We start from the raw sequence: 1,153,433 nt of genomic DNA, 5'->3' as shown, positions 1-1,153,433 counted from the left end.
ACCTTTTTGTATGACCAAACAACTCAATCTTGGTTTCATCAGTCCACAGGACCTTCTTCCAAAAAGAAATTGGCTTCTCCAAATGTGATTTTGCATACCTCAGACGACTGTTTGTGGCGTGCTTGCAGAAACGGCTTCTTTCGCATCACTCTCCCATACAGCTTCTCCTTGTGCAAAGTGCGTTGTATAGTTGACTGATGCACATTGACACCATCTGCAGCAAGTTGATGCTGCAGCTCTCTGGAGGTGGTCTGAGGATTGTCCTTGACTGATCTCACCATTCTTCTTCTCTGCCGTTCTGATGTTTTTTTTGGCCTGCCACTTCTGGCCTTAACAAGAACTGTACCTGTGTTCTTCCATTTCCTTACTATGTTCTGCACAGTGGAAATTGACAGGTTAAATCTCTGAGACAGCTTTTTGTATCCTTCCCCTGAACAAATATGTTGAATACTCTTTGTTTTCAGATCATTAGACAGTTGTTTTGAGGAGCCCATGATGACACTCTTCAGAGGAGATTCAAACAGGAGAACAACTTGCAAGTGGCCACTTTAAGTAGCATTTTTCATGATTGCATACACCTGGCTATGAAGTTCAAAGCTCAATGAGGTTAGAAAACCCAAAAAAGTGCTTTAGTAAGTCAGCAAAAAGTAGGTAGGAGTATTTAAAACAAGAAAATGATAAGGGTGCCCATACTTATGCACCTGTCAAATGTTGTTTAAATGCAGATTGCACATTTTCTGTTAGTACAATAAACCTCATTTCAAGGCAGAAACATTACTGTGTTCAACAGTTATTAGATATATGAAACTGAAATAGCTGTTGCAAAAAAAACAATTTTTATAAAACATTAAGCTTAAGATTAATAGGGGTGCCCAAACTTTTTCATATAACTGTATATGCCATTTTTTATATTTAGCATAGTAAATATTCTCAAATCAGCACAGGTACGAATGGCAGAAGGGACCCAATCACACTGCTTGTATTTTTGTCAAGACACTGCTGTGGTCATTCTGTAGATTCTCCCCTTCTAACTCATGAAGGCCCCCCAGCAACAGTCAGTGCTTAGTAGTTTATTTATAATTAATATTTGTTTTTTTATGTGCTTTCTCCAGTGACCCAAACTCATAACCTGTACCATGACGAGCAGAAACCTTAATGCCGGCGTCACACTCAGCGTATGAAAATACGGTCCGTTTTTTACGGCCGTAATACGCAGAAATGTTCCCAAAATAGTGATCCGTATGTCATCCGTAGGCAGGGTGTGTCAACGTATTTTGCACATGTCATCCACCGTATGTAATCCGTATGGCATCCGTACTGCGAGATTTTCTCACAGGTTCGCAAAATGGACATACAATAGATCCATGGTCTCAAATATTCGTTAAAACATATATACTGTATATATATATATATATATATATATATATATATATATGTCAGTGAGACACATATATGTATATATATTAATATTTCATACAGCGCTAGATAGCAGAAAAGCCTATCTCCTTCTCAAACCCGACATGATATGAGACATGGTTTACATACAGTAAACCATCTCATATCCCTTCTTTTATTACATATTCCTCTTTAGTAATGTAAGAAGTGTCTTGGTGTAAAATTTGGGGGCTCTAGCTATTAAATTAAAGGGTTAAATCACGGAAAAAAGTGGCGTGGGCTCCCGCGCAATTTTTTCCGCCCGAGTGGGAAAGCCAGTGACTGAGGGCAGATATTAATAGCCTGGAGAGGGTCCATGGTTATTGGCCCCCCCTGGCTAAAAATATCTGCCCCCAGCCACCCCAGAAAAGGCACATCTGGAAGATGCGCCTATTCTGGCACTTAGCCTCTCTCTTCCAACTCCCGTGTAGCGGTGGGATATGGGGTAGTGAAGGGTTAATGTCACCTTGCTATTGTAAGGTGACATTAAGCCAGATTAATAATGGAGAGGCGTCAATTATGACACCTATCCATTATTAATCCAATAGTACGAAATGGTTAATAAAACACACACACATTATTACAAAGTATTTTAATGAAATAAAGACACAGGGTGTTTTAATATTTTATTATACTCTTAACCCACCTGAAGACCCTTGTCACCTGGAACAAAGTTAAAAAAAACAAACAACAATATTCCATACCTTCCGTCGTTCAGTCTTGTCCCACGCTGTAAATCCATCTGAAGGGGTTAAATCATTTTACACCTAGGAGCTCTGCTAATGCAGCTGTGCTCGTGGCTGTAAAAACCTGGGTAATGAATGGAATGCAGGGGAATGACCTGTAGTTATCTCGATTCGCGGTGATGCGCCCTCTGCTGGATGTCCTCATATGAACTTGAGCCTGGGAACTTTTCAGAATATTTTCCCACGCTCGAGTTCATATGAGGACATCCAGCAGAAGGCGCATCACTGCGACTCGAGGTAACTACAGTACATTCCCCTCCATTCCATTCATTCCCTGGGTTTTTACAGCCACGAGCACAGCTGCATTAGCAGAGCTCCTGGGTGTAAAATGATTTAACCCCTTCAGATGGATTTACATCGTGGGACAAGACTGAACGACGGAAGGTATGGAATATTGTTATTTGTTTTTTTAACTTTGTTCCAGGTGACAAGGGTCTTCAGGTGAATTAAGAGTATAATAAAATATTAAAACACCCTGTGTCTTTATTTCATTAAAATACTTTGTAATAATGTGTGTGTGTGTTTTATTAACCATTTCGTACTATTGGATTAATAATGGATAAGTGTCATAATTGACGCCTCTCCATTATTGATCTGGCTTAATGTCACCTTACAATAGCAAGGTGACATTAACCCTTCATTACCCCATATCCCACCACTACACAGGAGTCGGAAGAGAGAGGCTAAGTGCCAGAATAGGTGCATCTTCCAAATGAGCCTTATCTGGGGTGGCTGGGGGCAGATGTTTTTAGCCAGTGGGGCCAATAACCATGGACCCTCTCCAGGTTATTAATATCTGCCCTCAGTCACTGGCTTTTCCACTCTGGCGGAGAAAATTGCACGGGAGCCCACGCCAATTTTTTCCGCAATTTAACCCTTTAATTTAATAGCTAGAGCCCCCAAATTTTACACCAAGACACTTCTTACATTACTAAAGAGGAATATGTAATAAAAGAAGGGATATGAGATGGTTTATTGTATGTAAACCATGTCTCATATCATGTTGGGTTTGAGAAGGAGATAGGAAAAGCCGGCAATTGAATTACCAGCTTTTCTGCTATCTAGCGCTGTATGAAATATTAATATATATATATATATATGTGTGTGTCTCACTGACATATATATATATATATATATATTTATGTATATATACCCTTATATTATGTGTAGACATTTATTTTAGCTACCCATTATCTAAAGTCCTAGTTAGTTTTTGTGGTTCAAAGGGTCACTCCACAAGATGCATAGAAATATACATAATCCTCCATGAGGTATATCGAGAGGACAAGAAGTGAAATGAACGATATTTAGAGATTAAAAAATATTAACTGTTTATTAATACAATTGTTAAAAACGGGGCGGGGGGATGGGGAATATATGAGACAAAATAGGGACCTCCAAATGGTAGCGGGAGAGATGAGCCAACAATCATCTAATAACAATATACAGTATAATGAGGTAGATTATTTGTTACATGAGAGGAGTCCTCTCCAAAATAGAGCATATAAAATCTAAAACGTGCACAAGTGTGGCTGCCAATTATTGTGGCTGTTTAGAAAAGATGCAGGCAAAAAATACTTTTACTCTTCCCTTACTTAAAGCTAATCTCTGTTGCCAATTATAAGGATAAAAATAAATATAAAGGGTACGTACACAGAGGAAATTTCCTAAATATCTCAACTAACTGGTGCTATATACTTGTAGCTACTCAGAAGCTGGTAATAAGGATCTTCATGTGCAGGCTATAGTAGAGATAAGCACAGAGGGAATGTAATGAAAGTTATATTACCTGGATGGTTCTGTAGAGGAGTTGGAGGCCAGTGCCCTGGGATCATGTAACAGCGAGGGGACGTGTGGCTGTGCTCTCCCGACGCCCGACGAGCGCCGTTTCGCAAAAATGCTTCTTCCGGGGGCGGGTACAGGAGTTAGGGAAGGACGGTGTTTTAGTAGGAAAGGGGCGTGCTGATTGGGGGAGAGGTACAGCGCGGCAAGACTGATAGGACCAATGGAGCGCGCGCATCCGGAGACGCCCCCTGTTGCCAAGGGGACCTCCGGAAGAGCGCCCCTGTGACACGCGGTGGAACGCACCGCGGTCACATGGTGGAGCACCTCCGGAGGTCAGAGGGGGCTGTGATCTCCCGGCGCGTGCGCATCCGGACTTCAGAGTAGCTCGCCGGCTGGTGCGATGCAGGGGGCGTCACACTAGGCGCGTGTGAAGACGCCCAGCATAAGGGCGGTCTTAGTCACAGAGGGGAATGCGATGCAGGGGGCGTCACACTAGGCGCGTGTGAAGACGCCCAGCATAAGGGCGGTCTTAGTCGCAGAGGGGAATGTAAGGAGGTGAGGTAGGAGGCGCCGTGTAAGGTGGCCGAAAGGCCGAGGCCGCGCATGCGCATAGGGGTATCCACGGGATGATGACAAGGATCACCGGCCCTGGCAAAGCAAGGAGCTTTATAGAAGGGGCATATAATCCCTAGGCAAATAAAAGGTGGAAGCGCCTAAGATGGAATAAATAATGGGCCTGGCGCTTGCGTATAGGGGTATCAGTGTTGATACATGGAGCTTATAGGAGAGAAAGGAGAAAAAGGAATACCGTAATGTAGAACTAATGGGGAATAGATGCATAAGTATGGGACTAAAGGTGGGTGAATGGGAAGGTGAAGAATGAAGTGGGAGAAAGCCACAAATTGGCTAAATGGAGAGGGGTACGGTAAGAAGCAAACGGTGATAAACCCCAAACAGAGAGGAAAAACAAGCCCTGACCAACCTACAAACTTTAAAAGACGTAGTCTTTAAACCTGCGGACAAAGGGGGCAATTTGGTGGTTTGGCCAGTCAAACTGTATGAAAAACAAGCACACAAATTACTCACGGCCCCTCATTGCTATCAAAAAATGCCCAGTAACCCGCTCACAAAACATCAGGCTGATCTTCTATTGATCATTGAAACAGCCTTTGAACAAGGCATAATATCCAAAAACATGGTGGAAACCATCCGTAAACTCCATCCCAAACTACCAACCCTCTACTTAATACCTAAACTCCATAAAGATCCAACGGACCCACCGGGAAGACCGATCATCTCGGGTAATGGAAGTCTGTGCGAGATTGTCTCTGACTTCATCGACTTTTTCCTTAAACCTTTGGTCCTTACCCTGCCTTCTTATATTCAGGACACTACCTCGGCCCTACAGAAACTAGATAATCTTTGGCTGGACGACAATATGACTATGGTCACCGCCGATGAAGAGGCCCTATATACTTCAATTAGACACAGAGACGGTCTGAAAGCAGTGGCCTGGTATTTGGAAACTAGCAATCTAGATCCCCTAATGATCGAACTAGTCCTTTCTCTATTGGAGAAAGTGTGACGCCCCCTGCATCGCATTCCCCTCTGTGACTAAGACCGCCCTTATGCTGGGCGTCTTCACACGCGCCTAGTGTGACGCCCCCTGCATCGCATCAGCCGGCGAGCTACTCTGAAGTCCGGATGCGCACGCGCCGGGAGATCACAGCCCCCTCTGACCTCCGGAGGTGCTCCACCATGTGACCGCGGTGTGTTCCACCGCGTGTCACAGGGGCGCTCTTCAGGAGGTCCCCTTGGCAACAGGGGGCGCCTCCGGATGCGCGCGCTCCATTGGTCCTATCAGTCTTGCCGCGCTGTACCTCTCCCCCAATCAGCACGCCCCTTTCCTACTAAAACACCGTCCTTCCCTAACTCCTGTACCCGCCCCCGGAAGAAGCATTTTTGCGAAACGGCGCTCGTCGGGCGTCAGGAGAGCACAGCCACACGTCCCCTCGCTGTTACATGATCCCAGGGCACTGGCCTCCAACTCCTCTACAGAACCATCCAGGTAATATAACTTTCATTACATTCCCTCTGTGCTTATCTCTACTATAGCCTGCACATGAAGATCCTTATTACCAGCTTCTGAGTAGCTACAAGTATATAGCACCAGTTAGTTGAGATATTTAGGAAATTTCCTCTGTGTATGTACCCTTTATATTTATTTTTATCCTTATAATTGGCAACAGAGATTAGCTTTAAGTAAGGGAAGAGTAAAAGTATTTTTTGCCTGCATCTTTTCTAAACAGCCACAATAATTGGCAGCCACACTTGTGCACGTTTTAGATTTTATATGCTCTGTTTTGGAGAGGACTCCTCTCATGTAACAAATAATCTACCTCATTATACTGTATATTGTTATTAGATGATTGTTGGCTCATCTCTCCCGCTACCATTTGGAGGTCACTATTTTGTCTCATATATTCCCCATCCCCCCGCCCCCTGTTTTTAACAATTGTATTAATAAACAGTTAATATTTTTTAATCTCTAAATATCGTTCATTTCACTTCTAGTTAATATTTTTTAATCTCTAAATATCGTTCATTTCACTTCTTGTCCTCTCGATATACCTCGTAGAGGATTATGTATATTTCTATGTATCTTGTGGAGTGACCCTTTGAACCACAAAAACTAACAAGGACTTTAGATAATGAATATTATATCTGTATTTCATAGACAGACTGTCCGCTTCTTTCACAGAATGGATTTCAAAGCTAGGGAACAATCCTGGCAGGCAAGGGCCCCAGACCTATTTAGACAGGGGACCTCTGGTGGTAATCAGGATACAGTTACTAATAACAAGGACCTAATTAAACAATATAGGAATGCCCTCTACAAAAAAACGAGGCTATGGTGGAATCGCTCCGCATTGGATAATTATCTGGACAAACAAATCATCCCCAGGGGATTAAGAATACAACTTTACCCTTCCTTTGACCTGGAGGATGATGTTTTGACAAAAAGATGGATCTCAGCTGCAACTACCTGTTCTTTTGAATTCATACAAATTATTATTGATAAGAATACAATGTCTTTAAAAACCATTGATTCGGACATTGAAGAAATGGAAAAATCTCTCGTAAAAGATATACCAGTGGAGGGCCTGGATAAACTGATGACGGATATAAACAAAGATGTGGATAAGTGGGAAAAGGAAGTCTGCCAGAACAAAATTAAAAAATTCCAACGGGATCTCAACGATTACGATATTAACAAAATATACCGCTGGCAGAATAAAAACACTGACCGACCAAACAAGGAAAGATTCAATAAGAAAAAATCTACAAAATCGCCTCACAACAGGACTCCTTCCGAAAGTTCAGCTCCCTCCACATCGGATAACAATACCTCCTTAAGCGATTGTGAAAACGCCACAGGAGAGACTCCCCAAACAGGGATGGCACTCAGAAACGACAGAAGACTCCCTGATATATTTACCAGATCCAAAAACCAGCGAACACAAGGGGATCATTTAAAGGTAATCAACCTATCTGAACATCACCTATCATCCACTGAGATCAGACTCCTGGAGAGAGGTCTAACTTTCTCACCATCATCTAATTTAGATACTTTTACCGCGGTGAGAGACTTACACCTCTTTTCCAGGAAGCTCACTCTCCAAAAATTACATCACAAAAATTATACCAGCGATACCTTTTCAACAGTGGAAGAGAGGGAAGCCTTAGTGAACCTGGAGGAACTTCTTTTGGAAAACGATCCATCACAGGTAAGCTCTTTTCCCCACAAACTATTTAACAAATCTCACAGATTTCCACCGCTAAATACGTGCTCAGCCATAGAGATTTTTACTAAGGTTATTACCGCAGAAATTGAGGCCTTACCCAAAAAACCATCCTGGACATCTAATCTAAACAGAGAGGAAAAACAAGCCCTGACCAACCTACAAACTTTAAAAGACGTAGTCTTTAAACCTGCGGACAAAGGGGGCAATTTGGTGGTTTGGCCAGTCAAACTGTATGAAAAACAAGCACACAAATTACTCACGGCCCCTCATTGCTATCAAAAAATGCCCAGTAACCCGCTCACAAAACATCAGGCTGATCTTCTATTGATCATTGAAACAGCCTTTGAACAAGGCATAATATCCAAAAACATGGTGGAAACCATCCGTAAACTCCATCCCAAACTACCAACCCTCTACTTAATACCTAAACTCCATAAAGATCCAACGGACCCACCGGGAAGACCGATCATCTCGGGTAATGGAAGTCTGTGCGAGATTGTCTCTGACTTCTTCGACTTTTTCCTTAAACCTTTGGTCCTTACCCTGCCTCCTTATATTCAGGACACTACCTCGGCCCTACAGAAACTAGATAATCTTTGGCTGGACGACAATATGACTATGGTCACCGCCGATGTAGAGGCCCTATATACTTCAATTAGACACAGAGATGGTCTGAAAGCAGTGGCCTGGTATTTGGAAACTAGCAATCTAGATCCCCTAATGATCGAACTAGTCCTTTCTCTATTGGACTTTGTTCTAAAACACAATGTCTTTACTTTTAACAGACAAATCTATTTACAAACGCAAGGGACCGCCATGGGGGCCTCATGTGCCCCCTCTTACGCGAACCTCTTTTTGGGATTTTGGGAAAGGGAAATTTTTCAAGGAGATACCATCACAGAAATTCAACAGGTCCAAGGATGGATGAGGTATATAGATGATGTGTGGTTTATATGGGAAGGAACAACTGAAGACCTAAATACCCTAATGACCAAACTAAACACCAACAATCTCAACATCAACCTTACATACAAAGCTGGCAGGGATTTAGAATTTCTGGATCTAAAAATTATGGTTTCGGAAAATGGCACCATCAAAACCGACCTATATAGGAAACCCACTGCTACAAACTCTTTGCTACATGCCTCATCCTCACATCCACCTGCAATGATAAAAGCCATCCCAATTGGCCAGTTCCTAAGAGCGAAACGCATTTGCTCAGATGATCAGGCCTTTGAACATCAATCAATAGATTTGACACAAAGATTCCTCAACAGAGGTTACAGCAAACGCTGCATTAGGAACGGATATAGAAGGGCCAAAAAAACTCCCAGAGAACACCTCCTATACTCCTCACCCAATAAACGCAATGAAAATACTTCAAATCAAATTAGATTTATTTCCACTTTCAATAATCAGTGGGATGATATGAAAATGATCTTCAAAAAACACTGGAAAATACTAATGACGGATCCAATTTTACGAAAAATCCTTCCCTCTTCACCCTCTCTGGTAGCAAAAAGAAGTCGCAATTTGAGGGACCTACTAGTGCATAGTCACTATAACCCCACTCTCACTAAACCTATTACTAGTTCAGCACCCAAAGGCTTCTTCCCATGTGGTACATGCAAAGCCTGCTTGAACACAAAAAAATCGTTTTCTTTCGTGAACTTCGACAAGTCAAGAACTTTTGAAATTAGGGAACACCTCACTTGCTTGTCCCAAGGGATTGTATACCACGCTACCTGTCCCTGTAACTTGATCTACGTTGGGTTAACATCACGGGAGTTTAAAATACGCATCCGTGAACACATCCGCGACATTGAAAAGGCCAAGAATATCGAAGACTTTTCCGCCCTAAAAACCCTGCAACGCCACTTTAAATTCCACCATAACTCTAATCCCAAGGGCCTAGTTTTTAAAGCCATTGACCAAATTAAATTAGGCATACGTGGGGGAGATCTGGGTAGATCCTTGGCCCAATTGGAAAGCAAGTGGATCTACCGCTTAGGCACTATCACCCCTCAGGGCCTTAATGAAAACTTTGGCTTTAGTTCCTTCCTGTAATATCCTATAATGTCCTATAATGTAAACTGTATTCCTGCAACAGGCTTTATAATTTTTAGGTGTTTTTATTCATGTCTTACTAACTCTGGCAACTTTTATTTTATTTCCTTGTTCCCGTATACTAACCTCCACTTTTTTAATTTAAGGTTTCCATACTTACCATGCTTTGCCCGTTGTGTCTGATACTTCGGATTGGTCCCTTAGATGCTACGATGTCTCTCATATGACTGCACTGACGGCCTACTCCTGTGGGGAATTCTTTAAAAAAAGGAGGAGAGAACGTTATGGGGGGAGGAGAAAAAAAGAAAAAAAGAAAGAAAAGAAAAAAAGGACGGAGCCCAAAAGAAAGAGAGAGCAAGAAAAAGGAAAAGAAACAATACGAACTTTGCATATTATATTACTTTGGGTGTTATATATGTATACTATTACTATCACACTGTCACACTATTTTACCCCATACATCCATTTTTTTCCCTAAATGGATGGGCACCTCACAGCCACCTTCCTTAAATATTAACATACCCCTCATTTTTGGGGGTTTATCACCGTTTGCTCCTTACCGTACCCTTCTCCATTTAGCCAATTTGTGGCTTTCTCCCACTTCATTCTTCACCTTCCCATTCACCCACCTTTAGTCCCATACTTATGCATCTATTCCCCTTTAGTTCTACATTACGGTATTGCTTTTTCTCCTTTCTCTCCTATAAGCTCCATGTATCAACACTGATACCCCTATACGCAAGCGCCAGGCCCATTATTTATTCCATCTTAGGCGCTTCCACCTTTTATTTGCCTAGGGATTATATGCCCCTTCTATCAAGCTCCTTGCTTTGCCAGGGCCGGTGATCCTTGTCATCATCCTGTGGATACCCCTATGCGCATGCGCGGCCTCGGCCTTTCGGCCACCTTACACGGCGCCTCCTACCTCACCTCCTTACATTCCCCTCTGCGACTAAGACCGCCCTTATGCTGGGCGTATTCACACGCGCCTAGTGTGACGCCCCCTGCATCGCATTCCCCTCTGCGACTAAGACCGCCCTTATGCTGGGCGTCTTCACATGCGCCTAGTGTGACGCCCCCTGCATCGCACCAGCCGGCGAGCTACTCTGAAGTCCGGATATGCACGCGCCGGGAGATCACAGCCCCCTCTGACCTCCGGAGGTGCTCCATCATGTGACCGCGGTGCGTTCCACCACGTGTCACAGGAGCGCTCTTCCGGAGGTCCCCTTGGCAACAGGGGGCGTCTCCGGATGCGCACGCTCCATTGGTCCTATCAGTCTTGCCGCGCTGTACCTCTCCCCCAATCAGCACGCCCCTTTCCTACTAAAACACCGTCCTTCCCTAACTCCTGTACCCGCCCCCGGAAGAAGCATTTTTGCGAAACGGCGCTCGTCGGGCGTCGGGAGAGCACAGCCACACGTCCCCTCGCTGTTACATGATCCCAGGGCACTGGCCTCCAACTCCTCTACAGAACCATCCAGGTAATATAACTTTCATTACATTCCCTCTGTGCTTATCTCTACTATAGCCTGCACATGAAGATCCTTATTACCAGCTTCTGAGTAGCTACAAGTATATAGCACCAGTTAGTTGAGATATTTAGGAAATTTCCTCTGTGTACGTACCCTTTATATTTATTTTTATCCTTATAATTGGCAACAGAGATTAGCTTTAAGTAAGGGAAGAGTAAAAGTATTTTTTGCCTGCATCTTTTCTAAACAGAAAGGGGGGAAAAGGAAATGAATCCAAAACGATAACTTTATGTCATGAATAAAATTGCTTTATTATAAAGTGTAAGGCAAGGGGACAGTGATGACAACAGAGTCATCCAACAGTATTAAAAACAAATAGTGCATACGAGACACCAGGACACTCCCTACTGATCCATAGTAACAAATTAGTGCACCACACTAGTGCAACAAATCAGGATAACCTGGTCAATATGGGGCAAAATAAGATGTCATATCAGATTAAGGTGCTCACCAGTCGCAATGTAATCGACCATAGTCTTAAACACACCATATAGTATCACAGTACCACCATAAGCTATATAAAGCGATAGTAAATATAAATACAGCGCAGCGCCTCGGTGTCCGCCCCAAGCGCCCCCTGACGAAGGTGTTCCGAAACGCGCGTTGGGGCGGACACCGAGGCGCTGCGCTGATTCTGGATCGGTCTCACTTTGGGGTGATGTATTTATATTTACTATCGCTTTATATAGCTTATGGTGGTACTGTGATACTATATGGTGTGTTTAAGACTATGGTCGATTACATTGCGACTGGTGAGCACCTTAATCTGATATGACATCTTATTTTGCCCCATATTGACCAGGTTATCCTGATTTGTTGCACTAGTGTGGTGCACTAATTTGTTACTATGGATCAGTAGGCAGTGTCCTGGTGTCTCGTATGCACTATTTGTTTTTAATACTGTTGGATGACTCTGTTGTCATCACTGTCCCCTTGCCTTACACTTTATAATAAAGCAATTTTATTCATGACATAAAGTTATCGTTTTGGATTCATTTCCTTTTCCCCCCTTTCTATATATGCTTAAGATAACTGTCTGGATCCATTATTAGGACAGAGTTAGGTCTACTGGGAATATTCTTATACAGATATCACTCTTGTAATGTACTATTGTTACAATTTTCCCAGATGCTAGGTTATAGACACTATCTGCCCTTGGTTACCCCTATTCTTGTCCAATCTTTTCTAAACAGCCACAATAATTGGCAGCCACACTTGTGCACGTTTTAGATTTTATATGCTCTGTTTTGGAGAGGACTCCTCTCATGTAACAAATAATCTACCTCATTATACTGTATATTGTTATTAGATGATTGTTGGCTCATCTCTCCCGCTACCATTTGGAGGTCCCTATTTTGTCTCATATATTCCCCATCCCCCCGCCCCGTTTTTAACAATTGTATTAATAAACAGTTAATATTTTTTAATCTCTAAATATCGTTCATTTCACTTCTTGTCCTCTCGATATACCTCGTAGAGGATTATGTATATTTCTATTTATTTTAGCTATTCTGTTCTAACCTGTCAGTGTGATTTTACTGTACACCGCACTAAATTGCCGGCTTTTCTATAGAACACCGCTGCGTATTTCTCTCAAGTCACACTGTTGGTCTGTGTGTAATCCGTATTTTTCTCGCCCCCATAGACTTTCATTGGCGATTTTTTTGCGCAATACGCTGACAAACGCAGCATGCTGCGATTTTCTACGGCCGTAGAAGACCGTATAATACGATCAGTAAAATACGGCAGATAGGAGCTGGGCCATAGAGAATCATTGTACCGAGTGCAATCCATATTTTCTGCACCTCTCATACGTCCGTGAAACTTGCTAGTGTGACGCTGGCCTAACAGTGAGCCACAGACACTGTTAAAGAGGACCTGTCACTATCACTACGGCAAAAGTGGCCAGAATTCTCTTTATTCCCACTGCTCCACTGAGTACTCCAATTTTTGATTGTTGTTGCTTTTTTTTTTTTTTTTTAATCATCCATACAGTTCCAGAGATGTGGGACTTTTTATTTAGCATTTGTTTAATTTTTATGGTCTTTAGCAAAGGGTATTACACACTGGATTTTCTGGTAATTTATCTTTAGGCTGCTCTTCATTATTACTTTGGGAGCCAAGCCCCCTTGGAAAAGACCATAAAAAGCAGCACTGAATAAAAAAGCACAATGTCTTTGGAACCACATAGCAGATTAAAAAAATGGTCAACAGAAATAAAATAAAAGCAAAAACTGTTCACTTTTGACCTCTTTAAGTAAACAAGGATTTTCAGTGCTTAGGGCTGGAATCACAGCAGCATATGGCATCCGATGTGAGATGCTAATGACCCTCATCTCTTGCTCTGCTGCAAGTGGGATCAGAGTGTCTGTGCTACTGTGTTCGAATCCTTTCGCATGAGAGAATGGAAGCACAGTTGCGGAGGAGATGGAGAAAGTAATTTCTCCATCTTCTTTGCAGCCGGCATCGGCGAGAATCGCACTGCACTCGGGTGATATCCGAGTGCTGTGCAATGTTTCAATCGCACCCATAGACTTGCAAATCGCAGCATGCTGCGATTTTTTTCTCATGCCTCAGGTATCTCAGTCAAAGGCCCCATCCAATAGTATAATTTGTTGGAGGTGTCACACCCCAGGTCACATAGCCTCCCGTTGCCCCATGACCACTGAGATAATGGACTGCAGCATAGGATCATATTTTGCATACCCGGCCTGCAGTGCTGTCCCTCAAACAGGCATGCCCTGTGACAGTAAACTGGGTGCAAATGACTGGTCTTCTGGACTCGGGGAGTTTGGTAACCCTAGTGAGGGCCACAATTCCCCATCGGATGATTTCAGGAGAGAGGATGGACGTCTGTTGTATCCGTGGCGACACAAGACTACCCTGTGACGCAAGTGGTCATAAACACAAACTGTGGCATCAAGTAACATAAGGTCGGCGCGGTCAAGGACCTATTGCACCCTATTGCAATAGGGCGGGACTTTTTATTATTTTGCGACTTGTGAGGAAAAGGGAGGAAGTCTGGTTGTCCAGACAACAGCCAGGTTGCTCCCAAAGAAACCTCATCGCAGGCTGTGGATGACAGGTTTCCATTTTGTGTGCTTGTTGGCCTCAATGGATGAGGCAGCATCCATTGAGGCCAACATCCCTGAGCTGGAGGTGTCTGGGTTAAATTTTGGAACTGCCCATCTATCTCAGGGACCTAACTCTTAAAGGGGCATTTGAAAATGTAACCGTATTAAATGGTGTGCCTCAGGAGCCAGGGGACGACAGTCGGTTCCCTCATTTTGCTGTGATTGGAGATCGGCTTTATAGGGTAACCAAGCCACGATATGAGATGATAGAGCAGTTATTGGTGCCAGGGCCCTACAGATACAGGGTTTTAGACAAGACTCATTCCCATTTGTTGGGTGGTCACCTGGAGGCAGATAAGACCCAGGAGCGCATTCTGCAGAGATTCTACCGGCCTGGGTGTTACAGAGAAATTGTGAACTATTGTCACTCCTACCCCACATGCCAGCTGACCTCCCCAGTAGCCCACTTCCGCAGTTCTCTGGTACCATTGCCCATTATCAAGGTGCCATTCGAGAGGATAGCGATGGACCTGGTAGGACCCCTGGTAAAATCCGCAAGAGGACATCAATATATATTAATGGTCCTGGATTATGCTATCCAGTACCCAGAGGTGGTACCTTTAAGAAATACATCTGCCAAGTGTATCTCTAAGGACCTGATCCATATCTTCTCCCAAACCAGGCTGCCGAAGGAGATACTAACGGACCAAGGGACCCCCTTCATGTCAAAGGTCATAAGGGAGTTGCGCAAGACCCTGCAAATTTCCCAGCTCAGAACCTCGGTATATCATCCCCAGACTGATGGACTAGTGGAGAGGTTTAACAGAACCTTGAAGGCGATGCTAAAAAAGCAGTGGAGTAGGACGGCCGAGACAGGGACTGTCTGCTTCCTTTCCTGTTGCTGTCCATCAGTGAAGTTCCCCAAGCTTCCACCGGCTTCTCCCCATTTGAGCTGCCCTATGGATGACACCCTCGAAGACTCCTGGATGTGGTGAAGGAATCCTGGGATGCTGAAACCACTCCCTAAAAAAGCGTGGTAGAGCATGTCACCCACATGTAAAAGAGGATCACCAACGTGATGCCCATTGTGAAGGAGCACCTCCTCAAGGTTCAGGAAGCCCAGTCCAGAGTGTATAATAGTTTAACCAGGGCAAGACCGCTCAACCCAGGGGATCGAGTACTGGTGCTGGAGCCCACGGTAGAGAACAAATTCCTGGCCAAGTGGCAGCCTGGGAGTCATCGAGAAATCCAATAGTGGCTGGTCAAGTCCAATAGTCCTAGTGCCGAAACCAGATGGGGAATGGTGATTTTGCAATGACGATGCCCTGGGTCGATGAATTAAGTGAGAGGCTAGGGCCGGCTTGGTACATTACTACCCTTGACCTCATGAAAGGGTATTGTCAAATCCCCATGTCCCAAGATGCCAAAGAAAAGACTGCCTTTTCAATGCCAAATGGATGCTTCCAATATACTAGGATGGCGTTTGGGTTACAAGGCACTCCAGCCACATTCAAGAAAGTCATGGACTGGATCCTAGCTTGCCACAAGAGGTACGCAGTGGCCTACCTTGATGATATTGTGATCTGCAGCCAGGATTGGGGAAGCCATGTGAGCAAGGTCCATATTGCATGCTCTACAGAAGGCGGGCTTCTCTGTAAACCCGAAGAAATACACCTTGGGAATGGAGGAAGCTAAATACTTGGGCTACATTGTAGGCAGGGGTGAAATTCAGCCACAGAGAAATAAAGTTGAGGCAATCCAGTGCTGGCCATAACCCCTCTCAAAGAAACAGGTCAGGGCGTTCATGGGCACTGTGAGCTATTACTGCTGGTTTATCAGAAACTTCGCCTTGGTAGCCGCCTCTCTGACAGACCTCCTTAAAGGGACAAAGTTGGCTATGGCTAACTGGTTTCCAGAAGAGGAGACAGCCTTCCAGGAATTGAAGCTGGCCCTGTGTAAACAGCCGGTGTTGGTAGCACCTGATTTCTCCAAGGAGTTTGTGGTCCAGACGGATGTGTCAGATGTTGAGATGGGCGCTGACTTATCTCAAGAGGTGAATGGGGAAGAGCACCTCATAATGTATATTAGCTGGAAGTTGCCATCCTGCGAGAAAAACTATTCCATAGTGGAGAAGTAATGTTTAGCCATCAATTTGGCGTTGGACTCTAAGGTACTATCTCTTAGGCAGGAGATTCAGGATAGCGTCAGACCGTGACCCACTGGAGTGGATGAGGGAGTAGAAAGGGAACAATGCCCGATTGACCAGGCGGTTCCTAGCACTTCAGGATTTTAACTTCCGCCACCAGATGAGTCCTTGAGGGGAGATATGTGTCATCGCAGCTATTACCTTTGGTGATGTGAGCTTGGAAGCATGCTCCAGCACATATATTGCTGAGAGAGTTATTTAGGCCATTCCAGGGCTGGATTTTACGAGCAGTCATAAGAGATGGGTGAGAATGGCTGCTCACATATCCCAACCCCCAGGGGCATGATTAATGAGATAAAATGGAGGCCAAGTCTCTCATTCAGTGTCTGTGGCTGGAGTTGTGGAGACCTCCAGTGTGTGTTGCCAAAGGCACTGACCTGAACAGGTGTACCCTCTGTACTATATGGACTACTTATTTTCAGTTTGTTTTTGCTTTGTGCAAGAGAAGGCTGTGTTTTGTTTTGCCATCCAGAAGGATTTATGAACTTTGAATAAACTTGCCTGAACATTGCAGCAATACCGTTTCCTTTGCCTATCTCAAGCAGCTGAGTGAGTACAACTCCCTAAAACTAGTACATCTCCATATTACCTGTATATTAGTGATAAGATAAGAGATTTTTTTTCCCAATAAATTATTAAAACATAATTAATTATTTTTATTTTTTTACCATAGAACAGATTATTTACAGTACATTGATCAGTATATGGCATAGAAAAGCATGTTTTTCCCCTATAATCAATCCATAAAAAAGTGAAAACATATATAATACTTAAGTCTGTGTTTGGCAAAATAGTACTTAAAAAAACTACAACTCATCTCACAAAAATAGAGTCCTCATATAGCGAAGCTTACAGAAAAATATAAAAGTAATAACTGTTATAACTATTAATCAAAGAACAAAAAAAATCTGATCATCATAATAATGACACTGGGTTCTGTAGATGCATGTATTATGTGTAGATGTATATTTTATATATTTGTGTGCATGTTTGTAACATATGCATATCTGCATAATGTGTAATGTATTAGCATGTGCATATTTTATATTTGCGTGCCTAATGTGAATGTGCATGTATGTAAGTGCAGGTGGGGCCTGATGGGGGAGGGGCTCTGACACAAGTCCTGCACAGGGGTCCTTCACAGTCAGTGTCCTCCCCTATCCTTTCCATGTACTTATTGCAAAAACAACCCTACTCAGATGTATGGAATGGTTTTCAGTTGAAAAAGTTTCTACAATAATTATATCATGTGCGAATATACCCTTACTAAGTTCAAAAAAGTTAGCGATAAATACCAAGTTCTGTAAGAAATGTATTGTATGTCTTCATGAGTCTCCTTTCACATGGCAGTACTTTGGTCTGTGTTTTTCATAATCATTTGTAAGCCAAAACCAAAATGGAGCATGAACAGACAGAAAAAGTATAAAGGAAAGCGCACGTAAAGGAATAGCTGAGCAGAAGGATTCTCATATGTCTATCATTGGCCAATGATTGCTGACTGTGTAGGGACAAAACCCTTCACAGGAAGGAATGATATTTCACTAGATGGGAACAACACAGAATTGTAAAAAAGATGATCTAAATAGTTTTTTAAGAGGAATGAATAAATTTGCTAAAATAGACATGGTCAAGAGAGAGCTCCCCATAGAAACAATGTTGGTTATAACTAAGGGGCATCTACCATAAAGTCAATAGACAGTACTTGCAGTAACACTGAGTGTCTGGGACATGATAATGTCGCTGAATTATATTATGATATGATAATGTCACTGAATTAATATTATTTAAAATTCCATGAAAAATATTACTTTCGAAGTGGCTTGTGTTGGCCTTTGTTTAGGTTTTCTAAATCAGGTTACTTGGATTATTGTCAGCAGAGGTCCTGTCAGTCCTGTGAGAGGATTACCTTTTGTATCTTCAGGAAACACTAAAGGTACCGTCACATTTAGCGATACTGCAGCGATATAGACAACCATGCCGATCGCTGCAGCGTCGCTGTTAGGTCGCTAGGAGACGTCAAACACCGGCAACGCAGAACGATGCAGGAGTGATCCAGTGACGTACTTATCGTTCTCGCTGGTTGTTCGCTCCATGAAGAAACATTGCAGGCATCGTTGCTTTTGCTGTCAAACATGATGAATCACGCCGACCTGATGACCAAATAAAGTTCCAGACATTCAGCAACGACCAGCGATGTCACAGCGGGATCCTGATCGCTGCTGAGTGTCAAACACAACGAGATCGCTATCCAGCACACTGCAACGTCACGGATCGTTGTCGTTCTTGTTGTAAAGCTGCTCAATGTGAAGGTACCTTAAGGCCTCTTTCACACTTCCGTCGGTACGGGTCCGTCGCAATGTGAATTTTTTGCACGACGTGGCAGCGGATGCAGTTTTTCAACGCATCTGCTGCCCATTCTGCAGTCCGGGGAGGAGGAAGCGGAGTTTTGGCTGCGCATGCGCGGTCAAAAATGGCGGACGCGACGGACAAAAAAACGTTACATTGAACTTTTTTTGTGACGACGGGCAGCCAAAGCACAACGGATCCGTCGCACGACGGATGTGACATGTGGCAATCCGTCGCGATCCATCGCTAATACATGTTTATGGGCAAAAAACACATCCTGCGGGCACATTTGCAGGATCTGTTCTTTGCCCTAAATGACGGATTGCGACGGATTGCAAAAAAACGCTAGTGAGAAAGTAGCCTAAGAAAAGACTTTGAAAGAAAGCACTGCTTTTGGCCAACAAGGTACTGAGACTAGTCTCCAAGAGTGTTTCAAGATTCTCTTGATCTATCAGTATTTATTAGTAATAGACCAAAGTAGGGTGTAAGGATCTGTTATTTTTACAGTAAGGTCATGTATGTCAATATTTGCAATCAAAATGATTCAGGGCCCAACAACAAGTTGGGATTTTGCTCCTATATGGGAGGATAACTAATTCCAATGTCAAGGATACCTTCCAAATGTTGGTAAAAAGTAAAAAAATAATAATTTATCCAGTTATGAACACCCGAAGTTTATACCGTCACCATTTTTGCACTTGCACAATTGCTCATTAAACATTTCATAGTAATCTATCATTAGTAAATTACCATTTTTAAAATCACATTCTTAAGTTAAGTATCATTTTTAACACCTTTTAATATATCACTATGTTAATACAAAAAAATAATCTTGGTCACTAGTAGGGTTGAGCGACCTTGACCTTTTTAGAGTCGAGTCGTGTTTCGCGAAACCCAACTATCTTAGAAGTCGAGTCGAGTGGAATCGGCCGATTATGGCGAAAAGTCGGGTATCGCCCGAAACACGAAACCCAATGCAAGTCAATGGGGGAGCATAGTCGGCAGTGAGTGGAGGCCAGGAAAACACCTACACTGCCCATTTTAATGGCAAAAACATCCATTCTTGTTACAGAAGCTTGTCAATCGTAATTTAGGTTATAATAATTGGAAGGCATTTTAAATTGGGGGTCATTTGGCTAAAGTTGTGGGGGGTAGGGCTGGTTCAAGTAATTAGTGGGCCCAGTAAATCTGGACCACGTCACGGCAGTGGAGCAGGGAGAGGTAAGTATTTCAACTTTGCAAGTGCTGTGATCCTGAGCAAGCAGGGGGGGCCCACTCGTTGGCATTGGCACTGGCACAGGGCCCCTCAAAGTACAGCGGTGTGTTTGCACGGCGGGGGCGCCTCCCACCGGCAGCAACACTTTTGCGTACTATGAGAGGCCCTGTGCCAGTGACGTCGCCAACTAGTATTCCTCCCCCCACCTGATGAAGGAACCTGCACTTTCATCTGCACCTTCCTCTTTGTCCCCGTGTAAGGTGGTATGGTATGCGGGAAGAGGAACCTGACTTTCAGCAGGGTCACAATCTTGCTGTGTAGCGTGCACGGGGAATTTTGCGTTATGGGTCAATGTACCAGCAGACTCATCTATCACTGGCTGGGCAATGGGCAGGATGAGGAGGAAACACAGATATAGGCCCAAAGAATAAAGTTGGCTAAATGCAGTTCAAAATTGGTAACACAGGACTAACCATGGGGCATTGCAGTGGAGGACAACTGGAATGAGAGGCTGACACAGAGAGTAGGCCCAAATCAGTAAGTAGTCGAAATGCAGTTCAAAATTGGCAACCGTAGTAAACAGGCGGCACAGCTTTGTTCAGTGGAGGAGAACAGCAAGGAGTGGCAGACACCGATAGTAGGCCCCAACCCAACTAGTAGGCCAAATGCAGTCTAACATTAACAACTACTTAACGAGAGCCTGAAAATGGAATTTCAGGACAGGAAACCAGGAGAACAGCAAGGAGTGGCAGACACCGATAGTAGGCCCCAAACCAACTATTACGCCAAATGCAGTTGTTCCATTTAACCACAATTTAATGAGAGCCTGAAGATAGAAGTTCAGGAAAGGCAACCTGGAGAACACCTTCGAGTGTAACACACCATCTCTCTACACCCCATACCCAATTTGTAAGCCTAATGCAGCGTAGTTTCCAACAACTACTAAACGAGAGCCAGAAGATCGAAGCTCAGGAAAGGCAACCTGGAGAACACCTTGGAGTGGAACACACCATCTCTCTACACCCCATACCCAATTTGTAGGCCTAATGCAGCGTAGTTTCCAACAACTACTAAACGAGAGCATGAAGATCGAAGCAATGGAGAGGAAACCTGGGGAACACCTTGGAGTGGAACACACCATCTCTCTACACCCCATACCCAATTTGTAGGCCTAATGCAGTGTAGTTTCCAACAACTACTAAACGAGAGCCGGAAGATCGAAGCTCAGGAAAGGCAACCTGGAGAACACCTTGGAGTGGAACACACCATCTTTCTACACCCCATACCCAATTTGTAGGCCTAATGCAGCGTAGTTTCCAACAACTACTAAACGAGAGCATGAAGATCGAAGCAATGGAGAGGAAACCTGGGGAACACCTTGGAGTGGAACACACCATCTCTCTACACCCCATACCCAATTTGTAGGCCTAATGCAGTGTAGTTTCCAACAACTACTAAACGAGAGCCGGAAGATCGAAGCTCAGGAAAGGCAACCTGGAGAACACCTTGGAGTGGAACACACCATCTCTCTACACCCCATACCCAATTTGTAGGCCTAATGCAGTGTAGTTTCCAGCAACTACTAAACGAGAGCTGTTGTGAATTCTGTGGCTGAGTTCACTTCTGTGGTCACAAGTGGTATTGCAGTCTCTGGGCTTCCTCCCTCAGGTGTTTTGGTGAGCTCGTTGGCTGCCTTGCTATTTAGCTCCACCTGAGTCTGTCTTCCTTGCTCCTTGTCAATGTTCCAGTGTTGGATCTGAGCTACTGCATCTTTCCTTGGGCCTGCTGCTCTGCTAGATAAGTGCTTCTAGTTTGTTTTCTGTTTTTTCTGTCCAGCTTGCTATTAACTTTTGCTGGAAGCTCTGAGAAGCAAAGGGGTGCACCGCCGTGCTGTTAGTTCGGCACGGTGGGTCTTTTGCCCCTTTGCGTGGTTTTCGTTTTAGGGTTTTTTGTAGACTGCATAGTTCTCTTTGCTATCCTCGCTCTGTCTAGAATATCGGGCCTCACTTTGCTGAATCTATTTCATTCCTACGTTTGTCTTTTCATCTTGCTAACAGTCATTATATGTGGGGGGCTGCCTATTCCTTTGGGGTATTTCTCTGAGGTAAGTCAGGCTTGTATTTCTATCTTCAGGCTAGTCAGCTCCTCAGGCAGTGCCGAGTTGCATAGGTAGTGATAGGCGCTATCCACTGCTGCTTATAGTTGTGTGAGGATAGATCAGGTACTGCAGTCTACAGAGATTCCACGTCTCAGAGCTCGTCCTATTGTTTTTGGTTATTGCCAGATCTCTGTATGTGCGCTGATTACTGCACGCTGTGTTGCCTGATTGCCAGCCATAACAGTACAAGGAGCCACACCAATGATTCCCAATAGAGGGAAAAAAGAAATCCTGACATCATTTTTTTTTCTTAGCTCTGTCTTTAGTCTTTTTTTTCCCCTAGACATTAGAGTGCTTCAGGACACAGCTGTGGACATGGATATTCAGGCTCTGTGCTCCTCAATGGATAATCTCGTTGTAAATGTACAAAAGATTCAAGATACTATTGATCAGAAATCGATGCTAGAACCAAGAATTCCGATTCCTGATTTGTTTTTTGGTGACAGAACTAAGTTCCTGAGCTTCAGAAATAATTGTAAGCTATTTTTGGCCTTGAAACCTCATTCTTCTGGTAATCCTATTCAACAGGTTTTGATTATTATTTCTTTTTTGCGCGGCGACCCACAGGACTGGGCATTTTCTCTTGCACCAGGAGATTCTGCATTGAGTAATGTTGATGCATTTTTCCAGGCGCTGGGATTGCTTTACGATGAGCCTAATTCAGTGGATCAGGCTGAGAAAAATCTGCTGGCTTTATGCCAGGGTCTTCGGACTGTCCTGGTGTGGATTCTGTGGTGGACAGGTTGCAGCAGATCTGGACTCAGGTAGTGGACAATTTGACCTTGTCCCAGGAGAAGGCTCAGCTTTTCGCTAATCGCAGACGCCGTGTGGGACCCCGACTTCGTGTTGGGGATCTGGTTTGGTTATCTTCTCGTCATATTCCTATGAAGGTTTCCTCTCCTAAATTTAAACCTCGTTTTATTGGTCCGTATAGGATTTCTGAGATTCTCAATCCGGTGTCTTTTCGTCTGACCCTCCCAGACTCCTTTTCCATACATAATGTATTCCATAGGTCGTTGTTGAGGAGATACGTGGCACCTATGGTTCCATCTGTGGAGCCTCCTGCCCCTGTTTTGGTAGAGGGGGAATTGGAGTATATTGTGGAGAAGATTTTGGATTCTCGTGTCTCTAGACGGAAACTCCAGTATCTGGTCAAATGGAAGGGTTATGCTCAGGAAGATAATTCCTGGGTTTTTGCCTCTGATGTCCATGCCCCAGATCTTGTTCGTGCCTTTCATGTGGCTCATCCTGGTCGGCCTGGGGGTTCTGGTGAGGGTTCGGTGACCCCTCCTCAAGGGGGGGGTACTGTTGTGAATTCTGTGGCTGAGTTCACTTCTGTGGTCACAAGTGGTATTGCAGTCTCTGGGCTTCCTCCCTCAGGTGTTTTGGTGAGCTCGTTGGCTGCCTTGCTATTTAGCTCCACCTGAGTCTGTCTTCCTTGCTCCTTGTCAATGTTCCAGTGTTGGATCTGAGCTACTGCATCTTTCCTTGGGCCTGCTGCTCTGCTAGATAAGTGCTTCTAGTTTGTTTTCTGTTTTTTCTGTCCAGCTTGCTATTAACTTTTGCTGGAAGCTCTGAGAAGCAAAGGGGTGCACCGCCGTGCTGTTAGTTCGGCACGGTGGGTCTTTTGCCCCTTTGCGTGGTTTTCGTTTTAGGGTTTTTTGTAGACTGCATAGTTCTCTTTGCTATCCTCGCTCTGTCTAGAATATCGGGCCTCACTTTGCTGAATCTATTTCATTCCTACGTTTGTCTTTTCATCTTGCTAACAGTCATTATATGTGGGGGGCTGCCTATTCCTTTGGGGTATTTCTCTGAGGTAAGTCAGGCTTGTATTTCTATCTTCAGGCTAGTCAGCTCCTCAGGCAGTGCTGAGTTGCATAGGTAGTGATAGGCGCTATCCACTGCTGCTTATAGTTGTGTGAGGATAGATCAGGTACTGCAGTCTACAGAGATTCCACGTCTCAGAGCTCGTCCTATTGTTTTTGGTTATTGCCAGATCTCTGTATGTGCGCTGATTACTGTACGCTGTGTTGCCTGATTGCCAGCCATAACAGAGAGCATGAAGATCGAAGCATTGGCGAGGAAACCTGGGGAACACCTTGGAGTGGAACACACCATCTCTCTACACCCCATACCCAATTTGTAGGCCTAATGCAGCGTAGTTTCCAACAACTACTAAACGAGAGCCGGAAGATCGAAGCTCAGGAAAGGCAACCTGGAGAACACCTTGGAGTGGAACACACCATCTCTCTACACCCCATACCCAATTTGTAGGCCTAATGCAGTGTAGTTTCCAACAACTACTAAACGAGAGCATGAAGATCGAAGCAATGGAGACGAAACCTGGGGAACACCTTGGAGTGGAACACACCATCTCTCTACACCCCATACCCAATTTGTAGGCCTAATGCAGTGTAGTTTCCAACAACTACTAAACGAGAGCATTAAGATCGAAGCAATGGCGAGGAAACCTGGGGCACACCTTGGGGAGGCAGACACCGTTAGTAGGCCCTACCAAAGTTGTACCCCCAATGCATTTTTAAAATTCCTAGAGGCTGAAAACAAGACTATTGACGCTCAGCTTTTTTCAAAGGAACACAGCTGAATTGAGTGGCGCAGACAGACACAGGTAGTAGGACTTAAACCAAAAATGTGGCTCACTGCAGCTTAAAAAAGTTACAGGGGTACACAAGCAGCAGTGCTCTGGGCAGTGGAGGACAATTTCAATAGTGGACCGCAGACAGACTTTGTACGCCTACTATTAAAAAAAGGATGCTCTATGCAATTAAAAATAGGTTCCAGGGGTCCACGGTCAGCAGTGGTGTGGTCAGTGGACGAGTATTGGAAGGAGGGACCGCAGACAGGCGTAGTAGGCCTAACATAACAAAATTAGGCTGTAGACACTGTAAAATTGGTTCCAGGGGTACACGGGCAGCAGTGGTGTGGTCAGCGGAGGAAAATTGGAATTAGGGACTGCAGACAGACTTTGTAGGCTGTCCCCTGTGGACCATGCATCCAACACATTAACCCAGTGCGCCGTAATGGACACGTAACTTTTTGTGGACATGCCTACTGGTCCATGCGTCTCTTGTCAGGTGCACCTTTCTACTGTTTGATTGCCTGAGTGCTATGACAATGCAGACTTTTTCATGCCGGTGGAGGGCTGGGATGGCTTTTCTCGCAAAAGAAATGTCGACTGGGTAGCTTGAACCGTTGCACAGCGTAGTTCATCTGGGCTTTCTAAATATAAAACAAAGAAAAAAAGGAGGCTACATGCAGTTTCAGCTGGGTTCCAGGGGTACACGGCCAGCATTGGTCTGGACCGCAGACACGCTTCGAAGGCCTAACATAATAACAGATGGCTGTAGGCAATTTAAAATTGGTTCCGTGGGTACACGGGCAGCAGTGGTGTGGTCAGTGGAGGCCTAGTGGAAGGAGTGACCGCAAACAGGCATCGAAGGCCTAACATAATAACACATGGCTGTAGGCAATTTTAAATTGGTTCCAGGGGAACACGGGCAGCAGTGGCCTGGTCAGTGTAGTAGTAGTAGAAAGAACGGACCGCAGACAGGCATCGAAGGCCTAAAATAAAAAAATTGGGCTGGCTGTAGGCAATTTTAAATTGGTTCCAGGGGTACACGGGCAGCAGTGGTGTGGTCAGTGGAGGCCTAGTGGAAGGAGGGACCGCAGCCAGGCATCGAAGGCCTAACATAATAACAGATGGCTGTAGGCAATTTTAAATTGGTTCCAGGGGTACACGGGCAGCAGTGGTGTGGTCAGTGGAGGCCTAGTGGAAGGAGGGACCGCAGCCAGGCATCGAAGGCCTAACATAATAACAGATGGCTGTAGGCAATTTTAAATTGGTTCCAGGGGTACACGGGCAGCAGTGGTGTGGTCAGTGGAGGCCTAGTGGAAGGAGTGACCGCAGACAGGCATCGAAGGCCTAACATAATAACACATGGCTGTTGGCAATTTTAAATTGGTTCCAGGGGAACACGGGCAGCAGTGGCCTGGTCAGTGTAGTAGTAGTAGAAAGAAAGGACCGCAGACAGGCATCGAAGGCCTAAAATAAAAAAATTGGGCTGGCTGTAGGCAATTTTAAATTGGTTCCAGGGGTACACGGGCAGCAGTGGTGTGGTCAGTGGAGGCCTAGTGGAAGGAGTGACCGCAGACAGGCATCGAAGGCCTAACATAATAACACATGGCTGTAGGCAATTTTAAATTGGTTCCGTGGGTACACGGGCAGCAGTGGTGTGGTCAGTGGAGGCCTAGTGGAAGGAGGGACCGCAGACAGGCTTCGAAGGCCTAACATAAAAAAATAGGGCTGTTGGCAATTTAAAATTGGTTCCAGGGGTACAAGGGCAGCAGTACAATGGTCAGTGGAGGCCTAGTAGAAGGAGGGACCGCAGACAGGCATCGAAGGCCTAACATAATAACAGATGGCTGTAGGCAATTTTAAATTGGTTCCAGGGGTACACGGGCAGCAGTGGTGTGGTCAGTGGAGGCCTGTTGTGAATTCTGTGGCTGAGTTCACTTCTGTGGTCACAAGTGGTATTGCAGTCTCTGGGCTTCCTCCCTCAGGTGTTTTGGTGAGCTCGTTGGCTGCCTTGCTATTTAGCTCCACCTGAGTCTGTCTTCCTTGCTCCTTGTCAATGTTCCAGTGTTGGATCTGAGCTACTGCATCTTTCCTTGGGCCTGCTGCTCTGCTAGATAAGTGCTTCTAGTTTGTTTTCTGTTTTTTCTGTCCAGCTTGCTATTAACTTTTGCTGGAAGCTCTGAGAAGCAAAGGGGTGCACCGCCGTGCTGTTAGTTCGGCACGGTGGGTCTTTTTGCCCCTTTGCGTGGTTTTCGTTTTAGGGGTTTTTGTAGACTGCATAGTTCTCTTTGCTATCCTCGCTCTGTCTAGAATATCGGGCCTCACTTTGCTGAATCTATTTCATTCCTACGTTTGTCTTTTCATCTTGCTAACAGTCATTATATGTGGGGGGCTGCCTATTCCTTTGGGGTATTTCTCTGAGGTAAGTCAGGCTTGTATTTCTATCTTCAGGCTAGTCAGCTCCTCAGGCAGTGCCGAGTTGCATAGGTAGTGATAGGCGCAATCCACTGCTGCTTATAGTTGTGTGAGGATAGATCAGGTACTGCAGTCTACAGAGATTCCACGTCTCAGAGCTCGTCCTATTGTTTTTGGTTATTGCCAGATCTCTGTATGTGCGCTGATTACTGCACGCTGTGTTGCCTGATTGCCAGCCATAACAGTACAAGGAGCCAAACCAATGATTCCCAATAGAGGGAAAAAAGAAATCCTGACATCATTTTTTTTTCTTAGCTCTGTCTTCAGTCTTTTTTTTCCCCTAGACATTAGAGTGCTTCAGGACACAGCTGTGGACATGGATATTCAGGCTCTGTGCTCCTCAATGGATACTCTCGTTGTAAATGTACAAAAGATTCAAGATACTATTGATCAGAAATCGATGCTAGAACCAAGAATTCCGATTCCTGATTTGTTTTTTGGTGACAGAACTAAGTTCCTGAGCTTCAGAAATAATTGTAAGCTATTTTTGGCCTTGAAACCTCATTCTTCTGGTAATCCTATTCAACAGGTTTTGATTATTATTTCTTTTTTGCGCGGCGACCCACAGGACTGGGCGTTTTCTCTTGCACCAGGAGATTCTGCATTGAGTAATGTTGATGCATTTTTCCAGGCGCTGGGATTGCTTTACGATGAGCCTAATTCAGTGGATCAGGCTGAGAAAAATCTGCTGGCTTTATGCCAGGGTCAGGATGATATAGAAGTATATTGTCAGAAATTTAGGAAGTGGTCAGTACTCACTCTGTGGAATGAATCTGCACTAGCGGCTTTGTTCAGAAAGGGTCTCTCTGAAGCTCTTAAGGATGTAATGGTGGGATTTCCTATGCCTGCTGGTTTGAATGAGTCTATGTCCTTGGCCATTCAGATCGGTCGTCGCTTGCGCGAGCGTAAATCTGTGCACCATCTGGCGGTATTGTCTGAGAGTAAACCTGAGCCTATGCAGTGCGACAGGACTATGACTAAAGTAGAACGGCAAGAACACAGACGTCTGAACAGACTGTGTTTCTATTGTGGTGATTCTACTCATGCTATTTCTAATTGTCCTAAACGCACTAGGCGGTTCGATAGCTCTGCCGTTATTGGTACTGTACAGTCCAAATTCCTTTTGTCCATTACCTTAATGTGCTCTTTGTCATCGTATTCTGTCATGGCGTTTGTGGATTCAGGCGCTGCCCTGAATCTGATGGATTTGGATTATGCTAAACGTTGTGGATTTTTCTTGGAGCCTTTGCGGTGTCCTATTCCGTTGAGAGGAATTGATGCTACACCTTTGGCCAAGAATAAGCCTCAGTACTGGGCCCAGCTGACCATGTGCATGGCTCCTGCACATCAGGAAGTTATTCGCTTTCTGGTACTGCATAATTTGCATGATGTGGTCGTGTTGGGGTTGCCATGGCTACAAACCCATAATCCAGTATTGGATTGGAACTCTATGTCGGTAACCAGCTGGGGTTGTCAGGGAGTACATGGTGATGTTCCATTTTTGTCTATTTCGTCATCCATTCCTTCTGACATCCCAGAGTTCTTGTCTGACTTTCAGGATGTATTTGAAGAGCCCAAGTCCGATGCCCTACCTCCGCATAGGAATTGTGATTGTGCTATCGATTTGATTCCTGGTAGTAAATTCCCTAAGGGTCGTTTATTTAATTTGTCCGTACCTGAACACACCGCTATGCGCAGTTATGTGAAGGAGTCCCTGGAGAAGGGACATATTCGCCCATCGTCGTCACCATTGGGAGCAGGGTTCTTTTTTGTAGCCAAGAAGGATGGTTCGCTAAGACCGTGTATTGATTACCGCCTTCTTAATAAGATCACTGTTAAGTTTCAGTATCCCTTGCCATTGATTTCTGACTTGTTTGCTCGGATTAAGGGGGCTAGTTGGTTTACTAAGATTGATCTTCGTGGTGCGTATAATTTGGTGAGAATCAGGCAGGGAGATGAATGGAAAACGGCATTTAATACGCCCGAGGGTCATTTTGAGTATCTGGTGATGCCGTTCGGACTTGCCAATGCTCCATCTGTTTTTCAGTCTTTTATGCATGACATTTTCCGTGAGTATCTGGATAAATTCTTGATTGTTTACTTGGATGACATTTTGATCTTCTCAGATGATTGGGAGTCTCATGTGAAGCAAGTCAGAATGGTTTTCCAGGTACTGCGTGCTAATTCCTTGTTCGTGAAGGGATCAAAGTGTCTCTTCGGTGTGCAGAAAGTTTCATTTTTGGGGTTCATCTTTTCCCCTTCTACTATCGAGATGGATCCGGTTAAGGTTCAGGCCATCCAGGATTGGACTCAGCCGACATCTCTAAAAAGTCTGCAGAAATTCCTGGGCTTTGCTAATTTTTATCGTCGCTTCATCTGTAATTTTTCTAGCATTGCCAGACCATTGACCGATTTGACCAAGAAGGGTGCTGATTTGGTTAATTGGTCTTCTGCTGCCGTGGAAGCTTTTCAGGAGTTGAAGCGTCGTTTTTGCTGTGCCCCGTGTTGTGTCAACCTGATGTTTCTCTTCCGTTCCAGGTCGAGGTTGATGCTTCTGAGATTGGTGCAGGGGCGGTTTTGTCACAGAGAGGTTCTGGTTGCTCAGTGTTCAAACCATGTGCTTTCTTTTCCAGGAAATTTTCTGCTGCTGAGCGTAATTATGATGTGGGCAACCGAGAGTTGCTGGCCATGAAGTGGGCATTCGAGGAGTGGCGTCATTGGCTTGAGGGTGCTAAGCATCGCATGGTGGTTTTGACTGATCATAAGAACCTTACTTATCTTGAGTCTGCCAAGCGCTTGAATCCTAGACAGGCCCGTTGGTCGTTATTTTTTGCTCGTTTTGATTTTGTGATTTCATACCTTCCGGGCTCTAAAAATGTGAAGGCGGATGCTCTGTCTAGGAGTTTTGTGCCCGACTCTCCGGGGTTATCTGAGCCGGCGAGTATCCTCAAGGAAGGAGTCATTGTGTCTGCCATCTCCCCTGATTTGCGGAGAGTGTTGCAGAAATTTCAGGCTAATAAACCTGATCGTTGTCCGGCCGAGAAACTGTTCGTCCCTGATAGGTGGACTAGTAAAGTTATCTCTGAACTTCATTGTTCGGTGCTGGCCGGTCATCCAGGAATCTTTGGTACCAGGGAGTTGGTTGCTAGATCCTTCTGGTGGCCATCTCTGTCACGGGATGTGCGTGCTTTTGTGCAGTCCTGTGGAATTTGTGCTAGGGCTAAGCCCTGCTGTTCACGTGCCAGTGGGTTGCTTTTGCCCTTGCCGGTCCCGAAGAGGCCTTGGACACATATTTCGATGGAATTCATTTCTGACCTTCCCGTTTCTCAAAAAATGTCGGTCATTTGGGTGGTCTGTGATCGCTTTTCTAAAATGGTCCATCTGGTGCCCTTGGTTAAATTGCCTTCCTCCTCTGATTTGGTGCCTTTGTTCTTCCAGCATGTGGTTCGTTTACATGGCATTCCTGAGAATATTGTTTCTGACAGAGGTTCCCAGTTTGTCTCGAGGTTCTGGCGAGCCTTTTGTGGTAGGATGGGCATTGACCTATCTTTCTCCTCGGCCTTCCATCCTCAGACTAATGGCCAGACCGAACGAACCAATCAGACCTTGGAAACATATCTGAGATGTTTTGTTTCCGCTGACCAGGATGATTGGGTGTCATTTTTGCCGTTGGCTGAGTTCGCCCTTAATAATCGGGCCAGCTCGGCTACCTTGGTCTCTCCATTTTTCTGCAATTCTGGGTTCCATCCTCGTTTCTCTTCAGGACAGGTTGAGTCTTCGGACTGTCCTGGTGTGGATTCTGTGGTGGACAGGTTGCAGCAGATCTGGACTCAGGTAGTGGACAATTTGACCTTGTCCCAGGAGAAGGCTCAGCTTTTCGCTAATCGCAGACGCCGTGTGGGACCCCGACTTCGTGTTGGGGATCTGGTTTGGTTATCTTCTCGTCATATTCCTATGAAGGTTTCCTCTCCTAAATTTAAACCTCGTTTTATTGGTCCGTATAGGATTTCTGAGATTCTCAATCCGGTGTCTTTTCGTCTGACCCTCCCAGACTCCTTTTCCATACATAATGTATTCCATAGGTCGTTGTTGAGGAGATACGTGGCACCTATGGTTCCATCTGTGGAGCCTCCTGCCCCTGTTTTGGTGGAGGGGGAATTGGAGTATATTGTGGAGAAGATTTTGGATTCTCGTGTCTCTAGACGGAAACTCCAGTATCTGGTCAAATGGAAGGGTTATGCTCAGGAAGATAATTCCTGGGTTTTTGCCTCTGATGTCCATGCCCCAGATCTTGTTCGTGCCTTTCATGTGGCTCATCCTGGTCGGCCTGGGGGTTCTGGTGAGGGTTCGGTGACCCCTCCTCAAGGGGGGGGTACTGTTGTGAATTCTGTGGCTGAGTTCACTTCTGTGGTCACAAGTGGTATTGCAGTCTCTGGGCTTCCTCCCTCAGGTGTTTTGGTGAGCTCGTTGGCTGCCTTGCTATTTAGCTCCACCTGAGTCTGTCTTCCTTGCTCCTTGTCAATGTTCCAGTGTTGGATCTGAGCTACTGCATCTTTCCTTGGGCCTGCTGCTCTACTAGATAAGTGCTTCTAGTTTGTTTTCTGTTTTTTCTGTCCAGCTTGCTATTAACTTTTGCTGGAAGCTCTGAGAAGCAAAGGGGTGCACCGCCGTGCTGTTAGTTCGGCACGGTGGGTCTTTTTGCCCCTTTGCGTGGTTTTCGTTTTAGGGTTTTTTGTAGACTGCATAGTTCTCTTTGCTATCCTCGCTCTGTCTAGAATATCGGGCCTCACTTTGCTGAATCTATTTCATTCCTACGTTTGTCTTTTCATCTTGCTAACAGTCATTATATGTGGGGGGCTGCCTATTCCTTTGGGGTATTTCTCTGAGGTAAGTCAGGCTTGTATTTCTATCTTCAGGCTAGTCAGCTCCTCAGGCAGTGCCGAGTTGCATAGGTAGTGATAGGCGCAATCCACTGCTGCTTATAGTTGTGTGAGGATAGATCAGGTACTGCAGTCTACAGAGATTCCACGTCTCAGAGCTCGTCCTATTGTTTTTGGTTATTGCCAGATCTCTGTATGTGCGCTGATTACTGCACGCTGTGTTGCCTGATTGCCAGCCATAACAGAGGCCTAGTGGAAGGAGTGACCGCAGACAGGCATCGAAGGCCTAACATAATAACACATGGCTGTTGGCAATTTTAAATTGGTTCCAGGGTAACACGGGCAGCAGTGGCCTGGTCAGTGTAGTAGTAGTAGAAAGAAAGGACCGCAGACAGGCATCGAAGGCCTAAAATAAAAAAATTGGGCTGGCTGTAGGCAATTTTAAATTGGTTCCAGGGGTACACGGGCAGCAGTGGTGTGGTCAGTGGAGGCCTAGTTGAAGGAGTGACCGCAGACAGGCATCGAAGGCCTAACATAATAACACATGGCTGTAGGCAATTTTAAATTGTTTCCGTGGGTACACGGGCAGCAGTGGTGTGGTCAGTGGAGGCCTAGTGGAAGGAGGGACCGCAGACAGGCTTCGAAGGCCTAACATAAAAAAATAGGGCTGTTGGCAATTTAAAATTGGTTCCAGTGGTACAAGGGCAGCAGTACAATGGTCAGTGGAGGCCTTGTGGAAGGAGGGACCGCAGACAGGCTTCGAAGGCCTAACATAAAAAAATAGGGCTGTTGGCAATTTAAAATTGGTTCCAGGGGTACACGGGCAGCAGTACAATGGTTAGTGGAGGCCTAGTGGAAGGAGGGACCGCAGACAGGCTTCGAAGGCCTAACATAACAAAAATGTCAATACAATGGTATTGTCAGTGCCAGGCATTGAAGGATGTCAGCGCATAGACTAAACATTGGTGGAGCTGTGAGAGATAATTTTGCAAGTGGTAGAGCACTGTTTGAGCTGGGGGGGGAACTGTCTTGTGGCCGGCGGTACAGGCCCAGGGCCCCTCATATTACAATGGTGTGTCTGACGTTGGGTGCGCACCACCACAGCCAGAGACACTTTATTGTACTATGAGGGACCCAGTGGCAGTGCCGTCGACCAAAAGCGGGCACACCCACCTCTTCAGACAAACAGCACTCTCACGGGTGCTGGCGCCAAGTGGCGATACCACGGCCCCGTGTGGGGAGTTTGGCCATTTAGTGAGGTGTAAACATGTCGTATGCTGGACAATCAGGTGCAGAAAATTACGAGATTGGAAAAGTCATTCAGAATAGTCCACAGGCAAGACCTTTTCATAGGAAAGCTAGGTGTCAGCCGGGCAAGGTGGGGCAAAAGATTTCGAAATCCAGTTGTGGTTCATTTTAATGAAGGTTAGATCATCTACATTTTGGGTAGCCAGACGAGTCCTTTTTTCTGTTAGTATTGAACCTGCAGCACTGAATACTCTTTCTGATAGGACACTAGCTGCCGGCCAAGCAAGCTCCTGCAATGCATATTCTGCCAATTCTGGCCAGGTGTCTAATTTGGATGCCCAGTAATCAAATGGGAATGACGGTTGAGGGAGAACGTCGATAAGGGATGAAAAATAGTTTGTAACCATACTGGACAAATGTTGTCTCCTGTCACTTTGAATTGATGCTGCAGTACCTGTCCTGTCTGCGGTCATAGCAAAATCACTCCACAACCTGGTCAGAAAACCCCTCTGGCCAACGCCATTTCTGATTTCTGCCTCTCTAACACCTCTGGTCTGCTGGCCCCTGCAGCTCGTGTGAGAACGATCACGGGCGCTGTGTGCAGGGAATGCCAGAAGCAAACGGTCAACAAGAGTTGATTGTTTGGTTGCTAATATTAGTTCCAAGTTGTCATGTGGCATTATATTTTGCAATTTGCCTTTATAGCGAGGATCAAGGAGGCAGGCCAACCAGTAATCATCATCGTTCATCATTTTAGTAATGCGTGTGTCCCTTTTGAGGATACGTAAGGCATAATCCACCATGTGGGCCAAAGTTCCAGTTCTCAAATCTGCGGTTGTGCTTGGTTGAGGGGCAGTTTCAGGCAAATCCACGTCACTTGTGTCCCTCAAAAAACCAGAACCCGGCTTTGCCGCGCCAACAATTTCCAGTGGCCCCGGAAAAGCTTCCTCATTAAAAATATAATCATCCCCATCATCCTCCTCGTCCTCCTCCTCCTCTTCGCCCGCTACCTCGTCCTGTACACTGCCCTGGCCAGACAATGGCTGACTGTCATCAAGGCTTTCCTCTTCCTCAGCTGCAGATGCCTGATCCTTTATGTGCGTCAAACTTTGCATCAGCAGACGCATTAGGGGGATGCTCATGCTTATTATGGCGTTGTCTGCACTAACCAGCCGTGTGCATTCCTCAAAACACTGAAGGACTTGACACATGTCTTGAATCTTTGACCACTGCACACCTGACAACTCCATGTCTGCCATCCTACTGCCTGCCCGTGTATGTGTATCCTCCCACAAAAACATAACAGCCCGCCTCTGTTCGCACAGTCTCTGAAGCATGTGCAGTGTTGAGTTCCACCTTGTTGCAACGTCTATGATTAGGCGATGCTGGGGAAGGTTCAAAGAACGCTGATAGGTCTGCATACGGCTGGAGTGTACGGGCGAACGGCGGATATGTGAGCAAAGTCCACGCACTTTGAGGAGCAGGTCGGATAACCCCGGATAACTTTTCAGGAAGCACTGCACCACCAGGTTTAAGGTGTGAGCCAGGCAAGGAATGTGTTTCAGTTGGGAAAGGGAGATGGCAGCCATGAAATTCCTTCCATTATCACTCACTACCTTGCCTGCCTCAAGATCTACAGTGCACAGCCACGACTGCGTTTCTTTCTGCAAGAACTCGGACAGAACTTCCGCGGTGTGTCTGTTGTCGCCCAAACACTTCATAGCCAATACAGCCAGCTGACGTTTGCCAGTAGCTGCCCCATAATGGGAGACCTGGTGTGCAACAGTGGCAGCTGCGGATGGAGTAGTTGTGCGACTGCGGTCTGTGGACGAGCTCTCGCTTCTGCAGGAGGACGAGGAGGAGGGGGTGCGAACGACTACAGCCAACTGTTTCCTAGACCGTGGGCTAAGCAGAACTGTCCCAAACTTGCTGTCCCCTGTGGACCCTGCATCCACAACATTCACCCAGTGTGCCGTGATGGACACGTAACGTCCCTGGCCGTGCCTACTGGTCCATGCATCTGTTGTCAGGTGCACCTTTGTGCTCACAGATTGCCTGAGTGCATGGATGATGCGCTCTTTAACATGCTGGTGGAGGGCTGGGATGGCTTTTCTGGAAAAAAGTGTCGACTGGGTAGCTCGTAGCGTGGTACAGCGTAGTCCATCAGGGCTTTGAAAGCTTTGCTTTCAACTAACCGGTAGGGCATCATCTCTAACGAGATTAGTCTAGCTATGTGGGCGTTCAAACCCTGTGTACGCGGATGCGAGGCTAAGTACTTCCTTTTTCTAACCATAGTCTCATGTAGGGTGAGCTGGACTGGAGAGCTGGAGATCGTGGAACTAGTGGGGGTGCCGGTGGACATGGCAGACTGAGAGACGGTGGGAGATGGTATTGTTGCCGCCGGTGCCCTAGATGCAGTGTTTCCTACTACGAAACTGGTGATTCCCTGACCCTGACTGCTTTGGCCTGGCAAAGAAACCTGCACAGATACTGCAGGTGGTGCGGAAAATGGTGGCCCTACACTGCCGGAAGGGATGTTGCGTTGATGACTAGCTTCATTGGTCGAGGGTGCTACAACCTTAAGGGACGTTTGGTAGTTAGTCCAAGCTTGCAAATGCATGGTGGTTAAATGTCTATGCATGCAACTTGTATTGAGACTTTTCAGATTCTGCCCTCTGCTTAAGGTAGTTGAACATTTTTGACAGATGACTTTGCGCTGATCAATTGGATGTTGTTTAAAAAAATGCCAGACTGCACTCTTTTTAGCATCGGATAGCTTTTCAGGCATTGCAGACTGAGCTTTAACCGGATGGCCACGCTGTCCTCCAACAGGTTTTGGCTTTGCCACGCGTTTTGGGCAAGATACGGGCCCGGCAGATGGAACCTGTTGCGATGTTGATGCCTGCTGCGGCCCCTCCTCCTCCGCTTCAGAACTGCTGCCGCCTGCACCCTGTTCCCCCAATGGCTGCCAATCGGGGTCAAGAACTGGGTCATCTATTACCTCTTCTTGTAGCTCGTGTGCAACTTCGTCTGTGTCACCGTGTCGGTCGGTGGTATAGCGTTCGTGATGGGGCAACATAGTCTCATCAGGGTCTGATTCTTGATCATTACCCTGCGAGGGCAATGTTGTGGTCTGAGTCAAAGGACCAGCATAGTAGTCTGGCTGTGGCTGTGCATCAGTGCACTCCATGTCAGATTCAACTTGTAATGGGCATGGACTGTTAACTGCTTCACTTTCTAAGCCAGGGACGGTATGTGTAAAGAGCTCCATGGAGTAACCCGTTGTGTCGCCTGCTGCATTCTTCTCTGTTGTTATTTTTGCTGAAGAGGACAAGGAAGCGACTTGACCCTGACCGTGAACATCCACTAACGACGCGCTGCTTTTACATTTACCAGTTTCACGAGAGGAGGCAAAAGAGCTAGAGGCTGAGTCAGCAAGATAAGCCAAAACTTGCTCTTGCTGCTCCGGCTTTAAAAGCGGTTTTCCTACTCCCAGAAAAGGGAGCGTTCGAGGCCTTGTGTAGCCAGACGACGAACCTGGCTCCACAGCTCCAGACTTAGGTGCAATATTTTTTTTCCCACGACCAGCTGATGCTCCACCACTACCACTACCCTCATTACCAGCTGACAATGAACGCCCCCGGCCACGACCTCTTCCACCAGACTTCCTCATTGTTTTAAAAACGTAACCAAACTAACGGTATTTGTTGCTGTCACACAACTTACACGGTGAGCTATAACTTCAGTATGATTTAGCTACCCCTTTACAGGTGGGTGAGACCGCAAGGAAAATCAGGCACAATGTTACACACTCTGTTTTTGGTGGCAACAAATGAGAGAGATGCCACACACGCAGGACTGTCACTGAAGCACAAATGTAAATATTAATCTCCCACTGATTTGATTTTTTTTTTTTTTCAGGGAGACTTTAGAAAAAAAAATAATAGAATAAAATTATTTTTTAAGGAAGAATTTAGAAACCAAATAAAATAAAATGATTTCTTCAGGGAGAATTTAGAAAACAAATAAAACAAAAAATAGGCTTTCTATGGCCCACTGAATGAGAGATGACCCACACAGGAGTCAGGAGTGGCACACAAGCCCAGAGGCCAATATTGTTCTCCCAATGATTGATGTAGTGATTTTTTCAGGTAGATTTTGGAACCCAAATCAAGCAAAAAAAATATTAGGCTTTCTATGGCCCACAATTGGAGAGAGAGAGAGAGAGATGGCACACCCAGGAGTCAAGACTGGCACACAAGCAGAAAGGGCAATATTAATCTCCCACTGATTTTATTTATTTATTTTTTTTTCAGGGAGACTTTAGAAAAAAAATAATAAAAAAAAATGATTTTTTCAGGAAGAATTTAGAAACCAAATAAAATAAAATTATATTTTCAGGGAGAATTTAGAAAACAAATAAAACAAAAAATAGGCTTTCTATGGCCCACTGAGTGAGAGATGACGCACACAGGAGTCAGGAGTGGCACACAAGCCCAGAGGCCAATATTGTTCTCCCAGTGATTGATGTAGTGATTTTTTCAGGTAGATTTTGGAACCCAAATCAAGCTAAAAAAATAATAGGCTTTCTATGGCCCACAATTGGAGAGAGAAAGAGAGATGGCACACCCAGGAGTCAAGACTGGCACACAAGCAGAAAGGGCAATATTAATCTCCCACTGATTTTTTTTTTTTTTTTTTTTTTCAGGGAGACTTTAGAAAAAAATAATAATAAAAAAAATGATTTTTTCAGGAAGAATTTAGAAACCAAATAAAATAAAATGATTTTTTCAGGGAGAATTTAGAAAACAAATAAAACAAAAAATAGGCTTTCTATGGCCCACTGAGTGAGAGATGACGCACACAGGAGTCAGGAGTGGCACACAAGCCCAGAGGCCAATATTTATCTCCCACTGATTGATTTATTGATTTTTTCAGGTAGAATTTAGAACCCAAATCAACCAAAAAAAATAAATAGGCTTTCTATGGCCCACTATTTGTGAGAGAGATGGCACGCTCAGGACTGGCACACAAGCCCAGAGGCCAATATTAACCTTCCACTTATTTTTTTTTTTTTCAGGGAAAATTTATAAACCCAATAAAAAAAATAATAAATAGGCTTTCTATGGCCCACTATCTGAGAGAGAGAGATGGCACGCTTAGGACTGGCACACAAGCCCAAAGGCCAATATTAATCTCCCTTTTTTTTTTTCAGGGAGAATTTATAAAACCAAAAAAAAATAAATAAATAGGCTTTCTATGGCCCACTATTTGTGAGAGAGATGGCACGCTCAGGACTGGCACACAAGCCCAGAGGCCAATATTAATCTCCCACTTTTTTTTTTTTTTCAGGGAAAATTTATAAACCCAATAAAAAAAATAATAAATAGGCTTTCTATGGCCCACTATCTGAGAGAGAGAGATGGCACGCTTAGGACTGGCACACAAGCCCAAAGGCCAATATTAATCTCCCTTTTTTTTTCAGGGAGAATTTATAAAACCAAAAAAAAAAAAAAATAGGCTTTCTATGGCCCACTATTTGTGAGAGAGATGGCACGCTCAGGACTGGCACACAAGCTCAGAGGCCAATATTAATCTCCCACTTTTTTTTTTTTTTTCAGGGAAAATTTATAAACCCAATAAAAAAAATAATAAATAGGCTTTCTATGGCCCACTATCTGAGAGAGAGAGATGGCACGCTTAGGACTGGCACACAAGCCCAAAGGCCAATATTAATCTCCCACTGATTGATTTATTGATTTTTTCAGGTAGAATTTAGAACCCAAATAAAGCAAAAAAAAAAATAGGCTTTCTATGGCCCACTGAGTGAGTGATGATGCACACAGGAGTCAGGAGTGGCACACAACCCCTGAGGCCAATATTTTTCTCCCACTGATTGATGTAGTGATTTTTTCAGGTAGATTTTGGAACCCAAATCAAGCAAAAAAATAAATAGGCTTTCTATGGCCCACTGAGTGAGAGATGGCACACACAGGAGTCAGGAGTGGCACACAAGCCCTGAGGCCAATATTTTTCTCCCACTGATTGATGTTGTGATTTTTTCAGGTAGATTTTAGAACCCAAATCAAGCAAAAAAATAAATAGGCTTTCTATGGCCCACTGAGTGAGAGATGGCACAGACAGGGATGGCACTCTAGCAGAAATGCCAATCTTAATCTCCCACAAAAAAAATAAAAGGAACTGTCCTTCAATTACTATCTCCCTGCAGTAATCTCAGCCAGGTATGGCAGGCAGCAATAAGGAGTGGACTGATGCACAAATTAAATAAAAAGTGTGGACAAACAAACAAGATAGCTGTGCAGAAAGGAAGGAACAAGAGGATTTGTGCTTTGAAAAAGGCAGTTGGTTTGCACAGCAGCGTACACACAGCAATGCAGCTATCAGGGAGCCTTCTAGGGCAGCCCAATGAGCTACAGCGCTGAGGAAAAAAAAAAAATGTAGCTTCCACTGTCCCTGCACACTGAAGGTGGTGTTGGACAGTGGAAATCGCTACAGCACAAGCGGTTTGGTGGTTAATGGACCCTGCCTAACGCTATCCCTGCTTCTGACGAAGCGGCAGCAACCTCTCCCTAAGCTCAGATCAGCAGCAGTAACATGGCGGTCGGCGGGAACGCCCCTTTATAGCCCCTGTGACGCCACAGACAGCAAGCCAATCACTGCAATGCCCTTCTCTAAGATGGTGGGAACCAGGACCTATGTCATCACGCTGCCCACACTCTGCGTTTACCTTCATTGGCTGAGAAATGGCGCTTTTCGCATCATTGAAACGCGACTTTGGCGCGAAAGTCGCGTACCGCATGGCCGACCCCGCACAGGGGTCGGATCGCGTTTCATGAAACCCGACTTTGCCAAAAGTCAGCGACTTTTGAAAATGAACGACCCGTTTCGCTCAACCCTAGTCACTAGTTCATCGCAATGTATTAACATTGCTTTTTATTTTTCAATTAGTGCTCTGTATACTTAGCAATGGAGTTGAGCAAAAAGATATGTGCTGCTCTAGTCAGGAGTTCAGGCTGCACCTTAACTTCCACTGGACCAGGGTAGTCTTCACTTTTTCGGCTGGCATCTTCAGGCTGGCATGACTAGGCCTGTCATGCCATAATGTCTTGTGAGGCCTAGTCAAAACAACAATTAGAGAGACTAGTGAGACACATTCAGGCATACTATAATATGAATGGCCATAGACTGCAATATACTGTATAATTCAATAACTGCTTGAATCGGTGAAAGTGGGAAACCAAAGTGGAGGACCCTTCTCTATATTGTCCAAAAAACTCAATGTACCAAAATTTACAACAAAACTGTCATCACATTCACATATATAACCTATATGTTCTATTGATCCTATCTAACATTTAAAAAGGACCTGTCACCAAATTTTTCATGTTGACTTGGACACGATGTAAAAGGGTTTTTTTGCTTGTTTTTTTAATGTCACCTTTCCTTTGCACAGATATTAGCAATCAAAGTATTTTAGACATAAAGAGTTAAGGCAGCATGGTGGCTCAGTGGTTAGCAATGCAGCGCTGGAGTCCTGGGTTCAAATCCCACCAAGGACAACATCTGCAAGGAACTTGAATGTTTCTCCGTGTTTGCGTGGGTTTCCTCCGGGTACTCCGGTTTCCTCCCACATTCCAAAAATATACTGATTGGGAATTTAGATTGTGAGCCCCAATGGGGACAGTGATGATAATGTCTGTAAAGCGCTGTGGAATATGATGGAGCTATATTAAAAAAAAAAACTTGTGTTAAGCTGGTGTTATTAGACAGTTTTCATTGGGGACATGTACTTCTTCTCCCTGTATGATGCTGACCAATCATACGCAGGCAGCAGCATTCAAAGGAAAAAACACCTCCCGCAATAGCTCAGATCAGGGTTCTCAGTGTGTGAGATGTAATCACACTTATGTCAGCTGTGCTCAGGCAATGTGTAATCCTCTTCATTGAGGTCAGTTCTTTGTCATTACACCTCACACGGGAGCAATCTATTCTGGGCAACTACTGTGTGAGATGTGATGAGCGAATATACTCATTACTCGAGATTTCTCGAGCATGCTCGGGTGACCTCCGAGTATTTTTTAGTCCTCGGAGATTTAGTTTTTCTTGCCGCAGCAGAATGATTTACATCTGTCAGCCAGCTTGATGACATGTGGGGATTTCCTAGCAACCAGGCAACCCCCACATGTGCTTATGCTGGCTAACAGATGTAAATCATTCAGCTGCGACAAGAAAAACTAAATCTCCGAGCACTAAAAAATACTCGGAGGACCCCCAAGCATGCTCGAGAAATCTCGAGTAACGAGTATATTCGCTCATCACTAGTAAAGACGCCTTGCTCTGATCTTACTGCAAAGCGTGATTACTGAGACATCTCTGGACAGACAATGTGGAGGAATGGGTATTACAGCAGAAGCAGCAGTACTATGAGAAGAGGAGAGCTGATAGAAGGATTTGTAATGTTACACAGTTAATCTCAGCTGTGCTGCGCCTCCCACCACAGGGATGTTATCTAAAAGGAGATAGTCATCTGAGCTTTCTAATCATGCAGGAGGTTAGATAATGAGATCAGGGTTGTCTGCCATACAACTCACACACTGAGTAACCTGCTCGAAGTTATGGTGGGTCATGTTCTTTTTCTACTGTGTTTCGGTCTGCTTAGGATTGGTCAGCATAAAACAGAGAAAGGAAGTACATGTCCCCAGAGCACTGTCTGAAAACACCCACTCGGATTAAAAAAAAAGTTAACTAATTGTCTGCCCAATACTTTGATTGCTAAAATTTCCACAACGGAGTGGCAAAATTAAAAGAATAAATAAATATATATGTTTTTCCACTTTGTATTACATTACAGATCCAGTTCAACATGAAAAAAACTGCTGAAAACGCTTTTACAAAATTAAAAGAATAAAGATTATTTCTTCCAAAAATAGCACATCTGCTAGCAGTTCTATTTAGCATCACAGTTCAGTTTTATTGGCAAAAAAGAAACAATAATTGTCTAATCCTTTACCACCATTTAACATATGAAGCAAGTGAAAGAAAATCAGTTTCTACCAATGCCCCACCGATGCTGCAATCTTGTCCTCCAAAAGCTAGTATTTTGACACTCACTAATCCAATATGTGTAAGTGTAGGTAAAATGATCAAAAAACATCAATTATGGCATTACTGGCCTTTGTATAATTGTGACATTACACTTTAGGGCTGATTTACTAAGGTGCTTAGACCAGATTTCTGGCGTGAAACATCTTAATAAGTCTCAAACTATTTGCATAATTAGCAAGTTGTGTAAAAATAATGCCACTTTTGGTGTTTTCAAATCAGTCATATCTGGCTATGGCAAGCAATATGGGCAGAACATAGGCAGGACAGGGAGGGCAACACTCGCCCATCAAATTTATGAAAAGTTAGGCCACTTTATTGGTGTAACTTATTCCAAAAAGGTACACCAGTCTTAGGAGATGCCTAATTCATTAAGTGGCTTGCACCTCTTAAAGAATTACACACATCCTACCCCAGCAGCCCCATTCATAATAATAGTGTGCACAACACCAATCTTAGGCTACTTTCACATTAGCGTCGGTACAGGGCTGTCGCGCTGCGTCGGCCCGAAGTACCGATGCATACTGTGCAAGCGCCGCACAACGGGGGCAGCGGATGCATTTTTCCAGCATATCCGCTGCCCCATTGTGAGTTGCGGGGACGTGGGGGCGGAGTTCCAGCGACGCATGCGTGGTCGGAAATGGCGGACACATTGCAGCAAAAAACGTTACATGTAACGTTTTTTGCTGCCGATGGTCCGCCACAACACGGCGCAACCGTCACACGACGGTTGCGACGTGTGGCAAAGCATTGCAATGCGTCGCTAATGTTAGTCAATGGAGAAAAAACGCATCCTGCAAGCAGTTTTGCAGGATGCGTTTTTTTCTCCTAAATGACGCATTGCGACGTGTAGTGCACGACGCAAGTGTGAAAGTAGCCTTAATGAATTGAGGGTCTTTGTGCGTGAGATTGGTATTAAATGCAACTTTATTTATAAGCAGGCCCTATGTACAATCAGAAGCAAATAATGAACAGTATTCTAAATATAAATAAATTCTTCTAGGAATATATAAAGTGCAAATTCTCAACCATTTATGTAACAAAAGGATCAGATCCGGCAGTCAAAGGGTTTTCCAGTGTTCCACAATAGTATTTATGCAGACAACAGGATCAAATACACTGCCTGGCTCAATGTGTTTGTGTGCTTGTCTGCTATTTTCAAAGGGTTTTTAATCACAACTGTAGCAGATTGATCAATGACAGATATAAGCAACAACTTTTGCATGCCAAAGGTGCAGGATATTTTTATCTGAGATAATATTTCTCTCCTAAAAGGGCCCCGCTCTGCTATGTATTAATTAAAATCTAAATACTAAATATTGATTGATGCGTTATCAGGCCGAGCAGTTGGGCCCTGCCACATTGATTTTTTCCGGTGATTTATTATCATATTTAAGAAAAATCATTTTGTGTGATTATACGAGGAAATAGACTTTAGTGAGGGTGTAATTCTTTTGTATCACTTTTGTTGTGAAGAGGACGGGCCAATTCCTCAATTGTGTCTAAGATTGCAGATATCCTTCATTGCTTCTTCTCGTTGGCTTCCGACAGCTAATGCTTTAAGCCTGCTTGGTCTTGTCATTAGGAATAATGGGTATTAGGATTAGCTCTTTAATCACAACTAAGATTCACAGATGGTATGAACCGAACATCTTCAAATTATCAAATTATTAACAAGTATTTATTTGTAACAGGTTTAGATTTGGTAACAAAGGAGCTAAGACACTGGGGAGGAGTAGACTGCAAATATGCAGGATATATCCAATGGCTGCTAATCATATGCATTATCAATAATCTTATTCCCAAGGAATAAAAATGATTAATACAAATAAATTGTTCTACCGTCCCTTATGATGGTATTGTATTAATCTATGTCATAACACTCCCCCCCACCTCCAAAAAAATCTCTTTTTTTCCTCTTGAATGAGCACAATTAAGGCTGTAAATAACAGGGATGACAGAAAAAAGCTGAAATCTTTTAGTGTAAGGATATAACTAGATTCATTTTGTCTGGAATACAGTTTAGAAAGACAAATGAGAAATGATAAGAGATCTCTTGGTAAATTTTCCTAATCATAAGTTGGTATATGTTGCTATGATTCCATTTTTCTATGTGTATAAAATAACAACTACTGTACTCTATTCTCAATTTAACCCCTTAGCGACCGCCTATACGCCTTTTAACGCTAAGGGTACTTAAACCACAGCGCCGTTAATTAACGGCGCTGTGGAAAAAGTGAATAGCGCCCCCCAGAGTCGGATTTTCTCCGGGGTCTCGGCTGCTGGGGGTAGCCGAGACCCCAGAGAACATGATTCGGGGGGTTTTCTACCGACCCCGCATTTGCGATCGCCGGTAATAAACCGTTTACCGGCGATCGCAAAAAAAAAAACGCAATTTCTTTTTAATTTCTCTGTCCTCCGATGTGATCGCACATCAGAGGACAGAGAAAATGGGTCCCCGATCGCCCCCCGATACTCACCTGTCTCCCCCGATGCTCCTCGTGGCTCCCGATGGGCGCCGCCATCTTCAAAATGGCGGGCGCATGCGCAGTGCGCCCGCCGGCCGGCCCCCGAGAGAATCTTTGGGGTCTCGGCTACTGGGGGTAGCCGAGACCCCTAAGAGCATGATCGGAATCGATTTTACTGACCCCTGTTTTGCGATCGCCGGTAATTAACTGTTTACCGGCGACCGCAAAAAAAAAAAAAAAGCAAAGTGTAATTCTCTGTCCTCTGATGTGATCGCACATCAGAGGACAGAGAAATAGGGGGATTCGGGGAACCTATCGTACTCACCGGTGTCCCTGGGTCCTCCTGCTGGTCCTCCTGGCCGCCGGGGAAAAGAAAATGGCGGGCGCATGCGCAGTGCGCCCGCCATCTGTCTCCATCTGCCGGCCGGCAGGAGAAGAGCAGTTGGGGCTAAAATTAGGGTTAGGGTGTTATGAACAGGTAATTCAGAACCACAATGGACCTTGAAGTTCAGAGCACACAAAGTGACCTGACAATTACCAAAAACATAGGACGAGCTCTGAGACGTGGGAACTCTGCTGACCGCAATCCCTAATCCTATCCAACCACACTAGAGGTAGCCGTGGAGCGCTCCTGACCAGTCCTATGCGCCTCGAGCACAGCCTGAGAAACTAGCTAGCCCTAAGAAAGAAAAATAAGCCTAGCTTGCCTCAGAGAAATACCCCAAAGGAAAAGGCAGCCCCCCACATATAATGACTGTGAGTTGAGATGAAAATACAAACGCAGAGAAGAAATAGATTTAGCAAAGTGAGGCCCAACTTACTGAACAGACCGAAGATAGGAAAGATTGCTTTGCGGTCAACACAAAACCCTACAAACAACCATGCAGAGGGGGCAAAAAGACTCTCCGCACCGACTAACGATACGGAGGTGCTCCCTCTGCGTCCCAGAGCTTCCAGCAAGCAAGAAAAACCAATATAGCAAGCTGGACAGAAAAAATAGCAAACAAAAATAACACAAGCAAAACTTAGCTTATGCAGGAAGACAGGCCACAGGAACGATCCAAGAGAAAGCAAGACCAATACTAGAACATTGACTGGAGGCCAGGATCAAAGCACTAGGTGGAGTTAAATAGAGCAGCACCTAACGACTTAACCTCATCACCTGAGGAAGGAAACTCAGAAGCCGCAGTACCACTCTCATCCACCAAAGGAAGCTCATAGACAGAACCAGCCGAAGTACCACTCACAACCACAGGAGGGAGCTTGGCAACAGAATTCACAACATAGGGTTAGGGTTAGGGCTAGGGTTAGGGCTAGGGTTAGGGTTAGTGCTAGGGTTAGGGCTAGGGTTAGGGTTAGGGCTAGGGTTAGGGCTAGGTTTAGGGCTAGGGTTAGGGCTAGGGTTAAGGTTAGGGTTAGGGCTAAATTTAGGGTTAGGGTTGGGGCTAAATTTAGGGTTAGGGTTGGGGCTAAATTTAGGGTTAGGGTTGGCGCTAAATTTAGGGTTAAGCTTCTTTCACACTTACGTCGGTACGGGGCCGTCACAATGCGTCGGCCCGACATACCGATGCACGTTGTGAAAATTCTGCACAACGTGGGCAGCGGATGTAGTTTTTCAACGCATCCGCTGCCCAATCTATGTACTGGGGAGGAGGGGCGGAGTTACGGCGACGCATGCGCGGTCAGAAATGGCGGATGCGACGTACAAAAAAACGTTACATTGAACGTTTTTTTGTGCTGACGGTCCGCCAAAACACTGATCCAGTGCACGACGGACGCAACGTGTGGCCATCCGTCACGATCCGTCGGCAATACAAGTCTATGGGCACAAAACGCATCCTGCGGGTACATTTGCAGGATCCGTTTTTTGTCTAAAATGACGGATTGCGACGGATGCCAAACGACGCAAGTGTGAAAGTACCCTTGGGGCTAGGGTTAGGGTTGGGGCTAAAGTTAGGGCTAGGGTTGGGGCTAAAGTTAGGGTTAGAGTTGGGATTAGGGTTAGGGTTTGGATTAGGGTTAGAGTTGGCATTAGGGTTACGCTTGGGATTAGGGTTAGGTTTGGGATTAGGGTTAAGGTTAGGGTTGTGATTAGGGGTGTATTGGGATTAGGGTTAGGTTTGAGGTTAGGGTTGAGATTAGGATTAGGGGTGTGTTGGATTTAGGGTTTTGATTAGGGTTATGGTTAGGGTTGACATTAGGGTTGTTTTGGGGTAAGGGTTGTGATTATCGTTAGGGTTAGTGATTAGGATTATGGATCGGGTTGGGATTAGGGTTAGGGGTGTGTTGGGGTTAGGGTTGGAGCTAGAATTGGGGGGTTTCCACTGTTTAGGTACATCAGGGGGTCTCCAAACACGACAGCCAATTTTGCACTCAAAAAGTCAAATGGTGCTCCCTCCCTTCTGAGCTCTGCCGTGCGCCCAAACAGTGGGTTACCCCCACATATGGGGCATCAGCGTACTCGGGATAAATTGGACAACAACTTCTGGGGTCCAATTTCTCCTGTTACCCTTGTGAAAATAAAAACTTGGGGGCTACAAAATCTTTTTTGTGGAAAAAAAAAATATTTTTTATTTTTATGACTCTGCATTATAAACTTCTGTGAAGCACTTGGGCATTTAAAGTTCTCACCACACATCTATATAAGTTCCTTGGGGGGTCTAGTTTCCAAAACGGGGTCACTTGTGGGGGGTTACTACTGTTTAGGTACATCAGGGGCTCTGCAAATGCAACATAACGCCCACAGGCCATTCTATCTAAGTCTGCATTCCAAAACGGCGCTCCTTCCCTTCCGAGCTCTGCCGTGCACCCAAACAGTGGTTTACCCCCACATATGGGGCATCAGCGTACTCAGGATAAATTGAACAACAACTTTAGTGGTCCAATTTCTCCTGTTACCCTTGTGAAAATAAAAACTTGGGGGCTACAATATCTTTTTTGTGGAAAAAAATATTCTTTATTTTCACGACTCTGCATTCTAAACTTCTGTAAAGCACTTGGGCATTCAAAGTTCTCACCACACATCTAGATAAGTTCCTTGGGGGGTCTAGTTTCCAAAATGGGGTCACTTGTGGGGGGTTACTACTGTTTAGGTACATCAGGGGCTCTGCAATCGCAACATATCGCCCACAGACCATTCTATCAAAGTCTGCATTCCAAAACGGCGCTCCTTCCCTTCCGAGCTCTGCCGTGTGCCCAAAAAGTGGTTTACCCCCACATATGGCGCATCAGCGTACTCGGGATAAATCGGACAACAACAATTGCAGTCCAATTTCTCCTCTTACCCTTGTGAAAATAAAAACTTGGGGGCTACAATATCTTTTTTGTGGAAAAATTAAATATTTTTTATTTTCACGACTCTGCATTCTAAACTTCTGTGAAGCACTTGGGCATTCAAAGTTCTCATCACACATCTAGATGAGTTCCTTGGGGGGTCTAGTTTCCAAAATGGGGTCACTTGTGGAGGGTTTCTACTGGTTAGGTACATCAGGGGCTCTGCAAACGCAACATAACGCCTGCAGACCATTGTATCAAAGTCTGCATTCCAAAACGGAGCTCCTTCCTTCCGAGCTCTGCCGTGCACCCAAACAGTGGTTTACCCCCACATATGGGGTACCAGCATACTCGGGATAAATTGGACAACTTTTGGGGTCCAATTTCTCTTGTTACCCTTGTGAATATAAAAACTTGGGGGCTAAAATATCTTTTTTGTGGAAAAAAGTTCCATGGGGGGTCTAGTTTCCAAAATGCGGTCACTTGTGGAGGGTTTCTACTGGTTAGGCACATCAGGGGCTCTCCAAACGCGACATGGCATCCGATCTCAATTCCAGACAATTCTACATTGAAAAAGTAAAACGGCACTCCTTCTCTTCCAAGCTCTGCGGTGCGCCCAAACAGTGGTTTACCCCCACATATTGGGTATCGACGTACTCAGGAGAAATTGCACAACAACTTTCGTGGTCTAATTTCAACTGTTACCCTTGTGAAAATAAAAATTTGGGGGCAAAAAGATCATTTTTGTAGAAAAAATGCGATTTTTTTCATTTTCCCGGCTCTATGTTATAAACTTCTGTGAAGTACATGGGGGTTCAAAGTGCTCACCACACATCTAGATAAGTTCCTTAAGGGGTCTAGTTTCCAAAATGGTGTCACGTGTGGGGGGTTTCCACTGTTTAGGCACACCAGGGGCTCTGCAAACGCAACATGGCGTCCGATCTCAATTCCAGACAATTCTACATTGAAAAAGTAAAACGGCACTCCTTCCCTTCCAAGCTCTGCGGTGCACCCAAACAGTGGTTTACCCTCACATATGGGGTATTGACGTATTCAGGAGAAATCGCACAACAACTTTTGTGGTCTAATTTCTCCTGTTACCCATGTGAAAATAAGAATTTGTGGGTGAAAAGATCATTTTTGTGTAAACAAAAGCGATTTTTTTATTTTCACGGCTCTACGTTATAAACTTCCGTGAAGCACTTTGGGGTTCAAAGTGCACACCACATATCTAGATAAGTTCCTTAAGGGGTCTAGTTTCCAAAATGGTGTCACTTGTGGGGAGTTTCCACTGTTTAGGTACATCAGGGGCTCTCTAAACGTGACATGGCGTCCGATCTCAATTCCAGCCAATTCTGCATTGAAAAAGTCAAACGGCGCTCCTTTACTTCCAAGCTCTGCGGTGCACCCAAAAAGTGGTTTACCCCCACATATGGGGTATTGGCATATTCAGGAGAAATTGCATAACAAAATTTATGGTTACATTTCTGTTTTTACACATGTGAAAATAAATGAATTAAGATGTTTGCAAAAAAAAGTTAAAAGTTCATTTTTTCCTTCCACATTGTTTCAGTTCCTGTGAAGCACATAAAGGGTTAATAAACTTCTTGAATGTGGTTTTGAGAACCTTGAGGGGTGTAGTTTTTAGAATGGTGTCACACTTCGTTATTTTCTATCATATAGACCCATCAAAATGACTTCAAATGTGATGTGATCCCTAAAAAAAATGGTGTTGTAAAAATGAGAAATTGCTGGTCAACTTTTAACCCTTATAACTCCCTAACAAAAAAAAATTTTGTTTCCAAAATTGTGCTGATGTAAAGTAGACATGTGGGAAATGTTATTTATTAACTATTTTTTGTGACATATCTCTCTGATTTAAGGGCATAAAAATACAAAGTTTGAAAATTGCAAAATTTTAAAAATTTTCGCCATATTTCCGTTTTTTTCATAAATAATCGCAAGTAATATCGAAGAAATGTTACCACTAACATGATGTACAATATGTCACGAAAAAACAATCTCAGAATCAGCGGGATCCGTTAAAGCGTTCCAGAGTTATAACCTCATAAAGTGACAGTGGTCAGAATTGTAAAAATTGGCTCGGTCATTAAGTACCAAATTGGCTCTGTCACTAAGGGGTTAAAGAAAAAAAACAAAACGGGAGCTCTGTAGTGTAGAGGTTTTGGGTAAATAAAATAACAGTGCGAATAAAGGGTCATTTACATGTACTGACCAGCGGCATGATATTACTGGAGATCAGTAAATGTTTACTGATTAACGGTCAAATACAGTGCCGTGAGTGTTGAGAAAAAATATACTATGGGGGCACCACTGAATATAAGACACTGGGATCCAACCCTGACCTTAGAATATACACATGTACAAGAAAAAAAGAGAAGCAGCAAAGGCCATAGAAAGGGGGATCACCAGGCAGCATGGATTTGTGCAAAAAACACAGAGAGACCAGGTAGTGCATGAAACAATAATAATGCACTCTAAGTAAAACCGCTCCCTAGGTACAAAGCATGCTAGCTTGCCATTTCCCCACAAGCAGATTGGGTATGATAAGCCAATCTAAATGAAAACAGGCACCAAAAATACCCCTGATGAAGCCACCGCTGTGGCGACACGCGTAGGGTATACGCTTTTTTTGGTGCCTGTTTTCATTTAGATTGGCTTATCATACCCAATCTGCTTGTGGGGAAATGGCAAGCTAGCATGCTTTGTACCTAGGGAGCGGTTTTACTTAGAGTGCATTATTATTGTTTCATGCACTACCTGGTCTCTCTTAGGGATTTGGGCTTCTAGGGCTATTAGGTCTGTAGCCCCATGCTCTATATAGATCTATCTATGAAACTGTTCCATTAGCATTTTTTGTCAGCTATGCTAGCTTAATTATAGGTTGTTCTGGTTTGCTTAGAACTGTTATACTACATGCATTATATTTCAGTGTATTTTAGCATGTCTATTTTACCTTGTGTGACTCCCAGGGCATCTATTGTTTCATTATATGGCTAGCTCTGCCACCATATCGATGTATTTTCTACATATGCTGTCCATATAGGAGTCTGCTATATACTTGTATGCATGTCTATTCTTTCCCCTTTTTTGTATTGTATACAGGCACTTGCCTTATTTTAGGCATTGTTATTATCTGTTTTTAGATGTTTTTAAATGTTTTGTCCTGTATTTCACCTTAATAAAAGCTGTGTTTTTTGCACAAATCCATGCTGCCTGGTGATCCCCCTTTCTATGGCCTTTGCTGCTTCTCTTTTTTTTTAGTGCCGTTGAGTGTTACAATGATGGACCAGCCATCTTCAGGGGTTGGGGAATAGATGGGGATAGTGAATGGGCTACACACACACACACACACAAACAAACATAAAATGACTTTGATTAGTGAACGTGATAGGCCTCTCTGAACAAATGTGTTTTGAGGGAACGCCTAAAACTATGCAAATTGTGGATAGTCCTAATAACTTGGGGTTGAGCATTCCAGAGTAGGGTTGAGCAAAACGGATGGGACAAATTCAAAAATCGCCGACTTTTGGCAAAATCTAGTGTGGGATCAGCCATGAGGTCGGCGATCTTCGCGCGAAAGTCGCGTTTCGTATGATCCGTTCAGCGCCATTTTTCAGCCAATGAAGGAGGACGCAGAGTGTGGGCAGCGTGATGACATAGGTCGCGGTCCCCACCATCTTAGAGAAGGGCATGACAGTGATTGGCTTGCTTTCTGCGGCGTCACAGCGGCTATAAAGGGGCGTGCACGCCGACCGCCATCTTACTTCTGTCAATCGTAGCATAGTGAGAGGTTGCCGCCGCTTCATCAGAAGAAGGGATATAGTTAGGGAGGGAAGATTAAGCCCCGACACTGCTTGTGCTGTAGTGATTTCCACTGTCCAACACCACCATTTGTTTGCAGGGACAGTGGAGGCTATATTTTTATGCATCAGCTCTGTAGCTTATTAGGCTGCCCTATAAGGCTCCCTGATAGCTGCATTGCTGTTTGCACGCCGCTGTGCAAACCAACTGCTTTTTTAAAAGCAAAAATCCTGTTGCTCCTTTCTGCACAGTTATCTTGTTTATTTGTCCACATTTTTGTGTGCAGCAGTCCTTTTTATTGCTGCCATACTTGTCCTGAGATCATTGTAGGGAGATTGAAATTGTACTACAGTCCTTGTATTTTTTCATATATCTTCCAGCCACTTTCTGCCACTTACATTGTGTTGTTTTATGCACAGGGCCTGAGGTTTGGTTTAGTCTCCCCCCCCAAAAAAGTGAGATTCAAATTATCACAAAGTGGATATACTGCAGTCCTGTTAGTTTGTGGTATATCAGCCAGCCACTTTCGGCCACTTACATTGTGTTGTTTTTTGCACAGGGCCTGATTTTTGTTCAGTCTCCCCCCAAAAAAGGGAGATTTAAAATCTCAACACGTTTATATACACCTTCTACCTTGTTTTACAGTACCATATAACAGTTGTTATTTTGGTTAGATTTTCCAAAAAATGAGGAAGTCAGGTGGAAGAGGCCGTGGGTGGTGGTTGCGAGCTGGTACTGATGGTGGTGCATCTGGTGGTAGTGGCAAAAGCACAATAGCACCTAAGGCTGGAGGTGTTGAGCCAGTGTCATCGTCTGGCTACACAAGGCCTCGAAGGCTCCCTTATCTGGGAGTAGGAAAACGGCTTTTAAAGCCGGAGCAGCAGGAGAAAGTTTTGTCTTTCCTTGCTGACTCAGCCTCTAGCTCTTTCGCCTCCTCTTCAGAAAGTTCCAAATATAAAAGCAGCGAGTTGTCAGTGGATGCTCCCGGTCAGGAACAAGACGTTTCCTTGTGTCCTTCACCCAAACCAAAAGTGAAGGATACGTCAGGCGACACTACAGGTTACTCCATGGAGCTCTAAACACATACCGTGCCTGGGATAGAACGGGAAATTGTTAACTGCCCATTACAAGATGAATCGGACATGGAGTGCACTGATGCACAGCCACAGCTAGATTATAATGCTGTTCCATTGACTCAGATCACTACATTGCCCTTGCAGTGTACTGAGCCAGAATCTGACCCTGATGAGACTATGGTGCCCCGTCCCAAACGCTATAGCACCTTACACGGTGACACAGAGGAAGGTGCACATGACATTGAAGTGGAGGTGATAGATGACCCAGTTGTTGACCCAGATTGGCAGCCATTGGGGGAAGAGGGTGCCGCTGCCAGTAGCTCAGAAGCGGAGGAGGATGATCCGCAGCAACCATCTACATCACAACAGCTGTCATCTGGCAGGCTCGTATCAGGCCAAAAACGTTTGTCAAAAACAAAAACAGTTTTAGGCCATCTGGTGAAAGCAGCACAGCGTGCAATGCCTGCAAAGGTATTCCATAGTAGGAAGAGTGCAGTGTGGCAATTTTTTAACCAAGATCCGAATGATCAGTCCAAATTTATCTGTAAGAAATGCTCAAAGACCTTTAGCAGAGGGAAGAATCTTCAAAATTTAAATACAACATGCATGCTTAGACATTTAACCAGCATGCACTTGCAAGCCTGGACTAACTACCAAACGTCCCATACCGTTGGTGCACCTGCTCAGAATGAAGGTAGTCAGCAACGCTACATTGCTTCCCTCAATGTAAGCCCACCGGTTAGGTCACCACCAGCAGCAAATGTCGCAAGGCCAAAGCAGTCATGGAATCACAAGGTTATTGGTAGGAAACACTGTATGTAGGCCAACATTGAGAATACCATCACCAACCCTCTCTCAATCTGCCATGTCCACCACAATCACCACCGCTAGTTTCACCATATGCACCTCTCCAGTCCAGCTCACCCTACAAGAGACTCTCGTTAGGAAAAGAAAAGTACTCATCCTCTCATCCGCATACACAGGGTTTGAACACCCACATTGCTAGACTAATCTCGTTAAAGATGATGCCCTACCGGTTGGTTGAAAGCAAAGATTTCAAAGCCCTGATGGCCTACGCAGTACCACGCTATGACATACCCGGTCGACACTTCTTTGCGAGAAAAGCCATCCCAGCCCTCCACCAGCATGTCAAAGAATGCATTGTCCATGCACTGAGGCAATCAGTCAGTAGAAAGCTGCACCTCACAACAGATGCATGGACCAGTAGGCATGGCCAGGGATGTTACGTGTCCATCACAGCACACTGGGTTAATGTGGTGGATGCAGGGTCCACAGGGGACAGCCATATTGGGACAGTTCTGCCTAGCTCACAGTCTAGGAAACAGTTGGCTGTAGGCGTTCACCACCCCTCCTCCTCCTCCAGAAGCGAAAGCTTGTCCACAGAGCGCAGTCGCATGACCACTCCATCCGCAGCTGCCAGTGTTGCACACGAGGTGTCCCATTATAGAACAGCTAGTCGTAAGCGTCAGCAGGCTGTGCTAGCAATGAAGTGTTTGGGCGACAACAGACACACCGCGGAAGTACTGGCCGAGTACTTTCAGCAACAAACTCAGTCATAGCTGGGCAGTGTACATCTTGAGGCAGGCAAGGTAGTCCGTAAAAACGGAAGGAATTTTATGGCTGCCATAGCCCTTTCAGAACTTAAACACATACCTTGCCTGGCTCACACCTTGAACCTGGTGGTGCAGTGTGTTGTGAATTCTGTTTTCAAACTCCCTCCTGTGGTCATGAATGGTACTTCGGCGAGTTCTGTCCATGGACTCCCTCTGGTGGCTGTGAGTGGAGCTGCTGCTTCTGAGGTTCCTTCCACAGGTGACGTAGTTTATTCTTTGGCTGGCTGTTCTATTTAACTCCACTCAGATCGTTACTCCATGCCAGCTGTCAATGTTCTTGTACTGGTTCAGTTCGCTCTTGGATCTTTCTGGTGACCTGTCTACTCCAGCAGAAGCTAAGTCCCTGCTAGTTAATTATTTGTTCATTGTTTCCTTGTCCAGTTGGCTATCATGATTTTGTCTTGCTAGCTGGAAGCTCTGGGATGCAGAGTGGCACCTCCGCACCGTGAGTCGGTGTGGAGGTCTTTTTTGCACACTCTGCATGGTTTTTTGTAGTTTTTTGTGCTGACCGCAAAGATACCTTTTCTATCCTCAGTCTGTTTAGTAAGTCTGGCCTCCCTTTGCTGAAACCTGTTTCATCTGTGTTTGTGACTTTCATCTTAACTCACAGTCAATATATGTGGGGGGCTGCCTTTTCCTTTGGGGAATTTCTCTGAGGCAAGGTAGGCTTTATTTTCTATCTTTAGGGCTAGTTAGCTCTTAGGCAGGGAAGAGGCGTCTAGGTCGTGTTAGGTACGCTCCACGGTTATTTCTAGTTGTGTGATAGGATTAGGGGTTGCGGTCAGCAGAGTTCCCACTTCCCAGATCTTGTCCTGTGTGAGTTTAACCATCAGGTCATTCCGGGTGCTCTTAACCACCAGGTCCATAACAGTACAGCTGGCCCAAAGTATTAATGCATCTCAATAGAGGGATAAGAGAAGTTCTGAGACCATTTTTTTTTCTCTGCAGTGTTTTTTGTCTTTCTTTTCCCCTTAACCTCTGGATGGTTCAGAACACAGGTGTAGATATGGACATTCAGGGTCTGTCCTCTTGTGTGGATCATCTCACGGCAAGGGTACAAAACATTCAAGATTTTGTGGTTCAGAATCCAATGTTAGAGCCTAGAATTCCAATTCCTGATTTGTTTTCTGGGGATAGATCTAAATTCCTGAATTTCAAAAATAATTGTAAACTGTTTCTAGCTTTGAAACCCCGCTCCTCTGGTGACCCTGTTCAACAAGTAAAAATTATTATTTCTTTGTTGCGTGGTGACCCTCAAGACTGGGCATTTTCTCTTGCGCCAGGAGATCCTGCATTGCGTGATGTTAATGCATTTTTTCTGGCGCTTGGATTGCTTTATGATGAACCAAATTCAGTGGATCAGGCAGAGAAAATCTTGCTGGCTTTGTGTCAGGGTCAGGATGAAGCGGAGGTGTACTGTCAGAAGTTTAGAAAGTGATCTGTGCTTACTCAGTGGAATGAGTGTGCCCTGGCAGCAATTTTCAGAAAGGGTCTTTCTGAAGCCCTTAAGGATGTCATGGTGGGATTTCCCACGCCTGCTGGTCTGAATGAGTCTATGTCCTTGGCCATTCAGATCGATCGGCGCTTGCATGAGCGCAAAGCTGTGCACCATTTGGCGGTATTCTCTGAGCATAGGCCTGAGCCTATGCAATGTGATAGGACTATTACCAGAGCGGAACGGCAAGAACACAGACGTCGGAATGGGCTGTGTTTTTACTGTGGTGATTCCACTCATGCTATCTCCGATTGTCCTAAGCGCACTAAGCGGTTCGCTAGGTCTGCCACCATTGGTACGGTACAGTCTAAATTTCTTTTGTCCGTTACTCTGATTTGCTCTCTGTCGTCCTATTCTGTTATGGCATTTGTGGATTCAGGTGCTGCCCTGAATTTGATGGACTTGGAGTTTGCCAGGCGCTGTGGTTTTTTCTTGGAGCCCTTGCAGTATCCTATTCCATTGAGAGGAATTGATGCTACGCCTTTGGCCAAGAATAAGCCTCAATACTGGACTCAATTGACCATGTGCATGGCTCCTGCACATCAGGAGGATATTCGCTTTTTGGTGTTGCATAATCTGCATGATGTGGTCGTTTTGAGGTTGCCATGGCTACAGGTCCATAATCCAGTATTGGATTGGAAATCTATGTCTGTGTCCGGCTGGGGTTGTCAGGGGGTACATGGTGATGTTCCATTGCTGTCAATTTCGCCTTCCACTCCTTCTGAAGTCCCTGAGTTTTTGTCAGATTACCGGGATGTATTTGAAGAGCCCAAATCTGGTGCCTTACCTCCTCATAGGGATTGCGATTGTGCTATTAATTTGATTCCTGGTAGTAAGTTTCCTAAGGGCCGACTGTTTAATTTATCTGTGCCAGAGCACGCCGCTATGCGGAGTTATATAAAGGAATCCTTGGAGAAAGGTCATATTCGCCCGTCGTCATCACCGTTGGGAGCAGAGTTCTTTTTTGTGGCCAAGAAGGATGGCTCTTTGAGACCTTGTATTGATTACCGCCTTCTTAATAAGATCACAGTCAAATTTCAGTACCCTTTGCCGCTGCTGTCTGATTTCTTTGCTCGGATTAAGGGGGCTAGTTGGTTCACCAAGATAGATCTTCGAGGGGCGTATAATCTTGTGCGAATTAAACAGGGCGATAAATGGAAAACAGCATTTAATACGCCCGAGGGTCATTTTGAGTACCTGGTTATGCCATTTGGGCTTTCTAATGCTCTATCTGTGTTTCAGTCCTTTATGCATGACATCTTCCGAGAGAACCTGGATAGATTCATGATTGTATATTTGGATGATATTTTGGTCTTTTCGGATGATTGGGAGTCTCATGCGAAGCAGGTCAGAATGGTGTTCCAGGTCCTTCGTGCGAATTCCTTGTTTGTGAAGGGGTCGAAATGTCTCTTTGGGGTTCAGAAGGTTTCATTTTTGGGTTTCATTTTTTCCCCTTCTACTATCGAGATGGACCCTGTTAAAGTTCAGGCCATTTATGATTGGACTCAGCCGACATCTGTGAAGAGCCTGCAGAAGTTCCTGGGCTTTGCTAATTTTTACCGTCGCTTCATCGCTAATTTTTTTAGTGTTGTTAAACCATTGACTGATTTGACCAAGAAAGGTGCTGATGTGGTCAATTGGTCCTCGGCGGCTGTAGAGGCTTTTCAGGAGTTGAAGCGTCGTTTTTCTTCTGCCCCTGTGTTGTGCCAGCCAGATGTTTCGCTCCCGTTTCAGGTCGAGGTTGATGCTTCTGAGATTGGAGCAGGGGCTGTTTTGTCGCAAAGAAATTCTGATGGCTCAGTGATGAAACCATGTGCCTTCTTTTCTAGAAAATTCTCGCCTGCTGAGCGCAATTATGATGTTGGCAATCGAGAGTTGTTGGCCATGAAGTGGGCATTCGAGGAGTGGCGACATTGGCTTGAAGGAGCCAAGCATCGCGTGGTGGTCTTGATGGATCACAAGAATTTGACTTATCTCGAGTCTGCCAAACGGTTGAATCCTAGACAGGCTCGATGGTCGCTGTTTTTCTCCCGTTTTGATTTTGTGGTTTCGTACCTTCCGGGCTCTAAGAATGTGAAGGCTGATGTCCTGTCAAGGAGTTTTGTGCCTGACTCTCCGGGTGTTCCTGAGCCGGCGGGTATTCTCAAAGAGGGGGTAATTTTGTCTGCCATCTCCCCTGATTTGCGGCGCGTGCTGCAGAAGTTTCAGGCTGATAGACCTGACCGTTGTCCAGCGGAGAAACTGTTTGTCCCTGATAGATGGACTAGTAGAGTTATCTCTGAGGTTCATTGTTCGGTGTTGGCTGGTCATCCTGAAATCTTTGGTACCAGAGATTTGGTGGCTAGATCCTTTTGGTGGCCTTCTTTGTCACGGGATGTGCATTCTTTTGTGCAGTCCTGTGGGATTTGTGCTCGGGCTAAGCCCTGCTGTTCTCGTGCCAGTGGGTTGCTTTTGCCCTTGCCGGTCCCGAAGAGGCCCTGGATGCATATTTCCATGGATTTTATTTCAGATCTCCCCGTCTCTCAAAGGATGTCGGTCATTTGGGTGGTTTGTGATCGCTTCTCTAAGATGGTCCATTTGGTACCCTTGTCTAAATTGCCTTCCTCCTCTGATTTGGTGCCATTGTTTTTCCAGCATGTGGTTCGTTTGCATGGCATTCCGGAGAACATCGTCTCGGACAGAGGTTCTCAGTTTGTTTCGAGGTTTTGGCGGTCCTTTTGTGCTAAGATGGGCATTGATTTGTCTTTTTCTTCGGCTTTCCATCCTCAGACAAATGGCCAAACTGATCGAACTAATCAGACTTTGGAGACATATCTGAGATGCTTTGTTTCTGCTGATCAGGATGATTGGGTGTCCTTCTTGCCTTTGGCTGAGTTCGCCCTTAATAATCGGGCCAGCTCAGCTCCTTTGGTTTCGCCTTTTTTCTGTAATTCTGGTTTCCATCCTCGTTTCTCTTCAGGGCAGGTTGAGCCTTCGGACTGTCCTGGTGTGGATACGGTGGTGGACAGGTTGCAGCAGATTTGGACTAATGTGGTGGACAATTTGACATTGTCCCAGGAAAAGGCTCAATGTTTCGCTAACCGCTGGCGTTGTGTTGGTCCCCGACTTCGTGTTGGGGATTTTGTTTGGTTGTCATCTCGTCATGTTCCTAGGAAGGTTTCCTCTCCTAAGTTTAAGCCTCGTTTCATTGGGCCATATAAGATTTCTGAAATTCTTAATCCTGTGTCATTTCGTTTGGCCCTTCCAGCTTCTTTTGCCATCCATAATGTGTTCCATAGGTCGTTATTGCGGAGATAAGTGGCGCCTATGGTTCCCTCCGTTGATCCTCCTGCCTCGGTGTTGGTCGAGGAGGAGTTGGAGTATGTGGTGGAGAAGATTTTGGATTCTCGTATTTCAAGATGGAAACTCCAGTACCTGGTCAAGTGGAAGGGTTATGGTCAGGAAGATAATTCCTGGGTTTTTGCCTCTGATGTTCATGCTGCCGATCTAGTTCGTGCCTTTCATTTGGCTCGTCCTGATCGGCCTGGGCACTCTGGTGAGGGTTTGGTGACCCCTCCTCAAGGGGGAGTACTGTTGTGAATTCTGTTTTTGAACTCCCTCCTGTGGTCATGAATAGTGTTGAGCATTCCGATACCGCAAGTATCGGGTATCGGAATTCCGATACCGAGTTCCGATACTTTTGTGGTATCGGGAATCGGTATCGGATCCATAGTGATGTGTAAAATAAAGAATTAAAATAAAAAATATTGATATATTCACCTCTCCGGCGGCCCCTGGACATCACCGCTGGTAACCGGCAGGCTTCTTTGTTTAAAATGAACCAAGGGGGACTGTGGATACCACAGAGAAAACGACACTAGGAACAAAAGTAACAAGATACATCTTTATTGGTACAAAACAAAATACACAGTAAAAAAATGGACCATAACATAGGACCCAGTGCCTAGACAGCACAAATCACTGAAAAGGACACGCTGTCTGTGCAGAAAAGACATGCAGAAACAGACCTGGCATTAAACAGATGATACTCAATAAGTAATGAGGATAAGAGCAAACTAGCTAGAGAGTAAACTACTATGTAAAATCTGTATCACTGTTACACAGGGCACCTCCCCCACTCCGTCAGTATAAAAGACTCAGACAGGGCCCGCACGGTAATTACCAATTTAAGCAAGTGCACATAGAAGGGCCGGTATGTAAAGTTAAAACGGGGGTGGGGTAATACCCATGCACAGGAATACAACAAAAAAAAACCAGTGTGTAACTAACGCTCTAATAGCTACCAGTAACTCTCACACCGCAACCCACCGATAACACCCATGAATCGTATATAACAGAGCAGACCCAGCTGCTACATGGTATAGTACCTCTCGGTGCGGCTGCTAATGCTCACCAGGACCCGAAGCCGCACCGATAGGTACTATACCATGTAGCAGCTGGGTCTGCTCTGTTATATACGATTCATGGGTGTTATCGGTGGGTTGCGGTGTGAGAGTTACTGGTAGCTATTAGAGCGTTAGTTACACACTGGGTTTTTTTTGTTGTATTCCTGTGCATGGGTATTACCCCACCCCCGTTTTAACTTTACATACCGGCCCTTCTATGTGCACTTGCTTAAATTGGTAATTACCGTGCGGGCCCTGTCTGAGTCTTTTATACTGACGGAGTGGGGGAGGTGCCCTGTGTAACAGTGATACAGATTTTACATAGTAGTTTACTCTCTAGCTAGTTTGCTCTTATCCTCATTACTTATTGAGTATCATCTGTTTAATGCCAGGTCTGTTTCTGCATGTCTTTTCTGCACAGACAGCGTGTCCTTTTCAGTGATTTGTGCTGTCTAGGCACTGGGTCCTATGTTATGGTCCATTTTTTTACTGTGTATGTTGTTTTGTACCAATAAAGATGTATCTTGTTACTTTTGTTCCTAGTGTCGTTTTCTCTGTGGTATCCACAGTCCCCCTTGGTTTGTTTGTTATTTTGACGACTAGGCCAGTATAAGTCCGTTTAGAACGCAATTGCGTGATCACGCACACACTGTAGCTACGTGATGTGGTCATTTAATGCCTTTTTCTCCATTTTTGTTTAAAATGAGCGCGTTTAGGACCTGAGAATGACGTCGCGGCTTCTGATTGATCGCGTGCCGCTCATGTGACCGCCACGCGACCAATCACAAGCCGCGACGTCATTCTCAGGCACTAAACTCCTCATTCTAGGAATTTAGGACCTGCGAATGACGTCGCGGCTTCTGATTGGTCGCGTGGCGGTCACATGAGCGGCACGCGACCAATCAGAAGCCGCGACGTCATTCTCAGGTCCTAAACGCGCTCATTGTAAACAAAGAAGCCTGCCGGTTACCCGCGGTGATGTCCAGGGGCCGCCGGAGAGGTGAATATATCAATATTTTTTATTTTAATTCTTTATTTTACACATTAATATGGATCCCAGGGCCTGAAGGAGAGTTTCCTCTCCTTCAGACCCTGGGATGTTGTGAATTCTGTGGCAGAGCTCCCTCTTGTGGTCACAAGTGGTACTTCGGCTGATTCTCTCTGTGAGCTTCCGTTGGTGGAGGAAAGTGGTACTGCGGCTTCTGAGTTTCCTTCCTCAGGTGATATGGTGAAGTCGTTAGGTGCTGCTCTATTTAACTCCATCTAGTGCTTTGATCCTGGCCTCCAGTCAATGTTTTAGTATTGGACCTGTCTCCTCCTGGATCGTTCCTGTGGCCTGCTGCTCTGCATAGCTAAGTTATTCTTTGCTATTTGTTGCTGTTTTTTTCTGTCCAGCTTGTCTATTTGTGTTTTCCTGCTTGCTGGAAGCTCTGGGACGCAGAGGGTGTACCTCCGTGCCGTTAGTTCGGTACGGAGGGTCTTTTTGCCCCCTTTGCGTGGTTTTTGTAGGGTTTTGTGTTGACCGCAAAGTTACCTTTCCTATCCTCGCTCTGTTCAGAAAGTTGGGCCTCGCTTTGCTAAATCTATTTCATCTCTACGTTTGTCTTTTCATCTTACTCACAGTCATTATATGTGGGGGCTGCCTTTTCCTTTGGGGATAATTCTCTGAGGCAAGGTAGGCTTATTTTCTATCTTCAGGCTAGCTAGTTTCTCAGGCCGTGCCGAGTTGCATAGGGAGCATTAGGCGCAATCCACGGCTGCCTTTAGTGTTGTTGGAGAGGATTAGGGATTGCGGTCAACAGAGTTCCCACGTCTCAGAGCTCGTTCTTGTTTTTTGGGTTATTGCCAGGTCACTGTATGTGCGCTGACCTCTATGTCCATTGTGGTACTGAATTACCTTTCATAACACTGGGAACCATCAGGATACCTTCCGATACTTGGTGTCCCATTGACTTGTATTGGTATCGGATATCGGTATCGGCGATATCCGATACTTTTCGGGTATCGGCCGATACTATCCGATACTGATACTTTCAAGTATCGGACGGTATCGCTCAACACTAGTCATGAATGGTACTTCGGCGAGTTCTGTCCATGGACTCCCTCTGGTGGCTGTGAGTGGAGCTGCTGCTTGAGGTTCCTTCCACAGATGACGTAGTTTATTCTTTGGCTGGCTGTTCTATTTAACTCCACTCAGATCGTTACTCCATGCCAGCTGTCAATGTTCTTGTACTGGTTCAGTTCGCTATTGGATCTTTCTGGTGACCTGTCTACTCCAGCAGAAGCTAAGTCCCTGCTAGTTAATTATTTGTTCATTGTTTCCTTGTCCAGTTGGCTATCATGATTTTGGCTTGCTAGCTGGAAGCTCTGGGATGCAGAGTGGCACCACCGCACCGTGAGTCGGTGCGGAGGTCTTTTTTGCACACTCTGCGTGGTTTTTTGTAGTTGTTTGTGCTGACCGCAAAGATACCTTTTCTATCCTCAGTCTGTTTAGTAAGTCTGGCCTCCCTTTGCTGAAACCTTTTTCATCTCTGTGTTTGTGACTTTCATCTTAACTCACAGTCAATATATGTGGGGGGCTGCCTTTTCATTTGGGAAATTTCTCTGAGGCAAGGCAGGCTTTATTTTCTATCTTTAGGGCTAGTTAGCTCTTAGGCTGTGAAGAGGCATCTAGGTCGTGTTAGGTACGCTCCACGGCTATTTCTAGTTGTGTGATAGGATTAGGGGTTGCGGTCAGCAGAGTTCCCACTTCCCAGAGCTTGTCCTGTGTGAGTTTAACCATCAGGTCGTTCCGGGTGCTCTTAACCACCAGGTCCATAACAGCAGTGCTTCCTCAAAAATTATCCGTAGTTACAGCCCTGCTCCTGAAGATGTGAAGACTTTGCTCGCACATCCGCCGGTTGCCCGTACACTCCAGCCATCAGCGATCGCTGAATCTTCCCCAGCACCGCCTAATAATCGATGTTGCAACAAGGTGGAACTCCACATGGTTCAGAGGCTGTGCGAACAAAGGCGTGCTGTAATTAATTTGTGGGAGGATACACATACACGGGCAGGCAGTTGGATGGCAGACATGGAGTTGTCTGGTGTGCAGTGGTCGAAGCTCCAAGACCTCTGTCAAGTCCTTCAGTGTTTTGAGGAATGCACACGGCTGGTAAGTGCAGACGATGCCATCATAAGCATGAGCATTCCACTAATGCGTCTGCTGATGCAAAGTTTGACGCACATTAAGGAGCAGGCGTCTTCAGCCGAGGAGAAGGGAAGCCTTGATGACAGTCAGCCATTGTCTGCTCAGGGAACTCTCCTGGACGAGGTGGCGGATGAAGAGGAGGAGGAGAAGGATGATGGGGATGAATATTTATGGGAGGAGGATGCTTCACAGGGGGCAATAGAGACTGGTGGTGTTGCAAGGTCAGGTACAGGGTTTTTGCGGGACACAAGCGATGTTGATTTGCAAGAAAGTGCTCCTCAACCCAGCACTAGCAGTGAATTGACACCTGGAACATTGGCCCACATGGCTGAGTATGCCTTGTGTATCCTAAAAAAGGACCCCTGCATTATCAAAATGATGACCGACGATGATTACTGGTTGGCCTGACTCCTGGATCCACGATATAAAGGAAAATTACAAAATATCATGCCACATGAGAACCTTGAGCAAATATTGGCTACCAAACAAGCAACTCTTGTAGACCGTTTGGTTCAGGCATTCCCAGCACATAGCGGCGATGATGGTTCTCACATGAGCCGTAGGGGGCAACATGGCAGAGGTGTTAGAGGTGCACAAATCCAAAGTGGCGTTTGACAGAGGGGTTTTATGACCAGGTTGTGGAGTGATTTCGCAATGACCGCTGACACGACAGGTACTGCTGCATCGATTCAAAGTGACAGGAGACAGCATTTGTCCAGTATGGTTACGAACTACTTTTCCCCCTTATCGATGTTCTCCCTCACAGTTCATTCCCCTTTGATTACTGGGCATCTAAAATAGACACCTGGCTTGAATAGGCAGAATATGCATTACAGGAGATCGCTTGCCCTGCTTCTAGTGTGCTATCAGAAAGAGTCTTCAGTGCTGCTGGTTCAATACTGACCGAAAAAAGGACACGTCTGGCTACCCAGAATGTTGATGATCTAACCTTCATTAAAATGAAAAATGTCTTGCTTTTGGCCTCCTCTTGCTGACTTCTCCAATTCCGCCATTTGCGCTGCTGAATGTCCACCATAGTCCATTTTTATACCTTCCTAAATGGGCTGACTCCCCCCACAGGGCCGTGGTCACCACCTGGCGCAAGCACCCGTGCGAGTGCCATTTGCCTGGACAGGTGGGTGCGCCCATTTTTGGGCGATGGCACTGGCACAGGGTCCCTCATAGTACAATGAAGTGTCTCTGACGGTGGTGGTGCACAACCAACGTCAGATCAGACACACCGTCGTAATATGAGGGGCCCTGTGACAGTACCGCCGCCCACGAGAGAGTGTTCCCCCCCAGCTCGAACATTGCTCTACCACTTGCAATACTTAGCTCTCCCTGCTCCACCACTGTGTAATCTGTGCTGTTAAATCCTTCAATGGCACTGCCAATACAAATTTGTTGAAATGATAGATGATAGTTAAAATATACAGTGGCCCTGGCCTCCATTTAGACCAGTAAATACTTTGCGCCTACTACCACTCTGTGCTACTCAGCCGAGGAGCCCACCCCAGTAACTAGCTGTTTAGTCCTGTTACCAATTTTGAACTGCATTTAGCCTACTTTATTATTTTGGGCCTACTGTGTCTGTGCCACTCATTACAGTTGTCCTCCACTGAACAAAGCTATGCCGCCTGTTTAGTCCTGTTACCAATTTTGAACTGCATTTAGCTTACTTTTTTATTGTGGGCCTACAAACTGTGTCTGCGCCACTCGTTACAGTTGTCCTCCACTGAACAAAGCTATGCCGCCTGTTTAGTCCTGTTACCAATTTTGAACTGCATTTAGCCTATTTTTTTATTGTGGGCCTACAAACTGTATCTGCGCCACTCATTACAGTTGTCCTCCACTGAACAAAGCTATGCCACCTGTTTAGTCCTGTTACCAATTTTGAACTGCTTTTAGCCTACTTTTTTATTTTGGGCCTACTAACTGTGTTTGCACCACTCATTACCGTTGTCCTCCACTGAACAAAGCTATGCCGCCTGTTTAGTCCTGTTACCAATTTTGAACTGCATTTAGCCTACTTTTTTATTGTGGGCCTACAAACTGTGTCTGCGCCACTCGTTACAGTTGTCCTCCACTGAACAAAGCTATGCCGCCTGTTTAGTCCTGTTACCAATTTTGAACTGCATTTAGCCTATTTTTTTATTGTGGGCCTACAAACTGTGTCTGCGCCACTCATTACAGTTGTCCTCCACTGAACAAAGCTATGCCACCTGTTTAGTCCTGTTACCAATTTTGAACTGCTTTTAGCCTACTTTTTTATTTTGGGCCTACTAACTATGTTTGCACCACTCATTACCGTTGTCCTCCACTGAACAAAGCTATGCCGCCTGTTTAGTCCTGTTACCAATTTTGAACTGCATTTAGCCTACTTTTTTATTGTGGGCCTACAAACTGTGTCTGCGCCACTCGTTACAGTTGTCCTCCACTGAACAAAGCTATGCCGCCTGTTTAGTCCTGTTACCAATTTTGAACTGCATTTAGCCTACTTTTTTATTGTGGGCCTACAAACTGTGTCTGCGCCACTCATTACAGTTGTCCTCCACTGAACAAAGCTATGCCACCTGTTTAGTCTTGTTACCAATTTTGAACTGCATTTGCAACCTATTAATGACCCCCCTGTATTAACAGGCGGGCTGCCCAGCACTATAATACAGGACGCTTACACACCACCCAAACAGCGGGGCAAACACCGCGTTGGCAGTGCAGCCACCCAGGTGCACTCTTGGTAAGCTCCATTCTTTACTCTACCCATTATCTTTATACCGCACTCCTTATACTTATGTATATTGCAGGCACACCCATCTACCTGTGCGCTAACATCCACATAGCGGTTGATACCGCTCTAACAGCGCAATAACACAGGTTTTTATTGGTAAGCACCTGCCTTCTCTCTTTTTATTATTTTGGGACCGCGCTCACTTTTCTCACATATATTTTAGGTTTCCCATATATATTGGAACGCCATCTCCTTTCCTATAATATCTATCACAGTGAACTTTACTATTTGGGTGAGCCTTTAGGGTATATATAATACTAATACATATGCAGTATACTCCTTCTTATATATTACATATATATACCTTTCTAGGTCTGGTCCCTTTATCTTCTTGGTTCTGACTTGGCCAAGCTACTGGCATCAGGTGAAGACACAAAAGAGAATAGTAAAACCAAAAACACTCAGTTTGAAAAAAATGTTGCAGTAATCCGCAAGTGCTAGTAAAAGGTGTAAAAAACAGGGTATTTGGTTGATACGTTTTTTGCAAAAAATGTATACTAAGCTGCTCTACCAAACTTCACGGTATACCCTTATCAGAGCAGTCCTAACTAATGTATGCAATCCCTATCTGATGTATTTAAAAACCTGATCATCTGTATATTACCTGTGTGAACAGGGTTCAGAGAGGAAAAATCCATGTGTGCATACAGAGTAGAACAGCTTTTGTGCAGATAGCCCAAGAGGAGTGGTGGGTAGCTCCCCAGTCTTGTAGACACAAGAGAACAATTATGGAAACAGGAACACATGGGCTACTTGCACAGTGAACAAGTCTGTAGGATCATGTTCACACACCACCAAGAAACCTGAAGACACAAAAGAGAATAGTAAAACCAAAAACACTCAGTTTGAAAAAAATGTTGCAGTAATCCGCAAGTGCTAGTAAAAGATGTAAAAAACAGGGTATTTGGTTGATACGTTTTTTGCAAAAAATGTATACTAAGCTGCTCTACCAAACTTCACGGTATACCCTTATCAGAGCAGTCCTAACTAATGTATGCAATCCCTATCTGATGTATTTAAAAACCTGATCATCTGTATATTACCTGTGTGAAGAGGGTTCAGAGAGGAAAAATCCATGTGTGCATACAGAGTAGAACAGCTTTTGTGCAGATAGCCCAAGAGGAGTGGTGGGTAGCTCCCCAGTCTTGTAGACACAAGAGAACAATTATGGAAACAGGAACACATGGGCTACTTGCACAGTGAACAAGTCTGTAGGATCATGTTCACACACCACCAAGAAACCTGAAGACACAAAAGAGAATAGTAAAACCAAAAACACTCAGTTTGAAAAAAATGTTGCAGTAATCCGCAAGTGCTAGTAAAAGATGTAAAAAACAGGGTATTTGGTTGATACGTTTTTTGCAAAAAATGTATACTAAGCTGCTCTACCAAACTTCACGGTATACCCTTATCAGAGCAGTCCTAACTAATGTATGCAATCCCTATCTGATGTATTTAAAAACCTGATCATCTGTATATTACCTGTGTGAACAGGGTTCAGAGAGGAAAAATCCATGTGTGCATACAGAGTAGAACAGCTTTTGTGCAGATAGCCCAAGAGGAGTGGTGGGTAGCTCCCCAGTCTTGTAGACACAAGAGAACAATTATGGAAACAGGAACACATGGGCTACTTGCACAGTGAACAAGTCTGTAGGATCATGTTCACACACCACCAAGAGACCTGAAGACACAAAAGAGAATAGTAAAACCAAAAACACTCAGTTTGAAAAAAATGTTGCAGTAATCCGCAAGTGCTAGTAAAAGATGTAAAAAACAGGGTATTTGGTTGATACGTTTTTTGCAAAAAATGTATACTAAGCTGCTCTACCAAACTTCACGGTATACCCTTATCAGAGCAGTCCTAACTAATGTATGCAATCCCTATCTGATGTATTTAAAAACCTGATCATCTGTACATTACCTGTGTGAACAGGGTTCAGAGAGGAAAAATCCATGTGTGCATACAGAGTAGAACAGCTTTTGTGCAGATAGCCCAAGAGGAGTGGTGGGTAGCTCCCCAGTCTTGTAGACACAAGAGAACAATTATGGAAACAGGAACACATGGGCTACTTGCACAGTGAACAAGTCTGTAGGATCATGTTCACACACCACCAAGAAACCTGAAGACACAAAAGAGAATAGTAAAACCAAAAACACTCAGTTTGAAAAAAATGTTGCAGTAATCCGCAAGTGCTAGTAAAAGATGTAAAAAACAGGGTATTTGGTTGATACGTTTTTTGCAAAAAATGTATACTAAGCTGCTCTACCAAACTTCACGGTATACCCTTATCAGAGCAGTCCTAACTAATGTATGCAATCCCTATCTGATGTATTTAAAAACCTGATCATCTGTATATTACCTGTGTGAAGAGGGTTCAGAGAGGAAAAATCCATGTGTGCATACAGAGTAGAACAGCTTTTGTGCAGATAGCCCAAGAGGAGTGGTGGGTAGCTCCCCAGTCTTGTAGACACAAGAGAACAATTATGGAAACAGGAACACATGGGCTACTTGCACAGTGAACAAGTCTGTAGGATCATGTTCACACACCACCAAGAAACCTGAAGACACAAAAGAGAATAGTAAAACCAAAAACACTCAGTTTGAAAAAAATGTTGCAGTAATCCGCAAGTGCTAGTAAAAGATGTAAAAAACAGGGTATTTGGTTGATACATTTTTTGCAAAAAATGTATACTAAGCTGCTCTACCAAACTTCACGGTATACCCTTATCAGAGCAGTCCTAACTAATGTATGCAATCCCTATCTGATATATTTAAAAACCTGATCATCTGTATATTACCTGTGTGAACAGGGTTCAGAGAGGAAAAATCCATGTGTGCATACAGAGTAGAACAGCTTTTGTGCAGATAGCCCAAGAGGAGTGGTGGGTAGCTCCCCAGTCTTGTAGACACAAGAGAACAATTATGGAAACAGGAACACATGGGCTACTTGCACAGTGAACAAGTCTGTAGGATCATGTTCACACACCACCAAGAAACCTGAAGACACAAAAGAGAATAGTAAAACCAAAAACACTCAGTTTGAAAAAAATGTTGCAGTAATCCGCAAGTGCTAGTAAAAGATGTAAAAAACAGGGTATTTGGTTGATACGTTTTTTGCAAAAAATGTATACTAAGCTGCTCTACCAAACTTCACGGTATACCCTTATCAGAGCAGTCCTAACTAATGTATGCAATCCCTATCTGATGTATTTAAAAACCTGATCATCTGTATATTACCTGCATCAGGTGAAGCCTTATATTTGGTTGACTCACTATACGTTATGGTTCACCTGGATAGTATACCTACTTTTTTTTTACCTTTTACGGTATACTTACCCCAATCTTTTAGATAGACCACTCTCCCTAGGGGTCTTTTCTGATTTAGCCTCCACATACATGGACCTATATTGTTGCCTACTTTTCTATACCACAAGAGCAGTCGGATATGTAATATATTCCTTCTCTCCCTTCCGTTTTTTCCTACCTTCACTTCCCCCACCATGCACCTCGTTGATATGAGATTCACCTTACCATAGTTATTTTTTGCAATTGGAACCTTTTATTTATACGTTTTATTTATACGATTATGTTTCCTTATATTGTTCTGTGTAATGTTTAAAATGCAGTATACTGAAGAAGGTCTCTTTTGGACCGAAAGGTTTATATTTTGGACTGCAATAAATATACCTTTTCAAGCTACTACCGCTTACAAGTTGAGTGCCAAATTATCTATATATATAATTGTCTAAGGGTTTTTTCGTCTGTCTGTCCTGGAAATCCCGCGTCTCTGATTGGTCGAGGCCGCCGGGCACAGCGACGATGATGTCATAATGGTTGCCATGGCGACGATGATGTCATAAAGGTTGCCTCGACCGATCAGCGACGGGCACAATCTGCCGCGAATTCTGGAATCATCATTGTCCATATACTACGGGGACATGCATATTCTAGAATACCCGATGCGTTATAATCGGGCCACAATCTAGTTTATTATATACTTACTGGTTTGGGGAACCAATCTTGTGCACCAACACAGCTGTGCCACGATATACTTCACTATTTGTCTACCCTTACGTGTGCACACTGTCTAGCATGTCATCTTTGACATTTTCATACAATCCGGATTAAATTAACAACATACTTTCTAAGTTAAATCTCTCTAGTGACTTTTTTAAAATTCCTCCAAGAGAAACAAGAGGGAGAGATCTGGAGCATGAACAGCGACGCCAGATCAACCTGGAACTCCATTGTGCCACTCTTACTGAATATCTGCATGTGAGGATTCCAAGGGGACTTAGGGTCCACCCTATCGCTACCAAGAAATCTATTCCCCGGTCCCAGTTTAAAAGAGTACAAAGGATAGTGACTGAACCTACTCTCTTGAAAACTAGAACAGAAGAAATATACAACAAATTTAGGGAATGGAGTTACCCTCCTAATTTACTGTCTGATGCGATCAATCCCCCTAACATACTTCATTCATCAGTGAACAAGAGAATTCCATTTGTCCATAGTTATCACCCATTCGTACATATCTTACATCATACGATCTGACGACATTGGAACATTCTACGCACTGCTCATCCTGGCATTCCCGAATTTCAGACACATTTTTTACCATGTTATAAATGACCTCCTAATGTCCGGGACTCTCTTGTCAGGGCCGACTTTGGGGGTACCAGACACGATACTACTCAACGATTTCTTAAGACACCTAAAAACTGCACTTTCCCGTGCTTACACTGCAAGCAGTGCAATAACGTGATCAGGGGTGACTCCTTTTGCCATCCACATTCGGCAAGAAATACAAAATCAAATACTTTTCTACTTGTGACACTACATTTGTAGTATACTCTATCAAATGCCCTTGCAGTCTTCTTTACATTGGGGAAACTACCCAGCCCATCAAAGACCGTATCTCCAAACACAAGTCTACTATCTATTGCAAGAACATGCTATTGCCACTTCCTTTTCACTTCCTTTCCAAAGGACATAACATATTACAGCTCAAATTTCAGGTTCTAGAGCATATCCCTATACCTAGACGAGGGGTGACAGGATTTACCTCCTGAAAAAGAGAAGCCTTTTGGATCCATGAGCTTCAGACCCTTGCACCAAGGGGTCTTAATAGGGAATATGATCCACTGGCATCCACCTGAAATTGTACTAGACTCATACATATTTACTTTTTTATTAGTCCCAGAATTGTTCATTCAATTGCCCGTCTTGACTTCTATCTTGATTATTGGACTAATCTTTTTGTGACCCTGTGTACATATCTTATATGTATAATTTAAGAGATATTCCTTTTGTCTATACACAAATGTATACGTATGTTTTTATGGTACATTACCCCCTATTGTCTCTATTACGATACTAATATATTTGTCTTTTTCTACAGAGTCGCCTGTATTGATCACTTCTTGCAAATCATGTCCTGGTCCCTCCCTTCCCTTGGACTCCCTTATTCCTACATTCCCCTACCCGACTGCTCTTTAGTCCTACACCTTCCTTTCTTGTACCACTTAGTAGGGTTGAGCGAAACGGGTCGAACATTTTCAAAAGTCGCCGACTTTTGGCTAAGTCGGGGTTTCATGAAACCCGATCCGACCCCTGTGCGGGGTCGGCCATGCGGTACGCGACTTTCGCGCCAAAGTCGCGTTTCAATGACGCGAAAAGCGCCATTTCTCAGCCAATGAAGGTAAACGCAGAGTGTGGGCAGCGTGATGACATAGGTCCTGGTCCCCACCATCTTAGAGAAGGGCATTGCAGTGATTGGCTTGCTGTCTGCGACGTCACAGGGGCTATAAAGAGGCGTTCCCGCCGACCGCCATCTTACTGCTGCTGATCTGAGCTTAGGGAGAGGTTGCTGCCGCTTTGTCAGAAGCAGGGATAGCGTTAGGCAGGGTCCATTAACCACAAAACCGCTTGTGCTGCAGCGATTTGCACTGTCCAACACCACCCTCGGTGTGCAGGGACAGTGGAAGTTTTTTTTTTTTTTTTTTTCCCCTCAGCGCTGTAGCTCATTGGGCTGCCCTAGAAGGCTCCCTGATAGCTGCATTGCTGTGTGTACGCCGCTGTGCAAACCAACTGCTTTTTTCAAAGCACAAATCCTCTTGTTCCTTCCTTTCTGCACAGCTATCTTTTTTGTTTGTCCACACTTTTTATTTCATTTGTGCATCAGTCCACTCCTTATTGCTGCCTGCCATACCTGGCTGAGATTACTGCAGGCAGGGAGATAGTAGCTGCCTGCCATACCTGGCTGAGATTACTGCAGGCAGGGAGATAGTAATTGTAGGACATTCCCTGTTTTTTTTTTTGTTTTTTTTTTGGTGGGAGATTAAGATTGGCAATTTGGCATTTCTGCTAGAGTGCCATCCCTGTGTGTGCCATCTCTCTCACATAGTGGGCCATAGAAAGCCTTTTCATTTTTCTGTATTTTTTTTTGTGGGGTGTATAAATTCTCCCTGATAAAAATACAGTGGGAGATTAATATTGGCCTTTGGGCTTGTGTGCCAGTCCTGAGTGTGCCATCTCTCTCACAAATAGTGGGCCATAGAAAGCCTATTTTATTTTTTTTGGGGTTTTATAAATTCTCCCTGAAAAAAAGGGAGATTAATATTGGCCTCTGGGCTTGTGTGCCAGTCCTGAGCGTGCCATCTGTGCCAGCCCTGAGCGTGCCATCTCTCTCACAAATAGTGGGCCATAGAAAGCCTATTTATTTTTTTTTTTGGTTTTATAAATTCTCCCTGAAAAAAAGGGAGATTAATATTGGCCTCTGGGCTTGTGTGCCAGTCCTGAGCGTGCCATCTGTGCCAGCCCTGAGCGTGCCATCTCTCTCACAAATAGTGGGCCATAGAAAGCCTATTTAATTTTTTTTTTTGTTTTATAAATTTTCCCTGAAAAAAGGGAGATTAATATTGGCCTCTGGGCTTGTGTGCCAGTTGTGAGCGTGCCATCTGTGCCAGTCCTGAGCGTGCCATCTCTCTCACAAATAGTGGGCCATAGAAAGCCTATTTAAATTTTTTTTTGGTTTTATAAATTCTCCCAGAAAAAAAGGGAGATTAATATTGGCCTCTGGGCTTCTGTGCCAGTCCTGAGCGTGCCATCTGTGCCAGTCCTGAGCGTCCCATCTCTCTCACAAATAGTGGGCCATAGAAAGCCTATTTTATTTTTTTTGGGGGTTTTATAATTTCTCCCTGAAAAAAAGGGAGATTAATATTGGCCTCTGGGCTTGTGTGCCAGTCCTGAGCGTGCCATCTGTGCCAGCCCTGAGCGTGCCATCTCTCTCACAAATAGTGGGCCATAGAAAGCCTATTTATTTTTTTTTTTTGTTTTATAAATTTTCCCTGAAAAAAGGGAGATTAATATTGGCCTCTGGGCTTGTGTGCCAGTTGTGAGCGTGCCATCTGTGCCAGTCCTGAGCGTGCCATCTCTCTCACAAATAGTGGGCCATAGAAAGCCTATTTAAATATTTTTTTGGTTTTATAAATTCTCCCAGAAAAAAAGGGAGATTAATATTGGCCTCTGGGCTTCTGTGCCAGTCCTGAGCGTGCCATCTGTGCCAGTCCTGAGCGTCCCATCTCTCTCACAAATAGTGGGCCATAGAAAGCCTATTTTATTTTTTTTTTGGGTTTTAGAAATTCTCCCTGGAAAAAAAAAGGGAGATTAATATTGCCCTTTGGGCTTGTGTGCCAGTACTAAGCGTTCCATCTCTCTCTCTCTCTCTCTCAGTCAGTGGGCCATAGAACGCCTATTTTTGGTTTTATTTGTTTTATAAATTCTCCCTGAAAAAATCATTTTATTTTATTTGGTTTCTAAATTCTTCCTGATAAAATCTTTTTTTTTTTATTATTTTTTTTTCTAAAGTCTCCCTGAAAAAAAAAAAAAAAAACAGTGGGAGATTAATATTGGCCTTTCTGCTTGTGTGCCAGTCTTGACTCCTGGGTGTGCCATCTCTCTCTCTCTCTCTCTCTCTCTCTCTCTCTCTCCAATTGTGGTCCATAGAAAGCCTATATTTTTTTTCCTTGATTTGGGTTCTAAAATCTACCAGAGAAAATAACTACATCAATCATTGGTAGAAAAATATTGGCCTCTGGGTTTGTGTGCCACTCCTGACTCCTGTGTGCGTCATCTCTCAGTCAGTGGGCCATAGAACGCCTATTTTTGTTTTTATTTGTTTTATAAATTCTCCCTGAAAAAATCATTTTATTTTATTTGGTTTCTAAATTCTTCCTGATAAAATCATATTTTTTTTATTATTTTTTTTTCTAAAGTCTCCCTGAAAAAAAAAAAAAAAAACAGTGGGAGATTAATATTGGCCTTTCTGCTTGTGTGCCAGTCTTGACTCCTGGGTGCGTCATCTCTCAGTCAGTGGGCCATAGAACGCCTATTTTTGGTTTTATTTGTTTTCTAAATTCTCCCTGAAAAAATCATTTTATTTTATTTGGTTTCTAAATTCTTCCTGATAAAATCACATTTTTTTTATTATTTTTTTTTCTAAAGTCTCCCTGAAAAAAAAAAAAAAAAACAGTGGGAGATTAATATTGGCCTTTCTGCTTGTGTGCCAGTCTTGACTCCTGGGTGCGTCATCTCTCAGTCAGTGGGCCATAGAACGCCTATTTTTGGTTTTATTTGTTTTCTAAATTCTCCCTGAAAAAATCATTTTATTTTATTTGGTTTCTAAATTCTTCCTGATAAAATCACATTTTTTTTATTATTTTTTTTTCTAAAGTCTCCCTGAAAAAAAAAAAAAAAAACAGTGGGAGATTAATATTGGCCTTTCTGCTTGTGTGCCAGTCTTGACTCCTGGGTGCGTCATCTCTCAGTCAGTGGGCCATAGAACGCCTATTTTTGGTTTTATTTGTTTTCTAAATTCTCCCTGAAAAAATCATTTTATTTTATTTGGTTTCTAAATTCTTCCTGATAAATTCACATTTTTTTTATTATTTTTTTTTCTAAAGTCTCCCTGAAAAAAAAAAAAAAAAACAGTGGGAGATTAATATTGGCCTTTCTGCTTGTGTGCCAGTCTTGACTCCTGGGTGCGTCATCTCTCAGTCAGTGGGCCATAGAACGCCTATTTTTGGTTTTATTTGTTTTCTAAATTCTCCCTGAAAAAATCATTTTATTTTATTTGGTTTCTAAATTCTTCCTGATAAAATCACATTTTTTTTATTTTTTTTTTTCTAAAGTCTCCCTGAAAAAAAAAAAAAAAAACAGTGGGAGATTAATATTGGCCTTTCTGCTTGTGTGCCAGTCTTGACTCCTGGGTGCGTCATCTCTCAGTCAGTGGGCCATAGAACGCCTATTTTTGGTTTTATTTGTTTTATAAATTCTCCCTGAAAAAATCATTTTATTTTATTTGGTTTCTAAATTCTTCCTGATAAAATCATATTTTTTTTATTATTTTTTTTTCTAAAGTCTCCCTGAAAAAAAAAAAAAAAAAACAACCAAAAAAAACAGTGGGAGATTAATATTGGCCTTTCTGCTTGTGTGCCAGTCTTGACTCCTGGGTGTGCCATCTCTCTCTCTCTCTCTCTCTCTCTCTCTCTCTCTCTCCAATTGTGGTCCATAGAAAGCCTATATTTTTTTTCCTTGATTTGGGTTCTAAAATCTACCAGAGAAAATAACTACATCAATCATTGGTAGAAAAATATTGGCCTCTGGGTTTGTGTGCCACTCCTGACTCCTGTGTGCGTCATCTCTCAGTCAGTGGGCCATAGAACGCCTATTTTTGTTTTTATTTGTTTTATAAATTCTCCCTGAAAAAATCATTTTATTTTATTTGGTTTCTAAATTCTTCCTGATAAAATCATATTTTTTTTATTATTTTTTTTTCTAAAGTCTCCCTGAAAAAAAAAAAAAAAAAAAAAAAAAAAAAAAAACAGTGGGAGATTAATATTGGCCTTTCTGCTTGTGTGCCAGTCTTGACTCCTGGGTGTGCCATCTCTCTCTCTCTCTCTCTCTCTCTCCAATTGTGGTCCATAGAAAGCCTACATTTTTTTTCCTTGATTTGGGTTCCAAAATCTACCAGAGAAAATAACTCCATCAATCATTGGTAGAAAAATATTGGCCTCTGGGCTTGTGTGCCACTCCTGATTCCTGTGTGCGTCATCTCTCACTCAGTGGCCCATAGAAAGCATATAGTTTGTTACATTTGTTTTCTAAATTCTCCCTGCAAAAATCTTTTTTTTTTTTTTGGGGGGGTTTCTAAAGTGTTCCTGAAAAAAATAAAAATAAAAAAAAAATAATAGTGTGACATTAATATTAACATTTGTGCTTCAGTGACAGTCCTGCGTGTGGGGCATCTCTCTAATTTGCAGCCACCAAAAAAAGAGTGTGTAACATTGGGCCTGATTTTCGCTGTGGTCTCACCAACCTGTAAAGGGGTAGCTAAATCATACTGAAGTTATAGCTCACCGTGTAAGTTGTGTGACTGCAACAAATAACGTTAGTTTGGTTACGTTTTTAAAACAATGAGGAAGTCTAGTGGAAAAGGTCGTGGCCGGGGGCGTTCATTGTCAGCTGGTAATGAGGGTAGTGGTAGTGGTGGAGCATCAGGTGGTCGTGGGGGAAAAAATATTGCACCTAAGTCTGGAGCTGTGGAGCCAGGTTCGTCGTCCGGCTACACAAGGCCTCGAACGCTCCCTTTTCTGGGATTAGGAAAACCGCTTTTAAAGCCGGAGCAGCAAGAGCAAGTTTTGGCTTATCTTGCTGACTCAGCCTCTAGCTCTTTTGCCTCATCTCGTGAAACTGGTAAAAGTAAAAGCAGCGCGTCGTTAGTGGATGTTCACGGTCAGGGACAAGTCACTTCCTTGTCCTCTTCAGCAAAAACAACAACAGAGAAGAATGCAGCAGGCGACACAACGGGTTACTCCATGGAGCTCTTTACACATACCGTCCCTGGCTTAGAAAGTGAAGCAGTTAACAGTCCATGCCCATTACAAATTGAATCTGACATGGAGTGCACTGACGCACAGCCACAGCCAGACTACTATGCTGGTCCTTTGACTCAGACCACAACATTGCCCTCGCAGGGTGCTGATCAAGAATCAGACCCTGATGAGACTATGTTGCCCCATCACGAACGCTATACCACCGAACGACACGGTGACACAGACGAAGTTGCGCAGGAGGTACAAGAAGAGTTATTAGATGACCCAGTTCTTGACCCCGATTGGCAGCCATTGGGGGAACAGGGTGCAGGCGGCAGCAGTTCTGAAGCAGAGGAGGAGGAGGGGCCGCAGCAGGCATCAACATCGCCACAGGTTCCATCTGCCGGGCCCGTATCTTGCCCAAAACGCGTGGCAAAGCCAAAACCTGGTGGAGGACAGCGTGGCCATCCGGTTAAAGCTCAGTCTGCAATGCCTGAAAAGGTATCCGATGCTAGAAAGAGTGCAGTCTGGCATTTTTTTAAACAACATCCAATTGATCAGCGCAAAGTCATCTGTCAAAAATGTTCTACTTCCTTAAGCAGAGGTCAGAATCTGAAAAGTCTCAATACTAGTTGCATGCATAGACATTTAACCACCATGCATTTGAAAGCTTGGACTAACTACCAAACGTCCCTTAAGGTTGTTGCACCCTCGGCCAATGAAGCTAGTCATCAACGCAACATCCCTTCCGGCAGTGTAGGACCACCATTTAGCGCACCACCTGCTGTATCTGTGCAGGTATCTTTGCCAGGCCAAAGCAGTCAGGGTCAGGGAATCACCAGTTTCGTAGTAGGAAACACTGCATCTAGGGCACCGGCGGCAACAATACCATCTCCCACCGTCTCTCAGTCTGCCATGTCCACCGGCACCCCCGCTAGTTCCACGATCTCCAGCTCTCCAGTCCAGCTCACCCTACATGAGACTATGGTTAGAAAAAGGAAATACTTAGCCTCGCATCCGCGTACACAGGGTTTGAACGCCCACATAGCTAGACTAATCTCGTTAGAGATGATGCCCTACCGGTTAGTTGAAAGCGAAGCTTTCAAAGACCTGATGGACTACGCTGTACCACGCTACGAGCTACCCAGTCGACACTTTTTTTCCAGAAAAGCCATCCCAGCCCTCCACCAGCATGTTAAAGAGCGCATCGTCCATGCACTCAGGCAATCTGTGAGCACAAAGGTGCACCTGACAACAGATGCATGGACCAGTAGGCATGGCCAGGGACGTTACGTGTCCATCACGGCACACTGGGTAAATGTGGTGGATTCAGGGTCCACAGGGGACAGCAAGTTTGGGACAGTTCTGCCTAGCCCACGGTCTAGTAAACAGTTGTCTGTAGCCGTTCGCACCCCCTCCTCCTCCTCCTCCTCCTCCTCGTCCTCCTGCAGAAGCAAGAGCTCGTCCACAGACCGCAGTCGCACAAACACTCCATCCGCACCTGCCACTGTTGCACACCAGGTCTCCCATTATGGGGCAGCTACTGGCATACGTCAGCAGGCTGTATTGGCTATGAAGTGTTTGGGCGACAATAGACACACCGCGGAAGTTCTGTCCGAGTTCTTGCAGCAAGAAATGCAGTCGTGGCTGGGCACTGTAGATCTTGAGGCAGGCAAGGTAGTGAGTGATAACGGAAGGAATTTCATGGCTGCCATCTCCCTTTCCCAACTGAAACACATTCCTTGCCTGGCTCACACCTTAAACCTGGTGGTGCAGTGCTTCCTGAAAAGTTATCCGGGGTTATCCGACCTGCTCCTCAAAGTGCGTGGACTTTGCGCACATATCCGCCGTTCGCCTGTACACTCCAGCCGTATGCAGACCTATCAGCGTTCTTTGAACCTTCCCCAGCATCGCCTAATCATAGACGTTGCAACAAGGTGGAACTCAACACTGCACATGCTTCAGAGACTGTGCGAACAGAGGCGGGCTGTTATGTTTTTGTGGGAGGATACACATACACGGGCAGGCAGTAGGATGGCAGACATGGAGTTGTCAGGTGTGCAGTGGTCGAAGATTCAAGACATGTGTCAAGTCCTTCAGTGTTTTGAGGAATGCACACGGCTGGTTAGTGCAGACAACGCCATAATAAGCATGAGCATCCCCCTAATGCGTCTGCTGATGCAAAGTTTGACGCACATAAAGGATCAGGCGTCTGCACCAGAGGAAGAGGAAAGCCTTGATGACAGTCAGCGATTGTCTGGTCAGGGCAGTGTACATGACGAGGTACCGGGCGAAGAGGAGGTGGAGGATGAGGAGGATGATGGGGATGAGTATATTTTTAATGAGGAAGCTTTCCCGGGGGCACGGGAAATTGGTGGCGTGGCAAGGCCGGGTTCTGGTTTTTTGAGGGACACAAGTGACGTAGATTTGCCTGCAACTGCCCCTCAACCAAGCACAACCGCAGATTTGACAACGGGAACTTTGGCCCACATGGCGGATTATGCCTTGCGTATCCTCAAAAGGGACACACGCATTACAAAAATGATGAACGATGACGATTACTGGTTGGCCTGCCTCCTTGATCCTCGCTATAAAGGCAAATTGCAAAATATTATGCCACATGAGAACTTGGAACTAATATTAGCAACAAAACAATCAACTCTTGTTGACCGTTTGCTTCTGGCATTCCCTGCACACAGCGCCCGTGATCGTTCTCACACGAGCTCCAGGGGCCAGCAGACCAGAGGTGTTAGAGGGGCAGAAATCAGAAGTGGCGTTGGCCAGAGGGGTTTTCTGACCAGGTTGTGGAGTGATTTTTCTATGACCGCAGACAGGACAGGTACTGCAGCATCAATTCAAAGTGACAGGAGACAACATTTGTCCAGTATGGTTACAAACTATTTTTCATCCCTTATCGACGTTCTCCCTCAACCGTCATTCCCATTTGATTACTGGGCATCCAAATTAGACACCTGGCCAGAATTGGCAGAATATGCATTGCAGGAGCTTGCTTGCCCGGCAGCTAGTGTCCTATCAGAAAGAGTATTCAGTGCTGCAGGTTCAATACTAACAGAAAAAAGGACTCGTCTGGCTACCCAAAATGTAGATGATCTAACCTTCATTAAAATGAACCACAACTGGATTTCAAAATCTTTTGCCCCACCCTGCCCGGCTGACACCTAGCTTTCCTATGAAAAGGTCTTGCCTGTGGACTATTCTGAATGACTTTTCCAATCTCGTAATTTTCTTCACCTGATTGTCCAGCATACGACATGTTTCCACCTCACGAAATGGCCAAACTCCCCACACGGGGCCGTGCTATCGCCACTTTGCGCTTGGACCCTTGAGAGTGCTGTTTGTCTGAAGAGGTGGGTGTGGCCGCTTTTGGTCGACGGCACTGCCACTGGGTCCCTCATAGTACAATAAAGTGTCTCTGGCGGTGGTGGTGCGCACCCAACGTCAGACACACCGTTGTAATATGAGGGGCCCTGTGCCTGTAACGCCGGCCACAAGACAGTTCCCCCCCCCAGCTCAAACAGTGCTCTACCACTAGCAAAATTATCTCTCACAGCTTCACCAATGTGTAGTCTAGGCGCTGACATCCTTCAATGCCTGGCACTGACAATACCATTGTTTTGACATTTTTGTTATGTTAGGCCTTCGAAGCCTGTCTGCGGTCCCTTCTTTCTACAACTACTACACTGACCAGGCCACTGCTGGCCGTGTTACCCTGGAACCAATTTAAAAGTGCCTACAGTCAGCCCAATTTTGTTATGTTAGGCCTTCGAAGACTGTCTGCCGTCACTCCTTCCACTAGACTTCCACTGACCATACACTGCTGCCCATGTACCCCTGGAACCAATTTAAAGTGCCTACAGCCAGCCCAATTTTGTTATGTTAGGCCTTCGAAGCCTGTCTGCGGTCACTCCTTCCACTAGACTTCCACTGACCAGACCACTGCTGCCCGTGTACCCCTGGAACCAATTTAAAAGTGCCTACAGCCAGCCCAAGTTTGTTATGTTAGGCCTTGGAAGCCTGTCTGCGGTCACTCCTTCCACTAGACTTCCACTGACCAGACCACTGCTGCCCGTGTACCCCTGGAACCAATTTAAAAGTGCCTACAGCCAGCCCAAGTTTGTTATGTTAGGCCTTGGAAGCCTGTCTGCGGTCACTCCTTCCACTAGACTTCCACTGACCAGACCACTGCTGCCCGTGTACCCCTGGAACCAATTTAAAAGTGCCTACAGCCAGCCCAAGTTTGTTATGTTAGGCCTTCGAAGCCTGTCTGCGGTCCATTCTTTCAACTACTACTACACTGACCAGGTCACTGCTGCCCGTGTACCCCTGGAACCAATTTAAAAGTGCCTATAGCCAGCCCAAGTTTGTTATGTTAGGCCTTGGAAGCCTGTCTGCGGTCACTCCTTCCACTAGACTTCCACTGACCAGACCACTGCTGCCCGTGTACCCCTGGAACCAATTTAAAAGTGCCTACAGCCAGCCCAAGTTTGTTATGTTAGGCCTTGGAAGCCTGTCTGCGGTCACTCCTTCCACTAGGCCTCCACTGACCACACCACTGCTGTCCGTGTACCCCTGGAACCAATTTAAAATTGCCTACAGCCATGTGTTATTATTTTAGGCCTTCGATGCCTGTCTGCGGTCACTCCTTCCACTAGGCCTCCACTGACCACACCACTGCTGTCCGTGTACCCCTGGAACCAATTTAAAATTGCCTACAGCCAGCCCAATTTTTTTATTTTAGGCCTTCGATGCCTGTCTGCGGTCCATTCATTCAACTACTACTACACTGACCAGGTCACTGCTGCCCGTGTACCCCTGGAACCAATTTAAAATTGCCTACAGCCATGTGTTATTATTTTAGGCCTTCGAAGCCTGTCTGCGGTCACTCCTTCCACTAGACTTCCACTGACCAGACCACTGCTGCCCGTGTACCCCTGGAACCAATTTAAAAGTGCCTACAGCCAGCCCAAGTTTGTTATGTTAGGCCTTGGAAGCCTGTCTGCGGTCACTCCTTCCACTAGACTTCCACTGACCAGACCACTGCTGCCCGTGTACCCCTGGAACCAATTTAAAAGTGCCTACAGCCAGCCCAAGTTTGTTATGTTAGGCCTTGGAAGCCTGTCTGCGGTCACTCCTTCCACTAGACTTCCACTGACCAGACCACTGCTGCCCGTGTACCCCTGGAACCAATTTAAAAGTGCCTACAGCCAGCCCAAGTTTGTTATGTTAGGCCTTGGAAGCCTGTCTGCGGTCACTCCTTCCACTAGGCCTCCACTGACCACACCACTGCTGTCCGTGTACCCCTGGAACCAATTTAAAATTGCCTACAGCCATGTGTTATTATTTTAGGCCTTCGATGCCTGTCTGCGGTCACTCCTTCCACTAGGCCTCCACTGACCACACCACTGCTGTCCGTGTACCCCTGGAACCAATTTAAAATTGCCTACAGCCAGCCCAATTTTTTTATTTTAGGCCTTCGATGCCTGTCTGCGGTCCATTCTTTCAACTACTACTACACTGACCAGGTCACTGCTGCCCGTGTACCCCTGGAACCAATTTAAAATTGCCTACAGCCATGTGTTATTATTTTAGGCCTTCGATGCCTGTCTGCGGTCACTCCTTCCACTAGGCCTCCACTGACCACACCACTGCTGCCCGTGTACCCCTGGAACCAATTTAAAATTGCCTACAGCCAGCCCAATTTTTTTATTTTAGGCCTTCGATGCCTGTCTGCGGTCCATTCTTTCAACTACTACTACACTGACCAGGTCACTGCTGCCCGTGTACCCCTGGAACCAATTTAAAATTGCCTACAGCCAGCCCAATTTTTTTATTTTAGGCCTTCGATGCCTGTCTGCGGTCCATTCTTTCAACTACTACTACACTGACCAGGTCACTGCTGCCCGTGTACCCCTGGAACCAATTTAAAATTGCCTACAGCCATGTGTTATTATTTTAGGCCTTCGATGCCTGTCTGCGGTCACTCCTTCCACTAGGCCTCCACTGACCACACCACTGCTGTCCGTGTACCCCTGGAACCAATTTAAAATTGCCTACAGCCATGTGTTATTATTTTAGGCCTTCGATGCCTGTCTGCGGTCACTCCTTCCACTAGGCCTCCACTGACCACACCACTGCTGTCCGTGTACCCCTGGAACCAATTTAAAATTGCCTACAGCCAGCCCAATTTTTTTATTTTAGGCCTTCGATGCCTGTCTGCGGTCCATTCTTTCAACTACTACTACACTGACCAGGTCACTGCTGCCCGTGTACCCCTGGAACCAATTTAAAATTGCCTACAGCCATGTGTTATTATTTTAGGCCTTCGATGCCTGTCTGCGGTCACTCCTTCCACTAGGCCTCCACTGACCACACCACTGCTGCCCGTGTACCCCTGGAACCAATTTAAAATTGCCTACAGCCAGCCCAATTTTTTTATTTTAGGCCTTCGATGCCTGTCTGCGGTCCATTCTTTCAACTACTACTACACTGACCAGGTCACTGCTGCCCGTGTACCCCTGGAACCAATTTAAAATTGCCTACAGCCAGCCCAATTTTTTTATTTTAGGCCTTCGATGCCTGTCTGCGGTCCATTCTTTCAACTACTACTACACTGACCAGGTCACTGCTGCCCGTGTACCCCTGGAACCAATTTAAAATTGCCTACAGCCAGCCCAATTTTTTTATTTTAGGCCTTCGATGCCTGTCTGCGGTCCATTCTTTCAACTACTACTACACTGACCAGGTCACTGCTGCCCGTGTACCCCTGGAACCAATTTAAAATTGCCTACAGCCAGCCCAATTTTTTTATTTTAGGCCTTCGATGCCTGTCTGCGGTCCATTCTTTCAACTACTACTACACTGACCAGGTCATTGCTGCCCGTGTACCCCTGGAACCAATTTAAAATTGCCTACAGCCATGTGTTATTATTTTAGGCCTTTGATGCCTGTCTGCGGTCACTCCTTCCACTAGGCCTCCACTGACCACACCACTGCTGCCCGTGTACCCCTGGAACCAATTTAAAATTGCCTACAGCCAGCCCAATTTTTTTATTTTAGGCCTTCGATGCCTGTCTGCGGTCCATTCTTTCAACTACAACTACACTGACCAGGTCACTGCTGCCCGTGTACCCCTGGAACCAATTTAAAATTTCCTACAGCCATGTGTTATTATTTTAGGCCTTCGATGCCTGTCTGCGGTCACTCCTTCCACTAGGCCTCCACTGACCACACCACTGCTGTCCGTGTACCCCTGGAACCAATTTAAAATTGCCTACAGCCAGCCCAATTTTTTTATTTTAGGCCTTCGATGCCTGTCTGCGGTCCATTCTTTCAACTACTACTACACTGACCAGGTCACTGCTGCCCGTGTACCCCTGGAACCAATTTAAAATTGCCTACAGCCATGTGTTATTATTTTAGGCCTTCGATGCCTGTCTGCGGTCACTCCTTCCACTAGGCCTCCACTGACCACACCACTGCTGTCCGTGTACCCCTGGAACCAATTTAAAATTGCCTACAGCCATGTGTTTTTATTTTAGGCCTTCGATGCCTGTCTGCGGTCCATTCTTTCAACTACTACTACACTGACCAGGGCACTGCTGGCCGTGTACCCCTGGAACCAACATCAGAAAATATAAAAATAAGTATTTTGCTTATAAAAAAGAAAATACTGGTGAGATATCAAATGCAGACATTTTAACATTAAAAACAAACACACAACTAAAATCTGGTACAGTACTAAAAATGGCCACCAGCTACAATTACTTTCTCCTGCAAGTAGTTAACTGAAAGTTTTTTTAAATTGAAAACACACATATGGCATCCACCGAGTGTTGTCCTGTCGCGTCTTCTTTATATTATTGCCGAGAAGATGCAAAATAATGAAAATAATAAAATCATTAATTACCAAAATAATAGAGAAAGTCAACACCACATTGCAAATAAACATTCATTCCAAATAAAGAAGCAGGGCGCGTCCGAGGGTGAGTATATACCTAATAAGAATCTAATCACCCTCGGACGCGCAATGCTTATTTCCAACAGCCTTCCTTCCTAAGAATCATCCCTTCCGTGGTGTAGAGAGACGTTGTGTTACACTCCAAGGTGTTCCCCAGGTTGCCTTTCCTGAGCTTCGATCTACCGGCTCTCGTTTAGTAGTTGTTGGAAACTACGCTGCATTAGGCCTTCAAATTGGGTATGGGGTGTAGAGAGATGGTGTGTTCCACTCCAAGGTGTTCCCCAGGTTGCCTTTCCTGAGCTTCGATCTTCCGGCTCTCGTTTAGTAGTTCTTGGAAACTACACTGCATTAGGCCTTCAAATTGGGTATGGGGTGTAGAGAGAGGGTGTGTTACACTCCAAGGTGTTCCCCAGGTTGCCTTTCCTGAGCTTCGATATTCCGGCTCTCGTTTAGTAGTTGTCGGAAACTACGCTGCATTAGGCCTACAAATTGGGTATGGGGTGTAGAGAGAGGGTGTGTTACACTCCAAGGTGTTCCCCAGGTTGCCTTTCCTGAGCTTCGATCTTCATGCTCTCGTTTAGTAGTTGTCGGAAACTACGCTGCATTAGGCCTACAAATTGGGTATGGGGTGTAGAGAGAGGGTTTGTTACACTCCAAGGTGTTCCCCAGGTTGCCTTTCCTGAGCTTCGATCTTCCGGCTCTCGTTTAGTAGTTGTTGGAAACTACGCTGCATTAGGCCTTCAAATTGGGTATGGGGTGTAGCGAGAGGGTGTGTTACACTCCAAGGTGTTCCCCAGGTTGCCTTTCCTGAGCTTCGATCTTCCGGCTCTCGTTTAGTAGTTCTTGGAAACTACACTGCATTAGACCTTCAAATTGGGTATGGGGTGTAGAGAGAGGGTGTGTTACACTCTAAGGTGTTCCCCAGGTTTCCTTGCCATTGCTTCGGTCTTCCGACTCTCGTTTAGTAGTTGTAGAAAAGTACACTGCATTAGGCCATACAAAATGGGTATGGGGTGGAGAGAGATGGTGTGTTACACTCCAAGGTGTTCCCCAGGTTGCCTTTCCTGAGCTTCTATCTTCAGGCTCTCATTAAATTGTGGTTAAATGGAACAACTGCATTTGGCGTACTAGTTGGTTTGGGGCCTACTATCGGTGTCTGCCACTCCTTGCTGTTCTCCTCCACTGAACAAAGCTGTGCCGCCTGTTTACTACGGTTGCCAATTTTGAACTGCATTTCGACTACTTACTGATTTGGCCCTACTCTCTGTGTCAGCCTCTCATTCCAGTTGTCCTCCACTGCAATGCCCCCTGGTTATTCCTGTGTTACCAATTTTGAACTGCATTTAGCCCACTTTCTTCTTTGGGCCTATATCTGTGTTTCCACTTCATCGTGCCCATTGCCCAGCCAGTGATAGATGAGTCTGCTGGTACATTGACCCATAACGCAACATTCCCCGTGCACGCTACACAACAACATTGTGACCCTGCTGAAAGTCAGGTTGCTCTTCCCGCATACCATACCACCTTACACGGGGACAAAGAGGAAGGTGCAGATGAAAGTGCAGGTTCCTTCATCAGGTGGGGGGAGGAATACTAGTTGGCGACGTCACTGGCACAGGGCCTCTCATAGTACGCAAAAGTGTTGCTGCCGGTGGGAGGCGCCCCCGCCGTGCAAACACACCGCTGTACTTTGAGGGGCCCTGTGCCAGTGCCAATGCCAACGAGTGGGCCCCCCCTGCTTGCTCAGGTTCACAGCACTTGCAAAGTTGAAATACTTACCTCTCCCTGCTCCACTGCCGTGACGTGGTCCAGATTTCCTGGGCCCACTAATTACTTGAACCAGCCCTACCCCCCACAACTTTAGCCAAATGACCCCCAATTTCAAATGCCTTCCAATTATTATAAGGTAAATTACGCTTGACAAGCTTCATTAAGAAGAATGGATGGTTTTGACATTAAAATGGGCACTCTAGGTGTTTTCCTGGCCCCCACTCACTGCCGACTATGCTGCCCCATTGACTTGCATTGGGTTTCGTGTTTCGGTCGATCCCGACTTTACGTCATAATCGGCCGATTTCACTCGACCCGACTTTGGACATAGTCGGGTTTCGCAAAACCCGGCTCGACTCTAAAAAGGTCAAGGTCGCTCAACTCTACCACTTAGTACTGCTATTTCATTAAATAAAACTAGGCACTGTTGTCCCATTTTTCCCATATCCAGTATTTTAGCGTTTTTTTCAGCCCATTATTATGTTACTGCCTTATATTGCTCATTATTTCCTCTAATACACTCTCATGTAACTATTTTGACACTTTAATACGCTGCACACTGTCTCAAAGCGATCATGTGACCATCTTAGGTCACATGGCGCGCTTTGTTTACTAACTACCGTTATGAAAAACGTCTTTATGTTTGAGGACCGTTTCTTTCTGCAGACCAAAAGCACCGCAATGGGCTCGAATGTGGCCCCGCCTTATGCTAATAGCTATATGGCCTTGTTTGAGGAAGAAGTGGTAAATTCAGATCCATTATTCCAGGCTTATTGTCCTGTCTGGAAACGGTACATCGACGATGTGTTTTGCATATGGACAGGCACGCCACAAACTCTGGATCTTTTCTTCCATAATCTAAGCACAGCATGGCCAGGTCTAACATTCACGAATACTAGCAGTACCCAACAAGTGAACTTCTTGGATACCTTGGTTATGAAGGATGAAACAGGCACCCTTACAACGGACTTATACACAAAGCCCACTGATAAAAATAGTCTTTTGCATTTCCACAGTTTCCACCCTATCGCTACCAAGAAATCTATTCCCCGATCCCAGTTTAAAAGAGTACAAAGGATAGTGACTGAACCTACTCTCTTGAAAACTAGAACAGAAGAAATGTACAACAAATTTAGGGAATGGGGTTACCCTCCTAATTTACTGTCTAATGCGATCAATCCCTCTAACATACTTCATTCATCAGTGAACAAGAGAATTCCATTTGTCCATAGTTATCACCCATTCGTACATATCTTACATCATACGATCTGACGACATTGGAACATTCTACGCACTGCTCATCCTGGCATTCCCGAATTTCAGACACATTTTTTACTATGTTGTAAATGACCTCCTAATGTCCGGGACTCTCTTGTCAGGGCCGACTTTGGGGGTACCAGACACGATACTACTCAACGATTTCTTAAGACACCTAAAAACTGCACTTTCCCGTGCCTACACTGCAATCAGTGCAATAACGTGATCAGGGGGGACTCCTTTTGCCATCCACATTCGGGCAAGAAATACAAAATCAAATGCTTTTCTACTTGTGACACTACATTTGTAGTATACTCTATCAAATGCCCTTGCGGTCTTCTTTACATTGGGGAAACTACCCAGCCCATCAAAGACCGTATATCTCCTAACACAAGTCTACTATCCATTGCAAGAACATGCTATTGCCACTTCCTTTTCACTTTATGTCCAAAGGACATAACATATTACAGCTCAAATTTCAGGTTCTAGAGCATATCCCTATACCTAGACGAGGGGTGACAGGATTTACCTCCTGAAAAAGAGAAGCCTTTTGGATCCATGAGCTTCAGACCCTTGCACCAAGGGGTCTTAATAGGGAATATGATCCACTGGCATCCACCTGAAATTGTACTAGACTCATACATATTTACTTTTTTATTAGTCCCAGAATTGTTCATTCAATTGCCCGTCTTGACTTCTATCTTGATTATTGGACTAATCTTTTTGTGACTCTGTGTACATATCTTATATGTATAATTTAAGAGATATTCCTTTTGTCTATACACAAATGTATACGTATGTTTTTATGGTACATTACCCCCTATTGTCTCTATTACGTTACTAATATATTTGTCTTTTTCTACAGAGTCGCCTGTATTGATCACTTCTTGCAAATCATGTCCTGGTCCCTCCCTTCCCTTGGACTCCCCTATTCCTACATTCCCCTACCCAACTGCTCTTTAGTCCTACACCTTCCTTTCTTGTACCACTTAGTACTGTTATTTCATTAAATAAAACTAGGCACTGTTGTCCCATTTTTCCCATATCCAGTATTTTAGCGTTTTTTTCAGCCCATTATTATGTTACTGCCTTATATTGCTCATTATTTCCTCTAATACACTCTCATGTAACTATTTTGACACTTTAATATGCTGCACACTGTCTCAAAGCGATCATGTGACCATCTTAGGTCACATGGCGCGCTTTGTTTACTAACTACCGTTCCCATAGCTACTTAGCATGCCCAGTGTCACCTGACACTTGGGTCATAGCTAATTACGCATATTGTTACACTTCAATAGGCTGGTCACTGCCTTATAGCGATCATGTGACCATCTTAGGTCACATGGCGCGCTTTGTTTACTGACTACCATTCCCATAGCTACTGAGCATGCCCAGTGTCACCAGACACTTGCGTATCACCGTTGGTCCCGCCTCCAGCCTATTTAGTTTACATACAGGACGCTTACACACCACCCAAACAGCGGCAGACACCGCGTTGGCAGTGCAGCCACCCAGGTCCACTCTTGGTAAGCTCCATTCTTTTCTCTTTTCTCTACCCATTATCTTCATACCGCACGCCTTATACTTATGAATATTGCAGGCACACCCATCTACCTGTGCGCTAACATCCACATAGCGGTGGATACCGCATTAACAGCGCAATAACACAGGTTTTTATTGGTAAGCACCTGCCTTCTCTCTTATTATTATTTTGTGACCGCACTCACTTTTCTCACATATATTTTAGGTTTGCCATATATATTGGAACGCCATCTCCTTTCCTATAATATCTATCACAGTGAACTCTACTATTTGGGTGAGCCTTTAGGGTATATACTGATACATACGCAGTATACTCCCTCTTATATATTACATATATCTATAATATAACGCTGGGAGCGTCACTCTGTCCGAAGCCTCTATAGACTGCGCAGGCGCAAGCGCCGGCGCAGTCTGGGCCTCAGAGAGTGACGCTCCAGGGAGATCGCGGTGTGCGTTGACACTGAACGCACACCGCGATCTCCAACAGAGAAGCAGGGACCGCCAGGAGGGTGAGTATCGCCTATATTCACCTGTCCTGCGTTCCATCGCTGAGCGCCGCCATCTTCCCAGTCTTCGGCCTGTAACCTTCAGTTCAGAGGGCGCGATGATGCGCTTAATGCGCGCCGGCGCCGCCCTCTGACTGAACAGTCATGGCCAGGAGACCGGGAAGATGGCGGCGCGCAGCGCTGGAACGCAGGACAGGTGAATATAGTAAGTGCTGGGGGGCCTGAGCTGGCGGCGATACCGGCACCTGACCCCTACAGCGTGCCGGTGTCCCCGCCTGCTCAGGCCCCCCAGCACTCGGCGCCGAGCGGGTCAGAGGCAGTATGGGGACGCAGGATGGAGCAGCACATAAGGATGGGGACGCAGGATGGGAGCAGCACATAACGAGGGGGACGCAGGATGGAGCAGCACATAAGGATGGGGACGCAGGATGCAGCAGCACATAAGGATGGGGACGCAGGATGGAGCAGCACATAAGGATGGGGACGCAGGATGGAGCAGCACATAAGGATGGGGACGCAGGATGGAGCAGCACATAAGGATGGGGACGCAGGATGGAGCAGCACATAAGGATGGGGACGCAGGATGCAGCAGCACATAAGGATGGGGACGCAGGATGGAGCAGCACATAAGGATGGGGACGCAGGATGGAGCAGCACATAAGGATGGGGACGCAGGATGGAGCAGCACATAAGGATGGGGACGCAGGATGGAGCAGCACATAAGGATGGGGACGCAGGATGCAGCAGCACATAAGGATGGGGACGCAGGATGGAGCAGCACATAAGGATGGGGACGCAGGATGGGAGCAGCGCATGACAGGATGGGGACGCAGGATGGGAGCAGCGCATGACAGGATGGGGACGCAGGATGGGAGCAGCGCATGACAGGATGGGGACGCAGGATGGGAGCAGCACATGACAGGATGGGGACGCAGGATGGAGCAGCACATGACAGGATGGGGACGCAGGATGGAGCAGCACATGACAGGATGGGGACGCAGGATGGGAGCAGCGCATCACAGGATGGGAGCAGCACATCACAGGATGGGGACGCAGGATGGGAGCAGCGCATGACAGGATGGGGACGCAGGATGGAGCAGCGCATGACAGGATGGGGACGCAGGATGGGAGCAGCACATGACAGAATGGAGGCGCAGGATGGAGCAGCACATGACAGGATGGGGACGCAGGATGGGAGCAGCGCATGACAGGATGGGGACGCAGGATGGAGCAGCGCATGACAGGATGGGGACGCAGGATGGGAGCAGCACATGACAGAATGGAGGCGCAGGATGGAGCAGCACATGACAGGATGGGGACGCAGGATGGAGCAGCACATGACAGGATGGGGACGCAGGATGGGAGCAGCGCATGACAGGATGGGGACGCAGGATGGAGCAGCACATGACAGAATGGGGACGCAGGATGGAGCAGCACATAACAGAATGGGGACGCAGGATGGGTGCAGCACATGGCAGGATGGGGACGCAGGATGGAGCAGCACATACCAGGATGGAGACCATATACCAATATAAATGCTCGCCACCGGGCGTAGAACGGGTTCAATAGCTAGTATATATATATATATATATATACCTTTCTAGGTCTGGTCCCTTTATCTTCTTGGTTCTGACTTGGCCAAGCTACTGGCATCAGGTGAAGCCTTATATTTGGTTGACTCACTATACGTTATGGTTCACCTGGTTAGTACACCTACTTTTTTACCTTTTACGGTATTTTATTTATATACCTACCACCGATACTTACCCCTATCTTTTAGGTAGACCACTCTCCCTAGAGGTCTTTTCTGATTTAGCCTGCACATACATGGACCTATATTGTTGCCTAATTTTCTATACCACAAGAGCAGTTGGGTATGTAATATATTCCTTCTCTCCCTTCCGTTTTTTCCTACCCTCACTTCCACTACTATGCACCTCGTTGATATGAGATTCACCTTACCATAGTTATTTTTTGCAATTGGATCCTTTTATTTATACATTTTATTTATTCGATTATGTTTTCTTATATCGTTCTGTTCTGTGTAATGTTTAAATGCAGTATACTGAAGAAGGTCTCTTTTGGACCGAAACGTTTATATTTTGGACTGCAATAAATATACCTTTTCAAGCTACTACCGCTTACAAGTTGAGTGCCAAATTATTTATTATATGCTTACTGGTTTGGGAAACCTATTTTGTGCAGCAACACAGCTGTGCTACGATATACTTTACTAGAGAAGTGGATAGTGATAGAAGCTGGGATGCAGACGTGGATTTGGTTCTGTTAATGGGGATGTTGAAGTCTTCCAGGATAGTTGGGTTGGTAGTTCTGAGGACATGAAGTGCGGCAGGCAGGCTGAGAAGTGGTCCAGGAAGTGGGTGGGTGAGCCTGGGGGGCGGTATATGACCGCTACTCTGAGGGAGAGGGGACGAAAGAGCCTGATGGTGTGGACCTCAAAAGAAGGGAAAGAGAGTGTTGGAACGGGGGGGATGAGCTGTAAACTGCATTGTGGGGACAGGAGTATGCCGACTCCACCACCATGTCTGTTTGTGGGTCTCGGGGAATGTGAGAATTGTAAGCTACCATGGGAAATGGCAGCAGGAGAGACAGTGTCAGAATCCTGAATCCAGGTTTCCGTGAGGGCCAACAAATTAAGAGAGTTTTTCAGAAAGTAATTGTGTAGGAAAGGAAGCTTGTTACATACAGACCGTGGATTCCAAAGGGCACAATTAAAAGAAGGAGATTAAGTTTTCTTTGAAAAATTAGGTATCAAACATCATCATGAAAACCAAGGAACAAACCAGACAGGTCAGGGATAAAGTTGTGGAGAAGAGTAAAGCAGGGTTTGGTTATAAAAAAATATCCCAAGCTCTGAACATCGCAATGAGCATTCTTAAATCCATCATCCAAAAATGGAAGGAGTATGGCACAACTTTAAAACATTCCAAGACATGGCCGCTGTTTGCCCCCAGCAGTTCGCCCCCAGCAGTTCGCCCCTGGGTACATGTCGCCCCCAAACATTTTGTCCCTAGCATTTGGCCCCCAGGATGTTTGGCACCCGCACATTTCACCCCTGCTCATTTCGACCCCAGCAGTTCACCCCCAGCAGTTCACCCCCAGCAGTTCGCCCCCAGCAGTTCACCCCTGGGTACATTTCACCCCCGCATATTTCATCCCCGGCATTTGGCCCCAGGATGTTTTGCCCCCGCAAATTTCACCCCCGCACATTTCGCCCCCAGCAGTTCGCCCCGGCAGTTCACCCCTGGGTACATTTCGCCCCCACACATTTCGTCCCCAGCATTTGGACCCTGGATGGTTCGCACCCAGCAGTTTGACCCCGGATGTTTGTATTCTTGTGATTCATGAATTCCCATCCGTCATCATTGTTTTGCCCCCAGCAGTTCGCCCCCGGTAGTTTGCCCCCAGATGTTTGTACCCTTGTGGTTCATGAATTCCTGTCCGTCATCAATGTTTTGCCCCCAGCAGAACGCCCCCAGCAGTTCGCCCCTGGATGTTTGTACCCTTGTGGTTCTTGAATTCCCGTACGTTATCAATGTTTCGCCCCCAGCAGTTCGCCCCTGGGAGTTCGCCCCCGGATGTTTGTACCCTGTTTTGCCCCCAGAATTTTGTGTTTGGATGTTTTTCTAGTTTGTCCTTGTGGTTCATGAATTCCCGTCCGTCATCAATCCACATGCCACAAAAGTACTGTACAGAGTGCTGCACTTTTGTGACATGTTAAATCAACTGTTTCCATCTGTTAAGGTACTGTCACACTAGACGATATCGCTAGCGATCCGTGACGTTGCAGCGTCCTCGCTAGCGATATCGTCCAGTGTGACAGGCAGCAGCGATCAGGCCCCTGCTGGGAGATCGCTGGTCGGGGAAGAAAGTCCAGAACTTTATTTCGTCGCTGGACTCCCCGTAGACATCGCTGAATCGGCGTGTGTGACACCGATTCAGCGATGTCTTCACTGGTAACCAGGGTAAACATCGGGTAACTAAGCGCAGGGCCGCGCTTAGTAACCCGCTGTTTACCCTGGTTACCAGCGTAAAAAAACAAACAGTACATACTTACATTCAGCTGTCTGTCCCTTGCCGTCTGGTTCCTGCACTGACTGCTGGCCGTAAAGTGAAAGCAGAGCACAGCCACAGCGGTGAGTCACCGCTGTGTGACTCACCGCTGTGCTGTGCTTTCACTTTCACTTTACGGCCAGCAGTCAGTGCAGGAACCAGACGGCAAGGGACAGACAGCTGAATGTAAGTATGTACTGTTTGTTTTTTTACGCTGGTAACCAGGGTAAACAGCGGGTTACTAAGCGCGGCCCTGCGCTTAGTTACCCGATGTTTACCCTGGTTACCGGGGACCTCGGGATCGTTGGTCGCTGGAGAGCTGTCTGTGTGACAGCTCTCCAGCGACCAAACAGCGACGCTGCAGCGATCCGGATCGTTGTCGGTATCGCTGCAGCGTCGCTAAGTGTGACGGTACCTTTAACCTCACAACTAGTGTTGAGCATTCCGATACCGCAAGTATCGGGTATCGGCCGATACTTGCGGTATCGGAATTCCGATACCGAGATCCGATATTTTTGTGATATCGGGTATCGGTATCGGAAGTGTAAAATAAAGAATTAAAATAAAAAATATTGTTATATTCACCTCTCCGGCGGCCCCTGGACATCAGCGGGAGGATCCGGCGTCCGGCACGGCTTCTTTCTTCAAAATGCGCGCCTTCAGGACCTGTGGAATGACGTCCCGGCTTCTGATTGGTCGCGTGCCGCCCATGTGACCGCCACGCGACCAATCAGAAGCCGCGACGTCATTCCTCAGCTAAAGTCCTAGAATGAGCGCCTTCTAGGACCTGAGGAATGACGTCGCGGCTTCTGATTGGTCGCGTGGCGGTCACATGGGCGGCACGCGACCAATCAGAAGCCGGGACGTCATTCCACAGGTCCTGAAGGCGCGCATTTTGAAGAAAGAAGCCGTGCCGGACGCCGGATCCTCCCGCTGATGTCCAGGGGCCGCCGGAGAGGTGAATATAACAATATTTTTTATTTTAATTCTTTATTTTACACTTTAATATGGATCCCAGGGCCTGAAGGAGAGTTTCCTCTCCTTCAGACCCTGGGATCCATGAGGATACATTCCGATACTTGATGTCCCATTGACTTGTATTGGTATCGGATATCGGTATCGGCGATATCCGATATTTTTCGGGTATCGGCCGATACTATCCGATACCGATACTTTCAAGTATCGGACGGTATCGCTCAACACTACTCACAACTGATTGCATTATAGTGTCAGAGCATTTTGCCCGCAAATTTAACAAGACATTTTCCAAAACTTTTCTAAAACGTTTTTGTGTTACAAAAACATAACACAAAAAAATAAACGTATTAAAAAAATGTAGTGTGAATGAGGCCTGATTTAGGTGGGGAATGTAAACCACTCTAAAATCAAAACATTTTCGTGAATTTTTACCTGACCCAGCACAGACCTGCTTGTTTGCAAGTTTTGTTGTAGATGCAACAATTTTCATGTCAGGTTTCCTCCTGCAAGTTACCTTAGACTAGCTTTTATTCCATCTTTACATCCGAATATAGCAGTGTCTAAAATCTCTACAAAGAGAGAGGTGTACTAGCACAAAAAAATCAGTCAGCTTCCACAGCAATTCACTTTCTACAAGTATGAATTTAGTTCTATCCAAACGTGGGAAGAAGTTGGTCTACGAGAATCACATTTACGTATTTTTTCAAACAAACGGCTGACGATGTCCATTCCATCTGGGTGTGTGAAAAACGGTCGACTTGTAAGGGACGTGTTTGGACCAATGAAGCGGTGAATGTAACCAATCCCCACAACCACGCAGCAGAAGCAGCAAGAGCTGAAGCAATCCGACTTGTCAATGAGGCGGTCACCAGGGCAAGGACAACACAGGAGACACCACAACAGATTCTCACAGAAGTCATTTCAGGAGCCCATTCTAATGTTGTAGCACTTCTCCCAAAGAAAGCATCACTGAAGAGAATAATACGATTATCAAGGCAACTTGGCAATATTCTAAGGTTGCCCCAAACCCTTGATCAACATGTTATTCCCCAGGAGTTCCAGGAGATCAATATTGATGGCATCCAGCAGCAGTTCCTTCTGCATGACTCTGGTAAACATTTAACATTTCCATTATGCAGAATTATTGCAAAGTTTATGTTGCACAAATCTGAAAATTTATATACTACAAAGAGCTGATATAGAATACTATGTGATTTTTTTTGCCTTAAAGGGAAACTTTGAGGATAGTATAATGTAGGATGAGACCTACTGATTTCCACTATGCCTCATTTCTTTAGTTGCAGTTTAATTCTCTGCTCAGCTTCAAAGTAGAAGTCCTGCCTTTAAGATACAGTGGTCTGCCATGTTCATAAGCAGAGTGGTAACCTGGTCCACCAACCATGATTTGCAGGTATCCAGCCATTGTCAATCACAGCCAGAGGACAAGGTTGACGCATCAAACCCGCATCACTAGATAGTAACATAGTAACATAGTTAGTAAGGCCGAAAAAAGACATTTGTCCATCCAGTTCAGCCTATATTCCATCATAATAAATCCCCAGATCTACGTCCTTCTACAGAACCTAATAATTGTTTGATACAATATTGTTCTGATCCAGGAAGACATCCAGGCCTCTCTTGAACCCCTCGTCTGAGTTCGCCATCACCACCTCCTCAGGCAAGCAATTCCAGATTCTCACTGCCCTAACAGTAAAGAATCCTCTTCTATGTTGGTGGAAAAACCTTCTCTCCTCCAGACGCAAAGAATGCCCCCTTGTGCCCGTCACCTTCCTTGGTATAAACAGATCCTCAGTGAGATATTTGTATTGTCCCCTTATATACTTATACATGGTTATTAGATCGCCCCTCAGTCGTCTTTTTTCTAGACTAAATAATCCTAATTTCGCTTATCTATCTGGGTATTGTAGTTCTCCCATCCCCTTTATTAATTTTGTTGCCCTCCTTTGTACTCTCTCTAGTTCCATTATATCCTTCCTGAGCACCGGTGCCCAAAACTGGACACAGTACTCCATGTGCGGTCTAACTAGGGATTTGTAAAGAGGCAGTATAATGCTCTCATCATGTGTATCCAGACCTCTTTTAATGCACCCCATGATCCTGTTTGCCTTGGCAGCTGTTGCCTGGCACTGGCTGCTCCAGGTAAGTTTATCATTAACTAGGATCCCCAAGTCCTTCTCCTTGTCAGATTTACCCAGTGGTTTTCCATTCAGTGTGTAATGGTGATATTGATTCCTTCTTCCCATGTGTATAACCTTACATTTATCATTGTTAAACCTCATCTGCCACCTTTCAGCCCAAGTTTCCAACTTATCCAGATCCATCTGTAGCAGAATACTATCTTCTCTTGTATTAACTGCTTTACATAGTTTTGTATCATCTGCAAATATCGATATTTTACTGTATAAACCTTCTACCAGATCATTAATGAATATGTTGAAGAGAACAGGTCCCAATACTGACTCCTGCGGTACCCCACTGGTCACAGCGACCCAGTTAGAGACTATACCATTTATAACCACCCTCTGCTTTCTATCACTAAGCCAGTTACTAACCCATTTACACACATTTTCCCCCAGACCAAGCATTCTCATTTTGTGTACCAACCTCTTGTGTGGCACGGTATCAAACGCTTTGGAAAAATCGAGATATACCACGTCCAATGACTCACCGTGGTCCAGCCTATAGCTTACCTCTTCATAAAAACTGATTAGATTGGTTTGACAGGAGCGATTTCTCATAAACCCATGCTGATATGGAGTTAAAGAGTTATTCTCATTGAGATAATCCAGAATAACATCCCTCAGAAACCCTTCAAATATTTTACCAACAATAGAGGTTAGACTTACTGGCCTATAATTTCCAGGTTCACTTTTAGAGCCCTTTTTGAATATTGGCACCACATTTGCTATGCGCCAGTCCTGCGGAACAGACCCTGTCGCTATAGAATCCCTAAAAATAAGAAATAATGGTTTATCTATTACATTACTTAGTTCTCTTAGTACTCGTGGGTGTATGCCATCCGGACCCGGAGATTTATCTATTTTAATCTTATTTAGCCGGTTTCGCACCTCTTCTTGGGTTAGATTGGTGACCCTTAATATAGGGTTTTCATTGTTTCTTGGGATTACACCTAGCATTTCATTTTCCACCGTGAATACCATGGAGAAGAAGGTGTTTAATATGTTAGCTTTTTCCTTGTCATCTACAGCCATTCTTTCCTCACTATTTTTTAAGGGGCCTACATTTTCAGTTTTTATTCTTTTACTATTGATATAGTTGAAGAACAGTTTGGGATTAGTTTTACTCTCCTTAGCAATGTGCTTCTCTGTTTCCTTTTTGGCAGCTTTAATTAGTTTTTTAGATAAAGTATTTTTCTCCCTATAGTTTTTTAGAGCTTCAATGGTGCCATCCTGCTTTAGTAGTGCAAATGCTTTCTTTTTACTGTTAATTGCCTGTCTTACTTCTTTGTTTAGCCACATTGGGTTTTTCCTATTTCTAGTCCTTTTATTCCCACAAGGTATAAACCTCTTACACTGCCTATTTAGGATGTTCTTAAACATTTCCCATTTATTATCTGTATTCTTATTTCTGAGGATATTGTCCCAGTCTACCAGATTAAGGGCCTCTCTAAGCTGGTCAAACTTTGCCTTCCTAAAGTTCAGTGTTTTTGTGACTCCCTGACAAGTCCCCCTAGTGAAAGACAGGTGAAACTGCACAATATTGTGGTCGCTATTTCCTAGATGCCCAACCACCTGCAGATTTGTTATTCTGTCAGGTCTATTAGATAGTATTAGGTCTAAAAGTGCTGCTCCTCTGGTTGGATTCTGCACCAATTGTGAAAGATAATTTTTCTTGGTTATTAGCAGAAACCTGTTGCCTTTATGGGTTTCACAGGTTTCTGTTTCCCAGTTAATATCCGGGTAGTTAAAGTCCCCCATAACCAGGACCTCATTATGGGTTGCAGCTTCATTTATCTGCTTTAGAAGTAGACTTTCCATGGTTTCTGTTATATTTGGGGGTTTGTAACAGACCCCAATGAGAATTTTGTTACCATTTTTCCCTCCATGAATTTCGACCCATATGGACTCGACATCCTCATTTCCTTCGCTAATATCCTCCCTTAAAGTGGACTTTAGACAAGACTTTACATAGAGACAAACCCCTCCTCCTCTCCGATTTTTACGATCCTTTCTAAACAGACTGTAACCCTGTAAGTTAACTGCCCAGTCATAGCTTTCAACTAACCATGTCTCGGTTATTCCAAATATGTCAAAGTTACCTGTAGATATTTCTGCTTCTAGTTCTTCCATCTTGTTTGTCAGGCTTCTGGCGTTTGTTAGATGTTAATTTTAGTTTATAAGACACAATTTCCCTTTTATGCATGGGGAAATAAGGTATATACACTAGAGCTAAAATTGAAAAAAGCCTTTATTAAACAAAGAATGCTACTAAAACACCAAGCAACTAAACAGACAAGGAACATCAATAAAAACAATCCAGCATATAAACAACACGGTGTGCACCTAACACAAGTGTATATAGGATTACGAATACATGTATATGGTACATAGGGGAATATAGTCTCATAACCATAGGAATCCAAAAAATGACTAATGCAGCAGTCAAAAAGCACAGTAGACCACATGAAAAACAATCAAAAGATGCTAATATTGTATGGTAGAGATACATAAAGTGCAAAAAGTGCTAATAGCTCAAGGCAAAATGTCACCTATGGGCTACAATATGTAATCCCCATATATGTCTAGCCTCCTATAAGTGTCCTATCTAGAATGAATGCCAGTACTGCATAATAGATATATATGGAATATGAGACTCTCTAATAACCCATGGCTATGATGTGACTCATAAGTTACAATGCGTAATCCCTCTACAAATCTAGGCTTCTGCTGGTGCTAAATCATGCCACTATCTGCATAGAAGCTAGACGCATGACAACGGGTATAAATAACACCCGCATGTATAAAAGGATAACTTACATAGGAATAGCAGGAGGTGCCGTGCGTATATGCTGTGACCCCAACAGCGCAGTTTCGCCAATTCAGGCTTCTTCCATAAGGGGGGCGAGTATGTTTAAGTGTGGTGCAGCGCTCCTTATAAATGGCAACTAAATCAATGAACGCCCTGAACAGCTGGGGACAGGAGGTGCGTTCTGAATGATGTACGGCGCATGCGCCGGTCTACGGCCGCCTGTACAAGCCGCAGCTTCGCAGCCCCCGCCCCTGGCAACTGAATCAATGGACGCCCTGAACAGCTGGGGATAGGAGACGCGTCCTGAATGAAATACGGCGCATGCGCCGGTCTACGGCCGCCCGTACAAGCTGTGGCTTCACAGCCCCCGCCCCTGGCACACAAGCGTGAAACGCTCGTGTCACCCGGTGGGCGTGGCCGGAAGCCACCGTGCGGCCGAAACCAGGGCATGCGCTCCAATCCAGGTCTGTAGCCTATGCATGCAAATATCGCTGTGAGAGTGGAGCGTAACTAGAGAGGGGCGTGGTAAGGACTGCCTGTATGCAAGCATGGAAAGATTGGTAAATTCCAACATCATAATACCTAAACTACCAGACATCGGCGACAATAATGGTTATATATAGTATATACCACAGGAATTCTATAATCTAGGTACTTAGAATCAGTGTTAAATAAACTAAAGGAATGCTGCTAAACCCAAAACATATATACTGATTCTGATCTATAATTCGTCAGGGCAAATGCCTCTGTAGAGGTAAGAAACAGCTAATAGAGAGCGTGATGACAGCCAATCTCATGCCCATTATGAGAACTAAATAGATCCCAATGCGGGGCCACTCAATCAACCTGTCTAGAGAATATTGTCAAAGACGTCCAATACCAAACCCCAGCTGCTGTATCGCAGATCCTAAACAGGTCACCATGACATTATATACTGGAGGAAAAATCTATGGGCAAGATCAGAACTGCTCCCCATTCACAACGATACCTATTCTATTGCCATCTAAAAAGGCCGAAGCACATTATTATGAATATGGATACAGTTATATTTTGCAAACTGGATAACAGGCAATATATCCTGGACCTACCATGATCCACAAAGGTATATTATATAATAAGAAATCCCCATCCTAAACATGACATATATATATATATATAAACACATGTGGACAAAGGGTAAACATTATTGTATAAGTCTATATGAATTATGTCTAAAATTAATATAGACATAGATGACAAAAACACAGATATTGATTGAAGATAATCAGCATGATTTTGCAGGTCCAAGGTCGTCAACTGTCATCCGAGTGCCAGACTGTAGGATAAAACGAGTTCCAAGTATCAAGCAATCTAAAATCAAAATAGAAAAATTAGCAAATAACCACACTAAAAACCACACAGGACTGAAGGCCCAAAACCGAATAATTGAAAATGACTGGAAAATCTTCTCCATACTCCCCCAATTTTTAGTACTTAGACTAAGGAATGATAGGGAATCAATTAAAGAAGATAAAGGACTATACTATATCTACCAACGATCCTTCGATCTAGATGGCATGGGATTGGTACAAAGATGGAAAAAAGCGGCTACCACCTGCTCTTTAGAATTTATTAAAATTATAATTGACAAGAATTCCATCTCACTAAATCTGATTGATGAAGAAATTAATGATTTGAAAAAGCACCTAACCTCGGAAAAATTGGAGAGCTACATGCAGCCCATAGAGAAGGATATAGATAAATGGGAGAATGACATTAGCCAATTGAAACTCAAAAAATACTTAAGAGATTCTAAGGATTATGAAATGGACAGAATATATAAATGGCAATTTCCCAAAAAAAGTCCAGAATGACACCACCAAGCAGACATACCATGTCTAAAGACACAGCATCTGGCTCTGAGAGTGGCACTTCATGCAGTGAATCAGAGAGCTCAAGTGATTACTTCATGCGGACAAGAGTCGGGAATAAAAAATATGCCGATATTTTTTCTAAAAATAAAGCAAAACAGACTGATGATCGCATGAAGGTAGTCAATCTATCTGAGCATACATTGTCAGAAACGCAGATTAAATTGTTAGAAAAGGGCTTAACATTCTCCCCTTCTTCTACATTAGACAAATTCACGGTGGTAAAAGATCTACACCTCTTTGCCCGTAAGGTAGTTCTACAAAAAATGCATTATAAGGTTGATTTGGAGTTTCCTAGACCATCTGAGATGGAGAGAGAGGCCTTGAGGGATCTCGAGGAACTACTTGAGGAAAATGCTCAATTGGAGACTGGTAAGTTCCCTGTCCATTTGGTCACTAAGTCAAAAACATTCCCTAATTTTAACGCCTGCCCAGCAGTCGACGTTTTTACGAGATTGGTAACGAAAGACATTGAGTCTTTACCAAATAGCCCGGGTTGGAACACTAACTTAAGTAGAGACGAACATGTGGCCTTGCGAGAGTTACAACATCTTAAAAATGTAGTCATTAAACAGGCGGATAAAGGTGGTAATACAGTAATCTGGCCAATCAGCATGTATGAGAGGCAGGCTGATAAAATATTATCCGTCAAATCATGTTATCAAAAAATGACTTATAATCCTTCAATACAGTTTCATCATGAATTAACTGAGATCTTAGAAGTGGCATATGAAAAAGGGATTATCCCAAAGCGTTTAGTAGATTATATTATCAAATTACAACCCAAGATGGCCACATTCTATTTCTTACCGAAACTACATAAAGACCCTAATAATCCCCCAGGGAGACCGATAGTTTCGGGGAAGGAGAGCCTTTGCGAATCAATTTGTACCATTATAGACTATTATTTACAACCATTGGTACTATCACTCCCATCGTACATTAAAGACACAACATCTATCTTGCAAAGGTTAGATTCTTTATATTTAGATGAGGGGGCCCTTTTAGTCACGGCAGACGTTGAGGCGCTCTATTCCTCAATCAGACACATTGATGGTCTGAATGCAGTGGCATACTATCTAAACCAGAGCAACTTGGATAAAGCCCTGATTGACTTGATTTTGGTTCTACTCCAGTTTGTATTGGAGCATAATTTTTTAATTTTTAATAAAACAATTTTCCTTCAAAAGCAAGGGACTGCCATGGGTGCAACTTGCGCACCTACCTACGCCAACCTATTTATGGGCTATTGGGAAAAAGAAATCTTTCAAAACGACCAACTGAGGGGTATAGAGATGGTGCAAGGATGGAGTCGATACATAGATGACGTCCTGTTTGTTTGGGAGGGTAGCATAGATCAATTAACATCATTGATGGATATGCTGAATAGCAATAATTACAATATCAAATTGACTTATAAATGGGGGAGGTCTTTAGATTTTCTAGACCTCCAAATGACAGTAGCTCCCAACGGCAGAGTCATCACTAATGTGTTCAGGAAACCAACTGCCACTAATACCCTACTCCATGCATCATCAGCACATCATAAACCCACCATTGATGGAATCCCAATAGGACAGTTTCTAAGGGTCAAAAAAATTTGCGCGACGTAATATAACTTTCAGGCTCAGGCCACTGAATTAGTTCAACGCTTTCAGGATCGTGGGTACAGTAATAGACAAATTAAAAAAGGCTATAAGAAAGCGTGTGCCACTCCAAGAGAGGAATTACTGTACGGCAGCAGGACCTCCCGCAACAAAAACAGTAACAGCCAGGTGAGGTTCATAACAAATTATAATAAACAATGGCCAGAATTAACAACAATCCTTCGTAGACACTGGAACATCCTACTCAGTGACCCTGTCCTTAAAAAGACCTTACCTGAACGTCCAACTATTACACCTAGAAGAGCACGCAATTTAAAAGATATTCTAGTCCATAGCCACTATTCAAGGATGGAAACAACCAATAGTAGGCAGACAACAACTCAGAATGGGTTTTTCCCTTGTAAGAAATGTAAGGCCTGCAGGAATCACATCAAAAGTACCTCCTTTGTAAATTATGATGGCTCGAGGACATATTCTATACACGAACATCTCACCTGTTGTTCTAGGGGTGTTGTGTATCATGCACAATGCCCCTGCAAAAAGGTATATATTGGGCTCACCACACGTGAGCTCAAGATACGGACAAGGGAGCACATCCTTGATATTGAAAAAGTGGCTAATGCTGAGGATATCCACCAACTTAAAACTTTACCTAAGCATTTTAGGTTGTTCCAAAATTCTAACCCCACGGGCCTTGTAATACAGGCCATTGACCAAGTTACCCTTAATGACAGAGGTGGTAATTTGGGTAAAATCCTGGCGCGCAAAGAGAGTAGGTGGATATACCAACTTGGGACCCTTGCCCCTCAGGGACTTAATGAGACAATGGGCTTTAGTTCATTTCTATGAATATGATAACATCTTTACCTTCCTCCTCTGATAATTATGGTTCTATTCCATTGTATGTCCTGTATCCCTTCTATTCCTTGCCGTTTGGTTTATTGTTACTTTCTGTTCCCTATAACCATGTATAGTACAGCCTCCTACTTACCTCATTGCCTTCGTTGGTAGATATAGTATAGTCCTTTATCTTCTTTAATTGATTCCCTATCATTCCTTGGTCTAAGTACTAAAAATTGGGGGAGTATGGAGAAGATTTTCCAGTCATTTTCAATTATTCTGTTTTGGGCCTTCAGTCTTGTGTGGTTTTTAGTGTGGTTATTTGCTAATTTTTCTATTTTGATTTTAGATTGCTTGATACTTGGAACTCGTTTTATCCTACAGTCTGGCACTCGGTTGACAGTTGACGACCTTGGACCTGCAAAATCATGCTGATTATCTTCAATCAATATCCGTGTTTTTGTCATCTATGTCTATATTAATTTTAGACCGGACATAATTCAAATAGACTTATACAATAATGTTTACCCTTTGTCCACATGTGTTTATATATATATGTCATGTTTAGGATGGGGATTTCTTATTATATAATATACCTTTATGGATCATGGTAGGTCCAGGATATATTGCCTGTTATCCAGTTTGCAAAATATAACTGTATCCATATTCATAATAATGTGCTTCGGCCTTTTTAGATGGCAATAGAATAGGTATCGTTGTGAATGGGGAACAGTTCTGATCTTGCCCATAGATTTTTCCTCCGATATATAATGTCATGGTGACCTGTTTAGGATCTGTGATACAGCAGCTGGGGTTTGGTATTGGACGTCTTTGACAATATTCTCTAGACAGGTTGATTGAGTGGCCCCGCATTGGGATCTATTTAGTTCTCATAATGGGCATGAGATTGGCTGTCATCACGCTCTCTATTAGCTGTTTCTTACCTCTACAGAGGCATTTGCCCTGACGAATTATAGATCAGAATCAGTATATATGTTTTGGGTTTAGCAGCATTCCTTTAGTTTATTTAACACTGATCCTAAGTACCTAGATTATAGAATTCCTGTGGTATATACTATACATAACCATTATTGTCGCCGATGTCTGGTAGTTTAGGTATTATGATGTTGGAATTTACCAATCTTTCCATGCTTGCATACAGGCAGTCCTTACCACGCCCCTCTCTAGCTACGCTCCACTCTCACAGCGATATTTGCATGCATAGGCTACAGACCTGGATTGGAGCGCATGCCCTGGTTTCGGCCGCACGGTGGCTTCCGGCCACGCCCACCGGGTGACGCGAGCGTTTCACGCTTGCGTGCCAGGGGCGGGGGCTGTGAAGCCACAGCTTGTACGGGCAGCCGTAGACCATTCGTACGTCATTCAGAACGCACCTCCTGTCCCCAGCTGTTCAGGGCGTTCATTGATTTAGTTGCCATTTATAAGGAGCGCTGCACCACACTTAAACATACTCGCCCCCCTTATGGAAGAAGCCTGAATTAGCGAAACGGCGCTGTCGGGGTCACAGCATATACGCACGGCACCTCCTGCTATTCCTATGTAAGTTATCCTTTTATACATGCGGGTGTTATTTATACCCGTTGTCATGCATCTAGCTTCTATGCAGATAGTGGCATGATTTAGCACCAGCAGAAGCCTAGATTTGTAGAGGGATTACGCATTGTAACTTATGAGTCACATCATAGCCATGGGTTATTAGAGAGTCTCATATTCCATATATATCTATTATGCAGTACTGGCATTCCTTCTAGATAGGGCACTTATAGGAGGCTAGACATATATGGGGATTACATATTGTAGCCCATAGGTGACATTTTGCCTTGAGCTATTAGCACTTTTTGCACTTTATGTATCTGTACCATACAATATTAGCATCTTTTGATTGTTTTTCATGTGGTCCTCGCCCCTCTGTATCAGTCCGTCATTGTTAGTTTGTTTACTGTATGTGATATTTGTAACTTGTATGTAACCCCTTCTCATGTACAGCACCATGGAATCAATGGTGCTATATAAATAAATAATAATAATAATAATAATGTGGTCTACTGTGCTTTTTGACTGCTGCATTAGTCATTTTTTGGACTCCTATGGTTATGAGACTATATTCCCCTATGTACCATATACATGTATTCGTAATCCTATATACACTTGTGTTAGGTGCACACCGTGTTGTTTATATGCTGGATTGTTTTTATTGATGTTCCTTGTCTGTTTAGTTGCTTGGTGTTTTAGTAGCATTCTTTGTTTAATAAAGGCTTTTTTCAATTTTAGCTCTAGTGTATATACCTTATTTCCCCATGCATAAAAGGGAAATTGTGTCTTATAATCTTGTATTTAGGTATTCAATACATTTGGGATTTTTGTTACTCATATGTTAATTTTAATGTAGAATTTTCTGCTATAAATTAGCTGCAGATTGTCTGCTGCAACTACTTAGTGCATGTCAATGGACCTTAAAGGGAACCTGTCACCCAATTTTTCACCTATAAGCTGTGGCCACCGGCATCAGGGGCTTATCTACAGCATTTTGTAATGCATTCTGTAAAGCTGTAGATAAGCTCCTGATGTGTCCTGAAAGATGAGAAAAGAGGTTAGATTATACTCACCCAGGGGCGGTCCCGGTTCTGTTCTGGTCCGATGGGTGTCCGGTCCGGGGCCTCCCATCTTCTTACGATGACGTCCTTTTCTTTTCTTCACGCTGCTGCTCCAGCACAGGCATACTTTTCCTGCCCTGTTGAGGGCAGAACAAAGTACTGCAGTGCGCAGGCGCCTGGAAAGGTCAGAGAGGCCTGGCGCCTGCGCACTGCAGTACAATCTTCATCTACTGGCCCAAAGTAAAGAGTGGTTTGCTGATGGCATTTTCTCCACTACATTATCTCTGTTCAAGCAACTTTATACAAATCATGTAGTCCACAGCGGCCTTGTTGTTCCTGTAGTGTATGCCTTACTGACAGACAAGAGCCGTTCAACATACCAGAGATTGCTACAAGAGCTGAAGAACATGCAACCTGGACTGCAGCCACACAACCTGATGTTGGATTTTGAACTAGCTCCAATCCAGGCATTGAGAATGAATTCCTCATCCTCAAGAAGACCGTTTGCTTCTTCCACCTATCACAGTCAGTTTGGCGTAAAGTTCAAAATGAAGGAATCAAGGTGCAATATCAAGGTGACCATGAATTTGCTCGTTGGATACGCATAATACCTGCCCTTGCCTTTCTACCAATACAGAATGTTGTGCCTTCATTTGAAGAGTTAGTGGAAAATCCTGAATTTCCACAAGAAACCATACCCATTGCCAACTATTTTTAAGATATCTATATTGGTCAAATTACTCGCAGAGGACGTCAGGCACCTTTGTTTCCAGTTGAACTTTGGAATATGTATGAACGAACATTAAATGATCAACAGCAAACAAATAATAATAATGTTGAAGGATGGCACCGTAGCTTTCCAGAAACATGTGGTACTCTTTTCCCAAATATATACTGGTTCATTAACTGTCTGAAACATCAGCAAGAGCTCCACAGTTTAGAAATTATTCAGATAATAGCAGGAAATCCCACCACTGCAAGAAACAAAAAATGCGCTGCAATTTCAGCAAGGGTTAAATGTTTTGTGCAAGATTTCAGCAATAGAAGCATGATAGATTATCTGAGAGGCATCGCCTACAGCTTTGAATTTTAGTTGATGGTCATATATATAGATGTAAAATAATTCACACATTAACACCTGCAATTTTTCTTTTCTTTCCTCTTGTTCTCTAACCCTTTCCCCTCTATACCATTTATATTTCTTGTTTAACAGTTTTAATTTATAAAGTTAAAGCGTAACTTTAAAAAAAAAAAAACAAGTTTTGCTATGTTATAGTACCTGTGGCACTAATCTTCTTTTCCAATGGAGAACCCCTTCCAGCAACTTCACTTCTGTGCGAAAAGTCCCATCCAAGTTTCAGCAGCAGCTCCATGTGCTGTGCAGGATTTCAGTGGCTAATAAGAAGGTCGTTTCGCCTTAGTAGCAAAACTTGTGGATCGACTCTAGGGGGCATGGCTACACGGGACGTGCAATTGTCAGGCCTCTTTCAGACTAGCGGTTTTGCTGGCGATTATCGCAGCAGTTTCAAACCACGGTGGTAGTCGCCAGCAAAACCACTACATACAGTTAGGGCCAGAAATATTTGGACAGTGACACAAGTTTTGTTATTTTAGCTGTTTACAAAAACATGTTCAGAAATACAATTATATATATAATATGGGCTGAAAGTGCACACTCCCAGCTGCAATATGATAGTTTCCACATCCAAATCGGAGAAAGGGTTTAGGAATCATAGCTCTGTAATGCATAGCGTCCTCTTTTTCAAGGGACCAAAAGTAATTGGACAATGGACTCTAAGGGCTGCAATTAACTCTGAAGGTGTCTCCCTCGTTAACCTGTAATCAATGAAGTAGTTAAAAGGTCAGGGGTGGATTCCAGGTGTGTGGTTTTGCATTTGGAAGCTGTTGCTGTGAGCAGACAACATGCGGTCAAAGGAACTCTCAATTGAGGTGAAGCAGAACATCCTGAGGCTGAAAAAAAAGAAAAAATCCATCAGAGAGATAGCAGACATGCTTGGAGTAGCAAAATCAACCGTTGGGTACATTCTGAGAAAAAAGGAATTGACTGGTGAGCTTGGGAACTCAAAAAGGCCTGGGCGTCCACGGATGACAACAGTGGTGGATGATCGCCGCATACTTAATTTGGTGAAGAAGAACCCGTTCACAACATCAACTGAAGTCCAGAACACTCTCAGTGAAGTAGGTGTATCTGTCTCTAAGTCAACAGTAAAGAGAAGACTCCATGACAGTAAATACAAAGGGTTCACATCTAGATGCAAACGATTCATCAATGCCAAAAATAGACAGGCCAGAGTTAAATTTGCAGAAAAACACCTCAAGAAGCCAGCTCAGTTCTGGAAAAGTATTCTATGGACAGATGAGACAAAGATCAACCTGTACCAGAATGATGGGAAGAAAAAAGTTTGGAGAAGAAAGGGAACGGCACATGATCCAAGGCACACCACATCCTCTGTAAAACATGGTGGAGGCAACGTGATGGCATGGGCATGCATGGCTTTCAATGGCACTGTGTCACTTGTGTTTATTGATGACATAAGAGCAGACAAGAGTAGCCGGATGAATTCTGAAGTGTACCGGGATATACTTTCAGCCCAGATTCAGCCAAATGCTGCAAAGTTGATTGGACGGCGCTTCATAGTACAGATGGACAATGACCCCAAGCATACAGCCAAAGCTACCCAGGAGTTCATGAGTGCCAAAAAGTGGAACATTCTGCAATGGCCAAGTCAATCTCCAGATCTAAACCCAATTGAGCATGCATTTCACTTGCTCAAATCCAGACTTAAGACGGAAAGACCCACAAACAAGTAAGACCTGAAGGCTGCGGCTGTAAAGGCCTGGCAAAGCATTAAGAAGGAGGAAACCCAGCGTTTGGTGATGTCCATGGGTTCCAGACTTAAGGCAGTGATTGCCTCCAAAGGATTTGCAACAAAATATTGAAAATAAAAATATTTTGTTTGGGTTATGTTTATTTGTCCAATTACTTTTGACCTCCTAAAATGTGGAGTGTTTGTAAAGAAATGTGTACAATTCCTACATTTTCTATCAGATATTTTTGTTCAACCCTTCAAATTAAACGTTACAATCTGCACTTGAATTCTGTTGTAGAGGTTTCATTTCAAATCCAATGTGGTGGCATGCAGAGCCCAAATCGCGAAAATTGTGTCACTGTCCAAATATTTCTGGCCCTAACTGTAGCACTCTATTTGCCCTATGCAAGTCAATGGGCTCAAATCGCGGGAAAACTGCAGCAAAAGCCAAACGGTTTTCCTTTTTAAAACATGTTCTATCTTCCTGGCGATTACCGCCGCGGGTTTAAACTGCCGCGGTAATCGCCAGGAAAACAGCAAGTCTGAAAGAGGCATCAACGTGCTCCCTATGATGTATACACGGCTGCTGGTTCACAGCCCCCTGCAAAGCTCCCCAATGCCCCATGTGCTCAGTCCTTTACTGGCTTTACACAGGGGAAGCCCTCCTCTTGTCCAGGACCTAGCACATGAGGGGAGGGGGAAGGGGAACTTTCTAGAGGGCTGTGATCGAACAGCCCTGAATGTATCAAATATAGAAAATATACCGCACACTCAATTTTGGTATGATGCAAAAAAGGAAGGTTTTGTGCCAAATTTATTCAAATACAAAGTACAAAAAGTTGCCACACTGAAAATGGAGGAGAGAACCCAACGTTTCGACCCTCCCGGGTCTTATTCATGGAGTTGCTAGGAAAGTAGAAAAACAACAGTATAAACATTTGTCTATAATACAGCAACATTATATACATAGGTAATGAAATCAAAAATAAAAGAAAAATAGAGAATAAAAAAATAACACAAGTAAACAAAACAAAACAAACTATCACCAATAGAATAAATATAAAAAACAAATATAAAAAAACAGGCAGCCAGAAATCGTGAAGGACTGGCAATCGGAAGCGACAGGAATCAGCTTCTGTAGAGATGTTAGGTCAGGTGAGATATACACAATGAAATTACCTCTGGTTCTCGTTATAATTATACACAATAGTGGCAATGGAAAGTAAGCGATCCCTTCCAGGTATGTCCTGTCATTATGATAAGATCCATATTAGACTACAAGAGTATACATAATATAAGCACAGAAAATCGTGTTGGTATAAGACAAAAGTAAATCTAGAGGACAAAGGTGTGTAGGGCTATGGACAATGTATGATGCTGGTGTTCCCATATAGGTGATCCTGTCAGGAATGAGTCAGGAACCAAAAGGAAAGGTCCCCTATAGTTCCTGACTCATTCCTGACAGGATCACCTATATGGGAACACCAGCATCATACATTGTCCATAGCCCTACACACCTTTGTCCTCTAGATTTACTTTTGTCTTATACCAACACGATTTTCTGTGCTTATATTATGTATACTCTTGTAGTCTAATATGGATCTTATCATAATGACAGGACATACCTGGAAGGGATCGCTTACTTTCCATTGCCACTGTTGTGTATAATTATAACGAGAACCAGAGGTAATTTCATTGTGTATATCTCACCTGACCTAACATCTCTACAGAAGCTGATTCCTGTCGCTTCCGATTGCCAGTCCTTCACGATTTCTGGCTGCCTGTTTTTTTATATTTGTTTTTTATATTTATTCTATTGGTGATAGTTTGTTTTGTTTTGTTTACTTGTGTTATTTTTTTATTCTCTATTTTTCTTTTATTTTTGATTTCATTACCTATGTATATAATGTTGCTGTATTATAGACAGATGTTTATACTGTTGTTTTTCTACTTTCCTAGCAACCCCATGAATAAGACCCGGGAGGGTCGAAACGTTGGGTTCTCTCCTCCATTTTCAGTGTGGCAACTTTTTGTACTTTGTATTTGAATAAATTTGGCACAAAACCTTCCTATTTTGCATCATACCAAAATTGAGTGTGCGGTATATTTTCTATATTTGATTGACTTGGACCACACGGTCCATTATACCAGCACCTCCGTGTCCCAGACTCGAGTGCACACCATCACCCATACATTTGAGCCCTGAATGTATCACAGGAAGCCTGAATCAACCTACAATTTCTGCTACCAAGGGGGCCCGACTTCCTTAGTAACCACTGAAATCCTGCAGCACATAGAGCCTGCTGCTGTAACTTGGATGTTACTTTTCACACAAAACTAAATAAAATGTACAAAATATTATATTTAAAAAAATAAACTAAAACTGCTGGAAGGGGTTCTCCATTGGAAAAGATCAGTGACCCAGGTACTTTAACATATCAAAAGTTTTGGGGCTTTTTTTTAGTTACGCTTTAAATGTATTGTTCTGCAGTGTTGGTTGGTTTGACCAATTATTACTATTTTTCTGTCTGTTTTTTTGTAAAGTTACTTATCTAGAAAACTCAAAGTTTTGGAATTTAAAAAAAACTGTAACTTGATCACATTTATACATCTTATCTTAGACCCAAAATATGATTAGTGAGAAATGAACCTGCCAGATTCAGCACCCCCAAACTATCATCTATATTGAACTCACTGGGTATGGAGACTCAGAGGAGTGGATGATCTGTCCACCACATCCTCATCACTAACCAGATAGTAAAAAGAAAATATCTATATTGCTACTTACCCCTTTGCTGAAGTACTGGCAGACGCGGAGGGTCCTCTTCCATGCACTTCCATATTGTGTGAATAGGTCATCCTACCCAAGGGAATCCCTTTCAGGATTCCTAGCTAGGGATTCCATTGGTCAAGAAGACTCTCCACACAGGTCGGGACCTCAGCAAAAGGGAGAGAAGTAATTTTTATTTTCTAATGAGCAAACTCCGAACATTGCCTGTTTGGGGTTGGTGTGGTTGAACCCGAGCAGGCAATGTTCGATACAAACCCTGAACTTTCCAGATCGGGTTTGCTCATCACTAGATACAGTATGATATGTGGAGCGCTCCCAGACATAGGGCCACAATTCACTCGGTACCGGTCCCTTCTCCTTCAGTTCTGCGGTTGTCACGGTGGCTGGACCCGGTCGTGACCCTGCTAAGGGGCGTCCAATAAAGATGGTGGTGCGGAGTGCGAGGAATAACGAGGACACAGAGTTCAGTTTCTTTACCTTTTACTAAAGGTTTCAGGATCCTCAATCCGGGGCACTTTCACCAGGGCTGTCTGAGACCGGCCGGTCCAAAGGCACATCCAGGGTTCCCTTTGCAGGTGAAAATCAGTGTCTACCCACTAGCGCCTGTGTGTTGTAGTGCTTCCCTGCTGAGCATTCAGGATAGTCCTCACAACTGCTGTTCTCATCCGTTTTAGATCTTTCTCTTCTCCGTCCCCCAGGTATGATATGGCTAGGACGCACCTTTATGACAGGTAGGCCTGGAGGTATTCTGGAACCCTAGTGTCGCCCCTCTCCCACGTTGCCTCCTATGTCCTTCTTAGGTGTTGTATGGTAGACAGCCAACCTCTAATTAACTGTCCTGCCGCTGTTTGAAGTAATGCGTGGAGACTGTTACTTCCTCGGTGCTCCGGCCACCGACTATGCGCCTCAGTAAGATGTTGCCTCTCTCTCTCTCGGCACGACTCCTACTGGATCTCCTTTGTGCTGATCTCGTTTACACTGCTCCACAATATCCTTCCTTTCTTGTCTCTTTCTTAGGGTACCGCCGCAAGGTAGTGCAGGCGCGGTCCCGTAACCATCTGTCCTTTCGCTAGGTACCTGCCAGATTTCCCAGGTCTGACAGATCCTCCCTGGAGCTCTCCCAGGCTTCGTTCTGCCTAACTTCCTGTCCGACCCCTAGTTTTACCAATGTGAGAAGTGGCCCAATAAATAAGCCTTTTGCTCCCCCTAGTGGCCGGAGTGTGAAGTGTAGTGTGTACTTGGTGATACCTGGTCAGAAGAACTCCTTTAGTGCCATCAGACGTACCATCACTCCCCTTAGTGGCAGAGCGACATTACTGCAACGACCAGATATCTGGGGTGCTGCACTCCCCTCCGGTTAAATCCAGTACTCCCGGACTGGGAAAAGAAGAACAACAATACATGTTAATAGAAAACACACAAAAATTCGTATATATATATACTATGAACAAATAAACATAACAGTGCTTTCCGTTATGGAAGGTAAGGACGCTTGAACGTTGCAAAAGATTGGTCATGCATAGTCCATGACTCCCAGTTCTGTAGGTGTAACCATAGAATAGCAGGGATCCCGGGTAAACAAAGGGGCCCCTGTGAAAGTTTTGGAGTGATTCACTGTCCATCACACCATTGTCCATTTTTAACCTATAACACAAATATTTACACAAGCATTTTCAACCAAATAACAACTATTGCTAATATCGCCAAGGTCTATAGCGAAGTGGAGTCTGATTCTTGGTGCTATGCGTGGACCTCCGCAGCGCAGGGGTTGCTACTGGCCTGACAGGACCCGCTACGCTTGCTATCGCTAGTGTAGTGCACTGTCTTCTAGCTACACTTCTAGAGAGTCTGGGCAGCACTGGCATACTGGCGTCCTCAGTGCTACCACTATTAGTGGTGGGCATGGCAGATTCATCGATGACAGAGGGAGGACCCGCTGGTTCGACCGTTGGCATCACATCTCCTGGTGGGGTCGGCCACGCTGGCGGGTCCAGCTTCCCTGGCACCACATTTAGTTCTGGCGGTCTCGGTTGACGGAACGTTAGGACAGGTACCACAATGGCCTGATTTATTTGAGTCCAGGACTGGGGAAAATCACCAAGAACGGTGTGTATCATCTTCTCTTCTTCCACAGGCGGAGAAATCCTGGGATCTGTTTTCCCATCTTTCAGCTTATCCGGGCATATTTTCAGGTGGTCTCTGGATATGGCCGCTGAGGTCTCTCCTCCATCCTTGCTGATGAGACAGACCTTTGCATTGTCGAAGTCGGAGGGGAGAACGGTATACGGTTCCGCTTCCCATTGATCATCCAGCTTGTGTAGTCTCCTCTTTCTTTTGAGTACTTGCTCACCAGGTGCTAATGGAGCCGCGGGAGCACGCTGGTTGTAGTCCCTCTCTTGCTTCTGTCTGGCCTGAGCGAGACTCTTTTCCACAGATTCCTGTACTTTGCGGTACCTCTGCTGTCTCTCGGTATCCCAATCCACATCTGGTGATATCTCTTTGGGAGTCAGAACCCCCATGTCCAGATCGACGGGTAACTTGCTAGACCTTCCTCGCATCAAGTACGCTGGGGTGCAGTTGGTGGAATTCGCCGGATTGTGGTTGTACATGTCCACCAGGTCTGGTAACTTTGTAGGCCACAAGTTCCGCTCCTCTACAGGTAAGGTTTTCAGTAAGTCAATAACCACTTGATTCATCTTTTCACACATCCCGTTGGTCTACGGATGGTACGGCGTGGTTCTGATCTTCTTACACCCATACAAATTGCAGAACTCCTGGAACACCTCCACTTCAAATGCCGGCCCCTGATCGGTCAACACCTTCTCTGGGTACCCATGGGGTCGACAGAAGTACTGCTGGAAGGTTTTGGCAGCCGTCCTAGCCGTCAGATCTTTGACTGGTATGACTACCACGAACCTGGAGTAGTGGTCCACCATGGTGAGAGCATAGATATACACTGACCGGCTAGGTGTTAGCTTTACGTGATCCAGCGCGACCAACTCGAGCGGTCGTTTGGTGATGATGGGCTGCAGGGGAGCCCGTTGGCTGTCACGATCCTTCCGGCGTAGGCCACAGGGGCCACACTCTCGACACCACTTCTCGATAGCCTTCTTCATGCTGACCCAGTAGAACCTCCCACGGAGTAGCCTCTCTAGCTTTCTCCATCCGAAGTGTCCTGCCCCATCGTGGTATGCTCCCAGGACCATGGGCACATCTTGTCTGGGGACCACAATCTGCCACACTAATTCGTGAGTGCGAGGGTCGATGTTCCTTCGGCACAGCTTGCCATCGTGAAGAAACAGCCTGCCCCTCTCCTTCCACAACTGTAATGTCTCCGGTGGATCATCAGGGCCAGGATGCAAACCTGCCTGCGTCAGGAGCTCCTTCACCCGACGGACCGCAGGGTCACCATCCTGGTTCTCTGTCCACCCGTGGTGGGGCAGGGGATTCAACGGGGCACCCTGTTTGTTTCTGCGCCTGTTCTCCACCTGATGGGAACACTGAGTTGCCTTGGGACGATGGAAAGCGGGCAGTTCCACTTCTTCAAATGCTTCTGGGTCTTCCTCCGTTTCGGGTAGGTGAGGCATTCGGGACAATGCATCGGCATTCGCATTCTTGTGCCCCGCCCGGTACTTGATGGTAAAATCGTAATTAGACAACCGGGCCATCCACCGCTGCTCCAAGTCACCGAGTTTCGCTGTATCCAAGTGCGTAAGTGGATTATTATCCGTGAAGACGGTGAATTTCGCTGAGGCCAGATAGTGCTTGAACCTCTCCGTCACGGCCCAAACGACTGCGAGGAACTCCAGCTTAAAGGAACTGTAGTTGTCTGGGTTCCTTTCAGTGGGGCGAAGCTTCCTGCTGGCATAGGCGATTTCTCGTTCCTTGCCCTTCTGGACCTGGGACAGCACCGCTCCCAGCCCCACGTTGCTGGCGTCCGTGTACAATACGAATGGTTGGTCATATTCTGGGTAGGCTAGTACTTCCTCTCCCGTTAATGCCGATTTTAAGCAAGTGAATGACCCTTCCAGTCCGTCGTTCCAATCCAGCGGGGTGTTCTTACCCTTGGGTTTCTTGGGCTGGCCCACCAACAGGTCTTGCAACGGCGCGGCCTTCTTGGTGAAGTCCTTGATAAACCTCTGGTAGTAACCCACCAACCTGAGGAACTGCCGGACCTCATGAATGTTACTGGGCTGCGGCTAGTCCCTGATCACCATGACCTTGTCGGGGTCTGGGGCCACTCCTTCGGCACTCACCACATGGCCCAGGTACTGTACTTTGGGTTTGAGCAGATGGCACTTGGACGGTTTCACCTTTAAGCCAAAGTTGGACAGCGCTTCAAAGACCTCGGCCAGGTGCTTCAGATGGTCTTCATAGGTCTTAGAGAAGACAATGACATCGTCCAGATACAGCAGCACGGTCTCAAAGTTCTTGTGTCCCAAACAACACTCCATCATCCTCTGGAACGTCCCCGGGGCATTGCACAATCCGAAGGGCATGTAGTTGAACTCGCAGAGACCCATCGGAGTCGTGAAGGCTGTCTTTTCTTTGTCCGCCTCTGCCACGGGAACCTGCCAATACCCACTGGTGAGATCTAAAGTAGAAAAGTAATTAGCAGACTTTTACGCAGCCAAGGACTCCTCTATCCTAGGTAGGGGGTATGCGTCCTTATGTGTAATGCGGTTTAATTGCCTATAATCCACACACATCCTCATGATGCCATCCTTCTTTCTAACGAGGACTAATGGAGCTGCCCAGGGGCTACAGCTATCTCTCACTACCCCAGCCTCCTTCATCTCTCACAACATGTCCTTGGCACACTGATAATGAGCTGGGAGTACAGGACGGTATCTTTCTTTTACGGGCGGGTGGTCTCCTGTGGGGATGTGATGTTGAATCCCTTTTACCCGCCCGAAATCAAGGGGGTGCTTGCTGAATACCCGCTCATACTCGTGAATCACCCTGCAGGCCCCCTGTATCTGGTGAGATGGAGTAGCATCAGTGCCCACATGTAATTCTTGGCACCAATCTTTTGATTGTTCTGCAGAGCCGTTGTCCTCCGCCGACCTGGACGGAGCCAAGGGCCCGGGTGCCTGTATCACGCTATTATTAACAGTAAATAGCTTGGCAAGTGTGACACATTTAGTGAGGTGGACTTCCTCCTCCCTGCAGTTAAGAACACGTACTGGCACCCTCCCCTTGCGGACATCAACTACCCCTCTGGCTGTCAGGATGGTAGGCCTATTCTCTGAATACACGGGTTCTACCAAGGCCCAATTTTCTATTACATTAGTACCGATGGTCATCATGGGGCTACGTTCACACCAGTCAATATCAACAATGACAATTCCTTGGGCCTCCAATTCTACCCGCCCCACCTTAATAGTGACCTCTTTGTATCCCACTTGCGGCAGTGGCTGACCATTGCTAGCTATTATGGTGAAATCATCATCAGGGGCACGGGTGATGTCAGTGTCCTCCCAATAACGTTTATAAAGGATGTAGGGCATAGTTGTCACCTGGGAGCCGTTGTCCAGCAAAGCGTTCATGGGGATACCGTCGATCACGATAGGGAGAACAGGACGCCCCCCAATGTATTTGGCTCTCCAATTTTGCGGGCCTGGGCGTTCTACTCCTGGGGGTTGGCCCTTGGCCCCAGGGGTTGCTCGTTTAACTTACAGTACCTTGCAAGGTGGCCCACCTGGTGGCAACGGTGGCAGATAGGTCGTCCATCCTGATGAAAACGATCGTCGTCTCTGCCTCTGGTCGATGGAACCCTCCTTGGTCGTTGCCAGGGGACATCCTCCGGTCTGGAAGCCAGCTGGATCTTTGCCTTGGGGGCCTCCTGTAGGAACTGGACGGTCTGAGCTAGGGCAGCAACGCTCCTGGTCAGTTCCTGTACTTGGAGACGCAGTCCTGCAGGGGAGTCGTCGTCCAGGATCTGGGCATCAGCCTCGGCGGAGACAGGTGCGTCCGGCGCCACCTCCTGGTGGTATGTGAGGGCTTGCCGCCTGTGAAGTGTGGCACGGCTGGGCTGCTGCTCCAGTAGCGCCTGGATAGCTTTATCTTTGAATTGCGCGAAGGTCAGGTCTGGATTTTGCATTGCCAGGAAGTGTAGCTGGGCCCTTTGATTACTGCACAGGAGCCCTTCGATGAACCGCTCTTTCAGGAGTTTATCTTCATCTTGCATGCTGCTTGGGTCACTTTGCTTGATGGCTCGCAGCGCCTCCTGCAGATTAAAGGCATAGTCCCGTAAGCTATCCTGCGGCCGCTGCTTGCACCCATAGAACGTCAATTTAATTTCCGTAGCGGTGCGGGTGTCAAAGGTGGCTTTAAGCTTGGCAAATAATTGTTGCGCAGTTTTCTTGTCCGCAGCGGGCCAGGACTTTACTTCCCTCAATGCCGCTCCAAAGAGTTGGCCAATTATCATATGAACCTTCTGAGGCTCCGTCAAGGGATAAAACTCAAGCAGGCTACAAATCCCTTCTTTAAAGTCAGTTAACGTATGAGCTTCTCCAAAGTATCGCGGGAGCCAGGCGGCCCCTGGTAGGTACGGCATAGAGAAGGGCATTATGGCTGCTGTAGCGGCAGCACTATCCAGCTGGTTGGTGGAAGCAGTAAGCCCCGCGGCCTCTAGCGGTGATACCGGGTTTGTGGCTGCACTTACCGCGGAATCCGGAAGTGCTCCCGAGTCTGCAGCTGTGGCCGCCGCCTCTGCGCCTCCGGGGTCCGACATGGCCGTTCCTCCCCCTTGCTACTCGGTCGGGGTCGGGGTTCTCCTTCCGGGGTCGGCGCCTCACCTTGTCTTCCGCTCCACGCGCTTTCCAGCCAGCTCCACCCACAAAGCTATGACTCCTCCTTTCGTGCTCCACGCGGCGCGGCAATGGCGGATTTTTGGTGGCAAATAACGGTACACAGTCTTTGCAATAAGTCACAGTTCCAAGGCACACATGACCCGATTCCTCAGGCTTAAGTACAATCCTGTTCATGACGCCAAGTTGGAGCGCCCCCAGACACAGGGCCACAAGTCACTCGGTACCGGTCCCTTCTCCTTCAGTTCTGCGGTTGTCATGGTGGCTGGACCCGGTCGTGACCCTGCTAAGGGGCGTCCAATAAAGATGGTGGTGCGGAGTGCGAGGAATAACGAGGACACAGAGTTCAGTTTCTTTACCTTTTACTAAAGGTTTCAGGATCCTCAATCCGTGGCACTTTCACCAGGGCTGTCTGAGACCGGCCGGTCCAAAGGCACATCCAGGGTTCCCTTTGCAGGTGAAAATCGGTGTCTACCCACTAGCGCCTGTGTGTTGTAGTGCTTCCCTGCTGAGCATTCAGGATAGTCCTCACAACTGCTGTTCTCATCCATTTTAGATCTTTCTCTTCTCCGTCCCCCAGGTATGATATAGCTAGGACGCACCTTTATGACAGGTAGGCCTGGAGGTATTCTGGAACCCTAGTGTCGCCCCTCTCCCACGTTGCCTCCTATGTCCTTCTTAGGTGTTGTATGGTAGACAGCCAACCTCTAATTAACTGTCCTGCCGCTGTTTGAAGTAATGCGTGGAGACTGTTACTTCCTCGGTGCTCCGGCCACCGACTATGCGCCTCAGTAAGATGTTGTCTCTCTCTCTCTCGGCACGACTCCTACTGGATCTCCTTTGTGCTGATCTCGTTTACACTGCTCCACAATATCCTTCCTTTCTTGTCTCTTTCTTAGGGTACCGCCGCAAGGTAGTGCAGGCGCGGTCCCGTAACCATCTGTCCTTTCGCTAGGTACCTGCCAGATTTCCCAGGTCTGACAGATCCTCCCTGGAGCTCTCCCAGGCTTCGTTCTGCCTAACTTCCTGTCCGACCCCTAGTTTTACCAATGTGAGAAGTGGCCCAATAAATAAGCCTTTTGCTCCCCCTAGTGGCCGGAGTGTGAAGTGTAGTGTGTACTTGGTGATACCTGGTCAGTAGAACTCCTTTAGTGCCATCAGACGTACCATCACTCCCCTTAGTGGCAGAGCGACATTACTGCAACGACCAGATCTCAGGGGCGCTGCAATATGCAATGGATAACAAAAAGAAGCCATAAAGTGTAACACCACTAGTACATGTCAGTAAAATGATGGTCACTTGTCTTAGATCAGGGGTGTCAAACTCATATTCACCAAGGGCTACACCAATTTAACGGCTGTCCCCAAAGGGCCATTTTTGCTGAAAGACCGAATGCACACAACCGAGTCCCATTCAGAACATGCATTTCTCTGCACAGGGCAGTGCATGCCCCTTTATAAGACATCGCACGGCGGATCAACTCTTTGCCAGGCACTGTTACATCTTCCCTGGATTTCACTGAAATCATGGAGAGCTATGGCTGCAGCTTCCAGTCACTTGTCATTGTCGTTGGTGCTGAAAGTCGCTGATAAACAGCTGGTTCAATGCAGAATACAACTGGACCCTATTCTTGGCCTAATCTGAGGAATGGGTATCAATATAAAAACGGATCCTGAAGTGAGAATACCACTTTTATCTGCTGCTCCATTCTTTTGTATACTGGCAGAGTGTTCTGTGAGGGCTAATCCCAAAACCCCCCATATGAAGACCTGATAAAGAGGTTCTGTAGAAGCTGGTTAACCACCACTTTAGTTCAGCAAAGCCAATATCTCAGTTCTGCAGAGATGGGTCGTGGGATTAACCCTGTAGTCAGTCAACAATCCGCCTGCTTCCATACATAGCCTGCATTAAAGGGGTATTCTCAAGCCGAAAAGCAAAATCAAAATAAGGCAGCATGCTTCAGCAATCATGTTGCAGTAAGCATACTGCCGATCTTCCCCTCCTGGCACTTAACTAGAGGTCTTCTGCTCATCTTTGCCTATTCTTCTCCTGGCTGTGTGGGCAGGCGATGGCCATGCTAGTTCTGGAGGCCACCATGAGTCTTGGTGACAGGAGATAGAAGAAAAAGCCAGTCATAGGAGCGCAGAAATTATGGACTCTGACACCAGGTTGAGTTGAGCCGTCTTCTTCAGGTAGAGACACCTGAAGAAGAGGGTGTATGCCATTGAAACGCCTTGTGGCTCTACTCAACCTGGTGTCAGAGTCCTTTTTTCTGCGCTCCTAGGACCGGCTTTTTCTTCTATAAACTGTTCTTATATCCTCTATTGGGGGTGCCCGGCTGGAGCTGCGGGGACTCGGCTGTCTACCTTCCCCTTCCTGGGACTACTGCCAGTGCTCTACTTACAAACCGCCAACTATTGATCTATATATGCAATTCCTTGGTGACAGGAGAGGCATCCTGCCCCCTGGATTGACTGATGAATGGTGCAGGAGTGACGTGATGTCAGTGAGTGGCCTGGAGACATTCGGCCTCACTGCTGCAGCATTCATCATTCTTCATGGATCAGTGATCCAGGATGAAAAGATAGCCAGAAACAGGAGAAGACATCACGGGGAACTGCTAGACTGCACTCTGTGACCCAAGGAGCTGCAGCTGCGACAGGTAAGTATGTCCATTTTCTTTGTTCTAGGGTGATAATTCTCCTTTAAGGCCAGCCAGAAGAGACACTGGGTGAGCTGCTGAAAAGGCAGCCACAGGAATCCCCAGCAATTGGGATCCTGTATATTTTACCCCCAGGTATGTTCAGCCCTAGATGTTTTGATCCCTGCATGTTGACCCCAAAAGTTGAGGGTGAAACATCTGGGGTAAAAATTTTAGGTGCGAAACATCAGATGGCGACACATCCAGAGACAAAATGCTGTAGGAGAAACATTCGGGGTGAAACATCCGGGTCGAACTGCTGGGGGCGAAACATTGATGACGGACGGGAATTCATGAACCACAAGGGTACAAACATCCAGGGGCGAACTGCCGGGGGCAATCTGCTGGGGGCGAAACTGATGATGGACAGGAATTCATGAACCACAAGGGTACAAACTAGGGTTGAGCGACTTTTACTTTTTTAGGGTCGAGTCGGCTTTCGCGAAACCCGACTATCTCAAAAGTCGAGTCGAGTGAAGTCGGCCAATTATCGCAAAAAGTTGGGGATCGACCGAAACACGAAACCCAATGCAAGTCAATGGGGAAGCATAGTCGGCAGTGAGTGGAGGCCAGGAAAACACCTACAGTGCCCATTTTAATGGCAAAAACATCCAATCTTGGTACTGAAGCTTGTCAATCTTAATTTACCTTATAATAATAGTTAGGCATTGGACATTGGGGGTCATTTGGCTAAAGTGGTGGGGGGTGTAGCTGGTTCAAGTATTTAGTGGGCCCAGGAAACGTGGACAACATCACGGCAGTGGACCAGGGAGAGGTAAGTATTTCAACTTTGCAAGTGCTGTGATCCTGAGCAAGCAAGGGTGGCCCACTCGTTCGCATTCGCACTGGCACAGGGCCCCTCAAAGTACGGCGGTGTGTTTGCACGGCAAGGGCGCCTCCCACTGGCAGCGACACTTTTGCATACTATGAGGGGCCCTGTGCCAGTGACGTCGCCAACGATTATCCCCCCACCTGATGAAGGAACCTGCACTTTCATCTGCACCTTCCTCTTTGTCCCCGTGTAAGGTGGTATAGTATGCGGGAAGGGGAACCTGACTTTCAGCAGGGTCAGAATCTGGCTGTGTAGCGTGCAAGGGGAATGTAGCGGTCTGGGTCAATTTACCAGCAGACTCATCTAGCACTGGCTATGCAATGGGCAGGATGAGGAGGAAACACAGATATAGGCCCAAATAATAAAGTGGGCTAAATGCATTTCAAAATTGGTAACAGGACTAACCAGGTGGCATTGCTTTGTTCAGTGGAGGACAACTGTAATGAGAGGCTTACACAGTGAGTAGGCCCAAATCAGTAAGTAGTCTAAATGCAGTTCAAAATTGGTAACAGTAGTAAACAGGCGGCACTGCTTTGTTCAGTGGAGGAGAACAGCAAGGAGCGGCAGACACCGTTAGTAGGCCCCAACCAAACTAGTAGGCCAAATCCAGTGTTATTAAAAACTACTTAATGAGAGTCTGAAGATCGAAGCTCAGGACAGGAAACCAGGAGAACAGCAAGGAGCGGCAGACACCGTTAGTAGGCCCCAAACAAACTAGTAGGCCAACTGCAGTGTTATATTAACAACTACTTAATGAGAGCCTGAAGATCAAAGCTCAGGACAGGAAACCAGGAGAACAGCAAGGAGCGGCAGACACCGTTAGTAGGCCCCAACCAAACTAGTAGGCCAACTGCAGTGTTATATTAACAACTACTTAATGAGAGCCTGAAGATCGAAGTTCAGGACAGGAAACCAGGACAACAGCAAGGAGTGGCAGACACCGTTAGTAGGCCTGTTATGATCCGGTTGTTTGGACAAATAATGGACCTGATAGTTACTGATAATAAGGACGAGCTCTGGGACGTGGGAACTCTGCTGACCGCAATCCCTAAACCTATCAAAACACACTAGAAATAGCCGTGGATTGCGCCTAACGCTCCCTATGCAACTCGGCACAGCCTAAGAAACTAGCTAGCCCTGAAGATAGAAAAATAAAGCCTACCTTGCCTCAGAGAAATTCCCCAAAGGAAAAGGCAGCCCCCCACATATAATGACTGTGAGTAAAGATGAAAATACAAACACAGAGATGAAATAGATTTAGCAAAGTGAGGCCCGACTTACTGAATAGACCGAGGATAGAAAAGGTTACTTTGCGGTCAGCACAAAAACCTACAAAAGACCACGCAGAGAGTGCAGGGAAAAATACCTTCCGCACCGACTCACGGTGCGGGAGGCGCCCCTCTGCGTCCCAGAGCTTCCAGCAAGCAAGGCAATATTGACAAAAGCAAGCTGGACAGAAAAAATAGCAAACAAGCAAAATAGCACAGAGGAACTTATTGTAAATTCACTGAAGAACGAATGAAAGTGGCACTCACCCAGAAATTGCTGAAAATAGATGTCCTTTATTCAGAGGAATGCGTGGACATACATACGATGGAGCAGCGGCTGGTAGTGGTTAGGGTGCGGGAGGGAGGTGAAGGACGACGGCCGTTTCGCGCTTGCGCGCTTCTACGGGACCTGGACCCGTAGAAGCGCGCAAGCGCGAAACGGCCGTCGTCCTTCACCTCCCTCCCGCACCCTAACCACTACCAGCCGCTGCTCCATCGTATGTATGTCCACGCATTCCTCTGAATAAAGGACATCTATTTTCAGCAATTTCTGGGTGAGTGCCACTTTCATTCGTTCTTCAGTGAATTTACAATAGTATACAGCTTTATGTGATGCACCTCCGATAATTGCCATGGCTGAATTGTGCCGGCTAGCGTTCTGAAATAAATCCAACGTGCTAGAAGATATTTTATATGGACTAAACCCTAGTGCCTTCCGATCTCGATTTTGTTGCACAGAGGAACTTAGCTTCTGCTGGAGCAACAGGAACTCAGAACGATCCAGGAGCGAACTAGAGCCATAGTACAACATTGACAGCTGGCATGGGGCAAAGATCTAAGTGGAGTTAAATAGAGCAGCCCACTAACGAATTAGCCTCGTCACCTGTGGAAAGAAACTCAGAAACACCCATAGGCACCAGAGAAAGTCCATGGACAGAACCAGCCGAAGTACCATTCATGACCACAGGAGGGAGCCTGACAACAGAATTCACAACAGTACCCCCCCCCTTGAGGAGGGGTCACCGAACCCTCACGAGAGCCCCCAGGCCGACCAGGATGAGCCAAATGAAAGGCACGAACCAGATCGGCCGCATGAACATCAGAGGCAAAAACCCAGGAATTATCCTCCTGACCATAACCCTTCCACTTGACCAAGTACTGGAGTTTCCATCTCGAAATACGAGAATCCAAAATCTTCTCCACCACATACTCCAACTCCCCCTCAACCAACACCGGAGCAGGAGGGTCAACGGATGGAACCACAGGCGCCACGTATCTCCGCAATAACGACCTATGGAACACATTATGGATGGCAAAAAAATCTGGAATGGCCAAACGAAATGACACAGGATTGATAACCTCAGAAATTTTATACGGACCAATGAAATGAGGCTTAAACTTAGGAGAGGAAACCTTCATAGGAACATAACGAGATGACAACCAAACCAAATCCCCAACACGAAGTCGGGGACCCACACAGCGCCGGCGGTTAGCGAAACGTTGAGCCTTCTCCTTGGACAATGTCAAATTGTCCACCACATGAGTCCAAATCTGCTGCAACCTATCCACCACAGTATCTACACCAGGACAGTCCGAAGACTCAACCTGCCCTGAAGAGAAACGAGGATGGAAACCAGAATTGCAGAAAAACGATGAAACCAAAGTAGCCGAGCTGGCCCGATTATTAAGGGCAAACTCAGCCAACGGCAAAAAGGACACCCAATCATCCTGATCAGCAGAAACAAAGCATCTCAGATATGTTTCCAACGTCTGATTAGTTCGTTCGGTTTGGCCATTTGTCTGAGGATGGAAAGCCGAGGAAAAAGACAAATCAATGCCCATCCTAGCACAAAAAGATCGCCAAAACCTCGAAACAAACTGGGAACCTCTGTCCGAAACGATGTTCTCCGGGATGCCATGCAAACGAACCACATGCTGGAAAAACAATGGCACCAAATCAGAGGAAGAAGGCAACTTAGACAAGGGTACCAAATGGACCATCTTAGAAAAGCGATCACAAACCACCCAAATGACTGACATCTTTTGAGAGACGGGGAGATCCGAAATAAAATCCATAGAAATATGCGTCCAGGGCCTCTTCGGGACCGGCAAGGGCAAAAGCAACCCACTAGCACGAGAACAGCAGGGCTTAACCCGAGCACAAGTCCCACAGGACTGCACAAAAGAACGCACATCCCGTGACAAAGACGGCCACCAAAAGGATCTAGCCACCAAATCTCTGGTACCAAAGATTCCAGGATACCCAGCCAACACCGAACAATGAAGCTCAGAGATAACTCTACTAGTCCATTTATCAGGGACAAACAGTTTCTCTGCTGGGCAACGGTCAGGTCTATCAGCCTGAAATTTTTGCAGCACCCGCCGCAAATCTGGGGAGATGGCAGACAAAATTATCCCCTTTTTGAGAATACCTGCCGGCTCAGAAACACCCGGAGAGTCAGGCACAAAATTCCTCGACAGGGCATCAGCCTTCACATTCTTAGAGCCCGGAAGGTACGAAACCACAAAATCAAAACGTGAGAAAAACAACGCCCATCGAGCCTGTCTTGGATTCAACCGTATGGCAGACTCAAGATAAGTCAAATTTTTGTGATCTGTAAAGACCACCATGCGATGCTTGGCTCCTTCAAGCCAATGACGCCACTCCTCGAATGCCCACTTCATGGCCAACAATTCTCGATTACCAACATCATAATTGCGCTCAGCAGGCGAAAACTTTCTAGAAAAGAAAGCACATGGCTTCATTCCCGAGCCATCAGAACTTTTTTGCGACAAAACAGCCCCTGCCCCAATCTCAGAGGCATCAACCTCAACCTGAAACGGGAGCGAAACATCTGGCTGGCACAACACAGGGGCAGAAGAAAAACAACGCTTCAACTCCTGAAAAGCATCAACGGCCGCAGAAGACTAATTGACCACATCAGCACCCTTCTTGGTCAAATCAGTCAACGGTTTAGCAACACTAGAAAAATTAGCGATGAAGCGACGATAAAAATTAGCAAAGCCCAGGAACTTTTGCAGACTCTTCACAGATGTCGGCTGAGTCCAATCATGAATGGCCTGGACTTTAACAGGGTCCATCTCGACAGTAGAAGGGGAAAAAAATGAACCCCAAAAATGAAACCTTCTGAACTCCAAAGAGACACTTTGACCCCTTCACAAACAAGGAATTAGCACGAAGGACCTGGAACACCATTCTGACCTGCTTCACATGAGACTCCCAATCATCCGAAAAGACCAAAATATCATCCAAATACACAATGAGGAATTTATCCAGGTACTCTCGGAAGATGTCATGCATAAAAGACTGAAATACTGATGGAGCATTGGAAAGCCCGAATGGCATCACCAGGTACTCAAAATGGCCCTCGGGCGTATTAAATGCTGTTTTCCATTCATCGCCCCGTTTAATACGCACAAGATTATACGCCCCTCGAAGGTCTATCTTGGTAAACCAACTAGCCCCTTAAATACGAGCAAACAAGTCGGACAGCAACGGCAAAGGATACTGAAATTTGACTGTAATTTTATTAAGAAGGTGGTAATAAGGAGTAAGTAAGAAGATAGTATTCTGCTACAGATGGATCTGGATAAGTTGGAAACTTGGGCTGAAAGGTGGCAGATGAGGTTTAACAATGATAAATGTAAGGTTATACACATGGGAAGAGGGAATCAATATCACCATTACACACTGAACGGGAAACCACTGGGTAAATCTGACAGGGAGAAGGACTTGGGGATCCTAGTTAATGATAAACTTACCTGGAGCAGCCAGTGCCAGGCAGCAGCTGCCAAGGCAAACAGGATCATGGGGTGCATTAAAAGAGGTCTGGATACACATGATGAGAGCATTATACTGCCTCTGTACAAATCCCTAGTTAGACCGCACATGGAGTACTGTGTCCAGTTTTGGGCACCGGTGCTCAGGAAGGATATAATGGAACTAGAGAGAGTACAAAGGAGGGCAACAAAATTAATAAAGGGAATGGGAGAACTACAATACCCAGATAGATTAGCGAAATTAGGATTATTTAGTCTAGAAAAAAGACGACTGAGGGGCGATCTAATAACCATGTATAAGTATATAAGGGGACAATACAAATATCTCGCTGAGGATCTGTTTATACCAAGGAAGGTGACGGGCACAAAGGGGCATTCTTTGCGTCTGGAGGAGAGAAGGTTTTTCCACCAACATAGAAGAGGATTCTTTACTGTTAGGGCAGTGAGAATCTGGAATTGCTTGCCTGAGGAGGTGGTGATGGCGAACTCAGTCGAGGGGTTCAAGAGAGGCCTGGATGTCTTCCTGGAGCAGAACAATATTGTATCATACAATTATTAGGTTCTGTAGAAGGAAGTAGATCTGGGTATTTATTATGATGGAATATAGGCTGAACTGGATGGACAAATGTCTTTTTTCGGCCTTACTAACTATGTTACTATGTTACTATGTAATCAATACAAGGTCTCAAAGAACCATCCTTCTTGGCCACAAAAAAGAACCCTGCTCCCAACGGTGATGACGATGGGCGAATATGGCCTTTCTCCAAGGATTCCTTTATATAACTCCGCATAGCGGCGTGTTCTGGCACAGATAAATTGAACAATCGGCCCTTAGGAAACTTACTACCAGGAATCAAATTAATTGCACAATCGCAATCCCTATGAGGAGGTAGGGCACTGGCTTTGGGCTCATCAAATACATCCTGATAATCCGACAAAAACTCCAGAACTTCAGAAGGAGTAGAAGACGAAATTGACAAAAATGGAACATCACCATGTACCCCCTGGCAACCCCAGCTGGACACAGACATAGATTTCCAGTCCAATACTGGATTATGGACCTGTAGCCATGGTAACCCTAAAACGACCACATCATGCAGATTATGTAACACCAAAAAACGAATATCCTCCTGATGTGCAGGAGACATGCACATGGTCAATTGGGTCCAGTACTGAGGCTTATTCTTGGCCAAAGGCGTAGCATCAATTCCTCTCAATGGAATAGGATGCTACAAGGGCTCCAAGAAAAAACCACAGCGCCTAGCATACTCCAAGTCCATCAAATTCAGGGCAGCGCCTGAATCCACAAATGCCATAACAGAATAGGACGACAAAGAGCAAATTAGAGTAACGGACAAAAGAAATTTAGACTGTACCGTACCAATGGTGGCAGACTTAGCGAACCGCTTAGTGCGCTTAGGACAATCGGAGATAGCATGAGTGGAGTCACCACAGTAAAAACACAGCCCATTCTGACGTCTGTGTTCCTGCCGTTCAGCTCTGGTCAAAGTCCTATCACACTGCATAGGCTCAGGCCCATGCTCAGATAGTACCGCCAAATGGTGCACAGTTTTACGCTCACGCAAGCGCCGATCGATCTGAATAGCCAAAGACACAGACTCATTCAGACCAGCAGGCATGGGAAATCCCACCATGACATCTTTAAGGGCTTCAGAGAGACCCTTTCTGAAGATTGCTGCCAGGGAACATTCATTCCACTGAGTGAGCACAGACCACTTTCTAAACTTCTGACAATATATCTCTGCTTCATCCTGACCCTGACATAGAGCCAGCAAGATTTTCTCTGCCTGATCCACTGAATTAGGTTCGTCATAAAGCAATCCGAGCACCAGGAAAAATGCATCTACATCACGCAATGCCGGGTCTCCTGGCGCAAGAGAAAATGCCCAGTCTTGAGGGTCGCCACGTAATAAGGAAATAATGATTCTTACCTGTTGAACAGGATCACATGAGGAGCGAGGTTTCAAAGCTAGAAACAATTTACAATTATTTTTGAAATTCAAGAACTTAGATCTATCATCAAAAAATAAATCAGGAATTGGAATCCTAGGCTCTGACATCGGATTCTGAACCACAAAATCTTGAATGTTTTATACCCTTGTAGTGAGATTATCCATCCAAGAGGACAGACCTTGAATGTCCATGTCTACACCTGTGTTCTGAACCACCCAGAGGTAAAGGGGAAAAGTGAGACAGAACACGCTGCAAAGAAAAAAAATGGTTTCAGAGCTTCACTTATCCCTCTATTGAGATGCATCAATACTTTTGGCCAGCTGTACTGTTATGATCCGGTGGTTTGGATAAATAATGGACCTGATAGTTACTGATAATAAGGACGAGCTCTGGGACGTGGGAACTCTGCTGACCGCAATCCCTAAACCTATCAAAACACACTAGAAATAGCCGTGGATTGCGCCTAACGCTCCCTATGCAACTCGGCACAGCCTAAGAAACTAGCTAGCCCTGAAGATAGAAAAATAAAGCCTACCTTGCCTCAGAGAAATTCCCCAAAGGAAAAGGCAGCCCCCCACATATAATGACTGTGAGTAAAGATGAAAATACAAACACAGAGATGAAATAGATTTAGCAAAGTGAGGCCCGACTTACTGAACAGACCGAGGATAGAAAAGGTTACTTTGCGGTCAGCACAAAAACCTACAAAAGACCACGCAGAGAGTGCAGGGAAAAATACCTTCCGCACCGACTCACGGTGCGGGAGGCGCCCCTCTGCGTCCCAGAGCTTCCAGCAAGCAAGGCAATATTGACAAAAGCAAGCTGGACAGAAAAAATAGCAAACAAGCAAAATAAAATAGCACAGAGGAACTTAGCTTCTGCTGGAGCAACAGGAACTCAGAACGATCCAGGAGCGAACTAGAGCCATAGTACAACATTGACAGCTGGCATGGGGCAAAGATCTAAGTGGAGTTAAATAGAGCAGCCCACTAACGAATTAGCCTCGTCACCTGTGGAAAGAAACTCAGAAACACCCACAGGCACCAGAGAAAGTCCATGGACAGAACCAGCCGAAGTACCATTCATGACCACAGGAGGGAGCCTGACAACAGAATTCACAACATAGGCCCCAACCAAACTAGTAGGCCAAATCCAGTGTTATATTAACAACTACTTAATGAGAGCCTGAAGATCGAAGCTCAGGGCAGGAAACCAGGAGAACACCTTGGAGTGGCAGACACCGTTAGTAGGCCCCAACCCAACTAGTAGCCCCACTGCATTTGTTCCATTTAACAACTATTTAACAAGAGCCTGAAGATAGAAGCTCAGGAAAAGCAACCATGAGAACACCTTGGAGTGGCAGACACTGTTAGTAGGCCCCAACCAAACTAGTAGCCCCACTGCATTTGTTCCATTTAGCAACTATTTAACAAGAGCCTGAAGATAGAAGCTCAGGAAAGGCAACCAGGAGAATACCTTGGAGCGGCAGACAATGTTAGTGGGCCCCAACCAAACTAGTAGCCCCACTGCATTTGTTCCATTTAACAACTATTTAACAAGAGCCTGAAGATAGAAGGTCATGAAAGGCAACCTGGAGAACACCTTGGAGCGGCAGACACTGTTAGTAGGCCCCAACCAAACTAGTAGCCCCACTGCAGTTTTAAAATTCCGATAGGCTGAAAACCTGACAATTGCAGGTCATTCTTTTTAAGAGGACTGCTGTATTGAGTAGCGCAGACAGACACTGCTAGTAGGCCTTACACCACAAAGTTGGCTCGATGCAGGTTTAAAAAAGGTTACATGGGTACACGGTCAGCATTGGTGTGGTCAGTGGAGAACAATTGGAAGGAGGGACCGCAGACAGACATAGTAGGCCTAAAATAAAAAAGTAGGCTCTATGCACTTTTAAATAGGTTCCAGGGGTACACAGGCAGCATTGGTGTGGTCAGTGGAGGACAATTGGAAGGAGGGACCGCAGACAGACTTAGTAGGCCTAAAATGAAAAAAAAAGTAGGCTCTATGCTCTTTTAAATAGGTTCCAGGGGTACACAGGCAGCATTGGTGTGGTCAGTGGAGGACAATTGGAAGGAGGGACCGTAGACAGACTTAGTAGGCCTAACATAAAAAAATAGGCTCTATGCACTTTTAAATAGGTTCCAGGGGTACACAGGCAGCATTGGTGTGGTCAGTGGAGGACAATTGGAAGAAGGGACCGCAAACAGACTTAGTAGGCCTAAAATAAAAAAGTAGGCTCTATGCACTTTTAATTAGGTTCCAGGGGTACACAGGCAGCATTGGTGTGGTCAGCGGAGGACTATTGGAAGGAGGGACCGCAGTAGACTTAGTAGGCCTAAAATAAAAAAGGAGGCTCTATGCACTTTTAATTAGATTCCAGGGGTACACAGGCAGCATTGGTGTGGTCTGCGGAGGACAATTGGAAGGAGGGACCGCAGACAGACTTAGTAGGCCTAAAATAAAATAAAAAAGTAGGCTCTATGCACTTTTAAATAGGTTCCAGGGGTACACAGGCAGCATTGGTGTGGTCAGTGGAGGACAATTGGAAGGAGGGACCGCAGACAGACTTAGTAGGCCTAAAATGAAAAAAAAAGGAGGCTCTATGCACTTTTAAATAGGTTCCAGAGGTACACAGGCAGCATTGGTGTGGTCAGTGGAGGACAATTGGAAGGAGGGACCGCAGACAGACTTAGTAGGCCTAAAATAAAAAAGTAGGCTCTATGCACTTTTAAATAGGTTCCAGGGGTACACAGGCAGCATTGGTGTGGTCAGTGGAGGACAATTGGAAGAAGGGACCGCAAACAGACTTAGTAGGCCTAAAATAAAAAAGTAGGCTCTATGCACTTTTAATTAGGTTCCAGGGGTACACAGGCAGCATTGGTGTGGTCAGCGGAGGACTATTGGAAGGAGGGACCGCAGTAGACTTAGTAGGCCTAAAATAAAAAAGGAGGCTCTATGCACTTTTAATTAGATTCCAGGGGTACACAGGCAGCATTGGTGTGGTCTGCGGAGGACAATTGGAAGGAGGGACCGCAGACAGACTTAGTAGGCCTAAAATAAAATAAAAAAGTAGGCTCTATGCACTTTTAATTAGATTCCAGGGGTACACAGGCGGCATTGGTGTGGTCAGGGGAGGACTATTGGAAGGAGGGACCGCAGACAGACTTAGTAGGCCTAAAATAAAAAAAGGAGGCTCTTTGCACTTTTAAATAGGTTCCAGGGGTACACAGGCAGCATTGGTGTGGTCTGCGGAGGACAATTGGAAGGAGGGACCGCAGACAGACTTAGTAGGCCTAAAATAAAAAAAGGAGGCTCTTTGCACTTTTAAATAGGTTCCAGGGGTACACAGGTAGCATTTGTGTGGTCAGTGGAGGACAATTGGAAGGAGGGACCGCAGACAGACTTAGTAGGCCTAAAATAAAAAAAATAGGCTCAATGCAGTTTCAATTATCTTGCAGGGGTACACAGGCAGCATTGGTGTTGTCAGCGGAGGACTATTGGAAGGAGGGACCGCAGACAGACTTAGTAGGCCTAAAATAAAAAAGTAGGCTCTATGCACTTTTAAATAGGTTCCAGGGGTACACAGGCAGCATTGGTGTGGTCAGTGGAGGACTATTGGAAGGAGGGACCACAGACAGACTTAGTAGGCCTAAAATAAAAAAAGTTGGCTCTATGCACTTTTAATTGGGTTCCAGGGGTACACAGGCAGCATTGGTGTGGTCAGTGGAGGACTATTGGAAGGAGGGACCGCAGACAGGCTTAGTAGGCCTAAAATAACAAAAATAGGCTCAATGCAGTTTCAATTATCTTGCAGGGGTACACAGGCAGCATTGGTGTGGTCAGCGGAGGACAATTAGAAGGAGTGTCTGACACAGTTAGTACTCCAAAATAATACCTAGATGTTAATGTCTCGCAAAAAAAAAAAGAAAAGGGTGGCATACTTAGGTACAGGGGTGGGCTCATCTGCTGATTTTCAGGCATTGTTATTTGGCGCAAAGTATTTACTGGTGTAAATGTAGGACAGGGCCACTGAATATTTTAACTAGCATCATACATGTCAACAAATTGGTATTGTCAGTGCCAGGCATTGAAGGATTTCACCGCATAGACTAAACAGCTGTGGAGCTGTGAGAGATAATTTTGCAAGTGGTAGAGCACAGTTTGAGCTGGGGTGGGGGGACACTCTCTCGTGCCCGGCGGTACTGGCCCAGGGCTCCTCATGTTACAATGGTGTGTTTGACGTTGGGTGCGCGCCACCACCGCCAGAGACACTTCATTGTACTATGAGGGACCCAGTGCCAGTGCCGTCGACCAAAAGTGGGCACACCCACCTCTTCAGACAAACGGCACTCTCACGGGTGCTTGCATAAAGTGGCGAGACCACGGCCCCGTGGGGGGAGTCAGTCCATTTAGGGAGGTGTAAACATGTCGTATGCTGGACATACAGCAGCTGCAAATTAAGAGATTGGAACAGTCAGTAAGACCAGTCCAAAAGCAAGACCTTTTTACAGGAAAGCTAGGTGTCAGCCAGGAAAGGTGGGGCAAAATAATTAGAAATCCATGAGTGGTTCATTTTAATGAAGGTTAGATCATCAATATTTTGGGTAGCCAGACGAGTCCTTTTTGCGGTCAGTATTGAACCAGCAGCACTGAATACTCTTTCTGATAGCACACTAGCTGCTGGGCAAGCGAGCTCCTGCAATGCATATTCGGACAATTCAGGCCAGGTTTCTATTTTGGATGCCCAGTAATCAAATGGGAATGACGGGTGAGGGAGAACATCGATAGGGGAGGAAAAATAGCAACCATACTGGACAAATGTTGTCTCCTGTCACTTTGAATTGATGCTGCAGTACCTGTCCTGTCTGCAGTCATTGCGAAATCACTCCACAACCTGGTCAGAAAACCCCTCTGTCCAACGCCACTTCTGATTTGTGCACATCTAACACCTCTGCCCTGTTGCCCCCTGCAGCTCGTGTGAGAACCATCACCGGCGCTGTGTGCTGGGAATGCCTGAATCAAACGCTCAACAAGAGTTGCTTGTTTGGTTGCCAATATTTGTTCATGGTTCTCATGTGGCATGATATTTTGCAGTTTCCCCTTATAGCGTGGATCCAGGAGGCAGGCCAACCAGTAATCATCATCGGTCATCATTTTTATAATGCGGGGGTCCCTTTTTAGGATACGCAAGGCATAATCTGCCATGTGGGCCAATGTTCCAGTTGTCAATTCACTGCTTGTGCTGGGTTGAGGAGCACTTTCTGGCAAATCAACGTCACTTGCCTCCCTCAAAAACCCTAAACCTGGCCTTGCAACGCCACCAGTTTCTATTGCCCCCTGAGAAGCTTCCTCATCCAAAAAATACTCATCCCCATCATCCTCCTCGTCCTCCTCCTCTTCGCCTGCCACCTCGTCCAGTAGACTTCCCTGACCAGACAATGGCTGACTGTCATCAAGGCTTCCATCGTCCTCGGCTGCAGACGCCTGCTCCTGTATGTGCGTCAAAGTTTGCATCAGCAGACGCATTAGCGGGATGCTCATGCTTATTATGGCGTTGTCTGCACTAACCAGCCATGCGCATTCCTCAAAACATTGAAGGACTTGACACAGGTCTTGTAGCTTCGACCACTGCACACCTGACAACTCCATGTCTGCCATCCAACTGCCTGCCCGTGTATGTGTATCCTCCCACAAATACATAACAGCACGCCTCTGTTCGCACAGTATCTGAAGCATGTGCAGTGTGGAGTTCCACCTTGTTGCAACGTCTATGATTAGGCGATGCTGGGGAAGGTTCAAAGATCGCTGATGGTTCTGCATACAGCTGGAGTGTACGGGCGAACGGCGGATGTGCGAGCAAACTCTGCGCACCTTCAGGAGCAGGTCAGGTAACCCCGGATAACTTTTCAGGAAGCACTGCACCACTAGGTTTAAGGTGTGAGCCAGGCAAGGAATGTGTTTCAGTTGTGAAATGGCTACGGCAGCCATAAAATTCCTTCCGTTATCACTCACTTGCCTGCCTCAAAATGTACACTGCCCAGCCATGACTGAGTTTCTTGCTGCAAGAACTCGGACAGAACTTTCGCGGTGTGTCCTGTCAAACCAATCTAATCAGTTTTTATGAAGAGGTAAGCTATAGACTGGACCACGGTGAGTCATTGGACGTGGTATATCTCGATTTTTCCAAAGCGTTTGATACCGTGCCGCACAAGAGGTTGGTACACAAAATGAGAATGCTTGGTCTGGGGGAAAATGTGTGTAAATGGGTTAGTAACTGGCTTAGTGATAGAAAGCAGAGGGTGGTTATAAATGGTATAGTCTCTAACTGGGTCGCTGTGACCAGTGGGGTACCGCAGGGGTCAGTATTGGGACCTGTTCTCTTCAACATATTCATTAATGATCTGGTAGAAGGTTTACACAGTAAAATATCGATATTTGCAGATGATACAAAACTATGTAAAGCAGTTAATACAAGAGAAGATAGTATTCTGCTACAGATGGATCTGGATAAGTTGGAAACTTGGGCTGAAAGGTGGCAGATGAGGTTTAACAATGATAAATGTAAGGTTATACACATGGGAAGAGGGAATCAATATCACCATTACACACTGAACGGGAAACCACTGGGTAAATCTGACAGGGAGAAGGACTTGGGGATCCTAGTTAATGATAAACTTATCTGGAGCAGCCAGTGCCAGGCAGCAGCTGCCAAGGCAAACAGGATCATGGGGTGCATTAAAAGAGGTCTGGATACACATGATGAGAGCATTATACTGCCTCTGTACAAATCCCTAGTTAGACCGCACATGGAGTACTGTGTCCAGTTTTGGGCACCGGTGCTCAGGAAGGATATAATGGAACTAGAGAGAGTACAAAGGAGGGCAACAAAATTAATAAAGGGGATGGGAGAACTACAATACCCAGATAGATTAGCGAAATTAGGATTATTTAGTCTAGAAAAAAGACGACTGAGGGGCGATCTAATAACCATGTATAAGTATATAAGGGGACAATACAAATATCTCGCTGAGGATCTGTTTATACCAAGGAAGGTGACGGGCACAAGGGGGCATTCTTTGCGTCTGGAGGAGAGAAGGTTTTTCCACCAACATAGAAGAGGATTCTTTACTGTTAGGGCAGTGAGAATCTGGAATTGCTTGCCTGAGGAGGTGGTGATGGCGAACTCAGTCGAGGGGTTCAAGAGAGGCCTGGATGTCTTCCTGGAGCAGAACAATATTGTATCATACAATTATTAGGTTCTGTAGAAGGACGTAGATCTGGGGATTTATTATGATGGAATATAGGCTGAACTGGATGGACAAATGTCTTTTTTCGGCCTTACTAACTATGTTACTATGTTACTATGTCTGTTGTCGCCCAAACACTTCATTGCCAATACAGCCTGCTGATGCTTGCCACTAGCTGTTCCATAATGGGACACCTCGTGTGCAACAGTGGCAGCTGCGGATGGAGTGGTCGTGCGACTGCGTTCTGTGGACGAGCTCTCGCTTCTCCTGGAGGACGAGGAGGAGGAGGAGGGGGGGCGAACGCCTACAGCCAACTGTTTCCTAGACTGTGGGCTAGGCAGAACTGTCCCAATATTGCTGTCCCCTGTGAACCCCCGCATCCATCACATTAACCCAGTGTGGCGTGATGGACACGTAACGACCCTGGCCATGCCTACTGGTCCATGCATCTGTTGTCAGGTGCACCTTTCTACTCACAGATTGCCTGAGTGCATGGACAATGCGGTCTTTTACATGCTGGTGGAGGGCTGGGATGGCTTTTCTCGAAAAGAAGTGTCGACTGGGTAGCTCGAAGCGTGGTACAGCGTAGTCCATCAGGGCTTTGAAAGCTTCGCTTTCAACTAACCGGTAGGGCATCATCTCTAACGAGATTAGTCTAGCAATGTGGGCGTTCAAACCCTGTGTACGTGGTTGAGAGGATGAGTACTTCCTTTTCTTAACGAGAGTTTCTTGTAGGGTGAGCTGGACTGGAGAGCTGCATATGGTGGAACTAGCGGGGGTGCCGGTGGACATGGCAGACTGAGAGAGGGTTGGTGATGGTATTCTTGCTGTTGGCCTACATACAGTGTTTCCTACCAAGAACCTGGTGATTCCCTGACTGCTTTGGCCTTGCGACGAAACCTCCACATTTGCTGCAGGTGGTGTGGTAAACGGTGGGCTTACAGTGAGGGAAGGGATGTAGCGTTGCTGACTAGCTTCATTGTGAGAGGGTGCAACAACGTTAAGGGACGTTTGGTAGTTAGTCCAGGCTTGGAAGTGCATGGTCGTTAAATGTCTACGGATGCAACTTGTATTTAGATTTTTAACATTCTGACCTCTGCTGAAGGTCCTTGAGCATTTCTTACAGATGACTTTGAACTGATCATTTGGATCTTGGTTAAAAAAATGCCAGACTGCACTCTTCCTACTATCAGATACCTTTTCAGGCATTGCACACTGAGCTACTTTAACCGGATGGCCACGCTGTCCTACAACTGTTTTTGGTTTTGCTACACGTTTTTGGCTAGATACGGGCCTGCCAGATGGAACCTGTTGCGATGTTGATGCCTGCTGCGGCTCCTCCTCCTCCGCTTCAGAGCTACTGCCGGCTGCACCCTGTTCCCTCAATGGCTGCCAATCGGGGTCAACAACTGGGTCATCTATGACCTCCTCTTCCATTTCCTGTGCACCTTCCTCTGTGTCACGTGTAAGCCGGTGCTATAGCGTTCGTGATGGGGCTCCATAGTCTCATCAGGGTCAGATTCTGGATCAGTACACTGCGAGGGCAATGAAGTGATCTGAGTCAAAGGAACAGCATAATAATCTGGCTGTGGCTGTGCATCTGTGCACTCCATGTCCGATTCATCTTGTGATGGGCATGGCCTGTTAACAATTTCCCTTTCTAACCCAGGAACGGTATGTGTAAAGAGCTCCATGGAGTAACCCGTTGTGTCGCCTGACGCATCCTTCTCTGTTGTTCTGGGTGAAGAACAGAAGGAAGCGACTTGTTCCTGACCGGGAACATTCACTGACAACGCGCTGCTTTTACATTTTGCACTTTCTGAAGAGGAGGCAAAAGAGCTAGAGGCAGAGTCAGCAAGGAAAGCCAAAACTTATTCCTGCTGCTCCGGCTTTATAAGCGGTTTTCCTACTCCCAGAAAAGGGAGCGTTCGAGGCCTTGTGTAGCCAGACAATGACGGTGGCTGAACAACTCGAGACTTAGGTGCTATATTGCTTTTCCTATGACCACCTGATGCTCCACCACCACTACCATCATTACCAGCTGGCAATGACCGCCCACGGCCACGACCTCTTCCACCAGACTTCCTCATTCTTGCAAATATGTAACCAAACTAACAAACGGTATTTGGTACTGTAAAACCAGTTACAAGGAGGACGCAAACTTGTTGTGAATTTAAATCCCCCTTTATAGGTGTGTGAGGCTGCAGGGAAAATCAGGCCCACTGTATTACAGTACACAGCTTCAGTGGCAGACAGTGGCTGACAGATATGCCACTAACAGGACTGACGCAGATGCACACACTGGAAATAAAAATCTCCCCTTCTTTTTTTTATATGGAAGACTACTGAATAAATCTGGCCCAATGTTTTACAGTATAGTTTCTGTGGCAGAAAATGACTGACAGATAACACAGACTGGACTGGCACAGATGCACAGATTTGCCAATATTAATCTCCCCTTCTTTTTTTATGGGAGACTAGTGAATAAATCTGGCCCACTGTTTTACAGTATAGTTTCTGTGGCAAAAAATGATTGACAGATAACACAGACTGGACTGGCACAGATGCACAGATTTGCCAATATTAATCTCCCCTTCTTTTTTTTATGGGAGACTAGTGAATAAATCTGGCCCACTGTTTTACAGTATAGTTTCTGTGGCAGAAAATGACTGACAGATAACACAGACTGGACTGGCACAGATGCACAGATTTGCCAATATTAATCTCCCCTTTTTGTTTTTATATAAAAGACTAGTGGACTAGTGAATAAATCTGTCCCACTGTTTTACAGTATAGTTTCTGTGGCAGAGAATGACTGACAGATACCACAGACTGGACTGGCACAGATGCACAGATTTGCCAATATTAATCTCCTCTTCTTTTTTTATGGGAGACTAGTGAATAAATCTGGCCCACTGTTTTACAGTATAGTTTCTGTGGCAGAAAATGACTGACAGATAACACAGACTGGACTGGCACAGATGCACAGATTTGCCAATATTAATCTCCCCTTTTTGTTTTTATATGAAGACTAGTGAATACATCTGGCCCACTGTTTTACAGTATAGTTTCTGTGCCAGAAAATGACTGACAGATACCACAGACTGGACTGGCACAGATGCACAGATTTGCCAATATTAATCTCCCCTTCTTTTTTTTATGGGAGACTAGTGAATACATCTGGCCCACTGTTTTACAATATAGTTTCTGTGGCAGAAAATGACTGACAGATAACACAGACTGGACTGGCACAGATTTGCCAATATTAATCTCCCCTTCTTTTTTTTTATGGGAGACTAGTGAATAAATCTGGCCCACTGTTTTACAGTATAGTTTCTGTGGCAGAAAATGACTGACAGATAACACAGACTGGACTGGCACAGATGCACAGATTTGCCAATATTAATCTCCCCTTTTTGTTTTTATATGGAAGACTAGTGAATACATCTGGCCCACTGTTTTACAGTATAGTTTCTGTGCCAGAAAATGACTGCCAGATACCACAGACTGGACTGGCACAGATGCACAGATTTGCCAATATTAATCTCCCCTTCTTTTTTTTATGGGAGACTAGTGAATACATCTGGCCCACTGTTTTACAGTATAGTTTCTGTGGCAGAAAATGACTGACAGATACCACAGACTGGACTGGCACAGATGCACTGATTGGCAATATAAATCTCTTTTTTTAGGTGTGGGACAGTGCAGAAAAATACAGGCCCACTGTTTCACACTACACAGTTTCAGGGGCAGAAAGTGGCTTGAAGATATATATATAAAATAAAAGGGACTGTACTACAATTACTATCTCCCTGCAGTAATCTCAGAAAAGTATGGCAGGCAGCAATAAAAAGGACTGCTGCACACAAAAGTTTGGACAAACAAACAAGATAGCTGTGCAGAAAGGAAGGAGTAACAGGATTAGTGCTTTGAAAAAAGCAGTTGGTTTGCACAGCGGCGTACAAACAGCAATGCAGCTATCAGGGAGCCTTATAAGGCAGCCTTATAAGCTACAGAGCTGATGCACAGAAATCTAGCCTCCACTGTCCCTGCAAGGAAAAGGTGGTGTTGGACAGTGGAAATCGCTACAGCACAAGCGGTTTGGGGGTTTATATTCCCTGCCTAACGCTATCCCTGCTTCTGACGAAGCGGCAGCAACCTCTCCCTATGCTCAGATCAGCAAACCGACTTTGCCAAAAGTCGGCGACTTATGAAAATGACCGATCCGTTTCGCTCAACCCTAGTGGTGAGCACTTTGAACCCCCAAGTGCTTCACAGAAGTTTATAACGCAGAGCCGTGAAAATAAAAAATCATTTTTCTTTCCTCAAAAAAGATGTTTTAGCAAGCAATTTTTTATTTTCACAAGGGTAACAGGAGAAATTGGACCCCAATATTTGTTGCCCAGTTTGTCGTGAGTACGCTGATACCCCATATGTGGGGGTAAACCACTGTTTGGGTGCACATCAGGGCTCGGAAGGGAAGTAGTGACGTTTTGAAATGCAGACTTTGATGGAATGGTCTGCGGGCGTCACGTTGCATTTGCAGAGCCCCTGATGTTCCTAAACAGTAGAAACCCCCCACAAGTTACCCCATATTGGAAACTAGACCCCCCAGGGAACTTATCTAGATGTGTGGTGAGCACTTTGAACCCCAAAGTGCTTCACAGAAGTTTATAACGCAGAGCCGTGAAAATAAAAAATAATTTTTCTTTCCTCAAAAATTATGTTTTAACAAGCAATTTTTTATTTTCACAAGGGTAACAAAAGAAATTAGACCCCAATAGTTGTTGCCCAGTTTGTCCTGAGTACACTGATACCCCATATGTGGGGGTAAACCACTGTTTGGGCACACGTCGGGGTTCGGAAGGGAAGTAGTGACTTTTGTAAAAAAACAGGGTATTTGGTTGATACGTTTTTTGCAAAAAATATATACTAAGCTGCTCTACCAAACTTGAATTTTTTTCAAACTGAGTGTTTTTGGTTTTACTATTCTCTTTTGTGTCTTCAGTTTTCTTGGTGGTGTGTGAACATGTTCCTACAGACTTGCTCACTGTGCAAGTAGCCCATGTGTTTCTGTTATTATAAACTTCTGTGAAGCACTTGGGGGTTGAAAGTGCTCACCACATATCTAGATAAGTTCCTTGGGGGGTCTAGTTTCCAATATGGGGTAACTTGTGGGGGGTTTCTACTGTTTAGGAACATCAGGGGCTCTGCAAATGCAATGTGACGAACGCAGACCATTCCATCAAAGTCTGCATTTCAAAAGTCACTACTTCCCTTCCAAGCCCCGACGTGTGCCAAAACAGTGGTTTACCCCCACATATGGGGTATCAGTGTACTCAAGACAAACTGGGCAACAACTATTGGGGTCTAATTTCTTTTGTTACCCTTGTGAAAATAAAAAATTGCTTGCTAAAACGTAATCTTCCATTGCATGTCCTGTAGTGAACGCAGCAAGCACTTGATCGCAGAGTAATAAGAAATTAAAAGGCTGGCAGTCATCAAAATACAGCTGCTGGCCTGAGCACTTCAGTAACCGGGACTCTGCCCCAGGGGCCAGAGAACAGTTCATCTTGGGCCATTTACCGCAGGCCAGAGGTTTCCCACCCCTATGTTATGAAAAGCTGTGGATTCCAGCAGGTAAAAGGCAGTTCTCACAGCTCCCATCCAGATTACTAATTTGCACCATTCTTTCCAATGGCCTTTGAGTTTTTCCAGATGAACCCTTTCAAACTGCAAACAGGCAACAATCTTCTTTTTGGAAACCAGCTACTTTCTCCTTGCAATCCTACCATGCATGCCATTGTTATTCAGTGTCTTTCTGATAGTGGACTAATCAACATTAACATTAGTTAATGTGACAGAGGCCTTTAGGTTGCTTATAGGACACCTTGAGTTCCTTTGTTACCTTTTGGACTGTTATACAACTTGATCTTGGAGTAATCTTTGCTGGTCAGCCCCTCCAGGAGAGGACAATAATAAAATAAATTTCTTCCATCTGTACACTATCTGTCTGACTGTGGATTGGTGAAGTCTACACTCTTTATAGATGTTTTTTGTAATCTTTTTCAGTATGATTGGCACCCGCAACTCTTCTTCTGAGGTCCTCAAAAATCTTCTTTGTTTATGACATGATACATTTTCACAAGTGTAATGTGAAGATCAGACTTTGATAGCTCTCTGTCCTGTAAGTAAAACAAGTAGCCCACTCACACATGATTGTCATCTCATCGATTGAAAACAACAGACTCTAATTTCACATTCAAATAAACTTCTACTCCTATACTTTCAAATACATCGGACACTCACAGATATGAGATAATGGATCACTTTCCTCAACAAAAATTGCATGGTTGTTCCACTACTTTCTTTGAATGAATGAATGAATTTGTAGGTATTTGGGTTTCTCTGCGGATTTATTGAAAATAAAATCAGCTCTTCCCACAATTCATTCACTTTTAGCTTAAAAAAACCTTTGAAACACAAAAATACAGTAAATACAGTATTGTGTACTGTACCTGTATGCTTGTTAACATTTGATGACCATGCATGCGATGCAAGCAAATTGAAAAACTGCACTACACATCAGCTGCTTTAAAACACTTTATAGATTTTTTTCTCTTTAATTCCCTTATCGTTTTTATTTATTCGGTTAATGGTATTAAACAGATTTTAGTCTTAAGACCTCATTTAGCGAGGGTTTATGCAGACTATAAGATATTTAACCCATTTTGATCCTTGACTTCATGTTCACTGTCGCATAGTCTATAATGGGTACATGTTCTGTCTGTGAAACACACGGATAGGACACGGATAGGACACATGCACGTGTTGCACAGACATTGAATTAGGTCTAATATTGACTTTGCCTTTTCTCTTGCCTCTTTAGTTCCCATCTTCAATTCTGAATTTAATATAAGATGTCTAAAAGTGTAATATTGTTCTGCTTTGCTGCCTAATCTCTCTTTAGCCAAATATTAACACAATCTAAAAGAATCAAAAGTATTTAATTTGTTGTTTACCATTTCTAAAAAGGGTCTCCCAAGACTATAAAAATGATGGGCCTCAATATCAGAATAGTTCAAGTCTCAACCAAGCTTCGCTATGAAGAATAGAAGGCCAAGCTATACTATGTGTCCAGGCTCCTGTTACAGCCTGTAGAATGCTGGAACCTAGAAGGTTGGGCAAACACTGGACCCAAGGCATGAAAAATTAAACATTACACTCCTGTATACCACCATGAACCTTGTCAGTGCTCTTCCCTTACAGGTATACTGTTAATATTAACATATTCTGTACCTTAAACCACCAAGGATAAGGTCATTAGCTAGAGATGAGTGAAACGATTTGATGCAAATAGAATTTGCGCCAAATTTTAGTAAATTTGATAATCCTGGCAAATTTAAACAAATTGCAATTTGATTCATGTGAAAAAAAGGCCTGCTTTCATTTTACACATTGCCGAAGATTGCAGAAGACTCAAATAACCTCATGCATGACTGCACTTGCTTCCCGTAATACTTAGCGTTAGCCCCGGCGCACCTGGGCTAGTTCCAGGGCCCTGCGCAGGCGGGGAGCCCCACTCACCAGAGCTCTATGGGTGCACAGTGTCTGTGCCAGTGACTGTGGGCCACCCCGCCTGCTCTAGGCCTAGGCACTTGCGATACTAAACTCAACCCGCTCCACCGCTGCGGTGTCTTCCACGTGTTCTGACTGTGAAATTCAGGTCAGAGAACGTGGTGACATTATGTCTGCATGCCCTGTGTCTGAACAGTAACAGTGCAGAGAGCCAGGAGACGCCGACATTGAGGAGTTCGAAGCTGCAGAGTCCGGAGCAGAACAGCAGCCAGCGAGGAGAGGTGAGTATTTCATTTATTATTTTTTTTATGTTTGGAGCTTAATATATGAGGCCCATCATATGTGGAGCATTATATATGGGACCCTTTATACACTGGAGCATCATATATTGGGCCCATTATACACTGGAGCATCATATATGGGCATATCATACACTGGAGCATCATATATAGGGTCCATTATAAATGGAGCATTATATGAGACTCAGGATCGATTATCATATGGGGCCCATTATATATGGAGCATCATATGGGGCCTGTTGTGAATTCTGTGGTCAAGCTCCCTCCTGTGGTCATGAGTGGTACTTCGGCTGGTTCTGTCTATGTGCTTCCTCTGGTGGATGTGAGTGGGGCTGCGGCTTCTGAGTTTCCTTCCTCAGGTGACGGGGTTAAGTCGTTAGGTGCTGCTCTATTTAACTCTACCTAGTTCTTTGTTCCTGGCCTCCAGTCAATGTTCCAGTATTAGTTTTGCTTTCTCCTGGATCGTTCTTGTGGCCTGTCTGCCCTGCATAAGCTAAGTTTTGCTTGTGTTACTTTTGTTTGCTATATTTTCTGTCCAGCTTGCTATATTGGTTTTTCTTGCTTGCTGGAAGCTCTGAGACGCAGAGGGAGCACCTCCGTACCATTAGTCGGTGCGGAGGGTCTTTTTGCCCCCTCTGCGTGGTTGTTTGTAGGTTTTTGTGCTGACCGCAAAGCTATCCTTCCTATCCTCGGTCTATTCAGTAAGTCGGGCCTCACTTTGCTAAAATCTATTTAATCTCTGTGTTTGTATTTTCATCTTAACTCACAGTCATTATATGTGGGGGGCTGCCTTTTCCTTTGGGGAATTTCTCTGAGGCAAGGTAGGCTTATTTTTCTGTCTTCAGGGCTAGCTAGTTTCTCAGGCTGTGCCGAGTTGCATAGGGAGCGTTAGGCGCAATCCACGGCTACCTCTAGTGTGGTACGATAGGATTAGGGATTGCGGTCAGCAGAGTTCCCACGTCTCAGAGCTCGTCCTATGTTAGTAACTATCAGGTCACTTTGTGTGCTCTTAACCACTAGGTCCATTGTGGTTCTGAATCACCTGTTCATAACAGGGGCCCATTATATATGGAGCATCAATATCGCACCCATTATATATGGAGAATCATATGGGAACCATTACATATGGAGCATCATATGGGGCCCATTATGCAGTGGGTACACTCTGCATCCCATCTGGACTGAAAAAAACTGAAATGTAGTAATTTTTGCAAATTTATTTAAAAAGAAAAACTGAATTATCACATGGTCATAAGTATTCAGACCCATTGCAGAGTATTGAGTCTTCTTGGGAATGATGAAACAAGTTTTTCGCACCTGGATTTGGGGATCCCCTGCCGTTCTTCTTGCCGATCCTCTCCAGTTCTGTCAGGTTGGATGGTGAACGTTGGTGGACAGCCATTTTTAGGTCTCTCCAGAGATGCTCAAGTGGATTTAGGTCAGGCCTCTGGCTGGGCCAGACAAGAATGGTCACAGAGTAGTTCTGAAGCCACTCCTTTGTTATTTTAGCTGTGTGCTCAGGATCATTGTCTTGTTGGAAGATGAACCTTCGGCCCAGTGTGAAGTCCAGAGCACTCTGGAAGAGGTTTTCATCCAGGATTTCTCTGTATTTGACCGCATTCATATTTCCTTCAATGACAACCAGTCGTCCTGTCCCCGCAGCTGAAAAACACCCCCATAGAATGATGCTGCCACCACCATGTTTCAATGTTGGGATTGTATTGGGCAAGTTATGAGGAATGCTTGCTTTTCTCGAAACATACCGCTTAGAAATATCACCAAAAAGGTCTATCTTCATCTCATCAGACCAGAGAATCTTATTTCTTATAGTCTAGGAGTTCTTCATGTGTTTTTTAGCAAAATCTATACGGGCTTTCATATGTCTTGCACTGAGGAGAAGCTTCCGTCGGGCTACCATAAAGGCCCAACTGGTGGAGGGCTGCAGTGATAGTTGACTTTGTGGAACTTTCTCCCATCTCCCTACTGCATATCTGGAGCTCAGCCACAGTGATCTTGGGGTTCTTATTTACCTCTCTCACCAAGGTTCTTCTCCCATGATTGCTCAGTTTGGCTGCACGGCCAGATCTAGAAAGACTTCTGGTGGTCCCAAACTTCTTCCATTTAAGGATTATGGAGGCCAATGTGGTCTTAGGAGCCTTGAGTACTGCAGAAATTCTGTTGTATCCTTGGCCAAATCTGTGCCTTGCCACAATTCTGTCTCTGACCTCCTTGGCCAGTTCCTTTGCTTCTCATTTGGTCTGACAAGCACTGTGAGCTGTGAGGTCTATAGACAGGTGCGTGTCTTTCCAAATCAAGTTCTATCAGTTTAGTTAAACACAGCTGGACTCAAATGAAGGATTAGAACCATCTCAAGGAGGATCACAAGGAAATGGATAGCATGTAATCTAAATATGAATGTCTGAGCAAAGGGTGTGAATACTTATGACTAGGGTTGAGCGAAACGGGTCGGCAATTCTCAGAAGTTGCCGACTTTTGGCAAAGTCGGGTTTCATGAAACCCGACCCGACCCCTGTGTGAGGTCGGCCATGAAGTCGGCGATCTTCTGAATCTGGAATCGGAATTCCGATACCGATTCCCGATATGTTTAAGATATCGGGAATTGGTATCGGAATTCAGATTTAAGTGTAAAATAAAGAATTAAAATAAAAAATATCGCCATACTTACCCTCTGACGCGCCCTGGTACTAACCGGGAACCTTCCTTCCTTAGAATCAGCCTTCCAGGACCTTGCGGTGACGTCGCGGTGACGTCGCGGCTTGTGATTGGTCGCGCGGCCGCCCATGTGACCGCTCACGCGACCAATCACAAGCCGCGACGTCACCGAAGGTCCTGGAAGGGCTGATTCTTAGGAAGGAAGGCTGCCGGAAAGAAGCAGGGCGCGTCCGAGGGTGAGTATATTCCTATTAGGTATATACTCACCCTCAGACGTGCCCTGCTTCTTTCCGGCAGCCTTCCTTCCTAAGAATCAGCCCTTCCAGGACCTTCGGTGACGTCGTGGTGACGTCGCGGCTTGTGATTGGTCGCGCGAGCGGTCACATGGGCGGCCGCGCGACCAATCACAAGCCGCGACGTCACCGCGACGTCACCGCAAGGTCCTGGAAGGCTGATTCTAAGGAAGGAAGGTTCCCGGTTAGTACCAGGGCGTGTCAGAGGGTAAGTATGGCGACATTTTTTATTTTAATTCTTTATTTTATACTTAAATATGGATCCCAAGGTCTGAAGGAGAGTTTCCGCTCCTTCAGACCCTGGGAACCATTGGAAACCCAATGCACTGCATTGGGTTTCGAGTTTCGGCCGACCCCGACCCCGACTTTTTTATAGGATCGGCCGATTTCACTCGACCCGACTTTTGAAAAGTCGGGTTTCGTGAAACCTGACCCGATCCTATAAAAGTAAAGGTCGCTCAACCCTACTTATGACCATGTGATATTTCAGTTTTTCTTAAATTTGCAAAAATATCTACATTTCTGTTTTTTGCAGTCAGCATGGGGTGCAGAGTGTACATTAATGTGAAAAAAATGAACTTTTTTTAATTTACCAAGTGGCTGCAATGAAACAAAGAGTGAATAATTTAAAGGGGTATGAATACTTTCCGCACCCTCTGTATATGGAGCATAGAGCATTATATGGGGCCCATTATATATGGAGCCTTATAAGAGGTCTATTCTGTATCGAGCATTATATGGGGCCCATTCTGTATGGAGCATTATATGGGGCCCATCATAAACTGTATGGAGCATTATATGGGACTCATGATACTGTATGGAGCATTAAATTGGCTCATTATACTAGGTTGAACATTTTTTGTTGCTCATTATACTGTATGGAGCATTGTATGGGGCTTATTATTCTGTTTGGAGCACTCTGTGGTGCCCATATTTCTGTGTGGAGGTCTATACTGTCCGGTTTCTGACCTATTGTAGAATTTCCAATAGATATCACTCATGCAATGTAAGAAGTAAGTGAAATGTTTGCCATTGTACTATGCCTATATTTCTCTGCCATATCTGTGCATCATGAATTGCGGTATATGTGTTAAAGGGGCCCACTGAGACTTTTGCCCACGGCCCATGAAAACCTGCAATTGTCCCTGGCCGCTGGCTTCCTGCAGCTGCTGGGCGATCACGTGTGCCCGCTACTAAAGAGAATGAATATTCACTGCTCTCCACTCCCATGGAAGTGGGGAGTATTGAATATTCATTCTCTTTAATAGCAGGCACATGTGATTGCTCAGCTGCTGCAGGAAGCCAGCGGCTGTGGCTACTGTGCCCGCTGTTAAAGAGAAATTAATATTCACTGCTCCCCAAACCGATGGTAGTGAATAGTCATTCTCTTTAATAGCGGGCACACGTGATTGTGCCTGCTATTAAAGATAAATGAATATTCATTGCTCCCCACACCCATGGGAGTGGAGAGCAGTGAATATTCATTTCTTTTTAGCAGAGGGCACAGGAGTTAGCCACAACAGCCAGCTCCTGCCTCCTGAGACCTGCTTCTCTGCAGCTGCTGCTCCCCCACCTCCCCATCCACAGCAGGTACATCCGTACTATAAGACATACCCCCTCATTTTCCTCCAAATTTTTGAAGGAAAAAAGGGTGTCTTATAGTCCGAAAAATATGGTAAGTTTGTAATTTATTTTGCAGTGAATGGACAACCAGTGCAATGACTGGTACAAGGTGGAGGCATCAGTGTAGTGGTTGGACAGAAATATGACCCTGGCTGCTGCATTCAGGATGGATTTGAGAGGAGAAAGTTTAGTTAGCGGGAGACTGATCAGAAGACAGTTGTAGTAGTCCAGACATCAATGAATGAGAGTGACAGAATTTTTGCAGTTTCAAAGATGATGAAAGTTTGGATTCTGGAAATGTTTTTAATATGCAGGTAAAATGAGCGAGTGAGCAACTGGGAATAAAGTAAAGTCCTGTGTCAAATATGGCCCCAAGACAGTGAGCATGCTTCTTGGGAGTTACGGTTGCACTAACAAAGGAAAATTAGAAAACCAGCTATAGGTAAGTTAGCAGAGGGAGAAGACATGAGAAGTTCAGTTTTGGAGAGATTCAGTTTTGGATAAAAGGAGGACATGATGTTATGGACAGCAGGCAGACAATCCCTAAAATTTTGTATTAAGGTGGGAGAGAAGTCAGGAAAAGAGGTGTATAATTGGGTGTCATCAGCATAGAAATGATACTGGAAACCAAGCAAGCTGATGGTTTGTCCAATAAGGACAGTGTATAGAGAGAAGAAAAGGGGGTTTAGGACTGAACACTGAGGAACCCCAACAGTAAGAGGAGGGGAAGAAAAGTCAGCAAAATATAAAGTGAAGCCAGAGAGGTAGGATGAGAAACCAAGAGAGATCGATAGAGTGGAGCATAGTGAGGAGGAGCTATGTCAACACTACCGCTACAACAAGAAGCCAAGATAGCAGCAGCCATGACAGTATATATGACATGATGGAACAAATGTTTTACCTATGTTAGCAAATACATGTGCACCAACTGAATATCCAGTTTAAGTTTAACCTGGATTATGTCATTTCTCTGACATATACTTAACCCCTTCCCGACCTGTGACACAGCGTATGCGTCATGAAAGTCGGTGCCAATCCGACCTGTGACGCATATGCTGTGTCACAGAAAGATCGCGTCCCTGCAGATCGGGTGAAAGGGTTAACTCCCATTTCACCCGATCTGCAGGGACAGGGGGAGTGGTAGTTTAGCCCAGGGGGGGTGGCTTCACCCCCTCGTGGCTACGATCGCTCTGATTGGCTGTTGAAAGTGAAACTGCCAATCAGAGCGATTTGTAATATTTCACCTAAAAAAATGGTGAAATATTACAATCCAGCCATGGCCGATGCTGCAATATCATCGGCCATGGCTGGAAATACTAATGTGCCCCCACCCCACCCCTCCGATTGCCCCCCCAGCCCCCCGATCTGTGGCCCGCTCCCCTCCGTCCTGTGCTCCGCTCCCCCGTCCTCCTGTCCGCTCCCCCGTGCTCCAATCACACCCCCCCGTGCTCCAATCAAACCCCCCCGCACTCCGATCCCCCCCCGTGCTCCGAACCACCCCCCCTGCACACCGATCCCCCCCCCCTGCACACCGATCCACCCGCCCGCACACCGATCACTCTCCCCCATGCTCCGATCCCTCCCCCCCCGTGCTCCGACGCCCCCCCGTGCCCTGATCTCCCCCCCCTGTGCCCTGATCTCCCCCCCTTATACTTACCGATCCTGGCGGGGTCCGTCAGTCTTCTTCCCCGAGCGCCGCCATGTTCCAAAATGGCGGGCGCATGCGCAGTGCGCCCGCCGAATCTGCCGGCCGGCAGATTCGTTCCAATGTGAATTTTGATCACTGTGATATAATCTATCACAGTGGTCAAAATAAAAAAACAGTAAATGACCCCCCCCATTTGTCCCCCATAGATAGGGACAATAATAAAATAAAGAATTTTTTTTTTTTTTCACTAAGGTTGGAGTTAGAACTAGGGTTAGGGTTAGGGTTAGGGGTAGGGTTAGGGGTAGGGTTAGGGTTAGGGTTAGGGTTAGGGGTAGGGTTAGGGGTAGGGGTAGGGGTAGGGTTAGGGGTAGGGTTAGGGGTAGGGGTAGGGGTAGGGTTAGGGGTAGGGTTAGGGTTAGGGTTTCGGTATGTGCACACGTATTCTGGTCCTCTGCGGATTTTTCTGCAGCGGATTTGATAAATCCGCAGTGCTAAACCGCTGCGGATTTATGGCAGATTTACCGCGGTTTTTCTGCGCATTTCACTGCGGTTTTACAACTGCGATTTTCTATTGGAGCAGTTGTAAAACCGCTGTGGAATCCGCAGAAAGAAGTGACATGCTGCGGAATGTAAACCGCTGCGTTTCCGTGCAGTTTTTCCGCAGCATGTGTACAGCGATTTTTGTTTCCCATAGGTTTACATTGAAATGTAAACTCATGGGAAACTGCTGCGGATCCGCAGCGTTTTCCAAAGCGTGTGCACATACCTTTAGAATTAGGCTATGTGCACACGGTGCGGATTTGGCTGCGGATCCGCAGCGGATTGGCCGCTGCGGATCCGCAGCAGTGTTCCATCAGGTTTACAGTACCATGTAAACCTATGGAAAACCAAATCCGCTGTGCCCATGGTGCGGAAAATACCGCACGGAAACGCTGCGTTGTATTTTCCGCAGCATGTCAATTCTTTGTGCGGATTCCGCAGCGTTTTACACCTATTCCTCAATAGGAATCCGCAGGTGAAATCCGCAGGTAAAACGCAGTGCCTTTTACCCGCGGATTTTTCAAAAATGGTGCGGAAAAATCTCACACGAATCCGCAACGTGGGTACATAGCCTTAGGGTTAGGGTTGGGTTGGAATTAGGGTTGTGGTTAGGGTTAGGGGTGTGTTGGGGTTAGGGTTGTGGTTAGGGGTGTGTTGCGGTTAGGGTTGTGGTTAGGGTTACGGCTACAGTTGGGATAAGGGTTAGGGGTGTGTTGGCGTAAGAATTGAGGGGTTTCCACTGTTTAGGCACATCAGGGGGTCTCCAAACGCAACATGGCGCCACCATTGATTCCAGCCAATCTTTTATTCAAAAAGTCAAATGGTGCTCCTTCCCTTCCGAGCCCCGACGTGTGCCCAAACAGTGGTTTACCCCCACATATGGGGTATCAGTGTACTCAGGACAAACTGGGCAACAATTACTGGGGTCCAATTTCTCCTGTTACCCTTGAGAAAATAAAAAATTGCTTGCTAAAACATCATTTTTGAGGAAAGTAAAATGATTTTTTATTTTCACGGCTCTGCGTTGTAAACGTCTGTGAAGCACTTGGGGGTTCAAAGTGCTCACCACATATCTAGATAAGTTCCTTGGGGGGTCTAGTTTCCAAAATGGGGTCACTTGTGGGGGGTTTCTACTGTTTAGGCACACCAGGGGCTCTGCAAACGCAACGTGACGCCCGCAGACCATTCCATCAAAGTCTGCATTTCAAAACGTCACTACTTGACTTCCGAGCCCCGACATGTGCCCAAACAGTGGTTTACCCCCACATATGGGGTATCAGCGTACTCAGGACAAACTGGGCAACAATTACTGGGGTCCAATTTCTCCTGTTACCCTTGAGAAAATAAAAAATTGCTTGCTAAAACATCATTTTTGAGGAAAGAAAAATGATTTTTTATTTTCACGGCTCTGCGTTGTAAACGTCTGTGAAGCACTTGGGGGTTCAAAGTGCTCACCACATATCTAGATAAGTTCCTTGGGGGGTCTAGTTTCCAAAATGGGGTCACTTGTGGGGGGTTTCTACTGTTTAGGCACACCAGGGGCTCTGCAAACGCAACGTGACGCCCGCAGACCATTCCATCAAAGTCTGCATTTCAAAATGTCACTACTTGACTTTCGAGCCCCGACATGTGCCCAAACTGTGGTTTACCCCCACATATGGGGTATCAGCGTACTCAGGAGAAACTGTACAACAACTTTTGGGGTCAAATTTCTCCTGTTACCCTTGGGAAAATAATAAATTGCAGGCTAAAAGATCATTTTAGAGAAAATAAAATTTTTATTTTATTTTCATGGCTCTGCGTTATAAACTTCTGTGAAGCACTTGGAAGTTCAAAGTCCTCACCACACATCTAGATTAGTTCCTTTGGGGGTCTAGTTTCCAAAATGGGGTCATATGTGGGGGATCTCCAATGTTTAGGCACACAGGGGCTCTCCAAACGTGACATGGTGTCCGCTAATGATTGGAGCTAATTTTCCATTTAAAAAGCCAATTGGCGTGCCTTCCCTTCCGAGCCCTGCCGTGCGCCCAAACAGTGGTTTACCCCCACATATGGGGTATCAGCGTACTCAGGACAAACTGGACAACAACATTTGCGGTCCAATTTCTCCTATTACCCTTGGCAAAATAGGAAATTCCAGGCTAAAAATCATTTTTGAGGAAAGAAAAATTATTTTTTATTTTCATGGCTCTGCATTATAAACTTCTGTGAAGCACCTGGGGGTTTAAAGTGCTCAATATGCATCTAGATAAGTTCCTTGGGGGGTCTAGTTTCCAAAATGGGGTCACTTGTGGGGGAGCTCCAATGCATAGGCACACAGGGGCTCTCTAAACGCGACATGGTGTCCGCTAACAATTGGAGCTAATTTTCCATTCAAAAAGTCAAATGGCGCGCCTTCCCTTCCGAGCCCTGCCGTGTGCCCAAACAGTGGTTTACCCCCACATATGAGGTATCGGCGTACTCTGGAGAAATTGCCCAACAAACTTTAGGATTCATTTTATCCTATTGCCCATGTGAAAATGAAAAACTGAGGCGAAAAGAATTTTTTTGTGAAAAAAAAAAGTACTTTTTCATTTTTACAGATCAATTTGTGAAGCACCTGAGGGTTTAAAGTGCTCAATATGCATCTAGATAAGTTCCTTGGGGGGTCTAGTTTCCAAAATGGGGTCATTTGTGGGGGAGCTCCAATGTTTAGGCACACGGGGGCTCTCCAAACACGACATGGTGTCCGCTAACGATGGAGATAATTTTTCATTCAAAGAGTCAAATGGCGCTCCTTCCCTTCCGAGCCTTACCATGTGCCCAAACAGTGGTTTACCTCCACATGTGAGGTATCGGTGTACTCATGAGAAATTGCCCAACAAATTTTAGGATCCATTTTATCCTGTTGCCCATGTGAAAATGAAAAAAATTGAGGCTAAAAGAATTTTTTTGTGAAAAAAAAGTACTTTTTCATTTTTACGGATCAATTTGTGAAGCCCCCGGGGGTTCAAAGTTCTCACTATGCATCTAGATAAGTTCCTTGGGGCGTCTAGTTTCCAAAATGGGGTCACGTGTGGGGGAGCTCCAATTTTTAGGCACACGGGGGCTCTCCAAACGTGACATGGTGTCCGCTAAAGAGTGGAGCCAATTTTTCATTCAAAAAGTCAAATGGCGCTCCTTCCCTTCCAAGCCCTGCCGTGCGCCCAAACATTGGTTTACCCCCACATATGAGGTATCAGCGTACTCAGGACAAATTGGACAACAACTTTCGTGGTTCAGTTTCTCCTTGTACCATTGGGAAAATAAAAAAAATGTTGCTAAAAGATAATTTTTGTGACTAAAAAGTTAAATGTTCATTTTTTCCTTCCATGTTGCTTCTGCTGCTGTGAAGCACCTGAAGGGTTAAAAAACTTCTGGAATGTGGGTTTGAGTACCTTGAGGGGTGCATTTTTTAGAATGGTGTCACTTTTGGGTATTTTCATCCATATAGACCCCTCAAACTGACTTCAAATGTGAGGTGGTCCCTAAAAAAAATGGTTTTGTAAATTTCGTTGTAAAAATGAGAAATCGCTGGTCAAATTTTAACTCTTATAACTTCCTAGCAAAAAAAAATGTTGTTTCCAAAATTGTGCTGGTGTAAAGTATACATGTGGGAAATGTTATTTATTAACTATTTTGTGTCACATAACTCTCTGGTTTAACAGAATAAAAATTCAAAATGTGAAAATTGCGAAATTTTCAAAATTTTCGCCAAATTTCCGTTTTTATCACAAATAAACGCAGAATTTATTGACCTAAATTTACCACTAACATGAAGCCCAATATGTCACGAAAAAACAATCTCAGAACCGCTAGGATCCGTTGAAGCGTTCCTGAGTTATTACCTCATAAAGGGACACTGGTCAGAATTGCAAAAAACGGCCAGGTCATTAAGGTCAAAATAGGCTGGGTCATGAAGGGGTTAAAAACCAAAAATATTAGCATTGGAAGGAACCTCAAGGGTCATTGTGTTCAAATCCCTGCTCAATGCAGGATTCACTAAACCATCTCAGACTCTGTCCAGCCTCTGTTTGAAGACTTACATTGAAGAAGAACTCAACACCTCTTGTGGCAGCCTGTTACACTCATTGATGACCCGCACTGTCAAAAAGTTTTTTCTAATATCTAATCTGTATCTTCTCCCTTTCAGTTTAATTCCATTGTTTCTCTTGCTTCCATGTGTAAATGAGAATAATTATGATCCATCTACACTAACATTCCTTCAGATATTTGTAGACAGCTTTTAAAGGGAAGGTGCCATCAAAAAAATTTTTTAATTCCAGCGATTGAAAAAATGTAAAGAATTAATGTTTAAATTTTCTTCAGAAATATTATCATTTGTTTATAATTTACTAAAATATGAAAAATAATTTTAAAAGGTTTGGCATTTCCACTTTTAAACACCAGGGGTAGCAGCTAGTGAAATTTGACAGAAACCTAGTGTAGAACTAGCTCACATTACTGCACTGCAGTAATTATGGACGGAGTCTGCTGACGTGTGTGATGTCTTCTCTCCTCCCCTTCTGGGTGTTTGCTAAGGGATTAGAGAGGATGATATTCAGGAACCCAGTGAGCAGCCATTTTGTTGGTGACTTCAGAGTTATACCGACAAGTAGACAGTCACAGAGAATGGCAGGCAGCAAGGATTCTGGGAGATATATGGTGGAGGGAGCAGGGTGACAGCAGCACAGAGTATTTCAGGAGAGCAGTGTGCTGGTGTACGGAGGCACCCTGTTCGGTGCGCGGAGCAGCCAGGGATTGTACATAGAGCGCTGTCTTTTATACACATAGATGGACAGTCAGCTTGTCTGCTCCACAGAAATCCAGGAAACATTTCTGCGGATTTGGCCTGTTCTCATCGAGACATTGCATGCAAAGACCCCATTCCCCTCCTCAGATCCTGTCCTGGCGATGTGTGAAAGTGAGGCGACAGGCGCAGTCGGGGTGACACTGGGGGGAAATGTAGCCATATAGTAATGATAAAATTGAGACCCCTCTCTTCAGCTGCCTCACCAACCTTCCCCTGACTGCACCTAACTGGAGGTCATGATGTCCCCTCTATTACCCCAGACCCGTGTACAGCTGCTCAACCAGAACCACCCTAGATTGGGTCCCCTTTCTGAAGATAATACTGCCATAGTGTTCTCACATAATACCGGCATATAGATCACACATAATACTGTCCTATAGTTCACACATAATACCATCATATAGATCACAAATAACAACGCCATAGTGTTCTCACATAATACCGCCTTATAGAGCACACATAATACCGCCATATACTTCACACATAATACCGCCATATACTTCACACATAATACCGCCATATACTTCTCACATAATACCACCATATACAGTACTTCTCACATAATGACACCATATAGATCTCACATAATACCGCCAGTGTTCTCACATAATACCACCATATAGATCACACATAATACCGCCATATAGATCACACATAACAAGGGGGGAGAGGAGTGCATGATTAGATACAAAACTCAGTCAGTATCATACAGGATAGGATTAGATACATGGCTCAGCAGTCAGTATCACAAAGGATAGCATTAGATACACAGCTCAGCAGTCATTATCACACAGGAGAGGATTAGATACACGGCTCAGCACACAGTATCCCACAGGAGAGGATTAGATACACATCTCAGCACAGTATCAGGGTAGGATTAGATGCAAGGCTCAGCACAGTATCACAGAGGATAGGATTAGATACATGGCTCAGCAGACAGCATCACACAGGAGAGGATTAGATACATGGCTCAGTCAGTATCACACAGGAGAGGATTAGATACAGGGCTCAGCAGACAGTGTCACACAGGAGAGGAATAGATACACAGTCAGCACAGTAACACACATGGGAGGAGATACACTGCTCAGAGTCAGCATCACAAAGGATAGGATTAGATTGCCTCTCCCCCTCCCCCACTGATACTTACTTCACTGCTTGGCTGCTGAGTCCTTTATCTCCTTCCCGTCCTTGGTCTTCTCCTTTTCCTCCTCCTATAATCACAGCGCTCCTGCGATTATACTGGGAAACTGGAGCTCACAGATGCACTGTGAGCTCTAGAAAGATGGCGCTGATCTCCAGCCTCTGCTGTGATGTGGACGGCTCAGGGGGCGTGGCCACATTAGAGCAGGGAGCAGCTCAATGGGTCAGACGCCGACCACAGATGTCTATGCCCAGGGCAGCCGTATTTGCAGAGTGTAAGTGTCATGCAGCTACACTTACACTCCTGCAAAGCAAAATGGCGGCGCCCAGTGGCTGAAAAAAAAATTAATATTAAAAAAAAGTTAAAGTTAAAAATGTAAATTTGTATTAAAAATAATTGTTTATGTAAACAATCATTTTTTTATACAAAAAATAAAATGCGGCACCTTCCCTTTAAGTCTCCTTCTTTTTTGCAAACTAAACATTCCCAGATCCTTTAACCTTTCCTCGTAGGACATACTTTGCAGTCCGCTTAGTATTCTGGTAGCTCTTCTCTGGACTTGCTCCTCCTTTTCATTGTCTTTTTTTTAAATGTGGTGCCCAGGACAGGCCTGACCAAGGAGGAGTAGAGGGGGATAATCACACTGTTGACTCATGTGTAGACTGTGATCTATTAGTATACCCATCTTTTTCACACGTGCTGTTGCTTAGTTCTATTCCTCCCATTCTATAGATGTAATTTTAGATTTTCTTGCAGAGAAGTAGAATCTTGCATTTCTCCTTTTTAAATAATACTCTATTAGTCGCTGCCCATTGTTAAAGGTTAGCTAGAGCTAGATCCTCTGAATCTTTTTTCTGTCTTCTCTAGTGTTAGCTATCCCTCCTAACTTTGAATCGTCTGCAAATTTGAATAGTTAACCTTCAGTTCCCTTATCTAGATCATGTATAAAAATGTTGAACAACACAGAGCTTTGTGGAACCCCATTTGACACACTTTTCCAATTGGATGTGTAACCATTTATAACCACTCTTTGAGTACGATCACTTAGCCAGTTATGAATCAACCTAACCGTAGCCATGTTAATCCCATACTTGGTAATTTTCTAATAAGGATAGTATGAGATACCTTATCAAATGCTTTGCTGAAGTCGAGATATACTATATCTACCGCATTTCCTTGATCCACCCATTCAGTGATTCCATCATAGAAGGAAATTTGATTAGTCTGGCATGACTTGTTAGCTACAAACTCATGCTGGCTCTGCTTGATTACTGTACAAGCTCTAATGTCATGGACTTCTGTGTCAATAGATTTGACCAAGGGAAATTTTGCCATAGGCATACTGTTTTGCCATAGGTGAACTGTGGCAAGTGGCTGCATTATGCCCCAAGCAGACAAGATTGCCCTGCACAAGAGTGGAAAACCTTCCATTTGTCAAAATGAAGCCAGCATGGATCAGTGCTGATTTTCATTCACCTATAACTGATGCCAATAATTAGATGCCAATGATTAGATAGGCAAAAACAGAGATTAGTACCCAGCTAAGAATTATCTCCTGCTTGTCTCTGTATCTTTTACTGTGTTACTGCTGTTAGGGTTGTCAGTGCTAGCCCTACACAGCCTGACATCCCCTTGCCTGTCTCTTCATATTTCAACCTGGGCTACTGCTACTGCACCCTCTGCCGATAAACAGTAACATAGTAACATAGTTAGTAAGGCCGAAAAAAGACATTTGTCCATCCAGTTCAGCCTATATTCCATCATAATAAATCCCCAGATCTACGTCCTTCTACAGAACCTAATAATTGTAAGATACAATATTGTTCTGCTCCAGGAAGACATCCAGGCCTCTCTTGAACCCCTCGACTGAGTTCGCCATCACCACCTCCTCAGGCAAGCAATTCCAGATTCTCACTGCCCTAACAGTAAAGAATCCTCTTCTATGTTGGTGGAAAAACCTTCTCTCCTCCAGACGCAAAGAATGCCCCCTTGTGCCCGTCACCTTCCTTGGTATAAACAGATCCTCAGTGAGATATTTGTATTGTCCCCTTATATACTTATACATGGTTATTAGATCGCCCCTCAGTCGTCTTTTTTCTAGACTAAATAATCCTAATTTCGCTAATCTATCTGGGTATTGTAGTTCTCCCATCCCCTTTATTAATTTTGTTGCCCTCCTTTGTACTCTCTCTAGTTCCATTATATCCTTCCTGAGCACCGGTGCCCAAAACTGGACACAGTACTCCATGTGCTGTCTAACTAGGGATTTGTACAGAGGCAGTATAATGCTCTCATCATGTGTATCCAGACCTCTTTTAATGCACCCCATGATCCTGTTTGCCTTGGCAGCTGCTGCCTGGCACTGGCTGCTCCAGGTAAGTTTATCATTAACGAGGATCCCCAAGTCCTTCTCCCTGTCAGATTTACCCAGTGGTTTCCCATTCAGTGTGTAATGGTGATATTGATTCCTTCTTCCCATGTGTATAACCTTACATTTATCATTGTTAAACCTCATCTGCCACCTTTCAGCCCAAGTTTCCAACTTATCCAGATCCATCTGTAGCAGAATACTATCTTCTCTTGTATTAACTGCTTTACATAGTTTTGTATCATCTGCAAATATCGATATTTTACTGTGTAAACCTTCTACCAGATCATTAATGAATATGTTGAAGAGAACAGGTCCCAATACTGACCCCTGCGGTACCCCACTGGTCACAGCGACCCAGTTAGAGACTATACCATTTATAACCACCCTCTGCTTTCTATCACTAAGCCAGTTACTAACCCATTTACACACATTTTCCCCCAGACCAAGCATTCTCATTTTGTGTACCAACCTCTTGTGCGGCACGGTATCAAACGCTTTGGAAAAATCGAGATATACCACGTCCAATGACTCACCGTGGTCCAGCCTATAGCTTACCTCTTCATAAAAACTGATTAGATTGGTTTGACAGGAGCGATTTCTCATAAACCCATGCTGATATGGAGTTAAAGAGTTATTCTCATTGAGATAATCCAGAATAACATCCCTCAGAAACCCTTCAAATATTTTACCAACAATAGAGGTTAGACTTACTGGCCTATAATTTCCAGGTTCACTTTTAGAGCCCTTTTTGAATATTGGCACCACATTTGCTATGCGCCAGTCCTGCGGAACAGACCCTGTCGCTATAGAGTCCCTAAAAATAAGAAATAATGGTTTATCTATTACATTACTTAGTTCTCTTAGTACTCGTGGGTGTATGCCATCCGGACCTGGAGATTTATCTATTTTAATCTTATTTAGCCGGTTTCGCACCTCTTCTTGGGTTAGATTGGTGACCCTTAATATAGGGTTTTCATTGTTTCTTGGGATTTCACCTAGCATTTCATTTTCCACCGTGAATACCGTGGAGAAGAAGGTGTTTAATGTGTTAGCTTTTTCCTCGTCATCTACAACCATTCTTTCCTCACTATTTTTTAAGGGGCCTACATTTTCAGTTTTTATTCTTTTACTATTGATATAGTTGAAGAACAGTTTGGGATTAGTTTTACTCTCCTTAGCAATGTGCTTCTCTGTTTCCTTTTTGGCAGCTTTAATTAATTTTTTAGATAAAGTATTTTTCTCCCTATAGTTTTTTAGAGCTTCAATGGTGCCATCCTGCTTTAGTAGTGCAAATGCTTTCTTTTTACTGTTAATTGCCTGTCTTACTTCTTTGTTTAGCCACATTGGGTTTTTCCTATTTCTAGTCCTTTTATTCCCACAAGGTATAAACCGCTTACAGTGCCTATTTAGGATGTTCTTAAACATTTCCCATTTATTATCTGTATTCTTATTTCTGAGGATATTGTCCCAGTCTACCAGATTAAGGGCATCTCTAAGCTGGTCAAACTTTGCCTTCCTAAAGTTCAGTGTTTTTGTGACTCCCTGACAAGTCCCCCTAGTGAAAGACAGGTGAAACTGCACAATATTGTGGTCGCTATTTCCTAGATGCCCGACCACCTGCAGATTTGTTATTCTGTCAGGTCTATTAGATAGTATGCATAGTCAGCTAGTGCTTGTTCTATGTGGCCAGATTCCTACTTCCTATTATATTCTTTGCTGGGCAATTGTTGCCACTGCCAATAGACAGCCAGACACATCTCTTGCTTGTCCATGGTGTTCTATAGCTATACTGTATTGCTCATGACTCATGAGATCCCTATCCTGTACAGGATAAATTAAGCTAAAGCTGCTACCAAAAATGATAACTTTTGAACAGCTTTTTAAGAAACCATTGCTTTTTCACTTCCAAATCAGCAAACCTGTTGCTCCTTCTATAAAAAGGGAGTAATTTTGTATGTCTTGTTAAAAACCAATTACCTCTTCATTTCTCGTCAGCAAACCTGTTACTGATCCCAAAATAAGGATAGTTTTTGGATGGTTTCATTAAAAAAAAGCCATTGTTTCTTCATTTCACAATCATCAAACCTGTTGCTGATCCCAAAATATCGAAATGTTTTGGATGGTTTGTTTACATAAAACATTGCTTCTCTTTCCAAAAAACAAACCTGTTGCCAAATAACAAAAAAAAGGATAATTTTTTGAAACTTATTAAAAAGCTATAGCCTTTCCAAAAAGCCATGGATGCTTCCATGTATATCGCCTATGTATAAAAACTGAATTGGCAGTCAAAAAGACAGTTTTTTAATCAGTTCTAAATTAAAGGGAGCCTGTTAGCAGGATTGTGTTCAGTAACCTACAAACAGTGTCAGATTGGCGCCGTTCTACTGATTAAAATGATACCTTGGTTGATGTAATCCATCTTGTGGTTGTTGCTTAATCTTTATTTTCAGTTTTGAGTCAATAGTGGCACCATCTTGGAAGAGGCAATTTTTTTTTCTCTAGTAAGATGGCACTGCCGGCATCTGCGCAATATCAGCTGTCGGATCGCTGATAGCTTCTATTAGAAAGGCGCGGCCAGCGCCATTTTCAAACTTTTTTTTAGAAATTTATGGATATCATCAAAAAGAATAATTAACTGCACATTATGGATGAGATCATTGTGCAGCATAAGTGCTGCCTCCGGCACCTGCCTACAGAAGTGGATTTAAAAAATATATACAGTACAGACCAAAAGTTTGGACACACCTTCTCACTAAAGATTTTTCTGTATTTTCATGACTATGAAAATTGTACATTCACACTGAAGGCATCAAAACTATGAATTAACACATGTGGAATTATATACTTAACAAAAAGTGTGAAACAACTGAAATTATGTCTTATATTCTAGGTTTTTCAAAGTAGCCACCTTTTGCTTTGATGACTGCTTTGCACACCCCCTCATCCCAGCCTGTAAGTGGTATATCCGCTTTGTAAGACGCACCCCCATTTCCCCCCCAAATTTGGGGGGAATAAAGTGCGTCTTACAAAGCAAAAAATACGGTATATATTATACAAAGCCACAAGAACCAAGATTAGGACTAATATAAAATAAGCCTTTATTATATTTATATGGCAGCAGCGGCACAACAGTGCACGTACTTGGGATATATATAAATTAAAATACATAAGGGATAGACAGGATAAAATACAATATAAAAAATGAAATAAACAATCCCATGATCTTTATCAAAAACTCATAATGGTGTGCATTTATGGACACATATATATGTGTTTACGTGATATATAAATAGTGAGGTAAAGTTGAATAAAAGGTGCTAAAGTCAATTGAAAAGGATAAAACTAAAGTGCATGTGCTGTAAGTATGTATGTGCTATATAAAAAAACAGGGCTCTATATAATCCAATATGTAAGGAACGGTGCTGTACATAACAAGGGAGGGCACTGTATCATAAAGGAATGGCAATATACATAACAAAGGAGACTATGCAAGATATACACATGTATGTGTGTGTGGATATATATATGTACACACTGGTATAGTGTAATGGTTAAGTGCACCACCTATGACATGGGAGACTGGGGTTTAAATCCCAGATCTTACCTGTGGGAAAATAAATGATATACCAAGGCTCCTAACACCATAATACACTATAATACTTACCCTAGCGTAGTGGTTAATCTGGCTCTGCCCTGTTGGAAAAAATATACCAGTAGTGGTCCTTGGGCAAGACTACTAACACTATAGTATCTGCCTCAATAAACATGAGATTGTCACGAACAAAGAGAGTCATGCTGGCTCGGACGTTGCCGGATTAACAAGGTCCACATCAGATGTTGAGGGACCAGGACAATCTGATGATAAATGGTCTACTGGAACAAACCATTCATGGACAAGGCAAGAGAACCTGGATCTGATGAAATGCTACTATAACAGCAGACCAAATGAGAGGGGATATATGAAGCGTATGAGGAAACTCTGGATGGATACAAGACCTGCATGTCCACTGACTGAGAAACAACTAGTCACCCAACGTTTCAATATCATAAAGAGAAAGCAATAATCACAACTTGAGATGGATCAACTGCACTGTAGATCCACCCCACATGAAGACCTGGAAGAACACCATGTACAACCCCTTGAAGATCCTGATCCAATCCTGCAACAAGAATCCTGCAGGTGATCTGAAACAGAAGATCTTAGATAAACTAAATACCATCAATACCAGAGACCGACTGTCAAGGCTCAGCAAAGAAACACTACCAGACAGTATGCTAGAAGATGCCAATAGAGCACTTGCATCAATACCTACAGTGACTTGCGAAAGTATTTTCAACCTTTTAGCACATATTGTGCTTCAAACATGAAGATACCAAATATAAATTTTTGGTGAAGAATCAACAAGTGAAACACAATTGTGAAGTTGGGAGAAGGAAAAAACACACAACACCAGTGCAATGTGGCTGCAAAATAAGAGAATGAAACACAGCAACCACCTAGAGCAAGAACCAGTCACCGTTACAGAAGCAGACATCCAGCAGTACGTCAAGAACATGAAGAGCTGGACAGCACCTGGCCCAGACATGATCCACACATACTGACTAAAGAAATTAACAGTGGTACATGAACGCATGGCAAAGCAGATGAACCAACTGCTAGAAGCAGGATCCTCACAAAGGAACAGTTACCGTCAATTACCACCCAATAACCTGCCTTACAACAACATGGAAACTCCTGTCAGGCATCATAGCTATCAAGCTACAGAACCATATGAACCAGTACATGAATTCAGCGCAGAAAGGCATTGGGTCTGACACCAGAGGCTCTAAACACCAGCTACTAGTAGATATAGCAGTTGCTCAAGACTCAAGATCCAGATAGACCAATCTCAGCACAGCCTGGATTGACTAAAGGAAAGCCTATGACTCAATGCCACACACATTGATCGGTGAATGCTTGGCTCTCTACAATGTCAACAGGAAATTAAGAGCCTTCCTCAGAAACTCAATGGGGCAATGGAGAACAACATTGGAAGTCAATTCAAGACAACTAGCACAAGGGACCATCAAATGTGGCATATACCAAGGTGATACACTGTCCTCATTGCTGTTCTGCATAGGCTTGAACCCCCTCAGTCAGATAATTACAGAGTCTGGCTATGGATACAAGTTCAACAGTTGAAGCACCATCAATCACCTCCTCTACATGGATGACATCAAGCTGTATGCTAAAAATGAATGAGACATCAACTCACTGATCCACCTGACAAGGATCTACAGTGAAGACATCGGGATGTCCTTCGGACTGGAGAAGTGCGGCCGGTTGGTAATAAAGAGAGGCAAGGTAGTCAAGACTGATGGAGTGGATTTACCAGCAGGGAACATAGCAGATGTATAGACATGCTACAAGTACCTCGGCATCCCACAGGGATATGGTAACCTTGATGAGGAGGCAAGGAAAGCAGCAACATCCAAATACCATCAAAGGGTAAGACAGGTCCTGAAGAGTCAGCTTAATGGGAAGAATAAAATCCGTGCCATCAATACATATGCCCTGCCACTTATCAGATACCCTGCTGGCATAGTATGCTGGCCAAAAGAAGAGATGGAAGCTGCAGATGTGAGGACACGAAAGCTCCTCACAATGCATGGAGGTCTCCACCCTAAGTCTACCACACAAAGATTGTATACCAACAGAAAGGAGGGTGGTCGAGGCTTGATAAGCATCAAAGCCACCATCATGGATGAAACAAGGAGTATCCAGGAATACATCAGGAAAATGGCACCAAAAGATGAGATGCTGAGAGAAAGCCTAAGGCAGCAACAACAACAGATCTGGAAGGAAGAACAGGAACATGAAGCGCCATGGCAAGAAGAGCCGCTGCATTGGACGTACCATCGACAGATAATGGAGGTGGTTGACATGGAAAAATCCTACCAATGGCTGGAGAAAGCAGGACTCCAAGACAGCACAGAGGCACTAATCATAGCGGCACAAGAGCACGCACTAAGTATCAGATCCATAGAAGCAGGAATCTACCACACAAGACAAGACCCAATGTGCATAATATGCAAAGAAACCTCAGAAACCATCCAACACACAGTGACAGGTTGCAAAATGCAAGCAGTAACAGCATATGCCAAATGCCACAACCAAGTAGCGGCGATTGTATACAGGAACATCTGCACAGCATATGGGTTAAGTCCCCCTAAATCCAAGTGGGTAATCCCAGAAAAAGTGGTGGAGAATGAAAGGGCTAAAATCCTGTGGGACTTCAAGATCCAGACGGATAAGCAGGTGTTGGCTAACCAACCAGACATTGTGATAGTAGACAAGGATCAGAAGACAGCAATGAATAGATGTGGCAGTGCCAAGTGACAGCAACATCAGATAGAAGGAATATGAGAAGCGGGAGAAATACCAACTCCTCAAAGGAGAACTGGAGAAGATGTGGAAGGTGAAGGCAACAGTGATTCCAATGGTAATAGGTTCACTGGGAGCAGTGACCCCTAAGTTGGTAGAATGGCTACAACAGATCCCAGGAGCAACATCTGAGCTCTCTGTCCAGAAAGGTGCAATGCTGGGAACAGCTAAGATCCTGCGCAGAACCCTCAAACTCCCAGGTCTCTGGTAGAGGACCCGAGAATGAGAAAGGACAACAAAGACCACTCTCATTGGGTGTGAGAAGGAAGTTTTGTTATATATATAAGCTATATATATATATATATACATATATATATGTATATATATATATATATATATAGCTTTGTCGCCATAAAAGGAGGGGGGCCCAGACACATTTCTTGCACAGGGGCCCAAAGCTGTCAGTGTCCACCCCTGAATAGATAGATAGATATATTGATAGATATATGAAAAGCTAGTAATTAGTTACTTGCTTGTGTTGCTTACTTTAAATGGTTTAAATTAATAAAGAAAGAAATAAAATAACATAGGGCCCCTACCATTTTTGATAACCGGCAAAGGTAAAACCGCTGTGAGCTGATATTATCAGGCTGGGAAGGTCCATGGTGTTTGGGCACATGGATGACACACATGTACACACAGATGGCACACAAATGACATAGACGTACACACAGACACATGGACACGAACAACACCAGTACTGTTTTTTCCAGTACCGGAAACATCAGGATGTGTGAAGGAGGCCTTGGTTGCAATTTACTGCTGTCTGTTTTCCACTCACTATTTCATAGACGAAACTAAACCTTGCATAGTTTTTTTTATACAAGAAAAACTGTTGAAACACTTGTAGTAAAAACTTGAAAAAATGAAACACTGACCAAACTCTGATGAAAATCTGATCTAAAACACTGATTATAATCTCAACTTTTTTGCATACAAGAAAAAGCACTGACATTTGAATGCTGAATGAGAGGCCTAAGAGCGCATGGTTATTTATGTACAACATGGCCAGTGGATCTTTTATGTGAAGTAATCCATATCAGTGAGTACATCTAAAGGCATACCTTCGATAGAGGAGACCATGCAGCTGCTATGGGCCCATGAGTTAGGGGGTGAGTACCAATAGTGCCATCTAGAATAAGCAGCACTAACATCTCCATCTCCATAATCATTAACTAGTGTTTTGTAGAATGCCTGATCGGCTCCTGAACACGTGCCATCAATCACCTGCCGAACAAGCGAAATGCTTGTATAACCATTGATTGATTTGTATATGAGCAGATCGGCAGTCATTGACAAGTGTAAGTGGGCATTACAGCTGGGACATAGGGGAAGCTGTGACATTATTATCATAGCTATCATAAGACTACAGTATCACAGTGGTCAGAGCCGGGTAAATATGAAAAGCTGGCGGTGCTCTTCACAGCTCCACTCCTTTCCTCTCGCAACTTTGTAAAAGGACAGAGACTCCTGCTGAGACAGCAGTGCAAAGTGTCTGTAGAAAAAAACAAAACATAATAACAAATACTTTTTCTAACCCTACCTAAGGCAAGGGTTAGGGTTAAAGTTCCATAAACTGAAACATAAACAAATGATCATAAACGTCACTAGACTCAGGTGGACAATAAGCAATGGGTATCTCTGCTTATTAGATAGCCAGGTCTTCTGACATCTCTTTTTTCAGCCCTGCCCAACATCCGCTGCATATGTACCGCAAAGGTCAGGAGGCGTTGCATGGAGTGGGCTCATGCGCTGACCCTATATAACTGTTGCCAGCTGTTTTAATCAACAAATTCCCACAGGTAAATGCTGTATTTTTATTTATATATTTTTTTAGGGCTGTGGCCCAATTTGGTTTTCTGCTATAGGGCCCTGTGATTACTGTACACTTCAGGATGTATCCTATGAATGTTGAAATATGGTAGAATACTCATAAAGTCACAGAAAGCTTTCTCCTTTTAAGATCTACAGGCAAGAAGTCAGATTTTAGCCTGCCCAAACTAATTACAGCACAGAATCAATGTCGGTAACAGTTACTTTTACCATAGAGATCAGTAGTGTGACGAGGAGCTGAGAAAGGAAGTTCAGACAGATCATTATTATTCACACTGTAATAGGTAATCTCACTAAAGACCTCAAGCTGCTTACCATCAATTACTTATACGTAAAGGCATATAATGCACTGGGCAGTATTTATGACGGCTCATACACAGTTTTGTTTCTTGCTACACATCATACTAATAAATGATACATTTACATATGTTGTAAAGCCTATCGTTTATTCTCGTGTAATATTTATTCTTTTATCTAAAGCTTCATGATTTCATTTATTGATATACCAGTTGGAAGCATAGATAAGCACATTAGGCTTGCCCCTATAGGCAGCGCTGGGGAATGGGGCTTGAAAAAGATATATTTTACATATGAATATACTGAACTTTATTTATAATTTATGTAAAAGATGACAGATCACCACATTTTTCATGGTGAACTGGAAACACCGTTTAATAATGGCTGCAGAGCGGAATAAAAAAGTTTTGTATTTCTTTTTAATTTCACCTCTCCGTTGCAGAGATATTAGCAATCAAATATTTGGCACCTAATGAGTTACCTTTAGTCCAAGTAGGTGTTATCAGATAGTTTTCACTAGGGCTGGGTACTAATACCTCCTGAATGATGCTGACCAATCATAAGCAAGCAGCATGCAACCCCTGGCAAAAAAAAGAGTAATCACTGGCCTTGGAGGATGTTCATTCAGTTGTTTAATTTTGCATTAAAAAAAACAGATCACAGACAGGGCACAAAACTAAAGTCATTTCAAATAGCAACTTTCTGGCTTTAAGAAACACTAACAGAAATCAAGAACAAAAAATGTGGTAGTCAGTAATGGTTACATTTTTTAACCAAGCATAGGAGGAAAATAATGGAGTTACTCAATTATGAGGGAAAAAATTATGGAATCACCCTGTAAATTTTCATCCCCAAAACTAACACCTGCATCAAATTAGGTCTGCTTGTTAGTCTGCATCTAAAAAGGAGTGATCACACCTTGCAGAGCTGTTGCACCAAGTGGACTGACATGAATCATGGCTCCAACATGAGAGATGTCAAATGAAACAAAGGAGAGGATTATCAAACTCTTAATAGAGGGTAAATCTGGACCAAATACAAACAACATGGGAAGGTTGTTAAAGGCAAACATACTGGTAGACCAAGAAAGACATCAAAGCATCAAGACTGGAAACTTAAGGCAATATGTCTCCAAACCAGGAAATGCACAACAAAACAAATGAGGAACGAAGGGGTGGAAACTGGAGTCAACGTCTGTGACTGAACTGTAAGAAACTGCCTAAAGGAAATGGGATTTAAGTACAGAAAAGCTAAACGAAAGCCATCATTAACACCTAAACAGAAAAAAACATGGTTACAATAGGCTAAGGAAAAGCAATCGTGGACTGTGGATGACTGGATGAAAGTCATATTCAGTGAGGAATCACGAATCTGCATTGGGCAAGGTGATGATGCTGGAACTTTTGTTTGGTGCCAATGAGATTTATAAAGATGACTGTCTGAAGAGAACATGCAAATTTCCACAGTCATTGATGATATGGGGCTGTATGTCAGGTAAAGGCACTGAGGAGATGGCCGTCATTACATCTTCAATAAATGCACAAGTTTATGTTAATATTTTGGAGACTTTTCTTATCCCATCAATTGAAAGGATGTTTGGGGATGATGAAATCATTTTCCAAGATGATAATGCATCCTGCCATAGAGCAAAAACTGAGAAAACATTCCTTGAAAAAAAGACACATAAGGTCAATGTCATTACCTGCAAATAGTCTGGATCTCAATCCAATTGAAAATCTTTGGTGGAAGTTGAAGAAAATGGTCCATGACAAGGATCCAACCTGCAAAGCTGATCTGGCAACAGCAATCAGAGAAAGTTGGAGCCAGATTGATGAGAGTACTGTTTGACACTCATTAAGTCCATGCCAGAGACTGCAAGCTGTTATAAAAGCCAGAGGTGGTGCAACAAAATACTAGTGATGTTTTGGAATGTTTTTTTGTTTGTTTTTCATGATTACATAACTTTTTCCCTCATAAATGAGTGATTCCATAATTTTTTCCCCATGCTTGGTTAAAACAAGTAACCATTACTGACTACCATATTTTTTGTTCTTAATTATTTTAGTGTTTCTTAAAGCCAGAAAGTTGCCATTTGAAATGACTTTAGTTTTGTGCCATGTCTGTGATCTGCTTTTTTTCTACAAAATTAAACAACTTAATGAATATCTTCCAATGCCGGTGATTCCATAATTTTTGCCAGGGGTTGTAGAAGCACAAAAGGACCCGTGATTATGTCATCAGGGTCACATGACCAGAGTCTATAGGTCCTGCCAGCCTGAGTGTGCAGTCAAAATAAGCACTGAAGATCTGATTACACGGTACAGAGCTTTTAACTTTAATTTACCCCTTCATGACCTTGCGATTTTCCGCTTTCGTTTTTTGCTCCCATTTTTCCCAGAGCCATTACTTTTTATTTTTCCATTTATATGGCCATGTGAGGGCTTGTTTTTTGGGGGACAAGTTGTACTTTTGAATGACAATTGATTTTGCCACATAGTGTACTAAAAACGGGAAAAACAATTCTAAGTTCCGTAACATTGCAAAAAAAGTGCAATCCCACACTGTTTTTTTTGTTTGGCTTTTTTACCAGGTTCACTAAATGCTAAATCTGACCTGCTATTATAATTTAACATGTCATTATGAGAACACAGATACCAAACATGTCTAGGTTCTTTTTATTTAAGTGGTGAAAAAAATCTGAAATTTGTAAGAAAAATAAAAGTTGCTATTTTCTGAGACCTGTAGTATCTCCATTTTTCGAGATCTGGGACTGTGAGGGATTATTTTTTGCATGCTGAACTTATGTTTTTCTTGATACCATTTTGGGGTAGATAGGCTGTTTATTACAATATTGCGGCTTGCAAAAAAAAACCTAATTATGGTGTTTTTTAATTTTTTCTTGTTACGCTGATCGTTTACCGATCAGATTAATTTACTTTTATATTTTGATAGAACATTTCAGAAAGCAGCGATACTAAATATATGTATTTTTTTATTTTATTGTTTTATTTTGAATGGGGCAAAAGCAGGGTGATTTGAACTTTTATATATTTTTCATTTTTTTAAATATTTTTTAAAACTTTTTTTTTACTTGCTTCAATAGTCCCCTTAGGAGATGTGAAGCTGCGAGCCTACAATCGTCTGTTACCTATAGCAGGGCTTAAGCAGAAATCATGATCTATAAATGCTGGTCACAGGCTGGCTTTCATAGGGGATTTACAAGAACAGGCAATGACAACAACAGGGGGGCTGTCATGACAATCTATTGGCAGCCCGCGATCATGTGACGGGCACCGATGAGCAGGTCTTGTGATGCACTTCTGCGTGTGTTAAATGCCGCTGTCAGAGATTGACAGTGGGATTTATCTTGTTAACAGTTCTGGGGGGATCTTATATCCCACCGCGGCTGTTTGAGGCAGATTACAGCACAAAAACTAAGGCACATGTCTGCCCAAAAACTCAAAACTCCTCAAAAATGGATTTTCCTCAATCAGTATGAATATATCCTTAAAGGGATTTTCCCAAACCAGAAAACCCCTGTAAGCTGTTTGTTTAGTTTTTTTAAACAGCTCTTTGTTGTGAGCCTCCGCCACTGCTCCTGGGGTGTCTGTTGTTTGCTGGGCTAACATCACACTGACAAGACTGCAACCTGTTATGATCTGGTGGCCTTGGAGCAGCATGAGACGTACTCTAGAGAAGGTGGCACCTGTACTGATCGCAAACCCTGAACTTAACAGCGCAACTAGAAGTAGCCGTGGGGGGTACCTAACACTCCCTAGACCCCTCGACACAGCCTAAGATCTAACTACCCCTAAAGACAGAAACAGGAAACCTATCTTGCCTCAGAGAAAATCCCCAAAGGAAAGACAGCCCCCCACAAATATTGACTGTGAGAGGAGAGGGAAAAAACATACGCAGAAATGAAATCAGGATTGAGCATAGGAGGCCATACTAGCTAAAAAGAAAGAATAGAACAGAGTACTATGCGGTCAGTATTAAAACACTAGAAAATATCCACCACAGAAAATACAAAACACCACATCTGACTAAAGACATGGAGGGTATATCTGCATCTCCAGAGAAATAGCTAGGCTGCAAAAAATCCTTCACAGACTAAGCTGGACAAGACAAAAACACGAAAATGCACAGAACTATAAGGTCCACAGCAAGTGGACAGCAAAAACAAAGCCAGGACTTATCTTTGAAGAAAAGCACAGCAAACAGGAGAGACCAGAAGGGAAGTGAATCCTCCAAAAACAATGGACAACTGGCACTGACTAAAGGATCAAGCAAGGCTATATAGCCCAGCCCAAATTGCAAAAAATAGATACACCTGATAAATGCTGCGATCCAACTACCGCAGCACTACCACTCATAACCACCGGAGGTAGCCCAAGAGCAGAATTCACAACAGCAACCATTCAGTGAGCTCATGTCCACTGCAGACAATAACATACTCTAAAAGCAGCAGAGGAGAATCACTGTTGGACCCCTAGAGAATGGGTAAAGCACAATTTGATTGCTTTTTAAAGTAACTGCTCCTTTAATGCTGTGCAGTTGCAGTCACAGTGCCTACCTGTGCAGTGCATCAAGGATACTGTGTAATGGATTTATAACTAGTTTTTAAAACTATTCCTTCCATGTGATGATCCATTTACATAGAGTCATTCCTGGATATCCAGTGACATGTATATCCATTGACATTCTAGGGTTTATTGGGCTCAGCCATGGTTGTGAGCCTGAGAGCTTACTCTCTATCTATACTTACACGTGAATGTTGGTATAATTATACTGACAGGACATCTGATCTGAGATCTGAGAGGTTATTTGTGCATCATTTGGGTAATAGACCCTGATAGTAAGTGATTGGCTCAGCTCCAGATGGGATTGTCTTCTTCGGAGCCCATTAATGTATCAGGTATGAGTCTGGGCCCACTGAAGAATACGCCACAGCAATGAGGGGCCAGTTGGACCCTGCTTAAAAGCACCAGTTAAACAACTTTGTTTAAACTACATCCAAACATTTTGAGCTACAAATTGACAATTCCTTCCTGGTTTCTTTTCCTTGCAGTCTTGGGGATCAGTAAAGGGCAGACAGGAGGTGTTGATTGTACAACACTTCGTATATATAAGGCATTGCGACTCAAAAACCTGGATCACCTAATAAAAATACCGTGACACTGAATGTATGTAATAAAGGCCATAATTCACACTAATGATGTAAAGAAAGAAAACACTTGATCCTACCACTTGATCTTAGCAGGAGGAACAGAAAAAAAATAATTCTGCTGGTATTCAACACAACTAACTCTTACAGGGGTTGTCTAGGTTAAAATGTTACTGTTCCATAGGACTGCGTATATTTATAATAAATGATCACAGCAATGCTCACCTTCCCCGGGTTCTGAACAGCAATGTTTTTTGTTGATAGGCTGCAGTGGTGACATATCGTTGGAGAGGCATCTCTGGACCTGGTGAGGGTGAGTATGATTTATTGTTATTTTACAGATAGGCAATCCTACGGAACAGTACAATTCTAAATTGGACAAGCTTGTAATCATATACTAAAAATAGTACGCCACTTACAGTAATAATTGGAAATAGCTAATAGACAAAGTACATCGTAGTTAAGAATATACCCCTTTTCACATGTAAAGAGCCGTGGAATAAATGGCGCTATAATAATAAATAATAATAATATTATTTGATCATTTTCCTCCAGAGCTGGATCAGTGACAACCATAATCCTGAGGGCTCAATCACATCTCCGATTTTTTCCAAATACAAGAAAAATGGATCAATTATTCTGATCAGAGTTTGGTCCGATTGTCATCCATTTTTCTCAAATGTGCAGAAATATAAAAAAAAAGGTTTCCCCACCTTCTCCATTCTAATCTTCCAAGTGTGCTCCGATTTTTTTTACGGACCCATTGACTTGCATTGCCGAATTTGATCCAACCCTCAGATCAAAATCAGACATGTCTCTGCGATTTTCCACAGACCTCTCGATCCGCAAAAAACTTGGACTTGTGAATGACCCTATAGACTATCACAGGTACAAGTGCTATCCATGAAAAACACAGATAGCACTCGTATGCGAAAATTGTGAATGTGAATGAGCTAAAATCTTATAAGATGTTTCTCACAGTGATTGGTTAATCTAGAAATATAATACAATCCCTTATTAAACTTTCCAAATAAAGATTTAAGCAATGTCAGCGTTTCTAACAAAGGCTCCTATCACCTACATGTGCCAGTTATTTTAATTATGGTAATCTAAACGCTAAGAAATCGAAGTGTACTTTTTCTAAATAAACAATACACCTTCATTTTCCATTGCGATCTGCCGCCCATTTAGTGCTCCTCTCTTCATTCGTTCCGCTACTCTTTCCCTTTTTCTCCGCTTGTTAAATCAGAACGTCGGACAGATATTTGGCAATGTGACTTGCAAAATCCCTACATGGCAAATTGTGCAATTAATTATATATACCCAAATGAGCGATATAATGTACTCCACATCTAATTTTATAAGAATCAGTCTCTACATAAATGCGCCGCATTGGTTACACGTGGCTTTATACCGATTCTGCTAATAATAAAGTACATTAGTAGTAGCCCGGCACTTTCCATGTCTTTTTATGAGAAGATCTATTTTTTTTTTTTTTAAAGTGTCTTTTACTTCCCAAAAAATGTCTCCGGCATTATGATCATAGCAGGCTTCTGCTGTTTGCATACAAGCAATAAACGGGCATGTTAGTAGGAGCACGGCTTATTAAAGAGGGATTTATGAATGCCGCTGTGACAGCCCTGAGTATGGACAGAAATCCTGCAGCAGATGTAGGCTATTAATTAGCACCCTGTAAATGCAGGCAGTACGGTTTAATACATGTGATACTACAGAGGATAATGTCTGAAGAGGCACTTTAACTCAGTCAAATTGGACCTTTTTTTTTTTTTTTTTTAAATATACACTGGCTTGCGGAAATCTCTAAATTTCTACGCCTATCTAATTTACCACTTACAAAGGAGGAAGATTAGGTCAATGATACTGTAGTACTCTCTTACAATTCACAAGTACAATCATTTAAAAGTGTACTTAGTGCTAGGCGTTAAACATTTAAACGCGCGATTTAGAGCATTACGGGGAAATTGCTTAACCATTCTGTTCAGTTTTATATGCAGTTTGTTTCCTGTCAATTGTGGTGATGAACTTTGTAATGGAAAGCTAATGCCCAGTGGTTGTTAATAAGGGCTGTGAGGAAGCCAAGGAACAAACAACTAGCACTCCATCTTACTCCGTACAAGCGGATTGTCTACGCCTGCGAGTTCTTGTATCAGACACGGCTCGTCCCGCTAATATCACACCATATGAAATGGTTTTAGAAACCTTTATACATGCATCATAATACTCTCTAGGAAACAAAGCATTCATACTTCTTTATCCATAGGAAATGATATGATCATCATCATCATCTTTATTTTTTATAGCGCTTTACAGTTTGCACACATTATCATCACTGTCACAATCTAAATTCCCTATCAGTATGCCCTCCATTGTATATAATTCATCAACATTTTGACCTTGGCTGTCTAAATTTATCATGTAAAAACTACATAGAATATGGACTATATGTACTAATTTAATCAGTTCAGGACTGACCCATTTCCCCTCCCCCTTCCTGATGATTTTAGCATGCAGCGCTGTTAACGGTGCTAAATATATATTCTTGTTTGCATATTCAAATTACTTTTGAACCTTTTTGTCGCAATACATGGGACGGAATGTTTAGGTCATTTTTATACTCCCCTTTTTCTGCTCTTGGAGGAAAATGTCAAGAAAAATGCAAAACGTGTCTATTTTTCACCTTTATTATTTTTTTTTCATCTATTTTACACACTGTGCCCCCATAAGGTCTTATAATACCTTTGGAGGGCGCATTATATTTTTTATTGGTTATTTCCCTTGTAACTGGGACTGGATGTAATTGGGACTGGACTGGATATATTAGCTGCAGTAACAGAGAAATTTCAGCCTCCTGCCGGCATAGATTTATGGCAAGAAAAGCTTTGAAAAGTCACACATTTTTTGCGAAGTTTTGAGGATTTTCATGCCATTCTCACCTCAACTCCTATAAGTGGGCAGATCTGGGGAGAGCCGGGAATGTAATGGGGCTTGGCGACCCCTGCTCTTTAAATTCATGATGAGCGGCAACTGGTGTAAGATTTCTAACCAAGCGCACGTAGAGGTGCACGTCACTAAGTGTGCTATATTTTATGAATCAGGAGCATCGGCTCCAACACGCCCCCTCATCAAGAATGACGAGAGAATCACCAATCTTAATAAATCAGGGCCTTAGAGTATGTGAGAATGTTACTCACTTGGAGGCATGGTGAGGTAACACAGGAACCATTTACATTTAAATGTCTAGGCTGGTTTACAGAAGATTCATAAACCATGCCAAAAGCAAAGGAAAAAAATGTCCTTTCAGTGCAGGCAAAACAAAGTAAACCGTTCCAACAAAGTCAATTTTAGAGACAGTGGAGAACACACAGGCTGGATAGCATCCAGAACTCTGGCTCAGTCTGGTGTTATCACACAGGAGGTCTTCTTGCCTCCAGACACACATGCCATGTGTCAAGCAAACATACTGTATTTTATTTTGTGAACCACACCAAGGGGTGAAGATATGGTTAGCAGCCTCCCTGCCCTAACTCTTCATCTGCTCACAATTAGAGCTGGACCTAACATGGCCAATTAACCCCACTTAGTACTATGTGTGCTAGAACATTACTCACTGTTTATATCACAGAGGACATGCACCTCTGTGATATATATCTCTCATCCACTTTGTGTCCAGCAGCCACTTTATAATAATAATAATAATAAATAATAATAATTACTTTAGGCCGGTTTCACACGTCAGTGGCTCTGGTACGTGAGGTGACAGTTTCCTCACGTACCGGAGACACTGACTCACGTAGACACATTGAAATCAATGTGTCTCTGCACATGTCAGCGTGTTTTCATGGACCGTATGTCCGTGTGCAAAACACGGAGACATGTCAGTGTTCGTGGGAGCGCACGGATTAACGGACCCATTAAAGTCAATGGGTCCGTGTAAAACACGTACCACACACGGACGCTGTCAGTGTGCAGTCCATGTGCCGTGCAGGAGACAGCGCTACAGTAAGCACTGTCCCCCCCACGTGGTGCTGAAACCGCCATTCATATCTTCTCTCCAGCAGCGTTCGCTGGCGAGAAGATATGAAAAATCCTTTTTTTTAATGTTTTTTCGTGTTTAAAATAAAGATGCCTGTCCCCACCCCCCTCCCACCGCCTGTGCGCCTGCCCGCTGTTAATGAAATACCCACCCGGCTCCCTCGCAGCATCCTGTCCTGGCCACAGCTTCTCCTCTATGAGCGGTCACGTGGTGCCGCCGATTACAGTCATGAATATGCGGCTCCACCTCCCATAGGGGTAGAGCCGCATATTCATCACTGTAATGGGCGGCACCCAACCGGAGATCACGAAAAATGGAGACGCTACGGGTCTCATAATATTACGCAATTTTTAATTTTTTTAAGCAAACTTTGGAATTTTTTTGTACCACTTAGATAAAAAAAAACTTACACATGTTTGGTGTCTATGATGTCTATGATGACCTGGAGAATCATAATGGCAGGTCAGTTTTAGCATTTAGTAAACCTATCAAAAAAGCCAAACAAAAAAGCAAGTGTGGGATTGCACTTTTTTTGCAATTCCACCACACTTGGAATTTTTTTCCCATTTTTGAGTACATGACATGGTAAAACCAATGGTGTTGTTCAAAAGTACAACTCGTACCACGAAAAATAAGCCCTCACATGGCCATATTGATGGAAAAATAAAAAAGTTATGGCTCTGGAAAGAAGGGGAGTGAAAAACGAAAACGCAAAACCAAAAAAAGCTCCATCATGAAGGGGTTAAAAGCTGTGGAAGAAATCTAGAACTTGTGTGGTGATTACAACTGTTGATTAAACATGATTCATGTGATTAATATAATGATTAATATAATTTATTTGAAAGTATACCTGTACCAAAATATGAATGTAATTATTTTTTCCATAAATTGATAATTCACATGAAAATAAGAAGCTTTTGTAATATATCTTATTAGAGAAATCTGCTTCTTTCTCTGTAGTTTCCAATAAATATTTTAATTCACTCCAGAGCTGGATTCACATCTGTACTGACTAGTACTGCTGTATAATATTCTCCATGCAATTTTTTTTTCTACAGAGATGTAGGGGAATATGATTGTGTTCCATGTATGAGAAACATTAAGCAGTAATTCTCAGCCAAATTTGGAGTTGAGAGCGGAGAAAACTGATAATTTGGAATTGTTCCTGTAGAGGGTGTAAACTGCTACAGAAATACTCATGCTATTATCCAAGTCATATACTGGGTATATAGAGAGTTATTAATCAAGTACACATGCCAAATATCTTACTCTGAAAATTCCCCTTAAATTATAGGTACGATTTCAAGTTCAGACTGGCATCATACATAGCATGAAATAAGATAGCTCATGTAATTTGAGGGCTGATTGTAGATAATAATCATACTCTTATATAAATAACAACTGAAAAATATTATAAACTTCTAATGTAAGAAAGCAATATATTTCCTGATGAGCTATGGATAATTTTTATGTGTATCACAGATACTGTACAGTTTTCAGTGACATTATTTGGTACAGACTTTCCAATAAACTGTGATCCATATACCCACATGGAAAGTCACTGTCAGATTGGCACTTCTCGCTACGGGTAATACGCAGGATTTACACCTACTCACCCAGGGTCAGTTAGCATTATCGCTTGAACAAGTAGAGGGCTACAGCGTGATATACAGATATGTTTCTCTATGCATCACCAATTCACATACTCTATATTTTTGCCTGTGTAGGAGTTTAAACAATTGTTTTATATGTCGCAGAAGTAGCAGTAGTTTATAATTAACTCGTTAAAGACCAGGCTGATCTAAGACATATGCTTTAGAGACTGCTAAAAAAAAATTCTAATTTGTTAGTCAAATAATTTTTGGCATCTATTTTGTGATATATAGGGCTTAATTTTGTATTTAATTTTTATATTAATATTTTTGTGTCCCTCTTTAAATAACAATGATTTTTATATATTGGACTTAAAGATTGTTTTCATTTGGGGTTAGTGGAGAATTTTTTATTTTTAACTTATGTCATGTATTGTGCCTTCTATAAGGTTATAAAAGACCTTGGAGAGGCATTTCAACACTTAAATACATTTTTATATTTCTGATTTTCCCTGTAACTGAGGCTGAGATATTCGCCCCAGATGCAGGGCAAATTCAGCCACCTGACTGATCTGGGTCTGCTAAGACCCAAAAGCACCTGTGCCCTCTCGGAATATTATCGATCATATGATCACAAGTACAGAAAGAGAAAGTGCTGTTAGTTCTTTCTAAACCCTATATGCAGTGTTCATTCAGTGCTGTTTAAACAGCGATCAGGCAGGCAGAGATGGTAATAAACCCTCTCTGCCTTCTTTGTACCTAGTGTGGATGTGTCTGATAACTGCCTCCCTGTTCTTGCAGCTGCTAATTCTGCAATTCTGTTCTAAATTCTCATTGCGGATTCACTTGTGGACCAGCCCAACATTTAAGACTTTGGTCAGTCCAAACGTAGGCTATTTGTAGGCCATTAGGATATAAAGTTTACTTGGCTTTTTGAACAAAGTTAAAAACATGTTGACAAGATTAATTCAGCGATGACATAAGCAGTTTTGGAAATAATAGTCCATATTACAACATTGATGACTTCTATTAATTGTTAATTCAAACGCAGTAATATCTCTTTCCTCATAGATTAATTGATGGAATTTGGACTCAACCCACTGTGTATAATGTGACCAGCAGAATCAACCTGGATATTATACATTTTACTTACATAGAAGAAATGGATACCAGGAACAGCCTACTATCAACCAGGAAATGGTTAGTCTACATTACATTACACAACAGGGAATTAACACTATACGTGATGCTATTCAGAAGGGAAAAGCACACTATTCATTACAGGCGTCACCAGGGACAAGGACGCTATACACTTGCTTTTAAGAAAACGTCACCATTCGTTAAACTTTTCACCAGGCACACGTATGTCACATTAGTCATCCATTAGTGAGGAACTGAACAGAAGAACATAAAAATTAGCTGAAAGGTAAATTGTATAAAGTATCTTTCAGCAAATATATGAGATTATAATAAAGTGGAATGAGAAAAAATAATCCTGAACATAATTACTAAATTCAAGAGGCCAACTAGAGTCGTCCGCCCTACGTTCACCACTGCCCTGGTAGAAGGTCAAGGAATAAACATTAATATAGTACACGCAGAATTAACTTATAACTATAGGCCTCCAGATCACAAGGAGATCTGTAACAATGTGCTGTCATTTCCTATGACTGTTTTTCTATCTTACTTTAAGAGCAAGTGTTAATTTCTCGAGGTTTGACCTGTATCTTTCTGTAATCCTTTTAGTGGAAGAGTAATCTGTGACTGGATTCTCTCCAGGTTTATCTGCTAACATTGAATGAGTTAATGCATCCTTAACCTTCCAAAGAGATTACATCTATTATTATATTATTTGGTTTTGTCATTTTGACATAGGCTTTTAAATGCTGAACAAAAATATTACGATAATGTGTCGTGGAGATTCCTGCTTCCTATAATGAAATAAGTATGTAGGAATCTGACAGCGGAGCAGAAAGATAGAAGTCAGCTCCTTATGACCTTGGACCCCGTAACTTAATCCGTTTATCCCAGGCAGTATAAAAAGACTCTGCACTATCAGTGTCTGCACGTTTTCATCAGATCTAGTGCCTTAACTGACCCATAATGAACTCTCAGAACGCAAAAATATCATGTAATAAATTATTCAAGAAAGAGTTTTTACAAGTCTTTTTGCTTATTTTTACTTGTGGTTTTTACGTCAGTTTGTTATCGTCCCTCTTTACAGTTATGTATCTTTTTTAAATATACTCTAAATTTAGCACACTAATTATTATCATACCCTAAATCTCGGTACTGTATATTTTTTGATACATTCCTATTTTTATTCAATCAATGTTTTATTTTGTTCATCTTTGCATATTTAACATATAGCGTTCATAAGGTAATAATACAATTTTTTTTAATTTGTGTCTTCAGTAATAAAATGTACTAAGAGGTGCTGTTCTAAACTCAGAGTAAGATGGCTGCCTCAATGATGTAAACAGAATAAAAAAACTATACAAAAAGAAAAGAAAAAATAATGTTTCATTATATAATTTTATTTGTGAAAAAAGAAAAAGCTGATAAATTCCATATAATTTAAATAGAAATATTCCCTTAGTTTGCAGAGTATTTTACCCTAAAAATTATATAACATAATAGTGTCCCTTAAAGGCGTTGTCCAGTCTTCTGAGAAAGGTCTGCATTCAGTCTATGTGAGGGCAGACTTCTTAATCCTGACAATGTATCGTGTGCACGCTATCAGGAGTCAGCAGTATTGTCAGTGATCGTAGACATTCAAGTAACCACAACTATACGATTTGTATACTTCTGGCCACATTCAGCACAGATGTACCTGTTTCTCACAATACAAAAGAACTGAGAGCAGGCAAGCATGTCTAGTTGGCAGGTGACTGATCAGGTGATCAAGTGACCACCAGCTATCACTGGCAAAACTGGTGAATCCTGACAGCATGCCCATCACACACTGGATTCAATCAAAAGACTTCTGTTGCATAGAGTAACTGCAGACTTTTATTAACCCTTCAACTCTCCCATGATCATATACCGTATATACTTGAGTATAAGCCGACCCCCTAATTTTGCCACAAAAAACTGGGAAAACTTAATGACTCGAGTATAAGCCTAGGGTGGAAAATGCAGCAGCTACTGGTAAATTTCAAAAATAAAAATAGATACCAATAAAAGTAAACTTAATTGAGACATCAGTAGTTTAAGTGTTTTTGAATATCCATATTGAATCTGGAGCCCCATATAATGCTTAATACAGTTCATGATGGGCCTCATAAGATGCTCCATACAAAATAAGCCCCATATAATGGTCCATACAGTTTATGATGGGCTCCATAAGATGCTCCATATTAAAATATGCCCCATATAATGCTGCACAAATGTTGATTATGACCCCATAAGATGCTCCCTACAGACATTTGCCCCATATAATGCTCCACAAATGTGGATTATGGCCCCATAAGATGCTCCATACAGATAATTGCCCCATATAATGCTGCACATGGCCACATAAGATGCTCCATACAGATATTTGCCCCGTATAATGCTCCACAAATGTGGATTATGGCCCCATAAGATGCTCCATACAGATATTAACCCCCATATCATGCTGCACATGGCCCCTTACAGATGCCCCATACAGATATTTGCCCCCATATCATGCTGCACTTGGCCACATAAGATACTCCATACAGATATTTGCCCCATATGCTGCTGCTGCGATTAAAAAAATAAAAAAATTACATACTCACCTCTCCGACCGCCGGCACTTGCTATAGTCACCTGCTCCCTGTTCCACCGCCGAATGCCGCTGTGTCTTCCCCATCCTCTGCACCGACGTTCAGGAAAAGGGCGGCGTGCACTAATTGTGTCACCGCGCCCTCTGACCTGAGCGTCACTGCAGAAGACACAGCGGCGCCGACGGTGGAACCAGGAGCAGGTGAATATCGCGCACTGCCCCTGTCATACTTACCTGCTCCTGGCGCCGTCGCTGCTTGTCTGTTCCCCGGCACCGCATTTTCTTCCTGTAGTGAGCGGTCACCGTTACCGCTCATTACAGTAATGAATATGCTGCTCCACCCCTATGGGAGGTGGAGCCACATATTCATTACTGTAATGAGCGGTACCATGTGACCGCTCACTATAGGAAGAAGCTGCAGTGCCGGGGAAGCCAGGGACCTGCAGGGACCATGCCAGGAGCAGGTAAGTATAATTAGACAGCCCCCGCTCCCCATCCCCTGCCGACCCCTGGGTATGACTTGAGAATAAGCCAAGAGGGGGACTTTCAGCCCAAAAAAGTGGGCTGAAAATCTTGACTTATACTCAGGGGCGTAGCTAGAGCTTTTGCTGCCCGGGGCTGTTCCCGAGTTTGGCGCCCCTTCCCCCCCCCCCGACTCAATACACACAAAGGTTACCAAAAACAGTCAGGACAACACGCATGATCAGGACTGCAAAAAAAAAACAAGTTCTGCTTACCTGACCGCGCTCCTGCTCTCTCCAGGCAGATGAAGCGTGCACTCGCCGGCGACTGACAATGACGTCAGCATTGCCCCAGTGTCTCCAGCAATCATCTGCCCCAGTGTGTCCTCCAGCATTGCCCCCAGTGTGTCCAGCAATCTGCCCCAGTGTCTCCAGCATTGCCCCAGTGTCTCCAGCAATCTGCCCCAATGTCTCCAGCAATCTGCCCCAGTGTCTCCAGCATTGCCCCCAGACAGTGTGTCCAGCAAACTGCCCCAGTGTGTCCAGCATTGCCCCAGTGTCTCCAGCATTGCCCCAGTGTGTCCACCGTTAGCTTATAAAAAAAAAAAAACAGACAGAGTCTCCTCACCTGACCAGCGCTCCATGCTGCGAGCTCCCTCCAGCAGCGCACACTCGCCGGCGACTGACAATGACGTCAGAAGCCGGCGACGTGTGCGCTGTAGCCGACTTCAGCTGCCAGCCTCCAAATGGCTGTCGGCTTTTGTTAACTATTGATGTGCGGGCGTGGGCCACGCACGTCAATAGCGTTAAACAGCTGCAGCGCCGGCCACGGTTTTAGAGGGCCCCGGGCGAAAGAGTCTCAGTGGGCCCCCCCTTTAACACATAGCACGATTCATGATGCAGATACAGCAGAGAAATATAGCATAGCCACATAGCATATAACACAGCCCACATAGCATATAACACAGCCCATGTAGCATATAGCACAGCCACGTAGTGTATAACACAGCCCACGCAGTATATAACACAGCCCACGCAGTATATAACACAGTCCACATAGCGTATAGCACAGCCACGTAGTATATAACAGCCACGTAGTATATTGCACAGCCCACATAGCATATAACACAGCCACGTAGTATATAACACAGCCATGTAGTATATTGCACAGCCCACGTAGCATATTGCCCAGCCACGTAGTATATTGGCCAGCCACGTAGTATATTGGGCAGCCATGTAGTATATTGGCCAGCCACATAGTATATTGCCCAGCCACGTAGTATATTGCCCAGTGATGGAGTATATGGCCCAGCAACATTGTATATTGCCCTGCCACGTAGTATATTGCCCAGCCACGTAGTATATTGCCCAGGCACATAGTATATTGCTGAGCTACGTAGTATATTGCCCAGCCACGTAGTATATTGCCCAGTGACGGGGTATACAGCACAGAGTCACGTAGTATACAGACTTAAAATAAAAAATAAACATATACTCACCCTCCGATGAAGTTCTGGCCCTGTACCGCACGATGCAGCTTCCAGTCCCAGGGCTGGTATGAGCGCAGGACCTGTGATGACGTTGCGGTCACATGACCGTGACGTCATGGCAGGTCCTTCTCACATACCATCCTTGGCACCGGAAGCTGCCGCTTGCATGGAGCGGTCACCGGAGCGTTGCGAGGAGCGGGAAAGGCGGCGGAGGGCGAGTATAGCAGGTTTTTTGTCTTTTTATTATTTTTAACATGACATATTTTTACGATTGATGCTGCATAGGCAGCATCAATAGTAAATAGTTGGGGACACACAGGGTTAATAGCAGCGGTAACGGAGTGCGTTACACCGTGGCCCATTACCGCTGCTATTAACCCTGTGTGAGTGGTGACTGGATGGGATTATGGAGTGGGCACTGATTGTGGGGAGGAAGGAGCGGGCGCCGGGCACTGACTGCAGTGGAGGGACTAATCGGACTGTGCCCGTCGCTGATTGGTCGCGGCAGCCATGACAAGCAGCTGCCAAGACCAATCAGCGACGACAGACAGAGGCCGCGACCAATAAATATCCGTAAGACAGAAGTGTGACCCTTAGACAATTATATTATATATATATATATAAACTTCTCACCTGTGTCTTGCCTCTCTGTTGTGTTTTCTGTCTCTCTTCTTACATCTTTTCTCTCTCCCGCTCTGATTTTTATATTTCCTTAATCCTTTCTGCCTTCTTCTCCCTGCTTGTCTGTGGCTCCACCCCCGACATTTAGCCCCGCCCCTCAAATGGCTCTTCACAGTGTGAGAGCTGTGACGCTGCTGGAGGGGAGGGATTGGATGCTTCTGCTGCTGACTGCATGTGCGGGGGTGAGTCACAGCGTGTGTGACTGTGTGCCCCTGCTACACTGCAACCAGCAACTCTCTGCATGGCCGCACGCACTGCCAGCACTCTGCTCCAGTCCTCACTATGCCCCCCCCGCACCCCTCTTCCTACGCCACTGCTTATACTCGAGTATATACGGTATGATTGGATTGACTTTCTTAAAACTCAGATACAGACACAAAGTTTCCACACAAAAAAAATTGTCTAAACTCAACACACTCACATTTACTGTAACGTCACTAAAGAGAAAATAGCAATGTTCATCGGGTGCAACCAGAGTAAGTGTGATTGGTAACAGTCATCATGTCTGAATTGCTACAGCAGTTTAAATATTTGCATTTCATAGAACATTAACCCCTTCCCGACCTGTGACACAGCGTATGCGTCATGAAAGTCGGTGCCAATCCGACCTGTGACGCATATGCTGTGTCACAGAAAGATCGCGTCCCTGCAGATCCGGTGAAAGGGTTAACTCCCATTTCACCCGATCTGCAGGGACAGGGGGAGTGGTAGTTTAGCCCGGGGGGGTGGCTTCATCCCCCCGTGGCTACGATCGCTCTGATTGGCTGTTGAAAGTGAAACTGCCAATCAGAGCGATTTGTAATATTTCACCTAAAAAACTGGTGAAATATTACAATCCAGCCATGGCCGATGCTGCAATATCATCGGCCATGGCTGGAAACACTTATGTGCACCCACCCCACCGATCGCCCCCCCAGCCCCCCGATCTGTGGTCCGCTCCCCTCCGTCCTGTGCTCCGCTCCCCCGTCCTCCTGTCCGCTCCCCCCGTGCTCCAATCACACCCCCCGTGCTCCAATCAAACCGCCCCGCACTCCGATCCACCCCCCCGCACTGCGATCCCCCCCGTGCTCCGATCCACCCCCCCGCACAGCGATCCCCCACCCCGTGCTCCAATCCCCCACCCCGTGTTCCGATCCACCCCCCCGTGCTCCAATCCACCCCCCCGTGTTCCGATCCACCCCCCCGTGCTCCGACGCCCCCCCCGTGCCCTGATCTCCCCCCCTTATACTTACCTAGCCTCCCGGGGTCCGTCCGTCTTTTTTCCTGGGCGCCGCCATCTTCCAAAATGGCGGGCGCATGTGCAATGCGCCCGCCGAATCTGCCGGCCGGCAGATTCGTTCCAAAGTGAGTTTTGATCACTGAGATATAACCTATCTCAGTGATCAAAATAAAAAAAATAGTAAATGCCCCCCCCCCCTTTGTCACCTCCATAGGTAGGGACAATAAAAAAAAAATAAAGACATTTTTTTTTTTGTTCCACTAATGTTGGGGTAAGAACTAGGGTTAGGGGTAGGGTTAGGGGTAGGGTTAGGGTTAGGGCTAGGGTTAGGGGTAGGGTTAGGGTTAGGGGTAGGGTTAAGGTTAGGGTTAGGAATGTGCACACGTATTCTGGTCCTCTGCGGATTTTTCCGCAGAGGATTTGATAAATCCGCAGTGCTAAACCGCTGTGGATTTATCGCGGATTTACCGCGGTTTTTCTGCGCATTTCACTGCGGTTTTACAACTGCGATTTTCTATTGGAGCAGTTGTAAAACCGCGGTGGAATCCGCAGAAAGAAGTGACATGCTGCAGAATGTAAACCCCTGCGTTTCCGTGCAGTTTTTCCGCAGCATGTGTACAGCGATTTTTGTTTCCCATAGGTTTACATTGAACTGTAAACTCATGGGATACTGCTGCGGATCCGCAGCGTTTTCCGCAGCGTGTGCACATACCTTTAGAATTAGGCTATGTGCACACGGTGCGGATTGGCCGCTGCGGATCCGCAGCAGTGTTCCATCAGGTTTACAGTACCATGTAAACATATGGAAAACCAAATCCGCTGTGCCCATGGTGCGGAAAATACCACGCGGAAACGCTGCGTTGTATTTTCCGCAGCATGTCAATTCTTTGTGCGGATTCCACAGCGTTTTACACCTGTTCCTCAATAGGAATCCGCAGGTGAAATCCGCACAAAAAACACTGGCAATCCGCGGTAAATCCGCAGGTAAAACGCAGTGCCTTTTACCCGCGGATTTTTCAAAAATGGTGCTGAAAAATCTCATACGAATCCGCAACGTTGGCACATAGCCTTAGGGTTAGGGTTGGAATTAGGGTTGTGGTTAGGGTTAGGGGTGTGTTGGGGTTAGGGTTGTGGTTAGGGGTGTGTTGGGGTTAGGGTTGTGATTAGGGTTACGGCTACAGTTGGGATAAGGGTTAGGGGTGTGTTGGAGTTAGAATTGAGGGGTTTCCACTGTTTAGGCACATCAGGGGGTCTCCAAACGCAACATGGCGCCACCATTGATTCCAGCCAATCTTGTATTCAAAAGGTCAAATGGTGCTCCCTCACTTCCGAGCCCAGACGTGCGCCCAAACAGTGGTTTACCCCCACATATGGGGTACCAGTATACTCAGGACAAACTGCGCAACAATTATTGGGGTCCAATTTCTCCTGTTACCCTTGAGAAAATAAAAAATTGCTTGCTAAAACATCATTTTTGAGGAAAGAAAAATGATTTTTTATTTTCACGGCTCTGCGTTGTAAACGTCTGTGAAGCACTTGGGGGTTGAAAGTGCTCACCACATATCTAGATAAGTTCCTTTGGGGGTCTAGTTTCCAAAATGGGGTCACTTATGGGGGGTTTCTACTGTTTAGGCACACCAGAGGCTCTGCAAACGCAACGTGACGCCCGCAGACCATTCCATCAAAGTCTGCATTTCAAAAGTCACTACTTCCCTTCTGAGCCCCGACGTGTGCCCAAACAGTGGTTTACCCCCACACATGGGTTATCAGCTTACTCAGGAGAAACTGGACAACAACTTTTGTGGTCCAATATCTCCTGTAACCCTTGGGAAAATAAAAAATTTTGGGCTAAAAAATTATTTTTGAGGAAAGAAAACGTATTTATTATTTTCACAGCTCTGCGTTATAAACTTCTGTGAAGCACTTGGAGGTTCAAAGTGCTCACCTCACATCTAGATAAGTTCCTTGGGGGGTCTAGTTTCCAAAATGGGGTCACTTGTGGGGGGTTTCTACTGTTTAGCCACATCAGGGGCTCTGCAAACGCAATGTGACGCCCGCAGAGCATTCCATCAAAGTCTGCATTTCAAAACGTCACTACTTCACTTCCGAGCCCCAGCATGTGCCTAAACAGTGGTTTACCCCCACATATGGGGTATCAGCGTACTCAGGAGAAACTGGACAACAACTTTTGGGGTCAAATTTCTCCTGTTACCCTTGGGAAAATAAAAAATTGCAGGCTAAAAAATCATTTTTGAGAAAATAATTTTTTTTTTATTTTCATGGCTCTGCGTTATAAACTTCTGTGAAGCACTTGAGGGTTCAAAGTGCTCACCACACATCTAGATTAGTTCCTTTGGGGGTCTAGTTTCCAAAATGGGGTCATTTGTGGGGGATCTCCAATGTTTAGGCACACAGGGGCTCTCCAAACGTGACATGGTGTCCGCTAATGATTGGAGCTAATTTTCCATTTAAAAAGCCAAATGGCGTGCCTTGCCTTCTGAGCCCTGCCGTGCGCCCAAACAGTGGTTTACCCCCACATATGGGGTATCTGCGTACTCAGGACAAACTGGACAACAACATTTGTGGTCCAATTTCTCCTATTACCATTGGCAAAATAGGAAATTCCAGGCTAAAATATCATTTTTGAGAAAAGAAAAATTATTTTTGATTTTCATGGCTCTGCATTATAAACTTCTGTGAAGCACCTGGGGGTTTAAAGTGCTCAGTATGCATCTAGATAAGTTCCTTGGGGGGTCTAGTTTCCAAAATGGGGTCACTTGTGGGGGAGCTCCAATGTTTAGGCACACAGGGGCTCTCCAAACGCGACATGGTGTCCGCTAACAATTGGAGCTAATTTTCCATTCAAAAAGTCAAATGGCGCGCCTTCCCTTCCGAGCCCTGCCGTGTGCCCAAACAGTGGTTTACCCCCACATATGAGGTATCGGCGTACTCGGGAGAAATTGCTCAACAAATTTTTCGATCCATTTTATCCTATTGCCCATGTGAAAATGAAAAAATTGAGGCGAAACGAAATTTTTTGTGAAAAAAAAGTACTTTTTCATTTTTACGGATCAATTTGTGAAGCACCTGGGGGTTTAAAGGGCTCACTAGGCATCTAGATAAGTTCCTTGGGGGGTCCAGTTTCCAAAATGGGGTCACTTGTGGGGGAGCTCCAATGTTTAGGCACACAGGGTCTCTTTAAACGTGACATGGTGTCCGCTAACGATGGAGATAATTTTTCATTCAAAAAGTCAAATGGCGCTCCTTCCCTTCCGAGCCTTACCATGTGCCCAAACAGTGGTTTACCCTCACATGTAAGGTATCGGTGTACTCAGGAGAAATTGCCCAACAAATTTTAGGATCCATTTTATCCTGTTTGTTGTGGATTCTGTTTTTGGGCTCCCTCTGGTGGTTACAGATGGTACTGGGTGACTTGTGTTCTCTGCGGTCTCTGGTGTCCACCTGTTCTATCAGGATATGGGAGTTTCCTATTTAACCTGGCTTTCTTGTCATTTCCTCGCCGGCGATCAATGTAATCAGTGTGTCTTGTTACCTCTGCTTTCCGCTTCTGTAATCATCAGGACAAGCTAAGTTTTTGATTTTCCTGTTCCACGTATTGCTTTATTTTTGTTTTAGTCCAGCTTGCAGTTATGTGATTCCTTGTTGCTGGTTGCTCTAGTGGGCTGATATTACTCCTCATGTTCCATGAGTTGGCACATGAGTTCAGGTAATTTCAGGATGGGTTTTTGTAGGGTTTTTCGCTGACCGCGCAGTTCACTTTTGTATCCTCTGCTATCTAGTTTTAGCGGGCCTCATTTTGCTGAATCTGTTTTCATTACTACGTATGTGCTTTCCTCTCATTTCACCGTCATTACATGTGGGGGGCTGCTATTTCTGTGGGGTGTTTCTCTGGAGGCAAGAGAGGTCTTTGTTTCTTCTAACAGGGGAAGTTAGTCCTTCGGCTGGCGCGAGACGTCTAGAATCATCGTAGGCACGTTCCCCGGCTACTGCTAGTGTTGTGAATTAGGTTCAGGATCGCGGTCAGCTCAGTTTCCATCACCCTAGAGCTTGTTCTGTTTTTTGTGTGCTTGTCCTTTTGTGATCCCCTGCCATTGGGATTATGACAGTATCAGCGGCCCAAAAGTGGTAATCGTATTGGCTGAAGTAGGAGGAAAAGTAGTCTGAGGAAGTTTTTTTTTTTTTCCTTCCCTCAGAGTTTGCTGCCTAGCCTTAATTGCAGCCTGGCTGCGTCTTACCTCCCCTTAATCCTTGAATGGCTCTGACCTCAGCTGTTTATCATGGACGTCCAGAGTTTGGCTTCCAGCCTGAATAATCTTGCTGCTAAGGTTCAAAATATACAAGATTTTGTTGTACATGCTCCTATGTCTGAACCTAGAATTCCTATCCCAGAGGTTTTTTTCTGGAGATAGATCTAGTTTTCTGAATTTTAGGAACAATTGCAAGTTGTTTCTTTCTTTGAAATCTCGCTCCTCTGGAGACCCTGCTCAGCAAGTCAAAATTGTAATATCTTTCCTGCGGGGTGACCCTCAGAATTGGGCATTTGCATTGGCACCAGGGGATCCTGCGTTGCTCAATGTGGATGCGTTTTTTCTGGCATTGGGTTTGCTCTATGAGGAACCTAACCTAGAGATTCAGGCTGAAAAAGCTTTATTGGCTCTCTCTCAGGGGCAAGATGAAGCAGAAATATATTGTCAGAAATTTCGGAAATGGTCGGTGCTTACTCAGTGGAATGAGTGCGCTCTGGCTGCAAAATTCAGAGATGGCCTTTCTGAGGCCATTAAAGATGTTATGGTGGGGTTCCCGGCGCCTACAGGTCTGAATGAGTCTATGACTATGGCTATTCAGATTGATCGGCGTTTACGGGAGCGCAAACCTGTGCACCATTTGGCGGTGTCTTCTGAACAGGCACCTGAGACAATGCAATGTGATAGAATTCAGTCCAGAAGTGAACGGCAAAACTATAGGCGGAAAAATGGGTTGTGTTTTTATTGTGGTGATTCAGCTCATGTTATATCAGCATGCTCTAAACGCACAAAAAAGGTTGATAAGTCTGTTGCCATTAGTACTTTACAGTCTAAGTTCATTCTGTCTGTGACTCTGATTTGTTCATTATCAGCCATTTCCGTCGATGCCTATGTGGATTCAAGCGCTGCCCTGAGTCTTATGGATTGGTCATTTGCCAACCGCTGTGGGTTTAGTCTGGAGCCTCTGGAAGTCCCTATTCCTTTGAAAGGAATTGACTCTACACCTTTGGCTATGAATAAACCTCAGTACTGGACATACGTGACCATGCGTATGACTCCCGTTCATCAGGAGGTGATTCGCTTCCTGGTACTGTATAATTTACATGATGTCTTAGTGCTTGGTCTGCCATGGTTACAAACTCATAATCCAGTCTTGGACTGGAAGGCGATGTCTGTGTTAAGCTGGGGATGTCAGGGGGTTCATGATGATGCACCTCCGATTTCTATCGCTTCATCTACTCCTTCTGAGGTTCCTGTATTTTTGTCTGATTATCGGGATGTTTTTGAGGAGCCTAAGCTCAATTCGCTTCCTCCTCACAGGGATTGCGATTGTGCTATAGATTTGATTCCTGGCAGTAAATTTCCTAAAGGTCGTTTGTAGGGTTGAGCGAAACGGGTCGTTCATTTTCAAAAGTCGCCGACTTTTGACAAAGTCGGGTTTCATGAAACCCGATCCGACCCCTGTGCGGGGTGGGCCATGCGGTACGCGACTTTCGCACCAAAGTCGCGTTTCAATGACGCGAAAAGCGCCATTTCTCAGCCAATGAAGGTAAACGCAGAGTGTGGGCAGCGTGATGACATAGGTCCTGGTCCCCACCATCTTAGAGAAGGGCATTGCAGTGATTGGCTTGCTGTCCGCGGCATCACAGGGGCTATAAAGGGGCGTTCCCGCCGACCGCCATGTTACTGCTGCTGATCTGAGCTTAGGGAGAGGTTGCTGCCGCTTCGTCAGAAGCAGGGATAGCGTTAGGCAGGGTCCATTAACCACCAAACTGCTTGTGCTGTAGCGATTTCCACTGCCCAACACCACCTTCGGTGTGCAGGGATAGTGGAAGCTACATTTTTTTTTTTTCCTCAGCGCTGTAGCTCATTGGGCTGCCCTAGAAGGCTCCCTGATAGCTGCATTGCTGTGTGTACGCCGCTGTGCAAACCAACTGCTTTTTTCAAAGCACAAATCCTCTTGTTCCATCCTTTCTGCACAGCTATCTTGTTTGTTTGTCCACACTTTTTATTTAATTTGTGCATCAGTCCACTCCTTATTGCTGCCTGCCATACCTGGCTGAGATTACTGCAGGGAGATAGTAATTGAAGGACAGTTCCTTTTTTTTTTTTTTTTTTTTTTTTTTTTTGTGGGAGATTAAGATTGGCATTTCTGCTAGAGTGCCATCCCTGTCTGTGTCATCTCTCACTCAGTGGGCCATAGAAAGCCTATTTATTTTTTTGCTTGATTTGGGTTCTAAAATCTACCTGAAAAAATCACTACATCAATCAGTGGGAGAAAAATATTGGCCTCAGGGCTTGTGTGCCACTCCTTACTCCTGTGTGTGCCATCTCTCACTCAGTGGGCCATAGAAAGCCTATTTATTTTTTTGCTTGATTTGGGTTCCAAAATCTACCTGAAAAAATCACATCAATCAGTGGGAGAAAAATATTGGCCTCAGGGCTTGTGTATCACTCCTGACTCCTGTGTGTGCCATCTCTCACTCAGTGGGCCATAGAAAGCCTATTAATTTTTTTGCTTGATTTGGGTTCTAAATTCTACCTGAAAAAATCAATAAATCAATCAGTGGGAGATTAATATTGGCCTTTGGGCTTGTGTGCCAGTCCTAAGCGTGCCATCTCTCTCTCTCAGATAGTGGGCCATAGAAAGCCTATTTATTATTTTTTTTATTGGGTTCATAAATTTTCCCTGGAAAAAAAAAAAAAAGTGGGAGATTAATATTGGCCTCTGGGCTTGTGTGCCAGTCCTGAGCGTGCCATCTCTCTCACAAATAGTGGGACATAGAAAGCCTATTTATTTTTTGGGTTGATTTGGGTTCTAAATTCTACCTGAAAAAAACAATAAATCAATCAGTGGGAGATTAATATTGGCCTTTGGGCTTGTGTGCGAGTCCTAAGCGTGCCATCTCTCTCTCTCAGATAGTGGGCCATAGAAAGCCTATTTATTATTTTTTTTATTGGGTTTATAAATTTTCCCTGGAAAAAAAAAAAAAAAGTGGGAGATTAATATTGGCCTCTGGGCTTGTGTGCCAGTCCTGAGCGTGCCATCTCTCTCACAAATAATGGGCCATAGAAAGCCTATTTATTTTTTGGGTTGATTTGGGTTCTAAATTCTACCTGAAAAAATCAATAAATCAATCAGTGGGAGATAAATATTGGCCTCTGGGCTTGTGTGCCACTCCTGACTCCTGTGTGCGTCATCTCTCACTCAGTGGGCCCTAGAAAGCCTATTTTTTGTTTTATTTGTTTTCTAAATTCTCCCTGAAACAATCATTTTATTTTATTTTGTTTCTAAATTCTTCCTGAAAAATTCATTTTTTTGTATTTTTTTTTCTAAAGTCTCCCTGAAAAAAAAAAAAAAATCAAATCAGTGGGAGATTAATATTGCCCTTTCTGCTTGTGTGCCAGTCTTGACTCCTGGGTGTGCCATCTCTCTCTCTCTCTCCAATTGTGGGCCATAGAAAGCCTATTTATTTTTTTGCTTGATTTGGGTTCCAAAATCTACCTGAAAAAATCACTAAATCAATCAGTGGGAGATAAATATTGGCCTCTGGGCTTGTGTGCCACTCCTGACTCCTGTGTGCGTCATCTCTCACTCAGTGGGCCCTAGAAAGCCTATTTTTTGTTTTATTTGTTTTCTAAATTCTCCCTGAAAAAATCATTTTATTTTATTTGGTTTCTAAATTATTCCTGAAAAAATCATTTTTTTTGTATTTTTTTTTTCTAAAGTCTCCCTGAAAAAAAAAAAAAAAATCAAATCAGTGGGAGATTAATATTGCCCTTTCTGCTTGTGTGCCAGTCTTAACTCCTGGGTGTGCCATCTCTCTCTCTCCAATTGTGGGCCATAGAAAGCCTATTTATTTTTTTACTTGATTTGGGTTCCAAAATCTACCTGAAAAAATCACTAAATCAATCAGTGGGAGATAAATATTGGCCTCTGGGCTTGTGTGCCACTCCTGACTCCTGTGTGCGTCCTCTCTCACTCAGTGGGCCCTACAAAGCCTATTTTTTTTTTTAATTTGTTTTCTACATACTCCCTGAAACAATCATTTTATTTTATTTTGTTTCTAAATTCTTCCTGAAAAATTCATTTTTTTGTATTTTTTTTTTCTAAAGTCTCCCTGAAAAAAAAAAAAAAAATCAAATCAGTGGGAGATTAATATTGCCCTTTCTGCTTGTGTGCCAGTCTTGACTCCTGGGTGTGCCATCTCTCTCTCTCCAATTGTGGGCCATAGAAAGCCTATTTATTTTTTTGCTTGATTTGGGTTCCAAAATCTACCTGAAAAAATCACTAAATCAATCAGTGGGAGATAAATATTGGCCTCTGGGTTTGTGTGCCACTCCTGACTTCTGTGTGCGTCATCTCTCACTCAGTGGGCCCTAGAAAGCCTATTTTTTGTTTTATTTGTTTTCTAAATTCTCCCTGAAAAAATCATTTCATTTTATTTGGTTTATAAATTCTTCCTTAAAAAATCATTTTTTTTATTATTTTTTTTTTCTAAAGTCTCCCTGTTAAAAAAAAAAAAAACAAATCAGTGGGAGATTAATATTTACATTTGTGCTTCAGTGACAGTCCTGCGTGTGTGGCATCTCTCTCATTTGTTGCCACCAACAACAGAGTGTGTAACATTGTGCCTGATTTTCGTTGTGGTCTCACCCACCTGTAAAGGGGTAGCTAAATCATACTGAAGTTATAGCTCACCGTGTAAGTTGTGTGACAGCAACAAATACCGTTAGTTTGGTAACGTTTTTAAAACAATGAGGAAGTCTGGTGGAATGAGGGTAGTGGTAGTGGTGGAGCATCAGGTGGTCGTGGGAAAAAAAATATTGCACCTAAGTCTGGAGCTGTGGAGCCAGGTTCGTCGTCTGGCTACACAAGGCCTCGAACGCTCCCTTTTCTGGGAGTAGGAAAACCGCTTTTAAAGCCGGAGCAGCAAGAGCAAGTTTTGGCTTATCTTGCTGACTCAGCCTCTAGCTCTTTTGCCTCCTCTCGTGAAACTGGTAAAAGTAAAAGCAGCGCGTCGTTAGTGGATGTTCACGGTCAGGGACAAGTCGCTTCCTTGTCCTCTTCAGCAAAAACAACAACAGAGAAGAATGCAGCAGGCGACACAACGAGTTACTCCATGGAGCTCTTTACACATACCGTCCCTGGCTTAGAAAGTGAAGCAGTTAACAGTCCATGCCCATTACAAGTTGAATCTGACATGGAGTGCACTGATGCACAGCCACAGCCAGACTACTATGCTGGTCCTTTGACTCAGACCACAACATTGCCCTCGCAGGGTGCTGATCAAGAATCAGACCCTGATGAGACTATGTTGCCCCATCACGAACGCTATACCACCGACCGACACGGTGACACAGACGAAGTTGCACACGAGCTACAAGAAGAGGTAATAGATGACCCAGTTCTTGACCCCGATTGGCAGCCATTGGGGGAACAGGGTGCAGGCGGCAGCAGTTCTGAAGCGGAGGAGGAGGGGCCGCAGCAGGCATCAACATCGCAACAGGTTCCATCTGCCGGGCCCGTATTTTGCCCAAAACGCGTGGCAAAGTCAAAACCTGTTGGAGTACAGCGTGGCCATCCGGTTAAAGCTCAGTCTGCAATGCCTGAAAAGGTATCCGATGCTAGAAAGAGTGCAGTCTGGCATTTTTTTAAACAACATCCAATTGATCAGCGCAAAGTCATCTGTCAAAAATGTTCAACTACCTTAAGCAAAGGGCAGAATCTGAAAAGTCTCAATACAAGTTGCATGCATAGACATTTAACCACCATGCATTTGCAAGCTTGGACTAACTACCAAACGTCCCTTAAGGTTGTAGCACCCTCGGCCAATGAAGCTAGTCATCAACACAACATCCCTTCCGGCAGTGTAGGGCCACCATTTTCTGCACCACCTGCAGTATCTGTGCAGGTTTCTTTGCCAGGCCAAAGCAGTCAGGGTCAGGGAATCACCAGTTTCGTAGTAGGAAACACTGCATCTAGGGCACCGGCGGCAACAATACCATCTCCCACCGTCTCTCAGTCTGCCATGTCCACCGGCACCCCCACTAGTTCCACGATCTCCAGCTCTCCAGTCCAGCTCACCCTACATGAGACTATGGTTAGAAAAAGGAAGTACTTAGCCTCGCATCCGCGTACACAGGGTTTGAATGCCCACATAGCTAGACTAATCTCGTTAGAGATGATGCCCTACCGGTTAGTTGAAAGCGAAGCTTTCAAAGCCCTGATGGACTACGCTGTACCACGCTACGAGCTACCCAGTCGACACTTTTTTTCCAGAAAAGCAATCCCAGCCCTCCACCAGCATGTTAAAGAGCGCATCGTCCATGCACTCAGGCAATCTGTGAGCACAAAGGTGCACCTGACAACAGATGCATGGACCAGTAGGCATGGCCAGGGACGTTACGTGTCCATCACGGCACACTGGGTAAATGTGGTGGATGCAGGGTCCACAGGGGACAGCAAGTTTGGGACAGTTCTGCCTAGCTCACGGTCTAGGAAACAGTTGGCTGTAGCCGTTCGCACCCCCTCCTCCTCCTCCTCGTCCTCCTGCAGAAGCGAGACCTCGTCCACAGACCGCAGTCGCACAACCACTCCATCCGCAGCTGCCACTGTTGCACACCAGGTCTCCCATTATGGGGCAGCTACTGGCAAACGTCAGCAGGCTGTATTGGCTATGAAGTGTTTGGGCGACAACAGACACACCGCTGAAGTTCTGTCCGAGCTCTTGCAGAAAGAAACGCAGTCGTGGCTGGGCACTGTAGATCTTGAGGCAGGCAAGGTAGTGAGTGATAACGGAAGGAATTTCATGGCTGCCATCTCCCTTTCCCAACTGAAACACATTCCTTGCCTGGCTCACACCTTAAACCTGGTGGTGCAGTGCTTCCTGAAAAGTTATCCGGGGTTATCCGACCTGCTCCTCAAAGTGCGTGGACTTTGCTCACATATCCGCCGTTCGCCCGTACACTCCAGCCGTATGCAGACCTATCAGCATTCTTTGAACCTTCCCCAGCATCGCCTAATCATAGACGTTGCAACAAGGTGGAACTCAACACTGCACATGCTTCAGAGACTGTGTGAACAGAGGCGGGCTGTTATGTTTTTGTGGGAGGATACACATACACGGGCAGGCAGTAGGATGGCAGACATGGAGTTGTCAGGTGTGCAGTGGTCGAAGATTCAAGACATGTGTCAAGTCCTTCAGTGTTTTGAGGAATGCACACGGCTGGTTAGTGCAGACAACGCCATAATAAGCATGAGCATCCCCCTAATGCGTCTGCTGATGCAAAGTTTGACGCACATAAAGGATCAGGGGTCTGCAGCTGAGGAAGAGGAAAGCCTTGATGACAGTCAGCCATTGTCTGGCCAGGGCAGTGTACAGGACGAGGTAGCGGGCGAACAGGAGGAGGAGGACGAGGAGGATGATGGGGATGATTATATTTTTAATGAGGAAGCTTTTCCGGGGCCAGTGGAAATTGTTGGCGCGGCAAGGCCGGGTTCTGGTTTTTGGAGGGACACAAGTGACGTGGATTTGCCTGAAGCTGCCCCTCAACCAAGCACAACCACAGATTTGAGAACTGGAACTTTGGGCCACATGGCGGATTATGCCTTACGTATCCTCAAAAGGGACACACGCATAACAAAAATGATGAACGATGACGATTACTGGTTGGCCTGCCTCCTTGATCCTCGCTATAAAGGCAAATTGCAAAATATAATGCCACATGAGAACTTGGAACTAATATTAGCAACCAAACAATCAACTCTTATTGACCGTTTGCTTCTGGCATTCCCTGCACACAGCGCCCGTGATCGTTCTCACATGAGCTGCAGGGGCCAGCAGACCAGAGGTGTTAGAGGGGCAGAAATCAGAAGTGGCGTTGGCCAGAGGGGTTTTCTGACCAGGTTGTGGAGTGATTTTGCTATGACCGCAGACAGGACAGGTACTGCAGCATCAATTCAAATTGACAGGAGACAACATTTGTCCAGTATGGTTACTAACTATTTTTCATCCCTTATCGACGTTCTCCCTCAACCGTCATTCGCATTTGATTACTGGGCATCAAAATTAGACACCTGGCCAGAATTGGCAGAATATGCATTGCAGGAGCTTGCTTGCCCGGCAGCTAGTGTCCTATCAGAAAGAGTATTCAGTGCTGCAGGTTCAATACTAACAGAAAAAAGGACTCGTCTGGCTACCCAAAATGTAGATGATCTAACCTTCATTAAAATGAACCACAACTGGATTTCGAAATCTTTTGCCCCACCTTGCCCGGCTGACACCTAGCTTTCCTATGTAAAGGTCTTGCCTGTGGACTATTCTGAACGACTTTTCCAATCTCGTAATTTGCAGCACCTGATTGTCCAGCATCCGACATGTTAACACCTCCCTAAATGGCCAAAGTCCCCACACGGGGCCGTGGTATCGCCACTTGGCGCCAGCACCCGTGAGAGTACTGTTTGTCTGAAGAGGTGGGTGTGCCCGCTTTTGGTCGACGGCACTGCCACTAGGTCCCTCATAGTACAATAAAGTGTCTGGCGGTGGTGGTGCGCACCCAACGTCAGACACACCGTTGTAATGTGAGGGGCCCTGGCCTGTACCGCCGGCCACAAGACAGTCCCCCCCCAGGTCAAACAGTGCTCTACCACTTGCAAAATTTTCTCTCACAGCTCCACCAATGTTTAGTCTATGCGCTGACATCCTTCAATGCCTGGCACTGTCAATACCATTGTATTGACATTTTTCTTATGTTAGGCCTTTGAAGCCTGTCTGCGGTCACTCCTTCCACTAGGCCTCCACTGACCTGTCTACTGCTGCCCGTGTTCCCCTGGAACCAATTTTAAATTGCCTACAGCCAGCCCAATTTATTATGTTAGGGCTTCGAAGCCTGTCTGCGGTCCCTCCTTCCACTAGGCCTCCACTGACCTGTCTACTGCCGCCCGTGTTCCCCTGGAACCAATTTTAAATTGCCTACAGCCCAATTTTTGTTATGTTAGGCCTTCGAAGCCTGTCTGCGGCCCGTTCTTTCCACTACTACTACACTGACCTGGCTACTGCCGCCCGTGTTCCCCTGGAACCAATTTTAAATTGCCTACAGCCAGCCCAATTTATTATGTTAGGGCTTCGAAGCCTGTCTGCGGTCCCTCCTTCCACTAGGCCTCCACTGACCTGTCTACTGCTGCCCGTGTTCCCCTGGAACCAATTTTAAATTGCCTTCAGCCAGCCCAATATATTATGTTAGGGCTTCGAAGCCTGTCTGCGGTCCCTCCTTCCACTAGGCCTCCACTGACCTGTCTACTGCCGCCCGTGTTCCCCTGGAACCAATTTTAAATTGCCTACAGCCCAATTTTTGTTATGTTAGGCCTTCGAAGCCTGTCTGCGGCCCGTTCTTTCCACTACTACTACACTGACCTGGCTACTGCCGCCCGTGTTCCCCTGGAACCAATTTTGAATTGCCTACAGCCAGCCCAATTTATTATGTTAGGGCTTCGAAGCCTGTCTGCGGTCCCTCCTTCCACTAGGCCTCCACTGACCTGTCTACTGCTGCCCATGTTCCCCTGGAACCAATTTTAAATTGCCTACAGCCAGCCCAATTTATTATGTTAGGGCTTCGAAGCCTGTCTGCGGTCCCTCCTTCCACTAGGCCTCCACTGACCTGTCTACTGCCGCCCGTGTTCCCCTGGAACCAATTTTAAATTGCCTACAGCCAGCCCAATTTATTATGTTAGGGCTTCGAAGCCTGTCTGCGGTCCCTCCTTCCACTAGGCCTCCACTGACCTGTCTACTGCTGTCCGTGTTCCCCTGGAACCAATTGTAAATTGCCTACATCCCAATTTTTGTTATGTTAGGCCTTCGAAGCCTGTCTGCGGCCCGTTCTTTCCACTACTACTACACTGACCAGGCCACTGCTGCCCGTGTTCCCCTGGAACCAATTTTAAATTGCCTACAGCCAGCCCAATTTATTATGTTAGGGCTTCAAAGCCTGTCTGCGGTCCCTCCTTCCACTAGGCCTCCACTGACCTGTCTACTGCTGCCCGTGTTCCCCTGGAACCATTTTTAAATTGCCTACAGCCAGCCCAATTTATTATGTTAGGGCTTCGAAGCCTGTCTGCGGTCCCTCCTTCCACTAGGCCTCCACTGACCTGTCTACTGCCGCCCGTGTTCCCCTGGAACCAATTTTAAATTGCCTACAGCCAGCCCAATTTATTATGTTAGGGCTTCGAAGCCTGTCTGCGGTCCCTCTTTCCACTAGGCCTCCACTGACCTGTCTACTGCTGCCCGTGTTCCCCTGGAACCAATTTTAAATTGCCTACAGCCAGCCCAATTTATTATGTTAGGGCTTCGAAGCCTGTCCGCGGTCTCTCCTTCCACTAGGCCTCCACTGACCTGTCTACTGCTGTCCGTGTTCCCCTGGAACCAATTGTAAATTGCCTACATCCCAATTTTTGTTATGTTAGGCCTTCGAAGCCTGTCTGCGGCCCGTTCTTTCCACTACTACTACACTGACCAGGCCACTGCTGCCCGTGTTCCCCTGGAACCATTTTTAAATTGCCTACAGCCAGCCCAATTTATTATGTTAGGGCTTCGAAGCCTGTCTGCGGTCCCTCCTTCCACTAGGCCTCCACTGACCTGTCTACTGCCGCCCGTGTTCCCCTGGAACCAATTTTAAATTGCCAACAGCCAGCCCAATTTATTATGTTAGGGCTTCGAAGCCTGTCTGCGGTCCCTCCTTCCACTAGGCCTCCACTGACCTGTCTACTGCCGCCCGTGTTCCCCTGGAACCAATTTTAAATTGCCTACAGCCAGCCCAATTTATTATGTTAGGGCTTCGAAGCCTGTCTGCGGTCCCTCCTTCCACTAGGCCTCCACTGACCTGTCTACTGCTGCCCGTGTTCCCCTGGAACCAATTTTAAATTGCCTACAGCCAGCCCAATTTATTATGTTAGGGCTTCGAAGCCTGTCTGCGGTCCCTCCTTCCACTAGGCCTCCACTGACCTGTCTACTGCTGCCCGTGTTCCCCTGGAACCATTTTTAAATTGCCTACAGCCAGCCCAATTTATTATGTTAGGGCTTCGAAGCCTGTCTGCAGTCCCTCCTTCCACTAGGCCTCCACTGACCTGTCTACTGCTGCCCGTGTTCCCCTGGAACCATTTTTAAATTGCCTACAGCCAGCCCAATTTATTATGTTAGGGCTTCGAAGCCTGTCTGCGGTCCCTCCTTCCACTAGGCCTCCACTGACCTGTCTACTGCTGCCCGTGTTCCCCTGGAACCAATTTTAAATTGCCTACAGCCAGCCCAATTTATTATGTTAGGGCTTCGAAGCCTGTCCGCGGTCTCTCCTTCCACTAGGCCTCCACTGACCTGTCTACTGCTGTCCGTGTTCCCCTGGAACCAATTGTAAATTGCCTACATCCCAATTTTTGTTATGTTAGGGATTCGAAGCCTGTCTGCGGTCCCTCCTTCCACTAGGTCTCCACTGACCTGTCTACTGCCGCCCGTGTTCCCCTGGAACCAATTTTAAATTGCCTACAGCCAGCCCAATTTATTATGTTAGGGCTTCGAAGCCTGTCTGCGGTCCCTCCTTCCACTAGGCCTCCACTGACCTGTCTACTGCTGCCCGTGTTCCCCTGGAACCAATTTTAAATTGCCTACAGCCAGCCCAATTTATTATGTTAGGGCTTCGAAGCCTGTCCGCGGTCTCTCCTTCCACTAGGCCTCCACTGACCTGTCTACTGCTGTCCGTGTTCCCCTGGAACCAATTGTAAATTGCCTACATCCCAATTTTTGTTATGTTAGGCCTTCGAAGCCTGTCTGCGGCCCGTTCTTTCCACTACTACACTGACCAGGCCACTGCTGCCCGTGTTCCCCTGGAACCAATTTTAAATTGCCTACAGCCAGCCCAATTTATTATGTTAGGGCTTCGAAGCCTGTCTGCGGTCCCTCCTTCCACTAGGCCTCCACTGACCTGTCTACTGCCGCCCGTGTTCCCCTGGAACCAATTTTAAATTGCCAACAGCCAGCCCAATTTATTATGTTAGGGCTTCGAAGCCTGTCTGCGGTCCCTCCTTCCACTAGGCCTCCACTGACCTGTCTACTGCCGCCCGTGTTCCCCTGGAACCAATTTTAAATTGCCTACAGCCAGCCCAATTTATTATGTTAGGGCTTCGAAGCCTGTCTGCGGTCCCTCCTTCCACTAGGCCTCCACTGACCTGTCTACTGCTGCCCGTGTTCCCCTGGAACCAATTTTAAATTGCCTACAGCCAGCCCAATTTATTATGTTAGGGCTTCGAAGCCTGTCTGCGGTCCCTCCTTCCACTAGGCCTCCACTGACCTGTCTACTGCTGTCCGTGTTCCCCTGGAACCAATTGTAAATTGCCTACATCCCAATTTTTGTTATGTTAGGCCTTCGAAGCCTGTCTGCGGCCCGTTCTTTCCACTACTACTACACTGACCAGGCCACTGCTGCTCGTGTTCCCCTGGAACCAATTTTAAATTGCCTACAGCCTGTCCAATTTATTATGTTAGGCCTTCAAAGCCTGTCTGCGGTCCCTCCTTCCACTAGGCCTCCACTGACCTGTCTACTGCTGCCCGTGTTCCCCTGGAACCAATTTTAAATTGCCTACAGCCAGCCCAATTTATTATGTTAGGGCTTCGAAGCCTGTCTGCGGTCCCTCCTTCCACTAGGCCTCCACTGACCTGTCTACTGCCGCCCGTGTTCCCCTGGAACCAATTTTAAATTGCCTACAGCCAGCCCAATTTATTATGTTAGGGCTTCGAAGCCTGTCTGCGGTCCCTCCTTTCACTAGGCCTCCACTGACCTGTCTACTGCTGCCCGTGTTCCCCTGGAACCAATTTTAAATTGCCTACAGCCAGCCCAATTTATTATGTTAGGGCTTCGAAGCCTGTCTGCGGTCCCTCCTTCCACTAGGCCTCCACTGACCTGTCTACTGCTGTCCGTGTTCCCCTGGAACCAATTGTAAATTGCCTACATCCCAATTTTTGTTATGTTAGGCCTTCGAAGCCTGTCTGCGGCCCGTTCTTTCCACTACTACTACACTGACCAGGCCACTGCTGCCCGTGTTCCCCTGGAACCAATTTTAAATTGCCTACAGCCAGCCCAATTTATTATGTTAGGCCTTCAAAGCCTGTCTGCGGTCCCTCCTTCCACTAGGCCTCCACTGACCTGTCTACTGCTGCCCGTGTACCCCTTGAACCAACATCAGAAAATATAAAAATAAGTATTTTGCTTATAAAAAAGAAAATACTGGAGAGATATCAAATGCAGACATTTTAACATTAAAAACAAACACATACAACAAAAATCTGGTACAGTACTAAAAATGGCCACCAGCTACAATAACTTTCTCCTGCAAGTAGTTAACTGAAAGTTTTTTTCAATTTAAAACACAGATATGGCATCCACCGAGTGTTGTCCTGTCGCGTCTTCTTTATATTATTGCTAAGAAGATGCAAAACAATGAAAATAATAAAATCATTATTTACCAAAAAAATAGAGTAAGTCAAAACCACATTGCAAATAAACATTCATTACAAATAAAGAAGCAGGGCGCGTCCGAGGGTGAGTATATACCTAATAAGAATATAATCACCCTCGGACGCGCCCTGCTTCTTTCCGACAGCCTTCCTTCCTAAGAATCAGCCCTTCCGTGGTGTAGAGAGAGGGTGTGTTACACTCCAAGGTGTTCCCCAGGTTGCCTTTCCTGAGCTTCGATATTCATGCTCTCGTTTAGTAGTTGTCGGAAAGTAGGCTGCATTAGGCCTACAAATTGGGTATCGGGTGGAGAGAGATGGTGTGTTACACTCCAAGGTGTTCCCCAGGTTTCCTTGCCATTGCTTCGGTCTTCCGACTCTCGTTTAGTAGTTGTAGAAAACTACACTGCATTAGGCCTACAAAATGGGTATCGGGTGGAGAGAGATGGTGTGTTACACTCCAAGGTGTTCCCCAGGTTTCCTTGCCATTGCTTCGGTCTTCCGACTCTCGTTTAGTAGTTGTAGAGAACTACACTGCATTAGGCCTACAAAATGGGTATCGGGTGGAGAGAGATGGTGTGTTACACTCCAAGGTGTTCCCCAGGTTTCCTTGCCATTGCTTCGGTCTTCCGACTCTCGTTTAGTAGTTGTAGAAAACTACACTGCATTAGGCCTACAAATTGGGTATCGGGTGGAGAGAGATGGTGTGTTACACTCCAAGGTGTTCCCCAGGTTTCCTTGCCATTGCTTCGGTCTTCCGACTCTCGTTTAGTAGTTGTAGAAAACTACACTGCATTAGGCCTACAAAATGGGTATCGGGTGGAGAGAGATGGTGTGTTACACTCCAAGGTGTTCCCCAGGTTTCCTTGCCATTGCTTCGGTCTTCCGACTCTCGTTTAGTAGTTGTAGAAAACTACACTGCATTAGGCCTACAAATTGGGTATGGGGTGGAGAGAGATGGTGTGTTACACTCCAAGGTGTTCCCCAGGTTTCCTTGCCATTGCTTCGGTCTTCCGACTCTCGTTTAGTAGTTGTAGAGAACTACACTGCATTAGGCCTACAAAATGGGTATCGGGCGGAGAGAGATGGTGTGTTACACTCCAAGGTGTTCCCCAGGTTTCCTTGCCATTGCTTCGGTCTTCCGACTCTCGTTTAGTAGTTGTAGAAAACTACACTGCATTAGGCCTACAAATTGGGTATCGGGTGGAGAGAGATGGTGTGTTACACTCCAAGGTGTTCCCCAGGTTTCCTTGCCATTGCTTCGGTCTTCCGACTCTCGTTTAGTAGTTGTAGAAAACTACACTGCATTAGGCCTACAAAATGGGTATCGGGTGGAGAGAGATGGTGTGTTACACTCCAAGGTGTTCCCCAGGTTTCCTTGCCATTGCTTCGGTCTTCCGACTCTCGTTTAGTAGTTGTAGAAAACTACACTGCATTAGGCCTACAAATTGGGTATGGGGTGGAGAGAGATGGTGTGTTACACTCCAAGGTGTTCCCCAGGTTTCCTTGCCATTGCTTCGGTCTTCCGACTCTCGTTTAGTAGTTGTAGAAAACTACACTGCATTAGGCCTACAAAATGGGTATCGGGTGGAGAGAGATGGTGTGTTACACTCCAAGGTGTTCCCCAGGTTTCCTTGCCATTGCTTCGGTCTTCTGACTCTCGTTTAGTAGTTGTAGAAAACTACACTGCATTAGGCCTACAAATTGGGTATGGGGTGGAGAGAGATGGTGTGTTACACTCCAAGGTGTTCCCCAGGTTTCCTTGCCATTGCTTCGGTCTTCCGACTCTCGTTTAGTAGTTGTAGAAAACTACACTGCATTAGGCCTACAAAATGGGTATCGGGTGGAGAGAGATGGTGTGTTACACTCCAAGGTGTTCCCCAGGTTTCCTTGCCATTGCTTCGGTCTTCTGACTCTCGTTTAGTAGTTGTAGAAAACTACACTGCATTAGGCCTACAAATTGGGTATCGGGTGGAGAGAGATGGTGTGTTACACTCCAAGGTGTTCCCCAGGTTTCCTTGCCATTGCTTCGGTCTTCCGACTCTCGTTTAGTAGTTGTAGAAAACTACACTGCATTAGGCCTACAAAATGGGTATGGGGTGGAGAGAGATGGTGTGTTCCACTCCAAGGTGTTCTCCAGGTTGCCTTTCCTGAGCTTCTATCTTCAGGCTCTCGTTAAATTGTGGTTAAATGGAACAACTGCATTTGGCGTACTAGTTGGTTTGGGGCCTACTAACAGTGTCTGCCGCTCCTTGCTGTTCTCCTGGTTTCCTGTCCTGAAATTCCGTTTTCAGGCGCTCGTTAAGTAGTTGTTAATGTTAGACTGCATTTGGCCTACTAGTTGGGTTGGGGCCTACTATCGGTGTCTGCCACTCCTTGCTGTTCTCCTCCACTGAACAAAGCTGTGCCGCCTGTTTACTACGGTTGCCAATTTTGAACTGCATTTCGACTACTTACTGATTTGGGCCTACTCTCTGTGTCAGCCTCTCATTCCAGTTGTCCTCCACTGCAATGCCCCCTGGTTATTCCTGTGTTACCAATTTTGAACTGCATTTAGCCAACTTTATTCTTTGGGCCTATATCTGTGTTTCCTCCTCATCCTGCCCATTGCCCAGCCAGTGATAGATGAGTCTGCTGGTACATTGACCCATAACGCAACATTCCCCGTGCACGCTACACAACAACATTGTGACCCTGCTGAAAGTCAGGTTGCTCTTCCCGCATACCATACCACCTTACACGGGGACAAAGAGGAAGGTGCAGATGAAAGTGCAGGTTCCTTCATCAGGTGGGGGGAGGAATACTAGTTGGCGACGTCACTGGCACAGGGCCTCTCATAGTACGCAAAAGTGTTGCTGCCTGTGGGAGGCGCCCCCGCCGTGCAAACACACCGCTGTACTTTGAGGGGCCCTGTGCCAGTGCCAATGCCAACGAGTGGGCCCCCCCTGCTTGCTCAGGTTCACAGCACTTGCAAAGTTGAAATACTTACCTCTCCGTGCTCCACTGCCGTGACGTGGTCCAGATTTCCTGGGCCCACTAATTACTTGAACCAGCCCTACCCACCACAACTTTAGCCAAATGACCCCCAATTTCAAATGCCTTCCAATTATTATAAGGTACATTACGCTTGACAAGCTTCATTAAGAAGAATGGATGGTTTTGACATTAAAATGGGCACTCTAGGTGTTTTCCTGGCCCCCACTCACTGCCGACTATGCTGCCCCATTGACTTGCATTGGGTTTCGTGTTTCGGTCGATCCCGACTTTACGTCATAATCGGCCGATTTCACTCGACCCGACTTTTGAGATAGTCGGGTTTCGCGAAACCCGGCTCGACTCTAAAAAGGTCAAGGTCGCTCAACTCTAGTCGTTTGTTCAATCTGTCAGTGCCAGAGCATACTGCTATGCGGGATTATGTTAAGGAGTCCTTGGAAAAGGGACATATCCGTCCATCTTCATCTCCTTTGGGAGCAGGTTTTTTTTTCGTGGCCAAAAAAGATGGTTCCTTGAGGCCTTGTATAGATTACCGTCTTTTGAATAAGATTACGGTCAAATATCAGTATCCTTTGCCATTGTTGACTGATTTGTTCGCTTGCATTAAGGGGGCTAAATGGTTCACTAAGATTGATCTTCGGGGTGCGTATAATCTTGTGCGGATTAAGCAGGGTGATGAGTGGAAAACCGCATTTAATACGCCTGAGGGCCATTTTGAGTATTTGGTGATGCCTTTTGGACTTTCTAATGCTCCTTCTGTCTTCCAGTCCTTTATGCACGATATTTTCCGTGAATATCTGGATAAATTTATGATTGTGTATTTGGATGATGTTTTGGTTTTTTCTGATGACTGGGAGTCCCATGTTCAGCAGGTCAGGAAGGTGTTTCAGGTCCTGCGGGCCAATTCTTTGTTTGTAAAAGGTTCAAAGTGTCTCTTTGGAGTCCAGAAGATTTCTTTTTTGGGGTATATTTTTTCCCCTTCTACTATTGAGATGGATCCCGTCAAGGTTCAGGCTATTTGTGACTGGACGCAGCCTACATCTCTTAAGAGTCTACAGAAGTTCTTGGGCTTTGCTAATTTTTATCGTCGTTTCATAACTTTTTTTTCTAGTGTTGTTAAGCCTTTGACAGATCTGACTAAGAAGGGTGCTGATGTTGCTGATTGGTCTCCTGCGGCTGTGGAGGCCTTTCAGGAACTTAAGCGCCGGTTTTCTTCTGCTCCTGTGTTGCGTCAGCCAGATGTTTCGCTTCCTTTTCAGGTTGAGGTTGATGCTTCTGAGATTGGAGTGGGGGCGGTTTTGTCACAGAGAAGCTCCGATTGCTCGATGATGAAGCCATGTGCGTTCTTTTCTAGAAAGTTTTCGCCCACTGAGCGGAATTATGATGTTGGTAATCGGGAGCTTTTGGCCATGAAGTGGGCATTTGAGGAGTGGCGTCATTGGCTTGAGGGTGCTAGACATCGTGTGGTGGTCTTGACTGATCACAAAAATCTGATTTACGTTGAGTCTGCCAAGCGTCTGAATCCTAGACAGGCTCGTTGGTCACTGTTTTTCTCCCGTTTCGATTTTGTGGTTTCATACCTGCCAGGTTCAAAGAATGTGAAGGCGGATGCTCTTTCTAGGAGTTTTGTGCCTGATTCCCCTGGAAATTCTGAGCCCACTGGTATCCTTAGGGATGGGGTGATTTTGTCGGCTGTCTTCCCAGACTTGCGACGTGCTTTGCAGGAGTTTCAGGCGGATAAACCTGATCGTTGTCCGCCTGAAAGACTGTTTGTTCCGGATAATTGGACCAGTAGAGTCATCTCCGAGGTCCATTCTTCTGCGTTGGCAGGTCATCCTGGAATATTTGGTACTAGAGACTTGGTGGCCAGGTCTTTTTGGTGGCCTTCCTTGTCGAGGGATGTGCGTTCTTTTGTGCAGTCTTGTGAAGTTTGCGCTCGGGCTAAGCCTTGCTGTTCTCGGGCCAGTGGATTGTTGTCACCTTTGCCTATCCCGAAGAGGCCTTGGACGCACATTTCCATGGACTTTATTTCGGATCTCCCTGTCTCTCAAAAAATGTCCGTCATCTGGGTTGTGTGTGACCGCTTTTCTAAGATGGTTCATCTGGTCCCCTTGCCTAAGTTACCTTCCTCCTCTGAGTTGGTCCCTCTGTTTTTTCAGAACGTGGTTCGTTTGCATGGGATTCCGGAGAACATTGTTTCTGACAGGGGATCCCAGTTTGTGTCTAGATTTTGGCGGACGTTCTGTGCTAAGATGGGCATTGATTTGTCCTTTTCGTCTGTATTCCATCCTCAGACGAATGGCCAGACGGAACAAACTAATCAGACCTTGGAAACTTATTTAAGGTGTTTTGTTTCTGCTGATCAGGATGACTGGGTTACCTTTTTGCCGCTTGCCGAATTTGCCCTTAATAATCGGGCTAGTTCTGCTACCTTGGTTTCTCCTTTCTTTTGTAATTCGGGGTTTCATCCTCCTTTTTCCTCTGGTCAGGTGGAGCCTTCTGATTGTCCTGGAGTGGACATGGTGGTGGATAGGTTGCATCAGATTTGGAGTCATGTGGTGGACAATTTGAAGTTGTCCCAGGAGAGGGCTCAGCAGTTTGCTAATCGCCGTCGCCGCGTGGGTCCTCGACTTCGTGTTGGGGACTTGGTGTGGTTGTCTTCTCGTTTTGTTCCTATGAAGGTCTCTTCTCCTAAGTTCAAGCCTCGGTTTATCGGTCCCTATAGGATCTTGGAAATTCTTAACCCTGTGTCGTTTCGTTTGGATCTCCCGGCATCGTTTGCTATTCATAATGTGTTCCATCGGTCGTTGTTGCGGAAGTATGAGGTACCTGTTGTTCCTTCGCTTGAGCCTCCTGCTCCGGTGCTGGTGGAGGGTGAATTGGAGTATGTTGTGGAGAAGATCTTGGATTCTCGTGTTTCCAGACGGAAACTTCAGTATTTGGTCAAGTGGAAGGGTTATGGTCAGGAGGATAATTCTTGGGTGGTTGCCTCTGATGTTCATGCTGCTGATTTGGTCCGTGCATTTCATAGGGCTCATCCTGGTCGCCCTGGTGGTTCTCGTGAGGGTTCGGTAACCCCTCCTCCAGGGGGGGGTACTGTTGTGGATTCTGTTTTTGGGCTCCCTCTGGTGGTTACAGATGGTACTGGGTGACTTGTGTTCTCTGCGGTCTCTGGTGTCCACCTGTTCTATCAGGATATGGGAGTTTCCTATTTAACCTGGCTTTCTTGTCATTTCCTCGCCGGCGATCAATGTAATCAGTGTGTCTTGTTACCTCTGCTTTCCGCTTCTGTAATCATCAGGACAAGCTAAGTTTTTGATTTTCCTGTTCCACGTTTTGCTTTATTTTTGTTTTAGTCCAGCTTGCAGTTATGTGATTCCTTGTTGCTGGTTGCTCTAGTGGGCTGATATTACTCCTCATGTTCCATGAGTTGGCACATGAGTTCAGGTAATTTCAGGATGGTTTTTTGTAGGGTTTTTCGCTGACCGCGCAGTTCACTTTTGTATCCTCTGCTATCTAGTTTTAGCGGGCCTCATTTTGCTGAATCTGTTTTCATTACTACGTATGTGCTTTCCTCTCATTTCACCGTCATTACATGTGGGGGGCTGCTATTTCTGTGGGGTGTTTCTCTGGAGGCAAGAGAGGTCTTTGTTTCTTCTAATAGGGGAAGCTAGTCCTTCGGCTGGCGCGAGACGTCTAGAATCATCGTAGGCACGTTCCCCGGCTACTGCTAGTGTTGTGAATTAGGTTCAGGATCGCGGTCAGCTCAGTTTCCATCACCCTAGAGCTTGTTCTGTTTTTTGTGTGCTTGTCCTTTTGTGATCCCCTGCCATTGGGATCATGACACCTGTTGTCCATGTGAAAATGAAAAAATTGAGGCTAAAAGAATTTTTTTGTGAAAAAAAAGTACTTTTTCATTTTTACGGATCAAATTTTGAAGCACCTGGGGGTTTAAAGGGCTCACTATGCATCTAGATAAGTTCCTTGGGGCGTCTAGTTTCCAAAATGGGGTCACTTGTGGGGGAGCTCCAATGTTTAGGCACACAGGGTCTCTCCAAACGTGACATGGTGTCCGCTAAAGAGTGCAGCCAATTTTTCATTCATAAAGTCAAATGGCACTCCTTCCCTTCCAAGCCCTGCCGTGCGCCCAAACAGTGGTTTACCCCCACATATGAGGTATCAGCGTACTCACGACAAATTGGACAACAACTTTCGTTGTTCAGTTTCTCCTTTTACCATTGGGAAAATAAAAAAATTGTTGCTGAAAAATCATTTTTGTGACTAAAAAGTTAAATGTTCATTTTTTCCTTCCATGTTGCTTCTGCTGCTGTGAAGCACCTGAAGGGTTAATAAACTTCTTGAATGTGGTTTTGTGCACCTTGAGGGGTGCAGTTTTTAGAATGGTGTCACTTTTGGGTATTTTCAGCCATATAGACCCCTCAAACTGACTTCAAATGTGAGGTGGTCCCTCAAAAAAATGGTTTTGTAAATTTCGTTGTAAAAATGAGAAATCGTTGGTCAAATTTTAACCCTTATAACTTCCTAGCAAAAAAAAATTTTGTTTCCAAAATTGTGCTGATGTAAAGTAGACGTGTGGGAAATGTTATTTATTACCTATTTTGTGTCACATAACTCTCTGGTTTAACAGAATAAAAATTAAAAATGTGAAAATTGCGAAATTTTCAAAATTTTCGCCAAATTTCCGTTTTTATCACAAATAAACACAGAATTTATTGACCTAAATTTACCACTAACACGAAGCCCAATATGTCACGAAAAAACAATCTCAGAACCGCTAGGATCCATTGAAGCGTTCCTGAGTTATTACCTCATAAAGGGACACTGGTCAGAAGTGCAAAAAACGGCAAGGTCTTTAAGGTCAAAATAGGCTGGGTCATGAAGGGGTTAAAGGGAACCTGTCACCCCGAAATTCGCGGGTGAGGTAAGCCCACCGGCATCAGGGGCTTATCTACAGCATTCTGTAATGCTGTAGATAAGCCCCCGATGTTACCTGAAAGATGAGAAAAAGACGTTAGATTATACTCACCCAGGGGCGGTCCCGTTGCTGGTCAGGTCAAACGGGCATCTCTGGTCTGCTGCGGTGCCTCCCATCTTCATTACAAGACGTCCTCTTCTGATCTTCAGCCACGGCTCCGGCGCAGGCGTACTTTGCTCTGCCCTGTTGAGGGCAGACAAAGTACTGCAGTGCGCAGGCGCCGGGCCTCTGACATTTCTGGCGCCTGCGCACTGCAGTACTATCATAGTAACATAGTAACATAGTAACATAGTTAGTAAGGCCGAAAAAAGACATTTGTCCATCCAGTTCAGCCTATATTCCATCATAATAAATATCCAGATCTACGTCCTTCTACAGAACCTAATAATTGTATGATACAATATTGTTCTGCTCCAGGAAGACATCCAGGCCTCTCTTGAACCCCTCGACTGAGTTCGCCATCACCACCTCCTCAGGCAAGCAATTCCAGATTCTCACTGCCCTAACAGTAAAGAATCCTCTTCTATGTTGGTGGAAAAACCTTCTCTCCTCCAGACGCAAAGAATGCCCCCTTGTGCCCGTCACCTTCCTTGGTATAAACAGATCCTCAGCGAGATATTTGTATTGTCCCCTTATATACTTATACATGGTTATTAGATCGCCCCTCAGTCGTCTTTTTTCTAGACTAAATAATCCTAATTTCGCTAATCTATCTGGGTATTGTAGTTCTCCCATCCCCTTTATTAATTTTGTTGCCCTCCTTTGTACTCTCTCTAGTTCCATTATATCCTTCCTGAGCACTGGTGCCCAAAACTGGACACAGTACTCCATGTGCGGTCTAACTAGGGATTTGTACAGAGGCAGTATAATGCTCTCATCATGTGTATCCAGACCTCTTTTAATGCACCCCATGATCCTGTTTGCCTTGGCAGCTGCTGCCTGGCACTGGCTGCTCCAGGTAAGTTTATCATTAACTAGGATCCCCAAGTCCTTCTCCCTGTCAGATTTACCCAGTGGTTTCCCGTTCAGTGTGTAATGGTGATATTGATTCCCTCTTCCCATGTGTATAACCTTACATTTATCATTGTTAAACCTCATCTGCCACCTTTCAGCCCAAGTTTCCAACTTATCCAGATCCATCTGTAGCAGAATACTATCTTCTCTTGTATTAACTGCTTTACATAGTTTTGTATCATCTGCAAATATCGATATTTTACTGTGTAAACCTTCTACCAGATCATTAATGAATATGTTGAAGAGAACAGGTCCCAATACTGACCCCTGCGGTACCCCACTGGTCACAGCGACCCAGTTAGAGACTATACCATTTATAACCACCCTCTGCTTTCTATCACTAAGCCAGTTACTAACCCATTTACACACATTTTCCCCCAGACCAAGCATTCTCATTTTGTGTACCAACCTCTTGTGCGGCACGGTATCAAACGCTTTGGAAAAATCGAGATATACCACGTCCAATGACTCACCGTGGTCCAGTCTATAGCTTACCTCTTCATAAAAACTGATTAGATTGGTTTGACAGGAGCGATTTCTCATAAACCCATGCTGATATGGAGTTAAACAGTTATTCTCATTGAGATAATCCAGAATAACATCCCTCAGAAACCCTTCAAATATTTTACCAACAATAGAGGTTAGACTTACTGGTCTATAATTTCCAGGTTCACTTTTAGAGCCCTTTTTGAATATTGGCACCACATTTGCTATGCGCCAGTCCTGCGGAACAGACCCTGTCGCTATAGAGTCACTAAAAATAAGAAATAATGGTTTATCTATTACATTACTTAGTTCTCTTAGTACTCGTGGGTGTATGCCATCCGGACCCGGAGATTTATCTATTTTAATCTTATTTAGCCGGTTTCGCACCTCTTCTTGGGTTAGATTGGTGACCCTTAATATAGGGTTTTCATTGTTTCTTGGGATTTCACCTAGCATTTCATTTTCCACCGTGAATACCGTGGAGAAGAAGGTGTTTAATATGTTAGCTTTTTCCTCGTCATCTACAACCATTCTTTCCTCACTATTTTTTAAGGGGCCTACATTTTCAGTTTTTATTCTTTTACTATTGATATAGTTGAAGAACAGTTTGGGATTAGTTTTACTCTCCTTAGCAATGTGCTTCTCTGTTTCCTTTTTGGCAGCTTTAATTAGTTTTTTAGATAAAGTATTTTTCTCCCTATAGTTTTTTAGAGCTTCAATGGTGCCATCCTGCTTTAGTAGTGCAAATGCTTTCTTTTTACTGTTAATTGCCTGTCTTACTTCTTTGTTTAGCCACATTGGGTTTTTCCTATTTCTAGTCCTTTTATTCCCACAAGGTATAAACCGCTTACACTGCCTATTTAGGATGTTCTTAAACATTTCCCATTTATTATCTGTATTCTCATTTCTGAGGATATTGTCCCAGTCTACCAGATTAAGGGCATCTCTAAGCTGTTCAAACTTTGCCTTCCTAAAGTTCAATGTTTTTGTGACTCCCTGACAAGTCCCCCTAGTGAAAGACAGGTGAAACTGCACAATATTGTGGTCGCTATTTCCTAAATGCCCAACCACCTGCAGATTTGTTATTCTGTCAGGTCTATTAGATAGTATTAGGTCTAAAAGTGCTGCTCCTCTGGTTGGATTCTGCACCAATTGTGAAAGATAATTTTTCTTGGTTATTAGCAGAAACCTGTTGCCTTTATGGGTTTCACAGGTTTCTGTTTCCCAGTTAATATCCGGGTAGTTAAAGTCCTCAACAGGGCAGAGCAAAGTACGCCTGCGCCGGAGCCGTGGCTGAAGATCAGAAGAGGACGTCTTGTAATGAAGATGGGAGGCGCCGCAGCGGACCGGAGTCGCCCATCCGACCTGACCAGCAACGGGACCGCCCCTGGGTGAGTATAATATAACATCTTTTTCTCCTTTTTCAGGTAACATCGGGGGCTTATCTACAGCATTACAGAATGCTGCAGATAAGCCCCTGATGCCGGTGGGCTTACCTCACCCGCGATTTTCGGGGTGACAGGTTCCCTTTAAGAGAATTAAGAAATTATGCCAGAAAGTGACGTATTCACTTATATTAGAGGGAATTGTGAGCATACTCTGTAGCATGTGCAGAGATCACAGTGCACGGAGGAAGTGTACAAGTATGCTATACCCATGACCTATTGTCATTGTGGAAATTGTTATCTCGAACAGAGCAGAGGTGTTACCTTTTACTGTACCCCTACCTGTAAAATAGGAAATTATTTTATTTTTAGACTTAATATCTAATATGATAACTGCAAGATTACAGGATTTATTGTTTTTAAAGACTAGTTAACCCCTTCGCGACCGCCGATACGCCTTTTAACGGCGGCCGCTAAGGGTACTTAAACCACAGCGCCGTTAATTAACGACGCTGTGGAAAAAGTGAATAGCGCCCCCCAGAGTCGGATTTTCTCCGGGGTCTCGGCTGCCAGGGGTAGCCGAGACCCCAGAGAACATGATTCGGGGGTTTTTTAACCGACCCCGCATTTGCGATCGCCGGTAATTAACCGTTTACCGGTGATCACAAAAAAAAACGCAATCTCTTTTTAATTTCTCTGTCCTCCGATTTGATCGCACATCAGAGGACAGAGAAAAGGGGTCCCAGGTAGCCCCCCAATACTCACCTATCTCCCCCGATCCTCCTCGTGTCTCCCGGTGGGCGCCGCCATCTTCAAAATGGCGGGCGCATGTGCAGTGCGCCCGCCGGCCGGCACCGGGAGAATCTTTGGGGTCTCGGCTGCCGGAGGTAGCCGAGACCCCAAAGAACATGATCGGGGTCGGTTTTACCGACCCCTGTTTTGCGATCGCCGGTAATTGTTTACCGGCGACCGCAAAAAAAAAAGAGTAAAGTGTAATTCTCTGTCCTCTGATGTGATCGCACATCAGAGGACAGAGAAATAGGGGGATTCGGGGACCCTAGCATACTTACCTGTGTCCCTGGATCCTCCTGCTGCTCCTCCTGGCCGCCGGGGAAAAGAAAATGGCGGGCGCATGCGCAGTGCGCCCGCCATCTGTCTCCATCTGCTGGCCAGCAGGAGAACAGCAGTTGGGGCTAAAATTAGGGTTAGGGGTAGGGTTAGGGTTAGGGGTAGGGCTAGGGGTAGGGTTAAGGGTAGGGTTAGGGCTAGGGTTAGGGCTAGGGGTAGGGTTAGGGGTAGGGTTAGGGGTAGGGTTAGGGTTAGGGGTAGGGGTAGGGCTAGGGTTAGGGGTAGGGGTAGGGTTAGGGGTAGGGCTAGGGTTAGGGGTACGGTTGGGGCTAGGGTTAGGGGTAGGGTTAGGGGTAGGGTTAGGGTTAGGGGTAGGGCTAGGGTTAGGGGTAGGGTTAGGGCTAGGGTTAGGGCTAGGGTTAGGGGTAGGGCTACGGTTAGGGTTAGGGCTAGGGTTAGGTCTAGGGTTAGGGCTAGGGTTAGGGTTAGGGGTAGGGTTAGGGCTAAGGTTAGGGCTAGGGCTAAATTTAGGGTTGGGGCTAAATTTAGGGTTAGGCTTCTTTCACACACGTCGGTACGGGGCCATCGCAATGCGTCGGCCCGACATACCGACGCACGTTGTGAAAATTGTGCACAACGTGGGCAGCGGATGTAGTTTTTCAACGCAGTCGCTGCCCAATCTATGTCCTGGGGAGGAGGGGGCGGAGTTACGGCAACGCATGCGTGGTCAGAAATGGCAGATGCGACGTACAAAAAAACGTTTCATTGGACTTTTTTTGTGCCGACGGTCCGCCAAAACACAACTGATCCAGTGCACGACGGACGCGACGTGTGGCCATCCGTCACGTTCCGTCGGCAATACAAGTCTATGGGCAAAAAACGCATCCTGCGGGCACATTGGCAGGATCCGTTTCTTGTCCAAAACTACGGATTGCGACGGATGCCAAACGACGCAAGTGTGAAAGTAGCCTTAGGGCTAGGGTTAGGGTTGGGGCTACAGTTAGGGCTAGGGTTGGGGCTAAAGTTAGGGTTAGAGTTGGGATTAGGGTTAGGGTTTGGATTAGGGTTGATATTAGGGTTAGGGTTGGCATTAGGGTTACGCTTGGGATTAGGGTTAGGTTTGGGATAAGGGTTAAGGTTAGGGTTGTGATTAGGGGTGTATTGGGATTAGGGTTAGGTTTGAGGTTAGGGTTCAGATTAGGATTAGGGGTGTGTTGGATTTAGGGTTTTGATTAGGGTTATGGTTAGGGTTGACATTAGGGTTGTTTTGGGGTAAGGGTTGTGATTATCGTTAGGATTAGTGATTAGGATTATGGATCAGGTTGGGATTAGGGTTAGGGGTGTGTTGGAGTTGGGTTGGAGCTAGAATTGGGGGGTTTCCACTGTTTAGGTACATCAGGGGGTCTCCAAACACGACAGCCAATTTTGCGCTCAAAAAGTCAAATGGTGCTCCCTCCCTTCTGAGCTCTGCCGTGCGCCCAAACAGTGGGTTACCCCAACATATGGGGCATCAGCGTACTCGGGATAAATTGGACAACAACTTCTGGGGTCCAATTTCTCTTGTTACCCTTGTGAAAATAAAAACTTGGGGGCTACAAAATCTTTTTTGTGGAAAAATATATATATTTTTTTTTATGACTCTGCATTCTAAACTTCTGTGAAGCACTTGGGCATTCAAAGTTCTCACCACACATCTAGATAAGTTCCTTGGGGGGTCTAGTTTCCAAAATTGGGTCACTTGTGGGGGGTTACTACTGTTTAGGTACATCAGGGGCTCTGCAATCGCAACATAATGCCCACAGACCATTCTATCAAAGTCTGCATTCCAAAATGGCGCTCCTTCCCTTCTGAGCTCTGCCGTGCGCCCAAACAGTGGTTTACCCCCACATATGGCGCATCAGCGTACTTGGGATAAATTGGACAACAACTATTGCAGTCCAATTTCTCCTGTTACCCTTGTGAAAATAAAAACTTGGGGGCTACAATATCTTTTTTGTGGAAAAAAAAATATTTTTTATTTTCATGACTCTGCATTCTAAACTTCTGTGAAGCACTTGGGCATTCAAAGTTCTCACCACACATCTATATAAGTTCCTTGGGGGGTCTAGTTTCCAAAATGGGGTCAATTGTGGAGGGTTTCTTCTGGTTAGGTACATCAGGGGCTCTGCAAACGCAACATAATGCTCGCAGACCATTCTATAAAAGTCTGCATTCCAAAACGGCGCTCCTTCCTTCCGAGCTCTGCCGTGTGCCTAAACAGTGGTTTACCCCCACATATGGGGTACCAGCATACTCAGGACAAATTGGACAACAAATTTTGGGGTCCAATTTTTCTTGTTACCCTTGTGAAAATAAAAACTTGGGGGCTAAAAAATCTTTTTTGTGGAAAAAAAAAATATTTTTTATTTTCACGACTCTGCATTCTAAACTTCTGTGAAGCACTTGGGCATTCAAAGTTCTCACCACACATCTAGATAAGTTCCATGGGGGGTCTAGTTTCCAAAATGGGGTCACTTGTGGGGGATTTCTACTGTTTAGGCATATCAGGGGCTCTCCAAATGCGACATGGCGTCCGATCTTAATTCCAGCCAATTCTACATTGAAAGGTAAAACGGCACTCTTTCTCTTCCAAGCTCTGCGGTGCGCCCAAACAGTGGTTTACCCCCACATATTGGGTATCGACGTACTCAGGAGAAATTGCCCAACAACTTTAGTGGTCTAATTTCTCCTGTTACCCTTGTGAAAATAAAAATTTGTGGGCAAAAAGATCATATTTGTAGAAAAAATGCGATTTTTTTTTTTCACGGCTCTATGTTATAAACTTCTGTGAAGCACATGGGGGTTCAAAGTGCTCACCACACATCTAGATAAGTTCCTTAAGGGATCTAGTTTCCAAAATGGTGTCACTTGTGCGGGGTTTCCACTGTTTAGGCACATCAGGGGCTCTCCAAACACGACATGGCGTCCAATCTCAATTCCAGCCAATTCTACATTGAAAAAGTAAAACGGCACTCCTTCTCTTCCAAGCTCTGCGGTGCACCCAAACAGTGGTTTACCCTCACATATGGGGTATCGACGTATTCAGGAGAAATCGGACAACAACTTTTGTGGTCTAATTTCTCCTGTTACCCTTGTGAAAATAAGAATTTGTGGGCGAAAAGATCATTTTTGTGTAAACAAAAGCGATTTTTTATTTTCACAGCTCTACGTTATAAACTTCTGTGAAGCACTTGGGGGTTCAAAGTGCTCACCACATGTCTAGATAAGTTCCTTAAGGGGTCTAGTTTCCAAAATGGTGTCACTTATGGGGAGTTTCCACTGTTTAGGCACATCAGGGGCTCTCTAAACGTGACATGGCGTCCCATCTCAATTCCAGCCAATTCTGCATTGAAAAAGTCAAACGGCGCTCCTTCACTTCTAAGTTCTGCGGTGCGTCCAAAAAGTGGTTTACCCCCCCATATGGGGTATTGGCGTATTCAGGAGAAATAGCATAACAAAATTTATGGTTACATTTCTGTTTTTACACATGTAAAAATAAAAAAAATGGTTCTGAATTAAGATGTTTGCAAAAAAAAGTTAAATGTTCATTTTTTCCTTCCACATTGTTTCAGTTCCTGTGAAGCACATAAAGGGTTAATAAACTTCTTGAATGTGGTTTTGAGAACCTTGAGGGGTGTAGTTTTTAGAATGGTGTCACACTTCGTTATTTTCTATCATATAGACCCCTCAAAATGACTTCAAATGTGATGTGGTCCCTAAAAAAAATGGTGTTGTAAAAATAAGAAATTGCTGGTCAACTTTTAACCCTTATAACTCCCTAACAAAAAAAAAATGTTTTTTCCAAAATTGTGCTGATGTAAAGTAGACATGTGGGAAATGTTATTTATTAACTATTTTTCGTGACATATCTCTCTGATTTAAGGGAATAAAAATACAAAGTTTGAAAATTGCAAAATTTTAAAAATTTTCGCCATATTTCCGTTTTTTTCATAAATAATCGCAAGTAATATCGAAGAAATGTTACCACTATCATGAAGTACAATATGTCACGAAAAAACAAACTCAGAATCAGCGGGATCCGTTGAAGCGTTCCAGAGTTATAAAAATTGGCTCGGTCATTAAGTACCAAATTGGCTCTGTCACTAAGGGGTTAAAAAAAACTTAACATGTTTTAAAATGATATTGAACATTATTCCGTATTAAAGAGTAAATGCCATTTGAATATTATTTTCATAAATAAATAGTTCATATGAAATTATGAAACTTTGTCCTATATCTTATCAGAGAAATCTCCTTCTTTCTCCTTCTGGACTGATCATTCATTCTCAAAATTCTAAATTTGAAGATAATATCTGCTTTTAGTGAAGACAGATTATAACATTACTGAGATAGGATATGACAGATGACATTGATAGCATTCAATGTAGAGAGGAGGGTGAAGCTAGAGGCAGAGATCATCGAGATCATCCCTCCTCCTCCCGTCTACATTGAATCTACAACTGTCATCTCCTATTTCAGTAATGGAAACATCCGTCTTCACTGGATACACATTTTACCAAAAAATTAAGAATTTTCAAGATGAAAGATCAGTAGGAGGAAAAAGGAGCAGATTTCTCTGATAAGATATATGACAAAGTTGCTTATTTTCATGTATACTGTTGATTTATGAAATAAAAATTAAAACAACAATTTCTCTCTTTTGGTAGTTGATTTTGTGACATTTCTTTTTGTGTATATATAGTGCCATTATATTCTGCAACACAGTACAAATAATGTAATCTCTCACTTCAATATTTCTCCATTTTGGGTCTAAAAGTTAAATGTTTTGCAAAAATTCAGGTTTGAATGCACTTAATTAAAATCTTTCCTTTCCCTCCCTCCAGTCATTCTTGTGATTGTTCAGGAGGCAGAGATATGGGCTGCCCTTTTCCGTGCCCTCTGAAGAGATATTTAAGCTTTCCAATACAGTGCAAGTGTAGGGTTATAAAAATAACGTATTCTTATAAGTATTCTTTCACTAATTCTGCACATCCAGAAATGTACTACATTGTTTATAAACATAAGACAAAAATCTTGTAGCAACATCCTCAGATCGGCTGAAAGTGCACATATACTTTAGTAGGCGTGTCTGGCAAATACTGTTTTGTATTGAACAAAGGCTTGGAGAGGGAGGTGGTCCAAAAATAACATAATTGATATTATTCTTCTTAACCCCTTCATGAGCGGAGCTTTTTTTGGTTTTGTGTTTTCGTTTTTCGCTCCCCTCCTTCCCAGAGCCATAACTTTTTTATTTTTCCATCAATATGGCAATGTGAGGGCTTATTTTTTGCGGGATGAGTTGTGCTTTTGAACGACACCATTGGCTTTACCATGTCGTGTTCTAGAAAACAAGAAAAAAATTCCAAGTGCAGTGAAATTGAAAAAAAGTGCAATCCCACACTCCCACACAGGTTCTTTTTTATCTAAGTGGTGAAAAAAATTCCAAACTTTGCTAAAAAAAAAAAAAAAACTTGTGCCATTTTCCGATACCTGTAACGTCTCCATTTTTATGATCTCGGGTTGGGTGAGGGCTTATTTTGTGTGCACCGAGCTGACGTTTTTAATTATACCATTGTAGTGTGGATACCATCTTTTGATCGTCCATTATTGCGTTTTCATGCAATGTCGCGGCAACCAAAAAAAGTAGTTCTGGCGTTTTAACTTTTTTCTCGTTACGCCATATAGCGATCAGGTTAATAATTTTTTTATTGATAGATTGGGCAATTCTGAACGCGGTGATACCAAATATATGTAGGTTTGATTTTATTTTTATTGCTTTATTTTGAATGGGGCGAAAGGGGAGTGAGTTAAACTTTTATATATTTTTTAGATTTTTAAACACTTTTTTTATATTTGGCATGGTTCAATAGTCTCCATGGGAGTCTAGAAGCTGGCACAACTTGATCGGCTCTGCTACATAAAGGCGATGGTCTGATTGCCTCTATGTAGTAGAATTGCTGACTTACTATGAGCGCTGACCACTGGGTGGCACTCACAGCAATCCGACAGTGACATCCATAGAGGTCTCCAGGAGACTTCAGGTTGTCATGCCGATACACCGGTGACCCGCGATCACATGATGCAGGTCGCTGGTGTGCGTATTTCCGTCGCGATTGTCAGAAGCGCCATTTAAATGCTGTGGTCAGCATTTAACAGCACCATTTAACTAGTTAATAGCTGCGGGTGAATTGCGATTTCACCCGCGGAAAGATGAGGGTCCGATGTCGGTAAGGGGATAATATCAGAATTTAATCTTTTTCAATATACTTTAATTAAAGTCCCTATCATTCCCCCACTATGCTATCTAACTGCTTTGGTTTTTTTTACCTACTTTCTGCTTGATGACGCTTAATTTAAGAACCCCCAGTGCATGCTGGGATACTCAAACACCAGGGGCATAGGCTGTGGTCTGTCCTCACACTAAAAAACAGTCATCAGTGACATCCTATTCAGGGGCTGTGCTAGCCTTTGGTCTACCAAGCAATTCCGACATATGCTCAGTGGGATATTTTCACTGAGCAATATTATTTTTAATGCACAGTGCGCTCCCTTGCTGGTTCTGATGAGAAGTTAAGATCCAGAAAGAGAGTGCACTGTCAGTGTGCATTGCATGGCGATTACTCGGTGAGCAGAGAAAAGCATGCCTCTGCAAATGATCACCCCTTTAACATTAAACCTGTTTTTTAGGTGAAGGTTTGCTTTAAGTCATGTGATATGAAGAAAACATGAATTAAACAATAACTATATTAAATACATCACCGTAATTCAGTGTATCCTAACATTCATTTTTAAGCAGCAAAAGATATTTGCTATTTTTCACGTGTACTGGTCCATAAAAAAAACACAAATGTCCTTAAAAATGAATGAAGGAGATGAAGGAGATGACCCATCTACTATATAATTGTCTAAGGGTCACTTCCGTCTTTCTGTCTGTCCTTCTGTCATGGATATTCATTGGTCGCGGCCCTGTCTGTCATGGAATCCAAGTCGCTGATTGGTCGTGGCAAAACGCCCACGACCATTGCAATGACCAATCAGCGACGTCCGCAGTCCGGTGGCAATATGGCCGCTTTTTCCTCCCCGCAGTCAGTCAGTGCCCACTCCATACTCCCCTCCAGTCAGCCCTCACACAGGGTTAATGCCAGCGTTACCGGAGCGTGGTGTAACGCACTCCGGTTACGCAGCTATTAACCCTGTGTGACCAACTTTTTACTATTGATGCTGCCTATGCAGCATCAATAGTAAAACGATCTATTGTTAAAAATAATAATAATAAAAAAAATAAAACGTTATACTCACCCTCCGCCGTCGCGTCCTGTCCTCGGCACTGCAAGTGGCAGGTTCCGCTTCCAAAGATGCTATGGGAGAAGGACCTTCCATGACGTCATGGAAGGTCCTGCGCTCATACCAATCCTGGGACCGGAAGCTGCCGGGTGCACCGCACACAAGCGCCAGAACTACAACGGGCTCTTCGGAAGGTGAGTATATGTTTTTTTTATTTTTTAACCTGTCACATACATAGCTGGGCAATATACTACGTGTCTGTGCTGTATACTACATGACTGGGCAATATACTACGTGGCTCTGTGCTGTATACTATGTGGCTCTGTGCTGTATACTATGTCGCTGGGCAATATACTACGTGACTGGGCAATATACTACGTGGCTCTGTGCTGTATACTACGTTGCTGTGCAATATACTACGTGACTGGGCAATGTAGTACGTGGCTGGGCAATATAGTACATGGCTGGGCAATATACTACGTGGCTCTGTGCTATATACTACATCGCTGTGCACTTCGTCGCTGTGCAATATACTACGTGACTGGGCAATATACTACGTGACTGGGCAATATACTACATCGCTGTGCACTAAGTCACTGTGCAATATACTACGTGACTGGGCAATATACTACGTCGCTGGGCAATATACTACGTGACTGGGCAATATACTACGTGGCTGGGCAATATACTACGGGACTGGGCAATATACTACGTGACTGGGCAATATAGTACGTGCCTGGGCAATATACTATGTGGCTGGGCAATATATTACGTGACTGGGCAATATACTACGTGACTGGGCAATATACTACGTGGCTGGCCAATATATAGACAACCCAAAAAGACACATGGAGCACATGTCCCAAAATGTAAAAATGTACGTTTTTATTATAACAATATCTAAAAACATATAAAGTCAAAATACTCATAACATATACAGAGCATACAATAGGGGAAAACTGAGGAAAGCACTGAAAGTGGCTGGCCAATATAGTACGTGGCTGGCCAATATAGTACGTGGCTGGGCAATATACTACGTGGCTGGGCAATATAGTACGTGGCTGGGCAATATACTACGTGACTGGGCAATATAGTACGTGGCTGGCCAATATACTACGTGGCTGGCCAATATAGTACGTGGCTGGCCAATATACTACGTGGACATGCATATTCTAGAATACCCGATGCGTTAGAATCGGGCCACCATCTAGTGAATTCATAAGAATCTAGATTGCGATTTCACAATTTCAATTAGGAGTCTTGTTCTTTGAAATGATTAACTTCTAGACAAGGATTTGGTGCAGCAGTTATGAGTCAGAATGAATCACGTGAAAACACAACTCCACTTGATTTTTCTAATGTTATTGTTGTGTCCATAACGTTTGGCCTCTTACATTGCTTGAATGTTGTTTTTGCGATCCTTTGGATACATCATATAGTACAACATGCCTAAATACTAAATGGTCAGTATATAAGACTACACTAGCTAGCAACAGACTAGTGACAACAAAGTGCAGGAAGAACTTGACTATAGAATCAACCAAACTAGGTCATCCTACAGATTGATATTGAAGCAGAAGAAAGCCCTTTTTGCCTCATTTTCACCAATTTGTTTAGTAAATACCGATGCAAGAATTTAAAGAGAACCCATCACCAGGTCAAGGGTGACTAGTTTTTGCTTTTAGTATATTTAACACATATTTGGAAAAGGTATCTAATTCTTCACTGTAAAGGTTCTCACAGCGATCTATCAGCAATTAGAATAAACAAGAAAAAATTAAATGTGGGTTAAACAGTATCAATTAATCTCCCAGAAAATATATCTGTCCATCTAAATTTTTGTTTCCCTTCGTGAACTTCAATTACATAAGGCAACTAATACCGCCAACTGGATAAGACATCACAAGGAACCAATCCAGGATGGTAACCAACCCACAAGCTCCTTCCACAAGAATAGTCTATTCTTCTTGAACATTCTGCCCACAATCCATCTTGGGCTTAATTCTCAAATGATCATCTGGCACAAAATTACCTTTTAATGTAGAGCAAAAAAAGGGAGAAGCCAGCGCAGCCGAAGGTTAAGACGCAATACATAAAGTGCAAATGCACATATTAATTTCTAACTGTATTTTCAAAATGAGACATTTAGCAAACAATTGATCAATTCTTTGAGCCACCCCGCCTCTTCACGGCAATCTCATATTGGGGCAGTCCTACACTACGTTTTTTATATTCGCTGTGCCATAAAGGCCTCCTAAATGAACTAAATGCAAGACCACATTAAAAACATGCTGTACCTGGAGCATTACTGAGTCACTCCCATGGCGCCAGAGTAGGCAAGCGAGGATAAAGAATGACACTGATGGGCAGTGTGGAGGTTGGATCCGAAATGTCTGTCTGGACCTGGTCAACCTTTATCCTCGCTTGCCTACTCTGGCCCCATGGGGGTGACTCAGTAATGCTCCAGGTACAGCATGCTTTTAATGTGGTCTTGCTTTTAGTTCATTTAGGAGGCCTTTATAGCACAGCGAATATAAAAAACGTAGTGTAGGACTGCCCCAATATGAGATTGCCGTGAAGAGGCGGGGTGGCTCAAAGAATTGATCAATTGTTTGCTAAATGTCTCATTTTGAAAATACAGTTAGAAATTAATATGTGCATTTGCACTTTATGTATTGCGTCTTAACCTTAGGCTGCGCTGGCTTCTCCCCTTTTTTGCTCTGTTATTGGTAAGTGGCTGACCACCACTGTTGCCGTGCGCCGCGCCTGGTTATGTGCGCCATTCTTTCTGTGTCTCAGTGATTGATAGGCTGCTGTACGCACACAGCAGCCCTGCCCTGCCTCAGGCTTTGTTTAATTATGCACCTGTGCCTCAGCCTGTTTCACTCTTCATCTGTGGCTCTGGATGGGCAGTGTGGAGGTTGGATCCGAAATGTCTGTCTGGACCTGGTCAACCTTTATCCTCGCTTGCCTACTCTGGCGCCATGGGGGTGACTCAGTTATGTTCCAGGTACAGCATGCTTTTAATGTGGTCTTGCTTTTAGTTCATTTAGGAGGCCTTTATGGCACAGCGAATATAAAAAACGTAGTGTAGGACTGCCCCAATATGAGATTGCCGTGAAGAGGCGGGGTGGCTCAAAGAATTGATCAATTGTTTGCTAAATGTCTCATTTTGAAAATACAGTTAGAAATTAATATGTGCATTTGCACTTTATGTATTGCGTCTTAACCTTAGGCTGCGCTGGCTTCTCCCCTTTTTTACCTTTTAATGTACTCCAGCATCTACATTACCTGGTTGAGCATTTAGTCCAGACCTAAATAGGTGCAGAGTAGACATTGTGCATCTCTTCATCTTATGATGGCCATACACTTAAGGTTTTAAATGGCCTAAAAGGCCCCCAACCATATTTGCAGATTGGCAGCATCTTATTCTGATACAAAAGAGCAGAAAACTTTGATAGTAATAATCAGAAAAGTGTTTGTGAAAAATATGCACCCTATCAGAGGAGGTGCATGAAGGGGATCTGTCTGAGCAACAACCATCACACACCAACCATGGGTCTGTTGGCAGCTATGCAACAGATACAGACTTATTTGTGTGCAGGAGAAGTTTACAATTTTCTGACAGTAGATGGCGATGTTGTTACTGTTATATGCTAAGTTGAATGTAATGCATATACTTGTTGTACTTTGGTTTCACTTTCTCTCTGGTAAAAGGTCTTTTAGACTTCCTGTTATGTTGTATTAGGAAGCTGACGTATGTAACTCATGTTCTATGTAGATAAACGTTGAATTACCCCATATAATCTACTCTCACAAGTTTCTTCTGCAACCAAACTATGCAACAGGTTATGGGACCAGCATAAAAGACAAAAGGACTTGGTGAATGCAAAAGAATACTTCAGAGCAATTCTCTCCAAACAAGTAAGACAAATAAGTTAAAGATGAGCAGCAGTTCAGAGCCGAGACTCACAGTAGCTAAGCTGAACAACAAGATCAGTTTTGGAAGTTCAAAGATGTTATTGTCTAAAGATGATTTATGGGAGGTAATCACTACAGACAGACCCAATGATAATAATCAGACATGGGATAAGATAAACAGACAAGCAAGAGCTACTACCGGCTTATTAGTGGAGGATGATCAGTTAATCCACATAAGGATTGAGAATACAGCAAATGGAATTGGGAAGCATTGAGAAAGCTACAAGAAATATCCAGCGTAAATCACAAACTATTCCTGCTAAGAAAACTTTACAAGATGAGATTAAGTGCAAGGAAAGACATGCAGGAGTATATAAACTCCATGATGGAGGTGGTAACATATCTGAGATCAGTTGGTGAAGACATTAAGGAAAACCATATAGCAGCAATATTTATTGTGCAGTTTACCAGATTCATACACTGCTCTGATAGAGACAAGACCTGAAGCAGACATTACACTAGAGTTTCTAAAGACCAGACTTATAGATGAATATCATAGAAAAGAGCAAACAAAAGATTCCACTGAAAGGGATAGTGAAAATGCTCTTAAAGCGACAGAAAAGCCCCATAATATTGAGACAAGAGAATGGTTCAGATATAAGAAAAAGGGACATTTAAAGAAAGACTGTACTATATGGAAAGCAGAACAACAGAAATTACACCAAAAGGAAAATAGACAGAAAGTAAAAAGCACAATTTCTAACCCACATGCAGATCACTAGGAATGGTACATTTAAAGTAACTGATAAAGAGTCATCATCAGGCTGGTATATTGACTCAGGAGCAACAAGTCACATGACTAGTGATAAAAGATTCTTTACTGAACTTGATGAAACTAAGAAGGAAGCAATTTATCTTGCAGAGGGGTGTAAAATAACCACAGAAGGTATTGGACAAGGAATGCTAATCTATCCTGATAGATTTGGGCATAATTCAAAATTACTAATAAAGGATGTGTTATATGTTCCAGGACTAAATAGAGTAATGTTATCCGTAAAGCGTCTGACAACCAAAGGACTTACTGTAAGATTCAAAGATGATAATTGTACAATCCTAGTGGGAGATAAGGTAATAATTAATGTCAAAGCAGGTGAACAATTATATCATCTAGACACATTAAAAGAACAGATGAAGTTATGTACACATGATCACAAGAATTGTATTCACATGTGACATAGACGTCTAGGACACAGAGATCCTGAGAGTATAATGGCGTTACAAAAGAAGAATTTGACAAAATACCTATTGATATCTGATTGCGCAATTAACGTAAAATGTGAATGTTGTATAAAATCTAAAGCTAAAAGAGAATCTATACCTAAAGAGAGTGAGACAAAAAGCACAATACCACTTGCCTTGGTACACACTGATGTATGTGGACCCATGAAAGTGACCACATCAGGAGATAATAGAGATATGGTGACATTCATAGATGACTACTCAAGATACACAGTCACGTACTTGATAAAGAACAAAAGTGAAGTTTTTGAAAAATTAGAAGACTATGTGACAAAGTCTAATAACAAGTTTCAGAGGAAGCCAATCATCATCAGAAGTGATAATGGAGGTGAATTTACAGGACACCAAATAGAAAACTACTTAAGACAGAATGGAATAGAGCATCAAAAGACGGTTCCATACACACCTGAACAGAAAAGAAAAAAAGAACTCTGACTGAAATGATAAAATGTATGCTAACAAACTCCAAACTACCAGAGAAATACTGGCGTGAAGCAACAATGACAGCTACTTATCTGCAAAACAGACTTTTTGCAAGAAAACTGAAAACAAAACCCATGTGAACTGTGGCAAGGCAAGAAACCAAGTGTGAATAATTTGAGAGATTTTGGTTGCAAAGTTTTTGTGTTTATTCCAGAAGAAAAATGCTCCAAACTACAAAACAGAGCCATTGAAGGAATATTTGTCAGATATAGTGACAATTGCAAAGGATACAGAATCCTAGATCTCAAGATAGACAGAATCACAGTAAGTAACAGTGTAAGATCTAAAGTGAAGATCTAAATGATGACATAATGATATCACTGGAAATGAAAAATGAGAGAAATGACAGTGATATAACTGCAGGAACATCTGATGAGAAAGAAGTGGAAATCGACGAAAATCAAAAAACAAAGTCAAGAGATACAGCTTCATACAGGCACAGAACCAAGATGCTCAATAAGAGAAAACAAGGGAAGACCACCTCAATGTCTTTCATACAAGGCAAGTACAAATACAATTTATGAACCTACATCTTTCTCTCGTGTCTGGCAACATTAGATACAGCTTTGCTTAAACGAAATTTTATCTCCTAAAAAATAAAAATTCTCCTGTATGTGTTAATTGCAACTGCAGTCCAGGATTCTGTTTTCTTTGCTTGCCATTCTTGGAAACCTATTGTAGGTTGGAAACAGTTTTTTATTTGAAGAAAAACACAACTACAAGATTGACATATTTTTACTATGTGTTTATTCACAAAGTCTTTAACGTAACAGAAAGTAACTTTACAGAATATACCACTGTTCACATCAGTAACATATAGACCAATAACCTTGTGGTAAGGTATATAGCACAACATTTGAATAGGACACTTCTTTTTAGAGCAATAACAAGAAAAAAAAGGAGTACAATGTCCAAAACACGTGAATCAATAAAAAAGTATAAATTTATTAGACATTAAAACATGACAAAATTACATCAATCAATAGTGTTTATAAATTACATATGAATTAGGATCAGGCAGACAAGTGGCTGCAGTGTCCTCAACAGTCAAATCACATATATAAATATAGTATCATAATGTCAATATATGTTGGAGTAAGTGGGGGAGATACAATATAAAGTACTATCACAGCCCAAGTGCGCATAGGAATTCTTCAATCCTCAATCCCTCATAGCCCATAGATGTCTACAAGTGCTTACCTATGATAAAAAGGGCAGGACCCACGCCACGCCGCCGTCGATGCGCGTTTTGCTTACGTTTCTTTAGTGTAGCGCAGGTACTGCTCTATTCATCATGGGTACCTTCTCCATCGTGTCAGTATTTGAAAATTGAACCTCACTTGGATGTCATCTGAGTGAGGTCTGTTTTTTTGACTAACCCATTGATTTGCATGGCCTCATGCGATCTGCTAATCGTATGCAAATTGGGCATGCTGCAATCTTTACCTCGAACTGGCATAGTCCAAGGAAAAAAAATCAGCTCCATAGAATAAAATTGGTTCAAGTGTGATCTGATGGGGTAGCTCCTGGTTTATGTGTGCCCTTGGGAAATAGAGTTACAGCTGGCTCCCTTATGCCTCACAATATTTTATCCCCTCTGTACAACATACATCATTGCACCTCTGATGGGTTCTCATGGTTTTTGCTGCTAATGTGTATTTTTTATTACATAAATCTATTTTCCTGCAATTTCTAACAAAGAATGGCAAATAAAAACCACTATGTGGGACCCTAAAAAGGAGAACGGCAGCTGTATGCTGCTCCGTTTATAATTTAAGCCTTTTTCTCGATGTGGTAGCTGTACTTGTTGAGATGGTTAGAATTTTATTGCTTTCACGTACTCAAACTCATAGCGATAACTGTTAATATTTTTACATATATGGCATCTAAATGGTTAACAGAGCTCAGCTTCAGCCACAACTGTTAGAACCAAATGATGGCTATGAAATATTACCGGCACCAGCCACATGTGGAAGGAGCCACCTCCACACATGTGGACTCCTACATAGGACGTTAATTCAAGTCGTAATGCAAGAAAGGGCTAAATATACAGAGGTATCACCTGAGCAGGCCTCTCCCGCTAACCTCCTGTGTTGGGCCTCATTCAGACATCCGGGTTTCACTTATGTGTTCTAATCGTGACTTTCACAAATATAATTCACTAGCTGAGGAGCCTGGTGTTGCTGAGCTGAGTATCTAATCCTCTCCTGTCTGATACAGTCTGCTGAGTCATGTATCTAATCTTATCCTGTGTGATACTGTCTGCTGAGCCGTTTATCTAATCCGCTCCTGTGTGATACTGTGCTGAGCCGTAAATCTAATCTTCTCTTGTGTGATACAGTCTGATGAGCCGTGTATCTAATCCTCTCCTGTGTGATACTGACTGCTGACCTGTGTATCTAATCCTATCCTGTGTGATACTGTCTGCTGAGCTGTGTATCTAATCCTATCCTGTGTGATACTGTCTGCTGAGCCGTAAATCTAATCTCTTGTGTGATACAGTCTGATGAGCTGTGTATCTAATCCTCTCCTGTGTGATACTGACTGCTGAGCCGTGTATCTAATCCTATCCTGTGCGATACAGTCTGCTGAGCCATGTAGCTAATCCTATCCTATGTGATACTAGGCTGTGTATCTAATCTTATCCTAGAATCATAGAATCATTCTATGTGTTACTGTCTGCTGAACTGTGTATCTAATCCTCTCCTGTGTGATACTGTGTGCTGAGCCGTGTATCTAATGCTAACCTGTGTGATACAGTCTGCTGAGCCGTGTATCTAATCCTATCCTGTGTGATACTGGGCTCCCCCTGCAGTCTGTGTCAGAGGGTGGTCTTTGTCGGCATAGTAACAAATTATGTTGTTTCCAGCTTCAAAGAAGGATGATAACACCATAGAAATGATAAGAATAATAGGACTGTTACCACAACTGTCTACAAGGAAAACTGTTGCTCATAGCAACCGATCACAGCTCAGCTTCTTAACAGCTCTGGTGAAATGAAAGATGCTTAGTGATTGGTTGATATGTGGAGTGGGTGTGGCTGATACACACACATGCTTAGTGATTGGTTGCCGATACATACACACACACACACACACACACACACACACACACACGCACATGTTTTTATATATAGACTAGCTGAAGAGCCCGGCGTTTAGTAAATATCTGTGGTTAGTTATAGCACCTCACGTCTCTTATTTTCCCATCACGCCTCTCATTTTCCCCCTCACATCTCTTATTTTCTCTCTTACACCTCTCATTTTCCCCCTCACTGCTCTTATTTTCCCCCTCACTCCTCTCATTCCCCCCTTACACTTGTCATTTCGACCTCACATCTGTCATTTTCTGATCACTCCACGATTTTCCCTCACTCCTCTCATTTTGCACTCACACCTTTTCATTTTCACCTCACACCTCTCATTTTCCCCTCAGTATATACATGTTTGTCATCTCCCTTATATATAGTATACACCTGTATGTCATCTCCTGTATATAGTATATACCTGTATGTCATCTCCTCTGTAAATAGTACTTACCTGCTGTATGTCATCTCCCTCTGTATATTGTATATACCTATGTGTCATCTCCTCCTGTATATAGTATATACCTGTATGTCATCTCTTCTGTATATACTAAATACCTGTATGTCATCTCCTCCTATATATAGTATATACCTGTATGTCATCTCCTGTATATAGTATATACCTGTATGTTATCTCCCCTGTATATAGTATATACCTGCTGTAAGTCATCTCCTCCTCTATATACCTATGTGTCATCTTCTCTTTTATATAGTATATACCTGTGTGTCATCTGCTCCTGTATATAGTATATACCTGTGTCATCTCCTCCTGTATATAGTATGTACCTGTATGTCATCTCCTCCTGTATATAGTATATACCTGTGTGTCATCTCCTCCTGTATATAGTATATACCTGTGTGTCATCTGCTCCTGTATATAGTATATATCTGTTTGTAATCTCCTCCTGTATACAGTATATACGTGTCATCTCCCCTGTATATAGTATATACCTGTGTGTCATCTTCTCTTTTATATAGTATATACCTGTGTGTCATCTCCTCCTGTATATAGTATATACCTGTGTGTCATCTCCCCTGTATATAGTATATACCAGTGTGTCATCTCCCCTGTATATAGTATATACCTGTGTGTCATCTCCCCTGTATATAGTATGTACCTTGGTGTCATCTTCTCCTGTACATAGTATATACCTGTATGTCATCTCCTCCTGTATATAGTATATACCTGTGTGTCATCTCCTCCTGTATACTGTATATACCTGTGTGTCATCTCCTCCTGTATATAGTATATACCTGAGTGTCATCTCTCCTGTATATAGTATATATCTGTGTGTCATCTCCCCTGTATTTAGTATATATCTGTATGTCATCTCCTCCTGTATTAGATCGCGTTCACACATTATTTGGTCAGTATTTTTACCTCAGTATTTGTAAGCTAAATTGGCAGCCTGATAAATCCCCAGCCAACAGGAAGCCCTCCCCCCTGGCAGTGTATATTAGCTCACACATACACATAATAGACAGGTCATGTGACTGACAGCTGCCATATTTCCTATATGGTACATTTGTTGCTCTTGTAGTTTGCTTATGAATCAGATTTTTATTTTTGAAGGATAATACCAGACTTGTGTGCGTTTTGGGGCGAGTTTCATGTGTCAAGTTGTGTGTGTTGAATTGCATGTGGCGACATGCATGTAGCGACTTTTGTGAGATGAGTTTTGTGTGGCAACATGCGTGTAACAACTTTTTGTGTGTCGAGTTGCATGTGACAGGTTAGTGTAGCAAGTTGTGTGCAGCAAGTTTTGCGCATTGCGAGTTTTGCGCGTGGCGAGTTTTTTTGTGTGGTGTTTTGAGTATGTGCAAGTTTTGTGTGAGGCAACTTTTGCATGTGTTGCAACTTTTGTGCATGTGGCAATTTTTCCGCGTGTGCAAGTTTTGCATGTGGCGAGTTTTCCATGAGGTGAGTTTTGCACGTGTGGCGAGTTTTGCGTGAGCCTAGTTTTGCATGTGGCGAGTTCTGAGCGGCGACCTTTGTGTTTCGACTTTTATGTGGCGAGGTTGGTGTATGTGTGGCGAAATGTGTGCTGAGGGTGGTATATGTGTAGTGTGTGGCGCAATTTGTGTGTATGTTAATATCCCCGTGTGTGGTGAGTATCCCATGTCGGGGCCCCACCTTAGCAACTGTACGGTATATACTCTTTGGCGCCATCGCTCTCAATCTTTAAGTCCCCCTTGTTCACATCTGGCAGTTGTCAATTTGCCTCCAACACTTTTCCTTTCATTTTTTCCCCATTATGTAGATAGTGCCAAAATTGTTTGGTGAATTGGAATGCGCAGGGATAAAATTTCGCCTCACAACATAGCCTATGACGCTCTCTGGGTCCAGATGTGCAAAATTTTGTGGCTGTAGCTGCGACGGTGCAGATGCCAATCCCGGACATACACACATACACACACACATTCAGCTCTATATATTAGATAACCTTTATAGCCTATGGGGCTATTCACATGTCCCTGTTTGCAGAGCATGTCTGTGCAAAAATCATGGAGACGTGTCAGTTTTTAACATTACAATGAATAGGAGAAACGTATTCATTTATTTTTCCATACCTGAAAATTACTGATGAAACACTGATGGTAAAAACTGACATACTGACCAAACACTGATGGTAAAAACTGACACACTGACCAAACACTGATGGTAAAAACTAACACTGACCAAACACTGATGTTAAAAACTGACACACTGACCAAACACTGATGGTGAAACTGATGCTGACCAAACACTGATGGTAAAAATTAACACACTGACCAAACACTGATAGTAAAAAATAAAACACAATGACCAATCGCTGATGGTAAAAATTAACACACTGACCAAACACTGATGGTAAAAATTGACACACTGACCAAACACTAATGGTAAAAACTAACACTGACCAAACACTGATGGTAAAAACTGACACACTGACCAAACACTGATGGTAAAAACTAACACTGACCAAACACTGATGGTAAAAACTAACACTGACCAAACACTGATGGTGAAACTGATGCTGACCAAACACTGTTGGTAAAAATTAACACATTGACCAATCACTGATGGTAAAAATTAACACACTGACCAAACACTGATGGTAAAAATTGACACACTGACCAAACACTGATAGTAAAAATTAAAAAAATATTTGGAATTGAGAGTCCTCAGTGGTTGATATATTTTAATGGCTAACTGAAAAGATGGTAACAAATTGCAAGCTTTCGAGACTACTCAGGTCTCTTCATCAGGCAAAGACTAAAAGAAATTCTGAAGAATCACATATTTATGCACAACATAGCACAGAGGAAAAAAAAAACTACTGGCTAACACGGTACCATGGTATACATCTTTCCGGTAAAAATTAGCACATTGACCAAACACTGATGGTAAAAACTGACACTGACCAAACACTGATGACACTCGGATCTAAAGCACTGATTAGAACTGTAGCATTATTTTACATGTGTGAAAAACACTCAACGTCTGAATGAGTCCTAACATATCACTAGAATTCAAACATTTCTTTTGGAAATACATAATATGGTCTTATTTATGCCTGGGATCATACAAAGTGTTTGTTGTCACATAGATCAGTAATAGTCAATATTCCTAGGACCTTATTCAGTTGTCAATGTTTTTCACGTACGCAAAAATTCGAGTGTCATCAGTGTTTTAGATCCACGTGTCATCAGTGTGTCCATTTTTACCTCTGCTGTTTAAAAGGGTGTTCCCATCTGCAAGATCCTATCTCAATATGTAGTAGGTGTAATAATAGTAATATTAGAAAATACCTCCAATAAGTAATGTATTATAGTTCTTATGATTCACTATGTCACTTACCCCATGTGCAGGCATTGCAGTAGCTTAGGTAGCCATGGTTACCACCACTCATATAGTGACAATTAGTTTGCAGTTAGTGGTCATAGCCATGGATAATGGTGTTTTCCCCCTCAAGCTTTAAACATGCCTCAATCATACTTATCCTCAAAAAGCCCTCTCTTGACCCATCCTCTGTATCTAGCTATCGCCCTATATCACTTCTCCCCTATGCCTCAAAACTACTGGAACAACAAGTCCATCTTGAACTGTCCTCCCATCTATCTTCCTGCTCCCTTTTCGACTGCTTACAATCTGGCTTCCGGTCACACCACTCCACTGAAACTGCCATAACTAAGGTCACCAATGACCTATTACCCGCCAAGAGCAAGCGACACTACTCTATCCTCTTCCTCCTGGACCTGTCCTCTGCCTTTGACACAGTGGACCATTCCCTATTACTACAGACCCTCTCATCCCTTGGCATCACAGACTTAGCCCTATCCTGGATCTCGTCATACCTAACTGACCGAACATTCAGCGTCTCCCATTCACACACCACCTCCTCAACTCGCCCCCTATCTGTCGGAGTCCCGCAAGGTTCAGACCTAGGGTCCCTGCTCTTCTCCATTTACACTTTTGGCCTGGGACAGCTCATAGAATCTCACGGTTTTCAGTATCATCTCTATGCTGATGACACACAGATCTACATCTCTGGACCAGATATCACCACCCTACTAACCAGAATCCCTCAATGTCTGTCTGCTCAATGTCATCCTTCTTCTCCGCTAGATTTTTAAAACTTAACATGGACAAAACAGAATTCATTGTCTTTCCCCCATCTCACGCGACCCCCCCAACGAACCTATCCATTACAGTAAACGGCTGCCCACTCTCCCCAGTCCCACAAGCTCGCTGCCTCGGGGTAATCCTTGACACTGATCTCTGCTTCAAACCGCATATCCAAGCCCTTTCCACTTCCTGCCGCCTTCAACTAAAAAATATTTCACGGATCCGTACATTTCTAAACCAAGAATCTGCAAAAACCCTAGTTCATGCCCTCATCATCTCCCGCCTCGACTACTGTAACCTCCTGCTATGTGGCCTCCCCTCTAACACTCTCGCACCCCTCCAATCTATTCTAAACTCTGCTGCCCGACTAATCCACCTGTCCCCCCCGCTATTCCCCGGCCTCTCCCCTCTGTCAATCCCTTCACTGGCTCCCCATTACCAAGAGACTCTAGTACAAAAGCCTAACCATGACAAAGCCATCCACAACCTGTCTCCTTCATACATCTGTGACCTCATCTCCCGGTACTTTCCTTCACGCGACCTCCGATCCTCACAAGATCTCCTTTTCTACTCCCCTCTTATCTCCTCTTCTCACAATCGCATACAAGATTTCTCTCGCGTATCACCCCTAATCTGGAACTCTCTACCACAACATATCAGACTCTCACCTACCATCGAAACTTTCAAAAAGAACCTGAAGACCCACCTCTTCCGGCAAGCTTACAACCTGCAGTAAATACCGATCAACCAAACCACTGCACGACCAGCTCTATCCTCACCTACTCTATCCTCACCCATCCCTTGTAGATTGTGAGCCCTCGCGGGCAGGGTCCTCTCTCCTCCTGTACCAGTTGTGACTTGTATTGTTCAAGATTATTGTACCTGTTTTTATCATGTATGCCCCTCCTCACATGTAAAGTGCCATGGAAAAAATGGCGCTATAATAATAAATAATAATAATAACCTACTGCACATGGGATAAGTGAAAGTGAATCAGAAGAACTATACTACAATACTACATTTCTCATTGGATGTATTTGCTAATATTACTATTGATAAGAAAACATCATCTATCTGTGAAGTTTCTCCTACTTGCCTCCTGTTCTGCAGAAGAAAACCTAGACAGGACACAATAATTGAAGAGCAGAGAGCAGTGGGCCCTCCTCACACCCTCACATTAGGCACTGCCATTTCCCAAAACGGACACAAATAGGAACACAAGAAATATTGTTGCATTTAGATTTTAGCATCTTGAGTCATGTAATAAGATAAGAAGCTGCTTTGGGTCACTGTACTCTCCTTGGAACTGAACTCCCAGAGCGTTATGAATGGAAACCAGTGATGCGGAGGCTGGTGTTCTCCTGATTTCCCTGCCATAATATGTCAGACATCCCATCTCTTAATTATGTTTCCTGTGCCTGTGTGCAGAGAAATGTGAGCTGTTTTATGTGTTTTCCCACTCAGCTGTTCCTTGTGTGAACATGTGGCTCCGCCATGGTGCTTGTACTGGTCAGCTACACTCACTTTTATTTGGAGCAGATTTGATTTCATTGGGCTTGTGCAGCTCTGTATGGTTTTATTGCTAAAGACTAGTTCCCTTTTAAAGAAAATATAGTTTTATAACACAAAGGAATGTCCAGCCCTGGAATAAAACTTTGTGTAGAAGTCTCATGGTGTATATTTAGCTCAGTGCTGGTGATGGGCCATTTATATAAGTGAAAAACGTATCACTGAAATCCGGGTGGGAGCAGGAATTCTTAATGACGTTCTTAATAACCAAGTAGATCCCATGCATGCCACAGTCCTAAACATTTAGGCCCCCCGATTTAATCATTTGAAGATTTTTTCTTTGTCACTTACTCTTTTTTTTTTGATCTTGAGATTTTTATTGATGTTTTTTGTGCCAAACTCTTCAAATCGGTGCACGCAGTCCATGATTATCGAGCAAAGTCAAAACTAGGCATTATTTTCCTCTTTAACCTTTTTTAAATACAAATAGTGACGTGTTTTGCAAAAAATTGCACCTAAGTTTTAGGTGAACATAAAATCAGGGTGGCGTGGTGGCGATGCTGGAGTACATTTGCAACCAATTTAGTATTTTTTTTTAATAGTCGCTAATGATCAATCAGGAGAAAACATCCGGGAACCCTAAATTCAGCTCATAATGGCAAACATAGATTAAAAAAAAAATCAAGCACATATAAAAGAGACACAAATAAAAGGCACAAATGAAAAACAGGCAAAAAAAACCACCAAAAACTAGACAAAGACTCAAATGTAATTATGAATTGCGCCATTAAAGGCAATTTGTCAGCAGGATTTCACACCCCAAATTATTATGTCCATTTTTATTTAAAAGCAAGTCCAGCAATACCTTTGTATGATTAGTCCACTTCTCTATTACTGAAAAATTAGGGTTTGAGCTGATATGCAAATAAGGGTTTAGATCTGAAGCCTCTGACACTACAGCTCAATTCCCCGACAAGCGCCACCTCCTGCTGCGTGACAGGAGGCTGCTTTTCCTGAAGTCACACAACATTGAGGCTGCTAGTCAAGCAGGAGGAGGTAGTACTGGACAGGCAATAGAGCTGGAGTGACAGAGGCTTCATATCTACAGCCTTATTTTCATATCAGTCCAAACTCTGATTTCTCTGCAATAGAGGAACAGACTGGCCATGTAAAAGTATTGCCGGACTTGTCTTTGGAAGATCTGTTATAGGGAAACTGGCACTAAAAATCACCTTGTCATGAAACAACCAGAGAACCACTTTCCAAAAGTGTCTTACATAAGCAGTTTTCACTGCATATGAGGTTCATTGATCCAATTGATCCATTTTGCAATTAAAGGGAACCTGTCATGTCCTAAACGCTAAAAACCTGCAGATACAGTGTTAGTATGCAGGTTAATTTCATTCTAAAGCTGTGCAGCTGCCGCACCGAAAGCTTGGCTACCGGGAGGAAGTGAACTTTATTCTTCCCGAAAGCCCCTGGCTTTCAGTTAAAGAGGTGTGGCCAGCGCGGCTTTAGTCACCACTCAGTGCTCTGACAGTTTCTCTTTAATTAAGTTTTGTACATTTCAATTTTTGTCTAAAAGGTTATACCCTTTATATGGTCAATCTCTCCAGTTTATAGGTTTAAAGGCAACCTGGGAAAAAATGCTCTTAACCTGTAGATATGGGGTTAATCTGCAGATTAGAAACACACATAGGAAACATGCAAGGCTTCTACCAGAATAAACTAACATCATAAAGGGATTATGTTGAAGCCAAATAACTAGGATGTGCAGGACACACTAAAGAGACTACAGCACCACAGAAAAGGAATTAGTGTACTAGTCCAAAAAATAATAAAATATACATTTTTATTAAATATCAATATAAATATACATGGTCCAAAAGTGACAACAAGGGCTAAAATTGGCAAACACATGAAAACTGCCCAATGGAGAACGGAGCGGAACAGACATCTCACTACTCATAATTAGTGTTGAGCATTCCGATACCGCAAGTATCAGGTATCGGCCGATACTTGCGGTATCGTAATTCTGATACCGAGATCCGATACTTTTGTGATATCGGGAATGACGTCGCGGCTTCTGATTGGTCGCGTGCCGGTCACATGGGCGGCACGCGACCAATCAGAAGCCGCGACGTCATTCTCATTCACTAAACTCCTAATTCTAGGAATTGAGGACCTGCGAATGACGTCACGGCTTCTGATTGGTCGCGTGCCGGTCACATGGGCGGCACGCGACCAATCAGAAGCCGGGACGTCATTCGCAGGTCCTAAAGGCGCGCATTTTAAACACAGAAGCCTCCCGGTTAGCAGCGTGATGTCCAGGGGCCGCCGGAGAGGTGAGCATATCAATATTTTTTATTTTAATTCTTTATTTTACACATCCCTATGGATCCCAGGGCCTGAAGGAGAGTTTCCTCTCCTTCAGACCCTGGGAACCATGAGAATACCTTCCGATACTTGATGTCCCATTGACTTGTATTGGTATCGGATATCGGTATCGGCGATATCCGATATTTTTCGGGTATCGGCCGACACTATCCGATACCGATACTTTCAAGTATCGGACGGTATCGCTCAACACTACTCATAATTGTATCTACAATGTTGTCCGAAACGCGCGTCGGGAGGGTGGTGACAACGTGGTGCAGCGTCCATTATCTACTATCACTGAGTATGTAACATTGTATATATTCCTTGTCCATGTAACTTGTTGCTCTTACTTGTGAACAGGATATAGATATTTACTTGTACCCCTGATGTAATTTGATATTATTCTTTGGGCAACATTGTAGATACAATTATGAGTAGTGAGATGTCTGTTCCGCTCCGTTCTCCATTGGGCGGTTTTCATGTGTTTGCCAATTTTAGCCATTTTTGTCACTTTTGGACCATGTATATTTATATTGATATTTAATAAAAATTTATATTTTATTATTTTTTGGACTAGTACACTAATTCCTTTTCTGTGGTGCTTTAATCTGCAGATTAGTAGCGTTCTGAAGACATGCAGCAGTCACACTGAAGACTCACTGAGGAAATTAACTTGATTCCTCCCGGCAGCCTCTGGCTTTCAGTCATATAGGCATGGTAGACTCAGTCACCGCATAGTACACAGTGAGCAGCAGCTGTAACCACAGCCCAGCACTGACTGACAGCTGACGCTGCAGTCTATCAGTGCAGAGCCTGCTGTCAGTCAGTGTGTGGTTTCAATCATCACTCACTATGTACTGAGCGGTGACTGAATCTGTGCCGGCCGCGCCTCTGTGACTGAAGGCCTGAGAATGCCGTAAGGAATAAAGATCATTTTCTCCCAGCACCTGAGCCTTCAGGGTGATGACCACACAGTTACTGAAAGATATTAAGCTCCAGATTAACCCCATACCTGCAGGTTAATGGTGTTTTTTTCACATGAACGGGTTCCTTTTAAAGTCATGCTTCTATCTGTGTACACTACTGCTTTATCCTTACTCTTCTATGTCCGAGTCATCATCATCAGGTATGGGCTGTAATATATAGCCAGCATCTCAGTGCAACAGCCGGGATCCGAGTTATCTCAATAGCAATTGTAATATCTACGAAGTCAAAAGAGGAAGGGACGCTACCTCTGTTACCCAAGGAGCACCTCCACAAAGCGAACGAGATGTGCCAATGGGTGTCATGGCATGCTCAATCTACAGTATGTGTCTAGTGTATTTTCTGATCACTCCTATTAGCCACAATGTCACATTTGGCTAATAGGAGGGCAGACAGGACTATGCGGCTCCTACATAGGCTGATGACAGGTCCTACAGGTCATCTTTTATGTGGTCGGTAGTACTAAATCAGCTGAGAAGAGCCATAGACGGTTGACTGAAGCATTCTCAGCTATCTCATTCTGCAGTCAGCAAGTGACAGCACAATAGCGAGGATATAGGAGGCAAACAGTGCAAAATTAAGAACAGTCCCCACAAAAATGTTTAGCTGCAATTATATGCATTTAGGAAAAAATGTTCCAAAAAGGAAGACATGTATTGGTGTCAAAAGGGACTATGTAAAGGGATTGTGTATGATATTGGAAGAACTGTCCAGATTCATTGTCAAATATAAATTTGATTATCAGAAACTGATGGTAATGCTCACTGTCAAAATAATAACCACAACATACTATAAAAATTCTAAAAAAAACCCATAATGATAAGACTTTGGTGACTACTCAAACTTCTTATTTCCTAATAAATAATTATTTTGGGGTTTTAGAAGGAAAAAGACTTTCATTGCTTTTTAGGGGCCAATGAAGATCAAAACTGAGCAGCCCAACTAAGGGGAGACTGTGCTTTCTGACACAACACACCTTTTCACTATGCCTTTCCTGGTGCTAAAACTTAGGCCTATTGCTCTGAGGGTGCCTTAGCACTGCAGGCTGCTTTGTAGTGCAGATCAATGGGTTCCTCGGGGGCAGGAACTGTCTTGACCACACATTGATGGGCTAGTGCAAGGATACTATAGGATGTAGATGCTATAGATGTAGGTGTACAATAGTAGATCATTTTGTGTGCATTTATTGCCATTGTTCTCGACAACAAAGGTCCTGATTAAATAAGGACGATGTGCTGCTGAGAACAATTATTTTTAAGCTGACTAAGAGTACATTCCCATGATGAGTATTTGTTGAGTTTTTGATGATGACGATCTGCAAAATTTGTACACCTATTAGATAAACTAGGTTACTTTTTTTTTCCTTGCTTTCTTGAGTGCATTTTTTACATTATCATCATAGCCTTCATCGTCATCCATGAGTTGGCTGACAGGAGATTTTGCATAAGAACTGGCACCTTACCCTCTCATTGTGCCTGTTTCCCAACCCCAGGTTTGCTAATACCATAGATAGTGTCCCTTGTCCTTGCCACATTGGCTTGCAGAGCCTGCCTCCATCATCATATCTTCCAAGAACAAAGTCTAAATGTTTGATATCTTCCAAGATATCAACTGGAATATGTTTTTTCTCATGTAGTATGTTTATTTGCCACCAGGGTGCTGTGGGTGGGTGGACTTTGGGGAGAAATAGAAACACGTGTCAAAGACGGATTGGAAATTCTTCTATGTTCAACATTAAAAGGAACCCGTCATGTAATGTTTGTGTATTATGCCCAAATGTGTTGTTAGTGATGCATTGTGCATCACTAACATGTTTTTCTACAAAGAAAAGCTCCCATTATATCTAATATATAAAGTTGAGTGTATGTATGTGTGTGTGTATGTATCGAGCAACGCCCACTCCGCACAGCCACGCCCGCTCCACATAGTAGGCACAGGCCACATATAGCTACGTCGTGTCTAGAATGGAGTTACTTCAATGGAAAGGGAGGAGCCTCATGGATAGAGATGTGAGGGGAAAAATGGGAGATGTCAGGGGAAAAATGAGGAGTGAGGTGCTGCTGCAGTATGAGGCTGTGTATAGAGAAGAGTGAAGAGCTGCAGGTGGAGGCTGTGTATAAGGCCACATTCACACGTTCAGTATTTGGTCAGCAAATACTACCTCAGTATTTATCAGCCAGAAAAATACAGAAGTGGTGCCCGCATCGGGCCCCGTCTCATCTGCTCACCGGGCCCCTACTGGCAGCCGCAGGCTAAACCGGGCCCTTAGCGGCGCTGCAGCTGTTTAACGCTATTGACGTGTGGGCCCGCGCCAGCATGTCAATAGTTAACAGCCGCCAGCCAATCTGAGGTTGGCAGCTGACGTCAGCCGCAGCGTGCATGTCACCGGCATCTGACGTCATTGTCAGTCACCGGCGAGTGCGCGCTTCAGCTGCGTGGAGAGAGCTTCGCCCGTCGCAGGAGCGTGGTCAGGTGAGAACTTTTTTTTTTTATTGAGAGCGGCGATCTGGGGGGCCCAGGGCAGAATGCTGGACACAGGGGCAGAACGCTGGACACAGAGGCAGAACGCTGGACACAGAGACACAGAGGCAGAACGCTGGACTCAGAGGCAGAACACTGGACACAGGGGCAGAAAGTTGGACACAAGGGCAGAACGCTGGACACAGGGGCAGAAAGTTGGACACAGGGGCAGAACGCTGGACACAGGGGCAGAACGCTGGACACAGGGGCAGAACGCTGGACATAGGGGCAGAATGCTGGACACAGGGGCAGAACGCTGGACACAGGGGCAGAACGCTGGACACGGGGGCAGAACGCTGGACAAAGGGGCAGAACGCTGGACACAGGGGCAGAACGCTGGACACAGGGGCAGAACGCTGGACACAGGGGCAGAACGCTGGACACGGGCAAAACGCTGGACACGGGCAGAACACTGGACATAGGGGCAGAAAGCTGGACACAGGGGCAGAAAGCTGGACACAGGGGCAGAAAGCTGGACACAGGGGCAGAACGCTGGACACAGGGCCAGAATGCTGGACACGGGGCAGAATCGAGATACGGGGCATGATTGGAGACACAGGGGGCAGGATGAAAGACATGGCGGCATGACTTGAGACACTGGGGCATGACTAGAGACAGATGGGGCAGGATTGGAAACAGATGGGGCAGAATGGAGACACAGGGGGCATGATTGCAGACATGGGGGCATGATTGGAGATGGGGCAGAATGGAGATACAGGCATGACTGGAAACACTGGGGGCAGGATTGGAGACAGATGGGGCAGGATCATGGGGCAGGATGGATATGATGGAGGCATACCATAGGGGCTAATTAAGGGATATTATTACTGCAGTGATGTATTTAATTTATTTTTTGAGTATACTGTTTTAAATGGGGGGGCGGTTCCGTTACTGTGTAGAGTGATGCTATGTCGCCTTCTTCATGTGGTGTAATGTAGAAGTTGGGAAAATTAAGTAATTTGTTCTGCAAGCGGAACTCAAGATAACTGTGTTATTTCCTGCAGAGACGAGTCCTGGCTGCATGAAGTGATGGCCGTCTGTGCTGGATGAAAGATGAAAAACAAAAATGAAGGACTTCACCTAGAGGCGTCACTGGTGAGTCAGTGTGTTACCTATACACTGACACTATACACTGTATACTATATACAGCGGTCATGTGTATAATGTCACCAGTGATCACTGTATTACCTGTACACAGATACTGCATACTAAGTACAGATCTCCTGTGTATAATGGCTCTGATGGTGATAGTATTGTGTTTTGTTTTTTTTATTACTGATCAGTATTGTAGTATTCAGTCACTATGTGGTGGTAATATGTGGTCTGGTCATGATGTTGTGGTATTTTTTCCTTGTATTTGATATTATTCAATCACTGTGGTGGTAATATGTCATCTGGTCATAGTGCTGTGGTATTTGTTCCTTGTATGTGGTATTATAGGTCATTTTAAAAATTGAAAAATAAATAAAAATATACCTAAATTGTATTGCATATTTTAACAAATATTTGATAGGTTACAGTAGAGTAGGGCCTGGGGAAAAGTGTCTATTTTGTCATTTTGGTGGCTTAAAAAATCTTTTGGCCAAAACAAAAGCTGCCGGCTATATGTGTGATCTGGTGATGGGAACTGTCAGTGTGTGATAGGTGAGAAGTGGAGATTTTCCAAGAGAGAGCGGTGGGACTGTGGACAGTTCGAGGTGTGGAGCGTGGAGGCGGGGCTGGGGTGGAGCCTGGGCGGAGTCTCAAGGGGGCCCAAAAATTTTTGCCAGTATGGGGCCCCAAAATTTCTAGTGGCAGCCCTGGACACAGATATATACTATAAACAGGAGGAGATGATATACAGGTATATACTATATATAGAAAAATGAGAGATGTGAGGGGGAAAATGAGAGGTGTGAGGTGCTGCTGCAGTATTAGGCTGTGTATAGAGAAGAGTGGAGCACTGCAGGTGGAGGCTGTGTATAAGGCCACATTCACAAGTTCAGTATTTTGTCAGTATTTTACCTCAGTATTTACAGTATAAGCCAGAAAAATACAGAAGAGGTGACGTGTTTCTAATAAACTTTTCCTCTGATTGTTTTACTCCAAGTTTTAGCTTACAAATACTGAGGTAAAAATACTCACCAAATAACATGTAACGAGGTCTAATACAGGAGAAGACACACAGGCATATACTATATACAGGAGAAGATGACACACAGGTATATACTATATACAGGAGCAGATGACACACAGGTATATACTATATACAGGAGGAGATGACACACAGGTATATACTTTATACAGGAGCAGATGACACACAGGTATATACTATATACAGGAGGAGATGACATACAGGTATATACTATATACAGGAGAAGATGACATACAGGTATTTATTATATACAGGAGGAGATGTCATACAGGTATATACTATATACAGGAGCAGATGACACACAGGTATATACTATAAACAGGAGGAGAAGACATACAGGTATATACTATATACAGAAAAATGAGATATGTGAGGGGAAAATGAGAGGTGTGATGGGAAAATGAGAGAAGTGAGGTGCTATAACTAATCACAGTTAGTTACTATGCCAAAGTATATCACACATAGGTATATACTATATACAAGAGATGACATACAGGTATATACTAGATACAGGAGAGATGACATACAGGTATATACTATATACAGGAGGAGATGACATACAGGTATATACTATATACAGGAGATGACATACAGGTATATACTATATACAGAAGGAGATGACATACAGGTATATACTATATAAGAAGGAGATGACATACAGGTATATACTATATACAGGAGGAGATGACATACAGATATATACTATATACAGGAGGACATACAGCTATAGGAAAATGAGAGGTGTGAGGGGGCAATGAGAGATCTGAGGGTGAAAGTGAGAGGTGTGATGGCAAAATGAGAGAAGTGAGGTGCTATAACTAACAACAGTTAGTTACCATGTCCGGGCAACGCCAGGCTCTTCAGCTAGTATCTTATAAAACTAGTTTTTATCCTTAGGTGATTGCATCACATACCTTCTGTTTCAGTCCTAGGGGTGGCACTTTGTAACAGTTCAGTCACGGATAGTCAGGGCCCTATTGTAATTATTGACACCAATCGCATTGTGATTGATTGTTATGACTGGCCCGGTATCATGGCAACAACCTAGCAAATCCCACACATGGGCACTGCCCATGATCTCCTCGGGTATGCGCACTGATTTTGGGTGTACAGCCCCAGCTTCATATCATGTGTGCATGCTTCGGGGCCACTGTAAGTCACAACACATCATGTAGCCACTGACTCACTGATTTTCCCACACTTGACAAAAAACACTTAACCCTAAATAAAGAGAGCTCTAGGTATATGCACAGAAAGAAATTTGTGACAACAGCCAGCAGTATTGTTGTGGCACCCACGATTGGTAAAGACAACGAATAGTCAAACAGTTGCAAAACTTTAACCTCTTATTGTTGGGTTACTTTTTTGTTTTGCTTTGCTTTTTTTACATTTTTGCTTTATTTTTTAAATAATAATGTTCAATCAAAATGACAAGTAATTTAAAAACCTAAAATGCTAGGATGCACAGTTGCTACCTGTAGGCTCACGACTAGTAACAAACATGCTGCGGCAATGTCAGTATGACCGTGTGGTGCACAGTATCTCTAGTAGACAAGGAAATCTGTCACCCCCTGGGACGCTTTTAAGGTATAAGGCTAAGGCTGCAAATGCAAATAAATAGGCTGTCCACTATCCACCTATCCACCTGGTGGCTTCGTCACGTGGCGACACGCGTTGGGTGTCTGCAGCCCGCACGCCCCTTGCTCAGGGTACACATGCCCTTCTGGTTCTGCCCATGACCGGTGCCTATGGGACTTAGCCATTTATGCACTTTATGCTCTTATTCCATTCCAGGCGTTCGGTCTCATTCTAGGTGGATAGTGGACAGCCTATTTATTTGCATTTGCAGCCTTAGCCTTACTTTTATCATTTCCATGGCCGGCTTCAGGTTTCTTGTAGTACCGCTTTATTAGTGGTCATCACGGCACGTTCATTATATGGTGCTCTCCAGGTCATGTTCTTTTCTTCCCCAGGTTTTCATTACGTCTCTTCATGTGAGTGATTATATGGGGCTGGTTGGGCTGGCTATATTTTGCTATCATGCTGTCATTTAGGCCATTTTTACCTATGGGCATGTGTATTTCACTCTGTCTGGGTCTGTGCAGGTTTTTTGCCTTATTCTGGGCTTTTGTGTGTATGGAGTTATTTTATATCCCCTTGTTTTAAATGTTTTTAGTGTGTTTTGCAGGAGATATCATCCACGTTAAGGACGGCGAGCAGCAGCCGGGGAAGGTGTGGAGAGGACCTAAGCCACGCTCATCAGACCAGATGGACCTGATTAGCATACAGCACAGGAGAAATCAAAAAGGTTTTTGGGGCTATACAAGGGGAGTCAGGGGGTCATATAATGAGCTAGGGAATGCAGCGCATACGCTAAATAGGATGATATTTTTAGCTGTGACAAAACTGGTGATAGGTTTCCTTTAAGTACTCAATGATTATTGCATTTTGATTTTTTTATTTTTTCTATAAAATTAAATAAGTTTCTCAGAAGGAATTCAATAAAGCCTCCAGAAGATGTGATTTAAACAAATGCCATAACAAATATGCTATAACAAACTCTGAAAAAAAGCAGGCATCCAGTAGACACTTTTATTTAATTTTTTTTTACAAGAATAAAACCCTCATCTGAATCCAGTCTCAAGTTATATGCACATGATATCTCTTTTCTGGAGGTAGAGCCATGGAGTTTGTCTAGGTGAAGCCTGACCCTCGCTCCTCTGAACCTATCGCTCCTGGAGAGAAATCGAACACACAGCCACGTCTGTGGAACAGGCAGCAAGTATCAGATGTCAGGTTCCATTTAAACAATCTTTACATAAATTAATAGTGGATAAATATGTTACTTTTTCCACTTATAAGCCACTTCTTCCCTTCTCCCTGACTTTTAAACTTATCATTCACACTGAAAACAGCCCAAATCATCTTGGTCAAAATATGACAGACTAGCAGCTCACAGAGGGATCAGATTACAGCTGCTTACTGAAGTCTATGAAGAGGGGAGGGGAAAGAGCATTGCCAATTTTGATCTGACACTCGGACATGTATACAGCCCCATAGAATATCATGGGTGTGAGTGCTTGTCATAAAAACCACAGATAGCACTCGTTCGAAATAATCGGTGTGCATGAGCCCATGTTCTGAAACGTAAGATTAGGACTACATTACCACTAACATTACATGTAGTAAGGCAACTGCATTCACTATCAGTATCTGTATATTTCCCTTTACAATCACATTTTGACCTTGCAATTTTCATGTAATGAAACCAAGGTCATCACATAGCCACTGTCTTACTGTTCCAGTCACATGTTAGATGTTGGTTCACGCTAGGCCAGTAACTGTGCTTTTGTTTGGAATTACTTCTTAACCATATTAACATATGATTACTTCATAGTCTTATATTCCGTATAAATAGCATGAAAAGTCTCATTTTAACCCCTTCCCGATGTATGACATACATGTTACATGTCAAATGTTGGTGTATGGACCGCGCTTAGGTGCTGAGCCCGCTCCACTCCACAAGTGCCAGCTGTGTTATTCAGACTCCTGCCTCTAAAATTAGTGATCATAGTTAGCTCTGATTACTGCTATTTTACACCTTAGGCTGGCGTCACACTGGCGTTTCAAACGGCCGAGTAAAATGCGATAAAAAATCGCATTGCACTCAGACCAATGTTAAGCTATGGGGCAGCTCCCAGCAGCTGACTTTTTGTCGGCCGTTTTCCTCGGTCCGAGACAATCGCATGCTGCATGCTGCATGCTGCGATTGTCTCGGACCGAGGAAAACTCTTGGCTCACTCGCACCCATATAAGCCTATGGGTGCGAGTGAGACAGCGCACACCACTCGGATATCATCCGAGTGATGTGCGTTATAAGCGGACTCCAGCAATGGAGGAGATGGAGAAATTAATTTCTCCACCTCCTCCGCAGCTGTGCTCCGATCCTCCCTGTGCGAGAGAAACGGAGCACAGACAAATGACACTCGGCTCCTGCTCTGCTGCAAGTAGGAGCCGAGTGTCATTAGCATATCACATCCGATGATCTCGCATCGGATGCAATAAGCCAGTGTGACGCCGGCCTTAAAGTGAATCTGTCACCCCATTTTAGACCTATAAGCGAAGGCCATGCCATCAGGGGCTTATCTACAACATTCTATAATGCTGTAGATAATCCCCTGATGTAACCTGCAAGATAAAACAAGTTATATTATAGTCACCCAGGGGCGGTCCCGGTACGGTCAAGTCCGATGGGCGGCGCGGTCCGGCGCCTCCCATCTTCATATGATGATGTCCTCTTCTTGTCTTCCTGCCGTGGCTCCTGCGCAGGCGTACTTTGTCTGCAGAGCAAAGTACTGCAGTGCTTTCTTAAAATGTGAAATTAATTACGCTCTATGGTAAACAATGTAATAAGATAAAAAATGTTAAAAAACAGAATACCAACATCCCCAATAAATTGGAAATCAATATCAATAAATACATGAGCTCAACACACAAAATCATCGATGGAAAAATAAAAAGAAGTTACACATTTCGGACAATGGCAATACGGACCCCCCAATTTATTTTTTTTAACAAAGTTCTGAATTGTGTTAGCCACTAAAATATAAAACGAACCTACACAAGTTTGGTATCGCTGTAACCAAAGTGTCCTGGAGAATCGCGCTGTCAGGTCATTTTCACAGCACAATTAAAGGCGTAAAAATGAAATGAATTGGGTTTTATCCCGCTTTGACTGTGCACAAAAAAATAAGCTCTCACATGGCGATGTTCACGGTAAAATTAAGATTATTTTTTCACTGCTTTTTTCAAGCTTTTTTTTTTAGCAGATCTGCTCTGAAAAAGTTCTCAGAAAATACTAGAAATGCCCTTAGGCCACGTGCACACGTTGAGCATTTGGTGAGTTTTTACCTTAGTATTTGTAAGCTAAAAACCAGGAGAGGAGCAATCAGAGGAAAAGTATAATAAGAACAAGTCACTGCTTCTGTATTTATCACCCACTCCTGGTTTTGGCTTACAAATACTGTGGTAAAAAACTTACCAAATACGGCACTCAACATGCGCATGTGGCCTTACTACTCATTTCTACTATAAAATGACATCGCTGCTTATATGTTCATGCTTTGACTACGTTTTTTATCCGCTTCAGGTTTTCAAAACCGCTAAGTGGTTAGAGGTGATCAAAAAACTATTCAAGCAGCTACTTTGTACTGTAGGCCGGAGTCACACTACAGCAAGCTACGGCCGAGTCTCGCAGGTTAAAAACAAGCTCTGGCATCGGCTCTCCGGAGCAGAGCGTGCGGCTCCATGTATTGCTATGCGGCCGCACGCTCCGCTCCGGAGTGCCGGTGCCAGAGCTTGTTTTTAACCCCTTCATGACCTTGGGATTTTTCGTTTTTCCGTGTTCGTTTTTCACTCCCCTCCTTCCCAGAGCCATAACTTTTTTATTTTTCCATCAATTTGGCCATGTGAGGGCTTATTTTTTGCGGGACGAGTTGTACTTTTGAATGACATCATTGGTTTTAGCATGTTGTGTACTAGAAAACGGGAAAAAAATTCAAAGTGAGGTGAAATTGCAAAAAAAGTGCAATCCCACACTTGTTTTTTGTTTGGCTTTTTTGCTAGGTTCACTAAATGCTAAAACTGACCTGCCATTATGATTCTCCAGGTCAGTACGAGTTCATAGACACCTAACATGACTAGGTTATTTTTTATCTAAGTGGTGAAAAAAAATTCCAAACTTTGCTAAAAAAAAAATAAAATTGCGCCATTTTCCGATACTCGTAGCGTCTCCATTTTTTGTGATCTTGGGTCGGTTGAGGGCTTATTTTTTGCGTGCCGAGATAACGTTTTTAATGATAGCATTTTGGTGCAGATACGTTCTTTTGATCGCCCGTTATTGCATTTTAATGCAATGTCGTGGCGACCTAAAAAACGTAATTCTGGCGTTTCAAATTTTTTTCTCGCTACGCCGTTTAGCGATCAGGTTAATGCTTTTTTTTAATTGATAGATCGGGCGATTCTGAGCGCGGCGATACCAAATATGTGTAGATTTGATTTTTTTTTTATTGATTTATTTTGATTGGGGCGAAAGGGGGGTGACTTAAACTTTTATATTTTTTTTATTTTTTTCACATTTTTTTTAACTTTTTTTTTTTTACTTTTGCCATGCTTCAATAGCCTCCATGGGAGGCTAGAAGCAGGCACAACTCGATCGCCTCTGCTACATAGCAGCGATCTGCTGATCGCTGCTATGTAGCAGAAATGCAGGTGTGCTGTGAGCGCCGCCCACAGGGTGGCGCTCACAGCCACCGGTGATCAGTAACCATAGAGGTCTCTAGGACCTCTATGGTTACCATCCTGACACATCGCCGACCCCCGATCATGTGACGGGGGTCAGCGATGACGTCATTTCCGGCCGCCCGGCCGGAAGCGGTAGTTAAATGCCGCTGTCTGCGTTTGACAGCGGCATTTAACTAGTTAATAGGTGCGGGCAGATCACGATTCTGCCCGCGCCTATTACGGGCACATGTCAGCTGTTCAAAACAGCTGACATGTCCCGGCTTTGATGCGGGCTCAGCGCCGGAGCCCTGCATCAAGGCAGGGGATCTGACCTCGGACGTACTATCCCGTCCGAGGTCAGAAAGGGGTTAACCTGCGAGACTCGGCCGTAGCTCGCTGTAGTGTGACTCCGGCCTTAGAATAAGTATGTCAATGAGAAGGTTAAAAAATGCCTGGAAGAAGCCTGAGTATCTCTCTGGAAGGTTGTAAGCCTTTTTTGCCTCAAAGAACACTGGGGTTTTATTTATTACTTACTGCATGTCTAAAACATAAGAAAAAATGCTAACAAAGGGGTATTAGAAAAATCCCAACAAAAAACATTCGGGAAACTGTAAGAAAATATATAAAAAAAAAAACTTCAGGACAAAAAACACCAGCATTTACTGAAGCAGGAACTGCTTGAAAAACTTGTTTTTGATTGCGGAAAAAAAAAGTTTGAATATACCCAAAGCCTATGGGAGCTAAACACTAGAGAAAAATGCTAAAAACGACACACCTAATTATGAAAAAGGGAACAGAATACCAGTGACTCTAAAAATGTAATTAATGCACAAACGAATCTTATGTAGTGAGTTCTATCTTACAGTCTGGCAAAGCAAATAACACTATGAACTAGCCACAAAAAAGGCCATGAAAAAAGTGTCTTTTTTTTTTTTTTAGAAAAATGCTGTATGAATCCATTTTAAATTTGCCTTAAAAAAAAAATAAAAGTAACATCTGTATGTCTTCACCAGGAAGGCCTGAAATATATACACGAATCGGTACCAAAAGCAGCTTCTACAATATAAAATGCTAATGGCTCATCACAATGGATGCATTTGTTTCAAAACAAGCTGCACAAAAATACAACTAATACAAAATTGTTGTGGGCCTGTGTGTACATCTTCTCACAATCTGCTTTTCATCCTTGGCAAATATTGGGCAGCAGGGTTTTGGTTTACAAAAAAAAGTGAAAAACACAGTGCAGAACACTATAAAAAAAATGCACCAAACTGGTGTGTGTGAACTTTGCCTGGTCTCATTGCAAATTACTTTTTTTCCAAACTGTCAAATTCCCAAATGCGTTAGCATTACATTCAATGATCACACCGACCAGAATATGTTTCTAACAATCATTCGATCACATCCGGCTTTTCTGACACTATGGATATGAACGATTGTGTTGCACACAATAACGTTCTGATGATATAGCCGACCTTTATTTGCAGGAATTGGAATAATTTCCCGAGATGTTAGTCTCAAGTGACCATTCAAAGCCAATTGACTAAAAGCTAGCAGTTTCATGATGTCTAGGGAGGTTTCTAGGGAGAGAAGAAAGTAAACGCCTACAAGAACAAGGCAACCAAGGGCTATTTAAAGTTTAATTAATACTCATGAATATTCAGAAATGTCCAGTAAATGGCTGCCGTCACACGGGCACGTAACGGTTAAGAGGATGCAGAATCTGTCAGTTAATGAGTGCTTATACTGTATATGTAGGTGGTGAGAAGGTATCACATCTCTCGGTGAAGACCAGATCCTACAGCATTTTAATACGTTGCATGACAAGAGGTCTTCAACTTTTTAGTCTTGATGGACTGATCTAATCCTCTCACAATATCTACCAGAAACGTCAATGAATAGTCCTATGGGTATAGAACAGGGTGAGCACAAAACTGCCACAGGGCCTCAAACCACGAGACAAAGGCTTGGATCAATTTGAATGCACATACATTATTTAAAGCTTTGCAGGTCCCATCTTGTAATTCTTTCTAACCCTTCAGCTTCTGGACAGGCCTAGACTGTGGTCTGCATTATGCTGTATAGCAATCTAATGTGTCTATCAATACCATCAGAAATCATTTCATTTACCCCTTCCATTGACTCTCGGTGACGCTGGGGCAGAAGCATTAAAGATCCTGGCGCCAATTCTGAATTGCTATGTAGGTGATGTAAGTATGTTTTAATAAATGCGTGATCTAGAATTAAGATTGTGAGGCTTGAGCTAAATGAGCTTGGTCACATGGAAGGATTTTTTTTTTTGGAATGATTTAGCAATTAATTACAATTAGAATAATTCTTGATTATATGTGAAGAAGTAATTAATGGCTCTGGGATGTTAGTTGGAGTGCAAATATTGGTTGCTCTCCGTAAACTTAGATAAAATGTGGAAAATATGATATAAGTTAAGAGGTGCCAACTATTAAAATCCATCTCATCCATTGACACCAGAGTGAAATATGAAGGTATACATATATAGGAGATGATAAACGGCTCCATGTAAGCAGGCCTTTATCTGGAGAACGGGAGAGCCATACGAGGAAGAATGATCCCAAAAAACTTTTTTTGTTTTTCCAAAGTATTTTCAGAAAACTATTTGGCATCTGTCTATATCTATTCTCCCAACAGGATTTTGATTACAGATTTTTGCCAGCACAAAAAACGATATAATCTCCCTATGTTCCTCGTCACACAGTTTACATACTCTTCTACCTAAATCGCACCCTCTCAGTGATGGAAGGAGTTAGTTACATCATATAAAACTCATTCCATTACTACAGAGATTAGTCCTCTCTCTCTGAAGAGCAGATCTCCCAGCAGAAGTGAGCAGCCCCCCGGCAGCGTACAGTGAGGAGACACATACTGTAGCGTAGCAGGTGGTGATCACCGGGATCTCAGCTGGGAAATCCATTGTATCCATTGTAAAGCAGACACTTCGTGCGACGTTGATCTGCCTTTTATTTGCTGTGTTAAAGCATCCTTAGGTCTTAGCACAATATTCCGCAGCAGATGTTTTCCTGGGGAGGGGGGCAGCATATAAAAGTAGTGGAGGACACTGTATATAAGGCAGGTAGTCTACACATCAGGGCAGCCCCTCTGCAGAATGACCAGCTCTGAGATCATACTCATGTAACCGGTAGTAGGTGAGATGCATATTGCGCAGCGTGTTAACCCCCTGTTCTTGAGTATCTACTGGAACGAAAGGGTTAACCTGGGCCTAATTGAATCAGCCATTAAATAAAATCAACATACCGTTTGCATGAAGGGGGAAACCTTTCCCGTTCTGATTGCTCCAAAGGGGATTGTGCCGGTCCCTGACTCCCTCACACCTTCCCCGTCCTCATCCTCCCAGAGTACACATGCTTGTAATTACTTGTGATTGTGCTAATGCTACCCTCAGCAGAATCCTGCTGGCACACTCAAGGGTGAGGCAGGAAATCCACTCCATTTAACCCAAATACACTTGTCTTAAAGACCCACTTGGCACACTCGGCACTCGGACAAATACAGCAGAGCTAGGTATTCCCATTACAGAAGAAAACCTTCCACGGGTTCAGAATACAAAGAAAGAGCATCTGGCGAACGTAAACCTGTTACTATTGATCAGGAACCTATATTACCGTTATTGTCTTACTGCACGTGCATTGATTATTGCACTATATCTAATTAACCCTACCTATTAGGAGGCAATGCCACAGATATATATTAGATGGGGGTCTTACTATAAAGTGGCCTCTTTTCCCAAATGTTCCCATTCTGTAGAAATGACAGCCCCCCGTCCCCCCTTCCTCTTTCTTTTCATCAACAGGAAATAAAGATTAGTTGGCCAGATTAGAGGATTCATCCCGTGTGCCGCGCTGATCTTTATTCCGGAGCCTTTGTGATGATATTGATGATGATGATGGCCAAGTGGACAGTTTGATTTTTGTGTTTGGAGCTAGTTATAAAGAATCAATATTATATCAAGGGGTAAGTTTGGTGATAAAAGACTTTAACCAGCGCGGCTATTCATCATAAGTCTGTAGCAAGCAGATAGGTCAAAAGAAATTATATTGCACTAAAGAGTGTGTCTTCTTATCTCTGCTATAGCAGGGGAATAAGGGACAAGGCGATCGATACAGTGGCTGCTGTATACTTCTGGCAATTATCAATAGCTGATTCCCTCTCTGCAGAGCTGCATCTATTAATACAAGCTAATAATAATCTGCCTAACACAAGGACCACTTGTCTGCAACCTGGAGACAATGGCTGCCGAGCCCCCTCTAGATGGCCCGACACAAAATATAAACAAGCTATCAAATACTCACATTACACCTATGGCACCGAGTGCCAACCATCTAAGGAGGCATCGGGCACAGCTTTGTATATAGAGAGGGTCAACTCTATATAAAGTACATAAGGTAATAATATGTCGGGGATATAAAAGCTACCGTACTGCGATGCACTATGTAGATATACCGCTATCCATCCATGATGGACAGACACCAGTACAGTCAGGCTATATGGGGGAAGCCGGGTGTCTCCCAAATGAATCCCTCTCAGTTGACATCACACCTCGGAATAGTATGGAAACAATTCTTGTAACCTCTGGCTCCATTAGCTGGGTGATGCAGGCAGGATTATACCCGCACCCCGTATATAGCACTTCGTTTTCTCCAGCCATGCGCTGTTAGACGTCCACATGAAGCGAGAGGGACCCAGCGCTCCAGATTACACTCCAAATTAAGACATTCAGGTGCTATAAATTAACTCTTCCAAGGGTCACAGTAACGTAATGCTGAGACTGCTGTCACCGAGCCACAAGTGACGTGACAATGGAGAAAAACATGGACAACATAAGGAATGAATACAATAATGGCCGACTCATAATATTTCCCAAAACACAACGTGTGATCACAGCGCGATGGGAACGGTGGCGGCACGCATCTGCTTGATCATAGCCAATGCCTGACAGAAGAGTGGCCACGTGACTGCTGGGACGAGCACGACGACTGTAGCGTCTGTATAAGATTTTATTTTAGCATATGACAGTATAATTATATTATTAATTATAATCTTTCATATATCGCCTAACCGGATCTGCTATAGTTAAGATCCCACCTTCATCGCAGCACACAATCAGCTCTGCTGAATTCACAAACTCTGAGGGTCCGGACTGAACACTTCAGTGTCTGTATTAAGCCCTGTTTATACTGTTCCACATTCCCAGCGCTGCTACATGCTCTGTAAAGCCCTGCATTTAGCTGTGCTACATATACATATAGAGTTCAACTCTGCTACATGCACAACACTTCACTATATATATTCAGTCGGTTTATGCTATTAAATTTACTCACTCATATAGCGCCATTAATTCCACAGCGCTTTACACACATTATCATCACTGTCCCCATCGGGGCTCACAATCTACATTCCCCATCAGTATGTCTTTGGAATGTGGGTGGAAAGCGGAGTACCCGGAGGAAACCCACTCAAACATGGGGAGAACCTACAAACTCTTTGCAGATGTTGTCCTTGGTGGGATTTGAATCCAGGACCCCAGTGCTGACCACTGAGCCACCATGCTGCAATGACACATCACTGTTACAGTCACATTCTCAGCTCTGCTACATGCACAGACACATAAATCATCCAGCTGCATAGACAATCACCACATTTTCATCTCTACGGCATCCTCAAACAGGCTGTTGTTAAGCCTCATACCCAGGTCTGCTATTGCACGACACACTCGACTCTGCTGTGCTATGTGCGGCGTGCTGTAACTCTGCTTCCCGTGCATCTTCTTGACCAGGTTTCATGTGTTTTCTATCTAGGACTTTAGTAGTATGACATAGTTTCCCGTCTGATGCGAGAGGCATCCTGGTCCTGAAATCTCAGCGGTCTCTATGCAGCAGCGCTGGCTGGGCTTTCCCTCATCGGAGTGGGCTTGTTAACTCTTTCTGTTCCAGTGACTAACATGGTGTTGGTGGATCTGTTCTGAGCTAAAATAAAATGCTTTGCAGTCCTGGATACATTGGTTTTCTTCGGATTAGAAATGGCCCCAGATGTTCTAGTACCCGAGCGTGTAACTTCCCGGGCATACGGCGTGCGCAGGATTTGTTACATTCTGTACGGAAGATTTGACAAATAACACGATCAGCGCTGTAATTCGGATCCTGTCTGATGGCGTCAGTATCATTAAACGTTTGGCATAATAACAGGTTTTACACGTGCGAGATCCCCATCTATAAAAACCTTTTCGTAATTATCTCATCTTGTTTTTTGTACAAATAATCTCAGAGATAAAGTGATTTGCAGAGCGAGTGTGGGGGGGTTCATGTGTCCCCCCTGACAGCCATTCTTCAAAAAACCGTGTCCTCCATTAATACAGGTAAATCTTTCAAAATGGAGTTTATCATGTCATTAGACTGATTGCTGGACTCTTCCCTGTACTATTTTGTGTGTTTTTCTTGTTACTACAGTGATCCCTGTTACCTAAAAGATCAGTCCTGGATTTCTGTACAGCAATGGATTGTGCTGTAGTGCGGATCCGAGGAGGACGGTATCGATCTGATGGAACTCTCGGCCAAAATCCACCGCTGCTCTGCAATTACCGCTAGCCCTGATTCCACAACTGCAAAGCTTTCACTTTCTCTCTTGTTTGTGGGATATACCTGCATGGTCTATGGTGTTTTCCCGAAAAATGGCTGTTATGTATTTTGTGGCCATGTATTTCTCCTAACGTCAAATCGAAAAATTTAATTTGTGGGTTTTTTAACAATTGTAAATTGAGCCCCTTATCATTTAGGTATTAAACTAAATATATTGAAAATTAATATTTTATATCTATTTCATTCCTTTTAAGGTCTTCTTTTGGGTTTGAATTTGCAGTAACTGAATGTCTTTTATTAGTGCGAGCGGCATGTCCTGAAGACGCAAGACAATGTCTCATTGGTGGTTATGTATTTTTTGTCGCTTGTTACTGCCTGAAGTGCACAAGCCATGACGCATTGTTTATCGGAAACGCGTTGGTGTCGCGTCCGTACCCTACATTGTGATAGCCATAAAATCTGTCTGACAAAGAAGTATATACGTGTGCACATGTGCGTATATATATATGTATACAATTTTATATGTGTGTTTCTATATATACTGTATATAACTATGTATATGCACATATATGTGACTGTTCACATGCATTTAAGTCTATATTATATATATGTGTTTGCATATATTACAGTATATATGTACAATACATAAACTTACACACATATATATACATAAATCTATATGTATATGTCTTATCAAATATCATGCTGATAATAAATGATAGACTCAAAATGTAAGTCCTACTACTTAAATGTTGAGACACTGATATATAGAGATGCGAATATATATATATATATATATATATATATAGTATTTATTGATGCTTATGTATTTTCTCTACCTCTCTGGGCTGCTTCTCCTCCACCATTTGTTCCACGTCTCCACGTTCATGGCATACGGACCTGATCAGGAAAGTTTTAGTTGTTGCCAGTGTGTTCCTGGAGCCCAGCGTGGGGCTTGTAGACAATAATGGAACATCTTTGTAATTGACATGTGACCTGCCATTGGGGCGGCCTGTGGTAGAGCCGGGCTCCGATGGATGAGGCATTTATCCTGACAGTGGCAGCTGCTGTTATAATAATATTACTGTGGTAATATAGCTGGGATGCAGTGTAGAAAGTTGGCAGCAGCTGGCACAGTTGTGCTTGCAGCGGGCGCAGCATGGTCTAGGTAGACAATACAGTCTTCATAGAAGGGCTGGGATGAGGTGAAACAGATTTTACATGACCCCACTATATCAGTGGCCCGAAGTGCAGTGAATCCGTAATTACATGTTCATCTCCTGTAAAAATACAGAAGTAATTTACACATAATATTATCCAGCGGCAGGCAAAATAATAACGTGTCGTCTCCTCTGTAACATAACAACGCGGGATAATGGACGAATTAAGGGTAATTAGAAGGGGGGGGGGGGGCAACTTTATCTTCCACCTACTCATATCTCTAGGTAGTCACAATTCTCGCATTATATCTTCAGGAGTGAAATGTACAATATATATATGTCCACACATATGTAAATTATTTTTAATTGAGACACACATTATTTTTTAAAATAAAAAACAATATTGTGTAAGTAATGATAGAAAATACAAGAATAATAATATCCTCATTATTGTGTTACATGACATCGGACAATGGACGATTCGCTGACATTAAACATAAGATGTCTGCACCTTTAACTGTGCTGAGTGTACATTAAATCCTGATTTTCTTAAATTGATTTCTGGCATGTTAGTCAATTAAAAAAACATCCCCCTTATGATTTATCCATACGCCGGTAACCCTTTTCCTGCTGTAACCTCATAGAAACACGAGATAGAGAAAAACTGGGTGTAATCTGTTACTGTTCTCCATGTAAAAAAAAAATATATATTTATATATATATAACTAAATATTATAACATCTCCATTGTCTGCGATTTTCCTTTACGTCATGTGGACAGTGAGGTGTACGTGTATTGCGAACATTGATGAGATGGCTTTAGGAAGCACTGTCTGAAGAAGGCAAGTCAATGGATGCATGGTCATGCTCTGGTCAAAGTTCTACTGGTAATCTTGGGTAGTGGCATTCATGTGGATGTTGACATGTACAACCTTCTTAAACATTGTTGTAGACCAAGTAAAACCCCATCATGGCAGCAGTATTCTCTAGCTTCTCTTCAGCCTCCAAAAATGTTCGATAAGGTTTGAAGAACATGGCTTGGCCAGAAAAAAGTCAGTGCTGAAAAGGGATGTAATAAATAGGTATACAGTTCGAAAAAACATCCAAAAATCTAAAAAGAGTGACCTGGAGTTGAACTTTTAGTAAAAGTTAATTTGATAGACAAAATTCAATAAACGTTGTTAATGGTAGAAGTCCATTTAAATGAAAACGAATGGTTAAATGCTTCGCCTAGTAGGCCTGGTATGGTCTACTGTGAGTTCCACACAATATATCAGGGATGCACAGCTTTTATAATGGATGCGTCAGTTCCTATTTCACGAGGTTGCCTCATCGGGTGGAGTCTTGAGGTCCTACTGTCAATTCCCTGTTGTAGGCAATAGTGATTAGTGACATATAAAATAACCACACTTCCCATAGGATGCCACTGTTTATTAAGGGACTGTACCATGTTACTAAGTTATCAAATATCGGTAGTACACGGAATAACTTATTGATCAGAGGGGGTCTCACTGGCCTGATATTCACTGATCCAAAGAACAGAGCTTTGAAGAGCCCCATTTGGATGGAGGAGAGGTCTAGCATGCACACCTGTGCTCCATTCATTTTCTATGGGACTGCCATAGATAGCCAAGCACTGTACTCACGTATCCACTGCCAGTCCCATCAACAAAAGATAACTCAGTAACTTGGTACAATCTCTATAAAAATATTGCACTTTCAAATGTGAGTCTTTTATTTTAATATCAGACATGGAAACGTTCACAATGGAAATAGCCATTCTGATATGGATTTTCAAAGTAAGCAAACCAGCGTCATAAGGCCAAAGTTACCTATTTATTATAGCATGCCATTTATATTGTGAAATCTGGCGATATATCCACTATAAAAGAGACATGATGTTACTGTATACAAATAAAATTATGTTATTGAAACAGTAATAACAACATTCCAAATATGCCCTTATAATATTTAGCCATATTTGTATGCACCATTATAAGTAATTCTCTACTAATAATAACTTAGTGGGTATCTAATACAGGGGACAACAACAATTCCTCATATTCCACAAGGCAACCAAAACTGATAGAATATTTATCATAAAGTCTGGCCAAAGGCTACTCAACAGGGACAATGGGGAAAATAAGTATTTGACACACTGCCACTTTTGCAAGTTTTTCAACCTTCAAAGAATGGAGAGGTCTGTAATTTTTATCGAAGGTGCACTTCAACTGTGAGAGACAGAATCTAAAAATAAAAAAAGAGAAAATCGCATTTTATGATTTTTACATAATTAATTAGCATTGTATTACATGAAATAAGTATTTGATACAATAGAAAAACAGGACTTAATATTTGTTACAGAAACCTTTGTTTGCAAGAGGTCAGACATTTCTTGTAGTTCTTGACCAAGTTTGCACACACTGCAGCAGGGATTTTGTTCCACTCCTCCGTACAGATCTTCTCCAGATCTTTCAGGTTTCAGAGTTGTCGCTGGGCAACATTGATTTTCAGTTCCCACCAAAGATGTTCTATTGGGCTCAGGTCTGGAGACTGGCTAGGCTACCCTAGGACCTTCCTTCCTCTTGATTACTTCCAAAGGTTTTCAATGGGGTTCAGGTCTGGAGATTGGGCTGGCCATGACAGGGATTTGATGTGGTGGTCCTTCATCCACACCTTGATTGACCATCTGCGCACGTGTGGCAACCCGCGGCCATTTTCCTGATGCCCCGGGAAGCAGGAGACTCCATCTGCGCACGCGCGGCCTCAGGAAGATGGCCGCGCCCACCGAGAAACCGCTGAATAGCGGCGAGCGCGCTCTTTTTCTACAGCTGCGCAGTGCATTCGGCACTTGCGCATGCGAGAAGCACTACGCCACCAACGGGAACATAAGCAAGATGTGGGGGAGAAACAGCGCTGTGACCACGCCCATCTGACCTGACCAGCCTGATTGACAGGCGAAAAAGGCCACTTTTGTAAGGTATTTCGGCAGCATAGGTAGGGAATCAGGGGACAAAAAATACCCTATTGTAAAGCACAGCTCAGGCCCTATTTAACGGTATTTTTATCTCCTACTGAAAAAACGGGGTGACAGGTTCCCTTTAAAAGTCATGCTTATTCCACAAAATATTGATTTGTGAACTGTTCCTCAGTTAAAACATTAGTATTGTTGTTTCTAAATGATTATGAACTTGTTTTTTGCATTATTTGAGGTCTGCAAGCACTGCATATTTTTATTATTTTTACCATTTCTTATTTTCAGAAAATAAATACAATTTTTTTTGCTTGGCACTTCGGAGACATGTTGTCAGTAGTTTATAGAATAAAAGAACAATTTACATTTTACTCAAAAATATACCTATAAAGAGAAAAATCAGACAAACTGAACATTTTGCAGTGGTCTCTTAATTTTTGCCATAGTATATATGCTAAGTAGTTGTTAACCTGATATAATTACAAATAGTACATAATCCTGCAATTTGGAAGGTTTGGTTGTTATGTACAGTATATGTATGTGTATATGTATGTGTATATGAGATGAATTGTTATTTAAGGAGTTGTCCAATGCATATTCAATTTAAAAAGTTTTGTTGCTCTGTGTGCATGTATTTAATTTTTCACTAAGCAGCAGTCCCATGTATAAGTAATTGTCAATTTCACTTGCTAGTGCTAGTTGAGGAGCTGTCCTGTACAGTAGTTGATCACTGCTGATACATTTATAGTGGTGAATAATTTCAACTTCCAGTAACAATTGCAGAGGACACAGTGCACAATGAGCAGTGACCGAAGATGGATAAGAGCAAAAGTTATTGGTGCTGAGAAGGGACTGGAGAGAAGCAACACTATAGATAATGGTGCTGAGCAGAGGCTGGATAGAAAAGGAATGGACACAAGTGCTGATCAAGGACTGGGGATAGGCAGTAATGTACCGTGGTGCTGATCAAGGACTTGGGACAGGCAGTAATTTACTGCGGTGCTGATCAAGACTGGGGATAGGCAGTAATGTACCGTGGTGCTGATCAAGGACTGGGGGCAGGCAGTAATGTACTGTGGTGCTGATCAAGGACTGGAGAAAGGCAGTAATGTATCATGGTGCTGATCAAGGACTGGGGACAGGCAATAATGAACTGTGGTGCAGATAAAGGACTGGAGAAAGGCAGTCATGTGCCAGGGTGCTGATCAAGGACTGGGAAAGGCAGTAATGTACCGTGGTGCTGATCAAGGACTGGAGAAAGGCAGTAATGTACCGTGTTGCTGATGAAGGACTGGGGAAAGGCAGTAATGTACTGTGGTGCTGATCAAGGACTGGGGATAGGCAGTAATGTACCATGGTGCTGATCAAGGACTTGGAACAGGCAGTAATGTACTGTGGTGCTGATCAAGGACTTGGGACAGGCAGTAATGCACCGTGGTGCTGATAAAGGACTGGCGACAGGCAGTAATGTACCGTGGTGCTGATAAAGGACTGGGGACAGGCAGTAATGCACCGTGGTGCTGATAAACAACTGGCGACAGGCAGTAATGTACCGTGGTGCTGATAAAGGACTGGGGACAGGCAGTAATGTACCGTGGTGCTGATAAAGGACTGGGGACAGGCAGTGATGTACTGTGGTGCTGATAATGGACTGGGGACAGGCTGTGATGTACCGTGGTGCTGATAAAGGACTGGGGACAGGCAGTGATGTACCGTGGTGCTGATCAAAGAGTGGAGAATGGCATTAATGTACCATGGCGGTCATCAAGGATTAGGGACAGGCAGTGATGTATCATAGTGCTAATCAAAGAATGGGGACAGGCATTAATGTACCTTGGTGGTGATCAAGGACTGGCTACAGGCGGTAATGTACAGTGGTGCTGATCAAGGACTAGGGACAGACAATAATGTACCAAGGTGCTGATCAAGGACTTGGGACAGGCAGTAATGTACCGTGATGCTGATCAAGGACTTTGGACAGGCAGTAATGCACCGTGGTGCTGATAAAGGACTGGGGACAGGCAGTAATGTACAGTGGTGTTGATCACGGACTGGGGATAGGCAGTAATGTACCGTGTTAGTGATCAAGGACTTGCTACAGGCAGTAATGTACCATGGTGTTGATCAAGGACTGGGAACAGACAGTAAGGTACCGTGGTGCTGATCAAGGACTTGGGACAGGCTGTAATGTACTGTGGTGCTGATCAAGGACTGAGCACAGGAACTAATGTACCGCGGCGCTTAACAAGGACTGGGGATAGGCAGTAATGTACCATGGTGCTGATCAAGGACTGGGGGCAGGCAGTAATGTACTGTGGTGCTGATCAAGGACTGGAGAAAGGCAGTAATGTATCATGGTGCTGATCAAGGACTGGGGACAGGCAATAATGAACTGTGGTGCAGATAAAGGACTGGAGAAAGGCAGTCATGTGCCAGGGTGCTGATCAAGGACTGGGAAAGGCAGTAATGTACCGTGGTGCTGATCAAGGACTGGAGAAAGGCAGTAATGTACCGTGTTGCTGATGAAGGACTGGGGAAAGGCAGTAATGTACTGTGGTGCTGATCAAGGACTGGGGATAGGCAGTAATGTACCATGGTGCTGATCAAGGACTTGGAACAGGCAGTAATGTACTGTGGTGCTGATCAAGGACTTGGGACAGGCAGTAATGCACCGTGGTGCTGATAAAGGACTGGCGACAGGCAGTAATGTACCGTGGTGCTGATAAAGGACTGGGGACAGGCAGTAATGCACCGTGGTGCTGATAAACAACTGGCGACAGGCAGTAATGTACCGTGGTGCTGATAAAGGACTGGGGACAGGCAGTAATGTACCGTGGTGCTGATAAAGGACTGGGGACAGGCAGTGATGTACCGTGGTGCTGATAAAGGACTGGGGACAGGCTGTGATGTACCGTGGTGCTGATAAAGGACTGGGGACAGGCAGTGATGTACCGTGGTGCTGATCAAAGAGTGGAGAATGGCATTAATGTACCATGGCGGTCATCAAGGATTAGGGACAGGCAGTGATGTATCATAGTGCTAATCAAAGACTGGGGACAGGCATTAATGTACCTTGGTGGTGATCAAGGACTGGCTACAGGCGGTAATGTACAGTGGTGCTGATCAAGGACTAGGGACAGACAATAATGTACCAAGGTGCTGATCAAGGACTTGGGACAGGCAGTAATGTACCGTGATGCTGATCAAGGACTTTGGACAGGCAGTAATGCACCGTGGTGCTGATAAAGCACTGGGGACAGGCAGTAATGTACAGTGGTGTTGATCACGGACTGGGGATAGGCAGTAATGTACCGTGTTAGTGATCAAGGACTTGCTACAGGCAGTAATGTACCATGGTGTTGATCAAGGACTGGGAACAGACAGTAAGGTACCGTGGTGCTGATCAAGGACTTGGGACAGGCTGTAATGTACTGTGGTGCTGATCAAGGACTGAGCACAAGAACTAATGTACCGCGGCGCTTATCAAGGACTGGGGATAGGCAGTAATGTACCATGGTGCTGATCAAGGACTGGCGACAGGCAGTAATGTAACGTGGTGCTGATCAAGGACTGGGGACAGGCAGTAATGTACCATTGTGCTAATCAAGGACTGGAGAAAGGAAGTAATGTGCCATGGTGCTGACCAAGGACTTGGGACATGGAGTAATGTACTGTGCTGTGGTGCGGATGAAGGAATAGAGAAAGGTAGATATATACCGTGGTGTTGATGAAGGACTTGGAACAGGCTGTAATGTACCCTGGTGCTGATCAAGGACTGGGGGCAGGCTGTAATGTACAATGGTGCTGATCAAGGACTGGCTACAGGCAGTAATGTACAATGGTGCTGATCAAGGACTTGGGACAGGCAGTAATGTACCGTGGTGCTGATCAAGGACTTGGGACAGGCAGTAATGTACCGTGGTGCTGAAAAAGGACTGGGGACAGGCAGTAATGTACCATGGTGTTGATTAAGGACTGGGGACAGGCAATAATGTACCATGGTGTTGATCAAGAACTGAGGACAGGCAGTAAGGTGCCCTGTTGTTGATCAAGGACTGGGCACAGGCAGTAATGTACCGTGTTGCTGATCAAAGACTTCGGACAGGCAGTAATGTACTGTGGTGCTAGTCAAGGAGGCAGTAATGTACTGTGGTGCTAGTAAGGACTGGTGATGAGCAGTAGAGGACATTATTGCTGATCAGTGAATAAGGATGAGCATTAGTGTACAGTGGTGCTTATCAAGGACTGGGGATGAGCAGCAGAGGACACTGGTGTTGAGCATAAGCAGTTGGGACAAGCAGTAGTAAGTAGCGGTGCTGATTACTGAGGGTGAGCAGTAGTGGACAATGGTGCTGATCAGGGACCGGGGGAGGTGATGTTTAGCAGCTACTGAAGTAGTGGACACTGCACTGAATAACACTAGGAATTAGAAGGGTGGCAGCAGCAGGCAGTGCCAGTACAATGAGTAGGGGTAGGCTACGTGCCAAGGTGGGGAGCAGAGTGTATGAGATGCTGCTGGCTAAGAAATCCTCTAACACTCAGTCTTAATAAGACACGATGTGGAAGTTGGTTCCATATTTGTCCACTTTCTTATTCACAAAAATTCCTTGTTTTTTGTTATATAGGTTTAATAATGAGCAAAAGTTATCATAGTAAGAAATAATGCAGCGAGGCGCCCTGAAATGAATACACCTGACAGCCGCTACGAATACAGCTACAGATGCTGCTGGCACACAAATGGTCATCAACGAGGTACATAAGGGTATTTTTAATGGGTAAAATTACTGTGGACCAATAATTTCACACTCAAACACACAGAGAGGGATTCCCTCCAACAATTTCAGGTCACTTCCAACCGGCCAAAATAGGCCATGGCCATTAAAGCAAGCAAATTATATGATTTGTGTAAGTGGTGTCTTAAAAGGGTTAAATAAATTTTAGGCCACTGATCTCACACTGGTAGTGATGCCAGGCATCGGATTCAGTTGACTAGGGAATGGCACAAATGGGATCTGGCTGGTATAAAAATGGAGAACAATCTGGGCAGGCCTAGAATGAATTGGGCCACCATATGAATACAGCAGTTACTAATCCAAATTAGGAAATCGTGGTCACTTGCCTTCCTTGATTACAAATTAATAGAATTTATATCAGTTGTCCAAGGTCATTTAACCCTTTAAAAATACATTTATTCAAATCAGTGAAAAATGGGTGTCTGAACACTTCAATGCCAGCTTTCATATCCAGGAGAACCTTTTTGGGTCGGCCTGGAATAAATTGATTTTGATGCAAGGTATCCTTTTCTGAGTATTGGCACTGTGAGATCAGTAGCTCAAAGTAATTTATCCCTTTCACTAATCCAGTTACTTGTTCATATCAGGAAAAAAGGACTGTCTGCCCACTATGATTTAAGTTTGTATGCCCAGAACCCATTTGGACCAGCCTGGACTGAATTGAATTTGATTTGTGGCGTCACCATCTGTGTGTTGGCAGTAGACGATCAGTAGCCCAAGGCCATTTAGCCCTTTTAACCCACCACTAACCTATTCAAAACATAAAAAAAGGTGGATGCGTGCCCACTTTGATGCCAGCTTTTTTGCCCAGAACCCATTTGGGTGAGTGTAGAGTAAAATCAGTCTGATGTGTGACTTTCCTATCTGTATGAAATGCAGTGTTAGATTTGTGGCATAAAATCTTTTAATCCTTTAAAAACACAGATTACCTATTCAAATCAGTGAAAAGTGGTCATTTGCCCACTTTGATGCCAGCTTTTATGCCCAGAACGCATTCAGCCAGCCAGGAGTGAACTGAATTTTAAGAAGGATGTCCCTTCCTGTGTGAATTCAGAGTGAGATTAGTGGCTCAAAGTCATTTAACCCATTAAACAAACCAACTTTGATGCCCATTTTGTGCCCGTGGTATTTAAAGCTGTGTTCAATTCTTGTCACCTCCGGACAAGTTGCTTAGTTGATTTTTTTATTATGATCACTTTTGCTGAATAAATATTTTTTTGCTAATAAGGAACTGCTGAATAAGAAATCAACTTCAGCATCATGAGTAGGACACGTGAGGGAGAGGGAGGGCGACACATGTACAAGTGCTGCACTTTCCTAACCTGGCTTCCCTCCCATCTCCTCCACCACCCACAGCAGAGCCAACCCCCTCCCTGGCAGCTGTGAGAGGTGAGTGTGCTCCTCACAGGGTCCAGAGAGGAGGCTGTGCAGCCAGGGACAGGACGAACACAGGAACAAGTCAGCATGTAACTCTGGAGAGCTCCCGGCTGTCACCTCCATCACATTCATTGTCCCTAGCAGCCCACCCCCTCCACGTTGTGTCTCAGGAAAGCGATCCAGTACTCAGCCACCTATATTCATACATCCGTACAACATAATTGTCCCGATGTGATCTGCGGATGTGATACAGGGCAGAGTGAAAGAGAAGTACAAGGGATGAGAGCACAAGTCGTGTACATGGACTAGGGACAGAGAGAGGAGACGGGGCGGGAGGACACAGCCACAAAGTTTCCTCACATCCCTGGAAGACACAACAGACACCACAAAGGACAGCAGGGGTCACGCAAACACGGCATGTGCCCAGGACCCAGCGACGATGTGACCTTCCTGCCTGCGTGTGTGCCCGGGAGGAGAGACAGCAGCTAATTGCTGGAGCCCATCCCTCATCCCCCGCCCTCAGCCGATAATCGCTGTGTATTATTCCCCATTATACTGGCACATGCGTAGTGGGCTTCGCACCGGCATCGGCTCATTCCCCTCATTTTCCAACTCTGCTATTTGTGAACTATTTTTTTTTTATTTGCCACTGATGTATCTGCAAAATAGCAGCGACGAGTCCCAGCTCTCAGCAGCAGCAGCAGCATGTCTCGTCGTAAGCAAGCCAAGCCCCAGCACCTGAAATCGGACGAGGACATCGGCAGCACTGAGGTGCTCACTGACAGCAACGGTGAGTGATGGGACGGGGGGCTCACCTGCTATTTTCTAAAAATGCACTTTTCTTCCCACAGGTTCACTTTTTATAGGAAAAGTACAGGAGCCCAAATACTAATTTTACAGAGTAGCATTTGTAGCCGGACTTATTATTTCAAAGGTTTCCATCAAACAAATATATACATATTTATTTATGCATATATATATATATATATATTACGAGCAGGGCCCTCACTCCTCTTGGTATCTGTTTTGAACTGTATTTCTGTTATGCTGTAATGTCTATTGTATGTACAAGTCCCCTCTATAATTTGTAAAGCGCTGCGGAATATGTTGGCGCTATATAAATAAAAATTATTATTATTATTATTATTATATACATATATATATATATATAAGCTAAGCTCGTCATTTGCTACAATTTTATATTATTATTATTATTATTTATTTATATAGCACCATTGATTCCATTGTGCTGTACATGAGAAGGGGTTACATACAAATATTATATTTATATCAGTGGTTTTCCCTTGGACTGTGTGATAGACCTGTCAAGTTAAAAGGAGAAACTGCTCAGTGACAAATTCAGCTTTGCTACAGCTGAAAAAGACATCTCTGCTGTGTTTCTTGTCTCCTAACATTTCAGGAAGGAGAGAATAGAAAAGTCTTTTTAGGAGTTTGGGATGGAATATTTACTTTTTGTTTCCAGCGTTTGCACCTGCAGAACAGACAGTGGTGGCTGCAGGGGGCGCAGTGTCTGGTGTGTTGGTGGCAGAGGTAGTGCCCTCTATGATAGGTGTAAGTGACCTCTCCTTGTAGGACTACATGGGATACAAGAGAGAGGGAAAGTTCCAGTGATCAGCAGGAGCTTGTACCATCCCAGTCTGTGTCCTTCCCTGCAACTACTGGGGGAATAGAGAAGGGAGGAGGAGGAGGGGGCTCTGCTGATCTTGTTTTGGGGATGGAGAAAGATCGAGGCTTGTGAAAGCCTTTCCGGAAACATCGTGCATTCTCTTGATGTCTCAGACACACACACAAGAAGAGGCGCACTCCATGTCTGCCCCTGCCCTCTCTGCTGGGGAGCTGCTCCCAAGTTCAGCCAAAGGTGAGGGGACCCCTTGGGTAGGATGTTGTTTTGGAAGCCACATGTGGTTAAAAGGTTACAAGGGACAAGGGGAGGTGGGATTGAGTGGTCTATCCCATAGAGGACACGGAAGCTCCTGGACTTACTGTCCGAACAGTCTCAGAACACTTTCCCAAACCAACAAAGCTTTCTTTACATTTTTCCTGCCCTTGCCATTTCATTAGTTTTATCAATTACTGGTGTTATGTTTTTATTCCTTTACTCAGGTTTTATCATTTGCTGCTAAAAACTATTTTATTTTCTCATATTTTTATTAGTTGCAAAGGAGAAGCAGCCTAGTGTAAAACTTCCTAGTCCCATCTGATGAAGTTTCCTGAGATGATGAGACTTTGTGGCTGGGCAGAGTATGGTTTCCTAAGATGAAAAGAGATAATCTGGTGGGTTTCCTGCCTCCAAGTAGCTGTATCATGCCCACTAATGATAGAGGAGAGGTGTTGGGGAGGACAGGCCTTGCTTGGTGCGTGTCCTTTGAGGCTGCGAATCCCAGATGCTCCCTTTTATTCTGTTAAACAGAACAAGCCATTGTGAGCAGCCTTCAGAAGAGTTTCCTGGATTTGGGAAGAAAGTATCTTTTTTGGAAGCTGTTTTTATGGCTAACAGTGAGTCTTATCTATGTAGCTGTGTCACTAGAGATTAGAGAAGGAGATATGTTAAAAGAAACGCTTGCATATGGTCTGTAGATTAAGGGCAAAAGGAGGTTTTTGTCATGGAAATGTTTTTTTGTTTACTTCATCACTTAGCATTTCTTACACTTGGTTTGTTTTGTATTGCACTCAATGACTACACGATCAAATGAATGGATTTATTTCTACGGAATGAGAAAGACAGCCTTTCCATCAAAGGGGGCTACATTGCAGCCCAGGGAAGATTTTTTTTTTTAAGCTTACTTATTGAGGGGTTTGAATAGCTTCAAATCTCCTTTCAGTGAAGCTTCAAAAATTCAATTATCTATATAATTCTCCAACCGTTAACTGCAGCGCAAGAAAACACTGAGATCTATGCAAATATCACATTTTAGAATATAAAAATATGTATATATTTTTGCCAAAAATAAATACATTGAATAAACTTTTTGGGATAGTTGTAAAATCTTAGCACCTGGAGATTCAGTAGGTTTTCAAGAGAAGAAAAATTTTATTCCATACCCAATAAAATGCTATGAGAACTTTTAAAATACAGTATTCTATATTGTATCCAGTCTATATTGTGTAAAATAATAAAATCTGCCTAAAATTGCACTGCTAACAATTTATATCAAGCATTAATAATCAGATTTTATTTGTATACGTCTAGATCGTCCCAATTAATATATGTGTCTATCTGTAGATATACGCCCTGAAAGATATAGAGGGCATGTATAGATAATATAGTAATTCATTGTCACATATTTCATTTATATTCATCTTTACTTGCACAATTGTACTTGAATTACAACCAAATATTACTACATGTCCTGATATAATTTAATAGTTATTTAACGAAAAAAAGAAGAGAATTATATACCGTAAATGATTTGAAATGTTAAAACAAATTGTATTTTATTCCAAATTAAAGATTTGGTCATTTATTATGTGTTTGGTTTATGTCATTTTAAATTTAGGGTTTAAAACATCAAGTCAGAAATTTAGAGTGAAAATTGAGCAAAATTCTGTATATTTTTCCCTTTACTTAGCATCTCGAAATATTATTATTTTCTACAATTCGATGCAATAAATCTCAGCAATGTGAATAGCACTTTTTGTTATATAGTTCCTCTCTGCAAGTTATAATTTGTAGCCAGCATCAAACGTTAAAAGAGTTTTAGCTCGCTTTATAGTCCAGCTTGTTTCACCCACATTCTTGGGCTCTGATGATTGCTGACTAGCAATGAGATGCTATAGTCTTTACCTTAAAAAAACACAAACTTTCACAGGAGTGATTGTTTTTAGATGAGTGGTGCGGTCTCACTAACTAGGGCAGAGGAGGAAAATCCATCAACTAATATGAATTTGTTAAGTGTTTAGTTTCATGTTTAGGAAAAGGAGAAATCTGACAAAACTGGGTCAGGTTCTTCGTCATATTCTGCTAATCCTCCTGTATTCTTCCTATTGATCTTGTGACTAGTAGGATACTTCATTTTCCAGTTAAACCATCGCTGTAGGGCATAAAACAGGCAAAAAAAATGATGCAAAATTGGTTTTAAATGTCTCTTGCAGAAATATACTTATTATTAAAACATTTTATTTTTGTACATAATATTGAGCAGATTAAAAAATAAAAATAGCTCCTATTTCTAGCATTCTTTTCCTGTGTGCAGATAAGAAGGCCTGTTATAAAACCTCCTAAGTCGCACCACAGATCACGGCTATCATGTTTTGGATTTTTGGTTGCAATAAATACTGTTGTATGATATAGAAGTCTGTATTTCACCAGGTTGTGTTTACATTTATTTGTTTAGTGCCTAATATCACCCTGATTAAATTCTTTCAAGGCGGCCTATTAGTGTCTTATTTCTAAACATTAATGCCCGGCACACACTAGAGATTCATTTTGTTTGGTGACATTGAAAAGGTGGGACTGCATGAAGTGCCAACAGGTTTCCAATGGCTTGTCCCTGAGGGTGGGTGTTTAGAAGTGCTTTGACAAGGCTGGCTGATTTAACCTTTGCCTGTTTTGCCCTGCCAGGGGTGGCCACTAGATGTCAAGCTCATAATACAATTAGTACATCTGTGCAGTTGACCTTGGCAGCATGGTTGCTTCAGTTGTGATAAGTGTTAACACTAGATTTGAGTGTTACCTACAGACCCTGCATGCTACACAGACCACTGTGTGTCCATGGGCTAGGATAAGACTTTGGAAACTGGAAGTCACTGGCTTCAAGCATTGCTGAATATTAATGCATACATAGTCAGTGATATGTTTCTGGTCATATGGACTTATATATACTTATTATTCTTAGATGGATAGATAGATAGATAGATAGATAGAGATGTGTGTATACATATAATATATATATATATATACATACACATACACACAATACACACGCAAAATTCATATACACAAACATATATATATATATACACATAAACTTACATATATATATATATGTTTGTGTGTGTGCATACACACACACACATATATATACACATATATATGTATACACACAAATATGTATTATATGCACACATATATATATACACATAATATATATGCGCACAATATACACACACATAAATATTTATAAATAAACAAACATACACACGTGTGTGTGTATATATATATATATATACACACAAATATGCATTTACATATATATATATATATACAAATATGTATTTACACACATATATAGATATGTATATATACACACACGTACATATATACACATATATATATATACACACAAAAATATGTATTTACCATATATATGTATACACAGAAATATACATTTCGATATATAATTTTTTATATATCTCTCTATAAAATAGCTTTTTTTGCCTATGAGAAACCTTAAAATAAATATCATTGAACAATTTATCTTATTTTATAAATCTGCTGTATTCACGTCACACACACTTAGATTCAGACCTAAAACCTTTGATAGACTTATATGATTAGATGGGGCCAGTTTAACCATTTTTGGGCATTTTTGAAAACCGTGACCCATGTACGTAGCACACTTCCCCCACCTTTCTGAGTCATTTACGTGACATACTGTACTTAATTAAAATTATTCAGAGTCTAGTGTAATAGGGAGCCCGGAGCTCTATCTAATATATTGTGGTTCCCTGAAGGTATTGTCATAAGTAATAAGCTTTAAATTAAAATATTTATTTTATAGATTATATGACAAAGGATGAAATAGAAAGAAAAACAGCACGATAGCATATAATTTGCACATAATAGATTTTCCCTTAATGTCCAAATTCAATTGAAATTACTAATTTGCTTACTTCAAAAATACAATTTTCCATCAATGATAAAACCTTTTTTTTTTATAGAAATGTATGCTGTTTTTTTTTTGCTTACAATGAATTCACATTACAAAAGTTATAATTTTCATATTTTGACCTTCAATGGAATATGAGATCAGAAATAAGTGAAATAAAGCCACGTTCCTATATAGTTACCCACGCATTCACGTTTCGGTGTAATCTGCATATTTGCTAATCATATTGGAGATGCCAAGCTTGTCTCCATGCGCAGTGTTTAAGTAGCTAATGGATTGCTTTCATGATTACAGAACTAAATAGAAGGGGGGGAAAAAAGACAAGAAGACATTTGGTGACTATGCCACAGGTGGTTGTTACTTAACAAATTCTTAGATTTAGGCCACTGAATAGATTAATCTAAATATGCTAGTCTATAAGATTGTACATAGCAATAGTGCCCTCTACTGGTCACAGTCAGTTTGGCAGCCATTGTGGCGCATGAAAGAGGGCAAAAATTTCTATTGAGTCTGGAATTTCAACGACATTGTCGAACACAGTAGGGGTCTCTATTTGTCTCCTCCTGTTTCACAGCTTGGGCTCTGTATGTGATAATTCATCTTCTTTTATGGGAATCACAGCCATCATAAAGAGTTAAAAAGAATTAATTTGCAAGAAAACAAAATGTTCTCAAACAGTTTCTTCGAATTCAGTAAAATGAGCCCAGAAATAGGAAAGTCTCTTTTCAGCCTAAGAAATATAATTTCCTGTTGCACCTATACACTCCGCAGATGATGCACCTATATGCAGTTTTATGTACAGAAACGTAATTGGTTGGCGGATTATCCTCAGCACACGCAGCAGGGCAGCGAAACTGAAAAATAAAAGTATATGGCACTGCGGTATCTGCCGGTACATGGGCAGTTCTGCTCGTGTAGACGGCTCATTTGGATCCAGTATTTTAACTTAGTGTATATGCCACCTTTAATTAAAGTTGTGGTATGCCATGCTTTATATTGCTTACCATGGTATAATGGACAGCTACGATGACGTACCATGTAGTGAGGTATTGTAGACGGATGTATATTGTGCCAAATTGTAGGTAGTAGTGTTCTCTGTATCTGGAAATAAGGAGAATATTGGCACAAAAGTTAATAATTCAACATCAAATTAAATCCAATTTTTTATATAATACAATTTTTAATAAAGGTATAATTTATACCATTAATTGGGAGATGAAAATTGTAAATAGGTGATCCCCAGTAATCTGCATACTACAAATTTATTTATTATCTACCTATAGTACCTATCTATCTATCTATCTATCTATCTATCTATGTATCTATCTATCCCATATCTATCTATCTATCTATCTATCTATCTATCTATCTATCTATCTATTATCTATCTATCTATCTATCTATCTATCTATCTATCTATCTATCTATCTATGTATCTATCTATCCCATATCTATCTATCTATCTATCTATCTATCTATCTATTATCTATCTATCTATGTATCTATCTATCTATCTATCTATCCATCCCATATCTATCTATCTATCTATCTATCTATCTATCTATCTATCCCATATCTATCTATCTATCTATCCATCCCATATTTATCTATCTATCTATCTATCTATCTATCTATCTATCTATCTATCTATTATCTATCTATCTATCCATCCCATATCTATCTATCTATCTATCCATCCCATATCTATCTATCTATCTATCTATCTATCTATCTATCTATCTATCTATCTATCTATCTATCTATCCCATATCTATCTATCCCATATCTATCAATCTATCTATCTATCTATCTAACTATCTATCTATCCTTTCATCAATTGTGACGCATTTTGCTGATGGTTGTTTATTAGTATCATTCTCATTAATGAAACCTAGGGAAGCTTTCTATGTTCACGAGCATGCAGTGAGGCATACGCTGCCCTATATGTAGCATTAGCATTCAGTAGGGTGCGTAGACCCAGCACATTATCCTCTTTACTACAAGGCATCCCTGTGTGGTCCTATTCAGTAAAAGATTTGCAACCCATTAAAGTCTCCTGTCATATTTTGAAAAAAAAAATAGTTAAAAAAAAATGTATCTTTAAAGTGAACAAATTGCAATTTAGACCTGATATTCCTATTTCAGCCATTATTTTGAAAGTCCATTAGGGATAGGAGCAGCAATTAAATATTAAACAGGTCTGCTAAAGCATAGTGTTCTCCGGTGTGTGTGACACTTCTCACTTTCTCAAATTTTACTTAACTTAATGGGGAATACAGGAGACCTGAATATCTGGATCAGCCGAGCACTTCTTTTACTCTTCTTAAAGTTACACATCAAACAAAATTGCAAATTCAAGTGCTCTGCAAGATGCCATTCACATGGCTGCCCTAGATCGGAGCAATGCTGCTTGCATTGAATAATAATGTACGTGTGTTACAGATAGATGGGCTGCTAATTAATTCTGACATTCCTGGACTGACCTCATATAGTATGTATATTCTTTTTTATCGTGTTGTAGATCAGAAACGTATTATTTATATTATTATTTTTCTAATTTCTTAAGTAGTTTTTAAGAATGTTTTTTATTTGCATTTGGCTTGTTACATTTTTGCATCTATCTACTTTATATTTATCTATCTATGTATCCCATATCTATACATCTATTTATCTATCTCATACCTATCTATCTAATATTTATCTATATATTTTATATTTATCCATCTATCTAAAATTTGTCTGTTATCTATCCCATATCTATCTCTCTATTTTATATTTATTTATCTATCTACTGTATCTTTCTATAGTATCTATTTATCTATTTTATATCTATCTATCTAGAGTATCTATCTATCTATCTATCTATCTATCTATCTATCTATCTATCTATCTATCTATCTATCGTATCTATCTATTGTATCTATCTATACATCTATCTATAGATCTATCTATCTATCATATCTATCTATAGTAGCTATCTATCTATCTATCTATCTATCTATCATATCTATCTATAGTATCTATCTATCTATCTATAGAGCTATCTATCTATTGATCGATCGATCTATCTATCTATCTATCTATCTATCTATCCCATATCTATCTATCTATCTATCTATCTATCTATCTATCTATCGATCTATCTATAGATTTATCTATCATATCTATCTATAGATCTATCTATCTATCTATAGATCTATCTATCGTATCTATCTATCTATAGATCTATAGTATCTATCTATCTATCTATAGATCTATCTATCGATCTATCTATAGATCTATCTATCGATCTATCTATCTATCTATAGATCTATCTATCTATAGATCTATCTATCTATAGATCTATCTATCGATCGATCTATCTATAGTATCTATCTATTATCTATCCCATATCTATCTATTTTATATTTATTTATCCAATTATCTACTGTATCTATTTTATATTTATTTGTCTATCCCTTATCTATCTTTCCCACTGGGTAATTATTCCATACATAATAAGCATTTACTATCCACTTGTTTTTCCAGTTAGTGATATTGATATTTGAAGAAAATAATGTCCACAGCTGATAATTTACATGTGCACCCTCATGGAGGTTATTCCGCACACTACTGTTTCACCAGAATACATTAAAAATCACAACAAGCCAGGCAGTGTTAATTCATCCAATTCTACAGGAAACCACTTGAAGAGAAACATGCCTCTTGTATTTTTAAACTGCTGCAAAAAAGCCAATTCTCAGTGACCGATTCTGAACATGATAGTGTGTGTGATTAAAAAAAAAAAAAGTGCTCCACAGCTGCTGTCATTACTACGCAGAACATTGCTGCGTAAAGGACCTAAAAGTATACTTGAGGTAGTAAAATAGTTTCCACCTTAGGTATACTTGGGGGCGAAATTTGTGCAAAGTTCATCATTAACGACCATTCATTGGGAAAATATTTAGAAATATAACCAGAAATATTGGATTCTAAAAAAAAATTTAATATCTACAATTTTTATCTACATTTTTTAATCTACATTTTTATCAAATTCAATCATATAGTTGGGTATAAATTGAAACGTGTACATTAATACCACAAATACACACACATACAACCCATAAATATATATTTATCATGTACATAGAGCAAATTCTATCCACAAAGTACATAGTAAAATAAACATGAAAAATATATATATATAACAAAGTCATATCTACAATTTACCCTCACGAATCAAAAAATAGAGCTAATATATATAATATTTTGTAGCTTGGAACCATTTCTTGGTTTTCAAACGCTTATTTTAAAAAAGTAATCTGAAAAGGTAATTTGAAAAAATGTAATTTGCGGTTTGTTATGAGGTAGTATAAATTACCTTACTTTTCTAATACTACTTATTGTAAAAAAAAGTTTGGGAAAATAAATATATATTTTTTTTTCTAACAACAGCTTAATAAATCTTTTTTTTTTTTATAGATAACTATTTTAGTTATGTTTGTTTTATTATCTTCTATTAATAGATACATTTGTTTTGGAGCCAATATTTTAAGGCAGACACAAAAATATTTTTATTTTGGGCTATAGTTAAACTGTATAATAATTGGTAATATCTTTAGAATACAAAAAAAGACAAAAAAAAATACACTCACACATATATATATAAATATGTATATACAAACATATTTGTACACATATATACACACATTTATATGTGTACATATGTATGTGAATATATACATATATACACACATATGTGAATATATATGTATATATGTATACATACACACACATATATATATATATAGGTATATATGAATATATACATACACATATATGACTATATATGTGTACAGATGTGTATATATAGTATATATATATATACACATACAGACACGCATATATATTTATATACACACAAACATGTTTGCACATATCTACACATATATATATATATATATATATTCACCCACATAGATGTGTAAATATATAAATATGAATGTATACATATGTGTGTATATATATATATATATATATATATATATATATGTACACACGCACACACACATATAATCACTGCTAAATTAATAATAGCACTTAAAAAGTCCCAAGCATTCGTTAGCATTTTGTATACTGGTAGTTGATAGTAGACTGAAATACATTTGTGCACAATCCTGTTTTTCCTGACCAGTATAGTGTGCTTACAGTATAGTTGTCATCCGTCCATCTCTGCCTCTCAGCACTATGCCTACTGACTACTACTGTCTGTCCTGTAAGACAGAAATCAGAGCATATATGTATAATATGCGGAGACGCAATACGCAGGTCCTGAGCAATGAGTGTGCATTCCTACCCAGCAGCTTTTCCAATCCTAGAAATGTTTTTTTTATATGTTCATTTCTCATTCCAGCACAGCTATTTATTTGATCAGGTGTGAATTAGAATTCTGTTCATTAAACATGCTTGTTATTCAGCACAAGAGGGTAACGCAAGTCAGAGGAAGTGACTGCCTACAACAGTAATTAAACATGTGTAACCAATTAGTGGGTTTTCTACAATGGCACAAGCATATAATTTACAGAACCTTTCTATAAGAATAGATGAAAATAGGTACAAAACGTGTGTCTGACTGCAGCATACTTATGTTTAAACATGTCAGCAGAAATGCAGTTTAAATATGTAATTCTTAGTTTGTTCACAGATCTGTGATCTCGATGCTGTGTCGGAATAACATGTAATTTTAGTTTCCTGCTAACAAAATATGGCATTTGACAGCATCAATTATTTTTGTAGAGGACTAGCAGTTAAGTGTCAGGTATTTTTTTTTTTCCTGGCGTAAATACAATTCACGTCAAGTGTTTAGCATATATCCATTTACAGCTTGGAAAGTAGTTTGCATGTATATGAACTCTTTGATATAAAAAAATTTTTCTTAACCTAACGATACATCTTTAAAAGTTCTTACTGCTTAGGCCGAAGGTCAACGTAATTAAGATCTTATAGGTTTGCAAAAGAGCACAACCAGAGCTACTAATAGTTACCCAACTTACATGATAGGTAGTGTAATAATATTTATATGAAAAGCAGTTGATTAAGAAATATCTTTAAATATAATTGTATTTTAATTATACATAGTTGTACAGATTAATAAGGATTTAATACGTCTTGGCTATGAAAAGGACAAAATAGATAAAAAGTCAAAGACTGTCCGTATAACAGGTTCTGCTCGATGTCAGGCACTGCTTCAACTTTGAAAGGTTACAGATTAGTTTAGCAATGTTAACTGAACTGGCAAAGGCATCTATAATTTTTCTGGAAATTAGGAAGCTTGATGCTAAAGGGGAATCCTAATGAGCCCATCAAAAGCTTGATTTGTACCCAACAGACAAGGTTGCTGTGAATTGTATGAAAATATTGGAAATCAATGGCTTCTATGGAATTTCATTAAGAAGCAGTATCCACAATTGATAGAGCTTCATAATTTGATGGATTGTGCAAAGAAAAATATTAGCTAGGTAAAAAGAGTCATAGAAAATTGTTGAAGTGGGGTAATTTGTACAAAATAAAAACTATTGATTTTACTCGTGCAAAATTTTCAAATGTGGAACACTTTATCTTTCAGCTTAATAGCTTATGCAGTCTTTTCATTTGCTTTTAGCAGTACCTGGGGAAGGACCAGATGATGGGGATAGCGGGAATGAAAGCCGAAGTGGAAGTGAGGAGACCAATGTTTGTGAAAAATGCTGTGCTGAATTCTTCAAATGGACTGACTTCTTAGAGCACAAGAAAACCTGCACTAAAAACCCTCTCGTGCTGATTGTAAATGATGATGTAGCAGCATCAGCCTCAGAAGAGTTTCCCGAGCCATCTCCTGCAAGCTCTTCAAGTGATCACGCAGAGAGCGAGACTGCAGAGGAAGCTGTCCCGGTAGAAAATAATGAAACTTGTGATCTAAAAGAAACAGAAAAGGAAGAGGAACCTATGGAGGTTGAAACCACTGAAGAAAAAATTTTTCCAAATCAAGAAGCCTCAAACACTTCTACTCCTCTACCTCAGATACCTGATCCATCTTCCATGACTAATTACAACATGCCAAACACTAATGTTACATTAGAGACTCTTCAAAGTACAAAAGTGGCAGTTGCCCAGTTTTCCCAGAGTGCACGGTGTATAGGTGGCACAGGTGCTGCCACTGCAGCTACAGCTATGGCAATTCCAATGATTCTAGAACAATTGATGGCACTACAACAGCAGCAGATCCACCAACTGCAACTCATTGAACAAATACGCAGTCAGGTCGCACTGATGAATCGCCAGCCACTACGTCCTCCATTGACCCCTTCAGTTGCAACACAAAATCCTCCAATTCCAACACCCAGTCAGCTGCAAAGCTTTACTGCACATCCAAGCCTTCAGATAACACCGGTAGTCGCAGCTACCCTTGCAGGATCAGTATCTAGCAACCAACAAACATCATTTGAAAATCCACAACACACATCACAACCTGCCTCTGGGGCAAGTACCCCAAATATCCCATGTTCTGTCTCTTGTCCACCAACAGAAACAAGCACATTAACAAATGCTAAATCAACATCAGTAACTCCAAGTCCTGTGCCCAATACAACGATCAGTACTACTTATCCTCAGAGCTCATCTACTCCTCCTTCAATTGGACATGGAAATATCCTCACCTCACCTTCTAGTTTGCCAAGCCCACTTCTACCTCAGAGTTCTTCAAATAGTGTGATCTTCCCCAATCCATTAGCAAGCATAGCTGCAACTGCTAATGCATTAGATCCCCTTTCTGCACTTATGAAACATCGCAAGGGAAAGCCACCGAATGTATCTGTGTTTGAGACCAAGTCTACTTCTGAGGACCCATTTTTTAAACATAAATGCAGATTTTGTGCCAAGGTTTTTGGAAGTGATAGTGCTTTACAGATCCATTTGCGCTCTCATACAGGTGAAAGGCCTTTTAAATGTAATATATGTGGAAATCGATTTTCCACAAAAGGCAATTTGAAAGTTCATTTTCAAAGACATAAAGAAAAGTATCCCCATATTCAGATGAATCCATATCCTGTTCCAGAATATCTAGACAATGTTCCAACTAGTTCTGGAATACCATATGGGATGTCTCTTCCTCCTGAAAAGCCAGTAACCACATGGTTAGATAGCAAGCCAGTATTACCAACAATACCAACATCTATTGGGTTGCAACTCCCCCCCACAATACCAGGTATTAACAGCTATGGCGATTCCCCCTGCATTACTCCAATAAATAGATCACCTCAAAGGCCATCTCCTGCATCAAGTGAGTGCAACTCTTTGTCTCCAGGCATAAATCATAATGAAACATCCATGGTAACATCCGCAGAATCTCCACAATCTACTCAGACAGTCACAACTGCTGTCCCAAAAACAGAACCCATTGCCCTTCCTCCTACCATTGTAAGAACAGCAGAACAACCTGCGAGTGGACAGATATCCTCTCCTGTGACAACACCTATTCCCACGCTAACAGATACCAGTATATCAACAAGCCTCCCAAATCCAGTGCTTCCATCTATGCCTGACCCCTTCAAAGCAAAATTTCCATTTGGTGGTCTTCTAGAGTCTATGCAAACATCAGAAACATCAAAACTGCAACAACTAGTTGAGAACATTGATAAAAAAATGACAGATCCAAATCAATGTGTCATTTGTCACCGAGTGCTTAGTTGTCAGAGTGCTCTTAAGATGCATTACAGAACCCATACAGGAGAGAGACCATTTAAATGCAAAATTTGTGGACGTGCTTTTACTACTAAGGGAAACTTGAAAACTCATTTTGGTGTTCATCGGGCAAAACCTCCATTAAGAGTTCAACATTCATGTCCAATTTGTCAGAAAAAGTTTACTAATGCTGTTGTCCTGCAGCAACATATCCGTATGCATATGGGTGGACAGATTCCAAATACCCCTTTACCTGAGGGCTTCCAAGATGCAATGGACTCTGAGCTTTCATATGATGAAAAGAATTTTGAAACACTGAGTAATTATGATGAGGATTTTGATGATAATTCTATGGATGATGATCTAGAAATGAAAGATACAAATGACCCTTCAAAGCCACTGATACCATACCCCGAGTCATCACCTTCTTCACCTCCCACTGTTATTTCAAGTATTGCTGCTTTAGAAAATCAGATGAAAATGATGGACTCTGTTATGAATGCACAGCAATTTATTGGTTTAAAAACCTTAGAAAATGGATCGGGGGAAAGTGATCGCCTAAGTAATGATTCTTCATCGGCTGCAGGGGATCTTGAGAGCCAAAGTGCAGGCAGTCCTGCAATGTCTGAGACCTCTTCATCAATGCAGGTTTTGTCACCTGCACATAGTCATAGCGAAAGCATCAGATCAAAATCTCCCCATGTAGTTCATCAAGAGGAGCCACCAGAACTACAGCTTAAGACAGAAAAGCCTGACAGCCCCTTGCCTGCCCCAGAAATTGAAGGTGCACTGGATCTGACATCCACCAATCCTGTGAGACCAATCATCAAAGAAGAGGCCCCTTTTAGCCTGCTGTTCCTGAGCAGAGAACGTGGTAAGTTTCAAAGTACTGTTTGTAATATCTGTGGCAAGCCTTTTGCTTGCAAAAGTGCATTGGAAATTCACTACCGCAGCCATACTAAAGAACGGCCATTTATTTGTGCAGTCTGCAATCGTGGGTGTTCCACTATGGGTAATTTAAAACAACACTTACTGACACACAAATTGAAAGAGCTCCCATCTCAGTTATTTGAACCCAACTTTACTCTAGGTCCCAGCCAAACTACTACTAGCCTGGTCACCAGCACAGCGCCTGCCATGATCAAAATGGAAGTGAATGGTCACACCAAGCCGATCTCATTGGGTGAAGGTCCTCACCTTCCAGCTGGAATCCAGGTTCCTGCTGCACCACAGACAGCGATGAGTCCAGGCATCACTCCTATGCTGGCACCCCCTCCACGACGAACTCCCAAGCAACACAACTGTCACTCGTGTGGGAAGACCTTCTCTTCAGCAAGTGCACTACAGATACATGAACGTACTCATACTGGTGAAAAGCCATTTGGTTGCACAATCTGTGGTAGAGCATTTACCACAAAAGGGAATCTTAAGGTAAGGTGAAATCTCTCCAGTCATACAAAAGAAAAAGGATTTGGGGGAAAAGAGCTGTCAGTCAATTACATTTACAAAGTTTTAAGATTTTGTACAGACTGAAATGTCATTGTCATTTCATAAAGCAAATGACATAACATGTTCTAAAGGCTGCCAAGAAATAAAAGGCATAGTTGTGCCCAAATGCTTTGAACGTATGAGAACTCTGTATGCACATGCTGCAGATGAGCCCTTGAACGAACATTAATATAGTCTATAAACCATATGCAGCTGCAATTTCAATTTAGTTTAGTAAACTTTGCAGTTTACTAGGGCCTTGTGAATATATTCACACTCTCTATTAAATTTATATTTTCCAAACAAGTAGGTGAAACAGTTAAAGCTTAATTATTTAAAATATGATAGTTTTGTTATGACAATGACTTAAATCCTCAAGCCCTTAATATCTATAAAATTCTGCTTGTAGCAAAACATCCCAGAGGCATATTTACCACATGTATTCCATTCCTAATCGTGAGCGCATTATAGCGGATACTTCCAGGACTGATGCTTTTTATCACTGATTATGTCTCTTTTGGCAATAGTTGGCTTTCTCAACAAATGATAATTTGTCAGAGTAAGAAAGAAAAATCATCACAGCTTTTTTTATTTTTTGGCTATGGATATCAAAATTATGTTTATGGAACAGCTTAAAATTTGTATCACTAATCCAAGAGATATGATATAAAATACTAGACGTTATCTCACTACCAATAGGTAATTTAAGTAATTTCTTTGTCAATATGACTATATAGTGAAAACATTTTCTTTCTTACACTGCCTTTTTTAATACTGAGTTTATGTGTATTTGATATCTTTTTATATTGTAGCTGCAGATCAGAGTAACATTTTCTTTCCAGTTTAGCAGCATCACTTTGGATTGCTTTTGACTGTGCATTGTTGTTTGTGGGACCGAACCCTTTTTCTTTTTGATCCTTCTGAGCACTATGTCTACAATGTTAATTGATTAGGTAGACAAAGTGTACTACTTTATTGTTAGTGTCAAATTGTAGGCATTTGCAAAAAAATATATTTTTTTAACTGTGCAGAATGATTATGCAGTTTGTACTCTTCCATTAGGAATAATTGGCAAATGTAATCTCCCCTAGAGTCCGAAATCTTCACATTCCGTGAGCACCTAATTGACTGGAGCTGTTACCCTCTTTTTAATGGATATTTAGTTCAGAAAGGTTTTTAAAAATGAGCTTGCAAAAGTTGAAAAGTATTTTTGTGTATGAATAATGACATAACAAAAAAACACAACAAAAAAATGTGGTGTCTTGATATAGTGAGATGGAACTAGTAGAAAATGTTAATTTTGTTATTGTTTTTTTTTTATTTGACCACTTAAAAAAAGAGTAAAAACACAATTATTCCATACAAAAAGGTCTCAAATATGTATCTAGTCGATAGATGACAAAATGTTAAAATATTATTTTTACCATTGGAGGATAAAATATTTATGGGATTTAGATATACAGAGTTCATCACCGCTGCCAACTCCCTCTAGGTACAAAGCAGGTTTCCTCAGCCATCTGGATATTGAACAAGCCATGGCATGATTTATTTTATTATTCTGGAGGTTTTGAAAAGAGTATTTATTTTTAGATAAAATGATCTTTGTTTGTGCTGCCTGCTACTGTATGTTTTCTCATCTCACAATTTACCTATGTAGAAGAGGAATGCCTGCGGTAGAAATAGTTATGGTTGGCCTTGCTATTTTGTGCACCTGCAATCTGTAATTGCAGACCTCATGGAGGCATTTAGAAGAATTGCCAGGAAACCCAAAATAAAAATATAGTATGAAAAACCAAAACCAAAGGCATTGAAAGAATTTCATTAGAAGAATTATATAACTAACTTTTAAAGTCCAGAATTAGCATTGTCAGGCACAGATATCACCTCGTAATTTTACATTGGTTGTGGTATATTTTTGTGTTTTTCTTTCATAGGCATTTTTTTCAGCTAAGATATCCTAAATGTGCCAGCATCTTATAGTGGTATTCATATTCGCAAATTAAAAATAATTACTATTGCTTGTTTTATATATTAACCTTTCTCTTTCTTTTATGCGACTTTTTGTAAAATGAATCCACTAAAACCTATACGTTTTGTTTTATTTTTGTGTCTTCTCTACGCGTAGGTCCATATGGGGACTCACATGTGGAATAATGCTCCTGCAAGACGTGGTCGTAGACTTTCTGTGGAAAACCCCATGGCTTTGTTAGGAGGTGATGCACTGAAGTTTTCTGAAATGTTTCAGAAAGATTTAGCAGCTCGAGCAATGAACGTCGACCCTAGTTTTTGGAATCAGTACGCTGCTGCTATCACAAATGGGCTGGCAATGAAAAACAATGAAATTTCTGTTATACAGAACGGAGGCATTCCCCAGCTCCCAGTCAGTTTAGGTGGAAGCGCTCTTCCTCCATTAAGCAACATGTCCAGTGGGATGGACCGAACACGTACTGGTAGCAGCCCCCCTATCATTAGTATGGACAAAGTGGGTTCTGATTCTATTGTAACTCGACCATTCACAAGGTTTATTGAGGAAACCAAGGAAATTGGCATAAACTGAGTGCAATTGAAAATAAAAAAAAAACAAGACTCCTCTCCTCAAGTGTTGTACTATTTGTTGTACAGGTTTTTGAACTTATCACAGTGACCTAACTCATATTCCTACTGCCCCTTTCCCATAGCAGAAACGACTGATGGATGCTGCAGAGATGTATTTTCGAGATTGTGCATGGTACTTTCAGCAGTTAAACTGACTGGAATGGACTATACCCTCTTTAAACATTAATCAAAGTTCATTAAATAAGTGGATACGGGCGCCCAAAATTTGTTTGTGTTTGATATAAAATAATTCAACTTCTGTACAAAAAAAAGACTTCTTTTGTCCAAAACAATAGCTGGCTTTGTTCAAATTAGATATCAACTGAAAGCCTGTTTGTAAGGATTCTAATACAGTACTAAGTAATCCGACTTTAGTATTCCCAAATGTATTATTACAGTATCCTCATCTGTAATATTTAAAATAACAAAATGCTGGTACCCCCCAAAAAAACAAAACAAAACAATTCTTCAGTGATATTTTGTACAACCAGGTACATCTGAATTTGTGACCTTTTCTTAGCAAGTTTTCTTTGCTGTACTCCAGTGACGTTTCCTCCAATGCAGGCAACATTGTGACGTTTCATTTGGACGATAGCATGCTATACATGTGCGAGTATCTGTCTGTATCAAATCCTTTAATTTAATTATTTGTAGCTGCTACGAGGACAGTCATTCAACATAAAAGAGAAAATGTATGGAGAACTAGTTTGATGGTTGGAAAGCCACTCACAGTCAAAACGTTTTCACTCTAAAGTATTCACATCATAGGAAGCTGTGAATAAAAAAAATGTTAACTTCACTGTACAATAAAAGGTAATGTTTGTATATTGTGCTCGCAAACTCTTATTTATATTGTTGCACTTTTGGTATTTTGTACTTAGGGGAATTTGTTGATAATATGAAAAAAGTGACCAAATATGTGAAGGAATGTTTTTTTTGGGGGGTCAAAGTCACATATGGTGAAAGAAAAAAAAGTAAAGAAATGAAATAATGGTTTGTTACTTTCTGTCAAAAAAAACACATCAGAGCACATATGAAATATCCAGAACAGAATAGAGAATTTTCTCTAGAATAATTTCACATCTTTATTTCTGTTTCTCCCTATAATGTGGCATCAATAAAGAGAAAATGAATTGTTAATAACCGGAATACGCATTCTCATAGTTTACATTTATTTATGTATTTATTTATTTTTTTCCACTTTATTATTGGTTTGGTGAAATGGTCAACTTTGTGTATTAAGAAAAAGAAAGAGATACAGAAATAAAGAATAAGCACGATGGAGGTCCTATGCCATTATATATGCACACAATCAGTATTGAGGGGCTAACAAGCACTTTGTATTATACTGTATATATGTTGCATAGAATTTGAGGGATTCTAGTCTAATAAAAGCCTCTTATGTACTGTTTAGTTTACTCGTGAGACCCCATGCAATTCCATATTATTTATTGGCTTTTTAGTACAAAACATTTCAGCGTAAACCAATAAAAATGTGTCACTTTATAGTCAAGAACAGAGAAGCATTTACAGACACGCAAATTCTATTTTTTAATATGTCAAAAAAGTCTTTTAGAAACAGTAAATAATACTTACAACAATGTTTCTTTCTTTCTTTGTCATTTGTGTGAGATGCTCTGCTTACCTTGAAGTATGCTTAATAAGGGATTAGAGAAGTGTATACAAAGTTGGTACAGTTCACAATCATATTGGCATCTTGTGTTGCTAGACCTTTGTTTTACTCCCTGTGTGACATAATGAGTGATGGAAAAAAGCAACATAAAGAAAACATATTTTCATACTGCAGTAAGATTCAGAGGTAATAAACTGCTTGAAACATGGGCCTGAAAATTATGATTGTGGAATGTTTTTTTTTTAAATGTTCTGTGTTGATTACTTAAAATAAGTACTGATCTACGTCTGGGCTCTTCTATGTGGAAGTGAATAAAATGTTACAAGGAATTACGTGGCTGGTCTAAAAGATAAGGACTAGAATAATGGACAACTTCACTTCATACATTCAATGCAGTTCCCTTTTAGGGATTTAAGTTTCTATGTTTTATCTTCTACAGCAGAGTGTATGAGATGTGGAAATCTTAATTTTTTGTTAAAATAAGAGCCAAAATAATATTAACTGGAGGTTTAATTGGCAAAATAAATACGACATCCAATCAAATTCCAGATTTTTTTTTTGCATAGTCACATAGGTTGAAATAAGACCTAGGTCCATCAAGTTCAACCTTTCTCCATCAATTACCCATTTTTTGTTACTAAATTATCAATTAAGGAATTCACTACATTTATTATTTAACTTAATGCTTCTTCATGTATGACAAAATAATACTAAATCTATGGATGCAAGTATATATTCTTATACATATCCTTAGCTTATATATTTATTTTTATGGGTTCAGATACATTTAGCTTTTTTTCAGGCATTTAACTACATTAATAAGGTAATGCAAAACATAACCAATAAGTGATTTATACTCTTAAAGACTGCCTCTTTACCAAAATCAATCCCATACCCAGAGCAGATTACTAGTGATAATTTTTTAATTCCACCATATATTATAAATACCGGCCATCTGAGAAAGTCACCCACGAAAAAAGACCAATTTTCACTGCAATTTTGGGTAGTTTTAAATACTTGAAAAAGAAAAAAGTACAATAAATTACAGTGCAGGTAACTTCAAATATGTTAACATGGCACTAGTGTGGTTAGTTGAGATGAAAGAGTTAATAATATATCCACTAGTACAGTTTACACTGGCTCATATAAAAGAAGGACAGAAGGAAATTTAATTTTGAATTTCACTATTTTATCTGAAATATTAACATTGAAATACAACGTAAAAAAAATCGAAACCACATAGGCCGATGTAGAAACATAATCTACAGTGAATACACTCTACTATTTACTTTGGATTTATCACGGCATGTTCACACGGGGTGCTTTTGTAGCGTAATTTTCCTTATAAAAAATGATGAAATATGCAGGTATTGGCAAGAGAAATGCTGTTTACATTATGTGCGTTTTTCATGCTTTGTTGATTGTGTTTTCAAGGCATTTATTTGACTGGGTGAAAAACTGAAAAAAAAAATCTGAAAGACTTGACATGATACAGATATGAAAAGCACATTGATAGTTTAAAAACACAGCACATGGATGACACTTTAGGTATTACATGCATTATGCTGGGACTGAAAAACTGAAAAACACACAGACAAAAATGATGCAAAAAACTCAACATGTGAACAAGACATTATGGTATAATGATTTACATTGGTGTTGCTAATCAAATGAAACATTAAAGACACTTCTAAAATTGTTTCGCAACACAGCGATCTACACTGTTCAGTTAAATTAGCTTCTCCATTTTTTTTCACTATCCAGCTGCAAACTTCCATTTTATTACAGACCTGAATAACCCTCAGTGCTGTGTGATGTTATATATGAAACTTGCATGGGAAGTAGTGATAGTGGCATACGCCCAGGCCTTAAAAAGAAAATGACAGTGTTATCATATTATCCTGTTAATATAAAAAAAATATCAAGTCATGTATTTTTATGGACTGAGGGTAGTTTAATGTTTTTATTACACCTAATGGGCAACTTGTTTTTTCTATTTATGATACCTATTAATGAAGTTTTTATTTTATGTCCAAATACAAATGGGTTTCAGCTAGCCTACTAAAGAAATAAGGTATCAATTTGCTATTTATATTCTGTAAAATTATTTTTAAGGTGTAAAAATGCAGCTTAATATTATTAGTTCAGAAATCTAATGACATTAAAAAACATATAAAACACTAATTTACAAAAATAATATTTTCTCAGTATCCTGCCTCTTTTTGAGAAAGATTATATAAGCTTTGTAGCATTAGCTGTTTTAAGGAAATATTTGTGCAACCTACAAAACTCAAAATTATCACTACCTTCATATTCAAAATACTTTCATGTTCCATCTATATATATATATATATATATATATATATATATATATATATATATATAAATAAAACTACATATGTATTCCTGCTGCTTAGTACAGATATTGAGTAATAATAATATTTGTAATTATTAAGATTCACACAGTGATATTTTTTAGAATACTACACAGTATTGGATGAAAAAATAAAATCAAGAAAGTTGAAAATAGTAAAGAAAAGACTGAAAATGTACAAAGATATAATAAAAATATATAGCAAAAAAAATGTACAGTATAATAAATTAATAGTATAGAATTTTTATAATAAAATGATCTCTGCAGCCTAGGAAACATCATAAGTACATATATAATCTATTTGAAGAATATGAATTTGATTTTCATTCTAGCAATTTTTCATTCTATCCTTTATGACCCACTATTTAGTTACCTATTTCACATAGTTATTTTTTTGTCATTAGATAGCCCAAAATAATAACCTGTGCAATGCAATTCTGCAACACTGCAAAAAAAAGCTTATTTGTGATGTTAAGATGAAATGTTCATTTTTATTTGCACATAACTAGCTACATAGTAACATAGTAACATAGTTAGTAAGGCCGAAAAAAGACATTTGTCCATCCAGTTCAGCCTATATTCCATCATAATAAATCCCCAGATCTACGTCCTTCTACAGAACCTAATAATTGTATGATACAATATTGTTCTGCTCCAGGAAGACATCCAGGCCTCTCTTGAACCCCTCGACTGAGTTCGCCATCACCACCTCCTCAGGCAAGCAATTCCAGATTCTTACCGCCCTAACAGTAAAGAATCCTAATATGTCAACTGTGTTCTATATGTGAATTTAATATTAGTAGTACGCATATTCCAGTGCTAAAGCCTTGTCATCATTGCCAATAGTTAACCCCATATGATAAGCATAGGAGCAATCAGTCTTCTTGAATATCAAAAGTAAAAAATAGAAAATGAAATAATGTTATTGGAAATTCCATCGTAATAGTTGAGATCCATAATAAAAAAAGGAAAAGATTTTCCATATCGTGTTCCATCGTTTGCCAATGTAAAACACTATCAAATATGACTTACAATAAGTTGTATATATAAAAGGTAATGAGTCCAAGGTCACATTCTGTTTTTCACTTTTTCCGACTGCATTATTTGCTGTAGAAAAATGCATTTAGTAAAATAAATAATTAAATGCACAGATTATAAAAAGAATAAAACTCACAGTTTCGGAGGGATAAAGCTATAAGCTTTCTTAGGCTGGGTTCACATTAGCGTTCCTGTGCGTAGCATATGATCCGCATAGATCTGCATGCTTCATGCGTACATATCTTTAACATGTTGTACGCAGGGACATGCATTTGCATGCATTCGCACGAGGATGCGTACGCATGAGTCGGTTCACGGTGTGCGGCGGTGACCGGCGAGCGCAACATGTTGCATATTTTGAGGCTTCAAATATTGCACAATCATGCACATGCAGATCATTGCGGATGATTACGTAAACAAAGCTATTATTGTCTATGGGAACATATTGGTACGCAAGGATATGCGTACACATGCGTTCAATACACATGCATACTTTAGACTGCGCATGTCCAGAAAATGATGTCACCACCTCCACCATGCACATAAAAAACGCAAACGCATGCCAAAACGCATTTAAATGCATGCACACAAAACTTTTTTTTGCATCATGTGCAAGATGATGCGGAGGCGTTTTGGCATGCGTTAGCGCATGCAGATGATACGCTGTGCACAGAAATGCTAATGTAAACCTAGCCTTATGTATCACATTTTTGTGCTGATAACACATAAAAGTGATACAATAATAATAGTTTTCTATAGAAGCAAATGTACATAGAAACGCTTATTGGATAATAACTGTGTTCTCTAATGGCTGCACAATGTGTGCCATAATACAACGTGCCCTATATCAGTTCCTATCATTGCTGGCATTGCTATCAATGAAAGTTTCTGTGTCCAGGAAAAGGATCTTCAGCTTGCGACTATACCAATTAGCTTGCAGTCGTGCTGCCTTATCTTCGCGAAAATGGTGATAGTACAATTGAAGGATAATGTCACAGAAACCTTAGAGGATTAGTCTTATGACCCAGTATTTATCCCACAGCTCCCAAACATACAATGTATAGATGTTGTAGAATGTGTGCTTAACATCTTCATAACTGAAGGTGACAAAATGCTTTGTAGTCATATATTGTATGGAACCAGAAGACCTCAATATACTGTATACTCATCAGAATCATCTCTTGCTCACTGACATATATTGATCACAAAGGCAGGTAAGAGCCTTACTAAACTTGAGCCTAGAAAATGTAGTGTTAGATACCATATAGTGAAACCAAGAAGGTCCAACCACATAACCAATGGTACTTCCTCATATACATGTATACCACAAGATGGCAGAAAATCCCTGTCATCTATCAAGAAGCCAACCATACATATAAATAAAAATAAACCAATTTATTGTTGCAGAAAAAAATACAGATAAATAAACAAAACATATAAAAAGCTACACGATATCTTCCTGGTCATACCCCATGGGAGAGCGGCGAGGAGCACTAGCCAAGAATAACCAAACAGAAATATCTATAATGAAAAACTGCCTATATAGTCCCCATAGGTATAGGTGCACACAGGCATCCTATTGCTAGAAAATCACAATAGCGGCAGTCTAACATACCCTTATAGCTGTATACATGAATAGACCTGTTCCAAAAAGGTAGTGCCAGTGTATGGTACAGAATAGAAGGGGTCACAAATAATTACCAATGTAGGTTTTCGAACAGTGCGTCCTCCCACGTCACAATCCCAGCGCCCCGACGCGCGTTTCGCCCTGGCTTCTTCCGGGGGCGTGTCTATACCCAGGTTGAGTGATGTTAAATACAATCCCTAGACCAATCCCGTGTTGCCGTCTAATCACCTGCGGCCGCCCATATATGCCGCTCAGACTCCGAGAGTGGCCACAATGGCGCATGCGTCAGTCACCTCTGCTCCGGATGAAAAGGCACTTCCTGACAACCGACGGGTGGACCGCGAGCTGGAACGCAAGCGGAAACCACCAGTGACGCTGTCCGAAGTGCCCGGAGGGGAAGACCTGCGCATGCGCACAGCCACACTCAAAGTGGAAAGAAACCGAAAGAAGTACCGCACCCAGCAGGCCCACATAGAAAATACATGAAATGTAACCTTTTGCAGAATTAGATAGACATTTCTTCCTATGGGTATAGAAGTGATGGGCACAAGTCTAAATAATGGTACATAAAAAATTCAACTACTTAATGGCTCTATAATCCCCATATATTACTGCATAATTACTGTGTAGCGCTCCCAATATAAAGTGCATGGAACCATAAAAATGTACACATAAAGTGCATACCATATTGCACCAAGGTCCCAAAAAGGTGCATAAGGTTTGGTAATGTGATGTGAACATGGGATGTATCCCCATAAGTGCAACCAATCTTACTAATATGCATATAAAAATTCATATGCAAAAAGGTGCATAGTGACCACATACAGTAATTCTAAGATAGCGTGAGCAACCAGAATCCATGTAGTGCCTTTACTGTATATAATTATCTGCAATAAAGTGCATGGTGATAAAGTAAATTAATATTAGAACAGTGTGGAAAAACAGGATCAGAAATACAGGATCGAGGGAGAAAAGCCAGGATCCAACAATATAAGGTGATATCCGGTTTGGATCAGTAAGGAGGATTATGATTCCAACAAAATCTTTAGATGGCAACTGAAAGGAACAAAGGGTGGTACCAGAGGTAGAATTAGAACCCAATCGGACAGATCATACACTTCAGAAGTGGATAGCGTGGCATCTACAAGTGATGTTGAAAGTGCACGTGACCCGTTACCCAAAGGAACGGAAAAAAGGAAAAGGTTTCCGGATATGTTCCAAAAAGCACAGAAAGGAGGTAGACCGGGTGACCGCTATCAGGTAATTAATTTATCTAAACATGTCTTAAGTAAAGAACAAATCGAAGTGTTACAACGCGGACTGACTTTCTCCCCCTCCAACAACTTAGACTCGTTCACATCGATAAAGGATACCCACTTGTTTGCGAGGAAAGTAGTGCTGAAAAAATTACATGCTTCTAAAAATGACAGAGATTTGACTTCTATGGTGGTTGAAGAAGAAGCTTTGGAGGCCCTGATATCCTTGGAGGAGGAAAATATGAGAACAACGGAGGTGAGTATGATTCCAAAACACCTATTCACTAAATGTAAAACGTTCCCTGCACTAAACCTGTGTCCAGCAGTAGAAATCTTCACTAAATTAGTGACAAAAGATATTGAGGATTTAGCTCAAAAATGTGGAGGTAAACCTAATCTCACTAGATCTCAGTGGTTGGCCCTAAAGGAAATGCAGAGGTGGGATGATATAGTTTTTAAACCCGCAGATAAAGGGGGTAATTTGGTAATTTGGCCTATTAGCCTTTATGAAAAACAGGCCAACAAGATGTTAAATGATTCAAAATGTTACCAAAAATTATGTTTTAATCCTATGTCCCCCTTTCAGGAGGAACTAATAGAGATTTTGGAGAAAGCTCTGTCCAAAGGCCTGATTACTAAAAAACTGTTGGAACAAATTCGAGATAGCCATCCGAGGCTCCCTACTCTTTATTAGTAAGATTGGTTGCACTTATGGGGATACATCCCATGTTCACATCACATTATCAAACCTTATGCACCTTTTTGGGACCTTGGTGCAATATGGTATGCACTTTATGTGTACATTTTTATGGTTCCATGCACTTTATATTGGGAGCGCTACACAGTAATTATGCAGTAATATATGGGGATTATAGAGCCATTAAGTAGTTGAATTTTTTATGTACCATTATTTAGACTTGTGCCCATCACTTCTATACCCATAGGAAGAAATGTCTATCTAATTCTGCAAAAGGTTACATTTCATGTATTTTCTATGTGGGCCTGCTGGGTGCGGTACTTCTTTCGGTTTCTTTCCACTCTGAGTGTGGCTGTGCGCATGCGCAGGTCTTCCCCTCCGGGCACTTCGGACAGCGTCACTGGTGGTTTCCGCTTGCGTTCCAGCTCGCGGTCCACCCGGCGGTTGTCAGGAAGTGCCTTTTCATCCGGAGCAGAGGTGACTGACGCATGTGCCATTGTGGCCACTCTCGGAGTCTGAGCGGCATATATGGGCGGCCGCAGGTGATTAGACGGCAACAGGGGATTGGTCTAGGGATTGTATTTAACATCACTCAACCTGGGTATAGACACGCCCCCGGAAGAAGCCAGGGCGAAACGCACGTCGGGGCGCTGGGATTGTGAAGTGGGAGGACGCACTGTTCGAAAACCTACATTGGTAATTATTTGTGACCCCTTCTATTCTGTACCATACACTGGCACTACCTTTTTGGAACAGGTCTATTCATGTATACAGCTATAAGGGTATGTTAGACTGCCGCTATTGTGATTTTTTAGCAATAGGATGCCTGTGTGCACCTATACCTATGGGGACTATATAGGCAGTTTTTCATTATAGATATTTCTGTTTGGTTATTCTTGGCTAGTGCTCCTCGCCGCTCTCCCATGGGGTATGACCAGGAAGATATCGTGTAGCTTTTTATATGTTTTGTTTATTTATCTGTATTTTTTTCTGCAACAATAAATTGGTTTATTTTTATTTATATGTATGGTTGGCTTCTTGATAGATGACAGGGATTTTCTGCCATCTTGTGGTATACATTAGATACCATATAGTAGTGTTTTGATTACTTTTGAAAGAAAAAGTTAAATTTAACAATTTCAATTCATTTGAGCTTACATACAACAATGAAAAGATAGCCAATACTTAAAGCATCTCAATGTAAGTAAAAATGAAATGTATAATGTCAGAGACAAAATTCCAGCTATTGTTATATGGTCAGTCTAGTTTCAGCATTGCCACTCAGTAACGTTAGGAAGAAGCCAAGAACTGCAATGGTGAGGTCCTCATCACTTCTTAATACATTATTTTTTTTACCGGTTGGCAAGTACAAAAAAGCCCTTGGCTTCATGTCCTGTGATTCATTACATAGGCCACAGGCCTCCTTACACCTGGGATGTCGAAGATAAGTTAGAATTGGGGCAACCATAGTGCAAAATTCCCTGCCTGGTGACGTTTTGCCCCAAAGCCACCATAAGGAAAAGTGACTACTAGTAGCAGTCTACTGTGATGTTCATGACTACCTTGTTGTAGGTCCATTTTCTTCCAGCAACATATATGGGCAGCATGGTGGCTCAGTGGATAGCACAGCAGCGTTGCAGCACTGGAGTCCTGGGTTCGAATCCCACCAAGGACAACATCTGCAAGGAGTTTGTATGTTCTCTCCGTGTTTGCGTGGGTTTCCTCCGGGCTCTCCGGTTTCCTCCCACATTCCAAAGACATACTGATAGTGAATTTAGATTGTGAGCTCCATCGGGGACAGCGATGATAATGTGTGCAAACTGTAAAGCGCTGCGGAATATGTTAGCGCTATATAAAAATAAAGATTATTATTATGTACAGTGTAGTATACATGGCACTTATATGCCTAGCATATAAAAATAAAGCTGTTACATAGTATAGCTGTCCTTATTTGGCAACCAAAGAATGAGCAGGTAGTAAAATTGAAGAAAAATAAATGTGGTCTACCTTGTTGATCCAAAAGATCACATGCAAAGTAAAATTTAACTGCCAGGTAGGTATTGTTGGCCTTTCCTATACAATACAGCAGGAAATCGTAGTAAACGTTTAAGGTTCTGTGTGTTTAGGGAGGCCTAAAGCACATCCACTCACTGACATGGATCAATCACATGCTATGATGCTCCATTCATAAAGCCATTTGCTTTTACAGTCAGTGTCTGTTCTGTAACATTGGATCTACATATTATCCATGACCTTGTTCTCTGTAATGTTGGCTGGCTTCCCAGTAATCCCAAAATAGCAGAGTAACTCAACGGGCCTCCACTTATAGGAGATGCATTTCCCATAGAAGTAGTCATGTTTACCAGCACTATGCAGTCTCAAAGGCCTTGCACCCTGTGCTTTTATGTTTAGGACACCACTCAGACAATGTCCTAAACGTGGTGAAGAATTGGTAAATGGAAGACTCGTCCAGTTCAAGATGGACTTTAGAAATGTTTTTTCTAAAGATCTGTTTGTGTCACATGCACTAAAGGGACTGGCAAAGAAATTATACAGGAAGATATAAATGCTGGTGGTTTGGAGGGCATGGGAGTCCTGTCAGGTTTCCTTTAACAATATTAAACATAACCACCATTTTTTATTGGACCACATTAAGGCACATGATGACATGTTTTTGTACTTGGCTTATACCAGAGGTCACAATAACAAATGTATTTTCTCGAATTAAATAGAACATGTAACTTTTCATCTAGAGCATGAATTTACTATTATAATCCCATGTTATTAAAAAAAAGGATCATTCAACTATAAACATGTGAACCTCTCCTATGGCAGCAGTTAAACAGTAATCAATTTGTCTATTCACAATTACCTTTTATGCTGCAGAAAATTAATCATTTTACTAGCTTCAATCATTGGGGAATGTAGAATGCTAATTCAGACCTTATTACAGACACAATTCTTCATTTTGTCCTTCCTCAGCTTGGCACAAGAGCCTCATAAACAGTTTTTCTCCTTCCTCTATGATCTTGAGAGAAGAATTCATTTTCTGCTATGTTGATAAAAAAAAAATCACAGCACATCAAGAAAAGCATTCCAGTAATTATACTTTTTTTTAAAAAAATACATTGCATTTAAACCGAATACATTAGTAATCGCCCTTTAAAAATAAAGGATATATTCAATATATAATTGCCTAGAATACTACTTCCTGCAATTTGTGCCAACTTCCTTGGCTTTGTCCGGAGCTAATGTCCGGAGCTAATGTCCGGAGCTAATGTCCGGAGATAAGTGACGTCAACAGTGTCCAGTGTCTGATTGGTTGCCGCCTGCTGCGAGCGACCAATCAGAAACGTGCCGTACTGTGACACACTCCGCCCGCCATTTTGGTGTGATTTTTGAATTTTTACCTCACAGCAAGTTTCTACCGCGTGGAGGCGGGCCCAGTGACGTTGCTCTTCAAGCTCCTGCCGAATTTCGTCAAAAAAATGATAATACCATTTACCAAAACTATATATATTTAGTTGTGAAGTGGTTCAGTGACATTTTCACACCAATTTTGAACTTTTGTTTGGTGTTTTCTCCATATACTGCCTATTATTCACTGACTGTTATACTGAGAGACTGACGTTTATTAACCTCTTCTTTGCCACATTGGGTATATTGCTCTATTATTTGCCACATAAGGACATTGTCCATTATTGTCCAGCAATTTCTCTGCAATATAAACTACCTATTTATTAATATCTGCATTCCTGCAAAGAACTATTGCCTATTATTAACTGGCTATTTTCCTACTACCTGACACTGCCCACAACACGCAAAGTTGTCGTCTGATGTCTTTCATCCCTCCCCTCATAAGCATGTTCATGGATCCTGTGTAACTGTACCTTAAATAACAAGAATTGTCAAGAGCTGGTGAGTGCAGCCATTTTTTGTTCTTTCTTACTTTTATTAATTGTATTATTCTTACATTTGAATAAATAAAGTATATATGGATTCTAGACTCCCGATTCTTTAGAATCGGGCTGCCATCTAGTATTCAATATTTAGCTCAATTCGGTATTTTAAGATTTACTGTTACAGTTAGCCAGAATTTAATTTGCAGAGCTGAGATTTTACCATAGTAATATTATGTCTTACCTAAGTGAGTTCCTTTGCTCATACTTCTTAGTAAATATATACTAAATTTGATCTGAACCCACTGAGATGCAATGGAAATTTACTTAGTCATCATGACAGGGGCATCTGAGCTATAGAGAGAAGCCAAAATCCATATAAATAATCAATTCAGGTAGAAACTGAGACCTCAAGAAGTTTACTTAGTATGGAAGACTAGCAGAAGGTAAGGGCAGGTGGCGGACAAAAATTAAGGTAAGAGTTGTTCAAGAAAAAGACAACACTAAAGATCATCTTTACATACATTGGAATCGTGGAATTGCCGGAGAGCATATTATCTATCCTAGATCAGCTTCAGTTAGTGAGGATAAAAGGCTACTTAAGAGGTTGGGTGGCGACATCAAGAGTACCAGTCAGAGGAATATGTTGACAGCCACGTGGCGTAAGCAAAAGAAAAGTAGGAGGGGAGCATCGGCAGACTGAGGATAAGCAGCAAGGGCAGTAAAGAAGCATGACATTGGGTTCCCAGGAACACCGAGGTTCAAGAGTCCCAGTAAGAAGTCGCTGAGGACACTGCAAATCAAAATCTGTAACTATTACAATAGGGAAATGCAAATTGATTTCAGCAGATTTTATTTTTTTCAGTAGTCTAAATAATGAAAGTTGAGCTTGTATTAGCTACTGTTGGCAATATGGTCAGGTATTCAGTATTCAGTAATGCAGTATTGATAAATGAGGTTCAAAAGTACTGCGAGTTAAACCAATCCCCCTGACAAGGTGTGATCTCTGGATGTATTATGTACTCTGCAGAGGTGAGGGTCTCGCCATACCTAGATCAGTGCTACCTGTGACAAGTGATCAATAAACTGCCCATATTTACAAAAGGATGTGGTAACATGACTGTGGTAGTTAATCATGCCACAAAAAGAGTATACTTAATGCATGGTAACATATTAGTTCAGTGCAAGATGAAGGCAGACCCCAATGGTATATGATGGAGTGAGCACACAGCAAACAATTGATCAAGAACCACTAACACAATTATCATCCAAAAGGAGGGTGGCTGCTTAGTATTATAGTATTCATGGATAAGGCTTGTATAAATTGTCAGTGACAAGATTCCATGCAAGTCGTCATTTTGGTTAACAGCCTATTACTCATGCCCATGCTGGTATTTTTATACTATATTGGTAATCACGGCCTTAGTGATGAGTTGTGGATTTTATGCACATTTCGGTGAATTGCTTTTAATCTCAGTGTAGGATTTACAAGGGAATAATGACTCTGGACGCAGGTTGTGAGTTTGAACATGGTAGCTAAAATATCATCTGATACTTCATGTATTTTTTTCATCTTGACAGAAAGCAATTAGGTCCTATAATGTTGGTTGAGATAATATGGTGTTTGTTCTTGTGAGAAACACTTTGATTTTTTGCTGCAAAGGCTGTTTGGACTGGACCACTAGGCTGTTAGACGGCATGGTGAACTACACGTAACTATGTGATAGTCACCTTTGCATAAGCCTTATCTGTCTGCATTTATATCAGTAAGCATATACCTGACCTATGGATGAAAGTGGCGTGAGTGGATAATCATCTTCATTTTGCAGCTGTGCTACTTCCATGGCCAGCCTGGAGTGCGAGTGGTAGGTATGGAATACCTATCCCATTCAAATACATTTTATAGGTGCGCAACACCTACCAGTCACACATGTGAGCCAGCAATTGTCTGTAGACTTGTTGCCACTCATGAGGCAGAAGTGGGCAGGGCTGGATTACCCTTTAAGTATGTACAAACCTATACCAATGCCAAAAAGTAAACTATGAGGACAAAATACAGTAGACAGCAGTAGACTGTTATTAATTCATGTGAAAATTACACATCAGAATGTTAAAAAACATGAATATTTGTTCACATACCATATTTTGCTGTCTATGAGATGCACCAGATTAGAAGACGCACCCCAAATTTTGAAGAGAAAAAAATAGTAAAAAATATATTTTTTTTAATAAAACTTGGTGCTTCTTAAAATCCATGCGTCTTATTGCTTACCGGGGGTAGTGGCTGCGGTGAAGCAGAGTCCCAGGGTTGCTGCTGGTGGAGGCAAGAGTGGGGCGATGCTGTGGATCCCAGACTGGAAGAAAGGGGTATTCTGATGTGCGACACTGCGGGTGTTCGGTGGTGCGGGGGCTCCGCCAACATTTTGTGAAAGCCCGGAGCCCCCCTACTTCCATGGTTTACTTTGCGGTGGACTCCAGGAAAGTGGCTGCCGGGGGCGGCGCATGTGCAGATGGAGATCTTGGCACTGAGATCTCATCTCCCGAGATCTTGTTGCCAAGATCTCCATCTGTGCATACACTGCCCCTGGCAGCCATTTTCCCGGAGTCCACCGCAATGTAAACAATGGAAATGCGGGGGTCCTGGGCTTTCACAAAATGTCGGTGGGGCCCTTGCACCAGCGAACACCCGCAGTGTCACACCACCAAACACTCCTTCATCCCAGCCTGCGGCAACGAACCACTGTTGCCTCCTCCAGCAGCGACCCTGGGACCCTGCTCCACCACGGCCGGTAATGTATATTCAAATTATAAGACGCACCCCCATTTCCCCCCAAATTTTGATGAACAAAGTGCATCTTATAATCCAAAAGTATGGCATATAAAAAAGATGAGAACCCTGTAAATTCAGCAGCCAACACTTACAGGCAAAGACAAGAACACAAAATAGGTGGGTGACCCAATATTACAATATAATTTACTAGGAAAACTCTCTGCAAGTGTACACCTTATATGTAGGTTTTTATGGATGCTTGTTTGAAGAGGAAAGGGTAGCAGTTTTCACCTAATGGCATTCATTGGAGATTTATCAGGAAAAATATAATGTATGCAAAGTATGCACCCCAACCTTAGCCATACATAGATTTCAATAGAATAGATTTAACCAGAAGAACTTCTTAGGTTTTACTACCTTGTTTGCTTCTTAATAAATAAGATGTGCTGTTCTGCGTATGCCCAGGGTGCACGATATCAGGACATAGCCTTTTGTAGATATTGGTGTATTTTATACCTGGATATTATGATCTCTCTTCCATTAAGTACTACACATTCTGTCCCAGTGCACATGACTTAAAGTCAAGCACAACTAGCCTTTTATATCATTGCTGATATTTTCCATGACCTTCTATGTATTTGACAGGTTTACTGTGTCAATTATACCTACAATTTTTTTCTATGGCACTTCAGTGCCAGATGGGACTTCAATTGAATGCAGCTCGCAAAGCAACCTGAAAGACCTCAAACTCTTCTAGATAAATCAACATCTTGTCGAGCAAAGTAAAAATAATACAATCGCCAAGATCTTTAGGGCCCACTTCAAGATTACCCTGTGTGTTTCTATCATGCTGTAAAATACTACGTGCACTTGGGTTCGGACTGTACATTTACTACAACCTGGATACTGTATTCACTAGTAGAAAAACTGGTGGCATTTCCAGAAACAAATTTGGATCACATCCTAACAAGTAAAAGCTTTTCTTTCTACATGATAATATGATATATTTTTATATACAATGACCAGAAAATAATCATATGCATCAATACTATACGATGTAATTTACCAGAAATTCTAATATATAGAGTTCAAAATGTATGCACACTCATTTCTGCTCTGGACCTCACCTATAGGGCAACTTAATGACATGTCGGCAGAAGCAGAAGTTGTGCGTGGCTATAACAGGTACTGCGTGAATAACAGCATAATGTGAACATTCTAGTTACAAGTCACATAAATGTGTCACCAGTGCGAAAGGATGACAGCTGCATCATCTTTAAACAAATGCATTAAAGGGATATATATATATATTGATTTTTAAAGACCTGTCAATCTTCTCTGACTTGCGAAATGCAAAACATGTCCAGATCTTCAGTCATGAATACAAAAAGAGGTATCACATTGCAAAATTAAAATTCCATCTATTAGGTGCTGTAACTGAGCTCTTAGCTTCAGTTGTATAACTCCAAAAGATGCTAATTAGCTATATAGTGTTGTATATCATCAATAGGCTACAATGCTACAAAAAATGAATTCTGCACTATTGTTTTCTGCAAGATGGAATCACACAGCAAAGTGCACATGTAGCTGAAAAAGAAGTATACTGACAACAGTCTTATAGTCTCTGTAAGGTGAATAGGGGCCTGGGGAATGGGATACATATGACATATTTTCCTGGGAGCTTTCCCAGTGCATATATTGAACATACACTTCACACAACATGAATTCAGTCTATAACTGGCCAAAGACATAAGAAAACAGTGTTATAGGCACACTGTAGGTTAGTGTGGGCACCATGGGCTGGAAGTGTAGGTACCATGGAGCTGGAACAAAGAGAATCAGTAAAATTGGATATGAGAACTGGCAGTTAAGAATAGAAGCGGCATCTAGATGGCCACCTTGTAGTAGCACCTTGTGAATGTGCCTTTTCACACTTATGTAACAAGGTGATATCGGTGTTGTGTATCAGTTTGCCATCAGTGTATTGATTTTTACCATCAGTGTGTCATCAGTGTTTTAGATCAGGGGTGTCAAACTGCATTCCTTGAGGGCTGCAAACAGGTCATGTTTTCAGGATTTCCTTGCATTGCACAGGTGATAATTTAATCACCTGCAGAGAATGATTCCAGCACCTTGTGCAATGCTAAGGAAATCTTGAAAACACGCATGGTTTGAGGCCCTCGAGGAATGCAGTTTGACACCCCTGCTTTAGATGGATGGATAAATAAATAAATAGCAAAGCTTCTCTTATACTTAACAATATTAAACATGGACAGAACACGGAGGACACACGGATGCTATCCAAGTGCTTCATGTGTTTTTCATGGACCCATAGACTTGAACTGGCCCTTTTCATTCATTCTGCCAGAAAAAATGTACACATCTCCATGTGTTTTGCACAGACACAAGGTTCATGAAAAACATGGACATATGAACAGCATCATAGATTATAATGGGTACGTTTTGTATCCATGAAAAAAAAACAAATACAAGACGAATGTATGAAAAAAGCCTTATAAAGTTCATTGTAGTAGCAAAAGCCACTACCTGAATACTCAGGCAGCAAGCAGACACCAGCAAGCAGCAAAATTATGTAAATGGCTCCATGTCAAGTTACCATAGTAACCCAATGCACAGAAGGGCAGAGAGGGGAGATGAACGGACTGGCAATGGATCTAGAATGAATGAGTCACAGTTGATGTCAGGCTCACTTGGTGAGGTGGATCCTCAAAGCCCCAGGCCCAAATGGGCACATGAGCCACGGGCGTTATTGCAAAACACAGATGAGGATCACGAGAAACAGGTAGCAGAGGTACTGCAGACTGGGAAGCAAAAGAGCATAGTAAAACCAAAAACACTCAGTTTAAAAAAAAAACAGTAATCCGCAAGTGCTAGTGAAAAGATGTAATAAACAGGGTATTTGGTTAATACGTTTTTTGCAAAAAATGTATACTAAGCTGATCCACCAAACGTTTGGTGGAGCAGCTTAGTATACATTTTTTGCAAAAAAAGTATCAACCAAATACCCTGATTTTTACATCTTTTTACTAGCACTTGCGGATTACTGTGTTTTTTTTTTAAATTTAGTGTTTTTAGTTTTACTAATCTCTTTTGTGTCTTCAAGTTTCTTGGTGGTGTGTGAACATGTTCCTACAGACTTTATCACTGTGCAAGTAGCCCATACTGTATGTTCCTGTTTCCAGACTGGGAAGCAGGTAGCAGAGGTTTGAGAACTGTAGACAGACAGGAGACCAGGAACAGGTAGCAGATCTTAAAGGGAACCTGTCACCCTGAAAATCGCGGGTTAGGTAATCCCACCGGCATCAGGGGCTTATCTGCAGCATTCTGTAATGCTGTAGATAAGCCCCCGATGTTACCTGAAAAAGGAGAAAAAGACGTTAGATTATACTCACCCAGGGGCGGTCCCGCTGCTGGTCAGGTCGGATGGGCGTCTCTGGTCCGCTCCGGCGCCTCCTATCTTCTTTCCATGATGTCCTCTTCTGATCTTCAGACACGGCTCCGGCGCAGGCGTACTTTGCTCTGTCCTCTTGAGGGCAGAGGATAGTACTGCAGTGCGCAGGCGCCGGAAAGGTCAGAGGCCCGGCGCCTGCGCACTGCAGTACTTTGTCTGCCCTCAACAGGGCAGAGCAAAGTACGCCTGCGCCGGAGCCGTGGCTGAAGATCAGAAGAGGACGTCATGGAAAGAAGATGGGAGGCGCCGCAGCGGACCGGAGACGCCCATCCGACCTGACCAGCAGCGGGACCGCCCCTGGGTGAGTATAATCTAACGTCTTTTTCTCCTTTTTCAGGTAACATCGGGGGCTTATCTACAGCATTACAGAATGCTGCAGATAAGCCCCTGATGCCGGTGGGATTACCTCACCCGCGATTTTCGGGGTGACAGGTTCGCTTTAAGTGGGACCCACCACAATCCGGTCATAATCTTGGAACCTTTAGTTTTGAAAAGTACTTTTTTTATATGCACTTATTCCAAAATGGATCAGATAACTGAGGATTGAAGTTTGTGATTTACCAACTTTGATTATGGTGGTACACATAGAACCAGATTTGGGAATCTTTGGTTCAGGAGCCTGGCTATGGGATTCTAAAGTAGATAGCAGTCACACTTTTGCACATAAGTGACACATAGTTAGTGGGGCACATTGTTACAGATATCACTTGGGGCTATGTGCTTCAAGTTACGCCTCTGCATAAATCCACAATTAATTTACCATATTTCCCGGCGTATAAGACGACTTTTTGACCCCTAAAAATTGTCCCAAAAGTCGGGGGTCGTCTTATACGCTGGGTACGACGTGTGCAGGGAGCGATCCTGCATGTCGGCGTGTGGTTCCCAGGGTCTGGAGGAGAGAAGACTCTCCTTCAAGCCCTGGGATCCATATTCATGTAAAAAATAAAGAATAAAAATAAAAAACATGGATATACTCACCCTCGGAAGGCCCCTGGCTCACAGCGCTGCTAGCGTCTCCCTCCGTTCTTTAGGAATGCAGTGAGTGAAGGACCTTCGATGACATCGCGGTCAGGTGACTGGTCATGTGACCGCTCATGTGACCGCGATGTCATTGAAGGTCCTTCACTCACTGCATTCCTAAGGAACGGAGGGAGACGCTAGCAGCGCTGTGAGCCAGGGGCCGTCTGAGGGTGAGTATATCCATGTTTTTTATTTTTATTCTTTATTTTTTACATGAATATGGATCCCAGGGCCTGAAGGAGAGTTTCCTCTCCTCCAGACCCTGAGAACCACACGCCGTATAAGATGATCCCCGTCTTATACGGCGGGCATATCCCAAATTCCTTATTTTATATGGAAAAGTTGGGGGTCGTCTTATACGCCCAGTCGTCTTATACACCAGAAAATACGGTACATAGAATGCATGCTGTACATGTCCATTTTATCAGTTTCCACAAATTTCATGTAATTGAGAACACAAGTAATTTAATTAAGAAATTCTAAGTTATTTGTGAATTTCCTCCAAAAGACACCATACTGTCAAATGATTGGCTCCAAATTAATGTTAAATTAGGTGTTTTTTGTTGGAGGTTTGGTGCATGTCTTTGTATAAAGCTGGGCCCAATGAAATATCCACTGCTGAAGATTTACAAAAACAAATGAATATGTTTCTTTAATCCTGCATTTTTTTTTAGCTGGGTGGTAAAAAGCTTTATCCATTGAAGCTATGCCTAATTGCTTTAGTTTACAAAAATATTCAGTGAGTTGACAATAAGGTATGGACCAATCTCCTGTTTATTCTATGCTATTGTTATTTCTTGCATTAATATTCCATTTAATGCATTGTGTTTCCAGCAAGAAATAATGAGAGATGTAAACCTGAATGTGGAGATAATTAATGATCCATTCAAAGCAATCAACATAAAAAATAGTGAACCCTAAATAAAAGATTGCAGCACATGAACTAAAGCCAATGCAGTCACTAATTTACATCCCCTCCAAACCAGACCAAAAGGCTAAAAGTTCAAAAATTGCATTTCAGATGATAATATTGATAGTAAATGCTCATTAACCTCTAGAATTCACACAAATGATTATCACGCGTCCTCAGTTCCATCAAGAGTATTGATCATCTGTATTAACATTGTTTGTGTACAAATAATAAATGATCGACAATAATTCTGTAAGCAAACAATGCTGACATGAGAAATCAATAACCCTAATGATGACTGGTCACTAATAATGCTCTTCTGATTGATGCTTAAATTAATTAGGAATTTGACATATTATAACCATTTCCATATTGCTGTCACTTAGACTGGTCTAGCTCATCATTTGATGCATCTAAACCGCTGTGAAAAAAATAATCTGAATAGTCAATATAATATATATACAGTAATTAGTTTGACTCTGTCTATTGCAAATAGTTATGATATTTTTGAAGCATAATGCCACAATTTATACAGTGGCTTGTAAAAGTATTCCCCCCCTTGGCATTTTTCGTGTTTTGCTACCTCATAACTTGGAATTTCACTGATGTTTTTAGGGTTTGCATTAGTTCATGTAAAGAACATGTCTGTAACTGTGAACATTTGGTTTTCGTTTTATTGTGAAGTAAACAACAAATAAGACAAAATAACTGAATACTTCAGTGAGCATAACTATTCAGCCCCCTAAAGGCAGTACTTTTTAGAGCCTCCTTTTGCAGAAATTACAGCTGCAAATCGCTTTGGATAAGTCTCTATGAGCTTTCCACATCTTGCCACTGGGATTTTTGCCCATTCCTCAAGGCAAAACTGCTCCAGCTCCTTCGAGTTAGATGGTTTCGTCTGGTGAACAGTTATCTTCAAGTCTGACCACAGATTTTCAGTTGGAATAAGGTCTGGACTTTCAAAAAGGAGGAACACAGCAGCACTCTGTAGAGACCAATATACAGCTCTGGCAAAAATTAAGAGACCCCTGCAAAATGTTCAGTTTGTCTGATTTCTTTCTTTATAGGTATATTTTTGAGTAAAATATAAATTGTTCATGTTAATTTATTCTATATACTTTTAACAACATGTCTCCGAATTTCCAAGCAAGATATTTGGGTTTTTTTTCCTGACAAACAAAAATGGTCAAAATAAAAAAACAGTGCTTTCAGACCTCACATAATGCAAAGAAAACAAGTTTATAATCATTTATAAACAACAATACTAATGTTTTAACTCAGGAAGAGTTCAGAAATCAATATTTTGTGGAATATCCAGACGCTTTCATGCGTCTTGGCATGCTTTCCACCAGTCTTTCACACTGCCCCTGGGGCAAAAATTTCCTGGGTTACAAACCTACACATTTAAGTGGGCTGATAGGAACCAGAGCTGATTAAAAACATCCTTAGGCTGATGGGTGGGGTGCAAAGTCAGAAAGGAGGCAGTCACAACCTCCAATGGCAAACTGCATAGAACAAAAAGCCTGATCAGCACCTCCAAATAATGTGAACAGGTGCCCGCTGCAATGACTACATAACTTGCAATAAGGAGGAACGCAGCAGCACTCTGTAGAGACCAATATATATGCAAACACAAAATCTATCATAATTGCTGGGTAAACTGTAATAAAAAGTAAAAACATTTTTTTTAAATTACTTACAAAAGTGAGGGTTCTTAGCGCATAAATTGGCCAATTCATGTGAGCCCATCAACCGCGACAAGGTCTGGGCTTTGACTGGGCCACTCCAAAACATTTACACATTTCCCCTTAAACCACTTGTTGGAATGTGAATCTCTGTCCTAGTCTCAAATCACTGACAGAATGAAACATGTTTTGCTCATGAATATCCCTGTATTTCTAACTATCCATCTTCTGCTTGACTTGGACCATTTTCCCTGTCCCTGCTGTCGAAAAATATCCCCACAACATGATGCAACATGTTTTGATAACATATTCTTTCCATTTGATGATAATGGATTTGATGGTACTCTGGGGAATCATCAAAGATTGAAATTTGTTTTTACAACACAATCCTCATTTGTACTTCTCAACAACTTTGTCCCTGACTTTGTATGGAGATCTCCTTGGTCTTCATGGTGTTGTTTGGTTAGTGGTGTCTCTTACGTAATGGTGCTGCAGCCTTTGTGGCCTTTCAGAAAAGATGTGTAAATACTGACAGAGTGACACTTAGATTGCACACAGGTGGACATCCTTTCACTAAGCATGTGACATATGAAGGTCATTGCTTGCACTAAAAAATTTTAGGAGCTTCAAAGCAAAAATGATAAATACATGTGCACATGCCTATTTTTAGTTATTTGATCCCAAAAATGTGACTTGACTAGTCTAAACAATAAAGAAAATCTGCTGTTATAGTTATGCATATTAAACTAAAGGTAAGCACATAATGGCACTGGTATACTTATTTAATACATACATTAAGTGAAGAAATCCACAGCCTGGTAGTTTTTAAATCATTAGAAGTTTTGGTCTCCATGCATCTGTGTGGGACTGTGGGGAAGTACTGTGGGTTGGGTCTTCAGCTCTGCCACGACCTGTCCGCTGCCTCTGATGTTTTTATCCTCTTCCTTATTTAAATTTTGTACCGAGAGTGGTGCTTGCACAGATGGATCACACAGTGGACTTCAATAAAATGGTGCCAGTAACGGCACATGCACAGGATGACCTGTGACTGTCTTTAGCAATATGGCGCAGGTAGCAGTGCATGCACAGATTGAGATCTTGTCTCGTCATTGAATCAGTATAACAAAATCAATATGGGCATACCTTTAATTTAGTAAGCATAACCCTAATGACGGATTTTCTTTATCCCCTTTCCCACCTGAGACGTATCTATATGTCCTTGTGACCTGATAAAGCTATAAAGAGAAAATAATGGGGAAAAATGACAGCTCACCATCTGTTGCAGCACCTTGCTGGATGAAGTAAAATCATCCAGAGCTGTCTCAGTCTTGGATGTCAGCAAACAGAAAAAAGTGGGGGAAAAGAACCTCCAGCGATGAAATCAAAAAGGAAAGTAATCTTTTTATAAAAATGAAAAACTTTAATTCCGAAGAATAGTACATTAAAAAAAGACATAGATCCTGGTCACCACAACCTGGGATGAACAACCAACGCGTTTCAGCTAAGAGCCTTAATCATGGTTGCGTTGGTTGTTCTTCCCACATTGTGGTGAACAGGATCCATGGGGAGAGTAGTTTGTAAAATGAGTTCACATATGGGGGGTTTCTGTTGCTCCGGCACCATAGGGGCTCTGCCAATATGACATGGCACCCTCAAGCCAGTCCAGCAAAATCTGAACTTGAACATGGCGCCTCTTTCCTTCTGAGCTTTGCATTTTGCCTCAAAAGTAGTATTCTTTCACATATGGGGTATCTGTACTCAGGAGAAATTGCACAACAAATTGAATGGTGCAATTTCTCCTGTTACACCTGTGAAGATAAAAAAAATGGTGCTAAAATAACATTTTTGTGGGGGAAATGTGATTTTCTTATTTACACTGCTCAACATTATAAACTTCTGTGAATCACCTGGGGGTTCAACGTGCTCATTAAACATCTATTATACATTCCTTGCGGGATCTATTTTCCAAAATGTGGTCACTTGTGGGGGTTTCTACTGTTTAGGCACATCAGGGGCTCTCCACACAGGACATGGCATCCGCTAAAGGTTCCAGGAAATTTTACATTCAAAAAGTCAAATGACGCTCCTTCCCTTCCGAACCCTGCCATGTGCCCAAACAGTAGTTTTCTCCATCATATGGGTATTGGTGTACTCAGGATAAATTGCACAACAAATTGTACAATGCAAATTCTCCTGTTACCTTTATGAAAATGCAAAATTTGGGGTTGAGACATATTTCTGGGGAAAATGTGTTTTTTTTATTTTCACGACTCATCATTATAAACTTCTGTTAAGAACCTGAGGGTTTAATGTGCTCATCACACATCTAGATCAGTTCCCTGAGGGGTCTAGTTTTAAAAATTGTTTCTATTGTGGGGGATTTTCACTTTTTAGGCACATTAGGGTCTCTCCAAATGCGACATGGTGTCCACTAACTATTCCAGCAAATTTTGCATTTAATACGTCAAATGGCTCTCCTTCCCTTCTGAGCTCTGCCGTGCGCCCAAGCAGTGTTTTCCCCCACATATGGGGTATCAGCATGCTCAGGAGCAATTACACAACAAATTTTGAGGTCAATTTTTCCTGTTACCCTTGAGAAAATAAAAATACAGCTCTGGAAAAAATTAAGAGACCACCACATCAAAACCCTGTCATGGGCAACCCAATCTCCAGGCCTGAACCCCATTGAAAACCTCTGAATAGTAATCAACAAGAGGATGATGGATAGTCACAAGCCATCAAACAACAAATAATGCATTAAAAATCATGGTTATTCCACAAAATAATGATTTCTTAACTCTTCCTGAGTTAAAACATTAGTATTGTTGATTCTAAATGATTATGAACTTGTTTGCATTATGTGAGGTCTGAAAGCACTGTTTTTTTTTAAAAAAATTGACCATTTCTCCTTTTCAGAAAAAAATACAAAATGAACTGCTTGGAAATTTGGAGACATGTTGTCAGTAGTTTATAGACTAAAATAACTTTTGCCAGAGCTGTAATTTAGGTCTAAAGCAAATTTTTTGAGGAAAAAAAAAGTTAAATGTTCTTTTTTTTCCCACATTCCAAAAATTCCTGTGAAGCACCTGGAGGGTTAATAAACTTCTTGAATGTGATTTTTAGCACCATGAGTGGTGCATTTTTTTTACAATTGTTTAACTTTTTGGTATTTTCTAACATATAGACCCCTCAAATTCACTTCAAATGTGAGATGATCCCTAAAAAAATGGTTTTGTAAATTTTGTCAGAAAAAGGAGAAATTGCTGGTCAACTTTTAACCCTTATAACTTCCTAACAAAAAATGTTTCAAAAATTTTGCTGATATAAAGTAGAGATGTGGGAAATGTTATTTATTTTATGTGACACATCTCTGTGATTTAAGGGCATAAGAATTAAATGTTTGAAAATTGCATAATTCTATCAAATAAATTTTAGCAATATCATTAAGTACAATATGTCACGGAAAAAAACAATCTCAGAATCAGTGGGATTCGTTGAAGCATTCAAGAGTTATTACCTCAAAAAGTGACACTGGTCAGAATTGTAAAAATTGGTCTGGTCATTAACGTGCAAACCATTGAGGGTAAAGGGTTGTAAGATGGCCGCCGTATGAATCCTTGAGGGGAGACATGTGTCATTGCGGCTATTAGCTGTGTGGATGTGAGCTCGGAAACATGCTCCAGCACATTTAGTGATGAAGAGTTAATTGGGCTATTCCAGGGCTGGTTTTACAGGCAGTCATAAGAGATGGGTGGAAATGACTGCTCACATATCCCAACCCCCAGGGGCATGGTTTGGCAGATAAAATGGAGGTCGAGTCTCTCATTCAGGGTCTGTGGCTGGAGCGGGCGGATCCACTGTACTATATGGAATACTTATTTTCAGTTTGTTTTTACTTTGTGCTAGAAAAGCCTGTGTTTTGTTTTGCCATTCGGAGGGGTTTATGAACTTTGACTAAACTTGCCTGAACATTGCAGCGACACAGCATCCTGTGCCTACCTCAAGCAGCTGAGTGATTATCAACCCCTACAGAGGTTAAAGGAGGAAATTTATATTTTTAGTGTATTTTTTAAAAACCATTTTAGTTGTCATGTGGAGCTTTGGATAATTGAAAGTATGATTGAAAAATCAGTAATACTCATCAATTTTAACACCACTTCTGTGTCAGCACTGTGTGGTTATTACTTCCTGCTTTGATAACTTCCTAATTCAGTTGAATATGACCACCGCAGCCAAAAACTGACTGTAAAAGGTCACTGCTGTGGTCAGTAGTAAGAAGTAGAGACCAATGAGGGACCAGGTAGCTTGAGAATAGGAACAGCAAGGGATGAAGTGAGTATTGTTTCTTTGTTATCCCACACTGAGCTCTTTGTAATAAAATAAAATAAAAAATACCCACTAGACAAACACCTCTAGGACATACTGTGCCTACTTTTGTAAAAAAAAAAATTATTTGCTGGAAAACCTTTTAACATTTTTAAAAATTTTCTCATATGGCTCATATGAGAAGAATTTCTGAACCACTGACAACACTTTTTGAACTGTATTTATAGTGGTTCAGCTTTATCACAGGAATATTGTGACTCAGGCACCCATGCTTGGAAAAATCTGTAAAATATCTGTTTACTATTCCGATTTATTACTGTGAATTTCAGTGTCTCTTTGTAAATTCTTAGAGCAAAGAATCATGATACAGAAGCTCTTCATTTGCAAATTCCATAAACTTTTTTTGGGCCTTTCACACAACTTGGGATAAGAAGCCGACCAGAAACTTAATTTGCAGGCACCTGTTTCATGGTGTTTGACCCTCATTAGTGAAAAGTAGGAGGGCTATTTTTGCTTAGTGAGAGATTCTAACAGACAGTCTTAAGCAGGGTCGGCTCCAGGTTTTTGAGGGCCCCGAGCGAAAGAGTCTCAGTGGGCCCCCCTCTTAGGCTACTTTCACACTTCCGTCGGTACGGGGCCGTCGCAAACCGTCGGCCCAACGGTCGTTGTGCTAAATGTAGCACAACGTGGGCAGCGGATGCAGTTTTACTACGCACCCGCTGCCCATTGTGATGAGCGGGAAGGAGGCGGCGGAGTTCCGGCCACGCATGCGCGGTCGGAAATGGTGGACACGATGCACAAAAAAAGTTACATTGAAAATTTTTTTGTGCCGACTGTCCGCCAAAACACGACGCATCTGTTGCACGACGGATGCGACGTGTGGCCATACGTCGCAATGCGTCGCTAATGCAAGTCTATGGAGAAAAAAATGCGTCCTGCGGGCAACTTTGCAGGATGCGTTTTTTCTCCAAAACGACACATTGCGACATAGCCCAAACAACGCAAGTGTGAAAGTAGCCTTAAACACATACCACGATTCATGATGCACAGATACAGCAGAGAAATATAGCACAGCCCACATAGCGTATAGCACAGCCCACGTAGTATATAACACAGCCGCGTAGTATATAGCAGAGCCCACGTAGTAAATAGCACAGCCACGTAGTATATAGCACAGAACATGTAGTATATAGCACAGCCCACATAGTATATAGTAAAGCCCACGTAGTATATTGCTCAGCCACGTAGTACAGTATATAGCACAGCCCACGTAGTATATAGCACAGACACGTAGCATATCGCACAGGCACGTAGTATATCGCCCAGCTATGTAGTATACGTCGCACAGACACGTAGTATATAGCACAGACACATAGTATATTTCCCAGCCACGTAGTATATTGCCCAGCCACGTAGTATATTGCCCAGCCACGTAGTATATAACACAGGCAGCCCATGTAGTATATAACACAGGCAGCCTGCTGGGTACAGTATAATGGCCACATATGGTTACCCCCACCCCCATCATTGCCTTCTCGATCACTACACACCTTTCACCGCGCTCCCTCGCAACAGCCAGCAGCTTCCACTCCCGCGGCGCTGAATGATGTCATCCAGCCGCGCAGCTGACTGCTCACGTCCCTGCAACTGTGATACGCCACTGATAAAGACCTCTCCATGTCTCCTGTGCCAGTTAGTGTCAGAGCGAGGAGCAATATCTGCTCCGATCCGACACAGCTAGCGTCCGCTCCGTACACCTCATACACACGCGGCTCCGCTCCATACACCTCGCACACACAAGAATCCGTTCCATACACCTTGCACACATGGCTCCTCTCCATACACCTCGTACACACACACGACTCCGCTCCATACACAGTGCACACTCTGCTCTCCTCTGTATACCTTGTACACACACGGCTCCGCTCCGTACACACGTTGCTCTGCTCCATACACCTTGTACACACACAGCTCTGCTCCGTACACCTCGTACACACACGACTCTGCTCCATATACCTTTCACATGCGGCTCCCCTCCATACACCTCTGTTATGATACGGTGGTCTAGGAGCAACATGGAACGAGCTCTGAAGGAAGTGGTAACTGTACTGACCGCAGTCCCTAAGCTCAACACAACACTAGAAGTAGCCGTGGAATGCTCCTAACTCTCCCTAGGCATCTCGTCACAGCCTAAGAGCTAACTACCCCTAAAGAAAGAAGGAGGAAAGCTATCTTGCCTCAGAGAAAATCCCCAAAGGATAGATTAGCCCCCCACAAATAATGACTGTGAGTGGAGAGGGAAAAGACATACACAGAATGAAACCAGGATGAGCACAGGAGGCCAGTCTAGCTAAATAGATAGGACAGGTGGTCGGGAATCTAGGAAATAGCGACCACAATATTGTACAGTTTCACCTGTCTTTCACTAGGGGGACTTGTCAGGGAGTCACAAAAACACTGAACTTTAGGAAGGCAAAGTTTGACCAGCTTAGAGATGCCCTTAATCTGGTAGACTGGGACAATATCCTCAGAAATAAGAATACAGATAATAAATGGAAAATGTGTAAGAACATCCTAAATAGGCACTGTAAGCGGTTTATACCTTGCGGGAATAAAAGGACTAGAAATAGGAAAAACCCAATGTGGCTAAACAAAGAAGACAGGCAATTAACAGTAAAAAGAAAGCATTTGCACTACTAAAGCAGGATGGCACCATTGAAGCTCTAAAAAACTATAGGGAGAAAAATACTTTATCTAAAAAACTAATTAAAGCTGCCAAAAAGGAAACAGAGAAGCACATTGCTCAGGAGAGTAAAACTAATCCCAAACTGTTCTTCAACTATATCAATAGTAAAAGAATAAAAACTGAAAATGTAGGCCCCTTAAAAAATAGTGAGGAAAGAATGGTTGTAGATGACGCGGAAAAAGCTAACATATTAAACACCTTCTTCTCCACGGTATTCACAGTGGAAAATGAAATGCTAGGTGAAATCCCAAGAAACAATGAAAACCCTATATTAAGGGTCACCAATCTAACCCAAGAAGAGGTGCGAAAGCGGCTAAATAAGATTAAAATAGATAAATCTCCGGGTCCGGATGGCATACACCCACGAGTACTAAGAGAACTAAGTAATGTAATAGATAAACCATTATTTCTTATTTTTAGGGACTCTATAGCGACAAGGTCTGTTCCGCAGGACTGGCGCATAGCAAATGTGGTGCCAATATTCAAAAAGGGCTCTAAAAGTGAACCTGGAAATTATAGGCCAGTAAGTCTAACCTCTATTGTTGGTAAAATATTTGAAGGGTTTCTGAGGGATGTTATTCTGGATTATCTCAATGAGAATAACTGTTTAACTCCATATCAGCATGGGTTTATGAGAAATCACTCCTGTCAAACCAATCTAATCAGCTTTTATGAAGAGGTAAGCTATAGGCTGGACCACGGTGAGTCATTGGACGTGGTATATCTCGATTTTTCCAAAGCATTTGATACCGTGCCGCACAAGAGGTTGGTACACAAAATGAGAATGCTTGGTCTGGGGGAAAATGTGTGTAAATAGGTTAGTAACTGGCTTAGTGATAGAAAGCAGAGGGTGGTTATAAATGGTATAGTCTCTAACTGGGTCGCTGTGACCAGTGGGGTACCGCAGGGGTCAGTATTGGGACCTGTTCTCTTCAACATATTCATTAATGATCTGGTAGAAGGTTTACACAGTAAAATATCGATATTTGCAGATGATACAAAACTATGTAAGGCAGTTAATACAAGAGAAGATAGTATTCTGCTACAGATGGATCTGGATAAGTTGGAAACTTGGGCTGAAAGGTGGCAGATGAGGTTTAACAATGATAAATGTAATTATACACATGGGAAGAAGGAATCAATATCACCATTACACACTGAACGGGAAACCACTGGGTAAATCTGACAGGGAGAAGGACTTGGGGATCCTAGTTAATGATAAACTTACTTGGAGCAGCCAGTGCCAGGCAGCAGCTGCCAAGGCAAACAGGATCATGGCGTGCATTAAAAGAGGTCTGGATACACATGATGAGAGCATTATACTGCCTCTATACAAATCCCTAGTTAGACCGCACATGGAGTACTGTGTCCAGTTTTGGGCACCGGTGCTCAGGAAGGATATAATAGAACTAGAGAGAGTACAAAGGAGGGCAACAAAATTAATAAAGGGGATGGGAGAACTACAATACCCAGATAGATTAGCAAAATTAGGATTATTTAGTCTAGAAAAAAGACAACTGAGGGGCGATCTAATAACCATGTATAAGTATATAAGGGGACAGTACAAATATCTTGCTGATGATCTGTTTATACCAAGGAAGGTGACGGGCACAAGGGGGCATTCTTTGCGTCTGGAGGAGAGAAGGTTTTTCCACCAACATAGAAGAGGATTCTTTACTGTTAGGGCAGTGAGAATCTGGAATTGCTTGCCTGAGGAGGTGGTGATGGCGAACTCAGTCGAGGGGTTAAAGAGAGGCCTGGATGTCTTCCTGGAGCAGAACAATATTGTATCATACAATTATTAGGTTCTGTAGAAGGACGTAGATCTGGGGATTTATTATGATGGAATATAGGCTGAACTGGATGGACAAATGTCTTTTTTCGGCCTTACTAACTATGTTACTATGTTACTATGTAGCTAGTTATGTGCAAATAAAAATGAACATTTCATCTTAACATCACAAATGTCTTTTTTCGGCCTTACTAACTATGTTACTATGTTACTATGTTACTGTGCGGTCAGTATAAAACACTACAAAAATCCATGCAGAGTTTACAAAAAAAATCTCCACACCTGACTAAAGGTGTGGAGGGCAAATCTGCCTCCCAGAGCTTCCAGCAAGACAGAATAAATTCACACTGATAAGCTGGACAAACATAGAAAGCACATAATGGATAAGTCCACAATCTATGGACAGAAAAGAGCAAGCAAAAACTTAGCTTTGCTGAACTGGTCAGGATAACAGGGAACTCCAAAGAGATGTGAATCCAACCAGGAACCATTTACAAGTGGCACTGGCTGAAGAAAGAGCCAGGCCTAAATAGCCGAGCAGAAGAGACGATAATTGGAGGCAGCTGATGACAGCTAACTCCAAGGAGCAGCCATACCACTAGAAACCACAAGAGGGAGCCCAAGAGCAGAACTCACAAAATTGCCACTTACAACCACCGGAGGGAGCCCAAGAGCGGAATTCACAACAGTACCCCCCCCCTTGAGGAGGGGTCACCGAACCCTCACCAGAGCCCCCAGGCCGATCAGGACGAGCCAAGTGAAAAGCACGAACCAAATCGGTGGCATGGACATCGGAGGCAACAACCCAAGAATTATCCTCCTGGCCATAACACTTCCACTTGACAAGATACTGAAGCCTCCGCCTCGAAAAACGAGAATCCAAAATCTTCTCAACCTCATATTCCAACTCTCCCTCAACCAACACCGGGGCAGGAGGGTCAACCGAGGGAACAACGGGCACCACATATCTCCGCAACAACGATCTATGGAAAACATTATGAATGGCAAAAGAGGCTGGAAGACCAAACGAAAAGACACCGGATTAATCATTTCAGAAATTTAATAAGGACCAATAAACCGAGGCTTAAACTTAAGAGAAGAAACCTTCATAGGAACATGACGAGAAGACAACCAAACCAAATCCCCCACACGAAGCCGGGGACCAACACACCGACGGCGGTTAGCAAAACGTTGAGCCCTTTCCTGAGACAACGTCAAATTGTCCACCACATGAGTCCAAATCTGCTGCAGCCTGTCCACCACAGAATCAACACCAGGACAATCAGAAGGCTCAACCTGCCCAGAAGAAAAACGAGGATGAAAACCAAAATTACAAAAGAAAGGTGAAACCAAAGTAGCCAAACTAGCCCGATTATTAAGGGCAAACTCGGCCAACGGCAAGAAAGACACCCAATCATCCTGATCAGCAGACACAAAGCATCTCAAATAGGTCTCCAAGGTCTGATTAGTTCGCTCAGTTTGGCCATTAGTCTGAGGATGAAACGCCGAAGAAAAAGACAAATCAATGCCCATCCTAGCACAAAAGGCCCGCCAAAATCTAGAGACAAACTGAGAACCTCTGTCAGACACAATATTCTCCGGAATGCCATGCAAACGAACCACATGCTGAAAAAATAATGGAACCAGATCTGAGGAGGAAGGCAACTTAGGCAAAGGTACCAGATGGACCATTTTAGAGAACCGGTCACAAACAACCCAGATAACAGACATCTTCTGGGAAACAGGAAGATCCGAAATAAAATCCATGGAAATATGCGTCCAGGGCCTCTCAGGGACTGGCAAAGGCAAAAGCAACCCACTAGCGTGGGAACAGCAAGGCTTGGCCCGGGCGCAAGTCCCACAGGACTGCACAAAAGCACGCACATCGCGCGACAAAGAAGGCCACCAAAAGGACCTAGCAACCAAATCTCTGGTACCAAAAATCCCAGGATGACCAGCCAACACAGAACAATGAACCTCAGAAATTACCTTACTTGTCCATCCATCAGGAACAAACAGCTTCCCCACTGGACAGCGGTCAGGCCTATCAGCCTGAAATTCCTGAAGCACCCGCCGCAAATCAGGGGAGATAGCAGAAAGAATCACCCCCTCCTTAAGAATGCCAACCGGCTCAAGGACTCCAGGAGAATCAGGCGAAAAACTCCTAGAGAGGGCATCAGCCTTAACATTCTTAGATCCCGGAAGATACGAGACCACAAAATTAAAACGGGAGAAAAACAGGGACCATCGAGCCTGTCTAGGATTCAGCCGCTTGGCCGACTCGAGGTAAATCAGATTCTTATGATCGGTCAGGACCACAACACGGTGTTTAGCTCCCTCATGCCAATGTCGCCACTCCTCAAACGCCCACTTCATAGCCAACAACTCCCGATTGCCGACATCATAATTGCGTTCCGCAGGCGAAAACTTTCTGGAAAAAAAAGCACATGGTTTCCTCAAAGAACCATCAGACTCCCTCTGAGACAAAACGGCCCCTGCCCCAATCTCAGAAGCGTCGACCTCAACCTGAAAAGGAAGAGAAACATCCAGCTGACGCAACACAGGGGCAGAAGTAAATCGGCGTTTAAGCTCCTGAAAGGCCTCAACAGCCTCAGAGGACCAATTCGTCACATCAGCGCCTTTCTTCGTCAAATCAGTAAGGGGCTTAACCACACTGGAAAAGTTGGCAATGAAACGGCGATAGAAATTAGCAAATCCCAAAAATTTTTGAAGACCCTTCACAGATGTGGGTTGGATCCAGTCATGAATAGCTTGGACCTTAACAGGATCCATTTCTATAGACAAGGGAGAAAAAATAAAACCCAAAAAAGAGACCTTCTGAATTCCGAATAGGCACTTAGACCCCTTCACAAATAAAGCATTATCACGAAGGATCTGGAACACCATCCTGACCTGCTTCACATGAGACTCCCAATCATCGGAAAAAATCAAAATATCATCCAAATATATGACCATGAATTTATCAAGATAATTGCGGAAAATATCATGCATGAAAGACTGGAACACAGATGGAGCATTAGAGAGCCCAAATGGCATCACAAGGTATTCAAAATGGCCTTCGGGCGTATTAAATGCAGTTTTCCATTCGTCACCCTGTTTAATACGAACAAGATTATATGCCCCTCAGAGGTCAATCTTAGTAAACCAACTAGCCCCCTTAATCTGAGCAAACAAATCAGTAAGCAAAGACAAGGGGTATTGGAATTTGACCGTGATCTTATTAAGAAGACGATAATCAATACAGGGTCTCAAGGAGCCATCCTTCTTAGCAACAAAAAAGAAACCCGCTCCCAATGGTGACGAAGAGGGCCGAATATGCCCCTTCTCCAAAGACTCCTTAACATAACTCCGCATGGCGGCATGCTCTGGCACAGACAGATTGAAAAGTCGTCCCTTAGGGAACTTGCAACCAGGAATCAAGTTAATAGCACAATCACAGTCCCTGTGCGGAGGAAGGGAACTGGACTTGGGCTCATCAAATACATCCTGGAAATCCGACAAAAACTCAGGGACCTCAGAAGAAGGGGAAATTGACATCAAAGGAACGTCACTATGTACCCCTCGACAACCCCAACTAGTCACCGACATAGTTTTCCAATCCAGCACCGGATTATGTTCCTGTAACCATGGAAATCCCAGTACAACAACATCATGCAGGTTATGCAACACCAGAAAACGGCAATCTTCCTGATGTGCAGGAGCCATGTACATAGTCATCTGTGTCCAGTACTGAGGTATATCCTTGGCCAAGGGTGTAGCATCAATACCCCTCAAAGGAATATGGCTCTGCAAAGGCTGCAAGGAAAAATCACAGCGCCTGGCGAATTCTAAGTCCATTAAGTTCAGGGCAGCGCCTAAATCCACAAATGCCATGACAGAAAAGGACGACAATGAGCAAATCAGGGTCACAGATAAGAGAAATTTAGGCTGTATAGTACTAATGGTAACAGACCTAGCGACTCTTAGTACGCTTAGGGCAATCAGAGATAACATGAGCCGAATCCCCACAGTAAAAACACAGCCTATTCTGACGTCTGAATTCCTGCCGATCTATTCTAGTCAAAATCCTATCACATTGCATAGGTTCAGGACTTTGCTCAGAGGATACTGCCATATGGTGCACAGCTTTGCGCTCGCGCAGACGCCGGTCAATCTGAATGGCTAGAGACATAGATTCGCTCAAACCGGCAGGCGTAGGAAAGCCCACCATAACATCTTTAAGGGTTTCAGAAAGACCTTTTCTGAAAATAGCAGCCAGAGCCTCTTCATTCCATTTAGTGAGCACAGACCATTTTCTAAATTTCTGGCAGTACAACTCTGCCACTTCCTGACCTTGACACAAGGCCAACAGGGTTTTTTCTGCATGATCCACAGAATTAGGTTCGTCATACAATAATCCGAGCGCTTGAAAAAATGCATTCAATAATGCCGGATCCCCTGTTTCAAGAGAAAAAGCCCAGTCTTGAGGGTCACCACGCAGCAAGGATATGATGATTTTTACTTGCTGAATGGGATCACCAGAAGAACGGGGTTTCAAAGCAAAAAACAATTTGCAGTTATTTTTAAAGTTCAAAAACTTGGATCTGTCCCCAAAAAACAAATCAGGAGTAGGAATTCTAGGCTCTAAAGCCGGAGTCTGGACAACATAGTCCTGGATACTCTGTACTCTTGCAGCAAGTTGATCCACACGAGAAAACAAACCCTGAACATCCATGCCAAAGCATATATCCTGAACCACCCAGATATCAAGAGGAAAAAAAAAGGCAAACCAGAGCACAGAAAAAAAAATGGTTCAGAACTTTCTTTTCCTTCTTTTGAGATGCATCTAATTCATTTTTGGCCACTTGTACTGTTATGATACGGTGGTCTAGGAGCAACATGGAACGAGCTCTGAAGGAAGTGGTAACTGTACTGACCGCAGTCCCTAAGCTCAACACAACACTAGAAGTAGCCGTGGAATGCTCCTAACTCTGCCTAGGCATCTCGTCACAGCCTAAGAGCTAACTACCCCAAAAGAAAGAAGCAGGAAAGCTATCTTGCCTCAGAGAAAATCCCCAAAGGATAGATTAGCCCCCCACAAATAATGACTGTGAGTGGAGAGGGAAAAGACATACACAGAATGAAACCAGGATGAGCACAGGAGGCCAGTCTAGCTAAATAGATAGGACAGGATGGAATACTGTGCGGTCAGTATAAAACACTACAAAAATCCACGCAGAGTTTACAAAAAAAATCTCCACACCTGACTAAAGGTGTGGAGGGCAAATCTGCCTCCCAGAGCTTCCAGCAAGACAGAATAAATTCACACTGATAAGTTGGACAAACATAGAAAGCACAGAATGGATAAGTCCACAATCTATAGACAGAAAAGAGCAAGCAAAAACTTAGCTTTGCTGAACTGGTCAGGATAACAGGGAACTCCAAAGAGATGTGAATCCAACCAGGAACCATTTACAAGTGGCACTGGCTGAAGAAAGAGCCAGGCCTAAATAGCCGAGCAGAAGAGACGATAAGTGGAGGCAGCTGATGACAGCTAACTCCAAGGAGCAGCCATACCACTAGAAACCACAAGAGGGAGCCCAAGAGCAGAACTCACAAAAGTGCCACTTACAACCACCGGAGGGAGCCCAAGAGCGGAATTCACAACACACCTCTTACACACATGGCTCCGCTCCGTACACCTCTTACACACACGGCTCCACTCCGTACACCTCTTACACACACGGCTCCGCTCCGTACACCTCTTACATACATGGCTCCGCTCCATACACCTTTCACACGCTACTCCAATCCGTAGACCTCGTACACATGCTAATGCACTCTGTACACATCATACACACGGCTCCGTACACCTCTTACACACACGACTCCTCTCCATACACCTTTCACACCCTGCTCCGATCCATACACCTCGTACACACACGGCTCTGCTACATCCATACTATAAACACCTCCTGACCTCACTCATACGCTTACCCTCGTCCAGCGCCAAGACAACCAGCAGAGTCCTGTACATGGAGGTCCTCCCAATCATGTGACCTCTGACTCCTCCCATCCTTGACCTCATCACAGGTCCTGTGCGCACAGAGCAGCCAATATGTCGTGTGCTGCTCTGTGGGTGCAGGGACTCAAGGAGCTGACCAGGTGATATTACACACCTCCCAACCAGTGCGGGACAATTAGTGTCCTGCCCGTGATCGCGGGGCTGACTGTCAAAATCAGGACAGTCCCGCTGGATCCGGGACGGTTGGGAGGTGTGAATAAGTGTCTTACCGTTATGGGCCCCCCAGTCTCGCCAGGGTCCCGGAACTTGCCCAGGTCCGCCGGGTGCTGACGCCAGCCCTGGTCTTAAGGGTAATGTTTTTCCTTGTGGAGAGCGCCAAGTCAGTGTATGGAGACTTACAATGCTCCTCTGGGAATTTACACATGTCACCCTGTCATAATCTCTCACCCAGCCAAATAAGCCCTCATTGTTTGTACTGATGAGGGGAAATTATTCCAAAACATACAGGTGCTTCTCACAAAATTAGAATATCATGAAAAAGTTAATTTATCTCAGTTTTTCAATACAAAAAGTGAATTGCAAACATGATATAGAGTCATTACAAACAGAGTGATCTATTTCAAGTGTTTATTTCTGTTTATGTTGAAGATTATGGCTTACAGCCAATTAAAACACAAAATTCATTCTCAGTAAATTAGAATAATTAACATAAAACACCTGCAAAGGCTTTCTAAGAGTTTAAAAAAGATCAGTAGTCTCCACATTCATGGGGAAGACTGCTGACTTGACAGATGTCGAGAAGGCAGTCATTGACACACTCCACAAGGAGGTTAAGCCACCAAAGGTCATTACTAAAGAAGCTCGCAGTTCACAGAGTGCTGCATCCAAGTATATTAATGGAATGTTGCGTGAAAGGAAAAAGTGTGGCAGAAAAAGGTGCGCAAGAAACCGGGATAACCGCAGCTTTGAAAGGATTGTTAAGAAAAGGCCATTCAAAAATTTGGGGGAGATTCAAAAGGAGTGGACTGCTGCTGGAGTCATTGCTTCAAGAGCCACCACACACAGAGGTATCCAGGACATGGGCTACAAGTGTCCATTCCTTGTGTTAAGCTACTCATGACTAGAGTTGAGCGACTTTTACTTTTTTTGGATCGAGTCGGGTTTCGCGAAACCCGACTTTCTCAAAAGTCGGGTCGGGTGAAATCGGCCGATTATTTCGAAAAGTCGAGGGTCGGCCAAAACACGAAACCCAATGCAAGTCAATGGGGAATCAAAGTCGGCAGTGAGTGGAGGACAGGAAAACACCTACAGTGTCCATTTTAATGCCAAAAACATCATTTCGTATTACTGAAGCTTGCCAATCTTAATTTACTTTATAATAATAGTTAGGCATTGAAAACAGGGGCTCATTTGGCTAAAGTTGTGGGGGGGTAGGGCTGGCTCAAGATTTTCGTGTGCCCGGGAAACACGGAATACGTCATGGCTGTGGAGCAGGGAGAGGTATTTCAACTTTGCAAGTGCTCCGATCCTGAGCAAGCAGGGGGGCCCACTAGTTGGCACTGGCACAGGGCCCCTCATAGTACGGCAGTGTGTTTGACGGCAGGCAGCGCCTCCCACTGCCAGAGACACTTTTGCATACTATGAGGGGCCCTGTGCCAGTGCCAATGAGTATGCCCCCCCACCTGATGAAGGAACCTGCTCTTTCATCTGCACCTTCCTCTTTGTCCCCGTGTAAGGTGGTATAGTATGCAAGAAGGGGAACCTGACTTTCAGCAGGGTCAGATTCTGGCTGTGTAGAGTGCAAGGGGAATGTAGTGGTCTGGGTCTATCTACCAGCAGACTCATCTAGCAGTGGCTGGCCAATGGGCAGGATGAGGAGGAAACACAGATATAGGCCCAAATAATAAAGTAGGCTAAATGCAGTTCAAAAGTGGTAACAGGACTAAACAGGCGGGATTGCTTTGTTCAGTGGAGGACAACTGTAATGAGTGGCAGACACAGTTAGTAGGCCCAAGTAATAAAGTGGGCCAAATGCAGTTCAAAATTGGTAACAGGAGTAAACAGGCGACTCAGCTTTGTTCAGTGGAGGAGAAAAGCAAGGAGCGGCAGACACCGTTAGTAGGCCCAACCAAACAAGTAGGCCAAATGCAGTTTAATATCTGAAACAGGATGAAAATTGAGGCTCAACTTTGTACAGTGGAGGAGAACAACAAGCAGCGGCAGACACCGTTAGTAGGTCCAACCAAACAAGTAGGCCAAATGCAGTTTAATATCTGAAACAGGATAAAAATTGAGGCTCAGCTTTTTACAGTGGAGGAGAACAAGCAGCAGCAGGCACCGTTAGTAGGCCCAACCAAACAAGTAGGCCAAATGCATTTTAATATCTGAAACAGGATGAAAATTGAGGCTCAGCTTTGTACAGTGGAGAACAACAATGGAAACAGGAACACATGGGCTACTTGCACAGTGAACAAGTCTGTATGATCATGTTCACACACCACCAAGAAACCTGAAGACACAAAAGAGAGTAGTAAAACCAAAAACACTCAGTTTGAAAAAATGTTGCAGTAATCCGCAAGTGCTAGTAAAAGATGTAAAAAACAGGGTATTTGGTTGATACGTTTTTTGCAAAAAATGTATACTAAGCTGCTCTACCAATCTTCACGGTATACCCTTATCAGAGCAGTCCTAACTAATGTATGCAATCCCTATCTGATGTATTTAAAAACCTGATCATCTGTATATAACCTGTGTGAGCAGGGTTCAGAGAGGAAAAATCCATGTGTGCATACAGGGTAGAACAGCTTTTGTGCAGATAGCCCAAGAGGAGTGGTGGAACCTGTGTCTTCAGGTTTCTTGGTGGTGTGTGAACATGATCATACAGACTTGTTCACTGTGCAAGTAGCCCATGTGTTCCTGTTTCCATAATTGTTCTCTTGTGTCTACAAGACTGGGGAGTTCCACCACTCCTCTTGGGCTATCTGCACAAAAGCTGTTCTACCCTGTATGCACACATGGATTTTTCCTCTCTGAACCCTGCTCACACAGGTTATATACAGATGATCAGGTTTTTAAATACATCAGATAGGGATTGCATACATTAGTTAGGACTGCTCTGATAAGGGTATACCGTGAAGATTGGTAGAGCAGCTTAGTATACATTTTTTGCAAAAAACGTATCAACCAAATACCCTGTTTTTTACATCTTTTACTAGCACTTGCGGATTACTGCAACATTTTTTCAAACTGAGTGTTTTTGGTTTTACTACTCTCTTTTGTGTCTTCAGGTTTCTTGGTGGTGTGTGAACATGATCATACAGACTTGTTCACTGTGCAAGTAGCCCATGTGTTCCTGTTTCCATAATTGTTCTCTTGTGTCTACAAGACTGGGGAGTTCCACCACTCCTCTTGGGCTATCTGCACAAAAGCTGTTCTACCCTGTATGCACACATGGATTTTTCCTCTCTGAACCCTGCTCACACAGGTTATATACAGATGATCAGGTTTTTAAATACATCAGATAGGGATTGCATACATTAGTTAGGACTGCTCTGATAAGGGTATACCGTGAAGATTGGTAGAGCAGCTTAGTATACATTTTTTGCAAAAAACGTATCAACCAAATACCCTGTTTTTTACATCTTTTACTAGCACTTGCGGATTACTGCAACATTTTTTCAAACTGAGTGTTTTTGGTTTTACTACTCTCTTTTGTGTCTTCAAGTGGAGAACAACAAGCAGCGCCAGACATCGTTAGTAGGCCCAACCAAACAAGTAGGCCAAATGCAGTTTAATATCTGAAACAGGATGAAAATTGAGGCTCAGCTTTGTTCAGTGGAGGAGAAAAGCAAGGAGCGGCAGACACCGTTAGTAGGCCTAACCAAACAAGTAGGCCATATGCAGATTAATATCCGAAACAGGATGAAAATTGACGTTTAGCTTTGTACAGTGGAGGAGAACAACAAGCAGCGGCAGACACCGTTAGTAGGCCCAACCAAACAAGTAGGCCAAATGCAGTTTAATATCTGAAACAGGATGAAAATTGAGGCTCAGCTTTGTACAGTGGAGGAGAACAACAAGCAGCGGCAGACACCGTTAGTAGGCCCAACCAAACAAGTAGGCTAAATGCAGTTTAATATCTGAAACAGGATGAAAATTGAGGCTCAGCTTTGTTTAGTGGAGGAGAACAACAAGCAGCAGCAGACACCGTTAGTAGGCCCAACCAAACAAGTAGGCCAAATGCAGTTTAATATTTGAAACAGGAGTAAACTGGCGGCTCAGCTTTGCTCAGTGGAGGATAACTGTAATGGGAGGCAGACACAGTTAGTAGGCCTAAATAATTAAGTAGGCTAAATGCAGTTCAAAATTGCTAACTGGAGTACACAGGCAGCATAGCTTTGTTCAATGGAGGACAGCTGTAATGAGTGGCGCAGACAGACTTAGTAGGCCCAAAATAAAAAAGTAGGCTAAAATCAGTTCAAAATTGCTAACAGGACTAAACAGGCGGCATAGCTTTGTTCAGTGGAGGACAACTGTAATGAGTGGCGCAGACACAGTTAGTAGGCCCAAATAATAAAGTAGGCTAAATGCAGTTCAAAATTGGTAACAGGACTAACCAGGCAGCATAGCTAGGTACTGGGTGGGCTCCTCTGCTGAGTAGCAGACAGTGGTAGTAGGCGCAAAGTATTAACGGGTCTAAATGGAGACCAGGGCCCCGGTATATGTTAACCATCATCTATCATTTCAACAAATTTGTATTGGCAGTGCCATTGAAGGATTTAACAGCACAGACTACACAGTGGTGGAGCAGGGAGAGGTAAGTATTGCAAGTGGTAGAGCACTGTTCGAGCTGGGGGGAACCCTCTCTTGTGTGCGGCGGTACTGGCACAGGGCCCCTCATATTATGACGGTGTGTCTGACGTTGGGTGTGCACCACCACCGTCAGAGACACTCCATTGTACTATGAGGGACCCTGTGCCAGTGCCATCGCCCAAAAGTGGGCACATCCACCTATCCAGGCAAACGGCACTCACACGGTGCTTGCGCCAAGTGGTGACCACGGCCCTGTGGGGGGAGTCAGACCATTTAGGGAGTTATAAAAATGGCCTATGGTGGACATTCAGCAGCTGCAAATGGAGGAATTGGAACAGTCAGTAAGAGGAGGCCAAAAGCAAGACATTTTTCAGGCAAGCTACGTGTCAGCAGGGGAAGGTGGGGCAAAATAATTTGAAATCCATGATTGGTTCATTTTAATGAAGGTTAGATCATCAACATTTCGAGTAGCCAGACGAGTCCTTTTTACGGTCAGTATTGAACCAGCAGCACTGATAGCACACTAGCAGCTGGGCAAGCGAGCTCCTGTAATGCATATTCTGCCAATTCAGGCCAGGTGTCTATTTTTGATGCCCAGTAATCAAAGGGGAATGACCTGTGAGAGAGAACATCGATAAGGGAGGAAAAATAGTTTGTAACCATACTGGACAAACGCTGTCTCCTGTCACTTTAAATCGATGCAGCAGTACCTGTCGTGTCTGCGGTCATTGCGAAATCACTCCACAACCTGGTCATAAAACCCCTCTGTCCAATGCCACTTCGGATTTGTGCACGTCTAACACCTCTGCCATGTTGCCCCCTACAGCTCGTGTGAGAACCATCACCGCCGCTGTGTGCTGGGAATGCCTGAACCGAACGGTCTACAAGAGTTGCTTGTTTGGTAGCCAATATTTGCTCAAAGTTCTCATGTGGCATGATATTTTGTAATTTCCCTTTATATCGTGGATCCAGGAGGCAGGCCAACCAGTAATCGTCATCGGTCATCATTTTTATAATGCGGGGGTCCCTTTTTAGGATACACAAGGCATATTCAGCCATGTGGGCCAAAGTTCCAGGTGTCAATTCACTGTTTGTGCTGGGTTGAGGAGCACTTTCTTGCAAATCAACATCACTTGTCTCCCACAAAAACCCTGTACCTGACCTTGCAACGCCACCAGTTTTTATTGCCCCCTGAGAAGCATCCTCCTCCCATAAATATTCATCCCCATCATCCTACTCCTCCTCTTTGTCCGCCACCTCATCCAGGAGAGTTCCCTGAGCAGACAATGGCTGACTGTCATCAAGGTTTCCCTCCTCCGCCGACGCCTGCTCCTTAATATGCATCAAACATTCTATCAGCAGACGCATTAGTGGGATGCTCATGCTTATGATTGTGTCGTCTGCACTTACCAGCCGTGTGCATTCCTCAAAACACTGAAGGACTTGAAAGAGGTCTTGTAGCTTCGACCACTGCACACCAGACAACTCCATGTCTGCCATCCAACTGCCTGCCCGTGTATGTGTATCCTCCCACAAATATATTACAGCACACCTCTGTTTGCACAGCCTCTAAAGCATGTGCAGTGTGGAGTTCCACCTTGTTGCAAGGTCGATTATCAGGCGGTGCTGGGGAAGCTTCAGCGATCGCTGATGTTTCAGCATACGGCTGGAGTGTACGGGCGACCGACGGATGTGAGAGCAAAGTCTTCGCACCTTCAGAAGCAGGGCTGGTAACCCGGTTAATTTTTAAGGGAACACTGCACCACCAGGTTCAAGGTGTGAGCCAGGCAAGGTATGTGTTTCAGTTCTGAAATGGCTATGGCAGCCATAAAATTCCTTCCGTTATCACTGACTACCTTGCCTGCCTCAAGATGTACACTGCCCAGCCATGACTGAGTTTCTTGCCGCAAGTACTCAGCCAGTACTTCCGCAATGTGTCTGTTGTCGCCCAAACACTTCATTTCCAACACAGCCTGTTGGACGCTTACCACTAGCTGTTCCATAATGTGACACCTCGTGTGCAACACTGGCAGCTGCGGATGGAGTGGTCAGGCGACTGTGCTCTGTGGACGAGCTTTCGCTTCTGGAGGAGGAGGGGTGTCAAACGCCTACTGCCAACTGTTTCCTAGACCGTGGGCTAGGCAGAACTGTCCCACTATGGCTGTCCCCTGTGGACCCTGCATCCACCACATTAACCCAGTGCGCCGTGATGGACACGTAACGTCCCTGGCCATGCCTACAGGTCCATGCATCTGTTGTGAGGTGCACCTTTCTACTGACTGATTGCCTGAGTGCATGGACAATGCAGTCTTTGACATGCTGGTGGAGGGCTGGGATGGCTTTTCTCGCAAAGAAGTGTCGACTGGGTAGGTCACAACATGGTACTGCGTAGGCCATCAGGGCTTTGAAAGCTTCGCTTTCAACCAACCGGTAGGGCATCACCTCTAACGAGATTAGTCTAGCAATGTGGGTGTTCAAACCCTGTGTACGCGGATGAGAGGATGAGTACTTCCTTTTCCTAATGAGTGTTTCTTGTAGGGTGAGCTGGACTGGAGAGCTGCATATGGTGGAACTAGCGGGGGTGGTGGTGGACATGGCAGACTGAGAGAGGGTTGGTGATGGTATTCTTGATGTTGGCCTACCTACAGGGTTTCCTACCAAGAACCTTGTGATTCCCTGACTGCTTTGGCCTTGCGACGATACCTCCATATTTGCTGTTGGTGGTGTCCTAACCAGTGGGCTTACAGTGAGGGAAGCAATGTAGCGTTGCTGAATACCTTCATTCTGAGCGGGTGCACCAACGGTACGGGACGTAGTTAGTCCAGGCTTGCAAGTGCATGCTCGTTAAATGTCTACGCATGCACGTTGTATATAAATTTTGGACATTCTTCCCTCTGCTAAAGGTCTTTGAGCATTTCTTACAGATAACTTTGCGCTGATCATTCGGATCTTGGTTAAAAAATTCCCACACTGCACTCTTCCTACTATCGAATACTTTTTCTGGCATTGCACGCTGTTCTCCTTTCACTGGATGGCCACGCTGTCCTAAAAGTGTTTTTGGTTTTGTCAAACGGTTTTGGCCAGATACAGGCCTGCCAGATGAAAGCTGTTGTTATGTAGATGCATGCTGCGGATCATCCTCCTCCGCTTCAGAGCTGCCAGCGGCACCCTGTTCCCTCAATGGCTGCCAATCTGGGTCAACAACTGGGTCATCTATCACCTCCTCTTCAATGTCATGTGCACCTTCCTCTGTGTTACCGTGTAAGGTGCTATAGCGTTCGGGACGGGGCACCATAGTCTCATGAGGGTCAGATTCTGGATCAGTGCACTGCGAGGGCAATGTAGTGATCTGAGTCAATGGAACAGCATAATAATTTAGCTGTGGCTGTGCATCTGTGCACTCCATGTCCGATTCATCTTGTAATAGCCTGTTAACTATTTCGCTTTCTAACCCTGGCACGGTATGTGTAAAGAGCTCCATGGAGTAAACTGTAGTGTCGCCTGCCGCATCCTTTACTTTTGCTTTGGGTGAAGGACGCAAGGAAGAGACTTCTTCCTGAGCGGGAGCATCCACTGACGACTCGCTGCTTTTAGATTTCGAACTTTCTGAAGAGGAGGCGAAAGAGCTAGAGGTTGAGTCAGCAAGGAAAGCCAAAACTTTTTCCTGCTGCTCCGTCTTTAAAAGCGGTTTTCCTACTCCCAGATAAGGGAGCCTTCGAGGCCTTGTGTAGCCAGACGATGACGCTGGCTCAACACCTCCAGCCTTAGGTGCTATTTTGCTTTTCCCACTACCACCAGATGCTCCACCACCACCACCACCATCAGTACCAGCTGGCAACGACCACCCACGGCCTCTTCCACCAGACTTCCTCATTTTTTGGGAAAATCTAACCAAAATAACAACCGTTATATGGTACTGTTAAACAAGGTAGAAGGTGTATATAAACTTGTTGGCAATTTAAATCTCCCTTTTTTGGGGGGGAGACTGCAGCAAAAAACAGGCCCTGTGTATTACACTACACAATTTAAGTGGCAGAACATGGCTGGCAGATATACGACAAACAGAACTGATGTATAGAAACTTCTGGGCAATTTAAATCTCACTTTTTTTGGGGGGAGACTGCAGCAAAAAACAGGCCCTGTGTATTACACTACACAATGTAAGTGGCAGAACGTGGCTGGCAGATATACGACAAACAGAACTGACGTATAGAAACTTGTTGGCAATTTAAATCTCCCTTTTTTTTGGGGGGGGGGAGACTGCAGCAAAAAACAGGCCCTGTGTATTACACTGCACAATGTAAGTGGCAGAACGTGGCTGGCAGATATACGACAAACAGAACTGACGTATAGAAACTTCTGGGCAATTTAAATCTCCCTTTTTTGGGGGGGGAGACTGCAGCAAAAAACAGGCCCTGTGTATTACACTACACCAGGTAAGTGGCAGAACGTGGCTGGCAGATATATGACAAACAGAACTGACGTATAGAAACTTGTTGGCAATTTAAATCTCCCTTTTTTGGGGGGAGACTGCAGCAAAAAACAGGTCCTGTGTATTATACTACACAATGTAAGTGGCAGAACGTGTCTGTTAGGAGTCGAGTTTCCTCTGCTGCACAGGGGGAATCTCGATCCGTGTCTGCTGCGGTCTCCCATTCTGCATCAGCTGCAGTGGAGCCTGCTCAGCGGAGACGTCGCTCCCAGCGTATCACTGAGACTGATACTGTGCAAAGGGTTACTATTGCCTCTCCAGGCTCTGCTATTGTACCCTGCACTGATCTGCGGCGAGCAGGCTTTTCTGGGACTAAGTGCTGCTTTGCACACACTGAGCATGCCCAGGGCAAGATCTCTCAGTGGAGATCCAGGGTCACATGCTCGGCTACTGCAGCAACTTCCATTGGTCCTTCTTGGATGGTCCTGTAGGTGCTAGGACTAAGTCCTGCTTTGCACACACTGAGCATGGCCAGGGCAAGATCTCTCTGTGGAGATCTAGGGTCACATGCTCAGGTACTGCAGCAACTCCATTGGTCCTTCTTTCAAAGGTCCTGTACGTGCTGCAACTATTTAAGGCTCGCATGGCCACACGGCCATGCGCTAGTATCTTCTTATGTTATGTGCTTTGGGCCAGTGTGGTCATGTGTTTGCATGTGTTCAGGGATCCGGCTGAAATAAGCCCCTAGAATGCTGGCACATCTGGCGAGGAGTTTGTGTTTATGTGTGTTCAGGGACCCGGCTGAAATAAGCCCCTAGAATGCTGGCACCTCCGGCAAGGAGTTTTGTGTGCATGCATGACCACTGACTGCTCTCATTTGGGTGGTTAGCCTGTGCCTCTGTGAAAGTCTAACAGGGCACAGAGCCTTGCCTTCTCGGCTGCTCTGTGAAGCTAACAGAGCTGGTTCATACCGCCATATAGTGCCGCCATTTACTTAGCAGCAGGTTCTTTCCTGCACGGTGGATCCCGGGTTGCGAACGCACCAATCTCACTTAATAAATATATTCGGTGCGTTCCGCCAACCCTAACAGTATACTAGTGCCAGGATCTGGCTAAGTAATGGTGGATGAACAGTGATTGCAGGGTTACATCCAGCTGCTGGAGGGCCGGTTGGCGTCTCTTGAGCGTGCAACCTCGGCGGTGGATGTTACCGCAATAGCTGTTCAGGCTGCTAGCGTGGCTGCAGCAGCTTTACCCACTGCCACCTCTGTTCCGAACCTATCTCACCTCCCATTGCCTGAGAAATACTCTGGGGACAGTAAGTCCTGTAGGGGTTTCGTGAGCCAGTGTGGTATACACCTCGAGCTCCTGGCTGCACGTTTTCCCACAGAGCGGGCAAAGGTGGGATTCATAATATCTCTCTTGTCGGACAGGGCATTGGACTGGGCTACGCCGCTGTGGGAGCGCAACGATCATGTGGTGCGGAGTGTTCCTCGGTTTCTGGACACTCTGAAACAGGTCTTTGTAGGACCTCAAGTCACCCATGATACAGCGCTCCAACTGCTGGCTTTGACTCAGGGTTCAGCCATGGTCAGCCATTTTGCTGTTCACTTACGGACATTAGCGTCTGAGTTGGAATGGCCAGATAAAACCTTCATTCCCGTATTTTGGAGGGGGCTGGCTGACTATGTGAAGGACGCTTTGGCTAATAGGGAGATTCCCACCATACTGGAGGAGCTCATAGCTGTATCAACTCGCATAGACCTTCGTTTTCACGAGCAAAGGTTGGAGTGAGCCCAGTGTAGGCAGAGGTTTCGGCTGGCTCCCACCTTCGCCAAACCTTTGGAATCTCCAGTCCAGGTGTCCGAGTCACATGAGGCCATGGAGGTGACACGAGCAGGATTCAAGTCCCAGTCCGTTCGTGCACATAAGGTCTGTCATGTTTGCCGGCAGTCAGGACATCTTGCCTCCAAGTGTCATCAGCGGTCAGGGAAACGTCAGCGTTTAGTGGCAGTAGGAGGAGGTACACTAGACACGGCGACGTTTGCCTCAAAGTTGTCCTTCAAGGGGACAATTACCTTAGGCCCATCCACTCTTATGGTTAAGCTATGCGTGGATTCTGGGGCGGAGGGTAATTTTATGTCATCCGCTTTCTCCCAGCGTCACGCAATACCCCTGGTGATGCTCACGAAACCAGTAACCGTTCGAGTGGTAAATGGGTCGACACTACCCTCACAGATTACCCACCAAACATTTCCTATCACGCTTTCTGTGTCTCCATCACATCAGGAGATTATCTCCCTATTAGTCATTCCTGAAGGAATTGATGAGGTCCTGTTGGGGATACCATGGCTATGCTATCATTTTCCTCATATAGAGTGGTCCTCAGGGAGAATTTTGGGATGGAGTAAATCCTGCGAGGGTAGATGTCAGAGGGAGTGCTAAGGTTGCTACAACACAGGTACCCGCAGATCTTTCCTCTCTCCCCAAGCACTATTGGCCCTATGCAGATGTGTTCTCCAAAAGGGCTGTGGAGACTCTTCCGCCTCACCGCCCCTATGACTGTCCTATTGACCTCTTGCCTGGTGCTGAGCCTCCCTGGGGTCGAGTCTATCCGTTATCTCCCGGAGAAGGAGGCAATGTCTCAGTACATCCAAGAGAATCTGGCAAGAGGATTCATTAGGAAGTCAGTGTCACCTGCAGGGGCTGGGTTATTCTTCGTACAGAAGAAGACTGGAGACTTACGTCCATGCATAGACTACAGGGGTCTTAACGCCATCAGCGTTAAGAACAAGTACCCATTACCCCTGATATCTGAGCTTTTTGATAGGCTACGGGGAGCAAGGGTATTTACAAAATTAGATCTGCGGGGTCCCTACAACCTGATTCGCATCCATGAGGGGGATGAATGGAAGACGGCTTTTAACACCAGGGATGGGCATTATGAATATCTGGTGATGCCCTTCGGGCTCTGTAATGCTCCAGCCGTTTTCCAAGACTTTGTGAACGACATTTTCCAGGATATGCTCACCACCTCGGTCGTAGTCTATCTGGATGATATTCTCATCTACTCTCCAGATATATGACTCTCATCGGAGAGATGTTCGCAAAGTCTTCGACCTCTTACGGGCAAACTCCCTCTACCCCAAGTTGGAGAAGTGTGTGTTTGAGCAGGAGTCCTTGCCTTTCCTTGGTTATATCATCTCTGCCCAGGGTTTGGCTATGGATCCTGCCAAGCTACAGGCTGTGATGGACTGGCAGGAACCCCATTCTCTTAAAGCGGTGCAGCACTTTATGGGGGTTCATTAATTACTATTGCCAGTTCATTCCACACTTCTCAACTTTGGTAGCTCCCTTGGTTGCCCTCACCAAGAAGGGAGCAAATCCCAAGTTGTGGTCAGAGGAGGTCTCCAAGGCCTTTCTCTCGATTAAGTCACACTTCGCTAGCGCTCCCATCCTACATCGCCCCGATGTAGATAAGCCATTTATCATGGAGGTGGATGCCTCATCCGTTGGTGCTGGAGCAGTCCTTTTCCAAAAGGATGCTCAAGGTCGGAAGCATCCTTGCTTCTTCTTCTCCAAGACCTTCACACCAGCGGAGAGGAATTATTCCATCGGGGACAGGGAGTTGCTAGCCATGAAGTTGGCTTTTTCAGAGTGGAGACACCTCTTGGAGGGAGCACGCTTTCCCTTCCAAGTGTTCACTGACCACAAGAACTTGGTAAATATACAGACGGCCCAGCGGCAGAATTCTCGCCAGGCTAGATGGTCCCTGTTCTTCTCCCGGTTCCATTTTAGTCTCCATTTTCTTTCTGGGGAGAACATTCATGCCGACGCTCTCTCCCGCTCCGTAGTGTCATCTGAGGAGGAGGAGCCTCAGCTTATTGTCCCTTCTGAGAGCCTGAGAACTGTGGCTCCGGTTTCGCTAGAGTCCGTGCCCCCGGGCAAAACTTTCGTACCAGCGAATTTGCGACCGGAGGTTCTCTCTTGGGCTCACTCGTCCAGAGTGGGTGGACATTTTGGGACCAAGAGGACATCTGAGCTTTTGGCGAAGACGTACTGGTGGCCGCATATGGCCCGTGACGTCGGGACTATATTTGGGCGTGTGTCTCCTGCGCCCAGAATCGGTCTCCTTGGCAAAGGCCTGCTGGGTTACTTTACCCCATGCCGGTGGCAGACAGGCCCTGGGAGATGGTCGGGATACACTTCGTGGTGGGCTTACCCAAGTCTCGTAGCTGCACTGTTATCTGGGTAGTCACCGATCATTTTTCTAAGATGGTGCATTTGGTGCCGCCTCCATGGTTACCTTCTGCACGGGCCTTGGCGGCATTGTTCATAAAACATATTTTCCGCTTACATGGAATGCCTGATAAAATTGTCAGCGACCGGGGTCCCCAGTTTGCGTCTCGGTTTTGGAGAGAGCTCTGCCGTTTACTCAGCATAGAGCTCAATCTCTCCTCTGCATATCATCCCAAGACGAATGCATTGGTAGAGAGAACCAACCAGACTAACCAGACTCTGGTGACATACTGTACTTGCGACATTTTGTCTCTGCTAGGCAGGATGACTGGGCATCTTTGCTACCTTGGGTGGAATTTGCATTGAACAACGCCGTAGCCGATTTCACTGGTCAGACTCCTTTTCTCCTTAATTACGGTCAGCATCCGCGTGTCCCTCTGCCCATGCCCGTGTCATCCACCGATTCTAGGGTGGCAGACTGGGCAGTGGAGGCACGTGACATCTGGGACCGCACACAGGATGCCATCCGGGCCTCAAAGGAGAGAATGAGGGTTTCGACTGATACACACCGGCGCCCCGCTCTGACCTTTGCTCCTGGTGACTTAGTGTGGCTCTCCGCCCGTAACATCAGGCTGCGAGTTGAGTCCACTAAGTTTGCGCCTCGTTACATTGGCCCGTTCAAGGTTCTGGAACAGGTCAACCCTGTGGTCTACCGTTTGGCTATTCCTCCATGCCTTGGTATCACCGATACTTTTCACGTTTCTCTCTTAAAGCCCGTTCATTTGTCCCAGTTTTCTGAGTCATCTGCCGGGACATCGGGTTCATCCACTGATGAGTTTGAGGTGAATAATATCGTGGGGTGCAAGGTGGTACGTGGCAAGAAATTTTATCTGGTGGACTGGAAGGGTCACGGTCCAGAGGATAGAACCTGGCAGCCTGTGGAGCACATTCAGGCTCCGCTGCACATTGCAGCTTTTGAGCGTAGCGAGGCTCAAGGAGGGGGGGGCTCTAGGAGGGGGGTAATGTTAGGAGTCGAGTTTCCTCTACTGCACAGGGGGAATCTCGATCCGTGTCTGCTGCAGTCTCCCATTCTGCATCGGCCGCAGTGGAGCCTGCTCAGCGGAGATGTCGCTCCCAGCGTATCACTGAGACTGATACTGTGCAAAGGGTTACTACTGCCTCTCCAGGCTCTGCTATTGTACCCTGCACTGATCTGCGGCGAGCAGGCTTTTCTGGGACTAAATCCTGCTTTGTACACACTGAGCATGCCCAGGGCAAGATTTCTCAGTGGAGATCTAGGGTCACATGCTCAGGTACTGCAGCAACTTTCATTGGTCCTTCTTGGAAGGTCCTGTAGGTGCTAGGACTAAGTCCTACTTTGCACACACTGAGCATGCCCAGGGCAAGATCTCTCTGTGGAGACCTAGGGTCACATGCTCAGGTACTGCAGCAACTCCATTGGTCCTTCTTTCAAAGGTCCTGTACGTGCTGCAACTATTTAAGGCTCGCATGGCCGCACGGCCATGCGCTAGTATCTTGTTATTTGCTTTGTGCCAGTGTGGTCATGTGTTTGCATGTGTTCAGGGACCCGGCTGAAATAAGCCCCTAGAATGCTGGCACCTCCGGCGAGGAGTTTGTGTTTATGTGTGTTCAGGGACCCGGCTGAAATAAGCCCCTAGAATGCTGGCACCTCTGGCAAGGAGTTTTGTGTGCATACATGACCACTGACTGCTCTCATTTGGGTGGTTAGCCTGTGCCTCTGTGAAAGTCTAACAGGGCACAGAGCCTTGCCTTCTCGGCTGCTCTGTGAAGCTAACAGAGCTGGTTCATACCGCCATATAGTGCCGCCATTTACTTAGCAGCAGGTTCTTTCCTGCACGGTGGATCCCGGGTTGCGAATGCACCAATCTCACTTAATAAATATATTCAGTGTGTTCCGCCAACCCTAACAGTGTCTGACAGATATACAGTACGACAACTTGTTGGCAATTTAAATCTCCCTTTTTTGGGGGGGAGACTGCAGCAAAAAACAGGCCAGTGTATTACACTACACAATGTAAGTGGCAGAACCTGGCTGGCAGATATATCAAAAAATATAAGGGCTGTAGTACAATTTCAATCTCCCTACAATGATCAAAGGACAAGTATGGCAGCAATAAAAAGGACTGCTGCACACAAAAGTGTGGACAAAGAAACAAGAGAACTGTGCAGAAAGGAGCAACAGGATTTTTGCTTTTAAAAGCAAAAATCCTGTTGCTCCTTTCTGCACACTTGGTTTGCACAGCGGCGTACAAACAGCAATGCAGCTATCAGGGAGCCTTATAGGGCAGCCTAATAAGCTACAGCGCTGATGCACAAAAAAAACTCCACTGTCCTTGCAAAGAAAAGGTGGTGTTGGACAGTGGAAATCGCTACAGCACAAGCAGTTTCGGGGTTAATCTTCCCTCCCTAACTATATCCCTTCTTCTGATGAAGCTGCAGCAACCTCTCCCTATGCTAAGATCGGCAGAAGTAAGATGGCGGTCGGCGTGCACGCCCCTTTATAGCCCCTGTGACGCCGCAGAAAGCAAGCCAATCACTGTCATGCCCTTCTCTAAGATGGTGGGGACAGAGACCTATGTCATCACGCTGCCCACACTCTGCGTCCGCCTTCATTGGATGAGAAAAGGCGCTGAAAGCGTCATACGAAACGCGACTTTGGCGCGAAGATCGTCGACCTCATGGCAGATCCCACACTAGGATCGGGTCGGGTTTCACGAAACCCGACTTTGCCAAAAGTCGGTGATTTTTTAAATTGTCCGATCCGTTTCGATCAACCCTAGCAGCAACCTCTCCTTATGCTATGATCGGCAGAAGTAAGATGGCGGTCAGCGTGCATGCCCCTTTATAACCCCTGTGATGCCGCAGAAAGCAAGCCAATCACTGTCATGCCCTTCTCTAAGATGGTGGGGACCGAGACCTATGTCATCACGCTGCCCACAGTCTGCGTCCGCCTTCATTGGATGAGAAATAGCGCTGAAAGCGTCATACGAAATGCGACTTTGGTGCGAAGATCGCCGACCTCATGGCCAATCCCACACTAGGATCGGGTCGAGTTTCACGAAACCCGACTTTGCCAAAAGTTGGCGATTTTTTTAAATTATCCGATCCGTTTCGCTCAACTCTACTCATTACCAACAGACAATGCCAAAAGCGTTTTACCTGGGCCAAGGAGAAAAAGAACTGGACTGTTGCTCAGTGGTCCAAGGTGTTGCTTTCAGATGAAAGTAAATTTTGCATTTCAGTTAGAAATCAAGGTCCCAGAGTCTGGAGGATGAGTAGAGAGGCACGCAATGCAAGCTGCTTGAGTTCTAGTGTGAAGTTTCCACAATCAGTAATGGTTAGGGGAGCCATGTTATCTGCTGGTGTAGGTCCACTGTTTTGTTAAGACCAAAGTAAGCGCAGCTGTCTACCAGGATTTTAAGAGCACTTCATGCTTCCCTCTGCCGATAAGCTTTTTGGAGATGGGAATTTCATTCTCCAGCAGGACTTGGCACCTGTCCACACTGCCAAAAGTACCAATACCTGGTTTAAAAACAACAGTATCACTGTGCTTGATTGGCCAGCAAACTCGCCTGACCTTAACCCCAGAGAGAATCTATGGGGTATTGTCAAGAGGAAGATGAGAGACACCAGACCCAACAATGTAGGTGAGCTGAAGGCTGCTATCAAAACCTGGGCTTCCATAACACCTCACCAGTGCCACAGGCTGAGTGCCTCTATACCACACTGCATTGATACAGTAATTGATATAAAAGGAGCCCTGACCAAGTATTGAGTACATTTACAAAACATACATTTCAGTAGGCCAACATTTCGGATTTTAAATCATTTTTGAAGCTGGTGTTATAAAATATTCTAATTTACTGAGATAATGACTTTTGGGTTTTATTGGCTGTAAGTAGTGATGAGCAAATAGCATTGTTGCTCGGGTCTCCCTGAGCATGCTCGGGTGATCTCCCCGAGCATGCTCGGGTGATCTCTGAGTATTTTGTAGTGCTCGGACATTTAGTTTTTGCCTCAGCTGCATGATTTACGGCTGCTGGACAGCCTGAATACATATGGGAATTCCCTAACAAACAGGCATTCCTCACATGTATTCAGGCTGGCTAACAGCTGTAAATCAAGCAGCTGAGGCGACGAAAACTAAATGTCCGAGCACTACAAAATACTCGGAGCTCACCCGAGCATGCTCGTGGAGACCAGAGCAACAATGCTATTCGCTCATCACTAGCTGTAAGCCATAATCATCAACATTAACAGAAATAAACACTTGAAATAGATCACTCTGTTTATAATGACTATATAATATATTAGTTTCACTTTTTGTATTGAAGAACTGAAATAAATTAACTTTTTGATGATATTCTAATTTTGTGATAAGCACCTGTATATTTGCAAATGAAGTTACTGGTTTGGTTTCTTATCCCAAGTCACGTGACAAGGCCCTTTAAAAGGTCAATATTGACTTTTTAGTTGCTATTTAATTTCTCTTTGAAGAGACTATTTGCATATTTATTTTGCCAAAGGAGCATTGCAGAGCCCCTTACATACGAGAAAAACTGATGAAACACTGATGGTAAAGACTGACACACTGACCATCCTGATGAAAATATCCAAAACTTTAATGAAAAGTGGTCGATTTTTCTCGTAAGACCCCCCAAACAACAAAATGGTTATCTGTATGAAACCTTAACTAGTGATGAGAAAATGTGATAAAATTCTAATTCAGCTGTTTGCTTGAGTTTGGCTAAGAAATTTGATTTGCATCAAAGGAAGTCTTTACAGACCCCAGCGCATGCTAAACAGGTACCAAGAAAAAAGCCTTGCCTTGCTGCTCACCTGACTGCTATTTGTCTGCTGCTCCATACGTCCTCTTGAACTCTTCCATCATATTTACTCCACAACTTTGTCAGCGCCTCAGGAGATGCTTGCTTGCCATCTCAAGATCAACTGCACTTTTACGCCACTTTGCAACATGCCTAACCAGTTGAGCACTGATAGAGCGTTCCACAACCAGATGCATGCACTCAGTGACACATATACGAAAGAAAAAGAACAAAAAAAAAAAAAAACGAACTAATGCCCAAATGATAAATATAAGTAAATTAATTTTGGAATAAGTACACCAAATGGTAGGGGGGAAGGAAACCAAAAAGAAGGCACAATACCAAGAAGACGGGGCGATAAATAATCCTACTGTAATAATGGACACATAGTACAATTATGTTTATATATAGCCCTGCAGCACTAAAAAAATATGTACACAAAAAAAAAAGAAAGAAATTGCACAAAATACAAAGAGGCAAGTTATAATATATCATGCACGGTCGTGCACCTTTAAAAATGGGTCTGACGAAGGCCCCCTGACGAAGGCTTACGCCGAAACGCACGTCGGGGAGCGGCACATCCAAGAGACGGCAGCACCACAGGTAATACCTGCTCCCGGCCCATTACTATTTTCTCATAGAGATTATTATAATTATATGTTAATTCTAGTGGCCTGTGCTTACTCAGCAGTTACCTGTCTCTATCTATGTTATCAACACAATTATCGGTGGCCGCACACCAGCACTTTATATGCATATATATTTATATCTTGGCTGCACCTGTTAAGCACTAGTTGCATTTTATGCCAGTGTAAAATCACACACACATATATATATATATATATATATATATATATATATATATATATATTTTTTTATGGCATTTGTTATTCCTTTATAATGCACCTTAGCCTATTTAGTATCCCAGGCCATTTTTAAAGGTGCACGGCCATGCATGATATATTATAACTTGCTTCTTTGTATTTTGTGCAATTTCTTTCTTTTTTTTTTGTGTGTACATATTTTTTTAGTGCTGCAGGACTATATATAAACATAATTGTACTATGTGTCCATTATTACAGTAGGATTATTTATCGCCCCGTCTTCTTGGTATTGTGCCTTCTTTTTGGTTTCCTTCCCCCCCTACCATTTGGTGTACTTATTCCAAAATAAATTTACTTATATATATTTTTTTGTGTTCTTTTTCTTTCGTATATGTTTCCTTCCGATTTGTCCTTTAGTTTGTCCATCATGGGATATATATAATATCATACATGCAAATTGCATAGTTTATACCTACCATTATACTGAGAGTATTAGGAATTTTCGTATCCCTTGCCTTGAGTTTTTCTTTTACTCAGTGACACAGTAGAACCAGCACTTAACCTGAGTACTATATAGATCTGAACTGTGTCATAGCCAACCAGTTACAACAGAATATTTTGGCCAGATATCACTCATTTCCAGTGAGTACCGTGAAAAGATTTGTCCTTAGTAGACTCACACAGTCTGCTGCGTTGGTGGATCTCAAAAACTGTAATGTTTACAGCACTACTCAAACATCAGGTGGCCAGGCAGCCCTAAACAGCTACTATAAGACTGGGTTAGGGGAATATACTCTTCTTCCACCTGGCCCAGCTTATTTGTACACCGTTTTTGAGCAGTCAGTTAGATTGTTCAAAAGATATCTGAGAAGCATACATCTTCCATGGATGTATGCTTGCGCAAATCTTTTGGTCTATTTACAGTCTTGATAATATTGAGATCAGGGCTTAGTGGTGGCCAGATCATTACTTACAGGACTCCTTGTTCTTCTTTACTATGAAGATAATGCTTTGCAACATTTACTGTTTTTTGGGGGGTTGTGGCCCTGCAGTAGAATAAATCTAAAGTCAAATAGACGCCCCTCTGATGGTACTGCACGAAGGATAAGTATTTTCCCGTATTTCTCAGCATTGAGTATATCATTAATCCCCGCCAACTCCATTTGCTGAAATGCAGCTTCAAACTTTCAAGGGAAAAAAATTATTAAATTTCAGCTCACCACTGTGACGGCCATTTAAGACGCTCCAGCACGGATGTAGTTCAGTCCAAACTAAGCACAGCGGTATCGAAACAAGAAGAGTTTTTCCAGCGAGCGTTAAAGGAACAGTGGTAGACGCTTTTGCAAAAAACTCTTGATATTTAATGAATCAAAACATTACATATAGAGACAGAAAATTCACCCCTCACCCCTCTAAAACTACATGTTTCTGCGGAAACCTTTATCAAGTTGAACAACTTAATAATGGTATCTGCCGAAACGTGTATTTTTAGGGGGGTGAGGAGTGAATTTTTTGTCTCTATATGTAACATTTTGATTCATTGAATATCAAGAGTTTTTTGCAAAAACATCTACTACTGTTCCTTCAATGCACACTGGAAAAACTCTCCTTGTTTGTATTAAACTTTCAAGGAACCTCTACCATGCTTCACTGATGTCTGCAGGCACTCATGCTATCGCTGTCCAGTGCAAAGAAATAGCCTTCTGTTACAGCCAAATATGTCAAATTTTGATGCATCAGTACAGTGTACCTGCACCATATTTCATATGTTTTTGTCCATAGTTGAGTGACTTGGTGTTATTCCCAACTCGAAGGTATCATTTTTTTTATTGTAATTCATCATTGAAGACCACTTCCATCCAGAATTCTCTAAACAGTACATTGGTGTAGCTGGGCCCCACTATTTGCTGCTTGTTCTGGGCTGATGGTTTCAACACATCTGTTTATGCTAATTTTCCTTGTTCTTATTGGAATGTGCACATTATAAAATCAGACTGAAGCAGAAGAACATGTAGGCACACATATGGAAAAAAAAGAGTGAAGCAAACAAGAACGTGTTAAACCTTGGATTTCTCAAAGTTCCCTCCTTTTCCTCCGATGACAGCTTAATGCACCATTAGCATTCTCAAAAACAGTTTTATTATGTAGTCTCCTGGAATGACTTTTAACAGTCTTTAAGGACTTTCCAGACATGCTGAGCACTTGCTGGCTGCTTTGCCTTCACTCTGAGGTCCAACTTATTCCAAAGTATCTCAATTGGGTTGAGGTTGGGCGATTGTGGAGGCCATGTCATCTGACACAGCTATCTATCCCTCTGCACCTTAGTCACATAGTACTTACAGTATATAATGTGGAAATGTGTTTTGGATCATTGTCATGTTGTAACACAACTATTGGTTCTAATAAATGCATGGGAGGATGGGATGACATCATTGCAGAATGTTTTGGCAGCAATTTTGGCTGTGTGCCTTAAGTTTGGAATAAAACGTCACTTGCAAAGTACTTCACCATCAAACGTTCTCCTCCATGCTTCATCCTAGCACCACACATGTAGAAACCATCCGCTCACTTTTTCTTAGCCTCACAAAGACATGGTGGTTGGTAGCAAAAATCTCAAATTTTGAGTCGACAGGTCACAGTAGAGATTTCCACTGAACTAACATCCAATCCTTGGGTTGCTTGGCCTGAACAAGTCTTTTGTTCTTTTTTTTGTTCTTATAAATGACTGCTTTGCAGCTATTTGACCATAACAGCCTGATTCTTCCAGTCTTCTCTGGTCAGTTTCCATTGAGATGTATCCGCTACTTGATGTCTCTGCATCATTTATAAGGGCAGTACAGATTCCACAGAACATAGTCATGAAATCAATCAGTGACCAGAGGAGACGGTGCTGGGCTTCCACACGCTGGATTACATTATAATAAATTCATATAATAAATGACTCATTGTTCTCCTAAAGACAACTGTTAGGGCTGACAGAACGCACCAAATAAAATAAAGGAAGCTATAAGGTGCGTTCGCAGCCCGGGGTCCACCGTGCAGAGATATTACCTGCTGCTCGGTAATGGCGGACTGTATATAGTGGTATAATAGAAACACACATGGGTTATCGTCCCCCGGAATGTATTATTATTATTATTATTTATTTATATAGCACCATTGATTCCATGGTGCTCTACATGAGAAGGGGTGACATACAAGTTACAGATATCACTTACAGTAAACAAACTAACAATTACAGACTGATACAGAGGGGCGAGGACCCTGCCCTTGCGGGCTTACATTCTACAGGATTATGGGGAAGGAGACAATATGAGAATCATAAGGTCAAAGGAACTGGCCAAGGAGCTCAGAGACAATATTGTGGCAAGGGCACAGATCTGGCCAAGGTTACAACAGAATTTCTGCAGTACTCAAGGTTCCTAAGAGCACAGTGGCCTCCATATTCCTTAAATGGAAGAAGTTTGGGACCACCAGAAGTCTTCCTAGACCTGGCCATCCAGCCGCCATGTATAGAGGCGGACCCTGTTGTGTCACATTGCCGCTACACTGCTGAACGAATGCTAGTGTTCGGTCACAGAACTCTGCCCCAAGGACACGGTGTTAGAGTCCCTCTAGACCCACTAGAGTTCAGTGCCGCACCTGCGGTGCCAGGGAAAAACTATAATAATAAATTTAGTGCACTGAGTGCGCGCACCACCACTCTACAATTACTTGTAGAAGTGGAGGAAATGTTAGGAGGGAAAAATTGTTTACAGTGATTTATCCATCTTGAAAGTTTATAGGAGTGTCTAGATTCTAGATCTTGCTTCGTATTTTGAGTATGTGTCACGATTCCACCCATGAGTGTGTCTGGGATGCAGTTATTGACAGCTCGGCCATCCAATCCAGTACAGGGGCACGAAGCTGTCAGTGTGTTAATTGACAGCTCGACTATCTAATCTGTGACCGGGAGATATCGGCTGTCTTCAAGTGTTCACTATCCTGGGTGATTGCCATGCCTACTTAACTCAGCTGCTTCACCCAGACCTGTGCCAGACGTACATTCAACAAGTGAGGTTTGTGCTCCCTGTGCCTTGAGTTCTGTATGCTTGGTCATTTGCTGCCTGACTTTGGACTTCGTTCTGAATATCAGACTGTTTAACGCCTTCTGCTTTGATCCGTTATCCTCCTGGTATTCTGACCTCGGAACGTTACCTGACCATGCTTTTGTCTCTTCCTTCTGTTTATGATGTACTCTCCTGGCTTCTGACCTTGGACTCCTTGACCATTCTGACTCACGGCTTGGCCATGAGAGGGGACTAGCACCACAGTACACAGTTACTGAGGGTGGGATTATGTGAGCAGTGTGGCAGATACAGCTCTACCTCTTTGGAAATGTAGTCTAGAGCAGTGTTCATCAACTCTAGGCTTCAAGGCCCACCAACATAACATGATCTCAGGATTTCCCTAGTATTGCACAGGTGATCCTGAAAATGGACATAAAGATGGAAATTTGGGGACAAGCATATATTTTTTTGGTTCCAGGAAAAACCCTCAACCTTTAAACAGGGCCAACTCTTACCCATGTTTCCTTATGTCACAGAGTTCCCATTCAAGCTTTGGGAATAGGGCATCATTGCTACCTTTGCATTCCTCTATACTGTACTCATGATTATATTATAAATCAAACACCATATTTATGTGTTTAACATAACAGAATGAAAACAGGATTGCAGCATTTGTAACACAGCTAAAAACCACACTGCCCTTTTAGATAATGACAGAAATATTCTGCTGTAACTTGTTAACTTTTACCACCTTTTTCTCATAAAGTTTCCATTCATATAGCGGAATCAGACTACATCTGGCAGTAAGTAAACATTATGTCTAGTCTGAAAAAATATTCCAATTGCTACACAATAATCTTTTCACAGTTATAACAAAATATTTCAAGTAAAAACATGCTGTGTTATGACACGTAGTAAATGATCAGAACTATTACTCCTCATGAATTCTTTGACTTCTTACAAGTTACACATTTCAATAAATGCTAATGATTTAGGTAGACAAGCTGAGATAAATATAATAGAAAGTTACGACATGACTGTATCATATATCATACTATAAAAGGGACATTAAGGATGTATACATACATCAGATTGGAAAATCTAAAGCCCAAGAGACACATTTATGACTTGGTATGCGCATGATATGTGATTACAACCTGACTTGTAAAATGTCCCTTGAGACTAGTAGTACATTAAGACACTGCAGGAATAAAAATTGCATATATTCATGTAAAATGTGCATTTACTTTTATGAGCACGCCAAATGACATTTCAGTGTTTATGCTTTTTTAAAACACAGGCTCTATGATTTAATTTCAATTACGCAACAATATACCATATAAAAATCTCAGCTCTCTCTTGATTCTTGAGCACTGCCATTTCCAATAAAACATTTGTCACTTACATTCCCACACAAGCAGTTATTACAGCATTCTGTGCATTTATATGATCTTCCTCGCTTAAGATAATTTATATAAATAATGTAATATGAAGTCAGATCTAAAAAAGAAAAAAGTTACTTTTTTTGATCAATTTCTAATTCGGCATGCAAATGCACGTCCCGTAAATGACTGACTGCAAGGCAGGATAAAAACAACCAAAGGAGAAATATAAAGACTTATAAAGTGTATTGATTAGGGGGAATCTCTCATGATGAATGTTTAGGTTTATAAAAGTCACAACATGAAATCAATGTTTGCTTATAGGGAAAAGTCTGTAGATAACTAACAATAATCACATGTCATTATTAGTAACATTTTTCCAAAACAATGTTTTACTGTAGGTAAAATGTTAAAAGGAAGATATCACGTCGGATAATATTATTAACATGCAGATGTTGGGTTGATCTGCAGGTTAATAGTGTCAGAAAGATGCCCTGCCGCTATACTGAAAGCATGACACCCGTAAGAAAATAAACTGTTTTCCGCTGGGGAGTTGAGAGCTTTCAGTCAAACAGCAGCGCGGCTAAAGTCACCGATCAATGTACAGTGAGTGGCAACTGTAAGCACACCCAGGACTTTGACTGACAGCCAGCTCTACACTGATTAACTGCTGAAAGTGCCTGGGCGTGCTTATAGCCACTGCTCACAGTGCTGCAAAGTGACTGTAGCCATGCTTGCATACCTGTCTGACTGAAAGTCAGTGGCTCCCGGAAGGAATGAAGCTCAATTTCTCCTTGAAGCCGTGCTTTCAGTATAATGGCTGGGCACCTTTCTAACGCAATGAACCTACAGATTAACTTTATATCTTCAGGTTAATAGTGTTATCTGACATGACAGATACCAGTTAACATTTTGAACTAACCAATATACTTTATTTAAATTTGATTTAATAGTCCTATTTCAGCACCCCTCTCCTGGTCCATCTTCCTTAACATACATTCTGAAGCAGAAAGTAAGTGTCCCATCTTCTTTGTATCAGACCATAACTAGTGATGTGCTTAAATGGGACTAGTATAGACTAACACGGCACTCTATAGTAAAAGTGTTGTTGGTGCTCAAGTAAGGTATCCAACCCCTCAAAATATAGTAATAAACTTGGCACTCAGTATTTGAACAAAAAAAGAGCTTCCTTTTATTTGCGCATCCAGACAAAAATGGTTATGAATGTTTTTGGTCCGTCACAGGACCTTCATCAGAACGTTCTTTAACATGAACTGGATGTGAAGAGGTGCTCTGTAGGTGGTCATGAGCGTCCAAATTTTAGGGACCTGCTGCAGCGGGTATGTGCTGTAGACCAGCTGGGCATCATAAGAAAAAGACAAAACTATTGCAAAAAGAACCACGCTGTATCCCAGTGTGCGAGTGCGCCGTGCAGCAGGGAGGAAGTACACGGCACACCCGCACACTGGGATACAGCGCGGTTCTTTTTACAATAGTTTTGTCTTTTGCGCTGTCCTTTGCTTATGATGCCCAGCTGGTCTACACCACATACCCGCTGCAGCAGGTCACTATAATTTGGACGCTCATGACCGCTTACAGAGCACCCCTTCACATCCAGTTCATGTTAAAGAATGTTCTGATGAAGGTCCTGTGACGGACCGAAAAAGTTAATAACCATTTTTGTTTGGATGCACAAATAAAAGGAAGCTCTTTTTTGTTCAAATACTGAGTGCCAAGTTTATTATTATACTTAAATGGGACTAGTCATGCCAGCCGCCCTATTATTGTCATGGCTAAAGAGAGAGAAAGTCATGCTGGCTTCTCAAGATGGAGATGAGCAAGGCCTTCTTCAGAGCGGTAAGAGATGTAGCTTTAATAAACTCTATGTGGAATGCATTAAACTTTTATCACTTTTTCTAACTTCTTCAGAGGTAACTGCCCCAATTCATCAAGATGAGTGTGGTTCACGCTAGTCTTGATGAATGGGCATATTGGAGTTAAAAACACCAAAGTCATTAAGAGGAGTAAATCAGACACCTCTTACACATGGCATGTGTCTCGCAAAAAAAATCTCACTCCAGTCAACGTCTGGAGTAAGATTTGTGGTGTAAGGAATGTCATACTCAGCTGTGAAATAGATCCGAAATGCAGTTTGGCAGGGGTGGCATAGAATGGTGTGATAACCCTAAAAGTAAAAAAAAAAAAAGGTGCAATCTTGTGTTGCACAAAAATGTGTAACTTTTTAAAGTGTTTTAACCCCTTTCTGACATGACATACTGTCCCGTTGAGGTGGGGTGGGCCCGTATGACCACCGTCAGGATAGTATGTCATAGCGATCGGCCGCGCTCACGGGGGAGCGCGGCCGATCGCGGCCGGGTGTGAGCTGACTATCGCAGCTGACATCCGGCACTATGTGCCAGGAGCGGTCACGGACCGCCCCCGGCACATTAACCCCCGACACACTGCGATCAAACATGATCGAAGTGTTCCGGCGGTATAGGCAAGCATCACGCAGGGAGGGGGCTCCCTGCGGGCTTCCCTGAGACCCCCGGAGCAACGCGATGTGATCGCGTTGCTCAGAGGGTCTCCTACCTTCCTCCCTGCAGCAGGCCCGGATCCAAAAAGGCTGTGGGGCTGCATCCAGGTCCTGCAGGGAGGTGGCTTCACAGCGCCTGCTCAGAACAGGCGCCGGGAAGCCTCTATGAGGGCACGTCAGATCGCTGATCTGACACAGTGCACAGCAAAGTGTCAGATCAGCGATCTTACACTATAACATGATGCCCCCTGGGGCAATGTTATAGTGTAAAAAAAAAAAAAATTAACATGTGTAAAAAAAATAAAAAAAAAATTCGGAAAAAAAAATATAAATGTTAGGTGTAGAGTTCCTGCCTCTGCACAGGGGAAATCTCGAACCATCTCTGCTGCGGTCTCCCATTCTTCTCCAGCCACAGTGGAGTCTGCTCAGCAGAGATGTCGGTCCCAGCGTCTTGCTCAGTCTCACTCCGTGCATAGAGTTACTGCTGCTTTTCCAGCTTCTGCCATTGAAGTCAGTGCTGGGCAGCGGCGAGCAGATGCTTTTGGGACTAAGTCCTGCTTTTCCCCTTCTGAGTATGCCCAGGGCAAGATCTCCCGTTGGAGATCGAGGGTCACATGCTCAGATACTGCAGCAGAACCTATTGGTCCTCCAGGAAGGTCCTGAAGGTGCTCAACTTCTGTGGCAGCCTCCCATTGGTTCTTCTGGGAAGGTCACGTACATGCTGCAGCTATATAAGGTTCGCATGACCGCACGGCCATGCGCTAGTGTACATTTGTAAACGTGTGTGTGTTGTGAGTGAAAGTCGTTCTTTAAAATCCCGTCCCTATTGGATGACTGCTCGCGGAAGGTGGATGATTGCTATCTAGCGCCCGACTTAGCCACCAGCACGTTACACACCATACAGCGTGTCAAATTGCTGTGACCGCCAGTGCGGCACCGTGCGCTTTCCCAGCGCTTTCCTGACCTAAGCCTGGGTGGTTAGTGGCGTCCGCCAGTGCGGCACCGCATACAATCTCGTGCATCATTAATTATTATTTTGGTTACGCTGACACCCCATTAGCGGTGTCAAGCGCAAGTAGTCTAGACGGACTCGGATCCCAAGTCTTGGGACTGAGCTTGGTGACTCCTTGCTTGCTCTCTTGTGTGCAGTACTGCAGCCCTGTGACTTAACAGGGTTCGCTTCCCTTACACTGGGTGAAGTTAACCCGTGTGTGTATTCACATTGTACCACCATATAGTCCATCATTACTTGGCAGTAGGTTCCATCTCTGTACGGTGGACCTCGGGCTGCGAACGCACCTTATTCTACCTATCTTATTATTTGGTGCGTTCCGCTAGCCCTAACAATATATTGTTCCCATAAATACATTTCTTTATCTAAATAAAGAAAAAAAAACAATAAAAGCACACATATTTAGTATCGCTATGTCCGTAACGACCCAACCTATAAAACTGTCCCCCTAGTTAACCCCTTCAGTTAACACCGTAAAAAAAAAAGAGGCAAAAAACAATGCTTTATTATCATACCGCCAAACAAAAGGTGGAACACGCGATCAAAAAGACTCATATATATAACCATGGTACCGCAGAAAACGTCATCTTGTCCCGCAAAAAACGAGACACCATACAGCATCATCAGCAAAAAAATTAAAAAAGTTATAGCCCTCAGAATAAAGCGATACAAAAAAAATTATTTTTTCTATAAAATAGTTTTTATCGTATAAAAGCGCCAAAACATAAAAAATTATATAAATGAGGTATCGCTGTAATCATACTGACCCGAAGAATAAAACTGCTTTATCCATTTTACCAAACACGGAACAGTATAAACGCCTCCCCCCCCCAAAAAAAAGAAATTCATGAATAGCTGGTTTTTGGTCATTCTGCCTCACAAAAATCGGAATAAAAAGCGATCAAAAAATGTCACGTGCCCGAAAATGTCACCAATAAAAACGTCAAGTCATCCCGCAAAAAAACAAGACCTCACATGACTCTGTGGACCAAAACATGGAAAAATTATAGCTCTCAAAATGTGGTAACGCAAAAAACATTTTTTGCAATGAAAAGCATCTTTTAGTGTGTGACAGCTGCCAATCATAAAAATCCGCTAAAAAACGCGCTATAAAAGTAAATCAAACCCCCCTTCATCACCCCCTTAGTTAGGGAAAAATTAAAAAAAATGTATTTATTTCCATTTTCCCATTAGGGTTAGGGCTAGGTTTAGGGTTAGGGCTAGGGTTATGGCTAGGGTTAGGGTTGGGGCTAGGGTTAAGGCTACAGTTAGGGTTGGGGCTAAAATTAGGGTTAGGATTACATTTACAGTTGGGAAAAGGGTTGGGATTAGAGTTAGGGGTGTGTCAGGGTTAGGGGTGTGGTTAGGGTTACCGTTGGGATTAGGGTTAGGGGTGTGTTTGGATTAGGGTTTCAGCTATAATTGGGGGTTTCCACTGTTTAGGCACATCAGGGGCTCTCCAAACGCGACATGGCATCCGATCTCAATTCCAGCTAATTCTGCGTTGAAAAAGTAAAACAGTGCTCCTTTCTTTCTGAGCTCTGCCATGTGCTCAAACGGTGGTTTTCCCCCCCCACATATCGGGTATCAACGTACTCAGGACAAATTGGACAACAATTTTTAGGGTCCAATTTCTCCTGTTACCCTTAAACTGGGGGCTAAAAAATAATTTTTGTGGAAAAAAAATATTTTTTATTTGCACGGCTCTGCCTTATAAACTGTAGTGAAACACTTGGAGGTTCAAAGCTCTCACAACACATCTAGATGAGTTCCTTAGGTGGTCTACTTTCCAAAATGGTGTCACTTGTGGGGGGTTTCTACTGTTTAGGTACATTAGGGGCTCTGCAAACGCAATGTGATGCCTGCAGACCATTCCATCTAAGTCTGCATTCCAAATGGCCCTCCTTCCCTTCCGAGCCCTCCCATGCACCCAAACGGTGGTTCCCCCCACATATGGGGTATCAGCATATTCAGGACAAATTGGACAACAACTTTTGGGGTCCAATTTCTCCTGTTACCCTCGGGAAAATACAAAACTGGGGGCTAAAAAAAAATTTTTGTGGGAAAAATTTTTTGTTTTATTTTTACGGCTTTGCATTATAAACTTCTTTGAAGCCCTTGGTGGGTCAAAGTGCTCACCACACATCTAGATAAGTTCCTTAGGGGGTCTACTTTCCAAAATGGTGTCACTTGTGGGGGGTTTCAATGTTTAGGCACATCAGTGGCTCTCCAAATGCAACATGGCGTCCCATCTCAATTCCTGTCAATTTTGCATTGAAAAGTCAAATGGCGCTCCTTCCCTTTCGAGCTCTCCCATGCACCCAAACAGTGGTTTACCCCCACATTTGGGGTATCAGCATACTCAGGACAAATTGTACAACAACTTTTGGGGTCCAATTTCTTCTCTTACTCTTGGGAAAATAAAAAATTGGGGGCGAAAGATAATTTTTGTGAAAAAATATTTTTTATTTTTACGGTTCTGCATTATAAACTTCTGTGAAGCACTTGGTGGGTCAAAGTGCTCACCACACCTCTAGATAAGTTCATTAGGGGGTCTACTTTCCAAAATGGTGTCACTTGTGGGGGGTTTCAATGTTTAGGCACATCAGTGGCTCTCCAAACGTAACATGGCGTCCCATCCCAATTCCAGTCTATTTTGCATTGAAAAGTCAAATGGCGCTCCTTCGCTTCCAAGCTCTGTCATGCGCCCAAACAGTGGTGTACCCCCACATATGGGGTATCGGTGTACTCAGGACAAATTATACAACAACTTTTGCGGCCCATTTTCTCCTGTTACCCTTGGTAAAATAAAACAAATTGGAGCTGAAGTAAATTTTTTGTGAAAAAAGTTAAATGTTCATTTTTATTTAAACATTCAAAAAATTCCTGTGAAACATCTGAAGGGTTAATAAACTTCTTGAATGTGGTTTTGAGCACCTTGAGGGGTGCAGTTTTTAAAATGGTGTCACACTTGGGTATTTTCTATCATATAGACCCCTCAAAATGACTTCAAATGAGATGTGGTCCCTAAAAAAAAATGGTGTTGTAAGAATGAGAAATTGCTGGTCAACTTTTAACCCTTATAACTCCCTAACAAAAAAAATTTGGGTTCCAAAATTGTGCTGACTTAAAGTAGACATGTGGGAAATGTTACTTATTAAGTATTTTGTGTGACATATCTCTGTGATTTAATTGCATAAAAATTCAAAGTTGGAAACATGCGAAATTTTCAAAATTTTCGCCAAATTTCCGTTTTTTTCACAAATAAAAGCAGGTAATATCAAATAAATTTTACCACTATCATGAAGTACAATATGTCACGAGAAAACAATGTCAGAATCACTGGGATCCGTTGAAGCGTTCCAGAGTTATAACCTCATAAAGGGACAGTGGTCAGAATTGCAAAAATTGTCCCGGTCATTAACGTGCAAACCACCCTTAGAGATAAAGGGGTTAAATCGTGAAAATAAAAAAAAAAATCACATTTTTTCGACAAAACTAAACTTTTAGCCCCCCCCCCCAATTTTTATGTTTAAAAGGGTAACAGGAGAAAATTTACCCCAAAAATTGTTGCACAATTTCTTCTGATTAAGTTGATGCCCAATATGTGGGGGAGAGCTACTGTTTGGGCGCACGTCAGGGCTCAGAAGGAGCATCGTTTTACTTTTTGAATGTAAAATTGGATGGATTAATTAGCTGATGCCATGTCACAGTTGGAGAGTTCTTGATGTGCCTAAACAGTGGAAACCCCCCACAAGTGACACCATTTTGGAAAAAAGATCCCTCCCGTAATGTATATGGATGTGTGGTGAACACCTGGAACCTCTGGGTGCCTCACAGAAGTTTTTAACGTAGTCATGAAGATAAAAAAAAAAATCCCACACAATCGTTCTTTAAGCCCAAAATTTTGCATTTTCACAAGAGTAATAGGATAAAATGCATCATATAATTTGTTGTGAAATTTTCTCCTGAGTACGCTGATACCCAATATGTGGAGGAAAACTACTGTTTGAATGTGCGACACGGCTCGGAAGGGAAGGAGTGCTATCATTAAAGTGCAGATTTTAATGCTATTGTTTACAGGTGCCATGACCGACTGTGAATGCCCCTTAGGTGTTAGAACAGCAGAATGTCCCCATAAGTGACCCAATTTTATAAACTACACCTCACAATGAATTCATCTAAGGGTGCAATGATCATATCGACACCAAGGGTGTGTCACAGAATTTTAGACCATTGGGCAGTGAAGAAAAAATTATTATATTTTTACCACAAAAATGTTTAGTCACATTTACAATGGTAAATAGGTAAAAAAAATGGCACCAAAATGTGCTAAACAATTTTTGCTGAATGTGGAAATACCCCATACGTGGCTGTACAGTACTGAATAGCCACACGGAGAGACTCGCGAGAGACAGAGCGCCATTTGCCTTCTGGAGTCCTGGTTTTCCTAGAATAGTTTGCAGACTCCATACACAGAGCCCCTTAGTACTAGAAGAACAGAATACCTCCTCAAATTACCCCATTTTGGAAATTATACCCCTTTGGGAATTTATTTACAAGTGTAGTCATCATTTTTGACTCCATGGGTGTTTTCCAGGAACAAGCAGCAGTGGATGCTACTGATTGAAAATTCCAAATCTTCTATTGTAGAGCCCTGTACGTTATGCCCGGTCAGGACGCAGTATCCAAGGGAGACAAGAGGTGGATACCATGTCCTGACTGGCCCCGGCGACACCCCTCACATGGGTATCTTACATTATAACTGACCGCACATTGCACCAACCAGGTCGGAGACTTCTCCTCTCATCCTACTGACCTATCTCCTGTGGGGAAAATTCTCTCCTCTACCACATCTATACAGCAGTCAGTACATTGAAGAAGGTCATAAGGACCAAAACCTTTGCATATATTGTACTACCATAAAGTGGACTGCATTATATTATCACATCATCATCCATTGTGTGCCAAGTTTATTTATACTAAACCAGAGAAGAAAAACACTGCATAAATGTGTGCACACCTATGTATCAAAAATGAATAACAACTTTATTATAAGGCAAAAAACATACAAAATATAAAAACATTAAAACCATATCCAATGAGGATCAAAAAACAAACACACCATTCTCCTATTGTAGTAATACAGCGAAAAGCCCAACATGATGGAAAATGCTCATATACTCATATGCATAAATGCATAGATAGATATATATGTAATCATCTAAATAAATAAGGGCCGAACATTTGTGACCTAGATAAATAAATAAATGAAGAGATAAATCATAAATAAAACCACACAGATCTCGATAACATATGGGCGTCCCCAATGTTATCACACCATAAGCCAAACCCATGTGAAATGATCACTGTGTGTAAGAAACCCTGTGACTAAAGCTGATAATCTATCACAGAGGAGCAGAGGGTCAAACAAAAGGGGTTATAGGCTGGATCAGCAAGGGGGCACAAAAAAGCAATCAACTATGGATATGTGCACAAGACAACATCCACACAATAAACAGAAGCTGCAAGTATGGCTGGAAAATAGCACAGCCAGAGAATGCAACAAAACCTGCACAACCGGCTCATAACAATAAAGAAAGAGCCACAAAAAATAGTAGTTACAGGTCAGTGGCTGCCATGGAGAGGACCCCAGTGCTAACGGATCTGCGGGCAATATAGGAGGAGGTGTGGGAGAATCCCACGCGTATCGCTGCGCTAGGCAGCTTCGTCAGGGAAAGTGATAAAAACGACCGCTATATGTAGCGGTATTGATGATCCCATACAATACCGGTGTGTGGCGATCCAGGTGGACAAACCGGAAGTGAAGAGAAATGACAGCGCAAGCGCAATAGCCAGGAGAGACCGGGATGCAGTGCGCATAATCCGGAATGCGGCAAGACAGAAGGTAACTGCCTGAGCCTAACATGCAGGCGCATATACCCGCCAAGAAAGGAGGTAACTGCGCAGGCGTGGTGTTATGAACAGGTAATTCAGAACCACAATGGACCTTGAAGTTCAGAGCACACAAGGTGACCTGACATTTACCAAAAACATAGGACAAGCTCTGAGACGTGGAAACTCTGCTGACCGCAATCCCTAATCCTAACACACCACACTAGAGGTAGCCGTGGATTGCGCCTAACGCTCCCTATGCAACTCGGCACAGTCTGAGAAACTAACTAGCCCTGAAGATAGAAAAATAAGCCTACCTTGCCTCAGAGAAATTCCCCAAAGGAAAAGGCAGCCCCCCACATATAATGACTGTGAGTAAAGATGAAATACAAACACAGAGATGAAATAGATTTAGCAAAGTGAGGCCCGACTTACTGAATAGACCGAGGATAGGAAAGATAGCTTTGCGGTCAACACAAAAACCTACAAACAACCACGCAGAGGGGCAAAAAGACCCTCCGCACCGACTAACGGTATGGAGGTGCTCCCTCTGCGTCTCAGAGCTTCCAGCAACCAAGAAAAAACCAATATAGCAAGCTGGACAGAAAATATAGCAAACAAAAATAACACAAGCAGAACTTAGCTTATGCAGGATAGAGAGGCCACAGGAAGGATCCAGGAGGAAGCAAGACCAATACTAGAACATTGACTGGAGGCCAGGATCAAAGCACCAGGTGGAGTTAAATAGAGCAGCACCTAACGACTTAACCTCATCACCTGAGGAAGGAAACTCAGAAGCCGCAGTACCACTCACGACCACAGGAGGGAGCTTGGCCACAGAATTCACAACAGCGTGGAGACAAGAAAGGCACAGAGAGTGCATTGTGCGGCCACACAAGAAGAAAAAGAGGGGGCAAATATATGTATAAAGCGCTGACAAAAGCAGAGCCAAATTGTATGAGAGTGGGAAACCACAAAAGAATGAAAATGAAAATGAAAATAAGTAAGAACATTGTGAATACCTGTAAGGAAAAAGGCAGCGTTATCATATCTTCCATCTCAATGATCCACTTATACAAATAAATTATATATAATAATGTATAACAAATGGTGTATAATAATATGGATATACAAACTATGATACCTATAGACTATAAATAAACATGACCACAATAAAGATAATACCCATTATACCCAAAACGAAGGAAAAAATATGCAAAAATGCAAAAATATATAAATACACAATATATATGAAAATACATGTGAAACCATAACCAAATATATGCGCATGTGTATATGGAAAAAGAGGACAAAAGTTCATCCATAATGATCCACACATGCGACAAGGATGAGCCACTGAGTTTCATACGTAGGGCCTGTAGTAGGGAACCACACAGGTACAAACCAATGAAAAAAATCCATAAGAATAATGTTCCAAATGTATGATCAATGTCCAAATCCGAAGGTTTATCCAGAATGATGACGTATCAAAAGAGGGGTAAATACCTCCAAAGTAGATGTCAACAAATCAATACGGGCTGTCCATAGAATCCTGGGTGCTAACTTGGGAATGGTAAAGACCGCATATCAGATGCCAAAATAGTCAGAGTAGCCTGGTAGAATAACATAGAAGCCAGGATGATAATGGATAGCTTGACCGGACGAGGTTAACCCAAAAAGCCAGTATAGAGAAGTTCTTCATTCAAACCGAAGGGTGAAATGGACTTCAAACGGAAAATCCAGCGGGCCTCATGTTGTAACAGCCATCTGTGCCGATCGCCGCCTCTTTCATTAAACAAAATCCTCTGCAGACCAAAAAATTGAGTGTTAATAGATTTACCACCATGAACTTTAAGGTAATGAATGCAATCGGGGTTAGAACCTTACCCTTCTTAAGGTCAGAAAAAGCTAAGTGAATTGTAGATAGGTGTTTTTGAGCCCGTTTTCTCAATTCCTGTGACGTCTGACCAATGTATACCTTGTGACATGGACAGATGATGGCATAGATCACAAAACTGGTTTTAAAATTAATATATTGGCACAGTCTATGGTCTGTATTGTCTGAAGGATTGTGGAAGAGGTCTTTAGTGGGTGGCATGTAAGGGCAAATGGTACAGTCTCCACAAGGAAAAGAGCCTCTAAGTCGAATACCCCGATTTAAATTCATAACAGGTCGTGAAAAGTGACTTTTGGTGAGTATGTCACGTAAGTTAGAAGCTCTCTTAGCAGTCATCAAGGGTCTGGAACTAACACAGGCGACAGTTTGGGAGTCTGAAGTCAGGATATCCCAATTTTTAGTCAAAATGTGTCTCACCTGATTCCAATTTGTACTGTAGTCCGTGATGAATCTGACTGTAGAGTCTTGCAATCGGGGACGTGATACCAACAAAGAGGCCTGATCAGATGATTGGGCTCGCTGAAAGGCTTTGGAGATAACCCTCCGGGGGTATCCCCGCTGTTGAAACCTCAGAGTAAGGTCCCTGGCTTGTTGCCTGAAACTCTCATCAGTTGTGCAGTTGCGGCGAACACGAAGGAACTGTCCTGTTGGAATACCCATCCGGGTATGTTGGGGGTGGAAGCTCTGATATTGAAGTAAACTGTTGGTTGCTGTAGGTTTACGAAATAAATTCGTCACCAGTCTGTTTCCCTCCGTTGAGATCCGAAGATCAAGAAACACTGCTGAATCCGGGGAACAAGAATGAGTAAGACAAATATTCAATGAATTGTCATTAAGTTCCCTGAGAAATTGTAAGCAAGAGATTTCCGTGCCAACCCATATGAAAAAGACATAGTCTATGAAACGATGCCAATGGTTGACATGATCACGAAACATCTGAGAACAAAAAACCACTGTTTCCTCCCACCATCCAAGAAAAATATTGGCATAGGCCGGCGCACAACGTGCGCCCATGGCCACGCCTGAGACCTGTTTGTAATATATCCTGTCAAATAAAAAATAATTATGGTGCAGGACAAAATTCAACAAATCCACAATGAAAGAGTCATGAAGGCGATTTGTACCATTGAGTTGATCTAAAAAGAAGGATAAGGCTTTGATGCCATGGGCATGACTTATATTGGAGTATAGCAATTCAACATCGCAGGTTATAAGTAACTCCTGTCCTGTGAGAGTGATGTCACGACAATCACGGATAAAATCAGCCGTATCCTTGATAAAAGATGGTAAAGAAGAAGCTATTGGCTGAATAAAAAAATCGATATAAGTACATGCCCGTTCGCAAATGCTGCCAATACTTGACACAATGGGCCTGCCAGGTGGCTTGCAGGCATTTTTGTGTACCTTTGGTTAAAGGTAAAAAGTGGGGATGATGGGAATTCTCAATCTACATGAACTTTTTTCATTAATGGAAATGGTGCCCATGGCTGCGGCCTGATTGATTAATTTTTGGAGTCTATGCGCAAAAATTTCCGTCGGATCCGAAGGTAATCTAACATAAAAGTTAGAATTATCGAGCTGCCTTTTTGCCTCTTCAAGATAAAGGTAGGTGGGCCAAAGCACCACATTCCCACCTTTATCCGCCTCCCTGATGATAAAGGAGTGATTATTTTTCAAGGAACCCAATGAATTCCTTTCCTGTGGGGAAAGATTGTGGGTATTGCCAATAGATGCAGGTAGTTGTAGGATGTCTCTTTTAGTAGACTCAAAATAGGGATTTTTGTGTACTCACCATAAAATCCTTTTCTCTGAGCCATTCATTGGGGGACACAGACCGTGGGGTGTATGCTGCTGCCACTAGGAGGCTGACACTAAGTGATACAAAGAAAGTTAGCTTCTCCCCTGCAGTATACACCCTCTTGCTGGCTCTCAGCTAACCAGTTCGGTGCAAAAGCAGTACATCAATAACAATATATGAACGTATAGCATGTCATATTATATATGAGAGTATAGCATGTGAGATTATAAAAAACAATCATAAGCTAATAACAGGGTGGGAGCTGTGTCCCCCAATGAATGGCTCGGAGAAAAGGATTTTACGGTGAGTACACAAAAATCCCTATTTCTCCTTCGCCTCATTGGGGGACACAGACCGTGGGACGTCCCAAAGCAGTCCCTGGGTGAGGACAATAGATCAGGCCCTGTGTAACCGCTACTTACAAGTGCGCCACCGCGGCCTGCAGAGTCCGCCTGCCCAGACTCACATCTGTGGAAGTGTGGGAATTATAGTGCTTCAAGAATGCATGCGGACTGGATGAATCCGCAAGCTTGCAGGCGTGCCTTGCCGACGCCTGGTGCCTAGAACCCTTGATAGACAGGGAGATAGGCTGACATCTAGCACGGAAGGACTCCTGGATGGTGGAACGAATTCACCATGTTATCATGGTCGATGAAACGGCTAAACCCTTCCTGAAAATGTCAGGAAGCCTTCCTCTACCGTCAGGAAGCCCAAATAAAGCGTCCAACCTTCGGAAGGACACCGTCCTCAAGACGTACCTACTCAGAGCACTCACTTCGTCCAGAATATGGGGGAACTCATTCCATTTTGTGGACTGGTGCCAAAAGAGATGAGGGAAGAACTATGCCCTCATAACAGTGGTAATACAGTACCACCTTGGTAACAAGGGATGGGGATGGCCTGAGGACAACCTTGCCTCAAAGGTAATAAGGAAAAAAGTCTGAAAGAGCAGAGCAGCTAGCTCCGAAGACTCGTCAGAGTGAGAATATTGCAGAGGAAAAAGGGGCGACTTTCCCTGATAGTAAAGTCTGCCCGGATGAAAAGGAGCCTACTGTAAGGCTCCTAGGAATAATAAGGTCCCAATGAGCTAAAGGTATGCGATAGAGAAGGACTACGTGTGAAAACTCCCTGTGAGAAAGTCCCTACTTGCAGTTTTGCTGCGATAAGGCGAGAAGATACTAGCTCCGCAAACAAAAAACGGACGTGGTCAGTGCAGGTCTCTGAGGATCACTGGGGCCCATTTCTGCTTCCAAAAGGCTTTCGGAAGTAGTGGAAGGGGAGTTATGGAAACTGGTACCACGGCAGAACCAGAGCATGGAGTGCGATGGCTCTTGGATCTCGAGGCCGAACCACGAACTCGAGTACATTGGCCTTCAGTCTGGATGTCATCCCACCTACAACTGGAGAGCTCCAGTAAGGGCAGATCTGATGGAAGACTTCGGGGTGAAGTTCCCACTGACTTGAGGCGGAACCCTGACGGCTAAATTTGTTTGCCGTTCAGAGTCCTACTCCTGGGATATATACTACCGAGATCACCGAATAATAGACTTTGGCCCATCAGAGAAAGTGAGGTACCTCGGTCATGGCGCCTGACCGTGGGTACCTGCTAGATGACGGACATATGGCACCGCCGTGGCATTATCCAATTGAATTCGGATAGGGTGCCCCGCCAGAAGGCAGTGGACCTGCTGTAGCACTACCGTTCAGATCTCCACAACAATGATAGGGAGAAAAAGACTGGCATTGGTAGTTACTAATAACCATTGAACCGGGAGAAAGGCCCTGGATGAAGAAGGAGCTCAGAGACTATTGTCTGAAAGCCTGTTTGACTTGCTGAAAACGAGCGGAGCGAAGGAAACCGCTTCCATTGTCGTCACCATTTTTCCTAGTAAATCGAATGAAATGAGGGGGTGAGTAATCAAGTCCTCAGAACTCTATTGCACGAGCTCCCTGTTGAAGGGCCATGACCTTGTCTCGAGGAAGAATTACCATCCTTCTAGAAGTGTGCAGGATCATCCTCAAAAAGAATATCTGCTGGGCTGGAAATGAGGAGAACTTGTCTAAGTGTAGCTGCCAGCCCAGGTTAGAAGGTATCGCAAGTGATATAGACGACTCAGCGTAGTCCTGGAAGGGCGGCTAGACAGTAGTCCACACAGGGCAGGATGAGCACGCCCCTAGAGTGCAAGAGAAACATGACATCTGCCATGACCCGTGCGAACACTCTGGGTGCAGAAGCAAGGCCGAAGGACAAGGTTGTGACTTGAAAATGCTGTTGACGAATGGAAAGGCGAAGGAATTTTTGCAGAGGGTAAGCACCCCGAATATCGATGGATGCCGGAAACTGCACCTTTTTCTGTTGAAGTAATGGCTGAGCGGAGGGACTCCATCCAAAGAAGGAGGACCATGTCAAAGGTTGTTAGAAGTTTCAGGTCCAGGGTCGATCTTACTTTTCGTTCCCCTGTTTGGAACCAAGATCCCTTAGATCTAGACTGTGCTGGACAATCCTTATACAATCCTTTGTCAGTCTCCCGCTCAAAGGATTTAATTGGCCAGTTGTTACTGGTGTGAATCAAGGTAGTTAAGGTCTCCAGCCAGGAGACCATTGCTCTAGCAATCCATGCGGCCGCTAGGGAGGATAGAGCGCCGAACCCGAAGACGGAAAGAACCAGATTTGCTATCTGACAGTCCGTGGTATTTTTAATTGATTACCTATTGGGTAGGGATACTGGTAGGTATACCACAGGAGATTCTACCCGGTTAATCTGCCCCATGGCAGAATGTGCGGCTGCATCCAGCAGGTCATAGTCTCTTGCCATCGCCGCTCTCTTTTCACGGTGCAGAGATAAAAATTAGGAATCCTCGATCCATCAACCTCTTAACAGGGAAGTGGAGAGGAATTGTCCACCTTCTTGCATCTTCCGCTAAATAGTGGTGATGCAGAGGGGGGTGCTCGTACGCCAAAAAGGGTGCCTCTGTATGTCCACAGAGTTCAGGTCTCCGGGTGGACAGGACAGGTTGTCTGGCGTTAGGCCTGGATGCAGAAGAGGAAACATGGAGGCGACACTCCATGGGCTCGTCTGTTGATGGTGTGGGGAGATCGGTGCCCTTTAAAGGACCCATCGCAGTTAAAAAAACAGGCCAGGCATGGCATCCCACGTAGAGGCTTCTGTCCAGTGAATCGCTTATCCGAATTGAATGGCAAATGCTCTCGAGGGAGTTTAGTCTCTGAAGCTCTGGCAAGTTCAGGCAATATCCAATCCATATTCAGAGCCTTGTCGTCATCAAATCATTGGTGAGGGAGCAGGAAACGAAAAACTTCCGTTTTCTAGATGCCTGTATGTTTCTAGATGCCTGCACGTTTCTAGAATACTTGCGGCCCCTGCTAGCCGACGGCTCCCATGTAGGATAGGGACCATGTATATTGGTCCTGCGAGCACTCCAAACACAGAGGGTACACAGAGGGATTCAATCTCTTAGTCAGAGAACCATGGATTGTGGTCAGTGAAGAAGTCCACTGAGGGGAACTAGAGGATAAAGCTGGGGTCGGCGGCGGAGGGCTCCTCGGATTGATCAAGCGCCTTTAGGACCAGGGAATACTGGTCATGCACCTTTAAGACCAGGGAATACTGGTCATACGCCTTTAAGACCAGGAAATACTGGTCATGCGCCTTTAAGACCAGAGAATACTGGTCATGCGCCTTTAAGACCAGGGAATACTGGTCATGCGCCTTTAAGACCAGGGAATACTGGTCATGCGCCTTTAAGACCAGAGAATACTGGTCATGCGCCTTTAAGACCAGAGAATACTGGTCATGCGCCTTTAAGACCAGAGAATACTGGTCATGCGCCTTCAAGACCAGGGAATACTGGTCATGCACCTTTAAGACCAGGGAATACTGGTCATACGCCTTTAAGACCAGGGAATACTGGTCATGCGCCTTTAAGACCAGAGAATACTGGTCATGCGCCTTTAACCTTAATCCATCATCCCTTTGTTAGGGAGGTGGAGAGGAACCGTCCGCCTCCTTGTGCCATCCGCTTTCACAGTGGTGAGACAGTGGGGGCTGCTCGGACGCCATAGAGAGGGGCCTCTGTACATCCACGGAGTTCAGTCCGGGTGGACAGGGCCAGTTGTCCGGCATTAGGCCTGGCTCCAGGAGAGGATACATGGAGGCGACACTCCATGTGGTCGCCTGCTGATGGTGTGGGGAGATCGGGACTCGAAGGAACCGTCGCCCCTGAAGTGAGCTCAGGCGTGGCTTCCCACGTCGCAGGAGAGGGTATGGGGAGGTACACTCGCAGTGCTCGCCTGTTGATGGTTCGAGGGAGATCGGAACCTTGAAAGGAACCGTCACCCCTTCACTCCGTTAATTAAAAAAATAAAAATTTACAGAAAATTAAACAATAAAATAAAAACGTTGGGGTCTGAAACAGACCCATGTGCCTCCTACAGACACTAAGCAAGAACTGGTTAGCTGAGAGCCAGCAGGAGGGTGTATACTGCAGGGGAGGAGCTAACTTTCTTTGTATCACTTAGTGTCAGCCTCCTAGTGGCAGCAGCATACACCCCACGGTCTGTGTCCCCCAATGAGGCGAAGGAGAAAAAGAATTTAACCGCAGGAACCAGAGAGAAAGACAGGGCGGTAGAGGACTTATTCCTGAATGGAAAATGTTTCCTACCTGCTGGTGTCGTATTTTCTTCCAATAGATCAAGGAGATCTTGAAGTACTTGCTGATCCCCGATCGATGAAGTTTGGATGACTTCTGGTCGTTGATGAATCACCTGCAGCACCAACTTTCTACAAAACAAGTAGAGATCCTTGATAAGATCGAATTTATCTGTAGTCCGGGTGGGAGAAAAGGACAATCCTCTCTGCAGTACCGAGTGTTCCGCTGATGAAAGAACATAATCAGATAGGTTAATTATTTGTAAGGTGGATGGAAGTACCTGTGTGGATCCCATATCCGGATGAGACTGGGGGGAAGCATTAACCGGCGTCTGTTCCTGTAGCTGTCTCGATATGGCGACACAGGACCCTGACGATTGGTTGGACGTTTTCTGAGTCTTCTGACGTTTATGTCCACGTCTTGTCTTACGTCGAGGTCGCTGCCTCCCGAAGATAAAAAATCACTTGAGCTAGTGGCATCAAGTGCAGTCTCTGAGGAGGCAGGGGCTTGGCGATTGGAAAATTGTGGGTTTGGACGTGGATTACCCAAATGTCTCCAACGAAAGGCCCTTTGATTGTCGAAGTCAGTACGATCCCTTAGAAACTTTTTTTGTTTACGATCTATGACTTCTTTTTCAAATTTATCCAATGTCTCCTTTAGCCTGGATCTGAAGGGTACTACCAATGATACCTCATCAAAGGACACCAATCGGCCTTCCAATTCCTTAATGTTGGACTTGGTAGAGTTAAGCAGTTGTCTATCGTGTTCTAACAACATACTTATAATAATCTTTGAGCACTGTAAAAGTCCCTTTTCCCATGTTTGTTGAAATAACGATGATGGTTCCCATGCGGGAAAAATCTGCACCCTCAGGCCCCGTGGTACAATGCCCACCCTGAGATATTCTTCCAACGTTCTAATATTTCACCACAGTCTTACCGCAGATTTATTGGCGGAAATAATGTCTAGTGAAAGCTTGGCAAAATCAAAATCATTGGCAATGGGCTCAGTATTGGAAAACAAATTAGTTGACTGAGTCCGCCAAGCGGCCTCCCTAGTTTCCCAATCCATACCACAAGGATACCAAACACACCAGAAAGTAAAAAAAAACAAACTAATATATGCCAAAATTGTATCAATAAAGAAGAAACTAATAATCAAGGATGAGGCCTAAAATAATCCTCAATCCATCGTATCTGTCTAGTCAAAGATAGACCGTGTGCTGCCTAACGACGAGAAACACACCCCCATGACCACGGGGTGCTGTGAAGAAGCAACATGATACAAAAATGTGTCGGGAGCACAACTAATATTTAACCCCTTAGTGACAGAGCCAATTTGGTACTTAATGACCAGGCCAATTTTTGCAATTCTGACCACTGTCACTTTATGAGGTTATAACTCTGGAACGCTTCAACGGATCCCGCTGATTCTGAGATTGTTTTTTCGTGACATATTGTACTTCATGTTAGTGGTAACATTTCTTCGATATTACTTGCGATTATTTATGAAAAAAACGGAAATATGGCGAAAATTTTTAACATTTTGCAATTTTCAAACTTTGTATTTTTATGCCCTTAAATCAGAGAGATATGTCACGAAAAATAGTTAATAAATAACATTTCCCACATGTCTACTTTACATCAGCACAATTTTGGAAACAAAATTTTTTTTTGTTAGGGAGTTATAAGGGTTAAAAGTTGACCAGCAATTTCTCATTTTTACAACACCATTTTTTTTTAGGGACCACATCACATTTGAAGTCATTTTGAGGGGTCTATATGATAGAAAATAATGAAGTGTGACACCATTCTAAAAACTACACCCCTCAAGGTTCTCAAAACCACATTCAAGAAGTTTATTAACCCTTTACGTGCTTCACAGGAACTGAAACAATGTGGAAGGAAAAAATGAACATTTAACTTTTTTTTGCAAACATCTTAATTCAGAACCATTTTTTTTATTTTCACAAGTGTAAAAACAGAAATGTAACCATAAATTTTGTTATGCAATTTCTCCTGAATACGCCAATACCCCATATGTGGGGGTAAACCACTGTTAGGGCGCACCGCAGAACTTAGAAGTGAAGGAGCGCCGTTTGACTTTTTCAATGCAGAATTGGCTGGAATTGAGATCGGACGCCATGTCACGTTTAGAGAGCCCCTGATGTGCCTAAACAGTGGAAACTCCCCACAAGTGACACCATTTTGGAAACTAGACCCCTTAAGGAACTTATCTAGATGTGTGGTGAGCACTTTGAACCCCCAAGTGCTTCACAGAAGTTTATAACGTAGAGCCGTGAAAATAAAAAATCGCTTTTGTTTACACAAAAATGATCTTTTCGCCCACAAATTCTTATTTTCACAAGGGTAACAGGAGAAATTAGACCACAAAAGTTGTTGTGCGATTTCTCCTGAATACGTCGATACCCTATATGTGAGGGTAAACCACTGTTTGGGCGCACCGCAGAGCTTGGAAGAGAAGGAGCGCCGTTTTACTTTTTCAATGTTGAATTGGCTGGAATTGAGATTGGACGCCATGTCGCGTTTGGAGAGCCCCTGATGTGCCTAAACAGTGGAAACCCCCCACAAGTGACACCATTTTGGAAACTAGACCCCTTAAGGAACTTATCTAGATGTGTGGCGAGCACTTTGAACCCCCATGTGCTTCACAGAAGTTTATAACGTAGAGCCGTGAAAAAAAAAAATTGCATTTTTTCTACAAAAATGATCTTTTTGCCCACAAATTTTTATTTTCACAAGGGTAACAGGAGAAATTAGACCACAAAAGTTGTTGTGCAATTTCTCCTGAGTACGCTGATACCCAATATGTGGGGGTAAACAACTGTTAGGGCGCACCGCAGAGCTTGGAAGAGAAGGAGTGCCGTTTTACTTTTTCAATGTAGAATTGGCTGGAATTGAGATTGGACGCCATGTCGCGTTTGGAGAGCCCCTGATGTGCCTAAACAGTAGAAACCCCCCACAAGTGACACCATTTTGGAAACTAGACCCCTTAAGGAACTTATCTAGATGTGTGGCGAGCACTTTGAACCCCCATGTGCTTCACAGAAGTTTATAACGTAGAGCCGTGAAAAAAAAATTGCATTTTTTCTACAAAAATGATCTTTTTGCCCACAAATTTTTATTTTCACAAGGGTAACAGGAGAAATTAGACCCCTAAAGTTGTTGTGCAATTTCTCCTGAGTACGTCGATACCCAATATGTGGGGGTAAACCACTGTTTGGGCGCACCGCAGAGCTTGGAAGAGAAAGAGTGCCGTTTTACTTTTTCAATGTAGAATTGGCTGGAATTGAGATCGGACGCCATGTCGCGTTTGGAGAGCCCCTGATGTGCCTAAACAGTAGAAATCCCCCACAAGTGACCCCATTTTGGAAACTAGACCCCCCATGGAACTTATCTAGATGTGTGGTGAGAACCTTGAATGCCCAAGTGCTTCACAGAAGTTTATAATGCAGAGCCGTGAAAATAAAAAATATTTTTTTTTTCCACAAAAAAGATTTTTTAGCCCCCAAGTTTTTATTTTCACAAGGGTAACAAGAGAAATTGGACCCCAAAAGTTGTTGTCCAATTTGTCCTGAGTATGCTGGTACCCCATATGTGGGGGTAAACCACTGTTTGGGCGCACGGCAGAGCTCGGAAGGAAGGAGCGCCGTTTTGGAATGCAGACTTTGATAGAATGGTCTGCGGGTATTATGTTGCGTTTGCAGAGCCCCTGATGTACCTAAACAGTAGAAACCCTCCACAAGTGACCCCATTTTGGAAACTAGACCCCCCAAGGAACTTATCTAGATGTGTGGTGAGAACTTTGAATGCCCAAGTGCTTCACAGAAGTTTAGAATGCAGAGTCGTGAAAATAAAAAATATTTTTTTTTCCCACAAAAAAGATATTGTAGCCCCCAAGTTTTTATTTTCACAAGGGTAACAGGAGAAATTGGACTGCAATAGTTGTTGTCCAATTTATCCCGAGTACGCTGATGCGCCATATGTGGGGGTAAACCACTGTTTGGGCGCACGGCAGAGCTCGGAAGGGAAGGAGCGCCTTTTTGGAATGCAGACTTTGATAGAATGGTCTGTGGGCATTATGTTGCGATTGCAGAGCCCCTGATGTACCTAAACTGTAGTAACCCCCCACAAGTGACCCCATTTTGGAAACTAGACCCCCCAAGGAACTTATCTAGATGTGTGGTGAGAACTTTGAATGCCCAAGTGCTTCACAGAAGTTTAGAATGCAGAGTCGTGAAAATAAAAAATATATTTTTTTTTCACAAAAAAGATTTTGTAGCCCCCAAGTTTTTATTTTCACAAGGGTAACAAGAGAAATTGGACCCCAGAAGTTGTTGTCCAATTTATCCCGAGTACGCTGATGCCCCATATGTGGGGGTAACCCACTGTTTGGGCGCACGGCAGAGCTCAGAATGGAGGGAGCACCATTTGACTTTTTGAGCGCAAAATTGGCAGTCGTGTTTGGAGACCCCCTGATGTACCTAAACAGTGGAAACCCCCCAATTCTAGCTCCAACCCTAACCCCAACACACCCCTAACCCTAATCCCAACCTGATCCATAATCCTAATCACTAACCCTAACCATAATCACAACCCTTACCCCAAAACAACCCTAATGTCAACCCTAACCATAACCCTAATCAAAACCCTAAATCCAACACACCCCTAATCCTAATCTCAACCCTAACCTCAAACCTAACCCTAATCCCAATACACCCCTAATCACAACCCTAAACTTAACCCTAATCCCAAACCTAACCCTAATCCCAAGCGTAACCCTAATGCCAACCCTAACCCTAATACCAACCCTAATCCAAACCCTAACCCTAATCCCAGCTTTAACCCTAACTTTAGCCCCAACCCTAGCCCTAACTTTATCCCCAACCCTAACCCTAGCCCTAAGGCTACTTTCACACTTGCGTCGTTTGGCATCCGTCGCAATCCGTCGTTTTGGGCAAGAAACGGATCCTGCAAATGTGCCGGCAGGATGCGTTTTTTGCCCATAGACTTGTATTGCCGACGGATCGTGACGGATGGCCACACGTCGCGTCCGTCGTGCACTGGATCAGTTGTGTGTTGGTGGAGCGTCGGCACAAAAAAAGTTCAATGAAACTTTTTTTGTATGTCGCATCCGCCATTTCTGACCGTGCATGCGTGGCCGTAACTCCGCCCCCTCCTCCCCAGGACATAGATTGGGCAGCGGATGCATTGAAAAACTACAGCTGCTGCCCACGTTGTGCACAATTTTCACAACGTGCGTCGGTATGTCGGGCCGACGCATTGCGACGGCCCCGTACTGACGTAAGTGTGAAAGAAGCCTAACCCTAAATGTAGCCCCAACCCTAACCCTAAATTTAGCCCCAACCCTAACCCTAAATTTAGCCCCAACCCTAGCCCTAACCCTAACCCTACCCCTAACCCTAGCCCTACCCCTAACCCTACCCCTACCCCTACCCCTACCCCTAACCCTACCCCTAACCCTACCCCTAACCCTACCCCTAACCCTAATTTTAGCCCCAACTGCTGTTCTCCTGCCGGCCGGCAGATGGAGACAGATGGCGGGCGCACTGGGCATGCGTCCGCCATGTTCTTCTGCCGGCGGCCAGGAGGAGCAGCAAGAGGATCCAGGGACCTAGGTGAGTATGCTAGGGTCCCCGAATCCCCCTATTTCTCTGTCCTCTGATGTGCGATCACATCAGAGGACAGAGAATTACACTTTACTTTTTTTTTTTTTTTTTGCGGTCGCCGGTAAACAGTTAATTACCGGCGATCGCAAAACAGGGGTCGGTAATACCGACCCCGATCATGCTCTTTGGGGTCTCGGCTACCCCCGGCAGCCGAGACCCCAAAGATTCTCCCGGTGCCGGCCGGCGGGCACACTGCGCATGCGCCCGCCATTTTGAAGATGGCGGCGCCCACCGGGAGACACGAGGAGCATCGGGGGAGCTAGGTGAGTATTGGGGGGCCACCTGGGACCCCTTTTCTCTGTCCTCCGATGTGCGATCACATCGGAGGACAGAGAAATTAAAAAGAGATCGCGGTTTGTTTTTTTTGCGATCGCCGGTAAACGGTTAATTACCGGCGATCGCAAATGCGGGGTGGGTTAAAAAACCCCCGAATCATGTTCTCTGGGGTCTCGGCTACCCTCGGCAGCCGAGACCCCGGAGAAAATCGGCCTCAGGGGGACGCTATGGACTTTTTCCACAGCGCCGTTAATTAACGGCGCTGTGGTTTAAGTACCCTTAGCGGCCGCCGTTAAAAGGCGTATCGGCGGTCGCTAAGGGGTTAAATATGTCCACTAGGGTGCTACACAATGCATGGAGAATGCAAATACTAAACCAGAGAAGAAAGACACTGCATAAATGTGTGCACACCTATGTATCAAAAAATGAATAACAACTTTATTATAAGGCAAAAAACATACAAAATATAAAAACATTAAAACCATATCCAATGAGGATCAAAAAACAAACACACCATTCTCCTATTGTAGTAATACAGCGAAAAGCCCAACATGATGGAAAATGCTCATATACTCCTATGCATAAATGCATAGATAGATATACGGTATATGTAATCATCTAAATAAATAAGGGCCGAACATTTGTGACCTAGATAAATAAATAAATAAATAAATAAATGAAGAGATAAATCATAAATAAAACCACACAGATCCCGATAACATATGGGCGTCCCCAAAGTTATCACACCATAAGCCAAACCCAACCATGTGAAATGATCACTGTGTGTAAGAAACCCTGTGACTAAAGCTGATAATCTATCACAGGGGAACAGAGGGTCAAACAAAAGGGGTTATAAGCTGGATCAGCAAGGGGGCAGAAAAAAGCAAGCCACTATGGATATGTGCACAAGACAAGTTTATTTATATCAGCATGACAATGACCCGAAACACACAGCCAGTGCAACTAAGGAGTGGCTCCGTAAGAAGCACTTCATGGTCTTGGAGGGGCCTAGCTAGTTGTCGGACCAGAATCCAATAGAAAATCTTTGGAGGGATCTGAAACTCCCTGCTGCAGTATTGTAAACTTGGTCAAGAACTACTGGAAACATCTGACCTTTGTAAATGCAGAAAAAAGGTTTCTGTACCAAATATTAAGTTCTGCCTTTCTATTGCATCAAATGCTTATTTCTTGCAATAAAATGCAAATCAATTAGGTAAAAATGATACAACATGAATTTCTGAATTTTTTTTTTTTTAAGAGTTGGTCTCTCACAGTTTAAGTGTACCTACGAGAAATTACAGACATTTCTCTCCATTCATTATAGATGAGAACATTTGCAAAATTGTCAGTATCAAATATTTCTTTTCCCCACTGTAGTGTATCAGAAAACGGAAACAAAATTCCAAATGCGGTGAAATTGCAAAAAAGTCCCCTTCCACAATTGTGTTTTTTTTAATTTTTTACCATGTTCACTAAATACTAAAATTTACCTGCCATTTTGATTCTCCAGGTCATTATGAGTTTGCAGATACCAAGCATGTATAGGTTCTTTTTTTATTTAAATGGTGAAAAACAAATCCAACATTGGTTAAAAAAAACAAACAAACAAAATAATGGTGCTATTTTCCGAGACCTGCAAAGTCTCAATTTTTTTAGTTCTGGGGCTGGGTGAGGGCTTATTTTAGCATTTAGCATTTTAACGTAGATATGATGTTTTGATCGCCTGTTATTGCAAATTATTCAATGTTGCGATGACAAAAAAAAAAAATCGTAATTCTGGCACTTTGAATATTTTCTTGTTACGCCATTTACCGAGGGGATTACTTTTATATTTTGATAGACCGGGCGATTCTGAACGTGGCGATGTCAGAGATTGACAGAAGCATTTAACAGTCGCGGGTGGATCGCAATTCCACCTCGGCTGTTAGGGGCATATGACAGCTGATCAGATCAATTGTGATGTGCCTGAAAACATGCGGGCTCAGCGCCAGAGTTCGCATTAAAAATGCCGGGAAACGACCTATGACCTACCTATACATGATAGGTTTTGAAGAGGTTAATAAATATCAGGTTGCCCAAGTTTTTACAATCAATGCTTGTACGCTTATTAAAGGGACACTGTCACCTGAATTTGGAGGGAACAATCTTCAGCCATGGAGGCGGGGTTTTCGGGTGTTTGATTCACCCTTTCTTTACCCGCTGGCTGCATGCTGGCTGCAAAATTGGATTGAAGTTCATTCTCTGTCCTCCATAGTGCACGCCTGCGCAAGGCAAGATTACACCTTGTGCAGGCATGTACTATGGAGGACAGAGAATGAACTTCAATCCAATATTGCAGCCAGCATGCAGACAGCGGGTAAGGAAAGGGTGAATCAAACACCCAAAAACCCCGCCTCCATAGCTGAAGATTGTTCCCTCCAAATTCAGGTGACAGTGTCCCTTTAAGCGTAAGGAATGGGAATAAGGTGTCAGTTTTTAGATTAGCTTTGTTAATACGTGAACATCCTTTACCTAACAGAGCTGGAGAAAGAGTCTTTAGAGCCTCCAAGCTGTTAGTCAGCTCTCTCAAGTTTTAAGGGAATTTATCATCAAGTTGACTGATGGGTCACTCTTTCCATGTCCAAAATTCAGCCCAAGTGCTGAATCTTTGCCTCGTATCATCTCATTAGAAGGGGCAGCACACATGCAGCAAGCTCCTGATCAGTTCAGTAGCTGGCCTATGTATGTACAGATGCTTGCAATAGCCGCCCTCTCTGATGACACAACACTAGGCAGTGATTTGGCACAGCTGCTGAATCATTGCCTAGGGTCATCTCAATCAGAGGCAGGGGTGCCTAAGATGGTGTGATTCTCAGTCTCAGCTATTGGCAATTGTGGTGATGATTAGGGGATTGTTCTGAGTCCAGGAGAATGGATTGTAAGCTTGAGAATCCTTTACCCATCTGGAGACTTTTAGAATTTTAATCTAAAGAGCGCTGCTGTATTTCCTAAATACAGGACAATATTTGGCAAACAAGCATTCATAAGAATTCTAGTTCCCATCATCATCCTATATAAATATGCTGCCAAAATGCTTGTTCATACAGTACTCAGCATGAGTACCCCTTCTTTGAAAAGTAAGATTGTAATCTCTATATCACTAAAAAAAGAACAGTTTCTAAATTTTTGACAATACAGAGTTTCAAAAAACATTTTTTTATTCATTACATGAAATGGTATAATAAAACTTTTCTTACAAACTCTATCGTTTTACTCATTAGTTGATGCAAAATGAATACAACCCCACATCAAAAACTACTACATCTTGTATTTTGTATGACCACCATGATTTTTAAGGACAGCACCCAGGCTCCAGGCATGGAATGTATAAGTTGGCGACATATTGCAACATTTATCTTGTTCTATTCTTCAAGAACAACCATTTTTAGAGTCTGAATGCTGGATGGAGAATGATGCTCAACTTGTCTCTTCAAGACACTGCCACCACCATGTTTCACTGTAGACACCATGCATTTTATTTGCACACTTCACTTTTGCAACACTATACAGTTTTCAAGCCAACAATTCCAAAAACATTTATCTTCGTCCCATCACTTCAAAGTATAGAGTCCCAATAGACTTCATATTTTTCAGCATCAACCCTCACAAATTGTATGCAGGCTTTTTTGTGCATGGGCTTTAGGACAAGAATCTTTTGTGGCCGACATCAATGCATGCATGCCATTCCATTCTGGTGTACGCCATATTGTGTCAAGGGAAACACTCACCTTGGTTTGGCTTTCTACCTCTTTCGCAAACTGCAGTGAACTTGGAAAACAAGACAATAATAAATCGGCGCCATTATTGTCATGTAGGCTCTTTCGTTTTTCTGTTTTTTGCTGTAATTCAACATATAATGTATAAATATAAAAGAAAAAAAAACAAAACTAAATTTGTGCTTTATAAAAATTACATGTTGTATTGGGGATTGGTTAAAATGATCTAGTAAATAACAATTAAAATGAATATCTAGAAAAATAGACCCTCAGAATTTGTAGCTCTGCATATTTAAAAGCATCCCTACAAAGTTCTTCAGATGAAGTTTCTTAAATGTTAGGACTAAAAAGGCCTGGATGACTAGAATATCTCAAGTGATGAGTACTAGATGTCTGGAGATGGGTCGATAATCTAGAGATTTATTCTAATTACCATGCAAGATGTCAGGAAGCAATTTATCCCATAAAATGAGGGGCCCTCATAAGGTTTTCTTGCATTTTTTTTTAACAAAACTGTACAGTGATAAAATTTGATTAGCTTGTTTCTAATTCAGCATCACTATGTAGGAGGTATAGAGAGGATAATTTTTTTTAAACAGATGTTGAGGCTTAAAGAGGACCTTTAATACTTTTTTTCCATGTTGAACTGAACATACAATGTAATAGTGGTCCAAATGTAGGGCAGCATGAACCAGACTATGGCTATACAACAGCAGCGAGGTCTATTATTCTCTCCATACAACATTGATAGCAACAAGCATAGATGGAATGGAGCACTTATAAGGCTGCCGTCACACAAGCAGTATTTGGTCGGTATTTTACATCAGTATTTGTAAGCCAAAACCAGGAGTGGAACAAATAGAGGAAAACTATAATAGAAACATATGCACCACTTCTGCATTAATCACCCACTCCTGGTTTTGGCTTACAAATACTGATGTAAAATACTGACCAAATACTGCTAGTGTGACAGCAGCCTTAGGGAGTGTCAAGAAAAAAAGCTCAAGCATGGGACTCCTTCTCAATATAACGAAAACAATCTTATTGACTACTGCCAGGTACGACCAGGACACGTTTGAGATGGACAACGACAAACTGGAAGTTGTACATGACTTCAACCTACTCGAATCAATGATCACTCAAGCAGCGATGACACTGGAAGTCAATTGGAGAATACACTGTGTGCAAAATCGTTAGGCAAGTTGTATTTTGATCACATGATACTTTTTATACATGTTGTCCTACTCCAAGCTATTCAGGCTTGAGAGCCAACTACCAATTAAGTAAATCAGGTGATGTGCATCTCTGTAATGAGGAGGGGTGTTGTCTAATGACATCAAAACCCTATATAAGGTGTGCTTAATTATTAGGCAAATTCCTTTCCTTTGGCAAAATGGGTCAGAAGAGAGATTTGACGGGCTCTGAAAAGTCCAAAATTGTGAGATGTCTTGCAGAGGGATGCAGCCGTCTTGAAATTGTCAAACTTTTGAAGCGTGATCACCAAACAATCAAGCGTTTCATGGCAAAAAGCCAACAGGGTCACAAGAAGTGTGTTGGGCAAAAAAGGCGCAAAATAACTGCCCATGAATTGAGGAAAATCAAGTGTGAAGCTGCCAAGATGCCATTTGCCACCAGTTTTGCTATATTTCAGAGTTGCAACGTTACTGGAGTAACAAAAAGCACAAGGTGTGCGATACTCAGGGACATGGCCAAGGTAAGGAAGGCTGAAAAACGACCACCTTTGAACAAGAAACATAAGATAAAACGTCAAGACTGGGCCAAGAAATATCTTAAGACTGATTTTTCAAAGGTTTTATGGACTGATGAAATGAGAGTGACTCTTGATGGGCCAGATGGATGGGCCATAGGCTGGATCAGTAAAGGGCAGAGAGCTCCACTCTGACTCAGACGTCAGCAAGGTGGAGGTGGGGCAGTGGTATGGGCTGGTATCATCAAAGATGAACTTGTGGGACCTTTTCGGGTTGAGGATGGAGTGAAGCTCAACTCCCAGACCTACTGCCAGATTCTGGAAGACAGCTTCTTCAAGCAGTGGTACAGGAAGAAGTCGGTGTTGTTCAAGAAAAACATGATTTTCATGCAGGAAAGTGCTCCATCACAGGTCTCCAACTACTCCACAGCGTGGCTGGCCAGTAAAGGTCTCAAAGAAGAAACAATAACGACATGGCCCCCTTGCTCACCTGATCTGAACCCCATAAAGAACCTGTGGTCCCTCATAAAATGTGAGATTTACAGGGAGGGAAAACAGTCCACCTCTTGGAACAGTGTCTGGGAGGCTGTAGTGGCTGCTGCATGCAATGTTGCTCATAAACAGATCAAGCAACTGACAGAATCTATGGATGGAAGGCTGTTGAGTGTCATCATAAAGAAAGGTGGCTATATTGGTCACTAATTTTTTGGGGTTTTGTTTTTGCATGTCAGAAATGTTTATTTCTAAATTTTGTGCAGTTATATTGGTTTACCTGGTGAAAATAAACAAGTGAGATGGGAAAATATTTGGTTTTTATTAAGTTGCCTAATAATTCTGCACAATAATAGCTACCTGCACAAACAGATATCCTCCTTAGACAAATCTAAAAAAAACGCACCCCAACTTACAAAAATATTAAGCTTTGATATTTATGAGTCTTTTAGGTTGATTGAGAACATAGTTGTTGATCAATAATAAAAATAATCCTCTAAAATACAACTTGCCTAATAATTCTGCACACAGTGTAGCTATGTGCAAATCAACAATGAAGTCAATGGACAAGGTCTTCAAATCAAGGAAGATTTCACTGGCAACGAAGACACAACTCGTACATAATCTGGTCTTTTCTGTAGTAACATATGGATGTGAAACCTGGAAGATAAAGAAACAAGACTCCTGTCAGGAGCTGACAGGGCTGTGGAGTCGGTAAGCCAAACCTCCGACTCCTCAGTTTCCATATTACCGAGTCCGTCTCCACCAAAATGGGCTCTGACTCCACGACTTCAACTCCAAAGCCCTGCCAGGGCTGTGGGGGTCGGTAAGCCAAATCTCCGACTTCTCAATTTCCATGACACTGACTCCACAAAAATGGGCTCCGACTCCCGACTCCACAGCCCTGGGAAAAGAACCAATGTCTTTGAAATGTGGTGCTGGAGAAGGATGATAACAATACCATGGATTGCAAGAAGAATAAACAAAAACAATTTTGGAAAGGGAATTATCATACACTCAAAACCTAGCAATATAGCAAAAGTCACAGATAAATCCCCAAACGAATTATCTAACAACCACCGACAACCTTCAGCCATGCAGCATAAGCTAGCTCTGACAATGAGTGCTAGCCAGGATCCATATTTTATAGCAATTGGGAGAGGCTAACAGTGCACAGCTGAGAGCCTTAATGCAGGAAAGCTTCTAGGAGCTCTCAACTGAGCATATGAACCTCTATACTGCTAAAATAAACTTGCACAGTTTAATATGAACGTGAAGTGCTTCTAATCAGTGCAGGAGTAGGATAACTCAGATGCTGCAGTCTTCTAGCTCCTCTCTGTCACAGTAAACCTGTGACACTGGTGTTTCAAAGAAAATACGCTTTAAAGATCTGACCACGAACCATTGCTGGAGATGAGACTAGTCTGGCTTCTCCTCCAAGTGGCTCTTTAACGCCTTAGCGACCACGATACATCTTTATACTGACCTGCGATAAAAGAGTCAGGTTAGAATCCTGTAGCTGTTAGCAGTACACTATAACTGACAACTTGCTGCATCAGCCACGAGCAGTGTTGGCACTAATTATGGATGTTTAGCCTTTTAAATGCTGCTGTCAATAGTGACTACGGCATCTAGATTGTGTGATGCAGTGACCCATGTAACAGGTAGGGGGCGCGCCATGGTCTCCCCAGTATGCACACAGAGGTGTATTGAGGCCATGAGAGTGCATGGCAGTTGCATGTATGGCTGTGGTCATAAGACAAAGTCCAGTATTGTGAATAGTCGATACATGTGTCGCAGAGGAGACTCTGCGCTGCCAGCCTGAAGCGATGTGGTGTTCTGGGACCTGTAATCCTATAGTTATAGTGTTGTATAATAGTCATGGGAGGTTTGGCAGGGCTAGTTATGTGAGATGGGTGGGACAAACTAGCCACACATCCACACTCCCACCCAGGGGAGTGGTTAGAGGTATATGATGTAACCAGGGTGTGGGTCACAGGGTTTTTTTTTTGTATGTCTGTGAGTTTCCTGTTTGAAGCCTGTGTTGGAAGACCTGGGAGGAGGCTTCCTGAAGAGCACATGGTGGGGCTTCAGACCTGGTGACCTGGGGTGTTGGACTACCGTCCTGAATAGCACCTGGACAGGTCACATGCCTGGGGTGTTGGACGGAGTCCTGAATAGCACCTGGACAGGTCACATGCTGGTGTGTTGGGAGGTCCTGGGAGTAGGACCGGATCCCTGAAAAGCGCACAGTGGAACTGTTGGGGAAGCTACTGTCCTTCGGTGTGTCTGGACTGACTAGGATATGCCGCACAGGCAAGTTGGTGATTCCCATGAGGCAGCTTTCCCAGAGGACTGACAAGGAGTCAGCAGGTGGAGCAGGCGCTCCCGTAAGGTACCATTGACTGTTGGTGCTTGTGTTGTGATATGAACTGTGTGGTAACCCACGGCAACTGGTCAGGAGAGGACCAGCGTGTTTAGTTGCTGCAAACCATAATGTCATATGTTGGTGCCTGTTGTGCTCCATGGACATTGGTGAAGTGTACCCATGGTAACTGGGCGAAGTGAGAGGCCCAGCATGTTTAGTGTCCGTGAAACAAAGCCGTAAAAAAAGTGTTTAAGACAAATATGCAAGTTAATATCACCAGTTGGTGCCTATTGTGTTTGATGAAAGTATAATATGAACTGTGCATAACCAGGTTTATGACCCTTTAATAAACCATATGGACTGTTTTGTGTTCAAAAATCGTGCCTGACTACGTCAATCCCGTGCCAAGCAAGTGTCCCCCAATACACTCTTTGAGAGCAATCTTACAATGGTTAACGGAGTGTGGAGGTTACCTCTTTAACCCCATTGGCACCCTGAGATCTTGATCATGTGGTCCTGATGTTTGCCATGGCCAAATAATGGCCTTAAAATCTTCTAGCTTTAGCGCCGTGTTCAGAAGTTATTAGTTATTCATTCCTGTCAGACCATTTTGCATTAATTCCTGAAAGCACCTAAAGGGTTAATGAACTACTGAAAATCAATTTTGAATACGCTGATGGTTGAGGATTTTAAAAAGGTATCCCTTTTGGGGTTTTTCTAATATATAGTACCCCAAAATTCACTTCAAAACTTAACAGGTCCCTAAAAAAATACGTTTTGTCAATTTCCTTGAAAAATTACTGCTACATTATAAAACCTTCTAAAATGATAACAAAATAAAACAACAATTTATATATGGTGCTGATGTGAAGCAAGCATGAGGGAAATGTCATTCATTAATGCTTTTGTGTGGTATCACAATCTGGGTTAAAGGGATAATTAAAGTTTGAAAATTGCAAAATTTTAAATTTTTTTGTCAAATTTCATTTTTATTTTTATAAATAAATAGAAGACATTTCAACCTAAATTTACTATTAACAAATGCGTTTTGAAAAAATATTCTCAAAATCAATGGGATATCTTGAAGCATTCCAGAGTTATTACTACATAAAGTGACAATAACTAATTATTACAATATTATTATTATTATAGATTTTTACAATGGTCAGATTTTTTTTAAAAAATGGCCAGGTTACTAAAGGATTAAAAAGTATTTTACCTGAAACTCTGGAGCGTTTCAGAGAAAAATAAATCTGTCTGCTAATGACCAAATTATTAAAGTTTTCCCATTCAGGGATAAAAACTGTGTAATTCATTGAGAACAAAGTGATAGAACAGTGAATAAAAGCCAAAATCATCAACTGAGGTTTGGATTCAAAAACAACAAAAATTAAAGAGCAACTGTAATTTTATTTCATAAACCAATACTATACATGAAAATATGCAACTTTTTAATATATCACAGAAATCTCCTTTCTTCTACTGGATTGATCTTTCACTTTCAATTAAAGGGAATCTGTCACCCCAATTTTCGCCTATAAGATGTGGCCACCGCCATCAGGGGCTTATCTACAGCATTCTGTAATGCTGTAGATAAGCCCCCGATGTAACCTGCAAGATAAGAAAAACAGGTTATATTATACTATACTCACCCAGGGGCGGTCCCGTTTCGGTCCGATGGGCGTCGCGATCCAGGTCTGGCGCCTCCCATCTTCATATAATGACGTCCTCTTCTTTGCTTCCTGCCGCGGCTCCTGCGCAGGCGTATTTTATCTGCCATGTTGAGGGCAGAACAAAGTACTGCAGTGCGCAGGTTCCAGGAAAGGTCAGAGAGGCCCGGCGCCTGCACACTACAACGGTCACTCTGTAACTTAAACAAGTTCCTGTATGTACTCCTGAGAATGTCAGGCATGGTCCCGATGAAATGGTCAGGAACGTCTGATACACTAAGTCTTAATGTAACAATAGACTGCGATTCATGCCTAGAAAATAGCAATAGCATTTAGGCTTTTGTTATTCAGGAACTACATACAGAACCCTGAAGCAAACCAATGTCCTGCACAAGGAAGAATCCAAGGCCAACTCCACCAGCATAAGGTCTGAACACACCCTTGGAGTTGGAAACATGCTCACCAGTAGCTCGCTGAAGGTCATTTTGTAGGGCTCTGTAGAAATACAGTTGACAGAGGTGTGTTTTGCATGTTCAAAGAGAATCCTCAGTGTACTAAACAAGAAAGGCCATACTGGGCCCCCGGCCATAAGGGGAGGCCGACATGACAGAGCGACATGGGAAGATAGGGAGCGGACAGGGCTATGGAGTATTTAGGTTTTTTCCCTAATGGGGTTAATATTACATGCTGGGAGGGGTAATGGGTTCAGTTATAGAAGAAGGAGGGGTTGGAGAAGGAGTTACAGGGGGGGACAATGTAAGGGGGGACAGACATTTTAGTAGAGCAACCATTTTTAGTACCCATCTTTGTGACAAGAAGCTGTGAGGTACTTCTAGGATGGAGGTTGAGGCCCTGCTGCAGCGTTTGCGGGACACAAGGCATAGGATGGTTGCAGGCTTCAATCAACAGCCTGCTACAGGGGCCGGTGGCCGGAGTATCCCAGGCTCCTCTGGATGTGTGCCGGCCGCAGAGGTCTAGGCCTCCGGCGTGCTTAAGCCCTGATGTCACCCCACGGGTCCGGCGCCAAATTAGGAGCCACTCTGGGGACCCTCCGGTTGGAAATGCAGGCATTGGTCCAGTGGCCTTGCGTCACACTGCAGCGGGGCCTAAAGCAGGGAGAGGAGTCAGCCTCCCCCTCATCTTCAGCGAGACAGTGTAGGAGGCTGGGAACCAGAGCGGCGGGCTCCGGCACTGGAACTGGGCCTGCTCAGCAGAGGAAATCACGGCAATCTAGGAGACGGGGCCGTATGTAGCGGCTCCTCAGCGTCGGGAGTGTCACGGGCAGCAGTCGGCCAGTCCAGGAAGCAGCGCGTTGCCAGTTGCATCTCAAGGTGTCACCGCTCAGCGCGGTGAGATGCCCGGTATGAGAACACTTTGGAGGGACACGGGCAGAAGCCGGTTGCCTTGGACACCAGGACAGATGAGAGACATCAGAATACGGCTGGAGAGCCCTTACACGGGCATCTACAGGATGGCTCAGCTCCCTGTGCATCAACAGCGTCGGCTCTATGGGTCCATGCACAGATGGCTGCCTCAGCATCGGACGTGGCCCTGAGGTCTATGGGACAGGGAGACCCAGGGGCTCTGGATTCATGGACTTCTAGGTCCAGGAGGGACCCTGGACTTTAACGGGATGCCGGATCTTCGGTTGCTGGGTTCACAGCGCCCAGGCAGCTAGGTGAGAATGATCATAATTTTCTTTTTAACCCTTGCTTAGCTTCTCCAGGGTTTAGAACTCAGGATGCAATTTCTGGGGGGTTAGTGGGGGTATGGGGTTAATTTTGAATGACCTGCGAAATTTAACTATGGTATGGGGGTTGAGGATGCAAAGGGGGGTGTCGCCGTCATCTGCCTGGTTAGGGAATTCTTATATGGTATTGGGGTCTGGGAGTGCATCCGAAATATCTGGGACTTATGGCAGTGCAGGGGTTGGGATCGGTGTTACAGCTTCTTCAGTGGGTAGTGTCGTAGCATCTAGGGCTACCACGCCAGCCAACGAACCAGGGAGTGCAGGGCAAGGGGAGGTTGCACCTGTTGATAAAGAAAAAGATACGGTACATCTAGATGACGCGGCTAGAGGGGAAGTGTACGTGTGTTTTGAGGGACCACTGGGGACCCATTTAAAACAAGAAATGAGGGAAAAGATACAGTGGGGCAAAAAAGTATTTAGTCAGTCAGCAATAGTGCAAGTTCCACTACTTAAAAAGATGAGAGGCGTCTGTAATTTACATCATAGGTAGACCTCAACTATGGGAGACAAACTGAGAAAAAAAAATCCAGAAAATCACATTGTCTGTTTTTTTAACATTTTATTTGCATAATATGGTGGAAAATAAGTATTTGGTCAGAAACAAAATTTCATCTCAATACTTTGTAATATATCCTTTGTTGGCAATGACAGAGGTCAAACGTTTTCTGTAAGTCTTCACAAGGTTGCCACACACTGTTGTTGGTATGTTGGCCCATTCCTCCATGCAGATCTCCTCTAGAGCAGTGATGTTTTTGGCTTTTCGCTTGGCAACATGGACTTTCAACTCCCTCCAAAGGTTTTCTGTAGGGTTGAGATCTGGAGACTGGCTAGGCCACTCCAGGACCTTGAAATGCTTCTTACGAAGCCACTCCTTCGTTGCCCTGGCGGTGTGCTTTGGATCATTGTCATGTTGAAAGACCCAGCCACGTTTCATCTTCAATGCCCTTGCTGATGGAAGGAGGTTTGCACTCAAAATCTCACGATACATGGCCCCATTCATTCTTTCATGTACCCGGATCAGTCGTCCTGGCCCCTTTGCAGAGAAACAGCCCCAAAGCATGATGTTTCCACCACCATGCTTTACAGTAGGTATGGTGTTTGATGGATGCAACTCAGTATTCTTTTTCCTCCAAACACGACAAGTTGTGTTTCTACCAAACAGTTCCAGTTTGGTTTCATCAGACCATAGGACATTCTCCCAAAACTCCTCTGGATCATCCAAATGCTCTCTAGCAAACTTCAGACGGGCCCGGACATGTACTGGCTTAAGCAGTGGGACACGTCTGGCACTGCAGGATCTGAGTCCATGGTGGCGTAGTGTGTTACTTATGGTAGGCCTTGTTACATTGGTCCCAGCTCTCTGCAGTTCATTCACTAGGTCCCCCCGCGTGGTTCTGGGATTTTTGCTCACCGTTCTTGTGATCTTTCTGACCCCACGGGGTGGGATTTTGCGTGGAGCCCCAGATCGAGGGAGATTATCAGTGGTCTTGTATGTCTTCCATTTTCTAATTATTGCTCCCACTGTTGATTTCTTCACTCCAAGCTGGTTGGCTATTGCAGATTCAGTCTTCCCAGCCAGGTGCAGGGCTACAATTTTGTTTCTGGTGTCCTTTGACAGCCCCAAAGCATGATGCTTCCACCACCATGCTTTACAGTAGGTATGGTGTTTGATGGATGCAACTCAGTATTCTTTTTCCTCCAAACACAACAAGTTGTGTTTCTACCAAACAGTTCCAGTTTGGTTTCCTCAGACCATAGGACATTCTCCCAAAACTCCTCTGGATCATCCAAATGCTCTCTAGCAAACTTCAGACGGGCCCGGACATGTACTGGCTTATGCAGTGGGACACGTCTGGCACTGCAGGATCAGAGTTCATGGTGGCGTAGTGTTTTACTTATAGTAGGCCTTGTTACATTGGTCCCAGCTCTCTGCAGTTCATTCACTAGGTCCCCCCGCGTGGTTCTGGGATTTTTGCTCACCGTTCTTGTGATCATTCTGACCCCACGGGGTGGGATTTTGCGTGAAGCCCCAGATCGAGGGAGATTATCAGTGGTCTTGTATGTCTTCCATTTTCTAATTATTGCTCCCACTGTTGATTTCTTCACTCCAAGCTGGTTGGCTATTGCAGATTCAGTCTTCCCAGCCTGGTGCAGGGCTACAATTTTGTTTCTGGTGTCCTTTGACAGCTCTTTGGTCTTCACCATAGTGGAGTTTGGAGTCAGACTGTTTTAGGGTGTGCACAGGTGTCTTTTTATACTGATAACAAGTTTAAACAGGTGCCATTACTACAGGTAATGAGTGGAGGAAAGAGGAGACTCTTAAAGAAGAAGTTACAGGTCTGTGAGAGCCAGAAATCTTGATTGTTTGTTTCTGACCAAATACTTATTTTCCACCATAATATGCAAAAAAAAATGTTAAAAAAACAGACAATGTGATTTTCTGGATTTTTTTTTCTCAGTTTGTCTCCCATAGTTGAGGTCTACCTATGATGTAAATTACAGACGCCTCTCATCTTTTTAAGTAGTGGAACTTGCACTATTGCTGACTGACTAAATACTTTTTTGCCCCACTGTATGGAAGGGAGAATATGTGGATATATTTTCTTTGTTGCCACTAGAATGCTTTAATTTAGATAGGGTTAGAAGGGAGGATTCTAAAAGGGAGGATGAGGAATAGAGGAGGTATCGGTTAATACCAAGGACCGTCTCCAATTGGTTACAAGCGTTTGCCATTTTGGCTAGTGTAATTGGGGAAAAGGCACTTGAAAATTGTTCAGGTTTTTTCTGTTATTTGGATGCTATAGGTGAAGCGTACCGGGTTTATGGTGGGCAAGGATGGTTGAGGTATGACGAGCAGTTTCGTCAACGAAAAGCGGTTAGGCTTAGTATTTGATGGGACCAAAGGATATAGCTTTATGGATGAAGGTGATTGTTCTATCTCGGTCAGGTCAAACTAGTCAGCCTTTTCGAGGGGGCACTGGGGGTTCAGAACAGTCAGGACACTCGGTGGCTATGCAGAAGGGACTGTGTTTTTCCTTTAATGAAGGAGCATGCAAATTTGGGAACAAATGCAAATTTAAACATGAATGCTCAGCTTGTGGGGGCACACATGGTGAGGCAAAATGTTTCAAAGGATGTAAATCAAGAGGGGGGGGACTCAGCTGAAAAAAGGGGAGACGCCAGTTAAATTACCGTATATACTCGAGTATAAGCCGACCCGAGTATAAGCCGACCCCCCTAATTTTGCCACAAAAAACTGGGAAAACTTATTGACTCGAGTATAAGCCTAGGGTGGAAATGCAGCATTTACCGGTGAATTTCAAAAATAAAAATAGATCATTATTTCCCCATAGCTGTGCCATATAGTGCTCTGCACCGTTCATATTTCCCCATAGGTGTGAACCATATAGTGCTCTGCACCGTTCATTGTGCCCCCTAGCTGTGCCATATACGGTGCTCTGCACCGTTCATTGTGCCCCATAGATGTGCCATATACGGTGCTCTGCACCGTTCACTGTGCCCCATAGCTGTGCCATATACGGTGCTCTGCACCGTTCACTGTGCCCCATAGCTGTGCTGTGCCATATACGGTGCTCTGCACCGTTCACTGTGCCCTATAGCTGTGCTGTGCCATATACGGTGCTCTGCACCGTTCACTGTGCCCCATAGCTGTGCTGTGCCATATACGGTGCTCTGCACCGTTCACTGTGCCCCATAGCTGTGCTGTGCCATATACAGTGCTCTGCACCGTTCACTGTGCCCCATAGCTGTGCTGTGCCATATACGGTGCTCTGCACCGTTCACTGTGCCCCATAGCTGTGCTGTGCCATATACGGTGCTCTGCACCGTTCACTGTGCCCCATAGCTGTGCTGTGCCATATACGGTGCTCTGCACCGTTCACTGTGCCCCATAGCTGTGCTGTGCCATATACGGTGCTCTGCACCGTTCATTGTGCCCCATAGATGTTCCACATAAATTTGTGCCGCCGCTGCCGCAATAAAGAAAAAAAAACACATACTCACCTCCCTTGATTGCAGCTCCCGGCGTCTCGTTCCGGCGCCTCCATCTTCCCGGCGTCTCTGCTCTGACTGATCAGGCAGAGGGCGCCGCGCACACTATATGCGTCATCGCGCCCTCTGCCTGAACAGTCAGAGAGCAGAGACGCCGGGAAGATGGAGGCGCCGGCCGGGAAGATGGATCGGCGCCCGGCGGCTGGAACGAGGACAGGTGAATATGCTATACTCACCTAGTCCTGGCGATCCTCGCGCTGTCCCCTCCTGTCTTCGGTGCCGCAGCTTCTTTCTCTATCAGCGGTCACCGGCACCGCTGATTAGAGAAATGAATAAGCGGCTCCGCCCCTATGGGAGGTGGAGCCGCTTATTCATTTCTGTAATGAGCGGTCCCACGTGACTGCTGAAGAGAGGAAGAAACTGCAGCGCCGAAGCCCGTGGGACAGCAGGGACAGCGCGAGGATCGCTGGGACTAGGTAAGTATGCCTCAGCGCCCTCACCCCCTCACCTGCCGACCCCACCGCTACCGTGACTCGAGTATAAGCCGAGGGGGGCACTTTCAGCCCAAAAATTTGGGCTGAAAATCTCGGCTTATACTCGAGTATATACGGTAGATGCGGTGGAGAGTTTTCTGGCTAGATACCCAGATACGTCAACAGCTGACTTGTTGAAAGAGGGTTTTAGAGATGGTTTTAAAATCCCGTTCATTGAGCAAAAAGTTTGTTTGCCCAAAGAGAATTTAAAATCAGCTTTACAGTTTCCTGGGGTGGTATAGAAAAAATTACAGAAGGAAGTCGCATTGAGTAGAATGGCAGGCCCATTTGCTACAGCTCCTACTAGTAATTTCAGGGTGTCACTGCTTGGAGTGGTACCAAAAAAGGAACATAATAAATTCAGGTTGATCCATCATTTATCTTTTCCAAAAGGGGCGTGTGTGAATGACGGGATTGATCCGCAATTGTGCTCAGTTCAGTACACGTCGTTTGATGTGGCGATGGAGTGGATACGGTTGTGTGGAAGAGGGGCGTGGCTGGCAAAATCTGATATAGAGGCAGCTTTTCTGTTGCTGGTACACCCGGAAAATAGGCACTTGTTGGGCTGTTTCTGGGACGGGGGGGGGGTTCTCCGTTGATCGGTGTTTTCCAATGGGTTGTTCGCCTACTTGCGCCTATTTTGAAACGTTTAGCACATTTTTAGAGTGGGTGGTTAAGGACGTGTCGGGTTTGGCCTCCTGTATACACTATCTTGATGACTTTTTCTTTATTGGTCCGGCTCAAGCCGCTGATTGTTCAAATTTGTTGCGTACAACGGAAAGATTGGCTAGGAGATTCAGCGTCCCCTTGGCAGCAGAAAAAATGGAGGAGCCACGAACGTTTTTGAGTTTGTTGGGAATTGAAATTGACACTGTGGTGATGGAGTGCAGATTACCTGACAATAAGGTAATCGCTTTGCGGGAAGAGGTTGCGAAGGCGGGCAGTTCATGGAAGATGACACTGCGTGATTTACAATCCTTATTAGGCAAATTGAATTTTGTCTGCAGGATTATGCTGATGGGGCATGCCTTTTGTAGACGTTTAGCTTTGGTGACGGTTGGTGTGAAGTCCCCTGTACATTTCATTAGATTAAAAAAAGAGTTAAAGGAGGATTTCAAGGTGTGGATGAATTTTCTTGAAGGTTACAAAAGCAGGTCCTTGTTGATTCAACCGGCGGTTGATGCGGAAACACTGGGTTTCTTTGTCAGGGTAGAAGAAAGGCGCAGCTTTGTTTTGTTTTTTAAAGGGAGCTGGTTGGTGGTGGAATGGCCTTGAGTTTGGTTTGAACATGGTTTAATGGCAAATCGGATTTTGCGTCATATATTTCCTACAGTGGTGGTGTTGTCTTTATAGGCGGAGAAGGTTAGAGACAAAAAGATTTGCTTTCCATATGAACACACGGAAGTGGTGACAACTTTAAATACTTTATCCGAATCGTCGTCAGCGTTAGTGAAAGTGCTGCCTCACTTGGTCTTTTTAGGTTTGAAATTTAATCTGTGGATTGTGTCTGAGGTGAAGTTACCATCGTTTGATCCTATTGCGGATGCTCTTTTTCAATTACAGTGGTAGTGATTTCGAAAATTGGCACCCTGAGCGGAGGCATCGGGCCTGGAGTGTCCAGCGGAGTTGTGGAATCTGCCCTGCGGGCTGTGAGGGTTTTGTTCTCCAGATCGCTGTCTGACGGATCATGGCTGCAATATGATCAGGCTTGGAGTTTGTGGGAAAAGTGGAGGGCTTCCTTAAGAGATGGAATGGAGGATGAGTTTAGTCTATTGTTGGTGTTAGGACATTATAGGGAGTTAGGTTGGTCGGTTGCAAAGATGAATAAGTTTTTAGCGGGCTTGTCTTTTGGCTTCAAGGTCAGAGGTCTTAAAGATGAAACAAAATAATTCTTGGTACGTCAATTGTAAGGGGTTGGAAAAAAGGGTGGAAGGCAGTTGATAGTAGACGTCCCGTGTCTTTTGAGGTATTGTTGACTATTGGGGGCAGCTACTGGGGTGTGTTTTTCCGATTGGGAAGTTGATTTATTTAAAGCGGCTTTTACATTGGCCTTTTTCAGAGCTTTTCGGCTGGGAGAACTGATTAGCCTCTCTAGGTACAAGAAGGGCATTCTGTTAAGAGAGAATGTGGATGTTTGCAAAGATAGGGTGGTGGTATTCATTCTAAGATGGATGTGTTTGGGAAGGGTTGTAAAGTGGTACTATTTCGGCTGGAAGGCTCTCCGTTATTCCCGGTGGCTTGTGTTAGAACTTTTATGAGCAGGGGTGGAATTTTGAAGGAAGCGTTATTGGTGCCTGCAGATGGCTCTTTCTTGTGTCGCTTTCAGTTTATCACAGTATTTTAGATGTTTTTTGGAGGCAGGGGGCATTTTGGCGAAAGATTACAACGGACATTCTTTCCGGATTGGGGCAGCGATGGAAGCAGCTCGATTGGGTTTGGGGGATGAGATGATGAAGAGGATTGGGCCTTGGGAATCGGCAAGGTTTCGGTCGTACATTCGTGCCGACAATTTGTTGTAATATTATTAGCATGGATTAATGGAATAGTTGGTTTTGATTAAAATAAATAGGTGTTGTCATTTTTCCTTTTATTTCAGAGGATAGTTGGAGACTCGTTTGGATAATGGGGCACTCGTTCGTGTTCTGGGCTGCGATGAGGGCAGCGGTCCTCCCAGATGGGCGGCAGCTAGGCTTTTCGCAGGAGTCAGTAACTATACGTTGGATCGGTAAAAGGGGTATGTTGGACCGCTGTCATGATCCCAATGGCAGGGGATCACAAAAAGGACAAGCACAGATACAAACAAGCTCTAGGGCGATGGAACCTGAGCTGACCGCGACCCTGAACCTAACACACAAATAAAAGTAGCCGGGGAACGTGCCTACGATGATCCTAGACGTCTCGCTCCAGCCGAAGATCTAACTTCCCCTATCAGAAGAAACACAGACCTCTCTTGCCTCCAGAGAAATACCCCACAGCAAATAGCAGCCCCCCACATATAATGACGGTGAAATGAGAGGAAAGCACATACGTAGTATGAAAACAGTTTCAGCAAAATGAGGCCCGCTAAAGCTAGATAGCAGAGGATACAAAAGTGAACTGCGCGGTCAGCGAAAAACCCTTCAAAAAACCATCCTGAAATTACTTGAACTCATGTGCCAACTCATGATACATGAAAAGCAATTTCAGCCCACTAGAGCAACCAGCAGCAGAGAATCACATATCTGCAGGCTGGACTAAAAACCAAATTAAGCAAAACACAAAACAGGAAAATCCAAACTTAGCTTGTCCAGAAGGTTCTAGGAGCAGGGAGCAGAGGTAACAAGACACACTGGATACATTGATAACCGGCGAGGAAATGCCAGCAAAGCCAGGTTAAATAGGAAACTCCCATATGCTGATGGAACAGGTGGAACCCAGAAACCCAGGAAAGACAAGTCACCCAGTACCATCAGTAACCACCAGAGGGAGCCCAAAAACAGAACTCACAACAACCGCGCGCCGGACGTGGTGGTTATGCATCTGGGGGGAATGACTTGGGTAAAAGGCCTTGCAGAGAGTTGATTAAGGTCATTAAATTTGATATGTTGAGGCTATGGGCCATTTTTCCGAAGGTCTTGGTGGTCTGGTCAGATATTATTCCCCGTAAGGTTTGGAGAGGTGCCTGGTCTGTTGATGGGAATAGGGCTAGGATTAAGGTTAACAGAGCGGTATCTCGTTTCATTGCGCGGAATGGTGCTGTAATAGTAAGACATGTGGATTTGGAGTCAGGTGAAGGAGGAGATAGCTAAGTGACTCGTGGACGGGTCTTTTGGTTTGGCCATGTTAGTAATTATCTGCCTCTGAGCTGGTGCATAGCGGCTGGGGGGTAAGACAACCAGAGTGGCCAAAAGTTGGGATGTGGATATTTGAGGCTTACATTATTGGCGCTTCGAGGACCACCTCCCTTTCCTCGGGAGGTTATTGTTTTGATATGTTTTGTATTAAATGTTAATAAAGGCTGCTGTGGACATTTAAATCCAATATATCTAATGTGTTTATTGGGGGATATTTTGTTTAGTGTTAAGGGATTGACCTTTTTGTGCTTTGTTAAAGAGTGGAGGATCAAGGGGTCGTTAGTGAAGCTCACCTGAGTCACGTATACCCTTATGTCAAGAAAGGCTGTACTGGGCTCCCAGCCATAAGGTGAGGCCGACATGACAGGGTGATGTGGGAAGATAGGGAGCTGACAGGGCTATTGGGTTTTTAGTTTTTTTCCCTAATGGGGTTAATATTACATGCTGGGAGGGGTAATGGGTTCAGTTATAGAAGGAGGGGTTGGAGGAGGAGTTACAGGGGGGACTTTGTAAGAGGGGGCAGACATCTTAGTATAGCAACCATTCTGAGTACCCACCTTTGTGACAAGAAGCTCCCACCCACCCTCCCCTTTTTTACTTGAGGATCAGGCCACGGGCGTGTTTATAAGTAACACCCCCTTTTTCTTTATTAAAAGGTGCTTTAAGGGCATTATCGTTAAAGGAACCTATGTTTCATATAATAATCGTTATGGCGATGTGGCGGGGGAAGGGTCCTCAAAGTTGGTGGAATGTGGAAATGGCAGATGGTGGGGGGATCTTGAAAGGTCCTGGACTCCCCCTGGGGGAATTTAATTGGATGGGGATTGTTTGGATAATCCTTTGTAGGAGATACCTAAGTGACTCGTGGACGGGTCTTTTGGTTTGGCCAGGTTAGTCATTATCTGCCTCCGAGCTAGTGCATAGCGGCTGGGGGTAAGACTTAACCAGAGGGGCCAAAAGTTGGGATTTGGATATTTGAGGCTTATATTGTTGGGGCTTCGAGGACCACCTCCCTTTCCTCGGGAGGTTATTGTTTTGTATTAAATGTTAATAAAGGCTGCTGTGGCCATTTAAATCCAATATGTCTAATGTGTTTATTGGGGGGGATTTTGTTTAGTGTTAAGGGATTGGACCTTTTAGTGCTTAATTAAGGAGTGGAGGATCAAGGTAAAGTAGTAGTAGTGAAGCTCACCTTAGTCACGTATACCCTTATGTCAAGGAGGAGGCAATACAAAACTGGCCATGCCTCCTCACAAAATCAGTTTAGGTAAAGTGGGCCACTGTAGGCATTGGGGGATTGGCAGATGGTGTCCAGTTTTGGGCAGAGGGAGAGGGTATGTAGCAATGCCAGGTAGGCTAGGGTTAAATCCTATTTCTGCAGGCTTTGGTTAGTACACTTAGCGAGCTATCCATATAAACAAGCTAGGTGTTCATCTAAGTCAGTCTGCTGGGGAGGCTGAGCAGTCTGGTTGTGTATGGAAATTGAAAAGAGAAAAAAAAACAGAAACTCTTTGAGAAGAGTCTGCACAAGCCGTGTGCACCAAACTGCAAGAAGTATTAGCGGTTGCTATGGACAATAGTAGTTTTGTTTGACCAAACTGGGGCTGTCTCAGTAGTGTCTGAAGTAGCCAAAGTCTATACTGTTTAGTTAGCGCTGGTCTAAGGATAGGGATTTAGGTTTATGATTTTCTTGTTTTGGTACTCTGCAACCTGTGGAAAGCAATAGAAACTGCTCGTACTTGGACCAAAGCTGTATTGCCTGTGTAAATGCTACCTAATGCCTACCAAAGCAAGTGAATCCCAACAATATATAAGATGTAAAAAAACCTCCAAAGAATACCTAATTGCTCATCTGTCTGGCTGCCCTGCTGATCGCCGTTCAGTCTTCTTTCAGCTGTAGCGCACTGCATCTCAAGCCTCTTCACTGTAGGCGAGAACTTCCAGCCTTGTCCAGGGTTCAGAGGTCTTTGGGTGTTTGAAGGTAACGACTTCATAAAGCATACTAGTCTCGGAGGCCTGGATGTTGGAAAGAAGAGGAATGGATGGCAGGCAACATGGTGTCCGGAAAGTGAGTAGTGGTAAAATACAAACAAAACAAAACTAATGCCGCTCCAGAAACCCCACAATCACTGTCTGGTCCTCTTCTCTCTGCCAATGCATGCTACATCTCAGTCCTTTTCACTATAGGCCAGGACTTCTGGCTATGTCCAGGCATCAAAAAATAGAAAATCAGGCAGCGAGCATCAGGGCAGCGAACATCATGGCAACTAAAGACGTCAACAATAAGGTATTAGTATTGGATTTTTTTGCCGGTACAGTACTAGTTCCAACTGACATAGAAATTCAGGTTATGTACAAACCTATAGTACCTACCTAGTTTGGAACCCGGTAACTGACTGTAGTCATAATTTATCTCCTACATGCCTGCTCATTGTTATTGGCACCCATGGAGTTTAAGCAGATAATGAGGAATATCTCCTGAAAAAATGAATTAAGTGAAACAGTTGTTTGGTATAGAGCACTCGTGTTAAATAAAAAAGAGCAAATGATGAACAATAATTTTAAACAAAACATTAAAATCGTTGCCTGAATCAGAGCATAAAGCATGAAACAGCAAGTGCCACTTCTGATACTATGCAGGCGCAAACTTTTTGCATTTAGAAACTTTTTCCCCTTCTAGTTCACCAATTTAAAGCAACTTTCGGCAGCAAACTAGAGGCCTCAAATTTTGCCCCAAGCAATTTCTTCAAATTTTTTTGATTTGCAAATGAGCTGTAACACTTATTTATGGGCTAGACAATCCTCTGTTAGTATTTTTTCCATACCGAAAAGTACATTATGTCATGCAAGTGTGCAACAAATGTCTGCCATATAATACAATTATAGGGCTTGTGTTGAACATGTGTATTGTAAAAAAAAACTGCTACCTACTGGGCAGCAAGTCCTGCATATGTTATCCAAGTTTTTCTACAATAATGTCCAAGAACACATGAAGCAATAACGCAGTTCCTGCATTTCATTTATAGTAATCCCAACCTAAGGACTCATTCAGATGTCAGTTTTTCATGTATAAGTTCTATCCATGTTTTCTCTAATGACCCCCCACAACAGGACAGGAGTATGTCATCTCACCCTAATAGGGACAGGAAACATAAAAGGTCAAATATCCTCTCCCACTTCCTTTCCCCAGTGGTTTTTCCTGTCCCCGTAAGGATGAAGAGGTCATCCTAGAGTGCTCTGTGCTAGCAGCAAACACTGTGGAAGATACTAGCCGGACAGCGGGAGACAGATTGGGCTCATCTCTCCTCGCACTGTTTCTGACTCCAATGGACTCAGAACTCTCCCCTCCAGTCCGCGACTTCAGATAAAGTCTAGGGGGTTTTCAGCACTCTCCAGCCCATCTCCTCCCCTTCCTCCTCATGCACCAGACCGATGAAGTTGGGACGCGGCGGTGGGGCATGCTTCCGGCTTCCCTCGCTGGAGTGCATGTGATGCGGTCCAGTCAACGGAAGTGACGTCACACGCGGGGTGTCATCAGATGAGGTTACTTCTGGTTTCTGCATTTCACAGTGGAACACAGCAGCAAAAATTGTGTTTCCCCTCCCTATTAGGATAAGATTGCATCTTCCTGTGTGCTGTCGTGGTGGGTTATTTGGAACCGAATTACCAGTTAGTCTAATTCTATTTTCTATATCCTATTATTAGTCTATGGAACTGTTCACATGCCTGATATTTTTGAAGACCGAATGGTCCACACAAAAACGCAAAGACATGTTCGATTTTGAACGAAGATATTAATCAAACTCGACAATACAAGTCTATGAATCCATGAAAAACAAATCTGACAGAACTAGGATTTTATCAGTGTGCTGTCTGATTTTCATGTTAGAAGCTTAAGAAAACATCTAGTAATCAAAACAAAGAAAACATAATGAAATTCTGATGGTAAAAACTGAAGAAAATTAGTTAGTTTTTTGAACACAAGAAGAATCACTGACAACTGAATGAGGCAACTTATAACTGCGCTAAATAACGCACTTTTAGATCCCATTCATACATCAGTATTTTTTCATTAGTGTTTGCATGCCAATACCAGGAGTGGAACTTACAGAGCAAAACTTTAACTGAAAGATTGAAATCTGTTCTGTGTTTTGGTGACACTCCTGGTTTTGGCATGCAAATACTGATGAAATACTCATGCCTCAATACCCCAGCACTGCCGCCTGCACTCGGGGCCAGAGCGTTCAGCTGCATAGAAATACATGCACACTCCGATCCCGAGTGCAGGCGGCAGTGCCGGGTATTGATGCGAGAGACTCACATGTTGAGTAACTCCCATTGCAGATACAAGTGTGACAACGACCTAAATATTACACTCTTGATATGGGTAATGAATAAATACCTAAATCATTTTAACCACTTATTGACCAAGCTAAATTTTTCAAATCGGACATCACTTTATCTGACAATAACTCTAGAATGTTTCAACATATGCCAGCGACTGAGATTTTTTTTTTTTTCGTGACATTATACTTTATGACAGTGGTAAATTTAGGTTGATATGTTTTTTTTAAAAAAATATTAGATGTGACATTTCAAAAAGGTTGCAATTTCCAAGCTTTGAATGTTTATACCTTTAATCCAGAGTCAAAGTACACAAAATAGTTAATAAACAACATTTACCTTTCGTCTGCCTCACATCAACACCATTTGTGAAATGCCCCTTTGTTTTGTTTAGATGTTACAAGATTTACAAAATTAGCAAATTTTCATTTTTTTTAAAGGAAATTTGCAAAATGTATGTTTATAGGGAACTATTCAGTTTTGAAGAGACTTTTCAGAGCCTATATATTGGAAAAAGTCCAAAGTGATACAATTAAAAAAAAAAACAAAAAACTGCAGCTCCTTGAGAGTCACCATCGGTCTTTTGTGTCTCTTAAGTAGTGCTTTCCTTGCTTGAGAATGTCAGTCTATGTGGATGGTCATATCTTGGTAGGTTTGAAGTTGTGCCATACTCCATTTTATGATGATAGATTGAACAGTGCTCCATGAGATGTTCAGAGCCTGGGCTATATTTTTTTATAACCTAACCCTCTTTTACTTTTATCCACAAATGTATACCTGACTTATCTGGCGTTTTATTTGGTTTTCATGATGCCGTTTGCACCCTAATGTTCTCAAACAAACTTCTGAAGCCTTCTCAGAACAGCTGTAGTTATAATAAGAATAAATTACATACAGGTGGACTCGATTTTCTAATTATGTGACTTATGGAGGAAATTGGTCACTAAGGATTTTATTTAAGGATATCATTCTACAGGGGGTTGAATACAAATACACATAATTTTTCAGACTTATATTTTTAAATTATTTAGAAAACCATGTATCATTTCCTTTACAGTTCACAAATATTTGCTAATTAGTGTTGGTATATCATATAAAATCCCCCCAAAATACATTTAAGTTTATGGGTGTAACGTGAAAAAATATGGTTTAATTTATGAGGCATGAATACATTTCAAGGCAATAGAACTATAAGGAAACAGCTATAACATTTTTGTATTTTATTAACCCCTTTACCCCCAAGGGTGGTTTGCACGTTAATGACCGGGCGAATTTTTACAATTCTGACCACTGTCCCTTTATGAGGTTATAACTCTGGAACGCTTCAACGGATCCCAGTGATTCTGACATTGTTTTCTCGTGACATATTGTACTTCATGACAATGGTAAAAATTCTTTGATAGTACCTGCGTTTATTTGTGAAAAAAACGGAAATTTGGCGAAAATTATGAAAATTTCGCAATTTTCCAACTTTGAATTTTTATGCAATTAAATCACAGAGATATGTCACACAAAATACTTAATAAGTAACATTTCCCACATGTCTACTTTACATCAGCACAATTTTGGAACCAAAATTTTTTTTTGTTAGGGAGTTATAAGGGTTAAAAGTTGACCAGCAATTTCTCATTTCTACAACACCATTTTTTTTTAGGGACCACATCTCATTTGAAGTCATTTTGAGGGGTCTATATGATAGAAAATACCCAAGTGTGACACCATTCTAAAAACTACACCCCTCAAGGTGCTCAAAACCATATTAAAGAAGTTTATTAACCCTTCTGGTGCTTCACAGGAATTTTTTGAATGTTTAAATAAAAATGAACATTTAACTTTTTTTCACAAAAAATTTAATTCAGCTCCAATTTGTTTTATTTTACCAAGGGTAACAGGAGAAAATGGACCCCAAACATTGTTGTACAATTTGTCCTGAGTACGCCAATACCCCACATGTGGGGGTAAACCACTGTTTGGGCGCATGGCAGAGCTCGGAAGCGAAGGAGCGCCATTTGACTTTTCAATGCAAAATTGACTGGAATTGAGATGGGACGCCATGTTTCGTTTGGAGAGCCCCTGATGTGCCTAAACATTGAAACCCCCCACAAGTGACACCATTTTGGAAAGTAGACCCCCTAAGGAACTTATCTAGAGGTGTGGTGAGCACTTTGACCCACCAAGTGCTTCACAGAAGTTTATAATGTAGAACCGTAAAAATAAAAAATCATATTTTTTCACAAAAATTATCTTTTCGCCACCAATTTTTTATTTTCCCAAGGGTAAGAGAAGAAATTGGACCCCAAAAGTTGCTGTACAATTTGTCCTGAGTACGCTGATAGCCCATATGTGGGGGTAAACCACTGTTTGGGCGGATGGGAGAGCTCGGAAGGGAAGGAGCGCCGATTGACTTTTCAATGCAAAATTGACAGGAATTGAGATGGGACGCCATGTTGCGTTTGAAGAGCCACTGATGTGCCTAAACATTGAAACCCCCACAAGTGACACCATTGTGGAAAGTAGACCCCCTAAGGAACTTATCTAGAGGTGTGGTGAGCACTTCGACCCACCAAGTGCTTCACAGAAGTTTATAATGCAGAGCCGTAAAAATAAAACAAAATTTTTTCCCCACAAAAATTATTTTTTAGCCCCCAGTTTTGTATTTTCCCGAGGGTAACAGGAGAAATTGGACGCCAAAATTTGTTGCCCAATTTGTCCTGAGTGCGATGATACACCATATGTGGGGGGAACCACTGTTTGGGCACATGGGAGGGCTCGGAAGGGAAGGAGTGCCATTTGAATGCAGACTTAGATGGAATGGTTTGCAGGTGTCACATTGCGTTTGCAGAGCCCCTAATGTACCTAAACAGTAGAAACCCCCCACAAGTGACCATTTTGGAAAGTAGACCCCCTTAGGAACTTATCTAGATGTGTGCTGAGCGCTTTGACCCACCAAGGGCTTCACAGAAGTTTATAATGGAGAGCCGCAAAAATAAAACAAAAATTTTTTCCCACAAAAATTATTTTTTAGCCCCCAGTTTTGTATTTTCCCGAGCGTAACAGGAGAAATTGGACCCCACAATTTGTTGTCCAATTTGTCCTGAGTGCGCTGATACCCCATATGTGGGGGGGAACCACTGTTTGGGCGCATGGGAGGGCTCGGAACGGAAGGAGCTCCATTTGGAATGAGGACTTAGATGGAATGGTCTGCAGGTGTCACATTGCATTTGCAGAGCCCCTAATGTACCTAAACAGTAGAAACCTCCCACAAGTGACATCATTTTGGAAACTAGACTCCCTAAGGAACTCATCTAGATGTGTTGTGATAGCTTTGAACCCCCAAGTGTTTCACTACAGTTTGTAACGCAGAGCCGTGAAAATTAAAAAAAAAAATCTTTCCCCCCAAAATTATTTTTTAGTCCCCAGTTTTGTATTTTCCCGAGGGTAAGAGGAGAAATTCGACCCCAAAAGTTGTTGTACAATTTGTCCTGAGTACGCTGATACCCCGTATGTTGGGGGGAACCACCGTTTGAGCGCATGGCAGAGCTCGGAAGGGAAGGAGCGCCATTTGGAATGCAGACTTAGATGGAATGGTCTGCAGGCGTCACATTGCGTTTGCAGAACCCCTAATGTACCTAAACAGTAGAAACCCCCCACAAGTGACCCCATATTGGAAACTAGACCCCCCAGGGAACTAATCTAGATGTGTTGTGAGAACTTTGAACCCCCAAGTGTTTCACTACAGTTTATAACGCAGAGCCGTGAAAATAAAAAAATCCTTTTTTTTCCCACAAAAATTATTTTTTAGCCCCCAGTTTTGTATTTTCCCAAGGGTAACAGGAGAAAGTGGACCCCAAAAGTTGTTGTCCTATTTGTCCTGAGTACGCTGATACCCCATATGTTGGGGTAAACCCCTGTTTGGGCACACGGGAGAGCTCGGAAGGGAAGAAGCACTGTTTTACTTTTTCAACGCAGAATTGGCTGGAATTGAGATCGGACGCCATGTCGCGTTTGGAGAGCCCCTGATGTGCCGAAACAGTGGAAACCCCCCAATTCTAACTGAAACCCTAATCCAAACACACCCCTAACCCTCATCCCAACAGTAACCCTAACCACACCTCTAACCCTGACACACCCCTAACCCTAATCCCAACCCTATTCCCAACTGTAAATGTAATCTAAACCCTAACCCTAACTTTAGCCCTAACCCTAGCCCTAACCCTAGCCCTAACCCTAATGGGAAAATGGAAATAAATACATTTTTTTAATTTTTCCCTAACTAAGGGGGTGATGAAGGGGGGTTTGATTTACTTTTATAGCGGGTTTTTTAGCGGATTTTTATGATTGGCAGCCGTCACACACTGAAAGACGCTTTTTATTGCAAAAAATATTTTTTGCGTTACCACATTTTGAGAGCTATAATTTTTCCATATTTTGGTCCACAGAGTCATGTGAGGTCTTGTTTTTTGCGGGACGAGTTGACGTTTTTATTGGTAACATTTTCGGGCACGTGACATTTTTTGATCGCTTTTTATTCCGATTTTTGTGAGGCAGAATGACCAAAAACCAGCTATTCATGAATTTCTTTTGGGGGAGGCGTTTATACCGTTCTGCGTTTGGTAAAATTGATAAAGCAGTTTTATTCTTCGGGTCAGTACGATTACAGCGACACCTCATTTATATCATTTTTTTATGTTTTGGCGCTTTTATACGATAAAAACTATTTTATAGAAAAAATAATTATTTTTGCATCGCTTTATTCTCAGGACTATACCTTTTTTATTTTTTTGCTGATGATGCTGTATGGCGGCTCGTTTTTTGCGGGACAAGATGACGTTTTCAGCGGTACCATGGTTATTTATATCTGTCTTTTTGATCGCGTGTTATTCCACTTTTTGTTCGGCGGTATGATAATAAAGCGTTATTTTTTGCCTCGTTTTTTTTTTTCTTACGGTGTTTACTGAAGGGGTTAACTAGTGGGCCAGTTTTACAGGTCGGGCCGTTACGGACGCGGCGATACTAAATATATGTACTTTTATTGTTTTTTTTTTTTATTTAGATAAAGAAATATATTCATGGGAATATTTTTTTTTTTCATTATTTTGGAATATTTTTTTTTTACACATTTGAAAATTTTTTTTTTACTTTTTTACTTTGTCCCAGGGGGGGACATCACAGATCAGTGATCTGACAGTGTGCACAGCACTCTGTCAGATCACCGATCTGATAGCAGTGCAGGCTGCTTCACAGTGCCTGCTCTGAGCAGGCTTCTGTGAAGCCACCTCCCTCCCTGCAGGACCCGGATCCGCGGCCATCTTGGATCCGGGGCTCGAGCAGGGAGGGAGGTGAGGAGACCCTCGCAGCAACGCGATCACATCGCGTTGCTGCGGGGGGCTCAGGGAAGCCCGCAGGGAGCCCCCTCTCTGCGCGATGCTTCCCTGCACCTCCGGCACATCGCGATCATCTTTGATTGCGGTGTGCCAGGGGTTAATGTGCCGGGGGCGGTCCGTGACCGCTCCTGGCACATAGTGCCGGATGTCAGCTGCGATAGGCAGCTGACACCCGGCCGCGATCGGCGGCGCTCCCCCTGTGAGCGCCGCCGATCGCGCTGGACGTACTATCCTGTCCGTGGTCATGGGGGCCCACCCCACCTCGACGGGATAGTACATCCCATGTCAGAAAGGGGTTAAGAAGAAAATTAGGGGCAGGGCTATTTCACAAAACAACTACTAGGACATTTAGGTGTTAAACTCTATTGGTTTGTACACATTGGAGATCAGAGTGGCGATCAGAGGTGGCCTAATCCATGCGCATTAGAAGCTGCGTTACACAGGCGACTGTCTCTAACAGCCAGAACGGACTTCCAATCGCTGCTGTTAACTATTTAGATACTGCTGTCAATTTCTGATAGTGGTACTTAAATGGAGTGGTCGTGATGCTTTCGTTCACCAGATGCAATCACTGGGCACCGATGGGTCACCATGGCAGCCAAGGCCATGCTAAATGTCTCAGTTGTCGCCATTTTGGAACTCCTGTGAAGCTAAAGCTACAGCTGGATAGGAGACCAATATTTTCACTTTATTTTGCAAAACTATGGCATTATATTGTATAACGAGCAGACAATAGCAGATTCAATTCCTCTAAAGGGACTTCATGATAAAATAAAATAAATGAAATTCAAGATCACCTTTCTTTTCCCGGTTTAAAAAAACAAACATTTGGAATCACCTTGTCTGAAAAAGTGTGGTCTATTAAAATAGAAAACTCATTACACCGTAAGATAAATGCTGTCAAAACAAAGTGAAAAAAATATATTTTTATCATAAACAATGCAACAAAAAGTGATAAAAACATTATGTACTTAAATTGGTATGAATACCAGCAACAGCCCACCACTAGGGTTGCCAACTTGACTTTTTATTTTTTCTGGACAGGTTATCAAAAAATCAGACAGACAATATTTATTACAGACACATTGGAAAACCTTAAAAAATCACTATAGGTACAAGTGATCCGTATCTACGGCTCATAATTCTCATATGAACACACTAGCTGTATTCCAATGATAGTGAAAATTTTCTGCATGTTTCCTCAGCTTCAAAAAAAATCAGGGACACCTTTTTTTTTTTTTACGGACAGGGCAAATGTCCTATTTGTATGAAGTTCCGGAATTTCTGGACAATTGGCAACTCTGCTCCCATGCAAAAAACAATACTTCATACAGCGCCATTGCGTCTGGTCTCATACAAGACCATAAGGCTGTGTGCACACAATCTCTTTTTGCAATGTAGATGTAAAAAAAACCTGAAGGGATTCCTGATGTCAGCAAAGTGAATGAGAATCCTGAAGTCTCACGCACAGGTTGCTGATTTGTGACTTGCAGATTTGGTGCAGATTCAGATCTGTGGCACGTCGCTGTGTGAGACTCGGCGACTCAGAAGCGAGGCGACGTCACTGACCTTCAGAGTCGCCAGGTCCCGGTAGTGGTTGTTTGCAAAGCCCTTAAAGCTTCAGCACGAGGCTTCATAGGATTTGTACCCCAGATTCGGTGGACTGTCAGACCTGCATGGTCCTTTTTCTTATCTATAATAAAGTGGTGAACGAGGGAAAACGTCTGTTATTATTTCTTTGTGTTTTGGGATGTTCTTTTCAGGTTCCCATTTGCTGGGCTACAACGAACCTGCCTGGGATGATTTGTTAATAAAGTGGTCAACCAGGGAAGGTGTGGTTCAGTGTTTAAAGTATTTTTCTGGGTTTCTTTTTATTACTGTTGGTACTGGGGGTATCACTTGTGAAAGAAGTGAGCCCAGCTTCAATCCATAAAATCAAATAAATAAAATCCTTTACTTTATGATGATCAAACTAAGTTTAAGAACGCATTAGTCATTCGGAACGTGTCCGGTTTCACGTCCTTGCACCCCATATCCCCAATCATACCTAGGCATAGTGTAGTGGTGCCAATGTCAGGGCTGTGGAGTCAATACGCAAAACCACTGACCCTGACATGATGCAGAAGTTGGTTTCTTATTCGGGCTGAAGTTGGTTTCTTATTCAGCAGTTTCTTATTCGGCTATTTTTTATTTTCTGTTTTTTTCAGGTTTTGGTATAAAAATAAACCATTCTGAGTATATAATAATATGCGGTCATGTGTCCTTTTGTGAATACACTTAAAAACAGATACAAAATTTAGAAGGCTGGCACAAAAATGGGCATCAAAGTGGGCACTGAGGTATGGTATTGAAGGGGTTAAATGCCTTTGTGCCACTGATTTAACACCTGATTTACATTTTTACTGATGCCCCACATGAAATGCATGTCACTCCAGCCTGGCACAAATGGGTTCTGGGCATCAAAGTACTCAAATCACCCATTTTCACAGATTTGAAAAAGTAACAGCTATTTTTAAGGGGTTAAATAGCTTTGTGCCACTAATCTAACACCTGATTTACATACCTACTGATGCCGCACATGAAATCCATGTCACTCCAGCCTGGCACAAATGGGTTCTGGGCATCTAAACTGGCATCAAAGCGGACAAATCACCCATTTTCACAGATTTGAATAAGTAACAGCTATTTTTAAGGGGTTAAATAGCTTTGTGCCACTGATCTAACACCTGATTTACATACCTACTGATGCCCCACATGAAATCCATGTCACTCCAGCCTGGCACAAATGGGTTCTGGGCATCAGAACTAGCATCAAAGTGGGCAAATCACCCATTTTCACAGATTTGAATAAGTAACAGCTATTTTTAAGGGGTTAAATAGCTTTGTGCCACTGATCTAACACCTGATTTACATACCTACTGATGCCCCACATGAAATCCATGTCACTCCAGCCTGGCATCATTAGGTATGTTAATCAGGTGTTAGATTAGTGGCACAAAGGCATTTAACCCCTTAAAAATAGCTGTTACTTATTCAAATCTGTGAAAATGGGTGATTTGTCCGCTTTGATGCCAGTTTAGATGCCCAGAACCCATTTGTGCCAGGCTGGAGTGACATGGATTTCATGTGGGGCATCAGTAGGTATGTAAATCAGGTGTTAGATCAGTGGCACAAAGGCATTTAACCCCTCAAAAATAGCTGTTACTTATTCAAATCTGTGAAAATGGGCGATTTGACCATTTTGATGCCAGTTCTGATGCCCAGAACCCATTTGTGCCAGGCTGGAGTGACATGGATTTCATGTGGGGCATCAGTAGGTATGTAAATCAGGTGTTAGATCAGTGGCACAAAGGCATTTAACCCCTCAAAAATAGCTGTTACTTATTCAAATCTGTGAAAATGGGCAATTTGACCATTTTGATGCCAGTTCTGATGCCCAGAACCCATTTGTGCCAGGCTGGAGTGACATGGATTTCATGTGGGGCATCCGTAGGTATGTAAATCAGGTTTTAGATCAGTGGCACAAAGGCATTTAACCCCTCAAAAATAGCTGTTACTTATTCAAATCTGTGAAAATGGGCGATTTGCCCCCTTTGATGCCAGTTTTGATGCCCAGAACCCATTTGTGCCAGGCTGCAGTGACATGGATTTCATGTGGGGCATCAGTAGGTATGTAAATCAGGTGTTAGATTAGTGGCACAAAGGCATTTAACCCCTTAAAAATAGCTGTTACTTATTCAAATCTATGAAAATGGGTGATTTGAGTACTTTGATGCCAGTTTTGATGCCCAGAACCCATTTGTGCCAGGCTGGAGTGACATGGATTTCATGTGGGGCATCAGTAGGTATGTAAATCAGGTGTTAGATTAGTGGCACAAAGGCATTTAACCCCTTAAAAATAGCTGTTACTTATTCAAATCTGTGAAAATGTGCAATTTGCCCACTTTGATGCCAGTTCTGATGCCCAGAACCCATTTGTGCCAGGCTGGAGTGACATGGATTTCATGTGGGGCATCAGTAGGTATGTAAATCAGGTGTTATATCAGTGGCACAAAGGCATTTAACCCCTTAAAAATAGCTGTTACTTATTCAAATCTGTGAAAATGGGCGATTTGCCCCCTTTGATGCTAGTTTTGATGCCCAGAACCCATTTGTGCCAGGCTGAAGTGATTTGACTTTGATGTGGGGCATCACTAGGTATGTAAATCAGGTGTTAGATTAGTGGCACAAAGGCATTTAACCCCTTAAAAATAGCTGTTACTTATTCAAATCTGTGAAAATGGGTGATTTGCCCACTTTGATGCCAGTTCTGATGCCCAGAACCCATTTGTGCCAGGCTGGAGTGACATGGATTTCATGTGGGGCATCAGTAGGTATGTAAATCAGGTGTTAGATCAGTGGCACAAAGGCATTTAACCCCTTAAAAATAGCTGTTACTTATTCAAATCTGTGAAAATGTGCAATTTGCCCACTTTGATGCCAGTTTTGATGCCCAGAACCCATTTGTGCCAGGCTGGAGTGACATGGATTTCATGTGGGGCATCAGTAGGTATGTAAATCAGGTGTTAAATCAGTGGCACAAAGGCATTTAACCCCTTCAATACCATACCTCAGTGCCCACTTTGATGCCCATTTTTGTGCCAGCCTTCTAAATTTTGTATCTGTTTTTAAGTGTATTCACAAAAGGACACATGACCGCATATTATTATATACTCAGAATGGTTTATTTTTATACCAAAACCTGAAAAAAAACAGAAAATAAAAAATAGCCGAATAAGAAACTGCTGACTAAGAAACCAACTTCAGCCCGAATAAGAAACTGAACGAATAAGAAACCAACTTCAGCATCGTGACCCTGACCAAGTCCCCAGCACGGTCTCCTTACTGCGCATGTGCATAAAGTGCAGCACAGATTCATCTCCCTAACAGCCGAGATCATTAATCACGAACAGCGCAGACATTTACACAGGACAGTTCAGAACTTTCCCAAATTATGAAAATTACAGCACATCCTACATTTACTACTGTACCCAATTTATTATATATTTTTGGAGTCAGAGTCGGTCCATTTTATTCAGACTCCAAGCTCAGCTAGCTTCAGACTACACAGGCATCACTGCGGAACAAGAACACGAGCGCTTCTGTGGCCAAGAGATACAGAAATGGCGGGCAGCTCTCTGCAGCAACACACGACGTGTGCACGGAGCCTGACCCAGGAGCAGTGCGGTATTCTCTCACTGAGGACCCGCACTAGCTGACTATTCTCCTCAGAAGCAGGAAAGGCAGAGCCGTCCCGGAGCTGTGGTGTAAGGACGAGGCGGGAACATCCGAGTGCAGCACGCACTGTCCGAGCTCCGCCGAGACCACTGGGTCACACAATGCCGGCGGTACGCCCCCCAGGCACCACACTCCGCCCGCCGCCACAGCACAGTGATGTTACCGTAATGACAGGACGACTAGCGCCGCCCGCCCAGTCACCTGTCAGCGACGTCACCCAGGAGGCACGCTGACGGGTCAGCTGACAGTGACGCCACATCCCTCGGTCTTCCGCGCGCTCAGCTGGTTGTTCACCAGTGACGTCATTCTGTGCGGCGGAAGATGGCGGATACTATACCTCTCCAGCCGGTGCAGAAAAGAGCGGCCTATTACACGGCAGACAGGAGTAAGAGGAGGTGAGGAGAGAGCGCCGCCTCCGGTTACTGTGCACCTGTGCTATTCACGTGTGACTGAACATGGACTAGAATGAGTGTCTCCAGCCATACTCAACCTCGGGCACAGTGCCCGCCAATCACTAGGCAGCTTCCATTTCTCAAAGTCTTTTAGGCATAAGAGCTGCACTGTAATTGGTGGGCGCTGACAACTGCCCCCCAACTCCTGCTGTCTGTGCAGTGCAGTGTGCTTCGTGCTGTGCCTGCCCGTGACAGATGGCAGCTGCCCACTAGACTGCCGGAAAGTGGCAGGAAACTTTCCCAGGTGTACCCCCTGATCAGCAGGAAAAGAATGTGATTTGTGCTGGTAATATGGAGATCTAATATTCAAAATGCTGTTCATTAAGACACATACATCAGCAACCCCCCCCCTGACCGGTGATGGGAGCGACACCTCCTATACAGTGTTAGACCGCACATACATCAGCGACCCCCCACTGACCGGTAACCGGAGCGACACCTCCTATATAGTGTTAGACCGCACATACATCAGCGACCCCCCACTGACCGGTGACAGGAGCGTCACCTCCTATATAGTGTTAGACCGCACATACATCAGCGACCCCCCACTGACCGGTGACAGGAGCGTCACCTCCTATATAGTGTTAGACCACACATACATCAGTGACCCCCACTGACCGGTGACAGGAGCGTCACCTCCTATATAGTGTTAGACCGCACATACATCAGCGACCCCCCCACTGACCGGTGACGGGAGCGTCACCTCCTATATAGTGTTAGACCGCACATACATCAGCGACCCCCCCACTGACCGGTGACAGGAGCGTCACCTCCTATATAGTGTTAGACCACACATACATCAGTGACCCCCACTGACCGGTGACAGGAGCGTCACCTCCTATATAGTGTTAGACCGCACATACATCAGTGACCCCCACTGACCGGTGACAGGAGCGTCACCTCCTATATAGTGTTAGACCACACATACATCAGTGACCCCCACTGACCGGTGACAGGAGCGACACCTCCTATACAGTGTTAGACCGGACACATACATCAGCAACCCCCCCACTGACCATTGACGGGAGCGACACCTCCTATACAGTGTTAGACCGCACATACATCAGCGACCCCCACTGACCGGTGACAGGAGCGTCACCTCCTATACAGTGTTAGACAGAACATACATCAGCGACCCCCCACTGACCATTGACGAGAGCGACACCTCCTATACAGTGTTAGACCGCACATACATCAGAGACCCCCCACTGACCGGTAACGGGAGCGACACCTCCTATACAGTGTTAGACCACACATACATCAGTGACCCCCACTGACCGGTGACAGGAGCGACACCTCCTATACAGTGTTAGACCGCACATACATCAGAGACCCCCCACTGACCGGTAACGGGAGCGACACCTCCTATACAGTGTTAGACCACACATAAATCAGTGACCCCCACTGACCGGTGACAGGAGCGTCACCTCCTATATAGTGTTAGACCACACATACATCAGTGACCCCCACTGACCGGTGACAGGAGCGACACCTCCTATACAGTGTTAGACCGCACATACATCAGCGACCCCCCACTGACCATTGACGGGAGCGACACCTCCTATACAGTGTTAGACCGCACATACATCAGCAACCCCCCACTGACCGGTAACGGGAGCGACACCTCCTATACAGTGTTAGACCGAACATACATCAGCGACCCCCCACTGACCGGTGACAGGAACGACACCTCCTATACAGTGTTAGACCACACATACATCAGTGACCCCCCCACTGACCGGTGACAGGAGCGACACCTCCTATACAGTGTTAGACCGCACATACATCAGCGACCGACCACTGACTGGTGACAGGAGCGACACCTCCTAAACAGTGTTAGACACATACATCAGCGACCCCCCACTGACCGGTGACAGGAGCGACACCTCCTATACAGTGTTAGACCGCACATACATCAGCGACCCCCCACTGACTGGTGACAGGAGCGACACCTCCTATACAGTGTTAGACCGCACATACATCAGCGACCGACCACTGACTGGTGACAGGAGTGACACCTCCTAAACAGTGTTAGACACATACATCAGCGACCCCCCACTGACCGGTGACGGGAGCGACACCTCCTGTACAGTGTTTGACCGCACATACATCAGCGACCCCCCACTGACCGGTGACGGGAGCGACACCTCCTGTACAGTGTTAGACCGAACATACATCAGCGACCCCCCACTGACCGGTGACGGGAGCGACACCTCCTGTACAGTGTTTGACCGCACATACATCAGCGACCCCCCACTGACCGTTGACGGGAGCGACATCTCCTATACAGTGGTAGACACATACATCAGCGACCCCCGACTGACCGGTGACGAGAGCGACACCTCCTATACAGTGTTAGACCGCACATACATCAGCGACCCCCCATTGACCGGTAACGGGAGCGACACCTCCTGTACAGTGTTAGACCTCACACATACATCAGCGACCCCCACTGACCGGTGACAGGAGCGACACCTTCTATACAGTGTTAGACCACACATACATCAGCGACCCACCACTGACCGGTGACAGGAACGACACCTCCTGTACAGTGTTAGACCGCACATACATCAGCGACCCCCCACTGACCATTGACGGGAGCGACACCTCCTATACAGTGTTAGACCGCACATACATCAGCGACCCCCCACTGACTGGTGACAGGAACGACACCTCCTATACAGTGTTAGACCGAACATACATCAGCGACCCCCCACTGACCGGTGACAGGAACGACACCTCCTATACAGTGTTAGACCACACATACATCAGCGACCCCCACTGACTGGTGACAGGAGTGACACCTTCTATACAGTGTTAGACCGCACATACATCAGCGACCCCCCCACTGACCGGTGACAGGAGCGACACCTCCTATACAGTGTTAGACCGCACATACATCAGCGACCCCCCACTGACTGGTGACAGGAGCGACACCTCCTAAACAGTGTTAGACACATACATCAGCGACCCCCCACTGACCGGTGACAGGAGCGACACCTCCTGTACAGTGTTAGACCGCACATACATCAGCGACCCCCACTGACCGGTGACAGGAGCAACACCTCCTATACAGTTTTAGACCGCACATACATCAGCGACCCCCCACTGACCGGTGACAGGAGCAACACCTCCTATACAGTGTTAGACCGAACATACATCAGTGACCCCCCACTGACTGGTGTCAGGAGCGACACCTCCTATACAGTGTTAGACTCACATACATCAGCGACCCCCCCCCCACTGACCGGTGACAGGAGCGACACCTCCTGTACAGTGTTAGACAACTCATACATCAGCGACCCCCCACTGACCGGTGATGGGAGCGACACCTCCTATACAGTGTTAGACCACACATACATCAGCGACCCCCCACAGACCGGTGACGGGAGCGACACCTCCTATACAGTGTTAGACCACACATACATCAGCGACCCCCCCACTGACCGGTGACGGGAGCGACCCCTCCTATACAGTGTTAGACCACACATACATCAGCGACCCCCCACTGACCGGTGACGGGAGCGACCCCTCCTATACAGTGTTAGACCGCACATACATCAGCAACCGACCACTGACTGGTGACAGGAGCGACACCTCCTATACAATGTTAGACTGCACATACATCAGCGACCCCCCACTGACCGGTGACTGGAGCGACACCTCCTATACAGTGTTAGACCGCACATACATCAGCGCCCCCCCACTGACTGGTGACAGGAGCGACACCTCCTATACAGTGTTAGACGCACATACATCAGCGACCCCCCCACTGATCGGTGATAGGAGCGACACCTCCTGTACAGTGTTAGACCACTCATACATCAGCGACCCCCCACTGACCGGTGACTGGAGCGACACCTCCTATACAGTGTTAGACCGCACATACATCAGGGCCCCCCCACTGACTGGTGACAGGAGCGACACCTCCTATACAGTGTTAGACGCACATACATCAGCGACCCCCCCACTGATCGGTGATAGGAGCGACACCTCCTGTACAGTGTTAGACCACTCATACATCAGCGACCCCCCACTGACCGGTGACGGGAGCGACGCCTCCTATACAGTGTTAGACCACACATACATCAGCGACCCCCAAGGACCGGTGATGGGAGCGATGCCTCCTATACAGTGTTAGACCGCACATACATCAGCGACCCCCCACTGACCGGTGACGGGAGCGACGCCTCCTATACAGTGTTAGACACATACATCAGCGACCCCCAAGGACCGGTGATGGGAGCGATGCCTCCTATACAGTGTTAGACCACACATACATCAGCGACCCCCCACTGACCGGTGACTGGAGCGACACCTCCTATACAGTGTTAGACCGCACATACATCAGCGACCCCCCACTGACTGGTGACAGGAGCGACACCTCCTATACATTGTTAGACCACACATACATCAGCGACCCCCCCACTGATCGGTGATAGGAGCGACACCTCCTGTACAGTGTTAGACCACACATACATCAGCGACCCCCACTGACCGGTGACAGGAGCGACACCTCCTGTACAGTGTTAGACCACTCATACATCAGCGACCCCCCACTGACCGGTGACGGGAGCGACACCTTCTATACAGTGTTAGACCGCACATACATCAGCGACCCCCCACTGACCGGTAACAGGAGCGACGCCTCCTATACAGTGTTAGACCACTCATACATCAGCGACCCCCCCACTGACCGGTGACGGGAGCGACACCTCCTATACAGTGTTAGACCACTCATACATCAGCGACCCCCCACTGACCGGTAACAGGAGCGACGCCTCCTATACAGTGTTAGACCACTCATACATCAGCGACCCCCCACTGACCGGTAACAGGAGCGACGCCTCCTATACAGTGTTAGACCACTCATACATCAGCGACCCCCCACTGACCGGTAACAGGAGCGACGCCTCCTATACAGTGTTAGACCACTCATACATCAGCGACCCCCCCACTGACCGGTGACGGGAGCGACACCTCCTGTACAGTGTTAGACCGCACATACATCAGCGACCCCCCACTGACCGGTAACAGGAGCGACGCCTCCTATACAGTGTTAGACCACTCATACATCAGCGACCCCCCACTGACCTGTGACGGGAGCGACACCTCCTATACAGTGTTAGACCGCACATACCTCAGCGACCCCCCACTGACCTGTGACGGGAGCGACACCTCCTGTACAGTGTTAGACCGCACATTCATCAGCGACCCCCCACTGACCTGTGACAGGAGCGACACCTCCTGTACAGTGTTAGACCACACATACATCAGTGACCCCCACTGACCGGTGACGGGAGCGACACCTCCTGTACAGTGTTAGACCGCACATACATCAGCGACCCACCTCTGACCTGTGACGGGAGCGACACCTCCTGTACAGTGTTAGACCGCCTATGGGCAGAGATTTCAGGAAGATGATGTGTTGGAAGTAGAAAAGTAGGCAAGTCTGAAGATCTGATCAGGGGTGACTGAATCAGGTTACCCTCACAACAGCAGATCTTTTGAGGAGTTCATGGCAGACAGTGGTTAGTACTATGCTTACCTGGTCCAGGCTAGAGTAACATGGCTGGCAGATTGCTGATAAAGGATCTGTCTGTTTTTTTTAGTTTTTTATTTTTACAATAAGCTTGAAGACATAGAAAATAACAAACGCCCATACACTTCCCCTCCACTGGTCCAGTGCTGCCTCTCTACCACTGCTCCGATCTCTGCAGACGTATGGAAGTCGCAACATAAAGACTATAGAGCATCTGACTGCTGCAGCTAATCACTAGGCAGCTCTACATTTCCCCTGATGTTGATGGCATGAGCTGTTAAGCCCAGTGATAGGTTTCATCAGTCACTTGCACTGTAGCCATGATATCCCCGCTGCTGTCTGTCAGCAAAGACCGGAGGAAGTTAAATATTGGGGTACTGATTATTTTTTGTGTGCCCAATCCTATTAAAGGGAACCTGTCACCCCGTTTTTTGAGATTGAGCTATAAATACTGTTAAATAGGGCCTGCGCTGTGCGTTACTATAGTGTATGTAGTGTACCCTGATTCCCCATGTATGCTGAGAAATACATTACCAAAGTCGCCGTTTTCGCCTGTCAATCAGGCTGGTCTGGTCAGGTGGGCGTGTTCACAGCGCTCTTTTCTTCCCCAGCTTTCCGTTGGTGGCGTAGTGGTGTGCGCATGTCCAGAGTTCCGACTTCCCTGCGCCCACGTGAAGACACAGCGCGCGATCTGCGCTGTAATCCCTTGCATCGGTGGGGGCGGCCATCTTCCTGGGGCCGCGCGTGCGCAGATGGAGTGCTCTGCTGCACGGGGCTTCAGGAAAATGGCCGCGGGATGCCGCGCGTGCGCATTAGAGATCGCGGCGGCCATTTTCCCAAAGCCGAGTTTGCTCGGCTTTGGGAAAATGGCCGCCGCGATCTCTAATGCATTTTCCTGAAGCCCCGTGCAGCAGAGCACTCCATCTGCGCACGCGCGGCCCCAGGAAGATGGCCGCCCCCACTGATGCAAGGGATTACAGCGCAGATCGCGCGCTGTGTCTTCACGTGGGCGCAGGGAAGTCGGAACTCTGGACATGCGCACACCACTACGCCACCAACGGAAAGCTGGGGAAGAAAAGAGCGCTGTGAACACGCCCACCTGACCAGACCAGCCTGATTGACAGGCGAAAACGGCGACTTTGGTAATGTATTTCTCAGCATACATGGGGAATCAGGGTACACTACATACACTATAGTAACGCACAGCGCAGGCCCTATTTAACAGTATTTATAGCTCAATCTCAAAAAACGGGGTGACAGGTTCCCTTTAACGGGGTTATTCTGGGCTTGCATGAAAGTCTGCAGTCATGTATGTGACTGCAGATTTTTGAATCCTCACATTGCAGGTAGTGAAGGCTGTCAGGATTATCCGGCGTCGGGAGATGGGAAGTCATGCGATATGCACGTCTTTGCTCAATGCAAATGTTTTGAGCGAGGTCGTGCACCTCTAGTCAGAATGTGTCCAGAAGAGTAGACATATTGCATACTGCAGTCACATGACCACTCAGTTTTGCAGCCCTAACCAGAGAATCCTGACCTCATGCACTATGCTCAGTGTGAGGATTCACAAGTCTGCAGTCACATGGAGTGACTGCAGACTTTCGTGCCAAACCTGGATAATCCCATTAAGATACATTCTTGGACAAGACCATCAATGCTGGAAAAAATAGAAAGGTGACATGACACACAATGCATTGTAATTGTGGTGTAGTCAAAGATCACAGAGCAATCATAACCTTGTCTACCAGTAAAAGCATCTGCAATAGGAACTTAAGCATCAGAACAACAATTATGGTGCAATGTAAGGAGGTGACCTGGATTGAGGAATTGTATTTTCTGTTAAAGGGAATCTGTCACCCCATTTTTCGCCTATAAGCTGCGGCCACCGCCATCAGGGGCTTATCTACGGCATTCTGTGCTGTATATAAGCCCCCCGATGTAAAAAGATAAGAAAAACAAGTTATATTATACTCACCCAGGGCCGGTCCCGGTGCTGTCCCGTCCGATGGGTGTCGCTGTCTGGGTCCGGAGCCTCCCATCTTCATACGATGACATCCTCTTCTTTGCTTTCTGCCGTGGCTCCTGCGCAGGCATACTTTATCTGCCCTGTTGAGGGCAGAGCAAAGTACTGCAGTGCGCAGGTGTCGGGAAATGTCAGAGAAGCCCAGCGCCTGCGCACTGCAGTACTTTGCTCTGCGCAGGAGCCGCGGCAGGAAGCAAAGAAGAGGACATCATCACACCGGGACCGCCCCTGGGTGAGTATAATCTAAAGGTACTGTCACACTAGACGATATCGCTAGCGATCCGTGACGTTGCAGCGTCCTCGCTAGCGATATCGTCCAGTGTGACAGGCAGCAGCGATCAGGCCCCTGCTGTGCTGTCGCTGGTCGGGGAAGAAAGTCCAGAACTTTATTTCGTCGCTGGACTCCCCGTAGACATCGCTGAATCGGCGTGTGTGACACCGATTCAGCGATGTCTTCGCTGGTAACCAGGGTAAACATCGGGTAACTAAGCGCAGGGCCGCGCTTAGTAACCCGATGTTTACCCTGGTTACCATCCTAAAAGTAAAAAAACAAACACTACATACTTACCTACCGCTGTCTGTCCTCCAGCGCTGTGCTCTGCTCTCCTCCTGCTCTGGCTGTGAGCGTCGGTCAGCCGGAAAGCAGAGCGGTGACGTCACCGCTCTGCTTTCTGGCTGCCCGGCGCTCACAGCCAGACCAGAGAAGCAGAGCGCCGAGGACAGACGGCTGTAGGTAAGTATGTAGCGTTTGTTTTTTTACTTTTTAGGATGGTAACCAGGGTAAACATCGGGTTACTAAGCGCGGCCCTGCGCTTAGTTACCCGATGTTTACCCTGGTTACCGGGGACCTCGGGATCGTTGGTCGCTGGAGAGCTGTCTGTGTGACAGCTCTCCAGCGACCAAACAGCGACGCTGCAGCGATCCGGATCGTTGTCGGTATCGCTGCAGCGTCGCTATGTGTGACGGTACCTTAACTTGTTTTTCTTATCTTTCAGGTTACATCGGGGGCTTATCTACAGCATTACAGAATACTGTAGATAAGTCCCTGATGGTGGTGGCCGAAGCTTATAGGTGAAAAATGGGGTGACAGATTCCCTTTAAATCATGCGGAGAGCTGGTTTTATATATGTTGCTTGCCTGTTTGGAAAAAATGGTTCCAGGACACCGAATGGGAAATTGTCAGTGTGATGCTGTAGGCAATGGTTGCACAACTTTTTTTGGTCCAAGGGCAGCAATGCCATACTGAACCAATTCCAAGGGCTGCAATGCCATCCTGAACCAATCCCAAGGGCCGCAGCAATGCCATACTGAAGCAATCGTAAGGGCCGCAGCAATGCCATATTGAACCAATCCCAAGGGCCTCAATGCCATACTGAACCAATTCCAAGGGCTGCAATGTCATACTGAACCAATCCCAAGGGCCTCAGCAATGCCATACTGAACCAATCCCAAGGGCCTCAGCAATTCCATACTGAACCTGTCCCAAAGGCCGCAGCAATGCTATCCTGAACCAATCCCAAGGGCCGCAGCAATGCCATACTGAACCAATCTAAGGGCTGCAATGCCATACTGAACCAATCCCAAGGGCCTCAGCAATGCCGTACTGAACCAATCCCAAGGGGTGCAGCAATGCCATATTGAACCAATCCCAATGGCCGCAATGCCATACTGAACCAATTCAAAGGGCTGCAATGCCATACTGAACCAATCCCAAGGGCCTCAGCAATGCCATACTGAACCAACTTCAAGGGCTGCAATGCCATACTGAACCAATCCCAAGGGCCTCAGCAATGCCATACTGAACCAATCACAAGGGCCGCAGCAATGCCATACTGAACCAACTTCAAGGGCTGCAATGCCATACTGAACCAATCCCAAGGGCCTCAGCAATGCCATACTGAACCAATCACAAGGGCCGCAGCAATGCCATACTGAACCAATCCCAAGGCCCTCAGCAATGCCATACTGAACCAACTCCAAGGGCTGCAATGCCATACTGAACCAATCCCAAGGGCCTCAGCAATGCCATACTGAACCAATCCCAAGGGCCGCAGCAATGCCATACTGAACCTGTCCCAAAGGCCGCAGCAATGCCATCCTGAACCAATCCCAAGGGCCGCAGCAATGCCATACTGAACCAATCCATAGGGCCGCAGCAATGCCATACTGAACCAATCCCAAGGGCCGCAGCAATGCCATACTGAACCAATCCCAAGGGCTGCAGCAATGCCATATTGAACCAATCCCAAGGGCCGCAATGTCATACTGAACCAATTCCAAGGGCCTCAGCAATGCCATACTGAACCAATCCCAAGGGCCGCAGCAATGCCATATTGAACCAATCCCAAGGGCCGCAATGCCATACTGAACCAATTCAAAGGGCTGCAATGCCATACTGAACCAATCCCAAGGGCCTCAGCAATGCCATATTGAACCAATCCAAAGGGCCTCAGCAATGCCATCCTGAACTAATCCTAAGGGCTGCAGCAATGCCATATTGAACCAATCCCAAGGGCCGCAATGCCATACTGAACCAATTCAAAGGGCTGCAATGCCATACTAAACCAATCCCAAGGGCCTCAGCAATGCCATACTGAACCAATCCCAAGGGCCTCAGCAATGCCATCCTGAACCAATCCCAAGGGCCGCAGCAATGCCATCCTGAACCAATTCCAAGGGCTGCAATGCCATACTGAACCAACTCCAAGGGCTGCAATGCCATACAGAACCAATCCGAAGGGCCTCAGCAATGCCATACTGAACCAATCACAAGGGCCGCAGCAATGCCATACTGAACCAATCCCAAGGGCCTCAGCAATGCCATACTGAACCAACTCCAAGGGCTGCAATGCCATACTGAACCAATCCCAAGGGCCTCAGCAATGCCATACTGAACCAATCCCAAGGGCCGCAGCAATGCCATACTGAACCTGTCCCAAAGGCCGCAGCAATGCCATCCTGAACCAATCCCAAGGGCCGCAGCAATGCCATACTGAACCAATCCATAGGGCCGCAGCAATGCCATACTGAACCAATCCCAAGGGCCGCAGCAATGCCATACTGAACCAATCCCAAGGGCTGCAGCAATGCCATATTGAACCAATCCCAAGGGCCGCAATGTCATACTGAACCAATTCCAAGGGCCTCAGCAATGCCATACTGAACCAATCCCAAGGGCCGCAGCAATGCCATATTGAACCAATCCCAAGGGCCGCAATGCCATACTGAACCAATTCAAAGGGCTGCAATGCCATACTGAACCAATCCCAAGGGCCTCAGCAATGCCATACTGAACCAATCCAAAGGGCCTCAGCAATGCCATCCTGAACTAATCCTAAGGGCTGCAGCAATGCCATATTGAACCAATCCCAAGGGCCGCAATGCTATACTGAACCAATTCAAAGGGCTGCAATGCCATACTAAACCAATCCCAAGGGCCTCAGCAATGCCATACTGAACCAATCCCAAGGGCCTCAGCAATGCCATCCTGAACCAATCCCAAGGGCCGCAGCAATGCCATCCTGAACCAATTCCAAGGGCTGCAATGCCATACTGAACCAACTCCAAGGGCTGCAATGCCATACAGAACCAATCCGAAGGGCCTCAGCAATGCCATACTGAACCAATCACAAGGGCCGCAGCAATGCCATACTGAACCAATCCCAAGGGCCTCAGCAATGCCATACTGAACCAACTCCAAGGGCTGCAATGCCATACTGAACCAATCCCAAGGGCCTCAGCAATGCAATACTGAACCAATCCCAAGGGCCGCAGCAATGCCATACTGAACCAATCCCAAGGGCCGCAGCAATGCCATACTGAACCAATCCCAAGGGCCGCAGCAATTGCCATACTGAACCAATCCCAAGGGCCGCAATGCCATACTGAGCCAATTCCAAGGGCTGCAATGCCATACTGAACCAATCCCAATGGCCGCAGCAATGCCATATTGAACCAATCCCAAGGGCCGCAATGCCATACTGAACCCAGCCCAAGGGCCTCAGCAATGCCATACTGAACCAATCCCAAGGGCCTCAGCAATGCCATACTGAACCAGTCCCAAGGGCCACAGCAATGCCATACTGAACCAATCCCAAGGGCCTCTGCAATGCCATACTGAACCAGTCCCAAGGGCCGCAATGCCATACTGAACCAATTCAAAGGGCTGCAATGCCATACTGAACCAATCCCAAGGGCCTCAGGAATGCCATACTGAACCAATTTCAAGGGCCTCAGCAATGCCATCCTGAACTAATCCCAAGGGCTGCAGCAATGCCATATTGAACCAATCCCAAGGGCCGCAATGCCATACTGAACCAATTCCAAGGGCTGCAATGCCATACTGAACCAATCCCAAGGGCCTCAGCAATGCCATACTGAACCAACTCCAAGGGCTGCAATGCCATACTGAACCAATCCCAAGGGCCTCAGCAATGCCATACTGAACCAACTCCAAAGGCTGCAATGCCATACTGAACCAATCCCAAGGGCCTCAGCAATGCCATACTGAACCAGTCCCAAGGGCCGCAGCAATGCCATCCTGAACCAATCCCAAGGGCCGCAGCAATGCCATCCTGAACCAATCCCAAGGGCCGCAGCAATGCCATACTGAACCAATCTCAAGGGCTGCAATGCCATACTGAACCAATCCCAAGGACCTCAGCAATGCCATCCTGAACCAGTCCCAAGGGCCGCAGCAATGCCATCCTGAACCAGTCCCAAGGGCCGCAGCAATGCCATACTGAACCAATCCCAAGGGCCGCAGCAATGCCATACTGAACCAATCCCAAGGGCCGTAGCAATGCCATATTGAACCAATCCCAAGGGCCGCAATGTCATACTGAACCAATTCCAAGGGCTGCAATGCCATACTGAACCAATCCCAAGGGCCTCAGCAGTGCCATCCTGAACCAATCCCAAGGGCCGCAGCAATGCCATACTGAACCAATTTCAACGGCTGTAGCAATGCCATACTGAACCAATCCCAAGGGCCTCAGCAATGCCATACTGAACCAATCCCAAGGGCCTCAGCAATGCCATACTGAACCAATCCCAAGGGCCTCAGCAATGCCATACTGAACCAGTCCTAAGGGCCGCAGCAATGCCATACTGAACCAATCTCAAGGGCTGCAATGCCATACTGAACCAATCCCAAGGGCCTCAGCATTGCCATCCTGAACCAGTCCCAAGGGCCGCAGCAATGCCATCTTGAACCAGTCCCAAGGGCCGCAGCAATGCCATACTGTACCAATCCCAAGGGCCGCAGCAATGCCATACTGTACCAATCCCAAGGGCCGCAGCAATGCCATACTGAACCAATCCCAAGGGCCGCAGCAATGCCATACTGTACCAATCCCAAGGGCCGCAGCAATGCCATACTGAACCAATCCCAAGGGCCGCAGCAATGCCATATTGAACCAATCCCAAGGGCCGCAATGCCATACTGAACCAATTCCAAGGGCTGCAATGCCATCCTGAACCAATCCCAAGGGCCTCAGCAGTGCCATCCTGAACCAATCCCAAGGGCCTCAGCAGTGCCATACTGAACCAATCCCAAGGGCCTCAGCAGTGCCATCCTGAACCAATCCCAAGGGCCGCAGCAATGCCATACTGAACCAATTTCAACGGCCGTAGCAATGCCATACTGAACCAATCCCAAGGGCCGCAGCAATGCCATACTGAACCAATATCAAGGGCCGTAATGCCATACTGAACCAATCCCAAGGGCTGCAAAAAATTTAAAATGGTTCTTACATCAATACATCCTCATAGTCTCAAAACTAAGTTTTGAGGATTTTTAAGTTTTAAAATAGCCATGTTGCAAGTTTTGTATTGCTACATGTGTACAAGATCAGAATCACCATTATTAGTATGTGAATGCAGCTGCAGCACCACCATTAGTATATGAATGTCACCAAGCTTAGTACAGCAATCACTTGCAATGTCAGGTCCGCCCCATATACAATTGTATCACATGAACATACTACTCCCGGTAGGTCTTTAACAATGGTGGGAAATACTGGAAATTGTTGTTAAGTCATCATCAGACTGGGGACCATTGGAGCCTCAGTACTGATGAGACATAGTATCACAGATAAACAATTACATCCAAGTACCTTATATTTGACATCTTCTCTGATTGAAGTTGTTCCCACCATTTTTTGTTTCCATGTGGCACAGACACCATGAAGAGATTTCATGCACAGAGCTTGTCTCCTCACCCTTCCCTCTTCTCAGTCTTCAGGAGTGATTCCCGATACCGCGCCCAAAAAATTAAAATTCCACTATGCTGCTCCATAAATAAAGATATTTCCCATGCTGCATGCCTGATTAAATAATTGCCTGTGCTTCCTGAATAAAATGAATCTGTCTAAAAGACGTGAATACACTTGAATATAAGAAGGAGCGGCACATCACAGACAGCTCCTCGGGCCACACAGCATCCTTTTCACATGTTGTGCAGGGGTGTTCTAGGCTATAATCTGCTGCAAGACCTTAAAGGGGTTTTCCGTTCAAAACCGATAAGTCTGTAGTCAGTCTGTGTGACTGCAGACTTATGAATCCCCCAGAGCGCGCACTGTGTGCTCCGAGGATTCACTGGTTTCAGACCTGGGATCGGAGGGTATTTAGGAGTTATACATATCCCCAGCCAGTGGGTGTGGCCTCGCTTCATGCACTTGTATTGAGCCAAGGCCGTGCCCCGTCTAGTGACGTGGCCGGCCAGTGGGCATTTCCGACTAGAGGGCACGGCCTCACTACATACAAGTTATACATGCCCCAACTGGCCAGGGTATATATAACTCGTTCATACCCCCCGATCCTGGGTCTGAAACTGGCAAATCCCTTCAGTTCATGCGCTGGGGGATTCATAAGTCTGCAGTCACACAGTCACTGCAGACTTGTCGGTTTTGACCGGACAACTACTTTATTTCCTAGCATTCATGTGGATGCTTGCAAGTCATTATTGTGGACCAAGCATACCCCTTCACATCAGCAATACTCCTTAATAGCAGTAGGCTCTGTCAGTGGGTAATGATTTCCCATCGTACTGCAGACATTGTTCAAGAATGGTTTGAGGATCATGACAAAGTTTAGATGACGACTTGGCCTCAGAATTCCATTCTCAGTCCAATGAAGCACATGTAGGTTGTGCTGGGAAAACAAGTTCTTCAGGGAGGCCGCACCTGACAACCACCAGCTGCTAACCTATTAGTGCCAGGTACTGCTGGTCACCTTCAGGACTGTTGAGCTTTGGTCAGGGGCATGTATAGCTAAACTGGTATATTCAGCCCTGACATCTTTTTTCACTAGTATCATTCTAGTTGGTGTAAGCCACTACCAAGATCTTGCCACTCGTGACTATGATGGATCAGCAATTTTTAGCACTCCAGCGGTTGTGAAACCACAAGTCCCAGCATTCACTGACAGCCACAAGCTATTAGGTGCCTTTCAGGCCATCTAGAAGCATTTGTAGCACTGTAGGTTGCTGTTCCCTGGACTCTGATTTGGTCTTGACTTCCTACCGGTTACTATATGGAAGAAACGGTATGATAACGCCCTCTAACGACTTTAGTACAATAAAAGTGAATATGGCAGAGGGTATACTGTACTAACATCACTGCATAGTTGGCCATTTACAGTGCCTTGCAAAAGTAATCGGCCCCCTGGAACTTTTCAACCTTTTCCCACCTATCATGCTTCACGAGAAAAAAATATAGAGAGGGGCGCACCAATATTTTATATCATAGTATCCATAAGGGGGTGCAATACCTAGTCTACATATCAGGACATGACCAAGGAGAAGAAAAAGAGTAGACTAAAAAATGTTATGCACAACCCCAAATATAAAGACAATATGTAGCTCCATAAAAAAAACACCTTTATTTAACACCTCAAAAAACATTAAAAACATGTAAAATCAGATATCAAAATCCGCACACCCACCATATCCTCCAAAACTGACAATCCCATAATACAATAATACAATCAGTTACAGGTGGACATATGCTGCCCTAAATGCACCTAATCAAATGTACTCTCCTGTAGAGAATGCCCATGTGGGCTGCAGAGACCTGAACCCAATCTGTCCGTATCCACCGCTAGTAGCCTAAAAGTCAAACATCCGTGCTATACATAGTCCTAAAGTCAAAATATGGCGGCATACTAAGTAATGGCCGTGGATACAATCTGTCCTGAGTCGTGTCTGGTCCGCAAAAATGCAGCAGGGTCAAGTGGCACAGGGCTACACCGCCGGGGTTAAAACCCCATCAAGCCAGAGTACAAAAAGGGAGGGTATGGTGGGAGCGCACCCCACGCGTATCGCTGCCGCAGCAGCTTCGTCAGGGGAAGTGAAACAAAGATGTAATGGAGCGTTTTAAATAGCAAATCCAATCAAAAAGAGATTACATACCGTTGTGAGAAGAGTAAAAGGAAGTAGAGGCAGGGAGGCGCCAGCCACGTCATAGCAGCAGCAGTGCGAGGGGCGGAAATCATGCAGCGTCCAGTGGGTCGCATGTGCATGCGCAAACCACGGTATCCGATAGGACCGCGTTGCGCACGCGCCGTACCAGCCGGCTGAATGGACGCATCATAGGGAACCCAACGATAGCGCAAAGTAGGTGACGGAGGGGGCGGAGTTAAGCCAGAGAAAGCCGAATCCAGCTCAAAGAGGCGGAGAAACCAGGAGGGGAAAGGAGAAAACCAGGGAAGCAAAGGGTATAGACCTGTGGTACCGGGATATATCACAGGCATGATTAAACAAGCGTTTAACAAAGAAGCATCCAGGACGGCTAAAGGGCCATATAAGGCCACCCAAATCAACTAGAAGGGAGGAAAAATTGTTATTGTCAGTATGTGCACCAAAATAAGTGCACATTAGTACCTATATAGTAACCATATGTGATACCAAACAATATGGAACGGAACGCACACATAAATATGTGCAGGCCAATGTCTATTCAGTCCATAGGCACATATAGAAATATTGCTTTGGTTGCAGCTGTATAAATATTCATCATTCCGAACATATAGTCCCATAGTGGATGAAATGGACACCATCCAGGTCCATATTAGAGGACAGACTCCTCATGTCGGGACTCCCATCCAAATTGCCAGTGATTGTCCGATGCACATCCAAGCCTACAGTCCATAATAGTAGTTTGTCATAGACTCCGCGCTGTGGTGGTAAGAGAAGGATTTCTTCCGCATAAGATGTCCTACCATTCGCTATAATGGCACTCCACACATCCACCCTCCAGGGTCCATTCCATAATCCGGTATATCAAGGCGACATGTGCCCCTATTGATCCACACAGTGAGCCTTTAATTTCCATATCAAAATTCCCAGTGATAAATCTCACCCCTATTATTGCATCCTCAGGCAACCTAGATGGAAACAAATACAACATTAAATACAAGAAAAGGTAGAGGGGAACCAAATCAGATGCCCGGAAGCTGCAACTACCCCAATGCGTCCATATGCCATCTATCCCAGGAACCCCGTGAAAAGCAATTCCTCATTTAGGCTCATAGGTGTAACCGCCTGAAGATCGAAAATCCACCTGGACTCAGCACGTAAAAGGTGGCTAGATATATCGCCACCCCTTTCACCACAGAACACCCTCTGTAACCCCACAATCCGAAGATTAGTGGGCGAACCCCTGTGTTTCAGCAAAAAATGCGCCGCCACGGGAGTCAGAATTTTACCTTTTCCTTGGTCCGTGGCTGCCAGGCGTATTGTTGACATGTGTTTTTGGAGTCTCTTGCGTAGTTCTTGGGATGTTTGCCCTACATAAATCATATTACACGGGCAAATAAGTACATATGACATTTCTAGTCCTACAATTAATGTAGGTCTTTAGTGTATGTCTGCTAGAATTCGTGGGGTGTATGAATGTGTCCCGGGTAGGCATCATGAAGGGGCAAACATTACATTCCCCACAAGGGAATGACCCCTTAAGGACAATTCCCCTATTTAGTTTGACCGTAGGTCTAGGGAAATGACTCCTGGTCAACAGCTGCCTCAGATTGGGGGCTCTTCTGGATGTAAGAAGCGGCCTATTACTGATAATTTGCGTAGTTTGCATATCTGTCTGCAGTATCGGCCAATGTCTAGTGAGGATATGTCTTACCTGCCCCCAGTTGTCATTATAGTCCGTGATAAATCTCATCTGCGATTCTCGGGAGCGTCCCACGGGGATCAGGAGTGAAGCCTGATCATGTTGTCTTGCTCGCTGAAAGGCAGTGGCCACCACCCGTTTGGGATAGCTCCTCTGTCTGAAACAATCCGTTAAATCCCGAGCTCGCGTGAGAAAATCCTGATCCCGGGTACAATTAACGTCTAATGCGTAAAAATTGTCCCGTCGGGACGCCAACCTTCGTGTGCCATGGGTGGAAACTGTTAAACTCCAGAGGGGCGTTGGTGGCAGTGGGCTTCCGGAAGAGATCTGTCGCCAGCCGATTCCCTTGCACAAAGACTCTCAGATCCAAGAAACTAATCGAACTGTTGGAGATGGAATGGGTTAGAAAGATGTTGTGGGGGTTGGAATTGAGACCATTGATGAAATCAACACTGCCTATGGACTGAATAGACATTGGCCTGCACATATTTATGTGTGCGTTCCGTTCCATATTGTTTGGTATCACATATGGTTACTATGTAGGTACTAATGTGCACTTATTTTGGTGCACATACTGACAATAATAACAATTTTTCCTCCCTTCTAGGTGATTTGGGTGGCCTTATATGGCCCTTTAGCCATCCTGGATGCTTCTTTGTGAAACGCTTGTTTAATCATGCCTGTGATATATCCCGGTACCACAGGTCTATACCCTTTGCTTCCCTGGTTTTCTCCTTTCCCCTCCTGCTTTCTCCGCTTCTTTGAGCTGGATTCGGCTTTCTCTGGCTTAACTCCGCCCCCTCCGTCACCTACTTTGCGCTATCGTTGGGTTCCCTATGATGCGTCCATTCAGCCGGCTGGTACGGTACGGCGCGTGCGCAATGCGGTCCTATCGGATACCGTGGTTTGCGCATGCGACCCACTGGACGCTGCATGATTTCCGCCCCTCGCACTGCTGCTGCTATGACGTGGCTGGCGCCTCCCTGCCTCTACTTCCTTTTACTCTTCTCACAACGGTATGTAATCTCTTTTTGATTGGATTTGCTATTTAAAACGCTCCATTACATCTTTGTTTCACTTCCCCTGACGAAGCTGCTGCGGCAGCGATACGCGTGGGGTGCGCTCCCACCATACCCTCCCTTTTTGTACTCTGGCTTGATGGGGTTTTAACCCCGGCGGTGTAGCCCTGTGCCACTTGACCCTGCTGCATTTTTGCGGACCAGACACGACTCAGGACAGGTTGTATCCACGGCCATTACTTAGTATGCCGCCATATTTTGACTTTAGGACTATGTATAGCACGGATGTTTGACTTTTAGGCTACTAGCGGTGGATACGGACAGATTGGGTTCAGGTCTCTGCAGCCCACATGGGCATTCTCTGCAGGAGAGTACATTTGATTAGGTGCATTTAGGGCAGTATATGTCCACCTGTAACTGATTGTATTATTGTATTATGGGATTGTCAGTTTTGGAGGATATGGTGGGTGTGCGGATTTTGATATTTGATTTGACATGTTTTTAATGTTTTTTGAGGTGTTAAATAAAGGTGTTTTTTTATGGAGCTACATATTGTCTTTATATTTGGGGTTGTGCATAACATTTTTTAGTCTACTCTTTTTCTTCACCTATCATGCTTCAAACATAAAGAAACCAAATGTAAAATTTTGGTGAAGAATCAACAAGTGGAACACAATTGTGAAGTTGAACAAAATTTATTGGCTATTTTAAATTTTTGTGGAAATTCAAAACCTGAAAAGTGGGGCGTGCAATATTATTCGGCCCCTTTAACTTAATACTTTGTTGCGCCACCTTTTGCTGCAATTACAGCTGCAAGTCGCTTGGGGTATGTCTATATCAGTTTTGTACATCGAGAGACTGAAATTCTTGGCCATTTTCCTTGGCAAACAGCTCGAGCTCAGTGAGGTTTGATGGAGATCGTTTGTGAACAGCAGTTTTCAGCTCTTTCTCGATTGGATTGAGGTCTGGACTTTGACTTGGCCATTCTAACACCTGGATATGTTTATTTGTGAACCATTCCATTGTAGATTTTGCTTTATGTTTGGGATCATTGTCCTGTTGGAAGACAAATCCCCTTCCCAGTCTCAAGTCTTTTGCAGACTTCAACAGGTTTTCTTCAAGAATAGTCCTGTATTTGGCTCCATCCATCTTCCCATCAATTTTAACTATCTATCTTCCCTATCTCTGCTTAAGAAAAGCAGGCCCAAACCATAATTCTGCCACCACCATGTTTGACAGTGGGGATGGTATGTTCAGGGTGATGAGCTGTGTTGCCTTTACGCCAAGCATATCTTTTGGCATTGTTGCAAAAAAGTTGGATTTTGGTTTCATCTGACCAGAGCACCTTCTTCCACATGTTTGTCTCCCAGGTGGCTTATTGCAAACTTTAAACAACACTTTTTATGGATATCTTTGAGAAATGGCTTTCTTCTTGCCACTCTTCCATAGAGGCCAGATTTGTGCAGTGTACCACTGATTGTTGTCCTATGGACAGACTGTCCCACCTCAGCTGTAGATCTCTGCAGTTCATCCAGAGTGATCATGGGCCTCTTGGCTGCATCTCTGATCAGTCTTCTCCTTGTTTGAGATGAAAGTTTAGAGGGACGGCCGGGTCTTGGTATATTTGCCGTGGTATGATACTCCTTCCGTTTCAATATGATCGCTTGCACAGTGCTCTTTGGGATGTTCAAAGGTTTGGAAATCATTTTGTATCCAAATCCAGCTTTAAACCTCTCCACAACAGTATCACAGTCCTGCCTGTTGTGTTCCTTGGTCTTCATGATGCTCTCTGTGCTTCAGACAGAACCCTGAGACTTTCACAGAGCAGGTGCATTTATACGGAGACTTGATTACACACAGGTGGATTATATTTATCACTAGGCATTTAGGACAACATTGGATCATCATTCAGAAATCCACAATGAACTTCTGGAGTGAGTTTGCTGCACTGAAAGTAAAGGGGCCGAATAATATTGCATGCCCCACTTTTTAGTTTTTGAATTTCCACAAATATTTAACATAACCAATAAATTTTGTTCAACTTCACAATTGTGTTCCCTTTATTGTTGATTCTTCACAAAAAATTTACATTTGGTATCTTTATGTTTGAAGCATGTTAATTTGTAAAGCGCTGCGGAATATGTTGGCGCTTAAATAAATAAAAATTATTATTATTATATTATTATGTGGGAAGAGGTTGATAAGTTCCAGGGGGCCGAATACTTTCGCAAGGCACTGTTTCTTGAGTGGCTGGAATATAATACTTCATTTTTCCTGCAATATCCACTCTTTTCATTGACATGTTTTGTAAGCTTGTCTTGCCTGTTGGTGTAAGATGCAGAGCTGTGGAATCGGAGTCCATTTTGATAAAGTCGATATAAAATGGATCAACACCGATTACTAAAATATATAATAAATTGGGTTCAGTAGTACAATGCAGGATGTGCTGTGAATGTTTTTATAAGAATTAGGGAAAGTTATAAAATGTCCTATAAATGTCTGTTCTGTTCCTGCTGGAAGGATCTAGCAGGGCTGTACAGTCGTTAAGCCAAACTTCCGAATCCTCAATTTCCCCTACTTCTGACTCCATGACTCCGACTCCCCAGCACTGCCTCACTACTGAGCATGTATATAAAGTGAAGCACAGATTCATCTCAACTAAAAGCCGAGATCCTTAGATCAGGAACAGACCAGACATTTACAGGACATTTTATAACTTTCCCAAATTCTTATGAAAGCATTTACAGCAAAACTGCATTGTACTACTGTACACAATTTATTATATATTTTAGGAGTCTGAGTTGGGTCATTTTATTCCAACTTCACCTCCACCAAATTGGACACAGACTCCGATTCCACAGCCTTAGGATCTAGGCTTTTAGTTGAGATGAATCTGTGCTGCACTTTATGTACATGCTCAGTAGTGATCAGTGCTGTGGGGTCGGAGGCGTGGATTACGAACCCCACATCCCTGGTAAGATGTACCACATACAAGTGCTTCTCACTAAATTAGAATATATTCGTAAAGTTAATTTATTTCCGTTCTTCAATACAAAAAGTAAAACTCGTATATTACATAGAGTCATTATAAACGGAGTCATCTATTTCAAGTGTTTATTTCTACTAATGTTGATGAATATGGCTTACAGCCAATGAAAACCCAAAAGTCATTATCTCAGTAAATTAGAATACTTTAAAACACCAGCTTGAAAAATGATTTTAAAATCCAAAATGTTGGCCTACTTACATGTATGTTCAATAAATACTTGGTCGGGGCTCCTTTTGCATCAATTACTGCATCAATGCGGCATGGCATGGAGGCAATCAGCCTTTGCCACTGCTGAGGTGCTATGGAAGCCCAGGTTGCTGATGGCAGCCTTCAGCTCGTCTGCATTGTTGGATCTGGTGTCTCATCTTCCTCTTGACAATACCCCATAGATTCTCTATGGGTTAAAATCAGGCGAGTTTGCTGGCCAATCAAGCAGAGTGATACTGTTATTTTTAAACCAGGTATTAGTACTTTTGGCAGTGTGGACTGGTGCCAAGTCCTGCTGGAGAATGAAATTTCCATCTCTAAAAAAAGCTTGTCGTCGGAGGGAAGCATTTAGTGCTCTAAAATTTCCTGGTAGACGGCTGCACTGACATTGGTCTTGATAAAACACAGTGGACCTACACCAGCAGATAGACATGGTTCCCCAAAACATCACTGATTGTGGAAACTTCACACTGGACCTCAAGCAGTTTGGATTGTGTGCCGCTCCACTCTTCCTCCAGAAACTGGGACCTTGATTTCCAAATGAAATGCAAAATTGACTTTCATCTGAAAACAATACCTTGGACCACTGAGCAACAGTCCAGTTCTTTTTCTCCTTGGCCCAGGTAAGACGCTTCTGGTGTTCTCTATTGGTCATGAGTGGCTTGACATAAGGAATGTGACACTTGTAGCCCGTGTCCTGGATACGTCTGTGTGTGGTGGCAAGCAATGACATCAGCAGCAGTCCACTCCTTGTGAATCTCCCCCAAATTTTTGAATGGCCTTTTCTTAACAATCCTTTTAAGGCTGCGGTTATTCCGGTTGCTTGTGCACTTTTTTCTACCACACTTTTTCCTTTCACGCAACTTTCCATTAACTCCTTCATGACCGGAGCTTTTTTCAGTTTTGCGTTTTTGTTTTTCACTCCCCTCCTTCCCAGAGCTATACATTTTTTATTTTTAGGTCAATATGGCCTTATGAGGGCTTATTCTTTGTGGGACGAGTTGCACTTTTGAACGACACCATGTGGTGAAAACAAAATTCCAAACTTTGCTAAAAAAAAAAGAATTTTCTGCCATTTTCGATACCCTTAGCTTCTCCATTTTTCGTGATCTCAGATTGGGTAAGGGCTTATTTTTTTGCGCGCCGAGCTGTCTTTTTTAATTTTACCATTTTGGTGCAGATACAAACTTTTGATTGCCCTTTATTGCATTTTAATGCAATGTCGTGGTGATCAAAAAACGTAATTCTGGCGTTTTAACTTTTTTTCTCACTAGTCTGTTTAGTGATCAGGTTAATCCTTTTTTTTTATTGATAGATCGGGCGATACCAAATATGTGTATGTTTGATTTTATTTTTATTGTTTAATTATGAATGGGGCGAAAGGGGAGGTGATGTGAACTTTTATGTTTTTTTTTATTTTTTTCATGTTTCTAAACACTTTTTTTTACTTTTGCCATGCTTCAATAGTCTCCATAGGAGACTAGAAGCTGGCACAACCCGATCGGCTCTGCTCCATAGAGGCGATAAGCAGATTTACTCACTTGCTATGGCGCTCACAGCAATCCGACAGTGACAACCATAGAGGTCTCCAGGAGTGTGTCATGCCGATACACCGGTGACCTGCAATCACGTGACATGGGTCACTGGTGTGCGTATTTCCGGCGCGATTGACGGAAGCAGCATTTAAATTACGCTTTCAGCATTTGACAGTGGCATTTAGCTAGTTAATAGCCGTGGGTGAATCGCGATTCCACCTGTGGCTATTGTAGGCACATGTCAGCTCTTCAAAACAGCTGACATGTCCTGGGAAAGATGTGGGCTCACCGCCGGAACCCACATCAAAGGGAGGGTATCAGTCATCGGCGTACTATTACGCCCGATGTCGGAAAGCTTTGCTACAGCACTCTGAGAACAGCCAACTTCTTTAGCAATGACCTTTTGTAGCAGTCTTCCCCATGATTGTGGTGCCTGATTGTGAAGAATGTGGAACTGAAAAAGACTGAGGGACCTTTTTAAACGCTTAGGAAACCTTTGCAGGTGTTTTTTGTTAATTATTCTTATTTACTGATATCATGACTTTAGGTTTTCATTGGCTGTAAGCCATAATCATCAACATTAATAAAAATAAGTACTTAAAATAGATCACTCTGTTTGTAATGACTATCTAATATAGGAGTTTCACCTTTTGTATTGAAGAACTGAAATAAATTAACTTTGATATTCTAATTTAGTGAGAAGCACCTGCAAATATAGCTTGTTGTAGACTGTTTGTGCTAAACATAAATGTATGTAAGTTATGAGGGGGTGTAGATATATCCTATAATTTACGCCAATTTTTAGCTGCCATCTCTTGTGCTTAAAGGGGCTTTCCTCTTTCATACTACACAAAATAGTTAAATACCATCTCCCTCATGTCCGCTTCACATAAGCACCATTTGTAAAATGTTCTTTTATTATGTGAGCCCTCGCGGGCAGGGTCCTCCCTCCTTATGTACCCGTGTGCCTTATTTGCTCATGTTTAAAGGGAACCTGTCACCCCGTTTTTTGAGATTGAGCTATAAATACTGTTAAATAGGGCCTGCGCTGTGCGTTACTATAGTGTATGTAGTGTACCCTGATTCCCCATGTATGCTGAGAAATACATTACCAAAGTCGCCGTTTTCGCCTGTCAATCAGGCTGGTCTGGTCAGGTGGGCGTGTTCACAGAGCTCTTTTCTTCCCCAGCTTTCCGTTGGTGGCGTAGTGGTGTGCGCATGTCCAGAGTTCCGACTTCCCTGCGCCCACGTGAAGACACAGCGCGCGATCTGCGCTGTAATCCCTTGCATCGGTGGGGGCGGCCATCTTCCTGGGGCCGCGTGTGCGCAGATGGAGTGCTCTGCTGCACGGGGCTTCAGGAAAATGGCCGCGGGATGCCGCGCGTGCGCATTAGAGATCGCGGCGGCCATTTTCCCAAAGCCGAGATGCGAACTGTATTTTTTTAAGGACCTATTCAGTTTTGAAGTGAATTTTGGGGACCTATATATTGGAAAACTACAAAAGTGATACGATTTTAACCCCTTTCTGCAATTTGACGTACTATCCAGTCGAGGTGACCTGGGACTTAATTCCCATGGACGGGATAGTACGATCATAGGCGATCGGTCGCCGTTGGGTATCAGCTGATTATTACAGCTGACATCCGGCACTATGTGCTAGGAGCGGTCACGGACTGCTCCTGGCACATTATCCCGAAAGCATTTTGCAACAAAAAGCGTCTTTTAGTGTGTGACAGCTGCCAATCATAAAAATCCGCTAAAAAACCCGCTATAAATTGTAAATCAAACCCCCTTCATCACCCTCTTAGTTAGGAAAAATAATAAAATTAAAGGGAATCTGTCACCCCAAATTTCGAGAATGAGCTTTGGCCACCGGCATCAGGGGCTTATCTACAGCATTCTGTAATACTGTAGATAAGCCCCCGATGTACCCTGAAAGATAAGAAAAACGAGTTAGATTTTACTCACCCAGGGGCGGTCCCTGTGCGGTTCGGGTCCGATGGGTGTCGCAGTCCAGGTCCGGCGCCTCCCCTCTTCATGCGATGACATCCTCTTCTTTTCCTGCCGCGGCTGCTGCACAGGCGTACTTTATCTGCCCTGTTGAGGGCAGAGCAAAGTACTGCAGTGCGCAGGCGCCGGGCCTCTCTGACCTTTCCCGGAGCCTGCGCACTGCAGTACTTTGCTCAACAGGGCAGACAAAGTATGCCTGAGCAGCAGGAAGAAAGAAGAGGACGTCATCGCATGAAGATGGGAGGCGCCAGACCACGACACCCATCGGACCCGAACCGGGACTGCCCCTGGGTGAATCTAACTCGTTTTTCTTATCTTTCAGGGTACGTTGGGGGCTTATCTACAGCATTACAGAATGCTGTAGATAAGCCCTTGATGCCAGTGGCCGCAGCCCATACTCAAATTTTGGGGTGACAGACTCCCTTTAAAAAAATTTATTTGCATTTTCCCATTAGGGTTACGGTTGGGGCTAAAGTTAGGGTTAGGGCTACAGTTAGGGTTGGGGCTAAAGTTAGGGTTATGGTTGGGGTAAAGTTAGGGTTGGAGCTAAAGTTAGGGTTAGGGCTACAGTTAGAGTTGGGGCTAAAGATAGGCTTAGGGTTGGGGCTAAAGATAGGGTTAGGGTTGGGGCTAAAGTTAGGGTTTGGATTACATTTACGGTTGGGGTTAGGGGTGTGTCAGGGTTAGGGGTATGGTTAAAGTTAGGGGTGTGGTTAGGGTTAGGGGTGTGTAGGGGTGTGGTTGGGATTAGGGTTAGGGGCGTGTTCAGGTTAAGGGTGTGGTTAGGGTTATGGTTAAGGTTGGGATTAGGGTTAGGGGTGTGTTCGGGTTAGGGTTGGAGTTAGAATTGGGGGGTTTCCACTGATTAGGCACATCAGGGTCTCTCCAAACGCGACATGGCGTCCGATCTCAATTCCAGCCAATTCTGCGTTGAAAAAGTAAAACTGGTCCTTCTCTTCCGAGCTCTCCCGTGCACCAAAAGAGGGGTTTACCTCAACATATGGGGTATCACTGTACTCAGGATAAATTGGACAACAACTTTTGGGGTCCAATTTCCCTTGGTACCCTTGGGAAAATAAAAATTGGGGGCTAAAAAATAATTTTTGTGGGAAAAAAATGTTTTTTTTTTTATTTTCACCGCTCTGCGTTATAAACTGTAGTGAAACACTTGGAGGTTCAAAGTTCTCACAACACATCTAGATAAGTTCCTTGGGGGGTCTAGTTTCCAGTATGGTGTCACTTGTGGGGGGTTTCTACTGTTTAGGTACATCAGGGGCTCTGCAAATGCAATGTGACGCCTGCAGACCAATCCATCTAAGTCTGCATTCCAAACGGCGCTCCTTCCCTTCCGAGCATTGCCATGCGCCCAAACGATGGTTCCCCCCCACATATGGGGTATCCGCGTACTCAGGACAAATTGGGCAACAACTTTTGGGGTCCAATTTCTCCTGTTACCCTACGGAAAAGACAAAACTGGAGACTAAAAAATAATTTTTTTCGAAAAAAAAAGATTTTCTATTTTCACGGCTCTGCGTTATAAACTGTAGTGAAACACTTAAGGGTTCAAAGTTCTCACAACATATCTACTCCTTCCCTTCCAAGCTCTGCCATGCGCCCAAACAGTCGTTAACCCCCACATGTGGGGTACCAGCGCACTCAGGACAAATTGCACAACAACTTTTGGGATCCAATTTCTTCTGTTACCCTTGGAAAGATAAAAAATTGTGGGCTAAAAGATCATTTTTGTGAAAAAATATGATTTTTTAAGGCTCTACATTATAAACTTCTGTGAAGCACTTGGTGGGTCAAAAGTGCTCACCACACATCTAGATAAGTTCCTTTGGGGGTCTGCTTTCCAAAATGGTTTCACTTGTGGGGAATTTCAATGTTTAGGCACATCAGGGGCTCTCCAAACGCGACATGGTGTCCTATCTCAATTCCAGTCAATTTTGCATTGAAAAGTGAAACAGTGCTCCTTCCCTTCCGAGCTCTGCCATACTCCCATACAGTGGTTTACCCCCACATATGGGGTATCAGCGTACTCAGGACAAATTGCACAACAACTTTTGGGTCTAATTTCTTCTGTTACCCTTGGTAAAATAAAAAACAAATTGAAGCTGAAGTAAATTTTTTGTGAAAAAAGTTAAATGTTCATTTTGTTTTAAACATTCCAAAAATTCCTGTGAAACACCTGAAGGGTTAATAAACTTCTTGAATGTGGTTTTCAGCACCTTGAGGGGTGCAGTTTTTAGAATGGTGTCACACTTGGGTATTTTCTATCATATAGACCCTTCAACGTTACTTCAAATGTGATGTAGTCCCTAAAGAAATGGTGTAAAAATGAGAAATTGCTGGTCAAGTTTTAACCTTTAGAACTCCCTAACAAAAAAAAAATTGGTTCCAAATTTGTGCTGATGTAAAGTAGACATGTGGAAAATGTTACTTATTAAGTTTTTTTAAGGGCATTTAAGGGCATAAAAATTCAAAGTTGGAAAATTGTGAAATTTTCTAAATTTTCGCCAAATTTGTTTTTTTTTTTCCACAAACGCAGGTAATATCAAAGAAATTTTACCACTATCATGAAGTACAATATGTCACGAGAAAACAGTGTCAGAATTTTCAGGATCCGTTGAAGTGTTCCAGAGTTATAACCTCATAAAGGGACAGTGGTCAGAATTGTAAAAATTGGCCCGGACATTAACGTGCAAACCACCATTGGGGGTTAAGGGGTTAAAAACAGTGCCCCTCAACATATTCAGAGCTGCTGTTAGGTATTTTATTTAACCCTTCAGATCATTTTCAGAAATCAATGCAAAGTGGAATGACAGGAATTTTGTTTTTTTTTACTTTTACCGCCTACGTATTACTAACTTTAGCTCACTATATCTGACAATTCTAATGCTATATTTACACGTTGTGTTTTTGACGCGATTTTTCCGCAGGCAAAACCTGCTCTCTTGGCAGTAAGAAAATTGCTGCAAAAAAGCAGGCTTTGCTTAGTTTTTGTTGTGTTTTTTTCCTGCGGTTTTGGTGTGTTTTTTGCATGATACATTTGACTCATGATTAAGGGTGCTTTGTCACCAGAAACGCGTTGATATCGCTTTTTATCCTTTGTAATTGCTGATGTTTTTATCCTCCACTGAATATATTTTCAAGTGAATAAAGAAAGAAGTTTTTTTCACTACCTCGTTGAGCTGGATTCCTCATTTCTTCTTACATAAAATGTATTGCATAAAATAATCTGATTGTACTTTATCAGATTTTGGCATCACAAACTTATACCTGTGTTTTTTGCACCACCCATTGCTTTTAATGGGTGAAATACGCTGAAAAAGCGCTGAAAGTGACAAGCTCAGTTCTGCAAAACTCAAGGTTTTGCCGAAAATACTGGGGACAATAAACAAGCTGTGTGCATGAGGTTTCTGAAAAGTCATAGACTTTGCTGCCCCTGTATAATGTAGCTGAAAATTTTCATTAAAAAACACATTAAAGGGAACCTGTCAGTAGGATTGGCTCAGTAACCTACACACAGTGTCAGGCTGGCCTTGTTATACTGATTACAATGATACCTGGGTGATGAAATCCGTCTTGTGGTTGTTTAATCTTTATTTTCCGTTTTGCGTTAATGATGCTTGTGCTCCGGGACGGCCTGTGGGTGGTCTTCATGTGGTGCTCTGATTTAGCTATTCTCCAGTATGACTTCTGACAGGTCACCGATCCCTCTGAGAACTGCCCCTGAACTCTTTTTTTCTCTTTGGGCCTAGGAAAGTTCTTATTGTCTGGCTACAGAAAAAAGTTGAATTGGTTAATAGTCATTAACTAGTTAACCCCTGTCCTGGAAGTGATGTAGCCATGAACGTGCTGTCTGGGAGCTTCCAATGGCTGTCCTACATTACTGCTGGAAATGCCTGGGACATAAATACTGAGGATTTTCGGGAAGTGCGTTGTCGTTGTCGTCTTAGTTTTTATATATATTTATCATCCAGCCAGACTGAATTGTACCATTATATCGTTCATGCTGTGAGTTTTGAAGTCTTCTTTCTCAGCATTTTGTGTAGTTTGTTTGTAGTACTTTCCTTTTAGAAAAGTTTCTTATATTATCGTTAATTGCTTGACGCCTTGATTGTCCATGAGTGACAAACCAATTAAGTGTGCAAGACACACATTACAAAGAAAATTAGACTTTGTCCTCATCTCAGCTATGAAAAATCCATTATTCATCATCTTATTGTTTTTAAATACAGAGGTAAAATTTTACTGCACAAAAGGAAAATTGCTTTTGAAATAGAATAAATTGCATCTCAGTTCAAAGGCTGCGTTTTGAAGTCGATGATACTAAACATGATGACGCTTTGCATGGATTCTTTTTCACAATAGACTGCAGCTGTAAATTTGAGTGCACGTCTCGCAAAATGGAGCAAAGCATAATTGTCTTCCAAGGTGTGCGCTGTATATGTATTTATTTTGTGCCTCTTTTTTTGGGACGTGTATTTTTTTTTTTTAATTATTTTGCTCCATAATGTTTAGCATTCTGTCTTGCTATTGTATTCAAATAATTTGGAATGTACTGAAATAAAGCGGGTAGGAAGTATCTGAGATTATAGGTAATAGTTATGGATACTATCGCTTCTTGTCACGTGTGGGCGGTTAGATGTACAGTATGTACCATGTGTACTATATGATCTTGCCAGTTACAGCTCAAAGACTAGATCATCAATAAAATTGAAGTTTCTTCTTACACCTTCATTTTGGAGTAACTTTTGTCATGTTGGTAAATGGTTCCTCCACATGGCTGGCTAGGTCTTGCATACATTAGTATATATCTATGTAGACTGTCTATGCCACATATGTCCTGCACTACTATACCTTTTAGCATTAAACTACTAATATACTGAATGTATTCATGGCTTCACTGAATGGTCATTGACCCAACTCACAGAGACGTATTGACAATATAAGGTATCTGTGTGACGGTATTAGATTTATAGATTTGTAAATTTACAGTTAAGTCCATATATATTTGGACAGAGAGAACATTTTTCTAATTTTGGTTATAGACATAACCACAATGAATTTTAAACAAAACAATTCAGGTGCAATTGAAGTTCAGACTTTCAGCTTTTATTTGAGGGTATCCACATTAAAATTAGATGAAGGGTTTAGGAGTTTCAGCTCCTTAACATGTGCCACCCTGTTTTTAAAGGGACCAAAAGTAATTGGACAATTGACCCCAAGGCTATTTCATGGACAGGTGTGGGCAATCCCTTAGTTATGTCATTCTCAATAAAGCAGATAAAAGGCCTGGAGTTTATTTGAGGTGTGCTTGCATTTGGAAGGTTTTGCTGTGAAGTAAACATGCGGTCAAAGGAGCTCTCCATGCAGGTGAAACAAGCCATCCTTAAGCTGCGAAAACAGAAAAAACCCATCCGAGAAATTGCTACAATATTAGGAGTGGCAAAATCTACAGTTTGGTACATCCTGAGAAAGAAAGAAAGCACTGGTGAACTCATCAATGCAAAAAGACCTGGGCGCCCACGGAAGACAACAGTGGTGGATGATCGCAGAATAATCTCCATGGTGAAGAGAAACCCCTTCACAACAGCCAACCAAGTGACCAACACTCTCCAGGAGGTCGGCGTATCAATATCCAAATCTACTATAAAGCGAAGACCGCATTGAAGTAAATACAGAGGGTTCACTGCACGGTGCAAGCCACTCCTAAGCATCAAGAATAGAAAGGCTAGACTGGACTTTGCTAAAAAAACATCTAAAAAAGCCAGCACAGTTCTGGAATAACATTCTTTGGACAGATGAAACCAAGATCAACCTCTACCAGCTCATGATCCAAAGCATACCACATCATCTGTAAAACATGGCAGAAGCAGTGTGATGGCTTGGGCATGCATGGCTGCCAGTGGCACTGGGTCACTAGTGTTTATTGATGATGTGACACAGGACAGAAGCAGCCGAATGAATTCTGAGGTATTCAGAGCCATACTGCGTGCTCAGAACCAGCAAAATGCAGCCAAACTGATTGGCCGTTGTTTCATACTACAGACAGACAATGACCCAAAACATAAAGCCAAAGCAACCCAAGAGTTTATTAAAGCAAGGAAGTGGAATATTCTTGAATGGACAAGTCAGTCACCTGATCTCAACCCAATTGAGCATGCATTTCACTTGTTAAAAGACTAAACTTCAGACAGAAAGGCCCACAAACAAACAGCAACTGAAAACCACCGCAGTGAAGGCCTGGCAGAGCATCAAAAAGGAGGAAACACAGCGTCTGGTGATGTCCATGAGTTCAAGACTTCAGGCAGTCTTTGCCAACAAAGGGTTTCAACCAAGTACTAGAAATGAACATTTTGTTTAAAATGATTTAATCTGTCTAATTACTTTTGGTCCCTTTAAAAACATGGTGGCACATGTTAAGGAGCTGAAACTCCTAAACCCTTCATCCAATTTTAATGTGGATACCCTCAAATGAAAGCTGAAAGTCTGAAATTCAACTACATCTGAATTTTTGTTTAAAATTCATTGTGGTAATGTCTATAACCAAAATTAGAAAAATGTCTCTCTCCAAATATATATGGACGTAACTGTATAATCCTAGTCTAGAGACAGTAGAGTAATACTTAGATTTTGGAGGGCATTCCCACTATAATTATATTATGGCAGAAAACTTAAAGGTTTTTTTTAAGTTCATGAAAAAAAAACCAAAAGATGTTCCATACTGTATAATGGCCCCACACGATGCTCCATACAGTATAATGGCCTCATACGATGCTCCATACTGTATAATGGCTCCACAAGATGCTCCATACAGTGTAATTGGCTCACACGTTGATCCATACAGTATAATGGCCCCACAATATGATCCATACAGTATAATGGCCCCACATGATGCTCCATACAGTATAATGACCCCACATGATGATCCATACAGTGTAATGGCCCCACATGATGCTCCATACTGTGTAAGGGCCCCACATGATGCTCCATACAGTGTAATTGGCTAACATGATGCTCCATACAGTGTAATGGCCCCACATGATGCTCCATACAGTGTAATGGCCCCACATGATGCTCCATACTGTGTAATTGGCTCACACGTTGCTCCATACAGTATAATGGTCCCACACAATGTTCCTTCCATACAGTATAATGGCCCACATGATGCTCCATACAGTGTAATGGCCCCACATGTTGCTCCATACAGTGTAATGGCCCCACATGATGATCCATACAGCGTAATTGGCTCACATGATGCTCCATACAGTGTAATGGCCCCACATGATGCCCCATACAGTGTAATTGGCTCACACGTTGCTCCATAGAGTATAAAGGTCCCACACGATGTTCCATACAGTTTAATGGCCCCACACGATGCTCCATACAGTTTAGTGGCCCCACATGATGCTCCATAAAGTGTAATTGGCTCACATGATGCTCCATACAGTAGAATGGCTTCACATGGTGCTCCATACTGTATAATGGCCCCACATGATGCTCCATACAGTGTAATGGCCCCACATGATGCTCCATACAGTGTAATTGGCTCACATGATGCTCCGTACAGTATAATGGTCTTCCATCTATATATATAATTGCCTAAGGGTTTGTCTGTCTGTCTGTCTGTCCAGGAAATCCCGCGTCTCTGATTGGTCGAGGCCGCCAGGCCTCGACCAATCAGCAACGGGCGCAGCGACGATGATGTCATAAGGGACGTAGAAATCCCACGTTTCTGATTCAGCGACGGGCACAGTATCGACGTAGATGTCATAATGGTTGCCATGGTGACGATGATGTCATAAAGGTTGCCTGGACCAATCAGCGACGGGCACAGTCTGCTGCAAATTCGCCTCGACCAATCAGCGACGGGCACAGTATCGACGTAGATGTCATAAAGGTTGCCTCGACCAATCAGCGACGGACACAGTCTGCCGCGAATTCTGGAATCATCATTGTCCATATACTACGGGGACATGCATATTCTAGAATACCCGATGCGTTAGAATCGGGCCACAATCTAGTACTGTATAATGGCCCAATATGGTGTTTCATACTGTATAATGGCTGGTCATTTTGCTCCATACTATATAATAGCCCCACATTAAAAAAAAACAAGAAAACTACTCACCTCTGCCATTGCTCTGCTGCTCCAAACTCTTCATATATCACAATCCTACCTGTGGGCAGGCAAGCCTTCTCCTCCACACTACTGCTGCTGACACTCTTCTGACCGTGTGCCACCCCCTCAGCACTAGCGCCACCACATTCGCCCTTCCCAGCATGTGCGTGACCTGATGGGACGACGCGTGTGCAGAGGAGGAGAGTGGCGGTGGCAGTTCTGAGGATATGGTGCACGTGCCCACCTGGAGAGCTCTGCATGCCCCCTCTGGAAGGTGTGCAATAGGTTCACCACCACTGGCCTACACTTTGCATGCTGTATTCTATGTCAGTGGTGGCTGCGAGTCACATCCACCACCTCTTCTCCCCAGTAGTGACACCCAGATTCCCCCATTATAGTATATTAACAAGCTATCTCTTTTATAAGAAGCATACTTGCATTTAGGGATTTCTAATCTACCCTGTGTTTGGTAATCTTGCATCAAGCACTCATGCCACACTGTTGCATCCAGCTTCAAGCATCCTTCTAACTGGCAGTATCATACTATTTGTACAGGCTTGAGCAATTTCTCATAATTGTTTGCTAGACCTGGTGTTAGTATACCAAGCTGAAGGATTGCAAAGAGTCACATAGCATGTGTCCACAAGCCACTTGTGGCTCCCGAGCCACAGGTTGGTTACCCCTGCTCCAGGCAATGCATACTGGGTTAAACTGAAGGAAAGGGAAAAAAAATGAACTGGCGTTCAAGTTGGTATGCATGCAAAATTGGAGCATGTTCACACTGGTTATAAAACAGACAAAACCCAAGACCGAAACAAAATGAACGTATACCCAGCTCTAAGTAAATAAGTATAAGCAATAGTGCATATAATTAACATAGGGTACTTAGTAAACAAAAAAGTACTTACCTATACTACACCATGACAAGCTTTCAATGAATATTTTGAAAAAGGGAGTAAATTATGTAGCAAGAAAACCTACTTACAGTGGTAATTTTTATTGTTTCCTTCCATGATCCCGGATCACAATTCCTCTGTGAATACATGGCTTAGTACCACCAGAGGTTCCTGCCAGTGTGGAGTCACACACTACAATCTGTGTCACTACCTGCATAAAACAAAATACAATTACATGTATCACATAAAGTCATACATAAATTGTAAGGCTATGTGCACACGTTGTGGATTTTGATGCGTTTCTGCAGCGTTTTTGGACTCACGGAATTGCATCAAATCTGCAGTGTAGTGCACCACCAATGTAAGTCACTGGGAAATTGAGAATTGGTGTGCACATGCTGCGGAAAAATCCGCGTGGATTTGCTGTATGTAGGCAGGCATCATCCGATGGGACTACTAGTCCCATCCGTCTATGCCTGCTACAGTGACAGCTAGCTGATGATGGGACAGTAGTCCCATCATCTGGCTACTATGGTTCTTGTAAAAAAAAACACACACAGTACATACTCACCAAGCAGCTAATCCCCGACACCCTTCATCACCTGTAAAAAAAAATAAAAAAATAAACCAACAGTATACTCTCTGTTCCGACGTAATCCATTTAATAATGAGTGTCCCACGACGATCTCCCGTGTAGAGCTGTCAAATCAGCAGATGTGACCGCTCTCCAGGGGCCTCCGGTGATACAATGACAGCAGATATCCTCCCGCAGTGAATCACTCCGCCATCAAAGGTCACTGGAGTTCATGCTGTGACTTATGGCACCGCTGTGTGGGAAAATTCTCACGCAGCAGTGTCGTAAAGTGAGAGCATGAACTCTCAGTAGTAACACTGCAGGAGTAATTATCTCCTGTCAGTGTGTCACTGGAGGCCCTGTAGAGTGGTCACATCTTCTGATGTAACAGCTCTATAGGGGAGATCATTGTGGGACACTCATTATTAAATGGATTACAGCAGAACAGGGAGTATACTGTTGGTTTATTATTATTATTTTTTTTTTTTACATAAGATCAAGGGTGTCGCAGGAATTAAGAGCACAATAAAGATGGCAAACTGTGTGGTGTTTTAGGACCCGTTGAAGCGTGTAAGACGCGTAACGGCTGTAGTCCTTTTTTTTTTCTGCATGTTATGCTAACGTCTCTCCCTTATAACCTTGTCCACATTGGGCAAATGAAATAAAGGACAAAGGTTTTTTATTTCATGGAAGATTCGAGTTGTGCAGCTGTTTTCTTCTTATTTCTGTTTTATTTCATTAAAATTCTTTATTCTGGCTATGTGTTTATTTAACCCCTTAACAACTATGGGATTAGTAATGATAGGTATCTTATTGACACCTCTCCATTACTAAGCCGGCTTGATGGCACCTTTCAATACAAAGGTGACATCAACCCCACAAATATTACCCCATATGCCACTGCTACAGGGCAGTGGGAAGAGAGCGGCTAAGTGCCGGAATTGGCACATTTTAGAGATGTGCCATTTCTGGGGCGGCTGTGAGCTGGAGTTTGTAGCCAGGGGAGCCAATAGCCACGGCCCCTTCCTAGGCTATTAATATCAGCCTGCAGCTATCTGCATAGCCTTTTCTGGCTATTAATTATGGGGGGACCCCACATCGTTTTTTTTGGGGGGGTCTCCCTATTTTAATAGTAAAGGCTAAATATACAGCTGTGGGCCGATGTTCATAGCTTGGGATCATCCATAGGTATTAACCCCTTCCTAGGCTATAAACATCGGCCCCGGTCACTGGCTTTCCCTCTCTGGTGCAGAAAATTGTGCAGGAGGCCACGCAATTTTTTTAAAAATTTAACAGATACTGCGTTTAAGGCCAGGGTCACACTTGCGAGAAACTCGCACGAGTCTCGCACCTCAGTATCCGGCACTCGGGACCGGAGTGTGCAGCTGCATGTATTTCTATGCAGCTGAACGCTCCCGGTCCAAGTGCCGGCGGCAGTGCCGGGTACTGAGGTGCGAGTTTCTCACAAGTGTGACCCCGGCCTAACGCTGATTTTGTGTGTGTATCTTTATTTAACTCTTTATGTACCATTTTATTATGTTTATTGCTAAACACTGGGCTTGGTATTATCTATCCATCTGTGTGTGTAAACATTATTCTTCTTTGTAGTGTGTAAAAGAAGAGGTTGGACAAGGAAATAACATCACAATTCTTTTTTTTGTTGTTGTTAAATAATAGATCTTTATTTAGCTGACAAAAACGCAGACAAATCCGCATGAAAAAAACGCATGAAACTTTGAGGTTATTACTCTGGAACGCTTCAACGAATCCCGGTGATTCTGAGATAGTTTTTTTTTTCTTGACACATTGTACATCACAATGGTGATAAAAAATTTCAGTATGACTTGCGTTTATTTGTGAAAAAAACTAAAATTTGGTGACAATTTTGAACATTTTGCAATTTTCAAACTTTGAATTTTCATGCCCTTAAATCACAGAGATACACCACACAAAATACTTAATAAATAACATTTCCCACATGTCTGCTTTATCAGCTAAATTTTGGAACCAACATTTTTTTGTTGTTAGGAAGTTAAGGATTAAAAGTTGACCAACAATTTTTCATTTTTCCAACAAAATCTACAAAACCATTTTTTTAAGGACCACATCACATTTGAACCCCTTTTGAGATGTCTATATGAAAGAAGATCCCCAAAAGTGATTCCAATCTAAAAACTGCACCCCTCGTGGTGCTCAAAACCACACAGAAGTTTATTAACACTTCAGGTGCTTCACAGGTTTTTTTTTTTTTTTTAATTATTTAACTTTTTTTTCACAAAAATTGTCTTCAAATCCTTTTTTTTTTTTTACTTTGACAAGGGCAACAGGAAATAATGGACCAAAAATTTGTTGTGTAATTTCTCCTGAGCATGCCTATACCCCATAAGAGGGAGAAAACCACTGTTTGGGCACACGGCAGATCTTGGAAGGGAAAGAGCGCCATTTGCCTTTTTGAATGTAAAATTTCCTGGAATCATTAGCCCCTGATGTCCCTTTACAGTGGAAACCTCCCACAAGAGTCCTCATTTTCGAAAATAGAGAATATATTTAGGTGCTGCAGGGTACGGAAGTGAAGGAGCGTCATTTGACTTTTTGAATGTAAAATTTCCTGGAACCATTAGCGGATGCCATGTCCCGTGTGGAGAGCCCCTGATGTGCCGAAACAGTGGAAACCCCCCACAAGTGACACTATTTTGGAATGTAGACCCGCAAGAAATGTAGATAGATGTTTAATGAGCACCTTGAACCCCCAGGTGCTTCACAGAAGTTTATAACGTTGAGCCATGAAAATAATAAAATTACATTTTCCTCACAATAATGTTGTTTTAGCCACAAGTTTTTAATTTTTTTAAGGGCTAATAGGAATTTTTTTTTTACAACAAACTGAGGTCCATTTTTTCCTGAGTGCGCCAATACCCTACATGTAATCGGGAAATATTTTTCAGGCACAGTGCAAAGCTCAGAAGGCGCAATATTTTACTGTTATGGTTTGCAGGCACTATGATCCACGGGAAAAGCCCATGAGATGCCAGAACAGCATAACTCCCCATAAGTGACCCCATTTCACAAACTACACCTCTCAAAGAATTCATCTAGGGGTGCAGTGATCATATTGACACCACGGGTGTGTCACAAAATTTATACCATTGAGCAGTGAAGAAATAATAACTAAATTTTTACCATCAATATTTAGTTATTGAAGTCCCCGTTGGGGCTTTTACTCTGGAGTGGGAGAAGGATGGTGTGCCCTATGCCGTCTGTGGTGCTTATTCGGAGAGGTGCTTCATGCTATTGGCCTCTCCAAACAAGTCTTTCCTTAAGTGAGGTTTGACAAAGACCCAGGAAGGGTCGAAACGTAACCTTACCTACAGTGTTCCAACTCTCTGTGGTGTTTTTGTCTGCACATGTAATAAATACGTATAATTTTTTTGCAACCTAAATCATTTATTGAGTGCCGCTTGTTTCCTCTCCGAGTCTGATCTTTTGGGTCCACCCAAGTTCAGCCTGCACCTCCTGTCCAGCAGAGTGCGCTTCATATATTTTCTCTGCGATCTTTGGGAGGCAGAATGTTAAAATGAACAGTAGGTGAAGAATTTGTTGTATTTATTTTTAACGCCGTTCCTTGTGCAGTGTAAGTGATTAGACGACTTTATTCTTCGGGCCGTTGCGATTACAGCGATACTAGATTTATATCGGGTTTTTATGTTTGCTGTCACACACTAAAATACGCTTTTTATTGCGTCTCCACATTTTGAGCGCTGTAATTTTTTCATATTTTGGCCCACAGAGTTATGTGAAGTCTTGTTTTTTGCAGGACGAGTTGACGTTTTTATTGGTTCCATTTTCGGGCACATGACATTTTTGATCGCTTTTTATTCCTACTTTTGGGAGGCAGAATGAAAAAAAAAAACAGCAATTCAGGAATTTCTTTTTTTTTTTTTGGGGGGGGGGGGGGGTGGATTTATGCCGTTCCATTTGTGGTAATATTGATAAGGCAGTCTTATTTTTCGGGTCAGTACGTTTACAGCAAAACCTCATTTATATCATTTTCTTATATTTTGGCGCTTTTACACAAGAAAAACTTTAGTAGAAAAAATAGTTATTTTTACATCCTTTTATTGTGAGAGCTATGACTTTTTTATTTTTTCGCTGATGGAGCTGTATGGCGGCTTGTTTTTTTGCAGGTCTAGATGACGTTTTCAGCAGTACCATGTTGATGATTGCGTTTTATTCCACTTTTTGTTCAGCAGTATGATGATAAAGCATTGTTTTTTCCTTGTTTTTTATTTATTTTTTTATGGTGTTCACTAAAGGGGTTAACTAGTGGGACATTTTCACGGTCGGGTCATTGCGGACGCGGCTATACCAAATATGTGTACTTTTCTTATTTATATATATTTTTTATTAAAATATTTATTTGTAGATTCAACATCTGTTGTTTTGTGTGTGTGTGTATATATATATATATATATATATATATATATATATATATATATTTACAATTATTAATAAATGTATATATATATATATATTTTTTTTTTTATGGTGTTCACTAAAGGGGTTAACTAGTGGGACATTTTCACGGTCGGGTCATTGCGGACGCGGCTATACCAAATATGTGTACTTTTCTTATTTATATATATTTTTTATTAAAATATTTATTTGTTGATTCAACATCTGTTGTTTTGTGTGTGTGTATATATATATATATATATATTTACAATTATTAATAAATATATATATATATATATACTAGCTGAAGAGCCCGGCGTTGCCTGGGCATAGTAAATATCTGTGGTTAGTTATAGGACCTCACTTCTCTCATTTTCCCGTCACGCCTCTCATTTTCCCAATCACATCTTTCATTTTCCCCCTCACATCTCTCATTTTCTCCATCACACCTCTCATTTTCTCCCTCACTCCTCTCATTCCCCCCTAACACTTGTCATTTCGACCTCACATCTGTCATTTTCCGATCACTCCACTATTTTCCCTCACTCCTCTCATTTTGCACTCACACCTTTTCATTTTCACCTCACACCTCTCATTTTCACCTCAGTATATACATGTTTGTCATCTCCCTTATATATAGTATACACCTGTATGTCATCTCCTGTATATAGTATATACCTGTATGTCATCTCCCCTGTATATAGTATATACCTGCTGTGTGTCATCTCCCCTGTATATAGTATATAGTATACACCTGTATGTCATCTCCTGTATATAGTATATACCTGTATGTCATCTCCCCTGTATATAGTATATATCTGCTGTGTGTCATCTCCCCTGTATATAGTATATACCTGTATGTCATCTCCTCCTATATATAGTATATACCTCTATGTCATCTCCTTCTATATATAGTATATACCTGTATGTCTTCTCCTCCTGTATATAGTATATACCTGTGTGTCATCTCCCCTGTATATAGTATATATCTGTTTGTCATCTCCTCCTGTATATAGTATATACCTGTATGTCATCTTCTATATATATATATAGCATATACCTGTATGTCATCTGCTCCTGTAAATAGTATATACCTGTGTGTCATCTCCTCCTGTATATAGTATATACCTGTATGTCATCTCCTCCTGTATATAGTATGTACCTGTATGTCATCTCCTCCTCTATATAGTATATACCTGTGTGTCATCTCTCCTGTATATAGTATATACCTGTGTGTCATCTCCTCCTGTATATAGTATATGCCTCTGTGTCTTCTCCTCCTGTATTAGACAGACATACATGGTTTGGGAGGGCACAACAGTAAATAAATAGGGATACACCCAGGGTCAACACAATGACACAGAAAGTACATCTGTATGTCATCTCCTCCTGTATTAGACCTCGTTCACACGTTATTTGCTCAGTATTTTTACCTCAGTATTTGTAAGCTAAATTGGCAGCCTGATAAATCCCCAGCTAACAGGAAGCCCTCCCCCTGGCAGTATATATTAGCTCACATATACACATAATAGACAGGTCATGTGACTGACAGCTGCCGTATTTCCTATATGGCACATTTGTTGATTTGTTGCTCTTGTAGTTTGTCTGCTTATTAATCTGATTTTTATTTTTGAAGGATAATACCAGACTTGTGTGTGTTTTAGGGCGAGTTTCGTTTGTCAAGTTGTGTGTGTTGAGTTTTGTGTGGCAACATGCGTGTAGCAACTTTTTGTGTGTCGAGTTGCGTGTGACAGGTTAGTGTAGCAAGTTGTGTGCAGCAAGTTTTGCGCATGGCGAGTTTTGCGCACAGCGAGTTTTATGTGTGGTGCCTTTTGAGTATGTGCAAGTTTTGTGTGAGGCAACTTTTGCATGTGTTGCAACTTTTGTGCATGTGGCAATTTTTCCGTGTGTGCAAGTTTTGCGTGTGGCGAGTTTTCCATGAGGTGAGTTTTGCACTTGTGGCGAGTTTTGCATGAGCCAAGTTTTTGCATGTGGTGAGTTTTGCGCGAGGCGAGTTTTGAGCGGCAACTTTTGTGTTTCGACTTATATGTGGCGAGGTTGGTGTATGTGTGGTGAAATGTGTGCTGAGGGTGGTATATGTGTTCAAGCACGTGGTAGTGTGTGGCGCATTTTGTGTGTGTGTTCATATCCCCGTGTGTGGTGAGTATCCCATGTCGGGGCCCCACCTTAGCAACTGTACGGTATATACTCTTTGGCGCCATCGCTCTCATTCTTTAAGTCCCCCTTGCTGACATCTGGCAGCTGTCAATTTGCCTCCAACACTTTTCCTTTCACTTTTCCCCATTATGTAGATAGGGGCAAAATTGTTTGGTGAATTGGAAAGCGCAGGGTTAAAATTTCACCTCACAACATAGCCTATGACGCTCTCAGGGTCCAGACGTGTGACTGTGCAAAATTTTGTGGCTGTAGCTGCGACGCCTCCAACACTTTTCCTTTCACTTTTTTCCCCATTATATAGATAAGGGCAAAATTGTTTGGTGAATTGGAACGCGCGGGGTTAAAATTTCGCCTCACAACATAGCCTATGGCGCTCTCGGGGTCCAGACGTGTGACTGTGCAAAATTTTGTGGCTGTAGCTGCGACGGTGCAGATGCCAATCCCGGACATACACACATTCAGCTTTATATATTAGATATTTTATCTTTTTTTTTTTACTTTGTCCCACTATGGGACAATCATTTTCTTGCTGCTGATCGCTTCTACAGCATGGAGATGCAGCAGCATCCCCTTTCTCTAGAAACTGTCAGCTCTGCACTGACAGAGAGACTCATGCACTGCGCATGATCAGCATGTTTCCTAGCTCTGGTGATGCGTATGTTGTCATGACGACATCCGGTCACCATGTCAATGATAGGGATCCCGCGTCACGCGGCGAGGTCTCTGATCCAAAGGCAAAGGAGCTGTCAACCCTCTGCCAGCACCCGGAGTGTTGCAATCGTGTTCGATCGCAGCATTCTAGAGGCTATAGTCCCGGGAGCGGTCTGTGCCCACTCCTGGCACTTAGTGCCAGGTGTCAGCTGTCAGAATCAGATGTCAGAATCAGCTGAAACCCGGCGGCGATTGCCCGCACACCACCCATGTGCGTAGGCGATCGCGTAGATGTAATAATCCGTCCCTGGTCAGATAGACCCAGGTCACATGGACGTATTATTACATCCAATGTCAGAAAGGGGTTAAACACCAAAATTATATTATGTTTAAACTACAGATCTGACTTAAGTGGTTCTTCCCATCTTCAAGATCCTATCCTAATATGTAGTAGGTGTAAAGGTACCTTCACACTAAACGACGCTGCAGCGATACCGACAACGATCCGGATCGCTGCAGCGTCGCTGTTTGGTCGCTGGAGAGCTGTCACACAGACCGCTCTCCAGCGACCAACGATGCCGGTAACCAGGGTAAACATCGGGTTACTAAGCGCAGGGCCGCGCTTAGTAACCCGATGTTTACCCTGGTTACCATCCTAAAAGTAAAAAAAACAAACGCTTCATACTTACCTTCCGCTGTCTGTCCTCGGCGCTCTGCTTCTCTGTACTGGCTGTGAGCACAGCGGCCGGAAAGCAGAGCGGTGACGTCACCGCTCTGCTTTCCGGCCGCTGTGCTCACAGTGAGTGCAGGAAAGCACAGCGCCGGGGGACAGACAGCAGAAGGTAAGTATGAAGCGTTTGTTTTTTTTACTCTTCGGATGGTAACCAGGGTAAACATCGGGTTACTAAGCGCGGCCCTGCGCTTAGTAACCCGATGTTTACCCTGGTTACCAGCGAAGACATCGCTGAATCGGTGTCAAACAAGCCGATTCAGCGATGTCAGCGGGAGAGCCAGCGACCAAATAAAGTTCTGTCCTTCTAGCCCCGACCAACGACATCACAGCAGGATCCTGATCGCTGCTGCCTGTCAAACTGAACGATATCTCTAGCCAGGACGCTGCAACATCACGGATCGCTAGCGATATCGTTTAGTGTGAAGGTACCTTAATATTATTACACCTCTAATTTGAAATATTGCGTAGTTCTTGTGATAAGCTATGTCGCTTACCTCATGTGCAGGGCATTGCAGTTTTTTACGTATCCATGGCTACAACCACTAATAAATAACTGTCACTATATGAGTACTCAGAACCATGGATCCCTGAACTACTCCAATGCCCTGCACATGGGGTAAGTGACATAGCTTATCAGAAGAACTGTACTGCATTTCTAATTGGAGGTATTTTTTCATATATCTTTAATCATGCTGTTACATGTCCTGACAATTGATGGCTATTACAATTCAGAAGGACTTCTGCTTGACCATGTCTGTGTGCAGTGTGGTGGATCACATATAAGTGTCAAAATATGTATCATGCTTTGCTATGATTAAGAGCCAATTGTGGATTGAAACGCGTAGGCCACGGGTTCCCCTGTATTTTAATATTTTTTTTAATTTGCGACTGGATTTTATTGAAGATGAAATAAAGTGCAATTTTATCTTATTATCTAACTTTTGGAGCTGGATCTTCCATTACCTGTGTTTGCTTCTATTACCGCATGGAAGTCGCCAGCCACAGAATGAATGTTGGGTAGGCAGAGAAAAATTCTGTCTTATTCTAAAATAATGGAGCCTTATAATAGCTGTAAATCTGTTTTACAGGTATCAGGATGAAGCTTCTCCCCTGGATGAAATGCCACTCATGATGTCGGAAGAAGGTTTTGAGAACGATGAAAGTGATTATCACACTTTACCGAGAGCCAGGATCACGCGAAAAAAAAGAGGGCTGCAATGGTTTATCTGTGGGGGCTGGAAATTTCTGTGCACCAGGTTTGTATAATGATTGGTAATTAATTACATTGATGATTTATGGTTTATTGCACATTGGAAATCTGCTGCATCAAAACCTCACGCGTTTTATACTGTGATTTGCCATTTCTAGGAAAATTTCCTTAACATGTTTTAACTGTAAAAACTACACAGGAAACTGCAGTAAAACCACTTTTTTATACATTTTAATCCGGAAATTAGAAACTATGTTCACGCCGTTCTTGATGAGAAGGTGTGCTGGAGTCAGGCACTACTGATGCATCAAGGGGAACGGTCTGTACCTCTGTGTGCGCCTCGCTAGAGGTCCTACTCCAGTCCCTGCTGACGTAAGATTTGTGACAAGCGGTGGTTGCTGCACCCCATCCAATTCCAGCTCCACCCGCTTTGTTGGAGCTGGGTGAAAATGGTGTGAGACAGCCAAAAGTTGCAAAATGGTAGCGCAGCCTCGAGTTGCCAAAATGATGTGGCTTATCAAAGAATTTTACGTCAAAATATTGGCATAAAAGCTTGGATGAATCAGGCTCCATGTGTGATAAGTTTTTTGCTTTCTTAAATGACTGCTGCTCTCAGTTTTGATCAGATAGTAAGATGTTTGTGATCACCAAATGGCCACCAGATCAGAAGAGTTAAAGGGAATCTGTCACCAAGTTTTTGCTACCCCATCTAAGAGCAGCATGATGTTGGGCAAAGACCCTGATTCCAACGATGTGTCACTTACTGGGCTTGCACACTGCAGTTTTGATAAAATCACTGTTTTATCTGCTGCAAATCCAGCAGTTCTCTAAATGCTGATCTCTGTATAACCCCGCCCACACCATTGGCAGTTTTCTGAGTACACTGTGCATAGGCAGAAAGCTGCCAATCAGTGGTGAGGGAGGGTTTATAGAGAGCTCATGAATATGGAGGACTACATGGCAGCAGGTTTATGAGTCCTCTGTCTAGTAAAATCTCCTTCTGATAAAACAGTGATTTTTACAAAAGTACAGCAAGCTGTCCAGTAAGTGACACATGGCTGGAATCAGGGTCTCTGTCTTTATATTATGCTGCCCTCCAATTAGGAGGCAAAAACCTGGTGACCACTTCTCATCAAATAATTTTTCACTGTTTGTCATTCTTCTTTTTAATCTTAATTGGTCGAGAGATATCACATTAGGGAGAAATACCATACTCACTGACATTCCCAGGATACACTGACATGCTGCGGCTTCAGATTCGCAGTGCTGGTCAATGTACACTGTGGCTGTTTTTGTCAGAGTGTGATTGCGTTTTTTTAAAAGCTTGTGTACAATGCAGCAGATAATCCCTCCTGTTGTGGAAGGATTTACCCTACACGGGAGCATTCTTTAACCCCTTCATGACCCCAGCTTTTCTCGATTTTTCATTTTTGTTTTTCACTCCCCTCCTTCCCAGAGCCATAGCTTTTTTATTTTTCTGACGTGTGAGGGCTTATTTTTTGCGGGACAAGTTGTACTTTTGAACTACATCATTGGTTTTTGCATGTCATGTACCAGAAAGCGAGAAAAAAATTCCAAGTGCGGTGAAATTGCAAAATACGTGCAATCCTACACTTGTTTTTTGTTTGGCTTTTTTTCTTGGTTCACTAAATGCTAAAACTGACCTGCCACTTTGATTCTCCAGGACATTACGAGTTTATAGACACCAAACATGTCTAGGTTCTTTTTTATCTAAGTGGTAAAAAAAAATTCCAAACTATGCTAAAAAAAAAAAAAATTGTGTAATTTTCCGTTACCCGTAGCGTCTCCATTTTTCGTGATCTGGGGTTGGGTGAGGGCTTATTTTTTGTGTGCTGAGATTGTTTTTAATAATACCATTTTGGTGCAGATATGATCTATTGATCGCCTGTTATTGCATTTTAATGCAATGTCGCGGCGACCAAAATAACGTAATTCTGGCATTTAGAATTTTTTTCTCACTACGCCATTTAGCGATCAGGTTATTCCTTTTTTTATTGATAGATCGGGCGATTCTGAACTTGGCGATACCAAATATGTGTATATTTGATTATTTTTTTATTTTGAATGGGGCGAAAGGGGAGTGATTTAAACTTTATTTTTTTATTTTTTTCATATTTTTTAAAACATTTTTATTTACTGTCACCATGCTTCTATAGCCTCCATAGGAGGCTAGAAGCTGGCACAACTGGATCAGCTCTGCTACATAGGAGCGATCATCAGATCGCTCCTGTGTAGCTGAATTACAGGCTTGCTATGAGCGCCAACCACAGGGTGGCACTCACAGCAATCCGGCATCAACAGAGATAGAGGTCTTCAGTATACCTCTGGTTGTCATGCTGATGCATCGTTGACCCCCGATCACGTGACGGGGTCAGCGATGCGCTCATTTCCGGCCCGATGGCCGGAAGCGCAAGTTAAATGCCGCTTAAATGCAGCGTTTGACAGCCGCATTTAACTAGTTAATAGCGGCGGGTGGGTTGCGATTCCACCCGCTGCTATTGCGGCCGCATGTCAGCTGTATAAAACAGCTGACATGTCCTGGCTTTGATGCGGGCTCACCGCCGGAGCCCGCATTAAAGCGGGGGTTCTGACCTCAGACGTACTATCCCATCCGAGGTCAGAAAGGGGTTAAAACCATTGATCGATTAAATTGAAGACATGAGGTATAACAATGGACCTGTGCAAAGACCTCTCAAAGCTGATGTTTTGCAGTTAGGAAAACTTGTGTAAAGGTACTGTTACACTAAACGATTTACCAACGATCACGACCAGCGATACGACCTGGCAGTGATCGTTGGTAAGTCGTTGTGTGGTCGCTGGGGAGCTGTCACACAGACAGCTCTCTCCAGCAACCAACGATCAGGAGAACGACTTCGGCATCGTTGAAACTGTCTTCAACGATGCCGAAGTTCCCTGGTAACCAGGGTAAACATCGGGTTACTAAGTGCAGGGCCGCGCTTAGTAACCCGATATTTTCCCTGGTTTTTACCATTGTAAAAGTAAAAAAAAAACCACTACATACTCACATTCTGATGTCTGTCACGTCCCTCACCGTCAGCTTCCCCGCACTGTGTAAGCGCCGGCCGTAAAGCAGAGCGGTGACGTCACCGCTGTGCTCTGCTTTATGGCCGGCCGGCACTGACACAGTGCAGGGAAGCTGACGGTGAGGGACGTGACAGACATCAGAATGTGAGTATGTAGTGTTTTTTTTTTTTTTTTTTACTTTTACAATGGTAACCGGGGTAAATATCAGGTTACTAAGCGCGGCCCTGCACTTAGTAACCCGATGTTTACCCTGGTTACAGGTGAACACCGCTAGATCGGCGTCACACACGCTGATCTAGCAATGACAGCGGGTGATCAGCGACCAAAAAAAGGTCCTGATCATTCCCCAGCGACCAACGATCTCCCAGCAGGGGCCTGTTCGTTGGTCGCTGTCACACATAAAGATATCGTTAGCGAGATCGTTGCTACGTCACAAAAAGCATGACGTTGCAACGATATCCTTAACGATATCGTTATGTGTGAAGGTACCTTAAGAATCTGTGACACAACCCCCAAAGGAACCCACGCGAAACGTGCGTTGGGGCTGCCAGGGGAAAATATGGGTAGTACTAGTTGTCTTGTCTTTAACCCCTTTCTGCCATCGGACGGAATAGTACATCAGAACCCCCCGCTTTTGAACCACTGACATGTGCCCGCAATAGGCACAGGCAGAATCGCGATCCGCCTGCACCTATTAACTAGTTAAATGCCGCTGTCAAACTCTGACAATGGCATTTAATAAGCACGTCTGGCCTGAAATGTGCACACTGCTGACCCCCGTCACATGATCTGGGGTCATCGGTGCGTCGGCATAACAACCAGAGGTCTCCTGCAGACCTCTATGGTTGTTGATGCCAGATTGCTGTGAGCGCCACCCTGTGGTCGGCGTTCATAGCAATGCTGTAATTCAGCTACATTGGGGCTATCTGAGCATTGCCTCTATGTACAGAGCCGATCAGGCTATGCCAGCTTCAAGGCTATTGAAACATGGCAAAAGTAAAAAAAAAAAAAAAAAGTTTAAAAAAATATGAAAAAAATATTAAAGTTCAAATCAACCCCCTTTCGCCCCATTCAAAATAAAACAATAAAAAAAGAAAGCTACACATATTTGGTATCGCTGCGTTCAGAATCGCCCGATGTATCAATAAAACAAAATAATTAACCTGATCGCTAAACGGTGTAGAGAGAAAAAAATTCAAAACGCCAGAATTACTTTTTTTGATCGCCGCAACATTGCATTAAAATACAATAACTGGCGATCAAAAGAATGTATCTGCACCAAAATGGTATCATTAAATACGTCAGCTCAGCACGCAAAAAATAACCCGAGATCATGTAAAATGGAGACGCTACAGGTATCTGAAAATTGCGCAATTTCTTTAGCAAAGTTTAGATTTTTTTTTACCACTTAGATAAAAAATAACCTAATCATGTTAGGTGTCTATGAACTCGTAATTACCTGGAGAATCATAATGGCAGGTCAGTTTTAGCATTTAGTGAAGCTAGCATAAAAGCCAAACAAAAAACAAGTGTGGGATTGCATTTTTTTGCAGTTTCACCGCACTTGGAATTTTTTTCCTGTTTTCTAGTACCCGACATGGTGAAACCAATGATGTTGTTCAAAAATACAACTCGTCCCGCAAAAAATAAGCCCTCACATGGCCATATTGACCAAAAAATAACAAAGTTATGGCTCTGGGAAGGAGGGGAGCGAAAAACGAAAATGCAAAAACGAAAAAAGCCTCAGGGGTTAAGGGGTTAAAGATGTAATATTTATTTTTGCGTGGCAAAATTAATAAAATTAAAATTGTATTCATTTTTACTGATGGACTATTTGACTCCCTGTTTTTGGTATCATATCCTATGCTTGGAGTGTCTAGTTGACTAACTATTGGCCTATTAGCTAATTAGGTCCCCCCTTCTCTATATGTACCTATGATGGTTTCTGCTCATATGATATTATTTAAATTAATTATATTCTGATAGCTATAGCTTTTTTTATTTGTCTGAGTAGGGTTTGTTTTCTGTGGAACAAGATGATGTTTTCAGGGATACCCTTTTTCATCCCATGCTAATTTAAGATTGTGTTTTATTCCACTTTTTGTGGTATAATCAAAAAGCAGTCATTGTCACGTTTTTAATTTATCACAGTGTTAACTCTAGGGGATAGAGTGACTGTTTTATAGGTCAGGTCATTTTGAATGCAGCTATACCAAATGTGTGTACTTTTTGTACACGACGTGTTCTTACAAAAATATGCTTATTTATTGGTGTACATTTTTTTTGTTATTTTTCGTTCTTTATTTTGTAAAAATATATTTATTTATTTATTTTTTCTTAGTCTCTTCTTGGAGCTTTAACTTTTATTTCTATGATCACTGCTCAGTGCATTGCAAGACAGATGCCTTGCAATGCATTAGACCTGTAATTTTGACAATGCCAGAACACCTTTTATACCCTGCTTCTGGCTGGGTGTAACAGGCCCTTGTACTTGTCTGACCTGGAGGTCATTACTTGACACCAACTGGATCCTTGTGGTCACATTGTGGGGGTGTTGATTCTGTGAGAGAGGAAGCCCCGTCTCTTTTACAACTCTTTAAATGCAAAGGACATTATTGATTGCAGCATTTAGTTAAACAGACAGTGACCATGCTGCCACCGACCCTGGCTTTTATTGCAGGAGCTCTGCCATCAGTTAAGCCGAGCTTCCAGCAGCTATTCTACAGGCACAGCTTCTGTGCCCTATTACCGTAATTGCCGTGGCATATCTATATGTCCATTTGTGGAAAGTGCCTACAAAATATGACATATATTGGGAAGTGGTTAAGGGAAACACTGTAAATTATTAGGACCGCCTACTGGTCCTGCTCAGCTGCTCCTATAACCCAGATATTATGTTCAATTTGACAGGTCCATTTTAAGTTCTGTGTACAAGGGCTGTATATGTAGGCATGCAGTGTCCATGTGGACAAGGTCTGGTTTTTTGAATGTCCACAACGTTCATCAAATCTTACCAAGATGGATGTCTCTTTTAGGGAGTGATCAATGATTAGTTATGTTCTAGAAAACCATGCACAGTTTGCAACATGATTATAATTCAACTATTATTTAATCTGTGTGCCTACTTCTGCACCATCTTGAATGTGCATCCTCCATGCATCAACTTTGTCAACACTTTGACATTTTTTGTTATCTTACCAAAACCATTAGTGATGAATCCTTACTAGTGATGAGCGAGTCGACTCGTTGCTCGGATTTTTCCAAGCACACTCGGGTGACCTTCGAGTATTTGTTAGTGCTTGAAGATTTAGTTTTTGTTGCCTTAGCTGCATATTACAGCTCATAGACAGCTTGAATACATGTTGGGATTCCCTAGCAACCAGGCAACCCCAACATGTACTCAGGCTGGCTAGCAGCCATAAATCAAGCAGCTGAGTCAACAAAACCTAAGTCTCCAAACAGTCATAAATACTCGGAGACCACCCGAGCGTGCTCAGGAAAAACCCGAGCAAGGAGTATACTCGCTCATCACTAATCCTTACAGAGTGGCAGGTAACATTATGCTTCTGAAGGAGGATGTGGAGGTGTATACTGTTGCTGTGGATAGATGTCGTGCCTGGAAACATTAGGTCGTGGAATACTTTGGGATGTTTCTTTGACAAATATCACCTACCTAAAAATACTGACCAGGCATACCTATGGTAGATAGTATGTGTCGAAGTAATGTACTAATAAATTTCAGGGCATGATGCCCTGCTTGGTTTTTTTTTTTTGGCTGCCTCTTTTGGCCATGTAAAGCTCCAGTCACACATAGCGAGATCACTAGTGAGATCGCTGCTGAGTCACAAGTTTTGTGACGCAACAGCGACCTCAGTAGCGTTCTCGCTATGTGTGACACGTAGCAGCGACCAGGCCCCTGCTGTGAGATCGCTGGTCGTGTCGGAATGGCCTGGACCGTTTTTTGATCGTTGAGGTCCCGCTGGGTAGCACACATCGCTGTGTTTGACACCTTACCAACGACCTCGTTGACAGGACGTCCCATTGAATCGTCATGAAATAGCATCGTTGTACAGGTCGCTACAGGTCGCCGCATCGCTGCTGCGTCATTGGGGAGATCGCACTGTGTGACATCTCACCAGCGACCACATAGCGACGCAGCAACAATCCCTGACAGGTCGTATCGTTGTCGGGATCGCTTAAAGGGCCACTGTCACCCCCCTGCAGACGTTATAAACTAAAAGAGCCACCTTGTGCAGCAGTAATGCTGCATTCTAACAAGGTGGCTCTTTTAGTTTTGTGTTCAGGTATTATTAAAATAAAGTGTTTTGAAACTCTGCAGAAATACCTGTCTTTGTCCACGGAGGCGGGTCTGAAGCCTCCTCTGTGAAGTGCCCAACAGCCGTCACTCACATCTTCTGGGGCGATGGTCGCCGCCCCCTCCGCGCTGTTTTCTTTTCAAATCCAACGCCGGCGCTGTGTAAATACTTGTGGGGCAGGCGCAGTAAGCTCTGGCTGTCTGACGTCACAACCAGGCTTGCAGACTGCGCCTGTGCTGGCAGTGCGGCCACCCACCTCGGGAATCCCTGCCCCGCACTGTGTTATGCATTATGCACAGTGCGGGGCTAGGATTCCTGGGCATGCACACTGCATGTCTCAGACTCTCACCCACGTCCCCCGCCCCCCGCCTTCCAGCCAGCTAGCAGGCAAGTTTCGTAGGTTGTTTCTTTCGATTGCTATGAGCAGAAGGAGGAGGCGGCAGGATGAGCTCAGCTCAATAGCCAGAGGCTGGAAGGCGGGGGGCGCAGTCTGCAAGCCTGGCTGTGACGTCAGACAGCCAGAGCTTACTGCGCCTGCCCCACAAATATTTACACAGCGCCGGCGCCGAAATTGAAAAGAAAACAGCGTGCAGGGGGCGGCGACCATCGCCCCAGAAGATGTGAGTGACGGCTGTTGGGCACTTCACAGAGGAGGCTTCAGACCCGCCTCCGTGGACAAAGACAGGTATTTCTGCAGAGTTTCAAAACGCTTTATTTTAATAATACCTGAACACAAAACTAAAAGAGCCACCTTGTTAGAATGCAGCATTACTGCTGCACAAGGTGGCTGTTTTAGTTTATAACGGCTGCAGGGGGGTGACAGTGGCCCTTTAAGCGTCGCTATGTGTGACGGGGCCATAAGTAATGCACGCATAGGCCACCTTCTTCCATTGTTCCATCATCCAGTTCTGGTGATCACTGTTGAAGGCAATTTTGGCATTGAACCGAGAATTATGTTGGCATCCTGACAGGTCGTCAACTATGCAGTTGTAACAAGTTCCAATTGGGAGCATTGTGGCGTCTTTCTAGATTAGCCAGTAATAACTTTTTAAGTAGTTTGCAGTACAACAGTTCTTTTGTGATATTGAACTGAGTATAATAATGAAAAATAATAAAAGAATAATATATCTAAAAGTTATAAATACATTGCATAATTGAAAAGATATCTGTATACATAGTATAGGTAGTTAAATACAGGGCTCTGGTGTCAGGAGTCATGGAGTCAATCTGTGTCCATTTTGGTGTAGTTGGGGTCAGTATAAAATGGACCGACTCTGAAAATATCTAATTAATTGGATACAGTAGCTGACAGCAGGATGTGCTGTAAATGTTTTCATAAGAATTTGGGAAAGTTATGAAATGTCCTATAAATGTCTGTTCTGTCCCTGATCTAGGGATCTCAGCTTTTAGTTGAGATGAATCTGTGCTGCACTTTATGTAGTTACGCAGTGCTGTGGAGTTGGAGTTGAAGTCAGAAGTCTGGGAAATTAAGGCCATGTTCACACTTTGCGGTTTTTACCGCGGAACCGCGGCAATTTTGCAGCTGCGGGTCCGCTGCAGTTTCCATTGCGTTTACAGTAACATGTAAACCCTATGGAAACCGCAAACCGCTGTGCACATGCTGCGGGAAAAAACGTGCAGGAACGCAGCGGTTTACAATCCGCAGCATGTCACTTCTTTGTGCAGAATCGCGGCGATTCTGCACCCATAGGAATGCATTGATCCGCTTACTTCCCGCATGAGGCTGTGCCCACCATGCGGGAAGTAATGCGGATAATGTGCAGATGGTACCCGGGATGGAGGAGAGGAGACTCTCCTCCAGGCCCTGGGAACCATATTTGTGTAAAAAAAAAAAGAATTAAAATAAAAAATGATATACTCACCCTCTGAAATCTCAGCGTTGCACGCGGCCGTCCGGTCGCAGGGTTGCTATGTGAGCAGGACCTGCGGTGACGTCGCGGTCACATGACCGTGATGTCACGAAGGTCCTTCTCGCATAGCATCTTTGGAACCGGTCCGCCGCGTGCAGCGCCGAGGAGATCGGGACGTCAGAGGGTGAGTATATCATTATTTTTATTATTTTTAATATTACTATTGATGCTGCATATGCAGCATCAATAGTAAAACAAGTGCAGGAGTAAACCCGCAGCGGAACCCGCAACACAAACCACGATAAATCTGCAGAGATAACCGCAGCGGGTTTGCCCTGCAGATTTATCAAATCCGCTGCGGGAAAACCCGCGGGAGAACCCGCAGCCCCCTTCCTACCTGTGCACATAGCCTAAGGGGTCAGTGGTTTGGCTTACCGACTCCACAGCCCTGATTAAACACAGACCCTTTGGTAAAGGCTACTGAGAGGAAACTAAAAGGTTGTTCTTTATTCTCTTTACCCCTCCCTGTTAGGTAGTATTAAAGAGAACCTGTCAGCAGGATTTCCTCTCTCCAAACTATTTATATGTGCATGTAGCTTTTTCAAAGACAAGTCCAGCAATACCTTTACATGGCCAGTCTGTTCCTCTGTTACTGAAATTCAGCGCTTGAATTGATATGCAAATGGACATGATAGAGCTGAAGGCACTGTCACTCAACCTGTATTCAGCAAAGAGGCTGTCATTCGAGAAATAAGAGGTGGCACTGGCGGGGAATAGAGCTGGAGTGACAGAGGCTTCAGATCTACAGCCTAATTTGCATATCAATTCAAATGCTGATTTCACAGTAATTGAGGAACAGACTGGCCATGTAAAGGTATTGCTGGACCTGTCTTTTGAAGGAACTGCATGTGTATAAAAATACTTTCGCGGGTGAAATCCTGCTGACAGATTTCTTTTCATATCTTTAAAATATCTGCCCAAATTCCTCTATTTATTTTATCCTTGTTATTGATAAGATTTTACACTTATTCTACCTAGATTCAAGCAAGTCCCGATGGAGTGTGTAATTATTATCTAGCAGCACAAGCTGAGTCTGAAAACTAGTGGCGAGACCTCTTTGGCTCATATGACAGTTTATCCAACTCTAAACTTTGGCCCTTTAAGCTGTGGTTCAGGCATGGGTGGCATATATAACCATGCTTTATTTCTATATCCGTTATTTTCCCTTATACTACTCTGTGGCACAACAGCCATGTGTCCAGTCAGCCAGATCATCTCTCAGTATTTGCTGGGCAAGAGTTGGCCTGCTGTATTTGGGTCAATATTTGTTGACTCATCTACTTCTCCAATGGTTGACTCCCTGAAATCTAGCTCTGACCTAATTTAGCTTTTTTCAATATCTTCATCTTAGAGACACCTTTACCGCACAGTTCGGCTCTCATCAAATACAGATAGGGTGCACTAAACTTGAGAAGTTGTTGATGTCGACAGACCTGACTAAACCTTTGACATGTATAAATAATTTGACATATATTTTTTTCCTTGAACGTTTAACAAATGCCCTGGTAAGTGGAGGGGGGACTTTCCGGAGTTTGAGGATGGTGATTGGGGATAAGTGGAGGAGTTTTCTTTTTTTTTTGTCTTCGGGGTGAGCTCAAAAGATGTTCTTATACAATATACTGTTTACTACACCCCCCCCATCCCCTAGACAATCTTTGGCCTCTCTGATGCAGATCTTTTCTTTCAATGAGGAATAGCTCTTGGAACTTTCATACATGCTGTCTGGTCCTGGCTCAAGCTGTTACCATTCTGATCGGAGGCAGACTTTTTCATGCATTCTGTGAGGCAGTGATGGCTATTATATGCAAAGGACGCTATGTATCCCCCAGGATGGGCAGAGAAGCGTATTAAGGCCACTGGAGTGCATTGCAATCACAGTTATAGCTGTGGTTGCAATGCACAATAAAAGTACGTGTGGTCTTGGAAAAGCTGTTTGCCCAAGTCAGATTTAAGAAAACCCGGCATGGGCTTTTTTTTTTTTTTTTTTTTGGAATGAACTACAGGATGGTAATGGGGTGGTTCGCTCCCTCCAGCCGGGGCTTTCAAGTGGCCCATGGCCACAGATTCCATGTAAACATCCTGCAGTAAAGGGTTTGGGTGTGTCAGTGTTTGTTTGCAAGTGGCAGAGCAGGTGGCTCTGCCATAGCCGGCTTGTGTGAGGTAACACAGATCCAAGAGAAGCGAACACCTGGCCCCCCCCAGCGTGACACAGTGGTGCAGTCGCCCATGGCAACCAGTCTCTGATACGGACGGTTTTACACCCCGGCTGCGATCCGGAGGATACCATATGTTTTTCATTTTGTGAGTTTTTTGAACAATAAATTTGTTTGCTTTGAACTTTCCTGGGTTACTGCCTCATTACTGCACGGTGTGAACACCACTGCACTACAGTACCCATTGTGAGTTCCCTAGGGTCCTCTTCCCACAATTGTGTGTCCCAGGGGTCTTGGATTCTTTGATCCAGCAAAGTTCTTTATGGCCCATATTGATCAAGACCAGTGATTTTCTTGCTGATCTTTATGAATGGGCATGATGTAGTCAGACTGTTTTGATTCATGAAGCAGTTCATACCTCTTCTTGACTCAGGAACATCTCACAAGTGGTGTATGCCTCCATGTGCCACACCAGAAATCTCAGTGTAAGATTTCTGGTTTAAAGCGCACCACAGCTTGTCATGAATTAGACAAGCTGTCCTGCCCCAGCTCCACCCACTTTGGAGAAACTGGCGTGACAATGCCAAAAGTCTCAAATGTTTTACACAACTAGGAATTGTGCCAAAATTTTGCAACTTTTCAAAACAATTTATTCCAGAATTCTGATGAACTTGCTGGGCCTATATATCCCCAGGAAATGTCCAAACAAATTTGAGACTGTCTAGTTGCTCTGTCTTGCGTCTGAAGCTAGAATTGCTGTTGAAGCATCTCCTAGATTATTAGCGAGTTTACTTCAGTTGGTATTTCATTGTCCTTCTCTTGGGGTTGGAAGCGAAGGAGTGGGTGTTAGTGCATCCATGGGTATGCCCTTTTGCATGGGTATTATTTAATTTCCCTGAGTGCATCGGGAAGTGTTTGTTCTGGAATTGCCACACTTTGTGGTACCTGCGAGCCCTCCTTAACTCCTAGATTACCTTGATATTCCCCTCTGGAGCCTATCCTACATGTTTTCGGGATGTATATTTATTCCATTTCCCTCTATCTTGCTGATAAGGTTGGGTTCCTATTACCATATTGTTAAAATGACAAATAGGCCTTTTGTAAGTTGTTCATTTCTATATTTCACTTTTTTCCCCTGGATGTTAATATTATAATAAATACAAACTTAAAGAATAGTAGAAATATATTATTATATAATAAAAATCTAGTTCACTCTTTGTCTTCTCATTGCTAATTTACATCGTTTTACAGTTCTTTTTCACAAGAAATGACCAGACTTCCCACTTTCCCTGATAATTTCTCTATTTCTCTTGCTCTGAAATTGTTTTTTGTTACATTGAAATTCCATTCAGGTCTGTGAAATTATAATGCACACAAATCAATACAGAGGACTACTTTGGTTGGATTGATTTCTTTCTCATGAGATTTACATTCCACTTGTTATCAAAAACACATTGTCCCAATGAAAATGGTTCCATTGAATGGCATTTCCATATGAAGTGAAAGGGATATCAAATGCTCGGATTAATCTCGGCACTGAGATGCCCTGTACACTTTCAATTAATCTGCGACACATTTGTTATGCAGAAGCATGGGAAAATGCTGATCTTTTAAGAATGACATGGCTACACAGTTGCTTTTGGCTTGATTACTACTGCTACCTGTAGAGTACAATAATTACAGTATGGGTTTGCAGTGGAGGAAAAAGAAAGTTACAGCTGCTTAAAACTTAATAAGTGTGTGATTTGTTCTATAAAAAAAGTCTAGATATATTTATTCTTTCTTGTAAAGAAAATTGAACTAACAAAGGTAGATAAGCCACGTGTTGTTTTTCTGTAGCAACTAACTCCGTGTAGTGCATCACATTAGACTCACATCTTTGGGGGAGAAAGAGTTTTTCCAGGGATTTTTTAAATGCCTCGACTTGGTATTAAATAATTAAAGATTTAAATCCATTTTTCTAATTTCCCTGAAGAACCTGTTTTGACGATCACCCTGTCATTGCTAGTTTCTGCTTACTTGTCCTGTCCTTGGCACACCGAAATGTCCAGAAATGTTCTGATGGTCAATCATCGACAGAGACGGGTCACCAGGCTTTTAAAAAATAAACGTTTTGATTTTTTTCTCAGTAATCAATAGTACATGTGAAAATAAGTAACTTTGTAATATCTGACCAGAAATCTACTTCTTTCTGCATCTGTGCTTACCAGTCATTCTCAATTTATAGGTGCAAATTGTCTCTTCAGAGAGGAAGACGACTAGAACTCTAGTGCCATCTATAGGAAGTAGCAGTTATAATACACTGTGTGCAGAATTATTAGGCAAGTTGTATTTTGATCACATGATACTTTTTATACATGTTGTCCTACTCCAAGCTGTTCAGGCTTGAGAGCCAACTACCAATTAAGTAAATCAGGTGATGTGCATCTCTGTAATGAGGAGGGGTGTTGTCTAATGACATCAAAACCCTATATAAGGTGTGCTTAATTATTAGGCAACTTCCTTTCCTTTGGCAAAATGGGTCAGAAGAGAGATTTGACGGGCTCTGAAAAGTCCAAAATTGTGAGATGTCCTGCAGAGGGATGCAGCAGTCTTGAAATTGCCAAACTTTTGAAGCGTGATCACCGAACAATCAAGCGTTTCATTGCAGATAGCCAACAGGGTCGCAAGAAGCGTGTTGGGCAAAAAAGGCACAAAATAACTGCCCATGAATTGAGGAAAATCAAGCGTGAAGCTGCCAAGATGCCATTTGCCACCAGTTTTGCCATATTTCAGAGCTGTAACGTTACTGGAGTAACAGAAAGCACAAGGTGTGCGATACTCAGGGACATGGCCAAGGTAAGGAATGCTGAAAAACTACCACCTTTGAACAAGAAACATAAGATAAAACGTCAAGACTGGGCCAAGAAATATCTTAAGACTGACTTTTCAAAGGTTTTATGGACTGATGAAATGAGTGACTCTTGATGGGCCAGAGGTTGGATCAGTAAAGGGCAGAGAGCTCCACTCCGACTCAGACGCCAGCAAGGTGGAGGTGGGGAACTGGTATGGGCTGGTATCATCAAAGATGAACTTGTGGGACCTTTTCGAGTTGAGGATGGAGTGAAACTCAACTCCTAGACCTACTGCCAATTTCTGGAAGACAACTTCTTCAAGCAGTGGTACAGGAAGAAGTCGGTATCGTTCAAGAAAAACATGATTTTCATGCAGGACAATGCTCCATCACATGCCTCCAACTACTCCACAGCGTGGCTGGCCAGTAAAGGTCTCAAAGAAGAAAAACTAATGACATCGCCCCCTTGTTCACCTGATCTGAACCCCATAGAGAACCTGTGGTCCCTCATAAAATGTGAGATCTACAGGGAGGGAAAACAGTACACCTCTCGGAACAGTGTCTGGGAGTCTGTGGTGGCTGCTGCACGCAATGTTGATCTTAAACAGATCACGCAGCTGACAGAATCTATGGATGGAAGGCTGTTGAGTGTCATCATAAAGAAAGTTGGTTATATTGGTCACTAATTTTTTGGGGTTTTGTTTTTGCATGTCAGAAATGTTTATTTCTAAATTTTGTGCAGTTATATTGTGTAACGGGGAAAACTGTGCTGGGGTACCTCTTTCAGTACCACCCCGTGTTTCAGGAGGTTTACTTTGCTTTGGCTGGAGTCTGAATGAAGGACGCTGGCTGGAACTGCTTGATTACATGGGCGCATATAAAATCTCACTGCTTCTCCACGTATTTCCAGTCTGACAACACTTTATTCACAGGACACAGAATATATCACACAGATACAGAGGGTAGACCAATAGAAAAGCAGCAGGCCAGACATACATTACAATAGCCGCAGGGGGCCGGAGCCTGCCGATATTTACTGTGGGAATTACAAAGGTGGGGGGAGGACAGAAGGGGGATATCTTGTCCCCTCTGCCCAGGGGCGCAGCCTGTGGGCTGATGCATTTCACATGGAACCTATTATACATACATATAACTCAACACACTCTGGGCGCTGAGTGGTTACGTAACACGGCTCCCCCTTTCAGCGACGCGATCGGCATACACAGTCTGATCCTTAACGGATCGGTTTGGGGATGTCCGAAGTTTATGGGGTTGGTACAAGCTCTGTTTGTCGACTTAGTCCATCGGCGTTACCGATTTGTTTGCCGGGTCTGTAGTGGATAGTGAAGTCCAGAGGTTGTAGGGCTAAACTCCACCGCAGTAATCTGGCGTTGTGTCCAGAGACCCGATTAAGCCAGACTAGGGGATTATGGTCCGTTAGGAGGGAAAACTGTCATCCATACAAATATGGTTGCAACTTTTTGAGTGGCCATACTACCGCCAGGCACTCCTTCTCGATGGCCGCATAGCTTACTTCACGGGGCAGTGGTTTCCGACTCAGGTAAGCTATTGGGTGTTCTTGGCCGTCTGGCCCGACTTGGCTCAGTACTGCCCCCAATCCAAACATAGAAGCGTCGGTGTGAACAAGGAAACATTTAGTTGGATCGGGTGCGGCCAATACAGGGGTATTGGTGAGGGCGTCCTTTAGCTGGCGGAAGGCTTCCTCACACTCTGGGGTCCAGGTTACCTGGCGGGCTTGGTTCTTACGGGTCAGATCAGTGAGAGGCTTGGCTTATACCATTCCACGTTTGGTAAAATTGATAAAGCAGTTTTATTCTTCGGGTCAGTACGATTACAGCAATACCTCATTTATATCATTTTTTTATGTTTTGGCGCTTTTATACGATAAAAACTATTTTATAGAAAAAATAATTATTTCCAGGACGTCCCTCCTGTGAGCACCACGAGGAGGTTGTCCTTCTTATCCTTGATAGGGACAGGAAACACAGAAGAGGTTAAATAGCCCCTCCCCACCTCCACCCCTCAGTGTTTTTCCTGTCCCTATCAGGGACAGACGTGTATGAGTGTTGGCACGGCTTACCGTGCTGAAGATTCCATGTAGCCGGTCGAGCAGGGCTATCGGAGCGGCCTCATCTCTCTCCCGAGGGCTCTGAGCAGGCGGAGCAGAGAAACTCCGCATGATAGCGCTGACACCGATGGAGGTCCCTCAGCGCTGGTTGAGCTGTGCTCCCGACTTCGGTGCATCCCTCTTCAGAGGGCCCTGCACCTTTAGCTGCACCCGGATATTGACGGTGATCCTGCCAACATGCGCCAGGGAGCGCGCCGGGTTGGCCCTGCGGGTAGTGCCTCTGATCAGTGCGCAGTGGGGCGCGCCGCGTCATCGTAGCATGCCGCGCCAGCGAGCGCACCGCGTCTCTGAACACGCCGCTTCGAATACACTGCATCACCTATGGCGCTGACTTTCAGTGGCGTTCCTGGGCAGCTCGTGGCCTTGGGGACGCCAGACGACAGCTTCAGTCTGTGTCATACAGCTGAAGATTGAAATTCCCGCCCATCAGCAGACCCATGGATCCTAAGTTTGATAGAACGAGGGTACAAAATAGAGTTCAGCCAAACTCCTCCCAAAAGATTTTGCCTAACTCAGACCCAGTCTTTATCGGTTCATCAGAGACTTCTAAAGGATATTCAAGAACTTATCCAGATAAAAGCCATCATTCCGGTACCCCATGCCCAGAGGTTCAGAGGACACTATTCGAGTCTATTCTCCATACAAAAAAACAAGCGGAGAATTCCGTACGATTATAAACCTGAAACTTTTAAAGGGACACTGTCACCTGAATTTGGAGGGAACAATCTTCAGCCATGGAGGCGGGGTTTTTGGATGTTTGATTCACCCTTTCCTTACCCGCTGGCTGCATGCTGGCTACAATATTGGATTGAAGTTCATTCTCTGTCCTCCGTAGTACATGCCTGCATAAGGCAATCTTGCCTTGCGCAGGCGTGTACTATGGAGGACAGAGAATGAACTTCAATCCAATATTGCAGCCAGCATGCAGCCAGCGGGTAAGGAAAGGGTGAATCAAACATCCCAAAACCCCGCCTCCATGGCTGAAGATTGTTCCCTCCAAATTCAGGTGACAGTGTCCCTTTAAATCGGTCAGTTGCTTACAAGTGATTCAAAATGGAATCCCTCAAATCTGCAATACCTCTGATCCAGAAAGGAACAGTAATGAGCACATTAGATCTAAAAAGTGCCTATTACCAGGTTCCCATTTTCGCCTTACACCAACAGTATCTCAGATTCGCCATAAAAGACCAAGGTCAGATTCTGCATTATCAGTTCACATGTCTGCCATTCGGCATCTCGTCTGCTCCCAGAGTATTCACCAAACTCATGGCAGAGGTGATGGCTTTCTTGAGAGAAAAAGGGATACTCACCGTCCCTTATCTGGACGACATCCTACTCATATCAGACTCTCCACAACAGATGGAAGAGAACTTATCAACAACGATTTCACTCCTGGAAAAGCTAGGATGGCTAATAAACTTCAAAAAGTCAAGCCTCAAACCCGAAACAAGAAAATCATTTCTTGGGGTAATCCTAGAACTCAGTTCAGGAACATACGTACCTCCCACATCACAAGCAGGAGTCATTAAAAAAAGAAATCCAAAAATTACAGAAGCAGAAGCGAACATCCATAAGAAAGGCCATGCGGGTATTGGGCTTAATGACCTCTTGCATTTCCAGCGTCCAGTGGAGCCAATATCACTCAAGACCCCTGCAGCAAGAAATCCTCTCACTTTGGGATGGCAGGGACATAACCCTGGACAACAAAATACGATTATCCCTAGATACACAAAGTTTACTGTCATGGTGGACCATAAAATCTCGAGAAAGGAAGGCCTTGGAGAACATCTCCGTGTGTAATCATCACTACAGATGCAAGTCACAGCGGCTGGGGAGCCCACATAGAAGAGAATTACTCTCAGGGGACTTGGCCTGCATCAGTACAAAGCAGGTCTTCAAATTACAGAGAACTCAGGGCAGTCTGGGAGGCCTTAAAAGCATTCCAGGGAAAGTTAAAAGACCAACACATCCATGTCTTTTCAGAGAACTCAACAACAGTAGCCATTCTACTTCACCAAGGAGGTCCAATACATCGTCACTTACAGGACCTATCAGATACAATATTCTCCTGGGCAGAACAGACAGTCAGATCAATAACGGCAGTTCACCTGAAGGGAACCAAAAACCAGGTAGCCGACTTCCTAAGCAGACAGAAATTATGTCCCACTGAATGGTCCTTAAACGAGGAAATCTTCCTCCAAATAACCCAGCGTTGGGGCTTCCCGGAAGTAGATTTATTCGCCTCAGGGAAGAACGCAAAGACAGATTATTTTCACTAAACCCAGGAGACAGGCGATCAGGAATAGATGCACTGGCTCAGAACTGGGACATGAAGTTGGCTTACGCTTTTCCTCCGTTGGCCCTAATACCGAAAGTATTGAGGAAGATTCAGGAGAGCCAGAAATCAGTTATCTTGATAGCCCCATACTGGCCCAAAAGGAGCTGGTTTCCTCTACTAAAGAAGATGTCCTGGGAGGATCCAATCCATCTACCAGCAGTATCGGACCTTTTGTCTCAAGGGCCCCTAGTCCATCAAGACCCGGGTCTACTACAATTAACAGCATGGATCCTGAAAAAGAGATCCTAAGATCAAAAGGCCTCTCAGAGCCAGTCATTGCTACTATTCAAAACAGTAGAAAACCTGTAACTGCTGCAATATACAGAAAGATATGGAAAAAGTTCTGCTCTCAGTACAGTTCCCGTATAGGTCTCTCACGGTCCAAATATTCCAAAATTTCTAGACTTTCTCCAGTCGGGGTTTGATAAAGGACTAAGGCCTACTACACTGAAAGTACAGATCTCAGCCCTCAGTTCCTTCTATGACTTCCAGCTAGCCTCTCATCCATGGATAGTGAGGTTTGTCAAGGCCATTCAGAGACTTAGACCTACAATTCACAGTTCAGTGCCTCCCTGGGACCTAAACCTAGTGTTAAAGGGAACCTGTCACCCCGTTTTTTCAGATTGAGATATAAATACTGTTAAATAGGGCCTGCGCTGTGCGTTACTATAGTGTATGTAGTGTACCCTGATTCCCCACCTATGCTGAGAAATACATTACCAAAGTCGCCGTTTTCGCCAAAGAGCTTTCTAAAGATGTCAGGAACAAGATCATAGACCTGCACAAAGCTGAAATGGGCTACAAAATCATTCGTTAGACACTGGGTGAGAAGGAAACAACTGTTGGTGCAATGGTAAGAAAATGGAAGAAATAAAAAATGACTGTCAATCGACATCGATCTGGGGCACCATGCAAAATTTCACCACGTGAGGTATCCCTGATCATGAGGAAGGTGAGAGATCAGTCTAAAACTACACGGGGTGAACTTGTTAATGATCTCAAGGCAGCTGGGACCACAGTCACCAAGAAAACCATTGGTAATACATTACTACGTAAAGCTTTAAAGTCCTGCAGTACCCGCAAGGTCCCCCTGCTCAAGAAGCCACGTGCAGGCCTGTCTGAAGTTTGCCAATGAACACCTTGAGGCTGTGTACACACGTTGCTGATTTTTCGCGTTGTTTCGCGATAAAACGCTATAAAACCGCAAAAAAGCATACAATATGCATCCCATCATTTAGAATGAATTCCGCATGTTTTGTGCACATGATGCGTTTTTTTTCCGTGAAAAAAACGCATCGCGGTAAAAAACGCAGCATGTTCATTAATTTTGCGGTTTTTTTTCAGATTTCCCACTATAAAATGCAGTGAGAAATGTCCGGAAAAAAACACACATCAAAAACACGCAAAAAACGCATGCATATTTCTTGCAGAAAATTTCAGGTTTTTCTCAGGAATTTTCTGCAAGAAATCCCGAACGTGTGCACATAGCCTTATGATTCTGTGAGTGATTGGGAGAAGGTGCTGTGGTCAGATGAGACAAAAATTGAGGTCTTTGGCATTAACTCAACTCGCTGTGTTTGGAGGAAGAGAAATGCTGCCTATGACCCAAAGAACACTGTCCCCACTGTCAAGCATGGAGGTGTAAACTTTGTTATGGGGGTGTTTCTCTGCTCACGGCCGGTTTTAGCCAAATTGGGGCCTTAGGCAAAAGTTTAAAATGGTGCCCCAAATGCTAACTAATTGCACCATCACACAGAAACATTTAGGTTGTAGTTACATGCGCCGATTTCAGGCCACTAAACAAGTGTGATTAACAATATTGACGTCATTCGCCACTTGTTTCCGGCCACTTTACACCGGCTGAGGAATAATTAATGGGGACAGAATAATCACTAGTAGATCAATCTGTCCACATACAGTATCATCTTAGCAGCATATCTGCAGTTTTCACCGGGCGATATGCTGCTGAGAACAATAATTTTTGTTGTGGCATAACCAATCCAATCACTCGATGAATATCTTGCATTTTGCACTCCCCCTAATTCTCCATATAGTATAATACACTTCCATAGTCCTCTATATAGTATAATGTACTCCCCCTAGTCCTCCATATAGTGTAATGTACTCCCTCTAGTCCTTCATATAGTATAACACACTCCCCATAGTCCTCCATATAGTATAACACACTCCCCATAGTCCTCCATATAGTATAATAGACTCCCATAGTCCTCCATAGAGTATAATGTAGTCCCCATATTGAATATAATTCTGACCTCATAGTATAACGCAACCTCCCCATAGAATATAATGCAGTCCCCATTAGAATATAATACTGTGTGTTTGTAATAAACATATATATATGCATTACACCGTACATACATAGATACACATACATATACTGTACATGCAAACACACATACTGTACATACATACACACAGATACACATACATATACCGTACATGCAAACACACATATATACCATATACCATACATACACACAGATATACATACCGTCATACATACATACTTTACATGCACACATGCATATACTGAACATACACACAAATATACCGTATATACAAACACATATACTATACATACACACAGATACACATATACCGTCATATGTACACGTATTATACATACACACACGCATATACCGTACATACACAGACATACCATACATACATACCGTATAGACAAACACACACACATATACACATACATATACTGTCATACACACATATACCATACATACACATAGATACACACATATACCGTACATGCATAACACATATACCGTACAAGCATACAGATACACATACTCGTACCGTACATATACACACATACCGTACATACACACTCATATACCGTACATACATACACATATATTGTACATAAATGCACATAAACATACCTATATACCATATATACATACAAATATATCGCATATACATAGATACACGCATATTATACACACAGACATACACATATACTGTACATGCATACACATAGATACACACACCGTACATACACAGATGCACATACATACATCTACAAGCATATGCATACACACATACTTATCTTGTATATCGTGATCAGATGAGCCTTGGAGGAGGTCGGCCTCATAGTTCAGCGGGAGAGGGCTGCAGAACTCACTGTGGGGGATGGGGACACAGAGCAGACACTACTGATATAAACCCCCTGGTGCTGCCGTGCAGTGAGCCTCCTCCCCCATCTCTTCATAGTGAGGAGATGCTGCAGCCTGCTGGGAACAGAACAGTGGAGGGAGCAGATATACAACTTAAGTCCTGCTCTTCCTCCACTGTTGTCCCTGACTTCCTGTGTTCTGTGCGGCAGGGCCCCTGACTGTAGGCGAGTCTCACCAGTCACCATTGGGACGCGCCATGCAGGAGAACAGAGAGACAGCAGCCAATGAGCGCTCTCCTTAGTCTGGTGAGGAAAGCGTTCATTGGCCAGCATCTCTCCCTGCATGACACGCCCCTTTTTGAACTCCTGCACTCCGCGCGCCGCTCTCTCCCTGGCACTGGGTGTTAGCATGATTACAGGAGAAAGTGAGAGGGGCTCGATGCTACATGATACCAGGCCTGCCTGCAGGGGCCCCCCTCCACCTCTTGGTCCCAGAGCAGTGGCACCAGTGATATGTGCGCCCCTGGCTGGGGGCCCTAGGCAGCTGCCTAGTCTGCCTGCCCCTAACACCGGCCCTGTCTCTGCTAAGGGCACAGGACTACTTCACCGCATCAGTTGGAGAATGGATGGAGCCATGTACAATAAAATCCTGAGTGACAACCTCCTTCCCTCCTCCAGAACATTAAAAATGGGTCGTGGCTTCCAGCAAGACAAGGACCCAAAACATACAGCCAAGGCTACAAAGGAGTGGCTCAGAATGAAGCACATTAAGGTCAAGGAGTGGCCTAGCTAGTCTCCATAACTAAATCCCATAGAAAACTTATGGAGGGAGTTGAAGCTCCAAGTTGAAAAACAACAGCCTCAAAATCTTAATAATTTAGAGATGATCTGCAAAGAGGAGTTGGCCAAAATTTCTCCTGACATGTGCGCAAACCTCATCATTGACTACAAAAACGTCTGACTGCTGTGCTTGCCAACAAGGGTTTTGCCACAAAGTATTAAGTCTTGTTTGCCAGAGGGATCAAATACTTATTTCTCACTGCAAAATGCAAATATATTTATATAATTTATATCATTTATACAATGCGAGTTTCTGGATTTTAGTTTTGATATTCTATCTCTCAATGTTAAAATTAACTTACCCTTAAAATTGTAGACTGTTCATGTCTTTGTCAGTGGGCAAACTCACAAAATCAGCAAGGGATCAAATACTTATTTCTCCCACTGTATGTGCCCTAAATTGTGGATATGGCTACATATATATATATTACTCATTACCTGTGAAGAGACACTTATGTCTGTGAACATTCATATACATTCATATCGTACCTGTATTATGTGAAGTTTCTGCAGTTATGACGCTGATATTATTATTTATGTTCATGGCTTCTGCTCAGTTTAAGTGAAGTACTTGGCTGTAGGGCAATGGGATAACAATCTTTAAATATCTCTAATGACCCTACAAAGTAATCTATGTGGATTCATATTCCTTGTCCTATAAATGGGAGCAATACCACCCATTGAGAACAGAGAAATGGAGATTGCACTCAGAATGGGTAGGAAGAACTTTTAAAATGTCAGCAATAAAAAGTGGAATTTATTACTTTGACTGATCCGTCTTATGATGTAATGGATATACTGCCACAGACCATTCCAGTGTTTATGTTTTTTATATACTTTTTTGTTGTTATATATTTTGCATTTGTATATAAATTCACTTTTAAAACTTTAATTATTATATCTTCATCTCCGTTGAACTTGAGTTTACTAAGTAGTTTCTATTGCTTTCAGATGTATCGTATTTAAAGAGCTAGAATTTGGAAATTTGCAGGAGAAAAGAGACAAACCCATGAAAAAAAACCCCAAACATCTGTCACATGCCTTTTCTGAATCACATTAGTGGGTTCTCATATGCAAACTAAGATCTATCCGGACCTGGTTACCCAAAAGGAGTAACATGGCCATACTAAAGTGCCATGGCTGTGATTATGTGCGTGCTTCTCAGAATTGTCTCTCAGCTGTCCGATTTTAGTATATTTTATTCCATTGCCTTCTTGGACATAAATATAACAAATAAAGCCAACCTTACCCACTGAGCCTGACTATCCGCTTTCTTGCGGTGACATCAAGTCAACATGACACGACCACTATGCTGAGCGGTGATGCCAGTGTAGCTAACACCAGATCACTCAAGTAACAGACATGTGTGATAGTTTTATGGGTATGTTCAGATGCGACTGTCCCAAATCTGCAGCATATTATAGTAAAACACTAAAAGGATTAGTCTGTTCACTTGTAGCAAAAAAACAAACCGAAAAACAATCTAAAATTCTGTCGTGCTCCAGCTGTTTGAATAAAATCTAAGACCATAAACCAGCAAGTTATACCTTAGTAAAATGTCAGGACCTCGGTTCATCAGAACCTTCTCCTAACTGGTGGCATCCCTGGTGCCTCTTATAAATAATCACACAACGGTACCATTGTGACGGTGATACGACTTAGAACAGATGCTGGGGATAATGGCAGGTAGGCGAGGGTTTGCTGGTTTCTGGTCCGGCAGCCACAGACTATCAATGTGGCCTTTGGTCCAGGGTCCTGCCAATCTTTTTTTCTTACCACTACCTAGTACCACAAGTCTGGTGCAGAAAATTAGGATATTGATTTGCTCTGAGAAGGTTTGTGTTTGAAGTTGTCACGCAACCCCATGATTTTTTTATTTAATGATGAAAATAGCAAAATGAGTGATACTCTCCTTACCAGTCCCTTAACACACCGATGCTTCATTGGTATCTGTTCCTCCTGGTCCAGAGTTGATATGTTGGCATCACGTGCCGGTGCTGGCACCACTGAGGTCACCACTGTGGCTGTTTTTCATGGGTGTTGGCAATGTCAATCAAATTAAATGAATACATGTTTTAAGAAAGGAGCCCTTTTATAGAAGTAACCGTAAATTTCCCATTCCCTGGAAATAAAACATGAAATATCTGACTTGCTATGGACGTCTCATTTTCCTCGCACACTCCTAACGTGCAAAAATGGTTATCTACTTTATGCAGCTTCACTGATAACTTAGATGAAGCTATATACTCTTCCCAAGCGCAGATAAACCGTATACCTATGCCAAAGATGGATCAGCTAATTGTGATTTGTTAATTATTCATGGGATTGCTTGAAAGAAAGGAGAAATAAAGCTCATCTCCTATAACAATACATCTCGGCTGTTGCTGTTTCTCTAACCAAATTGTCCGGCAAGAAAAAAAAACGAAGAAAACTCAGCACTGGCTACAAACCGGTGCGTGTAATAAAGGTAACAAACACTCGTCTGTTCCATCTTTTTTCCTGCAGGGCCAAGTTATAAAACACATAGGGAGAGAAGATTTAGGATTCAGTTAAGATACCGGCTGAGCAGAAACCAATAACTACATATGAGAAGAAAAAAACTGCACCATCGGAGAATTCATTATTGACTTTCACATGTCAATAATTAACAGCTCATCAGTGCATTTCTGCAAATATGGGCCGTGTTCCTAAACAAGGGAGTATCCTTAGATAATTGGAACCTATTGAACTCTGTTCATCTTGTGCTGCACATAGATCTTTCTCTTTCATACGTATTACTGCTCTCGCATGACAGGACCAGCTGCAAATTAAGCAAAATATTGTCACAATTCAATATTGTTTGGGCTACACACTTTACATTATAGCATTGCATTTCAAAGGGATAGGAAGAAAGGACTTTCTAGTCCATTTCAATGAAATCTGACGGCTTTATATACCCTTGATACAGCTGTACTGTACTTACCATATTTTTAAGAGATTTAGGAAAATGTGACCTCATTTATATTGTGTTTCCTATTCATTACGACACATATACACTCAGTAGAAGAAACTACGGGTTTTCAGAATGAGCAAATGACTAGATTTATGTTCTGATTATAGAGATTTGAATACTGTTTTAATGTCGTTTTAACCACTGGCTAGAACTGTGACTTGCGGATGATTTTATTGAAACGTTTAAGATAGTTCAATGTTTTCTTTCTTCATAGTGAAAATATGAAATATAATTATTATCCATACAAAATACAGAGGCAGCTGTAACACTCTTAGACTTTAATCACAGTCTTTAAAGAGGTGGTCTGGCACCTAAAATGTATTTTCTGTATTATTCTCTAAATATGTATCTTTACAGCCTAACCACTCTTGTATTTTATTACTATCTAATCCCTAAATGTGTGTTGTTTTTTTATTGTACTTCCTGTGACATTTGAGAGAAGTTTCAAATGTGATGTCTCTGGAGGCTGGGACTGCACTCGCGCCTTGCAGCGTCCATCGCCCCTCCTGGAACAGGATGTCACTGGGGGCAGAGCTAAAGTTAATCACCAGTGTCTTAGATGACCGCTCACTCTGAAGATGTCTTAGATACTGGGTGATGGATGTTGTGGTAGATGTGAGTGCAGCGCCAGCATCTCTGCCTTAGTTTCTGTGAAAGGAGATGTTATTAGGGGGCGGACGTAGAAGCAGTGAGTGACACCGGCACCACCCACAGCTTCTAGCTACACCCTCAAACAAATCATCATCAGGGGCTGGTGTCACTCCTTACTTTTATCTCTGCTTCCTGACTACATCTATCACAGAAGCTACGGTGGCAGCAGAGATGAAGTCAGTCGGCCAACACTGCACTCACCTGCATCATCCAGGACGTCTCCAAAGGGTGTGGCAGCACAAGAAACTATTGAGTAACTGCAGCGCCACCCCCCTGTGACGTCCTTTTTGAGGAGGGTTGATGGACACTGGGGTTAGGGAGTGCAACACCAGTTTCCTGAGAAGGCAGTGCTGGTCACTTACTGGACTTTCTGCTTTGAGCTTTTTGACCATGCACTATGCAGGTGAATCACTACCTTTGTCAAATTACAAAAGTGGTTAGGATGTAAGGCTAGATATTTTTACAAAATACATTTTATACACCAGTTCACCCCTTTAACCCCTTTACCCCCAAGGGTGGTTTGCACGTCAATGACCAAGCCACTTTTTACAATTCTGACCACTGTCCCTTTATGAGGTTATAACTCTGGAACGCTTCAACGGATCCTGGTGATTCTGACATTGTTTTCTCGTGACATATTGTACTTCATGACAGTGGTAAAATTTCTTTGATAGTACCTGCGTTTATTTGTGAAAAAAACGGAAATTTGGCGAAAATTTTGAAAATTTCGCAATTTTCAAACTTTGAATTTTTATGCAATTAAATCACAGAGATATGTCACACAAAATACTTAATAAGTAACATTTCCCACATGTCTACTTTACATCAGCATAATTTTGGAACCAACATTTTTTTTTTTAGGGAGTTATAAGGGTTAAAAGTTGACCAGCAATTTCTCATTTTTACAACACCATTTTTTTTTTAGGGACCACATCTCATTTGAAGTCATTTTGAGGGGTCTATATGATAGAAAATACCCAAGTGTGACACCACTCTAAAAACTGCACGCCTCAAGGTGCTCAAAACCACATTCAAGAAGTTTATTAACCCTTCAGGTGTTTAATAGGAATTTTTGGAATGTTTAAATAAAAATGAACATTTAACTTTTTTTCACAAAAAATTTACTTCAGCTCCAATTTGTTTTATTTTACCAAGGGTAACAGGAGAAAATGGACCCAAAAAGTTGTTGTACAATTTGTCCTGAGTACGCCGATACCCCATATGTGGGGGTAAACCACTGTTTGGGCGCATGACAGAGCTTGGAAGCGAAGGAGGGCAATTTGACTTTTCAATGCAAAATTGACAGGAATTGAGATGGGACGCCATGTTGCGTTTGGAGAGCCACTGATGTGCCTAAACATTGAAACCCCCCACAAGTGACACCATTTTGGAAAGTAGACCCCCTAAGGAACTTATCTAGAGGTGTGGTGAGCACTTTGACCCACCAAGTGCTTCACAGAAGTTTATAATGCAGAACCGTAAAAATAAAAAATCATATTTTTTCACAAAAATTATATTTTTGCCCCCAATTTTTTATTTTTCCAAGGGTAAGAGAAGAAATTGGACCTCAAAAGTTGTTGTACAATTTGTCCTGAGTACGCTGATACCCCATATGTGGGGGTAAACCACTGTTTGGGCACATGGTAGAGCTCGGAAGGGAAGGAGCACCGTTTGACTTTTCATGCCAAAATTGACAGGAATTGAGATGGGACGCCATGTTGCATTTGGGGAGCCACTGATGTGCCTAAACATTGAAACCCCGCACAAGTGACACCATTTTGGAAAGTAGACCCCCTAAGGAACTTATCTGGATGTGTGGTGAGCACTTTGACCCACCAAGGGCTTCACAGAAGTTTATAATGCAGAGCCATAAAAATAAAACAAAATTTTTTTCCCACAAAAATTATTTTTTAGCCCCCAGTTTTGTATTTTCCCTAGGGTAACAGGAAAAATTTGACCCCAAAAGTTGTTGTCCAATTTGTCCTGCGTACGCTGATACCCCATATGTGGGGAAGGGAAAGAGCGCCATTTGGAATGCAGACTTAGATGGAATGGTCTGCAGGCGTCACATTGCGTTTGCAGAGCCCCTAATGTACCTAAACAGTAGAAACCCCCCACAAGTGACACCATTTTGGAAAGTAGACCCCCTAAGGAACTCATCTAGATGTGTTGTGAGAGCTTTGAACCCCCAAGTATTTCACTACAGTTTATAACGCAGAGCCGTGCAAATAAAAAATATTTTTTTTCCACAAAAATTATATTTTAGCCCCCAGTTTTGTATTTTACCAAGGGTAGCAGGAGAAATTGGACCCTAAATGTTGTTGTCCAATTTGTCCTGAGTACGCTGATACCCGATATGTGGGGGGGAACCACCGTTTGGGCGCATGGGAGGGCTCGGAAGGGAAGGAGCATCATTTGGAATGCAGACTTAGATGGATTGGTCTGCAGGCGTCACATTGCGTTTGCAGAGCCCCTAATGCACCTAAACAGTAGAAAGCCCCCACAAGTGACCCCATATTGGAAACTGGACCCCTCAATGAACTTATCTAGATGTGTTGTGAGAACTTTGAACCCCCAAGTGTTTCACTACAGTTTATAACGCAGAGCCGTGAAAATGAAAAATCTTTTTGTTTTCCCACAAAAATTATTTTTTAGCCCCCAGTTTTGTATTTTCCCAAGGGTAACAGGAGAAATTGGACCCCAAAAGTTGTTGTCCTATTTGTCCTGAGTACGCTGATACCCCATATGTTGGGGTAAACGCCTGTTTGGGCACACGGGAGAGCTCGGAAGGGAAGGAGCACTTTTTTACTTTTTCAATGCAGAATTGGCTGGAATTGAGATCGGACGCCATGTCATGTTTGGAGAGCCCCTGATGTGCCTAAACAGTGGAAAACCCCCAATTATAACTGAAACCCTAATCCAAACACACCCCTAACCCTAATCCCAACGGTAACCCTAACCACACCTCTAACCCTGACACACCCCTAACCCTAATCCCAACCCTATTCCCAACTGTAAATGTAATCTAAACCCTAACCCTAACTTTAGCCCCAACCCTAACTGTAGCCTTAACCCTAACCCTAGCCCTAATCCTAGCCCTAACTCTAGCCCTAACTCTAGCCCTAACCCTAGCCCTAGCCCTAGCCCTAGCCCTAACCCTAGCCCTAACCCTAGCCCTAATCCTAACCCTAGCCCTAACCCTAGCCCTAACCCTAGCCCTAACCCTAGCCCTAATCCTAGCCCTAACCCTAGCCCTAACCCTAGCCCTAATCCTAACCCTAGCCCTAACCCTAGCCCTAATGGGAAAATGGAAATAAATACATTTTTTTTATTTTTCTCTAGCTAAGGGGGTGATGAAGGGGGGTTTGATTTACTTTTATAGCGATTTTTTTTAGCGGATTTTTATGATTGGCAGCCGTCACACACTGAAAGACGCTTTTTATTGCAAAAAATATTTTTTGCGTTAACAAATTTTGAAAGCTATAATTTTTCCATATTTTGGTCCACAGAGTCATGTGAGGTCTTGTTTTTTGCGGGACGAGTTGACGTTTTTATTGGTAACATTTTTGGGCACGTGACATTTTTTGATCGCTTTTTATTCCGATTTTTGTGAGGAAGAATGACCAAAAACCAGCTATTCATGAATTTCTTTTGGGGGAGGCGTTTATACCGTTCCGCGTTTGGTAAAATTGATGAAGCAGTTTTATTCTTCGGGTCAGTACGATTACAGCGACACCTCATTTATATCATTTTTTTATGTTTTGGCGCTTTTATACGATAAAAACTATTTTACAGAAAAAATAATTATTTTTGTATCGCTTTATTCTCAGGGCTATAACTTTTTAATTTTTTTGCTGATGATGCTGTATGGCGGTTCGTTTTTTACGGGACAAGATGACGTTTTCAGCGGTACCATGGTTATTTATATCTGTCTTTTTGATCGCGTGTTATTCCACTTTTTGTTCGGCGGTATGATAATAAAGCGTTGTTTTTTGCCTCGTTTTTTTTTTTTTTTTCTTACGGTGTTTACTGAAGGGGTTAACTAGTGGGCCAGTTTTATAGTTTGGGTCGTTACGGACGCGGCGATACTAAATATGTGTACTTTTATTGTTTTGTTTTTTTTATTTAGATGAAGAAATGTATTTATGGGAATAATATATATATTTTTTTCATTATTTAGGAATATTTTTATTTTTTTTTTTTTACACATTTGGAAATTTTTTTTTAAACTTTTTTACTTTGTCCCAGGGGGGGACATCACAGATCAGTGATCTGACAGTTTGCACAGCACTCTGTCAGATCACTGATCTCACTTAGAGCAGTGCAGGCTTCACAGTGCCTGCTCTGAGCAGGCTCTGTGAAGCCACCTCCCTCCCTGCAGGACCCGGATCCGCGGCCATCTTGGATCCGGGCCTGGAGCAGGGAGGGAGGTAAGACCCTCGCAGCAACGCGATCACATCGCGTTGCTGCGGGGGGCTCAGGGAAGCCTGCACGGAGCCCCCTCCCTGCGCGGTGCTTCCCTGCACTGCCCGCACATCGCGATCATCTTTGATCGCGGTGTGCCGGGGGTTAATGTGCCGGGGGCGGTCCGTGACCGCTCCTGGCACATAGTGCCGGATGTCAGCTGCGATAAGCTGCACCAACAACAGTTATGACAGCTCAGAAATCTCATGCACACACTTGTAACATAGTTAGTAACATAGTTAGTAAGGCCGAAAAAAGACATTTGTCCATCCAGTTCAGCCTTGTATTTTTTTCCTGACTGAATCTGAGAACATCAGAGGTTTGAAGTCTGCATCTTGTCAATTCTTTCAGCATTTTGCCATTTTTATTGTCACACATATAGTAGAAAACAATTAAAAAGTGCAGGAACAGGTTTTGCTCCTTTTTTGCTGCCAAGAGAGCAGGTTTTGGCTGTAGAAAAAAAGCTGCAAAAGCGTTGCGTATGAACATAGTCTAAAACCCTGATTCATCAAAGCAATTTTGCCTGAATTCTGGCAATTTTTTGGGAGGGGGGGGGGGGGGAAGTCACAAAATTTTGTGCAGTTTGAGGCTGTGTGCCCACGTTCAGGATTGTTCGCAGTATTTTCCTGATCAAAACCGGACTCCTTTCAAAGGAAATCCGCACTCGTTTTTTTTTCTCGTTTTTATCACATTTTTGCGCGTTTTTCTCTCCATTTTTTCGCGTTTTTTTTTTTGGGAGCTTCCCAATACAATAATATAGCTGCAAATCCGCAGATTTTCTGCAGTTAATGAACATGCTGCGTTTTTTTCCGCAAAAAAACGCAACATGGGCACAAGAATTGCGGAATGCATTAAAATGATAGGATGCTTAATGTAAGCTTTTTGTAGCGTTTTTGCAGCGGAAAACCGCCGAAAAAAAGCTAAAAAAAAACCTAAAAATCCTGAACGTGGACACATAGCCTGAAGTTGCACAAAAACGTATTTAACTTTTGTCAGTTTCTCGTTGGTTTCTTCTAGCTATGCCAAAATAGGTGGGTTGGGAGTACAAGGGGGAAGGCAATACATGACGACCTGTGGAATACACTAGAAATCTTACTCCAGTCGGATACTCTTGATTCATGAAGAGGTATGCACTTATTCATAAATCAGTAGTGAGAAATTTGTATAGAAATAAAGGCTATTTTACAAGTTGCATCTGCAGAGGTATGGAATTCAGTGGGAGCCTCTAACAACAGAATCGGAGATCCAAAGATCTCTTAAAACTGCTCCATGGTACTTGTGATTGGTGGTGCCCATTGCTGACATCTGTTAATATCTTCATGACCAGATAGAGAAAAATATTCTCAAGGTTTAAAGTTATTATATCGAATAGGGGATACGTTCCTAGTTGCTGAGCGTTCTGACTGCTGCTACCTTTACTGATCCTGAGATTGGGGCTCTGAACAGCACCTTGTGAATGGAACGGTGGTCAATCATGCACTTCCGCTGTATTCATTCTTATGGGTGTGCCTAATACCAGCCGAGTGCAGCGGTCCCATTAAGAATGAATAGAGGGGCAGTGTACATGATAAACCACCTCTTCATGCACTCTGGGCTCTTTAGAGCCCCAATTCTTGTGAATGGTGGGTGTCTCAGTGGTTGGACCCCCAGAGATCGTGACATTTTCTCCTATCCATTTGAAACGTGAGAGTACCCCTTCAAGCAGTGGTCACATACTTATTGGTCTTTCCGTTCACAGTAGAGGGTGTACATAAAGTGCTGTTAAAATTTATTTTTTTCTTCTTTTGTCTTGTAGTTGCTGTGACTGGCTAATGCATGTCTGCAGAAGAAGAAAAGAACTGAAAGCTAGAACTGTGTGGTTGGGATGTCCAGAGAAATGTGAAGAAAAATATCCAAGGAATTCTATAAAAAATCAGAAGTACAACATCTTTACATTTATACCTGGGGTAAGCACTGTCCATATTATAGACAATCTGCAGACATGCAGTACATAAGAAGTATTGTACCATGACAGACTCCACATCAGCCCTCTATCCCTTACCACAATACATATCATTATGTATATAGGGGAGTAGCACACTGCAAACCATGACACAATAATGGAGTTCCAACCTCTAATAAAATGTTTTACAAACTGGCAGATAATCAAAGGATCAGTAGAAATATACCAATGATTGTGGCAGGAGCAATACCTAGACTTGTCATTGTGAAATGTTTCCTCTGGGCTTGGCCATGATCTAATGGGCATGAGGGAAAATCTTGTAACAATGGGACAGTAATGTCCGACTGTTATCACAGACCACCAACACTCAACCATCTGATTACCTTAAAATACCAAAAAATTATCATGAGCCCTCTTGTCATCAAAAGTACTGATTTATTGCAGGAAAAATTTGGTGTTTGTTTTTACCCAGTGGATACATATCTAAGTAGTGAAACAAATCACTCTTTAGGTCTCATCATGAGTCATGTTAGCTGCTGTAGCTCTTATAGCTCTGCTGTGCTGCAATAATATTGCAGCTCTGTCTGCCTGTGAAATGGAAGACAAAACGGAGAGGAACCTGCGGATGTGTCAGGTATAATCACACACAGCTCTGCTGTATTACAAGAATATTCCAATACTGGCTGCCTGTGAAATGGACGCTGAGAGGAACCTGCCGATGTGTTAGGTATAATCACACGCAGCTCTGCTGTATTGCATCAATATTCCAACACTGGCTGCCTGTGAGCTTGAAGCTGAGAGGAACCTGTAGATGTGTCAGGTATAATCGCACACAGCTCTGCTGTATTGCAAAAATATTCCAGCACTGTCTGCCTGTGAAATGGAAGCTGAAGCTGAGAGGAATCTGCAGATGTGTCAGGTATAATCGCACACAGCTCTGCTGCATTGCATCAATATTTCAACAATGGCTGCCTGTGAAATGGAAGCTGAAGCTGAGAAGAATATGCAGGTGTGTCAGGTATAATCGCACACAGCTCTGCTGTATTGCATCAATATTCCAACACTGGCTGCCTGTGAAATGGAAGCTGAGAGGAATCTGCAGGTATTATCGCACACAGCTCTGCTGTATTGCATCAATATTCCAACACTGGCTGCCTGTGAAATTGAAGCTGAGAGGAATCTGCAGGTGTGTCAGGTATAATCGCACACAGCTCTACTGTTTTGTAACAATATTCCAACACTGGCTGCCTGTGAAATTGAAGCTGAAACTGAGAGGAACCTGCAGATGTCAGGTATAATCATACATAGCTCTTCATTGAGATCAGGAGAGCAGAGAGCGGCCATTACACATCACACTGGGAACTGTTAAACATCACCCTGGTAACTCCCTCTTCATGTAAAAAAAAATCTCTGGAGGCAGAGTCTCATGCAGTTAACTGTCCATGCCATAACGCTTAACAGCTCATTTACATATAAGAAAAATGTGGAGATCTCTGGAATACGAAATCAGATCCTAGATATCAAGGTGTCATTTTATTCAGCTTCCTATGACCTACATGTCCGTATAGACGGCTTAGGAGGGTTGATCCTACTAACAGATTAAAATACATAATTTAGTCATAAAATGCTAGTATAAAGTTAAGCCAACCAAGAGATGACTGACGTTAGAGACGTGTCTAGCAAGATCAATCACACAAAGAACCCCATTGGGATAATCTTGGCTCATGTTCTGCCTGTCCTCTCTAGGTTTATGTTGTCTTTAGTCCAGATAATGATAACACTGGTCAACGCAATTTTTCTGGCAAAAGGTTTTAAAACATATTTTAAGTCAATTTTGGCTGCTGATTACAAATATGAACTCCGTTTTTGGCTATCACATCAGGATTTCGAGATATTTTCAAATTTTGATGAAAATTACTCCTAATGTTTTATGATAAAAACACATGATTTTCGGTACTACATTTTGTATATTTTTATTCAAGGAATAACAAAGATTACAAAGTCTATGTACAGCAAATCAAATATACTTACAGAGTTAAACTTCAAAATATAAAAACACATATCTATAGCACACAGATGAATGACAAATGGCAGTTATTTGAACTTTCTTTTCTTGGCTGATCTGTGATGTACAGCTTCTGGGTTGTCTCTCATCAAGCTCCAGCAATAGTCAGCCATCATATGTGGGTCCCACCGGCCTTGATACCGTTCTTCCATTGTTTTAATGTCCTGATGAAAACGCTCCCCTTGTTCCTCGCTCACATCCCAAAGGTTCTCTGGAAAAAAGTCCAAATGGCTGTGTAAATAGTGAATCTTGATACTCATTCTCTATCCAAGATTTCGCAGACTCATTAGTAGCTCTTCCACAATCTCTTCATAGTTGTCTGCTTTCTTATTTCCTAGAAAATTCTGCACCACATTACAAAATGCATTCCAAGCTCTTTCTTCTGTCTCATTCATTGATGTGATAAAATGTGGGTCTCTCATAAGTGTTCTTATTTGAGGTCCATCAAATATTCCAGCCTTTTTCTTCTCTTCACTAAGACCATGAAAAGTTGAACATATATAGTTAAAGCATTCTCCACTGTGATTGAGAGCTTTGACGAACTGCTTCATCAATCCAAGTTTTATGTGTAAGGGAGGAAAGACAATGTCCTTCCTATCCACTAGAGGATCATGGATGACATTCTCATCGCCAGATGCCAAACGCTGTCGCTGAGGCCATTCAGTTTTCACCCAATGCTCTGCTGTAGCTCTACTGTCCAGTAGCACAGAAAACAAGGGTGTTACAGAAACTAGGAATTATGCATGTTCAAATAAAACAAAGATATTCTCACATTTATTGGGAGACTAAAAGAAAACTAAGTTTACCTTAGTGAGCCGTATAAACCGGCACTTTTCATACACTTCTTATATTTATCATGGAATTCATGAAAATGGGCTATATACCTATAGCTCAAAAACGTGATGTGATAGAGAAATTATAAGATCAGATTTGAATTCAGCACCCTCAAATTAGTCTAAAACTGTTCTTAAAGTCCATGCCAGAATTTTTTTTTTGTAGACCAGTGTAATAGATCTGCCCCAGTTTTTTTAAAATATGGAGGAGGTTTCTGTAAGGTGCCAGCAAACGGTGCCCGATATTTGATATGGCATAGCAAGATATGTTACCACCGGTTTACCTAGAAACCATGAATTCACCTTTTTTTCTATATATTATGTTTGTGTGGTTGGAATACCGTAACCTGCTGTGTCATCTGCTTTATACACTCTTAATGCTAATAAGCTTGCACAGTTTATTGACCGTTTATATATACAAAAGTAAGAAATAGCTTTGAATCTTCTATGCGCCTTTATTAAAACTCGCAAAACTAATGACTATGTAATTAAAAGGCAGATCTAGTGTCAAGGTAATAAAATGTCAACTGTCTTTTAGACAGATAAATATTCTCATCTTTATTGAACCACGCTGCTGTTTTCTCCCTTAGTTTAAATTATTAAATGCATACAAATTGCTTAAACAGCACACATTTTCCTAAAGGTCAGGAAGTTCATTAAGAATACAGTAAACCATTTATTGTTGTGATTAAAACTATGCGGCCGAGTTTTTTAATTAAATTACATTTGTAGTTGGAATTTTTAAACATCTGTTAATTATTGTATGAAGTGGGAGAAGATACATTGTTTTACTTTAGGTTCAGCTCCTTCACACTTATGTTATGTACAGTTTATCTTTAAACCCTGGTATATCTGGGATAAGATTGGTAAAGGAATGTTGTAAGTGCCATGCACAGATGCTATACAGAGGTGCACCATGTGATCCATTTAGAGCCTCCATATCCCACTGTATTATGGAGGTATTGTTCTCTAGAAGAAATGCATATCTGCATGATGGGACATTTGACTAAACAAAGCCATGTCTGAATCTGCCAGAAAACAAGAGACCTTTTTAAGATTAACAATTTGATCTGCCTCGTCCTGGTTTAGGGTCTAGTTCAGTTTTCCCTGATAGTAGGTCTGCACCTCTGAATTGTACCAGGCCTATCATCGCATGTCATGATGTTGCAAAAGCCTAAAAATTGGGCTTCCCGTTACGGCATGATATCACGGAGGCTAGTGAATGGTCAGAGGCACCCGAGCTCTGAAGTGAAGACTTGGTACAGTGTATGAAATGGAAGACTTTTGAGTGCTTTCACATTGCATTTAGGTGTAAGCAGGTGCTGAGATGCAGTACGCAGAGACTGCAGAGCAATGCTGTGTAACAATATTATTTAATTTAACAGTGAAGATGAAGATAATCTCCTCGCAGCGAGTTAATAAACTGTAAACAGGAATTACGGGAAGAATAAGAATTAATGCGAAAGTCTGAGGTTTAAACAACACTTTTTGTGACTCCCGCTGGTCCTCCTTAATATACAGCCCAATGGGGGTTGTAATACCAGCAACGGCCAGCGAAGAGCCCTCAGATGGGGTCGTCTGTTAACGGTGCAACTTCTGGCGGCAGCAGGCAGTCTCCGGTGTTACCCGCTGAGCCTATAGTCCATAAGCCTGTGCAGCCAAAGTGAAGGAAGCTGCAGGAATCCCTGTACCAAGAGCAAGCTGCTGTGCACTAGCCAGCAGAGGGTACCGCACCTCAGTGTCCTGTAGCTGGCCTACACTTCTCCGTACGAGCGCTGCCCGGCGCTCTACTCTACGTTCGGGTAAACCTCGTCGCAGCACGTCTCGACTCTGCTGCGCTGGGTACAGAGCGCGCTGCACACACTTCTGCACTCTTCCTGACGGCGCAAAACTGTGTCTCTCTTCGCGCGCTTTTTCCTCATCGCCCCTTCCCCCAGGTCATGGGTCCTGTCCGGTTCCCTATACTTTGCCTCGGGCAACATGGGATGCAGCCTCAGCAGTTCCGGACCCATAATGGAGGTACCCGCCGTCCGGTCTTCCTCCTTACATCGGCACCCTGTCAATGGCCCTAACTGGGCTTGCTTCCGAACCTACCACAAAATGAGATTTGGACGCATGGGGCCATAGACTATCATGGTGCCGGCAGAGTGAATGTGCGCTCATTCGTGCATGTTCGCCTACTGGAGGTGGACACTCAGACGTAGTAGACTGCTCTGCCGTCAACATTATAGTCTATGGCACATACGTCTGCATCCTGTTTTACGAGGGGTTCAGACGAAAGCCCCGACTGAGCCACTAAATGGATGCCTGAAAGCACCCTTACAGAGGTACAATAAGCCCCATAAACTTTCTTTCATTGATTCATCACTGCTCCGTACATCTCATAGCTCAGACAAGCACATTACGAATAACCTAACTGCAGCTTTAATATTTGTCATTTCTTCTACATGTTATTTTATGCTTATTTTTTTTATTATGTTTTTGTCCCCAAGGTTTTATATCAACAATTCAAATTTTTCTTGAATCTATATTTTCTGGTAGTTGCCTGTTCCCAGTTTATGACTGCTCTTAAGATAGGCTACTTGTACACCTACTGGGCCCCACTGGTAAGTTTAGCCTTTACTACTTAATTTATTCAATGTCTGTTTTATATATATATATATATATATATATATATATATATATATATATATATATATATATATATATATATATATATATATATATATATATATATATATATATATACACAGTATATATAGTTTTAATGTAGCTTCAGATTATGATACTATTTCCGAATCCAGTAGTAGTGTGCATTGCCTTTACTAAAATATCTTCTAAATTAGGTTTATAATCTTTTTTTTCCATAAACCTAGCCAAATACGGATGTTCTTTTTGCAAGACAAGTTGTAGTTTTGATTGTATGGTAAAGTGAATGGTATCAGGGTACTAAAAAATTGGAAAACAAATTCCAAATAAGATGAATTACGGTAATTATTGAAAAATAAATTACATTTCTCTTTCAGTTATTTGGATTTTATTTTATAGTTTATTTTGTGGTTAATTTGACCTGGCTGGCAATATGATTCTGCATTTAGTACAGAAATCATGGTTCTAAACCTGTATTGTTTTTTTTTTTATTATTATTTTAGTTGCTTATAAAATTCTGAATTTTCTGAGACGCATTACTTTATTTTTTCAGCACTTAATTGGTATGCAGGCTTGTTTTTTTGCTTGGCGGGCTGGTGTTTTTTGGTGATTTTTTTATCCTTTTTTGGGGTACATATGTTAAATTCTGGCTTTTTTTTTACGGCGCTTAACATATGGATTAATTACCGGTACTTTTATAAGTTGATAAAAAATATGGTTATTTTTTATATTTTTTCCAAAATAGGAACAGTGGGGTGATTTGAATATATATATATATATCCCGCGTCTCTGATTGGTCGAGGCCGCCAGGCCTCGACCAATCAGCAACGGGCACAGCGACGATGATGTCATAAAGGACGTAGACATCTCACGTTTCTGATTCAGCGACGGGCACAATATCGACGTAGATGTCATAATGGTTGCCATGGCGACGATGATGTCATAAAGGTTGCCTCGATCAATCAGCGACGGGCACAGTCTGCCGCGAATTCTGGAATCATCATTGTCCATATGCTACGGGGACATGCATATTCTAGAATACCCGATGCGTTAGGATCGGGCCACAATCTAGTATATATATATATACTATATATATACTATATATATACTATATATACACTATATATATGCATGTCCCCGTAGTATATGACGATGATGTCATAAAGGTTGCCTCGATCAATCAGCGACGGGCACAGTCTGCCGCGAATTCTGGAATCATCATTGTCCATATACTACGGGGACATGCATATTCTAGAATACCCGATGCGTTAGGATCGGGCCACAATCTAGTATATATATATATATAGTATATATATAGTATATATAGTATAGTATATATAGTATATATAGTATAGTATATATAGTATAGTATAGTATATAGTGTATATATTGTATATATATATATAGTATATATATATATATATATATATATATATATATATATATATATATATATATATATATATATATATATACTAGATTGTGGCCCGATCCTAACGCATCGGGTATTCTAGAATATGCATGTCCCCGTAGTATATGGACAATGATGATTCCAGAATTCGCGGCAGGCTCTGCCCGTCGCTGATTGATCGAGGCAACCTTTATGACATCATCGTCGCCATGGCAACCATTATGACATCTACGTCGATATTGTGCCCGTCGCTGAATCAGAAACGTGAGATGTCTACGTCCTTTATGACATCATCGTCGCTGTGCCCGTTGCTGATTGGTCGAGGCCTGGCGGCCTCGACCAATCAGAGACGCGGGATTTCCAGGACAGACAGACAGACAGACAGACGGAAAAACCCTTAGACAATTATAAATATAGAAGATACTAGATTGTGGCCCGATTCTAACGCATCGGGTATTCTAGAATATGCATGTCCCCGTAGTATATGGACAATGATGATTCCAGAATTCGCGGCAGACTGTGCCCGTCGCTGATTGGTCGAGGCAACCTTTATGACATCATCATCGCCATGGCAACCATTATGACATCTACGTCGATACTGTGCCCGTCGCTGAATCAGAAACGTGGGATTTCTACGTCCTTTATGACATCATCGTCTCTCTGCCTGTCGCTGATTGGTTGAGGCCTGGCGGCCTCGAACAATCAGACGCGGGATGTCTACGTCCTTTATGACATCATCGTCGCTTTGCCCGTCGCTGATTGGTCGAGGCCTGGCGGCCTCGACCAATCGGAGACGCGGGATTTCCAGGTCAGACAGACAGACAGACGGAAAAACCCTTAGGCAATTATATATATAGAAGATATAGTACAGACCAAAAGTTTGGACACACCTTTCTCATTTAAAGATCTTTCTGTATTTTCATGACTATGAAAATTGTACATTCACACTGAAGTCATCAAAACTATGAATTAACACATGTGGAATTATTTACTTAACAAAAAAGTGTGAAACAACTGAAATTGTTTCTTATATTCTAGGTTCTTCAAAGTAGCCACCTTTTGTGTCCAAACTTTTTGTCTGTACTGGGAGTGGGTACATGTGGCAAACACCACTTCCATTTAAAGTCACTGTCAGTCATTGAGTGTGGCATCTGACTGGTTAAATGGCAGCAATTGGATGTAGCTGCTGTGCCCCCTACACACGTGCAGACTTCTACGCGGGACGTACAGGAATATCCATTGGTGCGAAGTAGTTAAATACAGGTGCTTTTCACAAAATTAAAATAGCTATGGCTGCTGAAAAGTGGGATGGACAATGAAAAAAAAAAACAGAAAAAAATGGTTAACAAGTCCCTTTAAGGCCTGGTTATTAGGTGGATAATATAGCATTGTATAAGTCTGTATGTATTTTTACTTACATGTTAAGAATTAGCACTGTTTATTTGTAGGGTTTTGTTCTGGCTGTAACAATGGTAAGAGAAGCAGCGGATGAATATCGAAGGTTCAAACGAGACAAAGAAATGAATTCCCAATTATATAGCAAGCTGACCATTAGAGGTTAGTAAATAAATATCACTTCATTTTCTGCTTATGCCATCGTTACATATCAGCTGTAAACTTTTTACAATCTTAAACAATTAGATTTTATAGGCGCTGTCTTATGCAGGCATTTAATTTACTGTACATAGAGTGGATGCATTAACTAAATGGAGCTGACTTATGAGTACACAAGGCTGCTTTCTGGATAGACCTGTGCTGTCCTCTGTGGCAGTGAGACATTTATACACATACTTAATATGACACATGGTAGGTATACAGTGGCTTGTGAAAGTATTCACCCCCTTGGCATTTTTTGTGTTTTGCTACCTCACAACCTGGAATGTCACTGTTTTTTGAGGGTTTTTATCAGTTCATGTAAAGAATATGCCTACATCTGTGAACATTTCATTTTTTTATGAAGTAAACAACAAATATTAATTATTAATTTCTATTCACCACCCTAAAGTCAGTACTTTGTAGAGTCTCTTTTTTGCGGCAATTACAGCTGCAAGTCAATTTGGATAAGTCTCTATGTGCTTTTCACATCTTGCCACTGGGTTTTTTACTCATTCCTCAAGGCAAAATTGCTCCAGTTTGTTCAAATTAGATGGTTTCCTCTGGTGAACATCAATCTTCAAGACTAACCACAAATTCTCAGTTGGATAAAGGTCTGGGCTTCGACTAGGCCACTCCAAAACATTTACACAATTCCCCTTAAACTACTCGAGTGTTTCTTTAGCAGTATGCTTTGGGTCATTGTCTTGTTGAAAGGTGAACCTCCCAGTCTCAAATCAGTGACAGACTGAAACCGGTCTGGCTCAAGAATATCAGTGCGTTTTGCATCATCCGTCTTCCCCTCGACCATTTTCCCTGTCCCTGCTGCTGAAAAACATCCCCAAAGCATGATGCTGCCACCACTATGTTTCACTGTGGAAATGGTGTTTATGGGGTGATGAGCTGTGTTGGTTTGGCGCCAGACATAGTTTACCTTGGTGGCCAAAAAGTTAAATTTTGGTCTCATCTGACGATAGCACCTTCCTCCAAATGTTTGAGGAGTCTCCCACATGTCATTTGGCAACCTAAAAACGAGTCTTACAATTGTTGAGCGTAATTAAAGACTTTTTTTCTGCCCATTCTTCCATAAAGGCCACCTCTATGGTGTGTACGGCTTATTGTGGTCATGTGGACAGATACCCCAGTCTCTGCTTGGGAACCTTGCAGCTCCTTCATGTTTATTTTTGATCTCTGTGCTGCCTCTCTTATTAGTGCCCTCACCCGGCTGAGTCTTTTGGTGAGAGGCCCTATATTGACAGGTTTGTTGTGGTGCCATGGTTTTCCCATTTGATGATAATGGATTCGATGGTGCTTTCAGGGGATTATCAGAGATTGGAATATTTTTTTATAATCCAACTCTGACTTGTACATCTCAACAACTTTATCCCTGACTTGCTTGGAGATCTCCTTGGTCTTCATGGTATTGTTAGGTTAGTAGGGCTTCTTGCTTAATGGTGTTGCATCCTCTGTGGCCTTTCCAAAAAGGTGTGTATATACTGACAGACAATGTGACACTTAGATTGCATACAGGTGGACTTATTTTCACTAAGCATGTCACTTGTGAAGGTACCGTAATTGCTTGCACCAGAAATTTTTAGGGTCTTCATAGCAAAAAGAGTGAATACACATGCACATGCCATATTTTGTTATTTGTTCCCATACATTTTTTCACTTCACTTCACCAACTTAGGCTATTTGGTGCTGATGCATCACAAACAAATCAGATTACAAAAATAACTAAACCCAGGCTGTAATGTAACAAAATCAGTAAAAAGCATTTGATGCTTTTCTTACCCTATACTGCTTTCTGTATTGTCAGTGCATCTGATACAGAGGGTGAATGCAACCCAAATGCTTCATTAAGGCTACGTTCACATTTGCGTTGTTGTGTGTTGCATCGGCGACGCAATGCACAACGCATGCAAAACGCATGCAAAAATGCATTGTTTTGTGACGCATGCGTTTGTTTTTGGCCGATTTTGGACGCAAAAAAAATGCAACTTGCTGCGTCCTCTGCGCCCTGATGCTTGCGCCAAAAAATACGCATGCGTCACAAAACGCATGACAACGCATGTCCATGCGCCTCCATGTTAATTATAGGGCCGCATGACACATGCGTCGCCGCGGTTGCGCCCGACGCACCGCAAATGTGAACGTAGCCTAAGTAACATGAGCAATTGTCTCAGCTGTACATAATATTCTCTTATGTGGGAGATAGCTTTTGTTCTAAAGTGCATAATGGACGTCTTACGTTTCCATGGACCTGTAGCACTAGTGCTTCCAAAAGTAGATGACTTTATAGACATACAAAATGAAACAACATATAAACTCTGTTCTCTAGTTATCTTGTTATCTTTCCTGTTCAGATTAGTTTTGCTGCTGGGAGCCTTCTGATCTACACATTTGCAAATTCCACTTTAGACAACATGTGCTGCACAACTTGATGTAACCATTCGAAGTCTATGAAACATCAGTCAATTTACTAACTTTAAGATTATTCTACCCTTTGTCAAGATAAAAACTATTTTGAATGAAGTTCTGGATAATTTTTGATGTTACCAGGACAGAATCTAAATGTAATGTAATGTGTGGAGTTTCCGAAATCCAGAAGCCGTGCTACGTACCAGACCATAAGGCGTGACAATAATTAAAAAGAGAACGTTAGAAGACTGTGTTACAATTACTGTACTTAGTTCTTGGGTATTATTCAGGTGTCAACCACAAAACTCCAAATCCAATTGCAAGCAGCACAAATAAACCTTGGGTTTCTCATATAGTTCAGCAGATTGTTCTTACTAGTTAGGCCCCTTTCACACATCAGTTTTTTGCAGTCAGTCACAATCCGTTGGATCGATGGATCCGTCGCAGATTGTGAAAAACTGATGCGAAGGATCCATTTTTTGGATGGATCCGACTAGCGGATCTGGCTAATTATATCGGAGAATGCTCAGTTAAAAGAAAAACAAATCTGTCGCCGGATTCCATCATTTGATGGATGCAGCGCCATACGCTTCTATTCTAGTAAACGACAGACAGCGATGGATCCGTCGCTGTCCATTTTTTCTACGGACAAAAAAAGTTACTTTTTCCGATGTCTCTGGCCGCTGAACAGACAATTTTCAATGGATCTGTTTTTTTCAAAATTCGACGGATTGCGACTGATGGCGAAAAACTGATGTGTGAAAGGGGCCTTAGTCTCTACCAGTCTCCAGAATTCAAAAAATTGCAAAACATACACATTCTTCAAAATCAGGCTTTTATATTTTTATATCTAAATTTCCATAAAAAACAGACATGTTGTATGGAACTTTGTATACAGAAGCCTGAATTTGGAGAATTCCTATGTCCTTTTGCAATTTATTGGTATCAGCCACAATGATATGCCTTCTTGTCTACCAAGTGCCTTGTCACGCTGCCAACCACTGTGATCCATCACAATGCCAGCCACAGTGACCCATGACCGTGGCACTGGCAATGACCAGTAACAATGTGACCATGGTGACACATGTTGATGCCAGTGACAGTGACTTATAACCTTAGCAGCCGCAGTGACCCAGGGCCTTGCCAGTGACCAAAACCCATGACATTACCAGTGACAATAACCAATTATCATGGCACTGACCCATGACATTACTGGCCGCAGTGACTCCTGTCAAGGCCGGGTCACATTGACTCATAGGAATCCCGGCCATATTTTCTTACAATCCTACTGTTGTTACCACACCTGGAAACATGTCCCTTTTTGTCCGGACACAATATGATACAGATTTTGGGGTCCCAAAAAATGATTAATATACCTCATTGGGTAGCTTAGTGACAGTCGGCTAACTTATATGTATGGCCATTATGTTAATTTATGTCTCCATGTTTTAAATTATTACTTTTTTCATTTCTTCTAATCTGTCTGGATAAAACAAACGAAAAAGACTAATATTATTTTTATTGTAGGTAAAGTGCAAGTGAAAAGTTCAGATATTCAAGTTGGAGACCTAATCATTGTAGAAAAGGTAACAATTGCCTGTTACTTACCACATCCGATCTTATTGCTTGTTGTAAACAGTTCTACTAACCCCTGTATACTGTATACACACACAACTTAATATTTGACTAGAATTTACCAGTGACATTTCTGAATCATCTTAACTTGTTAGTGGCGGGCCTAATTTTGAACTTCCTGACCAAACCAAATTTTACAATTATGACCAGTATCACTTTATGAGGTTATAACTCTGGAACGCTTCAACGGATCCCACTGATTCTGAGATTTTCTCATGACATGTTGTACTTCATGTTTGTGGTAAATTTTGGTTGATATGACTTGCGTATATATGAAAATATCAGAAATGTAACAAATTTGAAAATTTCGCCATTTTAAAACTTTTAATTTTTGTTCCCTTAAGTCAGTTAGTTACACCATACAAAATGATTAATAAATAACATTTGCCATATGTCTACTTTACATATGCATCATTTTTGAAACATAATTTTTTTGTTAGGATGTCAGAGGGGTTAAAAGTGTAGTAGCAATTTCTCATTTTTTCAACAAATTTATGAAAGCTCTTTCTTTAGGGACCTATTCAGATTTAAATTGACTTTGAGGGGCCTATATATCCACAAAAGTGAGCCCATTATAAAAACCGCACCTCTCAAATGCTTAAAAACTATTGTTGGGAAATTTTTAAACCCTTCAGTTGCTACACAGGAATTAATGTAAAGTGGAATGAAAAAAAAAAAAAACCTCTAAAATCTTGGCTTTAGTCCCAAATTTCTAATTTTTGTAAGAGGTAACAGAAAAAAGTGGACCCCACAGTTTACCTACTTTCTTATGAGCGCGGCAATACCCCCATGTAATCAAGAAGTTCTGTTTGGACAAATTGTAGGGCTCGGAACAGATGGGGCAATATTTGAACTTTGGAACACAAATTGGCTGAAATAGATTGCTGGAACCATGTCACATTTGCAGGACCCCTGAGACGCCCAAACAGCAGAAAACCCCCATGAGTGACCCCATTTTGGAAAGTACGCCCCTCAAGCATTTTATCCAGGGGTATAGTGAGGATTTTGAACGCAAAAGTATTACACAAAATTTGCTAACATTAGGTCTTCATATGTCATCATTAGTGATGAGCGCAAGTTTTCGCTACTCGAATTTGCATGGGGTATGCACGGAGTATCGCCGGTGCTCAAGTGGCATGCTCGAGTCCCTGCCCCGCATGATTTGCGGCTGTTGGACACCCCAAAAAGTGCAGGGATTGCCCGTGTGTGGCAGGCTATCCCTGGATTTCTTTTTGGGCTGTCTAACAGCTGCAAAACATGTGGGGCGGGACCTTGAGCATGTTACTTGAGGACTGCGCGATACTCTGTGCAAACTTGAGTAGTGAGTACTTTTACTGAACACTCGTCATATCGTCATCATTTTTTTTATCTTTTAAACAAGCTCCAACCCTAACCCTAAGGGCAAAGAATGGAAGAAATTAAATTTTATAAAATTAAAAAAAGTAAACTAAGGGGAATGACACTGGGGGGATGACTTTATAATTATTGGCTTTTGATCACTGTGATAGAGAAATGATTTTAATAGCAGGCCTTAATAGTTTTACCATTTTATGTAAAATAACTTAAAAATAATTGAGTGGCAACTTAAAGTAGTGTCTCAGGTACAGGCGGTGGCTTAGGCATGGGTGCTGGTTAGAATCATACTTCCCTACAATACTTTTATTTCTCTTCATACTTCTCTGTAGCTCAATGACAACATGCCACACCTGTTACATCACTCATTTTGGGCAAGAGATGGCATGTGATATTTTGTTCAACTTTTTCTTGATTCATCCACTTTCCCAACCTTGAACATTGACACCTGTCTATGACTTTTTTTTCTAATTCTACCCTTTTTCAATCACTTCAATCTGAGCACGCCTTTACCACACAGTTTGAATCCCATCAAATACTGTACACTTAAGGTACCGTCACACATAACGATATCGTTAACGATATCATTGCTTTTTGTGACGTAGCAACGATATCGTTAAGGAAATCGTTATGTGTGACAGCGACCAACGATCAGGCACCTGCTGGGAGATCGTTGGTCGCTGAGGAAAGTCCAGAACTTTATTTCGTCGCTGGACTTCCCGCTGACATCGCTGGATCGGCGTGTGTGACACCGATCCAGTGATGTCTTCACTGGTAATCAGGGTAAACATCGGGTTACTAAGCGCAGGGCCGCGCTTAGTAACCCGATGTTTACCCTGGTTACCAGCGTAAACGTTAAAAAAACAAACACTACATACTTACCTTCAGCTGTCTGTCCCCGGCGCTGTGCTTCTCTGCACTCCTCCTGCATCCTGTGTCATCGCCAGCCAGCCGGAAAGCAGAGCGGTGACGTCACCGCTCTGCTTTCCGGCTGACCGGCGCTGACAGTGCAGAGGAAAGCACAGCGCCGGAGGACAGACCCGGAATGTAAGTATGTAGTGTTTGTTTTTTTAACGTTTACGCTGGTAAACAGGGTAAACATCGGGTTACTAAGCGCGGCCCTGCGCTTAGTAACCCGATGTTTACCCTGGTTACCGGGGACTTCGGTATCTTTGGTCGCTGGAGAGCTGTCTGTGTGACAGCTCTCCAGCGACCAAATAGCGACGCTGCAGCGATCGACATCGTTGTCGGTATCGCTGCAGCGTCGCTTAGTGTGACGGTACCTTTAGGTTGCACTTAGCTAGAGTTGTTCATGTCAGCCGACCTGGACAAAAACTTTGATGTGTGAAATAAACTGTTTGCCCTCTTTCAGATTTCCTATGCTCTTCCATGTTTGTCACACTTAAATGTTTCAGCTCACCAAACAAATTTAAATATTAGGCAAGGATAACACAAATAAACATAAAAAGCAGTTTATAAATGAAGGTCTCTATTATTAAGGGAAAACGAAGTCTAAACCTACAGGGCCCTGTGTGATAAAGTGATTGCCCCTTAAAGCGAACCTGTCACCAGGTTTGGCCGACATAAGATACGGCCACCACCTTTCAGGGCTTATCTACAGTACAACATCCTATAATGTTGTAGATAAGCCCCCTTTCCAACCTGAAAGATAACAAAACTACATTTTATTATACTCACCGGGGGACAGTCCGGACCGATGGGTGTCACATCTTCTTATGATCGCTCCCTCCTACTTGCTTCATGGCTCCCTGGTATCGTGCTCCTGCACAGGCATACTAATCTGCCCTGTTGAGGGCAGAACAAAGTACTGCAGTGTGCTGGCGCTGGGCCTCTCTGACCTTTTTCGCGGCCTGCACACTGCAGTACTTTGCTCTGCCCTGAACAGGGCAGAAAAGTACGCCTGCACAGGAGCGCGATGCTGGGGAGCCATGAAGCAAGCAGGAGGGGGGTGATCATAAGAAGATGGGAGGCGCCGGACCTGTACCTGCAACACCCATCTGGCCGGACTGGCCCCCGTGTGAGTATAATAGAACTTATTTTTGTTATCTTTCAGGTTGGATCAGGGGTTTATCTACAACATTACAGAATGCTGTAGATTAGTCATGCAAGGTGGTGGCTGTATCTTATATCAGCCAAACCTGGTGACAGGTTCCCTTTAAACACAATAACTGGTTGGGCCACCCTTTGCAGCAACAACTGTAATCAAGCGTTTGCGATAACTGGCAATGAGTCTTTTACAAGATTTACAAGATTGCCTTACGCAGGCATGTACTACGGAGGACAGAGAATGAACTTCAATCCAATATTGCAGCCAGCATGCAGCCAGCGGGTAAGGAAAGGGTGAATCAAACACCCGAAAACCCCGCCCCTATGGCTGAAGATTGTTCCCTCCAAATTCAGGTGACAGAGTCCCTTTAAGCCTTTCAGAGATGGACTTGCTGGTGTGTTTTGGATCATTATCCTCCTGCATTGCCCATTAGCCCTTCAGCTTGAGGTCACGAACAGTGCTTTCTAGCGGCCCGCCGCTATACTTTTTCACCCTGCTCTTCCTTTTGCTGTGCATCCGAGACAGCGTGACCACCTCCTCTTCCTCCAATCTTTGCTCTGACGGGTCTAGGACCTCATTATACCTCCGCATTATCTTCCACCCACTCCTGTTAGGGCATTGTGCACCAGGCTGTTAGGGCACGCTTAACAAGACTTTTGGGGCGCTCTGCACCAGGCTGTTGGGGCGCACTGCATCTGGCTCTTGGAGCATTGTGCACCAGGCTGTTGGGGTACTCTGCACCAGGCTGAGAATAGAATGATGGCGCAACCCGTGATCCGGCATTTATACAGTCCGGGTCACATGGTGTCCCTGCCAGTCAAAGCCATTCTAATACTTGGCACAGCTATGACGGTTTTGGAAGTGTCCACAGCCTAAAAGCTTGTTGATTGATTGCACTACAGCCTTTCAACAAATTTAATTCGGAAATCGAACCTGAACAGAACAATGCATTTACGCAAGAAGTTCGTATTCGGAGTTCAGCACCGAACCCTAGGTGTTTGGTATGAACCCTGAACTTTACAGTTCGGGTTTGGTCATCTCTAATATTAGACTATTGGAAAAATGACACAAACTCAAAAACTTTTTTTTAAAAAAGAGCACACTGGTATATAAACACTTGTGTCTAAGTTTCAGGATTAACCTTCGTCCGGCTGAGTAGGTACAATTGTAACTATTCCGTTTTAAAATTGCAATAACTTTTTTTTCCGAAAAGCCGTAGAGGGCTGAAATTTCGTGACATCTCTGCAGTTTTGGTCCAGAATATATTGGCCAAATTTCAATAAAATATATATGAAGGTACAATTGTACCTCTGCAGCCTGTTAACGTTGTAAAATTATGCAGCCTGACGAAGGTATCACTTTCTCTTAAAAAAAATAAAAATGAGACAGTCTCAAAATACAGGGATCACACTTTCGTTTACAAAGAGAAAAAAAGCCTTGAATTCAGAATTTGGATTTAGTTGCAAATTCTGCGATGAGTGCTGTAATACTGCATTACATTCACAGTCACACACTGAGTGGTGGTGATGAGACTGCTGCAAGCGTTCACTGTACATCACTTGAATCTTGAATTTCTATTCACAGACTATGACTGCCATTTCCAATCTAGTACATCAGTACTGAAGTAGTCCACCACAATCACATTAGGCTATTATCTATCCCTATCCTGTGTGCTCTCCAATTCTATCCCTGCACAGTACAGGCATAAGATGGTGTTCCTTGTACAGCCCCTATGTTTTATACTGCTTATGATAGCCCCTGATTTGCTGTGCAACACTATGGGACTGGATTGTTTGCAAAACAATATGAAATACCGCATGTTTAGGGCCTTTTTGTTGTGAATTCTGTGGCAGAGCTCCCTCCTGTGGTCACAAGTGGTACTTCGGCTGATTCTTTCTGTGAGCTTCCGTTGGTGGAGGAAAGTGGTACTGCGGCTTCTGAGTTTCCTTCCTCAGGTGATGTGGTGAAGTCGTTAGGTGCTGCTCTATTTAACTCCACCTAGTGCTTTGATCCTGGCCTCCAGTCAATGTTCTAGTATTGGACCTGTTTCCTCCTGGATCGTTCCTGTGGCCTGCTGCTCTGCATAGCTAAGTTCCTCTTTGCTATTTTGTTTGCTGTTTTTTCTGTCCAGCTTGTCTATTTGTTTTTTCCTGCTTGCTGGAAGCTCTGGGACGCAGAGGGTGTACCTCCGTGCCGTTAGTTCGGTACGGAGGGTCTTTTGCCCCCTTTGCGTGGTTTTTGTAGGGTTTTGTGTTGACCGCAAAGTTACCTTTCCTATCCTCGCTCTGTTCAGAAAGTCAGGCTTCACTTTGCTAAATCTATTTCATCTCTACGTTTGTCTTTTCATCTTAACTCACAGTCATTATATGTGGGGGCTGCCTTTTCCTTTGGGGTATTTCTCTGAGGCAAGGTAGGCTTATTTTCTATCTTCAGGCTAGCTAGTTTCTCAGGCCGTGCCGAGTTGCATAGGGAGCATTAGGCGCAATCCACGGCTGCCTTTAGTGTGGTTGGAGAGGATTAGGGATTGCGGTCAACAGAGTTCCCACGTCTCAGAGCTCGTTCTATGTTTTTGGGTTATTGTCAGGTCACTGTATGTGCTCTGACCTCTATGTCCATTGTGGTGCTGAATTACCTTTTCATAACACCTTTTATACTATGTATTTGCTGCCCTTATTTCCACTGTTGTACCATGATTTGATTCATGATTGACCCCCAGAATATGTATTTTTTTTTCCATTTTTGGCAAGTGATGAAGGTGTAATAATCATGTCTGCCACTGTATTCTCACATATGGGACTCGATTGTCTTTGAAAGCAATCTTTTTATGTCACAGCGAGTTTTACAATCAAAAAAGCTTTAGCAAAATGAGCAGATGTATAAAACATCTGTAAATAGCTGAATGCACAGTGTGCTTTTGCAGCCTTAGGTCAGCCTTTTGCACTCTCTATGAATCGGCTCTGCTAAATAAAAATACACAGCGAGAACATCTGTTCCACTTCTGCGATCTAGCAGAGTTTTATGGTACTTTTCTTATGATGTCATCATGTTGCTTCCCAGCAGATTGCATTGTCTGGTAGCCCTTGGCGCTTTACTTCAATTATCTACGTATGACATGCTATATCCAGTGTTCTATCTCCTCTTACTTTGCCACCTTGGTAATTTTGAATTGAGGACATAAATTAGGATTGACTGTGTGAAGATCAGCATTTGAAAACTGACGGATGGGTAGCATTTGCTTATATTCCTATGGATTGGGATGCCAGACGGCTTTTTTTTTTTTTTTTTAAACAAATCTAAAACTGATGTCAATGTCATTGAAAGAAACATATTTTTCAATAACATGTCTAGAATGTGAATGGAATAAAAAAAAAATACAAAAAACACAGTGAATTTTAGCAGAGTACACACCTATACCAATTTTTAAATCATTATAAAACCTTATTTGTTGTTCTGATAATGTAAAAATCTCTGTATAAATTTGTCTATTTATGTATTGTACATTTTTTAGGTGGATTTACTGTAGTTTCTTCCATTAAAAGTTATCATAGCCTAAGTTGTGAAGATTTTTTTTTTCTTCCTTCCCTTATGCTTTGTAAGGACATATGAATACTATAAACAGCAAAGACTGACCCTCACCTCCTGACAGAATGAATCCAATGTGAACAGGTGCAAGCCGTTATCACTGCATTATACAAAGAATGCAACAGCACTTTTTGCATTAAACTCTAAGCAAACATTGAATATATGAATTATAGGCTATACTTAAAGAATCACTCCCATCAAAATTGTTATCCTCCTATTATATTTGCAGTCATTGAATTATATAGCACTGTGTACTGATAATTGCTCATTTTACCTTTCTATTATGATTATTTTATTATTTATTGTTATAGCGCCATTTATTCCATGGCGCTTTACATGTGAGGAGGGGTATACATAATAAAAACAAGGACCCTGCCCGCGAAGGCTCACAATCTACAAGGGATGGGTGAGAATACAGTAGGCGAGGGTAGAGCTGGTCATGCAGCGGTTTGGTCGATCAGTGGTTACTGCAGGTTGTAGGCTTGTCGGAAGAGGTGGGTCTTCAGGCTCTTTTTGAAGGTTTCGATGGTAGGCGAGAGTCTGATGTGTTGTGGTAGAGAGTTCCAGAGTAGGGGTGATGCGCGAGAAATCTTGTATGCGATCGTTGGAAGAGGAGATAAGAGGGGAATAGAGAAGGAGATCTTGTGAGGATCGGAGGTTGCGTGCAGGAAAGTACCGGGAGACAAGGTCACAGATGTATGGAGGAGACAGGTTGTGGATGGCTTTGTATGTCATGGTTAGGGTTTGGTACTGGAGTCTCTGGGCAATGGGGAGCCAGTGAAGGGATTGACAGAGGGGAGAAGCTGGGGAATAGCGGGGGGACAGGTGGATTAGTCGGACAGCAGAGTTTAGAATATATTGGAGGGGTGCAAGAATGTTCGAGGGGAGGCCACAGAGCAGGAGGTTGCAGTAGTCAAGGTGACAGATGATGAAGGCATGGACTAGGGTTTTTGCAGATGCTTGTTTGAGGAATGAACGGATTTGTGAAATATTTTTGAGTTGAAGTCGGCAAGAAGTGGAAAGGGCTTGGATATGTGGTTTAAAGGAGAGATCAGCATCAAGGATTACCCTGAGGCAGCGAGCTTGTGGGTCTGGGGAGAGTGGGCAGCCATTTACTGTAATGGATAGGTTCGTTGCGGGGATCACGTGAGATGGGGGAAAGATGATGAATTCTGTTTTGTCTATGTTAAGTTTCAGAAATCTAGCAGAGAAGAAGGATGGAATAGTGCACAGACATTGAGGGATTCTAGTTAGTAGGGAGGTGATATCTGGTCCAGAGATGTAGATCTGTGTGTCATCAGCATAGAGATGATACTGAAAGCCATGAGATTCTATGAGCTGTCCGAGGCCAAAGGTGTAAATGATGAAGAGCAGGGGCCCTAGGACTGAACCTTGTGGGACTCCGACAGATAGGAGGCGAGGTGAGGAGGTGATGTGCGAGTGGGAGACGCTGAATGTCCGGTCTGTTAGGTATGATGAGATCCAGGATAGGGCCAAGTCTGTGATGCCAAGGGATGAGAGGGTCTGTAATAATAGGGAATGGTCCACTGTGTCAAAGGCAGCCGGCAGGTCCAGGAGGAGGAGGACAGAGTAGTGTCGCTTGCTCTTGGCGGTTAAGAGGTCATTGGTGACCTTAGTAAGGGCAGTTTCAGTGGAGTGGTGTGACCGGAAGCCAGATTGTAAGCGGTCAAAGAGGGAGCAAGAAGAGAGATGGGAGGACAGTTCAAGGTAGACGTGTTGTTCCAGTAGCTTGGAGGCATAGGGGAGAAGTGATATAGGGCGATGGCTAGATACTGAGGATGGGTCAAGAGAAGGCTTTTTGAGGATAGGTGTGATGGAGGCATGTTTAAAGCTTGAGGGGAAAACACCAGTTGTTAGTGATAGGTTGAAGAGATGGGTTAGGGTTGGGATGCAGACTGTAGTGAGGTTTGGGATGAAGTGGGATGGGATCGGGTCAAGTGCACAGGTGGTGAGATGTGATCTTGAGAGTAGAGTGGAGAGTCGATCTTCTGTAATGGTGGAGAAGTTGATTTTGGAGGGCTGGGAAGTCGGGAGGAAGGGCTCTGGGGGTTGTTGACCAAAACTGTCTCTGATGTTCTCAATCTTCTGCTTGAAAAATGAGGCAAAGTCTACAGTTGAGATGAGTGAGGAGGGAGGAGGTGCTGGGGGACGGAGGAGAGAATTGAAGGTCTACCCAGTTAAAGGGAATCTGTCACCACTCCCCCTGGACAATTTTTATCTACTACTATGGTCATACAGGTAATTGAATGACTAAACCATAGATAAAAATTGTCCAGGGTGTGACAGATTCCCTTTAATTCTTCTGTTTTCCATTAGGTGTATGACATCACGTGATTACAAACTGACTTGCTGAATCCATCCTGGAAGTCCTTTTTCGCTGCATGAGTCACGATTCACTGCAAAAGTCCCTGGCGGCAGTAGGGAGTAGCTGGGTCAGGAGTTGCATAGGGGAATGAGATTTGCAGGGACAAGAGACTTCTTGTTTCTACATAGAGCAGAGAAAAGAGAAGAATTAACTGGGTAGAAAGGCAAATTGAGCAATTGTAAGTACACAGTACTATTTAATTTGATGACTGCAATATATTAAGAGGATAAAAACATTGATGGGAGTGCTGCTGTATTCCTTGGTTTGATAAGTGGACATTATAGAGGCCGATCCTCCTATTGGGATTCCCTCTATTAGCTAAAGTGCAAAGTTGCTAATAAACATTGGCTTTTCTACACTTGCTCCATCTATGTATTAAACAGATATCCATTTATTTAAATGTTCGTATTTAATCCTAAAGTCCTCCATATACATTAGATAACTGCTGACTGAATGATATTTATCAGCAGCTACCTCTCCCGACCATTCCATATACTGATACGCTAAGCCTGGCAAAGTGCTCCTGTGTTCCCTAGAAGAATCGTTTGGCAGCGGCTTAATCAAATGAATATATAATCTATCGGAGAGAGTCGGGAGGCCACATACACATTGGACTGGTATTCCGATTCCAGTGGGATCGGCCAACTTAAGTCCAATGCACTTGGGTGCCTTAAAGGGAATGTGTCAGCAGGTTTTTGCTATGTAATATGAGGACAGCATGAGGTAGGGTCTGATACACAACTTTCAGAGATGTCACTTATTAGGCTATGTGTTGATGTTCCCATTCAGTAAATGTTTTATCATCAAGAGATGATCACTTCCTGAACTACAGCTCTGTCAATATGCAATGTACACAGAAAGCTGGGGTGTGGGAGGGGTTAGCTTTCTGAGCTATTAAATTCTTCATCTAAAAACTCTGTGTCCCAACTGCTGACCCAGTAATCTTAAGTGATACATCACTGGAATCGGGGTCTCTTTTCCTACATGATGGTGCTCTCAGTCGAGAGCGTTACTTGTGGCACCAGTTATGTTACCAGTGGTAATGTTCCCTACCAATCCGCTGTTGCCTTGGGGTCTCTGGAGCTTGATCCTTGATGAGATAAGCCATTTAATGCTACTATTGGATACAAACCGAAGGCAGTGACCAGCACAAAGGCTCTTTCTATATCAAGTTCCTTGATTGCACTTGTGTATGTAATGTAATAGAAAGTCCAGTATAGTTGTAATAAACTCATATTTAGTAAGAAATGAATATAAGGGTCATATTGTTTCATCTACTCCTTGAAGCACAGAGCAGGCCTGACCATTCAGTGTGTGATTCTTACTATTACAATCTGCACAAATTTACAAAAGATAAAATAATCTCAGTCTTCATTAATATTCATTGTGCGCACTGACGCTTTACCAATTGGAAGTACCTGAGAGGCTTAACTGTTACTTATTTATTGTATAATTTTTTAAAATATTGATTTCTAAATTGCAAATGCAGAATCTAAAGTACCAGGATAAATCCTATCTTAATTGCATTTCAATCCTGTTTGTGACCTTTGGATGCTAGAACCATATTGCATATCTGGATCGGAATTATTTTTTTATGCGAGCATTTATTTAATTTGCAGAATCAAAGAATCCCAGCTGACATGGTGTTTCTCAGGACTTCAGAGAAAACAGGTATGTCAATTGTGTATTTAAAAGAAAAGATCACAAGGAAGAGTTGGTCGCCAAATTATCTTCATAGTTGCAGGCTTCTTCAAATATATCTGAATATTTTAACGTCTAATTTAATATGTTTGGTCAAAGTTGTTCTGTGGACCCTCCATAACCTACTTGTTTTTTTTTTTAATTCTTTTTATTTTTAATTATAATGAGATTAAATGGGTTCAGTGTTAAATGAGCTGTATGAGATCTGAATGTTTACAAAGGACCACTCTATTTTATAGGATGGGTCTGGTCCTGTAGCTCCCATTATAGTGAGTGAGATTGAGCGGCTTCTCAAGACACAGCCATGGACAGCAATGGCGCTGAAGTTTTCAGATTACAAAAGATTCTGATAACACTTGGTCCCCAATCAATGGAATGAGCTATATATTATGATTAAAGGGGTTGTCCAGTCTTTAAGCTACAAGTCTAGAGTCACTCTGATGCCAGGAGTGGCAGGCACTTGCCTATGTGCTGACTAGATGGGTGCAGCCTCTCTCAATGCAAGTGTATTGAAGGACGTTGGATACAGTCTAGTCGGAATGTGGCCAGAAGAATGCAAATCACGTGACTGAATGCTCTCGGCACCAAAGAATCCTCGCATTGTGCATACTGGGAGGATTCACAAGTCACATAGAGGGACTGCAGACTTGTAGATTACTTTTTGATTGATGACCTATCTGACACCTGGCATCCCCGCCGATCGGCTGCCGGCTGGAAATACTCATTTGCAGAGCTGACTGTTGGTTTTAATAAAAGGCGGATATGCGGTACCCGGCGGCGGCCACTACCAGTAGACTGCCATCTCCACAAGTGAGTATTTCTGACCGCCGATACCGGTAACACTGATTAACGGAGTTGCCGGGTGTTTGACCCCGACCGATCATACATTGATGACCTATCCTACAGATGGATCATCAATCAAAAAGTAGTGGACAACCTCTATAAGACCAGAACAGCTTTAATGGGGAATTACTGTCTATCAAACTACTGTCTTTCCTATTTTCTGCAACATTCAGGAGTTCCGTAACCATGCAGGCCTGTCAATCTATTGTTTTTAATCATGTAAACCAGCTATAATAACAGATCTTCTTTTCCATCCAGAATATTCCATTCCATTCAGTATAAGCGTCTTTAGTATTTAGGAGAGCTGCTGTTATGATCGGCCTCAAACACCATGCGTTTTTGCGCTTTCGGTTTTCCTTCCCTTTATTCTAAGAACAATAACTTTTTTTAATTTTTCTGTCCCCATAGCCGTATGAGAGCGTGTTTTTTTTTTTTTTTGCGAGACAAGTTGTACTTTTGAATGATACAATTAATTTTATGATGTGATGCACTGGAGAGTGGGAAAAAAATTCCAGTTGTGTTGAAATTTCAAAAAAGTGCAGTTGAATAATTTTTTTTTCTTTTATTTACCATGCACACTATATGGTGAAACTGACTTGGCAATAGGATTCTCCACGTCAGTACGAGTACACAGATAGCAAGCATGTATAGTTTTCTATTTCAGTGCTGAAACAAAATTCAGAAATTTGTAAGAAAAAAAATGTTGCTTGTGTCGCCATCTTCCGACACCTGTAATGGTTGAATGCTTCTGGATACGGGGCTGTGTGAGGGCTTATTTTTTGTTCCATAAACTGACTTTTTTATTGGGGTAGCTACGATATTTTGATCACCTCTTATTGCATTCTTTTGCAGTATTGCAGCTGCCATAAATAACGTAATTCTGTTTTTTTTTTTTTTTTTCTCGTTATGCTGTTTACCTATCAGATTAATTTATTTTCGATTTCGACAGCCCGGGCATTACTGAACGCAGCAATACCAAATATGTGTATTTTTTTGTTTGTTTGTTTTATTTTTAATGGGGCAAAGGGGTGGGGGGGTAGGGGGGGGGGGGCGATTTGAACTTGTGTTTTTTTCTTTTTTTTTTTCATATTTTTAAAAGGTTTTCTCACTTTTGACTGTATTTTTAGTCCTTTTAGGGGATTAGGGGACGTGAAGCTGTTATTGTTTGATCACTTGTGCTGTGTAGCAGAAATCCCGATCTCCTATGAATGCCGACCACCGGTTCTGCGTTCACAGGAGGATCGTAATGACAGGCACGGGGGTCATCAGCAGAGTCCTTGCTGTCATCACAACCGATCAGTGCACTGCGATCATGTGACAGAGGTCATGATGAACGGGAAGAATGACGTGCTTCCATCCTGTGCCTGTTAAATCTGTTAGTGATTGACAGCAGGATTTGACTGGTTAAAAGCCGCCAGCGGAGCACCACTCCACCATGGGTGTAAATGGCACATGATGGCTGATTTAATTAGGTTTTGAAGCAGGACTAACTTCTTCATCAGGAGAAACAGCTTGCTGTGTTTTTTTCAACTGATGAAAATGTTTTTCCTACTTCGAACCATGTAGAGAATAAATTGCTTTGTTAATTTCACCAGTTTCCCTTGGTTTTCAGAGGTGAACTTGCTGGTGTGTTTTGCATCATTGTCTTGTTGCATAACCCAAGTGCGCGTCAGCTTGGGGCGACGAACAGATGGTCGGACATTCTCCTCCAGGTTTTTTTGGTAGACAGCAGAATTTATGGTTCCATTTACCACAACAAGTCTTCCAGGTTCTGAAGCAGCAAAACAACCCCAGACTATCACACTAATACCACCATATTTTACTGTTGGTATGATGTTCCTTTTTTGAAATGTTTTGTTATTTCTATGCCATGTGTGTAATGGGTCATACATCTTCCAAAAAGTTCAACTTTTGTCTTGTCAGTCTGCAAAGTATTCTCCTAAAAGTCTTGAGGATCATCAAGATGTTTTCTGGCAAAACTAAGGGAAGCCTTTATGTTCTTATTGCTCAGCAGTGGTTTTCGTCTTGGAAATCTACCATGCAGACGGTTTTTTCCCAGTCTCTTATGGTGGAGTCATGAACACTGACCTTAACTGTGGCAAGTGAGGCCTGCAGTTCTTTTGATGTTGTTGTGGGGTCTTTTGTGACCTATTGGATGAGTTGTTGCTGTGCTCTTGGGGTAACTTTGTCAGCTGGCCACTCCTGGGAAGGTTCACCACTGTTGCATATATTCGCAATTTGTGGATAATAACTCTCACTGTGGTTTGCTGGAGTCCCAAAGCTTGAGTAATGGCTTTATAACCTTTTCCAGACTTATAGATCTCAATTACTTTCTCATTTGTTTGAGAATTTCTTTGGATCACAGCATAATGTCTAGCTTGTGTGGATCTTTTGGTCTATTTCACTTTGTCAGGCAGGTCCTATTTAAGTGATTTCTTGATTAGGAAGAGGTGTGGCAGTAATCAGGCCTGGGTGTGGCTAGGGAATTTGAACTCCGTTTCCTAAAGATGTGATAGACCACAGTTAATTTATGTTTTAATGGGGGGCAATTACTTCTTCACGCAGTACCCTGTAGGTTTGGATTTCTTTTTTCCTTAATAATAAAGCCCTTCATTTAAAAACTGCATTTTTTGTTTACTTGTGTTATCGTTCTCTAATATTTAAATTTGCTTGGTGATCGGAAACATTCAAGTATGACAAACATGCAAAATCAATGGAAATGAGGAAGGGGCAAACACTTTTCCACACAACTGTATATTAGCTATGTGGGTCGAAATGTGCTGTTTCTCTACAGATTAATTTAGTGTGGCTGTACTGAATATAGTGTAAGCGTCCTAATAATAAGAGTCTCTTTGTGATTTTCGGAATGTTTTAGTAGCTTTATGGTATCGAGTTAAGAATTTAGAAAGTTGTCTAAAAGTAGTGATCTGTTGAAGTGCACTGCTTGACTGTGAAGAATGACAAATGACTAGAGTGAAGTTTTGCACATACGGCCAGATAAACTTTTATCTGCGGGGCATGAGCAACTGCCAGCAATCTGTCCAAACTACTTTAATCTGTTTCCTCACCTCAGTTCCCATTTCAGTTTTAACATTTGATTTCACTTGGACGGGAAATGTTTTGACACCTATTTTAAGCTGCTGAATAATATTGCCCTTTTTGTAATCCAGTCATTGTTTTAAGCTGTAACCTCAGTCAAACACTAGATAGGTAGAGAGCCAACATTTCCTTTATCACCGTAAATCATCTTGTTAAAGGAGAAACAAGTCTTTGAGGATTAGTCAAAGAACTGAGAACAAAAATGCAATTTACATAATACCACAGAGACAATAGTTTATTTAACTGTTGCTTCCAGGTAGCAGCAAAGAGAATTGGAAATGGCAATTTGCAAATTACACTTGTCTTTTGTCAGGCAAGTGACGTCACAAATGCCAACCTGTAATTCTTTTTATCAATTATTTGTACAGATTTTAGAGCTTTTAAAACCACGTCCTGTCCTCTGTGTTGAAGATTTCTATTTGATTTGGCGAAGTCTGCAACAAATCTTCCTCAGTAGACCACACTAGTCCTTAAAGCTGGGTTACCAGAACCATGATTCCTGATATTTTTCATAAAAAGATTGCAGTCTGTGCCACAAAAAAGGTGCTTTTCCAAAAGGAACAAATTGTACTTTGGGTGTTCAGATGGAGATGAAAGGGCACCACAATCAAAAGCAGCTTTCAAAAGCTTTATTGTAGAATACTTAGGTCAAAAGGTGATGTCTTTCTAATATGGTACCAGGTCCATACTCCAGAAAAAATAAAGTCATGGTTTCCCAATCTTTTACTACTGGAGGCTCACCAGCTAGAATGATGGTTTCGATCTGTCAGTTTAAGCAGGTACCCTTCAAGTTTCATGCAAGTACAGTGCACATTTCGATCTTTAAAGGGAATCTGTCACCTACTTTTTCGTATATAAGCTTTGGCCACCGCCATCAGGGGCTTATCTACAGTGTTCTGTAATGCTGTAGATAAGCCCCTGATGTATCCTGAAAGATAAAAAACAAAGTTAGATTTTGCTCACCCAGGGGAGGTCTGGTCCGGTCCAATGGGCGTCGTGGTCTGGGTCCGGCACCTCCCATCTTCATGCAATAAGTCCTCTTCCTTGCTTCCTGTCGCAGGCGTACTTTATCTACCCTGTTGAGGACAGAGCAAAGTACTGCAGTGTGCAGGCACCAGGAAAGGTCCGAGAAGCCCAGCACCTGCACACTGCAGTACTTTCCACTGCCCTCAACAGGGCAGATAAAGTACACCTGCGACAGGAAGCAAAGAAGAGGACATCATCGTATGAAGATGGGAGGCTCTGGACCTGGACCGCGACGCCCATTGGACCAGACCGCAATGGACAGCCCTCCCAGGTGACTATAATCTAACCTCTTTTTCTCTTCTTTCAGGTCACATAGGGGGCTTATCTACAGCATTACAGAATGCTGTAGATAAGCCCCTGATGGCGGTGGCCGCAGCTTATATACGAAAAAGTAGGTGACAGATTCCCTTTATAGAGTTCCCTCCAAAAATTGCAGGTTATGCCTTTTGCATAGGGTAGGGGGTTGATTGCTGGGGCTCTGACCTCTGTGACCCCCCAGTGATCCCATAATTGGGGCTCTGTAGCTTTGGGAACAGGGCTCTGCAGATATTGGATTGATTGTGATATTGGGAAAACCCCTTTACAGTTCAAGGGAAAAAAAGAAAGCCACCCACAGCTAGACTATACAAGTGCATTGGCAGAATAGGTTCATGGCTTTCTAGTCTTCCCTATAGGTCGTAGTCCTCTGAGTTCAGTCATAATTGCCCCTTAATGACAGCCAATACGTCTTTTAACTGACCTGAGATATAAGAGAATAGCCTCCCCTATACAGGTGACAATCCAGCAGCTGACGGCTGTACACTATAGTTGACAACTTGCTGCATCAGCCACGATCAGTGTTTGCACCGTGCAAATCTGTTTAACCACTTAGATGCTGCTGTCAATAGTGACTACATTATTATAAATGGTTAACAGTGTGGGGGCTTCCTCTTTATCCCAGTTGGTGCCCTCAGATCATGATTTTGTAGTCCTGATGTTTGCCATGGCAATTCACGACCAAATAGCGGCCTTAGGGTACCGTCACACTATAACATTTCGATCGCTACGACGGTACGATTCGTGACGTTCCAGCGATATCGTTACGATATCGCTGTGTCTGACACGCAGCAGCGATCAGGGATCCTGCTGAGAATCGTACGTCGTAGCAGATCGTATGGAACTTTCTTTCATCGCTGGATCTCCCGCTGTCATCGCTAGATCGGTGTGTGTGACACCGATCTAGCGATGCGATCCAGCGATGCGTTCGCTTGTAACCAGGGTAAACATCGGGTAACTAAGCGCAGGACCGCGCTTAGTTACCCGATGTTTACCCTGGTTACAAGCGTTAAACTAAAAAAAAACAAACAGCACATACTTACATTCTGGTGTCCGTCAGGTCCCTTGCCATCTCTGCTTCCCGCACTGTGACTGCCGGCCGTAAAGTGAAAGCAGAGCACAGCGGCTGTGCTTTCACTTTCACTTTACGGCCGGCAGTCACTGAGTGCGGGAAGCAGACTGCAAGGGACCTGACAGACACCAGAATGTAAGTATGTGCTGTTTTTTTTTTTTTTAGTTTAACGCTTGTAACCAGGGTAAACATCGGGTAACTAAGCGCGGTCCTGCGCTTAGTTACCCGATGTTTACCCTGGTTACCCAGGGACCTCGGCATCGTTGGTCGCTGGAGAGCTGTCTGTGTGACAGCTCCCCAGCGACCACACTACGATTTACCTACGATCACGGCCAGGTCATATCGCTGGTCGTGATCGTAGGTAAATCGTATAGTGTGACGGTACCCTTAGAGTCTGCCGGCTGTTGTAATCTGTTCAGAAATTAGAAGCAGTTAGGTGGTAAAAATACACATTTTCATTTTTGTCATGCCACTTTGCATTAATTCCTGAAAATCACCTGAAGGGTTAATAAAGTACCTGACAGCAGTTTTCAATATGTCAGGCGGTGCTGTTTTTAAAATGATATAACTTTTGGGGGTTTCCCAATATATGGGACCCCTAAAGGCACTTCAAACCTGGATAAGTCTCTAAAAAAATAAATTTTGTAAATTTCCCTGAAAAAATGAAAAATTACTGCTACATTTTTAAACCTCCTGAAATGCTAACAAAATAAAATAACATTTTACAAATGGTGCTGATGTAAAGCCGACATGTGGGGAATGTTATTTATTAATGGTTTGCTGTGGTATGACCATCTGGATTAAAGGGATAATCAATCAAAGTTTGAAAATTGCAAATTTTTTTTACATTTTTCTCAAACTTCTGATATTTTTTCTAAATAAACACAAAACATATCAACCAAAATTTACCATTATCATATAGTATAATGTGTCACGAAAAAACATTCTCAAAATCGCTGGGATTTGTTGAAGCGTTCCAGAGTTATTACCACATAAAGTGACACTGGTCAGATTTCAAAAATTTGTCTCCGTCACTAAGGGGTTAAATGGGAAAACACCTTTTAGTCAAAGAGCCCTAGTTGGATGAAAGCCTGGCTACACTAGAGAAGGTGCATTGAATCATGTTGATGAAACTATTTTTTATATTTATTAGCAATAATAAAAGAAACACAGGGCTTGTAAAGCTAAGGATGCCCTTGTGTAAGGGAGCCCTAGGAAAATGATACCAGTGATTATCTTCTCATAGTGTTAGTTGTAGGGGTACTGACAAAGTCAACAGGAATATACCGTATATACTCGAGTATAAGCCGACCCGAGTATAAGCCGACCCCCCTAATTTTGCCACAAAAAACTGGGAAAACTTATTGACTTGAGTATAAGCCTAGGGTGGAAAATGCAGCAGCTACTGGTGAATTTCAAAAATAAAAATAGATGCTCCATACCGTTCATTATGGCCCCATAGCTGTGCCATATAGTGCTCTGCACCGTTCATTATTGCCCCATAGCTGTGCCATATAGTGCTCTGCACCGTTCATTATTGCCCCATAGCTGTGCCATATAGTGCTCTGCACCGTTCTTTCTTGCCCCATAGCTGTGCCATATAGTGCTCTGCACCGTTCATTCTTGCCTCATAGATGTGCCATATAGTGCTCTGCACCGTTCATTATTGCCCCATAGCTGTGCCATATAGTGCTCTGCACCGTTCATTCTTGCCCCATAGATGTGCCATATAGTGCTCTGCACCGTTCTTTCTTGCCCCATAGCTGTGCCATATAGTGCTCTGCACCGTTCATTATTGCCCCATAGCTGTGCCATATAGTGCTCTGCACCGTTCATTCCTGCCCCATAGCTGTGCCATATAGTGCTCTGCACCGTTCATTCTTGCCCCATAGCTGTGCCATATAGTGCTCTGCACCGTTCAGTATTGCCCCATAGATGCTCCATATAAAGCTGTGCCATTGCTGCTGCTGCAATAATAATAATAAAAAAAAAAGCCATACTCACATCTCTTGCTTGCAGTTCCCGGCGTCTCGTCCCGGCGTCTCTCCGCTCTGACTGATCAGGCAGAGGGCGGCGCGCACACTATATTCGTCATCGCGCCCTCTGACCTGCACAGTCATAGCGCAGAGACGCCGGGAAGACATAGCGGCGCCCGGCATGTGGAACGCGGACAGGTGAATATAAAATACTCACCTAGTTCCGGCGCTCCTGACGCTGCCCCTGCCCGTCACACTGTCTCCGGGTGCCGCAGCTCGTTCCTGTCAGCGGTCACTGGCACCGCTCAGAGGAATGAATATGTGGCTCCACCCCTATGGGAGTGGAGTCCATATTCATTTCTCTAATGAGCGGTCCCATGTGACCGCTGAACAGGGGAAGAGCTGTGGCACCCGGAGACAGTGTGACAGGCAGGGGCAGCGTCAGGATCGCTGGGACTAGGTGAGTATGCCTCAGCGCCCTCTCCCCCTCACCCGCCGACCCTGCCACAGACCGTGACTCGAGTATAAGTCGAGAGGGGCATTTTCAGCCCAAAAATTTGGGCTGAAAATCTCGGCTTATACTCAAGTATATACGGTAAGTGGATATTGTGGCTCCAATCCAATATCCTTGGCTGTGTCAAAGGCAAAATATTGCCAGGCTATTCTTTATTCATTTCATATTTCAGCTGGTGAAGAAAACTTGTAGAATTATATTTATTTTTTAATTTAAACGGAATCTGTCATCAGGTTTTTGCTATGTAATCTGAGGACAGCATGCTATGTGCTGTTGTTTCCATACAATTAAGGTTTTATCACTAGGAGATTCTCACTGCTTTGACCATAGTGCACATGAGCCCTGATCATACCACGCCCCTCCTCTGATGAGTTGTTTTTACTGCCAATAGACAATGTAGACAAAAAACTATGGAGTGGGTGGAGGCAGCTTCCTGAGCTATTCTACATGCTGCATCTAAGAACTCTGATTAGTAACATAGTAACATAGTAACATAGTTAGTAAGGCCGAAAAAAGACATTTGTCCATCCAGTTCAGCCTATATTCTATCATAATAAATACCCAGATCTACGTCCTTCTACAGAACCTAATAATTGTATGATACAATATTGTTCTGCTCCAGGAAGACATCCAGGCCTCTCTTGAACCCCTCGACTGAGTTCGCCATCACCACCTCCTCAGGCAAGCAATTCCAGATTCTCACTGCCCTAACAGTAAAGAATCCTCTTCTATGTTGGTGGAAAAACCTTCTCTCCTCCAGACGCAAAGAATGCCCCCTTGTGCCCGTCACCTTCCTTGGTATAAACAGATCCTCAGCGAGATATTTGTATTGTCCCCTTATATACTTATACATGGTTATTAGATCGCCCCTCAGTCGTCTTTTTTCTAGACTAAATAATCCTAATTTCGCTAATCTATCTGGGTATTGTAGTTCTCCCATCCCCTTTATTAATTTTGTTGCCCTCCTTTGTACTCTCTCTAGTTCCATTATATCCTTCCTGAGCACCGGTGCCCAAAACTGGACACAGTACTCCATGTGCGGTCTAACTAGGGATTTGTACAGAGGCAGTATAATGCTCTCATCATGTGTATCCAGACCTCTTTTAATGCACCCCATGATCCTGTTTGCCTTGGCAGCTGCTGCCTGGCACTGATTGTGTCACAACTGTTGCACCCAGTAAACTAATTGATACATTTCTGGAATTAGGGTCTATTTTCCTACATTATGCTGTATTTATGATGCAAATACCTCCATTAAGAAATGTAGTATAGTTCTTCTGATTCACTATGTCACTTACCTCATGTATAGGGCATTGCAATAGCTTAGGTATCCATGGTTACGACCACTCATATAGTGACAGTTAGCTGTTAGAGGTTGTAACCATGGACACATAAGATACTGCAATGCCCTGAACTTTAGGTATGCGACATAGTGAATCAGAAAAACTATACTACATTTCTATTTGGAGATATTCACTAATATTATTATTACACCTACTACATATTGGGATAGGATCTTGGAGATGGGAATACACTTTAAGTTGAAGTAATAGACTTCATATATATCAGTATTGTAATGTGGACAAAAATGTCTGGTCCAGAACATAACACAAGTACAGCCAATAAAGAACTGAGTTAGATCAAAGGACTCCACGATACGTTCCAAAACAAAGATGGATTTCCATAGAAGGTTAACCCCTTTCTGACATCGGGCTTAATAGTACGCCAATATCAGACTTCCTCCCTTTGATGTGGGCTCCAGCGCTGAGCCACAACTTGCTTCTGATGCCGAAGTGAGTGGTTCCATAAAACCCTTATATTCTTAGGATGATGGTTTTCTGTGTAAACTCTTCATCATCACAAATGATGTCAGTAGGTGTTTTCTCTACGGAGAATGTTCACAAGAAGTTAAAAGTAGAGCGCATTTATACATGGACTTCAAAAGTTGAGTCTTCTATGGGAAACTTGCTTATCTTATATCTGTACTAAAACCCCAAAATGAGCCACAGCGTTCAGTTGTGGCCAAAAGTATTGACACCCCTGCAATTCTGTCAGATAATACTCAGATTCTTCCTGAAAATGATTGCAATCACAAATTCTTTGGTATTATCTTCATTTAATTTGTCTTAACACGTGACCATTCTATTTACATAATAATAATAATAATCTTTATTTTTATATAGCGCTAACATATTCCGCAGCGCTTTACAGTTTTGCACACATTATCATCACTGTCCCCGATTGGGCTCACAATCTAGAAATATACTATTACCTTTTACTTACTGATTACAGGATGTTTGCTCATTTTGTTTATCTTGTGGTCCGTCATATTCTGTCAAATCCGTACTCTGCGTAAAAATTCTGGAAAGTAAACTTTTGAAAAATGATGTCCAAAGTTTCGACGCTAGCGGGGCAGAAGCAGTTGAGCTTCTTTGTGCAAGCTAGGGGGTGTGCAGTCTGTGAATCCATACACCGCTCTGCTCGCACCCTGCCGATTAGCTGATGGCATCTTTTCAACAATTAGAGAGGTTCCTGGAACCCAATGACCACTTAACAAAACTTTAGACATGTGACTAAAAAATGCCAATTTTTTTTAAATTTTTTTTATAAATCTTCAGTTACCCATTTACGAGGACCTGTTGCCTCTCCTGGCATGTCTAGTTTAGTAAATATATCAGATAATCAATAATTGATTTTAGTAAATATTGTATGTAATTATTCAATGATTAATAAGAATTATATAAATGTATTTTCCAGACATATGACCTTAATAATCTTTCTGTGGGATAGATTATCAATATCAGATGGATTGGGGGTGCGACATTCCGCACTCATACTGATCACATCTCCTTTTCATGTGTAGCGGCTGGGTGATGCACATCACTGTCTATTCTCCTGAATAGGGACTAATGTGCAGTATTTGGCAGTATTCTCTTGAATAGGAACTGAAATACAGTACTTGACAGTGGCTGTAAAACAGTACACCTCAGCAAAATATTTACCATCTATCTACAGATGGTGCTAATAACAGTTGATAGGGGTGAGACCATCACGGATTTGATAGTGATGATCTACCGTAAGGTCATAGGTCATCAATATCATGTGCCCTCTTTTGAGTAGTTTAGTAAATATTCCCTGAGAGAACCATTCTGGAACATCTTTTCTAACAACCCTGCATTATGCTGTTTTTCTGTTCCTCCTAAAAATGTATAAATAAGTGATAACTGGGTGTTACCCTTGCCCTTGTCAAAGTAGTGTGTTTCTACGTAGTCAGCCTTTATTGGACAGTGCCAGTGTGCAGTGCCATGCCCTTTAATTGGTAACACCTAGCCGGAACAACAGTACGTTCACCGTACAATGATGAAGGTCACTCGCATGTGCGAGATTTGCAGAGATCCAATGGTGACTCCGGCTCTCACAATTCGTGTTATCATGACACAGGTATCCGGTAACATGATTAGTGGGCCGACTAGTCTGGTGAAACCAACGCCCCCTCAACTAGTCTGAAACTAATTAGGCCATGTTCACACGATCCTTTTTTTCATGCGGAATTGCCGCGATTTTCCGCAGCTGTTTTCCATGCAGGGTACATTACATTGTACCCTATGGAAAACAGGAACTGCTGTGCCCACAATGCGGAAAATAAAAAAAAAAAACGCGCTGAATAGCTGCGGGAAAAAAGAAGTACCATGTCACTTCTTTTTTCGGAGCCGCAGCGGTTCTGCACCCATTGACCTCCATTGTGAGGTCAAACCCGCAGATGAAAAAAATATCTGCGGGTTTTACTGCGGTTTGTGGTGCCGAACCGCTGCAGCAGGAAGTGCGGTGAAGCGGGCGGAAGTGCGTGGGCGGAGTGTGGCTGCCCCCCCGTGCTCCGATCCCGCCCCCCCGTGCTCCAGTCCCACCGCCCCGTGCTCCGATGCCCCCCCCAGTGCTCCGATGCCCCCCCCGTGCCCTAATCTCCCCCCCTTATACTTACCCGGCGTCCCGGTGTCCGTCTTCTCCCTGGGCGCCGCCATCTTGCAAAATGGCGGGCGCATGCGCAGTGCGCCCGCCGAATCGGCCGGCAGATTCGTTCCAAAGTGCATTTTGATCACTGAGATATAATCTCAGTGATCAAAATAAAAAAAAATAGTAAATGACACCCCCCCCCCCCCCCCTTTGTTACCCCCATAGGTAGGGACAATAAAAAAAAATTAAGAATTTTTTTTTTTCCACTAAGGTTAGAATAGGGGTAGGGGTAGGGTTAGGGTTAGGGGTAACTGCATAAAAAAAAGGATCAAAAAACGCATCAAAAAAGGACAAAAAAAGGACCTGCGTTTTCTGCCAAGAGCTGCAGTTTTTTAAAAAACAGTCCTGAAAAAAAAAGGATGGAAATCAGGAACGTGTGAACATACCCTTAGATTTTTAACATTGTTTTTTTGCCATGCACTGCAAACGCTTAGTGTACAAAGCGCTTGTTAGGCCGTTGTCATGGTTTGCACAGGGTTAATACCCTGCCCTCTCAGTGTTAATTGTTGTGGCCTCCTTTTGGATCTGGGAGGGATATTTATACCCACACTGGACTAAGATTCTGAGTCAGTTATACTTTCAATTTGTCTTTGTGCCTGACCCCCCTGGTGTGCGTGTGCATACTGTGTTGTTGTTCTCCGTGCTCACTGTAAGGCTATGTGCACACATTCAGGTTTTTTTTTGCGTTTTTTCATGTTTTTTCGTGGTAAAAACGCTATAAAAACTCATTAAAAACGCACACATTATGCATCCTATCATTTAGAATGCATTCTGCATGTTTTGTGCACATGATGCGTTTTTTTTCCGCGAAAAAAACGCATCGCGGTAAAAAAAGCAGCATGTTCATTAATTTTGCGGATTTTCTGTGTTTTTCCCGCTATTCTATGCATTTGGGAAAAAAACGCACCAAAAACGCGTGAAAAACCTCAGTAAAATCGCAGTAAAAACGCATGCGGATTTCTGGCAGAAAAGTCCGATTTTTGTCAGGAAAATTTCTGCAAGAAATCCTGAGGTGTGCACATACCCTAAGGCTGTGTGCACACGTTGCGTTTTTTTCGCGTTTTTTCCCGATAAAAACGCTATTAAACCGCAAAAAACGCATACAATAAGCATTCCATCATTTAGAATGAATTCCGCATGTTTTGTGCACATGATGCGTTTTTTTCCGCGAAAAAAACACATCGCGGCAAAAAAACGCAGCATGTTCATTAATTTTCCGTTTTTTTTGTAGATTTCCCACTCCAAAATGCATTGGGAAGTGTCTGGAAAAAACCGCGGCAGAAACGCATCAAAACCGCGGCAAAAACGCATGCGGTTTTCTAGCGGATTTCTTGCAGAAAATGTCCGGAATTCTCAGGAGTTTTCAGCGAGAAATCCTGAACGTGTGCACATAGCCTAACAATTCTGCTGGCATCACGGCATGGCCTTTCATCTCTCACACTATCTTACCCACTGCTCCAGGTCATGTTGTAGTTTTGGTTTGTTGCAGCTCCATGTTCTGTGCCTCTGCTCTCTGCATGCTTCCTGGCTGTGTGCATAGGGAGGCGGCGCCAGAACTCTCTGGTTCTTATAAAATCAGAGCGCACCTGTCTAATCTGTTCCTGACCAATTACCAAGAGGCCTCCAGTATGTAGGGCAGTTCCACCCTGAGACTGGGCCTGTGCAATGTGTTAACTCAGTTGTTTTGCTTCTGAGCTGTAAGGCCTTGCTCTGTTTTCCTCCTTCTCTGGAGGCTCTACTCTTAGCTTTGCCTTGTTCTTCTTGGTCTGCCCTCCAGGGGGCTGTATATCCTGGTCTCAGTGTCTTTGTCCTTGCTTTGCCTTGTTTTGGTCTGTCCGCTGTCCAGGAGGCAGAATATCCTGGTCCCTGTGTCTTTGTGCTTGTGCCTTGTCTCATTTCTTTACCTTGTCTGAACTTTGTCTTATCTCTGTCTCCCTGTCTCCTTGTCTGTGACTTCTTTCCCTGCTGTGTCTTTCCTTGTGTCCTCTCTGCTCTGCTCTCGGCTTCGCACTCTGCGACCTTGCTTTGCTTCTTACTCTGCAATCTGTGACTTTGCTCTGCACTCTGGGGCTTGCTCTGCTCTTGTCTCTGCTCTGTGCCTTTGCTTGGCTCTTTGCTCTGCACTCTGTGCCTTCACTCTGCTCTTGGCTCTGCACTGTGTGCCTTCACTCTGCTCTTGGCTATGCACTTTGTGGTTCTACCCTTGTCTCTCTGCGACTTTGCCTGTACTCCGTTCTCTTGCAGCTTTACCTCTGCTCCGCACTCATGCGGTTCTGCTCCGTTCTACTCTGCTCCGCTCCTGTTGCTGCAGTAATCTCTTGCTATTAAAAGTAGACACAGCAGTAGGATCAGGTATTACCAATACAATATAAAAATCCCAGTGGTCTATACCCAAATGAAATAAAGAACAGTAAACCAATCCACCACCTGTATCAAAAAGAAAATGGTGAAACCACTACAGGAATGGAGAAAAGCATACACCGAATATGGATCAAGCCAGAAAAGAAAAACGGATATCAGGGAGTATGTAGAATAGATCACTTTTATTTATGTGTAACAAACAGCAACCAAAAAATATATTTATTATATATGTTAAAATATGTATATGTATACTCATAAAATACGCTTTTTTTGCGTGCACATGTCAAAAGACATATAACAAATGATTCGTACTAGGCAGGTCAAACAATATATATTATGACAAAAAAATAACTGGACACCCCACAAGGAATTAGTAAGTAAAAAAAAGTATAATAAAATGGATCATAAGTGGAAAAAATAAAAAATATGTATATCTAAAAACCAAAAAAATATATATATAAGGGAAAGCACAAAAAACACTAATGTTATGAATAATGACTAATAAGGTGTACAGAGGTGTATATAAAAAAATATATGTAAAGAAATACAGTATAAGAAGGGAGAATATATATGTGTATCTCAAATTATTAGAGGTACAAATTACCTCACAACTAACGTGATATAAATCATGTACTGTGAGATACATATAAAAAGCTGCGTGCTAGTAATAAAGTGCTGTAGGCATATAAAGTGTGCACAGTATAAGTCAAAAAGTGCAATGTGCCATTATATATTAAGTATGGTTTATAGTATGTGCCCAGCGAGGTCTCCTTCCATGAGAAGGGAACAGCTTAGTAAATATATGATCCGATATTACTTACATATAATCAGATAGGGTATATATACCCTTTTCTGGCTTGATCCATATTCGGTGTATGCTTTTCTCAGTAATCTCTTGCTGCAGCTCCTCTCCGCATTCCCTGCGGTTCCGCTCTGCTTAGCTTCTGTTGCTGTGCTATCTCTTGCTGCTCTACCGCTCCTATCTGCAGCCTTGCGGTTCTCTTCCTGTGTGAACAGGTCCTAACCTGTCCTTTATACTCCTTTCCTGCTGGCTTGTTTCCGTACCTGCATCTCCTGTGTGAACAGGTCCCAACCTGTTCCTTCATACTTCATTCCTTCCTGCTTGTTTCCTTACCTTCACCTCCTGTGTGAACAGGTCCTAACCTGTTCCTTCATACACCACACCAACCTGCCAGCCCTGTGTCTCTGCCGTTCCTGCCGGCCCCGTGTCTCTGCCGTTCCTGCCGGCCCCGTGTCTCTGCCGTTCCTGCCGGCCCCGTGTCTCTGCCGTTCCTGCCGGCCCCGTGTCTCTGCCGTTCCTGCCGGCCCCGTGTCTCTGCCGTTCCTGCCGGCCCCGTGTCTCTGCCGTTCCTGCCGGCCCCGTGGCTCTGCCGTTCCTGCCGGCCCCGTGGCTCTGCCGTTCCTGCCGGCCCCGTGTCTCTGCCGTTCCTGCCGGCCCCGTGTCTCTGCCGTTCCTGCCGGCCCCGTGTCTCTGCCGTTCCTGCCGGCCCCGTGTCTCTGCCGTTCCTGCCGGCCCCGTGTCTCTGCCGTTCCTGCCGGCCCCGTGTCTCTGCCGTTCCTGCCGGCCCCGTGTCTCTGCCGTTCCTGCCGGCCCCGTGTCTCTGCCGTTCCTGCCGGCCCCGTGTCTCTGCCGTTCCTGCCGGCCCCGTGTCTCTGCCGTTCCTGCCGGCCCCGTGTCTCTGCCGTTCCTGCCGGCCCCGTGTCTCTGCCGTTCCTGCCGGCCCCGTGTCTCTGCCGTTCCTGCCGGCCCCGTGTCTCTGCCGTTCCTGCCGGCCCCGTGTCTCTGCCGTTCCTGCCGGCCCCGTGTCTCTGCCGTTCCTGCCGGCCCCGTGTCTCTGCCGTTCCTGCCGGCCCCGTGTCTCTGCCGTTCCTGCCGGCCCCGTGTCTCTGCCGTTCCTGCCGGCCCCGTGTCTCTGCCGTTCCTGCCGGCCCCGTGTCTCTGCCGTTCCTGCCGGCCCCGTGTCTCTGCCGTTCCTGCCGGCCCCGTGTCTCTGCCGTTCCTGCCGGCCCCGTGTCTCTGCCGTTCCTGCCGGCCCCGTGTCTCTGCCGTTCCTGCCGGCCCCGTGTCTCTGCCGTTCCTGCCGGCCCCGTGTCTCTGCCGTTCCTGCCGGCCCCGTGTCTCTGCCGTTCCTGCCGGCCCCGTGTCTCTGCCGTTCCTGCCGGCCCCGTGTCTCTGCCGTTCCTGCCGGCCCCGTGTCTCTGCCGTTCCTGCCGGCCCCGTGTCTCTGCCGTTCCTGCCGGCCCCGTGTCTCTGCCGTTCCTGCCGGCCCCGTGTCTCTGCCGTTCCTGCCGGCCCCGTGGCTCTGCCGTTCCTGCCGGCCCCGTGGCTCTGCCGTTCCTGCCGGCCCCGTGGCTCTGCCGTTCCTGCCGGCCCCGTGGCTCTGCCGTTCCTGCCGGCCCCGTGGCTCTGCCGTTCCTGCCGGCCCCGTGGCTCTGCCGTTCCTGCCGGCCCCGTGGCTCTGCCGTTCCTGCCGGCCCCGTGGCTCTGCCGTTCCTGCCGGCCCCGTGGCTCTGCCGTTCCTGCCGGCCCCGTGGCTCTGCCGTTCCTGCCGGCCCCGTGGCTCTGCCGTTCCTGCCGGCCCCGTGGCTCTGCCGTTCCTGCCGGCCCCGTGTCTCTGCCGTTCCTGCCGGCCCCGTGTCTCTGCCGTTCCTGCCGGCCCCGTGTCTCTGCCGTTCCTGCCGGCCCCGTGTCTCTGCCGTTCCTGCCGGCCCCGTGTCTCTGCCGTTCCTGCCGGCCCCGTGTCTCTGCCGTTCCTGCCGGCCCCGTGTCTCTGCCGTTCCTGCCGGCCCCGTGTCTCTGCCGTTCCTGCCGGCCCCGTGTCTCTGCCGTTCCTGCCGGCCCCGTGTCTCTGCCGTTCCTGCCGGCCCCGTGTCTCTGCCGTTCCTGCCGGCCCCGTGTCTCTGCTGTGCCAGCCTACCTGCCTGATGCCCACACCTGTCATAGTGTTCCTGTTCTCCAAGTAGGATCAGCAGCCACAGTCAGACCCCACCCTGGAGTAGCACCTGGCAGCTGCCTGCCGCACAAGCCTGACCTCACCATCAGAGGCTCCAGTGAAAACTAAGATGGCTGTCATAGCCACACCCCTTCCAGGGTAGTCTGGTTCATGGCACAGTGGGGTCACTGTGGTCTCTTTGATTCTCTCGGCTTTCTGACCTCCGGCTTCTGCCTAACTATCCTTCTGCCTTACCTTCCTGTACCTTGCTTACCTCCCGGTTTTTGACCTCGGCACGTTTGACTACTCTCCAGTGCCATTCTCTTCCTTTGCACTCCGATGCCTGGCTCCATCCCCGGCCACTCCCCCTCTGTCACATGGTTCAGGTCCTGCTTGCTACACGGTGAGTTCTCCGGCATTCTGCTCTGGGCTCCATTACTGCAGCGAGTAGTCTCCCGGCAGTAGTTACACCTGGGATCCGTGACTTTATAACTGACCATAAAGTCTCTTCCAGGTGGTTAGGTGTGAGCTTATTATGGATCCGGTAAGGGCTATCACGGAGCAGGTTAATGAGCTCGCCCAACTTATGCAGAAGCTGTCCATGGAGCAGCAACCTCTGGTTCACTCGCACCAACAGGTGCAGAGGGATGTGGTGGGCGCTCTACAGGGTCCTGTTCCGTTGGGGACTCGAGATGGGGGCCCCACTGATGTGTCCCTAGTGGACCCTGAACCACCGGTAAAGTTACCTGACAATTTTTCCGGGGATAAAAAATTGTTTAGGGTTTTTAAAGTGTTGTATGTTGTTTTTTCAGTTACATCCCCGAGCTTCTGTTAAGGAAAGGCAGAGGGTGGGGATCGTTATGTCCTTGTTAAGGGGGGCTCCATAGGCATGGGGTTTCTCTCTCTCTCTCTCTGCTTCTGAATGTATGTTGGTGAACCTGTTCTTTGAGGCTTTGGGGAACATTTATGATGAGCCTGATGGTGCGTCTGGCAGAGGATAAGCTGATGAGTGTGATACAGGGGAAGCGCTCAGCTGAATGGTTCTGCTCAGAGTTTAGACACTGGGCCGCTGAAGTATCCTTGAACGACACTGCCCTGGTTGTTCTGCAGGGCCTGTCTGACCATTTACAGGACGATCTGGCATTACACTCTCCCCCCGATACCCTGGAGTACGCCATGACGCAGGCAGTCTGGATTGACCGGAGACTCCTTACTAGAGGAGTGATGCAGCAGGAGACCTCATTATACTCCAACCTGTGTGACACTGCGTCCGTCCATGAGCCCATGGAAGTTGGGGCTATCTCAATGATGGAAAGAGAGAGAAGACACCGCAGAGACAACCAGCTATGCTTTTACTGTGGAGCCTCTGGACATTGGAAAAGGGACTGTCCCTCTTGTTCTTCTTCTGCTAAGCCATCGGTGACGATTGAGGTTACCCAGACTACCAGGTAAATTTTTTCTCACTTGCTAAAATTTTGCTTCAAGTGGAATTGGAACATGCTGGCGGTCCTTTCATGACCACCGCCTTTGTTGACTGCGGTTCTACCATTAACCTCATCGATGCCCGGGTGGTGATTATTAATAAGATAGGGACAGTCAGGCTTAAGGACCCTGTTAAAATTGTGGCTATTGACTCGTCTCCTCTTACCTGGGATGAAATTTGATTAATGTCTGAAGTTTTTTTTCTCTGAAAGTGGGTTCTACTCATGTGGAAAAATTAAGTTGTTTTGTTCTAGATAATTTGCTTCCTGGACTGGTACTAGGTATGCATTGGCTTCAATGCCATAATCCTATCATTGATTGGGTGATGGGGAGGTCACTCAGTGGGGATGTAAGGATAACGGTATATGTTGTAACCTGGAACCTCTTGTCACCCCTGTAAAATCTGTATCTGTGTCATTTGTCGGTCTGGAGGGTATTCCGGAATACCTGAAGAACTTTGAAGATGTGTTTTCCGAAAGCGAGGCTGAGGCCCTTCTAACACATAGATCTTTCGATTGTGCCATTGACTTAGTCCAGGAAGCCAAATTACTCAAGGCTCGCCTGTTTAATTTGTCCGGGCCTGAGCATCAAGCCATGAAGGAGTACATAGCAGGGAGTCTCCGCAAGGGGCATATTCAGCCTTCTGTTTCACCCGTGGCAGCGGTGTTCTTTTTCGTAAAAAAGAAAGATGGTGGTTTGCGGCCGTGCCTCAACTATCAAGAACTGAACAAAATTACAGTAAAAAACACGTACCCTCTTCCTCTGATCCCCAATTTATGTAACCAACTCACAGGGGCCAAATGGTTCTCTAAGCTCAATTTACAAAGGGCTTTTAACCTTACTAGATGGTGGCCCGATTCGAACGCATTGGGTATTCTAGAATATGCATGTCCACGTAGTATATTGCCCAGCCACGTAGTATATTGCCCAGCCACGTAGTATATTGCCCAGCCACGTAGTATATTGCCCAGCCACGTAGTATATTGCCCAGCCACGTAGTATATTGCCCAGCCACGTAGTACCGTATATACTCGAGTATAAGCCGACCCGAGTATAAGCCGACCCCCCTAATTTTGCCACAAAAAACTGGGAAAACTTATTGACTCGAGTATAAGCCTAGGGTGGAAATGCAGCATTTACCGGTGAATTTCAAAAATAAAAATAGATCATTATTTCCCCATAGCTGTGCCATATAGTGCTCTGCACCGTTCATATTTCCCCATAGGTGTGAACCATATAGTGCTCTGCACCGTTCATTGTGCCCCCTAGCTGTGCCATATACGGTGCTCTGCACCGTTCATTGTGCCCCATAGATGTGCCATATACGGTGCTCTGCACCGTTCACTGTGCCCCATAGCTGTGCCATATACGGTGCTCTGCACCGTTCATTGTGCCCCATAGATGTGCCATATACGGTGCTCTGCACCGTTCACTGTGCCCCATAGCTGTGCCATATACGGTGCTCTGCACCGTTCACTGTGCCCCATAGCTGTGCTGTGCCATATACGGTGCTCTGCACCGTTCACTGTGCCCCATAGCTGTGCTGTGCCATATACGGTGCTCTGCACCGTTCACTGTACCCCATAGCTGTGCTGTGCCATATACGGTGCTCTGCACCGTTCACTGTGCCCCATAGCTGTGCTGTGCCATATACGGTGCTCTGCACCGTTCACTGTACCCCATAGCTGTGCTGTGCCATATACGGTGCTCTGCACCGTTCACTGTGCCCCATAGCTGTGCTGTGCCATATACGGTGCTCTGCACCGTTCACTGTACCCCATAGCTGTGCTGTGCCATATACGGTGCTCTGCACCGTTCACTGTGCCCCATAGCTGTGCTGTGCCATATACGGTGCTCTGCACCGTTCACTGTACCCCATAGCTGTGCTGTGCCATATACGGTGCTCTGCACCGTTCACTGTGCCCCATAGCTGTGCTGTGCCATATACGGTGCTCTGCACCGTTCACTGTGCCCCATAGCTGTGCTGTGCCATATACGGTGCTCTGCACCGTTCACTGTGCCCCATAGATGTTCCACATAAATTTGTGCCGCCGCTGCCGCAATAAAGAAAAAAAAACACATACTCACCTCCCTTGATTGCAGCTCCCGGCGTCTCGTTCCGGCGCCTCCATCTTCCCGGCGTCTCTGCTCTGACTGATCAGGCAGAGGGCGCCGCGCACACTGTATGCGTCATCGCGCCCTCTGCCTGAACAGTCAGAGAGCAGAGACGCCGGGAAGATGGAGGCGCCGGCCGGGAAGATGGAGCGACGCTCGGCGGCTGGAACGAGGACAGGTGAATATAACATACTCACCTAGTCCTGGCGATCCTCGCGCTGTCCCCTCCTGTCTTCGGTGCCGCAGCTTCTTTCTCTATCAGCGGTCACCGGCACCGCTGATTAGAGAAATGAATAAGCGGCTCCGCCCCTATGGGAGGTGGAGCCGCTTATTCATTTCTGTAATGAGCGGTCCCACGTGACCGCTGAAGAGAGGAAGAAACTGCAGCGCCGAAGCCCGTGGGACGGCAGGGACAGCGCGAGGATCGCTGGGACTAGGTAAGTATACCTCAGCGCCCTCACCCCCTCACCCGCCGACCACACCGCTACCGTGACTCGAGTATAAGCCGAGGGGGGCACTTTCAGCCCAAAAATTTGGGCTGAAAATCTCGGCTTATACTCGAGTATATACGGTATATTGCCCAGCCACGTACTATATTGCCCAGTCACGTACTATATTGCCCAGTCACGTACTATATTGCCCAGCTACGTAGTATATTGCCCAGTGACGTGGTATGTTGCCCAGCCACGTAGTATATTGCCCAGTGACGTAGTATATTGCCCAGTGACGTATATTGCCCAGCCATGTAGTATATTGCACAGCGACGTAGTATACAGCACAGAGCCACGTAGTATACAGAACAGACATGTAGTTTACTGCCCAGTCACGTAGTATATTGGCCAGTCAAGTAGTATATTGGCCAGTCACATAGTAGTGTAGTATATTGCCCAGCCACATAGTATATTGCCCAGCCATGTATTGTATGTAACAGGTTAAAAAAGACTTAAAATAAAAAATAAACATATACTCACCTTCCGATGGCCCCTTGTAGTCCTGGCACCTGTTTGCGGTGCACGCGGCAGCTTCCGGTCCCAGGGTTGGTATGAGCGCAGGACCTGTGATGACATCGTGGTCACATGACCGTGATGTCATGGCAGGTCCTTCTCGCATAGCATCCTTGGCACCGGAACCTGCCGCTTGCACTGCCGAGGACAGAGCGCGACGTCGGAGGGTGAGAATAACTTTGTTTTTTTTATTATTATTATTTGTAACATTAGATCTTTTTACTCTTGAAGCTGCATACGCAGCATCAATTGTCAAAAGTTGGTCACACAGGGTTAATAGCTGCGTTAATAGGGTGCGTTACAACGCGGTCCATTAACGCTGCCATTAACCCTGTGTGAGGGCTGACTGGAGAGGAGTATGGAGCGAGCACTGACTGCGGGGAGGAAGGAGCGGCCATTTTGCCAGGGGACTGTGCCCGTTGCTGATTGGTCGTGGGAATGGTCGTGGGCGTTTTGCCAAGACCAATCAGCGACTTGGCAGAGGCCGCGACCAATGAATATCCGTGACAGATAGACAGACAGAAGGACAGATAGACAGACGGAAGTGACTCTTAGACAATTATATAGTAGATAAGGGTCTGGGAAGGGGATGAATGGAAATCCACTTTCCTGACGACTGAGGGGCTGTTTGAAAACGTAGTTATGCCCTTTGATTTCACTAACGCTCCTGCCATTTTAAAAAATTTCATTAATGTTGTTTTCTCTGACCTAATTGGGCGTTATATGGTCATCTACCTGGATGTCATTTTAGTGTACTCAGCGGACAGTCAAATCCACTTGAACCATCTGCCTATGGTTCTTAGGAGACTTAAGGAGAATCATTTATATGCAAAACTGGAAAAATGTTATTTTTTTGTGCAAGAACTGTTTTTTTTTAGGTTTAATTGTGTCGGGGGGGGGGGGGGGATTTTGCATGGATCCTGAAAAGGTTCAGGTCATTATGGATTGGGTGCAGCCTCAAGAATCCTTGTCCAGTGTGTTAGGGCTAGCGGAACGCACCGAGTAAATAGAGATGTTTATTGATATTGGTGCGTTCGCAGCCCGGGGTCCACCGTGCAGGAGTACCTGCTGCTAGCAAACGGCGGAGCTATATGGCGGTATAGACTAACTCAGTTAATTCACTGAGTAGCCGTGAAAGGAAAGCACTGTGCCCTGTTAGACTCCACAGAGGCACAGGCTAACTGCCCAAACAGAGATCAGTCAGTGGTCACACAAACACACAAAACTCCTCGCCAGAGGAGCCAGCATTCTAGGGGCTTATTTCAGCCGGGTCCCTGGACACACATACATGTGACCACACTGGCGCAAAGCACATAACATAAGACAATACTAGCGCATGGCCGTGCGGTCATGCGCAGTTTATATAGTTGCAGCACAGGAAGCTGCTACTGAAGTTTTTGCCCTTTCAGGACCTTCCAGAAGGACCAATGGAAAGTGCTGCAGTACCTGAGCATGTTTTGCCCTTTCAGGACCTTCCAGAAGGACCAATGGAATGTACTGCAGCACCTGAGCATGTGACCGAACATGTGGCCCTCGACCTCCAATGGGAGACCCTGCCCTGGGCATGCTCAGTGTGAGTAAACAAGGACTTAGTCCCAGAGAGGCTCGCTCGCCGCAGATCAGTGCAGGGTACCATAGGAAAGCCAGAAAAGGCAGTAGTGACCCTATGCACCGAATCAGCCCCAGCGAGACGCTAGGAGCGACGTCTCCGCTGAGCAGAGCCCACTGCGGCCGATACCGAATGGGAGACCGCAGCAGACACGGATCGAGATTCCCCCTGTGCAGCAGAGGAAACTCGACTCCTAACATTACCCCCCCCTCCTAGGGCCCCCCCCTCCTTGAGCCTCACTACGCTCAAAAGCTGCGATAAGCAGCGGAGCCCGAATGTGCTCCACAGGCTCCCAGGTTCTATCCTCTGATCCGTGACCCTTCCAGTCCACCAGATAAAATTTCTTGCCACGTACCACCTTGCACCCCACAATAGCATTCACCTCAAACTCATCCGTGGATGAACCCGATGTCCCAGCAGATGACTCGGAAAACCGGGACAAATGAACGGGCTTTAAGAGGGAAATGTGGAAAGTATCGGTGATACCAAGGCATGGAGGAATAGCCAAACGGTAGACCACAGAGTTGACCTGTTCCAGAACCTTAAACGGGCCAATGTAGCGAGGAGCAAACTTAGTGGACTCAACTCGCAGCCTGATGTTACGGGCGGAGAGCCACACTAAGTCGCCAGGAGCAAAGACCGGAGCGGGGCGCCGGTGTGTATCAGCCGAAACCCTCATTCTCTCCTTGGAGGCCCGGATGGCATCCTGTGTGCGGTCCCAGATGTCACGTGCCTCCACCGCCCAGTCTGCCACCCTAGAATCGGTGGATGACACGGGCATGGGCACAGGGACACGCGGATGCTGGCCGTAATTAAGGACAAAAGGAGTTTGACCAGTGGAATCGGCTACGGCGTTGTTCAGGGCAAATTCCGCCCAAGGTAGCAAAGATGCCCAGTCATCCTGCCTAGCAGAGACGAAATGTCGCAAATATGTCTCCAGAGTCTGGTTGGTTCTCTCCACCAACCCATTCGTCTCGGGATGGTATGCAGAGGAGAGGTTTAACTCTATGCTGAGTAAACGGCAGAGCTCTCTCCAAAACCGAGATGCGAACTGGGTACCCCGATCGCTGACAATCTTATCAGGCATACCATGCAATCGGAAAACGTGTTTAATGAACAACACCGCCAAGGCCCGTGCTGAGGGTAACCGAGGAAGCGGCACCAAATGCACCATCTTGGAGAAATGGTCGGTGACAACCCAAATAATGGAGCAGCCACGCGACTTGGGTAGACCCACCACAAAGTCCATCCCGACCATCTCCCAGGGCCTGTCTGCCACCGGTAGAGGGTAAAGCAACCCAGCAGTCCGTTGCCGAGGAGACCGATTCTGGGCGCAAGAAACGCACGCCTGAATATAGTCCTTGACATCTCGGGCCATATGCGGCCACCAGTATGTTCTCGCCAGAAGCTCAGATGTCCTCTTGGTCCCAAAATGCCCACCCACTCTGGAGGAGTGAGCCCAAGAGAGAACCTCCGGTCGCAAGTTAGCTGGTACGAAAGTCTTGCCCGGGGGCACAGACTCTAGCGAAACCGGAGCTACAGTTCTCAGGCTCTCAGAAGGGACAATAAGCCGAGGCTCCTCCTCCTCCGATGACACCACGGAGCGGGAGAGAGCGTCAGCACGAACGTTCTTCTCCCCGGAGAGGAAATGGAGAGTAAAATGGAACCAGGAGAAGAACAGGGACCATCTAGCCTGGCGAGAATTCAGCCGCTGGGCCGTTTGCAGATACACCAAGTTCTTGTGGTCAGTGAAGACTTGGAAGGGAAAGCGAGCTCCCTCCAAGAGATGTCTCCACTCCGAAAAAGCCAACTTCATGGCCAGCAACTCCCTGTCCCCGATGGAATAATTCCTCTCCGCTGGTGTGAAGGTCTTGGAGAAGAAGAAGCAAGGATGCTTCCGACCTTGAGCATCCTTTTGGAAAAGGACTGCTCCAGCACCAACGGATGAGGCATCCACCTCCATGATAAATGGCTTATCAACATCGGGGCGATGTAGGATGGGAGCGCTAGCGAAGTGTGACTTGATCGAGAGAAAGGCTTTGGAGACCTCCTCTGACCACAACTTGGGATTTGCTCCCTTCTTGGTGAGGGCAAGCAAGGGAGCTACCAAAGTTGAGAAGTGTGGAATGAACTGGCGATAGTAATTAATGAACCCCATAAAGCGCTGCACCGCTTTAAGAGAATGGGGTTCCTGCCAGTCCATTACAGCCTGTAGCTTGGCAGGATCCATAGCCAAACCCTGGGCAGAGATGATATAACCAAGGAAAGGCAAGGACTCCTGCTCAAACACACACTTCTCCAACTTGGCGTAGAGGGAGTTTGCCCGTAAGAGGTCGAAGACTTTGCGAACATCTCTCCGATGGGAGTCAATATCTGGAGAGAAGATGAGAATATCATCCAGATAGACTACGACCGAGGTGGTGAGCATATCCTGGAAGATGTCGTTCACAAAGTCTTGGAAAACGGCTGGGGCATTGCAGAGCCCGAAGGGCATCACCAGATATTCATAGTGCCCATCCCTGGTGTTAAAAGCCATCTTCCATTCATCCCCCTCACGGATGCGAATCAGGTTGTAAGCACCCCGCAGATCTAACTTTGTAAATACCCTCGCTCCCCGTAGCCTATCAAACAGCTCAGATATCAGGGGTAGTGGGTACTTGTTCTTAACGGTGATGGCGTTAAGACCCCTGTAGTCTATGCATGGACGTAAGTCTCCAGTCTTCTTTTGGACGAAGAAGAACCCTGCCCCTGCCGGTGACACTGACTTCCTAATGAATCCTCTTGCCAGATTCTCTTGGATGTACTGGGACATTGCCTCCGTCTCCGGGAGAGATAACGGATAGACTCGACCCCGGGGAGGCTCAGCACCAGGCAAGAGGTCAATAGGACAGTCATAGGGGCGGTGAGGCGGAAGGGTCTCCGCAGCTCTTTTGGAGAACACGTCTGCATAGTGCCAATAGTGCTTGGGGAGAGAGGAAAGATCTGCGGGTACCTGTGTAGTAGCAACCTGAACGCACTCCCTCAGACATCTACCCTCGCAAGATTTACTCCATCCCAAAATTCTCCCAGAGGACCACTCAATATGAGGAGAATGGTAGCGAAGCCATGGTATCCCCAACAGGACCTCATCAATTCCCTCAGGAATGACTAATAGGGAGATTATCTCCTGATGTGATGGAGACACAGATAGCGTGAAAGGAATGGTTTGGTGGGTAATCTGTCAAGGTAGTGTTGACCCATTTACCACTCGAACGGTTACTGGCTTGGCGAGCATCACCAAGGGTATTGCGTGACGCTGGGCAAAAGCGGAAGATATAAAGTTACCCTCTGCCCCAAATTCCACACATAGCTCGACCATAAGAGTGGATGGGCCTATGGTAATTGTCCCCTTGAAGGACAACTTTGAGGCAAACGTCGCCGTGTCTAGTGTACCTCCTCCAACTGCCACTAGACGCTGATGTTTCCCCGACCGCTGAGGACCCTTGGAGGCAAGGTGTCCTGACTGCTGGCAAACATGATGGACCTTATGTGCACGGGCAGACTGAGACTTGGATCCCGCTCGTGTCACCTCTAAGGCCTCATGTGACTCGGATGCCTGGACTGGAGATTCCAAAGGTTTGGCGAAGGTGGGAGCCAGCCGAAACCTCTGCCTACACTGGGCTCGCTCCAACCTCCGCTCGTTAAAACGGAGGTCAATACGAGTAGAGACAGTTATTAACTCCTCCAGTGTGGCAGGAATCTCCCTAGTGGCCAGAGCGTCCTTAATGTGGTCAGCCAGGCCCCTCCAAAATATGGGGATAAGGGCTTTATCCGACCACTCCAGCTCGGAAGCTAAAGTACGGAAGCGGACGGAAAAATGGCTGACCAAGGACTCACCCTGAGTTAATGCCAGTAGTTGGAGCGCTGTGTCATGGGTGACTTGAGGTCCTAAAAAGACCTTTTTCAGAGTGCTCAGGAACAACGGAGCACTCTGCACCACATGATCACCACGCTCCCACAGCGGCGTAGCCCACTCCAACGCCCTGTCCGACAAAAGAGACACAATAAATCCCACCTTAGCCCGCTCTGTAGGAAAACGTGCAGCCAGGAGCTCGAGGTGAATAGAGCACTGACTCACGAATCCCCTACAAGTTTTGCTATTTCCAGAAAATTTTTCTGGCAGCGGGAGGCGAGATAACGTCGGAACAGGGGTGGCAGTGGACAAGGTTGCTGCAGCCACGCTAGCAGCCTGTACAGCAACTGCGGTAACATCCACAGCTGAGGTTGAGCTCTCGAGAGCCGCCAACCTACCCTCCAGCTGCTGGATATACCGCAAAGATTGCTGAATGTCCGCCATTTACTAGCCAGACCCTGGCGCTAGTATTCTGTTAGGGCTAGCGGAACGCACCGAGTAAATAGAGATGTTTATTGATATTGGTGCGTTCGCAGCCCGGGGTCCACCGTGCAGGAGTACCTGCTGCTAGCAAACGGCGGAGCTATATGGCGGTATAGACTAACTCAGTTAATTCACTGAGTAGCCGTGAAAGGAAAGCACTGTGCCCTGTTAGACTCCACAGAGGCACAGGCTAACTGCCCAAACAGAGAGCAGTCAGTGGTCACACAAACACACAAAACTCCTCGCCGGAGGAGCCAGCATTCTAGGGGCTTATTTCAGCCGGGTCCCTGAATACACTGAGACTCAATCTCCTCGCCGGAGGAGCCAGCATTCTAGGGGCTTATTTCAGCCGGGTCCCTGAACACACATACATGTGACCACACTGGCGCAAAGCACATAACATAAGACAATACTAGCGCATGGCCGTGCGGTCATGCGCAGTTTATATAGTTGCAGCACAGGAAGCTGCTACTGAAGTTTTTGCCCTTTCAGGACCTTCCAGAATGACCAATGGAAAGTGCTGCAGTACTTGAGCATGTTTTGCCCTTTCAGGACCTTCCAGAAGGACCAATGGAATGTGCTGCAGCACCTGAGCATGTGACCGAACATGTGGCCCTCGACCTCCAATGGGAGACCCTGCCCTGGGCATGCTCAGTGTGAGTAAAAAAGGACTTAGTCCCAGAGAGGCTCGCTCGCCGCAGATCAGTGCAGGGTACCATAGGAAAGCCAGAAAAGGCAGTAGTGACCCTATGCACCGAATCAGCCCCAGCGAGACGCTGGGAGCGACGTCTCCGCTGAGCAGAGCCCACTGCGGCCGATACCGAATGGGAGACCGCAGCAGACACGGATCGAGATTCCCCCTGTGCAGCAGAGGAAACTCGACTCCTAACACAGTGTGGGTATAAATATCCCTCACAGATCCAAAAGGAGGTCACAACAATTAACCCTGAGAGGGCAGGGCATTAACCCTGTCGAAACCATGACAGCCGTGTGTTAATATAGGAATCTGTTTTGTTGAGGCATAGGGGATCTATTAGGTTCCCTTTAAGTATGCCCCTATATTAGTCTCTCTCTTTATAAAGTCCTCGCTGCTATCCTACTTTCCACATTATATAATACTAGATGGTAGCCCGATTCTAAAGCATCAGGTATTCTAGAATATGTATGTAGTTTATTTATGAAGACTTTAGAATAATACATTGAATACACAGGACTGCGACTGTCGTCGATTGTTCGTGGCCGGCCACGTAGTATATAGCACAGCCACGTAGTATTTAACAGCCCACGTAGTAAATAGCACAGCCACGTAGTATATTGCACAGCCACGTAGTATATTGCACAGCCACGTAGTATATTGCACAGCCACGTAGTATATAGCACAGCCCACGGAGTATATAGCACAGCCCACGGAGTATATTGCACAGCCCACAGAGTATATAGCACAGCCCGCGGAGTATATAGCACAGCCCACGGAGTATATAGCACAGCCCACGGAGTATATAGCACAGCCCATGCAGTATATAGCACAGCCCACCCAGTATATTGTACAGCCCACGTAGTATATTGCACAGCCCACGTAGTATATTGCACAGCCCGCGCAGTACCACGCACGCAGTATATAACACAGGCTACGTAGTGTATAACACAGGCCACGTAGTGTATAACACAGCTCACGCAGTATATTGCACAGCCCACGTAGTACATTGCGCAGCCCGCGTAGTACATTGCACAACCCGCGTACTGTATTGCACAGCCTGTGCAGTACATTGCACAGCCCGTGCAGTACATTGCACAGCCCACGTACTATATATTGCACAGCCCACGTAGTAGTATATAACACAGGCCACGTAGTGTATAACACAGGCCACGTAGTGTATAACACAGGCCACGTAGTGTATAGCACAGGCCATGTAGTGTATAGCACAGCCCGCGTAGTATATTGTACAGCCTGCGCAGTACATTGCACAGCCCGCGCAGTATATAGCAATGTGGGCACCATATCCCTGTTAAAAGAATTAAAATAAAAAATAGTTATATAATAACCCTCCGTTGGCCCCCGGATCGAAGCGGTTACCGACGCTCCTCGCGCGCTCCGGTCTGAAGAGTGCATTGCGGTCTCGCGAGATGATGACGTAGCGGTCTCGCTGCATAGGCAGCATCAATAGTAAAAAGTTGGTCACACAGGGTTAATAGCAGCATTAACCGGTGCGTTACACCACGGTCAACACTGCCATTAACCCTGTGTGAGCGCTGACTGAAGGGGATTATGGAGCGGGCACTGACTGCGGGGAGGAAGGAGCGGCCATTTTGCCGCCGGACTGTGCCCGTCGCTGATTGTTCGTGGCTGTTTTGCCACGACCAATCAGCGACTTGGATTTCCATGACTGACAGAGGCCGCGACCAATGAATATCCGTGACGGGCAGACAGACAGACGCAAGTGACCCTTAGACAATTATATAGTACATATGTTTAACAATCCTATTTATAACCAAGGAAATTCCAATTATAGTGTAAATGACATTGGGTCCTGCAGCAGTATTTTAGATTTGGGGTCTAGATTGTGTCTGAAGAAAACTCTGTCCATATATTGTTTGCAGCCTGCCAATATGTGCTTCCTGCGGATTCGACAAGTTTGTAGCATTTGAGACACGTATCCGCTTTAATTAAACCGTACTGTTGCTGCATTTCGATATATTCCATAAAGTATTTAATACGACAACATACTGCTAAAACACAGACGTCAATAGAGAAATCCTCAAATATATGCAGTGTGATCAAGCTCGGATTAAAAGCATCTGCGCTCTTGTCAATAAAGAATTGTGATGAGTTCAGTGGTATCATATTGAAAGTGTATTAATACGCAGCATCCCATTGGCTCATCAGCTGATTGTTTAAAATGTAAATGAATGTGTTGATGGATCCGGTGACTGATGGCTTAAATTCCAATTAATCAATCGCTTCATCAGTTTCCTAATTCAGATCAAATATCTCTTGAGTGGACATACTTCTTTCTGTTGTGTTAGGAGAAGCGAATGCTTTAGAACTCATTTTCATCAATCTCTTACGAATGTCAATGCGCTTTTCTATCTTGTCATATGGGATGGCAATATAATAACTTTAATGTTTGCCACATATGACAGTTTTTCTTAATTACTATCAAAGCTAACGTCCTTGTCTGGTCCGGCATCAGAATGTGCACTATAACTTTCCTTTGTCACAAAGCATTCCCAATGAGAGTCTTAGGAGCAGAGCTAAAACTTAAAATACTTGATATCTGCAATCCAATGTCTTATTCCAGAGAAGGCCACATTTTCTTATATGTCAATGATCTGCTCAGGACTATGGAGCGGACACAGATATTCATGAGAATCTGCCTCCAAAGCTTATTTTAAATGAAGAGTTGCTACCAGAAAGAACAAAGAAAAAGTTACAAAGAAAAATGCATGGTGTCTACAGTGAAACGTGGTAGGATTCTTTTCTGGGGCTGCATGAGTGCTGCTGGTGTCGGGGAGTTATTTTTAATTAATGTTATCATGAATTCACAGATGTTCTGCTCTACATTGAAAGAGTAGATGCTCCCATCACTCCGTGCCCTTGGTAGATGTGCACTTTTCCAACATGACAATGTTCTAAAGCACATATCTAAGGACACTGTTGCATTTCTGAAGACCAGGGTGAAAGTGATTCAGTGACCAAGCATGTGTTCTGATCTGAACCCAATTGAATACCTATGGGGAATTCTGAAGACACAAGTTGTCATCATTCTCCATCCAGGATTCAGGCCCTAAAAGAGGTCGTTCTTGAAGAATGGAAAAAGATATTGCAATAACCAACTTTTTCATTCCATGTCTAGAAGACTTGGAGCTGTTAAAATATTGGAGATCATGCAAAATTGCTAGATGTAGTAGTTTTTTTACTGGATGGTGTATTCATTTTTGCATGAACTAATTTGAGTAAAACTGATAATTTTGTAATGAAAGTATTAACCTTATTTTCATCTTGTGTCTTAAATAAATGTTCTATGAAAGCCGATCTCGTGAAAGTTTTGGAAATAGTTTCTTGTGGTCAGTGAGACATTGACTATAACCAGAGAGGGTGTACTCATTTATGTTGAGCACTGTACATGGTCTCTGCTTTCCCTCTGATGTTTCTGTTTTTCATCGGTATTCCGCAGAGGTCAGTCATTTCTGAGACGTTGCAGTACCCTTTTTCACAAAAGCTTATCAATGAACGTATCCGCAGATGACACGGGCCTGTCTATGTGACACTCATACCTGCTGATCGTAATTTGATTGCCACGAAAACCATCGTTTCCTGACCACTCTTGTCAATTATACAAAATAAAATCAAGTATTCATAAGTCGACGGTAACAGGATATAGGCAGGAAGATTTAATAATTCAGTTTTGCTGAGGCTTAAGCCGCGTTTGTTGTAGCTAATGTTCGCCGCTGTAAAAAATTTATTTGAAACAAGTCTTTAGAGATAAAGAGAAGGTAGGCAACATATTTCCCCTTCAGTTCGGTTTTTCCGCCTTGTACGGAGGTTGTGTTATAAAATAATAATAAGACACAGGAGTTTGTTACAGAATTTAGCTTTACTTAGTTTAATTTTTAAATTAGTTCAGTGCCACATTATAGTTTAAAACTTTGTATATCTGTACCATAAAGTGCAGCTAAATGGAAAAGTGGAATATTAGAATCATTTTAGCACTGTGACATGTACAGCATTATAATCGATGGCTACTATGACTATGTGCAGACTTCAAAAGGTTCTCCCAAAGGTGTTTTCTAGTAGTTTTCAGTTGTAATTGAATAATGTATCACACTGCTGCAAAACTAGATAGTGTGAATTATTGCGTGATCGCGTACAATACACATGGATGGCGGAGATTAGATTGTATATTGTCTTAGTTTTTAGAAATGGGAATATATATTGCTTTTCCACAACACTTTTTTTTTTTTTATTAACAATCTCAATTTTTCATGGCTGCACCATTTTATTTGCATAACTCCCATAGACAGAGAGCGTTAAAGAAACACTACATCCTAGCGATCCAAGCTGTAGTTCTTTTTTGCAGAAACATCTAAGATTGCAGGACTTTAGCTCAATCTATCGTATCTATTTATCTATCGTATCTATTGTATCGTATCTATCTATTGTATCGTATCTATCTATTGTATCTATCTATTATCTACCTATCTATTATCTATCTATCGATATATCTATCTATTACCTATCGATATATCGATCTATAGATAGATCTGTCTATAGATAGCTAATTAGATATATCGATAGATGATAGATATATCGATATACGATAGATAGATCTATAGATAGACAATAGATAGATATATCTATAGAAAAATAATACCAAGCCCAATGTTTAGTAATAAACATAATAAAATGGTAATAAAGAGTTAGGCTGGGATCACACATGCGAGGATTTCGAACGAGTCTCGCATCTTAAAACCCGGCACTCGGGAGCGGAGTGTGTGGCTACATGTATTTCTATGCAGCCACACGCTCCGCTCCTGAGTGTCGGCGGCAGTGCCGGGAATTAAGATGCGAGACTCGTCCAAGTTTCTCGCATGTGTGATTCCGGCCTTAAATAAAGACACACACATGAAATCTGCGTTAGGCCGGGGTCACCCTTGCAAGAAACTCGCATGAGTCTCGCACTTCAATACCCGGCACTGCCGCCGGCACTTGGGACCGGAGTGTATGGCTGCATGTATTTCTATGTAGCTGAATGCACCGCTCCCAAGAGCCGGCGGTAGTGCCGGATATTGAGGTGGAAGACTCGTGCGAGTTTCTCGCAAGTGTGACCTCGGCCTTAAATGCAATATATGGTTAATTTAAAAAAAAAATGAAAAAAAATGGCGTGGGCTCCTGCGCAATTTGCTGCGCCAGTGAGGGAATGCCAGCGACTGGGGAACCGATGTTTGTAGCCTGGGAAGGGGTTAATACCCATGGAGCTTCCCAGGCTATAAATATCAGCCTGCAGCTGTATATTTAGCCTTTACTGGCTATTAAAATAGGGGGACCCCCCCAAAATGACGTGGGTTCCCCTATAATTTATAGCCGCAATGGCTACGCAGACAGCTGCAGGCTGATTTTAATAGCCTAGGAAGGGTCAATGGATATTGCCCCTCCTCCCCGGCTACAAACACCAGGTCCCAGCTGCCCCAGAAATGGCGCCAATTCCAGCGATTAGCCTCTCTCTTCCCACTGCCCTGTAGTGGTGGCATATGGGGTAATGAGGGGTTAATGTCACCTTTGTAAGGTGACATTAAGCTGGCTTAGTAATGGAGAGGCGTCAGTAAGATACCTAACATTACTAATCCTATAGTTGGTAAAGGGTTAATAAAACACATACACATTCAGAATAAAGTATTTTAATGAAATAAAACACCACACAGTTTTGACATCTTTATTGTACGCTCATTCCTGCGACACCCTCGTTCTCATGGAAAAAATAGTAAACGAACAGTATACTCCCTGTGTCTGACGTAGTCCATTTAACGAGTGTCCAACGACGAGTCCAGCTCTGCTACATCTGGATGCCTGTAGAGGAGCTGCGGAGATACCATCACGTGTTTCTCAATGCAGGCAGTGAATAGCCAGGCCTTTCCCTGGGAAGGAACAACCAAGGGAAGGGCAGCATCCAATAAAGGAAAACATCCAATAAAGGAAGACCACCTATGCCAAGCATGGTATCCATCCACAGACAGCTGTTTCAGGGTTTTTGCCCCTCATCAGTGTGGAGTAGGAAACTGGCTATCAGGAGCAGTGCCTAGTAGAAAGTCTATAAAGGCACGGATGATTGACCTCGTGGAGACCAAAACATCCAACACCGCGGAGACACCATCACGTGTTTCTCAACGCAGTGATCCAGAACACTGCCCCCAAATATGCAAATACATGTAGAGGAGCTGCGGAGACACCATCACGTGTTTCTCAAAGCAGGTAGTGAATAGCCAGGCCTTTCCCCGGGAAGGAACAACCAAGGGAAGGGCAGAATCCAATAAAGGAAAACATCCAATAAAGGAAGACCACCTATGCCAAGCATTTTATCCATCCACAGACAGCTGTTTTAGGGTTTTTGCCCCTCATCCAGACATAGCAGAGCTTGTAGCTGACCATTGGATATAACTCTCCAGCGATCACCTACACTGCAGCATTCTCACAATTAGCTGATCAGCTGATTGTGAGAATCAGCCTAGTGACTGGAGATAATCCCCGATCACGTGCACTGCAGTTCTTGCGGTAAGCTAAGTTATCGGTAGAACTGCAGTGGACGCGGGACTTCCGGCGGCGGGACAAGTAAGACCCTATTTAAATTAGTAGACATGCATAGTAAGCTGCCTTTATGCAGTTACTACGCATGTGACTAATCATTAGATGCAGTTTTACAGACAGAGCGTCATCGCATTGTAAACAGACATGCTGTGTTCTGGAAAGACACGCCACATGTCCATTTACGCGGGTCTGCCGCAGGCGTCTTTTAACGCATAGTGGAGACAGGATTTATTAAAATCCCCTTCACTATGCTGTAACATCTGGGCGCTGCGTGTTTGACGCTTCGGCTCTACAAACACGCAGCATTTTCTGACTGTGGAAACGCACTCTTAGCATGTCAATTCTTTGTGCGATTTTACAATTGACTACACTCTAATTATTCAAAATGCACCAAGCCCACATATATTTTCCACAGCGTTTTTGCTACCAAGAGATGCAGAAACGCTGCAGAAATTTCTGCATGCAAATACTCAATGTGCAAAAATACCCTAAGGCTATTTTCACACTTGCATCGGTACGGGTCCGTCGCTATGCATCGGCCCGACGTATCGACGCACGTTGTGAAATTTGTGCACAACGTGGGCAGCGGATGCAGTTTTTCAACGCCTCCACTGCCCATTCTGAAGTCCGGGGAGGAGGGGGCGGAGTTTCAGCCGCGCATGCGCAATAAAAAATGGTGAATGCGACAGACAAAAAAACGTTACACTGAACTTTTTTTGTGACGACGGTCCTCCAAAACACGACGGATCTGTCGCACGACGGACGCGAATGTGGCCATCCGTCGCGATCCGTCGCTAATACAAGTCTGTGGGCAAAAAATGCATCCTGCAAGCACATTTGCAGGATCCGGTTTTTGCCCAAAACGACGGATTGCGACGGATTAAAAAAACGCAAGTGTGAAAGTAGCCTTAGTCTCTGTTCACACCTTGTTTGACTCCTACCTCATGACAGTCTTCGGATGTATAGATTCAAAGACATTTTATCATTGTAAAGGTCAATAAATTCTGATCGATATACTTATTGTTTTCCATTGCATATAAGCTCTAGGCTTTCTTATGCAGAGCAAAAAAAAGGCATGCTAACTGCATGCTGGCACAAGATTTGGCAATAAGGGACGTATAGGCATGGGGGTCTATCACTACGGTAGAGGCGAGCTTTGTAAATCTAGACACAAACGCAGTACTACTGCTGGATACTCTTCTGCACTGGTAGTTGTGTTCTACTAATTACACTTAATAACAGCTAGAAGTCACTTATATAAGTATTTGTGATCCTTAAGAGTTCACAGAGCTGTTTGCGACCCCTTCGTCATGACAGGATGGAGAATACAGGCTTTTCTATCCTTGTTGTTGGGATTAATATTACTATTGAATGCAACATTTTTTTATTCCAAATGATTTTAGCTTTGACTGTAATAAGGTGTGAGAGAACTAATTTGGCACAAAACTGTCTGCTGGATAATAGGGAAGCGGTCTATGAGATAAGTTATTGATGAAATTAACTGCTGAAGTGGAGAGGAAATGCAGGAGGCCAATACATGTCATAGCGTGCAGCCAACCATTCACAAGAGCCACACTGGTCTTGAACCATATTGATCTGTACAATAATTCTATATGAAATTGATGGATGAAAAGGACCGTTGACCAGAAACGTAAAGAAGCCAAGGCAGAATCTTATGTAAAAGTGGTGGCGTGGGACTGGAGTGCTTAATAATACTGCATCCCATAATGTTCGCCATTACAATGTGTGTATAATCAGATCCTCGCCCCTTTCTTAAGTGGATCCCCCAGGGCTTAAATGATATTTTGGTATCCATGGTATGCATGGTATATTCCTAAACACATTTTGCTAGAGAAGCTTGCATTCTAGGTAAAAATGACCGAGTTGGGACCATCCAATGTTTAGTTATGCCGATCACCGTAACTTTCAACGTTTCAAACACTTTTTCTTAATGTTAGTACGAAGTAGGGGCTGAAACCCTGGTTCCACGTGTCACAGCTTTCTGTGCATACTGTTCATTGACTGAAAAATACCAATCAGTGCTGGGGGCACGGTGATGCAGTTGAATAGGAGGCACGAGACACCTGGTTCACAGGTGCTCATTTAGCCATAATGAGGCCAAACATTGCACTTTCTAACCTACTTGTTATGCATCTAAGGGCTCATGCAGGCATCCGTGAAACGTACCGCAATGTACGGACTGTCCGCTGGACTCCCAACCTGAGCGTGACAACTTCATATAATTCTATGAGACGGTCACGTAAAGTTCAGAAGACCCCTGTGTATTGCAGTGTGTGTGCTCGTACCGTGTTGCATGGACGTCTGTATGAGCCCTAACAGGGAGTGTGTAGATAGATGGTAAACAAGTGCAGGGTGGGTCATCCTCAATGAGATTCTGCAGCAGCTGGATTTTGTAAGCGTGCCATTTGTGAGTAGCTAATATCTGGGCCGCTCAGTGTTACAAAATGCATGCTATGCGAACAGAGGCCAACAGTTTACAGAGCCATCTTGGTCCGACTGCACCCTGCAAGATAAAGTGCAAAAAAAAACACATATCAATGTATGTATGTAAGGTATTAGTTTATATTGGGGCCTCAATCCGTAAGCTGGCAACCCACGTCAAGGGTCCTTACATTTTGCCAGTCCTAACGCTAAACATAGAGTAAAAGCTCACCGACACAAAAAGAGGACTTAGAAATCCTCCAAAAAATTGAAAAAAGTCACAGAGAAAAAAGCAGAGATGTTTACCTGCCTGTATGTGCGTTAGCAATAGGCCGTAACCCAGATGCTCTGCATTGCCTGTGTGAATAATGCCACATACAGAATATCATCCCTTATCTTTTTGTGCACTAATACCAAGCAGCCAACACTGGATTTAAAGTTGTTGTTTCATCTGTATTTTTTTGCACCTGTGTGTTTGCCATCATTAATCGGGTCCGCCGCACCCTGCTAGTGCATTTGGTTGGAGGCTTCAGCGGGTAAACATCTCTGCTTTTTTCTCTGTGATTTTTTTTCTACCGCGATGCGTTTTTTTCGCGGAAAAAAACGCATCATGTGCACAAAAATTGCGGAATGCATTTTAAATGATAGGATGCATATGTATACTTTTTTTATGTGTTTTTATCGTGAAAAAATGCGGAAAAATCCTGAACGTGTGCACATAAAAAAAAAAAAAAAATCAACTATCTCTAGAACTATCATTCCTGACCTCATGGGAATAACCCTTTAGTCTACGTTCCCATTTGAGTACAGTCCTGCTCATTGTTATTGACACCCATGAAGTCTAAGTACATAATGTAGAATATCTCCTGAAAAAAAAATCAATCAAGTAAAACAGTTTTTTTTTTTGTAGAGTACTTGTGTTAAATACAAAACCGCAAATGATAAACAATTAGTTAAAAACAAAAACAATGGGAGGGAAAACTAGAAAAACCTAAAGCCTGCTTTGACACTGGTATAGGCACCCTTTACATTAAATTAGTATGGAAAAACCTTTTGACTCACCTGTGGTAAATCACACATGATAATGACCTGTGATTAATTGTCAGTGCTCATGTGACATGAATTAGCCAATGAATCAAGACGTCCATGTTTTAAAAAGCCACATGGTATGCCCTGTTCCTTTGTCACAATGGTGAAGACACAGGAGCTGTCTGAAGACATCAGAACTGCTATTATTAGCAAACACAAGACTTCCAAAGGGTATAAGACCATCTTCAAAGACGTTGCTAGCCCAGTTTCAACAGTGTGCAATGTTTTTAAGAAGTTTGCCAAGCATGGAGCTGTCAAGAACCTCCCTGGACATGGGGGATAGAGGAAAATTCACAAGAGATCTCTTCAAAGCTTGGTGCGAATGGTGGAAAAAACACCATGTTAAACATCCATAGACCTGAAGGTCAACCTGGAGCAGTCTGGGGTCATGCAGATATTTTTTGCCTAAGGCCAAGGAAGAAACCTTTGGTGAACAAAAGGCATAAAAAGGAATGACTGATCTTTGCCAAAGAGTACCTTGACAAACCACAATCTTTCTGGGAAAATGTTCTGTGGACAGATGAAACAAAAATAGAGCTTTTTGGCAATGCAAAACAATAGTTTGTTTACAGATGGCATAATGAAGCTTATAAGCAAAATAACACCCTACCAACAGTTAAGCATGGAGAAGGTTCCAAAATGCTGCAAGGATTTTTTTTTTTTTTGCTGCGTCTGATACTGGAGACCTTGACCGTATCACAGGAATCATGAAATCAGAGAATTATCAGTGTACCCAGTGTTCGAAATCTTGGTTTGAGTCAAATATCATGGGTCCCCCAGCAAGACAATGACCCAAAATTCACATCCAAAAGTACACAGGAATGGTTGAGAAAGGAAACATTTACTGTTTTAAAATGGCCAGCATTGACTTCTGACCTCAGTCCCATTGAAAATCTTTGGGGTGAGCTGAAATCTGCCATTGGAAAAAAAGAACACTGCAAACATTCAAGAGCTTAAACAAACTGCAATGGAAGAGTGGGAGAAAATACCAGCTGAGAAGTGCATGAAGCTTATAGATGACAAGAAGAAACGTTTGGAGACTGTCATCAATGCCAAAGGGTGTGCAACCAAGTATTAATTAAGGGTGCCTTTATAGTTTCATATGCTGATAATTCTGTTTCTTCTTTAAAATTGCAACATGTACGTAAGGTGAAAAACAATTTTTTATTGTTGTAGTACTTTGGACCACTGATTAAGAAATCCTGATATAACTTTGGTACATTTCCATTTATTTCTGAAGATTTGGTACAGTCTATGAAAAAAAATGAAGGGATGCCAATAATGGTGAACAGAACTGTATTTAGTGAATTGTTCATGTTGCAGGATTTATTCACCCATTAAGTTATTTTCTTGCATTTTTGAATGCATTTTTTAAAATTGTTTTATTTATCATGGTTTTGATGCTTCATATTTTTTTATTTTTATGGCATATCATGCCTTAAAGGGACACTGTCACCTGAATTTGGAGGGAACAATCTTCAGCCATGGAGGCGGGGTTTTCGGGTGTTTGATACACCCTTTCCTTACCCGCTGGCTGCATGCTGGCTGCAATATTGGATTGAAGTTCATTCTCTGTCCTCCGTAGTACATGCCTGCACAAGGTGCAATCTTGCCTTGCGCAGACATGTACTACGGAGGACAGAGAATGAACTTCAATCCAATATTGCAGCCAGCATGCAGCCAGCGGGTAAGGAAAGGGTGTATCAAACACCCGAAAACCCCGCCTCCATGGCTGAAGATTGTTCCCTCCAAATTCAGGTGACAGTGTCCCTTTAAGTAAAGCAGCTTTGTTTTTGATACTTCCTGGTATTTGGCTTTGGAAATCTTTATTTCTACAGTCATGTGTAGATTACACGTGTTTTTAGTGCTTTTTCATAGCGTAAATGCACAAAAGCAGATGTGCGGTTTTGACCTGCAGATTTTCTGCATCTAATACAATTCTATGGCATGTTGCCGATTTGAAAACACACCAGAGCTAAAAAAAATAAATAAATCTCCACTTAGATTTGCTATACATCACATCCACTTTGTTGGAACTGTAAGACATTGCATTTTTTGACACAGTGACAATACACAGCATCAGAACCTTGTGAGTACACATCCTAAAGGTCCTGCAGCTCATCCTTCTAATATACTGTATGTCATTATTATTATTGTACATTTTTATAGCGCCATTTATTCAATGGCGCTTTACATGTGAACGGGGCAAATATAGACAAGTACAATAAACATGAGTAAAATAAGGCACACACAAGTACAGGAGGAGAGACGACCCTGCCCGCGAGGGCTCACAGTCTACAGGGGATGGGTGTGGATACACTAGGAGAAGGTAGAGCTGGTCATCGTCGGTTGTAGACTTGTCGGAAGAGGTGGGTCTTCAGGTTCCTTTTGAAGGTTTCCGTGGTAGGCGAGAGCCTGATGTGTTGGGGTAGAGAGTTCCAGAGTATAGGGGAAGCACGGGAGAAATATTGAATGCGGTTGTGGGAGGAAGAGATGAGAGAGGAGTAGAGAAGGAGATCATGAGACGATCGAAGGTTGCATGTAGGTAGGTAACGGGAGACCATGTCACAGATGTATGGAGGAGTCAGGTTGTGAATGGCTTTGTGTGTCATTGTTTAGTGTTTTGAACTGTAGCCTCTGGGCAATAGGAAGGGCCTGGCAGAGAGGAGAGACTGGGGAGTAACGGGGAGACAGGTGGATTAGTCGGGCAGCAGAGTTTAGGATGGATGGGAGTGGTGCCATAGTGCTAGAGGGGAGACCAGAGAGAAGGAGGTTGCAGTAGTCGAGGCGGGAGATGATAAGGGCATGTGCTAGTGTTTTGGTGGTTTTGTGGTCAAATTGACTTATTAATTTAGTGCCATAGCTGAAGTTCTAGGATAAGTTGTGTAAGAAAAACTCCTTTAAGTGAGTTGCCTTTTTACAGGCTTCCCCTTTTATATGGGAGATGGACATCCATGGCCAGCCAGACATTTCCCTGTAATAGATAGATGGCACAAGTTCTCCATTGTGAGAGCCACTGCTTGTTAGCTGCGCTGGCACACCAGGGGAAACCTGCACCAGGAATGTAGCCCACCCCATTTTGCTTATTCTGAATACAGAATTTTATCCGAGCACACCTTCAAGGCCTTTTATGCTGAAACTTCTATACGTGAATAAATAGTAAATTGCTGTTTGTAGATTTTTAATTTATCCTTCAAAATAAAATAGGAATTCTGCAAAAGCAAATTATTAGCTTGAAAACCTAATTACGACTAGGTGATTAAAAAGTTATTTCTGTGGAACCTAATCTTGACATGACAAACCATCAAGTTACTGGGAAGCCTACAAATAATATGATAGCAGGAATAGTGAAGAAAACAATGAAAGGAAACTCTTAATCATCCTTTCCACAAGATGCAAAACAACCTTAATGAAGTGAATATAATATGCCAATCTAGCTCGCCGATATAAGGGATGAAATGACAGATCTTGTTCAGTGAAGATATCAGGACCCATTATATTTCTGGAGCTGCAATCTTTATTTTCTTGCTTTTATGGTAAGCATTATAATATAATTGTACTAAACAATAAGGGACTATGAGCAAATAAGTGGAGAAATATTGTTTACCTTTTTTCTGCCAAATGTTGAAAACATTATCCTAATAGTACAATCATACTTAGTATTTTTCTAAGCCTTTGCTGTTTATTAAAAATGAGGGGGACCCCATGTTTTTTTCTGGGTTCCTTCTTTTTAATAACCAGTAAAGGCTAAGCAGACACCTGTGAGCTGATGGTAATAGGCCTGGAAGCTCTGTGTTTATTGACCCCTTCCCAGACTACTAACACTAGCTTACAGCTGTCTGCTTTCCCTTAGGCTACTTTCACACTAGCGTCGGAATCTCCCCGTCGCAATGCGTCTGGCAGAGATTCCGACGCTAGCGTTTGACGCACTGCACAACGGGTGCAGCGGATCCATTTCTCCGGCGCATCCGCTGCCCCATTGTGAGGTGCGGGGAGGTGGGGGCAGAGTTCCGGCCGCGCATGCGCAGTCGGAAAAAGCGGTCCGTCAGGAGCAAAAAACATTACATGTAATGTTTTTTGCTCCCGGCGGTCCGCCACAACACGGCGCAACCGTCGCACGACGGTTGCGACGTGTGGCAAAGCGTCGCTAATGTTAATCTATGGGGCAAAAACGCATCCTGCAAACAACTTTGCAGGATGCGTTTTTTGCCATAAACGACGCATTGCGACGTCTGGTAAAAAACGCCAGTGTGAAAGTAGCCTTATTTGGTTATTAAAAATAAGGTGGACCCCGTTCCATTTTTTCATTTTTTGTATTAAATTATTAGCTAAATACAAGTACAGAAAACTATACATGCAAACCACTGATTACCGGTATATATCTCTTTGACATCTTTCTATCCTATTCTGACGGTTCGGCTTGTGAATTTACTGTATGTGGCTTATGAAATGTCAAAATCGGACAACACATGCATGGTCCGTGTGCCATATGACTTTTTTCTTGCGCACTTTGATTTGTATTGGCGAGTCTCACTGATATAAGCGGCCACTCGCAGCATGCTGCCAATTTTTTCTCAGTTCGATCCGAGCTGTGAAAAAATTTGCAGATGAACACTGAATCATTGAATAACATTAGTGAACATGCAATCTGATTTTTTTTTATCGGATTGCACTCGTCCGATTTTTACATAGATAAGAGCGAACCCTTGGGGGTAAGGTTTCTCCTTGGGAAAAGCGCTTAGTCAGCATAAACCGATGTCTATGCCATGCAATAATCCTTTGTGAATTTATATTTGCAAGCTGTCTCTTCAGAGAGGAATAGGACAGGAACCCTAGTGCACTGCCTCCTGTTGAAATTCGCAATCCTAAGGAGTCAATATCGACCCTCTAAAGGGCTTCTCCACATACAATTCCTGTCATCTTCCTCCCTGAAGATGCTGATGGAAAATATTTTCATTCCCAATGGAGCATTGCATGTCTCATAAGTCCTCTTTTGCTGTTATTGTACTGTCTACAAAGATAAACTTTGTTCCTTAGATCCCCTGTCATGTGCCTCAGTGGTTCTCCTGCTTTGCACTGCTGAGGGGCAAATAGTCCAAAACGCAACTGCAATTTGAGTTTCTGGCTTATCTTCTTATCCTAAATCAGCTGAAGACTGTTTTAAAGTGTGATATTGGCTTTAATATAGTAGCTTTTTCCAATAGGTTGCACTAGAGTTCTTCTCCTTTTCCTTTCTATAGAGACTACCGTATTTCTATATTTAAATTTCCAGATTAGCCTTGCATGGCAATCTGCATTTACAGACATTTGTGAAATATTGGGTCATTCTATAGAGCTCACCGATTCCTGCATGGTCCTGTAATAAGATGGGCAGCACGGTGGTTCAGTGGTTAGCACTGTTGCTCGCAGTTGTGAGGTTCTGGGTTTAAATCCCATGAATTACAACATCTGCAAGGAGTTTGTATGTTTTCCCTGCATTTGCTTGAGTTTCCTCCTGTTACTCCAGTTTCTTCCTACACTCCAAAGGCATACTGATACGGAATTTAGATTGTGAGCCCCAATGGGGACAGCGATGATAATGTCTGCAAGGCACTGCGGATGGCACTATATAAGCACAGCACAATAATAATGATAAAATAATAATAACATGCCATCGGTATAACAAGTCAGTTTGTGAAATGTCTTCCCTTGTGAGTAGTATAAGTTCCTTCTGCCCCACTCTTAGGCTATGTGCACACGTTTAGAATTTCTTGCAGAAAATTCCGGAGAAAAACCTGAAATTTTCTGCAAGAAATCTGCATGTGTTTTTTGCGCGTTTTTTATGCGTTTTTTTCCGGACATTTCCCAATGCATTTTATAGTGGGAAATCTGCGAAAAAAGGCAAAATTAATGAACATGCTGCGTTTTTTACCATCATGTGCACAAAACATGCGGAATTCATTCTAAATGATGGGATGCATATTGTATGCTGTTTTTTTTGCGGTTTTATAGCGTTTTTATCGCGAAAAAACGCGAAAAAAAACACGAAAAATCAGCAACGTGTGCACACAGCCTAAAAGCTCTGTTCTGCTTTTGGAGCTACTCTCCACTCAGCACTGTAAGGATATAATAAGGCACCAGAGTTGCTCCCAAAAACTGGCCAGCACTTGCCTGCACTTTATCGGTGATGTATCCTGACTTTTGACTCCCTATCCTTATCTGTCTTATAGTTTCTCCATATGTGTAGCTCTATCATGAGCCGGGATTTGTATAATGTTATGCTTTCCCTTTCGAATGTATACCTATATTAATGTCAGGGTACCCCCCGTACATGTTTTTGATTTGTTTATTTATTAGACATTCTACGTGGCCTGTGTGGGTACCTAGCCCTCTGTGTTAGTTTTCTGGTGGCTATCCTTTCCTGCCACTACTCCTATGCCTTCCTGAATAAAGCATTTTGTACTCTAAGACCTAGATTGTTGAGTGCAATTTCTTCCCCCCTCTCTTTGCTCCCAAAAATGTATTATGGGATTAGTAGCGCTAATCAAGTATATCAAAGAGTGACGTGTAAACATGTTCTGTGGAGTGATGAACCATTCCTTTCTTCTTGCAGTCTGATTGATGAGTCTGCGTTTTGTGAATGCTAGGAGACCATTCCCTATTTGATTGCATTATGTTATCAGGGAATTTGGTAGAGGAGGAAGAAGGCTATGTTGTTGTTTTTCAGTTTTTGACCTAGGCTCCTTTGTTCCGCTGAAGGGAAAATTAATGTCCAAGGCATTTTACATAATTGCGCTTGTCTCTGACTGTGTCCCAGTGCATAACAATATATATAATGGCATGTTTGGGTGACATTGGTGTGGAAGAATGGGACTTGGGAGTACAGAGCCCTGATCTCAATCTCATCAAACACCTTCGAGATGAACTCGGACAAGAGATTGTGGACTCTTGTCCAACAACAGTGTCTGACCTCACAAATGCTCTTCTGAATTGGCAAAAGTTCCCACAGACATACAACAAATTCTGGTAGAGAGGCTTTCCTGGTGAAAACTGATATAGCTGAAAATGAGGGACCGGCTACATATTAAAGCCTATTCATTTAGAGTGATCCTTAAGGTGTCTTGTGGTGGTGTCCCAATACTTTTGTCTCAAAATGCTAAGTCACGCTTGAGATCAAAATGGAAGTGAAGCGGGCAGGACTAAACTCATACATTTAATTGATCATTCCATAAATTATAAATATGGCATAAATAATAAAAATAATCAGTTAATACCATTATTCTTGTAAGAATAGTGGTCATTCTAGCGATTTATTGTGCTCCATAATTTGTCACAATTGGAAATAATGACAAATTGACACCGGGTCCCAAATGGACACCCAGCTTTAGAGGGACTACATATGAAATGCCCAGCTCAGTGAAAAGGGGACCACACCCTATTTGTAGTGTATATGAACACATTGTCTTTTCTTTGGTTTTGTTTGTTTCCATGGCCAGTGTGAACATGCTTTTACTTCATGCATGTTTTCAAGTCATACTCCGACTCCGTTTTCTGTTTTTCTTTGGAACCCAAGGAGCATCGTTTCTCCTAGTGGAGAGTGACATGTTAAGCATGTCAAGATGAGGAGACTTAAAGCCGCAATGCTCCTCTGGGAAATATGCAAATTGCCTCTTCAGAGTGGAAGAGAACTCTAGTACCACCTATTTCAAGTTTTTCTTCAGTATTTTTCTTTATTGCTGTTTTTCTTCAGTATTTTTGTATTCAGTACAAATAGGGTGTGGCAGCCTACTCACTGAGCTGGGCAGTTCATATATGGTCCCTCCAAAGCTGGGTGTTCGGTTGGGACACGGTGACTCTCTGCCACTATTCACACTGGGTAGGTTTTAACATTACAGAGTGTAGTTCCTGTCCCAATTGGGTACACCTTGTCGTGGTGGGACAGCTTTATGCTTTTTTTGTATTGTAGAAAGCTGTAAATTTTCTGCCAACAAATCCGGATGGAAGATTCACATTTTATATGTTATGGTGAGCAAGCCCTAAAGTGGCCATACACACTCAATAGCTGTCAGCCAGTATGTACTTCTGCCAAACTCCCCATTAACATGCACACTCGGTTAATCTGAGCATGCATTATAAATAGGGTGAAAGGAGTAAACCACTGCAAGGCATCTTTTGGTCTCAGCTTGTCTTCATAAGAACAAAATTGAAACATTGAAATTGAACATGCCTGATGTATTTCCCCAACATGTGCCAAACGCACTGACCAATCGTCATATACATATTCACCTTGGTCTAATATATGTAACCCCCTTCAGATGAACAATTTTGAGGTGAATATATTTCATTGAAACAAATGTTTTAAAAAGAGGAAAACAACTGTATAAAATTAGGATTGCATTGAGAGAATGCTTATTTGTTATACGGTGATTTGTCTAATATTATCATTGCATTCCACATACTGTTTGTTTGTTATTTAGGTTTTTTTGCACTAGTTTATTTTTGATGGTAATGTTTTTTTCTTATTAATGTTTCAGGTTCCTGCTTCATTCGAACTGACCAGCTAGACGGTGAGACGGATTGGAAGCTGAAGGTTGCTGTAAGCTGTACCCAGAGACTTCCAGCATTAGGAGTAAGTGACAACAGATATCAGCCCATCTGCGGTGAAGTCACATAATGTTTTTGAGTGTGTCATTTTTTTCTGATCCAGTGCGTTGATGAATAGTAGTTGTTAAAGGCAGTGTATAATCAGAAAATTACCGGTAACCATAGCTTTAGATGGGGTTTGTGTATTACTTTTATTTTTTAAGCATGGTTTGGCATTTTTTCGTATTATGGTCTTTATTTAAAAATCTTGCACTTTTCACACTGGCCACTAAGACTTTGTTTGGGCTTATACTTACTGTTCTTTCATGAAAAGTTAACAGCAAGGTCCCTTATTATCAGAGACAGGATTACTAGGACAAAAATACCTTTATACACATTTCGTAACACAGGATCCACCAATCACAATACACTTTGTGCCCTCTTCATTCACATGGACCATTACATTTTCTAATAGGTCCTTGGCTGCTGAGCTGCCAGTCTGAACTAAACATTAAACCCAAACTGTGTGGCAGATGCGGCAGAGTAATGAAGCAATCCAAAAATGCTAAGCATATTTTATTGTAACTCATTAAAACATATATTTATTTATATATATATATATATATATATATATATATATATATATATATATATATATATATATGTATATATATATATATACATATATATATATATATATATATATAAATAAATATATGTTTTAATGAGTTACAATATATAGATATATATAAATATAGATATAGATAGATATATATATACTAGATTGTGGCCCGATTCTAACGCATCGGGTATTCTAGAATATGCATGTCCCCGTAGTATATGGACAATGATGATTCCAGAATTCGCGGCAGACTGTGCCCGTCGCTGATTGGTCGAGGCAACCTTTATGACATTGTCGCCATGGCAACCATTATGACATCTACGTCAATACTGTGCCCGTCGCTGATTGGTCAAGGCGAATTCGCAGCAGACTGTGCCCGTCGCTGATTGGTCGAGGCAACCTTTATGACATCATCGTCGCCATGGCAACCATTATGACATCATCGTCGCTGTGCCCGTTGCTGATTGGTGGAGGCCTGGCGGCCTCGACCAATCAGAGACGCGGGATTTCTACGTTGATGCTGTGCCGGTCTCTGATTGGTCGAGGCCTGGCGGCCTCGACCAATCAGAGACGCGGAATTTCCAGGACAGACAGAAAGACAGACAGACAGAAAGACAGACAGACGGAAAAACCCTTAGACAATTATATATATAGATAGATATCTATATATATAATTGCCTAAGGGTTTTTCTGTCTGTCTGTCTGTCCTGGAAATCCCGCGTCTCTGATTGGTCGAGGCCGCCAGGCCTCGACCAATCAGCAACGGGCACAGCGACGATGATGTCATAATGGTTGCCATGGCGACGATGATGTCATAAAGGTTGCCTCGACCAATCAGCGATGGGCACACTATCGACGTAGAAATCCCGCGTCTCTGATTGGTCGAGGCCGCCAGGCCTCGACCAATCAGCGACGGGCACAGTGATGATGATGTCATAAAGGACGTAGACATCCCGCGTCTGATTGGTCGAGGCCGCCAGGCCTCAACCAATCAGCAACGGGCATAGCGACGATGATGTCATAAAGGACGTAGAAATCCCACGTTTCTGATTCAGCGACGGGCACAGTATCGATGTAGATGTCATAATGGTTGCCATAGCGATGATGATGTCATAAAGGTTGCCTCGACCAATCAGCGACGGGCACAGTCTGCCGCGAATTCTGGAATCATCATTGTCCATATACTACGGGGACATGCATATTCTAGAATACCTGATGCGTTGGAATCGGGCCACAGTCTAGTTATATTATATACATGTATCTATATATATAATTGTCTAAGGGTTTTTCCGTCTGTCTGTCTGTCTGTCTTTCTGTCTGTCTGTCTGTCTTTCTGACTGTCTGTCTGTCCTGGAAATCCCGGCTCTCTGATTGGTCGAGGCCGCCAGGCCTCGACCAATCAGAGACCGGCACAGCATCGACGTAGAAATCCCGCGTCTCTGATTGGTCGAGGCCGCCAGGCCTCCACCAATCAGCAACGGGCACAGCGACGATGATGTCATAAAGGACGTGGAAATCCCGCGTCTGATTGGTCGAGGCCGCCAGGCCTCGACCAATCAGCAACGGGCACAGCGACGATGATGTCATAAAGGACGTAGACATCTCACGTTTCTGATTCAGCGACGGGCACAGTATCGACGTAGATGTCATAATGGTTGCCATGGCGACGATGATGTCATAAAGGTTGCCTCGACCAATCAGCGACGGGCACAGTGTGCCACGAATTCTGGAATCATCATTGTCCATATACTACGGGGACATGCATATTCTAGAATACCCGATGCGTTAGAATCGGGCCACAATCTAGTATATAAATAAATGAGTGTATGTGTGTGTATCAGCCACGCCCACTCCACATAGCCCCATCCAATCACTAAGCATCTTTAATTTCACCAGAGCTGTTTAAAAGAAGCTGAGCTGTGATTGGTTGCTATTAGCAACAGTTTTCCCACTCCACAACACCTCAGTAGACACTGACCGGGTGGGAGAAATCTAGCATCCCCGGGAACATAAGCTCCCAGCCATTGTCTGCCCCCCAGAAAGGAGCAGAGAGCACATGACAGAAATGAATCACCCCTCCTCTATTGCTGCCAAACTGTATTATTACCGGCGTAGAAAATCGCATCATCAGTGGCCGCACACAGAGCCACACTCCCAGGTTACATAACAGCACGTCTCCAGGAACTCCCTGCTCAGCGCCACCCAGCTCGGGACTATGGGATGGAGGATGTGTCATGGGTACATGGGCACGAGACTATGGGACGGAGGATATGTGTGATGGGTATATGGGCACGGGACTATGAGATGAAGGATGTGTGATGGGTATATGGGCACGGGACTATGAGATGGAGGATGTGTGATGGATATATGGGCACAAGACTATGGGATGGAGGGTGTGTGATGGGTATATTGGCACTGGACTATGGGATGGAGGATGTGTGATGTATATATGGGCACAAGACTATGGGATGGAGGGTGTGTGATGGGTATATGGGCACTGGACTAAGGGATGGAGGATGTGTGATGGATATATGGGCACAAGACTATGGGATGGAGGGTGTGTGATGGGTATATGGGCACTGGACTATGTGATGGAGGATGTGTGATGAATATATGGGCACAAGACTATGGGATGGAGGGTGTGTGATGGGTATATGGGCACTGGACTATGGGATGGAGGATGTGATGGGTATATGAACACGGGATTATGGGATGGAGGATATGTATGATGGGTATATAGGCATGGGACTATGAGATGGAGGATGTGTGATGTGTATATGGGCATGGGACTATGGGATGGAAGATGTGTGATGGGTATATGGACACGTGACTATGGGATGGATGATGGGTATATGGATATGGGACTATGGGATTGAAGATGTGTGATGGCTATATTGGCACTGGACTATTGGATGGAGGATGTGTGATGGGTATATGGGCACGGGACTATGGGATGGAGGATGTGTGATGGGTATATTGGCAGAGGAGGACTATGGGATGGAGGATGTGTGATATATCATGCGTGCCCCCGAGGAAGCTGTGGGCAAAACACGCGTAATGGCGTGTGTTTACACTAATGGATGGAAACATGGGTAATGACATCTGATGGGACTTTTTGTCCCTGTTACATCTGCTAGACTGAGGGGTCACTGGACTATGGAGATAGTTTCCTTCTAACCTCTGCAATAGTAGCATAATGTTATTATCCCTATATTGATTTTGCACTGGCACTTTAGTATGATATAGTGGTTGTTTATAGGGACTTACTTTGTTATTTATACCCTGATTCTATTTCCATGGTGTAACACTGTGCACTGGGTGCACCGATACCTTATATTCAAATAGCTCCGGATGATATATCTTGTCGATAATACTTTTGGACTACTGTTTTATAGATTCTATTGTTAATAAAATTATATATTTTTTAATAAAGTTTGTGAGTTGGTATGCTTCAAATTCTATGGTTATTATGTATTAGGAAGCATCACAGGGTATTATCCCAAGTCCTGTGCGGTTTTACCAGGATTATCTAGTGATTATGGTATCTGTATCTGAGTCTGTGTACTATGGGATGGAGGGTGTGTGATGAGTATATGGGCACTGGACTATGGGATGGAGGATGTGATGGGTATATGAACACGGGATTATGGGATGGAGGATATATATGATGGGTGTATAGGCATGGGACTATGAGATGGAGGATGTGTGATGGGTATATGGGCATAGGACTATGGGATGGAGGATGGGTATATGGGCACTGGACTATGGGATGGAGGATATTTTTGATGGGTATATGGACACTGGACTATGGGATGGAGGATATTATGATGGGTATATGGGCACTGGACTAGGATGGAGGATGTGTGATGGGTATATGGGCACTGGACTATGGGATGGAGGATGTGTGATGGGTATATGGGTACTGGACTATGGGATGGAGGATATGTATGATAGGTATATGGGCACGGGACTATGGGATGGATGATATGTATGTAGGGTATATGGGCATGGGACTATAGGATGGAGGATATGTATGATGGGTCTATGGGCACTGGACTATGGGATGGGAGGATATGTGTGCAGGGTATATGGGCACTGGACTATGGGATGGAGGATATGTAAGATGTGTATATGGGCACGGGACTATGGAATGGAGGATATGTATGATGGATATATGGGCACATGACTATGGGATGGAGGATATGTGTGATGGGTATATGGGCACTGGACTATGGAATGGAGGATACGTATGATGGGTATATGGGCCTGGGACTATGGGATGGAGGATGTGTATGATGGGTATATGGGCATGGGACTATTGGATGTGTGATGGGTATATGGGAACTGGACTGTGGGATGGAGGATGTGTGATGGGTATATGGTCACTGGAACATGGGATGGAGGATAATCATTATAATTTATTATAACTAACCACAATTAGTTACTATACCCGAGCAACTCCGTACTCTTCAGTGAGTATCATTATAAAAGCAGAAAATGCCCTATGAAAGGAACAAGCGGTGAAACCCACTTCAGGGTGAGGGGACACTGAACAGATCTCTCCTGGTGTTTAGGTTTCTTTACAAAGAGGTATATCTCATTCAATCTACGTACTTTCCCATTTTTATTCATCTGGCCGCATGGTGTGTCCAGCACATTGCTTCAGGGCCCTTTACTTTAATGAGAATAAGGATGTGAGAGACATCATAGATATATGGTGGATTCTGATATCATATACGCCTTACTAGTCTCTCTTTCTATGTTTTTACCCCTACAGAGATTCTTGTCATGTTCTGGATGTTTTTCTATGAACCTTCATTTATATATTGTTATATGAGACTTTATTATTGACTGTTGGATTCTGTGTTGGACCACGGTAAGGGGGGTTATTGTACTGTTATTATACACCAATTTAAAGGGCGTTGCATCATCATTTTTTCACTTTTTTATTCATTCCTTTTTTTCATCATTGACTATTTCAGCGTCCCCCATATGGCATTTTCAGCTTTTTAAATTATGTGGTTTAATGAGTTTCAATAAAATATTGTTTGTTTTTTTTGTCATTTTTGTATTGCTTCATTACTCTACCGTATCTACCACACGATTTGGGTTTAGTGTTGTTGCATGTAGAATGAAGTGCCATTTTACCACTAAGGACTGCCAGTGTTTAACCAGTCTGAAAGTTCATATGAGTTACGTTTTTGTCATATAAAGGGTTGAAGTCAGCTGAACCTGCCAATTTTATTGGGATCCGCTGACGGTCTAGTGCATATGGAGACCTCCGGACTCTCTCCTGTCAGATGGCAAGGGAGAGACAAGTCCAGTGCTTCGGATTTCCAACAACTCTCTCAGAAAACAATGAAGCGGTCGGCTGAGAAAGCATTTGTGTTTATATAGTGCCTAGGAGAGCTGGCTGTTAGCTGGACAGCTATCGAATGTGTATGGGGAGCATTAATGTGTTCCGTTTACAATGGAATCCGAGAGCATTGTGTTCTCATTAGCACAATCTTCTGTCTTGTATAGTATCACATAAGGGTTTTACCTGTTTTCCTTGTAATATAATGAAGAATTATCTTTTAAGAGGTTGTCTAGGTAAAAAATAACGTGTCCAGTGGAAAAAAAAATAAAAACTTACTAAGAACAGTTTAAATTACAAATTCGCATCAAGTTCTAGGCATCAGTGTCTGTCCTTAACTCCCGAAGGTTTTCTTCGTTTTTGCGTTTTCGTTTTTTGCTCCCCTCCTTCCCAGAGCCATAATTTTTTTCCGTCAATATGGCCACATGAGGGCTTTTTTTTTGCGCCATTGTTTTTAACATGTCGTGTACTAGAAAACGGGAAAAAAATTCCAAGTGCGATGAAATTGCAAAAAAGTGCAATCCCACACTTGTTTTTTGTTTGGCTTTTTTGCTAGGTTCACTAAATGCTATAACTGACCTGCCATTATGATACTACAGGTCATTACGAGTTCATAGACACCAAATATGTCTAGGTTCTTTTTTATCTAAATGGTAAAAAAAATTCCAAACGTTGCTTTAAAAAAAAAGGGCAATTTTACGATACCCGTAGCGTCCCCTTTTTTTGTGATCTGGGGTTGGGTAAAGGCTTATTTTTTGCAGGACGAGCTTTCATTTTTAATACCATTTTGGTGCAGATACGATCTTTTGATCGCCTGTTATTGCATTTTAATGCAACGTCGCAGCAACCAAAAAAAGCGTAATTCTGCCGTTTTTAATTTTTTTCATCACTACGCCATTTAGCGATCAGGTTAATCCTTTTTTTTATTAATAGATCGGACAATTCTCAACACGGTGATACCAAATATGTGTTGATTTGAGGGGGTGATTTGAACGTTTATATTTTTTTATTATTTTTTTCATATTTTTTAAAAACATTTTTTTTACTTTTGCCATGCTTCAATAGCCTCCATGGCAGGCTGGAAGCTGGCACAACTTGATCTTCTCAGCTACATAGAGGCGATGTTCAGATCGCCTCTATATATCTGAATTGCTGAGTTGCTGTGAGTGCCGGCCACAGGGTGGCGCTCACAGCAATCCGACATCAACAACCATAGGGGTCTCAAGGAGAACTCTGGTTGTCATGCCGATGACCTCCGACCATGTGACGGGGGTCACCGGTGTGTGCATTTTTGACAGTTTGACAGTGGCATTTAACTAGCTAATACGTGCAGGTGGATCACTATTCCACCTGCACCTATTGCGGGCACATGACAGCTGTTCAAAACAGCTGACATGTCCCGGCTTTGATGCGGGCTCACCGCCGGAGCCCACATCAAAGCGGGGGTACTGCCATCGGACGTACTATTCCATCTGATGGCAAAAAGGGGTTAAACCCAGAACCTCCTTTATTGGCCTTTTTATCTATATCTATCTATCTATCTATCTATCTATCTATCTATCTATCTATCTATCTATCTATCTATCTATCTACCTTTCTTGCTCTCTCTTTCTTTCTTTTTTACTTTCCATGTAAAAGTTTGGGCACCCCAGGTCAAACTTACTGTAATTGTGAACAGTTAAGAAAGCTGAAGATTAAATGATTTCTAAACAGAATAAAGTTAAAGATGACACATTTCCTTTATATTTTAGGCAAAAAATGTATATTGTAATTTTTTTACATTCTAAAAATGTAATGACATTTCAACAAATTCTTGATGCAAACATAAGACCATCTGTAAAAAAAAAAAAGCTGAAGTTGAATTGAATACGACTTCTACAACTGGATAATGATCCCAAACACACATCAAAATCCACAATAGACTACCTCAAAAGGCTCTAGCTGAAGGTTTTACATTAGTCCCCTAATCTGAACATCATTGAAAATCTGTGGCTACATCTCAAAATAGCAGTACATGCAAGACGACCCAGGAATCTCCCAGAACTGGAAGAATTTTCCAAGAAAGAATGGATGAAATCCCTCAAACAAGAAAGACTCTTGGCTGGCTATAAAAAGCAATTACAAGCTGTGATATTTTCAAAATGGGGTGCTACTAAGTACTAACCACGCAGGGTGCCCAAACATTTGCATCGACCCATTTTCCTTTTTCTAATTTTTAACATTTAAAAGGTGAAAATATATATTTTTGCCTAAGTTAAGAAAGAAATGTCATCTTTAACTTTAGGCCATTTAGAGATCATTTCATCTTCAATTTTCTTAACTGTTCTATGTGCCAGTGTATCTATTTATTTATCTCAGATCTATATATCTCATATCTACAGTTGAAACCAGAAGTTTACATACACTATGTAAAAAAATATTTAGAATTGAGAGTCCTCAGTGGTGAGGACTCTCAATTCTAAATATTTTTCTATCTACTGGCTAACACGGTACCAAGATATATTTCTTTCCTGTATCATACACTATGTAAGAAGACACATATGCATGTTTTTCTCAATATCTGACATGAAATCAGAATAAACCTTTCCCATTTTAGGTCCGTTAGTATTACCAAAATATTAATATTTGCCAAATGCCAAAATAATAAGAGAATGAATGTTTAAGGCATTTTTATTACTGCAAAGTCAAACGTTTACATACACTAAGACTACTATGCCTTTAACCCCTTAGTGACAGAGCCAATTTGGTACTTAATGACCAGGCCAATTTTTGCAATTCTGACCACTGTCAATTTATGAGGTTATAACTCTGGAACGCTTCAACGGATCCCGCTGATTCTGAGATTGTTTTTTCGTGACATATTGTACTTCATGTTAGTGGTAACATTTCTTCGATATTACTTGCGATTATTTATGAAAAAAACGGAAATATGGCGAAAATTTTTAAAATTTTGCAATTTTCAAACTTTGTATTTTTATGCCCTTAAATCAGAGAGATATGTCATGAAAAATAGTTAATAAATAACATTTCCCACATGTCTACTTTACATCAGCACAATTTTGGAAACAAAATTTTTTTTTGTTAGGGAGTTATAAGGGTTAAAAGTTGACCAGCAATTTCTCATTTTTACAACACCATTTTTTTTTAGGGACCACATCACATTTGAAGTCATTTTGAGGGGTCTATATGATAGAAAATAATGAAGTGTGACACCATTCTAAAAACTACACCCCTCAAGGTTCTCAAAACCACATTCAAGAAGTTTATTAACCCTTTACGTGCTTCACAGGAACTGAAACAATGTGGAAGGAAAAAATGAACATTTAACTTTTTTTTGCAAACATCTTAATTCAGAACCATTTTTTTTATTTTCACAAGTGTAAAAACAGAAATGTAACCATAAATTTTGTTATGCAATTTCTCCTGAATACGCCAATACCCCATATGTGGGGGTAAACCACTGTTAGGGCGCACCGCAGAACTTAGAAGTGAAGGAGCGCCGTTTGACTTTTTCAATGCAGAATTGGCTGGAATTGAGATCGGACACCATGTCACATTTAGAGAGCCCCTGATGTACCTAAACAGTGGAAACTCCCCACAAGTGACACCATTTTGGAAACTAGACCCCTTAAGGAACTTATCTAGATGTGTGGTGAGCACTTTGAACCCCCAAGTGCTTCACAGAAGTTTATAACGTAGAGCCGTGAAAAAAAAAAATTGCATTTTTTCTACAAAAATGATCTTTTTGCCCACAAATTTTTATTTTCACAAGGGTAACAGGAGAAATTAGACCACTAAAGTTGTTGTGCAATTTCTCCTGAGTACGTCAATACCCAATATGTTGGGGTAAACCACTGTTTGGGCGCACCGCAGAGCTTGGAAGAGAAAGAGTGCCGTTTTACTTTTTCAATGTAGAATTGGCTGGAGTTGAGATCGGACGCCATGTCGCGTTTGGAGAGCCCCTGATGTACCTAAACTGTAATAACCCCCCACAAGTGACCCCATTTTGGAAACTAGACCCCCCATGGAACTTATCTAGATGTGTGGTGAGAACTTTGAATGCCCAAGTGCTTCACAGAAGTTTAGAATGCAGAGTCGTGAAAATAAAAAATATTTTTTTTTCCACAAAAAAGATAATGTAGCCCCCACGTTTTTATTTTCACAAGGGTAACAGGAGAAATTGGACTGCAATAGTTGTTGTCCAATTTATCCCGAGTACATTGATGCCCCATATGTGGGGGTAACCCACTGTTTGGGCGCACGGCAGAGCTCAGAAGGGAGGGAGCACCATTTGACTTTTTGAGCGCAAAATTGACTGTCGTGTTTGGAGACCCCCTGATGTACCTAAACAGTGGAAACCCCCCAATTCTAGCTCCAACCCTAACCCCAACACACCCCTAACCCTAATCCCAACCTCATCCATAATCCTAATCACTAACCCTAACCATAATCACAACCCTTACCCCAAAACAACCCTAACCATAACCCTAATCAAAACCCTAAATCCAACACACCCCTAATCCTAATCTCAACCCTAACCTCAAACCTAACCCTAATCCCAATACACCCCTAATCACAACCCTAACCTTAACCCTAATCCCAAACCTAACCCTAATCCCAAGCGTAACCCTAATGCCAACCCTAACCCTAATACGAATCCTAACCCTAATCCCAGCTCTAACCCTAACTTTAGCCCCAACCCTAGCCCTAACTTTAGCCCCAACCCTAACCCTAGCCCTAGGGCTACTTTCACACTTGCGTCGTTTGGCATTCCGTCGCAATCCGTCGTTTTGGACAAGAAACGGATCCTGCAAATGTGCCCGCAGGATGCGTTTTTTGCCCATAGACTTGTATTGCCGACGGATCGTGACGGATGGCCACACGTCGCGTCCGTCGTGCACTGGATCAGTTGTGTTTTGGCGGAGCGTCGGCACAAAAAAACGTTCAATGAAACGTTTTTTTGTACGTCGCATCCGCCATTTCTGACCGCGCATGCATGGCCGTAACTCCGCCCCCTCCTCCCCAGGACATAGATTGGGCAGCGGATGTGTTGAAAAACTACAGCTGCTGCCCACGTTGTGCACAATTTTCACAACGTGCGTCGGTATGTCGGGCCGACGCATTGCGATGGCCCCTTACCGACGTAAGTGTGAAAGAAGCCTAACCCTAAGTTTAGCCCCAACCCTAACCCTAAATTTAGCCCCAACCCTAACCCTAAATTTAGCCCCAACCCTAGCCCTACCCCTAACCTAACCCTACCCCTAACCCTACCCCTAACCCTAACCTAACCCTACCCCTAACCCTACCCCTAACCTAACCCTAACCTAACCCTACCCCTAACCCTACCCCTAACCCTACCCCTAACCCTACCCCTAACCCTACCCCTAACCCTACCCCTAACCCTACCCCTACCCCTACCCCTACCCCTACCCCTAACCCTAATTTTAGCCCCAACTGCTGTTCTCCTGCCGGCCGGCAGATGGAGACAGATGGCGGGCGCACTGGGCATGCGTCCGCCATGTTCTGCTGCCAGGAGGAGCAGCAAGAGGATCCAGGGACCTAGGTGAGTATGCTAGGGTCCCCGAATCCCCCTATTTCTCTGTCCTCTGATGTGCGATCACATCAGAGGACAGAGAATTACACTTTACTTTTTTTTTTTTTGCGGTCGCCGGTAAACAGTTAATTACCGGCGATCGCAAAACAGGGGTCGGTAATACCGACCCCGATCGTGCTCTTTGGGGTCTCGGCTACCCCCGGCAGCCGAGACCCCAAAGATTCTCCCGGTGCCGGCCGGCGGGCGCACTGCGCATGCGCCCGCCATTTTGAAGATGGCGGCGCCCACCGGGAGACACGAGGAGCATCGGGGGAGCTAGGTGAGTATTGGGGGGCCACCTGGGACCCCTTTTCTCTGTCCTCCGATGTGCGATCACATCGGAGGACAGAGAAATTAAAAAGAGATCGCTTTTTTTTGCGATCGCCGGTAAACGGTTAATTACCGGCGATCGCAAATGCGGGGAGGGTGAAAAACCCCCCGAATCATGTTCTCTGGGGTCTCGGCTACCCTCGGCAGCCGAGACCCCGGAGAAAATCGGCCTCTGGGGGGCGCTATGGACTTTTTCCACAGCGCCGTTAATTAACGGCGCTGTGGTTTAAGTACCCTTAGCGGCCGCCGTTAAAAGGCGTATCGGCGGTCGCTAAGGGGTTAAACAGTTCTGTACTGCCCATTTGATGATGTCATGTGTTTGGAAGCTTTTTTTTTTGGCAAACATCTGAGTTAATTAGAGACACACCTGTGGATGTATTTTAAGGCACACCTGAAACACACTGCTTCTTTGTGTAGCATCATGGAAAAGTAAAGAAATCAGCCAATATATCAGGAAGACAATTGTGGACTTCCACAAGTCTGGCTCATCCTTGGGTACAATTTCAGGCTGCCGTCACACTAGCAGTATTTGGTCAGTATTTTACATCAGTATTTCTCAGCCAAAACCAGGAGTGAGTGATAAATGCAGAAGTGGTGCATATATTTCTATTATACTTTTCCTCTAATTGTTCCACTCCTGGTTTTGGCTTACAAATACTGATGTAAAATACTGACCAAACACTGCTAGTGTGATGGCAGCCTCAAGATACCTGAAGGTGCCTTGTTCATCTGTACAAAAAAAATTTATACGCAAGTATGAACAAGATGAGAATGTCCAGCCATCATACTGCTCAGGAAGAATACTGGCTCTGTGACCCAGAGATGAACGTGCTTTGGTCTGATGTGCATATCAGCCCAAGGGCAAAAGCAAAAGACCTTGTGAATATGATGGTGGAAGCTGGTAAGATTCTGTCAGAATCCACAGGCAACAAAGGAGTTGCTCTAAGAGAAGCACATTAAGGTCATGGAGTGGCCTAGCCAGTCTCCAGACCTTAATCCCATAGAATACTTATGGAGGGAGTTGAAGCTCCAAGTTGACAAGCAATAGCCTCAAATTCTTAATGATTTAGAGATAATCTGCCAAGAGGATATGCGTAAACCTCATCATCAACTAAAAAAAATGTCTTACTGCTGTGCTTGCCATCAAGGGTTTTGCCACCAAATGTTAAGTCTGGTTTGCCAGAGGGATAAAATGCTTACTTCTCACTGCAAAATGCAAATAAATTTATATTATTTATACAATCTGATTTTCTGGATTTTTTTTTTCTATCTCTCAATGTTAAAATTAACCTACCCTTAAAATTATAGACTGTTCATGTATTTGTCAGTGAGCAAACTTACAAAATCAGCAAGAGATCAAATACTTATTTTCTCCATTGTAAACTAAATTTATGGGATCGAATTACTAAAAATGTACAGTACATATGCATACGTATTCACACCTTTTGCTATGAATCCCTTTCAAATTTGCAGTGCAATCCTGAAGAAGCTGCAGAGTTCCCAAGCAGAGACTGGAATATTTATCCACACGACCACAATAAGCTGTACACTCCATAGAGGTGGCCTTTATTAAAAAGTGGGCAGAAAAAAGCTTTAACTTACACACAAAAATTGTAAGGTTTGTTTTGCGTTTGCCAAAATATATGTATGGAGGAAGATGTTGTGGTCAGATGAGACCAAAATAATCTTAATGTCTTGTGTCAAACCAACATAGCTCATAACCCCAAGAACACCATCCCCACAGTGAAACATGGTGGTGGCAGCATCATGCTGTGGGGGTATTTTTCTGTAGCAGGGACAGGGAAGATGGATGGTGCGAAATAAAGAGATTTCCTTGAGCAAACCTGTTTGTCAGTGATTTGAGATTGGGATGGAGGTGCAGCATCATGCTGTGGGGATGTTGTTCGGCTGCAGGGACAGGGAAAATGGTTGAGGGGAAGATGGATAATGCAAAATGCAGGGATATTCTTGAGCAAGACCTGTTTCAGTCTGTCAGTGATTTGAGACTGGGATGGAGGGTCAGCTTCCAACAAGACAATGACCCAAAGCATACTTCTAATGCAACACTCGAGTGGTTTAAGGGAAAATGTGTAAATGTTTTGGAGTGACCTAGTCAAAGCCCAGACCTTAATCCAACTGAGAATCTGTGGTCAGTCTTGAAGATTGCTGTTTTCCAGAGGAAGCCATCTAACTTAAAGAAGCTGGAGCAGTTTTGCCTTGAAGAATGGGCAGAAATCCCAGTGGAAAGCTCATAGAGACTTATCCAAAGCGACATGCAGCTGTAATTGCTGCTAACGGAGGCTCTACATAGTACTGACTTTAGGAAGGTGAATAGTTTTGCACAGTGAAGTTTTCAGTTACTTTGTCCTATTTGTTGTTTGCTTCAGAAAAAAAAGACAAAATAAAGGAAAATGTTTTCAGTTGTAGGCATGTTATGTACATGAGCTGATGTAAACCCTAAATAAAAAAAACAGAGATATTCCAGGTTGTGTGGTAGCAAAATCACAAAATGCCAAGGGGGTTGAATACTTTCGCAAGCCACTGTATCTATCTAGCTTGTGGGGCATTAGATAGATATCTCGTAGATAGTTTTCAGTATGCATTGACATTGTTCAATATGATAGCTTGGGTGGTTAAAATGCTGACTTCGACTCTTCAGGCTCAGCTCTAGAGACTTCAGTGTCCATAATTCTTGAATGCCACCTGCTGGTTTTAGCTTACTATAGCTGCTAAGATCTTGATGCTTTGTGTTTTTTTTTTTATTCTTATTCTTATTTTATTTTCAGGGTATGAAAGTGAGAATCATGATTCATTGTTTATTATTTGAGCTACTTGGATTTCCTGTATTATAAATAATAAAAAAAAATTCTCTTCAAATCACACATACATAAATTTTGACAATAAAATAAAAACAATCAGCATTTATATTTCGAGACCAAAGTATTAGAATAAAAGAAAAGTACAATTTCAGATTTCTAAACTGTAAGAACATTGAGTACAGAAATACTCGCGGTGTAAATAAAAAAAATTTGATGCTAAAATGAACGATACAAAAAATGATTGCGATATCCTTTCCTCTGGCTTGTACGGGTCTGCAAATATCTGGTTTCAGTATAAAGTGAGGGTTGTAATTGCTTGTACATACTGTAATTGTCAATCATTTTGATTCGGCCGCGTTCCTAATGTAATGTATTGTGGGCATCTTGTATTGTCATGAAGCATCATCTGCACCGCTCTGTAACTTTATCCTCGGTGACACCCGGAATAAATAAGCCTGCTTCTGAGCTTTTCGTAAAGAACAGATGACACCAACAAAGATGATCAGTGCAGATTTTGTTGTCTTCCCGAGCCACTTAGAATGATCAGACAATTAAATTTTCAACACATCCTTTAATAATAGCTGTCTTGCAATACCTGTAACCTGCAGGTTAGGTTTCCTGTGGTTTCGTACTCATAAGTGGCGCAGTATTTTTCTTCTCTGTCAGCCTTCATGTTGTGAAACATTCATTTCCATCTTCTGTGATCACGTAAATTTATTAGCTGCAGTGAGGTCAGTGTAATTTTCAATAAATGGTGACTCGCTGATTTATATCAAAAGATCCATACAGCAGTAAACAATACCATTTACATTTAATTAGTTTTATTGAACCGGGGGCCATTTTATCTGTAATGAACCACATGTTATGATTAAGGATGTATTTTAATGATCTTTAAGTTGGGTGAACAAATGTTGCCCTTGACCTAATGGAGGAGGTTTCCCTGTCTTATTGATAACCTCCCAGTCATTTCTATATTATTATACTGACGGGTAAAGAAAAACATCCCCATTATCATGTCGTCTCCAAGTCATTTTGTGACTAATGTAGATGAATGAAATTTATCTCTCTGAGATCAGTTTTGCATGTGTCAGTCTGAGAGAGCTCTCTGTAGACTCCTTCACATTGCGAGCCATATGTACAACATCAGTAGATTCATTTCTGGATTGCAGTGTTTGAAATGTATTTAGTGCAACTCCTTATTACGCTATTGGCTTTTTACAGTCTGTCTTTTTTAAATAAGTGCACAATATGGCATTTCTAAAGTTATACAGCAAGGTTTTTTTTAGAACCAGAAACACATGGGCTACTTGCACATTGAACAAGTCTGTAGGAACCTGTTCACACACCACCAAGAAACTTGAAGACACAAAAGAGCACAGTGAGGTCAAAAATACTCTGTTGTAAAAAAAAATCACAGTAATAAGCAAGTGCTAGTCAAAAGATGGAAAAAACACGGTATTTAGTTGATAATTGTTTTTGCAAAAAAATGTATACTAAGCTGCTTCACCAATCGTCAAGGTATACCCATATAGAGCAGTCCTAACTAATGTATATAATCCCTATCTGATGTATTTAAAAACCTGATCATCTGTATAGTACCTGTATAAGCAGGGTTCAGAGAAGGAATATCCATGTGGACATGCTGGATGGAACAGCTTTGATGCAAATGACCCATAAGGAATGGTGGACACCCTGGTCTTGCAGAAAGAAGAGAACAATTATAGAACCAGAAACACATGGGCTACTTGCACATTGAACAAGTCTGTAGGAATCTGTTCACATACCACCAAGAAACTTGAAGACACAAAAGAGCACAGTGAGGTAAAAAATACTCTGTTGTAAAGAAATATCACAGTAATAAGCAAGTGCTACTCAAAAGATGGAAAAAAACAAGGAATTTAGTTGATACTTTTTTTTTCAAAAAAATGTATACTAAGCTGCTGCACCAATCGTCAAGGTATATCCATATAGAGCAGTCCTAACATATATAATTCCTATCTGATGTATTTAAAAACCTGATTATCTGTATAGTACCTGTATAAGCAGGGTTCAGAGAACGAATATCCATGTGGACATGCTGGATGGAACAGCTTTGATGCAAATGACCCATAAGGAGTGGTGGACTCCTCAGTCTTGTAGAAACAAGACATCAGATAGGGATTATATACATTAGTTAGGACTGCTCTATATGGGTATACCTTGACGATTGGTGGGGCAGCTTAGTATACTTTTTTTTTAAAAGTATCAACTAAATACCCTGTTTTTTCCATCTTTTACTAGCACTTGCTTATTACTGTGATTTTTTTTTACAACAGAGTATTTTTGACCTCACTGTGCTCTTTTGTGTCTTCAAGGTTTTTTTTAGTATTTTTTTTTTAAGCAAGGCAGCCAAATAGAAATCTATTCTCATCACATCAGATACCAGCAACTTGATCTGTCGGATGTCGTTCACCTTCATTTTCTAAACACATTTTTTGTGATTTTTATTTTTAGGAATAGATGTGCACAGGGTGTTTTTGCTCTTGTTCAGTACGGTAGCTGTTAATGGTAATCTGTCAGCATGTTTTTGCTATGTAATCTGAAGACAGCAGGAGATAGAGGCTGAAACACTGAATTTAGGGATGTGGATATTTATACCATCCTTCGGGGGCCTGTTGTGAATTCTGTGGCAGAGCTCCCTCCTGTGGTCACAAGTGGTACTTCGGCTGATTCTCTCTGTGAGCTTCCGTTAGTGGAGGAGAGTGGTACTGCGGCTTCTGAGTTTCCTTCCTCAGGTGCTGTGGTGAAGTCGTTAGGTGCTGCTCTATTTAACTCCACCTAGTGCTTTGATCCTGGCCTCCAGTCAATGTTCTAGTATTGGACCTGTTTCCTCCTGGATCGTTCCTGTGGCCTGCTGCTCTGCATAGCTAAGTTCCGCTTTTGCTATTTGTTTGCTGTTTTTTTCTGTCCAGCTTGCTTTTTGTTTTTTCTTGCTTACTGGAAGCTCTGGGACGCAGAGGGTGTACCTCCGTGCCGTTAGTTCGGTACGGAGGGTCTTTTTGCCCCCTTTGCGTGGTTGTTTGTAGGGTTTTGTGTTGACCGCAAAGTTACCTTTCCTATCCTCGCTCTGTTCAGAAAGTCGGGCCTCACTTTGCTAAATCTATTTCATCTCTACGTTTGTCTTTTCATCTTAACTCATAGTCATTATATGTGGGGGCTGCCTTTTCCTTTGGGGTATTTCTCTGAGGCAAGGTAGGCTTATTTTCTATCTTCAGGCTAGCTAGTTTCTCAGGCTGTGCCGAGTTGCATAGGGAGCGTTAGGCGCAATCCACGGCTGCCTCTAGTGTGGTTGGAGAGGATTAGGGATTGCGGTCAGCAGAGTTCCCACATCTCAGAGCTCGTTCTATGTTTTTGGGTTATTGTCAGGTCACTGTATGTGCTCTGACTTCTATGTCCATTGTGGTACTGAATTACCAGATCATAACAGTACTGGAGGCCCAAAGTACTAATGATTCTCAATAGAGGGAAAAAAGAAGTTCTGAGACCATTTTTTTTTCTCTGCACTGTGTTTTGCCTTTTTTTCCCCCTAGACATTTGGGTGGTTCAGGACACAGGTGTAGCGATGGACATTAAAGGTCTGTCTTCATGTGTGGATCAGCTCACGGCAAGAGTACAAAATATTCAAGACTTTGTGGTTCAGAATTCTATGTTAGAACCAAGAATTCCTATTCCTGATTTGTTTTTTGGAGATAGAACTAAATTTCAGAGTTTCAAAAATAATTGTAAACTATTTCTGGCTTTGAAACCTCGCTCCTCTGGTGACCCAGTTCAACAAGTTAGGATCATTATTTCTTTTTTACGTGGCGACCCTCAGGACTGGGCATTTTCTCTTGCGTCAGGAGATCCTGCATTAAGTAATATCGATTTGATTCCTGGTAGTAAACTCCCAAAGGGTCGACTGTTTAATTTATCTGTGCCTGAGCACGCCGCTATGCGGAGTTACGTGAAGGAGTCCTTGGAGAAGGGGCATATTCACCCGTCATCGTCGCCATTAGGAGCAGGGTTCTTTTTTGTGGCCAAGAAGGATGGTTCGCTGAGACCTTGTATAGATTACCGCCTTCTAAATAAGATCACGGTTAAATTTCAGTACCCCTTGCCGTTGTTATCTGATTTGTTTGCTCGGATTAAGGGGGCTAGTTGGTTCACCAAGATAGATCTTCGTGGTGCATATAATCTTGTGCGTATTAAGCGAGGCGATGAATGGAAAACTGCATTTAATACACCCGAGGGCCATTTTGAGTATCTAGTAATGCCATTCGGACTTGCCAATGCTCCATCAGTGTTTCAGTCCTTTATGCATGACATCTTCCGAGAGTACCTGGATAAATTCCTGATTGTGTACTTGGATGACATTTTGATCTTCTCGGATGATTGGGAGTCTCATGTGAAGCAGGTCAGAACGGTGTTTCAGGTCCTGCGTGCTAATTCTTTGTTTGTGAAGGGATCAAAGTGTCTCTTTGGTGTTCAGAAGGTTTCATTTTTGGGGTTCATCTTTTCCCCTTCTACTATCGAGATGGACCCTGTTAAGGTCCAAGCTATCCATGATTGGACTCAGCCGACATCTCTGAAAAGTCTGTAAAAGTTCCTGGGCTTTGCTAATTTTTATCGTCGCTTCATCTGCAATTTTTCTAGTATTGCTAAACCATTGACCGATTTGACCAAGAAGGGTGCTGATGTGGTCAATTGGTCTTCTGCTGCTGTGGAAGCTTTTCAAGAGTTGAAGCGTCGTTTTTCTTCTGCCCCTGTGTTGTGTCAACCAGATGTTTCGCTTCCATTCCAGGTCGAGGTTGATGCTTCTGAGATTGGAGCAGGGGCTGTTTTGTCGCAGAGAAGTTCTGATTGCTCGGTGATGAAACCATGCGCCTTCTTTTCCAGGAACTTTTCGCCTGCTGAGCGAAATTATGATGTTGGCAATCGAGAGTTGCTGGCCATGAAGTGGGCATTCGAGGAGTGGCGTCATTGGCTTGATGGAGCTAAGCATCGCGTGGTGGTCTTGACTGATCATAAGAACTTGATTTATCTCGAGTCTGCCAAACGGTTGAATCCTAGACAGGCTCGTTGGTCGCTGTTTTTTGCCCGTTTTGACTTTGTGATTTCGTACCTTCCGGGCTCTAAAAATGTGAAGGCGGATGCTCTGTCTAAGAGTTTTGTGCCCGACTCTCCGGGTTTATCTGAGCCGGCGGGCATTCTCAAAGAGGGAGTAATTGTGTCTGCCATCTCCCCTGATTTGCGGCGGGTGCTGCAAAAATTTCAGGCTAATAAACCTGATCGTTGAACAGCGGAGAAACTGTTTGTCCCTGATAGGTGGACGAATAATGTTATCTCTGAGGTTCATTTTTCGGTGTTGGCTGGTCATCCTGGAATCTTTGGTACCAGAGAGTTAGTGGCTAGATCCTTTTAGTGGCCATCTCTGTCGCGGGATGTGCGTTCTTTTGTGCAGTCCTGTGGGATTTGTGCTCGGGCTAAGCCCTGCTGTTCTCGTGCCAGTGGGTTGCTTTTGCCCTTGCCGGTCCTGAAGAGGCCTTGGACACATATCTCTATGGATTTTATTTCAGATCTTCCCGTCTCTAAAAAAATGTCAGTCATTTGGGTGGTTTGTGATCGCTTCTCTAAGATGGTCCATTTGGTACCCTTGTCTAAATTACCTTCCTCCTCTGATTTGGTGCCATTGTTCTTCCAGCATGTGGTTCGTTTACATGGCATTCCAGAGAATATCGTTTCTGACAGAGGTTCCAAGTTTGTTTCGAGGTTTTGGCGAGCCTTTTGTGCTAGGATGGGCATTGACTTGTCTTTTTCCTCGGCTTTCCATCCTCAGACTAATGGCCAGACCGAACGAACCAATCAGACCTTGGAAACATATCTGAGATGCTTTGTTTCTGCTGATCAGGATGACTGGGTGTCCTTTTTGCCTTTGGCTGAGTTCGCCTTTAATAATCGGGCCAGCTCGGCTACCTTGGTTTCGCCGTTTTTCTGCAACTCTGGGTTCCATCCTTGTTTCTCTTCAGGGCAGGTTGAGTCTTCGGACGTCCTGGTGTGGATACTGTGGTGGACAGGTTGCAGCAGATTTGGACTCATGTAGTGGACAATTTGACCTTGTCCCAGGAGAAGGCTCAACGTTTTGCTAATCGCAGACGCTGTGTGGGTCCCCGACTTCGTGTTGGGGATTTGGTTTGGTTATCTTCTCGTCATATTCCTATGAAGGTTTCCTCTCCTAAGTTTAAACCTCGTTTCATTGGTCCGTATAGGATTTCTGAGGTTCTTAATCCTGTGTCTTTTCGTCTTACCCTTCCAGATTCTTTTTCCATTCATAACGTATTCCATAGGTCATTGTTGCGGAGATACGTGGCACCTATGGTTCCATCTGTTGATCCTCCTGCCCCGGTTTTGGTGGAGGGGGAGTTGGAGTATATTGTGGAGAAAATTTTGGATTCTCGTGTTTCAAGACGGAAACTCCAGTATCTGGTTAAGTGGAAGGGTTATGCTCAGGAAGATAATTCCTGGGTCTTTGCCTCTGATGTCCATGCTCCCGATCTTGTTCGTGCCTTTCATATGGCTCATCCTGGTCGTCCTGGGGGCTCTGGTGAGGGTTCGGTGACCCCTCCTCAAGGGGGGGGGGTACTGTTGTGAATTCTGTGGCAGAGCTCCCTCCTGTGGTCACAAGTGGTACTTTGGCTGATTCTCTCTGTGAGCTTCCGTTAGTGGAGGAGAGTGGTACTGCGGCTTCTGAGTTTCCTTCCTCAGGTGCTGTGGTGAAGTCGTTAGGTGCTGCTCTATTTAACTCCACCTAGTGCTTTGATCCTGGCCTCCAGTCAATGTTCTAGTATTGGACCTGTTTCCTCCTGGATCGTTCCTGTGGCCTGCTGCTCTGCATAGCTAAGTTCCGCTTTTGCTATTTGTTTGCTGTTTTTTTCTGTCCAGCTTGCTTTTTGTTTTTTCTTGCTTGCTGGAAGCTCTGGGACGCAGAGGGTGTACCTCCGTGCCGTTAGTTCGGTACGGAGGGTCTTGTTGCCCCCTTTGCGTGGTTGTTTGTAGGGTTTTGTGTTGACCGCAAAGTTACCTTTCCTATCCTCGCTCTGTTCAGAAAGTCGGGCCTCACTTTGCTAAATCTATTTCATCTCTACGTTTGTATTTTCATCTTAACTCATAGTCATTATATGTGGGGGCTGCCTTTTCCTTTGGGGTATTTCTCTGAGGCAAGGTAGGCTTATTTTCTATCTTCAGGCTAGCTAGTTTCTCAGGCTGTGCCGAGTTGCATAGGGAGCGTTAGGCGCAATCCACGGCTGCCTCTAGTGTGGTTGGAGAGGATTAGGGATTGCGGTCAGCAGAGTTCCCACGTCTCAGAGCTCGTTCTATGTTTTTGGGTTATTGTCAGGTCACTGTATGTGCTCTGACTTCTATGTCCATTGTGGTACTGAATTACCAGATCATAACAGGGGCCGTACAAACTCTGCCCACAAAGTTCAGTAGTGAACACTGCATGTGTGTGCTAACAGAGCAAGAAGAAATTAATGAGCTGGTTGTAATCAAAATACACCTCCCTGCCCAAGAATGCGGTCCCTGAGAATCTGCTCGGGGGACTGATAAAACGTCATCGAGGGCCGTAAATGGCCCTGAGGTTCCCCACCCCTGCCTTAGGGGAAGTGAGAGGAAGGGAGAATGCTCACATTATGAATATACCAGACTCTTATTCTATGTGCCAGTGTATTCCCTGATTGCCCAGTATTTTTGGTTCCGTTTATGCGAACAATAGACTTAGAATTTATTTGTCTGCTACATTCTTTGATCGTTTAATTTAACAGAAGAGCAGAATTGTTTGCATACTATGCCGCCTTTATATTGGACAGCATAGTCTGTATCATTTTAACTACTTCTGGACTGCCCATAGACTCTTAACGTCCAGGTAGTCCGCTCTTGTCCCTACACTGATGTTCTAAAATATCAGTGCAGTCAAAGCAGATTTCACAAGCTCGTGAAGCTGTGCAGAGGAAAAGCTGCTGCCTGTCAGACTCAGCCAGACTTCTGAGACAGAGGATAAGAATGGTCTATTACCATGTTTAACTTCTCCATTGCAGCACTTACCCTGCTTTCTCCTCCCAACCCAGCAAATATGTGATCACTGGGTGTAGGGAGAGAACAGGATCTGCTGGATTCTAGGAAACTCAGACATCTCTGCTGTGCACACAGGAGGATCAGATTTTCCTGTATCTGGGGCATCTATACATGCCCCAAATATAGGGTAATTCAGCAATAAAAAGAATGTATTCATATATTAAAATGACCCCCCCCCCCACCCTCCAAGAACTTTTACAACCTTACAGGGGTCACAGTGAAATCGGATAAACTAAAAAAATAAATAAACATAAAAATAAAATAGAAACAAAGGCTTAAATTAAAAAAAAAAATTGGAAAAATAAACTGCCTGTCTAAATTGTTGTTTATAGCCCCGTCCTCATCAAAAATAACATATCAAAATTGTTTCTATGAAAAGGAGAACACAGTTTAAAATGTTTTAGCTGTCCTTTGTGATTTTTAAAATAAATAAATACAACAAAAATCTGAAAAAAAACTAAATATGCATTTCCTTATTTTATTTACATTTCACCCAGACATGAAAAAAAATTATTTAAAAATGACAAAAAATAGGCAAAAATATTTTGAATATCCGAACGAGTAAAAATTATTCAGTCATTAAAAGCTCATGTATCATAAAACCCAAAATGTCTTTGGCCAGGAAGGAGTGTTAAATGGCCTAGTCATTAACTGGTTAATTAAAAACATGCATAGAAATGAATGAGGGTTTGAGAAGGCTATAAACCCCTCAACCTATTTATTTATTGTATGTTGAGTCTGAGAGAGGGGGTCTCGTTGCTAGGTCCGTTCTGTAAGTCCTTGTGAAAAGTCCAATTGTTGAGAATGCGGTTGTTTGTAGTTAGGCTCTGTTCACATTTATATTTTGGGTTCCCGTCAGCTTTTTACTGCTAGTTTTAATGACTACTACATCTCGGTCTGTTACACCATTTCTACTTTCCAATACACTGGAACCCTTACTGACATGATTAAAGTTATTGGGGACCAGCAGTCATTAGCCCTAATATATGTGATGTTAAATCAAAATTTTCCTTAACAAAAAAAAATAAAAAATCAGCTTACATGTTTCCATATCTTGAGAATAGATAGTACATAGACATGCTGGGTATATTGCTCTCTAGTTGTAAGGGTTAATCTTTGCAGTAACACCATTCCGCTGTCTATTTGTGTTATGTCAGATCGTTTGCTTTTGCATCTTGCTCAGAAAGAGTTGGCATTAAAAGGACAATTTGCAGTTACACTTTTAGTTAAAATAGTCTCCATACCTGGAGATCCGCACACTCCTGATCGATCAATAGACCTGACAGCTGGGGGAAGATAAAATTGTTTCAAGTCAACTTGACTAAATCGGAAAGTAATTTCCTGACAGAAACCTACCTGTAATGTTGTACCTTTCTCGGTGCTTTATTCAGTGTGTCTGCAACACTTACAGGTCAATCTCCTGAAGATTTCCACAGATCAAGCAGGGAAAATGTCACAGTGAACATGGGCCTGTCCTGTCCATTTTACTGTGTGTTCTGCGTATGTTAAGACTTTTGCCTTTTTAAGTTTAGAGTGCACGCACACCTTCAGAGTGAGTGTTCTTATTGTACCAGTGCAGTCAAATTGAATCATTAAAGGGGAAGTCTGAGATATTTAGGTTGATGGTCTATCCTTAAGGATCAATATCTGATCGGTGGGGGTGCGGCATTCACCACCCCCTCCAATCAGCTGCTACAGTGCTCCGTTGCGGAAACGCAGAAAGGCCAGGCACTGCTCCTCCACCCTGAATTTATTTTAATAGTGTTAGATGAGCATTACCCGGCTGCGGACACTACACGGTTGATGGAACTGTTCGCTGCGGTTCTACAATTGGATTACCTCCAGCACTGGTAATAGCTGATCGGCGAGGGTGGCAAATGTCACACCCCCACCAATCAGATGTTGATGACCGGTCCTAAAGATAAAATATAAAAGTCCCAGACAAGCCCTTTAAGCAATAGGTTTGTGTTTCCAGCTCCATGTACAGACCTGTGAGTGTCTGTGGTCACAGACCAGTAACATTCCTTGTGTAGTCTGATCCCGCTGTCATTTTGACATCTGTCTCTTGCTTATTCCTGACCTAACAATTGCAAGTAAGCTGTAAGTTGTGGACGATGGAAAGAAGTATGAGTCCAGGATTCACACAGGTTCTGAACTGTCTGTGATGTTGCCTATATTTTTTTTTACTTTTTATGGCATGATAAAAGGCATCATTCTTCTCATAGGTCTGATTTCCATCAATGTTTTGGATCCCATTTTTATTACTATGTCAGTTTTTTACGGTTTGTGTTTCATCAGTGATTTTCTCAAATGCAGAAAATAACAAATTGTCGGGTGTCCTGCTCATTGTGATTTTAAAAATGGCATCCGTGTGCTGTCCATGGTATTCACAGATTCATTGCCTTGTATGAGGGTTTTTGATCCGTGACTTGTATAAAAATAAAACAGATCTCCGTGATTTTTTTTTTTTGTGTGGTCACACCGTTCACGAAAAAACATGGACATGAGGATAACCCAATAACCGATAGAGCTGTGTTTCTACACAATCTGACACTGACAGCACTGACTGGCCAGTAACAATATTTTTTTGTTCTTGCACCAACCACCTAATGATAGTCTGATCTCTTACATACTGTGCAGTTATACTCTTGTAGTTCAGCCTCCTCTTTGCTATTCTTCAGACCCCATTTTGGTTTCCTGAATTTAGAATTTACCCTACATTTTTTACCTCCTGATCTTCTATCAATGTCCTGACTCATCAGTTCAGCATTACTTTTGCAGCTTGAGTCAGTACTATTTCTGCCTTATCCTTCTCTCAATATCCTCCCAATTTAGTTAATGTATTATAAGTATATAGTCAAGGAGGCTGAACTGGGATAACCTACATTATATTTGTGTGACAGGAGCTGTGCAGTCATCATCATTGGTTGCTGTATCTAATACTGTCCTTGAAGAACTTCAGTGGTACGGGCCATGCAATTTGATCATACAGATCGTTTTTGTGACTGAAATGGTGACATCCTTCAGAAAGCATAAAGGTGTATCATTCCCAAGAAGTCGCCATGAGATCACATGACTTAAGAGAAGGAATGCTTGAATTTTCAGATAGAAAGGAACAAGTAAATTAGGTAAAACTAGCTGATTTATATATATACTGAAAGACTCGCAGCAGGATGAATAAGGAAAAAATAAATTTGGGTTACTGCTACTTTAACCCTTCCCTGACAGTTCCTGAGACAGCATCTTTCCTGGAATATGATGCCTATGTTATTCAGCTATCATCTGCCCACAGCTATTAACCTGGTGACATTTTCAGTGCGCCGTCATGGTGGCTCATCACTCTATGTGTCCGTCTTTGCTCCCTTGATGCGATCGCGGTGCCTTGATAGGTTGCAATGACCGCCAGTGGTCTGCTGAAGACCCCCATTCCTGTCATGACCATACTCCTTTGAACACCAGCTTCATATTGCAAGGTGATTTTTACTGGATAGTGAACGCTGTAGTTTAAAGACAACACTTGGAATTTCCTTTCCTACTTTCCATGACATCACATGATAAAATGAATGGTGTCATTAAAAAGTACAACTAGTCCCACAAAAAACAAGCCTTCATACAGCTATGGGGACAGAAGAATAAGAATTATGGCACTTGGAAGTAAGGGACTAAAAGAGAAATCACGAAAAATGAAAAATCGGCGTGTCAGGAAGGGGGTTCTTATTTTTGAGTTTAATTTTATTGAAATGTTGCAGTAGATTTTGCTATATCCAGTGGGAACCCCAAAACTCAATTTTACATCAATGTTTTTTTTTTTCAGTTTCTCCATCTTATATTGCTATAAGACAGCTTTTTTAGTTTGTGAAGTTGGTATTTACTATTTGTATGGGCCGTTTAGGTAAAATGCCTAATAAAGAAAGGCTAGAGCCTGGACAACTGTTTTTATTGTATGTGTGTGGTATTGGGTTCCAAGAGACTCTTATTTTTCTGTTCACAATAAAGCACATAATAGACTGGATTATCTAAATTGTAGGTGATAACAGATGGGAAAGAGGTGAATGATGAAGATATAGGACACCCACATGTGTATTAGTTTCATATGAATTATTTCTCGTGGTCTTGATGAAAACCTAATAGGAAGGACAAGAATGTGATGAATGGTCAGCGTGTGAAAGATTACAACAAATGGCAAACAGTTTAAGATGTGAGGAGATAGAGGAGCGGGCCTGCTCTGCCCTATACCAGACCAAGGAGCGCATCATTTATAATTTACAGCTATGCAGGTTTGATGCTTGTGTCGTTGCACCTGTTAAATTACTAAATGTTGATGTAATAAAAGTAGAAATGCTTGTTATACAAAAAGTTTCATTGTTTCATCAATGATCTTCACGTGTAGATAAATAAATGACAAAGCTTCTTCTATACATTGCGTTGTCAATCATGGACAGTACACGGACTATATACAGATGCCATCAGTGTGATTTTCAATGACCCATAGACTTGTACTGGTACTTTTCATCTTTAATGCCAGTAAAAGTCTGATATAACTCCATTATTTTTGCACGGACCCACGGTCCATCAAAGAACACAGACATGTGAACAGCCCTATAATCTATTATGGAAATCACATGTAGAACGCGTAAAGTGGCATGCAAAGGTATTAACCCGCTCACCCACTGCATTTTTTTGTTGTTTTGCTACCTCATAACCTGGAATTTCACTATTTTTTTGAGGGTTTGCATCAGTTAATTTAAAGAACATGCCTTCACCTGGGAACATTTGGTTTTCTATTTATTGTGAAGCAAATAGGACAAAATAACTGAATGCTTTGGATCATTGTCTTATTGGAAGGTGAACCCCGATCCCAGTCTCAAATCACTGACAGACTGAAATAGGTTTTGCTCAAGAATATCCCTGTGTTTTGCACCATCCATTTTCCCCTCCACTTGGACCATTTTACTTGTCCCTGCTGGCTAAAAATCTCCCCACAGTATGAAGCTGCCACCACCATGTTTCAATGTGAGAATGGTGTTCTTGGGAGGGAGGGGTGAGCTGTGTTGGTTTCGTTCCAGACATAAAGTTTACCTTGTAGCCAAAAAGTTCAATTTTGGTCTCATCTGACTACACCACCTTCCTCCATACATTTGAGGAGTTTCCCACATGTATTTTGGCAAACGCAAAACGAGCCTTACAAATTTTGTGTGCCAGTAAAGGCTTTTTTTATGCCCACTGTTCCATAAAGGCCACCTCTGTAGAGTGTACAGCTTTTTGTGGTCGTATGGACAGAAACTCCAGTCTCTGTTTGGGAACTCTGCAGCTCCTACAGGGTTACCTTTGGTCTATGTGCTGCCTCTAAGATTAATGCCCTCCTTGCATGGGCTGAGAGTTTTGGTGGGCAGCCCTCTCTTGGCAGGTTTGCTGTTTGATGATAATGGATTTGATGGTGCTTTCTGGGATCATCAGAGATTGAGATTTTTTTTATAAGCCAACCCTGATTTGTACTTTTCAACAACTTTGTCCCAGACTTGATTGGAGATTTCATTGGCCTTCATGGTGTTGTTAGGTTAGTGGTGCCTCTTGCTTAACCCCTTACTGACCTATGATCTCTATATTCATTTTAGGTCGCCTCCCCCTCTTTGTTGCATGCCTTGCCTCTGAACCCGCATGTTTTATCACTCACGACTGCTGAGCTCACGACTGATCTGATCAGCTGTAATGTGCCCGAGACTGGAATCGCGATCCACCCACGGCTGTTCACTAGTTTAATGCAGCTGTCAATCTCTGACCGCGGCATTTAGCTCACGCAAATTGGATGCGCGTCTTAGCTGCACCCATCGGCACCCCGTCACATGATCGCCGATGTGTTGACATAACAACCTGTAGTCTGCAGGAGACCCCTGTAGTTGTCATTGCCGAACTGCTGTGTGTGACCCGGTGGTCGGCGCTCATAACACATGAACATTTTTGTTACATATAGAAGGCCTACAAAAGATTGCCGCTACTAGTCTCCCATGGAGGCTAATGAAACAATTTTTAAAAAGGTTTTAAAAATGTTAAAATAATAAATTAAAGTTCAACTCACTCCCATTTTGCCCCATTCAAAATAAAACATTTAAAAAGCCAAACACATATTTGGTATCGCCGTGTTCAGACTCGCCCGATCTATCAAGATATAAAAATAATTAATTTGATCGGTAAACGGCGTAAGAAGAAAAAAAATCAAAACTCTAGAATTACGTTTTTCTGGTGGCTGCAAATTTCAATAACATACAATAACCGGATCAAAACATCGTATCTATTCCAAAATGATATCAATAAAAATGTCAGCTCGGCGCGCAAAAAATAAGCTCTCACCTTGCCACCGAAGAATCCAGAGCACCTATCACACACAGGACGCAGACTTATCTTTATGGGAGATGACTTAATTTTTCTTATGCATGTGCTTATACTTCGGTTTCATGAACATTTTAGAAAATGGCAGTTGTTTATGGTTTTTTAATCATAAATAGTTTTCAAAATGAAATTAAATATTTTTGGTTGAACAGAGTATATTTCTAGTTCATAACATATTTGTTTATTTATTGGCCATGAACCAGTGTAAATCAATATTATAATAAGACTTTGTGACCTTTTCCGAATCTTTTCTTTTTCTTTGTGTGTGTGACATGCCGTGAACCTCATATTACTGTGATTCTGTAAACCTTCCCTCAGGAATAAACGTGTTTTGAAGTATCAGATATAAAAGTTATCCATAACATGTTGTTTGGTGATATGTCTGCTCGATCTCTGTCATTATGTGTTGGGGAAAAAAAAGATTCCAAGATTTAGTTTCATGAACAAAGAAGGAAAATCGATGGTATCATATTTAGAAATGAACAAGCTGTTTTTAGTCGGCCTTCTATGACATTCCCTTATTTATTGATAAAGCTGCATTGTTTATTAATTGCAGCTATTCTCTATTGCAGGATCTCTTTTCAATCAATGCTTATGTTTATGCTCAGAAGCCACAACTGGATATTCACAGTTTTGAAGGTAACTTTACACGGGTAAGTAAACGCTTTCTCTAATTTTTCATATCCACATAATATGCCCTGGAGACAATATTGCATTGACAGCTTAGCAGGGGAGGCGCTGGCCCCCAGAACAATGTGCAGCGCACCTGCAGCACCTCGTAGATGAATACTGGTACTGTCAGGAGATCAGTCACTGATAGGCTCACCTGCCCCATTGTTAGGATTATGTGCTGCTATGTCCGTGCTTTTACCTCTCATTTGTAGCTGGTTATTGCAGAATTTTCCCAAAGGTTTTGCTATTCCGGTCCCATATATTCAAGGCAGCATGCTCACAAATATCTACAGTAAAAGGGATCACTGAACAAAAAGCAGCTACAAAATATTTATATTCCTTAATTTCTAGTATTAGATTTGTACATGCAACAAAAAAAAAACAACCCTGAAAGTTTGTGTAAAAATATTTAATTTGCCATCACATCCAACAGTTTTATACAAGGTTTTTTTTTTTTTAAGTTTTGTTCACTGGCGGCTCACATAATGTTCTTTTACTTTCTACCAATCATGTGATGTTCAGACTTATTGTAGACACTAGTATAGTGTAGAAAGATAAGGCGGACTATATCATAGCACTTCCAAGTGTGCAGCAACAAGACCAAAAAATAGAAGGGTAAGTATAAGGCTATTATTAGGCTGGTATTAAAATCTGCGTGAAATGCAATATGTTTATTTTTCAAAAAAATAAAAAAAAATTGTGGGAGCTCCCTCGTAATTTTAATAACCAGCAGAGGGAAAGCTGAGGGCTGATGTTAATATTCTGGGAAGAAGCCAATAGCCTTAAAGGTTTTCTGGCTATTAATATCAGCTCACAGATGTTTGCTTAGCCTTTACTGGCTAGTTTACAGGGAAAACCCAGAAAAAAATTGACTTGGGGTCCCCTATAAAATTGAACCAGCAAAGGCTAGGCAGACAGCTGTGGGCTGATAATATCCTGGGAAGGGGCCATGGATATTGGCACCCCCAGGCTAAAAACATAGATGCGCCAATTCTGGCACTTAGATTCGCTTTCCCACATGCCATGGCAAGTGGGGTTCATATTTGTGGGGTTGATGTCACCTTTGTATTGTCAGGTAACATCAAGCCCACGGCTTAGTAATGGAGAGGACACCTATCCATTGTAAATCCTATAGTTATATGGTAAATAAAGACAAGGCCAGAATAAAGTCCTTTATTTGAAATAATCACACAGACTCCTTTATTGAATCTTAATTTACCATACTTACTAAACTCCTAATCCCCGACACCCTCGTCTCCTGGAAATAATAAAAAAATAATAAACCAACATACAATACTATCCTGTCCGACGTAGTCCATTTAGTACCGAGTGTCCCACTGCGATCTCACGTGTAGAACAGTCACATCGGGAGATGTGACCGCTCTACCAGACCGATGGCGATACACTGACAGGAGGTAATTGCTCCGGCAGTGTATCACTGCGCTGCCGTGAGAGTTCACCGGAGTTCATCAGCTCTGGTGTTCTCACTTACGGCACCGCTGTGTGAGAACTTTCCCACACAGCAGTGCCATAAGTGATAGCACTGGAGCTGATCAGCTGATGAAGTCCAGTGAACTCTGACGGCGGCTCAGTGATACACTGCAGGAGTGATTACCTCCTGCCAGTGTATCGCTGGCGGCCGGGTGACATCGACATGGGACACTCGGTATTAAATGGACTGCGGCGGACAGGGAGTATATGTTGGTTTATTATTTTTGATTGTTTGCAGGAGACGCAGGCGTCCGGGATTATGTGTTTGGTAAGTATGTATTGTGTATGTGAATATGTAAATTATGTAAATGTTTTGATTGAACACAGGCATCGGATGATGAGACTATTCTCCCATCATCGATCGGCTCATGCTGTCTCTGTCATATGTGAACAGAGACGTAGCCGGATGGGAGTAATAGTCCAACAAATACAAATATTATTTCTTGGAAATTCGGAGACATGTCAGAAGTTTATAGACTAAAACAACAATTTACATTTTACTCAAAGACATATCAATAAAGAGAATAATCAGACAAACTGAGCATTTTGCAGTGGTCTCTTAATTTTTGCCAGAGCTGTATATATAACACCAGAGGAGTAGTAATCCTATTTATAATTGAATTTTTTAGTTATATTTCCAAGTGGAAAAAAAGGAAAAACCAGTGAGTTTTCAGCTGTAGATACTTAACATAGGTAATAAGTATATCTCACATGTGGTCAGACAATCAAATCAGACATACCTAAGTATCCTGTCTTGCATAATAAAGGATCAAAAGGGTCTTACTTATAGTATGATCATATAGTGCAATAGTAATAATATCCAATAAGGGTAATGCCATTGGACGTTGTCAATCCAAGTGTCTGTATGGTCATTGTAATACCAAGGCTGGATGTAAGTGGAGTGCTGCGCCCAACAGTTTGCAGACCTTGCTACATTTCAGGGGGAACATCACTTTCTCAAGAATGCAGCCTTCAAGTCCCAATTTGTGTTAAAAGAAGCAATTCACACTATAATCACTGTTTCATTGAGATAATTGTCAAATTGGAATTTACATGAAACAGCAGCAGACAAGATGAATACAGCAAACAGTCATCTGGATATATTTTGGATTTTAGTTTTTTTATATGCAATTTTATATAGATTTAAACATGAGAAAACACATTGAAACATTTACAAATTCGGTACAATTAATCAAGCGAGAATTTGGAAGGCGGGGAACATATTGTATCTGTTTTGGTATGTACACGACCTGATGCCTGCTCAGTGCCCTGACCATAAGGAGTGTTGGATGTGGCAACGTTCATTTTCAATGTTCTCATCTCGATCACTGTTGCACTTTATATTATGAATGTCTGAAGAATTTATAAAAAAAAAATATTTAAATTCTGTTGGTTTATTAATAGGGTCCACCAGGCTTCTTGTATTTTGGATTGAAATAATATAGATGAAGACAATGATGTTCTTTCTGCCACAGATGAGCAGATGGTGAAGGAAACAGTCATATGTTTTGATGAACATATACACAGTTTTTTCCCCATATATAATGTACTAAGTGTACAGTCACGAGAAAAAATAAGTATACCATATGAAGTCTATGGTATTACGTACCAGGACTTAATAAGAAAAAAAAAATACATCTGATCTTTGGAAGGTTTTAAAATTAATTGGGTTGTCAACTACTAGGACAACCCCTTCTTGATCTAAAAGTTTGGCCCCAATCTATATATATATATATATATATATATAAAAACCAGTGCATATCAACGATGATGTCATAATGGTTGCCGTGGCGACGATGATGTCATAATAGGTTGTAATGTGACGGTTATGTCATAATGGTTGCCATGGTGAAGATGTCATAATAAGTTGCCATGGCGACGATGATATCAGAATGGTTGCCATGATGAAGATTGTCATAATGGGTATATGGGCAGGGAACTATGGGATGGAGGATGTGTGATTGGTGTATGGGCACGGGACTATGGGGTGGAGGATGTGTGATGGGTATATGGACATGGGACTATGTGATGGAGGATGGGTATATGGGCATGGGACTATGGAATGGAGGATGTGTATGATGGGTATATAGGCACGGGACTATGCGATGGAGGAATGTGATGGGTTTATGGGCACAGGACTATGGGATGGAGGATATGTAGGATGGGTATATGGGCATGGGGTTATGGGATGTAGGATGTGTATGATGGGTATTTGGGTGTGGGACTATGGAATGGAGGATGTGTATGATGGGTATATGGGTGTTATGTTTGCTAATGACAGGTGTTATGAAGGCAATCCAGAAACACAGTGTGCTTAGCGATCAGAGCGCACACAGTGATCTGACAAATACCCAAAAATACAAGAACGAGCTCTGAGACGTGGAAACTCTGTAGACTGCACACCTGATCCTATCCTAAACACAACTAAAAGCGGCTGTGGATTGCGCCTAACAACTACCTAGGCAACTCGGCACAGCCTAAGAAACTAGCTAGCCTGAAGATAGAAAAATAGGCCTGACTTGCCCCAGAGAAATTCCCCAAAGGAAAAGGCAGCCCCCCACATATAATGACCGTGAGTAAGATGAAAAGACAAAACGTAGGGATGAAATAGATTCAGCAAAGTGGGGCCCGATATTCTAGGACAGAGCGAGGACAGTAAAGCGAACTTTGCAGTCTACAAAAAACCCTAAAGCAAAACCACGCAAAGGGGGCAAAAAAAAACCCACCGTGCCGAACTAACGGCACGGCGGTACACCCCTTGCGTCTCAGAGCTTCCAGCAAAACAAAAGACAAGCTGGACAGAAAAAAAGCAACAAAAAAGCAAAAATCACTTAGCTATACAGAGCAGCAGGTCACAGGAACAATCAGGAGAAGCTCAGATCCAACACTGAAACATTGACAAGGAGCAAGGATAGCAGCATCAGGCGGAGTTAAGTAATGAAGCAGTTAACGAGCTCACCAGAACACCTGAGGGAGGAAGTTCAGAAGCTGCAGTACCACTTGTGACCACAGGAGTGAATTCAGCCACAGAATTCACAACAGTACCCCCCCCTTGAGGAGGGGTCACCGAACCCTCACCAGAGCCCCCAGGCCGACCAGGATGAGCCGCATGAAAGGCACGAACAAGATCGGAAGCATGAACATCAGAGGCAAAAACCCAGGAATTATCTTCCTGAGCATAACCCTTCCATTTAACGAGATACTGGAGTTTCCGTCTAGAAACACGAGAATCCAAAATCTTCTCCACAATATACTCCAATTCCCCCTCCACCAAAACCGGGGCAGGAGGCTCAACAGATGGAACCATAGGTGCCACGTATCTCCGCAACAACGACCTATGGAATACATTATGTATGGAAAAGGAGTCTGGGAGGGTCAAACGAAAAGACACAGGATTGAGAACCTCAGAAATCCTATACGGACCAATAAAACGAGGTTTAAATTTAGGAGAGGAAACCTTCATAGGAATATGACGAGAAGATAACCAAACCAGATCCCCAACACGACGTCGGGGACCCACACGGCGTCTGCGATTAGCGAAAAGTTGAGCTTTCTCCTGGGACAAGATCAAATTGTCCACTACCTGAGTCCAGATCTGCTGCAACCTATCCACCACAGAATCCACACCAGGACAGTCCGAAGACTCAACCTGTCCTGAAGAGAAACGAGGATGGAACCCAGAATTGCAAAAAAATGGAGAAACCAAGGTAGCCGAGCTGGCCCGATTATTAAGGGCGAACTCAGCCAACGGCAAAAAGGACACCCAATCATCCTGGTCTGCAGAAACAAAACATCTCAGATATGTTTCCAAGGTCTGATTGGTTCGTTCGGTCTGGCCATTAGTCTGAGGATGGAAAGCCGAGGAAAAGGATAGGTCAATGCCCATCCTACCACAAAAGGCTCGCCAAAACCTTGAAACAAACTGGGAACCTCTGTTAGAAACAATATTCTCAGGAATGCCATGCAACCGAACCACATGCTGAAAGAACAAAGGTACCAAATCAGAGGAGGAAGGCAATTTAGCCAAGGGCACCAGATGGACCATTTTAGAAAAGCGATCACAGACCACCCAAATGACTGACATCTTTTGAGAAACGGGAAGGTCAGAAATGAAATCCATCGAAATATGTGTCCAAGGCCTCTTTGGGACCAGCAAGGGCAAAAGCAACCCACTGGCACGAGAACAGCAGGGCTTAGCCCTAGCACAAATCCCACATGACTGCACAAAAGTACGTACTTCCCGTGACAGAGATGGCCACCAGAAGGATCTAGCCACTAACTCTCTGGTACCAAAGATTCCAGGATGACCAGCCAACACCGAACAATGAAGTTCAGAGATAAGTTTATTAGTCCACCTATCAGGGACGAACAGTTTCTCTGCTGGACAACGATCAGGTTTATTCGCCTGAAATTTTTGCAGCACCCGCCGCAAATCAGGGGAGATGGCAGACACAATGACTCCTTCCTTGAGGATACCCGCTGGCTCAGATAAACCCGGAGAGTCGGGCACAAAACTCCTAGACAGAGCATCCGCCTTCACATTTTTAGAGCCCGGAAGGTACGAAATCACAAAGTCGAAGCGGGCAAAAAATAACGACCAACGGGCCTGTCTAGGATTCAAGCGCTTGGCAGACTCGAGATAAGTCAAGTTCTTATGATCAGTCAATACCACCACGCGATGCTTAGCTCCTTCAAGCCAATGACGCCACTCCTCGAATGCCCACTTCATGGCCAGCAACTCTCGATTGCCCACATCATCATTACGCTCAGCGGGCGAAAACTTCCTGGAAAAGAAAGCACATGGTTTCATCACTGAGCAATCAGAACCTCTCTGTGACAAAACCGCCCCTGCTCCAATCTCAGAAGCATCAACCTCGACCTGGAACGGAAGAGAAACATCTGGCTGACACAACACAGGGGCAGAACAAAAACGACGCTTCAACTCCTGAAAAGCTTCCACAGCAGCAGAAGACCAATTAACCAAATCAGCACCCTTCTTGGTCAAATCGGTCAATGGTTTGGCAATGCTAGAAAAATTACAGATGAAGCGACGATTAAAATTAGCAAAGCCCAGGAACTTTTGCAGACTTTTCAGAGATGTCGGCTGAATCCAATCCTGGATGGCTTGGACCTTAACTGGATCCATCTCGATAGTAGAAGGGGTAAAGATGAACCCCAAAAATGAAACTTTCTGCACACCGAAGAGACACTTTGATCCCTTCACAAACAAAGAGTTAGCACGCAGGACCTGAAAAACCATTCTGACCTGCTTCACATGAGACTCCCAATCATCTGAGAAGATCAAAATGTCATCCAAGTAAACAATCAGGAATTTATCCAGATACTCACGGAAGATGTCATGCATAAAAGACTGAAACACAGATGGAGCATTGGCAAGTCCGAACGGCATCACTAGATACTCAAAATGACCCTCGGGCGTATTGAATGCAGTTTTCCATTCATCTCCTTGCCTGATTCTCACCAGATTACACGCACCACGAAGATCTATCTTAGTGAACCAACTAGCCCCCTTAATCCGAGCAAACAAGTCAGATAACAATGGCAAGGGATACTGAAATTTAACAGTGATCTTATTAAGAAGGCGGTAATCAATACACGGTCTCAGCGAACCATCCTTCTTGGCTACAAAGAAGAACCCTGCTCCCAGTGGTGATGACGATGGGCGAATATGTCCCTTCTCCAGGGATTCCTTCACATAACTGCGCATAGCGGCGTGTTCGGGCACGGATAAATTAAATAATCGACCTTTAGGGAATTTACTACCAGGAATCAAATTGATAGCACAATCACAATCCCTATGCGGAGGTAGAGCATCGGACTTGGGCTCTTCAAATACATCCTGATAATCAGACAAGAACTCTGGGACCTCAGAAGGGGTGGATGACGAAATCGACAAAAATGGAATATCACCATGTACCCCCTGACAACCCCAGCTGGATACCGACATGGAATTCCAATCCAATACTGGATTATGGGTTTGTAGCCATGGCAACCCCAACACGACCACATCATGCAGATTATGCAACACCAGAAAGCGAATAACTTCCTGATGTGCAGGAGCCATGCACATGGTCAGCTGGGCCCAGTATTGAGGTTTATTCTTGGCCAAAGGTGTAGCATCAATTCCTCTCAATGGAATAGGACACCGCAAAGGCTCCAAGAAAAACCCACAACGTTTAGCATAATCCAAATCCATCAGATTCAGGGCAGCGCCCGAATCCACAAACGCCATGACAGAAAACGACGAGAAAGAGCATATCAAGGTAATGGACAGAAGGAATTTGGACTGTACAGTACCAATGACGGCAGACCTAGCGGACCGCTTAGTGCGCTTAGGACAATCAGAAATAGCATGAGTGGAATCACCACAGTAGAAACACAGACCATTCAGACGTCTGTATTCCTGCCGTTCAACTCTAGTCATAGTCCTATCGCACTGCATAGGCTCAGGTTTAACCTCAGGCAGTACCGCCAAATGGTGCACAGATTTACGCTCGCGCAAGCGTCGACCGATCTGAATGGCCAAAGACAAAGACTCATTCAAACCAGCAGGCATAGGAAATCCCACCATGACATCCTTAAGAGCCTCAGAGAGACCCTTTCTGAACAAAGCTGCCAGCGCAGATTCATTCCACTGAGTGAGTACTGACCATTTCCTAAATTTCTGACAATATACTTCTATATCATCCTGACCCTGGCACAAAGCCAGCAAATTTTTCTCAGCCTGATCCACTGAATTAGGCTCATCGTACAGCAATCCGAGCGCCAGGAAAAACGCATCGACACTACTCAATGCAGGGTCTCCTGGCGCAAGAGAAAATGCCCAGTCTTGAGGGTCGCCGCGCAAAAAAGAAATACTAATCAAAACCTGTTGAATAGGATTACCAGAAGAATGAGGTTTCAAGGCCAGAAATAGCTTACAATTATTTTTGAAACTTAGAAACTTAGTTCTATCTCCAAAAAACAAATCAGGAATAGGAATTCTTGGTTCTAACATAGATTTCTGATCAATAGTATCTTGAATTTTTTGTACATTTATAACGAGATTATCCATTGAAGAGCACAGACCCTGAATATCCATGTCCACACCTGTGTCCAGAATCACCCAAATGTCTAGGGGAAAAAAAAAAAAAGTGAACACAGAGCAGAAAAAAAAAAAAAAATGATGTCAAAACTTTTTCTTTCCCTCTATTGAGAATCATTAGGGTGGCTCCTTGTACTGTTATGTTTGCTAATGACAGGTGTTATGAAGGCAATCCAGAAACACAGTGTGCTTAGCGATCAGAGCGCACACAGTGATCTGACAAATACCCAAAAATACAAGAACGAGCTCTGAGACGTGGAAACTCTGTAGACTGCACACCTGATCCTATCCTAAACACAACTAAAAGCGGCTGTGGATTGCGCCTAACAACTACCTAGGCAACTCGGCACAGCCTAAGAAACTAGCTAGCCTGAAGATAGAAAAATAGGCCTGACTTGCCCCAGAGAAATTCCCCAAAGGAAAAGGCAGCCCCCCACATATAATGACCGTGAGTAAGATGAAAAGACAAAACGTAGGGATGAAATAGATTCAGCAAAGTGGGGCCCGATATTCTAGGACAGAGCGAGGACAGTAAAGCGAACTTTGCAGTCTACAAAAAACCCTAAAGCAAAACCACGCAAAGGGGGCAAAAAAAAACCCACCGTGCCGAACTAACGGCACGGCGGTACACCCCTTGCGTCTCAGTGCTTCCAGCAAAACAAAAGACAAGCTGGACAGAAAAAAAGCAACAAAAAAGCAAAAAGCACTTAGCTATACAGAGCAGCAGGTCACAGGAACAATCAGGAGAAGCTCAGATCCAACACTGAAACATTGACAAGGAGCAAGGATAGCAGCATCAGGCGGAGTTAAGTAATGAAGCAGTTAACGAGCTCACCAGAACACCTGAGGGAGGAAGTTCAGAAGCTGCAGTACCACTTGTGACCACAGGAGTGAATTCAGCCACAGAATTCACAACATATGGGCATGGAACTATGGAATGGAGGATAATCATTATAATTTGTTATAACTAACCACAGTTAGTTACTATACCCAGGCAACGCCGGGCTCTTCATCTAGTAATATAATAAAGGTTATATTCACCTCCCGTGTCAGTAATTGCAGTCTCTGGCCCGTCGTGCGGTTGTTATGATACATGAGCCCAGTGCCCAATCAGTGCTGGTGTCACTGTCCCCTCCTTTGTACAAATTAAACATGAAGAGGAAGTCAGAGATCAGCTGGAGCCCCCAGCCAAGCATTTAGATCAAGAAGGGGTTGTCCTAGTAGTGGGCAACTGCCTTAAATAAATAATCTTTATTTTTATATAGCGCTAATATATTCTGCAGCGCTTTACAGTTTGCACACATTATCATCACTGTCCCCGATGGGGCTCACAATCTAAATTCCCTATCAGTATGTCTTTGGAATGTAGGAGGAAACCGGAGAACCCGGAGGAAACCCACGCAAACACGGAGAGAACATACAAACTCTTTGAAAATGTTGTCCTTGGTGGGGTTTGAACCCAGGACTCCAGTGCTGCAAGGCTGCTGTGCTAACCACTGCACCATCGTGCCGCCCAAGTAAACACAACTTAAAGGGAAGGTACCGCGTTTGTAGGTCATTAATAAATCACTGTAATGTAGCATAACATGCTGCTATAAGCAAGTTTGAAATGCATGTGAAACAGATTTCATGTGTTATATGAGTTTAAAGAATGCACTGAGGGCTGAAATCTTGGTTTTGCAGCAGTAGCAGGGCACTATCAGTGTCAGATTACGGCACCCCATGGACATAGGAGATAATAGACCGGCGAGGACCCTATCTGTAACATTGCAGCAGCATTAGCAGTGAGCTGGGCACGCCTCTGTGGGCTGCACAACTCACTGCTGCAGGTGTGACTGGCCGCCATTTTATTATAGCCCTGTATCTGCCGAGCTCCACTTACTCTCTATCACAGGACAGAAGAAGCCCTCACTGCTCCTCTGTACTCCAGGCAGGCACATCCTCTGCTCCTCACAGGCTGCCCTGTGTGCTTCTCCTGCTGTGTCTCTGCCTCCCCCTCACACACAGTCCCTGTGATCTCCGGTAAGCTGCACTCACAGCCTGCAGAGAGGGAGGTGACACCTGGAGAGAGAGAGCCGGGCAGCTGACAGGACAGGGATTAATGTGGGGGAAGGAGGATGGCAAGAACGTTATTCACAAAAAATGCTGCTGAGTCCACTGTGTTCTGCTCTCCTGTAAACAAGCTGTGCCTCTGATGCAGTAACTGCTGGTGATAGCAGGTCACAGGGCAGTCACACACAAAATGGTGCTGCCCTGTGATGCTGCTCTTCATTCTTACTGTTAGCAGCAAAATTGGGGCAGTAACTGCTGACATCACCATTTCCCTCCCCTTTTGGGTGGTCTAATATCCCTGGGGCAGAGCTGCTAAATCTTACTATAGCTGCTTGAGGTCTAAAACGCAAAATGCTCCCCCTAGTGGTAAATATGTATATTTGTAGAAAAATATATAATATTTTTCATATAGAAATGTTTGCAAACAGTGCAAACATTGCAGTAATACATTTTAATTACTATTTTAAGCTTAATTTCACAAAAAAAACAAAATACAAGAAAACTGGTGGCACCTTCCCTTTAAAATGAACATCAGTACATGACAAATTACCATGTAATTATTTATTTAGCAAAAACTATGCCTATATGCAGCAGTTTGTGAAAAAGTTAGCACATCTGATGAATCAATAGCGCGTCGAACCATCTTTAACATCAATAACTTGAAATTATAATTTTCTATATGACTGAGTCTCTCATATTGTACTAAAGAAGATTTGTCTCAAACTTTTTTACAATATTGTTTGAATTCATAAAAGTTTTTAGAAAATTAAGGTCCCGACAGCATTTAATTTGGGTTGAGTTCTGGACATTGACGGGCCATTTCAACACCTTGATTCATTACTTTCTTCAGCCATTCTGATGTAGATTTGCTTGTGTGCTTGGCTTCATTGTCCTGTTGTTTAACCCAGTTTCAGCCTGATTCTAGAGCTCTTTGGTACATGGAGTTCATGATTGATTCAGTGACTACAGGGTGCCCATATATTGTGTCTTAAATATTGACCCCTCCTGCACCATGTGTGACAGTTGGTATGAAGTGCTTGTGCTGATAGGCTGTTGGTTTTTCCCAAATGTAGCATAGGGCATTATTCAAAACATCTCCACTTTGGTCTCGTCTGTCCCAAGGACATTGTTATTTGAATCTTGAAGTTTGTTCAAATGCAGCTTTGCTAACTTTGGCCATTCTTACCATGTTCTTTTTAGAAAGAAGATTCTGCAGGCCACCCTCTCAAATGAACCTTACACATTCAGTCTTTTTCTAATTGTAATGTCATGAATTTGAACATTTATTATGGTAACTGAGACCTTTGGTGTCTGAGCTATAGCTCTTGAGTTTTTACAATTTCTCTGTGCATTGCGCGGCCTGACTTTAGGGTATATTTGCTGTCACATCTATTCCTGTAAAGACTGTCAACTGTTTTATTTGTTTGTGTATCTTTTTCCCTGTAGAATTATGGACTCCAAAGTGTTTGTAAATGGCATTATAGCCCTTCTAAAATTGATGGGGGCAACAATTGTTTCTCTAAGATGATTGCATCTCTTTCCTTATTGGCCTTGTGTTATAGGAGAAATTTCACACGATTTTTCATGTTGAACTGGATACATGATGTAATAGTGGCTGCAGAGCATAATACAACATTGTTCTCTTTTCATTTTCTCTTTTAATGTTGCCTCGCCTTCGTGGAAATATTAGCAAAGTATTGGCACCTAATGAGTTAACCTTTTAAGTCCAAGTAGGTGTTATCAGATAAAAACTCATACAGGGAGAAGTACACTCCCCCAGTGAAAACATCCACTTGGGCTTAAAGGTACCGTCACACTGGACGATATCGCTAGCGATCCGTGACGTTGCAGCGTCCTCGCTAGCGATATCATCCAGTGTGACAGGCAGCAGCCATCAGGCCCCTGCTGGGAGATCGCTGGTCGGGGAAGAAAGTCCAGAACTTTATTTCGTCGCTGGACTCCCCGTAGACATCGCTGAATCGGCGTGTGTGACACCGATTCAGCGATGTCTTCACTGGTAACCAGGGTAAACATCGGGTAACTAAGCGCAGGGCCGCGCTTAGTAACCCGCTGTTTACCCTGGTTACCAGCGTAAAAAAACAAACAGTACATACTTACATTCAGCTGTCTGTCCCTTGCCGTCTGGTTCCTGCACTGACTGCTGGCCGTAAAGTGAAAGCAGAGCACAGCCACAGCGGTGAGTCACCGCTGTGTGACTCACCGCTGTGCTGTGCTTTCACTTTCACTTTACGGCCAGCAGTCAGTGCAGGAACCAGACGGAAAGGGACAGACAGCTGAATGTAAGTATGTACTGTTTGTTTTTTTACGCTGGTAACCAGGGTAAACATCGGGTTACTAAGCGCGGCCCTGCGCTTAGTTACCCGATGTTTACCCTGGTTACCGGGGACCTCGGGATCGTTGGTCGCTGGAGAGCTGTCTGTGTGACAGCTCTCCAGCGACCAAACAGCGACGCTGCAGCGATCCGGATCGTTGTCGGTATCGCTGCAGCGTCGCTAAGTGTGACGGTACCTTAACTTTAGTTAACTCATTAGGTGACAAATACTTTGATTGCTAATATCTCTGCAAGAGAGAAGCAAAACTTATGAACAAAACAAAACATTTTATTCCGCTCTGCAGCTGCTATTTTATCTTGTTTCCAGCTCAACATTAAAAATGTAGTGAAAGGTCCTATTTGCTGGAATTCTCTAGGCCAGCAAATTTCCACAACTTCTGCTTTTATAGAGGGAGTCAAATTTGCTGATGAACAATTAATCAAGGACATTTGATTGGCAGCACCCGGCTGCTACTTACCCTCTCAATTTCGGTAAAAACAATAATGGTGTATTTGACGTTTTACACACTGCTTTACATTTTAGCCCAATTATTTATTGAATTATGAAATTGTGTAATTTGTCTATTTTAAGAGCAGATGCTTTTTATTGTGCCTTAATATGTAGAAACATAGAATTCAAAGCGGATATAGTTAGCTTTTCCCATGACTGCATTTTGTTAGAAAGCTATGATGGAAGAAAATACAGTCATTGTGCACATGTTCTAGCTGATTGTGTTAAGCCAAATGCATTATTGTGTTTGTCCATTCTTCTAGACAAAGGTGAAGGAGTTAAAGATGAACCCAGAAAATTAAATTGATCTGTGGTCAAATGGGATTTGACGTTAGTAAAATGGTATCATATATTGATGTTTGAACAGTCCACTTATCTCTGAAAGATAATCTCAGAATTTGCTAAAAGAGCACTCTTTTCTCTTCCTCATGTTACTGGATATTCTTGCAAATTGCAAAGAAACTCAGAATTTTCTCCTAAAATGGATTCGGTTTAAAGCCAAGTGATGGCTATTTTTTTTCTTAAGCAGCAAATACTTGAATGTATTATGAACTACCAGGTGGCAAGTATTAGCTTAAAGTGACACAATTAAATATAAGCGTATCTACTGGGGGAATTGGAAATCTTATATAGTGGATAGTTAATAATTTGAAGAAAGAGCAAAACCATGAGTTTAATGGTGGAAACTAAGCATTGTTCAGAATCTGTCACATGCAGGGTTAACTTTGCGGCTCCATTTCCATATACTATATTGACATTACTATAAACTTATCTGCAGTGCCATATAGCATCTAGTAATTTCACTATGCGCATCTGGTTCTAAATTAAGCTCAATTGACTTTCTGTAGGAAGCACCAAGGTCCAGGAACCAGCAAATAGATAAGTAGTGAGCGTCTAAATATGTCGTTTACATAGGCTTATTGTGTAAGAATAACCCTTTGGTCTTGTTCTCCTGTAGTGGGACATGACATGGCACCAAGTTTACCCAGTCACAGTTTCCAAACACTTTTCAGAGTTTAAGCCAATACACCCTCTTAGATCTTGGAAATGAGAGCAGAGGAGTTTTTTTTATTAAAAAAAAATAAACAACTACAAACAAAGGAGTTTAAAAAGAAAAGATGTATACATACTCAACCCTGGAAATCCACTCCCTGCTCCTGGGATGTCATTCCAAAATTCTCAGCCGGACCGCTATTGATGTTCTGACCCCCAGTCTCCTTTTACTATGTGACATGATCGCTAATGATCCAGTAGAAAATGACAAGATCGGCAGCAGATTCCCGGGCCAATTGTATCATCTTCTGTTATTCCCCTGGCTCAGAAACCAGACAGAAAACCCATTCCCACACTACAATCCAAAACCTTTTAGTCTTCCGATAGATTCCCATTGTTTTGAGACGTCCAACATTGAAATATAGACAGGTGTCCACTTGCTTTTAACAATAAGTTTATTTTTTCAAAAACCTTATATTGTGAACAATGTTCTTTGACCAATGACCAAAATATGGGAGATAATGGGAATCCGTCAGCAGGTTTTTGGTGCCTCATCTGAGAGCAGCATGATGTAGAAAAGAGGTGGTATCACTTAGTTTACCGGGTGCGGTGGTTCTGACACAATCAGAATTTTAAGATCAGAGCTGAGAAAGCTAACCCCGCCCACACCAGGCTCTGTATGATTATCTATTGATGGTGAGCTGCCTATCACGGGAGGGGGTGGAGTCAGACTAACAGTCATGTGCGCATCAGCCCTGGCAGTGATAATGTCCTAGTAATGAAACCTTGATAAGTGACACATTGTTAAATTCTGTGTTTTAACCCATACCTCATGTTTTCCTCAGATTACATATCAAAAACCTGCTGACAGATTCTCTTTAAAGAACTGTAAAGTTTTTTTCTTGTTTGGATATTCGAATAATGTTTCCTTTATGACCACAAAGGACGACTAAAATACATTTCAAATTTTGCTCCTCGTTATGTAGCAATTATTTTTCATATATCAGACTTATTTTCAACTGGGGCAGGTAACGGTGATTTTGACTTCCAGCAGTATTTTTTTATTTTATTTATATTGCTGTTCATTCGTCCGTTCGTTTGTTTGTTCGCTTATTAATTTCATACATTGTTCTCGTAAAAGACATTTCAAGGAAGTAGAGAAGGCTGGATGCTGCCACTAAAGATGATTAATCCAAAGAATGAGTATAAGAACTGGCGATTTATTAATGCAGCATGTTTCGGAGTAGGTACTGTCTGAGGAAGGAGTATTACCTACTCTGAAACATGTTGCATCAATCAATCACCAGTTTTTATACTCACAGTTTGGATCCATCATATTCAGTGGCAGTGCCCGATATCCATTGCATTCTCTACTTGCTTCATCCGTTAAGGACTCCATCTGCTTGGTGTGAGCACAGTGGCCAGAACAGCATTCATTTTGACATCACATCACTCTTCAATGATTACGTGAGCGATTTACCTTCACCTACAGCCAGTGATAATGCACAGGGAGCTCCCCTTTTTTATTCTACGTTTGGGGACATTTCTACATTTAACTAGTTTTCAATCTATCTAATTTTCCCTGTAACTGGGCTTATATGTTACCCAGTTACAAGGCAAAATTATCCTCCAGTTTGCAGTGCTGCACCACAGAGCTGATCTGGGTGTCTTAGGACCCAGCAGCTTATGCTTCTTTCTGGCACCCAACAATCATGTGATCGCTGGGTCTAGAGGAGAAATACAGCAATCGGGAAGGTATAGATTGGAATAATCTCTATGTCCCCTATGAGGAATCTATTTCAAAAACCTGACCTGTACATCCAAACATAGACTCAGTGTGAACAGGTGCTGAACCTAGAGTCGCCAACTCGTATACAGTTAAGTAAGTAAGGCAGCACACTGCAGCGCTAAAACATGCAAACTTGAAAACACGAAATTTGAACTGCATTACTGCACTAGAAATATGAAAAATGAGAGCTTTTAGCGCATAAAAATGGCCAATTGTATGTGTACCTGGTAGCCCCTTTACGGCATCTCTCTTATACCAGGTCCTACGCTTGCCTTACCTCGCTGAGAATAAACGTCTCCATCTGAATGGGTACATGTGAAACCTCTTCTTAGACTAAAATTCTCTCTCTCTGTGGAGGGGTATTGGACCTGCTGTAATTAAAACACCTGACGCTAGGAGGCGGAGTGCACGATCAGAAGGCTAGAGAATACATTTCAAAAACCTGACCTGCACATCCAAACATAGACTCAGTGTGAACAGGTGCTGACTCTAGGTTCAGCACCTGTTCACACTGAGTCTATGTTTGGATGTGCAGGTCAGGTTTTTGAAATGTATTCTCTATCTTTCTGATCGTGCACTCCGCCTCCTAGCTTCAGGTGTTTTAATTACAGCAGGTCCAATACCCCTCCACAGAGAGAGAGAATTTTAGTCTAAGAGGAGGTTTCACATGTACCCATTCAGATGGAGACGTTTATTCTCAGCGAGGTAAGGCAAGTGTAGGACCTGGTATAAGAGAGATGCCGTAAAGGGGCTACCAGGTACACATAAAATTGGCCATTTTTATGTGCTAAAAGCTCTCATTTTTCATATTTCTAGTGCAGTAATGCAGTTCAAATTTCATGTTTTCAAGTTTGCATGTTTTAGCGCTGCAGTGTGCTGCCTTATTTACTTCCCTATGAGGAATCTGGCTGTGTCTGACAACCGGCTCCTCTCTCCTGTAGCATCATGAACCCTGTACTATTGCTTTATTATGCAGTGACATTTTAGAATATCACTGTACGCTTGTACCGGTCAGATATTTAAGATGTTAGGGTAGCCCGGAAGTACTTAATTAAACTGTTACTGACATTTTTAAATACGGCTCAGTTATTTTACATATTCATTATGTTTTTTTCTGTCTACAATATGTTATTTTATTTCATTTCAGGAAGATACAGACCCCTCTATTCATGAAAGCCTTGGTATAGAAAACACCTTGTGGGCAAGCACAGTGGTCGCATCTGGTAGGAGAATTGCATTTTCCCTTCATAGTTTTCGTGTTTCTTTGTGTTTAAGTGCACCTTACATAATATCCACATTAACCCTCCAACACAGGAGGAAGAAAAATTTGGCAACCGTTAAATAGGGAAGAATTTAAGGGTATAATAAAAGGAGCTATATGGGATGGGATTGTCGAAATATTGCTGAATATTCCAATCGAAATGTCAGTTTTTAAGAGATTTTACTTTAAAAAGGACCTATCATTTCTGCAGAGAAAAAACATAAAAAGTGACTAAAGTCAGAAAAAGACATTTTTTCTCCAATACATATCATTCGGAAATCAATATTTTCCTTAGTACTATGCCGGCTACCCATGTCCAAAATATATGGTTTGTGCAAGCCATTGACAGCCATATGCAGTGTCTATTCATGATTGTCCTATGATGACTTTGGATCAGCACGTACCGTATATAATGTAGGTATATTAGATGATGAGCCCCAGGGCTAAATTTGGACTTCCTTCCCTTCACCCCGAACAGCATGTTGATTAGATGCACAGACCCCAGGTAGTGATGCTAGAACAGATAAACATTTCTGTGTTCGAACACCATTAAAAAATTCAGATAAATTGTATAAATATTATAGAACACACAATAATAAGATCATTTACTAAGTGATACTTCTAAATAATACTCATCCAGGTAAACAAATAACAAATATTATTGCCAAACTACTGAACAAAGTCTAGTATACCAAGACCAATATTAATAATAACACTATACAAGAGCATTATAATGCCACCACACCATTGCAAAATATTACCACCATTTAGTGTCTGAGTACAATCATCATCCTGCTAATGAACAAAACCTGCTATACCAAAACCAGTAGACCGATAATTCCACATATAAAGGACAAACACCGCTACACCATGACCAGACCACTTATTACAACCACATAGTGACCGAATAATACCACACACAAAGAACAAATACTGCCACACCATGACTAGACGACATATTTCTACCACATAGTGACTGAATAATACCATAAAACTGATCATTAACAAAACAAGTAATATACTCATCTGTAATAGTAATACACAGGAGTTAAGGTACCGTCACACATAGCGACGCTGCAGCGATACCGACAACGATCCGGATCGCTGCAGCGTCGCTGTTTGGTCGCTGGAGAGCTGTCACACAGACAGCTCTCCAGCGACCAACGATCCCGAGGTCCCCGGTAACCAGGGTAAACATCGGGTAACTAAGCGCAGGGCCGCGCTTAGTAACCCGATGTTTACCCTGGTTACCATCCTAAAAAGTAAAAAAACAAACGCTACATACTTACCTTCCGCTGTCTGTCCTCGGCGCTCTGCTTCTCTGGTCTGGCTGTGAGCGCCGGGCAGCCGGAAAGCAGAGCGGTGACGTCACCGCTCTGCTTTCCGGCTGACCGACGCTCACAGCCAGAGCAGGAGGAGTGCAGAGCACAGCGCTGGAGGACAGAGAGCGGTAGGTAAGTATGCAGTGTTTGTTTTTTTACTTTTAGGATGGTAACCAGGGTAAACATCGGGTTACTAAGCGCGGCCCTGCGCTTAGTTACCCGATGTTTACCCTGGTTACCAGCAAAGACATCGCTGAATCGGTGTCACACACGCCGATTCAGCGATGTCTACGGGGAGTCCAGCGACCAAATAAAGTTCTGGACTTTCTTCCCCGACCAGCGATCTCCCAGCAGGGGCCTGATCGCTGCTGCCTGTCACACTGGACGATATCGCTAGCGAGGACGCTGCAACGTCACGGATCGCTAGCGATATCGTCTAGTGTGACAGTACCTTTAGTATAAGTACATAGTAGATAAGAGTGTTTACAGTACAGGCAAATTTAGTGGCTCACCAGTGATGTTTCAATGTGAAGTAATTCTTTCTAATTTTTCTACTGTCATAGATTCCTATGAATTCTTCCAAGACTCATCTCTGCAGAATTTAATAGACATGCATGTTCAGCTGATGGCTTTTAGAGCACACCCATCCCACATTTTCTCCCACTTTTACACTGTGCTGGATGGAGAAGAAAAGTTCCACAGTTTCGCGCCTTGTGGCTGCACAGTAACAATGCAACTATACCTCCCTTTTCTTCCCCCCACAGCAACAATATGAAGCTACAACAGAGATGTCACCCTCTGTTGACCCCATACACTACAGTACTAATACTTGTGTCCCTTATTGTGGCCTTCATACAATACTAAAATTCCCCAGTTTGCCCAAACACAGCACTAATACTCCCTCCCATACATACAGTAATAAAGTAATAAATCTATTCTGTCCATTTATAGTAATGACATCTACATTTTATACCAAAATGCAGTTGGAATGTCTCAGATTGGGGGACATTATTAATCTAGGGAGCCACAATGTCGGGCATTAATGTCCCCCATTGTGGCCATATAGACAAATAAAGTCCCCTTGTGGCTCTATACTCTAATAGTGCCCTCCTTATGGCCACCATATAGTAATAGTGTCCCCCAATGTGACACCTTACAGTAGTAAAATCCTTCATTCTGGAACTCTTCACATACCAATTTAAAAATAAAAAAGTCAATCATATCTTTTACCTGTCCCCACCCCCACGGTGGGCAGCTCCTCCTTAGCCCAGCGCAGATTGTGCAATGCAGTGATGTTGGTGTTCTACCTGCGATGGGACCCCCGGTTCAGCCAGGCCGAGCCAGTGGGTTGTATAGATAAGGTGGAGAAGAGAGCAAGTGGCTCTCTCCTACTTCGTAGTTTTTAACTGGATGTGTCTCCAAAGACATACATTCAGCTGAAAATAAAGCTGTCACCAGCATGCCCCCCTTCACTCCAGGCCTTGTCCTGGTCACACCTTTTGTTATGGTAATCTGCACACCACCTATGAGGCCATAGAGGGTTAATCTGCAGGTTAATAGCATTAAAGTCATGCCTTACTGGAAATGCAGCTACAGGGAGAAAATGAACTTCTATTTTCCCTGCTTCCAGTCATCGGGGCGGTGAAGCGAGCGGTTACAGTCACCAATCACTCTATACTGTGAGCCGCACATTGATTGACAGCCTGCACACACATGCTGCAGAGCACACTGTCAGTCAATGTGCCTGGGAGTGATTACATCTGCCGCTCACAATATTAACTATTTACCTGCAGATTAATTCTGTATCTGCAGGTAAATACTGTTTCTGGACATGACAGGCTTGCTTTCAGCTTGTGCTTTTTAAGAATAATGTCCAAAATTAAAACTTTCCTGTATGCTTCACATCATATCTTGTAATGATCTGGTTTAGAATTTTTAATTACACATTTCAAACAATAGAAAAGAGACTGAAATCCTAATGGACACTTACTGCCTGGATTCATTGCACCTTATCTTGTGTGCATTGAATCCCTTATGCCCTTACATTAAACTACTGTTACTGATCCTTCGCACTATCGATTTGTGGTCTTTCGCCTTTAAAATTGTCAGGACAGCAGCAATCAGAGCTGAACATTTCTGAGGTATTCCCCACATAATTCCCATAGCACTTCTCAATGGCCCGACCTTGACCCTTGTGACTTTTTACAAAGTGATATTGGCAAATATTTGAGAGAATTTATCATTACTCTGGATATGGAATTTGAAGACTGAGGTCAATTTGTTAAATAGTTATTATTTCATTAGTTTTCTGTTACATTGTGATGGATTTGCTCTTTCTTGGTCCTAAATCTGAAGGTTATTATCATATGTTAAGTATTTAAGGAACGTGTCATCACAATACAATTTTGGATGGATTACACCAACCATTTCACAAAATGAGTGCATGTTCACACTAGCATTTTTGTAAAGAAGCCATGACCACGGTGATAGATCCGTTTCCCAATTAATCCTAATGGGTGCTGATGACACCAGTACCTTCTTATTAGGCCGGCCTCACACTAGCGTGTTTTACGGACGTAAGATAGGTGCTGAAAATACGGATTGCATACGGTACAATGATTCTCTATGCCCCAGCTCCTATCTGCCGTATTTTACTGATCCGTATTATACGGTCTTCTACGGCCGTAAAAAAACACAGCATGCTGCGTTTGTCACCGTATTGCGCAAAAAATACGCCAATGAAAGTCTATGGGGGCCAGAAAAATACGGATTACACACGGACCAACAGTGTGACTTGCGAGAAATATGCAGCGGTGTTCTATAGAAAAGCCGGCAATTCAGTGCGGTGTACAGTAAAAATCACACTGACAGGTTAGAATAGAATAGCTAAAATAAATGTCTACACATACTATAGGGGTATATATATATATATATATATATATATATATATATATATATATATATGTCAGTGAGACACATATATGTATATATATATGAATATTTCATACAGCGCTAGATAGCTTAAAAGCCGGTAATTCAATTGCCGGCTTTTGCTGTCTCCTTCTCAAACCCGACATGATATGAGACATGGTTTACATACAATAAACCATCTCATATCCCTTTTTTTTTTTGCATATACCACACTACTAATGTTAGTAGTGTGTATGTGCAAAATTTGGGCGCTCTAGCTATTAAATGAAAGGGTTAAATCGCAGAAAAAATTGGCGTGGGCTCCCGCACAATTTTCTCCGCCAGAGTGGTAAAGCCAGTGACTGAGGGCAGATATTACTAGCCTGGAGAGGGTCCATGGTTATTGACCCCCTCCCCCCCCGGCTAAAAAATCTGCCCCACCGGCTAAAAACATCTGCCCCCAGCCACCCCAGAAAAGGCACATCTGGAAGATGCGCCTATTTTGGCACTTGGCCACTCTCTTCCCATTCCCGTGTAGCGGTGGGATATGGGGTAATGAAGGGTTAATGTCACCTTGCTATTGTAAGGTGACATTAAGCCAGATTAATAATGGAGAGCCGTCAATTATGACACCTATCCATTATTAATCCAATAGTATGAAATGGTTAAAAAACACACACACATTATTACAAAGTATTTTAAAGGGACACTGTCACCTGAATTTGGAGGGAACAATCTTCAGCCATGGAGGTGGGGTTTCTGGGTTTTTGATTCACCCTTTCCATACCCGCTGGCTGCATGCTGGCTGCAATATTGGATTGAAGTTCATTCTCTGTCCTCCGTAGTACACGCCTGCACAAGGCAATCTTGCCTTGCGCAGGCGTGTACTATGGAGGACAGCGAATGAACTTCAATCCAATATTGCAGCCAGCGAGGTAAGGAAAGGGTGAATCAAAAACCCAAAAAACCCGCCTCCATGGCTGAAGATTGTTCCCTCCAAATCCAGGTGACAGTGTCCCTTTAATGAAATAAATACACAGGTTGTTGTAATATTTTGTTATACTGGTAATCCACCTGAAGACCCTCGTTCTGTAAAAAAGGTAAATTAAAAAAACAACAATATCCCATACCTTCCGTCGTTCTGTCACATCCAACGATGTAAATCCATCTGAAGGGATTAACTAATTTTACAAGCAGAAGCTCTGCTAATGCAGCTGTGCTCCTGCCTGTAAAACCCCAGCGAATGAATGGAATGCAGGTCAATGACCTGTAGTTACCTCGAGTTTTGGTGATGCGCCCCCTGCTGGATGTCCTCATATGAACTCGAGCCTGGGAAAATATTCTGAAAAGTTCCCAGGCTCTAATTCATATGAGGACATCCAGCAGAGGGCGCATCACCGCAACTCGAGGTAACTCTACATTAGTAGTGTGGAATATGCAAAAAAAAAGGGATATGAAATGGTGTACTGTATGTAAACCATGTATCATATGTCGGGTTTGAGAAGGATGACATACGGACCACTATTTTGGGGACTTTTCTGCGTATTACGGCCGTAAATAACGGACCATATTTTTATACGTTGAATGTGAGGCCGGCCTTAGACTTCTGAGAGAGTAAAGGATTCAAGAAGTTGGATTTCATTCACTTTTTCAGATCCTCTAAGGAATATAGTATCTATTGTGCTTGATCTTTAGCACCATACTTGTCTCTGAAGGATAATGCATTCAATTCACAGTCTTGTTAAAGGAGTTGTACACTACATGGACATCCCCATCTTAAATGTTCTAGGCCTCTAAGTTATACAAGAGAACTTACGCTCCCCTCCCGCACTCGCGCCGTTCCAGGGTTGTTAGTGGAAATATGTATAATGCATGGACACAGTAGGTCTCTCAGAAGGGGCTGCTTTTCCATTCTGGAAATTATTAAAATAAAAAAAGATTGTTGTAACAGTCTTTTGCTCTGAAGACAGATATGACCTATTTGGGGTCTGTGCCTGATTTGTAGTATTTCACCAAACCAAATTTGTATGTAAGTAGTTGATAAATGTGGTTGCAAGTTGTATTTTTAGAGAGTTATTCACGTGCCAATGTGTTCCATGGCCATCAGTAGGCCATCAACATGTACAGTTGTGCTCAAAAGTTTACATACCCCGGCAGGATTTTTGCTTTCTTGGCCTTTTTTCAGAGAATATGAATTTTAACACCAAAACTTTTTATCCACTCACGGTTAGTGCTTGGGTGAAGCCATTTATCGTCAAACTACAGTGTTTTCTCTTTTTAAATCCTAATGACAACCCAAAACATCCAAATAACACCTGATCAAAAGTTATGGCATACACATATACACAGATATACTGTAGTAAAAAAAGAAAGAAAAAAAAAACTTTTGTGGCAGGGATTCTCAAATAGTGTAGTGCAGGGGGCAGAGCATTATAAGAAAGTGCTAGTCAGGGTAACCACAATGTGATTGCACTGCGTTGTAGATTTTAACACTGCTTGAAGCAGAAATTGAAGATAATAGAGATCAGAAAGAAGGAAAAGAAAATCTGTGTAATGTGATAGTAACTTAAATTGTAAACTAGTCCGTTGTCTTTTTCTGCCCTAGCTGACACATTTATTACATATTCTGCAATAAATTGTAAATGGTGCAGGCTAACTATACAGCTCATAAATCTTTCCCTTGCTTTAAAGCACATACATTATAATGCAAAGTCGTAGAGCCTGTCATGTTTGTACTTAGCATATCTGTCTGTTTTATGGAGCTCTCCATGCATTAATTTGGTAGTGATAATAAGTTGTTTGTTGATTGCCATTTCTCTCCCTCTTCGACAGCCCTGCAAGAAATGATTAATTATTGTTAATTATTTCTCTAATCCTGGTGGCTAGGAATATTTACAATACATGTAAGTTTGTCAGGGGGCCCTGCTTTGTGATCATGTTCATCTAATATTAATAGCACATTTATCTCCTGAAAGAGGCAGACATAATGCATTGGGAAATTAAGATGGAAGTATTGATCAGTCGCTTCATTGTACAGAAGCGATGGGGAAGACACTTATCTATAGGAGATGGCAAGTAGCTGAGGCTAGGCCAATCTTTCATTATATCACTTTTTATTCACGACGGCTCAAATAATTTCAGATGACAAAAGAACTATAGAACAATAGCTTAGTATAGCAAATGATTTGCGTGTCGGCCGCAGCTAAAAAAGATACCTGACGTTTGAATAAAATGAAAAGATGTTTTAAAATAACACAAAAATAAAACAAGGCATCTTATTCTTCAATGTTGGCATTCTAAATCCGGTATGGCCACAGCTTTGTCATGAATGCACTTATTCAGATGTAACGCATATTTTATTTAGTGGTTTGAAAATTAGGAGTACGCCTTACATTCTGGTAAGAATTTTAATTGCAAAATGCTAAAAAAAATGGTGATGAGCGAATGTGCCTAATAAACAGGCAATGCCGGCATGTGTTGCGGCTGTCATACTGACACGAGACATGCAGCTGCAGGGACTCGAACTTATTATATGAGCACGCCAAAGTCACTTGGCACCCAAGCATCCTCGGATCAGACCTTATCTGAGCACGTTCGCTCATCACTATTAGAGTAAAGATGCCTCAATTACTTAAAATTGATATTAAAGGGGTATTCTTATTTCTAAGATCTTATATTGTCACGTGTCGGCAAGTCAAGCATATGTAATGTGTAACAAGGACACAGGGTGTACAGCTTCATACAGAACAATGGTATATTTTAGTATTCTGCAACTGAAATGGCACGCCAAAATGTAAACGCAAGGAATTTTGGAAATGTTCTAGCTTCTTTGATCTCTTTATAGTCATACTGCAACCTTTAGACATCATATCAATACAAGTTGTCTCTGATTGGGCTGTTAGTGGAAATGGAAATACATTCTTCTTATGTCCATTATTAGGATGATAGCAAAGGCTTTCCAGGGATCAATGTTACAATGAGTGAACATATATCTATCAAGGTAGTGGGGGTGTCTTGGCACACGGTTTAGGGAATACATGATGCTCTCGTCTGAGACTTCAGATGGAATAGAGTTTGATGAATGGATCTGTCAGGTGATTCATGCTGCCAGGAACAAGAGCAGCATGAATCGGAGACAGACTCCATCATTACTAATTTCATTGTGTCACTCTGAAAACTCTGCAACTTTTTAAAGAAAATATTCTTTGGATAGGCACAGGGAATGAGGGGAATAATAGGACTGGTCACAGAAGGCAAGTTGCCTCCATCCCTGGCTCTGCTTGATTGACAGATCCCTCCCTGTCAGACAAGCAGTGCTGAGTGAGGTTAATCAGGCTCCACGTTCAAAGTAGTTATTCCCTTAACCAATCGGTGGATGTCTCCGCACTCGTACTCCAATCACACTAAACTTTATGACATAACCAAAAACAAGGGCCAGCACACCTAAGTGTAATGTGTAGGAGCACCGACACACTGTGGGCATTAACGGACAAGTATGGCCAAAAATGAAAACGCAATGCGTAGGCACACTGCAGTAAGTGAATAATAGTAACACATGTTTAAAAACATAGGGTAATTACTCACCATATTTTTGACCAAAAAAGCCATTCCACCATGACAAGGTATACCCAATCAGGATGGTCCATAACACTAGTGGCTCACTTCAATAAATCAAAAAGGCCTGAAAATAGATGGGTTTTTTTTTGCGTGTTACTATTTGCTCACTGAAGAGTGCCGACGCATTATGTTTTTCTTCTAGGTTATGTCTTTGTGAGACGTCAGAAGTTTTTTTTTTTTTAAAGTAAAGGTATGCTGTACACTATAATTTATGCGTTAAAGGGGTTGTTTACTACTTTTACATTGATTACCTATTGATAGGATAGCTCATCAATGTCTGATCGGCCAGGGCCTGGCAATCCTACAATCAGCCACCATAGCTATCTGCGGCGTTCAATGCCATCCAGGAACACTCACCTGCTGAGCTGCTCCTTTTACTTGTATTGGTTGCCGCAGAGTACTGCATATCCGCCTCTTACTCAAGTAGAGTATTTGCGGCCATTGACACTAATGACAGCTGATCGTGGGGGGTGACAGGTGTGATACCCTGGTCATCAATGTAAAAGTAGTGGACAACCTCTTTAATATGACTTACTATTCCGGAGTCTGGAAAGACAATTGGGAGTTTTGGAATGATCTCGTTTGCCACACTAAAGAAATCGTTAAAGAATTAAAAATTGTTTCAGAAAAATACCGCTTCATTGTTTTAATGATTCACTCTTATATATTCTAGGCACTGTCATAGGAGTAGTCATATATACTGGAAAGGAGACAAGAAGTGTAATGAATACATCAAATCCTAAAAACAAGGTAAGGGTTTTCCCTTTAAGAAATAACAGATTATGAATGTTGATCTACCTGAGAAAAAAGAGGCATCGGGTATTACCACACTGTTAGATATATTCAGCAGTAAACCGAATAATTGTTATTAGTAGTCGCGACTTTGACGGTCTAGTAATCCAGAATGTCTGATCATCTGGCTCCTGCCAAATTTCCAACTAGACAACCGAATTTCAAGCTGATATAATTCTTAGCAGTTGGCTGATATGGATAGAGGATCCTGCAAGGGTGAAGGTGGTATAATCAGCCTATTTTGTACTGGATCATGTAAGTTGACTATGAGTAGTGGAATTTATGGCAGGAGGACACATAAATGACTTTCACTTGACGAGGGATGACAAGACCTGGTATATCAGTAGCATCATAATCCTATGTTAATGTTGAGAGAGATAGTCAGGAAGTTTATATGATCCTATCGCTTTCAGCACCAGAAGGCAGATGTCATTGCTTAGACGTTGCACGCTTTACAAGAAGCCTGAACATACCCTTGCATAAGTATTTTAGGCATATTCAGCAGAGAAGGAGGAGTTAATGTGACATTTTGTCGTTTAGATAATGAATCATCTATTGAAGGTTCCCCAGAAATGAAGAACAGGATGGTTTAGTAATTTGCCTCAGGAAAGCAAAACTGTCAATATATGTCTGAAACGGGCAGCTAGTGGTGAGCGTTGACGGCTGTTTTGTTTAATGTGTTGATGGTCTCTGCCAGCATAAACTGTCCATCACTATTGTCTATTTCTCATGGAGACTAGATTCCCTGCGGGATAGAGGAGGGCCACATTAACTGTCCAGGATCTGATGAGAATTCCAATCAAACAATTAGTTCCGTTTCTTGGAAGTTAAAGCTTGTACAACTGAGACGTGAGCAAAACTTGCTCGCCATTCCAATCCACATGCCTCTATTGATGTACGGACAGTGGGCTCATCTGAGAGAACTCAATATCGTAGAAAGGGGAACCACAGCCATAGGTTTCTGGGACTGAGCTGTGAATTATGTTCATTGGTATTGTGATAGAACATTGCCTGCTAGATATATTATTAATATATTTCATGACTCATGCTGTGTTTCACCGGTGTTTAATAGTATATAGCATACTTGGGCATTTTACAGCCCCCGATCCTTATCAAATGTCATTAAGAGTATGCAGTACAAACAATACCCCTGCACTGCTTTTATTTTGAAGGCGATTATATATATTTTTTTCAGTTTACATACGTGAGTGCATATCTGCACAACTTCATGGTAATTATTACTGTATCAGGGCCTATGCAAGAAGATCCCGCTAGTTCTCTCATGTACCTCCCAATAGCTCCATGCTTATTGGCACAACTTCTCATCTAGTTTCAAAAAGGTCCACAGAAATTGCGTTTAAGGCACAGAGCGATCCAGTAATGAATTTGTTTTTGGAACACTAACATGAAAAGGCTAAACATGTTTTCTCATGTTCAATATTGAGAAAAAGTATCTATATTCTCTATATTTGGTTTGCTTAAAGCCAAATTGTAACCGAAATGTCACATTTTTTGCCCTTTGTAGGGATTGGCTCGGGTGAGCAGAGGTAGGGCTGCAGTAATGAGGCAACACACAGGCTTACAGTCCAAACTTCAGTGGTTTATTGGCACTTTAAACAGTCCAGGACAGAAAGTAAGAGAAAAAAAACAAACACACTCCAGCTTGGAGAACCACTGGTCTCAGACTCACCCTTACATGGGAAGGGCTTAGCTAAGCGGCTGCCAAGTCAGCGGCTTCCGCCAGGTGCCATTCCCAGGGTTGCTAACAGTCATGTCACCGTCCTTTGCGGCATATGTGGCAGAGAAAAACAGTTCAGGTTCATTCCAGCGCAGCTCCAAGCCCAGAATAACATGTGCCAAACCAAAGAAACTCCATTACATAGTCTATAGCCACACCCACAGGTGAGGTACCCATCACATGGGCTGATCACGCGATCATGACATCACTGCAGGTCCTCAACCTTCGGAAAATAACAGACCAAAACTTATCATGCTGGGAGAAACATATCTTCCGTCCAGCACTACACCTTTTACTGCACCACACCTTGTATATTCAAGTCACTCTACTGACCTGGTAAATGGTTATATAATGGTGTATACAAGGATTTAGGACAATGAAATGGAGAGCAGATCCATCCATTGTGTATAGGGTTGATGATAGGATCTTTTACCTTCATTTTAATGCTCTAGTACTACACATGATTCATAGACCTCTCATCTTTGGATTTCTATAATGCCACATTGCCTTACATAACCTGTGTGATCCCTGTGTATGCACCAGATAATGTATTTTGTTCCTTTCAGAGAATTTTTATAGTGGATATCTAGCACACAGGTGGGCGATGGCCGCTTTTGTCTCGTCTACTAGGGTTTGCTGTTCAGTCTCTGGATCTTCACATTTTTCCTGAAGATTTGTTCCCTGGATATGTGCCATGCTCAGACTGCCCCCCAATCGTCCTGACATTCTCTTTAAAGTTCATTTCAAGTTAAGAATTTGTTGGTCCTTACAGTTAGTTGTATCTGAGTATCGCTGGCTTGGTTACAGCGATCCAGCACATAACCACCCACTAGGGAAGAAAGCTCTGCAGTAATGCTTACTTTTAAAAAGTTGTCCCACGAATAAAGTACATAATTAATAGATCTTGGAATAAAATATACCATATATACCCGAGTATAAGCCGACCCGAGTATAAGCCGAGGCATGTAATTTTACCACAAAAAAATGGGAAAACTTATTGACTCGAGTATAAGCCGGGTGTGCATTGTCCCCTCAGCCTTATCCTTGTATGCGTGGCTCCTCATCCCTTTCCTTGTATGCATGGCTCCTCATCCCTTTCCTTGTATGCATGGCTCCTCATCCCTTTCCTTGTATGCATGGCTCCTCATCCCTTTACTTGTATGCATGGCTCCTCATTCCTATCCTGGTATGCATGGCTCCTCATCCCTATCCTGGTATGCATGGCTCCTTATCTCTATCCTTTTCTGCATGGCTCCTCATCCCTATCCTTGTATGCATGGCTCCTTATCTCTATCCTTGTCTGCATGGCTCCTCATCCCTATCCTTGTCTGCATGGCTCCTCATCCCTATCCTTGTCTGCATGGCTCCTCATCCCTATCCTTGTCTGCATGGCTCCTCATCCCTATCCTTGTCTGCATGGCTCCTCATCCCTATCCTGGTATGCATGGCTCCTCATCCCTATCCTGGTGTGCATGGCTCCTTATCTCTATTCTTGTCTGCATGGCTCCTCATCCCTATCCTTGTATGCATGGCTCCTTATCTCTATCCTTGTATGCATGGCTCCTCATCCCTATCCTGGTCAGCATGGCTCCTCATCCCTATCCTTGTATGCGTAGCTCCTTATCCCTATTCTGGTATGCATGGCTGCTCATCCCTATCCTAGTCCTGGTATGCATGGCTCTTCATCCCCATGCTGGTTGCATAACTCCTCATCCCTATCCTGGTATGCATGGCCCCCATCTTAAAAAAAAAACTAAAAAAAAAAAAAAAAACCACCAAAACAAAATATTATACTTACCATCCCTGCTTTCCCTTGCAGCGTCTTGTTCGCCTGCCTCATGCTGATTTATGCCTGTAAGCAGGGCCAGCTCCTACCTCCTGTGACCCTCTGCTCTACCACTGCTGCTCCCCCTCCATCTTCTGGGACCCTCATTTTGAGTATAAGCCGGGTGGGGGCATTTTCAACACAAAAAAAATGTGCTGAAAAACTCTGCTTATACTCGAGTATATACCGTACGTTTCACTATTGGTCGTGTTCCTAGGCTGACATAATCTTATGAATGCAAGAATATGGCCAGGGTAGGAAACAAGAGAGTATAGAGACCTTACAGCACAGGATCATGAATATTTTTTCTGTGAGGTAAAACATTTCACTGCCTGTGTTTAAGCAATATTTTACCTCACAGATCGCAGCATCTGTAATCCTGTGTTGTCCTCTCTGTATATACTCTTTTTCTTCCCCCCTGCCCAGGAGCTGTGGTGTGATCAGACCATGTCCCTGTACGGTCAGACACAGCCATTACACAGTACATAGCAGGGACACATTTATATGATTATCTCAGCACAGGAACATTTTTTTAACACATTCAATAGTGGAACTAATTTATATTCCAAAATCTATTGATTAAAATGTACTTTGTTCGTGGAACAACCACTTTAAACTTTTGACAATTAAAAAGCAGCTTCTTGTAGAGCATTACTTGCATGGTAGTGATGACAGGGAGGCTGTTTCCCATGATTGAATGTATTCATGTGTTTCCATGGCAGATTGCTGTTTTGTTGTTCTTATAAATCTGCTGAAAGAGAGAGGATATTAGGAGAGAAGGGATAATATGACTTGCCTAAAGCAATTACTGCAACCTCTGGGGTATATTGATTTGTGTTTCTAATTGGAAAAAAAATATGTTAGTGTGTGATGAACTATGACAGGTGATACGTCGCTAACGTACATTGTATGTGTCCACTCCTATTGAGACTATTGGTACATGGAGACATTTGGAAATGGAAGGTATTATGGTAGATTAAATGTGAGGTCCCATGTGGGTTTCCATACCACTGTAGACCAAAAAGGCAACCAGCAGAACAATGCGGTCCTGTTTTTCACATAACTCAATTAATAAACTTTGAAGATCTTATAGCGAATATTTCAAAGTTAAGTTTTCTGCATGTTCTCTGCATGGAATGTTATCTGAGACCCACCCCTAACTTTATTACAACAAACCCCTATAACTACACTTAGCCGTCGCTACATTTGGTTAACGTGCCCAGAATTTTCTATTACTCACTAATGTAAGGTCCTTCTTGTAAAAAAGTGGGATTTGCACGTTTTGCATGCGCTCAATACCAAGACACGATACCCCCTCATTACCCCATGCTCCTTAGTCTCCTCAGTGGAAGACATAGGCTGCCTAATTGCTTATTTATCACAACAGCAACCTTCCAACAGTCATATGGCAAGATGATGCATGGATATAACAGAAGGGGAAGAAGACTGTGCTCGGTCACATGTGCTAGTTCTGATTGTCATCACTACAGTATCCCATGGTATTGTGCCAGCTTGTCATAACTGCACTGGTTCTTGTGTGCTTATATTGGCTTGTCATCACTGCGCTAGTTCTTGTGGGCTTATGTTGGCTTGTCATCAGTGTGCTAGTTCTTGTGGGCTTATGTTTGTTTGTCATCACTGCGCTAGTTCTTGTGGGCTTATGTTTGCTTGTCATCAGTGCACTAGTTCTTGTGGGCTTATGTTTGTCATCACTGCGCTAGTTCTTGTGAGCTTATGTTTGCTTGTCATCAGTGCGCTAGTTCTTGTGGGCTTATGTTTGCTTGTCATCAGTGCGCTAGTTCTTGTGGGCTTATGCTTGTTTGTCATCACTGCGCTAGTTCTTGTGAGCTTATGTTTGCTTGTCATCAGTGCGCTAGTTCTTGTGGGCTTATGTTTGCTTGTCATCACTGCGCTAGTTCTTGTGGGCTTATGTTTGCTTGTCATCACTGTGCTAGTTCTTGTGGGCTTATGTTTGCTTATCATTACTGTGCTAGTTCTTGTGGGCTTATGTTTGCTTGGCATCAGTGCGCTAGTTCTTGTGGGCTTATGCTTGTTTGTCATCACTGCGCTAGTTCTTGTGGGCTTATGTTTGCTTGTCATCAGTGCGCTAGTTCTTGTGGGCTTATGTTTGCTTGTCATCACTGCGCTAGTTCTTGTGGGCTTATGTTTGCTTGTCATCACTGTGCTAGTTCTTGTGGGCTTATGTTTGATTATCATCACTGTGCTAGTTCTTGTGGGCTTATGTTTGCTTGTCATCAGTGCGCTAGTTCTTGTGGGCTTATGCTTGTTAGTCATCACTGCGCTAGTTCTTGTGGGCTTATGTTTGCTTGTCATCAGTGCGCTAGTTCTTGTGGGCTTATGTTTGCTTGTCATCACTGTGCTAGTTCTTGTGGGCTTATGTTTGCTTATCATCACTGTGCTAGTTCTTGTGGGCTTATGTTTGCTTGTCATCAGTGCACTAGTTCTTGTGGGCTTATGTTTGTTTGTCATCACTGCGCTAGTTCTTGTGAGCTTATGTTTGCTTGTCATCACTGCGCTAGTTCTTGTGAGCTTATGTTTGCTTGTCATCAGTGCGCTTGTTCTTGTGGGCTTATGCTTGTTTGTCATCACTGCGCTAGTTCTTGTGGGCTTATGTTTGCTTGTCATCAGTGCACTAGTTCTTGTGGACTTATATTTGCTTGTCATCACTGCGCTAGTTCTTGTGGGCTTATGTTTGCTTGTCATCAGTGCGCTAGTTCTTGTGGGCTTATGTTTGCTTGTCATCACTGCGCTAGTTCTTGTGGGCTTATGTTTGCTTGTCATTACTGTGCTAGTTCTTGTGGGCTTATGTTTGCTTATCATCACTGTGCTAGTTCTTGTGGGCTTATGTTTGCTTGGCATCACTGTGCTAGTTCTTGTGTGCTTGTATTGGCTTGTCATCACTGTGCTAGTTCTTGTGGGCTTATGTTGGCTTGTCATCACTGCGCTAGTTCTTGTGGGGATTATGTTTGTTTGTCATCACTGTGCTAGTTCTTGTGGGCTTATGTTTGCTTGTCATCACTGCACTAGTTCTTGTGGGCTTATATTTGGTTGTCATCACTGTGCTAGTTCTTGTGGGCTTATGTTTGCTTGTCATCAGTGCACTAGTTCTTGTGGGCTTATGTTTGCTTGTCATCACTGCACTAGTTCTTGTGCGCTTATGTTTGCTTGTCATCAGTGCGCTAGTTCTTGTAGGCTTATGTTTGCTTGTCATCACTGCACTATTTCTTGTGGGCTTCTGTTTGCTTGTCATCACTGCACTAGTTCTTGTGGGCTTATATTTGCTTGTCATCACTGTGCTAGTTCTTGTGGGCTTCTGTTTGCTTGTCATCACTGCACTAGTTCTTGTGGGCTTATATTTGCTTGTCATCACTGTGCTAGTTCTTGTGGGCTTATGTTTGCTTGTCATCACTGTGCTAGTTCTTGTGGGCTTATGTTTGCTTGTCATCAGTGCACTAGTTCTTGTGGGCTTATGTTTGCTTGTCATCACTGCACTAGTTCTTGTGGGCTTATGTTTGCTTGTCATCACTGTGCTAGTTCTTGTGGGCTTATGTTTGCTTGTCATCACTGTGCTAGTTCTTGTGGGCTTATGTTTGCTTGGCATCACTGTGCTAGTTCTTGTGTGCTTATATTGGCTTGTCATCACTGTGCTAGTTCTTGTGGGCTTATGTTGGCTTGTCATCACTGTGCTAGTTCTTGTGGGGATTATGTTTGTTTGTCATCAGTGCACTAGTTCTTGTGCGCTTATGTTTGCTTGTCATCAGTGCGCTAGTTCTTGTAGGCTTATGTTTGTTTGTCATCACTGCACTATTTCTTGTGAGCTTATGTTTGCTTGTCATCACTGCGCTAGTTCTTGTGAGCTTATGTTTGCTTGTCATCAGTGCGCTTGTTCTTGTGGGCTTATGCTTGTTTGTCATCACTGCGCTAGTTCTTGTGGGCTTATGTTTGCTTGTCATCAGTGCGCTAGTTCTTGTGGGCTTATGTTTGCTTGTCATCACTGCGCTAGTTCTTGTGGGCTTATGTTTGCTTGTCATTACTGTGCTAGTTCTTGTGGGCTTATGTTTGCTTATCATCACTGTGCTAGTTCTTGTGGGCTTATGTTTGCTTGGCATCACTGTGCTAGTTCTTGTGTGCTTGTATTGGCTTGTCATCACTGTGCTAGTTCTTGTGGGCTTATGTTGGCTTGTCATCACTGCGCTAGTTCTTGTGGGGATTATGTTTGTTTGTCATCACTGTGCTAGTTCTTGTGGGGATTATGTTTGTTTGTCATCACTGCACTAGTTCTTGTGGGCTTATATTTGGTTGTCATCACTGTGCTAGTTCTTGTGGGCTTATATTTGCTTGTCATCAGTGCACTAGTTCTTGTGGGCTTATGTTTGCTTGTCATCACTGCACTAGTTCTTGTGCGCTTATGTTTGCTTGTCAACAGTGCGCTAGTTCTTGTAGGCTTATGTTTGCTTGTCATCACTGCACTATTTCTTGTGGGCTTCTGTTTGCTTGTCATCACTGCACTAGTTCTTGTGGGCTTATATTTGCTTGTCATCACTGTGCTAGTTCTTGTGGGCTTATGTTTGCTTGTCATCACTGTGCTAGTTCTTGTGGGCTTATGTTTGCATATCATCACTGTGCTAGTTCTTGTGGGCTTATGTTTGCTTGTCATCACTGTGCTAGTTCTTGTGAGCTTATGTTGGCTTGTCATCACTGTGCTAGTTCTTGTGTGCTTGTATTGGCTTGTCATCACTGCACTAGTTCTTGTGGGCTTATATTTGCTTGTCATCACTGTGCTAGTTCTTGTGGGCTTATGTTTGCTTGTCATCACTGTGCTAGTTCTTGTGGGCTTATGTTTGCTTATCATCACTGTGCTAGTTCTTGTGGGCTTATGTTTGCTTGTCATCACTGTGCTAGTTCTTGTGGGCTTATGTTTGCTTGTCATCAGTGCACTAGTTCTTGTGGACTTATGTTTGCTTGTCATGACTGCACTAGTTCTTGTGCGCTTATGTTTGCTTGTCATCAGTGCGCTAGTTCTTGTAGGCTTATGTTTGCTTGTCATCACTGCGCTATTTCTTGTGGGCTTCTGTTTGCTTGTCATCACTGCACTAGTTCTTGTGGGCTTATATTTGCTTGTCATCACTGTGCTAGTTCTTGTGGGCTTATGTTTGCTTATCATCACTGTGCTAGTTCTTGTGGGCTTATGTTTGCTTGTCATCACTGTGCTAGTTCTTGTGGGCTTATGTTTGCTTGTCATCAGTGCACTAGTTCTTGTGGACTTATATTTGCTTGTCATCACTGCGCTAGTTCTTGTGGGCTTATGTTTGCTTGTCATCAGTGCGCTAGTTCTTGTGGGCTTATGTTTGCTTGTCATCACTGCGCTAGTTCTTGTGGGCTTATGTTTGCTTGTCATTACTGTGCTAGTTCTTGTGGGCTTATGTTTGCTTATCATCACTGTGCTAGTTCTTGTGGGCTTATGTTTGCTTGGCATCACTGTGCTAGTTCTTGTGTGCTTGTATTGGCTTGTCATCACTGTGCTAGTTCTTGTGGGCTTATGTTGGCTTGTCATCACTGCGCTAGTTCTTGTGGGGATTATGTTTGTTTGTCATCACTGTGCTAGTTCTTGTGGGCTTATGTTTGCTTGTCATCACTGCACTAGTTCTTGTGGGCTTATATTTGGTTGTCATCACTGTGCTAGTTCTTGTGGGCTTATGTTTGCTTGTCATCAGTGCACTAGTTCTTGTGGGCTTATGTTTGCTTGTCATCACTGCACTAGTTCTTGTGCGCTTATGTTTGCTTGTCATCAGTGCGCTAGTTCTTGTAGGCTTATGTTTGCTTGTCATCACTGCACTATTTCTTGTGGGCTTCTGTTTGCTTGTCATCACTGCACTAGTTCTTGTGGGCTTATATTTGCTTGTCATCACTGTGCTAGTTCTTGTGGGCTTCTGTTTGCTTGTCATCACTGCACTAGTTCTTGTGGGCTTATATTTGCTTGTCATCACTGTGCTAGTTCTTGTGGGCTTATGTTTGCTTGTCATCACTGTGCTAGTTCTTGTGGGCTTATGTTTGCTTGTCATCAGTGCACTAGTTCTTGTGGGCTTATGTTTGCTTGTCATCACTGCACTAGTTCTTGTGGGCTTATGTTTGCTTGTCATCACTGTGCTAGTTCTTGTGGGCTTATGTTTGCTTGTCATCACTGTGCTAGTTCTTGTGGGCTTATGTTTGCTTGGCATCACTGTGCTAGTTCTTGTGTGCTTATATTGGCTTGTCATCACTGTGCTAGTTCTTGTGGGCTTATGTTGGCTTGTCATCACTGTGCTAGTTCTTGTGGGGATTATGTTTGTTTGTCATCACTGTGCTAGTTCTTGTGGGCTTATGTTTGCTTGTCATCACTGCACTAGTTCTTATGGGCTTATATTTGGTTGTCATCACTGTGCTAGTTCTTGTGGGCTTATGTTTGCTTGTCATCAGTGCACTAGTTCTTGTGCGCTTATGTTTGCTTGTCATCAGTGCGCTAGTTCTTGTAGGCTTATGTTTGTTTGTCATCACTGCACTATTTCTTGTGAGCTTATGTTTGCTTGTCATCACTGCGCTAGTTCTTGTGAGCTTATGTTTGCTTGTCATCAGTGCGCTTGTTCTTGTGGGCTTATGCTTGTTTGTCATCACTGCGCTAGTTCTTGTGGGCTTATGTTTGCTTGTCATCAGTGCACTAGTTCTTGTGGGCTTATGTTTGCTTGTCATCACTGCACTAGTTCTTGTGCGCTTATGTTTGCTTGTCAACAGTGCGCTAGTTCTTGTAGGCTTATGTTTGCTTGTCATCACTGCACTATTTCTTGTGGGCTTCTGTTTGCTTGGCATCACTTCACTAGTTGTTGTGGGCTTATATTTGCTTGTCATCACTGTGCTAGTTCTTGTGGGCTTATGTTTGCTTGTCATCAGTGCACTAGTTCTTGTGGGCTTATGTTTGCTTGTCATCACTGTGCTAGTTCTTGTGGGCTTATGTTTGCTTGTCATCACTGCGCTAGTTCTTGTGGGCTTATGTTTGCTTGTCATCAGTGCGCTAGTTCTTGTGGGCTTATGCTTGTTTGTCATCACTGCGCTAGTTCTTGTGGGCTTATGTTTGCTTGTCATCAGTGCGCTAGTTCTTGTGGGCTTATGTTTGCTTGGCATCACTGCACTAGTTCTTGTGGGCTTATGTTTGCTTGGCTTCACTGGACTCGTTCTTGTGGGCTTATGTTTGCTGGTCATCACTGTGCTAGTTCTTGTGGGCTTATGTTTGCTTGTCATCACTGCACTAGTTCTTGTGGGCTTATGTTTGCTGGTCATCTCTGTGCTAGTTCTTGTGGGCTTATGTTTGCTTGTCTTCACTGCGCTAGTTTTTGTGGGCTTATGTTTGTCATCACTGCACTAGTTCTTGTATATGACTGAATGCATTGGTGACACAAGCCACGTGGCTAAGATCAGTGATAACATAGGCACACACATGTCCCAAGATTAGTGATGACACCCTGACACAAACCCAAGCCCAAGGACCGAATTATACGAACATCTGAATGAGCCCATGGCCTACTTTGGTGCTCAAAGCTTTGACAATTTTGGGAGAAAATTTCGCTCACATGATTATAATTTAACTCATGCCACTTTCCCTTGAAGACTTTCTGATCAGTCTAATAAAAAGTGTCTAAGACCTCATTCACACATCTGTGTTTAAACACATACGTGAAAATACTACATCTGTGTTATCAGTGTGTCCATTTTTACCATCAGTGTGGTCATCAGTGTTTTTCACAGATGGATAAAGAAATAAATTAGAAAGCTTCTCCTATACTTTACAATGTTAAACACTGACAGAACACGCGTGGCACACTGATGCTATCCGAGTGCTGTACGTGTTTTTTAATCGACCCATAGACTTGTGTTGGCCCTTGTCATCTGTGTTGCTGGAATAAAAACCTGACATTATTATTGTGTGTTTTACACTGGTATAGAAAATGTTCAGCACAGCCTAGGAGGGGAGGTGCACAGTCATAGGTTCCCAAACCTTGATGTGTAAGGCTACGTTCACATTTGCGTTGTGCGCTGCTGCGTCGGCGACGCAACGCACAACGCAAACAAGAACGCATGCAAAACGCATAGTTTTGCGACGCACGTGTCCTTTTTTTGCCGGATTTTGGACGCGCCCTAACGCTTGCAGCAAAAAAGATGCATGCATCACAAAACGCATGCAAACGCATGTCCATGCGCCTCCATGTTAAATATAGGGGCGCATGCGTCGCCATGGCTGTGCCCGACGCAGGCCGGCAGAACGCAAATGTGAACGTAGCCTAAGATACAAGTGACTAGCACACTCCAAAGTGTTGTGATTCAAAATGGGTGGTTTTATTTACATACAGTAATCACAAACGTTTCGGTCGATACTGGACCTTCATCAGTGTGCTATAAGGGAATGTATACAAAGAAAGTGACATCCAATGTATAAACAAAAAAAAAACGCAGAAAATAAGCATAAACAAAAAAACAAAAGATAAACAAAAGTATATACATCACCTAGAGCGATACAGTCATGGGTATAGATAGAGAAACAACTTTGATGGAGTACGATCAAAAAACCATGATTCTCTGCTACATAGTGTACGCTGCAGAGTGTACATGCGTGCACTTGAACATATAGGTGTGATGACCAGTAATAGGGGACAAAGGGTCAAAAGAGGACTAGTGAGGTTGCTGTGACCGTGGGAAATTGTGGTGGGCGAAAGGAGAAGGAGACGTACCTAATTTTAGCAGTATGCTTGGTGGAGCCCCAAAATTTATTTAAATTGCATCTATAAGGAAAGCAGTGTTACATAATAAAGCAGACGTAATACTGTTTGGCAAAATATACCATATGTGGACATAAAGGTACATACCCATAAAATAGGCCTGAAAGATATGGGCCACAAAAGCAGTGGAGACTGTCTGTTAAGAGAAGGCATAAAGGGTCGTAAGTAGTGTTGAGCATTCCGATACCGCAAGTATCGGGTATCGGCCGATACTTGCGGTATCGGAATTCCGATACCGAGATCCGATACTTTTGTGGTATCGGGTATCGGTATCGGATCCATAGGGATGTGTAAAATAAAGAATTAAAATAAAAAATATTGATATATTCACCTCTCCGGCGGCCCCTGGACATCACGCTGGTAACCGGTAGGCTTCTGTGTTTAAAATGAGCGCCTTTAGGACCTGCGAATGACGTCGCGGCTTTTGATTGGTCGCGTGCCGCTCATGTGACCGCCACGCGACCAATCAGAAGCCGCGACGTCATTCTCATTCACTAAACTCCTAATTCTAGGAATTAAGGACCTGCGAATGACGTCGCGGCTTCTGATTGGTCGCGTGGCAGTCACATGAGCGGCACGAGACCAATCAAAAGCCGCGACGTCATTCGCAGGTCCTAAAGGCGCTCATTTTAAACACAGAAGCCTGCCGGTTACCAGCGTGATGTCCAGGGGCCGCCGGAGAGGTGAATATATCAATATTTTTTATTTTAATTCTTCATTTTACACATCCCTATGGATCCCAGGGCCCGAAGGAGAGTTTCCTCTCCTTCAGACCCTGGGAACCATCAGGATACCTTCCGATACTTGGTGTCCCATTGACTTGTATTGGTATCGGATATCGGTATCGGCGATATCCGATATTTTTCGGGTATCGGCCGATACTATCCGATACCGATACTTTCAAGTATCGGACGGTATCGCTCAACACTAGTCGTAAGTAATGGCACAGTGAACTGCCAGCCTGTGGAGGAGCGTGCGGTGTACGTAACTTACCAACCCACTGAGACCGGACACACGCGGTGTCCACCGCAAGTGTAGTGAGGGGGTGGTGTGCCCGGGTGTTTTACACTGTCACACGGTCTGTGAAAAAATCTGACATGTACATTTTGCATTCCTTTCATAATATAAAGAAATAGAAATTAGTTACACAAAGAAATAAGGCCACTGAAAAGCAAAATTGGGGAGTAATGACTGCTGATTTGTCAAAAGGCAAAAAGAGGCTGATGAGTGTTCAGTGAATGCTTCTAGGCTGCACAGGACTGTTACTGCCAACAGAAACGCCAGGGCCTTATACAGATACATAAATGGTCCTGAATCTCATCCCACAACTATGATATTTCTAAGAAATTTGCCTGAAACTGTTTTTTTCTTATACAGAACATGGGTGTATTGTGAATTTACTTATCATCTAGCTTTTGACAAATTGACCGCACGGGCCTGCATTTATCAACTTGCACAATGGTTACAAATTTTTTAACACTTTTCTACCCTACGTCATACAGTTATATTACCAATAATGAAGTGTTTGTTCACCACACGGGGAATGGCGTAAAAATTGCAACACTCAAGTACATTTTTTTAATGTTTACCCTAAAATATTCCTTTGAAAAGTATGTTTTAATTCTGAAATGCCAGATTAATAAAGCCGCAAGCTGCAGCGCTATGTGAACCTTTATTTTTAATTGAATCTGCTATGATTGCACAAAAGTGATAACAGTTACAAAAATAAGTGTTTACCATCCATTGTTTATTGTTTACACAACATGAATAAATTGTGATCATCAAAGGGGGTCAAATATCCTGTCGCTTTATGCCTGGCCCACACTGTGACTTTTTTGTAGCACTACCGATTGATTTCAGCTATTATTATTAAGTGGCAGCTGAAGTCCACTGAATTACATACTATGTATTGCTTTGGACCGCAGCTCTAACACAATAGTTAAAATCAATCAGTAGCCCTACAGAAAGTCAGTGTAGCCCAGGCCTTCTCAGTCAGTCTCTGTTCACAATGCTGCAGCAGTGATCTCCTCTCTACAGCCCATTACTGCTGCAGCCAATTAGCTGCTCTGAAACTAATGGCCCAATTCAGTAAAGCGGTTGTCTGGTTCAAGTCGATAGGTCTAAGTCACTCTGTGCGCTGCGGAAATTCACCGGTTCCTTAGTCTGGACTGGAGGATGTATGAGTCATATATACTCCTAGCCAATGGGCTTGGCTTCGCTTCCATACACTTGTATAGAGCAAGGCCAGAAGTGTATGTAGCAAGGCCATGCCCACTAGAAGAGTTCTGCCCGGGAACATGTATAACACATACATACCCTTCGTCAAGACGCAAAAAACTGTGAATTCCCACAGTGCAGTGCTTGCGCTGGGGAGATTCATAAGTCTGCAGTTACAAAGAATGACTGCAAACTTATCGATTTAGACCGGACTTCAACATTAAGACAGGCATTGTTTTTGGAGTAGGATGCGCAAAATTCATTAAAAGTCTCTGTGCACATCGCTAGCCGTGTTATTCCTGCATTTTTAAGCCAATTGTACTGTCGATAAATCCCCTGCTCTTTTAAAAGATAACATTATCACTTTTATGAATCTTGCCAAAATGCAGCCATCATAAAATGCAACACCCAAAAAGTCAGAAAAATGTACAATATAACTTACCTAGAAACCAGCTTCAGTAACATAATCTTATATTGTTTAAAAAGTATGACATTTATGCATAATCTACTATATAATTGTCTAAGGGTCACTTCCGTCTGTCTGTCTGTCCCGGATATTCATTGGTCGCGGCCAGCCAGTGGGCGTACACAAAAGGGCAGGGGAGGCCAGGAAGTATACATAGCCGGCCAGAAGCGCTGCAAAGGGGCGGAGTCGCCATGAGGAGGGCGGAGGCGGCCGGGACCATGGACGCTGCTGGGCCTACCTCGCCAAAAAGCCGGGGACTAAATTACCGGCCGCGGGTCGCGGCCAGCCAGTACAGGCGCTGCAAAGGGGGCGGAGTCACCATGAGGAGGTGGCCGGGACCATGGACGCTGTTGGGTCTACCTCGCTAAAAAGCCGGGGACTAAATTACGGGTCGTGGCCAGCCAGTACAGGACCGGCCAGAAGCACTGCAAAGGAGATGGAGTCGCCGTGAGGAAGGCGGAGCCGGCCAAGATCATGGGCGCTGTTGGGCCTGCCGCCGCCAAAAGTCGGGGACTAAATTTGCAGCCGAAGTCAGTGATGACGGCCACGGTTATTGATGACGGCTGCGACAGCAGCAAACAGCACAGCACATGCGGCGGTGACAGCTGCGGACGGAAGGTGAGTATATACTACGTGGGCTGTGCTATATACTCTGTGGCTGTGCTATATACTCTGTGGCTGTGCTATATACTCTGTGGCTGTGCTATATACTCTATGGCTGTGCTATATACTCTGTGGCTGTCCAATATACTACGTGACTGGGCAATATACTACGTGACTGTTATATACTACGTGGCTATGCAATATACTACGTGGCTGTGCAATATACTAAATGGCTGTGCAATATACTACGTGGACATGCATATTCTAGAATACCCGATGCGTTAGAATCGGGCTACCATCTAGTACCTATTATAAGCTTAAAGAATGATATGACACCGAAGAATAATAAAATGTAATAGAGTAATTAATAAAGGTTAAAGTCTACGGTCATAAAGTACAAATATCATAACCAACTGAATAGTACCTGTAATTGTGGATACAATGAGGCAAGAAGTGTCTTACTGTACCTCTGTAATCAAATGATAAGATTACTCCGCTGCCTCTGTTCCAGTCTACACAGCAAAGCTGGCAAATGATCCCAATAAGGGCAGGAAATGACAGTTTATAATGTATGCCATATATCTATGTGCATGAAAAGTAAAAGGGATCGACTCCAAAGTTCTTGAAAAATCAATTTGAAATACCTAATTTCCAACGGTGCATCCCTTTTAAATAAGGGGCATAGACAATTTAGTTACATTTTTTTCACATTGCATAGCTGTTTATTCTTTTATTTATATGCAAAATTCCTTTAGGAAAAAATAGCGCTACATAATGAAAGCAAATGCTGTTGTAACTTTTCACCATCTTTTCTAACTAAGGAAGCACTTAACAGTGCTTGACACTTGGGTTCATACTAATTGATATTAATTGAAGCAACTGCAGAACAATCTGTCGGTGAATAAATTCAGATTTACACCAGTCTGGTTTTAATGAAGTCTTTATTTTACTGTCATATTATCTAAAAATATACTATGCAGTGAATCTTCTGATGAGATCTTAGCTACACGTAACTGTTCAGCAATTAATTCAGAAAAAATATGTATTGTGCCTGGTCAGTAGACAAACTAAATCTATTTTCTACACATTAAAAGTGTACTCCCTGATGTAGTATGATATTTATCTATGAACTATGCCTTACAGGGAATGTATAGTCAGAAAATGACATGGTTTTAATGAGGTTTATGTTACATTTATCCATTTTAATTTTGTTTATTTTAACTTTTTTTTATTTCACTATATTGAAAACAAAAATCTCACAATTTTCAAAGTGGCCACAAGACCTAGTATTACACTTGGGCACATGGACCTTAGCAGCAATAGACTAACTCAAACCCTACTAAATTGTACGAAAGTATTTACCGTATTTTTTGGACTATAAGATGCACCGGACCATAAGACACATCTAGGTTTTAGAGGAGGAAATTGGAAAAAAATTGAAGCCAAAAATGTGGTCAATTCTATATTTAATATCCTCCATCCTGGTAAGCATGGCTCCCTTATCCCTATCCTGGAATGCAGGAACCCCATCTCTGTCCTAGTATGCATGACCCCCTCACCCCCATCCTGGTATGCATGGCCCCATCCTTAGCCTGGTATGATTGTCCCCCTTCTCCTGGTATGATTGTCCCCCTTCTCCATCTTGGTATGCATGGCCCTCAGCAGAAAAAAAATCACAAACATTCTTACCTTACCTGTGCGCCCTCGCAGCGTCCTGCTCCAGTGCCAGCAGCTGCTTCATACTTGTAAGCAGAGCATGGCAGTGACATTATGTGCTGCCTACAAGCTGCTGAAAACAGCCGCTGGAATACTCACTGTTCTGCACGTCGGGACTATGTGCGTGGAGCGCAGTGATTATTCATTGATCTTTAGTGAGCACAGTGTTAGCCACAGCCGCTGGGTTCCTGCAGTTACTGGGCTTTCACATGTGCTGCTACTAAAGGGAAGGAATATTCATTGCATTCCACGATCATGGGAGTGGAATGCAGTGAATATTCATTGCCCTAAGTAGCCTGCACACTTGAATGCCTGGCAGCTGCAAGAAGCCGGCTGCAGCGGCTAACACTGTGTTCACTATTAAAGTGAAATTAATATCCACTCCTTTCCACACCCATGGGTATGGAATGGAGTGAATGTTCATTTATCTTTAGCAGCGGGCACAGGAGTTAGCCACAGCAGCTGGCTCCTGCCTCCTCTGACCCGCTGCTCTGCAGCTGCCTCTCCTCCACCTCCCACCACAGCCAGATTATAAGACGCACCCCCCATTTTCCTACACATTTTTGGAGGAAAAAAGTACATCTTATAGTCTGAAAAATACGGTAATAGGCTTGCCCTTATCAGGTCAATGGTCATTGTAAAGTGAGGGGGAGAAGGTGAGCTGCAACATCAACTGTATACCCCTATAATACACCTGTACAATGTACTCCTCAACATTGAAATTGCAACACCACAAAACAAAAGTTGTTGAGTTATGGAAATCACAGGATGGATAGAAATGTTAATGATGTGCAAATGATGATAAAATGAAAACCATATTGTAAAAAACATTTCAATTTGTTTGGTATTGAGGATGAGCACTGCGCTCACAAATGCATGCGCTTACGTAAATGCCTTGGCTGTTATGAATAAGGTTCTTATTGGCTGACTCAGGAATATTCTGCACTGAATACACTTGGATTTGCAAATCATCAAGATACATTGCCGGCAGCTCCCTTTGTAATTGTCGACTAACGAAGTTCCAGGTGTGCTTGATGGGAGATCAGCTCAGACATTACAGGGCATGGTAGCATTTTAGGCCATGCAAGCTGCTCATAATGGTACAAGCAACATGCAGTCTGGTGTCGTCATTTTGAAAAACAACTTTAGGTGCGCTATGGAGAAATGGCCGTACCACTGGTTCCAACTCTAATGTAATGAAAACTATAGGGATGGGGATACTGTACATTATGCCACACTACACCATAGTCCTGGAAGTAGGAACGGTGTGACTTTTCGTCATGTAACCCTCTTCATGCCTTCATGCCACCTCTCTAAAAGGCTATTATAGTGCAGTGCAAGACTGCAATGAAGGGGGGGATTGGAGATCTATCCTTAAGGATAAGTCCCTCTTTTTCTTGGATGCAGTGATTGTCAGTGTATGTTCTTGAAGCCACGTGGAGAACCGCATGACAGTACAGCAGCATGACCTTCACAAAGGAACGTCACACCGGTCCTACGCCCAGGATTATGGTGTAGCATTGCATGAATGTATAGTAGACAGACCTATTATTTCAGGTACATTAACAACTCGGTGTTACATTACATACTTACAGTATGTAGGTTGAATAAAGACCTAGGTCCATCAAGTTCAACCTTTCTCCTCCAACTGTACATTTTGTCACTAATCTAGCTATAATCCGCAGTGTTATGTGTATCAAGGAAATCGTCTGGCTGTTATAGTGTCTGCCATTACTACCTTCTGTGGTAGGGCATTCCACAGTCTGACTGCTCTAACTGTAAAAAACCCTTTCCTGTTTAGCTGTTGGAATCACCTTTCTTCCACCCGTAATGAGTGCCCCATAATCCTCAGCATAGTCCTTCGAAGGAACAAGTCATGTGCTAGTGTTTTGTACAGGCCACACATATATTTATACATGTAAATGAGATCCCCTCTGTGGCGTCTTTTTTCTAAGCTAAACAAGGCCAACTTTTCCAACCTCTCCTCATATGAGAGGCCTTCCATCCCTTGTAATAATCTAGTTTCCCATCGTTGAACACCTTTTTTAAAATGTGGGGCCCAAAACTTGATCCCATATTCTAGATGTGGCCTCACCAGTGATTTATAAAGGGGTAATTAATACGTTGGAATCGCATGATTTTATCTTTTTTTTTTTATACATCCTAAAATCTTGTTTGCTTTTGCAGCTGCTGCTTGACATTAAGTACTGCTGCTCAGCTTACCTGTAACGAGAAAACCCAAGTGCTTCTCTTGATCTGTAGTCCCAAGTATGCTCCCATTTAACGTATATGCAGCAATAGGATTACTCCGTCCTAGATGCATTACTTTACATGTATCTATATTAAATCTCATTTGCCAAGTGTTTCCCATTCAGTCAAGGTCAGGTTTTAATATCCTACATAGTTTAGTGTCGTCAGCAAAGACTGAGACTTTACTCTCAAACTGACACTTTACTCTCAATCCCATTCACAAAATCATTAATAAAGAGGTTAAAAAGAATCGGACCAAGCACAGATCCCTGTGGTACCCCACTGCTGACTATATCTCATTTAGAGAACGTATCATTTATGACAACTCTTTGTTTCCGGTCATTTAGCCAATTCCTTAGCCATCTGCATGTAGTTTCCCCAAGTCCTTGCTTCTGTAGCTTAAGTATAAGTCTGTTATGTGTAACTGTATCAAATGCCTTTGCGAAGTACAGATAAATCACATCAGCCGCTTTACCTACATCCAGATTTGCACTCACCTCCTCATAGAAACTCAACATGTATGTTAGACACTACTTATTCTTCATGAATACATGCTGTCTGTCAGTTATTATATTATTGTCTGCAATATTTTTCTGCAGGCCATCTCTTCTAATGACCTTAAAAAGTTTGCGCACTACTTATGTCAGGTTTATCGGACGGTAGTTGCCCGGATTCTCCTTCTTACCTTTCTTAAATATTGGTAACACGTGATCCATGCTCCGAGTCTTAAGAATATGAGATACAATGGTCTGTCAATTATTAAGCTCCATTCCCTCAGTATCCATCGATGAATGCAATCTGGGCCGGGGGGATTTGTCAATGTTTAAATTGCTCAGACGTAAATGCACTTCTTTTTGTGATAAACTAGTTATATCAGGTTGTGAATTTTGATTTTTGCCCTTTAGAATTATCCCTGTATCAGACAGTTCATTGGTGACCACAGATAAAAAGTGCCTGTTTAATATCTCTGCCTTTTCTTTGTCCTCTGTGATTATTTTGTTATTGTCATCTTTTAAGGGGCCGATACCATCTATTTTTTTCTTGTTGGCATTGATGTATTTATAAAAAAAATTGGGGGTTTATTTCAAAGTCGGTGATTTGTTTCTCTGTAGATAACTTTGCCAGCTTGATTTCTTTTTTACATTTCTTATTTAGATCTTTATACTCCTGAAATGCTGTTTCAGTATTCTTGACCTTCAAGATTTTGAATACACTTTGTTTTTGTCTTATTAAACTTTCTACTGTCCCGTTCATCCATAATGATTTTTTTTTATTCCTTGACATTTTATTACAAGAGGGTATAATTTTTTTTCAGGATTCTAGTAGTATTTCCTTAAAAATGCCCCATTTGTGTTCGGTGTCCCCATTTACCATGAAGTCCCAGTCTATGCGATTAAGCTCTTCCCTTAATTTGTTAAAATTAGCTTTCTTAAAGTTCCAGGTTTTGACATTTCCTCTTTTGAATGTTTGATTGAAGATTACATTGAAACTATGTTATGGTCACTGCTTCCCAAATGCTCCCTGACCTGTAGATCTGAAATTGTATCTAGTCTATTTGACAGAACCAGATCCAGCAGATTACCTCCCCTGGTCGGTTCATCTACCAGCTGAGAGAGGTAATTGTCCTGAACTGTGGATAACAAAAGTAGCTTTTAGCACAACTAGAAGATTCTATGTCCCATTGAATGTCTCGATAAATAAAATCCCCCATTATAAGAACCCGTCCCTAGCGTAGAGCCTGTAGCCGACAGAGAAGTTTACCCAGTTCTCCAGGAACAAATCCTTCCTTTCTGCACCAATTTCTAAGCCACTTATTTATCTCCCTAAGCTCCCACTGCCTTTCTAGTGACGCTCGTGGCACTGGCAGTATTTCTGAAACCACCACCTTGGAGGTCATGGCCTTCAGCTTCTCTCCTAGTTCCCTAAAATCATTCTTAAGGACCCATCAGCATGGGTTTATGAGAAATCGCTCCTCTCAAACCAATCTAATCAGTTTTTATGAAGAGGTAAGCTATAGGCTGGACCACGGTGAGTCATTGGACGTGGTATATCTCGATTTTTCCAAAGCGTTTGATACCGTGCCGCACAAGAGGTTGGTACACAAAATGAGAATGCTTGGTCTGGGGGAAAATGTGTGTAAATGGGTTAGTAACTGGCTTAGTGATAGAAAGCAGAGGGTAGTTATAAATGGTATAGTCTCTAACTGGGTCGCTGTGACCAGTGGGGTACCGCAGGGGTCGGTATTGGGACCTGTTCTCTTCAACATATTCATTAATGATCTGGTAGAAGGTTTACACAGTAAAATATTGATATTTGCAGATGATACAAAACTATGTAAAGCAGTTAATACAAGAGAAGATAGTATTCTGCTACAGATGGATCTGGATAAGTTGGAAACTTGGGCTGAAAGGTGGCAGATGAGGTTTAACAATGATAAATGTAAGGTTATACACATGGGAAGAAGGAATCAATATCACCATTACACACTGAACGGGAAACCACTGGGTAAATCTGACAGGGAGAAGGACTTGGGGATCCTAGTTAATGATAAACTTACCTGGAGCAGCCAGTGCCAGGCAGCAGCTGCCAAGGCAAACAGGATCATGGGGTGCATTAAAAGAGGTCTGGATACACATGATGAGAGCATTATACTGCCTCTGTACAAATCCCTAGTTAGACCGCACATGGAGTACTGTGTCCAGTTTTGGGCACCGGTTCTCAGGAAGGATATAATGGAACTAGAGAGAGTACAAAGGAGGGCAACAAAATTAATAAAGGGGATGGGAGAACTACAATACCCAGATAGATTAGCGAAATTAGGATTATTTAGTCTAGAAAAAAGACGACTGAGGGGCGATCTAATTACCATGTATAAGTTTATAAGGGGACAATACAAATATCTTGCTGAGGATCTGTTTATACCAAGGAAGGTGACGGGCACAAGGGGGCATTCTTTGCGTCTGGAGGAGAGAAGGTTTTTCCACCAACATAGAAGAGGATTCTTTACTGTTAGGGCAGTGAGAATCTGGAATTGCTTGCCTGAGGAGGTGGTGATGGCGAACTCAGTCGAGGGGTTCAAGAGAGGCCTCGATGTCTTCCTGGAGCAGAACAGTATTGCATCATACAATTATTAGGTTCTGTAGAAGGACGTAGATCTGGGGATTTATTATGATGGCATATAGGCTGAACTGGATGGACAAATGTCTTTTTTTGGCCTCACTAACTATGTTACTATGTTCCCCACCCAGCAATCTGTCTATCTGATCCGCAATATGTCGAACCTGAGCACCCGGCAGACAACACACTGTTCGGCATTCATGGTCTCGGCGCAAAATGACCCTGTCTGTCAGTCTAATTATAGAGATATAATAATTTATAATTGTTTTCCCTACCACCAACATTGATTTGGTAGTGGAAACAATAGTACAGCCATTTCCCCAAAGTGTCCCATCAGAAGCTTTGCAACATGACAATGCCAGCCCACTGGCAATAGTACGGCCATTTCCCCAGTGTGTCCCATCAGAAGCTTTTCATCATGACGTGGCAGACCACATGTTAAGGCCCCTTCACATTAAGCGACGCTGCAGCGATACCGACAACGATCCGGATCGCTGCAGCGTCGCTGTTTGGTCGCTGGAGAGCTGTCACACAGACCGCTCTCCAGCGACCAACGATGCCGGTAACCAGGGTAAACATGGGGTAACTAAGCGCAGGGCCGCGCTTAGTAACCCGATGTATACCCTGGTTACCATCCTAAAAGTGAAAAAAAACAAACACTAGATACTTACCTACCGCTGTCTGTCCTCCAGCGCTGCGCTCTGCTTCTCTGCTCTCCTCCTGTACTGGCTGGGAGCCGGAAAGCACAGCGGTGACGTCACCGCTCTGCTTTCCGGCTCACAGCCAGTACAGGAGGAGTGCAGAGCGCAGCGCTGGAGGACAGACGGCTGTAGGTAAGTATGTAGTGTTTGTTTTTTTTTACTTTTAGCATGGTAACCAGGGTAAACATCGGGTTACTAAGCGCGGCCCTGCGCTTAGTTACCCCATGTTTACCCTGGTTACCAGTGAAGACATCGCTGGATCGGTGTCACACACGCCGATCCAGCGATGTCTCCAGGGAGTCCAGCGACGAAATAAAGTTCTGGACTTTATTCAGCGACCAACGATCTCCCAGCAGGGGCCTGATCGTTGGTCGCTGTCACACATAACGATTTCATTAACGATATCGTTGCTACGTCACAAATAGCAACGATATTGTTAACAATATCGTTATGTGTGAAGGTACCTTTACTCGTGCTGCTATGAACAATCTGTGTTGTCTAAGTGTGCTGTTATGGCCTTCAGCACTACAGGACTTGTCTCTTTTTGAGCACATTGGAGATATAATTATTCAGCAGTTGCAATGTTAGCTGTCCAGAGCCCATTTTGATGATTTGCAGGCCCAAGTACTTTCAGTGTGGCAGAAAATTTGTTAGACAACCATTAATAGTCTGCCAACCACGGTGATTGGATGCTAACGAGTTTAAATGCGTGTATTTCTGTGCGTGGCTCTCATACTACGTACTGAGTAAGTCAATATTTTAAAACATTTAAAAAAAAACAACTCATATATACATAATGATTTGGAAAATTGAAAAATTAAGATAAAAACATTAGCAAAAATAAAAAAAAAACATTTAACATCAAAAACTTTTTATAGAGAATAGGCCATTTTCAGATTGCACATTCCCTTTAACAGAATTCCTAAATAATGTAATGTTGAAATGAAAACATACATCTGTACCTAGTATTCATGAACAGGAGCCTGTTCTAATCACCAGTTCGCAAATCATGTTATTCACACACTTGTCTTAATTCCATCCCCCATTGTGAACTGTGCAGGAGCTGTGTCAGCTTATGTTCAGCGAGATGTACTGAAACATGCAATTTTACTGGTGGTGCTTAAACATTTGCTCTCAATTGCATGAAGGCATCAACAGTTTCTTGTAACTGCTGTGCACTCCATTAGGAAATGTATAGCCAAAAAAACCTTTGTGGCTCCAGTCTCATTTCTTGAGTATGCATTAATCCAATCACTAATAACAAATACTTATTAACTTTTTAGAAAATACTACACAAACCTAGGCAAAATACAGCTCTATAACAAACATCAAAATACAAGCCCCATGAGGGTGTGCTCATGCCAGTGCTCTCTTGGGTCAGCCATTTTTTTTGGTCTTTAACCCCTTCATGACCATGGGATTTTTCGTTTTTCCGTGTTCGTTTTTCGCTCCCCTCCTTCCCAGAACCATAACTTTTTTATTTTTCCGTCAATTTGGCCATGTGAGGGCTTATTTTTTGCGGGACGAGTTGTACTTTTGAACGACATCATTGGTTTTAGCATGTCGTGTACTAGAAAACGGGAAAAAAATTCCAAGTGTTGTGAAATTGCAAAAAAAGTGCAATCCCACACTTGTTTTTTGTTTGGCGTTTTTGCTAAGTTCACTAAATGCTAAAACTGACTTGACATTATGATTCTCCAGGTCAGTACGAGTTCGTAGACACCTAACATGACTAGATTATTTTTTATCTAAGTGGTGAAAAAAAATTCCAAACTTTGCTAAAAAAAAAAAAATAAAAAAAAAAATTGCGCCATATTCCGATACTTGTAGCGTCTCCATTTTTCGTGATCTGGGGTCGGTTGAGGGCTTATTTTTTGTGTGCCGAGATGACGTTTTTAAGGATAGCATTTCGGTGCAGATACGTTCTTTTGATCACCCGTTATTGCATTTTAATGCAATGTCACGGCGACCAAAAAAACGTAATTCTGGTGTTTTAAATTTTTTTCCCGCTACGCTGTTTAGCGATCAGGTTAATGCTTTTTTTTAATTGATAGATCGGGCGATTCTGAGCACGGCGATACCAAATATGTGTAGATTTGATATTTTTTTATTGATTTATTTTGATTGGGGTGAAAGGGGAGTGATTTAAACTTTTTTTTTTTTTTTTTTTTTACATTTTTTTCAACTTTTTTTTTTTTTACTTTTGCCATGCTTCAATAGCCTCCATGGGAGGCTAGAAGCAGGCACAACGCGATCTCCTCTGCTACATAGCAGCGATCTGCTGATCACTGCTATGTAGCAGAATTGCAGGTGTGCTGTGAGGGCCGACCACAGGGTGGCGCTCACAGCCACCGGCGATCAGTAACCATAGAGGTCTCAAGGACCTCTATAGTTACAATGGAGACGCATCGCCGACCCCCGTTCATGTGACGGGGGTCGGCGATGACGTCATTTCCGGCCGCCCGGCCGGAAGCGGTAGTTAAATGCCGCTGTCTGCGTTTGACAGCCGCATTTAACTAGTTAAAAGGTGCAGGCAGATCGCGATTCTGCCCGCGCCTATTACGGGCACATGTCAGCTGTTCAAAACAGCTGACATGTCCCGGCTTTGATGCGGGCTCACCGCGGAGCCCTGCATCAAAGCAGGGGATCTGACCTTGGACGTACTATCCCGTCCAAGGTCAGAAAGGGGTTAAGTGGCATTTGCACTGAAAGATTATCATGAACACTCATCTTACTAATACTCGTTTCACGATTATCTTTCAGTATGAACAGGCTGCCAATCACCCAATGAAAGGGCAAAACTCTTGTTCTTTGGGTGAAATTATCTTTTTTTTTTTGCAGCGTAAAAGATCATCATTTTCAACAGCGCATCATACTGCGTAAACAGGACTCACACTGTGAAGAATAATAGCACCCTATGAGCGCTGATCTATGTACTACAGATCTCTCAGGGAACATTGTTTACCAGGCTATTAAAGGGAACCTGTCACCCCCAAAATAGAAGTTGATTTAAGCCCACTGGCATCAGGGGCTTATCTACAGCATTCTGGAATGCTGTAGATGAGCCCCCAATGTATCCTGAAAGATGAGAAAAAGAGGTTATATTATACTCACCCAGGGGTGTTCCCGCTGCAGTCCGGTCCGATGGGCGTCGCGGTCAGGGCAGAGCAAAGTGCTGCAGTGCGCTGGCGCCTGGGCCTCTCTGACCTTGCCCGATGCCTGCGTACTGCAGTACTTTTCTCTGCCTTCAACAGGGCAGAAAAAATATGCCTGCGCCGGAGTCGCAGCATGAAGACAAGAAGAAGACAAGAAGAGGATGTCATCATAAGAAGATGGGAGGCCCCGGACGCCCAGGTGAGTATAATCTAACCTTTTTTCTCATCTATCAGGATACATCAAGTGTTGTGGATTCTGTTTTTGGGCTCCCTCTGGTGGTTACAGATGGTACTGGGTGACTTGTGTTTTCTGCGGTCTCTGGTGTCCACCTGTTCTATCAGGATATGGGAGTTTCCTATTTAACCTGGCTTTCTTGTCATTTCCTCGCCGGCTATCAATGTAATCAGTGTGTCTTGTTACCTCTGCTTCCCGCTTCTGTAATCTTCAGGACAAGCTAAGTTTTTGATTTTCCTGTTCCACGTTTTGCTTAATTTTTGTCTTAGTCCAGCTTGCAGATATGTGATTCCTTTTTGCTGGTTGCTCTAGTGGGCTGATATTACTCCTCATGTTCCATGAGTTGGCACATGAGTTCAAGTAATTTCAGGATGGTTTTTTGTAGGGTTTTTCGCTGACCGCGCAGTTCACTTTTGTATCCTCTGCTATCTAGCTTTAGCGGGCCTCATTTTGCTGAATCTGTTTTCATAACTACGTATGTGCTTTCCTCTCATTTCACCGTCATTACATGTGGGGGGCTGCTATTTCTGTGGGGTGTTTCTCTGGAGGCAAGAGAGGTCTGTGTTTCTTCTAATAGGGGAAGTTAGTCCTTCGGCTGGCGCGAGACGTCTAGGAATCATCGTAGGCACGTTCCCCTGCTACAGCTAGTTGTGTGTTTAGATTCAGGATCGCGGTCAGCTCAGTTTCCATCACCCTAGAGCTTGTTTTGTTTTTTGTGCTTGTCCTTTTGTGATCCCCTGCCATTGGGATCATGACAATCAAGGGCTTATCTACAGCATTACAGAATGCTGTAGATTAGCCCCTGATGCCGGAGGGCTTAGGTCAACTTCCATTTTGGGGGTGACAGGTTCCCTTTAAACGACTGCTCGTCAGTTAATAGTTACCGATTGGCAGTCGTTTAGTGCTGCCGGTCAGTCCATGTAAATGGACCCTTAGTTTAGATAGTCCTGAAATATGCAAGATTTATCACAGTGGTTCACGTTGTTTGATAAACCTTGCCCATCTTTAGTCTTTTAGTCTAGTTAAGTTTACACCAATTATTAGATGACTTGTTTTGAGCGAGAAATGTAAGCCAAAATTTTGGCACACAATGATGGTTCTTTATATCAAGCCGTTTTCCTTATTTTTGAACTCACACATGATGTTTTGGCCACCAAGGCACAAAGTGTGTAAAACACACCATAATTATGGTGCATTTCCTGAAAGACAGGCTTTTTCTGGCACAAATTGTGGTGTATTAACTTAGAAAAATCTTTCCCTTTGTTGGAAACGCAACCCAGTATGTTTACCTTGAATGGGGCTGTGATGCTCTTTTCTTTTGCAGTATTATGTAAAGATGTTCTACTAGAAATTACCAATTGTTTCTCAGGACCCTGGTTTAGTGGCCATATCCGTATTCTGTTGCAGCCCGACAGGAACTCCACTTCGGATATGTGTGCCTGGTGTGAATTTATCTTTGCAGCGTGAATCACACATGATGTTTTGCCAGACCTACCAATCCAAAGAGAAACTGGGAATTCCAGCATGTTGGAGGCGATTCACAGGGCCACAAAATACTGCTGTGGCCTATGGACCAAGGTTGCTCATCTCTACTTTCCACTTGTTTATTTGGATAAAAACTGTGAAGAAGGCAGAAATCTACAGGATCATACCCAATGTAGCCTAAAGTTTTCTACTTGCAGTTTAAAGTTTTTCTATTCAGTAAATAATCTGTATTTTCTGAACTTATTTAGTCATTTGAGTGTCAGTTAAAAATGTGTTGTAGATTTATTGAAGTACTTTAAAGGCTTCCATCGCCCTAGGAAGAGAACACATAATCCAAATAATTTCATTTTCGAAACCGAATAATGATTTGCATTCTAAATGGGATGGAGCTTTAATCAGCAACTTTCTTCTGCAAATTCCCCGCTGAGTGGTAAAAGTGTCGGCCACTTGAAGCATATTACTTTTTGTTGCTGGATGTGATGGGCAGGCAACACAGATTATGTATAATAACCTATTCCCTCAGCAGCATTCACAAATCTGTAATCAATTCTGTCTGTATAGATATTTCTTATGCCTTGTCAGTCTCTGTGCTATCTGTCAGTGGTAAAGGTCATTTATGAAAGCTAATTAACCCTGGTGAAATGGGTGTGCAACAAGTGTTTGTGCTTTACATATTCGTCTTTTTTCTCCCTGTAGGTTTGGCTTTTGAGTATCTAAATTTAGTTACAATGTATAAGATGATAACAGCTGAGACTCCACATTTCTCCTGAGTTTTCTAAAATAATAATTAGTGATGAGCGATCACTAAAAATCTTGGCTGCTCGTTACTCGAACTGAGCAATTCCTAATGTTCAGATCGAGTAGTCAATGTGAAATCCGAGCATTTTTCCGGCAGACCCTACAAGGAGGTTGTGGGGCAGTGACAATGTTGAAATGGATGGACAAAGTGCTGAATAGAAGGAAAACAGCATGGAAAAGACCCTTGGAAGCATCTCTGAATCCCAGATCGCTGCTGAGTAGTGATGAGCGAGTATACTCGTTGCTTGGGTGGTCTCCAAGTATTTGTGGGTGTGCAGAGATTTCGTTTTTGTTGACGCAGCTGCATGATTTGGGGCTGCTAGACAGCTTGAATACATGTGGGGATTCTCTAGCAACCAGGCAACCCCCACATGTACTCAGGCTGGCTAGCAGCCATAAATAATGCAGCTGCATCGACAAAAACTAAATCTCTAAGCACTCACAAATACTTGGAGATCACCAGAGCAACGAGTATAGTCGCTCATCACTACTGCTGAGAACAATGGTGTCACACGTTTACTGAAAATAAAAACTGACAATAAAATGTTGAAAATCCACGAGAAATTGGAGCTTACAGGAAAAATGTTAAGAAGCATTCTTTCCTGCATAATGAATTGTATATAAGATAAAACTTAAAAGGGATTTATAAAAAAATAAGTAAACAAAAATTGAAATTTGTATTAAAAATTGGAAATTTCAGTGTAATTTATGAATGCAAGAACTGCCAAAAATTAGATGGAAGAGAGAATGAGATACACCCTGTATTAAACATAAAGGAGGGCTTCATACACGTAATCATTTAGTGGTACTCCTAGACTCATAAAGCCTATGCACACAGGGCAAAGCCTGCCACAATTACAAGCAGGGTCATCCATACACCCATTGAAGGCACCAACTGTAAAATAATATTGTGAACAAAGTGTAGTTGTGCTACTCCTACACTCATAAAGGCACTGCACGCAGTGCAACGACTGCCAAAAAACTACAAGCAAAGTCATCCATAGAACCTTGAAGGAAACAACTGTAGGGCCTCATTCAAATATTGAACATTAAAATCACTTTATGTGCTCCTGTCATCTGATGGTGTGGTAAAGTCGGGGCTAATCCAGACTTTGTTCATTTTTATCACAGTGAACCTGTCAGCATTTTCTGATGACAGGCAAAAACACCTGTCTGTTATGACACACCCTGCAGCACTAAAAACCTGCTCAGACAAGATGCTAGCGGCAGGGCAGCACAACATCTCCAAAGCATAAAGGGACAGCTCATGCCAGGTGTCCAGCTTGGAAACCCAATAGCTGATGTTGCAGAGGAATTGGGGAGTATGCTGGTTTCATCTGCCAAGTATTGCTTGAACAACTTTAAAATCTTTTTCCTCCTTGTCAAAAATACCCGGCCATCAGGGCCTGGACGCTAGAAGTTTGTCATTAAATTGGACCAGGTCTTTGACCGTGTACCCCTTACTGTGCTGTACCTAGTGTGTGTCTTACTTCCTCGCCTCTCCTCCTTGGTTGGGCAAGGAAGCTTTCCCCCTGCTGCTAGTGTTGACTGGGAATTTTTTCAACATATTTTCCACAACTGCCTTCTGCTATAGCACTATTTTAGTAGACCTCTCTGCCTCAGGAGGGAGTGATCCAAGGTTTTCTTTTTATCATGGGTCTAAGAGAGTGAACAACCAGTAATCTTTTTTGCTCAAGATGAATATAACGCGAGGGTCACGGGAAAGGCAGCAGTATAAAAAGTCGGCCATATGTGCCAAGCTCCCTACAGTCAACATTTCCCTTTTTTTCTCATTCCCCTCTTGAGCCCATCCACGTAGGAGAGACAGTGCAAAACGTTTGTGGGTACTAGCCTCCGTTGCGCTAGCTACCAACTCATATTCCTCCTCCTCAGCGTCCACCTCCTTTCTAATGTTTTGTATACAGTCTACTTAGAGCCTTGTGCTTGGGTGCGAGGAAGACACAGGAGACACAGGTTTAGTTAGGACTTGCTTGTATTACTTCATACAAGTGTGCCACATAGAAACAGGTTTTACATAATTGCAGGTACAGAGGCAGGAGACATGGTGGGCGACACAGCAGACCAGAGTAAACCTTAAGTTCTGTATTAAGCACAAAACAGGTTCAGAGTCTCTTTGTTACTTCCCTGGTAAATGTTGTTTAGCATGCAGCAGAGTTCCAGTGTCCACAAGTGTCCCAGAGATCCACAGTAGGAGATGGCTAGATTACTAAGTCCAAGACTTCCATGAGCAGGTCACAGGCTGACTGCAGACATGATTCAGAAGCACCGATTGAACAGATGAGGCTGCTTAAAAAGGCAAGAGGCAGAGAACAGGGCGGAAACATAGAAGCTAGAAACTCCATACTGACTCCGGGCAAAGTAGCTGCAGCAAGACAAAGCAAAATGGCCGACGGAAAAGCCAGGTTACACAAACAGAAAATCACAGCAGATATAGCAAAGAGACTGAGAACCTGACATCCTTATTTTTACTCAATCCACGCTAAGTGGATGAGATGAGGCTGGGTCGTATCTTCCTTTCTCATGTCTTCCTTCATTTTCACCTGGTCCGCATGCAAAACTTCATGTTTAATTGTGAGCAGCAACTGTTTAAGTAGGCACAGAGGCGAGATCGTTGTGCTGAATATGGTGTCACTCACCATCTGTGTAAAGTCCTCAAAATATTGGAGAATGTCAGACATCCATGGCTATTTTTCAGTTGTTGTGTAGAGGCTGAGTGGGTGTATTGGAGCTGGTGTTCAACAACTGACCTCTGCTGCTCACAAAACATTGTCAGCATGTGCAGTGTGGAAACCCAGCACGTCGTCATGACGCACGCCAGTCGGTGATCTGGAACTTGTATGCACTGCTGCAGCACTGCCACGGCGGTGGCAGCTGCAGCTAACATGTGGAAATGTGTTTTGAAGCAGCGTACCTTGACCGTAAGCTCTGGCAAATCTGGGTACAGTTTCAGAAACCGCTGTACTACCAAGTGAAGCACGTAGGCCAAGCATGGTAGGTTTGGGAGCTTGCCAAGCTTCACAGCCGCCACTAGGTTGCGGCCATTATCACACACGACCATATTTCATTAACTGTGCCGCGGTGTGTGGTTTGTCTCCTAGACAAATTAGCTTCAGAAGAGCCTGTTGCCAGTTTGCTGAGGCATTGTTGCAGAGCTTCCTGCTGATGTGAATGACCTGCTCTGTGATACCAAATCAAATATAGGGGATGAGGAGGAGCAGGAGAGGCTGCAAGAACTGATGTAGGAGGTGGTGGAACCCTGATAGAAGTAGGGCCAGCAATCCTCAACGTCGGTAGCACTTGCGCTGTGCTATGGTGTGACTCGGCCCCAGCCTCCACAATGTTCACCCAGTGTGCCGTAATGGAAATGTAGCATCCCTGGCAACAAGCGATTGTCCACGGGTTGGTCGTTAAGTGGACAATCCGAGTAAATGCGCTAGTAAGAGCACGGGTGATGTTCCTGGTGTTGGAACAAGGTATGGATGCCAGAAATAACAGCGACTGAGGACCGAGTACCTCCATGTATACAAGCCTAAATGGCAACATTTCCATGGCAAGCAGCCTGGAAATGTGCTCGTTTATCGTTTGGGCCTGTGTGTTGCGGGCTGGGAACTTTCTTTTTTATTGTAAGGCCCTAGGAATGGACATTTGAACGACGTTCTGGGACAAGGATTTGGAACAACATGATGGTACATCAGAATGTGCCGAGTGGGAGCCATCTGCGCTAGTGTCATGTACAAGGGCATTGGCAAGCATCTAGCACAGGGGAAGATGCAGTGGTGTTACTCGCTGGCATCAATTGTGAACCCAGGTGTTCAGCCCACTGAGTCGGGTGCTTAGGTGACATGTGCCTGATCATGTTGATGGAAGTTAGGTTTTTAGTGGTCAGGCCCCTGTTGATCTTGGCATAACATAGGTTGTAAATGACCATTTTGTTTGTCTCGGAACTCTCTTAAAACCTCCCAGAATGGGTAACACCAAACTCTTTGACAGAGAAATTCTCAAGTGTTAGTGCTGTGCGGAACAGTTGCTCACCTTCTCCATCTGGTCACCCCACTGCATCTTCCTGCCTGTTTTGGTGCTGTCGATCCCTACAGCTCAGCTCTGCATGCCAGCTTCCCAGGTTGGGTCAGTCACTTTGTCATCCACGACCTCATCTTCCACCGCCACACCCTAGTCCTCCTGACTTGGTAACTTAACAACCTGACTTATCAGCAACTGTCTCTCATCATCATCTGCATCCTTAGATAAAATTTGTTATTTCCCACCATCATCTTCTTTTGACCGTGGCTGCTCTAAGTTTTGTGCATCACTAAACAGCATGTCCTCCTGTCCCTCTTAGAGCATGCTAGGCAAGAGGCTACAATCAAGAAATTATTATGTAAATAGTTCCTCAGTGTGTCCTAGTGTGGGATCACTAGTCTCTTGCAACTCAACATGGTGGGAGGAAGGAGGATCAGGGTGAGTATTAAATGATTCAGACTCATGGCTGGTGAGACTGGACAATGTGGAAAACTGGGAGGTGCTGGCAAGCATGCTGGAAACAATATGTGCTATCCAATTGACCACCTGTTTGCACTGGTGTGGCCTTAGAAATTATGTTTATGCCTCCCTGGAAAGTAGAACAGGAAGCCATGTGTCATGGATGGGCGTATTGCTTGTAGTCGCACCGTCCCTACGTATTCATTATCTGCATGCACCATCATCAGCACTTCACTTCCCCATCCCTTGCCCCACGCCTTGTGCATTTTGTAATTGGTAGGTCTCTTGAAACCAAGTTTTCTTGATTATTTAAAACTATTTTTTTTTATTAAAAATGTGGTCAGCTGTAAGTTTCAAACTACCATAATTTCACACAAAGCAGGTTAAACGGTATGGATGACAATAATCAATATTTGGAACAAAAAAATTTGGTCACCCGTAGTAGGCCGAGTGTTTTTTTTTTATAAATTTCAAACCACCGTAACTTCACACTAAGCAGGTTAAACTGTATAGATGATGATAGTCAATTTTGGAGCAAAAAAAAATAGCATGTTATAGTGCTATAGAGTGCTACTTTATTTGTTGGTTATATATGGATATGGCTACTTTTAGTAAGCACCTGTTCACACCTGATTTCTGTTTGGAAGTGATGGTCAGTCTTTTGATATTTGTATACATAGGCTTTCTGACTGAGCACTCCATCCCTCGGCCTCTGTCAGTTTTAATTACAGCAGGATCGTACCTTCCCATATAAATGTAGGCTATCAGCCCATGAGAGGAGTACCAATAAGATAGGTCCCAGCAACAAGAATCGCCTTATCATGGCTGCCGAGTACCCATGAATTGGTGAATTTATGCGCAAAGTATTCTCAATTTTTCCTATTTTCTAGAGCAGTAGTGCAATTCAAATTTCTGATTTTTCATGTTTGCATGATATAGCTCTACAGAGTACTACTTTATTTTGTTACAGGTTGATACATAGTTCTCTGAGAAATTATTCAGTATAACCTGTGTTATACATCTGCTCTTTCTGGGATTTATGTTCCAATGGGCACACTGTACAAAGAAGGCTGTCAATCACTGATAGGACCGCCCACTGGACCATAAATCCCAGAAAGAGCAGAAGTTTAAATTAATAAAACCCAGGTGATGCTAAATCTTTTCTCACAAAACTATATATCAATCTGCTCTGCTCCCACAGCTCTGTAATATGATTGGACCTCATTTTCATGGTGACTGGTTCTCTTTCAAGTTTTTAAAGTGTTATTTTCATCTTTGACATTTATGGCATATCCACAAAATGATAGACTGAAACTCTGTTATTATTAGTACAGGCTGCAAAAAGGGCAATTTGGCATAAATTGTAAGAAGCCAAAGGGGTTGTCACATCTGGAACATTTATGGCATATTCCCAGGATATGCAATAAATATCTGATAGCTGTGGGTCCCACCTGCATCGATCTAAAAAATGGGTTCCCATAAGTTTTTAGCAAATTTCTCTGATAAGATATATTACAAAGTTACTTACGGTATTTTCATGTGTACAATTGATTTCTGAAATAAAAATTAAAACAGCGGTAAATATCTCTAAAATCTGAGCATAAAATGTTGGACTGTATCTGCATTCTAAATATAGAATGTTTGAAGACCTAGATACATGTACACATGGTAAAAGGTTTGAACACTACTTAACAAATCAGTCTGTAAAACTTTAGTCTGTAGGACCAAAAAAAACAAACACATACTTACCTTCAGGAACAGAACATTGTGTCCCGCAGACTAGAGCTATTAGGCTAAGTGCACACGTTCAGGAATTCATGCAGAAAATTCCTGTGAAAAACCGGACATTTTCTGCATGAAATCCGGAAGAAATCCGCATGCGTTTTTTGCCGCGGTTTTGACGCGTTTTTGACGCGTTTTTTTCCGCGGTTTTTTCCGGACACTTCCCAATGCATTTTGCAATGGGAAATCCGCATAAAAACCGCAAAAAGAATGAGCATGTCCGGATTTTGTGCCTGATGCGTTTTTTATGCGGAAAAAAACGCATCATGTGCACAAAACATGCGGAATTCATTCTAAATGATGGGATGCTTCTTGTATGCGTTTTTTTTTGCGGTTTTATAGCGTTTTTATCGGGAAAAACCACGAAAAAACCGCGAAAAAACCGGAACGTGTGAACGCAGCCTTACAAGGGGCTCTTCCAGTAGTGGACATGGGACTATATAATCTGAAAATAACAGATTGTTTAAATCCAGTTTTCAAACAATATGTTAAATCCTCTTAAACATATATTTTAAAAACCTTGCGGTTTTCACTCTCACCACTGAGTGTAATAATTTGGTGACAATTCATGTTCCGTAGAAATAACTTCTGTGGTCATCTCCTTATCACAGGAAAGGTTACCATAAATGATGATCCCTATATGATGATCCCTATATACCCTCTTCCATTCCTGCACTACCTTTTCACATACTAATGGAACGTGCTTCTTTCCATAAGGACCCCCCCTCAGCTCCGTAGCCTGCACCTTTCTGGGCACATGACAGATGATTTATACAGCTGACATGTGCCTGCAACAGACGCGGGTGGAATCATGATCCACCCGCCTCTGTTAACTAGCTAAATGCTGCTGTCAATCTCTGACATCGGCATTTAACTCGTGCTTACCGGAAGAGCTTCGTTAATCCCACCCATCGGTGACCCCTCACATGATCACATGTCAACGATGGGTTGGCATGACGACCAGAGGTTTGCAGCAGCCCTCTATGGTTGTCATTGCCAGATTGCCATGAACGCTGCCCCGTGGTCGGCACTCATAGCACGTGAACATTACTGCTACACACGGCACAAAAAAATGTTTTTAAAAATATTTTTAAAAAGTCAATATAAAAGTTCAAATCCCCTCCCTTTCACCCCATTCAAAATAAAACAATAAAAAAATGAAATGTGCACATATTTGGTATCAACGCGTTCAGAATTGCACGATCTATCAATATAAAAAAAAGAATTAACCTGATCGCTAAACGGTGTAATGAGAAAAAAAATTCAAAACTCCAGAATTACTTTTTTTTGGTCGCTACTTCGTTTCGATAAAATGCAATAACGGGTGATCAGCAGTTCGTTTCTGCACCAAAATAGTATAAATAAAAATGTCAGCTTGGCACACACAAAATAAGCCCTCACTTGACCCCAGACCACAAAAAATGGAGACGCTACAGATCTCGGAAAATGGCACTTTTTTTTTGTTTTTTCATTAACAAATTTTGGAATTTTTTTTTCATAACTCAAATAAAAAATAACCTAGACATGTTTGGTGTCTATGAACTCATAATGACCTGTAGAATCATAATGGCAGGTCAGTTTTAACATTTAGTGAACATGGTTAAAAAAAAAAAAAAAAAAAAACAATAAAAAAACAACTGTGGAATTGCACTTTTTTTTTTTTGCATTTTCTTCACACTTGGAATTTGTTTCCCATTTTCCAGTACATGGTATGTTAAAACCAATGGTGTCATTCAAAAGTACAACTTGTCCCACAAAAAACAAGCCATATTGACCTAAAAATAAAAAAGTTATGGCTCTTTGAAGAAGGGGAGCCAAAAACAGAATTCAAAAACTGAAATACCCCTGGTGGTTAAGGGGTTAAGGACAAAACTGGCTCCATTAGCCGTCACACATCTTTTTTAGTGTTAGGGCAGATTTGTTAAATAGATTTCCTAATGTCTCATTCATCGGAATGAAATCCATGTAGTTGCTGTAGAATAATTACTTTAGAGACATGGTACTTATTTTTCAGCAGCAAACATTTCTTCATTAATCTGCTGTGTGCGAATGAGCCATTATAGTTACTCGAAGGGTTGTCTTCAGGATCGCTCCACTCCCGGCCTTCCAGCTTCTGACTTGTTGAGGGGAAGGCAGAGTGACTGTGCTCCTAATGATCTAATGATTGACAGTTCGCTCCAGCAGTCTGGTTGTGCCTCTGGCCCGAACTGTGTGCTCCCGGACGCTGCCAGTAGGGGCAGGTTGCATCCAGCGATTCGGACAGTACTTGCAATACTACAACTGCGGCCGGAAACTTACACATCCGAAACTAAAAATCCATCTGTTCTTGAGTTAAATTGCATGGTTATTTATTTTATTTTATTTTTTACAAGATCTTTTAAATTTTAACCATTTTTAATGATGATAAATTTCCTTTAACACCAATTAATATTTAGGTTAGTGAGCGCAATTTCCTATTATAGCGTCCCAATAGGAATTATTCTGGACAAAAAACAATATATTCTCTTATTGTTATATATATATAAAAAAAATTAAAAAAAATCCATTTTGCGGGTAAGAAAAAAATGTCAAAGTTTTCCCGAAGTTCATACTAGTACCTATCAAAAGTCACTAGGAATTGATTTGGTTGAAGCGGTTACATAATCACAGTAGTATTGAAGGGAACGGTCTGTTGGGTTGTAGTGACCCAGACCTGCCACCTTTCATGGCTGCTGTCACCTGCACTAATGTGTCAGCCTGACGTCCGCTCAGCATCGCCATGCCTGCACGCTAGGACCACATGCACACCACCACAGTTATTACCTGCCTGCGGGGCAGAGGCACAATCACTACTCTCCAAACACTAATATTAAAGTTGATATTCCACAAGGCTGCATTTTAGTTTGTGTTGTTTGGCGGCTCTATTCATTGCATGGAACAGTTCTTCAATCCCTTTTGTAATCTGATGAGCTTTGCTCTTGGTTGTAGCCTACAGCTCCATATTATATTAATGCATTTTACTTGTAATTTAGAGAAGAAGAAGAATATCCTGATTTGAAGGCTAAACTGTCCCCCGTGGCACTTGCACAGCTGATAATCGCGAACTAGAAAGATGTGTATATCAAATAGTTTACAAAATGAAGCCAGCTGTGTTTCCCTACATACTGTGGCTTCCTGACATGCATCATTAAACCTTATTAGCTACTTCCTTTTACAAAGATTCTTGTAGTCTTGAACATTGCATATTAACATTTTCTGCCCCTCCAACTGGAAATTATTTGCTTTATTGTAGAGTGTCAACTTGCTCTAGTTTCTGATGCATTGTAATTGGTACTTTAGAGTATAATCATAGTGAAATACCACTCCATGCATCTCTTTATTTGGAAATTAATACAGACCTTTTCACTTTATCTGTCAATCTGGATAACTTTTCCCACAATTCCCAACTGTTGGGATTTCTTACAAACCATTAAGTGTGTAACGGATGATAAAATATCTTCAATAGCATAAAATACAGAGCATCCATGTAAATTAATTTCACGTCTCGCAAGGTGCAGGCAATAAACATGCTAAGTGGGTTGATAAACTTTTGCATGCTGGTTAATTTAATCATCTTAACACAATAATTTTTTCTGCGCTACCGGTGTTGTGATACCCTATCGCATGCTGTACAGTAGTTTAAGTAGGTTGGAGTGAAATGCTTCCTCGGTAGTCACCATCATGTGCGCTTAGGTCTTACTTTCCATTGTCGTGCTGTCAGAACGTTCCAGATCACTCTACACCGTGTTCTATAAGAAAAATCTAAATTGGATGAGTGTAGTTATTATAATAAATATGTTGCCCACCTTATCCTGTTTTGTTGGTCATTAGTGGGCAAGTTATATGTAAATTACTACAATGTACTATTGATGTCCAAATGAGTGGGCCGTGCTGCAAAATAGTATGCTGCTCGAAAAACCTAAGAGAACACTGAAGGCATATTTCTATCATGGGTTAATAGCTCACCCATAAAATGTGCCAACAGGCTACGTTCCCACTATCAAGAAGTAGCAGCGCCTTGGACACTACACGTTTTCGCTGCATCCAATCACGCAGGTAAATCTGCATGTGCTCACTGAACCATGCTGATTAACCGCATCAATACGTTCTATTGTGGAAATTTCTGTTGCAGACCAAAAAACTGACATGCTGCGGCTCGAAAACCCGCGGGGAATCCACAGCTGCACATACATGCATAGTGAACAAGGGATTTCTAGAAATTCCATCCAATAATGCTGTAACTTGTGGCTGCTGCGTTTTTAAAGCATACATACACAGCGTCAAAACTGCAAACAATTTCTGATCGTGGCCACGAACCCTAAATATTTAATATCTAGAGCCTGTATGTGCGATCGTCATTGAGGTGTATGGGAATTCCAACCTCTTCTCTACTGAAAGCGTAGTGTGATGGGGACCTGTACTTGGAATGGAGGCCGGACCCATTGGCAGGATCCGCTTCTAGATGTCATTTATGCCCTATCTTGTACATTTATGGCATAGTCACATGAAGGTGCCACCCTCCTGGAGTTTTTCGGACATTTTAGTCAGAAACATGAACCCATTAAAGGTCATTTTGTAGGGCTCTGGCAATGTTGGTTATCGCACAAAAGAACAGATTCCGGTCCTACTGCTGTTTTGACGCCCCTTTACTGCACTGTCTGGCTCTTCTTGTGTAACAGCCCTTTCGCTGTTGTCTGCACCAGGACGGATAAGGAGAGAACAATTGTCTGTGGTCAACATGTTCTCATGTCCAGAACTCCTCCATTAAAATGGATCCAGCTGCAATCCTTTGGCAAAAAAAAGTTGTGCGGACAACTTTTGTCCTTTTTAAAGAAAAAACTTTCAGAGTTTCGAATGAAAGAAAGCAGATAGTGTAGTGCAGCAGTCTTCACGCTGTGCACTGATGAGGCAGTGACCCAAGCAAGTTCAAAAGGAAGCGTGTTTAATGTGCAAAAACTCACACAGGGCACAGCACGCTGTATCCTCCGGATCGCAGCCGGGAAAACAAAAGACGGTCCGGGACCGGTTGCTGTGAGTGTCCACACTGTCATGTATGAAGGGGGTGCTCATCAACTGCTCTGTCTGCTTGCAAGACCAAAACTGACACACCCAAACCCTCCCGCAGGTTTTTTTTTTTTACTTTCTCCCAGACTCAATGGCCATGGGCCGCTTGTAAGATCCAGGCTGGAAGAAATGGACCAGCCCCACTACCTTCCTGCAGTCCTTTTAAAAAAATAAAAGCCCAAACTGGTTTTCTTGAACAATTCCTTAATCAAATAGCTTGACCAGGTTCAAACTTACTTTTATTCTGCCTTGTGACTCACAGGCACCCTGCTGTGAACACTCGAGCGGATCTAATATGCTTCTGAGCGCATCCTGGGGGACACATAGCGACCCTCACATATGACACCGGTTACTGCCTCACAATAGCGATTTACCCGATCCATTTTCCATAGACTGCAATGTAAAAAAACAGATCTAGCTGAAATCACTTTATTAAAAGCAAACAAAAAGAGCTTTATCTACACAACTTTTTTGCCAATGAATAATGTCTAAGGTGCCAACACTTTCATCTATGACTGTATGCGTGTGTGTGTATATATATATATATATATATATATATATATATATATATATATACTTTTTCTTTATAATCACACTGACCAGGAGCCATAATTCCAGGTAATTTTTCTAGCGTAATGTGCGCTGTGAAAAGAAAAACCCCCAAAGTACTTGTAGAATTACATCTTTATACACTATTTCACTGCACTTGGATTGTTTTCCGGTTTTGCAGTGCACTTTGTAATAAAATAAATAAATACATTCAAAAGAACAGCTTAAAAAAAAACTAAGCCGTTATCCTGTGTTGACCGAAAAATAACAAAAAGTTATAGCTCTTGGAAGAAGGGAAGGAAAAAACAAAATTGCAGGAACTGAAGATCTCCTGGTCAAGGAGGGGCTAAACAATGAATAGGACACACAGCTCATCGTGGGGAGTAGGTCTAATATATGTCTAATATTTGTTCCCCTACCCTAAGGATTTTAAGAGCTGAAAAACCCTAATTGCATACTGGATCAACAATCTGACCTGACCAATGTGATGCCTTTTCCTAATAGCAGTATATTCCCCCCAGACAATGATGACATGTGGGTGAGTTGAGCAATGTCCTTAAATACTGTATGTTGTCACTGAACACCAGACCTTTGTCTTGGCCTGGTCGCATTTTTACACTGACAGATATAGTGTTGCAGCTTGACAACCTGGTGCCCTTCTGAATGAAGCAGCGGTCACTGTGTCACAGGTGTTCTCAGACAAGGATAATGTACAGAAGTGCGATTTTACTGAGGTCCCAAAATAATCCCTTTTTATACAACAGAGGATTGTTAGTGTTTTGGTAATTTTATCTGTTCCTTCTCATATTTTATGCAGCTTGCAAACTGCATGAATGGCCATTCTGTGCAATTGTTATTTACTTAGATTTTCTTCTTCCCAGGTGTGTGGGCAGTGCTTTTCAGAGACTATGTCCTTTCAACTGCTCCCTTGACCTTTCTGTAAAGTCCGTACAGCTATGTCCGAGCCAGGAGACCGTTCAAATATCGTTGTGTGCTTGACCCCCCACACTACAGTTGTCACGTCTGCCTTTAGTCCTATTCTGCAAGAACATGAAATGGAAAACTGCATAGGATTAGAGACATTCCAATGTAGATGTAACATGGCCAATATTTAGGTAAAGATTGTGAGGTGGCACAAAGCAGGAACCTACTAATTTTGGCCTAGTGATTTTTCAGGGTCCTGACAACTATGGTATATTATGTTAAGGCCTGCCAACTTTCCCCATGTGGCCACTTTAGGATCAGATAAGGATTGGTCAGTTGGATTTCATCTTGACTGGTTATTTTGTTCTTAGGTAGATAGGCCTCCACCGGTGCTAACTGGACAGCAGCTTTCTTCACTCTTCTCACTGTAGGGATTCACGCTCTCTGGTATGGTAGGCATTAGCTAGTGTTCACACAGACAATGCAGTTTTGGTCCAAACACATACAGTTTTTATTGTTTTCCGCAGGTTGCCCAGCATCAAAACAAACTCTTAGACATAAATTATAAGCTTTATCCAGGAGCAAAACAAACCCTGGCTACTCATACATGGCTGAGCTAGCCCCAGCTTCAGGCTATTGCCCATAGCAATCTGTGATACTTGCGGTTTTCTGCACACTGCCTGTGCATTAAATCATGATCACATATGTCAGTGTGGTCTCACCCGAATAGATTAGTCTTTTCTCCAGGAGCAAACCTTTCAGTCCGAGCTCCAGCACCTTACAGCGCCAAACAGAAGTGTTCAACTCTGGGCACAGTTCCCACTGGACAGGCTGCAGCTTCCACATGGTTCTCTGCAGCTCTCACAAACAGACTGCTTAGAGCTGTCTCCATTCAGAGAGAGAACCTGACATGTGTCTCTCTACAGCTCACGTTTTGGCTGATCACTCACCAGCAGCACACTTGACTCTACTTCATCCAGCAGACTGCCACTTCCTCAGGAGACTGCAGCTCCATGATCCTACTTCCTGGTTTTTAGCAAAACCCCACAGGTACTTCTAATAAAGACTCTTCATAGCTGGGATTTAACCCTGTCCTTCCCAGCTATGCTGCACCAATAAAACACATACAGGCTTGACTTGATGTGTATGCTCTAAACCAGTGGTCCCCAACCTTTCTGACCTTGAGAGCCACATTCAGCTTAGAGAGAGGGTCGCGAACCACATTCAGCACTGAGAGAGGGTCGCGAGCCACATCCAGCTCCCACCCCCTTCAAAGTAGTGTCAACCAAAGCCCCCATTAGAGGTATATTGATAACCAAAGCTTTTCCACAAAAATCACTCCAGAGTAGTACACTGATATCCAGGGGTTCCCTCAATACCACCATTCAGTATTCTCCCAACACACTGTCACATTCAGCTTTGAGCACCTCCTCTAACAGGTCGTACAAACCTCCAGAATACCATACCTAAAACATCTCTAAACCCCTTAGACCAGTAAATGTGCATCTAGATCTGCAATTCTGTGCAGGGCTACTCACAAAATTCACCATTTTGAGATGTGGTCTTCATACCTGTTTGCTAGACCTGGAACTAATGCATCAAGCTGGCACAGTCGCGAGCCACAATTCATGGGGCCGCGAGCCACATGTGGCTCCCGAGCTACAGGTTGGGGAGCCCTGCTCTAAACGTTAGTCCAGCCTAACTTCATTGACAAAACTATTTCCTCGTAGCATGACGCTTTACTTTTTTTCCTTCTTGTTCTATTGGCCTTCTCATCAACTGTCAGTGTCTTCCTACATTATGTCAATGATTACAGTCAGTGCATGTAATATGCACAATAACTCAGATTATCAGTAGAGCTGTACATGATACAGACCAGAAAGCAAGCTGGTCCCTGGCCATTGAAAGTAGGAAAGTAAAATACCAAAGATAGAGGGGAGGGACAGATACAAAATAATGCATGTATTTGATATAGGGCAGGGATTTTATGCCGATGGCACGCATTGTTTGATAGAAACTAAGATATAAATTGAGTTTCTTGTATGAGTGGTATACTTTAAATAGATTATTTTAAAATATCCATATTAATCAAATGAGCGCTTACTCTATAGTCCTCCCATGGGACTATTCTACAACATTCAGATATAAATTGACTTTCCATGGTTCCCTTACTTACCTCTATAATTTACCATTGTTGTTATTCTCTTTTTCTTCTAGTCACAAACCTCAACTTTGCATTTAATTGTACTTGTAGAAATCTGGCTTTACTATGCTTCTTCTAGTTTCATAAAGCAACGATCTACTCCCAACCTGTTGTTCTACTAGCATTTTGTTACATATTGATTGAGATCATATTGAAGTCACACTGCATAGAGGCTGTCAATCTAGCAGGAGGAGGTGGCGTTGTGCAGGCAACAGAGCTGGAGTGACAGAGGTTTCAGATCTACCATAGTCCTTCAGCCTCATTTGCATATCAATTCAAATGCTTATTACTCACTAATGGAGGAACAGACTGGCCATGTAAAGGTATAGCTGGAGTTGTCTTTGAAAGAGATGCACAAATAAAAAGTTTGGAGTAGGTAATTCTATTGACATTCCTTTTAAGAAAAAATGCAAACAATTCAGCTTTAATCATGTACATGGAAAAGTGATTTCAAATGTAACTATGGGCTACAAGTGAGAATTCCGCATTATGGTATGCCTAAGCTTGACCTATGTGATGACTCGGATATTCCCTACTGTTCCTTTTAAGACTACTGTAAAGCCTGTGCTAAGCCGAGTTGGCCTATCTGGGTGTGTATGTAGGACATTTATGTCTGCAGAATGCCAGTTCTAGTATCCACACAGTATAAACTGGAGAAGAACAAGCTTATGAACTTAGCCTGAATCAGGAGGGAGAGAAATTTCCAGATCATAGAGCAATAAGATAGACCTTTATTTCTTTAATCCTGTTCCTCTGTCAGTCAAACTGTATACAGACATAATAGAGAGGTAGGTTTTCATTTCGGAGTATGCAGGACATGCTGGGAAAACATGGCACTGTACAGTGGGTACGGAAAGTATTCATACTCTTTTAAATTTTTCACTCTTTGTTTCATTGCAGCCATTTGGTAAATTCAAAAAAGTTCATTTTTTCTCATTAAGGTACACTCTGCACCTCATCTTGACTGAACAAAACACAAATGTAGTAATTTTTGCAAATTTATTAAAAAAGAAAAACTGAAATATCACATGGTCATAATTATTCAGCCCCTTTGCTCAGTATTGTGTTGAAGCACCCTTTTGAGCTAGTGCAGCCATCAGTCTTGGGAATGATGCAACAAGTTTTCATGTATAGCGATTTGGATTAAAAAGTAACTTTTAATTATTTATTAAAATCTGAAGGAAAGTTGGTCATTAAGACCCTTAAAACAAAAAGAGAATTCTGTAAAAGAATTAGGGAACACGTGCGTGGCATTGCCAACAAGAGGGATACATCTATGTCTAATCATGTTAACATATCATCAGGGTAACTCGAATAAGATCAGGTTTGTAGGTATTGATAGAATGAAGCCCCCAAGTAGAGGTGGGGATTGGGATCAAATGATCTTACAAAAAGAATGCAAGTGGATTTTTTTGTTACAGACGGTACATCCAAAGGGTCTTAATGACCAACTTTCCTTCTCTTCTTTCCTATAGGTCAGTGTTACTTAGGGACTGTAGAGAGGGATAGCCGTCGTCGAGTGGGGGCCCCACTGCGAAGGTTTTAGAGTGCCAACCTCCGCGTTAGGCAGGGTGCAGATACTATAGTATGCACTAGGGTAATTGTAGGCCCACCTCCCCCTCTTGTCCTGACTTTTATTTCTGTATGCACAAAAGGGCCCCTGGGGGGTCGGTCTGTAAAGCGCATGTACGGTTTGACTACCTTATAACTAAAAAAAAATTGTCTCACTGCCCATATTGTCTGTATCCAGAGACGGTCCTTTCTTCCTTCTTTAGGAATCCTTTGGGATATTACTTTTTCTTGTGAATAACCCTGTCTTATAGCGTTCTGTCCTAGATCCCTTATATAGTGATTTCCTTGGTGTGAAACTTGCGCATAATAAAGTGGTACCGTTATAGACGGTGTTCTTTATGATCTCTAACATGATAATGCCCAGCAGCTGATCAAATATGCTGTTATAAATGAGGAGCAACTCCTTTGGAAAGCAATCCATTTGGGTATAGTATAGAGCGGCGCGCTGCGCATGCGTGTACCCGTGGACCGCGCTTAGTTGCTATAGCATCGCTGCGTTCCACAATGAACCCAGAGGTATAGTTTCTTTAACTTCCATGTTGTACTTGCGTTCTGCATATTATACATCCGGAACTTACATGTGATACAAGGGCGGAAGTGACGCACGGTAATGACCAGAGGTATGGCAGCATTTGATTGCAGGGCGCGAGTATTTAGGTCAGACAACTCTCGCCAGCCCACACACTGTTACAGCGTCTCTACGATGGCACTAGTATGCTGGCCCCACTATATCCCATGAAGAGCATAAGCGAAACGCATCGGGAGGGGGTCTTTTGAAGTGGTCCACCGCTGTATCCAGATGAAGGTTATGTCCCTGTGACATTTATGCGGGTGAGACCTTTCCAATTTTTCTAGGATTCCTTGTTTCATTATGTCAATCCCCTTGAGGTTCTAAAGGGGGAAGGTGGTAATTCCTGAATATGCATAAGCTGTAAAATAGTTGCGTTATTATTTGATATCACCTTTACATTGATATGTTTGACATTGTTAACCCCTGTTTATTTTGGGCCCTAGTTCTTTGTTATTTGATGTGGTCTCAAAAAAGGGTTTTATCTGTGGAGAGTTTTGGGCCCTAAGAGGATGTACAGAGTCATTGGACTAGTATAAACTACACCTATTTGAGATGCTTTCTCTACTGTGGGTATATTTTATTTATTTATTTACACAGTAATGGGTGTCAGATCATCCCTTTATGCGGAGATCGAACAGATTAGGGGTGATTTAGTATCATTAAATCCCAATCTGATTTGATCCTTATGGTACATACGCATACCCTTAGAAAACCAAACCAGAAAACCTTGTACTTAGCCGATACTAGATAAAACTACATTTTTTATTTCTTCACTTTAAAATACTGAACACACTCACCATACAGACAACCGTGCTTAGCTAAAACATAACCCTCACACTATAAATGTTCTAAGGGAAATTTAGAACATTTATAGTGTGAGGGTTATGTTTTAGCTAAGCACGGTTGTCTGTATGGTGAGTGTGTTCAGTATTTTAAAGTGAAGAAATAAAAAATGTAGTTTTATCTAGTATCGGCTAAGTACAAGGTTTTCTGGTTTGGTTTTCTTGATTTTGAGCCTTGAGTGTCCAATCAAAAATTTTCTGTCCAAGTACATACGCGTACCCCTATTCTGCTACCTAGATTTCTGATTTGGTTATTATTAATGGTGGTATGGTGATTAGGGATCTAAGCACAGCAGATAAAGGGGAGTTATAATATAATACCCCATCTGCGTATGATGCATCCCGCAATATTTTGATTGTTGTTTGTCTTTCCCACCTTGCACAAATTTTCATGTTTGTTTGTTGTTTATGGTAGTTGCAGATTTTAATAAATAATTAAAAGTTACTTTTTAAACCAAATCGCTACATATGATATATTAGTTGGATTCTACCACTAGCTGATTTAACAAGTTTTCATACCTGGATTTGGGGATCCTTTGCTGTTCTTCCTTGCCGATCCTCTCCAGTTCCGTCAGGTTGGATGGTGAGCATTGGTAGACAGCCATTTTCAGGTCTCTCCAGAGATGCTCAATTGGGTTTAGGTCAGGGCTCTGGCTGGGCCAGTCAAGAATGGTCACAGAGTTGTTTTGAAGCCACTCCTTTGATATTTTACCTGTGTGCTTAAGGTCATTGTCTTGTTGGAAGGTGAACCTTCAGCCAAGTCTGAGGTGCAGAACACTCTGGAAGAGGTTTTCATACAAGATATCTCTGTACTTGGCCGCATTCATGTTTCCTTCAATGAAAACCAGTCGTCCTGTCCATGCAGCTGAAAGTCATATCATGATATTGCCACCACCATGTTTCGCTGTTGGGATTGTATTGGGCAGTTGATGAGCAGTGCCTGGTTTTCTCCACACGTACTGCTGCAACTGCTTCGCTTTGGTGCGGCTGTGATGTTAGGTGGTATGGATGAAAATTTTATATTCGCAACTTATTTAAAAAAAAAAAAACTCACAGCGGTAAGTCGTAGCAAACACAGATGCCTTTTAGACTGCAAGTCTCCTCACAGTACGAAATTCATCACTGCTCATGTCACATTTATGGAACTCAAGCAGTGGGAGATCTGCAGTATATACATCACATAGAATACACTGAGACTGCTATATAAATCACACAGGTTACACCAAGACTGCTGTGTATGGCAAGTACATCACACGAGACCCTTTAGGTCTGGGATATAGACATCACAGGAGGCATGGGCTGCGCTATATACATCACAGGAGACGTGGGGCTGCGGTATATACATCACAGGAGACATGGGGCTGCGGTATATACATCACAGGAGACATGGGGCTGCGGTATATACATCACAGGAGACATGTGGCTGCGGTATATACATCACAGGAGACATGGGGCTGCGGTATATACATCACAGGAGACATGGGGCTGCGGTATATACATCACAGGAGACATGGGGCTGCGTTATATACATCACTGGAGACATTGGGTTTCGGTATATACATCACAGGAGACATTGGGCTTCGGTATATACATCACAGGAGACATTAGGCTGCAGTATAGACATCACAGGAGACATGCGGCTGCGTTATATACGTCACAGGAGACATTTGGCTGCGGTATATACAGGTCCTTCTCAAAAAATTATCATATAGTGTTAAATTTCATTATTTGCCATAATGTAATGATTACAATTAAACTTTCATATATTATAGATTCATTATCCACCAACTGAAATTTGTCAGGTCTTTTATTGTTTTAATACTGATGATTTTGGCATACAACTCCTGATAACCCAAAAAACCTGTCTCAATAAATTAGCATATCAAGAAAAGGTTCTCTAAACGACCTATTACCCTAATCTTCTGAATCAACTAATTAACTCTAAACACATGCAAAAGATACCTGAGGCTTTTATAAACTCCCTGCCTGGTTCATTACTCAAAACCCCCATCATGGGTAAGACTAGCGACCTGACAGATGTCAAGAAGGCCATCATTGACACCCTCAAGCAAGAGGGTAAGACCCAGAAAGAAATTTCTCAACAAATAGGCTGTTCCCAGAGTGCTGTATCAAGGCACCTCAATGGTAAGTCTGTTAGAAGGAAACAATGTGGCAGAAAACGCTGTACAACGAGAAGAGGAGACCGGACCCTGAGGAAGATTGTGGAGAAGGACCGATTCCAGACCTTGGGGAACCTGAGGAAGCAGTGGACTGAGTCTGGTGTGGAAACATCCAGAGCCACCGTGCACAGGCGTGTGCAGGAAATGGGCTACAGGTGCCGCATTCCCCAGGTAAAGCCACTTTTGAGCTACAGAGAAGCAGCACTGGACTGTTGCTAAGTGGTCCCAAGTACTTTTTTCTGATGAAAGCAAATTTTGCATGTCATTCGGAAATCAAGGTGCCAGAGTCTGGAGGAAGACTGGGGAGAAGGAAATGCCAAAATGTCTGAAGTCCAGTGTCAAGTACCCACAGTCAGTGATGGTGTGGGGTGCCATGTCAGCTGCTGGTGTTGGTCCACTGTGTTTCATCAAGGGCAGGGTCAATGCAGCTAGCTATCAGGAGATTTTGGAGCACTTCATGCTTCCATCGGCTGAAATGCTTTATGGAGATGAAGATTTCATTTTTCAGCACGACCTGGCACCTGCTCACAGTGCCAAAACCACTGGTAAATGGTTTACTGACCATGGTATTACTGTGCTCAATTGGCCTGCCAACTCTCCTGACCTGAACCCCATAGAGAATCTGTGGGATATTGTGAAGAGAAAGTTGAGAGACGCAAGACCCAACACTCTGGATGAGCTTAAGGCCGCTATTGAAGCATCCTGGGCCTCCATAACATCTCAGCAGTGTCACAGGCTGATTGCCTCCATGCCACGCCGCATTGAAGCAGTCATTTCTGCCAAAGGATTCCCGACCAAGTATTGAGTGCATAACTGAACATTATTATTTGTTGTTTTTTTTGTTTGTTATTAAAAAACACTTTTATTTGATTGGATGGGTGAAATATGCTAATTTATTGAGACAGGTTTTTTGGGTTATCAGGAGTTGTATGCCAAAATCATCAGTATTAAAACAATAAAAGACCTGACAAATTTCAGTTGGTGGATAATGAATCTATAATATAAGAAAGTTTAATTGTAATAATTACATTATGGTAAATAATGAAATTTAACACTATATGCTAATTTTTTGAGAAGGACCTGTACTTCACAGAAGATGCTGCCACTGAGGGCCCAAGGAATCTGCCCAGAGGCTGGAGATAAGGGGGCCTGAGGTTTCCCCACCCCGGCTTTAAAGTGTAACCTTCATTTTAATTTTATATAAAAAAAATCAGTTGTACAATTGAATACAAGCAACTTTGTCCTATATCTTATCAGAGAAATCTGCTTTTTTTCTCTACCTGGACTGATCATTTTCCAAAATCTCCATTCACGAGTAAAATCTGTATTTGGTGAAGACAGCTTTTTACATTACTGAGATGGCTGTTGCTACTGATAAGATTCTATGTAGATGGAAGGTGGGTAAAGGTACCTTCACACTGAACAACATTACAACGATAGCGATCCGTGACGTTGCAGCGTCCTGGATAGCGATATCGTTGTGTTTGACACGCAGCAGCGATCTGGATCCTGCTGTGACATTGCTGGTCGGAGCTAGAAGGCCAGAACTTTATTTTGTCGCTGGATCACCCGCTGACATCGCTGGATCGGCGTGTGTGACGCCGATCCAGCGATGTGTTCACTGGTAACCAGGGTAAATATCGGGTTACTAAGCGCAGGGCCGCGCTTAGTAACCCGATGTTTACCCTGGTTACCATTGTAAATGTAAAAAAAAAAAACTGTACATACTTACATTCCGGTGTCTGTCACGTCCCTCGCCGTCAGCTTCCCTGCACTGACTGTGAACGCCGGCCGTAAAGCACAACGGTGACTTCACCGCTGTGCTCTGCTTTACAGCCGGCCGGCGCTCACAGTCAGTGCAGGGAAGCTGACGGCGAGGGACGTGACAGACACCGGAATGTAAGTACGGTATGTGTTTTTTTTTTTTTTTTTACTTTAACAATGGTAACCAGGGTAAACATCGGGTTACTAAGCACGGCCCTGCGCTTAGTAACCTGATGTTTACCCTGGTTATCCGGGGACTTCGGCATCGTTGGTCGCTGGAGAGAGCTGTCTGGGTGACAGCTCCCCAGCGACCACACAAGGACTTTCGAACGATCACGGCCAGGTCGTATCGCTGGTCGTGATTGTTGGAAAGTTGCTGAGTGTGACGGTACCTTAAGGGATGTGGATGAAGGAGCTCAGCCTCATGTTCCTTCCTCTCCACCCAATAGAATCCTTTCAGTAGTAACTGCCATCTCCTATCTCAGTAATGTAAAAATCTGTCTTTACTGAATACAGATTTTACTTGAATTGAGAATTTTGAGAATGAAGGATCAGTCATAGAGGAGAAAAAAGCAGATTTCTCTGATCAAATATATTAAAAAGGTGCTTATTTTCTTGTGTACTATTGATTTATGATATAAAAATTAAAACGACTCTTTAAACATTTGTTAGAATAATTTCAAATCCCTTAATACTGCAGTATAATCTCACAACAAACTTGTGAGTAACAGAGTCGGCATCAGGCCATATGATTGCTTTTGATCAGCTCTCCGGTGGTCCCGTCATGGGTCTTGTAGAACCTTGTATGAAGGAGCAGTGGCATAATGCGAATAATATGAAACCCTTGGCGAATTCCAATCCAAACTGATGTTGTAATTTGTGACAGTATATAGCAGTAACACACATGGGCCATTACTAATCAGCACACCTGAGATATTCAGCATCTGGGCCGATACTCCACGCACAATACCATGCGGCAGCGGATATACCGACCACAGATGGCCATCTGCAGGGGTGTAGGGGATGGATGAGGGAAGTTATTGTTATTTTCCTAATAAACCAGATTTGGCCTAATGAGGATATCTGTGTGTCTTTGGGGTATTCCAGGCATGCAAGGGTAACTAGTAAATTGATTTGGAATAGTTCCATATGAATAGTGGGCAGAATAATCTTTTAACTCTAATATCTGGAAAAATGACCTCCTTTCATTTAATTAAATGCAACTGAAACCTTTTGCGTTTGACCTTCGGATTTCTTTATATGAGTGATCGTTCAGGTTTCCAGTGTCCCTGAAAGCCCGGGTTATTGAAGTAATTATTCTCAATTGGTGGGTGGTCTTGTGAAAACCATTTAGAATTGATAGCTTCCTATGGAGAGCGGCATACCATTAGAAAGGCAATAGGTGCAGACGTTTAACTTCCTGAAACTATTAAGCTTTACGATTCCGTCAGACTTTTGTTTCTTTAGTCTCAATCATTGGACCCGTAGCCATGTTAACAGTAGAAATGCGATGTTTGGACCTTTTTGGTGCCATTTGTGATATGTTGCCGGTGTCTTTCAGCCAGTGTTATACGGCTGGAGGTTGGCCGCTGCATTTGTTTTTTCTCCATACTGCGGCACGGTGTATTGTTTAGCTGGAATAGAAATCAGGCTGCAAATCATTGTACTCACTCGAGGTATTAATCACATTTCAATCCAATAATTAACATATTGGTTTCTAAGCCTGGGTTTGTAGCATTTCCAGCACTTTGCCCCTGCAATCACAGCACAATTAATGTTCTGCTTGCAAGTATTGCAGGATAACTATTCTTTGCATTACAATCGTGTTCGAGATTAGTTACAATGGAGGCCATTTTAATTGACGTTAGTAATAAAAGTCAGCGACTCCCTCTGCTGGTTGAAATGAGTTATGACAGATGTGTGTGGACTGTAAAGGCCTTTTGGAAATTTTGGGTTACTTTTATTATTTTTCTAAAGCATGTTATTAGCCCTTTTCTAACCATACAGAACTTTACTGAAACTTTCTGCTATAAAAATGTGTTTTTTTTTTCCCATTTACTTGAAGAATGATTATTACGTAGCATTGCCTCCTGATTTGCTTAGGCATTTGTTAACAGAAGCTCTTTGAAATAAGCTGAAAGGGGTTTTCTCACATTTTAAAATAGATACTTGTCCTGTAGTGGTGTACATCATTTATCTGACCACTGCAGCCAATCACTGGCCTCATCACTGAAGCTACTGATTGGCTGCAGTGGTTACACGAGTGATGGATGATGCTTCATTACTTCAGCCAAATTGGGACTGGTGGAACAGTTGAAGATTCAGGACTTAATGTGTATTTCTTCATTTCATAATATTAATCACTCTTTGCCCACTTTCTAAGAATCCCAGAAAACTTCTTTTTAAAGAAAATATGTTACTGTGTTTTTGCCACATACATTAGTGTAGAGACAGAGCCCCTGACTCTAGTAGCATGGAACTTACTGGGCTGCTTAGTTTAGTTCTGATAAAATCACTGATTTATCAGAAGGAGCTCATCACTCGAGGACTAGTAAGCCTGCTGCCGTGTAGTCCGCCATATTCAGGAGCTCGGTGTAACCTGCCCCCCCACCTGTGACTGATTTCTTTGTACACTGTACATGGTCATAAAGCTGCCAATCGGGGATGGAGGCGTTCCACATTCAGTGGATCCAAAGCAGGTGAAATAGTAATAGTGTCAAAATGACAGCAAATTGCTCTGTAAGTGACATAGCTGGAATCAGGATATCTGCCCCTACATTATAGTGCTCTCAGATGGGGTAACAAAAACCTGGTGACTGATTCCCTTTAAACTTGTGTGAAGCCTAAATCCACAAAATAAAACCTTAGAAAGAATACGACTACAGGACTAAAGGACCAGTAACCCATTGTTACCTATAATAAGGACCTTGGGTAATGCATGTGTCCTGTAATAATAGATACTTGGTTACAGGTTTCTTTTGAGGGATTGTCCTGTCCTGCTCACTTCCACGTCAGGAGGTGCGGGTGTCGTCACACTGACTGTTTCCTATTGGGAGGCGATCAGAACCTGACGTCACCTGCTATGCTTCCCTTGCAGAAGTGAGCGGAGCATGACTATCCCTTTAAATATCGTAGGCTTTTTTCCCTCCCAATAAGAGAAGACCGCTATGGCGCTAGCAAACAGTTTTTCTCTATCCAGTACCTCTTGGCACTGTGCACTTGACCCATTCGTCTGATGAGCACTGAGTTGCGGTACCAGACACATTTCTTTTGCTCTCTGGATCGGTGGATTTCTAATGGTCAGATTCACAGTGATTAAACATCTAGCATCCTAGTAGAATCATAGAATGGTAGAGTTGGAAGGGACCTCCTGGGTCATCGTGTCCAACCCCCTGCTCAATTCAGGAGTCACTAAACCATCTCAGACTCTGTCCAGCATCTGTGTGAAGACTTCCATTGAAGGAGAACTCACCACCTCTCGTGGCAGCCTGTTCCACCCACTGATCACCCTCACTGTCAAAAAGCTTTTTCTGATATCTAATCTGTGTCTCCTCCCTTTGTTTCATTCCACTGCTTCTAGTCTTTTCTTGTGCAAATAAGAATAAGAATGATCCTTCTACACTGTGACAGCCCTTCAGATATTTGTAGACCGCTATTAAGTCTCCTCTCAGCCATCTTTTTTGCAAGCTCGACATTCCCAGATCCTGTATCCGTTCCTTGTAGGACATAGTTTGCAGTCCGCTCACCATCCTGGTCGCTCTGTGGTAAAAATGCTCCGTAAGGCTGGGGTCACACGTTGGATTTTAACTTGTTCTTGTCCATGTCTGTTTTTATAGGTCTTAGAGAAATTGTCTTTTGCTTCATTCTTTTTACGTTCTCTTGGTTTGGATTGTACCCATTCATTTCGACCCTAAATCCACAGGTGAAAGCCTTACCACTGGCTTTTCCCACAACCAAAAAATGAACATAAAGCATGAATAACTGCGCCAAATCAGTTTACAAATCTGTACTAAATACGCAGAGTGAACTCTTCCTAGTGGTCAGTATGTATCATCTTGCTTTTTTATATGTAAATTGATTATTTTAAATAGTCTAGAATTCCTAATGGCACATAGTTTCTGATTCCGTGGTTTCCATAATTTCTTAATAATTAATAATGGCGCAGAGGAGTAATGAGCAGCTTAGCGGTAAGGTTAGCCGTGCCCATGGATTAGACACGCTCCTCCGTGTAGCAGGCTGGTTGTAAGCTCGCGGTGCACGTCTTATTTAGGCCATTGTGTTTTCCTTGAAAGACGTGTCAGATGAAAGTTAGAGGAACTCCATGGGAAAATGGCATTATGAGAGGGAACACTGGGGGTCTGTTTCTGCGGAGAGCCGTGCACAGTGTTTTACCTTGCCCATTCCAGATCTCGAAGACTTTGCAACTCTTGATTTTTTTTTTTGTTGTTGTGCAAATGATCTCCCAGTACTACATTGCTAAAACCCCTGCCCTCCATTCCTGTAATGCCAGAATTAATCCTCGAAGCTTGAAATCAACGTTGTCCGAGGAATCCGCCAGGTTTAGTTTATTTAACCCGTTCTGTGCCGCACAAATGGCATCGGCCGTGTTATTCCGGGTGTTGCGTTCACACTTTATTGTTGAATAAACCCTTTTTTTTTCCTTTTTTCCATGTCCTAGCACCATTAGCTTCTTAAAATTTGTTTTGTAAATGAAGGAAAGCTAAATGGCGTTGTGATTGCTGCCATTAGTGGCATTTTAGATTCTACCCACAATTATTGTCTTCATTATCTTTGAACAGTCCCGTTTAGCTTCTCGTGCGAGATCAGATCTTATGTACAGTTTTTCCCTCGGAGATTATTATTTCCAGCAGAGTGTTTAATTTAGATTTTACAACCAATCAAATATTATGACATGTGAAAACGCACAGTTTTCTACACGGGGAATGAGCTGGGGATGCCAAGACAGAACAGGCACTGTTACTAGAGCAAAAAAGGGAGCGGTTTTTAGGAAATTAAAGGGCACCTGTCATTAAGATTTACCCTTAGAAGGTATTATTGTCTTTGATAGACGTTAAAAACTAACTCCATGTGCTCCATGTATGTTAATCAGTGGCACTATGCGAGGGGAGCACGCTCACAGCAGTGTAAGTGACATTCCGGGGTCCGCAGGATGTCAGATATACTTCTGTGTACATGCTCCCACTCCATTGTGGCATTGATTGACAGCCGTCTCTGACTAGTCTGGTGACCACAGGCAGGGAGAGCAGGAACAATTAAAATTAGTTTTTAAACACATTTAGCATTTCAAGCTAACACAAACATCATCATAAAGAGTAAAAGCAGGCTCATAGAGCGATCCTAATGTCTTCAGGGGATAAATATTGATGATAGATTCCCTCTTAAGTGAATCTGGCACCATGTTTTGCTACCTAATCTGAGAGCAGCATAATGTAAGGGCAGAGACCCTGATTCCAGCGATGTATCACTTAGGCTACTTTCACACTAGCGTTAACTGCAATTCGTCACAATACGTCGTTTTGTAGAAAAAACGCATCCTGCAAAAGTGCTTGCAGGATGCGTTTTTTCCCCATAGACTTGTATTGACGACGCATTGCGACGGATTGCCACACGTCGCATCCATCGTGCGACGGATGCGTTGTGCTTTGGCGGACCGTCGGGAGCAAAAAACGCTACATTGAACGTTTTTTGCTCCTGACGGACCGCTTTTTCCGACCATGCATGCGCGGCCGGAACTCCGCCCCCACCTCCCCGCACCTCACAATGGGGCAGCGGATGTGCCGGAGAAATGCATCCGCTGCCTCCGTTGTGCAGTGCGTTAACCGCTAGCGTCGGGATGTCTGCCCGACGCATTGCGACGGGGAGATTCCAACGCTAGTGTGAAAGTAGCCTAACTGGGCAGCTTAGTTTAGTTTTCATACAATTGTTATTTTATCAGTAGGAGATTTTCACTAGAAGACTACTTGGCCTGCTGCCAGGCAATGCAACCGCGCTCACATCATTGATTGGCAGCTTTCTGCCTTTGCACAGTGTATGCAGGAAGCTGCCGATCAGTGGTCGGGGTGGGGTTATACAGAGCTCCGAATTTAGAGAACTGGTAGATCTGCTGTAGATAAAAACATTTTTTTAATCAAAAGTGCAAAAACTACTAAAGTAAGTGATACATTGCTGGAATCATGGTCTCTGTCCCTATAGCATGCTGTTTAGAGATGGGGTAGCAAAAACATAGGAAACCTTAGCACTTTTTTTTTGCTTATGGATGTAGTGATATGGCTGTAAAAGTAACTGTCCCATAAAAAGAAGGATATTGTTTTCGTAGAGAGCGGATGTGCCAGTCATGAACAATCTAACGTAGAGACCATATGCAAATCAGGCTGAAACTGCAGTGGGGGTGTGCGAGGGCACTGGGAAAAAGCAGTGCGAGGGCACTGACAGACCGTAATGAATATTCATGAGCATCTTGTCATAAGGTAGATCAGGCTTGCTAAGACTTGCCTCACTATTTGTAATGCCCTTTGCTCCTTAGCTACAATCTGCAATCTGCCAGCATTCACTATGGTGTATAGAAAAGTGGACGTCTCATCTGCTTTCTGCCAGCAGTATAGTGTCCAGTAGCATGAAGCAGTGGTCAGCCGGGAAAACATTACTATTAAAAAAGGAAATGGTTGCAATCATTACAAATAAATGTAACTATCAATATATCATGAATGTAAACATAACATCTTCATTGTAATAATGAATGTAAAGTAATGTAAACAGCAGTATACATCGTGAATCCACTATAGTCTGCAAGCCCATACTCCTAACCAATTAGGCACCACAGACCTGTTTCTCAGTCACAAATGTTCATAGTTCTCCTCCATTGGTCGGAGCCATCAGTATTGCATCATTATTGCCTCACTCCCCTGAGGACGCCATTTAGGTGAAACATGTCGAAATAAAATGGTAATTACGGCACTCCTGTGGATGGTTCCCAAGTAAGATCCCATCCCGTGTAAATCTTGTAGAAAACTTGGCACTCAGGCAAATGTTGTAAGAAGATAATTTTATTTTGTGCAGGCAATCAAAAAATGAAGAAACGTTTTGGTCCTACAATGACCTTCACCAGTCAGACAGATTGCAGTGTGCACAGGGTTACAGGCAGAAACGAACGCCCAGGATATGCAGCACATGGTGTGGCCTAGCCAGTCTCCAGACCTTAATCCCATAGAAAACATGTGGATGTAGTTGAAGCTCCCTGTTGCCAAGCAACAGCCTCAAAATCTTAATGATTTAGAGATGATCTGCCAAGAGGCGTGGACCAAAATTCCTCCTGACATGTACGCAAACCTCATCATCAACTACAAAAAACGTCTGACTGCTGTGCTTGCCAACAAGTGTTTTGCCACCAATTATTAAGGCTTGTTTGGTCATGACGTCACCGCTGTGCTCTGCTTTACGGCCGGCCGGCGCTAACACAGTCAGTGCGGGAAGGTGACGGCGGGGGACGTGACAGACACCGGAATGTGTGTATGTTATGTTTTTTTTTTTTTTTTTACATTTACAATGGTAACCAGGGTAAACATCGGGTTACTAAGCACGGCCCTGCGCTTAGTAACCCGATGTTTACCCTGGTTACCAGTGAACACATCGCTGGATCGGCGTCACACGCCGATTCAGCGATGACAGCGGGTGATCAGCGACCAAAAAAAGGTCCTGATCATTCCCAGCGACCAACGATCTCCCAGCAGGGGCCTGATCGTTGGTCGCTGTCACGCTTAACGATTTCGTTAACTATATCGTTGCTACGTCACAAAAAGCAACGATATCATTAACGAAATCGTTATGTGTGAAGGTACCTTACCCGTCAACTTTAAAAGCCAATTATACTGCTTAGGGCAGGGGTGTCAAACTGCATTCCTCGAGGGCTGCAAACAGGTCATGTTTTCAGGATTTCCTTGTACTGCACAGGTGATAATTTAATCACCAACTCATTATTTGTGTAGGTGGTTAAATTATCACCTGTGCAGTACAAGGAAATCCTGAAAACCTGACCTGTTTGCAGCCCTCAAGGAATGCAGTTTGACACCCCTGGCTTAGGGGACTTTTTGTTTACTTAAGTAATCAGACCCATAAGAGCAACCCACAAAGGCAAGGACAAGCATATTTCTAGAAGAACTTCTTACATAAAGCCCAGGATGTGCCCATCTTCAATGAAGATCTGTTTTTGTTGCTGCAGTTTTATGGCTTCTTAAAGGGAATCTGTCACTACACTTGACCAATCTATACTATTAATAAGGGCATACAGGTTATAGAATGCTATAAACAGTCCTACCTGTGTGTCTCATATCAGTTGCTTTGTTGCTGAGAAATCATCTTTGATCACTTTATATAAATGACCTCTTCCAGGCTATGGGGAGTATGGTGCCTGGAAGATAACTCTGCCCCCAGAGATTATTATACATGAAGGGGAGTTCCCAGTGTGAGACAAGTAACTAAACACAGAACAGGAGAAATGAAATTTGTCTTTTTGCAAACCCATTTTTTGCTTCTCTCGCTTTGCTGTATTGCAGCAATATTGCAGCCCTGTCTGCCTGTGAGATGGAAGCTGATAAGAACCTTCAGATGTGTCAGTTATAATCACACACAGCTCTGCAGAGAGCAGCCATTACACATCACACTGGTAACAGTGGTAACCATTACACATCTCACTGGGAACTCCCATTTTTCTTTTTAAAATAATCTCTGGAGGCAGAGTTATCCTCCAGGCAGTGTCCTCCCCAGATTGTAGAAGAGGTCATTTATATAAAGTGATAAAAGTTTATTTCTGAGCAGCAACGCATCTGATATGAGACACACTGGTAGGACTGTTTTAAGCATTCTATAACCTGTGTGCCCATATTAATAGTTTAGATACAGTGGGGCAAAAAAGTATTTAGTCAGTCAGCAATAGTGCAAGTTCTACCACTTAAAAAGATGAGAGGCGTCTGTAATTTACATCATAGGTAGACCTCAACTATGGGAGACAAATTGAGGAAAAAAAATCCAGAAAATCACATTGTCTGTTTTTTTATCATTTTATTTGCATATTATGGTGGAAAATAAGTATTTGGTCAGAAACAAACAATCAAGATTTCTGGCTCTCACAGACCTGTAACTTCTTCTTTAAGAGTCTCCTCTTTCCTCCACTCATTACCTGTAGTAATGGCACCTGTTTAAACTTGTTATCAGTATAAAAAGACACCTGTGCACACCCTCAAACAGTCTGACTCCAAACTCCACTATGGTGAAGACCAAAGAGCTGTCAAAGGACACCAGAAACAAAATTGTAGCCCTGCACCAGGCTGGGAAGACTGAATCTGCAATAGCCAACCAGCTTGGAGTGAAGAAATCAATAGTGGGAGCAATAATTAGAAAATGGAAGACATACAAGACCACTGATAATCTCCCTCGATCTGGGGCTCCACGCAAAATCCCACCCCGTGGGGTCAGAATGATCACAAGAACGGTGAGCAAAAATCCCAGAACCACGCGGGGGGACCTAGTGAATGAACTGCAGAGAGCTGGGACCAATGTAACAAGGCCTACCATAAGTAACACACTATGCCACCATGGACTCAGATCCTGCAGTGCCAGACGTGTCCCACTGCTTAAGCCAGTACATGTCCGGGCCCGTCTGAAGTTTGCTAGAGAGCATTTGGATGATCCAGAGGAGTTTTGGGAGAATGTCCTATGGTCTGATGAAACCAAACTGGAACTGTTTGGTAGAAACACAACTTGTCGTGTTTGGAGGAAAAAGAATACTGAGTTGCATGCATCAAACACCATACCTACTGTAAAGCATGGTGGTGGAAACATCATGCTTTGGGGCTGTTTCTCTGCAAAGGGGCCAGGACGACTGATCCGGGTACATGAAAGAATGAATGGGGCCATGTATCGTGAGATTTTGAGTGCAAACCTCCTTCCATCAGCAAGGGCATTGAAGATGAAACGTGGCTGGGTCTTTCAACATGACAATGATCCAAAGCACACCGCCAGGGCAACGAAGGAGTGGTTTCTTAAGAAGCATTTCAAGGTCCTGGAGTGGCCTAGCCAGTCTCCAGATCTCAACCCTATAGAAAACCTTTGGAGGGAGTTGAAAGTCCGTGTTGCCAATCGAAAAGCCAAAAACATCACTGCTCTAGAGGAGATCTGCATGGAGGAATGGGTCAACATACCAACAACAGTGTGTGGCAACCTTGTGAAGACTTACAGAAAACGTTTGACCTCTGTCATTGCCAACAAAGGATATATTACAAAGTATTGAGATGAAATTTTGTTTCTGACCAAATACTTATTTTCCACCATAATATGCAAATAAAATGTTAAAAAAACAGACAATGTGATTTTCTGGATTTTTTTCTCAGTTTGTCTCCCATAGTTGAGGTCTACCTATGATGTAAATTACAGATGCCTCTCATCTTTTTAAGTCAGCACTATTGCTGACTGACTAAATACTTTTTTGCCCCACTGTAAGTCCAATGTAGTGACAGATTTCTTTAACGGATCTCCAGATTTAGATATAGAAACAGCATAATTTATTAATTAGAGCTCTTGGACCTGATGTACTTAAAGGGAACCTGATATGTAAAAAAATAAAAGGCTCATTTTAATATTGTGCTTATACAACCATTCTGAAATTGATTTTTAAAACACACCAGCCTCTTTGGGTTTAAGAGATCTATTTGATATTGTATGCAGTTTGTAATGTGAAATCTGGTGACAAATCCACATGAACCTATTGGGCAAGATGCCTTAGAGAGACAAAAGTAAATAATTGAATCCAGGTTTTCATTTAGTCCTAGTGCATGAAAGTCACCAACGCTTTGCTGAGTCAATATCTGCAAAGATCCAGATCGCCACTATCATTAACACCAGTACAATTATAATATTATGAATTATACATGGTCACAAAATATCATGGACATAATCGGAAAAATCGCTAAACTACCTCAGAAGAACCAACGATTACATCTTTATTTAAATCAGTAGGGGTACATGGAAGCAGGGGAAGCAACAGACAAGAACATGCACATGCAAAAAAGGGCACACTAGCTGACAAAGCCAAGCTTCGAGGAAATGTAAAAAACATTGTCATTGGACTCTGGAGGAGTGGAAACATTTTCTGTGGAGTGATTGTGACGTTAGAGCGAGGAAAAAGTGGACCCTCTGGACCGCGACAACGAACCCCTGACCAGATGGACCTCCCCCTATACAGGGAGACTTAGGGGGAGGCCCGTGAGGGACTATTGCCACGGAAGCTGGGGACCAGAACGGAAAAGAAGATACACTTAGCTGACGGAAGTAACAGAGGCTAGGGAAGGGGCAAGGACCCAAGGTAACACAGAAGAAGCTAGGACACAGAGACTGGCAGGAGTACCGCAGGGAATCAGGAGCCGACAGGTTCACCCCAGACATGGGGACTGGCAGGAACACAAGAACGGACAGGGTACTGGAGAGACGGAGAGACTGGCAGGAACAAGGCAGGAGCACAGGAACAGATGGGGTACTGGAGAGACTGGCAGGAACAACTTAGTAGCCCTGGAACGGACGGGGTACTGGAGAGATGGAGAGACTGGCAGGAACACAGGAATGGGCAGGGCGCTGGAGAGATGGAGAAAGAAACCTAAAGTCAGAGAGCACGCACAATGCATAGAGACCAAGAGAGCCTAGGGCAATATAAAGCACAAAAGATCATAGGCACAGGAGAGAGGAAGAGGCGGAGATATATATATATATATATATATATATATATATATATATATATATATATATATATATATATATATATGTGCTGCGCATTACCTCCGGGTGAAAGTCCTCCAGGATGATAGAGAGGACTGAGCAGGAAGCGCAGGAGGGAAGCTAGAAGTGCGCACGTGCAGAACTAAACCAGCAGGGGGCGAGAGAGGACGCCAAAAGGAAGACGCTGCAGAGGAGGAGCCATGCCGGAACGCCGTGGACAGTTAAGTATGAGAAGACGCGGTGGAAGCAGCAGTAGCGGCATGACAGTGATGAATTCACCTCATCTATTTTGCTGTCTGATAGACCAGTCAGGCTTTGGCAAATGCCAGTGGAATGATACGCACCTGATTGTATTGTGACAACTGTACAGTTTGGTGGGAGATGGATAATTCAGTGGAGTTTTTCTTCAGAAGTTGACCTAGGCCCTTTAGTTACATTGAACGGAAATCCTAATACTTCAGCATATCAAGACATTTTGGATAATTGTAGCTCCCAATTTTGTGAAAACAGTTTGGGTAAGGCCCTGTTCCGACTGTACCCCAGTGTGCAAGGCAAAGTCCATAAGGGCAAGTTTGGAAGAGTTTGGCAAGGAACTACTTGACTGGCCCTGATCTCAACCCTATCCGACAGCTTTTGGATGAAGTAGAATGGAGATTGTGAGCCATGCCCTCTCATCCAGCATCAATGTCAGACCTCTCAAATGCTCATCTGAATGAATGGGCCAACATTCCTACAGAAACGCTCAACATCCAATCCTTCCCAGAAAATTGGAAGCTTCTTTAGCTGCAGAGGGGTGGGTGGGGTGTTGTTGGAGGAAGGCAACTCCATACTAACGCCTATGGATTTAGCAAAGGAATAATGTGTCCAAAAAATAATTTGAAATTTGCAATGATCTGCTGGTGTAAACCTGAAGAAGGCATAAATATCACCTTTCCAAAGCGTGTATCTCCTGATACAGTCTCTTCTTGGTATGTGCACACTTGATCCTGTAGTGATAAAGGGTTAGTCATATAGTTGCAAGCTTGAGTTCATTACAGGGCTATTGCTGCTTACAGGTTGCTGCAATATTTTCATCCAAAACCTATCTTTTCTGGAAACTTTGTAGCGATTTGCAACTGTTTGTCTCCTCTGTTACAGTCTCCCAACTACTATGATGCAGAAAAGAAGTGTGAGGTAGCAGTTATGCATATTGTAGACAGTAATTCTTTATTATAATACAAAAAAGACCAACTCTCGAAAAGCCAGATTAAATCATTCCTTTCACTTTTTAATGGGATTTGGATGAATAGAGTAAAATATGCACTTTGCATTCATTGATAGCATCTTTAGGTTGAGGTAATTGAGTCTTTTTTTTTCCCTTGACTGAATGAATAATGACTTCATCTGATCCTCAGCGAGGCCTGAAACTTAGACCGCCTTTGTCAAAGCAAAAAGATCTGGGCTTTGAAACATGCTCTACTTCCCTGGCTTAATTTTTCTTCATTTTAATCCAAAAACCTATTTTTCACAATAATTCAAGCATAAACTATGTAGTAGTTGAAGCAGCGGAAATTGCCAGATATTTGTCCTCGTTGTGCTACTTTTTAAATGCATCTGATAAATCAGCCACTGTGGTCCTGAGCTGTTCTGTTCTCAGGGGAAGGGGCAGCCTGTACACAAGCAAGTGTGTTGGAATTTGTCTCAGCAATTTCATTATAATTCTTTGAGAGCATCTCTTTATGTACTGGAATGTTCTGTTTTGCTACTCTCACTGTGAAAGTTTATAGAGATAAATAGTTCTCCATAACCATGAGGCTTTTGCTGACGTTTCTTTCCCACACTTCTCATAGCATCAGAATTAGTACTAAGTGAAGGTTGTAAACCTTGGCTTAAATTTTGAACTATTCAAAACTTGTATAGCTATATACTTGCACTGTGGACTTATATCAGGGCTATCCATGTTTTAGGGGCTTTGTAGCTATAGTTGGTGTGTAATGCAGGTGACTGGACAGAGGACACGAAGCAAGAGGAGTCAGTGAACAGTGTAATTTACATTAGTTATAAGACAATTGGTACTATTAAACAATGCAAATCAACAATGAACCATATAGCGATACAATTGTAAACAATGAAAGCTCGTCACTATATAACACAAATGTTCTTTTCACAAGGAGGTTACGCCCATTCATGCTAGTTACCATGTAAGTTCTTCCTGCAATTCTGGCCGGTCACCGGGTTTTCCCGCTAGGCTACAAGTCTTTCTGCGAAGTCTATTAAAGCGTGTTGAGCCTCCCATGCACCAACCCGCCCCCTCCCCACCTGATGTCCTAGCCCAGGCCAGCCCTGGTACCGTATGTTATCGCTGGAAGTGACGGCCCTGTGCACTGTGAACAGGTATTCTTCTCTGGTCACAGTCTCCTCACATGTCTTCGGTGCTTGACCATTGGCGTATATCTCCTGGGCAGGAAGGACTGTGTCTAGACTCTTGACGCATGTAATCTGGTCCCTGGAACTTGACTGGCACAGGTCCTGGTCTTGACCGGCGCAGACTGGACTCTGGATCTTGACTGGTGCAGTCTGGGCTCTGGGTCTTCCCGTACATCGTGTGGACCTTGTTCAGCGATGACCGGCACCTTGGTGGCGTATAGGCTTTCTGTTGAGGCCTGTCACTCTGACCTCAGCACCATCTCTGGTCCGTATCTGCTCCTCTTTCCTTCTTGGCACAAAATCTCCCTTCAGTTCGGCATGCAGGGCTTTTATATCCAGGAACTCTGTCATGTGAATCACCTGACCAGGTCCAGCACAAGAACTTGCTCCCTCTGTAATTTTTCTGGTACAAATTGGTTCCACCTGGTTTCGTACTTCCTGTAGTGGCACTTCTGGAGTACTTGGAGACTAGGCCACTGGAGATTGCAAGTCGCCTTCTGTTTCATTCTCTGTCCCAGTTGAGAGCGGCTTTGGCACCTCTGGCAAACTCAATGGCACATTAAGCCATCTTTCCTCTTCCTCTAAGACTCCCCTTTGTAGGACCTCAGCCACTCCCGCTTGAGACCTGAACTTGGTACGCTCCTCTGTTTCAGAGGAACAGGGTCGCAGCATATTTCAGTGCAACTCTCAGGGTAACACATCACCTTCTTCCTAAGGCCTGACCTCATAGACTGGGTTATCCAGGTAAATCTTCCTCACTGCTTGGTAGGGTACTGCTTCTAAGTGGTGATCCAGTTTGCTTCTGGGTCGCTTGGCCCTCTAGCACATGGTCCCCTGGCTGGAACTGTTCACCCAACTTCGGGGGTCGACCTTATTGTTCCACCTCCCAAACCTTCTGCTCCACCAATCTCCTTATTGTCTGGTGTCTGTTCTTAGATCCAGGCACTTGGACTACTGTCTGGACAGGGGTCCTCCGAATCCAGCTTGAATTGAGTAATTTGTCATCCGCTTCACCCAAACAGGATCATATAGAGGGTGTAAAAGGTTGTCCCGTGAACTCGATTGTAATAGACCCACACCAACGGAGATACGAATTCGGGCCACTTTATCTTCTTATCCTCTTCCAGGGTCCACAACATTTGTAACAGGGTCTGGTTTAAACGTTTACCGGACTTGTTCCCTTGGGGGAGATACGGTGACCTATCAACCCCATAGATATGATACAGCTCATCCATTATTTGCCCCTTGGTCAGTGTTAATTCGCTTCGGCACCCATATAATATCAAATGGTGCTCCATACAGTATAATAGACCCACATAGTGCTCCATACAGTATGATGGCCCCACAAGGTACTCCATACTGTATAATGGCCCCACATTGTGCTCCATACTGTATAATGGCCCCACATGGTGCTCCATACTGTATAATGGTCCCACATGGTGCTCCATGCTGTATAATAGTTTCACATAGTGCTCCGTACAGCATAATGGCTCCATGAAATGCTCCATACACCATAATGGCCCCACATGATGCTCCATACAGTATAATGGCCCCACATATTGCTTCACACAGTATAATGTGCCCACATGGTACTCCATAAAGTATAATATGCTCACATAGTGCTCCAAACAGTATAATGACCCCACAATAAAAAAAATAAATAACTACTTGCCTCTGCCCGTTGCCCCGCTGCTCTGCACTCTTCATATATCATAGTCCTACCTGTGGACATGTGTGCCATTTCCTCAGCACTACCGCCGCCACACTCCTGCATGCGTGCCATCCCCTCCGCACTAGCGCCGCTCCTCTCACCTTCCTCAGCACGTGTGATGGTGCGTATACAGAGGAGAGTGATGGTGGCTCTATGTGTCCCCTCTGGCACTCGTGCCATAGGTTCTCCACCACTGTCCTACACTATCACATCCTGTATTGTACACAAAATGTACACAAGACGCAGGACATTATTCAGATTTCACATCACATTATACACACCACTGATGTAATTAAGAAGGAGCAGGGCAATATGTCCATCTCCTTACATTTCCCCTTTTTTAATGATAGTCGTCCTTGATCATCTGGAACACCTGGAACACACCAGTGCACTATACCACACATAACATTTCAACCCCAATGACGTCTTCGTCCTGTTCTTCTCCACCACACAGAACCAGTATGATGTCTTCTTCATTCTTTCTTGTGGAGTGACATGGAAACGGTTCTTCTTGGCTAGGACTCTAGAACTACAACTGTCCAAAACTCTAACCCAACAGCAATCTTTCAGTTTAACATTCGCCCTGGTTTTGCAAGGGGCCACAAGCCAACAACACGGCTCAGTCTCAGTTGCCTTCAACCCGGTTGGGACATCAGGTCGTCCACCCCCCCAAACATTGGTCCTTACGACCAGGACACAGTGTCTTAAGGGCAGAGTCTTCATGGGACACAGTCCATTGTCTCCCATCATTCCTTAGGATGGGGATGCAGTCCATATAGGTCATTGCCCATAGTGGCATTTGGACAAAGTCCCCAACTTGTTGGGCAAGATCCTTGGCAAAGGGTGTAGATCCCTCTCGCATCACAATGGTCCTCAACCAGCAAGGGGGAGATAAGCAATAGGTAAATCAAACTTTCAGCCATCCGTGGCCAATAACAAAGAGTTCTGAACAAATGGGTCCTAGACATGGTGAAGCGTTTGTCCTGCTGGCATTCCAAGCTGCCCGGGGCAAACGAGCAATGAGCACAACGTGGACTTCAACATTCGACTCAATTTTCCTCACTGGTCCTCTAGCTGTACTCTAGGGCAGAGGTCCCCAACTCCAGTCCTCAAGGCCCACCAACAGGTCATGTTTTCAGGATTTCCTTTGCATTGCACAGGTGATGCAATTATTACCTGGGCAAGACTAAGGAAATCCTGAAAACATGACATGTTGGTGGGCCTTGAGGACTGGAGTTGGGGACCTCTGCTCTAGGGTACCTGATGACCTTATCATTTGGCACCAGCGTCCCGCCAGAGAAGGAAGCGATCACTCCCTCCATTGGGTTGTCCTCCAGCTCATGCCTCATGAGGCCCCATCAACTACTGCATCTGACCATGACCTCTTCCCTCATTGGTACTGTTCAGCTGGGTCCGTATGCACTGCTCCCCTTTCATCTCGGCCTAGACCACCCCCGTAATCAACTTTGCCTGATTGGCGACAGGTGCGCACCTCTTGCTGGGGCTCACCTCAGGCATCTTGGCCTGCGTGGTCTTCAGGCGCTTGGCCCTATGGTGGGCTGTAGACCAGCCATTGTTCATGGCTGCGGCTTGGCCTCAACCCTCTCAACAGGCTGCCTGGTCTGACCTTCTTGTCCATCTTCAACATTTGTCCTCGGTCAACGTTCTCCCGGGCCAACTCACACTGGGTCAACGTCAGTTGCCATTACTGCATGCTGCTGTTCTCCAGATGGCTTACAATTCTCGATTGGTGTCATCTCCTCAATCGTCTGAGACCAGTCAAGGCCCCACCTTTCTCTGGATGGAGTCCGCCCTGACCCACCATCCCATTTCTCAAAAGTCCCTGCAAGTTTCCTTGGGTCACACCTTCCTAGGTGGATCTTTTCCATCCACTTCACTCTGCAATGATGGTCACTCCCCGTTGTAGGCTGACTCTCCTGATTCCGGCACTCTCCATTGTACGTGTATCTCTTGAAGGACTGGACCCCGCTTTGTGCCCTTTTACTTTTTACGCCCACTATGTGCGGGTCCGTCTCCCCATTTTGCACCACTCACCACCATCTTGCACCTTGCTCGGCGCCATTTTAGCATAACGGTTGCCATCTTGCTTGTAACTCAAGCCTTTTTCACATTGTTCAGGTCTTTCTGAGGCAAGGCTTGATCTGCCGAGTACGCAAAATGTAATGCATGTGACCAAATGCAACGCACCGAGAACATGAGGCAAAAACAGTCAGTGAACCATGTAATATACAGTAGTTATAAGATAATACTATTAAACAATGCAAATCAACAATGATCCATATGACGATGCAATTGTAATAATAATGAAAGCTTTTCTCCATATAACACTAATGTTCTCTTTACAAGGGGGTTATGCCCATTCACGGGAGATACTGGGTTTTCCTGCTAGGACGCAAGTCGTTCTGATGAAGTCTATTAAAGTGCGTTGAGCCTCCCTAGCACGAGTCTGCCCCTTCCCCACCTGATGTCCTAGCCCAGGCCAGCCTTGGTACCGTATGTCATCCCTGGAAGTGATGGCGCTACTCGCACATGCTGTTCCTCTGCAATGGTCTGAGCATTGTCAGTCAGATAAATATCGGTGTAATCACCCTGACTGGTTGACACCTTGAAGAAGCCCCACAGGCTCAGCCAGATTGGGAAGCTGAGTTGTCACTCAAAATGTTTGTGAGAGAAAATAACGTGAGCACTACTGTGTATGGTGCCAAGATAGGTTCCCAAACCTCACGTGATCTATGAAAGAACCTGGCACTCAACTTAATGCAATGAAAGAAGAGCTTTTATTCAGTCCAACGTGAATAGTGCAACAAAACGTTTCGGTCAGTCAGACCTTCGTCAGTTACGTACTAGTGTGCTAGAGGGTTCCAAATGAACACCTTAATGTGAAGGCACAGTTAGATCAGCATCCGTTAGGGATTATATTCAATATATAGCTCGTGGGCATATAAGGATAATCTTGAAGTAGATGGGTGTGAGTACACATCAGACGTGGCGTCCACCGGTCGTCTCAGCGGATGCTGAACTAACTGTGCTACCACATTAAGGTGTTCATTTGGAACCTTCTAGCATACTAGTACGTAACTGACGAAGGTCTGACTGACCGAAACGCTTTGTTGTACTATTCACGTTGGACTGAATACAAGCTCTTCTTTCATTGCATTGTTGAGTGCCAGGTTGACAGCCCAGCACGCCCCTGATTCTATAGGACAGCTAAGCTGTCACTCACAGTGTTATAGTAATAGTAAATAATTTCCCATAACTTAAAAATTCTGGAGCATCTTTTTTCAGAAATATTTGATATATTTCATTCCCCATATCTTTGAATGCTACTCCATCGTTGCTGACATTATAAAATTGTGACCATAACTTTTGAGACAAAGTTTCCTGCTTCAATGCTTTTAAATATACAGTGTTGAACCTTATTTTTGAACACTTCTGCAATCCAACCTGGCATGCTAGAGAATAGCTTCTGGGACAAAACCGGACTGTTGAAGTTTACCACAATTTTTGTGCTTTTGTTTGTCCATCCACTTTTTGAGTATTGACCACATGTCCTCAATAGGATTGAGAACTGGGTAGTTTCCTGGCCATGGACCCAAAATGTCAAAGATCTGTTCACCGAGCTACTTAGTTATTACTTTTGTCTTGCGATATTCTGCTTCTTCATGCTGGAAAAAGCATTGTTCATCACCAAACTTCTCCTGTATCATTGGGAGAAGTTGCTCAAAACCTTTAGCCAGAACTCTATACTATACTGATGAGAGAAAGTTTCATCACCAGTTGTTAAATTACTCGTACGTTTCCAAGAGTAATAGCGCAATGTGAAATACATACTCTAGAATTTTTGCACAAGTATTTATTAAAACCAAAGTAAAGCACGGAAAAAACAGCTCACTGTAATTGCCCAGTTAAGTCCAGAGCAGCATATGGAATAAGTATTGAACACGTCACCATTTTTCTAAGTACATATACTTTTAAATGTGCTATTGACTTTAAATTTTCACTCGATGTAGGTAAAAACTCATCTAATCCACACAGGCAAAGAAATCAAACCATACATGTCCACAAATTAAGTTATGTGTAGTAATGAGAAATGACACAAGGAAAAAGTATTGAACACTCTTACTGAATTGTAATTAATACTTCATGCAAAAGCCTTTGTTGGTGATAACTGCTTCAAGGTGCCTCCTGTATGGGGAAACTAGTCGCATGCATTGCTCAGGTGTGATTTTGGCCAATTATTCCACATAAACACTCTTCAAATCCTGAAGGTTGCATGAGCTCCTTCTATGAACTCAGATCAGGTGATTGGCTAGGCCACACTAGCAGCTTTATTTTCTTCCTCTGAATCCAGCTGAGAGTTTCCTTAGCTGTGTGTTTGGGATCATTGTTTTTCTGAAATGTCAACCTTTGGTTCATCTACATCATCCTGGTAGATAGCAGCAGATTTTTAGCAAGAATGTCCATTCATCCTTCCTTCAATAATATGAAGTTTTACAGTGCCACATGTGGAAAAACAGCCCCAAAACAAGATGTTTTCACCTCCAAACTTCACTGTTGGTATTGGTATCGTGTTTTTGGAGTGGTATGCAGTGCCTTTTGGCCTCCAAACATGGTGTGTATTATGGCATCCAAATGTGTTAAATTTTGGTCTCATCTGACCAGGCTATATTCTCCCAATATTTCACAGGCTTGTTGTTGAGCAAACTTTAAAAGAGCTTGGGCATGCCTTTGTTCATCTGTGGAGTCATGCGTGGTGAGCGTGCATGCAGGTCATGAAGTTGAGGGAATTACTTATTGTTTTCTTTCAAACAAATTGTACTTGCTAATTCCAGGTTTTTCTGTAGCACTCCACAGATGGACTGTGGCTGTTGGACAACTCTTCTGATAACTCTTTACACACCTCTGAAATCATGCGGAGGAAGTACCTGGTAAATGCTGGTTTATGTTCAAATGATGATCTTTCCACTTCCGGATTATGGCCCCAACAGTGCTCATTGGAACCTGCAATAGCTTAGGCATTATTCTGTAACCAATGGCATCAGAATGCAATAATAAGGTTGCAAAGGTCTTGAGACAGCTCACTGGTTTTACCCATCAGGAGATGTTTCTTGTGTGGCACCTTAGTAATTAGACACCTTTTATATGTCATCAGTCTAACCAGCTGATATTATTTTTCACTAAGTGGTAGGATTGCTTTCTAATTAATGATAGATTTCAGCTTGTGTCATGACTTTCCATGGCTTTTTGCACCTCCTTTTCTTCATATATTCAATACTTTTCCCCTGTGTCATTTGTCATTATTACACATAACGGAATTTACAGACATCTCTGCCTTTGCTGATTGGATAGGTTGTTACCAACATCTGGTGAGAAATTCCTGTCAATATCACCTTTAGAAATATATTTACTTAGAAAATTAGAGACATGTTCAATACTTATTTCACCCCCTGTATTAATAATAAAAAGAGATCCAGTTTCACAGACATAAAATCTTCTCCTTCATTCGTGCAAGTATGAAAACATCCGGTGCACACATCACCCTTGTTCACCCTTCGATAAGGATGCTGTGTGCAACGGAAATGCGTCAGTATTTCTTTATCAATACTTGGATGTGAAAAATGTTGCAAGAATAAAGGAGAAGACTTTCTGTCCATGAAGCTGGATCTATTTTGATTATTAAATAAAAGTGACATGCCAGGAGAGTTGTATGGCATTCTTAAAAAAAAAAAACTGGGTCCGTTTACGATCTAAAGGTGACGTACATGCTCACTTTGCATTTACGTCTGGTTTCCCCTGTCTCACATAGAAACATTGCATGTAGTGTTTCTCTGACTAGTTGATGAACTCCCCCTAATAATATAATGTGACAGCCTGAAATGCAATAGATTCCAAGTCAGGAGCGCCATTTTCTTTTAAGCATTTATCTACATATCTGTAGAATAGTGTTTCCCATAATGTATCTTAAGTACTGAAAGGGAAAGTCTGTGCTAAGAGATTGTAAGCTAGTCTCATATCCTGCATCCGATGTGTGCATTATTTGTAATATCTGTTTTCTTAAAATATGGCATGCAAATCTTTATAGAAATACATACTGCTTGGTTAATGCTGCGACAAGTGGCAGATATTGGACTTTGAGGCTCAGAACTTTTTGTATTAAAGACCTCATTCACTCTTCTCTAATACAATCATTGACATGACTTTGTAAAGTAGCCTTCACATTGATAAGGTGGGACCTAACCGGATATGTAATAATATATTGAATTTTTACTTCTTTGCAGGTGGGCCTCCTGGATCTGGAACTGAACCATTTGACGAAGGCGTTATTTCTGGCTCTGGTGGCCCTCTCCTTTGTAATGGTAACCTTGCAGGGGTTTGTTGGCCCATGGTATCGCTACTTGTTCCGGTTCCTCTTGTTATTTTCCTACATCATTCCGATAAGGTATATTTGTAGCAAAGAAAAACAGGGATGTCTAATTTCACTGAATGTTGCATTTTTTTTTTATATATATATATGCTTGGCTCACATTGTGAAGGAAATTGATCTGAACAGGAAGCTGAGTGAGAAAGTGCCGGCAAATCTGCTGATTCCTGGAGGATCACTCTGCAGAAAGCAATACTGTTGTATTTTTGTGCAAAGTTCATTTTACTAGACTAATCAGGATATCTAATATGTAGCATAACGTTAGTGCGTTTATGTAAAGTTCCGCGTACCCCAGTGTAAGATGGATGCCTATAAATGCATTGGAATAATCTGAAATTACATGTAGAAGAGGACCTTTCTCTGGATTCACTGGATCTATAGATTTAATCTGAGTACCTCCTCCATTTGCTTCTGCTCCACTGATTCGGGAACATTTATTCTTTTTCTTCTGTTTCCCTAAAGTTATTCCATCTGGTAATAAAGAAGCAAATTCTCTCTCCAAACGATAGGGCGGATACCACCGATTCTGGGGGCATATACATGTATTTTTTCTCCCCTTATGCCGGCCAATTAAGCCACTGGCGCTCCCACAGAGATGTCGCGTGGTACACGCATACTTAGTGGCAGGGAAAATACACATCTTTATTTTCAGGGGTATAATTTTGGAACTGAGAGGTACAGAAGAAAAACAAAAATTGTTCCGGAATCAGTGGAGCAGCATCAGTTGGAAGAGGTACTCTGTGTACAGCACTGCCCCATCGCTTTTATGTTTTATTTCAGCTCTGGAGTGGTGTCACTGGTTCCCTGAGCCTTGGATTATACTTACCAGCTTCTATCTTCAGCTGTTTCCGGTGTCACTGCAGTCCCATGTCACCATCTTGTGACCGCAGTTTCTGACTGACCAAAAGTCAGAGGCAACAGTCACAAACTCTCCATGTAAGTCTATGAGATCCTTGTACTTGCCCTTTTCTGCCTCTCATAGACTTACATTGTGTTGCGACTTCCGGCTCACCCAGGAAACACTGAAGCGTTGCGGTAGGTCCCAACCTGCAGAAGACCGACCAGAGCAGCACCGATAATAGATGAAGACAGCAGCTGGTGAATACAATGCTGGAGATAGGGAACTTAGATTAGTAAGACGAAAAAAGCTTTGTTCCAGCTCCAAAATTTTAAATTAAGTCCTTTATTGGTACATAGTAAAAACATAAGCTGAATAACTCTCCACAGCACAATAGGAAACGAGCTACGCATTTCGATCTTTGCAGATCTTTGTCAGAGCTCTGAGACAAATTTCAGCGATGTGTCACTTATGAGGCTGTGTTTTGTTTCCATACAATGAAGGTTTTATCACTAAGAGATTATCACTGCCTACCCTGCAGCACCTGCGAGCCATTGACTGACCACGTTCGCTGCTCTGATACGCTTCTTACTGTCAATAGACGGGGTACACAGAAAGGGGGAGGTGTGGGTGGGGTTAGCTTTCTCAGCTCTGCTTCATGCTTCATCTAAAAACTCTTGATTGTGTCACAAATGCTGCACCCAGTAACCTAAGTGATGCATTGCTGGAATCAGGGTTTCTTTTCCTGCATTATGCTGCTCTCAGATGAGGTAGCCAAAACCTGATGACAGATTCCCTTTAAATGGGTCATGGTTTTGTTTGTTTGTTTTTTTTCGAAGCAACACTTTATATAGCGTTAATTACAAATTATATTTGAAAAGATCAAAATAATGTTTCAGCTGATCGTTTTCATGTCACAAGTCAAATATATCGACCAACTTCAGGAAAAATAAACATGCTATTGCCTTAATAAAAAGTACCTAGAAATATTTGTCTATGAGACAGTATCATTTAGCATGTCTCTGGACTTTATTTATTTCCATTATTTATTTAGTGCCAATTTATTATGCAGTAGTGTACAGAGATTGTCATTACTCCCTGACATCCCTACAGTACCCTGGGCTATGTCAAAGTACAGGATGGTGAAGTCTGTAGAAAACTACCAAACCTGACTCCTCTTACAAATATTGCAGCATTTCATTATCATCTCTCACAGTCATTTTAAAATTGTTTAGAAATGTTAGCAGTGTGAATATATTGTATGTTGTCAGAGTCTAGAGCTAGACCCCAATGATAACGAGGATGCTCTAGTGGAGTCCGATGTTACCATTGTATTACAGTAAATTGGTTACGGCTAATTATGGGACATTTATGGAGGAGTCGGAACCTTGGCGTCCCGACTCCACAGCACTGCTAAATAGGCATTTTCCTTTGGAAAGTTGTTTAGTTGCATGCTGGGCTATTTTTTCTGGATGTTATATTTTGTTATGTTATCTTCTATGTCAAATATGATCTCATGTTCTTATTTACATACTAATGCTAATAACATACATGCTACATACAACATACCACATACATACAACATAGTACATACATAGTACATACATGCTACATACATACTACATACATAGTACATACATACTACGTACATGCTACATACATAGTACATACATACTACATACATGCTACATGCATACAACATACTACATACATACAACATACTACATACATACTACATATATAGTACATACACACATACAACATACTACATACATACTACATACATACGTACATACAACATACTACACACTACATACATACTACATACATACAACATACTACATACATACTACATACATACTACATGCATACTACATACATACTACATGCATACTACATACATACTACATGCATACTACATGCATACTACATACACACTACATACATGCTACATACACACTACATAGATACACACTACATACATACTACATACATGCTACATACTACATAGATACTACATACATACTACATACTACGTGCATACAACATACTACACACTACATACATACTACATACATACAACATACTACATACATACTACATACATACTACATGCATACTACATACATACTACATGCATACTACATACATACTACATACATACTACATGCATACTACATACATACATACTACATACATACTACATACATGCTACATACTACATAGATACTACATACATACTACATACTACGTGCATACTACATACATACTACATACATCATACATACTACATACAATACATTCATACATTACATACAATACATATATACAAACATACAGTACATTAAACATAGAGTTCATACTCACCATTACTTGTCACTTTGTTCCCCGAAGCCAGTGTCATCTGTAAAAAAAAATATGAAAATAACAAACAAACAATATACTCCCTGTCCACAGAAATCCACGAGTGTCCCACGACGATCTCCCGTGGAGAACGGCAGCATCAGCTGATGCGACCACTCTCTAGGGGCTCCAGGAACACAATGATGGGAGGAAGGTATCCTTCCGCACTGTATTCCTCCGCCGCTGTAAAAAAATAGTCCCTAGTCTCACTTTTGGCATTGCTGTGTGAGAAATTTTACCACACAGCAATTGCCATAAAGTGAGACTTTTTTCCTAATGTGTGTATGTTTTATTAACCCTTTATTACTATTGGACTAATAATGGATAGGAGTCTTATTGACGCCTCTCCGTTATTAACCCGGCTTAATGTCACCTTACAATAGCAAGGTGACATTAACCCGTTATTACTCCATATCCCACCGCTACACGGGAGTGGGAAGAGAGGGGCTAAGTGTCGGTATTTGTAGCCGGGGGGGGGCAATATCCATGGCCCCTCTCTAGGCTATAAATATCAGCCCGCAGCTGTCTGCGTAGCCTTTCTGGCTATAAAATATAGGGGGACCTCACGTCATTTTTTTCTGGGGTCCCCCTATTTTAATAGCCAGTAAAGGCTACGCAGACAGCTGCGGGCTGATATTCATAGCAGGCTATGTATGTTTTTTTTTTGTTTGTTTTTTCATTCAACACATTAGCCGGATGATGGGACTACTACTGTCCCATCATTGGCTAATGTGTCAATCACTGTCACTGTAGTAGGCTGCACACGCACAGAGCCCCCCGACACACCGCACAGAGCCCCATCAGGCCCGCACAGACCCCCGGCAGGCACGCACAGACCCCCGAGAGGCCCGTACAGGTCCCTGGCAGGCCCGCACAGAGTCCGCCCGCACACACAGACACGCAGTGTCCGCCCACGCACCGCCCACACTCTTCCCCCCTCCGGAACAGGATGTAGAAAGACAGAAAGGGCTTATTTACATTCCGATATTTGTGTCCCATTGACTTGCACGGGTATCGGTATCGGCGATATCCGATATTTTTTGAATATTGGCCGATCCAATCCGATACTGTAATACACTGTAATACTACATTGTTTAGTGGGTGCTGCCGGATATTGCACCTAATCTATTCACCTCAATGGGGGGAGGGGCAACAGTGTTAGAAATGCTCCCTCCCCCTTCCTATTCCTAACATCTTAAAGGCCTATATACAAATAATAAAAGCCTGACTGGCACTTCCAAATATTATCTAGAGCAGTATTGCTATTCATATTTCATATAGTTCATATTTACAAGCTTTAGCACTACAGAGTGCAACTTATTGTTGATTTCTTAAAAGCCATTGTCATGACTGAATTTGGTATCAAGCAGGTTAAACAGTGAAATGCGTGCGCCAATCTCTGTAGTTACTCTTAAGTGCCATTTGCCTAACACAGCCACCCCCCACACTGTATGGTGCAGTCTCAGCTCCTGAGCCAGCTCCATGTAGTAAGTGCACTCATTTATCTCAATTGTATTGCGGATATCGCCAAGGGGTTAACGTAATAAAGCAAGATAGAAGAAATACAACATTTAAAACTTTTTGAAAGAAAGATAAATTGTCTAAAAATTATTATAAAGGCAGAAAATCCTGAGACGAGGACTGTCAATGTAAGTAAAAATAATAAAAAATGTTCTTCAGTTACAAAACAAGAGGCTTTAAGGGATTGTCCGAAACCTAACAGCACATTTAATATTAATGTCTATTTAATTTAAAGAAAACTAAGAACTTTTGTAATTAAATTAAATTAAAAAAATCCCTACTGTTTCTACTTTAACTTTTGGTTTTTTTTCTTCCAATAACATTTTGGTTCATTCTCCCAGCATGCACTGGGGTTTCTCAAACAGAACGTCACATCCGGGACGCTGGTGCTGCAGTCACTGTTTCAGCTGCTGTCACCACCCTGAATCATAAAAATGACAATCTGGAATGAGCCTTGTCTATTTTCAACATGTACAACTATCAAACTGCTTAAAGTAACGATGAGAGGTGGTAATCCAACTAGACATGCATGGCCTCGCTCAATGCAAGTGAACTGAGTGAGTCCGCACACGTCTAGTCAGAATGTGACATGTAGTATCCATATTGCATGACTGCTCACTCCCTACACCGGAAAATCTTGGCTGCAGACTTTCAGGTCAAATCTGGACAAGGTCTTTAAGACTTGTAGAAGGTTTAGGAAACATCATGCTTCCAGGGGATTAAAATTCCAAGATCTTTATTGTAAATATATTAGATGATTAAAAAGATTTGCAATACCCAGTTCTGACCTCTGTTGTGTCTGGTATTTTCGGCCTGGCATCTCTACGGCATCTTTGTCACTTCCTAGGCCTGGCGACATCAAAACAAATATTTTTGATCAACTCTAAAAATCCATTATCAAAATTTGCTCCATCTGTAGCGTTTTGAGTCCATGAGCCTCCCCATAAACATTAGATAGCTGTCGATAGATTCTTCTGCCAACATCTATCTCTCCAGACTCTCCCATACACAGTAGTGCTTCCTCTGCCAAGCTCTCCCGTGTTCTGTACGAGAGAGTCACTGCCATACGTTGTTGGCAGCAATTTATCTCTTTGATAACAAATGGATTGGCATTCCGAAATCGAACATGTCAGATCCTTATCTCTCCCAACATCATCCATCAGGAAAAAGTTGAGGGCCCCATACACATTAGACTGTCAGCTAAACTCATCAATATCTGCTAGTTTGGTTAAAGAGGTTGTCCACTACATTTACATTGATGGACTATCCTTAATATAGGTCATCAATGCCTGATATGCCAGGATCAGACGCTCGGCACCCCTGCCAATCAGCTGTTATCGGTGTTGGCTGTGGCCGCTGGCTGTAAGTACTTACTTATGGAGGTGGCTGTCTACTTGTGATGGCCACCACAGGGTACTACACATCACACATCCGCTTCCTATTCAAATCAATAGGAAGTGGATGTGCAGTTCCAAGCCTTGGCTACTACAAGTAGACGGCCAGCTCAGCAAGTAAGTACTTCCGGCCAGCAGCTGCCGACACTGATAACAACTGGTCTGTGGGGATGTCGGATGTTGGACCCCGCCCGACCAGACTTTGATGACCTGTCCTAAGGATAGGTCATCAATGTAAAAGTAGTGGGCAACATCTTTAACGTTTGTCTAATGTGTATGATCGCTTAACTCGTAGAATTATTTCCATTGAGTCTATTGTCTTTTGACTCCTTAGGTCCTGATGTGTAGACGCTTGAGGCCCGATTCATCAAAGCTTTTGTGCCAGAGTTCTTGTGTAAAAGATTTGAAAAGTCACAATATTTAGGCACATCTCATATTTGTGCGCCATAATTTTGCGGCTTTTGACATTTTCATGTCATTTTTTTCCAGCTCTTCCAAAATGGGTAGAGCTTGGGTGAGACAAGAGTGTGGTAGGGGCGGGCCGCCACAGCTCATCTAATTAATAACAAGGCTATGATATTTCCTACACCAGAAATCTCACTCTTGTACCTGACTGGAGTGAGATTTCTGGTGTGGCGCACGGAATCGCACGCTACATGTCAGGCTCTCCAGATTCTTGAAGAGGCACATTGTCTATGAGTGAGGGTCTTAAAGTGACAGTTTCAGCAGGTTTTTCTATTTTATATGAAATCAGGATAATGTACAAACCCTGATTCCAGGGTTGCATCACTTACTGGGCTGCTGCCCCTATAGCATGCTGCTCTCAGATTGTGTATCAAAGACTTGCTGACAGATTCCTTTTAACACTAAAAATTAATAAAAGTAAAATGCTTTTTAAATTGGATTTCCAATATAGATCTTGGAATCTCAGTTCATCAGCTGTTGGCTGTTTTCTAAAGCTGCCATATGTCCTTGTATTGCGTGGAGTCCTGTAAGCTGGATCTGTGCATTCTTTGGATGCCCACATGCTGTGTTATAGCAGGGGGTGCAATGCACTAAGGTGGGCGAGCTATATCATACATTTAACTTATCTCAAGTCAAGGGGAAATCCACCATATAGAATATTGCTGTAATTAATGGTTGCAGAATAACTGCTGTAATACTGTGCAGGATTGCAGACCTGGGAGTATACGTGGCTTCTGATAACAGATTACCCATCGGGAACACCTTCTCAGGTGTAATAGTGTTTTTCAAGTCCTTGTAACCTTCACTGTGTCACTCATGTCATTACATCCACAGCACCATGCCAATGATGGGGTCATATGTTGCACCTAAGCCTATCAGGTTGAGGGGTGCTGCTAATTTACCTGCTGTACGTCTTAATGAAATTACACAGAGTTGGTCTCCTTGGAGCATCATGTCTTTTTTTCAAAAATTACATACAGTAGATTTTGTGCAGTTTGTAGTAAATTATTGTACTGACCGACTAGTCCATTATTGTGAAAAGGATTTTTATTGTTCACAGATTGCAGCTAGATTCACGGGTATACTGTTGTTTAAATAGAATTTATCAACAGGATTCTGTAATGTAAGTAAAACATGGCTGTAATGGCACTGTAATACTGATTATATTAATACCTTTAGTGATCAAACCCTCTCTGTGGTTCTTCTTTATCCACAATTTGAAGTTTTCTGCTAATTAAATTTTGGTTCATTGGGGCCGGACTGTGCACTGCCTACAGTTTTTGAATGACAGGTCATTGCAGAGATGTCAAACAGAGGAGGCTGGTCATTCCCAGACTGGAGGGAGGCTGAGGTGCTGGGGAATCACAGGGTCGGAGAATCACAGATCGGAGGCAGACTGAAGGTCCAGGGAATCACAGATCGGAGGCAGGCGGAGGGGCTGGGGAATTACAGAGTGTCAGCAGGCGGAGAGCCAGGGAATCACAGATCGGAGGCAGGCAAAGGGGCTGGGGAATTACAGAGTGTCGGCAGGTGTAGAGCCAGGGAATCACAGATCGGAGGCAGACTGAAGGCCCAGGGAATCACAGATCGGAGGCAGGCAAAGGGGCTGGGGAATCACAGACCAGAGGCAGGCAGAGGGGCTGGGGAATTACAGACTGTCGGCAGGTGTAGAGCCAGGGAATCACAGACCGGAGGCAGGCGGAGGGGCTGGGGGAATCACAGACCGGAGGCAGGCGGAGGGGCTGGGGGAATCACAGACCGGAGGCAGGCGGAGGGGCTGGGGGAATCACAGACCGGAGGCAGGCGGAGGGGCTGGGGGAATTACAGAGTGTCGGCAGGTGTAGAGCCAGGGAATCACAGACCGGAGGCAGGCGGAGGGGCTGGGGGAATCACAGACCGGAGGCAGGCGGAGGAGCTGGGGGAATTACAGAGTGTCGGCAGGTGTAGAGCCAGGGAATCACAGACCGGAGGCAGGCGGAGAGGCTGGAGAATTACAGACCGGAGGCAGGTGTAGAGCCAGGGAATCACAGATCGGAGGCAGGCGGAGGGGCTGAGGAAACACAGACCGGAGGCAGGCGGAGGGGCTGGGGAATTACAGACTGTCATGCAGAGAGTCAGGGAATCACATATCGGAGGCAGGCAGATGGGGCCGGGGAATCACAGATCGGAGGCAGACTGAAGGCCCAGGGAATCACAGATCGGAGGCAGACTGAAGGCCCAGGGAATCACAGATCGGAGGCAGACTGAAGGCCCAGGGAATCACAGATCGGAGGCAGACTGAAGGCCCAGGGAATCACAGATCGGAGGCAGGCAAAGGGGCTGGGGAATCACAGACCAGAGGCAGGCGGAGGGGCTGGGGAATTACAGACTGTCATGCAGAGAGCCAGGGAATCACATATCGGAGGCAGGCAGATGGCGCCGAGGAATCACAGACTGGAGGCAGTCAGAGGGGCCGGGGAATCACAGACTGGAGGCAGGCGGAGGGGCTGGGGAATTACAGACTGTCATGCAGAGAGCCAGGGAATCACATATCGGAGGCAGGCAGATGGGGCCGGGGAATCACAGACTGGAGGCAGGCGGAGGGGCTGGGGGAATCACAGACCGGAGGCAGGCGGAGGGGCTGGGGGAATCACAGACCGGAGGCAGGCGGAGGGGCTGGGGGAATTACAGAGTGTCGGCAGGTGTAGAGCCAGGGAATCACAGACCGGAGGCAGGCGGAGAGGCTGGAGAATTACAGACCGGAGGCAGGTGTAGAGCCAGGGAATCACAGATCGGAGGCAGGCGGAGGGGCTGAGGAAACACAGACCGGAGGCAGGCGGAGGGGCTGGGGAATTACAGACTGTCATGCAGAGAGCCAGGGAATCACATATCGGAGGCAGGCAGATGGGGCCGGGGAATCACAGATCGGAGGCAGACTGAAGGCCCAGGGAATCACAGATCGGAGGCAGACTGAAGGCCCAGGGAATCACAGATCGGAGGCAGACTGAAGGCCCAGGGAATCACAGATCGGAGGCAGGCAAAGGGGCTGGGGAATCACAGACCAGAGGCAGGCGGAGGGGCTGGGGAATTACAGACTGTCATGCAGAGAGCCAGGGAATCACATATCGGAGGCAGGCAGATGGGGCCGGGGAATCACAGACTGGAGGCAGTCAGAGGGGCCGGGGAATCACAGACTGGAGGCAGGCGGAGGGGCTGGGGAATTACAGACTGTCATGCAGAGAGCCAGGGAATCACATATCGGAGGCAGGCAGATGGGGCCGGGGAATCACAGACTGGAGGCAGGCGGAGGGGCTGGGGAATTACAGACTGTTGGCAGGTGTAGAGGCAGGTGAAGGGGCTGAGGAATCACAGATTGTCATCATGCGGAGAGCCAGGGAATCACAGACTGGAGGCAGTTGGAGGGCCGGGGAATCACAGACCGGAGGCAGTAGGAGGGGCCGGGGAATCACAGACTGGAGGCAGGCGGAGGGGCTGGGGAATCACAGATTGTCATCATGCGGAGAGCCAGGGAATCACAGACTGGAGGCAGTTGGAGGGGCTGGGGAATCACAGACCGGAGGCAGTAGGAGGGGCCGGGGAATCACAGACTGGAGGCAGGCGGAGGGGCTGGGGAATCACAGATTGTCATCATGCGGAGAGCCAGGGAATCACAGACTGGAGGCAGTTGGAGGGGCCGGGGAATCACAGACCGGAGGCAGTTGGAGGGGCCGGGGAATCACAGACTGGAGGCAGGCGGAGGGGCTGGGGAATTACAGATTGTCAGCAGGCAGAGAGCCAGGGAATCACAGATCAGAGGCAGGCGGAGGGGCCGAGGAATCACAGATTGTCATCATGCGGAGAGCCTGGGAATCACAGACTGGAGGCAGTTGGAGGGGCCGGGGAATCACAGACCGGAGGCAGTTGGAGGGGCCGGGGAATCACAGACTGGAGGTAGTTGGAGGGGCCGGGGAATACAGGCCAGAGGCAGGCGGAGGAGCCAGGGAATCACAGATCAGAGGCGGGTGGAGTGGCAAGGGAATCACAGACAGAGGGGCCAGTGAACAATCGGATAAAGAACAACCGTGTGCGAAACACATCGCTTGCTCTTGTTCCTGTCCATCACTTTTTTAATTGTTTTTTTAATGGAATAAAGATTACTCTGAAAATGTAACCAGAAGCTGGAGAATTTTTTCTTCTTTTTGCAATTGATAAAGTGCTAGAATGGTCGGCTCATGATTCCTTGCATGCTGGACTCCTATAAATTTCAACGATGAGCTGGCATTATCCTTTCTGTTTTCCGAAGAATCATAGACTGGAGACAGGCGGAGGGTCCATGGAATCACAGACTGGAGGCAGGAGTTGGGGAATCACAGATCGGAGGCAGGCGGAGGAGCCAGGGAATCAGAGACTGTAAGCAGTCAGAGTGGCCGGGGAATCACCGACTGGAGGCAGGAAGAGAGGCTGCGGAATCACTGATCGGAGGCAGATGGAGGAGCTGGGGAAGCACAGACTGGAGGCAGTCAGAGGGCCTTGGAATTGCAGGCGGAGGGCCGGGGAATTGCAGACGGAGGATCGGGGAATTGCAGGCCAGAGGGAAAGTTTGAAGGGGCCAGGGAATTGCAGGCGGAGGGCCCAGGGAATCACAGCCCGGAGGCAGGTGGAGGGCCCGGGGAATCACATGCCAGAGGCAGGTGGAGGGGCCGGAGAATCAGAGACTGGAGGCAGGCAGATGTGTCGGGGAATCACGGACTGGAGGCATGCTGAGGGGCTGGGGAATCACCGATCAGAGGCAGGCAGAGGGGTCCGGGAATCACAGATCGGAGGCAGGTGGAGGGGTAGGGGATCACAGGGAGGAGAAGACCTAATTAGTAGAAAACTTCAAATTGTGAATAAAGAAGAACCACAGAGCAGATTTCTTCACCAAAGGTATCAATGCAATCAGTATTACAGCGCCATTACAGCTATGTCATTACTTTACATTACAAAATTGTGCTGACCGGTTCTTTTTAAGTTGCATTGTGTGCCATCCTTCTTGATGGATGCATAATTGCTATGAAGTAAACCATATATTTGACCAGGAGCTGTTCCGCAGCTCCCAGTATCAGCCACTAATCCGTGTACGGTGGCACTGTGGTCTTCTGCTCGGTACACAGCGTACAGCCTAATCTGGTAGCAGCTGATTGGTGGGGGTGCAAGGTGTTGGACCCACACCAATCTGATATTAATAACCTATTGTAAGAATAGATCACCAATAGCCTATTGGTGGAAGACCCCTTTTAATACAATGTGTGAAATCCAGAAATCTGTAGAAAATCCGTATTTTCTTTTTTTGTCAGTCTGCGCGTGAACCTGGACATGGGGAAGGCTGCTTATGGCTGGATGATTATGAGAGATGAGAATATACCCGGCACAGTGGTGAGAACCAGCACTATTCCAGAAGAGTTGGGACGTTTGGTCTATTTACTTACAGACAAAACAGGTAATTCATGTTCCCCACCAGCCTGTTACAGTCTAATCCTTCTCTGCTGTTAAATCATCATTTTAGGATGAAATATCATTACTTTGAGTATTAGGATGATTATTGCAGTGTTCAGATTTACCGTACAATATTCAACAAGCTATTACAAAGGCTGGAGAAAGAGAATCAGCTGGTAAATGTGTAATATTTGATAACCTAGAAGTGCAAACATGAAGAAACATGCTGTATCGGGCTGTCAGCAATATTGCCGTACGTCCAATTCATGTACATCAGTGTTACATAACACATTTACACATTTCTCCTCTATTAGCCGCATCAGCATGAAGGCTACATTTGTCATCTATTATTCAGTTGTGGTAACCATTTCATGAATTTGGATTTACTTAGTCTCCAATATGTAACATGATTATTAAAGTGCGATTTCTTTCTTTATCCTTCATGCATCATCACAGTCTTTGGCTCCTCGTACTCCTCTTACTCTTAAAAATCTATTACTTAGGAACTTGTATAACTTTATCAATACTACTTAAATGGATTATTGATGTTAGCCTGGCAATTGTATTTATTATTATTATTATTAGTTATTTAATATGTCATTAAGGGAATGTGTCCCATACTGTACAATTGGCGGTCTGAGTCCAGCGTATTTGAGAGGCGATCACTTCCCACGCCTCTCTCCTCCACCCCCGCCTCATAGGGCGGTGATTGACAGGCGGCTGTGTATGCACATAGTTACAGTAGTCTGTCAGGTATTGCAGAAAAGGACATGGACAACAATCCCCCCCACAAAGGACTAAATAATAATGTGTCTGGTGTAATAGCACTCCAAAAAGCCATATGGCACTATTATTTTGTTGATTTTTTGGGCAACTTAGGGTACCGTATGTGCACATGATGTCTTTTTTACTTGTATTCTGAGTGAAACCAGACTGAAAAAGCGCTACAAAATGCCAAAAAGAATGAACATGTGCACAGCAATGTCAAAATGACTTGCTGTGCATATGTTCCTTCTTTTGTAACTTCTTTTAACTGTTTTAAAGGGAACCTGTCACCCCCAAAATCGAAGGTGAGCTAAGCCCACCGGCATCAGGGGCTTATCTTCAGCATTCTGTAATGCTGTAGATAAGCCCCCAATGTATCCTAAAAGATGAGAAAAAGAGGTTAGATTATACTCACCCAGGGGTGGTCCCGCTGCGGTGGGTGTCATGGTCCGGTCAGGGGCCTCCCATCTTCTTACGATGACGTCCTCTTCTGGTCTTCACGCTGTGCCTGTTGAGGGCAGAGCAAAGTACTGCAGTGCGCAGGCGCCTGCCTCTTTGTATTTTAAGAGACTTTAGGCACCTACTTGATTCTTTGGTGGAAGAAAAAAAAACAAGCAGCATGTGCATGAGATTTATAAAGCGCTTTTACTTTGGTGATGCTGTAACCTGCAGCTTTTTAGTGTAGCATTTTTGGTGCAGAAATTTCAGCTGTAAAGCCTACGTGCACACTCTAGGTATTTTCTGCAGACGTTTCTGCACCAAAAAAATGTGTCTCCTTGCAGTAAAATATCTGTTTTAATGTGTTTTTTCCCCCAGTCTTTAGTGTGGGTGAAAACATTCTGAAAGAATTGACATGCTGCAGACTTGAAAATGCTACAAATTTGCAAGGAAATATAAGCAAGATTTTGGACAAATTTGCTGGGACAGTAAAATGCTGTGTTTCTTGCTACAAACATGTGACATATGAACATCACCCAGACACTTGGGGTACTGTATGTGCACACTTTAAGACGCCATCCATTGTCTGTCGATGTACAAGCAGACGAACATGATAACGAGATCAATATTTCTGATTTTGCACTTGCACACTAAGTTTCTCCTTCTGATTATTTCCTGCTCCGTTCCTGGGCGCATGATGCAAGAACTGTCCTAATCCTCAGGCACAGGTGACATGCGCATCCAGTCACAGTCAGGTGCATTCATGAAAGACATATGTAATTTGTCCGATGTTCGGGACCTGCTTGGTGTGCATGATGACTTGCCGATTATTGCCATCGCCCTTGTGCTATGTAACGCAGATTGGTGCAGCCAAATTAATAGAACAGACAAAATAAAGAACATTCTATTAGCAAAGAAAGTCATGTTTGTGTAAAGGGAAACCAATCGTTAAAACTGTGTCTGGACTAAAAGTTCCCACTTTTGCAAAATGATTTGGAATGAGTTTTTGCTTCTGTGGAGCATTACACTTCTTCTGTAATTGCAAGGTAGCCCTTTGTATGATTGCAAATTGGGATTGTGCTTCATCAATAAGCTTTTTGACATGGAACGTCCATCACATTGGTTGTCTCATTTGCCGCTGCAGAAAGGAGAACGAAGTATCTCAATAATTGCATTATAGTTTCCTTATTGTAGGACAAGAAAGCAACATGGTATAATTAGGTTTGATTGGAGTGCATGTTTCCGGTAAGATCTGAAATTAATGATGTTGCTATAGTGACACATCTGTGGCCAGCAGTGCGTGAGACTTAAAGTAATTCATTCGACAAGAGAAGACATCTGTTAACGACAAAGATGCGGAGCATATTGACACTGACCAGAAATTCTTGATGTTATGTGATAAATGAACAAATGAAGCTGAAGCAGGAGGACAGATAATTTGTAGCTTATCTGCAGGGAAAACTTTAATCTTCTTACTGGTCGCTTTTGATAATGCCATTGTTTAAAGCACAATGCAGTCGGGAGCTCATAAATTGTAGAATCTAACTGCAGATATATCCTATAGAAACTAACATGGGATCAAGATTAAACGATTTACTACTGTAAGACTAAAGGAAAGTCGCAATTTACAAGTGATAAATGGAAACAAAACCTGCAACGAGATCTGACGGAACAGGAAAGGCCCACTGGCTGCTCCATTCTCCAGGAGTCAGAGCCACAGGAGGATAGCATTCTCTGAAACAAGCACAATGTCATTGCCCAGTCCAGGAGAGGACAAAATTGAGGGAGGGTAGTAGCAGAGTTTAACGGAAAACTATGGGATGAAGACAAAATGACTCATCATTTACCTTCGTTTGTCCCATCGCTAATATTCTACCTCTTAAAAAAAGTATATATATATATATATATATTATTCCTTGGTCAGTCTCTTTCACTAACTCACTCACCAGTTTCATCTTCCATTTTGGCTAAGGCTCTATAACTGCCTAACTTATTGTTTTAAAGGGGTTTTCCAGTGGGTTTTTTTCTTCATTCCATAGACTTCCATTGCTATGCTACAGTGCTATACAAGTAGCATAGTACTGCTTGGTACATTAACCCTGCTGTTGTCTTTGGTCTGGGGAGACCTATTTTGAAATTTGGTATTCTTTGGGGTGTTCAAGATGCGGTTCTGAAACTTGTGGTTGATTGACTTAAATGAGGATGGGTCGATCGGCCACGGGTTTCAGAGCCGCATCTTGAATATTTTAAAGAATATTAAAGTTCAAGTTGTGTGCCGGAGTTATCTTCTTGGATGTTCTACTTTTTTCTCCTGAGCACCAACTAAATAGTGAGCACCTCATTTTTTTCTATATTTAAAGTTCAAGGTCGGTCGTTTTTGACCGAAGACAACAGCAGGGTTAAGTTAATTGCCCAGAGGCAGTTGTTTTAGCTCCGTCCTATCATGAACCTTTTTTATTTTTGATCTTTTGTTTTTTTCCCTCACCTTCTTCCAATAGTCATACGTTTTTTTCCCATCAGTTTAGCCATTTGAGAGGTTTTTTTTTGTGTGGAACAAGTTGTAATCTTAGTTGAAATAATGTTACACTAGGCCTCTGCAGTTCTATCCCTGTGTTTTCTGCAAAGTTATTTTCTCAGATGAAGCCCCCTTAAGACTGTTTGAGTTGTCTGGAAAAATGATTGCCTGGAGTAAAAAAGGTGGGCGCTGAATCCTGTGTCATACCAACAGTAAAGCTTCCTGAGATTGAATAAATTTGACAGGGATGTGATGCCATGCCACAGCCATCCAGGCTGAGAAACAGCTCATTTTCCCAGTGGTTCTCAGCCTAGACGGTTGCATCTTGGCACCGTCCAGGTTGAAAACTGTTTATCCCCAGAAATGGATTACAACGTGTGACAGAACGTCAGACAGATGAGGGATATTGTTGTTTTTTATTTTTTGTTTTCTTACAGGAGACAAGGGATTCAGTGGAATTAGGCCTTGGTTGAGTATAGCTGTGTTTATTTTTAAATACAAATGGAAAAGTGTGTTTTGTTTATATTTCATATAAATGACTTTATACTTGCTGTGTGTTTATTTACAATGCAACTATAGAATTAGTAATGGATATGTGTCTTATAGATGACTCTCTCGCTTACTAATCCTTGGGCTTGATGTTGCCAGACAATAAAAAGGTGACATGAACCCCACAAATATAAACCCCACTTGCTACCGACACAAGGCAAGTGAGAAGAGCTAGGCAAGGTGCCATAATTGGCGGATCTAATATATGTGCCTTTTCTGGGCGGCTGCGGTCTGCTATTTTTAGGCTGGAGGTGCCGATATCAATGGCCATTTACCAGCCTGGGAATACCAGCTCCTAGCTGTGAGCTTTATCAAGGCTGGTTGTCAAAAATGGGGGGGGGGGGGGGGAGGGTGCCACACCATTCCCAGCGCCGGGGAACAGTGTGAACAGTACCACTGCTTTCCAGGTACCGGTACGTGTGATACTGACATACGGGTGGCATGCGGTGGGCCACACGTATGCCCCAAGTATTACACACATGGACACTGATACGTCTGGTACTGTTTTTTTTTCTGGTACCGAAATATCAGGATGTGTGAAAGAGCCCTAAGAAAGTTTTCATGTGTGTGAGGGAGTCCAAGCCATTGTCAATAATTTGTGAAATATTATAATGTCAAGAAAGGGGAAATCGTGGTAAAAGTGGAATGATGTGATTTAGTAGCCATTGTCCTGATGTGGGACAATTTAAAGTGTGATGGAGTAGAAGAGCAGAATGATGAAGCCTTGAGTTCAGTTTCATTACTTTCTTGTAAACTATAAGGTTTTATTTTTGTTGCTTATATAGCTGCAACATGTTCCGCAGTGCTTTACGTGCATTTTCATCACGCACTGTTTCCATCGGAGCTTACAATTAACCCCTTTCTGACATCGGACGTACTATCCCGTCCATGTGGGGTGGGCCCCTATGACCATGGATGGGATAGTACGTCCAGCGCGATCGGCCTATCGCAGCTGACATCCGGCACTATGTGCCAGGAGCGGTCACGGACCGCCCCCGGCACATTAACCCCTGGCACACCGCGATCAAAGATGATCGCGATGTGCCGGCGGTGCAGGGAAGCACCGCGCAGGGAGGGGGCTCCCTGCGGGCTTCCCTGAGCCCCCCGCAGCAACGCGATGTGATCGCGTTGCTGCGAGGGTCTTACCTCCCTCCCTCCCTGCTCGAGCCCCGGATCCAAGATGGCCGCGGATCCGGGTCCTGCAGGGAGGGAGGTGGCTTCACAGAAGCCTGCTCAGAGCAGGCACTGTGAAGCAGCCTGCACTGCTCTCAGATCGGTGATCTGACAGAGAGCTGTGCAAACTGTCAGATCACCGATCTGTGATGTCCCCCCCTGGGACAAAGTAAAAAAGTAAAAAAAAAAAATTTCAAATGTGTAAAAAAAAATAAAAAAAAATATTCCAAAATAATGAAAAAAAAAAATATTATTCCCATAAATACATTTCTTTATCTAAATAAAAAAAAAAAAAACAATAAAAGTACACATATTTAGTATCGCCGCGTCCGTAACGGCCCGACCTATAAAACTGGCCCACTAGTTAACCCCTTCAGTAAACACCGTAAGAAAAAAAAAAAAAAACGAGGCAAAAAATAACGCTTTATTATCATACCGCCGAACAAAAAGTGGAATAACACGCGATCAAAAAGACAGATATAAATAACCATGGTACCGCTGAAAACGTCATCTTGTCCCGCAAAAAAACGAGCCACCATACAGCATCATCAGCAAAAAAATAAAAAAGTTATAGTCCTGAGAATAAAGCGATGCAAAAATAATTATTTTTTCTATAAAATAGTTTTTATCGTATAAAAGCGCCAAAACATAAAAAAATGATATAAATGAGGTGTCGCTGTAATCGTACTGACCCGAAGAATAAAACTGCTTTATCAATTTTACCAAACGCGGAACGGTATAAACGCCTCCCCCAAAAGAAATTCATGAATAGCTGGTTTTTGGTCATTCTGCCTCACAAAAATCGGAATAAAAAGCGATCAAAAAATGTCACGTGCCCGAAAATGTTACCAATAAAAACGTCAACTCGTCCCGCAAAAAACAAGACCTCACATGACTCTGTGGACCAAAATATAGAAAAATTATAGCTCTCAAAATGTGGTAACGCAAAAAATATTTTTTGCAATAAAAAGCGTCTTTCAGTGTGTGACGGCTGCCAATCATAAAAATCCGCTAAAAAACCCGCTATAAAAGTAAATCAAACCCCCCTTCATCACCCCCTTAGTTAGGGAAAAATTAAAAAAATGTATTTATTTCCATTTTCCCATTAAGGCTAGGGTTAGGGTTAGGGCTAGGGTTAGGGCTAGGGTTAGGGCTAGGGTTAGGGTTAGGGTTAGGGCTAGGGCTAGGGTTAGGGTTAGGGCTAGGGTTAGGATTAGGGTTAGGGCTAGGGCTACAGTTTGGGTTGGGGCTAAAGTTACAGTTAGGGTTTAGATTACATTTACAGTTGGGAATGGGGTTGGGATTAGGGTTAGGGGTGTGTCTGGGTTAGAGGTGTGGTTAGGGTTACTGTTGGGATTAGGGTTAGGGGTGTGTTTGGATTGGGGTTTCAGTTATAATTGTGGGGTTTCCACTGTTTAGGCACATCAGGGGCTCTCCAAACGCGACATGGCGTCCGATCTCAATTCCAGCCAATTCTGCGTTGAAAAAGTAAAACAGTGCTTCTTCCCTTCTGAGCTCTCCCGTGTGCCCAAACAGGGGTTTACCCCAACATATGGGGTATCAGCGTACTCAGGACAAATAGGACAACAACCTTTGGGGTCCAATTTCTCCTGTTACCCTTGGGAAAATACAAAACTCGGGGCTAAAACATATTTTTTGTGGAAAAAAAAAAGATTTTTTATTTTCACGGCTCTGCGTTATAAACTGTAGTGAAACACTTGGGGGTTCAAAGTTCTCACAACACATCTAGATTAGTTCCCTGGGGGGTCTAGTTTCCAATATGGGGTCACTTGTGGGGGGTTTCTACTGTTTAGGTACATTAGGGGTTCTGCAAACGCAATGTGACGTCTGCAGACCATTTCATCTAAGTCTGCATTCCAAATGGCGCTCCTTCCCTTCCGAGCTCTGCCATGCGCTCAAACGGTGGTTTCCCCCAACATACGGGGTATCAGCGTACTCAGGACAAATTGGACAACAACTTTTGGGGTCGAATTTCTCCTCTTACCCTTGGGAAAATACAAAACTGGGGGCTAAAAAATAATTTTGGGGGGAAAGATTTTTTTTTTTAATTTTCACGGCTCTGCGTTACAAACTGTAGTGAAACACTTGGGGGTTCAAAGCTATCACAACACATCTAGATGAGTTCCTTAGGGGGTCTAGTTTCCAAAATGGTGTCACTTGTGGGAGGTTTCTACTGTTTAGGTACATTAGGGGCTCTGCAAACGCAATGTGACACCTGCAGTCCATTCCATCTAAGTCTGCATTCAAATGGCACTCCTTCCCTTCTGAGCCCTCCCATGTGCCCAAACAGTGGTTCCCCCCACATATGGTGTATCATCGCACTCAGGACAAATTGGGCAACAAATTTTGGGGTCCAATTTCTCCTGTTACCCTCAGGAAAATACAAAACTGGGGGCTAAAAAAATAATTTTTGTGGGAAAAAAATTTTGTTTTATTTTTACGGCTCTGCATTATAAACTTCTGTGAAGCACTTGGTGGATCAAAGTGCTCACCACACCTCTAGATAAGTTCCTTAGGGGGTCTACTTTCCAAAATGGGGTCATTTGTGGGGGGTTTCAATGTTTAGGCACATCAGTGGCTCTTCAAACGCAACATGGCGTTCAATCTCAATTCCTGTCAATTTTGCTTTGAAAAGTCAAACGGCGCTCCTTTCCTTCCGAGCTCTCCCATCCGCCCAAACAGTGGTTTACCCCCACATATGGGGTATCAGCGTACTCAGGACAAATTGTACAACAACTTTTGGGGTCCAATTTCTTCTCTTACCCTTGGGAAAATAAAAAATTGGGGGTCAAAAGATAATTTTTGTGAAAAAATATGATTTTTTATTTTTACGGTTCTACATTATAAACTTCTGTGAAGCACTTGGTGGGTCAAAGTGCTCACCACACCTCTAGATAAGTTCCTTAGGGGGTCTACTTTCCAAAATGGTGTCACTTGTGGGGGGTTTCAATGTTTAGGCACATCAGTGGCTCTTCAAACGCAACATGGCGTCCCATCTCAATTCCTGTAAATTTTGCATTGAAAAGTCAAATGGCACTCCTTCGCTTCCGAGCTCTGCCATGCGCCCAAACAGTGGTTTACCCCCACATGTGGGGTATTGGCATACTCAGGACAAATTGTACAACAATGTATGGGGTCCATTTTCTCCTGTTACCCTTGGTAAAATAAAACAAATTGGAGCTGAATTAAATTTTTGTGAAAAAAAGTTAAATGTTCATTTTTATTTAAACATTCAAAAAATTCCTGTGAAGCACCAGAAGGGTTAATAAACTTCTTGAATATGGTTTTGAGCACCTTGAGGGGTGTAGTTTTTAGAATGGTGTCACACTTGGGTATTTTCTATCATATAGACCCCTCAAAATGACTTCAAATGAGATGTGGTCCCTAAAATAAAATGGTGTTGTAGAAATGAGAAATTGCTGGTCAACTTTTAACCCTTATAACTCCCTAACAAAAAAAAATTTTGGTTCCAAAATTGTGCTGATGTAAAGTAGACATGTGGGAAATGTTACTTATTAAGTATTTTGTGTGACATATCTCTGTGATTTAATTGCATAAAAATTCAAAGTTGGAAAATTGCGAAATTTTCATAATTTTCGCCAAATTTCCGTTTTTTTCACAAATAAACGCAGGTACTATCAAAGAATTTTTACCATTGTACAATATGTCACGAGAAAACAATGTCAGAATCACCAGGATCAATTGAAGCGTTCCAGAGTTATAACCTCATAAAGGGACAGTGGTCAGAATTGTAAAAATTGGCCCGGTCATTAACGTGCAAACCACCCTTGGGGGTAAAGGGGTTAAAGTTCCCTATCAGCATGTCCATGGGAAGAATCCAGAATGTATGGAGGAGACCCACAAAAACAGGGGAAGAACACACAACCTTCATGTAGACGTTCTCATTGGTCAGATTTGATTGGTTGGTCAGTTTTATTTCTTCTTTACCTGACACTTTCTATACATGTTTATTGCAGGATTTACAAATCATTCATTCACAGCCAATCACTCAGTGTTATCTTGCTTGCAAAGTTCAACATATCAAAATGAAAGGAGAAAGCATGATTTACAAGTGTCCAATTTCTCACTCCCATAACGCTTCTGTCCTGATATAGCCCTTATTCCATAGCAGTGCAATTTTAGCTTAAAAAATGCTCACACACTTCGTTGTCGTAGAAGACTATTTCTGCTATCATGTACCTGGATTTGTCTCTGATCTCATTTGTAGATAGTTTGCAGAAAAGCCTTATTTCCAAGGATTAACCTTCAACCAGCTGTAATCTCACTTCAGAGAATAAGAGATTTGTAAAGTCTACGATACTCATCATGGACAAGCTATGATTTTTACCTTCTTCAGTTTGTGAATTTTGTTATTTTGCTGTTCGCTACGTTTTAAAACTTCATTTTCTAACAGCATCTTGCAAACCTGATCAAAGTATATTCAAGAAAAAAAAATCATGTATTTGTTATAAATATCAACAAGTGATAAGAAATATGAATACTTGAAATTGATGTTATGGTAAAAGAGATGATATGGTCAAAAAAGAAACCCAATACATTTGTCACTAAGCTGAATATTATTTCTCGGTATTGAAATATATATGTACGGTACTTTTATCTTTTCAGTTGGTTCCTACAGTTAACTCCTTCACCCCCATGTGATTTTTTGTGGTCTTTTTTTTTTTAATCATTTTTGTTTTTTTCTTCCACTTCTTCCAAAAGCTATAATTTTTTTATTTGTCTGTCCACCTAGCCATATGAGGGCTTGGTTTATGCGGGACGAGTTGTACTTTAGAATGACACCATTCATTTTATCACGTGATGCACTGGAAAGCGGGAGAAAAATTCTAAGTGCATTGAAATTGCAAATGTAAGTGAATGGAGATACATTTACCCGATGTGAAAACGTGCAGCCAGGTCCCCTACGCGCGTTTCGGCACTTGCCTTCTTCCTGGGGGCGCTTTTTTTTTTTTATTCATGTTTTCAATAAAATTTTGTATTTTTAACTATTATCCTGCTGTGGTCTATAATTGCACTAATTTCTTTATATTAATTAAGTTAAACTCATGTGCATGATTGTTTGGTCCTATACTATTTATTATACTTTACAGATTGTTCTACTTCAATTAGTCTGATATCATTTTGAGTAGATATAATATTTTGATTGCCTCTTATTGCAATTTTGTCTTGTTCGTTACTCTGTTTAAAAATCAGATTTTTGTATATATATATATATATATATATTGATAGATCAGACTTTTATGACTACAGTGATACCAAATGTGTGCATTTTTTATTTTTAATAGGACAAAAAGGGGGTAATTTGAACTTTTGTGGTTTTTTTTTATTTTTGTCATATTTTAACCCCTGCATAACCAACCTATGACGTTTAGGTTGCCTCCCTCTGTTTGATGTGGACTCCGGCAATGAACCCGCAACGTTTTGGCACATGTCAGCTGATTCCATCAGCTGACATGTGCCCCTAACAGCTGCAGGTGGAATCGTGATCCACCCATGGCTGTTAAAATGTTAAATGCCACTGTCTATCTCCAAGCGGCATTTAACATGATCCCGCTGGAAATGCGTCATTAGCTCTGTATATCGGCATTCCTGTCACATGATCGAGGGGTTGGCATGGCAACCGAGGGCCTGCAGGAGACATCGACGAACTGCTATGAGTGCTGCCCCCTGGCCTGCGCGCTTAGAAGATTACCATTTTAGCTATGTGTATCACAGGCAATCGGATGTTTGCAGCTTCTAGTCTCCCATGGAGACTCTTGAAGCCAGTAAAAAGAAAACGTTTTTAAAATATCTAAAAAACTAAAAAATATAAACGTTCAAATTGCCTCCCTTTTCTCCCATTAAAACAATTAAAAGAAAATACACATATTTAGTATCGCCACGTTCAGAATCGCCCGATCTATCAATATATTGAAAGAATTAATCTGATCGGTAAAGGACGTAAGGAGAAAAAAAATCAAAATGCCTGAATTATGTTTTTTTTTTGGTCGCCACAACATTGCATTAAAATGCAATAATGAGCAATCAAAACATTACATCTACCCCAGTATAATATCCATGAAAACATTAGCTCAGCACGCAAAAAATAAAACCCTCACTCAGCCCTAGATCATGAAAAATGGAGACACTACAGGTGTCGGAAAATGGCGACATTTAAAAAAAAAAAAAAACTTGGAATTTTTTTTCACCACTACCGTAAATAAAAAAAAAGAACCTATACATGTTTGGTATCTGCAAACTTGTATAATGACCTGGAGGAATCATAATGGCAGGTCAGCTTTAGCATTTAGTGAACTTGATTAAAAAAAAAAAAAGAAATCAATTGTGGAATTGTAATTTGTTTGCACTTTCACGGGCCCTTGAATTTTTTTCCCGTTTTCCAGTACACTATATGGTAAAACCAATGGTGTCGTTCAAAAGTACAACTCGTCTCGCAAAAACATTTTGACCAAAAAATAAAAAAAAAGTTATGGTTCTGGGAAAAAGGGAAACGAGGATCGAAAACTCAAAAACAGAAAAATTCAAGGTGGTGAAGGGGTTAAAAAAACCTCCCTCTCCCCGTTTTTACTATATTTAATAGTCTCCTTAAGGGACTTAAAGCTGCGATTGGTCGCTTGTGCTATACATTGCGGTGCATCAGCAGTTCTATATATTGAGAAAATCATGATCTACTTTGAACGCCAGCCACAATTGTAATGACAGGCATGGGGGTCATCAGCAGATCTCCCACTGTCACGACAACCCATCCTCACCCCACGATTACGTCACGGCCGTGTGCTGATGAGTACGTGGAATGTTGCATTTACTTGCATTTGTTAAATTCTGTTGTCAGTGATTGGCAGCAGCATTTAAGGTTAACACACCCATATCTCTTTAAAGAAGCCTGCAGCAAAAGAGGAAAAAGTTGGCATATCTAATTTCATATGCAAAAACCACCATAAACACCCTGTATGCTTTATCTATGTGTAACCAGTCTCTTTATTCGCGTCTAAGGGTAATGTGCCCACCTTCAGGATGGCCAGCGCTTTGGACGGAGCGGAAAACTTGCTCCGCCCAAAGCCCCGCCCCCTTCTGGAGACGCGATGATGCCGGATGTGTTCATTGCACACATCTGGAATCATCACACCCCACACATAGTGCCCTGTGATTTACCTTGCGGCAGCGCAGTGTCGCCGCAAGGTAAACAGACATTCTGCGATCTAAAAAGACGCTCCGCATGTACGGAATCGCAGGGCCGCGCGGGTGCGTGTTACCACGCATAGTGGAGACAGGATTTCATGAAATCCCCTCCATTATGCTGTAACATCTGGACGCTGCGTTTTTGATGCTGTGGCTCAATGCTGCGTCAAAAACGCAGCGTTTCCTGAATGTGGAAACATACCCTTAGAACCAAAATAAGCAAGAAACACTGATATAGGCTGCAGATCGCTGTATGTGAATCCAGCCTAAGGCTGTGTTCACACTGTGTTTTTTCTGGGGTTTAAAGCAGAGACTCTCCAAAAATGCTGAGTTTTGATTTGTCAGTTTCTGCTCTAAAAGCAAAAGTCACCGTAAATACAATCCCATAGTCCCAGCAGGCAGTTAATTTATGATTACCCTTTTCAAATATTCATTATTTTAATGAAGTTCTTTTTGTTAAAGAAATTGTGTGCCATAGATGGCCCATTGAGGTGAGCTAGAGCGATAAGAACTCCTATGTGTGTACGTTATCCCTGAGCGGGATTTTCCTGTGCATCTTATCCGCAGTATTTGCCTTAGTGGACTATGGAGCGTCAGGCAGCAGATATTATGGACACATTATACAGAAAGGAGTGAGTTCCCCCGACACCCTGCTTGCTTGCGGTTTCCATGTGGCAAGTGTAATAGTGTAGAAATCCAGAAATAATATAGATATATGTGTTGGAAAAAGGCAGTGTAGTTCTTTCTGCCCCAGGGCGGCTGCACTCTTTACCTTCTCGTGACTTACAAGCGTTTTTCCGCTGGGTGAGATGTCAGGAAAATAAATGTTCTACTGTCCTCATGTTGGATTCCTATGTAACGTAAATGCTGTGGTTTTTTTCTGCTGTTTTAAAGTGCAGTAAATAAGCTGAATTTCATGGGCTCCTTCCCACTGTGCATCTAAAAAATGCAGTAGGAGGCGAAGTGTTTCCTTCATGCTAACACAGGGACAGCGTAATCAGTTCTTAAAAGGAACCGTCACCGGATTCATGCAGTAGTGCAGCCGGTTCGGATTCATGCTGCACATGGTTTAGGCAGCATGAATCAGATGATAGGTTCCCAAGACGACTATTTCTCACTTGTCATCCGAGTGCTGTCCGTATACAATGTTATTTCCAGCCCCAGCTAGTAATCATTTACAGGCTCCTGTTACAGAACTGCAATGTATCCTTAACATTCGGATTCTATACTATGGATCCATGCGGCAGCAGATTTATTTTTTACGTACTCATAGATTTGAATGGGAGAGGTTCATCCAATTTATGGAAGAAACTAGTGCATGCTGCGATTTTTATTACACAAAGAGTTGTTTGTGAAAAAAATTGCTCACCTGCGCTGTCCCATTGAATAACATTGTTCTCTGTGCTATCTGTTTTTTTTCCACACATAGCACTTGGACCAAGTATATGGTCGTGTGAACAAGCCCTTGATGGCAGATTTCTGGACGGATATGCATGTGACTTGGAGAAAAGTCGATGCAGGCAACACTGCTTTTTATCCTGTATTTTTAGGTTTTAACTGAAAATATATTTTTTGCTGTTTTTCTTTTTAATGTCTACTTCACTGCAAATTAATAAAACAAATTGGTGTAAAATCATGATCTGACTTTTAAAACACATATCTTTCAGGAACACTTACCCAAAATGAAATGGTTTTCAAGCGTCTTCACCTGGGCACTGTGTCCTATGGTACAGATACAATGGATGAAATCCAGACCCATGTAGCGAGCTCCTACGCACTGGTAAGTCAGGGTTTCGAGACACTCAAGGTAAATTACTACGTAAGGCCTCATCCGCATATCCTTGTTAAATCACATACGTGAAACAAATTAAAACCGGTGCCATCAGTGTTCTCCATCAGTGTGTCATCTTGTGTCTGTCTTTACCATCAGCGTGTCGTCAGTGTGTCCGTTTTTACCATCAGTGAGTTATCCATGTGTTGGTTTTTACCATCTGTGTCATCAGTGTGCCTGTCTTTACTGTCAGTGTGTCATCCGTGTGTCTGTTTTTAGCAACAGTGTGTCATCCGTGTGTCTGTCTTTTCCATCAGTGTGTCATCCGTGTGTCCGTTTTTACCATCCATGTCAGCAGTGTGTCCTTTTTTACCATCAATGTGTCATCAGTGTTATTTTTTTCACCATCAGTGTGTCATCCGTGTGTTTGGTTTTGCCATCAGTGTGTCATCTGTGTGCCTGTCTTTGCCATCAGTGTCATCCGTTTGCCTGTCTTTACCATCGGTTTGTGTCATCAGTATGTCTGTCTTTACCATTAAGCAAATAGATACAGAAAGGACAGGCTAACGGAGCGCCAGGCTGGCGGTCAGGGGAGATGTTGATTGAGAAAGGTCCGATGCAGCTCCTGCCGGGTGCCTCAGGAGAGGAATAAACTGTAAGTTGCAAAATACTCCGGTCACATGGAAGCGCACAGGACACAGATGAAAGGATTAAAATCATGATACTGCCACCTGATGAAGACGGAGCTGTTCCGTCGAAACGCGTTGTGGATTTCAATAAACAAAGAAACTTTTAATCCTTTCATCTGTGTCCTGTGCGCTTCCATGTGACCGGAGTATTTTGCAACTTATGTCTTTACCATTAGGTTGTCATCAGTGTGTCTGTTTTTACCATCAGTGTGTCATCCTTGTCTGTCTTTACTAGGGTTGAGCGAAACGGGTCGAACATTTTCAAAAGTCGCCGACTTTTGGCTAAGTCGGGGTTTCATGAAACCCGATCCGACCCCTGTGCGGGGTCGGCCATGCGGTACGCGACTTTCGCGCCAAAGTCGCGTTTCAATGACGCGAAAAGCGCCATTTCTCAGCCAATGAAGGTAAACGCAGAGTGTGGGCAGCGTGATGACATAGGTCCTGGTCCCCACCATCTTAGAGAAGGGCATTGCAGTGATTGGCTTGCTGTCTGCGACGTCACAGGGGCTATAAAGAGGCGTTCCCGCCGACCGCCATCTTACTGCTGCTGATCTGAGCTTAGGGAGAGGTTGCTGCCGCTTTGTCAGAAGCAGGGATAGCGTTAGGCAGGGTCCATTAACCACAAAACCGCTTGTGCTGCAGCGATTTGCACTGTCCAACACCACCCTCGGTGTGCAGGGACAGTGGAATTTTTTTTTTTTTTTTTTTTCCCCTCAGCGCTGTAGCTCATTGGGCTGCCCTAGAAGGCTCCCTGATAGCTGCATTGCTGTGTGTACGCCGCTGTGCAAACCAACTGCTTTTTTCAAAGCACAAATCCTCTTGTTCCTTCCTTTCTGCACAGCTATCTTTTTTGTTTGTCCACACTTTTTATTTCATTTGTGCATCAGTCCACTCCTTATTGCTGCCTGCCATACCTGGCTGAGATTACTGCAGGCAGGGAGATAGTAGCTGCCTGCCATACCTGGCTGAGATTACTGCAGGCAGGGAGATAGTAATTGTAGGACATTCCCTGTTTTTTTTTTTTTTTTTTTTTTGGTGGGAGATTAAGATTGGCAATTTGGCATTTCTGCTAGAGTGCCATCCCTGTGTGTGCCATCTCTCTCACATAGTGGGCCATAGAAAGCCTTTTCATTTTTCTGTATTTTTTTTTGTGGGGTGTATAAATTCTCCCTGATAAAAATACAGTGGGAGATTAATATTGGCCTTTGGGCTTGTGTGCCAGTCCTGAGTGTGCCATCTCTCTCACAAATAGTGGGCCATAGAAAGCCTATTTATTTTTTTTTTTGGTTTTATAAATTCTCCCTGAAAAAAAGGGAGATTAATATTGGCCTCTGGGCTTGTGTGCCAGTCCTGAGCGTGCCATCTGTGCCAGCCCTGAGCGTGCCATCTCTCTCACAAATAGTGGGCCATAGAAAGCCTATTTAATTTTTTTTTTTGTTTTATAAATTTTCCCTGAAAAAAGGGAGATTAATATTGGCCTCTGGGCTTGTGTGCCAGTTGTGAGCGTGCCATCTGTGCCAGTCCTGAGCGTGCCATCTCTCTCACAAATAGTGGGCCATAGAAAGCCTATTTAAATATTTTTTTGGTTTTATAAATTCTCCCAGAAAAAAAGGGAGATTAATATTGGCCTCTGGGCTTGTGTGCCAGTCCTGAGCGTGCCATCTGTGCCAGCCAGCCCTGAGCGTGCCATCTCTCTCACAAATAGTGGGCCATAGAAAGCCTATTTAATTTTTTTTTTTGTTTTATAAATTTTCCCTGAAAAAAGGGAGATTAATATTGGCCTCTGGGCTTGTGTGCCAGTTGTGAGCGTGCCATCTGTGCCAGTCCTGAGCGTGCCATCTCTCTCACAAATAGTGGGCCATAGAAAGCCTATTTAAATATTTTTTTGGTTTTATAAATTCTCCCAGAAAAAAAGGGAGATTAATATTGGCCTCTGGGCTTCTGTGCCAGTCCTGAGCGTGCCATCTGTGCCAGTCCTGAGCGTCCCATCTCTCTCACAAATAGTGGGCCATAGAAAGCCTATTTTATTTTTTTTTTGGGTTTTAGAAATTCTCCCTGAAAAAAGGGAGATTAATATTGGCCTCTGGGCTTGTGTGCCAGTTGTGAGCGTGCCATCTGTGCCAGTCCTGAGCGTGCCATCTCTCTCACAAATAGTGGGCCATAGAAAGCCTATTTAAATATTTTTTTGGTTTTATAAATTCTCCCAGAAAAAAAGGGAGATTAATATTGGCCTCTGGGCTTCTGTGCCAGTCCTGAGCGTGCCATCTGTGCCAGTCCTGAGCGTCCCATCTCTCTCACAAATAGTGGGCCATAGAAAGCCTATTTTATTTTTTTTTTGGGTTTTAGAAATTCTCCCTGAAAAAAGGGAGATTAATATTGGCCTCTGGGCTTGTGTGCCAGTTGTGAGCGTGCCATCTGTGCCAGTCCTGAGCGTGCCATCTCTCTCACAAATAGTGGGCCATAGAAAGCCTATTTAAATATTTTTTTGGTTTTATAAATTCTCCCAGAAAAAAAGGGAGATTAATATTGGCCTCTGGGCTTCTGTGCCAGTCCTGAGCGTGCCATCTGTGCCAGTCCTGAGCGTCCCATCTCTCTCACAAATAGTGGGCCATAGAAAGCCTATTTTATTTTTTTTTTGGGTTTCAGAAATTCTCCCTGGAAAAAAAAAGGGAGATTAATATTGCCCTTTGGGCTTGTGTGCCAGTACTAAGCGTTCCATCTCTCTCTCTCTCTCAGTCAGTGGGCCATAGAACGCATATTTTTGGTTTTATTTGTTTTCTAAATTCTCCCTGAAAAAATCATTTTATTTTATTTGGTTTCTAAATTCTTCCTGATAAAATCATATTTTTTTTATTATTTTTTTTTCTAAAGTCTCCCTGAAAAAAAAAAAAAAAAAACAACCAAAAAAACAGTGGGAGATTAATATTGGCCTTTCTGCTTGTGTGCCAGTCTTGACTCCTGGGTGTGCCATCTCTCTCTCTCTCTCTCTCTCTCTCTCTCTCTCTCTCCAATTGTGGTCCATAGAAAGCCTATATTTTTTTTTCCTTGATTTGGGTTCTAAAATCTACCAGAGAAAATAACTACATCAATCATTGGTAGAAAAATATTGGCCTCTGGGTTTGTGTGCCACTCCTGACTCCTGTGTGCGTCATCTCTCAGTCAGTGGGCCATAGAACGCCTATTTTTGGTTTTATTTGTTTTCTAAATTCTCCCTGAAAAAATTATTTTATTTTATTTGGTTTCTAAATTCTTCCTGATAAAATCATATTTTTTTTATTATTTTTTTTTCTAAAGTCTCCCTGAAAAAAAAAAAAAAAAACAGTGGGAGATTAATATTGGCCTTTCTGCTTGTGTGCCAGTCTTGACTCCTGGGTGCGTCATCTCTCAGTCAGTGGGCCATAGAACGCCTATTTTTGGTTTTATTTGTTTTATAAATTCTCCCTGAAAAAATCATTTTATTTTATTTGGTTTCTAAATTCTTCCTGATAAAATCATATTTTTTTTATTATTTTTTTTTCTAAAGTCTCCCTGAAAAAAAAAAAAAAAAAACAACCAAAAAAAACAGTGGGAGATTAATATTGGCCTTTCTGCTTGTGTGCCAGTCTTGACTCCTGGGTGCGTCATCTCTCAGTCAGTGGGCCATAGAACGCCTATTTTTGGTTTTATTTGTTTTATAAATTCTCCCTGAAAAAATCATTTTATTTTATTTGGTTTCTAAATTCTTCCTGATAAAATCATATTTTTTTTATTATTTTTTTTTCTAAAGTCTCCCTGAAAAAAAAAAAAAAAAAAACAACCAAAAAAAAAAAATGGGAGATTAATATTGGCCTTTCTGCTTGTGTGCCAGTCTTGACTCCTGGGTGTGCCATCTCTCTCTCTCTCTCTCTCCAATTGTGGTCCATAGAAAGCCTACATTTTTTTTCCTTGATTTGGGTTCCAAAATCTACCAGAGAAAATAACTCCATCAATCATTGGTAGAAAAATATTGGCCTCTGGGCTTGTGTGCCACTCCTGATTCCTGTGTGCGTCATCTCTCACTCAGTGGCCCATAGAAAGCATATAGTTTGTTACATTTGTTTTCTAAATTCTCCCTGCAAAAATCTATTTTTTTTTTTTGGGGGGGTTTCTAAAGTGTTCCTGAAAAAAATAAAAATAAAAAAAAAATAATAGTGTGACATTAATATTAACATTTGTGCTTCAGTGACAGTCCTGCGTGTGGGGCATCTCTCTAATTTGCAGCCACCAAAAAAAGAGTGTGTAACATTGGGCCTGATTTTCGCTGTGGTCTCACCAACCTGTAAAGGGGTAGCTAAATCATACTGAAGTTATAGCTCACCGTGTAAGTTGTGTGACTGCAACAAATAACGTTAGTTTGGTTACGTTTTTAAAACAATGAGGAAGTCTAGTGGAAGAGGTCGTGGCCGGGGGCGTTCATTGTCAGCTGGTAATGAGGGTAGTGGTAGTGGTGGAGCATCAGGTGGTCGTGGGGGAAAAAATATTGCACCTAAGTCTGGAGCTGTGGAGCCAGGTTCGTCGTCCGGCTACACAAGGCCTCGAACGCTCCCTTTTCTGGGATTAGGAAAACCGCTTTTAAAGCCGGAGCAGCAAGAGCAAGTTTTGGCTTATCTTGCTGACTCAGCCTCTAGCTCTTTTGCCTCATCTCGTGAAACTGGTAAAAGTAAAAGCAGCGCGTCGTTAGTGGATGTTCACGGTCAGGGACAAGTCACTTCCTTGTCCTCTTCAGCAAAAACAACAACAGAGAAGAATGCAGCAGGCGACACAACGGGTTACTCCATGGAGCTCTTTACACATACCGTCCCTGGCTTAGAAAGTGAAGCAGTTAACAGTCCATGCCCATTACAAATTGAATCTGACATGGAGTGCACTGACGCACAGCCACAGCCAGACTACTATGCTGGTCCTTTGACTCAGACCACAACATTGCCCTCGCAGGGTGCTGATCAAGAATCAGACCCTGATGAGACTATGTTGCCCCATCACGAACGCTATACCACCGAACGACACGGTGACACAGACGAAGTTGCGCAGGAGGTACAAGAAGAGTTATTAGATGACCCAGTTCTTGACCCCGATTGGCAGCCATTGGGGGAACAGGGTGCAGGCGGCAGCAGTTCTGAAGCAGAGGAGGAGGAGGGGCCGCAGCAGGCATCAACATCGCCACAGGTTCCATCTGCCGGGCCCGTATCTTGCCCAAAACGCGTGGCAAAGCCAAAACCTGGTGGAGGACAGCGTGGCCATCCGGTTAAAGCTCAGTCTGCAATGCCTGAAAAGGTATCCGATGCTAGAAAGAGTGCAGTCTGGCATTTTTTTAAACAACATCCAATTGATCAGCGCAAAGTCATCTGTCAAAAATGTTCTACTTCCTTAAGCAGAGGTCAGAATCTGAAAAGTCTCAATACTAGTTGCATGCATAGACATTTAACCACCATGCATTTGAAAGCTTGGACTAACTACCAAACGTCCCTTAAGGTTGTTGCACCCTCGGCCAATGAAGCTAGTCATCAACGCAACATCCCTTCCGGCAGTGTAGGACCACCATTTAGCGCACCACCTGCTGTATCTGTGCAGGTATCTTTGCCAGGCCAAAGCAGTCAGGGTCAGGGAATCACCAGTTTCGTAGTAGGAAACACTGCATCTAGGGCACCGGCGGCAACAATACCATCTCCCACCGTCTCTCAGTCTGCCATGTCCACCGGCACCCCCGCTAGTTCCACGATCTCCAGCTCTCCAGTCCAGCTCACCCTACATGAGACTATGGTTAGAAAAAGGAAATACTTAGCCTCGCATCCGCGTACACAGGGTTTGAACGCCCACATAGCTAGACTAATCTCGTTAGAGATGATGCCCTACCGGTTAGTTGAAAGCGAAGCTTTCAAAGACCTGATGGACTACGCTGTACCACGCTACGAGCTACCCAGTCGACACTTTTTTTCCAGAAAAGCCATCCCAGCCCTCCACCAGCATGTTAAAGAGCGCATCGTCCATGCACTCAGGCAATCTGTGAGCACAAAGGTGCACCTGACAACAGATGCATGGACCAGTAGGCATGGCCAGGGACGTTACGTGTCCATCACGGCACACTGGGTAAATGTGGTGGATTCAGGGTCCACAGGGGACAGCAAGTTTGGGACAGTTCTGCCTAGCCCACGGTCTAGTAAACAGTTGTCTGTAGCCGTTCGCACCCCCTCCTCCTCCTCCTCCTCGTCCTCCTGCAGAAGCAAGAGCTCGTCCACAGACCGCAGTCGCACAAACACTCCATCCGCACCTGCCACTGTTGCACACCAGGTCTCCCATTATGGGGCAGCTACTGGCATACGTCAGCAGGCTGTATTGGCTATGAAGTGTTTGGGCGACAATAGACACACCGCGGAAGTTCTGTCCGAGTTCTTGCAGCAAGAAACGCAGTCGTGGCTGGGCACTGTAGATCTTGAGGCAGGCAAGGTAGTGAGTGATAACGGAAGGAATTTCATGGCTGCCATCTCCCTTTCCCAACTGAAACACATTCCTTGCCTGGCTCACACCTTAAACCTGGTGGTGCAGTGCTTCCTGAAAAGTTATCCGGGGTTATCCGACCTGCTCCTCAAAGTGCGTGGACTTTGCGCACATATCCGCCGTTCGCCTGTACACTCCAGCCGTATGCAGACCTATCAGCGTTCTTTGAACCTTCCCCAGCATCGCCTAATCATAGACGTTGCAACAAGGTGGAACTCAACACTGCACATGCTTCAGAGACTGTGCGAACAGAGGCGGGCTGTTATGTTTTTGTGGGAGGATACACATACACGGGCAGGCAGTAGGATGGCAGACATGGAGTTGTCAGGTGTGCAGTGGTCGAAGATTCAAGACATGTGTCAAGTCCTTCAGTGTTTTGAGGAATGCACACGGCTGGTTAGTGCAGACAACGCCATAATAAGCATGAGCATCCCCCTAATGCGTCTGCTGATGCAAAGTTTGACGCACATAAAGGATCAGGCGTCTGCACCAGAGGAAGAGGAAAGCCTTGATGACAGTCAGCGATTGTCTGGTCAGGGCAGTGTACATGACGAGGTACCGGGCGAAGAGGAGGTGGAGGATGAGGAGGATGATGGGGATGAGTATATTTTTAATGAGGAAGCTTTCCCGGGGGCACGGGAAATTGGTGGCGTGGCAAGGCCGGGTTCTGGTTTTTTGAGGGACACAAGTGACGTAGATTTGCCTGCAACTGCCCCTCAACCAAGCACAACCGCAGATTTGACAACGGGAACTTTGGCCCACATGGCGGATTATGCCTTGCGTATCCTCAAAAGGGACACACGCATTACAAAAATGATGAACGATGACGATTACTGGTTGGCCTGCCTCCTTGATCCTCGCTATAAAGGCAAATTGCAAAATATTATGCCACATGAGAACTTGGAACTAATATTAGCAACAAAACAATCAACTCTTGTTGACCGTTTGCTTCTGGCATTCCCTGCACACAGCGCCCGTGATCGTTCTCACACGAGCTCCAGGGGCCAGCAGACCAGAGGTGTTAGAGGGGCAGAAATCAGAAGTGGCGTTGGACAGAGGGGTTTTCTGACCAGGTTGTGGAGTGATTTTTCTATGACCGCAGACAGGACAGGTACTGCAGCATCAATTCAAAGTGACAGGAGACAACATTTGTCCAGTATGGTTACAAACTATTTTTCATCCCTTATCGACGTTCTCCCTCAACCGTCATTCCCATTTGATTACTGGGCATCCAAATTAGACACCTGGCCAGAATTGGCAGAATATGCATTGCAGGAGCTTGCTTGCCCGGCAGCTAGTGTCCTATCAGAAAGAGTATTCAGTGCTGCAGGTTCAATACTAACAGAAAAAAGGACTCGTCTGGCTACCCAAAATGTAGATGATCTAACCTTCATTAAAATGAACCACAACTGGATTTCAAAATCTTTTGCCCCACCCTGCCCGGCTGACACCTAGCTTTCCTATGAAAAGGTCTTGCCTGTGGACTATTCTGAATGACTTTTCCAATCTCGTAATTTTCTTCACCTGATTGTCCAGCATACGACATGTTTCCACCTCACGAAATGGCCAAACTCCCCACACGGGGCCGTGCTATCGCCACTTTGCGCTTGGACCCTTGAGAGTGCTGTTTGTCTGAAGAGGTGGGTGTGGCCGCTTTTGGTCGACGGCACTGCCACTGGGTCCCTCATAGTACAATAAAGTGTCTCTGGCGGTGGTGGTGCGCACCCAACGTCAGACACACCGTTGTAATATGAGGGGCCCTGTGCCTGTACCGCCGGCCACAAGACAGTTCCCCCCCCCAGCTCAAACAGTGCTCTACCACTAGCAAAATTATCTCTCACAGCTTCACCAATGTGTAGTCTAGCCGCTGACATCCTTCAATGCCTGGCACTGACAATACCATTGTTTTGACATTTTTGTTATGTTAGGCCTTCGAAGCCTGTCTGCGGTCCCTTCTTTCTACAACTACTACACTGACCAGGCCACTGCTGGCCGTGTTACCCTGGAACCAATTTAAAAGTGCCTACAGTCAGCCCAATTTTGTTATGTTAGGCCTTCGAAGACTGTCTGCCGTCACTCCTTCCACTAGACTTCCACTGACCATACACTGCTGCCCATGTACCCCTGGAACCAATTTAAAGTGCCTACAGCCAGCCCAATTTTGTTATGTTAGGCCTTGGAAGCCTGTCTGCGGTCACTCCTTCCACTAGACTTCCACTGACCAGACCACTGCTGCCCGTGTACCCCTGGAACCAATTTAAAAGTGCCTACAGCCAGCCCAAGTTTGTTATGTTAGGCCTTGGAAGCCTGTCTGCGGTCACTCCTTCCACTAGACTTCCACTGACCAGACCACTGCTGCCCGTGTACCCCTGGAACCAATTTAAAAGTGCCTACAGCCAGCCCAAGTTTGTTATGTTAGGCCTTGGAAGCCTGTCTGCGGTCACTCCTTCCACTAGACTTCCACTGACCAGACCACTGCTGCCCGTGTACCCCTGGAACCAATTTAAAAGTGCCTACAGCCAGCCCAAGTTTGTTATGTTAGGCCTTGGAAGCCTGTCTGCGGTCACTCCTTCCACTAGACTTCCACTGACCAGACCACTGCTGCCCGTGTACCCCTGGAACCAATTTAAAAGTGCCTACAGCCAGCCCAAGTTTGTTATGTTAGGCCTTGGAAGCCTGTCTGCGGTCACTCCTTCCACTAGACTTCCACTGACCAGACCACTGCTGCCCGTGTACCCCTGGAACCAATTTAAAAGTGCCTACAGCCAGCCCAAGTTTGTTATGTTAGGCCTTGGAAGCCTGTCTGCGGTCACTCCTTCCACTAGACTTCCACTGACCAGACCACTGCTGCCCGTGTACCCCTGGAACCAATTTAAAAGTGCCTACAGCCAGCCCAAGTTTGTTATGTTAGGCCTTCTAAGCCTGTCTGCGGTCCATTCTTTCAACTACTACTACACTGACCAGGTCACTGCTGCCCGTGTACCCCTGGAACCAATTTAAAATTGCCTACAGCCAGCCCAATTTTTTTATTTTAGGCCTTCGATGCCTGTCTGCGGTCCATTCTTTCAACTACTACTACACTGACCAGGTCACTGCTGCCCGTGTACCCCTGGAACCAATTTAAAATTGCCTACAGCCAGCCCAATTTTTTTATTTTAGGCCTTCGATGCCTGTCTGCGGTCCATTCTTTCAACTACTACTACACTGACCAGGTCACTGCTGTCCGTGTACCCCTGGAACCAATTTAAAATTGCCTACAGCCATGTGTTATTATTTTAGGCCTTCGATGCCTGTCTGCGGTCACTCCTTCCACTAGGCCTCCACTGACCACACCACTGCTGCCCGTGTACCCCTGGAACCAATTTAAAATTGCCTACAGCCAGCCCAATTTTTTTATTTTAGGCCTTCGATGCCTGTCTGCGGTCCATTCTTTCAACTACTACTACACTGACCAGGTCACTGCTGTCCGTGTACCCCTGTAACCAATTTAAAATTGCCTACAGCCATGTGTTATTATTTTAGGCCTTCGATGCCTGTCTGCGGTCCATTCTTTCAACTACTACTACACTGACCAGGTCACTGCTGTCCGTGTACCCCTGGAACCAATTTAAAATTGCCTACAGCCATGTGTTATTATTTTAGGCCTTCGATGCCTGTCTGCGGTCACTCCTTCCACTAGGCCTCCACTGACCACACCACTGCTGCCCGTGTACCCCTGGAACCAATTTAAAAGTGCCTACAGCCAGCCCAAGTTTGTTATGTTAGGCCTTGGAAGCCTGTCTGCGGTCACTCCTTCCACTAGACTTCCACTGACCAGACCACTGCTGCCCGTGTACCCCTGGAACCAATTTAAAAGTGCCTACAGCCAGCCCAAGTTTGTTATGTTAGGCCTTGGAAGCCTGTCTGCGGTCACTCCTTCCACTAGACTTCCACTGACCAGACCACTGCTGCCCGTGTACCCCTGGAACCAATTTAAAAGTGCCTACAGCCAGCCCAAGTTTGTTATGTTAGGCCTTGGAAGCCTGTCTGCGGTCACTCCTTCCACTAGACTTCCACTGACCAGACCACTGCTGCCCGTGTACCCCTGGAACCAATTTAAAAGTGCCTACAGCCAGCCCAAGTTTGTTATGTTAGGCCTTCTAAGCCTGTCTGCGGTCCATTCTTTCAACTACTACTACACTGACCAGGTCACTGCTGCCCGTGTACCCCTGGAACCAATTTAAAATTGCCTACAGCCAGCCCAATTTTTTTATTTTAGGCCTTCGATGCCTGTCTGCGGTCCATTCTTTCAACTACTACTACACTGACCAGGTCACTGCTGCCCGTGTACCCCTGGAACCAATTTAAAATTGCCTACAGCCAGCCCAATTTTTTTATTTTAGGCCTTCGATGCCTGTCTGCGGTCCATTCTTTCAACTACTACTACACTGACCAGGTCACTGCTGTCCGTGTACCCCTGGAACCAATTTAAAATTGCCTACAGCCATGTGTTATTATTTTAGGCCTTCGATGCCTGTCTGCGGTCACTCCTTCCACTAGGCCTCCACTGACCACACCACTGCTGCCCGTGTACCCCTGGAACCAATTTAAAATTGCCTACAGCCAGCCCAATTTTTTTATTTTAGGCCTTCGATGCCTGTCTGCGGTCCATTCTTTCAACTACTACTACACTGACCAGGTCACTGCTGTCCGTGTACCCCTGTAACCAATTTAAAATTGCCTACAGCCATGTGTTATTATTTTAGGCCTTCGATGCCTGTCTGCGGTCCATTCTTTCAACTACTACTACACTGACCAGGTCACTGCTGTCCGTGTACCCCTGGAACCAATTTAAAATTGCCTACAGCCATGTGTTATTATTTTAGGCCTTCGATGCCTGTCTGCGGTCACTCCTTCCACTAGGCCTCCACTGACCACACCACTGCTGCCCGTGTACCCCTGGAACCAATTTAAAATTGCCTACAGCCAGCCCAATTTTTTTATTTTAGGCCTTCGATGCCTGTCTGCGGTCCATTCTTTCAACTACTACTACACTGACCAGGTCACTGCTGTCCGTGTACCCCTGTAACCAATTTAAAATTGCCTACAGCCAAGTGTTATTATTTTAGGCATTCGATGCCTGTCTGCGGTCCATTTTTTCAACTACTACTACACTGACCAGGTCACTGCTGCCCGTGTACCCCTGGAACCAATTTAAAATTGCCTACAGCCATGTGTTATTATTTTAGGCCTTCGATGCCTGTCTGCGGTCACTCCTTCCACTAGGCCTCCACTGACCACACCACTGCTGCCCGTGTACCCCTGGAACCAATTTAAAATTGCCTACAGCCAGCCCAATTTTTTTATTTTAGGCCTTCGATGCCTGTCTGCGGTCCATTCTTTCAACTACTACTACACTGACCAGGTCACTGCTGTCCGTGTACCCCTGTAACCAATTTAAAATTGCCTACAGCCATGTGTTATTATTTTAGGCCTTCGATGCCTGTCTGCGGTCCATTCTTTCAACTACTACTACACTGACCAGGTCACTGCTGTCCGTGTACCCCTGGAACCAATTTAAAATTGCCTACAGCCATGTGTTATTATTTTAGGCCTTCGATGCCTGTCTGCGGTCACTCCTTCCACTAGGCCTCCACTGACCACACCACTGCTGCCCGTGTACCCCTGGAACCAATTTAAAAGTGCCTACAGCCAGCCCAAGTTTGTTATGTTAGGCCTTGGAAGCCTGTCTGCGGTCACTCCTTCCACTAGACTTCCACTGACCAGACCACTGCTGCCCGTGTACCCCTGGAACCAATTTAAAAGTGCCTACAGCCAGCCCAAGTTTGTTATGTTAGGCCTTGGAAGCCTGTCTGCGGTCACTCCTTCCACTAGACTTCCACTGACCAGACCACTGCTGCCCGTGTACCCCTGGAACCAATTTAAAAGTGCCTACAGCCAGCCCAAGTTTGTTATGTTAGGCCTTGGAAGCCTGTCTGCGGTCACTCCTTCCACTAGACTTCCACTGACCAGACCACTGCTGCCCGTGTACCCCTGGAACCAATTTAAAAGTGCCTACAGCCAGCCCAAGTTTGTTATGTTAGGCCTTCTAAGCCTGTCTGCGGTCCATTCTTTCAACTACTACTACACTGACCAGGTCACTGCTGCCCGTGTACCCCTGGAACCAATTTAAAATTGCCTACAGCCAGCCCAATTTTTTTATTTTAGGCCTTCGATGCCTGTCTGCGGTCCATTCTTTCAACTACTACTACACTGACCAGGTCACTGCTGCCCGTGTACCCCTGGAACCAATTTAAAATTGCCTACAGCCAGCCCAATTTTTTTATTTTAGGCCTTCGATGCCTGTCTGCGGTCCATTCTTTCAACTACTACTACACTGACCAGGTCACTGCTGTCCGTGTACCCCTGGAACCAATTTAAAATTGCCTACAGCCATGTGTTATTATTTTAGGCCTTCGATGCCTGTCTGCGGTCACTCCTTCCACTAGGCCTCCACTGACCACACCACTGCTGCCCGTGTACCCCTGGAACCAATTTAAAATTGCCTACAGCCAGCCCAATTTTTTTATTTTAGGCCTTCGATGCCTGTCTGCGGTCCATTCTTTCAACTACTACTACACTGACCAGGTCACTGCTGTCCGTGTACCCCTGTAACCAATTTAAAATTGCCTACAGCCATGTGTTATTATTTTAGGCCTTCGATGCCTGTCTGCGGTCCATTCTTTCAACTACTACTACACTGACCAGGTCACTGCTGTCCGTGTACCCCTGGAACCAATTTAAAATTGCCTACAGCCATGTGTTATTATTTTAGGCCTTCGATGCCTGTCTGCGGTCACTCCTTCCACTAGGCCTCCACTGACCACACCACTGCTGCCCGTGTACCCCTGGAACCAATTTAAAATTGCCTACAGCCAGCCCAATTTTTTTATTTTAGGCCTTCGATGCCTGTCTGCGGTCCATTCTTTCAACTACTACTACACTGACCAGGTCACTGCTGTCCGTGTACCCCTGTAACCAATTTAAAATTGCCTACAGCCAAGTGTTATTATTTTAGGCATTCGATGCCTGTCTGCGGTCCATTTTTTCAACTACTACTACACTGACCAGGTCACTGCTGCCCGTGTACCCCTGGAACCAATTTAAAATTGCCTACAGCCATGTGTTATTATTTTAGGCCTTCGATGCCTGTCTGCGGTCACTCCTTCCACTAGGCCTCCACTGACCACACCACTGCTGCCCGTGTACCCCTGGAACCAATTTAAAATTGCCTACAGCCAGCCCAATTTTTTTATTTTAGGCCTTCGATGCCTGTCTGCGGTCCATTCTTTCAACTACTACTACACTGACCAGGTCACTGCTGTCCGTGTACCCCTGTAACCAATTTAAAATTGCCTACAGCCATGTGTTATTATTTTAGGCCTTCGATGCCTGTCTGCGGTCCATTCTTTCAACTACTACTACACTGACCAGGTCACTGCTGTCCGTGTACCCCTGGAACCAATTTAAAATTGCCTACAGCCATGTGTTATTATTTTAGGCCTTCGATGCCTGTCTGCGGTCACTCCTTCCACTAGGCCTCCACTGACCACACCACTGCTGCCCGTGTACCCCTGGAACCAATTTAAAATTGCCTACAGCCAGCCCAATTTTTTTATTTTAGGCCTTCGATGCCTGTCTGCGGTCCATTCTTTCAACTACTACTACACTGACCAGGTCACTGCTGTCCGTGTACCCCTGTAACCAATTTAAAATTGCCTACAGCCATGTGTTATTATTTTAGGCATTCGATGCCTGTCTGCGGTCCATTTTTTCAACTACTACTACACTGACCAGGTCACTGCTGCCCGTGTACCCCTGGAACCAATTTAAAATTGCCTACAGCCATGTGTTATTATTTTAGGCCTTCGATGCCTGTCTGCGGTCACTCCTTCCACTAGGCCTCCACTGACCACACCACTGCTGCCCGTGTACCCCTGGAACCAATTTAAAATTGCCTACAGCCAGCCCAATTTTTTTATTTTAGGCCTTCGATGCCTGTCTGCGGTCCATTCTTTCAACTACTACTACACTGACCAGGTCACTGCTGCCCGTGTACCCCTGGAACCAATTTAAAATTGCCTACAGCCATGTGTTATTATTTTAGGCCTTCGATGCCTGTCTGCGGTCACTCCTTCCACTAGGCCTCCACTGACCACACCACTGCTGTCCGTGTACCCCTGGAACCAATTTAAAATTGCCTACAGCCATGTGTTATTATTTTAGGCCTTCGATGCCTGTCTGCGGTCCATTCTTTCAACTACTACTACACTGACCAGGGCACTGCTGGCCGTGTACCCCTGGAACCAACATCAGAAAATATAAAAATAAGTATTTTGCTTATAAAAAAGAAAATACTGGTGAGATATCAAATGCAGACATTTTAACATTAAAAACAAACACACAACTCTAATCTGGTACAGTACTAAAAATGGCCACCAGCTACAATTACTTTCTCCTGCAAGTAGTTAACTGAAAGTTTTTTTAAATTGAAAACACACATATGGCATCCACCGAGTGTTGTCCTGTCGCGTCTTCTTTATATTATTGCCGAGAAGATGCAAAATAATGAAAATAATAAAATCATTAATTACCAAAATAATAGAGAAAGTCAACACCACATTGCAAATAAACATTCATTCCAAATAAAGAAGCAGGGCGCGTCCGAGGGTGAGTATATACCTAATAAGAATATAATCACCCTCGGACGCGCAATGCTTATTTCCAACAGCCTTCCTTCCTAAGAATCAGCCCTTCCGTCGTGTAGAGAGACGTTGTGTTACACTCCAAGGTGTTCCCCAGGTTGCCTTTCCTGAGCTTCGATCTTCCGGCTCTCGTTTAGTAGTTCTTGGAAACTACTCTGCATTAGGCCTTCAAATTGGGTATGGGGTGTAGAGAGATGGTGTGTTCCACTCCAAGGTGTTCCCCAGGTTGCCTTTCCTGAGCTTCGATCTTCCGGCTCTCGTTTAGTAGTTGTTGGAAACTACGCTGCATTAGGCCTTCAAATTGGGTATGGGGTGTAGCGAGAGGGTGTGTTACACTCCAAGGTGTTCCCCAGGTTGCCTTTCCTGAGCTTCGATCTTCCGGCTCTCGTTTAGTAGTTCTTGGAAACTACACTGCATTAGGCCTTCAAATTGGGTATGGGGTGTAGAGAGAGGGTGTGTTACACTCCAAGGTGTTCCCCAGGTTGCCTTTCCTGAGCTTCGATATTCCGGCTCTCGTTTAGTAGTTGTCGGAAACTACGCTGCATTAGGCCTACAAATTGGGTATGGGGTGTAGAGAGAGGGTGTGTTACACTCCAAGGTGTTCCCCAGGTTGCCTTTCCTGAGCTTCGATCTTCATGCTCTCGTTTAGTAGTTGTCGGAAACTACGCTGCATTAGGCCTACAAATTGGGTATGGGGTGTAGAGAGAGGGTTTGTTACACTCCAAGGTGTTCCCCAGGTTGCCTTTCCTGAGCTTCGATCTTCCGGCTCTCGTTTAGTAGTTGTTGGAAACTACGCTGCATTAGGCCTTCAAATTGGGTATGGGGTGTAGCGAGAGGGTGTGTTACACTCCAAGGTGTTCCCCAGGTTGCCTTTCCTGAGCTTCGATCTTCCGGCTCTCGTTTAGTAGTTGTTGGAAACTACGCTGCATTAGGCCTTCAAATTGGGTATGGGGTGTAGCGAGAGGGTGTGTTACACTCCAAGGTGTTCCCCAGGTTGCCTTTCCTGAGCTTCGATCTTCCGGCTCTCGTTTAGTAGTTGTTGGAAACTACGCTGCATTAGGCCTTCAAATTGGGTATGGGGTGTAGCGAGAGGGTGTGTTACACTCCAAGGTGTTCCCCAGGTTGCCTTTCCTGAGCTTCGATCTTCCGGCTCTCGTTTAGTAGTTCTTGGAAACTACGCTGCATTAGGCCTTCAAATTGGGTATGGGGTGTAGCGAGAGGGTGTGTTACACTCCAAGGTGTTCCCCAGGTTGCCTTTCCTGAGCTTCGATCTTCCGGCTCTCGTTTAGTAGTTCTTGGAAACTACACTGCATTAGGCCTTCAAATTGGGTATGGGGTGTAGAGAGAGGGTGTGTTACACTCTAAGGTGTTCCCCAGGTTTCCTTGCCATTGCTTCGGTCTTCCGACTCTCGTTTAGTAGTTGTAGAAAAGTACACTGCATTAGGCCATACAAAATGGGTATGGGGTGGAGAGAGATGGTGTGTTACACTCCAAGGTGTTCCCCAGGTTGCCTTTCCTGAGCTTCTATCTTCAGGCTCTCATTAAATTGTGGTTAAATGGAACAACTGCATTTGGCGTACTAGTTGGTTTGGGGCCTACTATCGGTGTCTGCCACTCCTTGCTGTTCTCCTCCACTGAACAAAGCTGTGCCGCCTGTTTACTACGGTTGCCAATTTTGAACTGCATTTCGACTACTTACTGATTTGGCCCTACTCTCTGTGTCAGCCTCTCATTCCAGTTGTCCTCCACTGCAATGCCCCCTGGTTATTCCTGTGTTACCAATTTTGAACTGCATTTAGCCCACTTTCTTCTTTGGGCCTATATCTGTGTTTCCACTTCATCGTGCCCATTGCCCAGCCAGTGATAGATGAGTCTGCTGGTACATTGACCCATAACGCAACATTCCCCGTGCACGCTACACAACAACATTGTGACCCTGCTGAAAGTCAGGTTGCTCTTCCCGCATACCATACCACCTTACACGGGGACAAAGAGGAAGGTGCAGATGAAAGTGCAGGTTCCTTCATCAGGTGGGGGGAGGAATACTAGTTGGCGACGTCACTGGCACAGGGCCTCTCATAGTACGCAAAAGTGTTGCTGCCGGTGGGAGGCGCCCCCGCCGTGCAAACACACCGCTGTACTTTGAGGGGCCCTGTGCCAGTGCCAATGCCAACGAGTGGGCCCCCCCTGCTTGCTCAGGTTCACAGCACTTGCAAAGTTGAAATACTTACCTCTCCCTGCTCCACTGCCGTGACGTGGTCCAGATTTCCTGGGCCCACTAATTACTTGAACCAGCCCTACCCCCCACAACTTTAGCCAAATGACCCCCAATTTCAAATGCCTTCCAATTATTATAAGGTAAATTACGCTTGACAAGCTTCATTAAGAAGAATGGATGGTTTTGACATTAAAATGGCCACTCTAGGTGTTTTCCTGGCCCCCACTCACTGCCGACTATGCTGCCCCATTGACTTGCATTGGGTTTCGTGTTTCGGTCGATCCCGACTTTACGTCATAATCGGCCGATTTCACTCGACCCGACTTTGGACATAGTCGGGTTTCGCAAAACCCGGCTCGACTCTAAAAAGGTCAAGGTCGCTCAACTCTAGTCTTTACCATTAGTGTGTCATCAATGTGATTTGTTTTTACCATCAGTGTGTCATCCGTGTGTCTGTCTTTACCAAAGGTGTGACATCAGCGTGTCTATTTTTACCATCAGTGTGTCATCCCTGTGTTTGTTTTTACTATCCGTGTCATGAGTGTTGGTTTTTACCATCACTGTGTACGTTTTTACCATCAGTGTGCCATCCATGTAATTGTTTTTTACCATCAGTGTGTCTGTTTTTACTATCAGCGTGTCATCTGTGTCTGTTTTTACTATCTGCGTGTCATCCATGTGTTTGTCTTTATCATCAGTGTGTCTGTCTTTACCATCAATACACCACTAGTCCCACATATACAGTTATATGAAAAAGTTTGGGCACCCCTATTAATCTTAAGCTTAATGTTTTATAAAAATTGCTTTTTTTTTTTGCAACAGCTATTTCAGTTTCATATATCTAATAACTGTTGGACACAGTAATGTTTCTGCCTTGAAATGAGGTTTATTGTACTAACAGAAAATGTGCAATCTGCATTCAAACAAAATTTGACAGGTGCATAAGTATGGGCACCCCACCAGAAAAGTGACATTAATATTTAGTAGATCCTCCTTTTGCAAAAATAAGAGCCTCTAGTCACTTCCTGTAGCTTTTAACGAGTTCCTGGATCCTGGATGAAGGTATTTTTGACCATTCCTCTTTACAAAACAATTCCAGTTCAGTTAAGTTTGATGGTCGCTGAGCATGGACAGCCCTCTTCAAATGATCCCACAGATGTTCAATGATATTCAGGTCTGGGGACTGGGATGGCCATTCCAGAACAGTGTAATTGTTCCTCTGCATGAATGCCTGAGTAGATTTGGAGCGGTGTTTTGGATCATTGTCTTGCTGAAAGATCCATCCCCTGCGTAACTTCAACTTTGTCACTGATTCATGAACATTATTGTCAAGAATCTGCTGATACTGAGAGGAATCCATGCGTCCCTCAACTTTAACCCCTTTCTGACATCGGACGTACTATCCCGTCGAGGTTGGGTGGGCCCCTATGACCACGGACGGGATAGTACGTCCAGCGCGATCGGCGGCGCTCACGGGGGGAGCGCGGCCGATCGCGGCCGGGTGTCAGCTGCCTATCGCAGCTGACATCCGGCACTATGTGCTAGGAGCGGTCACGGACCGCCCCCGGCACATTAACCCCTGGCACACCGCGATCAAAGATGATCGCGATGTGCCGGCGGTGCAGGGAAGCATCGCGCAGGGAGGGGGCTCCCTGCGGGCTTCCTTGAGCCCCCCGCAGCAACGCGATGTGATCGCGTTACTGCGAGGATCTTACCTCCCTCCCTGCCTGCTCCAGACCCGGATCCAATATGGCCGCGGATCCGGGTCCTGCAGGGAGGGAGGTGGCTTCACAGAGCCTGCTCAGAGCAGGCACTGTGAAGCAGCCTGCACTGCTTTCAGATTGGTGATCTGACAGAGTGCTGTGCACACTGTCAGATCACCGATCTGTGATGTCCCCCCCGGGACAAAGTAAAAAAGTAAAAAAAATTTTTTCCAAATGTGTAAAAAAAATAAAAAAAAATATTCCTAAATAATGAAGAAAAAAAAATATTATTCCCATAAATACATTTCTTTATCTAAATAAATAAAAAAAAAACAATAAAAGTACACATATTTAGTATCGCCGCATCCGTAACGGCCCGACCTATAAAACTGGCCCACTAGTTAACCCCTTCAGTAAACACCGTAAGAAAAAAAAAAAACGAGGCAAAAAACAATGCTTTATTATCATACCGCCGAACAAAAAGTGGAATAACACGCAATCAAAAGGACAGATATAAATAACCATGGTACCGCTGAAAGCGTCATTTTGTCCCGCAAAAAACAAGCCGCCATACAGCATCATCAGCAAAAAAATAAAAAAGTTATAGTCCTGAGAATAAAGCGATGCAAAAATAATTATTTTTTCTATAAAATAGTTTTTATCGTATAAAAGCGCCAAAACATAAAAAAATGATATAAATGAGGTGTCGCTGTAATCGTACTGACCCGAAGAATAAAACTGCTTCATCAATTTTACCAAACGCGGAACGGTATAAACGCCTCCCCCAAAATAAATTCATGAATAGCTGGTTTTTGGTAATTCTGCCTCACAAAAATCGGAATAAAAAGCGATCAAAAAATGTCACGTGCCCGAAAATGTTACCAATAAAAGCGTCAACTCGTCCGGCAAAAAACAAGACCTCACATGACTCTGTGGACCAAAATATGGAAAAATTATAGCTCTCAAAATGTGGTAACGCAAAAAATATTTTTTGCAATAAAAAGCGTCTTTCAGTGTGTGACGGCTGCCAATCATAAAAATCCGCTAAAAAACCCACTATAAAAGTAAATCAAACCCCCCTTCATCACCCCCTTAGTTAGGGAAAAATTAAAAAAATGTATTTATTTCCATTTTCCCATTAGGGTTAGGGTTAGGGCTAGGGTTAGGGCTAGGGCTACAGTTTGGGTTGGGGCTAAAGTTACAGTTAGGGTTTAGATTACATTTACAGTTGGGAATAGGGTTGGGATTAGGGTTAGGGGTGTGTCAGGGTTAGAGGTGTGGTTAGGGTTACCGTTGGAATTAGGGTTAGGGGAATGTTTGGATTAGGATTTCAGTTATAATTGGGGGGTTTCCACTGTTTAGGCACATCAGGGGCTCTCCAAAAGCGACATGGCGTCCGATCTCAATTCCAGCCAATTCTGCGTTGAAAAAGTAAAACAGTGCTTCTTCCCTTCCGAGCTCTCCCGTGTGCCCAAACAGGGGTTTACCCCAACATATGGGGTATCAGCGTACTCCGGACAAATAGGACAACAACTGTTGGGGTCCAATTTCTCCTGTTACCCTTGGGAAAATACAAAACTGGGGGCTAAAAAATAATTTTTGTGGGAAAACAAAGATTTTTTTATTTTTACGGCTCTGCGTTATAAACTGTAGTGAAACACTTGGGGGTTCAAAGTTCTCACAACACATCTAGATAAGTTCCCTGGGGGGTCTAGTTTCCAATATGGGGTCACTTGTGGGGGGTTTCTACTGTTTAGGTACATTAGGGGTTCTGCAAACGCAATGTGACGCCTGCAGACCATTCCATCTAAGTCTGCATTCCAAATGGCACTCCTTCCCTTCCGAGCCCTCCCATGCGCCAAAACGGTGGCTCCCCCCAACATATGGGGCATCAGCGTACTCAGGACAAATTGGACAACAACTTTTGGGGTTGAATTTCTCCTCTTACTCTCAGGAAAATACAAAACTGGGGGCTAAAAAATAATTTTTGGGGGAAAGATTTTTTTTTTAATTTTCACGGCTCTGCGTTACAAACTGTAGTGAAACACTTGGGGGATCAAAGCTCTCACAACACATCTAGATGAGTTCCTTAGGGGGTCTAGTTTCCAAAATGGTGTCACTTGTGGGGGGTTTCTACTGTTTAGGTACATTAGGGGCTCTGCAAATGCAATGTGCTACCGCCTCACCAACACCGGAGCTACCGCCTCACCAACACCGGAGCTACCGCCTCACCAACACCGGAGCTCCTGCAACCCTCAACCTACTGTCTCCTTCCCCATAATCCTGTAGAATGTAAGCCCGCAAGGGCAGGGTCCTCGCCCCTCTGTATCAGTCCGTCATTGTTAGTTTGTTTACTGTATGTGATATTTGTAACTTGTATGTAACCCCTTCTCATGTACAGCACCATGGAATCAATGGTGCTATATAAATAAATAATAATAATAATGTGACACCTGCAGACCATTCCATCCATTCCATCTAAGTCTGCATTCAAATGGCACTCCTTCCCTTCCGAGCCCTCCCATGCACCCAAACAGTGGTTTCCCCCCACATATGGGGTATCAGCGCACTCAGGACAAATTGGACAACAAATTTTGGGGTCCAATTTCTCCTGTTACCCTCGGGAAAATACAAAACTGGGGGCTAAAAAATGATTTTTGTGGGAAAAAATTTTTGTTTTATTTTTACGGCTCTCCATTATAAACTTCTGTGAAGCCCTTGGTGGGTCAAAGCGCTCACCACTCATCTAGATAAGTTCCTTAGGGGGTCTACTTTCCAAAATGGTGTCACTTGTGGGGGGTTTCAATGTTTAGGCACATCAGGGGCTCTCCAAACGAAACATGGCATCCCATCTCAATTCCAGTCAATTTTGCATTGAAAAGTCAAATGGCGCTCCATCGCTTCTGAGCTGTGCCATGCGCCCAAACAGTGGTTTACCCCCACATGTGGGGTATTGGCGTACTCAGGACAAATTGTACAACAATGTTTGGGGTCCATTTTCTCATGTTACCCTTGGTAAAATAAAACAAATTGGAGCTGAATTACATTTTTTGTGAAAAAAAGTTAAATGTTCATTTTTATTTAACCCCTTCATGACCGGGGGATTTTTCGTTTTTCCGTGTTCGTTTTTCGCTCCCCTCCTTCCCAGAGCCATAACTTTTTTATTTTTCCGTCAATTTGGCCATGTGAGGGCTTATTTTTTGCGGGACAAGTTGTACTTTTGAACGACATTATTGGTTTTAGCATGTCGTGTACTAGAAAACGGGAAAAAAATTCCAAGTGCGGTGAAATTGCAAAAAAAGTGCAATCCCACATTGGTTTTTTGTTTGGCTTTTTTGCTAGGTTCACTAAATGCTAAAAATGACCTGCCATTATGATTCTCCAGGTCAGTACGAGTTCATAGACACCTAACATGACTAGGTTATTTTTTATCTAAGTGGTGAAAAAAAATTCCAAACTTTGCTAAAAAAAAAAAAAAAAAATTGCGCCATTTTCCGATACTCGTAGCGTCTCCATTTTTCATGATCTGGGGTCGGTTGAGGGCTTATTTTTTGCGTGCTGAGATGACGTTTTTAATGATAGCATTTTGGTGCAGATACGTTCTTTTGATCGCCCGTTATTGCATTTTAATGCAATGTCGCGGCGACCAAAAAAACGTAATTCTGGCGTTTCGAATTTTTTTCCCGCTACGCTGTTTAGCGATCAGGTTAATACTTTTTTCTCCTTCGCCTCATTGGGGGACACAGGACCATGGGTTATGCTGCTGTCTCTAGGAGGCTGACACTAAGCTGAGACAAAAAAAGGTTAGCTCCTCCCCTGCAGTATACACCCTCATGCTGGCTTCCAGAGACCCAGTTTAAGCTTAGTGTCCGTAGGAGGCACACTGATTTTTAATCCTCATGGATTTTCTTTTTTCTTTTTTTTTTTTTTTCATTTTCAATCTATTCCGGACGAAGGGGGCGACGGATTCTTCTAAGGTCCGATCTCCCCCGAACCAACAACAGGCGAGCACGGGAGTTTCACCTCACCGTATCCTCTCCTGCGACGTGGGAGCCACTGCCTGAGCTGACCTTTTTTGGGCGACGGTTTCTCCCCTAAAAGGGCCCCGATCTCCCCCTTTTTTTTATACAGACGAGCACTGGTGTTTTACCTCCAGTATCCTCCTCTGCAGCCAAGCCTTTTTATTGCCGGACATCTGCCCTGTCCACCAGGTTCTACCCTCGGCTGTACAGTGGTCCTATCCCAGTGGCGTCCGTGCAGACCACACTGCATCACCAATGCTCTGCGTGACTCAGGTGGTGGACGGTTCCTCTCCACCCCCCATCGGGGGCCGGTGGATAGAGGCTTCCCAACCCCTGCACCGTCCCTATTCCAAGGCACCCTCTCACCTCCAGATCAGGGTAAGTGTCCTGTGGGGGGATTGGGGGGGGTCGCCGGCGGTTCGGAGGGCTCCTCAAACTTCTGGCACATCGGCAGGCTGATACCGCTCATTGGGGGGCGGTGTCCCCGTTTTTTTTGGCTCTTGCGGCCGCGCGCCGGGCCGAGGCCGCAAATTTAGCCCCCGGCTTCGGCCTAGCCGCTGGTCGCCGCCGTTAGGCTCCGCCCACTCCTGCGCGTCACAGCGGCGCCGCCCCCCGGTCCTGGCGCTTCTCGCAGCCGCCGAGATCTCTCTCCTGATCTCGGCGGCCATCTTGGTCCCTCACTACAGCGCCGCAGCTCCTGCCTGTCGCATCTGCGGTGTGTCACAGTGGCCCACGTGCAGCCGGCTTTCACTTCTCAGAGGGGAATTCTTCGCAGTTCGTCTTCCCTGGACAGCGGGACACAGGACCGGGGTAAGGAGACATCGTTAGCTCTCCTCTGCAGCGCCGCCCTCTCAGGCTCGGTTACACTTTATAGACCCTGTGATTTTTTTTTTTTTTTTTTGCATTAGAATCATGTCGCAGTCAAGGTCTAAAAAATCCTCTAAGGTGCATACGACCTTTTTTTCTGCGTGTACCAGCTGCCAGGCCCCACTTCCCAGGCCTCAAAACTCTCCCCTCTGCTCTGCCTGCGATGCTCCATGTGCCCAGGAGCCCTCCACAGCCACCGACTCCGGCGTACCTAGTCCCCCCCCGTGGGTCGCCTCGCTTTCACAGTCCGTGGATTTTTTAGCTAACGCCATCAAATCCATTCAAAATCCTCCCGGGGAACGAGGCAATCCGTTACAGGTGTTGAGAGATCCCTCCACAGCAGGGGAATCGTGGGCCAGCAGGGGCCGCTCTCCTCTTAAAGAGGCACGGTCATCCAGAAAACGGATCCGTACTACCTCTCCTGAGCGTTCACCTCGCCACTCAGACTCTGGCAGCTCCACCTCTCGCTCTCCCTCTTTGGGGGCTCGCAGCGTTCAAGACTCTGAACATGAGTCCGAGATATCTTTGGACCCGGAGGCTCCGGAGTTCAGAGCTACGGTTGACTCCCTCATTGTAGCAGTCAATCACGCACTTAAGGTGGATGACGACTCTAATTCCGCTCCGGAACACGCGGTCTCATTTTCCAGAACCAAACGTTCTCACAAATCTTTTGCCTCTCATCCAGCCTTCCTGGATATAGTCAGGCGTCACAGGGAGCGCCCAGACAAGCGCTTTACGGGTAAGAAGGACTTGGTTTCCAAGTATCCCTTCTCAGCTGATCTCGTGAAAGACTGGACGGATCCCCCTACTGTAGATCCGCCGGTCTCGCGCCTGGCTTCTAAAACTCTTCTTTCAGTCCCGGAGGGCGCTTCAATTAAGAGCCCCACTGAACGCCAGATAGACTCCCTAGCTCGGTCAGTGTACGAAGCCTCTGGCTCTTCCCTGTCTCCTTCCTTCGCCGCGGCTTGGGTGACCAAGGCTATGGTTTCCTGGGCGGATGCTCTAGCGAAATCCATTAATGAGCAGGATCTCCCCTCTGAAATAGCGGACCTAGCTAAGCAGTTAGCCATGGCCAGTGATTATGTGATGTTCGCATCCCTCGACGCGGCGAATTGCGCAGCATCGGCGGCTTCCAACGCCATCGCTATTAGAAGGGCTCTTTGGCTCAGAGATTGGCGCGCAGATTCTTCCTCTAAAAAATCCCTGATCTCTCTCCCTTTTCAAAGCGGGCGTCTTTTCGGCGAAAAGCTTGACCAGCTTATTTCCGACGCCACAGGGGGAAAGAGCAAGTTTCTTCCCCAACAGAGGCCCAAGGCGGCCTTCCAGCGCCAGCCTTACTTTCGTTTTCGGCCTTTTCGTACCAGCCCAGCCTGGTCCAATCCCTCCGGTCTTCCCAGATCAGACCGTTCCGCTCGCACAGACAGAGACGCTCGTCCATCCTTCAGGCCTAATCCTTCTTGGCGCGGGAAACCGAGGCAGCCGAGAACCAGAGGTTCGAGACCCCCCAGATTCCCATCTCAATGACTTGGGAACGGCGCCAGTCGATACCATCAGAGTAGGCGGACGTCTACTCCTTTTTCAGCAAGCCTGGCTCTCCGTCGTTCACGATGAATGGGTCAGGGATCTGGTATCGTCTGGCTACAAGATAGAGTTCTCCCCTCCTCCTCCAACTCGGTTTTTCCCCTCTCGTCTCCCCAGTTCGGGAGCTCAGTCTCGCGCCCTTCTTTGCGCCATCCACTCCCTCCGCCAGAGCGGGGTCATTGTTCCGGTCCCGGAACACGAGAGGTTCAAAGGCGTCTACTCAAACCTCTTCGTCGTGCCAAAGAAGGACGGGAAAGTGGGTCCCATTTTGGATCTGAAGCTCCTGAACAAGGTCGTAAGAGTCCGGCACTTCAGGATGGAATCGCTCAGATCGGTCATCTCTTCCATGGAAAGAGGGGAATTCTTGGCCTCGATAGACATCAAGGATGCCTATCTTCACATCCCGATTTTCCCGCCTCATCAGAGGTTCCTCCGCTTTGCCATTCTGGAGGATCACTTCCAGTTCACGGCCCTACCCTTCGGCCTCGCCACGGCGCCCAGGGTATTCACCTAGGTCATGGCGGCTGTCATGGCCATTCTTCACTCTCAAGGAGTCGTCGTGTTACCGTACTTAGACGACCTCCTCATAAAGGGCCCGTCTTTCCAAGCCTGCGAGTCAAGCGTCCACATTACCCTGGATTCTCTTTCGCGCCTGGGCTGGCTGATCAACTTGGACAAGTCCTCTCCCGTTCCTGCCCGTCGGATCTCCTTTCTGGGAATGATCCTGGACACTTCAAGGGGGCTGGTCTTGCTTCCTCGTTCCAAGGCCCAAGCGCTCCAACAGGGGGCCCGTACGCTCTGCCATTCTCGCCCGCGAACCATTCGGTTCGCCATGAAGATCCTGGGAAAGATGGTTGCGGCAATCGAAGCAGTTCCCTTTGCTCAACTCCATCTTCGCCCCTTGCAACAGGCTCTGCTGGACAACTGGGACAGGAGTCTTTTTTTCTCTCGACCACCCTTGTCCCCTGTCCCCAAGGGTCAGATAATCTCTCGTTTGGTGGACCCTGGGCCCATCTCTTCGCCAGGGGAAGTCCTTCCTTCCGATCCGCTGGTTAGTGGTGACCACCGACGCCAGTCTTCTTGGCTGGGGGGCGGTGTTTCTTCACCACTCTGCCCAGGGCCGTTGGACTGTTCGGGAATCCAGACTCCCCATCAACATTCTAGAGATTCGTGCTATCAGACTTGCACTGAGTCACTTCCACGCTCTGCTCGCGGGTCACCCAATACGAGTCCAATCGGACAACGTCACGGCGGTGGCTTACATCAACCACCAGGGGGGTACCCGCAGCAGGGCGGCGATGCGGGAAGTCTCCCTCATCCTTCGTTGGGCCGAAACCAACCACTCCATCATCTCCGCGGTGCACATCCCGGGAGTCGAGAACTGGGCGGCGGACTTCCTGAGCCGCCAGGGTCTTGCCTCGGGGGAGTGGGAACTCCACCCAGAGGTTTTCCAACAGATCTGTCTTCGTTGGGGCACCCCGGACGTGGATCTGATGGCGTCCAGATTGAACGCCAAGGTCCACAACTTCATTGCACGTTCTCGGGATCCCCAGGCCATAGGAGTGGACGCGCTGATTTCTCCGTGGCATCAGTTTCAGCTCCCATACGTGTTCCCTCCCCTTCCCTTACTGCCGAAGGTAATCCGAAAGATCAAGACGGAGGGAGTTCCGGTCATTCTGGTCGCTCCAGACTGGCCTCGTCGCGCGTGGTACGCGGAACTCGTCCAGCTCGTAGCCGACGTTCCCTTGCGGTTGCCAGACCGCCCAGACCTACTTCGCCAAGGACCGATTTACCATCAGAGCTCAGGGGCCCTACGTTTAACGGCGTGGCTGTTGAAACCTGGATTCTAACTCGTGCCGGTTTCTCTCAGCAGGTCATTCCCACCATGTTAAGTGCTCGCAAGGCGTCTTCCGCCTCTATCTACCACCGCGTCTGGAAGACCTTCTTCTCATGGTGCAGGCTCCGAGGGCACCCTCCGCTCGTGTTCTCTATCCCTTGTATCCTGAATTTCCTTCAGTCTGGTCTGGATTCCGGTTTGGCCCTGAGCTCTCTTAAAGGTCAGATCTCAGCCTTATCCGTGCTGTTCCAGCGTAGGATCGCCACCAACCTTCAGGTCAAGACTTTCATTCAGGGAGTCTCCCATGTTGTTCCTCCCTACAGGATGCCGTTGGAGACCTGGGATCTCAACTTGGTCCTGGGGGTTCTCCAGGAACCTCCGTTCGAACCCCTTCAAGACGTTCCGCTTTCTGTCCTCTCTTGGAAGGTCGCCTTCCTGGTAGCGGTGACGTCCATCAGAAGGGTTTCAGAGCTCGCCGCTCTATCCTGCCGGGCACCTTTCCTTGCCTTTCATCAGGACAAGGTAGTCCTACGTCCTTCTCCGGCATTTCTTCCAAAGGTGGTCTCATCTTTCCACCTTAACGAGGACATCATTCTTCCCTCCTTTTGTCCGCAGCCCAAACAAAGGGTCGAGAAGGCTCTCCATACTCTGGACGTGGTACGGGCCCTCAGGAGGTACATTTCCAGAACGGCGCACTTCAGAAAATCGGACGCCCTTTTCGTGTTCCCGGTGGGTCACAGAAAGGGTTTGGCTGCGTCTAAATCCACGATAGCCAGATGGATCCGATCTGCTATCCAGGAATCCTATCAGGTCAGGGGCAGTCCTATCCCGGCGGGGATTAGAGCACACTCCACTCGGTCGATGGGTGCTTCCTGGGCCATCCGGCACCAGGCAACAGCGGAGCAGGTTTGCAAGGCCGCAACGTGGTCCAGCCTGCATACCTTCACAAAGCATTACAATGTTCACATCCAATCCTCCGCGGACGCGCCCCTTGGCAGGTGTATCCTGCAGGCGGCCGTTGCGCATTTGTAGTCAGATGGTACACGGAGTTACTTGGTTGTATTGTTTCCCTCCCAGGGACTGCTTTGGGACGTCCCATGGTCCTGTGTCCCCCAATGAGGCGAAGGAGAAATAGGGATTTTTGTGTGTACTCACCGTAAAATCCTTTTCTCCGAGCCACTCATTGGGGGACACAGCACCCACCCTGGTAGCCTTACGGCTTGTTATCTTTTTTAGTCTTTGACTGTTGTTTGACAGGTTATATTCTAATGTTTTTTGATATATTGTGCTTATTATCCTACTGCTTTTGCACTGAACTGGGTCTCTGGAAGCCAGCATGAGGGTGTATACTGCAGGGGAGGAGCTAACCTTTTTTTGTCTCAGCTTAGTATCAGCCTCCTAGAAACAGCAGCATAACCCATGGTCCTGTGTCCCCCAATGAGTGGCTCGGAGAAAAGGATTTTACGGTGAGTACACACAAAAATCCCTATTTTTAATTGATAGATCGGGCGATTCTGAGCGCGGCGATACCAAATATGCGTAGATTTGATTTTTTTTTATTGATTTATTTTGATTGGGGCGAAAGGGGGGTGATTTAAACTTTTATGTTTTTTTTATTTTTTTCACATTTTTTTAAACTTTTTTTCTTAACTTTTGCCATGCTTCAATAGCCTCCATGGGAGGCTAGAAGCAGGCACAGCACGATCGGCTCTGCTACATAGCAGCGATCTGCTGATCGCTGCTATGTAGCAGAAATGGAGGTGTGCTGTGAGCGCCGACCACAGGGTGGCGCTCACAGCCATCGCTCATCAGTAACCATAGAGGTCTCTGGGACCTCTATGGCTACAATATACAAGCATCGCCGACCCCCGATCATGTGACGGGGGTCGGCGATGACGTCATTTCCGGCCGCCCGGCCGGAAGCGGTAGTTAAATGCCGCTGTCTGCGTTTGACAGCGGCATTTAACTAGTTAATAGGTGCGGGCAGATCGCGATTCTGCCCGTACCTATTGCGGGCACATGTCAGCTGTTCAAAACAGCTGACATGTCCCGGCTTTGATGCGGGCTCACCGCGGAGCCCTGCATCAAAGCAGGGGAGTCGGCATCGGACGGTATAGTACGTCCGATGCCGGTAAGGAGTTAAACATTCAAAAAATTCCTGTGAAGCACCAGAAGGGTTAATAAACTTCTTGAATGTGGTTTTGAGCACCTTGAGGGGTGTGGTTTTTAGAATGGTGTCACACTTGGGTATTTTCTATCATATAGACCCCTCAAAATGACTTCAAATGAGATGTGGTCCCTAAAAAAAAAATGGTGTTGTAGAAATGAGAAATTGCTGGTCAACTTTTCACCCTTATAACTCCCTAACAAAAAAAAATTTTGGTTCCAAAATTGTGCTGATGTAAAGTAGACATGTGGGAAATGTTACTTAAGTATTTTGTGTGACATATCTCTATGATTTAATTGCATAAAAATTCAAAGTTTGAAAATTGCAAAATTTTCATAATTTTCACCAAATTTCCGTTTTTTTCACAAATAAACGCAGGTACTATCAAATAATTTTTACCATTGTCATGAAGTACAATATGTCACGAGAAAACAATGTCAGATTCACTGGGATCCGTTGAAGCATTCCAGAGTTATAACCTCATAAAGGGACAGTGGTCAGAATTGTAAAAATTGGCCCGGTCATTAACGTGCAAACCACCCTTGGGGGTAAAGGGGTTAACAAGATTCCCCGTGCTGGCATTGGCCATACAGCCCCAAAGCTTGATGGAACCTCCACCAAATTTTACTGTGGGTAGCAAGTATTTTTCTTGGAATGCTGTGTTTTTTGGCCACCATGCACAGCGCCTTTTTGTATGACCAAACAACTCAATCTTGGTTTCATCAGTCCACAGGACCTTCTTCCAAAAAGAAATTGGCTTCTCCAAATGTGCTTTTGCATACCTCAGCCGACTCTGTTTGTGGCGTGCTTGCAGAAACGGCTTCTTTCGCATCACTCTCCCATACAGCTTCTCCTTGTGCAAAGTGCGTTGTATAGTTCACCGATGCACAGTGACACCATCTGCAGCAAGTTGATGCTGCAGCTCTCTGGAGGTGGTCTGAGGATTGTCCTTGACTGATCTCACCATTCTTCTTCTCTGCCTTTCTGATGTTTTTTTTCTTGGCCTGCCACTTCTGGCCTTAACAAGAACTGTACCTGTGTTCTTCCATTTCCTTACTATGTTCCTCATAGTGGAAATTGACAGGTTAAATCTCTGAGACAGCTTTTTGTATCCTTCCCCTGAACAACTATGTTGAATACTCTTGGTTTTCAGATCAATAGACAGTTGTTTTGAGGAGCCCATGATGCCACTCTTCAGAGGAAATTCAAACAGGAGAACAACTTGCAAGTGGCCACTTTAAGTAGCTTTTCTCATGATTGCATACACCTGGCTATCAAGTTCAAAGCTCAATGAGGTTAGAAAACCAAAAAAAGTGCTTTAGTAAGTCAGTAAAAAGTAGGTAGGAGTATTTAAAACAAGAAAATAAGGGTGCCCATACTTATGCACCTGTCAAATTTTGTTTGAATGCAGATTGCACATTTTCTGTCAGTACAATAAACCTCATTTCAAGGCAGAAACATTACTGTGTCCAACAGTTATTAGATATATGAAACTGAAATAGCTGTTGCAAAAAAAAAAGCAATTTTTATAAAACATTAAGCTTAAGATTAATAGGGGTGCCCAAACTTTTTCATATAACTGTATATCCACATGAGACTAAGAAGAGATCCCACAACAATGAAGATTAAAAACTGGAATTTTATTAACAATTGAAATACAGCAAGAGTACCGTAGTAGGGGATGCTAATTAACATATAAAAGAGGGCTACAGCATGGCAACACACAAAAAAATCCAATGATGAAAAAGTAACTATGGATGCAAAGACATCCTACATAAGTAGGCATGGCATCAGTGTGCCTGTCTTTACCATTAGTGTGTCATCCGTGTATCTCTTTTTACCATCAGTGTACCTGTTTTTACTGTCCGTTTAATATCAGTGTCATGCGTGTGTCGGTTTTTACTATCAGTGTGTCTGTTTTTACCATAAGTGTGTCGGTTTTTACTATCAGTGTGTCCGTTTTTACCATAAGTGTGTCGGTTTTTTCCTTCATTGATTAGTCATATTCATAGATGGGGAAAGAAATATATCCTTACAAATCTTCTCCTGTACTTTGCAAGTTTAACCCCTTTACCTTCCCCACCCCCCAAGCTTGGTTTCACCTTCATGACCAAGCCAAATTTTGCAATTCTGACCAGAGTCACTTTATGAGGTAATAACTGTGGAACGCTTCAACGGATCCCAAAGATTTTAAGACTTTTTTTCATGACATATTGTACTTCATGATAGTGGTAAAATTTCTTCAATATGACTTGCGTTTATTTGTTGAAAAAAATAGAAATGTTGACTAAAATTTTGAAAATTTTCAAACTTTCAGTTTTTATAACCTTAACCCCTATCTGACCTCAGACGGGATAGTACGCCCGAGGTCAGATACCCTGCTGTGATGCAGGGCTCCGCGGTGAGCCCGCATCAAAGCCGGGACATGTCAGCTGTTTTGAACAGCTGACATGTGCCCGCAATAGGTGCGGGCAGAATCGCGATCTGCCCGCACCTATTAACTAGTTAAATGCCGCTGTCAGTCGCAGACAGCGGCATTTAACTACCGCATCCGGCCGGGCGGCCGGAAATGACGTCATCGCCGACCCCCGTCACATGATCGGGGGTCGGCGATGCATCTCCATTGTAACCATAGAGGTCCTTGAGACCTCTATGGTTACTGATGAGCGGTGGCTGTGAGCGCCACCCTGTGGTCGGCGCTCACAGCACACCTCCATTTCTGCTACATAGCAGCGATCAGCAGATCGCTGCTATGTAGCAGAGGCGATCGTGCTGTGCTAGCTTCTAGCCTCCCATGGAGGCTATTGAAGCATGGCAAAAGTTAAAAAAAAAAAAGTTAAAAAAAATGTGAAAAAAATAAAAAAAATATAAAAGTTTAAATCACCCCCCTTTCGCCCCAATCAAAATAAATCAATAAAAAAAAAAATCAAATCTACACATAAAAAAGTTATGGCTCTGGGAAGGAAGGGAGTGAAAAACGAACACGGAAAAATGAAAAATCCCAAGGTCATGAAGGGGTTAAACCAGAGAGCTATGTGACACAAAATAGTTCATATATAACATTTCCCACATGTCTACATTACATCAGCACAATTTCTGAAACATAATTTTTTTTGTTAGGAAGTTAGAAGGGTCAAAAATTGCTCAGCGATTTCTCATTTTTTCAAGAAAATTTAGAAAACCATTTTTTTAAGGACCACATAGCACTTGAAGTGACTTTGAGGGGTGTATATGACAGAAAATACACAGAAGTGACATTATTCTAAAAACTGCACCCTTCAAGGTGCTCAAAACTACATTCAAGAAGTTTATTATCCCTTCGGGTGCTTCACAGAAATTTTTGCAATGCAGAAGGAAAAACTGAGCATTGAATGTTTTTTCACAAAAATTTAGATTTAGATCCACATTTCTTTATTTTCACAAGGAATAGGAGAAAATGTGGGGGGAAAGTACTGGGCGCACGGCTGGGCTTTGAATGGAAGGAGAACCGTTGACTTTTTGAATGCAAAATTGTCTGGAATTGAGAGCGTTTAGAGAGCCCCTGATGTGCCTAAACATTTGTACTCCCCACAAGTAATCTCATTTTGGAATCTAGACCCATCAAGGAATGTATTTAGATGTGTGGCGAGCACCTTGAACCCCCAGGTACTTCACAGAAGTTTATAATGTTGAGTTGTGAAAAAAAAATCACATTTTCCACTAAAATGTTATTTTAGCCCTTTTTTATATTTTCACAAGGGTAACAGGAGAAAATGGAATCCAAAATTCTTTGTGCAATTTCTCCTGAGTACTCAGATACCCATATATGGGGGAATACTACCATATGGCTGGACGGCAGGGCTCAAAAATGAAGGAGTGATGAATTGAAATGCAGGCTTTGATGGAATGGTCTGTGGGTGTCATTTGCCTAAAGAGTGGAACCCCCCACAAGTGACCCAATTTTGAAAACTAGGCCCTCAAGGAATTTATCTGGATGTGTGGTGAGCACCTTGATCCCCCAAGTGCTTCACCAAATTTTGCAGTGTTGATCTGTTCCTCGTATGGTATAAGTGATTAGATGCCTTTATTCTTTGGATCTGTGCGATTACAGCGATGCCAGATTTATATTGTTTTTTTTTTTAATGTTTAGCAGCTGTCACTAAAAGATGCTTTTCTTTTCAAAAAATTGTTTTTGCATAGCCATAATAGCCATATTAGGTTTCTATAATTTTTTCCATATTTTGGCAGATAGGGTAATGTGAGGGCTTGTTGTTTTCGGTACAAGTAGACATTTTTATTGGTACCATTTTCAGGTACATGACATTTTTTGATTGCTTTCTATTCTGATTTTTGGGATGCAGAATGAACAAGAAACAGCAATTCAAAAATTGCTTTTTGGACTTTTTTTTATGCCATTCCGCTTGAGGTAAAATTGATAAGGTGGTTTTATACCTCAGGTCAGTACAATTACATTAATACCAGATTGAAATAATGTTTTGCTTATGTTTTGGCGCTTTTACACAATAAAAAGTATCTTATAGAAAAAAGATTTTATTGGAGCTTGTTTTCTGCGGAACAAGATAATGTTTTCAGCTATACCCTTTTTATTTACATTCGGCTTTTTGATCACGTTTTATTCCACTATTCGTTTGGTGGTATGATGATAAAGCATAATTTTTTGCCTCATTTTTTCTTAATATTTTTTATAGCATTCACTGAAGGGGTTAACTAGTGTGACATTTTTATAGGGTTTGTCGTTCCAGATGCGACAATACCAAGTGTACATACTGTACTTTCTTTTGTTGTTTTTTTTGGGGTTTTCGTAAAAATATTTATGGGTACCATGGTGCTATATATATATATATATATATATATATATATATATATATATATATACCGTATATACTCGAGTATAAGCCGAGATTTTCAGCCCATTTTTTTGGGCTGAAAGTCCCCCTCTCGGCTTATACTCGAGTCATATACCCGGGTGTCAGCAGGGGAGGGGGAGCGGGGGCTGTGTAATCATACTTACCTGCTCCCAGCGCGGTCCCTGCAGTCCCTGGCTTCTCCGGCGCTGCAGATTCTTCCTGCACTGAGCGGTCACATGGCACCGCTCATTACAGAAATGAATAGGCAGCTCCACCCCCATAGGGGAGGAGCCGCATATTCATTGCTGTAAATGATCGGGGCCATGTGACCGCTCAATTACAGGAAGAAGCTGCAGCGGCGGAGAAGCCAGAGACCGCGCCGCAGCAGGTAAGGGGAGCGCAGCGCTATATTTACCTGCTCCTCGCTCCGGCTCCGTCTGCAGCGTCCTCTAGCAATGACGCTCAGGTTAGAGGGCGCTGTGACGTAGTCAGTGCGCGCCCTCTGCTGAGCGTCAGTTCTGGAGACGGAGCCGCAGAGGAGCAGGTAATTATTGAAAGCGCCGGCGTCCTGAGAAGAGAGGTGAGTATGTGATTTTTTTTTTTTTTTATGGCAGCACCAGCAGCATTCTAAGGAGCACCTATGGGGCCATAAAGGTGCAGAGCATATAAGGGGCACAGCATTATAAGGAGCACCTATGGGGCCATAAAGGTGCAGAGCATATATGGGGCACAGCATTATAAGGAGCACCTATGGGGCCATAAAGGTGCAGAGCATATATGGGGCACAGCATTATAAGGAGCACCTATGGGGCCATAAAGGTGCAGAGCATATATGGGGCACAGCATTATAAGGAGCACCTATGGGGCCATAAAGGTGCAGAGCATATATGGGGCACAGCATTATAAGGAGCACCTATGGGGCCATAAAGGTGCAGAGCATAAATGGGGCACAGCATTATAAGGAGCACCTATGGGGCCATAAAGGTGCAGAGCATATATGGGGCACAGCATTATAAGGAGCACCTATGGGGCCATAATCAAAGGTGCAGAGCATATATGGCACAGCATTATAAGGAGCATCTATGGGGCCATAATCAACGGTGCAGAGCATTCTATATAGCACAGTTGTATATGGAGCATCTATGGGGCAATAATGAACGGTATGGAGCATCTATTTTTATTTTTGAAATTCACCGGTAAATGCTGCATTTTCTACCCTAGGCTTATACTCGAGTCAATAAGTTTTCCCAGTTTTTTGTGGCAAAATTAGGGGGGTCGGCTTATACTCGGGTCGGCTTATACTCGAGTATATACGGTATATATATATATATATATATATATATATATATATACCGTATATACTCGAGTTTAAGCCGAGATTTTCAGCCCAAATTTTTGGGCTGAAAGTGCCCTTCTCGGCTTATACTCGGGTCACGGTCGGGGGCAGAGAGGTCTGAGGCATACTTACCTGCTTCCGGCGCTCCTGGCGCTGTCCCTGCAGTCCCACGGTCTTCGGGTGCCGCAGCTCTTCCTCTGTTCAGCGGTCACGTGGGACCGCTCATTAAAGTAATGAATATGGACTCCACTCCCATAGGGGTGGAGCCGCATATTTATTCCTCTAATGAGCGGTGCCAGTGACCGCTGACAGAGGAAGAGGCTGCGGCACCCGGAGACCAGTTGTCCGGGGGAAGGAGCCAGGGACGCCGGGAGCAGGTGAGTATTACATATTCACCTGTCCACGTTCCACACGCCGGGCGCCGCTCTGTCTTCGCGTCCTCTTGCAGTGACTGTTCAGGGTCAGAGGGCTCGATGACGTACTAGTGTGCACGCCGCCCTCTGCCTGAACAGTCAGTGCGGAGAGACGCCGAGACGGGACGCTGAGGAGCTGCAAGCAAGAGAGGTGAGTATGTCGTTTTTTTTTTTTTATTGCAGCAGCATTATAGATGGGGCACAGCTTTCTATGGCACATCTATGGGGCAACAATGAATGGTGCAGAGCATTATATATGGGGCACAGCTATATATGGCACATCTATGGGGCCATAATGAACAGTGCATAGCATTCTATATGGGGCAGCTTTATATGGCACATTTATGGGGCCATAATGAACAGTGCATAGCATTCTATATGGGACAGCTATATATGGCACATCTATGGGGCAACAATGAATGGTGCAGAGCATTGTATATGGGGCACAGCTATATATGGCACATCTATGGGGCCATACTGAACGGTGCATAGCATTGTATATGGGGCAGCTATATATGGCACATCTATGGGGCAACAATGAACAGTGCAGAGCATTGTATATGGGGCACAGCTTTCTATGGCACATCTATGGAGCAATAATGAATGGTGCAGAGCATTATATATGGCACAGCTTTCTATGGAGCATCTATGGGGCAATAATCAACGGTATGGAGCATTATATATGGCACAGCTTTATATGGAGCATCTTATGTGGCAATAATGAACGGTATGGAGCATCTATTTTTATTTTTGAAATTCACCGGTAGCAGCTGCATTTCCTCCCTAGGCTTATACTCGAGTCAATAAGTTTTCCCAGTTTTTTGTGGGAAAATTAGGGGGGTCGGCTTATACTCGGGTCGGCTTATACTCGAGTATATACGGTGTGTGTATATATATATATATATATATATATATATATATATATATATATATATATATATATATATATATATATATATATATATATATATATATATACAGTCATGGCCAAAAGTATTGACACCCCTGCAATTCTGACAGATAATACTCATTTTCTTCCTGAAAATGATTGCAAACACAAATTCTTTGGTATTATTATCTTCATTTAATTTGTCTTAAATGAAAAAACACAAAAGAGATTGAAGCAAAAAGCAAAGCATTGATCATTTCACACAAAACTCCAAAAATAGGCCAGACAAAAGTATTGGCACCCTCAGCCTACTACTTGGTTGCACAACCTTTAGCCAAAATAACTGCGACCAACCACTTCCAGTAACCATCAATGAGTTTCTTACAATGCTCTGCTGGAATTTTAGACCATTCTTCTTGGGCAAACTGCTCCAGGTCCCTGATATTTGAAGGGTGCCTTCTCCAAACTGCCATTTTTAGATCTCTCCACAGGTGTTCTATGGGATTCAGGTCTGGACTCATTGCTGGCCACCTTAGAAGTCTCCAGTGCTTTATCTCAAACCATTTTCTAGTGCTTTTTGAAGTGTGTTTTGGGTCATTGTCCTGCTGGAAGACCCATGACCTCTGAGGGAGACCCAGCTTTCTCACACTGGGCCCTACATTAAGCTGCAAAATTTGTTGGTAGTATTCAGACTTCATAATGTCATGCACACGGTCAAGCAGTCCAGTGCCAGAGGCATCAAAGCAACCCCAAAACATCAGGGAACCTCTGCCATGTTTGACTGTAGGGACCGTGTTCTTTTCTTTGAATGCCTCTTTTTTTCTCCTGTAAACTCTATGTTGATGCCTTTGCCCAAAAAGCTCTACTTTTGTCTCATCTGACCAGAGAACATTCTTCCAAAACGTTTTAGGCTTTTTCAGGTAAGTTTTGGCAAACTCCAGCCTGGCTTTTTTGTGTCTCGGGGTAAGAAGTGGGGTCTTCCTGGGTCTCCTACCATACAGTCCCTTTTCATTCAGACGCCGACGGATAGTACGGGTTGACACTGCTGTACCCTTGGACTGCAGGGCAACTTGAACTTGTTTGGATGTTAGTCGAGTTTCTTTATCCAACATCCGCACAATCTTGCGTTAAAATCTCTTGTCAATTATTATTTTCTGTCCACATCTAGGGAGGTTAGCCACAGTGCCATGGGCTTTAAACTTCTTGATGACACTGCGCACTCGAGACACAGGAACATTCAGGTCTTTGGAGATGGATTTGTAGCCTTGAGATTGCTAATGCTTCCTCACAATTTGGTTTCTCGAGTCCTCAATCAGTTCTTTGGTCTTCTTTATTTTCTCCATGCTCAATGTGGTACACACAAGGACAGAGGTTGAGTCAACTTTAATCCATGTCAACTGGCTGCAAGTGTGATTTAGTTATTGCCAACACCTGTTAGGTGCCACAGGTAAGTTACAGGTGCTGATAATTACACAAATTAGAGAAGCATCACATGATTTTTCAAACAGTGCCAATACTTTTGTCCACCCCCTTTTTATGTTTGGTGTGGAATTCAATCCAATTCTTTTTGTGTTTTTTTCATTTAAGACAAATTAAATGAAGATAATAATAACAAAGAATTTGTGTTTGCAATCATTTTCAGGAAGAAAATTAGTATTATCTGACAGAATTGCAGGGGTGTCAATACTTTTGGCCATGACTGTATATATCTTTTTTAACTTGTTGACTTCTTTTTTTTTTACCAAATTGGTCCAATTTTCGGGGCTTTTACTTTCAGCACTCTGCAGTTATAGATCATAGCAATATAGGAGCATTCCTATACTTTGCAACTGTCAGTGCTACAGTCACATAAATTAGTTAGATCATGCACTGCGCAAAATCTAAGTCGCTTACTAGAGGCTGGTGACTCGGATGTCGTGCTGTGTGCGCACAATCGCCATGACGTATCCAAGTTTGGAAAGTACTTATGGACCTGAACGTATGGATAAGTCAAAGGTCGTGAAGGGGTGGAACCCACACAAAACACAGATGGATTCCATCCATTTCCGATACGTGTTTTTCACAGTCCAGTAGACTTGTATTGACCCTTTTCATCCGCGATACTGGGAAAAAACAGACATGTTTCCATGTGTTTGGCACAGACGCATGGTCTGTGAAAAAAAACATGGATATGTGAATAGCACTATAGATTATAATGGCTACGTGTTCTATCCATGAAAAAAAAGACTGTGGGAAGATAAGTCTATATGCAATGACTAGGTCCATGTGCCCCATTGTCAGCATAGTGCTGTAAAGCAGGTATTTACCCCAGCGTTTCCATGCATGGAGGAATCCAGAGAGATAGCTGATAATTAAGCAAACTGCAGCTGGGGGTGCAACTTTCTGGAAAACTGAACCTCTTTAATGTGTATGTGCACCTTCTCCCACCGCTGTCCAGTTATTCCATTCGGTTGCTGTGAAAGTTAATAGGAAAGTTTTATCCGAACCAGAGGAACAGTACCAACTACTCTAACCAGGTTCTTCCCCATTTTTCCAAGACTTTCTAGAAAATAAAAGCATGTATAATATTAACCTGTTATGTGCATCTTTTCTATGGCCCTCTAATCTTGAAAGATCCACTTTGCAGCGATTTGTTTCGACATCATTGGAGAAGTGGCATTTATGCTGGGGTCAGATCAGTTTAGAAGGATCGCAAGCTTTACTTGTAAATTTGACTTTCTTTTTAATTTCTATAAACCCACCTGTTGTGAATGGTTGGCTGTACGCTGAAAGCAGATTGTGTTTATCTAGGTCCTAATTAAACATCCATGAAACCCCTCCAGAAACATGCCGAGAATTTTCAATTTGTGATAATAAGTGTTTCCAGTCGCCTAGCCCGTTAGGCGGTGGTAGTCGCATGACATTGATCTCCCTCCATTGTATTGTGTCCTGTTTTATTAATAAAAAAAAAGGCAGCCCTCTTGTACAATAATGCCAGGGAGAAATCTATTATAACATGATTATATTTTCCCACTGGAAGCATTCCGTGACAGAGAGCATAATCTTTAATGGAATCTGTGTGAAATTAAATTATACAAGCATCAATAAACATAACATAATTCAGAAGGAGTAAATCAGCTTAATTTATTTGCGTCTGTAATGACATCGGCAAATGCAGAATGCAAATGCAAAGGTTGAAAGCAGGAGTTGGGAGGCAGATGAGCAGAAAAGTTAAACCCATTATTATACAGCACTGTAATTTGATGGGCAGTGTGTTCACGGATCAGTGGCTAAGTGCACTGAGCCCAAGACAGCACATGGCTCCTAAGTGGGCTCTTCTTATTGCGACAGCGCATGAGGACATGGTGGGTGTATATTATACCGTGTTACTTAACATTGGATCGTAAAGCCACCATATTGCGTGCTAATAATAATGATATCGGTTTTCTAGGTGTTGCCTGGCATCATTCATCCTAATTATGTACTGCTGTAAATGCAAACAAGTATTTATTGCCAAAAAAAAGTCTTCATCTTCATAAAATGCCAGAAAGCATTCAACCGAAATAAGCAAATATACACATAAATTACTAAAAAAATATAATATGAGTCCCTCATTTATTTTCTGCCGCAACATTTCAAAATTCTGTTTCGTCATTTCTTCTCAGCCATTACAGGGTTTATCACGTTGCTTTTTCATTCTGGAAGCTGAAGGAGTTGGGGGACGGCTCCTATGGGAGCTGTGAAGGCATGTGTAGACAAAATGTCACTTCTGGGAAACCAGTAAAAGAAAGATCAGGTATAACGGTGCCATAGAATATTTATTAATGTCACAGTGGTGACAGATGAACAGATTTTGCCACCCAGGCAAAAGGGTTTGGTGTTTCGTTTGGCCTCCTGAACATTTCTTTAAACATTCAGACAATCTATCAAGCTTTGCTTGCAAAAATGCTGCTGCTCTAAGCTATACTTCAGTACTTCCATAAAAGTAAATGGAGCTGCAGTGCGCATGATCAACCACCACTCCATTTACACAGTGTTCTATGGACTTGGTGGGGGTTCTAGCGGTCGGACCTCCAGTAATTTGGGAAATCATCCCATATACCATGGATGGTGGACAACTTCCAGACGCCTTAAAGAAAGACAAGCAAAAAATATGTGGCAAATTTGGGGATCCATTTATTCTTGTACCCCTTATGAAGATGAAAATTTGGGGTAAAAAAAAATTTCAGTGTAAAAAAAAAAATGTATCTGTTTTATTTTCAAGGTCTTATGATATACAATTCTGAGACATCTGTCAAAATGCTCACTACACCCCTAGATGAATTCTTTGAGAGGTACAGTTGTGCTCAAAAGTATACATTCCCCAGCAGAATTTTTGCTTTCTTGGCCTTTTTTTTTTTTTTAGAGAGTATGAATGATAACACCAACACTTTTTCTCTCTCATGGTTAGTGGTTGGGTGAAGTCATTTATTGTCAAACGACTTTGTTTCTCTTTTTCAATCATAATGACAACCCAAAACATCCAAATGACCCTGATCAAAAGTTTACATACCTTGTGATTTTGGCCTGATAACATGCACAGAAGTTGATACACATGGGTTTGAATGGCTACTAAAGGTAACATCCTCATTTGTGACCTGTTTGCTTGAAATCAGTGTGTGTACATAAAAGCTGATATAGAAAAATAGGAGACAAAAAAGCGCAAATAGGGTCTTATCCCCAGGATTGCTTCTAATCAATTGTGAGAGAACTGCTCACCTGGTGGTACACAGTACAGGCGTGTAGTTTGTCAGCTGCTGCAGATCCACTGGTCGGCGCTGCGACCTCTCAGAACCGTTACAATAGATGAAATGTGGATTAAATCCGCGCTGCGACAAATAATGGATCCAGATATAATTGAAAGGTGCTCGGGTCGTTTATTCGAATAAACCACCTGAACACCTTACAATTATATCTGGATCCATTATTTGTCGCAGCAGCGTGGATTTAATCCACATTTCATCTAGTTTAACGGTGCATAAAAGCTGAGTGAGTTTCTGGGTTTCTGGATTGTCATGGGGAAAGCAAAAGAATTGTCAACGGATCTATGGGAAAAGGTAGTTGAACTGTATAAAACAGGAAAGGGATACAAAAAGATATCCAAGGAATTGATCATTTCAGTCAGCAGCATTCAAACTGTGATTAACAAATGAAAAATCAGGGGCTGTGCAAAATTAAAACCACTGTCAGGTAGACCAACAAAAATGTCCTCCACAACTGCCAGGAAAATTGTTTGGGATGCAAAGAAAAACCCACAAATAACATCAGCTGAAATACAGGACTCTCTGAAAACTAGCGGTGTGGCTGCTTCAAAATGCACAATAAGGAGGCACTTGAAGAAAAATGGGCTTCATGGTTGAGTCGCCAGAAGAAAGCCATTACTGTGCAAATGCCACAAAGTATCTCACCTAGAATACACAAAATAGCACAGAGACAAGCCTCAAAACTTCTGGAACAAAGTAATTTGGAGTGATGAGACCAAAATTTAACTTTTTGGCCACAACCATAAACATTGCATTTGGAGAGAGGTCAGCAAGGCCTATGATGAAAGGAACACCATTCCTACTGTAAAGCACAGAGGTGGATCGCTGATGTTTTGGGGATGTATGAGCTACAAAGGCACAGGAAACTTGATCAAAGTTGAAGGAAAGATGAATGCAGCACTTTATCAGCAAATACAGAAGGCAAATTTGCCCTCTCTAGCCCGGAAGCTGCACATGGGCCGTACTTGGACATTCCAACATAAAAACATTCCAAAACATAAGGCCAAGTCGATCTGTCATTGGCTACAGCAGAACAAAGTGAAGGTTCTAGAGTGGCTATCTCAGTTTCCTGACCTCAATATCATTGAGCCACTGTGGGGAGATCTCAAGCGCGCAGTTCATGCTAGACAGCCCAGGAACTTACAGGAACTGGAGGCTTTTTGCCAAGAAGAGTGGGCAGCTTTACCATCTGAGAAAATAAAGAACCTCATCTACAGCTACCACAAAAGACTTCAAGCTGTCATTGATGTTAGAGGGGGCAGTACACGGTATTAAGAAATGTATGTAAACTTTTGATCAGGGTCATTTGAATGTTTTGGGTTGTCATTATGATTTAAAAAGAGAAAACACAGTAGTTTAACAATAAATGGCTTCACCCAACCACTAACTATGAGTGGAGAAAAAGTTTTGGTGTTATCATTCATATTCTCTGAAAATAGGCCAAGAAAGCAAAAATTCTAACAGGGTATGTAAACTTTTGAGCACAACTGTATGTGAGGCACCTGGGGGTTCAAGATGCTAACCACACATCTAGATTAGTTACTTGAGAGGGGTCTAGTTTCCAAAATGGGGTCACTTGGTTGGGTTTTATCACAACAAATAACTGAAAGTGTCAGACTCACTTCAAATGTGGTCCCTAATCAGAATGGTTTTGTAAATTTTGTTTAAAGGGAACCTGTCACCCCGAAAATCGCGGGTGAGGTAATCCCACCGGCATCAGGGGCTTATCTGCAGAATTCTGTAATGCTGTAGATAAGCCCCCGATGTTACCTGAAAAAGGAGAAAAAGACGTTAGATTATACTCACCCAGGGGGCGGTCCCGCTGCTGGTCAGGTCGGATGGGCATCTCCGGTCCGCTCCGGCGCCTCCTATCTTCTTTCCATGACGTCCTTTTCTGATCTTCAGCTCCGGCGCAGGCGTACTTTGCTCTGCCCTGTTGAGGGCAGACAAAGTACTGCAGTGCGCAGGCGCCGGGCCTCTGACCTTTCCGGCGCCTGCGCACTGCAATACTATCCTCTGCCCTCAACAGGGCAGAGCAAAGTACGCCTGCGCCGGAGCCGTGGCTGAAGATCAGAAGAGGACGTCATGGAAAGAAGATAGGAGGCGCCGGAGCGGACCGGAGACGCCCATCCGACCTGACCAGCAGCAGAACCGCCCCTGGGTGAGTATAATATAACGTCTTTTTCTCCTTTTTCAGGTAACATCGGGGGCTTATCTACAGCATTACAGAATGCTGCAGATAAGCCCCTGATGCCGGTGGGATTACCTCACTCGCGATTTTCGGGGTGACAGGTTCCCTTTAAAAATGAGAAAAAGCTGATCAACTTTTATCTATTCTAACTTCCTAACAAAAACGATTGCTTCAAAAATTGGTCTGATGGGAAGCAGACGTGGGAAATGTTATTTATTACGGTAACTATTTTGTGTGACATGACTCTTTGGTTCAGGGGCATAAAAATGAAAAGATATTTGCCAAATTTCTGATATTTTCACAAATAAACACGCCGTATCGAATGAATGTTACTACTATCATGAAGTACAGTATGTCAGGAGAAAACAATCTTGGAATCAAAAGGAGGATGCACAGCCTAGATAACATTAGAGTGTCATCATATACCAAAATAGACAATTGAAGGGAAAAGAAAGAAAGAAAGAGAGATGCCATAGTGATGCGCACATCTTGGGCTATATGATGTTGTAAAAAAAACTTTTATAATATCGTATATCCGATGGTGTACGCATCACTATTGAGAAAACAGTCTCTGAATCTGTGAGATCCATTGGAGCTTTCCAGAGTTATTGCCTCATAAAGTGACACTGGTCTGAATTGTGAAATTAGTCAGGAAGGTGGAAACAGGCTTCGGGGTGAAGAAGTTAAAACGTAACTGTCTTTCTAACTCGCCCTGTACCCCGGGATACCTCAGATGGCGAGGATGCTGGGGCCTCCGCTCTTGCCTTGTCTCCTAACTGCAGCCCTGCGTCTGTCCCCTTCCCCACCCGGGGTAGAGAGGCACTACCGTGTACCGCAGTACACCAACCCGACAGACAGGGGAACAAAGACAAGGGTAAAAGAAAATTCCACTCACACAAATATACCGTATTTTCTGGTGTATAAAACGAATGGGCGTATAAGACGACCCCCAACTTTTCCATATAAAATATAGAATTTGGGATATGCCTGCCGTATAAGACGGGGGTCATCTTATACACCCAGTCATCTTATATGGCGTGTGGTTCCCAGGGTCTGGAGGAGAGGAGACTCTCCTTCAAGCCCTGGGATCCATATTCATGTAAAAAATAAAGAATAAAAATAAAAAAACATGGATATACTCACCCTCGAACGGGCCCTGGCTCACAGCGCTGCTAGCGTCTGCCTCTGTTCCTTAGGAATGCAGTGAGTGAAGGACCTTCAATGACGTCGCGGTCACATGAGCGGTCAGGTGACTGGTCACCTGACTGCGACGTCATCGAAGGTCCTTCACTCACTGCATTCCTAAGGAACAGAGGCAGACGCTAGCAGCGCTGTGAGCCAGGGCCCGTCCTAGGGTGAGTATATCCATGTTTTTTATTTGTATTCTTTATTTTTTACATGAATATGGATCCCAGGGCCTGAAGGAGAGTTTCCTCTCCTCCGGACCCTGGGAACCACAAGCCGACATGCAGGATCGCTCCCTGCACAAGCCGTACCCGGCGTATAAGACGACCCCTGACTTTTGGGACAATTTTTAGGGGTCAAAAAGTCGTCTTATACGTCGGGAAATACGGTACTCTCACAAATAACAGAGGTTTTCACCAGGTTGTGAAGGACGGGGGAAGAAAATAAGGCAGGTAAGGATGAGGAATTTCCAAGTGTACAAACCAAACAACTGTCCCACAATAAACTCCTCCAGCTATCCAAACATCAGCTCCTCACTACTCCAGGTCTATCTAGCAACTGCTATCTCAGACAAGGATCTGGCCTGAAGGCCTAGCTTTTATAGGAGATGGGAGTGGCCAACCAAGCACAGCTGAAAGCAGGGATTTCCACATGGTCGATTAATCCCTGTCCTGCTGAAAGAAAACAAACACATTCAATATACTGGAGAAGTGCTTCTTCTCAGCGGTGGAGCAGGAGCCATAAGACGCTGCGGTCTTCTGATACTAATCTGTTGTGGGAACTCCGTTCTTATCAGACAAATCTACTTTTTTTCTCTCTGTGGACTGATCTCTCATTCTCAAAATTTTCAAAATCTGTACTCTGTGAAGACAGATTGTTACATGATTTAGATAGGGAATGTCAGTTGTTTTGATAAGATTCTTTATAGATGTGAGGGGGTAGCTTTGTTTCTATCTCTTCCCTCTTCATCTCCCTACCCTCTCCATAGAATCTTATCAGTACCATCTCCTATCTCCGTATTGTAATAATTTGCCTTCACTGAATACATATTTTACCTGTAAATTGAGAATTTGAGAGTGAATGAGTCCAGGAGGAGAAAGCAGCAGATTTTTCTGATAAGATGTATTACAATGTTTTTTTTAGGTGTGCTACTTATTTATGTAATATAATTATTATTATTTATTTATATAGCACCATTGATTCCATGGTGCTGTACATGAGAAAGGGTTACATACAAATTACAGATATCACTTGCAGTAAACAAACTAACAATCACAGACTGATACAGAGGGGTGAGGACTCTGCCCTTGCGGGCTTATATTCTACAGGATAGTGGGGAAGGAGACAATAGGTTGAGGGTTGCAGCAGCTCTGGTGTTGGTGTGGTGGTAGTTTCAGTAGTGGTGAGGAGGCAGCGGGGTCAGTGCAGGCTGTAAGCTTTCATTAAGAGGTGGGTTTTCTGTCTGAAAGATCCCAATGTGGTTCATAGTCGGACGTGTTGGGGCAAAGAATTCCAGAGGATGGGGATATTCAGGAGAAGTCTTGGAGGTGGTTGGCAGAGGAGCGAATAAGTGTGGAGGAGAGAAGGAGGTCTGGGGAGGACCGGAGATTACGTGAGGGAAGATATCGGGAGATTAGTTCAGAGATATATGGAGGAGACAGGTTATGGATGGCTTTATAGGTCAGTATTAGTAATTTGAACTGGATACGCTGAGGGAATGGGAGCCAGTGAAGAGATTTGCAGAAGGGAGAAGCTGAGCAGTAGCGAGGAAAGAGATGAAGTAGTCGGGCAGCAGAGTTAAGGATGGACTGGAGAGGTGCAAGGGTGTTAGCAGGGAGGCCACAGAAAAGGATATTGCAGTAGTCGAGGCAGGAGATGAGGGCATGCACAAGCATTTTAATAGAGTGAGGGTTGAGGAAAGGATGGATTCTGGAGATATTTTTGAGCTGGAGGCGACAGGAGGTGGAAAGAGCTTGGATGTGCGGTTTGAAGGACAGGGCAGAGTCAAGGGTTACTCCGAGGCATCAGACTTCCAGTACGGGGGAAAGCGTGATATCGTTAATTGCGATAGATAGGTCAGGTAGGGAAGATCCATGAGATGGAAGAAAGATGATGAGATTAAAAATTACAGTTAATATTTAATGAAAACCGGTCAGTGCATTTATACCCCTAATCGGTATCATTAAAACTGTTCACCAAAAAAGCAAGAAAACAAGCCCTCACCCAGCTCTGTTAAGGGAAAAATAATAATGTTACAATTTTCTGAAAATAGATATACCGTAATAATGGTTATAGGAATAATTTTTTCCACTAAATAAAAAAATATATATATCTAAAAAATTATTGATTTGTTATAACCGTATTGATCTGGAAAATAATAATTCAGAGTAATTTTTATCACAGGATGTACATGATCATGAAAACAAATCCCCAAAAACATGGAGGAATTGCATTTTCTCCACAATTTCACTTCACCTGGAATTTTTTTCCCATTTTTTAGTATATTGAATGTTAAAATGAATGGTGTAATTAAAAATTAGAACCCGGTCTATAAAAAGCAAGCTCTCATATTCCTGTGTCAATAGAGAAATTAAATAGTTATGGCTTTAAAATAAGGGGAGTAATAGACAGAAGTGCAAAATGAAAATTTGGCTGCGGAGGGAAGGGGTTAAAGGAGATACTCCAGTAGTAATAGGCTTTAATTGACATTGATCTATTACTTTTGGATAACCAAATTTGCTAAACTTTAAAAACCTCTGTAGTCCTAAAGATATGGCTATAAAATATCTTGAAGAGTCTGTGCGACGTATATGCCCCATATCACATTTATGGTCACAGGTAAAAAAAAAAAAAAGTTATTTGCTCTCTAGAAAATGACTGTATCTTAATTTGTTTGATTTATTTTCAAGGTGCAGCCCCAGACAAATAATAACAATACCAGTTCAACCCCTTCAAGAAAAGTCCAATCATCAGCACCTAAAGTACGCAAGACTGTGATCAGCCGGGTCCATGAGGCAGTGAAAGCCATCGCTTTGTGCCATAATGTTACTCCTGTCTATGAATCTCGTGCCGGTGTAAATGGAGAAACTGAGTATGCTGAAGTCGACCAGGACTTCAGTGATGATAACCGCACGTACCAAGCCTCAAGCCCTGATGAGGTCAGTATGCCTTTTCCTTAATGGTATTTAGTGCTTACTTTGATAGCACTTTTTCAAATTTAAAGGGATTGCCTATTTGATGAGTTGTATGCTTGGTGCACTCTTGTGTTGTGAGCCTTCTTTTGGGATTCCGGCAAGCTTTGCGGGAATTCTGATCCAATAGTAGCACTGTTATTGTTTGTCAAAAATACCAGAATCCTGACAGACCCCATAAAGTTAGTGGGATCTATTAGAGAGTCTTGGTTTTATTATGAACAGTTGTGTGATCAGGGGAAAGAGGAGTTGAAATGGAATTACCGTATATACTCGAGTATAAGCCGACCCGAGTATAAGCCGACCCCCCTAATTTTGCCACAAAAAACTGGGAAAACTTATTGACTCGAGTATAAGCCTAGGGTGGAAATGCAGCATTTACCGGTGAATTTCAAAAATAAAAATAGATCATTATTTCCCCATAGCTGTGCCATATAGTGCTCTGCACAGTTCATATTTCCCCATAGCTGTGCCCCATACAGTGCTCTGCACCGTTCATTTTGTCCCATAGCTGTGCCCCATATAGTGCTCTGCACCGTTCATTTTGTCCCATAGCTGTGCCCCATACTGTGCTCGGCACCGTTCATTATTGCCCCATATCTGTGCCCCATATATGCTCTGCATCGTTCATTTTGTCCCATAGCTCTGCCCCATACTGTGCTCTGCACCGTTCATACTGCCCCATAGCTGTGCCCCATACTGTGCTCGGCACCGTTCATTATTGTCCCATATCTGTGCCCCATATATGCTCTGCACCGTTCATTTTGTCCCATAGCTCTGCCCCATACAGTGCTCTGCTCTGCACCGTTCATTTTGTCCCATAGCTGTGCCCCATATATGCTCTGCACCGTTCATTTTGTCCCATAGATGCTCCACATAAATCTGCCGCTGCTGCAATAAAAAAAAAATAAAAAAAACACATACTCACCTTTCTTGCTTGCAGCTCCCAGCGTCCGGTCCCGGCGTCTCTCTGCTCTGACTGATCAGGCAGAGGGCGCCGCATACACTATATGCGTCATCGCGCCTTCTGACCTGAACAGTCAGAGCGCAGACGCCGGGAAGATGGAGGCGCCGGGAAGATGGAGCGACGCCCGGCGGCTGGAACGCGGACAGGTGAATATAAAATACTTACCTAGTCCCAGCGATCCTGACGCTCCCTCTGCCTGTCACAGCTGGTCTTCGGTGCCGCAGCTTCTTCCTCTATCAGCGGTCACCGGCACCGCTGATTAGAGAAATGAATACGCGGCTCCACCCCTATGGGAGGTGGAGCCGCCTATTCATTTTTCTAATGAGCGGTCCCACGTGACCGCCGAAGAGGAGAAGAACTGCAGCACCGAAGACCGTGGGACGGCAGGGACAGCGCCAGGATCGCTGGGACTAGGTAAGTATGCCTCAGCGCCCTCTCCCGCTCACCCGCCGACCCTGCCACCCACCTTGACTCGAGTATAAGCCGAGAGGGGCACTTTCAGCCCAAAAATTTGGGCTGAAAATCTCGGCTTATACTCGAGTATATACGGTACTATATTTATTTTCTTTAAACCCCGATGGTTGTAGAAGCTGCTTTGGTAATCCCAAAACCATTGTGACTTGTTTAGTACTTATTGTTAATTTCCTTACGGCCGGGTGAAACGAGCATCAATTATCTCATGTGAGAGGATCAGCTCGATTATGTTAATGATGCTCGGCTCCATCTCTGCTCTGAGTTTGAGCAGAGTGTCAGCATAGTGTGATCCGATTCTCTTGCATGATAAAATCAGCGAACAGGTGTGGAGAAGATGGAGAACTTAATTTCACCATCTTCTACATTGTCTGAGTCCTCAGATGTCAGACTGCACTGGGACTAGTATAACATTAGTTCAAGTGCTATCTGATAGAACATCGGATAGCACTCGTCCGAGTTACTCGCTTGTGTGAGCGAACGCTAATACGGATATTCTAACAGTAATCAGAAAAGTTATTTTAACCCATTCAGGACCAAGCCATTGTGCCCCACATTTTGACAAGGCACAAAGACACTAAAAATTTTCTTGCTCAGCTATTCAAATAATTTTGGGCTCTATTTTATCCACGGTGTGGCTTTGTTTTAATGTCATTTTTTTTTTTTTTTTTTTTTGCTATCAGGGAAAAATGTAAAGAGAAATAGGAAATAGTTGTCTATTTTTCACATATTTAAATAAAAAAATATTTTAAATTGTTTCCCCCTTCCATTTAAATTATTTAACTATATTGGACAACTTTTTTCTTTCTGACAGGGGTGGGAGCAAAAACAGCAATTCAGACTTAGTTTTGCATTGTTCTTTTTCCAGCATTTCTCATTTATGTATTTTTTTTTTCATTTCTTTTACACACAGTGCCCACCCCATTATGGTCTTAAAAGACTTTTGAGGGGCTCGTTAACAAATCAATATATTTCTTTTGTAACTGGGGCTGGTTTATCAGTCTCAGTAACAGTATGATTTCAGCATCCTGCCTGCATAGCGGTGCTGACTGAGTCTCCTAGGACCCCGCAGCTCCTGCTTCGTCCATACACCCAGTGATCACATGATCACAGGGACTGTGGAGTAAGCACTGACAGTTCTTTATAGTCTGTATACACAACACTTGATCAGCTCTGTATATGGAAAGTTCAGTAAGGAAGAAAGGGTATTACACTCTCCCTGCCTTTTGTACAGGGAGTCCAGCTGCACAATTTTCTGAAAGCTGCTAACTCTGCATTGACATTTTAGAACGTCAGTGCAGAGTTAAGTGACAACCGCCCTGTCATTTAAAGTCTTTGGGTGATCCAAAAGTAGTTCTAGTTATAGTGCTCTGTCTCAGATACAATATGCAGTGAGGTGCCATTTACAGCAGTGTCATTTCCAATCAAGAACTGTGTTAGAGGATTGAACAATGGTTACCACGTGTTATCATGAAGTGTTTTATATACCAGAACAGACAGGTCTTGAGCAAAATTATTTGCAGGATCCAGGTCTAGCGGCCACATTGGTAGTCCAAGCTGCCAAACTAAAGCACTGAAAACCTAAGACGTGCAGCATCCCCACCTCCTCTTCTAATTAGTAAGTCCCACATGCTATCATGCATGCATTGTGCCACATGCGATGTCGCCGGGGCCCTACTAATCAGAAGAGGTGCTGGAGTAGTAGTAGGAGGTTCGGATGGCTATGGACTACCAAAATGGCCACTGTACATGCGTCCAGGAAAAAAAAATCTTTTTTTTATTCTTATAAAATTTCCTACCTTATTAATGTTTTTAAAGTCAATGTCATGTCAAAACGCGTTTAGCATAAAAAACTCCTGTTTACATGTATTGTAGCCAATATATTATATTATGTTTTCGCTCACAAAAGGGCGGAATGTGCATCCTGTGATTTACAAAGTACAAGGGCTACATCATAATTTTTTAAAGAGCACTATTGACACGAGTCATGGAGCCTGAGGAAAATAATGTAAATGGTTCATTATTTAGCTTATTGAACTTTCTTGCAGTCACATTGACAGATGATTCCAGTTTTTCCCAATCACCAAAGTACCATTTTAAAAGCATTTTTTATTGAATAAAGTGCTTTAAATATTGCACCCTAGAGCTTTATGCAAGTAAATGGTTCAATTGATGTTTTTTACCTTACACTCAGCATTTCCATGTCTAAACAGATTTGCTTAATACATGGCAATGTCTCTTGATAAACATGATTTTAACCCTGAAGGTGGCTTACATTTAGGTACTGGTACTTATTTTTCCATGTAATTTTAAATTGTGACATTTCTGAGAGAGAGAACGCCTAGTGAGCGGGTGCATTAAAATATATATTAACAAAATAGCTCAACAACCCTTTGGGGGAGATTTATCCATGGCGATACAGGATGCATGGTTTTCAGTGATAAAGCGGGCTGTCTCTTTAGAGAGGAAGAGGACTAGAACTCTAATGCCACCTATTGGAAGTAGCAATCCTAAAAGTCAATATCGACTCTCTAACAAGCCTTGTCACATGTCTTAGGATAACAGCCAAAACCCAAATCTCATTTTGCAGACACTGTGTTTTGGGGTACTGCCCCTCGTAAGTGCAAAGTGTGAGATTTGGTTTGGTTGGGTGCGAGGCATCTGACCGGGGTCAAAGAGGTAACGTTTCTCCTTGCAGAGAGTGACAGGTCAAGTCCGACATGCCAAGGTGAGGAAACTTTTAAGCCGCAATACTTCTCGGGGAAATATGCAAATTGTCTCTTCAGAGAGGAGGAGGACTAGAACTCTAGTGCCACCTATATGAAGTAAAGCAGCAAATTGCACCAATCTGATCTGAATAGTACATGTTATCTGATCAGTTTGGCACATCTCATTCAGCTTCTTAGACATATCATTATTTCATCTCATGGCTGGCTGAAGTTTACATCCGTTGCAAAGTTTGGCTCATTTTACCAATTCTTTCCCAGCCCTTTTTCTCAACATATAGGTATAAAAGTGCCTAAGCCATGATAAATTTGTCATACAAATGAATTCTATTATTATGGTGCTGATTGTGTCGTACATGTGAGATTGCCATCGCCAAGTGTGAATATTTTTTATTCGAGTGGGAAGAATAAACAGTTACCAGATACCTCTGTCAGAGGCTTGTGTCCTGCAGGAACATACAGAAAGGGCATCGCAAAAGATTAACCCCAACATTTACTGTGTGGAAACGGTTTGAGACCCCACTAAATGTTAGACATTGGCACCCGTTTGGATGACCTTTATCTCATCATGTGTATGAAGACACAAAAGAGCATAGTAGAACCAAAAACACTCAGTTTTAAAAAATCACAGAATCCGCAAGTGCTAGTAAAAGATGGTTGATACGTTTTTTGCAAAAAATGTATACTAAGCTGCTCCACCAAACGTCAAGGTATACCCATGTCAGAGCAGTCCTAACTGATGAATGCAATCCCTTTCTGATATATTTATAAACCTGATCATCTGTATATTACCTGTGTGAACAGGGTTCAAAGAGGAAAAGTCCATGTCGACATGCTGAGTGGAACAGCTTTTGTGCAGATAGCCCAAGTGGAGTGGTGGGTAACTCCCTAGTCTTGTAGACACAAGAGAACAATTATGGAAACAGGAACACATGGGCTACTTGCACAGTGAATAAGTCTGTAGGAACATGCTCACACACCACCAAGAAACTTGAAGACACAAAAGGGTATAGTAGAACCAAAAACACCTTGTTTCAAAAAATCACAGTAATCCGCAAGTGCTAGTAAAAAGATGTAAAAAATAGGGTATTTGGTTGATACATTTTTTGCAAAAAATGTATACTAAGCTGCTCCACCACCAAACATCAAGGTATACCCATATCAGAGCAGTCCTAAGTGATGTATGCAGTCCCTATCTGATGTATTTAAAAACCTGATCATCTGTATATTACCTATGTGAACAGGGTTCAGAGAGGAAAAGTCCATGTGGTTCTACTATGCTCTTTTGTGTCTTCAAGTTTCTTGGTTGTGTGTAAGCATGTTCCTACAGACTTGTTCACTGTGCAAGTAACCCATGTGTTCCTGTTTCCATTATTGTTCTCTTGTGTCTACAAGACTAGGGAGTTACCCACAACTCCTCTTGGGCTATCTGCACAAAAGCTGTTCCACTCAGCATGTCCACATGGACTTTTCCTCTCTGAACCCTGTTCACACAGGTAATACACAGATGATCAGGTTTTAAATACATCAGATAGGGATTGCATACATCAGTTAGGACTGCTCTGATATGGGTTTACCTTGACGATTGGTGGAGCAGCTTCGTATACATTTTTTGCAAAAAACGTATCAACCAAATACCCTGTTTTTTACATCTTTTTACTAGCACTTGCGGATTACTGTGATTTTTTGAAACTGAGTGTTTTTGGTTCTACTATGCTCTTTTGTGTCTTCAAGTTTCTTAGTGGTGTGTGAACAGGTTCCTACAGACTTGTTCACTGTGCAAGTAGCCCGTGTGTTCCTGTTCTCATCATGTGTATGTCCAACTTGACATGCTTAACACGTCACTCTCCGCAAGGAGAAATAATACTTCTTGGATCCCAATTTTACTAAGTTACCCCCAATGTTTATTTATTTTTATCTTTGTAATTGCATTTACCGTGTAACAATATTATGAACCTCTTAAGTTGCTTTTTTTTGGTATTTTTCTTTTTTATTTCGAGATGTTTACTGTAATGGAAAATGGGCTTATCTTATTGGAGTTGCAAAATGAAATAAATTTAAGGGGTTACTCTGCAATACAAGGGATATCCCAGAAACAAAAGTGATGCTGTTTCTAAAAAAGAAAAGGAAAACCATTTTTTTTTATATCAGGCAATCCCTATTAACTAAACATCCCCCCATACAAATTAAAGTAATGTCGACTGAACCTGGTGATATCAATGGGTTCTGATGACAGCCTGGGTATGGGTGCCCTGGACAATATATTGTCGTGGGAAATATTGATCCAGAATGTCTAATTTTGAACTGCCAATCATATTGTCTCCCAGAGATAAGCCACCGCCAGACATTTGTGGTGATGGCTTTCTCATAGAGAATACAGTTCTCCTTTGTATGGGAGAGCCAGCCGAGATAGCTGCCAGCCAATCGATCGGCTGAACCATCATTCAGATGACAGCTATCTTATGTGTATGGGGGACCTTAAATATGCCTTTTTTATACTCTGTTACCATGCACACCTTTTAGACAGCACATGCCATGTTAAAAATGGTATGTAATCTGCAAGGTGGATGTAATATAGCAGAAGGCGTTGAGCAGATTTATATATTTTTGTGTAAAAAGTTTTAGCAAAATTTGCATTTTATTCATTGACTAGCTAAAGAGCCCAGTGTTGACCTCACACCTGTCATTTTCCGATCACTTCACTATTTTCCCCTCACCCCTCTCATTTTCCCATCACGCCTCTCATTTTCCCCCTCACATCTCTCACTTTCCCTTCACACCTCTCACTTTCCCATCTCTCCTCTCAATTTCACCTCACTCCTCTTATTTTCACCTCACTACTCTCTTCACCTCACACGTGCACAGCAACTGCCTGTTGTGAGCACAGCGGTGTAATCCATGAGGCTTCTCCCTTTCCCTTGACATCATGCCTGATGCGCTAACAAAGTGGGCCGTGTGGAGTGGGTGTGGCTATGTGGAGTGGGCCTGTCTTTACACACACTCACACATACATACACTCAGCTTTATATATATAGATAGCCTTGGTGCTTGTACAGTGGCGGCAAAAAAAATCGTTACACTTGCGCAGCAAAAAAAAACTTAACATATAAAATCCACATCATAATTTCACTTTTTAAAAGTGTACACAATGGGGGAGATAATAAAAAACTGTCTAATATTAAAGCTGGCTTTGTTGCAAATATCAACCAATCAACGCTCAGTTTTCACTTCATTGGTAAAGCGAAAGATGCACTCTGATTGGTTCTTATGTGCAGCTCAGCCAGTTTTGCTATTAGGCAGTCTTTTATTATCTCCCTCAGTTTTTTTATTATCTCCCACAATGGTTCGAAAAAAGCTTAAAATGGAAGAGAAATCCCGTGCCTTGACTCTGCTCGAGAAGGGGGATTCGGTGATTGCTGTAGCTAGAGATCTGGGAGTGTCAAGAGAAGCAATTTATCAACTGAAGCGGTCGGCGGCATCATTGCCTCCTGGGATGGTACCGCAAAGGAAGTCAGGCTCTGGCGCACCTAAGAAGACTTCACCAAGGACTGATAAGCTTCTGAAGCGTGAAGTGATGTCACATCCTTCTATAACTGCTGTTGAACTAAAAAACAAGTACCCTATGCTCCTCCAGAACATCACAACTAGGACAATTCGTCACCGCCTGCAGAAGGACCTGGGTCTACCAAGTTGCCGTGCCGCAAAGAAGCCCCTGCTCACAGCAGCAATGAAGAAGAAAAGGCTTGCCTTTTGTAAGAAATATCAAGATTGGACATCTGAAGAGTGGAAGAAAGTGATGTTTAGTGATGAGGGCACTTTCAGGCTGGTAAGGGGAGGCTCAAAGGTTGTGCATCGTCCGAGTACCGTGTCACGGTATGACCCAAAATATACAGTACTAAAGGAGGTGCTAAAGACACTGTGGGTAAACATGGACTCCACATACTATATTAAGGGTCACCAATCTAACCCAAGAAGAGGTGCGAAACCGGCTAAATAAGATTAAAATAGATAAATCTCCGGGTCCGGATGGCATACACCCACGAGTACTAAGAGAACTAAGTAATGTAATAGATAAACCATTATTTCTTATTTTTAGGGACTCTATAGCGACAGGGTCTGTTCCGCAGGATTGGCGCATAGCAAATGTGGTGCCAATATTCAAAAAGGGCTCTAAAAGTGAACCTGGAAATTATAGGCCAGTAAGTCTAACCTCTATTGTTGGTAAAATATTTAAAGGGTTTCTGAGGGATGTTATTCTGGATTATCTCAATGAGAATAACTGTTTAACTCCATATCAGCATGGGTTTATGAGAAATCGCTCCTGTCAAACCAATCTAATCAGTTTTTATGAAGAGGTAAGCTATAGGCTGGACCACGGTGAGTCATTGGACGTGGTATATCTCGATTTTTGCAAAGCGTTTGATACCGTGCCGCACAAGAGGTTGGTACACAAAATGAGAATGCTTGGTCTGGGGGAAAATGTGTGTAAATGGGTTAGTAACTGGCTTAGTGATAGAAAGCAGAGGGTGGTTATAAATGGTATAGTCTCTAACTGGGTCGCTGTGACCAGTGGGGTACCGCAGGGGTCAGTATTGGGACCTGTTCTCTTCAACATATTCATTAATGATCTGGTAGAAGGTTTACACAGTAAAATATCGATATTTGCAGATGATACAAAACTATGTAAAGCAGTTAATACAAGAGAAGATAGTATTCTGCTACAGATGGATCTGGATAAGTTGGAAACTTGGGCTGAAAGGTGGCAGATGAGGTTTAACAATGATAAATGTAAGGTTATACACATGGGAAGAAGGAATCAATATCACCATTACATACTGAATGGGAAACCACTGGGTAAATCTGACAGGGAGAAGGACTTGGGGATCCTAGTTAATGATAAACTTACCTGGAGCAGCCAGTGCCAGGCAGCAGCTGCCAAGGCAAACAGGATCATGGGGTGCATTAAAAGAGGTCTGGATACACATGATGAGAGCATTATACTGCCTCTGTACAAATCCCTAGTTAGACCGCACATGGAGTACTGTGTCCAGTTTTGGGCACCGGTGCTCAGGAAGGATATAATGGAACTAGAGAGAGTACAAAGGAGGGCAACAAAATTAATAAAGGGGATGGGAGAACTACAATACCCAGATAGATTAGCGAAATTAGGATTATTTAGCTCAGAAAAAAGACGACTGAGGGGCGATCTAATAACCATGTATAAGTATATAAGGGGACAATACAAATATCTCGCTGAGGATCTGTTTATACCAAGGAAGGTGACGGGCACAAGGGGGCATTCTTTGCGTCTGGAGGAGAGAAGGTTTTTCCACCAACATAGAAGAGGATTCTTTACTGTTAGGGCAGTGAGAATCTGGAATTGCTTGCCTGAGGAGGTGGTGATGGCGAACTCAGTCGAGGGGTTCAAGAGAGGCCTGGATGTCTTCCTGGAGCAGAACAATATTGTATCATACAATTAGGTTCTGTAGAAGGGCGTAGATCTGGGGATTTATTATGATGGAATATAGGCTGAACTGGATGGCAAATGTCTTTTTTCGGCCTTACTAACTATGTTACTATGTTACTTAGCCAGCCTTGCTGAATCCATGCCTAAAGGACTGCAGATGGTGATAAAATGTAAGGGTGATATGACAAAATACTAATTATAATAAAATATCCACAATAAAACACTTGAATATTAAGATTTTGTGGTTTCATTGAACTTGTAAAGATTTTTTTTTGCGGCACTGTATGTATAGGAGTCAAGTAGGTGGTTCTGTCACTGATCAACAGCTATCTCTGTCATACAGGAAAATATGGGTCTGACATGACAAAATAGCCTCTTAGACAGCCCTCAATACAGCCATCTCTGCATGCAGAGTCATACAGGGGGAAAAAAAGTCAATCACTTAGTAGGACCTCCCTTTGGACTCCTATACATGCAAACACCAGAGATTTAAATGAGTAAATTACAAGTTATACTGAATCTTTTACAAAAAAAAACCAATATATCATTTTGCTCAGCTTTTCTGCTTTGTACCAAGCTGTCCACAGATCACTGTATGTACAATGTCCCCCTTGAATTGAGAGCATCCATAAAACACTCATGGTTTTGTGCTTTAGTGGGTGCTCTTCAGTGAATGTGTGCTGTAGCACCCATGTAAGCACTATCCCATGAGCATATGAAAGGCTCTTTATCAGTTGGAGACTAATTCACATTATTTCAGTCATTTCACTTGATGCCGCAGAGGAAGGAAGGGTGCAGTTTGAGAAAGGAATGCCAAGGTCTAAATCTAACTCATTATTTTCTTTGTTAGTGAAGAGCAATCAGGCTAGGCCAATAGACATAAAATTGTGCTAATTTTTTTAGAAATGGCCGAATGGTCAAAAAAACTCATGTTTAATAAGGAAATAAAACATTTTTTCCTTGGGCCTAGAGCAGTGTACAATGATTTCCTACCTTGCTATGGTAAATGATGATGTTATAAAATCCTCAGTTTGCTGCTGGGATGTAAAGCTGGCGTAACATTGACTGACTGATGTCGGCCTGCACTGGCCCCATCTACAAGATGGTAACAAGCTGTCACCTGAAGACACATAACCCAGGACATGCCTTATAGAATTGTCACAGCTCTGCTGGATTAGTTTCTCTTTTAGTATTCAAAATGCGGTGTCTGATTATACTCTGCTCATTGTTTCTTATGATAAGTGATCAATATTTCATTTTCTCAGAGAAGGTAAAAAGTTTCATGTGTCTGTCACTCGCGAGAGGAACAGCCACTGCATAGCAAACATTGCTTGTAAGCAGGAAAAGCCATCGACAAAATCATAACTACATGGGGTTTAATTGTCATAAGTGTGTGTACACATGAAGCGTGGAAAGCTATGGCTGACTTAATGTAATAAACAATCATGAAAGGATATAAACCCCAGGACGTCTGCTGGAGAGTGCAGAGGTCACAAGTCCATCTAATCCAACAACATGCCGTGAACAGGGACCTGAAGGACCTTTGCCCTCTTCTGGCCACTGAACATTGATTGGTCTTGTTTGCTAAGTACTGCTTACCATAAGCCACAGATTTATTGCCTATTTTATTAAGTATTACAATTATTGTCCTAATCAGCAGTGTATGCCTGTTGTATACTATGCACTTATATCACTGTTGCAATATTACTGGACAGCGGAGCGGAAAATAGTGCTCTGATGTGCAGTTACCGGATCGACAGCTAGGCTCTTATCTTTAACGAAGATATTTTATTTATTTCTTCTACAGTTAATATAATTAGTAATATGCATTAACAGAAGCTGTTTAGTGGGGGTGGGTAACAACTAAAATTACCAATTTATTGGGTGCCGTAAAGAGATTGACACTTATGGATAATTTAATACATTTCAGGAGGGGCTATGGAGATTAGGCTAAACTCTGTCATAGAGCAGAAAATATCAGTAAGATGATAGAAAACTGTGGCACCCAATGAACCCCATTGATTTAGGGTCCATCAGTTTACACGAAGAAATAGTGCATCATGTTGCACAACTTTTTCTGGCTTTTTTGACACAACTGAGTAAGATGTGATCAATGATATAAAGTGACTTTCCAAGTTTTGTTTTTTTTTGCAAAAGTAATAATATAAGTTTTGCCTGCTGCAGGAGCAGTGATCCCTCTTAGCCGCTGCCCCTAGTTTTTGTTGACAGGCTGCAGCTGTGATGTCACAACTACAGCGGTTGGGACCCCTGCAGCAAATCCCTGGATTCAACAGTCTCCCCCAATGATTGTCAGTAGCCGTCACAAGCACAGTCCAGTAACTGTCTCCATTCTGAGAATATTAGTCATTTTAGGCAGGCGCTCAATGTAAACATCCAAAACAGTTGTCTTTCTTAGGCCCATAGGGAATCTCATAAACTGCATGAACTAGGAAACAAAGGGATTGAACGAAAAAATGTTGTAAATCGGATTTGTGCATTCGTGTACCCTCGTAGGCTTGTTTCACATTTGCGTTTGTGTCTGCAGCGTTTGTGCCGCAATTTTCCGCATGCGTCGTGTATTCCTATCTTTAACATTAGGGACGCAGGTGCCTGCGATTGGTTGCATTTTGCCACGTTTGACGACGCATGTGTCATTTCGTTGTCTGCGGCTTGGCGTGGTAAATGCTCCATGTAATTTCAGAGGCGTCAATTTGCTGCCTCAAAACATATGCAGTTGTTAGCGGAAGGAATGCAGCAAAAAAACGTATTACAGTCTATGTGAATGCATGTGTTCGCAACACATGCGTTTGCTTGCGTTTGTGAACACATGCGTTTTACTACAGGAAAACATGTCTAGACACTGATTAGCCACCCCCCACATACAAACTGATAAAAGGAGGGAGTGGACATTGGCAGGTCACTACTCAGCAGACTGGGAACAAGAGCAGATGCAGGAAAGCACCTTGGAGGAAACCACACTCTGAACAATGTGAGTATCAAAGCCAATGTCTTTATTTTCTATTTTCTGTCTCTATATGTCCTAATTTCTATCTTTTTTTTCTTGCTTAATGCATCAGAATGTCAGAATGTCTTCTGAGGAGCAACGTCCTGGGCCTGCACAATGTGGAATTGAAAGTGAAGTGAGTACTCACCTCTTCAGATTGGTAAGTATTCTCTGTCATATTGTGACAATTTTTTTCCCCTTTTTTTAGAGCAGTTCTTCCACTGTGGCAGAGGCTGAGCAGGAGCAGCATGGAGACGGTCGGGTGGCAAGGCGGCAGCGTGGAGACAGTCTGGTGGCAAGGCAGCAGCGTGTAAGTATACCTGGCTAACTGTTTATTGTATCCTGACTATACTATTCTTGAATGTGCATTTCTTTACTTTCCTCTTTATTTACCTTTTTCTTCTTGACTCCTTTTTTTTTCTTGACTTTGAATATTCATGCCAGTTTTCTGTCTCTGTTGTTTTCTTTCTTTTCCTTATGCTAATGTCTCCAACATTAATGTTTTTATTTATTTTTTAGGTTCCAGAACAGGATGAGGACCTCATAGACAATGACATCCTAATCTCCCTTGTCCATGAGCGAGTCTCGTTGTGGGACACCCGGGTTCTGCAGCACTCGGACAACGTGACGATCCGGCGGCTATGGAATGAGGTGGCCAAAGCGATATGGTATGGCTGGGACGACGCCCAGACTCGGGTCCGAAATGCATTTTGTAAGTATTGCAATGCGGTGTGCTGCAGCAGTGACCTTGGCCAGGATCACACATCTGTGTGTGATCAGAGAAACTCCTGAGAGTTTCTCTTATCACACAGTTGTGTGATCATGGTCAAAAGTGCATTGTCTAATCATTCTTTATATTTTTCAACAGTGCTCAAAGTCAAAACACGTTGGCGTTCGATGAAGGATCGCTTCACCAAGGACCTTCGTCAAGAGAGCCGAGTTCCTAGTGGTTCTGGAGCAAGGTTCCGCAAATACAAATATCACTGCATCCTTGCATTTTTGAGACCGGTCCTTGCCCAGAGATTGTAAGTATTTTTGTGGTGTAATGGGTTGTGTTGTATTGCCTAATCTGTATTTTTCTATTCCACGGGAGTTGTGGCTTTACTATTGTAAATGTTTGATACTAATGTTTTTTTGTTTTTTTTCATAGCACATGGAGCAGCACTCTTGACCCTGGTTCTGGAGCGGTCCTTCGTCAAAAACCCACAGACCCGTCCCAGCCATCCAGCAGCGCTGCAGCAAGTGGGCCTGCAACACAGACTGGAGACCAGGAAGCTGGTCTATCAGGTGTTCCCCTGTCCCAGTCCTCTGCCTCTTTTTTGGGGGGCTCTTCCCGGCAGCGGCAGAGGGCCTCGGACAGGTCACTCATGCCCGAGTTTTTGCACTTGAGCTCAGTCTTTCATGATGGACTCAAGGCGATGGGTGACCAACTGGATAGTGCCATAAGCCATATGAATAAACTTATCCAGGAGGTCACCAAAAGCCTTAACCAAGTAAAAGAAAAACGAAAAAGATTGGAGCGCACTTACCCAGGTAAAATAGTCACCACTTTATTAGGACTTTGTACAAAAAGCAGGGAAGGGAGTGGATAAAGATCGGACGACGGCCGCTTCGTGCAGAGTGGCACTTCAACGGGTCCTACTTCGTAAATCTGCGGTACCCTCCCCCGGACGTCCAATAGTGTCAGGGGTGGGGTCGCTAACAGAACCTCTATCATCCTACATCGACTGGCTGTTACGTCCCTTATTAAAGGATATTCCATCATATTTAAAGGATACAGGAGATTTCTTAAGAATAATAAAGCACTTTGACTGGCAGGACACCTTTGCCCTCACGTCTATAGATATAGAAAGTTTGTACACGAGAATCCCTCAAAAATTGGGGGTGGATACCGTCAAAATGATTTTGGGTAATACACCCACTGGAACCGATACCATCAGGTTTATTTGTGAAGGCTTGGCGTTCATTCTTGAGCACAATGCCTTCCAGTTTGATGACCAGTGGTACCTGCAGACGGTGGGTACCGCTATGGGTACCCCCGTCGCATGTACCCTGGCTAACCTCTTTCTTGCCAGGTTTGAAGAGGAATATATTTATTCCTCAAATAACCCATTTCTCAAGCATATAAAGCTTTATGCTAGATATGTTGATGACATATTCATGGTGTGGGAAGGATATCTTTGCAGATTTTGTAGAGTACCTGGGGACGGCAAACACCATGAATATGGGGTTTACCTCGCAATTTGGAGGAGCCAGTTTGGTGTTCTTGGATGTCAAACTACAAGTGAGGGACAATAGTATTTATACTGAGGTGTACCGTAAGCCGTCGGCATCAAATTCTTTATTACATTTCGCCAGTGCCCACCCTTCTTATACTAAAAGCTCTTTACCATACAGTCAATTCTTTATAGTTAAAAGAATTAATAGTGACCCAGAGGGTTTTGCACGACAATCGGTCGAGCTGTTTGATAGGTTTAGGAAGCGGGGGTACCCCAGTTCAATTCTGAATAAAGCCCACGATAGAGCAATCGCAGCGGATTTAAAATCTCCTAGACAGAGGACATATGAGAAAAAATTTGTGTTTAGCTTCAAATTTGGACCACTAGATAACCAAATTAGAGCAGCTGTTCGGAAAAATTGGCAGATCTTGAGACAAGATAATGATTTAAAAGAAATAGTGGATAGGGGACCACTGTTTGCTAGTCGCCGCAGCAAAAATATTAAGGACTGTTTGGTCCGCAATCGTTTTGTATCAGATCGCAGCAATTGGCTGTCTCTTAATAGACCAAAAGGTAACTTCAAGTGCGGGCGTTGCAATTTCTGTATTTCTCACCATGTCGGTAGTAGGGTTACAGTGGGGCACATACAGCACACAGTGCGCGATTTCATATATTGTAGAACTACGTATGTAGTCTATGTCATTTTCTGCCCTTGCGGCTTCTTTTACATTGGCAAGACTATTCGGCCAATGTTCATACGGGTTAGAGAGCATTTTAACTCTGTGAGGACCGGCAAGGGGGCTCCTCGATTAATAGACCATGTCAAGACTTACCATGCAGGCAATGTGCAGGTGCTGCGGTTCGCTGGATTAGAACAGGTTACTCTGCCAGAGGGGGGAGGAGATCTGCACCGCCTCCTACTACGCAGGGAGGCCAGATGGATTCTTCGTGCAGACGCAGCTGGACCGCTTGTTATGAATGAAAAGTTAGACATGTCTGTGTTCTTGTAGATAGTTAATTGTACTATAGGTTCTGTTCAGTGTTGTTTCAAGTGTAGCTCTCAGAGTTTAAAAAAAAAGGTAGGACCCGTTGAAGTGCCACTCTGCACGAAACGGCCGTCGTCCGATCTTTATCCACTCCCTTCCCTGCTTTTTGTACAAAGTCCTAATAAAGTGGTGACTATTTTACCTGGGTAAGTGCGCTCCAATCTTTTTCCTCGTTTTTCCTTTATGAACTCTGTATGCTTTTGTTGGATGCAGCACCCCGTTGGTAATGAAAAGGAAATTATCAGCCATATACGCCCTTTGCATGTGGTTTTTGCTGTTGTGCACATTGGGGTCAGATTATCGGGGCAGTGCGGAAGTAGAACTTTCTTTTACCCTGTGATTTTAACCAAGTAAAAGCCGACTTCCAGAGGCCAGCACATAATATTTTTAATCAAATAGAGAATGGCATGTAGGAACAATTTACTCCTGATCTCCAGCTTAGTGTCATGCAGGCCTGCAATGCTGCTTACATGCATGGTATGCAGCAGAGTTGGTATTTTCAGCAGCCAGTGGTGGCATTTCCACCTGTGCCAACACTGTCATGCTTGACCTCAATGCCGATCTCTGCTGCATACCACAGCACAGCCACCACCATTCCAAGCACTGCCGGACACCACTACAGCACCACCACCGTGCCGTGTGCTGTTGGACAGCCCACCGCCACCACATGACAACTGCTGCTCCTGCTTGGACCTCCTCCACTGCCACCACGATGCAGCAGCAGCAGGACCCAGGCATGACCTTCCGCTCTACCACCACGATGCAGCAGCAGGACCCTGGCATGGCCTTCCCCACTATCATGCAGCAGCAGGACCCTGGCATGGCCTTCCCCACCACCATGCAGCAGCAGGACCCTGGCATGGCCTTCCCCACCACCATGCAGCAGCAGGACCCTGGCGTGGCCTTCCCCACCACCATGCAGCAGCAGGACCCTCGCATGGTCTTCCCCACCACCACAACCATGCAGCAGCGGCACACGGACCCTGACAGGTCGGCCACCATGTCCAAGCCGCAAGAAGTGAGCCCACTGAGGGTTCCCAGACCGCAGCGCCGATCCCAAAAAGAGAAAGGGAAATAGAAACAGCGGACTATCGCTATCCCTCCCCCCTCATGTGACTGTAATGTCAGGTTTGTCTCACCCTTCCAGAGTGTCTCTGCCCTCTCATGCGTCAAGCACCATCCCTGAACTCTCAGACCCCAGTACTATAATTGCCCCTTATCCTGCCACTCCTGTGTCGTCCACAGTTAGCCAGACCTCACAGCTACACACACCCCAGTTCCGTTACTCTACCCGAAGCAGGCGCAGTTCTTTTTTTTTTTTTTTATGTTTAAAAATAAATGTTAATGTTTTTTGCCCCCAATACTGTTTGGTTATTTGTGTATTTCGCCACCAGCAACACACACCGTGCGCCAAATAAACACACTGCGCCGTACACTTTGATTTTTTGCCACCTCGTAGCTCCAGTAGTTATTAAGTACAACACTGCAGCTTTGTGTGTTTGGTATGGAGCTATGAGTTGTCAAAAAAAAAAATACTTCTATTTTCTCCATAATCTCTTCAGTCTGCTTAATATGTGTCGCAGACTGAAGAGACGATGGCGGTAATGCAAAGCAGAACTATACTCAACTGATCATGCGTCAAAAAACTCATTAGTTATGACACCTGACCTTGTATAACTTCCATTTTCTCTTCAGTCTACGTAATCTATTTCACACAAACTGATGAGACGATGGAGGCCATACGAGGCATATCTATACTCACCTGGACAGGTGTCAGAAATAGTGAATTCATGAGGCTGGTTTTTGCACATCATGAATTCATTATATCTGACACCTGCCCTTACTCAGGCCTTCCACTCCTCCCCCTACCTTTTTCCCCCCCTCCCCCCTTCTATTGGATTCCGGACAGTCCCTGTTTTAACTCCAACTCACCTTTATTCCAGATGTAGAGTGTATTTAATTTTTACTTTGGTTCAATATAGGTCCAACACACAGGGCAGCAAACCACGGCTGGCCATACACCGCCTCACCATCTACTAGGTATTGAAGCTGGCACCTTCTTTCCATTGTTATTCTTTATTTGCACACCTTGCTTATTTTTACCTCCTGTCAATTCTTTGCAGCACCACCTATACCTTAAAGCGAAGGATTCGCTATGTTTACTTATCATTGCTATACCAAGGTAACGAGTGCCTACTGTCCCGCTCCTCTTCTTCTCTTGGTCTTAACCCTTTTGACCTCTAGACCACCTATGGTATCCACATCTGGCATAACTTTAGGAATTTTGCTCACTTCAGTGCATCTTTGGTGCTTGGAATACTATATAGTTGCTTGCCATTCCTTTTGTACCTTGGCGTAATGTTTATTGTTACATTATGCACAGATGCTATTTATTTACCCTTGTCATGTTTTTGTTTTTTAGCGATATTATGATTAAGGCTCGGGAGAGCCGAAACGTCAATGTTACTACAGTGGTCGCTTATCCTTAAATTGTATATTGCTCCCATGTGTCACTAATGTGTAGTTGCATTCAATAAATTTGCACTATCTTGCATAAGCATCAATTAGAGTGTGCGGTGTTTTCCAAATATTACTGGTGTTTAGCTAAAGACATAAGGGAAAATACAAATAATTTACATGGCAGACCAACGATAGTTATGACTGGCATTTGTTTAGAATTGTTACGTACCTTAATGTAACCAGCAGACGTTCCTCTGCAGGAATCGCTCTACGGAGCTGGGTGACCTGTCTCCGGATGGCTCCTTGGACACAACCAAGCAAATCCCAAGAAGACTCCTGAGACATCCTGGTATATTCTGGGAATTTGTCCGGGTTGGCATTAAGCTCGCCATATAGCATGTGATAGGCTCCACGGCTCTCCCGGAGTTCAATAATGGGGTGTCTCCAAAAACGCCTACGCTGTGTCCTTCTCTGTCGTTCTCTATTTCTTTGTTGCTCCCAAGCAAATGCACAGGAATGAAACAGCTTGATACTTAAATCCAGGTTGAAATAAAAGCTCTCTATGCGAAGAGCCATCATGACACAGGATACAGTAGCAAACTGTGAAGATTTCAGCAGTACAAGGGTCTATGTAAAGATATCCAATAATACACGCCCACTGTAGTCCCATTGGCGGTGTCTGTTTATCTAGATTTTTCTCTTGTTAAATTTTCCACCATGCGGACAGAAAACCCAAATGCATGCAAAACGCATGAAAAAGCATGAAAACGCAGTGTTTTTTTAACCGCACGCGTTACTTTACGCGTCTAAAAAATGCTGCGTTTGCACACGGTTTATTGTGCGTTTCAGGTTGCGGTTTCTACTGCAAATGTGAAACTAGCCTTAGCTGTCAATCACAAGCTTTTGTGTAACATAGGGAATATTGAAAGGTAATACATATGTATGTATATACACTGAACAATGGCAATCAAACCGCTTGCCTAATATTGTGTAGGTCACCCTTGTGTTGCCAATCCAGCTCTGATTTGCTGAGGAATGGACTTGGACTCCAAGACCTATGTTGTTTGGCCCCGAATCAAATTATTTAAATATATTTCTATCTTATTATGCTAGCCTTTTTGGAAATGAAGATGGCCAAATGCTCAGCTGACAACTGTGGCTCTGACTATTAATAAATGTCCATGTAAAATATCAATGGGCCTATTTGTGAGAGCGGGGCGGAGGACGGGGGGTGCTGGTGCCTAATGTCTCTCTACCCTGGAATATCGAGAGGGCTCCAGGGAGCAGGGAAACCCTCTCTATAATGTCCATATTCCCTAATTCAGCATATGAAAAGGAATTAGTGGTGTGAAAACTATTAATTAAAATTTTTGGTTTCACCCATTCGATTTGTTGGACAATAATTAAAGGCGACTACATTCTGTCTTATAAATGGAGTAATGTAAATTGAGCAAAGAGTTTGTTTAACTCAGAAGAGAGCTGCTACTGATGGCGCTTTGTGTAATGTATGAGCTCTGTCATTTAGTTTAATTCATTTTTGTGTGCGTTCATTGAAGTAAGACTAATTGTTGTTGTTTTGTCGATGCAAAGAGCAAATCATTGTCAGTAGCATAAAACCATCATTTGCATGACCTTTGGTGCCCTATGAAGAATAAATGCTTTATGCGTTGTCTAAGCTATTGACCGGCCGTCTTTTCCAACGCTCCAGCAGTATTTTTAAAGTCATAATTGTATTATATTTTAATAGTCAACACTTGTAATTAAAACAATGACAGCTAAATGTGCCTGTCATTAACTTGCCATTGATAGCGAGGTATACAAACACATGGGCCCGATTTCTTATGGGATAAATGGCTGCATAAATCTATCATCTACTAAATATAAAAAGTGGCCAAGTACATATAGATATTGTTTATATAGGTAGATAAATATATGTATATTTTTTATTGTTGGCATTCCATAATCCCGGATCTTCTGCTACTCTCGTCACCTGTTATATATACATGTGTGTCTATCTCCCGGGAGTAGGGTGTTTTGTTTGGAATCTGTGAGACAGAGCTAACCATAGCATTTAAAAGCAAAAACGGAATTAATTACAGTGCAGATTGATGGATACAAAGTTTCAAAGGTTACACGCGTCACTCAAAATAAGCACAGGAAATGCTCGCTTCCTGCCTGGGAGTAGCACACCAGTTTGTTAAATTGGGAAAACTACTAAAATTTACGAAGTTTATTTCCTTATCAATCTTTAATTCCAGACACTTGAGTTTTAACTATTAGTCGATGTTACTTTGCCTTTTGTAATGGCGGTCTTGTGTTTGCTTACTTATTTTTTTGCAAGTTTTAATTGCAAGATTCTAAAATTTCTAAAGTTTAGGAAGTTGTGGGCATGATTATAGGTTCCTGGGGTTTTATCTTTTCTACCGTTACATTTGGAGGTCATGGTTTTGCACAGATACATTTTCTGTATATATAAGCAATTTGCACTTAATTACGATTTCTGTATATTTTCCACACCTACATTTTGAAAATTACATGTATGTACATGTGTCCCATAGGATATCTGGTGGTACAGAACTAATAGAAGAATTATAGCCATTTAATGGTGGCTTTTTTTCTGTATCACCATGTCTCTTAAGGCCCCGTCACACATAGCGACGCTGCAGCGATACCGACAACGATCCGGATCGCTGCAGCGTCGCTGTTTGATCGCTGGAGAGCTGTCACACAGACAGCTCTCCAGCGACCAACGATCCCGAGGTCCCCGGTAACCAGGGTAAACATCGGGTAACTAAGCTCAGGGCCGCGCTTAGTAACCCGATGTTTACCCTGGTTACCATCGTTAAAGTAAAAAAAAAAAACGCTACATACTTACCTACCGCTGTCTGTCCCCGGCGCTCTGCTTCTCTGGTCTGGCTGTGAGCACAGCGGCCGGAAAGCAGAGCGGTGACGTCACCGCTCTGCTTTCCGGCTGACCGACGCTCACAGCCAGTACAGGAGGAGAGCAGAGCACAGCGCTGGAGGACAGACGGCTGTAGGTAAGTATGTAGTGTTTGTTTTTTTTTAATTTTAGGATGGTAACCAGGGTAAACATCGGGTTACTAAGCGCGGCCCTGCGCTTAGTTACCCGATGTTTACCCTGGTTACCAGTGAAGACATCGCTGAATCGGTGTCACACACGCCGATTCAGCGATGTCTGCGGGGAGTCCAGCGACCAAATAAAGTTCTGGACTTTCTTCCCCGACCAGCGACAGCACAGCAGGGGCCTGATCGCTGCTGCCTGTCACACTGGACGATATCGCTAGCGAGGACGCTGCAACGTCACGGATCGCTAGCGATATCGTCTAGTGTGACGGTACCTTTAGGCTATGTTTAGATGCTTCAATCAGATAAGCCACCAATTGTATGTAAAATATACTTTGTCTAGCACTGTTGACAAAATAAATCCTCCAAAAAAATTGTGCAAAAAAGACAGTATAAATATAATTAATTATTTTATTGAAAAGTAAATAGAAATAAAATATAAATCAAATATAAAAATAATCAATGTCACAGCTGATGGAAGCACATACAATAATTAGTATAAAGGTATAAGAACATACAACTAATACATAAATATAATACTGCAAAGCGATACAAAAAATATATATAAAACTATAAGTAGCAAACACAAAGCCCTCAAGAACATATATATAGTGATAATATAAAATGTTTTCAAAGTATATATATATATATATATATCTACACAGCAGCACAATTCAATATATTTTTACTTAAACAAACAATGTATATAGATCAAAAGTGCATAAGTGCTGTGCAAATAAAATACACATATATCCAATAAAAATGAATATAAATATAACCAAAAAAATCATAAAAATCTCAAAAAAATCAATTAAGGTGCCACAAAATGGATGAAAAAAGTATACAAAAAAAGGTTTATGATAAACTAAAGTGCAATGATATGTGCAATGTTGCAATATCAGAAAAACCTCAAAAAAGTGCTGTAGTGCAAAAGTGCTGAAAGCTATTTCATTGAAGGGCAACCTATACAAAACACTAGGAGGTGTTATATACTGCTGGAGATATATAAGATGTGACACAATCACTGATACTTATTCCAATAAGGAGACCATATATATACGGTACTCCTGGGGGCTATATAAAGTGTTAAAGTGCTCAATATAGTAAAACTGCAAGCGCCTAGCAGAAAATAAAATCACAAATATGTGCAGTTACTCATACCTGAATGCTTCTATTCCCTACGTACGTTTCGGCGTTTAGCCTTCTTCCGGGGGCGTATACAATTTAGCCCAGGGCGTGTGTATTTATATCAAAATCATCCAATCACATGCAGGACATTGCATGCTGGGCGATCTAATGCGGCGCGTGCGCAGATGCCAAAACCGCCGAACACATCCGCCCAGCGTCACCATGACAACGCGCACCCGGCCGATCACCCTGCCCACATGACGTAGCAGGGGGATCACCAAGGACGCGCTGCCAAGGAAACAGACGCCAGAACGAATGCGGCCAGCAGCGAGGAAGACCGCGCAAGCGCACAATCGCCCGCATACAAGCCCTGCATAAAAAGGTGGGAAGGAACTATCCTGGGTTTGTGCATACCACTATGAAGACTAACAAGACGTGGCGCACATTAATGGAGCCTATAAAGCAAATGAACTAGATATATAAACATATATGTAATTGTAAATGGGGAAATATATAATAAATAATATGAATAATGTGTAAGGTGCCGCAATAGATAATAAATAATAAATAAATGAAAAATAATAAATATAATATATGTGGTGCCACAATGAATAATAAATAAAGTTATATAAATACACATATTGTTTAGCACCCATATAAACAAATATGGTATAATGCTGTGAATTAATAATAATAAATGCAACATGATGGTGATAATAAACCTATATAAAAAATTATATAAAACATTTTTATAAAAATAGTGCTACAATAAATAATATCCATAAATTTCTTTATATACATATACAAAAAATACATAAATATATATACATTGTAACATTTATCTTAATGTGCAAGTGAAAAAGGAACAATATAATATAATAAATAATATATATATACATATATACATAACCCCTAATTATAACTATAACAAAATTATTTAATATAAATGACTAATAAATGCAATTAAATATAAACAAAGTCTTCTGATTTCTTTGATAGAAGCAGCAGGTTCATATCTTCTCTCTGCTAATAGGCTGGAAACCAATCCCAGAATATATACAGGTAGATAAATATGCTAAAAATACATAAAAAATATTATATTAAAATGCAATAATTATGCACACCTATAATTAAATAAGCTGATATAAAAAAAACACAATTTAGAACAAAAAGATGATCAGAGAAATGGTGAATAACTTAGACTCTCATTAAGACCCAAAGGTTGTAAAGTGCGAAGGGTCCAGATCCACCTGGTTTCTTTCTGAGCGAGCCTACGACTAATATTGCCGCCACGTAGATCTGATATAATTCTGTCAATACCAATTACTCGAAGGCCGGTTGGATCACAGTTATGATAGGTCTTGAAATAAATGGGGATGTGCCCCATGTGGCAATTGTATTGCCTGTTCGAACATTGATAATGCCTCTATGTTTGTGGGATCTGACAATAAATCATATAAGATAACACAGGCTATCACATGCAATACCAAAGCTGTTATATACCATGCCACATGTCCTTGTTCAAAGATCTATGTTGGGCTTACAACCAGATCTTTGAAACTACATGTACGGGAACATGTGAGGGAAATTATCGCTGCAGAAAAAGAAACAAGAATAGAATATCTGAAAACATTGCCAAGGCATTTCAAGACCTATCATAACTGAGATCCAACCGGCCTTCGAGTAATTGGTATAATATTTTTTATGTATTTTTAGCATATTTATCTACCTGTATATATTCTGGCATTGGTTTCCAGCCTATTAGCAGAGAGAAGATATGAACCTGCTGCTTCTATCAAAGAAATCAGAAGACTTTGTTTATATTTAATTGCATTTATTAGTCATTTATATTAAATAATTTTGTTATAGTTATAATTAGGGGTTATGTATATATGTATATATATTATTTATTATATTATATTGTTCCTTTTTCACTTGCACATTAAGATAAATGTTACAATGTATATATATTTATGTATTTTTTGTATATATATATAAAGAAATTTATGGATATTATTTATTGTAGCACTATTTTTATAAAAATGTTTTATATAATTTTTTATATAGGTTTATTATCACCATCATGTTGCATTTATTATTATTAATTCACAGTATTATACCATATTTGTTTATATGGGTGCTAAACAATATGTGTATTTATATAACTTTATTTATTATTCATTGTGGCACCACATATATTATATTTATTATTTTTCATTTATTTATTATTTATTATCTATTGCGGCACCTTACACATTATTCATATTATTTATTATTTATATATTTCCCCATTTACAATTACATATATGTTTATATATCTAGTTCATTTGCTTTATAGGCTCCATTAATGTGCGCCACGTCTTGTTAGTCTTCATAGTGGTATGCACAAACCCAGGATAGTTCCTTCCCACCTTTTTATGCAGGGCTTGTATGCGGGCGATTGTGCGCTTGCGCGGTCTTCCTCGCTGCTGGCCGCATTCGTTCTGGCGTCTGTTTCCTTGGCAGCGCGTCCTTGGTGATCCCCCTGCTACGTCATGTGGGCAGGGTGATCGGCCGGGTGCGCGTTGTCATGGTGACGCTGGGCAGATGTGTTCGGCGGTTTTGGCATCTGCGCACGCGCCGCATTAGATCGCCCAGCATGCAATGTCCTGCATGTGATTGGATGATTTTGATATAAATACACACGCCCTGGGCTAAATTGTATACGCCCCCGGAAGAAGGCTAAACGCCGAAACGTACGTACGGAATAGAAGCATTCAGGTATGAGTAACTGCACATATTTGTGATTTTATTTTCTGCTAGGCGCTTGCAGTTTTACGATATTGAGCACTTTAACACTTTATATAGCCCCCAGGAGTACCGTATATATATGGTCTCCTTATTGGAATAAGTATCAGTGATTGTGTCACATCTTATATATCTCCAGCAGTATATAACACCTCCTAGTGTTTTGTATAGGTTGCCCTTCAATGAAATAGCTTTCAGCACTTTTGCACTACAGCACTTTTTTGAGGTTTTTCTGATATTGCAACATTGCACATATTATTGCACTTTAGTTTATCATAAACCTTTTTTTGTATACTTTTTTCATCCATTTTGTGGCACCTTAATTGATTTTTTTGAGATTTTTATGATTTTTTTGGTTATATTTATATTCATTTTTATTGGATATATGTGTATTTTATTTGCACAGCACTTATGCACTTTTGATCTATATACATTGTTTGTTTAAGTAAAAATATATTGAATTGTGCTGCTGTGTAGATATATATATATGTATACTTTGAAAACATTTTATATTATCACTATATATGTGTTCTTGAGGGCTTTGTGTTTGCTACTTATAGTTTTATATATATTTTTTGTATCGCTTTGCAGTATTATATTTATGTATTAGTTGTATGTTCTTATACCTTTATACTAATTATTGTATGTGCTTCCATCAGCTGTGACATTGATTATTTTTATATTTGATTTATATTTTATTTCTATTTACTTTTCAATAAAATAATTATATTTATACTGTCTTTTTTGCACAATTTTTTTGGAGGATTTATGTTTAGATGCTGTGTTTTTTTTTTTTCGTTTTTTTTCCTACAGAAAGTGGAGTTTTACAGTACAATATCAGCAAAAGCTATGAGATTTCAGAAATTTTGTGCAAACTCTTGTTTTTTTTAATTGAAAGAATTAAAGAACTGTAGCGTTTTTATAATCTGCAGCATGTTATTTTTTAGTGCTTTTTTTACCCATATAAAACTACTAGATGGAGGCCCGATGCTATCTCATCGGGAGGGCGGTAATGTCGCGATGGCGGCAGGCTCACCATGTGCTCACCCACCTATCCACTCTCTCTTTCCCCATGTGCTGACTTCTCCCGTCTGTTCTCTCTTCTTTGACCTGTCTACCTCATGTGCTATCGCCTCCCCTGTCTCTCTCCTTCCTGTGCTGTGTTCTCCCCTCAGACAATACTGACATTACAGCAGGAGATCGCAGAGGATACATTTTGTGAGGTAAAGTATTTTTTAAAAACAGTCAGTGAAATATTTTACCTCACAAAATGAATCCACTGTGATCCCCTGCTGTAATGTCAGTATTGTCTTTTGCTTCCTGCCCAGGAGATGTGGTATGCTCCATACACGGTCAGACACAGTCAATTTTTAAAATGAACTTTCGTTCATGGGAAAACCCCTTTAATGTGACCGGCTTCCTCAGCATGTAGACACTTCGCGCATCTGTCCTCGGGATCAGCCGAATGATTCACTGCACCTTTTTGTAATTTGCGCAGGCGCAGTAAATCAGACCGCCGCCATCTTTGTGCAGACAGATAGTGGCGGTCACTTTAAAACTGTGCATGTGCTCCTCCTGTACAAAGATGGCGACATTCAGTGAATCATTCGGCTGATCCCGGTGGTGGCGTGTTCGCAACAGTGTTCCGCTGGTGGTACTGCGCAAGAGGCTGTGTGAGCGAGAGTGTGAGTGAGTGTGTGTGGTGCGTACGGCATATAGAGTGTGTGTGTGGTGCGACTGTGTTCCGCTGGTGGTACCGTGCAATAGGTTGTTACCAGCAGCAGTTTCCATATTGAGACGCCCATCACGTGGGTGTCCCAATATGGCGGTCGGTGAACTTCCCCCACTTGGAATTCTGGGATACAGTGACATCTGGACAGAACAGGAAATGAAAACATTACAAGGCAATTATATAAATGGATGAGAGAGCACAACAAATGTAACAAACAACTTATTTGCTGCATCTTTGGTGAATTAAACTATTTTTATTAAACATGTACTGTGCACAAAACACACATGTAATCTACACCCAAAAAACAGTATATGTGCATCAAAAAAGCAGCATCACATGCATTTTGAACCCAGCCTTTTTACCACCAAGAGAGCAGGTAAAAACTGCTGGGTGTGAACATAGTCTTAGATTAGATTTACATATGGAGATTTTTATATTCAAAGCAAGCATTGGATACAAAGAGGATTGTCCTTTTCTCTTTTCCCTTCACTACTGTTTGATGCACAACCTGGGTCAGTTAAACTAGTTTTAGGATAATCTAGTATTCACTTTTATCTACTGTCTCTTTGTGACTGTGAGATTGCGATGACAAACCCGAGTTGCCGAATATGACAAACCTCAAGCTCTGCTACATCTGTGTATTAGTTCTGTCATTATATTCCCATTGATCATATTGATTGTTTTTTTCTAGGTAGTAGCACAAAGGGGGATAGGACTTAGTCTGATTATGACCTTACTGATTACTGACATCCCTGTTCATTTATCAATTACCAAGCTGCTTAGGCTATATACTTTGCTGATTTGATATTTTAGCTATGTATAAAACCCTAAATGTATATTATCTCATACGTGAACTTAAGATTTTAAATAAAATTGTCTAGCCACTATTTACAGGAATACATTAATATAAGAACATACAATTTTTGTATCATTTTGTAAATTTATACCATGATTTTCTAGTCCCATTTTATAACTGCTAACCTGTCAGTTGCCAGTCCTCCATATGCATAATTAGGGTCTATCTACATACCGTTTAAAAAAAAACAGCTTGAAAAGTAATTGCACTTTTAAGTAACTTTCAGAATACGCCATTGCATGTATATAGGTAAGAAATATCACTATTTCTGGCTATTATTTGATGGCTATCCTCTTTTTTTCACCAGTTTTCTTCCTTTGCATGCTGTGTCTCTAGTTTGCAATTAATTTTGAGCTGGTGTGACGAGGATAGCTGATAGGATTGCACCCTTACACAGCACAGCGCACGAGTGGCTTCTTGTTCATTCTTTAGCACGCACATAGAAGCAGTAGCAGCATAGATCAAGTTATACAGCAATACTGAGCAGTGTAGATGTGAATACAGCGTTAGGGTGAGTTAAAAGACTTGTTAGAAAGCTCTGTGTGATTTTTCTGTGTCTCGCTCTGTTTGGGTTCGCACTCTGCTCCTGCCCCCTCCATAGGTTACACCTCCTATTATACTGTGATGCCTCAATGTGCTGACAACCAGTCTTAGGTTGAACAAGAAGAATTTGAGCTGTTTTTAGAGTGAATGATGAGTTTGGGGGGAAGTGAAGTGTCTCATAGGTGGAGAAAGAAGCATGTTTAATTGATAATAAAATGTATTATGTACCTTATATTCATTTGTTCTATTGACATATAAAAAGTTTGTTGAAGGTGCAGCTCCCATTTAAAAAAAAAAAAAAAGTTTAGAAGTAAAATATGAAGGTATTCTAAATCTTCACACCACCAAAAAAAATTCAGCTTAAGGGGGCATTGATTCCAAGTATGCTTTGTTGTATTTCCCCTTTAATGAGCAGGGAGTTATGGGACATAATTATACAACCACTGTGTATGAATTTGCTACAACAGTTTTAACTGCTGCCATGTTTCCTTGTCTTTTATTAGTAAGTAGGAAATAAATTGCATTCATCTTCCTGAAATCGGTCCAATGGTTAGTTAATTTAGGACTTGGTAATTCAATTGCTATCTATCTGTATTGGCAACTACAATCTATATGAAAGAATGAGGTAGTTAAAAGTTATATCTGGGAATCCGATACATTTCTGGAAAGCCAAAGGTCACTGCATTAAAACCTGCGGTAGCTTTTTGTGAGTAATTGTCCTACATCATTTTACTAATGTCTTGCTGCTAATGAAAATTAAAAAGCCCATGCTGTTTGATTTACGGCTTTGTTTTAATTGTCATTTTAAGCTAACAAGTGTGCCAGCATTTCCGAAAGAATTGGAACTCCCAGCGTTTTGGTCAAAAATATTGTGAGCCGTGGACTTTTTACACCTTAGGACTGCTTTTGTGGAGCAGCTTTCACATAGTATGTGATTAAATCTGTTGTGTTTAGAACAGCTCAAAGTGACGTTTTGTAATAGATTCTGTATAGGGCTGCTGCCACCAGATAATGGCGGAACAGCAGCCAATGTTCAGGTTAGTAGGTGGTAAGTACTTGAAATGTGCAAGTTGAAAAATCTAAGCTCTGCAGTTGACAAGAGGTCTTGTAAAGAATAGTAGCTTGGAGTGAATGGTTTCCTTGAGAAAATAACAGTCACGTATGGAAACGTTGAGCATAAATCACTAGGGAAGACATTTATAGCTATGAGTGAAGGCAGGTTTTTTTTTAAGTTTTAACAATGTTAAAAAAAACAAACAAACAGATTTGAAATATTTTAAATGACACATGTAACCAGTTTCATGTTGCCCGAACCACAGGTAACATGAAGTCTTGTGAAGGGTCCTTCATTACAGGTAGCTGTGTTCTAAAAACAAGTAGGTGCGGAGAGAATAGTCCCCATGTGAGTAAACGTGTCAACTGGGCCACTTTGGCTTTTTTTTAAGTGTTAACAATGTACAAATAATAGATTTGATCTATTTTAATAGAAGTCTGTCACAAGTTCCATATTGCCTGAACCACAGGTAGCGTGAAAATAGACCTGCAGTGTGGAGAAGAATCAGCTGGGTAGCTCTCCTTCGACTTTTTCCTGCATGACTCAACTTCATTGATCGGTCTCTTCTACTATATAATAATAATTATAATAATAATTTTATTTATATAGTGCCAACATATTCCGCAGCGCTTTACAAATTATAGAGGGGACTTGTACAGACAATAGACATTACAGCATAACAGAAATCACAGTTCAAAATAGATTCCAAGAGGAAAGAGGGCCCTGCTCGCAAGCTTACAAACTATGAGGAAAAGGGGAGACACGAGAGGTGGATGGTAACAATTGCTTTAGTTAGTCGGACCGGCCATGGTGTAAGGCTCGGGTGTTCATGTAAAGCTGCATGAACCAGTTAACTGCCTAAGTATGTAACAGTACAGACACAGAGGGCTATTAACTGCATAAAGTATATGAGAACATGATAGAAGGAACTTTTTTTTTTATGATAGGCCACACCGGGATCATTAGGTTAATGTGTTGAGGCGGTAGACCAATCTGAACAAATGAGTTTTTAGGGCACGCTTAAAACTGTGTGGATTGGGGATTAATCGTATTAACCTGGGTAGTGCATTCCAAAGAATCGGCGCAGCACGTGTAAAGTCTTGGAGACGGGAATGGGAGGTTCTGATTGAGGATGCTAGCCTGAGGTCATCAGCGGAGCGGAGGGCACGGGTAGGGTGGTAGACTGAGACCAGAGAGGAGATGTTGGGTGGTGCTGAGCCCATGGAGTGCTTTGTGGATGAGGGTAGTAGTTTTGTACTGGATTCTGGAGTGGATGGGTAGCCAGTGTATTGACTGGCACAAGGTAGAGGCATCGGTGTAACGGTTGGTGAGGAATATGATCCTGGCTGCAGTATTCAGGACAGATTGGAGCGGGGAGAGTTTGGTAAGAGGGAGGCCGATTAGTAGAGAGTTACAATAGTCCAGACAAGAATGAATAAGTGAAACAGTAAGAGTTTTTGCAGAGTCGAAAGTAAGAAAAGGGCGAATTCTAGAAATGTTTTTGAGGTGCAGATAAGAAGAGCGAGCCAGTGATCGGATGTGGGGGGTGAATGAAAGCTCGGAATCAAGGATGACCCCAAGGCAGCAGGCATGTTGCTTTGGAGTAATGGTGGAACCACACACGGAGATGGCAATGTCAGGCAAAGGTAGGTTAGTAGAGGGAGAAAACACGAGGAGTTCAGTTTTTGACAGGTTCAGTTTTAGATAGAGAGAGGACATGATGTTAGAGACAGCAGTAAGACAATCACTGGTGTTTTCTAAAAAGGTCGGCGTGATAACAGGAGAAGAGGTGTATAATTGGGTGTCATCAGCATAGAGATGGTACTGGAAACCAAATTACTGATTGTTTGTCCAATAGGGGCAGTATACAAAGAGAAGAGGAGTGGGCCTAGGACTGATCCTTGAGGAACCCCAACAGTAAGGGGAAGGTGAGAGGAGGAGGAGGAACCAGCAAAACATACAGTGAAGGATCGGTCAAAGAGATAGGAGGAGAACCAGGAGAGAACGGTGTTCTTGAGGCCGATGGAGCTGAGCATATTGAGGAGGAGCTGATGATCCACAGTATCGAATGCTGCGGAGAGATCCAAGAGAATTAGCATGGAGTAGTGACCATTAGATTTAGCTGTTAGTAGGTCATTAGAGACTTTAGTGAGGGCAGTTTCAGTAGAGTGCCTATGCAGCATAAATAGTAAAAAGATCTGTTAAAAATATTTTAAAAAATGAAAAATCATTATATACTCACCTTCCGGCGCCTTTCCCGCTCCTCGCAATGGTCCGGTCTATGCATTGCGGTCTCGCGAGATAATGACATAGCGGTCTCGCGAGACCGCTACATCATCATCTCGCGAGACCGCAATGCACTCTTGGGACCGGAGCATAGCGAGGAGCATCAGTAAACGTCTCGCCTGGATCCAGGGGCCGACGGAAGGTGAGCATATAACTATTTTTTATTTTAATTCTTTTTTTAGCAGGGATATGGTGCCCACATTGCGATATACTACGTGGACTATGTTATATACTACATGGGCTGTGCTATATACTACATCTCTTTGCAATATACTATGTGGGCTGTGCTATATACTACGTGGCTGTGGTATATATTATGTGGCTGGCAATATACTACATCGCTGTGCTCTTTACTACATGGCCTGTGTTATATACTGCATGGGCAGTGTTATATACTACATCTCTGTGCTATATACTATGTGGCTGTGCTATATACTACGTGGCTGTGCAATATACTACGTGGCTGTGCAATATACTACGTGGCTGTGCAATATAATATGTGGCTGGGCAATATACTACATGTCTGTGCTATATACTACGTGTCTGTGCTATATACTACGTGGCTGGGCAATATTCTACGTGTCTGTGCTATATACTACGTGTCTGTGCTATATATTACGTGGCTGGGCAATATACTACGTGGCTGGGCAATATACTACATTGGCTGTGCCATATACTACCCGGCTGGGCAATATACTACATGTCTGTGCTATATACTACGTGGGCTGTGCTATATACTACGTGGCTGGGCAATATACTACGTGGCTGAGCAATATACTACGTGGGCTGTGTTATATACTACATGGCTGTGCTATATACTACGTGGGCTGTTTTATACGCTACTTGGCTGTGGTATATTTCTCTGCTGTATCTGTGCATCATGAATCGTGGTATGTGTTACAGAGGAGGGCCCACTGAGACTTCTTTCGCCCGGGGCGCTCAAAAACCTGGAGCCGGCCCTGGCTTCACTGATTGGTCACGCCCGGCCGCGAACAATCAGCGACAGGCGCAGTCTGCCCGCGAATTGGTGCGGAATTTGAACCACACTCCGCTAATTGGTCGCGGCCGGCCGAATCCTGTGTATAAATTGCATTATTCTGAAAACTTCATAAATAAACTACATACATATTCTAGAATACCCGATGCGTTAGAATCGGGCCACCATCTAGTTTTATACATAAATAGGGGGAGATCAGACAATCAAGCCAACTAGAAGAAGAGGGCTCGTCCAAGACAGACAGACACTTCTTCTCGTGCCCAGTTTATTTGGAAAATTGTGTTTATTTGTAATGCCGCAGCCCTTCAGAGTAAAACATATATATACATATATTGTAAGATTGCTCACACTAAGTGTATTGGGGGACACTCGCTTGGCATGGGATTAACGTAGTCAGGCACGATTTTTCTCTTAAAAACAGTCTATACGGTTTATTAAAGTGTCATAAACCGGGTTGTGCACAGTTCACATTATACATTTCATCAAACACAATAGGCACCAACTGGTGATATTAACTTGCAGCTTTATCTTAACACTTCATTTACGGCTTTGACTCACGGACACTAAACATGCTGGACCTCTCACTTTGCCCAGTTACCATGGGTGTCTGTACGCCGTACAGTTCACCAATGTCCCAAGTCACATACAGCGCATATGACACTGGGTCGCGGTCTCTGAAGACGCCGAACCTAACTCCGTTCAGTCACCGTGGAAGACCACACAGTTCATGGAACATCATAAGCACCAACAGTCTGTATAGGTACATGAAGGGAGTTCCTGCTCCACCTGCTGACTCCTTGTCAGTCCACTCCTGCGGGAAAGCTGCCTCACAGGGATCACCAACTTGCCTGGGTGGCATATCTTAGTCAGTCCAGACCCACCGAAGGACGGTAGCTTCCCCACATGAACCACACATGTGACCTGTCCAGCACCCCAGGCATATGACCTGTCCAGGTACTATTCAGGACCTCGTCCAACACCCCAGGCATATAACCTGTCCAGGTGCAATTCAGGACATCAGACCAATACCCCAGGCATATGACCTGTCCAGATGCTATTCAGGACGTCAGACCAACACCCCAGGCCACTAGCAAGTCCAAAGCTCCACCATGTGCTCTTCAGGACTCCTACTCCCAGGAAATCCAACATAGGTTGTTCAGTGTGCTATTCAGGACTCCTACTCCCAGGAAATCCAACACACCAGCATGTGCCCTTCAGGACTCCTACTCCCAGGAAATCCAACACATATTAGCATGTAACCTGTCCAGGTGCTATTCAGGACCACTGTCCAACACCCCAGGCCACCAGGTCCAAAGCCCCACCATGTGCTCTTCAGGACTCCTACTCCCAGGAAATCCAACATAGGTTGTTCAGTGTGCTATTCAGGACTCCTACTCCCAGGAAATCCAACACACCAGCATGTGCCCTTCAGGACTCCTACTCCCAGGAAATCCAACACATATTAGCATGTAACCTGTCCAGGTGCTATTCAGGACCACTGTCCAACACCCCAGGCCACCAGGTCCAAAGCCCCACCATGTGCTCTTCAGGACTCCTACTCCCAGGAAATCCAACATAGGTTGTTCAGTGTGCTATTCAGGACTCCTACTCCCAGGAAATCCAACACACCAGCATGTGCCCTTCAGGACTCCTACTCCCAGGAAATCCAACACATATTATCATGTAACCTGTCCAGGTGCTATTCAGGACCACTGTCCAACACCCCAGGCCACCAGGTCCAAAGCCCCACCATGTGCTCTTCAGGACTCCTACTCCCAGGACATCCAACACAGGTGGTTCAGTGTGCTATTCAGGGATCCGGTCCAACTCCCAGGACCTCCCAACACACAGGCTCTCCAAGACCTTCCACTGGAACCACACAGGAACATGTGACCCACACCCTGGTCACATTATATACCCTTAACCACTCCCCTGGATGGGAGTGTGGATGTGTGGCTAGTTTGTCCCACCCATCTCACACAACTAGCCTAGTAAGTCTCCCTTACAACTACATCATACATATTCACACTCTTGAGGGACTACAGGTCCCAGAACAACAACATTGCATCAGACTTACCATGCAGACTCCCTCTGCGACACATCTCGGTCACTCACAATTCTGCCAATCACTGTTCCACCACGATTATCGCAATGGATATGCCTCCATGCACCTCCCGAGGAGCACTCACAGCGCCCCTTAGCTGTCACAGGGGTCACTGCATCATTATATATATATATATATATATATATATATATATATATATATATACATATATATATATATTATACACACACATACACATACCCCGTCAGAATTTTTGCTTTCTTGGCCTTTTTTCAGAGAAGATGAATGATAACACCAAAACTTTTTCTCCACTCATGGTTAGTAGTTGGGTGAAGCCATTTATTGTCAAACTGTGCATTCTCTTTTTAACTCATAATGACAACCCAAAACATCCAAATGACCCTGATCAAATGTTTACATACCCCATTTCTTAATACCATCTATTGCCCCCTTTAACGTCAATGACAGCTTGAAGTCTTTTGTGGTAGCTGTGGATGAGGTTCTTTATTTTCTCAGATCGTAAAGCTGCCACTCTTCTTGGCAAAAAGCCTCCAGTTCCTGTAAATTCCTGGGCGGTCTAACATGAACTGCGCGCTTGAGATCTCCCAACCTTGGCTCAATGATATTGATGTCAGGAGACTGAGATAGCCACTCCAGAACCTTCATTTTGTTCTGCTGTAGCCAATCACAGGTCGACTTGGCCTTGTGTTTTGGATCACTGTTACATTGGGACATTCAAGTACCTCCCATACGCAGCTTCCGGGCTGATGAGTGCAAATTTTCCACCAGTATTTGCTGATAACGTGCTGCATTCATCTTTCCTTCAACTTTGACCAAGTTTCCTGTGCCTTTGTAGCTCACACATCTCCAAAACATCAGCAATCCACCTCCGTGCTTTACAGTAGGAATGATATTCCTTTCATCATAGGCCTTGTTGACCTTTCTCCAAATGTAAAGTTTATGTTTGTGGCCATAAAGTTCAATTTTGTCAGTCCAAATTGCCTTGTTCCAGAAGTTGTGAGGCTTGCCTCTCTGCTGTTTTGTGTATTGTAGGTGAGATACTTTGTGGCATTTTCACAGTAATGGCTTTCTTCTGGCGACTCGACCATGCAGCCCATTTTTCTTCAAGTGTCTCCTTATTGTGCATCTTGAAACAGCCACACTGCTAGTTTTCAGAGAGTCCTGTATTTCATCTGATGTTATTTGGGGGTTTTTCTTTGCATCCCGAACAATTTTCCTGGCAGTTTTGGACGACATTTTTGTTGGTCTGCCTGACCTTGGTTTTGCAGCCCCTGATTTTCCATTTGTTGTCACAGTTTGAACTCTGCTGACTGGCATTATCAATTCCTTAGATATCTTTTTGTATCCATTTCCTGTTTTATACAGTTTGACTACCTTTTCCCATAGATCCGCTGACAATTCTTTTGCTTTTCCCCATGATTCACAATCCAGAAACATGTAGAAAAGCCGTGGAGACACCATCACATGTTCCTCAATGCAAGCAATATATAGCCAGGTCATTCACCAGGAAGGAAAAACCACGGGAAGGGCAGCATCCAAAAAGGAAAACCACCTTTGCCAAAACATGGTATCCATCCACAGACAGCTGTTTCGGGGTATTTGCCCCTCATCAGGTGGCACGTGATGGTGTCTCCGCGGCTTTTCTACATGCATTTGCATATTTCCCATAAGGGATGGGAGCAGTGTTCTGGATCACTGCGTTGAGAAACACGTGATGGTGTCTCCGCGGTGTTGGATGTTTTGATCTCCCCGAGGTCATTCATCCTTATGTTTATAGTCCTTTTACTAGGCACTGCTCCTAATAGCCAGTTTCCTACTCCACACTGATGAGGGGCAAATACCCCAAAACAGGTGTCTGTGGATGGATACCATGTTTTGGCATATGTGGCTTTCCTTTTTGGATGCTGCCCTTCCCGTGGTTGTTCCTTCCCGGTGAAAGACCTGGCTATTTATTGCTTGCGTTGAGAAACACGTGATGGTGTCTCCGCGGCTTTTCTACATGCATTTCCATATTTCCCATAAGGGATGGGAGCAGTGTTCTGGATCACTGCGTTGAGAAACACGTGATGGTGTCTCCACGGTGATGGATGTTTTTATCTCCCCGAGGTCATTCATCCTTATGTTCACAATCCAGAAACGTCGGTGGCTGGATGAAAGCTGCAAGAGTCTGTTTGGATCCTGGAAACTCACTCAGCTTTTATGCACACACTGATTACATGCAAAAATTGCCTGTTTGTTAGGCAATCCCCACATGTATTCAAGCTATCTAGCAGCCGCAAATCATGCAGCTGCATTGACAAAAACAAAATCTCCGAGCACTCCAAAATACTCGGAGACCACCCGAGCATGCTCGGGAAATCTCGAGTAACCAGTATACTCGCTCATCACTAAGAGGATGTTACCTTTTATAGCGATTCAAACCTATTTGTGTCAATTTCTGTGCATGCTATCAGGCCCAAATCACCAGGGTATGTGAACTTTTGATCAGGGTCATTTGGATTTTTTAGGTTGTCATTATGATTTAAAAAGAGAAAACACAGTAGTTTGACAATAAATGGCTTCAACGAACCACCAACCAAGAGTGGAGCAAACATTTAGGTGTACTTCTGACAGTTTCCCATTGAATTATGTATTTAACCTTTCAATAACTGGTAGAGATGGGTTTTCTGGACCAGTATTTCAACTATTGATGCATAAGAATTGGACAGGTGCATTAAAATGTTACGGATTCCTTTTTATCTACATGGTACATACCTAATGAAGCATTGCCTTTGATAAACTCACTGAAGCACCTTAGCTAATTCTCCTGGCTAATGACACTTTGAACGGTCATCATGATGCCTATACAGTTTGATCCTGTGGTAGAGAACAGAGCTATAGGTTCTCTGTCCCTCCATTCTCACTACTGTAGGACACAGATATTGCATTGCTACTGTGTTCTGTTGTATTAGGGTCCAGGAGATTGAATTGTGAGTCTTATAGGCCGGGCAATTACCTTTTGGAAAAAGGCGTGAAATGCACAACAATTAATTCATTGTAGATCACGTTGCTTCATATAAAGCACAATTGGCATACTGTGATTGCAGGGAAAAAAACTCCTGAGGGAGAAAACAATTTAAAGACTTTGTAAAAAAAAAACAAAAAAAAAAAAACAAACTACCATATATACTCGAGTATAAGCCGACCCCCCTAATTTTGCCACAAAAGACTGGGAAAACTTATTGACTCGAGTATAAGCCTAGGGTAGGAAATGCAGCAGCTACCGGTGAATTTCAAAAACAAAAATAGATGCTCCATACCATTCATTATTGCCCTATAAGATGCTCCATATAAAGCTGTGCCACATATAATGCTCCATACATTTCATTATTGCCCCATAGATGCTCCATATAAAGCTGTGCCATATATAATGCTCTGCACCATTCATTATGGCCCCTGTTATGTTTGCTAATGACAGGTGTTATGAAGGATATTCAGAAACACAGTGTGCTTAGCGATCAGAGCGCACACAGTGATCTGACAAATACCCAAAAATACAAGAACGAGCTCTGAGACGTGGAAACTCTGTAGACTGCACACCTGATCCTATCCTAAACACAACTAAAAGCGGCTGTGGATTGCGCCTAACAACTACCTAGGCAACTCGGCACAGCCTAAGAAACTAGCTAGCCTGAAGATAGAAAAATAGGCCTGACTTGCCCCAGAGAAATTCCCCAAAGGAAAAGGCAGCCCCCCACATATAATGACTGTGAGTAAGATGAAAAGACAAAACGTAGGGATGAAATAGATTCAGCAAAGTGGGGCCCGATATTCTAGGACAGAGCGAGGACAGTAAAGCGAACTTTGCAGTCTACAAAAAACCCTAAAGCCAAACCACGCAAAGGGGGCAAAAAAAAACCCACCGTGCCGAACTAACGGCACGGTGGTACACCCTTTGCGTCTCAGAGCTTCCAGCAAAACAAAAGACAAGCTGGACAGAAAAAAGGCAACAAAAAGCACTTAGCTATACAGAGCAGCAGGTCACAGGAACAATCAGGAGAAGCTCAGATCCAACACTGAAACATTGACAAGGAGCAAGGATAGCAGCATCAGGCGGAGTTAAGTAATGAAGCAGTTAACGAGCTCACCAGAACACCTGAGGGAGGAAGCTCAGAAGCTGCAGTACCACTTGTGACCACAGGAGTGAATTCAGCCACAGAATTCACAACAGTACCCCCCCCCTTGAGGAGGGGTCACCGAACCCTCACCAGAGCCCCCAGGCCGACCAGGATGAGCCGCATGAAAGGCACGAACAAGATCGGAAGCATGAACATCAGAGGCAAAAACCCAGGAATTATCTTCCTGAGCATAACCCTTCCATTTAACCAGATACTGGAGTTTCCGTCTAGAAACACGAGAATCCAAAATCTTCTCCACAATATACTCCAATTCCCCCTCCACCAAAACCGGGGCAGGGGGCTCAACAGATGGAACCATAGGTGCCACGTATCTCCGCAACAACGACCTATGGAATACATTATGTATGGAAAAGGAGTCTGGGAGGGTCAAACGAAAAGACACAGGATTGAGAACCTCAGAAATCCTATACGGGCCAATAAAACGAGGTTTAAATTTAGGAGAGGAAACCTTCATAGGAATATGACGAGAAGATAACCAAACCAGATCCCCAACACGAAGTCGGGGACCCACACGGCGTCTGCGATTAGCGAAAAGTTGAGCTTTCTCCTGGGACAAGATCAAATTGTCCACTACCTGAGTCCAGATCTGCTGCAACCTATCCACCACAGAATCCACACCAGGACAGTCCGAAGACTCAACCTGTCCTGAAGAGAAACGAGGATGGAACCCAGAATTGCAAAAAAATGGAGAAACCAAGGTAGCCGAGCTGGCCCGATTATTAAGGGCGAACTCAGCCAATGGCAAAAAGGACACCCAATCATCCTGGTCTGCAGAAACAAAACATCTCAGATATGTTTCCAAGGTCTGATTGGTTCGTTCGGTCTGGCCATTAGTCTGAGGATGGAAAGCCGAGGAAAAGGATATGTCAATGCCCATCCTACCACAAAAGGCTCGCCAAAACCTTGAAACAAACTGGGAACCTCTGTCAGAAACAATATTCTCAGGAATGCCATGCAACCGAACCACATGCTGAAAGAACAAAGGTACCAAATCAGAGGAGGAAGGCAATTTAGCCAAGGGCACCAGATGGACCATTTTAGAAAAGCGATCACAGACCACCCAAATGACTGACATCTTTTGAGAAACGGGAAGGTCTGAAATGAAATCCATCGAAATATGTGTCCAAGGCCTCTTTGGGACCGGCAAGGGCAAAAGCAACCCACTGGCACGAGAACAGCAGGGCTTAGCCCTAGCACAAATCCCACAGGACTGCACAAAAGTACGTACATCCCGTGACAGAGATGGCCACCAGAAGGATCTAGCCACTAACTCTCTGGTACCAAAGATTCCAGGATGACCAGCCAACACCGAACAATGAAGTTCAGAGATAAGTTTATTAGTCCACCTATTAGGGACGAACAGTTTCTCTGCTGGACAACGATCAGGTTTATTCGCCTGAAATTTTTGCAGCACCCGCCGCAAATCAGGGGAGATGGCAGACACAATGACTCCTTCCTTGAGGATACCCGCTGGCTCAGATAAACCCGGAGAGTCGGGCACAAAACTCCTAGACAGAGCATCCGCCTTCACATTTTTAGAGCCCGGAAGGTACGAAATCACAAAGTCGAAGCGGGCAAAAAATAACGACCAACGGGCCTGTCTAGGATTCAAGCGCTTGGCAGACTCGAGATAAGTCAAGTTCTTATGATCAGTCAATACCACCACGCGATGCTTAGCTCCTTCAAGCCAATGACGCCACTCCTCGAATGCCCACTTCATGGCCAGCAACTCTCGATTGCCCACATCATAATTACGCTCAGCGGGCGAAAACTTCCTGGAAAAGAAAGCACATGGCTTCATCACTGAGCAATCAGAACCTCTCTGTGACAAAACCGCCCCTGCTCCAATCTCAGAAGCATCAACCTCGACCTGGAACGGAAGAGAAACATCTGGCTGACACAACACAGGGGCAGAACAAAAACGACGCTTCAACTCCTGAAAAGCTTCCACAGCAGCAGAAGACCAATTAACCAAATCAGCACCCTTCTTGGTCAAATCGGTCAATGGTTTGGCAGTGCTAGAAAAATTACAGATGAAGCGACGATAAAAATTAGCAAAGCCCAGGAACTTTTGCAGACTTTTCAGAGATGTCGGCTGAATCCAATCCTGGATGGCTTGGACCTTAACTGGATCCATCTCGATAGTAGAAGGGGTAAAGATGAACCCCAAAAATGAAATTTTCTGCACACCGAAGAGACACTTTGATCCCTTCACAAACAAAGAGTTAGCACGCAGGACCTGAAAAACCATTCTGACCTGCTTCACATGAGACTCCCAATCATCTGAGAAGATCAAAATGTCATCCAAGTAAACAATCAGGAATTTATGCAGATACTCACGGAAGATGTCATGCATAAAAGACTGAAACACAGATGGAGCATTGGCAAGTCCGAACGGCATCACTAGATACTCAAAATGACCCTCGGGCGTATTGAATGCAGTTTTCCATTCATCTCCTTGCCTGATTCTCACCAGATTATACGCACCACGAAGATCTATCTTAGTGAACCAACTAGCCCCCTTAATCCGAGCAAACAAGTCAGATAACAATGGCAAGGGATACTGAAATTTAACAGTGATCTTATTAAGAAGGCGGTAATCAATACACGGTCTCAGCGAACCATCCTTCTTGGCTACAAAGAAGAACCCTGCTCCCAGTGGTGATGACGATGGGCGAATATGTCCCTTCTCCAGGGATTCCTTCACATAACTGCGCATAGCGGCGTGTTCAGGCACGGATAAATTAAATAATCGACCTTTAGGGAATTTACTACCAGGAATCAAATTGGTAGCACAATCACAATCCCTATGCGGAGGTAGAGCATCGGACTTGGGCTCTTCAAATACATCCTGATAATCAGACAAGAACTCTGGGACGTCAGAAGAGGTTGGTACACAAAATGAGAATGCTTGGTCTGGGGGAAAATGTGTGTAAATGGGTTAGTAACTGGCTTAGTGATAGAAAGCAGAGGGTGGTTATAAATGGTATAGTCTCTAACTGGGTCGCTGTGACCAGTGGGGTACCGCAGGGGTCAGTATTGGGACCTGTTCTCTTCAACATATTCATTAATGATCTGGTAGAAGGTTTACACAGTAAAATATCGATATTTGCAGATGATACAAAACTATGTAAAGCAGTTAATACAAGAGAAGATAGTATTCTGCTACAGATGGATCTGGATAAGTTGGAAACTTGGGCTGAAAGGTGGCAGATGAGGTTTAACAATGATAAATGTAAGGTTATACACATGGGAAGAGGGAATCAATATCATCATTACACACTGAACGGGAAACCACTGGGTAAATCTGACAGGGAGAAGGACTTGGGGATCCTAGTTAATGATAAACTTACCTGGAGCAGCCAGTGCCAGGCAGCAGCTGCCAAGGCAAACAGGATCATGGGGTGCATTAAAAGAGGTCTGGATACACATGATGAGAGCATTATACTGCCTCTGTACAAATCCCTAGTTAGACCGCACATGGAGTACTGTGTCCAGTTTTGGGCACCGGTGCTCAGGAAGGATATAATGGAACTAGAGAGAGTACAAAGGAGGGCAACAAAATTAATAAAGGGGATGGGAGAACTACAATACCCAGATAGATTAGCGAAATTAGGATTATTTAGTCTAGAAAAAAGACGACTGAGGGGCGATCTAATAACCATGTATAAGTATATAAGGGGACAATACAAATATCTCGCTGAGGATCTGTTTATACCAAGGAAGGTGACGGGCACAAGGGGGCATTCTTTGCGTCTGGAGGAGAGAAGGTTTTTCCACCAACATAGAAGAGGATTCTTTACTGTTAGGGCAGTGAGAATCTGGAATTGCTTGCCTGAGGAGGTGGTGATGGCGAACTCAGTCGAGGGGTTCAAGAGAGGCCTGGATGTCTTCCTGGAGCAGAACAATATTGTATCATACAATTATTAGGTTCTGTAGAAGGACGTAGATCTGGGGATTTATTATGATGGAATATAGGCTGAACTGGATGGACAAATGTCTTTTTTCGGCCTTACTAACTATGTTACTATGTTACTATGTAGAAGGGGTGGATGACGAAATCGACAAAAATGGAACATCACCATGTACCCCCTGACAACCCCAGCTGGATACCGACATGGAATTCCAATCCAATACTGGATTATGGGTTTGTAGCCATGGCAACCCCAACACGACCACATCATGCAGATTATGCAACACCAGAAAGCGAATAACTTCCTGATGTGCAGGAGCCATGCACATGGTCAGCTGGGCCCAGTATTGAGGTTTATTCTTGGCCAAAGGTGTGGCATCAATTCCTCTCAATGGAATAGGACACCACAAAGGCTCCAAGAAAAACCCACAACGTTTAGCATAATCCAAATCCATCAGATTCAGGGCAGCGCCCGAATCCACAAACGCCATGACAGAAAACGACGACAAAGAGCATATCAAGGTAATGGACAGAAGGAATTTGGACTGTACAGTACCAATGACGGCAGACCTAGCGGACCGCTTAGTGCGCTTAGGACAATCAGAAATAGCATGAGTGGAATCACCACAGTAGAAACACAGACCATTCAGACGTCTGTATTCCTGCCGTTCAACTCTAGTCATAGTCCTATCGCACTGCATAGGCTCAGGTTTAACCTCAGGCAGTACCGCCAAATGGTGCACAGATTTACGCTCGCGCAAGCGTCGACCGATCTGAATGGCCAAAGACAAAGACTCATTCAAACCAGCAGGCATAGGAAATCCCACCATGACATCCTTAAGAGCCTCAGAGAGACCCTTTCTGAACAAAGCTGCCAGCGCAGATTCATTCCACTGAGTGAGTACTGACCATCTCCTAAATTTCTGACAATATACTTCTATATCATCCTGACCCTGGCACAAAGCCAGCAAATTTTTCTCAGCCTGATCCACTGAATTAGGCTCATCGTACAGCAATCCGAGCGCCAGGAAAAACGCATCGACACTACTCAATGCAGGGTCTCCTGGCGCAAGAGAAAATGCCCAGTCTTGAGGGTCGCCGCGCAAAAAAGAAATAATAATCAAAACCTGTTGAATAGGATTACCAGAAGAATGAGGTTTCAAGGCCAGAAATAGCTTACAATTATTTTTGAAACTTAGAAACTTAGTTCTATCTCCAAAAAACAAATCAGGAATAGGAATTCTTGGTTCTAACATAGATTTCTGATCAATAGTATCTTGAATTTTTTGTACATTTATAACGAGATTATCCATTGAAGAGCACAGACCCTGAATATCCATGTCCACACCTGTGTCCAGAATCACCCAAATGTCTAGGGGAAAAAAAAAAGAACACAGAGCAGAAAAAAAAAAAAAAAAAAAAAAGATGTCAGAACTTTTTCTTTCCCTCTATTGAGAATCAATAGTTGGCTCCTTGTACTGTTATGTTTGCTAATGACAGGTGTTATGAAGGATATTCAGAAACACAGTGTGCTTAGCGATCAGAGCGCACACAGTGATCTGACAAATACCCAAAAATACAAGAACGAGCTCTGAGACGTGGAAACTCTGTAGACTGCACACCTGATCCTATCCTAAACACAACTAAAAGCGGCTGTGGATTGCGCCTAACAACTACCTAGGCAACTCGGCACAGCCTAAGAAACTAGCTAGCCTGAAGATAGAAAAGTAGGCCTGACTTGCCCCAGAGAAATTCCCCAAAGGAAAAGGCAGCCCCCCACATATAATGACTGTGAGTAAGATGAAAAGACAAAACGTAGGGATGAAATAGATTCAGCAAAGTGGGGCCCGATATTCTAGGACAGAGCGAGGACAGTAAAGCGAACTTTGCAGTCTACAAAAAACCCTAAAGCAAAACCACGCAAAGGGGGCAAAAAAAAAACCACCGTGCCGAACTAACGGCACGGCGGTACACCCTTTGCGTCTCAGAGCTTCCAGCAAAACAAAAGACAAGCTGGACAGAAAAAAGGCAACAAAAAAACAAAAAGCACTTAGCTATACAGAGCAGCAGGTCACAGGAACAATCAGGAGAAGCTCAGATCCAACACTGAAACATTGACAAGGAGCAAGGATAGCAGCATCAGGCGGAGTTAAGTAATGAAGCAGTTAACGAGCTCACCAGAACACCTGAGGGAGGAAGCTCAGAAGCTGCAGTACCACTTGTGACCACAGGAGTGAATTCAGCCACAGAATTCACAACAGGCCCCATAGATGCTCCATATAAAGCTGTGCCATATATAATTCTCCATACCGTTGATTATTGCCCCATAGATGATCCATATACAGCTGTGCCATATAGAATGCTCTGCACCGTTCATTATTGCTCCATAGATGCTCCATATAAAACTGTGCCATATAGAATTCTCTGCACCGTTCATTATGGTCCCATAGATGCTCCTTATAAAGCTGTGCCATATAGAATACTCTGCACCGTTCATTATGGCCCCATAGATGCTCCATATAAAGCTGTGCCATATAGAATGCTCTGCACTGTTCATTATGGCCCCATAGATGCTCCATATAAAACTGTGCCACATATAATGCTCTGCACTGTTCATTATGGCCCCATAGATGCTCCTTATAAAGCTGTGCCATATAGAAAGCTCTGCACCCTTCATTACTGCCCCATAGATGCTCCTTATAAAGCTGTGCCCCATATATAATGCTGCTGCAATAAAAAAAAGACATACTCACCTCTCTTGCTGCCCGCAGCTCCTCAGCGTCCCGTCTCGGCGTCTCTCCGCACTGACTGTTCAGGCAGAGGGCTGCGCGCACACTGGTACGTCATCGCGCCCTCTGACCTGAACAGTCAGAGTAAGAGGACGGGAAGACTGAGCGGCGCCCGGTGTGTGGAACGCGGACAGGTAAATATGACATACTTACCTACTCCCGGCGTCCCTGGCTCCTTATCCCGGACAGATGGTCTCCGGGTGCCGCAGCCTCTTTCTCTGTCAGCGGTGCGGTCACCGTTACCGCTCATTAGAGGAATGAATATGCGGCTCCACCCCTATGGGAGTGGAGTCCATATTCATAGCTTTAATGAACGGTCCCACGTGACCGCTGAACAGGGGAAGAGCTGCGGCACCTGAAGACCATGGGACAGGCAGGGGGAGCGCCAGGAGCACCGGGACTAGGTTAGTATGCAACAGACCTCTCTCCCCCTCACCCACCGACCCTACCACCGACCGCTACTTGAGTATAAGCCAAGAGGGACACTTTCAGCCCAAAAATTTGGGCTGAAAATCTCAGCTTATACGCGAGTATATACGGGAGTTGTACCGAAACTTCCGGTTTGTGGGATCTACGCATCAAAGAACCCTCCACAGCTACCTTTTTAGTTTTAGAATGTCTACCAGTCGCAAGACATGTATCCTCGGGGACTCAAAAATATTTTTCGAGTACGCCCTAGAAGCTTGGATAGCATCCAAGCATGCTCGGATAACATCTTGTTCGCTCATCATTAATAACTACTGTTATAATAATGCAGACAGCATCTAGTCAAAACGATTGTGAATAAAGGATGTCATGGGAGGTTATGAGATGCCGCCATTCATGTTGGATCTTACAACCTGGAGGTTCGTAGATGACTCCTGCTGGAGAGCCGGGTCCTAGTCAACTTGCAAGCTGACAGTTTTATTAGTTCTTTCTTTAGTCACCTAGATATAGGATATTTGGGGATTTTTGTAATATAAATGGCTTCATTAGGTTGGCTCTGACCCCCATCCTTGCTCGGGATGATTTGATGTTAATGACACTTGTGACTGCAGTTTTTCTTCAAACGTATAAGACTTCCTAACAAAAAAACAACATGTTCTGTTTGCAGAGTTGATGATTTGCTTTTTGTCAAAAGCGAGTGCAAGAATAGAAGGTTTTATTGAAGCAAATTGCTTGGCACAATTAAGAGAATAGTCTTGCTTTAAAGGTTTGTCTTCCTGCAAGTCTAATTATTTTATTTTCGTGAAATGGACTCTATACCATTTTGTGCAGGTCATGATCAATCAAATCATCAATTTTATTGACTACTTTGACTTAGAATTCGTTATATTTTTATCGGTTTGGTATCTGTCTAGACTGTTTTTATTTGTAAGACGCACTACTCATATATAACTAATTACAAGATCCATATTTTATCAGCGTTGTATTGAGTCTTGTTTTATGGGAATCTATAAGACACTGTGTGTTAGAGAATGTTTCAAGTACAGACAAATGCAGAATAGAAGTAGTGTGAGAACAAATTCATGTTTATTAATAACCCGCCAAGGCTGTTTGGGTGCATATGCCTACCTGGGATTCATGTCTTAGTGATCGTAGTGATTAATTAGGAGCATCTTAGTTACACTATAAGAGGGCAGCATGGTGGCTCAGTGGATAGCACTACAGCCTTGCAGTGCTGGGGTCCTGGATTCAAATCCCACCAAGGACAACATCTGCAATGAGTTTGTATGTTCTCCCCGTGTTTTTCACTTTAGTCAGGTGTCTTGTACCTTCAGCAATACAATGTCCTGAAAATGTCACCTTTTGTTTGCAATACTGTAATTCGTCACGTGAGACCTTGCAACCCTTCTTTGCCAAAAAACACAGCAAGGACATCTGGTCTGGGCAGCAGAGCAAGAGGTCATCCACGTACTGTAATAGTACAATCTGTGGATGAGGTGAAGAATGCATTTGCCAAATCAGTGATTGTGAAACATTTTGATGTTGGTGGGATCTGTGACAGTAAGGTGTGTATATTAGGGACAATCGAGGTCACACTCTCTGTAACATCATTAATAGCCCTTAAGTCATGAACCATTCTGTAAGTATCAGGGGAGTGCTTGGGTCCTTCTTTCTTTAATGGGATACAAAGGGGTGTTGCAGGGGAAAGATCTTTGCACCAGAACCCCTGCCTTAACATACTCTTTAATATCCCTGCTCAGGGCCATTGATTTAGCTGAGCTCAAGGGGTATTGCTTTAAATAAGGACGATTGGTTCCTTCTTTCAATTTATTCATGACAGGGGGAATGGGCAGCCGACCCATATCAGTTTTTCCCCTTGCCCAAAGGTGTCTGGTACCTGACTCATTTCCCTGTCCTCAGACATTCTGGTGTCAGGTGTTACTTTCACTGCTCTTGCCATATACACCATTTCTGCAATCTTACACAAGTGTTTATATGAAAGGGGACTTGTGACTGTAATACCCTCAAGAGAGTACTGTATGGTGGCCTGGATAGCACCCAACACATCTGCTCCCAGCAAATTCATATGGGTATTGTCACTAACAATAAGTTTTGCAAGCACCTCTTGGCTGTCTCGTAATTTTAGTCTTGTTTGTTTAGTCATTAGAGCTTCTGTCACTTGTCCCTCTACCCCCACACATTCCACAGTCTCGTTAGTTATTATGTCTGGCATTATCAAGTCGTTGTGTACCACAGTCCCGGCTGCCCCAGTGTCAATCAAAAATTCTGCCTCTTTCCGTCCCGGCATTGTTGTGGTGATCATCAAGGCAAGACCAGGTCCGTAGGGGACAAGAAGAGGGCACACATTTGTCACTGGGTTGCCAGTTTCCTAGTCTGAAGGTGAAGGAGGTGGAAGATTGGTCTGCTTAGTCTCCTTTGTAGGGTTTCTGCAGTGGTTGGCATAGTGTCCATTTTCTCCACAATTCCAGCACTTCACTGATTCTAAGTCCTTAGGTCTCTTACTACATCTCCACTGTTTTCCTTCTGCTCCAGTATACATGACAGGTCGTCTTATTGTCGTGGTTTGTTCTATTCCTTCAAGGAGTTCTTTTGGATCTACATTTCTCCATTCAGGTCTGGCTGTCTGTACTGCGTCTCATAAACCTTTTTTCATACAGTCAATAAATGCATTTACCAATATTTTAACATCGAGTGGGTTTATTGGACTGTACCCCATGTCTACCCATTTCAGCTGTAGCCATCAAAAGTACATATCTACACTTTCTCCTTTTTGCTGTGTCACCTCAGTCAGGAGTACAGACTGCTCTGATTGTCTCACTATAGCCCATTGTTTTAGTGATTCTCAGTACATCGCCCCAGACCATGCAGGTTTATCATCCATGCCCCATGCTTGATCCTTTGCCACATCTGTATGTGTCTTAATTATGTGTCCTAGTACATCACCTGCCTTTGCACACTCAATAAGCTCTCTAGGTCTGCCCAGGTGCACTTAGACATCTGTTGTATAGTCTTTATTTGTCGTAAAATGGGAAAGGTTGGTTCTTAGGGTCAGGCAACTGTTTTAGGGTAGCTAGCTTGTCAGAGGGGCTCCAGGGATAATACTCCTGTATCTGTCTTACCCTACCTGATGTGGTTGGTTCTCTGGTAGTGGGTTTGTTGGTGGAGGTGACTAGATAATTGGTTGGGGGTTGACGTGCTGTTCTACAACTTCCTTCCCAAAAGGATTATTGTCAGCTTACTCCCAAAAAGTCAATGTCCCCAATACCCACTAACCACACTCCTCTGACAGCTTCTTATGTCACTACATGTGATCTTGTCTGGAAAGGATTTAGTGTAATTCACTTAGGTTGGGTTGCAGCACAGGTCATACAAGTATTTCTCCAGTCTGGGTTTGTCTGACCACGGTGTTTACAAGTCCATCTGTCTTGTCTGGGTCTCTGGTAATACAAAGGTATGACGGTAGCAGTAATGTGTCGGTTATAGTCGGACTTTTGAGCATCAAAACATTCATAATACACCTTACTTCCGTACTGCTGCACTTTCTCAGACAAAATTTATTCACTTGCCATTTTCCTCCCTTGTATTTGTCTTTTTTTGTAAATCCAAACATCCACACTCTGGCATGTTAGCCTTTTTCAATATTGGTCCCACATCTTTCATTGCTTCCTTTCCTTCTCTGTCTTTTACAATCTGCATAGCGGTTCTCGATCCCATTGGGGGCCCTGACTGCACACAGAACAAGTTACCCATGGCTTCAACTTATTCTTCAGACAACTCACCTTTATTCTGCAAATGCCCTTTTTAGCGTGCCTTACCTTCTACGAGCGGCCACACGTGACAACTCAGAGCGAGTGTCAAGATTTAGTGGGAAGGCTTTCTGCCTCTCTCCCGGTAGACCTAAAGGATGTAACGGGAAGGCTAAAACCACCTCTCACCCGTTATATCAGCTGGCTAGAAAAGGAAGGCCCAGATGTGTTAGGCCTCTAACCCACTAGCCCAGCTCCATGGAAGTGGGAAGGCTTTCTGCCTCTCACCTACAACAAAACCCAGCTGACTGTAGCAAGAAGGCCCTGATGTGTTAGGCCTCTCACCTACTACATCAGCAGTGCAGTTGGCTACCTCCCCTGTTGATCCTCAATTTGCTATATATCAATCACTCAACTTGAAGCAGGTGAATCTTTTTACCAATCTTTCAATCACACTGATAAGCAAACAATCTTTCACAAATTTCCTCTAAAATAGGCACAGTTCTTTTTCCTGTTTAGTACAGTACTGTTGCTTTAAACAAACCACAGATCTCCCAGCGTGTACCACACCAAGAACAGCATATTCAGAGACCACATTTACCCCTCCCATCAGGCACTCAGCAGAGATAAGAACTTACAGCATCACTCCACACAGAAGGAGAAAGCAATCGTGCAGCTGCTTAGTCCGCCCCTCCCATCAGAATTTTAGAAATTGTGTCTTTCACACAGAAACAGAATGCATCAGTTCTCAGACTTAATTAATTTCTACAAAACCTTCATCCTCTGGGAATCAAAAACAGTTTTACTATACAGAGAGATCACTGCATAATTTGTATAAACTGATTCTGACCGCTTCTGGCCAAAACACATATAGAAAGCTATCCAATGTCAAACCATATATAACACGAGTTTCACTGAATCTCAGATGTAAATTAAATGTAAATTAAAAATATCCACAACTCATTCATCCTGGACCCTCAGCAACATTTGGATAAGTAATGATACATATTATATAATGATTCATTCATACGTGCTCATTCAGGGATTTTTCCTTTTTTTTTTTTTCAGCTCAAATTCAGTTGAATAATGTCTTCTGTCACATACAGAGGACCACACCTAATGGAATCCCTCATCAATCAGGGATTTATTTATTTATCCCTTATCTCAATTACTCACCTCTCCTCTCATTCAGAGGTTCTCATAGACATATACAGTCATGGCCAAAAGTATTGACATCCCTGCAATTCTGTCAGATAATACTAATTTTCTTCCTGAAAATGATTGCAGACACAAATATATGGTATTACTATCTTCATTTAATTTGTCTTAAATGAAAAAAAAACACAAAAGAGAATGAAGCAAAAAGCAAAACATTGATCATTTCACACATAACTCCAAAAATGGGCCAGACAAAAGTATTGGCACCCTCAGCCTAATACTTGGTTGCACATCCTTTAGCCAAAATAACTGCAACCAACCGCTTCCGGTAACCATCAATGAGTTTCTTACAATGCTCTGCTGGAATTTTAGACCATTCTTCTTTGGCAAACTGCTCCAGGTCCCTGATATTTGAAGGGTGCCTTCTCCAAACTGCCATTTTTAGATCTCTCCACAGGTGTTCTATGGGATTCAGGTCTGGACTCATTGCTGGCCACCTTAGAAGTCTCCAGTGCTTTCTCTCAAACCGTTTTCTAGTGCTTTGTGAAGTGTGTTTTGGGTCATTGTCCTGCTGGAAGACCCATGACCTCTGAGGGAGACCCAGCTTTCTCACACTGGGCCCTACATTATGCTGCAAAACTTGTTGATAGTCTTCAGACTTCATAATGCCATTCACACGGTCAAGCAGTCCAGTTCCAGAGGCAGCAAAGCAACCCCAAAACATCAGGGAACCTCCGCCATGTTTGACTGTAGGTGCCGTGTTTTTTTCTCTGAATGCCTCTCTTTTTCTCCTGTAAACTCTGTTGATGCCTTTGCCCAAAAAGTTCTACTTTTTTCTCATCTGACCAGAGAACATTCTTCCAAAACATTTTAGGCTTTTTCAGGTAAGTTTTGGCAAACTCCAGCCTGGCTTTTTTATGTCTCGGGGTAAGAAGTGGGGTCTTCCTGGGTCTCCTACCATACAGTCCCTTTTCATTCAGATGCCGACGGATAGTACGGGTTGACACTGTTGTACCCTCGTACTGCAGGGCAGCTTGAAATTGTTTGGATGTTAGTCGAGGTTCTTTATCCAACATCCGCACAATCTTGCGTTGAAATCTCTTGTCAATTTTTCTTTTCCGTCCACATCTAGGGAGGTTAGCCACAGTGCCATGGACTTTAAACTTCTTGATGACACTGCGCACGGTAGACACAGGAACATTCAGGTCTTTGGAGATGGACTTGTAGCCTTGAGATTGCTCATGCTTCCTCACAATTTGGTTTCTCAAGACCTCAGACAGTTCTTTGGTCTTCTTTCTTTTCTCCATGCTCAATGTGGTACACACAAGGACACAGGACAGAGGTTGAGTCAACTTTAATCCATGTCAACTGGCTGCAAGTGTGATTTAGTTAGATTGCCAACACCAGTTAGGTGCCACAGGTAAGTTACAGGTGCTTTTAATTACCCAAATTAGAGAAGCATCACATGATTTTTTTGTCCACCCCTTTTTTATGTTTGGTGTGGAATTATATCCAATTTGGCTTTAGGATAATTCTTTTTGTGTTTTTTAATTTAAGACAAATTAAATGAAGATAATAATACCAAATAATTTATGTTTGCAATCATTTTCAGGAAGAAAATGAATATTATCTGATAGAATTGCAGGGGTGTCAATACTTTTGGCCATGACTGTATACAAGGTTCACACAGCCTGCCTATTTTGCACTTTTTAATTAACACAACTTATGTAAAACTGCAGCACTGTCCACTGACACTCTGAGAGTACTTAAGGCCACACAACAGAAACCACAGCCCTATACAAAATACAGCTTCATATGATGTACTGCCAATCCAAAATGACTAAAATAACAACACTGCACAGAGTCTATCCCAGCTCTGTACTACACACTACACAACCAATTAGTATATTGACAGAAAATACAGATACCAATTATCATCTTATTACTCTATTATTCAACTCTCATACGGACATAAACAGACAAAACACAAAACTCCCTGGTGATGTAGGTTCTTTGAACCGTGTTCGCAGCCTTTACCCAGAGATATGGACAGATCCAAAGAGATTGCAAGTGCAAAACAAATTGTAAGAATAAAATTTCTCACCTTGCTGCAGCTGTGTTTTGCATGTCCAATCTCCCAGGAAGCTCCCAAATACAGATTCCGAATAGGCTGGTTACCACAGCCCCGCATTCGTGCGCCAAAACTGTTTGCGTTCTGACCCAATGTCAGATATGCCAGATAACCAGTGAGGCCAAATCAGGAGGTTACACCCATCATTTACAAGCGCGCTTGGAGAAAATGGAAATCTCACACAGATTGTGAGCAAAGTCACTTTATCTGATGTCAAAAAATATTTAGAATTGAGAGTCCTCAGTGGTTGATACCTTTTAATGGCTAACTGAAAAGATGGTAACAAATTACAAGCTTTCGAGACTACACAGGTCTCTTCATCAGGCAAAGACTAAAACAAATTCTGAAGAATCCCATATTTATGCACAACATAGCACAGAAAAAAAACCATGGATAACAAAGGTGACATGAAGCAGAATTACCATGAGTGATAAACCGTTATGTCCATAAATATTGGACCAATTCTTAGATAAGGATTGTTTTATTGTCCTCTGATTGGGGTATGGTTCTGTTGTGATGACCCCTCATAGTCTGAGGGGCAAGTTCCTTAGTTGATGTAAAAAGACATAAATCCATGCGACACATTCATTCCTGCACTAAGACTGTTCTGAAAAACCGCATCCCCCTGTGGAAGTCCATGCGAAACGCGCGTGGGGCAGCGTGTGCAACACCACAGAGTCAGATATGGGTAAGAGCCACTCAATGTGAGACTCATGCTGCTGCAGTCAGCGTTATTATGTTTGCTACGGTGTTTGATGTATTTACAACTCACTCTCACTGATGCAGCCACATGAGTCTCTCAGAGCACTCTGAATGATTTTGGTGCCCTGTCACTTTAGGTATTCAGCTCTGGCACAAATTAAGAGACCACCACATCAAAACCCTGTCATGGGCAGCCCACTCTCCAGACTGGAACCCAATTGAAAACCTCTGGAATGTAATCAAGAGGATGATGGATAGTCACAAGCCATCAAACAAAGAAGAACTGCTTGAATTTTTGCTCCAGGAGCAGTGTGAAAGCCTGTTGGAAAGCATGCCAAGACGCATGAAAGCTGTGATTAAAAATCATGGTTATTCCACAAAATATTGATTTCTGATCTCTCCCTGAGTTTAAACATTAGTATTGTTGTTTCTAAATGATTATGAACTTGTTTTCTTTGCATATTTGAGGTCTGAAAGCACTAGTTCTTTGATTTAATTTTGACCATTTCTCATTTTTAGAAAAAAAATACCAAATTTTTTGCTTGTAAATTTGGAGACATGTCAGTAGTTTATAGAATAAAAGAACAATTTACATTTTACTCAAAAATATACCTATAAAGAGAAAAATCAAAGAGAAATGTTTGCAGTGGTCTCTTAATTTTTGCCAGAGCTGTATGTAGGCTCTTTCACTAGGCCCTCCCTGACTACACTATATACTGTAGGTGGTGTTGTACCATACTACACTCTTTGCACCTGACGTTCATGTAAAATGGTTCTGTCATTGATATGATTTTTTATTCTGTTATTCTGTATTGCCTTATATGTATTGACTTAAATACATTTTCTTTTTACTTTACTTTGGATCTTATACTCCATTCTTTCATGAATGCATCTCTGTTGGAAGTAATCCATGGCTATTATCTTTAGCGGTCCTGACACATAGGCTGGGGACTGTTTCATGTATTATAATTTCTGTCTTAGTGATTTTTTATTAAGCTATGCTGTAACTGTAGCCAGATGTAGCAGATCACTGTCTAAAGGTACCGTCACACTAGACGATATCGCTAGCGATCCGTGACGTTGCAGCGTCCTGGCTAGCGATATCGTCCAGTGTGACACGCAGCAGCGATCAGGCCCCTGCTGTGATGTCGCTGGTCGGGGAAGAAAGGCCAGAACTTTATTTCGTCGCTGGCTCTCCCGCTGACATCGCTGAATCGGTGTGTGTGACACCGATTCAGCGATGTCTTCGCTGGTAACCAGGGTAAACATCGGGTTACTAAGAGCAGGGCCGCGCTTAGTAACCCGATGTGTACCCTGGTTACCAGCGTAAACGTAAAAAAAACAAACACTACATACTTACCTACCGCTGTCTGTCCTCGGCGCTCTGCTTCTCTGCTCTGGCTGTGAGCGCCGGGCAGCCGGAAAGCAGAGCGGTGACGTCACCGCTCTGCTTTCCGGCCGCTGTGCTCACAGCCAGACCAGAGAAGCAGAGCGCCGAGGACAGACAGCGGTAGGTAAGTATGTAGTGTTTGTTTTTTTACTTTAACGATGGTAACCAGGGTAAACATCGGGTTACTAAGCGCGGCCCTGCACTTAGTAACCCGATGTTTACCCTGGTTACTGGCATCGTTGGTCGCTGGAGAGCTGTCTGTGTGACAGCTCTCCAGCGACCAAACAGCGACGCTGCAGCGATCCGGATCGTTGTCGGTATCGCTGCAGCGTCGCTTAGTGTGACGGTACCTTAAGGGATTTTACAACTACTGCGTCAACAATAGTTTTTTGTCATGGAGGCCCAAGTCTTTTGCTAGAATAATAATAGCAATAAAATAATAATATTTAAAGAAGTATTCTCTAGGTGTCTTTTGAGTAGTTCAGAGCCATGCATTCTCCTTACTGTCTCCTTACTTTCTGGTTTCTAGCAAGGCGGGCTCTCCTCTTTGAGTGACTACCCTGGAGAATAAAACTGTAGCATTAGTAGAAGCTAGCACAAGTTCTGCTATAACACATTTAGCGCTCAGTGGTTTGTCCTGAGTCTAAGGGTACCGTCACACTGAAACGACGCTGCAGCGATACGACAACGATGCCGATCACTGCAGCGTCGCTGTGTGGTCGCTGGAGAGCTGTCACACAGACCGCTCTCCAGCGACCAACGATCCCGAAGTCTCCTGGTAACCAGGGTAAACATCGGGTTACTAAGAGCAGGGCCGCGCTTAGTAACCCGATGTTTACCCTGGTTACCAGCGTAAACGTAAAAAAAACAAACACTACATACTTACCTTCCGTGTCTGTCCTCCGGCACTGTGCTTTCCTCTGCACTGTCAGCGCCGGTCAGCCGTAAAGCAGAGCGGTGACGTCACCGCTGTGCTTTCTGGCTGGCCGGCGCTGACACAGGATGCAGGAAGAGTGCAGAGAAGCACAGCGCCGGGGACAGAAAGCTGAAGGTAAGTATGTAATGTTTGTTTTTTTTACGTTTACGCTGGTAACCAGGGTAAATATTGGGTTACTAAGCGCGGCCCTGCGCTTAGTAACCCGATGTTTACCCTGGTTACCAGTGAAGACATCGCTGAATCTGCGTCACACACGCCGATTTAGCGATGTCAGCGGGAGATCCAGCGACTAAATAAAGTTTCCGACGATCTGCTACAACGTACGATTCTCAGCGGGGTCCCTGATCGCAGTAGCGTGTCAGACACAGCGAGATCGTAACGATGTCGCTGGAACGTCACGGATCGTGCCGTCCTAGCGATCAAAGTGCCACTGTGTGATGGTACCCTAAGCTGCTATCACAAGCTCACAGATCCAAGAGCAGAGAGCTGTGATTAATATGGCTGGTATGTTAAGAGTTAACCCCTCTCCTAGATTTTAACTACTAGGCACTCTCCTCCAGGATTTAGAGGCCTGGCTCTATGGAAACGAGCTCTACACTATAAAAGATAAAATCTCTCATTGCAGGATAATGACAACAGTTAGAAAAAGCCAGTCAATGGCAACCTTCCTTTTTTCGTGCTTACCAATTAAAACAATTTAAGAACACCCCTTTAATTTCTCCTTTTCACAGGTTGCACTTGTACAGTGGACAGAAAGTGTTGGTCTCTCTCTCGTTAACAGAGATCTGACATCCATGCAACTTAAAACTCCCAGTGGACAGATTCTTACATTCTTCATCCTCCAGATCTTTCCTTTTACTTCTGAAAGCAAACGGATGGGCATCATAGTCAGAGTAAGTGTGTATATGTGTTCTATAAAACCCATTCTCACATTTTAACTAGATTTTACAGTTTACGTTAACACATTTTTTTTATGTAGAAGAATTCTTACCTTGTACAAATCCTTAGTATGTATGACAGACCAGAGCTGTATCCACAATTCTGTTTCAAAGCTGAGTCAGTATCTACAAAAAAGTAGCTTTGATTGTCTTTACCACATATGTTGTAAACTAATTTGATATAGGACAATTTAAATGTCATACTGCTGTTATGTGGATCTTTTGAATACAGCTTAGTGACATAACATAGGCTGTAACTCAGGTTATGTTCAAAAAGGATTTGTGTAAGCCTACATCCACAGAAGATCTGTGGTCAGTTCTCCAAGATGTTTGGAACAACCTGCCTGCCAAGTTCCTTCAAATGCTGTGTGCAAGTGCACGTAGAATTGATGCTGTTTTGAAGGCAAAACGACGGTCACACCAAATACTGATTTTGATTTGTTTCTCTTTTGTTCGTTCACTTTGCATTTTGTTAACTGATAAAAAAAACCTAACATTTGTTTTTTTTAACCATTCTTACTTTGCAGAATTTTTTCCACCCCTGCCTAAAACCTTTGCACAAAACTATAGATGTAAAAGTGAATCTATGCTTTTAAAGGGCCACTGTCACCCCCCTGCAGCCGTTATAAACTAAAAGAGCCACCTTGTGCAGCAGTAATGCTGCATTCTAACAAGGTGGCTCTTTTAGTTTTGTGTTCAGGTATTATTAAAATAAAGCGTTTTGAAACTCTGCAGAAATACCTGTCTTTGTCCACGGAGGCGGGTCTGAAGCCTCCTCTGTGAAGTGCCCAACAGCCGTCACTCACATCTTCTGGGGCGATGGTCGCCGCCCCCTGCACGCTGTTTTCTTTTCAAATCTGGCGCCGGCGCTGTGTAAATACTTGTGGGGCAGGCACAGTAAGCTCTGGCTGTCTGACGTCACAGCCAGGCTTGCAGACTGCGCCTGTGCTGGCAGTGCGGCCACCCACCTCGGGACTCCCTGCCCCGCACTGTGTTATGCATTATGCACAGTGCGGGGCTAGGATTCCTGGGCATGCGCACTGCATGTCTCAGACTCTCACCCAGGTCCCCCGCCCCCCTCCTTCCAGCCTCTGGCTATTCAGCTGAGCTCATCCTGCCGCCTCCTCCTTCTGCTCATCGCAGGGAAAGAAACAACCTAGGAATCTTTCCTGCTAGCTGGTGTGTGTTGTCTAGCTGTGTTCTGTAGGTCTATGGATTGGATATGTTACTAAATAGGGGGTGATCTTTACCCAGCGATAAGTAAAGTTATATACTGATCTGGCCATACATTATACTGCACTATGGCTATATATTGGATGTTGGGGGAGCATTATACCGCACTGCGGATCAATATACGGAACTGTTGGGGGAGCATTATACCGCACTGCTGATCAATAAACGGAGATGTTGGGGGAGCATTATACCGCACTGCTGATCAATAAACGGACCTGTTGGGGGAGCATTATACCGCACTGCGGATCAGCAGTGCGGTATAATGCTCCCCCAACAGGTCCGTATATTGATCAGCAGTGCGGTGTAATGCTCCCCCGACAGGTCCGTATATTCATCAGCAGTGCGGTATAATGCTCCCCCAACAGGTCCGTATATTGATCCGCAGTGGGGTATAATGCTCCCCCAACAGGTCCGTATATTGATCAGCAGTGCGGTGTAATGCTCCCCCGACAGGTCCGTATATTCATCAGCAGTGCGGTATAATGCTCCCCCAACAGGTCCGTATATTGATCAGCAGTGCGGTATAATGCTCCCCCAACAGGTCCGTATATTCATCAGCAGTGCGGTATAATGCTCCCCCATTAGGTCCGTATATTCATCAGCAGTGCGGTATAATGCTCCCCCAACAGGTCCGTATATTCATCAGCAGTGCGGTATAATGCTCCCCCAACAGGTCTGTATATTGATCAGCAGTGCGGTGTAATGCTCCCCCGACAGGTCCGTATATTCATCAGCAGTGCGGTATAATGCTCCCCCAACAGGTCTGTATATTGATCAGCAGTGCGGTATAATGCTCCCCCAACAGGTCTGTATATTGATCCGCATTGCGGTATAATGCTCCACCAACAGGTCCGTTTATTGATCAGCAGTGCGGTGTAATGCTCCCCCAACAGGTCCGTATATAAATCTGCAGTGTGGTATAATGCTCCCCCAACAGGTCCGTATATTCATCCGCAGTGCGGTCTAATGCTCCCCCAACAGGTCCGTATATTGATCCGCAGTGCGGTATAATGCTCCCCCGACAGGTCTGTATATTGATCCGCAGTGCGGTATAATGCTCCCCCAACAGGTCCGTATATTCATCCGCAGTGCGGTCTAATGCTCCCCCAACAGGTCCGTATATTGATCCGCAGTGCGGTATAATGCTCCCCCGACAGGTCCGTATATTGATCAGCAGTGCGGTATAATGCTCCCCCGACAGGTCCGTATATTGATCAGCAGTGCGGTATAATGCTCCCCCGACAGGTCCGTATATTGATCAGCAGTGCGGTATAATGCTCCCCTGACAGGTCCGTATATTGATCCGCAGTGCGGTATAATGCTCCCCCAACATCCAATATATAGCCATAGTGCAGTATAATGTATGGCCAGATCAGTATATAACTTTACTTATCGCTGGGTAAAGATCACCCCCTATTTAGTAACATATCCAATCCATAGACCTACAGAACACAGCTAGACAACACACACCAGCTAGCAGGAAAGATTCCTAGGTTGTTTCTTTCCCTGCGATGAGCAGAAGGAGGAGGCGGCAGGATGAGCTCAGCTGAATAGCCAGAGGCTGGAAGGAGGGGGGCGGGGGACCTGGGTGAGAGTCTGAGACATGCAGTGCGCATGCCCAGGAATCCTAGCCCCGCACTGTGCATAATGCATAACACAGTGCGGGGCAGGGAGTCCCGAGGTGGGTGGCCGCACTGCCAGCACAGGCGCAGTCTGCAAGCCTGGCTGTGACGTCAGACAGCCAGAGCTTACTGCGCCTGCCCCACAAGTATTTACACAACGCCGGCGCCGGATTTGAAAAGAAAACAGCGTGCAGGGGGCGGCGAGCATCGCCCCAGAAGATGTGAGTGACGGCTGTTGGGCACTTCACAGAGGAGGCTTCAGACCCGCCTCCGTGGACAAAGACAGGTATTTCTGCAGAGTTTCAAAACGCATTATTTTAATAATACCTGAACACAAAACTAAAAGAGCCACCTTGTTAGAATGCAGCATTACTGCTGCACAAGGTGGCTCTTTTAGTTTATAACGGCTGCAGGGGGGTGACAGTGGCCCTTTAAATGGGTCACAACTGTTGTCAACAGGATGTAGGTTAAGTGCTTGATCATTGAGGGTCCGTCATTTGAATGGAGCAGTGGCTGAGGTTGTGGAATACCCTTTCCATTTTACGTCTAAGGGATTGATGGAGATAGCCAATGATGTACTTGGCTATTACAGCTAGTTCTATATACATAAAATGGAGAGAGTATTGCCCATGTGTAATGTGGATAGTTGAGAAGTTGTAATCTCAACACAAATTTTCTAATTCTTGTGAATTGAGCTAGAGGAAAGATGTTGTCAGGTTTAGCACCTCATTGTTAATTATCCATATAATATGTTGTTGTGCGTTTGTTTTACAGGAGGAATCATCTGGAGAAATCACATTTTATATGAAAGGTGCTGATGTTGCCATGGCTAGCATTGTACAGTATAATGACTGGTTAGAAGAAGAGGTAGGATCCACAAAACAAATTACTTGGTGTGAAAGGGGATATCTGGCCTTGCTCACTTCCGCAGCGCAGGTTGGAGGTGGCAGTGATGCAATAACCCCACACACTTGGTGAACGCTGCATTATCGTGTGTTGTGCATTAGAAAAGGACATTTATATGATGCCTGCTCAACGTGCACTACGCAGTTATATACCCTCAACCTACTGTCTCCTTCCCCATAATCCTGTAGAATGTAAGCCCGCAAGGGCAGGGTCCTCGCCCCTCTGTATCAGTCCGTCATTGTTAGTTTGTTTACTGTATGTGATATCTGTAACTTGTATGTAACCCCTTCTCATGTACAGCACCATGGAATCAATGGTGCTATATAAATTAATAATAATATAGGTTCGCAATGTCATTGGCACAGCCCACCTCCATAGTAGAAGTCAGCATGGCGCATGGCAGGGCTTGGACGGGAAGGAGCACCATTTGACTTTTGAAGCGCAAAATTGGCTGGAATAGATAGAGGGCGCTATGTCGCATTTGAATAGCCCTGATGTGCCTAAACAGTGGAAATCCCCTACAAGAACCCCATTTTGGAAACTACACCATCAAGACAGGTATCTAGAGGTGTGGTGAGCACCTTAAACCCACAGGTGCTTCACAAAATGTTATAACGTTGAGTCGTAAAAATTAAAAAATAAATTTTTCCCGCAAAAATATTGCTTCAGCCCCAAATTTTCCACAAAGGTAACAGGAGAAAATGGATGACAAAATCTGTTGTCAATTACTCCGGAGTACGCCAATACTCCATATGTGGTGGAAAACTACTGTATGGGCACAATTTAATTCTTGAGCGCAATTTTGGTTACAGTAGAGGTCATACACCATGTCACATTTGAAAAGCCCCTGACATACGTTAAAAGCAGAAACTCCCTCAAGTGACCCCATTTTGGAAACTACTCTTCTTGAAGAATTCATCTAGGGGTGTAGTGATCATTTTTAACCCTCGAGCTATTCAAAAAAATGTATAACATTGGAAAATTAACATTGTTTCCATTAAAATGTTGCTTTGGCCCAATTTTGAAAATGGTTAATAAGAGAAAGCAGACACTACAATTGTTGTTTAATTTCCCCTGAGTGCACCAGTATGTGGTTAAAAATATTTTTCAGCCACAGTTCAAAGCTTAGAAGGGAAGAAGTACCATATTGGAGCTCAGCTTTTGCTAGAATGGATTGAGGGTTCCATGTCACATTAGCAGAGCCCCTGAGGTGTCAGAACGGTAGAACCCCCCATAATTGACCCCATTTTACAAACGACATCTCTCAATGAATTCATCTAATGGTGCAGTGATCATATTGGCAAGACAGGTGTGTCACAGAATTTGATACAATTTTGAAGTGAAGAAAAATAATTACATTTTTACCACAAAAAATAGTTTTGGCCCCAGATTTTACATTTTTACGCAAGGAAATGGGTAAAAATAGCTCCAAAATTTGTGCAACAATTTCTGCTGCACGTGAGAAACCCCATATGTTTCTATACAGTGCTGCTTAGCCACATGGTGAGACTAGGGAGGGATGGAGCATGATTTCACTCTCGAGGAACATATCAGCATAGACTAGTTTGTGGACTCCATATACAGAAATCCTAAGTGCTAGAAGAGCAGAATTCCCTCGAGTGACCCCATTTTGGAAATTACACCCCTCCAGGAATTTATCTGTAGCTGCAGTGATGATTTTGGCACCATGGGTGACACCAAAGAAACAAGCAACAGTGGACGTTGCTGAGTGAAATTTGCAAATCTGTTTTTGCAGTGCCCAGGTACATTGTATTGCATATATATTGTGCCCAGCTCTTGCTTCTGGAGACACGCACACCGTAAATCAAGCGGCCTCATTGCTGCAGAAATGTCAAACATGTTGATACTAATCGCAGCCAATGCGCACTGTGTGGCTCAGAAGGCAGAGGGGAGATTTGGATTTGGGAGCACAGAATGTGATAGAGTTGTTTTGAGGGGCGAGGAGCCATCATGCTTTTCCAAAGCCTTTTTGCTACCAGTAAAGTGGAAACCCTTATATTTCCAATGACACATGACGGACCTGAGTGGGGGCTTTTATTGTGGGTTGAGTTGAAGCTTTTATTGGGAACATTTTACATAATATTTTGGATCACATTTATCCTGCGCTCTACACTGAGCACTTATATCAGGGTTTCCATCTAAATCTCTGAGTGACGAAATTCAGATGAAACCCCCAAGGGATGCATTCCCTATAATGAGGCAGTAGAGTTACTCTGGACCCCTTTGGGCCTCTGTTCAGCGGTGTCCTTCCTTTCAGAAGTGCACAAAACTGTGGCCGACCGCTCTTTTATACACTCTTAAAACGAACGACACCGCCGGATCATAGGCCAGACGGCGTCCATCTGCCTCATTATAGGGAATCTTCCACCAGGGGTTCCATCTGAATCACGTCTTTCAGAGATTTACATGGAAACCTCGGTACAAGCAATCACCGCAGAATAAATGTGCGCCTAGCCTTACTGTGATCTTTGGGAGTCACAATGAAAACCAAAAGCTGGTCAGCAATTGGCTTTAGTTTTTAAGCCATTCTTCATATAGTATAAGGGATTAGACGACTTTATTCTTCAGGTCGTGCAATTACAGCAATACCAGATTTATATTGTTTTTCTTTTTTATGTTTGGCTGCGTTCACACACTACTAAATTCTTTTTTTTGTAAAAACTATTTTTTGCATCGTCATATTTTGAGAGCTATAATTTTTTACAGAGTCATGTGAGGGCTTGTATTTTGTGGGATGAGTTCAAGTTTTTATTGGTACAATTTTCGGACCGTGACATATTTTGTTCGCTTTCTATTCCGATTTTTGAGAGGCAGAATGAACAAAAACTAGCAATTCTGGAATATTTTTTTTTTTTAATGCTGTTCACCGTATAGTAAAAGTGATAAGGCTGCTTTACTCTTTGGGTCAGTACGATTGCAGCAATACCACATTTATATAACTTTATGTTTTGCCACTTTTACACAATAAAAACTATTTTATGGAAAAAAAAGAATTGTTTTTGCATTGCTTTATTCTGAGAGCTATAATTTTTTTTATTTCTCTGTTAGCTGTATGGCGGCTTATTTTTTGCGGGACAAGATTCCGGTTTCAGCAATACCAATTATATTTCCATTCAACTTTTTGATCGCGTTTTATTCCACTTTTTTTTTCTAGCAATATGATGAATAAAAATAGTTTTTGCTACTTTATTTTTATGGTGGTCACTGAAGGGGTTAACTAATATTACAGTTTTATAGATCGGATCATTCCAGATGCGGCGATACAAAATGTGTTTTTTTTATTTGTTTATTTTTTTAAATATATGCGTTTATAAGTATAATAGTTTTCATTTTTTTTAATTTATTTTGTGATAGTTTTTTTAAATGTTTTAATATTTTTTTACCTTTTTTTTTTTTTTTTTTTTGCTTAGTCCCTCCAAGCCACTTTAACTTTTATTAGTCCGATCAGTGGTATAATGCATTGTAATGCATTATAACTGTCAATATTACACTGTCAGAAGCCTCTTAGACCATGCTCCTGGCATGGTCTGACAGGCATACCGTAGCTGGCTGACATCGTGCTTCCATGTAAACAATTGATGACATCGCAGGAACATCGATTGTATGGGAGAGGGAGACCCCTCCCTCACCTAGCCTCTAAATGCTGCCATCGATTAGCGGCATTTAGAGGGTTAAACAGCTGAGGGTGGTGTGGGCACCACTCCTGGCTGTGACAGCCGATTCTCAGCTGTCACATAAGCCGAGCTCCCGTGCACAATTGCCAAGAAATACCCATCATACGTCAAAGGTCGGGAGCCCCCACTCAACCATGACGTATGAGTACATCAAAGGTCGTGAAGGGGTTAAATCTTTTTTTTTTTTTGTCTTCTTAAGGGATTTGAACCTGAAACAGTTTGATCACTTGCAAGTCATGCAATATTTTAGTATGTGACCATGAATAAGGCTTCCTGCTGAAATACGTGGGTCCATCCCGCAACCTATTTTATCTTGCTGATCAACTAGTCAGGTACTACTCATGGATGTTTTTAATGGTGACATAAAAGTCAAGTTTTATATATTTATCTGCAAATTGCCTCTTCAGAGAGGAAGAGGACATGAACTGTAGTGCCACCTTGCAATATGAGTTAGGATAAAAGCCAAAAAAGAATCTCAATTTGCAGACACGGTGTTTCGGGGTATTGCCCTCATCAGTACAAAGTATGAGATCTAATTTGGCAAGGAGAGATGCTTAAGACTGAGATCTAAGGGGTAACGGTTCTCCTTGTGAAGAGTGACAAGCCAGGCTTGGCCTGTCAGAGTGAGGAGACTAATATACACCATGCATGGGAAATTAAATATTCAAATTGCTTCTTTGGAAAGAAAGAGGACTAGAACTCTATTGCCATCTATTGGAAGTAGCAATCCTAAAAGTCAATATGGATCCTTTAACGAGCCTTGCAATATGACTTGGGATAAAAGTCAAATCAGAATCTCAATTTGCAGACACGGTGTTATGGGGTATAGCCCCTCATCAGTGCAAAGTATGAGCTCAGATAAAGGGTCGATATTGACTTTTAGGATTGCTACTTCCTAAAGGTGGCTTTAGAGTTCTAGTACTCTTCCTCACTGAAGAGACAATTATTTGCATATTTAATTTCCGAGAAGAGCATGCAGGGCTTAAATTAGTCTCTTCACTCTGACATGGCAAGCCTGGCTTGTCACTCTCCACAAGGAGAAACGTTACCGCTTACATCCCATACATTTCCAAGGAATGTTGTCTCACCACTGGATTCCTGCTCCTTTGTATATTTTAGTATTGTGGTATAAAATAACAGTCACGACCACCGATGAAGCCCCGCTGCAGAAGTCCGGTACTCCGGAAACAGCTGAGCTGTAGAGCAAAGTGCGCCCCAGTGGGCAACGCAATGTGATAGATATTTCCATCTTAGACATGCATAGCTGAGATGTTAATCATCCTTTAATGGAGAATGTGAATGCAGCATATTTGTTTCAAAAAATTCTGCAACTGTTCAATTAATCTGAAAGCAGTTTGCAGAAATCCATGAGCTTTCTACTACCGAAACAACCCTTGTAGATGGGTGGAACTTGCTTAAAGTGGCAGAAATTTCTAAAACCATGAATGGGATAACAAACTCTCGACCTTGAAGGCTTGGTCGGATTTACCTCAGCCATAAGGTATTACTCACTATTTACTCACTAGAGACTCCACCGCCATAGTCATGTGTCCTGTACTTATTTGTAGAGAGCTTACGGTAGACCTTAGCTATTTAACCACTTATTTACAGATGTCTAGATATGAAAAATCTCTCCTCGCAGGCTTTGTTTTCCATGTCATCATCTTAATCTAACCCTCTGTACTGACAATAAAGTAATAGACTGATCACCATGCATATGTTGATGATGGTATTGGCAATATGAATCAATAGATGCTGCAGGCCAGCTTCACTTAATCAGAGGCATGATTAAATTAAACTCCCTGAAGACCTAACAAAATGTCATAAAAATTACTTTTGGCGATAATGATACATAATTAATTGTAAGAAAAAAATTTGGTTTAATTTATTTAGCAATATAAGGTCAAATCAATAGACCTCTTTCCCCAATGACATTTATTAAGCTTATGTTTTAGAAGCCAATTGACAGATGATTATTTAGAATAATTATATAAACTTGAATGATAATATGTGATATTGAAACCATAATGTCCAAACTGTATAATATTTATTGGGCAGTGGATGATTTTTTAAATTTAATTTTAACCAGTATAAAAGGTTAATTCCATATTTATTAATACTACATTGTAATACACACACACACATATATATATATATATATATATATATATATATATATATATATATACTAGATTGTGGCCTGATTCTAACGCATCGGGTATTCTAGAATATGCATGTCCCCGTAGTATATGGACAATGATGATTCCAGAATTCGCGGCAGACTGTGCCCGTCGCTGATTGGTCGAGGCAACCTTTATGACATCATCGTCGCCGTGGCAACCATTATGACATCTACGTCGATACTGTGCCCGTTGCTGAATCAGAAACGTGAGATGTCTACGTCCTTTATGACATCATCGTCGCTGTGCCCGTTGCTGAATGGTCGAGGCCTGGCGGCCTCGACCAATCAGAGACGCGGGATTTCCAGGACAGACAGACAGAAAGACAGACAGACAGAAAAACCCTTAGACAATTATATATATACTAGATTGTGGCCCGATTCTAACGCATCGGGTATTCTAGAATATGCATGTTCCCGTAGTATATGGACAATGATGATTCCAGAATTCGCGGCAGACTGTGCCCGTCGCTGATTGGTTCGAGGCAACCTTTAGGACATCATCGTCGCCATGGCAACCATTATGACATCGTCGCTGTGCCCATCGCTGATTGGTCGAGGCAACCTTTATGACATCATTGTCGCCATGGCAACCATTATGACATCTATGTTGATACTGTGCCCATCGCTGAATCAGAAACGTGGGATTTCTACGTCCTTTATGACATCATCGTCGCTGTGCCCGTTGCTGATTGGTCGAGGCCTGGCGGCCTCGACCAATCAGAGACGCGGGATAGCTACGTCCTTTATGACATCATCGTTTCTGTGCTCGTCGCTGATTGGTCGAGGCCTGGCGGCCTCGACCAATCAGAGAGGCGGGATTTCCAGGACAGACAGACAGACAGACAGACAGACTGAAAGACAGACAGACGGAAAAACCCTTAGACAATTATATATATAGATATATATACACTGCTCAAAAAAATAAAGGGAACACTTAAAGGGAATCTGTCACCCCAAAAATCGTATATGAGCTAAGGCCACCGGCATCAGGGGCTTATCTACTGCATTCTGTAATGCTGTAGATAAGCCCCCGATGTAACCTGAAGGTAAGAAAAACAGGTTATATTGTACTCACCCAGGAGCGGTCCCGGTACGTTTCGGGTCCGATGGGCGTCGTTGTGCGGGTCCGGTGCCTCCTATCTTCATTCAATGATGTCATCTTCTTGTCTTTCTGCCGCGGCTCCGGCGCAGGCGTACTTTGTCTGCCCTGTTGAGGGCAGAGCAAAGTACTGCAGTGTGCAGGCACCGGGCCTCCCTGAGATGGACTCTACAACCCACACAAGTTGCTCAGGTAGTGCAGCTCATCCAGGATGGCACATAAATGCGAGCTGTGGCAAGATGGTTTGCTGTGTCTGTCAGTGTAGTGTCCAGAGGCTGGAGGCGCTACTAGGAGACAGGCCAGTACACCAGGAGACGTGGAGGGGGCCGTAGGAGGGCAACAACCAAAGGTAGCCTGACTGCCATTAGGTACCGAGATGAGATCCTCAGACCCCTTGTGAGACCATTTGCTGGTGCGGTTGGCCCTGGGTTCCTCCTAATGCAGGACAATGCCAGACCTCATGTGGCTGGAGTGTGTCAGCAGTTTCTGCAAGATGAAGGCATTGAAGCTATGGACTGGCCCACCCGTTCCCCAGAGCAGAATCCGATTGAACACATCTGGGACATCATGTCCCGCACCATCCACCAACGTCACGTTTCACCTCACACTGTCCAGGAGTTCGCGGATGCTTTAATCTAGATCTGGGAGGAGATCCCTCAGGAAACCATCTGCCCCCTCATCAGGAGCATGCCCAGGCATTGTAGGGTGGTCATGCAGGCACATGGAGGTAACACACACAACTGAACATCATTTCCTTGTCTTGAGGCATATGTATATTCGGCTCCCTGGAAGTTTTCAACCTTTTCCCACATATCATGCTTCAAACATAAAGATGCCAAATGTAAATTTTTGGTGAAGAATCAACAAGTGGAACACAATTGTGAAGTTGAACGAAATTTACTGGTTATTTAAAATTATGGCGGAAATTAAAAAACTGAAAAGTGGGACGTGCAATATTTTTCGGCCCCTTTACTTTCAGTGCAGCAAACTCACTCCAGAAGTTCATTGTGGATCTTTGAATGATCCAATGTTGTCCTAAATGCCTAATCATGATAAATATAATCCACCTGTGTCCACCAATCAAGTCTCCGTATAAATGCACCTGCTCTGTGATAGTCTCAGGGTTCTATTTGAATCACAGAGAGTATCATGAAGACCAAGGAACACAACAGGCTGGTCCGTGATACTGTTGTGGAGAAGTTTAAAGCTGGATTTAAATACAAAATGATTTCCAAAACTTTAAACATCCCAACAGCACTGTGCAAGCAATCATATTGAAATGGAAGGAGTTTCATACCACTGCAAATCTACCAAGAACCGGCCGTCCCTCTAAACTTTCATCTCAAACAAGGAGAAGACTGATCAGAGATGCAGCCAAGAGGCCCATGATCACTCTGGATGAACTTCAGAGATCTACAGCTGAGGTGGGACAATCTGTCCATAGGACAACAAACAGCCGTACACTGCACAAATCTGGCCTTTATGGAAGAGTGGCAAGAAGAAAGCCATTTCTCAAAGATATCCATAAAAAGTGTCATTTAAAGTTTGCAACAAGCCACTTGGGAGACACACCAAACATGTGGAAGAAGGTGCTCTGGTCAGATGAAACCAATATTGAACTTTTTGGCAACAATCCCAAACGATATGTTTGGAGTAAAGGCAACACAGCTCATCACCCTGAACACACCGTCCCCACTGTCAAACATTGTGGTGGCAGCATCATGGTTTGTATGAATATATAACTTGGCACTCAACAGGTATATTTTACCCAAGATCCACAAGAGCTTAGATACTCCCCCGGGCAGACCGATAGTAGCCTCCACTGAATCCATTTTGTCGCCACTCTCCATATTTTTGGAGAAGATTCTTACACCTATGACATGACGTGCACCTTCATTTCTTCTTGATACCGGCGATTACTTACAAACCATTCGTAATCTCGGCCAAATACCTGCCACTTCCATACTGGCTTCACTAGATGTGACAAATCTGTACACATCCATCCCTCACCAACAGGGTGTAGCCTGTGTTAAACGTCTTCTCTCCACCTCTGACATAAGTCCTCAAGTGGTAGAACTATGCCTTGAGCTACTCCCATTGGTTCTGACCAGGAACTACTTTGTGTTCGAGGACAGTTTTTACTTACAGACGAAAGGCACCGCAATGGAGTCTTATGTAGCACCGCCATATGCAAACTGCTACATGGCCACATTCGAAGAAGTAGTAGCATACAGTGACCCCCTCTTCAAGGCCCATTGTCTTGTCTGGAGAAGATTCATAGACGATGTTTCTGAACTGCATTAAAAATCTTCATACCTAACCAAAGTTGAGTGCCAAGATATATATTCATATTATTCACGGGTTGGGTTCCCACTTATGCACCACTTACAGCTGTGCAACGGTATATATTCAGCATCATGGTTTGGGCCTGGTTTTTTTCAGCGGGGACAGGGAAGATGGTTAAAATTGATGGGAAGATGGATGGAGCCAAATACAGGACCATTCTTGAAGAAATCCTGTTGGAGACTGCAAAAGACCTGAGACTGGGACGGAGATTTGTCTTCCAACAAGACAATGATCCAAAACATAAAGCAAAATTTACAATGGAATGGTTCACAAATAAACGTATCCAGGTGTTAGAATGGCCAAGTCAAAGTCCAGACCTCAACCAATCGAGAATCTGTGGAAAGAGCTGAAAACTGCTGTTCACAAACGATCTCCATCAAACTTCACTGAGCTCGAGCTGTTTGCCAAGGAAGAATGGCAAGAATTTCAGTCTCTTGATGTACAAAACTGATAGAGACATACCCCAAACGACATGCAGCTGTAATCAAAGCAAAAGGTGGCGCAACAAAGTATTAAGTTAAAGGGGCCGAATAATATTGCATGCCCCACTTTTCAGTTTTTGAATTTCGACAAAAATTTAAAATAACCAATAAATTTCGTTTAACTTCACAATTATGTTTCACTTGTTGTTGATTCTTCACCAAAAATTTATATTTGGTAATGTTTAAAACATGGTATGTGGAAAAAGGTTGAAAAGTTCCAGGGAGCCGATCACTTTTATGTGCACTGTATACAGGTCCTTCTCAAAAAATTAGCATATAGTGTTAAATTTCATTATTTACCATAATGTAATGATTACAATTAAACTTTCATATATTATAGATTCATTATCCACCAACTGAAATTTGTCAGGTCTTTTATTGTTTTAATACTGATGATTTTGGCATACAACTCCTGATAACCCAAAAAACCTGTCTCAATAAATTAGCATATCAAGAAAAGGTTCTCTAAACGACCTATTACCCTAATCTTCTGAATCAACTAATTAACTCTAAACACATGCAAAAGATACCTGAGGCTTTTATAAACTCCCTGCCTGGTTCATTACTCAAAACCCCCATCATGGGTAAGACTAGCGACCTGACAGATGTCAAGAAGGCCATCATTGACACCCTCAAGCAAGAGGGTAAGACCCAGAAAGAAATTTCTCAACAAATAGGCTGTTCCCAGAGTGCTGTATCAAGGCACCTCAATGGTAAGTCTGTTGGAAGGAAACAATGTGGCAGAAAACGCTGTACAACGAGAAGAGGAGACCGGACCCTGAGGAAGATTGTGGAGAAGGACCGATTCCAGACCTTGGGGAACCTGAGGAAGCAGTGGACTGAGTCTGGTGTGGAAACATCCAGAGCCACCGTGCACAGGCGTGTGCAGGAAATGGGCTACAGGTGCCGCATTCCCCAGGTAAAGCCACTTTTGAACCATAAACAGCGGCAGAGGCGCCTGACCTGGGCTACAGAGAAGCAGCACTGGACTGTTGCTAAGTGGTCCCAAGTACTTTTTTCTGATGAAAGCAAATTTTGCATGTCATTCGGAAATCAAGGTGCCAGAGTCTGGAGGAAGACTGGGGAGAACGAAATGCCAAAATGCCTGAAGTCCAGTGTCAAGTACCCACAGTCAGTGATGGTGTGGGGTGCCATGTCAGCTGCTGGTGTTGGTCCACTGTTTCATCAAGGGCAGGGTCAATGCAGCTAGCTATCAGGAGATTTTGGAGCACTTCATGCTTCCATCGGCTGAAATGCTTTATGGAGATGAAGATTTCATTTTTCAGCACGACCTGGCACCTGCTCACAGTGCCAAAACCACTGGTAAATGGTTTACTGACCATGGTATTACTGTGCTCAATTGGCCTGCCAACTCTCCTGACCTGAACCCCATAGAGAATCTGTGGGATATTGTGAAGAGAAAGTTGAGAGACGCAAGACCCAACACTCTGGATGAGCTTAAGGCCGCTATTGAAGCATCCTGGGCCTCCATAACATCTCAGCAGTGTCACAGGCTGATTGCCTCCATGCCACGCCGCATTGAAGCAGTCATTTCTGCCAAAGGATTCCCGACCAAGTATTGAGTGCATAACTGAACATTATTATTTGATGGTTTTTTTGTTTGTTATTAAAAAACACTTTTATTTGATTGGATGGGTGAAATATGCTAATTTATTGAGACAGGTTTTTTGGGTTATCAGGAGTTGTATGCCAAAATCATCAGTATTAAAACAATAAAAGACCTGACAAATTTCAGTTGGTGGATAATGAATCTATAATATATGAAAGTTTAATTGTAATCATTACATTATGGTAAATAATGAAATTTAACACTATATGCTAATTTTTTGAGAAGGACCTGTATATACCGTATATACTCGAGTATAAGCCCACTCGAGTATAAGCCGAGACCTTTAATTTTGCCACAAAAAACTGGGAAAACTTATTGACTTGAGTATAAGCCTAGGGTGGGAAATAAATCAGCAACTGGTAAATTTCAAAAATAAAAATAGATACCAATAAAAGTAAAATGGATTGAGACATCAGTAGTTTAAGTGTTTTTAAATATTCATATTGAATCAGGAGCCCCATATAATGCTCCATACAGTTCATGATGGGCTCCATAAGATGCTCCATACAAAATATGCCCCATATAATGCTGCACAAAAGGTTAATGATGGTCAGAGGGCGTGCACTAACCACGTCATCGCGCCCTCTGACCTGAACGTCACAGCCAGAGAACGCGGAAGACGGACCCCGGCGGTGGAACGTGAAGAGGTGAATATCGCAATGCTCACCCTCCCCCGTTAAACTCACCCTCCCGGCGCGGTCCCTGCTTCTCCGTCGTCCCGGGCTGACAGCTTGTTCCTGTGTTCAGCGGTCACTGGTACCGCTAATTAAAGTAATCAATATACGTTCCACCCCTATGGGAGTTGAGTCACGTCCATATTCATTACTTTAATGAGCGGTATCTTGTGACCGCTGAATACAGGAAGAGGTGCCAGCACCCAGAGACCATTGCATCGCATCGGAAAAGCAGAGACTGCACCTGGAGCAGGTGAGTATGATGTGACAGTCGCTGCTCCCCCTCCCCTGCCAACCCCCTGGGACAATGACTCGAGTATAAGCTGAGAGGGGCACTTTCAGCCTAAAAAAATGGGCTGAAAATCTCAGCTTATATTCGAGTATATACATTATATATTTATATGTATAATTGCAGTACTTAGTATATTTCTAAGATATTTCCTGGCTTCCTTTATTAAGGGGATGGAATAATAAATAATGTACTAATGTGGTGACTTAATAGAGAATTTTTCTGCCTGTCGATTTCCTCATGTTAGAAGCACATTGTACACTATTGTGGTCTGAATATACAATAACTTGCCCATCTAGTTAATTGCATAGAATCTCAGGGACATTCTAATGTGACTAGAGTATAATATATGGGACATATACAGTAAATAACCCTGTATATTCAGTGTTGATTGACATGGCTCATTTTCTATTGAAGGATTAGTGATGTCATCACACTGATTCAGTGATGTCACATAATTGGAGATACACAGACAAGTAAATCACTTTCAAAACCAAACTCCTATAAGGGTGGCTATAAAAGTAAGGCAGGTTGATGTTAGCTAATGTCTAACTTGTAGGGGAACCTTTAAATCAATTTCTTCTACCAAAAGATTTAGATAGACCTTGTCGTCTGCATGAAGCAGAGGATAGGGGGCACCTCTCAACTTAAGGTACCTTCACACTAAACGATATCGCTAGCGATCCGTGACGTTGCAGCGTCCTGGCTAGCGATATCGTTTAGTTTGACACACAGCAGCGATCAGAATCCTGCTGTGATGTCGTTGGTCGGGGCTAAAGGGCCAGAACTTTATTTGGTCGCTGGCTCTCCCGCTGACATCGCTGAATCGGCGTGTGTGACACCGATTCAGCGATGTCTTCGCTGGTAACTAGGGTAAACATCGGGTTACTAAGCGCAGGGCCGCGCTTAGTAACCCGATGTTTACCCTGGTTACCATCCTAAAAGTAAAAAAAACAAACGCTTCATACTTACCTTCCGCTGTCTGTCCTCGGCGCTCTGCTTCTCTGCACTCACTGTGAGCCCAGCGGCCGGAAAGTAGAGCGGTGACGTCACCGCTCTGCTTTCCGGCCGCTGTGCTCACAGCCAGTACAGAGAAGCAGAGCGCCGGGGACAGACAGCCGAAGGTAAGTATGAAGCGTTTTTTTTACTTTTAGGATGGTAACCAGGGTAAACATCGGGTTACTAAGCGCGGCCCTGCGCTTAGTAACCCGATGTTTACCCTAGTTACCGGCATCGTTGGTCACTGGAGAGCTGTCTGTGTGACAGCTCTCCAGCGACCAAACAGCGACGCTGCAGCGATCCGGATCGTTGTCTGGATCGCTGCAGCGTCGTTTAGTGTGAAGGTACCTTTACTGAGCTCCTGGATTCTGACATGTGGCATGTTTGGCATGTTCGATCTTTTTCTGCACATTTGACCCACTGTGCTGTACCACCCACCACCACTTCAGACCAACTGTGCAAACATAAAAGTGGTAATGACCGTGAAGATATAGGACATCGGGCAAGCAGTAATGTAATAGTAATTTAATGTGAAAAATGTAATTTTAAAAGCCGTATTACCCACATTTATTACAGTATTTCTTTGAATTTTTTAGTGTGGAAACATGGCAAGAGAAGGACTGAGAACTCTGGTTGTTTCCAAAAAATCATTAACTGAAGAGCAGTATCAAGATTTTGAGGTACAAGTTATATATGAACCTTAGCTTTATGCAGTGATTGCTGTTTGTCAGTTTTACATGATCTATAATATAATAATATGTAGGGATGTGTCCTTTTATCCGTAACCTCCAGCGCATGTGCAGACGTCAGCAGATGCAAGGACGTCGGTTGGAGCAGCAGCAGCAGCTTCATCGGGAGAGAGACAAACTCGCCACCTGGGCGTAGACCGGGTTCAATAGCTAGTTCATTATATCACACACAGCATTTTTGCACCATTATAAAGAACTTGAATTGACTAAAGTATAGATTTGTGGTGGTGGGGAATATTACTGACCAGTGATCATTTGATCTTCACTTTTGCTGTATGTATTAATCCTATTGTTCAAGTTATTTTTGAAAAAGGATTGTTGTATCCGAAACGTTGCCACGCCGTTCAGGCAATAAAGTCCACTTTTTTCTTATTTTTTGTGCTGCTTTTCTTATTTTTTTCATATTATAGAATGAAATAGCCATTGGCATAATTAGTCATATGGGTCCCAAGGACAAAATTTTGATCTGCGCCCTTACAAACATGTTGCTCTGATACATGGGCCCCTATAGATATGTGTTTACCCCAGTAAAAAAAAAGTTGCAAATAAAATATATACATTTTATGAAAAATGCAGAAATGCAAAAAAACGTATCAGCTAAATACCCTGTTTTTTCCATCTATTGACTAGCACTTGCTTATTACTGTGATTTTTTTACAACAGTAATTTTGACCTCACTGTGCTCTTTTGTGTCTTCAAGTTTCTTGGTGGTGTGTGAACAGGTTCCTACAGACTTGTTCATTGTGCAAGTAGCCCATGTGTTTCTGGCTCTGTAATTGTTCTCTTGTTTCTACAAGACTAGGGAGTCCACCACTCCTTATGGGTCATTTTCATCAAAGCTGTTTCATCCAGCATGTCCACATGACAATTCCCTCTCTGAACTCTGCTTATACAGGTACTGTACAGATGATCAGGTTTTTAAATACATCAGATAGGGATTATATACATTATGTAGGACTGCTCTATATGGGTATACCTTGACGATTGGTGGAGCAGCTTAGTATACATTTTTTTTTGCAAAAAAAACATATCAACTAAATACCCTGTTTTTTCCATCTTTTGACTAGCACTTGCTTACTACTGTGATTTTTTTACAAGAGTTTTTTTTTACCTCACTGTGCTCTTTTGTGTCTTCTACCAGATAGTGCCTGAATATAACCAAAATCCTGAATAAAACCCACTCTACGAAGACCAATACACCAATGATACCACATACGAGGGACAAATAATACCACAACATTATGTCCATATATTACCATGACATGCAGGGATGACTGACTAATACCACCAAACTGACCATTAACAAAAACTATTGTACTAAAGCTGATACCCTCACCAGTGATAGTTATACATTGGAGCTCTGTAGATAGTATATAGTCTGCTAGTAATGCAGTATTCACTGATGACATTATACACAGGAGCTCTGTAGATACTTTGTAGTGTATATTGTAAGTGTACAGATAATACAGTGATCACCGGAGATATTAGACACTGGAGCTCTACATGGTAAATCATCTATGTGTACAGGTAAAGGAGTGATCACTGGTGACTGTTATACCCAGGAGCTCTGTAGCTAGTATACAGTGTAAATGTACTGGTAAATAGTGACTCACTGGTGATGTCCCCAATTGAAATAATTTTCTTTTTGGTACAGCGTAGACTGCTATAACTTATTTCTGCAACGACACATCTCTGCAAAATTAAACACAGACTATAGCTGATTGCTTCTAGAGGACCCTCCCCTCTTGTACAGTCTCTGCAAATCCAGCCTGATTCATGGCTGTACCTTCTACCGATCAGTGTGAGATCTCACATCAGGAGGAACACTGAGGACTTGTCAATCAGCCTCGGTGGGCAGACATTGAGTTTAAAGCTTTATAACTGCTTATACAGCTATTCTGACATGGATTTTCAGAGTATAAAAATCAGACTCATCAGGTCCAAGAGATCTATTTAACACTGTATGCAGTTTGCATTGAGAAATCTGGTGGCAGATCTGTTTTAATACATTACAAAAGAAGCAATGTAAAACCGGTTCCAACTTGTTTTTTTTCCCTGTCGATTGTCTAAAGCAAAATACTTTTTCGATGCGTGCAGAAAATGTGGGCTTGAGCTTTACCTCTTCCACCACAAAAATAAATTCAGACCCATCTTATTTAAGTTCTTAATGTACTCTGCAGACTTATTGTGGGTTTTATCATCTTTAACTAGAAATATATTCTTAAAATAACTGACAACTATGAAAGGAGTTGGTTAGTGAATATGTAATGGAAATTTATACTAATTTTAGAGTGCTTCTTACCTGCTTTTTGGACTTTTATTTTATATTCATGAATGTTTAATTTTTCATTTATGATCTTTTTGTCCAGAATCGGTACAATCAAGCCAAGCTAAGTATACATGACAGATCTCTAAAGGTTGCAGCTGTGGTAGAGAGCTTAGAAAGGGAAATGGAGCTGCTTTGCTTAACTGGTGTGGAAGATCAACTGCAGGCCGATGTCAGGCCCACTCTGGAAATGTTGAGAAACGCAGGGATAAAGGTATGTGCGTTTGGTGATGTAAATAAAGTTAGCTGAGAATGTAGCTGTCTTATTGCCATATAAGTAGCTTTGTTGTTTTTCTAAATAAAGTCCTGCCTGCAAATTTGCTTGTCCTTCTTTATCATAATTTTACCCATGGTGGAAGATTACTCCACCAAAAAAAGGCATCAAAACAAATGTATGTGGTTCTCAATGCCTTTGAGTCTATCGACAACAACCCCCTAATAATAGACCCCTAAAGCCTCTTGAGAAGAGAATTTGGTGACAATATGTTAATTTTTTTTTATATTTGCTTTTAGATATGGATGCTTACTGGAGACAAGCTGGAAACAGCAACTTGTATAGCAAAGAGTTCTCACCTAGTATCACGGAACCAGGATATTCACATTTTCAGACCAGTAAGTCTATTTGGTAGTCTAAGATTTTTTTTACATTATGCTTTTTAATCATACAATAAACAACTTTAACTATAGTGCTAAAAATAAAAGATCTTGGGTGTAACCCATCATCAAGTACTCAATACACTGCAGTGCCACCAACAAAATTGAGTGTTACCCAGTTCCGATTGAAATCAATGGGCTTTCCACATAAAAAGGACCTTTCACCAAATTTTTCATGTTTAACTGGACACAAGATGTAATAGACAATGCAAAGCAGAATAAAGCATTTTATTTTTTTTATTTCACCTGGCCATTGTGGAGATATTGGCAATCAAGGTATTTGGCACTTAAAACAGTTTAGTTTTTTTTTTTAAAGATCTAATGGGCATTACCAGAGAGATTTCACTGCAGGCTTTTACTTCTACCTCTTTCTGATGCTTACCAATCATAATCAGGCAGCAACACACTGGGCAAAGAAAGTATGCCCCAAAATAGCACTGACAAACAGTCTGCTTTTCCCAGTGCAGTGTCATGACATGTGGTGGAGCACAGTAGACCGGAGTTTAATTAACCAACAGCTTTCAGCTCTCACCTCTGGCAGCCAGTGTGGAGGAAGGTGCAGTGCTGCAGAGTTAAGCTTCATTACAAACACTTCTAGTATCTCTTCTCTTATAGTGCTGCCAGCTCTGCAGCAGACATCTACAAACAAAGGAAAAAAGTACACGCCCCTACTATAGCTTAGAACAGAATCTATGTGAGTCTGTGTGTCTGCTCACTTCACTGTAGATTGATTACATGTGCTGTAGATCAGCAGACCTGAGTGTGATTAGCAGCTTTCAGCTTTCACCTCCAGCACTCAATGTAGGGGAGGGGCAGTGCAGCAGAGTGGGCAGCACCACACTTGCTTTGGCAATGCTTATTTGTTATTTAGTCCTGCCAATAAAACTCATTTGAATTTGAGAGGTGAGCTACTTCAAGTGTTCCTGTTGAGACTCAACTCTGCAGCGGTGCCCATCCCCTACATTGAATGCGAGAGATTAGAGTTGAAAGCTGTTAATCACATTCAAGTCTGCTGTGATCCAGCATGCCATCACCGCGGTTAGAAGAGCAGTCTGTTTGCCGATACATGTCTCACACTGAGCCTGTTCTAAGCTATTGCGGAACACATTCTTTCACCAGTGTGTTGCTGCCTGCTTATGATTGTTCAGCATCAGAAAGAGGAAATACATGCCCCCAATGATATCATGCTAGTAATGCCCACTTGAAATTAAAGAAATAAAAATAAAAAAGGCTGTTTAGGTTTCAAATATTTTGATCGCTAATAGTTTTACAACACAGACGAAATAAAAAAAAAAAATTCTTTATACTGCTCTGCAGCCACTATTGCATCATGTGTCCTGTTCAACATGAAAAATTTGGTGAAAGTCCTCTTTAATATACAAATTTAACAGAGAAATAATCATTACAACTGCTGTCTGGTCTGATTGCTGTCCAATGATGAGGTGCTGGTGTTGTGAGCGTTCATAACCAGGGGCAAAGCACGGGAGCGCTGCCACTCTGCAGCACAGCACACCACTGCACCAGGAAGTCCAGGATTACAAAGCTCTCAATATATTCTCTTACTCTGGGGTCTGCCCTCGTTTTTGAAACACGACTCTATCCTCATCCTCATACAACGACGTAATGAATAAGCCCTGGATAGGTCGAAATGTCTATGATTGAATATAGTTGCTTTTGTAACATCTGATTTTTCCTGCGTTTTGCTCATTTTTTCTGCTGACTTTCACTGATTTGAATACATTTTTTCTTGCATCACCCAAGTACCAGACTGTGCAATGAAGTTTAATTATATTTTCCACTGATGGCACACTCACACATTACATTTCATAGCTCTCACCACATGTCTGGTTTTATTTATTTTCTGACCAATGATCTACATAAAAAAATGTAGATACGTCCTATTCTGATCCATCTCGCGGATATAATTCTTCTATTGAGTTGAATAAGTCCATAAACGAAAATGAACAGCACACTGTTGGCATCTGAGTGCTGTCTATTTTTCATTGATTGATTGCTTGTGAATACCTGGAAATTCTCCATAAATTTTTGATGACATTGGGACCAAAAACCAATGAAAAACAATTACAGTACAATCCTAAAAAAATACAATCTTTTTTTGACCATGTGAAAATCAAATATAGTATGTAAGTGTAAATTAGGGGTTCAAAATTAAATGTACAATATCAGTTTTGTATGTTAAATTAGATCTAGTCCAGGAGCTCTTATGTTACAAGCATGAATGTGAAATCTCAAAGAACAAACCTTTGACTTTTCTATGGGAAGTATGAAGTGTTTTTTTTTGTTTGAAAAATAAGCTGTGTATCTCATGAATTTGAACCGACTCTTACTGCTTATGTTAAAGGATTTTCATATTACATGCCACACCTTCAGATTTGAATTTTTTTCTTTTAAATTGGCACATCAAATAAAAAAGGTTTCAGATCCCTTGTATAAATAAGACTATAGCCCTTTGGGTGAGTTGAACAAACTGTTCTCTACTATGGGCATGGCAAAAGAGGTTGGCAGCAGGATCTCAAAAAGGAAACAAGGTCAGTATTTCCAATAACCTATAATAAGTCCTAAAGGTATCTTAAAGAGGGTCAAATCAAACAAATCAGTCATAAATATTAGACTGACTAGGCAAAAGTATGCAAACTTTTAAACTATGTATTTTATCTCATTCCTCCCAACAAAAACACTTCAACTCTGTTTTGTTGTTGTGTTTTCTCCCATGAACAGCTCACTTCAGGTTCCTCCACAACATTTGAACTATATTCTTTAACCATTCTTTTGTGGAACTACTGGTGTGCTTTGGGTCATTGTCCTGCAGCATGACTGATGATCTATTGAGATTCAGCTGTAGAGATATTATCCTGTAGAATTTCCTGAAAAAAATCTGAATTTATTGTTCAGTCAATGACGGCAAGCCATCATGGACACCACTACTGTGTTCACAGATGGTATGAGGGTTTTTTCTGTAATACAGTATTTTTTTTTCTCCAAACATAACGCTTCTCATTTAAACAAAAAAGCTATATTTTGGTCTCGTCCGCAAAACGTTGTTACCATAGCCTTCTGACTTGCCAACAGAATCTTTAACAAACCACAGAAGGGCTACAGTGTGCTTTTTAGAGAGTAGTGACTTTCTCCTTGCAATTCTGTCATGCACACCATTCTTGTTTACTGTCCTACTGATAGTTAACTTGTAAAGTTAAAGGGAACCTGTCACCCCCAAAATCGACGATGAGCTAAGCCCACCAGCATCAGGGGCTTATCTACAGCATTCTGGAAAGAAAATAGCATTCAGAAAGAAAATAGGGAATAAAATGAATGTGTCAAATGGGGGTCCGTCTTACAGTCCGAACTCAGCTGGCCAGGAAGACAGCACTGGTGGAGCAGGGTCACAGTAGGTGTTCGGTGGTCCGGCGATGGTCTAACTCCCATCCCAGGCTGGTTCGGCAGGTTCAGGGGTGCTCGGTGCTCCCAATATCTCAATCTGCAAATGCTCCTCCGGCGGCCATTTTACCAGCAGCCACCGCATTGCAGCAATGAAAGTTCAGGGGCTCCGGGCTTTCACAGAATGTCGCCGAAGCCCCCTCACCACTGAGCACCGCCGGACCTGCCTGGGATGGGAGTCAGATCATCGCCCTGCAGCGTCTGACCACCGAACACCCCCTCTTCCCAGCCAAGGGCCAGCAGAATCATAGTAACATAGTTAGTAAGGCCGAAAAAAGACATTTGTCCATCCAGTTCAGCCTATATTCCATCATAATAAATCCCCAGATCTACGTCCTTCTACAGAACCTAATAATTGTATGATACAATATTGTTCTGCTCCAGGAAGACATCCAGGCCTCTCTTGAACCCCTCGACTGAGTTCGCCATCACCACCTCCTCAGGCAAGCAATTCCAGATTCTCACTGCCCTAACAGTAAAGAATCCTCTTCTATGTTGGTGGAAAAACCTTCTCTCCTCCAGACGCAAAGAATGCCCCCTTGTGCCCGTCACCTTCCTTGGTATAAACAGATCCTCAGCGAGATATTTGTATTGTCCCCTTATATACTTATACATGGTTATTAGATCGCCCCTCAGTCATCTTTTTTCTAGACTAAATAATCCTAATTTCGCTAATCTATCTGGGTATTGTAGTTCTCCCATCCCCTTTATTAATTTTGTTGCCCTCCTTTGTACTCTCTCTAGTTCCATTATATCCTTCATGAGCACCGGTGCCCAAAACTGGACACAGTACTCCATGTGCGGTCTAACTAGGGATTTGTACAGAGGCAGTATAATGCTCTCATCATGTGTATCCAGACCTCTTTTAATGCACCCCATGATCCTGTTTGCCTTGGCAGCTGCTGCCTGGCACTGGCTGCTCCAGGTAAGTTTATCATTAACTAGGATCCCCAAGTCCTTCTCCCTGTCAGATTTACCCAGTGGTTTCCCATTCAGTGTGTAATGGTGATATTGATTCCTTCTTCCCATGTGTATAACCTTACATTTATCATTGTTAAACCTCATCTGCCACCTTTCAGCCCAACTCCTGCTGCTGCCACACTCCTGGTGAGTGCATTCAAACTATAAGACGCACCCCCATTTCCCCCTCAAATTTTTAGGGGATATTGGTTACTTTTTAAAATATAAAAAATAACAAAGTCTAATATTTTTTACTCATTTGTTTGAATTTGTTCTCTTTATGTACTTTTAGTACTTTTGTGAAAAATCAGTTTTAGTTCAAATTAATGTAAACATATGGGAAATTCTGAAGGGTTCACAAATTTTCGAGCACCACTGTTAGTATGGAAATAAGCAATCAGCTGGTGTCAATCATACACTGCTCTGGTCATGTGCCCACACAGAGAATACTGTCCATTGTCGAGCACAGAGCCATAAATCAAGCAGCTGAGGCCCAGGATGGAGAGGGCTACCAGAGGTTTTAGGCTGCCGGCCTGAGATAAATATATTAGTAAGCTCTATAACTTACTGTTTACATCTAACTTATGAAAAGATTATTACCTGAAAAGTTTCTTTTAACTTTATTTTTTCACTAAAGCAAGAATTTTACTGTAAAAGTGGAGCCGTTCTAGGTAGTCATCTTCAACCTTTGCCATCATTAGTGCATGTTTAGCGAGCAACGTTTTCTACTGTTGTCCTTAATTCCTATATACGTCGATTAGCCAGACATTGTGTTCTTTATTGCACACAGAGAAGGATTACTGAGTGGCAGATAATTAAACACATAAAATATATGAGAATATGCTGAGTACTCCATAGAATATTTTAAATAATAATTATTTTTTAAGGCTGTGCTGAGGAGGCAGCAATTTTCCATGCACTTTTAATTATAACTTAGTTTTATGTCCTAAAATAAAAATGGCAAAGTTGTTACGACTTCTTTGGCACTCTCTGATAAGACATATGTCTGTGTCTCATCTAAATGAAGCACTTTTCCAACAGAAATAATTATTAGAATATCATTTACATGTAAATGCAGTTTGTTGTGAAACATCAGAATAGCAGATTAGGCCCTGCAGACTCCTATTTGCAATTAAATTATTAATGCTTCTGATAAAACTTCAGATCAATTTTTGTTGACCTTTTCGGAAAGTAACATCGCAAATTAAGTTTCTTGAACAAAATCTATTTACTTTGTGTTTTCCTATAGTTTATAATAAGTAGGGAGGCTACAATTATGTCAATTTGCCGTGCAAGGACTTTGAAATGAAATTTGAGAAGCTAATCTTTTGTTCACATTTTTTTCATGTTCTAGTAGGTTTCTGGGTCCTAAGAAATATTTTAGAAACTATTCAGTTATTGTATAATGGTCCTTATGGACTATTAACAATATAGTTTTATGCAAAGCATGTTATTTAGGGGCGAAGGAAGTTAATTCTGCAGCATGAAATGTTAAATGTGTTTTTCTGGACCATAATATTGATGACGTGTTCTTATCATAAGCTATTAATATCAGATCAATGATAGTGGAGGCCTGATTCCTGTAACCTTTCTATAGGACTTTACCTGGTAGAGAAGTAGATCATGCAGGGTGTTGTGTCCTTACGCTTAACTCATCACTGAGAGTTGCTAATCGTGGCCTAAATGATCTGATATTGATGCTAGGGATAGGACAAAAATATAATTTTGACACTTCTACTGTAGTGGTGCCAAGGTCTTCAAATTGGTCTTACCTGGGTTGGAACCCTACTTGTACATCCATAGAGAGCAGTGCCATGTGTCACCTCCTTCTTCGTAGTAAGAATAGACCATCGGTATTATAGTATTATTATTGTTATTTATTATTATAGCGCCATTTATTCCATGGCGCTTCACAGTTGAGAAGGGGTATACATAGTAAAAACAAGTACAATAATCTTAAGCAATACAAGTCACGACTGGTACAGGAGGAGAAAGGACCCTGCCCTCTAGGGCTCACAATCTACAAGGGATGGGTGAGGATACAGTAGGTGAGGGTAGAGCTGGTTGTGCTGCGGTTTGGTAAATCAGTGGTTACTGCAGGTTACTACAGGCTTGTCGGAAGAGGTAGATCTTCAGGTTCTTTTTGAAGGTTTCGATGGTAGGTGAGAGTCTGATATGTTGTTGTAGAGAGTTCCAGAGTAGGAGTGATGCGCGAGAGAAATCTTGTATGCGATTGTGGGAAGAGGAGATAAGAGGGGAGTAGAGAAGGAGATCTTGTGAGGATTGGAGGTTGCGTGCAGGTAAGTACCGGGAGACGAGGTCACAGATATACGGAGGACACAGACTGTGGATGGCTTTCTATGTCATGGATAGGGTTTTGTACTTGAGTCTATGGGTAATGGGGAGCCAGTGCAGGGATTGACAGAGGGGAAAGGCCGGGGAATAGCGGGAGGACAGGTGAATTAGTGGGGCAGCAGAGTTTAGAATAGATTGGAGCGGTGCGAGAGTGTTCCAGGGGAGGCCACAGAGCAGGAGGTTGCAGTATTCATGGCGGGAGATGATGAGGGCATGGACTAGGGTTTTTGCAGATTCTTGGTTGAGGAATGTACGGATCCGTGAAATATTTTTGAGTTGAAGTCGGCAAGAAGTGGAAAGGGCTTGGATATGTGGTTTGAAAGAGAGATCAGTGTCAAGGATTACCCCGAGGCAGCAAGCTTGTGGGACTGGGGAGAGTGGGCAGCCATTTACTTTAATAGATAGGTCCTTTGGGGGGGGTCGCATGAGATGGGGGAAAGATGATGAATTATGTTTTGTCCATGTTAAGTTTTAGAAATCTAGTGGAGAAGAAGGATGAAATAGCAGACAGACATTTTGGGATTCTGGTTAGTAGGGTGGTGATATCTGGTCCAGAGATGTGGATCTGTGTGTCATCAGCATAGAGGTGATACTGAAAGCTGTGAGATTCTATGAGCTGTCCAAGGCCAAAGGTATAGATGGAGAAGAGCAGAGGCCCTAGGACTGAACCTTGTGGGACTCCGACAGATAGGGGGGGCGAGGTGAGGAGGCGATGTGCGAGTGGGAGACGCTGAATGTCCGGTCTGTTAGGTATGACGAGATCCAGGATGGGGCCAAGTCTGTGATGTCAAGGGATGAGAGAGTCTGTAATAATAGGGAATGGTCCACTGTGTCAAAGGCAGAGGACAAGTCCAGGAGGAGGAGAACAGAGTATTGTCGCTTGGCCTTGGCGGTTAATAGGTAATTGGTGACCTTAGTTAGGGCAGTTTCAGTGGAGTGATGTGACCGGAAGCCAGATTGTAAGCGGTCGAAGAGGGAGCAAGAAGAGAGGTGGGAGGACAGTTCAAGATAGACGTGTTGTTCCAGTAGTTTTGAGGCATAAGGGAGAAGTGATATAGGGCGATAGCTAGATACAGAGGATGGGTCAAGAGAGGGCTTTTTCAGGATTGGTGTGATTGAGGCATGTTTAAAGCTTGAGGGAAAAACACCAGTTGTTAGTGATAGTTTGAACAGATGGGTTAGAGTTGGGATGAAGACTGTGGTGAGGTTTGGGATGAAGTGGGATGGGATCAGGTCAAGTGTACAGGTGGTGAGATGCGTTCTTGAGAGTAGAGTGGAGAGTTCATCTTCTGTAATGGTAGAGAAGTTGGTTTTGGAGCAGGAGGGCTGGGCATTTAGCAGGAAGGGCTCTGAGGGTTGTCGACCAAAACTGTCTCTGATGTTATCAACCTTCTGCTTGAAAAATGAGGCAAAGTCTTCAGCTGAGATGAGTGGGGGGGGAGGAGGTGCTGGAGAGAATTTGAGGTGTTAAATAACTGTTTATGGTTGTGAGACAGGGAGGATATAAGAGAAGAGAAGTAGGTTTGTTTAGCTGTGGCGAGTGTGGCCTTGAAAGTAGTGAGTGACTGTTTGAATGTGATGAAGTGCTCGTTAGAGTGGGATCTTTTCCATCTCTGCTCAGCAGCCCTGGAAGCTCGCCTCAGTTCTTTGGTCAGTCTGGTATGCCAGGGCTGTCTGTTGATTTTGCAAGCTTTGATATGTATGAGAGGGGCAACCGATTTCAAAGCTACAGCAATTGTGGTGTTATATAGAGTGGCAGCGGCATCCTTACTTATGTCTGTAAGAGGGAGGAGGGATTCAGAGAGTGAGTGTAGATCGAGGTGTTTAAGATTTCTGGGAGGGTGTGCAAGTTTGTGGGGTGGGGATTGTAGACAAGAAGTGGAGAGGGAAGAGGATGTGAGTAGGTGGTGAAGCTGAGGTCCAGTGTGTGGCCATCATCGTGAGTGGCTGCAGAAGAACATTGAGTGAGGCTGAAGGAGGAAGTGAGATAGAAGCTTAGTGGCAGCTGAGAGGGAAGTGTCAATGGGGATGTTGAAGTTGCCCATGATGATGGTGGGGATGTCAGCGGAGAGGAAATTAAGTAGCCAGGTGGGAAAGTGGTCAAAGAAGGTGGTGGCTGGCCCTGGGGGGCGGTAAATGGCAGCCAGTTGGAGGTTGGGGGGGAGCAGATGCGCACAGAGTGCACCTCAAAGGAAGAGAGGGTAACAGAGGGTGGCAATGGGATTGGGCTGAAGGAGCAGTTATCTGACAGGAGAAAACCAACTCCTCCACCATGCTTGCTGCTGGGACGGGGTGTGTGGGAAAGGTGGAATCCACTATACCAAAGTGCAGCAGGAGAGGCTGTGTCAGGAGGTGTGAGCCAGGTTTCGGTGATGGCGAGGAAGGAAAGTTTGTTAGTAATAAAAAGATCATGATTGTAGGAAAGTTTGTTGCAAACAAAGCGAGCGTTCCACAGAGCTCCTGTTAGTGGGACTGTGGAAGCGGGGGTATCAGGAAAACCACTTAAGGTTAACCAGGGGTATAGCATGGATTGCCAATGTCTTAGGCAATATTAGTATTTTGCGCCCCATAACCCATGGACAGTTAGCACTCAGAGTCCCTTCCATCAGTCATTATTTATCCCTTCATTCCCCCAAAAAACAATAATTGTACTGTATTTAAAGAAAATTCCTACATAGCTATAATTTGACATTTGACCCTGTAGTATAAAATACAATTTTAGAAATTATGCATTTATATCTTTTTATTACTTTTCTTTTTATTTAACTATTTTATTATGCTAGCTCTAAAACTAACACTGTCTGTAACTTTATGAGCCCTGGTTCTGACCTTAGACCTAAGTATGTTAAACTCGAAAGTCTATTATAATAGTAGTGGGTTTTGTTATCTGGGGTTTTTTCACATGGAACACTTTTTTTTTCTTTAAATTTAGTACAGCTCCTGCAAGAGGTATTTGTTACCTCTCTCACAAAATTACAAGTGAAAGCAGAAGCTTAGAGCTGTAGGAGAGCACAGCAGCCTTCGTAGTATCAGTCGCTACCCAAACAGCAAGATTGTCATTAACTAAAAACTAAAAACTAAACTAAAAACTAAAAACTAAAAAACTATAGGGAGAAAAATACTTTATCTAAAAAACTAATTAAAGCTGCCAAAAAGGAAACAGAGAAGCACATTGCTAAGGAGAGTAAAACTAATCCCAAACTGTTCTTCAACTATATCAATAGTAAAAGAATAAAAACTGAAAATGTAGGCCCCTTAAAAAATAGTGAGGAAAGAATGGTTGTAGATGACGAGGAAAAAGCTAACATATTAAACACCTTCTTCTCCACGGTATTCACGGTGGAAAATGAAATGCTAGGTGAAATCCCAAGAAACAATGAAAACCCTATATTAAGGGTCACCAATCTAACCCAAGAAGAGGTGCGAAACCGGCTAAATAAGATTAAAATAGATAAATCTCCGGGTCCGGATGGCATACACCCACGAGTACTAAGAGAACTAAGTAATGTAATAGATAAACCATTATTTCTTATTTTTAGTGACTCTATAGCGACAGGGTCTGTTCCGCAGGACTGGCGCATAGCAAATGTGGTGCCAATATTCAAAAAGGGCTCTAAAAGTGAACCTGGAAATTATAGGCCAGTAAGTCTAACCTCTATTGTTGGTAAAATATTTGAAGGGTTTCTGAGGGATGTTATTCTGGATTATCTCAATGAGAATAACTGTTTAACTCCATATCAGCATGGGTTTATGAGAAATCGCTCCTGTCAAACCAATCTAATCAGTTTTTATGAAGAGGTAAGCTATAGACTGGACCACGGTGAGTCATTGGACGTGGTATATCTCGATTTTTCCAAAGCGTTTGATACCGTGCCGCACAAGAGGTTGGTACACAAAATGAGAATGCTTGGTCTGGGGGAAAATGTGTGTAAATGGGTTAGTAACTGGCTTAGTGATAGAAAGCAGAGGGTGGTTATAAATGGTATAGTCTCTAACTGGGTCGCTGTGACCAGTGGGGTACCGCAGGGGTCAGTATTGGGACCTGTTCTCTTCAACATATTCATTAATGATCTGGTAGAAGGTTTACACAGTAAAATATCGATATTTGCAGATGATACAAAACTATGTAAAGCAGTTAATACAAGAGAAGATAGTATTCTGCTACAGATGGATCTGGATAAGTTGGAAACTTGGGCTGAAAGGTGGCAGATGAGGTTTAACAATGATAAATGTAAGGTTATACACATGGGAAGAGGGAATCAATATCACCATTACACACTGAACGGGAAACCACTGGGTAAATCTGACAGGGAGAAGGACTTGGGGATCCTAGTTAATGATAAACTTACCTGGAGCAGCCAGTGCCAGGCAGCAGCTGCCAAGGCAAACAGGATCATGGGGTGCATTAAAAGAGGTCTGGATACACATGATGAGAGCATTATACTGCCTCTGTACAAATCCCTAGTTAGACCGCACATGGAGTACTGTGTCCAGTTTTGGGCACCGGTGCTCAGGAAGGATATAATGGAACTAGAGAGAGTACAAAGGAGGGCAACAAAATTAATAAAGGGGATGGGAGAACTACAATACCCAGATAGATTAGCGAAATTAGGATTATTTAGTCTAGAAAAAAGACGACTGAGGGGCGATCTAATAACCATGTATAAGTATATAAGGGGACAATACAAATATCTCGCTGAGGATCTGTTTATACCAAGGAAGGTGACGGGCACAAGGGGGCATTCTTTGCGTCTGGAGGAGAGAAGGTTTTTCCACCAACATAGAAGAGGATTCTTTACTGTTAGGGCAGTGAGAATCTGGAATTGCTTGCCTGAGGAGGTGGTGATGGCGAACTCAGTCGAGGGGTTCAAGAGAGGCCTGGATGTCTTCCTGGAGCAGAACAATATTGTATCATACAATTATTAGGTTCTGTAGAAGGACGTAGATCTGGGTACTTATTATGATGGAATATAGGCTGAACTGGATGGACAAATGTCTTTTTTCGGCCTTACTAACTATGTTACTATGTTACTATGTCATTGGCAGCTGCGCTCTGGCATCAACTAGGGCTAGTTTCACACTAGTGTTTACCTGATCTGCGGCGGGCTGCGGACTTCCTCCGTGAAGCTCCGCCCTCGGCCGCACCTCTGCCGCTAGCTCCGCCTACTTCTGCATGCGACCCGCATGCGGCCTGCGTACCTATCTTTAACATTAGGTACGCAGGTCATGCGGCTGTATGCGGATGGTGCCGCATGCGTCGTTTTGACGATGCGGGAAAAAAAATGCTATAGGCTGCGTCTACGCTGGTCGCTGCATCATCAAAACGACGCATGCGGCAGCATCTGCATACAGCCGCACGACCTGCGTACCTAATGTTAAAGATAGGTACGCAGGCCGCATGCAGAAGTAGGGAAACGCTAATGTGAAACCGGCCTAAGATTACAAAGCTCATTTCTTCATACTGATAGCCCTGTTGCTGCCTATGCAGGGCACAGAGGCTGATTATAAGCTCACCTTGATTGCTGCACTCTGTGAGGAATGGGTGTCACCAACCTAGATGTCAAAACAATCCCTGTCATGTAGCTCACCAGGTGGGCGCTCGCTGTCTCTCTGCTCCACTAGAAGTGGCAAGGGTTGAAATTTGGTGCAGCTATAGAATTTGACACTCTGGGCAATCGACCCTGTGGCCCCGACCATGCTGCACTACTGACGGCAACAACCAATTATGCTATGTGAGGGTCCAACCACAAGGACCCACACCAATCTTCAGAAAGGGTTTTTTTTTATCCCCAATGAGACACTTTTATTCCTATAAATATAAAACAGCAATCGGCCCCCAGCCATTCAATACATGCCAGATACACCATGGGGGGCCTGTGAACTACATCTTGGATTCCTCTGCTGATACCAGCCTCCTGATTAACTATGAACATTGGGGAAACGTGTAGAGGTCCTATCTGGGAATGATAAGTGTCTGTTTTTTTCAAACTACCAATATGAGGAATACATTGTTTTCTATTTAATATTGACCATGCTGCTTGCTGTTTGGTCCACTATTTTTGACTATTATCCTGGGATATTGATTTCTCTGGTGACTAATTATCACAGGGACATATATGGCAGTTGATGGATTGCTTCTGTGGAGCGGGGCCTTCATATTAGTTCATCCCTTAGTGTTCCAACCTCTGCGGCTAGGCAGTATCAGTATATTCTAACAGTTGTAGGGTATTTTCAGGGTCATCTGGTATCACAGTAGGCCATCTTTTCTAGGATCTCCCTCCTTGGATGCTCTCTCTAAGGCTGATTCGGTGCATTACTTTGTCTTGTCTGCTTATTGTTGGAGCGTTATATACTTTTAATGGATATCTAAGAAATTGCTATTTTAAGTAGATATGTATGTTATTCATTTTCAAATGATCCTCATATTAGTCTGCCTGAAAAAGCCAAGTGCACCGCTTAGCAGACCCATAGGGAATGAATTGAGCAGCCGTTGATCATCTACATGACTTGACTATTCTCTCACAATAATGTCAGTGCCCCGTTCTGTCAATCTGTGCGGGTCCTAGCAGTCGGTCCCCAGCTGTTCAATAAGTTATCAACTTTCCTGTCGATAGGTGATAACTTGTTTTCACAAGGCAATCCCTCTAATTTTATTGGACATGAACTACCTCTTCAATAGCAAATAAAAAGGACTCGGAATCCCAGACCCACACCAGCCCCTGTCACGTATGGAGTGACCGTAAATGCAGTGGTGGCGTCACTTTGGATGACATTATATAGCTGCTACCAGTGTTTGGCAGCCCTGGCTAAAAGATGCTGAAAAATGTTATTGCGCTGATTTCAAGAGTTGGAGAGGAAACCTGGCGACACCGGAACTGTGATAAGTTTCAAATAAAAGTACCGAGTCTCTTTTTTTTTTTTTTTTTTTTTTAACATGTTCGGACATTTGAACTTAATATTAAGTGTTAGGAAAACCTTTTGATACACTATATATTTAAAATAGATACCGTAATTGCCTGTCTCGGTATGTACAGACATCTTTATGTAGTTTGTTTTTTGTTTAATTATTTTCTGTTGAACCACAATTCACAAGCAATGTCTGATTTCCATTAGTTGATGCTCAGTTAATTTAAATCAAAAATTACCTTTGTCAGTTTCAAGTTATTTCAGTGACCTTTGTGGGTTTTTCTTACTTGAACAAAAGGGTGCCAACAATTTTGTCCTTGTGTATTTGCTTGTTATGTGGTAAGGTTAGCTTAAAGCGGCGCGCCTGGGTGTATGAGTGTTCTTTAACTTTATTATTACCGTAGTTTCCATTTCATCTGGTATCATGTATTTTTTTTTTGCAGGTAAGCAGTCGGAGCGAGGCTCACTTAGAGCTAAATGCTTTCAGAAGGAAACACGATTGTGCCTTAGTGATTGCTGGAGATTCTCTTGAGGTTTGATCATTTTGTAATAATTCCTAATAATTAACTAGATGTAAAATGTAAATATCTAAAAGTGCAAAAAACACAAAGCCTATACTAAGGAACATTATCATAGGTTCTGAAGAGCATAGTCATTTCTTAACTTCATTCTCTGATACCTTCAAGTGTATAGACTTCTTTTATAGACAACGTATGAACAAAGTATATCATTGCTTAATCTGTGAGTCAATCCAAAATATACGCAGCTCATATTCAACAGCGTAGCGCTAGCCATACCAATAAGAGAGCTTGTTGGCGAACTATTCTTCAACAAGCAAGCTCAGGAAAACAAGGGATCAGGCATGTTGAATCTGAATATGCCCAATCCAGCAGAGATTATGATAGATTAAATACAGATGTCCATGGACCCACTGTCTATGACAGTGTTCCCAACTCCGGTCCTCAAGACTAGAGCCACCAACAGGTCATGTTTCTCTGATCGCCCATGACGGCACCACAGAGAGAGGGGATCCGCCCACCAATGACAGGAAACCTACGGATAAAAAGGCGGTACCACTCTCCTGCATCAGTTGGTTTCCTGTTTTTGATGGGAGACCTACGGACTTACCAGTCGTCGTTGGAATTCCGGGGCCAACCAGTCCGATTCAGGCAGCTGGGGTCCCTCTGCCTCGGCTAGGGTGGTGACCCGAAGCGCCACCGCTGGGAGCCAGTGGGCCGACAGGGTGTGCGGGGGAGGTGACAAGGAGTTCGCGGTCACCTCCCCAGGTAAGATGCAGCAGCAACATCCAGGGGGGTCCCTCTGTGGTTGCGGGAGGTGCGGCGTGGCCCTCCCCTAGCACGCGTCAGCCTGCACACTGCACGCCATCGGGTATGCAGAGCCACGCGGTAGGGTCTGCATAGGACCGGGGGTGCCGGTCAGCAGCGCCATATCTGCACTCCGGGCGGCCATATTGTGAGTACGGCGCATGCCCGGAGTTGCGCTGGTCTCGCGAGACGCTGGGCTTGGATCTGCACAGGCGCCGCTGGAACCCGACTGCGCAGCCGTCGGCGTTCGGCGCTCCTCGCCGTCGGCTGAGCGCTACTGCGCAGGCGACGCCGATAGGTCGCTTGGGCATTCCAAAGGCGCCGCAGAAGCGTCTGTGCAGGTGCCGGCGTTCGGCGCTCCTCGCCGCCGGCTGAGCGCTACTGCGCAGGCGACGCCGATAGGTCGCTTGGGCGTTCCAAAGGCGCTGCAGAAGCGTCGGCGCCGGCGTTCGGCGCTCCTCGCCGTCGGTTAAGCGCTACTGCGCAGGCGCCGGAAGGAAAAAAAAAAAAAAAGCGTCGGGAGCTTTAAAATGGGGGATTTACTTCCTCTCAGCGGCTCTGCAGTATATCAGCAAGAGACTTAGGAGCTACTAATCGTCGCAGCAGCAAGCGCAGCCAGCGTTATTGGCAGCAGACCAGCAGCAGTATGAGCGACCCGGCATCTCCCCTGCCTGGATCACCTCCACCTACAGCATCGCCTCAGCAGCAGCAAAAAAGGCGACAGCAGAAAAGTTACCAGGACACCGGCAAAGAACGCCAAAGGTCTCAACACAGCAAGGAGTCCAGCACGGCGTCGGGGAAAAAGCCAGAGGCAGAGAATCCCCAACCGGTATTTATGGGTCCTGGAGGTGGTAAGTTGATCTTCGTGAAAGTTAGAGACAGTAAGATTATTATTTGTCTCTTTTAGGGGAGGAAAAGCGTAGGTAAAACAAAGCACAAAGCCTGTGCCATCTGTAAAGAGGATCTTCCACCCCCATGGGAGAAGCAGCTATGCAATTCCTGCATACAGCAAACAGTATCTGAAAGCCTGCCCGGGTTTGCAACAGATCTTAAAAACCTGATTAAAGAACAGGTGGAAGACACCTTTAGATCCCTTAAAAGGGGAAAAAAACGGAGAAGGACCAGGTACAGGTCCCCGTCCCCAGTCTCTAAATCTGACAGCGATAGTGCCAGTTCAGCATCCTCCTCCTCCTCATCCTCATCATCCACTTCTTCCTCAGGAGGTCACAATTGTTTCCCGCTAGAGGACACCGATGGCCTCATAAAGGCAGTGAGGAGTACTATGGGACTAGTAGACTCCCACCCCAAAAAGTCAGCACAAGACATCATGTTTGGGGGCTTAGAACAAAAAAAGAGAAGAGCTTTTCCGCTTAACGAAGCAATTGCAGCGTTAATTAAAAAGGAATGGAAAAAACCCATGAAAAAGACTCTCCTAACCCCGAAAAGGAAATACCCCTTCGAGGATGAATCCTGTTCCTTTTGGGAAAAAGCCCCCAAATTAGATGTAGCAATAGCCAAAGCATCAAAGAAATTCGCTCTCCCGTTTGAGGACATGGGGGTCCTAAAAGACCCTATGGACAAGAAGGCGGACGCCTTCCTCAAGGGCTCTTGGGAGTCAGCGAGAGGAGGCCTGAAACCAGCAGTGGCAGCAGCTTGCACATCCCGCTCCCTAATGATATGGTTAAATCAACTAGAGGGTCAATTAAAAGGGAAAACCTCCCGAGACTCGATGCTGAAAACATTACCTGTAATAAGGGGAGCGGCGGCTTTTCTGGCTGACGCCTCGGCAGACTGTATCAGGTTAGCTGCCAGGTCAGCAGTGTTCGCTAATGCGGCCAGGCGTGCCCTCTGGCTTAAAAATTGGCCTGGCGATCTGCAAACAAAAACAAAACTATGTACTATCCCCTGCGAAGGGGAGTTTTTGTTCGGTTCCACATTAGATGACATCTTGGAAAAAGCCGGGGACAAGAAAAAGTCCTTTCCCTCCCTTGGTCTCCCCTCTTACCGGAAGCCCTTTCGGAACAAGAGGTTTTTCCGCAAGAACCCTGGGAGAGGCCAGGGAAAGTGGGAGGATAAGAGGAACAAAAACAAGGGGTTCATCTTTAACAAAAACCCCAGTGATAACAAGAAACCTTCTCAATGAAGGTTCGCCCCAGGTGGGAGGGAGGTTATCTCTCTTTCTTCCAGCCTGGAAAAAGATTACCTCCAGTCAATGGATTCTGAACATTATAGAATCAGGCCTGAGGCTGACATTCAAAAGATGCCCCCCCGTCCCTCTTTTATGATGACATCCATAAGATCTTCGGCAGAAGAACAGCTGACACTGGAAAACGAGGTCATCGAGTTAGTAAAAAAGGGTGTACTCCTGGAGGTTCCCCCACAAGAAAGAGGGCAAGGGTACTATTCCCCTCTATTCCTGAGGAAGAAACCAGACGGTTCCTTCAGGACTATTATAAATCTAAAGAAATTAAACGATTTCTTGGAGGTTCAAGCATTCAAGATGGAAACGATAAAGTCATCTATCAAGATGTTGTTTCCCCAATGCTTCATGGTGGTCCTGGACTTAAAGGACGCATATTATCACGTCCCAATACACAAGGATCACCAGAGATTCCTCAGGATGGCAGTTCACATCAGGGGAGTCCTAAAACACTTCCAGTTTTCAGCTCTACCATTTGGTCTTGCCATAGCCCCGAGGGTTTTCACAAAGCTGATAGCGGAGGTAATGGCTCACCTCAGGGAAGAAAATACCTTAATCGTTCCATATCTGGACGATTTTTTGGTGATAGGCTCCTCCCCGCAACATTGCGAGGATCAACTGGCAATAGTGATGCATTCTTTGAAGGAATTGGGCTGGCTAATAAACATGGGAAAGTCCAGACTAATGCCTTCTCAGGTCCAGGAGTACCTGGGTCTCACTCTAGACTCCAAAAAGATGGAATGTCGACTCCCGGAGAACAAGATACAAAAACTAAAAAGTTTAGTATCGAGAACCCAATCTCTCCCCTCCATAACACTCCGTCAGGCCATGTCCCTCTTAGGCTCTATGACCTCTTGCATCCCTGCAGTCCAGTGGGCCCAATTACATTCAAGAGAACTTCAATGGCAGATATTGTCAGAGCAAATCCATCTAGGAGGGAATTTAGGAGGGCAGTTAACTCTATCTCCTCGAACCAATCACTCTCTGACATGGTGGAGATCGCAGGAAAATCTTTCCCAGGGAGTCCCGTGGGTAATTCAGATCTCGAAAGTCCTGACTACGGATGCAAGCCCTTCAGGGTGGGGGGCTCATCTGGGCGACCTAGTAACCCAGGGCACTTGGTCTCCATCCACAGTCAACAAATCCTCCAACATGAAGGAGCTCCTTGCAGTAAAATTTGCCCTTCAGGAATTCTTGGGGGTCCTTCACTCTCACCATGTAAGAGTAATGTCGGACAATCGGGTGGTAGTATCTTACCTAAATCACCAGGGGGGCACCCGTTCCAAAAATCTAATGGAGGTGACCAATTCAATCCTGCAAATGGCCGAGAGCAACCTCTTATCCCTAACAAGCTTACACATAAGGGGAGTAGACAACTACAAAGCAGACTTCCTCAGCCGGTCCAGTCTAAAACAGGGGGAATGGGAACTAAATCAGGCGATATTCACCCAGTTCACAGAAAGGTGGGGCGTTCCCAAAATAGATCTCTTTGCGAGTCATCTAAACAAAAAAGTAACCTCCTTTTGCTCCCTATCTCCCCTGGGTAACCCAGTAGCTGTGGACACCTTCCTGATATCTTGGGGTCACCATCTGGTCTATGCCTTCCCTCCTCTTATTCTGATTCCAGCAGTGCTGAGGAAGATTCGGGAGGACGGGGCGCTGGTCATCTTAATTGCCCCGGTCTGGCCGAAGAGGCCTTGGTTCTCATGGATGAGGAAGTTATCAATATCAGACCCTTGGGTATTACCAGACCTCCAAGATCTGTTGTCACAGGGCCCAGTCTGTCATCCGCAGGTCAAGAACTTGCACTTGACAGCTTGGCTCTTGAAAGGAAATTACTAGAAAGCAGGGGGTTCTCTCCGGGCTTGATCTCAACTCTGTTACAAAGTAGGAAGCCTGTTACAACAAGACAATATGGCAAGATATGGAAAAAGTTTCTGTCATCATCAGGTGCAAAAATAGGGAAAGAAATTCCCCTTAATTCCATATTAGAGTTCCTACAAAACGGGTTGGAGATGGGTTTAGCCACTAACACCCTAAAAGTGCACGTGGCAGCTTTGGGAGCCCTATTCAATTTTGATTTAGCCTCAAATAGGTGGGTCGCTAGATTCATCAGGGCGGCAGGAAGATCAAGGCCTCTTCCGGTAAAAGTTGTTCCTCAATGGGACTTAAACTTGGTCCTTAAAGCCCTGACTAATTCTCCATTCGAGCCATTACACGAATCTACAATAAAAAATCTATCCCTAAAAACAGCTCTATTAGTCGCCCTTACTTCCGCCCGTAGGGTTAGCGATTTACAGGCTCTCTCAGCTAACCCTCCCTACACACAATTCCTAGAGGATAGGGTCATTTTAAAAACAGACCCAGCATATCTCCCGAAAGTGGCTTCAAAATTTCACAGGTCTCAAGAGATATCTCTTCCCTCCTTCTGTCCTAATCCTAAAAATGAGGAACAAACACTACATACACTAGATGTAAGAAGATGTCTCTTACACTACCTAGAAGTCAGTAGAGAGAGTAGGCAGGATTCCTCTCTGTTTGTGTGTTTCCAGGGTCCCCGGAAGGGGAAAAAAGCATCTAAAGCCACCATAGCAAGATGGATCACAGACGCCATCAGTCTCTCATACTCAGCAAGTGGAATGTCCGTGCCCGGGGAGGTTAAGGCTCACTCGACAAGGGCAGTAGCGACTTCCTGGGCGGAGAAGGCCGGAGCTTCCATAGACCAGATATGTAAAGCTGCTACCTGGTCCTCACCATCCACATTCTATAGGCACTATAGATTGGACCTAATCTCCTCTTCAGACCTTACTTTCGGTAAAAGGGTTCTGGAGGCGGTGGTCCCTCCCTGAATGTACTATCTATGCAATTCTCTCCGTGGTGCCGTCATGGGCGATCAGAGAAAAATATAGTTCTTACCGATAACGGTATTTCTCTGAGCCCATGACAGCACCCATACATTCCCTCCCTTCACTTGTGGGTGCTCACATCAAAATAGTGCCATAGTCTACTCATAGTGTTAAAAGTCACGCGGTATCTAGTTATGATACACAGTTAAGATTTAACAAATGTTTAGTAGTCTCCCATCGTTCTCTATGTAAAACAACTGATGCAGGAGAGTGGTACCGCCTTTTTTTTGTTTTTTTTTTGGTGCCGTCATGGGCTCAGAGAAATACCGTTATCGGTAAGAACTATATTTTTTCAAGATTTCCTTAGTATTGCACAGGTGATAATTGCATCACCTTCACAGACAATCATTCCTTCACCTCTGAAATACTAAAGAAATCTTGAAAACATGCCCTGTTGGTGGCTCTTGAGGACCAGAGTTGGGGAACACTGGTCTATGAAATAAACGAAGGCTTTTGTCGTGAATCGTCTTCACCTTTTGTGCAACTTTTCCAAGCTAATTATTTGTCATCAATCATATGAAAATATCATCAAAGGTAAAGCTACATTCTGCTCATATATGGACAGCAGATGCCATGGTTTTCAAAGACCGTATGAAACCTTGGTTTAAAGGGATTGGTCATTTAAAGACATTTTCCATCTATCCATAGGATAAATGATAAATCTATGATCAATGTGGGACGCCCACTGATCATGAGAATAGCGGTCCCATACATGTTTACATTAGACAGAACTAATAAAGTACGCTATATTAGAGCATTTAAGAGTAGGAGTCATTTCGGTTGCATCCCTTCTTCCTCTAGGTGTGCTTAAAATATTATGAGCATGAATTTGTTGAGCTTGCCTGTCAGTGCCCGGCCGTTGTGTGCTGCCGGTGTTCACCAACCCAAAAAGCGCAGATTGTGAAGCTTCTGCAACAGCATACCGGAAGACGTACTTGTGCCATAGGTAAGAGGAGCCCGTTTATCATTTATTGCTGGTTCTTCTGTATGTATGTGACTCTGTGATGGATAGGCTAGGCTTTGTGTCTCAATATAAAGCTCATTTAACCCTACTCTGACATTTACAAATATTGATACAAATGAAAAGCAAAATAGACACTCATTCCTAAGTGTGTATATGTTTTTTCAGCTATTTATTTCAAGTTCCAATTTGCTAGCAGAAAGTTAGCTTTTACAATTCTGTTCTCGATAGGTGAGAATCTTAATTTTAGCGAGCTAGGAGTATATAGAAGAGAAAATAAAAAATGATCATTGTTTAACTTTATAATGTAGCGTATAATAACAAAAATTCCAGATAAACTGATATTAGTGTATTCAGCAGGAGTGAATAATTGAAATACGCCTCTTCTGTAATGTAATAGGGGCAGAGATTAGTTTTTGGCACAATGCTGGTAGCCCTTCATTCACAGAGTACAGGCTGCAGGACATTGCTCATCTTTTTGTGGAAAGTGCTTTCAAAGAAGTTGTAAGAATTTAGGTTTCCTCATTCCCGCATCGCACTATTATTGAAAAAGGATCAATCCAAAAAAATAAAAGTAATTTCTTTTATATTTAAAAATTAATTCATATTGTATTTATATGGGAACGTTTACAAACCTGTACCTACGTCAGCCATGCTGATTCTGGCATGACCAAATTGGCATGCTATACTTTTTCTTTTACCTGATGCCTTGTCCACTTTTGCAGTTTTCGCCATGATGTCGGGGGATTTTCAGCTTAGTGTCTGATATAACTATATATCTGTTTATTCAGGAGATGGAGGTAATGATGTAAGCATGATCCAAGCAGCGGACTGTGGCATTGGCATAGAGGGAAAGGTAAGATTTAAGGAGTTATATGATTAAGGGTTAGTGTTTTTCCTTATGAGGTGCTAACTAGGGGAAATAATAAAGCTGGGATGTAGCCGATGTAGTGTAAATCTCTCATAGAGAAGTATTAGAACATAAGTGTGACAGATTCCAAGTAGAAGATTAGGTTCACCACTCATGGCAACCAGTGTTTATTATTTTCATGTCAAAAATTTACGGGGCTTTCAGGCCACTGACCAGACGTGTTTGGCTTCTTTACACCAACACAAGCTCAGAGCCTTCTGCACCTCAAAACAAAAATCTATCCATATTATTTGTCATGATTCTGATGGTGCCTCTCACACACGTTGCCAGTGCCCTCTTTATGGTCTTGGATCCAAGATATGAGAAGTTCTTCTTAGAAGTTCCTACAACTGTTGTCTAGCGAGACTCATTAGGTAGCCTAAACCCTGGACTGTCCTGTGTGGAGTGCAGACTCCTTTTTTTCTCCTCCAAAACCCGTAATAATAATAAATCATTTTTCAGATAAATCATTATTTTTGTGGCTACCCTAGTATGATATATATTGCTGCTACCTTAAATACTGTTTCTTGGCACCAAGGTGCATTCAGATAATTATAAACCAATACATTTGCTAACACAGACACCCCATCGGCCATGAGTGGATTCATACAACCAGTAATATTTGTCTGTGGCCGAGAATAGGATGTAAGAAATGCAGGAGTAACTTTGAGGTAATGGCCTGATAGGTCTTCGGAAGTCTTAATATATGTATTACCATTTGGAACACTTTCTTTTCATGTTTTTCTTCTAGGAGGGGAAACAAGCTTCTCTTGCAGCGGACTTTTCTATAACCCAGTTTAAACACATTGGCAGATTACTAATGGTGCATGGTCGAAACAGCTATAAAAGATCAGCATCGTTGGGGCAATTTGTCATCCACAGAGGCCTTATTATTTCCACTATGCAGGTAACTTATTTATCTGACGGTACACTGTATTATCCAGTGGGTGCTTTGGTTCCAGTGTATTACTAGCATACCCTCACTAGCCTGGTAGCACCTGCTGCATCTAGGGTGGGAAGGTTATGACCCCCCCATCAACAGGCTGCAAACTGATTTATGGCCGTCTGTACTCCATAATGAAACTATAGGCAATAGGCATGAGAGCTATTTTATATTATTCCATTACTGTTTTGGACATTATTATGGTGGATTTTCAGATTCTAATATTTCTTTTTCTTGCAAGGCAAGTCTTAGAAGCCTGGACTTGAGAGTGCACCATAATTATGCAGGTCTACTTAGCGTCCTATGGAAAATGGCTGATACTGCGCCATCATTTTATTGTCATACTGATCACTGCTGCATCTCTAAACATGCAGTTATATAAAAGGAGTTGTTCAAAAGTGGAAATTGATTTGACCTGTGAGACGTAGTAACTTGAAAGTGTTAAAAGGGTTGTTTACTACTGTATTACCATTACTTTTTTAACATCCCTAATCTGCCTAGTGTAATGAAAAGCAGAATAATCTTCCCGAATGGTGCCGCTCCTCTCCTCCAAGCACTGTGTCCCTCGGCTGCTGATGGGCTGCAGCACTCACATCATATAAAACCATGAGATCACCGGAGAACACAGCGCTGGGAGCAGAGGACCGGTGCCGGTCTGAGAGGTAAGTATACTTTTATTTTGACATTAGTATGCACATTATGGACATTGAAAAGAAGTTGTCCAGTAGAGGACAACTCCCGTTAACATTTATAATGGTGGTATTCCTTGCCATTATTTGTCAAAAGCTACCTGCTGCAATATTTCTAAACTAGAGGGGGGTAATGTTTTTAAGGCGGTCATTCAGGACTATATTGATGAGTTATCCTTAGGATATGGTATTAGTAGCAGATTGATACCTGACATCCTCACCTATCAGCTGTTTGCTCCCATTCACTTCAATAGTAACAGTTGCGGTGCGTCCCCAGAGTCGAACTTCTCCTTCCCTATTCACTGTGCACATCTGGCCACAGCAGGAGCTTAAACAGCTGATTGGTGGTTGTGCTGGGCGTCAGAAATCCCCAACCTGATCTGATACTGAAGTCTTGGACAATCCTTTTAAATAAGTTGTCCAATATTGGATAACTTCTTGTCATATCCCTTATTTGGCCCCCATAAAATAATATAGCTTATTCTCACCTCTCATGCTGGTGCTTTTCCAGCAGTGTCGCCACTAGGTCTTCCGGGACTCCCGTGCCGTTGTTGTGACAAGTGACGCCGGCGTCCAATCACTGCTGGTGTCACTGTCCCCGCCTCCTGTAGAATTGAGCGAGAAGAGGAAGTCCAAGATCAGCTGCATCCCAGACTTCCTCTTCATGTTCAATTTATCTATTATCTAAAGGCAGAGACAGTGACACCAGCACTGATTGGGCTCTAGCATCATGTGTCACACCCACCGCATGAGAGTCCTGCCGACACTGCGGGAATGGTGCCGGCACGGGGGGGTGAGTATAAGCTTTATTATTTTATGCGGCCAAACATTTTGATCAAGAAGGAGTTGTCCTAGTAGTGGACAAAACCTTTAAGTCTTCTATAACTCTGCCTTGCATGGCATGCCCCAGATTTCCTTCTTTTTGATAAGTATCAAAAGAGATATGACTCAGAGGAGTCATAAAATTTCCAGGTTTGCTAAAGACATTGGCTCATCTTTTGGTACACATGGTTGTGCATGTACACTAGTCAGAAAATTACTAAATCTCTCCTATGAAAGTCTCAATTGTGTGGTCATTTACTAGTATGCATTTAGCTTGTATATGATCTCATCTATCTTCAATTCAATTTCATCTCACTTTAAATATTGACCATCTCATAAAATATTGGTTAGGTATCTGTGGCTTGAAGCTGAAAATGGTAAATTTACTCATTTTTCATTTCTCGTTTCCTTTTAAGGCTGTGTTTTCCTCAGTCTTCTATTTCGCATCTGTTCCTTTGTACCAGGGATTCCTAATGGTAGGGTAAGTTAAAACTAGTATTTACTTGGTGACAACTTGGTAACAAAACTATTTTTGTTTGATTACATCAGGGCCAAGATCAGTTGGTTGCCATTTAATTATGTCTAAAGGAAAATGTTATAATTAGTTTTTCCCATATTATTCATGCACTAATGGTTAACATGGTGAGGAAGCAAAAAATAATGTCCTTGAAAAAAACAACAGATATTTTCGGGCAAATGAAAGTAATTGACACCGGAGGGGTTCTATTCAGCTGCGTATCCAACCCAGGTACATGGTGGTTTTCTCATTGACAGTAATGATGAAGCAGCCAAGTAACAGGCATGTGAACGACTGATGGAAGAGTCGTGAAATAATCATTTGCCTTACATGTTTGTGTAGTAATTGTATCTCATCAGGAATGTTGGAGAAATGCGGTAATTCATAAATTGCAACTTACCCCCTCAGTTCTCCTAGCTGCCTCCCCAGCAGGGTTCCTCTGTCGTGTGGATACACCATGACGTGTTCTGTTTTCAAGCCTTAGATTGTGTGGCGTGCTCTATATTTTACTGTTTTTGTGACCATGGCCATTCCTGCTACTTTAGTCTTATAGCTGCATATATTAAACTTATTAGAGTTTGGTTCCATTTATTTATTTTTTTATTTTATTTTAATTTTTTTTCCAAGGTATGCAACCATCTATACAATGTTTCCAGTTTTCTCGTTAGTACTGGATCAAGATGTGAAGCCTGAAACGGCACTGTTGTACCCAGAGCTATATAAAGACCTCACAAAGGTAAGCAGTTTGAGAAGCACTTGTATTAACTTTTTTTTTTCTCACTAAATGTGTGCAAATATGCATGTAGTGTAGGGTAACTGTACAGCCTCTGGCAAAAATTATGGAATCGCCGGCCTTGGAGGAATTTCATTCATTTGTTTAATTTTGTAGAACAAAAAGCAGATCACAGACATGACACAAAACTAAAGTCATTTCAAATGGCAACTTTCTGGCTTTAAGAAACACTAAAAGAAATCAAGAATAAAAAATGTGGCAGTCAGTAATGGTTACTTTTTTAAACCAAGCATAGGGAAAAAATTATGGAGTTACTCAATTTTGAGGGAAAAAATTATGGAATCACCCTGTAAATTTTCGTTCCCTAAACTAACACCTGCATCAAATTAGATCTGCACGTTAGCTGCCGCAGCTGTTTTGAACAGCTGACATGTGCCCGCAATAGCGACGGGTGGAATCGCGATCCACCCACCGCTATTAACTAGTTAAATGCCGCTGTCAAACGCTGACAGCGGCATTTAACTACCGCTTCTGGTCATCATGCCGGAAATGAGCGCATCGCTGACCCCCATCACATGATCGGGGGTCAGCGATGCGTCAGCATGACAACCTGAGGTCTCCTTGAAACCTCTATGGTTGCTGGTGCCGGCTTGCTTTGAGCGCCACCCTGTGGTCGGCGCTCATAGCAAGCCTATAATTCTTGCTGATGATCGCTCCTGTGTAGCTGAGCCGATCCAGTTGTGCCAGCTTCTAGCCTCTCATAGAGGCTATTGAGGCATGGCAAAAGTTAAAAAAAAATATATATATATATTTAAAAAAATCTGAAAAAAACAAAAAAAAAATATAAAAGTTTAAATCACCCCCATTTCGCTCCATTCAAAATAAAACAATAAAAAAATCAAATATACACATATTTGGTATCGCCTCATACAGAATCGCCCGATCTATGAATTAAAAAAAGGATTAACCTGATCGCTAAACGGCGTAGCGAGAAAAATATTTGAAACGCCCGAATTACATTTTTTTGCTCGCCACGACATTGCATTAAAATGCAATAACAGGCGATCAAAAGAACGTATCTGGACCAAAATGGTATCATTAAAAACCTCAGCTCGGCACGAAAAATGGAGACGCTACCGGTATCGGAAATGGCGCAATTTTTTTTTTAGTAAAGTTTGGAATTTTTTTTCACCACTTAGATAAAAAAGAACCTAGACATGTTTGGTGTCTATGAACTTGTGATGACCTGGAGAATCAAAATGGCGGTCAGTTTTAGCATTTAGTGAACCTAGCAAAATAGCCAAACAAAAAACAAGTGTGGTATTGCACTTTTTTTTGCAATTTCACCGCACTTGGAATTTTTTCCCCGTCTTCTAGTACACAACATGATAAAACCAATGATGTCATTCAAAAGTTAAACTTCAAAAATAAGCCCTCACATGGCCATATTGATAGAAAAATAAAAAAGTTATGCAAAATCTGACCATTCTGTGTCTATTAACCGATCAATATTTCTGCATTGATGCCAATTTATTTTCTTATCCTAAACCACATTTCGGAGGGTTTCAGCTTTCAAAAGAATAAATTATACAACCAATGGTTGAATTTCACGTCCGGTTATAAGCTTTTATTTGCATAACTTGGATAAGCGACATAACTTCTGTCAGGGAGTGTATATATGTCCTCCATCCTAGTATATATGATGTCCTCCATCCTAGTATATATGTAACCCTTCCTGAAATATATACATCTCCCATTATGTATATACAGCAGCTTGCAAAAGTCCCTCCTTCGCTTTTTACCCATTTTGTTGCATTACAACCTGTGTTTGTGACAAGACCTGCCAAGAGAGGGCTGCCTACCAAAACTCTCTGCATGAGCATGGAGGGAATTAATCAGAGAGGCATCACAGAGACAACTGATGGAGTTGCAAAGTTCCCAGGCAGAGATTGGAGTATCTGTCCATATGACCACAATAAGCTGTATATTCCATAGAGGTGGCCTTTATGGAAGAGTGGGCAGAAGAAAGCCTTTACTTACACACAAAAATTGTAAGTTTCATTTTGTGTTTGCCGAAGGACATGTGGGAGACTCCTCAAATGTATTGAGGAAGGTGCTGTGCTCGAATGAGACCAAAATTGAACTTTTTGGTGTCTCAGGTAAAAACTGTGTCTGGCACCAAATCAACACAGCTCATCACCCCAAGAACACCATCCCTACAGTAAAACGTGGTGGCGGCAGCCTCATGCTGTGGGGATGTTTTTTGGCATCAGGGACAGGGAAAATGGTCCAAGTCGATGGGAAGATGGATGGTGCTAAAAACGTAGATATTCTAGAGTAAAACCTGTTTGTCAGTGATTTGAGACCCAATGCATACTGCTAAAGCAACACTTAAGTTGTTTAAGGGTAACTCTGTAAATGTCTTGGAGTAGCCTAGTCAAAGCCCAGACCTTAATCCAATTGGTAATCTGTGTCAGACTTGAAGATTGCTGTTCACCAGAGGAAACCATCTATCTTGAAGCAACTGGAGCAGTTTTGCCTTGAGGAATGGGCAAAAATCCCAGTGTTAAGATGTGGAAAGCTCATAGAGACATGTCCAAAGCAACTTGCAACTGTAATTGCCGCAAAAGGAGGCTGTACAAAGTACTGACTTTAGGGGTCAATAGTTATGTACACTGAAGTTGTTTGTCCTTTTTATTGTTTGTGTCACAATAAAAAGAAAACAAATGTTCACAGTGTGTAGGCATGTTCTTTACACGACCTGATGTAAACCTTAAAAAAAAAACAGTGAAATTCCAAACACGAAAATGCCAATGAGGCTGAAAATGAGGCTGAATATTTTCACGAGCCACTGTATGTCCCTTGGGGGCCGAATCTTGGTATATATGTCACTAGTCCAAGGCTCCATCCCGGTGTATATATCCCCCATCCTGGTATATATGTTCCCCATGCTGGTATGTGTCCCCCATTCTGCTGCTGTTCTTTATTGTATAGAAAAAAATGATTCTACTCACCTTCCCTCCACTCCCCCGCCATGCTGCGTCCTCTTCTAAACCCGGCAGTAGACTTTAGCTTGCAATCGACGGGAGCGCATAACGTCGCTGCCTTGCGTCCTCATTCATATGCATGCTGACGTCAGTTGCTGGCCTCGTATTGGCCGGCAGCATGTATTACAGCTTATACATCCGGTGGGTCTCTGTGCCCCAATACACTTCAGCTGAATGTGTGTCTGAGGATGCATATCCAGTTGAAGTTTGAGCTGGTGACAGCATGCCCCTCCTCCTCACGGGTCTGGTTGTGCATAGTGGTGCCGGCCCGGGGAGAAGCAGAGAGGAGCCAGACTGCAAGTGAGTGCACTGATACACCCACCAGTGCACTTGCACACCTAATTTGTATATCAATAAAAGACAAATTTCAGCAAAGCGGCAATATAGTGATATATTACTGATAGTTCAGTTTTAATATCCTTGCTTTTAAGCTTAATTGTCTTTATGTTCCAGAGTGGCTTTTAGCAGTTTTAGTCACATGTTTTCTTGCATTTATATTATAGCCAGTACATATCATCAAATCAAATATTTTAGGTCATAATTTAGAATTGTAGATGATGAAATCCAAGACGAACTTCCGAATGAATCATTTACTTGTATTTAGGTAATACCACTTATTTAACATTGCTGTTCTTTCTTCGCAGGGAAGATCTTTGTCTTTTAAAACCTTCCTCATCTGGGTTTTAATCAGCATATACCAAGGTAAGAAGGGCTCATTTAGCTAGGCAAAAGGGATTTTTGTCTGTCTTGAGTGTTTTTCCTCCAAGTTTGCTTCCGCCAGCTTAAAATTTTATCAACAGTCGTATATTGCTTTCTTTTTATCAGGTAAATCGATAGTCCGGCAGTACCCCTTGCCAGCATGCAATGCATGATGGGTGATCAGTATTTGTATTGATGCATGCCACCTGAAATTAGTGCTGTTTTAATTACAACTTAATACCTAAAAATATTAACATTTTATTCTCATGTTGCTTGCAGCTTTGCCGGTCTAGATATTAGGAGGTATTTTTAAAGGGTTAATTGATAGTTAATGTTTCATTTATTTTACTTTATTTCTTAAACCGTATCTATTACAGCGCTATGACAAAGGGAATTAACTGAAACTTAATCACAGCTCATAAAGAAGGTATTAATTACAGTATCAGCTAGTAACATTCATTACACATTTTTTGTTTTTTAAGTTATAAATAATAATGAGGGGCTAAAGCGGCATATTGCTTCCGGACGCTAATGTAAATTTTGTTTGGTGGGGTTTCTGGCAAGGAGGAGTCCATTGCACATGATATGTGCATGGTTTTACCCAGTCCCTTCATAACTAATTAATTTAAATGGCATTAGCAGAGGAGTAGCTATGGGTTTGGTTCAGGAAAGGGACAAACTTCTATATGGGCCCCTAAACAGGTAACCCTGATTACAACTATGGTGGTGCACCCTAATAGTGGATGTAGTAAAACCTCAGCAATGACTGCTCTGTTACTAAAAAAAAATCTATACAAAGACCAACACTGATATTACTGCCATATTGTGACCAAATAGTGGTAGATATCAGTGCAGCAGAACATGTAAGAGATTACAGTATAGTTACCGATAGTGATTTTCTTTATGGTCGAGTCATTCGTTTTTACCTTCTTTTCTGGCTTCTTCCTGCCATGACTCTGCTGCAGAAATTACAGCAAAGACATATTTGACTTCTCACATTTCCAGCACCGTCCCCATCTATCCTCAAACTGCACAAGCTGCTTATCCTGCTGATACCCCAATTCTGAACCGCTGCTGAAGTATTTGTTCCTATTACTACACCTGCTGTGTGGTGTGATCCTTCAAATGTGACCCCTACACAGACCTCCATACAGTATAATGGTCTACATATGGTATAATGGCCAAAAAATTCTCCACAAGGTATAGTAGCCCCCACACAGCCCTCCACACAGTATGATGGACATCTCACAAACCTTCAAGCTGTAGAATTGCTTGCATACTATATAAAGTCTCCCGGTTCCCACATAGCTCTCCAAATATTATAATAGCCCCACATAGCCTTCCATATAGTATAATGCCCTTCATATAGTATAATGCACTCCCCATAGTCCTCCATATAGTATGATGCACCCCATAGTTTTTCATATAGTAAAATGCACTCCTCATAGTCCTTCATATAGTATAACGCACTTCCCATAGTCCTCCATATAGTTTAATGCACTCTCCATAGTACAATGCACTTCTCATAGTCCTTCATATAGTATAATGCATTCCCCATAGTCCTCCATATAACATAATGCACCCCAATGTCCTCCATACATTGTAATGCACTCAGCATAGTTTTCCATAGAGCATAATGCACCCCATAATCCTCCATACAGTATATTGCACTGCCATAGTCCTCCATACAGTATAATACACTCCAGCGTAATGCACACCATAGTCCTCCATATAGCATAATGCACTCCCCTTAGCCCTTCATACAGTATAATTCACTCCCCATAGTCATCCATATAGTATAATTCACACTCAATAGTCCTCCATATAGTATAATGCCCTCCCCATAGTACTCCATAAAGTATAATTCACTCCCTATAGTCCTTCATACAGTATAATGTACTCCCTATAGTCCTTCATATAATATAGTGCACTCCCCATAGTCCTCCATATATCATAATGCACCCCATAGTCTTCCATACAGAATATTGCACTCCCCATTTTCCTCCATACAGTATAGTGCACCCCAGTTCAATGCACTCTGCATAGTCCTCCATATGATAATTCACTCCCTATAGTCCTCCATACAGTATACTGCACTCCCTATAGTCCTCCATATAGTATAATGCACTCCCCATAGTCCATCAAATAGTATAATGCACCTCCTAGTCCTCTATACAGTATAATGCACTCCCCATAGTCCTCTGTAGAGTATTCTGGCCACCACAATGTTCTCACTGATTAAAAAAAAAAGCAATACTCACCTCTCCTCATTCCGCTATGTAGTGACATCATCGCGTCCACTGCGCTGAGATGTCAGACATCGAGAAAGAATGATGGAGGAGCAAGCATCAGCTGACCCTCCTTTTTCATCATTGTTTTCAACTCTATTTGACAACATGTCTTTGAAAACATTACAGTATTGTAAGATTTGAACTTGATGGTACGGATGGGGTACCCGGTGCCGACGCTGGCATCGAGCCTTCCCGACCCAAGGGCCCCATAGCGGCTATGCTACTGCACATTAGGAAATAGTTTGGAGTTCCTATCTCCCCTATATATCAGTTTATTATTATTAAGATAGATTATCCTGGCATTGTATAAAGTAATTCTCTATTGGGACCTCGCCACCTAGAACATGTGGTCACCTGGGCTTTACCTATGGCTAAAGGTTTTAGCCTATGTTAGTAATACTTAACTTAAAGAGTAACTTTTGGGGGGAGAGGGGGAGTTCCCCATAAGTTAATAGTATATGGGAATATGGTATATGCACTGATCAGTCATTCTCAAAATTCTCAATCCATGAGTAAAATCTGTCTTCAGTGAATACAGACTCTCAAATTACTGAGCTAGGAGATGACAATTGGTGACATTGCAAGAGAATGTCTGTGTCTGACTTCAGCTTCTTCCTTCTTCTTTTCCTTTTTCCATATAACCTTATAAGCACCAACTGTCAGCTTTTATTTCAGTAATGGAAAGATCTGTCTTTTCTAAGTACAGACTTTACCCCTGAATTAAGAGTGAAAGATAAGTCCAGAAAGTGAAAAAAAGCAGATTTCTCTGATAAGATATTACAAAGTACTATTTTTTTATTAAATAGAAAATGTAATGCCAGTTACTCTTTAGGTCGTGGTTTCCAGTTACTTCAGTGTAAGGTTCCAACTGACATATTGGGTGGTATCTGTTATGGCAAGGGTTCTTTTTTGTAGAATATATAATTGTTGGATATCTTTGTTTTAGGTGGCATATTAATGTATGGGGCTCTCCTGCTCTTCGAGTCTGAGTTTGTCCACGTGGTTGCCATCTCGTTTACTGCCTTGATTTTGACAGAATTGCTAATGGTTGCATTAACTATAAGGACATGGCACTGGCTAATGGTCGTAGCCGAGTTTTTCAGCCTTGGCTGCTACGTGGCTTCACTTGCTTTTCTTAATGAGTATTTTGGTAAGTTTATTGTGTGCTATGGAATGTAGCTGATTTGTTTGTTCCTGTACCTATGTTTTCATACCTATGTTCCCGTACCTGTGTTCTCGTACCTGTATTCCCATACCTATATTCCTGTACCTATGTTACCATATACAACTTACCATACCTACTTTACCATATCTATGTTCCCATTTACAAGTTACCATACCTATCTTCTTGTACCTATGTTCCCATATACAAGTTACCATACCTATCTTCTCGTACCTATGTTCCCATATACAAGTTACCATACCTATCTTCTCGTACCTATGTTCCCATATACAAGTTACCATACCTATCTTCCTGTACATATGTTCCCATATACAAGTTACCATACCTATCTTCCTGTACATATGTTCCCATATACAAGTTACCATACCTATCTTCCCGTTCCTATCTTCCTATATACAAGTTACCGTACCTATGTTCCCATACACAAGTTACTGTACCTATGTTCCCATATACCAGTTACCGTACCTACGTTACCGTACATATGTTCCCATATGCAAGTTACCGTACCTATCTTCCCGTACCTCTGTTACCATACCTATCTTCACATACCTATGTTAGTGTACCTAGAGCAGTGTTGAACATGATAGCCGTTATTAACCCCTTCCCGACCTTTGACGCATACGCTGCGTCATGAAAGTCGGTGCCATTCCGACCCATGACGCAGCATATGCGTCATGGAAAGATCGCGTCCCTGCAGGCCGGGTGAAAGGGTTAACTCCCATTTCACCCGATCTGCAGGGACAGGGGGAGTGGTAGTTTAGCCCAGGGGGGGTGGCTTCACCCCCTCGTGGCTACGATCGCTCTGATTGGCTGTTGAAAGTGAAACTGCCAATCAGAGCGATTTGTAATATTTCACCTAAAAAACTGGTGAAATATTACAATCCAGCCATGGCCGATGCTGCAATATCATCGGCCATGGCTGGAAATACTAATGTGCCCCCACCCCACTCCTCCGATCGCCCCCCCAGCCCCCCGATCTGTGGTCCGCTCCCCTCCGTCCTGTGCTCCGCTCCCCCGTCCTCCTGTCCGCTTCCCCGTGCACCAATCACACCCCCCGCGCTCCAATCAAACCCCCCCGCACTCCGATCCCCCCCCCCCGCACACAGCGACCCCCCCGTGCTCCGATCCACCCCCCCACACCCCCCCGCACAGCGATCCCTCACCCCGTGCTCCAATCCTTCCCCGTGCTCCAATCCTCCCTCCCGTGTTCCGATCCACCCCCCCCCATGATCCGATCCACCCCCCCCATGATCCGATCCACCCCCCCGTGCTCCGACGCCCCCCCCCGTGCCCTGATCTCCCCCCCCTTATACTTACCTGGCCGCCCGAGGTCCGTCCGTCTTCTTTCCTGGGCGCCGCCATCTTCCAAAATGGCGGGCGCATGTGCAGTGCGCCCGCCGAATCTGCCGGCCGGCAGATTCGTTCCAGAGTGAATTTTGATCACTGAGATATAACCTATCTCAGTGATGAAAATAAAAAAATAGTAAATGACCCCCCCCCTTTGTCACCCCCATAGATAGGGACAATAAAAAAAATAAAGAATTTTTTTTTTTTTCACTAAGGTTGGGGTAAGAACTAGGGTTAGGGTTAGGGGTAGGGTTAGGGGTAGGGTTAGGGTTAGGGGTAGGGTTAGGGGTAGGGTTAGGGCTAGGGGTAGGGGTAGGGTTAGGGGTAGGGTTAGGGTTAGGGGTAGGGTTAGGGCTAGGGTTAGGGTTTCGGTATGTGCACACGTATTCTGGTCCTATGCGGATTTTTCCGCAGCGGATTTGAAAAATCCACAGTGCTATACCGCTGCCGATTTATCGTGGATTTACCGCGGTTTTTCTGCGCATTTCACTGCGGTTTTACAACTGCGATTTTCTATTGGAGCAGTTGTAAAACCGCTGCGGAATCCGCAGAAAGAAGTGACATGCTGCGGAATGTAAACCGCTGCGTTTCCGTGCAGTTTTTCCGCAGCATGTGTACAGCGATTTTTGGTTCCCATAGGTTCACATTGAACTGTAAACTCATGGGAAACTGCTGCGGATCCGCAGTGTTTTCCGCAGCGTGTGCACATACCTTTAGAATTAGGCTATGTGCACACGGTGCGGATTGGCCGCTGCGGATCCGCAGCAGTGTTCCATCAGGTTTACAGTACCATGTAAACATATGGAAAACCAAATCCGCTGTGCCCATGGTGCAGAAAATACCGCGCGGGAACGCTGCGTTGTATTTTCCGCAGCATGCCAATTCTTTGTGCGGATTCCGCAGCGTTTTACACCTGTTCCTCAATAGGAATCCACAGGTGAAATCCGCACAAAAAACACTGGAAATCCACGGTAAATCCACAGGTAAAACGCAGTGCCTTTTACCCGCTGATTTTTCAAAAATGATGCTGAAAAATCTCATACGAATCCGCAACGTTGGCACATAGCCTTAGAGTTGGGTTGGAATTAGGGTTGTGGTTAGGGTTAGGGGTGTGTTGGGGTTAGGGTTGTGGTTAGGGGTGTGTTGGGGTTAGGGTTGTGATTAGGGTTACGGCTACAGTTGGGATAAGGGTTAGGGGTGTGTTGGAGGTAGAATTGAGGGGTTTCCACTGTTTAGGCACTTCAGGGGGTCTCCAAACGCAACATGGCGCCACCATTGATTCCAGCCAATCTTGTATTCAAAAATTCAAATGGTGCTCCCTCACTTCCGAACCCCGACGTGTGCCCAAACAGTGGTTTACCCCCACATATGGGGTACCAGCATACTCAGGACAAACTGCACAACAATTACTGGGGTCCAATTTCTCCTGTTACCCTTGAGAAAATAAAAAATTGCTTGCTAAAACATCATTTTTGAGGAAAGAAAAATGATTTTTTATTTTCACGGCTCTGCGTTGTAAACGTCTGTGAAGCACTTGGGGGTTCAAAGTGCTCACCACATATCTAGATAAGTTCCTTGGGGGGTCTAGTTTCCAAAATGGGGTCACTTGTGGGGGGTTTCTACTGTTTAGGCACACCAGGGGCTCTGCAAACGCAACGTGACGCCCGCAGACCATTCCATCAAAGTCTGCATTTCAAAAGTCACTACTTCCCTTCTGAGCCCCCACGTGTGCCCAAACAGTGGTTTACCCCCACACATGGGATATCAGCGTACTCAGGAGAAACTGGACAACAACTTTTGTGGTCCAATTTCTCCTGTAACCCTTGGGAAAATAAAAAATTCTGGGCTAAAAAATTATTTTTGAGGAAAGAAAACGTATTTATTATTTTCACTGCTCTGTGTTATGAACTTCTGTGAAGCACTTGGGGGTTCAAAGTGCTCACCTCACATCTAGATAAGTTCCTTTCGGGGTCTAGTTTCCAAAATGGGGTCACTTGTGTAGGGTTTCTACTGTTTAGCCACATCAGGGGCTCTGCAAACGCAACGTGACGCCCACAGAGCATTCCATCAAAGTCTGCATTTCAAAACGTCACTACTTCACTTCCGAGCCCCAGCATGTGCCTAAACAGTGTTTTACCCCCACATATGGGGTATCCGCGTACTCAGGAGAAACTGGACAACAACTTTTGGGGTCAAATTTCTCCTGTTACCCTTGGGAAAATAAAAAATTGCGGGCTAAAATTCATTTTTGAGAAAATAATTTTTTTTTTTTATTTTCATGGCTCTGCGTTATAAACTTCTGTGAAGCACTTGAGGGTTCAAAGTGCTCACTACACATCTAGATTAGTTCCTTTGGGGGTCTAGTTTCCAAAATGGGGTAATTTGTGGGGGATCTCCAATGTTTAGGCACACAGGGGCTCTCCAAACGCGACATGGTGTCCGCTAATGATTGGAGATAATTTTCCATTTAAAAAGCCAAATGGCGTGCCTTCCCTTCTGAGCCCTGCCATGCGCCCAAACAGTGGTTTACCCCCACATATGGGGTATCTGCATACTCAGGACAAACTGGACAACAACATTTGTGGTCCAATTTCTCCTATTACCATTGGCAAAATAGGAAATTCCAGGCTAAAAAATCATTTTTGAGAAAAGAAAAATTATTTTTTATTTTCATGGCTCTGCATTATAAACTTCTGTGAAGCACCTGGGGGTTTAAAGTGCTCAGTATGCATCTAGATAAGTTCCTTGGGGGGTCTAGTTTCCAAAATGGGGTCACTTGTGGGGGAGCTCCATTGCATAGGCACACAGGGGCTCTCCAAATGCGACATGGTGTCCGCTAACAATTGGAGCTAATTTTCCATTCAAAAAGTTAAAAGGCGCGCCTTCCCTTCCGAGCCCTGCCGTGTGCCCAAACAGTGGTTTACCCCCACATATGAGGTATCGGCGTACTCGGGAGAAATTGCTCAACAAATTTTAGGATCCATTTTATCCTATTGCCCATGTGAAAATGAAAAAATTGAGGCGAAAATAAATTTTTTGTGAAAAAAAAGTACTTTTTCATTTTTACGGATCAATTTGTGAAGCACCTGAGGGTTTAAAGTGCTCACTAGGCATCTAGATAAGTTCCTTGGGGGGTCCAATTTCCAAAATGGGGTCACTTGTGGGGGAGCTCCAATGTTTAAGCACACAGGGTCTCTCCAAACGCGACATGGTGTCCGCTAACGATGGAGATAATTTTTCATTCAAAAAGTCAAATGGCGCTCCTTCCCTTCCGAGCCTTACCATGTGCCCAAACAGTGGTTTACCCCCACATGTGAAGTATCGGTGTACTCAGGAGAAATTGCCAAACAAATTTTAGGATCCATTTTATCCTGTTGTCCATGTGAAAATGAAAAAATTGAGGCTAAAAGAATTTTTTTGTGAAAAAAAAGTACTTTTTCATTTTTACGGATCAATTTGTGAAGCACCTGGGGGTTTAAAGGGCTCACTATGCATCTAGATAAGTTCCTTGGGGCGTCTAGTTTCCAAAATGGGGTCACTTGTGGGGGAGCTCCAATTTTTAGGCACACGGGGGCTCTCCAAATGTGACATGGTGTCCGCTAAAGAGTGCAGCCAATTTTTCATTCAAAAAGTCAAATGGCGCTCCTTCCCTTCCAAGCCCTGCCGTGCGCCCAAACAGTGGTTTACCCCCACATATGAGGTATCAGCGTACTCAGGACAAATTGGACAACAACGTACGTGGTTCAGTTTCTCCTTTTACCATTGGAAAAATAAAAAAATTGTTGCTGAAAAATCATTTTTGTGACTAAAAAGTTAAATGTTCATTTTTTCCTTCCATGTTGCTTCTGCTGCTGTGCAGCACCTGAAGGGTTAATAAACTTCTTGAATGTGGTTTTGTGCACCTTGAGGGGTGCAGTTTTTAGAATGGTGTCACTTTTGGGTATTTTCAGCCATATAGACCCCTCAAACTGACTTCAAATGTGAGGTGGTCCCTAAAAAAAATGGTTTTGTAAATTTCGTTGTAAAAATGAGAAATCGCTGGTCAAATTTTAACCCTTATAACTTCCTAGCAAAAAAAAATTTTGTTTCCAAAATTGTGCTGATGTAAAGTAGACGTGTGGGAAATGTTATTTATTAACTATTTTGTGTCACATAACTCTCTGGTTTAACAGAATAAAAATTCAAAATGTGAAAATTGCGAAATTTTCAAAATTTTCGCCAAATTTCCGTTTTTATCACAAATAAACACAGAATTTATTGACCTAAATTTACCACTAACATGAAGCCCAATATGTCACGAAAAAACAATCTCAGAACCGCTAGGATCCATTGAAGCGTTCCTGAGTTATTACCTCATGAAGGGACACTGGTCAGAATTGCAAAAAACGGCAAGGTCTTTAAGGTCAAAATAGGCTGGGTCATGAAGGGGTTAATGATTGTATATGCGCCAAACTCCCACATGTTATAGTTTTCACCAAAGTTCGTCCTTTGCACAGCGCCATGGCCCTCTTGATTTTGGAATCACAGACCCTGATCACATTTGTGGATCCTTATCAGTGACGTGTAGGTAACATGTATGATGAATTACTGCCATTGTACTATGGGAACAGTATTAGGCTGGTTTATGTTATGCGAAAATACTATTAACAAGGGTAACATTCCTGCGAGGGAACATTGCAGCCACGTACATTGCTAACCCCGGTGCTCCATCTGCTTTATAACGTCTCTGTAACTTCTTTGCGTTTGCTTCTTTCTCTCTCCTTGTCTCTATTAGGTCTTGGTAGAGTTTCTCTGGGAGCTTTCTTAGGTATGTGATGTCTATATGTCCATATTTTGTGGCATAACTCAGGTTATTCTCTACTTACTTTCATATTTTATGCCAACACTGCAGGTAAATTACAACAACCAAGCCCTCTGTACTTACAATCGTCTATTGACTGAAGGTCAACTAAATAAGCATATTAAACACTATTATATACAGTCTTCTAGAGCTGAACATACTTGGAAAAAAAAATCCATACAGTTTTTCTTCTGTTCCCTGTCATATAACTCGTGTTATACTGTTCTAGCCATCAGCACACAAACTTCCATTCATCACATTTTCTGACATGTCTTTAAAGGGATTCTCGAGAAATAGAAAAAATAAATAACTAAATGACGTCATTATAAATAAATTCTTACACACATTTAATTAGACATAAATTGAATTAAAATAGTTTTGTATGTAATCACTATAGAATTAGAATAGCTTCAGCCCTGTTACACTGCCATAAATCTGTCCTGGACTGTTATGACAGGGGCCTGTGAGCATGTGCAGTAAGTGACCACTTTAATTCTATAATAATTATATCACTGGACAAAGCAATTGTGATTTGCTAATGGAATATATTTAGAATTTTTTTTATAATAACATTTTCTTTACTTGCTTTTTTTCTTTTCTCGGAGAACCCCTTTAAATGAATTTGAATTTGGCAGTATGGATGGATTACAACATGCCTGGTCCTTTGTCTTTGCAAGAGATAATCTGCTGATGAAGGGGCCCAACTATGGCTTATTCCGCTCTCCACTTTGACGTAGATATGCCCAGTTGGCCAGATGAAGCTATGTTTACACTGTGCATGTGCGAAATAGCTTGAGGCGTAACTATAGTGTGGGCATAAATTTAAGTCCCACCCAAATCCTGGAACCTTGTTGGGCTGAAAAGATCTATTTGCCCCATATAAGAAGACCAAATAAAGACTTGTGATAGTTGGTGGTCTATCTTGGAGATTTTTTTTGAGTTCCACCACTAGAAATAGCTGTTAGCTGGCAGTCATTTCATGAGTATGAGCAGCTTTGTGGGTTTCTTTTTACTATTTTACTAACTTTATTACACTAATCCTGTGCTTCAGAGAGTTACAACAAATCCTGTGTGGTATCCATATAGTATATTGTACTCCCAATAGTTCTTCATATAGTATAATGCCCTCTCCATGGTCCTCCATAAAGTTTAATTCATTCCCCATACTCTTTCATGTAGTGCTAGATGGTGGCCCTATTCTAACACATCGGGTATTCTAGAATATGTATGTATGTATATAGCAGCCACATAGTATATAGCACAGCCCACGTAACACAGACAGCCATGTAGTATATAGCACAGCCACGTAGTATATAGGGGCCACATAGTATATAGCAGCCACGTAGTATATAACACAGCCCACGTAGTATATAGCACAGCCACATAGTATATAGCAGCCACGTAGTATATAGCAGCCACGTAGTATATAACACAGCCACATAGTATATAACACAGCCACGTAGTATATAGGAGCCACGTAGTATATAACACAGCCCACGTAGTATATAACACAGCCCCCATAGTATATAGCACAGCCCACGTAGTATATAACACAGCTCACATAGTATATAGCAGCCACGTAGTATATAGCAGCCATGTAGTATATAGCAGCCACGTAGTATATAACACAGCCATGTAGTATATAAGAGCCACGTAGTATATAACACAGCCCACGCAGTATATAGCACAGCCCACGCAGTATATAGCACAGCCCACGTAACAGACAGCCACGTAGTATATAGCATAGCCACGTAGTATATAGCAGCCACTTAGTATATAGCAGCCACTTAGTATATAACACTGCCCACGTAGTATATAGCACAGCCGCGTAGTATATAACACAGCCCACTTAATATATAGCACAGCCCACTTAATATATAACACAGCCCACGTAGTATATAACACTGCCCACGTAGTATATAACACTGCCCACGTAGTATATAAAACTGCAAACGTAGTATACAACACTGCCCACTTAGTATATGACACAGCCCACGTAGTATATAGCAGCCACGCAGTATATAACACAGCCCAAGTACTATATAGCAGTGTGGGCACCATATCCCCATTAAAAAAATAAAATAAAAAATAGTTACATACTCACCCTCCGGCGGCCCCCGGATCCAGGCGAGGCGTTTACCAATGCTCCTCGCGACGCTCCAGTCCCAAGAATGCATTGCGGTCTCACTAGATGATGACGTAGCGGTCTCGCGAGAGCGCACGTTATCATCTCGCGAGACCGCAATGCATGGCCCAGGGCGTCGCGAGGAACAGGAAAGGCACTGGAAGGTGAGAATAGCACGATTTTTAATTTTTTAAAATTATTTTTAACACTAGATCTTTTCACTATTGATGCTTCATAGGCAGCATCAATAGTAAAAAGTTCGTCACATAGGGTTAATAGCAGCGTTAACAGACTGCGTTACACCGCGTTATGCCACGGTGTAACGCAGTCGGTTTAACGGACTGCTACAACGTTATGTGGGTGGCGGGCGCTGACTGGGGGGGAGTATGGAGGGGGCACTGAGTGCAGGACAGTAGGGAGTGGCCATTTCGCGGCCGGACTGTGCCCGTCGCTGGCCGCGACCAATCAGCGACTTGGGATTTCCGTGACAGAAAGACAGACAGAAAGACGGAAGTGACCCTTAGACAATTATATAGTAGATAATGCACTCTCCATAGTCTTTCATACAGTATAATGTAGACCATAGTCTTCCATACAGTATAATGCACTTCCTATAGTCCTCTATAGAGTATTCTGGCCACCACAATGTTCTCACTGATTAAAAAAAATGCAATGCTCAACTCTTCTCATTCTTCTATGTATGACAATCATTTCATGAATATGAGCAGCTTTATGTTTTTTTTCTACTTTACTAACTTTATTATACTAACCCTGTGCTTTAGAGAGTTACAAAAAATCCGGTGGCACCTATAGTTAGTCATGAATAGAATTTTCTAAGCAAAAGCAGTGTATAGATGTGTTCAAAAGGATAGAAAAAAAGTCATATAGAAAAAGAAAAAAGCCAGCTCACCGAAACTCCAGGTGCATGGAACCCCGTACTGATGAGACGTGTTTGTATAAGAAGAAAAAGAGTCTTTATTCTAGCTCCTTAGAATAAAATTTCTTCAAGTTTGTTCAATTACAGTAATTTAAAACATAATAGGCTCCAAGACCGCACTAAAATACACACTGGGACACGAACGACGCGTTTTGATCGCAGAAGCGAGCAATGGTCTGCTCTGAGCCTCCAACATCCCACCTATAACATCCCATCTATAACATACCACCTTTAACATACCACATACAGTATAACATGCCACCTACAGTATAACATGCCACCTATAACATTCCACATACAGTATAACATGCCACCTACAGTATCACATGCCACCTATAACATTCAACATACAGTATAACATGCCACCTACACTAAAATATGCCATGTATAACATGCCACCTACAGTATAATATACCACCTACAGTATAACATACCACGTACAGTATAACTTGCCACGTATAACATGCCACCTGCAGTATAACATGCCACCTACAATATAACATGCCACCTACAGTATAACATGCCACCTACAGTATAGCATGCCACCTATAACATGCCACCTACAGTATAACATGCCGCCTACAGTATAGCATGCCACCTACAGTATAACATGCCAGCTATAACATACCACCTACAGTATAACATGCCACATACAGTATAATATGCCTCATACTTTATAACATGCCACGTATGACATGCCACCTACGGTAAAACATGCCACGTATTATTATTTATTTATATAGCACCATTAATTCCATGGTGCTGTACATGAGACGGGGTTACATCAAAATACAAATATCACTTACAGTAAACAAACTAACAATGACAGACTGGTACAGAGGGGAGAGGACCCTGCCCTTGCGGGCTTACATTCTACAGGATTATGGGGAAGGAGACAGTAGGTCGGGGGTTGCAGTAGCTCCGATGGTGTTGAGGTGGCCGTGTGGTAATTACAGGCATTAAGCTTCTTTGAAGAGGTGGATTTTCAGGTTTCTTTTGAAGGATCCAAATGTGGTGGATAACCGAATGTGTTGGAGCACTGAATTCCAGAGGATGGGGGATATTCGTGAGAAGTCTTGGAGGCGATTGGGTGAGAAGGAGGTCTTGGGAGGACCGGAGATTACGTGAGGGAAGATATCGGGAGATTAGTTTGGAAATATACGGAGGAGAAAGGTTATGGATGGCTTTGTAGGTTAGTGTTAGTAGTTTAAACTGGATACGCTGGGAAATTTGGAGCCAGTGAAGGGATTTAGAAAGAGGGGAAGCAGGAGTGTAGCGAGGAGAGAGATTAATTAGTTGGGCAGCAGAGTTAAGGACGGACTGGAGGGGTGAGAGAGTGTTAGAAGGTGGGCCACAGAGGAGGATGTTGCAGTAGTCGAGGCAGGAGATGATTAGGGCATGCACGAGCATTTTGGTAGAGTGAGGGTTGAGGAAAGGACGGATTCTGGAAAAAATTTTTGAGCTGGAGGCGACAGGAGGTGGCGAGAGCTTGGATGTGCGGTTTGAAGGACAGGGCAGAGTACGAGGTTACTCCGAGGCAGCGGATTTTGGGGACAGGGGAAAATGTGATTTCATTTATTTTGATAGATAGATCAGGTAGGGAAGATATGCAAGATGGAGGAAAGAATTCGTTCAGATTTGTCGACATTGACATAACATGCCACCTACAGTAGAACATTCCACGTCAAACATGCCATGTCGGACGTCCCATCTACAGTATAACATGCTACCTATAACATGCCCTGTTCTAACCTCTGCTTTTCCCCTTTTGATTTGATATTTTTTATAGCACATAAAAGGACTAATAAGAGGCGCATGTACGGCCAGAGCTATTATAGCGTGACATTGTAGAAGACATCCTAAAGATCAGGCAGTGTAACTGCACACAGCACACACGCTTTTCTATTCTATTTTAGCACCAAATTATAACCTATCATCACCCATGATATGTAAGGCCACCATGTAGTTTAATATCCATTGCTTGCTTCCATCATCATGTAAGACGAATGTTTATTGTTACCACGTGTATATGATTATTTTATGGATGCCGGTCCACTAGCAGGCAATATCTGAACACCCAAGAAACTGAAAATTGGCCACCCACGTATATCACATGAACACGCAGTAGTCCGGGTCCTGATTCTTCAGCTTGACGCTCATTGTGTTAGCTTATCATTAATCTAATACTAAACCTGTTGCTCTTCTTTCTATCACAGATGTTGCTTTTATCGCAACACTTGCCTTCCTGTGGAAAGTATCGGCCATCACGGTTGTCAGCTGTCTTCCCCTGTATATTTTGAAGTACTTGAAGCGCAAATTTTCCCCTCCAAGTTACTCCAAGCTTTCATCCTAGTTGCGAACCTTGTGGCGCTCCAGCGGTAACGTGCCTCGCTGCGTTCCAGTGACTTCAGCCTTATGAACGAGATAGCGACAGGAGGCCAAAGAGAAGAGCACAAGACAAAGGCTTTTATATGATACCGGTGTTATAACTGATACAAGTCAGTAAGAAAAGATGAGATGATGCGTGTGCCCTGATTTATCTTCATTGCCACTAATTTGTTTTTATCTTTTATTCCTGCAGTCCCACGTAGCCTTTGAACCATTACTTTATCCTGATATTTCCCTTGTATGCTGCTAATTTATGTTAACATGCACTAGAGGATGTTTATATACAATCTAATAGTATTATTAGGGAGAGAAACGCGACTAATATAATAATAAATTATCTGTCACATAGAAATCAAAAAGTTACTGAGCTTTAGGCTACGTTCACATTTGTGTTGTGCGGCGCAGCGTCGGCGATACAACGCATGCAAAACCCATGCACAACGCAGCGTTTTTTGACGCATGCGTTCATTTTTTGCATGATTTTTGGCGCAGAACAAACTGCATCATGCAGCATCCTCTGCGCCCTGACAGTTGCGCCAAAATGACGCATGCGTCACAAAACGCAAGACAACGCATGTCCATGCGCCCCCCATGTTAAATATAGGGGCGCATGACGCATGCGTATCCGCGGCTGCGCCCGACGCTGCGCCGCACAACGCTAATGTGAACGTAGCCTTAAAGGGTTCCTTAGGTGTCGCCTTCAGCTTTTCTTCTCTATACATTGATTTGCAGTGTATAAACCATCCTTGTAGAAATGAAGCGCTGGATTGGTGGCACTTTGTGTCTCAATCTTATTTTTAAGAGACTGGAAGGCTGTATTCTCACTGATTAGAGTAATGCCCTTAAAGGGGCTGTCCGGAATTAAATTGTCAGCGTCACCGCTGAGCCCAATGGTTAGTTATAGGGATCACATGTGCCGTTGTCATGATGTCTCCACTACAGTCTGTCCACTAAGACCAGAGCAGTGGCAGAGTGGACCGGGGGAGAGTGAATGTAGCCCTCTTATTATTGTTCATAGCAGCAACCCTATGAGAATAGATAATTTAATCCCAGGCAACCTCTTTTTCCCACATAAAACCACTATGAATTGTTAAAGGGATTTTATATGTTTACCTTAAGAATGTCGTGCACTAGGTGGTCAACTGGAGGAAGGTATTGTACCACCGCCCATGTTATAGACAGCAGAAAGGCAGGGTAGCTAAATGCAAGGTGACACTTCCCACAGTTATGTCCCAGACATTATATGAAGGAGTTTTATTTGTAGGTGGTAGTATCGGGTGCCTGCTCACAAGCCCTCACAGAGCGCCTGTCACCAGTCTTGACATGTCAGTTTTAGTAATGTCTCATGGGATGACAATTCTGGAGCATCTCTACTATTGCACTCGTCTTCTGTTGTTCCTTCTGCAGCTCTATGAAATCCCAACTGGACGTTAGCATTTGCCTGGTCAAAGGGACCTGTCCCTACATCGCAAGCACTGATTGGACAGTGTCACACTGCATAGAAACACTCCCAGTTGTCAAATTTGTCATGTACTTCTAGGAGGAATAACTGCCAAACTGCAAACTACAAAGTTATAAGTAAAGATGGCCCATAATTGTTATATTGTAGGGAGTGCAATTGTTTACCAAAATCGATATATCAAGAGAGCTGAAACGTCCTCATAAAGTTCATGTTTGATGATTTAGTTCTACAACTCCACAGTAATAGGCGACCATTTTTGCATTGTTTTATATTCCTGTTGAATATGTTGGTTGATGGCATCATAGTAATTGTCATCAGGATCTGATAAAATAAAACCTAATTAAGAACATAAAACTAACTCTACTTGACTAAAGTCAGCCAAACCTGCATTATCAACAGTGCACTGTGTATGGGGCCTCCCAACTCTTCACCAACAGACCATGTCAGGGGAGAGAAGGACCTGGATTGCTGGATTCCAGACTGCTGATTGGTTTATGTTGTCCATGAGATAAGCTGTGGCCAAAGAAGTCTGGCAGCAGCTCTCTCTTAAAGAACACAGGAGTGCTCAGCCGAGCGAGCGCATCTGTTTATGGAGGAATCCCATCAAGATAACTGCTGGCCAAGCGATCGAATCAGCCATTGTTTGGCCAACAGCTATCTATTATATATGGGGATTTAAGGACTTTCCGCCTGCTAACAGCAGACTGGACATAGATTACGTGTGAGGCCACGGGTTGCACACTGTATTTGCTCGCACTGCTGAAGATCGTTTTAGCTTTTGGCCATGGTTAACTCCCTTAGGCCTAAGCAATGTGATGAACGTGCAGTAAAATCAGACAGAACGAGCACGATTTACATATAGATATTCACATGCTTATATTTCTGTTTGGAAAAAGTGTGCAGAATGGGGGTACAATTCCTAAAGTCATATACTGTATCCTATTTATGTAATATCTGCAGCAATTCAGTCCTGTGTGGATTTTAATCTTAACCTTCTGACGAGCTAGGAGATTGGATTACAAGCATTTAGCCTAAATATTTGTCTGATCTCTGCAATGAAGGGGACAACATGCTCCATACTATGTGGCCCTGCGGCCCCTATAATAGTAATCAGTGTCTGTGATAACTAACGGCGACCTCCGTTTTATCTGTTTAATATTCATTGCTTTCTTGTATAGCAGTGCGCTAGGAAATAATCCTGACGTCGTGCATTGCACTTCCAATATTATTTGGGGGAGGAAGTTCCCTGCACACACAGTGACACATCGTCCGTCTACACTCCTAGCTATCATGGGATTCCCCACCCATATGCTGATTCTCTGCCATTCCTTGGTGACAGGTTCATGAACAAACTTCCAGATTTAAGCAGCAGTATTTCTTCTGCTTATTTATATCGCTCCATTAGTTCCACAGCGCTTCTTTAGTTTTCAGCCCTCCTTGTGTTCTTATTTCACCATTGGCGCCAGATGTTCATCTAACTATTCATGAGATTGCACTAACTGATAATTGCTAGAATTCTAACGTCTGACGTTACATTATAAAATCTCCATAGTCCGGCAGAGACGAACCTTACATTCCGCATCATATACTCGATTGTCACTATGTTTACTTACTTGCCTTGTAATTTGCTTACTTTGGTTACTCAGGTAAAGAGAAAATGTAATGTACTACTGTATTTATTATTGTTCTGTTTGTTCTTCCATTGCTTCTCCTAGATCTGATTTCTATACTGTTCTGTAAATAGCAGGGTATCCGACCACACTGAGATGTGGCACTTGTACCCGTCTCTTCTTTCCCGCTGCACCTCCTGAACGCCTCAATCTTCTGCCCATATATTTATTTTGCCTAAAAGGGAGAATAGATCTCTGACTAGCACCATGAACACCCCTGACACAATTCGCTCGGCCAGTGTTACTTTGAATACCTGACTTCTTCAATCCCTGCATCCAACCTGTAATAGATTCCTGTTCACTTGTAAATACCTGTATTATTTTAAAGCCTGTGGGAATGTAATTGTTTTGGTTAAGATGTCTTTTATTTGAAATACTGTGTATCTTTGTTATAAAAGCAATAAAGTTTCTACAAGAAGCTTTTTTTTGTTTGTGTTTCCTAAGACATATTTTGTAGTACACAATGTTTTATATTACATGACAGTCGAGAGTAAAAAGAATAGCAGTTTTGAGTTTTCCCACAAGATGGCACAATTTACACAAGAATTACTTCTAGGGAAAGCATGTGGCTGACCTTGTGATCATTTATTAACTGTTGTAACTTCAATACATTGTATATTTCTAATAAAGTACTAAAATAACAAACTCTCTATCTTTACAGATTGCATTAACTCATATACGTACGTCCACTTCAAAAGTTAAAAGCATAAGTTTCTGTGGACGAATCAAGACATTTAATGTATTCTTCACTTTGTAGAAGATGTGACATAATAGGGAACCTCATTGTCGCCAAAAAAAAAAATCCGTAATATTCTTTGACAAGTAACCTGTTGCGTGTATGTGTTAATCATAAGTAAGACTACTGTATGGATCTTTGTAGTACAACACAACAGTAAAGATCCCCATACACATTAGAAAATGTCGCCTGAACCTGCCAATATCGATGGGTTTGGCCGATGTTCTAATGTGTATGAAGGCAGCGGCCGACTGATGAACAGGAGAGATGTTGAATGTGCATGTCCAATTTTAGACTACCGATCATATTTTTCTCCCTGAGATCAGCCGTCATCCTATGTGTCAGCCAGCAGCTTTCTCATAAAGGACACAGGAGCACTTGGCTCCTTTGTATGTGAGAGTCGGCTGTGATGTCTGCCAAACAATCGGCCAAACATCATAACAATCGGCTGAAGCATCGTTCGGTCATCAACTATCTAATGTGTATGGCCAGAAAACCTACAACTGATCATTTGCACTTAAAGAGATTGTCTGAAACCAAGTACCTTTCATACTATATGTTTAACGATTTAATTTATTAATCTAATCACTTTTCTACCATACTTCAATTAAAAAATCCGTCTTTATAATACATTTTTGGCTGTGTCTTTTTTTCTCTTCTGATCACTATTCACATCAATCTCAGCATGCACTGGTTTTTATCAAATTGATCTCATCAGGGGTCAAGGTGTCATGTTCACTTGGAAGATCTGGAGTCAGACGGTCATGTCGGGCAAAGAATCATAGGTCTTCTTTAGAGATGGTGTGATTCATGTCCTAAATGAATTTCCTTCAGTGCTGAGAGGATTAAGGTCTCTTTCCATGCTGGCTGAGACCAAACAGCCTAGTTGTTCTCAGCTGATACACCCTCTCTATATACTGGCTCTGGCCATTTGGTCCTTGCCGGTGAAAGATTTGTCTTCCTGTGCTGAAGCTGAGTATTTGGAGTAGAGTTATAGTAGTAGTGATCTGTTGTTTGTATGTGTGTGTTTATTTCCTGGTCCCTATTTCTATTTAGTTTATTCCTGCTTGACCCTCTCTTCCTTAATATGCAGAGCTTATTAAGGAATAGTCACATTGAGCAGACTTGTTCAAGAAGTTTCTGTAATGGTCCTATATCCGAAATTGGGCTTTTCAGAAATTGCAGAATACAAATGTTGGGGCCCATAAGAGAGTGGAGGCCCTGACAAAGTATTCAGTTGGCCTTCCTGCATAGTCTGTTTCCTCTTCATTTCCTCCAGAGTCCTTCATTTAAAGAACCTTTGGTGACATCATCCTTAATAATAAACGAGAAGACACATAAAACTATGGGACATCATATTAATATAAAATTTCATAGGTATATACATAACCCATAGTATATCACAGGACGTACACGGACACACTGAAGTCCATAAAGAGAGCACCACAAACACAAATCAGTGTAAAAATGTCCAGAGACTAACACCAAAATCAAATGCAAAAGTTTATTAGTACACAAAAAGACCTACAGACAGGACACATAGTAAAAGAGTGACAGATCCTCCCACAGAAAAAAACGGCGGTGAGGGAGCATGTGGAACAACCCTGGGAGACAACACATGATCATACTCACTAGTAAATAGTAACCATAATACACAGTGGCCGTGTCTCCGATAGCATACCTGAAAATACAGCAGGGTCACACGCGCACTCCCGCCCTCCCCGACGCGCGTTTCGGAAGTAAGAACTTCCTTCCTCAGGGGGCATCATCCTTAAGCAGTCTTAACCTCGGAGTTGAGGCCCTGGGCAATTGCCCAGTTGCTCTTCCCCAAAACCCTCACTGTAACAAGGGCTTATTTTTTACGCATACTCCAAAAATCCTGTAAAATCGTGCTAGGGCTTATTTTCGGGGTGGGTATTCTTTTCAAAGCGACACAGTGTTGATGAACAGGAGGGTTTCCATTCACGCACATCAAACACTTGGAAATAGTAAGGAATTTAAAATACTCTAGAAAACTGGTCCCCAACCATTTTGCCTTGAGAGACACATTCTGCTCTGAGAGTTGGTCGCACGCCAGAATCTGTGTGAAGAAATCAAGAAGCCACATTGCGACCAATAACAGATAATTAATTATTAACTCCTTTGCGACATACACCTCACATGTATGGCACTGCGGGAATTGCGTGCTCAATCCGAGCACCGGCGAGATTAAAAGCGGATGTCAGCACTATATGAGCTGGCACCCTGCGGCAACACCCATGATCAGTGGCATCGATCAGCATAGCAGAGAGTTCCCTCCCTGCACCAATCTCCATGGTGACCACGGGCCAAAAGATGGCTGTGGGGTCACCCAGGTATGGTGCCCTGTAAGCGCCTGCTCAGACCAGGAGCTTACACATTTCCCTGCACAGGGTATTAGATCAGGTCAGGGAAAGTCGATGTCCATTCCTGGGACATCGAAAAATGAAAAAAAAAAAACTAATTTGTAAAAATGGTTTTAAAAAAAATCACAAAAAGAGCAACAAAAAAAAAGAAAAATACTTGAATGCATATATTAATATAAAACAGAAATAAACAAGCAATTGACACATATTTGGTATATCCGCATCCGGAAAGACCTAACCTATATAACTGTCCGATGACTTAACCCCTTCAGGGAACACAGTAATAAAAAAAATAGAAAAAATGATTTTTCATCATACCGCTGAACAAAATGTGGAATAAAAAGTGATTGAAAAGTCGAATGTATATAAAAATGGTATCAGTAAAAACATCTTGTCCAAAAAAAAAAAAAGCCGCCATACAGCGCCATCAAGGAAAATAGAAAAAATTGGAGTCCAGCTCAGCAGGACTGGATTTTGCTTTTTTTATTTTTATTTTTTAAAAGAAAATATGGTGCATACAAAAGAAAAATGTTCATAGTCAACATGACCCGTTCGATGCGTTTCGACTGTACTAGGCATTCTTACTCATGACTAATGGTCTAATTACATGCAGTCATTTATTCATTTATATACCATATATAATCATGTATAAGCCGAGTTTTTCAGCACGTTTTTTGTGCTGAAACCGCCCCCCTCGGCTTATACACGAGTCACGGTACAGAAAGGTGGGGGGTCGGTGGAGCAGCGGGTGCAAGGAGCTGACGCACACATCATACTTGCCTACCTGCGTGCCCTGGGTGCTGGCACTGCATCTCGTTCCAGTGCTTGTGTCTGCAGCTCTTCCTGTGCTCAACGGTCACGTGGTACCGCTCGATAAGGCAATGAATATGCGCTCCACCCCTATGGGAGTGGAGACGCGTCCACATTCATCACCTTAATGAGCGGTACCACGTGACCGCTCAGCACAGGAAGAGCTGCAGGCAGGCGCTGGCGGCTGGATCAAGATGCAGTGCCAGGACTCTGGGCACACAGGTAGGTGAGTATGATGTTTTTAATTTGTTTGTTTTTTCAATACGAAACATTGACACAGGGATAGAGAGTAAGGAGGCACGCATACAGGGACTGAAGGGTGAGGTATGCATACAGGTAAGGGAAAGGGGGAGCCATGCATAGCAGGACAGGGATGAGGGGACAATGCGTACCCGACTTGTACTCGAGTCAATAAGCTTACCCAGTTTTCCGTGGCAAAAGTAGGTGCCTCGGCTTATACTTGGGTCAGCTTATACGTGAGTATATGTGGTATTCTTTTACAAGGTGGATGAGCATAGAGCAACTAGGTGAGCTGGAATCTAGTTTTTATAAAGCTCCATCAGCAGAGAGAAAAAAAATTGAGCGATGCAAAAACAATTATTTTTTCTATAAAAGTTTTTATTTTGTAAAAGCACCAAAACATAAATTATATAAATGTGTCTCTGTAATCATACTGAACCAAAGAATAAAGTCACCTTATCACTTTTACCAAACTGTGATCGACATAAGAAAAAACAATCCCTGAATTATTAGCTTTTGCTCATTCTGTGTGCCAAAATCATAATAGAAAGTGTTCAAAAAACATTGTGACCGAAAATGGTACCAATAAAAACGAAAACTTGTCCCTCAAAAAAACAAGCCCTAACATGACTGTCAGCAGAACTATGAAAAAATTATAGCTTTCAAAATATGGAGATGCAAAAACTTTGCTTTGCAGAAAAAAAAAAGCGTCTTTTAGTGTGTGATAGCAGCATAAGATAAAAACCGATATTAATCCGGTATTGCTATAATTGGGCTGACGAAAAGAATAAAGTAATCTAATCACTTATACCACAAGAGGAATGGCGTAAAAATAGCTCCAATTCTTCACCTGCTCTTGTTTTGTGCATTCTGCCTCACAAAGATTGCAGTAAGGCTCAGCTCATATCCTGCGCTCTACGCTGAGCTCTTAGGCTAAGTGCACATGTTGCAGAATTGCCGCAGAAATTTCCGTGGCAATTCCGCAACTCCTGCCGCGGGTATATCGCATGCATATTCCCGCTAAACACTAGCGTTTTGCAAGCATAATAGCTTGCAGAATGCTAGCATTTTCCAAGCGATCTGTAGCATCGCTTGGAAAACTGATTGACAGGTTGGTCACACTTGTCAAACATAGTGTTTGACAAGTGTGACCAACTTTTTACTATTGATGCTGCCTATGCAACATCAATAGTAGAAAGATAGAACGTTAAAAATAATTAAAAAAAATAAAAAATCATTCTCACCTTTCGGCGTCCCCGGCAGTCTTCCCACTCCTTGCTATGCTCTGGTCCCAATAATGCATTGTGGCAATAACCTCAGATGACGTAGCGGACTCGCGAGACCGCTACGTCATCACAGGTCATTTTCGCAATGCATTATTGGGAACGGAAGCATCGCGAGGAGCGGGAACGCTGCAAGGGACACCGGAAGGTGAGAATATCATGATTTTTTATTTTAATTCTTTTTTTAACATTTATATGGTTCCCAGGGCCTGGAGGAGAGTCTCCTTTCCTCCACCCTGGGTACCATCCGCACATGATCCACTTACTTCCTGCATCGTGGGCATAGCCCCATGTGGGAAGAAAGCGGATCAATGCATTCCTATGTGTGCGTAATCCCCGTGATTCCGCACAAAGAATGAACATGCTGCGTTTTTTTCCGGAATGCGATTCCGCTGTGGAAAAAAACGCAACATGTGCACAAAAATTGGGGATTGCATTCTAATAATAGAATGCTTAATGTATGCATTTTTTTAATGGTTTTATCGCATTTTTATCCTGAACGTGTGCACACAGCCTTACACCGGAGTTTCTGCGTAAATCTCTGAAAGACGTGATTCAAACAACCTCCAGCGGAGGAATCCCTATAATGAGGCAGATGGAGACATTGTGGACGGTGTCTAACCTATGATCCCGTGGAATCAGTCTTTTTAAGCAAGCATGGTTGAACACAGTTTTATGCACCGATGAACAGATGCCAGACATATTACAGAGTAACTGTTGCCTTATTATAGTGAATGGATCACTCAGTGTTTTATTCTGAAATTTGTAATTCAGAGATTTAGATGGAAACCTGATGTCAGTGCTCAGCATAGAGTGCAGGATATATGTCATACAAAATTTGGTGTAAAATGTTCCCAATAGAAGCTTCAATTCAATCCACAAAAAAAGTCCCCATTCAGGTCCGTCAATGGAAATTTAGGGGGCTTCTTTGTTACTGGTAGTACAAAGGCTCTTGAGAAGCGCTATGGCTTCTCGCCTCCCAAAAGAAATCCAGCGAATTCTGCACTCCCAAATACAAACGCACCTATCCTTCCTGAGCCCCAGTGTGCCTAAACCATATTTAGTGTCCACATGTTTGCCATTTCTGTAGCAGTGAGACCCACTTAATTTTTGTGGTCTTTATCTGAAGAAGTACATGCTGAGCACATTGAATGGGCACTGCAATATACTTGCACTACAATGCAGATTTTACAATTTCACTCGCCAACATTCACTGTTTCTTGTTTCTGGCAAACACCCATTGTGTCAAAATCATCACTGTACCTGTAGATAAATTTCTAGAGGGTTGTAATTTACAAAATGGGGTCACTAAGTGCTCTTCTGACATTTAGGGGCACTGTATATGGAGTCTCTAAACTATTCTTTATTCTCCAAGAGTCATATAGTGCTCCTTCCTTTCTGAGTCACGCCGTGTGGCTAAGCAGTACTATACTGACACATTTGAGGTGTTGCCACGTTAAAAAAAATTGTGACAAATTTTAGTACCATTTTTAACCATTTTCCCATGTGAACATGTACATTCTGGGGCTAAAACAAAATCTTCGTGGTAAAAATGTACCGTAATTATTTTTCTTCACCACCCAATGGTATAAAATTTTGTGACACTTGTGTTGTCAATATGATCACTGCACCCCTAGATGAATTTATAGAGAAGTGTAGTTTGTAAAATAAGGTCACTTATCTGGCCTGGCATCTCAGGGGCTCTGCCAATGTGACATGGCACACTCAAACCACTCTAGCAAAATGTGCACTACTTATGGTACTCCTTCTTTTCTGAGCTTTTCACTTTGCCTCAAAAGTAGTTTTCAACCACATATGGGGTATTGGCATACTAAAAAGAAATTGTATAACAAACTGTTTAGTCTATTTTCTCCTATTATCCCTTTTTAAAATTGAAACCTTGGAGTCAAAACATTTTAGTGGAAAAAATTGTAATTTTCCATTGACTCAGCCCAGTGTTATACAAATCTGTGAATCGCCTGAGGGTTAAAAATGCTCAGTACACTGCTAGATGAACTCCACAAGAGGTGTAGTTTCCAAAATGGGAACGCTTGCGGGGGTTTTGCTGTTTTGGCATGTCAGGGTCTCTTCAAATGTGACATGACAATCTGCAATCTATTGCAGCCAAAATTGAGCTTTAGATTTCAATTGGCTCTCCTTCACTTCTGAGCCTTTGCGTGAGCGAAGAACTGTCGTTTTTCACCCCATATGGGGTATCGGTACTCAGCACAAATTGTGCACCAAATTGTATGTTCAATTTTCTCCTGTTACCCTTGTGAAAATGAAAAATTTGGGACAAAAAGAATATGTTTATGGGAAAAATGTATTTTTTTCATTTTCACGGCTCAACATAAAATTCCTTGAAGCACCTGTCGGTTCAAGGTGCTCACCACACCTCTAGATAAATTCCTTGGTGGGGTAGTTTCCAAAGTAGGGACACTTGTAAAGAAGTTTCCACTGTTTAGGTACTTCAGGGGCTCTGCAAATAGCATGGCGTCCGCTATCTATTCCAGCCAATTTTGCTCTCATAAAGTCAATTCGTACTCCTTCCCTTCCAAGCACTGACGTGCACCCAAACAGTAGTTTTCCACTGCATGTGGGATATCTGTGTATTCAGGACAAATTATACAAAAAATTGTATGTTCCCTTTTTTCCTCTTACCCTTGTGAAAATTTGAGGCTGAAGCAACATTTTTCAGGAAAAATGTATTTTTTCATTTTCACGGCTGAACATTATAAAATTCTGCGAAGCACCTATAGGTTCAAGGTGCACACTTCACCTTTAGATAAGTTCCTTGAAGTGTGTAGTTTCCAAAATGTGGTCACTTGGGAGGGATTCCACTATTTAGGCACATCAGTGGCTGTGCAAACACTACATGGCATCCAGTATCTATTCCAGTCAATTTAATGCTCCAAAAGTCAATTGGTGTGCCTTCTATTCCAAGTCCTTGCCGTATGCCCAAACAGTAGTTTTCCATCACATATGGGGTATTGGCATACTAATGAGAAATTGCACAACAAATTGTAGGTCCATTTGCTCCTGTTACCATTGTGAACTACCACGGTCCAGCAGTCGCCACTGCAACCGGGCCCGAGTGGGGTCAGGGGCCCAGCAGGACAGAGGCACGCCGACACCAGCAAAAAGTTAAAATTGTTGCCATTCAGGAGATTCCTCCCGCACGGCAACAGAAAGACCTGCCCTCCACCTGACCTGCCGGGTGCATATATTTTTATATGTATAACTCTCTTGAAGTTGCTATGTGTGTTTGCTTGTTCTCCTTCGTGTGGAGTTAGTATAGGTGACAGTCTTGATTTACATAGTTCAGATGGCTATTGCACAACTTTGGCCAGTCACGTCTGTAAATTTAGAAATTGAGGAGCTGTTGAGGAGGAAGATGAGTGGAAAGAGGATGAGGAAGAATCGGAAAAATAAAGAAAAGTGGGATCCTCTCCCTCGCTATCAGTGTCAGAGGCAGGGAAAGAACATGCCTCCTCTGCTAAATAGCGCTGTTGGGACGAACGGGATGAGCGGGACTTTTTTTGTAAGTATGGTGCTTGGGTGTACTTTTTTGGTAACTATGTGTAAGTGTGGGGGCGATGGTGCTTGGTGCAAACTACTCTGAAAAGAAAAAGCTAAAGGAAAAAAAAGGCAAATAGGGAAAAAAAAAGTCTAAAACAGCAGGCCTTACCTCTGATAAGTGAACCGCGTCACTTATCAAAGTTCAGCGGCTGTTGGGTGAGCGCACGGAGATGTGAAAAAAAAAAGAAAAGTAAAGGAAGGCACGGGTTAGACGCGGTGGCTGGGTGAGCGCACGGAGATGTGAAAAAAGAAAAGAAAAGCACGGGTTAGACGCGGTGGCTGGGGGAGTGCACGTAGATGTGAAAAAAAAGAAAAGGAAGGCACGGGTTAGACGCAGCGGCTGGGTGAGCGTACGGAGGTGTGAAAAAAAAAACGGCAGGCACGAGAGCTTTGATAAGTGAACCGCGTCACTTATCAAAGTTTGGCGGCTGCTGGGTGTGCGCTCAGGTGTGGTGAAAAAAAAGGAAAACGGCAGGCACAAGCTTTGATAAGTTATCTGCGTCACTTATCAAAGTTTGGCGGCTACGGGATGGGTGTATGGAATTGGGCAAAGGGGGCTAATGAAAAAAGCGAGCTCGAGTGTTGATGAACTATGTCACCAATCAACTCGGCAGCTGCTAAACGTGTGCACGGAGGTGGCGCAAAAAGGGATGGAAGGGGTAAACAAGAGGGTGGGGGAGGGGGAGGGGGAAGGGGGGAGAAGAGAGATCGGGTAGGGGTTGATAACACTTATGTTTGTAGTCTCTCTTCTTTCTTTTGTAATGCACTGATGCAGGGATTGTGGTGTGACAGGCTTCTGTCACACCACAAGGCCCAGCAAGAATAGATCTGGCTGTGTGACCACTCTGCAGGAGTCCTCAGCTAGAGTGGGAACCTCTGCAGAGCGGTTAGCCAGGTCACCTGCAGGTGACAGACAGGTCAGAGAACGGTCACACCACTGCTGTGAGCTGTCATTGGTGGGATCGAATGATAACATCGATCCCACCAATCCCTGCAGGCCCTGGTGACCATGGCAACTGCCTAGGATCACTCCGATCCTAGGCAGGTCACAGCCAAGTCACCAGCAGGGCACACAGCGGTCACAACGTGACTGCCGCTGTACCCTGTGATTGGCGTGATCGTCGATAGCATTGGTCGCGCCAATCAGCTCCTGCAGGCCCTGCACTAGGCTCTGGCCTACGATCGGTGCTATTGCAGCACCGATCCAGGCCGGTACAGCAGGGCACAGCCCGGTAATACCGCCGCTGTGCCCTGCAATCGGTGCGATCGATACGATCGGCGATCACGCCAATCCGGGGGGGGGGGGGTTTTGTCGGTGCCTGGCTTTGCCAGGCACCGGCCCTAGGATCGAATACATCGCCTGGGACCTCATTGTTTCAGCCAATCTGATTGGCTGAAACAATGAGAAACGCTGGAATTGGCTGTTCAGAATTGAACAGCCAATCACAGCGATCGAGAGTCCTGGTGGACGGAGCCAGGCCCTAGGATGCCAGCACCATCTTACCGGGAGGAAATTTCATGTGATCACCGCGACTTAAGTTGCGATGTCGCATTAAACAGTATGACGTACTATCCCATCACTGGGAATTAAGTCTCAGGTCACCTTGACGGGATAGTACATCATATGGGATTAAGGTGTTAATGTCCCGATCTCGGTAAATGGGCCTTTCACTTACCTTGAAACAAAAACACCACATATTTGGTTTGGCCAACACAAAGCCACTATTAGTTTGGGCTTCGATGAAGCGATAGACAAGATATTCTGCTGGTGGCACAGAGTGACAATCGGTATACATGCCCCTATGCTAGCAATCTCTCTAGTACACTTCTTGGCGATCGTGGATTGGTCATCTAACCCCTGACCCCATTGTCATCATTACAGTTCTCAAAGGAATACAGAATATAATTTCTTCAATCCATGACAAATTTCACAAGATTTGATACTATTAGATGAAATATTTGAAGCTCCCGAAATACCAGGTTTTTATGGTGGGGTCTTCTTCTGGACCTGCCTTGAGCACTCTATTACATATGGATAATGATCTTTTGTCTTATGTGAAAACTGCTCCCCCTCCACCTTTTTCTCTACTTGTCTTAATTTCTCTCTTTTTCTGCAGTTTCTCTCCTATTCATTTTCTCTTACCCAACCTACACTCTATTACAAGAGTGTTCATTTACTTTGAAGGCAAACTATACGATACACATTATTGATGCATACTCCTGCGCCACGGCATTTGCAGCTCTGCCTTAGGCCTTAGGTTTCTTTGGCATTGTTCTCGTTCATCCAGTGCATCAGTTATTTTGCTGTACCCTTCAAGGAGTTGGATCAGAAAATGTGCTAACTAGCTCTTTTTGATCTGCCCCACCGATTTTGAATCTTGAAATTGTTCCAGAAAATGAACTATTTCTCCCAGAAAATTAGTGTAATTATATGTTTTGTTATGCACGTTTATTTCCTTTGTGTGTATTGGAACAATAAAAAAACAGCAGAGAAGGGTAAAAAGACAAATTGCACAACATTTAACACAAAACTGCAAAAATGGGTAATTAAAAGATTATTTTTTTTAATAATATGTTTTTAGAGTGGTCAGAACACCAACTTGCTTGCATAAAGTTGAAAGACAAAATTTTGCCTGCTACAGCCACCATTGGAGGGAGCATATGAGCTCACTGCAAACTCTGATGTTAGTTACTTACTTGGGTATTATTTCAATATTTGCACTACTTCGCATTACCATATCCAGTATCCAATTATTTAAACTACTTCACATACATGTTGTGTTCCTCCACCTCCATTGTCCAAACAGGTCACAGGTGAGGATGTTACCTTTAGTAGCCATTTAAACCGATTTATGTCAACTTCTGTGCATGTTATCAGGCCAAAATCACCAGGGTATGAGAACTTTTGATCAGGGTCATTTGGATGTTTTGGGTTGTCATTATGATTTGAAAAGAGAAAACACAGTAGTTTGACAAAAAATAGCTTCACTCAACCACTAACCATGAGTGAGTGGAGAAAAAGTTTTGGTGTTTTCATTCATATTCTCTGAAAAAATAAGCCAAGAAAGCAAAAAGTTTTGCGAAGGTATTCAGACTTTTGAGCACAACTGTATGTTCAAACTAACTCATTTTTGTCTGTGTACTATCAAGTGTAAGCTTATGTACTTTAAGAAAAATGGCATCGTGTTGTAACCTGGGACGATTTACAGGACAGACTAGTGAATGGAAATAGCAGACCGTTCCAATATCCATCCACTATGTTGACAACCACAAGAAGTTTCACACAAATCCAACAGTCAGGAACTGCCACGCAGACACCGCAGGACAGAAGATAAGGCAGCGCCCATCATTGATGAAGATGATGAAGCACCCACCAATGCCGATGACGAACAAGCGCACCCCACTGCGGATCCCATATGGACCTCGCCACCCGAAAATTACGAGTCACTGATTCCTGATTTTGTGGCAGAATCAAATCAAGTTTGACACCACCGGCCTCACAGAACTAGACTTTTTCAAAGTCTTTTTCTCTGAGGCTATCGTTAACCTCATGGTGGAGCAAACTAGCTTGTATGCTTGGCAATTTTTGGACCAAAACTCGGGTTCATCATATTCTAACTGGTCTCCTGTAGACCCAGTTGAAATGATGCAGTTTGAGGGCCTGGTCCTCCACATGAGGATCCTGAAGAAGCCTGAACTTTGGCAATATTGGAGTGTTGATATTTTATATAACACTCCACTGTTCCGAATGGTCATTACCAGGACGCATTTTGATGCCATCCATAAGTTCCTGCATTACAACGATAATGCACGGTGTCCCGCACGAGATGACCCCAACTTTGACCATCTGTTCAAAGTTCGGCCGATCATTGAACACTTCAACAAAAAGTTTGCTGAAGTGTACGTGCCTCAAAGGGACATCTGCGTGGATGAGTCCTTAATTCATTTTAAGGGGCGGCTCAGATTCCGTCAATACCTGCCCAGCAAAAGGACCAGGTATGGAATCAAACTCTACAAGCTGTGTGAGAGTACCTCAGGGTACACCTACAGCTTTAGAGTGTACGAAGTGAAGTACACCAGGATTGAACCGCCTGAGTGTCCTTCTATCCTGGGAGTGAGTGGGAAAATTGTGTGGGATTTGGTCCACCCACTGCTGGATAAAGGTTATCACTTCTATACCGATAACTTTTACACTAGCATCCCACTCTACAAATCTCTCTCTGCGTGAGGTACCGCAGCCTGCGGTACTGTGCGCAAAAATCAGAGAGGCCTCCCGAAGACACTACTTGGGCAGACTCTCAGAAAAAGTGAGAGCAAAGCCCAATGTAGCGACCACCTGCTGGTGGTCAAGTACAAGGACAAAAGGGATGTCCTATTGACCACCATACACGGTGATGGCAGTGCCCTCAGCACTGTAAGGGGTACCTCTACAGAGGTCAGCAAACCGACCTGTGTACTGGGGTACAACAAAAACATGGGGGGTGTTGATCTCTCTGATCAACTCCTCCAACCGTACAGTGCTTTGAGAAAGGCCAGGGTGTGGTACAAAAAGCTGTCCATGCACATTGTACAAATGGCAATGCTCAACGCTTTCCTGCTGTCACGATATGCACACAACACCGATACGTCGTATCTTCATTTCCAGGAGGTAGTGGTTGAGGCCCTGATGTTTGGCATGAGGGAAGGAGCGGGCCCCAGTACTTCTGGAACTGAAGGTGCACGTATCGAACCAGGTCAGCATTTTCCTGGGGTGGTCCCGCCAACTGGAAAAAAAAGGTTAGCCGCAAAAAAGGTGCCAAGTGTGCTACAAAAGAGAAATACGCAAGGACACCATCTATCAATGCGACACCTGCCCCGAAAAACCTGGCCTGTGTATGAAGGATTGCTTTAAATTCTACCACACCTCCATGCACTACTAATTTGCAGGAAACAGATTTATTCCAAAGGAGGCACATCTACGTAAGGTCTTTGGGGGTCTACTTTTCAAAATATTGTCACTTGTGGGTTTTTTCCCTGTTTAGGCACATCAGGGGCTCGTAAATAGGAACATGATGGCCGCAGAACATTCCATTAAAGCCTGCATTCCAAAACGTCACTACTTCCCTTCTGAGCCCTGACGTGTGCCCAAACAGTAGTTTTCTCCCACATATGGGATACCAGAGTACTCAGGACAAATTGGACAACAACTTTTGCGGTCCAATTTCTCCTGTTACCCTTGGGAAATTAAAAAATTGGGGACTAAAAGATCATTTTTGTGGTCAAAAAATAGGATTTTTTTATTTTCACACCCGGGCGTTATAAACTTTAGTGAAACACTTGGGGATTCAAAGTTCTCACCACACATCTAGACAAGTTCCTTAGGGGGTCTAGTTTCCAAATTGGGGTCATTTGTGGGGGGGGTTTCCACTGCTCGTCAAACGCAACATGGCGTCCGATCGCAATTCCAGCCAATTTTAGGTTGAAAAAAATCAAACGGCGCTCCTTCCCTTCCGAGCCCTGCCATGCACCTAAACAGTGGTTGCCCCCCACATATGGGGTATCAGCATACTCAGGACAAATTGTACAACAACTTGTGCAGTCCAATTTCTCCTGTTACCTTTGGAAAAATAAAGAATTGGGGACTAAACGATCATGTTTGTGGAAAAATATGATCTTTTATTTTCACACCCGGGCGTTATAAACTTCTGTGAAGCCCCTGGGGGTTCAAAGTGCTCATCACACATCCAGATAAGCTCCTTAGGGGGTCTAGTTTACAAAATGGGGTCACTTGGGGGTTTCCACTGTTTAGGCACATCAGGGGCTCATTAAATGCAACATGGCATCTGATCGCAATTCCAGCCAATTTTAGGTTTTCCTTTGGGAAAATAAAATTGTTGCTGAAAATCATTTTTGTGACTCAAAAGTTAAATTTTCATTTTTTCCTTCAACATTGCTTTAGCTCTCGTGAAGCATCTGAAGGGTTAATAAACTTTTTGAATGTGGTTTTGATCAGCTTGAGGGGTGCAGTTCTTAGAATGGTGTCACTTTTGGGTATTTTTTGCCATATGGACCCCTAAATGTGACTTCAAATGTGAGGTGGTCCCTAAAAAAAAAAATGGTTTTGTAAATGTTGTTGTAAAAATGAGAAATTTCTGGTCAACTTTTAACCCTTATAACTCCCTAACAAAAAAAAATTGTTTCCAAAATTGTTCTGATGTAAAGTACACTTGTGGGAAATGTTACTTATTAAGTATTTTGGGTGACATATCTCTGTGACTTAAGGGCATAAAAATTCAAAGTTGGAAAATTGCAAAATTTTCACCAAATTTCCATTTTTTTCACAAATAAACGCAGGTAATATCAAAGAAATGTTGCCACTATCATGATGTAGAGTATGTCACGAGAAAACAATCTCAGAATCGCCACCAAGATCCGTTGAAGCGTTCCAGAGTTATAACCGCATAAAGGGACAGTGGTCAGAATTGTAAAAATTGGCCCGGTCATTAACGTGCAAACCACCCTCGGGGCTTAAGGGGTTAACTTAGAAACACCCTGCAAAGTGTATTTGTACAAGTAATAGGATATAAAATATGGATAATAATTAAATACAGAATAAACCAATAAAAATCTCATGCACATAGACCTATATGGATAAAGTTGACATGATTTTAATTCCCATGTACTAAATATTATCTATCTTGTGCTTCATTTAGTGGTGGCTGAGTTCATATCCTGCTAGAGGTGAAACGTCACCAGTGTTTTGTGTCCTTCTCAGCAGAGAATTTTTCTGGTAACCTTTCTCCACCTGTAAAAGTCAATAAGTAAATCACTGTTCACCAGACATTGTAAGGAGCAGGTAAAAAAAAATAATATAAGCAAATATGATTTATCTTTTACAGAGAGAAAATCTTGCATGACGAAGAGACTGTAGTAGCAGTTTGTTCTCTTTGCCTTGGAACAAAAGGCCATTTGACAGAGATAAACAATGTCACTCACTGTAGTTGTACGTGCGTGGCACCAGTCTGTCATGATGGGAACCGGACATACGTAATTCTGCTGTGGTGGCGCATATAATGCAACTATGCACCAAACCACAACTCTTAATCTGTTAGTATTCCATGTCCAAACAAAGAAAACACCAAGAAGTTCTCACTTTATGTAAAGACCCAGTGGTGTTTCTCTTTATTGACCCTGCTTATGCTTTCTGCCTTGTTAAGGTAAATTCACATGCTGCAGAAATTTCTTTGACTGTCCTATTCATCTTAATGTGGATTCCAGAAATCCATGCACTTGCTTACATTAACATTCCAATTCAGATATACAGTAGGGGAAATAAGTATGTGATCCCTTGCTGATTTTGTAAGTTTGCACTCTGAAAAAGACATGAACAGTCTATAATTTTAACGGTAGGTTAATTTTAACATTGAGAGATAGAATATCAAAAATAAAATCCAGAAAATCACATTGTATAAATTATATAAATTTATTTGCAGTGAGAAATAGGTATTTGATCCCCTACTAACCATTAAGAGTTCTGGCTCCTACAGACCAGTTAGACGCTCCTAATCAGCTTGTTAAGGCCCCTTCACATTTAGCGACGCTGCAGCGATACCGACAACGATCCGGATCGCTGCAGCGTCGCTGTTTGGTCGCTGGAGAGCTGTCACACAGACCGCTCTCCAGCGACCAACGATGCCGGTAACCAGGGTAAACATCGGGTAACTAAGCGCAGGGCTGCGCTTAGTAACCCGATGTTTACCCTGGTTACCATCCTAAAAGTAAAAAAAAACAAACAGTACATACTTACCTACAGCCGTCTGTCCTCCAGCGCTGTGCTCTGCTCTCCTCCTGTACTGTCTGTGAGCACAGCGGCCGGAGAGCAGAGCGGTGACGTCACCGCTCTGCTTTCCGGCTGACCGACGCTCACAGCCAGTACAGGAGGAGTGCAGAGCACAGCGCTGGAGGACAGACGGCTGTAGGTAAGTATGTACTGTTTGTTTTTTTTTACTTTTAGGATGGTAACCAGGGTAAACATCGGGTTACTAAGCGCGGCCCTGCGCTTAGTTACCCGATGTTTACCCTGGTTACCAGTGAAGACATCGCTGGATCGGTGTCACACACGCCGATCCAGCGATGTCCACGGGAGATCCAGCGACCAAATAAAGTTCTGGACTTTGTTCAGCGACCAACGATCTCCCAGCAGGGGCCTGATCGTTGGTCGCTGTCACACATAACGATTTCATTAACGATATCGTTGCTACGTCACAAAAAGCAACGATATCGTTAACAATATCGTTATGTGTGAAGGTACCTTTAGCTGCATTAAAGACAGCTGTCTTACATAGTCACCTTTATAAAAGACTCCTGTCCACAGACTCAATTAATCAGTTCGACGCTAACCTCTACAACATGGCAAGACTAAAGAGCTTTATAAGGATGTCAGGGACAAGATCTTAGACCTGCACAAAGCTGGAATGGGCTACAAAACCATAAGTAAGACGCTGGGTGAGAAGGAGACAACTGTTGGTGCAATAGTAAGAAAATGGAAGAAATCCAAAATGACTCCATTGCCATCGATCTGGGGCACCATGCAAAATCTCACCTCGAGGGTATCCTTGATCATGAGGTAGGTGAGAGATCAGCCTAAAACTACACGGGTAGAACTTTTTTAATGATCTCAAGGCAGCTGGGTCCACAGTCACCAAGAAAACCATTGGTAACACATTACGCTGTAAAGGTTTAAAATACTGCAGTGCCCACAAGATCCCCCTGCTCAAGAAGGCACATGTGCAGGCCCGTATGAAGTTTGCCCATGTACACCTGGATGATTCTGTAAGTGATTGGGAGAAGGTGCTGTGGTCAGATGAGACAAAAATTGAGGTCTTTGGCATTAAGTCAACTCGACGTGTTTGGAGAAAGAGAAATGCTGCCTATGATCCAAAGAACACCGTCCCCCCTGTCAAGCATGGAGGTGGAAATATTATGCTTTGGTGGTATTTCACTGCTAAGGGCAGAGGACTACTTCACCGCATCAATGGGAGAATAGATGGAGCTATGTACCATAAAATTCTGAGTGACAACTTCCTTACCGCCGCCGTGACATTAAAAATGGGTTGTGGCTGGGTCTTCCAGCAAGACAAAGACCAAATACATACAGCCAAGCCAACAAAGGAGGTGGCTCAAAAAGAAGCACATTAAGGTCATGGAGTGGCCTAGCCCAGGGGTGTCAAACTGCATTCCTCAAGGGCTGCAAACAGGTCATGTTTTCAGGATTTCCTTGTACTGCACAGGTGATAATTTAATCACCTACACACATAATGATTGCAGCACCTTGTGCAAAGTTAAGGAAATCTTGAAAACCCGCATGGTTTGCGGCCCTCGAGGAATGCAGTTTGACACCCCTGGCCTAGCCAGTCTCCATACCTTAATCCCATATAAATCTTATCTGAGTTGCCAAGCGACAGTCTCAAAATCTTAATGATTTAGAGATGATCTGAAAAGAGGAGTGGACTAAAATTCCTCCTGACGTGTGCAAACCTCATCATCAACTACATAAAACATCTGACTGCTGTGCTTGCCAACAAGGGGTTTGCCACCAAGTATTAAGCATTTTCGTTTTTTGCTCCCCTTCTTTCCAGAGCCTTAATTTTTTTTTACTTTTCCGTCAATATGGCCATGTTAGGGCTTATTTTCTGCGTGATGAGTTGTACTTTTGAATGACACCATTGGTTATACCATGTTGTATAACTTAGTAATTGCCTCTCAACACTCTCTTAATGGAGCTATTTGAAGAGCCACATGTGAATGGCGCCGCAGTACGCACTCACAGCTGCATTTACATGGTGATCTTCAGAGCTCCATTTCTCAGGATCGTGGGGTCCCAGTGATCAGGTTTGCAGCTAACAAAAAGTCATCCCCTATCCAGTTTTTTCAAGATTCATTTTTATTTGCCCATAGGAATGTGGAAAATAATAAACCAATACTGACAATCCCGGAGTTCAATACCGCCTTTCTGACAGCAGGACAGAAGTGGTACTGAACATTGCATACATACAGAATAATACAGATACTGAGAATTACACCTCATATTAAGGACAGAAGATGTGGCACTGTGCAGTGTATACAGCTCTGGCAAAAATTAAGAGACCACCACATCAAAACCCTGTCATGGGCAGCCTAATCTCCAGACCCTGAACCCCATTGAAAACCTCTGGAATATAATCAAGAGGATGGATAGTCACAAGCCATCAAACAAAGAACTGTGAAAGCCTGGTGGAAAGCATGCCAAGACACATGAAAGCTGTGATTAAAAAGGACAGGAGGACTGGTACTGTGCAGTGTATATATACAGGACAGGAGAAGTGGTACTGTGCGGTGTATATATACAGTACAGCAGGAGTGGTATTGTGCAGTGTACAACCCCTGGCAAAAATTATGGAATCACTGGCCTTGGAGGATGTTCATTCAGTGGTTTAATTTTGTAGAAAAAAAAGCAGATCACAGACATGGCACAAATGGCAACTTTATGGCTTTAACACTAGAAGTCCCAGAGACAGGTCATTTGACATTTCTACCTTTGAAACCCAGAGAAGGGTCAAATGACCTAAAGGATTTTATCTATAGCTTATCTTATCTCTATTCACTGTCTTTTGTTCTGTAATTAACCCCTTAGCGACCGCCGATACGCCTTTTAACGGCGGCCACTAAGGGTACTTAAACCACAGCGCCGTTAATTAACGGCGCTGTGGAAAAAGTCAATAGCGCCCCCCAGAGGCTGATTTTCTACGGGGTCTTGGCTGCCGGGGGTAGCCAAGACCCCAGAGAACATGATTCGGGGGGTTTTTAACCCATTTGCGATCGCCGGTAATTAACCGTTTACCAGCGATCGCAAAAAAAAAAAACAAACGCGATCTCTTTTTAATTTCTCTGTCCTCCGATGTGATCGCACATCGGAGGACAGAGAAAAGGGGTCCCAGGTGGCCCCCAATACTCACCTAGCTCCCCCGATGCTCCTCGTGTCTCCCGGTGGGCGCCGCCATCTTCAAAATGGCGGGCGCATGCGCAGTGCGCCCGCCGGCCGGCATCGGGAGAATCTTTGGGGTCTCGGCTGCCGGGGGTAGCCGAGACCCCAAAGAGCATGATCGTGGTCGGTTTTACCGACCCCTGTTTTGCAATCGCCGGTAATTAACTGTTTACCGGCGACCGCAAAAAAAAAAAAAAGTAAAGTGTCATTCTCTGTCCTCTGATGTGATCGCACATCAGAGGACAGAGAAATAGGGGGATTCGGGGACCCTACAATACTCACCTGTGTCCCTGGATCCTCTTGCTGCTCCTCCTGGCCGCCGGCAGAAGAACATGGCGGACGCATGCCCAGTGCGCCCGCCATCTGCCTCCATCTGCCGGCCGGCAGGAGAACAGCAGTTGGGGCTAAAATTAGGGGTAGGGTTAGGTTAGGGGTAGGGTTAGGTTGGGGTAGGGGTAGGGTTAGGGCTAAATTTAGGGTTAGGGTTGGGGCTAAATTTAGGGTTAGGCTTCTTTCACACTTACGTCGGTACGGGGCCGTCGCAATGCGTCGGCCCGCCATACCGACGCACGTTGTGAAAATTGTGCACAACGTGGGCAGCAGCTGTAGTTTTTCAACGCATCCGCTGCCCAATCTATGTCCTGGGGAGGAGGGGGCGGAGTTACGGCCACGCATGCGCGGTCAGAAATGGCGGATGCGACGTACAAAAAAAGTTTCATTGAACGTTTTTTTGTGCCGACGGTCCGCCAAAACACAACTGATCCAGTGCACGACGGACGCAACGTGTGGCCATCCGTCACGATCCGTCGGCAATACAAGTCTATGGGCAAAAAACGCATCCTGCGGGCACATTTGCAGGATCCGTTTCTTGTCCAAAACGACGGATTGCGACGGAATGCCAAACGACGCAAGTGTGAAAGTAGCCTTAGGGCTAGGGTTAGGGTTGGGGCTAAAGTTAGGGCTAGGGTTGGGGCTAAAGTTAGGGTTAGAGCTGGGATTAGGGTTAGGGTTTGGATTAGGGTTGGTATTAGGGTTAGGGTTGGCATTAGGGTTACGCTTGGGATTAGGGTTAGGTTTGGGATTAGGGTTAAGGTTAGGGTTGTGATTAGGGGTGTATTGGGATTAGGGTTAGGTTTGAGGTTAGGGTTGAGATTAGGATTAGGGGTGTGTTGGATTTAGGGTTTTGATTAGGGTTATGGTTAGGGTTGACATTAGGGTTGTTTTGGGGTAAGGGTTGTGATTATGGTTAGGGTTAGTGATTAGGATTATGGATCAGGTTGGGATTAGGGTTAGGGGTGTGTTGGGGTTAGGGTTGGAGCTAGAATTGGGGGGTTTCCACTGTTTAGGTACATCAGGGGGTCTCCAAACACGACAGCCAATTTTGCGCTCAAAAAGTCAAATGGTGCTCCCTCCCTTCTGAGCTCTGCTGTGCGCCCAAACAGTGGGTTACCCCCACATATGGGGCATCAGCATACTCGGGATAAATAGGTCAACAACTTCTGGGGTCCAATTTCTCTTGTTACCCTTGTGAAAATAAAAACTTGGGGGCTACAATATCTTTTTTGTGAAAAAAAAATATTTTTTATTTTCACGACTCTGCATTCTAAACTTCTGTGAAGCACTTGGGCATTCAAAGTTCTCACCACACATCTAGATAAGTTCCTTGGGGGGTCTAGTTTCCAAAATGGGGTCACTTGTGGGGGGTTACTACAGTTTAGGTACATCAGGGGCTCTGCAATCGCAACATAATGCCCACAGACCATTCTATCAAAGTGTGCATTCCAAAAAGGCGCTCCTTCCCTTCCAAGCTCTGCCGTGCGCCCAAACAGTGGTTTACCCCCACATATGGCGCATCAGCGTACTCGGGATAAATTGGACAACAACTATTGCAGTCCAATTTCTCTTGTTACCCTTGTGAAAATAAAAACTTGGGGGCTAAAAAATATTTTTTGTGGAAAAAAAAATTTTTTTTTATTTTCACGGCTCTGCATTATAAACTTCTGTGAAACACTTGGGCATTCAAGGTTCTCACCACACATCTAGATAAGTTCCATGGGGGGTCTAGTTTCCAAAATGGGGTCACTTGTGGGGGATTTCTACTGTTTAGGCACATCAGGGGCTCTCCAAACGTGACATGGCGTCCGATCTCAATTCCAGCGAATTCTACATTGAAAAAGTAAAACGGCACTCTTTCTCTTCCAAGCTCTGCGGTGCGCCCAAACAGTGGTTTACCCCCACATATTGGGTACCGACGTACTCAGGAGAAATTGCACAACAACTTTAGTGGTCTAATTTCTCCTGTTACCTTGTGAAAATAAAAATTTGTGGGCAAAAAGATCATTTTTGTAGAAAAAAATGCAATTTTTTTTTTTCACGGCTCTACGTTATAAACTTCTGTGAAGCACAAAGTGCAAAGTGCTCGCCACACATCTAGATAAGTTCCTTAAGGGGTCTAGTTTCCAAAATGGTGTCATTTGTGGGGGGTTTCCACTGTTTAGGCACATCAGGGGCTCTCTAAACGTGACATGGTGTCCGATCTCAATTCCAGCCAATTCTGCATTGAAAAAGTCAAACGGCGCTCCTTCACTTCTAAGTTCTGCGGTGCGCCCAAAAAGTGGTTTACCCCCACATATGGGGTATTTGCGTATTCAGGAGAAATTGCATAACAAAATTTATGGTTACATTTCTGTTTTTACACTTGTGAAAATAAAAAAAATGGTTCTGAATTAAGATGTTTGCAAAAAAAAGTTAAATGTTCATTTTTTCCTTCCACATTGTTTCAGTTCCTGTGAAGCACGTAAAGGGTTAATAAACTTCTTGAATGTGGTTTTGAGAACCTTGAAGGGTGTAGTTTTTAGAATGGTGTCACACTTGGGTATTTTCTATCATATAGACCCCTCAAAATGACTTCAAATGTGATCCGTGACGTTGCAGCGTCCTCGCTAGCGATATCGTCCAGTGTGACACGCAGCAGCGATCAGGCCCCTGCTGTGATGTCGCTGGTCGGGGAAGAAAGGCCAGAACTTTGTTTCGTCGCTGGCAAACACTACAGCCAGACCAGAGAAGCAGAGCGCCGAGGACAGACAGCGGTAGGTAAGTATGTAGTGTTTGTTTTTTTACTTTAACAATGGTAACCAGGGTAAACATCGGGTTACTAAGCGCGGCCCTGCGTTTAGTAACCCGATGTTTACCCTGGTTACCGGCATCGTTGGTCGCTGGAGAGCGGTCTGTGTGACAGCTCTCCAGCGACCAAACAGCGATGCTGCAGCGATCCGGATCGTTATCGGTATCGCTGCAGCGTCGCTTAGTGTGACGGTACCTTTAGGGTACCGTCACACAGTGGCATTTTGATCGCTACGACGGCACGATCCGTGGCGCTCCAGCATCGTAACAATATCGCTCCAGCGTCGTAGACTGCTGTCACACTTTGCAATGTACGACGCTGGAGCAATAATTTCATGACGTATGTGCGATGTAGAAGCCGTTGGTTACTATGCGCACATCGTATACAATATCGTGCACACCTTTGTTACACCATGCGATCATGTCGCCACAGCGGGACACTAGACGACGAAAGAAAGTTTCAAACGATCTGCTACGACGTACGATTCTCAGCGGGGTCCCTGATCGCAGGAGCGTGTCAGACACAGCGAGATCGCTGGAACGTCACGGATATATCGCTGGAATGTCACAAATCGTGCCGTCGTAGCGATCAAAATGCCACTGTGTGACGGTACCCTTAGTTCTGTTCAGTTTATTGTATTTGATAATATAAAGACTATACATATTGTATTTAGTTTAGTATTATTTGTGCAAAAAAGCGCTGAAACAATGAATCATTTTTTATATATTTTAAATAGAGAATTAGAAATTTTAGAGCAAGGTACAGCTGTGAGTAATGACCAGAAGCATTTGTGTCTAAGGCTATGTGCACACTTTGCGGATTCCACTGCGGATTTTTCCGCAGCGGAATTCCAAAATCCGCAGCGAAAACCCGTTGCGGTTTTTACTGCGGATTTATCGCGTTTTTTACTGCGGTTTCATCTGCGGATTTTCATCTGCAGTTTCCTATTGGAGCAGGTGAAAATCCGCAGAAAAGAAGTGACATGCTGCGGAATGTAATCCGCAGCATTTCCGCGCGGATTTCTCCGCAGCATGTGCACAGCGTTTTTTGTTTCCCATAAGTTTAGATTGTACTGTAAACTCAGGGGAAACTGCTGCGGATCCGCAGCGGTCAAAGTTACTGTTACATGTTACAATCTCGTCGACGATATAGTTAGAAATGTCACGTGATCACATCATTCGTGCAATCAGTTTCACATCGTCCAAGAGGCGTCACATGCAACTATCTTGCTAACAATGTAAATTTTGGCTCCGTGTTAGCCTCATTGCAAACGTTTGCAGAACGATTTTTCACAATGGCAGGAATAGGAGAATTTAGACCAAAATCGTTCATCTCAGCATTACACTGAACGATGCTGCACATCTTCTGACACATAATTGGACGAGGATCGTCAGATTTGAGATCCTGACCTCAAATATGCGATCAGCGATCCAACGATGTGTTCGTCCGATATCTTCACGTTACATGCAACAATGTGAAAACGACATTGCATGAACGACGTGATCATGTGACGTTTTCAAACGATATCATCAACGAGATCGTAACGTGTAACTGTACCTTTAGGCCTCAATCACACTAGCGAAAAAAAATTGCAGCATGTTCATTCTTGTGCAAATTTGGCGCGAAAAAAATTTGCACAAGAGGACTGAAATTTTAGTGTGAAAAATATACAAAAGAACAACTGTTATTTGTTTTGATTAGTGTTGAGCGATACCGTCCGATATTTGAAAGTATCGGTATCGGATGGTATCGGCCGATATCCGAAAAATATCGGATATCGCCGATACCGATATACGATACCAATACAAGTCAATGGGACACAAATATCGGAAGGTATCCTGTAATGGATCCCAGGGTCTGAAGGAGAGGGAACTCTCCTTCAGGCCCTGGGATCCATATTCATGTGTAAAATAAAGAATAATAATAAAAAATATTGATATACTTACCCTTTGACGCGCCCTGGTCGTCACCGCTGCAACCGCCTTGCTTTCGTTCTGAAGAATGAGCGTGTAAAGGGCCTTCGATGATGTCGCGGCTTGTGATTGGTCGCTGAGCGGTCATGTGACCGCTCACGTGACCAATCACAAGCCGCGACGACATCGAAGGCCCTTTACGCGCTCATTCTTCGGAACGAAAGCAAGGCGGTTGCAGCGGTGACGACCAGGGCGCGTCAGAGGGTAAGTATATCAATATTTTTAATTTTTATTCTTTATTTTACACATTAATCTTAATCCCGATACCTATTCCCGATATCACAAAAATATCGGAACTCGGTATCGGAATTCCGATACCGCAAATATCGGCCGATACCCGATACTTGCGGTATCGGAATGCTCAACACTAGTTTTGATGCTTTTTATTTTTTTTAAAAAACCAATAAGATTTTTTTTCACTAAAGGGTTATTTCACACCAACATCAAACAAATAGTCACATTTTCAAGATGAGCAGTGTATAAGCGGCATGGCCAAACAAATGTGATCAAACAGTGAACAAGAAAACAATATAATCAAATTATACAACAGGGAGGGATGTTGGTGGAGGAGTGGGAAGAGGGGAGGGGGGAAAGGGTAAAGACAAATACATGGGGGTAGGGGAGTAAAGGAGCACGCTTCAAAGGATGCTTTTTATTTTTGTTATAAAAATGTTAAAAAAATACAAGGAATAAAACAATTCCACACATATTTTCCTTAGGCTGCAGTGGGGGGCTGTGTGTGTGAGTGGCATGTCCTTGGCAGTCAACACATCTCTGTTTCCCAATTGTTCGTGCATCGATGGTTGACCTGACACTTCGCCCTTTTGCCAGGGCTGGGTGTGGAAGGAAGTTGCCAAAGGAGTTTCTCCTTGCGTGCCTTCTTTTCAGTCACATGACGGCCACCTAACTCTTTTGCAAGCTCAACCAGGAAGTCCACCCGTCTCTCCAGCAACCCAGTGCATGCCTGATAAAGAACATGAGCATTGAGTGCTGCCATGTCAATCATGTTGTAGAACACGGCGACTGGCCATCTCCGTGTTCCTGCATGCACGCTGTACTCCCGCACCATTTGGTCCATTACATCCACACCGCACTTTGTGTGGTTATATTGTGTGACCGTGTTTGGCTTCCTTTTGTTGGTATCCTCAGTCTCAACCACGCTGTGCATGCTGCTGAGAATCTAGACGGCCTTCTTTCATTTGGGTGCATACACTGTCAGTGTGGCACCAGTGGTTGAAAACACCTGAGTGGTGAATTCAGTGCGGTCCATCTGTCTAGTGGATTGAGGAATTTCCCGGTGACTCTTGTTGACTGTGCCGAGGATAGTGGTTTCCCGGCTAAGCAGTCGTTGTGCAAGTGACAATGATGTAAAGAAATTGTCCGTGGTTACAGTTCTGCGGTTTTGGGTCATAGTGGCAATGATCCTTGGGTTTCCCAGGTTTGCTGACCAGCTGTCACGTAGTGATGGAACCTTGGTCACCCCCCGCAAGATAATGACTGAAATAAATGCCATTAGTTTCGGGAGACCCATGAACCAATCCACCTGCTCTGTGTGATGTGCATGTTGAGTAGTCCATTCTTCAATGCTACGAAGCATGTCAAGACTCTGGAAGGAAGGTGACGGGCACAAGGGGGCATTCTTTACGTCTGGAGGAGAGAAGGTTTTTCCACCAACATAGAAGAGGATTCTTTACTGTTAGAGCAGTGAGAATCTGGAATTGCTTGGCTGAGGAAGTGGTGATGGCGAACTCAGTTGAGGGGTTCAAGAGAGGCCTGGATGTCTTCCTGAAGCAGAACAATATTGTATCATACAATTATTAGGTTCTGTAGAAGGACGTAGATCTGGAGATTTATTATGATGGAATATAGGCTGAACTGGATGGACAAATGTCTTTTTTCAGCCTTACTAACTATGTTACTATGTTACTATGTTACTAAGACTGATAAAACAGAGGAAGCTCTGAAGGCGACTCTGGACACTTCGTCTGGCCTTAGCACTTGGCTCTCCATCTGTAGGGTACGGTTCTATTGGGGTCAAATGGAGATGTTTCCCCACTTGTACTTCATGCCACACTGTGCCATCTTTTGCGGTCTCTGTCGGCTCACTTGCCAACCGAGCTCTCTTTTTTGGTAGAGGCGGAGTCTCCTCATCTGCAAGATAAATAATTTCAAATAAGCATTTTGTTCTGGTTAAAAATAAAAAAGATAGGAAATAAAATAGGTAACTCACACTGCCTTTTTTGGCATCCTGTTCTGTCCGTTTTTGAAACAAGCAGAACAGGATCCCTTTTGGCCCCCATGCACCGTGGGTGATGTCCGTGTGCTATCCGTGAATCCACAGATAGTGCTGTCTGCTGTCACCACATACTCACCTCCCTCCAGCGCCTTCCGGTTCACTCTTGGGCTCAGTGAAGTGAATATTCATAGCCTAATGAGCGGCACCGGAAGTGAGAGGAACTGTCAGCGCTGGACTGAGGTGAATATAAAATTCTGTCTGTGCACACGGAAGTCACACGGATGACATCTGTGTGCATGGACGTTTTCAGCAAAAAGCGGCCCATGTTTCCGCAAAACAATGGACATGTCTCTGTGTGGAGCAGACGGACACGCATGTGCTCCACACAGAGACACAGTTCGTGCGGAATGGGGCCATAGGGGAACATGTGTCCCGTATGTCCGTGCCTACGGCATGTGTCAGCACAGACCCCACATGTGCCGTTTGAAGGACTATGTCTTCTCCATCTGAGTCTGAAGGGTTTGTGTTGCTCAGAATCAGTTCCAATGCCTCTTCAATGGTGTGCCATTCTCCATTTTCTTTCCTGTGAACAAAATAGGTTTCTCCCCCACACTCAGGGAGAAACCAAAATAGGTTTTTCTTGTGAGCAGCAACCCCCACACTCAGGAATAGCTTGCATTGTTCTGTTTACACACTCTTATCTTAGATAATCCCCCCTGCAGATTCCTCAGGCAAGAGCACATTTACAAATGAATGGATGCTAATTAAGGTGTCAATATGGACTGAGGGTCATTTGACCCTCTCTCAGGACTTCAGGGGGGATCTTGAAATTCCCGGGACTTCTAGTGTTAAGAAACACTAAAACTAATCAAGAACAAAAAATGTGGCAGTCAGTAATGGTTACTTTTTTAACCAAGCATAGGGGAAAAATGATGGAATCACTCAATCCTGAGGAAAAAATTATGGAATCATGAAAAACAAACCAAAAAAACATTCCAATACATCACTAGTATTTTGCTGCACCACCTCTGGCTTTTATAACAGCTTGCAGTCTCTGGCATGAACTTAATGAGTGTCACACAGTACTCTTCATCAATCTGGCTCCAACTTTCTCTGATTGCTGTTGCCAGATCAGCTTTGCAGGTTGGAACCTTGTCATTGACCATTTTCTTCAACTTCCACCAAAGATTTTCAATTGCATTGAGATCCGGACTACGCCAGATGAACCCCTGTAAAAGCAGCAGAAAGTGACATTTTTGGGAATTGTGCTGCATATGGGCATAATCCGAAAACCAGAGCTTCAGCAATACTGGAGTAGTGATATACTCTACAGCACACCGGTATTCTGTATGTCCATGACAAGGACAAGATTTGAAGCAATCCAAAATTTTTTGCAATATAGTAATAATGTGCAGTGTCCTCCCCGAGTCGATCCTATCTTTGATTGTCTATATAAAATTTGGCCTGTAATTGAACACTTCAGCAGAAAATTTGCTGAGAAGTACAACCCCCAAAGTGACATCTGTATAGGTGGAGCTCTGGTTCATTTCAAAGGGAGGCTACAATTCCCAGTAAGAGGGCCAGGCACAATAAATAAATAAAGTATTGTACAAAAAATTGTCCATGCACATTGTACAAATGGCCCTGTACAAATCTTTTGTGCTATTTAGATCTGCAGGCAATACAGAGATCTTCCTTCAGTTTCAGGACATAGTCATCAAAGTCTTAATGTTTAGCACTCAGGATGGTGAGGGTCCTAGTACTTCTGAAAATTATGGTGCTTGTATTGTACCAGGTCATTTTCCAGCAGAGGTTCTCCAATCAGCGAAGAAGGGAAGATTTCAAAATTGGTGCAGAGTATGCTCCAAGAGGGGAATCCGAAAAGACACAATTTACCATTGTGAAACATGAAACCTGCCCTGGAAACCTAGTTTTTGCAGTAAGGTGTGCATCAAAGAATATCACACATCCACAAATTAATAACATTTGTTTTTACCCTGTTGACGCAACACTTTTATAATCTGGTGTACTCTGCATATCTTACACATACCGTCACATTATAAATTCATACACCAGTAAAACCAAAATCATTTATAATATTACTATAACTATGATAATTCCTTGAGGGGTGTAGTTTACTAAATGGGGGATTTCCACCAATTAGGCACATCACACGTTCTCCAAATGCAACATTGCGTGCACAGACCATTCCATGAAAGTCTGCTCTCCAAACTCACTGCTTCCCTTCCGAGCACTGCCGTGGGCCTAAACAGTAGTTTTCCATCACATATGGAGTATTTGCGCACTCGGAGGAAATTGAACAACAATTTTTGGTGTCCATTTTCTTCTGTTACCCTTGTGAAATTAAAAATTTGGGACTCAAAGTTTATTTTTGTGTAAAAGTTTAGATTTTTTAATTTTCACAGCTTAACGTTACAAACTTTTGTGAAGCACCTTTTTGTTCAAGGTGCCCACCACACATCTAGATCAGTACCCTGAGGGGTCTAGTTTCCAAAATGGTGTAATATGTGGGGGATTTTGACTGTTTACGCACATCAGGGGCTCCCCAAATGCGACATGGCGTCCGCTCTTGAGTCCCAACAATTTTGCGTTCCAAAACTCAAATGGTGCTCATTCCCTTCCGAACACCACCATGCGCCAAAACAGTGGTTTTCCCCCACATATTTGTTATCGGCGGAAAAATTGCACAACATATTTTACAGTCCATTTTTTCCTGTTACCCTTGTGAGAAAAAAAAAATTGGGTGTAAAGTAAACTTTCTGTGAGAGCACACCGCCCTTGAGGTGGGGAGAGGTGCAGGAGGGACAGTGTGGTGGTCATAGCATATAAAGGGGAACGGTGTGGTGGTCATAGTATATAAGAGGGGCGGTGTAGAGGTCATAGTACATAAGGGGGAGCAGTGTGGATTTTGTATATAATGAGAGATGATGTGCTGTCATAGTGTGTAAGGGGGGGCAGTGTGGAGGTCCAAGTATATAAGGGGGATGGTGTGGTGGTCATAGTATGTACGGGGGGCAGTGTGGAGGTCATACTCTATAAGGGGGTGTGTGAAAGTCACAGTATATCAGAGGGGATGGTGTAGAAATCATAGTTTATAAGGGGATAGTGTGGTTGTCATGGAATATAAGGAGGGATGGTGTGGAAGCCATAGTAAATAAGGAAGGGAAGGTGTGAAGGCCATGTATCATAAGAGGCACAGTGTGAGGCTATTTTTTGCAGTAATCACAGTGAGGGGCTATTTTTTTTTATCTGGGGCACAGCATAGGCCTTACTTAAAGATAATCTTTCAAGTGATTTTTTTTAATAGCATACTAACAGTATCCTGAAATAGAGCTTGGGCAGCCGTTTCAGAATGTTTCATTTATTGCTGTACCTTGCCCCATTGTATTTCCGTAGAATCCGGACAATTCAAAGTGAAGAGAATGTAAATAAAAAGTAAATATTCACCCTTACCCCCCGCCAATCCCTCTGCGCTGACATCAATGATAGAGTGCAGTCAGACTGCTGCATTACTGCTGGATTAAATAATAATAATAATAATGGTTGGGTCACTTCGTTTTACCACTTTACATCTTTGGAAACCTGAATCAGATAAAGAAGCTCAAAAGACAGAACATATGATGATCAGCAAGTAATTTTTACACTACTGCATATATTCAGTATTTTTAGAGTTTATTTAACGCTTTTTCAGATTGCTTATGAAGCGGATCCGCCTGAAAAAGATGCTGTGTGCACGTACCCTTAGTCTGACTTACCAGTAGGGGGTGTGACAACTTAAAGTGCCCAGAGCAGCATGATCACGAAGAACGGCCCTGAATATATATACGATTAGACCTTGGACTCATTGACAAAGATTAACTTTAAATAAATCTTTATCACTAATCCTTATCACCGAGTCCCTTGTACATGGATGCGTCACAGTAGCCAGTTTTCTCTATCCTCCACAAAAGCATGGTCCAGAGTTTAACCCAAGAGCCATCTTGATGCTTCTATTTATGGCGTGGACATATCCTTTACACATAACCTGTATACATTTCATTTTCTACGTGGATAAATTCTGTATTACTTCTGCGTGTACTTTCAAAGTATGTCCAGAAGAGGGCAGTGCAATGCAAGAAAATAAAATGTGACATTTCCTTCTTCACCTCCAAGCGCTTGAACTTGTCAAATGTTGTCAGACTACACTGCTTGTCACCTTCACCTCCTTGCATTAAAGTGATTAAGTGTATGCATGGAGATAATTGCTCTAGACAAATGAATTGTCAGATAAGTAGTTGTCTGCTATTCACAGTGAGGCCTTCACTTGGTATGTACTCTAGTGGCGAATAGTTAGGACCAAAGCTGTGATTATAACTTTATGCAAAGTTCTTGTCTCTTAAAGAGCTTACAAACTTTTGTGAAAACTGAAATTGTCATTTCTAAACACTTTAAAACGTTGTGGTAATGATCATCATCATCCTTAGAACTAGTGAGATCTTTGCTTAGTATAAATGAGACCTTATTCTTAGGAAAGAGGTTATGCAGCAGTTGAGATGTGAATTATACGGCGCAATTTACCCCCTACTGTAAGTTATAAAGACTATTTACACGGTGACTTTGCCTGCAATTTTGGATGCTGTATACTGGTGCCACAGGAAGGGAATGGGGCTGGATTGGGATCTGTAATCAAGTTCCAAAAAGTCAGTACTTGTTAGTGTTTTTGCATCTTGCTTGTTGCTGATGCGGCGCCTTTGTCACAATGCAAATCCCTGCACTTGCATTATTCTGCGACATAACAGTGGCGTGTGCGACCTATGTAGTGAACAAAGTCTCCATGTCGCCCCAGCCTAATTGTATTTATCATTATCATTATCTCCGGGTTTTTCTTTTAATTATCTACAGGATTACAGATCTAGAAAATAACCAATACTCTCCAGGTTAAGGGTGGTGTGTTCACCGCTGCCTGACTTTTTTGACAGTCTAAATAGATGACCTCATGACTAAAACACCTGACCGCTGCAGTCAATCATTGCACTTAGAGGTGGTACCGATGTACTCCATACAAGCCACAGTGGTCACGTGCACTGAGGTTGTGATGTCACCATTGCAGCCTACTAATAAAACTAGGGCAGGGGTGAATACACCGCGCTGGATCCGAGGGTGATGAGTATTGGCGTCTTTGTTATTTTCTACCTCTGCACAATTAAAAGTTATATACGGAAAATCCCTTTAATTTTCCAAATACTTTCTTTACCTATCTCATGACACATTATATTCCATTCTCAATCATGATCCATGGATGGTCCTATTGTTTGGTCAGTACTATAAGAGTTAATATGGTGATGGTGAGCTGTTTGCTCCTTCCGCATTTCTCACTTATTTCCACTGTATAGTTTATTATTGGATATCATATGAAAACCTCAGAATCACATGCATATAGCATGGTGCTGGCATTGTAAGTCTGATTCCACACACCTCATAAGTATTCATTCCCAGGCTTCTGGTGGGATTCTGGCAGGGTCTCGCTATCCTGCCTGGTTGGCCGATCTAGACTGATCTGGGTCTGGCAACTTCTGCCAAAATCAAAGAGGCAATTATGATCTTTACTGCCCAATAACCAATGGCCAGAAACTGACACAGAGAGATAAAACTGTAGATCGCACACGGAGCTGGCAGAGGCAGAACCCACAAGTTTGCGGATTTGTCCTATATATTCAAGACCCGACCATTAAACCCTGAGCCGCACTGATTATATGATTCTATGGAAAGAACTATTCAGTCTTAAGAATTCCAAGATATCCGAATATGTGTGCAGAAGTCTTGTCCAACACTAGACCTGATCCTACATATTTATTTCATCCCAGTTCTTCATATAGCATGATTAATCATTATTTCACATTCCACTATTAATATGGATTTTGATTTAATGGGGTAAATATCAATAACGTCAATGCCGATAAAACAGAATTAGAGTTCATGGATTCTACATGTTGTGAAAGAGGGAATCGCTCTAAATCGGGAGCCGGGCTGACAAGGACAAGCCTTCGATATATCCTTTAATATTCTGTTAATTATTGCAGTTGCACCTTTTTTCTTAAGTTTTTCCTGTGGTTTTTTTTTCTTTGCTTTTAATTTGCGCTATTTTGAAAGGCTATGTTATGTGTTCACATGTTTTTTGTTTTTTAGTTTTGTCATTGTGTCCAGAGTTTGGGTTTTCCAGATGTACACCGCTGATTAATGAATTTTGTCTTTTAAAAAGTCTCATCGTTTTTGTACAAATGTACTCCAATCTATCCCTAACCGGGAGTGATTATATGTAATCCTGAAATTTTTGCACAAATTTTACAAAACGTTAATCAAATAATAATAAGAACAGTCTTTGTGTTGGTGATCCCTTTATTTTGGGCATACTTCTTTCCTCGGCATTATTTTATTTTTATTTTTTTTCACTAAAAAGTCACCAAATAAGTTTGAGAGAAAATTAGAGCTCTTTTTTTATTTTGCACAAGAAACAAAACACGGCCCTGTAGACTACAGAACAAGTGCGTTTTCAATCTGTGGAAAACACTGACAGGACTTGTACGTGATTCGTGGACATCTGAACGAGGCCTAGGTAAGTGGAATTTTACAGTCTGTTGTTTCAGTCTAGTTGTGCCTTTGAATACACAAAATTCCTCTAAGAATAATGGAGGTCTTTGTACTGAATATTTTATTGTGTATTTTAGTTTTTTGTAAGACAATAAAGATAAACTAATAGGAACAGTTGGTGGCAATAGCTGGATGATCAGCAGATTCAGACACCATCTTCCTTGCCAGCACAAGATAGTGACGTAAATGATGTATTTTTCGGCTCCTGTATCTCACTTCCCTTCATTGTTAAGCATCTTGTCATTAGTGTGAATAAAGGGCTCCTGACATCCTCACTCACACCCGGCGCTGTGCTGCTGGCATCGATGGCAGTGGGTTGTCTAACATTCAGGGTACTTTATGTCGAATGACTTTACAGGAGCAATAATCCTAGAATAAATAACGGAAAAACCTATACTTTTCTTATTTGTCGGTGTTCAAGCCGAGCTTATAAGCTGGTAACAGCATTGCGCCCAAAAGGGCCCATTTGCTTCTCCAGCTTCGGGCTGGAGAACAGGCAATAGGTTGGGTCTTAGCATGCTTAGTCTCCATTTCAGTCCGAGTAGCGAGTTACGGGAGTTCATCATTAGCAAGATGGCTCCCTGCAGAGATAAATGATCTAACCCTTGACCCTTGTACCCGAGCCAAAGACGACGGTAAAAAGTGGACTTATTCCTTAACATGAAATTTCTACAAATGGTGAAATCTGCTAAGTTCTCATCTCAGCAGCTTCTATGGAGCAAATATCTTAATCAAGGTCTAGATGGTCCATTTTTTTTACCTAGTTAGATTAGTACGGTCATGGAAGGGTAGGGGTGAAGGGACACGTGCTTTATTAATTAGCCTCCATTAGGAGGAAAACCCAAATTCTTCTTGCAAAAGTGAACCCTTTCCTACAGATGAGAGCTCCTAGTAAATCTAGGGCAGCCAGTGACATGAATATTGCTTTCTAGGAAGTTGAGCTGTCAGACACAGCTGCTAACATATGTTGAACATAAGAAGCCATTATTTTAAGATGATAATCTGTCTACAGTAATTGTAGGGTTGTATTTATCTTTTACAGCTCTTGTCATGTGAACGAGCTAATTTCTCATTCCCAAATACTCCGTTTCAGGGCTGTAAGTATTATGTCCGGGGCTCAGGATACATAGCCCTGGCTGTTACACACTGTTTGCAGAGGCATTTACAGGTTACCCCTGCAGTCTGTTCACGCCACATTTGCCCTGTCCTGGATCCGGCATCACTTAATTTTGACAACATTGGTGTTGTCACCACAGCTGCACATGGTTGGGTCACAATGAGCTTCAACGCAGCCCGTGTAAACAGTGAGGGCATCTCATAGTAAACACACAATGCTGTTACCGGCCCTTTTGTTTGCTTTGCAATAACCTCGCCGTTGTAGAAAGAAGTGCAGTGAAGGATGGTGTGTGCTGAAGCAACCTATTATTTCACTATAGGCTGCTGGAGCTGTTTAAACAGAGTGGCTTTGCGGTCTATGCGCAGTACATTTCCCCCTTTCATGGTGGATGAGTGACACTCTGCAGACAACTGGGAGAAGTTTTCGGTTATTGAAAGCTCCAGATTTTGAAGCTGCTATTACATTTAATGCTACATTTCTAATGTGCGACGCAGAGCTGTGGAAGTCTGAGGAATGAAATGGTGCAATATGTTGATGTATATAGGATTACACCAGACATGGCCCATGGAAAAGAATGGAGCTGTTTCTGGATATGAACAGGCTGGTTGTTTTCTCTGAAAATGGAGCAGATTTGCTAAAACTGTGTCTTTAAATTAAACAGCAATGAATTTGACTAGAATTACCACATTTATTACAGTGGCTCATGCTGGGTGATCAATTTGAGAAATCCTTAAACTGTCCACTCAAACTCTCCAACAACTCTAGCTTTGCTTAATATAGACTCATTTACGAAATCTTAAGTCATGCCCTTTTTTCTTCTAAGCCACGCTTCCTTACCAGGTGAGTTGTTGTCTAATATGGGGAAACATAATGGTGCCACCCTGCATGTGCCCCACAGTTCTGACTCAATTTAATACAAAATTCTTGGTCATCTAATTTGGTAAATCTGCCCCACAATCTTGAGAAAATAACAACATTGGTAGCAAAAAATGAACATTGCAGCTCAATGCATGAATTGTCCACAGATCTACTATTCAAACTAAATTACCCAATCATATACTTTCATTAATTGCAGTGCGGTGTTTCTGTCAGCAGTTTTCCAGTGAATAAGACCGATGTTACGTTGCCTCGTGAAGGCCTCTTCATGGTGTTGCCCATGTGGTCTCCACACCAATCTCCACCTATCATTGTCTGCAAGACCAATGCGGGACTCATCACTGAGAGGGTAAACCAGCCTCCACTACTTCATTTCAACCTCAGTTCTCCATCACTATGTGGGCAATGCCATCAAGAGGTCTCCAGGTGGGAAATTCCCACAGATCCTACTCCCGAGATTATGGTGTGGAGTGGCACATTATACTGTAGCCACGTCACTTCTAGTATTCATTCCAGTTACACTAACAGTTCGGTGTTACAATGATTTGGTAGCGGAACCAGTGGTATGACCATTTCTTCAAAGTATCCAAGGCACCATTTTTCAATACAACAATACCAAGCCATATGTTACTCATGCTACTGTAGGCAACCTGCATGGCCTAAACATGCCACCATGGCCTGCATTGTCACTAGACTCGTCTCCCATCAAGCACATCTGGGAGGTCATTGGTTAGCAATTGCTGCCAGCAGCTGATCTTTATTATTTCTATGCCCAAATACATTCACTGTTGCTGAATTCTCAAGACAACCATTATAGCCTTATTGATAACATGCCAAAGCATCTAAGTGTGTGTATTCTGCGCTTGGTGCTCATACTGAATGTATCAAGATGTTTTGAAAATTTTGTCAGGAATTCATGTAAATAAAAGGGGTTGCTCACTGAAAACAAGTCATCATCAAAGGATAAGTATTACCTTATTGTTTGGTGTGGGTCTGACCACTGGGACCCACACCAAGCAGTAGAATGGGACACTTTTGTCATTGTTAAAATGGATTGCAATTGCGTATGCTTTTCCACCACGTAATTAATTCTTTATGGAGCTATTGTGCTTGGCTTTTTCTGGTAGCTCCATACAGAATGAATGGAGCGGCGGTTGGACATTCGACCTGCCTCTCCATTTTGTACCAGGGATAAAAGTGCCACGTTGGTGATACAAATTCCTCATTCTGCCAATTGGCTTAGATATCAGGCTTTGGGCCTCCGCAGATCAGTAAGTTTTCACTTACTCGAGGATAGGTGATAACTTGTTTCCATTGTACAACTCCGTTAGGGTATGTGCAAACGTCAGGATTTTTTCCTGATAAAATCCTGAGAATTCTGCCAGAAAACCGCATGCTTTTTTCGTGCGGATTTCTCGCGGAATTTGCGCGTTTTTTGTGCGGATTTTTAGCGTTTTTTTATTTTATTTTCCGGAATGTCCTTTTTGATAGGAAATCCGCAGAAAATCCGGAAAAAGATAGAGCATGTCCGGATTTTTTGCGGTATGCGTTTTTTTTGCAGAAAAAAACGCTAACATATGCACAAAAAATGCGGAATGCATTCTAAAAGATAGGATGCATAATGTTAGCGTTTTTTTACCAGATTTATAGCGTTTTTATGGCGAAATTCCGCAAAAAAAAACGCTAAAAATCCGGACGTGTGCACATACCCTTAGGTAAAAAACGCTAAAAATCCAGACGTGTGCACATACCCCGAGGGTATGTGCACACGTCTGGATTTTTAGCGTTTTTTTTTTGCGGAATTTCACCATAAAAACGCTATAAATCCGGTAAAAAAAACGCTAACATTATGCATCCTATCTTTTAGAATGCATTCCGCATTTTTTGTGCATATGTTAGCGTTTTTTTCCGCAAAAAAAACGCATACCGCAAAAAATCCGGACATGCTCTATCTTTTTCCGGATTTTCTGCGGATTTCCTATCTAAAAGGACATTCCGGAAAATTTAAAAAAAAAACGCTAAAAATCCGCAAGAAATGCGCAAATTCCACGAGAAATCCGCGCAAAAAAAGCACGCGGATTTCTGGCAGAATTCTCAGGATTTTGTCAGGAAAAAATCCTGACGTGTGCACATACCCTTAAAGTGTAACTATTGTTTTCGGTGTACTCACAGCAATAAGTGTTTCTCTGCCTTAATCTCTCTCTAATTAATCCTTCCTCTCTCCATATGAGTCACCCTGGCAGTGGGGTACTCGGTACTGTGTCCGGTCGCCCTTAAAGGGGATGTCAAGGTGGCTGCGACCCTGTCCGTGGCCCTGGGCGCTCACTTAAAAGGGAAAAGGTCTTTAAAGGGAATTTGGTAATAAAGTCTATTCGTGACGCCACCTGTTGTTCTCGGTCAGTAGGACCGACGCTGCTTAAAGGGGTCCTCTGGGGTGATGTTGTTGCAGCAAGATGGTGACACTTCCCACAGGTGAAGCAGGGTCCCCAGGGCTCCCAAGGTGTATGGCAAGGGTGGTGTATGCCGGTAAATAAGTGGAGGACACAGAGTTGTTAAGTCTTTACCTGGTTTACCTGTGGGAGCAGTCACAGTCCAGGATACCAGGCACAGGTGGTGATGTGGTCCGGTCAGCTGAGAGGCAAAGGTGATCCCTCTCCCAGGTGAGGTCCGTAAGCCTTTCCTACTTGTGCTGATGTGCGAGGTCCCTGCTGCCTGAAGCTTGCTGGCAAAGTACCCCTTTCTTCTCCTGTCCTGGGACAGGTACCTCTGTGGCGGGCAGCTTGAGCCATTTTACAGGGTCTCTATTATGACCCGGGCTCTTCAGGTGCTGCTTTATCTTCAGGTGTGGTGTGGGCAAATCACATACAGTTCTAAGCCCTCCAGTTCTAAGTGTCCTAGAGTCCCAATAAAGCCTCGGGCTCCTGATGCCCGATCTCTGCGCTTCGGCTCTGAGGGTGCCTGGTCACAGTTCCCCTCTGAGCGCTTTTCCACTCCTGTGCTCCTTCCATCAATTGCTCCACTGCGCACAACAACCCCTAGGGTTCTCGTCCTTCCCTGGAGCTGCAGCTCAGTTCAGGCTGCATGGCTCCGTAGTCTGAACTCCGTTCCAGACTATCTTTCTCTTCAGTGTCTCTCTCCAACTAACCTAACTCCTCATCCAGACCAGAATACTTAAAGCTGAGGGTAGCTCCCATGAATCCAGGTCCTGAGCTCCACCTTCTGGCCTGGATTCAGAATGCGTTGTGAGTAGGTGCTTACTTGGTAAAGAGAATCCTCCTTGCCTCCAAGCATGATATCACCCTCCCCGAAAGGAAGGCAACATCACTGTAACAACCGGTTACCTGGGGTGTTACACATACACATGGGTCAATGCGACACTTTTATCCCCATTACAGTGGAACTGCACTGCACATGTACGTCTTTGAGGACATTACTAATGGGGCTGCTGAAAACTTTGCTCATTACTTTTCAGAAGCCACATCATTCTCCAGAAGCAGCGGCTGGGTATACGCATTGCTGCTTCATTTTAAGAGTGATGTTGTGAATTCTGCTCTTGGGCTCCCTCCGGTGGTTATGAGTGGTAGTGCTGCGGTAGTTGGATCGCAGCATTTATCAGGTGTATCTATTTTTTGCAATTTGGGCTGGGCTATATAGCCTTGCTTGATCCTTTAGTCAGTGTCAGTTGTCCATTGTTTTTGGAGGATTCACATCCCTTCTGGTCTCTCCTGTTTGCTGTGCTTTTCTTCAAAGATAAGTCCTGGCTTTGTTTTTGCTGTCCACCTGCTGTGGACCTTATAGTTCTGTGCATTTTCATGTTTTGTCTTGTCCAGCTTTGTCTGTGAAGGATTTTTTGCAGCCAAGCTGTGTCTCTGGAGATGCAGATATACCCTCCATGTCTTTAGTCAGATGTGGTGATTTGTATTTTCTGTGGTGGATATTTTCTAGTGTTTTAATACCGCATAGTACTCTGTTCTATTCTTTCTTTTTAGCTAGTTTGGCCTCCTATGCTAAATCCTGATTTCATGTCTAAGTATGTTGTTTCCCTCTCCTCTCACAGTCAATATTTGTGGGGGGCTGTCTATCCTTTGGGGATTTTCTCTGAGGCAAGATAGGTTTCCTGTTTCTGTCTTTAGGGGTAGTTAGTTCTTAGGCTGTGTCGAGGGGTCTAGGGAGTGTTAGGTACCCCCCACGGCTACTTCTAGTTGCGCTGCTAAGTTCAGAGTTTGCGGTCAATACAGGTACCACCTTCTCCAGAGTACGTCTCATGCTGCTCCAAGGCCACCAGATCATAACAGAGTGATACAAGTGCTCCATTAGAGAATTAAAAACAATTCCCATTCTACCTATCTATACTGGTCTTAGCAGTCGGTCCCTCACTGATCATTATCACCTATACCGTTAGATCATAACTATCTTTTCACTGGACAAACCCATGTAACTTACAAGAGTCTTTAAACAAATGAAATGTTTCTACAAAGGTCAAAAGTAAGCAAATATAACTTTCATGAGGTGATACCCTCAATCATCAACCAGCTGATGCAATAGTGAATTTATGATTTATAAACTGCATATACTACAGTTTTGCAGTGCATTGTATAAGCAATTGATAACAGGTTCAACCATATAATTGCCAGACCCGAAATAACAAGCACTTATCACCTATTGTGTCCCCCCCATTTCCTTGTAGATTGTAAGCTTGCGAGCAGGGTCCTCACCCCTAATGTCACTGTTTAAATTTTTAAATTGTCTTAACTTTTACTGAATTTATTGTCTGTACATGTCCCCGCTTAATTGAAAAGTGCTGCGGAATATGTTGGCGCTATATAAATAAAAATTATTATTATTATAACCAATAAAAATGTGAAAACATTAACAATTTTGATATATAATATAGTATAAATGTAAAGTAAAAATCCCAGTTTTAAAAACAAATTCAAAAATCTAAAAAAACACATCATGTTTTGTATGAATAAATGTGTATGTAATTGTCTGAACTAATAAAATATCAACATATTTATCCTATACTGTAAACACCAAAAGTTGGTCGATATTTTCCGGTCAGTTTAGTTCCAAAAATAATTTTGGAAAAAAGAGATATCAGAAAGTCCCCAAAATAGTACCAATAAAGACTACAACTTGTACCACATAAAACAAGCCTTCGCACATCCCCAAAATTGGTGACTGAACACAAATTTATTTTTTTGCAATTACCTTTATTTCTTAAAGGGAACCTGTCACCCCTCAGGCGTTTGTAACTAAAAGAGCAAGGAGGTGGCTCTTTTAGTTCTTGTTCCTGGCACTGCTAAATTAATCATTTTTGAAATTTGTCCCTCATACCTCGAAATCGCCTCGGGGGCAGGTCTTTCCCCCCTAATCCAGACGCTCCACAGCCGTCACTCATGGCCTCTGTGCGCCGCCTCCTCTTACTTCATTAGCATTCCCTTGTCATTGTAGGATGTCATTGTCATTGTGGGATGGCTTTTATGCTATTTTTAATCACAAACAGTATTACTAAGAACCCTGAGTTATTTAAGTGCACTTTTGCTTTTTACTTATTTAGTTACAGCAGGGTTTTTGCTCATTTTGTTTCTTGTAGGTTTTGCGTGCTTTATGGCCAGTGTGAACATGCATTTATGTGCTGCATGTATACCAACTTAATCCAAGCTCAATTTTTGTGTTTTTCTTAGTAAAATGAACAGGTCATACAAATCTACAACTTGTCTTGCCGAAATATACGGTAGCTCTCATAATGTCGACAGAAAAAATATAAATGTTTCAGCTCTTGGAAGGCAAGGAAGAATTAAAGAAAATAAATAAAGAATGGCTTCAAGGGGTTAACACTGTTTCCACATCTTAACCCCTTAACGATCCCCGATATGCCTTTAAACGGCGGCAGTTAAGGGTACTTTAACCACAGCGCCATTAATTAATGGAGCTGTGGAAAAAGTGTATAATGCCCCCTAGAATTGGAATTTCTCCAGGGTCTCGGCTACCGCAGGTAGCTAAGACCCCAGAGAACATGATTTGGGTTGGTTTTTACCGACCCTGGCACTGTGATCGCCGTTATTAACGGTATAACGGCGACTGCAAAAAAAGGTCAGATTTCCCATTTCTTTTCTTTCTCTTATGTGATCGCACATCAGAGGAGAGAGAAGTAGGGTTCCCTGATCACCCTCCTGGTACCTTTGGTGTCCCTGCATGCCCCCATAAAGTCCCCGGGTCCGACGGCGTCTTCTTCCAGGAGTAAATGGCGGGCGCATGCCCAGTGCGCCCGCCGAGATCTGCCGGCCGGCTCCCTGCAACAATAGGAAATTTTTCCTATTGGTTCATTTTGATCACTGTGATAGACTCTTTCACGGCTCTACGTTATAAACTTCTGTGAAGCACTTGGGGGTTCAAAGTGCTCACCACACATCTAGTTAAGTTTCTTGGGGGTTCTTGTTTCCAAAATCATGTCACTTGTGGGAGGTTTCCACTGTTTAGGCACATCAGCAGCTCTCCAAATGCGACATGGTGTCTGATCTCATTTCCAGCCAATTCTGCATTGAAAAAGTCAAATGGTGCTCCTTCCCTTCCAAGCTCTGCAATGCGCACAAACAGTGGTTTACCCCCACATATGGGGTATCAGTGTACTCAGGACAAATTGCACAACATCTTTTGTAATCATTTTCTCTTCTTACATTTGTGAAAATAAAAAAAAATTAGTTCTGAAGTAAAAAATTTGTGCAAAAAAAGGTAAAGGTTCATTTTTTTTTCTTCCACATTGCTTCAGTTCCTGTGCAGCACCTGAAGGGGTTAATAAACTTCTTGAATGTGGTTTTGAGCACCTTGAGGGTGCAATTTTTAGAATGGTGTCACTTTAGGGTATTTTCTGTCATATAGGCCCCTCAAAGTGACTTCAATTGTGAAGAAAAAGGGTTTTGTAAATTTTGTTGTAAAAATGAGAAATCACTGGTCAACTTCTAACCCTTGTAAACTTCCTAACAGAAAAAAAATTTAGTTTCCAAAATTGTGCTGATGTAAAGTAGACATGTGGGAAATGTTATTTGTTAAGTATTTTAGGTGACATATCTCTCTGATTTAAGGGCATAAAAGCTAAAAGTTTGAAAATTGCTAAATTTTCACCATATTTCTGTTTTTTCATAAATAAGCACAAGTTATATCTAAAAAATGTTACCACTAACATGAAGTACAATATGTCATGAAAAAACAGTCTCCGAATCAGCGGGATCCGTTAAAGCGTTCCAGAGTTATAACCTCAAAGTGACAGTGGTCAGAATTGTTAGGCTATCTGCACACGTAGGAAATGTGGTGCAGAATTTTCTCCACAAAATCCGCATCTCCTGGCAGAATCCGCAGCTGTGGATTTGCCACGGATTTTGTGCGGATTTGCCGTGGAATTGATGTGGATTTTGTGCGGATTTTATACAGTTTTTGCCACTGCGGATTTCTATCATGGAGGGGTGCAGAAACGCTGCAGATCCACACAAAAGAAGTGACATGCACTTTTAAATCCACAGCAATTCCGCACTGATTTTTCCGCACCATCTGCACAACTTTTTTTTTTTACCCATTGATTTACATTGTACTGTAAATCACAGTGTGGATCTGCAGCATTTCTGCATGGAAAAATCCGATGCAGATCCGCAGCAAATCTGCATCGTGTGCACATAGTCTAACAATTGGATTGCTCATTAAGTAACAAATTGGCTCTGTCACTAAGGGGTTAATTAGCTATACGGCTTATTTGTTTTTTCCTACCTATAACTGAATGTTATTTATAAGAAAAATTACTGCATTTAGACAGATATTTAACATTGGAGTCCCCTATGACTCAAGTGTCATATTTTCTGTAGTGAATATCAAGTATCTTTAATTAAAACAAATAAACATTTCATTATATTTCTCACATCCAAGTTGGTAAAAATAAGAAGATTTTGATGACACAGTCCTCTAGTCACCTAGACCGCTGCTGCCAGTCACAAGCTGCAGTAGTGCTGGTGAATTCCAAAGGAGCAGATTTTTGGAGCAGCCTCCACTGGATCCACTGGACATGCTAACGGGTGAGTATACCTCCATTTATTATATTAAAACCTAGAAAAAAAATTATTCAAGTATTGGACAGCCAATTTACCAATAAACTAGAGTTAGGCTATGTTCACACGTTCCTGATTTCCCTCCTTTTTTTTCAGGACTAAAAACCGCAGCTCTTTACAGAAAACGCAGGTCCTTTTTTTTTGTTGCTTTTTTGGTGCGTTTTTTGATGCGTTTTTTTATGCAGTTTTCTATGCAGAGTCTGTGTGTTTTCTAGGAAGTTTTTTAGGGTTAAAATGGCTGAAAATACCCTAACCCTACCCCTAACCCTTCCCCTAACCCTATTCTAACCTAAGTGGAAAAAAAAAATTCTTTATTTTTTTATTGTCCCTTGAAACCAGGGATTCAAGCTTCAGGAGGCTAATTTGCATATTCCAGGTGCCTTCTGTGAGAAGCGAAGTCTCCCTAAGCTAGAAGATCGTTGGGTACAGCCGGGACCAGCTGCTTCGAAAGCATCACCAAACCAGGGATTCAAGCTTCAGGAGGCTAATTTGCATATTCCAGGTGCCTTCTGGGAGAAGCGAAGTCTCCCTAAGCTAGAAGATCGTTGGGTACAGCCGGGACCAGCTGCTTCGAAAGCATCACCAAACCAGGGATTCAAGCTTCAGGAGGCTAATTTGCATATTCCAGGTGCCTTCTGGGAGAAGCGAAGTCTCCCTAAGCTAGAAGATCGTTGGGTACAGCCGGGACCAGCTGCTTCGAAAGCATCACCAAACCAGGGATTCAAGCTTCAGGAGGCTAATTTGCATATTCCAGGTGCCTTCTGGGAGAAGCGAAGTCTCCCTAAGCTAGAAGATCGTTGGGTACAGCCGGGACCAGCTGCTTCGAAAGCATCACCAAACCGCGCGCCTTACGGCGGGCGAATTTTTGCCTGTAGGACATTATTGCAAGAGAGCTTGGCTGAGTAGATTACACAAGAAGGAAAACACACAGCAAGTCAGCAGGATCTAGGAGCAACATGGCAGATGTGACAACCTACATGGTGAGCTGCAGCATGTGCTACATGTTCACAGATCGACCAGAAGAAGAATCCAATTTCACCTGTCAGAAGTGTAGACTAGTGGCCCTTTTAGAAGAAAAGGTGCGGGGTCTGGAAGAAAGAATAGCAACTTTGAAACTCATCAAAGAGAATGAAGACTTTCTAGACAGAACAGAAGCATCTCTACTGGTCACAGAAGGTGCAAAAAGTGTCAGAGAACCTCCAAAAGCAGATGAGTGGAAGCATGTGACCAAAAGAAGCAAGAAGACCATGGAGAAATCACCAACCACACAACTGAAGAACCGATATCAAATCTTTGTAGAGGATGAAGATGGCACACCTAAGAATGAAGCAATACCAGCAAGCAAAAAAGAAAAGGGCACACAGCAACAAGTGACAGCAAAAAGTACAGCCAAGAAGCAACGAAGAGTGGTGGTGGTGGGAGACTCACTACTGAGAGGCACAGAAGCAGCCATCTGCAGACCGGACGTAACTGCAAGAGAAGTATGCTGCCTTCCAGGTGCGATGATCAAGGATGTGACCGATAGGATACCAAAGCTCTTCAGCTCCAAGGACGTCCACCCATTTCTTCTGATACATGTTGGCACCAATGACACGGCAAGGAAGGACCTACCGACAATCTGCAAGGACTTTGAAGAGTTGGGGAAGAAAGTAAAGGAACTGGATGCACAGGTAGTTTTTTCTTCTATCCTTCCAGTAGATGGGCATGGCACCAGGAGATGGAACAGGATCCTTGATGCAAACAACTGGCTAAGACGATGGTGCAGACAACAAGGATTTGGATTCCTGGACCACGGTGTGAATTACTGGTATGATGGACTCCTCGCCAGAGACGGACTACACCTCAACAAACCTGGGAAACACACATTCGCCAGAAGACTCGCTACACTCATCAGGAGGGCGTTAAACTAGAAGAAGAGGGGACGGGAAGAAAAACATTAGACTCGAACAAAGACGACCCAGGAAAACATACTCAGAAGGGAGGTAAGAAGATTTCTAAAACAATCCACAGTGAGGAGATTGGAACAAAACAAAATCCTCTAAACTGCATGCTCGCAAACGCCAGAAGCCTGACAAACAAGATGGAAGAACTAGAAGCAGAAATATCTACAGGTAACTTTGACATAGTGGAAATAACCGAGACATGGTTAGATGAAAGCTATGACTGGGCAGTTAACTTACAGGGTTACAGTCTGTTTAGAAAGGATCGTAAAAATCGGAGAGGAGGAGGGGTTTGTCTCTATGTAAAGTCTTGTCTAAAGTCCACTTTAAGGGAGGATATTAGCGAAGGGAATGAGGATGTCGAGTCCATATGGGTTGAAATTCATGGAGGGAAAAATGGTAACAAAATTCTCATTGGGGTCTGTTACAAACCCCCAAATATAACAGAAAGCATGGAAAGTCTACTTCTAAAGCAGATAGATGAAGCTGCAACCCATAATGAGGTCCTGGTTATGGGGGACTTTAACTACCCGGATATTAACTGGGAAACAGAAACCTGTGAAACCCATAAAGGCAACAGGTTTCTGCTAATAACCAAGAAAAATTATCTTTCACAATTGGTGCAGAATCCAACCAGAGGAGCAGCACTTTTAGACCTAATACTATCTAATAGACCTGACAGAATAACAAATCTGCAGGTGGTTGGGCATTTAGGAAATAGCGACCACAATATTGTGCAGTTTCACCTGTCTTTCACTAGGGGGACTTGTCAGGGAGTCACAAAAACATTGAACTTTAGGAAGGCAAAGTTTGAACAGCTTAGAGATGCCCTTAATCTGGTAGACTGGGACAATATCCTCAGAAATGAGAATACAGATAATAAATGGGAAATGTTTAAGAACATCCTAAATAGGCAGTGTAAGCGGTTTATACCTTGTGGGAATAAAAGGACTAGAAATAGGAAAAACCCAATGTGGCTAAACAAAGAAGTAAGACAGGCAATTAACAGTAAAAAGAAAGCATTTGCACTACTAAAGCAGGATGGCACCATTGAAGCTCTAAAAAACTATAGGGAGAAAAATACTTTATCTAAAAAACTAATTAAAGCTGCCAAAAAGGAAACAGAGAAGCACATTGCTAAGGAGAGTAAAACTAATCCCAAACTGTTCTTCAACTATATCAATAGTAAAAGAATAAAAACTGAAAATGTAGGCCCCTTAAAAAATAGTGAGGAAAGAATGGTTGTAGATGACGAGGAAAAAGCTAACATATTAAACACCTTCTTCTCCACGGTATTCACGGTGGAATATGAAATGCTAGGTGAAATCCCAAGAAACAATGAAAACCCTATATTAAGGGTCACCAATCTAACCCAAGAAGAGTTGCGAAACCGGCTAAATAAGATTAAAATAGATAAATCTCCGGGTCCGGATGGCATACACCCACGAGTACTAAGAGAACTAAGTAATGTAATAGATAAACCATTATTTCTTATTTTTAGTGACTCTATAGCGACAGGGTCTGTTCCGCAGGACTGGCGCATAGCAAATGTGGTGCCAATATTCAAAAAGGGCTCTAAAAGTGAACCTGGAAATTATAGGCCAGTAAGTCTAACCTCTATTGTTGGTAAAATATTTGAAGGGTTTCTGAGGGATGTTATTCTGGATTATCTCAATGAGAATAACTGTTTAACTCCATATCAGCATGGGTTTATGAGAAATCGCTCCTGTCAAACCAATCTAATCAGTTTTTATGAAGAGGTAAGCTATAGACTGGACCACGGTGAGTCATTGGACGTGGTATATCTCGATTTTTCCAAAGCGTTTGATACCGTGCCGCACAAGAGGTTGGTACACAAAATGAGAATGCTTGGTCTGGGGGAAAATGTGTGTAAATGGGTTAGTAACTTGGTTAGTGATAGAAAGCAGAGGGTGGTTATAAATGGTATAGTCTCTAACTGGGTCGCTGTGACCAGTGGGGTACCGCAGGGGTCAGTATTGGGACCTGTTCTCTTCAACATATTCATTAATGATCTGGTAGAAGGTTTACACAGTAAAATATCGATATTTGCAGATGATACAAAACTATGTAAAGCAGTTAATACAAGAGAAGATAGTATTCTGCTACAGATGGATCTGGATAAGTTGGAAACTTGGGCTGAAAGGTGGCAGATGAGGTTTAACAATGATAAATGTAAGGTTATACACATGGGAAGAGGGAATCAATATCACCATTACACACTGAACGGGAAACCACTGGGTAAATCTGACAGGGAGAAGGACTTGGGGATCCTAGTTAATGATAAACTTACCTGGAGCAGCCAGTGCCAGGCAGCAGCTGCCAAGGCAAACAGGATCATGGGGTGCATTAAAAGAGGTCTGGATACACATGATGAGAGCATTATACTGCCTCTGTACAAATCCCTAGTTAGACCGCACATGGAGTACTGTGTCCAGTTTTGGGCACCGGTGCTCAGGAAGGATATAATGGAACTAGAGAGAGTACAAAGGAGGGCAACAAAATTAATAAAGGGGATGGGAGAACTACAATACCCAGATAGATTAGTGAAATTAGGATTATTTAGTCTAGAAAAAAAGACGACTGAGGGGCGATCTAATAACCATGTATAAGTATATAAGGGGACAATACAAATATCTCGCTGAGGATCTGGTTATACCAAGGAAGGTGACGGGCACAAGGGGGCATTCTTTGCGTCTGGAGGAGAGAAGGTTTTTCCACCAACATAGAAGAGGATTCTTTACTGTTAGGGCAGTGAGAATCTGGAATTGCTTGCCTGAGGAGGTGGTGATGGCGAACTCAGTCGAGGGGTTCAAGAGAGGCCTGGATGTCTTCCTGGAGCAGAACAATATTGTATCATACAATTATTAGGTTCTGTAAAAGGATGTAGATCTGGGGATTTATTATGATGGAATATAGGCTGAACTAGATGGACAAATGTCTTTTTTCGGCCTTACTAACTATGTTACTATGTTACTATGTTACCTATGGGGGTGACAAAGGGGGGGGTCATTTACTATTTTTTTTATTTTGATCACTGAGATAGGTTATATCTCAGTGATCAAAATGCACTTTGGAACCAATCTGCCGGCCGGCAGATTCGGCGGGCGCACTGCGCATGTGCCCGCCATTTTGCAAGATGGCGGCGCCCAGGGAGAAGACGGCCGGACGGACACCGGGAGGCCAGGTAAGTATAAGGGGGGGAGATGAGGGCACGGGGGCGCGTCGGAGCACGGGGGGTGGCATCGGAGCATGAGGGAGTGGGATTGGGGCACGGGGGGGGCAGCCACACTGCAGCGGTTCTGCACCACAAACCGCAGAAAACCCGCAGATATTTTTTTTCATCTGCGGGTTTTACTGCGGGTTTGACCTCACAATGGAGGTCTATGGGTGCAGAACCGCTGCAGTTCCGCAAAAAGAAGTGACATGGTACTTCTTTTTTACCGCGGCTATTCAGCGCGGCTTTTTTCGCGATTTTCCGCAATGTGGGCACAGCAGTTCCTGTTTTCCATAGGGTACATTGTAATGTACCCTGCATGGAAAACAGCTGCGGACCCGCAGCGGGAAAATCGCGGCGATTCCGTATTAAAAAAAGGATGGTGTGAACATGGCCTTAGACTGAGGACATCAGAGAACCTTTAATGTTTTCCCCAATCAAGAACATTGAGAATCCATTACTGTAGAGGTCACTTCCTCAGGGTTTCCAAAGAGGAAACATTGTGGCTTCAATTCTGACCGTTCTCATTGTGCTCTTTGTGGAAAATATTGCTTGGCTTGTGTTTAGAGTAGACATAAATGCCACAATACAAATGCAGCAAGGCATATCAGAAGGGATGAATTTGTGAATTACTCAGATGCTCGGCAGTGTGAGTATTATCAAGTGAGGCATCATCATGCTGGTGAATATGACTGTCAAAGCCATGCTTCAGTACTTCTCTTTACCAGAGGCATATTTTCGAGTCATAGTTGTGTCTCATTGCGTCTCTGTAACAGGCTCCACCATTCAAGACATGAAATAATCAGATACACTGATTAGCTTGAGCCTGTATGGTCCTACAATAAGAGCAAAAACATTGCTAAGATGCTACTTTTCCGTGTGCGAAGCCAGGTACGGACTGGGGGTTATATTTAGCCCTGACATTTGAAATTACACAGGCCCATGCTGCCCCGTCCCCAAGCACCAGGGATATATTACTAATATTGCCCTGGATGGAGGAAAGCAAGGTTTACTACCACACCAGACCAATATTTTTAATGATACCTGTGGCCTGCTGGGGTAAGTGATGGAGTCAGCGACTTTGTGTTCAGTCACAACTCTCAACAGTATGGGAGTCTTAAGAAAACCGATTGTATTAACAATGTCAACAAGCAGCCCACAACCAGACAGTCCCTTCTGGCATTTGCCAGAATTGCCAGATGGCCAGTCCGGCCCTGTGCGAAGCGCACACTCCTCTCCACAAAAGTGAGAGCTCTTGATTAGCTGCTCTTGCTCTGCAGAATCATCATACAACTTCTTGTAAGGATGTAAGGAGAAGATGTAAAATAAGTTGTAACTAGGCAGATGTTAATAGGCTCAGACACATCTTTTACCCATGCACAGATATTGCGGACACAGACCAAAAAGGGCCCCTGAAGAACAGTACAGAAGCTCGTTACAGTCCAAAAGCTCATCACAATGCAACATTTCACCTGCTTTAGAGGTGGAAATGGACGCCCTTTCCTATTGGGCCCCTGTGCCGCTGCACAGATTGTACCAATGGTATGTCCGTCAGTGCACACAGCCATGTTCTTTCCCCCATGTGTTTACATTTTAACAGTGCTATCGCGGATATATTTAAAGCAGCATAGTCAAGAAGCAATTTTGTCCTGACTGTTCATTGGAACTGGAAACCCAATGTTTTAATATATCCTGACTGCTGTGAAGCTTGGAGACAACTACTAACCAGTGATGAGCGAACGTTCTCGGATAAGATGTTACCTGAGCACGGTCGCCTGCATGTTTCGCAGCTTTTCGACCACTGCAACTCATGTAGGGATTCTCTAACAAACAGACAAACCCAGCATGTGCTGCAGTGGTCGAAAAGCCACGAGACATGTAGGCGCAGGGACTCGAACATATTTTTTGAGCATGTCAAAGTCACTGGGTTAGTGAAATATATCGTGGCACTGCTGTGTTGGTGCTCAAGATAGGTTTCCCACACCAGAGAGCATATAATGAATAAATAACTTGGCACTCAACTGATTGATGGTGATATAAAGTAATGAATATTTATTTCTTGGATCGCAGTCCAGTTTAAACGTTTCAGTCAAACATTAGACCTTCTTCAGTAAACCGACTGTATAACGGCAGGTGTAGACTATCATTGAATGTAGATTGGGTCCTATGATGAAAATTTGGTACGCACCGGTCAAAGGATAACGTATACATTTAACATTCTGAATTTTATGGTGAAACCCTAAGTTGTGATATATCAAATAGACCTAATGCATGTGGCTCGAATGAGAGCAAAAAATAGGATTTATGAGCTGAAGTTACAGGAACTAGGGTGATGCCCAACATAATGGCTGTAATCCGTAGAACAAGCTGAAACTTGTGTACACTGACATAACACGCCGGTACAGCGGTGTGTAATCTATTTTTAGGGCTCTATAGGAGTCCTCATGGAGTGGGCAGCTTGTAAAGTCCGCTCCGGTATAAGTGGGGCAAATAGTGCACATCAACGTGGTGTCCGCCGCTGGTTGAAAGTCACTGGGTTAGCACCCGAGCTTGCTTGGATAGCACCTTATCCGAGCACGTTCGCTCATCACTGCTACTGACGCTAGGAGGTTTTAACCTTGTAACCTGCAATTTCTTCACCCCATGCACTGAACCTACGAGATTGAAATATTACACATCCCACTTTTACAAAAGGTATAAAATGATAGCCTGGTCCAGAGAAGCTGCCATCCCCATTCATGTTATAGTCAGTAAATTTATGTGGCCATGTGTGGGGCTTCTAACTTAAGACTTGAACTCTCAATCGGGTCAGACAAGCAGAACAGGGGGAATAGTGTCTTAACCCCCTTAACGATTACCTGCACATTAATTACCTGCTTCACATGAATGACCTTGTTCAAGAAATCAGTCCCCAATTGATTTTTCAAGCCATGGCGGTCTTTTTTTGGAGACCCACTTTAAAATTTAGAGTCATTCAGGTATGCACAATATTAATATTAATAATGTATGCACACTAATGTAAAGCCTGTAGGACTCAATCAAACTCATAGAAACAATACTTCTATGGGAAACTACCTCCGTCCGTATGAAGTCTTATGGAATAACATTTCTTTGTATGACTGTATGAAATTAGAGGCTGGCAGCAGAGGATTCAAGCAGTCATACACAAATCTGAGCAGTAATGCTTTCATGGACATGAACCCTAGCAGGCACTCAAAAGTATCACCAAAGTTTAATCTACAATATTAATTATTTGTTGAAAGCAAAACTTTTCTTTATATCAATTTTATTACAGCAATGTGATTCGATTTCTCCAATGTATCTTACTCCAGCTGGGAGAAATGTTTAAAAAGTTTTTTTTTTTTCATGTTTAGCTTAGAAAGCATTAGTTCTGTGCGTGTATATATATCCTAATGGTACAGAGTACTTTCAATGGTAAGAATCTTCTCTGCAGCAATGAAATCATTAGCTATTAATACAAATATAAAAGTAAAAATAGATTTTATTATGTGTCCACACATCTGACATGTAATGAGGTTCTGCGATCCCATAGTTGTCTAACATCACTTCTTGTTTTTTCTATGTGTGCACAGATTTCATTTTCGACTATAAGTTTGGCAACACTAAACTGAGTGTATGTATGCAATTAGAGGCTGCTAATGGAGCAGTAAGTGTCCCGCTCTTCCCCTTATACACTGGCAGTGAATACATCAGGCCGGGTGTATTACGGTCATACATGCTCACCATGACAGCCTTCTCACCGCATAAATCAAATGAAAAGATTTTTTCCATTTCATCCCTACAATAAAATTGGCCTCCATCTGAATGAATGCAGTTCTGTGATATGCATCTACTATAATAAGTGCCCTGCATTAAAAGAAGGGAGACGGGATCTCTGGTCATCAGTTTGTTGCCAGACAAGATTTCAGGAAATAGATAAAGTTAATTGTACAGGAGGAGAACTGGTGTTCAAAACCTTGGGTCATAGTATAATTGGTGCTTATTTGAGACTTGTATTGTTTTTCTATACTGAACCAGATTACTAAAATCTAGAATATTTTCAGTTTTTCTATAAAAGTCAATGTAGAAGATCTAAGTCATTACCAATGTACAATTTAGTGGATAACGGGGATGAGTATCGTTTCTATATAAAAGGTATTGTAAGTAAGAGAAAAAGGCTAAGTAGACACTGCTCTCAACAGTGGTTTCATGGTTTCCATCCATGGCAACAATCTCAATTCTTAAAAAAAAAAAAAGTGGACTCTTTTGCTTCACTGTCTTTTTTTCAGAGGGTCACAAGAATGTAGTCAACTTTACCATCTCAATTTTAGATGCCAGTCAATGCAGGAGAGAGATATTAACCCCTTAACCCTGCTGTTCTGTTCGGTCTGGGGAGACCTATTTTGAACTTTGGTATTTTTTGGGGTGTTCAAGATGCGGTTCTGAAACTTGTGGTTGATTGACTTAAATGAGGATGAGTCGGTCGGCCACGGGTTTCAGAGCCGCATCTTGAATATTTTAAAGAATATTGAAGTTCAAAGTCGGTCATTTTTGACCAACAGAACAGCAGGGTTAAGCCCCAAGGGTGGTTTACACGTTAATGACCAGGCCAATTTTTACAATTCTGACCACTGTCCCTTTATGAGGTTATAACTCTGGAACGCTTCAACAGATCCAGATGATTCTGACATTGTATTCTCATGACATATTGTAATTCATGTTAGTGGTAAAATTTATTTGATATTACCTGCATTTATTTGTGAAAAAAATGGAAATTTGGCGAAAATTTTGAAAATTTAGCAATTTTCCAACTTTGAATTTTAATGCCCTTAAATCACAGAGATTTGTCACACAAAATACTTAATAACTCACATTTCCCACATGTCTACTTTACATCAGTACAATTTTGGAACTAAAATTTTTTATTGTTAGGGAGTTATAAGGGTTAAAATTTGACCAGCAATTTCTCATTTTTACAACACCATTTTTTTAGGGACCACATCACATTTGAAGTCATTTTGAGGGGTCTATATGATAGAAAATAACCAAGTGTGACACCATTCTAAAAACTGCACCCCTCAAGGTGCTCAAAACCGCATTCAAGAAGTTTATTATCCCTTTAGGTGTTTCACAGGAATTTTTGGAATGTTTAAAAAAAATGAACATTTAACTTTTTTTCACAATAAATTTACTTCAGGTCCCAATTTGTTTTATTTTATGAATGGTAACTGGAGAAATTGGACAACAAAAGTTGTTGTACAATTGGTCCTGAGTATGCCGATACCCTATATGTGGGGGTAAACCACTGTTTGGGTGCATGGCAGAGCTCGGAAGGGAAGGAGCGCCGTTTTACTTTTCAATGCAAAATTGACAGGAATTGAGATGGGATGCCATGTTGCGTTTGGAGAGCCCCTGATGTGCCTAAACTTTGAAACCCCCCACAAGTGACTCCATTTTGGAAAGTAGACCCCCAAGGATCTTATCTAGATGTGTGGTGAGCACTTTCACCCACCAAGTGCTTCACAGAAGTCTATAATGCAGAGCCATAAAAATAAAAAATTATATTTTTTCACAAAAATGATGATCTTTTTGACAGAATTTTTTTTTATTTTCCCAAGAATAAGAGAAGAAATTGGACCCCAAAAGTTGTTGTGCAATTTGTGCTGAGTACGATAATACCCCATATGTGGGGGTAAACCACTGTTTGGAAGCATGGCAGAGCTCGGAAAGGAAGGAGCGCGATTTGACTTTTCAATGCAAAATTGACTAGAATTGAGATGGGATACCATGTTGCTTTTGGAGAGCCACTGATGTGCCTAAACATTGAAACCCCCCACAAGTGACCCCATATTGGAAATTAGACCCCCCAAGGAACTTATCTATATGTGTTGTGAGAACTTTGAACCCTCAAGTGTTTCACTACAGTTTATAACGCAGAGCCTTGAAAATAAAAAATCGTTTTTGCCCACAAAAATGTTTTTAAGCCCCCCAAATTTTTATTTTCCCAAGGGTAACAAGAGAAATTGGACCCCAAAAGTTTTTTGTCCAATTTGTCCTGAGTACGCTGATACCCCATATGTTGGGGTAAACACCTGTTTGGGCACACGGGAGAGCTCAGAAGGGAGGGAGCACTGTTTTACTTTTCAACACATAATTGGCTGGAATTGAGATCAGACGCCATGTCGCGTTTGGAGAGCCCTGATGTGCCTAAACAGTAAAAACCCCCAATTCTAACTGAAACCCTAACCCAAACACACCCCTAATCCCAACCACACCCCTAACCCTAACACACCCCTAATCCCAACCCTAACCACACCCCAAGCTCCAACACACCCCTAACCCTAATCCCAACCATAACCCTAACCACACCCCTAACCCTGATACACCCCTAACCCTAATCCCAACTGTAAATGTAATCCAAACCCTAACTTTAGCCCCAACCCTAACCCTAACTTTATCCCTAACCCTAACTTTAGCCCCAACCCTAACCCTAACTTAATCCCCAACCTTAACTGTAGCCTTAACCCTAACTTTAGCCTCAACTCTAACCCTAACTTTAGCCCCAACCCTAACTGTAGCCCTAGCCCCAACCCTAGCCCTAACCCTAGCCCCAACCCTAATCCTAGCTCTAACCCTAGCCCCAACCCTAGCCCTAACCTTAACCTTAGCCCTAACCCTAACCCTAATGGAAAAAATAAATACATTTTTTTAATTTTATTATTTTTCTTTAATTAAGGTGGTCATGATGGGGGATTTGATTTACTATTTATAGCTGGTATTTTAGCAGATTTTTATGATTGGCAGCTGTCACACACTAAAACACGCTGTTTATTGCAATAAATAGTTTTTGCGTCTCCAGATTTTGAGAGCTATAATTTTTTCATATTTTGGTCCACAGAGTCATGTGAGGTCTTGTTTTTTGCAGGACGAGTTGACATTTTTATTGGTATCATTTTCGGGCACGTGACAGTTTTTGATCGCTTTTTATTCCGATTTTTGTGAGGCAGAATGACCAAAAACCAGCTACTCATGATTTTTTTTTGGGGGGGGCGTTTATACCGTTCTACGTTTGGTAAAATTGATAAAGCAGTTTTATTCTTCGGGTCAGAACAATTACAGCGATACTTCATTTATATCATTTATTTATGTTTTGGCGCTTTTATACGATAAAAACTATTTTATAGAAAAAATAATTATTATTGCATCGCTTTATTCTGAGGACTGTAACTTTCTATTTTTTCGCTGATGATGCTGTATAGTAGCTCGTTTTATGCGGGACAAGATGACGTTTTCAGCAGTGCCATGTTTATTTATATCCGTCTTTTTGATCGCATGTTATTCCACTTTTTGTTCAGCGGTATGATAATAAAGCGTTGTTTTTGCCTCGTTTTTTTTTTCTTTTATGGCGTTCACTGAAGGGGTTAACTAGTGGGACAGTTTTATAGATGTGGTCGTTATGGACGCGGAAATACTAAATATGTGTACTTTTATTTTTTTATTATTATTTAGATAAAGAAATGTATTTATGGGAACAATATTTTTTTTTATTTAGGTTTTTTTTTTCTTTTTTACACATCTAAATATTTTTTTTTTAACTTTATAACGTTGTCCCAGAGGGACATCACACTATAGGGTCAGATCGCTGATCTGACACCTTGCACAGCACTGTGTCAGATCAGCGATCTGACAAGCAGGGTTGCAGGCTTGCCAGCACCTGCTCTGAGCAGGCGCTTGTTAGCCACCTCCCTGCAGGACCCGGAAGTAGCCCCGTGGCCATTTTGGATCCGAGACCTGCAGGGAGAAGACACTCGGTACAAGTTTTGCACATCGCCTTGTACCGAGGGTCTCAGGGAAGCACACAAGGAGCCTCCTCCCTGGGCGATGCTTCCCTATGTCCCCGGAACACTGCGATCATGTTTGATTGCAGTGTTTCAGGGTTAATGTGCCAGGAGCAGTCCGTGACCGCTCCTGGCACATAGTGCCGGATGTCAGCTGCAATAGTCAGCCGACACCCTGCCGCAGTCACCCCGTGAGTGCAGCCGATTGCATATGACGTACTATCCCATCACTGGGAATTAAGTCCCAGGTCACCTCGATGGGATAGTACGTCATATGGGTTTAAGGGGTTAAAGAAACGATGGTGGGAGGGAGTTATAGAAAACTACGGTAGTTCCCAAACCAGGCATCAGCCAGACTACTAGGGAGTCATCAGGATATCCACTTTAATGATGCATGGGAGAGCGTAGACAGGAATAAGGATATGATCAATCCTACTAAAGGAATTGTGAGGATTAAACTATAATCATGGTAGGGTGAGGTAGTCACACATTCTTAACTTTAGAATGCTGGAGAAGGTGTGAGACTTACAAAATCTTAGACTTTCCAAGGCAGACATGATTTGGATATATGTCATTTGAATTTCGCAGTATATATATAGATATATAATCAGTGTGTGTGTACTGTTGTGGATTCTGCTTTTGGGCTCCCTCTGGTGGTTACAGATGGTACTGGGTGACTTGTGTTTTCTGCGGTCTCTGGTGTCCACCTGTTGTATCAGGATATGGGAGTTTCCTATTTAACCTGGCTTTCTTGTCATTTCCTCGCCGGCTATCAATGTAATCAGTGTGTCTTGTTACCTCTGCTTCTTGCTTCTGTAATCTTCAGGACAAGCTAAGTTTTTGATTTTCCTGTTCCACGTTTTGCTTAATTTTTTGTCTTAGTCCAGCTTGCAGATATGTGATTCCTTTTTGCTGGTTGCTCTAGTGGGCTGATATTACTCCTCATGTTCCATGAGTTGGCACATGAGTTCAAGTAATTTCAGGATGGTTTTTTGTAGGGTTTTTCACTGACCGCGCAGTTCACTTTTGTATCCTCTGCTATCTAGCTTTAGCGGGCCTCATTTTGCTGAATCTGTTTTCATAACTACGTATGTGCTTTCCTCTCATTTCACCGTCATTACATGTGGGGGGCTGCTATTTCTGTGGGGTGTTTCTCTGGAGGCAAGAGAGGTCTGTGTTTCTTCTAATAGGGGAAGTTAGTCCTTCGGCTGGCGCGAGACGTCTAGGAATCATCGTAGGCACGTTCCCCGGCTACAGCTAGTTGTGTGTTTAGATTCAGGATCGCGGTCAGCTCAGTTTCCATCACCCTAGAGCTTGTTTTGTTTTTTGTGCTTGTCCTTTTGTGATCCCCTGCCATTGGAATCATGACAGTGTACTTTAATGTATACTTGGGATTATTGTCCAGAATATCCAATCCTCATCTTCCTCACAGTTCTGTGGTGAATACCAATCAAGCTGCATGGTGTTGTGTATAAACATGCATATCACAGAAATGCATCTAGGTCTTCCTGCACTTTGAGCAAAAATTCGGTTTGTTGGCCCATCCTATACACCAGGGGTGTCAAACTGCATTCCTCGAGGGCCGCAAACCATGCGTGGTTTCAAGATTTCCTTAGCATTGCACAAGATGCTGTAATCATTATGTGTGTAGGTGATTAAATTATCACCTGTGCAGTACAAGTAAATCCTGAAAACATGACCTGTTTGCAGCCCTTGAGGAATGCAGTTTGACACCTCTGCCATACACAGTTTATAAGCAGTTTGAGTGGTCATACGCCATTTGCTCACTTACAGCCACGTGCTGACTGACTGCTCTTCCTAAATCTCTCAATAATTAGTGAAAAACTATAGCTTTTGTTTCATTGAGAGTAGCAGGAAATTAAGTTAATTGGCATGTGACTGTAAGTTTGAAAATTGCATATGAATGGTCATTTAATGACCACTGGATCAGGCAATTAATGAATCCTAAGAGTGAATATATTACACACTGTTAGGATTTGGCATGCTATGGTGCTTAATTTTATAACTAATGCGCCTAACATAAATGCAGATGTAGTAAGTAACCCTTAACTTGTCAGACTGCACAATACTTTATTACCACAGCCATGTATCAAGTAACCTAACAAGTTATAGATTGCTACATGTGTGCAAGATCATAGCCAATAACAGTATAGAAATATATCAATGGAACCACAAGCTTTACAGAATTACAGCACCACAACCACCATCAATACAGGGACACATCACTAGAACAACTATCTGTACCACCAATATTATGAAAAAAACAGCATCACAACCAACATTAATACAGGAAAGAAACACCAGAACCACCATTAGAACATGAATACATCACCAAGTTTAGTACAGCGATCAAAATGGCACAACAGTTGAATTGGCATCAAAGTGATGGGTGCCCGAAGCTTATTTAAAAATAACATACCAGCACAGTCTAAAAAAAACCCCAAATGCATTCAAGTTCTCGAAGGTTCCTCTGGCACCGCAGCCCTGGTTTACCACCGGTAACTCCTGGTACCTCTTTCAGTGGGACATGGTATGTGACCACTTCTGCATGAGATTAGGTACAGAAGTCCCATGTTCATCTAGGATCAATTTTCGATTTTACGGAAGACAAAAACCAAAGTGGTCACATGCTTTCCTCCACTGAAAAGAAGAAGACCATCAAGGAAACTAAGTGGTATCAGAGGAGCACAAGAGAATTCCTCGGTGAGTATTTGTTGTGTTTATACTGACCTCAACAATGGAGTACAATCCCTTGAAGTGGTAACACTTGTTTCAAATCAACACACTTTGCATAAAACCTTAGTACAGGCAAATCTTACTTGAGAAATATACTTTCTATATACTTCTCCTTCCATCTGTAGCCAGTCCTTATTTAACCAGAAATACAGCTAAAGTTGTTTCCTTCTCACTGACTACAGCTGCCTATTGAAGTCTATGGAGTGAGGAAGGTAGAGATACACCCAGGGAGGTTGCTGTTGCTTCCTAGTGCTCCTGGAAAATGCTCTACATGCTGCAGGGGATTCGAGTGTGTCCTACAAAGGCAGGAAAGCAGGAATGTCTCACTTCCCTGTGTACTATGTTAGGCTATGTTCACATTTGCATTGTTGCGTCGGCGACGCAACGCATGTAAAACACATGCAAAAACGCATGGTTTTTGTGACGTATGCGTCCATTTTTGGCTTGCTTTTGGACGCAAAAAAAAATGCAACTTGCTGCGTCCTCTGCGCCCTGACGCTTGTGCCAAAAATGATGCATGCATCACAAAACGCAAGACAATGCATGTCCATGCGCCCCCATGTTAAATATAGGGGCGCATGATGCATGCGTCGCCGCGGCTGCGCCCGACGCAACGCTAATGTGAATGTAGCCTAAAGAAGACATCATGGCAGCTATTCTCCACCCACTCTTCCAGAGACAAGTGAAATTTTGAGACAGAGCCTGCAGGAGAAAAAATAAGATAAATATAAAAGACACACATTTAGATAATAACTATTGTGGAGCAGAGAGCTAGTGGCTCAATGCCGCACAATAGCTATATACGCTACTAGCCAATTAGAGAACAGAAGCAGTTAGCAACAGATATCCAGTCACAGGCAGTGCAACAGTGTTACTGCATTGTGTGTGCCACCAGTGCTAACTCATGAAAGGAGGGACAGGTAAGTTAAATGGCTGGGGTTTGTATCCAATTGTAATGTAAAGAACCCTCAATGAGGGAAATTGTCAATGTATGACGGCCGGAAAAGGAAACATTATTATTATTGCATAGGGGACAGAATGGGGAACATTATCACTGTATGGAGGCTACATTGGAAAACATTTTAACCCCTTCATGACATGCGCCATACTAGTACTGCGCATGCCGTGTCACCCCCTTTGATGTGGGCTCCGGCGGTGAGCCCACATCAAAGTCGCGACATGTCAGCTGTTTTGTACAGCTGACATGTGCGCGCAATAGCGGCGGGTGAAATCGCTATTCACCCGCCGCTATTAACCTGTTAAATGCCGCTGTCAAACGCAGACAGCGGCATTTAGCCGGCACTTCTGGCCGGGCGGCCGGAAATGATGTCATCGCCGACCCCCGTCACATGATCGGAGGTCGGCGATGCATCAGGAAGTTAACCATAGAGGTCCTTGAGACCTCTATGGTTACTGATGCCGGCCTGCTGTGAGCGCCCCCCTGTGGTCGGCGCTCACAGCACACCTGCATTTCAGCTACATAGCAGCGATCTGATGATGGCTGCTATGTAGCAGAGCTGATCAGGCTATGCCAGCTTCTAGTCTCCCATGGAGGCTATTGAAGCATGGCACAAGTAAAAAAAATGTTTTTTGGTCGCCGTGACATTGCATTAAAATGCAATAATGGGCGATCAAAAGAACGTATATGCACCGAAATGGTATCATTAAAAACATCAGCTCGGCACGCAAAAAATAAGCCCTCACCCGACCCCAGATCACGAAAAATGGAGACGCTTCGGGTATCGGAAAATGGCACTTTTTTTTTTTTTAACCCCTTTATCCCATATGACGTACTATCCCGTCCAGGTGACCTGGGACTTAATTCCCAGTGACGGGATAGTACGTCATAGTGTTTAATGCGACATCGCGACTTAAGTCGCGGTGATCGCATTAAATTTCCGGCGCCATCTTACCTGGAGGAAGATGGCGCCGACATCCCCGGGCATGGCTTCGCCCCCCAGGCCTCTGGATCGCTGTGATTGGCTGTTCAATTCTGAACAGCCAATCACAGCGTTCCTCATTGTTTCAGCCAATCGGAGCGGCTGAAACAATGAGGTCGCAGGCTAGGATCGAGTACCGATGTACTCGATCCTAGGGCCGCTGCCTGGCAACGCCAGGCACCGGCAAAACCCCCCCGGATTGGCGCGATCGCCGATCGTATCGATCGCGCCAATCGCAGGGCACAGCGCCGCTGTGCCCTGCTGTACTGGCCTGGATCGGTGCTGCAATAGCACCGATCGTAGGCCAGAGCCTAGTGCAGGCCCAGCAGGGCCTGCAGAGGCTGATTGGCGCGATCGATGCGAACGACGATCGCGCCAATCACCGGGCACAGCGGCGGTGTTACCGCGCTGTGCCCAGCTGTTCCCTGCCCGGCTTTTCCCTGCCCGGCTTTTCCCTGCCCCGTGCCGGCTGTCCCCTGCACCCATACCCTCTGCCCCCTGCTGTAGCGGCCTGGATCGGTGCTGCCATGGCACCGATCACAGGCCAGTGACTAGTGCAGGCCCAGCAGGGCCTGCAGGAGCTGATTGGCGCGATCAACGATCGCGCCAATCACAGGGCACAGCGGCGGTCACGTTGTGACCGCTGTGTGCCCTGCTGGTGACCTGGCAGTGACCTGCCTAAGATCGGAGGGATCCTAGGCAGTTGCCATGGTCACCAAGCCCTGCAGGGATTGGTGGGATCGATGTTATCATTCGATCCCACCAATGACAGCTCACAGCAGCGGTGTGACCGCTCTGTGACCTGTCTGTCACCTGCAGGTGACCTGTGTGACCGCTCTGCAGGGGTCCTCACTCTAGCTGAGGGACTCCTGCTGAGCGGTCACACAGCCAGATCTTGTCTTGCTGGGCCTTGTGGTGCTACAGAAGCCTGTAACACCACAATCCCCTGCGATACAAAAAAAGCGGAAGAAAGAAAACCAAAGAAAGAAAACCAAAGAAAGAAGAGAGACTACAAAAGGTAAGTGCTAACAGCCCCTACCCAGTCTCATTTCACCCACCCATCCCCCCTTCCACCCACCCCTTCCCCCTCTTCCCCCTCTTCCCCTCTTCCCCCCCTTCCCCCTCTTCTTTACCCCCTCCGTCCCTCTTTGCGCTGCCTCCGTGCGCACGTTTAGCAGCCGCCGAGCGTTGATTGGTGACGCAGTTCACCGATCAACACTCGTGCTCGCTTTTTTTTCAGCAGCCCCCTTTGCCCAATTCCGTACACCCATCCCGCAGCCACCAAACTTTGATAAGTGACGCAGTTCACTTATCAGAGCTTGTGCCTGCCGTTTTCCTTTTTTTTTTCTCTCCCACATCTCCGTGCGCTCACCCCGCGCGCATCTAACCCGTGCTTTCCTTTTTTTTTTCCCCACATCTCCGTGCGCTCACCCCGCCGCGTCTAACCCGTGCTTTCCTTTTTTCTTTTTTTTTCTCCCACATCTCCGTGCGCTCACCCCACCGCGTCTAACCCGTGCTTTCCTTTTTTTTTTTTTTTTTTTTCAACCACATCTCCGTGCGCTCACCCCACCGCGTCTAACCCGTGCTTTCCTTTTTTCTTTTTTTTTTCTCCCACATCTCCGTGCGCTCACCCCACCGCGTCTAACCCGTGCTTTCCTTTTTTCTTTTTTTTTTCTCCCACATCTCCGTGCGCTCACCCCACCGCGTCTAACCCGTGCTTTCCTTTTTTCTTTTTTTTTTCTCCCACATCTCCGTGCGCTCACCCCACCGCGTCTAACCCGTGCTTTCCTTTTTTTTTTTCTCCCACATCTCCGTGCGCTCACCCCACCGCGTCTAACCCGTGCTTTCCTTTTTTTTCCCCACATCTCCGTGCGCTCACCCCGCCGCGTCTAACCCGTGCTTTCCTTTTTTCTTTTTTTTTCTCCCACATCTCCGTGCGCTCACCCCACCGCGTCTAACCCGTGCTTTCCTTTTTTTTTTTTTTTTTTTTCAACCACATCTCCGTGCGCTCACCCCACCGCGTCTAACCCGTGCTTTCCTTTTTTCTTTTTTTTTTCTCCCACATCTCCGTGCGCTCACCCCACCGCGTCTAACCCGTGCTTTCCTTTTTTCTTTTTTTTTTCTCCCACATCTCCGTGCGCTCACCCCACCGCGTCTAACCCGTGCTTTCCTTTTTTCTTTTTTTTTTCTCCCACATCTCCGTGCGCTCACCCCACCGCGTCTAACCCGTGCTTTCCTTTTTTTTTTTCTCCCACATCTCCGTGCGCTCACCCCACCGCGTCTAACCCGTGCTTTCCTTTTTTTCCCCCACATCTCCGTGCGCTCACCCCGCCGCGTCTAACCCGTGCTTTCCTTTTTTTTTTTTTTCTCACATCCCTGTGCACGCACCCAGCAGCCGCTGAACTTTGGTAAGTGACGCGGTTCATTTATCAGAGCTCTCGTGCCTGCGGGTTTTTTTTCACATCCCCGTTCACACACCCAGCAGCCGCCAAACTTTGGTAACTGACGCGGTTCACTTATCAGAGCTAGGGCTTGCTGTTTTATACTTTTCTTTCACAGGTATTTTTTTTCCTTTAGCTTTTTGTTTTCAGAGTAGTTTGCACCAAGCACTATCCCCCAACACTTACACAGTTACCAATAAAGTACACTCAAGCACCACACTTACAAATAAAATGTCCCGCTCGTCCCGTTCGTCCCAACGGCGCTATTCAGTGGAGGAGGCATATGCTTTCCTTGCCTCCGACACTGATAGCGAGGGAGAGGATCCCACTTTTCTTTATTTTTCTGATTCTTCCTCATCCTCTTCCCACTCCTCATCTTCCTCCTCCGGCCCTGCGGAACCGCCACGCAGACGCCGCAGGACAGAAGATGAGGCTAGGCCCACCATTGCTGAAGACGAACCAGCACACCCCACTGCGGATCCCATATGGACCAGGCCCCCCGAAAATTACGAGCCACTGATTCCTGATTTTGTGGCAGAATCAGGAATCAAGTTTGACACCACCGGCCTCACAGAACTAGACTTTTTCAAAGTCTTTTTCTCTGAGGCTTTCGTTAACCTCATGGTGGAGCAAACTAATCTGTATGCTCGGCAATTTTTGGCCCAAAACTCGGGTTCATCATATTCTAACTGGTCTCCTGTAGACGCAGTTGAAATGATGCAGTTTTGGGGCCTGGTCCTCCATATGGGGATTCTGAAAAAGCCTGAACTTCGGCAATATTGGAGTGTGGATATTTTATATAACACTCCAGTATTCAGAATGGTCATGACCCGGACGCGTTTTGAGGCCATCCATAAATTCCTGCATTATTCCGATAATGCACGGTGTCCCGCACGAGATGACCCCAACTTTGACCGTCTGTTCAAAGTTCGGCCGGTCATCGAACACTTCAACAAAAAGTTTGCAGAAGTGTACGTGCCTCAAAGGGACATCTGCGTGGATGAGTCCTTAATTCATTTTAAGGGGCGGCTCGGATTCCGTCAATACCTGCCCAGCAAGAGGGCCAGGTACGAAATCAAACTCTACAAGCTGTGTGAGAGTACCTCAGGGTACACCCACAGCTTTAGAGTCTACGAGGGGAAGGACAGCAGGATTGAACCGCCTGAGTGTCCCCCTGTCCTGGGAGTGAGTGGGAAAATAGTGTGGGATTTGGTGCACCCACTGCTGGATAAAGGTTATCACCTCTATACCGATAACTTTTATTCCAGCATCCCACTCTACAAATCTCTCTTTGCGCGAGGTACCGTAGCCTGCGGTACTGTCCGCAAAAATCAGAGAGGCCTCCCAAAAACGCTACTTGGGCAGATTCTCAGAAAAGGTGAGAGCAAAGCCCAATGTAGCGACCACCTGCTGGTTGTCAAGTACAAGGACAAAAGGGATGTCCTTCTGTTGACCACCATACACGGTGATGGCAGCGCCCTCAGCACTGTTCGGGGTACCTCTGCACAGGTCTTGAAACCGGACTGTGTACTTGGGTACAACAAAAACATGGGGGGCGTTGATCTCTCCGATCAACTCCTCCAACCGTACAGTGCTTTGAGAAAGGCCAGGGTGTGGTACAAAAAGCTGTCCGTGCACATCGTACAAATGGCAATGCTCAACGCTTTCCTGCTGTCACGATGTGCACGCAACACCGATACGTCGTACCTTCATTTCCAAGAGGTAGTGGTTAAGGCCCTGATGTTTGGCACGAGGGAAGGAGCGGGCCCCAGTACTTCTGGAACTGAAGGTGCACGTATCGTACCAGGCCAGCATTTTCCTGGGGTGGTCCCGCCAACTGAAAAAAAAGGTAAGCCGCAAAAAAGGTGCCGAGTGTGCTACAAAAGAGGAATTCGAAGGGACACCATCTATCAATGCGACACCTGCCCCGACAAACCTGGCCTGTGTATGAAGGATTGCTTTAAATTGTACCACACCTCCATGCACTACTAATTTACTTTCCAGGAAATAGAATAATTCCAAAGTTGGCACATCTACGTAGGTTCTCTGGGGGTCTACTTTCCAAAATGTTGTCACTTGTGGGTTTTTTTCCTGTTTAGGCACATCAGGGGCTCTGCAAACGGAACATGACGCCCGCAGACGATTCCATCAAAGTCTGCATTCAAAAACGTCAGTACTTCCCTTTCGAGCCCCAACGTGTGCCCAAACAGTTTTTTCCCACATGTGGGGTACCAGCGTACTCAGGGCAAATTGGACAACAACTTTTGTGGTCCAATTTCTCCTGTTACCCTTGGGAAATTAAAAAATTGGGGACTAAAAGATCATTTTTGTGGGCAAAAAATAGGATTTTTTATTTTCACGCCCGGGCGTTATAAACTTTAGTGAAACACTTGGGGGTTCAAAGTTGTCACCACACATCTAGACAAGTTCCTTAGGGGGTCTAGTTTCCAAATTGGGGTCACTTGTGGGGGGTTTCCACTGTTTAGGCACATCAGGGGCTCGTCAAACGGAACGTGACGGCCGCAGATGATTCCATCAAAGCCTGCATTCCAAAACGTCACTACTTCCCTTCCGAGCCCTGACGTGTGCCCAAACAGTAGTTTTCTCCCACATATGGGGTACCAGCCTACTCAGGACAAATTGGACAACAACTTTTGTGGTCCAATTTCTCCTGTTACCCATGGGAAATTAAAAAATTGGGGACTAAAAGATCATTTTTGTGGGCAAAAAATAGGATTTTTTATTTTCACGCCCGGGCGTTATAAACTTTAGTGAAACACTTGGGGGTTCAAAGTTGTCACCACACATCTAGTCAAGTTCCTTAGGGGGTCTAGTTTCCAAATTGGGGTCACTTGTGGGGGGTTTCCACTGTTTAGGCACATCAGGGGCTCGTCAAACGGAACGTGACGGCCGCAGACGATTCCATCAAAGCCTGCATTCCAAAACGTCACTACTTCCCTTCCGAGCCCTGACGTGTGCCCAAACAGTAGTTTTCTCCCACATATGGGGTACCAGCCTACTCAGGACAAATTGGACAACAACTTTTGTGGTCCAATTTCTCCTGTTACCCATGGGAAATTAAAAAATTGGGGACTAAAAGATCATTTTTGTGGGCAAAAAATAGGATTTTTTATTTTCATGCCCGGGCGGTATAAACTTCTGTGAAGCACTTGGGGGATAAAAGTGCTCACCACACATCTAGATAAGTTCCTTAGGGGGTCTAGTTTCCAAAATGGGGTCACTTGTTGGGGGTTTCCACTGTTTAGGCACATCAGGGGCTCACCAAACGCGACGTGGCGTCCGATCTCAATTCCAGCTAATTTTAGCTTGAAAAAGTCTTATGGCGCTCCTTCCCTTCTGAGCCCTGCCATGCGCCCAAACAGTGGTTCCCCCCCCACATATGGGGTATTGTCTTACTCTGGACAAATTGGACTATAACTTTTATGGTCCAATTTCTTCAGTTACCCTTGTGAAAATAAAAAATTGGGGACTAAACGATCATGTTTGTGGAAAAAATATGTTTTTTTATTTTTACGCACGGGCGGTATAAACTTCTGTGAAGCACTTGAGGGATAAAAGTGCTCACCACACATCTAGATAAGTTCCTTAGGGGGTCTAGTTTCCAAAATGGGGTCACTTGTGGGGGGTTTCCACTGTTTAGGCACATCAGGGGCTCACCAAACGCGACGTGGCGTCCGATCTCAATTCCAGCTAATTTTAGCTTGAAAAAGTCTTATGGCGCTCCTTCCCTTCTGAGCCCTGCCATGCGCCCAAACAGTGGTTCCCCCCCACATATGGGGTATTGTCTTACTCAGGACAAATTGGACTACAACTTTTATGGTCCAATTTCTTCAGTTACCCTTGTGAAAATAAAAAATTGGGGACTAAACTATCATGTTTGTGGAAAAAATACGTTTTTTTATTTTTACGCACGGGCGGTATAAACTTCTGTGAAGCACACATCTAGATAAGTTCCTTAGGGGGTCTAGTTTCCAAAATGGGGTCACTTGTTGGGGGTTTCCACTGTTTAGGCACATCAGGGGCTCACCAAATGCGACGTGGCGTCCGATCTCAATTCCAGCTAATTTTAGCTTGAAAAAGTCTTATGGCGCTCCTTCCCTTCTGAGCCCTGCCATGCGCCCAAACAGTGGTTCCCCCCACATATGGGGTATTGTCTTACTCAGGACAAATTGGACTACAACTTTTATGGTCCAATTTCTTCAGTTACCCTTGTGAAAATAAAAAATTGGGGACTAAACGATCATGTTTGTGGAAAAAATACGTTTTTTTATTTTTACGCACGGGCGGTATAAACTTCTGTGAAGCACTTGGGGGATAAAAGTGCTCACCACACATCTAGATAAGTTCCTTAGGGGGTCTAGTTTCCAAAATGGGGTCACTTGTGGGGGGTTTCCACTGTTTAGGCACATCAGGGGCTCACCAAACGCGACGTGGCGTCCGATCTCAATTCCAGCTAATTTTAGCTTGAAAAAGTCTTATGGCGCTCCTTCCCTTCTGAGCCCTGCCATGTGCCCAAACAGTGGTTCCCCCCCACATATGGGGTATTGTCTTACTCAGGACAAATTGGACTACAACTTTTATGGTCCAATTTCTTCAGTTACCCTTGCGAAAATAAAAAATTGGGGACTAAACTATCATGTTTGTGGAAAAAATACGTTTTTTTATTTTTACGCACGGGCGGTATAAACTTCTGTGAAGCACTTGGGGGATAAAAGTGCTCACCACACATCTAGATAAGTTCCTTAGGGGGTCTAGTTTCCAAAATGGGGTCACTTGTTGGGGGTTTCCACTGTTTAGGCACATCAGGGGCTCACCAAATGCGACGTGGCGTCCGATCTCAATTCCAGCTAATTTTAGCTTGAAAAAGTCTTATGGCGCTCCTTCCCTTCTGAGCCCTGCCATGCGCCCAAACAGTGGTTCCCCCCACATATGGGGTATTGTCTTACTCAGGACAAATTGGACTACAACTTTTATGGTCCAATTTCTTCAGTTACCCTTGTGAAAATAAAAAATTGGGGACTAAACGATCATGTTTGTGGAAAAAATACGTTTTTTTATTTTTACGCACGGGCGGTATAAACTTCTGTGAAGCACTTGGGGGATAAAAGTGCTCACCACACATCTAGATAAGTTCCTTAGGGGGTCTAGTTTCCAAAATGGGGTCACTTGTGGGGGGTTTCCACTGTTTAGGCACATCAGGGGCTCACCAAACGCGACGTGGCGTCCGATCTCAATTCCAGCTAATTTTAGCTTGAAAAAGTCTTATGGCGCTCCTTCCCTTCTGAGCCCTGCCATGCGCCCAAACAGTGGTTCCCCCCCACATATGGGGTATTGTCTTACTCAGGACAAATTGGACTACAACTTTTATGGTCCAATTTCTTCAGTTACCCTTGCGAAAATAAAAAATTGGGGACTAAACGATCATGTTTGTGGAAAAAATACGTTTTTTTATTTTTACGCACGGGCGGTATAAACTTCTGTGAAGCACTTGGGGGATAAAAGTGCTCACCACACATCTAGATAAGTTCCTTAGGGGGTCTAGTTTCCAAAATGGGGTCACTTGTGGGGGGTTTCCACTGTTTAGGCACATCAGGGGCTCACCAAACGCGACGTGGCGTCCGATCTCAATTCCAACTAATTTTAGCTTGAAAAAGTCAAATGGCGCTCCTTCCCTTCTGAGCTCTGCCATGCGCCCAAACAGTGGTTCCCTCCACATATGGGGTATCAGCGTACTCAGGACAAATTGGACAACAACTTTTGCAGTCTAATTTCTCCTCTTACCTTTGGGAAAATAAAAAAATTGTTGCTAAAAGATCGTTTTCATGACTAAAAAGTTACATTTTCATTTTTTCTTTCAACATTGCTTTAGCTCTCATGAAGCACCAGAAGGGTTAATAAACTTCTTGAATGTGGTTTTGATCAGCTTGAGGGGTGCAGTTTTTAGAATGGTGTCACTTTTGGGTATTTTTTGCTATATAGACCCCTAAATGTGACTTCAAATGTGAGGTGGTCCCTAAAAAAAATGGTTTTGTAAATTTTGTTGTAAAAATGAGAAATTGCTGGTCAACTTTTAACCCTTATAACTCCCTAACAAAAAAAAAAATTGTTTCCAAAATTGTGCTGATGTAAAGTAGACATGTGGGAAATGTTAATTATTAAGTTTTTTGCGTGACATATCTCTGTGATTTAAGGGCATAAAAATTCAAAGTTCGAAAATTGCGAAATTTTCTAAATTTTCGCCAAATTTCCATTTTTTTCACAAATAAACGCAGGTAATATCAAAGAAATTTTAGCACTATCATGAAGTACAATATGTCACGAGAAAACAATGTCAGAATCGCCAAGATCCGTTGAAGCGTTCCAGAGTTATAACCTCATAAAGGGACAGTGGTCAGAATTGTAAAAATTGGCCCGGTCATTAACGTGCAAACCACCCCCGGGGCTTAAGGGGTTAAGCAAAGTTTTGAATTTTTTTTCACCACTTGGATAAAAAATAACCTATCACTACCCTCCCTGCCTTTTAATGTTCATGTCCGAATAAATCTGATGAATCATCACCGGTGAGTGCGCTTCTCTTTTTTTTCTCATTTTTTGATATGTACATGAACTGTCGTATGAGCAGCACCCCGGCAAGTGTTTTTTTTGCCTTATAGGCTATGTACCGCAATATGGTGCACTAGAGGAGTGTCATTAGGGTCTAACTAATAGCAGTGGTGCGGATGTACTTTTTTCCTTCATTTATTTAAAAAATAACCTAGACATGTTAGATGTCTAGGAACTCGTAATGACCTAGAGAATCACAATGGCAGGTTAGTTCTAGCATTTAATGAACCTAGCAAAAAAGCCAAGCAAAAAACAAGTGTGGGATTGCACTATTTTTGCAATTTCACCGCACTTGGAATTTTTTTCCCGTTTTCTAGTAAAAGACATGGTAAAACCAATGGTGTCGTTCAAAAGTACAACTCGTCCTGCAAAAAATAAGCCCTCACATGACCATATTGATGGAAAAATAAAAAAGTTATGGCTCTGGGAAGGAGGGAAGTGAAAAATGAAAACGCAAAAACCAAAAAGGGCCGCGACTTGAAGGGGTTAATGCTAAGAGGGTAAGAATTCCCAGACTATTACTATAATAAGCCCCCCAATGACCCCCAAGACATTAACCATGGCATGAGCTCCCCAGCATTTAATAATTGCATAATAATAGGTTAATTATTTTTATTTTTAAATGCTGTGCTTCTTATCCCCTGGTTACAGTCAGAAATAGAGCTAAGAATATGTGATAATGGATGATTGTTTATTGCTTATTTGTACTGACTTATTTAGTGCCACCTCACCCATGATGTGCAAAAAAAAACTAAACAAACCATAGTCTCCTAGCAAGCCTAAGATAAGGGCAGGTCTACACTAGCTGGCTTCTGGAGTTTAACACTGCTGATAGGCTGCATACCCTGTTTAGACAGACTGACTACATTTCATATGCACAATACATTGTGTGCACAATTATTAGGCAATTTGTAGCATGATTAGTTTTATTATTGAACAACCACAGTGTCATGTCCCATGACTTGGGATTTATTATATTATGATTGTACTGTTGTTGTTATACCGCTATGGAATCAGTTTGCATTTTAGAAGTTTGTCCAGTCTCACTTCCTGTAGCCCAGCTCGGATGTAAGTAACCCCTCCTCTCTTCCTCCTGTTCAGTTTTTTTGTCAGCCGTATTCAAGTGAGGATCATCCCTATACACCTTTGGTTCTGAATTGTCTTTCCACCTATTGCAATTGCATAATACAAGAGTTCATCTTGACAAATAACCTTTTGGAATCTTCATACATGTCTGTGCAGTCAAGTTAAGCAGTCTGATTAAATGACTTTGTGTGAGTACTGGTTCATACCGACATCCATACAGACAATCTCTCAGAGCCCCACACATGAGAACAATGACCGTTTATGCACCCCAAAAATACAGAAGATGGTGGAATTGCAAAACAATGAAAATAGATTTGTAATAGAGGAATAAAGAAGTCTATAGTTTTAATGTTTTGCAACTCCAGCGTGCACAAAGAGTGATGGCCAAAGGGGAAGGGAACGGAGCTCGGCCTTCAAGGTAAGACAGGTGCATAATGCTTGATGCTGTGATATGTATTTGCATCTATGGCTTATTCATTGCTGAGTATCTTTTTTTTATTGGAAGATGGGATGTTGGGCACCATTTCAGTTTTCACCTCAGGTAGTGGAAAAGCTGGAATCTGCCCTGATTACCAGACCCATTGCATTACTTTAGAGAACCTATGACATAGAACAATTGCTACATATTAACTTGTTAGTAAAGTTTGTAGTCACATTATTACTTATGGCTTTAACAGAAAATATTTGTCATTGCTCATCTCTTCTGTGCACCCATGCTCATGCAACCCCACATTCCAATAAAAATTACACTAGTTATTAGTCTTTGAATGAACTCAACTGTAGTGTAAATGGGAAATTAGATTGTAAACCCCCTTGAAAACAGGGATTGATGTCAGCAATTACAGTTGTGTAGAGAGGAATTCACAGCGCACTCTTATTTCACAAAGTTTTTATTTCCACGTGCAGGCATGTAGCAGACATATGTTCAGACTTTAAAGGTGCAGAGACATAAGCAACATAATTTTACATTTCGACCCTTCAAAGGTCTTTATCACAAAGTCACTGTGCTGTAGGGAAAGAGGGTCACTCCTGCGCCCAAGTCATCACCATCTTATGTGTAATTACATCTCTACAGCACCGTTGTATAATTCAGTGTTACGAGGGGTGTTCATTAAAGATTTCCCCTGACCCATTTCTATTTATCCCAAGATGCTGAAACTACCTGTGTAATAATATAAGTCTATATAAATTATGTGCCAATTTGCAACTCAGAATTGATAGCGATCTTGATTTTACAGGTGCTGAAGTGGTGAGAGATTAGATAATGGACCCAGTGGAATACAGAGCAGTCATCAAGTTCCTTTACTTGAAAGGCTGCACACCAAAGGAGACGGTCAATGTGATGAAAGAGGTTTATGGTGATTCCCCATCATTTGATGTAGTCAAGAACTGGCATCGTCAATTCAAATATAGTCAGACTTTGGTGCAAACAGCTCCAATTCCAGGGCGACCCCACTCTGCTATTGATGAACACACCATCCAGCAAGTGGAGGTCACCATTTTGGAAAATTTCTGCATAACTATTCGCCACCTAGCCCAAAATGTCAAGATTAGTATGGGGTCCATGGAAAAAATCATCCAAGACCATCTTCACATGCATAAGGTATCGGCGCGCTGGGTTCTCCGGCTGCTCACACCTTTCTAGAAGCGGGAACAAGTCGAATGCGCTCAGGCTCTATTGATGATGTGCCATGGAAACCGGGAGAACTTTTTCAACAGACTGATCACACAAGATGAAAGCTGGGTCCATCACTAAGATCCTGAGACTAAAGTCCAGTTGATGCAATGGAAACATCATGACTTACCGCCTCCAAAGAAGGCAGGTGCCCAATACTCAGCAGGCAAGGTCATGCTCACAGTGTTTTGGGACCATCACAGAGTAGTATTGATGGATTTCCTAGCACAGGATACCATGATCACTGGGGCATACTGTGCTTCACTGCTGTGGAAATTGCAGGAAGCCATAAAAACCAAGAGATGAGGCATGCTGACCAAAGGTGTGGTGTCCGCCTTCTACAAGACAATGCACCAGTTCACAACTCACATGTTGCCCAAATGGAAGCATGCTCCTGTAGCTTTGAAATGCTACATCATCCCTCTTATTCACCTGACCTCGCAACATCAGACTTCCACCTCTTTCCAACAATGAAGTTATTTTTGAAGGGAAAGCATTTTCCAGATGATGAGACACTGATTTCCAAAGTCACAATGTGGCTTTTGGAGCAACCTGTTGACTTTTACAAGCGAGTTGCTTCCAGTTGCTTAAAGAGATGGGAGAAGTGTGTGTCCCTAGGTGGCACCTATGTAAACAAGGACTAATAACTGTGCCAAGTTTCATTGCTCTCAGTCCACAGAAAGTGGGTCAGAGGAAATCTTTAATGAACACCCCTCATATATAAGCAACAGGAAATAAGTGAAAGAAACCAATGTCCGCTTCTATTTCCTTCTAACTCTACCACTTAAGCAGAAACATAGACTTGAAAATGGAATGCCATTAAAGGGGTTGTTTGATCACAACATATTGAAGACAGCATTGGATTTGGGGTGTCTGGGTTCCACAGTAACGGATGTTTTCATCATCTGGACGAAGTCTGAGCCACAGCTAAAGACGTTCCATGAATAGCTTAATCAATTTCATCCTACCATTAAAGGGAACCTGTCACCTGAATTTGGCGGGACTGGTTTTGGGTCATATGGGCGGAGTTTTCAGGTGTTTGATTCACCCTTTCCTTACCCGCTGGCTGCATGCTGGCTGCAATATTGGATTGAAGTCCATTCTCTGTCCTCCATAGTACACGCCTGCACAAGGCAAGATTGCTTTGCGCAGGCGTGTACTATGGAGGACAGAGAATGAACTTCAATCCAATATTGCAGCCAGCATGCAGCCAGCGGGTAAGGAAAGGGTGAATCAAACACCTGAAAACTCCGCCCATATGACCCAAAACCAGTCCCGCCAAATTCAGGTGACAGAGTCCCTTTAACTTAACATTCAACTACTACTGCACTGAAATTTACTTTTTGGACACCATCATTAAGCTGCAGAACAATAAAATAGAAACATCCCTGCCTGTATCAGAAGCCAATCGACCAATCAACATACCTTTAATGGGACAGTTTCCATCCAAAACACATAAAACATTCTATTGTCTACCGCCAAGCCATCAGATACAATTGTGTATGTCCCAACCCCATGGAAGACCTTTTTTAATCAGGGCTACCATCCAAGAACAATTGAAAACCAGATTACAAGAGCCACCAGAATATCAAGGAATCACCTGCTACATTACAAAGCTAAAGAAGAAAACAACCGGGTGCCTCTAGTGGCCACCTACAATCCAAATCTGGAGGTGCTAAGGGGAGCTGCATGGAAATTACAACCTTTACTACAAAAAGATGCCGGACTACAATCCATTTTTCCAGACCCCCCACTACTGTGTTTTAGGCAGCCCCCAAATCTAAGAAGCATCATTGTCAGAAGCTCGCTGTCCTCTCCAACAGCTGCAGGAACCAAGGACAAGATAAAGATCCCCAATTCACATCAGGATTACAAGATCCCAGGTACTTTCAGCTGCGTCACTTCTAATGTGGTGTGCTTAATTATTTTTACTAAATGTCCAACTGAGGGTCTGTATGTAGGCGAGACGGCAGAAACTGAGAACAAGGATGAACTCTCATCGCCATACAATAAGAGATAAAAGAATAGATCTACCTGTGGCAATACAGTTTTGTCACCTCAATCATTATATTATGGACATGAAATTACTTGTATTAAAAGGTAACTTCTAATCTAAGAGAGACAGAAGAGTATGAGAATATAAGCTGATGATGACCTTTGACACTCTCAGGGCAGGAATGAATGTGTCGCATGGATTTATGTCTTTTTACATTAACTAAGGAATTTGCTCCTCAGACCATGTGGGATCATCACAACAGAATCAGACCCCAATCAGAGGACAATAAAACATTCCTTATCTATGAGCTCCTCCAATATTTATGGACATAACTGTTTATCACTCACACAATGGTAATTCTGCTTCATGTCACCTGTCTTGTCTCTGGCATTTTTCTGTGCTGTGTTGTGCATAAATATGTGATTATTCAGAATTTCTTTTAGTCTGTGCCTGATGAAGAGACCTGAGTAGTCTCGAAAGCTTGCAATTTGTTACCATCTTTTCAGTTAGCCATTAAAAGATATCAACCACTGAGGACTCTCAATTCTACATACAGCTCTTTTATAGCACATATCTCCATTTTATTTCAGATTATACATCATACTGTAGGGGAAAAAATGAACAGAGAAGCCAGAAATTAGGGGTGTCCATCAAATTTGAGTGCAATTATTATCTGAACACAGCCTTTTGAACAAACAGTTTTGACAAAGAACACAGCTTGTGTTCGAAACGCGTAGCTACACATATGGGTACCATGTCACTATTTTATACGAATTTGGAATAAAGCCAAGCTTTTTATCAGCTGGACTCATCCTGCTTTTTTTTCATTCAACACTCAAGTGGTCCGCTTGGAGTCCGTGCTGTTACACACCGAGGTGGTAAGCTGGCTGCTTCTTTCTCTTTTATGAACAAACAGGGCTGCCATTTGACAATTCAGATGGGACTGCAATCAAAGGTCGACTTAAAAGGAAAGTTTTGACCTCTTTTTTTAATGTGTCACCCACTGTTCACTGCTCTATTGAATAGACCATTAAATGTATTGAATAATAAAAAAAAATCATATTATTCCCTACAAAGAGCATATATTAGAAACATTGCATACACTAATCCTGGTGCCCATCAAATGATTCATGATGACCATGGAACAAGATCAAGGAAGTCCAAGGGCCAAACCACTTGAATGTATGTTGCCTACAAATTCTAAATTACTTGTATATAAATGTATGCTGTGTTGAGCACTGGAAATGCTTGATCCATGTTCATATTAGCTGTAACAATAACATCCCATGTATTTGTTATTCCAGTAATGAAATGTAAATGCAGGGATTTAGTGAGTCATTGTCTTAGGTGCCTGCACCAACTTAAATCTTCATGTTCATGTCCTCTGCCCGCATGGTGTGTGTAGGTATAGGCATGCCATCATAGGTCTGGTGTAATCCCTACATTGATGGAGGCAGCCCCATTCCCTTTCCCTGCAGCAACACATGAGCTAACCTTTAGTGAACCTGACAATCTCCAAGCTCTAGTGACAGAAAGAAAAACTTCAGACACTACAGTATAATAATGCACTGAAACAACAGTAATCTATAAATAGGTCTGTTTTTAGTGCTAAGCTCCTTTTAACTTTGTTAGTCATCGACCAACCTTAAAATAAAACCAGAGTAGCTATGGCTCTCGGTAGCCTTCATAAACAAACTCGGAGAAAGAAAGTGCAAGAGAAAAAACACATATGGGAGATTCAGCCAGGAATTCAGCTGTCAGTGGAAGGGGAAGAAGATGTGCACATTTTTCGGGTAGAAGAAGACAGAACAAGGTGGAGGCGAGTGGAACATCTGGACTGTGGCGCTGTTGAAAAGTAGAGACTTTGGCAGTTCATTTGGGTGGCACTAGAGGGTTCACAGCAATGGGGACTATTAACTCTTTCAACCCAGTAAAATATTGCAGACAAAAGTTTATAGGTTTCACTTGTAAAAGATATCAATAGACCAACAAAGGCCTCTTTCACACTTCAGTTGTTTGGCGTCAGTCACTACCGACAAAGTGACGGATTGACGGATCCGTCACAATTGTTGAGAAAACGGTTCTAACGGATCCGTTTTTTTGACGGATCCGTTACTTGGGGGTTGTCTGGGAAAAGTATCTACTCTTTGGAGCATGCGCAATTGAAAAAACGGATTGGGGCGACGGATCCGCCGAAAAAACGGTTGCGGCGGATCCGTCGCCCATAGGCGCCCATTCTATGGAATGGCGGACGCGACGGATCCGTCGCGATCCGCCATTTCGGCGTTGACAAAAAACGTCCCAATGTCCGTCTATTTTCAGAAAACGTCCGCCAAATTTCGACGGATCCGTCGCATGGCGGATGGAACGGACGACCATCCGTCACAATCCGTCACTAATGCAAGTCTATGGGAAAATAACGGATCCGTCAAAAAAAATGACGGATCCATTATTTGAGGAAAATGGCGGTTTTAGACTGACGCCAAATAACTGAAGTGTGAAAGAGGCCTAACAGGGCAACCAATATATAAGCTCCGCCGTATAGAATGCACAGAAAACCCCAAAAAAGGAATGGTCACTTGAGCTAAAAATACTTGTAAATTTATTAGAGATATTCTAGAAATAATCAACCAGTGTTGTTTGATTATTTCTAGAATATCTCTAATAAATTTACAAGTATTTTTAGGTCAAGTGTCCATTCCTTTTTTGGGGTTTTCTGTGCACTTGTAAAAGGTTACATTAAATCTTGTGTTGCACTAATACCTGTTTATAAGGGCAGCATGGTGGCTCAGTAGTTATTACCTTGTCTTGCAGTGCTGGGGTCCTAGGTTCAAATCCCACCTAAGCTGACATCCACAATGAGTTTCCGTGTTCTCCCCATGTTTGCTGGGGTTTCCTCTGGGTTCTCTGATTTCCTCCCTCACTCCAAAGACTTACTGATAGGGAATTTAGAATGTGAGCACAAATGGACACAGTGAATCAATTAATGGTGTTTTTATAAGCAAGTGTGAGCCAATAAAATAAATAAGATGTAAATATATATGAAATATAAAATGTAAGTAAAAATAAATATAAGAAAAATATATGTATATAAATATAATAAGTATAAGATAGACGTAAAACTAAGATGTAAATAGCTACAAATATATATAAGATGTAAGAAATATGAAATATTTCCATATCAAAGGACCCCTGAAGCTTGATGGAATTTAGTTGATAATATCGCTATGCAAGATGGCTGGAAGTAGTTTCTATGAGCAGTTTTAAAAGATTGTTCCATAACAGCCTCCTTATATACTTATGTGCCCTTTCAATGAGATAGGTAATAAAAAAAAGTTGGGGGCCCAAGTTTTATCCCCACCATTTCCAAGAACAATAGACTCCAGTTCTATTTCTTATCTGGACAGCAGGGCATATAAAAATAAATAAGAGGTTTGGACCTGTCAGACTACAAAATATTATCACAAGAGAAGATTGTTCTCAGTTGAAATGTTCCAGAATTCCATTCACAAACTAACTTTAAGCATCAGTATTGCTATAGCTGGTTCCTTCACAATCCCCATCACAGAGAAAAAGGATGCTGGTATCTAATAATGCAGCAGTGCAGCCACTTCAATTAGTTTCAAGATGAAAAAAATGAATCTGCTCATAAAACATCCAAATAAAAAAGGCACATCTTACATAAAAGACAGGTTCACATGAAAACCAAAACTTCAACCCCAAGCCCGTCAAGTTGTAACTGTGCGATCGCTCTTGATGGAGATAAGTGGGAGAACTAGAACAGATAATGTGTAATACAACTATTTGTGTGAGAGGTATGAACAGATGGGCTGCTTATCTTAGAAGAGGCAACCTGCTTAAAGCAAACCTGTCACCCCCAAAATCGAAGATGAGCTAAGCCCACCAGCATCAGGGGCTTATCTACAGCATTGTGTAATGCTGTAGATAAGCCCCCAATGTAACCTGAAAGATGAGAAAAAGACGTTAGATTATACTCACCTGGGTGGGCGGTCAGGACCGACGGGTGTCGCGGTCCAGTCCAGCGCCTCCTATCTTCATAGGATGACGTCCTCTTCTTGTCTTCACGCTTCGGCTCCAGCGCAGGCGTACTTTGTCTACCCTGTTGAGGGCAGAGCAAAGTACTGCAATGAGCAGGTGCCGGGCCTCTCTTACCTTTCCCGAGACCTGCGCACTGCAGTACTTTGCTCTGCCCTCAATAGGGCAGACAAAGTATGCCTGCACCAGAGCCGCAGCGTGAATACAAGAAGAGGAAGTCATCGTAAGAAGATGGAAGGCCCCGGACCGAGCTGCGACGCCCATCGGACTGCAGCGGGACCGCCCCTGTGTGAGTATAATCTAACCTCTTTTTCTCAACTTTCAGGATAGATCGGGGGCTTATCTACAGCATTAAAGCATGCTGTAGATAAGCCCCTGATGCTGGTGGGCTTAGCTCAGATACGATTTTGGGGGTGACAGGTTCCCTTTAATGCCTTTTTTACCCCCATGGCAAATGGGGCATTCTGAAAGACCGGATTGATGTGTGTGGCTAATTTAAATAAAGGTCAGTCAGTTGTTCTAAGAACACAAGGATTAGAATATGCGCACACCTGCCTGAAAAAGAGCTTAAAATGCTCAAAAGAATGATCACATGCATATTTTGCTGTTTATGTTCCGGCTTTCGAGTGTCTTTTAAACGCTTCAGGTTTAAAAAAATTGTCAAGTGGTAAAAGAAGTGACCTGACCATTCTTCAGGCATCTTCTGCTCCAAGGATGCCCTATAATTTACAATACTAGTAACTGGGAAAACTCAAAAGACTCCGTGCTGTCTTTTTGAACGTTTCTCGAGCATATCCACTTCATAAACCACTAGTTGTTACATTGTGAAATGGAGAAAAAGAAACTGGCTGAAAAATTCGAGCAAAAAGACAACATAAAGAAGGTTTAAAAGTGCACAAAAAAATGCTGGCAGCCAAAAAACATCAAAGCTAGTGCTCAGGAAATGAACGATAAGATGCTTTAGGACAAAAAACAGCAACGTATCCTGAAGTGTCTTCCTCTTGAAAAATTTGGCGGGTTCGCCAGAGTTTAAAAGATGTCATGTGCACATACCCCTAATCCATATACTCAACTTCAAGAGTCTTATCCATTGGATTGTTTTACCGCGTGGGGCCACACACACTTGTTTTTTAATGTATGCTTCAGATATATATTCCATTTTTTTATAATGCTCTTGAGACTTTTGATGCACTGAGGAAGGCTTTATGTACTTTATAACACAATATAAGACACAATCAGTCACATAGCAATCAGATTCAGCTGTAGGCACAGCACTGCATTACACCCATGTGCCAACAGGTGAGGCTCCGATACTACTGGGTCTAGTATATCAAGCAACTGATGGCATTAGCTTCTTTAGTTGGAAAAATCAAGCTTACATCAGACTGAAAAGAATGCACCTCAATTTGTTTTACTGGCAGCACTAAGAAGGTGACTACCTCTTCTTCTAAGGTATTGGCAGCTGGGATGCAAGTTGTTCATGTGTTCAATAATAGATAGAAAAAGGTGAGCATTGAGAAATATTATTTTATGACATAAAATTATATTGGTGACTGGACAAAGGAAGCAGATATTGGGTATTAGAAAGTGAGAGAAACAGTTTCAAGAGGAACTGTAGAAGCTCACGTAGGAAACACTGGGAGGCACTAGTGAACGCTGCCCTTAAGCCAAATTTAATGGCATAAGAACCTCATTTCACCAGACAAGCAATATGGTGAGAGGAGGTGGACCAGGTGCCGTGTTCCCTCCTGAAGACATCAATGCTACTATGGTGTTTAATATATAAGATATACCATAATGTTAATATAGGAAAGTAATGCAAGTTGACTTTTAGAATGTAGATGAAAGGTTAAATCTGCCCAGCAACAGACTGCTGGGGCAGACAGAATTAGTCCTGTGCCAACCCATATGGGAGGAGCTACCCGGCAGGGAAAGGTGACTGCGGTCCTGTTAGAAGTTAGTGTGTGCAGAGGTCTAGAGAAGAAAAGAGAAAGTGTCATGGGAGCTGAGAGGCACAAGGCAGCAAGAACCATGAAAAAGCTTTAGAGGTGACCGAAATCCAGTTCAGCACGCAAGTTGGTTAAACCGATTAGTGGGAGAATTAAAGAAAGAAGTGAGTGCAGTGTTGGTCAGATGTGGGGGGCCATGTGAAGGAAGGGTGCTGCCCAGCTGAGGACAAAGAAGAGTGAAGCCGCTACATGAGCGGCCCTTGTAAGTTATCACAGATTGCTGTTTGGGTGCAGGGTTCAGAGCATAACATATTGACCCATGTTCCATGCACCAGGAAAATCGTGGTTTATCTGATTTGCTCTGCTTGTTTAGCGTTCACATGCAAAGTATCATCGCCCAAAACAATAAAAATGTACCTTTGTTGACAGGAAGCAGCTGAATCTCTGGCAGAAACATTGAATTACTGGCAGCGGGTACCACAGTCAGGTAGTTGCCTCTGTTAACTTCATTTCCTTTAGTGCTTAGGCACATTTTTTTTTTAAATCTCCCATATCTACTTTAAGTGCATTGCCAAGAAAAGAGTGCATTGTTTTTATGAACGTGTCTGGTGTCCTTGTCCTGAAGCTCAATGGACCTGCTGAGTAGTGAAACGGAACCTGACTGAAGGTACTCATTGTAACACTACCAGCATACACTCACATCCAGAACTCCCAATTTACTGTAGCATGCCGGGGTGCTGAATATAAAACATGCCCATGGCTACCACACCGGACACCGTTGCAGGTGTATAGACTTTTATGACACAAGAGCAATGGGTTTCTACCTTGGCTTGAGGTCTTCATCAGGCTTTATAAAGACATCCTTCCCTTGGAGCAACCTAAGTCTGAAGAAGTCCTCAAGTTGAGGTAGAAACGCATTGCTCTTGTGTCACTTAAGTCCTGCCAATATGTATTGCCCATCTGGTGAATTGAGGTTGCCATGCCATTTAGTTCAGCATAAGTGCAGTGCTCACTAGCGCCTCAAGGTGTTTCCTCTGTGAGCCTGTCATGGCACAGCTGTCGGGTGACTTGGGGCCAGGGGTTCCATCCCTGTCCTTAACACTAGGGGGCACTCTAGCTCGCCCTGCTCCCTGGGATACTTCAGATAGTGAAGATGCCTCCGCCCTTGTCTTATTTCCTGAGTTAGCCCTCTGTCTGTTCTCTTCCCCTGCCCAGGGAAGAGGGGGCACTACTGTGCACCATAATACACCAACCCAACAAACAAGGCAACACAAACAAGAGTTAATAAAAAACCCCAGGCATACAAAATACTCTTTCACATATAACAGAGGAATGCATCGGGGTGGGAAGGTAGGGGAATAAATCAAAACAGAGAAGGATAAGGAATTACCATGCATACAAACCAAGCAACAGTCATTAATAACTCCTTCAACTCTCCTCATACGAACTCCTTTCCCTCTGTTAGCCATGCAGCAATGAAGCTATCTCTGACAAGGATTAGTGTTGGAGCCCAGATTATAAAGGAAAAAGGAATGGCTAACCGAGGACAGTGATTTCCAACATGGGCGATTAATCCCTGTTCTGCCAGAAGGAATAAACATTTAAAATGAAGAAGTGCTTTTTCTCAGTGCCGGAGTAGGAGCAATCATACGCTGTGGTCTTTTAGCTCCACACTGTCGTTGTAACCCCATGACAGAGCCTTTCAGATTCTCCTGGAATTGTTTCCCCTGCTTTTTCTCATTGTTGCTCCATTAGAGGGAGTTCAGGTCCCAGGATTTGGGTGCCACAGCGCAGCAGAACCCCTTTTTGGAATCCTGACGTAGTTTCGGTGATATGCCAGCAGCACAATTACCTGAGGAGAGCGGTAAACTGCACCTCTACTGTACCTCTACTTCCTGTTCATTTCTGCGGTACCGTACCAGGAAGCGCTGTTTGTTTTTTGTATTAAAAAAAAAGATATAAGGGCTTGTGTTCACAGAAATAAGTTGGTCCTGAAAATAAAAAAAGATGGAGGACTATCTTCTACTTCTGACTATTCCCCAAAAAACTGGTGAAAATGGGGCATGGCTCAGACCTACAAGAGTCATTGCTGTTTTATTCTGTAGGAGCACATATGATCTTAGAGAAACAACAGTCATATTGGTTTTGACAGTCATCATACAGCCTTATCTTTCCTGCTCTAGTTATGAGCTTTGTGCAGCCTGTAATTCAGAATGACTTTAGCGCTGAGTCAAAGAGTGTCTGAGCTGAGGGCTGGATATAAAGCAAGACTGATAGGATGAATACCCCTTTGGGATGCTGGAAAGGGAGCGCTACATCTCCCAAGCATGGAAACTGCTGTATGCCATGACATTTAAAGTGATTGCAGGTGGGAATCAGTCTGTAGAGATATCCAGGGAAGGATAAACTGCTTTCTTACAAACAGTCTTTTATTTTTCTTGCATTCACCTTACGGCTACTTGCTATGCAAAAAAAAAAACAATGTGACCAGAGATATATTCAATATCCTAAATTTGGAAAAATTTTAATGGACAAAGAAATATGTTTATGAAAAATTCTGGAAAGTCAGTGATAAATGCAGTAGAGGAGTAGAGGCAACTGAACAGCATGGCAAAGGGGGAACTGTTTGAGACCCCCCTATATGAACCGCAATGGAGAGTCATTCTGCTGGACTCAAGTTGCCCTTGTATTAGAGAAATGACCATTCATCTGAGTGGCCACCATGTGATAGTACATCCCCCGTAAAGGGCTTCTCTTATAATACACATTTAGTACTTAGGGGTAAGGAATGCAAGGCTTCGGACCCCCATTCTTCTGAATATTTGGATCTCTGCTTTGGGGTCCCCAGCAATTAGACATTTATTAACTACTAGATGGTAGCCCGATTCTCACGCATCAGGTATTCTAGAATATGTATGTAGTTTATTTATGAAGATTTTAGAATAATACATTGAATACACAGGATTTGGCCAGCTGCGACCAATTAGCGAAGCGTGGTTCAACTCCCGCGCCAATTTGCGGGCAGACTGCGCCTGTCGCTGATTGTTCGTGGCCGGCCACGTAGTATATAGCACAGCCACGTAGTATATAACAGCCCACGTAGTAAATAGCACAGCCACAAAGTATATTGCACAGCCACGTAGTATATAGCACAGCCCATGGAGTATATAGCACAGCCACGTAGTATAGAGCACAGCCCACGGAGTGTATAACAGCCCACATAGCATATAACACAGCTCATGTAGTATATAACAGCCCACGCACGTAGTGTATAGCACAGGCCACGTAGTGTATAGCACAGCCCATGTAGTATATTGCACAGCCCAAGTAGTAGATTGCACAGCCCACGTAGTACATTGCACAGCCCACGTAGTACATTGCACAACCCACGCAGTATATTGCACAGCCCACGCAGTATATTGAACAGCCCATGCAGTATATTGCACAGCCCACGCAGTATATTGCACAGCCCACGCAGTATATTGCACAGCCCACGCAGTATATAGCACAGCCCACGCAGTATATTGCACAGCCCATGCAGTATATTGCACAGCCCGCGCAGTATATTGCACAGCCCGCGTAGTATATTGCACAGCCCGCATAGTATATTGCACAGCCCGCGTAGTATATTGCACAGCCTGTGTAGTATATTACACAGGCCACGTAGTATATTGCCCAGCCCACGCAGCATATTGTACAGCCCACGTAGTATATTGCAATGTGGGCATCACACCCCTGTTAAAAAAAAAAGAATTAAAATAAAAAATAGTTATATACTTACCTTCCGATTGCCCCCGGATCCAGGAAACGTTTACCGACGCTCCTCGCGCGCTCCGGTCTCAAGAGTGCATTGCGGTCTCGCAAGATGACGACATAGCGGTCTTGCGAGACCGATACGTCATCATTTAATGCAACCCATTAGCAAAAATGATTTTAACCCCTTTCTGCCATCGGATGGACTAGTACGTGCGATGGCAGTACCCCCACTTGATGTGGGCTCCGGCGATGAGCCCGCATCAAAGCCGGGATATGTCATCTGTTTTGAACAGCTGACATGCGCCCGCTATAGGGGTTGGTGGAATCGTGATCCACCCGATCCTATTAACTAGTTAAATGCTGCTGTCAAACTCTGACAGTGGCTTTTAACAGGCGCTTCCAGCCAGAAATGTGCGCATCGGTGACCCCGTCACATGATCGGGGGTCATCGGTGCATCGGCATGATGACCAGAGGTCTCCTTGAGACCTGTATGGTTGTTGATGCTATGAGCGCCACCCTGTGGTCGGCACTTATAGCAAGACTGTAGTTCTGCTATATAGAGACGATCTGAGCATCACCTCTATGTAGCAGAGCTGATCGAGTTGTGCCTGCTTCTAGCCTCCCATGGAGGATATTGAAGCATGCCAAAAGTACAAAAAAAAATGTTTTTAAAAATTTGAAAAAAAAATATATAAAAAATCAAATCACACCCCTTTCAAAATAATACAAGTAAAAAAATCAAATATACACATATTTGGTACCACAGTGTTCAGAATTGCCAGATCTATCAATATAAAAAAGTATTAACCCGATCGTTAAACACGTTGTAATGAGTAAAAATGTAAAAACGCCAAGTTTTTTTTTTGTCTCCGCAACATTGCATTAAAATGCAATAATGGGCGATCAAAAGATCGTATCTGCTCTGAGCAGGCACTTGGTAAGCCACCTCCCTCCCTACAGGACCCGGATACCGCGGCCATCTTGGATCTGGGTCTGGAGCAGGGAGGGAGGTAAGAGACCCTCGCAGCAACGCGATCACATCGCGTTTCTGCAGGGGTCTCAGGGAAGCCCGCAGGGAGCTCCCTCCCTGCGCGATGCTTCCCTGTACCGCCGGCACACCGTGATCATGTTTGATCGTGGTGTGACGGGGGTTAATGTGTCGGGGGCGGTCTGTGACCACTCCTGGCACATAGTGCCGGATGTCGGCTGCGATAGGCAGCTGATACCCGGCCGCGATCGGCCGCGCTCCCCCCGTGAGTGCGGCCAATCGCGCTGGACGTACTATTCCGTCCTTGGGAAGTAGGGCCCACCCCACATGGACGGAACAGTACGTCCAATGGCAGAAAGGGGTTAAAAAGTACATCTTGTTCCGCAAAATACAAGTCCCCACATGGCCATTTTGACCAAAAAATAAAAAAAAGTTAAGGCTCTGGGAAGAAGGGGAGCAAAAAATGAAAATGCAAAAAAAAAATACCTCTGGTTGTTAAGGGGTTAAGTCTTGATACCTAGAGAGTAGTTGGCTTTTTTTGGGAGTTTACTCCTACTTGTTTTTCCAATGAACATTCTTAAACCAAATGGACATATATTCAGTTCTTTAGAGTAATCACTCCTCTCAAATATGTAGCTTCCTTTTCAATGAACAAGCAATGTGCGGCTCATCCTGGCAGACAGTATGGAAAAAGGGACCTGTTACTATATATAACATCACGTTGATTTGTCATAAGAACCGATAGATAGGCCAACTGAAGCTAAGCCTGAAGTTAACTACTTTCACAGGTCAGGGTGAGAAGCAATTAATTATGAAAACAAATGCTGGTATACATATATACAGTCATGGCCCAAAGTGTTCGCACCCTTGAAATTGTTCCAGAAAATGAAGAATTTCTCCCATAAGTCTCCAGATGAAATTGTTGGCATGTTTCAAAAAAATGAGGGTAAACAATTTTGTTTCAAGCATGTTGAAGGGGGCACAGGGCTTGTTGCTGTGGGTTGGAACTGAGTTCCCTTCACCCTGAAACCCCTCTTCTAAAAAGGAATCTGACTTTAGTGTGTTGTGCTGTAGGATGCATTCTGTACTCATTTGTCATTCGGGAGACCTTATGTTTGGTTCAGTTGGTTCAGTTTTACTTTACAGTTCAGGTACATTGGGCTGCGGCATACAGTATGTGACAGAGCCCTCACGTTTCGAAATACATTTCTAGGTCTTACTTCCAGTCTGCCCAAACTGTCCCCACCTCAACAGCTTCTGTTGGCGCTAGGGACTGCAGTTTTCCTGAGACCTGACGCTGTTTCATCTTGCTTTTCCCCAACCTGCCTCTTCCTCCTAGGAGAGAATGAGACATGGACGTCAATGCCTTTTTTGGGCCATAGGCTCTGGACTGTCCAGGAATCTGTGCTAGACTCTTGATGCACCCTCTTGTTGTTTGTTTGAAAGCTTACTACTGTTAGGGCCCATCGCAGCTTGTACTTTAACGTGAACCTTGACACTGTCTGAGACTGTCACTGAACCTAACTAAACCCTCTCAACTAGGAATTGCTTCCTTGTTTTTATCTGATCTAACCCCTCCCATATGTGAGCTATTTCCAAGCTGTTAACTATACCTTATCCCAACTGCTGCAACTACAGTGGGGCAAAAAAGTATTTAGTCAGTCAGCAATAGTGCAAGTTCCACCACTTAAAAAGATGAGAGGCGTCTGTAATTTACATCATAGGTAGACCTCAACTATGGGAGACAAACTGAGAAAAAAAAATCCAGAAAATCACATTGTCTGTTTTTTTATCATTTTATTTGCATATTATGGTGGAAAATAAGTATTTGGTCAGAAACAAAATTTCATCTCAATACTTTGTAATATATCCTTTGTTGGCAATGACAGAGGTCAAATGTTTTCTGTAAGTCTTCACAAGGTTGCCACACACTGTTGTTGGTATGTTGGCCCATTCCTCCATGCAGATCTCCTCTAGAGCAGTGATGTTTTTGGCTTTTCGCTTGGCAACACGGACTTTCAACTCCCTCCAAAGGTTTTCTATAGGGTTGAGATCTGGAGACTGGCTAGGCCACTCCAGGACCTTGAAATGCTTCTTACGAAGCCACTCCTTCGTTGCCCTGGCGGTGTGCTTTGGATCATTGTCATGTTGAAAGACCCAGCCACGTTTCATCTTCAATGCCCTTGCTGATGGAAGGAGGTTTGCACTCAAAATCTCACGATACATGGCCCCATTCATTCTTTCATGTACCCGGATCAGTCGTCCTGGCCCCTTTGCAGAGAAACAGCCCCAAAGCATGATGTTTCCACCACCATGCTTTACAGTAGGTATGGTGTTTGATGGATGCAACTCAGTATTCTTTTTCCTCCAAACACGACAAGTTGTGTTTCTACCAAACAGTTCCAGTTTGGTTTCATCAGACCATAGGACATTCTCCCAAAACTCCTCTGGATCATCCAAATGCTCTCTAGCAAACTTCAGACGGGCCCGGACATGTACTGGCTTAAGCAGTGGGAAACGTCTGGTACTGCAGGATCTGAGTCCATGGTGGCGTAGTGTGTTACTTATGGTAGGCCTTGTTACATTGGTCCCAGCTCTCTGCAGTTCATTCACTAGGTCCCCCCGCGTGGTTCTGGGATTTTTGCTCACCGTTCTTGTGATCATTCTGACCCCAAGTGGTGTGATTTTGCGTGGAGCCCCAGATCGAGGGAGATTATCAGTGGTCTTGTATGTCTTCCATTTTCTAATTATTGCTCCCACTGTTGATTTCTTCACTCCAAGCTGGTTGGCTATTGCAGATTCAGTCTTCCCAGCCTGGTGCAGGGCTACAATTTTGTTTCTAGTGTCCTTTGACAGCTCTTTGGTCTTCACCATAGTGGAGTTTGGAGTCAGACTGTTTGAGGGTGTGCACAGGTGTCTTTTTATACTGATAACAAGTTTAAACAGGTGCCATTACTACAGGTAATGAGTGGAGGAAAGAGGAGACTCTTAAAGAAGAAGTTACAGGTCTGTGAGAGCCAGAAATCTTGATTGTTTGTTTCTGACCAAATACTTATTTTCCACCATAATATGCAAATAAAATGATAAAAAAACAGACAATGTGATTTTCTGGATTTTTTTTTCTCAGTTTGTCTCCCATAGTTGAGGTCTACCTATGATGTAAATTACAGACGCCTCTCATCTTTTTAAGTGGTGGAACTTGCACTATTGCTGACTGACTAAATACTTTTTTGCCCCACTGTATATACCTATGCATTGTAATGGTTCTGCTATGCACAGACCTCCAGGAAAACCGAGAAACAAACCAGCCATAAGGAAAAAATGCAAATTTATATAAAACAGTGATAGCAATAAAACATTAATACAATTACTATATTATTTAACTCTTCTTGATTCGTTCTCTTTGTCTACCCCCCTTACAATGTGATACTCATTCAAGCTCACCTGTGGCAAGTAATCTGTGTGGGCAATATGAAAATCACACAGTAACGAGATAAAAATGGGAGAAATTGACTCAATCTTTGCATTGTGTGTCTGTGTGTGCCAAACTAATTATGGCAAACAGAAAGAGGAGTACTGTTTGAGGAATTGAGAACCAAAATTGCTGAAAAATATCAACAATATAAAAGTTACAAGTCAATCTCCAGAGACCTTGATATTTCTTTGAGCACGGTGCGCAACATAGTCAAAAAGTTTACAATGGCACTGTAGCTAATCTCCCTAGATGTGGATGGCACAGAAAACTTGATGAAAGATTGCAATGCAGCATAGTCCAGATGGCGGATAAGCAACGTCACAGCATCACTCAAGCTACAAAAGAAATTCAAGCTGTCCTGCAGGCTCAGGGTGCATCAGTGTCAGTGTGAACTATCCGTCGGCATTTGAATGAAATGAAACATTATGGCAGAAGACCCAGGAAGACCCCACTGCTGACAGAGACATTGAAAAGTTAGTCTGCCAAACATACTTCAAGAAGCAACTAGAAATGGATGGAAACAAAGCCCTGGAGAGTTCTGAAGTGGCCAGCAATGAGTCAAGATCTAAATCCCATTGAACACCTGTGGAGAGATTTTAAACTTGCTCTTGGGAGAAGACACCCTTCAAATATGAGAGACCCGGAGCAGTTTGCAAAACAGGAGTGGTCCAACATTCCAGTTGAGAGACGTAAGAAGCTTGTTGATAGTTATAGGAAGCGATTGATTGACTGTAGTTATGTATTCCAAAGGGTGTGCAACCAAATATTAAGTTGAGAGTGCCTTCAATTTTGTTTGGCCCATTTTGGGGGTTTTGTGTGAAATTATGTCCAATGTGCACTTTTTTCTCTGCTTTTTTGTGTTGTTCCAATACTCACAAAGAAAATAAATGTGTATAACAAAAAGTGTAATTGCAATAATTTTCGTGGAGAAATACTTCATTATCTGGAAAAATGTCAAGGGTGCCAATACTTTTGGCCAAGACTGTATTTCCTGATTTTTTTTTTTTAATTTGGTGCATTCTTAAAGAGTTTTTTTTGATTTGGACAAACCCTACTTGTGAAAATGGTCCATACACATTGAGCCAACTACAAAGACTCTCCCTAGAGACTTGTGGGGACTAGGGAAGGGTGGAGGAGGTGCTCACTGTTGGGATTCCCAGTTATCTGTTTGACTTGTGGAAAACCTGTCATTGTTCAATTTCCAACAGTGCCACCACAGAGGAAATAAAACATTATAAAGTGTCCAGTTAAAAAAATAGGATGTCTGATTAATGCAGGACATTCATTACAAGTGCTGTCCTCTGTGGCCAGGTGGTGAGCATCTTGAACAAGGAACTGCCAGTATTAACTCAGAATTCCCTTCTAGGTTGTATAAAAATGACTTTTCTAAACTAGCCACCACTTTCAAATAGAGTATACTTGAGACTATCTCGTGATCATTTTTTTCTTGAAGTAGATGCATGTCATACATAACCTATACTATATGATCAGCAGCCATTAATGTGTCATCAGCAACACTTACATGAAAACTACAGGCAAAACCATGGGACTACATTTCCCAAAGTTTAGAGACTTTTGAATCTTAAAGGGAATCTGTCAGCAGGATTGTGCACAGTAATCTACAGACAGTGTCAGGTCGGCGCTGTTACACTGATGAAACTAATACCTTGGTTGATGAAATCCGTCTTGTGGTTGCTGTGTAATCTTTATTTTCAGTTTTGAGTTAATGATATGCTCTTGCTCTGGGCCGGGCCTCTGGAGGGGTCTTCATGTGGTGCTCTGATTAGGTATTCACCATTATGGTTTCTGACAGGTCACTGATAGGGTTGAGTGAAACGGGTCGAACATTTTCAAAAGTCGCCGACTTTTGGCGAAGTCGAGTTTCATGAAACCCGATCCGACCCCTGTGCGTGGTCGGCCATGCGGTACGCGACTTTCGCGCCAAAGTCGCGTTTCAATGACGCGAAAAGCGCCATTTCTCAGCCAATGAAGGTAAACGCAGAGTGTGGGCAGCGTGATGACATAGGTCCTGGTCCCCACCATCTTAGAGAAGGGCATTGCAGTGATTGGCTTGCTGTCTGCGGCGTCACAGGGGCTATAAAGGGGAGTTCCCGCCGACCGCCATGTTACTGCTGCTGATCTGAGCTTAGGGAGAGGTTGCTGCCGCTTCGTCAGAAGCAGGGATAGCGTTGGCAGGGTCCATTAACCACAAAACCGCTTGTGCTGTAGCGATTTCCACTGCCCAACACCACCTTCGGTGTGCAGGGACAGTGGAAGCTCCTTTTTTTTTTTTTTTCCTCAGCGCTGTAGCTCATTGGGCTGCCCTAGAAGGCTCCCTGATAGCTGCATTGCTGTGTGTACGCCGCTGTGCAAACCAACTGCTTTTTTCAAAGCACAAATCCTCTTGTTCCTTCCTTTCTGCACAGCTATCTTGTTTGTTTGTCCACACTTTTTATTTAATTTGTGCATCAGTCCACTCCTTATTGCTGCCTGCCATACCTGGCTGAGATTACTGCAGTAATTGAAGGACAGTTCCTTTTTTTTTTTTTTTTTTTTTTGTGGGAGATTAAGATTGACATTTCTGCTAGAGTGCCATCTCTGTCTGTGTCATCTCTCACTCAGTGGGCCATAGAAAGCCTATTTATTTGTTTGCTTGATTTGGGTTCCAAAATCTACCAGAAAAAATCACAACATCAATCAGTGGGAGAAAAATATTGGCCTCAGGGCTTGTGTGCCACTCCTTACTCCTGTGTGTGCCATCTCTCACTCAGTGGGCCATAGAAAGCCTATTAATTTTTTTGCTTGATTTGGGTTCTAAATTCTACCTGAAAAAATCAATAAATCAATCAGTGGGAGATTAATATTGGCCTTTGGGCTTGTGTGCCAGTCCTAAGCGTGCCATCTCTCTCTCTCTCTCTCAGATAGTGGGCCATAGAAAGCCTATTTTTTTAATTATTTTATTGGGTTTATAAATTTTCCCTGGAAAAAAAAAAAAAGTGGGAGATTAATATTGGCCTCTGGGCTTGTGTGCCAGTCCTGAGCGTGCCATCTCTCTCACAAATAGTGGGCCATAGAAAGCCTATTTATTTTTTTGGTTGATTTGGGTTCATAATTCTACCTGAAAAAATCAATCAATCAATCAGTGGGAGATTAATATTGGCCTTTGGGCTTGTGTGCCAGTCCTAAGCGTGCCATCTCTCTCTCTCAGATAGTGGGCCATAGAAAGCCTATTTATTATTATTTTTTTTATTGGGTTTATAAATTTTCCCTGGAAAAAAAAAAAGTGGGAGATTAATATTGGCCTCTGGGCTTGTGTGCCAGTCCTGAGCGTGCCATCTCTCTCACAAATAGTGGGCCATAGAAAGCCTATTTATTTTTTGGGTTGATTTGGGTTCCTAATTCTACCTGAAAAAATCAATCAATCAATCAGTGGGAGAAAAATATTGGCCTCAGGGCTTGTGTGCCACTCCTTACTCCTGTGTGTGCCATCTCTCACTCAGTGGGCCATAGAAAGCCTATTAATTTTTTTGCTTGATTTGGGTTCTAAATTCTACCTGAAAAAATCATTAAATCAATCAGTGGGAGATTAATATTGGGCTTTGGGCTTGTGTGCCAGTCCTAAGCGTGCCATCTCTCTCTCTCAGATAGTGGGCCATAGAAAGCCTATTTATTATTATTTTTTTATTGGGTTTATAAATTTTCCCTGGAAAAAAAAAAATGGGAGATTAATATTGGCCTCTGGGCTTGTGTGCCAGTCCTGAGCGTGCCATCTCTCTCACAAATAGTGGGCCATAGAAAGCCTATTAATTTTTTTGCTTGATTTGGGTTCCAAAATCTACCAAAAAAAATCACTAAATCAATCAGTGGGAGATTAATATTGGCCTCTGGGCTTGTGTGCCACTCCTGACTCCTGTGTGCGTCATCTGTCACTCAGTGGGCCCTAGAAAGCCTATTTTTTGTTTTATTTGTTTTCTAAATTCTCCCTGAAACAATCATTTTATTTTCTTTGGTTTCTAAATTATTCCTGAAAAAAATCATTTTTTTTGTATTTTTTTTTCTCTCAAGTCTCCCTGAAAAAAAAAAAAAAAAAAAAAATCTGTGGGAGATTCATATTGCCCCTTCTGCTTGTGTGCCAGTCTTGACTCCTGGGTGTGCCATCTCTCTCTCTCTCCCCAATTGTGGGCCATAGAAAGCCTATTAATTTTTTTGCTTGATTTGGGTTCCAAAATCTACCAAAAAAAATCACTAAATCAATCAGTGGGAGATTAATATTGGCCTCTGGGCTTGTGTGCCACTCCTGACTCCTGTGTGCGTCATCTGTCACTCAGTGGGCCCTAGAAAGCCTATTTTTTGTTTTATTTGTTTTCTAAATTCTCCCTGAAACAATCATTTTATTTTCTTTGGTTTCTAAATTATTCCTGAAAAAAATCATTTTTTTTGTATTTTTTTTTCTCTCAAGTCTCCCTGAAAAAAAAAAAAAAATCTGTGGGAGATTCATATTGCCCCTTCTGCTTGTGTGCCAGTCTTGACTCTTGGGTGTGCCATCTCTCTCTCTCCCCAATTGTGGGCCATAGAAAGCCTATACATTTTTTTGCTTGATTTGGGTTCCAAAATCTACCAAAAAAAATCACTAAATCAATCAGTGGGAGATTAATATTGGCCTCTGGGCTTGTGTGCCACTCCTGACTCCTGTGTGCGTCATCTGTCACTCAGTGGGCCCTAGAAAGCCTATTTTTTGTTTTATTTGTTTTCTAAATTCTCCCTGAAACAATCATTTTATTTTCTTTGGTTTCTAAATTATTCCTGAAAAAAATCATTTTTTTTGTATTTTTTTTTCTCTCAAGTCTCCCTGAAAAAAAAAAAAAAAAAAAATCTGTGGGAGATTCATATTGCCCCTTCTGCTTGTGTGCCAGTCTTGACTCCTGGGTGTGCCATCTCTCTCTCTCTCCCCAATTGTGGGCCATAGAAAGCCTATAAATTTTTTTGCTTGATTTGGGTTCCAAAATCTACCAAAAAAAATCACTAAATCAATCAGTGGGAGATTAATATTGGCCTCTGGGCTTGTGTGCCACTCCTGACTCCTGTGTGCGTCATCTGTCACTCAGTGGGCCCTAGAAAGCCTATTTTTTGTTTTATTTGTTTTCTAAATTCTCCCTGAAACAATCATTTTATTTTCTTTGGTTTCTAAATTATTCCTGAAAAAAATCATTTTTTTTGTATTTTTTTCTCTCTCAAGTCTCCCTGAAAAAAAAAAAAAATCTGTGGGAGATTCATATTGCCCCTTCTGCTTGTGTGCCAGTCTTGACTCCTGGGTGTGCCATCTCTCTCTCTCTCCCCAATTGTGGGCCATAGAAAGCCTATAAATTTTTTTGCTTGATTTGGGTTCCAAAATCTACCAAAAAAAATAACTAAATCAATCAGTGGGAGATTAATATTGGCCTCTGGGCTTGTGTGCCACTCCTGACTCCTGTGTGCGTCATCTGTCACTCAGTGGGCCCTAGAAAGCCTATTTTTTGTTTTATTTGTTTTCTAAATTCTCCCTGAAACAATCTTTTTATTTTCTTTGGTTTCTAAATTATTCCTGAAAAAAATCATTTTTTTTGTATTTTTTTTTCTCTCAAGTCTCCCTGAAAAAAAAAAAAAATCTGTGGGAGATTCATATTGCCCCTTCTGCTTGTGTGCCAGTCTTGACTCCTGGGTGTGCCATCTCTCTCTCTCTCCCCAATTGTGGGCCATAGAAAGCCTATTAATTTTTTTGCTTGATTTGGGTTCCAAAATCTACCAAAAAAAATAACTAAATCAATCGGTGGGAGATTAATATTGGCCTCTGGGCTTGTGTGCCACTCCTGACTCCTGTGTGCGTCCTCTCTCACTCAGTGGGCCCTACAAAGCCTTTTTTTTTTTTTTTTTTCCTAAATTCTCCCTGAAACAATCATTTCATTTTATTTGTTTTATAAATTCTTCTGTAAAAAATAATTTTTTTTTAATTTTTTTTTTTCTGATGTCTCCCTTTTAAAAAAAACAAACACAAATCAGTGGGAGATAAATATTTACATTTGCGCTTCAGTGACAGTCCTGCGTGTGTGCCATCTCATTTGTTGCCAACAACAACAGAGTGTGTAACATTGTGGCTGATTTTCGTTGTGGTCTCACCCACCTGTAAAGGGGTAGCTAAATCATACTGAAGTTATAGCTCACCGTGTAAGTTGTGTGACAGCAACAAATACCGTTCGTTTGGTAACGTTTTTAAAACAATGAGGAAGTCTGGTGGAAGAGGTCGTGGCCGGGGGCGTTCATTGTCAGCTGGTAATGAGGGTAGTGGTAGTGGTGGAGCATCAGCTGGTCGTGGGAAAAAAAATATTGCACCTAAGTCTGGAGCTGTGGAGCCAGGTTCGTCGTCTGGCTACACAAGGCCTCGAACGCTCCCTTTTCTGGGAGTAGGAAAACCGCTTTTAAAGCCGGAGCAGCAAGAGCAAGTTTTGGCTTATCTTGCTGACTCAGCCTCTAGCTCTTTTGCCTCCTCTCGTGAAACTGGTAAATGTCAAAGCAGCGCGTCGTTAGTGGATGTTCACGGTCAGGGACAAGTCGCTTCCTTGTCCTCTTCAGCAAAAACAACAACAGAGAAGAATGCAGCAGGCGACACAACGGGTTACTCCATGGAGCTCTTTACACATACCGTCCCTGGCTTAGAAAGTGAAGCAGTTAACAGTCCATGCCCATTACAAGTTGAATCTGACATGGAGTGCACTGATGCACAGCCACAGCCAGACTACTATCCTGGTCCTTTGACTCAGACCACAACATTGCCATCGCAGGGTGCTGATCAAGAATCAGACCCTGATGAGACTATGTTGCCCCATCACGAACGCTATACCACCGACCGACACGGTGACACAGACGAAGTTGCACACGAGCTACAAGAAGAGGTAATAGATGACCCAGTTCTTGACCCCGATTGGCAGCCATTGGGGGAACAGGGTGCAGGCGGCAGCAGTTCTGAAGCGGAGGAGGAGGGGCCGCAGCAGGCATCAACATCGCAACAGGTTCCATCTGCCGGGCCCGTATCTTGCCCAAAACGCGTGGCAAAGCTAAAACCTGTTGGAGGACAGCGTGGCCATCCGGTTAAAGCTCAGTCTGCAATGCCTGAAAAGGTATCCGATGCTAGAAAGAGTGCAGTCTGGCATTTTTTTAAACAACATCCAATTGATCAGCGCAAAGTCATCTGTCAAAAATGTTCAACTACCTTAAGCAGAGGACAGAATCTGAAAAGTCTCAATACAAGTTGCATGCATAGACATTTAACCACCATGCATTTGCAAGCCTGGACTAACTACCAAACGTCCCTTAAGGTTGTAGCACCCTCGGCCAATGAAGCTAGTCAGCAACGCAACATCCCTTCCGGCAGTGTAGGGCCACCATTTTCCGCACCACCTGCAGTATCTGTGCAGGTTTCTTTGCCAGGCCAAAGCCGTCAGGGTCAGGGAATCACCAGTTTCGTAGTAGGAAACACTGCATCTAGGGCACCGGTGGCAACAATACCATCTCCCACCGTCTCTCAGTCTGCCATGTCCACCGGCACCCCCGCTAGTTCCACGATCTCCAGCTCTCCAGTCCAGCTCACCCTACATGAGACTATGGTTAGAAAAAGGAAGTACTTAGCCTCGCATCCGCGTACACAGGGTTTGAACGCACACATAGCTAGACTAATCTCGTTAGAGATGATGCCCTACCGGTTAGTTGAAAGCGAAGCTTTCAAAGCCCTGATGGACTACGCTGTACCACGCTACGAGCTACCCAGTCGACACTTTTTTTCCAGAAAAGCCATCCCAGCCCTCCACCAGCATGTTAAAGAGCGCATCGTCCATGCACTCAGGCAATCTGTGAGCACAAAGGTGCACCTGACAACAGATGCATGGACCAGTAGGCATGGCCAGGGACGTTACGTGTCCATCACGGCACACTGGGTAAATGTGGTGGATGCAGGGTCCACAGGGGACAGCAAGTTTGGGACAGTTCTGCCTAGCCCACGGTCTAGGAAACAATTGGCTGTAGCCGTTCGCACCCCCTCCTCCTCTTCGTCCTCCTGCAGAAGCGAGAGCTCGTCCACAGACCGCAGTCGCACAACCACTTTATCCGCAGCTGCCACTGTTGCACACCAGGTCTCCCATTATGGGGCAGCTACTGGCAAACGTCAGCAGGCTGTATTGGCTATGAAGTGTTTGGGCGACAACAGACACACCGCGGAAGTTCTGTCCGAGTTCTTGCAGAAAGAAACGCAGTCGTGGCTGGGCACTGTAGATCTTGAGGCAGGCAAGGTAGTGAGTGATAACGGAAGGAATTTCATGGCTGCCATCTCCCTTTCCCAACTGAAACACATTCCTTGCCTGGCTCACACCTTAAACCTGGTGGTGCAGTGCTTCCTGAAAAGTTATCCGGGGTTATCCGACCTGCTCCTCAAAGTGCGTGGACTTTGCTCACATATCCGCCGTTCGCCCGTACACTCCAGCCGTATGCAGACCTATCAGCGTTCTTTGAACCTTCCCCAGCATCGCCTAATCATAGACGTTGCAACAAGGTGGAACTCAACACTGCACATGCTTCAGAGACTGTGTGAACAGAGGCGGGCTGTTATGTTTTTGTGGGAGGATACACATACACGGGCAGGCAGTAGGATGGCAGACATGGAGTTGTCAGGTGTGCAGTGGTCGAAGATTCAAGACATGTGTCAAGTCCTTCAGTGTTTTGAGGAATGCACACCGCTGGTTAGTGCAGACAACGCCATAATAAGCATGAGCATCCCCCTAATGCGTCTGCTGATGCAAAGTTTGACGCACATAAAGGATCAGGCGTCTGCAGCTGAGGAAGAGGAAAGCCTTGATGACAGTCAGCCATTGTCTGGCCAGGGCAGTGTACAGGACGAGGTAGCGGGCGAAGAGGAGGAGGAGGACGAGGAGGATGATGGGGATGATTATATTTTTAATGAGGAAGCTTTTCCGGGGCCACTGGAAATTGGTGGCGCGGCAAGGCCGGGTTCTGGTTTTTTGAGGGACACAAGTGACGTGGATTTGCCTGAAACTGCCCCTCAACCAAGCACAACCGCAGATTTGAGAACTGGAACTTTGGCCCACATGGCGGATTATGCCTTACGTATCCTCAAAAGGGACACACGCATAACTAAAATGATGAATGATGACGATTACTGGTTGGCCTGCCTCCTTGATCCTCGCTATAAAGGCAAATTGCAAAATATAATGCCACATGAGAACTTGGAACTAATATTAGCAACCAAACAATCAACTCTTGTTGACCGTTTGCTTCTGGCATTCCCTGCACACAGCGCCCGTGATCGTTCTCACACGAGCTGCAGGGGCCAGCAGACCAGAGGAGTTAGAGGGGCAGAAATCAGAAGTGGCGTTGGCCAGAGGGGTTTTCTGACCAGGTTGTGGAGTGATTTTGCTATGACCGCAGACAGGACAGGTACTGCAGCATCAATTCAAAGTGACAGGAGACAACATTTGTCCAGTATGGTTACAAACTATTTTTCATCCCTTATCGATGTTCTCCCTCAACCGTCATTCCCATTTGATTACTGGGCATCAAAATTAGACACCTGGCCAGAATTGGCAGAATATGCATTGCAGGAGCTTGCTTGCCCGGCAGCTAGTGTCCTATCAGAAAGAGTATTCAGTGCTGCAGGTTCAATACTAACAGAAAAAAGGACTCGTCTGGCTACCCAAAATGTAGATGATCTAACCTTCATTAAAATGAACCACAACTGGATTTCGAAATCTTTTGCCCCACCTTGCCCGGCTGACACCTAGCTTTCCTATGAAAAGGTCTTGCCTGTGGACTATTCTGAATGCCTTTTCCAATCTCGTAATTTTCAGCACCTGATTGTCCAGCATACGACATGTTTACACCTCACTAAATGGCCAAACTCCCCACACGGGGCCGTGGTATCGACACTTGGCGACAGCACCCGTGAGAGTGCAGTTTGTCTGAAGAGGTGGGTGAGCCCGCTTTTGGTCGACGGCACTGCCACTGGGTCCCTCCTAGTACAATAAAGTGTCTCTGGCGGTGGTGGTGCGCACCCAACGTCAGACACACCGTTGTAATATGAGGGGCCCTGGGCCTGTACCGCCGGCCACAAGACAGTTTCCCCCCACCCCAGCTCAAACAGTGCTCTACCACTTGCAAAATTATCTCACAGCTCCACCAATGTTTAGTCTATGCGCTGACATCCTTCAATGCCTGCCACTGACAATACCATTGTATTGACATTTTTGTTATGTTAGGCCTTCGATGCCTGTCTGTGGTCACTCCTTCCACTAGGCCTCCACTGACCACACCACTGCTGCCCGTGTACCCCTGGAACCAATTTAAAATTGCCTACAGCCATGTGTTATTATTTTAGGCCTTCGATGCCTGTCTGCGGTCACTCCTTCCACTAGGCCTCCACTGACCACACCACTGCTGCCCGTGTACCCCTGGAACCAATTTAAAATTGCCTACAGCCAGCCCAATTTTTTTATTTTAGGCCTTCGATGCCTGTCTGCGGTCCATTCTTTCAACTACTACTACACTGACCAGGTCACTGCTGCCCGTGTACCCCTGGAACCAATTTAAAATTGCCTACAGCCATGTGTTATTATTTTAGGCCTTCGATGCCTGTCTGCGGTCACTCCTTCCACTAGGCCTCCACTGACCACACCACTGCTGCCCGTGTACCCCTGGAACCAATTTAAAATTGCCTACAGCCATGTGTTATTATTTTAGGCCTTCGATGCCTGTCTGCGGTCACTCCTTCCACTAGGCCTCCACTGACCACACCACTGCTGTCCGTGTACCCCTGGAACCAATTTAAAATTGCCTACAGCCATGTGTTATTATTTTAGGCCTTCGATGCCTGTCTGCGGGCCATTCTTTCAACTGCTACTACACTGACCAGGGCAGTGCTGCCCGTGTACCCCTGGAACCAATTTAAAATTGCCTACAGCCATGTGTTATTATTTTACTCCTTCGATGCCTGTCTGCGGTCACTCCTTCCACTAGGCCTCCACTGACCACACCACTGCTGCCCGTGTACCCCTGGAACCAATTTAAAATTGCCTACAGCCAGCCCAATTTTTTTATTTTAGGCCTTCGATGCCTGTCTGCGGTCCATTCTTTCAACTACTACTACACTGACCAGGTCACTGCTGCCCGTGTACCCCTGGAACCAATTTAAAATTGCCTACAGCCATGTGTTATTATTTTAGGCCTTCGATGCCTGTCTGCGGTCACTCCTTCCACTAGGCCTCCACTGACCACACCACTGCTGCCCGTGTACCCCTGGAACCAATTTAAAATTGCCTACAGCCAGCCCAATTTTTTTATTTTAGGCCTTCGATGCCTGTCTGCGGTCCATTCTTTCAACTACTACTACACTGACCAGGGCACTGCTGCCCGTGTACCCCTGGAACCAACATCAGAAAATATAAAAATAAGTATTTTGCTTACAAAAAAGAAAATACTGGAGAGATATCAAATGCAGACATTTTAACATTAAAAACAAACACACAACTAAAATCTGGTACAGTACTAAAAATGGCCACCAGCTACAATTACTTTCTCCTGCAAGTAGTTAACTGAAAGGTTTTTTAAATTGAAAACACACATATGGCATCCACCGAGTGTTGTCCTGTCGCGTCTTCTTTATATTATTGCCGAGAAGATGCAAAACAATGAAAATAATAAAATCATTAATTACCAAAATAATAGAGAAAGTCAACACCACATTGCAAATAAACATTCATTCCAAATAAAGAAGCAGGGCGCGTCCGAGGGTGAGTATATACCTAATAAGAATATAATCACCCTCGGACGCGCAATGCTTATTTCCAACAGCCTTCCTTCCTAAGAATCAGCCCTTCCGTGGTGTAGAGAGACGTTGTGTTACACTCCAAGGTGTTCCCCAGGTTGCCTTTCCTGAGCTTCGATCTTCCGGCTCTCGTTTAGTAGTTGTTGGAAACTACGCTGCATTAGGCCTTCAAATTGGGTATGGGGTGTACAGAGATGGTGTGTTCCACTCCAAGGTGTTCCCCAGGTTGCCTTTCCTGAGCTTCGATCTTCCGGCTCTCGTTTAGTAGTTCTTGGAAACTACACTGCATTAGGCCTTCAAATTGGGTATGGGGTGTAGAGAGAGGGTGTGTTACACTCCAAGGTGTTCCCCAGGTTGCCTTTCCTGAGCTTCGATCTTCCGGCTCTCGTTTAGTAGTTGTTGGAAACTACGCTGCATTAGGCCTTCAAATTGGGTATGGGGTGTAGAGAGAGGGTGTGTTACACTCCAAGGTGTTCCCCAGGTTGCCTTTCCTGAGCTTCGATATTCCGGCTCTCGCTAAGTAGTTGTTGGAAACTACACTGCATTAGGCCTACAAATTTGGTATGGGGGAAACATTGGCGCATCTGCGGTCCCTCCTTCCTCTAGGCCTCCACTGACCTGTCTACTGCTGCCCGTGTTCCCCTGGAACCAATTTTAAATTGCCTACAGGCAGCCCAATTTATTATGTTAGGGCTTCGAAGCCTGTCTGCGGTCCCTCCTTCCACTAGGCCTCCACTGACCTGTCTACTGCTGCCCGTGTACCCCTTGAACCAACATCATAAAATAAAAAAAAAAGTATTTTGCTTATAAAAAAGAAAATACTGGTGAGATATCAAATGCAGACATTTTAACATTAAAAACAAACACACAACTAAAATCTGGTACAGTACTAAAAATGGCCACCAGCTACAATTACTTTCTCCTGCAAGTAGTTAACTGAAAGGTTTTTTAAATTGAAAACACACATATGGCATCCACCGAGTGTTGTCCTGTCGCGTCTTCTTTATATTATTGCCGAGAAGATGCAAAACAATGAAAATAATAAAATCATTAATTACCAAAATAATAGAGAAAGTCAACACCACATTGCAAATAAACATTCATTCCAAATAAAGAAGCAGGGCGCGTCCGAGGGTGAGTATATACCTAATAAGAATATAATCACCCTCGGACGCGCAATGCTTATTTCCAACAGCCTTCCTTCCTAAGAATCAGCCCTTCCGTGGTGTAGAGAGACGTTGTGTTACACTCCAAGGTGTTCCCCAGGTTGCCTTTCCTGAGCTTCGATCTTCCGGCTCTCGTTTAGTAGTTGTTGGAAACTACACTGCATTAGGCCTTCAAATTGGGTATGGGGTGTAGAGAGATGGTGTGTTCCACTCCAAGGTGTTCCCCAGGTTGCCTTTCCTGAGCTTCGATCTTCATGCTCTCGTTTAGTAGTTGTCGGAAACTACGCTGCATTAGGCCTACAAATTGGGTATGGGGTGTAGAGAGAGGGTTTGTTACACTCCAAGGTGTTCCCCAGGTTGCCTTTCCTGAGCTTCGATCTTCCGGCTCTCGTTTAGTAGTTGTTGGAAACTACGCTGCATTAGGCCTTCAAATTGGGTATGGGGTGTAGAGAGAGGGTGTGTTACACTCCAAGGTGTTCCCCAGGTTGCCTTTCTTGAGCTTCGATCTTCCGGCTCTCGTTTAGTAGTTCTTGGAAACTACACTGCATTAGGCCTTCAAATTGGGTATGGGGTGTAGAGAGAGGGTGTGTTACACTCCAAGGTGTTCCCCAGGTTGCCTTTCCTGAGCTTCGATCTTCCGGCTCTCGTTTAGTAGTTCTTGGAAACTACACTGCATTAGGCCTACAAATTGGGTATGGGGTGGAGAGAGATGGTGTGTTACACTCCAAGGTGTTCCCCAGGTTGCTTTCCTGAGCTTCGATCTTCCGGCTCTCGTTTAGTAGTTCTTGGAAACTACACTGCATTAGGCCTACAAATTGGGTATGGGGTGGAGAGAGATGGTGTGTTACACTCCAAGGTGTTCCCCAGGTTTCCTTGCCATTGCTTCGGTCTTCCGACTCTCGTTTAGTAGTTGTAGAAAAGTACACTGCATTAGGCCTACAAAATGGGTATGGGGTGGAGAGAGATGGTGTGTTACACTCCAAGGTGTTCCCCAGGTTGCCTTTCCTGAGCTTCGATCTTCCGGCTCTCGTTTAGTAGTTCTTGGAAACTACACTGCATTAGGCCTACAAATTGGGTATGGGGTGGAGAGAGATGGTGTGTTACACTCCAAGGTGTTCCCCAGGTTTCCTTGCCATTGCTTCGGTCTTCCGACTCTCGTTTAGTAGTTGTAGAAAAGTACACTGCATTAGGCCTACAAAATGGGTATGGGGTGGAGAGAGATGGTGTGTTACACTCCAAGGTGTTCCCCAGGTTGCCTTTCCTGAGCTTCTATCTTCAGGCTCTCATTAAATTGTGGTTAAATGGAACAACTGCATTTGGCGTACTAGTTGGTTTGGGGCCTACTATCGGTGTCTGCCACTCCTTGCTGTTCTCCTGGTTTCCTGTCCTGAAATTCCATTTTCAGGCTCTCGTTAAGTAGTTGTTAATGTTAGACTGCATTTGGCCTACTAGTTGGGTTGGGGCCTACTATCGGTGTCTGCCACTCCTTGCTGTTCTCCTCCACTGAACAAAGCTGTGCCGCCTGTTTACTACGGTTGCCAATTTTGAACTGCATTTCGACTACTTACTGATTTGGCCCTACTCTCTGTGTCAGCCTCTCATTCCAGTTGTCCTCCACTGCAATGCCCCCTGGTTATTCCTGTGTTACCAATTTTGAACTGCATTTAGCCCACTTTATTCTTTGGGCCTATATCTGTGTTTCCACTTCATCGTGCCCATTGCCCAGCCAGTGATAGATGAGTCTGCTGGTACATTGACCCATAACGCAACATTCCCCGTGCATGCTACACAACAACATTGTGACCCTGCTGAAAGTCAGGTTGCTCTTCCCGCATACCATACCACCTTACACGGGGACAAAGAGGAAGGTGCAGATGAAAGTGCAGGTTCCTTCATCAGGTGGGGGGAGGAATACTAGTTGGCGACGTCACTGGCACAGGGCCTCTCATAGTACGCAAAAGTGTTGCTGCCGGTGGGAGGCGCCCCCGCCGTGCAAACACACCGCTGTACTTTGAGGGGCCCTGTGCCAGTGCCAATGCCAACAAGTGGGCCCCCCCTGCTTGCTCAGGATCACAGCACTTGCAAAGTTGAAATACTTACCTCTCCCTGCTCCACTGCCGTGACGTGGTCCAGATTTCCTGGGCCCACTAATTACTTGAACCAGCCCTACCCCACACAACTTTAGCCAAATGACCCCCAATTTCAAATGCCTTCCAATTATTATAAGGTAAATTACGCTTGACAAGCTTCATTAAGAAGAATGGATGGTTTTGACATTAAAATGGGCACTCTAGGTGTTTTCCTGGCCCCCACTCACTGCCGACTATGCTGCCCCATTGACTTGCATTGGGTTTCGTGTTTCGGTCGATCCCGACTTTACGTCATAATCGGCCGATTTCACTCGACCCGACTTTTGACATAGTCGGGTTTCGCGAAACCCGGCTCGACTCTAAAAAGGTCAAGGTCGCTCAACTCTAGTCACTGATCCCTCAGTGACTTGCTCCCTAGTTTACATAATGAATATGTATATTTTGAAAAAAAAAACCCTTCTGCAGGCGCCAGCGGTGGCGCCTGCACTACAGCATAATTGCATATATAAAGTGTATGTAATCCTTTTCTTTCATGTTATCCATAAATTCCTGAAAAAAAAAATCAGTTTGAAAATGTGAAAATGGTGCCGGCTGCATCTGCACAGTTGCAGCTATCGAGGATCCGATAGTTGTTACTATGCAGGTGCCGGCGGCACCTTCTTGCTAGGAAAAATAAAATTATCTCCACTAAGATGGCGCCAAGATGCCTGTGCAGTGGCAGCTATCGGTGATCTGATAGCTGCTACTGCGCAAGTGTCGGCGGCGCCATTTAGGAGGAGGAAACTTTTTTTCTCTAGCAAGATGGCTCCTCTGGCGCCTGCGGCGATCACTGATAGCTGCTACTGTGCCGACGCAACTGGCGCCACTTTCAAACTAATTTATTTTTTTTTTTTAGTAATTTATAGATAACATTAAAGAAAAGGATTTCATCCTCAGTGTTGATTACCCTGCATAATTTAGTATAATGTACAAACATTGAGATTCTATCCTCTAAAACGGGTGGGGAACCTCCGGCCCGCAGGCAAGCTGCCTTCCGTGCACATGAATGGTGCATCGGGGTGGGCGGAGTTAGTGACGGGGTGGGCAGGGTTAGCACCAAATGCTCTTCTGTTCCGGAAGAGCTGCTGCCAGAGAGAGCCCTGTGCTGGCAGCTCTGTGTCTGCAGGTGATCTGTGTCCCTCAGCTAACCTATGTGCCCACTGTGATCTCTGTGCCCCCACTGCTATGTGCCCCAATATGATCTCTTTGCTCCAGCTTCTCGCTGCAACTATAAGCCCCATGTGATCTCTGTGCCTTCCAGCTATGTGCCACATGTCATCTCTGTGCCCCTCCTGTGATCATTGTGCCCCTCAGCTATGTGCCTCCTGTGATCTCTGTGCCCCCGCTATGTGCCCCAATATGATCTCTTTTCTCCCCAACTATAAGAACTCTGTGATCTTTGTGCCTCCCAGCTATGTGCCACAGGTCATCTCTGTGCCCCTCCTGTGATCCCTGTATCCCCCAGCTATGTGCCCCCTGCTATGCGCCCCAATATGATCTTTTTGCTCCCCCAAATATAAGCCCCCTGTGATCTCTGTGTCTCCCAGCTATGTGCTCCCATGTCATCTCTGTTGTGCCCTACCTGTGATCCCTGTGCCCCCAGCTATGTGACTCCTGTGATCTTTGTGCACCCCGCTATGTGCCCCAATATGATCTCTTTGCTTCCCCAACTATAAGCCACCTGTGATTTCTGTGCCCCCATGTCATCTCTGTGCCCCTCCTGTGATCCCTGTCACCTCAGCTATGAGCCCCCTGTGATTTCTGTGCCCCTCAGTGATCCCTGATCCCCCTATGATCTCTCTGCCCCCCCTGCAGCTATATGCCCCCCTGTGATTTCTGTGCCCTCCAGCTATATGCCCCCTGGGATCTCTGTGCCCCCAGCTATGTGCCCCTCTGTGACCTCTGTTCCTCCTGTGATCTCTCTGCCCCTCCAGCTATATACCCCCTGTGATCTGTGCCCCCAGCTATGTGCCCCCTTGTGATCTCTGTTCCCCCTGTGATCTCTCTGCCCCTCCAGCTATATGCCCCCTGTGATCTGTGCCCTCCAGCTATGTGCATCCCTGTCATCTCTATGGCTCCCAGTCTTGTGCCCCCTGTGATCTATGTGCCCCCTGTGATCCCTGTGCCCCTCTGCTATGTACCCCCTGCAATATTTGTGCTCCTATGTGATCTGTGCCCCCTGTGATCTGTCCCCTTCAGCTATGTGCCCCCCAGCTATGTGCCCCTCTGTGATCTCTGTGCCCACCAGCTATGTGCCCTCCTTTGATCATTGTGACCCCTTGTGATTTCTGTGCCCTCTGTCATGCTGCTGCAGTGCAGTACATATGTCATGCTGCTGCAGTGCAGTACAGCGCAACCTCCACCAGGGGGAGCTTGAGAGGGAAGTGAGACTGCACACACAGAGCAGCAGAACAGACGCCACCAAATGACAAAAAAGTGGTCAGACAAGCTGAGTCAAAGCACGAGAAAGCACGACAGTACAAAAGGATTAGACAGAACGGAGAGTCAGGACGTACCAAGAGATCAGTAAACCAGAACGGGCAATATACGGTACAATAGGGACAAACAGTAGCGGAGTGAATAGCCAAGCCAGGAGGTCAGAACCGGAGACTCAAGCAGATAAACAGAGAAATGATGGGAAAAGGGCAGACAGAGGGAGTTAACAGACACGGGACAAGTCAGGGATCACAGCAGGATAAATCAAGAGTTACCAGAGTCAGGTTCAGACGCCGAAGACAGAACTATAGCTGACACCACCAGCTGGATACCTGGGGGCTAAATAGCAAACCTGAGCCCAGAATGAGGCAGAGCAAAGTTAACCCTAGACATGATCCACCAGGAAAAAGAGCACACAGGACTAAACTCTGGAACAGATCATGACACTCTCCAGCTATATGCCCCCCTGTGATCTCTGTGTCCCCCAGCTATGTGCATCCCTGTGATCTCTGTGGCTCCCAGCTTTGTGCCACCTGTGATCCCTGTGCCCCTGCTATGTAACCCCCTGTGATATTTGTGCTCCCATGTGATCTGTGGCCCGTGTGATCTCTGTGCCCACCAGCTATGTGCCCCCAGCTATGTGCCCCTCCGTGATCTCTGTGTCCCCCAACTATGTACCCTCCTTTGATCTTTGTGCCCCCTGTGATTTCTGTGCCCCCTGTGATCTTCGTGCCACCCCTGGAAAAGCAGCTGTGAGAAGCTACATGATTACTATCACCTATCATCACAGCTGCACCAAAGAGAAGCAGCTCCAGCCCTCACATTAAGGGTGAGTTACCGTAATTAATTGTTTGACTAAATATACCAGGGTAATTTCAAGGTGATCATTTTTGTGTGGCCCTTGGATGATGGTAGAAATTTCCAAATGGCCCCCCGCTAGAAAAAGGTTCCCCACTCGGGTTGAGCGAAACGGGTCGTTCATTTTCATAAGTCGCCGACTTTTGGCAAAGTCGGGTTTCATGAAACCCGACGTGATCCCTGTGTGGGGTCAGCCATGCGGTACGCGACTTTCACGCCAAAGTCGCGTTTCAATGACGCGAAAAGCGCCATTTCTCAGCCAATGAAGGTGGACACAGAGTGTTGGCTTGCTGTCTGCGAGGTCACAGGGGCTATAAAGGGGCGTTCCCGCCGACCGCCATCTTACTGCTGCTGATCTGAGCATAGGGAGAGGTTGCTGCGGCTTTGTCAGAAGCAGGGATAGCGTTAGGCAGGGTCCATTAACCCCGAAACCGCTTGTGCTGTAGCGATTTCCACTGTCCAACACCACCTTTTGTTTGCAGGGACAGTGGAGGCTACATTTTTTTTCCTCAGCGCTGTAGCTCATTGGGCTGCCCTAGAAGGCTCCCCGATAGCTGCATTGCTGTGTGTACGCCGCTATGCAAACCAACTGCTTTTTTCAAAGCACAAATCCTGTTGTTCCTTCCTTTCTGCACAGCTATCTTGTTTGTTTGTCCACACTTTGATTTAATTTGTGAAGCAGTCCACTCCTTGTTATTGCTGCCTGCCATACCTTGCTGAGATTACTGCAGGGAGATAGTAATTGTAGGACAGTTCCTTTTTTTTATTTTTTTTTATTCTCCCTGAAAAAAAATAAATAGTGGGAGATTAATATTGGCATTTCTGCTTGAGTGCCAGTCCTGTGTGTGCCATCTCTCTGAAATTGTGGGGCACAGAAAGCCTAGTGTCTATAATACTGTTGTTTTTATTAAATTCTCCCTAAAAAAAAATAGTGCGAGATTGAGATTGGCATTTCTGCTTGAGTGCCAGTCCTGTGTGTGCCATCTCTCTCAAATTTTGGGGCACAGAAAGCCTAGTGTGTAATACTGGGCCTGATTTCTTGATAATTCTCCCAGAAACAAAAAAATAGTGGGAGATTAATATTGGCATTTCTGCTTGAGTGCCAGTCCTGTGTGTGCCATCTCTCTCAAATTGTGGGGCACAGAAAGCCTAGTGTCTATAATACTGTTTTTTTTTTAATTCTCCCTAAAAAAAAATAGTGCGAGATTAAGATTGGCATTTCTGCTTGTGTGCCAGTCCTGTGTGTGCCATCTCTCTCAAATTTGGGGGCACAGAAAGTCTAGTGTGTAATACTGGGCCTAATTTCTTGATAATTCTCCCAGAAACCAAAAAATAGTGGGAGATTAATATTGGCATTTCTGCTTGAGTGCCAGTCCTGTGTGTGCCATCTCTCTCAAATTTTGGGGCACAGAAAGCCTAGTGTGTAATACTGGGCCTGATTTCTTGATAATTCTCCCAGAAACCACAAAATAGTGGGAGATTAAGATTGGCATTTCTGCTTGAGTGCCAGTCCTGTGTGTGCCATCTCTCTCAAATTGTGGGGCACAGAAAGCCTAGTGTCTATAATACTGTTGTTTTTTTTTTTAAATTCTCCCTAAAAAAAATAGTGCAAGATTAAGATTGACATTTCTGCTTGAGTGCCAGTCCTGTGTGTGCCATCTCTCTCAAATTTGGGGGCACAGAAAGTCTAGTGTGTAATACTGGGCCTGATTTCTTGATAATTCTCCCAGAAACCAAAAAATAGTGGGAGATTAATATTTGCATTTCTGCTTGAGTGCCAGTCCTGTGTGTGCCATCTCTCTCAAATTTTGGGGCACAGAAAGCCTAGTGTGTAATACTGGGCCTGATTTCTTGATAATTCTCCCAGAAACCAAAAAATAGTGGGAGATTAATATTGGCATTTCTGCTTGAGTTCCAGTCCTGTGTGTGCCATCTCTCTCAAATTGTGGGGCACAGAAAGCCTAGTGTCTATAATACTGTGTTTTTTTTTTAATTCTCCCTAAAAAAAAATAGTGCGAGATTAAGATTGGCATTTCTGCTTGAGTGCCAGTCCTGTGTGTGCCATCTCTCTCAAATTTTGGGGCACAGAAAGTCTAGTGTGTAATACTGGGCCTGATTTCTTGATAATTCTCCCAGAAACCAAAAAATAGTGGGAGATTAATATTGGCATTTCTGCTTGAGTGCCAGTCCTGTGTGTGCCATCTCTCTCAAATTGTGGGGCACAGAAAGCCTAGTGTCTATAATACTGTTGTTTTTTTTTTTTTTTTAAATTCTCCCTAAAAAAAAATAGTGCGAGATTGAGATTGGCATTTCTGCTTGAGTGCCAGTCCTGTGTGTGCCATCTCTCTCAAATTTGGGGGCACAGAAAGTCTAGTGTGTAATACTGGGCCTAATTTCTTGATAATTCTCCCAGAAACCAAAAAATAGTGGGAGATTAATATTGGCATTTCTGCTTGAGTGCCAGTCCTGTGTGTGCCATCTCTCTCAAATTTTGGGGCACAGAAAGTCTAGTGTGTAATACTGGGCCTGATTTCTTGATAATTCTCCCAGAAACCAAAAAATAGTGGGAGATTAATATTGGCATTTCTGCTTGAGTGCCAGTCCTGTGTGTGCCATCTCTCTCAAATTGTGGGGCACAGAAAGCCTAGTGTCTATAATACTGTTGTTTTTATTAAATTCTCCCTAAAAAAAAATAGTGCGAGATTGAGATTGGCATTTCTGCTTGAGTGCCAGTCCTGTGTGTGCCATCTCTCTCAAATTTTGGGGCACAGAAAGCCTAGTGTGTAATACTGGGCCTGATTTCTTGATAATTCTCCCAGAAACAAAAAAATAGTGGGAGATTAATATTGGCATTTCTGCTTGAGTGCCAGTCCTGTGTGTGCCATCTCTCTCAAATTGTGGGGCACAGAAAGCCTAGTGTCTATAATACTGTTTTTTTTTTAATTCTCCCTAAAAAAAAATAGTGCGAGATTAAGATTGGCATTTCTGCTTGTGTGCCAGTCCTGTGTGTGCCATCTCTCTCAAATTTGGGGGCACAGAAAGTCTAGTGTGTAATACTGGGCCTAATTTCTTGATAATTCTCCCAGAAACCAAAAAATAGTGGGAGATTAATATTGGCATTTCTGCTTGAGTGCCAGTCCTGTGTGTGCCATCTCTCTCAAATTTTGGGGCACAGAAAGCCTAGTGTGTAATACTGGGCCTGATTTCTTGATAATTCTCCCAGAAACCACAAAATAGTGGGAGATTAAGATTGGCATTTCTGCTTGAGTGCCAGTCCTGTGTGTGCCATCTCTCTCAAATTGTGGGGCACAGAAAGCCTAGTGTCTATAATTCTGTTGTTTTTTTTTTTAAATTCTCCCTAAAAAAAATAGTGCAAGATTAAGATTGACATTTCTGCTTGAGTGCCAGTCCTGTGTGTGCCATCTCTCTCAAATTTTGGGGCACAGAAAGTCTAGTGTGTAATACTGGGCCTGATTTCTTGATAATTCTCCCAGAAACCAAAAAATAGTGGGAGATTAATATTGGCATTTCTGCTTGAGTGCCAGTCCTGTGTGTGCCATCTCTCTCAAATTGTGGGGCACAGAAAGCCTAGTGTCTATAATACTGCTGTTTTTTTTTTTTTTTTTAATTCTCCCTAAAAAAAAATAGTGCGAGATTGAGATTGGCATTTCTGCTTGAGTGCCAGTCCTGTGTGTGCCATCTCTCTCAAATTTGGGGGCACAGAAAGTCTAGTGTGTAATACTGGGCCTGATTTCTTGATAATTCTCCCAGAAACCAAAAAATAGTGGGAGATTAATATTGGCATTTCTGCTTGAGTGCCAGTCCTGTGTGTGCCATCTCTCTCAAATTTTGGGGCACAGAAAGTCTAGTGTGTAATACTGGGCCTGATTTCTTGATAATTCTCCCAGAAACCAAAAAATAGTGGGAGATTAATATTGGCATTTCTGCTTGAGTGCCAGTCCTGTGTGTGCCATCTCTCTCAAATTGTGGGGCACAGAAAGCCTAGTGTCTATAATACTGTTTTTTTTTTAATTCTCCCTAAAAAAAAATAGTGCGAGATTAAGATTGGCATTTCTGCTTGTGTGCCAGTCCTGTGTGTGCCATCTCTCTCAAATTTGGGGGCACAGAAAGTCTAGTGTGTAATACTGGGCCTAATTTCTTGATAATTCTCCCAGAAACCAAAAAATAGTGGGAGATTAATATTGGCATTTCTGCTTGAGTGCCAGTCCTGTGTGTGCCATCTCTCTCAAATTTTGGGGCACAGAAAGCCTAGTGTGTAATTCTGGGCCTGATTTCTTGATAATTCTCCCAGAAACAAAAAAAATAGTGGGAGATTAATATTGGCATTTCTGCTTGAGTTCCAGTCCTGTGTGTGCCATCTCTCTCAAATTGTGGGGCACAGAAAGCCTAGTGTCTATAATACTGTTGTTTTTTTTTTAATTCTCCCTAAAAAAAATTAGTGCAAGATTAAGATTGGCATTTCTGCTTGTGTGCCAGTCCTGTGTGTGCCATCTCTCTCAAATTTGGGGGCACAGAAAGTCTAGTGTGTAATACTGGGCCTAATTTCTTGATAATTCTCCCAGAAACCAAAAAATAGTGGGAGATTAATATTTGCATTTCTGCTTGAGTGCCAGTCCTGTGTGTGCCATCTCTCTCAAATTTTGGGGCACAGAAAGCCTAGTGTGTAATACTGGGCCTGATTTCTTGATAATTCTCCCAGAAACCCAAAAATAATGGGAGATTAATATTGGCATTTCAGATTGAGTGCCAGTCCTGTGTGTGCCATCTCTCTCAAATTTTGGGGCACAGAAAGCCTAGTGTGTAATAATGGGCCTGATTTCTTGATAATTCTCCCAGAAACCAAAAAATAGTGGGAGATTAATATTGGCATTTCTGCTTGAGTGCCAGTCCTGTGTGTGCCATCTCTCTCAAATTTTGGGGCACAGAAAGCCTAGTGTGTAATACTGGGCCTGATTTCTTGATAATTCTCCCAGAAACCAAAAAATAGTGGGAGATTAATATTGGCATTTCTGCTTGAGTGCCAGTCCTGTGTGTGCCATCTCTCTTAAATTTTGGGGCACAGAAAGCCTAGTGTGTAATACTGGGCCTGATCTCTTGATAATTCTTCCAGAAACCAAAAAATAGTGCGAGATTAATATAGGCATTTCTGCTTGAATGCCAGTCCTGTGTGTGCCATCTCTCTCAAATTTTGGGGCACAGAAATCCTAGTGTATATAATACTGTTTTTTTTTTGGGGGGGGGGTTAATTCTCCCTTAAAAAAAGGGGGAGATTAATATTGGCATTTGTGCTTGAGTGCCAGTCGTGTGTGCCATCTCTCTCAAATTGTGCTGCACAGAAAGCCTAGTGTCTATAATACTGTTGTATTTTTTGGGGGGGTTTAATTCTCCCTTAAAAAAAAAAATAGTGGGAGATTAATATTGCCATTTGTGCTTGAGTGACAGTCCTGCGTGTGTGGCATCTCTCTCATTTTGTGCCACAGAAAACATAGTGTGTAACATTGTGCCTGATTTTCCTTGCAGTCTCACCCACCTATAAAGGGATATATAAATCCAACAGAAGTTTTAGTTCACCTTGTAAGTTGTTTTACAGTAACAAATACCGTTACTTTGGCTACGTTTTGCAAACAATGAGGAAGTCTGGTGGAAGAGGTCGTGGCCGTGGGCGGTCATTGCCAGCTGGTAATGATGGTAGTGGTGGTGGAGCATCAGATGGTCGTGGGAAAAGCAATATAGCACCTAAGTCTCGAGTTGTGGAGCCAAGTTCGTCGTCTGGCTACACAAGGCCTCGAACGCTCCCTTTTCTGGGAGTAGGAAAACCGCTTTTAAAGCTGGAGCAGCAAGAGCAAGTTTTGGCTTTCCTTGCTGATTCAGCCTCTAGCTCTTTTGCCTCCTCTTCTGAAACTGGTAAATGTAAAAGCAGCGCGTCGTTAGTGGATGTTCACGGTCAGGGACAAGTCGCTTCCTTGTCTTCTTCAGCAAAAACAACAACAGAGAAGGATGCATCAGGCGACACAACGGGTTACTCCATGGAGCTCTTTACACATACCGTTCCTGGGTTAGAAAGTGAAACAGTTAACAGGCCATGCCCATTAGAAGTTGAATCGGACATGGAGTGCACAGATGCACAGCCACAGCCAGATTACTATGCTGTTCCTTTGACTCAGACCAGAACATTGCCCTCGCAGTGTACTGATCCAGAATCAGACCCTGATGAGACTATGGTGCCCCGTCACGAACGCTATACCACCGGCTTACACGGTGACACAGACGAAGTTGCACATGAGATAGAAGAGGAGGTCATAGATGACCCAGTTGTTGACCCCGATTGGCAGCCATTGGGGGAACAGGGTGCAGGCGGCAGTAGTTCTGAAGCGGAGGAGGGGGGGCCGCAGCAGGCATCAACATCGCAACAGGTTCCATCTGCCGGGCCCGTATCTGGCCCAAAACGCGTGGCAAAGCCAAACCCAGTTGGAGGACAGCGTGGCCATCCGGTTAAAGAAGCTCAGTCTGCAATGCCTGAAAAGGTATCCGATGGTAGAAAGAGTGCAGTCTGGCATTTTTTTAAACAACATCCAAATGATCAGCGCAAAGTCATCTGTCAAAAATGTTCAACTACCTTAAGCAGAGGTCAGAATCTGAAAAGTCTAAATACAAGTTACATGCATAGACATTTAACCACCATGCATTTGCAAGCCTGGACTAACTACCAAACGTCCCTTAAGGTTGTAGCACCCTCGGCCAATGAAGCTAGTCAGCAACGCTACATTCCTTCCGTCACTGTAAGGCCACCATTTCCCGCACCACCTGCAGTATCTGTGCAGGTTTCGTTGCCAGGCCAAAGCAGTCAGGGAATCACCAGTTTCGTAGTAGGAAACACTGCATGTAGGGCACCGGCAAGAATACCGTCTCCAACCGTCTCTCAGTCTGCCATGTCCACCGGCACCCCCGCTAGTTCCACGATCTCCAGCTCTCCAGTCCAGCTCACCCTACATGAGACTCTCGTTACAAAAAGGAAGTACTCATCCTCGCATCCGCGTACACAGGGTTTGAACGCCCACATTGCTAGACTAATCTCGTTAGAGATGATGCCCTACCGGTTAGTTGAAAGCGAAGCTTTCAAAGCCCTGATGGACTACGCTGTACCACACTATGAGCTACCCAGTCGTCACTTCTTTTCAAGAAAAGCCATCCCAGCCCTCCACCAGCATGTTAAAGAGCGCATCGTCCATGCACTCAAGCAATCTGTGAGTACAAAGGTGCACCTGACAACAGATGCATGGACCAGTAGGCATGGCCGGTTTTAGGAAGTTTCACCCCCAGCAGTTCGCCCCCAGCATTTCGCCCCCAGCAGTTCGCCCCCAGCAGTTCGCCCCCAGGTACACTTCGCCCCCGAACATTTCGCCCTCAGCATTTCGCCCCCAGGATGTTTCGCCCCCGCACATTTCGCCCCCGCACATTTCGCCCCCAGCAGTTCGCCCCCGGATGTTTCGCCCCCGGTTGTTTCGCCCCCGGACGTTTCGCCCCCAGCAGTTCGCCCCCGCACATTTCGCCCCCAGCAGTTCGCCCCCGGATGTTTCGCCCCCGGATGTTTCGCCCCCAGCAGTTCGCCCCCGGATGTTTCACCCCCGGATGTTTCGCCCCCGGATGTTTCGCCCCCAGCAGTTCGCCCCTGGATGTTTCGCCCCCGGATGTTTCGCCCCCAGCAGTTCGCCCCCGGATGTTTCGCCCCCAGCAGTTCGCCCCCGGATGTTTCGCCCCCAGCAGTTCGCCCCCGGATGTTTCGCCCCCAGCAGTTCGCCCCCGGATGTTTCGCCCCCTGATGTTTCGCCCCCAGCAGTTCGTCCCCGGATGTTTCGCCCCCAGCAGTTCGCCCCCAGATGTTTTGCCCCCGGATGTTTCGCCCCTGGATGTTTTGCGCCCAGCAGTTTGCCCCCGGATGTTTCACCCCCAGCTTTTTGCCCCCCAGATGTTTTGGCCCCAAATTAGGGAGGGAATTTTGGCCTTGTGTTTTAGCCCTAAGACCTCTTTCACAGTAGCCACTTTCCCAAGTGCTAAGCACTGGAAAATCGCTAAGAAGATTGCCAATTTTGAATATACTAGATGGTGGCCCAATTCTAACGTATTGGGTATTTTAGAAGGCGCAGCCACGTGGTATGTTGCACAGGTTATGTAGTATATTGGACAGTCCACGTAGTACATTGCACAGGCCATGTAGTATATTGGACAGCCGAAGTAGTATTTTGGACAGCGCATGTAAATTGCACAGTCCACATAGTAAATTGCACAGCACATGTAGTATATTGGCCAGCCGACATAGTATATTGCACTGCCCACGTAGTCTAGGAATGTGGGCACTATATTTGTGTAAAAAAAAAATAATAAAGATATACTCACCTCAGCCACGGGCCCTGAAGTCCTCGCGCCTCTCTGCAGTGCTGGCAGTGGCTTCCGGTCTGAGCATAGGACCTGCGATGATGTTGCGGTCACATGACCGTGACATCATCGCAGGTCCTGGACACATAGCATCGTTTGGACCGGAAGGCACGGCGTGCTCTGGAGAGAGGCGCGGAGGACAGCGCGACATCGGAGGGGGTGAGAATAACTTGTTTTAATTTTTTTTATTTTTAACATTACATCTTTTCACTATTGATGCTGCATAGGCACGATCAATTGTGAAAAGTTGGTCACACAGGGTTAATAGCAGCATTAACGGAGTGCGGTACACCGCGATCCATTAACGCTGGCATTAACCCTGTGTGAGCGGTCAGCGGTGAGTGCAGGGCAGTGAAGCAGCGGCCATTTTTCTGGCAGCCTGTGACCGTCGCTGATTGGTCGTGGCAATGGTCGTGGGCGTTTTGCCATGACCAATCAGCGACTTGACAGACAGACAGACGCCGCGACAAATGAATATACAAATAAAACGTTACAGACAGAAAGACGAAAGTGACCCTTAGACAGTTATATAGTAAATAAGTCAATGGCTGGAAAAGCGAGGTGTTGTTTCGGCCAGCTCTTTTTATTTTATTACAGGAGCTATTTTTGAGCACTTAGCATTCATCAATAGCCTGTATCTTATGGGTCATTACCGAGAGCGCTCACAAAAGCGCTCTGAAAAATGCCAGTAAAGCACGTGCTTTGGAGTTCTAAAACAGTGGCAGCATAAGGATGCTTTTACACTTCCGCTACATAGGCACTACAGGCCGCCCGTTCGCTTCTGTGATGCCGCATTCCGCTAACCTGCAGTGGAACGAAAAGAAGAAAAAGCTCTTCTTTTTATTCTGACACTGATAGCGGAATGCGGCATTATGAAAGCGAACGGGCGGCTGCAGATCGCGGAACCGAGCCGTTCACTTCTATGGGCAATGCGAGCGGAATGCCAGCATTCCGCCAGCATTGCCCTGGGGTCAGCTGGATGTCAGATCCAGAGCGGATTGACCTCTGGCGGCCACAAACACAAGTGTGAAACCACTCTAAAATTACAGTGTGCAAGAGGCCTAAAATCTAAACAATTTTGAACTTTTACCTGACCCAGCACTGACCTGCTTTGTTGCAAGTTTTGTTGTAGATGTAACAAGTAGCAGGTCACATGTCCTGCAAGTTACATTAGACTAGCTTTTATTCCACCTGTACATCAGAATATAGCAGTGTCTGAAATCTCCACAAAGAGAGAAGTGTACTGCCACAAAAAATCAGTCAGCTTCCACAGCAATTCACTTTCTACAACTATGAATTCATTTCTGTCCAAACGTGGAAGGAGGAAGTTGGTCCATGAGAATCACATTTACTTATTTTCCAAACGAACCGCTGATGATGTCCATTCCATCTGGGTATGTGAAAAACAGTCGACTTGCAAGGGACGTGTTTGGACCAATGAAGAATCTGGCGAAGTTGTGAAAGTAGTCAATCTTCACAGTCACGCAGCACAAGCTGCAAGACCTGAAGCAATCCAACTTGTTAATGAGGCAGTCACCAGGGCAAGGACAACACAGGAGACACCACAACAGATTCTCACAGACGTCGTTTCAGGAGCCCATTCTAATGTTGCAGCACTTCTCCCAAGGAAAGCATCACTGAAGAGGACAATACGATTAGCAAGGCAACTTGGCAATATCCCAAGGTTACCTCAAACCCTTGATCAACTTGTTATCCCCCTGGAGTTCCAGGAGATCAGCATTGATGGTGTCCAGCAGCAGTTCCTTCTGCATGACTCTGGTAAGCTACTTAACCATTTAACATTGTATTAAAACAATTCCATTATGCATAATTATTGCAAAGTTTATTTTGCACAAATGTGAAAAATGCTAGACTGTAAGGTGCTGATCTAAAATACTATGTGATTTTTGCCTTCAAAGGAAACTTTGAGGGTAATATAATGTAGTGAGGCCTACTGATTCCAACTAGTGTTGGCCGATCACTGGAAAGATAGGATCAGAATGGGCTGATCATACCAAAAGATTGGAATTAATTCTCCAGAGCTATATATATATATATATATATATATATATATATACGCACACTGTTCGGGCATGTATGCCCGGACAGTGTTTTCAGATTACGAAGGATTCCGATTTCTAATTCTGATCATCATCATGATCTGGCTACAAATCGGATCGTAATTTAAAATAATGATCAGCCTGAAAATCGTAATAAATTACGATCTTCAGTGATCGGATCGGCCAGCACTAATTCCAAATATGCAGCATTGTACTGGCCATACCTGTCCTGGATGCTGCCCCGGAGTTCAGCCTCGCCTGTCTGGGGCATGCACGGGCTGAACTGCCATCGCCGGCTGATTCCTCGGCTCTCGTAGTTCAGTCCTGCAGTTCCGTGGACAGGTCGGGCTGAACTCCGGAGCTCAGGTGAGAGATACGCCATGATTTGCAGAGGCATTTTGCCTGCTGCTTGCAAGCACTTTTTGAGCGCTTTGGCAAAACGCTTCTGCAAATAGGGGACGTGGCCAAGCTCTGCTATGGGCGTGGCCATGCCTTGCTATTGCCTAAACCGAGCGTTTTTCCATTGGTTTGCAGGCATTTTTCAGGAGGTTTCCCTCTTGCCCATTCCCTTGAATGGGCAAGTTAAGCACGGGATCCGCCGGAAAATAGCTTTAAAGCTATTTTCCGGTGGGGCGTTTTCTGGCCCCAGCCGGAATCTGCCCGTAACCCGCACCATAGACATGAAAGGGCGGGTTTCATTCAGGAAACACAGCACGGAATACGCCTGTAAATCCAGCTTGTCTGGATAAAGCCTGAGGCCTCGTGCCCACTGATGGAAGGGGATTGCGGAGCGGCATCTCCGCAGCGGCTGTAATTGCGGTAGCAACTGCAGATCCCACAGGAATCTATTTGTGCCTGCAATTGTGGCCACTATTGTGGTACCCTAATTCTGTATCAAAATCTTCACTTAACTCTATGGATTTAGGTGCAGGTTTTAGTGCAGGATTTCAGCCTCTTATCTAAATGGCTGGAATTTTCTTTGTATAATGGCAGCATACATTGACATGCTGCACTGCATGTTTTTTTTTGTAAACAAAATTTTTTCATCAGCATGTGGATGGGATTTACACATTAATGCTGCATATGACCCCAGCCTAATGGACCATTCAGTTATGCCTTAGGCCAAAAGCACACTGGTGATTTTACTGGCGTTTTTTGCATCCTGCACAATCCTCTCAATGAGACAGCATAGTCACGAACGTCCGCCCTGCCCACCCGACGACTAGCGCGCCCATCCGCTTGAATGGAACACCTCATTCAGGCGGGCGGCCCTCCTAGTCGTTCATTCAGACGTCTAGCCGCACGCCGCGTCTGGATGCGGCTGTCAACTAGACAGCTGTTCAGCATGGCGGTGTGAAGAGCAGAACAAAAATGATTACCTCAATGAACAAAAATAAAAAAAAAGAATTTGTGATAAATTTTGACCTGTCCATTCAAGGACATTTTAGCTATAGTATGAAATCCTGTTTTTCTTGTCTGTGGAATTGCCTTTGTACTGTTTGTTGTGAAACTGCCGCCCACGAAACTGTTTTCTTTTCTTTTCTTTCTTTCCTGTTTTGTCTCTTTGTTTAAACATGCAAAACTTGTATAACCACTAAACCTACTGAAACAACTATATAAAGAAGGGATAGCACCTTGAAGGCAGGCGTGCTTCAGAGACTTCCCAGTGATACACTATACAAGACGTGTCTTGTGTATTATTTCTGGTGATTCCCCACTTCCAAAGGCTGCTCCGACTGAGTGTGATCCCGACATTTCCTGGCACCCGAACAGGGACCCGAGGTCTGTGTATTCCTTCAAGAACACCGGCAGAATACGAACGAAAAGAGAATCTGGGATAATGGACGGCAGATGAACAAAAACCTGGCCAGGTAAGAGACACTGTTAGATCTCTTATATCTGCCCTGCACTGTCCGTAAGATTTTCTGTGTCGTGTTCTTTAGCGGGTAGTTCTAGTAGAGGAGGATACCTATAGCTCGGGTTCTTGAACTATTTAGGAATTGATCACCTCACGGAGTACGGCATTGAATGAGAGTGAATGTGAATAGAAGGTGTGTGGAAGTTGGGAATAGCCCTATAAGCCGCCCAGGGGGTTGAAACAGAAGAAGTGACTGTCCCACTGGGCAACGTGGTTGCGTCCTTTCGGGGAGACCTCCGCGCCTATGTTCAATCTCTGATCCTGTCTTTGACAAAAACCTGGTGACGGATAAGTGTATGATAGTATGAGCCCAGGACAGATAAATTAGCCTGGGACAAGAATACGTTGTATGTGATAGTATAAGCCCAGGACAGATAAATTAGCCTGGGACAAGATACGTTGTATGTTCTTTTTCTTTTTCTGTCTGGTTGCATTTGTGTTGTTTGCTATAGGTGTAGGAATCAGGATTTTCTTACATCAACACAGTTTAAACATCCTAGCTTTTTAGGAAGAAGGTAACGAGGTATTCTCATACCCAAACGCCACCTAGGGCAAGAAAGCTCAGGATAAGAAAATGGGGAATAAGCAAACAAAGTCGGAACCAGAAGAATTAGATATCTATACTATCATAAAGGAGAGAAGTGGTGAAGATGCCACTAAGGGGCTGAAAAAGATTTTTAGTAAGTTTGGAGTTACTAGGGCAGAAGCTTTTAGTAGAAAACTATGGGAAGGAATTCAGGAAAGGAAAAAAGGCATAATCAGAGACAAGAAATGGATAGATCAGATCCAAGCATTGATTGATGTCTCTAGGGTAGCAGAAAATGAGGGATGGACATATAATCAACAGAGTAAAAAGTGGTGTATTAGACCCACAGGCTGTGGAGAAAAACAAAATGTGGAATCTAAAAATACCCCACCCCCATACCTTAACCCACATGCCCCATCTTTTCTCCAAACACCACCTCAAAGTTTAGCCGGACCAGGAGGATGGGTATGTCCGCACTGTGGACAACAAAATCCAGACTGGAGAAATGATTGCCTAGCCTGTGGTACACCTAGACATGGTGCTGTACTTGCCCCTGTTAGGGTAGTACCAAGACCCTTTAGGGAACCTGGTGCTGACGGAGTAATGGGAACTAGATATCACCAAACTCGACAATATTTCCCTTGGTCCCCCGCTGAAGGCATGTCTCTCTTGCATAACGCACCAGATCCCACCCAGTGTCCAGTTAGATTTGCACAATATATACAGCAAATTATGCAGACTCACGCTGGAGTTTGGGCAGATGGAGAAGAATTATGTAGAATGAAAATGACTCCTGGACTCTTCCAGGAGCTATTAGCAAATCTACAGGTACATAGGCCCCAAGCAGGAGATGGTGCCTTACAAACGATAGAATCAGGTACACAATTTGTAGATCACTTAATGGTTTTCATGAGGGAGAGACAGAGGCAGAGAGGAACAACGGGAGTGGTGGCTCAGAAATCTGGACAATCAGTAGACGAATATTATCTAAGTGTAGAAAATAATTTCAGAGATGAAGGCATGGATCTAACCGCTCCAGGAATGATGAGGTTAGTTACAAAAACCTTTATAGATGGATTGTCTCCAAAAGTGAAGGAAAAGCTTAAGGCCGCAACCCCTGATTGGAGAACCTTGGAAGACCCACACCTGGCTAGACAGAAAGCTGTAGGGATAGAAATGGACTTAAGAGAAAATTCTAAGCCAGTAAGAATTGCACAGGCTAATACTGGCTCTGCTAATCAAAAGTTTACTTGTCATTACTGTAAGAAGCCAGGACATTTCCAAAGGGAATGTAGGAAGAGAAAAACAGATATAGATTCAGGAACCTTTGTACCCAAAAATAGGATAAATAACCCAGTGCCTGATCAAACAGACAGCTCAGAATGACTGAAAGTTATGCAGGTCTCTCTTCCTTCTAGAAGACCAATAATACAAGTTGAAGTTGAGGGTAAAAATGTACCTTTTCTGATAGATACGGGAGCAACATCCTCCATTTTAAATCAGGACTTTTTACCATATCCTGACAATATATCCTCAAAGGTTACATATGCAGAAGGGTATGATGGTAAAATTCAGGCGTTGCCCTTTACAAAACCTTTAAATGTGAGCTTTGGCCCTAAAACTTTTGTATCCAAATTTTTATTTGCTAAAGGTGCACCTACCTGCTTGTTGGGTACTGATGTCTTAAGTAAAATGCATGCAAACATCCATTTTAGAGAAGATGGCACAGTTATGCTGACCATCCCTGAAGATGCAGAAACTCTGGAACCATATGTTAGAATACAGGCAATGGAGGATTTTCCCGAAATTTACACTCAACAAGCAAAAATTGACTTGTCTCGGGTTCCTGACAGCCTATGGGCAAAAGGAGACACTGATGTAGGATTTTTATCAGTAGCTCCTATACTGTTAGAAACTGCCCCGGGAACCATATTACCTCAGCTTAGGCAATACCCCATCAGCGCCCAGCAAGAACAGGCGATTTCTCAACAAATTCAGGATTATGTGTTACAAGGTGTTTTGGTAGAAATCAGGTCACCCGCCAATACACCCTTATATGCTGTTAAAAAGAAAGTGTCCTCCAAAGAAACTATGGTGAAATATCGCATGGTGCACGACTTACGGGAAATCAATAAGGTTTTGGCACCGGTCACCCCTGTGGTACCGAATCCTCATACCTTACTGTCTCAAATTCCCAGCACTGCTGCATATTTTACGGTAATTGACTTATCAAACGCATTTTTTTCTGTGCCACTACATAAGAACTGTTGGCATTTGTTTGCCTTTACATTCAAGGGTAAACAATTAGCATGGACAAGATTGCCACAAGGTATGGTACACTCACCAACTTTGTACTCTGAAGCAATGCAGACCGTGCTAAAAAATTTCATCCCAGAACCAGGAGTAGTCATTCTACAGTATGTAGATGACTTACTTATTTGTTGCCCTGATGAACAGACGGCAGTTACCTCAACTGTTAATTTCTTAATTTTCCTAGCGCAAGAAGGCTGTAAAGTAAATAGACAGAAACTCCAGGCTTGTCAACAAACAGTCGTGTTTTTAGGTCACTGCATATCACAGGGCATCAGACACCTCACACCTCAACGTACGGAAGCCATACGTAACATGCTTGAACCCAGGAATCACAAACAGCTGCGTGCTTTCCTAGGTATTGTTTCACACTGTAGACAGTGGATCATACATGCAAGTCAACTCATGCAGCCTTTATATGACTGTATTGCCAACACACCATATTCACTCAGTGAAGAGGCTAAACAGTCATTTTCCTCTTTGAAAACAGCACTGGTATCAGCTCCGGCTTTGGGACTCCCAGACTACACTAAACCTTTTCAATTGATGGCAGCTGAGATATCCTCACATGCTACAGGGGTGCTCACACAAAAACATGGAAACAAACAGACCTGTGGCATACATATCGGCTCATCTGGACCCTGTAGCTAGAGCCGCACCTTCTTGTGTAAGAGTAGTAGCCGCAATTTCACTGTTATTAGATAAAGCTTCTGAGATTGTTCTTGATCACCCACTTCTAGTTCAGACCACTCATGATGTACATGGCATTCTTAACCAGGTCCAACCTAAACATATTTCAATGGCCAGACACCTCCGTCTCCAATGTTCCCTACTACTGCCGCCCAACATTTCCTTTGCCAGGATTCAGACTCTTAATCTCGCATCTTTGCTCCCTTTAGAGTCTGAGTGGGGTACCATACCTGAGGAAACTGCACTCTCCAACTCCTTTGAAACTGCACTCTCCAACTCCTTTGACCCATCAAAGTCAATGCATGATTGTGTACAATTAATGGAACAAGAGACTCAGGGCTTATGTAATGTACGTGACAAGCCACTCTGTAATGCTACATTTGAACTTTTCATAGATGGCAGTAGATATGCAGATATGAATGGACAATTTCATACAGGTTATGCGGTAGTAACTCAGCATGAAGTGCTGAAAGCAGAACCTCTCCCTGCTAATCAGTCTGCACAAGAAGCAGAACTTACGGCATTAGTTGAAGCTCTAAAAATAACCAAAGATCAGACAGCAAACATATACACTGATTCTAGATATGCACATGGCATTATTTTCGATTTTGGCATAATATGGAGAGCCAGAGGTTATATGACTGCTTCAGGCCAACCTGTTAAACATGCCTCCCTCATTAGACAGATTCTGGAGGCAGCACAAGAAACTAAAGAAATAGCGGTGATAAAGGTAGCTGCACATGTGAGACTCGACACCGAGGAAGCCAGGGGTAACGATAAAGCCGATAAGGCAGCAAAAAAGGCAGCACGTAAACCCTTACATCATGCCCACACACTAGATAGCTCTGAAGATGATGAGGAAAGATTGAAGGAAGCTCAGAAACAGGTAGACGACGAAGAACGAGGGCAGTGGCAGAAAAAAGGGGCAGAAGATCAGCAAGGATTATGGAAAAAAGGAACTTTGTTGTGTTTACCCAGAGCCTGGTACCCCGCAGTGGCAAGTGACCTCCACCTACCCACGCATGTGTCGGCAAATGGTATGACGCTCAAGGTAAAAGAAAGGTGGTTGGCTCCAGGCTTTGGTAATTTTGCTCGGAACATGTGTGCTGCATGCGCTATATGCCTGGCACACAATCCAGGTCAGGCCATTAAAACCCCAACCAAGCATCATGTAAGACCACTGTATCCCTTTCAAAGACTCCAGATCGACTACATCCAACTTCCTAGGTACAATGGATACGAATATGTGCTTGTGTGTGTGGACATGTTCTCAGGGTGGCCAGAGTCTTATCCAGTTCGTAAAGCCTCAGCAAAAACTACTGCCATTAAAATAGCACATGAACGGATACCCCGTTACGGCATGCCTGAGGTGATCGAGTCAGATAGGGGTACCCATTTTACTGGGGAAATATTCCAGAATGTTATGAAAATGTTGGGAGTAGAAAACCAGTTTCACACTCCATATCATCCACAGAGTTCAGGTAAAGTGGAACGATTAAATGGGACAATAAAATTAAAAATCCAGAAGGCCATGGCAGAAACAGGAAAGCCTTGGACCGAGTGTCTACCACTTGCCCTGTATTCCATCCGAAACACCCCAAGGGGGAAGGCTAAGCTGTCACCACATGAGATTCTTTTTGGTAGAGCAGCAAATTTGGGTTGTTATTTTCCACAACAACTGATGTTGAATACTGAGACTTTAACTGCTTATGTACAAGAATTACAAAAACGTTTAACTAAAGTGCATTCGCAAGTTTTTGCTTCCCTTCCAGATCCAGAAAATCTCGAAGGAGGCCACAAGTTGGAACCTGGTGATCAAGTCTACGTGAAAAGACACACCAGAAAGACTCTGGAACCGAGATTTGACGGACCTTTCCAAGTCCTGTTAACAACTCCAACAGCAGTCAAGCTTGAAGGAAAGGCATCATGGATACATGCAAGCCATTGCAAAAAAGCAGTATAAGACTCATGATATTGATGTTAATAATGTTAACCTCAACGGAGGCATGGGAAAGACTGAATTCTCTAGCCCCTTTGAACAATAGATTCGTACAACATCATAGAAAATTAGTGCATGACTTGTTAAATAATACGCAACCCCTGGCAGATTGTTGGATCTGTACCCATTCACCAGTATCAGCCACAAGTATACCTTTTCTAGCAGTTCCCGTGTCAGCTGAAGAAATATTCGCTTGGCCTAATTGTTCAGACAACCTGGCCAACAACCAACCTGGCAATACTAGACTATGGAATACTACAATCGCCATACCAATTGTGGGATGGGTAGAATTTCCTTGGTGGCAGGGCAATCTTACAGGAAAAATAGACAACTTACAATATTTAGCATTCAAGGGAGGAAAATGGGTACCTAGGAATAAGACTGGATTAACTGATTTAGGACAGGTCCCCACTGAAAATCTACAGCTCAGTTTCAGTACAACCACCCCTTCCTCTGATGCTTTCAAACCTACAGTATTGGAAAGATACATACATAATAGAAAATGGGAACATTCTGAATTGTTCCCCCAAGGTGATGCAGACACTTGTACAAGTAAGCCGGGGAACCTGGTTTGTAATGAATCCAATGAGTATGTCAACGGAATGCATGTATGTGGGAATCCCGCAGCCGGGTACTGTAGCCCCTTGGGACAAAAACCCTCTTGGTGTATGCTTCAGAATGTATCTAGTTTTGTGGATTTGGCTCACAGATTGGTATTGCAGCACTCAGCTTTGTGGGATCTGCCTGAGGGTACATTTTGGATATGCGGAGAAGGAGCATATAAATGGCTTCCCGTAGGTATAAAGGGTACTTGTACATTAGGACGCCTAACCACGGCTACTTTCATAATTTCAAATAAACAAGTGAATATGCAAGCCGTGCCCAAGCACACACTGTATAAAAGAGCTGCAGATAACTCACCACGTCCCTCGGGGAGGCCGCATATAGTACAAATGGGAATTCCCAACAAAATTGCTAGTACCATTTTTATTTATCCTATGTTAACACAAATGTGGGATAAATTAGTTAGAGCCACGGATTATCTAGATGATCAGATTTGGGATATATTGGACATATTAAATACTAGTATAGCTGTACAGAATCAGCTTATAATAGTCACTAACCAACATACCCTGGTATTGGATTACCTAACTGCCTCACAAGGGGGTATGTGTCAAATCATCGGACCCACCTGCTGTCATTATATAGACCCGAATAGTACTATGAGTATGAGATTTAAATTAAAAGACGTACAACGACTCAGGGATCAGTATGACAAAGACAATGACCAAAATAAGGATAGCTGGTGGTCAGATACCTTTTCTTTTCTTAACCCGGCCAATTGGTTCAGAGGGATCGGTGGGTGGGTTACCGGGATTATGCAAAGCCTAATACATACAGTTATGGTTATTGTAATTATATATGTATTATTCAAGGTTGTACTCAAGGGTATCTCGGTATGCACAAAAAAATTTTGTGTAATGGATGCGAGAATATAAAGTTTTTTTTTGTAATATCACAAAAAGAATGACTAAAATGATCGACAAGGTTTTGAATGGAATATGTCAAAGGGGGGATTGTGAAGAGCAGAACAAAAATGATTACCTCAATGAACAAAAATAAAAAAAGAGAATTTGTGATAAATATTGACCTGTCCATTCAAGGACATTTTAGCTATAGTATGAAATCCTGTTTTTCTTGTCTGTGGAATTGCCTTTGTACTGTTTGTTGTGAAACTGCCGCCCACGAAACTGTTTTCTTTTCATTTCTTTCTTTCCTGTTTTGTCTCTTTGTTTAAACATGCAAAACTTGTATAACCACTAAACCTACTGAAACAACTATATAAAGAAGGGATAGCACCTTGAAGGCAGGCGTGCTTCAGAGACTTCACAGTGATACACTATACAAGACGTGTCTTGTGTATTATTTCTGGTGATTCCCCACTTCCAAAGGCTGCTCCGACTGAGTGTGATCCCGACAGCGGCGATCGGCCGTGCTGAACGGCCGTCTGGTTGAAGGGTCTAAAGGTACCCTAAAAATGTGACCTATTTCAAGTTTGGAAGTAATTTTAATTTTAAACAAAAATATATCATTTTCCACTGGGACAATATATATTGTAAAAAACTATTGGTTGGCCCCTTCACACTAGATTTTGCTTCAGTTTTTTTATTATGAAATCCAAAAATCTGGAGCAAAATGTGAGTTTTTAATGTGAGATATGAACAGAGGCTTCTGATTAGGATATTTTTTTTTGTGAATTTATCCCAAAATTCTCTGTCTGCTGCTTGTTACACTTTTTCTGTTATTTCCTCTACTAATACTTTCATTTTAAATTAGGAAATGGACACAGCCGTATGTTGATATTTGGAACAAGAGACAATCTCCATCTACTGGCACAAAGTAAAGAGTGGTTTGCTGATGGCATGTTTTTCACTACACCAGCCTTGTTTAAGCAACTTTACACAATCCATGTAGTCCACAGCGGCCTTGTTGTTCCGCTAGTGTACACCTTGCTGACAGACAAGAGCCGTTCTACATACCAGAGGTTGCTGCAAGAGCTGAAGAACTTGCAGCCTGGACTGCAGCCAGACTGCAACCTGATGTTGGATTTTGAACTAGCTGCAATACAGGCATTTGAAAATGAGTTCCCCAACCTTGTGAAGACTGGTTGCTTTTTCCACTTATTACAGTCGGTTTGGCGTAAAGTTCAAAATGAAGGACTCAAGATGCAATACCAAGGTGACCATGAATTTGCCCGTTGGATACGCATGATACCTGCCCTGGCCTTTCTACCACCACAGAATGTTGTGCAATCATTTGAAGAGTTGGAGGAAGATCCTGACTTTCCACAAGAAGCAATACCTATTGCTAACTATTTTGAAGACAGCTATATCGGTCGAATGAATTGCAGAGGACGTCAAGCACCTTTGTTTCCAATTCAATTCTGGAATGGTATGAGCGAACATTGAATGATCAACAGCGAACAAATAATGATGTCGAAGGATGGCACCGTAGCTTTCGAGAAACATGTGGTACTCTTTTCCAAAATATATACCGGTTCATTAACTGTCTGAAACATCAGCAAGAGCTCCATAGTTTTGAAATTATTCAGATAATAGCAGGAAATCCCATTGCTGCAAGAAACAAAAAGTATGCTGCAATTTCAGCAAGGGTTAAACGTATCGTGCAAGATTTCAATAATAGAAGCTTGATGGATTATCTGAGAGGCATTGCCTACAGCTTTGAATTTTAGTTCATGGTCACATATTGTATGTTTTGAGAGCAGTGTTCTTAGCTGTAAAATAATTCAAGCATTATAACCTGTAATTTGTATTTTCTCTTTTTCTCTAATTCTTCCCCTCTATACCTTTTTATGTTTCTTGTTTAAACAGTTTTGATACATACAGTTAAAGCATAACTCTACAAAAAATATGTTATGTTATAGTACCTGTGCCCATGATATTCATTTCCAAAGGAGACCTTCCAGCAGCTTCACTTCTGTGTGAAAAGTCTCATCCAAGTTAAAGCTCCATGTGCTGCAGGATTTCAGTGGTTGCTAAGGAGGTTGTTTCTCCTTAGTAGCAGTACTTGTGGATGGATTCTAGAGGGTGTGGCTGCACAGGAGCATGCAACTAACAATATATTCCCTATGATGTATAAAGGGCTGCTGGTTTACAGCCCTCTGCAAAGCCCCCCTATGTGTTCCATCCTGTAATGGCTTTACACAGGCAGGGGGAGCCCTCCTCTTGTCCAGGAAAGAGCACATGAGCGGAGGGTGAAAGGGAGCTTTGCATAGGGCTGTGAACAAGCAGCCCTGAATGTATCATAGGGAGCCAGGATCCGTTCTGCTACCAAGGGGGCACGACCTCCTTAGTAACCAATGAAATCCTACTATTTTCCTGTCTATTTGTAAAATGACTCATCTAGAAAATAAAGTTTTAAAATAAAAAAACTAATTTGATCAGAATTATATATCTTAGACTCATATGGTGTATTATTAGTGATAAGCAAACCTGCCAATGTTCAGTTCAGGCAGGTCTTTCCCGGATGCGAAAGATCCAGGAGCAAATTGCTAGAGGCAAAACATCCAGGGATGAACTGCTGGGGGCAAAACATCTGGGGGTGAAACATCCGTGGGCGAACTGCTGGGGGCGAAACATCTGGGGGCGAACTGCTGGAAGCAAAACATCCGGGGGGCGAACTGCTGGGGGGAAACATCCGGGGGCGAACTGCTTGGGGACGAAGCATCTGGAGTTGAAACATCCAGGGGTGAACTACTGGGGCGAAACATCCGGGGGCGAACTGCTGGGGGCGAAACATCCGGGGGCGAACTGCTGGGGGCGAAACATCCGGGGGCGAAACATCCGGGGGCGAACTGCTGGGGGCGAAACATCCGTGGGCGAACTGCTGGGGGCGAAACATCCGGGGGCGAAACATCCGGGGACGAACTGCTGGGGGCGAAACATCCGTGGGCGAACTGCTGGGGGCGAAACATCTGGGGGTGAACTGCTGGAGGCAAAACATCCGGGGGGCGAACTGCTGGGGGGAAACATCCGGGGTCGAACTGCTTGGAGATGAAGCATCTGGAGTTGAAACATCCAGGGGCGAACTACTGGGGGCGAAACATCAGGGGGTGATACATCCGGGGGCGAACTGCTGGGGGCGAAACATCCGGGGGCGAACTGCTGGGGGTGAAACATCCGGGGGCGAACTGCTGGGGGCGAAACATCCAGGGGCGAAACATCCGGGGGCGAACTGCTGGGGGCAAAAGATCCGGGGGCCAACTGCTGGGGGCGAAATGTGCGGGGGCGAACTGCTGGGGGCGAAACATCTGGGGGCGAAACATCCGGGGGCGAAACATCCGGGGACGAACTGCTGGGGGCGAAACATCCGTGGGCGAACTGCTGGGGGCGAAACATCTGGGGGTGAACTGCTGGAGGCAAATCATCCGGGGGGGCGAACTGCTGGGGGGAAACATCCGGGGGCAAACTGCTTGGGGATGAAGCATCTGGAGTTGAAACATCCAGGGGCGAACTACTGGGGGCGAAACATCAGGGGCCGATACATCCGGGGGCGAACTGCTGGGGGCGAAACATCCGGGGGCGAACTGCTGGGGGTGAAACATCCGGGGGCGAACTGCTGGGGGCGAAACATCCGGGGGCGAAACATCCGGGGGCGAACTGCTGGGGGCGAAACATCCGGGGGCCAACTGCTGGGGGCGAAATGTGCGGGGGCGAACTGCTGGGGGCGAAACATCCGGGGGCGAAACATCCGGGGGCAAAACATCCGGGGGCGAAACATCCGGGGGCGAAACATCCGGGGGCGAACTGCTGGGGGCGAAATGTGCGGGGGCGAACTGCTGGGGGCAAAACATACGGGGGCGAAACATCCGGGGGTGAAACATCCGGGGGCGAACTGCTGGGTCGAAACATCCGAGGGTGAACTGCTGGGGGCGAAATGTGCAGGGGCGAACTGCTGGGGGCGAAACATCCGGGGGCGAAACATCCGGGGGCGAACTGCTGGGGACGAAACATCCGGGGGCGAACTGCTGGGGGCGAAACATCCGGGGGCGAAACATCCGGGGGCGAACTGCTGGGGGCGAAATGTGCGTGGGCGAAATGTGCGGGGGCAAAACATCCTGGGGGTGAAATGCTGGGGGCGAAATGTTCGGGGGCGAAGTGTACCTGGGGGCGAACTGCTGGGGGCGAACTGCTGGGGGCGAACTGCTGGGGGCGAATTGCTGGGGGCGAAACTTCCAACTCCCGGCATGGCCAGGGACGTTAAGTGTCCATCACGGCACACTGGGTGAATGTGGTGGTTGCAGGGTCCACAGGGGACAGCAATATTGGGACAGTTCTGCCTAGCCCACGGTCCAGGAAACAGTTGGCTGTAGCCGTTCGCCCCCCCCCCCTCCTCCTCCTCCTCATCCTCCTGCAGAAGCAAGAGCTCATCCACAGACTGCAGTCGCACAACCACTCCATCCGCAGCTGCCACTGTTGCACACCAGGTGTCCCATTATGGGGCAGCTACTGGCAAGCGTCAGCAGGCTGTATTAGCAATGAAGTGTTTGGGCAACAACAGACACAGCGCGGAAGTTCTGTCCGAGTTCTTGCAGAACGAAACTCAGTCATGACTGGGCACTGTACATCTTGAGGCAGGCAAGGTAGTGAGTGATAACGGAAGGAATTTCATGCCTGCCATAGCCCTTTCCCAACTGAAACACATTCCTTGCCTGGCTCACACCTTAAACCTGGTGGTGCAGTGCTTCCTGAAAAGTTATCCGGGGTTATCCGACCTGCTCCTCAAAGTGTGCAGACTTTGCTCGCATATCCGCCATTCGCCCGTACACTCCAGCCGTATGCAGAACTATCAGCGGTCTTTGAACCTTCCCCAGCATCGCCTAATCATCGACGTTGCAACAAGGTGGAACTCAACACTGCACATGCTTCAGAGACTGTGCGAACAGAGGCGTGCTGTTATGTATTTGTGGGAGGATACACATACACGGGCAGGCAGTTGGATGGCAGACATGGAGCTGTCAGGTGTGCAGTGGTCGAAGGTACAAGACATGTGTCAAGTCCTTCAGTGTTTTGAGGAATGCACACGGCTGGTTAGTGCAGACAACGCCATAATAAGCATGAGCATCCCCCTAATGCGTCTGCTGATGCAAAGTTTGACGCACATAAAGGAGCAGGCGTCTGCAGCAGAGGAAGAGGAAAGCCTTGATGACAGTCAGCCATTGTCTGGTCAGGGCACTGTACAGGACGAGGTAGCGGGCGAACAGGAGGAGGAGGAGGATGATGGGGATGAGTATTTTTTTAATGAGGAAGCTTCTCCGGGGCCAATGAAAATTGGTGGCGTGGCAAGGCCGGGTTCTGGTTTTTTGAGGGACACAAGTGACATAGATTTGCCTGTAACTGCCCCTCAACCCAGCACAACCGCAGATTTGACAATTGGAACTTTGGCCCACATGGCGGATTATGCCTTACGTATCCTCAAAAGGGACCCACGCATTATTAAAATGATGACCGATGACGATTACTGGTTGGCCTGCCTCCTTGATCCTCGCTATAAAGGCAAATTGCAAAATATTATGCCACATGAGAACCTGGAGCAAATATTAGCAACCAAACAATCAACTCTTGTTGACCGTTTGATTCAGGCATTCCCAGCACACAGCGCCGGTGATGGTTCTCACACGAGCTGCAGGGGGCAGCAGGCCAGAGGTGTTAGAGGTGCACAAATCAGAAGTGGCGTTGGACAGAGGGGTTTTCTGACCAGGTTGTGGAGTGATTTTGCAATGACCGCAGACAGGACAGGTACTGCAGCATCAATTCAAAGTGACAGGAGACAACATTTGTCCAGTATGGTTACTAACTATTTTTCATCCCTTATCGATGTTCTCCCTCAACCGTCATTCCCATTTGATTACTGGGCATCCAAATTAGACACCTGGCCAGAATTGGCAGAATATGCATTGCAGGAGCTTGCTTGCCCAGCAGCTAGTGTGCTATCAGAAAGAGTATTCAGTGCTGCTGGTTCAATATTAACCGAAAAAAGGACTCGTCTGGCTACCCAAAATGTTTATGATCTAACCTTCATTAAAATGAACCACTCCTGGATTTCGAATTATTTTGCCCCACCTTTCCCGGCTGACACCTAGCTTTCCTATTAAAAGGTCTTGCTTGTGGACTGGTCTGACTGAGTTTTCTAATCTGGTAATTTGCAGCAGCTGTTTGTCCAGCATACGACATGTTTACACCTCCCTAAATGGCCAAACTCCCCCCACGGGGCCGTGGTCTCGCCACTTGGCGCAAGCACCTGTGAAAGTGCCATTTGTCTGAAGAGGTGGGTGTGCACGCTTTTGGTCGACGGCACTGCCACTGGGTCCCTCATAGTACAATAAAGTGTCTCTGGCGGTGGTGGTGCACAACCAACGTCAGATACACCGTTGTAACATGAGGGGCCCTGGGCCTGTACCGCCGGCCACAAGACAGTTCCCCCCCTTCCAGCTCAAACAGTGCTCTGCGATTTGCAAAATTATCTCTCACAGCTCCACCAATGTTTAGTCTATGCGCTGACATCCTTCAATGCTTGGCACTGACAATACCAATGTGTTGACATGTATGATGCAACTTAAAATAGTCAGGGGCAGTGTCCTATATTTACACCAGTAAATACTTAGCGCCAAATTACTAAGTCTGAAACTCAGCAGAGGAGCCCACCCCTGTACCTAAGTATGCTACCCTTTTGTTTTTGGGTTTTGTTGTATTGCGAGACATTAACATCTATTTATTTTTTGGGAGTACTAACTGTCAGACACTCCTTACAATCGGCCTCCGCTGACAACACACCAATGCTGCCTGTGTACCCCTGCAAGATAATTCCAAGTGCATAGAGCCTACTTTTGTTATGTTAGGCCTACTAAGTCTGTCTGCAGTCCATAATTGAAATTGTCCTCCACTGACCACACCACTGCTGCCCGTGTACCCCTGGAACCTATTTTAAAGTGCCTACAGCCTACTTTTGTTATGTTAGGCCTACTAAGTCTGTCTGCGGTCCCTCCTTCCAATAGTCCTCCACTGTCCAGACCAATGCTGGCTGTGTACCCCTGGAACCTATTTTAAATTGCATAGAGCATCCTTTTTTTAATTGTAGGCGTACTAAGTCTGTCTGCAGTCCATAATTGAAATTGTCCTCCACTGACCACACCACTGCTGCCCGTGTACCCCTGGAACCTATTTTAAAGTGCCTACAGCCTATTTTTTCTTATGTTAGGCCTACTAAGTCTGTCTGCGGGCCCTCCTTCCAATAGTCCTCCACTGACCAGACCAATGCTGGCTGTGTACCCCTGGAACCTATTTTAAATTGCATAGAGCATCCTTTTTTTAATTGTAGGCATACTAAGTCTGTCTGCGGTCCATAATTGAAATTGTCCTCCACTGACCACACCACTGCTGCCCGTGTACCCCTGGAACCTATTTTAAAGTGCCTACAGCCTACTTTTGTTATGTTAGGCTTACTAAGTCTGTCTGCGGTCCCTCCTTCCAATAGTCCTCCACTGACCAGACCAATGATGACTGTGTACCCCTGGAACCTATTTTAAATTGCATAGAGCATCCTTTTTTTAATTGTAGGCGTACTAAGTCTGTCTGCGGTCCATAATTGAAATTGTCCTCCACTGACCAGACCAATGCTGGCCGTGTACCCCTGGAACCTAGTTGAAAGTGCATAGAACCTACTTTTTTCTTTATTTTATATTTATAAAGCCCAGATGGACTACGCTGTACCACGGTACGAGCTACCCAGTCATCACTTCTTTTGCGAGAAAAGCCATCCCAGCCCTCCACCAGCATGTAAAAGTCTGCATTGTCCATGCACTCAGACAATCTAAGAGTAGAAAGGTGCACCTGACAACAGATGCATGGACCAGTAGGCATGTCCATGGAAGGTTACGTGTCCATTATGGCGCACTGGGTTAATGTGGTGGATGCATGGTCCACAGGGGACAGCCTACAAAGTCTGTCTGCAGTCCCTAATTCAAATTGTCCTCCGCTGACCACACCAATGCTGCCTGTGTACCACTGTAACCTTTTTAAACTGCATTGAGCCCAATTTTTTGTTTAAGGCCTACTACCTGTGCCTGTCTGCGCCACTCAATACAGCTGTCCTCCTCTGAAAAAAGCTCAGCGTCAATTGTCTGGTTTTCAGCCTATAGGAATTTGAAAACTGCATTGGGGCTACTATTTCGGTAGGGCCTCCTAACAGTGTCTGCCGCTCCAAGGTGTTCTCCTGGTAGCCTTTCCCGAGCGTCGATCTTCAGGCTCTTCTTAAATAGTTTTTTAATCAAACTGCAGTGGGGCTAGTACTAGGGTTGGGGCCTACTACCAGTGTCTGCCGCTCCAAGGTGTTCTCCTGGTTGCCTTTCCTGAGCTTCGATCTTCAGGCTCTTGTTAAATAGTTTTTTAATCCAACTGCAGTGGGGCTAGTACTAGGGTTGGGGCCTACTACCAGTGTCTGCCGCTCCAAGGTGTTCTCCTGGTTGCCTTTCCTGATCTTCGATCTTCAGGCTCTTGTTAAATAGTTTTTTAATCAAACTGCAGTGGGGCTAGTACTAGGGTTGGGGCCTACTACCAGTGTCTGCCGCTCCAAGGTGTTCTCCTGGTTGCCTTTCCTGAGCTTCGATCTTCAGGCTCTTGTTAAATAGTTTTTTAATCAAACTGCAGTGGGGCTAGTACTAGGGTTGGGGCCTACTACCAGTGTCTGCTGCTCCAAGGTGTTCTCCTGGTAGCCTTTCCTGAGCTTCGATCTTCAGGCTCTTGTTAAATAGTTTTTTAATCAAACTGCAGTGGGGCTAGTACTAGGGTTGGGGCCTACTACCAGTGTCTGCCGCTCCAAGGTGTTCTCCTGGTTGCCTTTCCTGAGCTTCGATCTTCAGGCTCTTGTTAAATAGTTTTTTAATCCAACTGCAGTGGGGCTAGTACTAGGGTTGGGGCCTACTACCAGTGTCTGCCGCTCCAAGGTGTTCTCCTGGTTGCCTTTCCTGATCTTCGATCTTCAGGCTCTTGTTAAATAGTTTTTTAATCAAACTGCAGTGGGGCTAGTACTAGGGTTGGGGCCTACTACCAGTGTCTGCCGCTCCAAGGTGTTCACCTGGTTGCCTTTCCTGAGCTTCGATCTTCAGGCTCTTGTTAAATAGTTTTTTAATCAAACTGCAGTGGGGCTAGTTCTAGGGTTGGGGCCTACTACCAGTGTCTGCCGCTCCAAGGTGTTCTCCTGGTTGCCTTTCCTGAGCTTCGATCTTCAGGCTCTTGTTAAATAGTTTTTTAATCAAACTGCAGTGGGGCTAGTACTAGGGTTGGGGCCTACTACCAGTGTCTGCCGCTCCAAGGTGTTCTCCTGGTTGCCTTTCCTGAGCTTCGATCTTCAGGCTCTTGTTAAATAGTTTTTTAATCAAACTGCAGTGGGGCTAGTACTAGGGTTGGGGCCTACTACCAGTGTCTGCCGCTCCAAGGTGTTCTCCTGGTAGCCTTTCCTGAGCCTCGATCTTCAGGCTCTTGTTAAATAGTTTTTTAATCAAACTGCAGTGGGGCTAGTACTAGGGTTGGGGCCTACTACCAGTGTCTGCCGCTCCAAGGTGTTCTCCTGGTTGCCTTAACTGAGCTTCGATCTTCAGGCTCTTGTTAAATAGTTTTTTAATCAAACTGCAGTGGGGCTAGTACTAGGGTTGGGGCCTACTACCAGTGTCTGCCGCTCCAAGGTGTTCTCCTGGTTGCCTTTCCTGAGCTTCGATCTTCAGGCTCTTGTTAAATAGTTTTTTAATCAAACTGCAGTGGGGCTAGTACTAGGGTTGGGGCCTACTACCAGTGTCTGCCGCTCCAAGGTGTTCACCTGGTTGCCTTTCCTGAGCTTCGATCTTCAGGCTCTTGTTAAATAGTTTTTTAATCAAACTGCAGTGGGGCTAGTACTTGGGTTGGGGCCTACTACCAGTGTCTGCCGCTCCAAGGTGTTCTCCAGGTTGCCTCTCCCTAAATTCTATCTTCAGGCTCTTGTTAAATTGTTTTTAATATAACACTGCATTTGGCCTACTTGTTTCGTTGGCCCTACTAACGGTGTCTGCCGCTCCTTGATGTTCTCCTCCACTGAACAAACCAGTGCCGCCTGTTTACTTCTGTTACCAATTTTGAACTGCATTTAGCCTACTTACTGATTTGGGCCTACTCACTGTGTCAGCCTCTCATTACAGTTGTACTCCACTGAACAAAGCAATGCCCCCTGGTTAGTCCTGTTACCAATTTTGAACTGCATTTAGCCCACTTTATTATTTGGGCCTATATCTGTGTTTCCTCCCCATCCTGCCCATTGCCCAGCCAGTGATAGATGAGTCTGTTGGTACATTGACCCAGAACGCTACATTCCCCGTGCACGCTACACAGCCAGAATGTGACCCTGCTGAAAGTCAGGTTCCCCTTCCCGCATACCATACCACCTTACACGGGGACAAAGAGGAAGGTGCAGATGAAAGTGCAGGTTCCTTCATCAGGTGTGTGGGGGGGAATAGTCTTTGGCGATGTCACTGGCACAGGTCCCCTCATAGTACGCAAAAGTGTCGCTGCCGGTGGGAGGCGCCCCCGCCGTGCAAACACACCGCCGTACTTTGAGGGGCCCTGTGTCAGTGCCAATGCCAAACAGTGGGCCCCCCCTGCTTGCTCAGGATCACAGCACTTGCAAAGTTGAAATACTTACCTCGTCCTGCTCCACTGCCGTGACGTGGTCCAGATTTCCTGGGCCCACAAAATACTTGAACCAGCCCTACCCCCAACAACTTTAGCCAAATGACCCCCAATTTCCAATGCCTAACTATTATTTTAAGGGAAATTAAGATTGACAAGCTTCATTAAGAAGAATGGATGTTTTTGCCATTAAAATGGGCACTCTAGGTGTTTTCCTGGCCCCCACTCACTGCCGACTATGCTGCCCCATCGTGTTTCGGTCGATCCCGATTTTACGACATAATCGGCCGATTTCACTCGACCCGACTTTTTAGATAGTCGGGTTTTGCGAAACCCAACTCGACTCTAAAAAAGTCAAGGTCGCTCAACCCTATTCCCCACCCCTGCTCTAAAAGATAATTAACAAATATTTAAAAAGAAGAGGGCCAAATACTGAGCCCTGTGGTACCCCACTGTTAAATGTGAACCAATCAAAGTTTGCCTCTTTAATAATCAGATTCTATTTTATATCACTGAGCCAGTTGTTAACACAATTACTCATATTTTCCCCTAGTACAATTGCTCTCATTTTATTTACCAACTTTGTGTGGCATCCTATCAAATGCCTTTGAAAATATTCAGATAAATGACATCTAGGGCCTTACCCTAGTCCAGTCTGAAACTTACCTCCTTATAGAAGTTGATCAGATTAATTTGACGTTACCAATCTCTTATAAACCCAAGTTGATGCTGGTGCATGAGGTTATTTTTATTGAGATGCTCCAGGATAGCATCTCTTAGAAAACCCTTAAAATTTATAGCCATAGTAAAGGTTAAAATTGCCAGCCTATAATTTTCAGGCTTAGTTTTTATCCCCTTTTTGAATATTGGCACTGCATTTGCTATGTGCCGTTCTTGTGGTACGGACCCTGTTATTATGAAATCCTTGACTATTAGAAATAACAGTCTGTCTATCATGGTATTTAATTCCCGCAGAACTAAGGGGTGTATGCTATCCGTGCCCTGTGATTTGTGTATTCTAGTGTTTTGAGGTGCCGCTGCACTTCCTGCTGGGTTAAGCATTTGACATTTAGTAGAGAATTTGCAGTATTCCTGGTCACATCGTCTCCTTGATTATTTAAATGGTCATTCCTGAACAATAGTCCTGTAAATTAACAGCCCAGTCATAGCCATGTCTCAGTTATCACCACAATATCATAATTTTCTTCCAACATTATTAATTGGAATTCCTCCATCTTGTTGATGAGGCTTCTGGTATTAGTGTACATAAACTTACTTTCATGTATATTACTCTAGCTTTATTCTTCCTATAACTGTTTCAAATGTTTCATTACTTCGGCCCAGGTCACTATCTAAACTATCTCCACCCCCCTGTAAAGTAACTGCCCTCCACTCAGTCCCTAGTATAAACACTCCTCCAATCTTCTAGCCATCCTTTCCCCATCACAGCTGCACCCTCCCCATTAACGTGTAGCCCAACCCTAACGTAAAACCTTTAGCCAACAGAGAAGTTGACCCAGTTCACCAGGAACCTAAAACCCCCTTCCCTAAACCAATTCTTGAGCCACTGATTTACCTACCTAATTTATTGCTACCTGTCATGAATGGACAGGGGTACATCCAGCGGATGACACAACATTTACGTACAATGGGGTGATAAAGGGAAAGGAAGGTCCTAACAGTAGGGAGAGTGGGATGGGACACCTTCTAACACCACCTGTGCCTGTCATTAAGGTCCCCTAATGCCCTACATGGGTCCATTCCTCTGCCGCCGTCACGTGCCTAGTCCCTGACTGTCTACTAACAGTGCTAGTGCACTGGCCGGTAAAGACGCTAGCCTTGCCACTGAAAGTAATATTACAAAAGGAAGGACACAAACAAGGGACTGATAGAAAGGAAACAACTTAGCTCAAAATCTGCTGCTAAGCTCCACAGCAGCAGAGCAGCAGAGTAAATGGCACCAGGTAAACATGACTCAAACAGCGGCAATACCACAGTCACAGGAAAACTTCACACACCTAGCTGGTCTGTACAGAAGTAACTCTATAATTGCTGATTGGTCATGTAACTATTTAAAGGGAGGTGGGAGTGGTTACCAACCAGTATCAGCTGACCAGCCTAAAAGAAGCTGCCAGCAAGAGACTGACTAACTCCTGCTGGAGCAAAGGAAAAAAAAACACTTAAACTCCAGCTGACCCAGAGCTGCCACAAATACCTTAATGATTAGTGGCACTGCCTTTCTGGCATGGTGCATGCTGCAGGTAATATTTCAGATAATTTGCCTTAAGCTTATGGCCTAAGTTCATGAAATCATTATTAGGATTTTCCATCTACCTCTAACTTTGTCATTGGTCCTGATGTGCACCATGACCGCTGGGTCCTCCCCGCACCAGCTTCTCCAATTAATCTGTCAGCCATATCCGTGATGTGTCAAACTAGAAAGACCCCAAAAAGATAACACTCCATTTGATGATCACAGTCTTTGTGACAGATTGCCCTGTCTGCATCTCTAATAATTGAATCTCTTAGGCTGGTTTCACATTTGCGTTTTTTGCCGCTGCGTTTTAGTGCAAAAAAAGCATGCGTTTTTTTTCCTATACTTAACATTAAAAATGCATGCTTTTTTTGCATGCGTTTTGCCGCGTTTTGCGGCCGCATGCGTCTTTTCTATGCATGCGTTGTGTTGCAGAAATGCAACATGTAGTAATTTCTAGCAGCTTTTTTTGCGGCAAAAAAACCTATTGCTGTGTATGTAAACGCATGCGTTTTTAAGCACATGCATTTGCATGCGTTTATAAACGCATGCGTTTTAATAGAAAAAGACAAGAATACACACTGGTAAGCCAACCCCAAACCTAAGGGTTAGGGTCAGGATCCCTTAGGGTTAGGGTTAGGATCCCTTAGGGTTAGGGTTAGGGTTAGGATCCCTTAGGGTTAGGATCCCTTAGGGTTAGGCTGGAGTCACACTAGCGAGTTTTACGGACGTATGAGTGCAGAAAATACATCCGTAAAACACGCCTAACAAACGTCCCAATTATTCTCTATGCCCCAGCTCCTATCTGCCCTATTTTACTGATCAGTATTATTCGGCTTTCTACGGCCGTAGAAAATCGCAGCATGCTGCGTTTGTCACCGTATTGCGCAAAAAAACGCCAATGAAAGTCTATGGAAGCCAGAAAAATACGGATTACACACGGACCAGCAGTGTGACTTGCGAGAAATACGCAGCGGTGTTAGAGAGAAAAGCCGGCAATTCAGTGCGATGTACAGTAAAATCACACTGACAGCTTACAGTAGAATAGGTAGAATAAATGTGTACACATAGAATAGGTATATATATATATCTATATATATAATTGTATAAGGGTTTTTCCGTCTGTCTGTCTGTCTGTCTGTCTGTCCTGGAAATCCCGGCTCTCTGATTGGTCGAGGCCGTCAGGCCTCGACCAATCAGAGACCGGCACAGCATCGACGTAGAAATCCTGTGTCTCTGATTGGTCGAGGCCGCCAGGCCTCGACCAATCAGCAACGGGCACAGCGACGATGATGTCATAAAGGACGTAGACATCCTGCGTCTGATTGGTCGAGGCCGCCAGGCCTCGACCAATCAGCAACGGGCACAGCAACGATGATGTCATAATGGTTGCCATGGCGACGATGATGTCATAAAGGTTGCCTCGACCAATCAGCGACGGGCACAGTCTGCCGCGAATTCTGGAATCATCATTGTCCATATACTACGGGGACATGCATATTCTAGAATACCCGATGCGTTAGAAGGCCTCGACCAATCAGCGACGGGCACAGTATCGACGTAGATGTCATAATGGTTGCCATGGCGACGATGATGTCCTAAAGGTTGCCTCGACCAATCAGCGACGGGCACAGTCTGCCGCAAATTCTCGAATCATCATTGTCCATATACTACCGGGACATGCATATTCTAGAATACCCGATGCGTTAGAATCGGGCCACAATCTAGTATATATATATATATATATATATATATATGTCAGTGAGACATGTATGTTCATCCACCCTGTCTGTTATTTCAGTTGTGTTGCTCTTTCCCCTCATGATTTGTCTCTTTTACCTTTCATGTCTGTTCAGTATATTGTGTTGACTTTGGATGTATCAATAAAATTATATTTTTATATTTGATTAAATTGTGGTAGGACAGTTACTCCTGTTTTTGGTCGTGGTTGGGATTTATAGCATTTTTGGAGTGTCCCGAGATATCTTATCGGTAGTCTATCTACGTGGCAATCTGCCTTTTGGATGTATTTATGTAGATTTCAGTGGTTCTTCTATCTATTAATGTTAGTAGTGTGTATATGCAAAATTTGGCTGTTCTAGCTATTAAAGGGTTAAATGGCGGAAAAAATTGGCGTGGGCTCCCGCGCAATTTTCTCCGCCAGAGTAGTAAAGCCAGTGACTGAGGGCAGATATTAATAGCCTGGAGAGGGTCCATGGTTATTGCCCCCCCTGGCTAAAAACACCTGCCCCCAGCCACCCCAGAAAAGACACATCTAAAAGATGCGCCTATTCTGGCACTTGGCCACTCTCTTCCCATTCCCGTGTAGCGGTGGGATATGGGGTAATGAAGGGTTAATGCCACCTTGCTATTGTAAGGTGACATTAAGCCAAATTAATAATGGAGAGGCGTCAATTATGACACCTATCCATTATTAATCCAATACTAGTAAAGGGTTAAAAAAAACACAACCACATTGTTAAAAATTATTTTAATGAAATAAAAACAAAGGTTGTTGTAATATTTTATTCTACGCTCAATCCAATCACTGAAGACCCTCGATCTGTACCAAAAAATAATAATAAACCAACAATATCCATACCTTCCGCAGATCTGTAACGTCCAACGATGTAAATCCATCTGAAGGGGTTAAAATATTTTGCAGCCACGAACTCTGCTAATGCAGCGTTGTTCCTGGCTGCAAAACCCCAGAGAATGAAGGTAAAGTAGGTCAATGACCTATATTTACATTCATTTGCGGTGAGGCGCCCTCTGCTGGTTGTCCCTAGATCGTGGGAACTTTCCTAGAAAGCTCCCAGGCTCGAGTTCATATGAGGACAACCAGCAGAGGGCGCCTCTTATGAACTCGAGCCTGGGAGCTTTCTAGGAAAGTTCCCACGATCTAGTGACAACCAGCAGAGGGCGCCTCACCGCAAATGAATGTAAATATAGGTCATTGGCCTACTTTACCTTCATTCTCCGGGGTTTTGCAGCTAGGAACAACGCTGCATTAGCAGAGTTCGTGGCTGCAAAATATTTTAACCCCTTCAGATGGATTTACATCGTTGGACGTTACAGATCTGCGGAAGGTATGGATATTGTTGGTTTATTATTTTTTTGTTGTTACAGATTGAGGGTCTTCAGTGATTGGATTGAGCGTAGAATAAAATATTACAACAACCTTTGTTTTTATTTCATTAAAATAATTTTTAATAATGTGGTTGTGTTTTTTTTAACCTTTTACTAGTATTGGATTAATAATGGATAGGTGTCATAATTGACGCCTCTTCATTATTAATTTGGCTTAATGTCACCTTACAATAGCAAGGTGGCATTAACCTTCATTACCCCATATCCCACCGCTACACGGGAATGGGAAGAGAGTGGCCAAGTGCCAGAATAGTCGCATCTTCCAGATGTGCCTTTTCTGGGGTGGCTGGAGGCAGATGTTTTTAGCCAGGGGTGGCCAATAACCGTGGACCCTCTCCAGGCTATTAATATCTGCCCTCAGTCACTGGCTTTACTACTCTGGCGGAGAAAATTGCGCGGGAGCCCACGCCAATTTTTTCCGCCATTTAACCCTTTAATTTAATAGTTAGAACGCCCAAATTTTGCATATACACACTACTAACATTAGTAGTGTGGAATATGCAAAAAAAAAGGTGATATGACATGGTTTACTGTATGTAAACCATGTCTCATATCATGTCGGGTTTAGGAAGGAGATAGCAAAAGCCGGTAATTGAATTACCGGCTTTAAAGCTATCTAGCGCTGTATAAAGTAATAATATATATACATATATGTGTCTACTGACACATATATGTATATATAGAGAGACAGTATATATGTTTTTTTTTTTTTACACATGAATCCCTTGTATAGCCGTATGTCGGTTTTGCAAGCCTGCGAGAAAAACACGCAGTACGGATGCCATACGGATTACATACGGAGGATGCCATGCGCAAAAAACGCTGAAACACCCTGCCTACGGAGGAGCTACGGACCACTATTTTGGGGACTTTTCAGCGTATTACGGCCGTAATATACGGACCGTATTGTCTTACGCTGAGTGTGACTCCAGCCTTAGGGTTAAGGTTAGGGATAGGGTTAGGGTTAGGATCCCTTAGGGTTAGGGTTAAGGTTAGGATCCCTAGGGTCACTAGGGATCCTAACCCTAACCCTAGCTATTTCTGTTTAAAGTGGATTTTCTTGTTGATTTTGATGATTGGCAGCTGTCACACACTTCTCATCATGCGTTTTAAAAACGCAAACGCAGGAAAAAACGCATGTAAACGCATCAAAACGCTGCGTTTGTATTAAAACATGCAAAAATGCATGCGTCTAAAAGACTCGGCGTTTTAACGCGTTTACGTGCGTTTTTTCACCACATGCGTTTGCGTTTAAAACGCTGCGTTTTTAAACACAAATGTGAAACCAGCCTTACTAACAGTCTCTCTGGCATTCTTTGGTCTCCTATTCCCCTCTTTAGTAAAGCAGACATTCTACTGGCTTGCGGAGGACATGTTTTACTGAAGTTATGCTACTCCAATTCCATGCCACCATCCTCCTTTCGTCTACCCAAGAAAGTGTCCGCTCAAGGAGCAGAAAACTCCTTTTCATATTGTAAATGAATCCCAGTGCTGCAGGTTACTCATTTAGATCCAGTATCTGGGCTTCCTAATGTACAACGTGCTCACATCTAGCACAGCAGTATGTACCATCAAACGGATTGTCAAGGATTGCATATGCTGGAAGGCATTATCACAACCCAGCAAAAAAATATTTTTTCTTGGTATTTAGGACTGCTTCTGGCGCTATTTGTGGCGCTGGCTCAGAAAATCGAATTGGACAGACCACATCAACTCAGTTTTTTATTTATGGTTGACTCTAAGAAACATAAGGTTTTTGAAAAATGGATTGTGCATTGAATACAGACTGCATAAGAAGTCGACTTACCATGGAAAAACTGAACGCAGGAATTTTTGATCGTCCACAGATCAGACATCTTAAAAATTACCCCGATTTCATAGCATCCATGAACTGAAATGGAATCATGTGCCTGATTTTAATTTGTTCTTGTGAAAAACCATTCTGGCAACAAGAAGACAGAAAATTACACACAATTTGTAGAGGATATGCTCTTTCATTTAAAGAAGATTGGCTGTCACATCGCAGTATCCATTATCTGCACAATCACTTAGATCGCTTTCAAGAGAACCTTGGTGTCTTAAGTGATGAGCAAGGGGAAAGATTTCACCAAAACATAAAAACAATGGAAGCCAGATACCAATGAAGATGGGATGCACACATAATGCCAGAACCTACTCTTGGAAGTCTTACAAAATTTGCTTATTGTGTGTGGAAGTAATGCAAAATTTGTATAATAAATCATTGTTTTTGGTATGAAATAAGTTGATTGTTATATAGTACATTGTTAATATTTATTATCTTCACATCATGCAAGGACATATTAATTTAAACACAACATTTAAATATTTTGATTTTTTTATGGGCTAGCAGAGTGTAGAATAGAATATGCCATATGGCATATATTCTGTATCTGAAAAACTAGAGCTGACAGGGGAAATCTGGAGCCAATATTGGAACCAGCATCTCAAATATGCCCAGAAAATGTCTAATGTCCGAGGTACCAAAACGTGCTTTGGCCACTGATTGGTAATGATGCTTATTTTATTAATGGGGATTGAACAATTACAGGCATATAAACTATTAAGCATAAACAGTTCCTGTCATGGGGTTCTTCTCTGGTATCACACAATCAACAGAGCAAGGGAATAGTGAACAATCCCAAGATCGGGATGCTCGAGGGGGGGGTTGAGTCGCAGAGGTTCATTGTTTCAACAAGCTAGGTCAATATGTCAGTGGCATATTAGCAAACATGATTCACTGACCCAGTGGAAAGATAACATTGCAGTACTGTGGGGCTCATATCAGATGGCAACAACAGCCATTCATCAATTAGCAAGTAACAACTCATCCTACAAGAAAGCACCATGAACATCAGTAAAATATTAATACAAACAAAATGATCCCCACATACCATATCCCATCATCACCGGTCCGTCCCTCCCTTCTAAACTCCCTAAATCCAAAGTCACACATTTAAGCCAACCCAGACATAAAATAAATCATTTGCAAACTCACTTTTTCAGATGCTTTTAACCTCTTTATCATGCCCCACCTCTATCAAGCCTGTTTTCACCTTCATGACCAGGCAAAACTTTACAATTCTGACTAGTGTCAATTTATGAGGTAATAATTCTGGAACGCTTCAGTGGATCCCACTGATTCTGAGACTGTTTTCTTGTGACACATTGTACTTCACAATAGTGGTAAAATTTGTTGGATATGACTTACCTTCATTTGTGAAAATATCAGAAATTTGACGAAAATGTAAAAAAAAAGTCACAATTTTCAAATTTTGTGCCCTTAAACCAGAGAGTTATGTTGCACAAATTGGACATGTCATGATTAAGGGAGCTTAGTCTCCAGAAACGCGTTGAGATTCTTACCCATATGGTTGTGCTGTTGTCTGTATCCTCCATGTATAAAGTTTGTGAATAAAGAAAACTCTTTTTTTACGGACTCGGTGAAGTGGACATTCCTTTCTTTTTTTTTGGTATTTGGAGAGCCCCTAATGTGCCTAAACTGTGTAAGTGCCCCATTTTGGAAACTATACCCCTCAAGGAAGGCATCTAGATGTGTGGTGAGCACCTTGAAACCCCAGGTGCTTCACAGAAGTTTATAATGTAGAGCCATGAAAATAAAAAAAACCCTAATTTTTCCAATAATAATGTTGTTTTAGCCAATTTTTTTACTTTTACAAGGGTAAATGGACTCCCAAATTTGTTGTGCAATTTCTCCTGAGTACACAGATACCCCATATGTGGGGAAAAACTACTGTTTGGGTGCATGGTAGGGCTCAGAAAGGAAGTAGTGACGTTTTGGAATGCAGTATTTGATGCAATGATCTGCAGGTGTCTTGTCGTGTCTGGAGAGGCCTTGAACCTACAGGTGCTTCACAGAATTTTACAACGTTGAACTGTGAAAATGAAAAAAAAAAAAAAAACATTTTTCCCACAATTTTTTTGTTTTAGTCCCAATATTTTTTATTTTCAGAAAAATAGCAGGAAAAATGGACTCCAACATTTGTTGTGCAATTTCTCTTGATTACACCAATACCCCATATGTGGTCAAAAACTACTTTTGAGGCACAGTGCAAAGCTTAGAAGGGAAGAAGCCATATTGGAGTTCAGATTTTGCTGGAATGGTTGGACGGTACCATGTTACATTGGCAGAGCCCCTGACCATGGAACAGTATAAACTCTCATAAGTCAGAAACTACACCCCCCTATGAATTCCACAGGGGTACAGTGAGCATGTTGACACCACATGTGCCTCACAGATTTTTATACCATTGGTGGTGAAGAAAGAATAATTACATTTTTACCACTAATATGTTGTTTTAGCCCCAAGATTTTATTTTTTTATGGGCTAGTAGGAAAAAAATGGACATCAGTTTATTGTGCAATTTCTCCTGAGTGCACCCATATGTCACATGCAATTGTGAAATACTTTTCAGGCACAGTGCAAAGGTCAGAAGGGAAGTAGCGCCATATTATCATACAGATTTTATTGTTATATTTTGTGGGTGCCATGACCCACTGGGAGCTCCCTTGTGTTGCCAAAACAGCAGAATCCCAAAAAGTGACCCCATTTTACAAACTACACCTCTCAATAAATTGATCTAGGGGTGAAGTGATCATATTGACACCACCTGTGAGTCAAATAATTTTATACCATTGGGCAGTGAAGAAAAAATAATTAAATTTTTACCACCAAAATTTTGTTTTAGCCTCAGATTTTACATTTTTGCAAGGGCAAATTGTTAAAAGTGGCACCAGAATTTGTTCCATAATTTTTGTAGAATGTGGAAATACCCCATATATATCTGTACAGTACTGGTTAGCCACATGGCGAGACTCGGGAGGGACACAGCGCTATTTGCCTCATGGAGCGCAGATTTTCCTAGAATAGTTTGCCAACTAAATATACAGAGCCCTTAAGTGCTAGAAGAGCAGAAAACCACCCTAAAGTGACCCCATTTTGGAGATTATACCCATTTGTGAATTCATCTATATGTGCAATAGTGGATGCTGCTGAGTAAAACTTGCAAACATGCCATTGCAGTGCCCAGTATGTTGTAGTGCCTAGTATGTTGTTGTGCCCAGTACATTGTGCCCAGCTCATACTTCTGTAGACATTCCCCCGTAAATTAGGTGAGCTCTCATCGTTACAGAAATGCTGCTGTATCTGGTTTAGGCACACTGTGGGGCTCAGAAGGGAGGGGGTATTTGGATTTGGGAGAGCAGAATTTGCTGTATTTCTTTTGGGGGGTAAGGAGTCATTTCGCTTTTCCAGAGCCTTTACACTACCAATAATGTGAAAGCCCCCTGTATTATAGTTAACAGATGACGGACCTGAGTGGGGACTTGCTTTTTTGTGGACTGATTTGAAGCTTTTGTTAGGAACATTTTACATAACATTTTGGATCACATTTATCCTGTGCCTTATGCTGAGCACTTACTCTGAATGACGTGACTCAGATGACACCCCTGAGGGGTCAATTCACTATAATGAGGCAGCATAGTTACTCTGGACTCAGTCTGGCTTCTGTTCAGCAATGTCCTTCTTTTCAGAAGTGCACAAAACTGTGGTCAACTGAGCTTTTCTGCAATCCTAAAAAGATGAGCACCACCGGATCATAGGCTAGACGTGCCCACAATGCCTCCATCTGCCTCATTAAAGGAAATCTTTCGCTGGGGGTTCTGTCTAAATCGTGTATTTCAGAGATTTACTTACTGCGATCTTTGGGAGGCAAAATGAAAAAAAATCAACAGAATGTGAAGAATTGGTTTTATTTATTTTTTTGCCCTGTTCCTTGTTCTGTATAAGTGATTGGGGAACTTTATTTTTCAGGTCAGTGCGATTACACTGAGACCAGAATTATAAAATTTTTTTTGATTGGCTGTAACATACTAAAATACATTTTTGAGAGCTATAATTTTCCTTTATTTCTAGCGACAGAGTCATGTGATGGATGGCTTGTTTTTTGCAGGATGAGTTGAAATTTTTATTGATACCATTTGCGGGCACAAAACGCTTTTTGATCGCTTTCTATTCCGATTTTTGGGAAGCAAAATAAACAAAAACAATTAATTCAGAAATTTTTATTTTATTTTAAATGCTATTCCACGTGGTGTAAAATTGATAAGTCAGCTTTATTCTTCAGTTCAGTACAAGTACAGCGATGCCTCATTTATATTTTTTTATGTTTTGATGCTTTTACACAATAAAAACTGTTTTCTAGAAAAAAAGTATTTGCATTGCTGTATACTGAGAGCTATAGATTTTTTTATTTTTATACTGATGGAGCTGTATGGCGGCTTGTTTTCTGTGTGACAAGATAACGTTTTCAGCTATTGTTCGGTGGTATGATATAAAGGCATTGTATTTTGCCCCATTTACTATTTATTTTTTTTATGGCGTTCACTGAAGGGGTTAACTGGTGTGACATTTTTAACCAAAAAAAAGCTTCATGGAATACATACCAGTCACCAATATGATTATAATCCCAAAGCGGGTTTAATTATCAAGAAGGTAATGGGACCGAATAGGACCATAATGGGCAAACTGCAAATTGTTTGAGAACAACCTACTCATAAAAACACAGTCATAAGTCCGGATAAATACAAATTACAAAAAATCTTTATTAATCATAACAGGTAGAACACAGCAGACAGTAGGGAGGTTCTCCGTACCACCCCCAACACGTACAAAAGGACAGGAGTGAGTGTACACAATTATATAAATACCAACCACATACGTGGGGGACCGTATAAAATGCATATCAATGGATCAATACACCTGTTTACATTTCAGTGCTAGTAATCATTCTCAGTAATTAAGGCAAATAAATCTGACATACTTACCGGTCAATATAGAGACACAGATGTGCAGGCACCCCACACCCGTCCACCCCGACGCGCGTTTCGTTGAATGCCTTCCTCAAGGACTGGTCGTTCCAAAAGCGACGATGCCTAATGTGTACTATTTTTTATTTTTTCCATAAAAATATAAATATATGGGAACAGTATATTTTCACTATTTTATTATTTTGCGATTTAAAAAAAATAGTTGCTAAATTTTTTTAAACTTTTTTGTTCAATTTTTTATACTTAGTCCTTTTATGGGATTTTTATTTGCCTGATTGCGATTATAAACCATTGCAATGCACGAGCATTGCAATGGTTTACAACTGTCTGTGCTGCACTGACACTTGTCTGGTGATCCGGATATCATCATGACGATCTCGCATCACCATGACAACAAACGTCCAGTGTGCACTGATTGGAGGGGAGAGGGAACTCCCTCCCTCTTCCTGCCTTCTAAATAATGCAATCAAAATCGAGTTAAACTACCCGGGAACAAATGAGAGCTGGGTGTAGCTTTCATGCTAGCGGAACACCCGCAGTCAATAGATCACGCACAGCTCCTGTGCACACAAAGTCACAATGACGTACCCATTACATCCAAGGTTGGGATATCATTCCTTTCCATGACGTATTAGGAACATCTAAGGTCGAGAAGGGAATAAATATACTTTTCCCTTAGGTGCAATACATCCTGGACCTCACTGCAATTTTCACTTGAATGTAAAGATTAGGGTTGAGCGACCTTGACCTTTTTAGAGTCGAGCCGTGTTTCGCGAAACCTGACTATCTTAGAAGTCGAGTCGAGTGGAATCGGCCGATTATCGCGAAAAGTCGGGTATCGCCCGAAACACGAAACCCAATGCAAGTCAATGGGGGAGCATAGTCGGCAGTGAGTGGAGGCCAGGAAAACACCTACACTGCCCATTTTAATGGCAAAAACATCCATTCTTGTTAAAGAAGCTTGTCAATCATAATTTACCTTATAATAATTGGAAGGCATTTGAAATTGGGGGTCATTTGGCTAAAGTTGTGGGGGGTAGGGCTGGTTCAAGTAATTAGTGGGCCCAGTAAATCTGGACCACGTCACGGCAGTGGAGCAGGGAGAGGTAAGTATTTAAACTTTGCAAGTGCTGTGATCCTGAGCAAGCAGGGGGGGCCCACTCGTTGGCATTGGCACTGGCACAGGGCCCCTCAAAGTACAGCGGTGTGTTTGCACGGCGGGGGCGCCTCCTACCGGCAGCAACACTTTTGCGTACTATGAGAGGCCCTGTGCCAGTGACGTCGCCAACTAGTATTCCTCCCCCCACCTGATGAAGGAACCTGCACTTTCATCTGCACCTTCCTCTTTGTCCCCGTGTAAGGTGGTATGGTATGCGGGAAGAGGAACCAGACTTTCAGCAGGGTCACAATCTTGCTGTGTAGCGTGCACGGGGAATTTTGCGTTATGGGTCAATGTACCAGCAGACTCATCTATCACTGGCTGGGCAATGGGCAGGATGAGGAGGAAACACAGATATAGGCCCAAAGAATAAAGTGGGCTAAATGCAGTTCAAAATTGGTAACACAGGACTAACCAGGGGGCATTGCAGTGGAGGACAACTGGAATGAGAGGCTGACACAGAGAGTAGGCCCAAATCAGTAAGTAGTCGACATGCAGTTCAAAATTGGCAACCGTAGTAAACAGGCGGCCCAGCTTTGTTCAGTTGAGGAGAACAGCAAGGAGTGGCAGACACCGATAGTAGGCCCCAACCCAACTAGTAGGCCAAATGCAGTCTAACATTAACAACTACTTAACAAGAGCCTGAAAATGGAATTTCAGGACAGGAAACCAGGAGAACAGCAAGGAGTGGCAGACACCGATAGTAGGCCCCAAACCAACTAGTACGCCAAATGCAGTTGTTCCATTTAAATAAACAATTTAATGAGAGCCTGAAGATAGAAGTTCAGGAAAGGCAACCTGGAGAACACCTTGGAGTGGAACACACCATCTCTCTACACCCCATACCCAATTTGTAGGCCTAATGCAGCGTAGTTTCCAACAACTACTAACCGAGAGCATGAAGATCGAAGCAATGGAGAGGAAACCTGGAGAACACCTTGGAGTGGAACACACCATCTCTCTACACCCCATACCCAATTTGTAGGCCTAATGCAGCGTAGTTTCCAACAACTACTAAACGAGAGCATGAAGATTGAAGCTCAGGAAAGGCAACCTGGAGAACACCTTGGAGTGGAACACACCATCTCTCTACACCCCATACCCAAATTGTAGGCCTAATGCACCGTAGTTTCCAACAACTACTAAACGAGAGCATGAAGATTGAAGCTCAGGAAAGGCAACCTGGAGAACACCTTGGAGTGGAACACACCATCTCTCTACACCCCATACCCAATTTGTAGGCCTAATGCAGCGTAGTTTCCAACAACTACTAAACGAGAGCATGAAGATTGAAGCTCAGGAAAGGCAACCTGGAGAACACCTTGGAGTGGAACACACCATCTCTCTACACCCCATACCCAATTTGTAGGCCTAATGCAGCGTAGTTTCCAACAACTACTAAACGAGAGCATGAAGATCGAAGCTCAGGAAAGGCAACCTGGAGAACACCTTGGAGTGGAACACACCATCTCTCTACACCCCATACCCAATTTGTAGGCCTAATGCAGCATAGTTTCCAACAACTACTAAACGAGAGCATGAAGATCGAACCAATGGCGATGAAACCTGGGGAACACCTTGGAGTGGAACACACCATCTCTCTACACCCCATACCCAATTTGTAGGCCTAATGCAGCGTAGTTTCCAACAACTACTAAACGAGAGCATGAAGATTGAAGCTCAGGAAAGGCAACCTGGAGAACACCTTGGAGTGGAACACACCATCTCTCTACACCCCATACCCAATTTGTAGGCCTAATGCAGCGTAGTTTCCAACAACTACTAAACGAGAGCATGAAGATTGAAGCTCAGGAAAGGCAACCTGGAGAACACCTTGGAGTGGAACACACCATCTCTCTACACCCCATACCCAATTTGTAGGCCTAATGCAGCGTAGTTTCCAACAACTACTAAACGAGAGCATGAAGATCGAAGCTCAGGAAAGGCAACCTGGAGAACACCTTGGAGTGGAACACACCATCTCTCTACACCCCATACCCAATTTGTAGGCCTAAGGCAGCGTAGTTTCCAACAACTACTAACCGAGAGCATGAAGATCGAAGCAATGGAGAGGAAACCTGGGGAACACCTTGGAGTGGAACACACCATCTCTCTACACCCCATACCCAATTTGTAGGCCTAATGCAGCGTAGTTTCCAACAACTACTAAACGAGAGCATGAAGATCGAACCAATGGCGATGAAACCTGGGGAACACCTTGGAGTGGAACACACCATCTCTCTACACCCCATACCCAATTTGTAGGCCTAATGCAGCGTAGTTTCCAACAACTACTAAACGAGAGCATGAAGATTGAAGCTCAGGAAAGGCAACCTGGAGAACACCTTGGAGTGGAACACACCATCTCTCTACACCCCATACTCAATTTGTAGGCCTAATGCAGCGTAGTTTCCAACAACTACTAAACGAAAGCATGAAGATTGAAGCTCAGGAAAGGCAACCTGGAGAACACCTTGGAGTGGAACACACCATCTCTCTACACCCCATACCCAATTTGTAGGCCTAATGCAGCATAGTTTCCAACAACTACTAAACGAGAGCATGAAGATTGAAGCTCAGGAAAGGCAACCTGGAGAACACCTTGGAGTGGAACACACCATCTCTCTACACCCCATACCCAATTTGTAGGCCTAATGCAGCGTAGTTTCCAACAACTACTAAACGAGAGCATGAAGATTGAAGCTCAGGAAAGGCAACCTGGAGAACACCTTGGAGTGGAACACACCATCTCTCTACACCCCATACCCAATTTGTAGGCCTAATGCAGCGTAGTTTCCAACAACTACTAAACGAGAGCATGAAGATCGAAGTTTAGGAAAGGCAACCTGGAGAACACCTTGGAGTGGAACACACCATCTCTCTACACCCCATACCCAATTTGTAGGCCTAATGCAGCGTAGTTTCCAACAACTACTAACCGAGAGCATGAAGATCGAAGCAATGGAGAGGAAACCTGGGGAACACCTTGGAGTGGAACACGCCATCTCTCTACACCCCATACCCAATTTGTAGGCCTAATGCAGCGTAGTTTCCAACAACTACTAAACGAGAGCATGAAGATCGAACCAATGGCGATGAAACCTGGGGAACACCTTGGAGTGGAACACACCATCTCTCTACACCCCATACCCAATTTGTAGGCCTAATGCAGCGTAGTTTCCAACAACTACTAAACGAGAGCATGAAGATTGAAGCTCAGGAAAGGCAACCTGGAGAACACCTTGGAGTGGAACACACCATCTCTCTACACCCCATACCCAATTTGTAGGCCTAATGCAGCGTAGTTTCCAACAACTACTAACCGAGAGCATGAAGATCGAAGCAATGGAGAGGAAACCTGGGGAACACCTTGGAGTGGAACACACCATCTCTCTACACCCCATACCCAATTTGTAGGCCTAATGCAGCGTAGTTTCCAACAACTACTAAACGAGAGCATGAAGATTGAAGCTCAGGAAAGGCAACCTGGAGAACACCTTGGAGTGGAACACACCATCTCTCTACACCCCATACCCAATTTGTAGGCCTAATGCAGCGTAGTTTCCAACAACTACTAAACGAGAGCATGAAGATTGAAGCAATGGAGAGGAAACCTGGGGAACACCTTGGGGAGGCAGACACCGTTAGTAGGCCCTACCAAAGTTGTACACCCAATGCAGTTTTAAAATTCCTAGAGGCTGAAAACAAGACTATTGACGCTCAGCTTTTTTCAAAGGAACACAGCTGAATTGAGTGGCGCAGACAGACACAGGTAGTAGGACTCAAACCAAAAATGTGGCTCACTGCAGCAGAAAAAAGTTACAGGGGTACACAAGCTGCAGTGCTCTGGGCAGTGGAGGACAATTTCAATAGTGAACCGCAGACAGACTTTGTACGCCTACTATTAAAAAAAGGATGCTCTATGCAATTATAAATAGGTTCTAGGGGTACACGGGCAGCAGTGGTGTGGTCAGTGGAGGCCTAGTGGAAGGAGTGACCGCAGACAGGCATCGAAGGCCTAAAATAAAAAAATTGGTCTAGCTGTAGGCAATTTTAAATTGGTTCCAGGGGTACACGGGCAGCAGTGGTGTGGTCAGTGGAGGCCTAGTGGAAGGAGTGACCGCAGACAGGCATCGAAGGCCTAAAATAATAACACATGGCTGTAGGCAATTTTAAATTGGTTCCAGGGGTACACGGGCAGCAGTGGTGTGGTCAGTGGAGGCCTAGTGGAAGGAGTGACCGCAGACAGGCATCGAAGGCCTAAAATAAAAAAATTGGTCTAGCTGTAGGCAATTTTAAATTGGTTCCAGGGGTACACGGGCAGCAGTGGTGTGGTCAGTGGAGGCCTAGTGGAAGGAGTGACCGCAGACAGGCATCGAAGGCCTAAAATAATAACACATGGCTGTAGGCAATTTTAAATTGGTTCCAGGGGTACACGGGCAGCAGTGGTGTGGTCAGTGGAGGCCTAGTGGAAGGAGTGACCGCAGACAGGCATCGAAGGCCTAAAATAATAACACATGGCTGTAGGCAATTTTAAATTGGTTCCAGGGGTACACGGGCAGCAGTGGCCTGGTCAGTGTAGTAGTAGTAGAAAGAACGGACCGCAGACAGGCATCGAAGGCCTAAAATAATAACACATGGCTGTAGGCAATTTTAAATTGGTTCCAGGGGTACACGGGCAGCAGTGGTGTGGTCAGTGGAGGCCTAGTGGAAGGAGTGACCGCAGACAGGCATCGAAGGCCTAAAATAAAAAAATTGGGCTGGCTGTAGGCAATTTTAAATTGGTTCCAGGGGTACACGGGCAGCAGTGGTGTGGTCAGTGGAGGCCTAGTGGAAGGAGTGACCGCAGACAGGCATCGAAGGCCTAAAATAATAACACATGGCTGTAGGCAATTTTAAATTGGTTCCAGGGGTACACGGGCAGCAGTGGCCTGGTCAGTGTAGTAGTAGTAGAAAGAACGGACCGCAGACAGGCATCGAAGGCCTAAAATAAAAAAATTGGGCTGGCTGTAGGCAATTTTAAATTGGTTCCAGGGGTACACGGGCAGCAGTGGCCTGGTCAGTGTAGTAGTAGTAGAAAGAACGGACCGCAGACAGGCATCGAAGGCCTAAAATAAAAAAATTGGGCTGGCTGTAGGCAATTTTAAATTGGTTCCAGGGGTACACGGGCAGCAGTGGCCTGGTCAGTGGAGGCATATTGTAAGGAGTGACCGCAGACAGGCATCGAAGGCCTAAAATAATAACACATGGCTGTAGGCAATTTTAAATTGGTTCCAGGGGTACACGGGCAGCAGTGGTGTGGTCAGTGGAGGCATATTGTAAGGAGTGACCGCAGACAGGCATCGAAGGCCTAAAATAATAACACATGGCTGTAGGCAATTTTAAATTGGTTCCAGGGGTACACGGGCAGCAGTGGTGTGGTCAGTGGAGGCATAGTGGAAGGAGTGACCGCAGACAGGCTTCGAAGGCCTAACATAACAAAAATGTCAATACAATGGTATTGTCAGTGGCAGGCATTGAAGGATGTCAGCGCATAGACTAAACATTGGTGGAGCTGTGAGATAATTTTGCAAGTGGTAGAGCACTGTTTGAGCTGGGGGGGGGGGAACTGTCTTGTGGCCGGCGGTACAGGCCCAGGGCCCCTCATATTACAACAGTGTGTCTGACGTTGGGTGCGCACCACCACTGCCAGAGACACTTTATTGTACTAGGAGGGACCCAGTGGCAGTGCCGTCGACCAAAAGCGGGCACACCCACCTCTTCAGACAAACAGCACTCTCACGGGTGCTGTCGCCAAGTGTCGATACCACGGCCCCGTGTGGGGAGTTTGGCCATTTAGTGAGGTGTAAACATGTCGTATGCTGGACAATCAGGTGCAGAAAATTACGAGATTGGAAAAGGCATTCAGAATAGTCCACAGGCAAGACCTTTTCATAGGAAAGCTAGGTGTCAGCCGGGCAAGGTGAGGCAAAAGATTTCGAAATCCAGTTGTGGTTCATTTTAATGAAGGTTAGATCATCTACATTTTGGGTAGCCAGACGAGTCCTTTTTTCTGTTAGTATTGAACCTGCAGCACTGAATACTCTTTCTGATAGGACACTAGCTGCCGGGCAAGCAAGCTCCTGCAATGCATATTCTGCCAATTCTGGCCAGGTGTCTAATTTTGATGCCCAGTAATCAAATGGGAATGACAGTTGAGGGAGAACATCGATAAGGGATGAAAAATAGTTTGTAACCATACTGGACAAATGTTGTCTCCTGTCACTTTGAATTGATGCTGCAGTACCTGTCCTGTCTGCGGTCATAGCAAAATCACTCCACAACCTGGTCAGAAAACCCCTCTGGCCAACGCCACTTCTGATTTCTGCCCCTCTAACTCCTCTGGTCTGCTGGCCCCTGCAGCTCGTGTGAGAACGATCACGGGCGCTGTGTGCAGGGAATGCCAGAAGCAAACGGTCAACAAGAGTTGATTGTTTGGTTGCTAATATTAGTTCCAAGTTCTCATGTGGCATTATATTTTGCAATTTGCCTTTATAGCGAGGATCAAGGAGGCAGGCCAACCAGTAATCGTCATCGTTCATCATTTTAGTTATGCGTGTGTCACTTTTGAGGATACGTAAGGCATAATCCGCCATGTGGGCCAAAGTTCCAGTTCTCAAATCTGCGGTTGTGCTTGGTTGAGGGGCAGTTTCAGGCAAATCCACGTCACTTGTGTCCCTCCAAAAACCAGAACCCGGCCTTGCCGCGCCACCAATTTCCAGTGGCCCCGGAAAAGCTTCCTCATTAAAAATATAATCATCCCCATCATCCTCCTCGTCCTCCTCCTCCTCTTCGCCCGCTAACTCGTCCTGTACACTGCCCTGGCCAGACAATGGCTGACTGTCATCAAGGCTTTCCTCTTCCTCAGCTGCAGACGCCTGATCCTTTATGTGCGTCAAACTTTGCATCAGCAGACGCATTAGGGGATGCTCATGCTTATTATGGCGTTGTCTGCACTAACCAGCCGTGTGCATTCCTCAAAACACTGAAGGATTTGACACATGTCTTGAATCTTCGACCACTGCACACCTGACAACTCCATGTCTGCCATCCTACTGCCTGCCCGTATATGTGTATCCTCCCACAAAAACATAACAGCCCGCCTCTGTTCGCACAGTCTCTGAAGCATGTGCAGTGTTGAGTTCCACCTTGTTGCAACGTCTATGATTAGGGGATGCTGGGGAAGGTTCAAAGAACGCTGATAGGTCTGCATACGGCTGGAGTGTACGGGCGAACGGCGGATATGTGAGCAAAGTCCACGCACTTTGAGGAGCAGGTCGGATAACCCCGGATAACTTTTCAGGAAGCACTGCACCACCAGGTTTAAGGTGTGAGCCAGGCAAGGAATGTGTTTCAGTTGGGAAAGGGAGATGGCAGCCATGAAATTCCTTCCGTTATCACTCACTACCTTGCCTGCCTCAAGATCTACAGTGCCCAGCCACGACTGCGTTTCTTTCTGCAAGAACTCGGACAGAACTTCCGCGGTGTGTCTGTTGTCGCCCAAACACTTCATAGCCAATACAGCCTGCTGACGTTTGCCAGTAGCTGCCCCATAATGGGAGACCTGGTGTGCAACAGTGGCAGCTGCGGATGGAGTGGTTGTGCGACTGCGGTCTGTGGACGAGCTCTCGCTTCTGCAGGAGGACGAAGAGGAGGAGGAGGGGGTGCGAACGGCTACAGCCAACTGTTTCCTAGACCGTGGGCTAGGCAGAACTGTCCCAAACTTGCTGTCCCCTGTGGACCCTGCATCCACAACATTCACCCAGTGTGCCGTGATGGACACGTAACATCCCTGGCCATGCCTACTGGTCCATGCATCTGTTGTCAGGTGCACCTTTGTGCTCACAGATTGCCTTGCCTGAGTGCATGGACGATGCGCTCTTTAACATGCTGGTGGAGGGCTGGGATGGCTTTTCTGGAAAAAAAGTGTCGACTGGGTAGCTCGTAGCGTGGTACAGCGTAGTCCATCAGGGCTTTGAAAGCTTCGCTTTCAACTAACCGGTAGGGCATCATCTCTAACGAGATTAGTCTAGCTATGTGGGCGTTCAAACCCTGTGTACGCGGATGCGAGGCTAAGTACTTCCTTTTTCTAACCATAGTCTCATGTAGGGTGAGCTAGACTGGAGAGCTGGAGATCGTGGAACTAGCGGGGGTGCCGGTGGACATGGCAGACTGAGAGACGGTGGGAGATGGTATTGTTGCCGCCGGTGCCCTAGATGCAGTGTTTCCTACTACGAAACTGGTGATTCCCTGACCGCTTTGGCCTGGCAAAGAAACCTGCACAGATACTGCAGGTGGTGCGGAAAATGGTGGCCCTACACTGCCGGAAGGGATGTTGCGTTGCTGACTAGCTTCATTGGCTGAGGGTGCTACAACCTTAAGGGACGTTTGGTAGTTAGTCAGGCTTGCAAATGCATGGTGGTTAAATGTCTATGCATGCAACCTGTATTGAGACTTTTCAGATTCTGTCCTCTGCTTAAGGTAGTTGAACATTTTTGACAGATGACTTTGCGCTGATCAATTGGATGTTGTTTAAAAAAATGCCAGACTGCACTCTTTCTAGCATCGGATACCTTTTCAGGCATTGCAGACTGAGCTTTAACCGGATGGCCACGCTGTCCTCCAACAGGTTTTGGCTTTGCCACGCGTTTTGGGCAAGATACGGGCCCGGCAGATGGAACCTGTTGCGATGTTGATGCCTGCTGCGGCCCCTCCTCCTCCGCTTCAGAACTGCTGCCGCCTGCACCCTGTTCCCCCAATGGCTGCCAATCGGGGTCAAGAACTGGGTCATCTATTACCTCTTCTTGTAGCTCGTGTGCAACTTCGTCTGTGTCACCGTGTCGGTCGGTGGTATAGCGTTCGTGATGGGGCAACATAGTCTCATCAGGGTCTGATTCTTGATCATTACCCTGCGAGGGCAATGTTGTGGTCTGAGTCAAAGGACCAGCATAGTAGTCTGGCTGTGGCTGTGCATCAGTGCACTCCATGTCAGATTCAACTTGTAATGGGCATGGACTGTTAACTGCTTCACTTTCTAAGCCAGGGACGGTATGTGTAAAGAGCTCCATGGAGTAACCCGTTGTGTCGCCTGCTGCATTCTTCTCTGTTGTTGTTTTTGCTGAAGAGGACAAGGAAGCGACTTGTCCCTGACCGTGAACATCCACTAACGACGCGCTGCTTTGACATTTACCAGTTTCACGAGAGGAGGCAAAAGAGCTAGAGGCTGAGTCAGCAAGATAAGCCAAAACTTGCTCTTGCTGCTTCGGCTTTAAAAGCGGTTTTCCTACTCCCAGAAAAGGGAGCGTTCGAGGCCTTGTGTAGCCAGACGACGAACCTGGCTCCACAGCTCCAGACTTAGGTGCAATATTTTTTTTCCCATGACCAGCTGATGCTCCACCACTACCACTACCCTCATTACCAGCTGACAATGAACGCCCCCGGCCACGACCTCTTCCACCAGACTTCCTCATTGTTTTAAAAACGTAACCAAACTAACGGTATTTGTTGCTGTCACACAACTTACACGGTGAGCTATAACTTCAGTATGATTTAGCTACCCCTTTACAGGTGAGTGAGACCACAACGAAAATCAGGCACAATGTTACACACTCTGTTGTTGGTGGCAACAAATGAGAGAGATGCCACACACGCAGGACTGTCACTGAAGCACAAATGTAAATATTAATCTCCCACTGATTTGATTTTTTTTTTTTTTTCAGGGAGACTTTAGGAAAAAAAAATAATAGAATAAAATGATTTTTTCAGGAAGAATTTAGAAACCAAATAAAATAAAATGATTTTTTCAGGGAGAATTTAGAAAACAAATAAAACAAAAAAAGGCTTTCCATGGCCCACTGAGTGAGAGATGACGCACACAGGAGTCAGGAGTGGCACACAAGCCCAGAGGCCAATATTTATCTCCCACTGATTGATGTAGTGATTTTTTCAGGTAGATTTTGGAACCCAAATCAAGCTAAAAAAATAATAGGCTTTCTATGGCCCACAATTGGAGAGAGAGAGAGAGATGGCACACCCAGGAGTCAAGACTGGCACACAAGCAGAAAGGGCAATATTAATCTCCCACTGATTTGATTTTTTTTTTTTTCAGGGAGACTTTAGGAAAAAATAATAATAGAATAAAATGATTTTTTCAGGAAGAATTTAGAAACCAAATAAAATAAAATGATTTTTTCAGGGAGAATTTAGAAAACAAATAAAACAAAAAAAGGCTTTCCATGGCCCACTGAGTGAGAGATGACGCACACAGGAGTCAGGAGTGGCACACAAGCCCAGAGGCCAATATTTATCTCCCACTGATTGATGTAGTGATTTTTTCAGGTAGATTTTGGAACCCAAATCAAGCTAAAAAAATAATAGGCTTTCTATGGCCCACAATTGGAGAGAGAGAGAGAGAGATGGCACACCCAGGAGTCAAGACTGGCACACAAGCAGAAAGGGCAATATTAATCTCCCACTGATTTGATTTTTTTTTTTTTTCAGGGAGACTTTAGGAAAAAATAATAATAGAATAAAATGATTTTTTCAGGAAGAATTTAGAAACCAAATAAAATAAAATGATTTTTTCAGGGAGAATTTAGAAAACAAATAAAACAAAAAAAGGCTTTCTATGGCCCACTGAGTGAGAGATGACGCACACAGGAGTCAGGAGTGGCACACAAGCCCAGAGGCCAATATTTATCTCCCACTGATTGATGTAGTGATTTTTTCAGGTAGATTTTGGAACCCAAATCAAGCTAAAAAAATAATAGGCTTTCTATGGCCCACAATTGGAGAGAGAGAGAGAGATGGCACACCCAGGAGTCAAGACTGGCACACAAGCAGAAAGGGCAATATTAATCTCCCACTGATTTGATTTTTTTTTTTTTTTCAGGGAGACTTTAGGAAAAAAAAAAAATAGAATAAAATGATTTTTTCAGGAAGAATTTAGAAACCAAATAAAATCAAATGATTTTTTCAGGGAGAATTTAGAAAACAAATAAAAGAAAAAATAGGCTTTCTATGGCCCACGGAGTGAGAGATGACGCACACAGGAGTCAGGAGTGGCACACAAGCCCAGAGGCCAATATTGTTCTCCCAATGATTGATGTAGTGATTTTTTCAGGTAGATTTTGGAACCCAAATCAAGCTAAAAAAATAAATAGGCTTTCTATGGCCCACTGACTGAGAGATGGCACACACAGGAGTCAAGAGTGGCACACAAGCCCTGAGGCCAATATTTTTCTCCCACTGATTGATGTAGTGATTTTTTCAGGTAGATTTTATAACCCAAATCAAGCAAAAAAATAAATAGGCTTTCTATGGCCCACTGAGTGAGAGATGGCACACACAGGGAAGGCACTCTAGCAGAAATGTCAATCTTAATCTCCCACAAAAAAAAAAAAAAAACAGGGAGTGTCCAACAATTACTATCTCCCTGCAGTAATCTCAGCCAGGTATGGCAGGCAGCAATAAGGAGTGGACTGATGCACAAATTAAATAAAAAGTGTGGACAACCAAAAAAGATAGCTGTGCAGAAAGGAAGGAACAAGAGGATTTGTGCTTTGAAAAAAGCAGTTGGTTTGCACAGCGGCGTACACACAGCAATGCAGCTATCAGGGAGCCTTCTAGGGCAGCCCAATGAGCTACAGCGCTGAGGGGAAAAAAAAAAATGTAGCTTCCACTGTCCCTGCACACCGAAGGTGGTGTTGGGCAGTGGAAATCGCTACAGCACAAGCGGTTTGGTGGTTAATGGACCCTGCCTAACGCTATCCCTGCTTCTGACGAAGCGGCAGCAACCTCTCCCTAAGCTCAGATCAGCAGCAGTAACATGGCAGTCGGCGGGAACGCCCCTTTATAGCCCCTGTGACGCCGCAGACAGCAAGCCAATCACTGCAATGCCCTTCTCTAAGATGGTGGGGACCAGGACCTATGTCATCACGCTGCCCACACTCTGCGTTTACCTTCATTGGCTGAGAAATGGCGCTTTTCGCGTCATTGAAACGCGACTTTGGCGTGAAAGTCGCGTACCGCATGGCCGACCCCGCACAGGGGTCGGATCGGGTTTCATGAAACCCGACTTTGCCAAAAGTCGGCGACTTTTGAAAATGAACGACCCGTTTCGCTCAACCCTAGTAAAGATAAAACCGAGCAAAGGATATTTTAGCTAATCAATGGTGTTGGACCACTAGCAATCTTATATTGCGACCTTCTCTATAGAAATCCTATCGATATTTCATCAAGTGTTAGGTCCTGGACTTCCCCTTTATGTATTAATGTAAATAAATAATAACAAAATCACTGTTTTTGTTAGAATGAAAGATTTGTGATAAACTGATTACCGTATACGCTAATACGAAATATAGACTGTGTTCACACTGCTGTCGTTTGTTTTTCTATTTTATGTTGGGGTGGCGAATTGTTTTTTGGTTTTTTTAAAGGACAAAGCCATTATTTCTGTAAAAACAGTGGAACTCCAACAGAAACCTGATGAACCTCTAAGTAGTCAATGGCTTCCAGCCATGGCTTCCTGTTATACACCAATAGTATTACAGCACTAAATATATATGGTAATTGACTACACTGGCAACAAATTATTTGTAGTCACTATCAAGAATATCATAAAACTACCCTTTGTATTAACCCCTTAATGACAGAGCCAATTTTGACATTAATGACAGAGCCACATTTTCCAATTCTGAAATACTTCAATATGTTTTTTGTGTGACGCTTTCTACTTTATGTTAGTTACCGTATGTTATATTTAGGACAATCTGTTTTACATTTTTTTATGACATTATAGGAAATTTGATCTAATGCTTGAAAAATTTGCATTTTCAAACTTTGAATAATTATATCCTTAAACTATATAGTCATACGGCACAGAATAGTTAGTAAATAACATTTGCCATATGCCTACTTTATGACAGCATCATTTTCAAAATGTCCTTTTATTTGTTATGGTCTTAAAAAGGTTAAAATTTAGTTGCAATTGTTCATTTTTTTTCAAGGAAATTTACATACCGGTACCTTATTTTTTACAGACCTATTCAGTTTTGAAGTCACTTTGAGGGGCCTACTTATTGGAAAAACCCCAGATGTGATAGCGTTTTAAAAACTCAAATGAATCGAAACAGCTGTTAGGAAATTTATCAACTCATTAAATTAGGGCAAAATGTAATAAAAAGAAAAAAAGAAAAATTACATTTTTTTTTCCACTAAAATATTGCTTTAGCGCCCAAATTTTATTTTTCACGAGAGGTAATGAAAGAAAATGAACCCCATGATTTATGTAATATCTCCTGAAAGGGGCAATGTCCCATATGTGGTAAAAAAAAAAACTGCTGGGTGTGTACAAGGCAGGGTTCTGAATGGAAGATCATCAATTTGATCTTTGGAGTGCAAATTTGGCTGTAATATATTGTGGACTGCATGTCACATTTGCAGAGTCCCTGAAGTGATAAAACAGCAGAAACCCCTCACAAGTGACTGGTTTTGGAAACTAGACCCCTTAGGGAACTCTTCTATGGGTGACTTAACCATTTTGTATCCATAGGTGCTTTCTAGGATTTGGATGTGAAAATAAAAAACTGTTTTTTTAATGTGAAATGTTGTTTTAGTCTAAATTTTTAAATTTTTACAAGAAATAATGTGGCACCCCTAGGGGTATTTGCCACAAAAATAGTTACTGACAGTAAGTACAAATACTAAAATAGCAAGACTGCACTACCACCTCCGGCCAGAAGGGGGAGCTCCAGAGACTCCCCTTGATCCACTCTGGTCTGAGAGAAGAAATGGCAGTTGGGCCAAGGAGCTGATGGTGAGAGGTCATACAGTTGAATCTCTAACAGCCCTATGACGGTTTCCAGGCCCAAATCTCCGGCCTGAGGAGAAGAGGGATAGAGAAAAAGGACATTGTGAGAACCGGGTAGCATTAATCACTACCCAGAACAGGCGCAAAGACGGATACCGGATCCGTGGCTGTATTCATTATATATAATACAGCAACCGGAAAAACGTGAGGTGATATCAGCTTCACTAGGGTCGGATGCAGCAACAGACACAGAGTTCAGCGGTACTCCCAGAGGGGGTAAACCGATAAAAGGACTCGGGTTGCCCGTCGAACCAGGACCCGGAGGGGACAGATTGGGCCGGCAGCCAGTTCACATACAGCAGCAGGGCCACACAGAAATTGCGTACAATAAAAGGCGAAGACCCCGGCAGGGTCAAAGTAACTCAGAGTTCCCATACAGACTCCGGTGACAGGACTGGTTGTAAATCCTTTTATGTTAAAGTAAACTGGTTAAACGTTTCAGTGCCTCAGTCTTTCATTTGGACAATAGCCATCTATCCAGGATCGAGATCGTCACCGCTGGGAGAACCTGCTGCTGATCAAGTAAGTGCCTGTCCCCTCATGATACCCCTTACACTGTGCATTGCCTGAGGCCACAGCACCGGGTCAAGCCACCCGTGACATCCCCCTCAAGAGACAGACTCCATTGGTCCGGTGCTGGGTATCCCGGTCTCCTGGGCGTCACAATTGGCGTCACGAACAGGATCTAGCCAGCCCGTATACCGGGTATTGTGTGCCGTGATTGGAGCCCAAAACTGTGAAAACTGGGATGAAAAATCTTGAAAATTGACTTTATTAAAGAAAAATCCATTCCCCATTGAAAACTATTGAAAGTGACTTTTCCCCATTGGTTATAATGGAGTAAAGATGGCCGCCATCCCCTGAGGTAATCACCTCATAACCGTTAGGCACGAGACTGTTAATTGAGCTACGCCATCACCTGAGCCCCAGTCTAACTGAAAAACTTCAGAATCCGCCATTACAGAGCGCGGTGGGTGGGAGCAGCAGGGGGCGTGTCATTGTGGGCGGCACCAAGCTGAGCGCTCTGACATCAGAGCAAGGGGAAAATCGATCCTGCTGCACAGCGGAACGAATCTACACTATCCCGACGGAAGCGGAGGACCGGAAGGGTCCGGATTAACTAAGGGGGCACAGTATGTCGCAGCACGGAGACGCCGCAGCACCCGGTAATGCAGCTGAAAGACAGAGTGTCAATAGAGAGTCCGGCAGCGCAGCGGTGCAAGGAGTGGCGCCCATCATGCCGGTGCTGATGCCATATACCCCGGGTGGCCCATGGCTTCCAATGTATGAAGGTGAGCCTAATACCCTTGACGATTTCAGAGAAAAGATGCTGGCCCATTTTGACATGTTCCCTGTGGGTGAAGTTCAGCGTGTTAGTCTCCTGATGATGCAGTTAAGTGGCCATGCTAAGCGAGAAGTCACAGCATGGGCAGCTGATCTAAAAGGCACTGTTGAACGCATATTTGCTGGATTAAAAGCTACATTTGAAACCACGGCCAGCAGCAAAGCTAAAATACGATTCTTTAGTTGCAAACAAAAAGCTAATGAGGGCGTGAGAGACTTTGCCTTAAACCTGCAGGAAGCCCTTAAATCACTTACACTGGCTGAACCCATTTTTAACACCGGAGCGGATAAACTGCTAAGAGATCAATTTATTGAGGGACTCTACACCCCTTCTCACCGGGGGCATGTGAGCATGCTTGTTTTTAAGAACCCTGAATTGACATTTGCCCAATTAAAGGAGAGCGCTATACGTCTCCAGCTGGCAGAGGCACCTCGGGATCAGGATCCTGCGCAACCCATGACAGAGGCACCTCAACAACAGGGAGTGCCAGTGACATCAGCTATGTCTGGGGCCATTGCTAAGCCCCTGGGGCCCAGTACTAATGAGGCTCTTCAACAAAAGCTTGACTCTTTAACTGATGTTGTTGCTTCAATGGCTAAAACCATGCAGGAGATGAGAGGACACAAGATGGAGTTGGCAAACTGTAGAGAGGATGTTCCATGGATGAGACCCCGGAGATACCCGACATGGAGAGGACGACCCCGCGACCGCTACCAACCGGATGGACAGCCCATTTGCCGCCGTTGCCAGCAGCCGGGCCACTTTGCACGAGATTGTGATTTAAACGGGAATCCCCTGGGAATGCGGGCCGCTTCGCAGGAATGAACTTTCAAGGCCCAACACCCTGGCACGACAGGTACATCGGAGGACGACCCATTATCCCTATCGTGCTGGACGGAATTCCCCTCAACGCTTTGCTGGACACAGGTTCCCAGATTTCATCTATACCGTATATCCTTTATAAGAGGTACTGGGCTGATGCAGATATTGATAAAGGGCCCTCTGATGTTGAACTAGATATATGGGCCAGTAATGGTAAGTTGGTACCGAAACTAGGATTCAGGGAGATGACCATAAAGATTGGTAAAGTAGAACTGAAGAAACAGGGTATAATTGTTGTTGATGTTGACCGGCGGAACTGTGAACCAACTGTATTGATAGGAATGAATGTGTTAGAGAACTGCTTTTCCGAAGTCATTTCTGTCTTACAGCAAATTGCTGAAACTGCCCAATCCTACCAGCAGAGAGTTCTCCGGAGGGAAATAAAAGTATTGATGTTAAGGCAACAGGTAGAAGTTGCAGGTGGAGAAATCGGCAGTGTGAGGGTAAGTGATCCAACGTCTATTGTAATCCCACCAAAAACAGAAATGCTGGTATGGTGTAGAGCAGCCATTGGTACTAAGGGACGAGATTATCAAGCCTTAATAGAACCAGTGTACACCGACAGCAGGCCCACTATACTCACAGCACGAGGGATAGTCGAGGTACACCGGGGACGAGTGCCGGTACGACTTTTGAACTGTGGAGAGGAAGAGGTCACTTTGCCAAGGTATGCTACAATGGCAAAGCTATATACTGTTGACAACAATGCCATCACAACCATTGAGCCCTTAGAACCAACCTGTCAGGTGGAAGGCAATGGCTCAGATGGAGAAATGGAGGATTGGTGCCAACAGCTACACGTGGGCATAAATTCAACACCTACCCATCAAAAACAAGGGGTGTATAGGCTAGTGACGGAATATGAACAAGTCTTCAGTAAACACCCATTGGACTTCGGACGGATAGAAGGGGTAGAACACACAATCCCCACAGGTGACCATCCCCCAATAAAAGAAAGATATAGACCCATACCGCCCGCTCACTATCAATGTGCAAAAGATATGCTGAGGGAGATGAAACAGGCCGGGGTAATAAGAGACAGCTGTAGCCCCTGGGCGGCCCCTCTAGTGATTGTCAAAAAAAAGGACGGAACCATGAGAATGTGCGTAGACTACCGGAAGATTAATAACATCACCCATAAAGACGCCTACCCCTTGCCTAGGATAGAAGAGTCCTTAACTGCTTTGAAATCTGCTAATTATTTTTCCACCTTAGACTTAACAAGCGGGTATTGGCAAGTCCCTGTGGCTGAGAGAGATAAGGAAAAGACGGCATTCACCACACCAATGGGTCTATGTGAATTTAATCGCATGCCGTTCGGACTCTGCAACGCATCCGGTACCTTCCAGCGGCTGATGGAATGCTGCCTCGGACACAAGAACTTCGAGACCGTCCTCCTGTACCTAGATGATGTGATCGTCTACTCAAAGACTTACGAACAACACTTAATAGACCTGGCAGAAGTGTTCGAAGCCTTATCCAGGTATGGCATGAAAGTCAAGCCATCCAAATGTCACCTTCTCAAGCCAAAGGTACAGTACCTGGGACACATCGTGAGTTCGGAGGGAGTAGCACCAGATCCCGAGAAAATAAGCGCCATAAGGGATTGGCCAAGACCTACCAGCGCAAAAGAAGTGAGACAATTCCTGGGATTGGTGGGTTACTATCGCAGATTTATAAAAGGATTTACCAAGTTGGCAGCACCCTTGCAAGACACCTTGGTAGGGCAGACGAAGAAACCTTCAAACCGAAACCCTCCTTTTCAGTGGAACGACGAAAGGGAAGACTCCTTTGAACAACTAAAGAAGGCACTAACCGGAGAAGAGGTTCTGGCATACCCAGATTACCATCAACCTTTCATCCTCTACACCGATGCCAGTAATGTGGGACTAGGAGCGGTGCTGTCACAAAAGCAAGAAGGTCGGGAGAAAGTCATCGCCTTTGCAAGTAGAAAGCTCCGGCCTACTGAAAGAAATTCAGAAAATTACAGCTCCTTCAAATTGGAACTACTGGCAGTAGTTTGGGCTGTGACGGAGCGTTTCAAACACTATCTGGCCGCTGCAGAATTTATTGTCTATACTGACAACAATCCGTTGACCCACCTGGACACAGCCAAATTAGGTGCGTTAGAACAGCGATGGATAGCCCGGTTATCTAATTACAACTTCATAATCAAGTATCGAGCAGGTCGCAAGAATGGAAATGCCGATGCCCTATCCCGGATGCCACACTTGAGAGATGTAGAAGAGGAAACGGGGGAGCTTGAAGAAATTGAACTACCAGCCTTCCATCGTCCCAAGGCAAAACATCATCAGTCAAGTACCTATCAGAAACAACAAGAGGTGAATTTTAATCCGTTAGCACACCATAGATGGGCTGACACCCAAGACAGCAATCCGGCTGTGAAGTTGGTGAAGGAACTGTTGACTGAGCAAAGTGCATATCCCTATGAGGATGCCCCAGAAGAGACGCATCAACTCTGGAAAGAGAGAGGCAAAATGTTCCTGTATCAAGGGAAGCTCTGTAGAAGATACACCAATCCGAAAACACATGAATTGGTTTGGCAGATTATTGTGCCTAAACAAGATGTGAAGATGGTCCTCGAAGCTTACCATAATGGTGCTGGTCACTTCGGTTGGAAAAAGTTAGAAGTACTTCTAAGAGAAAGATTTTATTGGGTCGGGATGAGAAAATCAATCGAACAGTGGTGCAGAAATTGTGGCCCGTGCAACCTCAGAAGAAACAATCAAAAGAACCAAAGAGCACCACTGCAGCCCATAATCACCAAACAACCACTTGAACTTGTAGCCATGGACCACGTGAAATTGACACCAAGCCGGTCCGGCTATGTCTATGCCTTGACCATCGTGGACCATTATTCACGTTTCTTGATAGTAGTACCCGTAAAAGATCTGACAGCAAAAACAGCAGCCAAAGCGTTCCAAACGTACTTTTGTAGACCCCATGGATATCCGGAACAGGTTCTCACCGACCAAGGTACAGCCTTTGAATCAGAGATCTTCAGAGAATTCTGTAATATGTATGGTTGCAAAAAGATCCGGACAACGGCCTATCATCCACAAACAAACGGCTTATGCGAGAAGATGAACCATATTGTAATAGACCTACTAAAGACTTTACCTGAGACAGAAAGGAATCAATGGCCAGAGAAATTGCCTGACTTGGTGGATCTGTATAATCATGTCCCGGTGAGCTCCACCAACTGCACCCCAGCTTACCTTATGCGTGCAAGACCCGGCCAATTACCAATCGATCTAGAAATGGGAATTCTGAAACCAGACGCAGAAGTTCAAGACTCCAATTGGGATATCATACGGCAAAAGCAGTATCGCCAAGTGCAAGAGAGTGTGGAAAGAAGCCTTCAGCAAACTAGAGAAAGACAAGAGCGAACTTTCAACCAGAATGCTCTAGCGACCCCATTAAGACCGGGTGACCAAGTGCTCAAGAGAAATCGTCGAACCAATAAACTGGACAATCAGTGGGAAGCCGTACCCTACACAGTTTTACCAACAAGAGTGGATAATCCTAAAATGTGTCTCATTAGCAAAAACGGAGGCTTAACATCTGTACTAGTGTCAAGAGACAATCTTAAATTATGTCCGGAAGCATTGAAAGAGCCAGACGTTGTCCAGCCAGAACCAGAAGTTATTCAACCCATACAGGTTCAACCAGTAAAGGAAAAAGAAGAGGAAGTGTATCACACCTGTATAGGAGACTTTCCCAAAACCCTACTAACATACCATGGTGCAGTAGTGGTTCCCATGGTGGCCTTTTACCCAACACCGAACCCAATACCAGAAGTCCCAAGACAGGAAGAGGCTGACCCCGTACTACAGGAGGTTCCAGGCCAGGAAGGACAGATTCCTGGTCAGAGTAATCTCATTCATGGTGGACTTGCCAACTCCATAGTCGTGGAATTATCTTTAGCAGAGCGGGCAGATACTACATCCGCAGTAGACAGTAGTACACCACGTGAAGAGACACCGCTATTACGTAGATCACAGCGTAGTACCCAGGGTCAATTACCGGCCAGGTATGCAGATTACCAACTATAAAGCTCATAATGTGAATTGTATATATGTTATGCCGTATATAGTTAAACAGAAAATGTAGTATAGTCATTGCTATCAGTCTGCAACGTTTAAGCCCAATGCCTACAGAGACTTGTCTGTATGAACTTATTGCATATTCTTGAACTTTTTATCAGCCCGGAGGCACTAAATCAAAGCTCCGGAAAGACTGCTTTTTGAACTTTGCTTTTTGCTCTTTTTGAACTTTCTTTAGACTTTATATTGATAACTCCGTTGGAAAAATGGAACTAAATTCCTGGACACTAAGTACAGTGCCGTTCCTAATACCTTCAAGGATAGAACTGTATTAATGGACGCTATTTGAAGTGACTTTTTACAGAACTCTATTTTTGTTTCCTTGAGTGGTTTTTGTAACTTTTCATTTTTAAGACTCTGTACATATTAATTGTTATTTCAAAATGTTATTGTCCCACAGTCCCGGAGTACTGTTCTTAACTAAGGGGGAATGTGGCACCCCTAGGGGTATTTGCCACAAAAATAGTTACTGACAGTAAGTACAAATACTAAAATAGCAAGACTGCACTACCACCTCCGGCCAGAAGGGGGAGCTCCAGAGACTCCCCTTGATCCATTCTGGTCTGAGAGAAGAAATGGCAGTTGGGCCAAGGAGCTGATAGTGAGAGGTCATACAGTTGAATCTCTAACAGCCCTATGACGGTTTCCAGGCCCAAATCTCCGGCCTGAGGAGAAGAGGGATAGAGAAAAAGGACATTGTGAGAACCGGGTAGCATTAATCACTACCCAGAACAGGCGCAAAGACGGATACCGGATCCGTGGCTGTATTCATTATATATAATACAGCAACCGGAAAAACGTGAGGTGATATCAGCTTCACTAGGGTCGGATGCAGCAACAGACACAGAGTTCAGCGGTACTCCCAGAGGGGGTAAACCGATAAAAGGACTCGGGTTGCCCGTCGAACCAGGACCCGGAGGGGACAGATTGGGCCGGCAGCCAGTTCACATACAGCAGCAGGGCCACACAGAAATTGCGTACAATAAAAGGCGAAGACCCCGGCAGGGTCAAAGTAACTCAGAGTTCCCATACAGACTCCGGTGACAGGACTGGTTGTAAATCCTTTTATGTTAAAGTAAACTGGTTAAACGTTTCAGTGCCTCAGTCTTTCATTTGGACAATAGCCATCTATCCAGGATCGAGATCGTCACCGCTGGGAGAACCTGCTGCTGATCAAGTAAGTGCCTGTCCCCTCATGATACCCCTTACACTGTGCATTGCCTGAGGCCACAGCACCGGGTCAAGCCACCCGTGACATCCCCCTCAAGAGACAGACTCCATTGGTCCGGTGCTGGGTATCCCGGTCTCCTGGGCGTCACAATAACTATAGAAAGTGGACCCCATAATTTGTTACACAAGTCTTCCTGAACGTGGTAATACCTGATGTGTGGTCATAAACTACTGTTTTAGGCTAATTTCACACTAGCATTTTGCTGAGCTGCGGAGGGCTGCAGACTTCCTCTGTGAAGCCATGCCCATGGCCGCTCAGCTCCGCCCACTTCCGCATGCGGCCTGGTACCTATCTTTAACATTAGGTATGCAGGTCGAGCGGATGCCTCCGCATGCGTCGTTTTGACGATGCGGCGACCCGCGTAAAACGCAGCTGGTTGGAATTTCTTTTTTTTCTCTGCAGCGTCAAAACGACGCATGCGGAGGCATCCGCATACATCCGCATGACCTGCGTTCCTAATGTTAAACATAGGTACGCAGGCCGCATGCGGAAGTGGGCGGAGCTGAGCGGCGTAGGTGCAGCTGTGGGTGGGGCTTCACAAAGGAGGTCCGCAGCTCAGCAAAACGCTAGTGTGAAACTAGCCTAAGAAAATAGCATGGCTCAGTAAGTAAAAGGCACTTTTTGATCTTTAGAGTGCATATTTGGCTAGAAATAAATTATGGATGCCATGTTGCATTTGCAGAACCCTTGATGTGCCATATCAATAGAAACCTACACATAACTGACCCCATTTTGGAAACTATACATCTCAAGAAATGTATTTAAGTATGTGTTGAGGATTTTGAATACATAGATCTGTGTGGACCACACAATTTGCTATATAATTTCGTCCGCACGCATTGATACCCCATATACTGTATGGTCAAAAAACAAATATTTGGGGCCAAGGCATGGCTCAAGTAAGAAAGAGCAGCCTTTGATTTTTGGAGGACAAATTTGAACGACATGCTGCATTTGCGTAGCACCTGAGTTACCAAATAAGTAGATACCCCCACAATTTACCCTATTCGGGTAATTCATCAAGTGGGGTGGTGAGCATTTTTAACCAAAAAGTGCATTACAAAATTTTATAAGACTGAGCAGTGAAAACAAAAAAATTAAGGTGCTTCTACTAGGGATAAGAGAACACGTGGTTGTTCGGGTTTGTTGGGTTCGGCTTTTTGGCACAGTACAAACAGAGGCTTTTTGGCACAGTACTCCCAGAGGCAGGGTTTCAGAGTACACACAGAAGATTTTTGGCACAGTACATGCAGAGGCTTTTGACACATTACATACAGAGGCTTTTAGGCTTAATATTCCCAGAGGCAGGGTTGCCGAGAACACACAGAGGCTTAAAGGGAAGGTGCCATCAAAAAAAATTTTTTTTCAGAAATTGTAAAAATGTAAAGAATTAATGATTACATTTTCTTAAAAAATATTATCATTTGTTTATAATTTAGTAAAATATGAAAAATTATTTGAAAAGTTTTGGAATTTCCACTTTTCAACACTAGGGGGAGCAGCTGCTGAAATTTCAGAAAAACCTAGTGTACAAATAGCTCACATTACTGCACTGCAGTAATTATGGGCGGAGTCTGCTGACGTGTGTGATGTCTCCTCTCCTCCCCTTCTGGGTGTTTGCTAAGGGATTAGAGAGGATGATATTCAGGAACCCAGTGAGCAGCCATTTTGTTGGTGACTGCAGAGTATGGCTGCCGTCACACTATCAGTATGTGGTCAGTATTTTACCTCAGTATTTGTAAGCCAAAACCAGGAGTGGAACAATTAGAGGAAAAGTATAATAGAAACATATGCACCACATCTGCATTTATCACCCACTCCTGGTTTTGGCTTATAAATACTGATGTAAAATACTGACCAAATAATGATAGTGTGAAGGCAGCCTTATACTGACAAGTAGATAGTCACCGAGGATGGCAGGCAGCAAGGATTCTGGGAGATATGTGGTGGAGGAAGCAGGGTGACAGCAGCACAGAGTATTTCAGGAGAGCAGTGTGCAGGTCTATGGGGGGGCCCCCTGTTTGGTGCGCGGAGCAGCCAGGGGTTGTACATAGAGCGCTGTCTTTTATACACATGGATGGACCGTCTGCTCCACAGAAATCCAGGAAACATTTCTGCGGATTGATGGCCTGGTCTGATCCAGACTTTGCATGCAGACCCCATTCCCCTCCTCAGATCCTGTCTTCTCCATCCTGTCCTAGCAATGTGTGAAAGCGAGGTGACAGGCGAAGTACGGGGTGACGCTGGGAAGGAAATGTAGCCATATAGTAACGATAAAAATGAGACCCCTCTCTTCAGCCGCCTCACCAGCCTTCCCCTGACTGCACCTAACTGGAGGTCATGCTGCCCCCTCTATTACCCCAGACCCGCGTGCAGGTGCTCAGCCAGAACCACCATAGAATGGGTCCGCTTTCTGAAGATAATACTGCCATAGTGTTCTCACATAATACCGCCATAGTGTTCTCACATAATACCGCCATATAGATCACACACAATACTATCAAATAGATCACACAATACTGTCATCCATTTCTCACATAATACCACCATGTAGATCACACATAATACCGCCAGTGTTCTCACATACCGCCATATAGATCACACATAATACCGCCAGTGTTCACATACCACCATATAGATCACACATAATACCGCCAGTGTTCTCACATACCGCCATATAGATCACACATAATACCGCCAGTGTTCTCACATACCGCCATATAGATCACACATAATACCGCCGGTGTTCTCACATACCGCCATATAGATCACACATAATACCGCCAGTGTTCTCACATACCGCCATATAGATCACACATAATACCGCCAGTGTTCCCACATACCACCATATAGATCACACATAATACCGCCAGTGTTCTCACATACCACCATATGCTTCTCACATAATAACGCCATATAGATCACCCATAATGCCGCCACATAGATCTCACATGTATTGTAAATAAAGAATCGGCCAGAATAAAGTCCTTTATTAATCTTTTTTATACCATACCGAACGCATAATCCTCGACTCCCTCATCTCCCACAACAAAAATAATAAACCACAATGGGGAAAGACACGCAGGGGGGAGAGGAGTGCATAGGAGAGGATTAGATACTGACTGCTGAGCCGTGCATCTAATCCTGCCCTGTGTGATACTGTGCTGCGCCGTGTTTCTAATCCTATCTTGTGTGATACTGTACACAGGACAGGATTAGCTACACAAGACTAGATTAGCTACACAGGACAGAGGTAGCAGTGGTAGATGGTATATAGAGGCAGGCAGCAGTGGTAGATGGTATATAGAGGCAGGCAGCAGTGGTAGATGGTATATAGAGACAGGCAGCAGTGGTAGATGGTATATAGAGGCAGGCAGCAGTGGTAGATGGTATATAGAGGCAGGCAGCAGTGGTAGGTGGTATACAGAGGCAGGTAGCGGTGCTATACAGAGGCAGGTAGCGGTGCTATACAGAGGCAGGTAGCGGTGCTATACAGAGGCAGGCAGCAGTGGTAGATGGTATATAGAGGCAGGCAGCACTGTTAGGTGGTATACAGAGGCAGGTAGCGGTGGTAGATGGTATATAGAGGCAGGCAGCAGTGGTAGGTGGTATACAGAGGCAGGTTGCGGTGGTATACAGAGGCAGGTAGCGGTGGTATGCAGAGGCAGGTAGCGGTGGTATATAGAGGCAGGTAGCACTGGTATATAGGGGCAGGTAGCAGTGGTATATAAGGGCTGGTAGCAGTGGTATATAAGGGCTGGTAGCAGTGGTATATAGGAGCAGGTATCAGTGGTATATAGGAGCAGGTAGCAGTGGTATATAGGAGCAGGTAGCAGTGGTGTATAGGGGCAGGTAGCAGTGGTATATAGGGGCAGGTAGCAGTGGTATATAGGAGCAGGTAGCAGTGGTATATAGGAGCAGGTAGCAGTGGTATATAGGGGCAGGTAGCAGTGGTATATAAGGGCTGGTAGCAGTGGTATATAGGGACAGGTAGCAGTGGTATATAAGGGCTGGTAGCAGTGGTATATAGGGGCAGGTAGCAGTGGTATATAAGGGCTGGTAGCAGTGGTATATAGGGGCAGGTAGCAGTGGTATATAGGGACAGGTAGCAGTGGTATATAGGGGCAGGTAGCAGTGGTATATAAGGGCTGGTAGCAGTGGTATATAAGGGCTGGTAGCAGTGGTATATAGGAGCAGGTAGCAGTGGTATATAGGAGCAGGTAGCAGTGGTATATAGGGACAGGTAGCAGTGGTATATAAGGGCTGGTAGCAGTGGTATATAGGGGCAGGTAGCAGTGGTATATAAGGGCTGGTAGCAGTGGTATATAGGGGCAGGTAGCAGTGGTATATAAGGGCAGGTATCAGTGGTATATAGGGACAGGTAGCAGTGGTATATGGGGCAGGTAGCAGTGGTATATAAGGGCTGGTAGCAGTGGTATATAAGGGCTGGTAGCAGTGGTATATAGGAGCAGGTAGCAGTGGTATATAGGAGCAGGTAGCAGTGGTACAGTGGGGCAAAAAAGTATTTAGTCAGTCAGCAATAGTGCAAGTTCCACCACTTAAAAAGATGAGAGGCGTCTGTAATTTACATCATAGGTAGACCTCAACTATGGGAGACAAACTGAAAAAAAAAAATCCAGTAAATCACATTGTCTGTTCTTTTAACATTTTATTTGCATATTATGGTGGAAAATAAGTATTTGGTCAGAAACAAACAATCAAGATTTCTGGCTCTCACAGACCTGTAACTTATTATTATTATTATTATTATACATTTTTATAGCGCCATTTATTCCATGGCGCTTTACATGTGAATACGGGGCAAATATAGACAAATACATTAAACATGAGCAGATAACAAGGCACACGAGTACATAAGGAGGGAGGACCCTGCCCGCGAGGGCTCACAGTCTGCAGGGGGTGGGTGAGGATACACTAGGAGAGGGAAGAGCTGGCTGTACGGCTGTTCAGTAGGTTGAGGATCACTGCAGGCTGTAGGCTTGTCGGAAGAGATGAGTCTTCAGGTTCTTTTTGAATGTTTCTATGTTTCTAAACTTCTTCTTTAAGAGTCTCCTCTTTCCTCCACTCATTACCTGTAGTAATGGCACCTGTTTAAACTTGTTATCAGTATAAAAAGACACCTGTGCACACCCTAAAACAGTTTGACTCCAAACTCCACTATGGTGAAGACCAAAGAGCTGTCAAAGGACACCAGAAACAAAATTGTAGCCCTGCACCAGGCTGGGAAGACTGAATCTGCAATAGCCAACCAGCTTGGAGTGAAGAAATCAACAGTGGGAGCAATAATTAGAAAATGGAAGACATACAAGACCACTGATAATCTCCCTCGATCTGGGGCTCCACGCAAAATCCCACTCCGTGGGGTCAGAATGATCACAAGAACGGTGAGCAAAAATCCCAGAACCACGCAGGGGGACCTAGTGAATGAACTGCAGAGAGCTGGGACCAATGTAACAAGGCCTACCATAAGTAACACACTACGCCACCATGGACTCAGATCCTGCAGTGCCAGACGTGTCCCACTGCTTAAGCCAGTACATGTCCGGGCCCGTCTGAAGTTTGCTAGAGAGCATTTGGATGATCCAGAGGAGTTTTGGGAGAATGTCCTATGGTCTGAGGAAACCAAACTGGAACTGTTTGGTAGAAACACAACTTGTTGTGTTTGGAGGAAAAAGAATACTGAGTTGCATCCATCAAACACCATACCTACTGTAAAGCATGGTGGTGGAAACATCATGCTTTGGGGCTGTTTCTCTGCAAAGGGGCCAGGACGACTGATCCGGGTACATGAAAGAATGAATGGGGCCATGTATCGTGAGATTTTGAGTGCAAACCTCCTTCCATCAGCAAGGGCATTGAAGATGAAACGTGGCTGGGTCTTTCAACATGACAATGATCCAAAGCACACCGCCAGGGCAACGAAGGAGTGGCTTCGTAAGAAGCATTTCAAGGTCCTGGAGTGGCCTAGCCAGTCTCCAGATCTCAACCCTTTAGAAAACCTTTGGAGGGAGTTGAAAGTCCGTGTTGCCAAGCGAAAAGCCAAAAACATCACTGCTCTAGAGGAGATCTGCATGGAGGAATGGGCCAACATACCAACAACAGTGTGTGGCAACCTTGTGAAGACTTACAGAAAACGTTTGACCTCTGTCATTGCCAACAAAGGATATATTACAAAGTATTGAGATGAAATTTTGTTTCTGACCAAATACTTATTTTCCACCATAATATGCAAATAAAATGTTAAAAAAACAGACAATGTGATTTTCTAGATTTTTTTTCTCAGTTTGTCTCCCATAGTTGAGGTCTACCTATGATGTAAATTACAGACGCCTCTCATCTTTTTAAGTGGTGGAACTTGCACTATTGCTGACTGACTAAATACTTTTTTGCCCCACTGTATATAGGAGCAGGTAGCAGTGTTGTATAGGGGCAGGTAGCAGTGGTATATAGGGGCAGGTAGCAGTGGTATATAGGAGCAGGTAGCAGTGGTATATAGGAGCAGGTAGGAGTGGTATATAGGAGCAGGTAGCAGTGGTATATAGGAGCAGGTAGCAGTGGTATAAAGGAGCAGGTAGCAGTGGTATATAGGGGCAGGTAGCAGTGGTATATAAGGGCTGGTAGCAGCGGTATATAGGGACAGTTAGCAGTGGTAGATGCATAAGAAAATAAAAACCCTCTACTTACCTTCAGTCCTCTTCCAGGAAGTGCTGAATCATGGTCAGGGCAGAGCAGTGTGACGATCTCCCTGCTCTGAACAGGTCGGCAGTGAGCAGTGATTGCAGCCTGTGCTGTAATACTAAGTACAGGCTGCAATCACAGCTCCTGGCTGCAGATACTCACCCCAAACCTCGCTCCCAGCAGCAGCTTCTCCCTGGCAGCTCCTGCTATGATCGCACACACTGAGCTGTGTGTGCGATGACAGAGGAAAAAAACAAAATGGCCGCGATCTCCTCTCACAGCTGTGACGTAGCAGCCCAGTGGGCGTGCCCAAGTCACAGCTGAGAGGCAGGAGAAGCGGTCGGAGCCCGACTGTTGGCTCCTATGCCCATGGCTGCCGTAAGTGAGGTGTGCAAGTGTCGTGCCCAGACACTTACACCCACACTAATGAAAATGGCGACCTCCAGTGGCAAAAGTAAAAATGAATAAATAAAAAAGTATTAAAGTACTACATTTACTTTTGTATTAAAAATAATTGATTATATAATCAATAATTATTAATACAAAAACTAAAATCACGGCACCCTCCCTTTAAAGACAGTACTCCTAGAGGCAAGGTTGCAAAGTGTACACAGAGGCTTAACGGCACAGGGTTTTTTTAGGCACAGCCACAATTCGCACAGATACAGTGTTAGAGTAGAATTTTTTGTCACACTACTTGTATAGATACAAAGGAAGAGTAAAATTATATTTTTGGCCCACAAATGGGAAGGATACGACTGCAGAGCAGAGTTATCTTTGATATACACTACCCGTACAGACACAGCGGTAGAATAAAAATATTTTTTAGACACACTACTCACAGAAAGACAGCCACAGAGTAGAATTATTTTTTTGCCACACTACTTGAATAGACACAGCCGTAGAGTAAAATTATTTTTTGGCCCACAAATGGGAAAGAGACAGCTGCAGACTAGATTTAATTTTGGTGGGGTACATGGGGTACCAAGAGGACATATGAGGCAGCAGGAGCACAGCAATGGGGGGGAGGATGAGGAATGTGTGCAGGTTGGGAATAGATGGGGATGCTGCTGAAAATGTGAGTAGTCAAATGTACTGTATCTTTATTGTAATCTCTGCAGATGAGCATTGGCTGGGTATTTCGTGATATCGGCCTGGACCAGATGGAAAAGTGAACGACTTCATCTCTAATGTGTTCTGCAGCAATGGTATGTACCACTATATGGTCACAGTATTGTGGTTACATCAGTGTTAATGCTGTTACTGAAAATCTCTATCCAAAGATTATCATCTGTTGATGTTCCCCTTAGGGTGTGCCACCGTAGTTGTAATCAGCATTGCCAGTTAGGGCCCACTAAGATGTTCCCTCCCTGATCTGGACCCCTAACTACGCCTCTGATATTGTTCATTAACAATGGCAATATTGAGTTGTAGGCAATAAGATTAATGGTTTTCTCCTTATTTTGTTTAGTCTTAGAAAGTATAGAAATAAATTGCTATAGAATGTGAAACATAACCTGATAATAAAGTGATACAGTACCTTCTATTATGTAATTGAGCTTCTCCAAACTTTCTCCTGCTTCTGTCAATGGGTAGCAAGGCGCAACTACAATAAAACTGCAGCATCATCCATGAAGAGCAGAACCTTGTTTCCCTTGTGAGGTTTTTGGAGTACAATAAATAATAGCAGAATTATGTACTTACAGGAGATGCTGGAAGTGGTTTCCATTACCAAATATGCCCATCTTATCATGTTCAAGAACAACTTCTCCAACATCACACATTCAATATTCCAGATATGAATTTCAATTTGCTGTTTCAGTTTGAGAATTAAACAAGAGAAAACAGACTGGGGATTCAGTCACTGCAATGGAGAGAAAAGGGAAGGCATTGAGAGCAGACAGGAAAGCAAAAAATATATATCTGTATAAGAAACTCTTTGCCCTTGAAATTGCCTCATCTAATGAAAACAAATACGACTAGTCACAATAATGATCATGGTTTTCATACATTACTTAACACATGCATCCAAGGCTAATGACAAGAGCTGAATTATTCCGTCTGAGCACAATGTCACGGCTGTTCAAACACAGGCATATAGCATAGGCGGTCCAATTGGTCAAAGGTCCTTTGTGCCTATGTTTGGAATCAGTTTTTTTACAAACTCTACCCTTCAGGTAATGCTACAGATAATGGTCAAGCCAAGTTGGCCGCAAACCTTTGCTCAACCTATGCCTCTAATTGCTAAAATAAATTGAGTCATGGTCATGATCAGTTAGTTGCTGAAAAATATCCATGTACACGACCGTGTTCCCATTTTCAAAAAAAGATATTTTGCCTCACAGTCTGACTAGCCATAGTTGATTTTTGAATCAGCAAGCTGCTACTGGAGCAGATCATGTGAATATCTTATGTGCTATTACCTTTTGTTCTGCAAAATATTATATTTAATTATAATGAGTGTGGATTCACTGGATTTGATTTATTACAACAGGTCAAAATGTCTGACCACAACTGTGTCCTGTAGCCTATTGCAATACACCACCACCGTCAGTGTATTCCTCTCCTTTAACTCTTGTACAACTGAGACTCAGTTTGGCTTCAGGTGTTCGACATGTTGTTCTACATGTTGTTCTACTGACACAGGAGCATTTTCAAATTGGGCTTTTGATACTCCTTGGTCTTCTCTTAATCCTTTCCTGGATGTCTACAACAACAATGGATGTCCAAATGTGGATGTCTATTTCTTTGTTTCAGCGTCAAACCCTGCGCTCCTCTACTTCAGCACCAAGCCATTTACGTATACTGCTTTTCACATCAAGCCTATGTGCACACTGAGTCTTTTTGTTGAGTTATTGGAGCAGAAACTGACTATGCGCATACAATGTCTTTAAAAAGGACACTCTGGTGTTTTTTCTCTGACTCAGTTTTTTGTGTTATTTTTTTTTGGACGCAGATGGTGTTAGGCGCTGGGATTCTCCCACTGCACAGAGTAGATACCAAGCTTTGCCTGCCTCGGCGGTCTCCCATTCAGGTTTGGCGGCTGCAGCTGCTGCTGAGCATAGACATTGGTCCCAGCGTCTTGCTCAGGCTCGTAGTGTATGCTTGGTTACTGCTGGCACTGAGTGCAGTCCAGCACTCTAGAGTCGAAGTCCAGAGATCATCGTACTGAGCATGTCTGTGAGGAGGTGTCTTCTCATTGGTGGTCGGACGTCAGCTGCTCTGGTGATGTGGCAGTATCAGATTGGTCCACGGGCGAAGTCCTGTCCGACTGGACATAAGCCTACTGTATAAAAGGTTCTCAGAGGTGCACGCTGGTGCGCTAGTATCATTTTATGTACGGTTATGTGAGTGGAGTCTCTACTACTCTGTCTGCAAGTGTTGTGTGTCTGACTAGCTTGGGACTGTACATGTAGGCAGGCAGCTAGTGTCAGTGGGGGCAGTTATCTGTTGGCTTAGCATCTGATTCCTACATGTGTGCGATTAGCAAAGTAAAGTTCCAGAACAAGCACAACCCTAGTCAGAGTATTAAGCTCAGAGCATCTGTTCCATTTCTGTGTGCGAGTGACGCAGCTCAGTTGCAGAGCATCTTCTTCATTTCTGTGTGCGAGTGACACAGCTCAGTTGTAGAGCATCTGTTCATTTCTGTGTGCTAGTGACACAGCTCTGTTGCAGAGCATCTTTTTCATTTCTGTGTGTGAGTGACACAGCTCAGTTGTAGAGCATCTGTTCCATTTCTGTGTGTGTGACACAGCTCTGTTGTAGAGCATCTCTTTAATTTCTGTGTGCGAGTGACACAGCTCAGTTGTAGAGCATCTGTTCTGTTTCTGTGTGCAAGTGATACAGCTCAGTTGCAGAGCATCTTCTTCGTTTCTGTGTGTGAGTTCAGTTCATGTGCTGTTCACACTGAGTGGAGTTCAACCCAGTGTGTACGGGTATCGCTCGCCGTGTATTCTGTATTTTTTGAGGGTTTTCCCAAATCTTTTTACTGTCTTTTTTTCACTCCATTAAATAATGAAGAAATCGCTCACTTTTGTTAAGCAAAAACTATGGCAAAACATTCTTAAAATTGCCCAGTCCTCTTCTGGGCATCTTTTGAGCTTTCCCATGGATTTGTATTTTCAATTTGAGAGCGAATTCCGAGAAGATGACTGATAAGTGGACATGTCACTTCTTTCATACCAACAGCTTGGTGTTTTTAGAAACATGAAGTGGTTAATAGATGTCCAAAAGCATAAAAATGTGCACAGCAAGTAGTGTTTCCATTGAAATGCATATGTTAATTCGTTTGAGTGTTCTCTGAGGGGAATCTGCCTGAAAAAGACATCATTTGCACATAGCAGCAGAGCATAAACTCCAAGTTTTTAGTTTTCTAAGAGGATTGGGAGAGTTTTTGTTCCAAAAACTCAACAAAGACTGTGTGCATGTGCCCGAACAGTCGTGCATTTCTGTGAAGTATATGCATGTATATATACTTCCGGTACTACACTATTATGTTGTTTCAAAGATTGTCAGACACACTCTCACTCAACATTTGAGTGTCAGGATGGATATGTTTGTCCTCTTTCATTTTTTATACTCTACTGGTCAAATGAAAGCTGAGCTCTATTTAGTTGCTATTCACAACAAAGACAGTTTACTGTAAGCTTTGAGGAAAGAGGCCTGATAACGATTATCTTATACAGACCACACAAGGGAAACTGGGGTCTGTTTTTCATGGCCCACCATATAAAATGTATATTACGTTAAAAAAGCAACAAAATATTTAGTGTTTGAAATACATTTTTTTCAGCTTGCTGTTGGGAGTTACCAGTGATATTTCCATTTCCCTGTTAAGACTTGGAGCTATATCAGTCGGCTAACTTCGTCTTTGGTGTTTGGAGGACATCTGTGTTCCTCTCTGAGTCTACTCAAGCTAAATGTTTCCCTTGTTTGTGTATCCCATCTGTCTTTAGTGGTAGTGGGGATTGATTAGTGCAATCCTGTCCTTCCCTATGCAGGGCTTATCTCCAGGTTCAGGCAGGGGTTAGGTATCCTGCTCGGCGATAGGTGCAGAACCTATATAGGAACGCTCATGGCAGACAGGGTGATGTTAGATCTGCTTAGGGGTCTCCATTCCCCCTTCCCTAATGTTGGGTTCCCTTCCTCTTATCCCTTTGTGTTGCACTTACTCTTTCCTACACTGTGCATGACAATATGACTCCATTATTCTTCCTTTCAATACGGTGCCATGTCCTATCCCTTTTTTGCAGAAAAGCACCATCAAAATATGATGTGTTATTATTATTATTATTTATTGTTATAGTGCCATTTATTCCATGGTGCTTTACATGTGAGGAGGGTTATAGATAATAAAAACAAGTACAATAATCTCAAACAATACAAGTCGTAACTGGTACAGGAGGAGAGAGGACCCTGCCCGCGAAGGCTCACAATCTACAAGGGATGGGTGAGAATACAGTAGACAAGGATAGAGCTGGTCATGCAGCGGTTTGGTCGATCGGTGGTTACTGCAGGTTGTAGGCTTGTCGGAAGAGGTGGGTCTTCAGGCTCTTTTTGAAAGTTTCGATGGTAGGCGAGAGTCTGATGTGTTGTGGTAGAGGGTTCCAGAGTAGGAGTGATACGCGAGAGAAATCTTGTATGCGATTGTGGGAAGAGGAGAGAAGAGGGGAATAGAGAAGGAGATCTTGTGAGGATCGGAGGTTGCGTGTAGGTAAGTACCGGGAGACGAGGTCACAGATGTATGGAGGAGACAGGTTGTGGTTTGCTTTGTAAGTCATGGTTAGGGTTTTGTACTGGAGTCTCTGGGCAATGGGGAGCCAGTGAAGGGATTGACAGAGGGGAGAGGCCAGGGAATAGCGGGGGGACAGGTAGATTTGTCAGGCAGCAGAGTTTAGAATAGATTGGAGGGGTGTAAGAGTGTTAGAGGGGAGGCCACAGAGCAGGAGGTTGCAGTAGTCAATGCGAGAGATGATGAGGGCATGCACTAGGGTTTTTGCAGATTCTTGTTTGAGGAATGTATGGATTTGTGAAATATTTATGAGTTGAAGTCGGGAGGAAGTGGAAAGGGCTTGGATATGTGGTTTGAAGGAGAGATCAGTGTCAAGGATTACCCCGAGGCAGCGAGCTTGTGGGACTGGGAGAGTGGGCAGCCATTTACTGTAATGGATAGGTTCGTTGGGTGGTGGTCGCGTGAGATGGGGAAAGATGATGAATTCTTTTTTGTCCATGTTAAGTTTCAGAAATCTAGCGGAGAAGAAGGATGAAATAGTGGACAGACATTGAGGGATTCTGGTTAGTAGGGAGGTGATATCTGGTCCAGAGATGTAGATCTGTGTGTCATCAGCATAGAGGTGATACTGAAAGCTGTGATATTCTATGAGCTGTCCCAGGCCAAAGGTGTAAATGGAGAAGAGCAGGGGCCCTAGGACTGAACCTTGTGGAACTCCGACAGATAGTGGGTGAGGTGAGGAGGTGGTGTGTGAGTGGGAGACACTGAATGTCCGGTCTGTTGGGTATAAGATCCAGGATAGGGCCAAGTCTGTGATGCCAAGGGATGAGAGGGTCTGTAATAATAGGGAATGGTCCACTGTGCCAAAGGCAGCCGACAGGTAGAGGAGGAGTGTCGCTTGCTCTTGGCGGTTAAGAGGTCATTGGTAACCTTAGTTAGGGCAGTTTCAGTGGAATGGTGTAACCGGAAGCCAGATTGTAAGCGGTCAAAGAGGGAGCAAGGAAATGGGAGGACAGGAGAAGTGATATAGGGCGATAGCTAGATACAGAGGATAGGTCAAGAGAAGGCTTTTTGAGGATAGATGTGATGGAGGCATATTTAAAGCTTGAGGGGAGAACACCAGTTGTTAGTGATAGGTTGAAGAGATGGGTTAGGTTTGGGATGAAGACAGTGGTGAGGTTTGGGATGAAGTGGGACGGGAATGGGTCAAGTGCACAGGTGGTGAGATGCGATCTTGAGAGTAGAGTGGAGAGTTGATCTTCTGTAATGGTGGAGAAGTTGGTTTTGGAGGCGGAGGGCTGGGAAGTCGAGAGGAAGGGCTCTGGGGGTTGTTGACCAAAACTCTGATGTTATCAATCTTCTGCTTCAAAAATGAGGCAAAGTCTTCAGCAGAGATAAGTGGAGAGGGAGGAGTGTTATGGACCTGGTGGTTAGGTGCACCAGGAATGACCTGATGGTTAAACACATAGGACAAGCTCTGGGAAGTGGGAACTCTGCTGACCGCAATCCCTAATCCTATCACACACACTAGAAATAGCCGTGGAGCGAACCTAACAGGCCTAGTCGCCTCGGCACAGCCTAAGAGCTAGCTACCCCTAGAGAAGAAAGTAAAGCCTACCTTGCCTCAGAGAAATTCCCCAAAGGAAAAGGCAGCCCCCCACATATATTGACTGTGAGTAAGATGAAATACACAAACATAGGAATGAAAGAGATTTCAGCAAAGGGAGGCCCGACTAATTAAACAGACAGAGGATAGAAAAGGTCACTTTGCGGTCAGCACAAAAAACTACAAAAGACCACGCAGAGTGTGCAAAAAGACCCCCGCACCGACTCACGGTGCGGAGGTGCCACTCTGCATCCCAGAGCTTCCAGCCAGCAGGGCAAAATCATATTAGCAAGCTGGACAAGAAAACAAGAACAACAAAATAAACTAGCAGGAACTTAGCTTCTGCTGGCATAGACAGGTCACCAGAAAGATCCAAAAGCGAACTGAACCAGTGCTGGAACATTGACAGGTGGCCAGGAGAAACGATCTGGGTGGAGTTAAATAGAGAAGCCAGCAAAGAATAAACCAGGTCACCTGTGGAAGGAAACCTCAGAACCAGCAGCTCCACTCACAGCCAGCAGAGGGAGTCCATGGACAGAACTCACCGAAGTACCATTCATGACCACAGGAGGGAGTTCCAAAACAGAATTCACAACAGTACCCCCCCTTGAGGAGGGGTCACCGAACCCTCACCAGAACCCCCAGGCCGATCAGGACGAGCCAAATGAAAGGCACGAACCAGATCAGCAGCATGAACGTCAGTGGCAACAACCCAGGAATTATCTTCCTGACCATAACCCTTCCACTTGACCTGGTACTGGAGTTTCCGTCTCGAAACACGAGAATCCAAAATCTTCTCCACCACATACTCCAACTCCCCTTCGACCAACACCGGGGCAGGAGGGTCAACGGAGGGAACCATAGGCGCCACGTATCTCCGCAACAACGACCTATGGAACACATTATGGATGGCAAAAGAAGCTGGAAGGGCCAAATGAAATGACACAGGATTAAGAACTTCAGAGATCTTATAAGGACCAATGAAACGAGGCTTAAACTTAGGAGAGGAAACCTTCATAGGAACATAACGAGACGACAACCAAACCAAATCCCCAACACGAAGTCGGGGACCAACACGGCGACAGTGGTTAGCGAAACGTTGAGCCTTCTCCTGGGACAATGTCAAATTGTCCACTACGTGAGTCCAAATTTGCTGCAACCTGTCCACCACAGAATCCACACCAGGACAGTCCGAAGACTCAACCTGCCCTGAAGAAAAACGAGGATGGAAACCAGAATTACAGAAAAAAGGCGTAACCAAAGTAGCCGAGCTGGCCCAATTATTAAGGGCGAACTCAGCCAAAGGCAAAAAAGACACCCAATCATCCTGATCAGCAGAAACAAAGCATCTCAGATATGTTTCCAAAGTCTGATTGGTTCGTTCGGTCTGGCCATTTGTCTGAGGATGGAAAGCCGAAGAAAAAGACAAATCAATGCCCATCTTAGCACAAAAGGACCGCCAAAACCTCGAAACAAACTGGGAACCTCTGTCCGAGACGATGTTCTCCGGAATGCCATGCAAACGAACCACATGCTGGAAAAATAATGGCACCAAATCAGAGGATGAAGGCAATTTAGACAAGGGTACCAAATGGACCATCTTAGAGAAGCGATCACAAACCACCCAAATGACCGACATCCTTTGAGAGATAGGGAGGTCTGAAATAAAATCCATGAAAATATGCATCCAGGGTCTCTTCGGGACCGGCAAGGGCAAAAGCAACCCACTGGCACGAGAACAGCAGGGCTTAGCCCGAGCACAAGTCCCACAGGACTGCACAAATGAACGCACATCCCGTGACAAGGAAGGCCACCAAAAGGATCTAGCCACCAAATCTCTGGTACCAAATATTCCGGGATGACCAGCTAACACCGAACAATGAACCTCAGAGATAACTCTACTAGTCCATCTATCAGGGACAAACAGCTTCTCCGCTGGACGATGGTCAGGTCTATCAGCCTGAAACTTCTGCAGCACCCGCCGCAAATCAGGGGAGATGGCAGACAAAATTACCCCCTTCTTGAGAATACCAGCCGGCTCAGGAACGTCCGGAGAGTCAGGCACAAAACTCCTTGAAAGGGCATCAGCCTTCACATTCTTAGAGCCCGGAAGGTAAGAAACCACAAAATCGAAACGGGAGAAAAACAGCGACCATCGAGCCTGTCTAGGATTCAACCGTTTGGCAGACTCGAGATAAGTCAAATTCTTGTGATCTGTCAGGACCACCACGCGATGCTTGGCTCCTTCAAGCCAATGTCGCCACTCCTCGAATGCCCACTTCAAAGCCAACAACTCTCGGTTGCCAACATCATAATTACGCTCGGCAGGCGAAAACTTTCTAGAAAAGAAAGCACATGGTTTCATCACCGAGCCATCAGAACTTCTCTGAGACAGAACAGCCCCTGCACTAATTTCAGAAGCATCAACCTCGACCTGAAACGGGAGCGAAACATCTGGCTGGCACAACACAGGGGCAGAAGAAAAACGACGCTTCAACTCCTGAAAAGCCTCAACAGCCACAGAAGACCAATTGACCACATCAGCACCTTTCTTGGTCAAATCAGTCAACGGTTTAACAACACTAGAAAAATTAGCGATGAAGCGACGGTAAAAATTCGCAAAGCCCAGGAACTTCTGCAGACTCTTCACAGATGTAGGCTGAGTCCAATCATAAATGGCCTGAACTTTAACAGGGTCCATCTCGATAGTAGGAGGGGAAAAATGAAACCCAAAAATAAAACCTTCTGAACTCCAAAGAGACATTTAGACCCCTTCACAAACAAGGAATTAGCACGAAGGACCTGGAACACCATTCTGACCTGCTTCACATGAGACTCCCAATCATCCGAAAAGACCAAAATATCATCCAAATATACAATCATGAATTTATCCAGATACTCTCGGAAGATGTCATGCATAAATGACTGAAACACAGATGGAGCATTAGAAAGCCCGAATGGCATCACCAGGTACTCAAAATGGCCCTCGGGCGTATTAAATGCTGTTTTCCATTGATCGCCCTGTTTAATACGCACAAGATTATAGGCCCCTCGAAGATCTATCTTGGTGAACCAACTAGCCCCCTTAATCCGAGCAAACAAATCAGAGAGTAGTGGCAAAGGGTACTGAAATTTAACCGTGATATTATTAAGAAGGCGGTAATCAATACAAGGTCTCAAAGAACCATCCTTCTTGGCCACAAAAAAGAAGCCTGCTCCCAACGGTGACGATGACGGGCGAATATGTCCTTTCTCCAAGGATTCCTTTATATAACTCCGCATAGCGGCTGTTGTGAATTCTGTTGTCAAGCTCCCTCCTGTGGTCATGAATGGTACTTCGGCTGGTTCTGTCCATGGGCTTCCTCTGGTGGTTGTGAGTGGAGCTGCTGCTCCTGAGTTTCCTTCCACAGGTGATGAGGTTAATTCGTTAGCTGGCTGCTCTATTTAACTCCACTTAGATCATTGCTCCATGCCACCTGTCAATGTTCCATTATTGGTCTTGTTCTCTCCTGGATCGTTCTTGTGACCTGTCTTCCCAGCAGAAGCTAAGTTCCTGTTTGCTTTTCTCTGGTTTGCTATTTTTCTGTCCAGCTTGCTGTTTTGATTTTGTCTTGCTTGCTGGAAGCTCTGGGACGCAGAGGGAGCGCCTCCGCACCGTGAGTCGGTGCGGAGGGTCTTTTTGCGCCCTCTGCGTGGTCTTTTTGTAGTTTTTTGTGCTGACCGCAAAGTTACCTTTCCTGTCCTCTGTCTGTTCAGTAAGTCGGGCCTCACTTTGCTAATTCTATTTCATCTCTGTGTTTGTAATTTTCATCTTTACTCACAGTCATTATATGTGGGGGGCTGCCTTTTCCTTTGGGGAATGTCTCTGAGGCAAGGTAGGCTTTATTTTTCTATCTCTAGGGCTAGCTAGTTTCTTAGGCTGTGTCGAGTTGCATAGGGAGCGTTAGGAGCAATCCACGGCTATTTCAAGTGTGTGTGATAGGATTAGGGATGGCGGTCAGCAGAGTTCCCACGTCTCAGAGCTCGTCCTATATTATTAGTAACTATCAGGTCATTCCGTGTGCTCTTAACCACCAGGTCCATTATTGTCCTTACCACCAGGACATAACAGTACAGGTAGCCCGAAGTATTAATGCATCTCAATAGAGGGATAAGAGAAGTGCTGAGACCATTTTTTTTTCTTTGCAGTGTGTTTTGTCTCTCTTTTCCCTTGCGCCAGGAGATCCGGCATTGCGTGATGTTGATGCGTTTTTTCTGGCGCTCGGATTGCCTTATGATGAACCTAATTCAGTGGATCAGGCAGAGAAAATCTTGCTGGCTCTGTGTCAGGGTCAGAATGAGGTAGAGATGTATTATCAGAAGTTTAGGAAGTGGTCTGTACTCACTCAGTGGAATGAATGTGCCCTGGCAGCAATTTTCAGAAAGGGTCTCTCTGAAGCCCTTAAGGATGTCATGGTGGGATTTCCCATGCCTGCTGGTCTGAATGAGTCTATGTCTTTGGCCATTCAGATCGATCGACGCTTGCGTGAGCGTAAAGCTGTGCACCATTTGGCGGTATTGTCTGAGCATAGACCTGGGCCTATGCAATGTGATAGGACTTTGACCAGAGCTGAACGGCAAGAACACAGACGTCGGAATGGGCTGTGTTTTTACTGTGGTGATTCCACTCATGCTATCTCCGATTGTCCTAACGTTTCGCTAGGTCTGCCACCATTGGTACGGTACAGTCGAAATTTCTTTTGTCCATTACTCTGATTTGCTCTTTGTCATCCTATTCTGTTATGGCATTTGTGGATTCAGGCGCTGCCCTGAATTTGATGGACTTGGAGTTTGCTAGGCGCTGTGGTTTTTTCTTGGAGCCCTTGCAGTATCCTATTCCATTGAGAGGAATTGATGCTACGCCTTTGGCCAAGAATAAGCCTCAGTACTGGACCCAATTGACCATGTGCATGGCTCCTGCACATCAGGAGGATATTCGCTTTTTGGTGTTGCATAATCTGCATGATGTGGTCGTTTTGTGGTTGCCATGGCTACAGGTCCATAATCCAGTATTGGATTGGAAATCTATGTCTGTGTCCAGCTGGGGTTGTCAGGGGGTACATGGTGATGTTCCATTTTTGTCTATTTCGTCATCCACCCCTTCTGAAGTCCCAGAGTTTTTGTCGGATTACCGGGATGTATTTGATGAGCCCAAATCCAGTGCCCTACCTCCTCATAGGGATTGCGATTGTGCTATCAATTTGATTCCTGGTAGTAAGTTTCCTAAGGACCGACTGTTCAATTTATCTGTGCCAGAGCCCGTCGTCGTCACCATTGGGAGCAGGGTTCTTTTTTGTGGCCAAGAAGGATGGTTCTTTGAGACCTTGTATTGATTACCGCCTTCTTAATAAGATCACAGTCAAATTTCAGTACCCTTTGCCGCTGCTGTCGGATTTATTTGCTCGGATTAAGGGGGCTAGTTGGTTCACCAAGATAGATCTTTGTGGTGCGTATAATCTTGTGCGTATTAAACAGGGCGATGAATGGAAAACAGCATTTAATATGCCCGAGGGCCATTTTGAGTACCTGGTTATGCCATTCGGGCTTTCCAATGCTCCATCAGTATTTCAGTCCTTTATGCATGACATCTTCCGAGAGTACCTGGATAAATTCCTGATTGTATATTTGGATGATATTTTGGTCTTCTCGGATGATTGGGAGTCTCACGTGAAGCAGGTCAGAATGGTGTTCCAGGTCCTTCGTGCAAATTCTTTGTTTGTGAAGGGGTCAAAGTGTCTCTTTGGAGTTCAGAAGGTTTCATTTTTGGGTTTCATTTTTTCCCCTTCTACTATCGAGATGGACCCTGTTAAAGTCCAGGCCATTTATGATTGGACTCAGCCGACATCTGTGAAGAGTCTGCAGAAGTTCCTGGGCTTTGCTAATTTTTATCGTCGCTTCATCAGTAATTTTTCTAGTGTTGCTAAACCGTTGACTGATTTGACCAAGAAGGGTGCTGATGTGGTCAATTGGTCTTCTGCGGCTGTGGAGGCTTTTCAGGAGTTGAAGCGTCGTTTTTCTTCTGCCCCTGTGTTGTGCCAGCCAGATGTTTCGCTTCCGTTTCAGGTCGAGGTTGATGCTTCTGAGATTGGAGCAGGGGCTGTTTTGTCGCAAAGAAGTTCTGATGGCTCGGTGATGAAACCATGTGCCTTCTTTTCTAGAAAGTTTTCGCCTGCTGAGCGCAATTATGATGTTGGCAATCGAGAGTTGTTGGCCATGAAGTGGGCATTCGAGGAGTGGCGTCATTGGCTTGAAGGAGCCAAGCATCGCGTGGTGGTCTTGACGGATCACAAGAATTTGACTTATCTCGAGTCTGCCAAACAGTTGAATCCTAGACAGGCTCGTTGGTCGCTATTTTTCTCCCATTTTGATTTTGTGGTTTCGTACCTTCCAGGCTCTAAGAATGTGAAGGCTGATGCCCTGTCAAGGAGTTTTGTGCCCGACTCTCCGGGTGTTCCTGAGCCGGCGGGTATTCTCAAAGAGGGGGTAATTTTGTCTGCCATCTCCCCTGATTTGCGGCGGCTGCTGCAAAAATTTCAGGCTGATAGACCTGACCGTTGCCCAGCAGAGAAACTGTTTGTCCCTGATAAATGGACTAGTAGAGTTATCTCTGAGGTTCATTGTTCGGTGTTGGCTGGTCATCCTGGATTCTTTGGTACCGGAGATTTGGTGGCTAGATCCTTTTGGTGGCCGTCTTTGTCGCGGGATGTGCGTTCTTTTGTGCAGTCCTGTGGTACTTGTGCTCAGGCTAAGCCCTGCTGTTCTCGTGCCAGTGGGTTGCTTTTGCCCTTGCCGGTCCCGAAGAGGCCCTGGATGCATATATCTATGGATTTTATTTCGGATCTCCCTGTCTCTCAAAAGAAGTCGGTCATTTGGGTGGTTTGTGATCGCTTCTCTAAGATGGTCCATTTGGTACCCTTGTCTAAATTGCCTTCCTCCTCTGATTTGGTGCCATTGTTTTTCCAGCATGTGGTTCGTTTACATGGCATTCCGGAGGACATCGTTTCGGACAGAGGTTCCCAGTTTGTTTCGAGGTTTTGGCGAGCCTTTTGTGCTAGGATGGGCATTGATTTGTCTTTTTCCTCGGCTTTCCATCCTCAGACAAATGGCCAAACCGAACGAACTAATCAGACTTTGGAAACATATCTGAGATGCTTTGTTTCTGCTGATCAGGATGATTGGGTGTCCTTTTTGCCTTTGGCTGAGTTCGCCCTTAATAATCGGGCCAGCTCGGCTACTTTGGTTTCGCCGTTTTTCTGCAATTCTGGTTTCCATCCTCGTTTCTCTTCAGGGCAGGTTGAGTCTTCGGACTGTCCTGGTGTAGATACTGTGGTGGATAGGTTGCAGCAGATTTGGACTCATGTGGTGGACAATTTGACATTGTTCCAGGAGAAGGCTCAACGTTTCGCTAACCGCCGGCGCTGTGTGGGTCCCCGACTTCGTGTTGGGGATTTGGTTTGGTTGTCGTCACGTTATGTTCCTATGAAGGTTTCCTCTCCTAAGTTTAAGCCTCGTTTCATTGGTCCGTATAAAATTTCTGAGGTTCTCAATCCTGTGTCATTTCGTTTGACCCTTCCAGCTTCTTTTGCCATCCATAATGTGTTCCATAGGTCGTTGTTGCGGAGATACGTGGCGCCTGTGGTTACATCCGTTGATCCTCCTGCCCCGGTGTTGGTTGAGGGGGAGTTGGAGTATGTGGTGGAGAAGATTTTGGATTCTCGTATTTCGAGACGGAGACTCCAGTACCTGGTCAAGTGGAAGGGTTATGGTCAGGAAGATAATTCCTGGGTCTTTGCCTCCGATGTTCATGCTGCCGATCTGGTTCGTGCCTTTCATTTGGCTCGTCCTGGTCGGCCTGGGGGCTCTGTTGAAGGTTTGGTGACCCCTCCTCAAGGGGGGGGTACTGTTGTGAATTCTGTTGTCAAGCTCCCTCCTGTGGTCATGAATGGTACTTCGGCTGGTTCTGTCCATGGGCTTCCTCTGGTGGTTGTGAGTGGAGCTGCTGCTCCTGAGTTTCCTTCCACAGGTGACGAGGTTAATTCGTTAGCTGGCTGCTCTATTTAACTCCACTTAGATCATTGCTCCATGCCACCTGTCAATGTTCCAGTATTGGTCTTGTTCTCTCCTGGATCGTTCTTGTGACCTGTCTTCCCAGTAGAAGCTAAGTTCCTGTTTGCTTTTCTCTGGTTTGCTATATTTCTGTCCAGCTTGCTGTTTTGATTTTGTCTTGCTTGCTGGAAGCTCTGGGACGCAGAGGGAGCGTCTCCGCACCATGAGTCGGTGCTGAGGGTCTTTTTGCGCCCTCTGCGTGGTCTTTTTGTAGTTTTTTGTGCTGACCGCAAAGTTACCTTTCCTATCCTCTGTCTGTTCAGTAAGTCGGGCCTCACTTTGCTAATTCTATTTCATCTCTGTGTTTGTAATTTTCATCTTTACTCACAGTCATTATATGTGGGGGGCTGCCTTTTCCTTTGGGGAATGTCTCTGAGGCAAGGTAGGCTTTATTTTTCTATCTCTAGGGCTAGCTAGTTTCTTAGGCTGTGTCGAGTTGCATAGGGAGCGTTAGGAGCAATCCACGGCTATTTCTAGTGTGTGTGATAGGATTAGGGATTGCGGTCAGCAGAGTTCCCACGTCTCAGAGCTCGTCCTATATTATTAGTAACTATCAGGTCATTCCATGTGCTCTTAACCACCAGGTCCATTATTGTCCTTACCACCAGGACATAACAAGCGGCGTGTTCTGGCACAGATAAATTGAACAGTCGGCCCTTAGGAAACTTACTACCAGGAATCAAATTAATAGCACAATCACAATCCCTATGAGGAGGTAGGGTACCGGACTTGGGCTCATCAAATACATCCCGGTAATCCGACAAAAACTCAGGAACTTCAGAAGGAATGGAAGACGAAATTGACAGCAATGGAACATCACCATGTACCCCTTGACAACCCCAGCTGGACACAGACATAGATTTCCAATCCAATACTGGATTATGGACCTGTAGCCATGGCAACCCCAAAACGACCACATCATGCAGATTATGCAATACCAAAAAGCGAATATCCTCCTGATGAGCAGGAGTCATGCACATGGTCAATTGAGTCCAGTACTGAGGCTTATTCTTGGCCAAAGGCGTAGCATCAATTCCTCTCAATGGAATAGGACACTGCAAGGGCTCCAAGAAAAAACCACAGCGCCTGGTAAACTCCAAGTCCATCAAATTCAGGGCAGCGCCTGAATCCACAAACGCCATAACAGAATAGGACGACAAAGAACAAATCAGAGTAATGGACAAAAGAAATTTAGGCTGTACTGTACCAATGGTGGCAGACCTAGCGAACTGCTTAGTGCGCTTAGGACAATCAGAGATAGCATGAGTGGAGTCACCACAATAAAAACACAGCCCATTCTGACGTCTGTGTTCTTGCCGTTCGGCTCTGCTCAAAGACCTATCGCATTGCATAGGCTCAGACCTATGCTCAGAGAATACCGCCAAATGGTGCACAGCTTTGCGCTCACGCAAGCGCCGATCAATCTGAATGGCCAAAGACATAGACTCATTCAGACCAGCAGGCGTGGGAAATCCCACCATAGCATCCTTAAGGGCTTCAGAAAGACCCTTTCTGAAAATTGCCGCCAGGGCACACTCATTCCACTGAGTAAGCACAGACCACTTTCTAAACTTCTGACAATATACCTCTGCTTCATTCTGACCCTGACACAAAGCCAGCAAGTTTTTCTCTGCCTGATCCACTAAATTTGGTTCATCATAAAGCAATCCAAGCGCCAGAAAAAACGCATCAACATCACGTAATGCAGGATCTCCTGGCGCAAGGGAGAATGCCCAGTCTTGAGGATCACCACGTAACAAAGAAATAATGATTTTTACCTGTTGAATTGGGTCACCAGAGGAGCGGGGTTTAAAAGCAAGAAATAGTTTACAATTATTTTTGAAATTCAAGAACTTAGATCTATCCCCAGAAAATAAATCAGGAATAGGAATTCTAGGCTCTAACATTGGATTCCGAACCACAAAATCTTGAATGCTTTGTACCCTTGTAGTGAGATGATCCACACAAGAGGACAGACCTTGAATGTCCATATCTACACCTGTGTCCTGAACCACCCAGAGGTAAAGGGGAAAAGAAAGACAAAACACACTGCAGAGGAAAAAAAATGGTCTCAGAACTTCTCTTATCCCTCTATTGAGATGCATTAATACTTTGGGCCACCTGTACTGTTATGGACCTGGTGGTTAGGAGCACCAGGAATGACCTGATGGTTAAACACATAGGACAAGCTCTGGGAAGTGGGAACTCTGCTGACCGCAATCCCTAATCCTATCACACACACTAGAAATAGCCGTGGAGCGAACCTAACAGGCCTAGTCACCTCGGCACATCCTAAGAGCTAGCTACCCCTAGAGAAGAAAGTAAAGCCTACCTTGCCTCAGAGAAATTCCCCAAAGGAAAAGGCAGCCCCCCACATATATTGACTGTGAGTAAGATGAAATACACAAACATAGGAATGAAAGAGATTTCAGCAAAGGGAGGCCCGACTAATTAAACAGACAGAGGATAGAAAAGGTCACTTTGCGGTCAGCACAAAAAACTACAAAAGACCACGCAGAGTGTGCAAAAAGACCCCCGCACCGACTCACGGTGCGGAGGTGCCACTCTGCATCCCAGAGCTTCCAGCTAGCAGGGCAAAATCATATTAGCAAGCTGGACAAGAAAACAAGAACAAAATAAACTAGCAGGAACTTAGCTTCTGCTGGCATAGACAGGTCACCAGAAAGATCCAAAAGCGAACTGAACCAGTGCTGGAACATTGACAGGTGGCCAGGAGAAACGATCTGGGTGGAGTTAAATAGAGAAGCCAGCAAAGAATAAACCAGGTCACCTGTGGAAGGAAACCTCAGAACCAGCAGCTCCACTCACAGCCAGCAGAGGGAGTCCATGGACAGAACTCACCGAAGTACCATTCATGAGCACAGGAGGGAGTTCCAAAACAGAATTCACAGCAGAGGAGGTGCCGGGGGATGGAGGAGAGAATTGAAGGTGTTGAATAACTGTTTAGGGTTGTGAGACAGGGAGGATATGAGAGATGAGAAGTAGGTTTGTTTAGCTGTGGCGAGTGTGGTCTTGAAAGGAGTGAGGGACTGTTTGAATGCGAAGAACTGCTCGTTGGAGTGGGATCTTTTCCATCTTTGCTCAGCAGCCCTGGAAGCTCGCCTCAGTTCTTTGGTCAGGCTGGTGTGCCAGGGCTGTCTGTTGAGTTTGCAAGCTTTGGTATGTGTAAGTGGGGCAGCAGATTCCAAAGCTACAGCTATTGTGGTGTTATATAGAGCGGCAGCGTCATCCGCATTGTGTAAGGAACTTATATCAGTGAGAGGGAGGAGGGATTCAGAGAATGAATGTAGGTCAAGATGTTTAAGATTTCTGCGAGGGTGTGAAAGTTTGTGGGGTGGGGATTGTAGACATGGAGTGGAGAGGGAAGAGAATGTGAGAAGGTTGTGGTCAGAGAGAGGAAGAGGTGAGTTAGAGAGATTAGATAGGGAGCAGAGGCGGGTGAAGATGAGGTCCAGTGTGTGACCATCTTTGTGGGTGGCTGTAGAAGACCATTGAGTGAGGCCGAAGGAGGAAGTGAGAGATAGAAGTTTAGTGGCAGCTGAGAGGGAAGTGTCAATGGGGATGTTGAAGTCGCCCATGATGATAGTGGGGATGTCCGCGTAAAGGAAATGAAGTAGCCAGGTGGTGAAGTGGTCAAAGAAGGTGGTGGCTGGCCCTGGGGAGTGGTAAATGACAGCCAGTTGGAGGTTGAAGGGGGAGTAGATGCGCACAGTGTGCACCTCAAAGGAAGAGAGGGTGGCAGTGGGATTGGGGTGAAGGAGCAGTTATCTGACAGGAGAAAATCAACCCCCCACCATGTTTGCTGCTGGGGCGGGGTGTGTGAGAAAGGTGGAAGTCACCGTAAGAGAGTGCAGCAGAGGAGGCTGTGTCAGAAGGGGTGAGCCAGGTTTCAGTGATGACGAGAAAGGAAAGTTTGGTAGTAACAAAAAGATCATGGATGTAGGAAAGCTTGTTGCAGACAGAGCGAGCGTTCCACAGAGCTCCTGTTAGTGGGACTGGGGAAGCGGGGGCTGGGTGAATGGCTATAAGGTTAGAGAGGTTACGGAAGTTTGTGATAGAGCGTAGATGGGAGGTAGAAATGACTGTGGGAATGTGGTGAGGAGGACCAGGATTTGGAGAGATATCACCAGCAGTGAGAAGGAGCAGAGAAAGTGTTAGCAGGTGGGAGCAGGAGAGGGCATGAGGGGGCTGTCTGTGTTTGGAGGCAGAGGATTGTAGGATAAGGAACAGTTCTGAGGAGGAGGATAGATGGATGGGGAGGATTGAAGCAGAGATAAACAGTTCCTTAGTTCCTTATGTGGTGTGGGGATTAGGGGAGGGTAGCATAAAGTGATGGATTATAGGGGTGAGAGTGAAAATAAACAGAAACATTGACTGGCCAGTTACCTTCAGTTCCCTTCAGGTTCAATTCAGGTTTTAATCCTACTGTAATCTTCACACTTCTAGGACACACTTATAGGAATCGCACTGCAGACTGAAGTTATCCACCATGTTTCACGGTTGTGATGGTGTTCTTGGAGTTTTACTCATGCTCTTCTTCCTCCAAGCACAGCAAGGGGAGCTGATACCAAAACGTTCTATTTTAATCTCATCTGACCACATGACCTTCTCCCATTCCCCCTCTGAATAATCCAGACAGTTATTGGCAAACTTCAAATGGGCCTGAACATGTGTTGGCAATGTTTTAAGGCATTTTTATTACTTACTGCAAAGTCAAAGGTTTACACACAATTCATTAGTATTTTACACCATTGCCCTTAAACTGAATGACTGGGGTCAAACATTTGGGATATCCTTCCACAAGCTTCTCACAATAGTTGGTTGGAATTTGGGCCCATTCCTCCTGACAAAACTGTTGTAACTGATCCAGGTTTATAGGTCGCCTTGCTCGCACCTGCCTTCTTGGCTTTGCACATAAATTTTCAATAGGATTGAGATCAGAGCTTTGTGATGGCCACTACAAAACATTGACTTTGCCAGCCTTAAGCCACTTTGTTACCATTGTGGCAGTATTCTTTGGGTCATTGTCCATTTGGAAGACCCATTTCCGCCCAAGCTTTGACTTCCTGGCTGATGTCTTGAGATATTGCTTCAGTATTGCCACATAATCTTCTTTTCTCATGATGTCATCTATTTTGTGATTTGCACCATTCCCTCCTGCAGCAAAACATCCCCACAAAATTATGCTGCCACCCCCATGGTGTTCTTAGGCTCCAAGCTTCTCTCTTTTTCCTTCAAACGTAACGATGGTCATTATGCCCAACAAGTTAAATTTTAGTTTAATCAGACTACAGGACATGTCTCAAAAAATTAAGGTCTTTGTTCCTGTGTGCATTTGCAAACATTAATCTGGCTTTTTATATTTCTTTTGGAGTAATAACTTCTTTCTGGCAGAGTGGCCTTTCAGCCCATGTTGATACAATACTCATTTTACTGTGGATACTGACACAATCTTACCAGCTTCCACCATCATATTCACAATGTCTTTTGCTTTTGTCCTTGTGTTGATATGTACATGTCAGACGAAAGCACGTTCATCTCTGGAACATTGCACCTATCTCCTTCATGAGTGGTATGATGGTACGCAAAAAGTGCCCATCAAGCCAAACCAACTTGTGGGAGGGGCTTATGGAAGCATTTGGTGAAATTTCTCCAGATTACCTCAGCAAATTAACTGCTATAATGCCAATGGTCTGCAATGCTGTAATTGCTGCAAAGGGAGCATTCTTTGCCGAAAGCAAAGTTTGAAGGAGAAAATTATTATTTCAAATAAATATCTTTTTTTCGAACCTTGTCAATGTCTGGACTAGATTTTCAATTCACTTGGCAATTCGCTCGATTAATAAAAGTATGAGTTTTCATGTAAAACATAAAATTGTCTGGGTGACCCTAAACTTTCGAACGGTAGTATATACAGTACAGACCAAAATTTTGGACACACCTTCTCATTTAAAGATTTTTCTGTATTTTCATGACTATGATAATTGTAAATTCACACTGAATGCAGCAAAACTATGAATTAACACATGTGGAATTATATATTTAACAAAAAAGTGTGAAACAAATGAAAATATGTCTTATATTCTAGGTTCTTCAAAGTAGCCACCTTTTGCTTTGATGACTGCTTTGCACACTCTTGGCATTGTCTTGATGAGCTTCAAGAGGTAGTCACCGGGAATGGTTTTCACTTCTCAGGTGTGTCCTCTCAGGTTTGATAAGTGGGATTTCTTGCCTTATAAATGGAGTTGGGACCATCAGTTGTGTTGAGCAGAAGTCTGGTGGATACACAGCTGATAGTCCTACTGAATAGACTGTTAGAATTTGTATTATGGCAAGAAAAAAGCAGCTAAGTTAAGAAAAACGAGTGGCCATCATTACTTTATGAAATGAAGGTCAGTCAGTCCGAAAAATTGGGAAAACTTTGAAAGTGTCCCCAAGTGCAGTTGCAAAAACCATCAAGCACTACAAAGAAACTGGCTCACATGAGGACCGCCCCAGGAATGGAAGACCAAGAGTCACCTCTGCTTCTCAGGATAAGTTTATCTGAGTCACCAGCCTCAGAAATCACAGGTTAACAGCAGCTCAGATTAGAGACAAGGTCAATGCCACACAGAGTTCTAGGAGCAGACAGATCTTTGTGCAGCAGTCCTTCGTGGTAAAATAGCTGCTAGGAAACCATTGCTAAGGACAGGCAACAAGCAGAAGAGACTTGTTTTGGCTAAAGAACACAAGGAATGGAATGGACATTAGACCAGTGAAAATCTGTGCTTTGGTCTGATGAGTCCAAATTTGAGATCTTTGGTTCCAACCACCGTGTCTTTGTGTGACGCAGAAAAGGTAAATGGATGGACTCTACATGCCTGGTTCCCACCGTGAAGCATGGAGGAGGAGGTGTGATGGTGTGGGGGTGCTTTGCTGTTGGGGATTTATTTAAAATTGAAGGCATACTGAACCAGCATGGCTAAAACAGCATCTTGCAGCGGCATGCTATTCCATCCCGTTTGCGTTTAGGTGGACCATCATTTATTTTTCAATAGGACAATGACCCCAAACACACCTCCAAGCTGTGTAAGGGCTATTTGACCAAGAAGGAGAGTGATGGGGTGCTACGCCAGATGACCTGGCCACACCGGAACCCAATCGAGATGTTTTGGGGTGAGCTGGACCTCAGAGTGAAGACAAAAGGGCCAACAAGTGCTAAGCATCTCTGGGAACTCCTTCAAGATTGTTGGAAGACCATTCCCGGTGACTACCTCTTGAAGCTCATCAAGAGAATGCCAAGAGTGTGCAAAGCAATCACCAAAGCAAAATGTGGCTACTTTGAAGAACCTAGAATATAAGACATATTTTCAGTTGTTTCACCCTTTTTTATTAAGTATATAATTCCACATGTGTTAATTCACAGTTTTGATGCCTTCAGTGTGAATTTACAATTTTCATAGTCATGAAAATACAGAAAAATCTTTAAATGAGAAGGTGTGTCCAAACTTTTGGTCTGTACTGTATATACTACTATATATGGAAAGGGGCTGTAAAGCATAAGGTGGAAAGTAGAGGGATAACAGCGATATTCATATACAGTACATATGAGCAATTTAATCTTTTCAGTTATTTTTCTGTAACCAACCACTGCCACCAGTGCCGTAACTTTCTGAAGCATCCTTGAAATCATCCTACACAGCTCCCAATATGGTGACAAGCTCATGGGTGATATGCATATACTTGTGTCCAATGGCCATGAGAATGATTTACAGTTTGACTGAAGTTGTGGTTTTCTCCTTGGGGAGTGATTAGATTTGTGAAGACAGGCATATATATATATATATATATATATATATATATATATATATATATATATATATATATATATATATATATCTAAACCCAAAGTCACAGCACTGGCCTCCACCATAGTTTCTTAACTAGAAGAAAAAGAATCATGTTTTCATTCCACAGCTGAATAAACAGTGGCAAAGTAAGACAGAGGCTCCAATTTACAAGAGATTACAACTTCAAATGACAAATACAGATGCAAAAAAAGGCCCAAAACCCCTGTCTTCCAGAAAGTGACGTAGCATTTTATTCTACAAAGTAACAATCACTGACAAGGATTGGGAATTAAGAAATGCTGGGAGGGGTAGGGAAGTGTTTCTAGTGAATGGGAGGTGAGAAATATGATTGTTATGTGAAGACACAGTTTGGCTGCCGGAAACTGATGGGAAAGTATTGGACAGGGTAGAAAAAGGTTGCAGACAACTCTTAGAAACTAGAGAGAGAACTCCCTTGTGAACTGGACCAATGCCATGGTGCTCCAGGCAACGGCATTAAACAGGAGGAAACAGACTGGGGATTCCGTCATTGCAGTGTAGAGAAAAGGGAAGGCATTGAGAGCAGACAGGAAAGCAAAAAATATATATCTGTATAAGAAACTCTTTGCCCTTGACATTGCCTCATCTAATGAAAACAAATATGACTAGTCACAATAATGACATGGTTTACATACATTACTTAACACATGCATGCAAGGCTAACGACAAGAGCTGAATTATTCTGTCTGGGCACAATGTCACTGCTGTTCAAACACAGGATACAGAAGAGGGGGTCCAACAGGTCAAAGGTTCCATGTGCCACTGATTGATCAGTTCCCCTTCATTTGTCAACAGCAACACTTATGTTTGTGTATTCCGTAAGTTCACATATCATTTATTGATGAGCCTAAGCACAAGATTCATGTAGAAATATATATTCAATGCTATCTGCTTAAAAAATGTAAGTGGTACTTGACTTTTGAATCACTTTGAATGACTTTAAGCATAATAATCTAGAATGGTTGTCCTTCCTCACATTGTGGAACCTATAGATGAAATAAAACAAATGTAAGTAAAACTGAAAACAAATTCAATTACAACTCTGATAAAGGCTACTTACACCCCGTCTTTCCTCCTCAGCAACTTGAGGACAACGACCCTGGGAAGAATCATTTCCACTAGATTTCTCCTGCTCTTCAGCGCTGTCAGGTACCTGTAAAGAAAATACATGATTTAACACATGTCTAGTATTGACAGTCAATACCTACAAATCAGTAAATCAAATGGGATTACATAATCTGTGTCATGTCCACTTTCGGAAGCTTCAGTGGAGGACATGTTGGAAGAGTAGGCAGCAGTCAAGTAAAACACTAGAGAAAAAAAAATGCAACTTGGTAAGAGCCAAACACAATGTAGCAGAAAAAAAAATGGACACCAATACTTACATTACAGGCAGTAGTCCAACAACATAGCAGTCAGGCAACACCAGGACAGCAGCACCAGGATGGCAGCAGCACCAGGGCGGCAGCAGCACCAGGACGGCAGCAGCACCAGGACAGCAGCAGCACCAGAACGGCAGCAGCACCAGGACCGGAGCAGCACCAGGACCGGAGCAGCTAACAGTCTACAATGAAAAGAAAACAATTAGTACAGAGTACACAAGACGGCAGCAACAGGACCGGAGCAGCAAACAGTCTACAAGGGATCTGAAAAAAAATAGTACAGAGTACAGACTGCAAAGAGAAACAGACATTTTCAAAGCTTCAATATTTACATCCAGCAGCACCAGGACGGCAGCACTAAAAAGACAGCAGCAACAGGAAGGCGGCAGCACCAGGACGGTGGCAGCAACAGGACAGCAGCAACAGAACCAGAGCAGCAAACAGTCTACAAGGAACAGAAAAAAATTAGTACAGAGTACAGACTGCAAAGACAAAACAGACATTTTCAAAGCTTCTATACTACTTACATCCAGAGTCTTGTCCTGAGTCTTGTGCTTCCATCCAGAGTCTTGAGAGTAATGGACTACCTGTCTCCAGACCCCCTTTTATACATCAGTAATTTTGCAGGTGTTAACATAGTTACCTGGACATAATTAGTGTGAAATACCATGCGTACGCATGTAGTTGCGTACCAATGCGTTCCCATAGACAGTAATGCGTGTTTTTGACGCAATCATCTGAAATAGCATGCATGTGGATGATTGCGCAATATTTGATGCCTCAAAAAATGCAACATGTTGTGTTCGCCGGACACCGCTGCACACCGTGAAACGACGCATGTGCATGCGAACGCATGTCCCTGCGTACACCGTGTTAAAGAAATGTACGCATGACGCATGCGGATGTATGTGGATCATATGCTGCGCACAGAAACGCTAATGTGAACCCGGCCTAACTTCTCCCTTTTTATCTGGTTTCAAGTGTAATTTTCATATTGCCCACACCTATTGCCACTTAGTTTGAACGAGCTTCACATGCTTGAAAAAATTTGTTTGCATACAATTTTGGAAAGGTTCCAGATATTTTGTGTGGCCCATTTTGGAGGATTTGTGTGAAATTATGCCCAATTTGCCTTTTTTTCTCTCTTTTTTGTGTTTGCTTCCACTCTCACCCCTATAGTCCTTCACTTCCTACTGACCCCCCTATTCCCTACACCTATTAATGAACTGGTCATCTCTTCCTCCATCCTCCTCATCTATCTCACTGCCTCCTCAGATTTGTTACTCAATATTAAATACTTTGTCTCCAAACACAGACCACAACCTTATGCTCTCTCCCGCTCCAATTTACTAACACTTTCCCTGCTACTCTCCACTGCCGGTGATATTGTAAGGTGTACAGTGTGGTAGTCATGGGAAAGGGGTTTCTCTGTCATACACCCTGACACCCTACAAATAAACAGTGTTCCAATTCCCATGTGCTGTGCATATGGTGCAGGCCTCTGCTGGCTCCAGGCTCCCGGATTTGGGAACTTCTGCCTACAAATCAAGAGACACTTGCTTCTTGACAAAAAGTTAAATAAAGGATTATGTTCTGATGCTGGCCAATGCAGAGCGCAGCAACCTCAGTGTCTACCATGTGATTTATTTTTTCCATCCACAGTGTCTCCTATGTGATGTATATGATCCAGTCTCAGTGTCTTCTATGTGATGTATATGCTTCAGCCACAGAGTCTCCTATGTGATGCATATGCTCCATGCCCAGTGTCTTCTATGTGATATATATGCACCAGTCCAAGTGAAGCGTCTTCTATGGAATGCATATGCTCTACCCCAAGTGAAGTGTCTCCTATGTGATGTATATGCTCCACCCACAGTCTCCCCTATGTGATGTATATGCTCCAGGCACAGTGTCTTCTATGTGAGGTATATGCTCTAGAAAAAGCTAAGGCCTATATAACAAACTAGCCTCGTCTGTACCCTCATGGAAAATGCAGGAATAGCTATGGAGGATATCCACTAAACTAAAACATAACCTTTAATAGATATAAATAAAAACTCGGATCCTAACAAGACACATACATAAAAAATACAAAAAGTGCTCAAGTGAACCAGTGCTCGAAATAAAAAATTGGATCGGTCTTACCAATTCAGACGGACATATGGAATGAATCCCTCAAGATCCATGAGGGTGGTGTTTCCAGATGCTAAGGGCCAAGGGTAGGGAAAGTTACACTGCCACTGTCTTCCCTGTAAACCCTTAGAGAAGCTCCTGTCTTGACAAGGACAGGCCCCGAGTGAGCCCTGCTATGGGAATCCACCAACCCAAATGTAGCCCTAAATGTCTCTCTTCTCTAGCCCAAATATCTCCTAAGCGATCTCCAATGCGATATCTCCTATGCTCCAACCCCAATGTCTCCTATGTGATTTCTACAGAGGGTGACATAAGTATTGAACACGTCATCAATTTTATAAGTAAATATATTTCTAAATGTGCAATTGACATGAAATTCTCACCAGATAACAGTAACAACCAATCTAATCCACACAGGCGAAGAAATGAAATCATAGATCCCTGGACCCCCACATCTCATACCTCCCATTACTACTCCCTCCTATCACTCACTATCCAACATGAACTTCCGCACTCTTTCCAACATAAAACCCGTGCCCCTGACGCCCACCCCCCTGCTCCCTCTCTCTGGAGCACTCTGGAATGCCCGCTCAATCTGCAATAAGCTTCATGTGATTCACAACCTTTTTCTCTCCCGCAATCTTGCCTTCCTTGGCCTCACAGAAACATGGCTAACACCCTCTGACACCGCCTCCCCTGCTGCGCTGTGTTACGGAGGCCTCCACTTCACCCACACCCCTCGACCCGGCAACAAACATGGTGGAGGAGTGGGTCTTCTCCTTTCTTCAAACTGCACCTCTAACCCAATCCCACCTCTTCCCTCCCTTATCCTCCCCTCTTTTGAAGTCCATTCTGTCCGCATCTACTCTCCCTCCAACCTCCAAGTGGCCGTCATATACCGACCTCCGGGCCCGGCCACTGCCTTTATTGACCAATTCTCCACCTGGCTTCTTCACTTTCTCTCTGCTGACACTCCCACCATCATCATGGGTGACTTCAACATCCCCATTGATACCCTTCAGTCAACAGCCTCCAAACTTCTGTCCCTTACCTCATCCTTTGGACTTACTCAGTGGTCCTCCGCAGCCACCCACACGGATAGGCATACACTAGACCTGGTATTCACCCGTCTCTGCTCTCTATCTAACTTCACCACCTCCCCTCTCCCTCTATCCGACCACCATCTGCTCACCTTCTCATCCCTGTCCTCCTCACCAATCATCCATATCCAGCAACATGCGCACCCACGCAGAAACCTTGCACACCTAGACACCCACACACTCTCTGACTCCATCCTACCACTGGCATCCATATCCTCACTCCACGACACAGACAGTGCTGCTGCTTTCTACAATGCCACTCTCGCATCAGCTATTGACACGGTTGCCCCTCTTGTCCATGGCAGAGCGCGACGTATCAATAGACAACCTTGGCATAATAACACCACCAAAAAGCTAAGGCAAGTGTCCAGGGTTGCGGAGCGGCGTTGGAAGAGAACACACTCGCAAGACGACTTCACTGTATTCAAACAAGCAACACTCGCTTTTAAATCTGCACTCACCTCTGCTAAACAGGCCTACTTCACAACCCTCGTATCTTCCCTATCCCACAACCCCAAACAGTTATTCAAAACATTTAACTCCCTCCTCCGCCCCCCACTGCCCCCTCCAACCTAACTCATCTCTGCTGAGGACTTTGCCACACACTTTAAAAATAAGATCGACCAGACAAGGCAAGACTTTATTGTTCAACCACCACAACCCCTTTGTATACCAGACCAATGCCCAAACCCCATATCCTCCCTATCCAACATCACTGAAGGGGGACTTAATTGTCTCCTCTCCAAATCCCACCTCACCACCTGTGCGCTCGACCCCATCCCATCCCACCTCCTCCCCAACCTCACCACCACACTTATCCCATCCCTAACCCACCTCTTCAACCTATCACTAACTTCTGGCACCTTCCCCTCTGCATTCAAACATGCCACAATCACGCCTATCCTTAAAAAGCCAACCCTCGATCCAACTGCTATGTCCAGCTATCGCCCAATATCGCTGCTCCCATTTGCTTCCAAACTCCTGGAGCAGCACGTCCATGCTGAACTCTCCTCCCACCTCTCATCTAACTTGCTGTACGACAATCTACAATCTGGTTTCCGCCCCCATCACTCAACTGAGACTGCCCTGACCAAAATCACTAACGACCTACTTACCGCCAAAGCTACTGGACAATACTCTGTACTCCTCCTTCTAGACCTGTCCTCTGCTTTCGACACAGTTGACCACTGCCTCCTACTACAGATCCTCTCCTCCTTTGGCATCAAAGACCTCGCCCTATCCTGGATCGCCTCGTACCTTTCCAACCGCACATTCAGCGTTTCCCACTCCCATACTACCTCCTCATCCCACCCTCTCTCTGTTGGAGTCCCCCAAGGCTCTGTTCTAGGACCCCTACTCTTCTCAATCTATACACTTGGCTTGGGACAACTCATAAAGTCCCATGGATTCCAGTACCACCTCTATGCTGACGACACTCAGATCTACCTCTCTGGCCCAGACGTCACCGCTCTGCTGTCCAGAATCCCAGAGTGCCTATCAGCCATATCCTCCTTCTTCTCCTCTCGCTTCCTCAAACTCAATGTGGACAAATCTGAACTCATCATCTTTCCTCCATCCCACAAATCTTCCTTACTTGACCTATCTATCGCAGTCAATGACATCATGCTTTCCCCTGTACCCGAAGTCCGCTGCCTCGGAGTAACCTTCGACTCTGCCCTGTCCTTCAAACCACACATCCAAGCTCTTTCCACCTCCTGTCGCCTCCAGCTCAAAAATATCTCCAGGATCCGTCCTTTCCTCAACCCCCAATCTACTAAAATGCTTGTGCACGCCCTCATCATTTCCCGCCTTGACTACTGCAACATCCTTTTCTGTGGCCTCCCTGCTAACAACCTTGCACCTCTCCAGTCCATCCTTAACTCTGCTGCCCGACTAATCCATCTCTCTCCTCGCTACTCCTCCGCTTCCCCCCTCTGCAAATCTCTTCACTGGCTCCCATTCCCTCAGCGTATCCAGTTCAAATTGCTAATACTGACCTACAAAGCCATCCACAACCTGTCTCCTCCATATATCTCTGAACTAATCTCTCGATATCTTCCCTCACGTGACCTCCGGTCCTCCCAAGACCTCCTTCTCTCCTCCACACTTATTCGCTCCTCATCCAATCGCCTCCAAGACTTCTCCCGAATATCCCCCATCCTCTGGAACTCTCTGCCCCAACACGTCCGACTATCAACCACAGTCGGATCCTTCAGACGGAACCTGAAAACTCATCTCTTCAGGAAAGCCTACAGCCTGCACTGACACCGCTGCTGCCTCATCACCAACGAAGCTACCGCCTCACCAACACCGGAGCTACCGCCTCACCAACACCGGAGCTCCTGCAACCCTCAACCTACTATCTCCTTCCCCATAATCCTGTAGAATGTAAGCCCGCAAGGGCAGGGTCCTCGCCCCTCTGTATCAGTCCGTCATTGTTAGTTTGTTTTCTGTATGTGATATTTGTAACTTGTTTGTAACCCCTTCTCATGTACAGCACCATGGAATCAATGGTGCTATATAAATAAATAATAATAATAATAGATGTCCATAAACTAAATTATGTTTAATAATGAGAAATGACACAGGGAAAAAGTATGAACAGATGAAGATAGAGAGGTGCAAAAAAACGTGAAAAGCCATGACACCATCTGAAATTTAACATTAATCAGAAAGCAATCCTGACAGTGCCACTTTGTGAAAATTAATATCAGCTAGTTCAACTCATGGCAGATAAAAAGGTGTCTCATCACTAGGGATGAGTGAACTTGTTCAGAAAATGTTTGCCAACCTCAAATTCGGCACAAATGTTGCACATTCGGATTCATGTTCGGATTCCCGAGCTTTTTTCCTTAAAATTGTCAAAAGTCGGCCAAAGTTTAGTAAATGATGGAGTTCACTAAGGGCTCTTTCAGATGTCAGTGTTTCCAGTAGCAGCATGAGCCACAAAACATCCTGCACACGTGCATACTGAAGACACATGTATGACATCCCAGCACCTGGAAATCAGCGTTAGGCTAAGTGCACACGTTGCAAAATTGCTGCGCAAATTTCCACGGCAATTCTGCAACTCCTGCCACGGGTATATCGCATGCGGAATTGGCATGCATATTTCCACTAAACACTAGCGTTTTGCAAGCGTAATTAGCTTGCAGAAAGCTAGCGTTTTGCAAGCGATCTGTAGCAGGTTGGTTGACAGGTTGGTCACACTTGTCAAACATAGTGTTTGACAAGTGTGACCAACTTTTTACTATTGATGCTGCCTATGCAGCATCAATAGTAAAAAAAATATCATCTTAAAAATTATTTTAAAAAATCATGATATTCTCACCTTCCGGTGGCCCCAGCAGCCTTCCCACTCCTCGCGATGCTCCCGTTCCCAATAATGCCTTGCGGCAATGACCCCAGATGACGTAGCAGTCATCTGGGGTCATTGGCGCGAGGCATAATTGGGAACGGGAGCATCGCGAGGAGTGGGAAGGCTGTGGGGGACGCCAGAAGGTGAGAATATCACGATTTTTTATTTTATATTCTTTTTTATAACAATTATATGGTTCCCAGGGCCTGGGGGAGAGTCTCCTCTCCTCCACCCTGGGTACCAACCTCACATGATTCGCTTAGTTGTCGTGAAGTAAAGAAGTAAGTGGATCAATGCATTCATATGTTTGCGGAATCCCTGCGATTCCGCACAAAGATTGAGCATGTGCACAAAAATTGCAGATTGCAGATAAATACGATGCGTAATGTAAACTTTTTTATAGAGTTTTTATAGCGAAAAAATGAGAAAAAAAAATCGGAAAAACATGAACGTGTGCACATAGCCTTACTGTTAATGCTATTCCCCGGTGCCGAATGCTGAATACGACAGCTCACATCACTGTCCCCTGCTTGCACTGCAATCAGCGCTAGCAGGTGACAATGTTGAGAATTGTATTCAACTGTTAAGAGCAAGAGCAGGCGGCGGCTAGTGGGAGTATTAATCACCTGCCGGCTGTGCTGTAAATAAATAGTTAAAACATTATATGGGGCTCCTCTGTATTTTTGATAACCAGTCAGGCAAAATTGACAGCTGCAGGCTGCAACCCTCAGCTGTTGTCACGCCCGCACATACTTACCCGGCTTCTCCCATCCCTCGGCGCGCTCACGATCCTGTCCCGCGCCGCTCTGCCTCCTCCTTTGCCGGCTCTCGGCGTCTGGTCTCTTCGCGCATGCGCGGTCGCGTCTCCCCCATCGCTGAGCCTTCTGGGAGGTCGCGACCCGGTGGTTCCGCCCCAACATGGCGGCGCCCATCGGGTATTTCTTCCCGGCGTCTTCCTAGGTAAGACGCCTTTGCTTTGTAGGTGCACTGTCTGCCGTCAGTGTCCCTATGCCCTAGGCTCCCCTGTACCAGTGTCTTTTCTCAGCCCAGTCCTTGCTTTGTCTCTGTATCCTGCCAGTCCGTGTTCCTGTTGTATCCTGCCAGTCCGTGTTCCTGCTGTATCCTGCCAGTCCGTGTTCCTGCTGTATCCTCCCAGTCCGTGTTCCTGCTGTATTCTGCCAGTCCGTGTTCCTGCTGTATCCTGCCTGTCCGTGTTCCTGCTGTATTCTGCCAGTCCGTGTTCCTGCTGTATCCTGCCAGTCCGTGTTCCTGCTGTGTCCTGCCAGCCCGTGTTCCTGCTGTATCCTGCCTGTCCGTGTTCCTGCTGTATCCCGCCAGTCCGTGTTCCTGTTGTATCCTGCCGGTCCGTGTTCCTGCTGAGTCCTGCCGTTCCGTGTTCCAGACATTCTTTCAGTTAAGTCTTGTTTTCCTATTATTCCCTGCCATCCTTATAGCCTGTGGTTTCCTTCTTTATTTTGGGTCGTCCCTTTGGCTCTAGCTGTTGTGTCTCCATTCCCCCGAGGTCCTGCTCCTAACACTCCCTGTATAGGGGGTGATTCCATCTGGTCCGCTCGACCCCGGGGGCTCTAGAGTCACGACCCAGAGGGTCCACTCTCGGATTTCTGTCCGATTACTTACAGGAAGCAAAGGCCATGGACCCCGCTGGGGCCTCTGCTACGCAAAAAGAGCTACTCTTTTTGCGGGAGAATCAGTCCCGTATGATGTCCTTTATGAAGGCTATGGATTCTCGTTTGTCCACGCTCCAGTCCTCCGATCCTGGCAACGCCGCTCTACTCATTGGCTTACAGCAAGAGTTAGCTCAGCAGCGTGACACCCAGGCCCATATACTTAGTTATATGTCTTCTATTGACGATCGGCTGCTTTCCATCCAGACAGCCGCTTCTACGTCTGCTCCTGCTTCCCACCCTCCACCCCGCTTGGCTAAACCGCCTCGGTACAATGGGGATCCTAAGTCCTGCCGAGGATTTCTAAACCAATGCCGTCTTCACTTTGAGCTTCTGCCCCAGCATTACCCGACGGATCGGTCCAAAGTTGCGTTTTTGATTTCCCATCTAGAGGGTGACGCCTTGGCATGGGTTAATCCACTCTGGGAGCGAGACGATCCCCTAGTCTCCCGGTTGTCTGAATTTTTGGAGACTTTCCGTCTTGTCTTTGACGAACCTGGACGACTGGCCTCTACAACTGAAGCCCTATTCTCTCTCCATCAGGGATCGTTATCTGTAGGCCAGTACGCTATTCAGTTCCGCACCCTCTCCTCTGACTTGGGCTGGAACAATGAGGCGTTGGTGGGTGCTTTCTGGCGGGGTCTCTCTGGGCGCATAAAGGATGAGTTAGCTGGTCGGGATACCCCTACGGTTTTGGAGGAATTAATTTCCTTAGCGACCCGTATTGACCTTCGGTTCCAAGAACGCGCTCGCGAGCGGAAGTCTCTTCGTCCTTCTTCTGCCACCCGTAAGCCACTCAGTCCACAGCCTAGAACCTCCTCTCAGGCGTCCGCACCGGAACCTATGCAAGTGGACCGTCTTAAAATGTCCGAACAACGTCGTAAAGAGAGGCGCACTCAGGGGTTATGTTTTTACTGCGGAAGTGCTGCTCATTTATTGCGCTCTTGCCCTGAACGTCCGGAAAACTCCTCCGCCTAGGTCAGGTAAGAGAGGCCTCCCTAGGTGTGTGTGATTCCTCTCAACCCCTTACTTTGTCCGTTCTTTTGCATATTGCGGGCAAGGGCGTTTCTCTGGATGCGTATGTGGATTCGGGCGCTGCAGGGAATTTTATTAGGTTGGAAGAGGTTTTGAAATTCTCCGTTCCAGTCAGAACCTTAGAGGCTCCTGTGATTCTAGCATCTGTGGATGGTAAACCTTTACAGGAGACCATTACTCAAGTGACACTTGAGGTGGAACTTCAGGTTGGGGCTCTGCACAAGGAGAGAATTGCATTTTATGTTTTAGCGGGTCTGTCTCATCCTATGCTCTTAGGTCTTCCTTGGTTACGGAGCCACGAGCCCATTTTAGATTGGCGCAATGGTAATATCTTGCGCTGGAGTGAGCTTTGTCGGGAACGTTGTCTGCTGCCGGTGCGTCCTGTGGGATATTCCTCTAATTCTTCTCCTTCTTCTTCCTTTCCCGCCTTACCCTCTGTCTACAGCGCTTTTTCTGATGTCTTCAACAAGAAGGAGGCTGAGGAGCTTCCGCCTCACCGTCTCTATGATTGTCCCATAGATCTCGTGCCTGGAACTAACCCGCCCAGGGGCAGAATCTATCCTCTCTCTCCTGCTGAGACTCAAGCTATGTCTGAGTACATTCAAGAAAATCTTGCTAAAGGTTTCATCCGCAAGTCTTCTTCTCCGGCCGGAGCAGGGTTTTTTTTCGTGAAGAAGAAAGACGGTTCCCTCCGTCCCTGCATTGATTATCGAGGCCTAAACAACATCACGGTGAAGAACAAATATCCTCTGCCACTCATTCCGGAACTCTTCGACCGTCTTCGGGGTGCGCAAATCTTTACCAAATTAGATCTACGTGGCGCATACAATCTGGTTCGTATTCGTGCAGGCGATGAGTGGAAGACCGCCTTCAATACTCGTGACGGTCACTACGAATACTTGGTTATGCCGTTTGGTCTCTGCAACGCCCCCGCGGTTTTCCAGGAATTTGTGAACGATGTATTTCGGGATCTTCTCTACTCCTCAGTCGTGGTTTACCTTGACGACATCCTCATCTTCTCTCCGGATCTCTCCACTCACAGGCGAGATGTCCGCCGAGTCCTGCAAAGGCTAAGAGAGAATCATCTGTTCGCTAAGATTGAAAAGTGCGTCTTTGAACAGTCCTCTCTTCCCTTCCTTGGGTATATTGTCTCAAGATCTGGCTTAGAGATGGATCCAGAGAAGGTTTCTGCTGTCCTGAATTGGCCTCGTCCTCTTGGAACAAAAGCAATCCAACGTTTTCTTGGCTTTGCCAACTACTATAGACAATTTATTCCTCATTTTTCTTCCATGACCAAGCCTATCTCTGCCCTAGTTCGCAAGGGAGTCAATTCCAGCCTTTGGACCCCTGAGGCTGAAGAGTCTTTTTTGTCCCTTAAACAAAGTTTCGCTACGGCCCCTGTGCTTCATCGTCCTGATGCTAATAGACCGTTTGTCCTTGAGGTCGACGCATCTTCTATTGGAGCTGGAGCAGTACTTTTGCAAAGATCTTCGTCCGGACGTTTGGTGACCTGTGGTTTCTTTTCTAAAACTTTTTCCGCTCCTGAGCGTAACTACTCTATAGGGGATAAGGAGCTATTGGCTATCAAGCTAGCCTTGGAAGAATGGCGTTATCTTCTTGAAGGGTCTCTTCATCCATTCATCATTTACACTGACCACAAGAATCTGGCCTATATTCAGTCTGCCCAAAGACTAAATCCACGACAAGCCAGATGGTCTTTATTCTTCGGACGATTTGAGTTTGAACTTCATTTCCGACCTGGAAATAAGAATGTCAAAGCAGATGCTCTTTCGAGATCCTTTCAATCTCAGGACATGGAGGATTCTCCGGCTCACATCATTGATCCTGCGAGGATCGTCACTCTTGCTCCTCTAAGAGTGATTCCTACTCCTCCTGGCAAGACTCTTGTGGCTAATCAAGACAAGGAGAGAGTTTTACGTTGGGGTCACTCCTCCAAAATTGCAGGACATGTAGGAGTCAAGAAGACACTGTCTCTTATCTCTCGGCACTACTGGTGGCCATCTCTCCGTCAAGACGTCACCAAATTCATCGCTTCTTGTCCTTCTTGTGCTAAAAATATAGTCCCTAGGCAGCTTCCCTCCGGTCTCCTGCATCCTCTGCCTGTGCCTTCCGTTCCATGGAGTCATATCGCTATGGACTTCATCACTGATCTACCTTCTTCCTTGAATTGCTCTGTCATCTTGGTTGTTGTAGATCGGTTCTCTAAAATGGCTCACTTCATCGCTTTGCCTGGTCTGCCTTCCGCTCCTGAGTTGGCAAAGATCTTTTTACACCAAGTCTTCCGTCTTCATGGTTTTCCACATCATATTGTCTCAGACCGTGGAGTACAATTTACCTCACGTTTTTGGAGAGCTCTCTGCAGTCTATTAAAGGTTAACTTGGACTTCTCTTCCGCCTATCACCCTCAGTCCAACGGACAAGTGGAGCGAGTTAATCAAGTTCTGGCTACATATCTGCGACACTTCACCAATGCACACCAAGATGACCGGGTCTCTCTTCTCCCTTGGGCTGAATTCTCTTACAACAATCTTCCCAGCGAGTCTTCCTCCAAATCTCCCTTTTTCGTAGTCTATGGTCAACATCCGAACATTCCTCTTCCTGTTTCTCTTTCCTCGGGGGTACCGGCAGCGGATTTCTTGTCCCGGGAATTCTCTACGATTTGGAATGAGACCAAAGTGGCTCTTGAGAAAGCTAGCCTTAATATGAAAAGGTTTGCTGACAAGAAGCGTTTGGATGCTCCGCCATATTCTCCGGGTGATAAAGTTTGGCTCTCCTCTCGCTATATCAAGCTTAAAATTCCCTCTTACAAACTGGGTCCTCGCTACATTGGTCCTTTTCCTATCTTGAGTCGCATTAATGATGTCTCTTATAAGTTGAAGCTACCTGCCTCTTTGCGCATCCCCAATGCCTTCCATGTGTCTCTTCTTAAACCCGCAGTCTTTAATTGTTTTCACTCCGCTACCTCTTCCTCTCCTCAGCTCTGTACTTCTAATGGAATCTTTAATGTTAAAGATATTCTTGCCAAAAAAGTAGTTAGGGGTAAAACTTATTTTTTGATTGATTGGGAGGGATTTGGCCCTGAGGAGAGGTCCTGGGAGCCCCGAGAGAACATCAACGCTCCCCTTATCATGAAAAGATTCCTTTCTAGCCTTAAAAGGAGGGGGACTAAGGAGGGGGGTACTGTCACGCCCGCACATACTTACCCGGCTTCTCCCATCCCTCGGCGCGCTCACGATCCTGTCCCGCGCCGCTCTGCCTCCTCCTTCGCCGGCTCTCGGCGACTGGTCTCTTCGCGCATGCGCGGTCGCGTCTCCCCCGTCGCTGAGCCTTCTGGGAGGTCGCGACCCGGTGGCTCCGCCCCAACATGGCGGCGCCCATCGGGTATTTCTTCCCGGCGTCTTCCTAGGTAAGACGCCTTTGCTTTGTAGGTGCACTGTCTGCCGTCAGTGTCCCTATGCCCTAGGCTCCCCTGTACCAGTGTCTTTTCTCAGCCCAGTCCTTGCTTTGTCTCTGTATCCTGCCAGTCCGTGTTCCTGTTGTATCCTGCCAGTCCGTGTTCCTGCTGTATCCTGCCAGTCCGTGTTCCTGCTGTATCCTCCCAGTCCGTGTTCCTGCTGTATTCTGCCAGTCCGTGTTCCTGCTGTATCCTGCCTGTCCGTGTTCCTGCTGTATTCTGCCAGTCCGTGTTCCTGCTGTATCCTGCCAGTCCGTGTTCCTGCTGTGTCCTGCCAGCCCGTGTTCCTGCTGTATCCTGCCTGTCCGTGTTCCTGCTGTATCCCGCCAGTCCGTGTTCCTGTTGTATCCTGCCGGTCCGTGTTCCTGCTGAGTCCTGCCGTTCCGTATTCCAGACATTCTTTCAGTTAAGTCTTGTTTTCCTATTATTCCCTGCCATCCTTATAGCCTGTGGTTTCCTTCTTTATTTTGGGTCGTCCCTTTGGCTCTAGCTGTTGTGTCTCCATTCCCCCGAGGTCCTGCTCCTAACACTCCCTGTATAGGGGGTGATTCCATCTGGTCCACTCGACCCCGGGGGCTCTAGAGTCACGACCCAGAGGGTCCACTCTCGGATTTCTGTCCGAATACTTACAGGAAGCAAAGGCCATGGACCCCGCTGGGGCCTCTGCTACGCAAAAAGAGCTACTCTTTTTGCGGGAGAATCAGTCCCGTATGATGTCCTTTATGAAGGCTATGGATTCTCGTTTGTCCACGCTCCAGTCCTCCGATCCTGGCAACGCCGCTCTACTCATTGGCTTACAGCAAGAGTTAGCTCAGCAGCGTGACACCCAGGCCCATATACTTAGTTATATGTCTTCTATTGACGATCGGCTGCTTTCCATCCAGACAGCCGCTTCTACGTCTGCTCCTGCTTCCCACCCTCCACCCCGCTTGGCTAAACCGCCTCGGTACAATGGGGATCCTAAGTCCTGCCGAGGATTTCTAAACCAATGCCGTCTTCACTTTGAGCTTCTGCCCCAGCATTACCCGACGGATCGGTCCAAAGTTGCGTTTTTGATTTCCCATCTAGAGGGTGACGCCTTGGCATGGGTTAATCCACTCTGGGAGCGAGACGATCCCCTAGTCTCCCGGTTGTCTGAATTTTTGGAGACTTTCCGTCTTGTCTTTGACGAACCTGGACGACTGGCCTCTACAACTGAAGCCCTATTCTCTCTCCATCAGGGATCGTTATCCGTAGGCCAGTACGCTATTCAGTTCCGCACCCTCTCCTCTGACTTGGGCTGGAACAATGAGGCGTTGGTGGGTGCTTTCTGGCGGGGTCTCCCTGGGCGCATAAAGGATGAGTTAGCTGGTCGGGATACCCCTACGGTTTTGGAGGAATTAATTTCCTTAGCGACCCGTATTGACCTTCGGTTCCAAGAACGCGCTCGCGAGTGGAGGTCTCTTCGTCCTTCTTCTGCCACCCGTAAGCCACTCAGTCCACAGCCTAGAACCTCCTCTCAGGCGTCCGCACCGGAACCTATGCAAGTGGACCGTCTTAAAATGTCCGAACAACGTCGTAAAGAGAGGCGCACTCAGGGGTTATGTTTTTACTGCGGAAGTGCTGCTCATTTATTGCGCTCTTGCCCTGAACGTCCGGAAAACTCCTCCGCCTAGGTCAGGTAAGAGAGGCCTCCCTAGGTGTGTGTGATTCCTCTCAACCCCTTACTTTGTCCGTTCTTTTGCATATTGCGGGCAAGGGCGTTTCTCTGGATGCGTATGTGGATTCGGGCGCTGCAGGGAATTTTATTAGGTTGGAAGAGGTTTTGAAATTCTCCGTTCCAGTCAGAACCTTAGAGGCTCCTGTGATTCTAGCATCTGTGGATGGTAAACCTTTACAGGAGACCATTACTCAAGTGACACTTGAGGTGGAACTTCAGGTTGGGGCTCTGCACAAGGAGAGAATTGCATTTTATGTTTTAGCGGGTCTGTCTCATCCTATGCTCTTAGGTCTTCCTTGGTTACGGAGCCACGAGCCCATTTTAGATTGGCGCAATGGTAATATCTTGCGCTGGAGTGAGCTTTGTCGGGAACGTTGTCTGCTGCCGGTGCGTCCTGTGGGATATTCCTCTAATTCTTCTCCTTCTTCTTCCTTTCCCGCCTTACCCTCTGTCTACAGCGCTTTTTCTGATGTCTTCAACAAGAAGGAGGCTGAGGAGCTTCCGCCTCACCGTCTCTATGATTGTCCCATAGATCTCGTGCCTGGAACTAACCCGCCCAGGGGCAGAATCTATCCTCTCTCTCCTGCTCAGACTCAAGCTATGTCTGAGTACATTCAAGAAAATCTTGCTAAAGGTTTCATCCGCAAGTCTTCTTCTCCGGCCGGAGCAGGGTTTTTTTTCGTGAAGAAGAAAGACGGTTCCCTCCGTCCCTGCATTGATTATCGAGGCCTAAACAACATCACGGTGAAGAACAAATATCCTCTGCCACTCATTCCGGAACTCTTCGACCGTCTTCGGGGTGCGCAAATCTTTACCAAATTAGATCTACGTGGCGCATACAATCTGGTTCGTATTCGTGCAGGCGATGAGTGGAAGACCGCCTTCAATACTCGTGACGGTCACTACGAATACTTGGTTATGCCGTTTGGTCTCTGCAACGCCCCCGCGGTTTTCCAGGAATTTGTGAACGATGTATTTCGGGATCTTCTCTACTCCTCAGTCGTGGTTTACCTTGACGACATCCTCATCTTCTCTCCGGATCTCTCCACTCACAGGCGAGATGTCCGCCGAGTCCTGCAAAGGCTAAGAGAGAATCATCTGTTCGCTAAGATTGAAAAGTGCGTCTTTGAACAGTCCTCTCTTCCCTTCCTTGGGTATATTGTCTCAAGATCTGGCTTAGAGATGGATCCAGAGAAGGTTTCTGCTGTCCTGAATTGGCCTCGTCCTCTTGGAACAAAAGCAATCCAACGTTTTCTTGGCTTTGCCAACTACTATAGACAATTTATTCCTCATTTTTCTTCCATGACCAAGCCTATCTCTGCCCTAGTTCGCAAGGGAGTCAATTCCAGCCTTTGGACCCCTGAGGCTGAAGAGTCTTTTTTGTCCCTTAAACAAAGTTTCGCTACGGCCCCTGTGCTTCATCGTCCTGATGCTAATAGACCGTTTGTCCTTGAGGTCGACGCATCTTCTATTGGAGCTGGAGCAGTACTTTTGCAAAGATCTTCGTCCGGACGTTTGGTGACCTGTGGTTTCTTTTCTAAAACTTTTTCCGCTCCTGAGCGTAACTACTCTATAGGGGATAAGGAGCTATTGGCTATCAAGCTAGCCTTGGAAGAATGGCGTTATCTTCTTGAAGGGTCTCTTCATCCATTCATCATTTACACTGACCACAAGAATCTGGCCTATATTCAGTCTGCCCAAAGACTAAATCCACGACAAGCCAGATGGTCTTTATTCTTCGGACGATTTGAGTTTGAACTTCATTTCCGACCTGGAAATAAGAATGTCAAAGCAGATGCTCTTTCGAGATCCTTTCAACCTCAGGACATGGAGGATTCTCCGGCTCACATCATTGATCCTGCGAGGATCGTCACTCTTGCTCCTCTAAGAGTGATTCCTACTCCTCCTGGCAAGACTCTTGTGGCTAATCAAGACAAGGAGAGAGTTTTACGTTGGGGTCACTCCTCCAAAATTGCAGGACATGTAGGAGTCAAGAAGACACTGTCTCTTATCTCTCGGCACTACTGGTGGCCATCTCTCCGTCAAGACGTCACCAAATTCATCGCTTCTTGTCCTTCTTGTGCTAAAAATATAGTCCCTAGGCAGCTTCCCTCCGGTCTCCTGCATCCTCTGCCTGTGCCTTCCGTTCCATGGAGTCATATCGCTATGGACTTCATCACTGATCTACCTTCTTCCTTGAATTGCTCTGTCATCTTGGTTGTTGTAGATCGGTTCTCTAAAATGGCTCACTTCATCGCTTTGCCTGGTCTGCCTTCCGCTCCTGAGTTGGCAAAGATCTTTTTACACCAAGTCTTCCGTCTTCATGGTTTTCCACATCATATTGTCTCAGACCGTGGAGTACAATTTACCTCACGTTTTTGGAGAGCTCTCTGCAGTCTATTAAAGGTTAACTTGGACTTCTCTTCCGCCTATCACCCTCAGTCCAACGGACAAGTGGAGCGAGTTAATCAAGTTCTGGCTACATATCTGCGACACTTCACCAATGCACACCAAGATGACCGGGTCTCTCTTCTCCCTTGGGCTGAATTCTCTTACAACAATCTTCCCAGCGAGTCTTCCTCCAAATCTCCCTTTTTCGTAGTCTATGGTCAACATCCGAACATTCCTCTTCCTGTTTCTCTTTCCTCGGGGGTACCGGCAGCGGATTTCTTGTCCCGGGAATTCTCTACGATTTGGAATGAGACCAAAGTGGCTCTTGAGAAAGCTAGCCTTAATATGAAAAGGTTTGCTGACAAGAAGCGTTTGGATGCTCCGCCATATTCTCCGGGTGATAAAGTTTGGCTCTCCTCTCGCTATATCAAGCTTAAAATTCCCTCTTACAAACTGGGTCCTCGCTACATTGGTCCTTTTCCTATCTTGAGTCGCATTAATGATGTCTCTTATAAGTTGAAGCTACCTGCCTCTTTGCGCATCCCCAATGCCTTCCATGTGTCTCTTCTTAAACCCGCAGTCTTTAATTGTTTTCACTCCGCTACCTCTTCCTCTCCTCAGCTCTGTACTTCTGATGGAATCTTTAATGTTAAAGATATTCTTGCCAAAAAAGTAGTTAGGGGTAAAACTTATTTTTTGATTGATTGGGAGGGATTTGGCCCTGAGGAGAGGTCCTGGGAGCCCCGAGAGAACATCAACGCTCCCCTTATCATGAAAAGATTCCTTTCTAGCCTTAAAAGGAGGGGGACTAAGGAGGGGGGTACTGTCACGCCCGCACATACTTACCCGGCTTCTCCCATCCCTTGGCGCGCTCACGATCCTGTCCCGCGCCGCTCTGCCTCCTCCTTCGCCGGCTCTCGGCGTCTGGTCTCTTCGCGCATGCGCGGTCGCGTCTCCCCCGTCGCTGAGCCTTCTGGGAGGTCGCGACCCGGTGGCTCCGCCCCAACATGGCGGCGCCCATCGGGTATTTCTTCCCGGCGTCTTCCTAGGTAAGACGCCTTTGCTTTGTAGGTGCACTGTCTGCCGTCAGTGTCCCTATGCCCTAGGCTCCCCTGTACCAGTGTCTTTTCTCAGCCCAGTCCTTGCTTTGTCTCTGTATCCTGCCAGTCCGTGTTCCTGTTGTATCCTGCCAGTCCGTGTTCCTGCTGTATCCTGCCAGTCCGTGTTCCTGCTGTATCCTCCCAGTCCGTGTTCCTGCTGTATTCTGCCAGTCCGTGTTCCTGCTGTATCCTGCCTGTCCGTGTTCCTGCTGTATTCTGCCAGTCCGTGTTCCTGCTGTATCCTGCCAGTCCGTGTTCCTGCTGTGTCCTGCCAGCCCGTGTTCCTGCTGTATCCTGCCTGTCCGTGTTCCTGCTGTATCCCGCCAGTCCGTGTTCCTGTTGTATCCTGCCGGTCCGTGTTCCTGCTGAGTCCTGCCGTTCCGTGTTCCAGACATTCTTTCAGTTAAGTCTTGTTTTCCTATTATTCCCTGCCATCCTTATAGCCTGTGGTTTCCTTCTTTATTTTGGGTCGTCCCTTTGGCTCTAGCTGTTGTGTCTCCATTCCCCCGAGGTCCTGCTCCTAACACTCCCTGTATAGGGGGTGATTCCATCTGGTCCGCTCGACCCCGGGGGCTCTAGAGTCACGACCCAGAGGGTCCACTCTCGGATTTCTGTCCGAATACTTACAGCTGTCAGCTTCAGCAAGGCTGTCTATCAAGAATAGAGGAGTCCCCAAGCCGTAGTTTTAAATTAAATAAATAATTTTAAAAAGTGTGGGTCCCCCTCATTTTTTTCAACCAGCCAAGCTAAAGCAGACAGCTGGGGACTGGTATTCTCAGGCTGATAAAGGTCTATGTATACTTGCCCCTTACCAGCCTAAAAAAAGCAGCCCGCAGCCACCCCAGAAGAGGTGCATCTATTCGATGCACCAATTCTGGTGCTTTGCCCAGCTCTTCCCACTTGACCTGCAGTGTTGGCAAGTGGGGTTAATATTTGTGGGGTTGATGTCACCTTTGTATTGTCTGGTGATATCAAGCTCATGGCTTAGTAATGGAGTGGCGTCTATGAGATGCCTATCCATTACTAATTCTATAGTTATATTGTAAATAAACACACACCCAGAATAAAGTCATTTAATTGAAAGAATGACGTAGACTCATTTAATGAATCTAAATTAAACCATACTCACATCATTGCCCAGTCCACAGAAGCCTTGGTCTCCTGTTACAGAAATAAAATAATAAACCAAAATATTCCTTACCTGTCCACCAAGACGATAATAATCCATTTGTCCCATAATGGTTCCAGCTCTGTTACATCTACTGTAGGTGATAGGCTGTATTACTGCATAATGCGACTAAACAGCCTGCCATCCAGCAGAGACACTGAACAGTGTGTGCTACCGCTGCTCAGTATCTCTCGGTGAACCCTTATGACCTGACTGACACCACCGCGAGTGTGAGAAAGTTTTTACACTTGCGGTGCCATCTGAAAGGTCCTGGGAGTTCACAGCCAAAGAACTGAGTTCCACTCACTGACATCAGCCCAAGCGCCGTGGGAAAAGTTGTAATGGCAGTAGTGCCGTGGGAAAAGTTGTAATGGCGCGAGCGCTGAAGTCAGTGAGTTGAGCTGAGTTTATTGACCGTGAACTACCAGGACCTTTCTGACAGCAAAGCGAGCATGAGAACTTTCTCACACTTGCAGTGACATCAGTCAGTTCACAGGAGTTCACAGCAAGACACTGAGCGGCAGTAGCACACGCTGCTCAGTATCTCTGCTGGATGGCAGTCTGTATAGATGCGTCATGCAACAATGCAGCCTGCCATCTAGGTGTAGCAGAGCTAGACTCGTCATGGTACAAATGGATTATTATATTCTCAGTGGACAGATGAGGAATATTGTTGCTTATTATTTTAATTCTGTTACAGGAGACATTGGCTTCCGCGAATTGAGCGATAATGTGAGTATGGTTTAATGTAGATTACTTAAAGGAGTCTGTGTAATTCTTTCAATTAAAGGACTTTATTTTGGGTGTGTTTTTTTATACACTATGCTATGGGGTTAGCAATGGAGGCGTGTTATAGACCCTTCTCAATTACTAACCTCTGGACTTGATGTCACCTGACAAATCAAAGGTGAAATCAACCCATAGTTATTATTATTTATTATTATAGCGCCATTTATTCCATGGCGCTTTACATGTGAGGAGGGGTATACATAATAAAAACAAGTACAATAATGTTAAACAATACAAGTCACAACTGGTACAATAGAAGAGAGGACCCTGCCCGCGAGGGCTCACAATCTACAAGGGATGGGTGAGGATATAGTAGGTGAGGTTGGGTTCCTATAGGCCACACATGGAGCACTATGTACAGTGGGCACTGGTGCTCAGGAAGGATATAATGAAACTAGAGCAAGTACAAAGGAGGGCAACAAAATTAATAAAGGGGATGGGGGAACTACAATACCGAAAAAGACGACTGAGGGGAGATCTGCGTCTGGAGGAGAAGGTTTTTTTTCACCAACATAGAAGAGAATTCTTTACTGTTAGGGCAGTGAGAATCTGGAATTCTTTGCCTGAGGAGGAGGTGGTGATGGTGAACTCAGATGAGGGGTTCAAGAGAGGCATGAATGTCTTCCTGGAGCTTAACAATATTGTATCTTACAGTTATTAGGATCTTTAGAAGGATGTAGATCTGGGGATTTATTATGATGGAATATAGGTGGAACTGGATGGACAAATGTCTTTTTTTGGCCTTGCTAACTATGTTACTATGTAACCCCCCAACTATCACCTCACTTGCCATTGCACCGGGGCAAGTGTGAAGAGCGAGGTTAAGTACCAGATTTGGTGAATCTTATGGATGTGCCATTTCTGGGGCAGCTGAGAGCTGATTTTTTTTAGTCTGGGATAGGCCTATATCCATGGCCCCTTCCTAGGCTATTAATACCAGTCTGCAGATTTCTGCCTAGCCTTTGCTGGTTATTAAATAAAAAGGGACCCTATGTCATTTTGGGGGGGATTCACCCATTTTAATAACCAGGAAAGGCTAAGTATACAGCTGTAAGCTGATATTAATCACCTGGGAACTTTTATGAATATTGTCTTTTTCCCAAATATTAACATCAGTCCCCAGCCGTCGGCTTTCCCTCTGCTGATTATGAAAATTATGATTTTTTTCAATTACTTCTTCAAATGTCAACAAGGACATTAAGGACACCTGGGTTCATAGCAGCTGTTTCTCTTACTTTCCAAGTGCTAGTGCTGGACTGATGAAAGGCCGCGAGTCCGACACTCGGCACTCCAGCATTCAACAGTCCGGCACTGGAGCTACCATGAGACCCTACCAGAGATTAAAGCCACAGGGTCTCCAGGCAGCTGTGAGGTCAGGAAACCTCATATGAAACTTTGAGGTACATTTTAAGGTGACTGAAGTTTCCAGCTGCTGGAACACCTAAAGGTTGTAAACCAGGGTTATGTTGGGTGTGCATTTTACTGTATTTGTTTTAATTAAAAAAAAGGACCCCTACATAATTTTCATAAACAGCTGAGAGAAACTCGATGGCTGGGGGCTGATGTTAAAATTCTGGGATAGAGACAATATTCAGAAAGGTTACCAGTTCACAGCTGTATACTTAGCCTTTCCTGGTTATTACATAATTAAAAAAACAGCATGGGGTCCCCCCGTTTTTGACAACCAGCCAAGCTAAAGTTGACAGCTGGGGACTGGTATTCTCAGGCTGGTAAGTGGCCATGGATATTGCCCTCCAGCCTAAAAATAGCAGCTCACAGCCGCCCAGAAATGGTACATCTATTAAATAATAAATCTAAATAAATAATTAAAAAACAGTATGGGGACTGTTATGAACTGGTGGTTTAGGAGCAACATGGGACGAACTCTGAAGGGGGTGGCACCTGTACTAACCGCAGTTCCTAAGCTTAACACAACACTAGAAGTAGCCGTGGAATGTTCCTGTCACTCCCTAGACATCTCTTCACAGCCGGAGAACTAACTACCTCTAAAGATAGAAACAGGAAAGCTATCTTGCCTCAGAGAAAATCCCCAAAGCATAGACAGCCCCCCACAAATAATGACTGTGAGTGGAGAGGGAAATGACATACGTAGAATGAAACCAAGATGTAGCAAAAGGAGGCCAGTCTAGCTAGATAGATAGCACAGGACAGAATACTGTGCGGTCAGTATTAAAAAACTAGAAAAATCCACCACAGAGTATACAAAAATCTCCACACCTGACTAAAGGTGTGGAGGGTAAATCTGCTTCCCAGAGCTTCCAGCTTAGCTGAATAAATCAATACTGACAAGCTGGACAAAAAAAAACATAGAATGTACAGAACAATTAAGTCCATAGCATGTGGACAGAAAAGAGCAAAGCAAGGACTTATCTTTGCTGAACTGGTCAGGATATCAGGGAAATCCAAGCAGAGATGTGAATCCAACCAGGAACCATTTACAAGCGGCACTGGCTGAAGGAAAGAGCCAGGCATAAATAGCCGAGCAGAAAGACAATCAGTGGAAGCAGCTGCAGACTGCTAAATCCAAGGAGCAGCCATTCCACTTAAAACCACTGGAGGGAGCCCAAGAGCAGAACTCACAAAAGTGCCACTTAGAACCACCGGAGGGAGCCCAAGAGCGGAATTCACAACAGTACCCCCCCCTTGAGGAGGGGTCACCGAACCTCCTCCTCGAAAAACAAGAATCCAAAATTTTCTCAACCTCATAATCCAAATCTCCCTCAACCAACACCGGGGCAGGAGGATCAACCGAGGGAACAACGGGCACCACATATCTCCGTAACAAAGATCTATGGAAAACATTATGAATGGCAAAAGAGGCTGGAAGGGCCAAACGAAAAGACACCGGATTGATTATTTCAGAAATCTTTTAAGGACCAATAAACCGAGGCTTAAACTTAAGGGAAGAAACTTTCATAGGAACATGACGAGAAGACAACCAAACCAAATCCCCCACACGAAGCCGGGGACCAACACACCGACGGCGGTTAGCAAAACGTTGAGCCTTTTCCTGAGACAACGTCAAATTGTCTACCACATGAGCCCAAATCTGCTGTAACCTGTCCACCACAGAATCCACACCAGGACAATCAGAAGGCTCAACCTGCCCTGAAGAAAAACGAGGATGAAAACCAAAATTACAAAAGAAAGGTGAAACCAAAGTAGCCGAACTAGCCCTATTATTAAGGGCAAACTCGGCCCACGGCAAGAAAGCCACCCAATGATCCTGATCAGCAGACACAAAGCATCTCAAATAGGTTTCCAAGGTCTGATTAGTTCGCTCAGTTTGGCCATTTGTCTGAGGATGAAACGCCGAAGAAAAAGACAAATCAATGCCCATCCTAGCACAAAAGGCCCGCCAAAACCTAGAAACAAACTGGGAACCTCTGTCAGACACAATATTCTCCGGAATGCCATGCAAATGAACCACATGCTGAAAAAACAATGGAACCAAATCTGAGGAGGAAGGCAACTTAGGCAAAGGTACCAGATGGACCATTTTAGAGAACCGGTCACAAACCACCCAGATAACAGACATTTTCCCAGGATGACCAGCCAACACTGAACAATGAACCTCAGAAATTACCTTACTTGTCCATCTATCAGGAACAAACAGCTTCCCCACAGGACAGCGGTCAGGTTTATCAGCCTGAAATTCCTGAAGCACCCGCCATAAATCAGGGGAGATGGCAGAAAGAATCACCCCTTCCTTAAGAATGCCAACCGGCTCAAGGACTCCAGGAGAATCAGGCAAAAAACTCCTAGAGAGGGCATCAGCCTTAACATTCTTAGATCCCGTAAGATACGAGACCACAAAATCAAAATGGGAGAAAAACAGGGACCATCGAGCCTGTCTAGGGTTCAGCCGCTTGGCCGACTCGAGGTAAATCAGATTCTTATGATCAGTCAAGACCACAACGCGGTGCTTGGCTCCCTCAAGCCAATGTCGCCACTCCTCAAATGCCCACTTCATAGCCAACAACTCACGATTGCCGACATCATAATTGCGCTCCGCAGGCGAAAACTTTCTGGAAAAAAAGGCACACGGTTTCATCAAAGAACCATCAGAATTCCTCTGAGACAAAACGGCCCCTGCCCCAATCTCAGAAGCGTCAACCTCAACCTGAAAAGGAAGAGAAACATCCGGCTGACGCAACACAGGGGCAGAAGTAAATCGGCGTTTAAGCTCCTGAAAGGCCTCAACAGCCACAGAGGACCAATTCTCCACATCAGCGCCTTTCTTCGTCAAATCAGTAAGGGGCTTAACCACACTGGAAAAGTTGGCAATGAAACGGCGATAGAAATTAGCAAAGCCCAAAAATTTCTGAAGGCTCTTCACAGATGTGGGTTGAATCCAGTCATGAATGGCTTGGACCTTAACAGGATCCATTTCCATAGACGAGGGAGAAAAAATAAAACCCAAAAAAGAGACCTTCTGAACTCCGAATAGGTACTTAGACCCCTTCACAAACAAAGCATTATCACGAAGGATCTGGAATACCATCCTGACCTGCTTCATATGAGACTCCCAATCATCGGAAAAAATCAAAATATCATCCAAATACACAATCATGAATTTATCAAGGTAATTGCGGAAAATATCATGCATGAAGGACTGAAATACAGAAGGAGCATTAGAAAGCCTGAAAGGCATCACAAGATATTCAAAATGGCCTTCGGGCGTATTAAATGCGGTTTTCCATTCGTCACCCTGTTTAATACGAACAAGATTATATGCCCCTCGAAGGTCAATCTTAGGAAACCAACTAGCCCCCTTAATCTGAGCAAACAAATCAGAAAGCAAAGGCAAGGGGTACTGGAATTTGACCGTGATCTTATTAAGAAGACGATAATCTATACAGGGTCTCAAGGAGCCATCCTTCTTTGCAACAAAAAAGAATCCCGCTCCCAATGGTGACGAAGACGGCCGAATATGCCCCTTCTCCAAAGACTCCTTAACATAACTCCGCATGGCGGCATGCTCTGGCACGGACAGATTGAAAAGTCGGCCCTTAGGGAACTTGCAGCCAGGAATCAAGTCAATAGCACAATCACAGTCCCTATGTGGAGGAAGGGAACTGGGCTTGGGCTCATCAAATACATCCTGGAAATCCGACAAAAACTCAGGGACCTCAGAAGAGGGGGAAGAGGAAATTGACATCAAAGGAACGTCACTATGTACCCCTTGACAACCCCAACTAGTCACAGACATAGTTTTCCAATCCAGCACCGGATTATGTTCCTGTAACCATGGAAAACCCAGTACAACAACATCATGCAGGTTATGCAACACCAGAAAACGGCAATCTTCCTGATGTGCTGGAGCCATGTACATGGTCAGCTGCATCCAGTACTGAGGTTTATCCTTGGCCAATGGTGTAGCATCAATGCCCCTCAAAGGAATAGGGCTCTGCAAAGGCTGCAAGGAAAAGCCACAGCGCCTGGCGAATTCCAAGTCCATTAAGTTCAGGGCAGCACCTGAATCCACAAATGCCATGACAGAAAAAGACGACAATGAGCAAATCAGGGTCACAGATAAGAGAAATTTAGGCTGTACAGTACTGATGGTAACAGACCTAGCGACCCTTTTAGTACGCTTAGGGCAATCAGAAATAACATGAGCAGAATCACCACAGTAAAAACACAGCTTATTCTGACGTCTGAATCTCTGCCGTTCTGCTCTTGTCAAAATCCTATCACATTGAATAGGTTCAGTACTCTGCTCAGAGGACACTGCCATATCGTGCACAGCTTTGCGCTCGCGCAGACGCCGATCAATCTGAATGGCTAGAGACATAGATTCGCTCAAACCAGCAGGCGTTGGGAACCCCACCATAACATCTTTAAGGGCTTCAGAAAGACCTTTTCTGAAAATTGCTGCCAGAGCATCCTCATTCCATTTAGTGAGCACAGACCATTTTCTAAATTTCTGGCAGTATAATTCTGCCGCTTCCTGACCCTGACACAGGGCCAACAGGGTTTTTTCTGCATGATCCACAGAATTAGGTTCATCATACAATAATCCGAGCGCTTGAAAAAATGCGTCTACATTCAGCAATGCCGGATCCCCTGATTCAAGGAAGAATGCCCAGTCCTGAGGGTCACCACGCAGCAGAGAGATGACAATTTTAACCTGCTGAATGGGATCACCAGAGGAACGGGGTTTCAAAGCAAAAAACAATTTGCAGTTATTTTTAAAGTTCAAAAACTTGGATCTGTCCCCAAAAAACAAATCAGGAGTAGGAATTTTAGGCTCTAAAGCTGGAGTCTGGACAACATAATCTTGGATACTCTGTACTCTTGCAGCAAGTTGATCCACATGAGAAAACAAACCCTGAACATCCATGCCAGTGCCAAAATCCTGAACCACCCAGAGATTAAGGGGAAAAAAAAGACAAAACCAAACTGCAGAAAAAAAAATGGCTCAAAACCCTTTTTTTGTCCTTCTTTTGAGATGCATTTAATTCATTTATGGCCACTTGTACTGCTATGAACTGGTGGTTTAGGAGCAACATGGGACGAGCTCTGAAGGGGGTGGCACTTGTACTGACCGCAGTTCCTAAACTTAACACAACACTAGAAGTAACCGTGGAATGTTCCTGTCACTCCCTAGACATCTCGTCACAGCCGGAGAACTAACTACCCCTAAAGATAGAAACAGGAAAGCTATCTTGCCTAAGAGAAAATCCCCAAAGGATAGACAGCCCCCCACAAATAATGACTGTGAGTGGAGAGGGAAATGACATACGTAGAATGAAACCAAGATGTAGCAAAAGGAGGCCAGTCTAGCTAGATAGATAGAACAGGACAGAATACTGTGCGGTCAGTATTAAAAAACTAGAAAAATCCACCACAGAGTATACAAAAATCTCCACACCTGCCTAAAGGTGTGGAGGGTAAATCTGCTTCCCAGAGCTTCCAGCTTAACTGAATAAATCAATACTGACAAGCTGGACAAAAAAAACAGAATGTACAGAACAATTAAGTCCACATCATGTGGACAGAAAAGAGCAAAGCAAGGACTTATCTTTGCTGAACTGGTCAGGATATCAGGGAAATCCAAGCAGAGATGTGAATCCAACCAGGAACCATTGACAAGTGGCACTGGCTGAAGGAAAGAGCCAGGCATAAATAGCCGAGCAGAAAGACAATCAGTGGAAGCAGCTGCAGACTGCTAAATCCAAGGAGCAGCCATTCCACTTAAAACCACCGGAGGGAGCCCAAGAGCAGAACTCACAAAAGTGCCACTTAGAACCACCGGAGGGAGCCCAAGAGCGGAATTCACAACAGGGGACCCCTCTATTCTTGATAACTAGCCATACTAATGCTGACAGCTGAGAGTTGCAGCCCGCATCTGTCAGTTTTACCTAGCTGGTTATCAAAATACAGGAAAACCCACATCAATTTTTTGTTAAATTATTTATTTATATATTTGCTACAATAAAAAGTAAGTGTATTTAAAAACATATATATATATTTATTTATAGCACAATTGTTGGGTCAATTACTGCCACTTTTCCTTCTGTCTGACCTTAATTTTAGCTGTTTTGACAGATTTTTGGCCTCCTGAAGGTGTTGTCTATGCATTTGGCTTTTCTACCATTGAAGTCAAAGGGTTTCGGGTATCTTTGTCAAACCGTTCGGCGAACATCGGAAAAGGTTCACTCATCTCTACTCATTACGAAGGTGACACACAAGAAATATCTCATGATGGGTAAAACCAATGAGTTGTCTCAAGACCTTCGCAACCTTATTGTTGCAAAACATACTGATGGCATTGATTACAGAATAATTTCTAAACTACTGAAGGTGAGCACTTTTGAAGCCATAATGGGGGCAGAATGGAGATAGATTCATCTGGCATAGTGTTGGAGAAAGTTGGGGAAAACTTGGGGAATGTGCTCTAGATCAGTGTTCCCCAACTCCAGTCCTCAAGGCCCACCAACAGATCATGTTTTCAGGTTTTCCTTTGTTTTGCACAGGTAATGCAATTATCACCTGGGCAATACTAAGGAAATCCTGAAAACATGACCTGTTGGTGGGCCTTGAGGACTGGAGTTGGGGACCCCTGCTTTAGATAATTCTGTTATTTTCTGCAGAGATGAGTCCTGGCTGTAAGAAATTATGGTGGTCTGTGGTGGATGAAGAAGAAAAGCAAAGATGAATGACTTCAACTAGAGACGTCACCGGTGAGTCACTGTATTCCCTGTACACTGACACTATACACTGTATACTATGTACAGAGCTCCTGTGTATAATGTCACTGGTGATCCCTGTGTTACCTGTACACTGACAATATACACTGAATGCTACTGTATGTACACAGCATTATGGCATAATGGCACTTATGGTAATATTAGTATTGTGTTTTTTTTATTAATGATAAGTATTGTAGTATTCACTATGTGGTGGTAATATGTAGTCTGGTCAATGTGTGACAGTATTTGTCCCTTGTATGTTGTATTATTCAGTCACTATGTAGTGGTAATATGTGGTCTGGTTATGGTATTGTGGTATTTGTCCCTTGTATTTGGTATTATTCATTCACTTTGTGGTGCTGATATGTGGTCTGGTCATTGTGAAAATATTTGTCCATTGTATGTGCTATCATTCATTCACTATGTATTGGTAATATGTGGTCTGGTCATGGTGTGGCAGTATTTGTACCTTGTATGTGGTATTATTAATTCACTATGTGGTGGTAACATGTGGTCCGGCTATTATATGGTGATATTTGTCCATTGTATATAGTATTATTGTTCATTTTAAAAAATGTATGTGACACATTTTTTTTAAAGAAAATCAAAAATATACCTTAAAAGAGTATTTACATAGTTATTAAGGTTGAAGGAAAACTTTAAGTCCATCTAGTTCAACCCATAGCCTAACCTAACATGCCCTAACATGTTGATCCAGAGGAAGGCAAAAAAAAAAACCCATGTGGCAAAGAGTAAGCTCCACATTGGGGAAAAAAATTCCTTTCCGACTCCACACACGACAATCAGACTAATTCCCTGGATCAACGCCCCATCAAGGAATCCAGCACATATATCCTGTAACATTATACTTTTCTAGAAAGGTATCCAGTCCCCTCTTAAATTTAAGTAATGAATCACTCATTACAACATCATACGGCAGAGAGTTCCATAGTCTCACTGCTCTTACAGTAAAGAATCCATGTCTGTTATTATGCTTAAACCTTCTTTCCTCCAGACGTAGAGGATGCCCCCTTGTCCCTGTCTCAGGTCTATGATTAAAAAGATCATCAGAAAGGTCTTTGTACGGTCCCCTCATATATTTATACATTAAAATAAGATCACCCCTTAGTCTTCGTTTTTCCAAACTAAATAGCCCCAAGTGTAATAACCTATCTTGGTATTGCAGACCCCCCAGTCCTCTAATAACCTTGGTCGCTCTTCTCTGCACCAGTTCAGCTATGTCTTTCTTATACACCGGAGACCAGAACTGTGCACAGTATTCTAAGTGTGGTCGAACTAGTGACTTGTATAGAGGTAAAATTATGTTCTCCTCATGAGCATCTACGCCCCTTTTAATGCATCCCATTATTTTATTTGCCTTAGTAGCAGCTGCCGGACACTGGCCACTGAATATGAGTTTGTCATCCACCCATACACCCAGGTCTTTTTCATTGACGGTTTTGCCCAGAGTTTTAGAATTAAGCACATAATTATACATCTTATTACTTCTACCCAAGTGCATGACCTTACATTTATCCCCATTAAAGCTCATTTGCCATTTATCAGCCCAAGCTTCTAGTTTACATAAATCATCCTGTAATATAAAATTGTCCTCCCCTGTATTGATTACCCTGCAGAGTTTAGTGTCATCTGCAAATATTGAAATTCTACTCTGAATGCCCCCTACAATGTCATTAATAAATATGTTAAAAAGAAGAGGGCCCAATACTGCCCCCTGTGGTACCCCACTGCTAACCGCGACCCTGTCCGTGTGTGTTCCATTAATTACCACCCTTTGTTTCCTATCCCTGAGCCAGCTCTCAACCCACTTACACATATTTTCCCCTATCCCCATTATTCTCATTTTATGTATCAACCTTTTGTGTAGCACCGTATCAAAAGCTTTTGAAAAGTCCATATACACTACATCTACTGGGTTCCCTTGGTCCAGTCCGGAACTTACCTCTTCATAGAAGCTGATCAAATTAGTCTGACATGAACGGTCCCTAGTAAACCCGTGCTGATACTGGGTCATGAGGTTATTCCTCTTCAGATACTCCAGCATAGCATCCCTTAGAATGCCCTCCAGGATTTTACCCACAGTAGAGGTTAAGCTTACTGGCCTATATTGGCAACACATTTGCTATACGCCAGTCCTGTGGTACAGACCCTGTTATTATAGTCTTTAAAGATTAAAAATAATGGTCTATCAATAACTGTACTTAATTCCTGCAGTACTCGGGGGTGTATCCCATCCGGGCCCGGAGATTTGTCAATTTTAGTGATTTTTAGATGCCTCCGTACTTCCTGCTGGGTTAAGCAGGTGACACTTAATGTGGAATTTTTGTTATCACTGATCATATTGTCTGCCATGGAATTTTCTTTTGTAAATACTGATGAAAAAAAGTCATTTAGCATATTGGCTTTTTCCTCATCCTCATCCACCATTTCACCCAGACTATTTTTAAGGGGGCCAACACTATCATTTTTTAGTTTCTTACTATTTACGTAGGTAAAGATTATTTTTACTCTCTCTGGCAATGAGTCTCTCTGTCTCAATCTTTGCTGCCTTGATTTGCTTTTTACAGACTTTATTTAATTTTCTGTATTTATTTAATGCCTCATCACTACCTACTTCCTTTAATTCTCTAAATGCTTTCTTTTTGTCACTTATTGAGCACCTTACAGCTCTATTTAGCCATATTGGTTTCCTCCTATTTCTGGTATGTTTATTCCCATACGGTATATACTGTGCACAGGTCCAATCCAGGATGCTAATAAACGTCTCCCATTTTCTTTGTGTATTGAATATTTTAACAAATGTTTAATAGGTTAGAGTAGAGTAGGGCCTGGCCAAAAGAGTCTACCTTGTCTTGATGGCAGTTTAAAAAATCTTTTGGCCAAAACAAAACCTGCTGGCTATGTGTGTGATATGGTGTTCAATGGGAACTGTTAATGTGTCATTGGAGGACATGGTACAGAATTGGAGTTTCTCCAAGAGTGGGCTGTGGAACTGTGGAATGTTAGAGGGGTGAGGGTGGAGCCTGGGTGGAGTCTCAAGGGGGCCCAAATTTTTTTCCATAAGATTCCTTTGCTGTGTTGTAAGCTATTTATAGAGCATAGCTATTGCTGTAAAATGCAACTAAGAAAATGTCAGGAAAATCCTACTACAACAGCAACTTTATATGAAGTTAATCAGAATCACTGTAACTGATGGCAGCTGTGTACTGACTACTATTTTACATGAGCTTAAATGTGATTGGCTAACTCTGTGCATAACTACATTCCCAAGTAAAAGAGAGTGTTTTGTTATCCACCCCCCACCCCCCACTCCAACAAAATGATGTCAGTTTGTTTCTCAAAAGATTTGTACAGTTTATGGGTGAAATAAAAATAGAAAAAAAATCTGAAATTATTCTTCTAGGCTTGATGTTTTTACATGGCAAAAAGGCTGGCATTTCAATTGAGGTGTGTAGACTTTGAATATGGACTCTATGTGCTAACTATAACGCTGCATTACAAAAGTAAAAATAGGGTACAGGCTGTGTTCATGCCTGGTCGAAAATCAAACATTGAACAGCACATATGTGTGGTGTAATGATAACGATATATAATGCTGAGAACGTAATGTGCATTTACTACACAGCCCTGCAGAGTTTGTGCAAGTCATTTTGGGAAATGTTCAAAGTTTACAGCTGGAGCTCAGACAAGCGCACAGACCGGAAGTCCAAGAAGAAATAGAGCAGTGGGCAGAAGGTGTGATGAGTAGCTGAAAGTGAAGCAAAAACACCACATTTGTGTATCAGATATATTTTTTAATTGAGTGCTGTGTAGTAACATGATTGTTTTATTTTTTCTTAAGTTCAGATCTTCACCTTTTGGGTATAAAGAACTTTTAGACTTCATAGCTAGGATTGAGTGTGCGACATAATATACTTGTATATGTAAATGGGTGTAAATGGGTTAGTAACTGGCTTAGTGATAGAAAGCAGAGGGTGGTTATAAATGGTATAGTCTCTAACTGGGTCGCTGTGACCAGTGGGGTACCGCAGGGGTCAGTATTGGGACCTGTTCTTTTCAACATATTCATTAATGATCTGGTAGAAGGTTTACACAGTAAAATATCGATATTTGCAGATGATACAAAACTATGTAAAGCAGTTAATACAAGAGAAGATAGTATTCTGCTACAGATGGATCTGGATAAGTTGGAAACTTGGGCTGAAAGGTGGCAGATGAGGTTTAACAATGATAAATGTAAGGTTATACACATGGGAAGAGGGAATCAATATCACCATTACACACTGAACGGGAAACCACTGGGTAAATCTGACAGGGAGAAGGACTTGGGGATCCTAGTTAATGATAAACTTACCTGGAGCAGCCAGTGCCAGGCAGCAGCTGCCAAGGCAAACAGGATCATGGGGTGCATTAAAAGAGGTCTGGATACACATGATGAGAGCATTATACTGCCTCTGTACAAATCCCTAGTTAGACCGCACATGGAGTACTGTGTCCAGTTTTGGGCACCGGTGCTCAGGAAGGATATAATGGAACTAGAGAGAGTACAAAGGAGGGCAACAAAATTAATAAAGGGGATGGGAGAACTACAATACCCAGATAGATTAGCGAAATTAGGATTATTTAGTCTAGAAAAAAGACGACTGAGGGGCGATCTAATAACCATGTATAAGTATATAAGGGGACAATACAAATATCTCGCTGAGGATCTGTTTATACCAAGGAAGGTGACGGGCACAAGGGGGCATTCTTTGCGTCTGGAGGAGAGAAGGTTTTTCCACCAACATAGAAGAGGATTCTTTACTGTTAGGGCAGTGAGAATCTGGAATTGCTTGCCTGAGGAGGTGGTGATGGCGAACTCAGTCGAGGGGTTCAAGAGAGGCCTGGATGTCTTCCTGGAGCAGAACAATATTGTATCATACAATTATTAGGTTCTGTAGAAGGACGTAGATCTGGGTATTTATTATGATGGAATATAGGCTGAACTGGATGGACAAATGTCTTTTTTCGGCCTTACTAACTATGTTACTATGTTACTATGTTACTTCCATTTATGATTTGATGCAATCTGATGTAAGCAATATTGTTTTTAGATTTTGAACATTAATCATCATGGTTTCAGTTTTCACGGACATTTGTGATTAAACGTTGTAATACAAGCAGCATTACATCAAGGGCATAAAACACACATCAATCATTACATAGAATCATAGAATGGTAGAGTTGGAAGGGACCTCCTGGGTCATCTGGTCCAACCCCCTGCTCAAAGCAGGATTTACTAAATCATCCCAGACAGATGTGCGTCCAGACTCTGTTTGAAAACTTCCATGGAAGGAGAACTCACCACCTTTTGTGGCAGCCTGTTCCACTCATTGACCACTTTAACTGTCAAAAAGTTTTTTCTAATATCTAATCTGTGTCTCCTCCCATTCAGTTTCATCCCCTTGCTTCTAGTCTTTCCTTGTGCAACCTTGTGGATATGAGAATAAAGATGATCCTTCTACAGTGTGCCAGCCCTTGAGATATTTGTAGACAGCTATTAAGTCTCCTCCTCTCAGTCTTCTTTTCTGCAAACTAAACATTCCCAAATCCTGCAACAGTTCCTCATGGACATGGTTTGGAGACCGGTCACCATTTTGGTCGCTCTTCTCTGAACTTGCTCCATTTTTTGTTGTCTTTTTTAAAATGTGGTGCCCAAAACTGGACACAGTATTCCAGGTGAGGTCTGACCAAAGAGGAATAGAGGGCAATAATGACTTTGCATGATCTAGACTGTATGCTTCTGTTAATACATCCCAGAATTGCATTTGCCTTTTTGCTGCTGCATCACACTGTTGACTCATGTTCAGTTTATGATCTATTAGTATACCCAAGTCTTTTTCACATGTGCTGTTGCTTAGCCCTATCCCTCCCATTCTGTAAATGCTTTTTTTTTTATTTTTATTGCCCAGATGTAGTACTTTGCATTTTTCCTTGTTAAAACCATTCTGTTAATTGCTGCTCACTGCTCCAGTTTATTTATATATTTTTGAATCCTCTCTCTCTCTTCTGTAGTATTAGCTATCCCTCCTAGCTTTGTGTCATCAGCAAATTTAATTAGCGTACCCTCAATTTCTTCATCTATATCATTGATAAAGATGTTGAACAATACAGGGCCCAGGACAGAACCCTGTGGTACCCCACTTGAGACATTCTTCCAACTGGATGTGCAGCCATTTATGACCACACTTTGGGTCCGATCACTAAGCCAGTTATGAATCCACCTAACAGTTCCCTTGTCCATTCCATACTTAGTCATTTGTTCAATAAGAATGGTGTGAGATACTTTGTCAAATGCTTTGCTGAAGTCAAGATATGCTATATCTACAGCATTTCCCTGATCCACCCAGTCAGTGATTCTGTCATAGAAGGAAATTAAGTTAGTCTGACATGACTTATTAGTTACAAACTCATGCTGATGCTGGTTAATTACTTCATTCTTATCCAGGTACTTACATACATGTTGTTTAATAATTTGTTCAAAGATATTTCCTGGTATGGAAGTCAGACTCACCGGCCTATAGTTCCCTGGGTCCACCTTCTTCCCCTTTTTGAAGATAGGAACGACATTTGCTCTTCTCCAGTCTTCTGGGACTTCTCATGTTCTCCAAGAATTTTCAAAGATTATGGAGAGTGGTTCAAAAATTTATTCTGCTATCTCTTTCAGTACTCTGGAGTGTAATTCATCTGGACCTGGAGACTTGAATTAATTTATGTTAGCTAAGTGTTTCCTCACTATCTTTCTGTTTATAGATATCCTGGATTCTTAGACTCCTTTAACAGGACATGCTTCTCTCTAACAAGAAAACCAATGTACCATAAACCAGGGCAGATGAAAACCTTAATTAATATTATAACTTTGCCTCGATCACACAAAATGAAGGGATGAGCTGTGTTTTCAATAAGGAAGTCGTTTAGCACAAATGTATTAGGTACAAAACAATTACAATTCCATTGCAGTTTTATTTGATCACTACACTCAAATTATCAACAAAATCTGGGTTTATTCATCCCTTTGTCGTGGTATTCATGATAGCAGTCAATTTGCACCTTCTTTGTGCCTATTTCTTCATGTTTTTATCTTGCTTTTGATTTGTGTCAATGTCATGAGGTTGTCACGTCCCCCTGAAAGACCTGGAGTTAGATGGTCACATAAAGTAATGAATCGCAGGTCTTCTTTAGAGATGGTGTGATTTGTGCCCCATATTAAATGGATTTAGTTTCTTCTGGTGCTGAAGAGGTTAAGGACCCTTTCTTTGCTGGTCAGAAACATACAGCTCCATTTCAGCTTTTTCTGATCTAGTCATTACCTTTTCCTGTGTAAACTGGTCAATCCTACTTGTCCCTTCCGGTGAAAGATTCATCTTCCTGTGCTAAAGCTAAGTGGTTGGAATTGAGTTGTTGTAGGTGTTCTGTGGCTTGCTGTAATACACAGGTATTGTGTGTGTGTGTATCTCCTGGTCCTCTTTCCAAATTCACTTATTCCATCCTGTACCTATCCTCTTTTCTATTGTTGGTTAGTGCTTTTGTATTATAACGGCTTTCTGTTATCCCTGTTTTGTTTTTGTTGTTTACATTACATTTCTGTCCCATGCCTCATAGGGTGGGGGAGGGGACAGATCAGGGTTTAACAGGAGCATAGTAAGATCAGAGGCTTGGGCCGCTCTACCTTCAAGAGTACCCCTGGGACAGGGATATTTAGGGTCCCAGTTCCAGGGACAGTTTGAAGCCCCCTTCGTTACCAAAAATCGTCACTGTTTGACAGTCAAATTCTTCTTTTAATAGTGTGAGTTATTTAAGTCTATTTTAACTGTATTCTCCTGTATTTCTTAGGTTTGTCAATGTGGACTTGGTTTTTGCTTTCCAAATGCTTGTGATTGATTCATCAATTGCAACTTTTTAAGGTACAACATCTTTATGCAAATACGCTTAATTTCTCCCTGGAGTGATCTCATGTTTGCCTGAAGTTTTTTAGCAAAGTTTCTAACATTTTAGAGGAACATGCCACTTTTTTACTGTAAAATGGATCAAAATGGGAGAAGATAGGGATGAGCAGACCCGTGGAAGTTCATGATCTGGAAATCAACTCAAACTTTATTCCAATGTTCGGTTTGTGTACCAGAAACTGAATGGGGACCCAAACTTTTGAGCTGGAAAATACATTATCACAGACTTCCAGGAGATGCCTGTGTTCGGAGTTAAACACCGATTGCTAACTGTCTGGTGTGAACCCTGAACTTTTGAGCTCATCTCTGGTGTAAAAAAATAAATAGGTTAATTTTTTTTTTCTGAAAACTTTATGAACCTTATGCACTATTTTGAAGAATTTGTCACAAAATAACATCAATGGATACCACAAGTCAAAAGCAGAAAAGTGAGTGAAAACAAATGGATATGATAAATCAGGCCCTATACACCACATTCCAAATTATTATTCAAATGCTATTATTATTTGATTTTCCTAGATGGTCAATGCATATGAGTCAGCCTAATGTTCAAATCATCATCCGTTACAGTATAAATCAGGCCCTATACACCACATTCCAAATTATTATTCAAATGCTATTATTATTTGATTTTCCTAGATGGTCAATGCATATGAGTCAGCCTAATGTTCAAATCATCATCCGTTACAGTATAAATCAAATTACATTGGACAAACCTCCCAATGATAAAAGTATTTTTTTAAACTAAAAAAACTAAAGATATACTGTTCCAAATTGTTGTGCACAACAAAGTTTCCAAACATTTGATAGGTTGCAAAAAAACTGAAAATGGTCAGTTGTTGAATTTGCAGTATTAAGAAAAATATTTAGAATTGAGAGTACTCAGTGGCTGATACCTTTTAATGGCTAACTGAAAAGATGGCAACAAATTGCAAGCTTTCGAGACTACTCAGGTCCCTTCATCAGGCATAGACTAAAAGAAATTCTGAAGAATCACATATTTATGCACAATACAGCCCAGAAATAATGCCATAGATAAGACAGGTGACATGAAGCAGAATTACCATTATGTGATAGTGATAAACAGTTGTGTCCATAAATATTGGAACCAGAAAAAATGTAAAACCTGTCCATTCATAATGACCACGGACAAGATAAAGTTCCCCAATTCACATCAGGACTACAAGATCACAGGTACTTTCTGCTGCATCACATCTAATGATGTGTACCTACCTAATTATTTGTACTAAATGTCCAACTTGGGGTCTGTATGTGGGGGAGACAGGACAGAAACTTAGAACAAGGATGAACTCTCATCGCCACACAATAAGAGAAAAAAGAATAGATGTACCTGTGGCAAGACATTTTTGTCTCCCTGATCATAGCACCATGGACATGAGATTACTTGTATTAAAGGGTAATTTCAAATCTCAGAGAGACAGAAGAGTTTGGGAGTATAAACTGATGATGACCTTTGACACACTCATTGCAGGAATGAATGTGTTGCATGGATTTATGTCTTTTTACATCAATTAAGGAATTTGCTCCTCAGACCGTGTGGGGGCATCATAACACAGTACCAGACCCGTTCAGAGGACCATAAAACATTAAGACTTCCTTATCTATGAACTGTTCCAATATTTATGGACACAATTGTTTGTCACTCTCACATAATGGTAATTCTGCTTCACATCACCTGTCTTATCTATGGTTTATTTCTGGGCTGTATTGTGCATAAATATGTGATTCTTCAGAATTTCTTTTAGTCTATGCATGATGAAGGGACCAGAGTAGTCTCGAAAGCTTGCAATTTGTTACCATCTTTTCAGTTAGCGATTAAAAGGTATCAACCACTGAGGACTCTCAATTCTAAATATTTTTCTATCTACTGGCTAATACAGTACCAATATACAGTATATATATATTTCCTATGTCAGTATTAAGAAATCACATTTACTGAAATCAAAAGCCTTTTCAATCATAAACATTCTTAACAGGCCAAGTTACATGTAAACATAGGACCCCTTCTTTGATTTCACTTTCATAATTCTTGCATCCATTGAACTTGTGAAATTTTTTTATAGTTTCTGCTTGAATTTTTTGATGGATATCAGAATAGCCTCTTAGAACTGCAATTTTGCTGTGAACTACCTATCACACTCATAGATCTTTTGCTTGAGGATCTTCCAGAGGTTCTCAAAGGGGTAGAGATCAGGGGAGGATTGTGGACACACCATGTGTGTTTCTCCTTTTATGCCCATGACAGCCAATGACTTGGAGTCATTCTTTGCAGCAGGAGATGGAGCATTTTCATGTATGAATATGATTTTGTTATAAATGGCATGGTTATTCTTTTTGTACTGTGGATGAATTTGGTCAGCCAGAAACTCTATATACTTTGCTGAGGTAATTTTTACACCTCCAGGGACTCTCAAGGGGCCTACCAACTTTCTTCCCATGCTTCCAGCCCAAAACATAGCTCTACCACCTCCTTACTGACCTCTCAGCCTTGTTGGGATATGGTGGTTATCCACCAACCATTCACTACTCCATCCATTTGGACCAACCAGGGTTACACTGCGCTCATCAGTAAATAAGACTGTTTTAAAATTAGTATTCATGTCTGCAACAGTTTCTGCTTGTGAGCACTATCTAAGGGTGGCCAAATATTAGGTTTAGTCACGACTGCAAGCCTCTGGAGGATGCTACACCTTGAGGTTTGTGGGATTCCAGTGGCACATCAGCTTCATATACATGTTTGCTGATTTATAATGGCATTTTAGCAGCAGCTATCTTAATTAAATAAGTTGTCTAGTAGAAACCTTACTCATTATGCCTTTATCTGCATGAAACTCGGTTCTCTGTATGAGACACAAATCTTTTCACAGTACAATGATCACACTTACGTTTTTATGAAATAGCTAATATTTTCCTCAAAAAGAAAAAAAAGGAGCATGAACCGCACCTCCAAAAATCATACGTTGATCTAAAGCCGCCAGGCAAAAATGTATATAACTGAACATGAGGTTTTCTGTTTAACATTCTGATCAGACTGTATGAAGCCCACTGCCACGTCACGGCAAACCTCATAGTGGGTCCTACTGCCCTAACAGAGCGGAGCTGTGCGGCGACAACCACCACAGTGGCAATGCACCAGCAGGGCAGATGGCCTGTTGCCCCACAGCACCCATGCTACAAGACTAACCTCCCATGACTCCAGACCGCGCCGCCCCACCAGCACAAAGCCACAGCAACAATGGCCGCCACACAGCACCAGCACCAAAATGAAAGGAGCACTGAAACTCACCTTCCTCCAGCTCTTCAGTGAGAGCCAAAATGGGCTAGACCCCTTACTTTGCAGTCTCCTGCCAATTAACATCACCTGTGCCAAATGGGAGGAGTGCTGGTCCAAGAAAGACTAGAACATGCTTTGCGCAAAAAAAAAAGGAGCATGAACCGCACCTCCAAAAATCATACGTCGATCTAAAGCCGCTAGGCAAAAATTTATATAACTGAACATGAGATTCTCAGTTTAACATTCTGATCAGACTGTATGAAGCCCACTGCCACGTCACGGCAAACCTCGTAGTAGGTCCAGCTAATATTTTCCTTCCTTGTCCAAGATATTGCAGTATTTGATGCTTTTTGGCAGCAGAGAGATCCTTTTTCTTTCCCATTTAATACCCAAAAGCGTGGTGCAAAACACTATTTACTGTTACCTTTTAGCACAAATGCCTTTATATCACTCTCTATTGTATTGTGTAAATGATAATACACTTATTGTAACAGGATACAGCTATCCTATACTGCTAGGTATCAGAGACTCGCGTTTGCACTAATATGCTCAGGATACTATTGGGTTAATGACATGTTAGACTGTTAAAGTGAGATGGTGCAGACCAGGAAACTTCTAGAAGCAAACTACTTACAAAAACATCAGCTTTTACATGCACACCTTCCAACTTAAGAAGGTGGAGTCAAAGTGTTTGACAACCCTTCCTGTAGGAGGAAAAAGAGAAGTGTATGTGGAAAAGATGTGCAGCAGACATGTTGTGATGGCATGGAGCTGAGGAGAGCTTAACATGAACCTCTTTATCCTCTGCAAAGATAAAGTCTAAGGAAGGTGAGGAAGCAGTTAGGAGAGAGTCCATAACTCCCCTATATAAAGCACCAAGGTCTCCACTACAAGCAGCATAGACCAGGATCACACAGCTTATGCAAATAAAACCAGCTAAGGAATCGGTGCACCTAAGATACCTACAATTGCACCAGGACCTTACCTGAGAACTGCCACCTCATTTCACAGCTTGCTGCAATAGACTGGAAACTGTGTTCAAGAACCATTAACCCTTTCATCCCTGAGCCTGTTTTCACCTTCATGATTGGACCAAAATTTACAATTCTGACCACTGTTATTTTATGTGGTAATAACTCTGAAACGCTTCAATGGATACCAGTGATTCTGAGAATGTTTTCTCGTGACATATTTTACTTTATAATAGTGGTAAAAAATGTTTGATATGACTTGTGCTTATTTGTGAAATAAATGGAAATTTGGCAAAAATATTGAAAATTTTGCAATGTTCAAACTTTGTATGCCCTTAAATCGGAGAGTTATAGCACACAAAATATTTAATAAATAATAATTTCCCACATGTCTACGTCATATCAGCACAATGTTTGAAACATAATTTTTTTTTGTTAGGATGTTATAAGCGTTAAAATTTTACTAGCGATATCTCATTTTTCCAACAAAATTTACAAAACCATTTTTTAGGGACAGCATCACATTGGAAGTGACGTTTAGTGGTTTGTATGACAGAAAATACTCAAAAGTTACACCATTCGAAAAACTGCACCCCACAAGGTGCTCAAAACCCCAGAATTTGTTAAATTGCAGGCACCAATTATGGCACTGAGAGCCAGGTGTCAGCTGTCAGAATCAGCCTCCTGTGCGTGGGTGATCGCCCTGAAGTACATCACAGTGTCGGACTGTGGTGACAAGGGCCCACAAGTAACAAACTCCAGGGCCCCACATTTCAGCTACATGCAAATATGGCATTATACTCAATCACAAAGTTGTATAACAATGAACTGTGTAGATTGTTAAATGAATAGGATGTCGCCTATGTCTGTACATAGTGATTCATGTATATTGTGCCAAGTACTGCTCATATAAGAGGGTGATGGCCCACCCTTACACAGGGGCCCACCCATTCTCCGGTTCTCCTGTGGAAAGTCCTTTCAGATCATGACTTACATGTACTACAAATGTCAGGAAGGGGTTAAGATAAATGTACCTGTGATCCTTTCAAAAGTACAGTATATGGTTACAATTAACTCTATGTCTGCCCTGTTTATTGGAATTACTGGAGTACACCACATTACATCTCACTACCAAGGAGTAGAGGCTAATTAACCCCTTTACCCCAAGGGTGGTTTGCATGTTAATGATCGGGCCAATTTTTACAATTCTGACCACTGTCCCTTTATGAGGTTATAACTCAGGAACGCTTCAACGGATCCCGATGATTCTGACATTATTTTTTCGTGACATATTGTACTTCATGTTAGTGGTAAAATTTCCTTGACATTACTTGACTTTATTTGTGAAAAAAATGGAAATTTGGTGAAAATTTTGCAATTTTCCAACTTTGAATTTTCATGCCCTTAAATCACAGAGATATGTCACACAAAATACTTAATAAGTAACATTTCCCACATGTCTACTTTACATCAGCACAATTTTGGAACCAAAATTTTTTTTTAGTTAGGGAGTTATAAGGGTTAAAAGTTGACCAACAATTTCTCATTTTTACAACACCATTTTTTTAGGGACCACATCACATTTGAAGTCATTTGACTTCAGATCCAATTTGTTTTATTTTACCAACAGTAACAGGAGAAATTGGACCCCAAAAGTTGTAAAACTTGTCCGGAGTACGCCGATACCCCATATGTGGGGGTAAACCACTGTTTGCGCACATGGCAGAGATCGGAAGGGAAGGAGCGCCATTTGAGTTTTCAATGCAAAATTGGATGTAATTGAGATAACGCAGCATGGCGTCCTTGGAGAGCCCCTGATGTGGCTAGACAGTGGAAACCCCCCAAAGATGACACCAGTTTGGAAAGTAGACCCCCTAAGGAACTTATCTAGATGTGTGGTGAGCACTTTGAACCCCCAAGTGCTTCACAGAAGTTTATGATTTTTAGCCCCCAATTTTTTATTTTCTCAAGAGTAACAGGAGAAATTGGACCCCAAAAGTTGTTGTGAAATTTGTTCTTAGTATGCTGATACCCCATATGTGGCACTAAACCACTGTTTGGGCGCATGGCAGAGCTCAGAAAGGAAGGAGCGCCATTTGACTTGTAAAATTGGCTGGAATTGAGAAAGGACGCCATGTCTCGTTTGGAGAGCCCTGATGTGTCCAAACAGTGGAAATCCCCATAAAAGTGACCCCATTTTAGAAAGTAGACCCTGTAAGGAACTTATCTAGATGTGTGGTGAGCACTGTGAACCCCCAAGTGCTTCACAGAAGATTATAATGTAGAGCCGTGAAAATTAAAAAATCTTTTTTTTTTCCACAAAAATGATATTTTAGCCCCCAATTTTGTATTTTCCCAAGGGTATCTGGAGAAATTTGCCCCGAAAAGTTGTTGTGCAATTTGTCCTGTGTACGCTGATACCCCATATGTGGGAGAAAACTATTGTTTGGGCGCATGGCAGAGCTCGGAAAGGAAGAAGTGGCATTTTGGAATGCAGACTTTGATGGAATGGTCTGTGGCCATCACGTTGCGTTTGCAGAGCACAGGATGTGCCTAAACAGTGGAAACCCCCCAAAAGTGACCCCATTTTGGAAAGTAAACCCCCTAAGGAACTTATCTACAGTAGGTGTGTGGTGAGCACTTCAAACCCCCAAGTGCTTCACAGACGTTTATAATGTAGAGCCGTGAAAATTAAAAAATATTTTTTTCCCCAGTTTTGTATTTTCCCAAGCGTAACAGGAGAAATCGGACCCAAAAAGTTGTTGTCCAATTTGTCCTGAGTTGTTGTCCAATTTGTTCACACACATAGGAATGCATTGATCCGCTTACTTCCCGCATGGGCAGCATCAGTAGTAAAAAGTTGGTCACACTTGTCAAACACTGTGTGACCAACCTGTCAATCAGTTTTCTAAGCGATGCGACAGATCGCTGGGAAAACGCTAGCATTCTGCTAGCTAATTATGCTTGCAAAATGCTAGTGTTTAGCGGGAATATGTATGCCAATTCTGGATCCGTATTTCCTGCGGCAGGGAGTTGCAGAATTGCCTCGGAAATTTCCGCGGCAATTCTGCAACGTGTGCACATGGCCTAATAGTACTCACCTGGCAAACTAATTATCACTGATTGATCCAAAGAGCCTGAGACACACTACCGTTCATGAATTTATTCAAAAAATAAAACATTAAATCTTTGTGACTCCTAAATCCAATTTGCATAATAATTTAGAATGCGGTATATGCTTGAAAAACATTGCAGGCTGGAAGATGAGCATTTCACATGTGCTATGTCAGCCCTGCTAAAAGGAACTTATGGTTGAAAGGGATACGGTAAAATTATAGTACATCCTACAACACTAGCAACCGTACTAAAGATGGGAGCCAGAGGGACAGATCAGTATACTCTGCCAAAACAGTGGATATGGAGCTGGGATCTCTTCACATCAGGTAGGTTCTTGCTAGATTAAATAGCTGAGTTGAGCTCCAGCCATTGTTGTTAACCATTTAAATGTAGCTCACCCGTTACCAGCTTCCACTTGTGCCCCGTGGTGTGATTGCAATGTGACCCATGAGCTACCATGACAGCAACGGGGGCCTGCTGGGTCTGATGAAGGCCCCAGTTGCTATGGTCCTCCTCTGCAGTTGAGCTATGTGCTGTGTTGTGCAATACAGGAACAATCACCAGAGGGCGAGGAAGGGAGGTAACAGGAGCTCACCTCAAACGAAGACCAGTAGATCTGAGCAAACACCACTAGGGGTCAGTAGAGAGGTTGTACAAGCCTAAGGCTGCCGTCACCCTAGCAGTATTTGGTCAGTATTTTACATCAGTATTTATAAGGCAAAACTAGGAGTGGGTGATAAATGCAGAAGGGGTGCGTATGTTTCTACTATACTTTTCCTCTATTTGTTCCACTCCTGGTTTTGGCATACACATACTGATGTAAAATACTGACCAAATACTGCTAGTGTGACAGCATCCTAAGTCAGCAACAGCCAGGAACGCAGTGTCAGAAGGGAAGGCAGGAGCAAGGTCTGAAGCAAGCCACAGGTCAAAAAGCGCAGTAACAAGAGGATGAGACAAAAGCACCGCCAGAAAGACGCCAAAGGTCAGAGCCAGACTGTTGTGAATTCTGTGGCCAACCTCCCTCCTGTGGTCGAGAGTGGTACTTCGGCTGGTTCTGTCTATGGGCTTCCTTTGGTGGATGAGAGTGGTACTGCGGCTTCTGAGTTTCCTTCCTCAGGTGATGAGGTTAAGTCGTTAGGTGCTTCTCTATTTAACTCCACCTGGTGCTTTGATCCTGGCCTCCAGTCAATGTTCTAGTATTGGTCTTGCTTCCTCCTGGATCTTTCCTGTGGCCTGTCTATCCTGCATAAGCTAAGTTTTGCTTGTGTTATTTTTGCTTGCTATTTTTTCTGTCCAGCTTGCTTTATTGGTTTTTCTTGCTTGCTGGAAGCTCTGAGACGCAGAGGGAGCACCTCCGTACCGTTAGTCGGTGCGGAGGGTCTTTTTGCCCCTCTGCGTGGTTGTTTGTAGGTTTTTGTGTTGACCGCAAAGCTATCTTTCCTATCCTCGGTCTGTTCAGTAAGTCGGGCCTCACTTTGCTAAATCTATTTCATCTCTGTGTTTGTATTTTCATCTTACTCACAGTCATTATATGTGGGGGGCTGCCTTTTCCTTTGGGGAATTTCTCTGAGGCAAGGTAGGCTTATTTTTCTATCTTCAGGGCTAGTTAGTTTCTCAGGCTGTGCCGAGTTGCATAGGGAGTGTTAGGCGCAATCCACGGCTACCTCTAGTGTGGTGTGTTAGGATTAGGGATTGCGGTCAGCAGAGTTCCCACGTCTCAGAGCTCGTCCTTTGTTTTTGGTTATTGTCAGGTCACTTTGTGTGCTCTGAACTTCAATGTCCATTGTGGTTCTGAATTACCTGTTCATAACAGTACTGGAGGCCCAAAGTACTAATGCTTCTCAATAGAGGGAAAAGAGAAGTTCTGAGACCATTTTTTTTTCTTTGCACTGTGTTCTGTCTTTCTTTTCCCCTTTACATCAGGGTGGTTCAGAACACAGGTGTGGACATGGACATTCAAGGTCTGTTCTCTTTGATGGATAATCTCGCTATAAATGTACAGAATATTCAAGATTTAGTGGTTCAGAATCCTATGTTAGAACCTAAGATTCCTATTCCTGAGTTATTTTCTGGAGATAGAGCAAAGTTTTTGAATTTTAAAAATAATTGTAAACTATTTCTGGCTTTGAAACCCCGCTCCTCTGGTGACCCAGTACAACAAGTTAAGATCATTATTTCTTTATTACGTGGCGACCCTCAAGACTGGGCATTTTCCCTTGCGCCAGGAGATTCTGCATTATGTAATATTGATGCGTTTTTTCTGGCGCTCGGATTGCTGTACGACGAACCTAATTCAGTGGATCAGGCAGAGAAAAATTTGCTGGCTCTGTGTCAGGGTCAGGATGAGATAGAGATTTATTGTCAGAAGTTTAGAAAGTGGTCCGTGCTCACTCAATGGAATGAATGTGCGCTGGCAGCTATTTTCAGAAAGGGTCTCTCTGAAGCCCTTAAAGATGTCATGGTGGGATTTGCTATGCCTTCTGGTCTGAATGAGTCTATGTCTTTGGCCATTCAGATCGGTCGACGATTGCGCGAGCGTAAATCTGTGAACCATTTGGCGGTATTATCTGAGCATGAACCTGAGCCTATGCAGTGCGATAGGACTTTGACCAGAGCTGAAAGGCAAGAACACAGACGTCAGAATGGGCTGTGTTTCTACTGTGGTGATTCCACTCATGCTATCTCCGATTGTCCTAAGCGCACTAAGCGGTTCGCTAGGTCTGCCACCATTGGTACGGTACAGTTGAAATTTCTTTTGTCCGTTACTTTGATCTGCTCTTTGTCTTCCTATTCTGTCATGGCATTTGTGGATTCAGGCGCTGCCCTGAATTTGATGGACTTGGAGTATGCTAGGCGCTGTGGGTTTGTCTTGGAGCCCTTGCAGTGTCCTATTCCATTGAGAGGAATTGATGCTACGCCTTTGGCCAAGAATAAGCCTCAGTATTGGACCCAGCTGACCATGTGCATGGCTCCTGCGCACCAGGAGGATATTCGCTTTCTGGTGTTGCATAATCTGCATGATGTGGTCGTGTTGGGGTTGCCATGGTTACAAGTCCATAACCCAGTATGAGATTGGAAATCAATGTCTGTGTCCAGCTGGGGTTGTCAGGGGGTACATGGTGATGTTTCATCTCTGTCTATCTCATCATCCACCCCTTCTGAGGTCCCAGAGTTCTTGTCTGATAACCGGGATGTATTCGATGAGCCCAAGTCCAATGCCCTACCTCCGCATAGGGATTGTGATTGTGCTATCGATTTGATTCCTGGTAGTAAGTTTCCTAAAGGTCGACTGTTTAATTTATCTGTACCTGAGCATGCCGCTATGCGGAGTTATGTGAAGGAGTCTTTGGAGAAGGGTCATATTCACCCGTCATCGTCGCCATTGGGAGCGGGGTTCTTTTTTCTGGCCAAGAAGGATGGTTCACTGAGACCTTGTATTGATTACCGCCTTCTAAATAAAATTACGGTCAAATTTCAGTACCCCTTGCTGCTGCTGTCTGATTTGTTTGCTCGGATTAAGGGGGTTAGTTGGTTCACCAAGATAGATCTTCGTGGTGCGTATAATCTTGTGCGTATTAAACGGGGCGATGAATGGAAAACAGCATTTAATACGCCCGAAGGCCATTTTGAGTACCTGGTTATGCCATTCGGACTTTCTAATGCTCCATCAGTGTTTCAGTCCTTTATGCATGACATCTTCCGAGAGTACCTGGATAAATTCCTGATTGTATACTTGGATGATATTTTGGTCTTCTCGGATGATTGGGAGTCTCATGTGAAGCAGGTCAGAATGGTGTTCCAGGTCCTGCGTGCTAATTCTTTGTTTGTGAAGGGGTCAAAGTGTCTCTTTGGTGTTCAGAAGATTTCATTTTTGGGGTTCATTTTTTCTCCTTCTACTATCGAGATGGACCCTGTTAAAGTTCAGGCCATTTATGATTGGACTCAGCCAACATCTCTGAAGAGTCTACAGAAGTTCCTGGGCTTTGCTAATTTTTATCGTTGCTTCATCGCTAATTTTTCTAGCATTGCTAAACCGTTGACTGATTTAACCAAGAAGGGTGCTGATGTGGTCAATTGGTCTTCTGCTGCTGTGGAAGCTTTTCAGGAGTTGAAGTGTCGTTTTTCTTCTGCCTCTGTGTTGTGCCAACCAGATGTTTCGCTTCCGTTCCAAGTCGAGGTTGATGCTTCCGAAATTGGAGCAGGGGCTGTTGTGTCGCAGAGAAGTTCTGATTGGTCGGTGATGAAACCATGCGCCTTCTTTTCCAGGAAATTTTCGCCTGCTGAGCGAAATTATGATGTTGGCAATCGAGAGTTGCTAGCCATGAAGTGGGCATTCGAGGAGTGGCGTTATTGGCTTGAAGGAGCTAAGCATTGCGTGGTGGTCTTGACTGATCACAAGAACTTGACTTATCTCGAGTCTGCCAAACGGTTGAATCCTAGACAGGCTCGTTGGTCGCTGTTTTTCTCCCGTTTTGACTTTGTGGTTTCGTACCTTCCGGGCTCTAAAAATGTGAAGGCAGATGCCCTGTCTAGGAGTTTTGTGCCCGATTCTCCGGGATTGTCTGAGCCGGCGGGTATTCTCAAAGAGGGGGTAATTTTGTCTGCCATCTCCCCTGATTTGCGGCGGGTGCTGCAAAAATTTCAGGCTAATAGACCTGACCGTTGCCCAGCGGAGAAACTGTTTGTCCCTGTTAGGTGGACGAATAAAGTTATCTCTGAGGTTCATTGTTCAGTGTTGGCTGGTCATCCTGGAATCTTTGGTACTAGAGATTTGGTGGCAAGATCCTTTTGGTGGCCGTCTCTGTCGCGGGATGTGCGTTCTTTTGTGCAGTCCTGTGGGATTTGTGCTCGGGGTAAGCCCTGCTGTTCTCGTGCCAGTGGGTTGCTTTTGCCCTTGCCGGTCCCGAAGAGGCCTTGGACACATATCTCTATGGATTTTATTTCGGATCTCCCCATCTCTCAAAGAATGTCGGTCATTTGGGTGGTTTGTGATCGCTTCTCTAAAATGGTCCATTTGGTGCCCTTGTCTAAATTGCCTTCCTCCTCTGATTTGGTGCCATTGTTTTTCCAGCATGTGGTTCGTTTACATGGCATTCCAGAGAACATCGTTTCTGACAGAGGTTCCCAGTTTGTTTCGAGGTTTTGGCGAGCCTTTTGTGCTAGGATGGGCATTGATTTGTCTTTTTCCTCGGCTTTCCATCCTCAGACAAATGGCCAGACTGAACGAACCAATCAGACCTTGGAAACATATCTGAGATGTTTTGTTTCTGCTGATCAGGATGATTGGGTGTCCTTTTTGCCTTTGGCTGAGTTCGCCCTTAATAATCGGGCCAGCTCGGCTACTTTGGTTTCGCCGTTTTTCTGCAATTCTGGGTTCCACCCTCGTTTCTCTTCAGGGCAGGTTGAGTCTTCGGACTGTCCTGGTGTGGATACTGTGGTGGATAGGTTGCAGCAGATTTGGACTCATGTAGTGGACAATCTGTCTTTGTCCCAGGAGAAGGCTCAATGTTTCGCTAACCGCAGGCGCTGTGTGGGTCCCCGACTTCGTGTTGGGGATTTGGTTTGGTTGTCATCTCGTTATATTCCTATGAAGGTTTCCTCTCCTAAATTTAAGCCTCGTTTCATTGGTCCATATAGGATTTCTGAGGTTCTTAATCCTGTGTCTTTTCGTTGGACTCTTCCAGCTTCTTTTTCCATCCATAACGTGTTCCATAGGTCATTGTTGCGGAGATACGTGGCACCTGTGGTTCCATCTATTGATCCTCCTGCTCCAGTTTTGGTTGAAGGGGAATTGGAGTATATAGTGGAGAAGATTTTGGATTCTCGTGTTTCGAGACGGAAACTCCAGTATCTGGTTAAGTGGAAAGGTTATGGTCAGGAAGATAATTCCTGGGTCTTTGCCTCTGATGTCCATGCTGCCGATCTGGTTCGTGCCTTTCATGAGGCTCATCCTGGTCGGCCTGGGGGCTCTGGTGAGAGTTCGGTGACCCCTCCTCAAGGGGGGGGTACTGTTGTGAATTCTGTGGCCAAGCTCCCTCCTGTGGTCGAGAGTGGTACTTCGGCTGGTTCTGTCTATGGGCTTCCTTTGGTGGATTAGAGTGGTACTGCGGCTTCTGAGTTTCCTTCCTCAGGTGTGAGGTTAAGTCGTTAGGTGCTGCTCTATTTAACTCCACCTGGTGCTTTGATCCTGGCCTCCAGTCAATGTTCTAGTATTGGTCTTGCTTCCTCCTGGATCTTTCCTGTGGCCTGTCTATCCTGCATAAGCTAAGTTTTGCTTGTGTTATTTTTGCTTGCTATTTTTTCTGTCCAGCTTGCTTTATTGGTTTTTCTTGCTTGCTGGAAAATCTGAGACGCAGAGGGAGCACCTCCGTACCGTTAGTCGGTGCGGAGGGTCTTTTTGCCCCTCTGCGTGGTTGTTTGTAGGTTTTTGTGTTGACCGCAAAGCTATCTTTCCTATCCTCGGTCTATTCAGTAAGTCGGGCCTCACTTTGCTAAATCTATTTCATCTCTGTGTTTGTATTTTCATCTTACTCACAGTCATTATATGTGGGGGGCTGCCTTTTCCTTTGGGGAATTTCTCTGAGGCAAGGTAGGCTTATTTTTCTATCTTCAGGGCTAGTTAGTTTCTCAGGCTGTGCCGAGTTGCATAGGGAGTGTTAGGCGCAATCCACGGCTACCTCTAGTGTGGTGTGTTAGGATTAGGGATTGCGGTCAGCAGAGTTCCCACGTCTCAGAGCTCATCCTTTGTTTTTGGTTATTGTAAGGTCACTTTGGGTGCTCTGAACTTCAATATCCATTGTGGTTCTGAATTACCTGTTCATAACACCAGACAGAACAATCCAAAATAGAAACGGGAGACAGATACACAGGTCACAAGTCAAACAAGGATGAATGACCTTGAGGAAATCAAAACATCCAACACCGCGGAGATACCATCACGTGTTTCTCAACGCAATGATCCAGAACACTGCCCCCATCCCTTATGGGAAATATGCAAATGCCATGTTTTGGCATAGGTGGTTTTCCTTTTTGGATGCTGCCCTTCCCGTGGTTGTTCCTTCCCAGTGAAAGACCTGGCTATTTATTGCTTGCGTTGAGAAACACGTGATGGTGTCTCCGCGGTTTTTCTACATGCATTTGCATATTTCCCATAAGGGATGGGGGCAGTGTTCTGGATCACTGCGTTGAGAAACACATGATGGTGTCTCCGCGGTTTTGGATGTTTTGATCTCCCCAAGGTCATTCATCCTTATGTTTATAGTCCTTGTACTAGGCACTGCTCCTAATAGCCAGTTTCCTACTCCACACTGATGAGGGGCAAATACCCCAAAACAGCTGTCTGTGGATGGATACCATGTTTTGGCATAGGTGGTTTTCCTTTTTGGATGCTGCCCTTCCTGTGGTTGTTCCTTCCCGGTGAAAGACCTGGCTATTTATTGCTTGCGTTGAGATGGGGTATCCGCGGCTTTTCTACATGCCGTTTTCTCCACTAACAATAAAAAAATAAAAGAAATACACATATTTGGTATCAACATGTTCATAAAAGTCTGATTTTTCAAATATAAATAAATAAATAAATATAAGATTAATCGGACAGCATGGTGGTTCAGCCTTACTGGGGTGCTGTGTTCCAATCCCACCAAAGACAATACTTGCAATGAGTTAGTTTGTTTTTATATTTGTTCTGTATTTGCATAGGTTTTCTCAAAGACATACTGATAGAGAATTTTATTTGCGAATTCCACAGGGGACTGTGATGAGAATGTCCGTAAAGCACTGAGGAATTAATGATGCTATATAAGCAAAAAATAATAAATATTTATCCCAATGGGTACATGAAGTGACCCAGGGCGGTAGCTGTGGATGTGCTGCTGCTCCATAATGCCCTGGCACTTTACAGTAAAATCCTGTCCAAGTCTCAATGTGCTACCAGGTGTGGGGTGCATCACACTCACATGTAGGCCACAGGCCTCTGCTTTCTCCAGGCCTCTGCTTTCTCCAGGCCACCATCTTCAAGAACCACCACACATAACTCAGAGGACACGCAGTTCGTTTCAACAAGAAAAAGTTTACTTAACAGTTAAAGTTCATCGGATTGTAACATGCAGTATTGGGCAAAACACTTCTTAGTTCTTGTTTCCTTAATACAGGAAATACCCATGCAGCATCCTGCAGCGATACGCGTGGGGCTCCCCCCACACTGTTTTGGTCCCGGGACTATTTCCCCTTCTATCTCTTGATGGCTGATGCCATGTACTGGACCGCCTGACACGGTGATCTCTTTTCTATATACAGCCTCTCGGCTTAACCCTTTGGCATAGGTTTTTTTTTTCCCCTATTCCTTCATTTGATGGCATATGAACCCTAAGCGTCTCCATACTATTTATTGGACTGATATTTCTATTATATCTGTAGCCTTGTTTCCTCACACATAGGAGTCGCTTCTTAGATGGTTCATGCTTATTTTCTGCGGTTAAATTTTTTTGGGCTTATTGGGTCCCTATAGCTAGCATTTGCTCCCTTACCTATATAAGAGTACCCCTTCACTATATGGTTTTCTGGGGATTCCCAGACTATACCTACTGCCTTATTGTGTATATTCATATAATACTATATAGGAGTACATAGAGGAGCTTTTTTTGGCCTTGCAGCGCGGTTCATGGCTGTCTGCAAGGTCTCTGTGTGAGTGCAGCTCACGCTGTAGTCTGTTCTGCAGCCACAGCTGGTTGTAGTCAGCTCAGCGTGCGTCACTGCCTCATACTGTTCCATTGTCCTTTTTTCAATTAGTGCTGCCTGCTGCACATTTTTCCTGATTTATCCAATTAGTGGGTTTCCATCCGTATTCTGCTAGATTGTGGAAAAACACTATATAGGAGTACATAGAGGAGCTTTTTTTGGCCTTGCAGTGCTGCTCACGGCTGTCTGCAAGGTCTCTGTGTGAGTGCAGCTCTTGCTGAAGTCTGTTCTGTAGCCACAGCTGATTGTAGTCAGCTCAGCGTGCGTCACTGCCTCATACTGTTCCATTGTCCTTTTTTCAATTAGTGCTGCCTGCTGCACATTTTTCCTGATTTATCCTATTAATAGGTTTCCATCCGTATCCTGCTAGATTGCGGAAAAACACTATATAGGAGTACATAGAGGAGCCTTTCTGCAGCCTTGTGCCCTTCAGCCCCAGCCAGATTAGTATTAGCCTATTTTTTGGAGCCTCATCTATTGCATTGTAGGTTACCTTCCTGCATTGTAATCGCTACAAAAAAATTGTGATACTATCGGTTTTACATCTTTGGGCACATCCAGTGTCTTTTTGTGAAAAAACAAAAAGTTAATAAAGTTCACCAAACACTCCACTTTACAGTTGAGTAGGCCACATTAGCTCATATTAAAGTCTAGTCCACACTTTATAAAATTAGTGTTTCTTATACCTGTTAGCAGCTGTTCAGGAATAAGCACACTAAGCCCTTAGTACTGTTCTGCCTATCTTTATCAGTCTACCAAGATGAAGAAGGCAGGGAGTAAGGCACGTGGTCATTGGCATGGAGTTTCTGCAGGGAGAGGACATGGGGATTCTGTGCCTGCTGCGGGCATCGGTGACTCATTATCCCCAAGTTTTAGTAGGGAACAGTCCTTCATGCGCAGCTTTGTAGGAACTCGCCGTACCCCACTGCTGTGGGACAAACAAATTGAAGCCTTTGTCGGATGGATGGCATCTAACGCATCAACTTCAATTAGTGCCACATCCTCTCAGGCACAGAGCACTGAAGAGCACCCATCTGTTTCTTCACCACCTGCCAAATTGCCCAGGCAGTCAGAGAGCCCAGGACAGGAGCCATCTCTACTTCTGTTCTGTGAATCTCTTGGCTTGGAAAGAGGGGGCCAGCCAAGCAGCATTCGAGAAACTGAAGAAGAGACAGTATGCAGTGATGCGCAACTGCTTTGTCTCTCTGAATCTGAAGAGGCAGGTGGGCCAGTGCTTACGGTTAGCACATCTCAGTACGAATCTGATAATGAGACTCAGGTGTCACTTTCTGGTGCGTACTGTGCTGCCGAGACAACCCAGGAGAAGCAGTTGTTGGAAGAGGGTAGTGTAGATGATGAGGTCCTTGACCCATCATGGGATGAAGTACAGGAAGGTGGTAGGAGCAGCTCTGAGGAATAGCTTCCCCGAATGGCCCAAAAAGGAGGGAGAGGGAGGGGGAAGACTGTGTTGCCTGTAGCCTCGACTTCGGCACCCATTAGGATCATGCCTCTTCCAAAACCCAAAACAGGCGCTCCCAAGACTTGCAGTGCCTGGTCCTTTTTTGACACAGTTGCAGATGACATTTGCTTTGTCAAATGCAAGCTGTGTAATCAGAAAGTGAAAAGAGGGAAAAGTGTCAGCAACCTCAATACCACAAATATGTGGAAACATGTGCAGACCAAGCACGTGGTGGAGTTGGAGTTACAAAAACACACTGAAGACCTAGACCAACCTACAGCGGCACCTACCACCTCTTGAGCTCGTGTTGTAGCCTCTTCCTCCAGCTCACACAGCTGGTTTGGCTTCCTCACAGGATTGCCATGGAAGAACCTCTGGCACTGTTGTACAGGGACCCATTGTAATTCCACCCACAGCACCACGTTCCCTGTCATCCTCACACTCCCAGCCCAGTCTACAGCCATCGGTAGCACAGGCATGGGAGGAAAGGCGGCCATTCTCAGGCAAACCACCCCCAAGCACAGGCTCTGAATGCTGGCATTGCAAAACTACTGTCCCTTGAAATGCTCGCATTCAGGCTGGTGGAGACTGACATCTTCCGTAACTTCATGGCATTGGCAGACCCACAATACAACGTGCCCAGCCGCTTTTATTTCAGCAGGCAAGCCGTCCCTGCCCAGCAAAAGCATGTGGAGGGAAACATTAAACATGTTCTACTAAATGCCATCAGTAGCAAGGTCCACCTGACCACCGATGCGTGGACCAGTCACCATGGACAGGGATGATACCTTTCTCTCACTGCCCATTGGGTAAATGTTGTGGAGCCGGGTACAGATCTTGAGAGTGGCGCTGTACGTGTTCTGCCAGCTCCAAGGATTGCAGGAATCCAGTCTGTATACATTGACTCCTCCTCATACTCCAGTTCCTCTGAATCAGCGCTACAGGAGCCATCGCAGTCTACCTCCACATGGACCCGTGAACGCTTACCTGTTACGACCAATATGAGCACAGCCGTGGCCAAACTTCAACAGGCCGTATTGAAATTAATTTCTTTGGGGAATCGAAGCCACACAGCGCAGGAGCTCTGCAATGCCATCAAGCAGGAGAGCGACGTGTGGTTTGTGCCAGCAAATCTCTAGCCAGGCATGGTAGTGTGTGACAATGGCCGAAATCTGGTGGCAGCTCTGGGCCTAGGCAACCTCACTCACATCCAATGTCTGGCACAAGTTCTCAACTTTGTTATGCAGAGTTTTTTGAGGGACTATCCGGATCTTGCTGCACAAGGTCCACCTAGAGTGCGCTCACTTGCAGCGTTCCAGCATGGCAAGATCACGCATTGCAGCTCTGCAGCGCCGATTCCGCCTCCTGGAACATCGCATCATATGTGACTTACCCACAAGGTGGAATGCAACGTTACATATGTTGGAGCGGTTGTGTGAGCAGCAGGCAGCAGTAATGGAGTACCAGCTGCATCAGGTGCAAACAAGTCGCACTGCGCACCGCTCACACTTCACCACCACTGAGTGGGCCTTTATGAAGGACATCTGCCATGTTTTGAGTGCCTTCGATGATTCCACGCAGATGGCGAGTTCAGATGATGCACTAGTCAGCATGACTATCCCCCTTGCCTGCTTGAAAAAACACTGCAAGCACTAAGGGAGGAGATTGTGGAAGAGGTGGAGGATGAGTCACAAATGCCATCTGCTTCTGGACAGTCTGTGCAACGTGGTTCCTTGCAAAGGCCTAGGCAGTGGACACATTGTGAGGAGGATGAGGAGGAGTCAATGTAGGAGGAAGACATGTGTCCAGAGGAGGGAGTTACACACTGCTCCAATAGTCAGTATGTAGAGCGAGGGTGGGGTGATGCAGAGCAGGCAGAGATCACGCCTCAAGCAGGGGACAGCGTTTCTTGGCTAGTTGGCAGTCTGCAGCACATGGTTGATTTCATGCTGCAGTGCCTGAGAAACGACAGCCGCATCGCCCACATTCTCAAAACGGCTGATTATTGGGTGTACACTCTTCTAGATCCTCGCTGCCGGGACAACTTACAAAGCCTCATAACATCGTTGAACTGGGAGCGTAAAATGCGGGAGTACCAAGACACACTGGTGCATTCCACCATGTTCTCCATTCCAACCAAAGCAGTGCTGCTAGTGCTTTACAAAGCAGCTCAGTGCATCGAGGCAGTGGAGGAAGCTCTGCACATAGAGGGAGCAGAAGCAGTGCCTCAGCACAAGGCAAGACCAGTATGGCCCAAATGTGGCAAAGTTTTGTGTGCCCGCCACAAATGTCTACACCATCACAGACGGCTCCAGTCAGCAGGAGGCAACATTTCCGTCAGATGGTGACAGACTACATGTCTTGCCCTCTCAGTGTACTCCCAGACGGCTCTTCCCCCTTCAAGTTTTGGGTCTCTAAGCTGGATACATGGCCAGAGCTTAGCCAGTATGCATTGGAGGTGCTGGCTTGCCCTGCTGCTAGTTTATTATCGGAAGGCATCTTTATTGCCGCAGGTGGTGTACTAACAGACCGTCGCATGCAGCTATCCTCCGATAACGTTGACCGGCTTACTTTTCTGAAAATGAACCAGGCCTGGATCTCCCAGGAATTTGCCACTCCTCTTCCAGATTAAATAATTGGTTGGCAGCAGTATCTAGGTCTCCTGTTGTGTTCATGTTTCTACCACCTGAACTGTAATACCTGGACTTCAACACCGCCAGTTGCTGCTCA

The 1,153,433-nt window shown here is 43.6% G+C and overlaps 2 protein-coding genes and 1 long non-coding RNA gene across 11 annotated transcripts; 2 read left to right on the top strand and 1 right to left on the bottom strand.

Annotated features, from left to right (window-relative positions):
* The first annotated feature begins 271,222 nt into the window (after nt 1-271,222).
* Nucleotides 271,223-291,674, top strand: SALL3 (spalt like transcription factor 3). 7 transcript variants are annotated; one of them, XM_069730941.1, is made up of 4 exons: nt 271,228-271,981; nt 283,681-286,611; nt 286,828-287,168; nt 289,351-291,674. In XM_069730941.1, the coding sequence occupies exons 1-4, from the start codon at nt 271,897-271,899 to the stop codon at nt 289,780-289,782; spliced, it is 3,789 nt and encodes a 1,262-aa protein (XP_069587042.1). In that variant the 5' UTR covers nt 271,228-271,896; the 3' UTR covers nt 289,783-291,674. The 7 variants fall into 7 exon arrangements, with proteins under 7 accessions (XP_069587047.1, XP_069587042.1, XP_069587048.1 ...); XM_069730942.1 differs by having other exon boundaries at nt 271,847-271,981; nt 283,684-286,611; nt 289,351-290,958; XM_069730944.1 differs by lacking the exon at nt 271,228-271,981 and adding an exon at nt 272,936-273,070.
* A 119,227-nt stretch (nt 291,675-410,901) lies between these two features.
* Nucleotides 410,902-892,506, top strand: ATP9B (ATPase phospholipid transporting 9B (putative)). 3 transcript variants are annotated; one of them, XM_069730937.1, is made up of 30 exons: nt 410,902-411,008; nt 455,272-455,439; nt 488,073-488,223; nt 493,610-493,723; nt 496,626-496,734; nt 500,719-500,777; nt 511,835-511,886; nt 560,017-560,111; nt 589,893-589,973; nt 607,413-607,488; nt 617,049-617,125; nt 690,465-690,625; nt 702,544-702,686; nt 717,011-717,123; nt 766,007-766,255; nt 823,324-823,485; nt 827,160-827,252; nt 841,284-841,367; nt 843,806-843,976; nt 844,276-844,374; nt 858,537-858,626; nt 865,326-865,470; nt 866,277-866,341; nt 867,147-867,302; nt 869,266-869,330; nt 869,994-870,102; nt 873,791-873,848; nt 877,083-877,286; nt 883,441-883,473; nt 888,785-892,506. In XM_069730937.1, exons 1-30 carry the CDS (start codon nt 410,935-410,937, stop codon nt 888,919-888,921), a joined length of 3,393 nt encoding a protein of 1,130 aa, XP_069587038.1. In that variant the 5' UTR covers nt 410,902-410,934; the 3' UTR covers nt 888,922-892,506. The 3 variants fall into 3 exon arrangements, with proteins under 3 accessions (XP_069587038.1, XP_069587039.1, XP_069587040.1); XM_069730938.1 differs by lacking the exon at nt 883,441-883,473 and having other exon boundaries at nt 888,785-889,070; XM_069730939.1 differs by lacking the exons at nt 877,083-877,286; nt 883,441-883,473 and having other exon boundaries at nt 888,785-889,070.
* LOC138641408 (uncharacterized) lies at nt 648,635-658,000 on the bottom strand. The gene is made up of 3 exons (XR_011313822.1): nt 657,900-658,000; nt 652,327-652,352; nt 648,635-648,681 (listed from the first exon to the last, which is right to left on the bottom strand). It is a non-coding gene; the product is annotated as an uncharacterized lncRNA (long non-coding RNA).
* Nucleotides 892,507-1,153,433: the final 260,927 nt, after the last annotated feature.

Source organism: Ranitomeya imitator, chromosome 6 (assembly GCF_032444005.1).
Source record: "Ranitomeya imitator isolate aRanImi1 chromosome 6, aRanImi1.pri, whole genome shotgun sequence".
In the NCBI taxonomy this organism is placed as follows: Eukaryota; Metazoa; Chordata; class Amphibia; order Anura; family Dendrobatidae; genus Ranitomeya; species Ranitomeya imitator.
The sequence above is the reverse complement of the archived record's forward strand: the minus strand, read 5'-3'. Positions and strand labels throughout refer to the sequence as shown.

Bases quoted from the DNA above. Each gene is read 5' to 3' on its own strand.
- SALL3 (XM_069730940.1), top strand. From the start codon at position 273,597: ATGCTCCCTTTTATTCTGTTAAACAGAACAAGCCATTGTGAGCAGCCT. The intron at 273,709-283,680 runs GTGAGTCTTATC...ATTTGCTTTTAG, and splicing joins AGCTGTTTTTATGGCTAACA to CAGTACCTGGGGAAGGACCA. The intron at 287,169-289,350 runs GTAAGGTGAAAT...CTCTACGCGTAG, and splicing joins CCACAAAAGGGAATCTTAAG to GTCCATATGGGGACTCACAT.
- ATP9B (XM_069730937.1), top strand. From the start codon at position 410,935: ATGGCGGATACTATACCTCTCCAGCCGGTGCAGAAAAGAGCGGCCTAT. The intron at 589,974-607,412 runs GTAAGTAAACGC...ATTTCATTTCAG, and splicing joins TTGAAGGTAACTTTACACGG to GAAGATACAGACCCCTCTAT. The intron at 870,103-873,790 runs GTAAGCAGTTTG...CTTTCTTCGCAG, and splicing joins TATATAAAGACCTCACAAAG to GGAAGATCTTTGTCTTTTAA.